Source organism: Typopeltis vanoorti, chromosome 14 (assembly GCF_054136105.1).
Source record: "Typopeltis vanoorti isolate ZY-2024b chromosome 14, IOZ_Tvanoo_1.0, whole genome shotgun sequence".
Lineage (NCBI taxonomy): Eukaryota > Metazoa > Arthropoda > Arachnida > Uropygi > Thelyphonidae > Typopeltis > Typopeltis vanoorti.
In genome coordinates, this window is record NC_143562.1 from 122,399,899 (window position 1) to 123,552,805 (window position 1,152,907).

General features: G+C 37.3%; 4 protein-coding genes across 10 annotated transcripts; 3 read left to right on the plus strand and 1 right to left on the minus strand.

The window, feature by feature from the left end:
- Window positions 1-116,219: 116,219 nt before the first annotated feature.
- Window positions 116,220-232,573, plus strand: LOC150099875 (clarin-2-like). The gene is made up of 4 exons (XM_090403507.1): window positions 116,220-116,492; window positions 144,032-144,151; window positions 191,156-191,338; window positions 232,305-232,573. The coding sequence occupies exons 1-4, from the start codon at window positions 116,243-116,245 to the stop codon at window positions 232,571-232,573; spliced, it is 822 nt and encodes a 273-aa protein (XP_090259633.1). The 5' UTR covers window positions 116,220-116,242.
- A 127,290-nt stretch (window positions 232,574-359,863) lies between these two features.
- On the minus strand, window positions 359,864-759,771 carry LOC150099876 (M-phase inducer phosphatase-like). Of its 2 annotated transcripts, none has more exons than XM_090404127.1 (13): window positions 759,685-759,771; window positions 731,326-731,476; window positions 731,139-731,212; window positions 700,202-700,250; window positions 674,525-674,597; window positions 616,017-616,121; window positions 599,804-599,882; window positions 543,450-543,487; window positions 521,124-521,186; window positions 473,588-473,686; window positions 440,347-440,480; window positions 426,683-426,800; window positions 359,864-360,454 (listed from the first exon to the last, which is right to left on the minus strand). In XM_090404127.1, the coding sequence occupies exons 2-13, from the start codon at window positions 731,427-731,429 to the stop codon at window positions 360,314-360,316; spliced, it is 1,077 nt and encodes a 358-aa protein (XP_090260253.1). In that variant the 5' UTR covers window positions 731,430-731,476; window positions 759,685-759,771; the 3' UTR covers window positions 359,864-360,313. The 2 variants fall into 2 exon arrangements, with proteins under 2 accessions (XP_090260253.1, XP_090260255.1); XM_090404129.1 differs by lacking the exon at window positions 759,685-759,771 and adding an exon at window positions 739,568-739,585.
- Window positions 759,772-760,052: 281 nt separating this feature from the next.
- LOC150099877 (uncharacterized) lies at window positions 760,053-881,335 on the plus strand. 6 transcript variants are annotated; one of them, XM_090404011.1, is made up of 6 exons: window positions 760,053-760,074; window positions 799,233-799,337; window positions 834,950-835,030; window positions 857,548-857,655; window positions 872,714-872,854; window positions 880,917-881,335. In XM_090404011.1, the coding sequence occupies exons 2-6, from the start codon at window positions 799,318-799,320 to the stop codon at window positions 881,251-881,253; spliced, it is 687 nt and encodes a 228-aa protein (XP_090260137.1). In that variant the 5' UTR covers window positions 760,053-760,074; window positions 799,233-799,317; the 3' UTR covers window positions 881,254-881,335. The 6 variants fall into 6 exon arrangements, with proteins under 6 accessions (XP_090260137.1, XP_090260136.1, XP_090260134.1 ...); XM_090404010.1 differs by lacking the exon at window positions 760,053-760,074 and adding an exon at window positions 760,112-760,313; XM_090404008.1 differs by lacking the exon at window positions 760,053-760,074 and adding an exon at window positions 760,112-760,309.
- Window positions 881,336-919,484: 38,149 nt separating this feature from the next.
- On the plus strand, window positions 919,485-1,096,579 carry LOC150099878 (receptor expression-enhancing protein 5-like). Its single transcript, XM_090403508.1, has 5 exons — window positions 919,485-919,728; window positions 997,615-997,708; window positions 1,028,089-1,028,227; window positions 1,072,299-1,072,492; window positions 1,096,447-1,096,579. Exons 1-4 carry the CDS (start codon window positions 919,485-919,487, stop codon window positions 1,072,482-1,072,484), a joined length of 663 nt encoding a protein of 220 aa, XP_090259634.1. The 3' UTR covers window positions 1,072,485-1,072,492; window positions 1,096,447-1,096,579.
- Window positions 1,096,580-1,152,907: the final 56,328 nt, after the last annotated feature.

Here is a 1,152,907-nt window from a genome sequence, read left to right on the forward strand (position 1 = left end):
CTAGAGCGGGAGTATTTGAAACTACTCTAAGATATATAACACTATCGCACAACATAGTGTTAAATAGGGAAAAGTGCATTTTAAAACAGGTGATTTTAATAATTTTAAGGAGTTTTTTTGATTTTAGTTTATGATTTTATGAACAAGTAAGTATGTACACGTACTGTCATGGCAATTTTTTTATGTGACATTACTTGCAAAACATCTTAAAAAATATATTTTGTAAACTGGTTTTAGGTTATCCGACATCAGAATTTTTCTTCAATAGCAGTTTTCACTCTATATTAGATTTATTTATTTTCTAATATTATCTATTTTAGATATATTTTATTTATCAGGTAAGTAATTTTGTTTTAATTTATTAACTTGTTTTATAATTAAATGTATCGTATTTAATTCTAGAGTATGACTAGTCGTGAGAGAGATTATTATGGAAGAAAATACCCAAGTGGGCATGAAAAACTAAAGCGAAAACAAGAAAAAAAGAAGCAGCTGAGGTACATTAAACAAATTCACTGTTTAAATTTATGAAGTGGAACTCATATTTGTTCAGATATATCAGTTGATAACGGGAGTTCTGAAATAACTACAAACAGTTCTTCGGCTTCAACATTAATTAATAATGAGAGTTCTGAAATACTCAAAGGAAGCGGAGAACATGACGCGTTTAGTCAAACAACGAGTATTGAAGATCCTAAAACTGAGACACCAGAGGAAGGTGAACTATTTACTATTGATGATCCAGCAACATGGCCCAAAATTTTGAATAACACAAATTGTACAACGTGGTCCACCGTCTCCTCCGACTGAAAATGATTTTCCAAAAAGATGACAACAAGAGGTGTTTGTCCACAGCTCACTATGTTAGGACAATTGCAAACGGAGAGAAGCAAAACAGAAGATGGCTTGTATCTTCAAACTCTTCCAGCTCTATTTTTGTTTTTGTTGAAAATTATTTTCTTCTGATGATAATTTTTTTATCTAATAATTGCTTTTCTGACTTGCGACATGTAAGTGAAAGATTAAAGTCGCACGAACGAAATCCAGTGCACATGAAATGCATGTATTCATGGACACAAATGGAATGGAATTTAAAAATCACAATAGAATTGATCAGGCAAATCAAAATGTAATACAATTTGAAGCAGAACGGTTAAGAAATGTTTTAAGACGAATAGTAGCAGCAATTCTTTATTTATCCGAACATAATTTCGCTTTTAGGGGTTATTTTGATACTTTGTACACAGCCCATAATGGTATTTTTTTGGAATCATAGAATTAATTGCAGAATTTGATCCACTTTTAAAAGATCATTCAATGCGATATTCGGAAAAAAAAATTATAGGTAAGAAACAAAATTCATATCTATCACCCATTGTGCAAAATGAATTAATTGTTGATATGGGAACCAAAATTCAACAAAATAATGTAAATATGATACGACAGGCAAAGTACTATTCAATAATTCTCGATTGCACACGTATTGTTAGTCATCAGGAGCAAATTTCAGTAATTTTTAGATTTTTACATATATTTGAAGCAGATATTGAAATTCGTGAACACTTTTTGACGTTTTTAACAACTAATGACACTACTGGTAAAGGTATATATGAAAATATAAAATCACTTTTGAATAAATTCAATCTTAAATTGTCAGATTGTAGAGGGCAAGGGTATGATAACGGAGCGAATATGAAAGGAGTATATAAGGGAGTTCGTGCTTACATTTTAAATGAAAACGAAAAGTCATTTTATACTCCTTGCGCCTGTCATATCTAAATTCGATTTTAGGGGATGTCGCAAAAGCATCAGTTATAGCAGTAAATTTTTTTAATGTTACACAAAAAATATATACAATATTTGCTGCCTCAACTTCACGTTGGGACATATTAAAGAAATTTGTTAAAGAATTAACTCCAAAACCGTTATGTGATACAAGATGGGAATGTAGAATAGAATCAGTTAGAGCTGTACGTTTTCAAATTAAAGAATTTTTAAATGCACTAAAAGAATTATTTAAAACTGCATCAGATAATACTATTAAAGTAGAGGTGGTTTCAATATATGAACAAATAGATTCATTTGAGTTTATACTAAGCTTGTAATTTGGTATGAGCTTTTGTCAAAAGTTAATTTATAAGTAAAGTATTACAAAATGCAAAAATTCCTATGGACGTAGCAACTAAGCATATTAAAGAGTTAGTGTAGTACTTTGAAGAGCAGAGAATATCAGGATTTGATAGCTGTTTTGAGATTATTAAAGAACTGCGAAATCTATTAAAAATAGAAATTAAATTTAAAGAAAGTCGAATACGTCGAAGGAAAGTATGTTTTGATTATGAAACGCCTGAGGTGATAACAAAGATAATTTTAGGATAAATTTGTTTTTTTGTAATTTTAGATACTGCTCTACAATCTGTCAAAAAAAGATTTGAATTGTATGAAATTCACGAAAAATCATTTGGATTTCTTTATGATATGAAATTAATAAGAACAATGACAGAAAATGAATTAAAATTTTGCTACAAACAGCTGTATCAAAAATTAAATGCAGATATTAATGAATATGAATTTTACAATGAATTAATTATTTTTAGAAATATTGTTCCAGAATTATTATATTCCAGAATTAAAATAATTAATATTTTAAAATTCATAATTGCAAATAATTTGTCGGATATTTATCCAAATATTACTACGACATTTAAAATATTATTCACCAGTCCAGTTACGGTCCCATCAGCAGAAAGGTCATTTTCCAAATTAAAATTAATAAAAACCTATTTGCGATCGTCTATGTCTCAAGAACGTTTGTCGTCCCTGGCAATAATATCTATAGAGCATGAAATTGCAAAAAAAATTGAATTTTGATAGTGTTTGTAAATGATTTTATTGATAAGCGCATTAGGTTAAATAAAATTTAATATATTAAGACTTCTTTTAAATCTTACAAGTTGTTATACATATATTTCATTCTTTATAGTAAAAATTGATATTTATTTCATATTTTTATATTATTAAATAAATCATTGTTTTGGCGTATTTATATGATAATGTGTACTTACATAATAAAATAATATATCATGTACATACAAACACATTTATTTTTTAACTAATTTTTTCCCTTTACTTAAATTGATGCTAAATAGCATACTTGTATATTTATGTGCATAAATATTTTTCATATTTGATTTCATTAATTAATTAACAAGATATTCTTCCATTTAAAATTTTCATAAATGTTACTAACATTCAGGGACCCCACTTTTCCATTTCGCACAGGGCCCAGCAAAATGTAGAAACGGTCCTGCTAGCAGCCACCATGGAGACCAGCATGCAGGCATGGGTCTTGCACATAGGAAATGTGCAAGACCCATGCGATCCAACATATGACTCACAAAACTCTACACATCCACTTCACCAACATCCGTGGCCTAAACTCCAACCTGAATAATGTCCACTACCACCTACAGTCTACCAAACCCCACCTACTCTTCCTGGCAGAAACTCAAATCTCACCTTCCCCAGCACCACTTATCTCAACCTTCCAAACTACTCACTCTTCAACAACTTTCGTCCTAAGGGTGGTGTCTGTGCATACATCCGCTCTGACATGCCTTGCCAGAGAGCACCCAACTTAGAATCACCCAACTTCGACCTCCTTTGGTTGAAAATATCCCTTCCTCACTCAGTCCAATTCATCTGCTGTCTCTATCGCTCCCCCCAACATTACCAACCACCCTGACCTCTTTAATTTCCTCTCCCTAAAAATCGCCTTCCTCCAATTCCACTTTCCCAACAGCGAAATCATCTTCCTAGGAGATTTTAACGTCCACAACACTAGCTGGCTTTTCTCCTCCAGCTGTACAGATCTTGCAGGCAGAGATGCTGAAACTTTTGCCATCACTAACGACCTTACACAACTAGTCCAGATGCCAACCAGAATACCAGATAACCCAAACCACACCAGAAACACCCTATATAATTAAAAGAAACACACGTATTAACCACAGTGAAAATTATTTAATAATATTTCATCCTAAGTATCTTAGGACATCATCAGTACAGTAGTTTAAACAATAATAAAGATACCATACAGTTAAGGCGCATGATTACAATAGAATCTCATTAAACGTGTGTAACGTGTTACAGAAGTAAAAAAAAAAAAAAAAAAAAAAAAAAAACCCTAATAATAATTATTTTACACAATTTTGTATGACAATTTCCCATACTTTAGGAATAGTAAGAACGTCGTTGCGGTTTCAGAACTTTCTTTATATAAACGTTCATGTTTATATAAAGATCTATGTAAAAGTTTAGACTTTTCCCAATGGATCCTATGGCTTGGATCTTCAATTCCGTGTTGAGAGAGGCCAGATTTTTGCGGTTTAAAATTTTTTGCGATTTCTGGCCTCTCTCAACACGGAATTGAAAATCCAAGCCATAAGATCCATTGTCATACAAAATTGTGTAAAATAATCATTATTAGGTTTTTTTTTTTTTTTTTTCACTTCTGTAACACGTTGCACACGTTTAATGAGATTCTATTGTAATCATGCGCCTTAACTGTATGGTATATTTATTATTGTTTAAACTACTGTACTGATGATGTCCTAAGATACTTAGGATGAAATATTATTAAATAATTTTCACTGTGGTTAATACGTGTGTTTCTTTTAATTATCATCTCACCACAGGTTTCGTTATTAAAAAAAAAACACCCTAGATCTCTTCCTCACTAATGACCCCCTCCAAATAAACAGTAAAAGTAATGAGCACCCTGGGCAATTCTGACCACAACCTGGTGGTATCTCCTCCCCTATGCAACAACGTTTACACAAATACCCCATACAAGAGTAATTAGGCACTATAACAGTGCCAAGTGGGACAGCCTACGCAACTTCCATGCCGCATTCCAATGGTTGGACTATTGCTTCCGGCCTTCCAACCCAAATATATGCACCGACTTTATTACCAAAGTAATCCTCACCGGCATGAATACATACAGTCCACACAGCACTCTGAACTGCCATTCCCTAACGAAACCCCACTTCTCCAAAAGATGTGCCAAGGCTGTAGAGATGAAACACCAGACATACCACAACTGTCTAAAATCACGAACCTCATCCACCTTCAAAGCTTACACCGAAGCCCGTAGTAGATGCAAAAAAATAATCAACGCTTCTAAAACAGAGTTTGAAAGAGCAAAAATGCAGCAAACTAGCAGCCTGTCCAAACGGCAGCCGAGCCTTTTGGTCTCTCGACAAAGCAATTGGCCGTAACTTCTGTCCAACAATATTCCCACCCGTATCATACCCAGATGCCTTCACTACATCACCCACAGAAAAAGCCAATCTTCTGGCTTCATACTTTGCTTCAAATGCATGCATAACTGATGATGGTAAATGTTCCCCAACCATTCCAGATACCCAACATACAATTCTCCCTATATCATTTTGCGAGGATGAGATCAGAAAAATACTGTCCAAATTAGACATCAAAACGTCTCCTTCCCCGATGGCATTCCCCCAATTGTTCTGAATGTTTGTGTTCTAGAACTGACCCCATCCTTTTCACCTATAATATACTCTCTTATTCCACTGTAATCTATTCCACAAACTGGAAATTGTCATATATACAGCCCCTTCCCAAGAAGGGTGACAAAGTCACTGCCACCCAATTACTGTCCTATCTCGCTTACCTCAGTTCTATGAAAAGTAATGGAAAAAATCATCAATTCCCAACTCCTACACTATCTTGAAGACACTCACCAAACAAATGACATCCAGTATGAATTCCGCCACTGCCGATCAACAGGAGATCTACTCAGATACGTCACCCATCTCTGGACAAATGCTATGGAGAGGTTTTGCGAATCTCAAGTGGTTGCACTAGATATCTCCAAAGCCTTTGACCAGGTCTGGCACGAAGGCCTACTAGGCAAACTACCATCATTCGGTCTGACCCAGGACTTCTGTAGTTGGATTGCCAGGTTTTTGCCTGGATGCACACAGTGAATGGCTCCCTATCCTCTCATCATTTACTTAATGCTGGGGGTCCCACAAGGTTCTGTTCTCTCACCAACCCTCTTCCTGCTATATATCAATGACCTACTGCAATTGACCACCAACCCAATACACAGTTTTGCAGATGACAGCACACTTCACTCCTCGCTTCCATTTGATAAGCCTTACCCTTCACAACTCACCCCAACCTACAGAACTTCAACCACCACTACCCTCAACTCCGATCTCCAAGCCATCATACAATGGGGTTCGGATAACCTCATAAATTTCAATGCCAATAAAACTCAGTTCTGTACTATTTCCCATTAAAAAGAATCACTTTTCCCCAGTATCCTTTTTTACGATACCCAAATTTCCAGACAGTCTGAGATCTCGCTTCTTTGAATCACCCTCACATCAAACCTCAGAAGAAAAAAAAAATCAGCTAACGCCTTTTTATTCCCGTATACGGGAGTAGGCGAGGCCATTTAGCCCTATCTAACTATCGGAGACTGAGTGGGCAGTTCAATCTCCACTGGTACCCAATCAGAGACAGATGACCCAAAGCTATCACTAATTAAGTGGTACGCAGTGAAGAGAGACGGCTCAAATGTGCCGCCATCTCGTGGTCCCTAACCCTAACACAATATATTTAATGTCTGAAATAATGTGGGTTCTACGGTCGATTTTCTTGAGTTTACAGGACGAAAAACCCGAGTTTCCGGGAGGAAAAACCTGCTTTCCCGTGCCAGAGATCGGCTAACTCGGGAACCAGTCGAAAAAAGGCTTAGAAAAATTTCCTCTAGTCGCCGACTAGACTCGAAATGAAGTCTTCCTTCGCGCGGCCAAGCGCGGTGGTGTGCAAACGCCACATCCACTGAGCTACACAGGCTGTACCACACCAAACCTCTCCTGGCAAAATGCAATGGTTGTGATAAACACATTGCAAACATTGCATCCTCAGCTTCTAAAAACTAGGATTTCTCTTTCGCTCAAGACGTTACTTCACCCGCGAACATTATACAAATCACAAATCCGCCCAGCTATTGAATATTGCTCCCACATATGGGGTGGTGTCCCCTAAAAGCGCTCTCAAAATGCTCGATTCAATACAGAGGAGAGCAATTAGACTTATCAATGATCGTTCCCTTACCAACTCCCTTCCCCGTCTTTCACACAGACGTATGGTATCTGTAGTTTGTATATTCTACAAACATTTCCATGGGAAATGCTCATCTGAAATAACATCAATAATTCCTCCGCTCAGTACAAAGCTTAATGGAACACGTGCAGCTTCTGCACGACATTCCTTCACAGTACACCTAGAAAAAACAGAACAAGTTTCTTTTCCTCTTCCTTCATCCCTGCAACTGCTGCACTGTGAAACACTCTCCCACCTGATGTGTTTCCCAAATAATATAATTTAAAGTCATTCATATCAAATGTAAACAAATTCCTCTTTTCCAAAAAAACCACTACCCATACAAGGAACTAATGTACTATAGGTTGACCAACAAACCTTCTGTGTATGTCTCAATATAAAAAAATATCTCCAATTTTGATATCATTTTTAATACCACTTTCCTTCATAATGTGATCCATATAAATAATGGATAACAGAGGAGATAATGTACATCCTTGTCTCACACCAGTTTTAACATCAAATCATCTTCCTGTACTTCCTTCAATTCTAACTGCTGACTTACAACTCAAATGAAGACTAAGTATTGCTTAATATAATGCCCCATTGACACCATATAACTGTAGCGTATTGAACAGCTTCTCTCTTGGCACCTTGTCATATGCCTTTTCCAAATCGACAAAACTTAAAACCGATCTTTGTGATATTCCCGTGATTTCTCAACTATTTGTTGTAAAGTGAAGATCTGATCCTGACAGCCTCTATTTGGCCTGAATCCATCTTGTTCTTCACCCAGCTTTTTTTCCACAATTCTTTTCAACGATTTTTCAAGTGTACTTGCACATAAATCTTACCAGGAACACTAAACAGGGAAATACCTCTGTAATTCTCATATTCAGTTTTATTTCCCTTTTTATATATGGGTACTATTGAAGCTCTACTCCAATCATTGGGAATTCGTCCCTCTGTCCAGGCTTTCTGAACTATGCAGTGCAGCCACTGTAAGACTCTTATACCACCATACTTCAGCATTTCTGGCGAATATCATCCATTCCTGTTGCCTTTCCACATTTCAGGCTTTTGATGGCTTTTTCTACTTCAAGTATGGATATGTATTCCTGACTGCATGCCTGGTCAGTGTTTTTTTTACCACTGCGCTGTCATCACTGCTTGTTTCATTTAGCTATTTTTCGAAGTAATTACTCCATACTTCAAGGATATATTTTTCTCCCGTTTTCATGTCACTTTTATCATAACATAGAAAATAAATATTTAGACATTTATTTTCTATGTTCTTGCCAAAGTCCTCCCATGACTTTTGTTTAGCTAGTTTTACACAGTGTTTAGCTTTCTTACATTTGTTTCTGTATTCTCTAAAAGCACAAGCTGACAACCTCACCACATGCCTCTCTTGCAATCAATCAAGGTTTGCCACTGAATCTCAAAGGTTTGGTTCCTGTTCTCAAGCTCTTTCCTTTTTTCCACAATAATCTTTATGTACAGTTCACATCCGAGAGCTGTTCAACTTCTATTCACTTTAAAACTTTCATACATGTTATTCTTTTCAATATGGAATTCAATTTTATCCTGCTGAAGACTAAATAGTGATCACTTCCACTCTGATGTCCTGCACCAGGGAGAAAACATCACTATTAACAATAGCATAGTCAATGAGACTTTTCTTATTCCTTGCCTCTTCTCTCCATGTGAAGTTGTGTACATTTTTATGTTGGAGCATGGTGTTAGTAATAACCAGTCCATGTCCTGAGAAGAAATCAAACAAGTATTTGCCATTTTTATTAGCTTTGCTCTTTTCTCCAAATTTTCCCAAAATATTTTTGTATATCTGACAATCATTTCCTACTCTGCTATTTAGATCCCCAACAAGGACCGACTTTTCCTTTTTCTTTGTATCAGCTGCTTTCTCCAGAGCCTGAAAAAATTCCCCCCACTTCTACCTTAGCAGAACCGTGTGTGGGACCATAGGCACAAATAAGTCTCATTGTCCAGTTACCCATTCTCATATTTGCCCACATCACTCTACTTGAAACTGCCTGCCATTCAAGAAGATTAGCCTCGTATTTAGTGTTGAATACTATGGCTACTCCTTCTTGTCTTTGATTGTCATTGCTTGACTATAATATTTTGTATTTATTGCTCAGAAAGATCTCACCAGTTTTTGTGTTTTTTTTGTTTCAGTCACTCCCTATTATGTCGATCTGCTACTTATCTAATTCCTCAGTTAGCTCCATTTCTTTGCCATTCAGGCTTCTTATGTTGATAGTGCCGATCTTAAACTCTGGTGATGTTGAGTTGGGGTGTGCTTTCAGATTTATTCCAGTAGCTGACTTTTCGCTGTTCGCCCTGGTTCCCTGGCGAAAACAACGGGGCCTTGTTTAACCGGCGATGCTCCAGCCTTCATGAAATTTTGTCATGTTGTACCATTATTTTGTATTTTGGTTTAAGCCAATAAGAATACAATTTGGTCGGCTAAATCCCAAATCGCCAGCTCATCCTCGTTCGTTCAGTGTCCAGGTAGATATCCAAAAGGGTGCACCTCGAGAAGGTGAGGATTGGACATTAGGTCAGAAGCACTGGTCGGTTCTCCGCATTCCTTTAAAGGCTATGTGGAGGTTTCCTCTCAGTTATACAGCTTTGACCCTTAAGCATCCAGAGAAATAAAATTCTTGGTTAAGAAACCAAAGGAAAATCAAGAACAAGATTGATAGATGCCATTAGTCAAAACAGTAACAACAAGCAAGATGTTACTATCTTGACTAATGGCAACATAGTATTGCAATGTTCACATTACAGAAGTAAGGTCCTGGACAGACAGAACTGGAGGCAAGAAATCCAGGAGACCAACTCCCGATTTGGGCTGTAGAGGAATAAAATTTTCTAGTACTCAGAAAAGAATCTCGAGAATAATGCAAACTCAAAGGAAAGAACTAAAACAAAAGTATAGCACTTGCAAACACAGGAGTGGATAAATGGAAAGATTATTTTCATTGTCTCTACAGACAGAGATAAAGAGAAGGAGACGAATAAAGATAACATAACCAACGCTAATGTTTAGAAAATTGAAATAAGATATTCAATTTCCAAAACCTTATCATGACAGCGTTTTACTTCCTTGGTTCTGTGACTCCAAAAGAAGGAGAGAAGCGGCTTGTAGAGCTCTTCCTCAATGGTGGCTTCTGTGGTACCAGGAGTTGTGAAACGTGCATAATTGCTAGCACTTTCATAACAATCGCCTTTGTTCAGAAGGACAGGTGGCCTACATCCCAGTTCACTAAGTGCAGCTTTAGTGCCTTGTACCAGTTTATCTGTTGGTATGCAAGGCATTTCCTGGAATGGACTCCCAAGATGACAATGGTGTTGTTGTTGGGTGTTAAACCCTTAGAGAGGTGACTATTATCCCAGTTTCTGATGATGATTAGGCTGGTTTTTCCTGCATTGATATTAAGTCCGCTAACCTCCCCGAACAGATGCAGCAGCTGGAACAGGACAACGATGGAGATTTTGCAACTCATTATACGTATGCAGACGAGATTATTTGCATACGCTATGGTTTTGCAGTCCAGTGATGGTAGGGGAATCCCTCTGATCTCTTTATTTCTTATCTTTATTAACAATGGTTTTTGTGATAGTGCGAAGAGGAGCGGACTCAGAAGACAACCACTCGGACTCCTTTTCCAATTTTATTGGATCTGATATGTGGCCATCTGCTGACCGAACCAGGTGGCAGCAGAAGCGTTGGGGTACGTGGTTCTCCAGATATCTATTAACCGATGATGTGCTGGGCTCCTAGTAAATAGTTTCTAACGATTGGAAAGAAGGCGAAACGAGCCCCACCACTGTTTGATGCATAAATCCCTAATAGTCTGATGATTTGGTGGCCGAAATTACTGTCCGCTGCTATTGCTTTTCTTATGTCTATGTGGACATTGAAGATGCTCCCCAGAATTGGGGCCTGACCCATATTCCGACCCGCCCTACTTATTGGCCCACCAAAACTCCAATATGTGAACAGAGTGGTGTACCATACATCTTTTGATGTTGTTGTTGTGACTAGAAAAATGTGTCTCCTGTATAATTAGGATCTGAATGTTATACAGGAGCATCATTTTCTATATTGGTGTTGCTTTTTTCTCTGCTGAAAAGCCCTGAAGTATTTTTTTTTAATTTATTTATTTATTTTATTTTTTTATGTTGAGCCCATGCACAGGAGGTTGGTTGGTCAATCTATAGTACATTAGTACCGCGTATGGGTGGTGGGTGAATGATTTTAAATTGAATTCCAATTTAATTAAATTAAATTCATCCCAGCAGTTGCAGGGATGAAGGAAGAGGGAAAGAAACTTTTTCTGTTTGTTCCTAATGAACTATGAAGGGATGTTGTGCAGCAGCTGTATGTGTGCCAATGGGTTTAGTACTGAGCGGAGGAATTATTGATGATATTTCCGATGAGCATTTCCCATGGAAATATTTGCAGAATATACATACTGCAGAGACCATACATCTGTGTGAAAGAGGGGGGGGGACAGGCAGTTGGTAAGGGATGGATCATTGATAAGTCTATTTGCTCTCCTCTGTATTGAGTCGAGCATTTTGAGAGAGCTTTCCCACCCCACATGTGAGAGCAGTATTCAATAGTTGGGCGCATTTGTGACTTGTATAATGTTAATAGCTGTTCGGGGTTGAAGTTACATCTTGAGAGAAAGAGAAATCCTAGTTTTTTTGAGGCTGAGGATGCAATGTTTGAGATATATTTATGCCAGGAGAGGTTTGATGTGAGGGTGATTCCGAAGAGTGAGGTCTCAAACTCTCTGGAGATTTGGGTATCGTTAAAAAAGATATTGGGAAAAAATTGTTCTTTTTTATGGGAAATAGTACAAACTGGGTTTTATTGGCATTGAAATTTATGAGGTTATCTGAACCCATTGGAGGATGGCTTAGAGATCGAAATTGAGGGTGGTGGTGGTGGTTGATGTTCTGTAGATTGAGGTGAGTTGTGTAGGGTAAGGCTTATCAAATGCAAGCGAAGAGTGTAGTGTGCTGTCGTCTCCAAAACTGTGTATCGGGTTGGTGGTCAATTGCAGTAGGTCATTGATATATAGCAGGAAGAGGGTTGGTGAGTGGATATAACCTTATGCCCTAGCATTAATTGAGTGGTGAGAGGATAGGGGAGCCGTACACCATCACACAGAGTGTGCGTCCAGACAGAAAACTGTCGATCCACCTACAGAAACCCTGGGTCAGACCGAATGATTGGAGTTTGCCTAGCAGTCCTTTGTGCCAGACCCGGTCAAAGGCTTTGGAGATATCTAGTGCAACCACTTGAGATTCGCAAAACCGCTCCATAGTCTTCGTCCAGAGATGAGTTTAGAGCAGTGATGTTGATGTATGCACTCATTTTGAATTTAGTGCTAACTCGTAGTACCTGGACGAGAGCTGCTTGTTCCGACTCTTGTAGGGTAGAACGTATGCTATCCAGTTTAATTCCGAAGGTGTCAGGTGTTGACTGGGGAAAATGGAGACGCTCTAGTTGCCTCCATTCAAATTTCGTTAATGTTTTTTAATCGCCATCGCAATGTCAATTTTGGAGGGCCGAGGCGAGCCACTCTCGATTTTCATCCCTTAGCTGTTAGTAAGGGATGAAAATCTGACTGTTGGACTGTTTCCGGAGAGAGGCTAAATAAGCAGAAGTTTACTTCTTGCTTATTATCACTCTGTTGAACTCTTTCTTTCTTTTTTTTTTTGTGTGTGTGTTTTTTGTGGTGCCGATCTTTTGGCCGAACTACTGACAAAGTCCATTTCCTCTGCCCAGGAGTTTGAGTGTCATGTGGGGACTGACAATTTTTTCTACCTGCAGGTTGTTTGTTTCTCCTGCTTCTTCCCCGGAGCAATTTGACAGGGAAGGGGGGAAAGACCTGTACTACTGAGGATTTCATTAATATCTTCCGTGAGGGACGAAACTGCCACCCCCTTTTCAGGCAGTGGCTGTTCATTTGTCTTCTGTCGTTGCTCTATGTCACTGATGGAAAGTCTGACTGTGTTATCTTCTTAACTGGTACTTGCTAGCGGCGGAAAGTCTTTGTTGTTTATATCCAGGGCTGAACTGCGCCGCTTAATCTTTCGGTCGCTGTTCTCAGGGGGGCATCGTTTACTCTATGTTGCGTGCTGCTGCATTTTTTTGCATGGTAAAGAGCACTTCGCCATGATGTGACCTGGGTTATCACAATTGCCACATTTCGTTTTGTCGCAGGTTGAACTCGATCCACATCGTGAACACTGCCTTCTCACCCCTGGATAGTGGAGCATAACGCGAGCTCCTCCCATATGGACGAAATTGGGAACTGGTATTTTGATATCAATAATAATTGTGGACTTCTCCTGATTTCCAGGTGAGATTCTTGATAGTTGCTTCTCCGTATTTCCCGGATTCGGCTAAGGTTGTTTTAATAATATCGTCTGAAAATTGCAGTGGGAAGCGATCTTCCTGATGGTTTTGATAACTCCCCATCAGAAAAGGCTTGACTGTCTCGCCTTTAAAACTAAATCCCTCTTAGTAGTAGGAGTACATCTCTGGTGGGTGTCTTTTGTTACTATTTGGTATCTGCCATTGTTTTATGGGGTGACGGATAACGATCACTAGTAAAAGAAAAGGTAATCCCGTATTAATAGCGACAATAGTGTTCCCAGTACTAGCAATGTGTAGATTTTTAAATGAGAACAAATTTGTTAAGGATAGATATGATTAAATAAATAAGAAAGACTAAGAAGCTTATCTGAGCACGCTTTTCTGCGGCTCTCCTTTTCCTCATCTACGACAACCGAGTACGTCCAGGATAGCATCACTTAGACGGTATTAGTAACCGGAATGAAGGGAAAAATCTCGTGTCCATTTTTTTAAACCCTTCTGGCACTTGCCGAATTGCGTGATATGTAAATTCAATGCATTTGATGTTTACAACAAATGTAAACCACAAGCCCCTTGTGGTGAATTTTGAACTTTTTTTTTCTTCTCAGATATCGCTTTAGCATGACGCACAATGTATTTTCGCAACATTTGAATTAATGGATAACGCTCCACACAAGGCCTTAAATTTTCATCATCCTGTACATTACACAATCAGTTAAAAAAAAAAAATAAAAACCCACAGTGGCATGACATTCTTAGTGTTAATACTTAAAGTTATTGTTTACATAACTAGCGAATTATGTATGAATTTTATTTATTTGAATCTCATTATGCACACAACTTCTTCAATCCATCCTCCCTCCTAGGAAAGGTAGAGTCCCGCGTTTAGGGTCACGGATAATTTATGCAGCCCGTACGCCACTCCTCTGCTGCATCCCCTAAGGACAAGTATTCATTTCTGTTGATGTGTGTGTTCGCCTGTTTTGAGATGCGAAACATCTCAAAACAGGCGAACCCCCCCCCCCCCCCACCGATTCATATGAGACCGGCTAATTCACCATTCGATTGAAAAGACCTGATAAAAGTTCCTCACGTTGTAGACCGGATTCGAACCAGGCTCTTTCTATCTAAAGGGCTCTTTCTATACCAAAGGGGAGCGTACGTACACAATTGTCAGTTCTAATTCCCTATCTCCTCCTCTGGTACCTCTTAAACAAAGAGGAAATGTTCTTATATTCACTATACACTGATATAAATAAATTATTTTTTTTTTATTATTCTCCAGTCTTAATTTTCGTTCATGATATCGTTCCATCGAATTATTATATCTAAAAAACCAATTCTAAAGATATAAGTTAATATTTCAATGGAACTGACTCCAAAGGAACAAGCGGCCAAAAAAAAAAAAAAAAAGAAAGAAAAGAGAAAGAAAAGTACCAAAATTGATCGATTACCCCAGTCTTCAAGTTAACTAAACTTTTTTTTCATATAGAGAAAACCATTTTCTCCGTAAAAGGGCCTCAGTAACACTTGGAATATATACTTATAAGAATCAAGTTGTTGTTTTTTAATTATATAAACAACAATGACATATCCAACAAAAATATTTTTTATTTAATTCAGGTAATGCAAGTTATGAAAATATATAAATTATGAAACAAATACATAGTATAAAATTATAAATTGTACGTAAACTTCGTTGCGCATAATGCATAAATGTTTTAGACAAAATAAAATAAAGTACATATTTTAATCTTTCATAGCAGGAGGATTTGAGGATCAGTTAATAAACACTGGTTTTGTCATGTAATCACCCGATGCATTACTACAAAACAGTAGAGTAATTCTATCTTTGGAAACTTTGAATCCAGGAACTGACTTTCATTTTTCGAAATATAGGTGCGTTTTGGCATTGTTTTTCCAGTATAACCCGGATTCATCAGCATTGAACACCTGGTCTGCATCAGAAATGTTTATAAACTGCGAGTGCTTTTTGTTTAATAAGATTTCCATCCAAAGAAATTTTCTTTCGAGTCCAAATCATTAGAGATTTCTCTATTTTTCCCATTAGAATATTGCGTACACGAGCAACGTGCTTTGCACCTACCATTGACCCAGCAATAAACACTTTCTCTGATTTTATGTTCATTTTGTTTGTTCGAATTGTTGATTCGTTTAAATTCGAAGTCCTTGCAACAGCTCCTGGTTTTTCTCCATTTTTCAACCGATCCAAGATTTAAATTTTTTCTTGGAGAGAAATAAATTTTCTTTTCAATGTTGGTTTTCCCCTTTCTTTCCAGTTTGTGGCCATTACTATAAAAATATTTTTTTTTTTGCATAAAAAAAGCATTACATATTGTATGTAACTCTCCAGAAAATAAAGTGCTCAGCTTGAGATTAACACACACACTTATGATTTTTAATGCGCCTTGCTGACAGAAAACGAAGACAATTTTCAACAATAAACACTTTATACGGTTAACAATCGATGTACATGCATGCTAAAAGGTATTTTCCCCTAATATAAATTCGCTGCTTATATGCGCAATACGGGCAGACACAAATTTAACGAAGATAAAATTTGATTTTTAAGTCGCGCGGTGAAAAATATATGAAAAGATAATGGGTTATTACAATGTGTAGACATTGTATTTTTATCGAAACCGCGTTGAACAAGGGTTATTACAATTTATAGACCGCATTATACGAGGGTCACCTGTACATTGCATCTAGCAACAGAATTTCTGAGTTATCCTAATACGCTCTGACAAAGATTCTACTATTTACCGATAGATGCCGCTTAGTACATGAAGCTTGTTGCTATGACTACAGACGTCTAGTAGAAAGTGTGCTGTAGAGTTCAATGAACGCATTTAAATTATATTGATGGCAGTGCAGATAAGGTCAAACGAAACATTGAAAGCTGATTCTCACCATTCTTATTGAAGACGTAATCGTTAAGTTAACGTCAGTATTATTAAATGCGTATTCATGAAATTTTAAGAAATGCGCGTCAGTACTAACATTACTTCATAACCTTCAAAGCAAAGTTGAAAACTTTTTTCAGCTTTATTTTTCTTCCCCCTTCAATGTAAATAATTTAAACGCATCCTCATTTTTTAAAAGAATGTTCTATAGGTTAGGGGTGTACTAATCGACCCCACGCACGTTTGAAGATTAAGGACGAAACAACTTCCAGAACGTCATTCTTCATTTTATTTTATTCATTTCTTTTGTTCAAGAAATGCACCCACTAGTTCATGCTATTCTTGCACTCCTGCCTTTCACAGCCATCCTACGAGAGCTTTGATCTGCATGCGCTCCGAGTATACATCATCTCTTCGCGTCTGAAAAAAAAAAAAAGGGGGGGGGTAACCTCTCCCCAATAATCTGAAATTACAACTACTTAGTATCAAAAGCAATTTAAGTATCAAAAGCAATTTAAGTAACTAACCGTCGTGATGATGATGATGTGGAAATTTGTTGCATATTCATAAAGTTTTTGTTTTGCTCGTTTGCTTGATTTGAGTCAACCAACAGCGGAGTCGAAATGATTACGAAGAAGGCAAAAGACGCTCACGTGGCACAGACGAAGGAATACCGAAACAGGCCACCGAATTTCAGGCCGGTCAGTATTTCTAGAGTGGTGGTTAAGTCGACTTGGCACGTTGGCCGATGTTCGTTTCAGGATTCAGCGGGCAAGCACACAAAACACTCGAGAAGGGGCGGCAGGAATTGTCGGGCGTTTGGTTTAAATAACCTCCTCGCATTTTACGATGACGAGGACTCGCACGAAGAATCAAATGGTACGGAAGTCTTGCAAGTCCGATGTGGAAAGAGTCATCCAGGAGTTCAAAATGCCTGTCAGCCGTACCTCTCGCAACGTAAAGAGCTACCGTAGTTTTTACGGTAGCTCTTTTACGGGATTTTTTTTTTTCAGCATGAGGCTTACATTATAAAAAAGAAAACATGGAGGCGATAATAAGTGGAGGATGTAATTTTGCCGTACGTAAAAGATTAATTTTCTAATCAGGAACATGCGCAATGAAAGCGTGCACTTTCGTTTTGGGACGTTTGTCCTTTGACGTCCTCGCCTGAGTCGGAATTCATTAAAGATTAATTCGAATTCATCAGAAAATCCGAAGTGCCAAAATACGGCGAGCACCGCTTTCGTCCTCAATGCCGAATATCGGCGAACACGAGAAGCACGTGTGCTGTTACCAACGGCATGCTGATCTCGAGGTGAATGCGAAGTGGACTTCGATCGCGTGAAAGTCGTGAATGTTGTAGCGAATTGATGACGTCGTGAAAGTTGTAGCGAATTCAACAGCGACGAGTAGAAGAAAGGGATGCTCGCGTGCCAGTTTGCTCGATGGTGAGAGGTTTAGGATTCAAAAACGAGGGGAAGGTCGAAGTACAAAAATCGTGGAGAGAGAGAGAGAATGCGCGCGCTAGTGACGTTTCATTAATGAAACGCACGTCTGCAATCCAACAGGCTCATCCAGACGTGACAACCTTCAAATGAAGAACCTCTCTCTCTCTCTCTCTCTCTCTCTCTCTCTCTCTTCCCCCCCCCCCCACATAATGCTTCCATCTCGCGATGAGGACATAAAACAAAAAGTGAGGAACTGCTGATGTGAGATGCGTCGGACATTTGAAATCAGACATTCGCTTACAAGCCACGTCTTTCTATTACCGTTCAGACTTCTCATAAATTCTAACCACGTGCGATCTCATCTCTCCTCTAATTTCAATCGCATTATTTAATCGTAATTTGTGGGTGCACAAGATGAAATTACGTTTCCCCTCACTCTCCGACAATCAGAAAGCGAACAATTCCTGACTCGAATAGAAAAGCTTCGCTTCTTTGCTTTTCTTTCTCCATCGAAGATTTCGCAATTTTGACAAACAAAAAAAAAATCTATTATGTAGGTCAGGGAGTCGGTAACGTTTTTGTAATGACTGGTCTAATTTCGAACAGGATGTCGTAACGAGGGCCCAGCTGTTCAGTATTGTGCAGAAAGAGAGAGGGGTGGGGAAGGACTGCCTTCGTCAATATATTGCGCATAAGTATTCTATTATACTTGTGAGCGCATCAGTTTCCAAGGGAGCCAAAATTCTGGCTCCGATGCTGACAGTAAACGAATTTATTATGTGGGCGGATATCCCACACACACCGTGTTGCCGAAAGTATCGAGCAGTAGCAGAAACGATCGCGGTGGAAGTGCGTGTCCCAAATATTCAAACGGCGTCGATGGTACTTCTCGAGTGTCAGATTTTTAAAAGGAAACTGGGGTGAGCAGGGAACGAAGCCCGGCTTCAAATCGGACTGTTGTTTGGCGACGATTAAAGTCGGAAATACTTCGAAACACGTGTTCGTGTCATGACAGTTTTCATCCGATACAAAAACGGATTTGCGTTTGTGAAAAGGAAGCGCGAGGCTAAGCTGCAGCAAAGTGCACTCGGTTTGAAAGCTCGAGCGAAACTCGGTAAACACTTGGGCGGAATGAGTCGATCCTGAACGCCATCACTAGCTGCAGAACGGTCCCGCGTGAGGCAAAACTTGCATTTTTCGGTTGCCAACCCCGTGTGGTCTGGGCTGCCTTCTTTACTGTGCGCAGTTTGGAGAAATTTTTCGACGAGAGGATGTCGAAATCGAAACATTCCAAAGAGGAAACTCACGTGGAAAGTGGGTTTGCAAATTGTTATCGTATTTTGGAAAACATTTCGCTGGTCACCTGAAAGACGCTCTCGACCGACGCCGATTTTCGACCGTGTGGGTCATCGAAATGAAATGACCCAAAAAAGTCACGAATCAAAACACATTTCGATGTTGATTCCGTTTTCGAACTCGGATTGGGAAGATCTCTTTTCGTAATGCAGTCGCCGTGTGAAATTATTTGCTTCTTGCCGTCGTTTCGAATATTTCGCAGGAATGCAAGCGACGACCTCACAGTTCCAATTAAAGCGAATTGTCGTCCAGTGTTGTGACCTACATTGCGGAACTTCCTGTACTCTTCCCGTTCGTAACACCCACTTCGCTCAATTGCCTCTGCCAGAGGAAGAAAACGCAATTACATATTTTGTTTTGAGCGAGTTTTTCGTTTCTGAAGCTGCCCTTAACGACAAGTCACAGTTAGCCTAATTCCGCGTGTGTGGTGCGCTGCCTCGGGCTGACCAAACGCAATTTTACACGCTCAGCATATTAATGCATCGCTCGTGGAGAGTATTTTGAAGCGGGTTTTGTTTGAAAGTAAAGGCCCGTTTGACGCCAAATAAACAATTTCTTTCTTTGTTCAAATTCTGAAAGTTTTATTCGTTTATTTAATTTCAGTTATTTCAGCACCCAGCAAGTCTGCCAAAAATTCACCGTCAGTCGATTCGAAGGTTTTCCTGGGATTTCGCAGTTGGCGAGCGCCACTAGATGCGTTTTTGAAGTCGCATTCAACTCGATCCCTCCTTCAGCTACTGGCAAGTTGCGTTCGACCACTGGACGGAGACGGTCTATGCGAAGCAGATGGTCCCCGCATTTGTTAATTTGTAACGATGTGGTTACTTCGACGGCTGAGTTCAACGCTATATTGTGGGCCGTCTATTCCCTTTTAATGCGTCGCAGCCTCTCTGGATGACTCGATTTTCTTTAAACCATCAGCATAGTTTTGGAGTCTCCGTGATAGGTGAACGATGATGACAAGGTCCTGAATGATATATGCACGTAAACACAAGAAAGATATTTAATTAACCAAATATTTCGGTCTGGAAATAGCAGACCATCCTCAGTGGTATTGCAAGAACAGTTTTAAAAAAAATACAAGCTAGAATACTAACAATAGATCGTTAAAAATAGAACACGCCGCGTGATGTTATATCACTAAGTATTAAGTATAAAACGAAATATTTTGAAGTAGAGACATGACTGGAAAAAAAAATAATAAATAAATAAACTTAATGAGTAATATTGATTAGACTTTCCCAGATTTTTGATATAGATATACATTGTCTTCTCATTTTCCTTCTCCTAAAGACAAACGCTCAACTCTATCTCTTCCTGGAGTTTATCAAATTCCTTGCAACTGTGATCTTTCCTATTTTGGACAGACTGGACGTTCTCTTGAAAAAAGAATCGAAGAACATCAATCCTCCATTCTTCACAACAAACCTGAAAAGTCTGGATTGGCTCAACACGGGATTGAAACTGACCACAGCATCTTTTGGTCCAGGACTCGCCTCTTACATAGATCCCGTTATAGGTTCGAACATTTGCTCAAGGAAAGCGTGGAGGCCTCGCTCCATCGCCCCAACCTGAATCGTAATGACTGTATATCTATATCAAAAATCTGGAAAAGTCTAATCAAGATTACTCGTTAATTTTTTTTTTTTCAATCATGTCTCTACTTCAAAATGTTCCGTTTTATACTTAATACTTAGTGATATAACATCACGCGGCGTGTTCTATTTTTAACGATCTATTGTTAGTATTCTAGCTTGTATTTTTTAAAACTTCTTGTAATACCACTGAGGATGGTCTGCTATTTCCAGACCGAAATATTTGGTTAATTAAATATCTTTCTTGTGTTCACGTGCATATATCATTCTGTCTTATGATATATCCTTAAAACAGCAAATGACAAAGTCCTGGTTCGAATCCCGTTTCCGATAGCAGCAATCTTTATAAGGGCATTTTATCTGAATGCGAAGACTCGGGTGTTTCATCCTGCAGAACAGTGAAAGGGGCTTTCAGAAGAGCGTGCACCTTGCTTGACGGCCTTTCACTTGTGTCGGCCGTAATTCCAGACAGCCCAGCACAACCGAGAAATTAAAGCCACCAAGAGGGTTAAAAGAGTAGCTTCGAAAGGAGAATTCTGCACTGCGTTAAAGAGAGGAGCCCCGCAACTCTGGTCATAGAAACAGACGTTTAGCAAAGAAAAGAATCAAAAAAAAAAAAAAGGAACAATAAAAAAGTGCGTTTCGTCATAGCATTCTTTGACAACGAAACCAAGCGTTCTCTCACTGAACCCATTTTGTTTCGCTCAATTTTGCCGTCCCAGGTTCAAATGAAAGCACGAATGCTACTGGCGACATTAATTAACAGACGTCATTAACTTCCCTGAAACGGGAAGTGGTCATTCCAAATGCGAATTATCGCGTTGAATTTTTCCGTCTTTAAAAACAGCAGTGACGTTTGGGGGGGGGGGGGGGGCATCCGACAGTCTAAAACACGGGATTGCTAAATTGAGGACAAAAAGACAGCAGATGGCCAATTAAGTATTCAGCTTGGCAGCGTCGCAAAACTTTCCACGCGATGCAGCTTGAAAGTGTGCACGAAGGAGTTTTCCGCTGTCGATATTTCTGTTGCGGTCGACAGAAGTCTCGCAGTATCTCTGGTGGTGAACGTTGTTCCGAAAACTATCACGTGGCGGCACTTTGGCCACAAGCGCGTTGAATTCAGGAAACCCCGACCCTTTTTTTCGTGCATTTCGTAAATGCGTAAGAATCGTTTTGTCCTTCCGTACGCAAGTTATTCTGGCTGAGTATGAAAAGGCGGCATTACGAATCCGTACGATCATTTATCAGGTCATTAACACGATGTGTTGCATCAACTGATCTCCTCCCTGAATGAAACTGCGATTCACGATGTCCGCTGAGAAAGCCGTCACTCGGTTTTGGTTCCGATTATTATTTCCTTCCTCTTTTGGCAGAAAGAATCGAACGGACATTAACAGTTCCGCATTTAATATCGAGTTTCTCTATCAAAACCTGTGCAGGGGTTTCGGCATTAGCGCTCATCGGAGATTCGTACGGCAAATGCTTAAGCCGGTCAACGTGCCACGAATACCCCAGAGATGTTCAGCGCATTCGTCTTGATTTTCGAAGGATCACCACTCGACTCGGTCACGCTTGCGATATTCGCATACGTGTTTCAAAATCTCGTAACGTCACACACACACACACACACAACGTCGTCCCGAAAAGTACAAACAGGTTAACAAAATGCGTCCATTACGACATTTTTATAGAAGAATGCATTTTTTTGCGAGCATCTCCTGACTTAATGGCTGGATGGATGATCCGAATGAAACAAAATTGAAGTGACTCGAAAATTTTAAGTCATCTTTATGATCGACGACCTTTGTGCCCTCTACGGGATGTACAGTGGGCACTTCTACTAGGGCACTTCTACATCAGGGGCTTCAACCTTTCTGACAGTACGGGCCGCATTAACACTTTCAATGAAACCCGCGGGCCACTAAGCTGTACTGAGGTATTCAGAATTGTAAGATGCTTTCCAGATTCACAAGGAACGCTGTGCTTTTGATATTTTACATAAAATCCTATAAAAATAAGCAAACTCAGCTTTAAGAGCGCAGGTAGGAGTCGGGCTCATGATAAGTAAATACAATCAATACTTCAAAAAAGATAATTTAATAAAGAAAACATTCATTCTTTACAATGTCAATGGGACTGAAGTCGAAACGCTGGAGCGTTTTCTTTGCGGCTTGAGTGCCTTTCGTCGTTCCCTTCATAGGTACGACGCTAGCAGTTCTGTCACAGTGAATTGTTGATCGGACAAAGATAGCCAGTTGTGCTGTATCCTTCACATCTGAGCTCTCATCTAAAGCAAGTGAATATGACGTAAATTCGGACGACCATTTTTTTAAAGTTCCTTCAATGTCATTGGGCAAGTTATTCTATACGTCGTGCTAGTTATCCCAGACAAACTCGGTTTTTTAAACACTTCCTTATGAGATGAGACACTCTTTCACAAACTCGCAGTCCAAGAAGGCTTTTGATTTTTAGCAATTTTTTAGCTATTACATAATATACTTTAACGGACGCTTCGCTCTCTTCCCTCTGCCTTTTAAACGTACCCTGCTGGCATTTTAAATCAATTTGGAGATGGCTAGGCTCACTTTGTCCACACGAAGTCGCCCTTGAAGGTGCTCGAAATTGGATGCATGTTATGTCTCATAGTGTCGTTTTATACTGTATTCTTTTGATACTGACACTGACTCGCGAAAAATTAAACACACTGGCTCATCGTCGATCAGCATAAAAAAAGTACAACTTGGTCACTTTTCATTAAAAACCCGACAAGAATCACTTAACTTACGTTTTTTACTAGTAGACGCCATAGTGATGGAAGGTGAACCCAAAAAACGATCCAAAATGGCCGTGTAACGGTTATTATCCACTGGATATGTCTGACACTAATGAAAAACGTCTGGCAATATAAAACCACAACAGGCTGACACGACGAACCTGCGTGCGCTTATACACGAATATCACACTTGTTCACGACTGACTGCGGATGAGATCCTCTTGTATTTACATGAAATGTATATTTACATGTATTTACATGAAATTACATGTATTTATATGAAAATAAATTAGTATCGAAAACCTTCGAGATGTATCTGGAAGGCACTAGACAGCGCACTCGAACGAACTACTGCTTCACTCATCTACCTGCGACGTTAGTACTAATACTTAAGTACCACTTTGCACTGGTAGATAGCTGATGAATCCTATAAAAATAATATTTTTTTTTATAGGATTTTATGTAAAGTATCAAAAGCACAGCGTTCCTTGTGAATCTGGAAAGCATCTTACAATTCTAAATACCGCAGTATAGCTCAGTGGCCCACGGGCTTCATTGAAATTATTTTTTATTTAATCACGTTTTAATGTTAAGTAGTTATTTTTTTCAAAATAGTCCGCAGGCCACGGCAAAGAGCTCCCTGTTCTACATGCTTTGTATTATAACTCGTGTTTTCTCGGATCTTACATTTCTCTCTTCTATTTATAACAGCTGTTCTAAATATTAAAATTTCCCTTCTAGTGCAGAACTACTATTACCCGCAATAACTCGCAAATCCCAAGTAGTATACCAGCACTTCTGACAAGATCAAGATAAGATAAGGAATCGTGACGTCATTGGTTGATAAGATCATTGACGCCATTGTGTGTGATGCTGTGTGTGACGTCATGAGATTGCAATGTTTGGAATTTTTCTGGGTAACATATGTGACAGTGACGTCATGTTGTTTGTTTTGTTCGCGTATCGAATTGTGGGTAGTGGTTAGGGATAAGGATTCGTGTCGTGATTGGTGGGGCAGTTTAAACCAAATAAGGGTAGGGGGAATGGGGGAAACGACATCACTGTCATGGATGTGTGTTGTTGTGAGATGTAGATTAGTGAATGGTTTGCATAAGATAGACTATGGAATGTTTGAAATTTTGCTGGGGGCCCCCATCTGTCAGTGACATCCTGTTGTGTGTTTGGTTCGCGTAAGGCATTGTGTGTGATGGTTATAGATAAGGAATCGTGACGTTATGAGTTTGGAAATTTCTGGGGAACATATGTCAGTGGCATCATTAGTGTGTTTTTGTTCGCGTATGGGATTGTGGGTGATGATTAGAGATAAGATAGAGTATGGTGTGTTTGGAAAAAAAAACGCGTTTTTTTTTTTGCTCCGAAGTTATCAGTATCAGTTTGAGGTGACATCACTAAAAGATATCTACAAATGGCGAGCTCGCTCATCTCCCTTGGATTGCAGACATCTTCTGGAGGAGAGGAGGGGTGGGGAGCATTGCAGGGAAGGCCAATGTCACCCTCTCAAATACCCTTTCACCACCTAATGCTATTTTTTTTCCATCCCAACAATTTCGGACATATGAGTGTGAGAACTAGTCACATGCTCTAACATCAAAAACGCTGTTTGAGGATAAAAATACTTAACATAATAAGGATAAATAATATAGAATACCATTCGAGCCACAGAGATAAGGTTTGCCCCATCATGTCACAAAGTAAGATAAAAACACATCAACATCATATCCAACAGCATGTGAAAAGATGTCCTGAGTCATCTGCGCAAAAGTTTCATTTTTGAAGGAATGTCGGAGTAGGGTGTGATATACAGTACTATAAGGAAAAAGCATTCGAGTTGAGTGTCTTTTCAGTTACTGTAAGCGTTCATCCCATGCACTAATTGTATTGTTTTGTGTCCAGTAAAATAAAATAATGAGTGAACCACAAAAGTCATTGAAATTTTCTTTCTTCAGGAAAATAGCACAAGACAAAACTCTTCACATAGCTCTAAAAGGATGGAAACCATTTATTATTTTAGAAGATACGTATATTGTGATGTATTTATCCAAAACAACTCGGAAAAAGTTATGCAGGAAGGCGTCTGATATCCTCTGCTACTTGCAAAGAAGCATTGACTACAAAATGGACCATGGTGAGTGTTATATTTTGAAATGCCAAGATGGGGAACTAATGCTCGATGATACAGGAGCTGATGGAAGTAAAGTTTTCTCTATTAGTTGTGAAGAAGACAAGAGATTTTCACCAAAAATGTGACATTGATAATCATTTACTATTTTTGGAAACTGAATTGCCAACAATTTGTATCATGGGAAAAATTATCACTAATCATCTAAATTTATCAATGGTAAAATTAGACTTTCAAGATTTTATCCAATTCGATAAAGATTCCTTATTGTGGGATATTTATGAGCATTATACAAAAACTGCTTGCGTATATCTGGTGACAAAAGAATACACAGAAAGTTTAGCAAGGCATAGTGTCAATTCCAGACTAAAACAATATTGTTGTGTCGTATATCTCTGATATTGATATATCGAGGCAATATATTTAACTTCATCCTTTCCTACTTCAGCCGCTATATCAAATTCTATCACATGTACCTCTTTTTTAAGTCAGTTGCGCCATTATGTGATCTTCATTAATATTAATCAACATTATGTCTAGCTTCTCTTATACCTTTTCTTACGTAATTTAACATTTTAAGTACCACCAGAAACTACCCGTTCCCTGAATTCCATGAGTTATCCTGGTCACTCAAGCAAAATTTATTTTTTTATCTGTGCGAGCCTGGGCCTTAAGGTAAACTCAAGATAAACTCAGCCTTTAGGGTAATCATAGGATACCAGGTGCCGCTAAAAATGTTAATTGAATTCTTAGAAGCCTTGGGTTCTCTGGCTTATTTTATGTGCAATCGTGCCCTACTACTTTCAATTGGGGTATTCCCACACACACACACACACACACGATCACAGGTTCGAAGTTTTATGAAGGGTCAGGGTCAGTCATCATGATCAGAGACACATGTAAGTAAGGAACCAAAATATTTATTAAACTCATTATATAATACCATACAAGTTAAAGTAGTTATCAATTCTAATTTAATCTTCTACCTTTCTCGCACCCTTAAAACAATTATGCATTGACTTCAAAATGTTAGCAAATTCAATAACTTAACATATAATACATTCTTAATTACAGCTCAATTGGACATCAAAGCATTTTAGCACATTTATAATCTCTCTCGGATTAATTACGACAGAATCTCTATCTAACTGAAAGTTCTTAAAGTTCATTTCAAAAGCATAGTCATTTACATAAATCTTAGTCCTTCACTCTTTCTTCCATTACAAATTTTAAGATGCATTCTCTTACCACTGTTAGTCAATTCTCAAAAGGGGCTAGAACAAGTGAGAGTACTTATCTATTGTTTATCGGTTTTCTTCTGTCCCTCCTTTGTTTCGACTCTGGTTGTCTCGATCTTATCGCCACATGGGTTACACATGCTTGCCTGAGCTGGGTGCTATTTCTCTGCTAAGGTTTTATGCCAATGACCTTCTCATTGACGGCCTATGGTTGATCTTGCCAAAATCTGCTGCAGTGTCATGCTGGAACTTTTTGTAAGTCAGCCCTCAAAATGAGAGCTGAACTGTGATGAACTCTTGGAACAGATGAAGAGAAATGCAGGAACAAGAAAAACCGGGGGATTTACTTCCATGTCGTGGGTTTTATACGCTCCCTGGAGCACCACCGTTCCTAGTTTGAATTTCTCTTATCGTCTCACCCATTGGTCTCTGGCTGGGTGACTTCACCGATCAACATACGGGAGTTCTTGTTTCCGGGAACGTATGCGCCATGATGCCTTCTTAGATGTGATGCCCGTGGGTGCTTACGCTGCTTTTACAGTATTAGGGTGATCTTTGCCCTATGTTGCTGAATAATGCGCATTCTTTCATTTATAATATTTCATTAATGATTTCTCTCATATCTGCCTCTTTTGCTGACTGACATTCATATTAGAATTAGATACATTAATTTAAATTTATATAATTCACAGTTTATCATACAAGATATTGTTACAAAAAACATAGTTACACTGTGCTAAGTATGCATATATATTTTTTGTTAATTGTTAGATTCTGGAATGGTGACATCATGTAAAATTTGAAGTCACCTATTTCAGATCTAACAATATCAAATGTATGGATCTGTGCTTACTATGGGATCTGATCTTAAGACTTTTGTGTGACCAACCAATTTGAGGTAATGTAACCAAGAAACAGTGAGTAACGAACATTTTCTTTATTGAACTCTTTGGAAAATGTTAACAGTGTAAAATAAATATTGCAAAATATTTTTAGGTAATTACATGTTTGAAATTTTTCTCTGTGAATATACTTGTAAATAGTATTTCAGCAAAATAAAATATGCATTTGTAAACTTAAATGAACAAAGATGTGTGCTTTTGTTGTTGTGTTTTTCCACAGTGAAACTTTTACTCAGTTATTCTGCTTAGAATTTGATATTTAAATCCATAACTTTATACCTTATTGCAATTCTGTTTAATTATTGTAAAAAAAATCACTAATGTAAAATTAATGCCATGAATGTGGGGGAAAATTGGGAAAAACTGATATCCTGTAATTAATTATTTTAGAAAATTGTCTAATGCTACCAATTGACATTGAGTTATCTGTAAACATTTCGTTCACATACTCGAAAACACCTGAACTGTCAGAATTTGGTGATTTTACAGAGAGACAGCAGATAATTTAACCCAAAAACATGACAAACGTTTTAAAAAAGGTATAGAAAAAAGGTTTGTACTCCGCAGATAACACAAATACCAATTTTACCTTTCCCCACACAAAGTAAGATAAAAATACACCAACAGTATATCCCAGCAGCATGTGAAAACATGTTGTTGAGTCATTTTCATGAAAGTTTCATTTTTGAAGGAATGGTCAGGGTAGGGTAAGGAAAAAAAACAAATGAGTCGGGTGACTTTGGACTTAAGGTAATCGTTCATCCACTGCAGCTGTTGTTTTGTGTTGTGGTGTTTTGTGTCCAGTAAAGTAAAAATAATGGGTGAGCCACAAAATTCTCTGAAAGTTTCTTTGTGTAAAGTTCTAAGTGTTTGAATTTTGTAACAGAAAGTTAACATAAAATATAAGATCAGAGCTAATAATCACTGAAATAATAATAAATAGCTATTTATTTGTGGTGCCAAATGAAGTAATGTAAAAAGAATGAAGGAAAATGAATATGAAAAATCTACAGTAGGTGAAAAATACGAACTTTCAGTTATAATTATTATTGATGTTTGATTTCTTTTAAATAAGACTTCCGATTTATTTGCTAAAGAAATTTGTATTTCTGATGGAATTATTGTAAGATAATATTGAAGTTGGAGTTAAGCCAGAAGGCAAAGCTGGCTGTCTTCAATACAGTCTATGTCCCCATCCTCACCCATGGTGAGGAGAGTTGGGTAATGACCGAAAGAATGCGGACGCGAATCCAAGTGGCTGAAATGAGGTTCCTTCAAGGAACCTCATTTCAGCATGGGACAGGTTTGGGAGTCCCACCAGAACACCTGAGCTTGGTGGTGGAGGATCGTGACCATTGGAAGTTCCTCTTGCAACTGCTGCCCCCCACAACGCAATTAGGAAAGGTGGGCCTTAAAGATGTATTATTGTAAGATATGCATTGACCAAATCACGATGTAGTTGGAAAGAATTACCTTAAAGAGTTAAAAAACAGAATTCTTGGTTAATAAAATATAATCATCAGCTGAAGTGGGAAATTGGTTTACTATCTCTGGACAAACTAAGAGATTGGATAATAGAATCAACATGCAAATATCAAATATGACTCGCCAAAGGAAAAGAAAAATCAATAATATTAACGATTTTTAGTGGCAGACCTGTTGTTGATTTAAATGATATGGATTGCCCTAACCGTGAAAAAATTCCGTGTACTTTTAGATGTTTTTGGAAACATAATGAAAGATTTTATGCTTGTGAAAATGCTGAAAAATATATGTATTGGTTTTTAAAAAAATAAAATGTAACCCTTAACCACGCTACCGGCACCAGGATGTATATATACATCCACATTACCATGGATGCGAAGTGCATATTAAAATTGTAACACCATTGATATTACATTGGAATTTATGATGGATACGAAGCTTTTGAGGATGTGTATTTGATCTTTCATGGCCGATAAGGTGGTTAATTTTACTACAGTAACAAATTCCCACAATCACGAATGAATAAACTTTCAGATGTGTCACACTGTCGAAAACCATGTCATGTCAATTCGGCATGCATGACAAAAATAGTGTATTTTTCACTTTATTTTTTTTCTATATGTTAGATTCAGTAAATACAATGTGTAAATAATATTTCACTGAAATAAAATATGTAAATTTAAATGAACAACTTGGTGTCGTTGATGTGTTATGCAAATTTAAGTAAGACCATATATATATATATATATATTTTTTATTTATTTTTCTCAGTTATTCTCGTTAGAATATGTGGTTAAACTGAATTTTAAAAGTAAAATAGATAAAACAACCAATCAATTAAAAAAAAAAGAACCATATCAAAAACTCTGCATCGAGAGATGCGAATTTTCGGGTCGCTGGTGGATATTAGTCATGAAAAGACACATGGAGTTTAACGCTCATCACCGTAGGAAAAAAGACAACCTGAAACCACAGAAATGGCAGAAAACAAACGAAACGGACAGAAACCTAAAGGAACAAGAGTAAGAGTCAATAAAGTTTTTAATGTTCGAAATAGTTATTTCTTAACATTCAAATGAGCTAATATTCATTTGAATGATAAGAAATAACTATTTATTTGTTGTGCTGGCAAAAGAAATTTCTAAAAATAAAATGCTAACGAAGAGTCCCAAACCCAAATACAGGATGTCACACATAGGCACAACAATATTGCGTTTCCAATTCAACTGTATGATGTCACTTTGGACAGAAACCATGGGAAAAACATAGCATGACCCCCCAGTGCGAATGAAATTAACGAAGAGTACCAAACGGACAGAAATCTAAAGGAAAAAGAGTCACTAGATTTTCAGGTTATTTACAATAATTTCGTTCTTTCAACCCTTGTGTGTTGTGTTATGGATAGATGGTTATGATTCAACTATTTTGGAATATCTATTGGCATTCAGAAGAGCCATTCTGGAGAGAAAGTAAATTAATCTACATTATCACTAAAATTTTTCTAGACTACATACAAAAGTTCTTGTAATCCATTTAAATCTCCGTTTATTTAAAAAAAAATGCCATTTCGTTTTTCATTCAAAAAATAACTCATTTTTTATCTCTAAACCCTAACGTCATCTCTTCACTGTAAACTAAAATTTCCAATAGCCAAAAACTTTTGTAATAAAGATAACATTAATTAGAAAAGTAATGAAGTTTAAGATCTGAAAATTTTAGACAAATCAAAATATTTGGATGATTTATGTATATGAGAAAAAAAGTGTGTGTTGAAGGGACAGCAATGATAGCCTATAATTAATTATTCAGAAAATGTCTAAATGCTGCCGCCATCTTTTGAGTCTAAACTAAAAAGTCCCATATTCAATAACAGGAATGAAATACCACAAAACCTATACTGGAAAATATTTTCTGCCAACTATAGATAACCAAAGACAAAACGTGACGTCAATGACAGATGGTTCCCCAGCGAAATTCCAAACACACCATACTATATCTTATCTCTAATCACCACCCACAATACTATACGCGAACAAAAACACACTAATGATGTCACTGACAGATGGGGGCCCCCAGCAAAATTTTAAACATTCCATACTCTATCTTATCTCTAACCATCACCCACAATCCCATACGCAAACCATTTACTAATCTACATCTCACAACAACAACACACATCCATGACAGTGATGTCTCTTCCCCCATTCACACTACCCTTATTTGGTTTAAACAACCCCCCCGACCAATCACGGCACGAATTCTTATCCGCTAATATATCTTCCTTTTCCATTCAAATCAATAACGTCACTTGTTTACAACTAACAAATTACGTCATTTATCTACATCTCACAACAACACACACACACACCCAGGACACTGACGTTGCGTCCCCCTTTCACCCTACCCCTATTTGGTTTAAACTGCCCCACCAATCGCGAAACAAATCCTTATCTCTAACCACACCCACAATTCCATATGCGAACAAAACAAACAACATGACGTCACTGACACACGTTCCCCAGAAAAATTCCAAACATTCCAATCTCACGACGTCACACACAGCATCACATACAATGACGTCACGATTCCTTTTCTTATATTGATCTTGTCAGAAGTGCCCAGTATACTAATATCCCAGATTTTATTCCGTTTTTTTTTTCATTTTCAGTTATTGCAATATCTCATTTTAAGAGCTCCGCCCCTTGTCGCTCCTTAAGGCCACCAGGAGACATTGAACTATTCTAAAGCATCCAATTAAACAAAACTTCGTGGCTCTGCAATTTTCTTTCAAGCTTGTCCATCCAGGGGATGTCCCAAACAAAACGAATATCGTTTTGCAAAACAAAGTGGGAAATTGTTACTCGAAGGCGAAGAACACCGGAGTCGACTTCGTCGCTGAAGTATCGGAAAAGTCAGTGTTAAGAAACCTTTACTCTGTTGGCTCTGCTTGAGAGTGGTGTTGGGCCTTGGGACAGTGGGAACAGAGGAAAGATTTCTTAACAGAAAGGAAATTTCTGAGAAACTTTAACTGACGACAATGACAGGACTCGGGCGTTACCAGCAAGGAAGTTTTGGGAAAGGCATCATCCGCTAATCACCCTTTCAAATGGGGTTGTCCAGTGATTTTTCTGCTCTGGCACTCGACAGCTACGAAAAGACTTTCCCAAAACCGCTCGCGTTCCTCATGCGAGGTTCTTTTTCAAAGCATTCAAAACACGCTTCTCTAACGGAGAACTGAAGAGATTCGTCTTTCATCGCAGCCGATGCTCGCAAAGTGCGAGGTAGGAACGCCATCGAGTAGAGCAGGATTTCTCAAACTGTGTTCTGCAGAACACTAGTGTTTGTTCCGCGGAAGGTGAATATGTGTTCCGCGAGAAGTTCTGAAATTTGTCCTTTTAGTTTTCTGAGCATTTTTCATGAATAAATATTTTTCGTGTAATAATAATATTCGTGAATATTATTACACGAAATAATAGACCCAGAACTCCTAATGGCATCTGTGTATCGTTGATTTTCACACATCGAAACCTTTCAACATTTGGGAAAGGCTGTCTAAGACGGGTCATAAAAATTGCCTGCAAGCCCATTACAACAATTGGTGTCATATCTTTTGTTCTCAAAACTGAAGGAAATGACGTCTGTGTAGCAAATGTCAGTGACCATGCAGCATATTTTTAAACATGGAAGTATTCATGAATTATTGTTAATTTTTACACATTGAAATCTTTCAACAATCGGGAAAGAGAATACCGCCGTTTATGACCGATCATAAAAATTTCCTGCAAGCCCATTACAACAATGGGCGGCGTATCCTCTGTTCTCAAAACTGAACGAAATCTGCGAATCTGCGTTGCAAGGAAGTATAAAGAAAATTTTTCCATTGAAATTGAAGATCAAGGTAGTCTGTATCCGGTTCTCAAATTTATTACTACTCAATACTTTCTTCGCAAGTTCGTATTGCAGTATGTAAGCTCTTGTTCTGAAACCGGAGTGCCGCGATTTTTTAAAAGTAATAGGAATACAGAGTTAAAATCTGATATGAATAAGAGACAAGGCACTTTGTTTAATTTTGGTATTAAGAAATCTCTTATCGAAGGTGTTTGTGACGGAACAGATAGTGAGTCATCCACCTGAAGCCTACAAAGCGATATTCAGAATGTACAAAAGGAGGGGAAAACTACCAGCACACAGGAGAAAGTCTGCATACACTCGTAAGTACTTATAATAATATTATAAATGTATTTGGTGATCAGAATGGGATACGTCAATGAAAATCAGCACAAATTAATTTAATGATGTTTGCCTGAAGAAAATACGACAGGCTACAACATTTCATTAGTCAAGTGATTGATAACTAATTTAAATGTAATTTATATTTGTCAACATGCCACACCGTATACATAAGTGTACCAATACTCTTTATGATTATTCCATAATTAATTATTAATACTTATGTTAATGTATGAACGTTAAAAAAATTTGGAAAGGTATTTACGAGTAAATTTCTTTGGACCGGGCCCTCGGGGGAAAAAAAAAAAAAAATCAGCTAACCCCTTTTAATTCCTGTATATAGGGAGTAAGCTAGGCGATTTTAAAAAAAAGGAATTCTTCTTACTCTTTTAACTAATTTTATAATTAATATCTGATTTATTTCAAACTGTTTAATTTTTGTTACTGAACATTTTATCAAATCATTCTTATTACACTTGCTTTTACATTATTTGATGCGGTTTAGTACTTTTCTTACAAGTATTGTTACAATTCATATTTACTTTTGTGTGTTGCAGTCTTTTTTTACTGTTTTGCATTATTCATTTACTTTTATATTATTCGACATTTCTTATTTATAATCTTATTGTTTTTCATACTAAAGTTACTTTTACAACACAGTTCTATTTCTTTTTATTATAGCTCTGACAAATATTGGAATTTGAATATTATTGAAAAAATACCCATGGATTCTTCTTTAAAGACAGGAACTTTAACACAAGGAGGAGCAAGTACTTCTGCTGACACATCTATTCGTATGATTGGAGAAGATATGGAATTGCAAACTGTGGTTTCTTCAAACGCTAATATTAAAGAACAAGAGTCATCTAAGAACAGACCAAAACGGAAGTACCATGAAAGTTATTTAAATTATGGATTTACGTGTATTGGCAATACACATGCTCCTGATGTTTTGTGTAATAAAATACTAGTAAACAGTACTTTGGCTCCAGCTAAATTTCGTAGGCACTTCTAAACGAAACACACTTATTACAAAGGGAAAAATATACATATTTTTAAGAGACGACGTGACTCGCTAGAAAAATCTAAACTTCAAATGGCTACAACTGAAAATGCAACAGAGGCGTCTTTTCGCGTGAGTTGCACTTCATGGTGAAGCTCATACAATTGGTGAGACGCTCATTAAGCCTTGTGTGAAAGACATTGTATCATGCATGCATGTTAAACGAGCAGGTTGCTAAAAAAATAGATGCAGTACAATTATCAAATGATACTGTTTCACGCCGCATCAAAGATCTTTCTGCTGACATAGAAAAAGAGCTAATTCTTCGACTTAGATTGCAGTGAATATTCATTGCAAATGGATGAATCCACAGATGTCGCAGGACTCGCTGTATTACTAGTGTTTGTTCGTTACATATTTGATAAAAGTATAGAAGAAGATTTACTCATGTGCGAATATCTACAAGAAAAAATTACCGGAGAAGATATATTCAACTGTATTAATAATTATATTACAAAAACAGGAAATCGGTTGGGAGAAGTGTATTGATATTTGTACAGATGGTGCTCAAGCAATGGTAGGAAAGATGAAGGGAATTGTAACACGTATCCTGCAAGTATCTACAAGAGCCACCAAAAGTCATTGTGTTTTGCATAGACAGAATACTGCATGCGGTGATATTCACATATCACTAATTCTGAGATTTCCATCATAAAGCATCGGTGTGCGAGAGAGAGAGAGAGAGAGAGAGAGGGCGCGCGCTGTAGAGTGCTACAACATGAATTCAAGGGAGGGTCGATAAATCCATCCAAGATTCACGCGTTACCACGTAGATGTGCTCCGAACTTTAGGTCCCCAGTTCAGTTAACTTACATTGTTGGTGAAATGGACGCGAGGCGATGCGCGACTCCAGTGTTCTTCTTTTGTCTCACATGCGATACAAAATAAGCAACAAACACTGGGGGAAAGCAATTATACATTTGGAGAAATTTTGGTTCGCCGAGTATTAGGAAAAAAAAAAGCTTTTCAGTGTGTATTCGGGAAAGGCGAGAAATTTCTGGGGTTTCGCAAGTTTGGAAAGAAGCTCGTGGCAACGAAAGATGGAAGTGGGCCACTCGGCATCAGGCCCCCACTTTGCTCAGCAGGGTCTTCTCCACTCTTCCCACTAGGGGAAAACCGCCAAGGTTTCGATGGTTCCCAACAGCAATGTTTTGTGACTCGACTCAATTCGCATCAGCAACGTGACTGAGGGGAAACCGAAAGAGGCTCGTATTTGCTATTTCGAAATGTAATCTGCTTCAACGTTTCGACGTTGAAGCTCATTCCCGTTCAGATCTTCCGAAGTGGAACGAAAACATTCCGTTAATAACGCGCCGAATGTTTTCATAACAGAATGTGAAATTCGCCAAAATTTTTGAAATTCGATGAAATTTTTTGACAATAAAATGTCAAAAAATCGTATCACCTGACAATCCACTTCACTTATGATTTTTTTTAATCATCTCGTAAGACGACGATGTCGAAAGAAATGCACTCCATTTGCACGCGCCTTTACCTAAAAGTAAAACCGCCGCATTCGTTAATTCCCATTCAAAACGTCGAATTCTTTCATCGAGGAAAATGGGGATAATTTCAGTCCGCTGTGAAAGAATATTCAAATAAGTCGGTAAAATTCCGCGGAACTCTCGAAAAACGCCTTCGTGGATTCGGTGACCACCCTTCTTTTAGGCGACAAAGCAATTTCTCTTAAAAAAAGCAGTTCAACTTTCGGGAGACGGCAAACCGCCGTCTCCCGAAAGTTGGATCGCCGACGTCAGTATCTAAATATGAGCGAAATATTCAGGACGTGAGCAGACACGTGGGTGGAGCGAGCTTACCGTTTCTTTTTCCCCTTTCCCGCTGTCGTAAATATAGCGGCAATCAGAGAGACGCGGGAACGAAAAACCGCACATTCCTTAGCACGCGATGTTACGAAGCTTGCTTAGCAAACGAATGAAGCTCTTTCTAGGCTGCATCTTTGCAGAAGGCAAACCTTCCCTACGCAGCGAAGGGAAGGGGGCGGAAGGAGTGCGCACAGCACCCAAATGGTACTGTTCAGAAGAGAAATTCGTCACGAAGGAATCGTGTCGAAAGCAAACATTCGAAAGAAAATCTCCGCTAAAGGCTGAAACATTGAACTCAAGAAGAAGGCTTCGGGGGGGGGGGACTACCCTAGCGAATTAATGCTGTTATTATTAGTCATCTCCAGGGGGGATCCAAGGACTCATCGCGGGAGGACACCTGCGCTACAATTCTGTCTCCACCATTTAATCACCAACTGACCGCAACTACACCAACGCCATCTATCGTCGATCACCACCAGTATTTCCACAGAGAATCGCAACCATCCATGCCCACGGTGGGATTCGAACCCGCAGCCTTTTGGCCGGGGAGCGGATGCGCTAACCACTCGCCAGCCAGGCTGGCCATATTATAAGGGCAAAAGCAAAAATTTAGGGTCAGCAAGCAACCAAGAAGTTTCCTGGTGACACTTTAAGAGTGCGTTTGGTAAAACTTTAGTTGCATTAATTCTGTAAGGATGTTGACCAATCCGATTACCTAATCCTTTACCTCAGAGCCAACTCCCTAAGGAACCTCAAGGAAATAACGACGATAATCAGGCGTGTTAACATTCATTTCGAGCGCCCTGGCTCAATCCGAATCGAAGACGCCGTTTGTTTCATCCGTTTTGAACATCCACTAGGGCTTTCCAGCTGAGGAAGAGTTTTTCGTTCTCGTACGGAAGAGGGAGATTTCACCCTTTCGGAAAGGGGAGATTTTCTTGTAGTCAAGCTAACAAATAGGCGAAATGAGAAGGAAACGGCCAGCTGACAACAAGTAGTCTTGGAGAATTTCTCCATAATTATTTTTTTATGTGCAAATCTCCAGGAATTTAGCAGAATGGAAGTTTACCAAGAACCGACTTAGATGAGAGTGAAGGGATTACAGATGCCAGTTTCTATGATTACGCCCAACAAAATACCTGTAGAAAAGAGGTAGGGAAGGAGCAGATAATCGGAAGGTACAATTTCGATGAACCAGAGAGAGAGAAAACTGGTTGTCACAGGTTTAAGCCAAACTGTTTTTAATACTTCCTCATTAAGCAGTAGCATAACGTATGTCGCGATATGTTATGCTACTGCAAAACAACCGCCTTTTATTGCCAAGAGGGAGTAGGTGGAGCCCTTTTAGCTGTCACGTTAGGAAATCCTGATGGGAGAGCAGCCGTCTCCACCCTTAGCTGTCGCCGAAAGCTGTGCACATGGATCGATAACTTAAGCGGCATGTGTGTGTGTGTGTGTGTGTGTGTGTGTGTGTGTGTGTGTGTGTGAGAGAGAGAGAGAGAGAGAGAGAGAGGACAGCAGACAAGTGCCGCCATCTCGTGATTCTAAACACTAGCAGACTGTTGTCGGTAATAAGAATGTGAGTTGTGTAGTTGATTTTCCCGAGAAACGGGATTCAAATCCCAGGTTTCCAGGAGATAAACCCGCTTGCTTGTGCCAAAGTCCCACTAACTTGGGAACAGGTACATGAAGTGTTCTCTGGTCAGCGAGTACAATCGAACCGAAAACGGTCTTTCTTCTGGCACTCTGGAAAAAGAAACGTTGCCACACAGTGATGCACGCACCATCTAACAAAACTACATTTAATTATTTCAATTAATTAAAATCATTAAATTAAAGAGCCTCTTCCTGAACTGCAGTTCTTGCTTCCATTTTCGCTAGTTTCGGTTGTGCTTCGCTCTGTTTATAAACTTTTATCTTCACAACAAACGAAACGAACCTCTAAAATTTGTCAACTACTCGGAAACGCAAATTCATTTTTGGACAACATCACTGCTAGTTGACATTTAATTCGTGTCGTTGGTTTATTGGACAGCACTCAAAGGCTGTGGGATGATCGTGGCTGGCACGTGAATACCCGTACAGTTTCGGTGTTGCTCTGGTCGACAATCCCCAGCAGCAAAGACGAGGGAACATTTTTGCCCTTCGGAGGGAAAGGACTTATTTTTAATTTAAGCCCGAGTTTCCAGGGGGTACTCTGGGCTTCCGTATGAGACCGGCTAACCCGTCCTCTGAGGAAACCCCTTCGGAAACGTTCTTCGCGTGTCTTAGACGGGATTCGGACCAAGGTCATTAAACCCCAACAGCATCGGCCATACCGACCGGATGCAGAACGCAGAAGTATTTATCAAAAAATGTCGAAATGAGCGGAAATTAGACGAAGGCGTCGAAGTTCGCAAAACGGACAGCGGCTAGAAGCGAGCACGTGTAATGAAAGCATAATCCGTTAGCTCGACAGCCTTCGGAACAGCAGCTTCGATCGTATTCCCGTAAAATTAACTCTTAAATGTATTGAACTGTACAAATGAGCGCGAGCGAAGAAATATGTTCAAGAGCTTTACAGGCGTAATAAGCAGAGAAAGCGAACTCGCACTCGTTGAACACATCAGAAACGCAGCATTGGGAAATGATATTCCAATTCTTCAGGCGCATTTAAAAATGGGTTCCCCCCCCCCTTATTTATTAAGAGCAGCATCAATCACGAGCATACGCCTTCGAATAGCGCTAGTACAATATTTTTCCGACGATAGTGCCGACCCACTTTGTCTCATACACTGCTAGTTTTCAAACCTAGTTGTAGACGTTCCGTACCAGTGACGACTGTGCGCATCGGTTAGAAGGGAATTTTAACCGTAACTCAGACGAACTGAACCGGTCGAAGAATGACACAATTTGAAGACGTGGCAAATGGAATTAACTGACCTATCAGAGCATTCGTTTGGATTCTAAGAAGCTCAGCTGCAGTAATTGGGAATAAACAAAAAAACTTTCGCTCTCTCGCAGTGCTAATGTACGAGCAGGGGCGCGCCGGCCATACGTGCAATGTGTGCGACGCCCACAGGCGCCATGATAGTAAAGGCGCCAAAGAGGAGGAAATACTTTTAAAAAATCGGTTTTTTAAAGTGATTTTTTTATTGGAGGGGGAGGATAGGGGCGCCCCCTAAAGTTTTGCACACAGGCGCCGGGCACTACTGGTGCACCCCTGTGTACGAGTACTCTTCGTTTCCAGTGTTTCGTAGTGGGTGCTTGTCTTCCCCTTAACGTGTTAGGAGGAAGACTACTTACTGGTTGGGAGGGAGAGGCTATCTACTCCGGCAGATTGTCTTTAACTTGAACACATTTTTGAAATATGGGTTTAAATCAAGATAAAACATTCAGTTACTTACTGTGTGTGCGCACGGAGAAGTTTTTTTTTTTTGTTTACAAAGCTATTAAACTGATGCTTCCTCTCTCTTAGCAGCCAGATTCATTTGAATTATCCGTAATCAGGGGTTTTTTTTTCTTAAATGTTACTCCACTTGCGAAAGGCTGTACGTCTATAGCATTAGTTCCGTGAGTGGATTAAGTTTTTTTTTTTTATTTATCTTTTAATTATTTGTTACGTAATCTGGAAGCTCTGTTCTAAAGCCCAAACAGAACTTTTCAAGCCTCCTCATTTGCTCCACTCACGGAAGCTAGTTGCAAACCAACAGCGCATTTTATACGGCGATGGGCTTAGGATTTTTTTTTTTTTTTTTTTTTTTTTTTTTTTTCGATTTTTATCAGTTTCCTCCTTTTCTGTATTTTATTTCTTTTTTTGCATAGTCCGGACACTCCTCTCTAGGGACCGAACATAGAACTTTTCTCAAGCCACTTCAGATCTCCAGTAAGCAGAACGGTGTCCTCGCGTTGGGAGATGAACTTTATCTCTCACCTGAAAACGGCATTAGAATTTCTGAAAACGAGGGTTTCTTATCTTCTGGTTCCGCATGAGAATGCATGAAAAAAAAAAAGACAAACTTCCTTTAAGAGCGCCCACTTTGATGCTGAACGTCATCCGAAGGCAATAACCTGGAGGTTGCAGCCAGTGACGTAACGAGGGTATGAAGCGCCTGTGGCAAGTGTGTCTAACTTGCGCCCCCAACCCAGAAATGTTATACGTTTTGCGCCCCAAACCTTGTTGCGCCCGTGGCGGGCGCCTCTTTCGCCACGCCCTCGTTACGGCACTGGTTGCAGCGATTAAGAAAGAGCAGCAAAGAGAAGCGGATACACAGAATCGCACTCGTCTCACGGGGGGGGGGGGGGGAAGGTAGTTTGTCCCGCAGTATCGAGCAAAGAAGCAGACACCGTCACCGTGGAGCGTTCAGACCTCTTCAACGACTGCCGTCTCAATAAATAAAAAATAATAAAACTCAAAGCACACGATCTGCTCTTCGGAATAATCCCTCTTCGAGCATCGCGTGTGCACTTTTAATCCTCTCTTTCGTGGTGTGTGTGTGGGGTGGAATTATGATAACGTGCGTAAATCAAGTTATGTGCGTTAGAAAGATAAGAAATTTTTTTTAGTAGAAGCCTTTTTTTTTTGTTTTTTTTGGAACCCACCTTCGCACTTGGTGATGCGGGGAATCTGTTTCTTAGCAGCACCTTTTCATCATCATATTTGCATTAAGTGTGGATCGGATTAGGAGAAGTGTCTGAAGCAGCGCAAACAGATCGAGCCAATTCTGCTGGTACGATGTTCGTTTCAAACGTGCACCCTCTGAATTCTTATGCTTAGCGCACCTTCCCTTGTCTACTGGAAACACCACAGTAAAAACGTTCTACGAACAACGACAACCCTTCGGCAAAGTTGGAATGTCTCCGGTGCTGTCCACAATCTCCAAATGTCAAACGCCTCGGCGGCGGCCCAAAACAAGTTCTCTGGAGTAAGAAAATCGGTCGGATTTAGCGATACCATGAAACCCCCCCCCACGCTACACGACAAAGTAAAACTTATCAAACTCCGCCGTAGCTAACTTTCTCCCACACGGTCATTTCGAAACAAGCAAGGGATTGTCATTAATATTCAAAAGTAGCGACTCACACGCCCAGTAAAGTGCTGATTTGGTTTGTAATAACAGCAAAGGAGGCAATTTTTTTTTCTCTCGAATTCTAAATTTACCTACCGGCATTCCTGCAGCATTCTTCTTCCACACAACGATCACTTGTAGAAACAGAACACGCACTTGCAACAAGGAGGGGTGGGTGGGAAATCGTTTACACCGATGTTTAAGTCACGAGAAGAGGCTCGAACACACTTGCTGGTTAAGATTCCCCACTCCAAGACCGACATTGCAATGCAAGAAACACTTCGGTGTTGAACCAATCACGCACTCCTTTGCGCACAAGGAAAAACCCTACGACCTGCTCCCTCCTTCCTTTGTGGGGATATTTCAAGGTAACTTTTTAATAACCTTCGATAACTTTTTTTTAACGAAAGGAATTTCGAATACTTGAAACAATTTCTGTTTATTATAAATCTTCAAGCAATCCAAAAAAAAAAAAAAAACTGGCACATTAGCGCACAGTGCCGCGCCATGGGTAGGAGGCGCCCTTGTGCAAAATTTTTCAGCGCCCCCATAAAATAAGTTTCCATGAAAAATTTTGCAAAAAATTTACTTTGTTAAAAGTACAAAAAGTTTATACGCATACATAAAAAGAAATGTTAATTAACAGTAGTAGAACATTGTAATCACTGAAATTCATTAATAAGGAATTTTTAAATGTTTATTCCTTGATGTATTTACAATAAAAACCAAAATTGCTTTTATTTTAATATAAAAAGAAATATTACACAGCAAAGATAATTTGGAGATATGCTTTTATCTAAATAACAATTAGTATAAATATAGATTTATTTTACATATTTATCCGTCTTGCTTTGGCAGCCACAAAATTTTTAATATCTTTAATGTGTAATGAATCCATAATATTATTTTCAATTGATAAATCCGTTAGACGCTCTCCAGACATTGTTGATCGCAAATGATTTTTTATTAATTTCAGTTTTGAAAAACTTCTTTCCCCTGGTGCTACGGATATTGGTAATGTTAAATAAATCCGCATCACAATCGCAGTATTCCGAAACGTGCCGGTTTCGGTATTAAATTTAAATTAAATTTAATGAATTGACAAAAAAACATTACAGGCAGAGTTAATTACAATACTATCAACAAGATTTACTCAAAATAACCACCATTAGCATCGATCACAGCTTCAATTCTGCTTCGGAACCTCGAACAAGCTGATGCTACAGTCTCCCTGGGAAGGGCCGCAAAAACTGTTTTAATTTTATCCATTAACTGGGCTTTCGTATTACTGGAAGTGCGATTGGTGTCTTTTTCAACTGCGCCCCATACAAAATAATCCATGGGGTTAAGGTCTGGGGAGTTTGGAGGCCAAACATTTGGACTGGTGAAGTCGTAGAAATTTTCAGACAACCATTTTTGACTTTTCCCAGAGGTGTGGCAAGGGGCCGAATCCTGCTGCCATACATACGGCCTACCATTGGCTACCCTTGTTATCCAGGGCTTGACTACAGTTAGCAACTCCACGAACAAAGCTCGAATTCCAATGCCAGGGTTCTTCAACACCTGTTCCTGCAGATTTGCGAGGAATTCTGCTGTACGAACGCAATCAGATCGTCTGCTAGGGATCTTTCTTCTTGCTACATCCTCGTAGTCACCATTGCAAGTCTCTAGTTCATGCCTGATTGTTTTTACTGTATTCAGGGAGCATTGGGCAGCAGTCGTAATATCCTTATTTTGAAGGCAGGCACGAATCATCATGATACAAGTTATTCTCTTCCATGATTCAGGTGGGTTCCAGCTATCCATCCTTTCTGACATCTTGTATATGAATGAAGAAGGGTCCAAACTTTTAAATGAAGAGAAGTGTGTGTTAATACATGTAACTTACGGAAAAATATAATTAATTATAAATATGTCAAATTTATCCCGAACACCCTGTATAATTTAAAACATCTTGAGGAGCCGACTCTTTTTTAATAAAACATTGCAAAGTTTTTAATTCCTCAAATAAAGTCATACCATCAATATCGCGATTGTCGGAATCTTGACTGTCGCTCAGTTTTAAGTGCAAATCTTTACAATGTTTCATTAAATCTTCATCGCTCCAATCTTTTAATTTGCTAATGTCTTATAACTTTAAGGTCCTCGCTATGTTGCTTTAAGAGTATGAATCTTTCCGTGACTGAAGTTATTGTCGTGTCTAAAATCGCGAAGAAAAAATTTATTTAAAAATTTTGTTTAGGATCATGCTTTGTCTCATCTGATGCTTCGTAACCAAACATTTTTGTTTTTGTTCTTTGGCGAATGTCTGGAAAAATGGGATCAATATTAAGATCGTTTGCTACTTCTTTTGCAGTTCTAATAATATTTTCAAAATATTGGTCTGTTCGGAGAGTATTTAATTCTTGTATAATATAATCAATTTTTTTCTATAATTTTTCCTATATCAAATGTCGGATTCTGCATTATTTCGCTTGCAACATTTACACTTAAGATTTCGTACCAAACATGAACAGAGCAAATAAATTTAAACGAATAAATCTTTGAAATTAAGTTGTCTGCCTCAACTCTAGAACCGATATCTTTAGTTTCATCTTCCGTAATATCAAAAAGAGCCTGGTAAATTTCCTTGATATTATTTTTAAGTGGCTTTATTGCTTCTACTCTACTTTCCCACCTAGTAGCAGAAAGTGGTTTCAAATTTAAAACACGATTTTTTTTTTAATATAGCCCAACGCTTCATAGATATTGAAGAATAATTATATAATTCCTGTATTAGCACAAAAAAAATTTAGAGTTTCACAGGATATCTTAGCTGCATCATTAACTACCAAATTTAATGAATGAGCAGCACACAGAATAAAAAAAGCCCTTGAATTTATTTCAAGGATTTTTTCCTGCAGTCCATTATGTTTACCTCGTATATTTGAACCGTTATCATAAGCTTGGCCGCGTAAATCCGAAATGTTAATATTGAATAATTTTAAATAATTTTTTATAAATTGAAATAGTCCTTGTCCAGTGGTATCTTCTGCAGATTGAAAACCCCAAAAAGGTTTTATGAATTTCTGCTATATTTGTATCTTTATTTTGATTAACAAATCTAATAACAATAGATAATTGTTCTGTGTGACTTATATCCGGAGTAGTGTCAAGAATTAATGAATACTATTTCGCCTCTTTAACCATTTCTGAACTCTTTTGTTTTATAGCTTCAGAAATTATATGGATGATTTCATTTTGTATTTTATCACCTAAATAATGAGCAATGTTCCTTTTTTGTGATGTTTGGATGCGCTGCAAGTGTTCTGCCATTATCGAATCAAATTTAGCGACAGTTTCTACTAACTTTAAAAAATTGCCGTTATCATTTTCAAAAAGTTTTTGTGAAGAACCTCTAAAAGCTATACACTGTCTTGATAAATATTGTATTGTGTAGATTAACCGTTCTATAACAGATTGCCAATATTTTTTCTCAGTTTCGTATAATCTTTGCTGTGTGCAATCAATAATGCATTTCTTAATCAACGACATTTTAAGTTCGCTGTATTTTGAACAGTTTTTAATGTGCGCGGAACTTGTCTCGTGTATTTTTAGTATATGACTCAAATGTTGCCAATCGTTACGCCCATTAGTAAGTTGGGGATTTTGACTACCAAATATTTTGCAATAATAACAGGAAACCTAATTTCGCGATTCTGAATAAACTAAATAACTTCGTAAAAGTTTTTCTCCATTTGCTAAAGTTAGATAATAGTATGAATAGGAAAACTTGCGACCAGATTCATCTCTGGGAAATTCTTTATTAACTATTTGACGCGGGCAATGCTCAACTAAACAATCTCTAACTTTGGTAGTTATATGATTCGGCCAAGTACCTGGATCGTTAACATTAAAATTTAAAGTAAAATTTGAAGTTTCGTGTTTCGCTGAATCGGAATCCAATATTTCTTCTGCTGCAATTTCTGTAGACAGTCCTGTCAGGCCAGTTTCATTTTCGCATGTAACATTTGTTTTTTCATAGTTATCTTGTGTCCTCTCTTTTTCTGGAGTAGAGCTACACTCAGTACTTGCTTCGTCAGAACTTTCTGTTCTTCGTTTTTTTTATGTGGTCCTGAAGTTAAAACTTTATTCAGCGATTCAGCCAGTTTATGTTCCAGTTGTACTCGTTGCAATTGTCTTTTCCTGTTTTGTGCACCAGAAAACTTCTTAGGCTTTTTTTCCCCGACATCTGGGGGTTAACATACTTGGTTAGACTTTAAAATAAGAAGAGCGTTAAAAGTTGTCCACCAAAATAAATAATAATTGCTGAAATTTTCCCTTAAACTTATTCTTTAACCTCTATTATTTTTAAGGTGAATGGCCCAAAACTATTTTTTTTTTTACTACAGAATTTGATTTTTCACATGTTTTGAATAATAAATATACTTACATTTTAGGTTTTTGTTTGAAAATTAGCAAATAGAGATATTAGGCACTGATTGATTTCTCAGTGATATTTATTTAATATTTTTTATATTCTGGTAATTGTTTAATAATTAAGAAATTTCTAGAATATTAAAATTATTTATTAAAGAAATTAGTAAAAGGACCCCAACCCCAATGTCTTCTAACCAGAACAAGAACAAATATATAAATTAATCTCTTTTTGAAAATTATTTATTTTCTAGACGTCTACCCAACATAAGGTAAAAATCTTTTGTTTTCAAAATAAGATAATTAACTAAAATGAAACTGATTTCAAACTTAGCAAAAATATAATAGATGTACTTACTTTACGTGAATAATAATCCAAATTCACAAAAACAAGTCAAAAATTGTCCAAAGTCACTTAAACAAAGAATACACAATACACTTATATGTTTCACATTCAAAATTGAAATGACGCTGAAAAAAATGTAAGAAGTGCATATTTGGATAGACCTATTTCGTCTATTCAAATTCGAAGCTGAATTTAAGAAAACGAATATCGTACTATACACCTATGTTTCAGACTAAATATTTGGATAGATCAGTGTTTCTGAAACTTCAGATATCCGTGTACCCCTTCTTTATTTTTCATTATTACCAAGTACCTTTTCAAAATATCCTTATCAAAATAATAATAAATAAAAATATATTTCATTTTAAATGTCTGTTTTATTTGAATTTAGATATACATTTCAACAAAAAAAAATATGATTTATTTTTAATAGGACAAAATTTATAAAGATACTATACATTTTTACTTAATATAAATAAAATTTATCATCAATGAGAGGAGTGAAATTGCTTATTTCTATATCTGCTATGTTGCTCTCTTTTGTGCGTTTTATAAATCCAGTCTTTAACCAATGATCCCTACTTAGGAATTTGAAAGCTAAAAAAATTACCGTCTTTACTCGACTATAACTCGCACTTTTTTCCAAAATTAAAGCTAAAATATCGTGCTGCGAGATATATGCGGGGATTTTCGGAAACTAAAGTTTTCAAGAAAAAAAACTGAAAATGGGTATGACTTACCAAGAAGCTTCTATTCTCCATCACTTCTTCTGTCCTCGACAGCAGTTTCCTTATGTGGAATCAAAGTTATCTACCGAAATAGAATCATCTTCTTTCCCATTATATCAAGCAAAAATTACCAGTAATTTAAGACTTGAGATACGTAATGAACAAGCCTTGACAAATTACTAATGAGAAGTGAAAGATGTGCGCGATTGTAGGCCAGTATAATAGAGAAAAAGCCACTATTAAGAAGTGCGTATGATTGGTGCGGTATTAACAAAAGATCGCGCGACCCAAACAAAACAAGCTGACAATTGCTAATTCTCTTAAACCGATTTCCATAATATCTGAAATGCATTCACTATATATTTCTTAGTTTTAACACGCTCATGACGGGGTAGTGTCAAGCAAAACCATATACTGCACACCTGCAACATGTGGTTTGCTCCAGTCTATACAGCCGAGGAGATGTGATTATTAGTTAGTGTTTATATATTCCCAGTTGTCTCTAATTGCACTGTTTGTTGAGAAATATTGTATATTACACAGTTTGCAAATGTCTGTGTACCTTATTCAGTGACATTGTGTAATTTCCACTAAAAAACTAATTGCTTTTCGTGTTTTTGCAGCATAGTTGCTGGTGTGGAGGGCGTATTGTTTACTGCAGGGAATAAAATGTGAAAGTCGGATCGATAGTGATTCGCAATTTGAGTAGAAGAATTCATGCATAATATAATTAAATATATATATTATATATATAGACTATAAAAGTTTATGAAATTCACATCGTATGATACTTTATGGGTTGTTTCCTTAATATCTAATAAGTGGGTTCTAAAATATTTAGTTTTAGTATGTATGACTAATTTTTTTATTAATAAAATGTAATAAGCACATATTTAACTGTCAATGGGAAATGGCGCCTTTATTTGCTAAACTAAGCGCTGTATTTTTTTTGTAAAATATCATGTTGCCGTAATACGGCTGAACGAGCGCTCTTATTAAGCAGCACCGTTAGGCAGGCTGCCTCTATGCTGTACTCTGTCGACGGTATGAATTCACTGTCTGTCTGTCTTAAACTAACAATTTCCACTACAAATATAATAAACAATCGAGAATATTTATACGATTTTTGCTGAGTCGAAGCTTTCTCTGTGAAATAAAATCTGTGGTAATCTTGATAACGTTTCACTTCAAACAAATTATAAAAAACCGGCGACATATCAAGTTAAAAATAGTTAGATTATTAAGAATTCATAATAATTTGACTGATTTAAAATTTCATTTTTATTGCATTAACTATAATTTGTAATTGTGATATTTATATAGTACGATATAATTCAAGAATAAGAAAATTTATATATATATAATTACCCACCTTTACAATGAGTTGTCCTGGTGTTGTACCATCTTTAGACTTGAACTATGTTTCAGGCGCATAGTTCCATAAAAACTCCACAGTGTAGGCAGCACCTGATTTTCCAGAATATCAAAAAGGTACTCGGCTGCCTTCATGGGACCACGGACAACGACCAGTGGTCCCACTCCAAACCAGCTGAATGCACCCCACGCAATTACTCCTCCACCACCAAACTTTACTGTGTCTACAACACCCGGTGGTTAGAAGCGTTCACGAGGCTGCCTCCACACCCTGCCCTCAGACTAGAAACAGGTGAACTTGATTCATCGCTCCAGAGTGCCGTTTTCCACTGGTCAATTGTCCGGTTCACATGCACTAGGCCAGACGAGCTGCCTTGTTCATTGTTGTGATGTTCGGTTTGTGTGCTGCTGCTCTTCCTTGGAAACCCAGTTAATGGAATCCTTTTCGTACAGTACTCACCAACCATGGTGTTACTAGCACTCTGGAACTCATCACGGATGGTCTGAGCCGGTTTTTGCGTGCCACCCGTTTTGACACTTTCTTGTCCCTGCCAATCATTTTCGGTGACCGCTCTGGGTGTTTTCCCTCACTGCCGATGCCAGAACGTCTCCATTTGTTGATCACATCACTAATTTTGCATGCTCCAGTTGAGCGGCAATGGCACTTATGGACATACCACCACTGTGGCAGTCCACAATGACACCTCCCCTCGGAGTCACCGAGTTCGGGTCGTCTTGCCATTCCACTTCCACGATGAAATACTGCTTCCTTCTATCTGTGCGCTGGTTTTTATGTTATTAACAAACCTGGAATGTTCCATAGCTTCAAATAACAGGGGTGTCTAGACAATTATTAGTAGATAGATGGTGTATATAATGATATTCTAAATATAAGTTGAAATTTTCCGTTTTCATGTCAGTAACGTTATTAACAGATAATTTCCCATAAAGATAATTACACCTCCTGGTTTATTATAATTTCTGCATTGATAATATTTTTTAAATCTGTATGAATTGTACAAATCAACTTTGTCTTTAATCCAGATGATTTCTACTGAATCGCGACATGCTATACATTTATGAAAATTGGAGTCAGTTATTCTAGTCATCCATTATTGTTCGTAAGTCTGTTTTTATTCTCATGTTTTATCGGGGTTTACCGGTTTTGTACAACTGATCTGCCATATTGATGCACAGCCTCAATATCATTTTCAATTATAGTTAATCTTGATTTTATGCGCAATTTTCTTTGCTATTTCATGCACGTTTTCGCGTGGCTCATAGGGAGGTTTTAGCTTATTGTCTGTTGATTCAAGCTTATCCACTGTTTCATGCATTTTAAAAGATCTCTTCGCATTTATATATTTGTGTTTTCCAGTTCAGCGTTTTTATAGTGTTTAGTTACAATTTCCTGTATAAGGTCAGCAATGATAGACAGAAAGTCATTACTGTATCTCGTTTGAAGTAGCCGAACTTTGGTATCTTTTTTTGTCGTTTCTTTATTGTGCCCGTTAACTCTGTAATACAGATATCGTTCGGGTTACTTATCTCTTGAATGTATTACCCCCGGGAGAAACTTCAAGAGGGCGTTGGTCAGCATTGGAATGGTTGTGGGACCCAGAATTTGAACACCGAGCAAACATTTTTTTCTCCAAATTTGCACGAAGCGCATTTCCAGTTTTGTTTTCTATATTTCTAGCTTTTAAACTGCCTTTCGCTGAGACCGGCACAGTAAGAATGAGAACTGCTTCTGCATTTATCTGCACACTTTATAACAGATGTTCTGCCCTACAGATCTCTTTGCAGCGAAATAGGATGACTGCTTCTAAGAATATTCTTGAAGACTAGCGGAGATGTCCTGGTCACCTCGACATGTGCCACATATTGAGAAGCACTTTCAAAAAATAAAATAAAAATTGCCGAACGCCACCGAGGATTAATTATTCATATTATGACTTACCACCGCCAAGGACTCATCGCGTGAGGGATACTCCGCCCTCCCCCCCCCCCCTCATTTACTGCTTAATCCTCCATCTGCAAGCGCCATTATGTACACATAACGCCACCTGCTGCCCACCGATAGTACTTCTTTCTCCGTAAATTTGTATGTTCTCTTGGCCGATTTACCTGCGCTACCCTGTAGATTTCTGTTCGAGGAATGCACGCTCAGTTCAGCGACAGAAAGGGCGTCTGATTTTAACGGGTTACCGTCCTTTGACCCGCTTCGTCATTTAGACACCAAAGCAAGAAATCCTTCTATTTCGAAACGGTCGCTGACTGGCCTTTTCCCTTTCAGCGGCGATTCTCGGCGAACGAAGTCAATGACCAGTCTGGAGGCTTGCTCACACGTTCGTTTGGTTCGTATAGAAGAAATCGATGACGCCACTTCCTTCGATCGCCATTTCATGCTAAATGACTTCGCATTTTTTGGCGGTTAATAGGCGGAGCGCATTTAATGAATAAAATCAGAAGGGTTAATGGGAGCACCGCGTTTAAAAATGCCCTCGAATCGATTGAACGGCAAAGCCTGGAACTCATAAGTGAGATGGGGGGGGGTTATGTCATCGTGAAAGAAGGAAGTCGAAGAAATTAAAAATAAACACAACACGGAACGTGGTTTCCTCCTGCCTTTCCATTCCCCCCCCTCCCTTCACTGTCGCCCTTTTTTACCCTTACTTATCGAGGGTGACTTAAGGGTGACCTTTGCCGTTATTTATTAATGAAAAGAGCCTCGTGCATGTCTTTAAAATGCCAGACTGAAGGCGCCGAGTACTAATGAAGAGCCTGCCTAGGACGAGGCGGTCTCCTCCCCTCGACGGCTCTCCGACTGACAAAACTTTCATCTGCAGCTTGGATCTCGCAAGTTCCGAGAGTTCGACTGTACTGCGCAAACGCGTGAGGTTGCGTTAAAAAGAAGCTATTTCTCCGCATTAAGTAATTAGCCGACACAATGCAATGGCCTCGCAGACTTAGTTCGCTTCGGCCGTAATCTTTCGTCACAGAATTTCAGGAGGCGTAAAATGACTTGAAAATGTTCCATTTGATTTGGTTGTCCACGTGAGAGCAGGTTTTTGGGTTGCATAACACCGATTCGTCAGGATGACGATAATCAAGTATCGTTTAGTCAGTCTCGGATCACCTAATTAATGCTGCCTTCGATGGCAAAAATTTAACGGGACTCCTGTCCCGTAAAATAAAAAGGGGACATTCGGACGTTTTGCAAAAAGTTTGGAAAAATCATCCGCATGACGTTGATTGCAAGAATCATCAGAACAGAAAGCGGAAATAGCAATTCCATGTCGATTAGAAGCATTGGGACTGCTAAATAAATGTGATGCTACGTAGCCCACTGGAATTGATGTGCGGTGCTTCTATCGGGGTACGCAGGGAGACGAAGGCCAACAGCCCTGTAAGTAAAGTGCCGAAACTACAGTCAGGAGAAGTGCTTCTTGCGAGGAGAACACCGACAAGTCAGTCATCGCGACAGTGCATAAGGTTTCATTGGGTCGCATGAGGACTGCTGTGCAGGTACGAGTAGAGAAGACAATCTCGGTTGGCTGTAAGCAGAGCTGCGGCGAATGAAGTTTGGAAGGCGTGCTAAATACGAGAAGGGCGAATTTTTTTTTTTTTTTTTTTTTTTTTTTTTTTTTTTTTTTTTTTTTTTTACGAGGAAGGTCATTGCCGGAAATTGTCAGAATTTGTGGCGAGTATGGAAACTTGTTTGTTATCTCGGATTACGCAATAAGCAGCTTAGACTACGAGGTGTGTATTCCTGGCCGGTCTGCTTATTTTCTGGGGTGAGGAGGCCGAGTTCCCTGAACTTCCCATCTGGTAGACCAACTTAGTTTCAGCTGAGCTCTGCAGTTTTTCCCAATCGAACTACATGCCCGATATTCTTGGGCGATTCAGACGCTTTGATGTCTGACGTGTGGCTTCGTCTTTCTTGAAGGAAAATTTGAAGAGTCAAAATATGTTTCCCTTCACTTCCCCTGGTCTGATCCCAGTCCTAATGAACATTTTCAACAACGTTTTATTGGGGAGGGGGGGGGGGTTGACGCAAACTTCTCTCAGTTTAGTTTCGAAGTAAAGTATGTATTCGTCATGAAATCGGCTGCCGCATTTTCTCCGAAACGTGCTACTTTTGGCAACCGTGTTGACGTCGCAGAAAAGTGTTAATGACAGACGAAACGCATCATCGAGCAACACGCTTTACTTTTTCGGTAGTTTCTGACGGCATAGCGAGAAACAGGCCGAGCCACGAGAGTTTAAAATGCACTCGTCACTTTGTTCGTTGAAGCGTTTCTGGAGCGCGCGCATCAGAGCGTCACGCGGGTGCTTCGTGGACAAGGTACGCTAACGATACGTTGCTCCATTCCAGTAAACAAAAAGTCGCTTCTAATCGCCAGGTTCTCACGCGTGCAATAAAAACATTCTCGGCTGCTTCGTCTGTTCATCGATCGGCCTGACGCGCCGATTGCTTTGAAAGTTCGGTTCGCTCTTTCCTCATTCGAAAAAAGAAATAAAACGCGAACATCCAACTTGGTCCATTGCTATTGTTAAGGTCAGTTTGTCATCCTGATGTCGATCCTGTGGGCGATATGCTGAACTCGCACTTCGGAGATTGCGCTAATCGCTTATTCTTATTTCTCTCTCTCTCATGGCGAACACTAGCTTCGTGAGATGCAAACGGATTGCGAAAAGAATCAGTTGACGAACATTGTTGTCGTTGTTATCTCTTCGGGAGATAAAATGCGCTCGTGTTTTTTTAATAAGAGTATTTATTACGTTTTTTTCCTTCTTTATATAACACACACACGTCCCATAACCACTCTTCAGCTTTTCTAGCAGTGTAGTGGGTTCTTATCTATTTTCCGATGCTTTCGTGTGCTGCATGTAAATATAAAAAGGCTTATTACAGATAAAAGTCGAACACAGAGATTTCCTCTTTCCCAATTTAAACTCGCGGACGGACATCTTAATAAATGTGGATTAAACGTGAAACTCGGTAACATCCAATTGCAGTCGAAGCGATATCGTCTTTGCTCTTCCCAAGCAACGAGCGATGGATTTGAATCCACCTGGGCGTCGATGTTTTGGGATTGTTTTTAGGAGGGAAGGTGAATTTCGTTGCTCGGCCTGAGACCGCTTATTGAAAGGGCCTGAAAAAGTTCCATTTTTGGTCTCAAGAGGAGAGACCATGTAAAAAATAAATAGGCAATACAAAAATGTACAAAATTAATTGGAAAAAATCCTTTTCCCACCCACGATACTAATCTGCTGCAGGTTTACAGCCCTTAGTGAGCGAGAATCACAAAAAGATAATTCAGAAAGATGGAAGGCAAACTTATTAAAAAAACCTGCCTAGACATAGAATCTTCCGATTTCGAGAAAAATTCTTAATAAAATTGATAAAATACACTTCAATGAATAATTTCTCTTCCCAGTTTAAAACAGAAGTTGAACACGCCATGCCGAATGGGAAAGTATGCTTTGCGGTGCCAAACAAACTCCCGCTCAGCTTTTCTAAATGCAGAAAAAGCCTTCGCCGCATTCTCCCCGTGAATGCTGAAATTGGAGCAACGAGAATTCGAGGCATTGCCCTGAACGGATTTAAAAGCTCTTTAAGGCAGATCACAAACTGCACGAGTTTTCTACCGTTCAGTTACGGAGTTCTGCAGGATTCTGTCCTTGGACTAATTTTCTTTTCATTATGAAGTATGCTTATATAAAACTTTTCCCTCTCGTTACTTACATGCATCTGTGGGAATACCCTCAAGGGTATGACTGCAGGAATCCAGAGCCTCCCTCATTTGAGTGTAGAGTAGCAAAAGGCCAAGAGAGAGAGAGAGCACGGGAAAAAAGTAATGAATTAAGAGGGTTCCTGACCAGCTGGCGAATAATCTTGCAACCACTTACTCTGCTAGATCGTGCATAGAAGGAACCTGAATACGGCGCAATAGCGGGAGAAAACACTTTCGAGACAACGCAACGGAAGAAGACTCTTTCTCCCCACCCCCCTCTCTCTCTCTCTATGGAAGGCATATCGGTGGATCTTTGACCCTCCGCACTGCGGGCCACTCTTTAATACTTCAGTCCGTCACTAAACCACGAAAGGCTTCTCAAATAATTCTGGTGTTTTTCAGTGTAAATAAATCAACGTTTACGCACACACACTTGTGTAGAACCAAGAATTTATAAGACAGAACACTAAAATAAGACGATGACATTTATTTTACGTAACAACAAGACGTTTCGTGCTAATTGCGCAGGATTTCTTCAGGTGTGAAACATGCAGACAAAACAGTAAAGACTAACAAAACTGACAACCATAATGCATTTGGAGAAGATCTTTCTTTCACTACGCGTTATTCCCGCTTCCTATGCAGGGTCCGCCTGTTACTTAGATACGACTACTTGTTAGTACCACTCCCCACCGACCAGGTGCCTGGTCGCTGGGGAAATATATTTTTGGCTGTATCCTTTGTGTTCACGGGATCGGTTTGCCTGCTTGCGGGATGAAAAACGGCAGATAAACTGGCGGAAAAAACCCGCGCCAAGACCGGCTAACTTGGCTATGGCTGAGGAAGATTCTTAAGCTCATCACATCATCAACGAGAATCGAGCCTAGGACACTCCTTCCCCGGGCATATGGTTGCGAAGCGCAAAGCCACTAGGCTAACCGCGCGGACTATTTACAGAAGATATATATATATATAAAGTAACATATCTAACAAGCATAACAAAAATACAAAAAAAAAGCATTAAAATTAACCTCTCAGGGGACCCTGTAACCCCTAGAGAGCGCGGCCCCTGGGTGGCGGATAGGTGAGCCCACCATATATATATATATATATATATATATATATGGTGGGGTGGTCCGAATATGCTGAATAAGGACTCGTGGACCAACAGGGCCATAAGGGGCAATCATCTTGATTGTAAGGGAAGCGGCACTCCCACGAACCCCTAGCTGGATCTATCCTCTCCTTCTACTTTGAGGAAGACCCACTTACTTTAATCTTTCCTATAAGGCCTTATCAGCCAACTCTTCTTACTTTATGACCCTTGTGCTATTAGAGTACTCGAGGGCCATGGGGTCTTTTCATTTCTGGCCTTACAACTATGTCCTCTCTATAAACCTTACTATATTTCTTCTATAATCTACCCTTTCCCCTTCAATATACCCTATTCCTCCTATGGGTTTAAATTCGGAAGAAGGCGAGTTCAGAAGCCTTAAGGTAGCAGCCCTACCACCGAACTATTCCATCGTCAGGCTAGTCCCCTGACATGGAGAACATAACCATACTTGTAAGCTGACAGAAAAAGATAATCGGATTGAATGTATGGGAAACAACCCTGGAATGGAAAAGGGAAAACGAAAATGGAAACGACAAAATATAATACACATAGCAAACTGGAATGTAAGAGGAATAGCATATAAAGAAATAGAATTAGACCAGTTATTAAATGAAAGAAATTTTAAAATAGCAGTAATCACTGAAACAAAAAAGAAATTAAAAGGAACTATGAGAACTGAAAATTTTAATGTGATATACAGTGGAGTCGACAGAGACCAAAGAGCACAAGCAGGAGTCATGATTTGGATTCATAACCCCCTTTCAAAACAGTTAAAACATTATAAATTATGGAATGAAAGAATAATAGAAGCTAGAATAAAAATAGATAGAGGCTATTTAACAATAATTGGTTTATATGCCCCAGAAGGAGGAAAAGAACAGGATAATATTGATTTTTATAATCAGCTACAAAACATATATAATAAAATAAATAAAAATGATTACATAATTTTAGCAGGAGACTTAAATGCAAGAATTGGAAACACGAAAATTAATAATAATATAGGAATACATGGAGAACACACTCTAAACAGAAATGGTAAAAAATTGATTGACTTTGTAGTTTATAATAACCTAATAAATAATGAATTCCTTCTATAAACATAAAGACATACATAAATATACTAGGGCAGCAAGAGAATGGAAATCAATATTAGATTACTTCATATTAAATGAAAAGACATCAAAATTTTCGCTAGATGTTAGAGTTCACAGAGGATATGAAATAAGCAGTGACTACTTCCTTGTTAAAATAAAATTAAGATTACCTCCTAACTGGCTACAAGTAACAAGAACAGAAAGAAAAATTGAAACATTTATTTATAAAACTAGACTATTGAATGACACAAATGTACAATGGCTATATGAACAAAGAATTAACCCAGTATCTAGATAAAATAAAACAAAATGAAGAAATAGAAATAGAATGGCTTAATATAAAAACGATAATAAATGCAGCAGCAAATGAAAGCTTAGGAAAGACCAAAAAATTCAATAAAAGAAAAAAACTGAAGATCTGGGATGATACAATCAAAGAAATAATCAAAAAGAAAAAAGAAGCCTATCACAAATGGTTAAGCAGTAAAAGATTAGAAGATGAAATAGAATATAAAAGAATAAGAGCCATAGCTAAAAGAGAAGTCAGAAAAAGACAGAGAATCATGGAATAAATTTGTTTCTAATTTAGAACATGATTTATATAAAATAAGACCCAATGTATATAAGATTTTGAAACACCTAAATGCAGATACCAAAGAAAACATAAAATTAAACACTGAATTGAAATTAAAAGAATTTCTAAATTACTACACAGAACTGTGGACAGACAAATATTTTAAAAAAGACAACTGGCAAACAATTAACGAAAATGAAAAGTAAATAACTGAAGAAGAATTAGAAATCAGCCTGAAAGAAACAAGAAATGGAAAATCAGCTGGAGAAGATAAGCTAGGTTCAGAACTATATAAATACGCAGGAACAAGATTCAAAGGAAGACTCTTATTATTTTTAAATAAAATTTACTCAACTGGTATCCCCCCAATAGAATGGAAAAAAGCAATTGTGATTCATATCTTTAAGAAAGGTAATAGAGATGACCCTAAAAACTATAGAGGTATCAGTATACTAAATTCATGTTACAAAATATACAGCAGAATCTTAAATAACAAACTAATGAAATATTCCGAAAACTTTATTCTAGAGGTACAAAATGGATTTAGAAAAGAACGATCATGTATAGACCCAGCCTTCTGCCTAAAATTAATAATAGAGAAAAGAAGAGAATATAATTTAGAAACACATATTGCATTTATTGACTTTGAAAAAGCATTTGACAAAGTTAAAAGAAACATATTATTTAACATATTAAAAGAAAGACAAATACCAAATAATATCCTAAAAGCTGTCACAAGTATATATGAAAATAATCAAATACAAATAAGATTAAATCATGAGCTATCATATACAAGAGAGATAAACCAAGGGGTCCCACAGGGATGTCCCCTCTCAGCAACTCTTTTTAATATCTACTTAAATGAAATAATAATAAAATGGAGTAAAAATTTACATCAAGGAATTAAACTTTCACCTACAGTTAACTTAAACACTGTCCTTTTTGCAGACGACCAAATAATAATTACAAATTCTGATGATAACTTACAGAAAGCTATTTTAAATCTAAATGAGATATCCGAAGATTATGGTATGATAATATCAACGGAAAAATCAAAAACTATGGCCTTTAAAGGACAAGATCCAGCAAGAACTAAAATAGTATTAGATAACAAGATCTTAGAACAGGTGAATTCATTTAACTACCTAGGATGTATGATCACTTATGAAAATGAAAAAGATATAAACATAAAAATTGCAAAATATTTAAAAATAACAGGTGTAATTAACTCTATATTTAAACCAAACCTAGTTCAAAAACAAACCAGGCTAAAAGTATACAATACATTAGCCCTACCGGTCTTAATGTATGGAAGCGAAATCTGGACAATAAAACAAAAAGACAAACAAAGATTAACAACAGCAGAAATGAAGTTTATGAGAAAAACTGCAAAGTATACCCTATTTGATCACAAAAGAACCGAAGATATTATGAAAGAACTAAACCAACAACCAGTAATTGAAAAAATTAAAAAATATAAACATAGATGGATGGAACACGTTCAAAGAATGAAAACAGAAAGATTACCAAAACAAGCCTTAAAGTACAAGCCATTAGGAAAAAGAAAACCAGGACGTCCTCTTAAACGATTCAACGATGATTTCTGAGGCCGGAACAGGCCATACTAGGCCTAAATCCCTGATACGTATGATGATGATTAAAATTAGCAAAAATTCGCACTAAAACACTTCGCCAGCATTAGTGGTTCGATCATAAACTATGTGTGCCCCCACTCACAAGCATCTAGATTCACTATTCCTATCAGATTGCAGCTGTCAGCCGGAACAACCACTGCCCATCCCACACATATCCTCTGCACGGTGCATGATTACTTCCTCCATAATATCTCGTCGAATTCGAATACAACACGAAACTTCGAATCTCTTCTTTTTCTTCTTCTCTGGCTCAAATATTTTTGCCTCATTCGCCTTGAAATTCTAATAAGTAAGCTCACTTTTCGCCTTCCAATCGGTTTATAACGTTCGAATCCAGCCCAGGACGCGAAAAATCTTTATCAGAACTTTAACTGAGGTTGAGCTAACGGGTTGAAGGAAGAAAAAAAACCTTCCACAGTGGTGGAAGGTTTTTTTCTTCCCTCAACCAGCAAACCGGCTTTTTACATACACGCTATATTTATAGGGCTAACCACCTTATTCTAGAATTAGGGTACGAAATCCAAGAGCATTTATGGGCCCGTTAGAGACGATAATGATGAAATTGATTTTTCAGAAGATTCACCGAACAGTAATTCTTCAAGATAAATGACTGGTCAGCTTTTAAACACACACAGCAGAGGCCACAAAGCCTCAATAATGCGATGTCAGGGAAGAAAGTTACTTGACGAACTGGAGGTCAGAGTACTTGGGAGTGAACACTATGAAGGAGGATGTTTCATTCTGTTCGACCTGCTCGAAGAACGAAAGAGCTGAATAGGAGTTGGGCATTTGGATTCGAAAAGTTTGAAGCTTAACCGAGTAGGATATTGAAGATTTTACAGCCGCTTAAGATTTTACGTGTTTAGAGAATAGCGGAATGGTGGCGGTGATGATATCAGTTTGCTGTAGAAGTGCTCATGAAAACACCTCCGAAATAGGAGGAAAAAAAAACTGACTGGAAGGAACGCGTGTTTAAGGGCGATTTTTAAAAGGAGATTCATAAAAACTTTTGAAAGAAGTTTTTGGTTCGCCAGAATGAAAACAATATTATGAGGATACGTGGAGTTGGGATTTGGGTTGGATGTTTGGAAATGCGGGCGAAGCAGCTAAAGTGATGAGGCCAGAGTGTATGATGCTGGTAAATTGCGCGTGTTCTTCAAGCGGGTTTGCGGGATGAAAATCCGCCACCTTCGTAAGAGACGGGCAGAAAAGAGAGTTTGGAGTCGTTTTGAATGAAGGAGAACACCAAGATTTGGGGGGGGGGGGATGAGGAAGCCACGGGGTGCGTTTGTGAAAGGGAAGGCTACAGTTCGCTGATCGAGCTCCGCACCCAGGTAACAGCGCATCTCACCAGAACTGGGGAACAACCAGCAAATTTAAATATAATCGAAAGTGTAGAAAGAGCACGCTTCCAGCTCAAAGGTTAATCGTGGGTTCTGATTCTTGCCTAGCCATTGGGCTGAAGTTTGGCGTATCCACGTTTCTGTATTTCTCATATTCAGAGGGACCTCCTTGAATTGCGCTTCTCCTTCACAGATGGCAAATAACTGCACGCTATGCCAGGAGCACTTCACTTTGTCTCTTCTCATCTTATTCCCGAAAGACATCGGAAGTGTCGTCCTAAATAACTTTGGTTCCGCGTGTGTGCTCCAGAATTCGCTCCTTTTATGCTCCTTTCTAGTCTGATACTCATCTGGCTCAGCATCGAAGCCAGTCTACATTCAGCCAATTCGCACACAGAGAAAAAGAGTCAGCCATGAAAACTGTCGCCCACAGCTCATTTCTCTCGAAAATTAGGGAGAGGGTTGTTTACATTCTTCAGCAGTTTGAGGACTACCAATATAAATCTATCTTTCTCTCTCTCTCTTAATCTACAGCATCTCTCTTAACCAACCCGATCCATCTTTAGATAGAAGCTATGGAAAGAGTTCAAGAAACTCGTACACTTGCCTTTTACACTTCCAGTAAAAACCATCTTTGTGATTTCTTCTCCATTCTTTGTGGCTGGGTGTCCTCTCCAACTCCTCATTACATACAGATCATTATGGACTTCTTCCCTCTCTTCGGATTTGTCTATTACTGCAGAAGTAATTCACGAGTCGGTGCTTCCACTGATGTCTTCACCCCGTACGTAAGGGACCTTCTGGCTTACTTCAAATCTATCCATATTTTTATCGATAACAGTCCAATCCATCCCCCTTCTTCATTCCCACAGTGCCCAATTCTTCAACTTTTAATATTTTCCATATCAATGCCTTAAACACTAATCTCTTATCATTCCTGGTGGGATGAGAGCAACCTCATCCACTTGCTTCAAAGTTAGCATATTCGGCTATCAATTCTCGTGTGTTCTTTCGGGTTTTCTAGAATGAAAAATCCGACATTCCAGAAGAATCCCTACCATTGGAGCTCCGCTAATTGACTTTCAGATGAAAAAATATTCATAAAGATTCTTCCAGATCTTGTTGTTTCCACCCAAACGGAACCTTTACGGCATCAAACGCCTTCATTCTGCGGACGCCCTTTTCTGCTCCCCATTCAGCAAACTTCATTCACGAAGACTTTTAAACACATTAAAATACTGCGTTGGTAAATATCTTCTATTTTGCCAGCATTGGTAAATATCTTCTATTTTACGCATGGACTGCCCCACAGTACTGAATCCGTAGGTTAGGGTGGTAGCTAAACCCATTAGTATGTTTACAAAGCAAATTAATATGCAGTAGATTTTAATAAATAAGGAGGGGTTACGATAAACACGCTGCATTGCCTACCATTTTATCCCAATTTGTGATTTTTTTTCTTTTTCGGGCGAGTTTTCAGCAATTTCTTTAACTGGCGAAACTGGAAAAAGTTAAGACAAGACGAGAAAATTAGACTTTTCCGACGGCTTACATCCGAGTCAAATTGCTCCACACATAGCCATTGGTGAAAGTGAAATTATATTTAATTATCACTTAAAAATCAAGATTTGCTTACTGGTGAAGGGGAAATGATTTTCATGCAAAGAAATAAGTAAACAAATCGACAACTTCTTTTGATTACTCATAAAAGTAGGTAAGTGGCACTCTACATAACTTTTTTGAGATCTTCCTCACTTACTCAGAAATATCGGTTCGAACAATAGGAAGCGCTCATTACCGTCAGTGCATTTTTTGTGCGACTCCAATTCTTTTACTTAATTCGCCATTGGAGTACGACAAAGTGCGGGTTCTTATTCTTCATTATCGCTCCCATACTCACAAGCAGATGTTTTTCTCCCTCACCTTTGCAGTCATGTTTTCATATGGGCTGGAAGGATCCCTTTTAGCTTTTCCGAGAGGCCGCTTCGTTTTTAATCGCAGCACTTTTAAATCTTTCTTAACTGAGCTGGGGTGTGCGCCTTCATTATCTTCACGTGTTGTTTAAGACTGTTAACGTCTTTGTATGTCAATGTACATCCCAAAGTGGGTGCTTTCAGGTTATATTTGTTGCACTACGATGAATACGTTCATTTCAAGCTTCCATCCCCCCCACACACACACAATGTACCGTTGCTATACAATTCTATATAATGCTGCATGCGACTTTATACAGTATTATCCTATAATTACAAGATTCTCACTTAAACCCAAAGTTCATAAATTATTATACATAAGGAGCCTAAATATTCTTCTTGAGACAGCCGAGATAGGATGTATGATTCGGTAGGTTATATCTTGGAAGTACGTAAACGCTTGTAGAACTGGTGTGTTCAGGCGACAGCAATGTGGATGTGCACTAAACAGGTAAAGTGCGGTGTTTGTCATCAACAACGAAATCTCCGCTAACATTTCTTATTGTTGGGCTTGTTACTAGCTCAGATGCGGTCCCTCTCCAAAACAGCAGTTTTTCAATCAGCAGAGCGCAAGAAACATTCAAGAAGCGAAGTGACGTAGATGGGGAGCTCGAGTATCATCGAGACCCACACCTTTCTAAGGAAGGGCTCGGCCTCTGCACCACTTGGTGCACGAGTTTCATCACTCGATGTACTGGAAGGCTACAGTTTGCAATCCGAGGAGTATTCTTAGACTTCGAAAAGGTTTTACGATAGGATTTTAGATTCGTGACGTTGCTAAACGACCGCAGAATCCAAAAACGAAATGAAGCAATCAATCAGCTAATGGAGTGGCGGGGATGCAACCTATTCCAAGAAACGCAAGAAGGGGTGATCAAAACGCGATTGGAAGGGTAGTACTGACAAAACAACACGGAAGCAATCAATTAAGAGTTTGGTGTAGAGGGACACTATACTCCCGATTGCTTCCGCATTGCTCTGTCATCCAATCGCGTTTTGATCCCTTCCTGGTAGAGTACAATAAGTGGAGAACTGCTGCAAATGAGTCTGGGCTTCTGCAGAAACATCCAAACAGTACACCAATCGTTTTAGAAGAGAACATCGTTTCTGGTCCATAATACGCGATATGAAGCAACAAATATACGCAGTATACGCCACCTCCTTCACCGATCAAATGGTCTCGAGTGTGCGACAATCGCCCGCATGTGTCGCACGAAGTTTAGTAGAGGAGGCCTGACCCGGATCGTTGGACGAATGCGCGAAACATCTCTGAAAGTCTTGTAGATGACGGAATAGGCCGCATCAATGCACTGTGCCATTCAGAAGGCGCTGTTGCGATATGGTTTGGGGAATATGATGCTGAAAACCTCGATCGGCCTACTCAGAGTACCGATTCCAATCCACCTTCGTGAAAAACTGCTTGATATTTTGTCCAAGTATGGTAGGTGGACTGGTGGGCATTCTGATGTGAGAATGCAGAATACGAGATTAGCGTTATCACAAACTGATGCAGAACGTGTGTTCCTAGAAGGTCGGAAGGTGTGATCAGACAACCCTGCCCACTACTGAGCCTTGCGTACATTTCAAGTTTCTTCGAATGAAATGTGGAACTAACTCGCGAATTTTTCCCCTCAGCAGTTTCACTCACTTTTAGTTCTTTCCGTTCAGGATCGAAAGAAATCCAGTCAATGTTCTGATCTGGCGACCCTCTTCTATCTCGGAATTTTCCTTCTTCCTCACGAGCAATAGCTTCTAGAAAGAATTCTTTCCATTTCTTCTGACAATGAACCAACCAAGAAAAGCGACACCTTCAGGACAACACCACCAGATCAGCTTTGATTTTTTGTTTTCTTGCCTATTAAGTAAGCCCTTCGAGTGATTCGAGCAGGCTGGGAAGAAACGTAGTTTAGGTACTAATTATACTGTGTGTGTGTGTGTGTGTGTGTGTGTGTGTGTGTGTGTGTGTGCGCGCGCGCGCGCGCGCTAGAAGCAATTGTTCAGAAGAACTATGTGGGCCTATGTTTTGAACAAAGCGCGTTTCAGTAAGGGTCTCCTCTGCTCCTCCCCAGCGTGTAACTGGCACCGCTGCTTTACGATTAGACGTCCTCGTTTGTCAATGCACTGCCGCTTGCAATGCGTGGAGTGAGTGGGAAACGCATCGTGTCAATATTTACGGCAATTCATTGGCAGCGTGCCCAATACGAAGCAATTGGTTTGATGGCTTCTTCCCATATTCGGTTCCGAGATGGCGAGCACACAATAAGTTCATCGTATTTAATCGTATGGAAGTAGCACACTCGTCTGCCTCGAAGGAACGGCGCTAACCTTGTTCTACTTTGATGCCCGGCTCTTTATGGCACGAGGAGTTCGCCCACCCTCGCCACACACGGAAATCCAGCACATCTCGAACGTCGAACAGGTTTCCCTCAAGAAAACAAAGCCCAGCAGGTTATAAACAGCACGATCCACCTGCGCCACCGCGGAAAGGGCACGTCGTCTGCGTGTGGACGAAAAACAAAGAAACCTGTCGGACCAGTTGGAGCGTATTTCTAAGTGCAATTACTTCGGGCCGAGTGAAGGGAGCGGCATTCCCTCGGCTTATGTTGCGAAGCTAACAGAATGCTCAACTATGGGGGGGGGGGGTGAAGTCGAGCCAAGAATTTTACGAAGGTCCTCAGAAAAGGGTCAGATGTCGGTTGCGAAGAGCAAAACTGAAACGCGCTTTCGGAAAATCGTTTTCATTCAAACGAAGCACTCTTTTCGTTCGTTCACGAGGTTGCTTTTGAAAATGAGTTCGTCCGCTTTCTCGCATGCATCGAAATGCAGTTGCTGAGGGAGCTCGTCAAACCCCAGCGGCTTGCAAATCCAGAAGACTCCAACAAAAAACTTTACGGAGGAAGTGGATCGAGTTCTGGTGAAAGAATTTTTTTATTAAAAGGGAAAAAAAAACAGGCCCGATTATAAATGCACGTTGTTGCATTTTAAAAATATCTTCGATCCGAACATCACGAGAAACGCTTTTCTCTGGCGGTCGTCTTCGAAGAAGCAAATCTCTTCACGCACGTTGAAGGAAGGAATTTTTGAAAACGTTTCATTTATTGCATTTCATGACTTCCCATTCCAAAAACTTTCAGATCCCACAGATGAATCGAAATATTAACGAGGGGGCGGAATACGAACAAAAGCTACTTTTACTTCAATTCGCTGCACGTAACGTAAGGTGAAAGCGATTCTGTATGAGAATCGTTGAACAGCTGCGGGTTGGATGAGGGAAAAATTTTTTTTCTCCTTCAAAATTTGCCTAGAAGATTTGTTCACGCACGCACGCGCGCACACACACACACACACACGAAAAATGCACGTTTAAGCCTTAAACCGTTTCATCGGGCGATTGTTTAAAGTTCCCACTCGAGTGCGTTAAACACGGCGTGTGGTCTCGTTACACGCCGAATGTTTTACTTCGATTTTCATTCCGATTTCGTACGCGGGGAAAATTTCCTCATCGGAAGTTTCAAATTGAATAAAAATAGAAACTGAACTGGTCGAAAGAATAAAACGAAACAAAAACTATTCACAGATCCTGTTCCGGTTATCATACATATTAACCGGAACAGGATGGGTAATAAACAGATTTTTTACAAGGGTTCAAGTGACTTGTGTGTGTGCGTGTGCATTTCAGGACTAGTTTTCTTCTCCCTCGCAAATGTGAAACACGTCCCACAGCTTTTTCACTTAAAAAGTGTTCGCCCCCAGGAAAGGCGAATGATTTTTGTTCTTTTTCACCCATTAAAACAAGGCCAAAAGTAGGAAATCTTTTCTTCTAAAAAAAAAAAAGACGGAAAAAGCTATTTTGCACAATTACGGAAAGTAAGAAAGAGAGAAGACGTCAGTAGTCGAGCACGAGTCCTATTATCAGTTCGCGGAACAGGACAGTGATCTTCAAAAGCAAAACAAAATGGTGCTCGGCAACCAGTTTGGACATCTGACACAGAATGCTGGAAGTGGGTTCATTTCTTCTTGTTCCGAAGAAATGTGGAACAAGTACTAACGCGGTTTGGGTCATTAAGCATCCCGCATATGTTGACACATTTTCAAGATGCCAGATCTCCTTCGTTTCATTTAAAGTGCTTTAACATCAGCAACAAAGTGCATTCAGAAATTTCTCGAAGGATGTGAAAGTAGGCAGTCAAGTGGGTCGCTTTCCGAATTTCTTGTCAGCTGCGGGTTGCAAAAACGGACTGGGCAACGCACCGCTATAGAAAAGCAGAATGTGGGCCAATCAAAGCACGATAAGTTCTGCTTATTATTTATCAACAACTCATATATAACATAATCACAACATACATAATTAAGGAACAAAGAAAAAATTACGCTTGCTGAAACTATAAAGCAGTATGATAAAGAAACATCCACAAAAACTGTAAATAAATAGTTTAATTCAGTTACATGAAGACCTTGGTCAGAATGACATTGTCAATGTTCTTCAGTAACGAATGTGGTTACTCCTCAGAGCAATACGTTGCTCATAGCCGCGATTCGTACCGTTTAGAATCATGTCCAGGCGGGTAATAACAACCATTGCCCCTGCTAAGTTCCAATTCCTTCAGCGTTTTGGGAAGAGGGTATCGAGAGCAGCAACGTATACGTAGAGCAGCCCATACATACTCAGTACGATTAAGGTGAGAAGACCTGGCTGGCCAGTCCATGTGCACGAGAGCTCTTCTTAAGGATATTGGTCCAAGCGCTTTATCGGATTGTAGGATAAATGCCTCCCATATCGCACTCGTATACAGACGAACACACGGGTCCAGTTGCAAGTTTCGAAGGCAATAAAATTTCCTCGAGGATATCCGAACAAGAAGTTTATCAGTAGAGGAATAAGAACTGTAAAAAATAAGATGATATAGGAAACAGACGCTGAGAATAAGATTGTTATATGTGAGAATCAGTGGCAGAAGTATTCAAGATGCAATTAGGTGTACATATCAATACTCGAGGTAGAAAAAGGCGTTAAAAACAAGAGTTGTGGAAAGCCAGCTGGAGTTGATGATATTCGACCAGACATTCTTAAATATGGAGGTTTCACAATGGCGAAGAGAAAGTCAGAAAAGAATAACCTGGGTTCAGTCCAAAAGGCTGCGTTGTTAAGATCAGATTTTCGCTTTACGACAAGTAGCTCAGACACCGTGAAATCTTTCAGAAATATTTCCCCTAATCAGAAAAATTAGGGGAAATATATAACGAGGATGTGTAATTAAGTTTTGCTAAACCTGGAAAACACATGAAAAAGATGACAGGAGAAAGGCTGCGCAAAATGCGAGTTCTATTGGCGTAAACGGAACATTACACGGAGCAATAGTATATCAAAGTGTTGAAACCGTTTTTAATTTTTGGATATGAAATGTGGTTAGAAACGGAACAGTTAATCTTAGATGGTGACCACATATATGAGAGTTCTGAGAAAAATTAGGGGCCTGAACTGATGGTAGTATCAGAAAACATGAAGATATTAGGAGGAACTTGACGTCGTTAGCATTCAGGAATGCGTAAGCTGAACTGAGCTCTTCAGTGCTCACGCAAAACCACTCGAAATAAAGCAAAGAACATCTTGAAGATGGTTAAGTCGCTTCAATAGAATGGGCGAGCAGAGATTAGCAAAACAGGTGTTTGCTGACAGCACGGCCGGAAAAATATCCGTAGGAAGAACATCCCAATGTGATGCAGTTAGCAGCGTCTTAGATCAATGCTTCCCAAACTGTGGGCCGTTAATTTTGTTGAGGGCGACCGTGTTGAAAACAAGGAAAAATGTTTTAAGACTAAGTGTGCTTGTCAAATGGATATGCAAGATGCTAAAAATGTAATATTTGCATTTGATTTTTGCAATATTCGCTGTGTATGTTTTGTATTGAATATAAATACAATAAATATTATAATAATATATCTATTACGATTTTTTTTCGAGGGGAGCCGTGAAATATTTTAATTTTTCCAAAGGGGCCCTGACATCCAGAAGATTGGGAAGCACTGTCTTAGATGATCGAAATATTAAATGCAACTATACTGGAGATCTGAAAAATTAATTTGGAGTGATAATAATTAGAACAGTGTTCACATAAGAGGGGAAATATATATATTAAAAAAAAACCTCTCTCAATGGGATTTTTTCTTTGATAATTCACTTCACCAAATCGATGGTAATTTCAATGAGCACCATTATCATGTTGAGTCGTGCGCAAAAGTAATGCAAGACTGAACTACAGTTCCAGTTTCTCCAAAATAAGCAACTCAATGCACGCTCCAAAATCGTTTATCATTGGTTGATCTCCTTTGATCTTCTCTGACTGAAGATCTTTTTAATTAAGTCCACGACTAGCTGACAGTTCTTTGTTCATCTTTCCTAATTCAGATTAAAATTCTGTGTGTAGATGGTTTCTCCATTACATTTGAAAAACTGAAGCGAGAGAAAGTGAAAGATCACTTGAACATGGGATAATTTAAGCTGTTGAACAGATACCAGAGCCGCCATAGTCAGTTGGTATAGACGTGACTTCTATCCACCAAACTCTGCAGTCCACATTCCAAAGGAGATCAACCAGCTTCCCTCAGCTGATCCTCATAACTAACATTGTACAGTCCTGAAATCATCTTTGTTATCCGCCTTTGTACCCTTTCCACAGTTAATTTGTTCCCAGGATTTGAACCAAATCTGAGAACAACAGTCTAAATGTAGCCTTCTCATTATTGCAGCAATCCTCTGCGTTACCTTCATTACCTTTGCGATATGCTCCCTGAATTTCAGTTTTCTATCCATCATCACCCCCAGAGCTCTTTCCCCCCCCCACCTCCTCCAGTACAGCTCTTCCAATCGAGTATGCAGCGTCCCATTGATGTGTCCCAAACTTCAAGACCTTACATTTTGCTGTATTAAACAGAACTCCCATTCATTTGCCCATCTGTCTAGTTTATTCAAATCCTCTTGCAGGGCTGCCACGTCTGCACTATTACTGATAACCCTCCCCAGCTTCGCATCATCCACAAACAACTGAATGTCCCCGTGTACTCCATTGACAATATCATTGATATAAAGGCTGAGCCCTCTGGAATCCCACTTGTAACCTTCTGCCTCCTTGAAACTGCCCCACCATATACAACTCTCTGATACCTATCAGACAGCCAATCCTGAATCCAGTTGACTAACCCGACATCTAAATCCATGTACTGCAATTTAAGTATCAGCTCATCATCTGGCTCCCTGCCAAATGCCTTTGCAAAATCCAAAAAAAAAAATGGCATATATGCCTATCCCCTCATCAACTGCTCTTGTCACTTTATTATAAAAAGGTTAATCATATTATTAATTTTTTTTAATTTAGGAAATATTTTTAAGAAATATTCTATATATTATTTAATATTTCGATTATATTTAGCTTCACTAAAAATTTTATTCCGCATAAATTTATTAATATTCTTTCTTACTGCAGGTTCAGTAGATGGAATATTAATTGTTACAGAACTGGGACAGGATGGTGAGGGAGAATAATGTTTTATGGGAACTAATTCAGAAGGTGACGTGTTTCAGTTATGGAATACACGTATATTTTGAAAATGGCTCCACTTTTCCTACATAGGAAAGATATCTTGTACGCTATTATCATTTACGGAGCTGATTTAAGTTCATAGGTGCACTTTTGAGTAATGATATTAAAGAAAACGATAATAAAATTTCGTAAATCCTATTGTCATTATGTAAAACAGCAGCATAAGCTACAATTGCCATCTGCATTACTAGTATTTACCTTTTCCTCCAACACTAAGAAATTTAAAATTTAGTTTTCTTTACTGAAATTAATATAAATATATATATTTATAAATAAATAAATAAATAAATATATTTATAAATAAATAAATAAATAAATATATATATTTATAAATAAATAAATAAATATATATATATATTTATAAATAAATAAATAAATATATATTTATAAATAAATAAATAAATATATATTTATAAATAAATAAATAAATATATATTTATAAATAAATAAATAAATAAATATATATATATATATATATATATATATAAGATACCAAGTAATTTTATAAAATTGGTTTTAATCCTTTTTCCCAAGTAAGCAAACACATAGGAATAACAGTTGTTATAAGAGGAATTACATTTTCCCTGCCGTTAATAGTATTTTGGCATGATACTGTATAAGAGCATAACAGCTGCTATAGGATAATATTACATATTTACATGAAAGTAACAGATGATCATTATTCACGTTGTTATGAACAACAACAACAAAAAAAAAAAACTTTCTTCCCCCTGTTTTTGGGAGGGAGGAAGAGAATGATGTCACTTCTATGTTGGAAAGTGGACTATGATGCAGTCGCCCTGCTCAGCCAGCAGTTGATTTCGTGGATTCCAGTCTTAATGGAAATGAAATAAGGTGTTGTTCAGCTTGTGGTGGTGATGCTCATGTAGGATCCGACTTCTCACCTTTTGTTTGAAGGCTGCAAGGAGATAGTCAGCCGCCTGTCTTTCTGTGAATCCGATGAGCTGTCTGGTCTCGTATGTCGAAGATAGAAGCTGTATATTGCCGCTCTCGCAGTGATGAAGAGGTAATTGAAGATGAAATGATTATTTGCCTCTGCATGGACGAGATTGAAATACTCCTCTATATGAAGACTACTGCAGGTTCAAGCTGCCTTTTCCCGAGACAAACAGATTAACTGGGCGTTGACTGGGCATTATAAGTAGCGCTTTGGTTCGGCTGTTGTAACAGAGTGGTGTAGATTTTGTTTATGTTGCAGGAAATTTTGGAAAGCGCCAGGTGAGGCTCAGAGAAAGAATGTCATCCAATACCCTTACACCTCGCCAGCTCCATGGAGGAAAGAAAATCTCTTTCTGAGTAATGCGGTTCCTACCATCGTGTTGTGGAAGATGGGTTTCATGAGGATATCAGGAAGGGATGCTGTCTTCACTTTGTGCTGGAGATTTAGCCTCTTCCATCTTCGAAAGACGTCTTTGTATAAGTTTGTTAGATTCAATGGCACGTGCGCTGTTGTCATTCATAAGGTTGTAGAGAAAGATAGCCTCTAGTAGCAGAAGTGAAAATATACTCGGTGGTGCTGTGTGCTATTTCATTTTGTAGGCAAATAAGGAGAAATCGAGTGCGGAACGTTGTTATCTTGTTGTCAACGGTGGTCAAGTTTTGTCCTCCATGTTTGAGAGAAGTACATAGCTTGGAGAAGAAAAGCCAGTTTGTTTTGTTCCATATGAATCGATAGATGGTCAGCAGTATTTGTTTGATAAATTGCATTGGTGGCATGAGAATCTTTAGTGTATGCCAAAGGACTGGTGGCTATTTGCTTAATAGTTATAGTTCTCCCTCTTGTGTGTGTGTGTGGGGGGGGAAAGCTCGTATTGCTGATTCACCAGACATTGGGGAATCCGTTTGGTTTTTCCATTTGCCATACCACAGCCCTGTGGTTTTATGTGCATTTGGTTTGGCTTCTGAGGCTGCGTGGTATTATTGATATGCTGTCTATATATTATAGAAATCCTCTTCTTTGCGGGCTAACTGTAACATCATCATCATATGCTGTCAGGGTTATGGCTTGATAAGATAGTTTAGGAAGGAATACCCTAAGCAGCATGCTTACCTATGCAAAAAGGGCTCAATGGCAATTGTGCCAAGAGGACCGGAAAATGGGCAGCCTTGTTTAATACCTCTGCTGTATAGTACAACTATGGTGAATCTTGTTAATTTTCACGCAAGAAGTGTGCTTCAGCATATCTTCTTCTTCTTATTGTGCTATCTTCTATCGAAGGTCAGCGACCATCTTGGCGAACAAACTGCGCTCTTGTGCTAATCTGAGCAGTTGTGCGCTGCTCTTTCCTGTCCACGTCTTGATGTTGTCAAACCACGATATTCTTTTTCTTCCTCTAGTTCCTTTGCCACCAATTCTTCCTATCAAAATAGTTTGTAAAAGTTGGTATTTGCTGTTTCTCATGATGTGGCCAAGATATGATGTTTTTCGTTTCTTGATTATTTGTACAAGATGTTTAGCTTTGCCAATGGATTTTAAGACATCTTCATTGGTAATTTTTTCTGTCCATGATATCTTTAGCATTCTTCTGTGTAGCCACATCTCAAAGGCTTCGATTTTCTTGATGGTTGTCGCCTTCAATGTCCATGTTTCAACTCCATAGAGTAGAATAGACCACACGTAGCATTCGGCATCTGACTTCCATGTTTAGGTCTTTATTGCAGAATAGTGTTCTCATTTTCATGAAGGACTGCCGTGCGACTTCAATCCTTGTCTTTATATCTATTTCTGGATCCCACCGTTCATTAAGCCAGCAACCAAGATATTTATATCTTGACACTTGATCAATATTTTTCCCATTGAGTGTCAGTTTCATTGATGAGGCTGGATGTTTGCTGATGATCATGTATTTTGTCTTGTTGATGTTTATATTTATTCCCATTCTTTGGCTTTCTATGTATACTCTGTCAATGAGTTTTTGGAGATCCATAATATTATCTGCAATTAGCACGGTGTCATCTGCATATCGAAGGTTGTTAACAATCTTTCCATTTATTGTGATTCCCTCTGAACATTCTTCCAATGCTTGTTTAAAGATTACCTCTGCATATATGTAAACAGGAGTGGTGAGAGCACACATCCTTGTCTCACTCCTCTTTTGATGTTAATATCACTGGTGGTAATGTTGTCTAATTGAACGGTAGCTGACTGATTCCAATACAGATCTGTTATTAGTCTTGTCTTGTTCGTCTAGCCTTATTTGTTGAAGGACTTCTATTAAGTTAGTGTGTCTGACTTTGTCGAATGCTTTTTCAAAATCTATGAAACAAATAAAGACAGATTTGTTTTTCTATGCATTTTTGTATCAATATTTGGGTACAGAAAAGGGCCTCTCTAGTACCAAAACCATTCCGAAAGCCGAATTGTGTTTCACTTAGTTTCTTCACTTTTTCTATAAATACGATTGATTCTGAATTACTTTCAAAAATATTTTTAATGTTTGGCTCATTAGACTAATAAGTCGGAAGTCACCACAGGAATTCGCTTTGGGTTTCTTTGGGACAGTGATAAATGTAGATTTGAGCCAATCTGATGGAAATTCATCACTTTCATATATTTTATAAAATAGTTTTTCAAGAAGTTTGATGTTATCTGATTCTATTAATTTTAAAAATTCTGTTTGCACACCATCTGGTCCACTGGCTTTTCCTGTTTTACTTGTTCGTATAGCATTCTCTATTTCGCATTTCATGATTGCTGGTCCTTGAATGTTATCTTTTATATTTATAGGCTTCTGTCTAGTATCATTGAAAAGTTCTGTTACATATTTTATCCAAATCTGTGCTTTATTCTCTTCTTCTAGAACTATTTTTCCATTTTCGTCTCTTAGAGACACTATTTGCTTTTTCCTCAGTTTTCCAGAAGTTTCGTTGATTTTCTTATACAGACTGAAATTATCATGTTTCTTCTGAAGCAGTTCAATTTCAGTACATACATTTTTCATCCAATTTTCCTTGGATTCTTTTATTTTTTTCTTGATGATGTTATGTGTTTCTGTATACCTGGCAAGGTCTTTGTTTTTGTACATTCTTCTTGTATCAATATGAGAAAGAATCTCATCTGTCATCCATTCCTGTTGTTTTATATTATTCACATAACCTACTTCTTCAATACTTGTTGTTACGATGGCATTCTTTAAGCTATTCCAAAGAGATTCCACACTTTTATTTTCTTCTATGTTAATCTGTTGTAATCGCAGGTTAAGCTGTGTCTTGGCACTTTTATTTATGTTCGGGTCTTTCAGTTTTTCTACATCAATTTTCTTTTTCTTCCTTTGTGAATTTTTAGCTGATTTTAATCTAAGATGTACTTCTGCAACTATGGGATTGTGGTCTGATGAGATATCTGCTCCAGGATAAGTCTTTGCACTCTTTATACTACTGTGGAATCTTTTATTTATCAGTATATAATCAATTTGATTTCTGACAATGTTATGTTGGTTATCTTGATCTTGAGGCGATTTCCAAGTGTACAGTCTTCTGAGTGGAAGTTTAAACCAGGTATTTGCTATTGTTAGATTTTCTTCCTGACAGAACTGGACTACGGCGATCTCCTCTCGTTTCTGGTGCCTAAGCCATGTTCGCCAACAATTTCTCCATCACCCCCTCTTCCCACTTTTGAAGTCACCCATCACTATGTTTATATCATGTTTCTTTGTTAGGTTTTTAATCTCTTTTAGGTGTTCATAAAACTCTTCAACATCTTCTTCACTTTTGTCAGATGTGGGTGCATAAGCTTGGATGATATTTATGTTAACGGGGTTTCCCTTACGTTGTAACAGCATTATCCTTTCAGAAAATGGAATCCAATTTATTACTGATTTCTTCATCTACTATTATATTACTGATTTCTTCATCTACTATTACAGCTACACCATGTCGATGTTTGTTCTCATCATTCCCAGAGTAATACATTGTCGTATTATCTTGTTGACACTTTCCAGATCCTGGCCATCTTGTCTCGCACATTTCCATAATCCGGATGCCCAGCCTCTTCATTTCTCTTGTGGCATTTCTTAATTTGCCAGCTTCATACAGAGTTCTGACATTCCAAGTTGCTATTTTAAAAGTGGACACCATTTTGAGCCCGGAGATTCTTCGCACCCCTGTCCCATTTAAGGGACGCCGGGAACTTGGGGCCAATTGTAAGGGTTTGCTCGCCATGGTGGTTGTTCTGGAGATAAGGTAGAGCAGTAGTTTCTCTTTTGCTTTCTGCTCTGCAGTATTACAGACGTACACAATATAATCATATTGCCATCTGCAAATCTCTGATCACAAGCTTTTCCGTCATCATTTGGCTTCAACCTTGTGTCAGTACTGACAATGCTGCTTCCCAATGTCAGGGGCAGTGACCCCAGCCGGTGCTTATTTAATGGCGGCACTACTCGCCATGTCACCGAGTTGTCATTGGGCTTTGTGAGGTTTTAAGTGAAACAGAGTTGCCACTTCTGCTCCCCCACGCCCTGATAGCTCAGTCGCTGTTGGTCCACGGTTGCTTATTCGCCAGATTGCTCTGCTTATATCGCATCTAGCCTCCATATCTGAAGGCTGTTCCCCGATCTGCCACCTGGGGACGCAGCATATACCATCTTAATAAATTGAATGATGCCTGAGCGAATGCCGAAGGCTTTCAAGTAGTTGGAACAGATATGGGTGTTCAATGCGGTCGAAAGCTTTTCTTGAACTGTTACAAGACCCATTGTTTCACTGCTGCTGTTGGCTATGCTTATGAGATCCCTTATGAGAGGTAAGTGTTCGTGGATAAGCTTCCAGGGATGGAATAGCTCTGATGCCTATCAATTATTTCGTTCAGAACGGGTTAAGTTTGTTTGGAGTGGCTTTTAATATTATTTTACAGTCGGTGTTTATGATGGAGATGGGTCACCAGTTTCCTAATTTTGTCGCGTCTCCTTTCTTTGGAATGAGCTTAATAACAGATATCATATTGAGTGACAAGCAATTGGTATTGGCTTCGACATATACTCTGTAGAGGATAGATCCAAGCTGTTCCCAGAAGGACTGGTAATATTTAGTGGCGAGCTCGTCGATGTCACGAGATTTCTCTTTAGCTAAGGAGCTGCCTGCAGCTCCATAGCTAAAAAAAGATGTCAAATCGTGTAGCGTGATGGGGAGTTCTGTCTTATGCCGTATTGCTGGTGAGAGTCTTTCCGCATTGGAGAGAATTATATCAGTGGCATCCACGGATGTTCAGTTAGCTTGGCGTAAATGTTTGTGGTACTGCAAGGTATAAAACAGGATTTCGTCATGATTTCCTATGATGTTTCCACTATCTGTTGTTATAGCAGATATAGTGTTATATGTTGTTATTTTTATTTTGTTATCTTATTAAAATATGTTATCAAATCTTCAAATATATCTTGTCTTCTGCACCTTTGTAAAACTTAGTTATCTCGTTTAAACCTTTCTTCTTAAACTTAACTATACTTCTGACCGAAAATAACACAAAGCTCACGTGTGCAAAACTCACAGAACAAAGAAATCATCTCAGGATGGAGCCAATCTCTTTGTCTGACCCACTGGTGTTTATTCTCAACTGAATTTGGAAAATTTATTTAGTTTCTTCTAGCTGCACCACCACAATTCATGGGTGGGGGGTAAATCTCCCTTCAAAGAATAACACACAGTAAGCCACACGGAACTTTTCTCTCTTAATTCTAAGTAAATCTATCAACTTAAATATCCTGTTATGCAGTCGTGACGATATCTATTTTTAAGGCTCACACAGATTCGAGTTCAATGAGTAGTGCATTGAATTAGAAATTAGGCGAATTATTTAAACAAGAAAACAATTTATTTAACATCAGTGATATGTTCAATTGGTCGATCTTAAGTACTAAGTAGATTAGCTTCTATGCTTTAAATCACAACTAATGACTACGTTTACAATTTAGTTCCTCATCATATTCAATTTTAGTAAGACCACGTGTCTATGATTTTCTCTCATTAAACCGGGTTATACTCAAATTAATCTTACATAACAGGCTTAATTACATTCTGCAGGTTTAGGCAATAGCTATAACATAAAATCCACGATATTTCAACTAAAATTTCAGCCAGACTTTCTCTCACATATAACAAAATACTTCAAATATCAGCATAAGACCTAAAGTATCACTATAAGACAAGTCCTTAATGAAATCATCGTCACAATCTTTTTCTCCAGCTAAACAATGAAAAGATCTTACTTGACAGAAGCCTGTACCTCTCTGAATGATCCTTGAAATCTCCTTCTGTTCCCGTTTGACTTTAGCATTGAACTGGGGTACCATTTTCTGAGGCTTGGGAGATTCTTCTTAATTATCAGCGGACATCAGGAACTTGGCGGCATGGAAACTTGGCATCTAAATTCTAAAACAGTTTATCTTAGTCGCGTCGGTCCCTCGGCATTTTTCCATCTGGAACATAGGTCTCCGATGGCGATTACAAATTATCTCCGACGAGTTAGCAAAACTCTGTTGCCGTAGCGTACATCGCAACTTCAGGTCGGAACCACACGTGACCTCGAAACTTCTCGCTGACCGAGGACCGGATCGACTCGAACTCAAAGAAAAAGGCAAGACAAGACCTCGACATAGCGAACTGCTATTTATACGGTCCCGATGACCTTCGTTTTTTTGCTTACATCACCCTCGTCGATCGGTGCAATTAGTCGGGAGAACCCCGCGCACTATTGATCCTCGAGGTTGCAGTTCCCCCCCCCCCCAGGTCATTTGTTAATACCTTAATCCGTCTGGAATTACCGGTGACTAAGAGGTTTCTTTAGACGCTATTAATCTTCCACTTATTTTTCTGTTCTTTTGCAAAACCCTTTAAGGTGACAATATTCAGTAATATACAAAAAATATTATTTCCAAATTAAAAAATATGAAAATTTCTCCATTAACTCACAAGTATTTTTAGTGAATTTTGTTTACCAGTAAAATCGGTGTATATACAAGAAGTTTTTGAATAAAGTTCCTTGTATGCACGATTTCACAATAGTGATGCACTCTTGTTGGCGTTTTTCCAGTGAGAAGAAGCACTTTGTGGTTTCATCTGTGAAGTTAATGTGTTTGCGTCGTGCTCTTATTACTCCTCCTGCAGAGTGCTCTGGGTGTGAGCGTATGGTGACTTCTAGGTATTGGTCAGTGGCGCACGCAGAAGGGGGCCGGGGTCCTTCCCCCCAAAAAAACACTGAAAAATTTTCCAAAAATCTTTTTCTAATTAATAAAATTCATTTTTTTAAAATTTATGTTGTGTTCTGTCTTCTATTTCTATACTACTCTTGAATTAGCGATCATTGCAGATGCTCAGTCATAGGTCGTATGCGACGCGTAGTGTGTATTCTCAAATCGTCTACTCAACTCCCCCCAAGATTAAATCCTGCGTGCGCTACTGGTATTCCTCATATTCTGGATGATGTAATTGCTGTTGTTGCAGATTTTTTAGGACTGAATGTTTATTCAAATTCCTCTGGTGACTATATTTTTGGGTAAATACCCTGACAGAGTGACCACCACTCGGAAATTGATTAGGAAGTAGGCATGTCCCTGATGAGAGTTGCAATATAGTTTTTCGAAGTTCTGAGATAATCTGTGTCCTGTAGTAGGCTGTTATTAAATATCCAATATGCTCCTCCTTTTGTGTCCAGGAATGCAAATACTTGGAAGGAATCATGGTCTGATGCATGAGATGAATAGTAGCGACTCGCCTTACAAAGGGTATTATGTCCATGGATGTGTAGTATCCACCGAGCCGTGAATGGTATATATACGTAATTAATTACTTGAAATACGTAATTAATTACTTGAAACGTTCAAAAATAAAACTGTAAACAGAAATATCATATCGTTAACAACCGACTAGATAGCGTACCCTCTCCCGCCAATGAGCTGTGGATTCGAAATTCGCAAGATGTTTGTAATTGTTTTTAGGTAAGAGATGAATTTCGTCATCTGATATGAGACCACTGCTTATTGGGGGCCTGAAGTGGCTTGAGTTTTTTCCATGTTTGGTCATGGAATTTGAGCAGGATTTCCGAACCAAGTTAAAATGAATAAAAATTACAACGAAACAGAAATTCGGAAACTCACCGATCAATAAATACATTGCTTTCATTGTATAAGAATAAAAATATTATGAAAATCTAAACATATAATACGTAAAAAAACAGCATATTTTGTGAAATTTATTTTGCACTGCATTTACTTTTCATATATTGGTATCAACGCAATTTCATTTCAATTTTTTATCGAATAACGTTTTGAGCGAATTTTTTCTGCAATGATTTTCCGCGAACAGAATGCAGGTGGGATGGCAATACGACGTAAACTCGCCGACTTCAAGAGAGGGTCTTCGTGGGCTGTCACATTGGTGGCATGTCCATACCCGCCATTACCGCTCCAACTGAGCATGCAAAATCAACGGTTGATGATGTGATCAACAAATAGAGACGTTCTGGCATCAGCAGTGTGGGAAAACACCCAGAGCGGTCACCGAAAATGACTGACAGGGACAGGAGGGTGTCAAAACGGGTGGCATGCAAAAACCGGCTACAATCGGCTCAGACCATCCCTGATGAGTTCCATAGCGCCAGTAACACCATGGTGAGGGCTAGAACTACATTTACTGGGTTGCCAAGAAAGAGCAGCGGTACATAAGCCGAACATCACAACAACGAACAAGACAGCTCGTCTGGCCTGGTGCAAAGTGGATATGAACTGGACAACTGACCAATGGAAAACGGTACTCTGGAGGAATGAATCAAAGTTCACCTGTTTGCGGTCTGATGGTCTGTTGAACGCTTGTAACCACAGTGTTAGATTTGAAATAGGCGACTTCCAATTTTACATGTCACCATTCCAGAATCTAACAATTAACAAAAAACATACAAGCATACTTATCTTTTTGTGCAATGTAACTATGTTTTTTTTTGTAACAACATCTTGTATGATAAACTGTGAATTATATAAATTTAAATTAATGTATCTATATGTCTAGCATGAATGTAAGTCAGCAAAAGGGGCAGATATGAGAGAAATCATTAGTGAAATATTATAAATGAAAGAATGCGTATTATTCAGCAACATAGGGCAAAGATCGCCCTAATACTGTAAAAGCAGTGTAAGCACCGGTGGGCATCACATCTAAGAAGGCATCATGGCGCATACGTTCCCGGAAACAAGAAGTCCTGTATGTTGATCGGTGAAGTCACCCAGCTGGAGACCAATGGGTGAGACGATAAGAGAAATTCAAACTCGGAAAGGTGGCGCTCTAGGAGAGCGAATAAAACCCGCGACATGGAAGTAAATCACCACCATTTTTTACTTGTTCCTGGATTTCTCTCCGTGTGCTCCAAGAGTTCTTCGCAGTTCAGTTCTCATTTTTGAGGGCTGACTTACGATAGGATCCGGCATGACAACGTAGTAGATTTCGGCAAGATTAACCGCAGGCCACGATGAGAAGATCATCGACGTAAAACCTTAGCGGAGAGATAGCGTCCAGTCCAGGCGAGCACGTGTAACCCACGTGGCGATAACATCGAGACAACCAGAATCGAAACAAAGAAGGAAGGACGGAAGAAAACCGATAAACAATAGATAAGTACTCTCACTTGTTCTAGCCCCTTTTGAGAATTGACTAACAGTGGTAAGAGAATGCAACCTAAAATTTGTAATGAAAGAAAGAGTGAAGAATTAAGATCTATGTAAATGACTATGTTTTTGAAGTGAACTTTAAGGACTTTCAGTTAGATAGAGATTCTGTCGTATTTAATTCGAGAGAGATTATAAATGTGCTAAAATGCTTTGATGTCCAAATGAGCTGTAATTATGAATGTATTATATGTTGAGTTAATGAATTTGCTAATACTTTGAAGTCAATGCATAATTGTTTCTAAGAGTGAGAGAGTGAATAAATGGTAGAAGTTTAACATTAGATTTGATAACCATTTTAACTTGTATGGCATTATTTATTGAGTTTAATAAATGTTTTGATTCCTTACTTACATGTGCTTCTGATCATGATGACTGACCCTTCATAAAACATCGAACCTGAGATCGTGCGTGTGTGCGGGAATACCCCAATTGAAAGTAGTAGGGCACGACTGCAAATAAAATAAAATAAGCCAGAGAACCCAAGTTTCTAAGAATTTAATTTACTTTGTTAGTGGCACCTGATATTCTATGATTACCCTAAGGGCTGAGTTTATCTCTAACCTTAAGGCCCAGGCTGGCGCAGAAAAAAAAATAAATTTGCCTGAGTGACCAGGATAACTCATAGAATTCAGGGAACGGATAGTTTCTGGTGGCACTTAAAAGTTAAGTTACGTAAGAAAAGGCATAAGAGAAGCGAGACATAAGGTTAAGATTAATATTAATGAAGATCACATAACAATGGCGCAACCTACTTAACAAAGAGGTACATGCGATAGAACTTGATATAGCGACTGAATTACGAAAGGATAAAGTTAAATAAATTGCCTCAATATATCAATATCAGAGATATACGGTCGCAACAACAGTGTGTTGTACCCACAGTAAAGTGATGATGGTGGAGTAATTGTGTGGGATGCATTCAGCTGGTTTGGAGTGGGACCACTGGTCATTGTCCATCGTTCCACGAAGGCAGCTCATTACCTTGATATTCTGGATAATCAGGTGTTGCCTACGCTTTGGAGTTTTTATGGGACTTACCCGTCTTACTATCAAGATAGCAATGTCCATTCCACAAAGCATGTGGTATTATGGAATGGTATGAAGAGATGAGGTTAGTATTCTGCCTGCGCAGAATACTAACCTCAACCCCCACTGAACACCTGTTGGACGAATGGGGCTGCGATTGAGGTCCAGAGCAGCACGTTCTTGATCTTTCGTTTAACTCAGTGCTGCTTTGATGGAGGAATGGAGACAAATTACATTTGATGTTTGCCATACATTGATGGAAAATCTCCCTCAACGAGTACAGGAGGTGATCAAAGCCAAAGGTTGACATACCCGATATTAGGGTTTGCTACTAGTATCAATTGTAAATTGCTCACGAGTCCGGATAATTATTGGTAGATAGTGAATATTACAACACAGTACGCATTCGTACCATATATTAAAAGGCAATGCATAGAAATTCAGACACCAGCTGTCATACCCTTTTAAAAAACTGATACTGAGATTCACCACCACTTCAACAAGCAAACTGTTCCACTCACTCACTGCTCTGTGAGAAAAAAAAAAAAGTCTAGTTTTCACGCATTTTTAACCTTACACAAACTCGACTTCAACTCCGGGTGCTCCCTCGTTCTTTATCGACCTTTCTTATAACGAAAAATTGTATGAAATGGTATTCTATAACAACCTAACCTTTCAGAGGTTTATAGGCCTCTGTCATATCATCCAACTTTCTCCTCACCACTTTAATTCACGCGCTGTCAATTTGTCCTCGCGGATTACATATTCCCAATTATTTAGTAATTGCATCCGCTGCATGGCTTCTTCCCCTCGAAACCCAGGAGATCAAATCTGGATTCAGTTACCCTGTGACTTTTATTTGCAATCTTTGCGTGTCTTTTTGAACTGTAACTTCGAATCCACCATAATTCCAAGGTCGGAAGTCTCATTAGTTTCTTCCAACATAATCCCACCAGCGGTGGGATTATGTTGGAAGAAATTTAATAATTTCTTCCAACTCTTCAAAAATTTAATAATAAAATCTTTTCGAGAGAAATATTCATGCTAGAGGTAGAAGAACCAATGCTATCTGCAAATGGAATGCATCTGACATATTCCCTTTTTTTTTTTTCTCCTTCATTTCTAAAGTGTTTTTGTCGTTAAAAATTTCATTCACTTTATTTATCCGTAATAATCAGATAAATTCATAACTTGTCTGCTTTGGGAATAATTAAAGAAGAGCTTTATTGTTCATCAGATCGTCTACGGCTTTATATCAGCAGACGTGCGATGTTTTTCCATGAGATTCTGGCTTTGAATAAGTCGTGGTCGCTATTTAACGCCTTGATCGATGCAGATCATGCACTTGGCCAGTGGCATACGTTTGGGCATGATAACATAATTAAGGCCTTTTAGGTAGAATGTTGAAGTTCAACGCCCGTCACTGAGAGACGTGAGATATTGATTACCGAGGCTTTGTGCGTGAGTGAGAGAGATGCGTTACTGAAAGCAGTTAAGTTCTGGCGTTCGACATTTCTCCCTTGCGAGCTTGGTTATTTTTCACGGAGAAGCTCTCTGAAATCGAAGCAGCTTTTTTTAACACGTTCATTGCCTATCGCGCGATGCGAGTTCTCACCAAACGGCCGATCACGCGTTATCGCGTGGACGTCGCTAACTAAATAAAAAAAATTAAAAAAATTTGGCCACCACACGAAATTCCAATTTTCACCTTGGCAATGAAAGTGTTAAAAGTAACTGCTTAATTATTTCCGTTGTGTGACCCCAGACGAACGTTAAAAGAGTTTTTATACTCATTTGATCAAGTTTTTCATATTTCAATTCCAATCGAAGGCAGGGTAAGGGAAATGCGACTCATTTTTTCTGCTGTGAAAAATCCTTGCGTTTTCAATGCGAGGTTTTTTTTTTTTTGTCACACACAGTCAGCAAACGATCGCTCGTAGTTCAAAATCTTACATTCCTTGTTTTTCACCGGATTTTATCTTAGCGCACACACGCGTAGGAATGCCACGACATTGGGGTAGTTGTAAGGGCGTCGGTGATGTAATATTTTAACGGCGACATAAAGACGAGTAGATACGATTTCGCCAAGGGCTCCAATGCTCTAACTACGCCAGTGGCGTTCGACAGCGAATTCTAATTGCTGAGAATATTTACTTTAGGAGTCGTCTCCAAGTAGTTTGCATGCAGCAATTACGGTTGCTCTGCTTCACCGTGAGTTGGTGTCTTGAGTGTCGCCAGTTCCACTTTCCGCATTTGCACGTCAAGTTCATTCGCATCTGATCTGAATCTTCTTAAGCACAGACTCCGACGGACATCAAGAGGAAGGGCTAGTGAAGGGAACATGTCGGTTATTCTGTTACTTTTATTTCTTTATTGTACCTTTCTTCGCTGACTTCCTGCTAAAGTTCCTCCGATAAGGCGAAACTTGGTTTGTAAATAATGAATTTCAGTCACTAAATTATATGCATTCCAATTTCACGTGGTTTTTTTTTTTTTCCCCGAGAAAGTTCTTTCCAAATCGTTCTTTCAGCCGTTGTGCTGCTTTGTGTATCCTGTAAAGCAGTGTTTATCAACCTGTGGTCCTCAGACCATAAGGTGGTCCACAGGCAGACTTAAATAAAATAAATATATTTTTTAATTATCCAAAGAAAGCAAATTAAAATTGAATAAGTAAGTGAAAATTATTGAAATAAAATGGATACTTTAAAAAAGCAACAAACAGCGGCAGAATGTTCATTCCATGAATTGCAGTGGCAGAATGACGAGTAATAAAAGTTGGGCGAAGTGAACAACAACATAGTTTTATTGCTTTCGCCTTCCCTTGCTCTTTTGTCAGATTTGAAGTGAAAATGTGTTATCTACATTTCAACCAATTGCTTGTTGTTTATTGATTTTTATTATTGAAGGTATCTTCAGAGGTGCTAAGTGATACTTGGACAAAGTGTGTCGTGAGTAATTAACCCCAGTATTTATATATTTTTCGGAAACGTTTTTTTAATAATGGGAAAGTGGCTTTGAAAGAAAAGCAAATGAAACAGGTGATGCTAACCCTAATTGTAATACACGTGTTGTAACGGCCAGTAAATCTGGTACTATTAAAGTAGAATAAAACAAGCAGTTCAAAGAAAAAATACAGTATAAAATATAACAGTTCATATTTGGAATTCGGGTTTACTTGGTGTGGGGATGAAAGTAAACAGAAACCTCCGTGTTGTGTTGTCGAACGAGTGCATGAAACCTGCGGAACTCCGACATTTAGAAAGTAAACGTTGTTGTTGTCTTGTCCTTTGAAAAGTCTTAGATGTTTCAATGTGCTCCTTGAAATGCTTTGGTTATGTCGATGATTTTGTTCGTATAGAGTTGTTTTCAGGATTAGAATCTATTTCTTGCAAGGCTGCTGTAATTGCTGGACAGGTAAAAATGTGAGTGGGTGTCAGTTCAGTATTGGGGAAGTTGTTCAGTTTCTATATGTTCTCGTATCATCTGTATTGATCTTCACTCCACTATAATGTCCTGTTCGTAGTCTTGCTGTTGTGGTGGAGGGTCTTTCTGTCAGCACTGATTTCGGGAATTTGATGTTGTATCACTGATTTCAGTGGAATTAGTTTAGCTTTTGCTAGTACATTGGCATCAGCAAGAGTTTTCATGTGAGTTTATTGGCCGAGTTCTCTGGCCTCTTTTGCTAATTTATCAGCTGCTTCATTGTAATCGATGCCTACATGAGCAGGAATCCATCGTAAATGCAACTTTTCCCTTTAGTTGATTTAAGAGTTTATGGGTGTCTTGTGTGAGCTTGGTATTGCCATTTTTGATTGCCTCCATAGCTGATCTTGAGTCACTGTAAATTATAATTCCCTCAGATTGTTGATGATAATAATTTTAAGTAGGCTTCGAGGGCTTTAGTTATTGCATAAAGTTCGCTGGTAAAATTGTAAGCTATTCTCCCAGATCCAAGTAAACATTGTGATGTGAAAAATAAGCAAACTGGGAAAAAAAAAAAAAAAAATTCAGCTACGCTTAGCGTAGCTGAATAAACTCTTGAATAAACCCATAAACTCTTAAATCAACTAAAGGGAAAAGTTGCATTTACGATGGATTCCTGCTCATGTAGGCATCGATTACAATGAAGCAGCTGATAAATTAGCAAAAGAGGTCAGAGAACTCAGCCAATAAACTCGGTCAATAAATCATGGGAAAGATGTAGTTTCGGCCATGGATTCGATTAACAGCAAGGCACTGGAAGCATCCTATGTTTCCTAATGCATCCTATCACTTAAGTTTGCACAGAGCGAAAACAGGGAACCTCATTCTATCGGGGAAAATTTACGACTTACAGCTATAAAAGATGTGGTAAAAGCTATGTTTCGCAACAAGTTACTAAAAGATATTCATTTGATTCCTCTTTCAAATGGCACTGTCGGTCGCAGAATTAATGATATGGTAGTTAATGAGGTTTCCCTGTTTTCGCTCTGCACAAACTTAAATGATAGGATGCTTCCATATCACTTCAGTGTACACAACTGTACACTTAATTGCAGTTGCTATGACAGATAATCTCAGTTAATCGAAAGAGTTAAGAGCCCTGTTATGCGTTAAAAATAGACAAATTTTCAAGATGTTACAAACGATGCGCAGTTAATATGTTACGTAAGATATGCTCATGATAACAACATTCATGGTGATATTCTGTTTTGTAGAACTTTGCCATCCCGAACAACTGGAGAAGAAAAAATTCACACTCTCACTAATTACATAATAAACAAAGGGATCCAATGGGAAAAATGCATGGACTTTTGTTCGGATGGAGCTCGCGTCATTACAGGCAGGCATAGTGGGGTTGTTTCTAAGATCAAGAAAGTAGCTTCGGACACAGGGAAAGGTTGGCCTCCAAAGGAATGCCACCAGAATTTGCAACTGTGCTATACAACGCTGTAAAGCTAGTTAATTTTATCAAGGATCGACCGTTAAATAACAGGTTATTTTCAGTACTCTGCGATGAAATGGGCAGTGAATATACACAACTTCTGCTTCATTCTGAAATTCGCTGGCTTTCCAGGGGCAAAGTACTAACAAGGATATTTCATTTAAGGCACGAAGTTTTATTGTTCGTAAATGAACGTAATTCTAATTTTGCATCACTCCTTGTTAACGAAGCATGGTTATCAACATTATCCTATATTTCAGCCATTTTTTTTTTTCAAAATTAAATGAATTAAATCTCTTCCTTCAGGGAACTTCTTCAACTGTTCATGATGCCTACGATAAAATAAAGGCATTGGAGAAAAAAACTGGTGTTATGGATTAATTATGTAAAAGACAGACAATTTGCACCTTTTCCAACATTGGAAGAATCCTTTTTAGTGGATAATGATGTTTTTGTTGATTCTGAGTTTCTGGAATGGGTTTGTGACCACCTTAAAACTCTGAAACAGAATTTTGAAACATATTTTCCGAATAACTTTTATAAGAAATTTCTGTGAGTTCGAGTTCTATTTCAGGCTTATTGCCACGAAAACGACCTTTCGTTATCGAAAAAAGAACAGTTAATTGAATTTTAAGTGACAGTGGATTTAAAATGCAATTCCGTGATCTTGGTTTGGCTCGATTTTGGATCTCGCCTTCAGTGAGAAGTGACTTTCCAGAATTATCTGAAGAAGCATTGCAAATCGTCATGTAGTTTTCTACAACCTATCTTTGTGAGAAAGGATTTTCATCGCTCCAACTTCAGCCGAAGTTGAAGGAGCGATGAAGGAGAGTGTGTGCCTATCTTCGGCTGAAGTTGACCAATATTGAGCCAGATATCCAGCAACTCTGCAAGGGCCTAGAACTCAACCATCTCAATAAAAGCAAGCAGTAACATAATTATATCGTATTATTTAGTGCCGGCTTGTCCAACCCGCGGCCAACAAAAAATCGTAAACTTACAAACTTTATGAGATTGTGACTAAAAATACCATTAATAATACTACAAATACAATTTTAACATGCTATTAATTTATAAGCGATGAACTTTTGAATTTATCACGTTCTTTAGCAATGAGAGATTCATAAAATCATTCTCAAATAATTGTATTTATTCAAAATTGCCGCCCATAGGAGTAGTTACTTCTCGACATCATAAATGGGCCTAGCGCCCTTGCTTCCTACTTTTACCACGCAATAGATGTCTCTCTATATGCGCCATGGGTACGCTGGTACGGCTTTCAATGTGCAATTGTAAACAGTCGAGTTGACACGGAAGAAAGGTGCAGACGTTACGTGTGTTTGTGGCGATTTGGCGAGTAATTTTTTTAATAGTAAAAATTTGGTGATTATTAAACTTAGCTTTCTAATTTTCAATCCATTTTTTTTTTAATTCCAGCATGGCTTCCATACCGTCTCAAAAGAAAACCGAACCAAAAAGAAAAGAAAAATTATAGAAGGAGGAAGATTGTTCAACGAAAAGTGGACAGACGACTACTTTTTTGTCGAGGCAAATACTAAGGCAATCTGCTTAATTTGTAGGGAATTTGTGCCAGTTTTCAAAGACTACAATTCGAAAAGGCATTACACGCAAAAACATACTGCGAAATTGAGTGTGTATCAAAGAATGTGTCGTCAAGACAAAATAGCGGAACTGAAAAAAAGTCTATTATCTCAACAAAGTTTTTTTAAAAAAATAAAAACTTTAGCGGATTCTATTGTAAAAGCTAGTTATGTGGTTGCAAACTTGATAGCAAAAAAATCAAAACTGTATGCCGATGGCGAGTTTATTAAGCAATGTATGGAAAGCGTGGCAGATATGATTTGCCCTGATAAAAAAGAGGATTTTTCTAAAATCAGTTTGTCTCACCAGACTATAGCCAGGCGAATTGATGAAATAAGAAAATCTGTCGGAAAAGGTTTGGAGAGTAGAGCTGCTAATTTTAAATTTTATGCTTTGGCGATAGACGAAAGTACTGATGCTACTAATACAGCTGAATTGGTAATTTTTATTAGAGGTATTGATGACGAATATAACATCACTGAAGAAATGGCTTCTTTAGTGCCATTAAAAGACAACTAAATCAAGAGATTTATACGAAGCAGTACGTTAAAGCGATTTTCTTTGTCCATTGTGAACATATCTGGTATAGCTACTCATGGTGCCCCGGCGATGATAGGTAAAAGAGATGGACTTGTAAAATTAATAGAAGACAATGCAATTGCCTCCCAAAATTTAAGTATGATGAAATATCACTGCATAGTACGCCAAGAAAATTTATGAGCAAAAGTTTTAAAAATGGATAACGACATGCAGATTGTCATCAAGGCTGTAAATTTCATAAGGGCCAAGGGATTGAATCATCGCCAATTCCAGGAATTCCTTAAATTTATGGATGCTGACTATGGGGACATCATTTACTTTTCGGAAGTAAGATGGTTAAGTCGAGGTAAAATGTTGAAAAGATTTCATGATTTGCGAAATGAAATCAAGTCGTTTATGGAATCAAAAACAAAATTTGTGCCAGAACTTGACGATGAAAACTGGCTCACAGATTTGGCATTTTTAGTAGACTTGACCGCTCATTTAAATGTGTTAAACATGCGTCTTCAGGGTGAAAACCAACTGATCAATACAATGTTTCAAACTATAAGAGTGTTCGAAATGAAACAAACTATGGCAATCTCAAATTAAGGCAAACAATTTTATGCGTTTCGACACGTTGGCTAAACACGGTCCTGTTAACAACGAAAAATATGCAGCCTTGCTTTTCGATTTGATACAGGAATTTGAAAAGAGGTTTCAAGATTTCCGGAAAAATCATCAATCTTTTGATGTATTTGCGACTCCATTTTCAGTCGACATAAACATATTACCTGCCAATTTTCAAATGGAATGCATAGAGCTACAATCTGACATTCAACTTAAAGAAACATTTAATCATGTCTCTTTACTGCACTTCTATAAGCTATATCTTCCCAGAGAAAAATATCCCTCGCTTCACAAGCATGCCTTATTCATGTCATCGCTATCTGGAAGCACCTACATTTGTGGGCAGCTATTTTCAAGGATAAAGCACACGAAGAATAAAACTAGAAACAAAATATCTGATGAGCACCTTGCGAACTCACTGAGAATTGCAACTACTTCGATCGAACCAAATATCGAAGCATTAGTGTCTCAAAAACAATGTCAAACATCTCACTAATTTCATGTTGCTGTCTTGTCTTTAACTTTTATAATAAAAAAATTCATGAATTAATCAAGTTTAAATTACTTAAATATGTTAACTATACATTCTACGTTTTTTTGCTCATCTGCTATCGTTAGTGCTAGTGTATTTTATGTGTATATTCAATGATTATACACTTTTAATCGTTTATTTCCAATTTAATTAATTATGTTTCCATATGTATTCAAAACATGCTTTTAGATTTATTATGTTATAAATGGCACAGTTTTTTCCTAATGTTGGTAATCCCCACATAGGTTTTTTTAAAAAATACACAACTTAAGTGGTCCGTAGAATTATTTTAGGCATTTTACCGGTCCTTGGGCTTAGGAAGTTTGAGAAACACTGCCTTAAAGTAAAAAAAAAAAAAAAAAAAAAATGAGCGAACCCAAACACCCTTTGGACTTTTTCATTCTTCAGGAAAATATTTCTAGGTGATTATAGGTTATTATTTTCATTGTGAATATATTTGAAAATAACCTTTCAGTCAAATAAATGTATATTTGTAAACTTAAATGAATAATTAAGGTATCGTTGATGTGTTCTCCATATTTAAGAATATTTATTCTGCTTAGAATTCCTAACTGAAATTCTAGTAGTTAATTATTTTAGAAAATGTCTAACTACAACCTATTGACAAGAAAAACGTGAAAGAATAAAAATAGCAGTAAAACTGAGATTCCAGTAGTTAATTATTTTAGAAAATGTCAACATGAAATAAATAAATAAATAAAAAAGTGTGTGTGTGTGTGTGTGTTGTACTGTTTTGTGTATCCCGTAAAGCACATATGGGCCACCCGCAGGCGGGATTCGGTCCTTTACTTCTTTTGATCCGACCCTAATCTATTTCAGCGAAATTTGTCTGATTCATGGTGGGAGAAAACGTGGTATGTTCTACTGACTCACATTAAGCTGACGTCATATGACTTGCGCGAAACACACTATGTTTTCTCCAACCAAGGTCTCTTTCTCACTTTGACTAGCGGCGTGTGTGAACGTGTTACAACGTGTCAGTTCGGTACTTGCGTTGGTGTTGTGCTTTGTTCAGTGGCTGCATTGATGTTATGTTCTGTTCGGTGTCTGCGTTAATTTTGTGTTCTGTTCACTGCCTGCAGTGTAGAAGACAGTTTTATTTGACAGTTCTGAATATCGCTGATAAATTTGGGAACAATGTCAGGGGTTATTGCTAAAAAAAGAAAAGAAGATGCAGAGAATCGTCAATTTCAAGACAACTGGACGTAAGATTATTATTTTATCCTGAATAAAGGTTTGCCTGTATGTTTGCTGTGCAACGAATCCGTATCCGTCAACATAGAATACAACTTGAAGAGACACTTTACTTCGAGACATGCGGATCACCCAAAAATTGATGGACAACTACGAAAAGATGAAATACAGAAGTTGAAAAACTTGGATACCCAGCAGCAAATGTTCAACAAGCAAAGAACAAAGCATTGTTAAATACCAGCTTTGTGGTAAGCGAAAAAATCGCTAAGCATTCTAAGTCATTTGGTGAAGGAGAATTTATCAAAGAATGTCTGCTGGATGTTGCAAGTATAATATGTCCTGAAAAGAAAAAAGACTTCGAGAATATTCGTTGGTCGTGACGTACTGTTGTCCGACGGATAGAAATTATGGCTGATGATATCAAAAACAGTTTAAAAGAGAAGATTGCTAGATTGGAAGCATTTTCAATAGCTTTGGATGACAGCACCGATGCCTCCGATACAGCACAACTAGCAATATTTATTCGAGGAGTTGATGCGGATTTCAACATCACAGAACAATTATTGGCGCTTCGGCCGTTAAAAGGAACAACTACGGGTGAAGATATATTTGAAACAGTCAACACAGTCTTCGAGAGATTTGGGCTTAAATGGAGTTCACTATCTGGCATATGCACTGATGGAGCCCCTGCAATGGTTGGTGCACAGAAGGGATTTACTGGAATAGTTCATGAAAGAGCAATAGAACTACAGATCCATTCTGAAAATTTAACAAATTTTCGCTGCATTATCCACCAACAAAATCTGTGTGCGAAATCGATTAAATTTACAAATGTTATGGAAGTTGTAGTAGCCAGTATTAACTTTATTAAGTCACGTGGACTTAGTCAACGCCAATTTAAGGAGTATTTGGCAGACCTATTTTCGGTTTATGAAGATGTGTCTTATTATTGTGAAGTGAGGCGGTTGAGTAAAGTTAAAATGTTAAAACGATTTTATGATCTGAGACAAGACATTGCAGATTTTATGGACATAAAAGGAAACACAATTAACCAAGTAAATGATGAGTGGGTGTGTGTTTTAGCATTTCCTGTAGATGTCACCGGATGCCTGAACGAACTGAATCTTAAATTGCAAAAACAAGGACAATTGGTTCATGAACTGCGTGGACATGTCAAAGCTTTTTGTAATAAACTAAGACTGTTGGAAAGTCAGATAAGAGCTAAAAATTGTTATCATTTTCCTACTCTAGCAACTCAGAAAAATATCCCTTTATGATTGTTATGGAGATGAACTGAAGGCACTAATAGAGCAATTTGATACAAGGTTTGTCGACTTCAAAAACAAAGACTCCACATTCGCTATATTTGCTCGTCCGATGGATGCTGATGTAAATAAGGTGGCAGAAAACTTACAGATGGAACTTATTGAGCTTCAGGCGGATTTAGTGCTAAAATCACAATTTAACAACTTTGCTTTGACGGATTTTTATAAATTTTATTTGGCGGAAGAAAAATATACAAATTTACGCGCCTTTTCAAGAAAAATGATTTGTCTTTTCGGCAGCACATGTGTGTGTGAACAGTTTTTTTCGAGGATGAAATACAATAAATCAAAAATTCGGACAAGAATAACGGACGAAAACCTCGAACATTCTATGCGATTATCCTTAAGTAATATTAACGTCAATATTGATGGTCTCGTAGTTGAAGTACAAGGCCAATCTTCACGTTAAATTGTTATGTTCATTACATTATATTATATAATCGTTCATTATATTATAAAATATATGTAGAGCTTTATACCAAAGCATTATATTATAAATAAATGAAATATGAAGTAGCAACTTGTTTTAATTCATTTAATATGAATTTATTTTATTTAATAATTTGGTCCAGCCCTTGACTCGGAGACAGAATGATAATTTGGCCCCCGAACTAGGAAAGGTTGAACATGCCTGCCGTAAAGTAAAAAAAAACTAATTTGACTTGTCAGAATTCCATACTGTAACCATCACCCAGAATTCCCCCCCCCAAAAAAAAACAGGAAATAACACACACCCACAACAAAAATGCGTTTTCACTTTAACTCTATGACGTCACTTTGGACAGAAACCTATAAGGAACTTAGCAAATAACGTGTGAACATGAAAGAAAAAAAAAATGACTAGTGCAAATTACCGAGTCTTAGTACAATATGTCACAATACATTGTGAAAATTAACAGAAGAGGATAGCGGTGACTTTACTTCCCATGACGTCACTAACTAGAGAACATCCACAACCGTGGGAAAAAACATACCCATGAGCTACAGTGCAAATAATATTAACGAAATGGACAGAAACCTATAAGGAACAAGAGTCAATTCCAATTATCATTAGAATTTTTTCTTGACCACATACAGAAGTTCTTTTAATCGTTTTTATCTCCGTTTATTTTTTAAAAAAATGCCATTTGGTTTTTCATTCAAATGATAACTCATTTTTATCTCTAAATGCTTACGTCATCTCTTGACTCTAAACTAAAAATTCCAATAGCCAAAAACTTTGTAAGAAAGATAACATTTAATTAGAAAAAGTAATGAAGTTTAAGATCTCAAAATTTTAGACAAATCAAAGATTCGAATGAGTTATGTATATGGGGGGGAAAAGTGTGTGGGGTTGAGGGGACACCATTGATAGCCAGTAATTAATTATTTTAGAAATGTGAACATGAAAAAAACAAGTGGGTGTATTTGAGGGGACGGCAATGAAAGCCTGTAACTAATTATTCAGAGAAAGTCTAAAAGCTGCCGCCATCTCTTGATTCCAAACTAAAAATTCCCATACTCAATAACAGGAAGGAAATACCACAAACCTATATTGAAAATTCGTACTGCCACCTATAGACAAATATTTCCCAACACTTCCACAATAGAACCAAAGACTCCAACACGTGGCCTGATATCCCCAGAATTCCATACTCTAACCAAACACAAAACGTGACATCTATAACGGATGGGTGTCACCCTAGGGAATTCCTATGATTCCATACTCTATCTTATCTCTAACCATCCCACACAATTCCATACGCAAACCAAAACACACGAAGTGACGTCAATGACGCATGTTCCCCCATAGAAATCCCAAACATTCCACACTCGTGACGTCACACACAGAATCGCGCACAATGACGTCAATGATCTAATCACCCAATGACGTCATGAATCCTCATCTCGATCTGGTTATTAGTGACACCCATACTACTCCAGTGGAATAGGAACAATGCAGTTCTGTAATTACTTGAATATTTTGTATTGTTCATTTCTCTTGGTATAAAATGGTTAATTACGTTTGATACAATTATTCTGAACAAGCTTTCAATATTCTTATAAAACTTTATCTAATCAGATTTCCGTATGTGTTCATGTTGTTTTCCTTTCGCATTTAGAGCGGTAAGCCGTTGAAGATTTTTGGAGCCAAATAGATGTAGTGTTTGTGTATTATTTCTTTTCGTACTTTAGTGGCAAAATATTTTAAGCCCGCTTTTTTGCAGAAGTATCTTTTCTAAAACTTACGTACTGTAAGTTTTCAGTCTTTAGGAAAAGTAGCATCCTGTAAGTATACAATTGTAAAAACAATGTAACCATAGTTGTCTAAGTGGAAGGATATTCAATACGGAATATTTAGCGTTCACTGTAGTGTCTTCTCTATTTAATGTTGGTTAAAATGCGTATTAATTTATTTTGTAAAACGATTAATGGTGTGACGTGTTCCTCCCCAGCTTAGTATACCGTACTGTATGATGTTTGTGTCCAGGCGAAATAGAATGTTCCTAACATTGTCAGAGTTAAGAATCTCTTTAAGAAGACTCGAGATAGCATAAATCTTACTTTGTGGCATACTTCTGGAATACGTGGTTTTCAGCTTAAGTTGCTGTCTGTTTTTAATCCTAAATAGGTTATGGTATTCACATTTTCTGTCTCCATACAGTTACAATTTTGGTTACTTTTGCAGCTCCAATTATGCAGGAATATATGGATGGGAAAATTGGTTTTACCGTTAGATCTATTTTTGAGTTTAAAAATGATAAATTTTGTTTTTCCAGCATTGAGAGCGTGTTTGTTTACATGAAACCATTTTGTCACTATTTGCAAATCTGTGTTGACCATATTTCGCATTTCATGTACAGAATTTGCAGTGAATATCAATACGGGATCATCTGCAAAGGTGTTTACTTTACTTGATAACCGTAGGTCACAGAAGTCGTTGATGTGAATTTCAAATAATTCCTATATTCTTCAGTTGTTTTTTAAATAAAATATCGTGGGGTACTGTGTCAAAAGCTTTCTGCAGGTCTGGAAAGACTGCAAAAGTTAGTTTGTGTAGGTCTTGTGCTGAATAAACCAAGTTTGCGAAGTTCTGTTCAAACCCATACTGGTTCTTAGAGAAGTGTGCGCGCGATTAGCCTAGTGGCTTTGCGCTTCATAACCATGTGACTGGGGAAGAAGTGTCCTAGGTTCGATTCGATTCCCGTCGAAGACGTGAGGAATTTGAGGATCTGCCATAGCCAAATTAGCCGGTCTTGGGCGCGGGAAATAGGGTTTTTTTTCCGCCAGTTTATCTGGCGTTTTTCATCCCGCAAGCTGGCAAACCAGCCCCGTGAACACACACGGATCTACAGCCATAAATACTTAACCCTCCATGAGGGGGCTCAACTCGCCCCAATAGGGATGGGGGAAGAAATTCCATACGAATAAATAAAAGAGAAGAAGCGTTTTTTTTTTTTTTTTCTAAAAAGGTAGTAAATTTATTTTTTACTAATTTCTCCAATATATTTTGAAGAAAATTGGGAGATTGGCCTGTAGTTTTTAAGATCATTTTCGCATCCCTGAAGTTGAATGTTGAAGATAGTCAAAGGAGCTACGAGATACTCCTGGCACTCCCGCACAATGCTGTCATTCATACTATCGTGGCCCGGAGCAGAAGAGTTTTTTTTAAGTTTCATAATAATTTTGATTTCGTTCTCACAAGTAGGAAAAAAAGTACTTTGAACTCTCATTTCCTTTAATTCCTCAATTTACGGAATTAAAGTTTTTTCATTGGCGGTCACGAAGTAATTATTAAATCTGTCTGCTAACGTGTTTTCACTGTTCAAATCAATATGATAAATCCAGGAAGTGTTGGGTTCTCGGATATTTTTGCCCATTTGTTTACGAATTTCCATCGTTTTTTGGCGCTCCCTTCACGTTTCAAAAATTCATTACGGTAATACTCGTTTTGTCCTTTCAATTTTGGGCTTACTTGGTTCCTATAATATCTGAAGCTATTCGCGTAGTATTTATTGTGAGGGTATTTTTTTGTGTTTTCTATACATCTTATCTCCGAGTTTTATACACTGTTTTATGTATCGCTTTATCCATTGCTTCGCTAGTTTGCGCCTGTTCCTTGGAATAGTTGTAGTGGCGTGTTGTATTTCAGTATCTAATATGTTAATAATTTGCAGTAAGCATCGTCAACATATGTTTCAGATTGTATTTGTTCCTAGGATATGGTACTTATGTTTCAGCACACTGTAGTTTATTCTAGATTACTGGATGCTGACATCTTTTGTGTCTGTAGATGGATTCTTACGGCTATCGGAAAGTGATTTGTGATTGGCTGTTTCAACACTGCTGTCTTGACTTTAGTCGGACTTTGTGTTCTCACAAAGACATGATCCAAACACGAAGCACAGCCATTGAAATTCCTCGTCGGGACGTTTACATGTTGCTGAAAGCCATATATGGCTAATAAATCCATGAATTCGAGAGAATGGCGGCTGTCGCTAAGCAGATGAATATTTATGTCACCAATTATGATAACAGGATCATAATCGATGGCATGTAGTACGGTGTCCAGTTCTGGTGTAAAATCGTAAGACTGAGATCTCTAAATAGCCATTATGTAGCAATTGTAGTTCTCTGAGTAAATGTTACCATCCTCGGCTGTTTCCATTTTTGTACTGCTAATTTGTTTAACAGTTAAATGCCTTCGAGCAAAGAGCATTAATCCATCAGCCCTGTTATAATCCCAAAAGTAATAGTAATTTTAAAACCCTTCTAAATATTATAGGCTAGCTTCATGCTCCTTTATCCATATTTCTGTTAGTATTAAAACATCTGGATTATAATCGAGGTCATTTAATATTAGTTCCAGATGCTCCATTTTATCTTTCTAAGTGCAATACTTTTAGCGTAGGCTCATTACTAAAATGTAAAATCTTCCTAATTCTGTTAGATCATTGCAAATTATACAATTATCAAAAGTAGTTTTGATAATTGTTATAATATCCATGAACCAATATCCATGTTCTTATTATCCATCGTAAAGTAATCAGGGATATTTTTGTTATTTTTAAGTTTTTGGAAGACATCTTCGCACTTTATCCTCCATGTCATGTTTTCTCGCAAATAGTTTACCGTCCTTGAGAGAATGACTGTATATCCTGTTTTATATATATATATATATATATATATATATATATATATATATATATATATATATATATATATATATATATATTTTTTTTTTTTTTTTTTTTTTTTTGCTGCATACAGTAGATGCTTCATGTTGCAGTCAAAATGTTCATTTAAGTATATTTTGCTGTCTTCTTTAAAATGACTTGTCTCTAGTAATTATTTTGTACTTTATGGTCTTGTTTTCATTTATCTCTCGTCTCATTGGATCTGAATTTTATGTGTGTGGGCTTTTTTTTTGTGTGTGTGTGTGCGCGCGCGCGCGCATTATGGAGTATCTGTGGGCTGCTTCGATGTCCTTCTCATTAAGATCCACTTGAATTCTTTGTGAAATCTTTTTTCATTATTTCATACACGCTTTCATGGGGGGCTCTTGAGGGACATCTATTTCCAAATTTCTATTTATGGCTTGTTGAGTGAGGTCATCAGCAGTTTGATTAATGGATTGAAGTTCGCGCCATAACTAAATTGGAATTTTCCACTTTTATATTTTTAGTTTTAAGTTCTTTGATTTTTTCTGTTAGCCTTAGAAGACATAAACGCTGCCCAAGCGTCTATGTATTCGCCTTTTATTGGTCCATTTTGATAATGGTTTCACTGAGAGCTGTTTCGAACCGCTTGGTTCTCCTCAGAGACCAGGCAACCTCTAGTTCAGTAATGAAATGCGGGAGAGGTGTATTTTTCGTAAGCGAACTCTAGATCGGGTCAACTTTTTTTTTTTTTCAACGAAACTTTCATAGTTTCTCCATTCAGCTTTGAAATAATGCTGAATTTAATATCCACTTTACTTACGTAGTTTCTTTTTACCTATTTCAGATGCGCCGCTTTCTAAGAACCTCTCGATAAGCGAGTGGCATTCTTCCAGCTTCGAGCAATTTAATTTCTGTTAAAATCAGAAAATAAGGTGATGAAGACCAAAATTCAATTTTCACCACGTTGCAAGAACTTTCCTGGTGGGGGGGGGGGCGAGTATTCTGAGCGACGTTGAGTTCAACTCTTGATAAAGAGCCAAGAGGCTATTTTTTTCCGGTAAAATTCCCTCATTATTTTAAAGCCGGATACGAAACTCGGAGATCGAAATCTAAGAGTTTCATGCCGAAGAACTATCGGCAAGTCCTTGCCGATTGCTGGACTTGCCGATAGTTCTTCGGCATTAAACTCTTAGATTTCGATCTCCGAGTTTCGTATCCGGCTTTAAAATAATGAGGAAATTTTATAATTCAACTCTTGATGTTAATTAGCGTCCGAATGCGATTTTGTTCCGATCTTTTTGCGTTTTCAATAAAAATCGTTAAGTAATTACTTACGCCCGCAACATCGTACGCAACTTGGTTTTATTATTTCGTCCACGGCATTGAGGACGGCTCTACCCCTCGAGCTGCACTTTGTACCACCTGCCCCCCCCCCCCCCCTCCAGTGCTTCGGCAGCGCGATTCGTTTATCGTAGCAAAAGTTAGTATTTGAATAACACACAAAGATGAAACGTTTGTGAAGTGCGAAATACAGTAATTAGGAAAATTGAATCAAATATACATTTTTTTTTTCAAGTGCGACAAACTACCGAATTCCAGATTCAGCAGTTTTGTTTCGCGGTGTGGAATCGAAATGTCTCTTATTGCTGAGTTTTGTAACGTCACGTTGACTCTGAAAATGCATTTGCCAGTGGAAATGAGTTTGTTTGGTGCATTGATCACGTGGCTTTGGAATAATGCATGCTATCTGAATTCTGGATTTTTTTTTTTTTTTTTTTTTTAAAAAGGGGTTTTGATGGTAAATATATAATTAGATACAATGTAAAATGAGTACTTTTCGGTCCACAGGTTGCGATCACCTTTTGTACAACCCTCCGCGTAAATCAGCGAGGACGGCGTTACTTGTGGCAACCGCTAACGATCTCTCTCCGGCTGTGCCCTTACGATTGCAGTCATGCCATAATTATTCGTCGATGTTCTTTCCCATTCAACATTTGTTTCCACCTCGGTGGAATCATCGTCGCTTTGTTTGAATACATTCCCGCTTAAAGGCACATTGGGAAGTCGAAAACGTAAAGCGGATGTCGAAATCAAGAAGGTGGAACGGTCATGCCCCAAGAGAACTCACTTCGCTACAAATATGGAAGTGCAGTCCGGTTTATACGCGAGTTGTCCTACTCGCGCTTATTAATACGAGGGTTCGGCGTGTTCGCAACGTGCTGCATGCAGGGAATCGCAGAATTATTGGATTGCACTGCACCAACAAACTTCTGACGATCCCTTCATTTAAGGAGAAAATTGGAAACGATCAGATCTGTTTTTCATTTTCTGACGAGACCTTCTCTGCCTCGTTAAGAAGAAAACTGCACCGCCACAAGACCTTTATCATGACAGCACCGCTTGTAGGCAAGTGATAAAAACAACAGCCTGGTAACTTGGAGCGCGTAGTTAGTCATTCACACGTGACGACATTTTGACGCCGTATTCACTCCCCTACCTCATTGGGTTTTGGGAGCGAAACCTTCTGCTAGAAGAAATGGTATGGTCGCATAATGACATCGGCTGGGTGTACGGCTATCTGAATAAGAACATTTCACAGTGTGTTTGGAGGGCAAGCTGGTTAAGCAACTTCACAGGTTATTGGGCCGTTTTTTAACCAATCATTATTGACAGCAAACAGCTTTTGAAGTTAGAGAAGGAAATCATCTCAAGGAGACTGTTAGGGTAATTCGACTTTCAGAGATCTAGGTGAACAGGTTAGTAAAGTCGGAGGTAGGTAAAAGGCAGCAAATGAAGAAATTAGAAAACTAATCAAAAGTAGCTTACCTACACTGACTATTCATCCGAATTAAACGAGGGACTTTACAGAGAGGTGCACGTAGAAAGACCACTTGCACAAATCGATAACGACCTCAGAAAGTCGTTCGAATATTGCGTGTATCCGCAATATCCATCCGGGCAGAAGGATTCTTCAAGGCAAAGACTTTACTCAGAATTAAAGCTCTTGATTGGTGCTTCTGCGGAAAGTTACTTCGCAAGACGCGCCTAATACAGTTAAGACAACCGACAAACGAACTCCGATAGCACATCCACCTCCCTTTTATCAACACAGGCATTGTATTACCACTTGGAGCTGTTTTTTCAAATTGCCCGGAACAGAATACTCTGCTTGGGATGTGCTCAGTTCAAACTGCATTCGTTGTCACTTGTCTATAGAACCAGTTGATTTCGATCAGTCTGCAAGGATTATGCTTGAAAATGTCCCTTTAGGCAACGCAGCCCCTTTCTCAAGTGTCCCAATCAATGACACAATTCTTCTTTTACAGGAAAAATTTTCGCCCGATGTCACTGCGCTCCTTGCCCATGTATTACGAACACAGCCACGAGCTTGCTGTCATCCCCCCCCTTCCAAATTGCTAACTTTTATATGAGAGTTTTTGAGCAACATTTGAAACTGAAAACCAGAACACACTTCCTTTTCTAGATACACTTGTCGCGCATCTTTCCTTCGCTGTTTACCGGAAGCTTACACATACTGGCCAATATATACACACACAAACTCTTACCGCCACCTAGTACAAAACTAGGTGTCATCAACCCACTGAAAAACAGGGCTTAAAGATTTGCCAGTTAGCAAGCATTTACGCATGAATTAAAAGTTATCAGCAATACATTTCTAAAAAATAGATACAGCAAAAATACTATCAACAAAATTCTTTATAGGGCTGTACCTAATAATAAAAATAAACTAAACTTGATTACAATAAAACTGTAGCTATTTTATACATTAAAGGGATATCAGATAAAATAAACAACATACGACAGAAATGTAACTTTAATGCCGCCTGTAAACTCCTGCAGAATTAAAGAACTTATTCTACTCCTTCAAGGATCCACTTCTTCCACGCGCCCACCTCCAACATTAAATTCAAAAATTATGGTAAGTCTGGCCTTTCTGATCATGCCCTGATTAGGTACTCTACAGAATTGACCAGAAAGACACCTGTCCATTACATTACACCCAAACGTGGTATGAACGCAAACTTAAAAAGGCCTGTGAAAATTCCTATTAACCACTCTAATCTTAACAATAACGGTGGTCTAAAACTCCCAGGAATATGAATGGCACATATTTTACGCACATAATCTTTTGTTCTGAAAGTTCATTATAAATTATGATTAGGACTGTAGTAATTTAGGATTGTAGTAATCTAGGATCTTGGCCTTAATACAACAAACACTTATGTTTAATTATTGATTAGGTAACCACTATTGCGTTATTAAAAGTATTTATATGAATTTGTTTTCTGAGCATGTTATAAATAGGATACCGCTTTGATGTAGGTTTTTTTTTTTTTTTTTTTCACTAGAGGCCAGGCCAGGCCAGTAGAATAACGGTTGATTAAATCACTGTTGACAAGCTACGTTACATTTGTATGGTTCCCATTCAAATGGAATTAAAGCAATTATTCCTTTAATTTCCCGATTGTAGTCTACATAATTTATCGAAATGAATGTTAACTAAATCTGTTGACTAAACTGATAAATTCAGATTTAGACAATCAAGATCCAAAGCAGATCCCCGTGCCTACATCACCAACCTCTGGATATTTGCTATGGAAATCATTCAGAGAAATCCGGGCCCCTTGACATTTCCTAGGATATGACATGAGGACTTCTCAGCAAACTGCCATCTTATATTCTGTCTTCCAACTTTTCAGATCTTCTGACCAACGCAGCTACTCCTCAGGACTCACCAACCCCTCTTCTTCATATATAAAACGACCTTTCTCTCTCCCTGACCTCAAACCCCCGCTCTCAGTTTACTGATGACGGCACCTTCCACTCATCCTATACTCACCCAACAAACCTTGCAGTGCTCAGACCAAAACATAACTAAAATAAGTGTCTTGAACGCTGATTTCCTTCAATGGGAAGATAACAATGTAGTTACCTTCAGTGCATCCAGACCAGTTTCTTTATTTTTTTCACGCAAAAAATCTCCCATTAGTTCATCTCCCCTCAACTTAACACCCAATACTAAATTTCCCTTCTAGGATTAACCCTTACTCGCAACCTTTCCTGAGCAGAAGTAAAAGTCACATCACTTCAAGAGCATCCTCGGCTTCTGAAGCTCGGTTCCCTTCCACTCGTTAGGAAGTGCGTGTACTGTTTTGAGACTCACGCTGAACAACCGAAAGTTAGATACCTCGCTAACTGTCTTACGCATTCCAACTAGGCTGCTGAAGGAATATGCAAGAAACCCCTTCTTGTTTCTGTTTTCACGGGAAGTGTGTGTGGGGGGGGGATGAAATAATAATAAAAAATGAGCATAATAATTTCTATACTGCAAATACTTTCTGAAGACATTTTGTACTACAACCATATAATACTCATTCTTTGGTGGGCTAAGGATTTGATAATCTTCTTTAGGGACCGACGTGGAACAGCAGAGTTGACGAAAACCGTGTACCACTGAAAGAGTGGTGACGTTAAGTATTCAGCTAACGAAACTAAAATTTATTCGTGAATATCGCGTGTCATTTCTTGTAATACAATTAATATTTTGCAACGTTTACATTAATATTCCCTTAATTATTATTTTTTTTTCCTTTATGCTTTACGCCCAATTAAAAACCCGCATGTTGGCATAGAAAATCTCGGTATTGTTATGTAATTAAAAAAAAAAAAATCCTGTCCAAGGCGGGTTGAGTCCTCTGTTTAAGCGGTTTCAGACAACTTAATGCATCCGCCTGCCTTTCCTCTGCTGCATCCTTCTACGGGTAAGTATTTTATGCCTCAAGAACTGTGTTCTTCGAACCGGTTTGCGTGTTCCGTGAAACGAGAAACCCGGGAGAAAAAACCCTCTGGAGATCTGCTAACTCGCCTTTTAAGTGAAAAAGCCTGATAAAGGTTCTTCACGTCGTAGACCGGCTTCACACCTAAGCCTTTTCAACCAAAGGGATCGTCTATGTCAACTGAGCTGGAGGCCTTAATTCTTCACGCTTTTTTATACATGAAAGGAAGTAGACAGCACTTCTCAGCCCTTCCTCTTAGGACATCGGTTGGCATCTGGTCGTCTCCTGCGATAGCGCTGGAAGATCAATGCGATGTCATCGTGGGGGCGTGCACAGACGAAAGCTCACGAAGATATGGAGAAATAATTGCCTCCATCACTTGTTCCCATTTCGAACTAGTGTTACTAGAGCCTCCGTAGCACAGTCGGTATAGACGAAGCCCTTTGGTCGGAAAGACCTGGATTCGATTCCCGCCAGTGACGCGGGGAACCTTTACCTGGTCTCTTCCGACGAAAGGTGAGCTAGCCGGTCTCGTACGGAGGTAGGTTTTTCACCCGAAATCGGTTTTTTTGTCCCTCAGAGCAGGAAAACCGGCCCCGTGAATACACACAGGAAAGGGAGTAACCCCATACGAAATAAATATTTCTGTGTGAAAAGGATCCTACATTTTTCTGAGCTGGAATAACTTGTTTCCAAAGACAACTTCTGGATTCTAGTCTGGCGGCTGAATCGAACCAATTAAGGCATTTCTTCTTCCGATCTAGTCTAAGGGATGCGATTAATTAATTAAATGTCTTAAATATTTTTGAGAACCAGTAAAATAAAAAATATCTCGTTGTCTTAACTAAAACCAAAGTAGAATGTGCAGAAGGATTTGTAAGCAGTAACAGTTTGAAGCAGTAACAGTTTGACTATTTTTTAATTTCCGTGGAAATGCGCTTGCAAATGTTTACTGGAATCGTTTTTGGCGTGTCATAAAATCTCTACGACACGTTCGAAAGGATTTTAATGAACTGCTTTAATAAATAACGGATAAATTATTGTTATTAATTTAGGGTTCGCGCGGTTAGCTTAGTGGCTTTGCGCTTCGCAACCATATGCCTGGGGAAGGAGTGTCCTAGGTTCGATTCCCGTCCACGACGTGAGGAGCTTAAGGATCTTCCTCAGCCATAGCCAAGTTAGCCGGTCTTGGGCGTGGGCCGCAGGGTTTTTCCGCCAGTTTATCTGAGGTTTTTCATCCCGCAATCAGGCAAACCGGCCCCGTGAACACACAGGTTACAGTCATAAATACTTACGGCAAGGAAGGCAACGGGAAACCACCTTGCTCATAATCATCTCTCCCTAGAATGGTAGCATATAGCTACCCTCCCGCGGCCGTATGGCAGATGGGAACCAGAAGAAGAATTTAGGGTTCGCTCGCCCACTCGAGTAGATTTTGCTAGCTGGGGAGTAGATGCAGACTGAACAAAATAGAATTTTTTTGTTATTTAATTGAAATTAGAATTTGAAATTTTATTAATACTGAATGAGTAGTACAAAAGAAAATATAAAATACATCAGATGCAACAAGTTTTAATAATAGAAGTGTTAATAGTAGATAGTCAAGCGTAATACTTCATGCATTATAAAAATTATTATTAAAAGAGATCTCCAAGGAATCAAGCACTGTCGAGGGAGGCCATACTATTGCCTGTCACACCTGTTCTGGAATTCATTCACGCTACTTGCACACAGAACATCCAACGACAATCCCTTCCAATCACGTATCCCACAGTTATTTTTCAAGTAGTAATATAGAGACTGATAGTAAAAGAAAAGAGAACAGAACAGGACAATAGATGAGAAAGAACTGTATAATATGCGCAACCAAGGGCCGTAGCCATACTGGTTACTATAAAAGTACAGTGTAGACGATATAGTCACTAAAAATGAAATGATCGAAGCTGTGAGGGCACACAGATACATTTGTGAGCGAAAATAATTGAGACATAATAACATTTACAGTCATTTTCTGTAATATGCGTTTAAAATAAAAGTCAACATTATATAATAACTTTTTAATCACAATCTTCATAACTTTAAAAAAACACATTGCAGCGCCACTGATCACTTTTCAAAGCTCCAAATCTTCCCGAGACATACCATGAAGTTTGCGAGGAGGATTTTGCATATTTTGTCGAGCACTGCTTATTATGATTATTGCAACAGCACTCACATTCTTCGCGCACCTTTCGTTTCTAGCCTTTTTTTTTTTTTTTATCAAGTGGTTTTATTTTAGCTGTTTCACTAAAAATGATACAGAGTGGTTCCACTCAATAAGCTGAAAATGTCGAACAAATATTATCGAAATCTGTGAAGTAATTTTCAAATTACATGCACTTAATGATCTCTTCAATGTAAATCAACGCAATAACGAGGAATTGATCAAAATGATGAAATGTGCAGAAAGCAAATCGCAATAAATTAAAAGAATGAAAAAAGATTCGACACACACACACACACACACACACACACACTGATCACTTATGAACTAAAACACATGATTATGATGAAAGAAAAGTTATACGCTAATTGGAAAGCAGTCAACGGACGCCATAATGTGAGGCACAAACAGCCGTGGTACCCACCTTAATAAGATTTAGGGTCTCCTTTCGCTGCGATGACCGCAGCAATCCTACGAGCATACTTTCCACGAGCGTACGATAGAGTTATTAATGAGAATTTTGGATCATTCTTCCTGAAGGCATCTAATGCGGTCCTGGATTGTTGTAGGGCGAACGTCTCTTGACCTCATCCGACGCTCCAGTTCATCCCACAGATGTTCAATAGGGTTGAGATCAGAGCTCGGTGGAGTCTTGTCAATTGTGGTGACGTTCATGTTCAAAAACCACACAGTGACAGCAGCAGCAGCCCTATGACACGGTGGGTTTTGTCTTGCTGAAAGAAACAACTGATTACTTCCGTAGAGATGGTACGAAGCATTGGATTGTCCAGTATGTTCAGATACCGCTTGGAGTTCAATGTTCGTGGTACCACAAACATAGGTCGGAGATTAGACCAGGAAAAACTTCCAAATTTCATAGTTTGGAGTTACGCACCGTGATAAGAGGCATTCACTGAGCATCTGTCACACCCGTCCATTTACTCCGTAGAGGGTGTAGCGTGATTCGTCGTTCCATAACACAGCTTTCCAAGCTTCCACGTCCCTCTGCACATGCACTTTCTACCATTGTGGAAGACGCTGCCGGTCGGTTCGGGAAATGTGTGTGCTTTGCATATTGCTATCCTACCTTGGAAACCCATGTTGTGAGCCTGGGTTCTGAATGTTTTTGTGCAGATTCGTGTTCCAGTCCATTCTTGGAATTCTGCATTCAACGTGTCGGCCGACGAATGGCGGTTTTTACATATTATCCTTCGTGGCACCTTACGCTCACGTTCGGCGAGTGTGGTGAGTCGTTCACTGCGGGTAGCACTTGCAGTTGACACCTGTACTTCTGTCCCAGTATGGTTGTTGACCTGAGATGGCTCAATTTGGTAACAATTTGCAGAACAGATAGACCTGCAGCATGGCATCCTATCAGGACCCTCTTTCAAACTCTGTCAGTTTCTTTCTCGAGTTCAAATACATCACAGATCTCTTAAACGTCATTTTATGCTGTAGTGTCTTTTGCCTGGTCTGGTTCGCATGACCTACACTCGCGTAGACTGTTTCTTTTTCCTCTTAGTTCGTGGAACGAGGGAGAGGGAGTGTTAGGCGTCTAGGAGAGTCTCCCCCTTTCGAGGGAATCCACTTCGAGTTGGCTTGCGCAGCCCAGGTTTACTTCGCACTTCCTCTTTAAACTGTGACATTGCTGGTATTTCAAATGAAGGAAAGAACAAGTTGAATACTGATCTTACCTTGATATAAATTACATAGGATGGGCGGATCGTGCCACTGTTTTGCGAATTCTGATTTCCCAACAACGATTTCCCCAACTCGAGGAAAGTGAACAATGCGTGAAGGCTCCGATGATGATATTGTGTCTTTTGGTTGAAGAGTCAAGACAATATTTTTCTCCGGTTTTTCAAATGTGGTATTTTAATTCTGAAATTAGAAACATATACAATTTAAGTTTCTTAGAAAGTGGGAGTGGGAAGGATAGAAATATTACCTCCTGGACTGAATGTTGGAAGCTGTATTGCTGGGGTCATGCTTCTCCAAATCCGTTGTACAGTCAGTAGTAAGAGATGATTTACTGTATGCGTCCGCATGTTCGGCAAGCCAGCGTGTTTGTTCTTCTATTCTTAAATAAATTCCATTTTACTGGAATCTTGCAGTGCCCGATTCTCCAGGACAGGTTGCCTGAATGGACATACCCGGATCTTATTTAAATTCGTGAAGGGACTTGCATTGGCGCCTAGTTCTGGTAGTTGGTAATCCTGAGGGTCGAAAATCAGCCAGTATCTTCTTTTGCCCTTAGGGTTGGTGACGTTGATACTTTTAATTAAAATTTCTTTAATTTCCTAGTAATAACGTGATGTTGTTTCAACTTTAGGCCCTTTGTAGTTATCTACTCCAAATACTGGTAGCGAAAAACCCATCGCAGGGTGCTGTTACTTAAGTAATTGGAACTCAAGATTTCTTTATGACCCTGATGCTGTAGGCTGTGTATCGATGTCTAAGCATCGCCAATTCTGAGCCTCTTTTGTTCGCTGGAAGTTAACAGATTGCGACGTTCTACCTCTTGGCATCTATGATCCCAGAACAAGGAGAGCAATGGTCCGTATAGTCTTCTTCGATCGCTTCCGTAATATCGGACGCTATCTCATATGGAAGCAAAGTTGACCTATGGACCAGTCGCCGAGTAGCTTTGGTTTTCTTCACCAATCTGCCTGTTGGTATGCAACACATTTCTTGAAATGGCACTCCCAGGATGTCGATGGGATTTTCATGGGATATTAATCCTTTAGGAGGAAGGCCACTGTTGTTTAAGTTTCGGATGGTTATTAAACTGGTCTTGTCCTCATTAACATCGAGCCCGCTGACCTCTCCGACTGGGGCAGCAGTCGAAACAATGCTCGATGGAGTTGTCTCTTAATGTGTAGATTAAGTCATCTGTATTTGCAATGGTCTTGCAATCCGTTGATGGTATAGGTAGAGAATTCCCTTGATTTCGTTATTTTCACTTATTTTTAGCAACAGAGGTTCTAATGCAATGCGAAGAGGAGTGGACTCAGTGGGCAGCCTTGTAGGACTCCTTTTTCTAACTTTATAGAGTCCGATATGTCCCCGTTGATTATTAGTGTGGTTTTAACCCTTGAATAAATGCTTTCTATGCTTTTTCTTAGCGTCTCACCCGCCTCATCAGTTCCAGGATGTGGTATAGGTACTGAAAACACCCTGTCTAACGCCATAAGCTCCACAGAATATTGCTTGATCTTAGCCAACTGCAAGACATCCTTCAGCAGGAAAAGGTTGAAGCTCATTTCTCTGCTGGGGATACCGAAACTTTGAGTACTGGTGATTTCGCATGGAATTGTAATCTTGAGCCTGTTGTTAATAGTTTGTACTCGATGTTGGTGAGTGAAACTTGCCTCCAATTCCCGATTACTGTTGGGTCCCTCCCCTTTTTAGTAAGAAACCCGTATGGTCTAAGCACATTTCAGGAGGAACACTTTTACTTTTCAAGATGTTATTAAACAGGAGTAGAAATATTGGAGATAAAACGTTCCACGTGGCCTTAAAAATTCTTCAGTTACACCATCCAGGCAAGGCACCCACCGCTTTTTACATTTTTTATAGCAGTGTGAGCGCGGCCTCGGAAATTTCTGCGTTATGTAGAGCGCTGAGATAGCATGGTGTTTTTGGAATGCTCCAATCCTTTGGTTGAGTTTGTTCTGGATGTTTAGTGAAAGCCTCTTTGTAATGTCGGGTGAAGATTGTCTGGAGCGTTTTCCAGCTTCTTTCCACCGAACGACGACAAGCCTTCCTGTGGATGGAACGTCTGTGCTTCTGAAGTGTAACCAGATCTCGAAGTTTTGTTCCTCTGACATCTTCTTCCTTTCCCGATTGATCTCTGTGAGCACTTAGTGTATCAAACCGGGAAAAGGAACTGTTCTTTCATTGCTGAGGTACCATCTCAGTTCCTTGGATAGTCATCAAAGCTTTCTTCTTTGTTGAAATTTCAGTTCTGACTCCGAACTTTTAAAGTGCTCTCTAACAGAGTTTTTGAGGCAAAGTCAGTCGTTCCAATTATTGATTTTACCTGATTGCTCTTCAAAAATTTTTCCAGCTTGGCTTGAAATAGTGTTAGTAAGCCTGGCTTTGTAAGCTTTGTAGGTCTTTGTAAGCCTGGCTTTCTGTTGACTTGGTTTTCTGGGTTGAATATGAAGAGTACTAGGCGGCGGCCTGAAACTGACCACTGATCTGGTTAGATGAGACGTAAACTCGATCCAGCCTTGAACATTTCTGCTGATGGTTTGAGAGGAATGTTCTCAGCTGTTGAATTCCCATTGTTCCGGATGCTGCACTGCAGTTAATTCTCTCCACCACACAATTCCAGTCGCTGACAGCGATGATATGCTGGGCTCTAATTAGGTAGATTTAAGAGTAAGGAAAAAGGCGGATCGAGTCGCACTGCTGTTTGACTCATAAATTGCTAGTAGTATGACAGTTTGGTGGCCGTATTTCCAGTCCACCGCCACAGCTCGTCCGAGCTCACGCTATCCAGCCCGACTCCAAGTTCATCAACTGCCAACAGACAGCAACACCCCAATCTCCATCACCCTCCTGTGCCCTGCAGCCAGCAAATGTCTGCCCTGGCAGGTCGACATGAGCCACCTCTGACCGTCACCCCTCGGCCACCGTCTTGGGCTACCCCATCTCCCCACAAAACTCTGTAGGAGTCACTCACCCAACTGCTGGATTGTCTCCAGAGAAGGGCCAAACGAGAAGAAACTAACCTCCACTCATCAGCGCTTCTCCTCACTCCCTGTCCTCCCTACACAAAGCTCCGATCCCTTGTTCAAGCTGCCTACAAACTCCATCTCCTCTGCCTAGGAATCCAAGTGTTGAGTCACATTGCTGATGCCAACCACGGAAAGTCCCTACCATTCACATCCAGCAGCTGGACAGCATTAGTAGTATGGGGGTCACTTTGAACAAGATGAAGATCAAGATAAGATAAAGAATCGTGAAAAACTGTAAGTAAATTTAAATTATCATTAGAATTTCTTGACTACATACAAAAAGTTATGGTAACCTTTTAAGTCTCCGTTTATTTTTAAAATACCGTTTGGTTTTTTCTCTTCATGTAAACTAAAAAAAAACACCATTACCCAAACATTTGTAAACAAGATAATGTTAATTCGAAAAAGAGGTTGTTATTTACCAATAATCTTTTAGTAATGTCACCTCCAACTGATAATGAAAACTTCGGAGCAAAAAAAAAATGTATGTTTGAGAGACATCAGCATATAATTAAATTATTCAGAAAAGCTCGAAACACGGCCTCCATCATGACTTACTCTAAGAATTCCCACCCTTTAACAGGAAAGAAATACCCCAAAATGTATTGGAAAATTAGTACACCCATCTAGAGAAGGAAAAAAAACTGTATGTTTGTGTGATATTAGCATATAATTAAATTATTCAGAAAACTCTAAACACGACGGCCATCAGGACTCTAAGAATTCCCACCCTTTAACAGAGTCAAGATTCTTATCTCTAAATATCACCCACAATGCATTAAATTAACCAAACACACCACGTGATGTCCCCGACAGACGAGGGCCCCAGGGAAATTCCAAACATTCCAAACTCTATAACAACAAACATTCACGTCACGATTCCTTATCTTATCTTGATCTGGTCAGAAGTGTCCCACCAATCATGACACAATTCCTTATCCACTAATATATCATATTTTCCATTCAAAACAATAACGTCACTTATTTACAAGTAACAAATGATGTCACTTATCTACATCTCATAACAACACACGCCCATGTCACGATTCCTTATCTTATCTTATCTTGATGTTGTTGAAGTGCACCACCAATCACAACACGTATCCTTATCTCTACCATCACCCATAATTCCATATGCGAACCAAACAAGAACTCACATCACTGACACATATGCCCACAGGGAAATTCCAAACTTTCCAAACTCATGACATCACTCCCACAATGACGTCATCTTCTTATCAACCAATCACGTCACGATTCCTTATCTTATCTTGATCTTGTTCAAAGTGTCCCACGAAGTATCACAAAGCAAATCCTTATCTCTGCCATCACCCATTCCATACACGAACCAAAACACAAGAACTCACATTACTGACACATATGCCCCAGGGAAATTCCTAACATTCCAATATTAAGACGTCACGCCCACAATGACGTCATCATCTCAACAAGCAATCATGTCACGATTCCTTATCTTATCTTGTTCAAAGTGGCTCGCATACTACTAGCATTGTCCAATCACCTGGCAGCTGCTCCAACAGGGCAAGTACCCATCCGGTGCTTTGCACTACCCCTACTCCTGCACTGCTGCAACACGGGTCGTCACAATTTCCACACCCGGTCTCGTCACAGATCGAGCCGATGCGGCTTCGAACCCATACCTCAGACCGCCTCCCCACACACACCTCTGGAAAGCCGAGCACTACATGTGCTCCTTCCACATGGACCATACCTGGGACAAAGGCTCCCACACCCGTGACCACTGCCACAGTAGCATTATCGTCTATGAAACTGCAATTACTTGCTGGATAAAAAGTCAACATTGCAGGTTGGACTTGATCGCCAACAATGTTCAGATATTCCTTGGAGGCCATCCGACCTTCCAACAATATCAGGGAATCTGTTCCCTTCCAGCAGAACATGCCTCACACAATCTCTAGAACCCCGAGTTCTGTTTTTAAGACAAGCTGGGTTCATTGTTCGTCTCGTCCAACTCTCTGACTGCCATCAGGACAGACCGAGGTGTACCGTGATTCGTCGGACCACATGATTTTTTCCAGTGATCCTCTGTCCAATCACAGTGTTCCTGATACCACTGTAGACGAACGCTCCGGTTCATCCCAGAAATCAGTGGTTTCCGTATGAGCACGCGACTGCCAATACCGATCCTCTTCAATTCCCTGCGCATATCGGTAAGCTGTGGGTCGGGAACAGCCTTCATTGAATGCTTCGGTCAATTGCTGCACAGAACAAGTTCTGTTTGTGCGTACAAGCCTTCTCAGACGATGGCGATCTCGTTCCTGACAGATGTCTTAGGATCACAGTTACGCACTTAGACAAGCAAAGTCGGTTTTTTCACTCATTAGATACCCGGGGTACAGGCCCGTTTCTACATTTTACGGGGCCCTGTGCAAAATGGAAAAGCGGGACCCCTGAAAGTTAGTAACATTTATGGAAATTTTAAATGGAAGAATATCTTGTTAATTAATTAATGAAATCAAATATGAAAAATATTTATGCACATAAATAAACAAGTATGAGCATCATTTTAAGTAAAGGGAAAAACTAGTTAAAAAATAAATGTGTTTGTATGTACATGATATATTATTTTATTATGTAAGTACACATTATCATATAAATACGCCAAAACAATGATTTATTTAATAATATAAAAATATGAAATAAATATCAATTTTTACTATAAAGAATGAAATATATGTATAACAACTTGTAAGATTTAAAAGAAGTCTTAATATATTAAATTTTATTTAACCTAATGCGCTTATCAATAAAATCATTTACAAACACTATCAAAATTCAAATTTTTTGCAATTTCATGCTCTATAGATATTATTGCCAGGGACGACAAACGTTCTTGAGACATAGACGATCGCAAATAGGTTTTTATTAATTTTAATTTGGAAAATGACCTTTCTGCTGATGGGACCGTAACTGGACTGGTGAATAATATTTTAAATGTCGTAGTAATATTTGGATAAATATGCGACAAATTATTTGCAATTATGAATTTTAAAATATTAATGGGTTGATCTTCTGGATCAATATTTCTAAAAATAATTAATTCATTGTAAAATTCATATTCATTAATATCTGCATTTAATTTTTGATACAGCTGTTTGTAGCAAAATTTTAATTCATTTTCTGTCATTGTTCTTATTAATTTCATATCATAAAGAAATCCAAATGATTTTTCGAATTTCATACAATTCAAATCTTTTTTTTTTTTTTGACAGATTGTAGAGCAGTATCTAAAAGTAGAAAAAAGAAATTTATCCTAAAACTATCTTTGTTATCCTATGTGTGATTCATCAGGCGTTTCATAATCAAAAAATACTTTCCTTCGACGTACTCGACTTTCTTTAAATTTAATTTCTATTTCTAATAGATTTGGTATTTCTTTCTTTAGCAATCTGAAAAAAGCTATGAAATTCAGATATTCTCTGCTCTTCAAAGTACTACACTAACTCTTTAATATGCTTAGTTGCTACGTCCATGGGAATTTTTGCATTTTGTAATACTTTACTTACTAAATTAACTTTTGACAAAAGCTCATACCAAATTTCAAGGCTTAGTATAAACTCAAATGAATCTATTTGTTCATATATTGAAACCACTTCAACTTTGATAGTATTATCTGATGCAGTTTTAAATAATTCTTTTAGTGCATTTAAAAATTCTGGAATTTGAAAGCGTACAGCTCTAACTGATTCTATTCTACATTCCCATTTTGTATCACATAACGGTTTTGGAGTTAATTGTTTAACAAATTTCTTTAATAAGTCCCAATGTGAAGTCGAGGCAGCAAATAATGTATATATTTTTTGTATAACTTAAAAAAATGCATTGCTATAATTGATGATTTTGCGACATCCCGTAAAATCAAATTTAAATTATGAATTTAAATTTAAAGTCGTGCGACTTTAATCTTTCACTTACATGTCGCCAGTCAGAAAAGCCATTATTAGAATAATTTTTTATCTAATAATGGCTTTTCTTGTTTTTGTTGCAAATTATTTTCAGAAGAAAATAATTTGCAAAAAAAACAAAAATAGAGCTGGAAGAGTTTGAAGATACAAGCCATCTTCTGTTTTGCTTCTCTCCGTTTGCAATTGTCCTAACATAGTGAGCTGTGGACAAACACCTCTTGTTGTCATCGTTTTGGAAAATCATTTTCAGTCGGAGGAAACGGTGGACCACGTTGTACAATTTGTGTTAGTGTTGCGTTGTTCAAACTTTTGGGCCATGTTGCTGGATCATCAATAGTAAATAGTTCACCTTCCTCTGGTGTCTCAGTTTTAGGATCTTCAATACTCATTGTTTGACTAAACGCGTCATGTTCTACGCTTCCTTTGAGTATTTCAGAACTCTCATTATTAATTAATGTTGAAGCCGAAGAACTGTTTGTAGTTATTTCAGAACTTCCGTTATCAACTGATATATCTGAACAAATATGAGTTCAACTTCATAAATTTAAACAGTGAATTTCTTTGACGTTCCTCAGCCGCTTCTTCTTCTTCTTCTTTTTTTTTTTTTTTTTTTTTTTTTGTTTTCAATTTAGTTTTTCATGCCCACTTGGGTATTTTCTTCCATAATAATCTCTCTCATGACTAGTCATACTCTAGAATTAAATACGATACATTTAATTATAAAACAAGTTAATAAATTAAAACAAAATTACTTACCTGATAAATAAAATATATCTAAAATAGATAATATTAGAAAATAAATAAATTTAATATAGATTGAAAACTGCTATTGAAGAAAAATTCTGATGTCGGATAACCTAAAACCAGTTCACAGAATATAAAAGTTTGTAGTTCATAAAATCATAAACTAAAATAAAAATAAAAACTCCATAAAATTATTAAAAACACCTGTTTCAAAATGCACTTTTCCCTATTTGACACTAAGTTGTACGATATTGTTATATATCTTAGAGTAGTTTCAAATACTCCCGCTCTAGCGCAACGATCTTATTTCGCTTACTATAACAACAATAGTTGGTTGTAAAATTATATACATATATTTTTCTATATAATAATATTTTAATATAATAATTACAGTATTAATTTATATAATAATTAAAAAAAATGATTTTTTCCCCAATTTTTTGCGCTTTGCGGGGCCCTGTACTACCGCACAATTCGCACATACATGAATACGGTCTTGCCGCGGTATCTCACCTTTTGAGAAACCGGTGAGCTCTGCTGTTTCCGAAATCTAACTCCGGGATATTGCGAAGAAGACTATTGACGATTACTGACCAGCAGCATTCTTATGTTTCACAGAACGCGTGGAAACAGAGCACGTGACCAAGTATTCTACATAAGTGACGTTTACGTATGTCTGTAAAGGTTTCTAATTCAGCGGACGAATGGGTGTGTGCGATAATAATAAACTTTATCATATGCGAAAACTTTATTATTATCCAAGCACGTCTACGGCTCATCGAAGTAGGGGCTCCACGTTTAAATGACTCCGGAAATAATACAATTATCAGCGTGCTATTTTCTGATATATTCATTTAGAAACACTGAAAAAATGGATCGAAAGGAATCGGGTCATTTCTCTGCACCATCACTTTTGTTATTCCAGCACTGAAGTGCGAGATTTCTTTATTTATTTTTACTCCACTTCAAGGGTTTTACGTGTGAGTTGTGCAAGAATAATTCTCCTTCCTTCCCTCCGTCTTCTGCTCACATTTCCGCAACGAGCATCGAGGTATTCCTAGTAAGTTCACTCGCCGCTCTGTATTTTGCAGTGAGCCGAACAGCAAAGCGCCCTCTTCACAGGTTGTTGCATTAAAAGCAGGACGGGATAGTTTTGTTTCCTGGTCGATCACCGACACGTTGGGTTATAACTGGAATCCCAGCTAGAGAGCACTATGTGTCGACAGGTTGTGTGCATCTTACGTAGTGCGGGATGTTGCCGATGCTTATTGCAGCCGCCGCTCGGAGGTAGTCTTCCATTGAAGGAAAATATTGTGCTGAAAATGTGCCTTTCGTCTCCGTCGCTTTAATTCCTTTTTATACGATTCATTTCAACATCGAGCGTGCAAAAATACATCAAAAAAGTGCACGGATTCGGTCTTCTGTTGGGGTCTTCTCTCGCCTTCGCGATGCAGCCAAATATCAAACCGAGAAATGTTTCCCATGTAAATATTCTGGAAATTCTCGAATGTGAGACTCCGTGAAGTTGGCGCGTGTATTTTTTTTTTTTTTTTTTTTTTTTTTTTTGTGCGTTTGCTTCTACTCACGGGTAAGTAGAAGTTCACATCGCATGTCACATTACGCACTTCAGTAATTTGCTGACATAATTAATTGTCACCATGGTTACAGTAAAGCGTGGTGTTATTTTTGTAACATTTATAGTATGCTGCGCATGTTTAATCATGTTGTCTGTTGCGCTTGCCAGTGAACAGTGGATTACCAGCAAACCTGTAAGGAAAGGATTAAACATTACGGTTAACTCTACGGATCATTTTGCGAAAAAATTTCGTGGATATGTTTATTTTGGCCTGTTTTCTGGAAAGAAGACTTTAAATTACGGCTTTGGAGATAGAACGTTTGCATTAAAAAGTAAGTCAATTATTCTTGTATTACAAATTTACATTAAATTTGTATTTATAAATAGATTAAATTTATACCATATAAATAACTGACCATGCAGTAAGTAATTTTTTCACCTTATCTATCCCCTGATTCTCAGAAGTCAGAATAATACTTCTGGTTATTGTTTCACACAATTTATCAACACAAACAATGGTTGTTTTCATCATAAAATATGATTACTGGAATCACTTACGTTTATTTTAATGTCTTAATTTGTAAAATTTTCTGCTAAGTTTCATAGCCATTGTCAATACAATTATAGGAGAGGGAAAAAAAAAAAGAAGTTCAATTGAAAGCGCATGATATTATGCGCACTATCGGCTGCAGGAGAACAGCTCCATCTGCATTAATAGACGTCCAAAATAAATTACAATAAATAATTTAGTTAATAAATTATTTTAAATATAAGCAAAAAAATAATTACAAATTAAGGAATACGTGAATGGTGAGTCTTAGTCAGTATAACCTCCCAAGATTGAAAAAGTTTTATAATCGTTTTTGTTCAGGTTTGGGTTGTGAATGTGGGCTTCACAACTTTCCTCGTACCGTCTTTCCCGAAGGAAATAACATTTGTGTAACATTTTGGTTTTGTTCCAGTGAATCCTGTTTTTGTAGATACTGCGTAGCTTGCTAAATCGGGTTTGTTGAATTTTTTAAGCGAAATGTATTCCTGATGTTCTTCAAGACGAATTCGTGCAGAACGACCAGTTTGTCATCATAACAACACAAGCCACAAGAGCAGAGGATTCTGTAAATCCCAGTGAGATATGGAAGGTATTAAGTTTGCGAAGTGGACAGCAAGATACTTGTAAGTCAATCTCAAAGTAGTCTTTGCTATTTTTATTGATTTATTTTTGTTGAAAGTCCTTTAACATATGGAGTACAAATTCTGGTTCTTTTTTTTTACAATTTTTGCATTATAACCATTAAAGATAAAGGTATTTCTGATAATAAACACTTCTTTGTTTATAAGAGAATCTGCAGAACATATTTTATGAGCTCTGTCGAATACAGATTTGATTATATTTCTGATCATGTGGGTTAGAATCAATGTATTTATCATATGCGTTGGTGTTTTCTTTACAGCAAGAACTGGACTACCATTTGGTTGACGTAGAATGAGAATATCCAGAAAATGAAGACATTTGTTATCTTCTACTTCGAGGGATCCTTCGTTTTATTCAATTATTTTTTCAAGAAATTCATGAAGATCGTACAAGGAGGAGTTTCACACAGCAAACACATCACCAACGATCGTTTAGGTGAAAAAAAACATCCAGAATATGCTGTTCGAAATGTTCCATAAAGTAATTAGCTAGAGTTGGGGAAAGGGGAGACCCCATAGCTGTTCCCTCTATCTGTTGTTGCAGTTAATGGCAAGGCTTATCACACAAATGGGATTTTCTTCTGGAAAGACTGTACAAGGAAAGCTGTGAAGCTCTCGCATTCATAACCCAAACCTGAACCGAAACGACTGCATTCGACTTTCTCAGTTTTTGGAAGTTTATACTGACTAATACTCACCATTCACGTGTTCCTTAAATTGTAATTAATTATTTTTATATTTACGAATAATTTATTAAGTAAATTACTTATTGTATTGGATATCTATTAATGCAACTGGAGTTATTCTCCTGCAGCCAATAGCGTACATAAGATCACGCGCTTTCAGTTGAATTGCTGCTCTCTTTTTTGTGTTTTCCTATATAATTGTATTGACAATGGCTAGGAAACTTAGCTGAAAATTTTACAAATAAAGACATTTAAAATAAGCGTAAGTGATTCTGGTAATAATATTTTATGGTGAATTCTTCCTCTTACTTCTCGATTAAAAACAAATCTTGTTTTGTACCGTCACACGACAAGATGTCAGAATAACGAAGCTTAGATTTTATATTCTCACTTTGCCTGCAGTTTCCAAGGAGGCGGGGGAGATTTAAAAATGTCTATTTCCAGTTCGCGTGGGGAAAAGTAAATAAATAAAAATACGGAAATAGACTGTGTTGAGGTAAATAAATTATTGGTTTCATTTTATGCGCTTAATTTTTATGCTTGTATGATTATCATCATAATGAAATTCCTAATATGCATCCTAAATGGAGTCACAGGTACTATGCAAGTGATACTGCTGCATGATGAAGTTTGCATTATTACTAGCGTCTTATTAACAATTTATGCTCCGAATAAAAATTATTATTATTATTTTGGTAACCTCCATCGGAGTCTACAGACTCATCATGGGAGGACCACTCAACCAGCAGCATGTCTATCGTAATGCGCAATAAAGTCACGTACACTCTCTTCGTTCACAACGCACTCCCAAAATGCATTCCACTCACTACCAACTCTCCACATAAAAAAACTACTCCTCACAGCCTTCTTCACCACATCTTCCACGGATAGCCTCTCGTTCTTCACATCTTAGCATCCGTTCTTTTTAGAATTGCTTCTGCATTAATCTGATAGAGACCTTCAAGTTAGTTAAAGGATGCTATTATTTCTCTTCTTTTCCTCCTATCCACCAGCCACTAAATTCCACATTCTCTCAAACGCAATTCATAATCCTGATATCACTTTGTTTATTCGTCTTTGGAACCTCTCTAGTGTTTCCACATCACAATTGGCGACCAAATCGGATCACAGCAGTTCGTGTGTGGTTTGACCAATGCCTTATATAGATGCACCACCACCACCTCCTTAGCCCGACATGCTAATGTACTTTTTATCATAGCAGCAATACGATGAACAGTCTTTGCCCCACATGGGATGCGCCCTCGGAACTTCAATCCACTGTCTGCCATCACTCTAGTTATTTAAAAATGTTAAATAATTTCTAAGCTGGCTATAATAGATCAGAAATGTCAATAAGAGATAAAAACAAATTGCTTCGAAGTAAATCAGAAAAAAAGTCAGGTTTATATAGGATTTATACCCTATTTACATTTAGAAAATACAGTTTAAAAAAAAAAACTGAATTCGATTGAAACTTCCTCACTAGTCGACACGAAATCACAAATTTTAGCCCAACCATGGCATTAATGTACTAAACACTTGAACTTTCATGAGCAGAATGCACTCGAAAATAAATCTTGCGAATACATGATTTATACATCATATTCATATATTTGAAAATGCATACATTCATTTATATAGTAATCCACTATCCAGAGGCGTATTCTAGATTTCAGTATCCAGGGTAATTGAATTCCAGGCCCACCTTCGCATCTTGCCTTCTGTCCTGTTTAATGTTGTGTTCTATTTCGTGTAGAAAATATGACATTCGAATGGGAATTTGACTTGACAAAATCACAGTACATCGTATTGGTTTCTTTTTTTTTTTGCATATGTTTATTCCACATGTGGAATTGCTGCTCGTGTATGTATGCATGTACTCACTCACTCACTCTTCGATTAGAAAACACTCGAGTTCGATTCTCGTCTTGACGAGAGGTACCTTTTTTTTAAATGTTTTTTAATTTATGCTCCGAATAAAATCGGTCAGAAAAGCATGCACTTTACAGCAATGGAAGATTGATAACAGAGAAGCTGTGGTGTTTGGAGTGGAATGCGCTTCTTTGTGAGCGCTTGGAAGTATCGCATCGTAATAAAAATGTATTTGGTAGCCTGACAAAAACATTGTCGGGTATCATTAGTGAGCTGTCAGCGGCCAAGGGAAACTTTATCTTAATTGTAAATAAACAAATAAAATGACAAGATTATACACAAAAGGCAACTTATAAAGAGCTACTTTGCCAAGTAAGCCTGCAAGAGCTGATGAAAGAAATGGTTTTCTCTCCTTCCTCTTCGTCGCTGCTGTTAGGAGAGATTGAGAAGACGAATGCCGTTCGCCCTCTCTCATTATCAGTTCGAGAATTCTCATTCTTCATAACTCATTGCAATGAAATACGAGAGTTTCCTCCTAAAAGGACTTCACCGGTACACATCTTTGGACGCAACAACTAAAATCTTTTTGAAGAGTCAAAATATCTTCAGTCTGTTCTAATAAGCGAGAGTCGTATCTACCGAATGTTGGCAGCGGTTCAAAACGACTGACAGCAATAATGTCACTTGGTAACGATGCTGTAAAGAACTCAATAAGAGCGCAAAAAAGGCCTAACTTTGAAGACACCTCCTTCCTGTCTCAACGATGGCATCTTTCTTAGCGATCAGAAGGCGCCAAAATGACAGGCACCTTTATTTGTCGTGCTTACTAATCTTGTTGACTTCACGGTAACAGATTTTAATTCCTTTGCGTTGACTTTCCTAAAAGCATCTTTTTATAAAGCTGCATGTTGCATAACTTTTATACGCTCAGATTTCAGCAAGCCGTTGCGATCCAGTCTCAGGAGCACTTCATGTCTCCTTGCTACTTGGGAGATGCCACACGCCAGCGCTACATGATTATATTTTCCGCAGAGTCTGCTCTAGCATTATTTTTAATGCTAAGTAACAATCAGAAGCATCGAGGATAAACATGTAACTTAATGATAATTAATACAGCTAAACATTATGCACAGTCTCACTGTGCTTAATGAGCAAAGTATTAGGTAGCTCAGGCAACCACCCACACTGGGTTGTCACTGGTATTCACTTATTTATCAGCACCATTACATTTTAATTTCAGTGCATTCATCAATATGCATTTTAGCATATTGAGAGGTCCTTAGTTTCGTGTGGTGAAAGTATAGTCGAATAAAAGAATGATACATAAAACATTTTGTATAATTTGCTATTAAAAAAAGAGCCAAAATATCCACGTCTGAAAGCACAGAGGTTTGCAGTCTTTCTGTGGCCTGCTTACGCTGATATTTCTCTCGAAATGTCACTAAAGAGCGAATAAAAAATTTGGAATTCCGCCCAGTCATTTGGGTGGAATCCCAAATTTCAGTATCATTTAAGATGAGACAAATATTCGCTAATGTATTTACATTTTTTTAAAAAATATATTTCATTTATGTAATAATCTAATGCGATTGAGCACAGCGCACGATCAACTGTCGTTTAGTTTTGCCTTTTTATCAATGAATTCGTTGTAATCCGTCCATTATTCACTCTTTGGTTACGTCATAATCAATTATAACCCCAACCTTTAGCATAAAATAGCAAGTGAAGGGAAAAATGACTCAAAATAACTGACTGGTCAAGCAATGCACTTCTATAGCCATCCGCCCTTCTAATGGGCTATTCAGCTTTATTATATAAGCTCGCAGTTTTTCATTGCGGTTGCAATGAAAAACTGCGAGCTTATTTCCACAGCATGAAATCAAACTATACTGATCTGCCCCGAGTATCCCTTTTCAATATTCTTGGCTCATGCCTTCATGCTTCTGTTTGCAGTGGCGCACCCAGGGTCAAATGGCCCTGTCGCCCTCCAAAAAAAAAAAAAAAAAAAGAGGAAAAAACACTAGAAATGTTTCAAAAAATGTTTTACTAATACAAATTTATTTGTTTATTTATGCTGTGTCTTGTCTTCTATTTCTATACTACTTATGAATTAGTGGTCACATAAGGGGTGGGAATACCCTATAGCTCTCGGGAATCACGGCCACTGTGAACGAAAGGCGAATGAGGTAGTGGTCGGGCGGACCGAGCGCTACTTCGTTGGCGCGAGCCGGGCCAGAGGAGATCACGAGTATCATATATTAGCGATCACTGCAGATGCTGTCATAGGTCGTCTGCAATGCGTAGTGTCTATTCTCAAATCGTCTACTCAACTCGCCACTCCCCAAGATTAAATCCTGAGTGTGCCACTGCCTGTTTGTATTGCATATCACACATTCTTAAAAATTCATATGTGTGTGTGTGTGTATTTATATATATCTATCGATCTTGTATCGTCGCGAAAGGGAGCTGACGTGTCCAAGGTCGCTCCTGCCTAAAGTTGGATATTGTGCTGTTTAATACTTCAATCAACTTCAAGTTTTATACTTGACGCTGATTGAAGTATTCAACGTAATCGTAAGCACCTGATCTATCGCATTATAAAATTAGTTTTTAGATTTGCGAAGCTAGACAATGTTATTTAATTTTTTTTAAATTTTCATTGTTCCTTTTGGTTATTGCTACAACGGTTATGCCTTCGAGTTCTGAGAAATTGCGATAGCTTCCGTTTCTCTGAACTCGCCCGAAGCAATGACCAGCAAAAGCTCAAGAAGCACCGATATATGACTAGCAGCAGCAGTCCCAAGCCCGGGCTAGCGGAATCGGACAAAGGTCACAGGGATCACGATAATCAAGATAAAGACTCCAGCCAAAATTTTAGCCACAGCTCCAGAGAAAGGAAAGACATCAGTCTCAACCCCCTAAAACAACGGGCAGAGATCAGTACTCTCTCTCTCTCTCTCATGCCATCATTTATCAGATGGTGCCATGAGAGATATCAGAGGTATTAAACAAAGTTGTCCGATTTCCGGTCATCTTTACCCAATTGCCATTGAGCCCTTTTTGCGTAGGTAAGCATGTAGCTTAAGGCATACCGTCCTAAACTTTCTTACAAGCTATAACCCTGACATCATATGCTGATGATGTTACAGTTAGAGCACGCAAAGAAGAGGATTTCGATAACATATAAACAGCATACCAACAATACCAAGCAGCGTCAGCAGCCAAACTAAATGCACATAAAACCACAGAACTGTAGTTTGGCAAATGGAAAACCAAACGCATTCCCCAATGCCTGGTCAGTGGTCAGCAGAAGGAAACAAATACCTGGGGATTTACCTAGGAAACACGCCCGCTTACGTGGATAAAAACTGGGAAACACTTATTAAACGCAAGTACTAGGAAAGTGGACAGCAATACGAGCTTCTCCTCCCACAAGAGGGAGAACAATAACTATTAAGCAAATAGCCACTAGTCCTTTGGCATACACTAAAGATTCTCATGCCACCAATGCAATTTATCAAACAAATACTGCTAACCATCTATCGATTCATATGGAACAAAAAAACAAACTGGCTTTTCTACTCCAAGCTAAGTACTTCTCTCAAACATGGAGGACAAAACATGACCACCGTTGACAAAAAGATAACAACGTTCTGGACTCGATTTCTCCTTATTTGCCTACAAAATGAAATAGCACACAGCACCACCGAGTATATTTTCACGTCTGCTACTAGAGGTCTATCTTTCTCTACAACCTTATGAATGACAACAACGCACGTGCCATTGAATCTAACAAACGTCTACAAAGACGCCTTCCGAAGATGGAAGAGGCTAAACCTCCAGCACAAAGTGAAGAGAGCATCTCTTCGTAATACCCTCATGGAACCCATCTTCCACAACACGATGGTAGGAACCCCATCACTCAGAAAGAGATTTTCTTTCCTCCATGGAGCTGGCGAGGTGTAAGGGTATTGGGTGACATTCTTTCTCTGAGCCTCACCTGGCGCTTTCCAAAATTTCCTGCAACATAAACAAAATCTACACCACTCTGTTACAACAGCCGAACCAAAGCGCTAATTAGAATGCCTAGTCAACACCCAGTTAATCTGTTTGTCTCGGGAAAAGGCAGCAGTAGTCTTCATATAGAGGGGTATTTCAATCTCGTCCATCCAGAGGCCAATAATCATTTGATCTTCAACTACCTCTTCATCACTGCGAGAGCGGCAATATACAGCTTCTATCTTCGACATACAAGACCAGACAGCACATCGGATTCGCAGAAACACAGGCGGCTGACCATCTCCTCAAACAAAAGGTGAGAAGTCGGATCCTACATGAGCATTACCACCACAAGCAGAAAAACACCTTATTTCATTTCCATTAAGACAGGAATCCACGGAATCAACTGCTGGCTGAGCAGGGCGACTGCATCATAGTCCACTTTCCAACATAGAAGTGACATCATTCTTTGGGAGGGTGGAAGAGAATGGTTTTTTTTTTTTTTTTTGTTCATAACAACGTGAATAATGACCATCTGTTACACAAATAAATGCACAAAAAATTACAGTCAAAGGGAAACCACGTGATAATTAGTACTTTGTTGCATGGGTCTCCAGACTAGAAACAAGTTGATTTTTGTCTTTTGGGACAACTTGAAGTTCTTCATAATTCCTCACAAATTCTCAATGGAGTTTACATCTTGCGAGGTTGCCGGTGCAAGCAATTACATTGATTTGCCTTTCTTTGAGCAATCTAGGAGTGATCTTGGAAGTGTGACAAGCTGAATCTTGCTGAACAAGAAAATTACCATCACATAAATCTTCTGATGCCAGTAACATAAAGTGCTCAAGAATTTCTCTGTACGCTTTGGAATTGACTCTTTCGTACAAAATACGCAGCTTACCTGGGCCCTCTGAGGTCATACAAGCCCATACCATAACAGAAGTTGCAAATTTCACTGAACGTTTCATGCATTCTCTATCAAATGCTTCTTGCTTAAGACACCAAACGTATCCCTTGATGACCATGGAACACAAAAAACATACTTTCATCGCTAAAAAGTACCTTTTTCCAGTCCTCTTGACTCCACAACAGTCTTTGCTTACACCATCGCACTCTAGCTGCCTTTTGCTTGGAAGTCATAAGCGGCTTCGTCTTAGGCACACGTGATTTAAAACCCAATTTGTGAAGTCGTCTCAACGTCGTAGATTTAGACACATTCACACCCAGTTTTGTCCGTCTCCTGTGAAAATACCTGACACTTCGGAAGCGGTTTTTCTTCCCGATATTCTTCAATCTCCTCTCATCTCTTCATGTAGTTGTTACCTTTCCACCGCTTTGCAGTAATTATTTATGAAAATCCAGGTTATTAGAACACTGTCTCAATACGCTACTCACGCTTGCTTGAGAACATTTCAATTCCTTAGTTATATAAGATGTTGAGGTTGGCCATTTTTGTGTAGAGACACCATTCGAAACTTCTTAGCTTCCGATATGTCACTCGTTCGATCCATGTTTAGCAAATGAGTAACTGAAATCCATGCAAAAACGATTCCTCACACACGAGTTAGTCCCGCAGCTGCTGAAATAAACGCTTTTCTATGCTCTCCTGAAAACCAGTCGGAAAAATTTGGAATATTCTAATATTTTGAACCACGTTAAAAATTATTCTACTTTTGTGAATATTTTTCGCAAAATACCTATAGTGATTAAAAAGTTTGAAAAACAAAAAATAGGAATTAGTATCAATGGTATAAAAGATCCCGGGATTCGAACGCGCAGCCTTTTGGCTGCGGGTTCGAATCCCGCCCTGGGCACGGATGTTTGTGATTGTCTGCGAAAATCTAGTGGCGGTTCTGGGCGGTAGTTGCGGTTGATGGAGACAGAGAGTTGTAGAGTAGGTGCCCTCCATCGATGAGTCTTTGGTCTCTCTGGAGGTGTCGTGTAATGAGTATATGCTGTAGAAAACAGAAACAAATTAATTCAAATTACTGCAGCTACTAATTGAAGAAGGTAAAGAATTTGGATTAGATATAAATGCAAAAAAACCGAATTTATGAAAATCTCAAAAGAAAGCAGATCCGAGCCAGAAATATTCATAAACAATATGAAAATTGAACATACAACAGAATACAAATATTTCAGCACCTACTTTACTGCAGATGGAAAGCAAGATAAAGAAATAAAAATAAGAACAGCTATAGCTGAAGATGCATTCTGGAATCATGTGTCGATGTTTCGTAGTTGAAATATATTTTATATACTTGTCAATTTTTGTTCACTGAGTATGTCTTTTGAAGTCGCAATAACGCTGCCGTCTCATGATCTGCTTTGATGAATGACCCTTTCGTGGTATGTTCTCGAAAAAACGCGACGAGACGACTTACAATTAATTAGTATGAGAAAAAATTCACGTTAATATTAAAAAGATATATAATTATTAATTATCAAAAGGAGATATTACCATATCGCTTTATTTTGGAGATGTAAAAAAAATAGAAATGGGGAGTGTTAAAGATTCAACCTTATATCAAAGCCAAATATATATAGAAACTTTTTTGATAGTTTCAGAAATTTCACCAGAGGGCTTATGAAAATCCAATCGTCTGCATCAGAGTTGCCTTAGCCTGGGCCATTTCAAAGACACGAGCGTTGCAAGGCGTCCATATACTCACCTTTTATTAGTGCTTTTGATAAAGTTTCACTGGTCTGACAGCTGTTTTGAACTTTGCTTCTCATAGGAGACCAGGTAGAAACTTTAAGAGAGCAAAAACTCCCATTGAGTGACAAAGCAATCGTATGTCAGAGTTGTATTTTTTATAACTGAACTGTTGGTCGTAGCGAGAATTCCACACGTCATTCGCCATTTTGTCATTTGCCTCTGTATCCTCCCCACTATTTCCTTATCCCCAACAAACCTAGGTGATCAGACCTGAGAATGGTAGTCCAGATATAGATGTATCAGATCTTATAGAGGGGGAATAGCAACTTCCTTAACTCTGTTTGTTAATGTGTTCTTCAATAGCCTAGTAATCCTATGAGCTAACTTTGCAACCTTCGGAATATGCCAAATCTCTCTATCAATTATCAATCCTAAATCCCTAGCTTCAAATTAAAGATGCAAAGAAATTATATTCTTGATTTAATCCTTTATCTAATTGTAAACAAACAAGGTTTGTGCATGATGTATCTTCATGACTTGGGTACTGGTATATACAGACTAATGATTTGTGCTTTGCATTATGGAATACTAAGGTGCTTGATGTGAAATTATTAGCCTCTATATACAAGTAGCTCAGTTGTTAAGATACTTTAATTTATAATCTAACCAAGTGAAAAAATGTTTAACATCTATCTCTGATCAAGAGTACTTTAATAGGTGATACACCTTTCTACTTCTCATATAATGAAAAATTGACTTCTACATTACTTTATGTTTGGCATCCCTTCCAGTGGCGGATTCTCTACGCTTGCTGCGCAAGCTCATTAATTGAGAAAGAATAATATTTATTTGTTAATAAATGCATGCATTTATAAGCATTCCATTTAGGCTTTTATTTTTGTAGACATGTTTTAAGCTTGCGCGGCAATAATTGAGCTTTGCGTTGTGTATCGAAGGCCGACGCTAGTCAAGCTACCTTGGCTTGCTCGGTTGTGGGAGCATCCAGGTCCTCGCTTCAGCACTGTGATTTCACGCGCGCGCATTGCCATTTCCGCTCCCTCCTCGTCATCTCACCCTGTTGCCAAGTGTGCTTCAGCCAGCCTTTACAAGTGTGCGTGTTGCTTGGGAAAATTAAGTTACAACTAACTTTTTATGACAATGTTATTGACCAGTTCATAAAGAACTGTAGGGTAGAATTTGTATTCAAGTAATTAAATTGAAAAAAAAAAAAAAAGATAGAATATCATTTGTAAAATAAATGTTGTATTTGTACGATTAAATGTACATAAATTTCTAAATACAGGTAACCCTCGTATAACGCGGTCTAAAATTGTAGTAACCCTTGTTGAACGCGGTACTTATACAACACGGTTCCGATAAAAACACGGTCTACAAATTACAGTAACCCTTTATCTTTTCATGTTTTTCACCGCGCAACTTAAAAATCAAATTTTATCTTCGTTAAATTAGTGTCTCTCTCTGTATCCCGCATGTAAATTTATATTAGGGGAAAAATAAATTTGATTGTTGACCCTTTAGCACGCATGTGCCTCAATTATTTACCGTATAAAACGTTTATTGTTGAAAATTGTCCTCGTTTCTGCAGGAAAGTGCATTTAAAATCATAAGTGTGTTCATCTCAAGCTGAGCACTTTATTTTCTGGTGAGTTACATACAATATGTAATGCTTGCTTTTATGTGTAAAAAATATTTTTATAGTAATGGCCACAAAGTGCAACGAAAGGGAAAAACCAACATGGAAAATAAAATTAATTTCTCTCGAAGAAAAATATTCAAAATATTGGATCGGTTGAAAAATGGAGAAAAACCAGGAGTTTTTGCAGGGAATTTAAATGAATCAACAATTCGAACAACCAAACAAAAGGAACATAAAATTCGCTAACCACTCGACCGGCCGAGTGGTTAGCGAATCCGCTCTCCAGTCAAGAGTCGGCGGGTTCGAATCCCGCCGTGGGCATGGATGTTTGTGATTGTCTGTGGAAATACCAGTGGTGGCGGAGGTCGGCGGCAGAGGGTGTAGTTGTGGTCAGTTGGTGGATTGTGAGTGGTGGAAGCAGAGGTGTAGAGTAGATGCCCTCCTTTGAGTCTCTGGACTCCCTGGAGGTGACAAATAATAATAATAAAAAAATCTGAGAAAGTGTTTATTGCTGTGTCAACGATAAGTGCAAAGCGTACGCGATATTTTAATGGAAAAATCTCTAATGATTTTGATAGAAGATTGCACCTCAAAAGAAAATTCCTCTGGATGGAAATCTTATTAAACAAAAAAACTCTCAAAGTTTATAAACATTTATAGTGCAGACCACGTGTTCAATGCGGATGAATCCGGGTTATATTGAAAAAAAGTGCAAAGACGCACCTATATTTCGAAAAATGAAAGATCAGCTCCTGGATTCAAAGTTTCCAAATATAGAATTACTGTACTATTTTGTAATAATGCATCAGGTGATTACATGATAAAACCGGCGTTTATTAACCAATCCTCAAATCCTTATGCTATGAAAGATTAAAAAATGCACTATTTTATTTTGCCTAAAACATTTATGCATTATGTGCAATAAAGTTTAAGTACAATTTGTAATTTTTATACTATGTATTTGTTTCATAGTTTATGTTTTCTTAACTTACATGAATTAACTGAATTAAATTAAAAAAAAATATTTTTGTTGGATATGTCATTGTTGTTTATATAATTTAAATAAAAAAAAAAAAAACGATTTCCGAACATAACCCTACTGTTTCTATGTGATCTAAGACTTGCATAACGCGATTTATATAATGCGGTATTTCTGTGGAACCTAACATCTGCGTTATATGAGGGTTACCTGTACCTTTTAAATGGTCAGTAATTCATTATTCCGCTAACCAGACTTCAATCACACCTCTCATTCCCTGATTGATAACAAGAGCAAGCGTGAATTTCAAGACCAGCATTCGCCCCTGATCCCTTCTGAGTCTAGCTCCTACCGATGTAGTTTATTGTGGATGTGGGAAGGCTACTGAAGTGGTATCGCAGCAGCAAAGCAACAACTCATGGAGATAAAGTTTATTAAATGAAAGCAAGCCAGGATGCTTCATTATTTGCCCAATGGTGAATATTAGATGGTTCACAAGTCTTATCATCACAAAGAAGTTTATTTATGTATTGCCAAAAGTGTTTTCTTGGTCTTCTTCTTTCTCTGTGTTCATATAGGATCAACACATCTGCGTTGATCCTATATGGACAGTGCTCTTGCTCTGTACAGATCAATACATCTCTGTGTTGATCTGCACAAAGCAAGAGCACTGAATATTGGTGAAGGTGGATGTCCGAGTTGACGTCCCAACCACCTCAACTGCCTTTTCTGAATTGTTTCTATTAGGCATCGTTGATGGGTTTCTTCAAGAATGACAGTATATTAGGAATGTGATCTTGCTATGTATATCCTAGTATAGATTGAAGTGATGTTATGCACTTGTTGAGCAGTGATGTTCCATGTCTGGGTACCATATGTAAATATGGTTTTACTGGTGGTTTTGTACAGATGAATTTTGGTATTTGTGGTAATGCAATTGTATTTCTAGATATTATTTAGGCTTTTATGGAATTGAAGAGTTTTGTGGTTTCTTTTTACTATGTCAGTTAGCATATCAGTGTAGGCATCAAGGTATACTGGAAATCTTTTTACTTCTTCAAGATTATGGTAATTTATTCTGATCATTTGATCTGATGATAGAAGTATCAGAAACAAGGGAAATGAAATAGTTGTATTGATTGAGTTTGTTCACCCAAAAATTGATGTAATAAGTGATACATGGTTGGATGAGGTAATATTCTGACAGGGAACATATATGGAAAGTATAATGTAATTCGTGAGGATAGAAAGGATAAAAAGGTGATAAAAAAAAGTGTTATGTCCATGCAAATTAAAGATGCAAGGGAAGAAAATAGTGGTAATGGTTTCGAGGCAATATGGTGTGAGATAGAGGTGAATAGAAAGTTTGCCAACAGGAAAATATACCTGAGGAATGGAGGAAAAGTACTCTTTTCCCCATCTACAAGGGTAAAGGGGATGCACATGACTGTGAGAATTACAGAGGAATAAAGTTGATGTCCCACACAATAAAAATCTAAGAAAGGGTTCTTTATGAAAGACTGAGGAAGGAGGTGGAGATTGCAAAGGAGCAATTTGGCTTTATGCCTGGTCGATCGGCCACAGATGCTATCTTGGGGGTACAACAGATGATGGAAAAGTTTCGAGAGAAGCAACGGGAGCTACATCTGGTATTTATTGATCTGGAGAAAGCATATGATAAAGTGCCAAGGCAAGAAGTCTGGAAGTGTCTGAGGGAGAGGAAGGTACCGGAGAAATATGGCAGGTTGGTGCAGGAGATGTACAGAAATGTGAAGACAAGTGTTCGAATCTGCCTGGGAGTGACAGAAAGTTTTCCAGTGACAGTTGGCTTGCGTCAAGGGTCTGCATTAAGTCCGTTCCTGTTTAATATTGTGATGGAGGTGGTGACGGAGGAAGTGAGAGAGGATGTGCCTTGGACTATGTTGTATGCAGAATCAAGAGAAGAAGTGGCAGCTAAACTGGAAAGGTGGAGGAAAGTACTGGAAGAGAGAGGTATGAGACTGAGCAGAAGTAAGACCGAGTATATGTGTTGCAAAGTGGATGACAGCCAGGAGACAGATCTGGAGCTGGAAGGAAATGTCATCAGGAAGGTCAGTGACTTTAGATACCTAGGTTCAACAATGAAAGAGGATTGCGAGGCTGAGAAGGAAATGGGATGCAGGAACTGGAGAGAGATGGCTGGAATGCTATGTGATAAGAGGGTGCCGATCAATCTAAAAGGCAAAATTTACAGGACAATATTGAGGCCAGCTATGATGTATGTTTTGGAAACTGTCCTGAGTAAAAATAACATCAGCAGGATGGAGGTAACAGAGATGAGAATGCTTAGGTGGATGTGCGGTGTGACCAGAAAGGATCATCTGAGAAATGATTATGTGAGGGGAACGGTGAAAGTTATGAACTTCGGAGCAAAGATATAGGAGGCAAGGTTGAGATGGTTTGGTCATGTGATGAGGAGGGAGGAAGAGTATGTGGGAAGAAAGGCCATGCAGATGGATGTGCAGGGGAAGAGGAAGTGTGGACGTCCAAAGAAGAGATGGAGAAGGAAGACTTGAGGATGAAGAACTTGGATGTGGCTACAGCCCAAGATAGGAAGTTGTGGAGGAGACTCACCACAAACAGCAACCCTACTTAAGTGGGAAAAGCTGTAAAAGAAGAAGATAGAGGTGAATAGAATAAAATACTCCATTGCATGTTGCTATAGACCTAGTAATGGAGGGTAGTGACCATGAAATGTAAAAGCAAATGGGAAAAGGGTGATCATTATATGTATTTTTAATTATTACAGCAATATAGATTAGGATGATGATATAGCAAACTGGAAGTAAAGAAAATCAGTTTCTTGAGTTTTTGAGAGACATCTACCTCAGGCAGTATGTAACAGAAGGCACACGAGGATTGAGGGTCTTGGATTTGATCATCTCATCAGAGGATGTTATTATAAATGAGGTGTCAAATTTCCTTCCAGCTGGTTAGAGTAACCACAAAGTGATTACCTGGGCAGTTGCCAACCATGTGAGGACTTCTGTGAGGAAAGGATATATGTAGAACTACAAGGCTCGTGATTATGAAGATCTCAGAAGACAACTTGCAGGTGTAGCATAGAATGAGGAGTTAGCTAGAAAGGAGATCAATGCAGCTTGGGGATATTCAAGAACTGTTTAGTAGAAGCAATGTCTAAATATATTCCAAGGGTCAGAATGGTTAAATAAGGTAGGTGTGAAATGGATGAATGAAGATATTAAGCATGCAATACAGAGAAAAAAACAACAACAGGCATTATGGACACAACATAAGAGGCATGGTAATAATCAACTCCATGAGGAATGCAAAGAACAGGCAAAGAGGTTGACTTGGTTGGTAAGGGTAGCAGAAGTTCAGTAGAACAGCAATTAGCTAATGAAGCCCAAAAAAAATCGTAGAGAGTTCTTTCGATATGTAGCCAGCTAACAAAAAAGAATGATTACAGTAGGATGGCATTGACTGGAGAAAATGGTGTAAGGAGAGCTGAGATATTTAATGAGCAGTTCATAAAGCTATTTCATCCTTGTAAATGTGACATCATGGAGAGTTTGAGAGCAGTGCACAAGGAGGAGAGACTGTGAGTGAGGAAGAATTATATGGGGAATTAAGCAAACTTTGTATTAAGACCACTGTGGGACTTGATATATCACTGCATGTTTTGAAGGAATGTGCCAGGGAGTTGACATCTGCCTCGACATATTTGTTTAATATGAGTCTTACATTGGGTAAAGTTCCCAAGGAGTGGAAGGAAGGCAAGATTGTATTGCTTCATAAAGGAGGTGACAGAAGCCTCAAATTATAGGCCAATCTCTATGTCAGCGTTTTGATTAAAATGTTGGAGAAGCTGGTGAGAACCAGGATCGGTTTGATAACACTGGTATTATCTTTGATGGATAACATGGATTTGCTAAAGGGGGGGGGGGCATGTTTTAGTAATCTACTTACTTTGCTAAGACTTCTGATAGATTACTGCATGATAAGTTGATAGTCAAACTAGAGCAAATGGGATTGGAGATTGGCTGTCTGATAGATATCAACAAGTTGTACACATAGGGGCAATATCCCAGAAGAAGAAAGTCACTAGTAGGGTGCCACAGACATCTGTTTTAGGGCCATTGCTGTCTAACCAGTGTATTAATGATATTGGGAATTCTCTCTTATCTAACAGGTTGTTAAATATGTGATGTTGAAATATGTTATCAAATCTGTGATGTGGCGACTGCGCCATTGTTACGTTGTCACTTCCTTATATTTGCTCTTACTTGTCTTATAATATTAACCTCGTGTCTATATCATTAATAATTCCTTAATTCAAGACTTTTTTGTTATAACCTTAATTATACCTCATTAACTCTTTAACTTATGCAGTCTCTACATTTACTTTCGGCCGTCATCAACTTTAAGGATATTGCACGTGGGTAGAAGACAAAGAGATTCCCAATAGGCAACGGCAATTCCTTTGTTTCAGTGCTGGTTCTTTCTTCGGATTCAGGGAAAATTTATATTATACTGCACCACCCTGAATCCTAGATTTCTGAACAACGAAAAATCAAAGAACCAGAACTTAACATAGCATGCTATCCCTAATTTCTTAAACTATATAAAGTAGTTCAAATCTCATCTATCTCTAACTCAGTTTGCAGTTGTAGCCTCCCTTATAAATTACCTCCTGCCATGGTTCGATTATTTATGAGCGGTGCAATAGAAAATGATATCAGGCAAGTCAGCTATTGAATCTAAAGAAAACATTTATTTACACTCTAGACAGATTATATATCATGAATAAATTTTGGCACATGCTAGCTTCAATATCAATTTTAATGAAAAACATAATTATCTAACCCTTCTTACTCTGTCTTAGGATATATAAACATCAGTACAGTTAAAACATCCTATCAAAGGTAAATCATAAGCTAAACTTCACAATACTAAAGGTTATTCATTTATAGACATTAATTTAACCCTTATTTCTTCATTCATGTCTCAGAGTTACACTGCCCTCTTAAACTGTATCTCTAATGTCCTTGCATAAAATTCACAACCTTCCTAACTTAATGTCCAACTAAAATTTACAATCTCTCTTCCTTTATACATTCACTAAGCAGATTAAAGTTTCTACTTTACCAATTGCTGGGGAACCATTAGAACATCATACATATCATGATATAACATCACCTCCATGTCCACTTTCCGTTCTGCTTGGTCTGCATTACCCCACTGAATGATCCAGACTGGATATATCTCTGGCGACGAAGACACATGCTCGTCGTTCACTGGTCATATAGCTCGGCAAGGCTTAGCTGAACAGAAACTCAGCTTTGCTGGGCAAATCCTTTACCAACGATTTCTCGAGGATTCCTCGGCATTCTCCGACGATCTCTGTCTTGACGATCCCTCCAAGGAAGGAACGGACATCAACAAGTGAGGATGACGACTAAAGAAAAACCAGCAAAAAAAAAAAAGCCCTGAGCTGGAGCTGCTTTGCTTTTTAAATTCCGTGCCAACACTTCCTTACTATGTCATTAAATTTCTCCCTCTTTGCTCACGTCACCTTACATCTCCCAGCACCTAGTGCCACAATCTCCCCTAGCATGCTCTTCGGTGGTGGTGGTGGTGGTGGTGGGGGGAAATCGCGTGCTCTCCTTCCACAGTGCATGTGTACTTCGCATGCGTGTTTTGCTTTAGGCTATCGGTACTTAATCCGATTAGCCTTTTCTCAGTAACATACAAGTATTTATACAAATTTAGCATAGTTTAAACAATGGACTATTCACAGTAAGTATATTACAACACTTTGGACAAATAAAAGGATTCTTAAATTATTAACGTTTCTGGTAATTTACAAGCAATTTTATCCGCCTGATATATCAGTATATGCCAAAATGTAAGATGCATGTTAAGTTCTGAAGAAAATATAAATTAATACAGTTTCAGTTTCATTCAGAATTTTAACAAAGGCTCACCCTCTCAACAAAAAATTTTTTGTTAAAGAAAATCTTTTTTCTATTGGTCCTTCCCGTATATTCCCTGGGGTTCTCTCAATATCCTTAAAGTCATCAACTTTAGGAATATTGCACGTGGGTAGAAGACAAAGAGATTCCCAATAGGCAATGGCAATTCCTTTGTTTCAGTGCTGGTGCTGGTTCTTTCTTCGGATTCAGGGAAAATTTATATTATACTGTGCCACCCTGAATCCTAGATTTCTGAACAATGAAAAATCAAAGACCCAGAACTTAACATAGCATGCTATCCCTAATTTCTTAAACTATATAAAATAATTCAAATCTCATCTGTCTCTAACTTAGTTTGCAGTCATAGCCTCCCTTATAAATTACCTCCTGCCATGGTTCGATTATTTATGAGTGGTGCAATAAAAAATGATTTCAGGCAAGTCAGCTATTGAATCTAAAGAAAACATTCATTTACACTCTAGACAGATTACATATCATGAATAAACTTTGGCACATGCTAGCTTAAATATCAATTTTAATTAAAAACATAATTATCTAACCCTTCTTACTCTGTCTTAGCATATATAAACAGCAGTATTATTATTATTATTATTATTAAACAAGACCTCATGGAGTCAAAGACTCATCTAGGAGGTCCTTTTATCTCACACACATCTCATCATACCGGGTCTTAAACACATTCAAACTCCTTGCAGACACCACACTCTCAGGCAAGGCATTCCAATCATTCACAACTCTGCACGAAAAAAACCTGCCTCTCACTCCCCTACTCACACCCTCTTTATACAGTTTCCAGGGATGACCTCTGGTTCTCCCCTGATCTCCCACTATTCGCTGTAGATCTTCTCCACCATTGATACTATAACAACCCCTTACCAACTTGTAGGTCTCTATCATATCTCCCCTCTTCCTTCTCTCCACTAGACTCTGCAAATTACATCTTTTCAATCTTTCCTCATACTCGACATTCCAGAGGTCAGAAACTACCTTAGTCAGTCGCCTTTGGACCCTTTCCAACATCTCTTCATCCTTCTGAAAACCAGGTGACCAAATCTGGGCACAGTACAGTTAAAACATTCTATCAAAGGTAAATCATAAGCTAAACTTCACAATACTAAAGGTTATTCATTCATAGACATTAATTTAACCCTTATTTCTTCATTCATGTCTCAGAGTTACCCTGCCCTCTTAAACTGTATCTCTAAAGTTCTGCATAAAATTCACAACCTTCCTAACTTAATGTCCAACTAAAATTTACAATCTTTCTTCCTTTATACATTCACTAAATAGATTAAAGTTTCCACTTTACCAATTGCTGCGGAACCATTAGAACATCATACATATCACGATATAACATCACCTCCAGGTCCACTTTCCGTTCTGCTTGGTCTGCATTACCCCACTGAATAATTCAGACTGGATATATCTCTGGCGACGAAGACACATGCTCGTCGTTCACTGGTCATATAGCTCAGCAAGGCTTAGCTGAACAGGAACTCAGGTTTGCCGGGCAAATCCTTTACCAACGATTTCTCGAGGATTCCTCGGCATTCTCCGACGATCTCTGCCTTGATGATCCCTCCAAGGAAGGAACGGACATCAACAAGCGAGGAGGACGACTAAAGAAAAACTAGCGAAAAAAAAAAAAGCCCTCAGCTGGAGCTACTTTGCTTTTAAATTCCATGCCAACACTTCCTTACTATGTCATTAAATTTCTCCCTCTTTGCTCACGTCACCTTACATCTCCCAGCACCTAGCGCGACAATCTCCCCTAGCATGCTCTTCGGTGGTGGTGGTGGTGGTGGGGGGAATCGCGTGCTCTCCTTCCACAGTGCATGTATACTTGGCATACGTGTTTTGCTCCTGGCTATCGGTACTTAATCCGATTAGCTTTTCTCAGTAACATACAAGTATTTATACAAATTTAGCAAAGTTTAAACAATGGACTATTCACAGAAAATACATTACAACACTTTGGACAAATAAAAGGATTCTTGAATTATTAACATTTCTGGTAATTTACAAGCAATTTTATCCACCTGATATATCAGTATATGCCAAAATGTAAGATGCATGTTAAGTTCTGAAGAAAATATAAATTAATAGTTTCAGTTTCATTCAGAACTTAACAAAGCTTGTTACCTTATCATAAAATTCAATTAAATTTATAAAACTTGACATTCCCATTACAAATCCATGCTGACCATCATAAAGAATATTACGTCCATCAACTCAATCTTGTTATTCTAATCATAATTAATCTCTCTCTAACAACTTGAATGCAACTACAGTTATATAGACTGGTCTATAATTAGAAATTTCTGTCCTAGAACCATGCTTGTGGAGTGGTATAATTTTGCCTTCTTTCCACTCGTTAAGAACCTTGCCCACTGCAAGACTTTTATTAAATGACAAGTTCAAAGGAATAGCTAAATGTTGTGTACATTTCTTCTAAAAATATGTGATGGTATGTTATCTATTCCCACAGACTTATTAACATCTAACCCAATCAGCACCTGACACACTGTAAAATTTTGCATGACAAATTAAATTAGTTAACTTATAGGGCTTGGTTTTACAGGGGTTTCAAACACATGTATATATAATAAAATGTGAACTTAGAATAATAATTAAATAATACTTTATATTCTTGTAAAGTGCATAAAATAATTCCTGTTGAAAGTTGTATAAAATACTAAAGAGAGAGGATTAAACAAGATTAGATGAATCAGCAAAAGTAAAAATTAAGTGCTCACATTAAAGACGTTCGAAGGGAGAGAGGCTATTGGCCTTTTGTATGACGTCATCATACAAAGGGATAATCACAGAAACTTCAGTATTGAAACAAAGGATTAGAAAGATATTTAAGGGGACTGAGAGGGGACAGAGGGCTCTCGGTTTTTTTTTTGTTTGTCATTTACTCTGCTCAGAGGATCCAGTTCTGACGGTGAGGAGATGATATTTGTTAATGTTTTATTTTCTTAGATGTATAAGATTAGTATTAGCATGAGTGATATTTGTGCTTACAGAAAGGAGTTGGTGTAAATTTGAGTTTGGAGCTGTAGATACGCAAGAGTAAAGTGTTATGTACAAAGAATGGAAGGAACTAAATTATATTAGAAATAAGGAGGCAATTGCTTTGCTCCTATTTTGTAAATTTGTTGAACAACTTTCTAAGGTTATGTAAAAGCTATGTGTTTAACCATGAAATTTATGTTAAGCTGATTCAGTACAGTTTGGTTAAGAGAAGTGGGTACCTCCTCATGATTTACATCTACTCAATTATGAGTAGATGTAAATTAGCTGTAATTTTTGCCTATCTTCCTAAAATTCTCAGACTATATTAATTCAATTAGCCTCATGCTGTCAATAATCAAACAAATTTGTCTAGTTGAGAAGTACAAGAATTTTGGCCAACTGCAAATCGAACACAACAGTAACCTTAAGGCCTGCTTTGGATGCAGCTGGAACAAGGGACAGAGTTAAGAAACGACAAAAAAGGGTCAAGTGGAAGGTAGTTAAAGCAAAGGAATAAGGAGTCATATTAGTCATATCATCCCCATAAATTTTCAAAGGTTCATTCAAGGATCTATTTGAGAGTAGTTATATAAGAGTGATTGACCCAACACTTACAATCCAAGTAAACAAAAATCAGACAATAACAATAATAATAACAATGGTTATTATTATTGTTATTATTATATTATTATTATTATATATTATTATTATTGTTATAATAACAATGGAACATGGTTTTGTAAAGGGTATATCATGCCTCAGTAACTTGCTCACGTTTTATAACACAGTGACGGCTGAACTGGATAAGGGTAATGGGTTTACAGTGATTCTACTGGACCTTGCAGGGCCTTTGACAGGATACCACAAGGAACTCTAATCAGTAAACTGGAGCAAATGGGGATGGATATAGGGTTGGTGAGATGGATAGGAGGGTGGTTGATGGAGAGATACCAGGGAGTGGTTTATTCAGGAGTGGAGTCCAAAAGACAGCATGTGACTAGTGGTGTGCCGCAGGGTTCCGTTCTTGGACCACTACTTTTCAATTTGTTCATTAACGATATAGGAATGGATCCAAGAGCAAGTGTTCACTTGTTTGCCGATGACGCAAAGTTGGGTAGAGCAATTATGAGTGCTCAGGATGTCAAAATTTTGCAGGATGATTTGGATAGTTTGGAGGACTGGGCTAGGGAAAATGGATGTCAATTTAATGTGGCAAAGTGTAAGGTTATGCATTTTGGAGTGAAAAGATTAGCAGCAGTATATCACATTGGTGGAACTGTATTCCAGGAGATTGATGAGACCAGGGATTTGGGAGCATTAGTGGATAGGGAGTTGAAGTTTAGGGGGCACATTGCAAAAGTGACTAAATCAGCTCATCAAATCACTTGGCTTCTGAAAAATACTTTAAAAAGCAGAGACAAACAAGTTATTATTCCTCTATATCGAGCCCTGATAAGACCCCATCTGGACTACTGTGCCCAGATATGGGCACCAGGGTTTCTTCTTGATGGGGAGGAGGTGGAGAGGATCCAGAGATGAGTGACCAAGATGGTGGCAGGTCTGTGGAATGAACCTTATGAGAACAGATTGAAGATTTGTGGGTTGCAAAAATTGGTTGATAGGCGGAAAAGGGGTGATATGATTGAGACATTCAAATTACTGAAGGGTTTCTATAAGATTAATCCAGAAGATACTTTTGAGAATAGGACTGGTGGTGGGAGGACTAGGGGCCATACATGGAAGCTGGGCAAGAATGTGGTTAACAAGGGTGTTAGAGCTAGGTTTTTTACTTGGAGAGTGGTAAATAGCATCCACAACTGCCAGAGTCTGTTGTGGGTGCTATGACCGTGAATGATTGTTGTGTAGAGGCTTAAGTGCTGTGAGGACATTATGTTGGAATAAAGACCGTGAATGAGTTCAAGGTGAGATATGATAGACACTGTGTGAATGTCGAATAGTTTTTCTTGACATGATGTTAGGGCCTCCCTCGATGAGTCTGTCGATTCCTTGGAGTTGCCCAAAATAATAATAATAATAATGCTCGAGAGATTATAACAATACCACCTCTGATTCGTTCATTTCGAATTCTGCATATCCTTGCCTCCGTTCTATATATTGTATGGTATCATTTACACCAGTATGGTATTATGCTGATAAAGTGCTTATTCGATAATTCCACTATATTGTTTACAAAAGGTCACTCTGCTACCATGACTGTTTACCAATGTCAACTTGCCATAATTCTCATCTACTTTCCATTAATTAAAATATGATCTCTTTGTGATCTTGTTCCAGTTGGATGTTCCCAAGGCAGATTTCTTCCTTGTGGAAATTTGCTCTGTAAATTGACAGGGTTATGAATGTTGCATAGTTTAGCTAGAAGATATACATTTTCTTTTGTTGTATTGTAGTATATGAAAGGTCCTATATTTATTTTTTTTGTAAATTCTGAAGCATCTGATGCTATATGTGCATCAAAATCTTCAACTATGATATGGAGATTGTGTTGGGACAGTGCAGAGATAGTCTGAAAGTTGATAGTAGAAAGCATTTTGAAGACTTCAGTGGAGTGCATAGGTACCCATGGTTCCTTTTGGGTCTGAGTTTAGGGCTATGGCCATTATTTTGTTGGAGACTTTGGTGATAGATGGGATGTAACTATAGGTGCTTTTGTTGACTAGGATTCCAATTTCTCCATTACTAGATCCTACTGATGTAAAGAAGGTCCATTTTTTGCAGTTTAATAGAACTCTATTTCTGATCTCCATCTGTGTTCTTGGATGCAGACTGTGTCAAGATTTAGCAGCTAAATAATTCTCATTTTCTTTGTGTTTTGAATTAAACTGCAAACAATCGATGATTAAAAACTGCAAACATGGTATATTGCTGTATGTCAACTGTATTTGGATTACTGTGCAGTAGGTTGATAACTTGTTTTTTAATACAATGAAAGGATTTTGGCAAACATTCAGAGAATAGTGACCAGAGTAGTGTCTTGTCTCTAGAATACTGGATATGAGGATAGATTGAAAGAATGCCATCTGCAGAGCTTGGTGAATATTGGAGAGCAGATACGCTAAGCACTTGTCCAGCCTGGCTGGCCGACTGAGTGGTTAGCGTATCCGCTCTCCAGCCAAAAGGCTGCAGCTTCGAATCCTGCTGTGGGCATTATTATTATTATTACATTATTATTATTATTAGACACCTCCAGGGAGTCCGAAGACTCATTAAGGGAGGGCACCTACTCCACAACTCTCCATCTCCACTACTCAAATCCATCAACTACACCTATACCAACACCATCTATCGCCCATCATCACCACTAGTATTTTCACAGACAATCACAAACATCCATGCCCATGGCGGGATTTGAACCCGCAGCCATTTCGGCTGGAGAGCGGATATGCTAACCACTCAGCCAACCAGGTCAGCATGGATGTTTGTGATTGTCTTTGGAAATACTAGTGGTGGTGGTCAGTGGTAGATGGCGGTGGTGTAGTTATGATCAGTTGGTGGATTGAGTGGCAGAGACAGAGTTGTAGAGATGAGTCCAAAGACTCATCGAGGGATGAGTCTTTGGTTTATGGATTATTGAGACATCTGTTAGTATGAGGGGAATTGCACCAATTTAATGAAGAGAATGTTCTGACTGAAGTTAGACAGGGACAGAATAAGATACTATCCCTTGAAGAGATCTGGGTGCGATGGTGGATAGAGATCTAAAATTGTGGGAACAACACAATGAATTCTGGCAAGGATGCGGAGACACTGACTTGTTGAAGTAAGATGCTGGTTCTATTGTATAAGGCCTTGATTAGGTCACATATGAACTACCATTCACAGATTTTGTCACCTGGTTTTCAAAAGGGTGAATAGGTATCGGAAAGGGACAGAAGCTATTGACTAAGGTAGTTTGTCTTCTCTGGAATGTTTAATATGAAGAAAAGTTGAGAAGATTCAGTTTACAGAATAGTGGATAGCATGAGAGGTGATATGATAGAGACAAATAGATTGATGAGGAATTCTTATCAAATTAATATCAAAGGGGTTTTTCACAGAATATTGAGCAGGGGAAAGACAAGAGTCCTTGGAAGCTGTATAAGGAAGGTGGGTGTGAGAAGAGAAGCAGGTTTTTTGGATGGAAAGTAGTGAGTGATTGAAATGCATTGCCTGAGTGTTGTGTCTGCAGAGAATGCGAATGTATTTAAGGCATTATGACGAGCTATGTGTATATGATGGGGACCCACCATGCAGTTGTGGATTAAGCTGGCTGGTAGTAGTAGTCCCCTGGTGGTAAAATTTACAGGGACCCTAAAAAAGTGTTTATATATGTGTATTTGCTACAAAGAGAACTAGGGCTTCACTATAACAAAGTTAAACACATATAATATGTGATTTAATATTTTTGTTTCAGACAATGGCAATAAACTTTTCTTTATAAAATCAGGCATAAAATACAACAAAATCATAAAATATTTTATGAAAAAAAAAAAAAAAAAAGAAAGAAATATATTTAAGTTGGAGTAAAAAGTTAAGTAAATTTTTTCCTAGATTTTCCTCTAGCAAATTCATCAATTATTTTCCAAGTAATGTTATTTATTACTTTTTTTTCATACAGTAGCACCATATGTTTAACCTTTTTTATGACATTGTACTTAGATGAGTTTATACCCTTTTTTAAGACAGAAAAAGATCTTTCTCTCAATGAATTGGAAAAGGAATAGTCAAAATTTTTGTTTTAAAAAAAATAATTTTTACATATGGAAAAGTTGATACTCAGGGCCCCTTGTGGCTACCAGGTCTGACATCTGCTTGATCTGCCTCTGTTCCCATGAGATAAGTGACTCCATGGAGGTCTGGGGATAATAATAATAAAATTATAAGGTAGGGAGTGATAAAATTTTTTTTTTTTGTTGTTGTTTGTAGAAGGGCAGATTAATGGAATGAGTGGAAATGTAATTTGAGTTTGCAAGTTCAACAAAGATTTCACAATGATGTTTCACTCTAACAGAGGTCTAATAGTTAAAATTATGATGTGATCCATATTCTTTTATCAAACTTGAATATTTTCTGCTAAATTGCTGTAGAGTTCTATTATTATCATCAACATTCGACCTCCATGGAGTCAGCGACTCATCGTGGGAGGTACTCACTATTGCATACAATGCTCATCCAACTATGTCCTAAAATGATTCAATATGGCCACATCCTCACCACACTCAGGCAATGCATTCCACTCACCAACCACCCTCCATGCAAAGAACCTGCGTCTCACTCCTTATACAGAGTCCAGCAATGGCCTCTTGTTCTACTCCCCTCTCCCATTCTAAGAAAAATCTCTTCTATGTCTACCTCATAACAACCCTTGCCCAGCTTATGTCTCAATCATATTCCCTCCCCCCCTCTTCCTCCTATTCACGAGGCTCTGCAACTTACATTCCCTCAATCTGTCCTCATACTCCACATTCCATAGACCACTGACTACCTTTGTGAATCTTCTCTTTACCCTTTCCAACATATACTTGTCACCATGAAAACCTGGTGAACAAATCTATGCACAATAATCCATATAAGGCCTGATCAAGGCCTCATACAATGGAATCATAACCTCTCTATTTCTGCATGTCAGGGTTCTCTGCATCATTGCCATTATTCAATGTGATGTCTTCACAACTTGTGCAATGTGGTTCTGTTGAAATGAATCTCGAATCTGTGTAAGAGTTTGTTTAAATTAAATTAATTAATTTTATAATTATTTAAATAAATTAATAAAGTGATTAATAATTCATTAATAGCACATTTTGTATATAGTTGTATGTCTACCATCACTAGAAGTCTGCATGTACAGTACTAAAGATTCTTCTTCAGATCGCATAAAAGATGTGGAAGAAAACTATTATATATCTCAGTCTTTAGAAAATAATACATCAGGTTTGTATTTTATTTCTGTTATTTCACACCGATTTTTAAAAAGAAATTGAATTACATATAGTGTTTTACATAACTGGATGCTAGAAATTCCAATACTTGCATTCCATTACAATTGCAAGAAATTCCAATACAATATTTTGCAATTATTCTTATCAAACTGAAAAGAGAAAAATAAATCTTTGGAAAATCAAAAATTTCTCTGCACAATTATGATTTTAACAAGTTTAGTAGAGTGGTAAAAAGCAATGCTTTACTTCTTAATCATTTATTGAATAAGTATTATTGAAAAGAACTGATATTAATTTATATTTGACAGGAAATTTTATTCTTGTTCAACCCTTTACTGAAGTGTAAAACAAAGTTTGCTCGTGAGGTTTATTAGACGCATATTGCCAAGACTCAATGCAATGGAAGGAGGATAAGATAGTGCCATTGCATAAGGGTGGTAGTGTCAAATTATAGACCAGTTTGTGTTTCATCAGTATTTGTTAAGATCTTGAAGAAATTAATGAGGGACCATATACAGCTATGGGCAGATGAAGGTTATGTTATCTATGAGAGTCAACATGGATTTGTTAAAGTGTGCTCTTCCTTTAGTAATATGATTGCTTTTTATAATAACATGACAAGAGCAGTTGATGAGGGAAAGGCATATTCTGCCATTGTTGTTTGGATTTTGCAAAGTTGCCACATGATAAGCTGATATTTAAGTTGCAGCACATGGGTTTAGATATTATGTTGGTTAATTAGATTCAGAATTGGCTATCTGATAGGTATCAGAGAGTTGTGTATGGTGGAACAATATCAAGGAGGCAGAAGGTTACAAGAGGGGTTGCACAGGGCTCAGTACTGGGACCTGTATTGTTTAACCGTTATATTAGAAACCTTTATATATATAATCGTTATAAAAGAAAATGTTATAGAGAATTTACAAGGAGAAAGATGATCAGTACACCCATGAGCAGTACAAGGCTCAAGCTAGGAAGGTTACCAGCATAGTAAAAAAAGCTAAATCAGATTATGAGAAGACCTTAGCCAAGGAGATCAAGGGTAATCCCAAAGAGTTCTTCCACTATGTGGCAAGTAAAAGGAAGAATGACTTCGGAAGGTTAACTTAGTGAGTGCTGATGGTATCGAGGTGACCAATTCAGATGTAATAGTAGAGTTACTGAATGATCACTTTTCAAAACTCTATCACCCAAGTGAGAATATCTCTGTACCTGCAGCAATAACTAATGTGAGAATTGAAGTTAAGAAATCAGAGGTACTTAGTATGTTGCAAAATTTAAATATGAACACTGCTGTAGATTTTGATGGAATATCAGATCGGATGTTGCGTGAATGTGCAAAGGAATTGTCAACGCTTCTTACTTGGTTATTTAACTTAAGTTTGAACTCTAGTATGGTCCCTAGGGAGTGGAAGTAAGGCAAAATAGTTCCTTTGCATAAAGGTGGCTCTAAAACTGCAGTAGTTAATCAGCAGTGGAAATTTTATTTTTCACTTGGTTAGAGTATAATAAATTTAGTTTAATCCTTTATCCAAGTGTGAGCAAACAAAGTTTGCACTTGAAAGTATCTTCAGGACTGGAGTAAGGTGGTACAACACCAGGGCAACTCGTTGCAAAGGTGGAGCAAGCTACCAACAGCTCCTCTCCTGTCTCAGTATCTCCTATATAATGCAAAACACGTCTCCTTGTGGATATGTCTAATGTTATGCATTAAGGGAAGGGCCACTACCCAGACTAGTTTCAAGCTTTATTGAGGTCTCTTCAGTGGGAGCCAGGCCCAAGTTGAGATACCAGGCAGAAGCATTAGCAGTTCATCTCCACCTATAGGAATTGCCACATGGTGTGCCACCCTTTTTTAATAAATTACTCTGGATTTAGAGAAAGATGTTGAAATTTTATTTTTCACTTGGTTAGAGTATAATAAATTTAGTTTACTCCTTTATCCAAGTGTGAGCAAACAAAGTTTGCGCCTGAAAGTATCTTCAGGACTGGGGTAAGGTGGTACAACACCAGGGCAACTCGTTGCAAAGGTGGAGCAAGCTACCAACAACTCCTCTCCTGTCTCAGTATCTCCTATAATGCAAAACACATCTCCTTGCGAATATGTCTAATGTTATGCATTAAGGGAAGGGCCACTAACTTGGAGAGAAGTTGTTGGTAGCTTGCTCCACCTTTGCAACGAGTTGCCCTGGTGTTGTACCACCTTACCCCAGTCCTGAAGATACTTTCAGGTGCAAACTTTGTTTGCTCACACTTGGATAAAGGAGTAAACTAAATTTATTATACTCTAACCAAGTGAAAAATAAAATTTCAACATCTTTCTCTAAATCCAGAGTAATTTATTAAAAAAGGGTGGCACACCATGTGGCAATTCCTATAGGTGGAGATGACCTGCTAATGCTTCTGTCTGGTATCTCAACTTGGGCCTGGCTCCCACTGAAGAGACCTCAATAAAGGTCGAAACTAGTCTGGGTAGTGGCCCTTCCCTTAATGCATAACATTAGACATATCCGCAAGGAGATGTGTTTTGCATTATAGGAGACATTATAGGAGATACTGAGACAGGAGAGGAGTTGTTGGTATCTTGCTCTACTTTGCAACGAGTTGCCCTGGTGTTGTACCACCTTACCCCAGTCCTGAAGATACTTTCAGGCGCAAACTTTGTTTGCTCACACTTGGATAAAGGATTAAACTAAATTTATTATAATCAGCAGTGGCAAATTCTCCATGTTTGCTGCGCAAGCTAATTAACTGAGAAAGAAATAATATTTGTTAATAAATGCATGCATTTATAAGCATTCCATTTAGGCTTTTATTTTTGTAGACAGAAGATGTCTTAAGCTTGTGCAGCAATAATTGAGCTTTGCGTTGTTTACCGAAGGCTGATGCTTGCTCGTCTATTCAAAGCTACCTTGGCTTGCTCGGTTGTAGGAGCTTCCAGGTCCTCGCAGCAGCACTGTGATTTCATGCGTGTGCATAGCCATTTCACGTCGTCTCACTCTGTTGCTAAACACAGGCCATACACAGTGAAAGTAGCTCTAGCCAGTGAGCTTCAGCCAGCCTTTACAAGTGTGCGTGTTGCTTGGGAAAATTAAGTTACAACCAACTTTTTATGACAATATTGTTGACCAGTTCATAAACAAGAACCGTAGGGTAGAATTTGTATTAAAGTAGCTAAATTGAAAAAGAATATCATTTGTAAAATAAATGTTGTATTTGTATGATTAAATGTACGTAAATTTCTAAATATATAGTTTAAATGGCCAGTAATTCATTATTCTGCTAATCAGACTTCAATCACACCTCTCACTCCCTGAATGATAACAAGAGCAAGCATGAATTTCAAGACCAGCATTCGCCCCTGTTAATCACAGATGAATCACCATCTCGGGAGTGGTGGTAAAAGTATTGGAAAAGTTGGTTAAAGACAAAATTCAAGAATGGGTGGATCAGAATATGATACTCTATAGAGGCCAACATGGTTTTGTTAAAGATCGATCCTGCCTTAGCAATTTATTAGCTTTTTATAATAGAATGACATCTGAGTTGGACAAAGGAAATGGCTACACAGTGGTACTTCTGGATTTTGCTAAGGTTTTTGACAGGATACCCCATGGAATACTGTTGTGCAAATTGGAGCAGATGGAGATGGATACTAAACTGGTGATATGGATAGGAGAATGGCTCAGGGAGAGATACTAGAAGGTGGTGTATGGAAGAGCAGAGTCCAAGATGAGGCAGGTGACCAGTGGTGTGCCTCAGGGATCTGTGCTTGGGCCATTGTTGTTTCATTTGTATATAATTATGATATAGGAAATGGCTAAAAGGGAGATATTTTGTTGTTTGCTGGTGATACAAAGTTGGAGAGCACAATAAAAAATCAAGCTGATGTTGAGAGTTTGTAGGATGATTTAAATAAGCTGGTAAAATGGGCAAAAGGAAATGGATGTCAGTTCAATGTAGAAAAGTGTAAAGCTATGCATTTTAGGATTGAAAGATTACCAGCTGTGTACTACATTAATGGAACGGTGCTCCAAGAGATTGATGAGGCTAGGGACTTAGAGGTGTTGGTAGATAGGGAGATGAAGTTCAGGGAACACATTGCTAAGGTGTCCAAGATTGCACATAGGATTACTTGGTTATTAAGGAACACACTAACATCCAGATATAAAGAGGTTATTATTCCCCTTTATAAAGTGCTGATTACTGAGCACAGTAATCCACATTTGGATTACTGTGCTCAGGTCTGGTCACCTGGATTCCTTGGAGATGAGGAAGATATGGAAAGGGTTCAGAGGAGAGTGACTAAGTTGGTGAGTGATGTAAAAAATGCTCCATACATTGATAGATTGAGAGCTTGTGGATTGCAGAGGTTGGTTGATAGGCAGAGAAGAGGGGATAAGATAGAAATATTTAAATTACTAAAAGGTTTTTATAAGATTGATGCGGGGAAAATGTTTCAGCTGTGTGATAGTGATGGAAGAACAAGAGGTCACCCCTGAAAATTAAGGAAAAGTGTGGTTAACAAGGGTATGAGAATGAGATTTTTCACTTGGAGGGTGGTGAATGAGTGGAATGACTCAGTTGGGAGTTCTTCGTCTGTAAATGAATTCAAGAACAGATATGATAGATATTGTCTTGATAGTTTGGATCTCCCGCGATGAGTCTACTGACTCCATGGAGACACCCGTAATAATATTAATGACATTGTCAGTGGATTCCAGGGGGATATTCAGTTGTTTGCAGATGATGTGAAGCTAGGAAGGGTTATTAGTAATAGTGCAGATGTAGCAGCCCAGCAAGAGTATTTGAATAAACTTGACAGATGGACAAATGAATGGGGATGTCAGTTTGATGCAGCAAAATGTAAAGTCTTGAAGTTTGGGATACATCAATGGGAGGCTGCATACTCTGTTGGAGGAGCTGTACTGGAGGAAATAGGGGAGACAAGAGATCTGGGGTGATGACTAATAGAAACCTGAAATTCAGGGAAAATATTGCAAAGGTGGTGAAGGTAACCCAGAGGATTGCTGCAATACTGAGAATGAGGCCGACCTGTAGAGATAAAAGAGATGTCATTCAATTGTATAAAGCCCTGATGAGACCACACTTGGACTATTGTTCTCAAATTTGGTCTCCAGGATTTGAAGGGGATAAATTAACTGTCGAAAGGGCAGAGGCAGATAACAAAGATGGTGTTTCAGAACTGTACAATGTTAGTTATGAGGATTGGCTAAGGGAATGTAGACTGCAGAGTTTGGTAAATAGAAGAAGGAGAGGTGATATGATTGAGACTTTTAAACTGTTCAGAGGTAGTTACATGGTTGACACTGGGAAGTTCTTTTGCTTGGCAGAACAGAGGCAAGGAGCGAAGACAAGGGACCATCCCTAGAAGTTACGAAAGGAAGCTGTGAGCAAGAGAGTGAGGAGTAATTTCTTTGCATGGATGGTGGTCGAACCATGGAATAAATTGCCTGCTAGAGTGGTGAGAGCACGGTCAATGAGTTTAAGGAGTGCTATGATAGACTTTGAGTCTCAGAATGAGTCTTTTGACTCCATGGAGGCCTGAATAATAATAATATGTAGCCAGTAGAAGAAAGAATGATTCCAGAAGTGCAATGGTAGAAGGATAACCCCTGTGGAGAACAGAAATGAGATATTATGAGTTTTCATAAGGTTATTTCATCTTTGTTAATGTGACATCATGCTGAACTTGAGTACAGTGGGAAAAGAAGAAGAGAAGGTACTGATGGAGAGAGAAGACGGTATAAATGAATTGAGTAAAGTTGATGTCATTAAGGCTGTAGGGGTTTGATGACATAGCACCACAAGTTTTTAGGGAATGTCCTAGGGAGTCAACAATAGCTTTTACTTTTTTAACACAAGTCTTAAAGTGGGCCACGTTCCAAAGGATGGGAAAGAGGGTAAAATTATTCCCACTTCATAAAGCAGGTAATAAGACTACAACTTCAAATTATATTCCAATCTGTGTTTCTGGAGTTGGTTCAAGTGTTAGAGGGGGTTAGTGTAGACCAAGATTCAAAATGGGTTGACAGCAGCTAAAGGAATATCATGTTTTAGCAATATACGTAATACAATAAGATGACACGAGAGAGGCATACACAATGTTATATTTAGATTTTGCAAAGATCTTTGACAGTTGCCACACGACAAGTTAGTAATTTAGAAGGACAGGAATAGAAAATGCTGTGGTAGAGTATTACTTATGATAAGTGATTTTATGTCCTCTCAGCGTAGAGGATTCGGAAGGAAATGGCACTAATGGTTTTGAGAGTGTGAGGTGTAGGAGGGCAGAAAAGAATATTTAGTGGAATGGTGTTATAAGCCAGAAAAACAGAGGGTGAGGAGCAGGAAATATTTAGGGAGTTGAGTTTAGCAAGTGCAAAACAAGTAATCATTATGGAAGATTTTAACTACAGCAGTATAAATTATTATTATTATTATTATTATGTAACACCTCCAGGGAATCCAAAGACTCATTGAGGGAGGGCAACTACTAAACAGCTCTCCTCCACCAATTACAGTGAACCGCTATTACCATCATCATCTACACTGATGCATTTATCTCCCATCATCACCACTAATATTTTCACAATCACAAACATCCATGCTCACGGCAGGATTCAAACCTGCAGCCTTTTGGCTGGAGAGTGGATACGCTGACCACTTGGCCAACCAGGCCAGCAAAATTATTATTATAATTATTATTATTATTATTATTCAGGCCTCCATGGAAGACTCATCGTGGGAGGTCCTTCCTAAGAACATAAAGTCTGTCAAGACTCATCGAGGGGAGGTCCCCCCCCTAAGAAACACAAAGATCATCATACCACTATTTAAACTCATTGACCGTTCTCGCTCCCACCACACCATCAGGCAATGCATTCCATGGTTCAACCACCCTCCATACAAAGAAACCACTCCTTATCATCTTGCTCACAGTTTCCTTTCGTAACTTCCAGCGATGGCCTCTTGTCATCACTCCTTCCCGCTGTTCAACCAAGCGAAAGAACTCCCCAGTGTCAACCCTGTAACCACCTCTCAACAGTTTAAAAGTCTCAATCATATCACCTCTCCTTCTTCTATCCACTAAACTCTGCAGTCTACATTCCCTCAGCCGATCCTTATAACTATCATTGTACAGTCCTGAAACCATCTTTGTTATCTGCCTTTGTATCCTTTCCACAGTTAATTTATCCCCTTCAAATCCTGGGGACCAAATCTGAGAACAATAGTCCAAGTGTGGTCTGATCAGAGACTTATACAACGGAATGATAACCCTCTTATCTCTGCAGGTCAGTGTCCTTCTCATAATAGCAGCAATCCTCTGTGTTACCTTCACCACCTTTGCAATATGTCCCCTAAACTTCAGGTTTCTGTCAATCATCAACCGCAGATCTCTTGTCTCCCCTACTTCCTCCAGTATAACTCCTCCCACAGAGTATGCAGCATCCCATCGATGTTTCCCAAATCTCAAGACCTTACATTTTGCTGCATTAAACTGACACCCCCCATTCATTTGCCCATCTATCTAGCTTATTTAAATCCTCTTGCAGGGCTACCACATCTGCACTATTACTAATAATCCTTCCCAGCTTCGCATCATCCGCAAACAACTGAATATCCCCCCTGCAATCCACTGGCTATGTCATTGATATAAAGGTTAAACCATATAGGTCCTAGTACTGAGCCCTGTGGGACCCCACTTGTAACCCTCTGCCTCCTCGAAACTGCTCCACCATACACAACTCTCTGATACCTATCAGACAGCCAATCCTGAATCCAGTTGACCAATCTGACATCCAGACCCATGTGATGCAACTTAAATAGTAGCTTATCATGTGGCACCCTGTCAAATGCCTTCGCCAAGTCTAAGAAAATTGCAGTATATGCCTTTCCCTCATCTAATGTTCTTGTAACTTTATTATAAAACACTAGCATATTGCTAAAACAAGAGCGTTCCTTCACAAACCCATGTTGATTCTCACAGATAACATTACCCTCATCTGCCCAATGCTGTATACGGTCCCTCACTGCTTTCTCCAAGCTCTTAACAACTACTGATGACACACAGACTGGCCTATAATTAGACACTTCCAGTCTGTTACCACCCTTATGCAATGGCACTATCTTACCTTCCTTCCATTCCCTTGGCACCTTTGCCGAAGCCAGACTTTCATTGAAAAGCCATGTTAAAGGCACTGTCAATTCCCTAGCACATTCTCTCAAAACTCGTGGTGAAATACCATCCAGTCCCACAGCTTTACTGACATCCAGAGTACTCAGTATCTGAAACACACTCTCCTCCTGTACCTCCAGACCTCGAACCAGCCCTATCCCTCTAGCATTAAAACTGACTCCTCTAGGATGAAATACTCCAATAATTTACAACATATAATTATAACATTTTGAACAGATTTTCTCTTGGCACTTTATCATAATGCCTTTTCCAGATTCACACAATTTAAATATATTTTCATAGCTTCTCAACTATTTGACTTAAAAGTGAGAATCTGATTCTGTACATCACAAATTCAGTTTTCAACAAGTTTTCCTTCCTCGATTTGTCTTGCCCTCCTCTCAAGTATGCCTGCATAAATTTTACCTAAAATACAAGTAGGGAAATTGCTCGGTATTTTTCACATTCTTTTTCATTTCCGTTTTTTTATAAATAGGTATTAAGAGAGCTTTACTCTCTAATCATCTGGAATTTGATCCTCTGATCAGGCTTTCTGCATATACAATAGCAAACAAATTAATCAGAACTGAATTTTTATCAAGTTTTTGGTTTGGGTTATGTTTTGGCTTCAGTTCACGATAATTTTGGTTTTAGTTCACTGTTTAGATGAAGTGCTATGTGTTTTAACTATCTCTGTTATGCTTATTAATAGTATTGTACATATTTAATAGTGTAAACAAGTTGACACAGTGTTTTATTCATTTTGTATAGCTATAAAATGGATACATCCCCAAGAAGGCACTCAAAAATATGTACTTTTTTCTCAGCACACATCCATGATTCAAAAACAAATTGCCAATGAGCGTTGTGTTGGTTTGGTTACTGTTAATGTGATTTTAAAGAGATTTAAAGAAAAGATACCTCTTTTCTCCTGACAGAAAAGGAAAATGTAGGCAAAGAAAAGAGAAAAATTACACTTACTGAAGATCGTTTACTAGTCAGAAAAAGCAATATGAATCCAAGATTATCTGCTGTATACTTAAATAGAGACTTGCAGCTAGTGGGATTGAATGTCTCTGACATGACAGTCTGCTGAATATTGTTGGAAGCAGGGAGGACTGCCCACAGACCAAAAAAGAAACAACTGTTGATGAAGGCTGTGCAGCAAAAGAGGTTCCAGTGGCAGAAGTGTACAAAGATTGGACTGTTGAGAAGTGGAAGAAGGTCGTATTCTCAGATGAGAGTTTTTCTTTGTCTAAGCAGAGCAAATATCCTATGTTTGCAAATCAGCAGCTGAGAAGAATTCTCCCACCCCACCTTCACCAAGATCCTAAACACCCAGCTAAAAAGATGTTCTAGGGTTGTTTTACATATGACGGTCAAGGATCACTTGTGCCTGTTGATAGTATGATGAAAAGTGACCAATACATAAAAATATTGGAGAAAAGAGTGGTCCTACAGATCCTGAAAGACAAAGAACTTATCTTCCAACAGGATCTCGTGCCACACCATACTTCTAAAAAAAAAGTGACAGAGTTCCTCAAAAATCACAACATCCAATTGCTTCAATGCCCAGGTAACTCTCCTGACATTACCCAATAGAAAATTTGTGGGTCATAGTGAAAAAGAGACTTAGAAAATTAAATTATGACACAAAGGATAACTTAACACCATCTATCATAAAAGTATGGTTTTGTGATGCAGCAATAAGAAAAAATGTGTTCTATGTTATTATTATTATTATTATTATTATTATTATTAAACAAGACCTCATGGAGTCAAAGACTCATCTAGGAGGTCCTTTTATCTCACACACATCTCATCATACCGGGTCTTAAACACATTCAAACTCCTTGCAGACACCACACTCTCAGGCAAGGCATTCCAATCATTCACAACTCTGCACGAAAAAAACCTGCCTCTCACTCCCCTACTCACACCCTCTTTATACAGTTTCCAGGGATGACCTCTGGTTCTCCCCTGATCTCCCACTATTCGCTGTAGAACTTCTCCACCATTGATCCTATAGCAACCCCTTACCAACTTGTAGGTCTCTATCATATCTCCCCTCTTCCTTCTCTCCACTAGTCTCTGCAAATTACATCTTTTCAATCTTTCCTCATACTCGACATTCCAGAGGTCAGAAACTACCTTAGTCAGTCGCCTTTGGACCCTTTCCAACATCTCCTCATCCTTCTGAAAACCAGGTGACCAAATCTGGGCACAATAGTCCATGTGTGGCCTAATCAAAGCCTTATACAATGGAACAAGAATCTCCCTACTTCTACACGTCAGTGTCCTCCTCATCATTCCCAGAAGTCTTTGTGTTGTCTTCACAATTTTGGCGATGTGACCCCTAAATTTTAGATCCTTATCCACTATCACTCCCAGATCTCTTATTTCCTCTACTTCCAACAATATATTCTTACCAAGCATAAATTCTGCATCCCATCTTTGTTTTCCAAATTTTAAAACCTTACATTTTGCAACATTGAACTCACACCCCCATTTGCTTGCCCAATCACTCAATTTATTCAAGTCTTCTTGCAAGGCCACAACATCTTCACTACTCTTTATGGTTCTTCCCAACTTTGCATCATCTGCAAACAACTGAATATCTCCATCCAAATCTTCGCCAATATCATTAATATACAAGTTAAATAGTAATGGCCCTAAAACAGATCCCTGAGGCACTCCACTAGTGACTTTCCTTTTCCTGGATATTGCACCCCCATACACAACTTGTTGATACCTATCAGATAGCCAGTCTCCAATCCAATGCACTAATCTAATATCCAACCCCATCTGCTCTAGTTTGACTGTCAACTTATCATGAGGCACTCTATCAAAAGCTTTTGCGAAATCCAAGTATATTACTGTGTATCCTTCTCCTCTGTCCAAGGAAGCAGTCACTTTATTGTAATAAGTAAGTAGATTACTAAAACACGACCTCCCTTTAGCAAATCCATGCTGTCCATCAAAGATTATACCATTGTTGTCAACCCAACTCTGGATTCTAGCTCTCACAAGCTTCTCCAACAACTTAACCACAACACCCGACACACAGATAGGCCTATAGTTTGATGCTTGAGTTCGATCACCTCCTTTATGAAGTGGCACAATCTTGCCCTCCTTCCACTCTTTAGGGACTTGACCAAGTGCAAGACTCGTATTAAAAAAATATGTCAAGGCAGGTGTCAACTCTCTGGCACATTCCTTCAGAATACGTGGTGATATATTATCAAGTCCCACAGCCTTATTTACATCTAGTTTACTCAACTCCCCAAACACCTCTTGCTCACTTACAGTCAGTCTCTCCTCCCCATCATCAACTGCTCTTAATCTCTCCATGAAGTCACATTCACAAGATTGAAAGATCTTTATGAACTGCTCATTAAGTATCTCCACCACACATTCTGCAACAGCTGTCTTTATACCATTTCCTCCAATCAATGTCATCCTTCCATAATCATTCTTTCTTTTGCTGGCTACATATCGAAAGAACTCCCTAGGATTCTTTTTAGCTTCATTAGCTAACTGCTGTTCATACCTCTCTTTAGCTACTCTCACCAACCAAGTCACTCTCCTTGCCTGGTCTTTGTAGAACTCATGAAATTGGTTACTTCCACTTCTCTTATGCTGCCTCCACAATGCCCTTTTTCTCTGTATTGCATGCTTAATCTCTTTATTCATCCATCTCACACCTAACTTATTTAACCTTCTCACCCTTGGTATACATTTAGACATTGCATCCACTAAATATTTTTTGAAAATCCCCCAAGCTGCATTGATCTCTTTTCCAGCTAACTCCTCATTCCATGCTACACCTGCAAGCTGTCTCCTGAGCTCTTCATAATCACCCCCCTTGTAGTTCCACATATACCCTTTTTTCACAGGGGTCCTTGCACTGCTGGCAACCACCCAAGTAATCACCTCATGGTCACTTTCACCAATTGGTGGATGATTTGATACCTCATTGATAATTACATCCTCCGATGAGATGACCAAATCCAAGACCCTTAATCCTCTTGTGCCCTCTGTTACATACTGTCTGAGGTAGTTATCCCTCAAAAACTCATTTTCTTTACTTCCAGTTGCTATCTCTTCATTCCAGTCTATATTGCCATAATTAAAATCACCCATAATGATCACCCTTTTCTTATTTTCCTTGGCTTATTTGACTATACATTTCACTATCACCACCATCCACATTACCAGGTCTATAACAACATCCCACCAAGTATTTGATTCTATTCACCTCTATCTCACACCATACTGCCTCAAAACCACTGGCCCCATTTCCCCCTTGCATCTCTACCTTGTATGGACATAACTCTTTCTCTATCATCAATAGCACTCCCCCTCCCTTTTTACCCCTTCTATCCTCACGAAACACATCATACCTTTCCATCTCTATTCCTGTCAGGATGTCATCCTCATCTAACCATGTCTCACTTATTCCGACAATCTCTGGGTGCACAGACGCAATTAGTGCAACCATTTCATCCGCCTTGTTTCTTATACTTCTAGCATTGGTATACAAACACAACAACTCATTTCTGGATCTACAGCTAGTTCCACTGATACCACTCACTCGATGTGATCTCTCCATGCTGGACTGGGGCCATTTCCCTTTCTGCTTCTTCATTTTAGAACCCTTTGCAATTCCATCTGTTTCCTTTTGATCCCTGATCATCCCATTACTTTCCTGCCTACACATTCTCTCACCTCCTCTTGGAGCATCCACCTTTCTCACGCTGTGTATCCCTGTCCACCCTGAGCCTCCCCGTTTCCCTGCTCCTCTTGCACACCCATTCTCTCATTATCTATACTCATACCACTCACTTCCACATTCATTTCCACTCCTTCAATCTCTCCTGTCTTACTCTCCTGCTCTTCCACATCACTCCCCTCTCGATCTGATTCATTCTCTCTATTCACTTCTCTACCTTCCAGCAGCAGTCTCTCCAAGCGACTCACACCATAACCACTCAAATGCAGTCCATCGCTCCCATACAGCTCACTTCGTCCCTCAAACTCATTCCACACATTAACAAACTGTACTCCCATCTCCTCACACATTTCAGCCAGAATATCATTCATAATCCTTGCTCTCCGCCTCATTTCACCACAATCATACCTAGGCAACACACTGACCACCCTTCCTGTCACACTATTCTCCTTTATCTTTCCAAGCAGTCTCCTGACATTCATTTTGACATGCTCTTTGTTCTCTCTCAAATCATTTGTTCCAATTAATACAATTAACTCTTTTGCTCGTTCCCGCCTCATGTTCAATGCCTCAATCACTCTACTCATTTTACCGCCTGGAAAACATACCTTGTGCATTTTATCCTCTAGCACACCTTTAATAATGGAGTCGCCATACAACGCCACTCGCTCATCTTTTGTTAACTCTTTCATGCCATCATGATTTATTTTAATAGTTTTGACCTGCATTCTCTTAATTTCATTCCGCATCCATTTCATTTCTTGCTTCATCCAATCCAATTCACCTTCTGAACCTCGCGACACATTCACTCTATCATTAAATCTTTCTAACTTTCTAACTCTCGACCCTCTCTTCTCACTTTTCCTCTCATTCATCCTTCTTTGTTTCCGTACTTTCGGTCCAACATACGTCCAACTTTCACTGTCATTCTTCTCACTTTCACTCTCACATATCTTTCTTTGTTTCCGTACTTTCGGACTAACATGCGTCCAACTTTCGCTATCATTCTTTTCACTTTTACTGTCATTCATCTTTCTTTGGTTTAGTACTTTCGTTCCAACATGCGTCCAACTTTCGCCATCAGTCATTCTTTTTTCGCTATCATTCATTCTTTCGATTTTTTTTACTTGCGGTTTCTGCACCACGCCATTTCTACTTTCATTCGTTCTCTCAATTTCGTTTCTTTCCACCTCACTTTCGTCCCTTTTAACATCCGTTACGGTTGTCAAATCGCTCTTTTTCTTTTTTCCTGATTTTTTAACATTTTTTCGCCTGTCTTTCTCGCCATTCTCTTTCAAACGTGCACTCACGACACAATCGGTACTAGCACTTTCTGTCATCAACTTCATATTCGCATTCATCAATTCCTCGTTCAGGTCACATTTCGCACACACCCTTCTTCCATCCGCACTAAACATCCACAAATCATTTATGTAATCGAAGGAATACATATAACAGACCTCACACTTAACGAACCTACTGAAATCCAAATTAAAATCATGGAATGACAATGCAGCCGCCATTTTTTTTTCTCTGCAGGTTACTAGGTCTAATATTAACGTTTTCGTATTTAGTTTAAGCAAGAAAAAAAAACCCACACTAATACTATCGGTAGCGTACAACGTTTACAGCCGCTCTTACTTAAACAATTACGCATATATACTTAATTATTCCTAGTAAAACTTATCTGAATCAGGAGCTCTTCAAAGCACGTTCGTAGCACCTGACCCACTAGCGCCCTCCAGTATGACTCCATTATTCAGGCCTCCATGGAGTCAAAAGACTCTTTGTGTTGGTAGAGTCCATGCCTAAGTGAATTAATGAATGGTAAATTTGAAGTTTAATTTTTGCACTTATTTTCTTGAGAAATTAAAATTTTTCTTTAATATGTGAGTGCTCCAATTAATTTGTTGCTACTGTACCTCCATATTTGAGCATTTCTGCTTGAATATTATGCTCTGACTGCCTTTCCACATTTTATGTTTTTGATTGTTTCTACCTCAGGTATTGATAGGCACCGCTGATTGTATTCTATTTCAATGTCTTCCACCATTCACAATGTTACTGCTTGTTTCATTTAGCAGTCTTTCAAAGTAATTATTCCATATATTGGTAGAGCCTCTGCTACTAATGGCTCGCAAAAACTTAAGCAAGTTTGAGCACGGTTAGTAGTTGGAAGGGGTGAATCGTTCGATGTTGTTGGCACACTCTCCCTCGATGAGTCTTTGGACTCCCTGGAGGTGTCACATAATAATAATAATAATAATAATATCTACAATTTCTTTATCTTCAGCTTACATGTTGAATTTATTTAAAGGAGGGTGACTTGGTTGGTGAGGGTATGAACAGCAGTTGGCTAATGAAGTCAAAAAGAATCCTAAGGAATTCTTTCGATATGTAGCCAGCAAAAGAAAGAATAATTATGGAAGGATGACACTAATTGGAAAAAATGGTATAAAGACAGCTGATGCAGAATGTGTGGTGGAGATACTTAATCAGAGCTGGCGCTAGGGTCTTTGCCGCCCACATGCAATGTCTATCTAAGTGCCCCTGTAACGATCCAGCCATGTGTGGTTCTTTTACGATAATAAAAATTTAAATTATTTGAAATTTCTTAAATAAATTTTGACAGAACAGCCACATGTTGGATTGCTAAATGTAATGAACCGGGGGTGTTGACTAGGCAGGATAATCATTAAAAACTCGAATATTCAAAAAATTCTCACATATAATGATATAATGATATAAAAAAGTCTCACATATAAGTTGAATATAATGATACAGGGATTATAGCCTTCTCGCCGACCTAAAACTAAAACTAAAAAATTAAAATGAATTTTAATTAAAGTTAAAATTTATTTGAACTAAAGTTTAAAAAATTCTTGCATTTTACTAAATTCTTAGTAAGTTGTAAAACTTTTTTAATAATTTTTATAAGTGGAACTATCTTTTAGGAAAATAAAAGAAACTCAAGATAGATGAGAAAATAAGAAAATAATTCAGAAATAATAATTAGAACATTTTATTAATATTAATATAAGTATTCAAAAAATAAAATCTTTACAGAATAACAGAAAAGAAATTAAATTACATAAATATACTTGAAATTTTTTAATTAAAATTTCTGGGTTCTTGATTTCACATTCACCAAATTAGAAATAATGGTCTTAACATCTAATTCCGCACATAAATAATTTTCAATAGCTATTAACGCCAAACTAACAAGCCTTTTTTGTGACATACTTGTTCTTAAGTAGGTTTTAATCAATTTCAACTTGGAAAAGGAACGTTCACCGCTCGCTACACTAACAGATAAGGTTAATAGTATTCTTAAAACAATTGAAAAGTTAGGGAAAGATAAATTATTGGACACAATAAAATTAAGAATATCGAAAGGGTTTTGAATATTTAAATTATCCTTTCAAAAAATATCCCAGAAAGCACATAACTCGTCAAATAATCTATTGCATTTATGTCTTTATTGTCACCGTCCATCAAGATAATCTCTAAATCATCACAATTTTTTCATAAATCTTCGTTATTAATTTGTAGTAATCTATACAATAAATTGAAATTATCATATGTTTTTGGTTGATCAAAACGTTCTATTAACGAACACATTGCAACATCTAGAAGTGTATAAAACACATTCACTCTAAATTTATCTTCTGGCGATTGTGGCATTTCGTCATGATGCTCGTAGTCAAATTGTCGTGTCTTCTTTCGTCGTCGAACTTCCGTACCAGTTTTAAATTCTTGTTCTCCATTCACCTCTTCACTCAGTTCTTTTGCAGTTTTTAGAACTTCTTTAAAATTTGTATGTGATCGATAATTATTATTATTATTATTCCGGGCAACTCCAAGGAGTTGACAGACTCATCGAGGGAGGCCCTAACATCATGGCAAGAACAACTATTCGACATTCACGCAGTATCTATCATACCTTGCCTTGAACTCATTCACGGTCGTAGCACCCACAACAGACTCTGGAAGCTTATTCCACTCATTCACTACTCACCAAGTAAAAAACCTAGCTCTAACACCCTTGTCAACCACGCTCTTGCCCAGCTTCTATGCATGGCCCCTAGTTCTCCCACCAACACTCATATTTTCAAAAATATCTTCTGGATCAATCTTATAGAAACCCTTCAGTAATTTGAATGTCTCAATCATATCACCCCTCCTTCGCCTATCGTCCAATTTCTGCAAAACACAAATCTTCGACCTATTCTAATAAGGTTCATTCCACAGACCTGCTATCATCTTGGTCACTCGTCTCTGGATCCTCTCCACTTCCTCCCCATCACGAAGAAACCCTGGTGCCCATAACTGGGCACAGTAGTCCAGATGGGGGTCTTATCAAGGCTCGATACAGAGGAACAACGACTTGTTTGTCTCTGCATGTTAAAGTATTTTTCAGAAGCCAAGTGATTTGGTGAGATGTTTTAGTCACTTTTGCAACGTGCCCCCTAAACTTCAATTCGCTATCCACCAACACTCCCAAATCCCTGGCCTCATCAATCTCCTGGAGTACGATTCCACCAATGTGATATACTACTGCTATTCTTTTCACCCAAAAGTGCATAACCTTACATTTTGCCACATTAAATTCACATCCATTTTTCCTAGCCCAGTCCTCCAAACTATCCAAATCATCCTGTAAAATTTTGACATCCTGTGCACTCACAATTGCTCTACCCAACTTTGCATCATCAGCAAACAAGTGAACACTTCCTCTCAAATCCTTTCCTATATCCCCCCCACCCCCCCCCCCCCCCACCCCCCCCCCCCCCCACCCCCCCCCCCCCCCACCCCCCCCCCCCCCCACCCCCCCCCCCCCCCACCCCCCCCCCCCCCCACCCCCCCCCCCCCCCACCCCCCCCCCCCCCCACCCCCCCCCCCCCCCACCCCCCCCCCCCCCCACCCCCCCCCCCCCCCACCCCCCCCCCCCCCCACCCCCCCCCCCCCCCACCCCCCCCCCCCCCCACCCCCCCCCCCCCCCACCCCCCCCCCCCCCCACCCCCCCCCCCCCCCACCCCCCCCCCCCCCCACCCCCCCCCCCCCCCACCCCCCCCCCCCCCCACCCCCCCCCCCCCCCACCCCCCCCCCCCCCCACCCCCCCCCCCCCCCACCCCCCCCCCCCCCCACCCCCCCCCCCCCCCACCCCCCCCCCCCCCCACCCCCCCCCCCCCCCACCCCCCCCCCCCCCCACCCCCCCCCCCCCCCACCCCCCCCCCCCCCCACCCCCCCCCCCCAGCCTTGCCTTTTCTCCTTTACTTGGGCTCACCATAAATGCCTGGATAACTGCCGTCTCAAGTAGCTCAAATTGCCGCCTCTAAGAAACTGAAAATGCCGCCTCCAAGAAAAATGAAACTGTTGTCAACTGTCAATCAGGATCCCTCTGGACTGGAACTTTTCTCTTCTACGGCGTTTGGGACTTCTCCTTTCGGCAATTTGAAAGCCCTGTCTGTGTCCTAGAAGTAGTTTCTCTCTAGCGACATCTTGAACCGAGAAGTTCCTTTCTGGAAGCGGAAAACTCCTCTCTCAACCAACGTCTGGATCTGGGATGCTCTGTCTCTCTTCGGCAACGTCTAGAACCAGGCAGCTTTAGCAATGTCTGGAACCGAGCTGCTCCCTCTTCAACAGCGTCTGGAACCGGGCAGCCTCTCCTATCTCTCTGTGGACATCTCTGGAACGGGGCCCCCCTCTACATCTGCAGCAATCTCTGGATCCATGCAGCCCCTTCTGTTTGCTTCAGTCCCTTTTTATTATACCTCCTCTGAGACCTTGCATGAAGTTTGGCAAACCCCCGTCCCCAAATAATAAGTATGAGTCTTTCATCTCAAGTTTCAAGTTCGGCGTGCCTTTTGTTCTCCTCCGCTTTCTTTTAATTGCAAGTAGTCAGCCATCGGAAAGTTCTTTGAACCTTTCTGACTGACTTAGCAGATGCTTACACTTAGAGCCTGCAAGTCTTTCTCATACAAACAAATTTTAATAACAATCTTTCTAATGCCGCCATGTAGATCTATTATATTCAGCTTTGGCGATATAAACATTGCCTTTGTTTTTAACACTCTAACATATTCTTATTAAAGCAGTATATACAGTCAACTTCCAGAGTGTTATTTACAATAACATCTAAAACAAACTATACAGGGAAAAACAAAGTTTATTTTTACAATATTCACATGGGACTTAACCTAAGTAAACAATCGAATGTAATATGATTTGGAATATTTAAGCTACAATCGAGTTTTTACAGTACCATCTGGTTACGTAGCAACAAATGTTTTGTACAAAAATTCGTTTCTGCACATAAAAACTGTTCACTGTTTCACTTTAGATTCTGGAGGCAAGCATTTAGCCTGCTCTCGCTGCAAAATTGTAAACAGACGGCAATATACAATTTTTTAAAAATTTTTATTCAGTGTATCCGGCCTTATTTATTTTAATATTGATCATTCTAAGAATTTTTTATTTTTATGATAAAAATTTTGTTTCTTAAAAATGAACTTATGACCCGTGTCCTGGCACTCCCTTCGTAGCGGCACTGCATGCCTGCTTCCGCTGGTGCTGTACTTAATAAACAATTCATAAATATCTTTCAATCTTGTGAATGTGACTTCGTGGAGGGATTGAAAGCAGTTGATGATAGGCAGGAGAGACTGACTGTAGGTGAGCAAGAGGTGTATGGGGAGTTGAGTAAACTAGATGTAAGGCTGTGGCACTTGATAATATATCACCACATATTCTGAAAGAATGTGCCAGGGAGTTGACACCTGATTTGACATATTTTTTTAATATAAGTCTTGCACTCGGTCAAGTTCCTAAGGAGTGGAAGGAGGACAAGATTGTGGCACTTCATAAAGGAGGTGATCGAACTCAAGCATCAAACTATAGGCCTATCTGTGTATCAGGTGTTGTGGTTAAGTTGTTGGAGAAGCTTGTGAGAACTAGGATCCAGAGTTGAGTTGATAACAATGGTATTATCTTTGATGGACAGCATGGATTTGCTAAAGGGAGGTCATGTTTTAGTAATGTACTTACTTATCACAATAAAGTGACTGCTTCCTTGAACAGAGGAAAAGGATACACAGTAATATACTTGGATTTCGCAAAGGCTTTTGATAGAGTACCTCATGATAGGTTGACAGTCAAACTAGAGCAGATGGGGTTGGATATTAGATTGGTGCATTGGATTGGTGACTGGCTATCTGATAGGTATCAAAAAGTTGTGTATGGGGGAGCGATATCCAGGAAAAGGAAAGTCAATAGTGAAGTGCCTCAGGGGTCTGTTTTAGGTCCATTACTGTTTAACTTGTATATTAATGATATAGGTGAAGATTTGGATGGAGATATTCAGTTGTTTGCAGATGATGCAAAGTTGGGATGAACCATGAAGTGTAGTGAAGATGTTGTGGCGTTACAGGAAGACTTCGATAGATTGAGTGATTGGGCACGGAAATGGGGATGTGAATTCAATGTTGCAAAATGTAAGGTTTTAAAATTTGGAAAACAAAGATGGGATGCAGAATTTATGCTTGGTAAGAATATATTGTTGGAAGTAGAGGAAATAAGAGATCTGGGAGTGATAGTGGATAAGGATCTAAAATTTAGGGGACACATCGCCAAAATTGTGAAGACAACACAAAGGCTTCTGGGAATGATGCGGAGGACAATGACGTGTAGAAGTAGGGAGATTCTTGTTCCGCTGCATAAGGCTTCGATTAGGCCACACATGGACTATTGTGCCCAGATTTGGTCACCAGGTTTTCAGAAGAACGAAGAGATGTTGGAAAGGGTCCAAGGAGACTGACTAATGTAGTTTCTGACCTCTGGAATGTCGAGTATGAGGAAAGATTGAGAAGATGTAATTTGCAGAGTTTGGTGGACAGGAGGAAGAGGGGAGATATGATAGAGACCTACAAGTTGGTAAGGGGTTGTTATAGGATCAATGCTGGAGAAGTTTTACAGAGAATAGTGGGAGATCAGGGGAGAACCAGAGGTCATCCCTGGAAACTGTATAAAGAGGGTGTGAGTAGGGGAGTGAGAGGCAGGTTTTTTTCGTGCAGAGTTGTGAATGATTGGAATGCCTTGCCTGAGAATGTGGTGTCTGCAAAGAGCTTGAATGTGTTTAAAACATGGTATGATGAGCTGTGTGTGTGAAAAAAGGACCTCCCAGATGAGTCTTTGACTCCATGAGGTCTTGGGGTGGTAATAATAAAATAATAATAATAAGTATCTCTGATTCCTTTTACTGTATTCTTTCCCCCTATTTCTAATTTTTTTAATAGTCTCCAGAATATTTTGCCATCTTCCAGATATTTACTTTCTATTTTATTACTAGATGGCAACACTATTGGCAAGATTTTTTTTTTTTTTTTCCAAGTTGGTACTTCTATCATAAGCATCCATGTGAAATTGCAAGTCACTCTATCAAGTAGTTTGTTTTATACAGCTGTCTGAAGCAAAAGTGTTGTCTGTATCCCTTAAAATGGATAAAATTGAGTATTGTGTATTTAAAATTCTTTGTAAAAGAAGGTTTAATGCCAAAAGAAAATCATTCGAAGTTCATAAAAGTTTATGGGCAGTCTTCTCCTTCATTTTCGTGAATTAATAAATGGACTGCCGAGTTTAAACGTGGCCATACCAGCCTTGAAGATGATCCAAGTGAAGGACATCCAATAAGTGTAACAACACCAGAAATCATTGATCAAGTACACAATATGGTGTTGGATAACTGGCAAGTTAAAGTGTGTGAAATTGCTGAGACTATAGGCATTTCAAAAGAACATGTAGGATATATTTTGCATGAAGAATTGCAAATGAAAAAGCTTTGCGTAACATGGGTGCCGTGTTTGCTCACAGCAGATCAAAAACGCACACGTATGAAAATCTCTGAACAGTGCTTAGAGCATTTAACAAGAATAAAGCAGATTTTATGCTTTGATTTATTAATATGGATGAGACTTGGATTCGCCATTACACACTAGAATCCAAACAGCAGTCAAAACAGTGAACAGAAGCTGATTGTTCAGCACCAAAGAAGACAAAGTCGGTCCATCATCAGGAAAGATCATGGCATCAGTGTTTTAGGATGCTAAAGGCATTTTGTTTATTATCTTGAAAAGAGTAAAACAATAACCGGGGAATATTATTCCGATCTTTTAACCAGACTAGATGAAAAAATTCGTGAGAAAAGACCCAGTTTGCAGAAGAAAAAAATCATCTTTCATCAGGACAATGCACCTGACCACAAAGGTGTTTTGGCAATTGGAAAATTAAGGGATCTGCACTAGGAATTGTGGGAACATCCACCCTATTCCCTAGATTTGACTCCCACTGATTTCTATCTCTTCCCAAAACTAAAACCCTTCTTTGCTGGTCAGCATTTTTCTTCGAATCAAAAGGTGATTGCAGCTGTAGAGAGGTATTTTGCAGATCTTACTGAGAACTGCTACAGGGATGGGATAATAATGCTGGAGCATCGCTGGAATAAATGTATTAATCTTAAGGGAGATTATGTTGAAAAATGAAAATAATTTTGAAATTATAAATTCATTTTTTCATTGTTAGGCCGAGAACTTTTCAGAACACTCTCGTACTTGTCAGGATTTGCCTTCTTTTCCTTGAATGCCTCTTTAACTTAATGAGTCCACCATGGACTTATTTTTTATTTTTCTATCCTTGCAAACAACCTCACATGTCACTCTTTCTGAATCAGTCAATGTTTCCTTCAGGGTCTTACACTAAATCACCAAAGCTTGAATCTTGTTTTAAAATTGGCTCATTTTATTTTCCTTTGAAAAATATCTGTGTACTTTAAAGTATACAGTTCACCTCAGAAAGTTGTTCAACTTTAATTCTTTTTAAAACTTTTTTACATACTTTTCTTTTCAATATGCTATACGGAATAAGGGAAATGAAATGGTGGTGCAGATAGCATCAGCCTGGCCAAAAGGTATTGGGATCACTAAGACGTGGTTGACAGAAGGGTATATAATAACAGGAATAGAAGTCGCTGGTTACAGCATTTTTTGTCAGGATAGGAGGGAAAAGCATGGTGGTGGGGCTGCTTATGATAAGTGATGACCTATGTCCTCTAAGAGTAAAGGCTTTGGAAGGAAGTGAGACAAACGATTTTGAGAGCATATGGTGTGAGGTAGAGATAGGCAAGACAGGATATTTAATGGGGTGTTGCTAGAGACCCAGGAGCACAGAGGCTGGAGACCAGGAGATGTTTAGAAAGTTAAGTTTTGCAAGTGCAAGAAGAATGATTGTTATTGGAGATTTTAACTACAGTAGTATAAATTGGAGAGAGGAAGATGCATGTAGCAATAGGGGAATGGAATTTCTAGAATTCTTGAGGGACAAATGTCTTAGGCAACATGTAACAGAGGGAACAAGAGGTTCAAGAGTTTTGGATTTAGGTATAGCATCAGAAGAGTTGATAATAACTGAGATGACATCTCTCCCACCAGTTGGAGAGAGTGACCATATGGTTTTGACTTGGAAAATGAACAGACATGCAGGAGTATCAAAGAGAAAGGAAATTATGTGGAATTATAAAGCAGGTGATTATAATAGTCTTAGACGTCAACTTCGGGAAGTTTCATGGAGGGAGGAATTGGAAGGATGGGATATCATTAGTGCTTGGGAAATTGTGAAAGAATATTTGTTAGCAGCAATGGCAAGTTGTATACCACGAGTCAAGAAGAGAACACAATTTGGAGTAAAGTGGATGACAAACAATATTAAACAGGAATTGCATGCGAAAAAGAGGCTATGGAAGAGATATAAGGAGACAGGTGAAGAGAAGATGCATGAAGAATATAGGACACAGGCCAGAAGAGTGACTAGTGTGGTAAGGAAAGCAAAACTGGAATATGAGAGGAGATTGGCCCTAAGATCCAAAGAAAATCCTAGGGAATTTTTTTAGCTATGTGGCCAGTAGGAGGAGAAATGACTGTGGAAGAATGATATTGTGGAATAAAAATGGGAATAGAGTGACTGATGCAGAGGACATAGCGGAATTGTTCAATGAACACTTTATTGGAGTATTTCATCCTAGAGGAGTCAGTTTTAATGCTAGAGGGATGGGGCTGGTTCGAGGGGTTTAGATGTACAGGAGGAGAGTGTGTTTCAGATACAGAGTACGCTTGATGTCAGTAAAGCTTTGGGACTGGATGGTATTTCACCACGAGTTTTGAGAGAATGTGCTAGGGAACTGACAGTGCATTTAACCTGGCTTTTCAATGAAAGTCTGGCTGTGGGAAAGGTGCCCAGGGAATGGAAGGAAGGTGAGATAGTGCCATTGCATAAGGGTGGTAACAGACTGGAAGTGTCTAATTATAGGCCAGTCTGTGTGTCATCAGTAGTTGTTAAGATCTTGGAGAAAGTAGTGAGGGACTGTATACAGCATTGGGCAGATGAGGGTAATGTTATCTGTGAGAGTCAACATGGATTTGTGAAAGGGCGCTCTTGTTTTATTAATATGCTAGCCTTTTATAATAAAGTTATAAGAACATTAGATGAGGGAAAGGCATATGCTGCAATTTTCTTAGACTTAGCGAAGGCATTTGACAGAGTGCCACACGATAAGCTACTATTTAAGTTGCATCACATGGGTCTGGATGTCAGATTGGTCAACTGGATTCAGGATTGGCTGTCTGATAGGTATCAGAGAGTTGTATATGGTGGAGCAGTTTCAAGTAGGCAGAGGGTTACAAGTGGGGTCCCAGAGGGCTTAGTACTAGGACCTATATTGTTCATCCTTTATATGAATGACATTGCCAGTGGATTGCAAGGGGATATTCAGTTGTTTCCAGATTATGCGAAGCTGGGAAGGATTATTAGTAATAGTGCAGATGTGGTAGCCCTGCAAGAGGATTTGAATAAGCTAGATAGATGGGCAAATGAATGGGGGGTGTCAGTTTAATGCAGCAAAATGTAAGGTGTTGAGGTTTGGGAAACATCGATGGGATGCTGCATTCTCTATGGGAGGAGTTATACTGGAGGAAGTAGGGGAGACAAGAGATCTGGGGTTGATGATTGATAGAAACCTGAAATTTAGGGGACATATTGCAAAGGTGGTGAAGGTAACACAGAGGATTGCTGCAATTATGAGAAGGACACTGACCTGCAGAGATAAAAGGGTTATCATTCCATTGTATAAGTCTCTGATCAGACCACACTTAGACTATTGTTCTCAGATTTGGTCCCATAGGATTTGAAGGGGATAAATTAACTGTGGAAAGGATACAAAGACGGATGACAAAGGTGGTTTCAGGACTGTAGAAGCATAGTTATGAGGATCGGCTGAGGGAATGTGGATTGCAGAGTTTGGTGGATAGAAGGAGAGGTGATATGATTGAGACTTTTAAACTGTTGAGAGGTGGTTACAGGGTTGACACCGAGGAGTTCTTTTGCTTGGTTGAACAGCGGGAAGGAGTGATTACAAGAGGCCATCCCTGGAAGTTACAAAAGGAAACTGTGAGCAAGAGGGTAAGGAGTGGTTTCTTTGCGTGGAGGGTGGTTGAACTGTGGAATGCATTGCCTGATGGAGTGGTGAGAGCGAGAACGGTCAATGAGTTTAAGGAGTGGTATGATAGACTTTGTGTTTCTTAAGGGGGACCTCCCCACGATGAATCTCGACAGACTTTATGTTCTTAGGAAGGACCTCCCACGATGAGTCTTTTGACTCCATGCAGGCCTGAATAATAATAATAATAATAATGATATTCAATATTATCCTGATCAAAACTAAAAAATGGTGATTACTTCAGATTTCAATTCATAACAATGGTATTTAAATTGGGATGAATGGGATTGTATAGGAATTTAGCTGCCTGAAAGGTATTAACTGTTCTGTATGGGAAAGCAGAAATTCCATTTCTGAAAGAATTTCAGATGTTAGTGGTGTATCACAGAAGTCTGTTTTAAAGCTATTATTAACTCATATCTCTCTTTTAAGGTCACATGGTGGTCAGCATTCATAGTGAAGAATTTATGGAGATACAAACACACATGTGTTGGAATAATTACTTTACTTATAATTAAGAAAATAACCCTCAACGTTTCAACCTCTATATCGAGGTTTACTATCGAGATTGAAAACAATAACGCTTTTCCTTTGCTAGACACACTTTTCATGTCTTCACTTGGGCTGCTTTTCATTCAAGGCCCACTGCAAACCTACACATACAGGCCAATACATATGTAAAAATTCATACCACCATTCAATGCAAAAACTAGTAGTCATCAGCATCCTCAAACACAGATCCTAATAATTTGTTCCAGTGAGCATTTGTTGCACAAACAACATGAAATTATTAGCAAAACATTTATAACAAAAGATTATTATTATTATGCCACCTTTGAGGTGTCAGGGAGGTCACTTACTCTACAACTCTCCATCTCCACCACCACCACTCCATCCATCAACTGCAGTGAACTGCTACTACCATCACCAATGCCATCTACTGCCCACCACCACCACTAGTATTTTTTGTCTGTATGTGGGATGAAAAACCAGAGATTCTAGGAGGAAAAAACCCTGCTACCTCTGTATGAGATCAGCTAATTCATCTTCAATTGAAAAATCCCAAATAAAAATTCCTCTCATCATGGCAAGAATCGTACTTAGGTCTTTTCGAACTGAAGGGTGCAATGTACCGTCATTCTTCCAATTGCACTATGGAGGTGAACTGGATAATACAACAACAAAACAGTTCACAAGATCCTCGTATAAAAATACCATTAAAAGCAAAAAAGATTACAAGAATGCCATAGCCATACCAAACATTAGGGGGAATATCAGAAAAAAAAAGAACACTACATAAATACAACATTAAGGTAACCTTCAAACCTTCTGCAAATTAAGAAGTATACCCAGCTCATCCAAAGATCCCTTTCCCTACCTTGCCCACCCAGGGGTTTACAAAATTCAGTGCACCTGCAACCTACCTTACATAGGGGAAACAGGGCACACCATCTCAATAAGAAAAGATGAACGTAAATACCACATTTAATTCCTCCACTATGATAAAATAAGAGCTTCTGTAGCTCAGTTGGTATAGATGAAGCCTTTGGTTGGAAAGACCTGGGTTCAATTCCCATCAGTGATGTGAGAAACTTTATCTGGTCTCTTTCGACAAAAGGTGAGTTAGCGAGTTTCATACAGAGGTAGGGTTCTTTTTCACCTGGAAACTCGGGTTTTTCATCCTCCAGAACAGGCAAACTGGCCCCGTAAACACATGCATCCACAGACACAGGACACACCAGGATGCATAGGGCTAACCACCTTATTCTCGAGTTACAGTTGCAAAGTCCAAGAATACAGTCATTTCTAGACATATGTCCGGGTTCCGTTTCATCAGGCAGGACGTAAGTCGATACATTACATCAACAGAGTTATAGGGGGGGTTAGGGACTTAACAGTAATAAGTATACTGTCATTTCAATTTTTAAACCTAATTATCAAACTGTACTGTGTGTTACTGCCATTATAAAACAGGAGAACAATCACCAAATCTTCCTCCACAATCACATCTTCATTTCCTTCCCTGTGTGAACGATCAGGCTGTGGTTCTTCTGGTGTAATATCTGTTGTTTTTTTTTATGAAAATTTCCAATGTGTTTTGCTTATTCCTCTTCTTCTTTTCATCATAAATTTGTCCATAGCAAGAAAATGCATCGTATACTTTCGTTTCAATTCATGTACAATGTTGAACGCTATTAATTAGCGTTCAACATTGGGGTCCATGTCTTCCATGTCATTTTGAGGACATCGCTAACTGCAGAGAACACTTCTGCAAGACCCTTCACTGCAAATTGTTTAACTACCTCTTCATGTTTCTCTTTTCCCTCTTCCTTTTCTTGTTTTTCCTCTTCTGCAACAGTTGTTCCTGAAGTTCGACCAATTATCTTCTTTGGTCAATTCGAGGACGTAACTCGAACAGACGTAAGTCAAGGGATGACTGTACTTGGAAAGGTTGTGGGCACTTAAGTGTCTGTTAGGACCACTGATAGGATAGGGTGGTAACCAGGCCTGTCAGACCATGCACTTCAAGCATATCAAAGAATCAACTGGAAAGGCACAATATGTTTCAGTAAGGAAATACTGTGAGTAGACATATTAATTAAAATTATAATAATGGAATTAACTCACATAAAATATTATTTGATAGTAGAATTTTCACCTGATTATCACAGGCATCGTCAGTACATGTAAAAAGCTAATTAAACAATAACTGACATTTCCAAAAGGTGCCACCTAAGTAGCTAATGTAAGATAACTAAAAAAGGTCATTAAATTTCCTAACTTATTAAAAAAAAAATTAGATAGAAAAATAAATAAATAAATTATATATATATAATTAAAAAAGTTAGTACTTTTTAAATCAGCTAATTTTCCTATCTCCTACAAAGTGTATAGACATAGACCATCGGATCTGTTTAAGTTAGGAGAGTGAAGTAAAGTTTCACATGTTTTTTTATAAAGCCATCCATGAGGAACCGACTTTTGTGAAGGACTCTATGTCTAGTGTATGGCATGCACTGCAAGTCCAGACTGTTCAGGTTCAAGGTATTGAATATAAGACTTGTGTTCTTCTAGCCAAATAAAAGAAGATCTTCCTGTTTGTCCTTTCTACTTTTATTCGGCTAGAAGAACACAGGTCTTATATTCAATACCTTGAACCTGAACAGTCTGGACTTGCAGTGCGTGACATCAACACTAGACATGGAGTTCACTGGAACAACACAAGAGTCCTTCACAAAAGTTTTGTGAAGGACTCTTGTGTTGTTACACAAAAAGTTCTTTTATACACACAAAGGAAACTAAAAGATTCGTACGTTACTGGGACCTTCGAATGTTGTCGGGTCTATCTCTCTCGATCCTTACAATTCATTCCACAGATCATTTCTTCTTCTTCTTCTTCACAGTTGTGTTTTTGATGGGCCAGCCTGGAATTCACAATCATGAATTATTCTCTCTGATGTAGACGAGAACAGCTCTGCTTAAGTTGGTCCACATCGTCTAGCATGACGATCAGCTTGTGTTGTTTCTCCCGCTTTACTGACGAAATGCCGCACTTTGCTCGCTACACGGTTGCGTAACTGGTCTAGACATTGTTCTGTTGACCGCTCTCACATATTCATCTCGGGAAATTATTCGAGCTTGGCCCCTTGTGTGACCTGCGCCAAAGTTGAGAAGCGGCCTGATTTGAAGAGTGCTGAGAGAAAAAAAGACCACTAGAGCCCGCAAGCTTTTTATATCGAACCTTGAGCGGCGCTCCCACAGTGCCATACCTTTCCACTTGGCACTAGTCCTTTGCATGCAGTTCCGGTACTTCTCCTTGTCTCCCAGGAAACTCCTGCATGCAACTTACTCTGTGCGTATGTGACTATGTAATGATTATGTTTTGCTCAACACATTACATAATCTGTTCCAAATATGCAGGGCAAGAGGCAGCTGTAGAATACATGCTCTACTGCTTCCAAATAGTAACAGATGTCACAGATTTGATTTCTGATGTTAAAGTATCACCATTTGATGGTATTGACTGGAAGGTGGCCATATGCAATTCTCCAAGAAAGATCCCTTCTGTTAGGGTACCCTTTGAACTTCATCAAGTTATGAAACAAAATATTGTTGTTCATACCCAACTGCATAACTTCACGGCAAAGGAGATTAAAGATTTCTTTATACCAAATTTTACTTTTTTTAATGGAAAGAATGTCGATTCCAGAGTGTTTTAGCAGTCTTTGAGTTAAGCACAGAGTGTTGTAGAATTCAGGAACAATCTCAGCCTTTGGACCTGTATAATCATTAACTCCAAACAGGGGAAGATGAAAACCCAAGTAGTATCAGAGGTCTGCACATATGTGATTAGTCTGTAATATTTTATGGATTTTTGAAGCTGTATTGCTTAAATAGCAGAATTTTAAGACCGGAAGTCCAAATCCTCCATTCTTTGATAGTCGAAGAAATTACTTTTTAACTTTGGTATCGGCTAGACCAAAAAAATTGCAGAGGTTTACTATACAACTGCTTTTCTTCAGCTTCTGTGAGGCCTGTAATATTTATTATGTACAACTGAGCAGGAAAGATTATGGTTTTGAGTACTATGACTTTAGAAGAAAAGGAGAGTGGTCCTATTTTCCAGCCTTCTAACATTTCAAAGTTCTTGGAATGGTAATATTGGGTAAGTGGAGAAGGGAATTCCAAGTATAACGAGGGGTTCTCTCTTAGGGGTTAGTCCAAAAGGAATACCTCCAAGATTCCACTTTCCATAAACTTTTAATTTCGTCTTGTTTGTATTAATAATTAATCCACTGTTTTTGCTGAATTTTTCCAAAATACCAGGAACCCATTAATTAGGAGGCAGGTGCTTGAATTGGCATAGGATACTTTATTATTATTAATATTATTATTATTCAGGCCTCCATGGAGTCAAAAGACTCATCGTGGGAGGTCCTTCCTAAGAACATAAAGTCTGTCAAGACTCAACGAGGAGAGGTTCCCCCTAAGAAACACAAAGTCTATCATACCACTCCTTAAACTCACTGACCGATCTCGCTCCCACCACTCCATCAGGCAATGCATTCCACGGCTCAACCACCCTCCACACAAAGAAACCACTCGTTACCCTCTTGCTCACAGTTTCCTTTCGTAACTTCCAGGGATGACCTCTTGTCATCACTCCTTCCCGCTGTTCAACCAAGCGAAAGAACTCCCCAGTGTCAACCCTGTAACCACCTCTCAACAGTTTAAAAGTGTCAATCATAATCACCTCTCCTTCTTCTATCAGCCAAACTCTGCAGTCCACATTCTCTCAGCCGATTCTCATAACTATCCTTGTACAGTCCTGAGACCATCTTTGTCATCCGTCTTTGTATCTTTTCCACAGTTAATTTATCACCTTCAAATCCTGGGGACCAAATCTGAGAACAACAATCCAAGTGTGGTCAGATCAGAGACTTATACAACGGAATGATAACCCTCTTATCTCTGCAGGTCAGTGTCCTTCTCATAATTGCAGCAATCCTCTGTTACCTTCACCACCTTTGCAATATGTCCCCTAAACTTCAGGTTTCTATCAATCATCAACCCCAGATCTCTTGTCTGCCCAACTTCCTCCAGTATAACTTCTCCCATAGAGTATGCAGCACCCCATCGATGTTTCCCAAACCTCAAAACCTTACATTTTGCTGCATTAAACTGACACCCCCAATTCATTTGCCCATCTTTTTAACTTATTCAAATCCTCTTACAGGGCTGCCGCATCTGCACTATTACTAATAATCCTTCCCAGCTTTGCATCATCTGCAAACAACTAAATATCCCCTTGCAATCCACTGGCAATGTCATTGATATAAAGGTTAAATAATATAGGTCCTAGTACTGAGCCCTGTGGGACCCCACTTGTAACCTTCTGTCTCCTTGAAACTGCTCCACCATACACAACTCTCTGATGCCTATCAGATAACCAATCCTAAATCCAGTTGACCAATCTGACATCCAGACCCATGTGTTGCAACTTAAATATCAGCTTATCATGTGGCACCCTGTCAAATGCCTTTGCTAAACCTTAGAAAATTGCAGTATATGCCTTTCCCTCATCTAATGTTCTTGTAACTTTATTATAAAAGGCTAGCATATTGCTAAAACAAGAGTGCCTTTTCACAAATCCATGTTGACTCTCACAGATAACATTACCCTCATCTGCCCAGTGCTGTATACGGTCCCTCACTACTTTCTCCAAGATCTTAACTACTGATGACACACAGACTGGTCTATAATTAGACACTACCAGTCTGTTACCACCCTTATGCAATGGCACTATCTTACCTTCCTTCCATTCCCTGGGCACCTTTGCCAAAGCCAGATTAAAGGCACTGTCAGTTACCTAGCACATTCTCTCAAAACTCGTGGTGAAATACCATCCAGTCCCAAAGCTTTATTGACATCCATAGTTCTCAGTATCTGAAACACACTCTCCTCCTGTACCTCTAAACCTTGAACCTGACCTATCCCTCTAGCATTAAAACTGACTCCTCCAGGATGAAATACTCCAATAAAGTGGTCATTGAACAATTCCACTATGTCCTCTGCATCAGTCACTCTATTCCTATTTTTATCCCACAATATCATTCTTCCACAGTCATTTCTCCTCCTACTGGCCACATAGCTAAAAAAATTCCCTAGGATTTTCTTTGGATCTTAGGGCCAATCTCCTCTCAAATTCCAGTTTCGCTTTCCTTACCACACTAGTCACTCTTCTGGCCTGTGTCTTATATTCTTCACACATCCTCTCTTCACCTGTCTCCTTATATCTCTTCCATAGCCTCTTTTACACATGCAACTCCTGTTTAATATTGTTTATCATCCACTTTACTCCAAATTGTGTCCTCTTCTTCACTCGTGGTATACAACTTACCACTGCTGCTAACAAATATTCTTTCACAATTTCCCATGCACTAATGATATCCCGGCCTTCCAATTCCTCCCTCCATGAAACTTCCTTCAGGAAGTTTCATGGAGGGAAGGAGAGATGTCATCTCAGTTATTATCAACTCTTCTGATGCTATAACTAAATCCTAAACTCTTGAACCTCTTGTTCCCTCTGTTACATGTTGCCTAAGACATTTTTCCCTCAAGAATTCTAGAAATTCCATTCCCCTATTGCTACATGCATCTTCCTCTCTCCAATTTATACTACTGTAGTTAAAATCTCCCATAACAATCATTCTTCTTGCACTTGCCAAACTTAGCTGTCTAAATATCTCTTGGTCCCCATCCTCTGTGCTCATGGGTCTGTAGCAACACCCCACTAAATATCTTGTCTTGCCCACCTCTACCTCACACCATATGCTCTCAAAATCATTTGTCTCACTTTCTTCCAAAGCTTCCACTCTTAGAGGACATAGGTCATCACTTATCATAAGCAGTACCCCACCACCATGCTTTCCCCTCCTATCCTGACGAAAAATTCTATACCCAGTGACTTTTATTCCTGTTATTATATCCCCTTCTGCCAACTACGTCTCAATGATCCCAATAATTTTTGGCCAGGCTGATGCTATCTGCGCCACCAATTCCTCTCCCTTATTACGGATACTCCTGGCATTAGTATAAAGCATATAAATACCATTGTTTCTATACCCAGCATTATCCCTTCTAGACTCCACTGGGCTCAGTGTTACCTGATGTTGTCTCCCTTCTCCCAAGTATCCATTCCCACATGAGGCCACCCCTGCTATCATCCTCCCTGGGACACACTGACTCGTTCAGAACAGCAATCTCTCCAGATGCCTATGTCCTTCATTCAAATGTAAACGGTCTCTCGCATACAATTCCTCTCTTTCCTCAAATGCACTCCAAGCATCCACATATACCAGTCCTCTCTTGTCACACATTCTTGCTATTATGCCATTCAATATCACTGCTCTTCTGCTCAGCTCATCATAATCATACCTAGGCAACACATGCACACTATTTTTCCTCTCTCTGTCTTCTTCCTTACTGCCGAGTATCGTAATCGTTAATTATTCAATTAATAAATTCCGTTAAATAAATAGAAAAAAAGTACAAACAATTACAAGCAAAACAAAACATTTAAGTACATTAAATAAAATGAAATATAACTAAATACAGTAATGAAAACTTAGCTTTGTTTTGTCTTCCACCGTTATGCATTCAATTCCGAAGGTAACCAAAATATATTATATCGCGACAGCAACTGACTAACTTCCAAAAACAACCGCTGAAGTACACTCGTATTCAGAGAAACAATTTAGCACTCAGAAACGTAGGAAAACGTAGGAAAAAAAAAAAGACTATTCACCAATTAAAAATCACTTTCTTCTATACAGCTCAAATTCACTGCCACATGCTATGGCGACGCTCAATTTGATAATGGATAGCAGTTTTTTACCTACACCAATTTGCTGGAGGATGTGGAATAGAAAGGGATGCAGGATGTTACCAAATACTTGAGTAAAGTCTACTGATAGCATTGCCATCGACAGCTTTTTTGTGTTAGCTAAGTGGATTAGATCACATAGCAGAAATAGATTAAATTCTACTGCTCGACATGGTATGATATACACCTGTGTGCTTTTAATTATTATTATTATTATTATTATTAATATTCAGGCCTCCATGGAGTCAAAAGACTCATCATGGGAGGTCCTCCCTAAGAAATACAAAGTCTATCATACCACTCATTGACTGTTCTCGCTCTCACCACTCCATCAGGCAATGCATTCCATGGTTCAACCACCCTCCATGCAAAGAAATCACTCCTCATCCTCTTGCTCACAGTTTCCTTTCGTAACTTCCAGGGATAGCCTCTTGTCATCACTCCTTTCCGCTGTTCAACCAAACAAAAGAACTCCCCAGTGTCAACCCTGTAACCACCTCTCAACAGTTTAAAAGTCTCAATCATATCACCTCTCCTTCTTCTATCCACCAAACTCTGCAGTCCACATTCCCTCAGCCGATCCTTATAACTATCATTGTACAGTCCTGAAACCATCTTTGTTATCTGCCTTTGGTCCCTTTCCACAGTTAATTTATCACCTTCAAATCCTGGGGACCAAATCTGAGAACAATAGTCTAAGTGTGGTCTGATCAGAGGCTTTGCATCATCTGCAAACAACTGAATATCCCCTTGCAATCCACTGACAATATCATTGATATAAAGGTTAAACAATATAAGTCCCAGTACTGAGCCCTGTGGGACCCCACTTTTAACCCTCTGCTTCCTTAAAACTTCCCCATCATACGCAACTCTCTAATACCTATCAGACATCCAATCCTGAATCCATTTCACCAATCTGACATCCAGACCCATGTGCTGGAACTCAAATATCAGTTTATCATGTGGCACCCTGTCAAATGCCTTTGCTAAGTCTAAGAAAATGACAGTATATGCCTTTCCCTCATCTAATGCTCTTGTAACTTTATCATAAAAGGCTAGCATATTGCTAAAACAAGAGTGCCCCTTCACAAATCCATGTTGACTCTCACAGATAACATTACTCTCATCTGCCCAATGCTCTATACGGTCCCTCACTACTTTCTCCAAGATCTTACTAACTACTGATGACACACAAACTGGTTTATAATTAGACACTTCCAGTCTGGTATCGCCCTTATGCAATGGCACTATCTTACCTTCCTTCCATTCCCTGGGCACCTTTCCAGCAGCAAGACTTTCATTGAAAAGCCAGGTCAAAGGCACTGTCAGTTCCCTAGCACATTCTCTCAAAACTCATGGTGAAATACCATCCAGTCCCAAAGCTTTACTGACATCCAGAGTACTCAGTATTTGAAACACACTCTTCTCCTGTACCTCTAACCCTTGAACGTGTCCTATCCCTCTAGCATTAAAACTGACTCCTCCAGGATGAAATACTCGAATAAAGTGTTCATTGAACAATTCCACTATGTCCTCTGCATCAGTCACTCTATTCCCATTTTTATCCCACAATATTATTCTTCCACAGTCATTTCTCCTCCTACTGGCGACATTGCTAAAAAAGTCCGTAGGATTTTCTTTGGATCTTACAACTAATCTCCTCTCATATTCCAGTTTCGTCTCCTTACCATACTAGTTACTCTTCTGGCCTGTGTCTTATACTCTTCATGGAGCTTCCCTTCTCCTGTCTCCTTATATCTCTTCCACAGCCTCTTTTTCGCATGCAGTTCCTGTTTAATATTGTCAGTCATCCACTTTACTCCAAATTGTCCTCTTGTTATATATCTCATTCCCACTTTGACCCTGTCATTGATAATGCGGAAAAATATCTAGTCAGTATTAGATAGAGAAATAGGTTTAGGAATGAGGACAGTATGGCTTGTTACAAATTCACTTGGTATGTGTCCTGATGAGAGAAAGGAATTAAATAGAAATAATGTTGGATTCTATATCCACTTAATTTGAATTAAATAGCATATCTAGAATGGAAAGAATAAAATCCCAAGCCTCGCGATAAAGTTCTATCCCTAGACCATCAGGTCCTGGGGATGGAGGTCTCATTAGTTGGAGCCTCACCCAGAGGTGATACTATGACAATTGACATTTAGCAAAATGCTTTTCATATTCCCCGCTATCTGTTGTGGTTACAGTGAGGGTAAAATTTACGAGCAATTTGCTCACCCTGAATGGGCATGGAGATTATGCATTGTTATAGGAGGCTAATATAGCTTTTCGTCTTCTATATTTGAATATGTCCATTGGTTCGTATGCTGCAGCTTGTTGATCCAAATCGTTGTGATGTGTGGACGTCTTTAGGAAAAACTTGGATGCTAAGGATTGTAGAAAAGAGAGAATATAGGGAATATTTGTGTTTCTGTGGAGTTGATTGTTTCTGACATACCATGGGGCAGGCATTCAGAATCATTCTCAAGCACTTGTTCTGCACTCGCTGTATTTTGATAATGTTAGTATTAGAGGTGTGGCTCCAGGCCAGAGAGGCATAGGTGATTATAGGACGATTCATCATCTGGTATAGTTGCAATTTGATTCTGTTGCTGAGCTTGCTATTTCTATTAATTAGCGGATAGATCTGAGCTATGGGTTTAGATGCTTTTGCGCACACAGATTTGACGTTGGTTGAAAGATAGCTTTTGTCGAGAATCACACCCAGGTAATTTGTTTCTGTCTGCCAGGGAATTTTAGTATTGAATAGTAACACATCTCCTGCAGGAGACATTGGCCTTTTTGAGAAAAGAACGGCTGAGCTTTTCAGGGGGGTTGACTTCCAATCTCCACTTGGAGAACCAACCCTCCAGCTTTAGAAGGTTTTCTTGAAGCTTTCTGGCAATGATATGGGGTCTGAGAGATCTGGTTAGTATTGCCATATCGTCCGCATATAGGGCCAAAATAGAAGTCATCGGATTGTGTGGGATGTCTGACATGTATACAGAAAACAGCAATGGAGCCAGTAGAGATCCCTGTAGCACTCCAGCAAAGATATGGCGCTGGGCCAATGTAGAACCGTTGATTTTAACTGGCATTGATCTATTCTGAAGATATGAATGGATTAGATGAACCATTTTTAGTGAGGTACCAGCTGAGATAAGTTTGTGCAGGAGTCCAAAATGCCAGATTTTGTCAAATGCTTTGGATAGGTCTAGGAAAACAGCTCCTGTGCACTGGCACCAGTTGTAACTGGTGGTGATGTATTCGACAATTCTGTGGATTTGCTGGGTAGCAACACTATGGTTTTGCCAAAAACCAAACTGTTCTTTAGGGAGGACGATTAGGTCATTTACTGAGGTTTGGAGGCGTGAGAGGATGACCTTCTCTGCAACCTTACCCAGATTGGAGATGAGACTGATTGGGTGATAATTCTGCGGTAAGTATGGGTCTTTGCCTAGCTTATGTATAGGAATCACATCAGCCAGTTTTCAGGCGGAAGGAAAATAGTGAAGTCTTAAGATTGCATTTATTATACTGGTCAGGTGCACTATAGCTTTTCGAGGCAGCAGCTTGATCACCCTGTTTGAGATGCTGTCTGGTCCAGCAGCTTTATTGTTCTTAAGTTTTTTAATAATATCATATAATTCAACAGGTGATGCAGTGCAATATGGTCAGCACTGGTATCTGGGAGGTTTAATGCATGCCTGACCTGTCTGTGGATTTTGTACAGATGATTGAAATCTAAGTTGTTATAAGAAGGTTTGCACGATTTTTTAGTACGGCTTTTGCCTTGTCTGCATCTATGTGGACTAGGCCCTGGTTTGAGATTATGGGGATCTGCTTTTATTTTTGATGCTTCTCAGTAGTCCCCAGATAGAGTGATCAATAGGTGAGATAGAGGCTAACTTTTTATCCCAAACTTGGTTTCTATGAGTTTTAAGTGCATCTCTTACTGCTCCATTCAATCTATTAAGCACTGTCTTGTCCTGAGGAGTGCGAGTGTTATGCAATCTCTTCCTAGCTCTGCCCTTCTCTCTGATCAGGTCCATAATGTCTTCAGACAAACGATCAGGCTTGAGAACAGGTTTCTGGAAGGTTGCAACCGTTATAGCAGACTTAATCTGTTGGGTGAAGCTAGTCACTGCAGATTTCACATCTTCTGGTGTGCATATGTGAATGACGGGTCCAATTTGATCCCTAAGTGCTTTAGACAATCTCTCCCACGTGCCTGAATGAGAGGGAGGAGACAGGCATTCTTGTTCTCCCAATTGCAGTAGAATTGGTTTGTGATTTGACGACAGCTTGTTTAGTGATATAAGGCTGTACTGTAGTTTAATGTCTTGCAGGATAGCTATATCCAGGATGTCAGCAGTGCCAGATGTACTGAGATGAGTTGGTTCAGTAGGTCCAGCCACAACAGCATAGTTTGTCCTGTGTAGCAAGAAAGGATGCGGCCATTTTTATTGGTAGATTTACTGTTCCAAGCAGGATGTTTTGCATTGAAATCTCCAGTGATGACGACTGGTCCTTTTACTCCGAGGATGGCATCCAGATCTGGGGTCAATAATGTCTTTAATGGAGGGTTGTACGCAGAAAAAATTTTAAGGTTTCCAATTGAGTTTGTGAGGACATTAATTCCTGTGATTTCGAGGTTGGTGGTAGTAGGGTTGGTTATTGAATGATGATTGATATAGTTTTTGATAAGGGTGGCTGTAACTCCACCTCTATACCCAAGTCTGTCGTTTCTGTAAATCTGATACCCTCTGATTTTCAGGGTGTCAGCAGGCCTCAGGTGAGTTTCATTAATTAGCAATATATCTGGGTTGTATCTATTATTAAATTCCTGGATTTCTAACAGTTTATTTTTTATACCATTGGCATTCCAACCAATAATCCTAAGAGTTTGGGGTGATTTTTTTCCTATGCATCAGAGAGTGCTGATAATATGGACTGGGTTGCTGTAAGAATCTTTTTGTGACACTTAAGGATGGATTTGAGTTGCTGAAATCCTGCAGCATGTTTGCAAGAGAAGAGGTGATAACAGCTGATAGATTTGAATGTGGATTATTCAGGTTCTGAGTTTGTACTATCTGTTTGGAGTGGGCCACATCAGCATATGTTCTCGCTTGATGTTGAAGATTCGTTTTCTTAAGGAGCTCAGTTAATGATGGGCGAGCACCTGTTGTAATGATCTCACTCTTGGAGAACTGAGGAGCCTGAGCTTCAGGAACTCTCGCACTAGATGACGAGGTATATTGATGATTTGGATCATTCCATCTGTTTTTGGGGTGATGTATACACCCTCTATAATTAGCAGGATGAGGACCCCCCACAATCAGTGCACTTAGCCGGGGTGGATTTTGGCTTGGCGCAGGTGTTTGTGGGGTGATTCTCGCCACATTTTAGGCATCTGAACTGAGCTTTGCATAGTTTCTGGCATGGCCAAATTTTTGGCATCAGTGGCACTGCCCAGAAGATGATTTCTTTCTCAATGGTTCTGGGGTGATTTTGAGTCCACAGATTGATTTTAAATTATAGATGTCTTTGTAAATGTTGTGAATCTCAACCAAGACCAAAGGCAAAGGTGTCTTATTTGATCTAAACATTCTAGTGACCTTTATGGGAGGTAGTTCCTGTAAGTTAAGGTCAGTAACTATTTCATCCGTGTCAATATCCTCGGAGACTCCTCGTAGGACTACTTTCAGATTTTTTTCGGAGGCAAGTGAAAATGTGTGATATTGAGTTCCTCTTGCGTCCAATTCCTTTGTAAGATTTCTATAATCAGCCACCCTGGTGGGCTGAATTTTTATACCTTCGTCTACATTTTTAGCAGATCTATAACTTATTTGTAAGTTAGCCATGATGGTTCTTAGTGTTGTCCATTTCATTTCTGCTTTTCCCTTGGGATAATAGGTGGCACCTTCTCATTGGGGGAAGCAGAGGGATCTGAAATGGGAACATCCTCGTCCATACCAACATCATTTGTTGGCTCAGCAGAAAGAGTTTTTCCCTTCTTATGAGTGTGGATTTCTCCTTGATCAGAAGGATTAGAGGTAGAGACAACTAGATTGACTACTAGTTTTTGTAGAGACTAGTTTTTCCTCCATTTGAGGAGAGTCTTCATTTTCCTCAACGTCGACTTCAGGTGAGGAATATAAGTTTAAGTAGCCGGGCCAATCCCATTCAAACTTTTTGAGAAGCTTTTTAATAAAAGTGAGTGCTAGCCTTTTATCGAGTGATTCGATAATGATGTCTGGGTCAATCATGTTAGTAGGCCATGTTGTCAGCTTGAACTTCTTTGGGAGTTTATCAATTAAGTACAAGAGCCAGCTCTTTATTGAGCAAATCAGTGAATACACATCTAGATCAGTCGAGTACCGATCACTTTAAAGTGTACACGGTGTTACCCGTCATCATTTCTGTCGCAAGCTGAAAAGCTCGACTTTAGAGGGTAAACTTAGATGTTTTAGCAAGAACTGCTACTTGACATGTCTATGTTTTGGGGGGAAAAAAGCACGCAAATCGGAGCGAGGAGAAACCTCACATCCCTGTTGCGGCATGCCCCAGAGCTTAAAGGTTGGGGATGCAGTATTAGGTGTTGTGTATGTTCATTTAGACTGAAACGCTGGCTTACATGAGGGGTAGCGAGGTACCTCCGATCCCCCCCGCGACACGTGCCACGGGGTTGGTTTCCGAGGTGCAGGGAGGGGGGGGCATTTAGGGAGGCAGAGTTAGTGTTGGTTGTGGAATTGAAGCATGCGTAAGATGTCGTGGGTTTGCGTTCAAGTAGGGTCGGGGCACTAAGGTGGCAGGGGGGAGGTTATAATTTAAGTCTTACCTTGCCGTTCCACAGGTAGGCAATGTTACCTGGGGAGCACCAATGTTCGTGGAACTTTGCAGGGCCTTCTTCTGCGAGCTTCATTTTGAGGTACGTTTTTACGGAGGAATGACAGCTTCTGAGGATGTCAGAGAGGCCTTTCCTCTGTTTCTGGAATAAGGCCACATTCCTGATCTTCCATATGTGGAACCTGAATTCAATGATGGAGAATAGAAGGAGGTGCTTTTGATTCTTGCACATGGTGTCGGGGACTTCTGAAAGGTTGAGAGCCTGGTTTTGGGTGATGGTGGTGTCGAACCTGTTCCTGACGTGTCTCCACACGGCTTGAGTAGTAAAACAGTGGAAGAAGATGTGGTCAATAGTCTCTGTCTCCGTGCAGAAGATGCACTTTTCAGAAGCGTACCTATTCAACTTGGAAACGTGGTAGTTGACTGGGAGAATCTTGTGGGAGATCTTGAAGTTTAAGTCTTTCCTCGTGGAATACAGGAAATCTAGGTTATTGTTTTGCCAAGTGGACTTCTGGTCGTCCGTGAGAGGTGCCGGGTCTTTGATGATTCTGAGCCAGTTGTAGATTGCTGGTCTTGGGTAGGCGGAAATGTTGTTCCCTTCGAGGTAGGGTGATAGCGCTGCAATGGTCATGAGTATAGGTTTATAGTGATCCAGGGGGAAAAGGGCTTGCGGTCCGGCATAGTCGACGTTGAGGAGCTTACAGTACCTCGTTCCCAGCCAGTATTTGGTGAGACCGTGGCAGATGTGAATGGGGTTACTGATCATTTTTATCAGAGTTTCGATGTTGACCGATGTAATGGCGTCTCAAAGAAGGGGGATGTTGAGACCTCCTTGCTCGGTGGGTCTGGCCATTTTAAAGCGTTTAATCTTATCCTTTTTGTTTTCCCAGAGGAAGTTAAACATGATTTTCTCAAATTTCTTTAGGGATTTTTTGGTGTTGATTAGGGGGGAGGTGTAGTACAAAATCACTGGGAGCATTAGCTGTTTGATTATGTGTGCACATCCTCTGAAACCGATGGAGCGGGAGTTCCACTTTTCTTTGATTTTTAAAAGCTTCTCTTTCACTAAGGCATCTGTGCAGTGGGAATTTTGGTTGTTGAAACCGATCCCCAGGATTTGGATTGGTGAGGTGGGGGGGGGATTTTTCCCCCAGTCTCCTATGGGAAGCCTACCGGTTTTTTCTTTATTAATTTTGGAACTGGAGGCTCTTTCAAAAATACTGATGGAGTGGGAGAGGCCTTCTTGGGAGCTGTTGTTCTTCGTGATGACTGTGACATCGTCGGTGTACAGGAGACACTTAAGTGGGCCGCTGGTGGGTCTGGGGAGTTCCACACCTTTAATTTCTGGGTTCCATCTTATATGGTTGGCGAGGAGCTCTATGTATATTACATACATTGCGGGGGACAGGGGGCACCCCGGTCGGCCTCCTCTTGTGATGTGAAAGGGGTCTTTTAGGATGTCGTTGATTGTGATCTTGCTGTTGATATCCCGGTAGAGGGTTTGGATGAGGTGAATGAAATTAGGGCCGAAGCCGTGGTGCCTCAGTGTTTCAAACAGGAGTAGGTGGGATACCTGGTCGAAAGCTTTGCTCTGATCCAAGGTTATTAGTGTGCTGCTGCCTCAGTGTGTTTGAGGTAATCGATGGTGTCCCGAATAAGGGCGATTTTATGCATCGGGCCTCGACCGAGTACCGCACATGCTTGTTCTTTCTGGATGATGGTAGAGAGGGTACTGGAGAGGCGATTGGTAATGCATTTTGACAGGATTTTGTAATCTGTGTTGAGCAGGGTTATTGGCTGCCAGTTGCTAACATCTGTGGTGTCCCCTTTTTTGGGGATAAGGGTGATGATGCCCGTTCTCTGAGAGTCGGTCAGTTTCCCTCGGGTGCTGCAGAAGTTGAACACTTCGAGGAGGACCGGCCCTAGGAGGGGCCAGAATTCTTTGTAGAAGTTGTTGGGGAGGCTGTCTCTGCCTGGGGCAGTGTTTAGTAGAGCTCTTGATAGCAACCTGGAGTTCTTCTAGGGAGAGAGGTTTTTCTAAGTGGAGGCTATCTTGCACGGAGATTTTGGCCATGTGAGCCAGCAGTCTAGGCCAGAGGATGGTTTCCGTTGGTTCGGAGTGATAGAGCCGGGAGTAGTAGTCCTTGAACGCTCCCACGATGTGATCTTTCTCCTGTGAGAGCACGTTGTTGTACCTGATTTCGGTTATGTTTTTTCCGACTCTGTTGTTCATAATCTGTTGGAAGAAGGCTCTGTTGAAGGTTTTCTCCGCCAAAACCTTCCCCGCATGGGCTTTAATCTGAAGTAGTTTGATGTCTTCTTGTTTGAGGGAGATGATCTCGTTTTGATAGTGTTGGATGGTGTGCTGTATTTGCGGGATGTTCTTGTTGTTGCTTCCCTTTTGGAAAATGGCAATTAGTTTGTATAATTTACTTGTCTTTTCCCTCTGCTTCTTCCGGATGCTGACTTCGAGTTTTTTCAGGGTGTGGCTGCACTGAAGTTTGATGTTTTCCCACTGGTTTGCTTTGTTCTCCTGGCTGCAGTCGGTGAGAAGATTTGTAAGGAGAAGGTTGACCTCTGTTTTGACTTCTGGAAGGGATAGGAGAGCAGGGTCACATCTCCAGTAGCCTTTCCCATAAAAACTTGATGTAGGGAGTTCCAGGGATAAGTTAACTGCTGCGTGGTTGGAGATGCAAGTTGTTTGGGTAGAGTTGATGGTGAAGATGCTATGTACGGCTTTGATTTGAGTTTGGGAAATATTAAACCTGTCGAGTCTGGAACTCACATTTCTGCTGTTCCGCCAGGTGGTGCTCTTTTTCTCTGGGTGCAGAATGTTCCAGGGGTCTGCCAGGTTTAACTCGTAGCAAAGTTCGAAGATCTGGTATTTTCCCACGTCTTCTTGGTTGGGGTCTCTGCCTTCTTTATCTAATTGGGTGTCGGTGACACAGTTGAAGTCCCCCCCCAAAAAATAATTTCGTCCATACCCTCGAGGGAAGGGAAGAGAGATCAGAGGAACTTCCTGTCGTGTTTCGCTGAAGGAGTGTAAACGTTGATCATGGTGATCTTCCTGTTTTGGAGAAGGGTGCGAACGGCGATGACTCACCTGTCTTGGTCTCTTTTAGAGAAAAGGGCTTTCCCCTGGAAGCGGGGGCTGAAAAGGATTGCCACACCTTTGCTTCGGTTTGTACCGAAGCTCCAGTAGGTTTTGAACTGCCATTTCCTTTCGAGAATTTTGACTTGGCTTATTTGATGAATGTGCATTTCTTGTAGGAAAGTAACATCCGAGTTAGACTGTGACATTTGGTGGTGCAACCAGTCTTGTTTCCTTTGGTTGTTAAAGCCCTGTATATTCAGGGTAATTATACGTGTGACCGAGGTTTCCCCCATTACTCCACACTAGGTGGGGGGGAGGAACGAGATCGCTCTTACTTTTGGTTTTTTTTTCCCTTGGATATTCAGCTTTTGAGTTTCACGACTATGGGATCGACTGCGGCCTCGCTTAGAGTGCGCGTCTCCCCCCTGAGTGGGCTCCGTGACTGACGGAGTGTCTCCGTCGCGGAGGGTGAGGTTCCTCAGTGACGTGAAGTCGTCAGGGCTCGGGAGGGGCTCACGCTTGGATGTGCAAGGTTGTCTTCCGATTTGACGTCGGTTTCCATGTCGCTGGGGGGGTTGCCGCGGTGTCCCCTGACCGAGTCATGTTCCGAGGTGCCTGGCGAGGTTACTTGGTCGTCTTTTGGGGGCTCCGCCTGGTCAGCTACCGGGGACTCTTCACTTAAGTGAGCGGTATTTGTTGAGCCTGTTGGTATGGCTTCAGGTTAGTCGTGAGTGGCCTATTATGCCGCAATTCCCGCATTTGTTTTGGGGGCAGTATCTTGCCGTGTGGCCTTCGAGTCTGCACAACTTGGTCATGCCCGTGTAATTCACCATCACTACGAAACCTTTAATATTTATAAAGTTAGGGACTGCCTTCTTCATTTGAAGCTTTACAGCTACTTTGTCTCCAATTTCGATGTTAGGGTATTTCACGAACTTTTCCCTAATGACATCTAATACTGTGCCGTATTCGGTAAACGTCGATCTCAGGGTGGCGTCGTCTACCTCAGCGGGAAGTTTCCTTAAGGAAATGATCTTAATCCCGTGACCGAGAGCTGACGGAATATGTCTTTCGTTTTTAAGCAGTATCCCCACTGCTAACAAATTGTCTCTGGCGACGTGATTCGTAACTGTCACTTCGTAAAAGCCCTTATAGAAGTCCCAACAGTTTATATTTTTAACATTTTCTACTCCCGCCACATCTACTGTCGCGTCTGCTATATCCTCGGGTTTGTAGGCTTTCTTCAGGGAGAACCTTAAGGTTAGATCTCAGTTCATGCTTGGGCTAGATGTTATCGTAGGGTGGTTGTGAAAGAAACTGTAAACAGGACGAGCTCACACTTCCTCTTGTAACAGAAGAAGCGGGGGAGCACGGCAAGTAAAACGAAAAGGACTTACTAAGCTGGCTTGGTGCTTCCGATGACGGCCGAAAAATACAAATCCAGGAACGAGCTGCGGAACACTATGCACAGAAATACAACGCATCCGCATTCACTCCAGGTAAAAAGAATCTAGATCAGGTACACTAATATTGTTTTAACTGCATATGAGGTGATACTATGGTTGAAGTAATGCAGAGGTCATATTTTCAGATACAAGTAGCCAAAAGGTGTCACACTTATTATTAAATTACTCTGGATTAGAGAAAGTTGTTGGAAGTTTTTCTACTTGTTTATACTATAAATTAAAGATACCAAGAAATTATATACTTGGTTTAATCCTTTATCCAAGTGTAAGCAGACAAGTTTGTACCTGAACTATTTTCAGCTGGGGCAACTTGTATAAAGAAGATGATGACTTCACATCACTTGCCTTAGTATCCCATAATGCAAAGGGCATCTCCTTGTCAACATGTATAATGCGATGCATTATAGGAAGGGTCACTACCCAGACCAGTTTCGATCCTTATTGAGGTCTCATCAGTAGGAGCCAGAGTAATTTAGTAATAAGGTGTTACACATTTTGGTAACTTGCACATGGAAATATGAATTCTGCATTACTTCAACCTTCGCTTCTGGATCTGGTTCTCACCGATGAGACTCAATAAAGGTCGAAACTGGTCTGGGTAGTGACCCTTCCCATAATGCTATGCATTATGGGAAGGGTCACTACCCATGTGCTTTGCATTATGGGATACTAAGGCAAGTGATGTGTAGTCTCTACATACAAGCTGCCTAGTTGTGAAGTTACTTCATGCAGAAACTTTGTTTTCTTAAACTTGGAAGAAGTCATGTTTTCATATATGAGTAGCCAAAAGGTGTCACACCTTATTATTAAATTACTCTAGATTAGAGAAAGTTGTTGGAAATATGACTTATGCATTACTTCAACCTTAGTATCACCTGTGGGTCTGGCTCCCACTAATGAGACCTCAATAAGGGTTGAAACCAGTCTGTGTAGTGATCCTTCCCATAATGTATAGCACTATACATGTAGAGATGTGCTTTGCATTATTGAATACTAAGGCAAGTAATGTGAAGCCATCAGCTTCTTTATATGAGTTGCCCCCATCCTGAAAATAGTTCAGGTGGAAACCTATTTGCTAACACTTAGATAAAGGATTAAACCAAGTATATAATTTATTGGTATCTTTAATTTAAAGCTTTAGTCAATTACCCATATTTAAAGCTATGTAGAGGTCTCCTCCTAGTAATCTATTTAAATCAAACAACCTTTTTGACATAATAAACCAAGTAAGAAATAAATCCTATTTATTCATTTAAAAATATTAATATCTATTAAAATATTAAGTAATATAATCAATCTAACAAATACATTTTCTGATTTTATGATGAGAAGATCTCAGATGGACTGCATTTCAGTATGTTAGGAAAATTTCATGGGTCTCATAAATGAATCTCTGAGATGCAGGTTGCTCTCTGCCACTTTAAATAATTACAAAAGTTTGACTTTCTGAAACAATATGTGACAAATCAGAAATTAATAAGTATAACTTAAAAGATGAACATAAATGTTAGAGTTTTTTAGTTAAGTTATCTTTTATAATAATATATTTTTCAACTACAGTTGTCAATTAGTAATGTATTTGTTAAAATTTAATTAAGTAAAATTATTATGAGTGATATTTGGTATGCTGGACTACTCTTTGTTACTTGGATTTTAATTGCAAATTTCTCTTTGAAAGCATAACAAAAATGATAATTAAAGCTTACTACAAATCCCCAATTTCAGCAAATATGATGACAAAACCCCATCTAATGGTTTTTGGCTTGTGGATGCTTACTGTAATTTCTATAGTGGGAGCCATTATTTTTGGTTTGCTTGGAGCAATATTTTCTGTCATAAACAGCACAACCACTCCTGTTGAGATGATTACAGGTATTACAGGACTATATATATGGAATGGATTAGGAGGTAAGACTATATTGAAGGAAACATTTTTAAGCACATTTCTTATGATTTTAGTATTATTACTATTATTATCAATATTACTTTATTATTCCTGAACTCCATGGAGTCAAGATTTATTGCTTGAAACCCACCTTAGACAACAAAAATATATCATACCATTCCTTAAAGTCTTCATCCACTATTTGCACTCTCAGCCAATACGTTCCATGCTTTTACCAGTCTCTATAGAAAAAACTTTTTAACTTTTTATTTGCTAATTCCTTTTGAAACATCTGAGAATGCCCCTTTGTTAGTGTTCCTTGCTCTCTTTGTACTATTATTATTATTATGGGCAACTCCAGGGAGTCCTTAGACTCATCGAGGGAGGCCTTAAACATCATGTCCACACGACTATACGACATTCTCACAGCATCTATCATACCTTGCCTTGAACTCACTCACTCACCATCATAGCACCACAACAGACTCTGGCAGATTATGCTGTTTTAAGGATACTTGTGACATAAGACTGAATGATCAATGCACGTAAACACAAGAAAGATATTTAATTAAACAAATATTTCGGTCTGGAAATAGCAGATCATCTTCAGTCGAGTGCCTATTCCTTATATCTCTGGTATTTCAGAACCTATTGCAAGAATTTTAAAGAAATATGATTTAACAACTACGTATTCGCCTATCAACAAATTGTCTTCTCATTTTCCTTCTCCTAAAGACAAACGCTCAACTTTATCTCTTTCTGGAGTTTATCAAATTCCTTGCAACTGTGATCTTTCCTATTTTGGACAGACTGGACGTTCTCTTGAAAAAAGAATCCAAGAACATCAATCCTCCATTCTTCACAACAAACCTGAAAAGTCTGGATTGGCTCAACACAGGATTGAAACTAACCACAGCATCTTTTGGTCCAGGACTCGCCACTTACATAGATCCCGTTATAGGTTCGAACGTTTGTTCAAGGAAAGCGTGGAGGCCTTACTCCATCGTCCCAACCAGAATCGTAATGACTGTATATCTATATCAAAAATCTGGGAAAGTCTAATCAAGATTACTCATTAATTTTTTTTTTTTTCCAATCATGTCTCTACTTCAAAATGTTCTATTTTATACTTAATACTTAGTGATATAACATCATGCGGTGTGTTCTATTTTTAACGATCTATTGTTAGTATTCTAGCTTTAAAACTGTTCTTGTAATACCACTGAAGATGATCTGCTATTTCCAGACCGAAATATTTGGTTAATTAAATATCTTTCTTGTGTTTACGTGCATTTATAATTCTGGCAGATTATTCCACTCATTTACTACTCTAAAAGCAAAGAACCCAGCTCTAACACCCTTGCTAACCACACTCTTGCCCAGCTTCCATAGGTGTACCCTAGTTCTCCCACCACCAGTCCTGATCTCAAAAATATCCTCTGAATTAATCCTATAGAAACCCGTTAGCAATTTGAATGTCTCAATCATATCTCCCCTTTTACACCTATCAACTAATTTCTGCAACCCACAAATCTTCAACCTGTTATCATAAGGTTCATTCCATAGACCTGCTATCATCTTGGTCACTCGTTTCTGGATCCTCTCCACCTCCTCCCCATCAAGAAGAAACCTAGGTGACTAAATCTAGGCACAGTAGTCGAGATGAGATCTTATCAGGGCTCGGTACAGAGGTACAATAACTTGCTTGTCTCTGCTCGTCAAAGTATTTTTCAACAGCCAAGTGAATTGATGAGCTGATTTAGCCACTTTTGCAATGTGCAACCAACACTCCCAAGTCCCTGGCCTCATCAATCTCCTGGAGTACAGTTCCACCAATGTGGTATACTGCTGCTAATCTTTTCACCCCAAAATGCATAACCTTAGATTTTGTCACATTAAATTGACATCCATTCTCCTTAGCTCAGAACTCCAATCCATCCAAATCATCCTGCAATATTTTGACATCGTCTGCATTCACTGTTGCCCTACCCAACTTTGCATCATCAGCCAACAAATGAACCGTTCCTCTTAGATCCTTCCCTATATCGTTTATGAACAAATTAAACAGCAGTGGTCCAAGAACAGAACCCTGCGGCACACCACTAGTCACAGGCCGTCTTTTGGACTCTACTCCTGAATAAACTACTCTCTGATATCTCTCTCTATCAACCACCCACCTATCCAGCTCACTAACCCTATATCCATTCCCATATGTTGTAGTTTATGGATTACAATTCCATGTGGTATCCTGTCTCTTGGCCTTAGCCAGGTCCAGCAGTATCAGTGTAAACTCATTACCCTTATTCAGTTCAGCCGTCACTGTGTTATAAAACTTGATCAAGTTACTGAGGCATGATCTACCCTTCACAAAGCCATGCTGTCCCCCGTACAGTATCTCATTTTCATCAATCCATTCCTGTATTTTTCCCTTGACTACTTTCTCCAAGACTTTGACAACGACTCCTGATATGCTGATAGGTCGGTAATTTGCAATAGACAGTAGTCTTGGATCCTCCTTTATGCAGTGGAACTATTTTCCCCCCTTTCCACACCTTCGGGACTAAACCAGACCCAAGACTCAGATTAAACAACATGGTCAAGGGCATTGATAATTCTTTAGCCGCTTCATAAGACCCGTGCCGGTATACCATCCAATCCCACAGATGTATTCACATTAAGGTTCTGCAATAGACTATTCACCTCTACTTCATTCATCACAATTCCCATATAAACTAATGGTTCCTTCATTTTTGCAAAGTCACCACCTGGATGATATACTCTTGCAAAGTGCTCGCTCAGTAATTCCACTATATTGACTGATTCGGTGACCTCCTTACCATTGTCATTCCTTAAAATCATTCTATATGAAACTCTCCAGTGCTAATCTGATAAACCCCTTTACAAAGGTTAAATGTCTCAATAATACTACTTCCCCACTTCTCCCTTTATCTTCTATCCACTAAACTTTAGTTTCCATGCTTTCAGTCTATCCTCATAACAGATACTGTACAGTACTGATAACATTTTTGTTATCCAACTTTGCACTCTTTCCAAAATTACTTCATCCCTTTCACCTGGCGACTAAATTTGAGCACAGTAATCCAAATGTGGTATGATCAGAGCTTTTTGTAATGGAACCACCACTCTTTTATTTCTCGTGGTCACTGTCCTCCTCAGTTTTCTGTTAACAATCATTCCAAGATCTCTTGCTTCCTCCACTTCTAGTATGACTTCACCAAGTGAGTAACTTTACATCAGCTGCATTAAACTGACATCCCTATTATTTTGGAAAAAATTTCCAGATTACTCAAATTCTCTTAATGAGTCAAAACATCAGCATGATTACTAATACCTCTCCCAAGCTTTACAATATTTGCAAAAAACTGAATATCTCTCAGTAGTCTGACATTATCATTGACATAAATATTGGACAGTAATGGTTCTAGTACTAAACTCTGTGGAATTCCACTTGCACCCATTCTACTCACCAGTACTGCTCTTCTCCTATCGGGTAAATGTAACATTATACAGAGCAATATTTAGTCTATATTTAAGTTGTCAGTCAGCAGTTAGAATTGAAGGAAATACAGGAAGATGGTTTCATGTAAAATCAGGGGGAGACAAGGATGCACATTATCTCCACTTTTATTAATCATCTATATGGATTACATTATGAAAGAAAGTGGCATTAGGCCTGATATTAGAATTGGAGTTGTCAAACTTAGCTCTTTGCTTTATGTAGATGATGTTGTGCTCCTAAACACAACTAGTGCAAGTTTCAAGGATTCTCTAACTAAACCGAATAACAGCTGTAAGAAATTTGGCATGAAAATCAGCAATAAAAATATTAAAACGATGAAAACAGGCTGAAATATTCAACACATCAACTGCATTCTGAATGGACAGCCCTCAGAATAAGTAAAATATTTCACCTATTTAGGCATAGTTTTTTAGAGAAGATTGCAAGTTAAATCTGGAAATAGACAACAGAATAAGCAAAGCTAGTATGGTGGGCAGCCAGTTGAATAAAAATTTATATGAAATATGAGACAAAAATGGTCAAAACACTAAACCAGTATAATAAATTTAGTTTAATCCTTTATCCAAGTGTGAGCAAACAAAGTTTGCGCCTGAAAGTATCTTCAGGACTGGGGTAAGGTACAACACCAGGGCAACTCGTTGCAAAGGTGGAGCAAGTTACCATCACTCCTGTCTCAGAGATACTGAGATACTGTCTCAGAGATACCCCAGTCCTGAAGATACTTTCAGGTGCAAACTTTGTTTGCTCACACTTGGATAAAGGATTAAACAAAATTTATTATACTCTAACCAAGTGAAAAATAAACTTTCAACTAAACCAGGAGTAATCAAGACACTGTTCAAATCAGTTTTAAGTAATGGATTTGAGAGTGGGGTTATAAATAAAGAACTTAATCAAAGACTCGAAACCACAGATATGAGAGTTCTGAGAAAAATGATGGGTATGAACAGATGTCCTCAATGACAGAATCATATTATAAATGATGATATTAGAAAGTAACTTGACATTGTTAGCATTCAAGAATGTGTAAGAAGAGTTAAAGAGTTAACTTATATAGCCACTTAAATAGAATGGATGAGGAAAGGTTAGCAAAAACAGATGTCCGATGCCAAGATGGCATGAAAGAGATCCAGATGAAGACCAAGGTATACAGGTGGATTGAATCAGTCAGTACTGCCTTAGAAACATGAAATGTCAGATATGACAATATTGGTGTGCTGACAAGTAATTTGGAGGAAAATTTTAGATAGGGGATTAATAATGTAAATTTATTATGAAAGTACTACATGATTAATCTGAACACCCATTGAGGATACATATCAGGAAATTAATGACGATGTCTACAGTTTGATACCCTCATTTTACCACTACTTGTGAAATAACACTTACCACCTTACCTTACTTCCTCTCCTTAGGGACTGACTTACCCCATTGCAAGTCTTTCAAGTAAACAACCAGGTAATTCGTTCAGTTCCATATCACATTCTATGAAAACAAGTGGCAAAATCTCATCTAATTCTCTTGCCTTGACGTCTAGCATAGTCAATATGAGGTGCTATCAAAAAGAAATTTGACTAGGTTAATAAAATCTTTGCAACTTACCCAATTTAAACTTGTACTCAACCCCCTAAAGTTCCCTTCCGAGTTCATGCTTTCGCCATGCTCCAAACACTTCCTGGAAGTCTTGTTGTTGAAGTGCACAAGCACTGCTTGCGATTTGTCTTCAATCTCCTTAATGATATCGAACAGCTGCCCCTTCAGCTTCAATTTCATTTTTGGAAACAAAAAGAAGTCACAAGAGGCTAAATCTGGTGAGTAAGGAAGCTGTGGGACAACCACCATGCTGTTGGCTACCAAAACTCTAATTTTTTTAAGGAGCTATGGGAGGTGATCATCTCTTGTGATGATCACTTGAGCTGCTCCATATGAAATTTCAACTCTGTCAACAATTTCCTGGATGGTGATGCGTCAATCTGCATGGATGATCTTGTTCTCCCACTGTCTCCAGATATGCTAAGAAAAATTTGATCCATGTTAATCTGGTAATTACCCTTACCAACTTATGTTTCAATCACATCTTCCCTCTTCCTTCTATCCAATAGTCTCTGTGATTTAGATTCTCTCAATGTGTCCTCATATTCCACATTCCAGAGACCATAAACCAACTTAGTCAATCATCTCTGAACCTTTTCCAGCATCTCATCAAACTTTTGAAAACCTGGTGACTAAATCTGTGCACAGTAATCCATATGTGGCCTGATCAAAGCCTTGTACATCCTTACTTCAACATGTAAGTGTTCTCTGCATGATTCCCAAATCTTACTCCTCTGGGTTGTCCTCACAATTTTAGCAAAATGTCCACAAAATTTCAAGCCTCTATCCACTATCACCCCCTGATCTTTCATCTACTCCACTTCCTCTAAAATATTCCCAGCAATCCTATACTCTGCATCCATTTTTGCTTCACAAATTTTAAAACATTGCATTTTGTAATTAAACTAATATCCACATACTCGCCCATTCAGACTATTTAGGTCCTCTTGCAAAGCTACATTGCTCTACTTCTGATAACGCTCCCTAACTTTGAATCATCTGGAAACAACTATATATCACCATTTAAGTCCTTTCCAATGTCATTTACAGACAAAAAACAACAATGAACCCCAAAAAAACCCAGGATCCAATGGACCCTGGAGCATGCCACTAGGGACTTCCCTCTTCTGGGATATCACTCCCCCATATACAACATACTGATACATATGAGACAGCCAATCTCCAATCCAACACACTAATCTACTACCCAACCCTATCTGTTCGAATTTAACTACTAGTTTGTCATGTGATGATCTATTGAATTTGCAAAATCCAATATACTACTGTATATGCATCCCCCCCCCCTTGTCCAACGTATTTGTTACCTCGTTATAATGAGTAAGCAGATGGCTAAAACACTATTTTTCTTTAGCAAACCCATGCTGTCCATTAAAGAGAATTCTACTGTTTTCTAATTCCACCTAGTTCTGAATCCTTGCCCACACTAACTTTTCCAACACATTGACCACAACTCCAGACAAGTAGATTGGCCTATAATTCAAAGTCTTATTCCCTTTATGAAGCAGAACAATTTTGCCATCTTTCTACTCCTTTGGAATCTGGGCTAATCTAAGACTCATGTTAAAAAAGTAAGTTAAAGCGCTGTTGTTAACTCCCTGGAACGTTCCCTCAAGATATGCAGTGAGATAACATCAAGTACCATGGTCTTGTTGACATCAAGTTTAATTAATTCCTCATATACATTCTGCTTACTCACCATCAATGGCTCCTCCTCCATTCCCACTGGTCTCAAGTTCTGCATTATATTTCACAAGGATGAAATACTTTAATGAACTGCTCACTAAACACCTCAACTATATCCTCCTCAGTGTTTATCATCCTCCCATAATCATTCTTCCTTCTACTATCATTTGCTAACTGCTGCTCATACTACACTTTTGCTAAGCTTACTAAATGAGTCACCTTCCTTGCTTTCACTAATGTGAAAGCAAGGAACTACTCATGTAACTGATTATCTCCACTCATCTTGTGCCACCTCCACAAATGCCTTTGTCTTCTGGATTGCACACTTCACCTCTTCAGTCATCCATTTTACACCTACCTTATTTAATCTCAAAACCTATGGAATACACTCAGTCATTGCCATTGCGAGATACTTCCTGAGTAGAGACCAAGCAGCACTGATTACCTTCGCATGCAATTCCTTATTCCATGATATCACTGTAAGCTGCTTCCTGAGCTTGCCATAATGACCTGCTATAGAGTTCCACATAAAATCCTTTCTCGTAAGTCCTGATATGGCTGGCCACCAGCCCAGTGATCACTTCATGGTTACTTTCACCAATGTGTTGTATATGACACTTCATTTACAACATATCTTCTGATGAGATAATCAAATCCAAGATCCTCAATCCACAAGTTGCATCTGTTACATACTACTTAAGGTAGTCATCCCTTAAATCTCAAGAAATTCATTCTCTTTGGTTCCTGATGCAATTTGTTCATCATCATCATCATCAAATTCCTGACATGTACCCTCAAGGGGTGTACAGGATATAAGTACCACATAAAAAATTTACATCATTACTAACTTCCTTTCTACAATTTTCCTCCAAATCAATCTGTTACCTGTCAAGACTCCAACATTATCAGATCTTATATTTCTATCTTCTAAGGAACTATTTAAGGTATAAATACACCTATATCTTTATCTTCCTTTGGGCCTTTTTCCTACCAACCTGGCAGAGAACACTTGTTTTGCTAATCTTTTCCTCCCATTCTGTTTAAGTGACCTTAGAGAGAGATTAGAATGAGATTATCTCTGCTAACACATTCCTGAATGCTAAATAATGTCAAGTTCTTTCCTAATATCCTGTTTTTAATATGATATTACAATTGATGCCATCTGTTGACATCACTATCTTCATCAGGATCCTCATATCTATGGTCTCTAGTTTTTGGTCAAGTATTTTACTTCTAACCCAGCTCTCAGATCAATAAGTTAAAATTGGTTTGAACACTGTCTTGTATATACAGTGTTTCGACTAATTTAGTGTTTCGACTAATTCCTCTCTTATTCCATATAAATTTATTCAGTTGACTTCCTACCATACCAGCTTTGTTGATTCTGTTGTCTATTTCCATATTTAATTTACAATCTTCACTAAAATTCATGCCTAAGTAGCTGAAATGTTTTACATGTTCTATAGGTTCTCCATTCACAATGCAGTTGATATTTTCAATGCTTCTGCTTATTTTCATTTTCTTTTTTTGTTATTGCTGACCTTCATATCATATCTATTACAAAAGTTATTCAATTTATTCAGGGAATTGTGCAGACTTGTAGTGGATTTATTTAGAAGTATAACATCATCCGCATAAAGCAAAGAGCTGACATTAACATCTCCAATTCTGATTCAAATTTAATACCACTTTCCTTCATAATGCAATCCATATAGATGATGAATATCAGAAGAGATAATGTACATCCTTGTCTGATACCAGATTTAACATTAAACCATCTTCCTGTACTTCCTTCAATTCTAACTGCTGACTTACAACTCAAATAAAGACTAATTATTGCTTGATATAATGCCCCACTGACACCATACAATGATAGCATTTTGAATAGCTTCTCTCACTCGGCACCTTGTCATATTCTTTTTCCAGATCTACAAAACTTAAATACTGATCTTTGTTATTCTCGTAGACAGGCTTATATGTTGGTTATGCATTTCTAAATCACTTAGGGAATTGAAACAACATAGATCCGAATATAAATTAAATTATACTTTAATAGATATTTCCAATATTTCGGCAATGTCACATTGCCATTTTCTAAAGGAACTTACAAAAAGGCAGGTGCACACAGGCACTAACAATACAGTAACTGAGAATGAAGATATGAAGCTATCGTTCTCCTAGAAATCCTGATGGTACCTTCTGGCGGGCTAAGTAGGCGTTCTTGGCCGTTGGGCTGAAGGTCTGCTGATGTATGCCTCCCAAATTTGGGGCAGTCGCATACAACCAAATTTGTTGAGGTTTGGAGAATTTCTTAGGGCAGAGGCTGATTCCATAAATAATCTTTCGAATTTATATTTGCTCCGGTGTATTATTGTTGCTTTCTTCCACCGTATTCTGTGGCGAGTATCCAGAGCATGGTCTGCAAGACCAGAATGGCTATACTTGTAAAACCGGATGTAGTCCTTGTGTTCAGAAATTATGATATTCGCTGTCCTGCCTGTTTGGCCAAAGTACGACAGTTTACAACTGCAAGGGACCTGGTATACACCAGGTAGGTCTAGGGGAAGTGGTTGGTCTTTGGTAGAGTGGATAAGGGATGCCAATTTTCTGTAAGGCCTGTAACAGGAGGTGAGGTCATGTTTTTTGAGAATTTTGGTAATTTTTTCTGAGGTGCCTCGGATGTAGGGAATGATGATGGATTTAGAGTAATCTTTTTTGTGGAGGGGGGGAAGGGGGGCTGTGGTTTGTAGGTTTTAATATTTTTTGGATTTTTTTTGGGGGGGGGTAACCATTGGCTGAGAAAGTGTTGAGGATGTGATTTAGTTCAGTGTTAAGGGCTATGTCGTTAGAACAGATTAGTTTAGCCCTGTTGTATAGTGTTTTTACCACTCCATATTGTTGTGAGGGGAGTGGTGGGATTGTTGGTGGATGTATCTGCCTGTATGGGTGGGTTTTCTGTAAACTGAGAAAACCAAAGTTCCATCAGGCTGGCGGGTGACTAGTGTGTCTAGGAAAGGGAGGCAATTGTTTTCCTCTTTTTCCAGGGTGAACTTGATTCTGGCATGTTGGTTGTTTAAGTGTGTAAGGAAGGAGAGGAGTGTTTCAGAGCTATGTGGCCAAATAGCGAACACATCATCAACGTAGCGAAGCCATATGGTTGGTTTTTGTGGGGCAGAGGCTAAGGCTTTTTCCTCAAAGGTCTCCATAAAGAAATTGGCCGAGGGTGGGGAGAGTGGTGAGCCCATGGCTGTCCCCTCTATTTGTTTGTAGAATTTTCCCTGCCAAACGAAATAGCCTGAGTTCATTGTGAACTGAAATAGGGCTGAGATATTGGGGGAAAATTTAGCTTGGATTAGCTCTAAAGTTTCCTTGAGTGGGACATTTGTGAATAAGGAGATGTCGAAGCTGACCATTATGTCAGTATGTTGGAGTGTAAGGTTTTCTATGCTGGCTTTGAAGTGGGCTGAGTTTTTTATGTGTGATGGTGTGTTGCCAGTATAGTGTGTGAGATCTTTGGCCAAATGTTTAGCTAATTTGTATGTGGGGGAATCAATGCCATCCACTATGGGACATAATGGCACATTTTCTTTATGCATTTTTGGGAGTCCGTAAATACGGGGGGTATAGAGTTAAATGGTTTTAATCTGTTGGTAACTTCTACAGGCCAAGAAGTGACTTTCTTAAGGAGCCTGTGAAGTTTTCTAATTTGTAAGTTGGTGGGATTGTAATTGATAGGGAGGTAAGCAGCCCGATCTAATAGAAGAGCATTCAGCTTACCTTTGTAGTCCTTTTGGTTAAATACTACAGTTGCATTTCCTTTATCCGCTTTGGTGATAACTAATTCTTTATTATTTCTCAATTCCTGTAGGGCTTTAAATTCCTTGTTGGATATAGTGTTTTGGGTGGTTTTGCTATGGAAAGGACACAAGCTACATCCAGTCTTATACTGTTGGCGATTTGATGTGGAAGGTGGCGGATTCCTCTTTCAATCTGGATCATAATATCCTCACTTGGTATTTTTCAGGGAGCAATGGCGAAGTTGTGGCCACGTGAAGGCACGTTGAGAGCTTCAGGCTTCAGGGTGACTTCTAGGAGAACGATAGCTTCATATCTTCATTCTCAGTTACTGTATTGTTAGTGCCTGTGTGCACCTGCCTTTTTGTAAGTTCCTTTAGAAAATGGCAATGTGACATTGCCGAAATATCGGAAATATCTATTAAAGTATAATTTAATTTATATTCGGATCTACGTTGTTTCAATTCCCTAAGTGATTTAGAAATGATCTTTGTTATATTCCCATGATTTATCAACAATTTGTCATAAAGTGAAAATCTGATCCCACATTTGGCCTGAATCCAGCTTGTTCTTCACCAAGCTTCTCTTCCACAATCCTTCTCAATTGTTTCTCAGTTATACTTACATAAATCTTACCAGGAACACTCAGTAGTGAAATACCTCTGTAATTCTCAGATTCAGTTTTATTTCCATTTTTATAAACGAATACGATATGAGATTTTTGCTTGAGACTGTACGGAAGAAGACAGAGAGAGGAAAAATAGTGTGCGTGTTGCCTAGGTATGATAATGATGAGCTGAGCAGAAGAGCGGTGATATTGAATGGCATAATAGCGAGAATGTGTGACAAGAGAGGACTGGTATATGTGGATGCTTGGAGTGCGTTTGAGGAAAGAGAGGAGTTGTATGCGAGAGACCGTTTACATTTGAATGAGGAAGGGCGTAGGCATCTGGAGAGATTGCTGTTCTGAACGAGTCAGTGTGTCCCAGGGAGGATGATAGCAGGGGTGGCCTCTTGTGGGAATGGATACTTGGGAGAAGGGAGACAATGTCAGGTAACACTGAGCCCAGTGGAGTCTAGAAGGGATAAGGCTGGGTATAGAAACAATGGCATTTATATGCTGTATACTAATGCCAGGAGTATCCGGAATAAGGGAGAGGAATTGGTGGCGCAGATAGCATCAGCCTGGCCAAAAATTATTGCGATCACTGAGACGTGGTTGACAGAAGGAGATATAAAAACAGCAATAGAAGTCGCTGGGTATAGCATTTTTCGTCAGGATAGGAGGGGAAAGCGTGGGTGCTGCTTATGATAAGTGATGACCTATGTCCTCTAAGAGTGGAGAATTTGGAAGGAAGTGAGACAAATGATTTTGAGAGCGTATGGTGTGAGCTAGAGGTAGGCAAGACAGGATATTTAGTGGGGTGTTGCTACAGACCCAGGAGCACAGAGGATGGGGACCAGGAGATGTTTAGACAGCTAAGTTTGGCAAGTGCAAGAAGAATGATTGTTATGGGAGATTTTAACTTCAGTAGTATAAATTGGAGAGAGGAACATGCATGTAACAATAGGGGAATGGAATTTCTAGAATTCTTGAGGGACAAATGTCTTAGGCAACATGTAACAGAGGGAACAAGAGGTTCAAAAATTTTGGATTTGGTTATAGCATCAGAAGAGTTGATAATAACTCAGTTGACGTCTCTCCCACCAGTTGGAGAGAGTGACCATATGGTGTTGACATGGAAAATGAATAGACATGCAGGAGTATCAAAGAGACGGGAACTTATGTGGAATTATAAGGCAGGTGATTATAATAGTCTTAGACGTCAACTTCGGGAAGTTTCATGGAGGGAGGAATTGGACGGCCGGGATATCACCAGTGCGTGGGAAATTGTGAAAGAATATTTGTTATCAGCAATGGTAAGTTGTATACCACGAGTGAAGAAGAGGGCGCAATTTGGAGTAAAGTGGATGACAAACAACATTAAACAGGAACTGCATGCGAAAAAGAGGCTATGGAAGAGATATAAGGAGACAGGTGAAGAGAGGATGGGTGAAGAATATAAGACACAGGCCAGAAGAGTGACTCGTGTGGTAAGGAAAGCGAAACTGGAATATGAGAGGAGATTGGCCCTAAGATCCAAAGAAAATCCTAGGGAATTTTTTAGCTATGTGGCCAGTAGGAGGAGAAATGACTGTGGAAGAATGATATTGTGGGATAAAAATGGGAATAGAGTGACTGATGCAGAGGACATAGTGGAATTGTTCAATGAACACTTTATTGGAGTATTTCATCCTAGAGGAGTCAGTTTTAATGCTAGAGGGATAGGACTGGTACGAGGTCTGGAGGTACAGGAGGAGAGTGTGTTTCAGATACTGAGTACTCTGGATGTCAGTAAAGCTGTGGGACTGGATGGTATTTCGCCACGAGTTTTGAGAGAATGTGCTAGCGAATTGACAATACCTTTAATGTGGCTTTACAATGAAAGTCTGGCTTTGGCAAAGGTGCCCAGGGAATGGAAGGAAGGTAAGATAGTGCCATTGCATAAGGGTGGTAACAGACTGGAAGTGTCTAGTTATAGGCCAGTCTGTGTGTCATCAGTAGTTGTTAAGATCTTGGAGAAAGTAGTGAGGGACCGTGTACAGCATTGGGCAGATGAGGGTAATGTTATCTGTGAGAATCAACATGGATTTGTGAAAGGACGCTCTTGTTTTAGCAATATGCTAGGCTTTTATAATAAAGTTACAAGAGCATTAGATGAGGGAAAGGCATATACTGCAATTTTCTTAGACTTGGCGAAGGCATTTGACAGGGTGCCACATGATAAGCTGATATTTAAGTTGCAGCACATGGGTCTGGATGTCAGATTGGTCAACTGGATTCAGGATTGGCTGTCTGATAGGTATCAGAGAGTTGTGTATGGTGGAGCAGTTTCCAGGAGGCAGAGGGTTACAAGTGGGGTCCCACAGGGCTCAGTACTAGGACCTATATTGTTTAACCTTTATATCAATGACATAGCCAGTGGATTGCAGGGGGATATTCAGTTGTTTGCGGATGATGCGAAGCTGGGAAGGATTATTAGTAATAGCGCAGATGTGGTAGCCCTGCAAGAGGATTTAAATAAGCTAGATAGATGGGCAAATGAATGGGGGTCTCAGTTTAATGCAGCAAAATGTAAGGTCTTGAGGTTTGGGAAACATCGATGGGATGCTGCATACTCTATGGGAGGAGTTATACTTGAGGAAGTAGGGGAGACAAGAGATCTGGGGTTGATGATTGATAGAAACCTGAAGTTTAGGGGACATATTGCAAAGGTGGTGAAGGTAACACAGAGGATTGCTGCTATTATGAGAAGGACACTGACCTGCAGAGATAAGAAGCTTATCATTCCGTTGTATAAGTCTCTGATCAGACCACACTTGGACTATTGTTCTCAGATTTGGTCCCCAGGATTTGAAGGGGATAAATTAACTGTGGAAAGGATACAAAGACGGATGACAAAGATGGTTTCAGGACTGTACAATGATAGTTATGAGGATCGGCTGAGAGAATGTGGACTGCAGAGTTTGGCGGATAGAAGAAGGAGAGGTGATATGATTGAGACTTTTAAACTGTTGAGAGGTGGTTACAGGGTTGACACTGGGGAGTTCTTTCGCTTGGTTGATCAGCGGGTAGGAGTGATGACAAGAGGCCATCCCTGGAAGTTACGAAAGGAAACTGTGAGCAAGAGGGTAAGGAGTGGTTTTTTTGTGTGGAGGGTGGTTGAGCCGTGGAATGCATTGCCTGATGGAGTGGTGGGAGCGAGAACGGTCAGTGACTTTAAAGAGTGGTATGATAAACTTTGTGTTTCTCAGGGGGGGACCTCCCCTCGATGAGTCTTGACAGACTTTATGTCTTAGGAAGGACCTCCCTCGATGAGTTTTGACTCCTTGGAGGCCTGAATAATAATAATAATACTATGAGATCTCTACTCCAATCATCTGGAATTCATCCCTTCTGAACTATGCAGTGCAGCCAATGGAAGACTTTTATACCTCCATACTTGAGCATTTCTGGTCAAATATCGTCTTCTCCAACTGCCTTTCCACATTTCAGGCTTTTAATGGCCTTTTCTAGTTCAAGTATAGATATGTATTAATGATATCCATGCCTGGTCAGTGTTTTTTACCACTGTGCTTTCACTGATTGTTTCATTTAGCAATTATTCAAAGTAATTATTTCATACTTCTAAATCAGTAAAATAGTGATTTAGAAGTACTTTACGAGCTTGTCTCTGCTTGTAAAATACTTTGATCTCAACTACTGTGCCCAGATTTGGTCACCTAGGTTTCTTCTTGATAGAGAGGAGGTGGAAAGGATCCAGAGGCGAGTGACCAACATGATAGCAGGTCTATGGAATGAACCTTATGAGAACAGGTTGAAGATTTGTGGGTTGCAGAAATTAGTTGATAGGCGGAAAAGGGGTGATATGATTGAGACATCCAAATTGCTAAAGGGTTTCTATAGAATTAATTCAGAGGATATTTTTGAGATCAGAACTGGTGGTGGGAGAACTAGGGTACATCTATGGAAGCTGGGCAAGAGTGTGGTTAGAAAGGGTGTTAGAGCTGAGTTCTTTACTTTTAGAGTGATAAATGAGTGGAATAAGCTGCCAGAGTCTGTTGTGGGTGCTATGACGGTGGGTGAGTTCAAGGCAAGGTTTGATAGATACTGTGTGCATGTCGAATAGTTGTTCTTGACATGATGTTAGAGCCTCCCTCGATGAGTCCGTCGACCTCTTGGGGTTGCCCGTAATAATAATAATACTTCAAGGATATCTTTTTCTCCAGTTTTCATGTCACCTTTATCATATCTAATTCCTTTTACAGCAGTCTTTCCTCCATTTCTGAGCTTCTTCAACAACCTCCAGAATATCTTGCCATTTCTTGATATTTATTTTCTATGTTCTTATCAAAGTCTTCCCATGACCACAGTGTTTAGATTTCTTACATTTGTCTCTGTATTCTCTAAGAGCACAAGCTGACTTATTTGCAAGGAACTTTTCATATGCTTTCTTCTTTTCCTTCACTGCCTCTTTAACTTCCCGTGTAGACCATGGAGTTCTGATCTTTCTATCCTTGCAGACAACCTCACCATATGCTTCTCTGGTTGAATCTTGGTTCCTGTTCTTAAACTGTTTAATTTTTTCTTCAATAATGTTTGTCTAGTTCACATACAATAGCTGCTCAACTTTTTTAAAACTTTCTAACATGTTCTTCTTTTCAATATGAAATTCAATTTTATCCTGCTTAAGACTAAATGGTAATCACTTCCAATTTCAAATCCTCCGTACACTCTAGTGTCCTGCACCAGGGAGAAAACATAACTATCAACGATTTCTTGGACTCCGTGAAGACACCCGATTAATAATAATAATCACAGTGTATTTAGATATTTAAAATTGAAAGATTATTATTTAGTCATAAAGTACACGCCATTAGGAAAAAGAAAACCAGGACATCCTCTTAAACAATTCAATGATGACTTGTAAGGCCAGAACAGGCCATGCTAGGCCTAAATCCTTGATATGCATGATGATGATGACAACGACATTAATATTGCTTTTCATGTTAAGATTCAGTACAAACTGTTTAGTGCATTATGTTCTTTTTTATACTCTTTACAAATAACAATATTATTATTATTATTATTTACATAATAATTATCAGCACATGTTAGCAACATAAGTAATTAATATTCCTTATACCCATATATCTTTCTAAGCTTGCCATCAAATCTCCAAGGTTTGATTCCTGTTCTCAAACTGTTTCATTTTTTCTTCAAAAATGTTTGTGTATGTTAGTCTACAGTTCACATACAACAGCTGCTCAACTTTTATTTGCTTTAAAACTTTCTTACATGTTCTTCTTTTAAATATGAAATTCAATTTTATCCTGCTTAAGACTAAATGGTGATCACTTCCAATTTCAAATCCTCTGTACACTCTAGTGTCCTGTGCCAGGGAGAAAACATCACTATCAACAATAACATAGTCAATGAGACTTTTCTTATTCCTTGCCTCTTCTCTCCATGTGAATTTGTGTACATTTTATGCTGGAACATTGTGTTAATAATAACCAGCCCATGTCCTGAGTAGAAATCCAAGAGGTATTTGCCATTATTATCAGCTTTGCTCTTTTCTCCAAATTTTCCCAAAATATTTTTGTATGTCTGACAATCATTTCCTACTCTGCTATTTAGATCTCCAACAAGGATCAACTTTTTATTTTTCATTGTGTCAGTTGCTTTCTCTAAACTCTCAAAAAATTCCTCCACTTCTACCTTAGTAGAACCTTCTGTTGGACTATAGGCACAAATAAGTCTCATTGTCTAGTTCCCCATTCTGATATTTGCCAACATCAGTCTACGTGAAATTGCCTGCCATTCAAGATTAGTCTTGTATTTAGTGTTGAATACTATGGCTATTCTTTCTTTTCTTTGATTGTCATTGCCTGAATATAACATTTTGTATTTATTGCTCAGAAAGGTCTCACCAGTTTTTGTCTCTTTTCTTTCAGTCACCCCTATTATGTTGATCTAGTATTTATCCAATTCCTCAGTTAGCTCCATTTCTTTGCAATTCAGGCTTCTTATGTTGATAGTACCGATCTTGAACTCTCGTGATGTTGAGTTGGGGTGTGTTTTAGGATTTGTTCCAGTAGCTGACTTTTCGCTGTTTGCCCTGGTTCCCTGGCAAAAACAATGGGGCCTTGTTTAACTGGGCGATGCCCCAGCTGGCATGAAATTCTGTCATGTTGTACCATCATTTTATATTGTGATTTAAGCCAATAAGAATACAATTTGGTCGACTAAATCCCAAATTTCCAGCCCATCATCGTTCGTTCAGTATCCAGGTAGATACCTAACAGGGTGCATCACGAGAAGGTGAGGGATTGGATATTAGGTCAGAAGCATGGTCGGTTCTCTGCATTCCTTCAAAGGCTATGTGGAGGTCTCCTCTCAGTTATACAGCTTTGACCCTTAAGCACCCTCTGTTTGTTCATTCCAATCTATATTATCATAATTGAAATCATCCATAATGATCACCCTTTTCTTATTAGCCAGATCAAATTCGTCTAAACATTAAACACTAAACATAAAAACTACAGAGGATTAGACTTTAAACTATCAAGTAGAAAAACATGGAGCCTATTAAAGAAGTTTGTGGAAGTAACTCAATCACTCATAAAGATCCTTTGGTGACACAAGATCAAATTGCTTGTCAAATAACCTTGTCTAGAGCCCCTCTCGAGATCATCAACACACACGGGAAGTTAAAAGAACACTCAGAAACGTATGACAAAGTGCATCTGATAGTTCCCAATTTTCAAGAGAATTTACCACAGATGAAATAACCGAGGCCTTAAAGGAGATGAAAACTGGCAAAGCATCAGGCTTAGATGGTATTCATCCTGAATTCTTGGTTAACTGTGGAAAAAATGCTCGTCAATGGCAAACAAGATTCTTATTTCCCATCCTTACTTTTTAAGGATGTTAAACCTTCAAACAGTTTTTAAGAGAACCAAAATAATAGCCATATTAAAACCCAACAAGCCTCAAGATCAAGCAGAGAGGTATTGCCCAATTGCACTCCTCAGATGCTGTTATAAGCTCTCTTAAGCTAACAGTCTCATACTTTCTTTTGTGTTACTTAGTTCAGACTCGGTTAATTCACATAGAGTTACTCAGTTCCCACATGTAAAAACAACACATGCACATAGTTATATACAATTCTTGTGTAGAGCACATCAGACGTATTTCGTCTTGTGATTTAACATGGGGTAATATTCTCATTTATGTTCAGGCTTTATCCTCTCCCAACTTAGTTAATATTCAAGCTAAATTCTAACATAATATTACAAGTGTTTCTTCCAAATAAACAGTCTGAAGGCTTGGTTCCCTGCTCAGCTTAAGCTTAGGGTAGCACTAGCTTATTAGATGTAGACAGAATAGTCCAAAACAAGTTCTTTAGACACTTAATGAAAGTTAATTGTATGGAGCTCCTCAACTCTCTGTTTCCTTTACCTTCATTGGTTATTATTCAAAATGAGTAGGAAAATTTGCACCTTACCGTTCTTGTCTTTTCTCGTAGTTGTTGAGACTTCCTTGATCACACTTCCGCGTTTTCTCACCATGTATCCTTATGGCGTCTGAGACATACTTCTACTTTCTTCGAAAGGATCACCTTTCACTGACTTATATATTGGCAATACTAACCAACGGCTCTTTGTTGGAATTCTGGCCGCATTCCTTCAGTTTGGCTATACTCGACATGGCACATACAGCAACTGGGAGAATTGGTGCTGAGTACGGCGGCAAGCTTCGCAGCTATCCAGGACTTGGATCAGGAACCAGGAACAGAAAACAAGAGAGCGATTGAATCACACGCCGAAAACTATATAGTAAATGTGAGTGCCCTCTCATGGTGACTATGTCATGCTCATAACGGCGGCCGATTGGTCACCGCAACTCCGAACTGTTTTGACATGGCTCTAATACATATATCATCTTATATACATCTAATAATAACACTTCAGTATTGATACATGATTCTCCCTTGTAAATTTATACACAGACATTATCAACTCTAGTTATAGACTTCTCAAAATCACTTAATATCTACAACCTCAGATGGTTAGACATACTTCTGAGTGAGCATACGTACACTATCTTTTTAGCTCTTCTTCTGGAGGCATAAGTATGTCCTTATCCTAGGATGTAATTGTTACTGTATGTTGGGTCGGAAACAGGATGACTCATCAATAGTGAATCAGCACTTTTTCCGACACAACAATATGATACTGCTGATGAATCACACATTACTGTAGGTTATCGTGCTTACCACGAACTTTTGATGACATTAAGTATTGTTGATGTGAATCCCACCTGCAAAAGTTTTTAAACCTATAGTACGCTAGTATTAGTATTGGAAGAATTAAGGTTTAGAAGAATCTGGAAAGTAGATCAAACATGGAACTTTTTTTCAAGCCACTTCAGGCTTCCAATAACTGGTGGGGTCTTAACTGACTATAAACAGAAATGACATAACAAAATAAAGAATTCGATATAACTCACTAATATTTCCTGATGATGAGTATCTCATCACATCAGAATAAAACATACAGCTAGCTACAGAAGTTACATGAGGTAAGAAAGAACTGAACCAAGGTTACAAAGTGTTTCTGTTTTACCACTCTATGGCTTGGGAAATTAGGATTTAAGTCATCAACAATTGTATGCAAACAGCGAAAGGCAATGCTACTTTCACGATAAAGTGTATGAACAGTTTTAACAATAAAATTGCAAAGTTTAATTTTACTATGAACGCTAAATCAGGATATATTTGTATATTAAATATCATAAAGAGTCATGTATAAGAAAAATGATTAATCATATAAATAAACTGGGAATGTGTGTGCTTGTATAATAATAAAACACTTTTTGTGTGGTCATGAACAGATACATATTGCAATTTGATGGTAGGATTATTGGTGAGAGTTCAGAATTACTATTTCCTAGAATTTGGAAATTTTTGCACCTCATTCCAATTAAGATTGAGTTGCTTCCAAAGAGCTTCATAACCTTCTTTAAAGAGGCTCGCGAATTTGAAAGAACTTGTGTGAAGAATATTTGTGTTGTCACACTGGGTTCTGTAACCAGTAGGAACTCCATGTTCTTCAAGACCAGATTTCTCAGCCTCAAGGAAATTAATCTATTCTATATGTTCTGATCATCAGATTTCTATAGCATGACTAGTCTGCCAAAATATTAGAAGTTGCAGAAATATTCAAGGCAATCTTATTTATTGATTTGAATGTTGTGTGAAATTCAAATATTTTTATTACTGATAACACTGTCAACCACCGGTCAAAAGGGGATGCCCATTTTATCTATTTTTAGTATACTATATGCTAGGATAGTTCCATATGTTTCTGGCCTGACTGACTTTTGGAAGTGACAGAGAAAACAACTGTGTCACTTTTCAACATAATCTCCCTTTACCTCAACACACTTTTCACATCTTTGAATTAACACTTCTATGCCTTTGAAAAAATATTCCTTACTTTTGTTTACAAAATGGCCTACAATTACGTCTTTCATCTCATTGTCATCTGTAAATTTTCTTCCTCGAAAATCTTTCTTCAGTTTCGAGAGGAGATTGTAGTCAGGGCTGCAGCATGGGTGTTCAGTCGCCTGGAAGCCACAGTCTTTCAATGCAACAATAGCAGTATGGACTAGAGCACTGTCGTGCTCTAGTCCATTCTGTATACACAACACATAAGCAGGCGTACACAATGACTCAGCATTCCTCGTCATTTCTCCTTTATGGCATCACACAATTTGTGCAGGAGTGAAGCATAATAGTCTGCATTCACGATGGTGTTCCTTTCCTTGAAGTCAATCAAGAGAATCCACTGACGATCCAAAAAAGATTGTCATCATGGTCTTCTTGGTGGACTGAGTGACCTTGGCTTTTCGTGGTGGTGCTTTGCCTGGTTTGCACCATTCCATGGATTCCCTTTTGGAAAGAGGATCATAATAAAGGACCATGGTTTCATCCCTGGTGACAATGGATTCCAGCACCTCTCTCTGATTCTCCTGGCAAAGCTCTAGAAACTTGTTCCCACAAGTTTGACATGTGACAGTGCACATGTCATCTTTTCCTCCAACGACATATGACAAGAATTACAAGTTACATAAAAATAAGTAGTAGTTGATTGTCCATTCAAATAGTCTGAATGGATATTTTTTTATCTAAATTGCAGTGCAGTGTGAACAATTAATCTCCTACTAATAGGCTATCATCAGCGCTGGCCCGAGCAAATTTTTGAGTGTGGGCAAGATTTTTTTTTTTTTCGCCCTGCGGTTGAAATTGTGTATATATATATTTTTTATTATTATTTTTATTATTTTTATTTTTTATTTTTTTATTTTGGTTTAACCAATAAGAATACAATTAGGTTGGCTAAATCACAAATTGCCAGTCCATCCTCGTTCGTTCAGTATCCAAGTAGATGCCCAACAGGGTGCACCACGAGAAGGTGAGGACTGGACATTAGGTCAGAAGCTTTGGTCGGTTCTCCACATCTCCACATTCTTCCTTTAAAGGCTATGTGGAGGTCTCCTTTCAGTTATACAGCTTTGACCCCAAAATAAAAAAATGATGGCACAACATGACAAAATTTCATGCCGGCTGGGGCGTTGCCCGGTTAAACAAGGTCCCCGTTGTTTTCGCCAGGGAACCAGAGCGAACAGCGAAAAGTCAGCTACTGGAACAAATCTGAAAACAAACCCCAACTCAACATCACCAGAGTTAAAGATTGGTACTATCAATGTAAGACTGAATGGCAAAGAAATGGAGCTAGCTGAGGAATTATATAAGTACCAGATAAGGAGTAGCCATAGTATTCAACACAAAATACGAGGCTAATCTTCTTGAATAGCAGTCAGTCTCAAGTAGAGTAATGTGGGCAAATACGAGAATGGGGAACTGGATAATGAGACTTATTTGTGCCTATGGTCCCACAGAAGGTTCTACTAAAGTAGAAGTGGAGGAATTTTTTGATGCTTCAGAAAAAGCAACTGACACAATGAAAACGCGGTTCTTGCTGGGGATCTAAATAGTAGAGTAGGAAATGATTATCAGACATACAAAAATATTTTGGGAAAATTTGGAGAAAAGAGCAAAGCTAATAATAATGGCAAATACCTGTTGAATTTCTGCTCAGGACATGGACTGATTGTTCCTAACACCATGTTCCAACATAAAAATGTGCACAAATTCACATGGAGAGAAGAGGCTAGGAATAAGAAAAGTCTCATTGATTATGTTATTGTTGATAGTGATGTTTTCTCCCTGGTGCAGGACACCCAAGTGTACAGAGGATTTGAAATTGGAAGTGATCACTATTTAGTCTTGAGCAGGATAAAATTGAATTTCATATTGAAAAGAATAACATGTAAGAAAGTTTTAAAGCGAATAAAAGTTGAGCAGCTCTCAGAGGTGAACTATAGGCTAAAATAATGGCTACCCCCCAAAAAAAATCCAAAAAATATTAAAACCTACAAACCACAGCCCCCCTCCACAAAAAAGATTACTCTAAATCCATCACCATCCCCTACATCTGAGGCACCTCAGAAAAAATTACCAAAATTCTAAAAAAACATGACCTCACCTCCTGTTACAGGCCTTACAGAAAATTGGCATCCCTTATCCGCTCTACCAAAGACCAACCACTTCCCCTAGACCTACCTGGTGTATACCAGGTCCTTTGCAGTTGTAAACTGTCGTACTTTGGCCAAACAGGCAGGACAGCGAATATCAGAATTTCTGAACACAAGGACTACATCCGGTTTTACAAATATAGCCATTCTGGTCTTGCAGACCATGCTCTGGATACTCGCCACAGAATACGGTGGAAGAAAGCAAAAATAATACACCGGAGCAAATATAAATTCGAAAGATTATTTATGGAATCAGCCTCTGCCCTAAGAAACTCTCCAAACCTCAACAAATTTGGTTGTATGCGACTGCCCCAAATTTGGGAGGCATACATCAGCAGACCTTCAGCCCAACGGCCAAGAACGCCTACTTAGCCAAGCAGAGGGCACCATCAGGACTTCTAGGAGAACGATAGCTTCATATCTTCATTTCCAGTTACTGTATTGTGAGGGCCTGTTGTGCACCTGCCTTTTTGTAAGTTCCTTTAGAAAATGGCAATGAGACATTGCCGAAATATCGGAAATATCTATTAAAGTATTATTTAATTTATATTCGGATCTACGTTGTTTCAATTCCCTAAGTGATTTAAAAATCCATATCTGTTAATAACATTATTAACATAAAAATGAAAACAGCTGAAAATGTCAATTTATATTTAGAACATCATAATATATATATAACGGCTGTATAAGTTAAGGTCACATTGTTACACAGAGTCTAACTTTATACAAGAACTCGAGTGTAGTCTAGATGAGATCAGAAGTGACAATGTTCTCATAATTGTGGATATGAATATTGACTTGCTGAGGAATAGCGGATCCTCTCAAGATTATCCAGATCTACTTGTCATGCATGGACTCTAACAATATAGTAATATCGCACAAGAGAATTCACTGGTGGTAGAACGTGTGTAGATCATGCATTCGGGAGAACTTTTAGTGGAAACAAAATACAAACAGCAGTTCTGTGGCAACCTCTCGCGGATCACTTTCCAATCAGTATTAAAGTGCATTTGCATGTACAGCACAGAGATAGTACAACCGAAAACATTCCTTACACAACAATTGACGCCAGAGTATTGAAAAGTAGCATGAGCACTGTCTCCTGGGAAGATATAACGACGGAAACAAATCTTGATACCTTGTATCATAAATTTATTGCAATATTGAACAGTAAAATACCAGACTTGATTAAAGTTAAAATAACAGACAAAATGAAAGAAACAAAACTCTGGATTACACAGGAAATCAGACACTACATAAAAATTACAGATAAAGTGTATAAAAAGTTTAAAAAATACCTGTACAATCAATATTATGAACACAGTTTCAAGTACTATAGAAATCTAATACATCATAAATTAAAAGAAAGTAAAAACGAATACTACAGAAATGAATTCCTAAAATGCCAAGGAAACTCTAGAAAACAATGGAAGTTTGTGAATAAATTAATTGGCAAAGATACACATAAACAAAACCTCCCCATACATAAAGATATTGATAGGAATACAGAAAATGGAGACAGAGGATTAGCTGAAGAATTCAATAACCATTTTGCCACGGTCAGAGAAAGCATTCTGAAAAATGCAAAACCCATCCCTCAGAATTGCACTCTCAAGAGACTTGATAATTCCATACATCTTTTCCTCACTTGTGAAAACGAAATCAAAAGTGTTATAGCTAGCTGAAAAACAACCAAAACTTCAGGATACGACAGTATTAACACAAGCATTGTGAAAGAATGCCAAACGAACATTATGGAACTCCTAATGTACATTTTTAACTTATAACTGATGACAGGCACGTTTCCATCAGATTTTAAGAAAGCCGTAGTTGTACCTATTTACAAAAAGGGAAACAAAACTAACTTGAAAAATTACAGACCGATCTCCCTTTTACCGGTCTTTTCGAAAAAACCGATCTCCCTTTTACCGGTCTTTTCGAAAATATTAGAGAAGTTGGTAAAAATTAGACTCTTGAAATTTTTGGACAAAAACAACTTCTTTTCAAAGAACCAATTTGGGTTCAGGCAAAAGTTTAGCACAGAACATGCTTTACTGAACTTCACAAACACAGTCTATACCTCCCTTCATGAACATAAACTAACGTTAGCAGTATTTCTAGATATACACAAAGTTTTTGACTCTGTATCACAGGAATACGAGATACTGCCCTAAACTGGTTCAAAAATTACTTAAATGCCAGATCACAAATTGTGAAAATAAACAACAGCTATAGCAGCTCCAAAACAGTACTGTGGTGTACCACAAGGATCTGTCTTGGGACCAATTTTATTTAATATTTATATCAATGACTTCCACAATCTTAAACTAAACAGTAAAATAAATACTTTTGCAGATGATACAGTACTCATTTTCTCTACAGACACAGCCAAACAAATAAAAGCCATTGTGAATGCTGATCTTTTGAAAGGGGACATATTGCAAAGGTGGTGAAGGTAACACAGAGGATTGCTGCAATTATGAGAAGGACACTGACCTGCAGAGATAAAAGGGTTATCATTCCGTTGTATAAGTCTGTGATCAGACCACACTTAGACTATAATTTTATTTAATATTTATATCAATGACTTCCACAATCTTAAACTAAACAGTAAAATAAATACTTTTGCATTAATAAATCTGCAGAGAAAATAAATACTCATTTTCTCTACAGACATAGCCAAACAAATAAAAGCCATTGTGAATGCTGATCTTTTGAAAGGGGACATATTGCAAAGGTGGTGAAGGTAACACAGAGGATTGCTGCAATTATGAGAAGGACACTGACCTGCAGAGATAAAAGGGTTATCATTCCGTTGTATAAGTCTGTGATCAGACCACACTTAGACTATTATTCTCAGATTTGGTCCCCAGGATTTGAAGGGGATAAATTAACTGTGGAAAGGATACAAAGATGGATGACAAAGATGGTTTCAGGACTGTACAAGGATAGTTATGAGGATCGGCTGAGGGAATGTGGACTGCAGAGTTTGGTGGATAGAAGAAGGAGAGGTGATATGATTGAGACTTTTAAACTGTTGAGAGGTGGTTACATAGTTGACACTGGGGAGTTCTTTTGCTTGGTTGAACAGCGGGAAGGAGTGATGACAAGAGGCTATCCCTGGAAGTTACGAAAGGAAACTGTGAGCAAGAGGGTGAGGAGTGGTTTCTTTGCATGGAGGGTGGTTGAACCATGGAATGCATTGCCTGATGGAGTGGTGAGAGCGAGAACGGTCAACGAGTTTAAGGAGTGGTATGATAGACTTTGTGTTTCTTAGGGGGGGGGCCTCCCCTCGATGAGTCTTGAAAGACTTTATGTTCTTAGGAAGGACCTCCCACGATGAGTCTTTTGACTCCATGGAGGCCTGAATAACAATAATATTATATTCTGTCTGGATTCAAAGTACACTACAATATGGTATATTAAGTTGGGGAGGAATCTATCACACTACGCTGAAACCATTAGTCTCGACTCAGAATAAAATAATTAAAATCTTAACTAGAAGCAAATATAAGTATACTGCAATGTGTAATAAACATATCATACTAAACATACTATCCCTTAGATATTTATACGTCTATAGGGTACTATTATTCATAAAAAACGCAATGAATACGTAAATATCAAACAAGATGCGTTCCTTAGTAGACATAAGGGGCTAAAATATATAGTTCCGAAAGCAAATAAAGAAGCAATACACAAACATTATATTTATTTAGCACCAAAAGTATTCAACACACTACCTTTAACAATAAGAAATGAAATGAAATGAAACTAACCCAAACAATCAAAGGGTATTTATTTTCCCACAGAAATGAGGAAGCTGTGTTCAAAATAATTGTATAAATTATTGGTTTTTAGCATATTTGTATTCAAAGATCCAGTCTTATGTGTAAAACGTAAAAATTTAAATGTTATTTAACTGCTTTGTTTTATTTTGTTCCCAATTAATTGTTATGCAACTTTCTCTATACATATTGGCATGTTGCCTGTGATTTTATTATGTAATTATATTATAATAATATGTAATATGTATATTATATGAATGTACATATGTGTATATAATGAAAATGCCTTACATACATCTTTGTAACTTTATGCATATCGTAACATGGATGAGCTACTGCTCTTAAGTTACACGTATGATTGTTTCAACATTTTGTGCTATTACAGGAAGCTTACAAATAAAATTAAACAAGGAAGCTCTTCAAAATTAATCCAATTTTAATTGGAATAATTGTCTAAAAATTTCTAAAATCAGGAAAATCTGGAAACTCTTACCATCAAATTATGTGTCTGTTATAAACACACAATAAGTGTTTTATTATATATATATATATATATATATATATATATATACACACATATATATATATTTTTTTTTTCCCTCCCCTCAGGTTCATGTATGCAAATAATGGTTTTTCTTATCTATGCCTCTAGAAGGAGATATATGGTGAAGTTCATTTTGAATAATTTATAGAGATAAAAACATGCGTTGGAGTGATTACTTTACTTATGAAAATAACAATCAACATTTCACCCTCTGCATTGATGTCATCATCAGGAAAACATGCATATGCACAGAACACAAGCTTCATGACACTACACTAAAGTAAAGTAAAAGTAAGATAAATCTAAATGCTTTGTTAATCGTTTACTCTAGCATGATGACTGGTGAAATAAAATAAAATAATAATAAGAAATAAAAAATTATACAGAAATAAATAAATGAATTAACAAAATAAATTTTATACCTATCTACCCTATATATATAAAATGATAAGCTTTTTTATGTTACGTTTTGAAACTCGAGTCTTCAAAATTCAAGGAGAACCAGCCTACCAGTCTGGAACTCGGGGGGGTTTGCTGTAGATGCCAGAACCCCCCTTTCAAGTCTTCAAAATTCGAGTCATCAGAATGCAAGGAGAACTGGCCTACCAGTCCGGAACTCATGGGAGGGGCACCGTAGATGCAAAGGGGTGGGATACCCTCCCCCCTTTTCTTTGAGTCTTCAAAATTCGAGTCATCAGAATTCAAGGAGAACCAGCCTACCAGTCTGGAACTCGTGGGGGTTGGTTGCCGTAGGTGCCAGGAGCCCCCCCCCCTTTTGAAGACTCAACACTCAGGGGCTAGCCTGAGTGTTGAGTCTTCAAAATTTGAGTCATCAGAATTCAAGGAGAACCAGCCTGCCAGTCCGGAACATGGGGGGGGGGGGCATATCCTCCTTAGTAATAGTATACAGATGATAAAAAAAATAAATAAAAAGAGAAAAAATTATAGTGCAATTACATTAAACACATCTCTACAGTCCTCTATATTAAGGTGTTAGGGTTCTGCCATCGTGTTCTTTATGCTATATAGATTGCAGATGGGTCCTCCCGATTTGTGGAATTACTAATCCATAATTCTTGTTGATAAACTTTCTTTCAAACTAGGTTTTGGTGAAGAGTAAGGACTAGCTGCTTTTCTAGTTGATTCTGTGACATGTTTGAAGTGCATGGTCTAACAGACTTGTTTTACCATGGTGGAGGAATATAATGTGGATGACGAGATGCTAGTGTGGAAAAAAATTGCATGCTTATGCGGACTCCTTCACAAGACAAAAGGTGAGCTCAAGTGATTACAGAAACGATTGCTATGTGATAGAAAATTGAGAATGAAAGAAAGAGTGATTTTGGAAGTTTATTTTCCACTTGGTTAGACTATAATAAATTTAGTTTAATCCTTTACATAAGTGTGTGCAAATAAAGTTTGTGCCTGAAGTATCTTCAGGACTGAGGCAACTCATAGTAAAGGTGGACCAAGCTCTCATCACTCCTTGTCTCAGTATCTCCCATAATGAAAAGCACATCTCCATTACTTCTGCCTTAGTATTGCGACTTCTGGGTCTATCTCCCACTCACGAGACCTCAATAAAGGTTGAAACCGGTCTGGGCTGGGCTCTGAGAGGCTCTGCTTGGGGGTAGGTTTTTGCCTGTCTCTGAGTGGGGCCACTGCTGAAATTATGGCTGTGTTTGGTGGTGGGATGAGCCTGCCACTGAGTAGAACCAATGCTGAGAAGTTCATCTCGGTGACAGGGTGAGCCTGTCACTGAGTGGACCAACATTGAGTTGGGTGATCTTTTGGGATCGTCTTATTTTTAGAGCCCGCTTAACCTATACAAAGGTCTGGGTAGTGGCCCTTCCCATAATGCATATGTGCTGATTCATTTTTGATGAGTCATCCTGTTTCCGACCCAACATAAGGTAACGTTTAAAACCGTGGCTATGGACATACTTATGCCTCCGGAAGAAAAGCTAAAAGATAGTGTACATTTTGCTAACTCAGAACTATGTCTAACCACTTTAGTTGTAGATATTAAGTGAATTTTGAAGCCCATAATTAAAGTTAATAATGTCTGTGAAATAAATAACAAGGGAAAATTATGTATCAATGCTGAAATGTTACTATTAGATGTTTGTAAGATAAAATAAGTATTAGAGCCATGTCAAAAACAGTTCAGAGTTGCGGTGACCAATCGGCTGCCGTTATGAGCATGACGTAGTCACCATGAGAAGGCGCTCACATTTACTATATAGTTTTCGGCGTGTGATTCAATCGCTCTCTTGTTTTCTGTTCCTGGTTCCTGATCCAAGTCCTGGATAGCTGCAAAGCTTGCTGCCGTACCCAGCGCCAAATCTCCCGGTTGCTGCACGTGCCATGTCAAGTATAGCCAAATCGAAGGAATGCAGCCAGAATTCCAACAAAGAGCCATTGGTTAGTATTGCCATATAAGTATAAGTCATATGTCAGCAAAAGGTGATCCTTTCGAAGAAAGTAGAAGTATGTCGCAGACACCATAAGGATACATGGTGAGAAAATGCAGAAGTGTAATCAAGGAAGTCTCAACAACTATGAGAAAAGACAAGAACGGTAAGGTGCAAATTTTCGTACTCATTTTGAATAATAACCAATGAAGGTATAGGAAGCAGAGAGTTAAGGAGCTCCATACAATTAACTTTCATTAAGTGTCTAAAGAACTTGTTTTGGACTATTCTGTCTACATCTAATAAGCTAGTGCTACCCTAAGCTTAAGCTGAGCAGGGAACCAAGCCTTCAGACTGTTTATTTGGAAGAAACACTTGTAATATTATGTTAGAATTTAGCTTGAATATTAACTAAGTTGGGGGAGGATAAAGCCTGAGCATAAATGAGAATATTACCCCATGTTAAATCACAAGACGAAATACGTCTGATGTGCTCTACACAAGAATTGTATATAACTATGTGCATGTGTTGTTTTTACATGTGGGAACTGAGTAACTCTATGTGAATTAACTGAGTCTGAACTAAGTAACACAAAAGAAAGTATGAGACTGTTAGAATAGATTTTGGAGTAGACATTTTGGATATATTAACTTAAAGAGGGAGGGAAAGTTCAGAATCTTTAGTATTGGAGTTTCTAATTAAAGTGCATATATGTAAGTGTTTAAATAAATATATTTCTTTAACCCAAACCTCATGAGTCTGTCATTTTCTGAGATTTGAATTACCACTTATTAAATTTCGGACCTGCATAAGTAAAAGGGGAATCCATCAACAAAAGAAAACGGGGGACCACGACTGCAAATCATGTGAACCCTTTATTATTTTGAGTTGTTTAATTGCATATCAGAATTCAGTTGCCAGCTGGTGCAGTCGTTTTAAACAATTATAAATTTATTGGCAACGAAATACTGAAACTATAAAGTGTTAGTTAGATAGATAGAGATAATAATAAAAATAACTAATAGAGAAAAATAACAAGACGTAACAGCATTATACATGTCCGCAAGGAGATGTGCTTTGCATTATGGGAGATACTGAGACAAGGAGTGATGAGAGCTTGGTCCACCTTTACTACGAGTTGCCTCAGTCCTGAAGATACTTCAGGCACAAACTCTGTTTGCATACACTTGGGTAAAGGATTAAACTAAATTTATTAAAGAAAGAGTGAATGGAAAAAACATAAAAGTGTGAGATTCTGGGAGAAAAGAGATAGTATTGTATACGGTTTTGATGATAAGAGGTATAATTAAGGAAAAAGTAACAAAAGCATGTTTTCCAAGTGTGAAGATAAAGGATGTTAGTGAAGCTGTATGTATGCAGAAGAAAGAAGAAAACAAGTTAATTGTTTTAGTAAGCACAAATGATTTGAAAGGTGAGAAATATACAATGAGAGAAGATATGAGATTTGTGAGAAGAAGCAAAAATGAAGAATAAGAAAGTAAAGATTGTGAGTCTGTTGCCTTGGTATGATAGGATAGAATTGAGAAGAATGGCCATGATTGACAATGAGAAGATTGTGCAGGAGGAATGGTGTGCAGTTTATTGATGTATGGAGTAAATTTGAAGGACTCATATATACATTTAAATGGTTTTGGTGTTAGATATTTGGAGAAAGTGTTGTTCAGTGAGAGTTTGGAAGTGCAAAACTAAGGAAACTAAAGATATTAGAGGAGAAGCAATCAAACATATGTCTAGCCACCCCTGGGATAGATAAGTATGAGTGAAATAATGATTATGGAATGACAGGACTTCTTTGTATTTTCAAAAAAAGATAGAGTAGGACAGGAGGAGGGGTATCATACATATTATTGAATTCATTCACATTGCTTGCACACACAACATCCAATGGCAATCCATTCCAGTCATGCACGACACTATGAGAGAAAAATCTAGCCCCCCCCCTTCTTAGCAGCATGAACTCTCACAGGTTCCAAAGAAGCTGAGAAATATCTCTTGTCCTTTCCCCACCCATCATAAAATGAAAAATTCCTTCAACTGAAATCCTGTATGACCCTTTCAGAAGTTTAAGTCTCCATCATATCACCCTTCTTTCTCCTGTTTGTTAGTGTCTGCAGTCTACAAATTCTCAATCTGTCTTCATAATCAGTATTCCACAATCCTGATATCATTTTTAATACTCTCCTTTGCACTCTCTCCAGTATATCAGAATCACAAAGGAAACCAGTAGACCAGACCTACACACATTAGTCCAAATGAGGTCTTATCAAGGCCTTGAAAAGAGGCAAAATGACACCCTTATCTTTACATGTGAATGAATGTTCGTTTCTTTATTTCCTTTGCGCAAAGAAAGCTGCAAGCCCTTACTTCATATTGAAACCACGGACTTAGTTCATGGGAAACTGACCTCCTTCATACATACATCCTGCCACATTCATTAATTTTTTTTTTAATATATAAAATGCATAACGGTGGAAGACAAAACGAAGCTAAGTTTTCATTACTGTATTTAGTTATATTTCATTTTATTTAGTGTACTTAAATGTTTTGTTTTGCTTGTAATTGTTTGTACTTTTTTCTTATTTATTTAACGCAATTTATTAATTGAATAATTAACGATTACGCTACTCGGCAGTAAGGAATAATGGCGGATTCAGCTGCAGTCACAAGTGGCGTATCGCCAAGTCCTCCGCCATTTACGAACTCTATTATAAGCAATATCATAAGGGACTTTGTGGCATGCAGTACCTGCGGTATGTATGCATCTCGGAAATTGGATATGTGGCTTGTGAAAGAGAGCAGAGAACGTATGTGTGCAAAATGCAGGCAGTGGGAGGAAATAAGTGCATTCGAAATATCAATATCCGACCTTGTTGCTCCAGGAACAGGGAATGAATGTAGGGAGACAAGTAGTGTGATAGGAGAGAATGAAAAAAATATATATATGAATGAGAAAATAATAGTTGATAGTGTGGAAGGCGTGAGTGACTGTGAAAGTTTAGGAGATGGTTTTGTTTGGGAGAGTGAATTTAGATTAAGAGTGACTGACCTGCAGAGAGAGATAGATGAGCTGAAAGAGGAGGTGGAATGTCTTGTGAATGAGAGCAGAAGTATGAAAGATAAGATTAGGAGAATGGAAGAGATAAATGCAAGCCAAATCAGAGTAGGTGAGAGAGAGAATTTTGGGAGCGTTACAAGAGGAGAGAAAGGAAACAGTAGAAGAGAGGGATGAGAGATAGGTATGGGTATGCTAGCAGACGAGAGGATGGAAACAGTAGGAGAGATGGAATGAGAGAGAGATATGGAAGTGCCAGAAGTGGAGAAAATGGAAACAGCAGGAGAGGGAATGAGAGAGATGTATGGGAGTGCTAGAAGAGGAGAGAATGGAAACAATAGGAGAGAGGGAATGAGAGAGATGTATGGGAGTGCTAGAAGAGGAGAGAATGGAAACAGTAGGAGAGAGATGAATGGGAATGCTAGATGAGAGAATAGCAGTAGAGGAGAGGGAATGAGAGAGACCTATGGGAATGAAAGAAGAGGAGAGAATGGAAACAATAGGAGAGAGAGGGAATGGTAAGGGGTATAATGTATGGTGTTCAAGATAGGATGCATGAGGAGTGTTTGCCAGGAGGAACAATAGAGAGGGTGGCTATAGCAATTAAGAGAGATGAAAGGGTGGATGAGATGATTGTGATGGTAGGAACAAATGACTTGAGTGGTAATGTAAGTCAAGCAGCGAGAGATATGAGGTTTTTGCTTGAGACTGTACGGAAGAAGACAGAGAGAGGAAAAATAGTGTGTGTGTGTGTGTGTGTTACCTAGGTATGATAATGATGAGCTGAGCAGAAGAGCGGTGATACTGAATGGCATAATAGCGAGAATGTATGACAAGAGAGGACTGGTATATGTAGATGCTTGGAGTGCGTTTGAGAAAAGAGAGGAATTGTATGCAAGAGACTGCTTACATTTGAATAAGGAAGGATGTAGGAATCTGGAGAGATTGCTGTTCTGAACGAGTCAGTGTGTCCCAGGTAGGATGATAGCAGGGGTGGCCTCTTGTGGGAATGGATACTTGTGAGAAGGGTGACAACATCAGGTAACACTGAGCCCAGTGGAGTCTAGAAGGGATAATGCTGGGTATAGAAACAATGGCATTTATATGCTTTATACTAATGCCAGGAGTATCCGGAATAAGGGAGAGGAATTAGTGGCGCAGATAGCATCAGTCTGGCCAAAAGTTATTGTGATCACTGAGACGTGATTGACAGAAGGGGATATAATAACAGGAATAGAAGTCACTAGGTACAGCATTTTTCGTCAGGATAGGAGAGGAAAGCGTGGTGGTGGGGTACTGCTTATGATAAGTGATGTCCTCTAAGAGAGGAGGCTTTGGAAGGAAGTGAAACGAATAATTTTGAGAGCATATGGTGTGAGGTAGAGATAGGCAAGATAGGATATTTAGTGGGGTGTTGCTACAGACCCAGGAGCACAGAGGATGGGGACCAGGAGATGTTTAGACAATTAAGTTTGGCAAGTGCAAGAAGAATAATTGTTATGTGAGATTTTAACTACAATAGTATAAATTGGAGAGAGGAATATGCATGTAGCAATAGGGGAATGGAATTTCTAGAATTCTTGAGGGACAAATGTCTTAAGCAACATGTAACAGAGGGAACAAGAGTTTCAAGAGTTTTGGATTTGGTTATAGCATCAGAAGAGTTGAAAATAACTGAGATGACATCTCTCCCACCTGTTAGAGGGAGTGACCTGGTTTTGACTTGGAAAATGAATAGACATGCAGGAGTATCAAAGAGACGGGAACTTATGTGGAATTATAAAGCAGGTGATTATAATAGTCTTAGACGTCAACTTCAGGAAGTTTCATGGAGGGAAGAATTGGAAGGCTGGGATATCATTAGTGCGTGGGGAAATTGTGAAAGAATATTTGTTAGCAGCAATGGTAAGTTGTATACCACGAGTCAAGAAGAGAACACAATTTGGAGAAAAGTGGATGACAAACAATATTAAGATGCATGAAGAATATAAGACACAGGTGAAGAGAAGATGCATGAAGAATATAAGACACAGGCCAGAAGAGTGACTAGTGTGGTAAGGAAAGTGAAACTGGAATATGAGAGGAGAGTGGCCCTAAGATCCAAAGAAAATCCTAGGGAATTTTTTTAACTATGTGGCCAATAGGAGGAATAATGACTGTGGAGGGAAGAATGATATTGTGGGATAAAAATAGGAACAGAGTGACTGATACAGAGGGCATAGTGGAATTGTTCAATGAACACTTTATTGGAGTATTTCATCCTGGAAGAGTCGGTTTTAATGCTAGAGGGATAGGGCTGGTTAGAGGTTTAGAGGTACAGGAGGAGAGTGTGTTTCAGATACCGAGAACTATGGATGTCAGTAAAGCTGTGGGACTGGATCGTATTTCACCACAAGTTTTGAGAGAATGTGCTAGTGAACTGACAGCGCCTTTAACCTGGCTTTTCAATGAAAGTCTGGCTGCGGGAAAGGTGCCCAGGGAATGGAAGGAAGGTAAGATAGTGCCACTGCATAAGGGCGGTAGCAGACTGGAAGTGTCTAATTATAGACCAGTTTGTGTGCCATCAGTAGTTGTTAAGATCTTGGAGAAAGTAGTGAGGGCCCATATACAGCATTGCGCAAATGAGGGTAATGCTATCTGTGAGAGTCAACATGGATTTGTGAAAGGGTGCTCTTGTTTTAGCAATATGCTAGCCTTTTATAATAAAGTTACAAGAACATTAGATGAAGGAAAGGCATATACTGCAATTTTCTTAGACTTAGCAAAGGCATTTGACAGGGTGCCACATGATAATCTGATATTTAAGTTGCAGCACATTGGTCTGGATGTCAGATTGGTCAATTTGATTCAGGATTGGCTGTCTGATAGATATCAGAGTTGTGTATGGTGGATCAGTTTTCAGAGGGTTACAAGTGGGGTCCCACAGGGCTCAGTACTAGGACCTATATTGATTAACCTTTATATCAATGACATTGCCAGTGGATTGCAAGGGGATATTCAGGATGATGCGAAGCTGGGAAGGATTATTAGTAATAGTGCAGATGTGGTAGCCCTGCAAGAGGATTTGAATAAACTAGATAGATGGGCAAATCAATGGGGGTGTCAGTTTAACGCAGCAAAATGTAAGGTCTTGAGGTTTGGGAAACATCGATGGGATGCTGCATTCTCTATGGGAGGAGTTATACTGGAGGAAGTAGGGGAGACAAGAGATCTGGGGTTGATGATTGATAGAAATCTGAAATTTAGGGGACATATTGCAAAGGTGGTGAAGGTAACACAGAGGATTGCTGCAATTATGAGAAGGACACTGACCTGCAGAGATAAAAATCTTATCATTCCGTTGTATAAGTCTCTGATCAGACCACACTTAGACTATTGTTCTCAGATTTGGTCCCATAGGATTTGAAGGGGATAAATTAACTGTGGAAAGGATACAAAGACGGATGACAAAGGTGGTTTCAGGACTGTAGAAGCATAGTTATGAGGATCGGCTGAGGGAATGTGGATTGCAGAGTTTGGTGGATAGAAGGAGAGGTGATATGATTGAGACTTTTAAACTGTTGAGAGGTGGTTACATAGTTGACACTGGGGAGTTCTTTTGCTTGGTTGAACAGCAGGAAGGAGTGATGACAAGAGGGCCATCCCTGGAAATTACGAAAGGAAACTGAGCAAGAGGGTGAGGAGTGGTTTCTTTGAGTTTAGGGTAGTTGAACCGTGGAATGCATTGCCTGATGGAGTGGTGAGAGCGAGAACGGTCAATGAGTTTATGGAGTGGTATGATAGACTTTGTGTTTCTTAAGGGGGGGACCTCCCCTCGATGAATCTTGACAGACTTTATGTTCTTAGGAAGGACCTCCCACGATGAGTCTTTTGACTCCATGGAATCCTGAATAATAATAATTATTATTATTATTATTATTATTTGACACCTCCAGGGAGTCCAAAGACTCATCGAGGGAGAGTGTGCCAACAGCAACGAACGATTGGTCCCCTTCCAACAACTAACCACACTCCAGCTTACTTAACTGAGCCATTAGTAGCAGAGGCTCTACCAATCGACCAACCTTTGCCGGCATAATAATAATAATAATAATAATAATAATAAACTTCTTTAAAATAACTCATTAGAACCTATATGTACTTCAGATCACACTTCTCTGCGATTTATGGGTCTCATATATTTTCATTATTAAATCTTTTACTTGTGTTTGAATTTCTCACTGAAAATATCCATTCCGATTTCTCACTGAAAATTTTATTGAAATAAAATTCTTTCATAAGTTACTTTTGCTAATTATTGTATTTAAATCATGTCTGCTTTTGCTCCTATTCTTCACAATAATTCCCTTCACTCTCTCTCTTAAACACTGCTAATCTCTTCTTAACTAATTATTTTTATAAATATTACAATTCTGCTCTTGGTAATTCAGAAAGTCATCTTGTAAAATATTCAGACATGCAAAGTTTTCTTCAGGTAATAAGAAGTCTAGAGCTACAAGCAATATCTGGTGCTCTCTTGAATTCAACACCTCTTTCAGTTGTGGAAGCTGCACTTTGATTTATGCTTCTGTTGGATTCCAAACCACATTGGGATTAAAGGAAATGAGGCTGCAGATACTGCAGTGAGGTCATCTTGTTTCTCATGTACACCATACACCATATGCAGATTATCAGAGAAAAACTGCTACTCCAGTGGCAGTTATCTTGGAACAGAGAGAAATTAATAATAAGCTCCACCAAATTAAATCTGAAACTAAATTATGGCAGTCTGGCCTGTGCAAAGTTTGAACAGAGGAAGTTGTTCTTGCTTGGCTCTGCACAGACCACAGTCATCTCACCCACTCCTTCCTTCTGAGGGGTGGTGATATGCCTATGTGTGAGCTTTGCGACTCTGGACCATCCATCACTAATATTTTAATCGACTGCTGTTGTTTCGCCAATGAGAGCAGTCATTATTTTAGTCACTTTTATAATCTGCCTGAGTCCTACACACTTAGGCAGATTTTATCAGACTTATCAACTATCAACCTAGTTGATATAGCCAGTATTCCAGAGTCCTGATATTCTCTTAGCAACTCTTCTCTGGAGATTCCCTCCAATGTTTCTACATCACATTAAAAACCAAGTGACCAATTCTGAGAATTGGTCACTTGAACAATTCTTCTCTTTCTCCAAAAACAAGAACAGAAACCTGGGGCATGTCGCTAATTATCCTCCCTTTTTGAGATGCTACTGAATCTCTGATCAACATATTACCACTTGTGGTCTATCAAATGCCTTTGCAGAGTTCAAGAATATCACTGTATATGATTCTCCCTTATTTAACACAGTCGTCACCTTGTCATAAAATGAAAGTAAATTGTTAAAACAAGACCTACCTTTACAAATTTATACTGACCATCATAAAGAATACTGTCTCTCTCAAACCAATCTCGTATATTATTCCTAACCAATCTCTCCAACACCTGCACTACAACTGCAGTTATACAGACTGGTCTATAATTGAAAACTTCTGTCCTGGATCCATGCTTATCAAGTGGTACTATTTTGCTTTCTTTCCACTCATTAGGAACCTTACCCATTGCAAGACTTTCATTAAATAACAAGTTCAAAGGAATAGCTAACTGTTGTGCACATTTCTTAAAAATATGGTGTGGTATGTCATCCATTCCCTCAGACTTAACATCCAACCCAATCAGTACCTGACACACCTCTGATTCTTTCATTTCAAATTATCCATATCCTTGCCTCCCTTCTATATATTGCATATAAATCTCATATACAAGTAGACAAAAAGTGCTTGACTTTATTAATAAAAATCCCTGGATGAGATTTTTATATATACAGGTGGCCCCCGGTTACGGACGACCCGACCTACACCGTTATGTACTTACGAAAGGGCTCCCAAGGCTCTTCACAAGAATAATTAATAATTAAATCAGTGGTTCCCAAACTGTGCACCCTGAAATATTCCAATATTTTCACTGAAATAACTGCACTGCAACTGTTAGGTAGGCCTATGTTCTGACTTTCGGTACCATGGAAAAATCCTGATATACTTAGGATGCCATGAACCAAAAAAGTTGTTTGGGAACCACTGAATTAAATAATTAAATTCATAATTCTGGGACTAGTTTCTTCCATGCATGTAAAAACAAACCCACATGTATGAGTTTGTTTTTATGCTCTGTTTGTTTGAATTAAAAGAAAGAGCACAACAGTTTCTGTAACTTATTATTAGAGTACAGGGATATTATAATTATTATTATTATTATTACACTGTATTATTATTGCTAAATATGAATCATTATAGTATTGTTATTATTATTACCATAATATATGCACTGTTCATCAGAGTTACATACAAATCTGACTTAAAGGCATTCTCAGGAATGTATCTAATTCATAACCTGGGGACTGTCTGCATGTGTGTGTGTGTGTGTGACTTCTGCATCACTTCAACGTTGGTATCTCTCTCAGGCCTAGTTTCCACTGATGAGACCTCAATAAAGGTCAAAACTGGTCTGGGTAGTGACCCTTCCAATTATGCATTGCATTATACATGCCCGAAAAGGAGGTGTGCTTTGCATTATGGGATACATACTAAGGCAAGTGATATGAAGTCATTAGCCTCTATATACAAGTAGCTCAGACATGAATATATTTCATGCACAAAACTTTGTTTTGCTTACTTGGGAAAATGATTACAACCAAGTAAAAATTTCTTGGCATCTTTAATGTATAACAAACCCAAGATAAAAAAACTTTCTCTCTCTCTCTCTCTCTCTATATATATATATTTTTTGTATGGCACAAACAAAAGCAGTACTGAACTTTGACACACCCTTCAGTACACACACTGAGATATGGTATTCGACTGCATGCACATTAATAGAAGAGCACATGTTGAGTCTACGCCATTATATTTAGCTAATGGTATTGACGTTGCAAGCAAAGATGTTTATTGTTGAGCATTATTTTCATTCAGAGCAATTGTCTACATGTTTGTGAGCTTTTTGTTTGTCATTTCCGTAAACATGTCCCAAGCAATAGTGTCATCATTGCTTTAATCGAGAGGTTCCGATATACCACGAGGGTTCTGCTGCAATGTAAAAGACATTTGGGGGAGACCATGAACTGTTAACACAAACGAGAATCATGGGTGTTAGAGTCTTCAAAACACATCAAATGCTGAACAGTGGTAAAACTTGGGATATCACGGCAGTCACTACAGAGAATCCTTAAGGAGCTTGGTGCCTTTTTTTGTTTGTTTTAGTCAAAGTTTTGTTTGTGGGTCAGTGTTTAGCAGAAATTACACTGCACAGCAGGAATATTGTGCACAGATGCTGGCCTATCTATGAAGATCGATTCTTTTTCCATAATGTCTGATTCTCGGACAAAGTACATTTCCATCTAAGCAGTCATGTAAACAGATGAACATACAGAGTTCTTGGTTTCTTGAGACCTGAATTTGTCCAAGAGGAGCCTCTTCATGGTGAAAAGGTCACCACATGATGTGTGGTTTCTGGCCATGGCATAATTGAGCATACTTCAATGAAGATGGTGGCATAATCAAGACCACGAATAGCAAACACTACATCAAGAATGTGTTGGTTTCGTTCACCCAAGATTTGCATAGGATGTGTCATGCAAAAAAACATTCCATTTCATGCACAGGAATTCAAACAGGATGAAGCATCCTGTCACAAATCACATGGTTCTATAGCTTATTTATGAGAACACTTCCCTGAGAGGTTCATTTTGAGGTTGACAGAATTCCTGTACCCTTCACATTCTCTTGATCTCACATCACTTGATGCCTTCACTTGGAGTATGTTGAAGGAATGGGTATTCCACCATGACCCACCTTCAAACCTTGATGAACTAAGGTTTGAAGGTGGGTCATGGTGGCATAAAATTACAATATATCCAGCAGATTTCCTAATCCTTGTTCTCCAAGATGACAGAGAATCTTTACATTTGCTACAAAACCTGTTTCAAAAGATGAGGTGAGCATGTAATCTACTATCATTAATGCTTTATTTGACCAAGATTTCACCGATAGTTGTAGATGTACATATCATCATGTGTAAACGTATATTATTGTACCCCCCCCCCTCCCTCACTATACTGCGTATATATAAAATATGTGTTTTGGTTTCATTTGAATGTATTTATGTGTGTGTGTGTGCGCATGTGTGTGTGTGTGTGTGTGTGTGTATATATAATTTTATTTTTTGCATTTAATGATGGGCATTCCTTTAATTGCAGCCTTCTTCACACTTCTGGCTTTTCTCAGTTGGATTATACATCATTTTCTAAGATTCAAGAAAAATATACTGACTATTAGAGAATTAACAGAACACTGGGTGTCAGAGAACAAAGTATGGCTTGGTTACTGCTATTTTCTAGTAGTTGCTACATTTGGAATGTTCTTATTTAATCTAATTATAATACATCTAATTCATAAAGAAGTTTGGACTAATAGGCAGTCAAAATCAGTTACTAAAAACCAGCAAGGTTCTATTTTGATGTTCTAAACCAAACATAAAGTGACAGGATTTAAATTGCAAATTTTTAAAATGAAAAACAGAACGTCTAAATTTGCCAGTTTATGTAATCAGAACTATGTAATAATTCATATATTAATTTATCTGGTGTTGACTATGTAAAATAAAGCATTTCATGTAAATGTTGAAATATGTATGCAAAAAAAAGGGGGAGGGGATTTGGTATGTGCAATTAATGGAATTTTTTTAATTATTGGATATGGTATATAAAAGCAAGTGCTAAGTTTATGCGAGTAGTTTGAATCTGCTCTCTGAGCATCGCTTTTTCCATACAGTTATATTACAAATTAGATTTTATATACCATATTGAAAGAAGTTTAAGATTTCTCCCAGCCACCATTGCTGATAAAATACGTTTGGAAACCTCAAACATTTTAAATTTAAATAATATGAAAACAATAACTAACAACCTAACCAAATCTGCACTGGCAGCATTGAAATCAATAAAATCAAATCAGGACATCGTAATCACTAGAGCTAATAAAGGCAGTGGCACTGTTATTTTAAACCAAACAAACATATTTAGAAAAAATAAATCAATTAGTCTCAGATAACAATGCCTATCAACTTGTTAACCATAACCCAACCAATCAGAAAAAAAAGAAAATGGAAAAATTACTTAAATCAGTCACTTGGCCCGAGGATACAGTTAAAAAACTACTTCAGCACTACGCTTGTTCCTAATTTATGGTTTACCCAACATTCACAAGCTGAACATACTGCTCTGGTCGATAATTTAATCGAAGGTTTAGACAGCCCCAATTATCATTTAGCCAAGAAACTAGCGTCAACACTCAAAGAGTTCAGAGGTCATTCCTCCTCCTATATTAAAAAACACACAACACTTTGTAAACAATTAAAGACATCACACTGGAAAAAAGTGATTTATTAGTCAGTTTTGACATCTTTGCCCTCTTCCAAAATGTCCCAATCAATGATACAATTATTTAACAGGGCAAATTCCCTCCGGATAACACGGTGCTCTTTGCACGTGTACTACATTCTGGATATTTTGTGTGGCAAAACACTTTCTATCTACAAAAATGAAGGCACAGCCATGGGCTTGCCATTATTCAATTGCTAAACTGTTATATGGAAGCTTGTGAGCAGCATGCTCTAGATTTCTGTACTTTAAAATCCAAAGTCTGGCTTATAAGTTAATGATGTTTTTGCTATCTGGTCCCCTGGCCACCAGACATTAAACACTTTCCTCAGCCATGTAAACAAATAAAACAAATGCATACAATTTGCAATTGAGATTGAAAGTCAGAAGACACTTTCTTTTGTAGATACTCTTGTCACATGTTTTCCTTCTGACAGTCTTTCCTTCATTGATTACTGGAAGCTACACATACAATATATACATACACATAAACTCCTACCACCACCATCCAACACAAAAACTAGGTATCATTAACGCACTAAAAAACAGTGCTTTGAAGATCTGCTCCAGTGAACAAGCACTTCAAGATGAATTAAAAGTTATCAGCAATACCTTCCTGAAAAATGGCTAGAGTCAAATTACTATCAGCAAAATTCTTCACAAGACCTCACTTAAAAACAAAAATAAACTTGATTACAATAAAACTGTAACCACTCCATACATTAAAGGGATATCAGACAAACAGAATACAACAGAAATACAACCTTAATGTCACCTTTAAACCTCCTGCAAAATTAAAGAAGTTACTCAACTCATCCAAGGATCCACTGGCCCACCCTGGAGGTACACCGTATATATTATACCTGTAATTTGCCCTATATAGGTGAAACAGGATGCACAATTCCTATAAAAAAAAGGAACATAAATGGCTCATTAAATTCAAAAACTATGGTAAATCTGGCCTCTCTGATCATGCCCTGAATACGCTACATAGAATTGATTGGAAAGGCACCTGTTGTTTGCATCACACCAAAACGTGGTATGAATATAAAATATAAATTTAACGAGGCCTGTGAAATTCTTATCAATCATCCTAATCTCAAGAATAATGATGGTCTAAAAATCCCAAGAATATGGAAGGCGCATATTCTATCCACATAACCTTTCTGTCTAAAAGTTAACTATTAATAGGACTGTATGTAATCCAGGATCTTAGCTCTAATATAACAAGACTCATTTCAAATTAAGACACCACTTTTGCTGTAATAAAATTAACTATATGAAATTGTCCTCTGATGATTTTATAAATAGAATTTAGCTTTGATGTAGTTATTTTATTTTATTTTAAGCATAAAAAACTTATTGTTTAATACTGACCATATACAAATATTTTAACATTCTTTGCCTACCAGTTTCACTAGTAAACTGTCTAGCTTTTTCAAGGCGTTCACGGAAAAGTATAAAAAATACTAATAAATGCAAATTGAAAGGAACATAAAAATGTTGTAAACAATCTAGTAGCTAAGGTTGCACGTTTGCGTGACAGAGACTGAGTGGACTTATTGTTCTTAATCATTATCATGCATTCGTGTTTGTTGTAAATGCATAATGTGATTACTAGTTAGCTGTAGTTCAGATAGATTTAGAGAGAGGAAGTACTAAGGACAAGAAATCGGAATGGGATAGTTAGAATAACACATCAAGATGGGATGGGACAAAGGGGCCTCTGCATTTCATGTATACTAAAGCCAGGAGTATTAGGAACAAGAAGGAAGAATTTTTGGCCTTGATTGGCTCTTTCTGGCCACAGGTTAATGGTATTAATGAAACACTGCTGATGGAAGATGATATAGTTAGTGGGATAGAATGTGTAGGTTATAGTGTGTTTAGGAGGGACAGAGAGAATAAAATGGGGAAAGGAGTGTTATTGATGATAGTTGATGAACTGCAATCAAGGAGAATTGAAGTTGTATTGCTGGATAGTGAAAGGAGCTAATTTGAGGCTATTTGGTGTGAGATTGAGACTGGCAGAACAAAATATATAGTTGGGTGCTGCTATAGACCAGGTGATGGAATAGATGGTGGAGATAGTATGCATAAACAAATTGATGGACAGAGAGAATAAAATGGGGGGGCAGGAGTGTTATTGATGATAGTTGATGAACTGCAATCAAGGAGAATTGAAGTTGTATTGCAGGATAGTGAAAGGAGCTAATTTGAGGCTATTTGGTGTGAGATTGAGACTGGCAGAACAAAATATATAGTTGGGTGCTGCTATAGACCAGGTGATAGAATAGATGGTGGAGATAGTATGCATAAACAAATTGATGAAATGAGTGGAAGGAGGGTAATAATTATGGGGAATTTCAACTATGGTAACATTGATTGGAAGGAGGAGAGGACACGTGTGAGGAAGGAAATGGATTTTATTCAATTATTAAGGTATAACTATCTGAGACAACATGTAAATGAAAATACTAGAGGTTTGAGAGTGCTTCACCTCGTAATAGCATCTGAGAATTTGACTGTAATGAATATGATCATGTTGCCAGCTATTGGTAAGAGTGATCATAATGTTTTGACCTGGGAGGTGGAATCTTCGATTAAGACAGGGTATATGTGGAAATACTGTGCTGGCAAGTATGACAAGCTTAGGAGATTGCTTAGTTCAGTGCCATGGCTTTAAAACTGCAAGGGCTGGATGTCGATAGAGTATGGGAAGTGGTCAAGGAGCATTTATAGGAGGTTATGGCTGATTGTATACCTAGGGTCCGAATAGTAAAACAAGTAGGGGTTAAATGGATGAATAACACCATTAAGCTTGAGCTGCAAAAAAAAGAAACAACTGTGGAGGGAATTTAAAGAGAAAGGTGACCTGCAGGCACACGAACGGTATAAAGTGCAGGCCAGAAGGGTAACGAGTGTGGTAAAAAAAAAGCAAAAGTGGATTATGAAAGGAAACTAGCTATGCAAGCTAAAAAGAATCCCAAACAGTTCTTTCAATATGCTGCAAGCAAAAAAAAAAAAAAAAAAAAAAACTGTTGTTTTGGCTTATTAAGAGAATTTAAGTAATCTGGAATTTTTTTCCAAAAGAATAGGGATGTCAGTCTAATGCAGCTGATGTAAAGTTGCTCACTTGGTGGAGTCATACTAGAAGTGGAGGAAGCAAGAGATTTTGGATGATTGAGAACAGAAAACTGAAGTTCAGAAAACATATTGCAAGAGGTTTTCAAGACAACTCATAAAATTGTTACAATACTGAGGAGGACAGTGACCACGAGAAATAAAAGAGTGGTGGTTCCATTACAAAAAAGCTCTGATCAGAATACATCTGGATTACTGTGCTCAAATTTAGTCACCAGGTGAAAGGGATGAAGTAATTTTGGAAAGAGTGCAAAGTTGGATAACAAAAATGATATCAGTACTGTACAGTGTCTGTTATGAAGATAGACTGAAGGCATGGAAACTAAAGTTTGGTGGATAGAAGATAAAGGGAGAAGTGGGGAAGTAGTATTATTGAGACATTTAACCTTTTGAAAGGGGTTTATCAGATTAACACTGGAGGGTTTCATATAGAATGATTTTAAGGAATGACGATGCTAAGGAGGTCACCGAATCAGTCGATATAGTGGAATTACTGAGCGAGAACTTTGCAAGAGTATATCATCCAGGTGGTGACATTGAAAAAATGAAGGAACCATTAGTTTATATGGGAATTGTGATGAATGAAGTGGAGGTGAATAGTCTATTGCAGAACCTTAATGTGAATACATCTGTGGGATTGGATGGTATACCGGCATGGGTCTTACGTGAAGTGGCTAAAGAATTATCAATGCCCTTGACCATGTTGTTTAATCTGAGTCTCGGGTCTGGTTTAGTCTCGAAGGTGTGGAAGGAGAGGAAAATAGTTCCACTGCATAAAGGAGGATCCAAGACTACTGTCTGTTGCAAATTACCGACTGATCAGCATATCAGGAGTCGTTGTCAAGGTCTTGGAGAAAGTAGTCAAGGGAAAAATACAGGAATGTTTTGATGAAAATGAGATACTGTACGGCAGACAGCATGGCTTTGTGAAGGGTAGATCATGCCTCAGTAACTTGCTCAAGTTTTATAACACAGTGACGGCTGAATTGGATAAGGGTAATGGGTTTACAGTGATACCGCTGGACCTGGCTAAGGCATTTGACAGGATACCACATGGAATTGTAATCCGTAAACTACAACATATGGGAATGGATATAGGATTAGTGAGATGGATAGGGTGGGTGGTTGATGGAGAGATATCAGAGAGTAGTTTATTCAGGAGTAGAGTCCAAAAGACGGCCAGTGACTAGTGGTGTGCCGCAGGGTTCTGTTCTTGGACCACTGCTGTTTAATTTGTTCATTAACGATATAGGGAAGGATCCAAGATCCTTTCCTTTCCCTTATAAGTGCCAATGAAGTGCGTAGATAGATTTTTTTAGCTGATATAGAGTTTATATGACCTTTGACTATGAGGAACTTTGGGATGATGGAGAATTCTCTGCAACTTCTAAACCACTTAAGGAACGTTAAGTAGTTTAGAAGTTTGGCCTTGCTGCATTTTTCTCTTTCCATGCACCGAACTTTGTGTTTCATTAAATTGTTCAAATGAAACATATTATGTCATTTTAAAGTTAAGCATAAAAAACGTATTGTTTGATATTGACCATATACACATATTTTAACATCTTTGCCTACCCTCGTGTTCTGTGATTCAGAACACGAGGTACGAACTTAATCAAAGTGATATTAATAGCTGTAGGTTCTTTGATGAAATTTCCAACAATTTAGAATATACCATATGGAACCAAATTGATCAAATGATACAACGCAATTATGAAAAAACTTTCAAACTTTATAAAGAAAAACAAATTAAAAAATTCAATGAACTTTACAAGAAAAAATATGGTACACAGAACAACTTCCCGGATGACAATGTGATTTTCAATTTGTCGAATCATAGTCTGACAAAAAATGAATCCGACATTCTCAAAAAAGGCTTTAACTTTGCAATTACACCAAAGTGTATTCCTAAAATGGATTTTATGTGTGGAATTGAAAAAGGCCTATATCCACTACCGCAAATTGCAGCCAACACTATTAGATTCAAAAGTACCATAATCCTAGCCAAAGCTAAACAACCTATTCTCAACATGTCTCCTTATGATAGAAAGGCAATCCTTAACTTAAAGAAAAACAAACATATCATCATTACCAAGGCTGATAAGGGAAATTCAACAGTCATCCTTAACTCTAAAGACTATTATGATAAGTTAAATGTATTACTATCATACAACTCTACCTATAAGATCCTAGACAAAGATCCCACCATAAAAAATCACAATGAAACAAACCAACTAATCCCTAATTGCAACATTTGGCCAGAAGAGGTGAGGAGAAGAATAAAATCCTCACATCCCGTTACTCCCAGACAATATGGGACACCTAAAATACATAAAAAGGATATACCTCTCCATCCAATTGTTGATGGGAGATCATCCCCAACTTACCTTTTGGCTAAGCATCTTGTAAACTTATTAAATAACAAAAGAAGATCAACAGAATCCTATATCAAGAATAGTCAGCATTTTGTAAATAAACTCCAAGCCATTAAGATTGAACCAACAGACATACTAGCCAGTCTGGATATTGTGTCCCTCTTCACCAATGTACCAGTAGAAGAGGTAATAAACATCATTCAAGACCTCTTTCCTCTAGACATCACACAGATGTTTAAACACTGCCTTCAGTCTAATTTCTTCAAGGTTAATAACACCATATACCAACAATTAGAAGGCCTAGCAATGGGAAGTCCGCTATCACCATCTTGTGCAGACCTTTTCACAGAAAAACTTGAAAAAGAAATTCTCTCAACATATCAATAATTGTTAACATATCTTCACCATCTATATGGTGAAGATATGTTAACAATATTTTCATTATATGGCAAGATAGCTTAGAAAACCTAAAATCGTTTGTGAATAAAATCAATTCCATACATAAGATAAAATTCACTCTGGAAGTTGAAAACAACAACCATCTGCATTTTCTAGACAACTTGATAAAAAGACAATCAAATAGTGTCAATTTATCTATTTAAGAAAGCCGACAGACACTGGAAGATACCTTCATTATACTTCTAACCATCACAAGACACACAAACTAAGCATTATCCATATGTTGAAAAATAGAGCACGTAACTTTATATCAGAAGAGGCGGATACACAGACTGAAATCTCACTAATAGCCAAAACATTATCACAAAATGGATACCCTCCGAACATCATCAAAAAATATCTGTACGGTGACAACCCCAGACAAGAAGAACCAAAATCCCAGCACATTTCTACTGTAGTGATTCCCTTCATGAAGTCAATTTCTTATCAAATAGCCAGAATACTAAAAGCCCACAACATCAGAGTGATCTTCAAACCAACCACCAGCATCAAAAATTTTTTAGGATCACCAAAAGACAAGGTGCCATTCTATAAATATCCAGGACTATATTACATTCCTTGCACCTGTGGTCTTGCCTACATCGGACAAACTTCATGGAGCTTGGAGATCAGACAGAGAGAGCACGTTGGTGATGTAAACCACAACAGAAGTATTTCTTCCGGCTTAGCACATCATTTCTGTACATCTAACCACATGATACAGTGGCAAAATAGCCCCATGCCATATTTAGACGACAATTATAGACATCGTTTATTCAAGAAGCCGTAGTAGTGTTAGAAACTGGCGGAAATCTCAACAGAAACCAGGGTACTATTCTTAACAGTTCATGGAAAAACCTCATCCTCTCTCTAAATACATCTGAACTACAGCTAGCTAGTAATCACATTATGCATTTACAACAAACACGCATGTGTGATAATGATTAAGATCAATAAGTCCACTCAGTCTCTGTCGCGCGAACATGCAACCTTAGCTACTAGAGTGTTTACAACATTTTTATGTTCCTTTCAATTTGCATTTACTAGTATTTTTTATACTTTTTTGTGAATGCCTTGAAAAAGCTAGACAGTTTGCTAGCGAAACTGGTAGGCAAAGAATGTTAAAATATTTGTATATGGTCAGTATTAAACAATAAGTTTTTTATGCTTAACTTTCAAACGACCAAATATGTTTAATTTGAACAGTTTATTTTATTTTATTTTTCTGACTAGATGCGAGGCCAGTAGAATAGCCGTTAATCAAATCATTGTCTCTTTGGCATACCATTTGAAATGTAATATAGCTTGTCACTATATATATATATATATATATATATATATATATATATATATATGTGTGTGTGTGTGAATACTCCATATGATGACTTTAATATGAAGGTCGCAATGGCAGGAAATTAAAGTAATTATTTCTAACATGATTGTAGTCTCCATAATTTGTCAGAAATTATTAAACTGAATGAAGAGACAGCATCTAAGAACAAAGAAAAGGAATTTCTCCAGTTTTTAATGGCCAAATGTCTTAGTCAATCATAGGATGTGGTTGTGAAGTAATTACCTGCATGATGGCAGGTAATTACTTCACAACCACATACTTTGATTGACTCCATATATATATTTTCACAAGAAAATATATATATATGGAGCTTCATGGCTAGTGATAATGGAAAACTCAGTGAGACAACTTGGAGCATTAGCATAGAATGAGGAAATAGGTGGAAATGAGATCACTGCTGCTTGGGTACTGATCAAGAATTAATTAACAGCATCAAAGTCTGAATGTATTTGAAAGGTACAGAGGTTAAACATAGTAGGTTTAAAATGGAATGATGCTAATATGACAATAGGAATCAACGACACACCCAACATATTTTAAAGTAATGTTCCAAGAGATAATAGTGAAAGCCAAATGATGTTGAAAGTTTATTTTCACTTGGTTAGAATATAATAAATTTAGTTTAATCCTTTATCCAAGTGTGAGCAAATAAAGTTTGCACCTGAAAGTATCTTCAGGACTGGGGTAAGGTGGTACAACACCTTACCCCAGTATAGGTAGAGATGACCTTGCTGATGCATCTGGCTGGTATCTCCACTTGGGCCTGGCTCCCACTGCAGAGACCTCAGTAAAGGTCGTAACTAGTCTGGGTAGTGGCCCTTCCCTTAATGCATAACATTAGACATATCTGCAAGGAGATGTGTTTTGCATTATGGGAGATACTGAGATAGGAATATTGGTAGCTTGCTCCACCTTTGCAACGAGTTGCCCTGGTGTTGTACCACCTTACCCCAGTCCTGAAGATACTTTCAGGCACAAACTTTGTTTGCTCACACTTGGATAAAGGATTAAACTAAATTTATTATAAGGCCAAATGATGGTAAAGTTATTATATTTCATAAGACAGAAGCTTCAAATATCAAGCCAATCTGCACATCTGGAGTTGTGATAAAGGTGGCAGAAAGGTTGATAGTTGGTGCCAGGATCAGGTTGATAGCAGGATTCTGTGTGATACTAGCATGAATCTGTTATGTGAAGGTAATGTTCTGCAAGATATTTGTGTTGCAACAAGATAAATGTATTAGACAAAGGAAGATGCATTATATAGTAGCATATTTAGATTATGTGACAAGCTGACATTTAAATTGAAACTTGTTTCTTAAATTCATTAAACTGGGATGGATCTGATGAGAGAATAGATCAGTGAGGAGAAGAGGAGGTTGGTTTGTTGATACCTATCAGGCAGTCAGTCAATTTTGTATACCTAATCTCTAATCTCTTAAATTGGGATATGCTGGTGTTTAGTAGATGATGTAACGTTGGGGAGAACTATAAGGAATGGAGTAGATGTGACTTTACAGGAGGATTTAAACAGAAACACTGCCTGTGAGAACACATGAATGGGACTAACAATTCAATGTTAGCTATATGATTTTGAAATTTGGAAGCTATGTGGATGACATGCAGTATACAACTGGCAGAGTATCTTGAAAGGAGTGAGGATCCACTCCTTTCAAGGTATTTCCAACCATATGGGGAAAAGATGTTGGTGACTTGAAATTTAGAGTACACCATTGCTAGCATTGCAAGAAGAACAAAACAGATTATGGCAATGGTAAGGAGAATTGCTTTAATAAAAGTAGAAAAGTCTACTAAATTTTAAGAGCAGGCAATTCCCCCCACCTCCTTTTTTTAAGCTATGCAGAATGTAATGGATGGATGCAGAGAGCTGAACCGATTCTAAAGAAAGAAAGAGGCCACTGGCAAAACATTGTTGTGGATGTGGATGATTCTAGTGGAGAGATTAGTATGGTCTAAACAAAAGGTTCTAACTCACTTAAGTTATACTGTTGGGAAGGTTTATGAAGTGATAGAGATAGATTAGGATAAGGATCCACTAGATTGCCAGATACTAGATTGGATAAGGATCCACTAGATTGCCCTTCCTTGATATCTGGCAATCTAGAATGTCAAGGAAGGGCAGACAACAGTGGTTATCTTTTTTGATGCTGAAATGGATCTTAGATCACTGGCTGTTAAGATATGCTAAAAACATTCCCAATATGCTTGCATGGAGGGTCATTTGTGAGGGAGAAGAAAGTGGCATTCACCACTGAAGTCCACAGTAGGATTGGTCAGGCAACAAAAGTCTCACTCAAATGGTGCCTCTGGAAGAGAGCCAACATCTCTACCAAGATCAAAATTTTCCTCATCCAGACACTGATCATGCCAGTCCTCATGTATGGAGCAGAAACACGGCATCTGCTTGCATCAGACATGAACTCGAAGTCTTCCAAATGCAATGTCTGCGACAGATCCTGGGCGTCTCACTTCATGATTGGCACTGTAATGAGACTATTCAGACAAGGTGTAACAACCGACCTGCTGTTGAAGAATAAATACAAAAACGTAGACTGCAGTGATTTGGTCACATCTGCAGAAAGAACACCAGTTGGCTCTCTCACAAGCTGCTCTTCCATGAACAACATGCCCACTGGAGAGTTCAGCAGCAGCACCAAAGAAAACGTGGCCTGGATATGTCAATGATGACCTGTGGAACCAGCAGCTGACCACTAATGTAGCCAGATTTGTCTCCACCGATCACCAAGGATGGAAGTGTATTGTAAATGATATATAGAATCTACGAGCATCTACAACAGTGTATTGGTTGAGAGGTCAACCTGTTCATCATTTGCCAGTTAAGGACTAAAGAAGAAGCAGCATGGAGGGTGGATGAACCATATATTTGCCTAATAGAGTAGTGAGAGCACGAGCAGTGAAATTTAAGGAATGGTATAATAGACTTATGTTGTTTCAGATGGGCCTCCCATGATGACATCTTATGACTCCATGGAGGTCCGGAATAGTAATAATAATATCTAGGTTAATTAATTAATTATCATATGATGATACAGTGGTTATGAGTCCTTTTTATGGGGATGTACGGCACCATCTCAGTTTCCTCAAATTTTATCTGGGTTCGGAACCAGCATAGATGACGAATCAGACCTATGGCTGGGTCAGTATTCCTGATTGTAATCAGTGTGTGTGTTCACGGGACCGGTTTGTCTGCCTGCGGGATGAAAATCCCCAGATAAACTGGCGGAAAACCCTGCTGTCCACGCCCAAGACTGGCTAACTTGGCTATGGCTGAGGACGATCCTTAAGCTCCTCACATCATCGACGGGAATCGAGCCTAGGACACTCCTTCCTCAGACATATGGTTGCGAAGTGCAAAGCCACTAGGCTAACCACGCAGACTAATATCTAGGTAGTGTGGCTAAATAGAGAACACACTGTCACATAGCCATATTGTGGGTTTGAGTGGAGAGGAATTTAGGACTAATTTTATTGACATGTTCCATGAAGGGAGTGGTAACATAGCTATGTCTTCAATCTGCTTGTAATTTTTTCTTTCTTAAGCTTAAGACTTTAGCTTAAATTAAAATAAAAAAAAAAGGAGGATATATATTTCCTAACCCAATGCACACATGATACAATTAAATGGGGAAAGCTGTCAACTCAGATATGAGTATACAAGTTCAGAATAAAGGATAAACATATAAAATACAATTCACTAACTAGATACTTTGAAAACATGCATGGCAACTTTTTAAAGGCACAACCATATATAGACTTGGAAAAGATTTTGCAGTCAGTTTGTTAGAGAACTATGATTTTCCAGAAAATCATTGTTTTAGAAACTTTCAAATAATAATAAAATTATAAAAGATTCAAGCCAAAAAAAAAATATAATTTTCCTGTTTCAACTGTCATATCAAACTATGTCAAAGAGGGATACAAGAAATTACAAGATTAATTAATGTTTACAAATATGAGACCTGGACTTGCTGTCTATCACATTTTGTGTATAAATACAGTTTATACGAATAGCAGATCTTTATTATTATTATTATTATTATTATTATTATTATTATTCAGGTCTCCATGGAGTCAAAAGACTCATTGTGGGAAGTCCTTCCTAAGAACATAAAGTCTGTCAAGACTCATCGAGGGGAGATCCCCCTCCCCCTAAGAAACACAAAGTCTATCATACCACTCCTTAAACTCAATGACCGTTCTCGCCCTCACCACTCTATCAGGCAATGCATTCCACGGCTCAACTACCCTCCACGCAAAGAAACCACTCCTCACCCTCTTGCTCACAGTTTCCTTTCGTAACTTCCAGGGATGGCCTTGTGGAGACAATGTGATGAGAAACCAAACTTCTCCAGGGAGCAGAAAGGTTACAAGTGGAAATCCACAGGATTCAGTACTGGGAACATTATTGTTCAGTCTTTATGTCAATGATACTGTCACAGAACTACAGGGAGGAGTTCAGTTGTTTGCAGTTGATCTGAAGCTTGGGAGAGTTATTAGTAATAGTGCTGATATTTTTGCTTTTCAATCATTTGTATTATGGTTTAAGCCAATAAGAATACAAATTGGTTGGCTAAAGTCCCAAATTGCCAGCTCATACTTATTAAAGAGAGGCATGTGGTGAGGTTGTTTGCAAGGATAGAAAAATCAGAATTCCATGGTGGACACAGGAAGTTAAAGAGGCAGTGAAGGAAAAGAAGAAAGCATATCAAATGTTCCTGCCAAATATGTCAGCTTGTGCTCTTAGAGAATACAGAGACAAATGTGAGAAAGCTAAACACTAGTGTAAAACTAGCTAAACAAAAGTCATGGGAGGACTTTGGCAAGAACATAGAAAATAAATATCAAGAAGGTGGCAAAATATTCTGGAGGTTGTTGAAGAAGCTTAGAAATGGAGGAAAGAGTGCCGTAAAAGGATTTAGAGATGATAAAGGTGACCTGAAAACAGGAGAAAATGATATCCTTGAGGTATGGAGTAATCACTTTAAAAAATTGCTAAATGAAACAAGCAGTGAAAAAAAACACTGACCAGGCATGCAATCAGGAATATGTAGCCATACTTATTATTATTATTTGACACCTCCAGAGAGTCCAAGACTCATCGAGGGAGGGCACCTACTCTACAACTCTCCGTCTCCACCACTCAATCTCATCCACCAATCGCATCCTCTACACGAATGCCATCTACTGTCCACCACTAGTACTTTCATAGACAATCACAAACATCCATGCCCACGGAGGGATGCGAATCCACAGCCTTTTGGACTATTTGAAGTAGAAAAACCCATCAAAAGGTTGAAATATGGAAAGGCAGCTGGAATAGATGATATTCAACGAGAAATGCTCAGTTATACCTCTTAAATAAATCCAAGAATGCACCTTTGTTAAATTATTTTAACAAAGGTTAATATGACTCTTTATCACTTTACATACATGGTTGGAGCAAAGAATGTGAATTACTTTATAATGAATATCAGATAAACAATGATCCAAAAACAACAGACGAACTCCTAGAAAACTTGGATATATCCCAAAGGAAAAAATGGGTAAATACAGTTGAAGGTATAGACTTTACTCATTCCAGCCGTAAAGCTTGGAGCCTTCTTAGGAAACTAGGTGGTAGTGCTCCTTTGATTAAAAAACAACCAAGAATCATCCCAGATCAACTAGCTATACATATTGTTAATATATCATGTATCCCAATCAATAAAAAGCATACAAGATATATAAGAAAATTAAAAGAATTTAGCAAGTCTTTACCTATAACTTCAAATTTTGCACACCCTTTTACGCAGCAAGAAGTTGAAGCAGCCTTAAAGGAATTAAAGCCTGGTAAGGCTCCTGGTTTTGATAACATTCATCCAGAATTTTTGATTAATCTGAGAAGAAATGCATGATTATGGTAACAAAGTTCTATACTGACATTCTTACAACTGGTAAACTTCCCACTATTTTTAAAAAAGCAAAAGTACTTTCAATTTTAAAGCCTGGTAAGCCTAATCATAAACCGGAAAGTTGCCGACCTATTACTCTCCTCAGTTGTTGTTGTTATAAACTCTTTGAAAGACTTATTTATAATAGAATAAGCTCCACAATTTTTAAAAATGTCCCAAGAGAACAAGCTGGCTTCAGACCAAATCGTGGGTGTTGTGACCAGGTTCTCTCTTTGGTAATTCACATAGAAGCTGGTTTTCAGAAAGGTTTAAAAACATCAGCAGCATTTATTGATTTGTCAACAGCCTTCGACACCATTTGGAGACATGCCTTCTATATAAATTATATAAAATTATCCCATGTAAAACAATAGTCCATATTATTAACAATATGCTAAGCGATAGAAGATTTATAATGACTATAGGTAATAAAACTAACAGCGAAAGGAAGTTAAATAATGGACTGCCACAGGGATCTGTTTTATCTCCGTTATTATTCAATCTGTATATATCTGATCTTCCTGTCACTACATCAAGGAAATTTTGTTATGCCAACGATATAGCAATAACTACACAGCATAAATGCATAAGTCATACAGAAGAAATTCTAAAATCTGACTTAACTATTCTGGATGAATATTTTAAAAGATGGAGACTGTTTAAATAGGAGCAAAACGGTAATATCTTGTTTTCATCTAAATAATAACTTGGCAAATGTGAAACTAAAAATTGGATTGAACAACACTATACTTCCAAATAATACATTTCCTAAGTACTTGGGAGTCATACTTGACCGTTCTCTCACTTTCAGGCAACATCTTTCAAACTTGGCATATAAACTAAGGACACGTAATAATATCCTACAGAGACTCTGTGGCACTACCTGGGGTTCTAGAGCCTCTACTCTTCGGACAACAACACAAGGATTATCAATTCTCAATTGAACAATACCTTAAGATTAATTACAGGGTCTATTAGATCGACCCCAACAAATTGGTTACCTCTTTTAGCAGGCATTATTCCTACAGAACATTCACGGACTAAAGATAGAATTCTTTAGTCCATGAATTCCAAAACATTTCTGGTAATCCGAACCTACCTATTCATCAGGATCTCCCAACTCTTAACGTCAATAGATTGAAATCTCGCCATCCATCACTATGAGCAGCAGAAGAACTAGTGCTAAATAATTTTAATCCTTTATCAAAGTGGGAAGAAACATGGAAGGAAAATATGAAAGAACATTTGCATAACATCTTTAAAGGTGATCAAATCATCACAGGATCAGATCTACCTCGCAAAACATGGACGGTACTAAATAGAATTCAGACAAATCATGGCCTATGTGGAGATACTCTCTATAAATGGAACAGACAAACTTTTCCAGAATGTGACTGTGGTGCTCCACAACAGACTATGCAACATATTGTAACAGAATGTACCTTCTGATCAGAATGACTGGAATGACTTTTTACAAGCGGCTCCTGAAGCTGTGACCTGGATTACGAACTTAGATCTGAATTTATAATGATATAACATATTAAGACTTTTACTTTTAACTCTTATTTTAAATTTCCAAGAATCTTGGATTAGATCTGTGTTTTCCTTCAAAGTTTTAACTTAAAACATTTTAAATTCTTCAATTCTGTTAATATATAATGACATCATGATTCTCTTTTTTAACATCATGTTTTTGCCATGAGCTTTGTATGTATATGTATGTACTTTACTTCAACTAACTTTACCTTACAGTTGACCCCTCCTTTATCCCTTATTAACTCTGCCTCCAGTTCCTGCTGCATGCAAAGCAGACCTTAAAGTTTCTATTGTGTCCAATTTGCGATTAGCAGTTCGCCAAAATTCTCATCCGTCTCAACTAGACAAATCTGTTTGATTATCAACTGTGCCAGTCTAATTGAATTAATATAGTCTGTCTGAGAATTTCAGGAAAGGAACATAGGCAGATCTTACAGCTAAATTACATCTACTCATGAAGTTATTCGTGGCGATTCTCTATCAATTTGCACATAGGTTCGCAATTATTTTGAGACAGTGCATTGGTAAAAGATCAGGCAAGGTCATTAAACAAACATAACAAGTTTATTGCTAACTGATAAGATGTTACAATTAATACATTAATGGGAAGTTACTTCTCTTAATCATAACTTTACTGCAACAGCTTAACATTCATTTAATTGTTAAACACATAGCTTTCATGTAACTTTAGCACATTGCTCAACAAATTTACAATGTAAGAGCAGTTGTTCCTTTATTTCTAATCTTATTCAGTTCCTTCCATTCTTTGTACATAATCATAATCATATTACTTTTGCATATCTACAATTTTAAACTCAAATTCACACCAACTATAAACACAATTATCACTTATGCTAATCCTATGCATCTGCAATTAAGAAAAAAGCATTGACAAAGCGTGTCTACTCATAGTAACTTTTATATTCACAGTCCAATTACAAAATCAAAAAAAAAAAAAATCAACTAACGCCTTTTTTTTATTCCCTAATAGGGAGTAGGCGAGTCCTTTATACCCTATCTAGCTTTTGGAGACTGAGTGGGCAGTTCAATCTCCACCGGTAGCCAATCAGAGATAGCTGGCCCATGTCTATCACTAATTATAGCAGCCGCTGATGAAGAGGCTGGCAAACAAGTGCTGCCATCTCTTGGTACCTAACCCTAACAAGATATGTCACTGTCTGAAATAATGTGGGTACTACAGTCGATTTTCTTGAGTTTACGGGACGAAAAACCCGCTTGCCTGTGCCAGAGATCGACTAACTCAGGCGGTCGAAGATAGGCTTAGAAAAAGTTCCTCCAGTCAGCAACTAGACTAGAACCTAGGTCTAACTTCAAGCGGCCAAGCGCAGAGGACGTATGCGCCACTTCCACTGAGCTACACAGGCCTATTGCATGAATAAAATTTCAGTCTGGATTTTCTTGCTTCTGTTCCATTACTTCAGGGTACAATAGTCGCTCCATAGATAATTGCGGTGCTTTTAACTAGGGTTGCGGACGATATCCTTTCTTTGGACTTCCTACAACGACGGCTGTTCCCTTGCTAGTCAGTCACTGGTCTGTATCAGGGAGAACTCACATCCACGTGGCAGATCTCGTCCTGGAAACAGTCTTTGACATCAGGGAGATATCCCGTTGACACTGCCACTACAATCTTCCATCGGGTTGCTAGGAAAGAACTCCCAATGTCTCTATCACGTTCTCGGGTAGTAGCCTTCTCTTCATCTTTCCATGCATTGAAGCAGGAACCCCCACAGCTATGGCCTCATCTCTTCACAGTCAGAACCGGATCCTCCAAGAAGGGAAGTGAAAAAAAAGAGCCCTTCTGTTCCCTCTCAGTCCCCTTAAATATCTCTCTAATCCTTTGTTTTAATACTGAAGTTTCTGTGATTGCCCCGGGGTATGATGACGTCACTTCAACTCTCTCCCTTCGAATGCCTCAAATGTGTGTGCCTATTGTTGTTCACAAGACCTTGCAAACTTTTCTTTTTACTGATTCACTTTCCTAATCTTGGTTAATCCCCTCTCTTTAGTTTCTCATACAACTTTCAACTTTAGATAAATTAACTAACTTAATTTATAGTGCAAGATTTTACAAAAGGCCTAGCCAATTCAGCTGAACATTCCTTTAGCAAATGGGCTGATATTATTATTATTATTATTATATAGGCCTCCAAGGAATCAAAATTCTGCATTATACTTTAACTGCACAAGTTTTAAATTCCCACTGCACATTAGAATAAAGGCTGATTCAGATATCTCTTTTTTTGGGGAGGAAGGGGGCAAGAGGGGGGGTGGGACTTTAACAAATCAAGGGTCTCTTTCAGTGTACATTAGTAAATAGTAAAGTAATATTATTAGAGCTGCCCTCTTTAGCTCAGATGGTATAGACGAGTCCACTGTTTGGAAAGACCTGGGTTCTCATCCCAACTATGATGTGCCGAACCTTTACCAGGTCTTTTCAGTCAAATGTTGAGTTGCAGGTCTCATATGGTAGTAGAGAGTTTTTTTCTTCCATAAACTCAGTTTTGTTTTTGTTTTTTTTTGTTACTCAGAACAGGCAAATTGGTCCTGTGAACATACAGATCTACAGCCATAAATACTTGCTCTTAGGGGATGCAGCAGAATAGTCACATGCCAGCTGCATTGATTTGTCATGACCTCTAATCAAGGGACTCTACCTGTCCTAAGGGATAGATGGGTTAAAGAAGAAGAAAGTAATATCATTAGCTTTGATATTGCTGGACACAAACTGTGCAGTGAAAAATTAAAATCTGTGCAGCTAAATATATTACACAGAGTACAAAAATATTTCATAGATTTGCAGTTTTATCTGAATTACTGAAATTTATTGTCATCATCAACCAATACCCATTGGTATATGATGCTATTTTCACCATTCCATTCTGTATTCTTCTATTTCTAACATTACGGTTTTGATCTTTCTGTCATCCATCTTGCAGATTTGCCCACAAAGTTTGTTCCCTTCTAATTATTTTCTGCATTAAATTTTTGATTTACTTTTTGATTTAATCTGATTTACTTTTTTGATTTGATTTTTGATTAAATCTGATTTACTTTTCTACATAGTACTTACTTCTTTTGTTATCTTTTGCATAGAATTAGAAATTTTCATTTTCATTCAATTAGAAAGAAACAAAAAAAAAGATTATTTTTTTCCTGAGTTCTATATTATTTTCTGTATTAAGTTAGATTCTCTTTCCAATTCTGTAGAATAATTGGAAGAATGACAGTACATTGTCCTCCAATCAGAAAAGATGCAAGTTCGATTCTCGTCATGATGAGAAGAATCTTTATATGGGCTTTTTCATTTGAAGGTGAGTTTACTGATCTCATACAGAAGTAACACGGTTTTCCCACCAGAAACTCGGGTTTTCTCCTCATACAGGCTAATCAGCCATGAGAATATATGCAGTTTAAAGACAAAATATGCTCTTGGTGTTGTGTAGTTGGATGATTAAGTAAGAGAAATGGTAGAGTGTCCTCCCACAATGAGTACTAGGAGGTGTCATGTAATAATAATAATAGAGCTCTTTGTTCATTATCTTTTACATCCATCAAATTCTTTCTGCTGCATGTTCTTTCAAATGCCAATAATCATCTCAGATTCTTTGACCATTAGCTATATCACATCCAGAGAGTGCGCACTGAATATACATGTTTCCAGTATTTTCAAGTTTGTGTCAAGGATTGACTTTTCTATATCTTATTCACTACCTGTAGATTGATTCTTAGGTATGTGAAGCTCCTACCATTTTCTAGCTCATGTCTATTGTTATGTCCCTTAGTTCTCCTTTCTGGTTTTCCTTTTTGCTTTTGGTTATTTTGTTTTCTTATAATACCCTAATTTAGTTTCATATCTTAAGAAGTTACATGTACCTGAAATTAGTTCCTGACAAATTATTTTAGGACCAACTGCGCCAGCCAGAAACCAGTTTCTGATACTAAGACTTAAGCTACTAATCATATCAACAATTTAATTGAGGTTAGAGATCACGTGGTATGCAGTTGTGGCTCCCTTTTTCCTGCTCTTTATGCAATATCCCCTACTTATACAGGTCTGAACTTTTCTAAGTGGCAGTTCAGTCTCAGACACAAGAACTCACAAGTTTTAGTTTAAAATAATACATTTATTTGAACAAAAGGTATTTACACTAAAATCATATCACAATAATATAAGGATAAACTCATGCATAGATTTTCATACTACTGTAATAAATCACTCAAATATCCTAAATGTTAAAATCTCTCTTATCACACAGGCTCATCTAATTTTATGTCAAGAGCATTAGTTAATCATCCTTATTCTTGTATCTCGCATTAGGATTAAATGATGCTCTCGTGATTATGCAGTTCTTGAATATTACAACCTTAGCTAAATGTACATGATATATTCACTCAATTAACAGTCACTGTTTTAGTCAGAGGACTAAACTCTTTCCTGTAAAACTTATATAAGTTATAGGCTCAATATAAGGAGCAAGGCCTTCACACACTATCACATATACTGAATCATTTAATAACGGTTCTGCTATAATGTCTCTCTTACACAAGTGATTAAACTAACACAGGAAGGTCTTATCACAGAATTAGTCCAAACAGATCACTTAGATGGCTCGAGCAGGGCTATGCTCAAAGTTCTCTCTCCTTTTGTTTCCTCTCTTTCTATATGACTTGTTATATATAAAATAAAAGTTCTGCACCTTACCGGCTATTTCCTTAGTGAAGTTGGTTCCTTAACTTTAGTCCTGGGTTTTCTTTGAACGTAGCAAGGGTCTCTTGCTGCTCTGCTGTCTGTTGCTTTCTTTTTTCCTCGAAGGATCTCCTTCGCCGGCCTCACATTGGTAGCAGATATACCAATGGCTCTGTCTGCCGATGTTCTGTCGGATATCTTGTGCATATCGGATCTCACAGCAACGTGGAATGTTGCTGGATACCGGAGACAAGCTTCCTCAGCCTTCACGACCTTCGAACAAGAACGCAGGAAAAAAACAGGAACACGAGAGAGAGTTTAAAGTGTGCGCGGCTCCTTATATTTCATCTGCGAACGCCCTCTCTCATTACTTTCGTCACCTACTTAACTATCCCTGATTCGTCAGGTATTAATGATGTCACATTCTTCTCTCCATGCCTCTCTTGACGAAACTGTTACAGTTGAGGTTACCGGATGGCTATATGGTTTTATTGCTGTGTCACTGTGGACTCTTACATGGTGATTTGACCTTCTGTTGATTGGTTGACATATGATTCTGATTTCTTTAACATAATTTTCCTATACTGGGCATGATTTTAGAATACAATTTGGCTATTTTATAACAATCTTACTAATTAAACTGATATACCCTCTTTGATTACAATTTATTTATTATTTCTTTACCCCTGCTCTTGAAAGTATAAGCATGTTTTTATCATAAGTCAATTTCTTCTCATGTTGGGTCCGAAATAAATGGCTGACTGATAGTGGGCCAGTTATTTCCGACACAACACTTGAGCTCTCTTCATTTCTTCATCCTCTTCTCTTCAAATATCATTGTTTAAATTTTTCAATGTTTATTATCAATCAATATCTCTTCCTTCTTCATTCAACTTCAGTACAGTTCTTTCTAGTTCATCTTCTTTCTCGGTCATGGCTTTGTCATCTGCAAATCTTAAATAGTGATTCTTGTGCCCTGAACTGAAATTCCTCTTTTATTCTCCTTTATAATAACCATTGTTCTTTCCTAAAGCATGATAAAGATGATCAGAGATATTGGGTCTCCTTGTCTAATGACCACTGTTGTCTTGAACCCCCCCCCCCAGCTTCTCTCAAAATGGTCTCTGCATTATTGTTTATATTATGCAATAGATATTATTATTATTATTATTATTATTATTAAAACAAGACCTCATGGAGTCAAAGACTCATCTAGGAGGTCCTTTTATCTTACACACACATCTCATCATACCGTGTCTTAAACACATTCAAACTACTTGCAGACACCACGCTCTCAGGCAGGGCATTCCAATCACTCACAACTCTGCACGAAAAAAACCTGCTTCTCACTCCCTTACTCACACCCTCCTTATACAGTTTCCAGGGATGACCTCTGGTTCTCCCCTGATCTCCCACTATTCTCTGTAGAACTTCTCCACCATTGATCCTATAACAACCCCTTACCAACTTGTAGGTCTCTATCATATCTCCCCTCTTCCTTCTCTCCACGAGACTCTGCAAATTACATCTTTTCAATCTTTCCTCATACTCAACATTCCAGAGGTCAGAAACTACCTTAGTCATTCGCCTTTGGACCCTTTCCAACTTCTCTTCATCCTTCTGAAAACCCGGTGACCAAATCTGGGCACAATAGTCCAAGTGTGGCCTAATCAAAGCCTATTGGAACAAGTATCTCCCTATTTCTACATATCAGTGTCCTCCGCATCATTCCCAGAAGTCTTTGTGTTGTCTTCACAATTTTGGCAATGTGTCCCCTAAATTTTAGATCCTTATCCACTATCACCCCCAGATCTCTTATTTCCTCTACTTCCAACAATATATTCTCACCAAGCATAAATTCTGCATCCCATCTTTGTTTTCCAAATTTTAAAACCTTACATTTTGCAACATTGAACTCACATCCCCATTTGCTTGCCCAATCACTCAATTTATTCAAGTCTTCTTGCAAGGCCACAACATCTTCACTACTCTTTATGGTTCGTCCCAACTTTGCATCATCTGCAAACAACTGAATATCTCCATCCAAATCTTCACCAATATCATTAATATATAAGTTAAATAGTAATGGCCCTAAAACAGACCCCTGAGGCACTCCACTAGTGACTTTCCTTTTCCTGGATATTGCACCCCCATACACAACTAGTTGATACCTATCAGATAGCCAGTCTCCAATCCAATGCACTAATCTAATATCCAACCCCATCTGCTCTAGTTTGACTGTCAACTTATCATGAGGTACTCTATCAAAAGCTTTTGCGAAATCCAAGTATATTACTGTGTATCCTTCTCCTCTGTCCACGGAAGCAGTCACTTTATTGTAATAAGTAAGTAGATTACTAAAACATGACCTCCCTTTAGCAAATCCATGCTGTCCATCAAAAATTATACCATTGTTGTCAACCCAACTCTGGATCCTAGTTCTCACAAGCTTCTCCAACAACTTAACCACAACACCTGACACACAGATAGGCCTATAGTTTGATGCTTGAATTCGATCACCTCCTTTATGAAGTGGCACAATCTTGCCCTCCTTCCACTCTTTAGGAACTTGACCAAGTGCAAGACTCGTATTAAAAAAATATGTCAAGGCAGGTGTCAACTCTCTAGCACACTCCTTCAGAATACGTGGTGATATATTATCAATTCCCACAGCCTTATTTACATCTAGTTTACTCAACTCCCCAAACACTTCTTGCTCACTTACAGTCAGTCTCTCCTCCCCATCATCAACTGCTCTTAATCTCTCCATGAAGTCACATTCACAAGATTGAAAGATCTTTATGAATTGCTCATTAAGTATCTCCACAACACATTCTGCAACAGCTGTCTTTATACCATTTCCTCCAATCAATGTCATCCTTCCATAATCATTCTTTCTTTTGCTGGCTACATATCGAAAGAACTCCCTAGGATTCTTTTTGGCTTCATTAGCTAACTGCTGTTCATACCTCTCTTTAGCTACTCTCACCAACCAAGTCACCCTCCTTTCCTGGTCTTTGTAGACCTCATGAAATTGGTTACTTCCACTTCTCTTATGCTGTCTCCACAATGCCTTTTTTTTCTGTATTGCATGCTTAATCTCTTTATTCATCCATCTCACACCTACCTTATTTAACCTTCTCACCCATGGTATACATTTAGACATTGCATCTACTAAATAGTTTCTGAAAATCCCCCAAGCTGCATTGATCTCTTTTCCAGCTAACTCCTCATTCCATGCTACATCTGCAAGCTGTCTCCTGAGCTCTTCATAATCACCCCCCTTGTAGTTCCACATATACCCTTTTTTCACAGGGGTCCTTGCACTGCTGGCAACCACCCAGGTAATCACCTCATGGTCACTTTCACCAATTGGTGGATGATTTGACACCTCATTTATAATTACATCCTCCGATGAGATGACCAAATCCAAGACCCTTAATCCTCGTGTGCCCTCTGTTACATACTGTCTGAGGTAGTTATCCCTCAAAAACTCAAGAAACTCATTTTCTTTACTTCCAGTCGCTATCTCTTCATTCCAGTCTATATTGCCATAATTAAAATCACCCATAATGATCACCCTTTTCTTATTTTGCTTGGCTTATTTGACTATACATTTCACTATCACCACCATCCACATTACCAGGTCTATAACAACATCCCACCAAGTATTTGATTCTATTCACCTCTATCTCACACCATACTGCCTCAAAACCACTGGTCCTATTTCCCTCTTGCATCTCTACCTTGTATGGACATAACTCTTTCTCTATCATCATATTAGGTTCCTTCACCTCCAGGAGATTCAAGTCCAGCACAGGCAACTTTCTGATCTATGCTGACAAATGTTTTCTCAAAGTCAACAAAGCAGACATGAATGTTTATATTTTTGGCATAGAGCTCTCTCCATTGAGCCCTCTGTAGCTTTGGTTTCAACAGAGCCCTTAAAATGGCTATGATATGAAGAACCATTATCAGGACATTTCAATCACAAAGGCAAGTTTGTTGTCTCATATGGAAGTGGAGTGTTCTCTTCCCTCCTGGAAATTTGGGTTTTTCATCCCTCAAAAGGCAAATCAGTTTTATGAATACACATATCTACAGACATAAATATTTATGTATTCTAGGACATGGAAGGCAATGGGAAACCATCTTGTTCTATAATCACTATTCCTAGTAAAGTAGCTTTGCTACCCCAACCAGTCTTCAGACTGATATCCCCAAGAATAAGACGAGCTTTCTCCACATTTAATCTTATATTAATATTTAGTGCACTGTACTCCTGTCTTCTGAATTCTGCTTGCTCCTCTAGATTTTCTTCAATTAATTTCCTTATTCTTTCTATTAATCATTCTAAGTACTTTTCCCAAATAATTGATAGGGTCACTGTTTTTACAGTTCATTTTCCTTCCTTTTCTGTAAATGGGTCTCTTCTTCTTCTTCTTTGGTGCATCAATCCAAAAATTTGTAAATATAGCAACACATCACAACATCCTGTCTTGTGATTTCCTTTTTATCTCTTCATAACTCTTAGTGTCACTTAGCATTATTATGTTATTTATATATGAAATTCTTGGTCTTCCTCGTGGCCTCTTTCCTTCTACAGTCCCCTCCATTATTTCTGTAATCAGTCCCCCATGCCTCAAATGGTGTCCAATTAGGCTTTTTCTTCTTTTATTGATGTGTTTCATTAATGACTACTCTTCATGAACTATATTCAGAACTTCTTCATTACTTTTCCTTTCTGTCCAACTAATTTTCATCATCTTTCTCCAGCACCAAATTTCAAATGCCTCCAACTTTTTCATGTCTTGTTTAGTTAGAGTCCAGGCCTCACAACCATATAATGCAATGCTCCATACATATGTTTTCACTAGCCTTTTTTTGAGCTGGATGCTAAGTCCTTTACTGGTAAAAATGTTTCTTCTGTTATCGAATGCTTTTTTGGCTAGGATTATTCGTGCTTTAATATCTGATTGGTTTCTTCCATCTTCTGTGATAAGACTTCCAAGATATTTAAAAGAGGATACCTGTTGTAGTAGGTTATTATTTATTTCCAGGTTTATTTTCATTGGATTTGCTTTACTTGTAATTAATAATTTTGTTTTCTTATAATTAATTTTTATGCTGTGCTGTGTGGCTTTCAGTTTGTTTTCGCTATCAGCTAAAACTGCTATATCATCCGCAAACCGTAGCCAGTTAATATTAGTTCCAGTTTCTATTAGTTCTTTCAGTTTATTTATTGTATCTTCAATGTACAGATTGAACAATATGGGTGAAAGAGAGCACCCCTGTCTTACACCTCTACATGTTTTTGCTATTGCGGTTTTTGTTGTATTGCTGGCCGCTTCTATTAGGGCTTCTTGATGCTTGTAAAGATTAAATATAAGCCTTCTATCTCTCCGATCTACCTTTATTGTTTTTAGGAGGTGAAACATTTGATTCCAGTCAATACTATCGAAGGCTTTCTCCAAGTCAAGAAAGGCTATCAGAGTATTTTGATTCTTTTCCAATCTTCTTTCAATAACTGTTCTTGGAGCTAGGATTGCTTCTCTTGTCCCCTGTTGTTTCCTGAATCCAAACTGGTCATTGCCAACATATTCTTCAACCTTCTTTGTTAGTCTTTTTTTGTATAATTTTGAGTAGTATTTTTGAACCATGTGATATTAAGGTTATTGTTCGATGATTTTCACACTTGTTTGCATTATTTACTTTAGGAATGGGTATGATAAAGCATTGTGTAAAATCTTTGGAGATGATCCCTGTTTCTTAAATATCCTTTATGGTCTTGAAAAGGTATGACTTAGTTATGTTTCCTGAGTATTTTATTAATTCTGAGGGGATGTTATCAGTGCCTGGTGCCTTGTTGGCTGACAATTCATTCAGTGCCCATTCAAATTCATCTTTTAATATAGTTGGACCAATTTCTTCCATATCAAGTCTTGTTTCATCTTCTATAGCCTTGGCATCTAGATCTTTTCCACTATATAGATCTTCTAAGTACTCCCTCCATCTTTCCTAAATTTCTTCCTTATCTATAAGTATGTTCCCCTGTTTATTTTTGATAATTGTACTACATGTCTTGTTTTGCTGGCTTATTCCTTTTATAATGTTAAAAGCTTTATCGATTCTTCCAGTCTTTGTTAGATCTTCTATTTCTTTACATTTCTCTGTAAACCATTGTTCTTTTGCTTCTTTACACTTTCTATTTATCATATTTTTTATATGCTTATATTTGTCTTTGCTTTCTTCCTTTAGGGAGGTTTTGTATTTTCTTCTTTCATCTATTAGATCTAGAATGTCCTGGGTGATCCATGTTTTTTATTTGCTTCTTCCTTAATCTTATGTAGTCATTGGCAGCCTTGATGATTGTATCCTTCAAAAATGTATCCATTTTTCCTCTATGTTTTTCTTTTCCCTCTCTCCAGTTTTAATGCTTTCATCAGTTTGCTGTTTATAGTTTCTATGGTTTTCCTCTGTTTTCAGGTTACTTATGTTCCATTTGGACCTTTTCCTTGGTTGTGACAACTTTTTAAATTTCAGATTACATTTCGATAAAACCAAATTGTGGTCACTATCAACATCAGCTCCCGGGTAACTTTTGCATGATTTTACTTGATTTTTAAATCTATTTCTTGTCATAATATAATCTATTTAGTACCTTCCTATATCCCCTCGCATTTTCCAAGTATACCTTCTTCTTTTTGGTACCTCTTCTTCTGGTTCCCATCTGCCATACGGCTGTGGGAGGGTAGCTAAATGCTACCATTCTAGGGAGAGATGATTATGAGCAAGGTGGTTTCCCATTGCCTTCCTTGCCGTAAGTATTTATGACTGTAACCTGTGTGTTCACGGGGCCGGTTTGCCTGCTTGCAGGATGAAAAACCCCAGATAAACTGGCGGAAAAAACCCTGCTGCCCACGCCCAAGACCGGCTAACTTGGCTATGGCTGAGGAAGATCCTTAAGCTCCTCACGTCGTGGACGGAAATCGAACCTAGGACACTCCTTCCCCAGGCATATGGTTGCGAAGCGCAAAGCCACTAGGCTAACCGCGCGGACCTTTCATCTGGTACCTCATGGACCTTTCATTTGGTACCTCATACCAGGTATTATTAATGATCAGATTGAATTGGTGGCAGAACTCCAAAAGTCTATCTCCTCTTTCATTTCGGCATCCAAGTCCATACTTTCCCACCTCTCTACCATCTTTGTCTTCACCAATGACTGCATTCCAATCCCCCATGACAATAAGATTATCTTCCTTCTTGGTCAGTTTGATTAGATTCTCAATATCTACATATACTCTCTCAACTTCATCATCACTGTGGTCGCTAGTAGGCATGTAAGCTTGTATTATTATAATATTTGTTGGTTTTGCTTCTAGTTTTACCATTACCAATCTGCTACTACATTTTACTGAGTTGATTACGCTTCTTCCCCATTCCTTACTGAGAACCACTGCGACTCCATTTTTTGCTGCCTCATCACCTGAATAAATGATTCTGTAATCACCACTCCAAAAGTCTCCAGTTGCAGTCCATCTCATTTCACTAATTCCCAATATGGCTATTTTTAATCTATCTATTTCTCTCTTCAAATTTTCCAATTTGTAGGAGGGTTCTCACATTCCACGTCCCAATGAATGTACAAGGATTTTGCTGGTTTACGACCTGGGAAGCCTTGCTTCTTCCCTTGCCGTGCACAAGTATTGAGCCATTGTGCGCTTTACTATCTTTTAGAATGTCCATCCATACTGCTATCTTACTAGGGAAAAATAGAACAATGGTATTGTTCTATTTTTCTTTCTTCCTTTCTTGCCTTCCTTGTCCAGCAATAGTCTTCTAGAGAGGTTCAGTGTGCTAGCTGTTTCTCATTCCTCATGATTATCTGCCTACCACAGTATCCTTTACACCGTTGTCACTTATGGTGATCTTCCGCTCATCAGGATGAAAGTTGTTGCTGCCCCCAACTTCCAGCAGGCTGCAACTTATTTAATGGTGGTTACATCTCGCCATGTCGCATCCCCGTCAGTGGAAATATGTGGCTTTTTATAGAGATAACCATGCCACTGTCTATCTCACCACTTCCTGTTGGTAGATGCCGTCCCATTGTCCACGACTGCTTATTCACAGGTTTCCCTGTTTATTCACAGCTAACCTCTGTATCCAGAGTCCATTCCCCTATCCGCAACCCGGGGCCGCGCTTGGTAGCATGGGACCCATGCCCCAAGTGTAAATGGGTAATATAATTAATCTAATTAATCTTGCCCATTCTTTTGGCACTTTCTCTTCATCCCATACAGTATTATTCAAGTGTAGCTTAACTGTTATCATCTTGCTGCCATGTTTCAGCATTTTCCTAGTGATCTCATCATTCTGGGGCTTTTATGGTTCTTCAGGTACTTTACTGCCTTTACAACCTCATCCCTCAGTATATAATGTCTCTCCCTGTGTGCTTGATGGTGATATTTCCCTCAATTCATGAAGTAACCTCTTTTGGATCTCAACATCTCCTTGTGTCTTATATAACTCAAGAAGTATCTTCTCCCCCCCCCCATTTCTCCTGTATTCATCAAGATTTTAACCTTTTCAATTGAGTCCAAAGTCCTATTTTGGGTTCAATTTCTTGATGGTTCTCATTATCTTGTATTCTTCTCCTATTCTGTATTCATCAGAGTATTTATTGATATCCTCACAATTGCTCCAACTAGTTTGATTTATCTCTTCTACCTGCCTTCTTTCCTTCATTCCAGTTTGCTATATATTATTCTTACATTTTCACAAAAATCTCTCCTCTAATCTTTATTGCTTTCTATTCTTGAAGTTGCAATGTCTCCTGCGATCTTCTTTGGCTCCTCAATCTTTGGGACATTTCTTCCTCAGCTCTCTTGACTGCAGACACAATTTTGTTGTTTCCATTTTCAATTCTTTTTCCATAAAGGATTTCGATTATTCCGCAAGCACTTTATTGCACACTTCCCCTCTGATTTCCTTGTTCAATATGCTTAACATCTTCTTGACTTTAAAACTGTGTCTTCTCTTGCTGTTTGAGTTTCAACTTGATATTAGCAATCACTGAGCTATAATCTGATTCCATGTTTACTCCTTGAAAAATTCAACACTTCTAAACTAATGCAGCTCATCTCTTGCTTATAAATATGATGTCTGGTATGTTCTTCATTCTTCCATCAGGTGATTGATTGATTGACATGTCTACTTTCAACATTATTTTTTCTGGAATTTTGTACTGCAATTATCATGCTGTACTTCAAGGCAAACGCGAGCATTTTTTTCTATTCTTACGTTGCTTTCTCCATTCATATTTACCCATTATTCTTTCTTAACCTTCATTGTCTGTTCCAATTTTGGCATTCCAATCTCCCCAATGATCAGTATATCCAATTTGGTACTGTTTCCAAGATTGCTTCTAGGATGTCATAGAATAACTTGTAGATCCAAATGTGATCACCGAAGCTACATGGAATGAATGTCATTAGTGAGGGATTGTTTGAGTGAGGCAGTATCAGAATAAATACATAACTAGGGTCAGGAGGATAAACTGAGTAGGGATTAAGCAGATAAGTAGTTATAAAAAGCAGGAGTTGCAAAAAAAAGAAAGCATTACGGAATGAATATAAACATAAATGTGACCAGCATGCTTGTGAGCAATATAAAGCACAAGCAAGAGGGGTAACTAGCATATTAAGGAAGGGAAAATCAGGTTTTGAGAGAAAATTAGCAAATTAGTGTCAAATTAGTGAAATGGCTACACTATGATACTGCAGGACTTTTGCAAAGGCATTTTACAGAATATCGCATGGAAGACTATTACATAAGTTGGAGCAAATGGGAATGGATATGTGGCTGGTGGCATGGATAGGAGGTGGCTGATAAGACAGATATCAGAAAATGGTGTATGTATGCTGGAGTGGAATCAAGGTGAATGAGGGTGACTAATGGAGTGCCCCAGGACAATATATTAGGACCAATGATTTTTAATTTGTACATTAATGATATCGCAGAAGATTTAAGGGGTGGGATATTCGGTTGTTCACTGATGAAGCAAAACTAGGGAGGGCAATAGTTGATACCCTACGGGATGATTTAAATAAATTGGCGGGGTGGGCAAATTACAATGGTTATCAATTTAATGTTATAAAATGTAAGATAATGCATTTCAGGATGAAAAGATTACACACTTCTTATCATATTGATGGTACTAGTTAACAGGAAACTTCTGAAACTAGGGATCTGGGGTTGATAGTGGATACGGATTTGAAATTCAGAGGACATGTCACAAGAGTTATTGCAACAACACTTGGATGCTGAAGAACACATTGACAAGTACAGACAGGGAGGTTAAAATCTCTCTTTGTAAGGCCATGATTCGGCCACGTTAACTACTGTGTACAGATTTGGTCACCTGCATTGAAACAGGAAGTGTTAGATATGACAATACTAGAGTGCTAAAAAAAATAATAGACTGATTTAGAGGAAAATTCTGGATAGATTAATAATAATGTAAACTTAATAATGCAGTGCTATCAGAGTAGCCTGAACGCTGTTTGAGGGAACATATCAGCAAATTGATGATGATGATAAATAGTGACAAAATAGGATATGAGATTGATAAATTATGACTGAGAGAGAGAGAGAGCAAGAAGAGGGAACTGATGCAACATTAAATAATTAGTTCATACCATTAGTTCACTCCGATTAAAGCATAAAACAGCCTTTTCTCAATTCGCTACAGTCTTTATATAAAGAACCTACTAAGAGAATGTTGTTATTGTTACGCTCAAAGGAACAGGCTACGAGGCCAGTATACTATATTTTAATTGCATATGTTATAGTCTGTTTACTTATTTTGCACGATGTAAAAAACAAGTTTCTGGAAGGAAAACTCTGCCACCCTTCCATATCAAGACTGGTCAACTTGCCTTCAGTTGAAAATCCCTTTATAAGGGATTTTCAACTGAAGGCAAGATGCGGCTTGTCCAACCTGCGGCCCAACAAAAAATCGTAAACTTACAAACTTTATAAGATTGCGACTAAAAATACCATTAATAATACTACAAATACAATTTTAACATGCTATTAATTTATAAGCGATGAATTTTTGAATTTAACACGTTCTTTAGCAATGAGAGCTTCATAAAATCATTCTCAAATAATTGTATTTATTTAAAATTGCCGCCCATGCGAGTAGTTACTTCTCGACATAATAAATGGTGTGATAGTGCTCTTGCTTCCTACTTTTACCATGCAATAATTGTCTCTCTATGTGCACCATGGGAATGCTGATATGGCTTTCAAATTGAATTCTATTGAAATGATAGACTGAAAAAAAAGTCTATCATCTCAACAAATTTTTTTTTAAAAAAAATAACAACTGAAACGGATTCTATTGTAAAAGCTAGTTATGTCGGTGCAAACCTGATAGCAAAAAAATCAAAACCATATGGCGATGGTGAGTTTATTAAGCAATGTATTGAAAGAGAGGCAGATATAATTTGCCCTGATAAAAAAAGGGGATTTTTCTAAAATCAGTTTGTCTCACCAGACTATAGCCAGGCGAACTGATGAAATAGGAAAATCTATCGAAAAAGGTTTGGAGAGTAGAGCTGCTAATTTTAAATTTTATGCTTTGGCGATAGACAAAAGTACTGATGCTACTAATACAGTTCAATTGGCAATGAGTTGAGCAAACTAGATGTAAATAAGGCTATGCGACGTGATGATATATCACCACATCTTCTGAAGGAATGTGCCAGGGAGATGATGCCGGCCTTGGCATGTTTTCTTAGTCTTGCACTTGGTCAAGTTCCTAAGGAGTGGAAGAAGGGCAAGATTGTGCCACTTCATAAAGGAGGTGATAGAACTCAAGCATCAAACTATAGGCCTATCTGTGTATCAGGTGTTGTGGCTAAGTTGTTGGAGAAGCTTGTGAGAACTAGGATCCAAAATTATTATTACTATTATTACGGGCAACTCCAGGGAGTCATTGGACTCATCGAGGGAGGCCCCAAATCATATTCATCACAACTATTTGACATTCATACAGTATCTATCATACCTCGCCTTAAACTCATTCACTGTCACAGCATCCACCACAGACTCAGGGAGCGCATTCCACTCATTCACTACTCTAAAAGTAAAGAACCCAGCTCTAACACCTTTACTAACCACACTTTTGCCCAGTTTCCATGGATGTCCCCTAGTCCTCCCACAACCAGCCCTGTTCTCAAAAATATCTTCTGAATTAATTTTATAGAAACCCTTCAGTAATTTGAATGTCTCAATCATATCTCCCCTCCTCCGCCTATCAACCAATTTTTGCAACCCACAAATCCTCAACCTGTTCTCATATGGTTCATTCCACAGACCTGCTATCATCTTGGTCACTCGCCTCTGGATCCTCTCCACCTCCTCCCCATCAAGAAGAAATCTAGGTGACCAAATCTGAGCACAGTAGTCTAGATGGGGTCTTATCAAGGCTCGATACAGAGGAACAATAACCTGCTTGTCTCTGCTTGTCATCGTATTCTTCAGCAACCAAGTGATTTGATGAGCTGTTTTGGTCACTTTTGCAATGTGTCCCCTAAATTTCGATTCTTTATCTACCAACACTCCTAAATCTCGTGCCTCATCAATTTCCTGGAGCACGGTTCCACCAATGCAGTAAACTGCTGCCAATCTTTTCACCCCAAAATGCATAACCTTACATTTTGCCACATTAAACTGACATTCATTCTCCTTAGCCCAGACCTCCAATCTATCCAAATCATCCTGCAAAATTTTGACGTCATCTGCATTCACTATTGCCCTACCCAACTTCGCATCATCCGCAAACAAATGAACTGTTCCTCTCAGATCATTTCCTATATCATTTATGAACAAATTAAACAGCAGTGGTCCAAGAACAGATCCTTGTGGCACACCACTAGTCACAGGCCGTCTTGTGGACTCTACTCCCGAGTAAACCACTCTCTGATATCTCTCCGTCAACCACCCTCCTATCCATCTCACCAACCCTATGTTCATTCCCATATGCTGCAATTTACTGATTAGAATTCCATGTGGAATCCTGTCAAAGGCCTTGGCAAGGTCCAGTAGAATCACCGTAAACCCATTACCCTTATCCAGTTCAGCCGTCACTGTGTTATAATACGTGAGCAAGTTACTGAGGCATGACCTACCCTTCACAAAACCATGCTGCCCCCGATACAGTATCCCATTTTCTTCTATCCAATCTTGTATTTTCCTCTTGACTATTTTCTCTAAGACCTTGACAATGATTCCTGATATGCTAATCGGTCGGAAATTTACTACAGCAGTCTTGGAACCACCTTTATGCAGTGGAACTATTTTCCTCTCTTTCCACCCGCACGGGACTAACCCAAACCCGAGACTCAAATTAAACAAAATGGTCAAGGGTACTGACAATTCTTTAGCTGCTTCTCGTACAACACGAGCTGGTATACCATCCAATCCCACAGATGTATTGACATTGAGGTTATGCAATAGACTACTCACCTCCGCTTCATTAACCACAATTCCCGTATAATCTACTGGTTTATTCGTGTCTGCAATGTCACCACCTGGATGATATACTTTTGCAAAGTGCTCACTCAGTAACTCAACTATCTCAACTGATTCAGTTACCTCCCTACCATCGGCATTCTTTAAAATCAATCTGCCATGTACATTTTTCCTTTTACTTGCTACATATCTAAAAAACTGTTTAGGATTCTCTTTCGCCTGCATGGCCAATGTTCTTTCATAATCCTTTTTTGCTTTTCTTACCACACTCGTCACCCTTCTGGCCTGTGCTTTATACCGTTCATGTGCCTGCCGATCACCCTTCTCCTTAAATTCCCTCCATGGTTGTTTCTTTTTTTGCAACTCAAGCTTAATGGTGTTATTCATCCATTTAACCCCTACTTGATTTATTATTCGGACTCTAGGTATACAGTCAGCCATTGCTTCATGCAAGCACTTCTTAACTACCTCCCGTGCACTATCAACTGCTAGTCCTTGCAGTTGTACATGCCATGGCACTGAACCAATCAAACTCCTAAGCTTGTCATACTTTCCAGCCCAATAATTCCACATATACCCTGTCTTAATTGAAAATTCTACACCTTTAGCCACCTCCCAAGTTAAGACCCTATGATCACTCTCACCGATTGGTGGCAATGTGGTCATATTTGTTACAGCCAAATCCTCAGATGTAATTACTAGGTCAAGCACTCTCTGACCCCTAGTATTTTCCATTACATGCTGTCACAGATAGTTATCCCTTAATAACCGCATAAAATCCAGTTCCTTCCTCCCGTGTGTCCTCTCCTCACTCCAATCAATGCGACCATAGTTGAAATCTCCCATAATAATCACCCTCCTTCCACCCATTTCTTCTATTTGCTTGTGCATACTGTCACCACCATTTTTTCCATCACCTGGTCTATAGCAGCACCCAATTGTATATTTAGTTCTGCTAGCCACAATCTCACACCAAATGGCCTCAAATGTGCTCTTTTCTCTATCCTGCAATTCAACTTCTATTCTCCTTGGCTGGAGCTCATCAGCTATCATCAACAATACTCCTCCCCCCATTTTATTCTCTCTGTCATTCCTGAACACACTATACCCATCACATTCAATCCTACTAGTTATATCATCTACAGTCAGCCATGTTTCACTAATACCTATAACCTGTGGTCTGGAAGTGCCAACCATGGCCAAAAACTCTTCCTTCTTGTTCCTAATACTCCTAGTATTAGTGTACATGAATTTAAGACCCCCATTAGCCCCAACCCTACCTTGATGCCTTATATTAACTATCCCACTCAGATTTGTTGTCCTTATTTGCTCTGGCATATTATATTCATTCTTACATTCAACTGCCTCCATACGGACTGTATCTCTACTCCCCCCCCTAACAAATCTAGTTTCCCTGAATTTGCACATCCACTACATTCAGCAACACTTTCTCAAGTCTTCTTACACCGTAACCATTCAAATGCAAACCATCCATCTTATATAGATCCTTTCGCCCATCAAACTCACTCCACACATCCACACTCCACACACTCCACATATACCCATGCATAAAGTCATTTGCAATTATAGCCCTCCTTTTAAACATTTCACTGTCATACCGTGGCAAAAGACTAATCATTCTAACTCTTTCACTCTTTTCTTTTGCTACCTCAAACAATTCATTCAGGTCTTCTATCATTTCCATTTTCTCCTTTCAAATCATTCGTACCTGCCACAACAATCATTTCTTTCACCCTTTCCTTTTGCTCTCTAATAGACGCAGTTATGTCCTTTATGGTCGCACCAGGTTGGTACGATTTTGTCAAATCATCTACTAACACACCTCGTACTAACGAGTCTCCATACAGCACTCTATCCTTCATTTTGTTCATGTTCACATTCATACGTCTATTTTTCCTGTCATACCTTTTATTATTGGTTGGTTCATTCAGTCTACTTTTGTTCATGCACTCTAGCTGCTGTTTTGCCCTTTCTATCGCACTATTCAACAACGCGATCTCACTCAATGCATCTATCTCATCATTTTTGTTCTCTGAGAAACCATTTATACTATCATTCACACTTTCTACATTCACACTCTCACAATTTTCATGTACAACCTTGCCGTTTCTTGTCATATCCCTGTTTCCTTCATTCTGAAGGTTGACAAAAATATCACACTCAGGATCCGAAATACACTTCAATTCCGCATTCTCCCTACATTTTCTACACACATTCAATCCTTTATTATCATCTAACCACACTCCGACCGCACTTCGCAAAGCGTATATTTCACAGCTAGTACACTGACTCATTTCTTTTATGCTACCGTTCTTTGATAACGATGGCGAACCTTCATTACTGGCCGCCATTTTCCTTCGCACAGGTGCCATACTTATCCGTGACGTGTTTTGTCAAATTATACCCTAATCTTTAATAATTATTCAATTAATAAATAAGAGGAAAAAAAGTACAAACATCAGAACATTTAAGTACTAAATATAATTAAATAAAATGAAATATAACTAAATACAGTAACTTAGCTTCGTTTTGTCTTCCACCGTTACGCGTTCGATTCCGACGCTACCAAAATATATTATATCGCGACAGCAACCAACTTCCAAAAAACAACCACTGAAGTACACTCGTATTCAGAGAAACAATTTAGCACTCAAAAACGTAGAAAAACGGGGAAAAAAGCGGACTATTCACCGATTAAAAATCACTTTCTTCTGCACAGCTCAAATTCACCCTCAAATTGGGCTGACAACAATGGTATTATCTTTGATGGACAGCATGGAATAGCTAAAGGGAGGTCATGTTTTAGTAATGTACTTACTTATTGCAATAAGGTGACTGCTTCCATGGACAGAGGAGAAGGATACACAGTAACATACTTAGATTTTGCAAAGGCTTTTGATAGATTACCACATGATAAGTTGATAGTCAAACTGGAGTGGATGGGGTTGGATATTAGATTGGTGCATTGGATTGGAGACTGGCTATCTAATAGGTATCAACAAGTTGTGTATGGGGGAGCAATATCCAGGAAAAGGAACATTACTAGCGGTGTGCCTCAGGGGTCTGTTTTAGGGCCATTACTGTTTAACTTGTATATTAATGATATTGGTGAAGATTTGGATGGAGATATTCAGTTGTTTGCAGATGATGCAAAGTTGGGATGAACCATGAAGCGTAGAGAAGATGTTGTGGCCTTACAAGAAGACTTGAAAAAATTGAGTGATTGGGCACAGGAATAGGGATGTGAGTTCAATGTTGCAAAATGTAAGGTTTTAAAATTTGGAAAACAAAAAAGGGATGCAGAATTTATGCTTGGTGAGGATATATTATCAGAGGTGGAGGAAATAAGAGATCTGGGGATGATAGTGGATAAGGATATGAAATTTAGGAGACACATAGCCAAAATTGTGAATACAACACAAAGGCTTCCGGGAATGATGCGGAGGACACTGACTTGTAGAAGTAGGGAGATTCTTATTCCATTGTATAAGGCTTTGATTAGGCCACACATGGACTATTGTGCCCAGATTTGGTCGCCTGGTTTTCAGAAGGATGAAGAGATATTGGAGAGAGTTCAGAGGCAACTGACTAAGGTAGTTTCTAACCTATGGAATGTATGAGGAAAGATTGAAAAGATGCAACTTGCAGAGTCTGGTGGACAGGAGGGGAGATATGATAGAGACCTACAAATTATTAAGGGGTTGTTATAGGATGAATGCTGGAGAGATTCTACAGAAAATAATGGGACATCAAGGGGAGAAACCAGAGGTCATCCCTGGAAGCTGTATAAGAAGGGTATGAGTAGGGGAGTGAGAAGCAGGTTTTTTTTCATGCAGAGTTGTGAATGATTGGAATGTCTTGCATGAGAGTGTGGTGTCTGCAGAGAATTTGAGTGTGTTTAAGGCATGGTATGATGAGCTGTGTGTTTGATAAAGGGACCTCCTAGATGAGTCTTCGACTCCATGGGGTCTTGGGTAATAATAATGGTTGAATTTACAAACTTCTGAGAGGTTCATACAGGATTTTAGTTGATGGGATTTTTCATTTTATGGAGGGTGGGGAAAGGATGAGAGGGCATTGTTGGAAGCTGAGAACGAATGCCACCAAGAAAGGTGTGTGTGGGGGTGAGCTAGAATTTTCTCTCACAGAGTGATGTGCTATTGGAATTGACTGCCTTTGAATGCTGTGTGTGCAAGTGGTGTGAATGAAGTCAAGAACAGCTCGTGCATGTAGTATGTGGCCTCCCTCTATGAGTTCCTGACTCCGTGGAGGTCTCTCTTAACAATAATAATACAGTAGACAATGCTTATTGTGATCACTTTGGGGCAGTAGCTTTTCGATAACAATAACTGGCTGATAACATTAAGCAAAGGATATAAAAAATTGCATTACTTATTTCAATTTATTGTTATAAACAACTTTTTAATAAGCAACAACATAAAATTTATTTTAAAAACTTATCTAGTGTTGTCTATCGTGTCTTTGAATATAGTAGTTCATGAATAAATTGCTCATACTCATAATGCCTTTTGAAGTTTATCGCTCTATGTTGCACATTCTGACGAAGTATTCCTAGAGCTTCTTACATCTGGGTATTGATTGGAGGAGCTTCTAAAATTTGTATTTCTATACTTGTATTAGGTTCACTTTCTTCTATAAGGTTAAAGTTCTCATCAGAAGCAGCTTGACATATTTCTGACATTGTCATTGTAGCCACCACTTCAATGTTGTTACCAATATCCATCCAATTTTCAAATTCTTCTTTTGACATAATGTCTGGGGTTTTATCAAAAATTTCATTTGTAAGAAATTCAAATTCTTTGGAAGAAGGAGTTTCAGAGTTTGTCTTAAAAAAATCCACCTTTTCGGAAACAGTTTTCAATAGTCTTCTCTGAGACTTGCTTCCATGACATCTCTACCAAATGCAATGCATCAAGAAGGGAAATCTTGTTTGCAATTGCACTTGCATCAGATTGGTCTTTTATATAATCAAGTTCAACTATAATTCCTGCTTGAACTTCCCTACGATAATAAGCTTAAAAGCTCATATGATACCTTGGTCACATGGTTGAATTAACAATGTAGTGTTAGAAGGCAAGAAATTACTTTTTTGTTCTTTAACGATAAATTGTTTTTGTGTGTGTGCAGTGTAGCTGTCTACTAACAAGACAATTTTTCACTTTAGCTTAAGTTCCCACTTAATTAATTGTCATTAGTGTTATAAAGTGTGACCTTTCTATTATTATTCTTTATTTGTTCTTTTCTTTATCTTATCTTTTATCTACAGTTTACTTTTTGTTTCTCAATTCTATCCCCTTGCTTAATCAAAACCATATATAATCAGATCCTATTAGCTGCTGCATTGTTGGGGATGCTTCTTCCTTATTTTTATTATTACAGTCGCAAATATCAATTCTATCGTGTATGTCTCTATGTTGAATAGATTTGCGTTATTGATATTATTATTATTATTATTATTATTCAGGCCTCCAAGGAGTCAAAAGACTCATCGAGGGAGGTCCCTCCTAAGACATAAAGTCTGTCAAGACTCATCGAGGGGAGGTCCCCCCCCGAGAAACACAAAGTTTACCATACCACTCTTTAAACTCACTGACCGTTCTCGCTCCCACCACTCCATCAGGCAATGCATTCCACGGCTCAACCACCCTCCACACAAAGAAACCACTCCTTACCCTCTTGCTCACAGTTTCCTTTCGTAACTTCCAGGGATGGCCTCTTGTCATCACTCCTTCCTGCTGATCAACCAAGCGAAAGAACTCCCCACCTCTCAACAGTTTAAAAGTCTCAATCATATCATCTCTCCTTCTTCTATACACCAAACTCTGCAGTCCGCATTCTCTCAGCCGATCCTCATAACTATCCTTGTACAGTCCTGAAACCATCTTTGTCATCCGTCTTTGTATCCTTCCCACAGTTAATTTATCCCCTTCAAATCCTGGGGACCAAATCTGAGAACAATAGCCCAAGTGTGGCCTGATCAGAGACTTATACAACGGAATGATAACCCTCTTATCTCTGCAGGTCAGCGTCCTTCTCATAATAGCAGCAATCCTCTGTGTTACCTTCACCACCTTTGCAATATGACCCCTAAACTTCAGGTTTCTATCAATCATCAACCCCAGATCTCTTGTCTCCCCTACTTCCTCCAGTATAACTCCTCCCATAGAGGATGCAGCATCCCATCGATGTTTCCCAAACCTCAAGACCTTACATTTTGCTGCATTAAACTGACACCCGCATTCATTTGCCCATCTATCTAGCTTATTTAAATCCTCTTGCAGGGCTACCACATCTGCACTATTACTAATAATCCTTCCCAGCTTCGCATCATCCGCAAACAACTGAATATCCCTCTGCAATCCACTGGCTATGTCATTGATATAAAGGTTAAACAATATAGGTCCTAGTACTGAACCCTGTGGGACACCACTTGTAACCCTCTGCCTCCTGGAAACTGCTCCACCATACACAACTCTCTGATACCTATCAGACAGCCAATCCTGAATCCAGTTGACCAATCTGACATCCACACCCATGTGCTGCAACTTAAATATCAGCTTATCATGTGGCACCCTGTCAAATGTCTTCGCCAAGTCTAAGAAAATTGCAGTATATGCCTTTCCCTCATCTAATGCTCTTGTAACTTTATTATAAAAGGCTAGCATATTGCTAAAACAAGAGCACCCTTTCACAAATCCATGTTGACTCTCACAGATAGCATTACCCTCATTTGCGCAATGCTGTATATGGGCCCTCACTACTTTCTCCAAGATCTTAACAACTACTGATGACACACAGACTGGCCTATAATTAGACACTTCCAGTCTGTTACCACCCTTATGCAATGGCACTATCTTACCTTCCTTCCATTCCCTGGGCACCTTTGCCAAAGCCAGACTTTCATTGAAAAGCCACGTTAAAGGTACTGTCAATTCCCTAGCACATTCTCTCAAAACTCGTGGCGAAATACCATCCAGTCCCACAGCTTTACTGACATCCAGAGTACTCAGTATCTGAAACACACTCTCCTCCTGTACCTCCAGACCTCATACCAGTCCTATCCCTCTAGCATTAAAACTGACTCCTCTAGGATGAAATACTCCAATAAAGTGTTCATTGAACAATTCCACTATGTCCTCTGCATCAGTCACTCTATTCCCATTTTTATCCCACAATATCATTCTTCCACAGTCATTTCTCCTCCTACTGGCCACATAGCTAAAAAAATTCCCTAGGATTTTCTTTGGATCTTAGGGCCAATCTCCTCTCATATTCCAGTTTTGCTTTCCTTACCACACTAGTCACTCTTCTGGCCTGTGTCCTATATTCTTCATGCATCTTCTCTTCACCTGTCTCCTTATATCTCTTCCATAGCCTCTTTTTCGCATGCAATTCCTGTTTAATATTGTTTGTCATCCACTTTACTCCAAATTGTGTTCTCTTCTTGACTCTTGGTATACAACTTGCCATTGCTGCTAACAAATATTCTTTCACAATTTCCCAAGCACTAATGATATCCCATCCTTCCAATTCCTCCCTTCATGAAACTTCCCGAAGTTGACGTCTAAGACTATTATAATCACCTGCTTTATAATTCCACATAATTTCCTGTCTCTTTGATACTCCTGCATGTCTGTTCATTTTCCAAGTCAAAACCATATGGTCACTCTCTCCAACTGGTGGGAGAGATGTCATCTCAGTTATTATCAACTCTTCTGATGCTATAACTAAATCCAAAACTCCTGAACCTCTTGTTCCCTCTGTTACATGTTGCCTAAGACATTTGTCCCTCAAGAATTCTAGAAATTCCATTCCCCTATTGCTACATGCATCTTCCTCTCTCCAATTTATACTACTATAGTTAAAATCTCCAATAACAATCATTCTTCTTGCACTTGCAAAACTTAACTTTCTAAACATCTCCTGGTCTCCAGCCTCTGTGCTCCTGGGTCTGTAGCAACACCCCACTAAATATCCTGTCTTGCCTACCTCTACCTCACACCATATGCTCTCAAAATCATTTGTCTCACTTCCTTCCAAAGCCTTTACTCTTAGAGGACATAGGTCATCACTTATCATAAGCAGCCCCACCACCATGCTTTTCCCTGCTATCCTGACAAAAAATGCTGTAACCAGCGACTTCTATTCCTGTTGTTATATACCCTTCTGTCAACCACGTCTCAGTGATCGGAATAATTTTTGGCCAGGCTGATGCTATCTGCACCACCAATTCCTCTCCCTTATTCCGGATACTCCTGGCATTAGTATACAGTTCCACATTAATAATAATAATAAACTAAGCCTTACATCATGTTCCTTCTATGATTTTTCTTACTTAGCTTAACCTTTAAGGGCCACCAGAAAATTATCCATTCCCTGAATTCTATATATTATCCTGATTACTCAAACAAATTAATTTTTACTGCTCCAGCTTGAGCCTTAAAGTTAGAGATTGACACTGCCTTTAGGTTAACTACAGAATATCAGGTGTTACTAGCAATATAATTAAATTTCTAGAAATTTAATTATAAATTTCAGGAGAAATCAGGAGAAAATTTGACAAACAATTGTTGTTTGTCAAATTTTCTACTGATTAACCCTTATTTCTTTGAATTCTGAAACACAAAAGGCTAAATATTCGAGGATTTTTGATAACAATAACTGGAACTTGGATTACAATAGAGGATTATTTTTAATTCATTTTAAATGGTGTGTTTTGGGACCGACTGATTTTGATAACAATAGCCAATTGATAATATTTTCCATGATCACAATAAGCGGATTCTACTGTAATAATAATAATAAAAAACCCAGAGCAATAGATGGACAAGGAACTAAAATTTGGGACCGTAGCGCTGGAAGTGCGAGGATGATAGAAAAGATTGATAATGATACTTAAGAGGTAGAAATAAAGAAATTATGTATTTCTACATTAAGTTTCTGGAATAAAAATAAATAATTTAATAACTAACTTAAATCTTCTTCTTCTTCTCCCTTCTATGTGTTAGGCATACTGGCCTGTTACAGAGCTATCTTAAGTCGATCTAAGTCATACCTGTCCTGAGGATAAGGTGACTAGCTCTATGCTTCACAGTGCATGTGTTCACGGGGCTGTTTGCTTGCTTTTGGGAGGAAAAACCTGGATAAACTGGAGAGAAAACCCTTCTGTCCACACCCGGCTAACTTGGCTATATCTGAGAAAGATCCTTAAGCTTCTCATGACAATGATGGGAATCAAACCCAGAGCACTCCTTTATCAGGCATATGGTTAAGATGAGCATAGCCAGTAGACTAACCGTGCAGACAACTTACTTAAATATTTGGACCAATGTATGTCAATGTTGTGCAATGTACAATGTCTCTACTAGTCAAGTCAACCCCACCTTCTCGTAGTGCAGCCTGTTTTCACTTTAGGGGGCTTGGGTGACATCAAGTATTTCTGCTGCAAAAGGATACCTTTTCGGTCGGAGGAAATCCCAACAAGACCTACTAGATAGTAGATGATATTCATCACCTGTTAAATTACCATCAACATGCTTATTGGGGATATGAGGTGGCTGTTAACATGTTTGGTTCCTACATTAACTGTTCCTGTTTCTACTCCCCCCCCCCTCAGTCTTTTAATATACCGTTTTTATGATACTCATCAAGGGCATGCCAAGCCTACAGAGATCTGGAAACTCCCCCATCTTCAAGGGTATAGCAGTAAAATAATTCTGCACACTGGCTGTCAGTTAATGTATAAGACAAAACTAGATAGTAACATGTATTGGAAGGCTTCCTGATTAGCTGGTGCATAATCTTGCTACCATTTACACTACCAGGGCATACCTGGAGGGAGGCTCTGTGATAGCATGTGAGCGACACTGTTGTGGCCACATTATGGTTTGAAGACTGGATGCTTTTAGTATGGAAACATATGTCCAAGGGTGTATTTTTGCCCAGTGCATGTTCTGATTCTCTTTATATCTCTACACCTTTGAAACACTAGAATGAGAGTAAACCTGTCACTGCATTTAAATTAAAAAATAACGTATCCCCTCAAAAATTCCCAAATAAAAACTTAAAAAACTCAAAAAATCTTACCAAAAAATTAGATAATCACTTCACAAACGTTAGTGGCATCAACACCAGTGGCAGCCCGTATATAAGCACTGCGACACTGCAGAACCCCAGGGAAAATATAAATTTTGTTTGTTTTTATAAATAATAACAATGCTTACAACATTATATAAATGCAGTACAACATGTTAAAGGTTACAGCTTATGTTTTGATGTTGATTGAATAGTTAATAATTAAAATTGTTCGATTAACACTTTAGATTACGAAACAAATGCACTGCGATCTAACGCCGATTCGTTTGTTCATGTCATTGCACGTTACATCATTCCCAACTGTAACTTCTCAAACAGCAGTGTATTTTTAGTATCCTTACGCACCTTATTTCTGTGAGATATGAAACATTTATTATTGGTGCATGTGCATGGTGAACAATTTTTTGTAAATCTTATTTTATTTTGTTAAAATAACATATAATTATTTATTTATTATAGATACAAGGCTGAATTATGATGAGTGTCACTGTTGAAAATATGAAAAGAATTATATTTTTTCAATTATTGTTACACGAAACAAATGCAGTGATCTAACGCTGATATTCATTTGCACTTGTCATTGCTACTGATACGAAACTTTTGTTATTGGTGTTTGTTCGTAGTGAGGATGAAATATTTTTAATAAAGCAATTTTTAATATGTAAATTTATTTATTAATAAATTCATTACTGATCAGGAAAAAAAAAGTTTTTTTTTTTGTATATGCAGCACCCCCCCCCTTAAAATTTTCACCAGCCGCCGCTGGTCAACACTAACTTAAATGACATGCATCATCACCACCTTCAGATGTCCAAACTCGATGTTCTATTTCTGACTTACCCAAATGCCTTTGTGCAACATTCTTTGCCAAAGGAGGCCTGATTTAGAATCTTCCCTCTTTGACCTTATGTGTCTTAAGAGTTCATTTCCATATTTTGTATTATCATTAATTTACTATCTTTACCATTCTACCAATTCTCAAAAATCATTCTGACTTCCTTGATTTCTTATCTTTGAAGCTCAATTTCATCAAACCAAATTTCCAAACAATAAAGTAGTTTTTCATGGTGACTTTAATGTCCAAAATGGAGCTTGCCCTCTTCCAATTTCACTGACCAAGCTGGAAGAGAGGCAGAGATTTTTGCTGAAAGCAATGACCTAAAACATGCAGGGGTATCCAGAGCATGGTCTGCTAGGCCCGCTTCCCATAATGATAATTCCGGTTAATTCCTATGCTCTGGATACCCCTGCACACAGGATCAACTGGAAAAACACAAAAGTACTACACAGAAACCCGTATAAATCAGAGAGATTGTTCTTAGAGGCGAGAAGCCCTAAAACACACTCCAAATCTCAACAAATATGGCTGTATTAACTTGCCGAAGATCTGGGAGACAGTCATATTAAGAAAAAACTAGCACTTTTCTAGGACTCTAGTAATATATGATAGTTTTTTTTTTTTTTTTTTTCCAGATAGAGGGCGCCAAAATCAGGACTTTAGTCTTTGTGTTGCTGCTACAATTTTGTTTAAGTACACCATGTTGTTTTTGTCTCGCGTATTGTGAGAAACAGTGTTTTTGTGCTCTGAAGATGCTGGTTATAATACCAGCGAAATATCAGCATCAAGTTAATAAATTAATTATTTACTTAGTTTCTGTGTTCTATTATACTGTTAAAATAATAAACAACATGTTCGACGAACACATAAGTCTGTCCACACACTCCAATAAAGTGTTCATTGAACAATTCCACTATGTCCTCTGCTTCAGTTCCTCTATTCCCATTTTTATCCCACAATATCATTCTTCCACAGCCATTTCTCCCTCCTACTGGCCACATAGATAAAAAATTCCCTAGGATTTTCTTTGGATCTTAGGGCCAATCTCCTCTCATATTCCAGTTTCGCTTTCCTTACCACACTAGTCACTCTTCTGGCCTGTGTCTTATATTCCTCATGCATCTTCTCTTCACCTGTCTCCTTATATCTCTTCCATAGCCTCTTTTTCGCATGCAATTCCTGTTTAATATTGTTTGTCATCCACTTTACTCCAAATTGCATCCTCTTCTTCACTCGTGGTATACAACTTACCATTGCTGATAACAAATATTCTTTCACAATTTCCCATGCACTAATGATATCCCGGCCTTCCAATTTCTCCCTCCATGAAACTTCCCGAAGTTGACGTCTAAGACTATTATAATCACCTGTCTTATAATTCCACATAAGTTCCCGTCTCTTTGATACTCCTGCATGTCTATTCAGACTTAATTTCAGACTTAATCTCATGCAATTTATTTCTCAGTGCTTTCTACTGTAATGACTGATACTGGTCAGTGAGTTTTGATCTAATCAGCTGTCTGAAATCTGTATGGGGAACTGAAATGTGGTACATGGAAAATATATAAGTAGATCTGGATGTGAATTGAAAACAGAAGATGGGATGGCCTGTAAAGAACTCAGTGAATCTGTATAAATCACATACTTTTCATAGTGGTTTTCTTTTATGCACACAAACTGAAATGCCTGAAACTTAGTGGTATACTTGCTGTAATAGAGTGGGATCTGACTAGATATGAAAAAGTCAGGAAATACAGAATTACAACCAACAGAGGTCTCAGATCTTGAACCATCAGTATAAATGGGAAGGAAATCAGTGTTCTGCTCTGTGTGCATTAAATAACTGCATGTAGATGGATGATGGAATTTGAGACTTCCTTAGCACAGTGAGAGGTTGCGTGATGGAGTGCAAATCTGCCATAGAGGAATGTCCTTATGTTTGATGCAGGTAATGCCAAATTTCATGCCAATAGCTTTCATAATCTCTCTCTCACCCCCCCCCCCCCCAAGAGGAACATATGGCAGTTTGATGCCATATGTTCCTTTGGTGTGTGAAAAGTTTGATGTGTGATACTGAGCCTCCCAACATAGAGAAAAGACCATTATGTTCCAAGATAAACAAATGATGTGTTCTATACCTACTCTTTATTCTCACGAATTTATCCCATACTAATTTTTGCTCTGGTTATTTGATTCATAGATGATGTAAATTGGATCCAAGATTGTTTTTGATTCTGATAGCTCGCATAACGTGCTTTGGTTCTAACACATTTATCAGTTACTAGATTTGATGTAGTGGGTATCTAAGAAACACCTGATGTTCTGTCTTGATCTTTTTTTGGCTGCTCAGGCTTCCACCAAGATTTTGAGTAGAGTGGAATCAAGATGATGTCTTCAAAACTGCAGTTGTTGCTCCCTGAAAAATACAACTTACATATGTCACTGCTTCACTGAAACAGTGACATATGTAACAGGTTGTATTTTTCCATCTTGCACAATTTATTGTTGAAGCAGTCAGTCAAAGACTGACTGCTTCAGCATTAAATTGTGCAAGATGGAAAAAAAAGTATTCCAGTTAGTCTGGTTCATTTTCCACAGGAACTATGCATCCATGAAGGAGAGCATGGTTACTGTACAGACATAGTGAAGATCACAGGAAAATCATTGCTTCCATATATATATATTCTGTTTGATGTCTCGTATGAACAATGGAAGAATGGCAATGCAGCAGATTGTGATTTAGAGCAGAATATCTAAGAGCAGGGAAACGGAAAAAGGGCTATTAGCAAAGGAGAGGTTATGATTGTCAAGCATTCACTTAATGATATGGCCTCATCCATTTATGTTGGTGTTACTTCACAGTGCTGTGTTGATTAGTCAAACCATAAGTAGTATGGGCTGAGGTAATTGCAATATATAGTTTTCAAGATTGATCTCATTTAATCCTTTAGAGCCTAGTGACAAATAAATGGAGCATATTATAATAAGAAATATTATGGATAGGTAAACTGCTACTGCTTCCAGAACAGTACTAAACTCACATGTTGGAAAGGAGTATGATTAGCTACTCCATTATGAGCAGGACCATTTCCAGTTTTGTCTGTATGAATAACAATGAAATTCTTTAAGGTCGGGTCTTAACTGGATTTTAAATGTTTCCTGCAGGCAGAAACAGAAGGGTTTGTGTTTCTGCAGTAGAACCTTAATAACATTGATATTTTTGGAAGCCACAGGCAGTTCCACTGTAAAACGTTTTCTACTGTTCCTTGGCTTTGTAGATTTGTCTGATTTTCAAGAAGTTGAAGGCCTGCCCATATCCGGTTTATTTTTATCAACTGATTTTGGGAAGTATGGATGGCCAGTGTCCATCTCTTTCTTTGGAAAAATGTTGAATACACCATTTCATGTGTCAGGATCATTTATTTCAGTGGCTAAAAGTGTCCATTTTTTCTGTGTGTGTGTGTGGGGGGGGGGGTGTCTGGTCATTTACCTTTCACTTATACCTTTGCTATAATTTTCTTGACAAGTGGGTTCTCATTAAATAGGATCATTTTAGAAGTTGTTTCAGGAATTGAACTGTACTAGGTTGTGCAACTAATGTGCTCCATAGAGAAGCACTCATGATCATAAAGTTCAGGTATGTTGAAATAATTGGATTATGGAATAGACATACATGTCTGAGTTGCTTATGATATTTTCTTAACTGCCACCATCACCTTCCCAGCATAAGAGGATTTCAGGACACGTGTGGCAGTGGCTAACTTCCTCCTTTGATCCTGATGTGGATGATTACTTAACAGTTGACATATTTAGCATTCCTGGAAGACAAAGTTTTATTATCATGCTGTTTACTACAATATTGAGCACAGGTAGTACAGCCACAACAGACAGTTTGGGCATGCTAATATTTCTGACATTTAAAGCATCTCAGTGGATTAGTGATGTATAGCCTACAGGACAGTTAAGATATCCTTTTACAAATGTCGGAGGTATGAGAATATCAAAAGTAAGGATGATGTTCCTAGTTGGAACCAGGTGACCATCCTTGTGAATTAGGATGTGCTCTACCTGTCGCTCCCTGCTTTTTAAGTTCTCAACATATGATAGCCTTCTGTATAATAGTTCATAAGGTTCTTGTGTTAATTAACACAAGAGGTTAGTTAATCAACCTATATGCTTACTAAATGACTTAAGGAAATTATAACGTACAATAGAATATACATTAAAATAAACTTTAATATATTTCTCATATTTCGCCAACGTCACGTTGCCATCTTAAAAAGGAACTTACAATAAAGATATGTGCACGCAGGCACTAAACACAATAAATGAGAACAAAGCGAGGTAGCTATGGTTTTCCTAAAAGTCCTGATGGCACCCCCCCCCCCAGCAGGATATGTAGGTATTTTTGGCCGTTGGGCTGAAGATCTACTGATGTAAGCCTCCCAAATCTGGGGCAGTCATGCAACCAAACTTGTTGGGGTTTGGGATGTTTCTTAGGACTGAGGCTGATTCCATGAATAGTCTTTCATACTTGAATTTGCTGCGGTGTATTATTGTGGCTTTCTTCCACCGTATTCTGTGGCGTGTATCCAGAGCATGGTCTGCAAGATAAGAGTGGCTATACTGGTGAAACCGGATGTAGTCCTTGTGTTCTGAAATTCTGATATTCGCTGTCCTGCCTGTTTGGCCAAAGTAGGACAACTTAGAGCTGCAAGGGACCTGGTATACACCAGGTAGGTCTAAGGGGAGTGGTTGATCTTTAGTGGAGCTGATAAGGAATGCCAATTTTCTATATGGTCTGTAACAAGAGGTCAAGTCATGTTTTTTTAAGATTTTGGTAATTTTTTCTGAGGTGCCTCGGATGTAGGGAATGGTGATGGATTTAGAATAATCTTTGTTGTGAAAGTGAGGGGGTTGTGGTTTACTGGTTTCAATATTTTTTGGATTTTTTTTTTGGAGGTAGCCATTGGCTGGGAATGTGATTTAGTTCATTGGTTAGAGCACTGTCATTTGAACAGATTAGTTTAGCTCTGTTGTATAGTGTCTTAACAACTCCATATTGTTGTGAGGTGGGATGGTGGGATTGTTGGTGAATGTATCTGCCTGTATGGGTGGGTTTTCTATAAACTGAGAAAACCAAGGTTCCATCAGGCTGGCAGGTGACTAGAGTGTCTGGGAAAGGGAGGCTGTTGTTTTCCTCTTTTTCCAGGTGAACTTGATTCTGGGGTGTTGGTTGTTTAAGTGTGTTAAGAAGGAGAGGAGTGTATCAGAGCCATGTGGCCAAATAGCGAACACATTATCTATGTAGTGAAGCCATATGGTTGGTTTTTGTGGGACAGAGTTTAAGGCTTTCTCTTCAAAGGTCTCCATAAAGAAGTTGGCCAAGGGTGGGGGGGAGTGGTGAACCCATGACTGTCCCCTCTATTTGTGTGTAGAATTTTCCTGCCAAACGAAATAGCCTGAGTTCATTGTGAACTGAAATAGGGCTGAGATATGGAGGAAATGTCCGCGCAGTTAGCCTAGTGGCTATGCGCTTCGCAACCGTATGCCTGGGGAAGGAGTGTCCTAGGTTCGATTCCCATCGGTGACATGAGGAGCTGAAGGATCTTCCTCAGCCATAGCCAAGTTAGCCAGTCTTGGGCATGGACAGCAGGGTTTTTTCCACAGTTTATTCTGGGGTTTTTCATCCCGCAAAGCGGGCAAACTGGCCTTGAGAACTCAACACTACAGGCCATAGGATACACCGGGGCATAAGGCTGACCACCTGTAAAACGGAGTGAGGTCCGATGATCAATGGACCCTCGACACCGCAAGGTAAAAGAGGGTATAAGGAAGATGAGATGAGATGAGATATGGAGGAAATTTAGCTTGGATTAGTCTAAGGTTTCTTTGAGTGGGACATTTGTGAATAAGGAGGAGACGTCAAAACTGACCATTATGTCAGTATGTTGGAGTGTAAGGTTTTCTATACTGGCTTTGAAGTGGGCTGAGTTTTTATGTGTGATGGTGTGTTGCCAGTATAGTGTGTGAGCACTTTGACCAAATGTTTAGCTAATTTGTATGTGGGGGAATCAGTGCTATCCACTGTGGGACGTAATGGCAAACTTTCTTTATGTATTTTTGGGAGTCCATATATATATATGGGGGGGGTTATATATTGTTATATGGTTTTAATCTGTTAGTAAAAAATATTAAAATCTACAAACCACAACACCTCCCCCTCCCACCTCACAGCAAGGATTACTCTAAATCCATCACCATTCCCTACATCCGAGGCACCTCAGAAAAAATTAGCAAAATCTTAAAAAAACATGACTTGACCTCTTGTTACAGACCGTATAGAAAATTGGCATCACTTATCAGCTCCACTAAAGAGCAACCACTCCCCTTAGACCTATCCTGGTATATCCAGTTTCACCAGTATAGCCACTCTGATCTTGCAGACCATGCTCTGGATACACGCCACAGAATACGGTGGAAGAAAGCCACAATAATACACCGCAGCAAATTCAAGTATCAAAGACTATTCATGGAATCAGCCTCAGTCCTAAGAAACATTCCAAACCTCAACAAGTTTGGTTGGCTGCCCCAAATTTGGGAGGCTTACATCAGTAGATCTTCAGCCCAACGGCCAAAAATACCTACATAGCCTGCTGGGGGGGGGGGGGGTGCCATCAGGACTTTTAGGAAAACCATAGCTACCTCGCTTCGTTCTCATTTATTGTATTTAGTGCCTGCATGCACGTATCTTTATTGTGAGTTCCTTTTGATGATGGCAACGTGACATTGCCGAAATATCGGAAATATATTAAAGTTTATTTTAATGTATATTCTATTGTACGTTGTAATTTCCTTAAGTCATTTAGTAAGCATGTATAACCAATGTCCAAGCCTTTTTACAAGAGGTAATCAACCTATAGTATGTTAATACCATATATTGGTAGTGGAATGGGAAAGGAGAAATGTGTTTACATTTGATTTTAAAAGCCTTTATATTGTATTCCTCGGGAAAACACATAAGGAGAAAGATTGTTCCACAATACAGCAGACGCAGAGATGAATGAGAAGGAAAAGAAGTTCTGCAGGTTTCAAGTTGTACTGTGAAGGGATGTTGGCTGATGCTATTTCATATGAACATTTACCATGGAAATCTTTATAGAAACCCCTCCATGTGGGTCACCTGTTCGTGGTGGAGGGGACCTCCCAGTGATGGTACTGGTGCTTTTTATTCTTCCATTTTTTTCTTTACTTTTCTTCCCATATTCTTTTCTAAACTTCTCCTGAGTCTTTTATTATTATTTTGTATTATCCTTTTTATCAGAACATCATTAGTGGGATCCAACACTCTGCTGCCGTGTTTGCCATGTGGTGTAATCTGTGGAAATCTTGAAAGGGGGATACTGGTAGCCTTGCACTATTTTGGCAAGACAGGGAGTGCTGGATGACCTGGCCAGGACCAATCAGCTAGTTGGCTTACCTACAAAGGTCAATGGTGTTCCAGGAAGTCTCTCACCCCCATTGTTTGGGGTTAGAATCTAACGCTTTCTGTAGTGCTGGTATAGCCCTGGTGTTCCACTCTCAAGCACAGTCATTGCTTGCTGGTCAGTAGACATTTATGTGTGGGGAGTACTGGTGCCCAACCAAAAAAACTCCCTGAGCAAGTCTTCTTCATCCTCAAGCATTTTAGGGGGTCCTAACAAAATCCCAACCAAGTACACTAGATATAGCATCTGGTAACAGAAGTAAGAAACAAAAAGATATATGACACTAATATAAATGTACCAGTGTTTTGGATCATCCATTCAACAGGTGAAAGGCCAATAGAGAAAATGCCACACTTCTATATTCAAAAAGGTTTAGAAGGGCTGGCAGGTCCTCCGGAAACAGTTCAGAAATTAAATTCTGGTGATATCCCTATTGTGTCAGCAACATTCCATGAAACTAATAAGAAGCAACATCAATGGGTGGCATACCAATCACAGTAACACCTCGCACTCAATTCCTGTAGAGGAGTGATATCAGAATATGATCTCCTTGATGTTTCTAATGAGGACATATGTTCAGAGCTTAAAGGTCAGGGAGTGACAAGTGTGAGGGGCATCCTGATAAGTAGGGATAGTCACCTGGTTCCAATTAGAAACATTGTCCTTACTTTTGATACACCTAAGCTTCCAAAATCTGTAAAAGCAGGGATCTCAAGATCCCTGTTAGAATGTACATTCCTAATCTGCTAAATTGGTTGAAATGTCGGAAATAAGGGCATGCCCAAACTGCCTTTCATGGCTCTAACACTTGTACCCAATGTGGTAATAAAGAGCATGATAACAAATCTTTGGCTACAAAAAAGGCTAAACATGTCAACTGTCAGGGAGATCATCCAGCTTACTCTAGTGCATGTCGGAAGTGAAAAGAAGAAAAAGAAACACAAAAAATTCAAACAGAACACAACATATATCAGGATGCACAAAGAAAGCTAGCCACCAACAAAACCTGCTCTGAGATCCTTGTATGATGAGAAGATAACAATTAAGAAAATGTCAAAAGCAACTCAAACTTGTATGTCTATTCTACCATCTGATAATTTTCCCCAAACCTGAACTTTATTATTATTATTATTATTATTCAGGTCTCCATGGAGTCAAAAGACTCATCGTGGGAGGTACTTCCTAAGAACATAAAGTCTGTCAAGATTCATCAAGGGGAGGTGCCCCATAAGAAACACAAAGTCTATCATACCACTCCTTAAACTCATTGACCGTTCTCGCTCTCACCACTCCATCAGGCAATGCATTCCACGGTTCAACCACCCTCCATGCAAAGAAACCACTCCTCACCCTCTTGCTCACAGTTTCCTTTCGTAACTTCCAGGGATGGCCTCTTGTAATCACTCCTTCCCGCTGTTCAACCAGCAAAAGAACTCCCCAGTGTCAACCCTGTAACCACCTCTCAACAGTTTAAAAGTCTCAATCATATCACCTCTCCTTCTTCTATCTGCCAAACTCTGCAGTCCACATTCCCTAGGCCGATCCTCATAACTATGCTTGCACAGTCCTGAAACCATCTTTGTCATCCGTCTTTGTATCCTTTCCACAGTTAATTTATCCCCTTCAAATCCTGGGGACCAAATCTGAGAACAATAGTCTAAGTGTGGTCTGATCAGAGACTTATACAACGGAATGATAACCCTTTGATCTCTGCAGGTCAGTGTCCTTCTCATAATTACAGCAATCCTCTGTGTTACCTTCACCACCTTTGCAATATGTCCCCTAAATTTCAGATTTCTATCAATCATCAACCCCAGATCTCGTCTCCCCTACTTCCTCCAGTATAACTCCTCCCACAGAGAATGCAGCATCCCATCGATGTTTCCCAAACCTCAAGACCTTACATTTTGCTGCATTAAACTGACACCCCCATTAATCAAATCCTCTTGCAGAGATACCACATCTGCACTATTACTAATAATCCTTCCCAGCTTCGCATCATCCTCAAACAATTGAATATCCCCTTGCAGTCCACTGGCAATGTCATTGATATAAAGGTTAAACAATATAGGTCCTAGTACTAAGCCCTGTGGGACCCCACTTGTAATCCTCTGCCTCCTTGAAACTGCTCCACCATACACAACTCTCTGATACCTATCAAACAGCCAATCCTGAATACAGTTGACCAATCTGACATCCAGACCCATGTGATGCAACTTAAATATCACCTTATCATGTGGCACCCTGTCAAATGCCTTTGCTAAGTCTAAGAAAATTGCAGTATATGCCTTTCCCTCATCTAATGTTCTTGTAACTTTATTATAAAAGGCTAGCATATTGCTAAAACAAGAGCGCCCTTTCACAAATCCATGTCGACTCTCACAGATAACATCTGCCCAATGCTGTATATGGTCCCTCACTACTTTCTCCAAGATCTCAACAACTACTGATGACACACATACTGGCCTATAATTAGACACTTCCAACCTGTTACCACCCTTATGCAATGGTGCAATCTTACCTTCCTTCCATTCCCTGGGCACCTTTCCCGCAGCCAGACTTTCATTGAAAAGCCAGGTTAAAGGCACTGTCAGTTCCCTAGCACATTCTCTTAAAATCGTGGTTAAATACCATCCTGTCCCAAAGCTTTACTGACATCCAGAGTACTCAGTATCTGAAACACACTCTCCTTCTGTGCATCTAAACTTTGAACCAGCCCTATCCCTCTAGCATGAAAACTGACTCCTCTAGTATGAAATACTCCAATAAAGTGTTCATTGAACAATTCTACTATGTCCTCTGTATCAGTCACTGTATTCCCATTTTTATCCCACAATATCATTCTTCCACAGTCATTTTTCCTCCTACTGGCCACATAGCTAAAAAAATTCCCTAGGATTTTCTTTGGATCTTAGGGACAATCTCCTCTCATATTCCAGTTTCACTTTCCTTACCACGCTAGTCACTCTTCTGGCCTGTGTCTTATATTCTTCAAGCATCTTCTCTTCACCTGTTTCCTTAAATCTCTTCCATAGCCTCTTTTTAGCATGCAATTCCTGTTTAATATTGTTTGTCATCCACTTTACTCCAAATTGTGTTCTCTTCTTGACTCGTAGCATAAAACTTACCATTGCTGATAACAAATATTCTTTCACAATTTCCGACGCACTAATGATATCCCGGCCTTCCAATTCCTCCCTCCATGAAACTTCCCGAAGTTGATGTCTAAGACTATTATAATCACCTGCTTTATAATTCCACATAAGTTCCTGTCTCTTTGATACTCTTGCATGTCTATTCATTTTCCAAGTCAAAACCATATGGTCACTCTCTCCAACTGGTGGGAGAGATGTCATCTCAGTTATTATCAACTCTTCTGATGCTATAACCAAATCCAAAACTCTTGAATCTCTTGTTCCCTCTGTTACATGTTACCTAAGACATTGATTGTGATGATTGCGAGTGCTTCCCTGTTGAGTGTATCAATCACATGACCTATGGTTTTCCTCCAGAGACAACTCCAAAAATGGTCTCAATGAGAAACCACTTGTGAAAGAAATTATGGCAAAGATATTACTTAAAGATAAACCACCAGACATCCCCACAGAAAAAAATGATTTCGGTATCCATTGAAAGTAAATTAAATTTGCCCTAACACATCAGACGTATATTGAATATTTTACCAGAGGAAGTGATGGACATCGTATGTCCATTCTTCCCCAAAACAATTGATACATATAAACTTGACAAATGTAAGCCTTCAACTTCCTGAAAACCAGACAAGTCCATAAAGCCGAAACAATGGGAAAATTTTTACAATGGAACTGTCGTGGGTTTTGCCAGAATAGTGATGATATCAAGATTTTGTTGCAGAAACACAAACCTTCCTGTTTCTGTCTACAGGAAACATACTTAAGACCCAATGAGGCCTACCTTAAGGAATATCACTGTTGTATGCAAGGACAAAACTGGAAATGGTTCTGCTCAAAGAGGAGTAGCTATCCTAGTGGGCAGTCATACTCCTTTCCACCGTGTCCAACTTAGAACTGTTCTGGAAGCAGCAGAGATTCGCTTATCCTTGTCATTTTTTATTACAGTATGTTTAATTTATTTGCCACTGAGTGCTGAGTTAAATGAAATCAATCTTGATAATCTTATCTTGCAACTGCCTAAATCCATACTTCTGATGGGCGACTTTAATGGTCACAATACTTCATGGGATAGTGCCAACACAAATAGACGAGGTCGAATCATTGAAAGAATCCTTCACAATAATGACCTCTCCCTTTTGAATAATAGACTCAATATTTTCTTCCATATGCCAACCCACTCATATTCTGCAACTGATCTTACAATCTGCTCTCCCTTCCATTCTTACTGCTCATGTGGGATGTTGAATAGAACATGAAGTGATCACTTTCCTGTTCTTTACACAATGTCTTCACAGCAACCTTGTTCACCCACGTGGATGCCCATAAGGAAAATGGACTAGGCTGACTGGAACACTTTTTCTCATCTTGCAAAATTTAATGCTGATACTGTCAGTCAAGCACCTATCAATGAAGCAGTAATGTATATATAGCAGAGTGCACCAGGCAGCAACAACCTCCATCCTGAGAACATCATCTCAATTTCCACTCTATCCAAAGCCTTGGTAGAACCCAGAATGCCAGACAGACAAAAAAGATCAATACAGAGCATAGGATATATTGCATAGATACCCCACCACATCAAACTAAATAGCTTTTAAGCGTGCTCGGGCCAAAGCATTTTATGTGAGATGTTAGAGCCAAAAACAATCTTGGATCCAATTTCCATCATCGATCAATCAAACAATTAGTGCAAAAAATGTATGGTATAAAATCTGGAAGATGAAAGGTAGATACAGAACATATCAGCTGTCTAAATCTCATAATGGATGTATCATCGCTGATCCCAAAACTACTGCAGACACTTTGGGTGAAAACTTTGATAAAATCTCAGCATCAGTCATATACCCCCATGAATTTTTAATACTAGAAGAGCAACAAGGCTCCTCTGGTACCAAGAAAGCAACAAACTTCTTTCCAACACCATGCGGCTTTTGTAAACACCGATCGACCTTGGACCATTTGGTCTACTTAGAAATGTACAAAAGATGCTTTGACGAAACAAGAATATATGGCTTCAGTGTTCTTCAACATTGAAAAAGCTTATGACACAGCCTGGAGATATGGTATATTACAAGACCTGTTCAATCTAGGTCTGAGAGGACACCTATCCGTTTTGATTAAAAACTTTCTTCCCAGCCAAGTCTTCCAATTCACAGTGGGAAATACATTATCTTAGCTGCATTACCAAGAAGAGGGTGTTCCTCAAGGCTCTGTCTTAAGTGTGTGACCCTCTTTGCTGTTCAAGTGAATTCAATCACCAAACAGCTTCCTCCTACAATAAGCAATTGCCTTTATGTGGATGACTTCAGAATTTATTGTCATTCTTGCAATATGAGAGTCACTGAAAGGCCACTCAAATAAGCAATAAATTGTGTCTCTTCCTGGGCTAACTGTAATGAATTCAAGCTTTCGGAAGAGAAGACCATCTGTGTGCACTTCTGCCAGAAATGCACCTTTCACATTGATTCTGATTTAAGAATGGGACAAACCAGTAGCACAAGAGGCCAAATTTCTGGGACTTATCTTTGACAGAAAACTAACATTCTATACCCACATTTATCATCTTTGGGAAAAAAAAAAAAAAACTGAATATCCTCCACACCCTATCCTCTACTGAATGGGGGTGCGGATCGGAGTTCTTTATTACATATTTATTGTGCACTTGTGCCTCAAAACTGGATTATGTATCCTGGGTTTATAGTTCTGCAAGGAAGAGTACACTCCAGTGGTTAGACTCTATCCATCATCAGGGTATCCAAATAGCTACTGATGCCTTTTGCACATCACCCATTCAGTCTTTATGCAGAATGAAATGAATCCCTTTTGTTACTCAGATGAAAATATTTCTCTGAACTATGGCCTAAAACTGAAGTCCCTTCCTGATCACTTTACATGGACCAGTCTCTTTTCCTTATCACGAGGCTCAACATCACACGTCAGACTGCCATTCATTCTTTTAGTATGCACATCAAAGAAGTTATGGAAGCTACGGGCATTAACATTAGCAACACTACCTGTATAAAACAAAACAGTATCCCCTCCCCTACGGGGCAGGCTTACGCCCCATCTTGAAACTTCTCACTCAGTCAACTACAGAAGTCTCATACACCTCCATCTGTCTACCTTCAACTGTTTAATGCCCACAGAGCATGTCACTCTGATTTTTTTGCCCATCTATACTAAAAGTTGGACGCATGTTGGAACGAAAGTACTGAACCAAAGAAAGATGAATGACAGTAAAAGTGAGAAGAATTATAGCGAAAGTTGGACGCATGTTAGTCCGAAAGTACGGAAACAAAGAAAGATATGTGAGAGTGAAAGTGAGAAGAATGATAGTGAAAGTAGGACGTATGTTGGACCGAAAGTACGGAAACAAAGAAGGATGAATGAGAGGGAAAGTGAGAAGAGGGGGTCGAGAGTTAGAAAGATTTAATGATAGAGTGAATGTGTCGTGAGGTTCAGAAGGTGAATTGGATTGGATGAAGCAAGAAATGAAATGGATGCGGAATGAAATTAAGAGAATTCAGGTCAAAAGTATTAAAATAAATCATGATGGCATGAAAGAGATAACAAAAGATGAGCGAGTGGCATTGTATGGCGACTCCATTATTAAAGGCGTGCTAGAGGATAAAATGCACAAGGTATGTTTTCCAGGCGGTAAAATGAGTAGAGTGATTGAGGCATTGAATATGAGGCGGGAACGAGCAAAAGAGTTAATTGTATTAATTGGTACGAATGATTTGAGAGAGAACAAAGAGCATGTCAAAATGAATGTCAGGAGACTGCTTGGAAAGATAAAGGAGAATAGTGTGACAGGAAGGGTGGTCAGTGTGTTGCCTAGGTATGATTGTGGTGAAATGAGGCGGAGAGCAAGGATTATGAATGATATTCTGGCTGAAATGTGTGAGGAGATGGGAGTACAGTTTGTTAATGTGTGGAATGAGTTTGAGGGACGAAGTGAGCTGTATGGGAGCGATGGACTGCATTTGAGTGGTTATGGTGTGAGTCGCTTGGAGAGACTGCTGCTGGAAGGTAGAGAAGTGAATAGAGAGAATGAATCAGATCGAGAGGGGAGTGATGTGGAAGAGCAGGAGAGTAAGACAGGAGAGATTGAAGGAGTGGAAATGAATGTGGAAGTGAGTGGTATGAGTATAGAAAATGAGAGAATGGGTGTGCAAGAGGAGCAGGGAAACGGCGAGGTTCAGGGTGGACAGGGATACACAGCGTGAGAAAGGTGGATGCTCCAAGAGGAGGTGAGAGAATGTGTAGGCAGGAAAGTAATGGGATGATCAGGGATCAAAAGGAAACAGATGGAATTGCAAAGGGTTCTAAAATGAAGAAGCAGAAAGGGAAATGGCCCCAGTCCAGCATGGAGAGATCACATCGAGTGAGTGGTATCAGTGGAACTAGCTGTAGATCCAGAAATGAGTTGTTGTGTTTGTATACCAATACTAGAAGTATAAGAAACAAGGCAGATGAAATGGTTGCACTAATTGCGTCTGTGCACCCAGAGATTGTCGGAATAAGTGAGACATGGTTAGATGAGGATGACATCCTGACAGGAATAGAGATGGAAAGGTATGATGTGTTTCCTGAGGATAGAAGGGGTAAAAAGGGAGGGAGTGCTATTGATGATAGAGAAAGAGTTATGTCCATACAAGGTAGAGATGCAAGAGGGAAATGGGGCCAGTGGTTTTGAGGCAGTATGGTGTGAGATAGAGGTGAATAGAATCAAATACTTGGTGGGATGTTGTTATAGACCTGGTAATGTAGATGGTGGTGATAGTGAAATGTATAGTCAAATAAGCCAAGCAAATAAGAAAAGGGTGATCATTATGGGTGATTTTAATTATGGCAATATAGACTGGAATGAAGAGATAGCAACTGGAAGTAAAGAAAATGAGTTTCTTGAGTTTTTGAGGGATAACTACCTCAGACAGTATGTAACAGAGGGCACAAGAGGATTAAGGGTCTTGGATTTGGTCATCTCATCGGAGGATGTAATTATCAATGAGGTATCAAATCATCCACCAATTGGTGAAAGTGACCATTAGGTGATTACTTGGGTGGTTGCCAGCAGTGCAAGGACCCCTGTGAAAAAAGGGTATATGTGGAACTACAAGGGGGTGATTATGAAGAGCTCAGGAGACAGCTTGCAGGTGTAGCATGGAATGAGGAGTTAGCTGGAAAAGAGATCAATGCAGCTTGGGGGATTTTCAAAAAATATTTAGTGGATGCAATGTCTAAATGTATACCACGAGTGAGAAGGTTAAATAAGTTAGGTGTGAGATGGATGAATAAAGAGATTAAGCATGCAATACAGAGAAAAAAGGCATTGTGGAGGCAGCATAAGAGAAGTGGAAGTAACCAATTTCATGAGTTCTACAAAGACCAGGCAAGGAGAGTGACTTGGTTGGTGAGAGTAGCTAAAGAGAGGTATGAACAGCAGTTAGCTAATGAAGCTAAAAAGAATCCTAGGGAGTTCTTTCGATATGTAGCCAGCAAAAGAAAGAATGATTATGAAAGGATGACATTGATTGGAGGAAATGGTATAAAGACAGCTGTTGCAGAAAGTGTGGTGGAGATACTTAATGAGCAGTTCATAAAGATCTTTCAATCTTGTGAATGTGACTTCATGGAGAGATTAAGAGCAGTTGATGATGGGGAGGAGAGACTGACTGTAAGTGAGCAAGAGGTGTTTGGGGAGTTGAGTAAACTAGATGTAAATAAGGCTGTGGGACTTGATAATATATCACCGCGTATTCTGAAGGAATGTGCCAGAGTGTTGACACCTGCCTTGACATATTTTTTTAATACGAGTTTTGCACTTGGTCAAGTCCCTAAAGAGTGGAAGGAGGGCAAGATTGTGCCACTTCATAAAGGAGGTGATCGTACTCAAGCATCAAACTATAGGCCTAGCTGTGTGTCAGGTGTTGTGGTTAAGTTGTTGGAGAAGCTTGTGAGAACTAGGATCCAGAGTTGGGTTGACAACAATGGTATAATCTTTGATGGACAGCATGGATTTGCTAAAGGGAGGTCGTGTTTTAGTAATCTACTTACTTATTACAATAAAGTGACTGCTTCCTTGGACAGAGGAGAAGGATACACAGTAATATACTTGGATTTTGCAAAAGCTTTTGATAGAGTACCTCATGATAAGTTGACAGTCGAACTAGAGCAGATGGGGTTGGATATTAGATTAGTGCATTGGATTAAAGACTGGCTATCTGATAGGTATCAACAAGTTGTGTATGGGGGTGCAATATCCAGGAAAAGGAAAGTCACTAGTGGAGTGCCTCAGGGATCTGTTTTAGGGCCATTACTATTTAACTTGTATATTAATGATATTGGCGAAGATTTGTATGGAGATATTCAGTTGTTTGCAGATGATGCAAAGTTGGGACGAACCATAAAGAGTAGTGAAGATGTTGTGGCCTTGCAAGAAGACTTGAATAAATTGAGTGATTGGGCAAGCAAATGGGGATGCGAGTTCAATGTTGCAAAATGTAAGGTTTTAAAATTTGGAAAACAAAGATGAGATGCAGAATTTATGCTTGGTGAGAATATATTGTTGGAAGTAGAGGAAATAAGAGATCTGGGAGTGATAGTGGATAAGGATCTAAAATTTAGGGGACATATTGCCAAAATTGTGAAGACAACACAAAGACTTCTGGGAATGATGAGGAAGACACTGACGTGTAGAAGTAGGGAGATTCTTGTTCCATTGTATAAGGCTTTGATTAGGCCACACATGGACTATTGTGCCCAGATTTGGTCACCTGGTTTTCAGAAGGATGAAGAGATGCTGGAAAGGGTGCAAAGGCGACTGACTAAGGTAGTTTCTGACCTCTGGAATGTCGAGTATGAGGAAAGATTGAAAAGATGTAATTTGCAGAGTCTAGTGGAGAGAAGGAAGAGGGGAGATATGATAGAGACCTACAAGTTGGTAAAGGGTTGTTATAGGATCAATGGTGGAGAAGTTCTACAGAGAATAGTGGGAGATCAGGGGAGAACCAGAGGTCATACCTGGAAACTGTATAAAGAGGATGTGAGTAGGGGAGTGAGAGGTAGGTTTTTTTTGTGCAGAGTTGTGAATGATTGGAATGCCTTGCCTGAGAGTGTGGTGTCTGCAAGGAGTTTGAATGTGTTTAAGACCCGGTATGATGAGATGTGTGTGAGATAAAAGGACCTCCTAGATGAGTCTTTGACTCCATGAGGTCTTGTTTTAATAATAATAATAATAATAATAGTCAAGATCAGAAATTTCTGCTGGCAGTGCTGCTGTGTTTCATAATATCATGATCACCAACCAAATCCCACCCGATTGTAGTAATTATATAGCAGTTACATGCCATATGCACTTATACAAATAAAAGAAAACTCCTACCAAAAGTGTATTATTTATACAGACTCTTTAAGCTCTTTATCTCTTCTCTGGTGTATAATCCACACCCAGTGCTTGGTAAGGTGTTACAACTGTTATATTATACACAATAAAGATCCTTAATTTCAATGTTCAGTTTTGCTGGTTTCCCAGCCACATCAGAATTAAGGGAAATGACATCACAGATATGGCTAATAGATCAGCTCATTCAGGGGTGTGCCAGTAGTGTCCAGCACCTGTGCACAAAACTTTAGTTATCGCCCCTCCCCCAATAAAAAAAACACTTTACAAAAACATTATTTTTAATATTTGATGCCAATAAAGTGAGTATTTCAATTTGAATTTTATCTCCTAAATAGGAGGGCATATTTTTAAAGTCAGGATCATTAGCTACATGTCGAGTGTGTTCGGATATAAAAGGATCAAACTTTTCTAATATCTCAATACATTTTAAAAAATTGCCATTGTTGCGATCGTAAAGTTTATTACTTTTACCTTGAAGAGCTAGATTTTGTTGCCTAAAAACAGTACCACAAAAATTATTATTTTTATAACTACTTACCAATGTTTCCTTTCATTATCTAAAACTATCATTTGATCTAAAACAAATGATCAATACAAGTTTTATTTTTTAAGGATGTAATTAATTCTGTTCATTTTTTGTAATTGTTCAAATGATTTTTAAATTTTTCTCATGACGATTCAGGTACATTGCAAGATGTTGCCTATATTCTGCTGAAAACAGTAGAATATAGAATAAAGTTAAAAACTGCAGCAGATTTTCTTATATATGTTTAGAGCAAATGCGAGTTTCAACAAGATTAAACAAATTCAAATGCACGTCATCCTGTAAACAGTAAACTCATGCTAGTTCAAGTTTTTACGCTGAATTATATGTTAGAACTAAGATCTTGTTTATGCTAAATTACACGTTAGAACTAAGATCTTGTTTAGGCTAAATTACATGTTAGAACTAATTATTATTATTATTATTATTCAGGCCTCCAAGGAGTCAAAAGACTCTTCGAGGGAGGTCCTTCCTAAGACATAAAGTCTGTCAAGACTCATCGAGGGGAGGTCACCCCCTGAGAAACACAAAGTCTGTCATACCACTCTTTAAACTCACTGACCGTTCTCGCTCCCACCACTCCATCAGGCAATGCATTCCACGGCTCAACCACCCTGCACACAAAGAAACCACTCGTTACCCTCTTGCTCACAGTTTCCTTTCGTAACTTCCAGGGATAGCCTGTAGTCATCACTTCTTCCCGATGCTCAACCAAGCGAAAGAACTCCCCAGTGTCAACCCTGTAATAACCTCTCAACAGTTTAAAAGTCTCAATCATATCACCTCTCCTTCTTCTATCCACCAAACTCTGCAGTCCACATTCTCTCAGCCGATCCTCATAACTATCCTTGTACAGTCCTAAAACCATCTTTGTATCCTTTCCACAGTTAATTTATCCCCTTCAAATCCTGGGGACCAAATCTGAGAACAATAGTCCAAGTGTGGTCTGATCAGAGACTTATACAACGGAATGATAACCCTCTTATCTCTGCAGGTCAGTGTCCTTCTCATAATAGCAGCAATCCTCTGTGTTACCTTCACCACCTTTGCAATATGTCCCCTAAACTTCAGGTTTCTATCAATCATCAACCCCAGATCTCTTGTCTCCCCTACTTCCTCCAGTATAACTCCTCCCATAGAGGATGCAGCATCCCATCGATGTTTCCCAAACCTCAAGACCTTACATTTTGCTGCATTAAACTGACACCCGCATTCATTTGCCCATCTATCTAGCTTATTTAAATCCTATTGCAGGGCTATCACATCTGCACTATTACTAATAATCCTTCCCAGCTTCGCATCATCTGCAAACAACTGAATATCCCCCTGCAATCCACTGGCTATGTCATTGATATAAAGGTTAAACAATATAGGTCCTAGTACTGAGCCCTGTGGGACTCCACCTGTAACCCTCTGCCTCCTGGAAACTGCTCCACCATACACAACTCTCTGATACCTATCACACAGCCAATCCTGAAACCAGTTGACCAATCTGACATCCAGACCCATGTGCTGCAACTTAAATATCAGCTTATCATGTGGCACCCTGTCAAATGCCTTCGCCAAGTCTAAGAAAATTGCAGTATATGCCTTTCCCTCATCTAATGTTCTTGTAACTTTATTATAAAAGGCTAGCATATTGCTAAAACAAGAGCGTCCTTTCACAAATCCATGTTGATTCTCAGAGATAACATTACTCTCATCTGCCCAATGTTGTATACGGTCCCTCACTACTTTCTCCAAGATCTTAACAACTACTGATGACGCACAGACTGGCCTATAATCAGACACTTCCAGTCTGTTACCATCCTTATGCAATGGCACTATCTTACCTTCCTTCCATTCCCTGGGCACCTTTCCCGCAGCCAGACTTTCATTGAAAAGCCACATTAAAGGCACTGTCAATTCCCTAGCACATTCTCTCAAAACTCGTGGTGAAATACCATCCAGTCCCGCAGCTTTACTGACATCCAGAGTACTCAGTATCTGAAACACACTTTCCTCCTGTATCTCCAGACATCGAACCAGTCCTATCCTTCTAGCATTAAAACTGACTCCTCTAGGATGAAATACTCCAATAAAGTGTTCATTGAACTAATTCCACTATGTCCTCTGCATCAGTCACTCTATTCTCATTTTTATCTCACAATATCATTCTTCCACAGTCATTTCTCCTCCTACTGGCCACATAGCTAAAAAATTCCCTAGGATTTTCTTTGGATCTTAGGGCCAATCTCCTCTCATATTCCAGTTTCGCTTTCCTTACCACACTAGTCACTCTATTGTTTGTCATCCACTTTACTCCAAATTGCGTCCTCTTCTTCACTCGTGGTATACAACTTACCATTGCTGATAACAAATATTCTTTCACAATTTCCCATGCACTAGTGATATCCCGGCCTTCCAATTCCTCCCTCCATGAAACTTCCCGAAGTTGATGTCCAAGACTATTATAATCATCTGCCTTATAATTCCACATAAGTTCCCATCTCTTTGATACTCCTGCATGTCTATTCATTTTCCAAGTCAACACCATATGGTCACTCTCTCCAACTGGTGGAAGAGACGTCAACTCAGTTATTATCAACACTTCTGATGCTATAACAAAATCCAAAACTTTTGAACCTCTTATTCCCTCTGTTACATGTTGCCTAAGACATTTGTCCCTCAAGAATTCTAGAAATTCCATTCCCCTATTGCTATATGCATTTTCCTCTCTCCAATTTATACTACTGAAGTTAATACTACTGAAGTTAAAATCTCCCATAACAATCATTCTTCTTGCACTTGCCAAACTTAGCTGTCTAAACATCTCCTGGTCCCCATCCTCTGTGCTCCTGGGTCTGTAGCAACAACCCACTAAATATCCTGTCTTGCCTACCTCTACCTCACACCATACGCTCTCAAAATCATTTGTCTCACTTCCTTCCAAATTCTCCACTCTTAGAGGACATAGGTCGTCACTTATCATAAGCAGTAATCCACCAACACGCTTTCCCCTCCTATCCTGACGAAAAATGCTATACCCAGCAACTTCTATTCCTGTTGTTATATCCCCTTCTGTAAACCTCGTCTCAGTGATCGCAATAATTTTTGGCCAGGCTGATGCTATCTGCGCCACCAATTCCTCTCCCTTATTCCAGATACTCCTGGCATTAGTATAAAGCATATAAATGCCATTGTTTCTATACCCAGCATTATCCCTTCTAGACTCTACTGGGCTCAGTGTTACCTGACATTGTCTCCCTTCTCCCAAGTATCCATTCCCACAAGAGGCCACCCCTGCTATCATCCTCCCTGGGACACACTGACTCGTTCAGAACAGCAATCTCTCCAGATGCCTACGTCCTTCCTCATTCAAATGTAAATGGTCTATCGCATACAATTCCTCTCTTTCCTCAAACGCACTCCAAGCATCCACATATACCAGTCCTCTCTTGTCACACATTCTCGCTATTATGCCATTCAATATCACTGCTCTTCTGCTCAGCTCATCATTATCATACCTAGGCAACACGCACACTATTTTTCCTCTCTCTGTCTTCTTTTGTACAGTCTCAAGCAAAAATCTCATATCTCTTGCTGCCCGACTTACATTACCACTCATGTCATTCGTTCCTACCATCACAATCATCTCATCCACCTTTCACCTCTTTTAATTGCCATAGCCACCCTTTCTATTGTTCCTCCTGGCAAACACTCTTCACGCATCCTATCTTGAACACCACGGATCATTGAGTCGCCATACATTATACCTCTTACCATTCCCTCGCTCCTATTGTTTCCATTCTCTCCTCTCCTCTTCTTTCATTCCCATACCACTCTCTCCTACTACTGTTTCCATCCTCTCGTCTTCTAGCATTCCCATACCTCTCTCCTACCGTTTCCATTCTCTCCTCTTCTAGCACCCCCATACCTCTCACTCATACTCCCTAAATTCTCTCTCTCTCCTACTCTGATTTGCTTTGCATTTATCTCTTCCATTCTCCTAATCTTATCTTTCATACTTCTGCTCTCATTCACATGACATTCCCCCTCCTCTTTCAACTCATCTATCTCCCTCTGCAGGTCAGTCACTCTTAATCTAAATTCACTCTCCCAAACAAAACTATCTCCTAAACTTTCACAGTCACTCACACCTTCCACACTATCAACTATTATTTTCTCATTCTCTTCTATCACACTACTTGTGTTCCTACATTCATTCCCCATTCCTGGAGCAACAAAGTCGGATATCGATATATCTAATGTACTTATTTCCTCCAACTACCTGCATTTTGCGCACATATGCTCTCCACTCTCTTTAACAAGCCACATATGTAATTCCCGAGACGCATACATGCCACAAAGTCCCTTATGATATTGCTAATAATTGAGTTCTTAAATGGCGGAGGACTTGGCGTTATGCCACTTGCGACTGCTGCTGAATCCACCATCATCCCTTACTGCCGAGTAGCATAATCTTTAATAATTATTCAATTAATAAATAAGAGGAAAAAAGTACAAACATCAGAACATTTAAGTACTAAATATAATTAAATAAAATGAAATATAACTAAATACAGTAACTTAGCTTTGTTTTGTCTTCCGCTGTTACGCGTTCGATTGCGACAGTACCAAAATATATTATATCGCGACAGCAACTAACTTCCAAAAAACAACAACTGAAGTACACTCGTATTCAGAGAAACAATTTAGCACTCAAAAAAGTAGAAAAATGGGGAAAAAAGCGGACTATTCACCGATTAAAAATCACTTTCTTCTGCATAGCTCAAATTCACCGCCACGTGCTACGGCGATGCTAGCCAAGATCAGAATAAAATAAGATCTTAAGGAATAATAACAAATAAGTGATTATAAATAATCTGTTAAAGACAAATATAGAAAATATAATAAAAATTTAAACAAAAATGTAATTTATTTTGATATAATTAATGAATAATATTTTTTTAAAGTATTTCCTTCTCGCTTGAAATCTGTTTCTATCCTGGTGCCGGTGTGTATCGCACATACTACCGGCGTGCCACTGAGCACATTCCTTCTCAACATCTTGTTTGACCATTTCATACATCAACTACACATAAATAATAAAATCAAAGTTAAAAACCCAATGGCAGTACTCCTAGCATGAAGCACTAACAAACAAATTGCATGCAATTAAGCCTGAAATTAGACACTGGCTGTCTAGTCAACATAGGAACAGAAGAGAAGTAGTAGTTCCAGCTGGGCTCTGCATAGTCATCTGACCTACTCAAATTTACTGTGGGCTGATAACCCACCTATGTGCAAGGAATGCAAAACTTGTCTCACCATTAATTCTCCTGGAATGCTGCTGCTTCACACAATAGCATCTTTACTTGTTTGGCTGAGCCCAATACACTCAGACAAATGTTAAAAGTGTTTCAACTTGGTTATACTATAAATTAAAGATACCAAGAAATTATATACTTGAATAAAGGATTAAACCAAGTATATAATTTCTTGGTATCTTTAATTTATGTTAGAAGTTTTTTTTTCCTCACTTGGTTAGACTATAAGAAATTTAGTTTAATCCTTTATCCAAGTGTAAGCAAAGAGAGTTTGCACCTGAAGTACCTTCAGGACTGAGGAAATTCATGGTAAAGGTAGGCCAAGCTCTCATCACTTGTCTTAGTAGCTCCCATAATGCAAAGCACATCTCCTTGCGGACATGTATAATGCTATGTATTAAGGGAAGGGCCACTACCAAGACCAGTTTTGACCTTTATTGAGGTCTCATCAATGGGAGCCAGACCCAGAGGTGGCGATATTAAGGTGGAAGTAATGGAGTAGTCATATTTACCTATATGAGTTGCCAAAAGGTGTCTCACCTTATTATTAAATTACTCTGGATTTAGAGAAAAATGTTGGAAATTTTTTTCAAACCTGGTTAGACTATAATAAATTTAGTTTAATCCTTTATCCAAGTGTAAGCCAACATCTTTCTCTAAATCCAGAGTAATTTAATAATACGATGAGACACCTTTTGGCAACTTGTATAGGTAAATATGACGTCTCCATTACTTCCACCTTAGAATCACCATGTCTGGGTGTGGCTCCAACTGACGAGACCTCAATAAAGGTTGAAACCGGTATGGGTAGTGGCCCTTCCCTTAATGTATAGCATTATACATGTCCATAAGAAGATGTGCTTTGCATTAGGGAGATACTAAGACAAGTGATGAGAACTTAGCCCACCTTTACCACGAGTTGCATCAGTCCTGAAGATACTTCAGGTGCAAACTTTGTTTGCATATACTTGGGTAAAGGATGAAACTAATTTTATTATAGTCAAACCAAGTGAAAAGAAAACTTCCAGCATCTTTATCTAAATCCAGGGTAATTTAATAATTAGATTAGACACCTTATGGCAACTCATATAGGTAAATATGACTTCTCCATTACTTCCACCGTAATATCGCCACCTCTGGGTCTGGCTCCCATTCGACCTAAATAAAGGTCGAAACCAGTCTGGGTAATGGCACTTCCCTTAATGCATAGCATTATACAAGTCCGCAAGGAGATGTGCTTTGCATCATGGGAATACTAAGGCAAGTGATGAGAGCTTAGTCCACCTTTACCATGAGTTGCCTCAGTCCTGAAGATACTTCAGGTGTAAACTTTGTTTGGTTACACTTGGATAAAGGATTAAACTAAATTTATCTTTAATTTATACTCAGACAAATTGCATGATGTTTTTAAATTTCTACAAAATATCAACCTGTACAAGCACATTTGACTGTAAATTTATCTATAGATCACACATTGCTCATTTTTGTACATACATACACATAATCTTATTACTTATCCTTGACTATTTTATGACTGCTACAACTTTGTTTTACTCTTATTTTACTCATATGTATATACCACATTGTTCAATTAAATTTTAGCACATACATATTATTTAATAAATCAGCTTAACTATTTAATGTATACATACGAGAGTGGTCTACAGAACTACAGCCAAAAGGCTGTAGGTTCGAATCCCGCCGTGGGCATGGATTTTTATGATTGTCTGTGAAAATACTAGTGGTGGTTGGCATTGATGAAGTTAGTTGCAGTTAGTAGAGTGGTGGAGACGGAGAGCAGGTGCCCTCCCTTGATGAGTCATTGGACTCCCTGGAGGTGTTAGATAATAATAATCTGTCATAACTATCCATGTAAAATTGCAAGTAATTCTACCAAATAGTTTGTTTTATACAGCTTCTGAAGCCAAAGTTTGTCTGTATCCCTTGAAATGGATAAAATTGAGTATCGTGAAGTTATAAAATTCTTCGTAAAAGAAGGTTTAATGCGAAAAAAAAAATTCATTCGAAGTTTCATAAAGGTTTATGGGCACTCTTCTCCTTCGTTTTTGACAACTAAGAAATGGGCTGCCGAGTTTAAATGTGGCCATACCATCCTTGAAGTTGATCGACGGGAAGGACGTCCAAAAAGTGTAACACCACCAGAAATCATTGATCAAGTGCATGATATGGTATTGGATGGCTGGTGAGTCAAAGTGCATAAAATTGCTGAGAATATAGGCATTTCAAAGAATGTGGGATATATTTTGAATGAAGAAATGCAAATGAAAAAGCTTTGCGCAAGATGGGTGCTGTGCTTGCTCACAGCAGATCAAAAACGCACTCGCATGAAAATCTCTGAACAGTGCTTGGAGTGTTTTCACGAAAAAAAACCTGATTTTGTGCATAGATTTATCACTATGGATGAGACTTGGATTCACCATTACACATCAGAATCCAAACAGTGGACAGAAACCGGTTATTCAGCACCAAAGAAGACAAAGCCAATTCCATCAGCAGGAAAGGTCATGGCATCGGTGTTTTGGTATGCTAAAGCATTTTGTTTATTAATTATCTTGAAAAGGGTAAAACAATAACCAGGGAATATTATTCCGATCTTTTAACCAGACTAGACAAAAAAATTCGTGAGAAAAGACATGGTTTGCAAAAGAAAAAATCATCTTTCACCAGGACAATGCACCTGCCCACAAAAGTGTTTTGGCAATGGGAAAATTAAGGGATCTGAACTATGAAGTGTTGGAACATCTATCCTATTCCCCAGATTTGGCTCCCTCTGACTTCTTCTGTTCCTAAAACTCTTCCTCGCTGGTCAGCATTTTTCTTTAAATCAAGAGGTAATTGCAGCTGTAGAGGGATATTTTGCCGATCTTACTGAGAACCACTACAGAACAGGATAATGGCACTGGAGCATCAGTGAAATAAATGTGTTAGGCTTAAGGAATTAATACATTAAGTTGAAATATAAAAATAATTTTGAAATTATAAATTCGTTTTTTTCATTGTTAGGCCGAGAACTTTTCAGACCACCCTCATACTGTTGTAACCTCCAACCTTGTGTACTACTGTAGCCTTAGATGTGGCTTTGTTCATATGTGAATGCTACACTGCTTAACTTGATCTTTGTACATACAATTGTACATATATACTATATGTGAAGTTGTCAACTACTTGTGTGCTGCTGTAGTGTTTAATTTAATCTTGTGCATATGATTTACTAATTGACCTTGACCTTCACTGTAGCTTTGTTTATATGTGGAAGCCACATTATTTAACTTGACTATTGTACATACACGTTGATTTTACTTTGGTTACCATGAATGGCTGTAACTTTTTAACCTCATATATTGTTGTAACTTTATACAGTTTTATACATATTTTCATTTACATTTTTATGTACTAATGTATTTTTGATTATTTTGTGTGCTTGTGTTGCCTCTGACCTAATGTGCAGCTGTTACTTTTGCTGCACATAGGTAGCATTTTATTTACATGAAGACACTGTATAACTTAACCTTGTACATTTTATTATACATCTTTATTTATTTTTTATTTACCAATGTATCTCTCACTATCTGCACACACCTGTAGCTTTTGCTGTCATTTTGTCTTTCTGTAAACCTTGTGTACTGCTGCAAATTTTTGTTTTGGTGCAGCATGTTCATCGTAGTCTTTGTGCCAATAAAACATAAAATAACCAAACCAAAAGCAATCTTTATAGAGCATACATTGTAGAAACCAAATGCCTGCGTGAAAGTGGGTTGAATGAGTTATTAACAGATAGGTTATTAATTAATCTGACTACCCACTTCTGTACTGAATCAAGTATTTTTAGGCAACTCAGGGGAGCCATCCCAAATGTGAGAGTAGTATTCAATAGCTGGGTGGATATGTGATTTGTACAAGGTTACTAGCCGATCAGAGATGAAGTAACATTTTGAGTGAAATAAAAATCCTAGTTTTTGGAAGCTGAGGATGCAATGGTTATGATGTGTTTATGCCAGGAAAGGATTGATATCAAGGATGATTCCAAGAAGAGAAATTTCATGTTGTCTAGGGATTTGAGTGTTGTCAAAGATAATACTGTTAGAAAATGGTTATTTTTTTCTGGAAAACAAGGGCCTTTTTGTTGGGTTATAATTTACCATTTTATGTGTGTTGTTATCGGCTACTAGTTGATTCATTTGAAGTACGTATGTTCACCTGTCAAGGGCAACAGTGGCATTGCCTTTATCAGCTTTCGTTATTATTATGTTTTGTTTGGCATTTAATGACTTAATTGCTGCTAATTCTGTTTTTGTGAGATTGTTCTGTATGGTTTTCTTAGTGTTCAGGACATTACTAGTTTCTAGTCATATTTTATCTGCTATATTGTTAGGTAGGGACCTGATGCCTCTTTCAATGTGGTAGATATTGTATTTGATATTGTACAAGGTGGTAGTCAGTAAAAAGGTAAACAAATTGGATTTTATCTACCACATTAAAAGAGGCATCAGGTCCCTACCTAACAATATAGCAGATAAAATACGACTAGAAACTAGTAATGTCCTGAGCACTAAGAAAACCATACAGAACAATCTCACAAAAACAGAATTAGCAGTGATTAAGTCATTAAAAGCCAAACAAAACATAATAATAACGAACGCTGATAAAGGCAATGCCACTGTTGTCCTTGACATGTCAACATATGTACTTCAAACGAATGAACTAGTAGCTGATAACAACACATATAAAATGGTAAATTATAACAAAACATAATAATAACGAACGCTGATAAAGGCAATGCCACTGTTGTCCTTGACATGTCAACATACGTACTTCAAACGAATGAACTAGTAGCTGATAACAACACATATAAAATGGTAAATTATAACCCAACAAAAAGGATAAAACAGAGAAACTACTCAAGTTCGTTACTTCTTGGCCACCAGACGCAGTTAAAAAACTCAAACCCCACTACGCCCCCCCCCACTCCAGAATATATGGGGATCCCGAAAATACACAAACAAAATGTGTCCCTTCAACCAATAGTGGCAGGAATAGACAGTCCCAATTACTACTTAGCCAAGAAATTAGCGGCAACACTCAAGGAGTTGGTAGGTCATTCCTCCTCCTACATAAAAAACACACAGCACTTTATAAACAAAATTAAAAACATAACACTCGACAAAGACGACTTATTAGTCAGTTTCTACGTTTCTGCGCTTTTCACTGATGTCCCCATCAATGACACAATTCTCTACTACAGAACAAATTTCTGCCCGACATTAGGGCCCTCTTTGCCCACGTACTACAGTACGGTTACTTCGTGTGGCAAAACAAATTTTACCTACAAAAAGAAGGTACAGCCATGGGCTCACCACTATTCCCCCCCCCAATCGCTAACTTCTACATGGAAACTTTTGAGCAAAGGGCTCTTGATTCTGCCACGCTAAGACTGACAGTCTGGCTTAGATATGTTGATGATGTGTTCGCAATCTGGCCACACGGGCGACAAACGCTAAACACATTTCTTAGCCACCTGAACAAACAACATGTACGCATACAATTTACCATCGAAATCGAAAACCAAAATTTGCTCCCGTACCTAGACACACTAGTTACACGTCTTCCTTCAGGCAGTCTAACCTTCACGGATGGCCTACCGAAAACCGACACACACTGGCCAATACATACATGCGAATTCATACCACCACCCATCACAAAAATATGGAGTCATTAACACCCTTAAAAACAGAGCTACAACAATTTGCTCCAAGCCCTGAAACAAGAACTAAAAATCATCAGCAACACATTCATAAATAATGGCTATAACAAAAATACTGTTAATAAAATACTTCATAAAACAACAACAAAAATGAATCTAGATTACAGTAAAACCATAGCCATCCCATACATTAAAAGGTTATCGGAAAAAATCAACAGAATCCTACAACATTATAACCTCAATGCCATCTTTAAACCACCCACTAAACTTAAAACCATATTCAACTCCTCTAAGGATCCTCTCCTCCCATTAGTGCATCCTGGAGTCTATTGCATCCGCTGCACCTGTAACTTACCGTACATTGGTGAAACAGGATGAACAATCCCTATACGCAAGAAAGAACACATTAGACACATTAAATATAACCATTATGGTGAAGCAGGACTCTCAGACCATGCACTCAACACCTTACACCAAATCAACTGGAAAAGCACCTGCTCTTTACACCACACAAAAACCTGGTATGAAAGGAAATTTAAGGGAGCCTGTGAAATCCTGATAAACCACCCAAATATCAACAACAAAGATGGCATGAAAATTCCAAGGATCTGGATGGCACACATTCAGCCTACCTAATATATAAGATTCAGCATAAGTCAGGACTCTAGCCAATCTTCAGCTAGTATTAGAAACCATTCCATACCAACTGCCTGGAATGTACATGATGTTAATATATGTATATAGATAGATACTTGTTGTGTCCGATGTATTTCTACAACCAACAGATAACACTAATAATGGGACTCTAGCGTTGATGTATAATTTTTTTTTCTTCACCAGAGGTCAGGCCAACAATTGTTGTAGCGGTTGGTCAGTGTCTTTAACAAACCAGTTTGATTGTAGCGTAGCTTGTTTTCTGTATATAGTTGTATGCTCCAGAAGATGACATTGACATAAAGGCCAAAACGTCGAATGTAGATTTTAGTTATATTAAACTAAAGTTTTTATTCCAACATGGTAGTTGTCTCCATAATTTTCAAAAATGCATTCGGATCACTGTGTAAGCTTAAAAGAAAGGGCTTTTCTAGCATTGAAACTGATAAGTTTATCTGAATAACACTGGAGGTTGGCTTAGAGATCAGAATTGCGGAAATGGTAGTTAATGTTCTGCAAGTTGATGCGATTTGTGTAGAGTAAGATTCATCAAATGAAAGGGAGGAGTGCAATGTGCTGTCAGCTGCAAAACTGTGTGTTGGGCTAAGTCAACTGAAACAGGTCATTGATATACAGAAGGAAGAGGGTTGTGAGAGAACAGAGCGTTGTGGAACCCCAGGATTAATTGAATAGTGAGAGAATAAGGAACCATCCACCATCACATATAATATGTGCATCCAGTCAGAAAACTGGCAATCCAAATGCAGAAATCATGGGAGTTTTCTTAGTAAGCCTTTGTACCAGATCTGGTAAAAAAGCTTTGAAGATATCAAATACAACCACTTTGGAAGCATTGATACTTTTCTTGCAGATATTTTGGACTTGAGTAAAGCTCAGGTCCAAAATATTGTCAACCTTTTGAGTGTTGCTGACATGATGTTTTAACAAGTATATCAACAGAGCATAGTTCTCAACTATTTTTGGAGATCCTGTCAGTACTAAACTTTTGAATAAAGAAGTGTAGCATTTTTCCTATTGGCTATTCATAATTACAGGCAAGTCCATTAGCTGATCAATTCTAGATAGGCCATTCAAGACTGCCTGTCTTGTTGAAGCATAGGCCCAAGTAGTGCAAGATAACCAGATCCTCCCTCACCCTTTCCAGATATCTATGGGTTACTGCACAGCAAACAGAGCTGCTGGGCATTGTATTCCAATGGTGGCAGTCTAAAAACAGAATAGAAAAAAAACTGAGAGGTATAGTGAAGAACATAGGAAGAATGAAAAAGAACCTGAACCATTACTGGGGATGGATCCCTCAACCATGAACAGGTTTTTCACATTAAGGGGCCTATAAGTGAACTGCCATAACACACCTTGGAGGACCATTCCATCAGGTGGAAGAAAGCTAGGTTTCTAAACAGAGCCTGTTTAAAATCACAGAAACTTCCTGGAAGCAGCTCATATTCTACATAACTCTGTGAGCTGCAACAAAATTGATGGTATACCCCAACAAAGATTTGAGCACTGCCCTGTCCTCGCATCAGCAGTAAATCTCAAGTCTAATGTTCACGGTGAACATTACTGTTACCCTCCATACATGTGACTGTCTTTGTTCTCGGTCATTAATTCCCAGTCTTTGCCTGTTGTTTCTGCAAAGCATATTTTGATTTACATCAGTATGTAAATATTTAATTTAGTTATTAAATTATTTCATTTCAGCTCTACATAGTTTTTATTCCAGAAACTTCAGCATCAATAAAAAAAAAAAAAAAAAAAAAAAAAAAATTATGGTTCCACTGTAGAAATGCCATGTCAATGCAATGTGTGGATTATATCTGCCTGATTTTAAATGAAGTTATTTCTGAAAATTTGTGTGGTGTCAGATCTCTGAATGTTGGGTATAAGAAAAGAATACTATTTGTAGAGTATTATGGATAGAAGAAAGCAAGTAGTGTGATTGAGATAGGCTAATTGGTGAAGAGTTTTTACCAAATTAATGTGGAAGAGAATTTTTAAGAGTAAAGAAAGCCAGCTGTAAAACAAGGGTTTATCCTTCATGGCATATAACTTCTGTTCTACTTCCAAGCATATTAGCACATTTTTTTCTATGTAGCATGCCACTAAGTGAAATGCATTGCCTGCAAATGTGGAAACAGTAAATGAGTTCAAGGCATAGTTTGATGAATGATTCTTTGAAGATCCGATGTTGATAATAATAAAATTATTTGGAAACACAGACTGTTCCAGTTCATGATACTTGATATACTTCTTATTCTCATCACTGCTGATCCCCAGAATAGCTAACAAAAGATTATTATTATTACTATTATTCAGGCCTCCATGGAGTCAAAAGACTCATTGAACCATTCTTGATCTCACCACTCTATCAGGAAAGGCATTTCACAGTTTTCAACCACCCTCCATGCAAAGAAACCGCTCCTCACCCTCTTGCTCACAGCTTCCTTTTGCAACCTCCAGGGATGGCGCTTTGTCATTACTTCTTTCTGCTGTTCCACCAAGCGAAAGAACTCCCCAGTTTCAACCCTATAACCACCTCTCAACATTTCAAAAGTCTTAATTACATCACCTCGCCTTCGTCTATCCACCAAGCTTTGCAGTCTCCATTTCCTCAGCCGATCCTCATAACTAACATTGTACAGTCCCAAAACCATCTTTGTTATCTGTCTCTGTACCCTTTCTGCAGTTAATTTATCCCCTTCAAATTCTGGGGACCAAATTTGAGAACAATAGTCTAAGTGTGGTCTGATCGGGGCTTTATACAATGGAACGAAAACACTTATTGTGGCAGGTCAGCATCCTTCTCAGTATTGCAGTAATCCTCTGGATTACCTTCACCAACGTTGCAACATGTTCCTTGAATTTTAGTTTTCTATCAATCATTACTCCCAGATCTCGTCTCCCCTACTTCCTCCAGTATAGCTCCTCCAATGAAGAATGCATCCTCCCATCGATGTATCTGAAACTTCAAGACTTTACATTTTACTGCATTACACCCCCCACCCCCATTCATTTGCCCATCTGTCTACTTTATTCAGGTCCTCTTGCAGGGCTGCTGTATCTGCACTATTACTAATAACCCTTCCCAGCTTCACATCATCTGCAAATAACTGAATATCCCCCTGCAATCCATTGACAATGTCATTGATATAAAGGTTAAACAATACAGGTCCAAGTACTGAGCCCTGTGGAAACCCACTTGTAACCTTCTGCCTCCTTGATACTGCTCCACAAAAATACAACTCTCTGATACCTATCAGACAGTCAATCCTGAATCCAGTTGACTAACCTGACATCTAAGCCCATGTGCAGCAACCTAAATATCAACTTATCATGTGGCACCCTGTTAAATGCCTTTGCAAAATCCAAAAAAATGGCAGCATATGCCTTTCCGTCATCAACAGCTCTTGTCACTTGATTATAAAAGGCAATCATATCACTAAAGCAAGAGCACCCCTTAACAAGTCCATGTTGACTCTCACAGATAACATTACCGTTATCTGTCCAATGCTGTATATGGTCCTTCACTAATTTCTCCAAGATCTTAACAACTACGGATGAAACACAAACTGGCCTACAGTGAGACATATCCAGTCTGCTACTGTCCTCATGCAATGGCACTATCTTACCTTACTTCCATTCCTTGGGTACCTTTCCCGTAGCCAGGCTTTCATTGAAAAGCCAGGTCAACAGAGCTGTCAGTTCCCTAGCACATTCTCTCAAAACCCGTGGTGAAATACCATCCAGTCCCACAGCTTTACTGACATCCAGGTACTCAGTATTTGGTACACAATCTCCTCTCCTCTTGCACCTCTAAACCTTGAACCTGCCCTATCCCTCTAATATTAAAACTTACTTCTCCAGGATGAAATACTCCAATAAAGTGTTAATTGAACAGCTCCACTAAGTTTTCTGCATCAGTCACTCTAAGATAAGCCACAAGTTCTTTGCATATGGGAATGCCAATTCAGATGCAATGTAATGTGGCTTGAAAGTCAAGGTTCTAGTTATCTCAGCAATGTACTCTGAGACGTTCTGCACATCAGGAATGACCATACAGTTAATCCTTCTTGAGAAAATGAAGATAAACAGGCTTAAAATGATTAGTTCTTAAGGACTTTATTAATTGTTAGTTATTACTGAAACAAAATCAACCATTTCACCAACACCCAAACTGGCAGCTTCTTCTAGGATTTTACATATAGAAATAAAAATAGCAAATTATGTTAACACTGAATAAATCATTAAAATAGAAACAAATCAATTCTTATTAACAGTCAGCAGAGTATGCAGCTAATTGTTATAAAAATTGATATCTAATATGCTAAAGGATCTAATAAGAGATTTCCAGATGTCATTTAAAATAAGTGCTTGGTTTCTAGTAAGAGAAACATGTGAATGAATAACTGTCATAGAGTCCTTGAATTTGTCTAGAAAAGACATTTTCTTCTAAGTAAAGGGCACAATGGATGCATTCCATTCAATGGTATTGTTAATAGCTAAAGTATGGTGAACCAGACCAGATTTTTCCTTCCTTTTGTGCTCTACATCACCAACGTGTTCTTTCTTTCTAACCTTGGTGAAACATTATTATTATTCAGGATCTCCATAAAGTCTAAGCCTCATTGTGGGAGGCCCATCCTAGACAACACAAAGTCTATTATACCAGTCCTTCAATTCATTCATTCATTCATGGTCTCACTACCCTATCAGGGAATGCATTGCAATGTACCCACACTTCATGTAAAGAAACTGCTTCTCAACCTCTAGCTCTCAACTTCCTACTTCCTTTCACAACTTCAAGGGATGCCCTTCCCCTTGTTCTACCATATGAAAGACTTCCTCTGCATCAACTTATCTCTCAACAGATTATATGTCTCAATCATATCACCTCTCCTATCTATGAATTTCACTTTTCCCTGTCTATCATCATAACTAACATCTTATAATTCTGATATAATTTTTGTTATCTCTCTCCAAACTCTTTCCAAGGTTAATTTATCTCCTTCAGATCATCCTGATGACCAAAGTGTATACACAGTATTCCAGATGTGGCCTAATTAAGGCTTTTTTTACAATGGAATAGCAACTCTTCTATCTCTGAGAAGGTCAATGTCCTTCTCAGCATTGCAGCAAGCCTTTGGGTTCCCTTCATCTTTTGTAAAATGTCCTGAACTTCAAGTTTCTATCAATCATCACACCAAGGTTCCTCCCTGCCCCCTTCTAGTACAGTTCCCCCAAAAGAGTGTGTGCAGCTGCCAATCAACGTATCACAAACATCAAGACTTTATATTTATTGAATTAAACTAACACTCTCTTTTATTTGCCCATCTATCCAGCTTATTAAAATCCTCCTGAAGGCACCACATCTGCACCATTACTAATAACCCTTTCCAACTTCACATCATATGCAAACAACTGTATACCACACTTGCAATCCACTGATAATATAACTGATATAATGGGTAAACAATACAGGTCCTGGTACTGAGACCTGTAGAATCCCCACTTGTAAGCTTCTGCTTCACTGATATACCACTCTTTCATATACAACTCTCTGATATCTATCGGACAGTCGATCCCAAATCCAATTCATTAACGTGACATTTAAACCAATATGCTTAACTTAAATATCAGCTTATCATGTGGCACCCTGTCATATGCCTTTGCAAAATCCAAAAAATGTAGATGCAATTTATTATAAAAGACAATCAGATTACTAAAATATGAGTACCCCCTTAACAAATCCACACTGCTTCTCACAAGATACCCTCATCTGCCCAATGCTGTATATGATCTCTCAATAATTTCTCCAAAATCTTAACTGCTGAAGTATACTCTAGTACTCTTGACTACTGAACAGAACTATTGTACTTTAAGCCATGGGGAAAAGTTCTTAGAAACTTAAATGGTAGCTCTTGATATTTCCAAGGTGTTTATTTGAGTTTGATGACATGGTCTTCTTACCAAGCTACCATTCTATGGCATTCTTCTCTTTGCAAACGGATTGACAACTTCCTCTCTGGCCATTTACTATGGGTTATGGTAGATGGTTTCCTTTCATCAGATTTCTCAATTAACGATGGTATACTGATCTGTACTATTAATTATGCTCTTCCTTCTACACGTTAGTGATCTTCTCTCCCTGACATCTAGTTCTATTAGGCTCAAATCCAATGTTGTCAGCAAAGACATACCTTTGCTGACAACAGTACTCTCCACTCCTCTTTTTCATTTTCAAAACTTTGCAGTGCTCAGGTAACTTGTGCTTGAAGACCTTTTAATTAATCTCTTTTCCATTCTCAAGTTTTCCATTTTCCCCCTCTCACTTTTGACAATATTCCTCTTGCCAACCAGGACCAGCTTTCTCTCCTTGGGTTGGTTCTTGCATCCAATCTGTTCTAGCATAAACATATTAAGTCAATAGCTTCTTCAGACTTCAAAAACTTTGGTATTCTTTTCTGTTCAGAACATTACTTCTCTCTTGTTGAACTCCAGACCCTTTATAAAGCTCAAATCCACCCAACCATAGAATATTGTTCCCACATTTGGGGTAGTGCAACTAAAACTTCCCTCTTGATTGTATACAAAAGCAAGCAGTTTGCTTAATTGATTACCCTTCCCTCACTGACTTGCTCCAGTCACTTTCGCACAGACATTTTCTGGTGATGCAGAGGTATTTTCATGGGCACTGCTCCTCTGAACTAGCTGCTACAATCCCTCCACTTTTCTGTATCCATAGGTGAACATGAGCAACTGCTAGTCAACACCCATTTACAGTTCAACTCCAAATTCATCAAATCTCATCCTCTGCCTTAAATTACTATGCCTCTGCTCTTTGGACACCAGTCTTCCCCAGTGACTAAAACCTTGAGGTTTTCAAAAAGAACATCAACAAATTCCTCTTGTATATAAGCTTATATGTTGGTTAGACATAGCTTCTAATATTTTTGGAAATGACAACATTTACAGAAAACCTACATGTACAGGTAGATACATTCACCAGCAGCTGCCACCTCCCCTCCCAACAATATGGGATTATAAAACCCTATATAACAGGGAAAAATTAATCAGTTCAGATAACAATGCTCTAACTACTGAACTTAACCATATCCTTAACACCTTCTTAACCAATGGGTACAATCCCCCCCTCCCCCTGACAAAAAAGTACCCCCCCACCTTAAAAGCAGATATAACTCTAAATCTCTCCTTTGGCTCCTACTATGGTCAAACAGGCAGGACAGTCAACATCAGGACATCTGATTCCACCAATATAGATGCTAAGGACTTGCTGACTATGTTTTGGACACCCACCACAGGATACACTGGAAGAAGGCCACTCTATTACGCAACAGCAAATACAAGTATGAAAAACTACAGTATGAAAAACTATTCCTTGAATCTGCCTCAGCTCTGAAAAACTTTTCAAACCTCAACAAATTTGTGTGCATGAGACTGACCCAAATTTGGGAAGCATACATTCTAAGATCGTAAGCCCAACATCCAAGACAACCCAATTTAGCCCACTGAGGGGGTACTGTTTAGGACTCTAGGACCGACTTCTGTTACATTTCTCCAGCCTCATTTTCTTAGTGTGAATGTCTGCATGCATATATCACTGTTTTGTGATCCCTGAAGATGCCAATGTAACATTTACAAAATATAGGTAATTATTAATTAAAGTTTTTATAATTAATAATCTAGTTTCCATTGTCATTGCCTAAAAAATTAGAAGCAACAAATTCCTCTCTTCCATCTCTCACTTACCCACACACAGAACTGTTGCGTCATAGGTCATGGGACTCTCGTGTGTGGGGATGATATAAATAAATAAATAATACTAACTAGTCTATAATTACTTCCTTTCAGTAATCACCCTTATGCAATGGCACTATCTTACCCTCCTTCCACTCCTTGGGCACCTTTCTAACAGTCAGACTCTCAGTGAAAAGCCAAGTCAGTGGAGCTGTCAGTTCTTTAGCAAACCCACTCAAAACCTGTGGCAAAATCCCACCCAGTTCCCATTGCCTTATTGATAACCAGAGTGCTTAGTATTTTAAAAAAACCTACTTCTATAGGATGAAATATCTTAATAAAGTTCTTTCTTTCAGGATTATGCAGCGATCAGTAATCATTATGAATAGTTATAGAGAGATACTACAGTATTCAAGAACTTACTTTAATTAAAATTTAAATAAAAGTCAGTGAGAAGAATAACTCAACCCACTGTAAATAAATTTGGTCAACTGTTGACCATAGTCTGACCTCTGGTAGAAAATAAAATAAAATAAAATCAACAGCCCTAATTATTACTGAGCCAAGAAACTAGCAACAGCACTCAAGGAGTTAGTATGTCATTCTCCCTTCTACATGAAAAAACACAACACTTCATAAACAAATTTAAGAATATCATGGTCAACAAATAGGTTTTATTAGTCCCAATGTCCCAACATCCAACACCGTTGTCCCAATCACCAACACAGTTCCCCTTCAAGACAAATTTCCTTCCAACATCACGGTCCTCTTTGCCCACATCTGTCAGTCTGGTTATTTCGTGTGGCTAAACAGTTTCTACCTACAAAAAAAAAAGGAAGGTATGGCCATGGACTTCCCACTTTCTCTTCCCCCCCCCCATAGCTTATGGAACATTTTGAGCAACAAGCTCTAGCTTCAGCAACCCTGATATCCAAAGTTTGATTAAGATATTTTGATGACATATTTGTCATTTGGCTCCATGGTTGCCAAGCTTTAAACAATTTCCTAAGTCACCTAAACAAGCAACACGAATGTATTCAATTCACCATTGAAATTGAAAACAATAATACATTTCCATTTCTGGACATACTTGTTACACATCTTCTCTTGGGCTGGATTCATACCACCATCCTGCAAAGACTATAGATGTTATAAGCACTCTAAAAAACTGAATCTTAATTATTTTCTTTGAGCAGGCTCTAAATATTGAATTTAAAATAAGAAAAAGTTTATAAAATATGGCCAAAATAAAAAAATCCGTAGAATCCCTCAAAAAAAAATAAAACATTAAGGTCATTGCCTTTCCTGTATATGCTTATATATATAATCGGGGTGGCTCGTCTATAGAGGCTGGGCGCCACCTATATTTATATAACTAGCCCAATAATTGTAGTTTTAAAAAATATGTTTCTTTTAATTATTATTTTTTGATCTATTTGCAACACGTTTTATTGCTTAATAAAAAAAAATTACTGTAGTATTTTGTGGCAATATTGTATAATGCGACTTAGTACGGTCTCTGGGGCCTATTTTATAAGTGTAGAATACAGGTCATGTGTACTAGCAATCGTGTTTGTTTACTGGGCGCAACGCTTATCTTGGGGCCAGTTTAGTCTGGCCCAGTCACTGTGTTGGCACGTATGTACATAGCATGTGATTCTTTGATTGTGAAGCACGTGCACTAGCAAGCGTGTTTGTTTACCGATACAACGCTCATTTTCGAGCCCGTTCAGCCTGGCCTAATCATTGCATTTGTACGTAAATAGCGTGCAATTCTTTCATTGTCTTATTATTTATTCTCGTTGTCGATATGTTTTATTGTTTTTAGTGTGTTTAATTATTGTTGTCGTTTTTTGTTATAATTTATTTTAAAGTTTAAATTTTTATTACGTCCATAAACAATACATTTTAACTATGAACAAAATCGATAGTTTATTCGAAAAACGTTTCTCGTTATTAAGTCTATAAGAAAGATTGGAAATCAAAGGACTTGGCGCATACCAACCCAGAGATGTGCGTATTACTCAACAAGATGGTTAAAAATCAAGAACATTTTATGTAATCTAGTTTGACAAGAAATCATGGCTTAGTGTGATTCGTGAAAAAAAAAACCTTTGTTCTGATTTTATTGTGTTTTGTTTGGTGGCGAGAGCTTGTGGACACTCAGTGGCTGTAAAGACCTAAAACATCTTTCGGAACAAATACAAAAACACGAATCCAGTAAAATTCATATAAACAATGTGGTTTATATGAATATGCGGTGCAATTTCAAATGTTTGGTGAAATGAACATCTTATCTTCCATTGATACTGGATATAGTCTTAATATAAAGAAACATAATGAATTAGCTGACAAAAATAGACATACTTTATCGAGGATCATAGACTGCATAAAATTTTGTGGTGTACATGAACTGCTGTTAAGAGGACATGACGAAACCATCGATTCGAACAATCGAGGAGTGTGAAAAGCCAAACGGCTATATTTTCTGCTGAAGTTAATTAAATTAAGGAGATAAAAATCCCTTATTTTATTTTACAGCCAGTATGTGAAACTCCTCTAAAATCGAACACTATGATCTACAAGTTTCATGCCGAAGAACTATCGGTGAATCCAAGCGTAAGTGACCACTTGGTAGTACAACACCAAGGCAATTCGAAGCAAAGGTGGAGCAAGATCCCTCACTATCCTTGATATTTTCTCATAATGTGAAAACACAGCTCCTAGGAGATGTAATACTGCTTTACATTATGAGGTGAGTTCACTACCAAGACCGGTTTCAACCTTTTTTTGAGGTCTCATCAGTGAGTAGGTAGACCTGGATGATATCAAAGTTTAAGTGATTTAATTAACTTTTTATTAATTTATTAAGTAATTAATTTCATTAAAAACAAAGTTTAAGTTTAATTTAATCAACTTCACCAGAAAATATAGCCGTTTGGCTTTTCATCTTAATTATAAATATAATATATATGGGCACACCACTCTGGCATTCATATAGTGAAGGTATGTAAGTTCTTTTCACTTAAACATTTTAGAGTGCACGTATAAAGTGTATATAGAAGAAATCAAAAGTGAAATCGATAAGGCGAGTTTTGTTTCCTTGCAAGCAGACGAGACAACCGATGTATCTTGTCATTCGCAGTTCATAATTATTTTGCGTTACCTAAAAGATTCTCAACAAGTTGAAAGGTTTCTAGCGTTTATTGATGTTCTTGATAGGACTGCTACAAAACTAACAAATGTGTTAAAAGAAAAACTGAAATCTCTTAGTCTCAATTAAGAATTGATCGCACAGGCCTATGATGGTGCAGCAGTAATGAGCGGATCACGAAATGGAGTACAAAGTTTAATGAAAGTTTACTCTAATGCCCATTATGTTCACTGTTATGCACATCAGCTGAATTTAATTTTAAAAAAAGTCTGTTCGTCAAATAAGAACATTTTTTTCTACTTTAACAAGTTCGCTGCCACGCTCCTAAGGCATAGCTTATTCCTGCACGTCAAGTGCTTTCGCGTCTTCAAGTTCACTACAAGTAATCTCATAGCCGGCTTATCAGACAGAATTTTGTTTCATACGCCAACTACAAGTAATCTCGTATCACCCTCATCTTCAAGGTCACTACGAGTAATCCCATAGCCAGCTTATGAGACAGAATTTTGTTTCATAGACCAACTACGAGTAATCTTGTATCACTTCCACCTATATATTACATGTGCTGATGAGGGTGTTTATTGCGTCGTTTAGTTTTAGTTTCTAGTCTCTAAGAACCTTCAATTTCACCATGGCCAGTAAAAGAAAACTTACTGTTATAGAAGTAGAAGCTTATGCTAATATGAGCGATGATGAATTTCATGAAATATTTGGTTCGGATTCCGAAGATGATCCTACAGACGACTCTTGCAGTGACTCAGATGATGAAGAAACTTTTGAAGATGAAGTTAGCATCCAGCCAAATATGTCAACATCTACTAATTGGGAAAATTCAGAACAAGTCCCCACAATTTGATTTTGTTGAAACTGCAGGTTTTAAAACTGACACTGGAAATTTCAGTATCAAAAGGTTAGTTGAACTTTTCTTTTCTGAAGATTTTCTCACAATTTTAGTAGAACAAACCAATTTATATGCTTTACAAAATATTGAGCAAAGCCAAGTGTAGATCAAAAAAAGTCAAAGAATTTCAAACTGGAAAGCAACAGACATAGCTGAAATGAAATTATTTCTTGGACTTTCATATGGTCCTTGCAATTTACCGTCTATTTTGGCATTCTAAAATGAGCCGAAATCGATTTCAAATTTTATTGCGTCATTAGCATTTCGCAGATAAATCCCAAGCAGCCAATGATAAATTGCACAAATTAAGACCAGTCCTAGATCATTTTAATAGTGTAATGCAAAATAGCTACACACCAGACAGAAACTTATGTATTGATGGCTCAATGGTGTTGTGGTGCGGTAGACTGGCGTTTCGGCAATACATAAAAAACAAAAAACATAAATATGGCATGAAATTCTATGAACTATGTGAATAGAATGGGTTGTGATAAAAATAAAAATTTATACAGGAAAATCTGAATCCTCTTTAGCAAAAATGGGCCACGCTTATGATATTGTATTCCACTTGATGGAAGAATATTTAGACAGGGGTTATGTCAATTTTTATAATTCTGTAGCTCTGATGGAATCAATTACCGACAGAAAAACGTATGTGTATGGAACGCTGAGAAATAATAGGAAAAACAATCCACCAGTTGTTATTCAGAAGAAACTAAAGGGGAATTTGTCTGGCAAAGATGAGGTCCTGTTGTAGTCAGCAAATGGAAGGATAAGAGGGAAGTTCTTTCCATTTCAAATATGCAAAAATTGGAAATGGTTGAAGTGCAAAATCGGAATGGTCAATTTCAATTAAAACCAAATATCGTTAGGGATTATAATTTGGGTATATCAGGCACCGATCTTTCTGATCAAATACTTTCTTACTATTCCATCTTACGAAAGACAATTAGATGGCCAAAGAAATTGGCAATATGCATTTTTGAGGTATACATTCAAAATGTGCATAAATTTTATAACATGATTACTGGAAATGCAATGACTGCATTAAAATTTAGAGATCAATTTATCTCAGTTTTTGTTGGAATGGATGCGCTTACAGCATCAGAGAATATCAGAAGGAATCGGGATTTTCATTATTTTGAAATTTTACCACCAACAGAGAAAAAAGGATCGCCCGACAAAGCCATGCCGTGTGTGCACACGAAACACGTTATTATTGTCCTGTTTGCCAGAAAAAACCACCATTGTGCATGGAAAATTGTTTTAAAATGTACCATTCTTAATTTGAATAAATTGTTTTTTTATTTTATTGATTTTATTAGTTTTAAATTGATTTACAAATTACGTGCTATACTACGGATTAACTCTCGCTTGGCATAGGAGGTTGGTAATCGACATACGAGTATATTCGTAGTTGGCTTCTGAGGCACATATATAATATACTATATTTTAGTTGAAATTATTTCCCTTCTACCAAGCCCCCAGACATGCTCTTCACTTTATTCAGAATTAAAGGGTCCAAATTAAGGTAATTATATTAAGGGTTAACTCGTGTTTGGCATAGGAGGTCGGTACATCGACGTACGAGTATACTCGTAGTTGGCTTGTGAAGTTCATATACGAACTACAAGTATACTCGTAGTTGGCAGTGAACGTGTTAAGTAGATTTGGCGTGTTCTTCACATCCTCTCCAAAACGAAATGACTTGCTTCACGAAATTAGTCAAACATAAGTACCAAGAGTTTGTGAAACACGATGGAATTTTCGTTGCAAGATAGTGAATTGCATAAAAGAGAATAAAATAGAGCTTCTGGAATGTTTTAACAAAATCATAAACAAAGAAGGATGGGACGACAAAAGCATGTGGGAATCGGTTGGATTCAAAAAAATCACTGGAAGATTTTGAGTTCAACTTCTTTTTATCTTTTTTCATTCAATTTTAAAACATGTTGATGTACTTTACAACATATTGCAATCTAATAAACCTAACAATATCACTATCAAAGAAGCATTCGATAAATTTGAATCATCCATTAATCTCGTATAGAATTGCATCGCCGATTTTATTCCTGCATCAGTTCCAGACAATCGCGAGGAAATATCTAAAAAAAAATTAAAAGACAATACGACAGATGAATTGCTGATAGATGATAAAGAAGCCTGCGACAAAATAATTAGTGAAATTAGTGACAGATTCGGCAGCTTTGAAATATTTAAATCATTTTTTATTGTCGACCCTAAAAATTGCAATTTCAATAGACAACATTTTCCTAGGGAACACATAATAAACATTAAAAGAAATTATCCAATGCTAAGTGAAGACAAGCTGATATCAGAATTAACTGTTATGTATGAAAATACTACTTTTAGTGATATACCCAACATCAATGCCGTATCACGATTTATATAAGACAAACTGGTTGATACCTCTTCCGAAGTGTCAAAATTATTGTAATTGTTTTAGTGACACCTGTCTCCACTGCTGATGCCGAATGTTGTTTTAGCACTCTAATACGTATTAAAACACTTTTAAGAAATTCGACAGGCCAAGAGCGGTTGAATGCTCTAGCCGTACTATCTATTCATAAGGATTATTTACAAAATTCAACAGTTTAATCATAAAGTAATCAAAAAATTTACTCATATGAAACAAAGAAGAGCAGAATATTTTATATAATTGTGTAAATATCGGTAAATGAAAATTATAAAATCTATATGCAACGCGAAAAGTTGTGCATCTCACTAGAAATACCGATGGTTCCCCCTTCTTTGATACAGAAATACCTTTTTTAAGGTATTTCTTTCTTAATTTTTTAAAAATATTTTTGCCTTAACCTGTATTTTATATTTTTTTTCTGGATTTATCAGTAGTTCTTATTTAATTTATTATTTTTGTGTCTTGTCTGTATCTTTATTTTTTTCAGTGTCTGTCTTTATTGAAAACCTGTTATGTTTTAATTATGTCACTATATGTATAGTACATAATATGTACTACATATTATGTTTACTTTGTAAAAAATAAAATTTATGATTTTTCTTTGACTTTTATGTTTATATTTATGGGTTCTATTAGTCAATCTTAAACAATTTTAACTTTTTAAAAAGTTATTTTCTCTGAAGTTTCAACATTGATTTATAAAATAAATAATAGAAATAACTTTTTTTTAACACTTGAAAAATGAAAACTCAAAAATATTTTGCAGGGCAGCCAGCTGGATCGAACAAGCGTCTTTGAATTTCTGGTCCACTGCTCTAGCCCATTGAGCTGTGCTCGCAACTGCAAATCCTTCGAGTTTTCATGTTATTAATATGTTGAGCCCATATATGTTATGTCCTAACAATTTTAAAAAATTAATAGCTCAATGCATCAGTGGATTCTGACTAAACATTATTGTAATAGAAATAATAACTATATATCAATAATAGAACCCACTATACAAATATAAAAAAATTAAGATGTTTGTGGCCCCTGGCCCAACCTGTTTCTATTGTCACCAGCTGCCACTATATATAATCATGTGCGTGCATGCAATGATTATCTGAAAGAAACTACAAAAATGCAAATTAAGGCTACATTTAAACCACCAGTGAAAATAAAAAATATACTAAGTGCTTTCAAAAAAGATCCCCTTCCTTCCCTTTCCCAGCCAGGTGTATACCAGATCCACTGCATTTGTAACCTATTTCATATTTCACCTACCATACATAGGTGAAATATGCCTACAATTCCAAAATGGAAAGAACATCAATGACACATCAAATACCTTCATGACTGAAAAGCGGGTCTTTCTGATTTCTTGAAACATGCCACTGGATTGAATAGAAAAGCATCCAGTCCTTACAGTGGACAAAAACATGGTATGAGCATAAATTTAAGGAGGCCTGTGAAATGCTTACTAACTGAACAAATCTCAACAGGAATGATGGCCTGAAAGTCTCAAGGATTTGGATGTCTCATATATAACCCACATAACATCTGGAAAGAGAATCAGAAGAGAAGAAATTTAATTGGATATCACTGTTGATGTTGTTTTGCTAAGATAATATGTTCTCTGTTATTTGTATTTTATTATTTTTATTTATTTATTTTTTAACCAGGCTATCGGCAATGGTTGACTAAACCAATAAAGTTATTCTCAGCCCACTGTAATATATATATATATGTATATATATATATATATATTCCTGAAGATCATCTTGATATAAAGGTCAAAACATCTAATTTTATTTCTAATTTAAGTAAGTTCTTAAATGTGGTAGTGTTAATCAACAGAGGTCACACAGTAGCACAACCCCAGTAAAGGGATCATTAAACAACACCACATGTCCTCTGCATCAGTTACCCTACTCCTATCTTTCCATAACAATGTCATTCTTCTACAATCATTCCTCCTTCTACTGGCCATATAATATCCCCTTGGATCTCGGGGACAATCTCTTCTCATATTCAAGTTTTTCCTTCCTTACCATACTAATTACTCTCTTGGCCTGAGTCTTACATTCTTGATGCATCTGCTCTCCACACCCTTTATCTCCCTTTCATAACCTTTTTTCTGCCTGCAATCCTGTGAGATATTGTTTGTCATCCACTTTACACCAAATGGCACGAGTCTCATATTCTTCATACATCTGCTCTCCTTATATCCCTTTCATAACCTTTTTTTGCCTACAGTCCTGTTAGATATTGTTTATCATCCACTTTACACCAAATTGTGTTTTCTTTTTCACTCAAGGTATATAACTTACCATGTGAGTTATATGGCCTCACATATAACTCTCACCCCTGATTTTACTTTACAAAAAAAAAAAAAGAAATTAAAAAGTTTTGTATATACCTCACACGACAAAAAGTTTAAACACGTTCATGTTGGGGCGATAGTAACTCGCTTTCCATGGCAAACAACACGCCCTCTCCAACAGCAACTATACTACAGACACACAAAAAAAGTAGTTTTATTGTCACTGAATAAGGTAGAGACATTTGCAGTCTGTGTAATATATTTCTCAACAAATAGCGCAATTATATACAATTGGGATAAAAACGGCACTAATTAATCATATGTCCCCTCCCACAGAAACTATGCCATATAGATATAGACTCAAGCAAAACAATATGTTGCACTGGCAAACACAGTATCTAAGTAAAAACTATTGTTACATGAAATAAATGTTTGTTTGATTGCATTTGAAATTTTCGATGTCATTAAGACAGATCACAAAGGCTAACTTAAAATAAAATTCTACCATGAATTGAATCATGCCATATGTGTGTCTGAGTCTGCCCGCCAGCTTGACGCAGAACCGGCATGCAAACAAGCTGCAATAACATTCAACCGAAGTGTTGAAATTTTGTGTGAGTTGAGCCTGACTAAGCGAAGCGGTACACAAACAGTAATGAGAAGTTCTGTCGAAAATAAACAGGCAAAATGCGTTAAAACTAAGAAATATATAGTGAATATTATTATGGCCATTTCAGATATTAATTTCAAGCTGACAATTTCAATGCCGATTTGCCTTTGTTGTTGCGTTGCACAACCTTTTGTTAATACCACACCAATTATGCATGTCTTCATAGCTATTCTATCTATACCAGCCTACCATTGCTGTAAGTTTTGTGCTCTGCTTTCACTTCTCATTAGTCATTCATGAAGGATTGTTCATTACGTATCTCACGTCTTGTAAATTACTGGTAATTTTTGCTTGAAATAATGGGAAAGAAGATGATGCTATTTGGGCAGATGACTTTGACGGTGTACACAAAGAAACCGCTCTTGAGGCTGGAAGTAGTAGGAATAGCAAATAGGAGATTCTTGTAAGTCATACCCATTTTCAGTTGATGCATCAGTAAAACCATTTGTAACTTTGAAGAGGTGGATTATCTTACTTTGGCAACTCTGAGAAATCTGCAGCACATGGAAAATAACATATCACATACTATGAATTGGAACAATTCATGGTACAGATATACAGCTGACTAGAAAATGATTAAAAGTCCCATATAAGAGCAGGTTCCTCATAAAAAGACTGTATAAAGAAATTTTTGAAGCATCATAATATCCTTATTTGAACAGATTTAATGATGGACTATATTTATTGCCATGTCAGCAACTGTGTTGCTTATTAGTGCTGATGTTATTTCATACACCATTTACTAATCCTTGTTAGGACTTCAATTGTAATTAAACCACACTACTCTACAGCTCTCATGACACATTTCTACAGGTGGTAATCTTTCTCTCACCTTACTATGGCAACTAATGTTTCAATTAAAACTAACCAATGAATTGACTAGCAAATTCTAAACGAAAAGTATATTTTGTGCTGCTTGTTTCACATAGTTTTAAACAGGCATTTACTATAAAAAAAGTTAGCTTTCAGATGTGTGGTAAAGAACTTTCTGCCAAAGTTGCTTCATTTCTCTATGCTCTTTCCTCTCACCAAAATACACATTTCCATAGATATCATTTTCAACTTGGTACCTATAGTTTTCCAACTGCTAAAAATATGCAGTTGTGAAACTGTATTTTTAGCAGTCTTAATTAGTAAATATCAGTAGTATACTGATATTTGACAATTAAGAGATAATGAAATAAGAGATAACAGGAGCAACCAACTGCTTTCGATATAACAGCCATGTGATTAACATTTCTAGCTGTGCCCTGAACAGTGATGAACTCACACTACATAGTAAAGGCCTAAACTTTGCTGTGGCACTCAGGACTGTTAACAAATTGGATTTTATAATATCACATTGAAAGAAGCATAGCATTTTTTCAAAGCACCATAGCTGATAAAATATTATTAGAAACCTGTAACATTTTAAGCAATACTAAAGCAATAACTAACAACCTGACCAAAACTGAATTGGCAGTTATGAAATCTTATAGTCACGACATCGTGATTACTAGAGCCAATAAAGGCACCGATGGCACAGTTATTTTAAATTGAACAACTTACCTGGAAAAAACGAATCAATTAGTCTCAGACAACAGCACCTATTAACTTGCTTGTGAAATACAATCCCAACTAACTGGATTAAAAAGGAAACAGAAGAATTGCTTAAATCAATCGCATCCTGGCTCACAGACATAGTTAAAAACCACTGTGAATTTATGGTTTTCCAAAGATTCATAAGCAGAACATACTGCTTGGGCTGATAATTGAAGGTATCAGCAGCCCTAATTATCACATAGCCAAGAAACTAGTATCAACACTCGAGGAGTTGTAGGTCATTCTCCTTCCTATATTAAAAATTCCTATATTAAAAAAACACAACACTTCGTGAACAAAATTCAGAATATCACACATGATAAAAGTGATTTATTAGTCACTTCTGATGTCTCTGTCCTTTTGACAAATGTTCCAATTCTTCTTTTAAAGGACAAATTGTCACTGATATCATGGCGCTCTTGGCCCATGTACTACATTTTCGCTATTTTGTGTAGCAAAATACATCGTCATCATCATCAAATTCCTGCCATGTACCCTCAAGAGGGGTGTACAGGATATGATAGCACTACATGAAAAAAATTACACCACTACTAACTTCCTATCTACAATTTTCCTCCAAATTAGTCTGTTACTCGTCAAGACTCCAATTATCAGATCTTATATTTCTATCGTCTAAGGCACTTTGTAACATATCAATCCACCTATATCTTGGTCTTCCTCTGGGTCATTTTGCTGCCAACCTGGCAGAGAACACTTGCTTTGCTAATCTTTCTTCACCCATTCTGTTTAAGTGACATAGCACCTGAGATTAGCTCTGCTAACGCATTCCTGGATGCTGACAATGTCAAGCTCTTTCCTAATATCCACGTTTTTAATATGATATTGCCATCTTCACACCTCTAATCTTTCTCAGGACTCTCATATCTGCGGTCTCTAGTTTTTGGTCAAGTGTTTTACTTCTGACCCAGCTCTCAGATCCATAAGTTAAAACTGGTTTGAACACTGTCTTGTATAGCTAATTTAGTGTTCCGACTAATTTCTCTCTTATTCCATATGAATTTATTCAGTTGACTTCCCACCATACCAGCTTTGCTGATTCTGTTGTCTATTTCTATATTGAATTTACCATCTTCACTAAAAATCTTGCCTAAGTAGCTGAAATGTTTCACTTGTTCCACAGGTTCTCCATTCACAACACAGTTGACATTTTCAATGATTCTGCCTATTTTCATTGTCTTTGTCTTTTTATTGCTGACCTTCATACCTTATCTATTACAATAGTTATTCAATTTAGTCAGAGAATCTTGCAGACTTGTAACAGATTTATTTAGAAGTATAACATCATCTGCATAAAGCAAAAAGCTGACATTAAGATCTCCAATTTTGATATCATGTTTAATACCACTTTCCTTCATAATGTAATCTATGTAGATAATGAATAACAGAGGGGATAATGTACATCCTTGTCTCATACCAGATTTAACATTAAACCATCTTCCTGTACTTCCTTCAATTCTAACTGCTGACTTACAACTCAAATAAAGACTAAGTATTGCTTAATATAATGCCCCATTGACACCATATAACTGTAGCATATTGAATATCTTCTCTCTTGACACCTTGTCATATGCCTTTTCCAAATCAACAAAACTTAAATACAGATCTTTGTTATATTCCCATGCTTTCTCGACTATTTGTCGTAAAGTGAAGATCTGATCCTGACAGCCTCTATTTGGTCTGAATCCAGCTTGTTCTTCACCCAGCTTTTCTTCAACAATTCTTCTCAATCGTTTCTCAAGCATACTTGCATAGATCTTGCCAGGAACACTTAGTAGGGAAATACCTCTGTAATTCTCACATTTAGTTTTATTTCTCTTTTTATATATGGGTACTTTGAGAGCTCTACTCCAATCATCGGGAATTCGTCCCTCTGTCCAGGCTTTCTGAACTATGCAGTGCAGCCACTGTAAGACTTTTATACCACCACACTTCAGCATTTCTGGTCGAATATCATCTACTCCTGCTGCCTTTCCACGTTTTAAGTCTTTGATGGCTTTTTCTACTTCAAGTATGGATATGTATTCCTGATTGCATGCCTGGTCAGTGTTTTTTACCACTGATCGTTTCATTTAGCAGTTTTTCAAAGTAAAATACTTACCTGCAAAAACAAGGCACAGTCATGGGCTCGCTGTTATCTCTCCCAATTGTTAACCTTTATATGTAAGCTTTTGAGCAATGTGCTCTAGATTCCTTTACTTGAAAACCCCAAGTCTTGCTTAGATATGCTGACAATGTTTTTGTTATCTGGTCCCTTTGCCTCCAGTCATTAGACACTTTTCCTCAGCCACATAAATAACAAACACATACAATTCACAATGGAGATTGAAAGTCAGAACACCCTTCCATTTCTAGATTTCTTCCTTTTCACTTGTCATCTTCCTTCTGGCATTCTTTCCATCATATAAGTTTACACATACTTGCCAATGTAATATGTACTATAAAATGATAAGCTGAAATTGGAAACAGATGTAGGCTGTAACATTTTTGTCAAGTTATTTGAAACGTCTGAAACTCAGGGGCTACCCTGAGTGTCGAGTCTTCAAAATTCGAGTCATCGGAAGTCAAGGAGAACCGGCCTACCAATCCGGAATACGGAGATTGGGCGCAGTAGGCGTCAGAGCCCCCTAGTATATATATATATACACACACTCTCTTACTACCACCCAATGCAAAAACTCATGTCCTGCCAGGTGTCTTCTCCCCTCCAGGAGATTGACTACCATGTGTCTCAACCATGTCCTATTCTGGCCTCTCTGCTGCAGTCCTCATATGAGAGATAGATCCAGTCTTCTATATTTTTCATCCACCCCAGTCTTTGTCTTCCTCTCCTTCTCTTTCCCTCAACAGTTCCTCTGAGAAGTGTCCTTTGTAGGCAGTTATGTGTCAGAATATGTCCGAAATAGCTGACGTTTCTCTTTTTAATTTCTTTTATCAGGCTCCTGTTTATGCCTACCATCTCTAGTACCTCTTCATTTGCCTTTCCATGATATCCTCATAATTCTTCGCAGCATCCACATTTCAAAGGCCTCCCATTTTTGTTTTCACACTCAGATTGGAGAGTGTCCATGTCTCTACTCCGTATAATAATGTGGACCATATGTAACATTTGGAGAGTCTTAGTCTTGTTTTCAGATTTAATTCGCTAGATGTCAGTAGATTTTTGTTTGAAGTTGACCTTGCAATTTCAATCCTTTTTCTAATTTCATCTTTTGTCCTGCCTTTCTCTGTGATCAAGTGTCCGAGGTACATGTATGTTTGCACCTGTTCTAATTTATTTCCTTTTATATTGATGCATATTTTTGGTATTTCCTTTTCTCTTGAAATTATGATTTTTGTCTTATTAAAGTTGAAACTGAGGCCATACTGTTTGCTGTACTTGAGGGTTTCCTCTATAAGTCTCCATAAGTTAATCACATAAAAAAAGACATTAGGCTAATAACTAATCTTTACTGTGAACAGACTTCTATTTATTCTCAAAGATGCAGTCTGTTCACAGTATAGATTAGTTATTAGCCTAATGTCTTTTCCCGTCCATGCCTATTTTTGAAAGGATTTCAATTAACTGCTCATGTTGAACATTGTTGAATGCCTTTTTGTAATCTATGAAGCAGAGGTATACATCTTTTTGTTTTTCTAGATATCTTTCTGTGATGGTTCTGACGTTGAAAATACCTTCTCTTGTACCCACATTTTCCTTGAAGCCAATATGTGTATCTTTTATTTCTTTCAAGAATAATGTATAGGAGGACTTTTGATACTTGACTGATGAAGCTAATTGTCCTGAACTCTTCACATTTTGTAGCTTTTGTTTTTTTAGGAATTGGAATGAAAATTGAGTGATTAATATCTTTGGGTAGAAATCCAATCTCATATATCTTATTGCATAAATTTGTTAGAAATTTCAGTCCTACTTCATTGAGTCCCTCAACCATTCCGCCAAGATATTATCTATTCCTGCAGCTTTATGTGATTTTAGTTTTCTGACAGCATTTTCAACTTCACAAAGTAAAATAGGTGGTTCTTCTAAAATCAGTCTGTTTGGGAATATGATTTCTTTGTTGCTCGTATAATTTCCTTGTGTATTCAATCCATCTTTCCATGAGTTCTTTTTTATCCATTAGAATATGGTCTCTAATGACCTTGCATGATTTACTGTATTTGGCATTCTTGTCATTTCTGATCTTTTCATACATTTCTCTGCTTCTGTGTTTTCTATATCTGTAAATTTATTCTTAATCCATTCCTCTTTGGCTTTCCTGCATTTTTTTTTATTTTATTCATACTTTTATATTCAGCTTTGTTCTTTAACTTTTTTCTTTGTTTGATCAACTTTAATATTTTTTTCATTTATCCAAGGTTTATTCCTTTTCCTTTTTAATTCTGGGAGAGTATTTTGGCTGCTTCATTGATGCTATTCTTGAATGTTTGCCAGTTCATGTTAATTTCATCAACTGGTGTTCTATTTTCTGTGTGAGTTGTGGTGTGAGACTTGTTATGTGATTTTGTGAATTCTTTTATAAAGCAGTCTTTAACTTCTTGGTTGTTAAGTGAGTCCGAATTATAAGTTTCTCTTATGAATGGTTGGATTGGTATTTTAAGTTTCATTTTGATTTCTGCAATCACTTGGTTGTGGTTCGATCCTATGTCTGCTCAAGGATATGTTTTTGTTTGTGTTATTGCATTTCAGAATCTTTTGCTTATTATTATATAGTCAATTTGGTTTCTATAGATGCCCCCAGGGCTTTTCCAAGTATATAGTCTTCTGGGAGGATGTTTAAATAGTGTGTTGCCAATTATTAGGTCATTGGTTTCACAGAATTGAATTAATCTTTCACCTCTTTCATTTCTGGTTCTGAGCCCTTGGTTTCCCATGCAAACTGAGATTTTTTCTGAGCCTACTTTTGCATTTGGGTCACCTATCATTATAATAATATCATCTGACTTAGCACTAGAGATTGCAGTTTGGATGTCTTCATAAAATTGTTCCAACTCTTCATCAGTGTGATCTTGGGTTGGTGCATATGCTTGGATAATATACAAGTTGCATGTGCAGTTATTTTGGCTGTTATGATTCTGTCATTTATGAGCCAATATCCATGTAGAGATTTTGCAATTCTATTACTTAGGACAAGCGCTACTCCATTAAGGTGTAAGTCACTGCCAGAGTAGATTATGATGTGAAATTTTTCCTTCTTATTATTCCTGTATCTGTCCACCTCACTTCACTGATACCTGCAATACCAGCCTTCATCACTTCTAATAACTGGATTAAGTTATCTAATTTGCCCACCTCGTAGAGTGTTCTAACATTCCATGTTACTATTTTCAAGAGATTGCTCCTGGTTTTCAGACAAGGGACATCTGAGAATATCCTTCCCAGAGGGTTTGGGATATCATCTTCATAGACTACCTTAGTAGTTCTTGTCTTACAATTCCCAGTTTCAAGCTCTTCTTCCCTATAGTTTTAAGAGCTGATGGCTGCAGAGGTCTCAACCACATCTCTAACTTCATATTGTGACATGATGTGTTTCATGGTTTGACAATGGATAAATATGTAGTGAGGCTCCAATCTCTTCCACGATGGCTGGCCACAAGTCCCTTAGATGTCAGGAGTGTATCCTTGATGTGCCGCACATCTTGCTGTCATGTCCTTCATCAGTCAATGTTGATTCTTTTGCCTTCTTAGCCATTCCAGACTTCATGCACATAAAGGTTAACATTCCCTATTTACAGCATTCTATTTTGCTGATACCCTCACTTAGTTTAGCCCACCAGCCGAGGCAGTTTACTGGTGTGCACTACCAACTTCTTGGAGTCATAAGTGAGAGTTGAGTGTATGCGAGGACTGGAGACCAATATCCTGACCCTGAGATCAGCGGTTGACATCGATACTAAGGTGCTGCCTCTCCACACTCCATACACCCCAAAAACTAGGTGTCATTAATAAACCACAAAAACAGGGCTTTAATGATTTGTTCCAATAAGCATGCACTTAAACATGAATTAAAAGTTATCAGCAATACCTTCCTGAAAAATGGCTATAGCAAATATACTATCACAGTTCTTCACAAGACTCCACTTGAAAACAAAAATAAGCTAGATTACCAGTGGCAGCTCATGGCTTGAAATCATGGGGGTTACAGTGTGTATATATTTTTTGAAATATACATACACACTGTAAGTACAGTGTATACGTGTTTGGATAAAATATCAAAATTATGGTAAAAATTTAAAAAAAAAATTAAACGTGAAAAAATATTGTTTATTATTGATAAAATTATACAGTTTAGTATAATTCAAAATTACTTAAAAATAAAATCCATTTTTCTTGTTTTGTTTCGAGAGAAAAGGTCAATAACTTTTTCCTTGATGTTTGTGTGACTGTTGAATTTTTTCTCTGTTGAAATCATCGCAAGTGCATTTAACCTATCATGATTCATAGTGCTCCTCAGAAATGTTTTTATTCTCTTTAATGTTGAAAAACAGCGTTCAGGCTCTGATGTAGTCATAGGAATTTTCAAGAGAATTTTTATCGATACAGTAATTTCACTAAGAACACAATCTAAATTATTTTCTGTTATAAATTTTAACAAGTCAATTAATTTACAATAATCATGCATGTCGGGTCTACTGTTAGAATACTCGAAGTTCAGTTTCAAGTTTTTCTTTGTTGATCATGGGATATGCTTCAGTGGTCAATTTTATTTCTTCTGTAGGCAATTTATTCTTAAAATTAGCTAATTTATCCTTGTTAAATAATTTAGCAGCTATTAAATGTTTAGTGAAAGAATCCTTTCCGACATATCAATACATATGCAGTCACATACTTCCTCTGACTCAGCAGTGAACATCTTTGAAGGATTCTCACAGTACTTTGAATTTCTTATTGCCAAAATAGAAGTTTTAAAATTTGCTATATATTCATGTACTTTGAATATATCAATTTCAAGAGATTGCATTTGATTGTAAATTACTTCAACATGAGGCATTATCTGATGAAAAAGCTCCAACCAGAACATGAATTTTTCATTATTTAGATAGTGTAAAATTCCTGTGGATTCTGAAATAGTTTGATCTGCATTTGATGTCGAATGAATTTCAGCAAGGCAGCTTTTTAATGGTTGCAAATTTTCGTAAACTTTGTTGACAGTGCATATGTTAAAGTTCAATCTTGTAGTAGATGGGCATAGAATGGCGATTTAATATGGTTATGAAAAATTGTTAACGTTGTGGTGATCTCGAGAAAAATGTTGATATAGCCATAATACTGGAGGAAAAAATTCTTGAGTTCCACATAACACTTGCTGCATTTTTTTATTATAAGATTCAGTTGGTTAGCATAACAATGAGTGAAATGTGCATTATTATAAAATTCTTTAACTTTTGCTTGAATGCCTCCCCTCCCCTTTACTTTTCATGACATCTGCACCATCAAATGTCTGAGCTATTAGTTTTTGTCTATTACCTTGAAGGATAATATCTGACTGCTCTAGAATACATTTGGATAAGTCATCTGCAGTTTGATTCTCTGGAATAAAAAATCCCCAAAAGCATTCAAATTCAAATATTTCTTCATTCAATAAGTACTGAAAAACAACAACCATCTGAGAGTGTTCTGAAACATCCATTGTGTCATCAGCCATGACAGCTACAAATGAAGCTTCAATATCCTTATTTACTTCATTTTGGTTTATTTGAAAAAGACAACTGAGTATCTCATTCTGAATAGTCTTAGAAACACCTTGAAATATGTACTGGTTTCTAAATGGTTTCTTAAATCTGGATCTAATTTAGATGCAAAATTCACTAATCCCCTAAATAGACCTGGATTTGCTGAATCATGTTTATCATCATGTCCACGTAAAGGAATTTCAAAATTTCCACAAAATAATATAGTCGATTAAAATCTTGGATAAAATTTCACGTCGGAATCGAACGCGTAACGGTGGAAGACAAAACGAAGCTAAGTTACTGAATTTAGTTATATTTCATTTTATTTAATTATATTTAGTACTTAAATGTTCTGATGTTTGTACTTTTTTTCCTCTTATTTATTAATTGAATAATTATTAAAGATTACGCTACTCGGCAGTAAGGAATGATGGTGGATTCAGCAGCAGTCGCAAGTGGCGTAACGCCAAGTCCTCCGCCATTTAAGAACTCAATTATTAGCAATATCATAAGGGACTTTGTGGCATGCAGTACTTGCGGCAAGTATGCGTCTCGTGAATTACATATATGGCTTGTTAAAGAGAGTGGAGAGCGTATGTGCGCAAAATGCAGGCAGTTGGAGGAAATGAGTACATTAGATATATCGATATCCGACTTTGTTGCTCCAGGAACGGGGAATGAATGTAGGAAGACAAGTAGTATGATAGCAGAGAATGAGAAAATAATAGTTGATAGTGTGGAAGGTGTGAGTGACTGTGGAAGTTTAGGAGATGGTTTTGTTTGGGAGAGTGAATTTAGATTAAGAGTGACTGACCTGCAGAGGGAGATAGATGAGTTGAAAGAGGAGGTGGAATGTCTTGTGAATGAGAGCAGAAGTATGAAAGATAAGATTAGGAGAATGGAAGAGATAAATGCAAGGCGAATCAGAGTAGGAGAGAGAGAGAATTTAGGGAGTATGAGTGAGAGGTATGGGGGTGCTAGAAGAGGAGAGAATGGAAACAGTAGAAGAGAGGGAATGAGAGAGAGGTATGGGAATGCTAGCAGACGAGAGGATGGAAACAGTAGGAGAGACGGAATGAGAGAGAGATATGAAAGTGCTAGAGGAGAGAATGGAAACGGTAGGAGAGATGGAATGAGAGAGAGGTATGGGAATGCTAGAAGACGAGCGGATGGAAACAGTAGTAGGAGAGACAGAATGAGAGAGGGATATGGAAGTGCTAGAAGTGGAGAAAATGGAAACAGTAGGAGAGAGGGAATGAGAGAGATGTATGGGAGTACTAGAAGAGGAGAGAATGGAAACAGTAGAAGAGAGAGGTATGGGAATGAAAGAAGAGGAGAGAATGGAAACAATAGGAGCGAGGGAATGGTAAGAGGTATAATGTATGGCGACTCAATGATCCGTGGTGTTCAAGATAGGATGCGTGAAGAGTGTTTGCCAGGAGGAACAATAGAAAGGGTGGCTATGGCAATTAAAAGAGGTGAAAGGTGGATGAGATGATTGTGATGGTAGGAACGAATGACGTGAGTGGTAATGTAAGTCGGGCAGCAAGAGATATGAGATTTTTGCTTGAGACTGTACAAAAGAAGACAGAGAGAGGAAAAATAGTGTGCATGTTGCCTAGGTATGATAATGATGAGCTGAGCAGAAGAGCAGTGATATTGAATGGCATAATAGCGAGAATGTGTGACAAGAGAGGACTGGTATATGTGGATGCTTGGAGTGCGTTTGAGGAAAGAGAGGAATTGTATGCGAGAGACCGTTTACATTTGAATGAGGAAGGACGTAGGCATCTGGAGAGATTGCTGTTCTGAACGAGTCAGTGTGTCCCAGGGAGGATGATAGCAGGGGTGGCCTCTTGTGGGAATGGATACTTGGGAGAAGGGAGACAATGTCAGGTAACACTGAGCCCAGTAGAGTCTAGAAGGGATAATGCTGGGTATAGAAACAATGGCATTTATATGCTTTATACTAATGCCAGGAGTATCTGGAATCAGGGAGAGGAATTGATGGCGCAGATAGCATCAGCCTGGCCAAAAATTATTGCGATCACTGAGACGAGGTTTACAGAAGGGGATATAACAACAGGAATAGAAGTTGCTGGGTATAGCATTTTTCGTCAGGATAGGAGGGGAAAGCGTGTTGGTGGATTACTGCTTATGATAAGTGACGACCTATGTCCTCTAAGAGTGGAGAATTTGGAAGGAAGTGAGACAAATGATTTTGAGAGCGTATGGTGTGAGGTAGAGGTAGGCAAGACAGGATATTTAGTGGGTTGTTGCTACAGACCCAGGAGCACAGAGGATGGGGACCAGGAGATGTTTAGACAGCTAAGTTTGGCAAGTGCAAGAAGAATGATTGTTATGGGAGATTTTAACTTCGGTAGTATAAATTGGAGAGAGGAAGATGCATGTAGCAATAGGGGAATGGAATTTCTAGAATTCTTGAGGGACAAATGTCTTAGGCAACATGTAACAGAGGGAACAAGAGGTTCAAAAATTTTGGATTTGGTTATAGCATCAGAAGACTTGATAATAACTGAGTTGACGTCTCTCCCACCAGTTGGAGAGAGTGACCATATGGTGTTGTCTTGGAAAATGAATAGACATGCAGGAGTATCAAAGAGACGGGAACTTATGTGGAATTATAAGGCAGGTGATTATAATAGTCTTAGACGTCAACTTCGGGAAGTTTCATGGAGGGAGGAATTGGAAGGCCGGGATATCACCAGTGCGTGGGAAATTGTGAAAGAATATTTGTTATCAGCAATGGTAAGTTGTATACCACAAGTGAAGAAGAGGACGCAATTTGGAGTAAAGTGGATGACAAACAATATTAAACAGGAATTGCATGCGAAAAAGAGGCTATGGAAGAGATATAAGGAGATAGGTGAAGAGATGCATGAGGAATATAAGACACAGGCCAGAAGAATGACTAGTGTGGCAAGGAAAGCAAAACTGGAATATGAGAGGAGATTGTCCCTAAGAACCAAAGAAAATCCTAGGGAATTTTTTAGCTATGTGGCCAGTAGGAGGAGAAATGACTGTGGAAGAATGATATTGTGGGATAAAAATGGGAATAGAGTGACTGATGCAGAGGACATAGTGGAATTGTTCAATGAACACTTTATTGGAGTATTTCATCCTAGAGGAGTCAGTTTTAATGCTAGAGGGATAGGACTGGTACGAGGTCTGGAGGTACAGGAGGAGAGTGTGTTTCAGATACTGAGTACACTGGATGTCAGTAAAGCTGTGGGACTGGATGGTATTTCGCCACGAGTTTTGAGAGAATGTGCTAGGGAATTGACAGTACCTTTAACGTGGCTTTTCAATGAAAGTCTGGCTTTGGCAAAGGTGCCCAGGGAATGGAAGGAAGGTAAGATAGTGCCATTGCATAAGGGTGGTAACAGACTGGAAGTGTCTAATTATAGGCCAGTCTGTGTGTCATCAGTAGTTGTTAAGATCTTGGAGAAAGTAGTGAGGGACCGTGTACAGCATTGGGCAGATGAGGGTAATGTTATCTGTGAGAATCAACATGGATTTGTGAAAGGACGCTCTTGTTTTAGCAATATGCTAGCCTTTTATAATAAAGTTACAAGAACATTAGATGAGGGAAAGGCATATACTGCAATTTTCTTAGACTTGGCGAAGGCATTTGACAGGGTGCCACATTGATAAGCTGATATTTAAGTTGCAGCACATGGGTCTGGATGTCAGATTGGTCAACTGGATTCAGGATTGGCTGTCTGATAGGTATCAGAGTTGTGTATGGTGGAGCAGTTTCCAGCAGGCAGAGGGTTACAAGTGGGGTCCCACAGGGCTCAGTACTAGGACCTATATTGTTTAACCTTTATATCAATGACATAGCCAGTGGATTGCAGGGGGATATTCAGTTGTTTGCAGATGATGCGAAGCTGGGAAGGATTATTAGTAATAGTGCAGATGTGGTAGCCCTGCAAGAGGATTTAAATAAGCTAGATAGATGGGCAAATGAATGGGGGTGTTAGTTTAATGCAGCAAAATGTAAGGTCTTGAGGTTTGGGAAACATCGATGGGATGCTGCATACTCTATGGGAGGAGTTATACTGGAGGAAGGGGGAGACAAGAGATCTGGGGTTGATGATTAATAGAAACCTGAAGTTTAGGGGACATATTGCAAAGGTGGTGAAGGTAACACAGAGGATTGCTGCTATTATGAGAAGGACACTGACCTGCAGAGATAAGAGGGTTATCATTCCGTTGTATAAGTCTCTGATCAGACCACACTTGGACTATTGTTCTCAGATTTGGTCCCCAGGATTTGAAGGGGATAAATTAACTGTGGAAAGGATACAAAGATGGTTTCAGGACTGTACAAGGATAGTTATGAGGATCGGCTGAGAGAATGTGGACTGCAGAGTTTGGTGGATAGAAGAAGGAGAGGTGATATGATTGAGACTTTTAAACTGTTGAGAGGTGGTTACAGGGTTAACACTGGGGAGTTCTTTCGCTTGGTTGATCAGCGGGAAGGAGTGATGACAAGAGGCCATCCCTGGAAGTTACGAAAGGAAACTGTGAGCAAGAGGATAAGAGTGGTTTCTTTGTGTGCAGGGTGGTTGAGCCGTGGAATGCATTGCCTGATGGAGTGGTGGGAGCGAGAACGGTCAGTGAGTTTAAAGAGTGGTATGATGGACTTTGTGTTTCTCAGGGGGGGGACCTTCCCTCAGTGAGTCTTGACAGACTTTATGTCTTAGGAAGGACCTCCCTCGATGAGTCTTTTGACTCCTTGGAGGCCTGAATAATAATAATAATAATAATAATTTTTAGCAACCTTTTTGTTATGCTCATTAATTGAAATTATGTAGGCCTCGCTAAGTTTTTAATATCTACAGTTCCTAAAAGTGACAAAAAAAATGCATTTTCAATTGTTTTTGACGTTTCATGTTTTTCAGTTTTTTCTTTCATTTTATTTATATTTACAAAACCATTCTTTGTCCATTTTGTATCACCTCCAAACAACAAACACGGAAAACAAAATAGTGCATTTTTCACTTCACAACTATGTAGCCAACTTTTCTTTTTATGTCAATCTGTATTAAAACTTCTAATGTACTTCTTATCATTGCTTATTCTTGGCTGAGGTATTTGAATATCAGGTAAAAGAAGGTCCCTTATTTTAATAGAAAATTTCTCAGTGAGAGTCAACTGTGAAAATTTAAGTTTTTGTGGTTCACTTACAGTCACTACTGTCACAGAACTTATTTCTTGAGGTTGCAATTCTGAGGTCATAATTGTCAATAACCCAAATAATGTTCTAAATGTTGTCTTTAATTGTAATGTCCAAATATTTAAAGAGACAGAGCAAGCACGATAAGCACTCTGAACACTCTACTACTGGTGCAAACTGCATATAAAACAACAGTGGAACTGCGCAACGGACAGTGTCGCATTATGCTAATAGCTTGCATCTCACTATGACGTGCATATGCTTGTGTGCGTAGCAACATGATACTGTGGTAAACACAGTGCTGCTGTCATTCTTCGCCCTCCTAAGTGCTACAAGATGTTTTTTTATTATTTTTTATACAAAATAAGAGAATTGTATAGGATTGTTGATAAAATTAAATATCACAAGCAAATATAAATAAATTAATACATATATTTATATATCGAGAAAAATTGGAGATGCAGCAGTTCCAATGCACGAGCTGCCCCTGTAGATTACAATAAAACTATATTCATTCCATACATTAAAGGAATATCATATAAAATAAACAGAATACTACAGAAATACAACCTTAATGCCACCTTTAAAGCTCCTGCAAAATTAAAGAACTTATTAAACTCCTCACAGGATCCACTTCCTTCACTGGCCCACCCCAAAGTATACAGAATTCATTGCATCTGTAATTTGCCTTATATATGTGAAACAGGATGCACAATTCCTATCCGTAAAAAGAAACATAAATGGCACATTAAATTTAATAACTACGGTAAATCTGACCTTTCTGACTTTAGATAGAACTGACTGACTGCAAAGCATCTGTTCTTTGCATTATATCAAAACGTGGTATAAGCGCAAATGTAAAGAGACCTGTGAAGTTCTTATTAACCACCCTAATCTTAACAATAAAGATGGCCTAAAAATCCCACATAACCTTTTGTTCTAAGAGTTAATTATAATTAGGACTATAGTAAACTAGGAAATTAGCTTTAATATAACAAACACTTATGTTAACTTATTGATTAGGCCACCAATACTGCTCTATTCAAAGTATTAATATTAATATGAATTTATTGTCTGACGATGTTACAAATAGGATATAGCTATGATGTAGTTTTTTTCAGTTTTTACTTTGGTATACTGTTTGATATATAACATAGTTTTTTCTTTGTACATATAAGTTTATACTCCAGATGATTATCTTAATATGAAAGTCGAAACTTTGGGAAATTAGAGTAATTATTCCTAATGCTACAGTCTCCATAATTTACTGAAATGAATGATGATCACCATGTAACATGAAAGGAAAGGATTCTCATAATTAAATAATTCATGGAGATTTAACACACAAGCAGAACCACCACTAAAAAACTCAACAGTCTGTATAACAAAAACACACACTTTTAGTAGCGATTTTCTTTTATATGCACAAATGCAAGCTGAATGGCATGCAGAAGTACTGTATAATTATTGCAATTGAGTAGGATCTAGTGGAAGATAGTAATGTTAGGAAGTACAGCAGTGCAGCCAACAAAGATCGCTGATCTTGAACCATCAGTATACATGGACAAAAAATTAGAGTACGCTGCTCTGTGTTCATCAGGTAGACAGATGATGGATGGGATCTGAGACTTGTAGTTAATAAGATGAGAGGCTGCAGAATGGAGTGCACACCTGCCATAGAGGAATGCTATTATGTTCGATGCAGGTAATGATGTTGATATTCAAGTCAATGGCGTGCATAGCCTCTTTAGCATGCATACCAAAAGGTCATGTGGTAGTATGATGTGTGTGATACTGAGCCTCCCAACACACAGAAAAAATACTAGTCCACATAGGATGCTCTTGAAGAGACTTTATTTTTATGGCATAGTTAAGAGATGACTGTTTCTATCTAAGTGATAGACCTGGTTCATTTATTTCATGCATAAAGACTTTGAGTACATGATGCATGAAAGACACCAGAAAGATCCCATCCATGATATACCTTATCATGGATGGGATCCAACTATTACAGGTTATTTTATCCTTGCAGCACCATAGACTTGAGACCCATAATTCAACTTTGAACATATAAATCCTGTACAATTTTTTTTTTACTCGTTGTTTGAGTAATCAATGAGATCAAATGAATCCAGTTGCTTTTGACTCTGACATCGCACACAATGCGCTTTGGTGCAAGAATGTTTAAACACTATTAAGCTTGATGCTTCATGGCCACTTGTACAGCCAAGCCCACTGGTAGAAATATTTAGTCACTGTTTTTCTTGTTGGTCTTTCAATATTAAGAATTCAGGACAACATGAAGATGTTGCTGAGATTCTAGCAAAATTTTCTCCAAAATTTCTCTGTAATAGCTTTGGGATCAGCAACAACAGATCCGCTGCAGTTAAGGTAAACTGTGTATTCTGTATCTACCTTTCATTTTTAAGATTTTATTTCATACAATCTTTGCACTGGTTGCATGATCAATCAATGAAGTAAATTGGTTAAAATGTTGTTTCTGACCCTGACGTCTCATATAACGTGCTTTGGCTTGAGATCCCTTTAAAGCTATCAAGTTTGAAGTGATGGGGTATCTACAAAACATATCCCATGCTTTTTCTTCATCTTTTTCAGCTGCCTGGCACGCTGATTTTCAACAAGGCTTTGGATAGAGTGGAAATCGAGATGTTTTCGGAAATGAGGCTGTTGCTGCATGAACAATAAAATCTGTTATGTACCTTACTGCTTCATTGATAGCATTTGACTAACTGGATCAGCATTAAATTTTGCAACATGGGAAAAAAGTAAATCAATCAGCCTAATTCATTTTCCACATGGCCATGCATGTAGGAAAACATGGTTCATGTGAAGACATTGTGCAAATAACAGAAATATAACTGAATCCACATATGAATATATTCTCTTCAACATTCCACTGAATAGTGGAAAAATGGCAGGGTAGTAGATTGTAAGATTGACTGCAGAATATGAGCAAGTAGGCATATGGAAGAAAATACTATTATTCGAATGGTTGTTATTGGCAAGGATTCATTCAATGATACGACTTTGTCCATTTGTGCTGGCACCACCCTATAGTGTGTTGTGTCCATTAAAGTCACCTGGAGATTAAAGTAATTATTCCTAATATGGTTGTAGTCTCTATAATTTATCAAAATGAATGAACACCGTGTAACACTAAAGGAAAGGATTGGATTATGAAGATCAATTTCATTTAAATCAGTAGCTAGTGGTGAATAAACAGAACATACTGTAAAAAGAAATCCCACAGATAGGCAAATCACTACTGCTTCTAGAGTATTAAGCTGGACATGATGGAAAGGAGTATGATTACACTCCAGGACATCTACTCTACCACGAGCAGGACCATCTCCAGTTCTATCCTTGAGTACAATAGTGAAATTCCTCGAGGTAGGGTCCTTAGTCCTTATTGAGTTTTAAATGTTTCTTGAAGAAAGAAACAGAAAGGCATGTTTCTGCAGCAAAATCTTCATATCATTGATATTCTGGCAAAATCCACGACAGTTCCAATATAAAAATTTTTCCACTGTTTTGGCTTTCTAGACTTGTCCGATTTTCGGAAGATTGAGAGCTTACCTTTGTCAGGTTTATAATTATCAGTTGATTTTTGGAATTATGGGTGGCCAGTATGCATCTCGTCCTCTGGAAAAATATTCAATACATCATCTGATGTGTCAAGATCAGTTGGTAAGCTTAACTTACTTTCAGTTGATACCGAAGTATCCATTTTTTTCTGTGGAAGTATATGCTGGTTTATTCCTAAGTAATATCCTTGCCATGTAGTGAATATGTGGAATAAGTGGGATCTCATTGAATAGAACCATTTTTGGAGTTGTTTCTGGAGTGAGACCATAGGTCATGCAATTGATGCACTCAACAGAGAAGCAATCATGATTATAAAGTTCAGGTATGGTGAAACTATCAGATGGTGGAATAAATATATGAGTTTGAGATGCTGTCAAGATTTTCTTAGTTGCCACCTTCTCAACATAAGAGCATAAGAGTATCTCTCAGGACAGGTGTAATGGTGGTTAACTTTATTTCTGCACCCTGATATGATATCTTTTGTTCTGTTTTAATCTTTTGTATTCTGAGTGCAATTGGAAGAATGACAGTATGTTGCACCCTTCAACTGGAAACGGCCTAAGTTTGATTCTCATCGTGACTGGAGGAATCTTAATATGGTTTTTTTTCTCCCGGAAACTGAGGTTTTTCATCCCGCTTTCATACAAATCAGCTTTCAGAACACATGCAATTTACAGACAAAAAAATACTAGTGGTGGTGTTGGGCAGTAGATGGCATTGGTGTAGATGATGATGAAAGTGGTGGTTCAGTGTAGTTGGTGGACATGGAGAGTTGTAGATGCCCTCCCTCTATGAGTCTTTGAACTCCTTGGAGATGTCATGAAATAATAACAACAATAATAATTTATTTTTCATCTTTCCACTTCTGACATGCATGGAAGTAAGTTGATGACCTCCCTAACAAGGTGACATATTTAGCTTTCTTTGTAGAGCAAGATTTGTTATGTAGCTCTTTACTACCAACATCGATGCACAAATGTTACAGCTATGGTAGGTAGATTGGACATGCCCATATTTTTGATATTTAAAGCATCTTATGTGGATTTGGGATGTAGTCTAACAGGACAGCTGAGATACTCTGCTTTTTCAGATGTTGGAGGGGTTAGGTGTACCAAAGTAAGGATGACATTCTTAGGTTGTAACAGGTGACCATTCCTGTGTATCAGGATTGCATGCCATACCTGTCACTCTTTGATCTTTAAGCTCTGAACATATCTCCTCATCAGAAACATCAAGGAGATTGCATTCTGATGTCATTCCTCTACAAGAATTGAGTGTTTTATGAGGTGTTACTGTGACTGGAATTCCATCCACTGATATTGCTCTCAGAAGTTTTTCTGAATGTTGCTGACATGAGGTTTCCACAAGCACATCGCCAGAACACAGTTTCTTAACAGTGTTTAGGAGACCTGATAGTCTTTCTAAACCTTTTTGAATAAAGAAGGGTGACATTTTCTCTATTGGCTTTACACCTACTTCATGGATGATCAGAAACACTGGTACATTTATACTGGTATCACATATCTTTTTTTCTTACTTCTGTTATCAAAAAAGTACTGATGTATCCATGGGATCAGTACTTGGTTGGAACCTTGTAGGACCCCCTGGAACCTTTGAGGATGAAGCTTTCATGCTGAAGAGATTTTTTCTTTTTTTTCTTTTTCTTTTTTTTTGTTTGTGTCAGAGATTCCTGCGACAGGTGATGACTTGTAATCAGAAGTGCAATGATGGACACTGTACCAGCACCATAGCAAGCCTTGAGTTCCGCACACTGGACCAAGGGATGAGAGACTTATTGCAATGCTGTCGATCTTGCAGGCAAGCCCACTAGCTGAATGATCCTCATCAGGCCAACCAGAACCACTAGTCTTCTCAAAGCAGAGGCTAAAGTAGTGCATGATTACCAGGATTCCTGTTTTCAGATATCCATGGATTCCACAGCATGGGGGAAACATGGTGGCAGGGCATTGGATCCCAGTGATGGTGGTCTGAAAGAAACAATAGTAAAACAGACTCAGGAGAAATAGAGCAAAGAATAAGAAAGAATGAAAAGGGCCAGTACCATCACCAGGAGGCCCCCTCCACCACAAACAGGTACCTCATGGTGATGGGGAATGGAAAGGCAACAGAAAAGAAGTCGAAGTGATGAAAGATTTGAAAGTAGGTGTGGAACTGGTTATGACTATACCAAAATGTATACTTCCTGCAAGATGAGAGATAGTTCCAAAATGCTCAATAATGCTATCCTTATTACTTTAATTTTTTTTTTTTTTTACAGAAATAATTACTGATGGATTACCAAAAACTACAGCATTATTAGTCATATCCATGTCATAAGACAATACTGAAAACATAAATCAATGTTATTATTATTATATGGGTATCTCCATACAGTCAAACACCTATCATACCTCTCCTTAAACTCATTCACTGTTGGGATGCTCACAAGCACTCTTAGCAACCCATTTCACTCATTCACTATGCTCCAAGCAAATAATCTGGTCTGCACACACTTACTAACCACACACTCTTTCAAAACTAAAGGGCGACCACCCTTGTTATCTCCATACTAGTCATATACTGAAAAAATTCTTTAGTGTCAAATTTTTAGAATCCATTTAGTAATGCACAAGTTTCTATTATGTCTCCTTTCTTCATTCAGCCTATTAATTAAACTACTCTGCAACTCAGACACCTTCAATCTATCTTCACAGAAAGCCAATTCCACAGACTGCCACCACCTTGATCACTTGTCTCTGAATCTTCTCCACTACCTCCTGATCTCCAAGAAACCCGCATGACAATATCTGTGCAGCAGTCATGATGCAGTTGAATCATGACCTTTGAGTTATTTTGCCAACTTCTGCAATGTGCCTTTTGATCTTCAATTCTCTGTCCACCACCATGAATCCGAAATTATCAGACTCGTTAATTTTTTGCAATCCAGTACCACTGGTATGATACAAAGTATTAATCTTTTCATCTCCAAGTGAATTAACTAAAATTTTGCAACATTAAATTAACAACCATTGTCCACATTGCCAATTTTATTTAAATTATGCTGCAGGATATTTAAATAATCTCTATCAAAACTATTGCTCTTCCTAGTTTTGCACTGTCATCAAAGAATTGAATAACATCTCCCTATGTTATTATTAATATACAAATTAAAGGGTAGTATAGAGACATGAGGCACTCCACTATTCATGCTTCCCCTGGTACTAAGTGATCTAATTCCCCCATCCCCCATAAAATCTATATCCCCATAGCTAAAGTCTTCCCACACACACACATATATGCAGTAATTCCTTGGTCTGCATTCATGTTAATCTGCTGATGCATGGAATCTACATCTTCCTCAATCACCTGGTCAGCAGCAACCAACAATACATTTTGTCTTATGCCAGATAGCCTCAAACAAACCATCTCCATCAGATCAAAAATCCTCCTTAATGTCTATTTTTGTGGGTTGCAGTTCTTCAGCTTAAATTAGTAATACGTTTCCTCCTGTCCCATTCTATCCTTCCTGAAAATACAATATCCCTCACATTCTCTCCCTGTAATCATTTTCTGTCAACCATTCTTGCTGATGGTTGATAATTTTTGGTTGAGTCAAACTGACAAATGCCAAAAATTCCCCTCCTTTATTTCTGATACTTCCGGCATTTGTATACATGCATTTCCACATACCTCGCACTCACCATTATCCTTGTGTAATGTCATTATCAACCCAATAAGAAAAGCTTCAGTAATTTTGAAAAGGGCTTTTGATTCAACCTCCACTCCATGTTTTGCTATTTTAGAAGCTAAAGACTGAGGGAATTGAGGAAAAAGATATACACAGTCAGTTCTCAGCATGCAATGTATGTGACTTATGAGAACTTTTACTTATGATGGCCATCTCAATTGACACATCCACCAAATACCACCTCACCTTTTCTCCCATGGACCAGAATGTTATTGCTGTCTTCAAGGTATAGTATTTAAGTAATACTTCTGCTCAGGTTGCTGATGACACTGAGGTTGAGAAAACCCAGTGGAAAGGAACATAATATCTCGCTTTATACAAAAATGTAGATGCAGCATAGCCTGAAGTAACAGCAGAGTGTAAGAAGTTAATGGTGGTTGGAAGAAGTGCTGAAAATATAGGATAATTTAATAGGCTTCAACAAGGACAAAACTTTACAAGAGACTGGTAACAGGATAGTGCTACCAGCCAATGGTTGGTAGCACAATGAAGATAGAGCAGTTGGTGGAAAGTTATGGAAGAAGGACTGTCAAACAAAGACCTTATAGAGCTGGAAGCCAGAAAATTCCAGAAGAAGAATAGGAAAAAAAAAAAAAAAGTATAAGAACTTCTCCCACCCCATCGCAAACAGTTTAAAACAAAAAAAAGGTGGAAGAGGTATTTGCCTCTGTTAATTTGCTTCTCTCCAACATGGAGAGATTTAGCAAGATATATAGAATGGTGAAAGATGCAATTACATGCTACAGAGAAATTTATGCAGAGAAGAAAAGATAAACTGTGCAGACTAAGTTGGATGTAATGTAGAAATTAAGGATGCACCAAATATTAGGCCTACAGCATACTGAATTAAATTTTATAAACATTTCTTTTTAAAAATAATAATCTAATTAAAAATTGATATAAAAATTTAATGTGTATATTTTTTGTTCAAAATATTTGATTATAAAATTTAATTCACAATGTTTAAAATTTAATTATGAATTATCCTTATTATGAATTACAAAAATGTGCAAAAGAATTTAGTACCTTCTCTGACCAAAATGTTAATTTAAGCCTCTGATAAAATTCCAATAGAGTGGAAAGAGGAGAAAATAATTCCACTACATAAGGGAGGCTCCAAAACAGAAGTAGCAAATTAAAGGCCAATCAGTATATCGGGAGTGGCAATTAAGGTTTTGTACAAATTGATAAAAATTATAATTCAGGACTGGATGGATAGAAATATGATACTTTGTAAGTGGCAACATGGTTTTGTGAAGGTAGGTCTTGTCTTAGTAACTTACTTTCAATAATAAAGTAAAGTGGTAAAAGTAAATGGTCATCTTTTTGTTGGTTCCTTGGTGATGAAGAAATGGTGGAGAGGATGAGGTGAGTGACAAAGATTGTTGCAGGTCTGTGGAATGTTTCCTATGAGGAAAGACTGAAAGTTTGTGAGCTTCAAAAACAAGCTTATAGGCATAAGAGAGAAGATATGATAGAAGCATATAAATTATTAAAGGAGTTTTATAGGATTGATACTGATGACTTTTTTTGAATAGTGCAGGAGGGAGAGAACGAGGGGGTCATCCCTGGAAATTGTGTAAGAGTGTGGTTAACAAGGGACTATATTTTTTGCTTGGAGGGTGGTAAATGTAAATGCTTCATCTGTAAATGAATTTAAGGAGAAGTATGACAAGTATTGTGTGAACAATGGTCAGAGTGTCAATGTAGGGTCTCCTGTGATGAGTTTTCTGACTCCATGGAGACACAGTTATAATTAATAATCAAATGCTTCAGCTCAATATTCAGCACTTTGGTCAAATTGCAGCATGAAGGAACATTAAAAAAAAAAAGTGTAACAATATACTTATAGCTGTTGTAATTAGAGATGCAGCCAAAGCCATATACCAAATATTCTCAGGTATTTTTTAAACAAATTCACACTGGGCTATGTTTTGCACATCTGGTGTTGTCTCGCTTGATTTTGTAAATTTCCCTTCCACTTTCGGTGAGCAGGTACATTTTTATACAAAAATTATTGCTTATTTTTTTTTTCAAAACAAACAGCTCCTCACTTCTCCCCCTACGAAACGAAGCCCTTCAGAAATTCCTCACATCATAACTAGAGTTTATAGGATGACATGTAATTATAGTAACTTTAATTGCACAGCATCCATAATAGCACAAATGCAAGTTATTGGATATTTGCCTAATAAATCGGTTTACACACATGCTTATATTTTTCCTCAGATGGCCTGTCATTTGTAAAGAGTTCATGATTATTGATTTTTAATTTATAAATTTAAATACAGCTAAATCACTTTTTACACGATTTTGAAATAACACGGTTTAGAAAACAAAAGCAATTCTATTTTTACATGGAATATTTTGATTCAACATGGTTCAAATGGCACTTATTTTTAAAATTTCTGTTTGAATTAAGTTCTGTTAATAAGTGTACTATGCTGATTCCTCAAAGTTAAGTTGATCCATTAGGGGAGGCCCACCTACATGAGGCTGCTTGGAAGAACTGATTAGCTGTATAATTCAAAATGTTTACACGTTTTGTGTTTTGTTCATGCAATAGAGTTATACATGTATGTATGTATTCAATTTTGAAATTTTGTACATGTAATATCAAATTAGTAAAATTAATTATTATGTAGGCTGTTCAATAAGTAATAAGACCATATTTATACAAAAACAGATTACCATTAATCGTCATCATTTACATGGTCTTTTTCAAAGTAACTACCGTGAGATGCGATGCATTTGTCCTAATGTCGCGTCCACTTCTTAAACACATGTGAAAGTACGTTTTTTGAGAGTTCTTTCAAAACCGTCTCTGCAGCTTTTACACATGCTTTGTTGCTTTCGAAATGGCAGCCTCTTAGTGGTTTCTTTAGCTGAGGAAACAGCCAGAAATTGCACGGTGCGAGATCAGGACTGCATGGAGGGTGTGGTAGGATATCTGTGTTGTTCTTCTGCAAAACGTCCGCTACACAACCAGCAATATGTGGCCTTGCATTATCGTGGTGCAATAAGAAGCCATTCTTCAGCAATAAACGCTTCCTTTTGACGTGCTTGATGATAATCGCTGCTGTGTTGATCATTGTCTCTGTGATGGATGTTGAAGGTCTTCCCTCATGTTCAAGATCTTCCACATTTTGCCTTCCTTAAAAGTTTTATGCCAGCGAAAAACACTTGCCCTCAACATTGCTTCATCGTGGAAAGCTTCGCGTATCATGTTAAAAGTGTCCAATGCCGATTTTTGCAAACGCACACAAAATTTAATCAGATAATGCTGGTCCAAGGATGCTTCCATTTCGAAGACTGGTCACGCCTTGTAGGCACGCCGAAACAAGCTTGCATTTAGTCACGTGACACATCAGCCCGTATATGCCATCTATCAACCTGTTTTGTTACAGACAGCAAAATTTCTTCATTCCACAGAAATTAATATTGTGATGAGTGGTTTTACCACAGTAAAATTAGTCTTATTACTTATTGAACAGCCCATGTATTTTCAGATATTTTCGTAACATTACCCCATTAATCACAATGTCAGATAATTCAGTTAGATAGAAGAAGAAAAGCTATTTCTTTAGGAACTAAGATCCAAATTTTAGATTGCTTAGCAGCTGGAAAAGGTTCAACATCCTTAGAGAAATATTTTGGATTGAACGAAGTTACTGTGAGAACGATCAAGAAAAATTGAAGGGGCCATTAGAAAACCTGTTCTTTATGGAACAAAATTAGGTGTCAAGTCATCATTGTATATGAGAGACATTATAAAAGTGAATTGGAAAAGGCCCTAGTGATGTGGATAGAAGATTGCTCACAAAAAGGAATACCTTTAGACAGAAATGTCATCAAATAGAAAGCATTACAGTTGTACAAACAGATTCGGGAAAAGGACACAACAACAATTGTGATTTTTCTGCAAGCACAGGTTGTCTTACAAAATTTCTCAAAAGATAAGCAGTTCATAATGTAAAAATAAACGGAGAAGTTGTATTTGCAGATGAGCCAGCAGCCAGGAATTTCTGTCAAAACTATCCAAAATTATTGAAAATGGTGGCTACACTCCTGATCAAGTTTGGAACACAGACAAGATCGGCCTGTTTTGGAAAATAATGCCAAGTAGAACTTATATGGAGAAATCACACAAAAAAAGTGTTGGTGGCTTTAAAGTAGCTAATGATCATGTGACTATTATTTTGCAGCAATGCTTCAGGCGATCGTATATTAAAACCATTACTCATTAATCGATCCCTAAGACCACAGGCAATGAAAGGTGTGGATTTTAACATGTTACCAGTGCACTGGATGGCAAACAAAAAAGATTGGGTTACAAAAGAAATTTTTATTGAATGGTTCCATCAATGTTTTGTTCCAAAAGTTAAATGCTATTTGATGGAAAAAAATCCAAACTTTACTGTATTATTGACTATAGACAATGTACCTGAACATCCTGTTTTAGGACACCCGAACGTGGAATTTTGTTTTCTGCCACCTAATACAACATCCTTAATACATCCACTAGACCAGGGTGTGATTGCAACCTTCAAAACTTAGTACATAAGAACATTCCAATACATTTTGGATAAACTAAATAAGGATAATTTACTGACAGTTATTGATGTGTGGAAGAAATTTTATATTTTGGATTACATCAAACTTGTTAAGTTAGCATTATCAGAATTGAAACCAATTGAATGCATGATGGAAAACTACTGGGCCAGAATGTGTGAAAAAGAAAAACCCTGTACCTTTGCATACAATTGAATATCCCAATATCATTAGATTAGCAAATGCAGTTGGAAGAGAAGGATTTGATAATTTTTTGTCTGCAGATATTGAAGAATTGATGGTTGACAAGGTTGTTAGTGATGACAAAATAATAGGTGTCCTTGAGAATCTCAATGAAAAAGAAAAAAGTGATGACGATGAAGAGATTTCACTTACTGCAGAATTAATTAAAGAAGGGCTTCAAATGGCTAGTCAATTAATTGCAAAGTCATTTTCTTACACATGATCCAAATACTAAAGTCATGTATGGTGCGATATGAAGAATTATAGAAAGATCTAGTCAAAACAGGGTCTCAACGATTAATTACAGAGTTCATAGTAAAACAAAATCAATCTTCAGAATTATTGGAAATTAGTGCTAATTTAGTTCCTTTTACTGAAGGAACTTTCACCACTGCAGTATGAACAGGACAGTCAAAAGTTTGATCAGATGATGCAGTGATTTAATTCCAGTCTCACACAAAAGAATGTCAGAAAGTGACAGTGAATAAAATTTAGCTAATAATCATATGCGTGGGTGTATTTTGTCTTTTTGAATTTGTTTTATTAGTGACACACTATTTTCTTTAAGATACATATGTATATACTTTAAATAAGTATTTAAAAAAAATTATTCCATTAATTTTAAATACAATTTTATTCAATGATTTTCATATGTTTTGTTTGAAAATAACTTATTTATCGTACTGAGTTTTCACATCTGGAAACATTCTTTTATTTTTTCATATGCACTCTATTCTTTTTTAAGTGGTTTTCATTTAGATGCTTTTTTTTTTTCCCTAGAACTAATCTACTGTGTAAATAAAGAATTGGGCGTATACAATTACAGAATTTGTTTTTTTTTTATTGGTGATATATATAACTAGAAAGCAAATGGTCTTTTCCTTTCTAACATAAGTTCAGTTTCTCTAGAAAGCCCATGTGATGATATTTCTTTTCCTCAAAAGGAAAGTAAGCTGAGGTGCGAGGAATGAAATTGTCAAATCGACCAATGGGCATACCAAACGATACAATTTAAATGTGTTAAAAATTGATTATACAACATACTGAGAAAATATTAAACATTAAGTGTGATAATAAATCACCGAATAATGTAACCACACAAACATGCAAAAATAAAATTTTACATTCCTTAAATTAAATGATGCAGTCATTTAATTTTACAAGGAATGTTTATTAAAAGAAATACAGCACAAAAATGAGAAAAAACATTGCTCTTATTTCCTTAAGTAACAAAATAAAAATATTAATGGAACTGATTTTAAATTTTTAAACACAGCATAATTATGAATTTAATAATCAAAATGAAGTCAAAATAATTTGTGATGTAAGAAAAGCAATTTTTTGGCAACTTTTGGAAGAAGACTATTTCTGGTTCTTCATTATTGAGCAGGATAAAATTGAATTTCATATTGAAAAGAAGAACATGTAAGAAAGTTTTAAAGCATCGAATGACATGTTGAATAACTGTCGTATGTGAACTGTAGACTAAAATACACAAACATTATTGAAAAAAAAATGAAAGAGTTTGAGAACAGGAACTAAACCTTGGAGATTCAGTGGCAAGACCTAAAGAAAACATTGATTCAACCAGAGAGACATGTGGTGAGGTTGTCTGCAAGGAAAGAAAAATCAGAACTGCATCGTGAACATAGGAAGTTAAAGATGTAGTGAAGGAAAAAAAAAGCATATAAAAAGTTCCTGGCAAATAAGTCAGCTTGTGCTCTTGGAGAATACAGAGACAAATGTAAGAAAGCTGACCACTATTAAAATTAGCTAAACAAAAGTCATGGGAAGACTTTGGTAAGAACATAGAAAATAAATATCAAAAAGGTGGCAATATATTCTGGAGGCTGTTGAAGAAGCTCAGAAATGGAGGAAAGAGTGCTGTAAAATGAATTAGAAATGATAAAGGTGACATGAAAACTGGAGAAAAAAAAGATATCCTTGAAGTATGGAATTATTACTTTGAAAAATTGCTAAACAAAACAATCAGTGAAAGCACAGTGGTAAAAAACACTAACCAGGCATGCAATCAGGAATACATATCTATACTAGAAAAAGCCATCAAAAGCCTGAAATGTGGAAAGGCAGCTGGAGAAGATGATATTTGACCAGAAATACTCAAGTATTTCTGGTCAAATATCAGTGCAGCCACTGGAGGTATAAAAGTCTTCCAGTGGCTGCACTGCATAGTTCAGAAGGCCTGGACATAGGGATGAATTCCAGATGATGATGATTGGAGTAGCTCTCATAGTACCCATATATAAAAAGGGAAATAAAACTGAATTTGAGAATTACAGAGGTATTTCTCTACTGAATGTTCCTGGTAAGATTTATGTAAGTGTACTTGAGAAAAGGTTGAGAAGAATTGTGGAAGAGAAGCTTGGTGAAGAACAATCTGGCAAGCCAGTTGAGAAATCATGGGAATATAATAATGGTCTGTATTCAAGTTTTGTATATCTGGAAAAGGTATATGACAATGTGCCAAGAGAAAAGCTATTCAAAATGCTACAGTGTCAATGGCACATAATATCAAGCAATATTTAGTTTTTATTTGAGCTGTAAGTCAGCAGTTGGAATTGAAGGAAGTACAGGAAGATGATTTAGTGTTAAATCTTGTGTTAGACAGGGATGCACATTATCTCTTCATTATTCATTATCTACATGGATCATATTATGAAGGAAAGTAATATTAAACCTGATATCAAAATTGGAGATGCTTATCTCAGCTCTTTATTTTATGCGGGTGATGTTATACTTCTAAATAAATCTGGTACAAGTCTGCAAGATTTCCTGACTAAATTGAATAACCTGTTGTTTCAAGGATACTTGCGACATAAGGTTGAATGATATAATCATAATCACAAGAAAGATATTTATTTAACCAAATATTTCGGTCTGGAAATAGCAGACCATCGTCAGTGGTAATACAAGAACAGTTTAAAAATACAAGCTAGAATACTAACAATAGATCGTTAAAATTATAACACGCCGCGTGATGTTAAATCACTAAGTATGAAACGGAATATTTTGAAGTACAAACATGATTGAATTTGCTATTATAAAAAAAAAAAAAAATTAATTAATGGGTAATCTTGATTAGACTTTCCCAGATTTTTGATATAGATATACAGTCATTACGATTCAGGTTGGGGCGATGGAGCAAGGCATCCACGCTTTCCTTGAACAAACGTTCGAAACTATAACGGGATCTATGTAAGAGGCGAGTCTTGGACCAAAGGATGCTGTGGTTAGTTTCAATCCCGTGTTGAGCCAATCCAGACTTTTCAGGTTTGGATGATTGATGTTCTTGGATTCTTTTTTCAAGAGAACGTCCAGTTTGTCCAAAATAAAAGAGATCACAGTTGCATGGAATTTGATAAACTCCAGGAAGAGATAAAGTTGAGCGTTTGTCTTTAGGAGAAGGAAAATGAGAAGACAATTTGTTAATAGGTGAATATGTAGTTGTGAAATCATATTTCTTTAAAATTCTTGCGATAGGTTCTGAAATACCGGATATATAAGGACTAGGCACTCGACGTGTTGAAACTTTGTTGTTTTGTAGAGGATTATAAGAATTGAGAAGACGTTGAGTACTTTTTTCAGAAAAGCCATTGAGTTTCATGTGTTGTTGGATAGTAGAAAGTTCTTTCTGTAGATTTTGCAAGACCTCCTAGATTTTATGGCCTTCCAAAAATCCATAAGATTGACTATCCTCTTCGTCCAATAGTAGATTGTATTGATTCTCCTACTTACCGTATAGCCAAATATCTAGCTAATTTATTGAAATCTCACATTAGCAACTCTAATTCTTTTATAAAAAACTCCTCAGATTTCTTAGAAAAATTAAAAAATGTCTCATTACAACCTACAGATCTGATGGTTAGTTTTGATATAGAATCTTTATATACCAATGTACCTCTCAAGGAAACTTTAAAATTACTTGCTGACATCTTTCTTCAAGATATTATAAAACTATTCGATTTCATAATACATTTTGGATATTTCATATATCAAAACAAATTTTATAGCCAAGTAGAAGGAACGGCCATGGGAAGTCCTCTTTCTCTGGCTTTAGCCAACTTTTATTTAGAACATTTAGAAAAAGTCTTCTTCGCATCTATTTTCCCTCAACCATCTTTTTGGGTAAGATATATAGATGACATATTTACTATTTGGCCTCACAGCAAAAACGCTTCACCTTCCTTTTTAAACAGTATTAATTCCTTGAATCATCGCATAAAGTTTACTATGGAATTAGAAGAAAACAACCAGTTATCTTTTTTAGACGTTCTCCTCATCCGATCACCTTCAAATATTCTTACAACTACAGTATACAGGAAACCAACATTCACAGGTCGTTATATTCTTAAAGAATCAGCCCATCATCCATGTCAAAAAACAGGAATTTTAAAATGCCTCATCAGAAGAGCCAAAACTAATTGTTCTACTTTTGATTATCTACAGAAAGAACTTTCTACTATCCAACAACACATGAAACTCAATGGCTTTTCTGAAAAAAGTACTCAACATCTTCTCAATTCTTATAATCCTCTACAAAACAACAAAGTTTCAACACGTCGAGTGCCTATTCCTTATATATCCAGTATTTCAGAACCTATCGCAAGAATTTTAAAGAAATATGATTTAACAACTACGTACTCACCTATTGACAAATTGTCTTCTCGTTTTCCTTCTCCTAAAGACAAACGCTAACTTTATCTCTTCCTGGAGTGCATCAAATTCCATGCAACTGTGATCTCTTTTATTTTGGACAAACTGGACGTTCTCTTGAAAAAAGAATCCAAGAACATCAATCATCCAAACCTGAAAAGTCTGGATTGGCTCAACATGGGATTGAAACTAACCACAGCATCCTTTGGTCCAAGACTCGCCTCTTACATAGATCCCATTATAGGTTCGAACGTTTGTTCAAGGAAAGCGTGGAGGCTTTGCTCCATCGCCCCAACCTGAATCGTAATGACTGTATATCTATATCAAAAATCTGGGAAAGTCTAATCAAGATTACCCATTAATTAATTTTTTTTTTTTTCAATAATAGCAAATTCAATCATGTTTGTACTTCAAAATATTCCGTTTCATACTTAGTGATTTAACATCACGCGGCGTGTTATAATTTTAACGATCTATTGTTAGTATTCTAGCTTGTATTTTTAAACTGTTCTTGTATTACCACTAATGATGATCTGCTATTTCCAGACCAAAATATTTGGTTAAATAAATATCTTTCTTGTGATTACGTGATTATATCATTCTAAATTGAATAACTGTTGTAATAGATATGGTATGAAGGTAAGCAATAACAAGACAAATAGAATGAAACTAGGCAGAAGCATCGAAAATATCAACTGCATTATAAATAGAGAACCTATAGAACAAGTAAAACATTTCAGCTACTTCGGTACGATTTTTAATGAAGATGGTAAATTGAATATGAAAATAGACAACAGAATCAACAAAGCTGGCATGGCAGGAAGACAACTGAATAAATTTATATGGAATAAGAGCGAAATTAGACAAAAAAAAAATTAGTTGTATACAAGACAGTGTGCAAGCCACTGTCTTGTATACAACAAACATGTTGTATACAAGAACTGTTATTGAACTGAGAGCTGGGTTAGAAATAAAACACTTGACCAAAGATAGAGATCCCAGATATGAAAGTCCTACAAAAGATGAGGGGAGTGAACAGATGGCATCAATGGCAATATCATATTAAAAACAAGGATATTAGGAAAGAACTTGACATTGTTAGCATCCAGGAATGTGTTAGCAAAGCTAATCTCAGGTGGTATAGTCATGCAAACAGAGTGTGAGAGGAAAGGTTCGCAAAACAAGTGTTCTCTTCCAGGCTAGCAGTAAAGACTCAGAGTAAGACCAAGATAGGTGGATTGATACAGTAAAAAGACAGAAATATAAGATCTGATAATTATTATTGTTATTACTACCAGACCCCATGGAGTCAAAGACTCATCTGGGAGATCCTTTTATCATACACACACAGTTCATCATATCAGGGCTTAGACACACTCAAATTCTCTGCAGAAAGTACACTCTCAGGCAAGGCATCCCAATCATTCACAACTCTGCATGAAAAAAACCTGCTTCTCACTCCCCTACTCACACCATCTTTATATAGTTCTCCCCTGATCTCCCACTGTTTTCTGCAGAACCTCTCCAACATTGATCCTATAACAACCCCTTACTAACTTGTAGGTCTCTATCATATCTACCCTCTTCCTCCTGTCTACCAGACTCTGCAAATTGCATCTTCTCAATCTTTCCTCACACTGAACATTCCAGAGGTTAGAAACTATCTTAGTCAGTCGCCTCTGGACTCTTTCCAACATCTCTTTGTCCTTCTGAAAACCAGGTGACCAAATCTTGGCACAATATTCTATGTGTGGCCTAATCAAAGCCTTATACAATGGAACAAGAATCCCTACTTCTACAGTGTCCTCTGCATCATTTCCAGAAGCCTTTGTGTTGTATTCACAATTTTGGCTATGTCCCCTAAATTTCAGATCCTTATCCACTATCACTACCAGATCTCTTATTTCCTCCACCTCCGACAATATATCCTCAGCAAGCATAAATACTACATCCCATCTTTGTTTCCCAAAGTTTAAAACCTTACATTTTGCAACAATGAACTCACATCCCCATGCCAGTGCCCAATCACTCAATTTATTCAAATCTTCTTGTAAGGCCACAACATCTTCTCTACTCTTCATGGTTCGTCCCAACTTTGCATCATCTGCAAACAACTGAATATCTCCATCCAAATCTTCACCAATATCATTAATATACAAGTTAAACAGTAATGGCCCTAAAATAGACCCCCCCCCTGAGGCACACCACTAGTGACTTTCCTTTTCCTAGATATTGCTCCCCTATACACAACTTGTTGATACCTATCAGATAGCCAGTCTCCAATCCAATGAGCTAATCTAATATCCAACCCTATCTGCTCTAGTTTGACTATCAACTTATAATGCGGTAATCTATGAAAAAGTCTTTGTGAAATTTAAGTTTGTTGGAGTCTTCACAGGTAATAGATTGATTTGGATGAAAATTGTAGATAGGAAGTTAGTGGTGATGTACGTTTTTCATATTGTACTATCATATCCTGTACACCCCTTGAGGGTACATGTCAGGAATTTGATGATGATTATTATTATTATATGGCATCTAAGAGAGTACTAAATGATTTAGGTATAGTGACTGCCATTGGAATGAGGTTTATGAACCTCATGTTCATAAAACCTCAAGTCAACATGGGTGGCAATAGGCAAGTTAATCACCACAATGTGGTTATACCAAAACTTTCTGAGGAGGAGCAATAATTTATCCAATAAACTATCATTCCCCCCCCCCCCCCCCCAAACACTTGCCAAAATTTTTCTTAATCTTCTAGTAATTCTTTTTACCACATTCAAAATGTGTCACTTGTCCACTACTGCTTCAGATTCTTAGCATCATTTGTATATTTCAGGTTTTATCAAATTATATATAGTAGACATTCACTACAGCAAACACCATTAACTACTGAAAATTCCCACCTAAGTCCTCAAAGTGCAATCTAAAGTGAGATTCACTACAGCAAACTATACAAACTATTCTGTATAGTTTGCTGTAGTCAATCTCCACTATCCATATCAAACTATTTTTGCTATCTCTATGAGTTTCCAACAGTGATTATGTGCAATCCATTAATGGCAATATTGATATTGCATCCTTTAGCATTTGTCCATAGCATCTTATTCAGTGGTGCCTTTTCTCTCATACTGTCATATATGAACAACTGGATATCCCCACTGCTACTAAGCCATCTACAATAGCATTAACATGGAAGTTAAACATCATGTATTTTCTGAAACTTTATCTACAAGTGATTATTTCAGTATAAAGGATGATTTGAAATTCAGAGTTCTACAGCTAACAACTTTTGTTATGCATTTAGGTATAAAAATTAAAATAAAAATTAATCATAAAATTTAAATGAATTAGGAAAACAAGCAATACAATTATTTTTATGAGAAGTTATATTTAATCAAGTTACATCATGAACAAATTATAGTGAACTTTTACTTTTAATAAATAAAACATTTAATGGAAAAATAATCACCATATATTTGTTTAGTTTATTGACAACTGTATCATTAGTATACGCATCTTCCATAACCCAGAAATTTATGAACAATTATTTTCCTAGTCATGAATTTTTAAAAATGATTAATGAAATAATTATTTTACAACAAACCAAGAAAAAAAAATTACACTGGTAACCAGTACTGATTGACATAACAGATATTTTCAAAGCCCAGAAAAATTTTAACAATATCAAATAAAAATTACAGTGCTTGTAAAATGATGGCACAGTCACAAATTTAAAACATCATTTACATAGAAAGTTTTTCTAATAGTTTTTTAAAACATAATCCTATCCATATTCTCCATCAGACTCAAGTTGCACATTCAATAATCAATAAACATTACAATGTTCCACGTTCTAAAGATTAAAAAAGATTTTAAAAAATGTGATTGCTTGTATAAAAACCATACAGAATGTACAAATTAATAATTATTTCTATTCCTAATCACAAGAAAAAAATATCAAAATTTCAAGCCCGGCCTTGCACCTAGTCTATATTTCTGTTCAACACTCCATGATTTTGATTTTAAGCGAAAATGTTTAAGATCGTCTTCATGATCCTTATGTACCATTGGTATATATGCAGAAGGTTCACAATGCTCCTACAAATAATAACATCATATTAATGACTCTATCCTCCCTTAAGAAGAATGTATAATATCCTCTACCAAAAGATCAAAATGATTTTTCACTCATTTTGGAAAATTTCATCACAGTTTTGAATTTTTGTTATGACATAAACCACTTGATAGATTTTGATGAAACATGGTATTAGGACACTTACTAAAATTCATTATAAAAATATGGCTTGAGCTATATAAGGATATTATACTTGACAAGAATTATTCAACTGACACAAAGCATCCAATTCAATGTAAAAACTTACTACATCATTTTGTTCACTTCAGTGTCAGAAATATCTAATTTTTGTGATTGTGTTAGCACTATTATATACTTAGTATAGCTTCTCAACTGATATTTCTCATAATAAAGGTTGGAATTAGAGAGCACATTTTTCCATAATGTAAAGCAATATGAGTAAATGTGTGCAAAAAGTGTAAAGAATGTGATGATTTAAAGAATGTTTCAGGTCGTGTGAGTGATATCATTGTCGAAAGTGAGGAACTAGATAACAGCGATATTCGAGGTATGAACGAGGATGTTTGTGAGGTAGTGCCTGATAGCTGTGAGAGTGGCGTTGATAGAATGAATGAAGTTAAGCATACAGGATGATTGAATGAATCATCGGAAAATAAAAATGACGACACAGATGCAATGAGTGAAATAGCTTTATTATGCAGAGCGATACATAGTGTAAACCAGCAACTGGAACGTTGGCAACAATCGTTAACAAGCGTACCGACTAATAATCAAAAGTATAATAGAAAAAAATAAGGGTATGATAGTGAGTGTAAATAAAATGAAAGAGCATGTATTGCATGGAGATTCCTTAGTAAGAGGTGTGTTAGTTGAGAGTTTAACAAAATAGTACCAACCCGGTGCGACCGTAAAGAATGTAAGCGAGTCGATTAGGATGCAAAAACAGCTGGTGAAGGAATTGATAGTGGTAGTGGTAGGATTTGAAAGGAAATAAAAAGGCTATGAGTGAGAATGTGCAGGAATTACTTGAGGTGGCAAAAGAAAAAAGTGAGAGAGTTAGGATGGTGAGTCTGTTGCCACGGCATGACAGTGAAGAGTATAGAAGGAGGGCCATAATTGTTAATGACTTTATGGGTGAATTATGTTTGATGAGTGGTGTGGAATTTGTGGATGTGTGGAATGAGTTCAATGGACGAAAGGATCTGTACAAAATGGATGGATTACATTTGAATGGATTTGGTGTGCGGAGACTTGAAAAGGTGTTGTTGAATGTGGTGGAAGTGAAGTTACAGAACCAGGGAAACTAGAATTATTAAGGGGGGGAGTAGATTTGCAGATTTTAGGGAGACAGTTGAGTGTGTGAATGTGTGTAATATGCCCAAGCGAGTGGAAAAGACCACGAATCAGAATGGGATAGTTAGTATAAGGCATCAAAATAGGGATGGGACAAATCGCTTCTTCAATTCAAGCATATAAATGCCAGAAGTATTAGAAACAAGAGGGAAGAATTTTTGGCCTTGGTTGGCACTTCCAGACCACAAGTTATTGGCATTAGTGAAATATAGCTGACAGAAGATGATACAGCTAGTAGGATTGAATGTGAGGGGGTATGGTGTGTTCAGGAGTGACAGAGAGAATAAAATGGGGGGGAGGTGTTATTGATGATAGTTAATGAGCTACAGCCAAGAAGAATAGAAGTGGAACTTCAGGATAGAGAAAAGAGCACATTTGAGGCTATTTGGTGTGAGATTGAAATTAGTAGAACTAAATATACAGTTGGATGCTGCTATAGACCAGGTGATGGAATAGATGGTAGAGATAGTATGCATAAGCAAATACAAGAAATGAGTGGAAGGAAGGTAATTATTATGGGAGATTTCAACAATGGTAACATTGATTGGAAAGAGAAGATGACACATCGGAGGAGGAATTGGATTTTATGCGGTTATTAAGGGATAACTATCTGCGACAGCATGTAATGAAAAATACTAGGCGTCAGAGAGTGCTTGACCTGGTAATTGCATCTGAGAATTTGACTGTAACGAATATGACCACATTGCCACCAACTGGTGAGAGTGATCACAGGGTCTTGACTTGGGAGGTGGCTAAAGGTGTAGATTTTATAACTAAGATGGTGTACTGTGGAATTATCGGGCTGGTAAGTATGACAAGCTTAGGAGATTGATTGGTTCAATTCCATAGCATGTACAACTATTGATAGTGCATGGGAGGTGGTAAAGAAGTGTTTGCATGAAGATGGCTGACTGTATACCTAGAGTCCGAATAATAAATCAAGTAAGGGTTAAATGGATGAATAACACCATTAAGCTTGAGCTGCAAAAAAAGAAACAACTATGGAGGGAATTAAAGGAGAAAGGTGACCTGCTGGCACATGAACAGTATAAAGTGCAGGCCAGAAGGGTAACGAGTGTGGTAAGAAAAGCAAAAAAAGGTTTATGAAAGAACATTGGCCATGCAGGCTAAGGAGAATCCTAAACAGTTTTTTCAATATGTTGTAAGTAAAAGAAAAAATGTATATGGTAGAATGATTTTAAAGAATGCCGATGGTAGGGAGGTAACCAACTCAGCTCATATAGTTGAATTACTGAGTGAGCATTTTGCAAGAATATATATTCCAGGTGGTGACATTGCAGAAATGAATGAACCAATAGATTATACGGGAATTGTGGTGAATGAAGTGGAGGTGAGTAGTCTATTGCAAAACCTCAATGTCAATACATCTGTGGGATTGGAGGGTATACCAGTTCATGTTGTATATGAAGCTGCTAAAGAATTGTCAGTACCCTTGACCATTTTGTTTAATTTGAGTCTCTGGTCTGGGTTAGTCCCAATGGGGGTGGAAAGAGGGGAAAATAGTTCCACTGCATAAAGGAGGTTCCAAGACTGATGTTGTAAATTACCGACCGATTAGTATATCAGGCATCGATGTCAAGTCTTGGAGAAATTAGTCAAGAGAAGAATACAGGACTGGATAGATGAAAATGGGATACTGTATGGGGGACAACATGGTTTTGTGAAGGGTAGATCATACCTCAGTAACTTGCTTACGTTTTATAACACAGTGATGGCTAAACTGGATAAGGGTAATGGGTTTATTTACAGTGATTCTACTGGTGGAGTAGGATTCAGGAGTGGAGTCCAAAAGATGGCTTGTGACTAGTGGTGTGCCGCAGGGTTCTGTTCTTGGACCACTACTTTTCAATTTGTTCATTAACGATATAGGAAAGGATCTGAGAGAAAGTGTTCACTTGTTTGCTGATGATGCAAAGCTGGGTAGAGCAATTGTGAGTGCACAGGATGTCAAAATTTTGCAGGATGATTTGGATAGTTTTGAGGACTGGACTAGGGAAAATAGATGTCAATTTAATGTAGCAAAATGTAAGGTTATGCATTTTGGAGTGAAAAGATTAGCAGCAGTATATCACATTGGTGGAACCGTACTCCAGGAGATTGATGAGGCCAGGGATTTGGGAGTGTTGGTGGATAGGGAGTTGAAGTTTAGGGGGCACATTGCAAAAGTGGCCAAAACAGTTCATCAAATCACTGGTTGCTGGAAAATACTTTCAAGCAGAGACAAACAGGTTATTGTTCCTCTATATCGAGCCTTGATAAGACCCCATCTAGACTACTGTGTCCAGATATGGGCGCCAGGGTTTCTTCTTGATGGGGAGAAGGTGGAGAGGATCCAGAGACGAGTGACCAAGATGATAGCAGGTCTGTGGAATGAACCTTATGAGAATAGGTTGAAGATTTGTGGGTTACAAAAATTGGTTGATAGGCGGAAAAGGGGTGATATGATTGAGACATTCAAATTACTGAAGGGTTTCTATAGGATTAATCCAGAAGATATTTTTGAGAATAGGATTGGTGGTGGGAGGACTAGGGGCCATACATGGAAGCTGGGCAAGAGTGTAGTTAGCAAGGGTGTTAGAACTAGGTTTTTTACTTGGAGAGTGGTGAATGAGTGGAATAAGTAGCCAGAGTCTGTTGTGGGTGCTATGACTGTGAATGAGTTCAAGGCGAGGTATGATAGATACTGTGTGAATGTCGAATAGTTGCTCTTGACATGATGTTAGGGCCTCCCTCGATGAGTCTGTCGACTCCTTGGAGTTGCCCAAGATAATAATAATACATATGTAAGATCTGTTCTGCATTGTGAGATAAAAAAATGTACACCTCCAGCCAGTTGGCTTAGTGGATACTATTTCCACTTTACAACTAATAGCCTGTAGATCTGTTTCAATGTGACCTGGACATTTGCAAATGGCTTTTTTAGCTGGTAGATGATTTTCATTTCAGTGTGAGACTATAATTCAGATTATCTGAGGACTAAAGTGCCTTGAAAAACTGAAAATTGCACTGCCTGATTTCAAGAACTGAACATACGAGGGTAGTTTGAAAAGTTCTCAGCCTCAACCATAGATGACAACACTATTGGCAAGATTTTTTTTCTAAGTTGGTACGTCTGTCATAAGCATCCATGTGAAGTCATTCTATCAAGCAGTTTTTTTTATACAGCTGTCTGAAGCAAAAGTGTAGCTTGTATCCCTTGAAATGGATAACATTGAATATTGTGCGATTATAAAATTCTTTGTAAAAGAAGGTTTAATGTCAAAAGAAATTCATTCGAAGTTCATAAAAGTTTATGGGCACTCTTCTCCTTCGTTTTCAACAATTAGGAAATGGGCTGCCAAGTTTAAACATGGCCGTACCAGCCTTAAAGATGATCCATATGAAGGATGTCCAAAAAGTGTAACACCACCAGAAATTGTTGATCAAGTGCATGATATGGTTGGATGATTAGCGAGTCAAAGTGTGTGAAATTACTCAGACTATAGGCATTTCAAAAGTACACATAGAATATATTTAGCATGAAGAATTGCAAATGAAAAAGCTTGGGGCAAGATGGGTGCTGCGCTTGCTCACAGAAGATCCCAAACGCACTCACATGAAAATCTCTGAACAGTGCTTCAAGCATTTTAACAAGAGTAAAACTGTTTTTGTTTTATTACTATGGATGAGACTTAGATTCACCATGACGTACCAGAATCCAAACAGCAGTCAAAACAGTGGACAGAAGCCGGTTGTTCAGCACCAAAGAAAACAAAGTAATTGTTAATTCTTCACCACAAAGATTAATGAAAATTAACTATTATTTAGATATTGGTCAAGTGTACGTGAATAACTAATTTAATTACCAACTAGTTTCGCTCGCTTGTGCAGTTGGCTTCTTCAGGGTACAATCAGGAAAGCAAAGAAATGCAAATTACAAGCTATACGTTAACTGACAATTATATTTCAATAACAAAATAGTAGTGTGCGTGTCGCGGATTCATGATTTACTTGTTGAGATGCATTTTGTAGTTTGCACTAAAGTTCATTTCTTGTGTGTTTATTGATCTAATTAAAGCCTTCCATATATCTGGTAGGAATAAACCCTGGTTCCTGTTGAGGTTATTTTTGGAACAAGAGGCAGTTTCTTTGAAGATTCTGGAATGGTAGTTTTCCTCTATATGTGGCATAAGACTTTTATTCCATCCAGTGATATGGTTGTTTGTAGAGAAGTGGGAAGAAAGACAAGAAATATCTTGTCTGTTGTTTCTAACATAGCTGATGTGTTCCTTTTGTCTTACTACGAAGCTTCTTGACGTCTAACCAATATAACTTAGACCACAGGAACAAGGGATGTTATAAACTCCTGCATGTTTGTAGAAAGGATTGAAATCTTTTGGTGATCTTAGAAATTTCTAGATAGTTTCAACTGGCTTGAAGATCACTCTAATATTGTGTGGTTTTAGGAGGCGAGCTAGTTTTTTGGAGATAGTACAAATGTATGGAATAGTTCATCATCATCATCATCATCAAATTCCTGCCATGTACCCTCAAGGGGTGTACAGGATATGATAGTACTACATGAAAAAAAAATTACATCATTATTAATTTCCTATCTACAATTTTCCTCCAAATCAGTCTGTTACTTGTCAAGACTCCAACATTATCAGAACTTATATTTCTGTCGTCTAAAGCACTTTGTACTGTATCAATCCACCTATATCTTGGTCTTCCTCTGGGTCGTTTTGCTGCCAACCTGGCAGAGAACACTTGTTTTGCTAATCTTTCCTCGCCCATTCTGTTTAAGTGACCATACCACCTGAGATTAGCTCTGCTAACACATTCCTGGATGCTGACAATGTCAAGTTCTTTCCTAATATCCTCGTTTTTAATATGATATTGCCATTGATGCCATCTGTTCACGCCTATAATCTTTCTCAGGACTCTCATATCTGTGGTCTCTAGTCTTTGGTCAAGTGTTTTACTTCTGACCCAGCTCTCAGATCCATAAGTTAAAACTGGTTTAAACACTGTCTTGTATACAGCTAATTTAGTGTTCCGACTAATTTCTCTCTTATTCCATATGAATTTATTCAATTGACTTCCCACCATACCAGCTTTGCTAATTCTGTTGTCTATTTCTATATTTAATTTACCATCTTCAGTAAAAATCGTGCCTAAATAGCTGAAATGTTTTACATGTTCCACAGGTTCTCCATTCACAACACAGTTGACATTTTCAATGATTCTGCCTATTTTCATTGTCTTTGTCTTTTTATTGCTGACCTATATCTATTACAACTAATTCCGACTAATTTCTCTCTTATTCCATATGAATTTATTCAATTGACTTCCCACCATACCAGCTTTGCTGATTCTGTTGTCTATTTCTATATTTAATTTACCATCTTCAGTAAAAATCGTGCCTAAATAGCTGAAATGTTTTACATGTTCCACAGGTTCTCCATTCACAACACAGTTGACATTTTCAATGATTCTGCCTATTTTCATTGTCTTTGTCTTTTTATTGCTGACCTATATCTATTACAACTAATTCCGACTAATTTCTCTCTTATTCCATATGAATTTATTCAATTGACTTCCCACCATACCAGCTTTGCTGATTCTGTTGTCTATTTCTATATTTAATTTACCATCTTCAGTAAAAATCGTGCCTAAATAGCTGAAATGTTTTACATGTTCCACAGGTTCTCCATTCACAACACAGTTGACATTTTCAATGATTCTGCCTATTTTCATTGTCTTTGTCTTTTTATTGCTGACCTATATTTATTACTATATCTATTACAACAGCTATTCAATTTAGTCAGAGAATCTTGCAGACTTGTAGCAGATTTATTTAGAAGTATAACATCATCTGCATAAAGCAAAGAGCTGACATCAACATCTCCAATTTTGATATCATGTTTAATACCATTTTCCTTCATAATGTGATCCATATAGATAATGAATAACAGAGGAGATAATGTACATCCTTGTCTCACACCAGATTTAACATTAAACCATCTTCCTGTACTTCCTTCAATTCTAACTGCTGACTTACAACTCAAATAAAGACTAAGTATTGCTTGATATAATACCCCATTGACACCATATAACTCCAGCATATCGAATAGCTTCTCTCTTGGCACCTTGTCATATGCCTTTTCCAAATCGACAAAACTTAAATACAGATCTTTCTTATATTCCCATGCTTTCTCGACTATTTGTCGTAAAGTGAAGATCCGATCCTGACAGCCTCTATTTGGCCTGAATCCAGCTTGTTCTTCACCAAGCTTTTCTTCCACAATTCTTCTCAACCGTTTCTCAAGTATACTGGCATAGATCTTGCCAGGAACACTCAGTAGGGAAATACCTTTGTAATTCTCACATGCAGTTTTATTTCCCTTTTTATATATGGGTACTATTAGAGCTCTACTCCAATCATCAGGAATTCGTCCCTCTGTCCAGGCTTTCTAAACTATGCAGTGCAGGCACTGTAAGACTATTATACCACCATACTTCAGCATTTCTGGTCGAATATCATCTACTCCTGCTGCCTTTCCACATTTCAAGCCTTTGACGGCTTTTTCTACTTCAAGTATGGATATATATTCCTGACTGCATGCCTGGTCAGTGTTTTTTACCACTATGCTGTCATCACTGCTTGTTTCATTTAGCAGTTTTTCAAAGTAATTACACCATACTTCAAGGATATCTTTTTCTCCCGTTTTCATGTCACCTTTATCATCTCTAATTCCTTTTACAGCACTCTTTCCTCCATTCTTAAGCTTCTTCAACAACCTCCAGAATATTTTGCCACCTTCTTGATATTTATTTTCTATATTCTTGCCAAAGTCCTCCCATGACTTTTGTTTAGCTAGTTTTACACAGTTTTTAGCATTCTTGCATTTGTCTCTATATTCTCTAAGAGCACAAGCTGACTTATTTGACAGGAACTATTGATATGCTTTCTTCTTTTTCTTCACTGCCTCTTTAACTACCTGTGTCCACCAGGGAGTTCTGATTTTTTTATCCTTACAGACAACCTCACCACATGCCTCTTTGGCAGAATCAATCAATGTTTTCTTCAGAGTTTGCCACTGAATCTCCAAGGTTTGATTCCTGTTCTCAAACTCTGTCATTTCCTTTTCAATAATCTTTCTGTATTTTAGTCTACAGTTCACATCTGAGAGCTGCTCAACTTTTATTCGCTTTAAAACTTTCTTACATGTTATTCTTTTCAATATTAAATTCAATTTTATCCTGCTCAAGACTAAATAGTGATCACTTCCAATTTCAAATTCTCTGTACACTCTGGTGTCCTGGGAGAAAACATCACTATCAACAATAACATAGTCAATGAGACTTTTCTTATTCCTAGTCTCTTCTCTCTATGTGAATTTGTGCACATTTTTATGTTGGAACATGGTGTTAGTAATAACCAGTCCATGTCCTGAGCAGAAATCCAACAGATATTTGCCATTATTATTAGCTTTGCTCTTTTCTCCAAATTTTCCCAAAATATTTTTGTATGTCTCATAATCATTTTCTACTCTGCTATTTCGATCCCCAACAAGGACCAACTTTTCATTTTTCATTGTGTCTGTTACTTGTCAAGACTCCAACATTATCAGAACTTATATTTCTGTCGTTGATTGTTGATGACATCTTTATCATTTGGAACCACAAAAAGGAAGAGCTATTAGATTACCTAAACAAAATCAATATGTTCCACCATACTATCAAATTCACACTAGATCTTGAAAAGGACAAATAACTACCATTCCTAGACATCATAATAAAGAAAAAAGAAAATAACAGTGTCAACTTATCAGTTTATAGAAAACCTACAAATACTGGACATTATCTAAACTTTAGCTTTTCACACCACATCTCCCAAAAACTCAGCATTATTCATATGTTAAACAAAAGAGCTATACAATTCACCACGGACCATAATGATCTACAAGAAGAATTAAATAAAATATGAAACGATCTCCTCCTAAATGGCTACCCTAGAGGACTTGTTAACAAGATTCTCTTCTCTGACATACCACAAAGACAACGTGATGACACCCAATATACAACTATTATAACTATTCTATACGTTGGTACCATATCTAAAAAACTAGCTCGCCTCCTAAAACCACACAATATTAGTGACCTTCAAGCCAGTTGAAACTATCCAGAAATTTCTAAGATCACCAAAAGATTTCAATCCTTTCTATAAACATGCAGAAGTTTATAACATCCCTTGTTCCTGTGGTCTAAGTTACATTGGTCAGACGTCTAGAAGCTTCAAAGTGAGACAAAAGGAACACATCAGCTATGTTAGAAACAACAGACAAGATATTTCTGGCCTTTCTTCCCACTTCTCTACAACCAACCACATCACTGAATGGAATAAAAGTCTTATGCCATATATAGAGGAAAACTACCGTTCCAGAATCTTCAAAGAAACTGCTACAGTCGTTCGTGCCACAATAACCTCAACAGGAACCAGGGTTTAATCCTACCAGATATATGGAAGGCTTTAATTAGATCAATAAACACACAAGAAATGAACTTTAGTGCAAACTACAAAATGCATCTCAACAAGTAAATCATGTATCCGCAACACGCACACTACTATTTTGTTATTGAAATAGAATGGTCAGTTAACGTATAGCTTGTAATTTTTATTTCTTTGCTTTCCTGATTGTAACCTGAAGAAGCCGACAGCACAAGCTTGCGAAACTAGTTGGTAATTAAATTAGTTATTCACCTACACTTGACCAATATCTAAATAATGGTTAATTTTCATTAAAAGAAAGTTCCATCAGCAGGAAAGATCATGGCATCAGTGTTTTGGGGATGCTAAAGGCATTTTGTTTATTAATTATCTTGAAAAAGGTAAAACAATAACCAGGGAATATTATTCCGATCTTTTAACCAGATGAGACGAAAAAATTCGTGAGAAAAGACCCGGTTTGCAGAAGAAAAAAATCATCTTTCATCAGGACAATGCATCTGCCCACAAAGGTGTTTTAGCAATGGGAAAATTAAGGGATCTGCACTATGAATTGTTGGAACATCTACCCTATTCCCCAGATTCAGCTCCCTCTGACTTCTATCTCTTCCCAAAACTAAAACTCTTCTTTGCTGGTCAGCATTTTTCTTCGAATCAAGAGGTGATTGCAGCTGTAGAGGGGTAATTTGCAGATCTTACTGAGAACCACTACAGGGATGGGATAATGGCACTGGAGCATCGCTGGAACAAATGTATTAGTCTTAAGGGAGATTATGTTGAAAAATAAAAATAATTTTGAAATTATAAATTTGTTTTTTTCATTGTTAGGCCACCATTTCAGACAACCCTCATACAACGATTAGTACTTACTAAGTAAGTACTGAAGCAAGTGGCTAGTCATGAAGATATTTCACATGCAGAATTTTCTTATCAATCCCATGTATGAGAGGTTGAAAAAACTGTCAGAAGGAATAAAAAAAAAAAAAAAAAAAGAAAAAAAAGAAAAAAAGGAGGGGAACAAGAAGTTGGTTTGAAATGTTTGGAGCTGGATAGTAATAGGTGTTGACTTGCAAGTTCTCATGGGCTCGAAGGAAATTGGAGGAATGGTGTTAATAAGTTCATTGTAATAGTGCCCATGAAAAGCATGTAGAAGATGCACATATTGAGAAACAGTACATGTATAAGATAGTGACTGAAGTGAAACTATGACATAAGGGTAACTGATTAACCATACTTTTCTATCTTGATGGCATTGAGAATTTTTAGAGAGAGGCTTTTGATGCATCCATCCATAGATGAAAACAATTTTCTAAGGTGGGACAAATCATAGATTTATACAGTGATGATGTTGTACACTGAGAAATAATATCTTAAGATGAAAAAAAATACCTAGATTACTTTAATATAAAGAGCCAATAGGCTTCATTTCGGCGATATAAATATTACTTAAATTTAGGGGATATTAAATCCCACATTGTTTTAAAACCGAATAAGAAACTCAAAGATTGGAATCAGAGAGTTTCATGCCGAATATAGTATAATAAACTATAAAGTATCGGTGACTACTAGCGTGAGTTAATGCAAGTAGTCCAAGTACGTAGTACAAGCTCGGGCAACTCGCAGCAAAGGTGGATAAAGTTCTGATCGCTATTCTTGGTATTTTCCATAATGTAAAAACACATTTCCTAGGAAATGTATGCTGTTATTACATTATGGTGGGAGGTCACTACTCAGACCGGTTTCAGCCTTTATTGAGGCTTCATCAGTGAGTATCTAGACCAAATTAATAATACCAAAGGGTATAGCGAAAAGAACTTATATACTCTGCTATACGAGTTGTCAAAAAGCTGCACTCATTAAGTTACTTTAATATAAAGAGCCAATAGGCTTCGTTTTGGCGATATAAACATTATTTAAATTTAGGGGATATTAAATCCCACATTGTTTTAAAACCAAATAAGAAACTCAAAGATTGGAATCAGAGTTTCATGCCGAATATAGTATAATAAACTATAAAGTATCGGCGACTACTAGCGTGAGCTAATGTAAGTAGTCCAAGTACGTTGTACAAGCTCGGGCAACTCGCAGCAAAGGTGGGTAAAGTTCTGATCGCTATTCTTGGTATTTTCCATAATGTAAAAACACATTTCCTAGGAAATGTACTGTTATTACATTATGGTGGGAGATTCCAATCTGATTCCAATCTTTGAGTTTCTTATCAGTTTTAAAACAATGTGGGATTTAATATCCATTAAATTAAAATAAGACACCTAGAATTTTGGATACAGAGGAGGCTATCGATGAGATGTGCAGATGGCTATGTAAGTCCACAGGAAAGATATTTGAACTTTGTGGAGATATAGGTATTATCAGAAGTGATGGGAAGTGAAATATGGTTTTACTTGCCTGCAGTAAATAGTAGATGATTATGTTTCGACAGCACTCAAGTTGATAAGGCCTACTTATTTAAGGATCAAAGCTAGACAACCAGGAGGATACATCTGTGTAACTTTTTAAGTAATGCAGAGAACAAACAGATCTTCTGACCTTATGTCCATTTCTTATCTTCTTGGGAATTAGGTAAACAGACTGTATTTTGTATTGACTTAAATCAAAATACAATGATGGTAATAAAAAGAAAAGTCATGTCGGCCAGAGTGTTGTCTGGTTAAACAAGAGCTACTGCTGTACTCACCAGGGAAGTAGGGTGAACAATATTCAGAAACAGTAGAATTCAAGATAGGCACCATCAGCATAAGCAGTATCAACAGATAAGTACCATGTTGGCATAAATGTTTTAATACATTTACTGCCAGTAGTCTAAAGTGCAAACTTGCTACCAGTGCAATAAGGTTATTAATATTTTTTCTTCAAAAATATATTTGTTGATACATTTTTCATTTTGCCACTGCAACTATGAACTATTTTTTTTAATAAAAAACGTTTTCAGAGACTTTGTGTGATTATATTATTATATATATTATATAATATTACTGCTAACTATGAAATATGAGATATTTCATAGTTAGCAGTAAATGTTCATGTTCAGAGCCTCCAAGAGGGCGCGACGTTTCACATAACTGTGTTAAAATGCATGGTTTTAATTCTCGTAATAATAAAACAATGATAAAGGATAATGGCATATCGAGAATGATACTGTTTTGTTTTAGACAGACGGCTACACTCTTTAGGTCGCCGTGAGTTGCCAGAAGACACCGATTCTCTCGGAGTGGATTGCTGTAGTTATATCGGGTGATGACTTCAATAGGCGTTCGTGCAAGGTTGTTGAAGTTGGCTGGGCTAGCGCTAGCTAGTAATTGCATTCACAGTAACGTTCCCTGCCAGAATGCTTCATTCTTGTTAGTATTTTGATACACGAAGGTTTTGCGATTGTTTGTAAAGTGTGCAACTGTATAGGGCAGGTCGTACACTAAAAAATAAAAGTAAGTATTCTTATTAATTTGATTTTTTAATTATTAAAATTATATTTTTAATAATAAAAAAATTGAACCAACAGAAATGTATCACCATAAATCTGGAAATCAAAAACGAAAGGAGAAAAGGGATCATGAGAAGGCAAAAGAAGAATTAAAAAACAAGCATTTACTACTGAAATATTTGAAGACGGAAGAACACTAAGATATTGAAATTTCAAGTAAACAATGTGCTAATAGTTTAACTGCTGACAAAAGTAATAAAGAATCTTCTTCACCTGGACCTGCAGCAGCTAACTCTGAAGTGAACACTGAAATAGATGCTAGGGACAATTTAAACCTTGAAAATAAAGAATAATTTAAATAATAAACAATAAAAATTCACTTTTTATTTAATGTTTGTATTTTGTATGGTATGTAATGTATTGAATTTTGAATTTATTGTACACTTTTTTTAAATAAATGTTTAATGTTTTATATGATTTTTTTTTTTATTAAACAAAGTTGATGCACTTTTTTAAGTGGGACCCGGACCACAGACTTGTCACCGGTCCGGAAATTTCTCTCAGCAGCCCTGAACATGTTAATGAAACAAAAACGCACATAAAAAACGGAGAATTTTTTCTAGCTAAACAATGACATATTCAGGAAATAAGGAATCAGAAAAAGGAAGGAATAGCTAAGGTATCAACCTAAACAAAAACATAACATTCTGGAATGGCAGGCAATTTCAAGTAGAATGATGTGGAGGGAAAAAAAAAAATTGAAATTGGAGATTGGACAATGTGACTTCTTTGTGCCTATGGTCTTACACAGAGTTCTATTAAGGAAATGGAGAAATTTTTTGAGTCATTAGAGAATACTGCTTTCGTAAGGGTAAATGAAAACACAGATCTTACTGAAGCTCTGAAAATCAGAGTAGGAAATGAATACCAGACATAGATAAACATTTCTCAGAAAATCTGGAGAAAAGAGCAAGATAATAATAATGGTAAGTGACTGCTGGATTTCTGTTTAGGAACATGAATAGATTACCATTACCTTTGTGGAGATCTAGCTAAAGATGTGCAAACATTCACATGGAAAGAAGAGAGAAGAAACAAGAAAAGTATTTTCAACTATGTTGTTGATGATAGTGATATCTTTGCTCTGGATCGGAATAGAAGAGTATTTTTATTTTTTAATATCTGATGTACACACACGCATACATATGAAGAGTAACAAAACCCACAGCAGATCAATACAGTGTGTGGGAAAGAGGAAAAGAAGAAAGGAGAAATCTGTTAATTTTTTTTTTATATGAAAAGTTGAAGGTTGTATTCTTTACGGAAGGCAGAGTGGAGATATTTCAAAGAATAGAATGAAAGAGGAAGCCATGAAGTTGGTTCAGTGATTTCCAAGATGGACTGCAAAAGGGTGTTGGTCAGCAGTGGCTTTCATTTTCATGATTTTGAAAGGAAAGTGAAGGAACAATAGTGGCCAATTCAGCAGAGCATAGTCCATTAAAGTATCAATAGAGGAGGCACAAAGCAGAAACTGAACATCTGTGAGAGAGACTGAAGTGGATATATGAGAAAGGGATCACTAATTAACCAGATTGCTCTCTTCTCGGTAGAACTGAGCAATCTTAGAGAGAATTATGGTGCACCACCCCAAATATGGGAGCAATATTCCATGGTTGGTGGATTTGGGATTTGTATAGAGTTAGTAGATGTGAAGTAGTTTCTTGTGCAAAAAAGTATACCAAATTTTTTTGGTGACTGAAGAAACTTAGTTGAAATGTGCTTATGTCAGGAGAGGATGGAGGTATAGGTCAGTCTAAAAAGGAAAATCTGATCATGTTTAAATATCTGCGTATTATTTGAAAGTAAGAAGGAAGGATGTAAGCTCTTTCTTGTGAGAGATCAGACAAGACTGAGTTCTGGTGGCATTTAAGTCTACAAGGGTTGTCCTTGGCTCGTTGAGATATAGCTAGGAGGTCGGAGTTCAGGCCACTTCCCACCCCCCCCCCCCCCCACCCCCCCCCCCCCCCACCCCCCCCCCCCCCCACCCCCCCCCCCCCCCACCCCCCCCCCCCCCCACCCCCCCCCCCCCCCACCCCCCCCCCCCCCCACCCCCCCCCCCCCCCACCCCCCCCCCCCCCCACCCCCCCCCCCCCCCACCCCCCCCCCCCCCCACCCCCCCCCCCCCCCACCCCCCCCCCCCCCCACCCCCCCCCCCCCCCACCCCCCCCCCCCCCCACCCCCCCCCCCCCCCACCCCCCCCCCCCCCCACCCCCCCCCCCCCCCACCCCCCCCCCCCCCCACCCCCCCCCCCCCCCACCCCCCCCCCCCCCCACCCCCCCCCCCCCCCACCCCCCCCCCCCCCCACCCCCCCCCCCCCCCACCCCCCCCCCCCCCCACCCCCCCCCCCCCCCACCCCCCCCCCCCCCCACCCCCCCCCCCCCCCACCCCCCCCCCCCCCCACCCCCCCCCCCCCCCACCCCCCCCCCCCCCCAGAAATATAAGATCTGATAATGTCAGAGTCTTGACAGGTATAGTTCGCCCACCGATTAGAGATCCCTCGACACTTCTGCACATGTCAGAAAAAGGAGAATCCATTCCGATAATAGGGTAATCAATGAGTCTTCTGGGATGAATTTGTTTATTATTACAGGTTGGAAAATTTAGCTTTTCTTTTACGAACATTGCTTAAAATTTTTAAAATGCAACTATTTTGTTTGTATAACAGTTGGAAAAATGTACGTAGAGTATTAACAAAATTAAAAAAAAAATAGCATTAAACAAAAATATAACTAAGTTTATTTTTAAGAAAGTTTTCTATAAAATAAAAATAATTATACAGAAAACCAGAAATTTTTCCAAATGAATTAGATATTCTAAACTTACAGTTGAGAGAACTGACACACTTTAATGTCTTAAACCGATTAATTATTTATGACTTGTTGCGACTATTTTAACAAACCCATGCAAAAAAAATGTTGGAAAAAAAACCATTATCAAATCCTTTTAATCTTCAGAGTCATGTGAATCGGTGTCCGAATCGCCATCACTTTCACTTAAACTGATCACCAAAGGTTCATATAATTCTTTGATAATTCCGTCTCTGTCCCACTACATATTTTCCAATGAGGTGACATGAGAGCAATATTTCCCCCAGTTTTGAACTGTAATACTTTCAATCGCCTGTTCTGGAGGCTTAAAAAGTTTTGACATGTCAATATTTCATTATGTTGCGATGGCGAATGAAACTTTTCACTTCTGCCCAAACATACTCAACAGCATTAATATCGCAATGATATGGTGGTAGCCTCAAAGTTAGAAATCCATGCTCTTTGAGCATCATGTCAAATTTATATAGTTTAGTTATGGCCGAGTTTCTTTTGACCAAATTAAGCAATTCAATTTTTCGCATATCTGGGGAATGAGAAATGTTATTTGCACAGAGCCAATCCATAAGAACTTGCTTAGACCAATTTGGAACTTTGTTTAATCGAATAGAGTGATATGAAGATTTATTAATTATAACAGCAGCATTTTTAGGAAGGTTTGGAATCAGCTTTTCTTCAGACCACTTTTTGAAGATCGTAGAATTCATTTGCCCATGGTAATCTCCAATAGTTGAATTGGCTTTGTATAGTAAGTTTAAATTTGGTAAAAAACCCATTTCTCCACCCGCACACAAAATTATTATGTGCCGCGAGACATTTCCGGTTTGTAGCACTCCACATTCTTCTTTAGACTGCCAACATTTTCCATAAGTTAAATTACTACCAATCCAAGTTTCATCTAGATACACAATTGGTCTTTTCTTCTCCCTGAAACGCCTTATTGCTCTCAAATACTGCGTTCTAGATAAAACAATGTCACTTCGCTCCATGATAAGTTTCCTTTTATTCTGGGACTTTTTAAAACAAAATCTGATTTCATAAAGTATTTTCCTTAAAGTTTCTCTTTTCAAAGGAAAATTAATTTTTTCTTTAAGCACAGGAATCAATTTCGGAACAGTTGGCACTCTTTTCTCGACCACGTAAAATTCGTGAGTAGTTCTTCTTATAACGTCTACATCAAAATCATTCAAAGCTACGGTTTCGATGGTTTTCTTTCTCTGGAGCTTTTTTTTTAGGAGATTTAAATTTTGGCTTTCCTTCACCTTTTGATTCCCTACAAATTCTTTTAACAGTCGACCCTGATATGCCCGCAATTGCACTTGCATGTTTTATGACTTGAGAAAGGGGAACAAGGAGACGATTATTTTTTGCAGAATGTCAGCACATTATTCAATATTCTTTTGCAAGAGCTACTGAAATGTTTAACAACAGAACTTCTTGACTGTACTGGATCCATCATACAAATTAATAATAAAAAAATAATGCAAAAAAGCGACAACAAGAATCAAGCTAGTACTAGTACAGCGACAGACAAGAAAGCACGTGATTTTGCATGTTGGCGAACAATTCATACATCCTTCATTTCTTTCTCCTCTTCAGCATGAATCGACTATTCTTGGCAAAATGCCAAGGAGAGACTTACAAATGGCAGGTGAACTATAACAGATTGATTTGGAGGAAAATTGTGGATAGCAAGTTCGTAATGATGGAAGTTTTTCATGTAGTACTATCATATCCTGTACACCCCCCCTTAAGCATAAATGTCAGGAATTTGATGATGATCATAATGATACACACAGTTTTTTTTTTACAGCTACCACTTAATGAAATAAGTGGTAGCTGTAAATACTCACTGATCTGAGGTAGTGAACAAGTTAATCTGAACAAGCCAAACAGCAAAAACGTTCATCAAATTTTTGGTGTTGGTTTGGTTTTTGTTTCAGCTTACAATGGTTTTGGTTTATTATTTTCAATTTTGGTTGAGTGCTGCATGTTTTAACAGTCTCTACAAGTTGACATTTGTAGTGATTTATTCATTTTGTGTAGCTATAAAATGGATACATCTTCAAGAAAGCATTCAAAAATATGTAGTCTTTCTCAGCACACATCCATGACTCAAAGACAAATTGCCAATGAGTGTGGTGTTGGTTTGAGTACTGTTAATGCGATTTTAAAGAGTTTAGAAAAACAGCTACCTTTTCTCCTCACAGAAAATGAAGATTTGGACAAAAATGGAAAGCTACACTTACTCAAGATTGTTTACTAGTTAGGAAAAGCAAAATGAATCCAAGATTGTCTGCTGAAGAATTAAATAGAGACTGGCTATTGGGATTAATGTTTCTGGCATGACAGTCCGTCGAAGATTATTGGAAATGGGGAGAACTGCCCACAGAACCCCATCAAAAAAAAAAAAAAGAAAAAAAAAACTATTGACAAAGGATATACAAAAAAAAGAAGCTCAAGTAGGCAAAAAATGTACCAAGTTTGGATTGTTCAAAAGTGGAAGAAAGTCATATTCTCAGATGAGAGCCATTTCTATGTCCAAGGAGAGTGAGTACCCTATGTTCGCATACCAGCTGTTGAAGTCCACTTTCAACAACTTCTAAACACCCAGCTAAAAAGATGTTCTGGGATTGTTTTACACATGACAGTCAAGAATCACGTGCATGTTGCCGTTATAATGAAAAGTGACCAATATATAAAACTTTGGAGAAAAGAGTGATCCCAGAGATCCAGAAAGACAAAGAACTCATCTTCCAACAGGTTCATACTCCATGCCACCAGGGCTGCCTGTCACGGACCCAACCGTAGAGGCCCGACGTGTCACATAACTGTGTTTATAATGCATGGTTTTAATTCTCATAATAATACAACAATGATAAAGGATAATGGCATTGAGAATGATACTGGTTTGTTTTAGACAGATGGCTACACTCTTTAGATCGCCATGAGTGTCCGGAAGACACTGATTCTCTCGGAGCGGATTGCTGTAGTTATAGCAGGTGATGACGTCAATAGGCATTTGTGCAAGGTCGTTGAAGTCAGCTGGGCTAGCGCTAGCTAGTAATTGCATTCACAGTAATGTTCCCTGCCAGAACGCTTAGGTCTTGTTAGTATTTTTATAGACGAAGGTTTTGTGATTGTTTGTAAAGTGTACAACTGTATAGGGTAGGCCGTACACTAAAAAATAAAAGTAAGTATTCTTATTAATTTGATTTTTTAATTATTAAAATTATATTTTTAATAATAAAAATTTGACCAACAGAAATGTATCACCATAAATCTGGAAATCAAAAATGAAAGGAGAAAAGGGATCTTGAGAAGGCAAAAGAAGATTTAAAAAAACAAGCATTTACCACTGAAATATTTGAAGATGGAAGAACACTAAGATATTGAAATTTCATGTAAACAATGTGCTAATAGTTTAATTGCTGACAAAAGTAATAAAGAATCTTCTTCACCTGGACCTGCAGCAGCTAACTCTGAAGTGAACACTGAAATAGATGCTAGGGACATTTAAACCTTGAAGATAAAGAATAATTTAAATAATAAACAATAAAAATTTAAAAATTATCTTTTTATTTAATGTTTGTATTTTGTATGGTATGTAATGTATTGAATTTTGAATTTATTGTACACTAAAACATTAAATAAATGTTTAATGTTTTATATGACTTTTTTCTATTATACAAAAGTGATGCACTTTCTTAAATGGGACCCGGACCACAGATTTGTCACGGGCCCGAAAATTTCTCTCGGCGGCCTTGCATGCTGCACTTCAAAAAAATTTGAAAATGTTCCTCAAAAATCAACTACACGTACGCTTAAGGGGTACTCATCCAAATGCATCAGTGGCCAGGTAAGTCTCCTAACATTAATGAAATACAAAATTTGTGAGCCATAGTGAAAAAGAGACTTGGAAAATTAAATTGGAAAATACAAAGGTTAACATTCCATTACAAAAATATGGTTTCAAGATGCAGAAATAATAAAATGTGTTCTATGTTGGTAGAGTCCATGCCTAAGCGAATTAATTAACTTATCAGGAACAGAGGAGACATATAAATTATTAGGAAAAGTTGGATTCAATTATTATACTTATTTTCTTGCAAATTTCAATTTTTTCTTTAAAATGTGAGTGTTCAGATTAATTTGTTTGCTACTGTAATTCTTACCTGATTGTGGCCATACAGTTTACTATTGTTTCTTTCAGATATTCCTTGACCATCCCATGCACTGCCAACATCCCTGCCTTGCAGATTCATATACCATGGCACAGATTCAAGTTGAATCATAATCTTCTCATAATCACATGTCTCGTAGTTCAACCATAATACCCCTTCTTAACTGAAAATTCCACATGGTTGGCAACTTCCCAAGTTAGGATAGCATGGATGTTCTTTTACTTGCCACAGATACTTGGTTATGGATAGACCACTAAGGCCAGATGAAGCACTCTCAAACCGAGTACCCTCAAAGCATATGCTTTTTAATTAATATCTTAGTGAGTATTGTGACCTTTCCTTCCTTTCCTCCTGTGTTCCTGCAGTTAAATTTCTCAAAATAATTACTCTACCTACACTAACGGCATCAATTTGCCATGTGATGTCATCAACATCGTCCCTTGTTCCCCCCCCCCCCCTCCAGAAGCTACAGCAGCAACTAAGTGCATGTTTTTTTTTTTTTTTTAATTATTGAGGCCTCCATGGAGTCAAGAGACTCATCATGGGAGGGCCATCCTAGGAAACACAAAGTCTATATAATACCACTGCTTGAACTCATTGCCCGCTCTTGCTCTCACCACTCCATCAGGCAATGCATTCCATGGTTCAACCACCCTCCATGCAAAGAAATCACTTCTCACCCTCTTGCTCACAGCTTCCTTTTGCAATTTCCAGGGATGGCGCCATTGTCATCGCTCCTTCCTGTTGTTCCACTAAGCGAAAGAACTCCCCAGTGTCAACCTGTAAATACCTCTCAGTTTAAAAGTATCAATCATATCACCTCTCTTTCTATCTACCAAACTCTACAGCCCACATTCCCTCAGCCGATCCTCATAACTAACATTGTACAGTCCTGTAATAACCATCTTTGTTATCCACCTCTGTACCCTTTCCACAGTTAATTTATCCCCTTCAATCCTGGGGACCAAATTTGAGAACAATAGTCTAAGTGTGGTCAGATCACTGTCTTATAGAATGGAACAATAACTCTTTTATCTCTGCAGGTCAGGATCCTTCTCAGTATTACAGCAATCCTCTAGACTACCTTCACCACCTCTGCAATATGTTCCTTGAATTTCAGTTATCTATCAATCATCACCACCCAGATCTCTTGTCTTCCCTACTTCCTTCAGTAGAGCCTCTAATCGATGTATCCGAAACTTCAACTTTACATTTTGCTGCATATTAAACCGACCCCATTCGTTCGCCCATCAGTCTACTTTATTCAAATCCTCTTGCAGGGCTACTGCATCTGCACTATTACTAATAACCCTTCCCAGCTTCACATCATCTGCAAACAACTGAATATCCCCCCCTGCAATCCACTGACATGTCAATGGTTAAACAATACGGCCCCAGTACTGAACCCTGTAGGACCGCACTTGTAACCTTCTGCCTCCTTGATACTGCTCCACCATACACAACTCTCTGATATCTATCAGATAGCCAATCCTGAATCCAGTTGACTAACCTGACATGTGCAGCAACTTAAATATCAGCTTATCACGTGGCACCCAGTCAAATGCTTTTGCAAAATCAAAAAAAAAAAAAAAAAAAAAGGCAGTATATGCATTTACCCTCATCAACAGCTCTTGTTAGTTGATTATAAAAGGCAATCATATAACTAAAGCAAGAGAGCCCCTTAACAAGTCCATGTTGACTCTCACAGATAACATTACCTTCATCTGCCCAACACTGTATATGGTCCCTCACTAATTTCTCCAAGTTCTTAACAACTACTGATGAAACACAAACTGGCCTATAATTAGACACTTCCAGTCTGCTACTACCCTTAAGCAATGCCACTATCTTACCTTCCTTCCATTCCTTGGGTACCTTTCCTGTAGCCAGATTTTCATTGAAAAGCCAGGTCAATGGAGCTGTCAGTTCTTTAGCACATTCTCTCAAAATGAGGACTTGATGAGTGCTAATATGTTGATAATTGAAAGTGTTAGCAGCAAGAATGCTGCAAGGTGAATGAGTGCTCATCTGATAGAAAAGGACAGTTAAAAAATGTTAAAAAAGTTTTGAAAAAGATAATGAGTGATCTGAGAAACTTAACAATCGATGGGAAGAAAGACAAAATTGATGCGAATGTGGTGGAAGTAAAAAAAAAAGTGCCGTTAAAGATGAAGTGACGTGTGGCATTGACTGTGAACAAGTGTGTATTGCTGGCAACAAAATTTAGAGAATAAATGAGAGTGAAAGTGTAACACAGGGTTTGAAAGCTCGAAAGAATGAATGACAGAGAAAATGTGACGCAAAGTTCAAAAGTATGAATGTCAAGGAAAATGTGACACAAGGTTTGAAAGTTCGAAAAATGAATGACAGCAAAAATGTGATACAAGATTCTAAAGTTGAGTTGGATAAGATGAGGCAAGAGATGAAATGGATGCAGAATGAAGTTAAGAGAATTTGAAATATGTATGGAAGAGTGAAAATGATGAAAACAAATAATGTTGGTATAAAGGTGGTAACGAAAGATCCACGAGTGGCATTGTATGGTGATTCAATTATTAAAGGTGTGCACAAGAGGATGCACAAAGTATGTTTTACTGGAGGTAGAATGAGTAGAATTGAGGCATTAGATATGAGAAGTAAGCTAGCAAAAGAGTTGGTAGTTGCAACAGGTACAAATGACTTGACTGAAAAAAGATTAATAACCTCCTATTATCCAATCTGACAGAACCTGTCAGATTGGATAACAGGAGGTTGTTGAGACAGATAAAAGAGAATATTGTGATAGGAATGAATCTAGTAAGCATGTTTCCCAGGTATGACAGTGGTAAGATGAGGTGGAGAACAGAGATTATGAATTTATGTTAGCAGAAATGTATGAGGGGAAAGGAGTGTAATTTGTTAGTGTGTGGAATAAATTTGAAGGACGAAGTGAACTGTATAGGAGCGACAGACTACATTTGAGTGCTTTTGGTGTGAGTCACTTGGAGAGACTGCTGTGGGAAGGTAGAGAAGTGAGTTCAGAGAATGAATCTGATCAAGTGGGAAGCGATGTGGAAGAAAAGGAGCTTAAGACAGGAGAGATTGAAAATGTGGTTATGAATGAAGAAGTGAACAGCATGAGTATAGAGAATGAGAGAACAGGTGTACAAGACAGACGAGGAAATGGAGAAGCTCAAGGTGGACAGAGGAACACAGCATGAGAAAGGTAGATGCTCCAAGAGGATGTGAAGGAAATGATCTGGGATCAAGGGAAAACAGTTGGATTTGAAGAAGGTTCTAAGATGAATAAGAAGAAAAAGAAATGGCTTGAGTTAAGCACAGAGAAGTCACATCAAATTAGTGGTATCAGTGGAACTAGCTATAGATCCAGGAATAAGCTGCTGTGTTTGTATACAAATGCTAGAAGTGTAAGAAACACAGCAAATGAAATGGTTGCATTAATTGAGTCTTTAAAGATACCAAGAAATTATATACTTGATTTAATCCTTTATCAAAGTGTAAGGAATACGTTCGCACCCAAAATATAATCAGGAATAGGGTAACTCGTATATAGAAGGTAATCACTACCCATTATGGGTAGTGACCCTTCCCATAATGTATAGCATTATACATACCCGTAAGGATATGTGCTTTGCATTATGGGATACTAAGGCAAGGGATGTGAAGTCATTAGCTTCGATATACGAGTTGCCCTAGTCCTGATTATATTTCAGGTGCAAACTTTGTTTGCTTACACTTGGATAAAGGATTAAATCAAGTATATAATTTCTTAGTTTAACCCTTTATCCAAGTGTAAGCAAAAACACTTTTTGTTGGAAAAACTTCCAACGATTAATTGAGTCTGTTCACCCAAAATTGTTTAAATAAGTGAGACATCATTGGATGAGGACGATATCTTGACAGGAATAGAGATGGAAGGGTATGATGTGTTTAATGAAGATAGAAAGGGTAAAATGAGAGGGAGAGTGCTGTTGACGATAGAGAAAGAGTTATGTCTGTAAAATTAGGGATACAAAAGAGATATAGTGCAGTGGTATTGAGACAGTATGGTGTGAGAGAGAAGTGAATAGGATGAAACATTTAGTTAGATGTTGTTATAGACCTGGTAATATGGATGGTAGTGACTAAAATGTATACTCAAATTAGCCATGCAAAAAAAAAAGGGTGATCATTATGGGAGATTTTAATTATGAGAATATACATTGGGATAACGAAATAGCAACTGGAAGTAGATAAAATAAGTTTGAGTTTTTGAGGGTCTTGGGTTTGATCATCTCATCAGAGGATAATTATAAATGAGGTGTCAAATCACCTTCCAGTTGGTGAGAGAGTGACCATGAAGAGATTACCTTGGTGGTTGCAAGTAGTGTGAGGGCCTCTGTGAGAAAAGGGTATATGTGGAACTACAAGACTGATGATTATGAGGAGCTCAGAAGACAGATTGCAAGTGTAGCATGGAATGAGGAGTTAGCTAGAAAGTGGATATATGCACCTTGGGAGATATTCAAGAACTATTTAGTAGACACAATGTCTAAATATATTTCAAGAGTCAAAAGGTTAAATAAGATAGGTGTGAAATGGATGAATGAAGAGATTCAGCATGTGATAGAGAGAAAAAAGGCATTATGGAGCCAGCATAAGAGAAGTGGGTGGTAATAACCAATTCCATGAGGATTACAAAGACCAGGCAAGGAGGGTGACTTGGTTGGTAAGGGTAGCAAAAGTGAGGTATGAGTAGCAGTTAGCTAATGAAGCCAAAAATAATGCAAGGGAGTTCTTTCAATATGCAGCAGCAAAAAATAAATAAATAAATAAAATAAAAAAGAATGATTATGGAAGAATTACATCGATAGGAGAAAACCGTATAAGGTCAGCTGCTGCAGAAGATATAGTGGAGATACTTAATGAGCAGTTCATGAAGGTCTTTCAATTTTTTGAGTTCATGAAGAGATTGAGAGCAGCTGATGATGTGGAGGAGAGACTGACTGTTTGAGCAAGAGGTGTATGGGAAGTTGAGCAAACTTGATATTAATTATGTACATTAACTACGCAAACAAGATGGGAAAAAACCGCCAAAACAACCCAAGTCCCAAAACGAACTTCCCTACACAAAAAATTATCAAACTACCATAAACCCAAAACACATACAAAGCCTATAAATATATCTTCAAACATACTGACTACAAACTGGTATTCACCACAAACCAAAAACTGGCAAACCTCCTAAAATCCACCAAACCTCACACACAGAAAGAAATATTTGAACAGTACAATGTAGTCTATAAATTTCCCTGCCAAAAAGACTGTGACATCACCTACACAGGTTCCACCATCAGGTCTTTATGGGCAAGACTACAAGAACACTTCCGTGACTGTAACATCCCTATTCCAGAACATTTAAACACTAAAAAACGTAACATCAAAAAGAAATATCGAATACAAAGCACAGGAAAAACAGAAATAGCTGTTCACGTCCTTGAACAAAAACATATCCCGCAGATCGACAAGGCCATCACAGTAGACAGACAAGACAATGAAACAATGCTCAGAATATCGAAAACAATAGCTATAAAGTGTGACGTGAACTCTATCAACGTACATAGGCCCTACATAATCTCTGAAGTTTGGAAGCTTCACAACATAAAATTGAGGTGACAACACAAACACTTCAAAAACAGAAGCACCTACCCGACCTGATGTAGAATCCACTTTCCCAATGTGTTCAGATGACGACCAAGAATAGTCGAAACGGACCGCACCCCGTCAACCCCCCCCCCTCCCTATTTTAAAAAATCAACCCTTTCACCTCTTCCCCACCCTATATATTATAATGTATATCTTTATATATATTACGGAAAAAAAAATGGGTTTTTCTAACTTAATTCTCCCAAATTGCCTACCCCCCCCCCCCACACACACTCAGTAGTTTTTCGACATCACAGAAAGAGGAAAAGCTGCAACACCAGGAAAAAAGGTATGTGTAAATTTCTTTTCCTTATGCTACATATACTTTATGGTATATTTTCATCTACAATGCCCTAAGAATCCATGAGTAAATAGCCAATGACATTTAAACAGGGCCTGCTTCAGTTTAAATGACATTTAAACTGAAGCAGGCAAAATAGCCGTAATTATAATAATTGATATTAATTAGGTTGTGGGACTTGATAATATATCACCACATATTCTAGAGGAATGTGCCAGGGAGATGACATCTGCCTTGACATATATCTTAATATGAGTCTTGCACTGGGTAGAGTTTCAGGAGTGGAAGGAGGTTAAGATTGTGCCGCTTCATAAGGGAGATGATAGAACTCATGCATTAAATTATTAGCCTATCTGTGTATCAGGTGTTGTTAAGTTGTTGGAGAAGCTGGTGAGAACTGGGATACAGAATTGGATTGACAACAATGGTATTATCTTTGATGGACAGTATGGATTTGCTAAAGGGAGGTTATGTTTTAGTAATCTACTTATTACAATAAGGTGACTGCTTCTTTGGACAGAGGAGAGGGGTACACAGTAGGATACTTAGATTTTGCAAAGGCTTTTGATAGGTTACTACATGATAGGTTGATAGTCAAAGAGCGGATAGGGTTGGAGATTAGATTAATACATTGGATCAGAGACTGGCTATCTGATAGGTATCAGCAAGTTGTGTACAGGAGAGAATATCCAGGAAGAGGAGAGTAACTAGTGGTGTGCCTCATGAGTCTGTTTTAGGGCCATTGTTGTTCAATCTGCATGTTAACAATATTGACAAAGATTTGGATGGGGATATTCAGTTGTTTGCAGATGATGCAAAGCTGGGATGAAGTATGAAGAGTAGAGAAGATGTTGTGGCCTTACAAGAAGACTTAAATAAATTAAGTGAATGGCAATGTTAGTTCAATGTTGCAAAATGTAAGGTTTTAAAGTTTGGGAAACAAAGATGGGATGTCGAATTTATGCTTGGTGTGGAATATATTGTTGGAGGTGGAGGAAATAAGAGATCTTGGGGAGATAGTGGATAAGGATCTGAAATTTAGGGGATACATTGCCAAATCTGTGAAGACAACACAAAGGCTTCTGGTAATGATGCAGAGGACACTGACTTGTAGAAGTATTCTTGTTCCATTGTATAAGGCTTTGATTAGGCCATACATGGAATATTGTGCCCAGATTTGGTAACCTGGTTTTCAGAAGGACAAATAGATGTTGGAAAGGGTCCAGAGGCAAATGACTAAAGTAGTTTGGAATGTTGAATATGAGGAAAGACTGGGAAGATAGATGCAATTTACAGAGTCCAGTGGATAGCAGGAAGAGGGGTGATATGATAGATATCTACAAGTTAGTAAGGGGTTGTTATAGGATCAATGTTGGAGGGGTTTTACAGAAAACTGTGGAAGATCAGGGGAGAACCAGAATCATCCCTGGAAGCTGTATAAGAAGGTGTGAGTAGGGGAGTGAGAATCAGGTTTTTTGCCTGCAAAGGTGTGAATGACTGGAATTCCTTGCCTAAGAGTGTGGTGTCTGCAGAGAATTTGAGTGTGTTTAAGGTGCAGTATGATGAGCTGCGTGTATGACAAAAGGACTTACTAGATGAGTCTAACTCAATGGGGTCTTGAGATAAAAATAATAATCAGCTTTGACAACGTTTCTATGTTTACCAACATTCTGTTATCTGACACTTAGATTATATGATGATTTCACTTCTTATGAAGATTTTTGAATTTGTTATACAATCAGGATATTTCAGCTGGAAAAAAACAAGATCCATGAACAAGTTGAAGGCACTGCCATGAGTAGATTTTGGTTTCCACCTTTGGCAAACTATTTTTTGAGTCATCTGGAAGATATCTTATTTTCATCCATCATCCATTCATCCCCAACCCTCTCTGTAGTTTGGTTAGGTCAATAACGTTTTTGCTGTTTGGAATCATTCTGAAAATGAACTTATCACTTTCCTACACATTCAATTCACCATGGGTGAACAAGATTCTGGTAGTACATCATTCTTGAACATCCTTCTTACTTGTATAGCCTCCTGTACTTTGTCAACCAGTGTTTATCGAAAATCTACCTTTGCTGGTAGGTACATTCATCAAAAGTGTGCTCATTACACCTCTCAAAAAAATTGGTGTTATCAAGTATTTAATTAATTAATAGAGCACATAATGTGTGCTCCTCTTTCTCTCGAGCTTACAAGAACAACTTCTATCAAAGCTTTAATGAAATTGGATGGTTACAACCTCAAACAAATCCAGCAGATTAATGACTCCAATGTTTCAGTCTGTGGAAAAAAAGAAATAAGCTGTGAAGTCCTTCTACTTTGCCCTAACCTGAATCAGAACGATTATCTCTCTCTCTCCCAAAAGTTTGAGAGATTCTTATTTTATCATCATCATCATGCGTATCAAGGATTTAAGCTTAGCATGGCCTGTTCCGGCCTTAGAAGTCATCACGTTTAAGAGGACGTCCTGGTTTTCTTTTTCCTAATGGCTTGTTTTGGTAATCTTTCTGTTTTCATTCTTTGAACGTGTTCCATCCATTTATGTTTATATTTTTTCTATTTTTTTCTCTTTGATTCTTGGTTTAATTCTTTCATAATTTCTTCATTTCTTTTGTGATCAAATAGGGTATACTTTGCAGTTTTTCTCATAAACTTCATTTCTGCAGTTAATCTTTGTCTTTTGGTTTGATTGTCCCGATTTCGCTTCCATACATTAAGACTGGTAGGGCTAATGTATTGTATACTTTTAGTCTGGTCTGTTTTTGAACTAGGTTTGGTTTAAATATAGAGTTAATTACACCTGTTATTAATAAATATTTTGCAATTTTTACGTTTATATCTTTTTCATATGTGATCATACATCCTAGGTAGTTAAATGAATTCACCTGTTCTAAGATCTTGTTATCTATTACTATTTTAGTTCTTGCTGGATCCTTTAAAGGCCATAGTTTTTGATTTTTCTGTTGATATTATCATACCATAATCTTTGGATATCTTATTTAAATCTAAAATAGCTTTCTGTAAGTTATCTTCAGAATTTGTAATTATTATTTGGTTGTCGGCAAAGAGGAAAGTGTTTAAGTTTACTGTAGGAGAAAGTTTAATTCCTTGATGTAAATTTTAGTTCCATTTTATTATTATTTCATTTAAGTAGATATTAAAAAGAGTTGCTGATAGGGGATATCCCTGTCGGACCCCTTGGTTTATCTCTCTCATATGTGATAGCTCGAGATTTAATCTTATATGTATTTGATTATTTTCATATATACTTGTGATAGCTTTTAGGATATTATTTGGTATTTGTCTTTCTTTTAATATGTTAAATAATATGTTTCTTTTAACTTTGTCAAATGCTTTTTCAAAGTCAATAAATGCAATATGTGTTTCTAAATTGTATTCTCTCCTTTTCTCTATTATTAATTTTAGGCAAAAGGCCGGGTCTATACATGATCGTCTTTTTCTAAATCCATTCTGTACTTCTAAAATAAAGTTTTCAAAATAGTTCATTAGTTTGCTATTTAAGATTCTGCTATATATTTTGTAACAGGAATTTAGTATACTGATACCTCTATAGTTTTAAGGGTCATCTCTATTACCTTTTTTAAAGATAGGAATCACTTTCATTTTACTCTCTCATTACATAATCACTCTCATTTTATGTGAATATCAAAAATAGTTTTAATACTATTTATTAATATCGAGCTAGTGTAAAGGAAAGGAAAAGTAATGAAGAAGTTCAAAATATAATTCATGAAGAGAGGTCATTAATGAAACACATCAATAAGAGAAGAAAAAGCGTAATAGGACACCATTTGAGGCATGGAGGACTGATTACAGAAATAATGGAGGGAACTGTAGAAGGAAAGAGGCCATGAGGCAGACCAAGAATTTCATATATAAATAACACAATGATGGTAACTGGTGCTAGCAGTTCTGAGGAGATCACAGAACAGGATGTTGTGATGTGCTGCTATAACTGCCAATCTTCGGATTGAAGCACGAAGAAGAAGAAGTGACAATCATTTTAATTGGTAAACTGATTGTTGTATGTACCTTGTATTCCTGTTCTTTCATTTGCTTTTCTACACACTGATGATGTACTGTTATTATTTTTGAAAGATATATCTGAACTTTCATTAAAGTTAATTACTGTGGTTATCATATAATTTTGTTGATTATTCGACTCAATTTTACATCTTGTGGTCATTCTTACACTTATTCACCTCATATGTGCCTGCAAACACAGACCCCTTCCTCCTCCTCTGACTTTACATTTCTACACACTCAACGAACAATGATTGCCTCTTCTAATGATCAAATTTGGTCCATGCATCTACAAAATTATTACCACCCAGAGACCTTGAGAAACTCAGGGACTCACTGAGGAATAAGTCCCACACTTGCTGTAATATGTTTTCTTGCCTTTGCAGATGGTGAGTGGAGGTGGTGTGAATGAATTCACACAACTGCACACCACCAAACGCAAGCCATTCCAATCAAGCATTACTCTATGAGAGAAAAATATAGCTCTCATTTCTCTATTGACTGCATTCATTCTCAACTTCCACTGATTAACTAACTTCTTGTCATCTCTTTCTATTCTCTATAAAATGAAACATTCCATTTAGTGATCCTATATGACCCTTCCAGAAGTTTTATGGTCTCTATCATATCACCCTTCTTTCTCCAGTTCGTGACTGAAATCTATAAATTCTCAATCTGTTCTCATTATCTACATTTCACAGTCCTCATATCAACTTTAGCATGCTCCTTTGCACCATCTCCACTTTACTTGCATCACATTTGAAGCCAGGAGATCTGATATATGCGCACAAATTGACTTCCTTACATGTTAATGTGTTTCAACATTGCAATTATCTCCTGAGTTGCAATTGCAATGTTTGCTATATGGCCCATGAACTTCATCTTACTATCTACTAAAACTCTGGAATCCCAAGTTCATTCTACAAGTGCGGCACGACTGTCGCACTCTGATTACTTTGCCTATTTTTGAATCATCAGCAAATGTACAGCTGCTGCCCAACATCCTTTCACGGTACACCTCAAAACCCACAGAACAAGTTTCTTTTCCTCCTCATTCATCCCTGCTACTGCAGTACTGTGGAACAGTCTTCCCTAGATGTATTTCCCAAGGAATACAACATACAGGCATTCAAAACAAATGTAAACAGGTTTCTCCTTTTGCAACCCACAACCCATATACGGTACTAATGCACTAAAGGTTGACCAACCAACCTCCTGTATATGGGCCCAACATAAAAAAAAAAAAAAAAGTTGTATTTCTCCTGTTAAATCCTTCCCAATGTCATTTAAAGTCACGACTGAATAATAATGGAATAATGGACCACTGATTGATTGATCTCTGGGGTAAACACTGGTGACCTTAAATCTTTGTCTGTGGGCTGGTGATTGTTCAATATATAGCCTCTTCCAGCCAAGTCATTCCTACCTTTTCATGGTATGGTATACTTCCACAAATGGGGATCTCGTAGGCTAGTATTGCTAACTTAAAAGCATATCTTTCCTAGTTGAAGGGAAAGATATGTTTTTGTTTCTGTCATACCACTTCCTTCACATATGAAGTGCAGGTGATGTCCTTGTTGGGCATGCTCGACATGCTCTTGTCATTATTGAACTAATGAGAAAGCAGCTTTCCACAGTCTGGCCACCAGATTGTGCACAGGACCAAACTCGATGGTAATGCATCTGTAAGAGGCTTCCTGAACTGATAAATAATCTTGCTACTGTTTATTCTGCCAAATCATGTCTGTAGAGAGAATAAGTTGATAGAAGGCACTGAGACTGTACTTGGACCTGCCCTGTGCTTCCCTGTGTGGTAAGTTGCGTGCACAAGTCTCTCACTCCAGCTGTATGCCCCCTACTCTTTATGTTTCCTGAATTAACAATTACATGGAAAATAGCCATGCATATATTAGCATTTTAATTGCAGAATTAAAAATGCAAAAATTAAAATTAAAACAAAAAAACTATTAAAAAAATGTAAATATACCAACCCTTCCACACCAAGTAACACTAATATTTCTTCCAATAAATAAACAAATACTTCCACATCCATTTTACCAACATTTCAGGCATCATAAATTAAAGATACCATGAAATTATATACTTAGTTTAATCCTTTATCCAAGTGTAAGCAAACAAAGTTTGCACCTGAAGTATTTTCAGGACTGGGGTAACTCGTATCCCATAATGCAATACATGTCAGCAAGGATATGTGTTTTGCATTATGGAATATGTCCAACCTGGAATCCCCACTTTTTGATCTGTTCTGGCTCAAGATTTTCTCACCTCATTTTATAGCTTTCATTTGTTGCCTTTACCATTACCCTCAATGACAACGATGCTGTCCTTTTGACTACCTATCACTAAAATCGATTTCATACAAACTAATTACCTAAATCATGAATTTTTTTTTTTTTTTTTTTAATTCAGAAAATTAAATAAGCTACTTAAGGAAACTTCCTCCTTAGATGAAGAAACAATAAAAAAACTTAAGACATACCATGCAAGACCTCCTAGAATTTAGGGCTTAGCTAAGCTACACAAAACTAATGTTCCACTTAGACCCGTCGTAGACTGTATCAGCTGTCCAACGTACAAGTTATCAAGATTCTTATCTAACCTTCTCCGCCCTCACATAGGCCACTCAGTTTCTTCAATCAAAAATTCTACCGAGTTTCACACAAAAATTAAAGACATTCAACTATCAAAAACTGACTTGTTAATCAGCTTCTACATTGTTTCCCTCTTCACAAACATTCCCCATAAAGAAACAATAGAATTACTAACTCAAAAATTTCCATCTGATATAGTTGAATTGTTCAAGTTTGTTATTGCATCAGGTTACTTCACCTGGAAAGGTCAAATTTATAAGCAAGAAGAAGGAACAGCAATGGGATCTTCTTTATCACCAAACCTATCAAACTTGTTTCTAGAACACCTTGAAGAAAAAACATTCACTTTGAACCCAAACCAAAAATTTGGTTAAGATATGTCGACGATGTATTTGCAGTCTGGGATCATCCCGAACATGAATTACAACTGTTTCTAGATAAAATTAACCTTCTTCATCATCACATCAACTTTACGTTAGAAAAAGAATCTCCACAGGGTATCTCCTTTTTGGATTTACACATCCAAAGAAAAGAAGACGGTTCCATCACCACGTCTGTCTTTCGCAAGCCTAGATTCTCAGGTCGCTACATTCACAATTCTTCTGCTCATCATCCATCTCAGAAATCTGGCATTATTAAATCACTAGTTTCCAGAGCACACAAATTCTGCTCCTCTGAAGAATCTTTAAACTAGGAATTAGAAGTAATCAAAAATACAGCCATCCTAAATGGATATAATTCTAAAACAACTCAAAAAAATCATCAGTAGTCACTTCTCCACACATCAAGCCAGACAGGAAGAAGTCCATAGGATTCCCATACCTTACATTAAAAGCATCTCAGAACGTCTTTCTAAAATTATGAAGAAATACAATTTTGCCATTACTTACAACCCTATCAATCAAATTTACAACCTGTTACCTTCTCCTAAGGACAAACTCTCAGCTTTGATGTTGCTTGGCATTTATGAGATTCCATGCTCAAGCAAATTGTCTTACTTAGGACAGACAGGTAGGTCTGTTCAGAAACGCATCTCAGAACATCAAGGCCACATTCGTCTTTTTAAACCGCAGAAATCTGGCCTCTCTCAACACAGAATTGAAAATCCAAACCATAGGATCCATTGGGAAAAGTCTCAACTTTTACATAGATCTTTATATAAACATGAACGTTTATACAAAGAAAGTTCTGAAGCCCTACTACACAGACCAAATTTAAACTGCAACGACGTTCTTACTATTCCTAAAGTATGGGAAATTGTCATACAAAATTGTGTTAAATAATTATTATTATTTATTTATTTTTTTTTTTTTTTGTACTACTGTAGCACATTTAATGAGATTCTATTGTAATCATGCGCCCTAACTGTATGTTATTCCTGTTATTGTTTAAAACTACTGTTTTAAACAATAACAAACAATGTTTCAAACAAACAATGTCCTAAGATACTTAGGATGAAATATTTACAATTAAATAATTTTCACCGTGGTTAATACGCGTGTTTCTTTTAATTAAATCATGAAATTGTCTTTTTAAGAGACTAACATTCATAACACAAATTCTCTCCCTTTCTCTAACTTCAAAGATCAAGACAGGAGAGAAGCTGAATTATTTGCTATCAGTTATGATCTATCACAAGTAGTTAATCTAACAACCAGAATACCAGACAAGCTTCATCATTCTTCCAAACTTTTTCTTAACTAGCTCCCTCCAAATGCACTGCAAAAACTTGCTCACCTCTAGGCAACTAACCACAATTTTATTCAAGTCTCCTATCCACAGATCATTCCCTTCCCAGTAATCATACCCTTGAGGGATGACCATAATTTTTATGCTTTTTCCCCCCTCCACGGTCAGATTATGGTTTTTGTTCTCCTGATCCAAACATCAACATTAAATTAATAACCAAAATAAGAATGGGGGCAACCATTTCTCACTCCACTGCAAACCCTTACTGTTCTGGCTCAATTCTTATCCAAGCCCTAAAAAATTTGCCTCTACAGTCTATGATAAAAATGAAGATATATTCAATGGCTTAAATAAAAAATGACAGCTTCTCATTCTGCTTACATTACAGCTTGAAACAATTGTAAGAAGTATCTGCAAGACTTCAAAAGAATGAAATGCAAAAGCTTCAGCACCTACTTATTTCTACCTCCCTCTCAGATCCTTATTATCAAAAATAAGTGGGAGTGAAGTAGGATCTTTCTCGTAATAAGACAGGTCTAAGTTTTAATAGCATTGAAGGAAGACCTTCAGGCCTCAATCATTGGAGTGCTGTAACGGCTTCTTGAATGAAGAAGAGGAATGGATATTACTTTCATCAGCAGAATGATGAACAGGATTTGAAGTCAAGAGGGAGAAGGTCATTGTTGTAAAAGAGGAAGAGCAGCATGGGTGAGGGTACAGAACCATTGGATGCTCCTGCATTGAGAAATGAATTTGATGAGAGGAATCCATCTACCATGACATGTAATGAACAGAAAGGAAGTTAACAATCTAGTCACAAAGGGCAGAAGAGAAACCATAAGATGGTTGCTTGTTCAGGAGGCTTGATGCCAGACATAATCAAATGCCTTGAAATATCAACTGCAACTGCATTGGTTTCTCCAAATCTTTAGATAGCCTGTGTGGGTAAGTTAGCAAGTAGGTATGCAGTGGAACGAGAATGGCAAAATCCATATTGGTGATTGCTAATTAATTGATTTGTCTCCAGGCAATGAAGAAGCTAGTTGTTGATGACCTTCTCCATCACTTTTAAGACTACTAAGGTGAGAGTAATTGGAAGATAGCTTGATGCCTGACTTTTCTCTCCCTTTTTAGGTAAAGGCCAAATAAATGCTTGCTTCCATGCCATTGGATTGATGCAAGATAAGTATGACAGCTTTTATAGGTGATATAAGATGACTGTTAATTCTGGGACACAAGTTTTTAGCACAACTGGAGGAATACCATCTGAACTAAGAACCTTATTAGCATCAAGATTAATCAGGCTTACTCTGATGTCTTTGTGGTGAAAGACTTCAAAAGGAGGCATGGAATTGGCAGTTTGTGGAAGCGCAGGAAGTGATTTGCTTTGGTCATCTAAACAAAAGTTGGAATATAGCATATACCGAAGATATTTTCATCGTTATATGCTTTCGACATAAGTTTTCTCTTCTTGAGCTGTGACAGTGGAGACATCACTGCCACATCCAGCTTATGCTGGGACAAGAATATTGCTAATCTTTAAAAGGTACCTGTGATATGACTATAAACTATTGTTTATAGTCATATAGAGAAAACAGCACATTTGAGGCTATTTGGCGTGACATTGAAACTAGCAGAACAAAATATACAGTTGGGTGCTGCTAAGCCAGGTGATGGAATAGATGGTGGAGATAGTATGCATTAGCAAATAGATGAAATGAGTGGAAGGAGGGTAATTATTATGGGTGATTTCAACTACGGTAACATTGATTGGAAGGCGGATAGGACACACTGGAGGAAGGAATTGGATTTTATGCGATTATTAAGGGATAACTATCTGCAACAGCATGTAATGTTTTTGGTTAAAATACTAGGGATCAGAGAGTGCTTGACCTAGTAATTGCATCCGAGAATTTGGCTGTAACGAATATGACCATATTGCCACCAATTGGTGAGAGTGATCATAGGGTCTTGACTTGGGAGGTGGCTAAAGGTGTGGAATTTACAATTAAGGCAGGGTACATGCGGAATTATCGGGCTGGTAAGAATGACAAGCTTAGGAGTTTGATTGGTTCAGTGCCATGGCATGTAAAACTGCAAGTGTTAGATGTTGATAGTGCATGGGAGGCGGTTAGGAAGTGTTTGCATGAAGCAATGGCTGACTGTATACCTAGGGTCCAAATAAGAAATCAAGTAAGGGTTAAATGGATGAATAACACCATTAAGCTTGAGCTGCAAAAAAAGAAAACTATGGAGGGAATTTAATGAGAAAGGTTACCGGCAGGCACATGAACGGTATAAAGCGCAGGCCAGAAGGGTAACGAGAGCAGTAAAAAAAGCAAAAGCGGATTATGAAAGAACATTAGCCATGCAGGCTAAAGAGAATCCCAAACAGTTTTTTCGATATGTTGCAAGTAAGAGAAAAAATGCATATGGCAGAATGATTTTAAAGAATGCCGATTGTAGGGAGATAACTGAATCAGTTGATATAGTTGAATTACTGAGCAAGCACTTTGCAAGAATATATCATCCAGGTGGTGACATTGCAGGAATGAATGAATTAATAGATTATATGGGAATGGTGAATGAAGTGGAGGTGAGTAGCCTATTACAAAACCTCAATATCAATACATCTGTGGGATTAGATGGTATACCAGCTTGTGTCGTACGTGAAGTGGCTAAAGAACTGTCAGTGCCCTTGATCATTTTGTTTAATTTGAGTCTCGGGTCTGGGTTAGTCCCGAGGGGGGGGGTAGAAAGAGGGGAAAAGAGTTCCACTGCATAAAGGAAGTTCCAAGACTGATGTTGTAAATTACTGACTGATTAGCATATTAGGAATAGTTGTCAAGGTCTTGAAGAAAGTAGTCAAGAGAAAAATACAGGATTGGATAGATGAAAATGGGATACTGTATGGGGGACAGCATGGCTTTGTGAAGGGTAGATCATGCCTCAGTAACTTGCTCATGTTTTTTAACACAGTGATGGCTGAACTTGATAAAGTTAATGGGTTTACAGTGATTCTACTGGACCTTGCTAAAGTCTTTGATAGGATACCACATGGAATTCTAATCAGTAAACTGCAGCACACAGGGGATGGATATAGGGTTGGTGAGATGGATAGGAGGGTGGTTGATGGAGAGATATCAGAGAGTGGTTTATTCAGGAGTAGAGTCCAAAAGACGGCCTGTGACTAGTGGTGTGCCGTAGGGTTCTGTTCTTGGACCACTACTTTTCAATTTGTTCATTAACGATATAGGAAAGGATCTGAGAGGAACTGACCATTTGTTTGCTGATGATGCAAACTTGGGTAGAGCAATAGTGAGTGCACAGAATGTCAAAATTTTGCAAGATGATTTGGATCGTTTGGAGGACTGGGCTAAGGAAAATGGATGTCGATTTAATGTGGTAAAGTGTAAGGTTAGCATTTTGGGGCGAAAAGATTAGCAGCAGTATATCACACTGGTGGAACCTTACTCAAAGAGATTGATGAGGCCAGGGATTTGGGAGTGTTGGTAGATAGGAAGTTGAAGTTTAGGGGGCACATCGCAAAAGTGGCTAAATCAGCTCATGAAATCACTTGGTTGCTGAAAAATACTTTAACAAGTTATTGTTCTCTGTATCGAGCCTTGATAAGATCCCATCTAGACTACTGTGCCCAGATATGGGCGCCAGGGTTTCTTCTTGATGGGGAGGAGGTGGATAGGATCCAGAGACAAGTGACCAAGATGATAGCAGGTCTATGGAATGAACCTTATGAAACCATGTTGAAGTTTATAGAAACCCTTCAAATTACTGAAGGGTTTCTATAAGATTAATTCAGAAGATATTTTTGAGATCAGGATTGGTGGTGGGAGGACTAGGGGCCATGCATGGAAGCTGGGCAAGAATGTGGTTGACAAGGGTGTTAGAGCTAGGTTTTTTACTTGGAGAGTGGTGAATGAGTGGAATAAGCTGCCAGAGTCTGTCGTGGGTGCTATGACTGTGAATGAGTTCAAGGCGAGGTATGATAGATACTGTGCGAATGTCGAATAGTTGTTCTTGACATGATGTTAGGGCCTCCCTCGATGAGTCTGTCGACCCCTTGGAGTGGCCTGAAATAATAATAATAGAGAGATACCAGAAGGTAGTGTATGGAGGAGCAGAGTCCATGCTCCTCCATGAGGCAGGTGAACAGTGGTGTGCCTCAGGGCTCTGTGCTTGGGCCATGTTGTTTAATTTGTACATGAACGATATAGGAAATGGCTTAAAAGGAGATATTCAGTTGTTTGCTGATGATGCAAAGTTGTGTAGCGCAATAAAAATATCAAGCTGATGTTGAGATTTTGCAGGATGATTTAAATAAGCTGGTAAAATGGGGAAAAGGAAATGGATGTCAGTTCAATGTGGAAAAGTGGAAAATTATGCATTTTAGGATTAAAAGATTACCGACTGTGTATTACATTGATGGAACAGTACTCCAAGAGATTGATAAGGTTAGGGACTTAGGGGTGTTGGTAGATAGAAAGATGAAGTTCAGGGGAGACGTTGCTAAGGTGTCCAAGATTGCACATAGGATTGCTTGGTTATTAAGGAACACACTAACATCCAGAGGTAAAGAGGTTATTATTCCCCTTTATAAAGCGTTGATACTTCCACATTTGGATTACTGGTATGCTGGTAGAATGGTAGAATTTTATATCACCCTGGTGAACATTGCATAATGTGGGTGGTCTATACCATCTAGTGATAAATTTGATATCTCCAATTTTAATTTGAATCTCCAATGTTAAAGTACCTCCATTTTATGGTATTGATTGGAGGGTAGCCATATGCAATTCTCCAAGCAAGATCCCTCCTGTTAGAGTACCCTTGCAACTTCATCAAGTTATGAAACAAAATATTGTTGTCCGTACCTAACTGTGGAATTTTGCGGTGTAAGAGTTTAAAGATTTTGAAATGTTGTAATGGTTTCACGGTATAATAAGAACATAGATGGTTAAGAAAATAACTATTTATTAACTTAAAAGCTAATATTTCGCTGGTATTATATCCAGCATCTTCAGAGCACACAACACAAAGTTTGTTACAAAGGAAAGACAACCATAATCCGGTGTAACAGTGGGGATAGTATAAGTGATTAAAGCATGCAACACAAGACTAAAGTCCTAATATGGCACCATCTAGGTAAAAAAAAAAAAAAAAAAAAAAAAAAAAAAAAATTCAAAGTTTTGAAATAGTAGTCCAAATGATAAAAAATAAAAGTAATAAATATTAATTTGGTCTTAGGATGACTGTCTCCCAAATCTTTGGTAGATTTATACAGCCATACTTGTTAAGGTTTGGAGTATGTTTCAAAGCTTCTGTTGATTCCAGGAACAACCTCTCTGACTTGTAGAAGCTTCTGTGCATCACTTTTGTTTCTTTCCAAAGCATGGTCTGCCAGACCCGACTTACCATAGCGAAAGTGTCGGATATATTTTTTGTGTGGATGTCTACATTTCTTCCTGTCTGTCCGTAGTAGGCTTGATGGCAAGAACAGGGCACTTCATAGACACCTGGATGTGATAAAGGAGTGCATTTGTCCTTAGGTGAACGGATGAGAGTTGCTAATTTTATATAAGGTTTAAATACTGTGCGTAATTGGTGTTTGTTAAGCACCCTAGATATCTTTTCAGATGTGCCTTTAATGTATGGGATGGTGATGGTTTTGTTGTAGTCTTCTGTGGTAGATAGAGGGGATTTATGGGTAGCATTTAGTATGTTATCTATTTTACGGGGATTATAACCATTGATTAAGAAGGTTTGACGTAGGTGAGAAAGTTCAACAGTGAGAGCAATGTCATTGGAACAGATTGCTCTAGCTCTATGGGTAAGTGTTTTTAAGATACCATATTGTTTAGAAGGGTGATGGTGTGATTGTTTGTGTAAGTATCTCCCTGTATGTGTGGGTTTTCTGTAAACAGAAAATGATAAGGAACCTTCTGGAAGACGTGTGATCAGTGTGTCCAAGAAAGGTAGGCAGTCATTAGCATCTAGTTCCATTGTAAAGTGGATTTTAGGGTGCTGGCTATTTAGATGCACTAAAATTGTATTTAATGTGTCTGGGCCATGTGGCCAAATGGCAAACACATCGTCAACATAGCGTAGCCAGAGACTAGGTTTGAGAGTAGCTGTGTTGATAGCTAATTTTTCCAGATGTTCTATGTAGAAGTTGGCTAAAGGGGGGGGGGGGGGGAGAAAGAGGTGAACCCATAGCTGTCCCATCTAACTGTTTGTATATTTTCCCTTTCCTAACTGGTAATTAGTTTATGGAATTAACAACGCATATAAAGTATATTAATTAAAGGTAACTTTAATGAATAACTTCTATATTTCGGCAACGTCACGTTGCCATCTTCAGGAACATAAAGATATGGTATGTGCATGCAGGCACTCACAAAGCAAATGAGGAAGAAAGCAAGAAACTAATATTGCTCCTAAAGTCCTAATGGTGAAGTCCCTCTGGCAGGCTAATTTGGTAGTCTTGGCAGTTGGGCTGAAGTTCTCATAATGTAAGTCTCCCAAATTTGGGGTAGTTTCGTGCACCCAAATTTGTTGAGGTTAGGAACGTTTTTTAGAGCTGCTGAAGATTCTTTGAATAATCTTTCGTATTTAAACTTGCTGTGATGTATTATTTTTGTTTTCTTCCAACGAATTTTATGGTGGGTATCTAAGGCATGGTCTGCCAGCCCAGAGCGGCTGTACTGGTGAAACCGGATGTAGTCTTTGTGTTCTGAAATCCTGATATTTGGGTTTTCTGTTGAAATCCTGAAAGTGGGTTTTCTGTTGTTCTGCCTGTTTGGCCAAAGTAGCACAATTTGCAGCTGCAAGGGACCTGGTATACACCAGGTAGGTCTAGGGAAAGTGGTTGGTCTTTGGTAGAGCGGATAAGGGATGCCAACTTTTTATATGATCTGTAACAAGAAGTAAGGTCATATTTTTTGAGGATATTGGTTATTTTCTCAGAGGTGCCCTGGATGTAGGGGATGGTGATAGACTTGGTGTAATCTTTATTGTGGAGGGGGGAGGGGGGGGGGTTGTGGTTTACTGGTTTTAGTATTTTTTGGATTTTTTTGGGGTTATAGCCATTGGCTAAGAAAGTGTTGAGGATGTGGATTAGTTCAGTAGTTAGGGCCTTGTCATCTGAGCAGATTAATTTTGCCCTGTTATATAGTGTTTTCATAACCCCATATTGTTGTGAGGGGAGATGGTGGGATTGCTGGTGAATGTATCTGCCAGTATGGGTGGGTTTTCTGTAAACAAAGAAAACCAAAGATCAATCAAGCTGGCGAGTGATTAAAGTGTCTGGGAACGGGAGGGTGTTGTTTTCCTCTTTTTCTAAGGTGAACTGGACTCTGGGGTGTGTCTGAGCCATGTGGCCAAATAGCAAACACATCATCCACATAACGAAGCCAAATAGTGGGTTTTTGTGGGGCGGAGTTTAAGGCTTTCTCTTCAAATGTCTCCATAAAGAAATTGGCCAAGGGTGGGGAAAGTGGTGAACCCATGGCTGTCCCCCCCTCTATCTGTTTGTAGAACTTTCCTTGCCAAACGAAATAGCCCGAGTTCATTGTGAACTGAAATAGGGCTGAGATATCGGGAGGAAACTTGGCTTGGATGAGCTCAAGGGTTTCTTTGAGTGGGACATTAGTGAATAGGGAGGAGACGTCAAAAGTGACCATTATGTCAGTGTGTTGGAGTGTGAGGTTTTCTATACTGGCTTTAAAGTGGGCTGAGTTTTCTATGTGTGATGGTGTGTTGCCAGTGTAGTGTGTGAGTGTTTTGGCTAAATGTTTGGCTAATTTATATGTGGGGCGAATCAATGTCATCCACTATGGGACGCAATGGCACATTTTGTTTATGTATTTTTGGGAGTCCATATAATCGGGGGGGGGGGGGGGGGTCTAGAGTTATAAGGTTTCAGTTTGTTGGAGACTTCCACAGGCCAAGAAGTGACTTTCTTAAGGAGTCTGTAGAGAGTTCTAATCTGAGAGCTGGTCGGATTATATTCAATGGGAGGTAAGTCGTACGGTCTAGTACTAAAGCATTTAGCTTACCTTTGTAGTCTTTTTGATTGAGCACCACAGTGCCATTTCCCTTATCCGCTTTAGTGATTACTATTTTTTTGTTGTTTTTCAATTCTTGTAGGGCTGCATATTTGTTTTGGGATAAGTTGGTTTTTGGAGGTTTGGCTTTAGTGAGAACACTGACTACATCCAGTCTAACGTTGTTGGTGATATGGTTAGGCAGGTTGCGAATCCCACATTCTATTTGGATCATGATTTCTTCGGCAGGTATTCTTTTAGGAGCTAGGGCGAAATTGTGACCACGTGCAAGTACGGTGAGTGCTTCAGGCTTCGAGATCCCACGAACTCACAAAAGAATAAGGTGTGCAAGTTACTGAACAAAATCACTTCCTGGCCTAAAGAAATTGTCAAAAAACTCAAACCCATACATGTTAAAGCACCCAGAATATATGGTGCTCCTAAAATACACAAACAAGGTACACCTTTGCATCCTATTGTAGATAGTATAAACAGTCCTACATATAAACTAGCTAAACATTTAGCAAAATTACTAACCACTTACACAAACAATTCTCCCTCTTTTGTTATAAATTCTACCCACCTAAAAAGTATTTTAGAAAACCACACCTTAAATAGCTCAGACCAAATGGTGAGTTTTGATATCACCTCATTATTCACTAATGTACCACTAATTGAAACACTTAACTTACTAAATTCACAATTTCCCCCAGATATATTCCAGCTATTTAAATTCACAGTACAGGCAGGTTATTTTACATGGAAAGGGAAAATATACAAACAGTTAGATGGGACAGCTATGGGGTCACCTCTTTCTCCCCCCTTAGCCAACTTCTACATAGAACATCTGGAAAAATTAGCTATCAACACAGCCACTCTCAAACCTAGTCTCTGGCTACGCTATGTTGACGATGTGTTTGCCATTTGGCCACATGGCCCAGACACATTGAATACATTTTTAGTGCATCTAAATAGCCAGCACCCTAAAATCCACTTTACAATGGAACTAGAAGCTAATGACTGCCTACCTTTCTTGGACACGCTGATCACACGTCTTCTAGAAGGTTCCTTATCATTTTCTGTTTACAGAAAACCCACACATACAGGGAGATACTTACACAAACAATCACACCATCACCCTTCTCAACAATATGGTATCTTAAAAACACTAACCCATAGAGCTAGAGCAATCTGTTCCAATGACACTGCTCTTAATGCTGAACTTTCTCGCCTACGTCAAACCTTCTTAATCAATGGTTATAATCCCTGTAAAATAGATAACATACTAAATGCTACCCATAAATCCCCTCTATCTACCACAGAAGACTACAACAAAACCATCACCATCCCATACATTAAAGGCACATCTGAAAAGATATCTAGGGTGCTTAACAAACACCAATTACGCACAGTATTTAAACCTTATATAAAATTAGCAACTCTCATCCGTTCACCGGACAAATGCATTCCTTTATCACATCCAGGTGTCTATGAAGTGCCCTGTTCTTGCTATCAAGCCTACTACGGACAGACAGGAAGAAATGTAGACATCCACACAAAAAATATATCCGACACTTTCGCTATGGTAAGTCGGGTCTGGCAGACCATGCTTTGGATACCCTGCACACAGGATCAATTGGAAAGAAACAAAAGTAATGCACAGAAGCTTCTACAAGTCAGAGAGGTTGTTCCTGGAATCAACAGAAGCCTTGAAACATACTCCAAACCTTAACAAGTATGGCTGTATAAATCTACCAAAGATTTGGGAGACAGTCATCCTAAGACCAAATTAATATTTATTACTTTTATTTTTTATCATTTGGACTACTATTTCAAAACTTTGAATTTTTTTTTATTTTTTTTTTTTAACCTAGATGGTGCCATATTAGGACTTTAGTCTTGTGTTGTATGCTTTAATCACTTATACTATCCCCACTGTTACACCGGATTGTGGTTGTCTTTCCTTTGTAACAAACTTTGTGCTGTGTGCTCTGAAGATGCTGGATAATACCAGCGAAATATTAGCTTTTAAGTTAATAAATAGTTATTTTCTTAACCATCTGTGTTCTTATTATACCGTGAAACTTACTACAACATGTCTGACAAACACATAAGCCTATCCACACGTATAAAGATTTTGAAAGTTTATTTTTCACTTGGTTAGACTATAATAAATTTAGTTTAATCCTTTATCCAAGTGTGAGTAAACAAAGTTTGCACCTGAAAATATCTTCAGGACTGAGATAAGGTAGTACAACACTGGGCAACTCGCAGCAAAGGTGGATCAAGCTCTCAACTCCTTGTCTCAGTATCTAACATAATGCACAGCACATTTCCTTGTGGGCATGTACACTGCTATATATTAAGGGATTTGTTTGCTCACACTTGGATATAGGATTAAACTCAATTTATAATAGTCTAACCAAGTGAAAAATAAACTTTCAACATCTTTCTCTAAATCCAAAGAAAATTAATAATAAGGTGGCACACTTTTTGGCAACTCCTATAGGTAAGGATGACCTCTCTCCTATGCTTCTGCCTTAGTATCTCCACTCTGGGCCTGGCTCCCACTGACGAGACCTCAATAAAGGTTGAAACCGGCATGGGTAGTGCCCCCCCTCCCTTAATGCATAGCAGTGCTGTGCATTATGGGAGATACTGAGACAAGGAGTTGAGAGCTTGATCCACCTTTGCTGTGAGTTGCCTGGTGTTGTACTACCTTACCTCAGTCCTGAAGATACTTTCAGGTGCAAACTTTGTTTGCTCATACTTGGATAAAGGATTAAACTAAATTTATTATAGTTTAAAGATTTCTTTATACCAAATTTTATTTATTTTTAATGGAAAGAATGTCAATTTCAGAGTGTTGTAGTATTCAAGGACAATCTCAGCTTTTGGACCTGTATAACCATTAACTCAAAACAGGGGAAGATGAGGTCTCGTCAGTGGGAGCCAGACCCAGAGGTGATACTAAAGATTGAAAAGATAACAAACTCACTCTACTAATGAATAGCCAAAAGGTGTCACACCTTATTATTAAAATACTCTGGATTAGAGATAGTTGTTGGAAGTTTTTATATTATTATTATTATTCAGTCCTCCATGGAGTCAAAAGATTCATCGCGGGAGGTAATTCCTAGGAAACACAAAGTCAATCATACCACTCCTAAAACTCATTGTCAGTTCTCGCTCTCACCACTTTATCAGGCAACGCATTCCATGGTTCAACCATTCCTCCATGCAAAGCAACCACTCCTAACCCTTTTGCTCACAATTTCCTTTCGTAACTTCCATGGATGGCCCCTTGTCATCACTCCTTCCACTTTTCAACTAAGCAAAAGAACTCCCCATTGTCAACCCTGTAACCACCTCTCAACAGTTTAAAAGTCTCAATTATATCACCTCTCCTTCTATCCACCAAACTCTGCAGTCCACATTCCCTCAGACGATCCTCATGACTAACATTGTACAGTCCTGAAACCATCTTTGTTATATGCTTTTGTACCCTTACCAGAGTTAATTTATCCTGTTCAAATCCAGGGGACCAAACCTGAGAACAATAGTCTAAGTGTGGTCTGATCAGGGTCTTATACAACAGAATGATAATTCTTTTATCACTGCAGGTCAGCGTCCTTCTCATTATTGCAGCAATCCTCTGTATTACCTTCACCACCTTGCAATATATCCCTAAATTTCAGGTTTCTATCAATCATCAACCACAGATCTCTTGTCGCCCCTACTTCATACTCTATTGGAGGAGTATAGCTCCTCCAATAGAGTATGCGACATCCCATCGATGCGTCCCAAACCTCAAGACCTTACATTTTGATGCATTAAACTGACACCCCATTTATTTGCCCATCTGTCTAGCTTACTCAAATCCTCTTGCAGGGCTACCACATGTGCATTATTACCAATAACTCTTCCCAGCTTCACATCATCTGCAAACAACTGAATATCCTCCCCTGCAATCCACTGACAATGTCAATGATATAAAGGTTAAACAATATAGGTCCCAGTACTGAGTCCTGTGAGACCCCACTTGTAACCCTCTGTCTCCTTAAAACTGCCCCACCATACACAACTCTCTGATACCTATCAGACAGCCAATCCTGAATCCAGGTGACCAACCTAACATCCAAACCTATGTGCTGCAACTTAAATATCAACTTATCATGTGGTACCCTGTCAAATGCCTTTGCTAAATCCAAGAAAATGGCAGTATATGCCTTTCCCTCATCTACTGCTCTTGTAACTTTATTATAAAAGGCTAGCATATTACTAAAACAAGAGTGTCCCTTCACAAATCCATGTTGACTAACACAGATAACATTGCCCTCATCTGCCCAATGCTGTATACAGTCCCCCACTAATTTCTCCAAGATCTTAACAACTACTGATGACACACAAACTGGCCTGTAATTAGACACTTCCAGTCTGCTTCCACCCTTATGCAATGGCACTAGCTTACATTCCCTCCATTCCTTGGGCACCTTTCTCATAGCTAGACTTTCAGTGAAAAGCCAGGTCAAAGGAACTGTCAGTTCTGTAGCACATTCTCTCAAAAGCCGTGGTGAAATACAATCCAGTCCCTCAGCTTTACTGACGTCCACTGTACACAGTATTTGGAACACACTCTCCTCCTGCACCTCCAAACCTGCTCTATACCTCTATGATTAAAATTTACTCCTCCAGGATTAATTACTCCAATAAAGTGGTCATTGAACAATTCCACTATGTCCTCTGCATCAGTCACTCTATTCCCATTTTTATCTCACAATGTCATTCTTCCACAATCATTTCTCCATCTACTGTCCACACAGCTAAAAAATTCCATAGGATTTTCTTTGAATCTTAGGGCCAATCTCCTCTCATATTCCAGTTTTGCCTTCCTTACCATACTAGTCACTCTCATTACCTGTGTCTTATATTCTTCATGCATCTGCTTTTCACCTGTCTCTTTATATCTCTTCCATAGCCTCTTTTTCGCATGCAGTTCCTGTTTAATATTGTTTGTCATCAACTTTTCTCCAAATTGTGTCCTCTTCTTCACTTGTGGAATACAGCTTACTATTGCTGCTAACAAATATTCCTTCTCAATTTCCCAAGCACTAATGATATCCCGGCCTTCCAATTCCTCCCTCCATGAAACTTCCCCAAGTTGACGTCTAAGACTATTATAATCATCTGCCTGATAATTCCACATACGTTCCCATCTCTTTGATACTCCTGCATGTCTATTCATCTTCCAAGTCAAAACCATATGGTCACTCTCTCCAACTGGTGGGAGAGATGTTATCTCAGTTATTATCAACTCTTCTGATGCTATAACCAAATCCAAAACTCTTGAACCTCTTGTTCCCTCAATTACATGTTGCCTAAGACATTTGTCCCTCAAGAATTCTAGAAATTCCATTCCCTTATTGGTAGATGCATCTTCCTCTCCCCAATTTATACTGCTGTAGTTATAATCTCCCATAACAATTATATTTCTTGCAGTTGCTAAGCTCAACTCTCTAAACATCTCCTGGTCCCCACCCTCTGTGCTCCTTGGTATAAATATGCTTTCAAAATCATTAACATCGCTGCCTTCCAAGGCCACCACTCTTAGAGGACATAAGTCGTCACTTATCATAAGCAGTACTTTTCCACTTGGTTATACTATAAATTAAAGATACCAAGAAATTACTTGGTTTAATTATCAGTATCACGCTTGGGTCTTGCTCTCACTAATGAGACCTCAATAAAGGTCGAAACTGGTCTGGGTAGTGACCCTTCCCTTAATGAATAGCATTATACACACCCGTAAGGATATGTACTTTGCATTATGGGATACTAAGGCAAGTGATGTGAAGTCATTAGTTCTACAGTCATCCCTCGACTTATGTTGGTGTTCCGTTCCATCCGGCAGGACGTAATTTGGTTCAGACGCAAGTCGATACGTTAAATCAACAGAGTTATAAAGGTTAGGGACTTAACAGTATTAAGTATACTGTCATTTAATTTTTAAACATTATTATAAAACTGTACTGTGCATTACTGCCACTATGAAACAAGAGAATAATAACCCAAATCTTCTTCCACAATCACATCTTCATTACCTTCCCTATGTGAAGGACCAAGCTGTGGCTCTTCTGGAGTAACCTTTGTTTTTTTTGATGAAAATATCCAGTATACTTTGCTTATTCCTCTTCTTCTTTTCACCATAAATTTGTTTATAGCAAGCAGATGCATCATGTACTTTCCTTTCTACTAATAAGTAGCGTTCAATATTGGAGTCCATTCTTCAGCCATTTTGAGAACATCGCTAACTGCAGAGAACATTTCTGCAAGCCCCTTCACTGTGAATTGTTTAACTACCTCTCCTTGTTTCTGGTTTTCCTCTTCCTTTTCTCATTCTTCCTCTTCTGCAATACGTAGTTCCTCCAGCTCGACCAATTCTTCGTCGGTCAACTTTTCAGGGGTACTTTCTATGAGTTGAACTATGTCGTCATCATTCACTTCGAGATTCAGATTCTTTGCCAGGCCTACTATTTCTTCACTCAGTTTACAAAGGTCTTCATTTTTTTTCAAAACTTACAAACCTTTTTTAATGTCTTTTTCCATATGCCACTCATACATTGAGATCACTTCGTTCCAAACTACAGCAAGATTTTTAATAGCATGACAAATATTGAAGACTTTCCAGAATTGCATGAGAGTCTGGTCATTTCCTTCAGTAGCAGAAATGGCTTGTGAAAAAGTTCTCCATAGATAATAAGCCTTAAACACTAGAAGAACTCCTTGATCCATCAGTTGGATCAATGAAGTAGTGTTTGGAAGGATAAACATGACCTTGAACTTGGTGAAGATCACCAATATAAGACCGATGACCTGGAGCATTATCTAGAATTAATAAAATTTTAAATTCTACATTTTCTTTCAACAATAGCTTTACCATTTCACTCGCATTACAGTTGATTGAGATATTCAAACAATTTCTGAGTCATCCACAGCTTCTTACATCTCCGCTAATGAACTGGAAGAGTATGCTTCCTAATGTTTTTGAAGGCTCGTGGATTCTCACTGTGCCATATCACAAATGATTTCAGTTTATATCCAGCCACATTACCCCCTAACAGAATCGTAACATGGTCTTTAAGAGCTTTGAAGCCAGGCACAGATTTTAGTTTTTTGTGAATGAATTGTCCGCTCGGGCATTTTTTTCCGAAACAAGGTCTCATCCATATTAAATATTTCCCACAGCAAATATTTTTGCTCTGTAACAATTTTATCCAATTTCTACACAAACTTCTTGGCAGCCTTCTCACTGTAACTTGCAGATTCACCATACATTTTCATATTATGCAGTAAAAATCGTTGCTTGAATCTCATGAACCAACCAGAAGCAGCTTTGAATTCGTAGTCATAATCGGGTCCTGCTTTCTCCTTCAACACTGACTTAGCAGTGATGGTCATAGTGCTAAGAGGTGTGCACTTTTGGATCAGGTCTTCTATACATAATGGAAGTAGCTTTTCCAATCACCGATAGGACTTTGTCATTGCTTTGTCACTATCGTTGAACTTGCAACTTCGTTTCAAAATCAACTGCTTGCCTCTTTTTCTGTGATTCTTCACTAGGTTTTTTAATTTGTGCAGCATGGCCCCTACATGTAATGTAGGGGCCATGCTGCACAAAATATCATGAAATATTTAATGATAAATACACACCCTATTTTTTAAACACAAAATCAACAGAGGAATTGTTGAAACCACGTGCCGACTGCCGAGGGAGGTTGCCGTTGAATGCACTGTTGCTAAATAAAAACCTTTTTACTTTACGCTCACTTGCGTCTTGTTTGAAAGTATAGTCGAAAATGTTATTTATTCCATTATGGGATCACAGATGCATCTTCAAACTGACATAAGTCGAGGGATGACTGTATATACAAGTTACCCAGGTCCTGATTTCAGGTGCAAACTTTGTTTGCTTACACTTGGATAAAGAATTAAACCAAGTATATAATTTCTTGGTATCTTTAATTTATAGTATAACCAAGTGGAAAAACTTCCAACAAGAGATAAAATTCTGTTTTGGTGTTGACGAGGTTGTTCTCATTCCACTGAAATAGGACAAACAGTAAGTGTTTAAGGCCCACTAGGTATTCATGTGCTATAAACAATGATTGCATTATGGATCAACCATTCACCTAGCAGAATATGAGATAATTCTTAAAACGAGCCCAACAATCTTGATCTTTTCTTAACCAGTTCTTCTAAGCACATTTTAGAGGTCAGTGGAGTAGTGTCTTCTCCACTGACCTCTTCTTTTGTACTACAGTTGTGTCATATAGAATGGTTTTTTTTTTTTTTAACCACAGTCAGAACACTATTTCTAGCATACTAAAACAAATTCTTGCTCTCTGATAAAGATAGTAAAATAATTCTTGCTGGAAATTCCTACCTACTAGTTAAATTCTGATTTTCCTACATCCCAAGTCTATAAAAAAAAGATATCACAAGCAGCTTGAGATAAAAATTCCAGGATGATTTTCAGTACATCCTATCTACTTCTACCCTTAGGAACAGTCTTTGCCTTTCAAAAAGATTACAACTTTCAGCTGTTCAAGCAAAATAAGAACAGATTCCTCTTTTCTTTTATTCCTCTTGCTCACACACAGCATTAATGTACTATAGGTCTTCTGGCCTTTCGTGTGTAAAATCTCGTATAGAATCAAAATAGAAATATTCATGACTTATTCATGACTTATTTTTCACGGTATTAACAACACCACAAACACTTTTATCAACAAAGATGTTTTATTAACGCTAATATTTCGCTGATTTTCAACTCAGCATCATCAGAGCACAACACACATGTAAACGAGACAGTGAGTGAGTGAAACAATATAATTGCAAAAGACAAAAGATCTCAAGTCCTATTTTTGGCGCCCTCTAATGAAAAAAAAAAAAAAAAAAAAACCAGCAGTTATCCAGGAGTTTTTCTTAGGATAACCGTCTCCCAAAATTTTGGCAAATTAATGCAACCATATTTGTTAAGGTTGGGAGAATTCTCCAAAGCCATTGCTGACTCAAAAAATAATCTTTCAGATCTATAACGACTCCTAAATAGCACATTTGTTTTCCTCCATCTAATCCTGTGTGAAGGAGTGTCCAAAGTGTGGTCTGCCAGTCCCGACTTGCCATAGTAATGGTAGCGAATGTATCTTTCATGTTCTTCCAGGCGGATGTTCACTGATCTTCCTGTTTGCCCATAATAGGCCAAGTCACAGTCACATGGAACTTCATATACTCCTGGGTGTGCTAAAGGGTGAAGTTTATCCTTTGGCGAGCGGATCAGAGAAAAAATAGAAATATTTTTTCTATGTTGATTTTACATGGGCAATTAAATTATATATTATACTTTAAGTAAAAGAATGCATAACTCAATGTGCTGAGATAAATGTTGTAACTAGTTAAAATATTTGAATAAGAACCACTAGATTTGTGAAAAAAAATTAAGCTCAGACAGGATTAGGTTAGGAGACCTAAGGCTAGCAAAGCAACTCCCGAAGGTCACCAGATTATGAGCTTTCCCGCCAAAACCCAGCGATAGCGTGGGTGACAGAGAAAACCCACCAGTAAATCCAGGAGATTTTAGAGAAGAAGGGCCAAGGTCGGGAGAATGATATAAAAGACAGAAACTGAGTGGTTAGAGTGCTCTAGTTTCGAAGTTTGTTCCTGTGCCAGGTCTTTCCGAGGACGGGGAGAGTCGCGTTCCTGTGTGCAGTAGTTCTGACGAAGATGGGAAGTTCGCGAGTAGCAGAGACGGCCTTTACAAGATATACCACCGTGAAATTTTCCCAATGATCTACCTGTGTGCTGAATATCACAGCCATGCCCTAGTGCCCAATCAAAATTTAGCTGGGAAGAACGGAACGTGCCCGTAAGCCTTTAGGATCTAGGACTGTGTAATGAACTAGAAAGATTTAAGTAGAATATTTCATGTAATATCCTAGATTGTGAAGTTCAAATGTTGGTTCTGTAATCTAGTGGCATAGAATATGTTAGAAAGAATTGGAAAGCCGTATTTTAGTTTGAGTGTGAATAGTAGAATACAGAGATCTACAGATTTGCCTATGTTATGTAATGCTAAGAGTGAATGTGGTTTAAGTTTTGCCTTTTATTGTTTACAACGTGAGAGAAAGTTAAGTGTGTTAAGTATCATCCAAGTTTCTGAAAGTTATGTGTAATTATGATTTCTTTGTCTTAAAGCTTAAGCGAAATGCTTAATTGATTTTGTGGAGAGTTAGACACGTGACAAGTATTGTCTCCAATGTACTCTTGTCTTAGTTAGAACCAGACATGTGATATGTGTTGTTTGAATGTTGCATATAATTTGTCTTAGCAAGAATAAACATGTTGTTTTTGTTAATAGCTTGCCTGATCTTGTTTAGCCAATGCACTTCTCATAAAAATACCGAACCTGTGTGACCTAAAAGTAGTAATAGTCATGACTGACTAATTAATTAATAGGAGTTGCTTGAGATAGAGTTAAATTAAGAGTTATTATTGCGCTTAGCTGAATATTTCTCTTGTATGTAAGGGAAGGAACAATAATTCTTTTACGTGATCCTTAATGGCACAGTCTAAAAAAAAATTTTTTTTTAAGGATCAATACAAGTGAAATACGGCAAACTAGATTAAGGACCTGGCTCCAGCCAGAGGCTTTTCCTAAGCTACAACTCAAGCATTTGCAAGAGCATAGTTACGGCTTTGAGAGGGGAGGGGGAAGTAAAACTAAGTTTAAGGACTAAAGGATTAAGATTAATTGCAAGTTTTATGCATGAATTAGAAATTGAAGTCTATAGACAGTTTGAACTAGCTCAAGCAACTATGATATAAAATAAAATAAGAAAATTATTACAATGCTGCAGTAGACTCCATTCATTAAATTCATTAATTCCTTAAATAATTAATAAAAGGGAAATAAATAAATATTAAATATAAAAATTTTACAGTGTGTAGATCAGATTAAAAAAAAAACATACCACAACATGTAATAACAGCAAAGAAGTTAATAACAAATCCAAATTGAATGTGGAAATGAATGAAATAGTCAAATGCAAAAACTTGCCTCCTGCAAAACTGCTAACATCCTTTTACAGTTGAACTGCTGACTCACTAAACCTGTTACTCTCATTTATCTTTCATACTATCTATCTCAGTTCTGTAGACTAGTCTTCCCACTGAAGACTACAATCTTTAGCACTTTAAAGAGAATATCGACAATTACTTTGCATTTGACTCCAATCCTCATACAGCATCTTGTTCCAGCTAAGGCTACTAACTTTTGCCCGACACTTGATATGGCACAACTGTAACATCACCTAAAAATAAATTGGAATAGAAAAATGGTGCTTCCCACGTTCATTTTTCTGCATCAACTCCTGTACCTGCATAGGTGATCTAAGCAGATTGTCTCCTATTATACTGAAATACTCTGAAAGTGATATATACATACATTATTGCTATATTAGTTACAGCATGGAGGAGTACAGATATCAATCTGGTAGAATGAAACTTTGCCTATATTTAAACATTTCAAAAAAAGAGACTGTCTACCTTCAAACAATCAGTCTATAGTAATGACTTCAATTTTTTTTGAAACAGACAACTCTTTCATCATCTGGAAGACACCCAAGTGATCAGTGATCACAAATAGCAAAATCCAGTATGAATTGTAGTAATTGAGATCTATAGTTTGTAATCTTGCGTACGTTACTGACCTCTGGACATGTCCTGAATAGGTTTAGAGAAATTTTGGCAGTTCAGCCAGACATTGTCAGCATATTTAATCAGGTTTAGCATAAAGGCCTATTCAAGAAATTCACTGTTCTGCCTTCAAAAAAGTACAATTCTTCAGTTTTCTCTCTTCAGATTTTCCTATCTAATGCAGATGTGCTATATGTCTCTTTTCTGTCTTGTATCTCTCCCTTCTGTACAAAAATGATCTTCTGTTAGCAATCTGGAATCCTATCTGTAGTTTGTTAATAAGAGTATCCTCCATTCATCATCATTTCAAGATCTCAACAACCAATGTTGTAAGCACCAATTCCTATTTCTTTAGTGGGATAAGAATAACTTAATTTTAATGTTATTACCAAAATATGATCCTGTCTGATCGCTTGCAGAGATTCTCACCTCACATTGGTAATAGTCAGCTCCATAAATAAATCAAATTTTTCTCTTGCTTGGCTCACCACTAGCTAGCATGGGGTACCAATACATCATGCCCATAGCCTGACAGGTTTCCAAAAGACTTGTAGCACATTTTGCTCAAGATGCTGCTCTTCTCAGCTGCAAACTCAACAAATTCCAAACTTAGGCTACTATATTAATATATGGACATATTACAAATTCTAACAAAGTGATTCAATGGGATCCATTCTACTGGATTTGTATGCTGTTCCTCCATTTTCCCCTAAGCCTACAGAACAACAGTGACATTTGGTCTACCTCCAAGCAAAGTCACATATAAACCTACAAACTGATTATTTCATTCAGTCTATTTCTGTTCACTAATACAGTTTTTCCTATTTAGTGTTTTCCAGGAACTACAGTCTCCAGCTATTCAAAACAGAACAATGACTAGTTTCTTGGGGTTGTTGATAGACAGAGTGTTGAAGTTCAGAGGACATATTGCAAAGGAGGCCAAAGTAGTATTACGTGATTACTGAAGCGCACACTAACAAGAAGAGATAAGGAAGTTGTCGCTCTTTATAAAACCTTGATATGTCCACATCTGGATTACTATGATCAGGTTTGGTCACCTGGCTTTTTTGAGGATAAGTGGTGGAAAGGATCCAGAGGCGAATTATTAAGAGGGTGAATAGCCTGTGGAATGCTCCCTATGAGGATCTATGGATTGCAGAATTGGTTGATAGGTGAAAAGGAGGGTATATGAGGGAAACATTTAAATTACTAAAAAGGGTTTTCTAGGATTCATGAAGAAAAATATTTTGGCAACTGGTTGGGGGGGGGGGGAGAACAAGGCATTATTTCTAAAAGTTGAGTATAAATACAAAAAAAAAGCCAGAATTTTAAAGACACATAATATGTACACTAGCATGTTTTCAAACATCATTTGAAGCTGGCTGCCTTTATCTGCTTCCATAACTATAAAGATGCACTCCCTTCTCTCTCTGGTCCAGATGTTTACAAGGTTCCTTGTTCTTGCAACTTGTTATACCATCTGGGAGATCCTTCAACATCCACCTCAGAGAACACAAGAAATACATCTGCCATCACAAGTATAGTCAGTCTTGGATACTTTGAACAGTATCAAATGGAAAAAAAAAAAACTTCCCAGCAGGAAATACTAACTTGAATGCCTCCTTTTCTTGGAATCAATGGAAGATTTAAAAAACCCAACCTAATCTAAATAAATATGGTTGTACTAAACTTCCCAAGATTTGGGAAGCATTAATTCTTAGACCTCCCCTAAACAGCCAAGGCTAGCCAACAGCACACCCCTCGTAGGACTTTAGGCTTCTAGTCTAAACTTCTTCCACAAATTGTGTTGTGTGTTTTTGTGTGCATTATTACAGTTTTTATATTGTATTCCAAAAGATGTCTCTGTGACAGAGATGAACTGGAATGGTTAAACCTGTGTTTATTATTTTTCTATGATGTATTATGAGCTTAAATCAGCACATAAGTCTTAATACTTGAATGTAAACACAAATGTTTGGTACCATATGTTTCACTTTTCATATAACAGAGCAACGTAAAGCTGCAGACAGGCATGCAACTCAGTAGAATGAATTCAGCTTTAGCTTAGAAACAACAATCTGAATAGAGTAATATGAAAGCAGATATATATGTATGTGGGCATGTGTGCAAGTCCTGTTTAAAATTCATTCAGACTGATGTAACTGCCCAAATACTTAGTTTCACTCATGATATGGAAGTTAACTGGCAGTTTAGCATCTGATACACTTACATTTCTCCAATTAGTTTGCATGTTTTCTGAGATGAAAAATCCCTGCCACTGTATGTGACCATCCAAACTCACATTCAGCTAAAAATCACTTATAAATTCAACTAGGTGTATGTAACATGGTGCACAGTGCTACTGCTACATTGGATGAAAAGTTAGTTTCATGAAAATGAGGTTATCAACAAGAGCTGTTGATACTCAAATAAGAATGTGTCTATAGGGACAGATGGACTATCAGCCTGTTTGCTAAAGGAATGTTCAGCTGAATTGGTTAGGCCTTTCACATGTGTATATAACTTGAGTCTCAGCTCAGGAATGTATGATAGTTCCAATGTACAAGGGTGCTGCAAAAACTGATGTGTCTAATTACTGACCTATCAGTATCTCTGGTGTGGTAGTGAAGATTTTAGAGAAGTTGGTAAGAACTCGCATACAGAAATGGAGAGACAAACAAGTTATGCTCTGCAAGGAGCAACATGGGTTTATTAAAGGAAGGCCATGTTTTAATAATTTGCTCATATTTTATAACAATGTTACAGACAATTTGGATAAAGGGAATGGATACACAATGATAATGTTGGATTTTGCTAAAGCATTTGATAGGATTGGAATATAAACTCTTGACTAGGATCAGTGGATGGTTGATAGACAGATATCAAAAAGTGGTATACAGTGGGTGTGAATCTGCCAGATTTATGGTGATCAGTGGTGTACCTCAGAGTTCAGTCATTGAGCCATTGTTGTTCAATCTATACCTTAATGACATTAGGAAGGATCTAACAGGAGATGTGTGATTATTTGCGGATGATGTGAAGATAGGCAGGATAATCAGGGATGCGACTGATATTTAGCACTTACAAAATTATTTGAATAGGCTGGAAATTTGGGCAAACCAAAATGGCTACCAGTTTAATGTTAGTAAGAGTAAAGTTATGCACTTTGTAGCATAATTATATTATGCAACAAGAAACTGAGGAGGCAAGGGATCTTGGCATATTGGTGGATTGGAATTTGAAGTTCAAAGCTCACATAGCAAAAGTTGCAAATACAATTCACAGGATAATTGTGATGTTGAAGCGAACCTTGACATGTAAGGATACTTTTCTTTGTGCCTTTTCCACAGCTTCATTATCCCCTTGGAACCTGGGAGACCAAATCTGTGCACAATAATCCAGGTCTCATCTTATCAAAGTCTTATAAAGAGGCAAAGTGACACCTGGATTATTGTGCACAGATTTGGTCTCCCAGATTCCAAGGGGATAAAGAACTGTGGAAAGGGTGCAAAGAAGAGTTACAAAGATTATATCCAGATTATGGGATTTAGATTATGAGGACAGATTACGTGTATGTGGATTACAGACTCTGATTAACAGGAGAAAGAGAGGTGATATGGGAGAGGTCGATAAACTTTTCAATGGGTGTTAGAGAATATCATCTGATGAAAATTTTTGTTATATGAAAGGTGAGGAGAGAATACAGGAGCATCCATGGAAGTTAAGTTTGTTCACATTCAAGAAAGGAGTAAGAGCTAGGTATTTCTCTCAGAAAGCAGTGAGTGAGTGGAATAGTTTGCCTTTAGGGGTAGTGAATGCATCTAGTGTGAATGAATTTAAGGGAAAGTAGGACATCTGGTTTGGGTGATTTATAGAGTTCGATGAGCACTTAACTCTCTGGGGATCTCAGATAATAATAAAGGTTACTCTAATCCTAAAAACGATTTAAGCCCAGATCTTTCCAATCAAAGATAAAATTTTTTTCACATACTTGTAACTGCACTACAGAAGAATTCATAGGATGGGGGATTCAGATCCCTTGGACCTTATTCCAATATATATGATAAAAATTAAAGATGCTAAGAAATTATATTCTTGGTTTAATCTTTTATCCAAGTGTGAGAAAACAAAGTTTGAATGTGAAGTATCCTCACGACTGGGCTAGTTGTATATAGAGAAAAATGATCTTGCATCAGTTGCCTTGGTATCCCATAATGAAAAGCACAACCTTTTTTTTGGATGTATATAATGCTAAGCAGTATGGAAAGGGCACTACCAAGACCGGTTTCGACCTTTACTGAGGCATGTTAAGTGTGGCGATACGGTTCCTAAAACTCTGAGTGATCTACAAGATCAATCTAAATCTCACTGACTGAACCTAAAGGATTGCTATTAAACTCATCACTCCTAACCTGAATCACTCCAAGACAGGAAACTCAGCAATGGTTCCACTAACTGACAAGCAAAAATCTGCCACCAAGCAGAGCCTTAGAGCCAGGTTTACTCCACAAGAAATAATCAAACCCAGAAGAATTTCTACGTTATTTCAACAAACGTAGAAATTCTTCTGGATTGGTTGTTACTTCAGAAATTATATTTTCCATATACAAGTAGTGAAAAGGGGTGCTTAAGGGGCAAAGTTTTATAACTGAGAGGAGACCTCCACATAGCCTTTAAAGGAATGCGGAGAACCGACCAGGCCTTCTGACTTAATGTCCAATCCTCACCTTTGCGTGGTGCACCCTGTTGGGTATCTACCTGGATACTGAACGAGCGAGGATGGGCTGGCAATTTGGGATTTAGCCAACCAAATTTTATTCTTATTGGCTTAAACCAATATACAAAATGATGGTACAACATGACAAAATTTCATGCCGGCTGGGCCATCGACCGATTAAACAAGGCCCCCATTGTTTTCGCCAGGGAACCAGCATGAACAGTGAAAAGTCAGCAACTAGAACAAATCTGAAAGCACACACTAACTAAATATCACCAGAGTTAAAGATCAGTACTATCAACATAAGAAGCCTGAATGGAGCTAGCCGAGGAATTAGATAAGTACCAGACCGACATAATAGGGGAGACTGAAACAAAAAAGACAAAAACTGGTGAGATCTTTCTGAACAAAATGTTATATTCAGGAAATGACAATCAAGGAAAAGAAGGAGTAGCCATAGTATTCAACACAAAATACGAGGCTAATCTTCTTGAATGGCAGGCAATCTCAAGTACAGTGATGTGGGCTAATATCAGAAAAGGGAATTGGACAATGACACTTATTTGTGCCTATGGTCCCACAGAAGGTTCTACTAAGATAGCAAGAAGAAGAAAGCAAGATAGCAACAGAAGGTTCTACTGAGATAGCAACTGACACAATGAAAAAGGAAAAGTTGGTCCTTGTTAGGGATCTAAATAGCAGAGTAGGAAATGATTGTCAGACATACAAAAATATTTTGGGAAAATTTGGAGAAAAAAGTAAAGCTAATAATAATGGCAAATACCTGTTGGATTTCTGCTCAGGATATGGACTGGTTATTACTAACACCATGTTCCAACATAAAAATGTACACAAATTCATATGGAGAGAAGAAGCAAGATATAAGAAAAGTCTCATGGACTATGTTATTGTTGATAGTGATGTTTTCTCCCTGGTAGTGGACACCAGAGTGTACAGAGGATTTGAAATTGGAAGTGATCACTACTTAGTCTTGAGCAGGATAAAATTGAATTTCATATCGAAAAGAATAACATGTAAGAAAGTTACATGTTATTCTTTTCGATAAGAAATTCAATTTTATCCTGCTCAAGACTCAAGACTGTTTGAGACAGATTAAAGCAAATAAAAGTTGAGCAGCTCTCAGATGTGAACTGTAGACTAAAATACAGAAAGATTATTGAAGAAAAAATTAAAGAGTTTGAGATACAGTGGCATGCCTTGAAGAAAACCCTGATTGATTCAGCAAGAGAGACATGTGGTGAGATAATCTGCAAGGATGGAAAATCAGAACTCCATGGTGGACACAGGAAGTTAAACAGGCAGTGAAGGAAAAGAAGAAAGCATATCAAAAGTTCCTGGCAAATAAGTCAGCTTTTGCTCTTAGAGAATACAGAGACAAATGTAAGAAAGCAAAACACTGTGTAAAACTAGCTAAACAAAAGTCATGGGAGGACTTTGGCAAGAACATAGAAAATAAATAACAAGAAGGTGGTAAGATATTCTGGAGGTTGTTGAAGAAGCTTAGAAATGGAGGAAAGAGTACTGTAAAAGGAGTTAGAGATGATAAAGGTGACATGAAAATGGGAGAAAAAGATATCCTCGAAGTATAGAGTAATTAATTTGAAAAATTGCTAAACAAAACAAGCAGTGATAGCAAAGTAGTAAAAAACACTCAACAGGCATACAGTCAGGAATACATATCCATACTTGAAGTAGAAAAAGCCATCAAAGGCTTGAAATGTGGAAAGGCAGCAAGACTAGATGATATTCAACCAGAAATGTTCAAGTATGGTGGTATAAAACCCTTACAGTGGCTGCACTGCATAGTTCAAAGAGCCTGGACAGAAGGATGAATTCCCAATGATTGGAGTAGAGCCCCAATAGTACTTTTTATATTTCCTATATAAAAAGGGAAATAAAACAATGTGAGAATTACAAAGGAATTTCCCTACTGAGTGTTCCTGGCAAGATCTATGCAAGTATACTTGAGAAACGGTTGAGAAGAATTGTGGAAGAAAAGCTTGGTGAAGAACAAGCTGGATTCAGGCCAAATAGAGGCTGTCAGGATCAGATCTTTACTTTACGACAAATAGTTGAGAAAGCATGGGAATATAACATAGATCTGTATTTAAATTTTGTCTATCTGGAAAAGGCATATGACAAGGTGCCAAGAGAGAAGCTATTCAATATGCTACAGTTATATGGTGTCAATGGGGCATTATATCAAGTAATACTTAGTCTTTATTTGAGTTGTAAGTCAGCAGTTAGAATTGAAGGAAGTACAGGAAGATGGTTTATTGTTAAATCTGGTATGAAACAAGGATGTACATTATCCCCTCTGTTATATCTATATGGATCACATTATGAAGGAAAGTGGTATTAAACATGATATCAGAATTGGAGATGTTAATGTCAGCTCTTTGCTTTATGCGGATGATGTTATACTTCTAAATAAATCTGCTAGAAGTTTGCAAGATTCCCTGACTAAATTGAATGAAAATAGGTAGAATTGTTGAAAATTCAACTGTGTTGTGAAAGGGGAACTTGTGGAACAAGTAAAATATTTCAACTACTTAGGCACGATTTTTAGTGAAGATGGAAAATTAAATATGGAAATAGACAACAGAATCAACAAAGCTAGTATGGTAGGAAGTCAACTGAATAAATTTATATGGAATAAGAGAGGAATTAGTCGAAACACTAAATTAGCTGTATATACAAGACAGTGTTCAAACCAATTTTAACTTATGGATCTGAGAGCTGGGTTAGAAGTAAAATACTTGACCAAAAACTAGAGACCATAGATATGAGGATCCTGATGAAGATAGGGATCTGAATAGATGGCATCAATGGCAATGTCATATTAAAAACGAGGATATTAAGAAAGAACTTGATATTGTCAGTATCCAGGAATGCGTTAGCAGAGCTAATCTCAGGTGGTATGGTCATTTAAACAGAATGGTCGAGGAAAGATTAGCAAAACAAGTGTTTTCTGCCAGGTTGGCAGGAAAACGACCAAGAAGAAGACCAAGATATAGGTGGATTGATATGGTATAAAGTGCCTTAGGCGATAGAAATATAAGATCTGATAATGTTGGAGTCTTGACAAGTAAGAGACTGACTTGGAGCAATATTGTAGATAGGAAGTTAGTGATGATCTAAATTTTTCATGTAGTACTATCATATCATGTACATGTCAGGAGTTTGATGATGATGAAGTAGTGAAAAGGTATATCACCTTCTTATTAAAATACACTGGATCACAGAAAGTTGCTTATACTATAAATTAAAGATGCAAAGAAATTATATTCTTGGTTTAATCCTTTATCCAAGTGTCAGCAAACAAAGTTTGTATTGTTGTGTCCTGAATAAACCAAGAAAAAGAATTACCATTTTTTTTATTCAAAAACAAATCTCTTTGAAAATAGGTAGAGAACACTATCCTAGTCGTCTGCCGCATCATATGGAATAGGGCTAGCTTTTTCCTTGGACTAGGATAGTGTTACACCCTGATACCTTAAGAATGTAGAATTCTCAGTTATGATGGTGTAAAATGAAGAGCAAATAAAATAAAACCCCTGTATAAAAGCTAATAGATGAATTATTTAAAAGAAAGAGAAATATTCTTGCATCCAAGTAAAAAAAAAAAAAAAAAAAAGTGTTTGTTAAACTAAATAATAAAAGAAGGAATGTATTACAGATATGATACAAAAAAAAAATTTAGCTAAGTAAGACAGAAAAGGATTAATCATAAGAAATTGTATGTGAGAGGCTAGAGATTAAAATATTCAGTAAATTTAGAGAAAAATTTTGGAAGGGGGATTAAATTAGAGGCTAGAAAAGAAAAACGCCACCCTAATTGGTCGGTGAAGTTGAATCAAGTAAGGGGCGGAGAAAAGAAATTAAAGAAGGTACCGTATAAAAGGGTTAGAACCCCCCCCCCACACACACACAAGGCTTTTGTTTTTTTTTTCCCGGATAGTTTCTTCAAGAGCTCCTTCGTATAGGTTTTCAAGCGGTTTTCCTGAGTGGCGGGATTGGAGTTATATCTCCGTCGTCACAACAAGGAAACAAAAGTGAGCGGGATTCTGATTCCGTATTTCCTATGGTAAGAAAAGAGGAATGCCATATAGTCAAAGGGAAAGAAGGTATATTCTATGTGTTTCATCGTCAAGTGACGACTATGAAGGAAAAGAAATCTGTAAAGAAGTCGGTGTCCACGTGAAGAGTTTCACAGCTATTATATAGATGATTCAAAGTGTGTCCTTAATTACGAAAAGTTAAGATCGCATAAACACAGTTCAATGCCAAAAGAACTCAGGAGTAACAGATTATAGGAGAGATCATACCCGGATAGTTCAATCGGAAAAAAGGTAGAGACCAATATAGAAAACTCAAGAGAAAAAGGTACTGTAAAAATCTCGTGTTAACTGAAGATCATCTGTAATTGTACTCATTATTCTATTACTAAACTGTTGAAGAGACTACGGAAATTTATACTAGGACTTTAGTACATGACTGATTATACTGAGAGTATGCTTATTTAATATTAATTATATAGGTATTCATGTGTCCTGAGAATTATGCATGTCTATTGTAACGTATAGGAAAGTTTTAAATGTCAAAGTTATGTGTTAGTACAGTGAAAGGATAATTTAATCTACATAGTTTTAGATAGCAAAATAGAGTGAGTTGATCACATGTCCAGGTGCTACAGCATATAGAGTATTAAGACTAATATAGGGTTAACTAATGTGTTAATTAAATAAGGGATTATACTTATGGTTGTATGAGTTGAATTTGTTATGGCGGCATGATCGTAATACCCATATAGGATCATAGCCAAATATTTGTGATAAGCTAATGCTAATTTGTAAAATGTTTTCTTAGTATTGAATTGAATTAGAAATTGAATTGTACCATGCTAATTAGCTTAATAAACCTTTGTTCATTGATAAAACAGTTGTCTGAAATTGCTGCCCAATGCACCACTTGAAAAACGTACGAACCTAATCACGCGGGAAATTAATGTGTTATAAAACGAGATAAAGTGTCACGACTGCAATATTGTTCCACATTCAGACATATTTTAGTAATTGCTCCTTGTTTTAGTATTTTATATCTGAAACTAAATGTTCCAAAAGGCGCAGTATAATATAAATATTAGGGACACCTAAGGGGAGAAATAAGTTAAATATTTGTATTTTTTGGTGATATCTCGTACATAGATAAAACTTGTACATAGATGAGCAGAATTTTACTAATTGGAATAATAATCATAAAATGGGACACAATGATAGCTATGCTATATCGTGCGATGGAAGAATCAAGTAGATGCCGTCCGCTCTGGCTAAGCTCCTGAGCCATATCACCCTTCCCGCTGAGAATCTGGCTGTACAGTTGTCAAAGATGGCCAGACGAGCAGCAAACTCAGAAGAAGCCTTGATGCCCAGACAAGGCAGAAGAAAAGAGTGAGTATCATTTCAGAGATGGTAATGTAGACCCCCCTTGTGCTATATTTTCCAGTTAAAGGAATTGTGTGTTTTCCAAAGAACATTTGTGTAGTGGACTTATTATATGCAACTTTAGGAACTGCCTCCAACTTGGCATAGACCCATCTTTGTTTGAGAACTGTCTGCCTAGAAGGGCTCTATTTAATTTGTATGAATTAATTGTGTTGAGTTAAGTGTTATAACTTAAGTTATAACACTTAACTCAACACAATTAATTCATAGTTAAGTGACCACGTGAGTGTAGAATGTGTGATAACTTGTGATGAGATAATGTTAAGTTACATATAGAGGTGGTCCAAGCAAATTTGTTCATGTATTTCATTAGTAGTAATGAACCAGAGGTCTTACTAAAATTTGATTCAGATTACCTAGTAGTAAGACTTTCATGTATCATTTCTTTAATTAATAAATATGTTTCTTAGTACCTGCCTAATCTGGTCTAGTATATGAATTCAAACAGCCACTCATAAAAAATATTATCGAACTTAGCGGGAAGAACCCACGTGTATAATTTAATGAAGTGGACCACGACTGCATGCACGAATATAGTGAACAGAAGTTAGATATTTATTGTAGTTTAGTTACTGTGTATCACTCTGAGAGACCATCCTGGATAAGAATCTCATCTCATCTATCCTCGGTATTGGCTGGCGCAGTTAAAAAATAAATTTGTCAATGCTTATCAGGTGGACTGTCTCAGAAGATATGTTTAATGGGCGCGTCTCATTCTAGGACAAAGCCCTAATCATTAAGTATCCTACCTGTGATTAAACTTATGCGCAGCCAAAGATTTTGTTTGCTTAAAAAGGGGAAAGATTTTAGAGAACAACGAGTTAAGTATAGACTAACCTTAAAGGCTAAAAGGGAAAATATAGAAAAAGGGTAATATAACAGCATGTGAAGTTCTTCATGACTGGGCTATTTGCATATAGAGACTAATGGCCTCATATCAATTGCCTTAGTATCTCATAATGCAACTCCTACCCCCTTTTGGACATGTATAATGCTAAGAAGGGCCACTAACCTTCGTTTATTTACACTTGGATAAAAGATTAAACCAAGAATATAATTTCTTGGCATGTTTAATTTATAGTATAACCAAGTGAAAAGACTTTTCGATATCTGATATATGAATTAAGAACTCTCAGAATGAAAATGTGTATATCATTTTCATGTCTAAGAGCAGCAGCTAAAGAATAGAAATGAATTAGAAAAGGAAACAATGCGTTGATTTTATTTTGTTTTGTTTTGTTTTCTACATATTAGAAATAAAACTAATCTTGTAGAATGATGGCCATGTGTGGGCAATCATACTACTGGATATACTCATTGTGAATATTCAACCGAAAATTACAGCGAAGACTTATTAGAAATGCATGATTGGACCCTATCCCTTAGAATCCAAAACTCAGCTAATTAAATACAAAGAAAGTAACATTACCATTTCTGAGGTAAGTTAATTAGTTCTGTTACCTTGAAATTTTCATAGAAAGTCTTATAACCTCCACTTAAGATATACATTTCTGGATGATAAAGCAAAGGATAGCAATCTTTATTAAGTTCTCTATCCATGTTTCTTAAAAAACGGTACCTGAAAAATTTCAAGAAAAAACTATGTTAAAAAACAAGCTTACTCAGATCTTGCAATTGCATTGCATGTATGAAATCAGATAGCATTCAATAGCCCATTCAACTGAAAATTAAGTGGACATGACAAGCACTCACCAGAATAAATTCAGTTTTTATTCAAACATTAATATTTCACTGGTCATTTCAATAGACATACAAGTCAAACTACACACTCTACTGAAATTTGAAAATTGAATTTTAAAGTGATCATTACTTAGCTTTAAGTAGGATAAAAATGAATATCACACTTAAAAGAACAATACATAAGAAAGTGTTTAAAAAAAATTAACTATGAACTGCTTTTCCAAGTGAACTGTACACTAAACTATATAAACATTATTAAAAAAAAAAAACCGATTCATCTATGGAAGCATGTAGTCAAATTGTCTGTAATGACATGATAAAATAAGAACACAATGAAGGAAGGATGCAAGAAGTTAAAGAGGCAGTCTTGGAAAAGAAATTATCAGGAAAGTGGCCAAATGTTCTGGAGACTATTTAAAAAAATCAAAATCAGAAATGGAGAATTTCAATAATAAGCGTATCAGGTAATATTAATATAAGAAGTAAACATGAGAAGGGAGCTACGATATATTGTGGAAGAGAAACTTGGAGAAGCTGGGTCAAGGCCAAATCGTGGTCATCAGAATCAGATTTTCACTTTATGACAAAGAGTTGAGAAATTGGGGGAATGTAACATAGATATGTACTTAAGTTTTGTAGATCTTGAAAAAGCATCTGACAAGGTGCAAGTAAAAAGTTGTTCAGAAAGTTACAGTTTATATAGGATAAATGGAACATTATACAGAGCAATATATATTCTATGTTACAGGAAGGTGGTGTAATATAAAATAAATTGTGGGACAAGGGTACACTCTATCTCCACTCTTATTCATTATCTATGTGGATGACATTGTGAAAGCAAATGGCATTAAACATCATATCAGAGGTAGCAAACATAGCTGTTTGCAAATGATTATTCAAATAATGTACTTCTAAACAAATATAATACAAGTCTCCAGAATTCTGTAAAGTGAATAAAAATGAACAAATAGTGAAGTGAATAAAGTGGACAAATTCGGTGTGGTTTTTATGCATTTTCATGATTTTTATTGCTGAAAATCAGCAGTAAAAAGACCAAACAATGAAAACATGCAGGAACACAAACTTCAAATGATTTCTCATTAGAAAACCTATAGAACAGGTAAAATATTTCAGGTCATCATCAGCCTTTCTTCAGTCCACTGCTGGATGATTGCCTCTCCATGCTTCTTCCATTTTGGATAATCTTGTATCTGTCTACCATAAATGTCCATAACATCTTGTTATCTCATCATCCCACCATACTGCTGGTGTGTGTGTGTGTGGGGGGAATTGAGACAGCCTTCTACTTCCTTTGCCAACATGGAATGAACCTTGAACATAGACCTGAACATCCTGAAAGAGTACTTCAAGCAGTAGTACTCGAAGCCAAATCCAACAAAAACTGTGTCCACAGTATTTCACCTGAACAAGGCAGAGGCGAATTGACATCTTAACCTGTCTTTCCGTGGAAAAAAGGTAGAAAAATGAGCCTCACCCAAAATACCTTGGAGTGAGCCTGGACAGAAGCCTAAACTATAAAAGGCACATCACCAACCTGTCCAACAAAATTAAAATACGAGAAACAATGTAATTTCAAGGCTTGCTAGAACAACCTGGAGTTGTGGTGCAGAAGTCCTGAGGTCATCTGCACTAGCCCTCACATTCTCTGCAGCAGAATATTGAGCCCCTGTCTGGGAAAGAAGTGCACATGCTAAAATTATAGACACCCAGCTAAACTCTACCATGCGCACAATTAGTGGGACAGTGAGAAGAACCCCTCAAAACATATGGAGAAGACAAGCCTCGATTAAAGAATTTAATAAAGCAATCAGCAACCCACACCTGCAGGGGCAGGAGCAACCTGCCCAAAGTCTAAAAAGCCTTTCTGGTCCATGGACGAATTCTCTTCAGCTGCCCTGCCATCAACATCTGACATGTGGAGAGGATACTGGTCCAACAATCTCCCAACAAACAGCTTCCTGGTAGAAGATTCCTATGCTCTGCAGCTTGGTTTTGTTCTTCCTAGGAAGATTTGGTCATCAACCAACCGGATCAGAACTAACCAGGTCAGATGTGGCTACCTACTACATAAATGGGGGCTGTTAGAACACCCTTATTGTGATTGTTCTCCCATGGCTCAGACAATTACTCATATTGTGAATGACTGCCCAAGGCGCCAATTTCACAGTGGTGGTCTACAGGACATCCACAAGGTGACAGGCAAGGCCTTGGGTTGGCTTTCCAGACTGGACATTAACCCGTAGCTGTTCTGTATTCCTTTTGCCATAAGAATAAATAAATAAACTGCTGTTGTACGAGGTTTCCAGGTTTCTTTTGTTTGATGGAGTATGTTGTTTATTCAGCCATCTAAAATTTTTACAAAAAGCTTATGAAGGACTGGGAAAAGGATTATAGGTCTACAATTTCTTATGTTAGTTTAATCACCTTTCTTTTAGGGTTTTTTCCTGTTTTTACACTCAGTATACAATTCTGCTAGTTTTATATGCAAGAAATCCTCTCAATTTTTAAACATTTCTTTTAGTATTCCATTCCATCAAGTCCAGGTGCCTTTTCATTTCTGTAAATGCATGTTTTACTTTAACACTTTTGATTGTATACTCAAAGTTTTCAGTATCCTTTTCTCTCTTGTTCTCTATTACTTTCTCCTTATTTGTGTATAATTCATGATAAATTTTGCCTATAATCTGCATATGTTTGTTCTATTGTAATCAGTATTCCATTTTCATCCTTTACACCTGTCCTATAAAGATTACTTCCATTATCAAGAGGTTTTCTTTGTACTATTGTTATTTTCTATTGCTGTTATCATTTTTATTGAAATGTCTGATATCCTATCTTATCCCTTATTGTTTTTCAAAGTTCAGTATATACTATGTTTCCATACACTATGTGTATATATTGTATCATGTTCCTATTTTTTTCTATTAGGTCTTTGGTTTCTTTTTTTAAATTGTCTATTTTTGGTCTTTTTGAATTCCCAAATAAATTTTCTAGCATTCTTTATTATACTTTTGTGTTAGGATACTGTTGAAAATTTCAATATTTTGGAATTGGGTCCATTTCTTAAGGTCTTTTCTAAATTTACTTGAAATTCTTTTTGTTTCTTGTTTTCTTTCTTTCATTCTTTTCTTTTTTTTTAAATAAGTTTTTGTCTTTCCATTCCTAGGTTTATTGCTATTTTGCTTTCGGGTAATCTATGATCTTTTGCTTAACCTGACTTTGTTTATAATATTTATGGCTTGTACCATATATGGTTTATCTGTTAGTATATAATCAATTTCATCCTTGTCAGTTCCATTCAGGTTTATTTATTTTCAGGTAAATAATGAACACTTTTTTGAAAAATAGTGTTCATTCTTTTAGATTTCTTTCTTCTGCAAATTCCACTAACATTTCTCCCCTTTCATTTCTGGTGCCAATGTCATTAATTCCCACAGATGCTTCATTCCATCACCCACAACAAAAATTAGGTATAATCAAAACCTTGATTATACCTAATTCATGAAGTATGTATTTTCACATGAAAAGTCGTGCTTTAAACATACTGAAAAATGATGAAATCAAACAAAAACAAGAACTTCAAATCCTATTTAACCAGTTCCTCTGAAATGTCTACTAAAAAAAAAAAAAAAGTTTTAGTACCTTTTTGCATCCTATGATAACCCAAAAATGAATTACAAAGCCATAGTATTCACTCTATACATTGGCAATGCATCAAGAAAAGCCTTCAAACTGGACAACACCTTACGAAACTTTCAATGTTCACCTAAAGACAAAGTTCCATTTTATAAACATCTGGGAGTATATAGGATTCCATGTTTTTCTGGAGTGATGTATGTAGGTCAACCTGGGATAAGTTTTTTTGAAATCCAGAACAAAGAAAATATAGGCATGTTGAAAACAAAAGGGAAGAAAATAGTGGACTCGTAGCACACATCCTCTAAGAACATCACACAGTAAACTGGCAATCATCCTCCATACCCTACTTAGAAGAGAATTACTTCAACAAGCTGTTCAACTCTGAAGTGATTTGCTCAAAAGGCATATTAAACAGAAACCGAGGAATTCATTTTAGACAAATTATGGACTCAACAACCATGTCAGAAATAATTATTTTAATTTCTTGATGTTTTGACCTTAATATTAAGGTCATCATCTGGAGTATACACACACATATATATACAGAGACAAGCTATTTTACATTTCACACAGTATGCTAAAGATACAATGATCTGATTGATAGTTATTCTTCTGGCCTGACCTCTAAGTGAAAATGAAAACAAAAATAAAATTAAAATAAATAAATGAAATAAAATAACTACATCAAAGCAATATTCTATTTGAGACAACATCAGAGAAACATTCTTTCATAGATAGTTTTATTACAGGCAAAAAGATGTCCTAATTTAACGACCATCATTATATTAAATTTAAGATCCTGGATTACCGATGGTTCTATTTATAATTAACTCTTATGGAGAAAGGTTATGTGGGTAGAATATGTGCCTTCCATATTCTTGCGCTTTTTAGACCATCATTATTGTTAAGATTATGGTGGTTGATAAGAATGATTCTATTTCAACCATAGCGCTCCAGTTACATGTGCATTGCATACTTGCAGATGTAGATGCAACTTTACCTTACTTGCAATTCTCATCAGTATTGGATAAAACAGTCCATATCGTAGACTCATTAAAACCAAATTCGCTTCCGATCTTCCTTTTTTACTTTCACCATGTTCAAATCTTTTAATTATATCAAGTTTTGTATCTAAGGAAATTACTTTCCTCTTCTTTTTTTCACTTAATAACCTGATTGTGGGATTGCTCTTATTCTTCGACATGATTAATGGGCTGTAAAATTTAAGAAGAATGTAATTTGTAAATACGTACAGCAGAACAACTGGAGCTTGTAATACACCCACTTTTAATGATGGCAGTGAAGTAACTGACTGGCACTCAGGTTCTGGGAGCAGGGCTGCATGGGAGGAATGGGGAATGACATCATGCTCACGGCATGAGGTTTGCATGTTTTTGAGTGGTAAATTTAAAGGTGCATTAATCAAAACTCTTGCCACGTACATCATGAGATTGTCGCAATTAATTTTGCCGTGTTAATCAAATCCCACGTTATGCAAGGGATATCTGTATCTCTGTCTTTTAAGGTGCTTTTTACTGTATCAATCCATCTACAACTTCTTTTTCCTGGCAAAGAACACTTGTGTTGCTAATCTTTCCCCTCCTATTCTGTTTTAGTCACCATACCACCTGAGATTAGCTCTAACACATTCCTGAATGCTAATAATGGCAAATTCTTTCCTAAAATCCTCATTCTTGATGTGATACTGCCATTTGTCCACTTAACTAATCTTTCACAGAACTCTCATATCAGAGGTCTCCAGTCTTTGACAAGTGTTTTATTTCTAACCCAGCTCTCAAATTCATAAGTTAAAATCGGTTTGAACACTGTCTTGTATACAACTAATTTAGTGTTTCGACTAATTTCTTTTTTAGGTAAATGAACAGATCCACAAATAATAAGGAATGTGGACTGCAATAAATTTACTGTGAAAATTGAGAGTATGAGAAGAGATTTAAACAGGTCAGAAAAGTTCTGGTTTTAAGCAGGTCTCAAGGTGTATGCACAGCAATAAAAGAATGAATCTAAGAAAGGGGTTTTTAATCATGTCCATTTCAAACTATTTTCTAATTCTCTTTCAAGACAGCCACAAAAATAGGAGTACTAGTTATACTTAACAGATTAAAGTGAGATATAAAGTGACTTAAATCTCAACACAGAGGAAATGCTTGGGATTGTTAGTCATAGAACATCAGCAATATTGTATTAGATATGAAATGTTTCAGCTACTTCTTACCTTTAACCTCATGTTTATTGGAGTTAATAGAATCCCACAGGAGTGGAAGAAAGGAAGGTAAAATTCTACCTTGTCATAATCTCATACAAAAAGAGAAATAGCAAATACATGCTAGATTGTATTTCCTACGTGACAGTTTAAATTTAAGAGAAGATAGGACGGTTCATGTCGAAACAAGTTTTTTTTTTTAATGCCACTCACCTGAGGCTAAAACCTATGGTACAGATTTTTCTTACTAAAACAAGAAAAAACATAAAGCATGGTATTGTATTTGATTCACAGGTAGATTTGCTTGAATAATAGATAACTTGTAGACATATATATTTTTATTTATACTAGACATATTTCCTCAGCATATTTCACTGTCTGTATGGCTAACAGCATCTTCAGGAGGTTGCTTAACATAAGCATAAAATAACCAACAAAAAATAAAAATTTTCCAACACTCACTTCTTCTTCTTCTTCTTCTGCAGCTTCTCCCACTTAAGTGGGGTCACTGTTTATTATGAGTCTCCTCCACACCTTCCTGTCTTGGGCTGTCACCACATCCAAGTTCTTCATCTTCAAGTCCTCTTCTACCAGCTCCCTCCATCTCTTCTTTGGCCGCCCACGCTTCCGCCTTCCTTGCACATCCATCTGCATGACCCTTCTTCCCACATATTCGTCCTCCCTCCTCATCACATGACCAAACCATCTCAACCTTGCCTCCTGTATTTTCGCTCCTAAGTTCGTAACTTTCACTGTTCCCCTGACATAGTCATTTCTCAGATGATCCTTTCTGGTCACACCGCACATCCACCTAAGCATTCTCATCTCTGCTACTTCCATCCTGCTAATGTTATTTTTCCTCAGGGCCACAGTTTCTATAGCATATGTCATAGCTGGCCTCACTACTGTCCTATAAATTTTGCCTTTCAGATTGATCGGCACCCTCTTATCACATAACACTCCAGCCATCTCCCTCCAGTTCCTGCAACCTGCTTGTATCCTGCATCCCACTTCCTTCTCACCTCCTCCATCTTCTTCCACTGTCGAATCTAAGTATCTAAAGTCTCTCACCTTCCTGATGACATTTCCTTCCAGCTCCAGGTCTGTCTCCTGGCCACCGCCCACTGTGCAACACATATACTCTGTCTTACTTCTGCTCAGTCTCATACCTCTCTCTTCCAGTACTTTTCTCCATCTTTCCAGTTTAGTTTCCGCTTCTTCTCTTGAATCTACACACAGCAAGATGTCATCTGCATACAACATTGTCCGAGGTGCATCTTCTCTCACCTCCTCTGTTACCACCTCCATCACAATATTAAACAGAAACGGACTTAATGCTGACCCTTGATGCAAGCCAACTGTTACTTGAAAACTTTCTGTCTGTCCCAAACAGGTCCGAACACTTGTCTTCACATTTCTGTACATTTCCCAAAACAACCTGACATATTTCTCCGGCACCTTCTTCTCCCTCAGACACCTCCAGACTTCTTGCCTTGGCACTCTATCGTATGCTTTCTCCAGATCAATAAATACCAGATGTAGCTCCCTTTGTTTCTCTCGATATTTTTCCATCATCTGTCGTAACCCAAAGATAGCATCTGTTGTTGATCTACCAGGCATGAAGCCAAATTGTTCCTTTGCAATCTCCACCTCCTCCCTCAATCTACCATCAAGAACCCTTTCTAGGATCTTCATTGTGTGGGACATCAACTTTATTCCTCTGTAATTTTTACAGTCTTGTGCATCCCCTTTACCCTTGTAGATGGGAACAAGAGTACTCTCCCTCCATTCCTCGGGTATATTTTCCTGTTGGCAAACTTTCATGAACAGGTCCCACAGCAGGTCAATTCCCTCTTCCCCCAGTGCCTTCCATGCCTCCACTGGAATTCTGTCGGGGCCCACCGCTTTTCCATTCCTCATCCTCTTCATGGCCTCCATCACTTCCATTCTACTGATGTTCTGCACCATCCCCTCAGAAGGCTGCCCATCTCCTCTGTGAGTCCTTGCATTTTCCTCATTCAGAAGTCCCTCAAAGTATATTTTCCATCTGTTTCTTATGTCCACATCCCTCCATAATATTCTTCCTTCAGCATCTTTGATCTGCCTCACATGTAAGATGTCCTTAGCTGCTTTATTTCTACATTTCGCTAGTTGGTAAATTTTTCTCTGTCCTTCCTTTGTTTCTAATTGATCATACAGATCTTGATATGCCATGGCCTTCGCCTGTGCCACAACTCTCTTGGCTTCTTGCTTTCTCTCTTTGTACACCTCTCTGTCCTCTTCCACTCTTGACTCATCCCACTTCTGCTTTGCCTTCCTCTTAGCTGTCACTGCCGCTTGTACATCATTATTCCACCACCAACCCTCCTTCTGCTCTCTAATCTTTCCAGATGTCTCACCAAGCACCTCGATTGCACAGCTCAGGATTACTTTTGAATTATGTTTCCACCAATCTTGTACACTTTCCAGTCCATCCGAAATCCTCTCTAACACTCTCTCCCTAAAATGATTCCTCACACTCTCTTCTTTTAAGCGAAACCACTTAATTGTCTTCATCCCATGGCAACCAGAAGTTCTTATCTTCGATCTTAATTTAAAGTCTGCGCACAGCAGTCGGTGTTGTTGTGCTATTTGATCTGTTGGAATCACCTTACAATTTGTCACAACCTTAAGATGTTTTCTTCTAGTCAAAATGTAGTCAATTTGTGAGCTGTTGTTACCACTTCTAAATGTTATCAAATGTTCTTCCCTCTTGAAGAAAAACGAGTTCACAATTGCCAGATCAAACACTACTGCAAAGTCCACAACCCTCTCTCCTTCCTGGTTCATCATTCCCACTCCGTGGCCACCATGCACCCTTTCACAGTCTCTATTCTGTCTTCCTATGTGCCCGTTCAAGTCTCCTCCGACAATCACCATCTCATTTTCTTCCAATTCCCTCATTTCTTCATCTAACACGTTCCAGAACTCATCTTTTTCCTCTGCTGTACAACCAACTTGCGGGGCATATACACATAATACGACCACCCGCTCTTCTCCAAGACCCAATTTCATTCGCATGATCCTGTCGTTCCTTCTACCCACGTCCAGTACTTCACCCTTCATTCTGCCACACACCACAATTTTCCAACACTCACTAATATCTATAAATTGAAAACACTGGAGTGATAGTTTAATTATGAGTATCAATTGGCATATTGCATGCAGTCTCTACATAGTTGTGTAAACTCTGTATGTGCTGGCATAGGAGAGGTCTTCAGTGTTACACATAATTAATGACTTCCAAATGTTGTGAAGGATCATTCTTTGGTTTCTTTCCCTTCAGTGTTGCTCAGTGATTAGCATTCATTTTAGACAAACAATGGACTCTACAAATGGGTTAGAAATAATTATTTTCATTTCCTGACATTTCGACCTTCATATTAAGATCATCATCTGGAGTATACACATATATATATATATATATACACAGAGGCAAGCTATGTTACATTTCACACAGTATGCTAAAGAGGCAATGATTTGATCATTGTCTCTTAAAGAGAAATCGAATTAGTGCATATAATATCACATAATTCAAAATTTGCAGATTTTCAAGCCAGCCTTTGCTGGCTTGAAAATTTTAAATCTAGGGCTGCAGTAAAGAATGTGAAAATAACAGGTGAAGCTGCAAGTGCTGATGAAGATGCTGCATCTCCATTTCCTGCTGAGCTGCAAAAAATTATCAAAGAAAATGACTACGGATACTGCCAAATTTTCAATGTAGATGAAACTGGCCTCTATTGGAAAAAAATGCCATCTAGAACTTTTTTTTATAAAAAAAAGAAGCAGGGCAGCCTGGCTTATAAAGTATCAAAAGAACGCTTAACTGTTATGCTTGGAGAGAATGCTAATGGAGATTTTAAATTGAAGCCGCTGCTTGTCTACTGAACTCGGAACCCAAGAGATGTTACATCCTTTTAAGGATGTAACAAGAACTCTTATCCTGTAATTTGGCAGGTGAATCAGAAGGCCTGGGTTACCCCAAGTCTATTCGAAGATTAGTTTAAGTCTTATTTTACCCAGCAGTTGAAGCTTATTGCAAGAGAAATAACTTAGCTTTCAAAGCTCTTTTGCTTTTAGATAATGCAACCTGGTCATCCAAATTCTCTTAATGATCTGTGTGAGAATGTGTAAGTTTTATTTTCCCCACCAAATACAACACCATTGCTACAACCTATGGACATGGGTGTTATTGCAACTTTCAAAGCCTATTTTCTTAAAAAGACATTCTCAAAGGTAGTAGAAACAACAACAGGAAAAAATGTGATTACGCTCCAAGAATTTTGAAAAAATTTTAACATTAAACATGCAATTGAAAACATTCATGAAACTTGAGAGCAAGTGTCTACTAGCTGCATGAAAGCTGTTTGGAAAAACCTTTTGCCAGAATGTGCTAATGACTTAGGTTGTTTTCAAAATCCTGTGAACAACATGATTGAAGAAATCATTGCAATTGGTGAAGACCTTGGTTTTGACGGTGTTGATGCAGAAGATGTTAAAGAATTATTGGATTCAAATTCAGAAGATTTCAGTAACAACGATCTTCCTGAAATTGTACAACAACGTGCATATGAAGACAACGAACAAATGGAATGGAAAGATGAGGTTCCAAAGGAGATAACAGCCAAAGAACTGGATGGAATATTTAACAGTTTAGAATTGCTTAAGCAGCAAGTAACGGATATGGAATATAGATGTTAATCGATGAATGCTTGTTTGCCGAGGTCTGGAGAGTCAGTTTGCTTGTTATAGTAGAATTTATGCCGATAAGAAAAAAACTAAAACTGTTCAAATGACTCTTGATAACTTCTTTTGATAAAAAAAATTGCAGTAACTAATGTAGGTACAATTATTTATTAAACATTTAGCCAGCCAGGCTGGCCGAGTGGTTAGCGAATCCGCTCTCCAGCCAAAAGGCTGCGGGTTCGAATTCCGCCGTGGTCATGGATGTTTGTGATTGTCTATGGAAATACAAGTGGTGGTCGGCAGTAGATGCTGTTGGTGTAATTACGGTCAGTTGGTGAATTGAGTGGTGGAGACAGAGTTGTAGAGCAGGTGCCTTCCCTCGATGAGTCTTTGAACTCCCTGGAGGTGTCAAATAATAATAATAATCATTTACTTTACATTCATTTTTTATCTTTCCTAAAAGAGTAGCATATAAAATGAACTCTTAATATAGTAATCGATCATGGATGAATTGTACTTTTATCTGATTAACGTGATTTTGATATACGCGGTAATATCGAAGGATTAATTAACCGGATTAATTGAGGGATACCTGTATAAGATCTGATAATATTGGAGCCTTGACATATTATCATCATCTGACCTCCATGGAGTCAGAGACTCATCATAAGAGGTACACACTATTCCATACAATGCTCATCCAACTACCTTAAACTAATTCAATGTGTCTGCATTCACAACACACTCAGGCATGCATTCCACTCACCAACCACTCTCCATGCAAAGAACCTTCTCCTCACTCCTCTGCTCACACCCTCCTTAAAAGTTTCCAGAGATGGCCTTTTGTTCTATCCCATCACCTCTCCTATTTTATGAAAAATCTCTTCCATATCAACCTGATAACAACCACTGACTAACTTATATGTCTCAATCATATCCTGCCCCCTCTTCCTCCTATTCACGAGGCTTTGCAACTTACATTCTCTCAATCTGTCCTTGAACTCCACATTCCAAAGACCACTGATCACCTTTGTGAATCTTCTCCAGACCCTTTCCAAGATATTCTCATTACTATGAAAACCCAGCAAACAAATCTGTGCACAATAATCCATATGAAGCCTGATCAAGGCCTTATACAATGGCATCATAACTTCTCTATTTCTGCATGTCAGGGTCTCCACACCATTGCTATTATCCGACATGACGCCTTCACAACTTGTGCAATGTGGGCACTGAATTTCAGGTCCTTGTCCACCATCACACTCCTAGATCTTTCATCTCCTCTACTCCCTTTAAAGTTCCTCCACAAAGTGTATACTTTGCATTCCATCGTTGCTTACCAAATCTCAAAACCTTACACTTTGCAACATTGAACTGATAGTTCCACTTACCTGCCCATTCGTGCAATCTATTCAGGTCCTCCTGTAAGGCCATAACATCTGCTGACTCCACATTGTTCTCCACAATTTTGCATCATCTGCAAACAGCTGCATATTACTAGTTAAAACCCATCCCAATATCATTAACATACAAACTGAACAACAATGGTCCTATGCATATAGCAGGTTAATTCGGAGGAAAATTATTGATCATAAGTTTGTAATGGTGTAACTTTTTCATGTAGTATTATCATAAATATCCTGCACCCCCCCCCCAGAGGGTGCATATCAGGAATTTGATTTATTCATTTAGATTCACAGCCAGCGCAACTCAAGGGCTATGAGGCCAGTATATTATGTATGTTAATTGTGTGTTTTCTAATGGCCAGTTTGCCTGTTCTGAGGATGAAAAGTCTGAGTTTCTGGGAGAAAAAAGCCCTCTATCACCATATGTGATGGCTAACTCACCTTCAGTTGAAAAGCTCTGATAAAGGTTCTTTGCATCCTAAACGGGATTCAAGATCTTTCCAACCAAAGGGCATTGTCAAAATCAGGAATTTGATGATGAAGATGATTTATATTTCCTTCACTTTTTTTTTTTTTTAAAGTTTTTGCTTAATTACTGTACATCTATTTGATTCCAGCCTGTTCACTATTCTACTGGAATGCAATCATCCTTTTCAAATGTTCTTCTACAGTCAACTCTCACAACACATATCCTGTTGCAAATTAAGCCACCATAACAAATTAGTCCTGAAGTTAAAGACTGCAGGACTAATTTGTTACGGTGGCTTAGTTATGATGAATAGGTAGCTATAGCAAATTTCCTTTAGAATGACATTGTAGCTAGGAGAATTTAGTGGGGACTTTTTGGTAGGTTGTTATAAATGGTGTTGCATATAGTGAGTAAAGCATACTAATTCTCATGAACTAGTGGTTCCCCCCCCCCCCTAGTTCTAATCATTCAAAGCTGTTTCTTAAGTCAATTATAATTATTTGCTTTTATAGTTTAGAATATGTATGTTTGGCATTTTTCCTGCAGATGACTTTCACAAGATGACAATGTCCAAGTTAAGAAATAGCAAGATCACTCACTATCTCTTCAACCGAAAACAAAATGGCCACCTCATTTATTATCAAATACTCTGATACTACTAACAGATCTAACACTACCCACTTATCCCCCATGTTACACATGCAAAAAAAAAGTGGCAAAATGGCCATCCCCATTTATTATCATGTCCCCTAATACTACCATATATAACTCTTTTTATCCTCTCGTCTGTTCTGTTACATGCCATTTAAGTAGATATCCTCAATAATTCTATAGTGTTTTATTTCCAACTGCTATTTCCTGTGTTCCCATACAAAATACTTTTTAAATAATAAATTAAAGTTCCTATATATTTTATACAAATATAACATAATTAACTTACAAAGCAGGTGCTCTTTCAGATGAAAATTCACAATAGAAGATAATTATATGATTCTGACCATTTCCAGCAGGTCGATCACAATCTCTAAGAAATTCATCAGCAATCCCTTCTCGTGTGTAGATATTTTTGGCACCCTACAAAAAAGGGTAAAGAGTAAAGTTGGTATACAAGAAGTATGTATGAAAAGCTTTATTAATAATTGTAATGATATTAAACAAATTTTCTTCAATTATTTAAATTATTTATACACACTTATCATATCAAAAAATGATGGGAGACATCTCCCCCAACTGGAAGAAAAATGGATGCAACTATGAAATATGCAAATTGAGTTGCCTAGAGGAGATCAGCAGTTTCTTTGGAAGCCATTTTGATTATGTATGCTGAACAATGAGAAAGTACATAGAAAGATTAACATCTGTTAATCAGAGGAGAATAACAGTTGGATGTCATTTGGAGTAAAAAAAAAAGAAAAAAAAAAAGCTATATATGCTGATGAACACCATTAATACAACTGGTGGCAGGGTGTCTATGATCACAGTAATATCAGGCAGACCTACAAAATGCTGACAGATTTGACTGTTGTTCAGAATTACAGCCAGAGCAACTAAGGCTATGAGACCAGTACATTATGTCTGCTAACTGCATTTGTTCCAGCAAGTTTGCCTGTGTTGCAGAATGAGAAACCATAGCTTCAAAGAGGAGAAAAAAACTTTGCCATGTCCACATTAGATCAGCTAACCCACTTTCATTTTAAAAGCCCATAAACTTGTATCCTAGACAGGATTCAACCCCAGGACTTTCCAACCAAAGGGGGGGGGTAGTGCTGCTACTGACTGAGCTACAGAGGTTCACTAATTGAAAGAGAAGGCCAAAACTCACTAAAAAGGCTAGTTACTTCTTTGATATTACTTTCTAGATAATCATGTTTGGGTAACCACAGATAGTCTGGTCTCACAAATTCCCCATAATTTTCAGAGATAAGCTGTTGCTGTCTGCAAACTTGGAGTGTGGAGTGATAGAATTTCTATGGGAGTAACAAGTCATGATACATGCTTTTCCAGTCTGACAGATAAACAGTATATAGGTTTGGTAGATACATGTAGAATGTTTGTTACTTGAGTGTGTTGTCCCAGCGATTAGGTCTACTGAGTTCATAGTATTGTAATTCATATATATACATATATATATCAGTAGTGACATTCTGGATAATTATAAGTAATCTTTAGGCAACCTGTGATAACATACTACTTCGTGAGTGGGACTGGCATAAAAAATACACATATTACAATATAGGAATTTTATGGTATTTATCCCTAACTTTTCAACATAATAACTCTCCATGTCACAAAGTAATAAATGCAAACATGTGGATGAAATAATTACTTCATATGATTACTTCATAATAATTACAAGACTAATTGCAGGAGGCTTAGATCAACTTTTATTCACACAACACCTATCCTACTTCACTGAAACTTCTTCACTGAAAAGCACTCACAACCTCCTTTGGCATTCTACTCAATCATGACTCCCCCCACCTCACAGAAAAAAAAATCTCATCATAACAGCTTTGCTAACTACATACTCTAATGTAATTTGCCAATTCTATAAAAGTCTTTTAATAATTTTATGTATTGCTATCAAGAGTTTCTGTAGTTCATTTAGTATAGACAAAGCTCTTTGGTTGGAAAGATCTTTTGAATCAATCTAGGATATGAAGAACCTTTATCAGAAGGTGAGCAAGTCTAATATGAAGGTGACAGGGTTTCTCATCTTGCAAAACTAGCAAGAAGAATATATGCAATTTACTGCCATAGAAGACAATGCAGATAGGATTAACTGGCCTGTTGTAAGCAATATTACTTATATTGGATCCTGTATATCACATCCACATCCCGAAGGAATTTAGGTGACCACAGCTGCATACAGTAGTCCAGATGCAGTCTCATAAATGGAGAAAAATAATCTTCCTATCTCTGCTTTGCAGTGTATTCTTCAACATAAAAGTAATCTGGTGGTTAGAAGGCTTTTGTATCATAGTTTAATTTACAGCACAATACACCAATAAGAAAATAAATAACACACTTATTTAACTCAGTTTTCTAAACACAAACAGTTTGTCATAGTATACAAAGAGCAAGATTTAGTTAATAGTGGGAACAGTTTAAAATTTTAACAAGCAACACAAAGATCTCAGGTCCTGACGTGCACCATCCATTATTGGATACAGAGTGAGAAAGGTTGACAGATATTAATGTGATCTTAAAATGACTGTCTCCCAAACTTATTGATTCAAAAGATCTTTCTTTTGTCGATAGTAAACCACGTCATATGTACAGGGTACTTTATATACTTCTGGATGTGATAAAGGAGGGAATTTGTTCTTAGATGAACAGATGAGAGTTGCCACTGTGAAATATGGTTCAATATGGTTTGTAGCGCTGGTATTAAGCATTCTGGAGATATTTTCAGATGTGCCCTGAATGTATGGAATAGTAACAAATTTTGTAACAATTTTGTTGCAGTCCTGTGTATTATGGAAAGGAGTAGGTTTGAAGTGGTATTTGGCATTGTCACTATTTTCTTGTGATTATAGCTAATGGCTAAACAAGTGTGGATAGCAAAGATAGGTGAGTGCAGTGTTAAGAGTAGTATCACTGGAATTGACAGTGCTACTTCCATGTCATGTGCTAGTGATTTTAGTATACCATATTGTTGAAGTGATTGTTTGCATTAGAATTTTTCAAGTATGTGTAATCTTTCTATAAAGAATAATAATAATAAAAACAATGAACCATCTGAAAGGCATGTGACTAGCATATCTAGGAAGGGCAGGAAGTTATTTGATTCTTTTCCACTGTGAAAAGGATTTTAGGATGCTTGCTATTTAAATGCACTAAAAATCTGTTATGTGTCTGAACAAAGTGGTCAAATAGCAAAGACATCATCTACATAGGGCAGCCAAACCATTGGTTTGAGTGTAGCAGTGTTGAGTGATTTGTTCTTTAAGTATGCTATGTAGAAATTAGCCAAACAGGGGAAACGGGTGAACCCATGGCTATCTCATCTACTTGTTTGTATATTTTTTTCCCTTTTCATATGAAATAATCAACATGTACTGTAAATTTGAATAATTCGAATATATCTGGGTAGAAATGGGACATTATCAGATCAAGGGTCTCAGAGTCATTGGTAGAGATTAGTAAATGGTGAAGTAATATCAGAGCTAATTATTATGTCTGAACTTTTTAAACACAATTATTTAATATAGTTTAAATGAACAGAAATTTTTTCCAAAGGAGGAAGAAATATCTGTTGTGTGGGATGGGATGGGGGGGGGGCTAGAGATTTTACTGCAAGTTCAGCAAGTATTATTATTTGACCCCAAGACTCCCATGGAGTCAAAGATTCATCTAAGAGGCCCCTTTTGTCATACACACAGCATACAGTTTCCAAGGATGACGCTGTATGCCGTGTGCAGAGATGATCCTCTGGTTCTCCTGCTGATCTCCCACTGTTTGCTGCAAAACCTCTCCAACATTGATCCTATAACAATTCCTTATTAACTTGTCTCTATCATATCTCCCCTCTTCCTCCTACCCACTAGATGTGTAAACCGAATCTTCTCAACCTTTCCTCATATTCAACATTATAGAGGTCAGAAACTACCTTAGTCAGTTGCCTCTGGACTCTTTCCGACATCTCTTCGTCCTTTTGAAAACCAGGTGACCAAATCTGCGCACAGTAGTCCATGTGTGGCCTAATCAAAGCCTTATACAATGGAACAAGAATCTCCTTACTTCTACAAGTCAGTGTCCTCTGCATCATTCCCAAAGGTCTTTGTGTTGTCCTCAATATTTCAGATCCTTATCCACTATTACCCCAAGATTTCTTATTTCCTCCACCTCCAACAATATATCCCTGCCAAGCATAAATTTTACACCCCATCTTTGTTTCCAAAATTTTAAAACTACATTTTGACATTGAACTCGCATCTCCATCTCTGTTCCCATTCAATCAGTTCATTCAATTATTCTTGTAAGGCCACATCTTCTCTACTCTTCAGACTTCATCCCAACTCTCTACATCATCTGCAAACAACTGAATATCTCTATCCAACTCTTCACCAATATTGTTAACATGCAGGGTGAACAACAATGACCCTAAAACAGACCCATGAGGCACACCACTAGTGGTGTGCCTCTTCCTGGATATTCTCCCCTGTACACAACTTGCTGATACCTATCAGATAGTCAGTTTCCAATCCAATGCACTAATCTAATATCCAACCCCATCTTCTCTTTGACTATCGACTTATCATGTAGTAATCTATCAAGCCTTTGCAAAATCCAAGTATACTACTGTGTATCCTTTTCCTCTGTCAAGGAAGTAGTCACCTTATTGTAATAAGTAGATTACTAAAACATAACCTCTCTTGAGCAAATCCATACTGTCCATCAGAATGGATTGTCACTATTTTGAAGAAATTGTCACTATTTCTTCCATTGTTGTCAACCCAATTCTGGATCCTAGTTCTCAGCAGCTTCTTCAGCAACTTAACGACACCTGACACACAGACAGGCTGATAATTTAATGCATGAGTTCTATCATCTCCCTTATGAAGAGGCACAATCTTGACCTCCTTCCACTCCTGAAACTCTACCCAGCACAAGACTCTGATTAAGATATATGTCAAGGCAGATGTCATCTCCCTGGCACATTCCTTCAGAATATGTGGTGATATATTATCAAGTTCCAGAACCTAATTAACATCAAGTTTGTTCAACTCCCATTACACCTCTTGCTCAAACAGTCACTCTCCTCCACATCCTAAACTGCGCTCAATCTCTTCATGAAGTCACATTCACAAGAATGAAAGACCTTTATGAACTGCTCATTATCTCCACTATATCTTCTGCAGCAGTTGTCTTTATACCATTTTCTCCTATCGATGTAATTCTTCCATAATCCTTTTTTTTTTTTTTTTTGCTGCTACATATCAAAAGAACTCCGTAGTATTCTTTTTGGCTTCATTAGCTAACTGCTGCTCATACTTTACTTTTGCTACTCTAACTTACTAAGTCACCTGCCTTGCCTGTCTTTCTAATCCTCACGGAATTGGTTATCACCACTTCTCAAAGTATGTAGGACTGTTTATACTATCAAAAACTGGGCTTAGAGCTGTATATTGTTTGTCAATTTCTGATGATCTATATATTCTGGGTTGCTTTATATGAAAAGGCTCCAGTTTGTTAACAGTTTCTTTAAGCTGAGAAGTGATTTTTTTCAGTAATTCACAAACTTTATTCTTTTATGTATTAAGATTGAGATCTATGATTTTGTAAGTAGAATAATCTTGTAGAAGATTGTGCATTTTGTTATTACACAAATGTGCAAGAGAATTGGCACATTCTATCATTATTCACAGATGAAGCACACACAATCTATTTTCTGGCAATCTATTCCACCAACTCACCCTCCAAGCAAAAAATCTAGTCCTATCACTTTTGCTAACCTTCGCTCTTACACAATATCCATGGATGACCCCTCGTTCTCTCTCTATCCCTGCAGTTAGTACATTCTTCACAACTACATAATCCAACATACTTTATACTCAGAATGTTTACATATATGTTTAGTTTTGTAAATATTTTTTTATGCATGGAAATTTCAAAATTTTATTATAAGAGATATTTTTGTCCTGAAGGTTGACAGCACTTATTTTAGCTGTTGAATTTACATAGTTGTTGGGGATAAATTCAGTTCAAGAAAATCTGCTTCAGCTGGATATATTCCCAGTTTAAATCTCAGGGAATCGTGTATTTATAAGCATTAATGAATTGAGAGAGAGTGCAACTGATTTTTTAACAGTGCAGGAAGTTGGTTTATGATAAATTCTCATAAGAATATTATTCCCTGATCTAATAAGCATCGTTTAAAAAATTTATTGAAATTTTTTTTTCTTCATTGTTCTCTATAGTGAAATGTAATCTATCATTGAAGTTATTAAGAGATGTTAGTAAATTTTTTGTTTTTTTCAATACACAGGAATCATCAACATCAATAAGAAGAAATGCTGAGTGGAAGATATAGGAGTAATAAGTTTGAAATAGACCAGGAATGAGATATCAAGCTGCAATCTAATACTTCGGCATTGGGAGTCTGAAAATTTATATATATAAATTATTTTTGAATTTAAAATGATTAGCTGAGACTACTAATTTTATTAAATCAAGGATATCTAAAGGAGCTAGTGTTTGGCACAAAGACAGGTTTAAATAATTTTCTATTAACTTGTAGACGATGCCCTATGTGCTGGGGACCTGAACATTAGAATACAAAGAAGTAGCACCAAAAGGTGTAAGAAAATTGGTGATGGGAGGGCAAGATTTTTTATTCTCTTAGAAAAGTCATCTGTTGTTTTAATAAGTCAGCAATAAATTTTGATAAAAGGGATGTGGTTATTTATTTATCATATGGCTTATACACATGGTTAAAAGACAATAAGATATAATACACATGAGTATAGATAAGATACACATATATGATTTAAAAAAAAAAAGTCTATATTCAGGCAAATACAAATATGAAATTTATGACAAGCATCAGATAGAAGATTAGTCATATTTTAACATTTAGGTTTTTGATCCAGTTGATCACTTCTGAGGATATGTCAAAGATATCCTTAAAGTCACCCGGATATGCTGTCAGCTCGCATTCCTGTACCATATGATAAATGGTTTGGGTCTCGGCTCCACAGGGACAGTGGGGATTTGGTAAGTTACCCCACTTTGAAAGTAAGTCTCCACATACACCATGGCCTGTATGAATCCTGTTAGCTGTTGTCCATATATTCCTGGGCAGGTCAAATCTAGATGGTTTTTTGGAAGATGTTTATGTGATTGCAAACTTCAGGTGATACTGCTTGGAACCTGCCATAAAAACCGCCCGTAAGAAGATTACGGGCGGTTTTTATGGCGGTCTTCTGGATTTTAGTCTATTGGATAAAGCATCTGGAATAAATTCATGTATTGGGAGATTTTGGTTATTTAAAATTCTTTTATATTCACGAAGCAAGGCATCCTGTCGTCGCAGTTCCGGATGAGCAATATGGCTCAAAGTGGGGAGCCATCATAAGGGTGTGCTCCTAATGCAACCTGTTATTAAATGTAGAGTGGAGTTGAGTATCTAGTTTATTGACATGGCAACTATTAAGCCAGACAGGAGCACCATCCTCTGCTGCACTGTAAACTAGACCTAGAATTGGGGTGCAATTCTAGCTCATCGTGGTGCACCCTGGGTCATGCTAAAGAGCTAGAGCAACTGGCGGCCAGACCATTGTGCAATCTCCTGACCATACTTACACATGGGATATTGTGGTATTTTTATGATATGACTGGGGTATGGAGTAAATTCTTTCTTCTTCTTCTTTCTCATCCATCATATGATGGGCAAAGTCCCCTGTGTGTAAATCTTTGCCGTCTGCTTCTATCTCTGACCATTTGTCATCTCTCTGAAGCTTGATAATTGTGACCTTTCCTTCAAAGACTATAGCTAAGTTCTTTTTGGTCTACTTCTTGATCATCTTCCACTAATGACTCCATTCAAGACTATATCTGGTAATTGTTGAAAGGACATTCTCTGGAGGCCTCCAAACCATCTTTTACAGTTTAATTCATATATGACTTGCTCATTTGTTTTGACCAATGAGTCTTTATTTTTCTTAGGCATTTCATTTTGAATGATCTGATTTTCTGTATTTCTTTCTGATTGGGTGTCCAAGTCTTGGCATGTGTTACTGTAGGTATAATAATAGTTTTATAGAGTTTCAGTTTGACACTTTTTGAAATGCTGTTATTTTTCTATATTTTGTTTAATTTATTCATAGTAGACCATCCTTTAAGTCTGCATTTTACTGTTTCTGTGTTGTCAAGGTTGTAAGTAATGAGATATATTTATATCTCATTACTCATATTATTCATATTTGAATAAGTACAGTGATTTTAAGTGTATTGAAATTTTTTCCTCATTTCTTCCTATTTTTATTAGAAAAGTTTTTGTAGTCTTCATTTAAAATTGTTTTTTCTAATTGTTCTTTAGATTCTGCAAGAATAATATTTAATGTGGTTGATATTTGTGCCATTTATTTGTAGACCTAGTTCTTTAGCTATGGATTTGCATGTTTCTTCAAGATAATAAATTTGGTGAGAGTAGGCAACCCTGCATGAATCCTTTTCCTAATTTGAATATGCCTGTTTTTATTTATATTAAATTTGACAGTTGCTTTGGTATCTTTATCATCATCATCATCAAATTCCTGCTATGTATCCTCAAGGGGTGTACAGGATATGACAGTACTACATGAAAAAAAATTACATTATTACTAACTTCCTATCTACAATTTTCCTCCAAATCTTTATAGTATCTTTATAATAATTCATAATAAAGGTTTGTAGTTCTGAATCTAGTGTCATAGATTTTAAGATGTTTATCCTTTTGTTCCTGTCAATGGAATCATTTGCTTGTTTGAGGTCAATAAAACTACAGTATATAGGTAAGTTGTATGCCCAGTACTTTTCAGCTAGGCTATTAACCGTAAAAATATGGTCTATAGTAGACCTTCCACATCTGAAATCCTGCTTAATCCTGTCTCATTCATTAAAGTCTGCATTCTATTTTGAATAATGCACGTGAAGATTTTATAGCTGTGACTTAGCAATGTTATGGGTCTTTAATTTTCACACCATCTTTTGTCTTCCTTTTTGAGAATTGGTATTATGATGCCTATCTTCCAATCATCTGGAATTTCACCAGTATAGTATTTGGTTAAAAAGTTCAAGCATGAAATTGATGGCTGCATTTAAAATTTATTCTTTTAATTATGAATAGTGCTTTTTCTCTTTCTGTCTTCTCTGTGTTTTTTACAGTCTTCTCCTCTCTGGAAAAGTGTGTGGTAATATTCTTTCCAAATTTTTTTAATCTCTTGAATTGTTTAGTTTTAATATTGTTTTTATCTTTCATTTCTAGTGGTCTGTTTTTGGGTGTTTTTGTTAATTCTTTTATAATTTTATATGCAGTCTTGCTATCATTCTTTTCATTGGGTTAGTCACCATTTTTGCTTTTTCTTCTAATCAAGAATTTTTAGCAGATCTGCACATTCTTTCTATTTTGTTTTTCAGTCTTTTATAATGTTGCTTATTTTCTTCTGTATTTTCTCTGTTCAGAATAATTTTTGCAGCTCTTTTTAGTTCTAAAGTTTCTAAAATTAATGTGATTATCCACTCATTATTTGCTCTAATTGTTGTACCAAGTGTTTTACTTGTAGCATTTATCATACTGCTCTGTCCATTTTCCATGCATTTTCTCCATTGTCAAAGTTTATTTTTTTAACTCTGTTTCTATCACGTTTCTGTAGTCGTTTTGTATAGTTACATCTTTCAGTTTTGTTAAGTTGCTTAGGGTCTTTGTTTTGCCATTTCAACTTAATTTTTTGCAACTAGTAATTGATGATCCAAGTCAAAATCTGCTTTCTTTAGTGTTCTTACATTTCAGACTGAGGATTTCCAGTTATTTTTGATCAGAATGTAATCAACACAATTTTGAATCATACCATCTGGAGATGGTCATTTGAATTTGTATATGGTCTATGTAAGTGTATGGAAAAACATTGTTTGAGATGAATAGATTGGTAAATTCTTTAAGTACCTTAATTTGTCCAAAGATAGTGGTGGTTGGGAGGTGTTTATGGTAAGAGTTTTTTTTATCAGTTCTATTATTTCTATAATATGATTTGCTGATAAGCACAATGATATCTCCTTTCATCAGCTTTTGTTACTAAAATATTGCGGTTTTAGGAATCATGATGCATTTTGTAAGTGTGGGGGGAAGTTCAACTTCATAATTAATTGTTTTTTTTTTGTTTTTTTTTTTAAAATAGATGTCCTTATTGAGATCATTTTCTAATTTTGCTTGAACATTGTGGGGAACCTTCCTGGAGAATAGTAAACTTTAAGTCTCATTCTAATAACGAAGTTTCATTTGGTGTTAGAGGATGATAAGAAAAGTTCACTAATGAGCTATAAATGTTTTCTTTCTAGGCAGTATAGAATGGAGTAGTTTTATTACTGTGATCCATTTGTTGGTATGCTTGGTTTCAATTAGAGTAGCAGTAATGTAAGACAATGAATGTAATAGGTAGCAAGGATGAAAGTGCGTCGACCTAGTAGAGATAGGAAAGATGAGGTGAAACAAGGAGATATACATATTATATACCTATAAGTGAAATAGATATGTATGGAAGGGAGAGGAAGGCTGGAATAAAAGATGGAAGCATGAAAGAGGTGTTCAATGATTCAAGAGTGACTGTATGAGGATTTAATTATTAGAGATGTGGTAAAATGAGGAGGTGCATAAAGTTTATCAATCTATCCCCTGGAAAGCCAGGGAAGAGATTGAGCAGAGTGATTGATGCACTAGATAAGAGGAAGAAGCAAGCAAGGGAGTTGGTAGTGGTCATAGGCACAAACAGGCTGGATGGCAATAAGGACAATGCAAGAATGGATATCAGGAGGTTGCCGAGGAGAGTAAAAGATAATAGTGTGGTAGGAAAAATAGGTCAGTGTGTTGCCTAGGTATGATAGTGATGAGATGAAATGGTGAAAGAGGATTGTAAATGGGATGCTAGCTGAGATGCATGAAGAGAAAGGAATTCCTTTTGTAAATGTGTGGGATGAATCTGAGGGATTGCTGGAGCTGTGTAAAAGAGATGGGCTACATTTATATAGATATGGTGTGTCAGCTGGAGAAAGTCATCATCATCATCAAATTCCTGCCATGTACCCTCAAGGGGTGTACAGGATATGACAGTACTACATGAAAAAATTACATCATTACTAACTTCCTATCTACAATTTTCCTCCAAATCAGTCTGTTACTTGTCAAGACTCCAACATTATCAGATCTTATATTTCTATCGTCTAAGGCACTTTGTACCGTATCAATCCACCTATATCTTGGTCTTCCTCTGGGTCGTTTTCCTGCCAACCTGGCAGAGAACACTTGTTTTGCTAATCTTTCCTCTCCTATTCTATTTAAGTGACCATACCACCTGAGATTAGCTCTGCTAACGCATTCCTGGATGCTGACAATGTCAAGTTCTTTCCTAATATCCTCGTTTTTAATATGATACTGCCTTTGATGCCATCTGTTCACGCCTATAATCTTTCTCAGGACTCTCATATCTGCGGTCTCTAGTCTTTGGTCAAGTGTTTTACTTCTGACCCAGCTCTCAGATCCATAAGTTAAAACTGGTTTAAACACTGTCTTGTATACAGCTAATTTAGTGTTCTGACTAATTTCTCTCTTATTCCATATGAATTTATTCAATTGACTTCCCACCATACCAGCTTTGCTGCAAGATTCTCTGACTTTAGTCAGAGAATCTTGCAGACTTGTAGCGGATTTATTTAGAAGTATAACATCATCCGCATAAAGCAAAGAGCTGACATTAACATCTCCAATTTTGATATCATGTTTAATACCACTTTCCTTCATAATGTGATCCATATAGATAATGAATAACAGAGGAGATAATGTACATCCTTGTCTCACACCAGATTTAACATTAAACCATCTTCCTGTACTTCCTTCAATTCTAACTGCTGACTTACAACTCAAATAAAGACTAAGTATTGCTTGATATAATGTCCCATTGACACCATATAACTGCAGCGTATTGAATAGCTTCTCTCTTGGCACCTTGTCATATGCCTTTTCAAGATCAACAAAACTTAAATACAGATCTTTGTTATATTCCCATGCTTTCTTGACTATTTGTCGTAAAGTGAAGATCTGATCCTGACAGCCTCTATTTGGCCTGAATCCAGCTTGTTCTTCACCAAGCTTTTCTTCCACAATTCTTCTCAACCGTTTCTCAAGTATACTTGCATAGATCTTGCCAGGAACACTCAGTAGGGAAATACCGCTGTAATTCTCACATTCAGTTTTATTTCCCTTTTTATATATGGGTACTATGAGAGCTCTACTCCAATCATCGGGAATTCGTCCCTCTGTCCAGGCTTTCTGAACTATGCAGTGCAGCCACTGTAAGACTCTTATACCACCATACTTCAGCATTTCTGGTCGAATATCATCTACTCCTGCTGCCTTTCCACATTTCAAGCCTTTGATGGCTTTTTCTACTTCAAGTATGGATATGTATTCCTGACTGCATGCCTGGTCAGTGTTTTTTACCACTGCACTGTCATCACTGCTTGTTTCATTTAGCAGTTTTTCAAAGTAATTACTCCATACTTCAAGGATATCTTTTTCTCCCGTTTTCATGTCACCTTTATCATCTCTAATTCCTTTTATAGCACTCTTTCCTCCATTCTTAAGCTTCTTCAACAACCTCCAGAATATTTTGCCACCTTCTTGATATTTATTTTCTATATTCTTGCCAAAGTCCTCCCATGACTTTTGTTTAGCTAGTTTTACACAGTGTTTAGCATTCTTGCATTTGTCTCTATATTCTCTAAGAGCACAAGCTGACTTATTTGACAGGAACTTTTGGTATGCTTTCTTCTTTTCCTTCACTGCCTCTTTAACCTCCTGTGTGCACCAGGGAGTTCTGATTTTTTTATCCTTACAAACAACCTCACCACATGCCTCTCTGGCAGAATCAATCAATGTTTTCTTCAGAGTTTGCCATTGAATCTCCAAAGTTTGATTCCTGTTCTCAAACTCTTTCATTTTTCCTTCAATAATCTTTGTGTATTTTAGTCTACAGCTCACATCTGAGAGCTGCTCAACTTTTATTCGCTTTAAAACTTTCTTACATGTTATTCTTTTCAATATGAAATTCAATTTTATCCTGCTCAAGACTAAATAGTGATCACTTCCAATTTCAAATCCTCTGTACACTCTGATGTCCTGCACCAGGGCGAAAACATCACTATCAACAATAACATAGTCAATGAGACTTTTCTTATTCCTAGCCTCTTCTCTCCATGTGAATTTGTGCACATTTTTATGTTGGAACATTGTGTTAGTAATAACCAGTCCATGTCCTGAGCAGAAATCCAACACATATTTGCCATTATTATTAGCTTTGCTCTTTTCTCCAAATTTTCCCAAAATATTTTTGTATGTCTCACAATCATTTCCTACTCTGCTATTTAGATCCCCAACAAGGACCAACTTTTCATTTTTCATTGTGTCAGTTGCTTTTTCTAAAGCCTCAAAAAATTCCTCCACTTCTACCTTAGTACAACCTTCTGTGGGACCATATGCACAAATATGTCTCATTGTCCAGTTCCCCATTCTCATATTTGCCCACATTACTCTACTTGAGACTGACTGCCATTCAAGAAGATTAGCCTCATATTTTGTGTTGAATACTATGGCTACTCCTTCTTTTCCTTGATTGTCATTGCCTGAATATAACATTTTGTATTTATTGCTCAGAAAGATCTCACCAGTTTTGGTCTTTTTTGTTTCAGTCACCCCTATTATGTGATAGTGATGAGATGAAATGGTGAAAGAGGATTGTGAATGGGATGCTAGCTGAGATGCATGAAGAGAAAGGAATTCCTTTTGTAAATGTGTGGGATGAATCTTAGGGATTGCTGGAGCCGTGTGAAAGAGATGGGCTACATTTATATAGATATGGTGTGTCAGCTGGAGAAAGTATTTATGCAAAACATGTGTAGAGGCTTAAGTGCTGTGAGGACATCATGTTGGAGGCTTAATGGATTTTTTTACAACACTCAAAAAGAATTAAAATAGAATTTAATACTTCCTATATTTCGTCCTAGTCACTAGGACATCTACGGGGATTACAAAAACAATTAATGTAACATATACACAAATAACAAAACAATTGTTTTGTTATTTGTGTATTTTAATTCTTTTTGAGTGTTGTAAAAAATCCATTAAGCCTCCAACATGATATTTATGCAAAAGATAGTGATGACTGAAGTGAATAGAAGAACTGAGGAAGGAAGAGGTGACATGGAACAGCAGGTAAATGTGAGTGACACGAGTGAAGAGAACAAGAGAGAAGAAACACAAGACAAACAGGGAAAAGAAGGAGGTTGGGGTGGACAGGGAGACACCACATGAGAAGAATGGATGATGGAATCAGGAGCAGATGTATGTGTAGAGCAAAAGATTGGGATGACTAGTGATGTGGAAGAAACAAACAGGTCTGAGGAGAGGTGTAAGATGAGCAACTAAGAGGGGTACAGAGGAGTCATGAGGAATGGGGATGGGGAAGCTGGTTATAGAACTAGAAATAAGCTAGTATATATGTTTACAAATGCCAGAAGTATTTGAAATAAAGGAAATGAAATTGTAGCATTAATAGAGTATATTCACCCAGGACAGACTAAAATATCTAGTTGGGTATTTGCTATAGGCCTGGTAATGTGGAAGGCAGTAAGAAGGAAATGTATAAGCAAATCAGTCTAGCTACTAAGAAAAGGGTGATCATTATAAACAATTTTAATTATGGTAATATACTCTGAAATGAAGAGACAGTATCTGAGAGCAAAGAGAATGAATTTCTTGAGTGTCTGAGGGGACACCTACCTTAGGCAATATGTCACAAAGGTACACAATGATCAAGGGGATTGGATTTGATTATCTCATCAGAGAATATTATTGTAAATGAGATATTGAATCTCCCTCCAGCTGATGAGAGTGACCATGAGGTGATTACTTGGGCAATAGACAGTTATATGAGCTTCTGTGAGAAAGGGATATATGTTGAACCATAAGGCAGGTGATTATGATAAGCTCAAGAGACAGCTTGTAGCTATCTTATGGAATGAAGAACTGGAAGGAAAGAAGATCAATGTTGCTATGGAACTGTTCAGGAACTATCTGGCAGAGGCAATGTCTGAATTAATTCCAAAAGTCAAGAGTTTGAATAAGGTGGGTGTGAAATGGATGAATGAAGAGGTGAAGCATGCAATTTGGAGAAAAGGCATTACGGAAGCAGCATAAGATGAGTGATAGTAAGTCAGCTGCACGAGGAGTACAAAGAGCAAACAAGAGGGTAACTTGCATGAGCAGCAGTTAGCTAATGAGGCCAAAAGGAATTCTAGGGAATTTTTCGATACATGACCAGTAGATGAAAGAATGATTATAAAAGGATGATACTGGTTGGAGAGATTGGTAGAATGATAGTGACTAAGGAGGATATCATAGAGATGCTAAGCGAACAGTTGAAAACCTATTTCATCCTTGTGAAAGTAATAGCATGCAGAACTTGGAGCAGCAGGAAGGGAGGAAGAGTCACTGGTGATTTAGGAGGGTATATTACGAATTGAGTAAACCTGATGTCAATAAAGCTGCAGGACTTGATTATATATCACCATGTTTCTTGAGGGGATGTTCCATGGAGTTAAAAACAGCTTTAACTTACCTTTTTTAACTTAGACCATTTTCAGACTGATATAAGTTCCAAAGGAGTGGAAAGAGGGCAAAATTTAAATCATATATATTTTTGGTTGTAAAATGTTAAAAAATATAAGACTTATTGTTAAACTGACCATAGATTTTTAATTTGTACGTATGTTCGCATAATATTGCCTACCGGCTTCGCTAGTAACTGACCAGCTTTTTCAAGGCTTGCACAGTACAAAAAAATTATAAATGCAAAAAAGGTTTAAGAATAAAAAAAATGTTAGTACCTGTTAGGTAGCTAAGGTAACACGTTCGAGTGACATGTCTGTATGAATTGTGACTTTCTACTAAGTATCATGAACAAGTGTTACATGCAAATGTGTAATATGATTATTCGCATACTGTAGTTCTCTTGAACTGAGGGAATTAATTAGATGTTTCCAAGTATCGTTCAGTATGGCCCCTTGGTTTCTATATAGGTGCCTGTACGTAGTGCTACTGCTGCTTCTTTAAATAATCGATGTCTGCAATCATCATCTACGTATGGCATAGAGCTGTTATCCCAGTCTATATTGTGGTTCGGAGTTGAAAAGTGATGTGCTAACCCGGAGGTGATCGTTCTGTTGTGATTTACATCGCCAACATGTTCTTTCTGTCTTATTTCCAGGCTTCTCAAAATTTGTCCAATGTAGAAAAGACCGCATGTGCATGGAATATTATATACACCTGGATATTTATAAAATGGAACACTGTCTTTAGGAGATCTTAGAACTTGTCTGATGCTAGTAGTTGGTTTAAATACAACCCTGATGTTATGGGCCTTTAACAATCTCGCAATTTTGGTGGAAATTGAGCCCATAAAGGGGATGACTGTTGTGGAAATTTGCTGGGAGACTGTTCTTTCTTGTTGGTTATCTTTGTATAGAAATTTGTTGCTATTTCAAGGATAACTATTTTGTGATAGTGTTATAGCGATTTGGGACAGTTCTGTCTGAACTTCGTCATCGGCAGAGATAAAGTTTCTGGCTCGATTTCTCAACATGTGGATGATGCTCTGTTTATGTGACCTATGATGGTTTGAAGAGTAATGTAGATATCGTCCAGTGTCCGTAGGTTTTTTTGTAAATGGACAGTTTGAAATTGTTACCTTGTCTTTTAACTAGTATGTCCAAGAAGTGTAGTTGTTCATTGTTTTCTACTTCTAGAGTAAATTTGATTTTATTGTGAAGTGAGTTGATTCTATTGACAAACGTATGTAGGTTTTCCATGTTCTCTTGTCATATGATGAAGATATCATCCACATATCTCCACCATATTGAAGGTTTAGGAGTAATGTTGGTGAACATTTCATTTTCAAATTTCTCCATGAAAAGGTCTGCACATGGTGGTGACAGAGGGCTGCCCATGGCTAAGCCTTCTAATTGTTTGTATATCTTTTTGTTAACTTTGAAGAAATTTGATTGTAGGCAATGCTTGAACATCTTTGTAATCTCAGCAGGAAGGAGATCTTTGATAATGTTGATGACTTCTTCTACTGGTACATTCGTGAATAAGGATACTACGTCTAGACTGGCCATTATGTCTGTTTGTGTTATCTTCATGTTTTTGAGTTTGCCAACAAAGTGGTGAGAATTTTTTTTATGTCGGATCCTGTTTGTCTAATTTTTCCCTTAAGTTTGCTAGGTGCTTAGCAAATAGGTAAGTGGGGGAAGACCTGCCATCCACAATCGGACGAAGTGGCACTTCTTCCTTATGTTGATGGTAGTGGTGGTTGGAGAATAGGTGGGTAGGATAGATGCTGTGTATAGTGGAGTAGAGTACCCTCCTAGAGTGAGTCCTTGGACTCCTTAAAGGTGTCACATAAAATTATAATAAACTGGCAATTGTTATCCTATGCCTAAACTGTCAGTCTATCTGGGTGTACATTCTGATACTGCTTACTTCAAATACCCCTTGATCCCTTCCCATGCATCTCTCTCTCTCTCTCACCCAAATTCTTATGCCATGACGCTGATGGAAGCTTACTCCTCAGCTTGTCATAATCAGATGCTTTGCTATTCCATATATCCCTTCTTAACAGAAAAGTCTCTATGTCTGGAAATCTCCCAGGTCAAGACAACATGATCACTTTCTCCAAGAAGAATGTAGCATTGCTAGATTGGTTACTGTTAGGTTCTCTGATGCAGTGATCAGATACAGTATTCTCAAACCTTGTGACTCCTCTATTACATGATACCTTAGGTAATTATCTCTCAGCAGCTGGATAAATTCCATTTTCTTCCCTCCCTGTGACCTTTTTGTGAATTTTCTTTCTCCCAATTTATGTCCACCTAGTTCAAATCCATAATAATTACTTGACTTGCACTCATCATGCTGATTTGCCAATGCATATCATCTACATTTTCCCTTATACCTTCTGGATTACAGCAGCTACCAATTACATATTTTGTCCTGTTGGCATTATTTTAATAGAAAGTATTGAAAACTATGATGGCCTGGTTGGCCAAGTGGTTAGCATATCTGCTCTCTGGCCAATAGGCTGCAGGTTCAAATTCTGCCTGGGCATGGATGTTTGTGATTGTCTTTCACCTTCATACATTCGTTCATCCATGTATAGATACACTCTCCCAAGTTGGACTGGGTCACCATGGGAGTAGACCCAACCCTCCCGCTAATGGGAGAGGCCTTCATCCTGCAGTGGGTTGAAAAGACAGGCTGATCACCATCAAAAACTACATTGTAAATTATTTTTTTAATTAAATATTTAAAATAAGCTATCTACTTGCAAAATTTCCAACTTCTAATAAAAGTGCACGGAATTTGTTTTCCATCTTCACATCAGATATTATACATATGGAGAGGTGCAGATATGAAGAGTGAAGATCTGTCGGGGAAATGTACTTATCCTTTAATGCTTATATGGCTAAGATTACACTTAAATAAAACACAAAAGTAAAAATGACTGACCCTTTTACAAAAACACTCTTAGATGTAAAAAAATATAGACAAGTTAAAAAATGACACCCACACATACATAAATTAAAATCCTAAGAACAGTATACCAGATACATTGAAAACGTTGGATGATTGATAATTAAAACACAAATGGATGTTCAGGCCTCCTAAGATATTTGAGATTTCTGTATGGCTTAAAAAGTTCTATGATGCTACCAGCAGTGATTTTGAATATTTTTAAAATAGAGAATGATAAATATCTGTTATGTTTACCAAGAAAAACAGTTTTCAAGTTAGCTTGGACACTTAAAATGTTTTATAAATGACTGTCAGCTTGCACAAGTACAAGTTTACCTGTAGCATAAGAGTTGCTTTGGTATTGCAATCCTGTGAAAAATGAACTCTGTCTAGAAGCAAAATTTGCCTCTTTTTTAGAACTTTTGATTAAAATTTCACTGGCTCAACAACTATTTCAAGCTGCTGGTTCCCATCAAAGACAGCAGAAAAGTCTTTGAAAGACAAAAATCCCTCTTCTTAATACTATGGAATTTTATGTTTGAAAGTTTCATTTGCACAAATGTAATATTTTACAACAGTATATTAATTCTCCTATATTACTATGAATTAATATTGTATATAATAGTGTATTCTATTTTTCTCTTCAAAATATGACACACGAGAAAACTATGCACATTGTATAGAATAGTCCATCTGTGAAATTGCTAAAATTCAGGGGAAAAAATAAAATATTAAACAAACAAACACACACGCCATGAGGGGGGAGGGTCTGGAAAGTTCTAATAAACCTAGAACAAAAATGATATTAAAGTAACTGATATAACCACAAGAAAGAACATACTAGTAGCAGAGTTATGAAGTTAGCTTATGTTCTTGTTTTCAGAGAAAATTGTGTCACAGTTCTGTACAATATATACACATGTAAACACAAGGCAAAAGTATTATATATATCATCATCATCATCATCATCAAATTCCTGCCATGTACCCTCAAGGGATGTACAGGATATGATAGTACTACATGAAAAAAATTACATCATTATTAATTTCCTATCTACAATTTTCCTCCAAATCAGTCTGTTACTTGTCAACACTCCAATATTATCAGATCTTATATTTCAATCGTCTAAAGCACTTTGTACTGTATCAATCCACCTATATCTTGGTCTTCCTCTCCGTCGTTTTCCTGCCAAACCTGGCAGAGAACACTTGTTTTGCTAATCTTTCCTCGCCCATTCTGTTTAAGTGACCATACCACCTGAGATTAGCTCTGCTAACGCATTCCTGGATGCTGACAATGTCAAGTTCTTTCCTAATATCCTCGTTTTTAATATGATACTGCCATTGATGCCATCTGTTCACGCCTATAATCTTTCTCAGGACTCTCATATCTGAAGTCTCTAGTCTTTGGTCAAGTGTTTTACTTCTGACCCAGCTCTCAGATCCATAAGTTAAAACTGGTTTGAACACTGTCTTGTATACAGCTAATTTAGTGTTCCGACTAATTTCTCTCTTATTCCATATGAATTTATTCAATTGACTTCCCACCATACCAGCTTTGCTGATTCTGTTGTCTATTTCTGTATTTAATTTACCATCTTCAGTAAAAATCGTGCCTAAATAGCTGAAATGTTTTACTTGTTCCACAGGTTCTCCATTCATAACACAGTTGACATTTTCAATGATTCTGCCTATTTTCATTGTCTTCGTCTTTTTATTGCTGACCTTCATACCATATCTATTACAAGAGCTATTCACTTTAGTCAGAGAATCTTGCAGACTTGTAGCGGATTTATTTAGAAGTATAACATTATCCGCATAAAGCAAAGAGCTGACATTAACATCTCCAATTTTGATATCATGTTTAATACCACTTTCCTTCATAATGTGATCCATATAGATAATGAATAACAGAGGGGATAATGTACATCCTTGTCTCACACCAGATTTAACATTAAACCATCTTCCTGTACTTCCTTCAATTCTAACTGCTGACTTACAACTCAAATAAAGACTAAGTATTGCTTGATATAATGTCCCATTGACACCATATAACTGCAGCGTATTGAATAGCTTCTCTCTTGGCACCTTGTCATATGCCTTTTCCAGATCGACAAAACTTAAATACAGATCTTTGTTATATTCCCATGCTTTCTCGACTATTTGTCGTAAAGTGAAGATCTGATCCTGACAGCCTCTATTTGGCCTGAATCCAGCTTGTTCTTCACCAAGCTTTTCTTCCACAATTCTTCTCAAACCGTTTCTCAAGTATACTTGCATAGATCTTGCCAGGAACACTCAGTAGGGAAATACCTCTGTAATTCTGACATGCAGTTTTATTTCCCTTTTTATATATGGGTACTATGAGAGCTCTACTCCAATCATCGGGAATTCGTCCCTCTGTCCAGGCTTTCTGAACTATGCAGTGCAGCCACTGTAAGACTCTTATACCACCATACTTCAGCATTTCTGGTCAAATATCATCTATTCCTGCTGCCTTTCCACATTTCAAGCCTTTGATGGCTTTTTCTACTTCGAGTATGGATATGTATTCCTGACTGCATGCCTGGTCAGTCTTTTTTTACCACTGTGCTGTCATCACTGCTTGTTTCATTTAGCAGTTTTTCAAAGTAATTACTCCATACTTCAAGGATATCTTTTTCTCCCGTTTTCATGTCACCTTTATCATCTCTAATTCCTTTTATAGCACTCTTTCCTCCATTCTTAAGCTTCTTCAACAACCTCCAGAATATTTTGCCACCTTCTTGATATTTATTTTCTATATTCTTGCCAAAGTCCTCCCACGACTTTTGTTTAGCTAGTTTTACACAGTGTTCAGCATTCTTGCATTTGTCTCTATATTCTCTAAGAGCACAAGCTGACTTATTTGACAGGAACTTTTGGTATGCTTTCTTCTTTTCCTTCACTACCTCTTTAACCTCCTGTGTCCACCAGGGAGTTCTGATTTTTTTATCCTTACAAACAACCTCACCACATGCCTCTCTGGCAGAATCAATCAATGTTTTCTTCAGAGTTTGCCACTGAATCTCCAAGGTTTGATTCCTGTTCTCAAACTCTTTCATTTTTCCTTCAATAATCTTTGTGTATTTTAGTCTACAGCTCACATCTGAGAGCTGCTCAACTTTTATTCGCTTTAAAACTTTCTTACATGTTATTCTTTTCAATATGAAATTCAATTTTATCCTGCTCAAGACTAAATAGTGATCACTTCCAATTTCAAATCCTCTGTTCACTCTGGTGTCCTGCACCAGGGAGAAAACATCACTATCAACAATAACATAGTCAATGAGACTTTTCTTATTCCTAGCCTCTTCTCTCCATATGAATTTGTGCACATTTTTATGTTGGAACATGGTGTTAGTAATAACTAGTCCATGTCCTGAGCAGAAATCCAACAGATATTTGCCATTATTATTAGCTTTGCTCTTTTCTCCAAATTTTCCCAAAATATTTTTGTATGTCTCACAATCATTTCCTACTCTGCTATTTAGATCCCCAACAAGGACCAACTTTTCATTTTTCATTGTGTCAGTTGCTTTTTCTAAAGCCTCAAAAAATTCCTCCACTTCTACCTTAGTAGAACCTTCTGTGGGACCATAGGCACAAATAAGTCTCATTGTCCAGTTCCCCATTCTCATATTTGCCCACATTACTCTACTTGAGACTGACTGCCATTCAAGAAGATTAGCCTCGTATTTTGTGTTGAATACTATGGCTACTACTTCTTTTCCTTGATTGTCATTGCCTGAATATAACATTTTGTATTTATTGCTCAGAAAGATCTCACCAGTTTTGGTCTTTTTTGTTTCAGTCACCCCTATTATGTCGATCTGGTAATTATCTAATTCCTCAGCTAGCTCCATTTCTTTGCCATTCAGGCTTCTTACGTTGATAGTACCGATCTTTAACTCTGGTGATGTTGAGTTGGGGTTTGTTTTCAGATTTGTTCCAGTAGCTGACTTTTCGCTGTTCGCCCTGGTTCCCTGGCGAAAACAACGGGGGCCTTGTTTAACCGGGCGACGCCCCAGCCGGCATGAAATTTTGTCATGTTGTACCATCATTCTATATTTTGGTTTAACCAATAAGAGTACAATTTGGTCGGCTAAATCCCAAATTGCCAGCCCATCCTCGTCCGTTCAGTATCCAAGTAGATACCCAACAGGGTGCACCACGAGAAGGTGAGGATTGGACATTAGGTCAGAAGCCCTGGTCGGTTCTCCGCATTCCTTTAAAGGCTATGTGGAGGTCTCCTCTCAGTTATACAGCTTTGACCCTTAAGCACACCGTATTATATATATATATATTATATATATACTGCTATATATTTCAGTCTGAAATTAACAGACTATCGTCAGTGGCTTAAAACAGTTGTTACAAGGTATAATGCCAGCAACTGATTTATTTGAAATAATAACATCATATTAAACAGATCATCAGACAGATGTAGTATCTAGTTGGTTTCTTAAGGCCTTATGTCTTCATAAAATATCATTCTTGGTCGTGATTAGTAAAAAACTAATAATGTGTTATTCAAATCAAACTTTCCCATATGAGTCTTTGGACTCCCTGGAGGTGTCTAATAATAATAATAATAATAATAAATATATACACACACACACACACACACACACACATACACACAGGTAACCCTCGTATAACGCGGATGTTACCTCGTATAACACGGATGTTAGGTTCCATAGAAATGCCATGTTATGCGAGACTCAGATCACATACAAAAAGTAGGGAGGATAGCTTCCAAAATTGGTTTTCTTTAAAAAAAAAATTATATAAACAGCAATGACATGTCCAACAAAAATATATTCTTATTTAATTCAGGTAATTCATGTAAGTTAAGAAAACATAAACTATGAAACAAATACATAGTATAAAATTATAAAAATTACAAATTGTAATTAAGCATGTAATACATAAATGTTTTAGGCAAATAAAAATAAGTTCATATTTTAACCTTTCATAGCAGGAGGATTTCAGGATCGGTTAATAAACATTAATTTTGTCATGTTTTTCTCAGGTGATTGACAAAACAGATGTTTTGTCAATCACCTGAGAAAATTTATAAAGTTTGAGTGTTTTTTGTTTAATAAGATTTCCATCCAAAGGAACTTTCTTTTGAGTGCATCTTCTTTCCAAATCATTAGAGATTGCTTCATTTTCTCTTAGAAAATTGCATACATGAACAACAAGCTTTGCCTTACCGTTGAACCAGTAATAAACACTTTCTCGGATTTTATGCTCATTGTGTTTGATTTTTGAATTGTTGATTAATTTAAATTCAAAGTCCTTACAACAACTGGTTTTTCTTCATATTTCAACTGATCCATGATTTTAATTTTTTTTTCTTTGAGAGAAATTTTCTTTGAGACGAATTTTCTTTTCAATATTCATTTTTTCCCTTTCAATGTAATTTGTGGCCATTACTATAAAAATAATTTTGTACATAAAAAAGCATTACATATTAATTATGTATGTAACTCACCAGAAAATAAAGTGCTCAGCTTGAGATAACACACTTATGATTTCTAATGCGCTTTCCTGGCAGAAAACGAAGACAATTTTCAACAATAAACACTTTTATTATTGAAAATAAATTCATACGGTATACAATTGACATACATGCATGCTAAAGGTTGTTTCCCCTAATATAAATTTGCTACTTATAACTACCTGCATGATACGGGCAGACACAAATTTAACAACGATAAAATTTGATTTTTAAGTCATGCGGTGAAAAATATATGAAAAGATAAAGGGTTACTACAATTTCTAGACTATGTTTTCGTCAAAACCGCGTTGTGTAAGTACCACGTTGAACAAGGGTTACTACAATTTGTAGACCGTGTTATATTGAAACTGCGTTGTATAAGTACCGCGTTATACGAGGTTTACCTGTATTTTTAAACTGTAATAACATTTTATTTATCATCGTACAGAGTATTTACATATATACAATAAAGCATACTATTACATTTTCTGTTCAGTACAAAATGTAGAGGGCAGTGATTTTTTTTTTTAAATGTACATAATTTTTTTTCAATATCAATATCACTGCTTATTATAATACAGCCTATTTACATATACAGTTGGTCGTTGACTTACGACCAACTTCCATTCTGGCTGACAGGTCGTAAGTCGATCTGGTCGTATGTCGGCCATATATTTATTAACAGTATTCTTTAACCTATCTAATCTTTTTATCACCTTTATAATTTACTTTTTATAATCTTTTAAATTTATAATTATGTATATTTTTCACATTATGTACATAATGTGAAAAAAATAATACTGTACACACTGTACTGTAAACACAAAAATACAATCTAAAATTAATGTAAAAATTAATACAAATGAAATTTACAAAATCGATTTTTAATCTTTGCTTGTGCTGGGTTGTGGATCGTCAGGGTCATGTTCTTGGGTTGAGGTAGGAGATGTTGTCTTGATGAAGAACATGATGAGCTTTGTTTGAACAGTTTGTTTCTTTTTTTCTTCATATATCTCACGATAACAACACACAGCATCTTAAATGATATGTTCAACCTTCATGAATCGTTCGACATTAGGGTCCATTGCTCCAAAACTGGTGAGAGCTTTATTCAGTTGCAAAAAAGAATCTGATAAACTCTTTGCAGTGAATTTTTTTTCTGGCTCCTCTTCTTCCTCTCTCGCTTTTTCTTCTGACACTCTCTGTACTTCCAATTCAATCAACTCTTCATCCAAAAGTTCTTTTATTTCAATCTAGCAACTCCTCTACGTCTTCTATTTCACATTCTAATTTAAGATTTTTTGCAAGTTTAACTATTTTTTTCTGTAATCGCTTCCAGTTCCTCTCCTTTTTCAAATCCTTCAAATGTATTCGCATAACATTTTAGACACTTTTTCCAAATTCCCGACAAACAATTCTTTGTTACACATTCCCATGCAGTCAAAATATTCTCGATACACTGAAGAATGTTGTACTGCTTCCAAAAGTCTCGCAAAGATAAATCAGCATCAGAATCTATCGCTTCGATGGGTTGTGCAAATGTTGTTCTGAGGTAATGAGCCTTGAATGCTGAAATAGCACCCTGATCCATGGGTTGAATGAGAGCAGTAGTTGTGTTAGGTGGCATAAAAACCAATCTAACATCATGTTGAAGGTCGTCCAGATGAAAAGAGTGGCCAGGGGCATTGTCCATAATCAATAAAATCTTGAAAGGAATACCTCTCTCCGCACAATATTCACGAGCCTGGGGAATAAAGCAGTTCATGAACCAGTCTTCGAACAGTGCTTGAGTCATCCAAGCTTTAGGGTTTGAACAGTACTAAATGGGCAGTGTGTGTGCTTGTTGATGTGCTTAAATGCAGGAGGGTTTTCTGAATGATAAATGAGAAAAGGTTTCAGCTTAAAACCTGCAGCATTCCCACCAAGCAACAAAGTCAACCGATCCTTAAAAGCTTTGAATTCCTGGCATCCTTTTGGCTTCTTGGTGTATATACGTACGATTAGGCATGCGTTTCCATTGCAAGTCGGTTTCATCTACGTTAAATATTTGTTCTGGTAGATAACCTTCTTCTTTGATTAAAGAGTCGAAACTATCAACGAATTTTTGGGCTTCATCTTCATATGCTTCTCCTGTGACATGTACATTATGCAAAGCAAATCTTCTTTTAAAACACTTAAACCATCCAGTACTAGCCTGAAAATCTTCTGCATAATCGTCTCCGGCATGTGATTTTAAACTCTGAAACAGAATTCTAGCCATCGCTTGCACTGTAGAAAGGATCATCAGTGAATTTTTCTGTATTAAATCTTTTATCCACATAAACAACAATTTCTCCATTTCATGGATGAGTCCCTGTCGTTGTTTGGTTAAAATTGTAGACTTCATAGGTGCGGAAACTTTCACAGCTTCCCGAATTCTTTCTTTGTCCTCAAGAATCGTCGATGCCATGGAATGTGATAACTTCAAGTCACGTGCTATCGTATTCACTTTCTTTCTGCCTTCATACTTCTGGATAACTTTCATTTTACACTCTAAATCAATAGTTTTCCTTGACTTAGCTGGCATATCTGTAGATGAAAGCATTTTCCTTTTACTAGACATTTTATGGGTAGTAATTCAGTAGAATTTTAATTAATACACCACACACAACAGATGCTTGAAAGCGACTGAGTGTATGTGAGAGATAGTTATCGTACGATAGCTATCGTATCCCATAGTTATCATATGCATGCAGCTGTCTGATTTATTTATTTATTTTTTTTTTTTTGTGGTTGTAAGTCGACGACCAGGTGTACAAAATTTTTTGAAATTTTTTATATCAGTATCTTCATTATTATTATACACCATACTGACTGTTTTGCTACATAATTTGCAGTCTTTGATTATGAGAATTACATGTAGTTGAATGAGGCGGATTAATCCCACCTACTTCGAAGCTTGGGTTAGCTTTTATGAAGAGAGAGTGGGATTAGCCTTCACTATTTATGTTGTTATTACTGTTTATGGATGGTATGTAGGCATTGGACACTGGTGATGTTGGATGTGTATATTAGTGTTAATGCCATATTAACTTTGTTGGTATATTTTCCAGAGTTTGTATTTTAATGTTCTGTAGTTGTCTATGTGTTTTAAGTCTCTTGGTAGGTTGTTGAGTAGCGTGTGTATCTGATGTGATCTCACAAAAGAACCGTATGTGTTGTTGAAGAGTGTAGGGATGTAGAGAGTTGTGAATCGTGTTATACGATGTGTGTGTCTGTTGTTTCGATAGGCGATGTTGAAGTAATTCCTTAGTAATATTATGTAGTGTTTCAGATTTTTAATGCTCAGGATTCTGTGTATCGCCATGTGTTGATCAGATATTGGCTGTAGTGTATAAGGTGTCCAAAATCACTGTTGACACAATTTTCCTATAATAAATTTAGTTTAATCCTTTATCAAAGTGTAAGCAAACAAAGTTTACACCTGAAGTATCTTCAGGACTGAGGCAACTCATGGTAAAGGTGGACCAAGCTCTCATCATGCCTTGTCTCAGTATTTCCCATAATGCAAAGCACATCTCCTTGCAGACATGTATAATGCTATGTACTAAGGGAAGAGCCATTACCCAGACATTTATTAAGGTCTTGTCAGTGGAAGCCAGACCCAGAAGTGGTGATACTAAGGCAGAAGCAAGGAAGAAGTCATTTACCTATACGAGTTGCCAAAAGGTATAGCACCTTATTACTAAATTACTCTGGATTTAGAGAAAGACGTTGGAAGTTTTTTCACTTGGTTAGACTATAATAAATTTAGTTTAATCCATTATCCAAGTGTAAGCAAAGAAAATTTGCACCTGAAGTATCTTCAGGACTGAGGCAACTCGTGGTAAAGATGGACCAAGCTCTCATCACTCCTTGTCTCAGTATCTCCCATAATGCAAAGCACATCTCCTTGCGGACATATATAATGCTATGCATTAAGGGAAGGGCCACTACCCAGAACTGTTTCGACCTTTATTGAGGTCTTGTCAGTGAGAGCCAGACCAAGAAGAGGTATACATGACTTCTCCATTGTTTCTGCCCTAGGATCACCACTTCTGGGTCTGGTTCCCACTGACGAGATCTCAATAAAGGTCGAAACCGGTCTGGATAGTGGCCCTTCCCTTAATGCATAGCATTATATATGTCTGTAAGATGTGCGCTTTGCATTATTGGAGATACCGAGACAAGGAATGATGAGAACTTGGTCCACCTTTACCACGAGTTGCCTCAGGCCTGAAGATACTTCATGCGCAAACTTTGTTTGCTAACATTTGGATAAATGATTAAACTAAATTTATTATAGTCTAACCAAGTGAAAAACTTCCAACATCTTTCTCTAAATCCAGAGTAATTTTCCTATGTAATATCTCTAATTTTGTTAGTGTGGCTGTTTGATGTGTTTGCAGAGACTGTTATACTGTATCTGAGTAGGGATTCGCAGATATCATGATATAGCAGTTTTTTTATATTAGATGGAATAATGTCTTTTGCTTGGAAGAGTTTTGCTGCGATGATGCAGAGTTTGGTATGTAGGTATTCTATATGTTTTGTCCATTTAAAGTGGCAATCTATGTAAAGACTAAAGGTATTTTGCATGTGTTACAGGTTTGATTTCAGGACATTACAAGTTTTTTTTTGTTGTTAATGCAGTGGTATGTGTGACAGTGTATTGATAGTGGTGCAGGGCGCATGATTCTTGGGTTATGAATTATTAACACCTGTGTTTTGGTGCCGTAGATTACAACTGCGTTTTGGTAGAAGTATGTTTTGATTTCATTTAGGTCTTGTTGTGCTTTGGAGAGAGCCATGCTGATGTCTGTGTATATTGCTGGTAGTGTGGTGTCATCTGCATACTGAAATATTTCACTTCTTAAGGACAGGTTATGAACATCGTTAATATATATGTTGAATAGAGTGGGTGATAATATGGTGCCTTGAGGGACACTGTTTTATTTGTATACCCCGACTGTGACATGTACCTATTTTTGTTACTTGTGTTCTGTTTGAGAGATAGTTCCTGAACCAGGCATGCAGTGTTCCTCTATTGAGTTTAGTTTGGTGAGTAGTATGTTATGATCAAGTGTATCAAATGCTTTACTTAAATCAGGCAGCATAAGGACGGCGTACTTGTTTTTAATCGAGAGCTTTGTTTATTGTGTTGGCGATGTCTTCTAATAAAGTGATAGTGCTTTTGTTTTCTGAAAGCCGTATTGGTTTTGTGAGATGATGCTGTACTTCTGTAAAGAGTTCTGTAGTCTGGTGTGTGTGTGTGTGTGTGTGTTATTTTTTCTAGAATTTTTGAAATGACTGGTAGAGTAGCTATTGGTCTGTAGTTCTCAGTATTGTTTCTTTTACCATGTTTGTAAATTGGCATAATTATCGCAGTTTTTAGTTGTTGTGGAATAATGCCATTGTCGAATATTATGTTCATGAGTCTCAGAAGTATTGGATTTATTTGGTCAAAATGTGTTAAGAGGTCTACGAGTCTTATTTTGTCTATTCCTGGAGTGGTCTTTGGTTTTAGTTGTAAAAAGTGCTTCTTTCAGTTCCTGTTTTGTTACAGGTGGAAAATACAAAGTTCGTTGTTGACTTTCTGCCAGTAGTTTGCGATTGTCTGTGAAAATACTAGTGGTGGTGATCGGCAGTAGTTGTGGTTGGTGTAGATGATGAAGGTAGTTGCGGTTGGTGGAGTGGTGGAGACAGAAACCTGTAGAGTATTTGCCCTCCCTTGATGAATCTTTTGGACTTCCTGAAGGTGTTATGTAATAATAATAATAATTTTTGTATTTCTCCAAAGTATGTTAAGACTACACTTGCATACTTCATGGCTTTTTTTTTATTCCCCCCCCCCATGATCTTCACAACACAGAAATACCTGAAATATAAGGGACTGAATTTCTTTCTACCAATTTCATGGCTACTTTTTTATGTTAGTATATTCCTGAACTGCATTTGTGGAACAAATGCTGTGGGCTCTACATTGACTTTCTGAACCTTCCATATTTCTGTGAGATAATAAGCAGTCTGCAAAGCATTATCAATGATATCAGTCTACATAGGACAGAAAAACATGAAAGCAATAATGATAATAATTTTCCCAGTAGTACTGAATATGAGGCTATTTAGTGTAAAGTGGAAGCTAACAGTATGAAATATATGGAGGGGATGTTGCTATAGAACTAGCAGTTCATTTCTGGAGATGAAGAGTTCATTAACCAAACTACCAAGGTGAGTACTAAACAAGTAACTACTATGGGTAACTTAAATTATTCAAATATTGACTGGGTATCAGAGAAAACTCATGATAAGAATATCAAAGAATTTATTGGGCTGCTGAGTGACAATTTTATCAAGCAGCATGTGAAAGAAGCAACTCAAAAGAAAGAAGAACATAAAAGAATTTATTGGGCTGTTGAGTGACAATTTTATCAAGCAGCATGTGAAAGAAGCAACTCAAGAACAAAGAGTGTTAGATTTGATCATAGCTTCAGAAGGTGTCTCAGTTTAAGGATGAAACTATTTTGCCACCAGTTTGAGACAATGATCATACAATACTGACATGGGAAGTGACCAAACATGTGGATGTTCCAATCAGGATAGGTTATATGCTGAACCACAAATCTGGAAATTATGACAAACTCAGAAGAATACTGTCTTCAGTTTCATGGTATCAGATGCTGAATGGAAAGGATATCAGCAGCAGCACATGGAAAGCTTTGAAAAAATGCTTAAATGATGCAGTACAGAAATGTGTCCCTATACTTTGAAGAATGAATAGAATAGAATGGAAAAGAAATGGATGTGCAATCTCATTAAATAAGAGATCCATAAGAAGAAGATGATGTGAAAAGAATATCAGAGTGAGAGGAGTTATGAAATATATAAAGCTCAGGCCAGAAAAGTTATGAGTAATGTATGGAAAGCAAAGTTGAAGTATGAAAAGAAATGTGCTGCACACGCAACCAAAAAAAATAATTTTATCATTATTTATCATGCAAATAAAAGAAAGAATAAATGGAAGAATAACTTTAATAAATGCAAATGATGTAGTTCAAATGAAAAGATGAAAGAGACCTCAGGTATATATAAGAAAAAACAATTCTGTATCCTTCGAAACAAAAAGGGAGAAATTATATCCAAAAAGGATGACAAAATACAAAAATGGGTGAAATATATAGAACTCTTTACTGATAACAGACAGAACCCAGAAAATACTTATGAGCATATGGAAGGTCCATGCATTCTAAAATCAGAGGTAGAATGTGCATTAAACTCAGCTAAAAATGGTAAAGCCCTAGGACTAGATAGAATACCAGCAGAAATAGTAAAGTTATTAGAAGGTGACAACATTAACATATTAGTAAAGCTATTTAATAAGATCTACGATACAGGCATAATCCCTCAAGACTGGTTACAGTCGACCTTCATCATGCTACCTAAAAAAGTAAATGCGAAAACTTGTAATGACTATAGAATGATCAGCCTAATGAGTCACGTTCTCAAAATGTTTCTGAAAATAATTCAAAAAAGAATATACAGAAAATGTGAAGACACCATCAGTGATACCCAATTCGGCTTTAGAAACGGTTTGGGAACAAGAGAGGCCCTTTTCTGTTCTCAGATCTTATTTCAAAAATGTATTGACCAAAACAAGGTAATATTCATTTGCTTCATCGACTTCGAGAAAGCATTTGACAAAGTCCAACATGCTAAAATGATTGTACTATTTAAAAGAATTGGATTAGATGGTAAAGGCATTAGGATCATTGAAAACTTATATTGGAACCAAAAGGCATCTGCTCAAGTTGATGACATTATTACAGACTCCATTAACATCAAACGAGGAGTAAGGCAAGGATGTGTGCTGTCCCCTCTTCTTTTTAACATCTACTCAGAAGCCATATTTCAAAAAGTCTTGGAAGGAAGAAAGGAAGGGATTAGTGTAAATGGTGAAATCATCAGTAACATCCGATATGCCGATGATACAGCTCTTCTAGCTGACAATATTCAGGATCTTCAAAATCTTTTGGAACTAATAAATGCAGAGAGTGAAAAAATGGGATTAAAAATAAATATCACCAAAACTAAATTCATGGTCATAAGTAAGAAACCAATTCTTAATTTAGCACTTTCTTTAAATAGGAAACAAATGGAAAGGGTGGCAAAGTTTAAATATCTCGGATGCTGGTTAAATGAAGATTGCAATCCAGAAATGGAAATAAAAGTTAGAATTGAAATGGCAAGAAAAAATTTTCTCTTGATGAAATCTACACTGTGTAACCGCAGTTTAAACTTAGAGCACGCATGGTTAAATGCTATGTATGGTCTGTACTGCTGTACGGTGCAGAAACTTGGACCTTGAAGACAGCATCAATAAAAAGACTTGAAGCCTTTGAGATGAGGTTATACAGACGAATGTTAAAAATCCCATGGACAGCAAAAACGTCCAATCAGGAAGTACTGGAATAAATGGGGAAATCACGTGAACTTTTAGATACCATAAAAAGAAGGAAAACTGCATATCTTGGTCACCTACTTCGTAATGAAAAATATAAGATATTTCAATTGATTATAAAAGGGAAGATAAATGGAAGAAGAGTACAAGGAAGACGAAGAAAATCTTGGCTGGCAGATATCAGACAGTGGACTGGTATGAACTCTGAGAGACTGCTCATAATAGCTGAGAATCGCTCAAAATTTGCCAAGGTGGTCGCCGACCTCCGATAGGAGATGGCACTCAAAGAAGAAGAAGTAGTTCAAATAATGAGAGCTCACCTCACTAAGATCTATCAACCTGGTGTATGTATAATAATTCACAGTGATACCACTACATTGGATGATGAGATGGAGGTCCATGAGAATGAAGTTCAAGTGCTGTTGCATAACCTGGAGAAGAATTCGACAATAGGAATATTTTCATGAACTGGCTAGGCCCTTGATATGTTTGCATAATTTGAGTCTTAGCTCAGAAAAAATCACACAGGAATGAAAAGAATGTATGACAATCTCATTGCACAAGGATGGGATCAAAGTTGTTGCCACAAAGGCTACATAGGTGCTTCTTTTAAGTTATTAATAGTTGAAGATTATATAATATCAATATTAAATTTTGAGAAACAATCATTTATTAATAGACTGAAAATCTAATAAACAGCAAAATATGAGTCACCATATCTTAATTTTTACATGTTCTGAACTATTAATTATAAGCTGAGTACACAGCACACTTTTCAACAACAAAAAGCTGAACTTTAAAGTTTGTTTAAATTCACATAGCACCTACTATATTTCTAACATTAAACTATCAACTTACACAAATATGACCTCCAAAATACTCATATGGATATCTGCAATCAACAATAATACAGCTCGTAACTTTTTCATGATATTCACCTTTACAAAGCTTCAAAACCTGCCATATGAAAAATCGATAAAACAGTTGTAATTTCAGATGTTAACTATTAGTTTAATTTTGTATATTAAATTATTAAGCAAATTATATAATATACTTAATAGCTTAATTCAAAATAGTACTCATATAATATACTTAATAGCTTAATTCAAAATAGTACTCATATGTACTAATAAATTTTATGGAGCTAAAACAATTAGAATATATGCTAAAATAAAATTATGAGCCTTAAAAATGAAAATGCCTTTGGAAAATTAAGAAAAAATGAACAATGAACTTGGTAGATTACACACAGTTATAGATATTAATGACAATGCAAAAATCAGGTGTAATCAACACCATTTCGAAAGGAGCCTTAATAATATTTCCTATTGATCAGGCTCTGAAATCTGAACCAAATTTAACAGAGTACCTTTATTAAAAAATAAACTCTTATTTTTCACATCAAGAATTCAACAATGATTTAATAATAATAATAATAAATGGATGTAACAAAAACAATAATGATGATAAAATCTGTTTAGTGTGAAAAAGGTCTATTTAAAAAAAAATAGACTAATTTTTTTAGTCTATTTTTATTAGTATTAGTCTATTAATTAGACTAATACTAATTAACCAGTATGCAAAAATCACCAAGGGAATATTAATCTGTGCTTCCATTCATCATTATTTACCCCATGTGATGAATTAGATATACATGTAATATATTCATTACATGGGAAGCATAACAGAAAACAGTTGTTATTATTGTTATTAAACCTCCAATGTGTCAACAGGTTTATCGTGAGAGGTTCTCACTCAACAAGCAACATATCTGTTATAGAGATATTTAAACTTATTTTTAACATGTGCTGTGGCAATGCAGTCCACTTACTCACTGCTCTCCACATAAAAACTATTCCTGTCTTTTTCATCACATCTTTCTACAATTTCCAGGGATGGTGTTAAGTCAGGGTGAAACAAATCATTAAAGAAATCAAGTTTCACTCGGACTTAACATTGTTATCACTCTCTTGAGAAAAATAACGATTCATCAGAAATAAAGAAGCACTGTATAGAAATCGTAATCTAGTTTTTTATATTTTAATTAGTAATGTGAAATTTCATTGTATTATTATTATATAGTTGCTTAGTCTAAAATGCTGTGTGAACAATTAACCATTTGCTGGGTAAGAAATAATAATCTAAATGTAAAACTGCCGACTTCTGAGACAAGTGGTGAATGTACCAGTATATCTGTTATGTAGCACGGTGCTTTTTTCCCCCCCTTCCACCATAACGCTACAAGAGTTACGAAAGGATTCCGCAAGCGGCGCTAAGTACCGCTTGACATAGCGAAAGTATGACGTACACATCAATGATGAAAGAGAGAAACGGCGCGGTGTTTAAAAGGGGATGTAACGTTACAAGCGAGGCTTTTAGACGTTTTCCTGCTGCTGTATTCTTGTGCCATGGAAGTCCGGCTGGTATGGAGCCTCCACGTGGGTTTCCTTTGTTCGTGGAAGCTACAACCGAATGACCAAGAGAACTTACCAGTCGGAAACAAAAGCCCAGCAGATCCTGATGGTGGAAAACTACAGAATAATTCCAGTTGAAGTATAGATGGTGATCGTATAGAAAATCCCAAGGAAGTGTGAAGAAAAGCGATCATATAAGGTAGTTGTCTGACAAAAGAATATCTAGCAAATTGGTAAGGTGAAAACTTTATGTCTACTATCTAAAGAATTGAATGAGAAAACTTTAATGTGTGTGCAAAGAGACATTTTTTGAACTGTTGTTGATAGATTTAGAAGGAAATATAGTAGTGTCACATAAATGTGTCGTGAAAGAGAGAGAATTACGAATGTTCTTATATAAATCTGAGATATATGTAAAATTTAAATAGGATTGTTAAAGAGAATATTGAATGGAATTTTGACAAGTATTAAGAGTAAAATTTAAGTGATTAGAGTAGAGAATTGAGACTAAGTGATTAAGTGTTAGTATTTATGTTACTAAGATAAAATTCTCATGAAAAGGGATAATTAACTGTATGCACGAGTGTTATTGATGTATATAAATTTTAGTTGAATGATTAACTAAGAGCTTTTCAGTGTAATATATGAATTCTAACTGTAATTAAAACGTTTTATTTTAATGTGAATGTTGTCTTGCCTGTATCTAGATCCTACTGCACTTGCCCATAAAATATAATGAACCACAAAAGGGCGGGAAACTGTATTAATTAAGGTCATGGCTGCAAGTTGCAAATTTATAGTTGAGAAGAGTAAACGCTGACTGTGATCTATCTCCTTGCTCCTACATTTTAGTATATCCTAGGATTCAGGGTGGCGAAGCGTATACAAATAAATTTTCTCTGAATTTAAAATAGGGAGATAGAACCAGTGCTGAGACAAAGAAATAGGCATCCACCATTTGCATTTCTTTGTCTCACAAAACAACAGCTTCACTCTTATCAGGGATTCGGCCAGTAGCTTTATAGAGATAAGAAAATCAACATTTAAGAAAAGGATAGCCACAACAATGGCCTCTTATTCTCTCCAATTTGCTCTTCACTCTGTGTCTAATCCCTTCTATCCTGTAACATTCCCCTCACCAACTCATATGTCTTGATCTATATCATGTCTTCTCACACATGTACTAAGTTCTATATATAGATTTCCTTATTAATCTTTCTTCATAAGAAACTTACATTTGATACTGCCTTAGCCACTTATTGCTGGAGTTTCATCATAATGCAAACTCTTTTAGTGCAGTGGCACTATTTACCTCTCTTCCTACTCTTAAGGATCTTTCCTGTTGAAGGTTCATCGTAACTAAGTTGAGAGCCAAGTCGTTCATGCAGGAGGAAAAGAAATACCACATCTATTTTATTCACAATGGCATGTCAGGCCTCTTTGATAAAGTTCTGTAAACATGACACAGGACTGAAAAAAATGTACCCACTTTGAAAGATTTCACCAGAACATAGCTACAAAAGATATTTCAAACTGGCTACTGAAGTTATCAAAAACCACAATGGTCTTTGAATATCGAAGATTTGGTTGAATAATATTCAGTTCCTTCGACAACCAACATTAAATATCAAAATAAATGGTCATCAATAATTCTGTTTTTAATGATCACAACTTCAAAACTTCCTTCATATTTTATAATTAGGACAACATGCTGACCATTTAATAAATTCAAATTCTATTATTTCTGATCATAAGGCTATTCAAAAGATTACTGTGGCATGTGTTAATTATAAGATTCTAGGTAGCATTAGTAACAGCTTTTTTCACCAAATATTTCACTATGCCACTAGGAATCAAAGGTAGTATGTTGGTCTTGAGGATTCTAATCTCGCTGACAGATGCATACTGTCAAAACTTGAGTAATGCATTTATTACTGCTTAGTTTGCTGCATGCATGTGCAGGTAATGTTTTCATGGTTAAGTTAGGCAATGGCAAAAAAGAAAGTACCTAGCACTTTCAAATCAGCCACTAGTTAAGGGTTGTCTCTCTTAGCCAGTCAGCTAAGGAAGAAAACTCCAAATAAATTTAGGGTTTTTAATTTAGTTATTTTAATTAAATTATAAATAAATACACAAATATATGAAATAATCACTATGCTTTAAGTGCCCACTACATCATCTGCATAGGCTAGCATTGTTTTCCTGTAAAGCTGAGAAGATAATTATTTCTCTTAATTCATAGGAAGTTATCATCTTTTATGAGAATATTTCTCTAAAAAAAGAAAAAACTGCTCAAAAAGACTTATAGGAAGTATCATCTTTTATGAGAATATTTCTCTAAAAAAAGAAAAAACTGCTCAAAAAGACTTATAGGAAGTATCATCTTTTATGAGAATATCTCAAAAAAAAAAAAAAAAAACTGGGCAAAAAAGACAGACAGGTTTAGTCTGATTCCGTTTACTAGATCTTAAGGTCTAGAAACCCATTTATTACAAGGCTGTTGCTGTTTAGATTTACAGCCAAAGCAATTAAGGATATGAGACATGTATTATGACTGTAAATTGCATGTGTTCTTTTAGCTGATTTATGTGATTCACAAGATAAAAAACCCTGCCTCCATTATGAAACTAGTTAACTCACCTTCAGGCACGTGGATGAATTGACATATACATTCTGATTATCAAAAGAAGCCTTTCTCCTGTCCCCATCTGTTTTAAGATGTGGAATAAAAGGAAATGCCAAACATTATCGAAGACTCTGGCAAAGTTGATGCAGAAAACACCCAATGATTGCTTTTTAATGCTCACCATTTTGAGTGGATCTCTAAGGAGGAAGAGGCTGAACTCTGTTGATCAATCAGGAACACACAGGCATGCATGAAATATATGCTTGTCAATGTGTCTTATTTTTAGATGATTGCTATTATAAGAAAAATTATTTTACAATCAAGACTGAATAATGAAATTGATCTCCAGGTCTGAATTCCACTGTTCATTGTTGATGCAAGTTCCTTTGGTATTTTGCTGTGTGAATAAAAAAGCTTAAATGCTGCCACAAGGATAGGTAGAATGAAATTCCAGGTCTGCTGTAGAGTTCTTTTCCAAGAAAACTGGGTAATGGTGACGTCGATGTTTGGAATTCACTGATTTTGCGAGCTGCATGGTGTTGAATGTATGTTGAAAAGGCATCAATTCTCCAGTTGCAATTTTCGCTGAAAGTGTGCTGTTTATCGCTGAAGAGATTTCTATGGTATTTCTGGAAGTTATAAAAGGCAGCTGATGAAATATCTGCTAGTCACTGGCAGGCCTCGACAAATTGTGCAAAATCATACCCACTACACAAAAAATTTTACTTGCCCCAAAACTCCATTTTTTAACGATATGTTCCAATAAGTCATCAGTCAATGTGGATCTGCTTTTTAAAATTAAAAAGATATGTAGAAAGTTAATGTTTTTAATAAACAAAAAATATTCTGTTTTATATAGTCTGCAAATACTTGCCAGCTTGCAAAACCTACTTGTCACGAGTGAGTGGGCAAGCATGTTTGTTGAGCTCTGGTCATTGGCATGTTTTTATTTTATGTTCCTTCTGATTTACTTTTGCCTATCTATATCAATTTCTAGATCAATATTTTTAAATGATGTTGGAACCTTCCTCAAAACATTGGAATTAGCTGTGAGCAAGCTCCTGTCTGTGAACAAGCATCTTAGTTTTGCTCTTTTCAAATAAGCTCATTCTTTTGTCCATGCAATTATATTTCTTCTAAGAGTGTTTTTAACCTGGGACCATGTATCCCAATTCCATGTGACATTTTTCCATTTGGCAGAGTGGGGTAGAAGTTTGCTGCAAAGGATCAATGGAAAGTTTGCTGGAAGCCTCTGAAGAACTAGTTTTGACTTTTCTGATGAGAACAACTTAAGCAGGACAGGTTTGTGACTTGCCACACAGGTATTCAAAAATTTAGTTTATATTCCTTTATTGAGGAGCAATGCAGAGATGAAGATCCTGTTGATCCTTTGTACTGGTACATCCATTCATCTGGTAAGTAAGTGCTAAAAGTAAGGACTATTTAGGTATTGCTGCATAGCTTTAAAAAATTGTTCTATTTCATTAGCTGGATATTTGATATGTTTACAAATCTTACATTGCAAAACTGGAATTTCAAATCTGTAGTTAATAATGTCAATGAGCATGGTTATGAATCTGGTGAAAGGGTAGACACACAAGATCTGGACTTTTCGAGTGTCTATCTGGGGAAAAACGAGAAAGTAGCCTAACCAGATTGCAGATAAGCACATGAATAATGTCAAGAGGCAACTTGTTATGTCCATACACAAATATCAACAGTGACAGGAACAAAGGGGTTGAGTTAGTTTCTCTGGTGGATTAAATTACTGGCATTAGTGAAACCTGGATGACCATTTGAGTTATGTTAGAAACTGATAGAAGCAATAATAGTAATAATGTCCAGTGTAGCAGTCAGTCTGAGGCCATCTGGTGTGAAGTGGAGGCTAACAGGATGAAATATATGGTGGAATGTTGCTGCAGACTTGGTAGTTCAGTTGCTGGGAACAAAGAAATCCATTGCTTTAGCAATGCATTTCTTTGTTACCTTGATGGGTACTAAAACAAATAATCATTATGGGTGACTTAAATTATTACCAAAAATTAGTTGCACTGCAGAGAAAACTCATGATAAAAATAGAAGAGGATATATTCAGCTGTTGTGAGACAACTTTCTCAAGAAGCATGTGAAAAAAAAAAAAAATAAATAAATAAATAAGTAAATAAAAAGCAACAGCATCAGAAGATCAGTTATGAATGTGACTGTGGTGCCACTAGCTGGTGACAGTGATCATGACCTACAGCCCTGGAAAGTAGCAAAGTATATACGTGTTCCACAGTTAGAACAGGTTGCATGCCAAACTATAAAGCAGAAAAGTATGGCCAACTCAGGAGAATACCAGTTTGGTCCAATGGTATTGAAGGGGAACTATATCAATAATGTATGGGAAACCAAGAAAAGGTGCATAAATGAAGAAGTATCTGAACTTGTCCCTAGAGTTTGAAGAAGGTAGAAGTGAAATGGATGATCTCAGTTATGAATGTGACTGTGGTGCCACTAGCTGGTGACAGTGATCATGACCTACAGCCCTGGAAAGTAGCAAAGTATATATGTGTTCCACAGTTAGAACAGGTTGCATGCCAAACTATAAAGCAGAAAAGTATGGCCAACTCAGGAGAATACCAGTTTGGTCCAATGGTATTGAAGGGGAACTATATCAATAATGTATGGGAAACCATGAAAAGGTGCATAAATGAAGAAGTATCTCAACTTGTCCCTAGAGTTTGAAGAAGGTAGAAGTGAAATGGATGATCTCAGTTATGAATGTGACTGTGGTGCCACTAGCTGGTGACAGTGATCATGACCTACAGCCCTGGAAAGTAGCAAAGTATATATGTGTTCCACAGTTAGAACAGGTTGCATGCCAAACTATAAAGCAGAAAAGTATGGCCAACTCAGGAGAATACCAGTTTGGTCCAATGGTATTGAAGGGGAACTATATCAATAATGTATGGGAAACCATGAAAAGGTGCATAAATGAAGAAGTATCTCAACTTGTCCCTAGAGTTTGAAGAAGGTAGAAGTGAAATGGATGTGACCTTATTAAGTAAGAGATCCATAAGAAGAGGATGATGTGGAAGGAATATCATTAGAATAAGGATGAAAGGAGTTGTGAAATATATACAGTACAGGCCAGAAAAATTTATTGTATGGAAAGAAATTGGCTAAAATATCTGGAGTAACTGTAAAGATTTTAGAAAAGTTGGTAAGAACTTGTATACAGAAACGGGTTTACTAAACTGAGGTCATGTCTGAGCAATTTGCTCATATTTCATAATAATATTACAGATGAGTTGGACAAAGGAAATGTATACACTATGATACTGTTGGACTTTGCTAAAGTATTTGAAAGGATGGATACCAAAATGCTGTTGCATAAATTGCACAGTACTAGATTGGAATATAAATTATGGGCTTGGATAAATTGATGGCACAAGGACAGATATCAGAAAGCAGTAAATTGGAGGATGGGTGAACTGATAGATTTAAAGTGGCCAGTGATGTGGCTCAGGGATTAGTCCTTGAACCACTGTTGCTTAATCTCAACGAGGGTGGTATGAAAAGTTCTCAGCCTCAAACAGAGATGGCAACACTATCGGCAAGATGTTTTTTTTTTTTCTAAGTTGATACATCTGTCATAAGCATCCTGTGCAACTGCAAGTCATTCTATCAAGTAGTTTGTTTTTTATACAGCTGTCTGAAGCAAAAGTGTTGTCTGTATCCCCTTGAAATGGATCAAATTGAGTATCATGATTTACAAAATTCTTTGTAAAAGAAGGTTTAACACCAAAAGAAATTCATTCGAAGTTCATAAAAGTTTATGGGCACTCTTCTCCTTAGTTTTTGACAATTAAGAAATGGGATGCAGAGTTTAAACATGGCCATACCAGCCTTGGAAGATGATCTGCATGAAGGGCGTCCAAAAAGTGTAACAACACCAGAAATCAGAGATCGAGTGCATGATATGGTATTGGATGACCGGCAAGTCAAAGTGCATGAAATTGCTGAGACTATAGGCATTTCAAAACAATGTGTAGGATATATTTTGCATGAGGAATTGCAAATGAAAAAGCTTTGTGCAAGATGGGTAGCTGCACTTGTTCACAGCATATCAAAAATGCACTCGCATGAAAATCTCTGAAAAGTGCTTGGAGAATTTTAACAAGAATAAAACTGATTTTGTTCATTGATTTATTACTATGGATGAGACTTGAATTCACCATTACACACACCAGAATCCAAACAGCAGTCAAAACAGTGGACAGAAGCAGGCCAAAGAAGACAAAGCCGGTTTCATCAGCAAGAAGCATCGGTGTTCTGGGATGCTAAAGGTATTTTGTTTATTAATTATCTTGAAAAGGATAAAGCAATAACGGGGGAATATTATCCCGATCTTTTAACCAGGATAGACAAAAAAATTCGTGAGAAAAGATCCAGTTTGCAGAAGAAAAAAATCATCTTTCCTCAGGACAATGCACCTGCCCACAAATGTGTTTTGGCAATAGGAAAATTAAGGGATCTGCACTTTGAATTGTTGGAACATCCACCCTATTCCCCAGATTTAGCTCTCCCTCTGGTTTCTGTCTCTTCCCAAAACTAAAACTCTTCCTTGCTGATCAGTGTTCTTCTTCAAATGAAGAGGTGATTGCAGCTGTAGAGGGACATTTTGCAGATCTTACTGAGAACCGCTACAGAGACAGGATAATGGTGCTGGAACACTGCTGGAATAAATGTATTAGTCATCATCATCATCATAACACCAATTACGGGTATAGACCATATTGGGCTGTTCTGGTCTCATTATCCATCCAATATCCTTTTTTGAGGTCTACCTTTCCTTCTCTTTCCATTTGTTTATATTTTAGTATTTGTTTAGGATATCGGGTGTTAGCCATTCGGTTTACATGCCAATACATTTTTTTTTTTATTTTTTTTTTTATAATTGTTTAGTTTAGTATTAGTTTTAAGGAAGATTATGTTGAAAAATAAAAATGATTTTGAAATTATAAATTTGTTTTTCCATTGTTAGGCCAAAAACCTTTCAAACCACCCTTGTATATTAATGATAACTGGAAGGGCCTGACAGAAGATCAGCATCAGCTATGAGGTACTCTCCAACCTCAATAAGTATGGCTACATTTAATTTACTAATGATCTGGGAGACTGTTATCTTGAGACCCAATAGCCTAACTTCTCTAAATTAAATTTATGGTTATCCAGCTGATAGGGAGCACCATATAAGAACATTAGTTCTGTTTTCAGTTAGAATTTGAATTGTTCTCCCACAACTACTTGGTTCAGTGCTCTGTATGTGTGTGTGTGCGCTCTGACAATTCTGGATAGAAAACCAGTGAAATATTAGAAAGTTCAATGAATGCATTTTTTCCTCTCTTGGTGTTGTTTATACTGTGAAGCATGTATGAAGGAGATTTTCAGTTGTTTTCTGATGATACACATTTAGGCAGAGCATGTGCTTTGTATTATGGGATACTAAGGCAAATGATGTGAAATCATACCACTTTTGTCATGAGTTGCCCCAGTCCTGAAGATACTTCAGGCACAAACTTTGTTTGCTTACACTTGGATAAAGGATTAAACCAAGTATATAATTTCTTGGTATCTTTAATTTACAGGGCAATCACAGATGCTACTGATATACACCCTCTGTCCAAAAAAGAAAACAAATTTTTGATATAAAATAAAACGCATGCCAATTATAATTATTCAAATAATTTATTTCAACTAATGTAGTCTCCCTCAGCTTTGATACAGCGTTTGGCACGGTCAATTAATTTGTTAAATGAGTTTTTTATATCGGTTTTTGGGATACTGTTGAGGGTTGTGGTTACTGCCAGTTGAATGTTTTCAATGGTGTCGTATCGCTTTCCTTTCATCGGCAAATAAAGTCGGGGGAAGAGAAAAAGTCACAGTGTGCTAAATCAGGTGAATACAGTGAGTGATCCAACACACAACCTTGGTTTTGGCTCAAAAATCGTCTCACAATGTTCGAACGATGAGATGGTGCATTATCGTGCAAAAGTGACCAAAAATCATGATATTCATGCTGCGTGCGACGAATTTTCGCTATCAATCACTTCAAAACTTCGAGATAAAACTCACCCCTGACCATTTGGCCAGACGGAATGAATTCTTATTGGATAATGTCCTTGGAATCGTAGAAACAAATCTGCATTGACTTTACTTTTGACTTCTTCAAGTGACTTTTTTTTGGATGCCCCTCTTCTGGTGGTCTCCACTCAGCACTCTGGTGATTTGTTTTGGGCTCATACTCAAAACACCATGTTTTGTCACCAGTAACGATCTATTCAAGGAAGTTTGAGTCCTTATGAGCAGTTTTAATGAGGTCCTTTTACAGTGTTCAATTCGATACATTTTTTGGTCGTCGGTCAACTTGTGGGGGGGACAATTAGCAAATTCAATTTATGAAGGCCCAAACTCTCAGTCAAAATGTTGTGGACAGTTGTTGTTGGAATCCCCAATTCATCTTCAATCAATTTCATGGACAATTTTGGGTTTTCTTTGATGAAATCACACACTTCTTGGATGTTAACTTCGCTCAGTCCAGTTTTTGGGTGGCCCGGCTTTTCATCGTCCTCAAGTGTCTCACAACCACTTTGAAATCGCTTAAACCACTCATAAAGTTGAGTACAGGATAAGCATTCATCACCGTATGCTTTTTGAAGCATTTGATGCCTTTGGTAAAACTTTTACCAAGTTTAACACAAAAGTCAATTGCAGCTCTCTGTTTGAAATTCATTTTCCCGACCGTTCGTCAAAACACACTGTCACTCTTGGCACTATAACTCGGCTTCTAATGAAACAAATGGCATAAACAGTTGACACACAACTAATGAAGGTTGCCACTTTCGACAACAAAAAGAAACAACAAGTGGCACCACTAGTTTCTTCAATTTTCAAAAAGTTCGGTTTCTTTTTGGAAAGAGGGTATACAATATACAGCATTTACGGGGTGATTTGAATAGGATGGAAATGTGAGCAAATGATAATGGCCATCAATTCAATGCTAGTAAGTATAAAGTTATGCACTTCAGAGAGATGAGAAATGAAACAGTATATTAATATTGGTGAAATTATGCTCAGAGTAAACTGATGAGGTTGGTGATCATGGAGTTAATGGTGGAGAGGAAATTGAAGTTTAAAGGTCACATTGCAAAAACTGCAAATACAACTCAGAGGATAATTGCAATATTGAAATAAACAGTAGCTTTCTTATCTTACATATCACTTTGCCTCTTTAGAAGGTCTTCATATGACTGAGTGCATATTTGGTCTCCCAGGTTAAGATATATAACAAAAGGCATGGAATGGGTGTGTGTGTGGGGGGGGGGGGGGGGATTGATAAAGATGATGTTGGGATTATGTAATGTAGATTACCAGGAAAGATTGAGAGTATGTGGACTGCAAACACTGGCAGACGAGAAAGAGGGCATGATATGACAGACGTCTATAAACTTTTGAGAGGGTGTTATAAGATATTGGCTGATAAAATTTTTCATTATATGGAAGGTGGGGAGAAGACAAGGAGCGTCTACAGAAGTTAAGTTTATCTGCAGTTAAGAAAGGGGTGAGAGCTAGATTTTTGTCTTACAGAATTGCGAGTGTTACAGTTTGCCTGTTACAGTAATGAATACATCTAGTGTAATTGAGTTCAAGAAAAAGTATGACAGCTGGTGTGAGTGATATATGGCCTCCCTCACTGAGTTCTTCGAGTCCCTGGAGTCAACCACTATATTACACAATATATTTATGCTTAACAAACTGTGTGTAACATACTCATTTCCAAAACCTTCTTCTAGTATGAAATAAAAGTATCAGTGAATAATTTTTTTAGTTTGTTTTTCAAAAAAAAAAAAAAAAAAAAGAAAAGAAAAGAAAAAAAAGCAATTGTTTCTTAACAGCTGAGAGATGTTTCTTTATAAGATATTACTTTAAGATAAAGCAAGTAAAACAGTAAAAAAATAAATGGATAAATGGTCAAAATCAACTGAATGATATGACCAGTACTTGAGTTTTTATTGTTATATTCTTCTCCCACCTTTTATACCTTGCCCTTAATTTCAGTCCAAATGATGTGTTTCCCTTCTCTTTCTCTTGCCTAACTTTTTGTAGTATTAAATATGAAACTAAGTCTAAACAGGAATAGTGCCTCTGTGGTTCAATAAAAAAATAAATAAACCGCCCTGGATAAATGGTCAAAATCAACTGAATGATATGACCAGTACTTGTGTTTTTAGATTGTTATATTCTTCTCCCACCTTTTATACCTTGCCCTTAATTTCAGTTCAAATGATGTGTTTCCCTTCTCTTTCTCTTGCCTAACTTTTTGTAGTATTAAATATGAAACTAAGTCTAAACAGGAATAGTGCCTCTGTGGTTCAATAAAAAAAATAAATAAACCGCCCTCTAAATTCCAAAAAAATGTAAACTTAAAAAAAAAAAAAAAGAGTGTTATATTCACTTTACGAACACCTGTGGCATCAACAGTAACTTAAAATGATATGCATCATCATATCCAAACCTGATGAACTTCAAATTTTTACAAAAACAACCGTAACGCATCTCAATTGTCACAAATTATATCCTTTATAATTCCTTACACTATAAAGGAGGTGCTTGTGCTTTTGTGCATTCTAGTATTCCAAACGAGGTTGAACCTAGAATTCCACCTTTTTTTTTTTTTTTTTCACCTCTTGTGAGTTACCATTTCTTTGCCACATTTTGTTTCATTCATCTGCTGCCTCTACCATTCTCTCAATTCTGAAAATCATTCTGACTTCCTATCTTTAAAGCTTGATTTCGTACTGTCAAAATTTCCAAACAGTGACATCATCCTTCTTGGTGATTTCAATGTCAAACCATAATTCTAATTGGCTCCCTTTATCAATTTTCAATGACCAAGCTGAAAGAGAGGCAGAAATTTTTGCTATAAGTGATGACTTGAAACTGATCATCTCCCTATCCAAATTCCTGAAAATCCTCTTCATTCATCCAAAACTCAATTATTTTTTTAACTAGTTCTCCTTCCAGATACTCTGTTTAAGTGTCTGATCCTCTTGGCAATTCAAGCCACAACTTACTCATTTCATCTCTGATGGAATATCGAATTTCACAATATCGAATGCTCTGGCAATACATTAATGTCCAGTGAAAGGATTTACATGACTTTTTTCTTCCTCTTTTTCATGATCAGACTATTGTTTACATTCTTCAGATCCAGATACCTGTTGTGATTTTGTTCCAGAAATAATCTGTATTGAAATGCAAACTTTCATTCCTCACTCTGATCAAATTCCCCAACCCATATCTAAATCATGGTTTTCCAAACAGTGTGCTAGGGCTGTCCAAGAAAAGCGAACAGCCTTTCACAGGTGGCTTGAGACCAAAACACCAGTTTCATTCACAGCCTACACAGTTACCCACAACACTTGTAAAACTGTTGGAATGAAATGGTGAAAGTTTTTCCTGCTTGGTTATACTATAAATTAATAAATTTAGTTTAACCCTTTATCCAAGTGTGAGCAAACAAAGTTTGTACCTGAAAATATCTTCAGGACTGAGGTAAGGTGGTACAACACCAGGCAACTAGTAGCAAAGGTGGACCAGGCTATCATCACTCCTATCTCAGCATCTCCCATAATGCAAAGCACATCTCCTTGCGGATATGTATAATGTTATGCATTAAAGGAAGGGCCACTACCCAGACCAGTTATTGAGGTCTCGTCAGTGGGAGCCAGGCTCAGAAGTGGAGATACCAAGGCAGGAGCAATGAAGAGGTCATCTTTACCTATGGGAGTTGCCAAAAGGTGTGCCACCTTATTATTAAATTACTCTGGATTTAGAGAAAGATGTTGAAAGTTTATTTTGCACTTGGTTGGACTATAATAAAATATAGTTTAATCCTTTATCCAAGTGTGAGCAAGCAAAGTTTGCACCTGAAAATATCTTCAGGACTGAGGTAAGGTGGTACAACAGTGGCCCTTCCCTTAATGCATAACATTATACATATCTGCAAGGAGATGTGTTTTGCATTATGGGAGATACTGAGATAGGAGTGATGATAGCTTGGTCCACCTTTGCTACAAGTTGCACCACCTTACCTCAGCCCTGAAGATATTTTCAAGCGCATACTTTGTTTGCTCACACTTGGATAAAGGATTAAACTAAATTTATTATAGTCCCAAGTGCAAAATAAACTTTCAACTATAAATTAAAGATGCAAAGAAATTATATTCTTGGTTTAATACTTTATCCAAGTGTAAGCAAAGTTTGCACGTGAAGAAACTTTATAACTGGGCACCTCATACATAGAGGTTAATGACTTCAAATCACTTGCCTTAGTATCCCATAATGCAAAGCATATATCCTTATGGACATGTATAATGCTATGAATTATGGGAAGAGTTACTACCCAAAGGTCAAAACCAGACTGGTTTCGACCTTTATTGAGATCTCATCAGGGTCTTCTGGGTCTGGTTTCCACTGATGAGACCTCAATAAAGGCCAAAAACAGCCTAGGTAGTGGCCCTTCCCAATAATCTCAGCTGGCATCTACCCTTCAACATAGAAGAGAATGCAGAATCACATTCTTATGTTTCACTCCCCTGGCTATCATTATTATTATTAGATCTGTTGCCTTTCATCTGGTATTTTTCACTTCTGGTTCCTAACTTTCATTTAAAATCAACATGATTCATAACATATTACACTTTATGCAGATCCTCACTCTCTCCTGTCTTGTTTAATCTCTAAACAAACATGTGTGCCACATTTGCCCAAGCATATGTATTACACTCCTAACAATGAATCATCTTAGTAAACTCCACATCATTTAATACACTCATTTCTTGCACCATGTATCTGGTTGGCCTAGTTCTCACTGCCATTTTTACCTCTGTTAACTGTTATACACAAAATTTGCTGAAAACCCTACGACTAAAAATCTACTATCAACCTCCATATTAATATGTATTTAGTCTCATATCACTCATTAAACAAATTTTTGGTGAAATGCATAAATCTTCACCAAAAAATATTCTATAAAATAACTTATCTTGGCTCCAGCAACCAACTTTGTTGTATTCTTCCTCACAGTTCCAAAAAAGTGCTTTAAATTCAATGACTTTCAAACACAACACACTCAAATCATGCTAGTAATTAATATCTAAGCTTATCTTTTTTTTTTTTTTTTCTCAAATCATACATCACAGGAGACTGAACTGCTTGACCTCTAATGGCAACCAAAATTCCATGTGGTATTCTATCACTTCCAAGCGATAGAATACCTGTTAGTAAAAAGTTAAAATGTATGACCAAATGCAATAGTTTGGGTCTCCAAGTTTTCCAATACTTTACCACCACTCCCGATATACTGATTGGTCTACAGTCTGTTACTGCAATCTTAGCGCTTCCCTCATGCAAAGGATTTATTTTCCCCTCTTTCCACTGCCTTGGAACTCTGCCATAGCTGTGATTTAAAGTATTTAGTCATATGCATTGCCAGTTCCCTTGCACATTCTCATAAAACACGAACTGATATTCCATCCAATCCCATGGCTATATTTACATTGACATTCAATATCCCGAGAATCACTAATTCTCAGGATATCCCAACTCTGTTCCAACATTGTCCTGTCACATATGTCATGGCATTAACCTTACTTAGCACTCATTAAGGTTATCCTTCAATAGTCATTCTTCCACTTACTCGCCACATAATGAAATAACTGTTTTGGATTTACTTTATCTGCTTGGGTAGTTTCTTCTCACAATCTGATTTTTCCAGTGATCATGCTGGTGACCTTTCTTGCCTAATCTTTACACTGTTCACGAGCATACTTATCACCTTTCTCCTTATATACACTCCACAACACTTTTTTTTTTTTTTGCAGCTCATGCTTAGTGATACTACTATCCATCTAACTCCTACACAATTTATCCTCCTTAACTCATGTATACAGTATAATATTGCTCTCTCCAGATAACCTCCATGCACTGTGAACATTCTTTCTTCGCAGATCTTTATGCCAGGTACTGCTTCAAGCTGCCTCCTAAGTGTAACAGGAATATAACAACAATCTCTATTTAAGTGTTGTAGATCTGGAACATTATACAGAACAAATCAAAGTCTATGTTTAAGTTGTAAATCAGCAGTTAGAATTGAAGGAAATACAGGAAGATAGTTTGATGTAAAATCAGGCATAAGATAAGAATGCATAAGAATAACTATCTCCACTCTTATTCATAAAGCAGCATTAAACCTGATATTAGAACTGGAGATATCAAACTTAGCTCTTTGCTTGTTGCAGATGATATTGTACTATGAAACAAATCCAATGCACGCAAGTCTTGGAGACTCTCTGACTACGCTGCCTTGATGGAAGCATCAAGGCAGCAGTTGAGACTATGCGGCAGCTGCTTCCGGCAGCAAAACTGAATAACTGCTGCAATAAATTTGGTAAGAATACCATCAATAAAAAAGCCAAACTATGAAAATAGGCAGGAACATTGAAAACTTCAGCTGTATTCTCAATGGAAAATTTATAGAAACAAATAAAATATTTCAGCTATTTGGGCACAGTTTTCAGTAAAGATCACAAATTAAATATGGAAATAGAAAACAGAATAAGAAAAGCTGGTATGGTGGGAAGCCAGTTGAATAACAAAGAAATTAGCCAAACCACCAAACTAGCAGAATACAAAACAGTGTTAGAAATAAAGCTTGCTAAAAATATTAGAGACCATGTGAGAGTTCTGAGAAAAGTTAGGTGAGTGAACAGATGTTATTAATTCTTTCTTTTAAGGTTACATGGTGGTCAGGATTCATTGTGTAGAATTTATGAAGACAAAATGTCAAAGAATTAACCTGAAAGGCGCGAAGTTCCTACACTGTACTCGAAAAGACGATTCAAGTAAGCTTGTGAGATACTGCTTCATCATCCTAATCACAACAAGAATGGAATAGTAATTACAAGAATATGGAACACCTATCTGCAACTCGTATGGTATCCAGAACATGAAGGCAAATCCCAACAAAAGAAAACCTTACACAATAGGACTGTAAAGATGTAACTGATGAAGTTCTGCTGTAATTTTTTAAATCATTTGTATGTTATTGGACTTATTATTTATAAAAAGTATTTATCGATTTTATTTTTATTGATTGATTTTTTCATTTTATTTTATTTATTTATTTATTGTTCTATTTTACCAGAGGTCAGATTACCATAAACAATTAACAAAGCAGTTATATTTAGCTTAATTTTGTGTAGTGTCATGTAGCTTGTGTCATGTTCATATGCATGTCTTACTGATGATGCAAAATCTTGTGTGATAAGTTAATTTAATTAACTTCTCGAGCTCGATTTTACAGGGTTTCAAACCTAAATAATGTAGAAAAACATGATGTACGATTTCTTTTGTCTGAATATAAATTAACTGTCTTGACAAATGTGTTAAATATTTCCTGTCTGAATATTGTACTTAAAATTAGAGAAAATGGATTAAGTGATATTAACATTGTAAGTCAGCAAAAAGAATAGTGTATCAGAAAAGTTCGCAACAATTTGCGAACAAAATTGAGCACCTGAAGCAAAGACTTTCGGCGAGAAGACCAGAGTGACATCACCGTGCTGATGGGTAATCACGGACATTCCAAAGTTGGGAACAAAGAGCAAGGAGTGTCTTTAAGGAGCTGAGAAGGCAGTCAGAGAAGGAGAGAGAGAGAGGAGAAAAGGGGAAAAAGACGAGAGGGTTATAAGGACGACCACTATCGCCACAACTGCTGGCATTTTGGTTCCCTAATCAGCTGAACGGAGGAGTGGAGAAGAGGCAATGACTCGGAGCACACAACTGGAGGCTTGGCACTAATCATCAGAGATTCCTCTTAGAATAGTCTGGAAAGAATTCCAAGGAGCATCTGACAACATGTGTCCCACTGTGTAGCTGACCACAATTCCAGCAAAGGTTTGATGTCAGGTCAATGAAGCCACCAGTGGAGCAAGAGACATAGAGTACAGAAATGTCTGAGACAAGAACATGTACTGTGTAAAGATTCCAGATATCCTGACAGAGGCTTTGTTCATGAAAGAGGACTGTGCATTTACAGAAAGAACTGTGAGTAAACAAGTGATATTCTTGTTATTTTCTTTGGAAAATATATAAGTAAGAATTGTATATAAGTGTTACAAAAGGTTGGTGGTAAAGTTTTGTAAAGTGTTGTATAGTAGCAGGGTAGAGCAAGTGTATATGTTATACTGGAGTAAGGAAAAATCTTAAAGGTAGTTATATAAGAGGGAACAGTTATTCTATACTTATTATAAAGTATGTATTTTATAATGCTAAGTAGAATGTGAATATTGAGTGAACGTAAAATGTATATAATTTAGTGATATAATAATTTTGATGGAGTTAGATATGTTGAGAGAGTCAGTTACTCCCCACTATGTTGTAATATCAACTGTTTAGTTAGAATAAAATGTTTTGTTTGAACAACAATTTGATCTGATCATTTGAAAATGCACTATCTCAAATAATAGCATCCAAATTGCCATCTTTGTTCAAAAATTTTAATATAAAGGAGTTTATTTAATGCACCGTTTGTGAGATGGATGCTTTGAGGAGAGTGGATGGAGTCTGGTTAGACAATGATAGTAGAGTGAATGTGTGCAGAAAGTGTAAGGAAAGTGAGGATTTAAAGTGTGTTTCAGGTCGTGAGGCTGATATCGTTGTTGAAAGTCAGAATGTAGAAAATAGTGATATGAGAGGTATGAACAGTGACATTTGCGAGGTAGTACCAGATAGCTGTGAGAGCAGCGTTGAAAGTGAGAATGAAGGTACAAATACAGAACGAATGAATGGTTTAACGGATAATAAAGATGTTGAGATAGATGGAATGAGTGAGATCACATGGTTGCACGGAGCAATACATAAAGCAAATCGGCAGCTGGAGCGTTTGCAAAAATGTTTACCAAGCGTACCAACTAATAAATAGCAAAAGTATGATAAGAAAAATAAGAGTATGATCGCGAGTGTAAACAAAATGAAAGAGCGAGTATTGTACGGAGATTCTTTAGTAAGAGGTGTGATAGATGAGAGTTAGACAAAATCGTACCAACCTGGTGCGAACATTAAGGATGTAAGAAAGTCTATTAGAATGCAAAAGCAGAGGGTGAAAGAATTGATAGTAGTAGCAGGAACGAATGATTTGAAAGGAAACAAAATGCCTATGAGAGAGGACTTGAAGGAATTACCTGAGGTAGCAAAAGAGAAGAGTGAGAGAGTCAGGATGGTGAGTCTGTTGCCACAGTATGACAGTGAAGGGTATAGAAGGAGGGTCATAATAGCTAATGACTTTATGCATGGATTATGCAGGAAGAGCGGTGTGGAATTTGTAAAATTGTGGAGTGAGTTCGATGGGCGAAAGGTTTTATATAAGATGGATGGTTTACATTTGAATAGATTTCGTGTATGGAGACTTGAAAAGGTGTGCAGAATCAGAGGGAAACTAGAGTTATTAAGTGGGGGGGGGGGGAGTAGATATGCAGACTTTAGGGAGACAGTTGAGTGTATGAATGTGTGTAATATGCCCGACAAAGTACGAAGGACAACAAATCAGAATGGGATAGTTAGTATAAGGCATCAAAACAGGGATGGAACAAATGGGCTTCTGCAATTCAAGTATACTAATGCCAGAAGTATTAGGAACAAGAAGGAAGAATTTTTGGCCTTGGTTGGCACTTCCAGGCCACAGGTTATTGGCATTAGTGAAACATGGCTGACAGAAGATGATATAGCAAGTGGGATTGAATATGAGGGGTATAGTGTATTCAGGAGGGACAGAGAGAATAAAATGGGGGGAGGAGTGTTATTGATGATAGCTGATGAACTGCAGCCAAGGAGAATAGAAATTGTATTGCAGGATAGTGAAAAGAGCTCAATTGAGGCTATTTGGTGTCAGATTGAGACTAGCAGAACAAAATATACAGTTGGGTGGTGATGGAATAGGTGGTGGAGATAGCATGCATAAACAAATTGATGAAATGAGTGGAAGGAGGGTAATTATTATGGGGGATTTAAACTATGTAACATTGATTGGAAGGAGGAGAGGACACATGTGAGGAAGGAACTGGATTTTATTCAGTTATTAAGGGATAACTATCTGAGACAGCATGTAATGGAAAATACTAGGGGTTTGAGAGTGCTTGAGTGCTAGTTATAGCATCTGAGAATTTGACTGTAATGAATATGACCATGTTGCCACCTATTGGTGAGAGTGATCATAAGGTCTTGACGTGGGAGGTGGCTAAAGGTGTGGAATTTACAATTAAGACAGGGTACATATGGAATTACCGTGTTGGCAAGTATGACAAGCTTAGAAGACTGCTTGGTTCAGTGCCATCGTATATAAAACTGCAAAGGCTGGATGTTGATAGTGCACAGGAAGTAGTCAAGGAGCATTTGCAGGAGGTTATGGCTGACTGTATACCCTAGAGTACAAACAGTAAATCAAGTAGGGGTTAAATGGATGAATAACACCATTAAGCTTTAGTTGCAAAAAAAAAACAACTGTGGAGGGAATTTAAGGAGAACGGTGACCGGCAAGCACATGAACGGTACGAAGCGCATGCCAGAAGGGTAATGAGTGTGGTAAGAAAGGCAAAAGCGGTTTATGAAAGAACTTTAGCCATGCAGGCTAAAGAGAATCCCAAACAGTTTTTTCAATATGTTGCAAGTAAAAGAAAAAATGTATACGGCAAAATGATTTTAAAGAATGCCGATGGTAGGGAGGTAACCGAATCACTTGATATAGTGGAATTACTGAGTGAGCACTTTGCAAGAGTATATCATCCAGTTGGTGACATTGCAGGAATGAAAAAATCAACAGGTTATACGGGAATTCTGGTGAATGAACTGGAGGTGAATAGTCTATTACAAAACCTCAATGTCAACACATCTGTGGGATTGGATGGTATACCAGCTCGTGTCGTACGTGAAGCGGCTAAAGAATTGTCAGTGCCCTTGACCATTTTGTTTAATTTGAGTCTCAGGTCGGGGTTAGTCCCAAAAGGGTGGAAAGATGGGAAAATAGTTCCACTACCTAAAGGAGTGGAACTGCTGTTGTAAATTACTGACCGATCTGCATATCAGGAATGGTTGTCAAGGTCTTGGAGAAAATAGTCAAGAGGAAAATACTGGATTGGATAGATGAAAATGGGATACTGTATGGGAGACAATATGGTTTTGTGAAGGGTAGATCATGCCTCAGTAACTTGCTCACGTTTTATGACACAGTGATGGCTGAACTGGATTATAAGGGTAATTGGTTTACAGTGATTCTACTGAACCTTGCTAAGGCCTTTGACAGGATACCACATGGAATTCTAATCAGTAAACTGCAGCATATTAGGATGGATATAGGGTTGATGAGATGGACAGGAGGGTGGTTGTTGGAGAGATACCAGAGAGTGGTTTATTCAGGAGCAGAGTCCAAAAGACGGCCTGTGACTAGTAGTGTGCTGCAGGGTTCTGTTCTTGGACCACTACTGTTCAATTTGTTCATTAACAATATAGGAAAGGATCTGAGAGGAACTGTTCATTTGTTTGCTGATGATGAAAACTTGGCTAGAGCAAGAGTGAGTGCACAGGATGTCAAAATTTTGCAGGATGATTTGGATAGTTTGGAAGACTGGGCTAAGGAGAATGAATGTCAATTTAATGTGGCAAAATGTAAGGTTATGCATTTTGGGCTGAAAATATTAGCAGCAGTATATCACATTGGTGGAACTGTACTCTAGGAGATTGACGAGGCCAGGGATTTGGTGGATAGAGAGTTGAAGTTTAAGGGGCACATCGAAAAAGTGGCTAAATCAGCTTATCAAATCACTTGGTTGCTGAAAAATACTTCAACAAGCAGAGACAAACAGGTTATTGTTCCTCTGTATCGAGTCTTGATAAGACCCCATTTAGACTACTGTGCCCAGATATGGGTGCCAGTATTTCTTCTTGATGGGGAGGAGGTGGAGAGGAGCCAGAGACAAGTGACCAAGATGATAGTAGGTCTATGGAATGAACCTTATGAGAACAGGTTGAAGATCTGTGGGTTGCTGAAATTGGTTGATAGGAGGAAAAGGAGTGATATAATTGAGACATTCAAATTACTGAAGGGTTTCTATAAGATTAATTCAGAAGATATTTTTGAGAATAGGAATGATGGTGGGAGAACTAGGGGCCATACATGGAAGATGGGCAAGAGTGTAGTTAGCAAGGGTGTTAGAGCTAGGTTTTTTTACTTGGAGAGTGGTGAATGAGTGGAATAAGCTGCCAGAATCTGTTGTGGGTGCCATGACTGTAAATGAGTTCAAGGCGAAGTATGATAGATACCGTGTGAATCTCGAATAGTTGTTTTTGACATGGTGTTAGGGCCTCCCTCGATGAGTCTATGGACTCTTTGGAGTTGCCCATCATAATAATAATAAATTTCGGTGCATGTGTTGATTAGGCTATAGCCATGACTTGCTGTATGGTTAGGAAGAGTTTAGCTGAGACCATACCTTTGTTCCTGTTCTTATAATTCTTAAACTCTATTATTTCTTCCAGACTGGCACAGTTGTAAATAAAAATAAATTTGTCTGTCAGAAGAGTCTGAGAAAATAAGTATACCGTAATCGTATAGCCAGCAACAGTTAGATATAGTCAGCTTTATGAGTGGTAGGAGCAAAGGGCAAGAAAAAAGGAGTCACAAAAATTTTAAGTTAGAAGGGCATAGAGAACAAAGAAAGTAGGAAGAGTTGGAGATTAACAAGAATAGGCAAAACTTAGTAAATAGCATAAGTTTTACGTATAGCACAGCCCATTAGTGCACCCAGGGAGAGGGGCCAAGGGGCCTTGGCACCCCCCAAAAGAAAAAGGGAAAAAAACACCAGAAAAATTTCCAAAAATCTTTTCCTAATTAAAATTCTTTTTTTTTTTTTTTATTTATGTTGGGTCATGTCTTCTATTTCTATGTTCGTTATATGCACCTTATGAATTAGCGGTCACATAAGGTGGGAATACCCTATAGCACTCGAGAATCCTGGGCGCTGTGAACACAAGGCGAACGAAGTAGTGCTCGGGAGCTACTTCGTTTGCCCAAGTCAGGCCACAGGAAATTGCGAGTATCATGTATTGGCGATCGCTGCAGATGCTCAACTCATAGCTCGTATACAATGCATAGTGTGTATATTCTCAAATTGTATACTCAACTCGATCCCCCCCCCCCCAAGATTAAATCTTGAGTGCTCGGCCCCCTTCAAGATCAAATCCTCAGTGCACCATTGGCACAGCCCAACTAGAAAGCAATTACTAACAAATAAGAAAAACCAAATATACCAATAAAACGAAGATAACATCAAAATTTTACAATGATCTCACTATAGAGAGTGAAACAATGAGCATTATTTTCCTATTTCAAGTAAAGTAATTCCTCTGACACATGTTTTTGTATCCACAAATTATACACAATAAAAGATGGTAATAATAGCAGAATCCTATTTAGAAATGAAGATATATTAGGAAGGAATTTGATATTGTTAGCATTCAAGAATGCGTGAGTAGAGATAATCTGAGGTGATATAGTCCCTTCAACAGAATGGGAGATGAAAACTTAGCAGAACAGGTGTTTAATGGCAGGAACAAGACCAAGATGGACACCAAGATATAAGTGGATTGATTCGGTCAGAAATGCCTTAGAACTGAAATTTTAGATATGACAATACAGCAATCCCTCGATTAATGCGCCCATAATTAGAACGTTTTAGATTAGTGCATCATTTTTTTTCGCTATCCAAATTCAATTAGTGAGCCTCTAAAATTCAATTAGTTCACCTTAAACGTTACAGATTTTAAAAAATTTACGATCTATATTTTTTATGGCTAACTATTTTAAAAAATCACTCAACAGGATGAAATAATTTAGTTACTGATTTGAAACATTTTACAAGTTATTTTTTAATGGCATACTACACTATTTCCATGTACACTATGTTCCAAATTTACTGCCGAAATTTATGTCATCTGCATTACATAGCATTTTGCTGATCATATCTCGTGCTATAATTAGCATTTTGCTGATCATATTTTCCTTACTTTTTTTTATCAATGATGGAAAAGAAGAAGAATTTCATGTTAGTGCTGGTTGATTTGAGCGTTTCAAAAAGAGAAATAGCCTACATAATGTTCGAATCACAGGCAAAGCTGCAATTTTCCTTACTTTTTTTATTTTAAATTATTTTCCTAACCTTTAATTTTGAGTAAAAGAATTAGTGAGTAAAAAACAGAAGTGTGAAAATGATTCAAAAAGTAATCTGAATGGAAGAAAAACTTGAAATAATAAAGAAAAATGAACAAGGCAAGTCCAGAGCAAAGACAGGACAAGAACACAAAAATGGGTGAATCAACTGCTGAATACAAAGAGAAAGGTAAGGCTGCTTCAAGTTCATCATGCATGCACTCGAAATCAAAGTATAATAATGATTGAATTAGAGAGACTTCTTTTTGCATAAATCGAAGTTGGTAACCAAACATGGATCCTCTAAACAGAGCCTTATTAAATCAAAAGCACTGTCTCTTTGTAACCTGGAAAGTAATGGCTATCAATGATGGAAAAGAAGAATAATTCCACGTTAGTGCTGGTTGATTTGAGCATTTCAAAAAGAGAAATAAACAACATAATGTTCGAATCACAGGCGAAGATGCAAGTGCAGATAAGGAGATATCCAGAGATTTTGAAGAAAATTGTGTAAGAAGGGGACTATTGTGATCAACAAATATTTAATGTCGATGAAACTTGCCTTTTTTTGGAAGCGAATGCTTCCAAGACTTTTCTGGCCAAATAAGAGAAATCTCATCCTGTTATAAAGTCGCAAAGTGGAATGAAATTACTGCTGTCAATACGCAAGCCGTTTGGAAGCACATTCTTCCACATTGTGCAAATAATTTTAGAGGTTTTTCAAATGAATCTAAATTAATTAAATCTCATTCTGAGAAGTAGAGTGATTTCAACCTGCTAAATTTAGATGCACAGCAGGAAGATCCTGCAGAAAATTTAATCACTGACAAGCCCAAAGAGGTTTCACAGAAACAATTTGAAAATAGTTTTCGTACAATCGAAGTTATTAAGATGCAATGCTTAGAGACTGACCCTGGTGAAGAGAGAGAACCAGTAAAATTTGAAGAAGAGGCAATAGGGACATACTGTCAGTTGTATGAAAAAAAAGAAACAGAACCTGCCAAACTATGTTAGCTCAATTCTTTGTTAAGAAGCAGAATGATAAATTTCTATTCTGAATATGTTTCATCGTCTTTCAAGCTTCATGGTTTTCCTTTAACTAGGCCCTGAGATATAATTTAATTCTTTTATAAAAAAAAAAGTAAGGGTCAAAAAAGAAATTCAAGGAATGAATTATACTTTTTCACATAGGTTATAATATTCAATTAGTGCGTTTTTGACTAATGCACCGGTTTTAAAGAATGCATTAGGCATATTCATCGAGGGAATGCTGTACTGAAGTGCTGATAATTAAGAGACTAATTTTGAGGAAAGTTACTGATAAGAGATTAATAATAACATAAACAGAATTTATAGAACTGTCATAGCATTCCTTGAAAGAACATACCAGGAAACTGATGATGATTGGTACTTTTTTTGGCACGGTATGCAATGGTACAGTATCTTTATATTAAAAGCTGTTAATATAACCTTAATAAATTTGTTAAAAACAGATAAATGTCAAAATACTGAAGAACAAAATCAACATGCTAGAAAAAATTATAAATAAAGAAGAGAATGATTTTAGAAAAGGAAGATTTTGCATTGATTCTATACTCAACCTCTCCTATTAACTGAAAAAAAGAAGTTTCAACTTAGATATGGCATGCAGAGATTATAAAAAGACTTTTGACAAGATAGATAGATAAACGAAAACTCTTTGAAATCTTCTTCTTCTGCAGCTTTTCCCACTTAAGTGGGGTCACTGTTTGTAATGCGTCTCCTCCACACCTTCCTATCTTGGGCTGTCACCACATCAAAGTTCTTCATCTTCAAGTCCTCTTCTACCAGCTCCCTCCATCTCTTCTTTGGCCGCCCAAGCTTCCACCTTCCTTGCACATCCACCTGCATGACCCTTCTTCCCACATTTCGTCCTCCTTCCTCATCACATGACCAAACCATCTCAACCTTGCCTCCTGTATTTTCGCTCCTAAGTTCGTAACTTTCACTGTTCCCCTGATATAGTCATTTCTCAGATGATCCTTTCTGGTCACACCGCACATCCACCTCAGCATTCTCATCTCTGCTAATTCCATCCTGCTGATGTTATTTTTCCTCAGGGCCACAGTTTCTATAGCATATGTCATAGCTGGCCTCACTACTGTCCTATAAATTTTGCCTTTCAGATTGATTGGCACCCTCTTATCGCATAACACTCCACCCATCTCCCTCCAACCAGCTTGTATCCTGCATCCCACTTCCTTCTCAGCTCCTCCATCTTCTTTCACTGTTGAACCTAAGTATCTAAAGTCTCTCACTTTCCTGATGACATTTCCTACCAGCTGTAGATCTGTCTCCTGTCTGCCGCCCACTTTGCAACACATATACTCTGTCTTACTTCTGCTCAGTCTCATACTGCTCTCTTCCAGTACTTTTCTCCATCTTTCCAGTTTAGTTCCCGCTTCTCTTGAATCTACACACAGCAAGATGTCATCTGCATACAACATTGTCCAAGGTGCAGCTTCTCTCACCTCCTCTGTTACCACCTCCATCACAATATTAAACAGAAACGGACTTAATGCTGACCCTTGATGCAAGCCAATTGTTACTTGAAACTTTCTGTCTATCCCAGACAGGTCCGAACACTTGTCTTCACATTTCTGTACATTTCCCACAACAACCTGACATATTTCTCTGGCACCTTCTACTCCCTCAGACATCTCCAGACTTCTTGCCTTAGCACTCTATTGTATGCTTTCTCCAGATCAATAAATGACAGATGTAGCTCCCTTTGTTTCTCTCGATACTTTTCCATCATCTGCCGTAACCCAAAGATAGCATCTGTTGTTGATCTACCAGGCATGAAGCCAAATTGTTCCTTTGCAATCTCCACCTCCTTCCTCAATCTACCATCAAGAACCCTTTCTAGGAATTTCATTGTGTGGGACATCAACTTTATTCCTCTGTAATTTTTACAGTCTTGTGCATCCACTTTACCCTTGAAGTTGGGAACGAGTACTCTCCCTCCATACCTCGGGTATATTTTCCTGCTGGCAAACTTTCATGAACAGGTCCCACAGCAGGTCAATTCCCTCTTCCCCCAGTGCCTTCCATGCCTCCACTGGAATTCTGTCGGGGCCCACCAATTTTCCATTCCTCATCCTCTTCATGGCCTCCGTCACTTCCACTCTACTGATGTTCTGCACCATCCCCTCAAAAGGCTGCCCATCTCCTCTGTGAGTCCTTGCATTTTCCTCATTCAAAAGTCCCTCAAAGTATATTTTCCATCTGTTTCTTATGTCCACATCCCTCCATAATATTCTTCCTTCAGTGTCTGAAGGAAGAGAATTATGAGTCAAGAGTGGAAGAGGACAGAGTTGGTAAATTTTTCTCTGTCCTTCCTTTGTTTCTAATTGATCATACAGATCTTGATATGCCATGGCCTTCGCCTGTGCCACAACTCTATTGGCTTCTTGCTTTCTCTCTCTGTACACCTCTCTGTCCTCTTCCACTCTTGACTCATTCCACTTCTGCTTTGCCTTCCTCTTAGCTGTCACTGCCACTTGTACATTATTATTCCACCACCAACCCTCCTTCTGCTCTCTCTTTCCAGATGTCTCACCAAGCACCTCGATTGCACAGCTCAGGATTACTTTTGAATTATGTTTCCACCAATCTTGTACACTTTCCAGTCCATTCGAAATCCTCTCTAACACCCTCTCTCTAAAACGATTCCTCACACTCTCCTCTTTTAAGCGAAACCACTTAATTGTCTTCATCCCATGGCATCCAGAAGGTCTTATCTTCGACCTTTGATAGATATATAAACAAAAACTCTTTGAAATGACAAAAAAAAAAAAAAAAAACTACAAATTTATTATAATCACTTGACAGTCAATATGAGAAAAAAGTAATACGTAAAATAAGAGGAGAAAATAATCAAAATATTAGAAGTAATAACAGGAGAACAAATTAAGAGATTCAACAATGACTTCTAAGGCCAGAACAGGCCACTCTAGGCATAAATTCTTGACAAGCATGACGATGATGAACAGAACTTTGATAAGATCTATCTTTATCCAATATTATTTGGAATATATATAAATGAAGTATTTCAGATTTCAGATTTATACTTTATAAATTTATACTTTCAGATTTAAATCTGAAAACACACCCCAACTTAACATCGCCAGAGTTAAAGATTGGTACTATCAACATAAGAAGCCTGAATGGCAAAGAAATGGAGCTAGCTGAGGAATTAGATAAGTAAGTACCAGATCGATATAACAGGGGTGACTGAAACAAAAAACTGGTGAGATTTTTCTGAGCAATAAGTACAAAATGTTATATTCAGAAAATGACAATCAAGGAAAAGGAGTAGCCATAGTATTCAACACAAAATACGAGGCTAATCTTCTTGAATGGCAGGCAGTCTCAAGTAGAGTAATGTGGGCAAATATGAGGATGGGGGAACTGGATAATGAGACTTATTTGTGCCTATTGTCCCACAGAAGGTTCTACTAAGGTAAAAGTGGAGGAATTTTTTGATGCTTTAGAGATAGCAACTGACACAATGAAAAAGGAAAAGTTGGTCCTTGTTGGGGATCTAAATAGCAGAGTAGGAAATGATTGTCAGACATACAAAAATATTTTGGAAAATTTATAGAAAAGAGCAAAGCTAATAATATGGCAAATACCTGTTGGATTTCTGCTCACGACATGCAATGGTTATTACTAACACCATGTTCTAACATAAAAATGTGCACAAATTCACAAGGAGAGAAGAGGCTAGGAATAAGAAAAGTCTCATTGACTATGTTATTGTTGATAGTGATGTTTCCTCCCTGATGCAGGACACCAGAGTGTACAGAGGATTTGAAATTGGAAGCGATCACTAATTAGTCTTGAGGAGGATAAAATTGAATTTCATATTGAAAAGAATAACATGTAAGAAAGTTTTAAAGCGAATAAAAGTTGAGGAGCTCTCAGATGTGAACTGTAGACTAAAATACACAAAGATTATTGAAGAAAAAATTAAAGAGTTTGAGAAGAGGAACCAAACCTTGGAGATTCAGTAGCAGGCCTTGAAGAAAACCTTGATTAATTCATGTGTTGAGATTGTCTGCAAGGATAGAAAAATCAGAACTCCATGGTGGACACAGGAAGTTAAAGAGGCAGTGAAAGAAGAAAGCATATCAAAAGTTCCTGGCAAATAAGTCTGCATGTGCTCTTAGAGAAAACAGAGAGAAATGTAAGAAAGCTAAACACTGTAAAACTAGCTAAACAAAAGTCATGGGAGGACTTTGGCAAGAACATAGAAAATAAAAAAGAAGGTGGCAAAATATTCTAGAGGTTGTTGAAGAAGCTTAGAAATGGAGGAAAATAGTGCTGTAAAAGGACGTAGAGATGATAAAGATGACATGAAAACGGAAGAAAAGATATCCATAAAGCATGGAGTAATTACTTTGAAAAATTGCTAAATGAAACAAGCAGTGATAGCACAGTGGTAAAAAAACACTCAACAGGCATACAGTCAGGAATACATCTCCATTCTTGAAGTACAAAAAGATATCAAAGGCTTGAAATGTGGAATAGGAATTAGGATAACCAAAGACTACAGACCGCAGATATGAGAGTCTTGAGAAAGATTAGAGGCGTGAACAGATGGCATCAATGGCAATATCATATTAAAAACAAGGATATTAGGAAAGAACTTGACATTGTGAGCATCCAGTAATGCTTTAGCAGAGCTAATCTCAGGTGGTATGATCACTTAAACAGAATGGGCAAGGAAAGATTAGCAAAACAAGCATTCTGTGCTAGGTTGGCAGGAAAACGACTCATAGAAAGACCAATATATAGGTGGATTCATACAGTACAAAGTGCCTTAGACGATAGAAATATAAGATCTGATAATGTTCGAGTCTTGACAAGTAAGAGGCTGATTTGAAGGAAAATTGTAGATAGGAAGTTAGTAATTATGTAAATTTTTCATGTAATACTGTCATATCCTGTACACCCCTTGAGGGCACATGGCAACAATTTGATGATGATAAATGAAGTAATCAACGGATGGAGGTTAACCAACAAGAAAGGAAATAAACAGTCAGAACTATTAAAACACTTAGAATATGTAACTGATAATAGTCTCCAAAATAACATTACATAAGAAGAATGAAATGAAGAATTAAAAGAAGGAATGCAAATAGAAAATAATGTTATCTTATATACCCTACTCTTTGTAGATGGCCAAGCGATATTTGGAACCACTGAGGAAATCTAACAAAAAAGCTGTATATAAATCAAATTTAACAATAAAACAATTTAAAATGTTAATCTCTCAAGAAAAAACTAAAACTTGGCATTAAAGGGAAAGATACCCTTCTGAACTAAACAATAAAATAATAACAAGTCAATAATTTTAATTAACCTTTGAGCTATAAATTAAGTGACAATGAAGATTTGGACATTTCTAACAAAATTAACAAATTCTCCAAAGGAAATGGAATAATAAACAAAACTTTAAGGTCAGCAATAGTCACCAAAAAAAAAAAAAAAAACAACCAAAAATGCATAATATTTTATCAAAACTGAAATTATTATATGAAGCATAGACAATAAGATATAAGAAGAGAATAACTGTTGCAGCAGAAATGAAATATGTGAGAAGAATAGTAGGTTACACAAACTCAACAAAAAAGAGAAATGAAGACATAGTGAAAGAACTACATTAAACGCCAATAATAGAAACATCAGAAAACAAGAGAACCAAATGGAAAGATCATCTAGAACAAATGAAATATGAGAAAATATCCAGACAATGATGACAAACTACAAAACAAAAGGCTGAAGAAAAGGGTTAATCGCTGAAACATTGGGATGAGACCAAAACAAGTCAGGCTTAGACTCGTGAAAGGAAGAAGAAACAAGCTCTCACTTTATTCCAATTTCTTCAAATGGAAATGGCAATATGGCTTGGCAATGGTTAGACTTTTGTATTCCATGATAGACAATATGCCAGATTCACAGGCTTCATTTGTTGAGTGAATAGCATACCCACTCTCTAACTAACAGGCTGTGGTTTGAATCCTGCTGTGGACATGTTTTGTGAATGTCCTTTGTGGGGAAAGAATTTCTTTGCCCAGACCACCGCCCTGCTTATTATCTTGGGTTTCCAGATTATGAAAAATAAATAAGAAAACATTAAAAATAATACGTAAAAAAAACCTTTAGTTTACCCAGAGTACTAAGGTACTACAGGTCTACTACCTTTCATGGATGGAATAACATACATACAGGATGTTTAAGAATACCCATTACAAACTTTTAGGGCATTTAGGGGGATCAGGGTAGATCAGGTTTTGATTTGCAACCCATGTCCCCCAACTGTGCCATTGCACAGGTTGAAAACATTTTGTGTGCACATCACAAAGAACGTACACATAAAACACATGTAAATTACATTTTAATTTCATAAACATATACAAAAGGTGCTCGAAGTTGCAACCACCAACTTCAGAGTATACATTACACCTGCGTAGCAAGTTCTGGCACACTCTTTCAAAAATGCCTGACATTGTTTGGATATTGTCTACTGCAGTCAATATCCTTGATAAATCTTCTTCCAGAGGGATTTTGTACACGAGACTCTTCATGTGGTCACAGACAAAAAAAAGTCCAATGGAGAAAAGTCTGGTGAATGTGCAGGCCATGCCACTGGACCACTTCTGCCAATCCATCACCCACCAAACGTGTGGTGGAGGTAGTGTCAGACATCATGTGAAAAGTCTGGTGGTACACCTTCCAACAACTGTGGCAGTGTCTCTTGCAGGAACATCAAGTACATGGGGATGTTCAGGCGGGGCGGAAGAAGATAGGGTGAAATCAACTCATCACCAATGATGCCTACTCACATGTTAATGGCAAGTTTGTTCTGAAATCCATGGTGGTGAGTAACTTGAGGGTTGTCCCTGGACCAAATGTTGCTGTTATGGCAGTTCCACATGCCTTCCCTAGCAAATATAGCTTCATCAGTGAAGAGCACCAGGAAATTTTTCTGGAAATTGAGACTTTTCTACACAATGTTGATTGAATCACCTACAGAATCCAGCCCATGGTGCAAAATTGGTTGGGCCCAGTGCACAAACCTTCTGATACCAGAAGGGAGTGGAGCTGATCAACATAAAGGGAGCACCAGGAGTGAGGGACACACTGATGGCATGTGCAATACCATGGGTACTCACAGCAGAAGGGTTCTCTTCAATCTGAAAAACCAACTCCTCATCAAAGTCTGAGGTATGGCAAGTCCTTGAAGCTCTACAGTCATACCTTCTGTCATTGGTGGAACCTGTTTCCTGCAACCACTGATTCATGTTGGCAAACAGTATGTGTGATGGAATTGGATGATGTGGGAAATGCTGTGTGTACAACCAATGAATAGCCCTTCCATTGCATTGAGCTTTGTCTTACATCAACATCATGCTGGCATAGTCGGCATTCGTGTAATTTGCCACTGTGCATTAATGTGATGTGCATCAATCCAATGCTGCATTACCAACACTGACGAGCAATCCAAACTCTTGATTCTAAGGGACGTTACCAAAACAAATCAATTTTTTGCTGATCACCCATTTGTTGTTGTTGAGTTCGTGCTAAAATTATGTGAACTTCTTTTCTATAGTCACCACAAACTGTCCTCTGCTGTTAATGGCCTGATCCATAACAGTGGCTATACTCATGTCAACACAGACCTCGAGTTTTTGACTTGTACCACTGCAACGCTGTGTTTGGAGGATACGAGTTGCTAATCAAAACTTGATCTACCTTATGCCCCCCCCCCCCCCACCCACCCACCCCACACACACATATCCTAGAAGTTTGTAAATGGTATTTTAAAACACCCTGTACAAGCATGTGAATTTCTTTCAAAATAGCATTGTATCTGGGGGATTTGGTTGGAACTTTTCAGTAATTTAAAATGATGTATCCTACATTATTCATGGTTAACATACTCATTGTTTAGAAATGCAGTACACCTGAAATTAATAATTTTCTTAATTTTCTCAACCTACATATTTATTTCCAATTCCATTATTAACAACAGCCATTTGTTGATGATTTGTTCATCAAAAAACAAACAGAGGATGATATATATCTAGTAAGTCAGAACTTTCACCCCAATAAAGATTGCTCAGGACATAGACTGATTATTACTAATACAATGTTCCAACATAAAAATGTGCACAAATTCACATGGAGAGAAGAGGCAAGGAATAAGAAAAGTCTCATTGACTATGTTATTGTTGATAGTGATGTTTTCTCCCAGGTGCAGGACAACAGAGAATACAGAGGATTTGAAATTGGAAGTGATCACCATTTAGTCTTGAGCAGGATAAAATTGAATTTCATATTGAAAAGAAGAACACATAAGAAAGTTTTAAAGCGAATAAAAGTAGAGCGGCTCTCAGATGTGAACTGTAGACTAAAATACACAAATATTATAATCATGCAGAGGTTTCTGTGGTTAAGAAGTTCAATTGAATTATTTCGGTTTTGTGACCACATTTTTATTAAAAAAGACTGCTTTTTAAAACTAAACAAAGTACAGCATTACTATTAAATTGCAAATTACCACCAAAAATCCTACAAAAAACAGAATTTGCAGCCCTTAATAAACTCAAATCAGACAAAAACATAGTTATAATCAAAGAAGACAAAGGGAATGCAACAGTGATTTTAAACTCAGAAGATTATAACGAAAAAATGAAAAGCCTTCTTGAAGATTCCAACGCCTACACAGCATTAGACAGAGACCCCACTTGGCGAACTCACAACAAAACCAATGAACTTATCAAGAATATACCAAACTGGTCTGAGGAACTAAAAAGAAATTTACAATCAAAACACCCACTAGTTCCTAGAATATATGGAGTTGCCAAAATTCATAAACAAGATGTACCACTAAGACCAATAGTAGATGGAAGGGACTCTCCTACCTCAAATCTGGCAAAGCATCTTACAAACTTGATTTTACCACATATAGGAAAAACACAATCGTTCATTAAGAACAGCAGAGACTTCATAGAGAAAGTAAAAGATACACACATCAATCTTTCAGACATATTAGTGAGTTTAGATGTGGTCAGCCTTTTCACAAAGATTCCAAGAAATGAAACAGTAAACATCCTAGAAAATCTCTTCCCACCAGACATTGTACAGTTTTACGAACATTGCATAAAAAAAACGTTTTTCCTTTACCAAGACAAACTCTGGGAACAAAAAGAAGGACTAGCAATGCGTTCACCCCTCTCACCAGCTCAAGCAAACCTCTACATGTAAAATTTTTAAAATAATGCTCTACAAAACTGGCACATCAAACCAAAAATTTGGCTCTGCTATGTGGACAACATCTTCATCATTTGGCCAGGAACAGCACTAGAACTGACTGCATTTAAAAACTATATTAATAACTTACATCCTAACATAAAATTTACTCTGGAACTAGAAGAAAATAAAAAACTTCCTTTCCTAGACATCCTTATAGAAATAAATGAAATAAAAACCAGATTGTCGTTTTCCATTTATAGAAAGCCAACAAACACAGGAAGATTCCTTCATGCTGCCTCACACCACCACCCCAAGCAAAAAAATAGGCCTCATAAAAACCTTAAGGGATAAAGCATACAGCATCCCCAGTAGAAGAAAAGCGGAAAGAAGAAATACAATACTTAACACAGATCCTACAACTGAATGGTTTCAAAACTAAATTAATTAAGAAAATTCTCAATACAGCATCTACAAGGAACTTAAATAAACAAGACTTCAAGAACGCAGTCACCCTTCCTTATATCAAGAATGTCACAGATAAATTAGCCAAACTTCTCTACAAGTACAACATCTTGTCCTGTCTGTTTCTAGGTGTACTGTGAAGGGATGTTGAGCAGGAGCTGCATGTGTTCCAACGAGCTTAGTATTGAGTGGAGGAATAATTGATGTTATTTCGGATGAGCATTTCCCATGGAAATATTTGTAGAATATACATACTGCAGAAACCAAACGTCTGTGCGAAAGTGAGGGGAGAGAGAGAGAGTTGGTAAGAGATGGGTCATTAATAAGTCCAATGGCTCTCTTCTGTATTGAGTCAAGCATTTTGAGAGAGCTTTTAGGGGTCCCACCCCATATGTGGGAGCAGTATTTAATAGCTGAGAATATTTGTGATTTGTATAATGTTAACAGCTGTTTGGGTGGAGATATGTCTTGAGAAAAAGAGAAATTCTAGTTTTTTTGAAGCTGAGGATGCAATGGTTGGGATGTGTTTATGACAAGAGAGGTTTGATGTGAAAGTAATTCTAAGAAGAGAGATCTCAAACTATCTGAAAATTTGGGTGTCATCAAAAAGGATACTGGGGGAAAAAATGGTTCTTTTTTATGAGAAATAGGGCAGAACTGAATTTTATTAGCATTGAAATTGATGAAGTTATCCAAACCCCATTTTAGGATGGCTTGGAGATAGGAATTGAGGTTGGTGGTGGTGATTGATGTTCTGTAGGTTTCTTTAGGTCAGGTTGTCAAAATGTTGAAAACCTAATCTTCTGGTTGCCAAGCAGAAACATAAGTCAATGTTCTATAGGAAGAAGTTACTTCTTCAGTCCCAAAGAAATTATCAGCAACAGACAAAACTGCAAAGTAGACAACTATGAATATATGAGGGTTCCATAATTCATAACAATACCCCTCCAATTTTTGCCAATTACTGATAGCACTGAGTAGTCATATATTTACCAAGCAATCAGCTAAATCCTCTGCTCCCTACTACATGCAATATCCCATTCCATTATACACTATCTACCAACAATTGACCGGACACTTCAGCCATTTACAACTGATACCAGCAGATGAACCCCTAATATCAGGTATGTCCACCTTTGGCTTTGGTCACTGCCTGCACCCTTTGAGGGAGGTTTTACACCTACGTGCATCAGACATCAGGTGGAATTGTTGTTTTAAGGATACTTGCGACATAAGACTGAATGATATAATCACGTAATCACAAGAAAGATATTTATTTAACCAAATATTTCGGTCTGGAAATAGCAGACCATCGTCGGTGGTATTACAAGAACAGTTTAAAAAAAAATATACAAGCTAGAATAAATATTATTCTAGCTTGTATATTTTTTTTAAACTGTTCTTGTAATACCGCCGACGATGGTCTGCTATTTCCAGACCGAAATATTTGGTTAAATAAATATCTTTCTTGTGATTACGTGATTATATCAATCAGGTGGAATTTGTCTCCATTCCTCCATCAAAGCAGCACTGAGTTCAGCGATGGATTGAGAATGTGCTGCCCTGAACTTCAATCTCTGCTCCAATTCATCCCACAGGTGTTCGATAGGGATGAGGTCAGGACTATGCACAGTCATTTAATACCTATCTCTTCATACCATTCCATGACACCTCATGCTTTGTGGCATGGGGGCATTGTTGTCTTGATAGTAACACAGGGTAAGTTCCATAAAAAATCCACAGTGTAGGCAGCACCTGATTATCCAGAATATCAAGGAACTGAGCTACCTTCATGGAACCACAGACAACAACTAGTGGTCCAACTCCAAACCAGCTGAATTCACCCTACACCATTACTTCTCCACCACCAAACTTTATTGTGGGTACAATCCTGTGGAGGCAGCCTGGTGAATAACAAGCATTCACCAGGTTGCCTCCACACCCTGATTCAATCTGGTCAATTGTCCAGTTCACACACACTTTGCACCAGGCCAGACAAGCCACCTTGTTCACTGTTTTCATGTTTGGCTTGTGTGCCACAGATAATCCATTTACTAGGTGGAAACCTAGTAAATGGATTATTATTTTTTTTATGGCTATATAGCATGGGTAGCCAACTATGTGTCCTTTTGGAGTCAAAATAATTCCAGTAAAACTTAGAAGAGCCAGAACTTTTGACCGATGCGATGGTAAGGGAGTAAGTGAGTGAGTGATCTTACATGGCGAGGTTGTAAGAAGCTTGTAAGAACTGCTTTGACTAATTACATACATAATTTTAAGGAGCTCACTAAGAAACTAGATATAAAGAAGGCCTCTACTAGTAAATAAGTAACTAAAATTATTGTTTAGACTTGAAAATTATTTTAAATGTTCAGAGTAAACTTCATTTAATGTGTTTCAAATTAAAATTTTTTATTGAGGCAACTTTTATTAACCCTGTTTCATTCGCTCTCTTTTTTTTTTTTTTTGCTCCTCTTTTTTGTCTCCTCTTCTCTTTTTGCTTATTTTTTTCCTGGTTGATCATAAAGGGCAGCATGATGTGTGGATACGAGCCATATTATGGCCATCCCATCTATATAGCCTACTTTCATTTAGGAGTGGATAAATAGCATTACTGATGTGTTAAATAAAAACAATTATAAAAACGATATATGAAGAATAATATAGGAGGAATATTCAGAAATACCTTTTTGGAAGTTGTTGGCTGTCTCCTTATCCTGGTGATATGCATTCATCTGCTATTAAGCTGTTAAAGGAAGGGGATTTGGAAAAAGTGAGGGTAAAGCAATGTGGGAGAATTATTTGAAAAACCCAGGTTTTTTATATGTATAATAATATTATTATTATTAAGAGTGGGTAGAGAGCACTGTGGGAGGGGGGTGAGAGAAGGATCTGATATAGAAAAAATTTTTGGAGAAGAGGAAGGATTGATGGGAAAAGATCACGGGTTAAGAGTAATAGGGTGCGAGCCGTTTTGACAGTGTGTCATCTTCGGAAGAAATGGGGGAAAAGGAAGCTATGTCACGTCGGTTTGGTGTTTCTGTCTTTGGTGTGCTTGTCTTATTTCCTACTGGTCAGAGTTGTGACCTAATTTTTATGTTATGGGAATTTTCATTCAGGCTTCTTATGTTGATAGTACTGATCTTTAACTCTCGTGATGTTGAGTTGGGGTGTGGTTTCATATTTGTTACAGTAGCTGACTTTTCGCTGTTTGCCCTGGTTCCCTGGGGAAAACAACGGGGGCCTTGTTTAACTGGGCAAAGCCCCAGCAGGCATGAAATTTTGCCATGTTGTGCCATCATTTTTTTATTTTGGTTTAACCAATAAGAATAAAATTTGGTCGGCTAAATCCCAAATTGCCAGCCAATCCTTAATCGTTCAGTATCCAAGTAGATACCAAACAGGATGCACCACGAAAAAGTGAGGATTGGACATTAGGTCAGAAGCCCTGGTCGGTTCTCTGCATTCCTTTAAAGGCTATGTGGAGGTCTCCTCTCAGTTATATAGCTTTGACCCTTAAGCACCCACCTTTTCTAACATTGGAAGCCTGAATGGCAAAGAAATGGAGCTAGCTGAGGATTTAGATAAGTACCAGATCGACATAATAGGGGGTGACTGAAACAAAAAAGACAAAAACTGGTGAGATCTTTCTGAGCAATAAATACAAAATGTTATATTCAAGCAATGACAATCAAGGAAAAGAAGGAGTAGCCATAGTATTCAACACAAAATATGACGCTAATCTCCTTAAATGGCAGTCAGTCTCAAGTAGAGTGATGTGGGCAAATATGAGAATGGGAAACTGAATAATGAGACTTATTTGTACCTATGGTTCCACAGAAGGTTCTACTAAGGTTGAAGTAGAGGAATTTTTTTGAGGCTTTAGAAAAAGTAACTGACACAATGAAAAATGAAAAGTTGGTCCTTGTTGAGGATCTAAATAGCAGAGTAGGAAATGGCTGTCAGACATCCAAAAATATTTTGTGAAAATTTGGAGAAAAGAGCAAAGCTAATAATAATGGCAAATATCTGTTGGATTTCTTCTCAGGACATGGACTGGTTATTATTAACACCATGTTCCAACATAAAAATGTACACAAATTCATATGGAGAGAAGAAGCAAGAAATAATAAAAGTCTCATTGACTATGTTATTGTTGATAGTGATGTTTTCTCCTTGGTGCAGGACACCAGAGTATACAGAGGATTTGAAATTGGAAGTGATCACTATTCAGTCTTGAGCAGGATAAAATTGAATTTCATATTGAAAAGAATAACATGTAAGAAAGTTTAAAGTGAATGTGAACCGTACACTAAAATACACAAAGATTATTGAAGAAAAAAATGAAAGAGTTTGAGAACAGGGATGAAACCTTGGTGACTTAGTGGCAAGCTCTGAAGGAAACATTCATTGATTCTGCCAGAGAGGCATGTGGTGAGGTTGTCTGCAAGGATAAAAAAAATCAGAACTCCATGGTGGACACAGGAAATTAAAGAGGCAGTGAAGGAAAAGAAGAAAGCATATCAAAAGTTCCTGGCAAATAAGTCAGGTTGTGCTCTTAGAGAATACAGAGACAAATGCAAGAATGCTAAACACTGTGTAAAACTAGCTAAACAAAATCATGGGAGGACTTTGGCAAGAATAAAGAAAATAAATATCAAGAAGGTGGCAAAATATTCTGGAGGTTGTTTAAGAAGCTTAGGAATGGAGAAAAGAGTGCTGTAAAAGGAGTTAGAGATGATAAAGGTGACATGAAAGTGGGAGAAAAAAGATATCCTTGAAGTATGGAGTAATTACTTTGAAAAACTGCTAAATGAAGCAAGCGGTGATAGCAAAGTGGTAAAAAAAACACTCAACAGGCATACAGTCAGGAATACATCTCCATACTTGAAGTACAAAAAGATATCAAAGGCTTGAAATGTGGAAAGGCAGCAGGAGTAGATGATATTCGACCAGAAATGCTGAAGTATGGTAGTATAAAAGTCTTACAGTGGCTGCACTGCATAGTTCAGAAAGCCTGGACAGAGGGACGAATTCCCGATGATTGGAGTAGAGCTCTCATAGTACACATATATAAAAGGGGAAATAAAACTGAAAGTGAGAATTACAGAGGAATTTTCCTACTGAGTGTTCCTGGCAAGATCTATGCATGCATACTTGAGAAACGGTTGAGAAGAATTGTGAAAGAAAAGCTTGGTGAAGAACAATCTGGATTCAGGCCAAATAGAGGCTGTCAGGATCAGATCTTCACTTAATGACAAATAGTCGAGAGAGCATGGGAATATAACAAAGATCTGTATTTAAGTTTTGTTGATTTGGAAAAGGCATATGACAAGGTGCCAAGAGAGAAGCTATTCAATACGCTACAGTTATATGGTGTTAATGGGACATCATATGAAACAATACTTAGTCTTTATTTCAGTTGTAAGTCAGCAGTTAGAATTGAAGGAAGTACAGGAAGATGGTTTAATGTTAAATCTGGTGTGAGACAAGGATATACATTATCCCCTCTGTTATTCATTATCTATATGGATCACATTATGAAGGAAAGTGGTATTAAACATAATATCAAAATTGGAGATGTCGATGTCAGCTCTTTGCTTTATGCGGATGATGTTATACTTCTAAATAAATCCGCTACAAGTCTGCAAGATTCTCTGACTAAATTGAATAACTGCTGTAATAGATATGGTATGAAGGTCAGCAATAAAAAGACAAAGACAATGAAAATAGGCAGAATCACTGAAAATGTCAACTGTGTTGTGAATGGAGAACCTGTGGAACAAGTAAAACATTTCAGCTACTTAGGCACGATTTTTAGTGAAGATGGTAAATTAAATACAGAAATAGACTACAGAATCAGCAAAGCTGGTATGGTGGCAAATCAACTGAATAAATTCATATGGAATAAGAGAGAAATTAGTCGGAACACTAAATTAGCTGTATACAAGACAGAGTTCAAACCAGTTTTAACTTATGGATCTGAGAACTGGGTCAGAAGTAAAACACTTGACCAAAGACTAGAGACTGCAGATATGAGAGTCCTGAGAAAGATTAAAGGCGTGAACAGATGGCATCAATGGCAATATCATATTAAAAACAAGGATATTAGGAAAGAACTGGACATTGTCACCATCCAGGAATGCATTAGCAGAGATAATCTCAGGTGGTATCGTCACTTAAACAGAATGGGCAAAGAAAGATTAGCAAAACAAGTGTTCTCTGCCAGGTTGGCAGCAAAACGACCCAGAAGAAGACCAAGATATAGGTGGATTCATACGGTACAAAGTGCCTTAGATGATAGAAATATGAGATCTGATAATGTTGGAGTCTTGACAAGTAACAGACTTATTTGGAGAAAAATTGTAGATAGGAAGTTAGTAATGATGTAATTTTTTTCATGTAGTACTATCATATCCTGTACACCCCTTGAGGGTACATGGTAGGAATTTGATGATGACGACGATGGGAATTTTTCCAGAAATAACACCTAGTAAATGGAGTTCTTTTTGTACACTATTAGTGCTCAAAATGGTGTTACTGGAGCTCTGGAACTCATCACGGATGGTCTGTGCTGACTGTCCAGTTTTTATGTGCCACCCATTTTAACACACTCCTGTCTCAGTCATTTTTGGCAGCAGCCCTGGGTGTTTTCCTGCACAAGTGATGCTAGAATGTCACCATTTGTCCATCATATCACCAACTGTTGATTTTTGATAAATGCCATATTCGATGGAAATGGCATGTATGGATACGCCACCAATGTGATATCCCACGATGACACCTATCTTGAAGTCACTGACTTCACATCCTGTTGCCATACCAACCGTATTGAACTGCTATGACAAAATACTGCTACCTACATCTGTTCACCAGTTTTTATGTTATTAACAAACCTGGAATGTTCCATAACTTCAAATAACAGGGGTGTCGGGACAATTATTGGTAGATAATGTGTGTGTGTGTCTATATATATATATATATATATATATATATATATATGTATGTATGTAAAATCTCTTACAATAAATTAATTTTTCAAGTTCGATTTTACAGAGGTTTCCAAACGTATACAAAATAGAACTTATGTTATAAATAAAATAAATGTAATAATTTTAATGTAAAAATGCATAATTTAATTAAAATTAAAAAATGTAATGTAATTCCCATTGAATTGCATGTAAAACAGAAAGGATGGGATTAATCCAGATTAGAATGATGACTAAGCAAAAACAAAAGTTTGCAAGTTCTTGCGATCATAAAAATATTCGCACATGAATGGAGGGAGCCGAAGTGACGTCATCATGCTGGCAGGTAATCCTGGAAACTACATCGTAGTAACAAAGGATTAATTAAGATATAAAAGAGGACCGAGACAAACCAGCAAGGTTCACGATTTTTAGGTTCTAAGTTTTTCCTTTCTTGGAGGAAGGAGTTCCAGTGTGTGGAGGCAAGGCCGTTTTTCAACGGGACTCCTGTTTGAAAGCATGGATGTGCTGGAAGTGCTACTACCTGCGGTCGTAACAGAGACTTCGGCAGTTCCTTTCCAGTTCCCGACAGAAAAGTCAACCTTACTATCCCAGAAGCTTCAATAGAGAGAACTGCCCACATCGTCCAAGCAACAGTCGTTATCCAGGATGAAGACGCAAGGTCAAGATAACCTACCTGAAGTTTTGTTCAAATTGACTGGACTGTGTATGTAAAGGTTACAGTAAGTAAGCACAATTTTGTTAATGTTTTAGAAGCTTACAATTGGAATTTGTATGTGTAATGAAGGTGCCTAAAGGAAATTGTTAGTAATCAGTTGATTAATAAGTTATGGTCATGAAAGAGAAAATGAATGTTAACTTGTATAAGAATTTAGCTAAGTTGTGACATAGGGAATAACTACATGTTTAATTCAGATAAATTAGCATTATGATAGGGTTAAATAAGTGCTGTGTGTAAAAATTAACTGCATGTTATACCTAGAATTCATGTGTAGAGGCTTAAGTGGTGTGAGGATATCATGTTGGAAGCTTAATGGAATGTATACATCACTCAGAAAGGATTAACATAGGTTTAATACTTCCTATATTTCATCCTAGTCACTAGGACATCTTCAGGGATTACAAAAACAACTAATGTAACATGAACACAAATATTAAACAATACTGAGCCCAACCACGTGGGTGACACTAAAGTCCTATCTAGGTGGAGCGCTCTCTAAGGGCGGTTGTAGGTGCCCTGGAATGTAAGGTGGGACCTCTGGTATGAGTGTTTCCCAAATCTTCGGAAGCTTAATGCAACTGTATTTATCGAGATTTGTTTGATTTCTGAGAGCTGCTGCTGCTTCTAAGAATAGTCTTTCTTTCTTGAATTTGTGTGGTGGAGCATGGTGGTTTTCTTCCAAGAGACTCTGTGGGTGGTGTCCAAGAGATGCCGTCAGCGCCCTATGCCTCAGCTGTAATTTCGGCGTCGCTCCGAAGGAAGTGCCGGTGCTTGATGTAATGTTTAACATCGAATGTGAGATCAGTCGCTTACCGTCGGAGATAACCAACAGCATCAGACTTGACGAAGCCAACACCCTCACTCATTCTTCGCCTCCAAAAAGTAATTTATCGTATGTCCAACGCACGGCTCTCTTGAAATTACGCAAAAAAAAAAAAAACATATCGTCATCATCAGAGTGGATAAGGGTAATGCCACAGTCGTTCTTAATACCAGTGAATACAATCGTAAAATGAATATTATCCTCCGAGATCGCACTACCTACATCCCTCTAGAACATGACCCCACAAAAACACAAGTTAAGAAATTAAAAATCTTACTTAAAAAAGTATCTATCTGGCCCCCTGACATCGCAAAAAAACTTTAATCTTTCTGTTCCTCCCCGAATATACGGTTTACCAAAAATCCACAAACCCAATTCCCCACTTAGACCTATAGTAGATGCTACCAACGCACCATGCTACAGACTGTTTAAACAGCTGGCCAACTCTCTGATCCCCCCCCCCCCCTCACTGGAAGGTCCACATCCCATATAAAAAACTCTACCCACTTTAAAGCTCTCATAGAAAATTAAACCTTGATTAACGCAGACATATTGGTAAGCTTTGATATATCCTCTTTGTTTACCAATATTCCCTTAACTGACACCTTATCTCTCTTAGAAAACGTTTTTCCGTCTGCCATCTTAGATCTCTTTTCCTTTGCCATTAACTCTGGGTATTTTTCTTGGAAGAACAAAATCTACAAGCAGATAGAGGGAACTGCCATGGGTTCCCCCTCTTGCCAATTTTTATATGGAAGATTTCGAAAAACGAGCCATAGACTCAGCCCCACTCAAACCTTCTATCTGGCTAAGATATGTAGATGATGTGTTCTCTATTTGGCCTCATGGCCCAGACACGTTAGACTCCTTCCTCAGTCATCTCAACAGCCTGCATCCAAGAATCCAGTTTACTACGGAAAAGGAAAAGAACAATTGTATACCCTTCCTAGACACCTTAGTTACATGCCTGCCTAATGGTACACTTGCCTTCACTGTATACAGAAAACCCACACACACAGGCAGATACATTCACAAACTCTCCCACCACTACCCCTCTCAACAATTTGGCATTATTAAAACTCTTACCAAGAGAGCCCACAATTTTTGTTCCATTGGAACCGCCCTCACTACTGAGCTTAACCACATACACAGCACTTTCCTCTCCAATGGCTACAGTGATCACAGTATCAAAAAAATAATCAGTTCCTCCCCCCATTCCCCGTCCTTCTTGTCAACAAGAATTTAAAAATGCCATCACCATACCCTACATCCGTGGCACATCCAAAAAAATAGCCAAGATTCTAAAAAAGTACAACCTACACACAGCATATAAGCCCCCACCGCAAACTTGCTACCCTTATCCGTTCTACGAAAGATCAGCTCCCTCCTCTCTCTCTGCCTGGAGTTTCCAAAGTACCCTGTTCCTGTAAGCTGGCATACTTTGGACAGACAGGCAGATCAGCATCCATCCGCCTGGAGGAACACAAGTCTTACATCTGTAAACACAACTATGGTTAGTCAGGCTTGGCTAACCATGTCTTGAAAACCACCCACTGGGTCTCTTGGAAGAAAACCACCATACTCCACCACAGCAAATTCAGAAAAGAAAAACTATTCTGAGAAGCAGCAGCAGCTCTCAGAAATCAACCAAATCTCAATAAATACAGTTGCCTTAAACTTCCGAAGATTTGGGAAACACTCATCACCAGAGGTCCTACCTTACATTCAAGGCCACCTACAACCGCCTTTAGAGGGCATTCTACCTAGATAGGACTTTAGTGTCACACATGTGGTTGGGCTTAGTATTGTTTAATATTTGTGTTCATGTTACATTAGTTTGTTTTAGTAATCCCCGAAGATGTCCTGGTGTTCTAGGAAATATAGGAAGTATTAAACCTATGTTAACCCTTTCTGAGTGCTGTATACATTCCATTAAGCCTCCAACATGATATGTTATACCTACTGTGTATATGAAAAGGCTGAGAGAGAGATAATTTCTCCCATTTTCTTTGTGAATTGTAGTTTCATTCTAGTAAGAATAAAATGTTTTGTTTACCTACCTTGCCTGATCTATTGCCAATGCACTATCTCTAAAAAACTAGCAAACCTGTGTGCACATCAGATTGAGAATTGCCATGTGTTCCATACCTTAATTCTCAGACTTTAAATAGCAATCAGAATTGCATAGTCATTAATCAAATAAATTTTTCTGATTGTTTAGTGTGAGAATTGATGACCTGTATATCGTGGATAGGCTAATAACCTAAAGTCTGTTCACTAACAGTGGGATCATGGAATAAGATTAAAAGGTATTAATAGAGAAGTTTACTTTAGGCAGATTATAGTTTTATTAGAGTAAATAGATAGAGGTTAAGTGAGGTGTAAGGTGCTGGGATTGCAGCATGTGTAAGGATAACAAAGATGCAGTTGAAATTAAGATAAATGAATAAATAGAATATTACAATGGTACAAACGATGACAATAAAAATGTAACATATATACTTGATTGCATTAAAAACTAGTTTAGAAAATGTCATTCTCAAAAGGCAAGCATGATTAACATCAACACAACTTTATCAACAAGAGAGACTTGTTCGTTTTTTTAAGTTGCACAATTACCCCCTTGACATTTAGATATTGAATACTTAAAAGCAAAAAACTCTAAATACTGTCACGTGCAGATTCCATAGTTGGCTGCATGTACTGAAAATGCAACTGTTATTTCATCTCATGGCAAAAAAAAACATTATATAGGATTTTTGTTTCTAAGTATTCAATGTTTCAATTTCAATTCAAGTCGTTTCAATTTCAATTCAAGTCAATTCAATTCAATTCAATGAACAAAAAGTTTGTCCTTTCAAGACATTTTATTACTTCATTTCTTCATAAGCTTCCTATATTTTCTAGTTAGAAAACTGTCCTCTCTCTCTCTCTCTCACACAACACACATTGGTTAGCAAAACGAACAATCACACCAGTCTAATAATCTACATTTTTTAAACATTAACACACAGTCCAGTTTATCTGGTCCAGTACTACATTGGAAACTATGACACAATAGTTTCCAATGCTGTTATTATCTGTAGCATATATTTTAGTTGTAGATACTAAAAATTTTTTTTCAGTAGCTACAACTCCTCTTATACAGAATAATATTATTCTGTATTCTGTAATATTATATATTTATAATATTATTCCACTATATGCATAAGTGTACTGCAAAATTATTCTTATGTTCAGGATATCTCTAAGGAAGGGGATGAAAGTCAAGGATTGATATAAATATAATCTTCATATCAATTTTAAACTACACATCCAACTAGCAACCATCATCTGTTCAACTAAGGATTAACACTGTCCTCTTAGAAACCATTAAAAATCTGAAAGACCATTTTTGGAATCTAGAAACAACAAAGTATTTTCCTAATCTCCACACACATTGCTGTATTTAAGAAACTAATTTTAAGACTATTTCCAGCCTAGCTATTGAAGGGCTTTTTTTTTTCACATACAATTTGAATAACTTCCATTATGTTTTGTATATCTTTCTCAGTACTTGTTTTTCTTAGTGTTTTGTGTTCCAAGGATGCTGATATCTCACTAGATTCAAACCAGCAACCTTGAAGCACAAAACACTAATATATTTATAGGTTGTCACATAGTGTCATTGCTATCTTTTATATTATTATCCTCTTGGATCATTTCCATAATTGTTTCTTTCTAAAGTTGTAAGTTAAATTGATACATACCGTTTCTGAAGAAACAGCTTTAAGGTCGTTGTGCTTGTCAACTATTAATGGTAAAGCACATGGCTATTAAAAAAAGAATATATATATAAAACAATTATTTCAATTAAAATGTAAATTAAAATAACAAATAATAAAATATATAAAAATGTAAATAAAAATGGGAAGTTTTGTGTATAAGTTTGCCATTTTCATATAGTAAAATAAATATGAATATCAAGAAAAAATAATATTATTCCATCACCATAAGAGTTCATTAATGATGGAAGGCCAGACTTTGGTGGATGCTGTTATATGTATTCAGAAATTATACAAAGTGCATCATATAAAGTGCTTTTTTAACTATCAGTACAAACCCTAATGTGAGTCAGTTGTTCAGATTATGGCAAACATTAATGTTGTGAAGCAAGTGTATCTTGTTTTAAATTAAGTATGAGAGTGTGCAGGCTAATTTGCATGTTATGAAGGATAAGGCTTACTATTTTTGCATTTCAAATGAATATACACACATAGGAAATGTAGCCTTCAAGATGTGTCTTTACACATGTGGAATAACGTCAGTTAATGAAATTTTGTAGCTTGCAAAGTTTCTGCTGAGTTTGCTGTATTGCTTTCTTGAAACAATCAAGTTTAAATCTAGTGGCTGAGGTGACTGCTCAAAATCACATTAGAAATAACAAGGAAAACAGCTTGAGGCATTCTCTTTTTCCTTCAATAAATCAAATGCATTATGAGTTATACATATCTGGCTGCATGGGAAAGGCTGCCATCCTGTTGGAAGTAAGTTATCAATATTAATAGAGTAATCCATAATAAAGGAACAAAGTTCTTCAACAAAAAACATTAAAGTAAACTTCAGAATTAACTCTGTCTTTAATAAATGATAATGAACATTCTGGTTCCATGAATAAACAATATTATAGAATTCAATGGAAAACAACATCCCATTCTCTCCAAGTGTGAAAACTTTTTGCAAATCAGAGTTGTAGAAAGTCTTTTCACTTGGTTAGTAAGAAAATTATACTTGACAAGAAATTATATGCTTGTTTAATCCTTGACCTCAGTGCAAGCAAAGTTTGTATTCGAAGTATATTCACAACTAGGCTACTTGGATATAGAAGATGTTGACTTCAAAATAATTGCCTCAATATTCCATAATGTAAAGGATGTGTGCTTTACATTATTACATTACATTACAGATGTGTATACTGCTAAGCATTAAGGGGAAAGTCACTACTCAAACCAGTTTCAACCATTATTAAGGTCTCATCAGTGGGAGCCAGACTCAGGAAGATGCCAAGGTAATTTAATAATAACATGCTACACCTTTTCACTACTTATATATGGAAAACATATGACTTCTGAATTACTTCAATCTTGGTATCCCATCTGGGTCTGGCTCCCACTGATGAGACCACAATAAAGGTCAAAACCAGTTTGAGAAGTGGCCCGTTCCATAATGCATAGCAATATACACACCAAAAGGAGGTGTGCTTTGCATTTGGATTACATGACTGGGCTACTTGTATATAGAGACTACTGATGTGAAGTCATTGGCCTCTATATACAAGTAGCCCAGTCATGAAGATACTTCACACACAAACTTTGTTTGCTTATATTTCAATAAAGAATTAAATCAAGAATACAATTTCTCGGCATCATTAATTTATGGTATAATTAAGTGAAAAAACTTTCAACTATTAGATAAGTTGGAACAAACATGAATATACAGAGTGATTCAAAAAGATGGACTCAATTTCGTACAGCTATATTTCCTGAACTATAGATCATATGTGAATGATCTACATAACAACCGAAAGAGGAGGTCCTAAAGTTTAAAATACTACCGCTAAACCACTTGCCTAGCACATAGCAGCATTAGTTGTGAGCAAAATGGCTACTATGCAGCACAAAATTTTTTGTGTTCATGATCTCATTAAAACCGAGTTCAGTGACTGCAGTACAGCGTGCGTTTCATCGTTGTTTCAACAAGGAAGATCATTTGTCGTTGGAATTATCAATTTGAGCAAACAGGTTGTCTGTGTAAGGGAAAAAACTCGGGCAGACAGCGGAGGGGAACATGAGACAAATTCAACAGACTTGAGCATAGCCCAAGCAAGTCAATCTGTAGAGTGACCAGAGAACTTGCAATACCACAAGCAACTGTCTGACGTGTGTTGAAGCACCGTTTACTGTTCAAACCATAAGCCCTACAGCTGGTTCATGCTCTTCGTGCAAACGAACCATTATGAGCAGCCATTTTGCTCAAAATTGATGCTGCTGCATGGCTGTGCACTAGGCAAGTGCTCTGGCAGTAGTATTTCAAACTTTAGAACCTCCTCTTTCAAATGTAATGTAGATCATTCGCATACGACATATAGTTCAGGAAATATAGCTGAATGAAATTGAGTCCATCTATTTGAATCACCCTGTACTACTCTCTGATGGTGAACAGGCATCAGAGAGTAGTATATGTTAGAGTTCCATAGGGCTCTATACTAGGGCACCTTTAATTTGTATACTGTAGTCTCCCCCCTTATCCATAGGTTTACTAGCGAGGTTTTAGTTATCCACAGTGAACCCCGGTCTGTAAATATTAAATGGAAAATTCCTGAAATAAACAACTTATAATTACATCGGCAAAGTGGATGTTAGATCCAACATTATTTCAAAGCCAAATGTTTGTAGAAACTATGAAAGTTTCATAAGTTGACCTGAGAACTTGGGAGAATACAATCCTCGGCATCCCTGAGTTGAATTGCAGAGAGGCCGCTAAACTAACTTAAGTAGTGCAAGCTAAGGCAACTCGGAGATGCCAAGGATTGTATTCTCATAAGCTCTCAGGCCAACTTACAAAACTTACACAGTTTCTACAGTTATTCGACTTTGAAATAATGTTGAAATAGGGTTGACAACAATGGTATTATCTTTGATGGACAGCATAGATTTGCTAAAGGAAGTAAAGGAAGGTCATGTTTTAATAATCTACTTACTTATTCCAATAAGGTGATGACTTCCTTGAACAGAGGAGAGTGATACATAGTCGTTACTTAGTATACTTAGATTTCGCTTTTGATAGATTACCACGATAGGTTGATAGTCAAACTAGAGCAGATGGAGTTGGATATTAGATTAGTGCATTGTGTTGGTACAAACTATGAAGAGTAGAGAAGATGCTGATGTAGTCAGATTGGATGTAGCCCGTGTTCTCACAAAAGCAAAGCCTCCGAAATCCAACTTATCCATTAGTGAATACAAGTCACTACAAGAATTGAAGAGAAACAAAGAAATAGTGATCACCAAAGCGGATAAGGGGAACGCCACTGTGGTACTCAATCTTAATGACTACACAGGTAAGCTCAAGGCCTTACTATTAGATCGATCCACTTACCTCCCTATTGAATATAATCCCACCAACTCTCAAATTAGAAAACTCCATAGGCTCCTTAAGAAGGTCACTTCTTGCCATGTGGAGATTACCAACAGACTGAAACCCTATAACTCTAGACCCCCCCCCCACATATATGGGCTCCCAAAAATTCATAAAGATAATGTGCCATTACGTCCCATAGTGGATGGCATTGATTCCCCCACTTACAAACTAGCCAAGCATTTAGCCAAAGCGCTCTCACACTATACTGGCAACACACCATCACACATAAAAAACTCAGCCCACTTCAAAGCCAGTATAGAAAACCATCACACTCCAACATAATGACATAATGGTCAGTTTTGATGTCTCCTCCTTATTCATGAATGTCCCCCTCAAAGAAACCTTAGAGCTAATCCAAGCTAAATTTCCTCCCAATATCTCAGCCCTATTTCAGTTTACAATGAACTGAGGCTATTTCGTTTGGCAGGAAAAATTCTACAAACAAATAGAGGGGACAGCCATGGGTTCACCACTTTCCCCACCCTTGGCTAACTTCTTTATGGAGACTTTTGAAGAGAAAGCCTTAAACTCAGCCCCACAAAAACCTACCATATGGCTTTGCTACGTTGATGATGTGTTCGCTATTTGGCCACATGGCCCAGATTCGCTCCTCTCCTTCCTAACACACTTAAACAACCAACATCCGAGAATCAAGTTCACCAAAAGAGAGGCAAACAATAACCTCCCCTTCCTAGACACACTAGTCACCCTCCAACCTGACGGAACCTTGGTTTTCTCAGTTTATAGAAAACCCACCCATACAGGTAGATACATTCACCAACAATCCCATCACCCCCCCCCCTCACAACAATATGGAGTTATCAAGACACTATTCAACAGGGCAAAAATAATCTGTTCTAATGATCAAGTCCTAACTACTGAATTAAATCACATCCGTGACACTTTCTCAGCCAATGGCTACCCCCCCCCCAAAAGAATCCAAAAAATACTTAACCCAGTTATCCACAACCCACCACTCTCCCCCTTCACAAAAAAGATTATTCTAGATCCATCACCATTCCCTACATCCGAGGCACCTCGGAAAAAATCAACAAAATCTTAAAAAAACATGACTTGACCACCTGTTACAGACCACATAGAAAATTGGCATCCCTTATCCGCTCCACTAAAGAACAAACACTTCCCCTAGACCTACCTGGTGTATACCAGGTCCCTTGCAGCTGTAAACAGTCCTACTTTGGCCAAACAGGCAGGACAACAAATATCAGAATTTCAGAACACAAGGATTACATCCGATTTCATAAGTACAGCCACTGTGGGCTTGCAGACCACGCCCTGGATACTCTCCACAGAATAAGATGGAAGAAAGCCACAGTAATACACCGCAGCAAGTTCAAATATGAAAGACTATTCATGGAATCGGCCTCAGCCCTTAGGAACATGCCAAACCTCAACAAATTTGGATGCATGAGACTGCCCCAAATTTGGGAAACATTTATCAGAAGAACTTCAGCCCAAAGGCCAAGAACTACCAATATAGCCCGCCAGGGGGCACCATCAGGACTTTAGGAAAACGTTAACTTCTTAGCTTCTGTTCTCATTTGCTGTTATTTAGTACTTGTGTGCACGTGTCTTTGTAATAAGTTCCCAAGAAGATGGCAACGTGACGTTTGCCGAAATATCAGAAAGTATATATTAAAGTTTATTTAATTTATATTTCTAGTGTACGCTGTCAATTCCTTAATTATTAGTTATAATATCTCAGTAGCTGTCCGAAAACATTAAATGGAAAAGTCCAGAAATAAACGATTCATAAGTTTTAAAATGCAGGTCGTTCTGAGTAGCAGTCAGTTATCAGAACGACTGTCACAGCATCGCAGTGCTTGTTTTCAAGTAACCTTCATTTTCCTTAATAATGGCCCCAAAGGGTAAGAGTAGTGATACTGGCAATTCGCATATGCCAAAGAGAAGCTATCAAGTGCTTCCTTTTAAGTAAAAAGGTGAAAGTTGTTGACTTTATAAAATAATGAATAAATAAATAATAAAGAAAATGTATGCTGAGGTTGCTAAGATTCCATTCACATTCAGATAACTTTTATTACAGTATGTTGTCATAATCATTCTATTTTATTATTAGTTATTGTTGTTAATATCTTACTGAGCCTAATTCAAAAATTAAATTTATCATAGGTATGTATGTACAGAAAAAAACAGTATATTTAGGGTTCAGTACTATCCACTGGGAGTCTTGGAACATGTGCCCCACAGATAAAGGGAGACTACTATATTATTAATTTGAAGTGAGGTGAGGGCCCCCCAGTTGTTTGCTGACAATGCAAAACAGGGAAAGGCAATAGCTGATAAAAGTGATATAGATATCCTGTGGTGATTTAAATAAGTTGGCAGTGTGGGCAAAGGACAACAGTGGTCATCAATTTAATATTGCAAAATGTAAGGTAATAAACTTTAAAATGAAAAGATCACATAATTTGTATGACGCTGATGATACTGGACTGCAGGAAACTGATGAGGCCTACAGATGAAAGGATTACTGGGATATTGAAGAACACATTAACAAGTAAGGATTATTATTATTATATGGCTATGATTTAGCTGCATCTTGACTGTTGTGCACAGACTCGGCCAATGGGATTTTTAGGAGATATGGAAGTGGCAGAGAGGATTCAGAAATGAGTAACCAAGCTAGTAACAGTCAGTGTAATGCTTTCTATGAAAATAAATTGAAGATGTGAGAACTGCAGAGTTTAGTTGCCAGGTGGAAGAGAGGGCACATAATAGAAACTTATAAGATAGTAAAGAGATTCTATAAAACTGAAACAACATAAATTTTTGAATACAGTATGGAGCAAAAAAAACCTACTGAATAACTACAACGATATATGCTATGAACTAAACAGGTTTATTAACAAAGATATATATGTTTACACATGATGCTATGAACATGCACAACTATTGGTAGAATCTTGATGGATTAAGCATTAATGATGATAGTTACATGCTCAAATAGGCACCTTGTCTTTCAAGACAGGTTTCATAGCACAAGGGTAAATTCGTAGTCTCCCCAAATGCTGGACATACCGTGTAATTTTATCTCTTCATTCATCAAGATTTGAAGGTGTGTCATGGTGGAATACCCATTCCTTCAATATATCTCAAACAAAGGCATCAAGTAAATTACAGATGCCAAATTATATTCTTGGTTTCATCCTTGATTCAAGTTTGCATGTGAAGTAACTTCACAATATAGACTACTTGTACATAGAGGCTAATGATTTCACATCAACTGTCTTAGTATTCCATAATGCAAAGCACATATCCTTAGAAACAAACTACCTAGACTGGTTTTGACCTTTATTGAGGTTTCATCAGTGGGAGCCAGATCCAAAAGTGATATCAAGGTTGAAATAATGCAGAAGTCATATTACCATATACAAGTAGTCAAAAGGTGTCACACCTTGTTTCTAAAATACTCTGGATTAGAGACAGATGTTGAAAGATTTTTTCTCTTGGCTATACTATAAATTACTGATGTCAAGAAACTGAAAGGCATCAAGTGATGCAAGATCATGAGAACAGGAAGGGTAAAGGAATTTTGTGAACACTGAAACGAGCTTCCCAGGGAAGTATTCTGATCACGTAGCTCTAGAGCAATGTGATGTACGACAGGTTGCTCCATCCTATTGGAATATCTGTGCACAAAAATGGAATATTTTTTTTGCAAGCCACATCTAATGCAAATCCTGGGTGAACAGAACCAACATATTCTCAATGTAGCATTTGCTATTCAAGGTCATGTTTTCACCACCCTCTTCAATAAAGTAGGGCCCAATTATGCCATGGCCAGAAGCCGCACACTATGTGGTGACCTTCTTAATATGAAAAGGTTTCTCTTGGACAAATTCAGGTTTTGAGAAACCAAGACACCTGTAGGTTCGACTGTTTACATGACCACTTAGATTGAAATTCACTTTGTCCAAGGACCAGATATTATGGAGGAAGAACAAATCTTCATAGACATTGGCCAGCACATGTGCACAGTATTCCTGCCATGTAGCATACTCAGTTGCTGTTAAACACTGGTCCACCTGAATGATGTATGAAAAGGTACTACCCAGCTCCTTAAGGATTCTCTGTAGTGACTGCTTTGGTATCCCAAGTTTTACTGTTGTTTTCAGTTGGCTGCATTTCAAAGACTGTAACACTTATGGAAACAACAAACAAACAAATTGCTCACAAACATGTCATAGCCTTGGACCATTTGCTTCATCAACTCCATAAGAAGGAAAATAATGCTCAATGATACATGTCTACCAACGTCAACACCATTGCTACAGTTAAGTGTAATGGCATAGACTCACATGTGTAAACAATGCTTAGTGTAAGCCTCCAGCAATGTGGCTTTTGCCTCCATGGTGATATCAGTAAAATAATCATAATACTCTTCTATTAATGTGCATGCAGTCGAATGCCATATCTCATAGTGCGTGTACTGAAAGGGGTGTTGAAATTTAAGTAAATGAGAGGAACTGATTTTCAGAGGTAGCTATGAGTGCACCGAGAGTGAATTCGTTTAATTAGAGGTATGATAGGTATTGTATAAATAATGCTTAATGTAAGCCTCTTGTAATGTGTCTTTTGCCTCCATGGAGATACCCGTAAAATAATCATAATTATTATTACCTGACGCTTCCAGGGAGTCCAAAGACTCATCAAAGGAGGGCACCTATTCCACAACTCTCCGTCTCCACCACTCAATCCACCAACAACCGCGAATCGCAACTACCTTCATCATTTACACCAACGCCATCTACCGCTGACCACCTCCACTAGTATTTTCACAGACAACCACAAACATTCATGCCTATGGAGGATTCGAACCTGCAGCTTTTGGCTGGAGAGCGAATATGCTAATGACTCGGCCAACAACAATTTTCCAAGAACTGATCCCTGGGGATACACCACTGGCCACCTAAAATCTTGTAGATTACCCCCTCCCCCAATTACATTTTCTGATACCTGTCTGCGTCAGTCCCCTGTGCACTTTTATTCCAATCCCACATCATCCAGTATACACAACAGCCTTTCAAGCTTTCCAAATTCTTTAGCAAAGTCCAATAATATCATAGTATATCCATTTCCTTAACCATTACATTATTATAAAATAAGAACAAATTGCTCAAATATAACCATTGTTTGGTATGTTGTTCATTTCAAAGTATAGCTTATCCATTAACCCATTTCTGTATGCAAGTTCTTGCCAAACTGCTTGGAATTCTTCATAATTACTCCAGAGATACTTATAGGTCAACGGACACATCAGTCTTTGCACCACCATTCTGCAATGAGATTATTATAGATTCTTTCCTGAGCTGAGACTCAAATTATACAAACATGTCAAAAGCCTAACTAGTTTGGTTAGGCCTTTTATTTATAAATTCTACTAAATGAATGCTAATTACCGCATAACCTTGAAAGAAAGAATCGCTGAAATCCATGGAGATTTGACCCACAAGCAGTGAGCCACTATGGTAAGCTAAAAATACATGTTTCTGTGTTGATTAATTGGCTAGCATTTCTAAAATCCTGATATTTCGGATATTCTTGAAAAGATCACAGACAATGCTGCAAAGCATGTTTTGTGTAAAACAATGAAAAACTACTAGCTAAGTTCAAACGACTGAAACAACAAGAAAGCAATGGACAACCCACATGCCATGCCTAGCGGAGCAGCCAATCACAAACAAGCAAAGCGAGGAGCAACTAACAGCTGATAAAATATGGATAGAAACATCCAATATACTAAATTATAATAAAACACCATATTGCAATCTAACCAAAGCAGAAATATTAGCCTTTAAATCTCTAAGAAATAACAAAGAAATTGTTATTACCAAGGCAGACAAAGGTAATGCTACTGTTGTTCTTGATCAGACAGCTTACATTGAAGAAATGAACTGACTGACATCCACAACAGGTATCAATTGGTTAAATACAATCATTACAAACTACATTAAAAAATTTAAAAAAAGAGACTTAAGTCAGTGACTACTTGGCCAGAGGAAACAGTTCAACAACAGTTATCCATATTATGCCTGTGCTCCCAGAATTTACAGCCTATCTGTACACAAAAACAATTGCACCACAATGACCAATAGCTCAAGGAATTGATAAACTTAATTGTCATTTAACAAAGAAATTAGTGGTGACACTCAACAACTTGGTAAGTCATTTCCGCTGCTATATAAAAAAATACACAACTCTTCATAAACAAAAATAAAAAACATCACACTCAACATAAGATTTATTAGTCAGCTTTGACATAACTGCCCTTTTCATGAATATCTTGATCAATGACAACTCTTCTTCAACAGAACAAAGTTTTGCTGATATCAGTCTTTTTTGCCCATGTACTTTGCTCTGGGTATTTCATGTGGCAAAATAATTTCTACTACAAAATGGAGGTACAGCCAGGGGTTCACTACTCCCCTGGCTAACTTTTAAATGGAAGACTTCAAGCAATGTGCTCTAGATTCAGCAAGTCTAAAGCCTAAAGTTTGGCTCGGATATGTCGATGGCATTTTCACCATTTGGTTCCACAGCTGCCAAGAACCAGAACTAAGCCATCAGCCAAACAACACAAATGCATCTAATTCACCACCAGATTGAAAAACAATAAATATCTTCCTTTTCTAGACAGATTTGTCATATGGCTTCCTTCAGTCTATTGTAAACCTACTCACAAGCCAATACATACACAAAGATTCATACTACTATCCAACACAAAAACTAGGGATCATTAGAAACCTCAAGCATAAAGCCCTAACAATTTGCTCCAACAAGTAGGAGTTGAAGAATGAATATGAAATATCAGCCAAACCTTTATAAAGAATGACTACAAAGAACAATTCACACGATCCTCCACAAGATTGCCATGAAAAGTAAAAAAAAAAGCTTTAGCATACCATACATTTAAGGGAAATATCAGAAAAAAATAGAATACTGCATAAATGCAATATTAAGCAACATTCAAACCTCCTCCAAAATTAAAAAGCATACTTATCTCATCCAGAGATCCCCCCCTTCCTTACCTTGCCTACCACCTGGGGGGTAGGCAAGGTAAGGAAGTTGCAATTGCAATGGATTAAAAATCCATTGCAATTGCAACTTACCCTACATGAGGAAAACAGTTTGCACAATTTCAATAAGCAAAGATGAACACAAATGCCAGATTAAATTATTTCACTATGGTGAAAATGGGCCTTTCCAACCATGCACTCCAAACTTGTCACAGAATTAACTGAAAAGGCATAAAATCCCTACACCACCACCACCAAAACATGCTTTGAAAGAAAATTCAAAGAATCTGTGAGATGCTGATTCATCATCCTAATCTCAACAAGAACGATGGATTAGCAATTCCAGGAGTCTGGAAGACCCATCTGCAAATCCATATAAGCATTCAAAAGAACATGATAGCAGAACTGCAACACAAGAAAACCAAAGGATAACAGGACTTTGAAAGTTTATTTTTCACTTGGTTAGACTATAATAAATTTAGTTTAATCCTTTATCCAAGTGTGAGCAAACAAAGTCTGCGCCTGAAAGTATCTTCAGGACTGGGGTAAGGTGGTACAACACCGGGCAGCTCGTTGCAAGGTGGAGCAAGCTAACATCACTCCTATTTCAGTATCTTCCATAATGCAAAACACATCTCCTTGTGGATATGTATAATGTTATGCATTAATAGGAAGGGCCACTATCTAGACTAATTTCGACCTTTATTGAGGGCTGGCTCTTCAGTGGGAGCCAGGCCCAAGTGGAGATACCAGGCAGAAGCATTAGCAAGATCATCTCTACCTATAGGAGTTGCCAAACGGTGTGCCACCTTTTTATTAAATTACTCTGGATTTAGAGAAAGATGTTCAAAGTTCATTTTTCCCTTTGTTAGACTATAATAAATTTAGTTTAATCCTTTATCCAAGTGTGAGCAAACAGTGTCTGGGTAGTGGCCCTTCCCTTAATGCATAACATTACACATATCTACAAGGAGATGTGTTTTGCATTATGGGAGATACTGAGATAGGAGTGATGTTAGCTTGCTCCACCTTTGCAATGAGTGGCCGGAGTTGTACCACCTTACCCCAGTCCTGAAGATACTTTCAGGCGCAAACTTTGTTTGCTCACACTTGGATAAAGGATTAAACTAAATTTATTATAGTCTAAACAAGTGAAAAATAAACTTTCAACATCTTTCTCTAAATCCAGAGTAATTTAATAAAAAGATGGCACACCGTTTGGCAACTCCTATAGGTAGAGATGACCTTGCTAATGCTTCTGCCTGGTATCTCCACTTGGGCCTGGTTCCCACTGAAGAGACCTCAATAAAGATCGAAACTAGTCTGGGTAGTGGCCCTTCCTATTAATGCATAACATTATACATATCTGCAAGGTGATGTGTTTTGCATTATGGGAGATACTGAGATAGGAGTGATGTTAGCTTGTTCCACCTTTGCAACGAGCTTCCAGTGTTGTAACACCTTACCCCAGTCCTGAAGATACTTTAAGGCGTAAACTTGGTTTGCTCACACTTGGATAAAGAATTAAACTAAATCTATGATAACAGGACTGTAGAGGTGAATTTAATGAAGTTCCACTTTGAATTTTTTTTTTTATCTGTATATTATTTCACTATAGTTTTTATTACATATAAACTTGTTTTATTTTATTTGAATTTTTAAAAATTTTTTTATTTTATTTATTTTTTTTCTTTTTACCACAGGTCAGGCTAGTGCATGTAGCTTGTGTTTTGTTCATATGTGGTCCTGATGATGACCTTGATACAGAAGTCGAAATGTTGAATGTTATTTTTCTTGATTGTAAGTAAAGTAATTACTCGAACACATGATTTTGTCTCCATAAATTATACACAATGAAAAGTATTTCTTAAACAATATGCCATGAAGCCAACAATACCCCAGTTCACTGATTGCACGTTGAGGAGGTATTCAATTAACATGTTAATGAGATGCTGTCATAGGTTGCATACATCAAAAATCAAGGTCTAGCTGCATGTGATTCATGCCATGAATAGAGGAATCATTTCACACACAATATGGACAGATGGATTTGTTCTTCCATGTAGTGCGTAGCTGGCTTGGTTTGCTGAGCAATTAGCATATGTGTTCTCCAACCAACAGACTGCAGGTTCAAATCCATCTGTAGGCATGGATGTTTGTGAACCTTCAGGTGGAAGATGAATTTCAAAACATTGTGTGAGACCACTGTTATGCTTATTGGAAGCCTGAAGTGGTTTGAAAAAGTTCCACACTGGGTCTACAGCACAGGTTTTTTTAAATTAATAAAAAATGAATAAAAATATAAAAACTACATAAAATCAATCAAAAAAATACTTAGCCCACCTATGGTATGAATATACTAGAGGTTTACAAATAAACCTTTTGTGGGTAGAAGGCACATTAAAATAAATAAAGTTATACGATAAGCTATTAATGTATACAGGTGCTGTTGGCATGGGTTATTTACTGTACAATTATTTCCTTTATGTCTATTGATTATATGCTCAAAATTTGTTCCACTTAATAGAATTTTATTATACCAACCCCGTGTATAGAAATCCTTTAAGTGATTGGTATACCGTATTTTTCGATAGATAACGTGCGCATTATCTATACAAAAAAGTCTAAATTCGTTTAAAATTAACATGCATGGTATACATTAGAAAGGTATGAGAGGTAAATCGAATGTAATAACAAAACTAAGGTAGAAGTATTACTTGATATTTATTGAACATTACACTATTCAAATCCAAAAAATTTTCATCAGACTCAATAATGAAAGAATCAATGGCGTTAAAAATTTCGTTTGGTATTTCTTCAGCTTCATAATCATTGTCACCGGACACCACTGCATTCCCTTGTGCTTTAATGAAACCATTTCTAACACCGTTTTCACTTACAGCAGCCCAACTTTCTACAATCCACGTAACTATATCTTTATGTGATGTTCTTTTCATCTGCCCTGTTTTGTTATATTCATGGATGCCATTCATCATCTAGTCTTCCCACTTAGCCTGCAAATTGTCTTTGAATGATTTATTTACTGCAAGATCAAGGGATTGGAGTTTTTTTGTTAAACCACTAGAATGATGGCCAATTTGGAATACTTACAATTGTTTTAACTTCTGCTGTCACGTGTGCCCTACACAAATCCAACACTAACGAAGATTTTGGATTGAAAAATGCCATTTTTCTCTTTTGCCACACATTCTCCAACCAAAATTTCATAACCTCGGAATTTATCCAACCTATAACATTAGCAGTAACAATAATATTTTTGGAATCACAACCTTTTGGAACAGTCTTTCTTTTGAAAATCACCATCGGTGGCAGTTTGGAACCATCTGCAGTTACGCAGAGAACCACGGTAAAGTTAGACCGTTCATGCCTTTTGAACGGTCTCTTTTGAAACTGAAACCTCTTTTGCTCCCTTCAGATTCACAGTCCTAGAACTAGGCATGCCAAAACTTATGGGAACTTCATCCATATTCCCAAAGTGACAAGCATCAACTTCACACAAGTTTTCTCTCAGAATCAAATGAAATTTAGCTACTTCCCAGTTGCATGGCAAATTTTGTCCAACACTAGTGGAGGAGTGCACACTTATGGATAAGCCTTGAAATCCTTTATATTATTGTTTTGCGCAATTCCTTTCGATTCCTGCAACACACAGACAGTAGATATTCTCCTACCTTTAGCTCTTTCACTAACAACCCAATCAAACAATTATTTTTCTATGGTTGGCCACAAGCACCTTTCCTCGTATGTAAACATTTCAGGACTTTTTCAGCCTTTCGCCATTCACGAACACTACTTTCTCCAACACTGAACAATCTACAAGCTTCACGATTCCCTTTTTCCTTTACTACTTCTACCACTTCAAGCTTGAACTGTGCTGTGTAGGATTTTCTCCGAGAAGTACTTATATGTTCCATGGGTAATTCAGATCTAATAACAAAATATAAACAAATAATGATTTACTTTATGAAATATTTTAAAACAGAATTGTATGGAATAATCGACCACTGCTACTAGCAACGCACGTGCTTTTAAAGAATTCCTCTGTCCTCTGTCTGTACTTCCTAACTCTACCGCTAATTGGCATATGCATGTTATCCATACATCAAAAGGAGCGATGAAAATGTTGGGGGATGCAAGTTATACATTAGGTGCGCGTCATCTATCAATAAAATACGGTATATTTTTCTGTATAATCTTTCCTTCTCTTTATTTTTCTTTACTGCTTTAAATTCACTAAGCAAGTGCATGTGATTCATGTATCTACATTATTGGTTAATGTTTCATTATCATTTTAAATTTAATAGTTTACTGAACCATAATATGAAATTCTCTTAATAATTATTTACATAACCACATGGAAACTTTTTCCAAGTAATGCATTCTTTCTCTTCTGTATAACCTCAATATATCAATTGAAGACAGATGGCACAATTTATGATGTGTGCCTTCAATTAATATGTGTGGAAGCTGTGACATGGGCCAGCATCTTTTGTGGCCTATTTCATGAGCAGGTAAAACATTAAATGATTCATCCTTGCATGTCATGAATGGGTTAAATAGCTTTTGTCACCTTTGTATTATAACTCCTGAATGTCAACTCCCAGTCAATTGGTATTACCACATCAGATTCCTAGCCTTGTAGTGAAGTCCTGTCGACATATGGATCTCTGAAAGATATTTCAAAAATCTTTACATCAACAAAAAAAAAATTTTTTTTCAAATATCTTTACACTGGTGTGAAGATCAAAGAGAAATAAGTGAATAGGAATATTGTTATTGGTAAAACATGGATCCAAATCAACATGTCTCTGGAGATATATAAGTAGAATAAGGCTCATCACTTCATGAACAGCAGAATATGTTTACTTACATATGAGAAACAGGCACTTTCAAGTCATAGATTCAAGTAATCACTATCTTAGGAAATGCAGTGCAATAAATATGATCTTTCTATCTATTCTGGCACAGTGTATTGATAATTACGCATTGTAGCAAGAACCTAAACTCTGCTTTGTCTGCAATTATTTAATTAAAGTGTACATGAAGCAAAAGGTAACCTTTTGGCAACTCGTATCTTCTGCATCGCTTCAACCTTGGTATCACATCTAGGTCTGGCTCCCACTGAAGAGACCTCAATAAAGGTCGAAACCAGTCTGGGTAGTAACCCTTCTCATAATGCATAGCATTATACATGTCTGCAAGGAATGTGCTTTGCATTATGGGATACTAAGGCAAGTGATGTGAAGCTGTGTCCACCTTTGCTATGAGTTGTCCCAGTCCTGAAGATACTTCAGGGGCAAACTTTGTTTGCTTACACTTGGATAAAGGATTAAACTAAATATATAACAAATAGAAAACATTTTGTACAACTAAACAAAAAAAATTAAGTCAACATTTACTTCATCTCATTCATTGTAGAGTAGATCACAATATACACAAGTTAAACATACTTGTACAATGCAGTTTAAACAAGTCATGAAAAATTTCATGTGTTTATAAAGATCAACTTCTGGGTACATTTTGCAAAAACACATATTGTAAGTCATTTTATCCATCCATTCATCCCTACACAAATCATTATGGGAACTGGCCTGATGGATTTTTAATCAGCTTTTGTATAGGAATATAAAATTTGTCAAGTTGAAATGATTCCAATGCACCATTTACTGGGGTACCATTCATCTGTTCACTGGGCATCCACAGATGCCATATGGTCACTCCAATGCTTGGTGATGTGACACACCAGGCCTTGCCATGTAGTCCTGTTGTATGCTTTTCTGGAAGATTCAACTCTCTGAATATCAATCACTCTGCACACAGCATCCATCTCAATGACAGCTTGTCCTTTCCTCTTTTTACAGAAACTTTACCTTCTATTATTGTTCTGAGAAGTCCTCCTTCCATCCTTTCAATGTGTCCAAAATATTTTAACTATCATCTGTCAATATCCTAAAGGAGCTTTAAAGTTCTACTGATATTTTCTAACATCTATTTATTTGTACACCTTTCAGTATATGATATCCTCAGCAGCCTTCTGTAAAACACCACATCTCAAAAGCAGCTATCCTTTTCTTATCTGACTTATTTAGGTTTTAAGTCTCACATCCATAACTTGCTGTTGGAAAAACAACTGCATCCATAATCCTCAACTTGGTTCCTGTGGAGATAGATTCATCCTTCCAGATTTTAGACAAGTCTCTGACTGTTGTTTCAGCCATTCCTAATGTTCTCTCTGATGTCTTCTGAACAGCAATTCTTCACATTAATAATGGATCCCAGGTACTCAAACTTGCTGACTTCTTTGATTCTTTCTCCATTAAGGTATACTTGTTTCTCAAGAGCTTCCCTGTTTGTATTTCCTTTGAGACCCATAATCTTTGCCTTGTTAGGATTGAGTTGGAGGCCCTGTTATCTTGTTAACTTTTTCAAGAATTTGTTATAGTTCTTACATCTTTACATCAACACACTATGAAGTAATTATACTGAAAATTATACATCAACGCTACAGTCCCATAGGACTCTAGCGTTGATGTATAATTTTTTTTTTTCACCAGAGGTCAGGCCAACAATTGTTGTAGCGGTTGGTCAGTGTCTGTAACAAACCAGTTTGATTGTAGTGTAGCTTGTTTTCTGTGTATAGTTGTATGCTCCAGAAGATGACCTTGACATAAAGGTCGAAACATCGAATGTAGATTTTAGTTATATTAAACTAAATTCTTTATATTTTTCTATGATATGTCTAAGGATCTGATGCCCTTACCTTTCCTAAAACCTGCTTGTTCCTCAGGTACAAGAGACAAAATAATCAAAATTAGATATCACAATAACTCTGTATAATAACTCTAGTTAATATTTAATAAAACATACAAATTACAAACACATAAGAAGATGTCCATGTGGTTAAATTTTGGATTCATATTCACAGGTTTTGTAGACATGTCAATAGAAGGAGAATGCTGGTTAAAAAAGTTTCCTTTTTTTTTGAAGGCAGAATGATAATTGGCTTTTGAATATTGACTGCAGTCATCCAAATATTGGAAAGCATTTTAACTTGGTAACAAATGCTTCAGTAACTTAGTAGTATATGACTACCATATAACAACTTTTTTAAATCTCCAGTCAGCAATAATGAAACAAAGTTGATAAATGAACCAAATAAAAAATTGTCTCAGATACAAGTAAAAGGATTTCTTAATTCTTCTCAATAAGTTTTAATGTTTTTGGTGACTATATTATTCCAAATAAGTATTCACTCTTCTTTACATGTGTAGTCAAAAAGAAAAACTACTTTATCAAATAGGACTTCCACATAGTAAACAGCTAGAGAAGATAGCTCCTGTCTTAAAAGGATGGCAACAAGAACGTATGTCTTCCTTTCCTTTCTTGAATAATAACTTAATAAACCAAAAATTTACCAACAAAATACTGACAAATACATATTAGAATAATGTTCTAGGACTTGTCTTCTTTAGCTATCATTAGACTTCATCATAGGTTATGTATTAAAAAAAAAAAAAAAAACAGCTAACACCTTTTTGTTTCCATGTAGGGAGTAGGCGAGGCTGTTTTAGCCCAATCTAACTTTTTAAGACTGAGTGGGCAGTTCAATCTCCACTGGTAGCCAATCAGAGATAACTGGCCCAAGGCTATCACTAATTAATCAGTACGCAGTGAAGAAGATGGCTAACAAGTGCTGCCATCTCGTGGACCCTAACACAATTTTTTTAATGTATGAAAATAGTGTCGGTTCGATGCCCAATTTTCTTGAGTTTACAGGATGAAAAACCCTGAGTTTCCTGGAGAAAAAACCTGCTTGCCTATGCCAGAGATTGACTAACTTGGGCACGATCGAGAAAAGGCTTAGAAAATGTTCCTCTAGTCAGCAACTACATTCGAACCCATGTCTTCTGTCATGCAGTCAAGCACCATAGAGTGCAAACGCCACTTCTACTGAGCTAAAAAGGGTAGGTTATGTATTTATATCATAATTTGATGGATATCCCTAAACATGGGATGAACATTTAGTATATAAAAAAAATTTAGTTTAGTGATATGTGTTTTATAGTGTTAGTCATTAAACTTTCATCCTTATGAAACAATAACAGACTATTTCGACACTGTCCTTTTTATATACTATTTAAACTTCAATGTTATGGCTATCTCTTAATATGTGCTGTGCAACACATAGCAAGAAATTATGTTTTCATTTTCCATAATCTTTGCAAATCAATAAGTTACTTTTTATGATTTATCCCTAGAAGAAACAATTGTACTTCTTACATTCTCAACTTTGAATGTTTCTTTCTTCTCTCTTTCTCAAGGCTAGTTCTCAATGTTTCCACGCGTGCAAAATAACAGGTCATCAAGCTTGATGTCACATAACTGATGTATAAGACTGCCAGAAATCCACAGCCATTGTTTACACAATGTAAAGAAACTTTCATCCACATGATAAACTTTCTTCTTTTTGAAAGGAGGAATTCAATAGGATATCAAAGTGCATAAAAATACCCCCCCCCCTGCAAATCTTGTATTTAATGCTCTAAATCATTTATATATGTGGAGCCAGGTGCTGATATTAGGGAAGTTTCTTTATATTTGAACACACCAGTTCAAAATTTTCATTATGAATAAATTAAAAAGAAAATAATTAACATAGTAAAATTTTAGAATAATATTTTTTACTTCTTAATAAATATGTTGGATATAGAATAATTTATTTGCTCACAGCCTTCTCAAATCTCTTAAAAACAGCACTCTCTTTTACAAACTTCTGGGAGTCTATAGAATACCATGTTCATGTTACCTAACCTACACCTTGATATGAGAAAGAAAGAACATATTGGAGATGTTGAGCATAAAAGAAAAACAAGATCTGTTCTGGTTCACTAGATGACAACTACTAATCATACAGTAGAGTTTGATATTTTCACCATGATGCATTTAAAAGAAAACATTTTCTCCAGAGTCCTAAAAAAATCCATTACACTTATTCATATGGATCTCTCAATCGAAACCAAGGACTTGTATTAAAAATAACATCTGGAAATATCTCATTAAATGCAAATAGCATGAGGTAACATATGCAGAAGAGGATGTTCGACTAATGAGTGCACATTTTGTTAAAAGCTATCAATGTGATGTATGCAACACTGAGTTCACTGCTACCACTTCACTTGTCTTCATATACCTTTCCTCAGGTATATGAGGATGAGGTATTAAAGCTGTTGCACAAACTGAATAAGAATTCAGCAATAGGGACTGATGGGATATCAGCACATGTGCTAAAAGAGTGTTCAGCTGAACTGGCTATTCCTTTGAATAGGCTGTTTAATATGATTCTCAGAACAGGGAAGATTATGCAGGAATGGAAAGAATGTATGGTAATCCCATTGCACAAGGGTGGTGTAAAGACTGATGTATCCAACTATCGACCAATCAGTATCTCAGGAGTTGTGGTGACTCACATTCAGAAATGGATTGACAGTGAATCTCTATTTGGAATGAAGAGAGGGAAGGTAAAATCATGTTTCAGTAACTTGCTCACATTCTATAATAATGTTACCATTGAACTAGACAAGGGGAATGGATATACCATGACACTTTTGGATTTTTGCTAAGGCTTTTGACAAAATAAAGGCTGTTGCATACATTGGAGAATATGGGTTTGGATTAGAGAACAGTAGCATGGATAAGAGGATGGCTGACTGACAGATATCAAAAAGTGGTTTATTTAAATATAAAGAGCCAATAGGCTTCATTTCGGCGATATAAACATTATTCAAATTAAGGGGATATTAAATCCCACATTGTTTTAAAACCGAATAAGAAACTCAAAGACTGGAATCAGAGAGTTTGAAATTCTCCGATTCCAATCTTTGAGTTTCTTATTCGGTTTTAAAACAATGTGGGATTTAATATCCCCTTAATTTGAATAATGTTTATATCGCTGAAATGAAGCCTATTGGCTCTTTATATTTAAATAACTTAATGGTTGCAACTGGTTGAGAACTCATATAGCAAAGTATATAAGTTCTTTCTGCTATACCCTTTGGTATCTTTTGGTCTAGACTCACTGATGAAGCCTCAAAAAAGGCTGAAACCGGTCTGGGTAGTGACCTCCCACCATAATGTAATAACAGCATACATTTCCTAGGAAATGTGTTTTTACATTATGGAAAATACCTAAGAATAGTGATCTGAACTTCCCTCACCTTTGCAACGAGTTGCCGGAGATTGTACTACGTACTAGGACTACTTGCATTAGCTCACGCTAGTAATTCGCCGATACTTTATAGTTTACTATATTTGGCATGAAACTCTCTGATTCCAATCTTTGACTTTCTTATTCGGTTTTAAAACAATGTGGGATTTAATATCCCCTTAATTTGAATAATCAAAAAGTGGTATACAGGGGATGTGAGTCTGAAAGATTTAAGTATCCAGTGGTGTACCACAAGGATCAGTGTTTAATCCACTGTTATTCAATCTATACATTAATGATATTGGGAAGGATTTGACAAGCGACATACAGCTATTTGCTGACGATGCAAAGATAGGTAGGGTAATCAGCAATACTGCTGATATCACAGTACTTGCAGAATGATTTGAACAGGCTGGAATTGTGGGCATGGGAAAATGGATGCCAGTAAATGTAAAGTCATTCACTTTGGTGTGATTCGACATCCAATGTCATATTATACTGGTGGGATTATGCTAGAAGAAACTGATGCAGCTAGGGATCTTGGAGTGTTAGTAGATAGGAAGTTGAAGTTCAGTGGATATACAGCAAAGATCGCAAATACAACCCTGATAATTGCAATACTGAAACGAACACTCACATGTAAAGATAAAGTTTTCATTTTGCCTCTTTACAAGGCCTTGATAAAACCTCATTTGGATTATTGTGTGCTGTTCTGTTCTGGTATCTGTTGTGATTCTGATACAGTGGAGAGAGTGCAAAGGAAAGTGGTAAAAATGATATCAAGATTGTGGAATACTGATTATGAAGACAGATTGAGAATTTGTAGCCTGCAGACACTAACAAACAGGATAAAGGATGATATGATTGAGACAAGGATGACCTCTTGTCCTTTCCCTACTGTCCATAAATTGAAAAATTCCATCAACTGAAATCCTGTAGAATCCTTTCAGAAGTTATGCAAGATTTCAGTTGATGAAATTTTTCAATTTATGGAGGGTGGGGAAAGGACAAGAGGGAATCCTTGGAAGCTGGGAATGAATGCTGCTGAGAAGGGGGGTGAGGGTTAGATTTTTTCCTGGAGGTCTCTCTTAATAAAAATAATAAATCTTTTAACATCTCATTTTAATTTTGGCAACAGTCATCTCCAGTCTTGTGTTTAGGATGAATTTATTTATTCTTATAATGAATTTTCAACATTTAGGAACTTCATTGTTATCTATTTTTATATCTTTTTTTGTGCTAATTATAAACGCTGAAAAATCCAGTTTTTTAGCATGAAAACAAAGCTAGCTGGCATAAGTTGTAAATTAATGACTAGTAAAAATCCTTGATCACACTGGGTAATTTATTCAGACATCTTTTCTGGAAGAACAAAATTAACAAAAAATTATATGCAGAGTCCGAGGATAATATATATCTTACTTAAAGAACTTAATTAAGAAATATGTTCTCAATGTAATTTTACAGCCCAAAGTGTGTGTAAATGAGAGAGAGAGCGAGAGAGAGAGAGAAAGAATGGTAAATTTATTTATATTTTTAACTGTCAGAGATAAATAAAACAGATATCAATAAAAATCTAAATTTCTCAATTTGTGTCAAAATTTAAGACTTACCTTTGAAAAGTTACCAATAAGATTTGGATTTTGTGAAGCTGAAACAAACAAAAAAAAAGGCTTGAGAAGAGTAATTTCTATGTAGAAATAATATGTTGTGAAATTAAATAAACACAAGAAAGATTCAACCACACTGAAGTGCAACACATTTCAGCAGATTAATTACAGTTTAGTACAACTGAAGCACTATATTCAAAATTAATTAAAACACTGGGTGTTATTGGGCCAAAATTTAAACATACTTGACCAAATATTTATTCCCCTGTCTAGCTATCTAACAAACACTCATCACAATCAAATTTAAAGTACTTTTTTCAATGAACTTTGAAATATATTAAGTGCATTTTTAGAATAACTTTTAAATCTTATGATTAAAGATATATAAGATGTTCCAGAACGTTTTTTACAGATCCATTGCAGGATTCAAATCAATGCCCTGTGCAGTAAGCCTCAGCCTTTGTAGTAATGGAATTTTGTCAAATATGCTAAGACCAGCATTTAACAACCAAAGAGTGATTAATTATTCCCCCCCACACACATGTTATCCTTTATCAATTAAACATACCTCCTCTATGGCTATGATTGTCTTCATGGTATAATTCCAAGTCTTTAAAATTTTGCTGAAACACAGCTATTTGCCTAATCTTAGCCAAACAGCAAGACCTTCCAAAATTTGGGTATAGGATCAAATGCAGAAATATGTGTCATTGCATCCAGAGAAACAAACAAACATTCATCTTCACATACAATACCACATGCAGCTCTCATATAGGATTGCCCAAAAGTCATGGAACATGCCATAGAAAGAGTCCATTTTTGTGCAGCAACTTGCATAAGTTTTTAACATCAATTTTTTTTATTAGTTATTAAAACTACACCACATAAATGTCTTCTATTTTTGGCTCCACAAAGATTGGCCCTTCGTATGGAATGTTCCATGTGCTAGGTGTGTAAGAGGATCTTTAGAGGAACTGAGTAGGTGTCTTAGCTTATTTGGTCACCTACTCAGTTCCTCTAAAGATCCTCTTCCACACCTAGCACACCCAGGGGTATACAAAATACACTGCACATGTAACATAACATACATAAGGGAAACAGGGCAAACTATCCCAATCAGACAAGATGAACACAAATGACACATTAAATACCTCCACTTCGGTAAAGCAGGCCTTTCTGACCATGCACTCCAAACATACTATAGAATTGACTGGAAAAATACCAAGTCCCTACACCGCACCAAAACCTGATTTGAGAGAAAATTTAAAGAGTCTTGTGAAATGCTTAAACACAACCTAAATCTCAACAAAAATGATGGCCTCACCATTTCAAGAATGTGGAGGACCCATCTACAACCTGTATAACATCCTAAACTAGCATTAGAAAAATTCCCACTACAAGAAGACAACCTGGTGAAGTGTTTAGAAAATTCAATAGCAACTGAAAGAAATCATTTTGTAACTATCCAGAATATTAATACATGAGGACTCTAACAGTTTATTGTAGTTGCATTTATCTATTTATAATATATATATATATATATAATTTTTTTTTTTTTTATAATTTTATTTATTTATTTATTTTTGTTTTTCTTTTCTATCACTAGAGGTCAGGCTAGAAAAAAGATTTATTAACTACGTAGATTTAGTTTACTGGTATAGAAAGCATGAAGCTTGGTTCTGTATACAGTTGTATTCTTTCGATGATGACCTCGATATTGAGGTTGAAACGTCAAGTTTTATTTTATTTGTAATTAATAAAATAATCTGTTTAACACGTGTGTTTTTGAGTCCCTAAATCTAAAACTTTCTTTCTTTTAGTGTAACCCTAAAAGAAAGAATGCTAAATTATAATGATTACATAACACTTCTACAGAGTTCCAGGTCTCATAGTAGGTACTCTACACAGTACTACACAATGCATTCATTTACAATATTAAAATTTCCGTTTTTTTTTTTAATACTATGAAATAAGCTATGTACTCATCCATTACATTAAGTTATATTAATTACAGATCATGCATAAAATTAGTAATATATATTTTAGTAATACATTTTCATTTAAATATTTATTAACTCTGTAAAAATGCTACAACTTACCATGAAACATCTTATAACTCTTTCTTCAATTTTAGTGAAATATTTGAATTTGTACATCAAAATTAATTTTGATGTACAAAATGATATATTGCATTTATGATTAAAATTTTCGTTGCTGAGCTTGAATTCTCTGAAGTAGTTTAAAAATAGAATCCTTGTTGAACTCAAGTATTCTCTAGCATGTTTTTGCATTTAAAAAATCTTTCTGAAACAACTTTCAAAAAAATTCAAAACACATTTGAATTTCACAGGTACATGGTCACATCTATTATGAATATAAGAGAGTGAAACTCAAGCATTTCTCATTTTTCAATATAACAGAAGAAACCTTCCAGGCCAATGTGTCACAAGGTCAATGTTTTACCACTGATAGAAAGTGACACCACAATCATGAAATCAGGAAAGAGAATAAGATCAATCAGCCAATAATGAAGTCCAATTGTTATACAGAATATAACATGCATAACATGAGCAGTTAGGTCAGATATGATGAGTACTTCTGCTAATTGTTTGTGGTAAGTAAGTTCCGTTTTCCTCATGCATATAACAGTTCTAAATTGTTAGACATTTTTTTTTTGTCATGTTGTACCATCATTTTTTATTTAAAAAAAAAAAAAAAAAAAGTCTAAGAATTTAGAACTGTTATATGTACACCCCTTTGAGGGTACATGGCAGGAATTTGATGATGATGAATTCTTAGACATTATATGAAGGTAAAATATTTGCAGATTTTCAACTGGCTGTCATAAGAGAAAATTTTCAAAATTGTATACACAAGGACAACCATTGAAATGAGATGTGTATCAGCTGGAGACTAACCACTCCTTTTAAAGGAAGATGCTTCCTGATTCTTCTCCCCCCCCCCCCCACACACACACAATACACACAATCTTTGCCATGTGTGTGTGTGCAAACACCTCACCTGAAGAGAGGAAAGGAAAGAGAGAAAGAAAGAAGCACATAGACAAATGAAAAATGTTGCACTGCACTGTGTCTACTGGCTATTTTGAAAAATATATAATGGATAAATTTCAAAATGATGATGGGGATGATACAGAATGATGTAAAGTACTGTATAAAAATGCTGAGCAATATTTTCAATTAAACAATGTCAGAATTTAGTTTAAACTTGAAAAGAAACAGCCTAAAGTTTTGCATGCTATTTTTTAAAAAAAAACATGTCAGCAAGGGGAATCGATCAGCATCAATTTATCAGCAGTGATAAGGTTAAATTGATTTTTACTGGTGTTTTATTGTGAATACATTTTTTCATGTATTCATTGATATACTGATGATAATTGTGCTAGAGACACTGTAATTGCATACAAAGCATTAAAAGGAATTGTGAACCCTCCCAGAATGGACAGGAGAATATTTATGATTTCTTGAAATCATAAATATTCTTCCATATCCCGAGTACAAATTTTTCCTCCTATTATTGATTGACATGCTACAAAAATTAAGTAAAATATTAATTATGAATCATTCTTTTAATTTTTATATTCCAAATTTGTTTACTAATAAGGATGATATTCAGACTGAGTGAGTTTTGCATTTTATAATCATACACTCTTGAGCACATATACATGTGAAGTGCAAGTAAAAATTTGGCAATCAAGATTGTATCACTCTGAATCAGAGTATGTGGCTACCATTGTTACTGGACAGATCCTCTAATACTATTAGCATCTCCAGTACTCTCAAACCCATAATCCCCTGCATGATCATAAGCTGTCTCAAGCAATTATCTCTTAGCAGCCGTACAGATGCAATTCATTCATTCCTTGTAATTGTTCCTACTATCAATCTTTGGCTCCACAGTTGAAGTTCTCCATTATAACTGCTCATCCTGCACTCATTACATGCTTTATATTACATTACATTACAAAACAACAGTAGCATATTAAAAATTTTAAATTATGCATTATTAATAAAAATGATAACTCTAATGAAAAAGAAAAAATATTACTGTTCATTTAACGATCTGTAGCTAAAACAGTATGATTTAATTTTAAAAAATGAATTTAAAACAAATGTAAAATTTGTTCACAAAGTTTTTTGACAAAACTTAAAGGTGAGAGAGCCATTTTGACATTTAAATTCAAATAAATACATAAAGTTCAGAAAAATAAGTAAACAAAAGAAAAAATGAAAGAAAGAACAAAATGTTTCTTTTTTTTTTTTAATTCAAAATTTCCAGAGATGATTTAATAATAAGCTGAAGTTAATGAAATATAGAACATCAAACATTAATGTTAAATGTTGTATATTTCTTCTGTCTTTGGCTTCTATATTTCTTCTATATCTTCTATATTTCTTCTGTTATAGCTGTTGTGATAGTATTTAATTGCATTAAACACTATCACAACAGCTATAACAGCCAAAGACAGAAGAAATTAGCTGCAAATTTGTATAATGATTCCTTTATCACAAAATTTTTTTGGGGGCATGCAAAAGGGCAACATCACTGAAAATACGTTAGCTAGTGCCAACATATTTTCAATGATGAAACATTAATAAAAACTTCCTGAGTGGAGGTTTTCATTAATGATTGAACACAATCAGCAGATTTTGGAATATAAAGCAGATTTGGAATATAAAGAAATTTTATATTCCAAATTTAAGAAGGAAATAGATGATTCCCTTTTAATATGCTACTGCTGTTTTGATAAGCACATAATACAAATTTTTCAAAGAAGTGAAGAAAGTAAGAACAATTATTAGAAACACATATTCACAAGAATTAATAGTAATTTTATTACTGCATATATTTTGGCCTGAAACAAACAAGCCATCATCAGAACAAAAGCATATTCACAAGATGAAGCACAAACTATGGAATGCTATTCCTTTTTACGGATCTAAGCCACATGTTGGAGTGTCACTACACTACACACACACACACACATTTATATATATATATATATAAAATAAGAAACAGCAAAGCATGGAATCAAGTAAGTTAGTAAGTAACAAAAATCAGATAAGTAATGTTGATTGTAAAAGGAATGATATTAATTGGTATGGTGACTTTCACATAAAACATGCTGCTGGTGAGTGGATGAAAGTCAGTGAAGTGTATCAGCGAGTGAGGGTTCATTGATTAGTCGGACTGCCCTTATCTGTACAGAATCCAGCTTTATTCAGTGGTCAGATGGACTTGTGATTTGTATAAAGTTAGAAGTTGTTTGGAATTAAATTAGCCCCTTGAGCAAAAAAAGAAAGTTTAAATTTTTGGAGGCAATATCTGTAATATGTTTGTGCCAAGAGAGAGATCTGTGGATAGTGTTATCCCAAGAAGATAAATCTCATCATGCATGGAGAGATTTGGGTGTCGTCAAAAGTAAGACTGGAGGAAATTGACATTCTTACTTTTGAAATTGAAATTGAAAAATTCTTACCTGAAATTGACAAGATTATCCAAACACCACTGATGAATGTTTTGCAGATCATCTGTAAGGTGGTAGTGGTTAAGGCTCTGAGATTGTGGTGATTTGTGTATTTCTGATTTGTAAAATGAGCGGAAGGAAGGAATGCAACATGTTGTCATCAGCAAACCTATGTATTGGGCTGGTAGTCTGCTGGAGTAAGTCATTTATATGTAGAAGAAATAGAGTGAGTGAGCCCTGGGTTGTGAACTTAGAAGATAAGGAACCATCCACCATCACCTGAAGTAAGCCTCCACTCAGAAAGCTGGCAGCACAACTGCAGAAGTCAGGGGGTAGATCAAATGATGGCAGTTTACTTAACAGGCCTTTGTGTCAGACATGGTCGAATGCCTTGGAGATGCCACGGATAACCACTTGGGATTGACCAAACCTTTTCCATGGTATTTTTCCAGATATGGGTGACATAAGTGAGTAGATCACCTGATGACTGACAGTGACAGAAACCATACTGATAGTCATTTATTAGCTGAGAATTGATAATTCTTTACATTACTTTGGAAAGAACTGAAGTTAGAGAAATTGGATGGAAATTTAAGGACATATATTTGTCACCCTTATTTTGGGGATAGATTTCCAGACTTCAGGGTAGATAACACTGGAATAAGAGAGTAAGAAGATGACACAGAATGGGAGTTGCCTCTGGAGCACAGACCTTTACCACTATCGGAGGAATTCCATCAGGAGACTTTTTCGTATCCAATTTGAGCAAAATTCTCATGATCTCTTTTTCAGAAAAGAACATACTGAGAAGTGAGTGAGTGTGTGTGGGAGAGATGGTTGGTGGACGTTTACCAAAATCAACAGTGCAAGGCTCGACTTTCTTGTGGTGCCATATAATATGTTGATGCAAGTGATTATGTTGTGTTCTTTCATGGGAGAAGAGATCAGCACAGGAATGTGTCTAAACTACTTAGAGGACAGACTGCATTCACTGTGTATTTGGATGAGTCACTAGTGGTGATTGTCAATTATCATCATTTAGGTAATTAAAAGGTAATCTAACATGCGACACATCTGTTCTTCCTTCGCAAACCATAGTGATATGAAATTACATTGCCCACATAGCTAAGTTACTGGAACAAAAGTAACAAATTATACTTTTTTAAATGTTTTTTTTTATACTTTTACATTAATACTGATGATATGTCAGAACTCTTAACATACAGTTTGTCTACTTCACACCACTAAAAAAATTCTTGATAAATGGATGCAAGAAATATGCTAATATGTTTCATTCCTTCTAGAATGAAGGAATGAAAATAACTGAATGGAACTAATTTTTCTTTATAAACTGCTTTCAACAAGAGTATCTCTCATAAAAATTAAAAAAATTTATTTGATTCCCTTTGTAAATTTTTTGGGCTTTAAAGTCAGGCTATATTCGTTTATTTTTTACAACTTCAAAGCAAATTTTTTCACAGAAGAAACGATGATTAGGGGCACAAATATTCCACTACAGATATACATAACACACAGGCATGCAAACATCCTTGTGAATTCAACCTAGAGCCTATGGGATAGCATAGAAAATAGTACTCTATCCCATAATAAAAATCAGAAATTCCAAAATCTAGAAATAAGCTTCAATTAATTTTAAAATCCTCTCAAATTACAAAAATTTGGTAGATTCACAGAATAGAAAAGGGCACCAGAATTAATAGGGTGCCAAGAACAATAAAATAAAAAATCAATAGTTTTTATTTTATTGATTTAAATGATGGGGTAACAAAAATAACCTGCTTTTACCAAAATCAAATATGCAGTTTCACTTCCCTGATGATTTCCCTTTGGAATGACCCTCCATGGATTTTCTGAAGCAAGGTAAAATTTCAAGGTAAAATGCAGTCAGGAATACATATCCATACTTGAAGTAGAAAAAGCCATCAAAGGTTTGAAATGTGGAAAGGCAGCAGGAGTAGATGATATTCGACCAGAAATGCTGAAGTATGGTGGTATAAGAGTCTTGCAGTGGCTGCACTGCATAGTTCAGAAAGCCTGGACAGAGGGACGAATTCCCGATGATTGGAGTAGAGCTCTCATAGTACCCATATATAAAAAGGGAAATAAAACTGAATGTGAGAATTACAGAGGTATTTCCCTACTGAGTGTTCCTGGCAAGATCTATGCAAGTATACTTGAGAAACGGTTGAGAGGAATTGTGGAAGAAAAGCTTGGTGAAGAACAAGCTGGATTCAGGCCAAATAGAGGCTGTCAGGATCAGATCTTCACTTTACGACAAATAGTCGAGAAAGCATGGGAATATAACAAAGATCTGTATTTAAGTTTTGTCGATTTGGAAAAGGCATATGACAAGGTGCCAAGAGAGAAGCTATTCAATACACTGCAGTTATATGGTGTCAATGGGGCATTATATCAAGCAATACTTAGTCTTTATTTGAGTTGTGAGTCAGCAGTTAGAATTGAAGTACAGGAAGATGGTTTAATGTTAAATCTGGTGTGAGACAAGGATGTACGTTATCCCCTCTGTTATTCATTATATATATGGATCACATTATGAAGGAATGTGGCATTAAACCTGATATCAAAATTGGAGATGTTAATGTCAGCTCTTTGCTTTATGCGGATGATGTTATACTTCTGAATAAATCCGCTACAAGTCTGCAAGATTCTCTGACTAAATTGAATAGCTGTTGTAATAGATATGGTATGAAGGTCAGCAATAAAAAGACAAAGACAATGAAAATAGGCAGAATCATTGAAAATGTCAACTGTGTTGTGAATGGAGAACCGGTGGAACAAGTAAAACATTTCAGCTACTTAGGCACAATTTTTACTGAAGATGGTAAACTAAATATAGAAATAGACAACAGAATCAGCAAAGCTGGTATGGTGGGAAGTCAATTGAATAAATTCATATGGAATAAGAAAGAAATTAGTCGGAACACTAAATTAGCTGTATACAAGACTGTGTTCAAACCAATTTTAACTTATGGATCTGAAAGCTGGGTCAGAAGTAAAACACTTGACCAAAGACTAGAGACCGCAGATATGAGAGTCCTGAGAAAGATTAGAGGCGTGAACAGATGGCATCAATGGCAATATCATATTAAAAATGAGGATATTAGGAAAGAACTTGACATTGTCAGCATCCAGGAATGCGTTAGCAGAGCTAATCTCAGATGGTATGGTCACTTAAATAGAATGGGAGAGGAAAGATTAGCAAAACAAGTGTTCTCTGCCAGGTTGGCAGGAAAACGACCCAGAGGAAGACCAAGATATAGGTGGATTGATACGGTACAAAGTGCCTTAGACGATAGAAATATAAGATCTGATAATGTTGGAGTCTTGACAAGTAACAGACTGATTTGGAGGAAAATTGTGGATAGGAAGTTAGTAATGATGTAATTTTTTCATGTAGTACTGTCATATCCTGTACACCCCTTGAGGGTACATGGCAGGAATTTGATGATGATGATGATGATGGAGGTAAAATTTCTGATAAGATCATTACACTGAACTCTACAGAGTTAGGACAAGTCTATTCCTTTCTTTCATTTTAAGGAAACAGATTTTTTTTTAAAAAAGTTCTATAACAATTTCTAATCTAGAGTTATTAATATACATCATTTTACTACTTGCATGATTTCTGCACCGATTTAACCTTGCTGTGTCTTTCCTTGTCTAGTTCCCACTGATGAGACATTTCCCATAATATTTTATGTTATGGGATACTAAGGTAAATTATGCGAGGTCAAAAGCCTCTATAAAGTAGAGTAGGCAAGAAGAACTTCATATGTCAACATTGTCAATTTTTGCTTGGTAAACGATTCAAAGAAGAATGTAATTTCTTGTCAAGTATAACATAGTATTATTATTATGATAAGGGAATAGTTGTATTACCAGAAAGCAGTTTAAGGTTACTCTTGGATGAACAGGTGACAAAAAACTATTTCATCCAAGTCTAAATGGAATCCCCATTAAACTAGAAACCATTCTTATCCAATCATTTTATAATGAAAAAAAAAAAATACTGATTCTGATACTCAGTTACCTTCTTTCAGAGATCTGTTTGTGTTTCATCTAACCTAAAATCAGTAAAATGAATCAGATCATGTGACTTCTCAGTCACTGCCTTCAGTAGATGTATCAGTATAAATGAGATCATGGATTTAATGTTCAGATCTATCTAAAATTGATTTATCCTTTGATAAATACACATTCCTTATGAAACTGAAGTAGATTGTAATGGTCATGAAGAAAGTACTTAAAATAGTGCTGAGCCTTATTACAAATGGAGGGTTATTTATGAATATTCTTTAAGACCATCTTCCAACCACTAGGGAACTTGTAAATTTTGTCAGTCACTATTATGTTATTTTATTCTATTATTATGTTCTATTATTATATTATTAGGGTTGGACACTGCAGGATATTTGTATTATAAAACAGATATCCCACAAATAATAATAATAATAAAAAAGAGAATTTAAAGTTAAGAAGTTTGTTATAAAATGGTATTACTTTCTAACTGTTTATATTAGAAATTAGCTTAATTATATATGAATGAGCTGTTAATTTTTATTTTTTGTTTTAATGCTTGTAATGTTTGTTTCAAGACAAGCATAAAAAACAAACATTATTATGTTATTACTGTACTTATATGAGAAGCCAAAGTTAACACTGTAATGTTGTGAAAATAAGTGAACTTCCACAGCTTCCAAATCTGTAAAACAAAGAAATGTTATTAATTCTATTTGTTTTACAACAAAATTATAAGCGCACAACTTTCCTGCACAATAAAAAGAACTCTGTAGATATTTCAGCACTTTACTTGAAATATCTACAGTTTTTTAATGTCTCATATTATATTAGCTGTTTGAGAGGGAAGAGAACACAGTAGAGGGAAAACTGTGGTAGTATAACGTGTAAATTTTATTATATTCATTAGTCCATATTGGATTTATTCAGTTTGAACTGAAAGAAACTTTATTAATTACTTGTATTTTTAATATAGAAATGAGCCCAGAAATTCCTTTGTGCGATGATAGTTGCATTTAAGATTTTCAGTCTGAAGGGTGATTTAAAGCTTTTGACATGGTTATAATTATTTCTTCAGCATCCCTAAGTGATTACAGATGCAATGAACTTAACTATTGTGCTATTCTACTAGTAGGATCAGTTTCTGTATTACCTTTTCTCCTGTATGAAACTGACCATGAAATTTTGCTGTAACAACAGACTAATATCTAGGAATTCTGTCTAAAAAGGATAAAAACTGTTGAGATTATATGATTCAAGAAAGTGGTGTGTGGAAAATGCTTTACATGTAGTTACAAGATCTAAAGTGAGTGAGAGTGTGTGCACGCGCAGCACTTGTTCTGTAAAACAATAAGTGCCAATACTCATTATTTGCTAAATAGAAAAATTGCAAATTAAAATGATATGAAAATAATAATAGTAATAAATTATTTATTATATTTTCACTTCGTAGTATTATATTGTTTTTGAACTAAGAACAGCACATTAAGTATATAACAAACAGTTTATTGAGAATAAATTTATTGTAAAGTATATAAAAAATAAGTAAAATGTATATGATAATTATAATAAAAAATTTACATAAAAGATATAAAAAAGTTTTATAGTACAAACATCTTCACATAGACTTAGAAACGTGAGTTCATAAGTTGATTAAATAACAAAGCTTATCGTAATACTAGTCAGTAAGCACGTAAGCAATCACTGAAGATTACAAATTTCTAAATATACCGCATCCATACTTATCACGTCAATGTTAATATAAAAGTGCTGGTACACAGTACCATGTCATACTAGCACCAAAAAAGCACTACACACGCATGCACACAGAAATGTGAACACGAGTTCGGACTTGCTTGAGAGAGAGAAAAAGTTTTCAAGTGAAAGTTGGTTTGCATCAAGGGTCAGCATTAAGTCCATTCCTGTTTAATATTGTGACGGAGGAGGTGAGAGAAGACACACCTTGGACAATGTTGTATGCGGATGAGATCGTGCTGTGTGCAGAATCAAGAGAAGAAGTGGCAGCTAAACTGGAAAGATGGCAGAAAGTACTGGAAGAGAAATATGAGGCTGAGCAGAAGTAAGACAGAATGTGTGTTACAAAGTGGATGGGAGCCAAGAAACAGATCTGGAGCTGGAAGGAAATGCCATCAGGAAGGTTACAGACTTTAGATACTTAGGTTCAACAGTGAAAGAGGACGGAGAGGATGAGAAGGAAGTGGGATGCAGATATAAACTGGATGGAGAAACTGGAGAAAGATGGCTGGAGTGCTATGTGATAAGAGGGTGCCGATGAATCTAAAAGGCAAAATCTACAGGATAGTAGTGAGACCAGCTATGACGTATGCTATAGAAACTGTGGCCCGCAGGAAAAATAACATCAGCAGGATGGAGGTAGCGGAGATGAGAATGCTTAGGTGGATGTGTGGTGTGACCAGAAAGGATTGTCTGAGAAATGACTATGTAAGAGGAGCGGTGAAAATTATGAACTTAGGAGCAAGATTGAGATGGTTTGGTCATGTGACAAGGAGGGAGGATAAGTATGTGGAAAGAAAGGTCATGCAGATTGATGTGCATGGTAGGAGGAAGCATTGGCAGCCAAAGAAGAGATGGAGGGAGTGGTGGAGGAGGACTTGAGGATGAACTTGGATGTGGTTACAGCCCAAGACAGGAAGATGTGGAGGAGACTCAGTAAAAACAGTGACCCTACTTAAGTGGGATAAGCTGCAAAAAAAGAATAAGATATATATACATATATAGCTGTTGTTAGTATTGTGCATGTAAGTAATGGTGTTGCATGTAACATACAGTATTATTTTTATTTTAGTAAATATTCACAATATCACTAATTATTAATGATAACATTTTACTTCTTTACACTATGTAATCAAGTCTGTGTTTGTGAATCTTATTATGCAATATTGTTTAAAATTTCTTTTACATGGTATAAATGCATAGGAGAAAAAAGACAGTCAGGGCTTCCATATTCAATGAATTTATTGAATCATTGAATTTTGCTCATGTATTCATGAACAAAAGCAAATGTTCCATCAATTAGAGCAAGAAATGAAAGTTGTGCTGAAAGTAGGACAGTGGAGTGACTATTATTACAGGCGACTCCAGGGAGTCCTTAGACTCATCAAGGGAGGCCCTAAACATCTCCACACAACTATATGACATTCTCACAGTATCTATCATACCTTGCCTTGAACTCACTCACCGTCCTAGCACCCACAACAGACTCTGGCAGCTTATTCCACTCATTTACCATTCTAAAAGTGAAGAACCCAGCTGTAACACCCCTGCTGACCACACTCTTGCCCAGCTTCCATAGGTGTCCCCTAGTTCTCCCACCACCAGTCCTGATCTCAAAAATATCCTCCGAGTTAATCCTATAGAAACCCTTTAGCAATTTGAATGTGTCAATCATATCTCCCCTTTTCCACCTGTCAACTAATTTCTGCAACCCACAAATCTTCAACCTGTTCTCATATGGTTCATTCCATAGACCTGCTACCATCTTAGTCCCTCGCCTCTGGATCCTTTCCACCTCCTCCCCATCAAGAAGGAACCTAGGTGACCAAATCTGGGCACAGTAGTCGAGATGAGGTCTTATTAAGGCTCGGTACAGAGGTACAATAACTTGCTTGTCTCTGCTCGTCAAGGTATTTTTCAACAACCAAGTGAGTTGATTTATCTACTTTTGTAATGTGCCCCCTAAACTTCATCTCCCTATCCACCAACACTCCCAAGTCCCTGGCCTCATCAATCTCCTGAGTACAGTTCCACCAATGTGGTATACTGCTGCTAATCTTTTCACCCCAAAATGCATAACCTTACATTTTGTCACATTAAATTGACATCCATTCTCCTTCTCCTTAGCCCAGAACTCCAATCTATCCATTGAAAGTAATGTGGATAATAAAGCAGCAGTGAGGAGAGAAAGGGTAAACATGTGCAGAGTCTTTCAAGAGACAAAACATGAACTCAGCAACTGGAGAAATGTTTGTCATGTAGCACAACAAGAGGAGAATAAAAGAAAATGTGAATGGGAAAAGTATGAAAGAGCAAGAAACTAAAAGCAAGAAGATGGTATGGAGATTCTATGATAGGAAATGCATTTAATAAGAATGTAACAAAACCATGTTTCCTCAGGCACAGAGATCAAGAATGTTAGTGAAGCTGTTAAGAGAGGAGAAGTAAAAGAACAGTTGTTTGGTGCAGGTAATGTTGACACCACTCCTGCCAATAGCTTCCATAGTTTGTTATCTAGGAATACCTTAGTATATGTAAGGATACTAAGACAACTGATGCGAAGTCATTAGCCTCTATAGAAGTCAAGTCGTGAAAATACTTCACAAGCAAACACTGTTTGCTAACACTTGGATAAAGGATTAAACCAAGAATATAATTTCTTGGAACTATAATTTATGGTGTGTTCTGTATCTACCTTTCATCTTCTGGATTTTATCCATTAAATTTTTGCACTGGTTATTTGATTAATCGATGATGTAAATTTAATCCAAGTTTTTCTTTGAGTCTGATGTCTCACATCATGTGCATTGGCCCAAGCAGGTTTAAATGCTTTTAAGTTTGTTGGGGTAGAATATCTGCAAAATATATCCCATGCTCTATCTTTATTAGCTGCTTGGTACCCTTGGTTCCACCAGGGTTCTAGATGGAGTGGAAATTGGGATGATGTTTTTGAATGTGCTACATGGATAATACAATTTGTGACATATTAAATGCTTCATTAATAAGTGTTTGGCTGACTGCTACTGTATTAAATTTTGCAAGATGGGAAAATGTATTCCAGTCAGCCTGGTCCATTTCCCACACGGGCATCCATGTAGGAAGACCTAGTTCCTGTGAAGACAGAGTTGATAAGAGGAAAATGATCACTTCCATATATATTTTCATCAACATCTCATGTAAGCAGTGAGAAAAAAGTAAGGGGAGTAGAATGTAAGATCGATTGCCGAATAAGAGCGAGTAGGCACGTGAACAAAGCTATTTGTTCCATTATTAATAAGGGAGAGGTCATGGTTGTAAAGCAGTTGCTCAACGATATGGCCTTGTACATTCGTGTTCGTGCTATCCCACAGTGTTACGTCCATTAAAGTCACCCATTAGGAGTATAGGCTGAGGGCAGTTGCATTATGAGATTATTAAGTTCCGTTTAATTTAATTCAGGACCTAGTGGTAAATATATTGAGCAGTAATTGAGGTGGTAAATATATTGAGCAGTAATTGAGGTGGTAAATATATTACCTGGTGGTAAATATAGGAAAGTCACTACTACTTACAGATTAGTATTAAGCTGAATGCGATGGAATGCAGTATGACTGCCATCAAAAATAGCTACTCTACCATGTGCAAGACCATCTCCAGTTCTGCCTTTGCATACAAGAGTGATGTTCCTGAAGGTAGGATCCTCACTGGTTTAAAATAAGTTTCTGAAGACAGAAACAAAAAAAAAAAATTGTATATCTGCAGCAGGTGCTTGATATCATCAATATTCTGGTAAAACCCACAACATTCCATTGTAAAAATTTTCCTATTGTTTAGGCTTCGTGAGGTTGTCTGTTTTCTAGGAAGTCGAGGACTTATCCTTGTCAGGATTATATTTCTCGTTAGATTTTGGGAAGTATGGATGACCAGTGCCATCTCTTCCTCTGGAAAAATATGCAATAAATCATCAGATGTATCAGGTTCACTGAAAGCAACTTGAACTACCAGTTCAAGTTGCTTTCAGTGGCTCATGAAGTATTAATTTTTTTCTGTTGAAGGGTCTGGTGGTTTGTCTTTAAGTGATAACTTTGCCATAATTTTTTTTCACAAGTGGGTTCTCATCGAATGAAACCATTTTCAGAGTGGGACCGTACATCGTGCAGTTGTTGCGAACAACAGAGAAGCATTCACAATCATAAGGTTCAGATATGGTAAAATTATCAAATGGTGGAACAGACATATAAGTTTGAGTTGCTGTTGACATTTTCTTAATTGTTACTTTCTCAGCATAAGAGGATCTCAGGGTAGGTATGGTGGTGGCTAACTTTCTTTTTGCATCCTGATATATGTTTTGTTATGTTTTGTTATGTTTTTATTTTTTCTATTTTCTTTCTCATCTTTCCACTTCTGACATGCCCAGAAGTATGCTGGATGATCTTCCTGAGTTTACACATTTAGCTTTCTTCGAAGAGCAAGATGGATATCATGCTCTTTACCACTTTGGGAACAGGTGGCAGAGCCACAAGATGCAGTTTGGGCATGTCCATATTTCTGGCATTTGAAGCATCTAAGTGGACAACTGAGATACCCTGCTTTAACAGATGTTGGAGGCTCAGGAGTGTCAGAGGTAAGGATTATGTTTCTGGTTGGAACCATCCCTATGGATCAGGTGCCTCATACCTGTCACCTCTCCCCAATCTTTCAGCACTAAACATATCTCCTGATCAGGAACATTAGAAGATCTCATTTCGAGATCACTCTTCTATAGGAAATGAATGTTTTATGGGGTATAACTGTTACTAATATTCCACCCATTGATGTAGCTCTGAATAGTTTGTTGGAATGTTGTTAGCATGTTTCTATGAAAGTAGTTATTTAACTGTTTTGGGAGAACCCAACAGTCCTTCTAGAACCTTTGGAATGAAGAGTGGTGACATTTTCCCTATTGGCTTTTCACCTGTTTCATGGATGATCAGAAAAACTGATAAAATTATACTGGTATCATGCCTTTTGTTTCTTATTTTTGTTATTGAAAGGTGTATCAATAGTATCATTACTTGGTTGGGACTTTGTTAAGACTCCTGAAACAATTGAGAATGAAGGATTCATGCTCAATATGTTTTTTGTTCAGCACCAGAGCTCCCCATGAGGGGTGAGAGCTTTGGGGCCATGGAACCATACATGGATGCCCACTCTACAGCAAGCTATGATCTTGCTCAGGAGTGAAAGACTTGAGTGGAAGTGTAGTGTCTGGAGTAACACCAGAGTTACTCAAGACACTATAAGAGCACTACAGCAAGCCTTGGTCCTGTCCCCAGACCATGGGGAAGGAGACTTACTGCAGCAAGCTTGACTCTTGCAGGCAAGCCCACTAGACAATTGATCAGATATAAGGATAGTACATTTAGTATTGAATTCAGAAGGCAGTTGACTAATGATGTACTCCAGGGCTCTTTGTTTGCATATTCATTTGCACATAATTCTATTTAATTTATATATTAATGAAACAGGAAATGATTTAAGGAGAAATATTCAGTAAATTGCTCACAGTGTAAAACTGGAATCAATGGTAGTCAACAAATATTGGTATCTACAAGTTCTCTAGCAGTTGCAAACTATCATACTACAGCTAAACAGGCAGGACTGCCATTATCAGAATTTCTGAACACAAGGACTACATCCAGTTCCACCATTACAGCCACTCATGACTTGCTGACCATGCTTTGGACACCAACCACAGGATACAGTAGAAGGAGGTCACTTTATTACACTGCAGCAAATACAAATATTAGAGGCTATTCCTTGAATCTGCCTCAGTCCTGAGAAACTTTCCAAGCCTCAACAAATTTGGGAAGCACTCATTCCCAGATCTTCAGCCTAGCTGCAAAGATCACCAAATCTAGCTGAACAGGAGGTGCCATTTAGGACTCTAATCCAGACTTTATTATTATTATTATTCAGGCCTCCATGGAATCAAAAGACTCATCGTGGGAGGTCCATCCTAAGAAACACAAAGTCTATCAAGACTCATCGAGTCTTCATAGACTTTGTCTATCATACCACTCCTTGACCTCATTGACTTGACCATTGTTGCTCTCACCACTCCATCAGGCAATGCATTCCATGGTTCAACCATCCTCCATGCAAAGAAACCACTCCTCACCCCTCTTGCTCACAGTTTCCTTTTGTAACTTCCAGGGATGGACTCTAGTCATCACTCCTTCCCGCTGTTCAACCAAGCAAAAGAACACCTTGGTGTCAACCCTATAACCACCTCTCAACAGTTTAAAAGTATCAATCATATCATCTCTCCTTCTTCTATCCACCAAACTCTGCAGTCCACATTCCCTCAGCCGATCCTCATAACTATCATTGTACAGTCCTGAAACCATCTTTGTTATCTGCCTTTGTACCCTTTCCACAATTAATTTATCCCCTTCAAATCCTAGGGACCAAATCTGAGAACAATAGTCCAAGTGTGGTCTGATCAGGGTCTTATACAACGGAATGATAACACTTTTATCTCTGCAGGCCAGTGTCCTTCTCATTATTGCAACAATCCTCTGTGTTACCTTCACCATTTGCAATATGTCCCCTAAATTTCAGGTTTCTATCAATCATCAACTCCAGATCTCTTGTCTCCCCTACTTCCTCCAGTATAACTCCTCTCAGAGAGTATGCAGTGTCCCATCGATGTTTCCCAAACCTCAAGACCTTACATTTTCTGCATTAAACTGATACCCCCCATTCATTTGCCCATCTATCTAGCTTATTCAAATCCTCTTGCACGGCTGCCACATCTGCACTATTACTAATAATCCTTCCCAGCTTCACATCATCTGTAAACAACTGAATATCCCCTTACAATCCACTGACAATGTCATTGATATAACGGTTGAACAATATAGGTCCCAGTACTGGGCCCTGTGGGACCCCACTTGTAACCCTCTGCTTCCTTGAAACTGCCCCACCATACACAACTCTCTGATACCTATCGGACAGCCAATACTGAATCCAGTTGACCAATCTGATATCCACGCCCACGTGCTGCAACTTAAGTATCAGCTTATCATTTGGCACCCTGTCAAATGCCTTTGCTAAGTCTAAGAAAATGGTAGTATATGCCTTTCCCTCATCTAATGCTCTAGTAACTTTATCATAAAAGGCTAGCATATTGCTAAAACAAGAGCGCCCCTTCACAAATCCATGTTGACTCTCACAGATAACATTACCCTCATCTGCCCAATGCTGTATACGGTCCTTCACTACTTTCTCCAAGATCTTACTAACTACTGATGACACACAAGTTAATCAGACACTTCCAGTCTGCTACCACCCTTATGCAATGGCACTATCTTACCCTCCCTCCATTCCATGGGCACCTTTCCAGCAGCCAGACTTTCATTGAAAAGCTAGGTTAAAGGCACTGTCAGTTCCCTAGCACATTCTCTCAAAACTCATGGTGAAATACCATCCACTCCCACAGCTTTACTGACATCCAGAGTACTCAGTATTTGAAACATACTATCCTCCTGTACTCTAAACCTTGAACCTGCCCTATCCCTCTAGTTTTAAAACTGACTCCTCCAGGATGAAATACTCCAATAAAGTGTACATTGAACAATTCTACTATGTCTGCTGCATCAGTCACTCTATTCCCATTTTTTATCCCACAATATCATTCTTCCACAGTCATTTCTCCTCCTACTGGCCACATATCTAAAAAATTCCTTAGGATTTTCTTTGGATCGTAGGGCTAATCTCCTCTCATATTCCAGTTTCATCTTCCTTACCATACTAGTCACTCTTCTGGACTGTGTCTTATACTCTTCATGCATCTTCTCTTCTCCTGTCTCCTTATATCTCTTTCGCATGCAATTCCTGTTTAATATTGTTTGTCATCCACTTTACTCCAAATTGTGTCCTCTTGTTCACTCGTAGTATACAACTTACGAGACTTTAGTTGCCTTTCTTCAGCATCACTTGCTCAGTGTTAGTGCCTACATGCACATATCATTGCCAAAATATAGGAAAATATTAATAGAAGTTATTATAATTAATATTTTAGTATATGGTGTTATTTCCTGAAAAATAATAGTTATGAGTAACCAACTTATAAGCCTGTCTACCAGAATTACCATTATCCAAGGAGATTCCAATGAATGCAAGGTCCATCTATACAATATGCTGAAGTTGAAGATATCCAGACAACTGAATAGATTAGCCTTTTTAAAACGCTGCCAGGATAACAACATTATCCTGAATTGTATGAAACTGAAACGCTGGTTTACTTTACCAAAGGGTCTCTGCATTTATAGGCACACTATTGCGTTCTCCTGGCTCACACTAACAAAGCTATCCATGTTAGAATAGAAATTTATTGCAATTGTGAGCAGTGATCTTTGGACGATCCTTTCCGACATTTTGAATGCTTTAGCAGGAAAAAAAATTTCAAAGTATAAGATATCACACATCAAGAAATATAAAATCTATTAAAAACACTCAGCTTTTAAGTCTCAACCATCTTCTTACACGATAATAAACTTATCCTTTCTCCTGAAGCAATTAGTGCACCTATATGTGGCCATAACTGTGCACTAGCACCTAAAAAAAATTCCTGTAGAAGAAAGAATGAAAAGAAGAAGCAGAATGAGGTATCCTCAAGTCTTCCCAATCATATTGCCAACAACAGATTGGATGCAGCCACTCAATCATGCTAGACCACCAAAAAGCAACTTCTCAAGAAAAGAATTTGAAGTTCTGAAAGAAATTAAAAACAACAACAGAATAGTAATTACTAAAGCAGATAAGGGAAATGCCACTATGATTTTAAACCAAATGGATTACACAGGAAAGTTTGCATTCTTACTTCAAGATTGCTTTACCTACCTTCCTATAGGCTATGATTCCACCAATACACAGATCAGAACACTCCATAGGCTCCTTAAAAAGGTCACCTCTTGGCCTGTGGAAGTCATAAACAAACTAAAACTATATAACTCTAGATATATATGGATATACAGACTACCAAAATTCATAAACAAAATATACCATTACATCTTATTGGGGATGGCACTAATTCACCCACTTACAAATCAGCCAAATGTTTAGGCAAAGTGCTCACATAATATACTAGCAACATATCTTCGTGCATAAAAAATTCAGCTCACTTTAAAGCTAGTATAGAAAATCTTACACCAACATAATGGTCAGATTTGATGTCACCTCATTATTCACAGTCTCACTTAAAGACACTTAGACCTCATCTAAGCCATATTTCCTCATGATATCTCAGTCCCATTTCAGTTCACCATGAACTCAGATTATTTCATTTGTCAAGGAAAATTCTACAAACAGATAAAGGGGCCAGCCATGGGTTCTCCACTTTCTCCACCCCTAGCTAACTTCTTCATGGAGATTCTCTGAAGGAAAATCCTTAAATTCTGCCCCACATAAACCCACACTCTCGAATACGTAGATGATGTGTTATTTATATGGCTACATAGCCTGGATATGGCCAAAATTTTCTTAATGCATCTAAATAATCAACATCCCAGAATCCAGTTTACCTTAGAAAAGGAAAATGGCAAATCTCCCAATTCTAGATGCTATGATTACATGAGCATGAAAACCTGGCTTGTTTTGGTAATCTTTCTATTTTCATTCTTTCAACGTGTTCCATCAATTTGTGTTTCTATTTTTTAAGTTTTTTCTGTTACTGATTCCTGGTTTAATTCTTTCATAATTTCTTCATTTATTTTGTGATCAAATAGAGTATAATTTGCAGTTTTTCTCATAAACTTCATTTCAGCTGTTCAGTAGAAGGCCTGTGACTAGTAGTATGCTACAGGGATCTGTTGTTAGGCCACTACTATTTAATTTGTACATTAATAATATAGGAAAGGACCTGAGAGAAATATTGAATTGTTGCTGATGATGTTGCTAACCATTACAAAAAAAGAAAACGGGGACGTCCTCTTAAGAGATTCAACAATGACTTCTAAGGGCGGAACAGGCTACTCTAGGCCTAAATCCTTGATAGGCATGATGATGATGATGAATGAAAACCTGGCATTCTTCGATTAAAGAAAACCCACATATACAAGTAGATACAATCACCAGCAGTCACATCACCTCCTCCCAACAATATGGGATTATAAAAACCCTATATAACAGAGAAAATTAATCAGTTCTGATAGAAGTGCCCAACTACTAGACTTGACCATATTCTTAACACTTCCTTAGCTAATAGCTACAATTCCCCAAAAATATTAAAACCTTGTAACTGCAATCCCCCTTCTCCACGTCAAAGAATAGATTACTCAAATCTCTCACTATTCCACATATCTGGGGCACATCTGAAAAATTAACAAACTCCTAAGGAAATACAACCTTACAACCACTTGCAGACCACATAAAAAACTGGCATCCCTTATCTGCTACACTAAAGTCAAAATTTTTCAAAGCTGCAAGCTGTCCTACTATGGCCAAACAAGCAGGACAGCTAGTATCAGAATTTCTGAACAAAAGAACTACATCCAGTTCAACCATTACAGCTACTCAGAACTTGGTAACCATAAATTTAATTTTCTGACATTTTGATTTTCATACTAAGCATCATCTGGAGTATACACGATATATATATATACTTTTTTTTTATGTATTAAAGATACCAAGTAATTTTATATAAACTTGGTTTTAATCCTATTTCCCAAGTAAGAAAACAGACTAGTAAGTCAAGTTTGCGCCTGCACGTAGGGCAAGTCTGAAGCAACTCGTGGTAAAGGTGGAGTAACCTCCGATCACTTTCCTTAGAATTTTCCCCTAATGCAAAGCGGGAAAATTTGAAACCGGTCTAGGTAGTGACCCTTGCCTTTAATGCACAGCATCATACATCTCTGCAAGGGGATGTGCTTTGCATTAGGGGAAAATTCTAAGGAAAGTGATTGGAGCTTACTCCACCTTTACCATGGGTTGCCTCAGCCTTGCACTACGTGCAGACGCAAACTTGACTGACTTGTCTGTTTGTTTACTTGGGAAATAGGATTAAAACCAAGTTTATATAAAATTACTTGGTATCTTTAATACATAACATAACCAAGTTAAAAAAACTTTCTACATATATATATATATATATATATATATATATATATATATGTATTCAACTATTTCTAAAGCTCAATTTCCTACATTCAAAATATCTCAATAGTGAAGTCATTCTTCTTGGACATTTCAACGTCTGCAATTCGTATTGACTTCCCTTCTCCAGTTTCACCAATCAAGAAGGTAGGGATGCTGAGGTGTTTGACATTAGCAATGACCTATCACAGATCATCAATTTCCCTACCAGAATACCTGACAACACTGCAATTTGCCAACACACTTGACCTCTTCCTAGCAACCTCCTCTTTAAAGTATACTGTGGTTGTCAGTTTCCCCCTTGGTAACTCAGATCACAACCTCATACAAGTCTCTTTTGCCAAAGAACAACGTCCACCCACCAATTCTTAGTCTCTCATCATCTGGCACTACAAGGGCACCAAACAGAATGACATTGGTGACTTCTATTCCTCCTTTCCATGGTCCAACTACTACGTCAGATTTTCTAATCCATACATCTACTCACACCGAATAACAGAAATAATCCTCACAGGAATAAAGGCTTTCATCCCTTATTCCACTCAAAATTATAAGCCTCAATCCAAGCCTTTGTTTTCAAAAAAGTGTGCTAATGCATGAAAAGAAAAAACCTCTGCATACTATGAATGTCTCAACACCAGCTGCTCGCTATGCTTACACTACAGTTTGCAACAGCTGTAAAAGAATCATCATCAAATCCAGATCAGACTTTGAAATGGCAAAATGCTACAAATTCACCTTCTTTCAAGGGCCACTGGGTGCAACATTTGTCCATCCAGGTTTCCACCAGTCACATCTGGATGGTACTGTGGTTACCTCAGCTAAAGACAAGGCTGACTTACTGGCATCACTCTTCTCTTCCAATTCCTGCATTGATGACTTGGGTAAAGTCCCCACCATTCTACCAAAAAAAAAAAACACTCTCTCTCCATTCGCTCATAGTCATGTGCCAGAAAGAAATCCAAAGAATTTTTAATAACCTTAACACAAACAAGGCATCAGGAGCTGACAGTATCCTACATATTGCATTAAAAAATTGTGCTCCAAAACTAACACTTATGTATTCTTTCTTCAATCTATCCTATCCAATTGGCATCTACCCTAAGACATAGAAGCATGCCCAAATCCAGCTCATCCCTAAAAAAGGTGATAATCCAATGAGTCCAACTGGTCTCACTTCTGTTCTCTCTAAAATTATGGAGAAGGTCATCAACAACCAACCCTTGAACCGCATAGAGACCTACCAACTAATCAGTGACTAGCAGTATGTAGATTTTTTAAGCAAAAATGAATGTGACAAATTATAACTAACTGGAAATAAATTAAAGATGCCAAGAATTTATATTCTTGGTTTAATCCTTTATCCATGTGTAAGCAAACAAAGTTTGCTTGAAGTATTCTCAGGACTGGGCAACTCAAATATAGAAGCTAATGACTTCACATCACTCGCTTTAGTCCCATAATACAAAGCACATATAATTACGCACACGTATAATACTATGCATTATGTGATGGGTCACTATCAAGACCAGTTTCTACCTATATTGAGGTCTCATCAATGGGAGCCAGACCCAGAGGTGATAAAGGTTGAAGTAATGATGAAGTTATATTTCCATATAAGAGTAACCAACAGGTATCAATTAAAATATTCCAGATTAGAGATAGTTGTTGAAGTTTTTCCACTTGGTTATACTACAAATTAAAGATGCCAAGAAATTATATTCTTGGTTTAATACTTTATCCAAGTGTAAGCAACCAAAGCACCTGAAGTATTTTCAGGACTGGGAAATTCAAATATTTGACATTGTTCAGTAAGTATGCATGATAGTTGGCAGAAAAGTAAGTCTGACTTGTTGAAAGATCTAAATAAGTGACTTCCAAATATCACATAAAATCATACCTTGTTTTCTTTTGAGTATGTCTTGTGAATGGATAACCACTGTAGCCTCTTTGATGTTGCAGGCACTGAAGTTGTCTTCTATGTAAGGTGACGTAAAACTAATGTAGAGCTATTATCCTATTCACTATAGTGGTGCGTGTACAAGAAGTGAAGTGGAAAGCCGGGCCTGAGCTTTCTTTGTTGTTATTAACATCTCCAACATGCTCTTTTTGTCTAATTTCCAAACTTCTAGATGTCTGCCCTATGCAAGCATGGCCACAAGAACATAGAATATTGTAACCTCAAGGATGTTTGTTGAAAGGTTTGTGGTCCTTAAGTAACAGAGCTTGTATAGTCACAATAGGCTTGAAAGCCACTCTTATGTTATGAGATTTCAGGAGATTGATGATTTTTAGATAAAGTCTGCCAATATAATGGAAGGAAACTAAACTCTGTCAGAGATCTGTTGTGGAGAAGTAGACAATAATATTCTTTATATCATTTTCTTAGAATATCCGCTGCTCACCATTATTGGAGCAGAGAATGTAATTCTTTTTTTAGTGTTTCTTTATCTCCAGTAATAGAGATCGTCCTTTTTTTCAGCATAATATAATACCTTATTTTTGCATTATATGGTGCAATAAAGAGAAATGTAGGTTTCTCTTTATTGCACCTGTATGATTGCACTTATGGTATGCTAAGAGACAAGCTTCCTTCTGCTTTTTTCGAATTAAAACATCTAGGAAAGGTAATTTTCCTTCATTTTCAAGTTCTAAAATAAATTTTATTTTATTGTGGAAGGAGTTAATAGATTAAAGAAAATATATAACTCAGCCACACTGTGTTTCCAAATTATGTCATATATGTATCTCCACCAAAGTGAAAGTTTAGGATTTGTAGATAGCAGGAAATATCAAAGTTTTCCATGAATAAGTCAGCACATGGAGGAGATAGAAGGCTTCCCATTGCAAAGCCAGATAGTTGTTTGTAGGTTTTTCCTATTTCATTAGAAATAATTGAATTGAGACAATACCGAAATAATTGGGAGATGGCAGGAGGGAACAGATTATCTACAAGTGCCATAACTTCATCTACAGGAACATTTGTGAACAAATAAACAATATCTAGACTAGCTAGAATGTCTGTTGGTAAGATAGAAATTTCTCCTAGTTTTTCTAAAGTGTTGCCAGATTTTGATGAAGGTGTCCACATGTCTGAGGTGCTCCTTTAGAAGATTAACCAGATGTTTTGATAATAAATAAGTAGGCGAGCTAATATCATCTACAACAGGCCGAAGAGGAATACCAGTCTTGGTAACCTTGGGAGTTTCTATATAATCACGGAGTTAAGAGATGTACAGATTTCAGTTTTTTTTTTTTAAGATGTGCAGGACACATAGTCAACATTGTGTAAAAGGTTATTGGTTACTTCATAGTTTGTCCAAGTAGGTTCATAACTAACGGAGTGTAAGTAAAGGTATCAAAGCAGTGGCGGCTCGTACATAAGCACTGCGACATTGCAGCATCCTCAAGGAAAAAATGAAAAAATTAAATTTTGTTTATGTTTATAAATAATAACAATGCTTACAACATTATATAAATGCAATACAACATGGTAAAGGTTACAGCTTATGTTTTGACATTGATTGAATAGCTGATAATTAGAATTATTCGATTAACGCTTTAGATTACAAAACAAATGCACTGTGATCTAACGTAGTGTCAAAATTATCACATTAGGCCAATTGCAGCTAGACTTGCTGATATTTGTTTGTGTTTCTCATTGCACGTTACAAGTGATTCCAACACTGTTCGTTTGGGCAGTGTATCGTATGCTTGCGCACGGTATTTTTGTGAGATACGAAACTTTTATTATTGAAGGGTGTTCATGGTGAGGGTGAACTATTTTTTGTAAATCTTATTTTGTTAAAATAACATATAATTATTTATTTATTATAGATACAAGGCTGAATTATGATTGGTGCCACTATTGAAAATATTAAACTAATTATATTTTTTCAATTATTGTCACACGAAACAAATGTACTGCGATCTAACGCAATGTGAGAATTACTGCGCCAATTGCAGCTAGACTCGCCGATATTCGTTTGCACTTGTCATTGCACATTACAAGTGATTCCAACACTTTGGGCAGTGTCGCTTACAGATAAATTGTATGCATACGTGCTTTATTTCTGTGAGATACGAAACTTTTATTATTGGCGTTTGTTCGTGGTAAAGATGAAATATTTTTAATAAAACAATTTTTTAATATGTAAATTTATTTATTAATAAATTGGTTACTGATTAAGAAAAAAATAATTTTTTTAATTTTGTATATGTAGCACCCCACTTAAAATTTTCACTGGCCACCACTGTATCAGAGAGTAAAAATGAAATTTTGAACATATAATTAGTTGTATTCATAATAACAGTTTAACATAATAATAATCAAGGCTTTATCAGCCTTAATTATTATTATAATTGATACACAGTAAAAACAAGATTTAAACAACATTATTTAAAGAACAAATATTATTTAAACAACAATTTGACAGGTGATACAGAACAATTCATATTCTACCCAAGAATCTAAGAATAGTCCATCAGTAGCGTCGTAAAATATGCACTGTTCCAAGTAATGCTGTTTTTTGTAGGTCATATAGGGTCACTTCGTTGATGTTTAATTGTTTTAAATAGTAGATAGCTACTTTGAAATTGAGCCAAGTGCACCCATAACTATTGGAATAACTTTAGTGTGTTTTGAGTCTTGACAAGTAATAGACTGATTTGGAGGAAAATTGTAGATGGGAGGTTAGTAATGATGTAAATTTTCATGTAGTACTATCATATACTGTACATCCCTTGAGGGTACATGTCAGGAATTTGATGATGGTGGTAGTGTGTTTAAGCCACAGCCTGCCAACTTCGATTGCCAGATCTCGATATTTAGTAATTTTTTTCTAGTTCTTTGTTGTTAATGTTGTTATCACTGGATACTGCGATATCGATATGTGTCAGGTCTGTTGTGTTCCAAATGCCGATCAGTTTGTATTCGAAAGTCCCACAGAATTTTAGCTGTTTCGCTTTTCAATACTGTCTCTATTTTATGCTGCCACCAGTTATCAGATGTAGGAAAGCCATATTTTTGCATACATGCCAATGAATTATTTTGGCCACTTGATCATGGCGGTATTTATAGTTAGTTTGAGCTATCTTGCTGCAGGCACTGATTAGATGTTCTACAGTCTCATCTTTCTGATGAGATTGCTGTCATCCCTATCTGTTTTCAGAATTTTTCCTGCCAAATGAAATAGCCTGAGTTCATTGTGAACTGAAATAGGGGTGAGATATCGGGAGGAAATTTAGCTTGAATTAGCTCTAAGGTTTCTTTGAGAGGGGACATTTGTGAATAAGGAGGAGACGTCAAAACTGACCATTATGTCATTATGTTAGAGTGTAAGGTTTTCTATACTGGCTTTGAAGTGGGCTGAGTTTTTTTGTGTGTGATGGTGTATTGCCAGTATAGTGTGAGAGCGCTTTGGCTAAATACTTAGCTAGTCTGTAAGTTGGGGAATCAATGCCATCCACTATGGGACGTAATGGCACATTTTCTTTGTGTATTTTTGGGAGCACATATATATGGGGGGTCTAGAGTTATATGGTTATGGATTACTCTAAATCCATCACCAACCCCTACATCTGAAGCACCTCGGAAAAAATCAACAAAATCCTAAAAAAACATGACATAACCACTTGTTACAGACGTATAGAAAATTGGCATCCCTTATCCGCTCCATTAAAGCCAACCATTTTCCCTTGACCTACCTGGTGTATACCAGATCCCTTGCAGCTGTAAATTGTCCTACTTTGGCCAAACAGGCAGGACAGCAAATATCAGAATCTCAGAACACAAGGATTACATCTGATTTCACCAGTACAGCCACTCTGGGCTTGCAGACCATGCTCTGGATACCCCACCACAGAATAAGGTGGAAGAAAGCCACAGTAATACACCACAGCAAGTTCAAATATGAAAGACTATTCATGGAATCAGCCTCAGCCCTTAGGAACATGCCAAACCTCAACAAATTTGGATGCATGAGACTGCCCCAAATTTGGGAAACATTTATCAGAAGAACTTCAGCCCAAAGGCCAAGAACTACCAATATAGCCAGCCAGGGGCACCATCAGGACTTTAGGAAACCGTTAACTTCTTAGCTTCTGTTCTCATTTGCTGTTATGTAGTACTTGTGTGCACGTGTCTTTGTAATAAGTTCCCAAGAAGATGGCAACGTGACGTTTGCCGAAATATCGGAAAGTATATATTAAAGTTTATTTAATTTATATTTCTACGCTGTCAATTCCTTAATTATTAGTTATAACATAGATTAAGTACTATAATATCTTTGTTCTTCTCGTGGAAAGGCTTAGACGTTGGTTATGCATTTTCACTATATTATTTCAGGAAATTACAACGTACTAGGATATACATTAAAATAAATTTTAATATATTTCTATATTTTGGCAGCGTCACGCTGCCATTTTCAAGAACTTAGGTACAAGATACGTGCACGTAGGCACAGCAAAACAATAAATGAGCAAGAAGTATGAAGCTATTATTACTCCTAAAGTCCTGATGGTGCCCTCTAGTGGGCAATGTTGGTATTCTTGGGCAATTGGGCTGGAGGTCTTCTGATGTAGGTTTCCCAAATTTGAGGAAGTCTCATGCAGCCAAATTTGTTGAGGTTTGGCTCGTTTCTTAGGGCTGAAGCTGATTCTATGAAAAGCCTTTCATATCTGTATTTACTACGGTGTATTATCCTGGCTTTTTTCCACCGTATTCTATGGCAGGTATCCAGAGCATGGTCTGCAAGACCAGAGTGGCTGTATTGGTGAAATCGGATGTGGTCCTTGTGTTCTGAAATTCTGATATTTGCTGTCCTGCCTGTTTGGCCGAAGTAGGACAGCTTACAGCTGCAAGGACCAGGTAGGTCTGGGGGGGGGGGAGGTTGGTCTTTTGTTGAGCAGATAAGGGATGCCAATTTTTTATATGGTTTGTAACAAGAAGTTATGTTTTTTTAAGATTTTTGTGATTTTTTCTGAGGTGCCTCGGATATAGGGTATGGTGATGGATTTAGAGTAATCCTTGTTGTGAGGGGGAGGGGGGGGTAGCCATTGGCTGAGAACGTGTTGAGGATGTGGTTTAGTTCTGTGGTTAGGGCATTGTCATTCGAGCAGATAAGTTTAGCCCTGTTGTATAGTGTCTTAATGACTCCATATTGTTGTGAGGGGGGGGGGGATTGTTGGTGAATGTATCTGCCTGTATGGGTGGGTTTTCTATATACTAAGAAAACCAAGGTTCCATTAGGCTGGCGGGTGACTAGTGTGTCTAAGAAAGGAATGCAGTTGTTTTTTTCCTCTTCCAGGGTGAATTTGATTCTGGGGTGTTGGTTGTTTAAGTGTGTTAAGAAGGAGAGGAGTGCATCGGAGCCATGTGGCCAAATAGCGAATACATCATCTACATAGCGAAGCCAAATGGTTGTTGGTTTTTGTGGGGCAGAGTTCAAGGCTTGCTCTTCAAAAGTCTCCATATAAAAGTTTGCCAAGGGTGGGGAGAGTGGAGAACCCATGGCTGTCTCCTCTATTTGTTTGTAGAATTTTCCTTGTCAAACAAAATAGCCTGAGTTCATTGTGAACCAAAATAGGGCTGTGATATCGGGAGGAAATTTTGCTTGGATTAGCTCTAAGGATTCTTTGAGTGGGACATTTGTAAATAAGGAGGAGACATCAAAACTGACCATTATGTCCGTGTGTTTGAGTGTAAAGTTTTTCTATGCTGGCTTTGAAGTGGGCTGAGTTTTTTATGTATGAAGGTGTGTTGCCAGTATAGTGTGATTGAGCTTTGGCCAAATGTTTTGCTAGTTTGTATGTGGGTGAATCAATGCCATCCACTATGGGACGTAATGGCACATTTCCTTGTGAATTTTTGGGAGTCCATAAATACGGGGGGTATGGAGTTATATGGTTTTAGTTTGTTGGTGATTTCTACAGGTCAGGAAGTGACCTTCTTAAGGAGCCTGTGGAGTTTTCTAATTTGTGAGTTGGTGGGATTGTATTCGATAGGGAAGTAAGTGGCACGATCTAACAATAGAGATTTCAGCTTACCTGTGTAATCTTTTTGGTTCAGCAATACTGTGGCATTCCCTTTGTCAGCTTTGGTGATTATTATTTTCTTGTTTTTCTTTAATTCTAATAGAGATTTCATTTCTTTACAGGGCATGTTGGTTTTAGGTGGTTTGGCTTTGGTAAAAACACAAGCTACATCCAGTCTAATATCATTGGCGACGTGGCTTGGGAGGTGTCGGATCCTGCGTTCAATCGGTATCATGATATCCTCAGCAGGTATTCTTTTGGGCGCAATGGCGAAGTTGTGGCCACGTGCGAGGGCATCAAGTGCTTCAGGTTTCACATTTAGTGACGACAGATTCACTACCGTATTGGTAGGAAGTTGCGATTTCGAGATCACGACCTTTTTTAAATTTTCGAATTTTTTGATGTGTCGATCTCGGACTAATCTAAACTCTTTCTCCGCTGCAGTGCACGAGATGTCGCGTAAAATCAACAAAAATTTCGTGGCTTAAGGTGCTTGAAAGGTCATCTTCGAGTGCTTGTACAATACAGCCACTCTGGTCTTGCTGACCATGCTCTGGATACCTGCCATAGAATACGGTGGAAAAAAGCCAGGATAATACACCGTAGTAAATACAGATATGAAAGGCTTTTCATAGAATCAGCTTCAGCCCTAAGAAACGAGCCAAACCTCAACAAATTTGGCTGCATGAGACTTCCTCAAATTTGGGAAACCTACATCAGAAGACCTCCAGCCCAATCGCCCAAGAATACCAACATTGCCCGCTAGAGGGCACCATCAGGACTTTAGGAGTAATAATAGCTTCATACTTCTTGCTCATTTATTGTTTTGCTGTGCCTACGTGCACGTATCTTGTACCTAAGTTCTTGAAAATGGCAGCGTGACGCTGCCGAAATATAGAAATATATTAAAATTTATTTTAATGTATATCCTAGTACGTTGTAATTTCCTGAAATAATATAGTGAAAATATCTTTGTTCTTCTTTAAATCTGAAAATGTTCTTTTTTTCTAAGGAACTACTGTTCTTTTTAGGAGGACGAAACGAAGGGAGAAGGATCGCAGTCTTCAATCTAATGTCATTTGCAACAGGTTGAGGTAGAAAGCAAAGGACCTTTTCTACTTTGCAAATAATATCTATTTTAGGAAGTGCTCTGCTGAGAAAGCAAACTTGAACCCTTGGTTTAAAATTCTAGCTTCTGCTGATGTCGAGTCATGATTAGAAATGTTAAATAGTACTTTTTCATTGGGTAGGGAAAACTCTTGGCTCAAAAGGTTTCTTGTACATATTGTTAGTTTTTTTTGATTTGACTGTTTTTGGAGGGTAGAAAAATTTTATTATAAGTAGTGTTAATCATATCAACTAAACAAGACAATAGCTTAGCATCTACCAGTTAGATAGAGTATTAAAGTGCAAAAGAAGACATGACGAATTCAGCTTGGTTGAGTGAATAACTTGTGGATGGTATTCTCTAGCATAACATAGCTATTGATGCTTTTCGATAGATATCTGTGGCTCTTTTAGAATGGAAAAGTTCTTTGAAAAGAATAAAACTTCAGAATTATATTATTATTCCTACATTTTTTTTTTAGAAATGGAAGATGATTCAGAAGTCTGGCTTTCTTGCATTTTAGTTGTTCTGGTTTATGCATCTTTCTTTTTACTTCCTGATCAAGTCTGATCGTGATTATGTAGATTTTTTGACCGAAAAAAGAATGTGACAAATGATAATTAAGAGCCTCAGTTTTCATTCCTTATATTGGCAAACTTTCTCTGAAAATCACAACTCTCCTGAAATCATATGACATAAGAGTGGCTTTCAAGCCAATTTTGACTATACAAGTTCTGTTACATTCATAACCCTAGAGACCAAAATCCTTTCAACAAACATCCTGGAAGGTCACAAGAACAATATTCCATGTTCTTGTCTTGCTTACATAAGGCAAATAATTAGAAGTTTGGAAATTAGACAAAAATAGAATGTTAGATATGTTAATAACAACAGAGAAGACATCTCAGGTCTAGCTTTCTATTTCTCATATGCTCACCACTATGCTGACACAAGAGCAACATGCCTTACATACATAGAAGACAACTTTAGCGAATGCAACATCAAAGAGACTAAGAGTAAAGTTGTTTAAAATGCATCAGAATGATTCATATAGAAATGAAGCCAAAAATTCTGCTACAGACCAGAAATGGCAGTATGGATTTGTCTCAAAGTATCTATGAATTGCCAAACCATTCAAGGTAAGCAAGTCTTCTGAAACTCTGATTAGTATCCATTTATTCATTTGCTATCTAGTAGGAAAAGTTAGGGTTTGGTCACACACACACACACACAGGTAACCCTCGTATAACGCGGATGTTAGGTTCCACGGAAATGCCGCATTATATAAATCATTATATAATGCGAGACTCAGATTACATAGAAAAAGTAGGGTTACTTTCCGAAATCGCTTTTTTTTAATTATATAAACAACAATGACATACCCAACAAAAATATATTTTTATTTAATTCTTGTAATTCATGTAAGTTAAGAAAACATAAACTATGAAACAAATATAAAGTATAAACTTATAAAATTACAAATTGTACGTAAACTTCATTGCACATAATAAAGTGCATATTTTAATCATCATCAACTGTCTTCAAAACGAACATTTCATAGATGTTCTTTATTTACGAGTGGCCGGATGTCGTCATCACTTGAAATCTCTTGGACATCATTTGTATAATTCTCATTGCATACTTCGGCAGGTTTAGTTATCAAGAAGTCAGTAATAAGACCTTGCTTACCACTATGCTGCAATTTTTATTAAGTTCATAATATGGAGCAAAAAAAAAATCCAATTGTCTCGTGAATTTTCCGGAGCGCTCCGTTGAGGGATCATTATCCTGAATTTCTTGCCAAGTCCAATTCTGCTAATTTCTTTAAACTGAATTCTTTAACGAATTCATCACAATTAGAATCTTCGGCAGAACTTTCCCCGCCATTTGGTTTGACATCATCTATTAATTGTACCAGTTCCTCCTAATTTAAGTTCATTTCCCCATCAATTAATTCACTAATTTCGTTCTCAACCATATCGCAAAAGCCCTCTATGTGGCCATTACTATAAAAATAATTTTTTTTTACATGAAAAAAGCATTACATATTGTATGTAACTCACCAGAAAATAAAGTTCTCAGCTTGAGATTGACACACTTATGATTTTAATGCACTTTCCTGGCAGAAAATGAAGACAAATTTTAAACACTTTATATGGTAAACAGCTGACGTACATGTGTGTGCTAAAGGGTATTTCCCCTAATACAAATTTGTTACTTATCACTATATGCGTGATACGGGCAAACACAAATTTTACGAAGATAAAATTTGATTTTTAAGTCGCGCGGTGAAAAAAATATGAAAAGATAAAGGGTTACTACAATTTTATGAGTACGTTATAGCGAAATCGCATTGTATAAGTACCGCGTTATATGAGGGTTACTTGTATGTATGTGTGTGTGTGTGTGTGTATATATATATATATATATATATATATATATACAGGGTGTTCGGGATAAATTTGACATATTTATAATTAATTATATTTTTCCGTAAGTTACATGTATTAACACACACTTCTCTTCATTTAAAAGTTTGGACCCTTCTTCATTCATATACAAGATGTCAGAAAGGATGGATAGCTGGAACCCACCTGAATCATGGAAGAGAATAACTTGTATCATGATGATTCGTGCCCGCCATCAAAATAAGGATATTACGACTGCTGCCCAATGCTCCCTGAATACAGTAAAAACAATCAGGCATGAACTAGAGACTTGCAATGGTGACTACGAGGATGTAGCAAGAAGAAAGATCCCTAGCAGACGATCTGATTGCGTTCGTACAGCAGAATTCCTCGCAAATCTGCAGGAACAGGTGTTGAAGAACCCTGGCATTGGAATTCGGGCTTTGTTCGTGGAGTTGCTAACTGTAGTCAAGCCCTGGATAACAAGGGTAGCCAATGGTAGGCCGTATGTATGGCAGCAGGATTCGGCCCCTTGCCACACCTCTGGGAAAAGTCAAAAATGGTTGTCTGAAAATTTCTACGACTTCACCAGTCCAAATGTTTGGCCTCCAAACTCCCCAGACCTTAACCCCATGGATTATTTTGTATGGGGCGCAGTTGAAAAAGACACCAATCGCACTTCCAGTAATACAAAAGCCCAGTTAATGGATAAAATTAAAACATTTTTTGCAGCCCTTCCCAGGGAGACTGTAGCATCAGCTTGTTCGAGGTTCCGAAGCAGAATTGAAGCTGTGATCGATGCTAATGGTGGTTATTTTGAGTAAATCTTGTTGATAGTATTGTAATTAACTCTGCCTGTAATGTTTTTTTGTCAATTCATTAAATTTAATAGATACAAAGAAGATTTTCTTTTTCCTTACGAAACTGTCAAATTTATCCCGAACACCCTGTATGTGTGTGTGTGTTAAAGATACCAAGCAATTTTAAACCTGGTTTTACTCCATTTCCCAAGTAAGCAAACAGACAAACAAGTCAAGTTTGCGCCTGCAAGTGTTGCAAGTTTAGCTGATCCTACAGGTAGTGCAAGACCACGGCAACTCATGGTAAAAGTAGAATAAGCTCTGATCACTAATCTTAATATTTACCCTTAATGCCAAAACACATCTCCTAGAGGAGATGTATGATGTTTTGTATTAAAGGCAAGGGGCCCACTACCCAGACTGGTTTCGACCTTTATTGAGGTCTCATCAGGAGATGTGTTTTGGCATTAAGGGTAAATATTAAGATTAGTGATCAGAGCTTATTCTACTTTTACCATGAGTTGCCTTGGTCTTGCACTACCTGTAGGATCAGCTAGACTTGCAACACTTGCAGGCGCACACTTGACTTGTTTGTCTGTTTGCTTACTTGGGAAATGGAGTAAAACCAGTTTAAAATTGCATGGTATCATTAACATTTATTATACCCAAGGTAAAATACTTTCTATATATATATATATAAATACAGTATATATGAATACAGTATATACGAATCACACTCTGTCCAATTAATGTTTATGTTATTCCCACAAAAAGGTTATTTTGTAAACATATAGTATATTTTGTACCATGGGTGCGCTAGGGATTTTTTTTTTTTACACAGTCTGAAAACTTGTTCTAGAGACCCAAACATGGAACTTTTTCAAGCCACTTCAATCACTCACGAATATCCACTCTGGCAAGCAATGACTACACACTGTAGTGGAATGCCTCCAATAAGTGGAGAGTAGTCTCACACCAGGCGATGACATTCATCTTCCACCTAAACACAATCACAAACATTTATGCCTGCCATCCGCAACACTAACCACTCAGCCAACCAGGCTGGCAAAATGTGTGGTATAAAGGCATATTACAGATGTGATTTATACCACAACATTTCAGTTTCACATCTGTATTAAAACTGATGGTTTGAAAGACTGTTTGGTGTCAAACCAGGTGTAACACATAGATACACACTATCTTCACTGTTATTCTTCATCTATGTGACTGTCCAAGAAGTGAATAAAGAAAGAAAAAATAAATAAATAAATAAAAGCAGCAGCACAGATATACGTAAAGACCTAAAAATAGACTCTATATTGGACAAAATATACAAATACTGAAAGAACGGACAGTTCAAAAGTACCCAAAAATATACTCTGATACTGCCCAGTTGGATTTCTGCTCAGGACATGGACTGGTTAATACCAACACTATGTTCCAACATAAAAATGTGACATTTTAATGTAGAGAGAAGACAAAAGGAATAAGAAAAGATTCATTGACTATGTTATTGTTGACAGTGATGTTTTCTCTCTGGTGCAGGACACTAGAGCGTACAGAGGATTTGAAATTGGAAGTGATAACCATTTAGTCTTGAACAGGATAAAATTGAATTTCATATTGAAAAGAAGAAAATGTAAGAAAGTTTTAAAGCGAATAAAAGTTGAGCAGCTCTCAGATGTGAACTGTAGACTAAAATACACAAACACTATTCAAGAAAAAAATGAAAGAGTTTAAGAACAGGAACCAAACCTTGGAGAGTCAGTGGCAAATCCTGAAGAAAATATTGACTGATTCAGCCAGAGAGACATGTGGTGAGGTCGCCTGCAAGGAAAGAATCAAAACTCCATGGTGGATGCAGGAAGTTAAAGAGGCAGTGAAGGGAAAGGAGAAAGCATATCAAAAGATCCTGGAAAATAGGTCAGCTTGCACTCTTAGAGGATACAGAGACAAATGTAAGAAACCTAATCATTGTGTAAAAATAGTTAAACAAAATTCATGGGAACACTTTGGTAAGAACATTGAAAATAAATATCAAGAAGGTGGGAAAATATTCTGGAGAATGTTGAAAAAGCTCAGAAATGGAGGAAAGAGTGCAGTAAAAGGAATTAGAGATGATAAAGGTGACATAAAAACTGGTGAAAAAGATATCCTTGACGTATGGAGTAATTACTTCGAAAAATTGCTAAATGAAACAAGCAGTGATGACAGCACAGTAGTAATAAAACACTCAACAGACATTCAATCAGGAATAAATTTCATACTTGAAGAAGCATCAAAAGTCTGAAATGTGGAAAGGCAGCAAGAGCAGATGATATTCGACTAGAAATGCTCAAGTATGGAATAAGTCTTACTGGCTGCACTGCATAGTTCTGAAGGCCTGGACAGAGGGATGAATTCCAGGTGATTGGAGCAAAGCTCTCATGGTACCCATATATAAAAAGGGAAATAAAACTGAATATGGGAATTACAGAGGTATTTCTGTACTGAGTGTTCCTGGCAAGATCTGTGCCAGTATACTTGAGAAATGGTTGAGAAGAATTGTGAAAGAAAAGCTTGGTGAAGAACAAGTTGGATTCAGGCTAAACAGAGGCTGTCAGGATCAGATTTTCACTTAATGAAAAATAGTTGAGAAATCATGGGAATATAACAAAGATCTGTATTTAAGCTTTGTAGATCTGGAAAAGGCATATGACAAGGTGCCAAGAGAGAAGCTATTCAAAATGCTACAGTTGTATGGTGGCAGTGGGACATTATATCAAGCAATAATTAGTCTTCATTTGAGTTGTTAGCAGTCAGCAGCTAGAATTGAAGAAAGTACAGGAAGATGGTTTTATGTTAAATCTGGTGTCAGACAAGGATGTACATTATCTCCTCTGTTATTCATTATCTATATGGATCACATTATGAAGGAGAGTAGTATTAAATCTGATCGAAATTGGAGATGTTAATGTCAGCTCTTTGCTTTATGCGGATGATGTTATACTTCTAAATAAATCTGTTACATGTCTAAAAGATTCCATGACTAAATTGAATAACCATTGTAATAAATATGGTATGAAGGTCAGCAATGACAAGACAAAGACAATGAAAATTGTAGAAGCAGTGAAAATATCAACTGTATTGTGAATGAAGAACCTATAGAACAAGTAAAACATTTCAGCTACTTAAGCATGATTTTTAGTGAAGATGGTAAATTAAATATTGAAGTCGGCTGAATAAATTTATATGGAATAAGAGAGAAATTAGTCAAAACACTAAATTAGCCGTATAGAAAACAGTGTTCAAACCAGTTTTGAGTTATGAATCTAAGAGCTCTTTTAGAAGTAAAACACTTGAACAAAGACTAGAGACCACAGATATGAGAATCCTCAGAAAGAATAGGGATGTGAACAGATGGCATTAATGGCAATATAATATTAAAAATAAGGATATTAGGAAAGAACTTGACATTGTTATCATCCAGGAATGTGTTGGCAGAGCTAATCTCAGGTGGTATGGTCACTTAAACAGAATGAGAGAGGAAAGATTAGCAAAACAAGTGTTCTCTGCTAGGTTGGCAGGACAAAGACCCAGAGGAAGACCAAGATATAGGTGGATTGATATAATAAAAAGTGCTTTAAAAGATAGAAATGTAAGATCTCACAATGTTGGAGTCTTGTCAGGTAATAGATTGATTTGGAGGAAAATTGTAGATAGGAAGTTAGTAATAATGTAAACTTTTCATAATACTATCATATCCTTTACACCATTTGAGGGTAAATGTCAGGAATTTGATGATGATGACCACCCAGTTGGAGGGCATGGAAGTCAGGAATGGGACTGGACAGGTCACTGGGCATAAATCCGTGAAAGGATGATGGCATATATTAAAAGTCAGATGCATCAGAAATAAGGATAAGAAGTTGGTTAGCTTGATATTATCATTAAAAATTATAGGTATATAGTGAAACTTGGTTAACAGAGGTTAACTTGGTTAACAAATATTGTCAAAGCAGCAGAGAATAAAGGTACTATATTTTTGAGAGACTACAAAAATACTGGGCTGGGAGGAGAGTTTGCTAATAACAGAAGAACTGCAACTAGCAAAAGGTCACAAAAAAAAAAGATAAGAGTTGAAGGAGGCAGTACATTTGAATCTATTCAGTATAAGATAAAAGCCTCACTTTACATTTAAAAGCTTCTTAACTCATCAGTGGTTGCCTTTTGTTGATTGGTGCCAAGCCTCTCTTGTCCACCCACAGGCTCTCATCCAAATATCTTTTCTCACTATTCCTCATTTCCCAAATTACTTGAGTTTGCTACATTTTTTTCAATCTGGAGGAGACTAGCCAAATATTTTTTTTTTTTTGCTATCATGTATCCAGCATACTTCTCTCATGACATTACCACTGTAAAGTCTTCCTTTCCAATCTTTATAGCATAGAATCTAACTGGTGTATTGTTTCTGTAATGATTTCCTTCTAAATTCACCAGGTCCTGGTAATATAACAGCTCTTTCTTATGCAATCTACTTCTACTGTGCATAGCAGTGGCGACCTGAAAATTTTAAGTGGGGTTGCTGCATATCCAAAATAAGAAAAATAATTCACTTTTATCTAATCAGTAACCAATTTATTAATAAGTAAATTTATATATTAAAAATGGGGTGCTTAAGGGTCAAAGCTGTATAACTGAGAGGAGACCGCCACATAGCCTTTAAAGGAATGCAGAGAACCGACCTGGGCTTCTGACCTAATGTCCAATCCTCACCTTTTGTGGAGCACCCTGTTGGGTATTTCATTGGATACTGAACGAACGAGGACGGTCTGGAAATTTGGGATTTAGCCGACCAAATTGTATTCTTATTGGCTTAAACCAATATACAAAATGATGGTACAACATAAAAAATTTCATGCCGGCTGGGACGTCGACCGGTTAAACAAGGCCTCCGTTGTTTATGCCAGGGAACCAGAGCAAACAGCGAAAAGTCAGCTACTGGAACAAATCTGAAAGCATACCTCAACTCAACATCACCAGAGTTAAAGATCGGTACTATCAACATAAGAAGCTTGAATGGTAAAGAAATGGAGCTAGCTAAGGAATTAGATAAATACCAGATCGACATAATAGGGGCGAATGAAAGAAAAAAGACAAAAACTGGTGAGATTTTTTTTGCGCAATAAACACAAAATGTTATATTCAGGAAATGACAATCAAGGAAAAGAAGGAGTAGTCATAGTATTCAACACAAAATACGAGGCTAATCTTCTAGAATGGTGGGCAGTCTTAAATAGAGTGATGTGGGCTAATATCAGAATGGGGAACTGAACAATAAGACTTATTTGTGCCTATGGTCCCACAGAAGGTTCTACTAAGGTAGAAGTGGAGTTATTTTTTAGAAAAAGCAACTGACACAATGAAAAAGGAAAAGTTGGTCTTTGTTGGGGATCTGAATAGCAGAGTAGGAAATGATTGTCAGACATACAAAAATATTTTGGGAAAATTTGGAGAAAAGAGCAAAGCAAATAATAATGGCAAATACGTGTTGGATTTCTGCTCAGGACATGGACTGGTTATTAATAACACCATGTTCCAACATAAAAATGTGCACAAGTTCACATGGAGAGAAGAGGCAAGGAATAAGAAAAGTCCCACTGGCTATGTTATTATTGATAGTGATGTTTTCTCCCTGGTGCAGGACACCAGAGTGTACAGAGGATTTGAAATTAGAAGCAATCACCATTTAGTCTTGAGCAGGATAAAATTGAATTTCATATTGAAAAGAATAACATGTAAGAAAGTTTTAAAGCGAATAAACATTGAGCAGCTCTCAGATGTGAACTGTAGACTAAAATATACAAAGATTATTGAAGAAAAAACGAGAGCGTTTGAGAAAAAGAACCAAACCTCGGATATTCAGTGGCAAGCATTGAAGAAAACACTGATTGATTCAGCCAGAGAGGCAGGTGGTAAGGTTGTCTGCAAGAATAGAAAAATCAGAACTCCATGGTGGACATAGGAAGTTAAAGAGGCAGGGAAGGAAAAGACGAAAGCATATCAAAAGTTCCTGGAAGATAAGTGAGGTTGTGCTCTTAGAGAATACAGAGACAAATGCAAGAATGCTAAGCACTGTGTAAAACTAGCTAAACAAAACTCATGGGAGGACTTTGGCAAGAACATAGAAAATAAATATCAAGAAGGTGGTAATATATTCCGGAGGTCGTTGAAGAGGCTTAGATATGGAGGAAAGAGTGCTGTAAAAGGAGTTAGAGATGATAAAGGTGACATCAAAACAGGAGAAAAATATATTCTTTAAGTATGGAGTAATTACTTCAAAAAATTGCTAAATGAAACCAGCAGTGATAGCAAAGTAGTAAATATCACTCAACAAGCAGGAATACATATCCATACTCGAAGTAGAAAAAGCCATAAAAGCCTTGAAATGTGGAAAGGCAGCAGGAGTAGATGACATTCGCTCGACCAGAAATGCTGAAGTATGGGTATAAAAGTCTTACAGTGGCTGCACTGCATAGTTAAGAAAGCCTGGACAGAGGGACGAATTCATGATGATTGGAGTAGAGCTCTAATAGTACCCATATATAAAAATTGAAATAAAACTGAATGTGAGAATTACAGCGGTATTTCCCTGCTGAGTGTTCCTGGCAAGATCTGTGCAAGCATATTTGAGAAACATTTGAGAAGAATTGTGGAAGAAAAGCTTGGTAAAGAACAAGCTGGATTCAGGCCAAATAGAGGCTGTCAGGATCTGATCTTCATTTTACCACAAATAGTCGAGAAAGCATGGGACTATAACAAAAGATCTGTATTTAAGTTTTGTCGATTTGGAAAAGGCATATGACAAGGTGCCAAGAGAGAAGATATTCAATACGCTACAGTTATATGGTATTAATGGGGCATTATATCAAGCAATACTTAGTCTTTTTTTCAGTTGTAAGTCAGCAGTTAGAATTGAAGGACGTACAGGATGATGGTTTAATGTTAAAACTGTGTGAGACAAGGATGTACATTATTCCCTCTGTTATTCATTATCTATATGGATCACATTATGAAGGAAAGTGGTATTAAACATGATATCAGAATTGGAGATGTTAATGTCAGCTCTTTTCTTTATGCGGACGATGTTATACTTCTAAATAAATCTGCTACAAGTTTGCAAGATTCTCTGACTAAATTGAATAACTGTTGTAATAGATATGATATGAAGGTCAGCAATAAAAAGACAAAGACAATTGAAATAGGTAGAATGGTTGAAAATGTCAACTGTGTTGTGAACAGGGAACCCCTGTGGAACAAGTAAAACATTTCAGCTACTTAGGCACGATTTTTAGTGAAGATGGATTTTTATTGAAGATGAAGATGGAATGAAGTGTAATAGGTATGGTATGAAGGTCAGCAATAAAAAGACAAAGACAATGAAAATAGGTAGAATGGTTTAAAATGTCAACTGTGTTGTGAACGGGGAACCTGTGGAACAAGTAAAACATTTCAGCTACTTAGGCACGATTTTTAGTGAAGATGGTAAATTAAATATGGAAATAGACAACAGAATCAACAAAGCTGGTATGGTAGGAAGTAAATTAAATAAATTCATATGGAATAAGAGAGAAATTAGTCGGAACACTAAATTAGTATACAAGACAGTGTTCAAACCAGTTTTAACTTATGGATCTGAGAGCTGGGTCAGAAGTAAAACACTTGACCAAAGACTAGAAACCGCAGATGTAAGTCCTGAGGAAGATTAGAGGCGTGAACAGATGGCATCAATGGCAATATCATATTAAAAACGAGGATATTAGCAAAGAAGTTGACATTGTCGCAACCAAGAATGTGTTAGCAGAGCTAATCTCACGTGGTATGGTCACTTAAACAGAATGGGCGAGGAAAGATTAGCAAAACAAGTGTTCTCTGCCAGGTAGGCAGGAAAACGACCCAGAGGAAGACCAAGTTATAGGTGGATTGATACAGTACAAAGTGACTTAGACGATTGAAATATAAGATCTGATAATGTTGGAGTCTTGACAAGCTACAGACTGATTTGGAGGAAAATTGTAGATAGTAAGTTAGTAATGATGTAAATTTTTCATGTGGTACTATCATATCCTGTACACTCCTTGAGGGTACATGTCAGGAATTTGATGATGACATATTAAAAACTTGCTTTATTAAAAATATTTCACCCTCACTAGAAAAACACACCAATAATAAAACTTTCATACATAGAAATAATGCGCAGAAGCATACAATTTATCTGTAGTGACACTGCTCAAAAGGGCAGTGTAGGTTTCGGAATTCCGACACTGCGTTAGATCACAGTGCATTTGTTTCATGTAAAGATAATTGAGAAAATATAATTCTTTTTATATTTTGAACAGTGACACTCATCATAATTCTGTCTTGTATCTATAATAAATAAATAATTATATGTTATTTTAACAGAATAAAATAAGATTTGCCAAAAATATTTCGCCTTCACCATGAACACACACCAATAATAAAGTTTGGTATCTCACAGAAATAATGCGCACAAGCATACAGTTTATCTGTAGTGACACTACTCAAAGAGCAGTGTCGGAAGTATTGATTCACTTGTTACGAGCAGTGAAAGTGCAAATGAATATCAGCAAGTCTAGATGCAATTGGCCGAACGTGATGATTCCGACACAAACACAGTGCATTTGTTTTGTAATCTAAAGCATTAATCGAACAATTCCAATTATTAACTATTCAATTCATGTCGAAACATAAGCTGTAACCTTTATCATATTGGATTGCATTTATATAATGTTTTAAGCATTGTTATTATTTATAAACAGAAACAAAATTAATTTTTTTTTTCATTTTCCCCCCACGAATTCATAAAATATAAGTAGATACTAGTCTCTTTTGTCATTTACTAGCATAAAATATACACTGATCTCTTATAAAAAGTTGATTTATCACAACTTATGTATACACTTACAGACTGTACACGCTGCCATTCGCATATGAGAGAAGTGTAAATAAAGATGCAGTATTAAATAATTACTGTACAAAATTAACTGTAAATAATGAAATAGTTTAATTTATTTAATTAATTAGAATAAAATAAAAATTTTATAACGATTCATTCATTGGTATATAGGCTAGGCTACTGTGAAGCAGTCACATCGATTGCCTTAGGCTACCATAAAGCAAATCATATTGCTGCTTGTTCATTATTAATGCATGCATCATTTTACCTGTAAATAAATCTGAATTTATTTTTCGCATTAGCTTTTAATTTTTGTTGTCTAGTGTTAATAATATGTAAAACATCTACAGTATTTTGTACCATATAAGACAATATTGACGTAGGTACCGAAAGACGGATGATTAATTTTGTAAACAGATGACGTAAACTTATGTTATCGATATACTATAGTACTATAAATGGTTGGTGTCCCTAACATCTGCATTGTTCTAGGAATAACTGTACTTGTCAACTCCAGAGGACCCCACTTATCAAATGCGATAATCCATGTCTTTTTCATAAGAGCCAGATTTATGCAAGAATACTCATAGATATTTCAAGTACTCAAACTCAAGTACTAGCTGCCTGCTTCCAACTGCATAGATAAAGCAGGTAAAGAGACTGAGACATTTGCAAACACAATGATCTCACACAAATTATGCACATGCCCACCAGAATACTCAACACCCTGGATTTCTTCCTCAACAATCCATCTAAGTACATTGTGAATGTTATTTTTCCTCTAGGCAGCTCAGACCACAGTCTAGCTCAGATCTCTTCCCCCACGAGGCAAAATATACAGTATCACTCATATCTATGCAGTGTATGGCATTATAAGAAAGTGGGAAGATCTTCGCAACTTATGTGCCTCTTTTCTCTGGTCAGATTGCTGTTTCCAGCCACCTGAGCCAAACCTATGTGCTAAATGAATCACCGAAATAATTCTCACTAGTATGACACTGCTGATAGTTGAGTCCTCAATTTGTCATGACACAAAACTGGGAATAGCAACAGCCAATAAAAGTGATGTAGAGATATCCCGCGATGACTTCAATAGGTTGGTGCTATGGGCAAAGGTAAATGGTTGCTAGTTTAACATCACCGAGTGTAAGCTGATACACTTTGGGAGAAAGAGATCACATGCTGTGTACTATATTGATAGAATTGAACTGCAGGAAAATGATGAGGTCAGGGACTTGGAAATGATTGTCAAGGGAGTTAAAGTTTGGATTTAAGAGGGCATACTGCAAAGGTGACCAAAAATCAGAAGACTGACTAACAGGGATAAGGAGTTATTAATCCTTTTTATAAGGCATAAATAAGGCGACATTTCAACTACTGTGCACAGATCTGGTCACCTGGAGTCTTTGATGTTGAAGAACTGCTGGAAAGGATTCAGAGACGAGGGACAAAGATTGTAGCAAGTCTACAGAATGCTCCCTATGTGGGCTTCAAAAACTAGCTGATATGTGTAAAAGAGTAGATATGATAGAAGTATATAATTTATTAAAGGGATTCTATAGAATTGACACTAATGACTTTCTTCGGTACATTGTAGGAGGGAGAGAATGAAGGATCACCCATGGAAATTGTGTACGCTATGGTTAACAAGAATGTTAGGACTAGAATTTTTTGGAGGGTAATGAACGGGATGCCAGAGGCAGTTGTGAGTCCTTTTTCAGTGAATGAGGTTAAGGAGAAGTACTAAAGGTACTGTGTGAATAATGGCTAGTGTATGAATAAAGGATCTCCCAAGATGAGTCTTATCACTCTATGGAGATAACTGTATAATAATAATAAAATTTGAAAGAATTCTTTTGCAATGTGATGTGTAAAAATAAGAATAACTGTGGAATTTGATCTTTACTGAATACTAATGGGTAAGGAGGTGAATAAAGCAGATATAGTTGAATTACTGAGTAATCCCTTTGTGTGTATCATTCTGGTGGGCATAAAGCAGTGATCCAAGTGACAGAGGATGAGATGAGAATAGAGGTAGATCAACTTGCTATGTTTAGGATATTATGAAATCTCCAAGTGAATACAGTTATGGGATTGATTGACATATATCAGTCATATTTTACAAGAAAGTTCAAGAGAAATGGCACTGTCTTTAACCAAACCAATTTATTTAAGTGTCAGCAGTGATAGAATACCAAGAGAGTTGAAAAAATAACATAGAATTCACTGAGGTTTAAAATTATGAGCAGTGCTTAAGACAGTGGAAAAGAAGGACATGATACTTAATGGGCAGGGGAAGCATTGCTATGTTCAGTTGAGTTCATAAATTATCATTTTCAAATTCTTGATATCACCGGAGGGTGTACAGAAGATTGTGATAGTAATACATGAAAATGTTACAAATAAGAACTTCCTATCAACAATTTTTACACCTAATTATTCTGTTATCTATCAGAACTCCAACACTACTAGATCTTATATTTTAGTCTTCTAAGGCACTTCTTACTGCATCAACTACCTTGGTATTCATCTTTTTTTTTTTTTAAATACCATCTGAAAACACCTGTTTTGCTAACCATTTCTGTCCATTCTGTTCAAATCATCATACTGTCCAAGATGAGCTCTGCTGACACATTCCTGAAGGTCATCAATGTCTAATTCATTCTTAATATCTGCATATTTTAATATTACTCTGCTATTGATGTCATCTGTTCACTCCCCCTAATCTTTTTTAGAACCTTCACATCTATGGTTCCGAGTCTTTGATCAAGTCTTTTATTTCTAACCCAGCTCTCAGATCCATACGCTAAATCAGGTTTGAAAACTTGTCTCGTTTAGTGTTTTGAATATTTTCTCTCATATTCCATACAGATTTATTTGGATGCCTTCCTACCATATCAGTGCTGCTAATTCCTTTGTCTATTTCCATATTTAACACGTTGACTGCCGTATGCAACATGCCTCACACATACACTTTCTGCTAGCACCATGTGATATATATCTGTTTTACAGGTTAACTTGTCATTATTCACAGTGGCCTATGAAGGTGGAAAAAAAATTAGTATCGCGGCAGTTAACGTGTTATGCCATCTTCACTAAAAATTATGATTTAGCAGCTAAAACGTTTTACTTGTTCTGTGGGTTCTCCATCAATTATGCAACTAACGTTCTCATTGTTCCTGTCTATTTTCACAGTCTCTGCCATTTTGTTCCTGATTTTCATTCAAATTTATTACAGCAGTTATTCAATTAAGTTAAGAAACCTTGCAGACTTGTATTGGATTTATTAATGAGTACACAGCTATCTGACTCAAGTAAAGGGATAGCTTATAGGCTTTAGAATTATGCAGTATTGCCACTGAATCACTTTTACAGCTCTGTATTTTTGTTTCTGGTGAAATAACAGCATGTCTTTCCACATTTCAGGTTTTGGATAGCTTTTTCTACTTCTAGTATTGATATGCATTCCTGATCAATTGATCTTTTTTGCCATTGTACTGCTACTGCTTGTTTCATTTAGCAATCTTTCATGTTATTACACTTTTGTCATCCATGATTTCTTTTACAGTATTCTATCCTCCATTTCAAATAATTTTCAACAGTTTCCAGAACATAATGCCACCTTTCTGATATTTATTTTCTATGATAAGTCTTGCCATGATTTCTGTTCAGCTACTCTTACAAAGTGCTTTGCTTTGTTATATTTTTCTCTGTATTTTCTCAGCTCTCAAGCTTATTTGTAATGAATTTTTGATAGGTTTTCTTCAAGGAGTGCTAATGAATCTAAAATATTTGATTCTTGTTTTCAAACTCGTTCATTCTTTGCTGAATAATATTTGTGTATTGAATATACAATTCACCTCTGAAAGCTGTTCAACTTTGATTCATTTTAAAACTTTCTCATATACTTTACTTTTCACTATGATATTCAATTTTATCTTGCTCTAAACTAAAGAGTGATCACTTCCTATTTCGAAATTTGCTATATACTCTTATATCCTGAACTAGCATGATGTTATCAATATCAACAATACATAGAAAATGTGACTTTTCTTATGTCTTCTCTCCATGTTTGTGGACATGTTTATGTTGAAACAAGGTATTAGTAACTAGTTCATGTCATGAACAGAAATCAGGCAGGTACTTAAAATCATTATTACCTTTGCTGATTTCTCTAAATGTTTCCAAAACATTTTTATTAATTATATACTACTTTGCTTTATGTTTCCGACAAGAACTGACTTTCTCTGTGTGTAAGTTGCCTACTCTAATAGCTCCAAAAATTCTTTCTCAGCAGAACCTTCTGTGAGCTCAAAGGCACAAATAAGTCTCATTTGTTCTCACATTCAGTTTTATTTCCCTTTTTATATATGGGTACTATTAGAGCTCTACTCCAATCATCGGGAATTCGTCCCTCTGTCCAGGCTTTCTGAACTATGCAGTGCAGCCACTGCATAGTTCTGTAAGACTTTTATACTACTATATTTTAGCATTTCTGGTCGAATATCATCTACTCCTGCTGCCTTTCCACATTTCAAGCTTTTGATGGCTTTTTCTACTTCAAGTATGGATATGTATTCCTGACTGTATGCCTGTTGAGTGTCTTTTACCAGTGTGCTATCACTGCTTGTTTCATTTAGCAATTTTTCGAAGTAATTACTCCATACTTCAAGGATATCTTTTTCTCCTGTTTTCATGTCACCTTTATCATCTCTAATTTCTTTTACAGCACTCTTTCCTCCATTTCTAAGCTTCTTCAACAACCTCCAGAATATCCTACCACCTTCTTGATATTTATTTTCTATGTTCTTGTCAAAGTCCTCCCATAACTTTTGTTTAGCTAATTTTACACAGTGTTTCGCTTTCTTACATTTGTCTCTGTATTCTCTAAGGGCAAGAGCTGACTTATTTGCTAGGAACTTTTGATATGCTTTCTTCTTTTCCTTCACTGCCTCTTTAACTTCCCATGTCCACCATGTAGTTCTGATTTTTCTATCCTTGCAGACAACCTCACCACATGCCTCCCTGGCTGAATCAATCAGTGTTTTCTTCAATGCTTGCCACTGAATCTCCAAGGTTTGGTTTCTGTTCTCAAACTCTTTCATTTTTTATTCAATTATCTTTGTGCATTTTAGTCTACAGTTCACATATGAGAGCTGCTCAACTTTTATTCGCTTTAAAACTTTCTTACATGTTATTCTTTTCAATATGAAATTCAATTTTATCCTGCTCAAGACTAAATAGTGATTGCTTCCAATTTCAAATCCTCTGTACACTCTGGTGTCCTGCACCAGGGAGGAAACATCACTATCAACAATAACATAGTCAATGGAACTTTTCTTATTCCTTGCCTCTTCTCTCCATGTGAATCTGTGCACATTTTAATGTCGGAACATGGTGTTATTAATAACCAGTCCATATCCTGAGCAGAAATCCAACAGGTATTTTGCCATTATTATTAGCTTTGCTTTTTTCTCCAAATTTTCCCAAAATATTGTATGTCTGACAATCATTTCCTACTCTGCTATTTAGATCCCCAACAAGGCCCAACTTTTCCTTTTTCATTCTGTCAGGAATTTTTTGATGCTTTTTCTAAAGCATCAAAAAATTCCTCCACTTCTACCTTAGTAGAACCTTCTGTGGGACCATAGGCACAAATAAGTCTTATCGTCCAGTTCTCCATTCTCATATTTGCCCACATCACTCTACTTGAGACTGCATGCCATTCAAGAAGATTAGCCTCATATTTTGTGTTGAACACTACGGCTACTCCCTTTCTTTTCCTTGATTGTCATTGCTTGAATATAACATTTTGTATTTATTGCTCAGACAGATCTCACCAGTTTTTGTCTTTTTTGTTTCAGTCACCCCTATTATGTCGATCTAGTACTTATCTAAATCCTCAGCTAGCTCAATTTCTTTGCCATTCAGGCTTCTTATGTTGATAGTACCGATCTTTAACTCTGGTGATGTTGAGTTGAGGTATGCTTTCAGACTTGTTCCAGTAGCTGACTTTTCGCTGTTTGCCCTGATTCCCTGGCGAAAACAACAGGGGCCTTGTTTAACTGGGCGATGCCCCAGCCAGAATGAAATTTTGTCATGTTGTACCATCATTTTCTATATTGGTTTAAGCCAACAGGAATACAATTAGGTCGTCTAAATCCCAAACTGTCAGCACATCCTCGTCCGTTCAGTATCCAGATAGATACCCAACAGGGTGAACCACCTTCTTTGAACGTTTGTTCAAAGAAGGTGCTGAGGCCTTACTTCACTGTTCAAATTTAAATCCTAATGAGTCTCTGCTTACCTAAGATATAAGAGTCTTATCTTCATCACACATCATTAAAGTTTTTTTTTAATACAATAATGAATAACTAATAATACTTTTTGTCGGCTATATACTTTTGTTTTATTTTATGCATAACATCATATGACTCTCACTGTTTCAAATCAATCCGGGGTTAGTGGTTTTTCTTGTAATTAACTAACATTACTACTGCTGATGGCCTGTAATATTCAGGCTGAAATACAGGGCTTTAAATAAATATAATTTACTGTTTCCATGTGAATTAAAGAAAGTAACATTCTTTTAGGTAATGCAGAAAACTGATCATAAAGACTAAACAAGTCTTTATTACTATTACGGGCGACTCCAAGGAGTCCTTAGACTCATTGAGGGAGGCCCTAAACATCATGTCTGTCACAACTATTCGACATTCACATAATATCTATAATACTTTGCTTTGAGCTCATTCACTGTCAAAGCACCCACAACAGACACGGGCAGCTTATTCCACTCATTCACCACTCTAAAAGTAAAAAATCTAGCTCTAACACCCTTACTAACATTCTTGCCAGCTTCCATGGATGTCCCCTAGTCCTATTCTCAAAATTACCTACTGAATTAATCGTATAGAAACCCTTCAGCAATTTGAATGTCTCAATCATATCTCCCGTTTTCCGCCTATCAACCAATTTTTGCAACCCTCAAATCTTCAACCTGTTCTCATACGGTTCCATAGACCTGCTATCATCTTGGTCACTCGCCTCTGGATCCTCTCAACCTCCTCCCCATCAAGAAGAAACCTAGGTGAGACCAAATCTGGGCACAGTAGTCGAGATGGGGTCTTATCAAGGCTCGATACAGGGGAACGATAACTAGCTTATCTCTGCTCGACAAAGTATTCTTCAGCATCCAAGTGATTTGACGAGCTGATTTAGCCACTTTTGCAACGTGCCCCCTAAACTTTAACTCCCTATCCACCAACACTGCCAAGTCCCTGGCCTCATCAATCTCCTGGAGTACAGTTCCACCAATGTGATATACTGCTGTTAATCTTTTCACCCCAAAATGCATAACCTTACATTTTGCCACATTAAATCGACATCCATTTTCCTTAGCCCAGTCCTCCAAACGATCCAAATCATCTTGCAAAATTTTGACATCCTGTGCACTCACTATTGCTCTACCCAAGTTTGCATCATCAGCAAACAAATGGACAGTTCCTCTCAGATCCTTTCCTATATCGTTAATGAACAAATTGAAAAGTAGTGCTCCAAGAACAGAACCCTGTGGCACACCACTAGTCACAGGCCATCTTTTGGACTCTAATCCGTAAACATCGCAGTCTACGGATTAGAATTCCACGTGGTATCCTGTCAAAGGCCTTGGCAAGGTTGAGCAGTATCACTGTAAGCCCATTACCCTTATCCAGTTCATCTGTCACTGTGTTATAAAACCTAAGCAAGTTACCGAGGCATGATCTACCCTTCACAAAACCATGCTGTCCCCCATACAGTATCTCATTTTCATCAATCCATTCCTGTATTTTTTCCTTGACTAATTTCTCCAAGACCTTATATACAAGATGTATACAAGACAGTGTTCAAACCAGTTTCAACCTATTGATCTGAGAGCTGGGTCAGAAGTAAAACACTTGACCGAAGACTAGAGACCGCAGATATGAGAGTCCTGAGAAAGATTAGAGGCATGAACAGATGGCATCAATGGCAATATCATATTAAAAAACGAGGATACTAGGGAAGAACTTGACATTATCAGCATCCAGGAATGCGTTAGCAGAGCTCATCTCAGGTGGTATGGTCACTTAAACAGAATGGGCGAGGAAAGATTAGCAAAACAAGTGTTCTCTGCCAGGTTGGCAGGAAAATGACCCAGAGGAAGACCAAGATATAGGTGGAATGATATGGTACAAAGTGCCTTAGACGATAGAAATATAAGATCTGATAATGTTGGAGTCTTGACAAGTAACACACTGATTTGGAGAAAAATTATAGATAGGAAGTTAGTAATGATGTAAATTTTTCATGTAGTACTATCATATCCTGTACACCCCTTGAGGGTACATGTCAGGAATTTGATGATGATGATGATGTATTCACTTTTCCAGTGAGCATCCAGTTTGTCCAGAAAAGAGAATATAAGAACACTGATTTCACATCAGCAACAAGAAATTTGACTTGGCACAATATTGAATAGATATGGACCACAATATCCTATGGTCTGAAAGATATGGGAGAATCTTACTCTCATCATACATCATTAAAGTTTGTTAACTTTTTTTTTTTTTTTAAATACGATTCGTGAATAACTAATAATACCATGTTTCCTTAGTTATAATTTTGTATAGTTTTATATATAACATCACACAGCTCTCAATGTTTCAAGTTCATTGTTTGTGTTCTACTTTGTAAATAACTAGCATTGAAAGTGATGATGCTGTGTAATAGTCAGGCTGAAATATATAGCTTTAAATAAATATTATTTACTTATATATATTATCTCCTTGTGTTTTCATGTGAATTAAAGAAACTTTGTGGCACGAGTATCTCTTAAAAGACTATTGAGAGTTCTCTTCCCAGTCTTCTCCTCCTCCTAGCTCTGATCCTTAAGTAAATCCCAGTAATAATAATTACTAGTACATGTAATAAAATATATTATCATCATCATCATCAAATTCCTGACATGTACCCTCAAGGGGTGTACAGGATATGATAGTACTACATGAAAAATTTACATCATTACTAACTTCCTATCTACAATTTTTCTCCAAATCAGTCTGTTACTTGTCAAGACTCCAACAATATCAGATCTTATATTTCTATCGTGTAAGGCACTTTGTACCATATCATTCCACCTATATCTTGGCCTTCCTCTGGGTCGTTTTCTACATGGCAGAGAACACTTGTTTTGCTAATCTTTTCTTGCCCATTCTGTTTAAGTGACCATATCACCTGAGATTAGCTCTGTTAATGCATTCTTGGTTGCCGACAATATCAAGTTCTTTCCTAATATCCACGTTTTTTAATATGATATTGCCATTGATGCCATCTGTTCATGCCTATAATCTTTCTCAGGACTCTCATATCTGCGGTCTCTAGTCTTTGGTCAAGTGTTTTACTTCTGACTCAGCTCTCAGATTCATAAGTTAAAACTAGTTTGAACACTGTCTTGTATACAGCTAATTTAGTGTTCCGACTAATTTCTCTCTTATTCCATATGAATTTATTCAATTGACTTCCTACCATACCAGATTTGTTGATTCTGGTATGGTAGGAATCCATATTTAATTTACAATCTTCAGTAAAAATCGTGCCTAAGTAGTCGAAATGTTTTACTTGTTTGAGAGGCTCCCCGTTCACAACAATTGACATTTTCAACAATTATACCTATTTTCATTGTCTTTGTCTTTTTAATGCTGACCTTCATACCACATCAATTACAACAGTTATTCAATTTAGTCAGGGACTCTTGCAAACTTGTAGCAGATTTATTTAGAAGTATAACATCGTCCACATAAAGCAGAGAGCTGACATCAACATCTCCAATTCTGATATCATGTTTAATACCACTTTCCTTCATAATGTGATCCATATAGATAATGAATAACAGAGGGGATAATGTACATCCTTGTCTCACACAGTTTTAACATTAAACCATCTTCCTGTACTATCTTCAATTCTAACTGCTGACTTACAACTGAAATAAAGACTACGTATTGCTCGATATAATGCCCCATTGACACCATATAACTGTAGCGTATTGAATAGCTTCTCTCTTGGCACCTTGTCATATGTCTTTTCCAAATCGACAAAACTTAAATACAGATCTTTTGTTATATTCCCATGCTTTCTCAACTATTTGTCGTAAAATGAAGATCAGATTCTGATAGCCTCTATTTGGCCTGAATCCAGCTTGTTCTTTACCAAGCTTTTCTTCAACAATTCTTCTCAACCGTTTCTCAAGTATGCTTGCACAGATCTTGCCAGGAACACTCAGTAGGGAAATACCGCTGTAATTCTCACATTCGGTTTTATTTCAATTTTTATATATGGGTACTATTAGAGCTGTACTGCAATCATAGTGAATTAATTCATCCCTCTGTCCAGGCTTTCTGAACTATGCAGTGCAACCACTGTAAGACTTTTATACTACTATATTTTAGCATTCCTGGTCAAATATCATCTTCTCCTACTGCCTTTCCACATTTCAAAGCCTTTGATGGCTTTTTCTACTTCAAGTATGAATATGTATTCCTGACTGCATGCCTGGTCAGTGTTTTTAACAACTGTGCTGTCATCACTGCTTGTTTCATTTAGCAGTTTTTCAAAGTAATTACTCCATACTTCAAGGATATCTTTTTCTCCTGTTTTCATGTCACCTTTGTCATCTCTAATTCCTTTTACAGCACTCTTTCCTCAATTTCTAAGCTTCTTCAACAACCTCCAGAATATGTTACCACCTTCTTGATATTTATTTTCTATGTTCTTGCCAAAGTCCTCCCATGACTTTTGTTTAGCTAGTTTTACACAGTGTTTCACTTTCTTACATTTGTCTCTGTATTCTCTAAGAGCAAGAGCTGACTTATTTGCCAGTAACTTTTGATATGCTTTCTTCTTTTCCTTCACTGCCTCTTTAACTTCCCATGTCCACCATGTAGTTCTGATTTTTCTATCCTTATAAACAACCTCACCACCTGCCTCCCTGGCTGAATCAATCAGTGTTTTCTTCAATGCTTGCCACCGAATCTCCAAGGTTTGGTTTCTGTTCTCAAATTGTTTCATTTTTTTTGTTCAATAATCTTTGTGCATTTTAGTCTACAGTTCACATCTGAGAGCTGCTCAACTTTTAATCACTTTAAAATTTTCTTACATGTTATTCTTTTCAATATGAAATTCAATTTTATCCTGCTCAAGACTAAATAGTGATCGCTTCCAATTTCAAATCCTTTGTACACTCTGATGTCCTACACCAGAGAGAAAACATCACCATCAACAATAACATAGTCAGTGAGACTTTTCTTATTCCTTGCTTCTTCTCTCCATGTGAATTTGTGCACATTTTTATGCTGGAACATGGTGTTAGTAATAACCAGTCCATATCGTGAGCAGAAATCCAATAGGTATTTGCTATTATCATTGGCTTTGCTCTTTTCTCCAAATTTTCCCAAAATATTGTCTGTCTGACAATCGTTTCCTACTCTGCTATTTAGATCCCCAACAAGGACCAACTTTTCCTTTTTCATTGTGTCAGTTGCTTTTTCTAAAGCATCAAAACGTTCCTCCACTTCTACCTTAGTAGAATCTTCTGTGGGACCATAGGCACAAATAAGTCTCATTGTCTAATTCTCATTCTGATATTTGCCCACGTCACTCTACTTGAGACTGCCTGCCATTCAAGAAGATTAGCCTCGTATTTTGTGTTGAATACTATGGCTACCCCTTCTTTTCCTTGATTGTCATTTCCTGAATATAACATTTTGTATTTATTGTTCAGAAAGATCTCACCAGTTCTTTAAATCTCGAATAATTCAGTAAGTCATATATTAGAAAACAGTATTCTGAATGCGCAAAAATCAATTTACACACAAGCATGAGTAAGCTATTTAGACAATAAAACACTTGTCATGTTTTTACTCCTAATGTCTACTCTACTTTTATGTTGTTTTATGTCATAGTAGTAGAGTAGACATGAGGAGTAAAAACAGTTACTTAAAAATCATTGCTTTCCCCCTCTGATACCTGCCACTTCACTAAAAACACCCTCAGGAGCAGGGTACCACATACAAAAAACATCATCAATACATTCATTAAAAAAATTCTCAACTGTATCAATAGCTACTTCCAGTGAAATTGTGTAGCATGTGATAATGATGGCGGTAATGCTGATAAAGTTGACTATGACAAGGAATGCTGAAGTAACTTCAACCTACAAAGAAGCTCCACAATACATAACACATTTAATGAAATGTCTATCCATCTTGATTGAATGATGAAACTTCAGTAGATCAGACCACTAATTGTGGTCATTGGGAATATACAAAGCATAAAAATATATTGTGACCATTTTATTAAGAAATAAGCAAATTGATTTCAGAAGTTCATTTGCTTTAGTTTCCACAAGTCAGTTTTTTTTTTCCCAGCTAGAACTAAAAAAAAAAAAAAAAAAAAAAAAAAAAGTCAGCCTTTTAAGATTGCACAGTGCAATCATTGAAGCTGAGTAGAACATATTAGTATGTGGCCTCGCTCGACGAGTCCCTGACTCCCTGGAGGTTTCTCTTAATAATAATGATGATGATAATAATAACAACAAGAATGCAATAGGCTAACTTACATTTCTGTACTGCATTCATTATATCTGCTTCATTTTCTGAGTAGCGCCTCTTTAACGAGTAACTATGAGTACCAGCAACCTTGGAACAGTGAATAAACAAAATTACATTATAAAGTTATGGACACCTGTGCAGTCATAATACATACAGAAATGAAGAAATCATTAATATTAGAGAATAAAGATACTACACCAATGAACTAATAAATTAGTTATATAAACAATAACAATTTACAGCTGATTCTCCAGTCTTAGCTCTATATAGATAAAATTTTCTCACTGCAATGAAGAGTATATTATATCTGACAAGATATTATAATCTCGTTTATTTTGTAATTGAACTTTGCCTAATCAAATGCACAAGCTTTTGTTTGTTTAAAATAGGGTACAATATAAATGAATGAAAACTATTAATGAAAATGTCATTTTCCTTCTTTACTTGTTTTCGTAATTGAACCAGATGAATTCTAACATTCTGTTAATATTAATGCTATGAGAATATGATGGGATATTTCCCACATATACAGTACTAATGTACCCTAGATTGATCAACCAACCTCTTGTGTATGGGCTTGACAGTCACAATATGCATTGATAGTGGATTCCGAAAAGGGAATCGTAACAAGGTGAATCCTTTGTATGAATTGGTGAGACTGTTAGCAAGTGAATAGCAAATAAAAGGAGATTAAGTAGATGTTTTATTTCAACATTCGAAGAAATGCTAAATCAAAAGTTACACCTTCTGTCTCAAGGATGCTGGTGATATTTCTTTATTGAAACAAGTGATGTAATTAGAGTAATATAAAACTGTAAATAAATAAAATAAAGTAGTAAAGGAAATAGTTTTTCTCTGGTAATGAATTTAAGATTTGTGCATCTTGTATAAAACTGCCTGAAGTAAGAATATTTACACTCCAGCGAAACAGTGTGGATGAATACGACAATACTAAATAAGGAAGCACTGCATAGTCCCAGGGAAGTTACTAAGAAGTTTTATATTTTCAAATTAAAGGCCTAATAAAGACTTGACTCTAATGAACATTTACTGTTTGTAGGAATTCATTGTGTTCAGACTGATAGACTGATTTACGTGAAGCTGTATAACTGAGAGAAGACCCCCACATAGCCTTTAAAGGAATGTGAAGAACCGACCAAAATTTCTGACCTAACGTCCAATCCTCACCTTCTCATGGTGCACTCTGTTGGATATCTACATGGATACTGAACGAACGAGGATGCGCTGGCAATTTGGGATTCAGCAGACTAAATTGTATTCCTATTGGCTTAAACCAATATAGAAAATGATGGTACAACATGACAAAATTTCATGATGGCTGGGGTGTTGCCTGGTGAAACAAGGCCCCTGTTGTTTTCGCCAGGGAACCAGGGCGAACAGCGAAAAGTCAGCTACTGAAAGAAATCTGAAAACACACTCCAACTCAACATCACCAGAGTTAAAGATTGGTACTATCAACACAAGAAGCCTAAATGGCAAAGAAATGGAGCTAGCTGAAGAATTAGATAAGTACCAGATCAACATAATAGGGGTGACTGAAACAAAATAGACAAAAACTGGTGAGATCTTTCTGAACAATAAATAAAAAATGTTATATTCAGGAAATGACAATCAAGGAAAAGAAGGAGTAGCCATAGTGTTCAACACAAAATATGAGGCTAATCTTCTTGAATGGCAGGCAGTCTCAAGTAGAGTGATGTGGGCAAATATCAGGCAGAAGTGGAGGAATTTTTTTGAGGCTCTAGAGAAAACTACTGACACAATGAAAAAGGAAAAGTTGGTCCTTGTTGGAGATCTAAATAGCAGAGTAGGAAATGATTATCAAACTGCTTATTACTAATATCATGTTCCAACATAAAATGTGCACAAATTCACATGGAGAGAAGAGGCAAGGAAAAAGAAAAGTCTCATTGACTATGTTATTGTTGATAGTGATGTTTTCTTCCTGGTGCAGGACACCAGAGTGTACAGAGGATTTGAAATTGTAAGCGATCACTATTTAGTCTTGATCAGCTCTCAGATGTGAACTGTAGACTAAAATACACAAAGATTATTGAAGAAAAAATGAAAGAGTTTGAGAACAGGAACCAAACCTTGGAGATTCAGTGGCAAGCCTTCAAGAAAACCCCTGATTGATTCAGCCAGAGAGGCATGTGGTGAGGTTGTCTGCAAGGATAGAAAAATCAGAACTCCATGGTGGACACAGGAAGTTAAAGAGGCAGTGAAGGAAAACAAGAAAACATATCAAAAGTTCCTGGCAAATAAGTCAGCTTCTGCTCTTAGAGAATACAGAGACAAATGTAAGAAAGTGAAACACTGTGTAAAACTAGTTAAACAAAAGTCATGGGAGGACTTTGGCAAGAACATAGAAATTAAATATCAAGAAGGTGCTAAGATATTCTGGAGGTTGTTGAAGAAGCTTAGAAATGGAGGAAAGAGTGCTGTAAAAGGAGTTAGAGATGATAAAAGTGACATCAAAACAGGAGAAAAAGATATCCTTGAAGTATGGAGTAATTACTTTGAAAAAGTGCTAAATGAAACAAGCAGTGATGACAGCACAGTTGTAAAAAACACTGACCAGGCATGCAGTCAGGAATACATATCCATACTTGAAGTAGAAAAAGCCATCAAAGGCTTGAAATGTGGAAAGGCAGCAGGAGTAGATGACATTCGCTCGACCAGAAATGCTGAAGTATGGTGGTATAAAAGTCTTACAGTGGCTGCACTGCATAGTTCAGAAAGCCTGGACAGAGGGACGAATTCACGATGATTGGAGTAGAGCTCTAATAGTACCCATATATAAAAAGGGAAATAAAACTGAATGTGAGAATTACAAAGGTATCTCCCTACTGAGTGTTCCTGGCAAGATCTATGCAAGTATACTTGAGAAACGGTTGAGAAGAATTGTGGAAGAAAAGCTTGGTGAAGAACAAGCTGGATTCAGGCCAAATAGAGGCTGTCAGGATCGGATCTTCGCTTTACGACAAATAGTTGAGAAAGCATGGGAATATAACAAAGATCTGTACTTAAGTTTTGTCGATCTGGAAAAGGCATATGACAAGGTGCCAAGAGAGAAGCTATTCAACACACTACAGTTATATGGTGTCAATGAGGCATTATATCAAGCAATACTTAGTGTTTATTTCAGTTGTAAATCAGCAGTTAGAATTGAAGGAAGTACAGGAAGATGGTTTAATGTTAAAACTGTGTGAGACAAGGATGTACATTATCCCCTCTATTATGCATTATCTATATGGATCACATTATGAAGGAAAGTAGTATTAAACATGATATCAGAATTGGAGTTAATGTTAAGACCACCCTCTGTCAACAACCAGAATGATTCTCAACAGATTCCCTAACAGCCAGCATTGTCCTACACTAATAGACAGGAACATCAATTGCTAGATGGATCAAATGGATAATCATTTACTGAAAACCTGCAAGATAAGTCCCAGCTCTACCAGGAAAATAACTGTGCAATCTTCCATCAGGAAAAATCTGAACATGGTCTCTGAATTTCCTGAACTTGTACAGCCAGTTTCTCTTAAAGAGGTGCAGAAAGACTTAAAACTCACCAAGAATGGCAAGGCTGCAAGAGTGGATGGTATCCTCCCTGAGTGTCTAAAACATCTCGGCCAATGAAGTCAAACATGGCTGGCCACCATTTTCTCAAATATTATAACAACTGGAAAACTACCAAAACTGTGGCATGAAGCCAAATTAATTGCTCCTTCTCCACAATAATAAATGATCAACACATATTAAAAAACTTTGGCATGAATCAAAGATAATAGCCCTAACAAAACCAAATGAGTCAACTGATAACTCTAATAACTACTATCTTATAGTATTACTCTGCACTCCTTTAGTTTTTTGAAAGGATCATCCTCTCTAAAAATGTCTCCAAAAAATAGACGCCATCTTACCTAGTGAACAGGCTGGGTTTTGACCTGGCAGAAGCTGCTGCAGCTGGATCCTAGCTCTCACAACCTGCACAGAAGATAGATACTAAAAGAGTTTAAAAACAGGTACTGCCTTCATAGACCTAACATCTGCTTATGATACCATATGGAAGAAAGGTTTACTGTATAAAGCAGCTAAAATAATAAACTGTCCAAAAACTCTAAAATTATTAGAACAAATGCTCTCCAACAGGAAAGTAAAGGTTCATCTGAATTCACAAAAAAAGCAGAAAATTTATTCTACTGTCCAAAGCCTTGAGGAAACATCTGTAACATTTGTAGTGAGCTGAGCAAAGATCTCAGCTCACTACAAAATTACTTTGAAAGCTGGGGACTATCTCCCAATTCCAGCGAAACTGTTGTTTCTGCTTTCCACCTAAATAACCATTAGGCTCATAGAAAACTAAAAAATAAACTAATGAAATAGGATTCTATTCCATGAAAGTAACCGTTGTTACCTTGGTGTCACATTTGACCATAGTCTAACTTACTGAAAACATTTGGAAAAAAACTAAGATAAAGATATCTACCAGGAACATCATCATAAATAAGCTGACAGCCACAACTTGGAGTTGTAATACCTCGATTCTCAGAACAGCAGCACTAGCTCTAGTCTAACTATCAAACCGCCAGGATTCAATCTAACTCAAGACCTCTGGAGTCAGCTAAGCAGATTTAGGAGTGGATGAGGCTGCTGTGCAGACTACGCATCATATCACTAATGACTGTCCCATACACTCCTTCCCTGGAGGCCTCAGGAACTTCCATTTACATCCAAAGCAATGCCATGTTCAGACATGTGAACATGGCATTTCATACAACTACCACAGACCATCAAGTAGTTTGGCAACAAAGAAAAATGCCTTATATTGATTTACAAGAAAGTTCAAGAAAGCCTCTGAAATGCTGCAGATCTCCACATAATGTAACAAAAGTCAAGGCTTAATCTTACGCCTAGTTTTGGTCTCTTTCATTAAAAATCTAACTACCACGGACAATTGATATGCCATGTGAGATGCTACAGAACGTGACAGCAACTGGCATTGTTCCAACAACACATATACAGTAATTAATTTAAGGTTTTTATTCCGATTATTTATTTATATATACAAATTGTGAAGTTCTGATAACATCTAATATGTATAATGGTAAATATTTCTAGTCTCTTTTCTGTGCAACTTTTGCTAATACTGATGACAATCTAAATCTAACAACTTATGAAACTTGTAGGGTTATATTTTATTAAACTTGTTATTTATCTTAAAACATGTGGTCTCAATATCAGAAACTATCTACAAAAGCAGCTTTTCTTTCTTCTGTGGTAAATGGTCTGTTGTATTTTTTGTACCATTCCAAGAAAAATTGATTTATTGTTTTTTGCTTTGCTTTTTTTGGACAAGGAACTCAGAGCGATAAGAATATGTTGCCAATGTTTTCACAAAAATCTCCCCAAGTATGTCAACAATCACTGCTGGATCAGTAACTGTGCAACCATTGTGCTCAAAGACAGACAGCTGGTGGGTGGTATATCTGCCTTTCATTTTCTGGATTTTTTCTCATTCTTCTTTGTTGTTTGTGAATCTTGATATAGAATAGGTAAAGTGGATGATCCAGGATTCCTTTTGGCTCCGACACCTGATGTGTTTTGGTCAAGCTTGTTTTAAAACAATTAAGTTTGTTGTTGTGGGGTACCTAAGGAAAATATCCAAAGCTTTCTTTGGCTGCTGTGCAATCATCATTCCACAAAGATTTAGGGAAATGTAGGAAATGACTAGATGTTTTAGGAATTGCAGTTATGCAATTCCTAAAATATCTAGTCTCCTATCCACTAAACACTAGAATCCTATCCTCGTGGGGCACCCCTCTATGGATGGTATGCAAGAAACTGCCCAAAAATTTGGGAAGTTTCTTGTATCATCAGTGTTTATTTAAATTCATTTGATTTCTATTTCTAAGGGCAACTGCAGATTCCAAAAACAGCATTTCTTTCTGAATTTAGTGTGATGGAGCTTGGTGTTTTTTTCTAGATGATCATATGTAATTGCAGTTGTAATTGCAGATGAATATTTTGTATTCATCTATGTGGATTATTTGATTTACCTGTCTGTTCAAAGCATATCAACTTGCAGTAATAGGGAACTTCGTATTATTATTATTTCGTGACACCTCCAAGGAGTCCAATGACTCATCGAAGGAGGGCACCTGCTCTACATCTCTCCGTCTCCATTATCTACACCAGTGCCATCTACTGCCCTCCACCACCACTAGTATATTTTTGTCTGTAAATTGCATGTGTCCTGAAGGCCGATTTGTCTGCATGCAGGATAAAAACCTGAGTTTCCAGGAGGGAAAAATCCTACTACCTCCATGTGAGATTGGCTAACTCACTTTTAATTGAAAAAAAAAAACCCCATATAAAGATTTTTCCCATCACGATGAGAATCAAACTCAGTCCTTTTTCTATTCGAAGGGCACAACATTCCATTGTTCTTCCAATTGTACTATGGAGGCACTCAGAGAGGAAGAAGCTGATCTTTATTGGATGTTATTCGTCATCTATGTAAATCACAATTATGAAAGAAAGTTGTATTAAATCTAATATCAATTTAATATTAAACTGATAATTTAATATTTAAATATAATATTAATTAAATAATTAAATCTAATATTAACCTAACATTATGTCAAGAATGTTATATTCATAAACATTTGCAGTGCAATTCTCTAACTAAATTTAATAACAGCAGCATCAAAATTTTGCATGAAAATCAACAATAAAAGGACCAAAACTATGAACATTTGTAGGAAGAATGAAACACTTCAATTGTATTCTCAATGGAGAATGTAAATACAAGTCAAATATTTCAACAGGATTTTAGTGGCCAACATGGAAATAAACAACAAAATAAAGCAAAGTTGGGAGCGAAATGAATAAATTTATATGGAATAAGAATAAAATTAGCAAAAACACTAAACTAGTAGTACAGAACACAGAGTTTAAACCAAATTAAACCAAATTTATTTCTAAACCATCTGAGAGATGGTTTAGAAATAAAATTTAAAAGACACAGATAAGAAAGTTAAAAGAAAAATCAGTGGAATGAACAGATGGCATCAATGGCAGAACATGAAAAATTAGTATATTAGGAAGGAACTTGGCGATTTAAGCATTCAGGTATATGTGGGAAGAGTTAATCTAAGGTGATATGGTCACTTAAACGGAATAGGAAATTATCATCATCAAATTCCTGATATATACTCTCGGGGGGGGGGGGAGTGTACAGGATAACTATGACAGTACTATTTCTTTTAGGCTTACACAGTGATCAGAATACATTTTGGAAAATTACGGAGACAACTACCGTGTTAGAATAAAACTTTTAGTTTAATATAAACCAAAATCAACATTCAACCTTCATATTAAGGTCATCTTCTGGAGCATATACACTATATACAGAGAAACAAGCTGCACTACAGTCTACATGGTTTGTTAAAGTTACTGACCAACCGTTACCACAATTATTGGCCTGACCTCTGGTGAAAAAAAAAAACCTTTACTACATCCATGCTAGTCCTATTATTATCTATTGTTTACAAAATTACATTGGGCTGGAGAGCAACATGTTTATATTTATATATATACACACAGGCTGTCCCTGAATTCATGGCCCAAACGTGAGGAGATGGTAGTACACACCGAAACCACCAATATTTGTCATAGAATATGCGACCACAAACGTAGTGAGGAGTTGGAAATGAAGGACAGACACAGAGTGACATTTATTGGAGATCATTACAACAAATGCTCAAACGTCCACCCACCAACGTTGATACACAAGGCACAATGGTGGAGTGGTGATTGGCGTACCTGCTCATAAACACTGGGCTTGTCGGGCCCGGTATTTACGAGCTGCAACGGACAGTCGGGTTACCAGATCCTCCGCGGACTACACGGCCGCCTTGTACATGACACTCTTTGAATGTCCCCACAGAAAAAAAAAAAATCGAGACAAGAAAGATCGGGCGATCTGGGGGGGACAAGGGATGGGACCACCGTGCCCAATCCATCGATTCCCAAATGTGGCATTAAAATGCTGACGAACGTCCATGCTGAAATGGGAAGGTGTCCCATCGTGCTGGAACCAGATACAAGAGCAGATGGCGACTTGAACATCCTGAAGCAATTCCGGCAATACCTGTTACAGAAAAATACAGTACGTTCACCAATTGAGGCAGTGTGGCAGTAGGTAGGATCCAATTACGTAGTCATGCACGATCCCTGCCCAAACATTGACAGCGAACCGTTGCTGGTTCGACTGTGGACATGTACTATGGGGATTCTGGGCCACCCACAAATGCGCGTTATGGACATTGACTATGCCTTCACGTGAGAAAGTTGATTCATCCATTGATTCACGAGCGGGGAAATTGGGCTGTACGACACTTTGTTGCAGGGGATAATCAACAGCTGTCAATGCCTGCACTCGCTGCAAGTGATAGGGGTGTAGCTCTTCTTCATGCAGTACTCGCCAGACATTGCTCCGATGCACACCCAGGCTCCGGAAGCGGATCGCGTGCTTGTACCTGGGTTATCTGTCACCATACACAAGATGTCTTCACTCATAGCTGGCATTTTGACCATCCGTGCTTGTCTGGCATCATGTCGACTGACGTGGAAGGTGCCTGCCTCACACAGCTGATGGTGCAGTCGGGCAAACATTTTATGATCGGGCACACAGCGGATAGGATATTGCTCATGGTACAACCTCTTTACCATTGCTCTCAGCTGCCAACGCGTACATCAGTTGCATGTTGGCTTTCTCTGCATTCGTAAACTGCTCCATCTCGTGTCCAGTCGATGCTGAGAATGCTGTGGTTTGGCCGATCAAGCGCTTTTAAGCCATGCCGCCTCGGCTGCATCCCCTACTGGCACCGAGCTGCATTTGCGGCAGCATATTCTATGATGAATATTGGTGGTTTCGGTGTGTGCTACCATTCCCTCACGTTTGGGCCATGAATTCAGGGACACCCTGTATGTGTGTGTGTGTGTGTGTGTGTGTATGTATGTATATATATATATATATATATATATATATATATATTAAAAATATAACTATACATATAAATTTCAATCAGTTGGTATCAGTCCTAAAGTATGCTAGATATTAAGTAGGCTGAATATGTGCCATCCAGATTCTTGAGATTTTCATGCCATCATTATTGTTGATGTCAGAGTGGTTAATCAGAATTTTACAGGCTTCTTTAAATTTTCTTTCATACCAGGTTTTTGTATGGTATAAAGAGTGGGTACTTTTCCAATCAATTTGGTGTAGGGTGTTGAGAGCGTGATCTGAGAGGCCCAGTTCACCAAAATTGTTATATTTAATGTGTCTTTTGTGTTCTTTTGTTCATGTATAGGGATTGCACATCCAGTTTCACCAATATAAGCTAAGTTACAGGTGCAGTACATGCAGTAACTCCAGGATGCGCCGATGCAGGGAGAGGATCCTTAGAGAAGTTGAATATGTTTTTTAATTTTGCAGGTGGTTTAAAGGTCGCATTGAGATTATAATGGTGTAAGTTGATTTTTTCTGATAACCCTTTAATGTATGGGATGGCTATGGTTTTACTGTAGTCTAAATTCTTTTTTGATGAAGTTCAATGAAGAACTTTATTAATAGTATTTTTGTTATAGCTATTATTTATAAATGCAATGCTAATCATTTTTAATTCTTGTTTAAGAGCTTGCTGGTTAGAGCAAATTGTTATAGCTCTGTTTTTAAGGGTGTTAATGACTCCATATTTTTGTGATGGGTGGTGGTATGATTTAGCATGTATGTATTGGCCAGTATGTGTTCGGTTTGCGGTAGACCATGAATGATAGACTGCCTGAAGGAAAACATGTGACCAGTGTATCCAGGAACGGGAGCGAGTTCTGATTTTCAATTTCGATAGTAAATTGTATGCGTTCATGTTGTTTGTTCAGGTGGCTAAGGAACGTGTTTAATGTTTGTTGCTCATGTGGCCAGATAACGAAAACATTGTCAATGTATCTAAGCCATACTGTAGGTTTTTGAGTGAAGGAATCAAGAGCACTTTGCTCAAAAGCTTCCATATAAAAGTTAGCAATTGGGGGAGATAGTGGTGAGCCCATGGCCATATATTCTTTTTGTAGGTAAAATTTATTTTGCCAGACAAAGTAACCGAAATGTAGTATGTGGACAAAGAGGGCTGTAATGTCTGGCGGAAATTTGTTCTCAAGTATTCTTGCATAAATATTACCAGGAGCAATCAGTAAGGGGGGTGCTTAAGGGTCAAAGCTGTATAACTGAGAGGAGACCTCCACATAGCCTTTAAAGGAATGCGGAGAACCGACCAGGGCTTCTGACCTAATGTCCAATCCTCACCTTCTCGTGGTGCACCCTGTTGGGTATCTACTTTGATACTGAACGAACGAGGATGAGCTGGCAATTTGGGATTTAGCCGACCAAATTGTATTCTTATTGGTTAAACCAAAATAAAAAATGATGGTACAACATGACAAAATTTCATGCCGGCTGGGGCGTCGCCCGGTTAAACAAGGCCCCCGTTGTTTTCGCCAGGGAACCAGGGCGAACAGCGAAAAGTCAGCTACTGGAACAAATCTGAAAACAAACCCCAACTCAACATCACCAGAGTTAAAGATCGGTACTATCAACATAAGAAGCCTGAATGGCAAAGAAATGGAGCTAGCTGAGGAATTAGATAAGTACCAGATCGACATAATAGGGGTGACTGAAACAAAAAAGACCAAAACTGGTGAGATCTTTCTGAGCAATAAATACAAAATGTTATATTCAGGCAATAACAATCAAGGAAAAGAAGGAGTAGCCATAGTATTCAACACAAAATACGAGGCTAATCTTCTTGAATGGCAGTCAGTCTCAAGTAGAGTAATGTGGGCAAATATGAGAATGGGGAACTGGACAATGAGACTTATTTGTGCCTATGGTCCCACAGAAGGTTCTACTAAGGTAGAAGTGGAGGAATTTTTTCAGGCTTTAGAAAAAGCAACTGACACAATGAAAAATGAAAAGTTGGTCCTTGTTGGGGATCTAAATAGTAGAGTAGGAAATGATTGTGAGACATACAAAAATATTTTGGGAAAATTTGGAGAAAAGAGCAAAGCTAATAATAATGGCAAATATCTGTTGGATTTCTGCTCAGGACATGGACTGGTTATTACTAACACCATGTTCCAACATAAAAATGTGCACAAATTCACATGGAGAGAAGAGGCTAGGAATAAAAAAAGTCTCATTGACTATGTTATTGTTGATAGTGATGTTTTCTCCCTGGTGCAGGACACCAGAGTGTACAGAGGATTTGAAATTGGAAGTGATCACTATTTAGTTTTGAGCAGGATAAAATTGAATTTCATATTGAAAAGAATAACATGTAAGAAAGTTTTAAAGCGAATAAAAGTTGAGCAGCTCTCAGATGTAAACTGTAGACTAAAATACAGAAATATTATTGAAAAGAAAATGAAAGAGTTTGAGAACAGGAATCAAACCTTGGAGATTCAGTGGCAAACTCTGAAGGAAACATTGATTGATTCTGCCAGAGAGGCATGTGGTGAGGTTGTGTGCAAAGATAAAAAAATCAGAACTCCCTGGTGGACACAGGAAGTTAAAGAGGCAGTGAAGGAAAAGAAGAAAGCATATCAAAAGTTCCTGGCAAATAAGTCAGCTTTTACTCTTACAGAATACAGAGACAAATGTAAGAAAGCTAAACAGTGTGTAAAACTAGCTAAACAAAAGTCATGGGAGGACTTTGGCAAGAATATAGAAAATAAATATCAAGAAGGTGGCAAAATATTCTGGAGGTTGTTGAAGAAGCTTAGGAATGGAGGAAAGAGTGCTGTAAAAGGAATTAGAGATGATAAAGGTGAAATGAAAACAGGAGAAAAAGATATCCTTGAAGTATGGAGTAATTACTTTGAAAAACTGCTAAATGAAACAAGCAGTGATAACAGCACAGTGATAAAAAACACTGACCAGGCATGCAATCAGGAATACATATCCATACTTGAAGTAGAAAAAGCCATCAAAGGCTTGAAATGTGGAAAGGCAGCAGGAGTAGATGATATTCGACCAGAAATGCTGAAGTATGGTGGTATAAGAGTCTTACAGTGGCTGCACTGCATAGTTCAGAAAGCCTGGACAGAGGGACGAATTCCCGATGATTGGAGTAGAGCTCTCATAGTACCCATATATAAAAAGGGAAATAAAACTGAATGTGAGAATTACAGAGGTATTTCCCTACTGAGTGTTCCTGGCAAGATCTATGCAAGTATACTTGAGAAACGGTTGAGAAGAATTGTGGAAGAAAAGCTTGGTGAAGAACAAGCTGGATTCAGGCCAAATAGAGGCTGTCAGGATCAGATCTTCACTTTACGACAAATAGTCGAGAAAGCATGGGAATATAACAAAGATCTGTATTTAAGTTTTGTCGATTTGGAAAAGGCATATGACAAGGTGCCAAGAGAGAAGCTATTCAATACACTGCAGTTATATGGTGTCAATGGGGCATTATATCAAGCAATACTTAGTCTTTATTTGAGTTGTGAGTCAGCAGTTAGAATTGAAGGAAGTACAGGAAGATGGTTTAATGTTAAATCTGGTGTGAGACAAGGATGTACATTATCCCCTCTGTTATTCATTATCTATATGGATCACATTATGAAGGAATGTGGTATTAAACCTGATATCAAAATGGGAGATGTTAATGTCAGCTCTTTGCTTTATGCGGATGATGTTATACTTCTAAATAAATCCGCTACAAGTCTGCAAGATTCTCTGACTAAATTGAATAGCTGTTGTAATAGATATGGTATGAAGGTCAGCAATAAAAAGACAAAGACAATGAAAATAGGCAGAATCATTGAAAATGTCAACTGTGTTGTGAATGGTGAACCTGTGGAACAAGTAAAACATTTCAGCTACTTAGGCACAATTTTTACTGAAGATGGTAAACTAAATATAGAAATAGACAACAGAATCAGCAAAGCTGGTATCGTGGGAAGTCAATTGAATAAATTCATATGGAATAAGAAAGAAATTAGTCGGAACACTAAATTAGCTGTATACAAGACTGTGTTCAAACCAGTTTTAACTTATGGATCTGAGAGCTGGGTCAGAAGTAAAACACTTGACCAAAGACTAGAGACCGCAAATATGAGAGTCCTGAGAAAGATTAGAGGCGTGAACAGATGGCATCAATGGCAATATCATATTAAAAATGAGGATATTAGGAAAGAACTTGACATTGTCAGCATCCAGGAATGCGTTAGCAGAGCTAATCTCAGATGGTATGGTCACTTAAATAGAATGGGAGAGGAAAGATTAGCAAAACAAGTGTTCTCTGCCAGGTTGGCAGGAAAACGACCCAGAGGAAGACCAAGATATAGGTGGATTGATACAGTACAAAGTGCCTTAGACGATAGAAACATAAGATCTGATAATGTTGCAGTCTTGACAAGTAACAGACTGATTTGGAGGAAAATTGTAGATAGGAAGTTAGTAATGATGTAATTTTTTCATGTAGTACTGTCATATCCTGTACACCCCTTGAGGGTACATGGCAGGAATTTGATGATGATGATGATGATGATGATGATGCAATCAGTAAGGAAATATCTATATAATTCTAAAATTCAGTTTTATTTCCCTTTTTATAGATGGGTACTATGAGAGCTATGCTCCAATCCTCTGGAATTTGATCCTCTAACCAGGCCTTCTGAATTATGCAATGCAGCTGCTATAACACTTTTATACCTTCATATCTGAACATTTCTGGCAAATTTCATCAAATCCAGCTGCCTTTCCACATTTCAGGTTTTTGATGACTTTTTCTACTTCGAGTATTGATAAGTGTTCCTGACTAATTTCCTTTAAAGAGTTTTCTACCATCATGCTGACATCGCTTGTTTCATTTAGCAGTCTTTCTCATTCAAATTAAGCAGTCCTAATTACTCCAGACATCTACAATATCATTATCTTCAGTTTTCACATCACCTTTATCATCTCTGATTTCTTTTACAGTACCTTTTCCTCAATTTCTAAGCTTTTCAATAGCCTACAGAACATTTTGCCACCTTGGTGATATTTATTTTCTATATTCTTACCAAAGTCTTCCCATAACTTTCATTTTACAAATAACCAGTTTTACACAGTACTATTCTTTCTTATATTTTGCTCTGTATTCTCTAAGTGCACAAGCTGACTTACTTATCAGGAACTTACAATATGCTTTCTTCTTTTTGCCTCTTTAACTTCCTGAGTCCACCATGAAGTTCTGATTTTTCTATCCTTACAGACAACCTCACCATGTGCTTCTCTGGCTGAATCAATTTATGTTTTCCTCAGGATTTATTACTGAATCTCTAAGTTTTGGTTTTTGTTTTTAAATTCTTTCTTTTTTTGTCAATGATGTTTCTATATATTTCAGTCTACTGTTAACATCTGAGAGTTGTTCAACTTTTATTTGCTTTAAAACTTTCTTACATGTTCTTCTTTTCAATATGAAATTCAATTTTATCCTGCTGAAAACTAAACAGTGATCACTTCCTGTTTCAAATCCTCTGCATACTCTTGTGTCTTGAACCAGTGTGAAAACATCATGTTTAATTATAAAATAGTCAATGAGACTTTTCATGCTTCTCGCATCTTTTCTCCATGCGAATTTGTGCACATTTTTATGCTGAAACATGGTGTTAGTAATCGCTAATCTGTGTCCTAAACAGAAATCCAGCACGCATTTACCATTATTATTATCTTTGCACTTTTCTCCAAATATTCCCAAACCATTTCTATATGTCTGGTAATCATTCCTTATTCTGCTGTTTAGATCTCCAAAAGGATCAAATTTTTCTTTTTGATTGATCCAATTGCCTTCTATAATGTCAAAAAATTGCTCCATTTCTTCTTTGGTAGAACCTTCTATGGGATCATAAGCACAAATAAGTCATTGTCCAGTTTCCCCCCATTCTGATATTTGTTCACATTATTCTACTTGATATTGCCTGCCATTCAAAGAAGATTATTCTCATATTTAGTGTTGAATACTATAGTTACTCCTCCTTTTCCTTGATTGTGATTGCCTGAATATAGCATTTTGTATTTGTTATTTAGAAAGATCTCATATGTTTTTGTCTTTTTTGTTTCAGTCATGCCTATTATGTCGATCTGGTACTTATCAAATTATTCTGCTCGTTCCATTTCCTTTCCATTGATGCTTCTTATGCTGATAGTGTGAATCTTGAACTCTGTTGATGTTGAATTGAGGTGTGTTCTGCAATTTGTTCCAGCAGCTGACTTTTTTGCTATTCACCCTGGTTCCCTGATGAAAAACAATGTGGGCCTGGTTTAACCAGGCAATACCCCAGCCAGTATGAAATTCTGTCATGTTGTACCATCATTTTACATTGTGGTTTAAGGCAATAAGAATACAATTTGACTGGTTGGTTAAATCCTAAATTGCCAGCCCATCCTTGTTCCAGGTAGATACCTAATAGGGTATACCACGAGACGGTGAGGATTGAACATTAGATCAGAAACTACAATCAGTTCTCCGCATTCCTTAAAAGACTATGTGGAGGTCTCCTCGCAGTTATACAGCTTTGAACCTTAAGCACCCCAATAGGAGACTAAAGGTTACTAAAATGGATCCTTGATACAAAGATGGCAGGAAAAAGACCCAACAGAAAACTAAGCTCTAGCTGGATTGATGCATCAAAGTGCCCTACAGAATAGAAATATAAGACTTGACAATTTTGTGCTTACTAATTTGGAGGAAAATTGTTGATATGAGGTAATTAATCATGTACATTTAATTGATCAGTACTGTCACACTATACTGTATAACCTTCGATGTACATACATATCAGGATATTGTATTTCAATATAACTATGAAATGTCATAGTTATATTGTATACAATCATAAACAAAACCTTTGAAAATATGTAATATAATAAAAATATTGCAATATATTTCCTGTACAATCCAGACAAAAAAAAAAGTGTACCGATAAAAGTATGAAACTATGTTAATACTTTATTTTCAATTTTTCTAAAACTTTCACATTTTACATAAATGCTGACATTTACATGTGAAGTATTATTAATGACATCTCATCAAAATGAAGTCATAATGGCTTGATTCAAAAAATTTACTTAATTAATATAAGTATATTAACCTTATGTAAGCAACAGTTAGACACTGAAATCTCGGTGCTAGTTCTCGCATCCTGAGAAACTGCATTACTTAAATTTTCTTTGTTCTCAAGAAGCTCTGAGGAATCCTGGAAATAAAATGAAATTATTATTATTATTATTATTATTATTAAACAAGACCTCATGGAGTCAAAGACTCATCTAGGAGGTCCTTTTATCTCACACACATCTCATCATACCGGGTCTTAAACACATTCAAACTCCTTGCAGACACCACACTCTCAGGCAAGGCATTCCAATTATTCACAACTCTGCACGAAAAAAACCTGCCTCTCACTCCCCTACTCACACCCTCTTTATACAGTTTCCAGGCATGACCTCTGGTTCTCCCCTGATCTCCCACTATTCTCTGTAGAACTTCTCCACCATTGATCCTATAACAACCCCTTACCAACTTGTAGGTCTCTATCATATCTCCCCTCTTCCTTCTCTCCACTAGACTCTGCAAATTACATCTTTTCAATCTTTCCTCATACTCGACATTCCAGAGGATTAGAGATTAGAGAGGATTAGATTAGAGACGTGCAGCTCAAGAGACGTGTGGATAAATAAGGCTATGTCCCATGGTATTGTTTGCTACCAGAGGATTAGAGATTAGAGAGGATTAGATTAGAGACGTGCAGCTCAAGAGACGTGTGGATAAATAAGGCTATGTCCCATGGTATTGTTTGCTAGATGGGTGGGAAACATTTAAAAATTACATAAATGGTGTGATATTGGTATGTGTAACTAGAGTTTGAAGAATAAACACAGTACACGTGAAATGAGTGTGTAATTACTTCAGGATGTAATAACAAAGTCCTACAAATCAAAGATATACTTAGAAAAAAAGTATAAATATATTGTATGCTGTGCTACTTCACATGTATGATGATGTAATATCTGTCCTAATAAGAAAGCAATTGGATTTTTTTATTTTTTCAGTTTTCCCAATCTAGATTACGCTACTGAATCTATAAAATAAGGATGATCCTAATGGAAAATTTTAATCAAGGAACATGGACTGAGCACACATCATTTGGCAGCATGATAGCCACCAACATGTCATGATGAATCAAACATCAACATTACCAAGCAGGTAAAAAGCATTCAGTAAAAAGGAATATATGTAGAACCATTAGATGTTGATTACAAAAAGCTCCATAGTCAGCTTAAATCAATATCATGAGAAAAGCTACAGGATAATGATCAGAGCATGGGGATTGAACAAATTTCAAACATGCAGTGCACTGCTGCAGCTCAAGAGACGTGTGGATAAATAAGGCTATGTCCCATGGTATTGTTTGCTAGATGGGTGGGAAACATTTAAAAATTACATAAATGGTGTGATATTGGTATGTGTAACTAGAGTTTGAAGAATAAACACAGTACACGTGAAATGAGTGTGTAATCTTTTTAAGTAAGAGATTCTTAAAAAAAAAAAAGATTATGTGGAAGGAATAATAAGGATAATGTCAGTAATGAAAATTATAAGGAGCAGGTCATAAGAGTTCAAAATATTGTATGGAAAGCTATGTCTGAGTATGAAAACAAACTGGCTCTGTAAGCTACAGACAGAAAGAAAGAGTATGAAAGAATAACTGAACTGGATGTAGATAGTATGCATGTGACAGATGCAGAAGAGATTGTTCAAGTAATGCATCATATATTGTTTAAGGAAATTAACATGGACTTGATAATAACAAAAATATTTAATCATTACTTCCTGTATGTCACTGAAGTTAAATTGGCATCTTCAAGGATTAATACACTGGTATTAAACACATGCATGCAGGCACACTTCAATAACAAAGATAGAACAGGAGAGATACAGGAAGACCTAAAGTACTATAATTACGTCACCTATTGGCTATGGTTGGGACTTCTTGACCATTGGGCTGACTATCTGCCAATGATGGTTTCCCCATTTATAAAGGTCACTTGATACAACCATATTTGTTTAGGTTGGGACAGTTGGTAAAAGCTGTACCAGATTCAAGGAAAAGCCTCTCAAACTTAAATTTGCTTCGGTGGAGCAAGGTGACTTTTTTCCACTGGATCCTGTGCCAGGTATCCAGGACATGGTCTGCTAATCCTGAGCAGCAGGTATTGGTGGAATTGGATGTAATCTTGGTGCTCTGATATAAGAGTATTGGCTGTACTAACTGTTTGTCTGTAATATGAAAGGTTGCTGTTGCAGGTTACCGGGTACACTCTAAGTAAATCCAGACATTGCAGCTGGTCTTTGGGGGAGCAAATAAGGCTGCTAGCTTTTTTTGTGTGGTTTTATAAGTGGTCACAAGATTGTGCTTTTTTAAGATCTTGCCCAGTTTTTCTGAGACACCACGATTTTAGGGGATGGTGATGGATTTGCTGTAAATTATGCTTGGAAGGGATGGATGATATAGGTCTGTGGTGTTAAAATTCTTTTTATTTGGTGGGAGGCGTAGAGCCATTTAGCCAACATAATGTTTTTAATGTGGGTGAGTTGCGTGTTCAGTGCAATGTTATCTGAGCAAATTATTTTTGCCCAATGGACTAAGGTTTTTATAGCTTCAAATTGTTGAGAGGGGAAGGTGATATGACTGTTGATGGATGTATCTACCTGTGTGTGTGGGGATTTTCTGTAGACTAATGAGGGTCAGAGATCCATTTGGTTGTCTTGTAACTAGGGGGTCCAGGAACGGCAGACTGTTGTTATTTTCTATTTCTGTTTTGAATTAGATCCTTGTATGTTGGCTGTTCAAATGGGATAGGAAAGTTATAAGGTGTCCCCCCCCAACTATGTGGACAAATTGCAAACACATCATTCACATAGTATAGCCAAATAGTGGGTTTATGAGATGGGGGAAATTTAGGCATTCTTTTCAAATGTCACCTTGAAAAAGTTAATGAAGAGTGGAGAAAGAGGGGAGCCCATGGCTGTACCCTCAATTTGTTTCTAGAATTTTCCTCACCAAATAAAATAGCCCAAGTTCATATTGAACTGAAGCAGGGTTGAGATATCAGAAGGAAATTCTACTTGTAGAATTTTAACTTTTAGTGGCTCTTTTGTAAATAAGGAGGCGATATTGAAACTGACCATTAAGTTGGTATAGGGTCTTGTATCCTGGACTTAAAATGGGCTGCATTTCTGATATGTGACAAGTGGTACAGGAAAGTACGTTGGCTAAATATTTAGCTAGTTTGTAGGTAGACGAGTCTATACCATCTAGAATTGGGTGTAGAGATGCATCCCCTTTATGGAATTTTGAAGTCCATAAATTGGGAGGCAGGGGTTCTGGAATTGTAGGGGATTCTGGAAAAGAGGATGTATCTTTAGTTTGTTGGTCACATCTGCTGCTTAGGAAGTGACATTTTTTTTTTTTAGCTTGGCAAGCATTTTTATTTGGCAAGGAAAATTCTAGAAACAAATCAAGGGTACAGCAGCCATGGGCTCAACTCTTCCCCCCCCCCCATGACTAAATTTTTCATGGAGACATTTCAAAAGAATGCCCTAAATTTCTCCCTTAAACCCACTATTTTGCTATGCTATGTGGAGAATGTGTTTGAAATTTGGCCACATGGCCGAGACACCTAACTTTCTTATCCCATTCGAACAGCCAACATCCAAGGATCTCATTCAAAACAGAAATAGAAAGTAACAACAGTCTGCCCTTCCTAGACATCCTAATTACAAGACAACCAAATGGATCTCTGACCTTCACAGTCTACAGAAAAAAACCCACTCATTACACAGATAGATACTATATACACAGATATTAGTCTGCCCAACAAAATTAATTTGTGCAAATAACTCATCCAAAGTGACGTCAACAATTCACTTTCTGGATCTTATTCTCATAAAAGAAATATATCTCCCTGCCGGCTTAATTCTCTTAACCTCCCTAACAGCCGAGGTGGATGAAATAGTGAGACCAAACTGCACTTCTTATCTATGTTATTTAATAGGTGTTACAGAATTGTATCCAGATTTAGCTGTACATCTATAGATGTCATGGCCAGTTGGGGATTAATAAACTATGTAAAGACAACAGCATAGTCATTACTAGGTCGACAAGGGAAATGCTACCATTATCCTCGATGTCAGTGAACACCCCACCTAGAGACATTTAGATTATGATCCTAGAAAATCACAAATCAAGAAACTAAAAAGTCTACTCAAAAAAGTTTCTATCTGGCCCCCTGATGTCACAAAAAAACTCGAACCCTTTAGTTGCCGTGCCCCCCCCACCTCCGGATATATGGCTTACCTAAGATTCATAAACCCAGTTTCCCCACTGCCACCACCCATATAGTAGTACCACTGATTTTCCTTGCTATAAATTATCCAAACAGCAAAATCTCTTCTCCCCACCCCTTACTGGTCATACCACATCATACATAAAAAAAATTCTTCCATTTTCAAAAGCTCCATTGAAATTATGACTGTTACTGATATCCTAGTGAGTTTTGACATCGCCTCATTGTTCACTAACATTCCCATAAATGACAACTTATTACTGTTAAAAAAAGTTCCTCACCCTTGATATCATTGACTTCCTTTCCTTTGCTATCCATTCCAGTTATTTCTCTTGGAAGAACAAAATTTATAAACAAATAAAGGGTACACCTCCATGGAATCTCCCTCTCACCCCCACACCTTGCAAAACTTTTTATGGGAAATTTTGAAAAACAAGATCTTGTCTCAGCCTCCTCTCAAACCTATCTCAACCATATCTGGTTGAGATATGTAAGTGATGTCCTTTCTCTTTGGTCTCATGGCCCAGACACATTAGATACTTTTCTATGTCACTTCAATAGCCTTCACTCTAGAATCCATAAATTAATGATGTCAAGAAATTATATTCTTGGATTCATCCTTTATCCAGGTGTAAGCAAACAAAGTTTGCACTTCAAGTCATTTCACAACTGGGCTACTTGTATATAGAGGCCAATGACTTCACATCAATAATGTATCCTTACATGTCTGTAAGGATACATTATACATGTATCCTTACAGACATGTATAATGCTATGCATTATGGGAAGGGCCATTACTCATTTCACAACAGAAATGTTTCATATCAGTGTGAATCCTCATGTGAATTTTGAGGTCACCCTTACATAAAAATTCTTTCTTACAAATTTCACAAATGGGCTTCTCTTGAACATGAACCTTTAAGTGGCTCAAGAGGTATATGCTTATATGAAAATTTCACCCTTCCCATAATGCATAGCATTATACACGTCTGTAAGGATATATGGGAAACATATATTTGTAAGGATATATGCTTCTCATATATCCCATATATTGCATTATATGGGAAATTTTGAAAAACAAGCTCTTGACTCAGCCCCTCTCAAACCTATCTGATTGAGATATGTAGGTGATGTATTTTCTATTTGGCAAGTGATGTGAATTCATTAGCCTCTATATATATATATGAATTGTCCAGTTGTGAAGTTACTTTACGTGCAAACTTTGTTTGCATATGCTTGGATAAAGGATGAAACTAAGAATATAACTTCTTGGCATCTTTAATTTATAGTATAACCAACTGAAAAAAACTTTCAACCCTAGAATCCAATTTACTATGGAAAAACAAATTTTCAAAGGCTAGACTATTATTAGTCTAGCCTTTTAAAATTAATCTTTCTAGACACCTTTGTCACCCACCTACCTAATGGTAACCTGTCCTTTTCAGTATATAGAAAACCCACTCAAACAGGCAGATGGTACATTCACAAATCCCCCCCCCCGCCCCACTCAACAATATGGTGTCATAAAAACGCTTACTCATCTCATAACATTTGTTCCAATGAGACCTCTGTTGAAACAGAACTTACTTAACCACCTTACCGGCCGTTGTGGATCAAATACGCATCCCCATACGCTTCGTATCCATCATATATTTCATTGTTGTAACAATGGTATTACAATTTTAATAAGCACTTCGCATCCATGATAAAGTGAACGTCTATAGACGTCTTGGCCGGTAGCGTGGTTAATCATAAACACCACACTTTTCTATCTAATGATTAGAGTTCGTATTCCCACAATATCAAAAAAATAATCATTCCACCAATCCATGACCTTCTCGTCAGAAAGATTTTAGTAATGCTATTACCATCCTCTATGTCTGAGGAACATCAGAAGAAATATCCAGAATCTTAAATACAATCTTTGCACCACTTTCAAGCCCAACTTAAAACTAGCTATCCTTATCCATTCCATTAAAGACAAATTCACTCACTTCTCAGTTCCAGATGTATATAGAATTCCTTGCTCCTGCAAGTCGGAATACTATGAACGGATCAGACAGGAAGATCAGCTACCATCCAAGTGGAAGAACATATAAATATATCTACAGAATCAACTGGAAAAAGACAATCATGCTCCATGACAGTAAATGTAGAAGAGAAAGACAGTTTTTAGAATCTGCTGATGCTGCTCTTAAAAATTAGTCTTATTTAAATAAATATAGTTGCATAAAACTTTCCAAAATATGAGAAACACTAATATTTCAATACCTCAGTTTACATCCTAGGGTCACAAATTGGTGTCCACCATAGAAGGTGCCACACCTAATTAGGATTCTAGTTATTCTTCAACATGTTTCAGTTAGTTTTGTACTCCCTGACGATGTCTCTCTAACTGAGATGATATTGCAACATTAAGTAGTTCTTTTGTTTCCTAGTGCTTCCTAGTGCACTACATTAACTTTTATCATGAGTTTTTCCCAGCACTTAAGCCTTAACCCATGGATATTTCCAAGGTATATGATCAACTATGTCATCACATCCTTCTTTCTGTCTCTGTCCTACCTTTTTTTGAGAATGGTTTGTCAGCTTCCTCTCTGGTTCATGCCAGAATTTAGGCTGGCATTGTCCTTTCATCAACACTCTTTCTCCTAATGCATTAATTATCTTCTTTTTACTAATGTCCAATCTTATTTATATCTTTCCAGATAATAAAGACTTACAATTAGAGGGTGGAAGGTGGTGCAAGTGGTGAATATCGGTGCCAAAAGATGGATTCTTTTTGGAAATTTTTAGTGACAATTAAGTCTTTTTTTTGCATAATTATAAGTGTTTATGTGATTAACTGTATGGGTAAGGTGCTGAATTTTTCTATTTTTAAAGATTTAATATTTGTTTTATTGTATACTGTATTGTGGATCATGGTGCCAATGCACAAAACAATAGCAGGCGATTTTAATATTATGATTACATTCACTGCAACATGTATGAAATGAATGGCATTCACGGAATGAAAGATTTTTGGAAGAAGAATGTAACAGGGGAATGTGTTTGTCAAGAGTGTTTCATGAGCATGTCTTTTCCATTACTTGCTTTCCATTATTTTCCATTACAGATACATGGATTTCTTCACAAAACAAAACATAAGATTGTGTGGTTGGAGAAACACCTGGAGTAAAGCATGACACTGAAGAGAAAGAAAGGGGAGAGAAAGCAGAACATGAGGGAGTGAAAATAAGGATCAGATACTGTATGATGATTCATTGATATGAGGAGTCCTTCAGGAGAGTGTGATGAAATGGTGTTTTCTTGAAGCTAAGATAAAGGATGTCAATGATGCTGTAAGAATGCAAAGAGTTAAGGTGAAAGAGATGCTTAATTTGGCTGGTACAAATGATTTAGCATGTGACAAGCATGGTATGCAAGAAGACATGAAAGAGTTGCTCATGCATGAGAAAAAGAAGAGTGAGAAAGCAAAAGCCATGAGCCTGTTGCCACAGTATGATAGCGGCAAGCTGAGACAGTGAGCTATGATTGTGAATGAGTCAGTTGCAGACTGTGCAGGAGGAATGGTGTGAAGTTTGTGGATTTGTAGAGTGGGTTTGATGGAAGAAATGACACGCACACACACATGGTGGATGGCTTGCATCTAAATGGAGCTGGTGTCAGGAGTTTTCAGAAAGTGCTGTTCAGTGAGATTTCGGAAGTACAAAGTCAGGGAAACTAGAATGTTTAGGTGAAGTGTAGGTGAGAGCGGATCCAGGTAACCTAGGAGTTAGTAAGTGGGAGAGTGATCACATGATGCAAAATGTAGCACCTACAATTAACTTTAGTCGGCTAAATAACACAAGGTATAAGGGAAATTGTGGGATGAAGGGGGAATTGCAGTTACTGATGCTAGAAATATTCAAAATAGGGATGAGGAGATTTTGGCATTGGTTAGCACACAACTTGGCCAAATGTTATGGGAATAAGTGAGTTGCAGTTGACCAAGGATGATGTGGTCATAAGAAGAGAATGCAAGGGATATAGTAGCTTCAGAGAGGAGAGAAGAAACAGGATGTGGGGAGGGATTGTGCTAATGATAGCAGAGGAATTAAAGCCAAAAAGGGTAGAAGTACATTAGGGGGAACAGGGATTCAGAGTGTAGTTCATTTGAGACTCTCTAGTGTGAAATAGAGGCCAACAGAGCTAAATATGTAATTGGCTGCTGTTATAATCTGGGGATATATGGGAGAACGTAGATAGCATGCACTCGCAAATTAGTATGATGAGTACGGGTTAAGTAATTATTATAGGAGATTTCAACTATGGAGACAGACTAGGAGGAGGAATGGTCACAGGCAAAGAAGGAAATGGAATTTATACAGCTGCTGAGAAAGATGATTACCACGGGCAACATGTAATGGAGGGGACATGACGTTCAACAGTGCTGGATCTGATTACTGCATCAGAGAACTTAACCAATCTAGCTATACTGTCTCCATTTGGAGAAAGTAATCAAGTAATCATTTGGAGTCAAGTAATCTTGATCTGGTAGATTGGCAGATATGCAGGATTTTCTATTAAGAAGGGATATATGCAGAATTGCAAAGCAGGAGATTATGACAAGCTGAGGAGACAGTGTTCAGCAGAGCAGTGGCATAAGATTTGGAGAGCAGAGATATTGGTGCATGGGAGGTGGCCAAGAGATGTTTGTAGAAAGCAGTATCTGAACATATACCTAGAGTCAGAAGGATAAATCATGGATGACTAGTTTCATTAAGCAAAAGTTACACACAAAGAAAAGGCGAGAGATTATAAAGAAAATGTTCACGGGCATGCTAAACAGTGATTAGCATGCCCATGAAGTACAAGTGATTGTATGGTATAGAAAGCCAAAGCTAATTATTATTATTATTCAGGCCTCCATGGAGTCAAAAGACTCTTCGTGGGAGGTCCTTCCTAAGACATAAAGTCTGTCAAGACTCATCGATGGGAGGTCCCCCCCCTGAGAAACACAAAGTCTATCATACCACTCTTTAAACTCAATGACTGTTCTCGCTCTCACCACTCCATCAGGCAATGCATTCCATGGTTCAATCACCCTCCATGCAAAGACACCACTCCTTACCCTCTTGCTCACAGTTTCCTTTCGTAACTTCCAGGGATGGCCTCTTGTCATCACTCCTTCCCGCTGTTCAACAATTAGTAGAGAAAGCTAGCTGACAAGGTCAAAATAAGCCCTAAGGAGTTATTTCACTATGTAGCAATTAAAAGGAGGAATGACTACAGAAGGATGATTTTAAACAGTGCTGATGGTAGGAAGGTAACAGAACCAAACCATATAGTTGAATTACTGAGTGAGCATTTTGCAGGGACTGTACCATCTAGGTGGTGATGTTGCAATGCCAGATGTGACACTGAAGAAATTGAAGTACTTAAAATATTGCAGAACCTCAATACAAACACAGCCGTGAGATTAGATGGCATATTGGCCTGTATATTACGAGAATGTGTGAGGAATTATCAGCTCCTCTGACCAAGCGATTTAATTTAAGCCTCGATAGTGGGAAGGTGCAACTGGAGTGGAAAGAGGGGAAAATAGTCCCATTGTATAAAGGAGGCTCCAAGAGAGAGAGAGAGAGAGAGAGGAAGGAAGCAAATTATAGGCCAATCAGCATCTCAGGAGGTTAAGGTACTGGTGAAATTGGTGAAAGACAGAATTCAAGACTGGGTGGATAGGAATATAAGGGACAACATGGTTTTGTGAAAGGTAGGTCTTGCCTTAGTAATTTGTTTTAATCAATTGACAATGGAATTAGATACAGGAAATGGTTACTCAGTGATACTGCTAGACTTCACAAAAGCATCTGACAAGACTTCATGTAGAACTCTATTGCATAAATTGAGGCAATTGGGGGATAGATATAAATCTATCCCACATTTGCTAGCTGACAGACAGATATCAAACAGTGGTTTATGGAGGAGTTTAGTCCAGGAGAAAGCACGTGACCAGTGATATAACACAGGACTCAGTACTTGGTCCTCTGTTGTTTAATTTGAATATCAATGATATAAAAAATGATTTGACAGGTTGTTTGCACACGATGCTAAACTGGGAAAAGCAATGGTAAATGAAGGTGATGCAGAGATCCCACAGGAAGACTTAAACATACTAACAGTATGGAAAAAGGTAAATGGCTGCCAGTTTAATGTTGCCAAGTGTAAGGTAATGCACTTTGGGAAGAGATAAGAAGCTGCGTACTATATTGATAGAACTAAACTGCAGGAAACTGATGAAGACAGAGACTTGGGTGCGGTTTTGGACATGGCGTTGAAGTTCAGAGGGCATATCAGATTACATGGTTTTTGTAGCAATTTCTTAACATACAATAATCACAAAAATAAACACACAAAATAAATAAGGAAGAAAGTTCAAAAATTAATAAAAAAAAGAAAAAAAACTGCTTCTTCACTGTACAAAACCTGCAACACACACATTAATACGACCAAAGATACTGTAACTATTCATGTTTGTGATGTATATATAACTATTATATAACAGAAATGTAAAGTTGATTACTTAGTGCTATATGCTTTAATTGCCTCATACCCTTGGGTATTAGGCAAATAAAGCAAAGAGGAAAGTGTAATCGTGCTAGTCATATCGGTGCACTTTCCTCTTTGCTTTATTTGCCAACATTATCTCTAATCCAAAAAACTCTCAACATTATCTCTAATCCAGAGTATTTTAGTAATAATGTGTGGCATGGCTGCTTGTATATGGAAATATGACTCTGGAAATATAAACATTACTTCAACCTTGGTATCACTACTGGGTCTGGATCCCACTGATGGCACCTCAACAAAGGTCGAAATCAGTCTGGCTAGTGATCCTTCCCATAGTGCATAGTATTATACATGTCTGTAAGGATATGTGCTTCAGATCATGGGATACTAAGATAAGTGATGTGAAATCATTAGCCTTTCTCTCTCTCTCTACACACAAAAAAAGGGTGTCCCATAATTCTTAGTGCAGTTTTGATCTTTAACTGCTTCAAAAGTATCAAAGTTACAGAGTTGCAATAAATATCATTTGAAAGTATAACTATTAGAATTTTTGATGCATGAATATTATTATTTCATTACATTTTTCTTATTTTTTTTTCTAGACTGGTTGATTGCAGATGGCAAATGTTAGAATTGATGGAAGAAAAAGTCAATTGCATCCTGTGGCTTGCTGAACTCAAGTCCATAACAGCAGTAAGAAGAAAATTTTCTGCCCATTATAACAAGGAGGCTCTCCACAGAAATTTAATTAATAACTGGATGAAAAAATTCAAAGAAACTGGATCAATGCATGATAAACCCAGATCAGGGAGACATTCATCAAGGGAAGCAAATGTGGTCGAAATTGAAAGGGCATTTGATAAGAGTACCAAGGAATCAGTGCAGCATGCTGCTGATGAATTAAATATACCAAAAACCACAGTGCACAGAATTCTAACCAGCAACTCCATAAACATGCTTACAAAATTACGACACAAATGGAAAATGACACAGATGTTATTGACATGCTGACTTTTTTCAGATGAAGCAATATTCCACATAAGTGGGAAAGTTAACCATCACAATTGCTACATTTGGGGTACAGAGAAGCCTCAGGAAATGTGGCAACATGAAAGAGGCTCACTTAAAGTTAATGTGTGATGAGTGGTTAGGAGGTGTTGCATTATTGGGCCGCTTTGATGAGCCCACTGTCAGGGGGTGAATCTTATTTAGCAATGCTTCAAAATATTTTTATTCCTGAATTAAAGAAAATTAAATCTTATGAATAAAACCATTTTCCAACAGGATGGGGCAGCCTGTCACTATGTGGCACAAGTACAAAAGTTTCTGGATGACACTTTCACAGACAGGTGGGATCGATAGAGGAGGTTCTCTTGCATGGCCACCTCGGTCACCTGACCTGATTCTGTTAGACTTTTTCTTATGGTATCACATCAAAACAGTCATGAATGCTTCAAAACCCGATTCTCTCAATGACCTTAAAATTACAAATGCAATCAACGTAATCACTTCTCAGCAACAACTACTAAATGTTTTCCGGAACTTCGAAAATCACCTAGTTACATGTATCACACAAGATGGCGGTCATGTTGAGCACTAATAAGAAACAAATCATTGTAGATAAAACTTAATTACATACTCTTTAAGCTATTATATACTATAAATCTGTAACTTTTATAATGTTGGATCTATTAAAGTTTAAACTGCACTAAGAATTAGGGGACACCCTATATATATATATATGAGTTGCCTAGTCGTGAAGTACTTCACACGCAAACTTGTTTGCTAACACTTGGATAAAGGATTAAACCAAGAATATAATTTCTTGGTATCTTTAATTTATTTATACTACCTAGGTAATGTACAACACAGCTGTCCAAAACTTGACATTAAAGTGAACATTGATAAAGCAACTGTTGCCCTTGAAAGATTACAGCCTCTTTGGGAGAACAATAAAATTATTGTTATTATTATTATTGCACAGGTATGTCCATGGAGTCCTCAGTCTCATGGGAGACCCAAATTATCAACACAATACCTATCATACCTCTCCTTGAAATCATTAACAAACAAACCACTTATAATTGCCTCAGGCAACCCGTTCTATTCATTCACCATTCTCCAAGTGAAAAATCTAGGTCCTCATCCTTTTGATAACAACACTCTTACCAGGGATGATCTCTTGTTTTGACACCTCTAGCCAAATGTTGAAATATTCCTTTGTATTAATCCTATAAAATCTTTTAAGTAACTTAAATGTTTCTATCATATTGTTCCCCCCACCTTGCCTATCAACCAACTTTTGCAATCTACAAACCCTCAATCTATCCTAATAGGGCAGCATTCCACAGACCACTCTCCAACTTGGTCACTCGCCTCTGGATCCTCTCCACCACTTCCTCATTCCCAAGAAACTTAGGTGACCAGATCTGAGCACAGTAATCCAGATGTGGTCATATCAAGGAGTTATAAAGACGAATGATAACTGTTTGTTATTGTGTCCTTCAATAACGAAATAAGGCTGTGAGCTACCCTAGCTACTTTATCAATATGTCCACATTAAATTGACGTCCATAATATTCTGCCCATCCTCTGGGCCTATTTAAATTATTCTGTAAGCTTTCTACATCACCTTGATTAATATTACCTAACCAAACTTTGCATCATCATCAAATGACTGAATATCTCTCTCTCTTCAAATTATTCGAAGTAAAGCATTTGGGCATTGATGTTGACAGCAACCTGAAATGGAACTTCTGAATCACATCTTTAAAAATCAAATTGAGGTTCGTAATTAACAGAATATTTTATGTAAAAAAAATTGTCAATTCAGCATTTTTGAGATGCTCATTTATATTATTCATGAGCAAATTCTTCCCTGTAATATGGTATCACCTGTTAGGGTGGACATTACTACAACAATCCACTTCCTTTGATTCAAATACAAAATAGAATAATCAGAGCTATAGCCATTACCTTTCTTCACATATTCAACTAGTGATCTATTTGTCATTCTTAGCATTCTGCCATTACAGAAACTTTATATAACTGTATACACTACATGTAAGAAATAACATTATAAATTTTTCTGTGTATATACTGTAGACTATGGTTTATGTTGTGGCTGGAACTTGGTAGTAGTTCCCAAGATGAACCAAGATATTTGTTTCAAATATTCTGAGCATTTAGCAACAAGCAGCTACAATTAACTGCTGAATGAAATAAAGTCTATAATATCAGAATGCACTTTTAGAAAAAGATTGAGAGACTACCTCATGGGACTAAATAATGTTACCATGTACTTGAGCACGAGCACAACAATGCAGCTGGTCTGCCAATCCATTCTAATTTGAGCAATCCATTCTAATTTGAGCAATCCGTTACAAATTTAAATCTTTAGTGATGTAACTAAGTAACGTTTTTTGTGCATTGCTTTTTTCTTCTATGTATTACCTACCCAACGAAGTCTTCTAGAAAGAAGAAACTAGTAGTGTCTTTAAAAATAAATTAGATATATTCTGATTTAACATTCAACTATATAGTAATATAAGTGATTCTCATTAAATATATATATATTATTATTACCCAGGACCTCATGGAGTTAAAGATTCCATCTGGGAGGTCCTTTTATCATACACACATCTCATCATACTGTGCGTTAAATGCACTCAAATTCTCTGCAGACACCACACTCTCAGGCAAGGCATTCCAATCATTCACAACTCTGCACGAAAAAACCTGCTTTTCAGTTTCCAGGGATGACCTCTGGTTCTCCCCTGATCTCCTACTATTTTCTGTAGAACCACTCCAACATTGATATTATAACAACCCCTTACTAACTTGTAGGTCTCTATCATATCTCACATCTTCCTCCTGTACACCAGACTCTGCAATTTGCATCTTCTCAATCTTTCCTCATATTTGCCTTTCCAGAGGTTCAGAAACTACCTTAGTCAGTTGCCTCTGGACCCATTCCAACATCTCTCCATCCTTCTGAAAACAAGGTAACCAAATCTGGGCACAACAGTCCATGCGTGAACTAATTAAAGCCTCATACAATGGAACAAGAATCTCCCCACTTTTACAAGATAGTGTCCTCTGCATCACTCCCAGAAACATTTGTGTTATAATCACAATTTTGGCTATGTGTCCTCTAAATATCAGATCCTTATCTGCTACCAACCCCAGATCCCTTATAATATATCCCCACCAAGCATAAATTCTACATCCCATGTTTGTTTCCCAAATTTTAAAACCTTACATTTTGCAACATGGAATTCACATCCCCATTCCTGTGCCCAATCACTCAATTTATTCACGTCTTCTTGTAAGGCCACATCTTCTCTACTCTTCATGGTTCACCCCAACTTTACATCATCTGCAAACAACTGAATATTCCCATTCAAATCTTCACCAATATCATTAATATACAAGTTAAACAGTAATGGCCCTAAAACAGACATCTGAAGCACACACCATTAGTAACTTTCCATTTCCTGGATATCACTCCCCCAACACAACTTGTTGATGCCTATCAACAAGTTGTGTTTGGGGGTGTGATATCCAGTAATCCAATGTCAATGAAGAGACCTCAATAAAGGTCAAAACTGGTCAGGGTAGTGACCCCTGCAACAATGCATAGCATTATACATGTCTCAAGGAGATGTGCTTCACATTATGGGATACTAAGGAAAGTGATGAGAACTTAGTCTACCTTTGCCATGAGTTGTCCCAGTCCTGAAGATACTTCACGCATAAAGTTTGTTTGCTTACACTTGGATAAAGGATTAAACTAAATATATAATTTATAGTCTAACCAAGTGAAAAAACTTCCAACATCACACCTACCTTACTTAACCTTCTGACCCTTGGAATACATTTAGACATTGCATCTACTAGATAGTTCTTGAAAATTCTCTAAGCTGCATTTATCTCTTTTCCAGCTAACCCCCCTCATTCCATGCTACACCTGCAAGTTGTCTCCTGAGCTCTTCATAATCACCCCCCCCCCCTTTGTAGTTCCACATATACTCTTTTCTCACAGAGGTCCTCACACTGCTGGCAACCACCCAGGTAATCATTATGGTCATAATAAATATATATATATATATATATATATATATAACTTGGATAAAGTTATATCCAATGTGTAGTATTACTTTTTACTAATCTATTATTATCAATTGTATTGTTATAAATATAATTGCTCTATTGTATTATATTTTCATTTATACAACTTATTCAGTGTATATATTATTTTTATTCTTCTTAGTGTATATCTAATACATTAAAATGACTTGTGTGTTTTAAAATACAGTAGAATCCATTTATTGGGATCGCAGATAATATTATCAATTGGCTATTGTTTCAAAATCAGTCAGTCCCAAAATGCACCATTTAAAATTAATTAAAAATAATCCGTCTATTATAATCAAAGTTCCAGTTACTGTTATCAAAATCCTCAAATATTTAGCCTTTTGCATCTCGGACTTAAGAACTTTAAGGGTTAATTAGGAGAAAATTTCACAATGAACATTCGTCAAAATCTGACTTTTGTCTTTTGTGTTAATCTTCTTTCAATCTTATTCTTCTATAAATCATATATCTTCCAGGTAAATGAAGGTTAGTATCTTCATATAATCTTAATCTTCCATACAGTCGAAATGTGATTTTTTGAGTTTATTTTTGTGCTGTTTAAAACAGCCCTTAGCATTATGGCAGAAGCAAGTAAAAAACAAAGATTTATCTTTTCAAGAAAAGCAAAGAATTTTGTAGTGTTATAAGTTGCCCAAAATGAGTCAGCACAGTGCCGCTGTACATTTAAAAATTTCACAAACAGTCTTGTGTAAGATCTTAAAAAAACAGATCACACATTGAAACTTCAGCTCTTACTAATTAGAACATGGATCAGAAGAGAGCCCAATCTGGTAATGACACTCAAGTTGAATCAACATTAAAAATTATCACTTGCGTTTGGTTGGTAGCAGCTTCAGCTTCCCCTAAAGGGTACTCACATCGTGCAGGAACGAAATCAAATAATTGTGAGTGTGTGGCAAACCAGTCCATGGAGCACTTTTCTTGCCCCCTTCTTCAATTGCCTTGCACAAAAGAGGACCTTATATCCTGCACAGAAAGAGCAGTTGAATGCACAAGATAATAGAAGAACATTTGACCATATTTATTGTATAAAACTTATATGTACTTTTTTTCCCCTTCATTTTTTACTTTTCATTCCCTGTATAATTTATCTATTAATTTAAGTGGTTCTCATTTATAATGTATCAACCTAATTTGTTGTAAATAATGTCGTACCAGTTACTACTGTAGTACATTTGAAAACAAAATAAATAGCATTAAAAATTTGGTTCAGTAATGTTCATGAAAAGAATGCTTCAATTAATGGGCCACTAATGTATCAAACACATGATATCCCCTCACTACATAAGTTTTTTAAATTAATTAAATTTAATAATATTCTTCTTCTTCTGCAGCTTCTCCCACTTAAGTGGGGTCACAGTTGATGAGTCTCCTCCACATCCTCCTGTCTTGCGCTGTCACCACATCCAAGTACTTCATCCTCAAGTCCTCTTCTACCAGCTCCCTCCATCTCTTCTTTGACCGCCCACGTTTCCGCCCTCCTTGCACATCCATCTGCATGACCCTTCTTCCCACATTCGTCCTCCCTCCTCATCACATGACCAAACCATCTCAACCTTGCCTCCTGTATTTTCGCTCCTAAGTTCGTAACTTTCACTGTTCCCCTGACGTAGTCATTTCTCAGATGATCCTTTCTGGTCACACCGCACATACACCTAAGCATTCTCATCTCTGCTAATTCCATCCCGCTGATGTTATTTTTCCTCAGGGCCACAGTTTCTATAAAATACATCATAGCTGGCCTCACTACTGTCCTATAGATTTTGCCTTTCAGATTGATCGGCACCCTCTTATCGCATAACACTCCAGCCATCTCCCTCCAGTTCCTCCAACCCGCTTGTATCCTGCATCCCACTTCCTTTTCAGCTCATCCATCTTCTTCCACTGTTGAACCTAAGTATCTAAAGTCCCTCACCTTCCTGATGGCATTTCCTTCCAGCTCCAGATCTGTCTCCTGGCCACCACCCACTGTACAAAACATATACTCTGTCTTACTTCTGCTCAGTCTCACACCTCTCTCTTCCAGTACTTTTCTCCATCTTTCGAGTTTAGTTCCTGCTTCTTCTCTTGAATCTGCACACAGCAAGATGTTATCTCCATACAACATTGTCCAAGGCGCATCTTCTCTCACCCCCTCCGTCACCACCTCCATCACAATGTTAAACAGATATAATTATAACATATATAAATATAATTAAATTTAATAATATTCATAACAATAAAATGAAATAAATAATGCAATTTTTTACATTCTTTGCTTAATGTTATCACTGGTTTTTGTTATCGAAAAGTAACTGTCCCAAAGTAATCGCAATAAACGGCATCTACTGTATAACAATAATAATTATTATTAAGAGGGATTCAGGGGGATGAGTTCCTGATTCCGGGGACTCATCGAGGGAGGTCACATGCTGCATGTACCAGCTTTCATAATTGTTCTTGAATTCATTCACCCTACTAACACACAACATCCAATGACAATCTATTATAAGTTGAAAATAATGAATGGCAATGCTGTAGCCCATGAAGTTAACTGAGGCACAGCTATTGCTGTTACCCCTCAGATGAGATATGAGCAAATGAGCGGCTCTGCTCGGTGGTGGAGTGAACCAGCAACGGTGTAGAGCCAACCGGTTCTGAGAGTTCTTCTCAGTTACAGGGTGATCCTATTACTGAGGGGAACAATGCTGAATTTTTTGGAGTTTGACCTGTACTTGAACATTCAATAAAAGTCTAAACTGGTCTGGGTAGTGGCCCTTCCCTTAATGCATAGCATTATACATATCCGTAAGGAGATGTGCTTTGCATTATGGGAGATACTAAGGCAAACAGTGATGAGACCTTGGTGCACCTTTACCATGAGTTGACTCAGTCCTGAAAACACTTCAGGCGCAGTTTGTTTGATTACACTTGGATAAAGGATTAAACTAAATTTATTATAGTCTTAACAAGTGCAAAAAAAATTCTATTACTGGTTATTTATTAATTCCTTCCATGATTTCTTTTATGATTTAACAAGGTGTATCCTGTGGTTCTTCACATACATCTCATTTCTGCTGCAGTTATTCTTCTCTCATCTCCTTTTTTAATTGTCCATGGATCACTTTCAAATCTGAAAGCACACCCAACTCAACAACATGAGAGTTAAAGATCGGTTCTATCAACATAAGAAGCCTGAATGGCAAAGAAATGGAGCTAGGTGAGAAATTAGATAAGTACCAGATCAACATAATAGGGGTGACTGAAACAAAAAAGACAAAAACTGGCGAGATCTTTCTGAGCAATAAATACAAAATGTTATATTCAGGCAACGATAATCAAGGAAAAGAAGGAGTAGCCATAGTATTCAACAATAAATACAAGGCTAATCTTCTTAAATGGTAGGCAGTCTCCGGTAGAGTGATGTGGGCAAATATCAGAATCGGGAACTGGACAATGAAACTTATTTGTGCCTATGGTCCCACAGAAGGTTCTACTAAGGTAGAAGTGGAGGAATTTTTTTGAGGCTCTCGAGAAAGCTACTGACACAATGAAAAAGGAAAAGTTGGTCCTTGTTGGGGATCTAAATAGCAGAGTAGGAAATGATTGTCAGACATACAATATTTTGGGAAAATTTGGAGAAAAGAGCAAAGCTAATAATAATGGCAAAATACCTGTTGGATTTCTGCTCAGGATACGGACTGGTTATTAATAACACCATGTTCCAACATTAAAATGTGCACAGATTCACATGGAGAGAAGAGGCATAAGAAAAGGAATAAGAAAAGTCTCACTGACTATGTTATTGTTGATAGTGATGTTTTCTACCTGGTGCAGGACAACAGAGTGTACAGAGGATTTGAAATAGGAAGTGATCACTATTTAGTCTTCAGCAGGATAACATTGAATTTCATATTGAAAAGAATGACATGCAAGAAAGTCATAAAGCGAATAAAAGTTGAGCAGCTTTCAGATGTTAACTGTAGGCTAAAAGACACAAAGATTATTGAAGAAAAAATGAAAGAGTTTGAGAACAAGAACCAAACTTTGGAGATTCAGTGGCAAACCTTGAAGAAAACCCTGACTGATCCAGCCAGAGATGCATGTGGTGAGGTTGTCTGCAAGGATAGAAAAATCAGAACTCCATGGTGGACACAGGAAGTTAAAGAGACAGTGAAGGAAAAGAAGAAAGCATATCAAAAGTTCCTGGAAAATAAGTCAGCTTGTGCTCTTAGAGAATACAGAGACAAATGTACGAAAGCTAAACACTGTGTAAAACTAGTTAAACAAAAGTCATAGGAGGACTTTGGCAAGAACATAGAAAATAAATATCAAGAAGGTGGTAAGATATTCTAAAGGTTGTTGAAGAAACTTAGAAATGGAGGAAAGAGTGCAGTAAAAGGAGTTAAAGATGATAAAGGTGACATGAAAACGGGAGAAAAATATATCCTTGGAGAATGGAGTAATTACTTCGAAAAATTACTAAATGAAACAAGCAGTGATAGCACAGTGGTAAAAAATACTCAACAGGCATACAGTCAGGAATACATATCCATACTTGAAGTAGAAAAAGCCATGAAAGGTTTGAAATGTGGAAAGGCAGCAAGAGTAGATGATATTCGACCAGAAATGTTGAAGTATGGTGGTATAAAAGTCTTACAGTGGCTACACTGCATAGTTCAGAAGGCCTCGACAGAGGGACGAATTCCCGATGATTGGAGTAGCGCACTAATAGTACCCATATATAAAAAGGGAAATAAAACTGAATGTGAGAATTACAGAGGTATTTCCCTTCTGATTGTTCCGGGTTAGATTTATGCCAGTATACTTGAGAAACGGTTGAGAAGAATTGTGGAAGAAAAGCTTGGTGAAGAACAAGCTGGATTCAGGACAAATAGAGAGGCTGTCAGGATCAGATCTTCACTTTATGACAAATAGTTGAGAAAGCATGGGAATATAACAAAGTTCTGTATTTAAGTTTTGTTGATCTGAAAAAGGAATATGACAAGGTGCCAAGAGAGAAGCTATTCAATACACTTCTGTCAGTGGGACATTATATCAAGCAATACTTTGTCTTTATTTGAGTAAGTCAGCAGTTAGAATTGAAGGAAGTACAGAAAGATGGTTTAATGTTAAATGTGGTGTGAGACTAGGATGTACATTATCCCCTCACTTATTCATTATCTATATGGGTCACATTATGAAGGAAACAGGTATTAAACCTGATATCAAAATTGGAGATGTTAATCTGAGCTATTTGCTTTATGCCGATGATGTTATACTTCTAAATAAATCTGCTACAAGTCTGCAAGATTCCCTGACTAAATTGAACAACTGTTGTATTAGATATGGAGTGAAGGTCAGCAATAAAAAGACAAAGAAAATGAAAATAGGTAGAATCGTAGAAAATGGCAAGTGCAATGTGAACGGAGAACCTGTAGAACAAGTAAAACATTTCAGCTACATAGGCACGATTTTTAGTGAAGATGATAAATTAAATATAGAAATAGACAACAGAATCAACAAAGCTGGTATGGTAGGAAGTCAAGTGAATAAATTCATATGGAATAAGAGAGAAATTATGCAGAACACTAAATTAGCTGTATACAAGAAAGTGTTCAACCCAGTTTTAACTTATGGATCTGAAAGCTGGGTCAGAAGTAAAACACTTGACGAAAGACTAGAAACCGCAGATATAAGTCCTGAGGAAGATTAGAGGCATGAACAGATGGCATCAATGGCAATATCATATTAAAAACAAGGATATTAGGAAAGAAGTTGACATTGTCGTCAACCAAGAATGCATTAGCAGAGCTAATCTCACGTGGTGTGGTCACTTAAACAGAATGGGCGAAGAAAGATTAGCAAAACAAGTCTTTCTCTGCCAGGTTGGCAGGAAAACGACCCAGAGGAAGGCCAAGATATAGGTGGATTGATACAGTACAAAGTGCCTTAGACGATAGATACATAAGATCTAATAATGTTAGAGTCTTGACAAGTAACAGACTGATTTGGAGGAAAATTGTAGATAGAAAGTTAGTAATGATGTGAATTTTTCAAATTAGTACTATCATATCCTGTACACCCCTTGAGGGTAGATGTCAGGAATGTGATGATGCCTCACTCACGTCAGAACTGGTCTTGCTAATGTTTTATAAGCTCTAATCTGAGTATGTTTTTGTACCTTTGAAGTTTTAAAAACCTGATTTATAATATTTATAGCTCTACTGAAATTTGTAATTTTCATTTTTATGTCTTTTTCTTACCTGTGGATTGTGATATTGAAGGTATTTGAAAGAGTTGACTTTTTCAATAATTGTATTGTATAAACAGATTTTACTTCTTACTGGTTCTCTTTTCATAAAGGCAAGTACCTTTGTTTTCTCTTTTGAAATATCCATATTAAATTTTTTTTTACTATTAGATTAAGATGATGGATAGAGTATTGCAGATCAGTTTCAGAGGTTGTAAGTATAGCGTAATCATCTGCAAACAGTATTGTGTCTATATTGGTGCATTTGTTAATTGAGATATAACCATGTACTGTGAGCCTCCAATGTCTTACTATAGAATTCATATAGATTGTGAAGAGAATGGGTGATAGCGTACAGCCTTGCCTTACTCCCCCTGTTTTATGTTCCCATTCAGAGATTCTTCCAGTAACTTTTACTGCAATCATGTCGTCTGTGAATGCATCATGGGTCGCTTTAATTAAGAACTCTATCATTTATTAATACAGGTAACCCTCATATAACGCAATTTACAAATTGTATTAACCCTTTTTCAACATGGTACTTATACAACGTGTTTTTGATAAAACACAGTCTTCAAATTGTAGTAACCCTTTATCTTTTCATATTTTTTTCACTGCGAGATTTAAAAATCAAATTTTATCTTCATTAAATTTGCATCTGACCATATTGCGCATGTAGTTAGAAGTAAGAAATTTATATTAGGGGAAATACCCTTCAGCACACATGTGTCAACTGTTTACAGTATAATGTGTTTATTGTTGAAAATTGTCTTCATTTTCTGCCAAATAAAGTGCATTAAAAATCATAAGTATGGTGATCTCAAGCTGAGCACTTTATTTTCTGGTGAGTTACATACAATATGTAATGCTTTTTTTATGTAAAAAATTTATTTTTATATTAATGGCCATTTAGAGGGCTTTTGTGATGGTTGAAAACGAAACTAGCGAATTAATTGATGTGAAAATAGATTACAATGAGGAAGAACTGGTACAATTAATAGATGAGTCGAACCAAATGGCAGGGAAAATGCTGCTGAAGATTCTGATTGTGATGAATCCGTTAAAGAAATTAGCAGAGGGATTGGACTTGGCAAGAAAGTTAGGAAGTTATTTTACGGATAATGATCTCTCAATGGAGCGCTCCAGAAAATACACGAGACAATTGGATATTTGTTTAGCTCCATATTATGAACTTAATAAAAAAATTGCAGCATAGTGGTAAGCAAGGTCTTATTTCTGACTTCTTGATAACTAAACCAGCCAAAGTAGGGAATGAGAATCAGTAACGCACTTAGGATTTAATCTCGAGGAGAAGGGGGGCAAGTTGAGTAGACAATTTGAGAATACACACTACTCATCGCATACGACATATGACTGGGTATCTGCAATGATCTCTAATTGATAAGTAGTATAGAAATAGAAGACATGACACAACATAAATTCAAAAAAATTAATTTTAATTAGGAAAAGATTTTGGAAAATTTTTTCTTTTTTTCTTTGAGGCAGCCCCCCCCCCAGGTGCACCACTGATGAGAATTATGCAAATGATGTTCAAGAGATTGCAAGTGATAAGACGTCCGGCCACTTGTAAATAAAGAACAGTAACAAAATGCTATTTTTGAAGACAGTGATGATGATTAAAATATGCACTTTATTTTATTTTGCCTAACACATTTATGCATTATGTGCAATGAAGTCATACAATTTATAATTTTTATAGGTATCATAAAAATTATAAATTATTAAAAAAATATTAAATGAAAAGACATCAAAATTATCACTAGATGTTAGAGTTCACAGAGGATATGAAATAAGCAGTGACCACTTCCTTGTTAAAATAAAATTAAGATTACCACCTAAATGGCTACAAGTAACAAGAACAGAAAGAAAAATTGAAACATTTGTTTATAAAACTAGACTATTGAATGACACAAATGTACAATGGTTATATGAACAAAGAATTAACCAATATCTAGATAAAATAAAACAAAATGAAGAAATAGAAATTAATATAAAAACGATACTAAATGCAGCAGCAAATGAAAGCTTAGGAAAGACCAAAAAATTCAATGAAAGAAAAAACTGAAGATCTGGGATGATACAATCAAAGAAATAATCAAAAAGAAAAAAGAAGCCTATCACAAATGGTTAAGCAGTAAAAGATTAGAAGATGAAATAGAATATAAAAGAATAAGAGCCATAGCTAAAAGAGAAGTCAGAAAAAGACAGAGAATCATGGAATAAATTTGTTTCTAATTTAGAACATGATTTATATAAAATAAGACCCAATGTATATAAGATTTTGAAACACCTAAATGCAGATACCAAAGAAAACATAAAATTAAACACTGAATTGAAATTAGAAGAATTTCTAAATTACTACACAGAACTGTGGACAGACAAATATTTTAAAAAAGACAACTGGCAAACAATTAACGAAAATGAAAAGGAAATAACTGAAGAAGAATTAGAAATCAGCCTGAAAGAAACAAGAAACAGAAAATCACCTGGAGAAGATAAGCTAGGTTCAGAACTATATAAATACGCAGGAACAAGATTCAAAGAAAGACTTTTATTATTTTTAAATAAAATTTATTCAACTGGTATTCCCCCAGTAGAATGGAAAAAAACAATTGTGATTCCTATCTTTAAGAAAGGTAATAGAGATGACCCTAAAAACTATAAAGGTATCAGTATACTAAATTCCTGTTACAAAATATATAGCAGAATCTTAAATAACAAACTAATGAAATATTCTGAAAACTTTATTCTAGAGGTACAGAATGGATTTAGAAAAGGACGATCATGTATAGACCCAGCCTTTTGCCTAAAATTAATAATAGAGAAAAGAAGAGAATATAATTTAGAAACACATATTGCATTTATTGACTTTGAAAAAGCATTTGACAAAGTTAAAAGAAACATATTTAACATATTAAAAGAAAGACAAATACCAAATAATATCCTAAAAGCTATCACAAGTATATATGAAAATAATCAAATACAAATAAGATTAAATCACGAGCTATCATATACAAGAGAGATAACCCAAGGGGGTCCGACAGGGATGTCCCCTCTCAGCAACTCTTTTTAATATCTACTTAAATGAAATAATAATAAAATGGAGTAAAAATTTACATCAAGGAATTAAACTTTCACCTACAGTTAACTTAAACACTCTCCTCTTTGCAGGCGACCAAATAATAATTACAAATTCTGAAGATAACTTACAGAAAGTTATTTTAAATCTAAATGAGATATCCAAAGATTATGGTATGATAATATCAATGGAAAAATCAAAAACTATGGCCTTTAAAGGATCCAGCAAGAACTAAAATAGTAATAGATAACAAGATCTTAGAACAGGTGAATTCATTTAACTACCTAGGATGTATGATCACATATGAAAAAGATATAAACGTAAAAATTGCAAAATATTTATTAATAACAGGTGTAATTAACTCTATATTTAACCAAACCTAGTTCAAAAACAAACCAGGCTAAAAGTATACAATACATTAGCCTTACTGGTCTTAATGTATGGAAGCGAAATCTGGACAATAAAACAAATAGACAAACAAAGATTAACAACAGCAGAAATAAATTTTATGAGAAAAACTGCAAAGTATACCCTATTTGATCACAAAAGAAACAAAGATATTATGAAAGAATTAAACCAAGAACCAGTAATAGAAAAAATTAAAAAATATAAACATAAATGGATGGAACACGTTCAAAGAATGAAAACAGAAAGATTACCAAACCAAGCCTTAAAGTACAAGCCATTAGGAAAAAGAAAACCAGGACGTCATCTTAAACAATTCAACGATGACTTCTAAGGCCAGAACAGGCCATGCTAGGCCTAAATCCTTGATACGTATGATGATGATGATGATTATAAAAATTATAAATGAATTTTTATACTAAGTATTTGTTTCATAGTTTATGTTTTCTTAACTTACTGAATTACCTGAATTAAATAAAAAGATACTTTTGTTGGATGTGTCATTGTTTATATAATTTAAAAAAAAAAACGATTTCGAAACATGACCATACTTTTTCTGTGATCTGAGTCTCGCATAACGCGATTTATATAATGTGGCATTTCTATGGAACCTAACATCCACGTTATACGAGGCTTCCCTGTATTTCAAAAAGTTTATTGCAGATAACTCTGTCAAATGCCTTAGAATAATCCATCCATCTTCAAGGCCTACCTTCCTAATTGGGTTGTGGGGGCAGCAGCTGCAAGAGGATCTTCCAATGGTCACGATCCTCCGCAACCAAGCTCGGGTGTTCTGGTGGGACTCCCAGATGTGTCCGCCAAAGGTTTTGGATATAATGTATTAAGCGGGTCCTTGGCCTTCCACCCTCTGGTTTGGCAAAGAGGGCCTGCTTGGGGGCCTCTCTCGTGATATTCTGACCAGGTGCCCATACAACTGTGATCTCTCAACACGAAGAAGCAGCAGTTGAGTATTGAGGGTTTCCCAATTGCAGAGCTTCTGACTTTGTCAAGTCTCTTCAGCCCCTCACAGGAACCTTATTTCAGCCGCTTTGGAATAATCAGTAAAGGCAATAAGGGTTTCTACATTGCATTCTTTATGTTTTTCCAAAAAAAATTTTAAGGTAAAGTATCCTTCTACACAAGAGCAGCCTCTCCTGAATCCATTCTGCTCTTCTCATAAAATTGGGAGTCTATATTTTTAGAATTTTACTATAGATTTTATATCTAGAGTTTAGTAGACTAATTCCTCTATAATTTTCACAGTTATTAATATCACCCCCTCTTGTGTATAGCATTAACTATTGCCTTTTGCCAGTCTTTTGGTGGTAGTTCATCATTCCATATTTTATTTATTAGTTTAAGAAAATGAATTTTGAGATTTGGGCCTGCATATTTAATTAATTCAATATTTAACCCATCTTCACCTGGTGTTTTATGGTTTTTACAACTTTTTAGAGTAGTTTCTAACTTGTCCATTGATATAGGATCCAAGAGTGTCTCATTATTGAAGTTTATTGTTTCAAAATCTTTATTATGAGTCCAAAGCTTTTTATAACTTAGCCAGGTATTCTGATTGATGGGTGAAAGACGTGCATATTTTCTTAGATCTCTATTTAAATTATTTAATATTTTTAAAGTTCTGGACTGTGTCCGTGTAATATCTGTTTCAAATTCAGAGACAAAGTGTCCCAGGATTTTTCTGTGTTTTTTTCTTACAGCATGTTTAGCGATTGCTCTTTTTCCCTTGTATTCATATAGTCATTTTTATTTCCAGTGATTCATTAGCCATGTCTGTTATAATTGTCTTGATGTTATTCCATTCTTCCTCAACAATCTTGCCTAAGTTTATATTTTTTTCATTAATTCTTTTTTTACAGAGCCATTTAAAATGACAATCTTAAAAAAAAAGTTTCCTGTTCAGATGAATGGGCTTTTCTCATTAACCATTGCCATTAAGCCAAGTCTCACTAATGCCTACAATCCAAGGTCCCAACATATTGACCAAAGCAAAAAACTCTACCCCTTTGTTTCTGATACTCCTAGCATTCGTGTATATACATAACATGTAAAATATATTGCATATATATACACTAGTGGCCAAAATTTTTGGAAACCTTTTGCAAAAAGTATTTCTGAGGTTTGATGTCTCATAACACCACTTTTTTTTTGGAATAATACCATAAAATTATATATCAATAGAAAGATAATTTAATCAAGAATGTAATGCAATAACTTTTATGAAGGATTTTTTTTTTATTAGAACAGCAGTTATAAAGAAGAAAAGTGAAACACATTGAAAAAATCAGATATACAAAAATTTTCACAATGTGAGTTAATACTTAGTTGGGTAACCTTTAGCATTACTTACGGCCTTACAAAGCCTTCCCACGGAGTGAACCAAGTTTTTTAGTTCCGCAGCTGTTAAAATGTGAAACCAAGATTGAATTATTGCTTCTATTAATTGGGCTTTATTGGTGGGGTGCTTCTGACTAACAAGTTTCTTTAGTCAGCTCCACAGATTTTCAATTGGATTAAGGTCTGGGCTATTATATCCAGGCCATTCCAACAGTGGAATATGATTATCTTGCAACCACTTTTTGCACACAGCAGCAACATGATATGGAGCTGAATCCTGTTGAAATATAAATGCTTCATTATCTTGAAAAAGATCATTTGCGAAAGGCTTCAGTTTGGGCTCAAGAATTTCATTTATGTATTTTTGGGCATTTATATTCCCATTAATCATGCAAATTCCGCCCACACCTTTTGATGTCATACAACCCCAGATCATAACACTAAGTGTGATGTTTCATGGTAGGTGTAATGCAATTAGGATGCAAATTTTCTCCGATTCTTCTCCTTACGTATGTTATGCCATCACTACCAAACAGAGAGATTTTGGTCTCCTCACTCCAAATAACACTGTCCCATTGTTCCGCTGTCCAGTTTACATGGGTTTTAGCCCAGTTTAATCTTTTCAACCTTTGTTTGAGGGATAAAAATGGCTTTTTATGTGGAATTCTAGCATTTAGACCAAATTCCTGTAGTCTGTGCCAAACAGTCCTTGCACTCACCTTCACATTGTATAGCGGCATTTCATCTTGTATACACCCAGATGATTTTCTTCTGTCACGTAGGCACAGTCTCTCAATTCTTCTATCATCATTTGCTGTTGTGCACTTTTTTCCTGCCTTGACCAGTCTGATTTTGTAGTGACTGAGTCTCCTTATACCTCTTCAAAAATTTAGAAATGCTACCTTCAGTCAAGTTTTCCAATTTTTCTTCTAATTTCTTCGTAACTGTAGCCTTGTTTACTTAATAAACTATTTTACATCGCTTTCTGGGTGACCAGTCAACTCTTTCCACCATTTCTTTACTTTTATTAGGTTTTACAAGCTCACTAAATGAAAGAAAAAACCCAACCAACTTGATAGAAATCGCATAACACGCTGACAAATGTCCTCCTCTCAGCTCCAACATGATATCAATAGCTGAATCCTACTGTGACCTTATTGGCCCATTGCCAAAACAAGATGACACCTGACTGGCTCTCTAAACACTCATGCTCAATGCCTACATTCAAATGAAGGAAAGCTACTTCATAAGTAGTACAAGACTGAGGCAACTCGTGGTAAAGGTGGAGTAAGCTCCAATCACTTTGCTTAGTATTTTTCCCCTAATGCAAAGCATAGCATCATACTTCTCCACAAGGGGATGTAAACTTGAAAAGTAGGTCAAGTATGCACCTGTATGTACTGCAAGACTGAGGCAACTCTTGCAAGTAGTACAAGACTGAGGCAACTCGTGGTAAAGGTGGAGTAAGCTCTGATCACTTTCCTTAGTATTTTTCCCCTAATGCAAAGCATAGCATCATACATCTCCACAAGGGGATGTGCTTTGCATTAGGGGAAAAATACTAAGGAAAGTGATTGGAGCTCACTCCACCTTTACCACGAGTTGTCTCAGTTTTGCACTACGTACAGGCGCAAACTTGACATACTTGTCTGTTTGTTTACTTGGGAAAAAGGATTAAAACCTAGCTTATAAAATTGCTTGGTATCTTTAACACACATTATATATATATATATATATATATATATATATATATTATATTTAAAAATCTGCTAACACTTTTTAATCCCTTCTAGGGAGTAGGCGAGGCCTTTATACCCTATCTAACTTTTGGAGACTGAGTGAGCAGTTCAATCTCCACCGGTAACCAATCAGAGATAGCTGGCCTATGTCTATCACTAATTATAGCAGCCACCGATGAAGAGGCTGTCAAACAAGTGCTGCCATCTCTTAGTACCTAACTCTAACAAGATATGTCACTGTCTGAAATAATGTGGGTACTGCAGTCGATTTTCTTGAGTTTATGGGATAAAAAACCGAGTTTCCGGGCGGAAAAACCTGGTTGCCTGTGCCAGAGATCGACTAACTTGGGAATCGGTCAAAGAAAGGCTTAGAAAAAGTTCCTCCGGTCAGAGACTAGACTTGAACTTAAGTCTGACTTCGAGCGACCAAGTGCAGAGGACACAAACGTCACTTCCACTGAGCTACTCTCTCTCTCTCTCTCTCTCTATATATATATATACTCTATATATATAAAAAGATTATGTCACATTTTTTGTCTTACCAGCCCGGAACTCAGGGGGTTGGGTGCCGTAGGCACAGCCTCCCCCCATAATGTGCATGTGTGTGTGTGTGTATATACACGAGGGACGTCCAGAAAGTAAGTACTGCTGGGCTGTCAAAGAAACAAAAATATACTTACAAAAAACAAAAAAAAACTTTATTGGAAATTAAAGTAGACAACTTTCACTACTTTTCTACATAATTTCCGCAACTGTTCAGACACTTATCATAACAGGGCACCATAAAGAGTTGTATACCTTTGTCATAGAAGGTTGCCACCTGTGATGCAAATTACGCACTGACTGCTTCTTTGACCTCATTGTCATCTTGAAATTACCAGCCACCAAGGAAAGATTTCAGATGCTTGAACAGGTGAAAGTCGCTTGGCGTGAGATAAGGACTATATGGGGGATGATGGAATTGTTCCCAACCAAAGGAGGTGAGAAGTTGTTGTGTTATGCTGGCCGTGTGTGTGTGTGTGGGCGGATGTTATCATGAATCAAAACAACGCCTCCTGGTAAGCATGCCACGTTGTTTATTCTGGATCGCACAATGCAGTTTCTTAAGGGTTTGGCAGTACATACATCGATTGTGGAGCCTTGACCCAAGAAGTCTACCAGCAAAATTCCTTGTCTGTCCAAAAACACAGCGCACATGATTTTCCGAGTGGAAACTGTTGTCTTCAATTTTGTTTTGACTGGTGATGAGGTATGCCTCCACTCCACTCCAGAATTCCCCTGCACATTCTGTAAACACACAAGTCAATATCCCATCTAATTCCACAGCTGTATTTGCATTCAGATTCAGCAATATCCTAAGTACCTCCAATTCATCAACCTCTGTTCTCATGCCTGTCACCTCTGCCATAACAATATCTTCACTTAGATGATATAACCTTGCAAAGTGGCCACTCTAACTGAAAAATTCTGTCTGCCTCTCTACCATCTGCACTCATTAAAGTTATCCTTCCATAGTCCTTCTTCCTCCTACTTGCCAAACAATGAAAAAAAATTCTAGGGGATTTCCTTTTGCCTGCTCGGCTAATTTCTTTTCATAATCTAATTTTGCCTTCCTTACCATGCTGGTCACCTTTCTTGCCTCATTCCCTGTCCTGTTCATGAGTTGACTGGTCTCCTAATCTCCACAATATTTTCATTTCTTGCAGCTCATGCTTAAATATACTACTCATCCATCTAACTGCTATCTGATTCCTCCTGACCCTAGGTACACAGTGATATTCTTGCCCCAGATACCCCTTGAATATCCCCATGCATTGTGAACATCCTTCCCTTGCATATCTATATGCTATGGCACTGCTTCCAGCTGATTCCTAAGCATATTATAATCACCTGCATTGTACTTCCACTTACACCCCTTCTTAACAGGAATCATCCCAAGTCAAGATAATCGGTTAATCACTTTCCCCAACTGGAGGCAATGTAGTCACATTAGTTATTGACAGGTCATCTGATCCTATAACCAGATCCAACACTCTCATATCCCAAGTTCTCTCCATCACATTCTGATTCATGTAATTATCTCTCACTAAGTCTATAAATTTCATTTCCTTCCTGTCACTGATCTTTCCTCCTTCCAATCAGTCTCCAAACTGAAGTCCCATCCCCCCCCCTTAATTACTTAACTTCCACTAATTGTACTGATCTGCTGAATGCATGTCTTCCACTGAAAATTGAACAACTGAAAACTGACACAAAAGGCTCTACAATTTTTAAGGTTGTTAGACTTTATTAATGCTAAAAACATTCCTATCACAAATATTATTATGTATGCAACTGATGGAGCACCAGCTATGATTGGTCGTCACAGTGGATTTATAGCACATTTAAAAGAAGCAGTTCCAATCTTTACAATTCACTGCATTCTTCATAGTTAGCACTCAGTTGCAAAACATCTTAGCAGGAGACAACATAAGACTTTGAATGATGTTATTAAAGCAGTGAATAAAATAAAAGCCCAGTCATTGAATACCCGTATTTTTCGGGAACTTTGTCACGAAAAAAAAATTGAGTGTCTTTTGCTTCACACTGAAGTTAGATGGCTCTCAAATGGAAACTATCTGCAAAGCTTTAATGATCTTGATGATACTGTTTTTGAATTTCTTAATTCATGTGATGAGAACTTGTGTAATGTTCTAAGAAAAGGTTCATATTGCATATCTTTCCGATATTTTCGCCATTTTCACCAAATTAAAGGAGGTTAACATCAAACTGCAGGGAAGCAACATGAATCTTATTAAAGCAAAGGAAATTATAAATGCTTTTATCAACAAATTAACATTCTACAAGCATAGCATTGCAAGTCGAGATTTTCTGCAGTTCCCAATAATAGATGATGATTAGATACAGATTTGGATTGTTATTGTTCCCATCTTCTGATACTAAAAGAAGATTTCATGATCAGATTCAAAGATTTCATGAGCTTAAAATACCTGATTGGATCATACATCCATTTCTTTCTGATGCCACTTCTATTCATCCAAATTTGTGTGAAGAATTTATTGACTTAAAAAATGATTTTGAAGCTCAAGTACAATTTCAGCAGCTTGGGTATGAAGGATTCTGGCCAAACATGCAATGCAAGTATCTTCAAGCTTTGGCAAGAAACAAAATTACTGCTCATTGTTTTTCCTTCATACTTGGTCGAGAAAGGATTCAATTGTTAGCTAAGCAGCGAAATAGATCGCAAATAAATGAAAGAGGAGACTTGAGACTTGAACCTGATATTGAAAAATTAATAGTATCTCATCAGGCTCAGGGTAGCCATTAATGATTGGCTTATTAAATACAGTAAGTTTACATCTTTTTTGAGTAAAAATGAATTAGTATCAAAGTCATTAATTTTTAATTAAATATCAGTTCAAATATGTTGATGGTAATTTATGTTTGCCTAATAATATAATTATCTTATTGAGTCATTAAACTAATGTAAAATTGAGCAGGGGATGCCAGGTTATACAAATAGTTAATTAATTTTTAATTAAATATCAGTTCAAATATGTTGATGGTAATTTATGTTTGCCTAATAATATAATTATCTTATTGAGTCATTAAACTAATGTAAAATTGAGCAGGGGATGCCAGGTTATACAAATAGTTGAAAGGGGCACCAGGCAAAAAAAGTTGAGAACCACTGGTTTACCTAAAATACCACTAGTGGATTTAACTTCTGGTAAAAAACTGGTCTAGGTGACCTAATATCACCTAAACAAATCTTAGAAAATCCACTCATTTTTCATCTTCACTCTGTTAAGGAGATCCCAGGAAATAGAGACTATATCAAGACTGTGTCCAAATTTCCGGTGCCCAAATGGTATATACAGACTATGGACAGAGCTGTTCCGTGGGTTTGCATTGCCTGGGCGCAAAATTTTTGGGTGCCCCTTCCATTAAAAATTAAAAGATCCTGAAGTACATACTGCCCCTAAATTGTGCTGCCACCCAGGTTCATTGCACCCCGGAACAGAATGGGCCTAACTATGGGCAAAGAAGAACAGATGTGATTATTTCATAAAAGATGAGAAACTCAGCAAACCTAATTTAAATGGAACAATCACTAAATCAATACATTTAATGTTTTTGACCACTTATATTCTAGTGCAGCTGTTGTAAATATATATAACTCAAGTGTTTGAAGACAAGAACCTAAAGGCTTACACAGAATAGGGCCACAAATATTCCATTCTTTTACAGCTTATTTGTTGGAAATTCCTGTAAACATCCTATTGCAATCTTTAAGGATACAAAATATACAAATCTGAAAGTTACTGTAGATTTCACATGCATGGGTGAAGTGAACACTTCACTGGACCAGCTGTGTGCACTTGTGCTGATGAAATTCACTGGGAGACTCTGGATATTAAAATACAGGCAGATATGGTCAAAACTTGAGTACACAAGCTTTATCTCTTAGTGCAGTACAACAAAAATAACATGTGGTAGAACAGACACAAATTAAATAGGAAAAAAAAGAGAGAGCTCTTGGAGAAGATTTTGCAATTATAGTAAATGCATAAAAGAAAAGGTGACATTAAAAATCAGTGAACTAGACACACGAGAGGTGTGTGAGGATATTAGAGAAGGGGGGTACTATTAATCACAAGTGAACAATAGCTAGAGTTATTAGCACCTAACACAAATTTAACTTTCAGTTCCTCATTCAAGTATGCACCTAGTCCAACTTGGAAATTATTTCCATCCACAAAGAGCTTAGTGATGGTAGAACAATTGTCACTTGGTAAATACACCATCATCACCATCAAATTCCTGAATGTATCCCAGGGAGTGTACAGGATATCATGATAGTGCTAGGGCCTTCTTATCCATTGGACTAAATGGGCTATAGCCCAGGGGTACCATCGATCCATATATGTATTAAATAATACATAATTAATTATATGTATTATTTAATTATTGCTCAATCCAATGTGATTAAACAGCCAAATGTTTTTAGCCAAGGGGTGCTCAAACTTGTTAAGACACCACTGGATAGTACTACATGAAAAAAAGTTATATCATTCTCCAAATTAATCTCTTAATCTGTCAATAGCACATCCAACATAATATTTTATATTTCTGTCTTCTAAGAAAATTTTTTTACTGTATCAATCCACATTGATCTTGGTCTTCCTCTAAGTCTTTTTCCCCGTTATCACAGCAAAGAACACTTGTTTCCTAACCTGTCCTTGCATTCTGTTTAAGTGACCATACCACCTAAAATTAGCTAACACATTCCTGAATGCAAATAATGTCAACTTCTTGTCTAATAGCATCATTTTTAATATGAAACTGCCATTGATGATCTATACACTTCCCAACTCTTTCTCAGAACTTTCATATCAGTGATCTCTATCTCTGATCAAGTGTTTTACTTCTAACCCAGGTGTCAGTTAAAATGGTTTGAACACCGTCTTGTTCAAATACAGCTAATTTAGTGTTTTGACTAATTTCTCTAATTCCATATAAATTTATTCAGCTGACTTCCTACCATATCAGCTTTACTAATTATGTTGTCTATTTCCATATTTAATTTGCCATCTTCACTAAAAATTAATCTAAAATTAATCTTCACTGAAAAATTTGCTAAATAGCTGAAATGTTTTACTTATTCTATTATTATTTTGACAGCTACAAGGAATCCAAGGACCCATCATGAGAAGACACTCTACAACTCCCCGTCTCCACCATTAAATCCACCAACTACACACAGAATCGTTACTACCATCATCATCTACACACGGTGTCATACTGCCTACCACCACTAATATCTTTTGTCTGTAAATTGCACGTGTTCTCAAAGCTGATTTGCTTATATGCTGGATAAAAAATCCTGAGTTTCCAAGAGAAAAAAAAAAGCCCTGCATCTCCATATGAGATTGACTAACTCACCTTCAATTGAAAAAATCCATATAAAGATTCCTCTCATCATGTCGAGAATCGAACTTAGGCCTTTTCCAACCAAAGGGTGCAATGTACCATTATTCTTCCAATTGCACTACAAAGGCGCCATAGGTTCTATACTGTTCTATAGATTCTCCAATCAGGATACAGTTGATGTTTTCAATATTTCTGCATATTTCCATTGTCTGTCTTTTTACTGCTGATCTTCATACAAAATTTATTACTGCAGTTATTCAAATTTAGTCATGACATTCTGCAGACTTCCTGGATTTATTTCAAAGTATAACATTATCTACATAACCTAAGAGCTGACATTGACATCTCCAATTCTGACATCAGGTCTAATATGATTGTCTTTCAGAATGTGAATAACATACGCTGAATTAGCTTTGCGTTAGGAACACCCATCTAATAACACACTGGTCTACCTCTGTGCAATAACGGCTTGCAGATACCTAGGAATAGATTCCACAAGATGTTGAATTGGTCGAATGGAGCGAGTTACATATGGTTTCTCCATACATAACTTGATCCATGTGTGCTGGAGCAACTGCGTCAATTCATGTTCATTCCGTGGAGGAGGATCAATAGTTCTCACACCCTGTTCTAACATATCCCACACATGTTCAATTGGGTTACAGTCAGGGGAATTTGGAAGGCAAGCAATGTGGCGAATTCAATGTCACGTTCTTCCAACTACTCAGCAGTTGTACGATCCTGATTACAGGATGCATTGTCCTGTTGAAAGATGACACTATAGTCAGGGTAGACCTCCTGCAGATATGGATAGAGATGGTCAGTTAACAGATCCCTGTAGCATTCACCATTCAGTATTTGTTGGGATGATAACCAACAGACCTAGGGCATGCCAGGAAAAAGTTCCCAAGACCATAACACAACCTCCACTGGCCTGTTGAACCCCAACTGTGCAACTAGGGTATAGTGCTTCATGCTGTTCATGCTAAAAATGCAAACCTGGCAATCGGCATTGCACAGCAGGAAATGGAACTCATCACTTCAGATGACCTTCTTCCATCTGTCAGCGTTCTTGGCCTATGTGAGGCATTGTTTGCAATGCCTAGCCATTATTATGAGTATCCTAGTTCGTATCTCGGTGTGGAACTCCAAGTGAAGTAAGGTACAACATATGGTGCATGTGAAAATGGGTCAAACTGTCCTGCTGTTGTACTGGTGGGTGAGTTCTGTGACTGCTGCATGGCGATGATGAGATATCAATTGAGACACCCAACACTCACCTCTAGGATCAAACATACATAGATGACCAATGTGAGCCCTTTTAATTGATGTCTGTTCATGGTTAATCCAGTCCTTGTACACCCTTCATACAGCAGTATGGGAGCAACCAACAAGTGCGACTGTTTCCGAAAATGCTGGCAGCTGCCCCTCCTGGCCCCAAATATTATCTGATTGTGGTGAAATTGGCTTATGTCACCACATTTCCCCATTACTAGCAAATATTTTCTGATTACATACAGAGAATAGGTATGCCCATTTATAGTAGCTGTATTCGATGTTGATATCAAGTGGTACTTCGTTATCATACCAAATACGTAAATCTGGGGGGGGGGGGGGACTAATGCAAAGCAACTCAGTGTAGATGATGAATAACAGTGGAGATAATGGTATCCTTGTCTCACACCATCAAACCATCTTCCTGTACATCCATCAATTCCAACAACCGACTTACAACTCAAATATACGAGTAGTAGCTATTAAATAATGAGACTGGTTGCAAAAATGTGATTTATTATTACAATTGTATGTGGGTGGTCTGAAAAGTTCTCGACCTCAACCATAAATGGCAACACTATTGGCAAGATATTTTTTTTTAGTTGGTACATCTGTCATAAGCACATTGATGTGAAATTACAAATCATTCTATCAAGTAGTTTTTTTTTATACAGCTGTCAGAAACCAAAGTGCTGTCTGTATTCCTTGAAATGGACAAAATTGAGTATCGTGCAGTTATAAAATTCTTTATAAAAGAAGGTTTAACACCAAAAGAAATTCATTCGAAGTTAATAAAAGTTTCTGGGCACTCTTCTCCTCCGTTTTCGACATTTAAGAAATGGGCTGCCAAGTTTAAACACAGCCGTACCACCCTTAAAGATGATTCACATGAAGGATGTCCAAAAAGTGTAACAACACCAGAAATTATTGATCAAGTGTATGATATGGTATTGGATGACCGGCAAGTCAAAGTGCGTGAAATTGCCAAGACTATAGGCATTTCAAAAGAACGTGCAGGATACATTTTGCATGAAGAATTCCAAATGAAAAAGCTTTGAACAAGATGGGTGCCATGCTTGCACAACAGATCAAAAACGCACATAAACATGAAAATCTCTGAACAGTGCCTGGAGTGTTTTAACAAGAACCAAACTGATTTTGTGTGTCAATTTATTACTATGGATGAGACTTGGATTCACCAGTACAGAAAAAAATCAAACAGCAGTCAAAACAGTGGATAGAAGCTAGTTGTTCAGCACCAAGGAACACAAGGTCATGGCATCATTGTTTGGGATTCAAAAGGCATTTTGTTTATTAATTATCTTGAAAAGGGTAAAACAATAGCTGAGGAATATTATTCCTATCTTTTAACCAGACTAGACGAAAAATGTCGTGAGAAAAGACATGGCTTGCAGAAAAAAAAAATCATCTTTCATCTGGACAATGCATCTGCCCACAAAGGTGTTTTGACAACAGGACAATTAAGGGATCTGCACTATGAATTGTTGGAACATCCACCCAATTCCCCAAATTTGGCTCCCTCTGACTTCTATCTCTTCCGAAAACTAAAACTCTTCCTCGCTGGTCAGCATTTTTATTCGAATCAAGAGGTGAATCCAGCTGTAGAGGGGTATTTTGCAGATCTTACTGAGAACCACTACAGGGACAGGATAATGGCACTGAAGCATCGCTGGAATAAATGTATTAGTATTTCAACATATTCTCCCTTAAGGGAGAATATGTTGAAAAATAAAAATAATTTTGAAATTATACATTCGTTTTTTCATTGTTTATCCTTTTTATACTTGATTCCTTTTTCCTTAGGCTTAAGAAAATCTTTGCAATGTCAGCAACAGCTAATTTCAAATTTGATCAACAGCAGAACCATATCAGCTTGTAGTGGGAGTATGTGTGGCATATGATCCCTCTCCACACACACAATTTTCCTTCAGCGCAACTGAGCTGAATTTTTTAAAGGACTTTAAGGAATTCCAGAAATAGCTATATTGCAAATTTAATTGAAATTAAATTGTGTGGCTATGTGTGTAAGAAGTGGGCCCTCCTGCCATTTCTATTTGGTGAACTGGTCTAAATATTTTAGATACCCTTTAGCAATGTTAGAAACAGTTATATTCTAAAATCAGTTTTACAATGTAATTTGTACAGGTATATGCAGAGGAAGTGAAGAAAAGCAATTCATTTGGATGTTTATTATTATTTTTCAAACTGTTCTATTTCTTTTATTTTAATTAACTGCACTTAATGCTCGAAATTTGGCAGGATTCCTCTCCTGTTTGAATAGTACTACTGAATACAAGTGTTGGACCAACAATATTCATCTAAGTTAATTCATCTGGAGTTAGAGCAGAATGAATTCTGATCCAAATGATCTCGCAATGACAGTAACTAGTGACTAACAGAAGTCATGGAAGATGATTAGACCTGAATGGATAGATAGAAAGTCAAATAAAAAGAAGAAATTTAACATTAGATTTGCACACCAATAGATTGCACTTCTTCATTGAAGAGACAACTGGTCTCCAAAAGACAGCTGCTATGGAAGCAGTGAATGAAGAGGAATAAAAAATTTGTTAAGTTATTGAACTAGGATATGTGTTGAATAGCTGAGCATGTTTTTTTTTTTTTTTTTTTTTTTTTTTTTTTTTTTTTTTTTTTTGTGAAGACCAAATCTCTGTTCTCAGGCTGACATATACTCTATTTTGGAAGCATCAATGACATCTAATCCATGTTGTGGTGATGCATGAGTGCATCACCACAAACAAATAATAGGCAACTATTTAAGAATGCTGCAGTTCAGTAATCGTCAATAGTATTGATCGCAATGCGATAAACAAAGAATCTTTAGAGGTTCAATAATTGGCTTATTGTGGTTGCCCTTCTGGCTGGAACCACAATTTTAAAACGGAAGAGCTCACTGGTATCTCAAAAGGTGGGATATCCTGGGTGTTTTAACAGTGGAAAAATAACTTACATTGCTTGTAAAAGAGGTGTAACTGTGGTCCTAACACAATCTATCAGGAATGAGATTGCAGATGTCAGAGAAAGTTTGTATCATCATCATCAAATTCCTGATATGTACCCTCAAAGGGTGTACTATATGATAGTACAGCATGAAAAACTTACACAATTACTAACTTCCTATCTGTCTTGTATACAGCTAATATAGTGTTTTGACTAATTTCTCACTTATTCCGTATAAATTTATTCAGTTGCCTTCCTACTATACCAGCTTTGTTCATTCTGTTGTCTATTTCCATATTTAATTTATTATCTTCACTAAAAATTATGCCTGAGTAGTTGAAATGTTTTACTTGTTCTATAGGTTATTCATTAACAATGCAGTTGATATTTTCAATGCTTCTGCTTATTTCCATTGTCTTTGTTTTGTTATTGCTGACCATCATACAAAATTTATTACAAGAGTTATTCAATTTAGTCAGGGAATCTTTTAGACATGTAACAGATTTATTTAAAACTATAACATCATTCGCATAAAGCAAAGAGCTGACATTAACATCTCCAATTTTGATATCAGATTTAATACTACTCTCCTTCATAACGTGATCCATATAGATAATGAATAACAGAGGAGATAATGTACATCCTTGTCTGACACCAGATTTAACATAAAACCATCTTCCTGTACTTCCTTTATTACAAGAGTTATTCAATTTAGTCAGAGAATCTTGCAGAGTTGGAGTGTGCTTAGCTGAAATGTTTTACTTGTTTAACAGGTTGATATCTTCAATGCTTCTGCCTATTTCCATTGTCTTTGTTTTGTTATTGCTGACCATCATACAAAATTTATCATGCAGGATACAATGTTTTCAAAGTTTTGGTCCATTTTTATTGTGATCTGCTGATCCTATGACCAGGTAGGACTTGCACTTCAAGTCCCCTCCATCACATGCTGCATCAAGTAATTATTAATTATCTCTTTCAGCTGGAAAAACAAGATCTATAGACAAGTTGAAGGTACTGCCATAGGTAGCCTCTCTGTCTCCACCTTTGGCAAATTATTTTTTGATTCATGTGGAAGATACCTTGTTCTCATCCATTCATCTCCAGCTCTCTTATTGGTTTCGTTATGTTGATGATGCTCATGTTGGAGCTTTAATGCAATATTATCAGCACTAAGAAAGGATTAAAACTAATTTAATGCTTCCAATATTTCGTCTTGGTCACAGAGACATCTTCAGGGATTACAAATAACTTTTTGTAACAACACACACACAAATACAATACAATGATAAGTAAAACAAGTGAGTGAAACTAGTGGTGCACCCTCTATGGACGTTTGCAGGTGGCCTATGATGTAAAGAGGGATCTCTGATAATTAATGTTATCCAAATTTTGGGAAGTTTTATGCAAACCGTATTTGTTTAAATTACATTAATTCCTTGCCATGGTGGTACAAATGAAAGTTCAGAGTAGTGTGGGGGGGGATTCCATGCTGCTGAGAATAACTTTGATGATGAGTTCGGTGCATATGTTTGGGTTGGAAGGCTGGAAGCAATAGTCCAACCACGGGAATGAGGCATAGAAGTCACAGAGGCTGTCCTACTTGGCACTGTTATAAGCCAAACTACTCTTGTTAATGAATGGCTGAGTAAGCATTGTTGCTTGGGGAAAGAGATGAGCACTAGATTGTGGTCGGAATTACCTAGGGACATACTACATTCACTGTGTATTTGGAAGGGTCACTGGTGAGGAAGAGATCTAGGATGTTTGGGGGGGTGGTTGAGGTTATCTGGAATTCTGGTTGGCATCTAAATAAGTTGTGTAAGGCTGTTAGTGACAGCAAATGTTTCAGCATCTCTGTCTGTGAGATCTGCACAACTGGAGGAGGAAAGCCAGTTGGTGTTGTGGACATTAAAATCTCCTAGTAGGATGATATCGCTACTGGGAAAGTGGGACTGGAGAAAATCAATTTTTAAGGAAAGGAAATTAAAGAGCTGAGAGTGGTTGGTTGCATTAGGAGTGATAGAGACAGCAAATGAATTTGAGTGTGCAAGGGTTATTTTCATGCAAAGAAGGTCAAAGTTGGGCAATTCTAGGTTGAATGCTTTCTGGCAAGATATGTCAGAGCAGAAGAATGCACAGATGCCACCTTTGGGTGAAAAGGAGTTAAAAAGTTTGCAGTTTGGAAGTTTGAGATGAATAGTGGTGATGATTAAGGAGGTGAGATTTGAGTTTCTGCCAGAGAGAGAGAGTAGGTTGGGTTTAGTAGACTGAAGATGGTAGTGGACATTGTGAAGGTTGGAATTTAGGCCACGGATGTTGGCGATGCGGATATGCAAGGTTCTGTGAGGCATATATTTGACTGCAAGGGTCTTGTATGTTTCCTATACAGTGCCTGCATACTGGTCTCCATGGTGGCTACTAGTGGCGTCACTTGATTTTTGCACTAGTTTGCTTCTTTGTAGTCTATGATCCCATTGTTTTCTCCATTTTGGCATTTTTCTTCTAGTTGTTTTCTACTATTCTACTAGTCTCATATCCATCCTCATCCTCTCCAGTTTTTTAATAGTTTTCCATGTGGTATTCTGTCAAATGCCTTGGCAAAGTCAAGCAGTATCATGATGTAGCCATTATCTTTATCCAATTCTGCTGCCCACAGAGTATTGGATCCTATCCACCCACTGTTGTAATTTACCTTTCACGAACTTTTCCAATACTTTAACAACCACTCAAGCTATTTTAATTGGTCTGTAGTTTGCTACCTCTGTCTTGGAGCCACCTTTATGCAATGGTACTATCTTATCCCTCTTTACACTCCTTTGGAACCCTGACAGAGAAGAGACTTAGATTGAACAAATTTGTGAGGAAATGTCAATTCTCTTTTACCTGAATTCTGATATGTGTCTTTGTAACATCAGCAACTGTAAAATCTCCACCCAGATGATACAAAAAAAAAAAAAAAAAAAAAAAAAAAAAAAAAAAAATCAGCTAACGCCTTTTTATTCCCGTATACGGGAGTAGGCGAGGCCATTTAGCCCTATCTAACTTTTTGGAGACTGAGTGGGCAGTTCAATCTCCACTGGTACCAATCGGAGATAGATGGCCCAAGGTTATCACTAATTAAGCGGTACACAGTGAAGAGAGACGGCTCAAATGTGCCGCCATCTCGTGGTCCCTAACCTTAACACAATATATTTTTAATGTCTGAAAATAATGTGGGTTCTACGGTCGATTTTCTTGAGTTTACGGGACGGAAAAACCCGAGTTTCAGGGAGGAAAAACCCGCTTGCCCGTGCCAGAGATCGATTAACTCGGGAACCGGTCGAAAAAAGGCTTGGAAAAATTTCCTCTAGTCGGCGACTAGATTTGAACCACCAAACCCTTTCTTTGTGCGGTCAAGCGCTGTAGAGTGCAAACACCACTTCTACTGAGCTACACAGGCCATTATACACGACACACCTTTGCAAAATGATCACTCAGCAATTCAACAATTTCTTTTGGCTCAGTCACCTTCCTGCCTTAAACATTGCTTAAACTCATTCTACCATAGTTTTTCCTCTTACTTGCAACATAACAAAAAAAAATTTTGGGGTTTACTTTGGTCTGTTCGGCTAATTCTCTCTCATAGTCTGATTTGGCCTTCCTTACCATACTAGTCACCCTTCTTGGTTGCACTTTGTAGTGCTCATGAGTATAGTGATCACTATTTCTTTATTATTTCCTCCACAATATTTTCTTCTTTTTTTTTTCCAGTTTTTGCTTTATATCCTCACTCATCCACTTAATTTCAACTTGGTTTATCCTCCTGACCTTTGATATGCAATCTGATACTGCTACCTCAAGCAAACTCTGACCACTTGCCATGCACTAGTGACATTCTTCCCGTGTAGCTTCTCAAACCATGGAACTGTTCCAAGATGACTCCTGAGTCTCTCATAATCACCAGTTGCACATAAACTCTTTCTTGACAGAGAACTCCATGTTTTTGGCAGAACGAGACAGAATGGTCACTCTCCCCAACTGGTGTCTACTTTGGTTATGGATACATTTTCTGATGCTATTGTCAGATCCAACACTCTCAAATCTCTTGTCCCCTCTATAATATGTTATTTCATGTAATTATCCTTTAGCAAATAGATATAAATCCGAATTCCGTCTTGCTATGTCCCCCTTTCCTCTGTCCAGTCGATGTTCCCATAGTTCAAGTTTCCCACAATAATTGTTCGGTCTACACTCATTGTGCTGATTTGCTGATACATGACATCTACATCTTCCTGTGGACCTTCTGGTCTATAGCAGCACCCTACAACATATTTTGTCCTATTTTCCTCTATCATACACCAGACAGCCTCAAATGAACCATCTCTATCAGATCTAATATCCTCTCTAACTTCTAATACCGCATCTCCTGTCATATTTCTTCTATCCTCAGTGAAAATTCAATACCCTTTATATTCTATCCCTGTAAGTATATCATTTTCAGTCACCCAGGTCTCAGTGATGCCTACAATTTTTGGCCAAGTTGAGCTTACCAATACCAGAAAACTCCTCACCCTTATTCCTGATACTTCTTGCATTGTGTAAATGCATTTCAAAGTCCCTTTGTGCCAATAGTTACCCTTGTGTGATGTCATTACCAACCCATTTAAATTGGAGACCTGTGAAATCCCATTTGGCACTGCATAATCATTACTGTATCCATGCTCAATTAACACAGGGATGGCCAGACACGTTTGATTTCATCCTCCCTAATATCTCTAGTTTCTCTGGTTTTGCACTACCACATTCTCACTAAACAACACTTTCTCCAAACATCATAATTCCAAAACCATTCAAATGCAGCCCATTAGGCATATACAAGTAATTTTATCCATCAAATCACTCCATACATCAATAAACTGCACACCATTCCTCCTGCACAATCTTTTCATTGGCAATCATGGCCTTTCTTCTCAGGTCTGTCCTATCATACCAAGATAGCACACTTGCAATTTTTACTTTCTTGTTCTTCATTTTCACTTCCAATAACAACACTTTCATATCTTCTCTCATTGCATATTTTTCACCTTTCAAATCATTTGTGCCAGCCAATACAATCAACTCGTTTACTCCGTTCTTCTATAAACTAAAAGAATCACTAACATCCTTTATCTTCACACCTGAAAAGCATGCTTTTGTCACTCTCTCATCAATTACACCTCTTATCATCGAATCCCCATACAATACTATATCTTTTTTTACCAGATTTTCACACTTTTATGCTTTTTCCATTCATTCTTTCTTTCATGTACTCTCCTTCCATACCACTCGTAATCATTTCTCCAGTCCCTTGAGCTCACGTTATGTTCATGTGAAGGAGTCCATGTGAGTGGGGACTCCTCCTTTTTCTTTTCGTGATAGAATCTCATCATCCACATTACTTTTAACAGTTCATTCACATTCTCAGTCAGGCTTTGTTTCTTATATTCATTTACGACAAACATTCTCTATGTTCTCACCCTCATACCACAAACAATTCACTATCAGCAACAAATACATCAAACACACAATACATTGAACTAAATCATGCATGTTGACATCGGCCAACATGCTTTACCATACTCGTGCATATTAGTGCCATAACGAAAAACTAATTTGAAAAGAACATTACTTAATAATAGATAACTAAAACAACACCACTTGACTACATGGTCAAAATACCACCAAATATATATAATGATTTAATGGATGGTTGGCATGAATGGATGGCTGGATGTTATTTCACCACAGGTTTGAGAGAATATGCTAAAGAACTGACAGCTCCATTTACATGGCTCCTCAATATAAGTCTGGCTGTGGGAAAGGTACCCAAGAAATGGAAGCAATGTAAGATAATGCCACTACACAAAGGTGGTAGCAGACTGAAGTGTCTAATTATAAGCCAGTTTGTGTATCATCAGTAGTTGCTAAGCTGTTGGAGAAATTAGTGAGGGACTATATACAGCATTGGGCAGATGAGAGTAATGTTATTTGTGAGAATCAACATGAATTTGATAAGGGGTGTTCTTTCTTTAGTAATATGATTGCCTTTTATTTGGTGACAAGGGCACCATTTTATAAGTGACAAGAGCAGTTCAGGGAAAGGCATATTTTCCCTTTTTCTTAGATTTTGCAAAGGTATTTGACAGGGTGCCAAATGATAAGCTGATATTTAAGTTGCAACACATGGGTTTAGATGTCGGGTTAGTCAACTGGATTCAGGACTGGCTGTCTGAAGGGTATCAGAGTTGTGTACAGTGGGACAGTATCAAGGAGGCAGAAGGTTATAAGCAGTGGTGAGCTATAACGGGCTCGCACGAACCTTTTGTTAAATTTTTCTCAAATTTGCGAGCCCCCTGTTTATCATCAAATTCCTGATATGTATCCTCAAAGGGTGTACGGGATATGATAGAACTACATGAAAAAAATTACATCATTACTAACTTCCTATTTACAATTTTCCTCCAAATCAGTCTGTTACTTGTCAAGACTCCAACATTATCAGAGCTTATATTTCTATCAGGGGTGCTTAAGGGACAAAGCTGTATAACTGAGAGGAGACCTCCACATAGCCTTTAAAGGAATGCGGAGAACCGACCAGGGTTTCTGACCTAATGTCCAATCCTCACCTTCTCGTGGTGCACCCTGTTGGGTATCTACTTTGATACTGAACGAACGAGGATGGGCTGGCAATTTGGGATTTAGCCGACCAAATTGTATTCTTATTGGTTAAACCAAAATAAAAAATGTGATGGTACACCATGACAAAATTTCATGCCGGCTGGGGTGTCGCCCGGTTAAACAAGGCCCCCGTTGTTTTCGCCAGGGAACCAGGGCGAACAGCGAAAAGTCAGCTACTGGAACAAATCTGAAAACAAACCCCAACTCAACATCACCAGAGTTAAAGATCGGTACTATCAACGTAAGAAGCCTGAATGGCAAAGAAATGGAGCTAGCTGAGGAATTAGATAAGTACCAGATCGACATAATAGGGGTGACTGAAACAAAAAAGACCAAAACTGGTGAGATCTTTCTGAGCAATAAATACAAAATGTTATATTCAGGCAATAACAATCAAGGAAAAGAAGGAGTAGCCATAGTATTCAACACAAAATACGAGACTAATCTTCTTGAATGGCAGTCAGTCTCAAGTAGAGTAATGTGGGCAAATATGAGAATGGGGAACTGGACAATGAGACTTATTTGTGCCTATGGTCCCACAGAAGGTTCTACTAAGGTAGAAGTGGAGGAATTTTTTGAGGCTTTAGAAAAAGCAACTGACACAATGAAAAAGGAAAAGTTGGTCCTTGTTGGGGATCTAAATAGTAGAGTAGGAAATGATTGTGAGACATACAAAAATATTTTGGGAAAATTTGGAGAAAAGAGCAAAGCTAATAATAATGGCAAATATCTGTTCGATTTCTGCTCAGGACATGGACTGGTTATTACTAACACCATGTTCCAACATAAAAATGTGCACAAATTCACATGGAGAGAAGAGGCTAGGAATAAGAAAAGTCTCATTGACTATGTTATTGTTGATAGTGATGTTTTCTCCCTGGTGCAGGACACCAGAGTGTACACAGGATTTGAAATTGGAAGTGATCACTATTTAGTCTTGAGCAGGATAAAATTGAATTTCATATTGAAAAGAATAACATGTAAGAAAGTTTTAAAGCGAATAAAAGTTGAGCAGCTCTCAGATGTAAACTGTAGACTGAAATACAGAAATATTATTGAAAAGAAAATGAAAGAGTTTGAGAACAGGAATCAAACCTTGGAGATTCAGTGGCAAACTCTGAAGGAAACATTGATTGATTCTGCCAGAGAGGCATGTGGTGAGGTTGTGTGCAAAGATAAAAAAATCAGAACTCCCTGGTGGACACAGGAAGTTAAAGAGGCAGTGAAGGAAAAGAAGAAAGCATATCAAAAGTTCCTGGCAAATAAGTCAGCTTTTACTCTTACAGAATACAGAGACAAATGTAAGAAAGCTAAACAGTGTGTAAAACTAGCTAAACAAAAGTCATGGGAGGACTTTGGCAAGAATATAGAAAATAAATATCAAGAAGGTGGCAAAATATTCTGGAGGTTGTTGAAGAAGCTTAGGAATGGAGGAAAGAGTGCTGTAAAAGGAATTAGAGATGATAAAGGTGAAATGAACACAGGAGAAAAAGATATTCTTGAAGTATGGAGTAATTACTTTGAAAAACTGCTAAATGAAACAAGCAGTGATGACAGCACAGTGATAAAAAACACTGACCAGGCATGCAGTCAGGAATACATATCCATACTTGAAGTAGAAAAAGCCATCAAAGGCTTGAAATGTGGAAAGGCAGCAGGAGTAGATGATATTCGACCAGAAATGCTGAAGTATGGTGGTATAAGAGTCTTACAGTGGCTGCACTGCATAGTTCAGAAAGCCTGGACAGAGGGACGAATTCCCGATGATTGGAGTAGAGCTCTCATAGTACCCATATATAAAAAGGGAAATAAAACTGAATGTGAGAATTACAGAGGTATTTCCCTACTGAGTGTTCCTGGCAAGATCTATGCAAGTATACTTGAGAAACGGTTGAGAAGAATTGTGGAAGAAAAGCTTGGTGAAGAACAAGCTGGATTCAGGCCAAATAAAAGCTGTCAGGAACAGATCTTCACTTTACGACAAATAGTCGAGAAAGCACGGGAATACAACAAAGATCTGTATTTAAGTTTTGTCGATTTGGAAAAGGCATATGACAAGGTGCCGAGAGAGAAGCTATTCAATACGCTGCAGTTATATGGTGTCAATGGGGCATTATATCAAGCAATACTTAGTCTTTATTTGAGTTGTGAGTCAGCAGTTAGAATTGAAGGAAGTACAGGAAGATGGTTTAATGTTAAATCTGGTGTGAGACAAGGATGTACATTATCCCCTCTGTTATTCATTATCTATATGGATCACATTATGAAGGAATGTGGTATTAAACCTGATATCAAAAATGGAGATGTTAATGTCAGCTCTTTGCTTTATGCGGATGATGTTATACTTCTAAATAAATCCACTACAAGTCTGCAAGATTCTCTGACTAAATTCAATAGCTGTTGTAATAGATATGGTATGAAGGTCAGCAATAAAAAGACAAAGACAATGAAAATAGGCAGAATCACTGAAAATGTCAACTGTGTTGTGAATGGAGAACCTGTGGAACAAGTAAAACATTTCAGCTACTTAGGCACAATTTTTACTGAAGATGGTAAACTAAATATAGAAATAGACAACAGAATCAGCAAAGCTGGTATCGTGGGAAGTCAATTGAATAAATTCATATGGAATAAGAAAGAAATTAGTCGGAACACTAAATTAGCTGTATGCAAGACTGTGTTCAAACCAATTTTAACTTATAGATCTGAGAGCTGGGTCAGAAGTAAAACACTTGACCAAAGACTAGAGACAGCAGATATGAGAGTCCTGAGAAAGATTAGAGGCGTGAACAGATGGCATCAATGGCAATATCATATTAAAAATGAGGATATTAGGAAAGAACTTGACATTGTCAGCATCCAGGAATGCGTTAGCAGAGCTAATCTCAGATGGAATGGTCACTTAAATAGAATGGGAGAGGAAAGATTAGCGAAACAAGTGTTCTCTGCCAGGTTGGCAGGAAAACGACCCAGAGGAAGACCAAGATATAGGTGGATTGATACGGTACAAAGTGCCTTAGACGATAGAAATATAAGATCTGATAATGTTGGAGTCTTGACAAGCAACAGACTGATTTGGAGGAAAATTGTAGATAGGAAGTTAGTAATGATGTAATTTTTTCATGTAGTACTGTCATATCCTGTACACCCCTTGAGGGTACATGGCAGGAATTTGATGATGATGATGATGATATTTCTATCATCTAAGGCACTTTGTACTGTATCAATCCACCTATATCTTGGTCTTCCTCTGGGTCGTTTTCCTGCCAACCTGGCAGAGAACACTTGTTTTGCTAATCTTTCTTCGCCCATTCTGTTTAAGTGACCATACCAACTAAGATTAGCTATGCTAACGCATTCCTGAATGCTGACAATGTCAAGTTCTTTACTAATATCCTCGTTTTTAATATGATATTGCCATTGATGCCATCTGTTCATGCCTCTAATCATTCTCAGGACTCTCATATCTGCAGTCTCTAGTCTTTGGTGAAGTGTTTTACTTCTGACCCAGCTCTCAGATCAATAAGTTAAAACTGGTTTGAACACTGTCTTGTATACATCTAATTTAGTGTTCTGACTAATTTCTCTCTTATTCCATATGAATTGTATGGTGACTCGTTATTAAGAGGAGTAATAGATGGGAGTGTAACTAAATCGTACTTACCGGGTGCGAAATTTAAGGATGTAAGTGAGAGCATTAGAGTGCAAAAACAGAGGGTGAAAGAAATAACAATTGTGGCTGGTACAAATGAATTGAAAGGTGATAAATTTTTTATGGGAGAGGACTTGAAAGTATTGTTAAAGGTAGCGAAAGAAAAGCGTGACAGAGTTAGAATGGTGAGTCTGTTACCGCGGTATGACAGAGAGGAGTTTAGAAGGAGGGCCATAATCGCAAATGATATTATGCGCAGGTTATGCGGACGGTGTGGTGTGGAATTTGTGGACGTGTGGAATGAGTTTGATGGGCGAAAGGACTTATACAAGATGGATGGCCTGCATTTGAATGGACTTGGTGTGCGGAGACTGGAAAAAGTGTTGCTGAATGAAGTGAAAATGGATGTGCAGAACCAGGGAGACTAGAACTACCAAGGAGGGGGGGAAGTGGATATCCAGACATCAGTGAGACAGTTGAGTGTAAAAATGTATATAATGTACCTGAGCCAGCAATAAGGACAAAAAATGGGAATGGGATATTTAGAATAACGTATCAAGATAGGGGTGGGACAAAGGGAACACTGCAATTCATGTATACTAATGCCAGGAGTATTAGGAACAAGAAGGAAGAATTTTTGGCCTTGATTGGCTCTTCCTGGCCACAGGTTATTGGCATTAGTGAAACATGGCTGACGGAAGATGATATAGTTAGTGGGATAGAATGTGTAGGTTATAGTATGTTTAGGAGGGACAGAGAGAATAAAATTGGGGGAGGGGTGTTATTGATGATAGCTGATGAACTGCAGCCAAGGAGAATTGAAGTATTGCAGGATAGTGAAAGGAGCTCATTTGAGGCTATTTGGTGTGAGATTGATACTGGCAGAATAAAATATACAGTTGGGTGCTGCTATAGACCAGGTGATGGAATAGATGGTGGAGATGGTATGCATAAACAAATTGATGAAATGAGTGGAAGGAGGGTAATTATTATGGGGGATTTCAACTATGGTAACATTCATTGGAAGGAGGAGAGGACACATGTGAGGAAGGAAATGAATTTTATTCAATTATTAAGGGATAACTATCTGAAACAGCATGTAATTGAAAATACTAGGGGTGTGAGAGTGCTTGACCTGGTAATAGTATCTGAGAATTTGACTGTAATGAATATGACCATGTTGCCACCTATTGGTGAGAGTGATCATAAGGTCTTGACCTGGGAGGTGGCTAAAGGTGTGAAATTTGTGATTAAGACAGGGTATATGTGGAATTACCGTGCTGGCAAGTATGACAAGCTGAGGAGATTGCTTGGATCAGTGCCATGGCATGTACAACTGCAAGGGCTGGACGTCGATAGAGCATGGGAAGTGATCAAAGAGCATTTACAGGAGGTTATGGCTGATTGTATACCTAAGATCCGAATAGTGAAACAATCATCATCATCATCATCAAATTCCTGCCATGTACCCTCAAGGGGTGTACAGGATATGACAGTACTACATGAAAAAAAATGAAATAGTGAAACATGAAATAGCGAAACAAGGAGGGGTTAAATGGATGAATAACACCATTAAGCTTGAGCTGCAAAAAAAGAAACAACTATGGAGGGAATTTAAAGAAAGGGGTGACCTGCAGGCACACGAAAGGAATAAAGTACAGGCCAGAAGAGTAACGAGTGTGGTAAAAACAGCAAAAGCCGATTATGAAAGGAAACTAGCTATGCAAGCAAAAGAGAATCCCAAACAGTTCTTTCAATATGCTGCAAGCAAGAAAAAAACTGTACATGGCAAAATGATTTTAAGGAATGACGATGGTAAAGAGTTCACTGAACCAGTCGATATAGTGGAGTTACTGAGCGCGCACTTTGCAAAAGTATATCATCCAGGTGGTGACGTTGAAAAAATGAAGGAACCATTAGTTTATATGGGAATTGTGATGAATGAAGTGGAGGTGAATAGTCTATTACAGAACCTTAATGTGAATACATCTGTGGGATTGGATGGTATACCGGCACGGGTCTTGCATGAAGCGGCTAATGAATTATCAGTGCCCTTGACCATGTTGTTTAATCTGAGTCTCAGGTCTGGCTTAGTCCCGAAGGTGTGGAAAGAGGGGAAAATAGTTTCACTGCATAAAGGAGGATCCAAGACTATGGTTGCAAATTACCGACCGATCAGCATATCAGGAGTCGTTGTCAAGGTCTTGGAGAAAGTAGTCAAGGGAAAAATACAGGAATGAATTGATGAAAATGAGATACTGTACAGAGGACAGCATGGCTTTGTGAAGGGTAGATCATGCCTCAGTAACTTGCTCAAGTTTTATAACAAGGTGACGGCTGAACTGGATAAGGGAAATGGGTTTACAGTGATACTGCTGGACCTGGCAAAGGCGTTTGACAGGATACCACATGGAATTCTAATCCGTAAACTACAACATATGGGAATGGATATAGGGTTGGTGAGATGGATAGCTGGGTGGTTGATGGAGAGATATCAAAGAGTAGTTTATTCAGGAGTAGAGTCCAAAAAAAACGGCCTGTGACTAGTGGTGTGCCACAGGGTTCTGTTCTTGGACCACTGCTGTTTAATCTGTTCATTAACGATATAGGGAAGGGTCTAAGTGGGACAGTTCATTTGTTCGCTGATGATGCAAAGTTGGGTAGGGCGATAGTGAATGCAGAAGATGTCAAAGTCTTGCAAGATGACTTAGATAGATTGGAGTTCTGGATTAAGGAGAATGGATGTCAATTTAATGTGACAAAATGTAAGGTTATGCATTTCGGAGTGAAAAGATTAGCAGCAGTATACCACATTGGTGGAACTGTACTCCAAGAGATTGATGAGGCCAGGGACTTGGGAGTGTTGGTGGATAGGGAGATGAAGTTTAGGGGGCACATTGCGAAAGTAGCTAAATCAGCTCATCAACTCACTTGGTTGTTGAAAAATACCTTGACGAGCAGAGAAAAACAAGTTATTGTACCTCTGTACCGAGCCCTGATAAGACCTCATCTCGACTACTGTGCCCAGATTTGGTCACCTCGGTTCCTTCTTGATGGGGAGGAGGTTGAGAGGATCCAGAGGCGAGTGACTAAGATGATAGCAGGTCTATGGAATGAACCATATGAGAACAGGTTGAAGATTTGTGGGTTGCAGAAACTAGTTGATAGGCGGAAAAGGGGAGATATGATTGAGACATTCAAATTGCTAAAAGGATTCTATAGGATTAATTCAGAGGATATTTTTGAGATCAGGACTGGTGGTGGGAGAACTAGGGGACACCCATGGAAGCTGGGCAAGAGCGTGGTTAGCAGGGGTGTTAGAGTTGGGTTCTTTACTTTTAGAGTGGTAAATGAGTGGAATAAGCTGCCAGAGTCTGTTGTGGGTGCTATGACAGTGAGCGAGTTCAAGGCAAGGTATGATAGATACTGTGAGAATGTTGAACAGCTGTGTGAACATGATGTTCAGGGCCTACCTCGATGAGTCTAAGGACTCCTTGGAGTAGCCCGTGGTAATAATAATAATAATATATTCCATTGACTTCCTACCATACCAGCTTTGTCGATTCTGTGGTCTATTTCCATATTTAATTTACAATCTTCGCTAAAAATCGTGCATAAGTAGCTGAAATGTTTTACTTGTTCCACTGGTTCCCCATTCAAAACTCAGTTGACATTTTCAATGATTTTTCCTATTTTCATTGTCTTTGTCTTTTTATTGCTCACCTTCATACCATATCTATTACAACAATTATTCAATTTAGTCAGAGAATCTTGCAGACTTGTAGCAGATTTATTTAGAAGTATAACATCATCCGCATAAAGCAAAGAGATGACATTAACATCTCCCATTTTGATATCATGTTTAATACCACTTTCTTTCATAATGTGATCCATAGAGATAATGAATAATATAGGGGATAATGTACATCCTTGTCTCACATCAGATTTAACATTAAACCATCTTCATGTACTTCCTTCAATTCTAACTGCTGATTTACAACTGAAAAAAAGACTAAGTACTGCTTGATATAATGCCCCATTGACACCATATAACTGTAGCGTATTGAATATCTTCTCTCTTGGCACCTTGTCATATGCCTTTTCCAAATCGACAAAACTTAAATACAGATCTTTGTTATATTCCCATGCTTTCTCGACTATCTGTCGTAAAGTGAAGATCTGATTCTGACAGCCTCTATTTGGCCTGAATCCAGCTTGTTATTCACCAAGCATTTCTTCCACAATTCTGCTCGACCTTTTCTCAATTATACTTGTATAGATTTTGCCAGGAACACTCAATAGGGAAATACCTCTGTAATTCTTACATTCAGTTTTATTTTCCTTTTTATATACGAGTACTATGAGAGCTCTACTCCAATCATCGGGAATTCGTCCCTCTGTCCAGGCTTTCTGAACTATGCAGTGCAGCCACTGTAAGACTTTTATACTACTATATTTTAGCATTTCTGGTCGAATATCATCTACTCCTGCTGCCTTTCCACATTTCAAGCCTTTGATGGCTTTTTCTACTTCAAGTATGAATATGCATTCCTGACTGCATGCCTGGTCAGTGTTTTTTACCACTATGCTGTCATCCCTGCTTGTTTCATTTAGCAGTTTTTCAAAGTAATTACTCCATACTTCAAGGATATCTTTTTCTCCCATTTTCATGCCACCTTTATCTTCTCTAACTCCTTTTACAGTACTCTTTCCTCCATTTCTAAGCTTCTTAAATAACCTCCAGAATATTTTGCCACCTTCTTGATATTTATATTTTATACTCTTGCCAAAGTCCTCCCATGAGTTTTGTTTAGCTAGTTTTACACAGTGGTTAGCATTCTTGCAATTGTCTCTGTATTCTCTAGGAGCACAAGCTGACTTATTTGCCAGGAACTTTTGATAAGCTTTCTTCTTTTCCTTCACTGTCTCTTTAATTTCCTGTGTCTGCCATGGAGTCTTAATTTTTCTATCCTTGCAGACAACTTCACCACATTCCTCTCTGGCTGAATCAATCAGGGCTTTTTTCAAGGCTTGCCATTGAATCTCCAAGATTTGATTCCTGTTCTCAAACTCTTTCATTTATTCTTCAATAATCTTTGTGTATTTTAGTCTACAGTTCACATCTGAGAGCTGCTCAACTTTTATTTGCTTTAAAACTTTCTTACATGTTATTCTTTTCAATATGAAATTCAATTTTATCCTGCTCAAGACTAAATAGTGATCACTTCCAATTTCAAATCCTCTGTACACTGGTGTCCTGCACCAGGGAGAAAACATCACTATCAACAATAACATAGTCAATGAGATTTTTCTTATTCCTTGCCTCTTCTCTCCATGTGAATTTGTGCACATTTTTATGTTGGAACATGGTGTTAGTAATAACCAGTCCATGTCCTGAGCAGAAATTCAACAGATATTTGCCATTATTATTAGCTTTGCTCTTTTCTCCAAATTTTCCCAAAATATTGTATATCTCACAATCATTTCCTATTCTGCCATTTAGATCCCCAACAAGAACCAACTTTTCCTTTTTCATTAGGTCAGTTGCTTTTTCTAAAGCCTCAAAAAAATTCCTCCACTTCTACCTTAGTAGAACCTTCTGTGAGACCATAGGCACAAATAAGTCTCATTGTCCAGTTCCCCATTCTTATATTTGCCCACATTACTCTACTTGAGACTGCCTGCCATTCAAGAAGATTAGCCTCGTATTTTGTGTTGAATACTATAGCTACACCTTCTTTTCCTTGATTATCGTTGCCTGAATATAACGTTTTGTATTTATTGCTCAGAAAGATCTCACCAGTTTTTATCTTTTTTGTTTCAGTCACACCTATTATGTCGATCTGGTAATTATCTGATTCCTCAGCTAGCTCCATTTCTTTGCCATTCAGGCTTCTTATGTTGATAGTACCGATCTTTAACTCTGGTGATGTTGAGTTGGGGTGTGTTTTCAGATTTGTTCAAGTCGCTGACTTTTCACTGTTTGCCCTGGTTCCTGGCGAAAACAATGGGGGCCTTGTTTAACCGGGCGATGCCCCAGCCGGCATGAAATTTTGTCATGTTGTACCATCATTTTTTATTTTGGTTTAACCAATAAGAATATGATTTGGTCGGCTAAATCCCAAACTGCCAGCCCATCCTCGTTTGTTCAGTATGCAAGTAGATACCCAACAGGGTGCACCACGAGACGGTGAGGATTGGACATTAGGTCAAAAGCCCTGTTCGGTTCTCCACATTCCTTTAAAGGCTATGTGGAGGTCTCCGCTCAGTTATACAGCTTTGACCCTTAAGCAACCCCCCCCACCCCTGTTCTTCTTGTTTAATGATCTTGTAGAACTAGAACACTTAGTTTACACAGAACGTTTACACTTAGCATTAGACAATTCGATAAAAAACGCTAAAGAAATAAATCTTTTTGAAATATTTATGGATAAATTATATGCTTTTTATCATCAATCACCAAAAAATCAACGAGAATTAAATACTATTGTAAAAGACCTTGGTATCAAAATTTTAAAGATTGGCGGTGTTTGGACCATGATGGGCAGCTTGCAGTTTACAAACAGCTCTTGCTGTGTGGAGAAATTACCCAGCTTTATGCAAGTATTTTGCATCGACAATAAATAATTTTTTTTTTTTTTTGCTCGATAATGTGAGCCCTTTGTTAAAATTTCGCTAGCTCACCACTGGTTACAAGTAGTGTTCCATAGGGCTCATACTGGGACCTGTATTGTTCAACCTTTATATCAATGACATTGTCAATGGATTGCAAGGGGATATTCAATTGTTCGCAGATGATGTGAAGCTGGGAAGGGTTATCAGTAATAGTGCAGATGTGGCAGCTCTGTAAGAGGATTTGAATAAACTAGACAGATGGGCAAACGAATGGGAGTTCTGTTTAATTCAGCAAAATGTAAAGTCTTGATGGGAATCATCGACGGGAGGATGGATACTCGAATGGAGGAGCTATATACTGGAGGAAGTAGGGGAGACAAGAGATCTGGGGGTGATGATTGATAGAAAAATGAAATTCAGGGAGCATATTGCAAAGGTGGTGAAGGTAACTCAAGGGATTGCTGCAATACTGAGAAGGACACGGACCTGCAGAGATAAAAGAATTCTCATTCCGTTGTATAAGACCCTGATCAGACCACACTTAGAGACTACTGTTCTCAGATTTGGTCCCCAGGATTTGAAGGGGATAAATTAACTGTGGAAAGGAAATGGAGGCAGATAACAAAGATGGTTTCAGGACTGTACAATGTCAGTTACAAGGATCGACTGAGGGGAATGTGGACTGCAGAGTTTGGTGGATAAGAAGGAGAGGTGGTATGATCAAGACTTTTAAACTGTTGAGAGGCAGTTACATGGTAGACACTGGGGAGTTCTTTCACTTGGTCGAACAGCGGGAAGGAGTGATGACAAGGGGCCATCCTTGGAAGTTATGAAAGGAGGCTGTGAGCAAGAGGGTGAGGATTGGTTTCTTTGCATGGAGGGTGTTTGAACCGTGGAATGCATTGCCTGAAAGAGTGATTTAGAAGGAACGGTCAATGAGTTCACGGAGTGGTATGATAGACTTTGTGTTTCCTAAGAGGGACCTCCTATGTTTAGTCTTGATAGGCTTTGTGTTTCCTACGAAGGACCTCCCACGATGAGTATTTTGACTCCATGGAAGCATGGATAATAAACTACTCAAGACGATGCTAATGCCACACTCAGCATTGATGATGATGATGATTAAAAATTTATCTATCTTGATTTATAGAATACAATTAATTTACTTCATAAGTTAATTTGTGAAAGATAAAACCTTCAAGAACAATTCAATGCATTTAAGACTCATGTTATTTTTAACGTTAAGCCTTGATGAACATTTTGAAAAGAATGAAAGTTTTTTAACTTATAAAATTTAATTAGCATTGCATCTAAGGGTAATAAAGAAAATTATTAAAAAAATAAATAAACACTGAAAATAAGGAAGAAATAAAAATATTTCGATTAATATCAACCAGTACAATACGATTAGACCCAGATCATATGTAGTTGTGGTAGCAGGATAAAAAAATAGCAAGAAAAATTAATATAACATGTTAAGAATAAATTCATTTTCAAAATATATGTTTCATGGATAATTTTCAAAAAAAAAAAAATTTCTTCTTGTTACTCACAACTAGAATGTGTTTTTTCCCATCGGTAACGTACTGGCTCCGAGTCTTCTTGATTCGAAAATGACTGTGCATTCTACAAGAAGTTAAATGCTTTCAATATTAAAGAATTACAACAGCATCAACAGCATTTTGATTTATAATATTAAAGATTATGGAATAGCAAAAATTTTACCATAAAATTTTCATTGTTATCCTCTTCACGATCTATAAATTTAATGATATGATCTGAACACCATGTTTTGCATCCAGAGGAGAGATTCCGGTAATATTCCCACCTCTTCTACATGCAGTGTGAGATATATTGTCAGAGACATGCCAAATATACTTAAGAGATCAAAAACCTACCACAATTTCAAAGATACCAATAAAAATGGTGGTGTCAGAGGCTGGCAGCCAGATAGTAAAAGGCACCGTGTTAGTAATGAGTCAGGAAGCTTCTTGGTCAGATGACACATAACCCTGCTATCATATGCTCTGCCAGGTTGTGCCTAGAGTAGTTGTATGTGAGAAGCACTGATTGCTATCTGTATGGTATCAAGTCAAAGAGTTCTCACACCCCCTTCTCTACATATCTCTACTCTATCCTTTCATGAACTTAATCAATAATGAAACTACAACAAATAATGATAACTGCCACCAAGATTAAAATAAACCCTCCACAAAAGTCAATTTCAACAAAAATGGCAAAACAAACAAAATATATAACAGAAGCCAAAATCTCTATGGAAAAAAAAAAGTCATTCTCACATTAAGAACACCAACATCCAAGGATGTTGGTGTTCTTATGATGTGAGAATAAGATGAATGTCAACATAAATGATGTACACCATCATGTACAGACATCTAGATAAAACTTTCTCTTGACAGAGATCAAAGTACAGCTACATCAACCAGAGTCCACCTCCACTTTCCAAATTACACAATGCACAGTTCCATTCATAACAAGAGTGGCAAATGGAATTATGCATTGTGTAATTTGAACCTGTGTCTTTGTAAGATCTGACACTGTGTATCAGAGAATGTCAAATTTGGGATCCTTCATTAACAGTATTACTTTCTGCAATCCTGCCATCCAAATTGTGAACTCAGGTGACCTCAATATCAACAACTCTAACTAGCATCCCTTTTCCAAACCATGACCAAAATGAATGAGATGTAAAAGTACTTGTTATAAGCAATGACATAAAGTGAACTGTACATCTACCAACCTGATTTCCTGATAACACCTTTTCCACCATTCCAATGCTCATGACTTTTTTAAACCAGTTTCCTCTCCAGATATATTAGTAACGTCATCTCTACAATTGGTAATTCAGACAACAATTTTGTGCAACTTTCCTCTCACAGAACATCAATCTAATCCCAATTTTGTGTCCCTAAGTACTACAGAGGTATAAGTGGACCGACCAACCTCTGGAACTTCTACTCTTCCTTTTCATGATCAAACTAATGCTTCTGTTCTACAGACCCAACCACCTGCTCCAATGGGTCACAGAAATTATCCTCACAAGTATGAAGGCCTTCATTCTCCACTCTAACCAAAAGTCCTCCAGTTTCCAAGCTCTAGTTGAACAAAAATTGTACCAAAGCAGTTGAAGAAAAATATTTAAATTACCACAGGTGGTGTGTATCAAGGACGCCAGCTACATGCTCAGCCCATGCTGAAACATGGCAATAAATAAATCCAAATTAAACTTTGTAACCAACAACTTTCTGGCACTGCTCTCAATCAGCAATTCCTCCATAGATGACTAGGTCAAATCATCTCCTACCAAGTCAAATCAGAAAATGAGCACTATATGCCTCCTGTGGTTTATCAACAAAAAGACATCAGAAAAATACTAAACAAGAGTTAACACTTGTCTCTACAATCTTTTATATTCAGCTGGAGCCTTATCCCATGGACAGAAGCTAGCACATATCCATAACCTATTCCAAAAAAGGGAGATGCCTGGTTTGTAAAACTACTGTCCTATTTCCATCACCTTAATCCACCTTGAAATAATGGAAAAAGCTATCAACAGTCAACTTCTCCACTATGTAGAGGCCAAGCAGTTTACATGTGCCATGAAAAGGTTTGTAAAAATACGAAGGATGTCTAAAAAGTAAGTTCCATTTTTAAATATTTTCACGGCGGTGCTGCAATCGCAATGGTGCGCATGCGTGCTGAGTTTGTTTATTCGTTAGCAAGGCGGTGCCATTTTCAGACATTCTCGCAGTGCATATGCTTCTTGGTATGTGTGTTTATAACATCTAAGAAAATCGAATCACCTGCCACATTTAAATCGAATCGCAAGTCACATATGAAATTAGGTCAGTTATCCGTTTCTTGAATGCAAGGAACATTAAAGCAGCTGAAATCGGCAAATTATTGAGGTTTATGAAGAACACGCAATAAGTGATTCAATGGTACGAAGATGGATAAGACTTTTTAATGAAGGAAGGACAGGTATGTGCGATGATGAACAGAGCAGGCAACCATCTTTAGTGACTCACGATTTGGTGCATTCAGTTGAAGAGAAGATTCGACAGAATAGAGGATTCACTATGACGTCACTCTTGCTGCAATTTCCAGAAGTTTGACATTCATGTCTTCATGAAATTGTGTTGAAGAAACTGAATTATCAGAACAATTCCATCATCCCCCGCCCACACACATATAGTCCTGACCTCGCACCAAGCGACTTTCATCTGTACAAACATCTGAAATCTTTCCTTGGTGGCTGGCGGTTTCAAGATGACGAAGAGATCAAAGAAGCAGTCAATACGTGATTTGCGTCACGGGTGGCAACCTTCTACGACGAAGGTATACAACTCTTGGTGCCCCATTATAAGTGCCTGAACAATGGCAGAAATTATGTACAAAAGTAGTGAAAGATGGCTACTTTAATTTCCAATAAAGTTCTTTTTGTAAGCATATTTGTGTTTCACTGACAGCCCATTGGAACTTACTTTCTGGATGTCCCTCGTACATACCTCTTGACATTTCCAGAGCATTTGATCATATCTGGCATCAAGGCCTGCTCAGTAAACTGACATCCTATGGTCTACTAGTCAACACAAACTGGGTTGACTAGTAGACCCAGGCTTTCGCTTTGGTTGTTCATGCAAATGGTTTCCACTCCTAGCTTCATGACCAATGCAGGAGTGTCTCTGGACTCTGTTCTATCACATACCCTCTTTCTCCTATACATAAATGACCTACTTTCAATCAACATTAATCTTATCTGCAGTTTTGTTGACAATGGTACACTCCATTCACCCCACTCATTTGATGAACCAGGCAGTGCTCTGACATCTCATGCTTCAAGATCACCTGCAACCAGTAACTTAAACAGTAACCTCCATACCATTCTTCAACAGGGCAAAGATAACCTCACTTTCAATGTCACTAAAATGCAGTCTTGACTTTTCTCTCATAAAAAGGATCTCAGCTCATCTACCTTACCCTTAATAATACTTGACTACCAGAATGGATCAGATTCTTTCTCTCTCCTTAGATTCTCATTTACCTCCAAGTCTTTCCTGGCAGAAACACAAACATATCACATCAACTTCAGTAGCTTCCTCAGACTAAAAAAATTAGGCATTATTTTCCTCTAATTTTTGCTCATTAAACTACTACCTATACAAATCATAAATACACTCATTATTAGAATACTATCCACATATCATGTGATGCACCCAAAACGTCCCTAAAAATTCATGAGGCTATCCAGAGAAGAGTGATTTAGCTGATAGATGATCCTACCCATTACTAACTTATGTTAAATTCTGCACTATTTCAGCTCTGTGTCTGGGTGTGGTCTTCGAACAATGATAGATACTGCTCTGCTGAAGTAGCAACCATCATATCCTCCACTTTCTGCTGGTCATGTAAAAACTATAGCAACAGCTAACCAAAGTACCTTTTCAGTGCAATTGCAAACACACTGAACACACTTTTCCTCTTCCTTTTTCACTCCATCGATCAGTATTCCAAAGTTTACATGTAAATAAGTTATATGCAGAAATCAGATTAGTTTTAACTGAAAAGAAATGATTAAGCCAAACTGTTAACTTATGCATAGATTAAGTGAACATACAAGCATAATTTATTTCATTTTACTTTATTTTTTTATATCGACCCCATACATGAGCGGTAAAAGAACCTATAGCACATCAGTGCTACGTGTGAATGCAGATGAGGGGTGAGAAAGAAGAAATCAACTTTTTTTTTTTTTTTTCTGAAGAAGCTAGCGATTGCTTTAATTGTGGGCACATTTCATGAGGAACTGCTCCTTGATGATTTTGTCTCTGTTGTATATGTGCTGCCAGTTCTGATATCCCCCCCCCCCACCTTCGTCATCCCATCTTGATGTATTCTAACATGATATCTCACCTGACTGGCCTGTTTATCACACACAGCAAATTCCATATCAGCAAGTGATCTAGCATACTCCTGGTTATTTTGAATGGTGAATGGGGAGGTTCTGAAGATCAAAGGAGACTTGAGATCTTGTTCAATGGGAAGAAAACTATTCCTGTTAATGATCTTTCATATAATATCCATGATAGACCAATGTCAGGAAGCAACACTGAACTTCTATATGAGGGGTTCTCAAACTTTTTGCTATCACATCGTTTAGTGTAATCTTGATGTACCAGCCTTCCCTAAAAATCCAAATACTAAAATGAATGCAAATGAACAATAAAAACAATATAATGAACTTAAAGAATATAAAGATATAACAAATAAAAATGTTTAAATGAAACAAAAATAATTATCCTAAAACAATTATAAAATAATTATATAATTCTGTAAACAATCACATTAAACTATGTTACTCACTTGTAACTAGTATTTTGGGAAAGGTGGATTTATTGTAACAATGTACAACTAAAAGGTTCTTCACACCTCCCCTGGACTCTGTCTATACTTCCCCAAGGAAGGTTCCTCATAGTTTGGGAAGCCCTGCTCTATATTTTTCTTTTTTCTATCCATCTGTTTGTCTGGGGGAGGGGGGGTTTGCTTCAGAATGTTCGCAAGAAGTTTTTCCTTATAACCATTTTTTGGAAGGATAAGAATGAGATATCCCAGGCTACAGGATCATCTACAACTAGTGCCTTAAACATTGATCTACATATTATACTCTAATGGGGTGAGGACAACCTTGTTATATTCATTGCCACCAAAACATAGTCTTGCCTTTTCTTGAGCAAAAGAGATCCCAGCTCACCTACCCTTATCCTCAGTGATACACAAATAGAATACGACACAGACACACCAAAGAAAAAACACAAAGCCAGCATTACATAGTTTCTACTTCTCCCCAAGAGCTCCGAAGACGACGCACTGTCAAAATGGCTCACACCCCGTCACTCCAACCACAGATCTTATCCCATCATATCCTTCTCCTTCCCCAAAAATCACCTCTCTCCCAGAGAAGTCTTTGCCCACTCTTAAAAAATCAGAGTTTAAAATTCACACACCTCCTGCCTCACCGAATATTCTACCGCCTCTCTCTATCCCCACTTTTCCAACCCCCCCCCCTTCCTTTCAGTCATACTTTAACAGCAGATGAATGTATATTGCCATATGCCGGATGCCACTGAATAAGAAGATAACCAGTAACATCCTATAAAGGTATGTCCGAATTATTATTCCTATATATTCTTCCCATATCTGTCTTTAAAACATCGGTAATGCCGAAAAATTTGTAAAAAAGCCAATGACATAAAAAAAGGGGTACTCCTAAACAAAAATAGGCTAAATAGCCATAAAAATAATATTTACTTAGAGGAATAACATGGGATTTTTCCAGAAATAATACCTATATTACGAACTATACTTTTTTAAAGATGACAGTAAGATGTATGTAGCAAAGCACAGTAAAATGCCCTCCTACAATGAGTCCTTGGATGTTCACGTTGTAATAATAAATTTTTATCAGTCTGAATAATCACCATCATCAAAGTCCTGATATGCACCCTCAGGTATACAAGATACTATGACAGCACTAGATGATAAAGTTTTCATTATTACTAGCTTCGTAACAATTTTCTTCTGAATCTTACATTTCAGTCTTCTAAGACAGTACTAACTATATCAATCCAACTAGATTTTGGTTACTTTTGAATCATTTTCATGCATCGAACATCATCCATTTTGCTCTTATTTATTTTATTTTATTTTTTCCTCCCATTGTTTCTAAGTTACCATGCTACTTTAGTTTAGCTGCTTTTACATATTCTGGAATAGTAATAATAAGCTCATGAAATAGCCAATGGATAATTTTTTTTTTAAATTAGATTTTTATGGCACAAAGACATCAAATGGTCATACTGCACTCAGAGATGGTTACAGCAGCATATATGGTAAAGAGAACATAAAAACATCCACCCTTGGTGGGGTTCGAACCCACAGCGGCTAGGCTGGAGAGTGGATATGATAACCACGCAGCCAACCAGGATAACTTCACTGAACAAAATTATTTATTATAAAAATTTCTCCCAATTATTAAGGCCATCCTTGGTATGAATTATTAATGTGAAGAATTACTGTTCAAATGATGTCAGAAGAAGATTAGGGATGGCTAAAACAACAGTCAGAGACTTGTCTAAAATCTGGAAGGATGGATCTATCCCCATAGGAACAAAGTTGAGGATTTTAGCTGTAGTTGTTTTTTCAACAGAAACAAAAGAAAAGAAAAGAAACAAAAAGAATGGGTGTCAGAAATTATCAGTAGAACTTTAAGGCTCCTTAAGGAAACTGACAGAAGAAAGTTAAAATATTTTGGACACATTGAAAGGATGGAAGGAGGAGGACTTCTCAGAACAGTAATAGCAGGTAAAGTTCCTGGAAAAAGAGGAAGGAGTAAACTGTCAATGAGATGAATAGATGGTATGCATGGAGTGACTGATCTTCAGAGTTGAAGTCTCTAGAAAAGCATACAACAGGACTATAACACTGAGCATCACAATGACCATACGGCATCTGTGGTTGTCCAGTGAACATATGTTGGCATGAATAATTTCATAAAAGACATTTCATGAAAAGAATAAACAAAAGATGATTTATAGTGTTTATTGTAAAACAATAAATTCCAATTTAACTATACTAGCATGCCCTGATGTACTTAGGCAAAAATTTCATAATAAATCATCTCATCACATAAGATATCCATTTATTATTATAATTATTCACGACACCTCCAAAAAAGTCCGAAGACTCATCGCGGGAGGACAACTCTCCATGCACGCAACTACACAGAACCTATGCTACCAATCACCTACATCAAAGCCATCTACCGCCGACAACGACCACCACAGCTAGTATTTTTTTTTTTACTGTAAATTGTGTATATTCTGAAGGGCCGATTTGTCTGTATGCAGGATGAAAAATCCGAGTTTCCAATAGGAAAAACCCTGCTACCTCCATATGAGATTGGCTAATTCACCTTCAATTGAAAAAGTCCATATAAGGATTCCTCCCATATAAAGATTTATTCTTTTTTAAAACATCATTTCATCATAAAATTTCAAGTTCCATTATAATATTTTTAATATTATTATGGCAGTGGTGACACTTCTACTTCTAGTCTTTCTAATATTCAAGTATTTTGGATCAAGTATTTTTAAAACAGACCTTAAATCAACAAGATCCCAAATTGTTAAGATAAAATTAGTTTCACCAATACTAAAGATGCACTATATTAATGATACTGATACTAACGAATAATCGCATATGACAAGGTGCCAATAAAATGTCAATGGAGCATTATATCAAGCAATACTTAGTCTTTATTTGAGATGTAAGTTAGCAGCTAGAATTAAAGGAAGTACAGGAAGATGGTTTAATGTTAAATCTGGTGTGAGACAAGGATGTACATTATCCCCTCTGTTATTCATTATCTATATGGATCACATTATGAAGGAAAGTGGTATTAAACATGATATCAGAATTGGAGATGTTAATGTCAGCTCTTTGCTTTATGCAGATGATGTTATACTTCTAAATATATCCACTACAAGCTTGCAAGATTCCCTGGCTAAACTGAATAACTGTTGTAATAGATATGGAATGAAGGTCAGCATTAAAAAGACAATGAAAATAGGTAGAATTGTTGAAAATGTCAACTTTGTTGTGAACGGGGAACCTGCGGAACAAGTAAAACATTTCAGCTACTTAGGCACGATTTTTAGCGAAGATGGTAAATTAAATATGGAAATAGACAACAGAATCAGCAAAGCTGGTATGGTTGGAAGTCAATTGAATAAATTCATATGGAATAAGAGAGAAATTAGTCGGAACACTAAATTGAACACTAAACAGTGTTCAAACCAGTTTTAACTTATGGATCTGAGAGCTGGGTCAGAAGTAAAACACTTGACCGAAGACTAGAGACTGCAGATATGAGAATCCTGAGAAAGATTAGAGGCGTGAACAGATAGCATCAATGGCAATATCATATTAAAAACGAGGATATTAGGAAAGAACTTGACATTGTCTCCATCCAGAAATGCGTTAGCAGAGCTAATCTTAGGTGGTATGGTCACTTAAACAGAATGGGTGAGGAAAGATTAGCAAAACAAGTGTTCTCTGCCAGGTTGGCAGGAAAACGACCCAGAGCAAGACCAAGATATAGGTGGATTGATACAGTACAAAGTGTCTTAGATGATAGACGTATAAGATCTGATAATGTTGGAGTCTTGACAAGTAACAGACTGATTTTGAGGAAAATTGTAGATAGGAAGTTAGTAATGATGTAAATTTTTCATGTAGTACTATCATATCCTGTACATCCCTTGAGGGTACAAGTCAGGAATTTGATGATGATGTACTTATGAGTGAATGTAGACTTTTTCTCCTGTGTGATGGTAGTTTCTCCCTCCTTTTGTACATCCTGGAGATCGCTTTGTAGGCTGGAGGTGGATGACATCACTATCTGTTGCATCACAAGCACCTTCAATAAGAGATTTCTTACTACTAAAATTAAACAAAGTCCCTTGTTCATATTAAAACTTAAATCTGTAGGCCTACTACTTTTTAAAAATCACGGCACTACGGTTTCGCAACTTTCACCCTATAATACAAACTTGCGAAGAAAGTGTTCAGTATTACTAGATTTGAGAACCGGATACAGACTACCTTGATCTTCAATTTTAGTGGAAAAATTTTCTTTATACTTCCTTGCTGATTGGTCACTAATATTTGCAACACAGATGTTATTTCTTTCAGTTTTGAGAACAGAGGATACACCGCCCATTGTTGTAATCGGCTTGCAGGCAATTTTTATGATTGGTCATAAACAGCAGTATTCTCTTTCTCGATTGTTGAAAGATTTCGATGTGTGAAAATTAACGATAATTCATGAATACTTCCACGTTTAAAAATACACAGCTTGGTCACTAACATTTGCTATACAGATGTTATTAGGCTTTCTGGGTCTGAGCTTTTCGACATATTCACGAAAATCATTCTCCTCAGAATATTTACACTATAAAATATTTATTCATGAAAAATGCTTAGAAAACTAAAATGACAAATTCCAGGAGAATGACTCGCGGAACACATTTTGGGAAACCCTGCAATAGATAAAGATAGTCCAACATAATTTATATTTATAATCAACAACTTTTTTTCTAAACTATGTTATTATTGGTCATATCTTCCACATTTCAATCTTTTAAAGCATTCCTAAATGCATCAAATATATAAATCTTGGTGTTCCTCTAGATCTTTATCCTGCCATTTCTGCTACCACCAAATGTGTTGCTAATCTGTCATCTCCCATTCTCTTTAAGTGAATATATCATCTTGAATACATTCATAAAAATTAACAATGTCAAGTTCTCTTCTGCTATCTTTGGTTTGAATATGTGTCCTGCTATTGATGCCATCTGCTCAGACTCTAAAATCTATGACTAGTCTTCTCCAGTGTTTGAATAGCTCTTATTTCAAACCAAAGTTTAATGTACATACTAACACTGCTTGAATATTGCTGTATATGCTACTAACTTGAGTTCTGACAATTTCTCTCTTTCTTTCTTGTTCTATAAAGAATTATTCATGTGACTTGCCATGATCAAATATTTACATACTGAAAATAAATGGACTTTTTTTTATTGGTTGTGGTAATACAACAGAATAAATTAACCAACTGGTTTCACCAACAAAAATACAAAATGTAAATGTAAGGTGAGCAACTGTAAACTAAAAAACAAAATAAACAGGTGAAGTTAGTAAGAACTGTTACAATATAAATAACAGAAACACATGGAGAATATTAGAGGTGGCACAAGTCAACTGCTAATGACACTGTTTGTAGATGGTTTGCTGAAATGTTGAAATCTGTTAACTGAAAGGATCTAATTAAAAATTTCTGAATGACACACAAGATCAATTCTTGGTTCTTACTGAAGGTGCTATGAGAAAAAATGACCATAGTTGATTTTTTAATCCAATGAGAGATGAAATGCCTTTAAGTAGGGCATGAACTCTTATTCCAATCAATGTCATGACGTGTGGGGAGAGTGAAAAGCTATACCAGAACCGTCTTCTCAGAACGTCTCCAAGATGTTCTTTTTAATTTCAAGATTTTTTGAAGTCTGACCTATATGTGAAAGGCCACATTAGCAAGGAATTCTGTGAACCCATGAATGTTTGGAGGAGTTACCATCTTTAGGAGAGCAGAGAAGACTGTATATTGAGAGAAAATTTGTAAGTTTCTCTGATATCATGAAGTTTAAGAAGATTAGTGATTTTGTTTGAAAGTCTACTGATGTGGTAAGAGATAGAAAGAAAATGTCTGTAGTACATATCAGGATTTTTGCAGTGAAGTTGAATTAGAGGAAAGTAATTTTTCAATGCATTTCTTAGCATATCTGTTAAGAGTTAGTTGGTGAAGTAGAAGTTGTAGTTATTTTTCTTTTCATCACTTCTAAAATGAAAATAGACATTTTTTTAAAGCATCTGAATGATTCTGATCTTTTGTGAAGGGTGATGCAGAGAACACGAATGGAAGTAACTATTGGCATGGATTGCTTGTGGTAAACATCAAATGTAAAACTATTATCAGAATGTTTTTATAATAAGAGCATTAGTTTACTGAAATAAGAGAGCCAAAAGGTTTCACTTCGGTGATATACAGTTATTCAAATTAAGTGGATATTGAATCCAACATTATTTCAAAGCCGAATATAGAAACTATAAAAGTTTCAGCGGATCCAAGTGTAAGCAAACCTTTCATGACAGGGGCAACTCATAGTAAAGGTGGAGCAAGCTCCAATCACTATCCTTAGTATTTCCCATAATGTAAAACATCTCCTAGCAGACATGTATGATGTTATACATTATGGGGAGGGGGGGGGGGTCACAACCTTGACAGGTTTCGACCTTTTTTGAGGTCTCGTCAGTGGGAGCCAGACCCAGATGTATGTAAATCCTCAGGCTGTAGTGATGCAGAGCTTATACTTTATATACGAGTTGCCAAAAAAGGTGTCACATTACGCATTAATTCATATATTGTACTGCTATGACCAATAAGAACTCTAGATTATTTTCAGTACTGAACTTCACTGGTTGAAAGCATTCATTTAAACATGAAAAGCTATTTCCATATTATTTTGCCATTTTGAATAAAAATTGTCCAAATAGCTCCAATGTATAGTCTGTTCCCAAATTGTGCAGCTGGTATGATAACTGTCAGCATTAAGTAATTACACTTTGCTGGAGTGATAACTGTGTAAAATCCATTAAAAGAATATAATAGAAAATGTGTTTACAGAAAAGAAATCTAATTAAAGTATAAATTCAACACATATATTTTGGTTTATGTCTCATAAACCATCATCAGTGTTTACAAATGAATAATTGAAAATTCAAACCCAACAATATAAGTGTACATAGAAGAGTAACTTTGATGTCAAGCGCAGCACTATGTTAAAAATTACTGCACTACTGGAATCCTATACCTCCTTATATGAACGTTTCCAATTACGAAAAAATAGTTTTATGAACTTCTCCATTGAAAAAAAAAAAAAATTGTACTGATTGGCAAATGTCAGTGCATTCGTTTTATAAACGCACTGATGCTCACATGAGCTGGCATTATCTCTGCAGTAATTGATCGGTTCGCATCAGTGCATTTGATTCTATTCAAGCACTGTAAATCCACTTTGGTGTGTGTATCATAATTTCCATCTGACATCTACAAGTCAGCTCAAAATAGAGAGACTTGGAAGACAATAATTTGCAATCTTTCATTTTAATGTAAATCTATTTTCCCTTTTCACATTGGATCATATTGTGAATAAACTATGATAATGATGACTCTATAATTCAAAAGTGCAGTGATGAAAATAAACAGAAAAAGAGAACACCCAGACCAACTATTGAACTCAAGAAAGAACTTATAGCTAAATGGGAAAATGAAACTCTTATTTCTGAACTTTCTAAAGATTATAACATGGCAAAATCGACAATCTGTACTATTATTAAAAATAGAGATGCGATTTAAAAGGCTGATGTGGCTAAAGGAGCATATCCTTTGTATCCTAAAAGATCTCAGACTGTTGAGGAAATGGAGAAACTTTTGTTACTATGGATGAATGATAAACAGACAAGTGACAGTATTTTGGAGGCAATAATTTGCGAAAAAAGCTAAGCAACTACATGATGATCTTAAGTGTTCAACCCCAGAATCTAGTGCTGACAGTGACGATTTTAAAGCTAGTAGGGGAGGGATGGTTTGAGCATTTTAAAAAGAGAACTAGGATCCATAGTGTAGTAAGTCATGGAGAGGCTGCTAATCAGTTTGTGAATGAATTTAAAACTTATGTAAGAATGGAGGGATTTATTCCTCAGCAAGTGTTTAATTATGATGAGACAGGACTTTTCTGGAAAAAGATGCCAAGTGAACTTATATCACACAAGAAGAGAAAGCACTGCCAGGACACAAACCGATGATGGAACAGTTAACCCTCTTGTTGTGTGGTAATGCTAGTGGTCACTAAAATTAAACCTTTTTTACTGTTTCACTCAGAAAATCCCAGAGTGTTTAAATCAGAATTATGTAATAAAAAGTAAACTACATGTGATGTGGAAATCTAACAGTGAATCTTGGGTAACAAAGCAGTTTTTATACAGTGGATCCATGAAGTGTTTACCCCAGTGTAAAAAACTACCTTGAAAAGAACAATCTATCTTTGAAAGCACTTCTTGTGCTGAACAATGCTCCTGCTCACCTCCCAGGTTCGGAGGATGATTTGGACGAGCACAACTTTATAAGTCAAATTTCTACCTCCTAATACCACTCCTCTTATCCAATCCATGGATCAGCAGGTCATTTCCAATTTCAAAAAACTTTATACAAAGGCTTTGTTTCAAAGGTGCTTCGAAGTGACATCTGACACATAACTGACCCTCAGGGACTTTTTGAAAAAGCACTTGAACATCTTGCATTGTTTATGGGTTATAAATAAAGCATGGGATTTCTTTGAAAACTATGAACTCACCCTAGAAAAAAATTGCATCCTGATTGTGTGACAGGCACTGATTTTGAAGGGTTTCCTGCAGAGCTAGCAGAATCTGTGGTTGATGAAGTTGTGTGTCAGATCCATTGGATTAGAAGTGGACAACGCTGATGTAGACGAGTTGGTGGAAGATCATCAAAGAGAGTTTACCACTGAGGATCTGAAAGAAACTGCAAAAGAAGCAGCATGAGGAAGTTGTTAAGGAACATTTTTCGGAAGAGGAGGGGGGCCCAGTAAGGGAACCATTTCCAATGATGAAATTAAAGAAATGTGCTTCCATTGGGAAAAAATCCAAACCACTGCAGAAAAGTGGCACCCTGATGTATCTACAGTTAATAACAGTGTCAACATGTTTAATGAGAATATCATTGCACATTTTAGAAAACCTGTAAGAACAAAACAAACCCAGAGAACCCTAAATAAGTTTGTAATCAAAGATAAAGAATCACCATCTAGTCCACCCACAAAAAAACAGAAAAGAGCAGTGACACATGAGGGGCAATTACCCAACTTTTTTTATGAAGAGTGATTCATCTTCAAAACAATAATTTCCTCCCTCCTCCCCTATATCTTCAGTAAAGGTAAGGTTCATGTTATATTCTGTTTTTTGTTGTTGTTGTTTCAATTATGATAATATGTGAAAATTTTTCATGTAGAATCAATTAATTTATTTTACATTAATTACTATGGTAAAAATAGTTTCACATTACAAACTTTTTGTTATATGTTTTATGTTTTATGTTCACATAACATAAAATGTCATCATCATCATCATCAAATTCCTGCCATATACCCTCAAGGGGTGTACAGGATATGATAGTACTACATGAAAAAAATTACATCATTATTAATTTCCTATCTACAATTTTCCTCCAAATCAGTCTGTTACTTGTCAAGACTCCAACATTATCAGATCTTATATTTCTATCGTCTAAAGCACTTTGTACCGTATCAATCCACCTATATCTTGGTCTTCCTCTGGGTCGTTTTGCTGCCAACCTGGCAGAGAACACTTGTTTTGCTAATCTTTCCTTGCCCATTATGTTTAGGTGACCATACCACCTGAGATTAGCTCTGCTAACACATTCCTGGATGCTGACAATGTCAAGTTCTTTCCTAATATCCTCGTTTTTAATATGATATTGCCATTGATGCCATCTGTTCATGCCTATAATCTTTCTCAGGACTCTCATATCTGTGGTCTAGTCTTTGGTCAAGTGTTTTACTTCTGACCCAGCTCTCAGATCCATAAGTTAAAACTGGTTTGAACACTGTTTAGTGTTCAATTTAGTGTTCCGACTAATTTCTCTCTTATTCCATATGAATTTATTCAATTGACTTCCAACCATACCAGCTTTGCTGATTCTGTTGTCTATTTCTATATTTAATTTACCATCTTCAGTAAAAATCGTGCCTAAATAGCTGAAATATTTTACTTGTTCCACAGGTTCTCCATTCACAACACAGTTGACATTTTCAACAATTCTACCTATTTTCATTGTCTTTTTAATGCTGACCTTCATTCCATATCTATTACAACAGTTATTCAGTTTAGTCAGGGAATCTTGGAAGCTTGTAGCGGATTTATTTAGAAGTATAACATCATCTGCATAAAGCAAAGAGCTGACATTAACATCTCCAATTCTGATATCATGTTTAATACCACTTTCCTTCATAATGTGATCCATATAGATAATGAATAACAGAGGGGATAATGTACATCCTTGTCTCACACCAGATTTAACATTAAACCATCTTCCTGTACTTCCTTCAATTCTAACTGCTGACTTACAACTCAAATAAAGACTAAGTATTGCTTGATATAATGCCCCATTGACACCATATAACTCCAGCGTATTGAATAGCTTCTCTCTTGGCACCTTGTCATATGCTTTTTCCAAATCGACAAAACTTAAATACAGATCTTTGTTATATTCCCATGCTTTCTCGACTATTTGTCGTAAAGTGAAGAGCTGATCCTGACAGCCTCTATTTGGCCTGAATCCAGCTTGTTCTTCACCAAGCTTTTCTTCCACAATTCTTCTCAACCGTTTCTCAAGTATACTTGCATAGATCTTACCAGGAACACTCAGTAGGGAAATACCTCTGTAATTCTCACATGCAGTTTCATTTCCCTTTTTATATATGGGTACTATGAGAGCTCTACTCCAATCATCAGGAATTCGTCCCTCTGTCCAGGCTTTCTGAATTATGCAGTGCAGCCACTGTAAGACTCTTATACCACCATACTTCAGCATTTCTGGTCGAATATCATCTATTCCTGCTGCCTTTCCACATTTCAAGCCTTTGATGGCTTTTTCTACTTCAAGTATGGATATGTATTCCTGACTGCATGCCTGGTCAGTGTTTTTTACCACTGTGCTGTCATCACTGCTTGTTTCATTTAGCAGTTTTTCAAAGTAATTACTCCATGCTTCAAGGATATCTTTTTCTCCCGTTTTCATGTCACCTTTATCATCTCTAATTTCTTTTACAGCACTCTTTCCTCCATTCTTAAGCTTCTTCAACAACCTCCAGAATATTTTGCCACCTTCTTGATATTTATTTTCTATATTCTTGCCAAAGTCCTCCCATGACTTTTGTTTAGCTAGTTTTACACAGTGTTTAGCATTCTTGCATTTGTCTCTATATTCTCTAAGAGCACAAGCTGACTTATTTGACAGGAACTTTTGATATGCTTTCTTCTTTTCCTTCACTGCCTGTTTAACTTCCTGTGTCCACCAGGGAGTTCTGATTTTTTTATCCTTACAGACAACCTCACCACATGCCTCTCTGGCAGAATCAATCAATGTTTTCTTCAGAGTTTGCCACTGAATTTCCAAGGTTTGATTCCTGTTCTCAAACTCTTTCATTTTTTCTTCAATAATCTTTGTGTATTTTAGTCTACAGTTCACATCTGAGAGCTGCTCAACTTTTATTCGCTTTGAAACTTTCTTACATGTTATTCTTTTCAATATTAAATTCAATTTTATCCTGCTCAAGACTAAATAGTGATCACTTCCAATTTCAAATCCTCTGTACACTCTGGTGTCCTGCACCAGGTAGAAAACATCACTATCAACAATAACATAGTCAATGAGACTTTTCTTATTCCTAGCCTCTTCTCTCCATGTGAATTTGTGCACATTTTTATGTTGGAACATGGTGTTAGTAATAACCAGTCCATGTCCTGAGCAGAAATCCAACAGATATTTTCCATTATTATTAGCTTTGCTCTTTTCTCCAAATTTTCCCAAAATATTTTTGTATGTCTCACAATCATTTCCTACTCTGCTATTTAGATCCCCAACAAGGACCAACTTTTCGTTTTTCATTGTGTCTGTTGCTTTTTCTAAAACCTCAAAAAACTCCTCCACTTCTACGTTAGTAGAACCTTCTGTGGGACCATAGGCACAAATAAGTCTCATTGTCCAGTTCCCCATTCTCATATTTGCCCACATTACTCTACTTGAGACTGACTGCCATTCAAGAAGATTAGTCTCGTATTTTGTGTCGAATACTATGGCTACTCCTTCTTTTCCTTGATTAAACATAAAATGTTTGTTTGTAAAATGAGGTTTTACTGTACATACATATATATATATAAGCATATGCATTAATTTTAAAAACATTTTTAAAAAAATTAAGAATTAAGAAATATAGTTTCGAGTGACAGTTTCCCATACTTCTGGCATAAGAAGTCCATTACTGAGATCTGTATTATAAAAAAGAACTTCAGAACTTTCTTTGAAATGATGTTCAAATTGTCAGATGTTGCTATGTAGAAGCTTAGCAATATCACAAAGGATCCTGTGACTAGTGTTATTAATTCCACATTCTGCAAGGTCAGACTAATGTTTATCTAGTTCAATATAGATTTGATGTTCAGAAGTATGTTTTGTGACAGAGTAGCCAGTTTGTTCAAGATAGAATAAGTTGCAGTTAGAGGGAATTTGACAGACTCCAGGCAGCAACAGTAACTGCATTTTATCTTTTGCAGAAGGTAAAAGGAACCTGATTTGATTAATGGTTTGTATTTGACTGCAAGATGAAATATCTTTAGGATAAGAGCAACATGTTCAGAGATACCCTGGACACAAGTACATATCTTCTGAGAGTCTCTTCTTTCAGAATTGAGAGAATAACAGTTGTTGATTATTGTCTGTAATTCTTGGGGGTGTAACCATTCAGAGAGGTTGATGGTGGATATTTCTGGCAGAAAAGATATTCCCGAGGAACAGATTAAGTGGGATCTTATTATTATCACATGATACCTCCAAGGAGTCCAAAGGCTCATCAAGGGAGGGTGCCTACTCTACAACTCTCTGTCTCCACAACTCAAACCACTAACTAGTGAAACTAATTATAGTGAAACAAATGAGGATGGAGAGTTAGCTGAACAGTGGGTTGAAAGTAATCAAATGAATCTTATACACGATCCTAAACAGCCATCATCATTTAACAGTGGAAGATGGAAAAGAGGTTATAACCCAGAACTTGGATTTGTTAGTAATAGAATAGCTAATCTGTGCACTACACAAGCTTGCACATCCTAAGTTCACTACATAGATCAATAATGCTGCAAGTTTTCTCACCAGTCTGACTTAAGGAGATCCCACTTAGAAGATGCTTTAATTTTAAAAGAGCTAACTGGGAACAGTTTTCAAGAGAATTAGACAAAAACCTGACCAACATTTCACCCACACCAGAAAATCATGGAAAGTTCATCAAAGCTATTAGACGGTCTGCTGCCAGGCTCATCCCAAGAGGTTGCAGAACATGTTAATTCCAGGTTTTACAGAGCACAATGTGGAAATATATGAAAGATATTGTGACCTATATGATAAAGATCCATTTTCATCAGAAACAATTGATGCAGGAGAGGAACTAATAGCAGCACTGTCTTAAAAAAGAAGTCAACAATGGGCAGAAAAAATTAAAAGATTAGATATGAAACACAGTAGCAGGAAAGCCTGGCTCTTATTCAAAAAATTAACTGATGACCCCCCACAGGAGCAGCAATCGAAGTTAATATAAATGCAAACCAAATTGAATTCAGCTATCTCTGAATGGTAAACCAAGTACTGAAGGAAAAATAATACCTAAAGATTATATTAAAAAAAGTTAGAGATTTAGAAAAGAATCTCTTCGAAGCACCATTTACTAAAGAGGAACTAGAAAATGCCCTAAAAGCCTTAAAACCAGGAAAAGCTGCCGTATCAGAAACGATATACTAAGGAATTTGGGAGAAAAGGCAACAGAGCAGTTGTTAGAATTTTTCAACATTTGTTGAAAATTTGCAAAAATATCCAGCATATGGAGGCAAATGAAAGTAACACCTATCCTGAAACTGGGTAAACCTGCTGAGGATCCAAAGAGCTACAGGCCTATGGCTATTCTATGCACAACATTTGATGATGATGATACAGCTTTGAAGCTGTATCATCATCATCAAATTCCTGCCATTTAGCCTCAAGTTGTACAGGATACGATAGCACTACATGAAAAATTTACATCATTACTAGCTTCCTATCTACAATTTTCCTCTAAATCAGTCTGTTACTTGTCAAGACTCCAACATTATCATATTTTATATTTCAATCGTCTAAGGCACTTTGTACCGTATCAATCCACCTATATCTTAGACTTCTTCTGGATCGTTTTCCTGGCAGAGAACACTTGTTTTGCTAATCTTTCCTCACCCATTTTGTTTAAGTGACTGTACCACCTGAGATTAGCTCTGCTAACACATTCCTGGATGCTGACAATGTCAAGTTCTTTCCTAACAGCCTCGTTTTTAATATGATATTGCCATTGATGCAATCTGTTCATGCCTCTAATCTTTCTCAGGACTCTCATATCTGTGGACAAGTGTTTTACTTCTGCACCAGCTCTCAGATGCATAAGTTGAACACTTTCTTGTATACAGCTAATTTAGTGTTCTGCATAATTTCTCTCTTATTCCATATGAATTTATTCAATTGACTTCTTACCATACCATCTTTGTTGATTCTGTTGTCTATTTCAATATTTAATTTATCATCTTCACTAAAAATCTTGCATAAGTAGCTGAAATGTTTTACTTGCTCCACAGGTTCTCCGTTCACAATACACTTGACATTTTCAATGATTCTGCCTATTTTCATTGTCTTTTTCTTTTCATTGTTGACCTCCACTCCATATCTAATACAACAGTTATTCAATTTAGTCAGGGAATCTTGCAGACTTGTAGCGGATTTATTTAGAAGTATAACATCATCCGCATAAAGCAAAGAGCTCAGATTAACATCTCCAATTTTGATATCAGGTTTAATACCACTTTCCTTCATAATGTGATCCATATAATTAATGAATAACAGAGGGGATAATGTACATCCTAGTCTCACACCATATTTAACATTAAACTATCTTCTTGTACTTCCTTCAATTCTAACTGCTGACTTACAACTAAAATAAAGACTAAGTATTGCTTGATATAATGTCCCATTGACTGGGACATTATATTAATAACTGTAGCGTATTGAATAGCTTCTCTCTTGGGACCTTGTCATATGCCTTTCCCAGATTGACAAAACTTAAATACAGATCTTTGTTATATTCCCATGATTTCTCAACTATTTGTCGTAAAGTGAAGATCTGATCCTGACAGCCTCTATTTGGCCTGAATCCAGCTTGTTCTTCACCAAGCTTTTGTTCCACAATTCTTTTTGATCGTTTCTCAAACGATCAAAAAGCATAAATCTTACCAGGAACTATCAGCAGGGAAATACCTCTGTAATTCTCACATTCAATTTTATTTCCCTTTTTATATATGGATACTATGAGAGCTCTACTCCAATCATCAGGAATTCGTCCCTCTGTCCAGGCCTTCTGAACTATGCAGTGCAGCCACTGTAAAACTTTTATACCACCATACTTCAGCATTTCTGGTCGAATAACCTCTACTCCTGCTGCCTTTTCACATTTCAAGGCCTTTGATGGCTTTTTCTACTTCAAGTATGGATATGTATTCCTGACTGTATGCCTGTTTAGTGTTTTTTTTACCACTGTGCTATCACTGCTTGTTTTATTTTGCAATTTTTCGAAGTAATTACTTCATACTCCAAGGATATATTTTTCTCCCGTTTCCATGTCACCTTTATCATCTCTAACTCCTTTTACTGCACTCTTTCCTCTATTTCTAAGTTTCTTCAACAACCTTTAGAACATCTTACCACCTTCTTGATATTTATTTTCTATGTTCTTGCCAAAGTCCTCCCATGACTTTTGTTTAGCTAGTTTTACATAGTGATTAGCTTTCTTATGTTTGTCTCTGTATTCTCTAAGAGCACAAGCTGACTTATTTGCCAGGAACTTTCGATATGCTTTCTTCTATTCCTTCACTGCCTCTTTAACTTCCTGTGTCCACAATGGAGTTCTGATTTTTCTATCCATGCAGACAACCTCACCACATGCCTCTCTGGCTGAATCAATGAGGGTTTTATTCAAGGCTTGACACTGAATCTCCAAAGTTTCGTTCCTGTTCCCAAAGTCTTTCATTTTTTCTTCAAAAATCTTTGTATATTTTAGTCCACAGTTCATATCTGAGTGCTGCTCAACTTTTATTCGCTTTAAAACTTTCTTACATGCTATTCTTTTTGATATGAAATTCAATTTTATCCTGCTCAAGACTAAATAGTGATCAATTCAAATTTCAGATCCTCTGTACAGTCTGGCGTCCATAACCAGTCCATGTCCTGAACAGAAATGTAACAGGTATTTGCCATTATCTTTATATTTGCTCTTTTCTCCAAATTTTCTCAAAATATTTTTGTATGTCTGAAAATCAATTCCTACTCTGCTATTTAGGTCCCCAACAAAGACCAACTTTTCCTTCTTCATTCTGTCAATTGCTTTCTCTAAAGCCTCAAAAAATTCCTCCACTTCTACCTTAGGAGAACTTCCTGTGTGACCATAGGCACAAATAAATCTCATTGTCTAGTTCCCCATTGTGATATTTTCCCACATCACTCTACTTCACACTGCCTACCATTCAAGAAGATTAGCCTATTATTTAGTGTTGAATACTATGGCTACTGCTCCTTTTCCTTGATTGTCATTGCCTGAATATAACATTTTGTACGTATTGCTTAGAAAGATCTCGCCAGTTTTTGTCTTTTTTGTTTCAGTCATCCCTATTATGTCGATCTGGTACTTATCTAATTCTTCAGCTAGCTCCATTTCTTTGCCATTCAGGCTTCTTACGTTGATGGTACCAATCTTTAACTCTGGTGATGTTGAGTTGGGGATGTGTTATTAGATTTGTTCCAGTATCTGACTTTTCGCTGTTCGCCCTAGTGAAAAGAAAGGGGGGGGGGCTTTGTTTAAATTGTTTAAACGACCCAGCCAGCATGAAATTTTGTCACGTTGTACCATCATTTTGTATTTTGGTTTGAGTCAATAAGAATACAATTTGGTCGGCTAAATCCCAAATTGCCAGCTCATCCTCGTTCATTCTGTATCCAGGTAGATACAGAATGTATCTACTCCCCCCCCCAACTGAAGCCCAACAGGGTGCACTACGAGAAGGTAGGGTCTAGACATTAGGTCAGAAGCGCTGGTCGGTTCTCTGCGTTCCTTTAAAGGGTATGTGGTGGTCCCCCTCTCAGTTATACAGCTTTGACCCTTAAGCACCCCCCCCCCCCACTGAAGCTGAATGAGAGGTTAAGTCCAGAAATATAGAAAGTGCTGATAAAAGAACAGGCAGGATTTAGACCAGGATGATCATGCACTGAACAAGTATTAAACTTAACACAGTTTATTGAGGATGGCTTTGAAAGGGGGGAGGGGGGTTAGCAACAGGAGCTGTATTTTTAGATTTCACAGCAGCATATGACACTAAATCTTAGAAAGCTTATAGTCAAAATTTACAGCACGACAAACAGCTATTGGTCACTGGAGATATTTAGGTCGCTGCTGTTCAGCAGGAGATTCTTTGTTGATTTTGAAGGAAAAAAGAGCAGATGGTGTATCCAGAAAAATGGTCTACCTCAGGGAAGTGTGCTATCTCCCCTCCTCTTCAATATATATACTAATGTCCCACCTATAAACCCACAGTCAAGAACCTTCTTATATACAGATGAACGGGCAATAGCTTATTAAGCAAAATTCTTTGATGACATTGGGATGCAGTTCACACAAGAGCTAGGAATCCTTACAGTTTACTATAAGGAAAACCAAATGAAACCAAATCCCAGTAAAACCCAAATGTGTCTTTTCCATCTCAATAATAGGGAGGCGTGGAGAGAATTGAATATAGAATAGGATGGTGTGAAACTGGTCAATTATCCAAATAAAACTTACCTAGGTGTTACGCTAGATAGGACTCTAAATTATAAGCAACACATAGAGAAGACAGCAGCTAAAATTCAAACATGTAATAATATTCTGCGCCAATTAACATCATCTTGGTGGGGTGCAAATCTACAAGTACTGCACACCTCCCTCTGCACTGGCACTCTGCTTTTCAACAGCCGAGTATGAGAGGTTAATTTAAACATGTATGCTAGCCCTGTTTGGGAAAGATCATCACATGTCAAAATTATTGATAAGGTTCTTAATGAAACATGTCGGCACATTACTGGCTGCCTTTAGCCTACAAAAATTGACCATCTAAACTCACTGTCTGGTATTGCACCTCCCCACATCAGAAGGACTACACAGAGTAGATATGAGCAGAAACAACAACTAAATGATGAACGGCATCATTTAGTTGTTGTTTCCATAAAAGCTACAAGGTCAACAATGTGCCAAGAACAATCTCCAGAGGCTCTGAACTTAAATGAATCTCTTCCTTTTGGCTTACATCTTGACTGGCAAAGATGGAAGACATTGAATAGACTTCATTCTGAAATGCGCAGGTCAAAGCAGAATATGGCCAGATGGGGCTACACAGACAATGACAGCTGCTCATGTGGTGAAACACAAACCATGGATCATCTTCTGCAATGCTGCCTAATAGACATTAATAATATATGTACTCGAGAAGATTTAATGCAGTGTAATGAAACAGCTTTAAAGTATATTAGTCACTGGATGAGTGAAATTTGACATTTTATGTTTTTACTTAATATTTCGTGCAAGTGGCAGTTTTCTCTCTTAATATATGCTTTTAATCCATATTCTTTTAATGCCTATTTCTTTAAATGTATGCTTTTAATCATTTATGAGTATGATCTTACATTTTCTGTAGTTTGCACACGAAATAAATAAATAAAACCCACCAACTACAGTGAACTGCATTATCTACACCAATGCCATCTACTGTCCACCACCACCTAATATCTTCACAAACAATCACAAACATTCATTTCCACAGCAGAATTCGAACCCACTGCCTTTTGGCTAGAGAGTGGATACGCTAACCACTCAGTCAGCCAGGCCAGCAATCTTGATTTGATAATATTGAATTTTTGGTAATGATGGTGCTAATGATAATGATGGATATAATGGCTGGAGAAAGTAGGTTTGCAGTATATCAAGAAAGCATAGTTTTGATTGTTTCTATTTCTAAGATGAATTTGAATAATTCTGGATATTTCAGATGGAATGACAAGCAAAGAATTGTTTGGATTTTATGTGATGTGATTTTATAATCTCTACTGTCTTGAACTGTAGCTACATTTCATTACATTACAAAAAACTTTGTAGGATGATATAGATAGATAAAAGATACCATTCTGATGTTTTTTTTTATTTCTGTTTTTGAATTTCCCATTAATTATGTATTAATACTGATTACAAATTACAGAATGTGCAAACCTAAATATTTGCATCTAATTTATACTTTTAATTAAACTCTTACTGCAGTCAAGTGTTCTTCAATCAATTATCTTATTTTAGGTGATTCATTAATAATCAGTTGTCTAATCATTGATAATCAAATTCGAATGATCTAAATAAATTTGCATGGAAAACACGTAATTAATAAAACTGGCCATGGGATCCTTTGGGATTATGCTAAGTGTGCACATAGAAGCACCAACAAATATGAATATTAAAAAAGTGCTGAAGTTATTCATTGTCCAAATATCACCAATGGACATTCAGTGCCAAAATTCTTAGAAATTATAATTAAAAACTGTATTTCTTAATTTTTTTTACTATATGCATATGTGTCTGTACATTGCTTTTTTTTTGGGACAGTATGCAACAATACAGCGTACTGGCACCTTTATTAACAGTGGCAATATGGATGCAGTATCATTTTAATTTTGAACGTGACCTGCTAGCAAAGAATATGTACTTTGACAAAAAAAGAGAAAGTGTCGTGTGTGCATGCACACACACACACACACACACACACGCACACACGATCCAAACAGTGTAATAATTTTTCATCTAGTACTCCCACAAACTACACATCAAAAGATACCATTCTAAAGTGCTTTTTTATTTCTGTTTGTGAATTTCCAATTAATTGTTTGTTAACACTGATTACAGTCTATGTGCAAAACTAAATATTTGTATCTAATTTATACTTTTAATTAAACTCTTTTATTGTGGTCAAGTGTCTTCAATCAATTATCTCAGTTTAGGTGAATCATTAATAATCAGTTGTCTAATCAAGAGTCTCCATAGCTCAGTTAGTATAGGTGATGCTGAATGTGTTTTATCAGCTAACTCACCTTTGATTTGAAAATCCACTGTAAAATAACCAAATTTATTTTCTAGTTCAGTGGAATTCAAACCCACTGGGTCTCATCACATGGAATATTTCTTGTGGTAACCTGGGTTTGGCATCCTGCAAAAATGATAAACTTAGAATCCCATCTGTTTCAGTTTAGCTACCAGCTTGTCGTGTGACAGTCTCGTGACATGTCGTGTCACAGATGGCCATAGAATTCACAATTAAGAAAGCTAGCAGAATAGAATAAGACCTATCCATCCTATTTCTGTCATATTTGGTTTTGAAAGTCCAAATTGTGAACCTGTAGCAAGGTAAATGAGTGATGCCAACTTATATGTGTATCAATTGAAAATATATCACTTTATATACACTCTCAAATGACAAAGACACTCTCAAGAGACAAAAGGTAATAATATATGAGATAAATGCATAATTATCTTTAAATTAGATTTCTCATAAAAAAAGTCAAGAAAATAATAATTAATATGACAGACCTTTCCTGAACTAAAGGAAAACCAGGAAATGATGGTGAATCACTGCATGCTGAAAAAAAAAACAGTAAAGGAACAAAAGTTTTATTTTATTTATTATTTTTTTTATATCAATTTTTATTGACATGATACACATCACATCAATAGAGAGAGGCTATTGATGTGATGTGTTTATGCCAGCAAAGACTGGAGGTAAACATTAGTCCAAGCAAAGCGATCTGATCTTGTCTGGTGATTTGTGTATTACTGAGGATAAGAGTAGGTGAGCTGGAATCTCTTTTGCACAAGAAAAGGCAAGATTGTGTTTTGGTGCCAGTGAACATAACAAGGTTGTCCTTGCCACATTGGAGGATAGTATGTAGAATAATGTTTAAGGCACAGGTTGTAGATGATCTTGTAGGCTGGGATGTCAGAGTACTGTATGGTTTTTTGAATGAGTGAGGTGTACTATCATCTGCAAAGCTGTAGACAGGATTAATGGTTATTGTGAGTAGGTCATTTAGGTACAGAAGAAAGAGAGAAGGTGATAGAACACAGCCTTGAGGGTCTCTGACATTTGTTGTGAAGCTCAAGAAGACAGCCATCTACCATAATATGCACAGAATGATCAGAGAGAAAGCTGGCTGGCTACCTAATTACAGAAGGTGACAGGGAGACTGAAGGATGGCAGATTGTTCAGCAGGCCTCAATGCCACACACATACAGTCAAAAGCTTTGGAAATATCAAAGGCAATAGCATAAATTACTCAGAACCTTTCCATACCATGGAAAGGTTCTGAGAAAGGTTCCAGTGGTGGGTGATGTAAGCTAAAGTCAGTTGTGGATCATGAATGGAATGACAGAGTATGTACTGGTGTTCACTGATTCATTTGGGGGAACCTCTAAATAGTGTAGGAGTTGGCTATTGATGACACTTTTTCTGTTATTTTGAAAGGGCGAGATGTGATGGCAATTGATCATAGTTTGATGGTAGACTTCTATCAAACTATTTTTTTTTTATTTTTTAAAAGGTTGGATATGAGATTGCTTCCATGCAACTGGATAAGCACCAAATATGAGAGTGGTCTGAAAAGTTCTCGGCCTAACAATGAAAAAACAGATTTATAATTTCAAAATTATTTTTTAGTTTTCAACATAATCTCCCTTAAGACTAATACATTTATTCCAGCGATGCTTCAGTGGTTCTCAGTAATATCTGCAAAATACCCCTCTACAGCTGCAATCACCTTTCGATTCAAAGAAAAATGCTGTCAGTGAGGAAGAGTTTTAGTTTTGGGAAGAAACAGAAGTCAGAGGGAGTCAAATCTGGGGAATAGGGTAGATGTTCCATCAATTCATAGTGCAGATCCCTTCATTTTCTCATTGCCAAAACACCTTTGTGGGTCAATGCACCTGACCCCCCTACCAGTGGGGCAGGTGCACTGTCCTGATGAAAGATGATTTTTTTTTTTCTTCTGCAAACTGGGTCTTTTCTCACAAATTTTTCCTTCATTTTCCCATTGCCAAAACACCTTTGTGGGCCAATGCACCTGACCCCCCTACCAGTGGGGCAGGTGCACTGGCCTGATGAAAGATGTTTTTTTTTTCTTCTGCAAACCGGGTCTTTTCTCACGAATTTTTCCGTCTAGTCTGGTTAAAAGATCGGAATAATATTCCCCGGTTATTGTTTTACCCTTTTCAAGATAATTAATAAACATGTTTTAATAAGGAAATACCATGAGTGGACATAAGAATTAAAAATTATAATAACGGAATTAACTCACGTAAAATATTATTAATTAGTATAATTTTCGGCTGAGTACCACAGGCATCTTCAGAACATTTATAAAGTTAATTAAACACTAACTGATAATTCCAAAAGGAACCACCTAAGTAGCTAATGTAAGATAATTAAAAAGGTCAATAAATTTCCTAACTAAAAAAAAAAAAAAATATATATATATATATCTACCCTACATATATAAAATGATAAGCATTTTTTATGTCACATTTTTTGAAATGTTTTGAAACTCAGGGGCTACCCTGAGTGTCGAGTCTTCAAAATTCAAGGAGAACCAGTCCGGAACTATCGGGGGGGACCCTTTTGAGTCTTCCAAATTCGTGTCATCAGAATTCAAGAGAAACCAGAATACCTACCAGTCTGAAACTCTTTTTTTTTTTTTAAGTTAGACCCATATACGAGAGGTTGGCTGTTCACGTTTGGTACTTTAGTACTGTAAATGGGTAGTAGGATGAGAGAGGAGGAACTTGTTAACATTTGATTTAAAAGACTGTATATTGTATTCCTTGGGAAATACATCAGAGGGAAGATTGTTCCACAGTACAGCAGTAGCAGGGATGAAGGAGGAGGAAAAGAAACTTGTTCTGTGGGTTTTGAGGTGTACCGTGAAGGGGGGTATTGGGAGGTGGCTGTACGTATTCCAATGGGTTTAGTAGAGAGTAGGGGAATTATTAATGTTGTTTCAGATGAGCATTTTCCATTAAAATATTTGTAGAATATACAAATTGCAGAGACTAAGTGTCTATGTGAGAGTGGGGGGAGTGAGTCAGTAAGAGATGGATCATTAATCAGTCTAATTGCTCTCCTCTGTTTTGCGTCAAGCATTTTGAGGGAGCTTTTAGGAGCCCCACTCCAAATGTGAGAACAGTATTCGATAGCTGGGCAGATTTGCGATTTGTATAGGGTTAACAGTTGTTTTGAAGAGAAGTAGTGTCTTGAGCGAAATACAAAGCCTAGTTTTTTGGAAGCTGAGGATGCAATGGTTGTGATGTGTTTATGCCAGGAGAAGCCTGATGTCATGGTAATTCGAGGAAGAGTGATTTCATCTTGTCTGGGAATTTGAGTGTTATCGAAAATAATACTGGGGGAAAAAGGTTCTTTTTTGTGTGAAATAAGACAGAACTGGGTTTTACTAGTGTTGAAGTTGACGAGGTTATCTGAGCCCCATCGGAGGATGTGTTGGAGGTCTGCGTTAAGGGGAGTTGTGGTTGATGTTCTGTGGGTTGAAGTGAGTTGAACAGGGCGAGGTTCATCAAATGTAAGGGAGGAGTGCAATGTGCTTCATCTGCAAAACTGTGTATTGGGTTGGAGGTCAACTGAAGTAGGCCATTGATGTATAGAAGGAAAAGGGTCGGTGAGAGAACTTAACCTTGTGGGACGCCGGCATTTGTTGGATAGTGGGAGGATAGGGAGCAATCTACCATCACGCATAGTGTGCATCCAGACAGGAGATTGGCAATCCATCTGCAGAAGTCCTGAGACAGTCCAAATGATGGGAGTTTGCTTAATAAGCCTTTATGCCAGACCCGGTCAAAGGCTTTAGAGATATCAAGTGCAACTACTTGGGATTTGCCAAATTTTTCCATGGCAAATGTCCAGAGATGGGTGATATATGACAGCAGGTCACCTGTTGATCGGCATCGACAAAATCCATGCTGGTGGTCGTTTAATAGCTGGGTGCCTTCAAAGTAGAGTAGGAGTTGAGAATTAATGGTTTTCTCCATCACTTTAGATAGGATCATCTCACTCACCTTGATCCACCCTAGGATCAAGGTGAGTGAGATAGGGCGGTAGTTAGATGGCAGGGATTTGTCACCCTTTTTGGGAATGGGTTGAGTATAGGCCAATTTCCAGGCTTTGGGATATATATACCAGTGGAGTAGGAAAGTGTGTAGAGACAGCATAGGATAGGAGTCAGTTCTGCTGCACAGACTTTCAGAACAATTGGAGGAATGCCATCAGGGCTAGGGGCTTTTTTTGTGTCTAATTTTGACAACAGGTTTATGATCTCTTTCTGGCAAAAGGATACAGGGGGCACTGTGTGTTGGGCAGTTGGAATGATTGGGGCACTTTTGCCATTGTCGGTTATGCGTGCATTGGAGGCAAAGTGTGAAGCCAGGAGATTAGCTTTTTCTGTGGGTGATGTTGCAATTGAGCCATTTGGGTATGACAGCGGGGGGGGGGGTTGTAGTGTAGGGCAAAAGTTGTGACCAATTGCTTTGGAGAGAGACCAAAAGGCATGGCTGCTGCTAGGATAGGCTGCAAGCTTCCTGTGGTATGCATGATTTTTTGTTTGCACAGCCTTGGCACATTTTTTGGAGAACCAGGTTTGGATAGGGGTCAGCAGTTCAGAGTGGTGTGGGGAATGTATGTTATCATGCCAGTGAGGATTATTTTGGTGATGTATTCGGTGCATATGTTAGGATTGGAAGACTGCAAACAGTAGTCCAACCATGGGAATGAAGTATAGTAGTCTCGGAGGTGTCCCATTTAGCACTGTTGTAATGCCAGACTACTCTTGTGCAGGTGTGAACTATGTGAGTGTTGTTGCATTGGGCAGGAGATGAGAACTAGGTCGTGGTCAGAATTACCCAGGGGGCTCACTACATTCACTGTATATTTGGAAGGATCATTTGTAAGGAAGAGGTCGAGGGTATTTGGGGAGTGATTTGGGTTATCTGGTATTCTGGTCGGCTTGTGAACAATTTGTGTAAGGTCGTTGGTGATGGCAAAGATTTCTGGCAGGGTATGTCAGAGCGTGTGTGAGGATATATGCACACACACCACCCTTGGGTCGAAAGGAATTAAATAGTGAATAGTTTGGATGATTGAGATGGATGGTGCTAGGGGAAGGTGAAATTTGTGTTTCTGTTAAGAAGAGTAGGTGGAGTTTGGTTGACTGCAGATGATAGTGAACGCTATTAAGGTTGGAGTTGAGACCACGGATGTTGGTGTAGTGGATATGCAAGGGTCTGTGACCGCTAGGGTCTTGCATGTTTCCTATGCAGTGCCCGCATACTGGTCTCTTTGGTGGCTGCTAGTGGCGTCACGTGGTTTTTGCACTAGTTTGGTTTGTTTGTAGTCTATGGTCAAGCTATTGTCTCCATTCTGGCATTTTTCTTCTAGCTGTGTTCGGAGTTGCCATCTTTGTTCCCTTTGTTCAAAAGTTAAGCCAGGTTGAGCATGTACACGCGATTGGGGGCTACTGTCCTTTAGCTTGCTATTTATCGTCGTTATTAAAAGACTGGGCACCATAGGCGCCAGGGGGATGGAACCCCCCCCCTTTAAATCTTCAAAATTTGAGTGATCAGAATTCAAGGAGAACCTGCCTACCAGTCCGGAACCGGGGGGGGGGCACCATAGGTGCCAGGGGGACCTAGCTCCCCCTAGTGTATACACACACACACACACATGCAATAAAAAGTTAGGAAAGATTAGCTAATTTATATAATACTACTCCCATAAAGGGGATAGACGTAAACCATCGAATCTGTTTAAGTTAGGAGAGTAAAATAAAGTTTCACGTTTCTTTTAAATTATCAGCTCCACGAAGCTGAAAATATCTCTAGCACTCTTTAAATAGAGAAATTGTGAACATCAAGAACACTCTAGAATCTGTTTTAACGGCTGAAACTTTTAATACTATTTTACGCATATCTTCAAATTCTTACCTAAAAGTTTTTAATGATTCTCGTGATTTCTCCTGGTGAGCCTCCCTAGATCCAGTACTAATGTTAGTGATACAGATAAAGTAGTTATCAATGTTTCCTGCCATCCACTGAGAGACAGTGAATGTTTCGTTTTATGAAAAGGATATGATTTTGCTGTTGAGCCGAATAAGATACCCCTGATGGATTTTTTTCATAACATAGACAGATATTCGATCCTTATCCGAATAAACAGCCAACAGGATGCGTCTTGAATGTGCAAAAATTCTTTTTAATGCCAAGCCTCCTCGTCCTAATCTATCTTACTCTGAATTTAAAGCACTGAAGAATAATAATAATTTAATTATTACGAAAGCTGACAAAGGGAAGGCTGTAGTTATTCAAGACAGAAAGGAATATGAGAGAAAAATGTCTCTATTGCTCCTCGACTATTCAACTTATAGGCCCCTTACATCGGATCCTACCGGGAGTCTATTGAAGAGACTTAAATCTCTTGTAGATAATATATCTACATGGGATGAAGATCAAAAGAAAAAACTTAAAACCTTCTTCGGTTGTCCACCTAGATTGTATGGTCTTCGAAAAGTTTATAAACCAGGTATTCCGTTGAGGCCAGTTGTAGATTGTATAGGTTGTCTCACTTATAAAATTTCTAAATTTTTATCAAATTTACTCACTTCTTCAACTAGAAGAACTGATATTGATATAAAAACTACTTTGGATTTCAAAAATAAAATTTCAGATCTTCATTTGGACATTTCGTATATTATGATCAGTTTAGATGTTGTTTCATTATTTAGCGATGTTCCTTTATCTAGGAGCATTGAATTAGTGCAACAAGAATTTCCTTCAGACATTGTAAAAATATTTGATTTTGTAATACATTCTGGTTACTTTTCCTTTAAAAACAAGTTGTATCAACAAATTGAAGGAACAACAATGGGCAATCCTCTTTCTCCTGCTATCGTCAACTTCTTAATGGAGCACTTTGAACAATGTATTTTTGACAACATTTCTCCTAGACCTAACTGATTGGTTCAGATATGTCAATGACATTTTTGCTATCTGGAATGGCTCTTCTGATGAACTACAGTTCATCAGAAGAGCCATTCTACAAAAACTACAAAAAGAACTATAAAAGTAACCAGTGAAATGCACTTCATCCAAGGATCCAGTTCACCCTAGAAGTAGAATCAAATAATAAGCAGTTAGCCTTTTTAGATCTTTTAATTCTTCGCCAACCAGATGGTAACTTACATTTCTCAGTCTATAGAAAGAAGACTCATAGAGGCCATTCTATCCATGCTGAATTTCATCACCATCCCAGTCAAAAAGAAGGAACTATTAAAACAATGGTTCATCAGGCCCACTCCTTTTGTTCTTCAGATGATCTGTTACAAAAAGAACTGCAATATATTATTTCCTCCTTTTTATCTGATGGATATAAGAATTCCTTCATCAAAAGAGCTTCGAGTAGTTTTAATATGTCTTCCTCTTCAAATACAGAAGAAATAACACACATTCCTATCCCTTATGTGCAAGGAATTAGTGAACACATAGCAAAAGTTTTAAAACCACTAAATATTTTTGTTGCCTTTCGATCTTTCAGAAAAATCTCCACCTTTCTCACTTCTCCAAAGGACAAGCTTCCACATCTTATTTATCCAGGTGTCTACCAGACTCCTTGCTCTTGTGGATTATCTTATTTTGTACAAACAGGAAGATCTGCCTCTATTCGGCTACAAGAACACCAGTCTTATATTCAATACCTTGAACCTGAAGTCTGGACTTGCAGAACATGCCATCATCACTAGACATAGAGTTCAATAGAACAAAAAAAGAGTCCTTCACAAAAGTCAGTTCCTCATGGAACGGCTTAATAAAGAAACATGTGAAACTCTACTTCATTCTCCTAACTTAAACAGATCCGATGGTTTATGTCTATCCCCTTTATGAGAGATAGTACTTTATAAATCAGTTAATCTTTCCTGACTTTTTATTGTATATATGCAGGGTGATTCAGAACTCTTGGGCCAAACTTTAAGGGATGATACAATACATCTAAATAAGCATTTTTCGTCATACAATGCATGGTCTGAATTCAAGAGGTGAAGCACAAGAGGACGCTTTCCAGTGAACACTTATAAGCATTGATTTTTGCAGTCATCATTATTTCTACCATGGAGTGCAAAAAGGACGGATTATTTCACAAATCAGGAGAAGCCTGGAATGCATTTCATTTACAGAGCTGCGGACAAGAATGCAAGGGAAGCTGAAAGACTGTACCGAGGGCGCTTCAGACCAGATGCATGCCTGATCGTAAAACCTTTCAGAGATTACACCAGTATCTGTGCAAAATGGGCTCCTTTGTCAGCGGCATGCAAGGAGTGTGAGGACGGCACGTGTTACAGAGGAAATTCTACGTAGCGTTGCAGATCATCCCGAATGTAACATGTGAGCAATTTCCCATGCCATACGTGTCCCAATCGACATTTGTAAATCGTTCTACGAGATAAACGATTACACCTCTACTATGCACAGAGGGTGCACGCCTTGACACCTGCAGATTACCGACCTCGTGTGGATTTTGCAAAGTGGTTCCTGCAGCAGACTGCAGTGCAGCTGGACTTTGATGCACATATCTTATTCACTGAAGAATGCACCTTTACACGTGAGGGCATTTTTAATACCCACAATTATCATGTGTGAGCAAGCAGAAATCCGCATGCCACACATCCACATTCATGCCAGTGGCATTTCTCCATAAATGTTTGGGCTGGAATCCTACCTGACCATTTGATTGGCCCATACCTTCTGCCAGCACGACTAAATGGGAGAACGTATCTCGTATTTTTACAAGAGATCTTGCCAGAATTACTGAACCCTGTTCCAGCAAACATTCAAACACGTATGTGGTTCCAACACAACGGAGCGCCACCCCATTTCAGCGTGGATGTGAGGAATGCCTTGGTCGCAACATTTCCAGGACGACGGATTGGTCGGGGTGTTCCCATTGCTTGGCCGCCATGATCGCCTAATCTCTCATGTCTGAACTTTTTCCTATAGGGCCATATGAAAAGCCTGATCTACGATAGCCCCATCAATTCCAATGAGGACCTTATTGCCAGGATTTTTATTGGCGCTGTATGAGAAATGCCTGGTTAGATCTCAAAAGAGCGACCACCTGCATTAATGTTGGTGGTCGCTCTTTTGAGCAGTTTCTGTAATTTGTTCAATAAAATTCTTTAATTTATGTTCTGTAATTTCTGCAATTGTTTCAAATCTCCTCTGTCATTCTTGTGTTTATTCATTTCCTGACACAGTAGCTGCTAACCCCTAGCGCTTCACCGCATGAGTTCGGACCATGCATTGTATGACAAAAAGTGCTTGTTTAGGTCTGTTCTATTACCCCTTAAAGTTTGGCCCAAGAGTTCTGAATCACCCTGTGTGTGTGTGTGTGTGTGTGTGTGTGTGTGTGTGTGTGTGTGTGTGTGTGTGTGTGTGTGTGTGTATGTATATATATATATATATATATATATATATATATATATATTTTTAGTTAGGAAATTTATTGACCTTTTTAGTTATCTTACATTAGCTACTTAGGTGGAGTCTTTTGGAATTGTCAGTTATTGTTTAATTAGCTTTTACTCAGGCGAAAATTATACTAATAAATAATATTTTATGCGAGTTAATTCCATTATTATAATTTTTAATTCAAAATTAATAAACAAAATGCCTTTAGCATCCCAAAACAGCAATGCCATGAACTTTCCTGCTGATGGAACCAACTTTGTCTTCTTTGGTGCTGAACAACCTGCTTCTGTCCACTGTTTTGACTGCTGGTGTGTAATGATGAATCCAAGTCTCATCCATAGTAATAAATCGATGCACAAAATCAGTTTTATTCTTGTTGAAACGCTCCAAGCACGCTTCAGAGATTTTCATGCGAGTGCGTTTGTGATCTGCTGTGAGAAAGCGAGGCACCCATCTTGCGCAAAACTTTTTCATTTGCACTTATTCATGCAAAATGTATGCTACACATTCTTTTGAAATGCCTATAGTCTCAACAATTTCACACACATTGACTTGCCGGTCATCCAATATCATATCGTGCACTTGATCAATGATTTCTGGTGTTGTTACACTTTTTTGGACGTCCTTCACATTGATCATCTTCAAGGCTGGTATGGCCACATTTAAACTTGGCAGCCCATTTCTTAATTGTCGAAAACGAAGGAGAAGAGTGCCCATAAACTTTTATGAACTTCGAATGAATTTCTTTTGGCGTTACACCTTCTTTTACAAAGAATTCTATAACCACACGATACTCGATTTTATCCATTTCAAGGGATACAGACAACACTTCTGCTTCAGACAGCTGTATAAAACAAACTACTTGATAGAATGACTTGCAATTTCACATGGATGCTTATGACAGATGTACTAACTTAGAAAAAAAAAAATCTTGTGCATAGTGTTGCTATCTATGGTCGAGGCCAAGAACTTTTCAGACCACCCTTGTATGTATAATAAATTACAGAGATGATGCAGGACCCGTGTTAGCTCTGGAGTACAATGTTTGATAACAATTGAGGAGAACCCATCAGGACCAGAATACTTTTTAGTATCTAAGTTATTTAGTAGTTTTCTAATGACCTTTTATTGAAAAATTATAGGAGGCATACGGTGCTTGGATTCTGGTATGCTAGGAGGTGATTTCCATTTGTCATCTATGCAGGAGTTTCAGAAAACAAAATGATGTGAGGAGGTTAGCTTTAGGTGAAGTAACAGTGGTGCCATTAAGATGAGACAGAGGTGGAAATGCAAGAAAGCAGAAGTTGCATTCAGCATCCTTAGCAAGCAACCAGAAGGCATGGCTTCAATTTGGGCAGGAGCCAAGTTTTTCTGCTGGTGGCCTTTAAGAAATCAAATTTGGATCAACTGATGCAAATGCTGGGTATAGGCAGCGCATGAAGCTGGAGTTCTTGATGCGAGCCACATGGGGGTAAGCTAATTTTTTTTCTTTGACTGCTTTGACACATTTTCAGTTGAACTAGGGCTTGGAAAGTGCATGTGGATTATGCGTTGAGTGGGCGATGAAGGGCTTTATACCAATGAGAATAATTTCTGTGACTCATTCACAGCAGGTTTTAGGGTCAGATAAGTGGATGCAATAGTCAGACCAAGGTAAGGAGTAGAAATTCCAGAGGTCATCCCAATTAGCTCCTTTGCAGTGCCAGAGGATATGAGTTTGGGAGTGATTGGAGGAGGGATGTTCTGTGAGAGAGGTGACTTGCATGAGATTATGGTCTGAGTCGCCAAAAAATCAACTTTCATGATAGATTCTTGTCTTATTCCAGTGAACTCTATGCTTGGTGGAGATGGTACATTCAGCAAGTCTAGACTGTTCAGGCACATGATATTTGATATAGGACTTGTGTTCTTTGCAATGAATAAAACCAGATAATCCAGTTTGTCCATAACATAGCAGGCTACAAGAACTGATAGTAAATCTAGTAAACCTGGAAAACCAAGAGGAGGAAGCTTGTCTTTAGGAGATACAAGAGTACAAGAACAGTTTTAAAATTTTTGCTATACATTAGGAAATTCCTTGTATATAAAAGGAAAGGAATACAAGTGATTTCCACTTGAGCAGAAGAGGATTGTATAAGTGATTAAGAGGTTTTTTTTAATGATCATATCACTAAGCCCACTGGATATGAAAGTTGATTTTATGTGATGAAATCCTTTCTAGAGAAGTTTGTCTGAAGAACACAAAGAATGGGCATGATGTAATAAGGTCTTGATAGTCCCAGTTTCTTGACTAACATGATGCCATGAATCTGGATGGATATAACAGCCTGTAAATCATCTTCCAAAAAAGAGAAAAATTCTAGGCTGCCATCCAATTGACAAAGAATTAGAATCCTAATTCTTTGGTTTGTTAAAGAGCTATTTGATTATTTTCTACTTTTTCTAAGGTGAACTGGATCTTGGAATAATAATGATTATAAGTCAAATATAAAATATCATGGGCCCGTGCTGGACTTGCTGAACCAAGTCCACCAATCATAGAGACACAAAGGAATAAGACAAGAATCAATTCATAAAACCGACTTCTTATAGAAAACTTTATAAAGCAACTTGTGAAACATTGCTCCACTGTACTAACCTAAACAGATACAATGGTCTACATTTATCTTCTTTATGAGAGGCAGTACTTTTTAAATCAGTTGATCTTTCCCAACTTTTAAATATATTATCATCAATTTCCTGATATGTATCCCTAAAGGATGTTCATGTTACTATGACAGCACCACATGATTAATTCATTTTAGAAATTATGCACTTTACAACCGTGTTATAAATAACTCTTTTAATTTCCCAACGCCTCGACCTTCATATTAAGGTCATCATCTGGAGTATATCTACCCTATATATATATAAAATGATCAGCCTTTTTATGTCACATTTTTTGAAATGTTTTGAAACTCAGGGCTACCCTGAGTGTCGAGTCTTCAAAATTCGAGTCATCAGAATTCAAGGAGAACCGGCCTACCAGTCCGGAACTCTGGGCATAGGCACCAGGGGAGCAGAGCCTCCCTATTACAAATATACAAGGAGAAGCTGAGTTACATTTCACACAGTAAGCTAAAGAAACAACAATTTGATCACCAGTTATTCTACTGGCATGACCTCTAGTGAAAAAAAAAGGGAAAAAAATACAGATAAAACTACAAATTAATTATTTAGAAACTACATCAAAGCTAAATTCTATTTAAGATAACACGAGAAAAACATCATTCTTTCTTATAGATAGTTTTCTTACAGTAACAATGATGTCCTATTTTTAACATTACATTTGTTATTTTAGATTTAGGATTCTGGATTATCTACAGTACTGTTTATAGTTAACACTCAGAGAGAAAGGTTCCGTGGGTAGAACATGTGCCTTCCATATGCTTGGGATTTTTAGACCATCATTGTTGTTCAGATTGGGGGTGGTTGATAAGAATCTCATAGGCTTCCTTAAATTTGCATTCATGTTTTGGTGTGATGTAAACAACTGGTGCTTTTCCAGTCAATTCTGTGTAATGTTCAGGGCATGATCAGAAAGGCCAGCTTCACTATAGTTATATTTAATGTGTCGTTTATATTCCTTTTGTCTGATGTTTTTTTTTCCCCACTAGAGGTCATCCAGTAGAATAACCAGTGATCAAATCATTGTTTCTTTAGCTTATTATGTGAAATGTAATTCAGCTTGTCCTTGTATATTTGTATATACTCCAGACGATGACCTTGATATGAAGGTAGAAACGTCAGGAAATTAAAAGTTATTTATAACGTGGTTGTAAATTCCATCATTTCAAAAATGAATGCTGATCACCGTGCAACACTAAAAGAAAGGATTCTAATAATTCATGGAGAATCGACCCACAAGCAATGCAATCCATATGGTAAGCTGAAGATTCAGGTTTCTGGTTTGATCAATCGATTGGCTTTTTTGAAACGTAGGAACAGCAATATCATTCCAAATTGCATCAAACTAAAGAGAAAATTTAGCTTAACAAAGGCGAAATGAATATACCACCATATGGAGAAAGCATTACGCAGAGAACAGATCCAGGCTACGAGAAAAAACTTTGGCATTATTCAAAACCAGGTACAAAATGTAAAATCTGAACTTTCAAGTTACTTGAATGCAAATATTTGGATTATCCTCAAAAAGATTATGGACAACACGACAAACCCTATCCTTCAAACTAAGAAAGAAAATCTCATATCCAAATTTCATAGACTACATGAAAGTTAACGGAATGATAACCTGACAAAACCAACAGACATATTCGAATTTCTCCACAGTGAACGTTAACAACCAGCCTGAAGCAAGAAACAACAGAAGCCACCAATCGCCTGCAGGTAACAGTAATGTAGTTAATCTATCCAACCACACCTTAAAAAAAAGATGAACTCTAGCTACTCAGCAAAGGTCTAAATTTTCCCGTACCACCCAGATTGATGAACAAACTGGATTTTATTTGTAATATTGAACGAGGCTTAAGATTCATCCCAAATAACATAGCAAACAAAATATGTTTAGAAACCACCAACATTTTAAATATAAATCATAAGAAAACAATAACAAGCAATTTAACGAAATACAAATTAACAGCGGTGAAATCATCAAAATCAAATCCGAACATCGTAATAACTATTATTATAATTATTATTCAGACCTCCATGGAGTCGAAAGACTCATCGTGGGAGGTCCTTCCTAAGAACATGAAGTCTGTTAAGACTCATCGAGGGGAGATCCCCCCCTAAGAAACACAAAGTCTATCATACCACTCCTTAAACTCATTGACTGTTCTCGCTCTCACCACTCCATCAGGCAATGCATTCCACGGTTCAACCACCCTCGACGCAAAGAAACCACTCCTCACCCTCTTGCTCACAGTTTCCTTTCGTAACTTTCAAGGATGGTATCTTGTCATCACTCCTTCCTGCTGTTCAACCAAGCGAAAGAACTCCCCAGTGTCAACCCTGTAACCACCTCTCAACAGTTTAAAAGTCTCAATCATATCACCTCTCCTTCTTCTATCCACCAAACTCTGCAGTCCACATTCCCCTCAGCCGATCCTCGTAACTATCCTTGTACAGTCCTGAAACCATCTTTGTCATCCGTCTTTGTATCCTTTCCACAGTAATTTATCCCCTTCAAATCCTGGAGACCAAATCTGAGAACAATAGTCCAAGTGTGGTCTGATCAGAGACTTATACAACGGAATGATAACCCTCTTATCTCTGCAGGTCAGTGTCCTTCTCATAATTGCAGCAATCCTCTGTGTTATCTTCACCACCTTTGCAATATGTCCCCTAAACTTCAGGTTTCTATCAACCATCAACCCCAGATCTCTTGTCTTCTCTACTTCATCCAGCATAACTCCTCCCATTGAGTATGCTGCATCCCATCGATGTTTCCAAAGCCTCAAGACCTTACATTTTGCTGCATTAAACTGACACCCCCATTCATTTGCCCATCTGTCTAGCTTATTCAAATCCTCTTGCAGGGCTACCACATCTGCACTATTACTAATAATACTTCCCAGCTTCACATCATCGTAACTAGAGCCGATAAAGGAAGTGCCACAATTATTCTAAACCGAACCACTTATTTTAAAAAAATGAATTTGCTAGTCTCGGACAATAGCACATACCAACTTCTTAACTACAATCCAACCAATAGAATAAAAAAGAAAACAGAGAAACTACTTAAATCAATTACTATATGGCCTGAAGATACAGTCAAAAAACTACTTCCAACACTACACTCGTTCCCCGAGAATTTACAGTCTACCAAAGATATACAAACAAAATACACCCCTCCAGCCAGTAATCGAAAGTATAGATAGCCCGAAATATCGCCTAGCCAAGAAATTAGCGGCAACATTCAAGGAGTTAGTAGGTCATTCCCCCCCCCTCCCCATCATATACACACAACACTTCATAAACATAATCAAAGGCATTACATTAGAAAAAGATGATTTATTAGTCAGTTTTGACATCTCTACCCTCTTTAGGAATGTCCCAATCAATGACACAATCCTTCTTTTACAGAACAAATTCCCTCCAGATATCATGGCACTCTTTGCGCATGTATTATGTTCTGGTTATTTTGTATGGCAAAATGCTTTCTACCTACAAAAAAGAATGCACAGCCATGGGCTCACTGTTATCCAACCCCATTGCTAACTTTTATATGGAACATTTTGAGCAACATGTTCTAGATTCCTCTCCTTTAAAACCCAAAGTCTGGCTTAGATACGTTGACAATGTTTTCACGATCTGGTCCCATGACCACTAGACGCTTTCCTTAGAAACAAACAACACAAACGCATACAGTTCACAATTGAGATTGAAAAACAGAACACACTTCCGTTTCTAGATACACTTGTCACACGTCTTCCTTCTGGCAGTCTTTCCTTCACTGTTTACCGGAAACCAACACATACTGGCCAATATATACACATAAACTCCTATCACCACCTAACACAAAAACTAGGTGTCATTAAACTCTAAAAAACAGGGCTTTGAAGATCTGCTGCAAGGAACATGCACTGAATGACAAATTTAAAGTTATCAGCAATACTTTTCTAAAAAATGGTTACAGCCAAAACATTATTAACAAAATTCTCTACAAGACCTCAATAAAAAACAAAGAGAAACCAGACTACAATAAAACTATAATCATTCCTTAAATTAATGGGACATCAGATAAAATAAACAGAATACTACAAAAATACAACCTCAAAGCCGCCTTTAAACCTCCTGAAAAATTAAAAAGATTACTCAACTCATCCAAAGAGCCACTCCCTCCGCTGGCCAGCCCTGGAGTATACCGTATCTATTGCACCTGTAATATACCATATATATAGAGGAAATGCACAATTCCTATCAGACAAAAAGAACATAAACGACACATTAAATATAATAACTATGGTGAAGCTAGCCTTTCTGATCATGCCCTGAACACTTTACATAGAATTGACTGGAAAAGCACCAGTTGTTTACATCACACCAAAACATGGTATGAACACAAATTTAAGGAAGCCTGTGAGATTCTTATCAACCACCCAATCTGAACAATAATGATGGTCTAAAAATCCCAAGCATATGGAAGGCACATATTCTACCCACAGAACCATTCTCTCTAAGAGTTAATTATAAACAGGACTGTAGATAATCCAGAATCCTAAATCTAAAATAACAATTGTAATGTTAAAAAAGGACATCATTGTTACTGTAAGAAAACTATCTATAAGAAAGACTGTTTGTCTCAGGTTATCTTAAACAGAAGCTTTGATGTAGTTTCTAAATAATTCATTAATTTGTAATTTTATCTGTATTTTTTTTTTTCACTAGAAGTCATGCCAGTAGAATAACCAGTGATCAAATTATTGTTTCTTTAGCTTACTGTGAGAAATGTAACTCAGCTTGTTCCTTGTATATTTGTATATACTCCAGATGATGACCTTATATGAAGGTCAAAACGTCAGGGAAATTAAAAGAGTTATTTATAACACAGTTGTAAAGTCCATAATTTCTAAAATGAATGCTGATCACCATGCGACACTAAAAGAAAGGACCACATGATTAAGATTACATTATTATTACTCTCCTATCAACTCTTTTCGTCCAAATCAATCTATTACTTGTGAGCACTCTAATACTGACATATTCAACATTTCATTCTTCTAAGCACTTCTCACCAAACCAAATCCACCTAGACCTTGGTCTTCCTCTGGTCTCAATTTCTGCCATTTTGATATCAAACCTGTTTTGCTAACCTTTCTTAACCCATTCTACTTAAGTGGCCATACCACCTTAGATTAGCTATGCTGACACATTCTTGAATGCTAATAATGTCAAGTTCTTTAAAATCTAATATCTTCAATTTTAATATGATTCTGCCATTGATGCAAGTGGTTCATTTCGCTAATTTTTCTCAAAACTCTCATATTGGTGGTCTCTGGTCTTTGATGAAGCACTTTATTTCTAACCCAAGTCTCAAATCTATAACTTGAAACTGGTTTAAACACTGCCTTGTATACTACTAGATTAGTGTTTTGACTAATATCTCTATTATTCCATATAAATTTATTCAGTTGGCTACCCACCATACCAAGTTTGCTTATTCTGTTGTCTATTTCCAGATTTAACTTGCCTTTTTCACTAAAACCTGTGCTTACATAGCTGACGTATTTTAATGTCCTATAGGATCGCCATTCAGAATGCAGTTGATTTATTCAATGTTGCCTATTTTCATAGCTTTGATTTTCATGCCAAGTTTGTTACAGCTGTTATTCAATTTAGTGATGGAATCCTGGAGACTTGCACTAGATGTGTTTAGGAGTACTTCATCTGCATAAAACAAAGAGCTAAGTTTGACATCTCCAATTCTAATAACAGGCTTGATGCCACTTTCTTTCATAATGTGATTCATATAGATGATGAATAAGAGTGGAGATAATGTTCATCCTTGTCTTACCCCTGATTTTACATTAACCTCCCTACTGGCAAGTGGATGAAATAGTGAGACCAAATTGCAGTTCTTATCCATGTTATTCAACAGGTGTTACAGAATCGTATCCATATTTAGCTGGACGTCAATAGACGTCATGGCCAGTTGGGGGATTCAACCACCTTCCTGATTTCCATCAATTCTAACTGCTGACTAACAACTTAAATATAGACTATATTTAAGTCTCTTCCATTCTCAACCCCTTTTCAAGTGTGCTTGCATAAATCTTACCTGGAACACTTAGAGAAATTCCTCTGTATTTCTCACATTCGGTTTTATTCCCTTTTTTATAGATGGGTATGATGAGAGCTCTACTCCAATCCTAGGGAATTCGACCTTCTGAAGAGTCACTCTGAATTACGCAGCATAGCCAATGCAAAACTTTTATACCTCCATACTTTAGCATTTCTGGTCTACATCATCATCTACTCCAACTGCCTTTTCACATTTCAAGCTTTTGATGGCTTTTTCTACCTCAAATATTGATATGTACTCCTCTTTGCATTCCTCTTGAAAATTTTCCAGTATCGTTCTGTAACTGCTGGGTTCATTTAATAGTCTCTCAAAGTAATTACTCCTGACATCTAGGATAGTAAATCGTCGGCCTGGTTGGTCGAGTGGTTAGTGTATCCACTCTCCAGCCAAAAGGCTGAAGTTTGAATCCCGCTGTGGGCATGGATGTTTGTGATTGTCTGTGAAAATACTAGTGGTGGTGGTGGGCGGTAGATGAGGTTGGTGTAGTTGCGGTTCGTTGTAGTAGGTGGGTTGAGTTGTGGAGACAGAGTTGTAGAGCAAGTACCCTCCCTCGATGAGTCTATAGACTCTCTGGAGGTGTCATGTAATAATAATAATAATATCCTTGTCTTCAGTTTTCATGTCATCTTTATCATCCTTGATTCTTTTTACAGTACTGTTTCCTCCATTTCTAAGCTTCTTCAATAGCCTCCAGCACATTTTGCTACCTTCCTAATATTTATTTTCTATATTCTTACCAAAGTCTTACCACGACTTTCGTTTAGCTACTTTTACACACAGCTTAGCTCTCTTATTTTTCTCTGTATTCTTTTAGGGCATGTGGCAACTTATTTGCTAGGACCTTTGGTATACTTTCTTCTTTTCTGGGACTGCTTCTTTAACTTCTTGTGTTCACCATGGTGTTATTTTTCTATCAATGTTTTCTTCACGGTTTGCCACTGAGACTCTAGTCAAGTTTACAATTTACTTGTAAAAGCCTCAATTTAGTTTTTCTTAAAACTTTCTTACATATTGTTCTTTTCACAATGTGATATCCATTTTTATCCTGCTTAGTACTAAGTAATGGTCACTTCCAATTTTAAATCCTCTGTATCCTTATCAGATCTTGTATCCTGAATGAGTATGAAGATATCACTATTAACAATGACGTAGTCAACGAGGCTTTTCTTATTTCTTGTGTCTTCTCTCTCTCTCTCTATGTGAACTTGTGCAGATCTTTATATTGAAACATGGTGTTAGTAATGACTAGTCCGTGTCCTGAGCAGAAGTCCAGTAAATACTTACCATTGTTATTATCTTTGCCCTTTACTCTGAATTTTCCCAAAATGTGCCTATATGCTTGGTGAGATTCATTTCCTACTCTTCTGTTCAGATTGCCAACAAGGACCACTTTTTCAATTTTCTTTATGTCAGCTGCCTGTTCTAATGACTCAAAAAAGTCCTCCACTTTTTCCTTGGAAGAACATTCTGTGGGACCATAGTCACAAATAAGTTTCATTGTCCGTATCCCCATTTTAAAGTTTGTCCACATAACTCTACTTGAAACTACCTTCCAATCAAGAAGTTTATCTTCATATTTGGTATTGAATGCTATCACTACTCCTTCCTTTCCTTGATCACTGTTGCTTGAAAATAACATCCTATACTTGCTATTTAGTAAGATCTCACCTAGATCTCACCAAGCAATATTGAAAATAACTACAGCTCAACAAATTCAACCAAATATTGAAGATTTTGTTAATGAAAAATATTATTATTATTATTAAGAGAGCCCTCCAAGGAGTCAGAGACTCATCAAGGGAGGCCACATACTACACATACCAGATATCATACTTATTCTTGAATTCATTCACACTGCTTGCACTCACAACATCCAATGGCAATCCATTCCAATCACGCACCACCCTCTGAGAGAAAATTCTAGCCGTTACCCCCTTCTTGGCAGCCTTCATTCTCAGCTTCCAAGGATGCCCTCTTGTCCTTTCCAGACACTTCATAAATTGAAATCCTGTATGACCCTTTCAGCAGTTTGTAAGTCTCAATCATATCACCCCTCTTTCTTTTGTTTGCTAGTGTCTGCAGTCTAAAAATTTTCAATCTGTCTTCATACTCACAATCCTGATATCATTTTTAACACTCGCCTTTGTACTCTCTCCAATATATCAGCACCACAACGGAAACCAGGAAACCAGACCTGCACACAATAGTCCAAGTGAGGTCTTATCAAGGCCTTGTAAAGAGGCAAAATAACATCCTTATCTTAATATGTGAACGTTCGTTTCAGCGTTTCAGCATTGCAATTATCTTTTGAGTTGTATTTTGGGCCATGTGGCAATCTTTGCCACATGGCCCCTAAACTTCAACTTCCTATCTACTAACAATCCAAGATCTCTACCCTCATCAATTTCTTCTAGCCTAATCCCACCAATATAATACAACATTGGATATCAAATCTCGCCAAAGTGAATGACTTTACATTTACTGATATTGAACTCACACCTATGCCCACAGTTCCAGCCTATTCAAATCATTCTGCAAAGATTGCATATCAGCAGCATTCCTGATTACCCTACCTATCTTTGCATCATCTGCAAATAACTGTGTGTTGCTTGTCAAATCCTTCCCAATAGCATTAATATACAGATTGAATAACAGTGGACTAAGCACTGGTCCTTGTGGTACACCACTTGTTACCTTAAACCTTGCAGACTCAGATCCCCCATAAACCACTTTTTTGATATGTCAGTCAGCCATCCTCTTAACACTCGCCTTTGTACTCTCTCCAATATATCAGAACCACAACGGAAACCAGGAAACCAGACCTGCGCACAATAGTCCAAGTGAGGTCTTATCAAGGCCTTGTAAAGAGGCAAAATAACATCCTTATCTTAATATGTGAACGTTCGTTTTAGCATTGCAATTATCTTTTGAGTTGTATTCGCAATCTTTGCCACATGGCCCCTAAACTTCAACTTCTTATCTACTAACAATCCAAGATCTCTAGCCTCATCAGTTTCTTCTAGCCTAATCCCACCAATATAATACGACATTGGATATCTAATCTCGCCGAAGTGAATGACTTTACATTTACTGATATTGAACTCACACCTGTGCCCACAATTCCAGCCTATTCAAATCATTCTGCAAAGATTGCATATCAGCAGCATTTCTGATTACCCTACCTATCTTCGCATCATCTGCAAATAACTGTGTGTCACTTGTCAAATCCTTCCCAATAGCATTAATATACAGATTGAATAACAGTGGACTAAGCACTGGTCCTTGTGGTACACCACTTGTTACCTTAAATCTTGCAGACTCAGATTCCCCGTATACCACTTTTTTGATATGTCAGTCAGCCATCCTCTTATCCATGCTAATATTGTATAACCAAAACCCATTTTTTCCAAATTATGCAGCAGTCTGTCATGTTGTATTCTGTCAAAATCCTTAGCAAAATCCAAAAGTATCATGGTGTATCCATTCCCCTTTGTTGGATCCTGAATGGAGAGCTTTACAAGTAAATTCTTTATTCAGGATTTAACATGATAACTACTACTAATTAAGGAGATATCTGCACATCAGCTAATAATTATGAAGTATTATTTTATGTTATGTAATAATGTGTAGTCCATGTGTGCCATATAGTGAGAGTTATTGTTAGGTTATTTGTAATTCCCAAGTAAGCTGTCCAGTACATTGCGAAATTCTGAGAAAAATCATAAGTAGTAATCCGGAATAATTGTGTATAATCTGCACGAGTCGAGAGTAGCAATGGAGGCTATACCTATGTGGAAAAATGACGTCAGAGCGGCTACCTAGAATAACGTAACCTGACAGGTTAGGGAGAGTGTAGGATCACCACAAGGGGCATGAACGATGGGGTTCGTGGGTGAAAATCACATCGAATAGAGGGCACCCGAATAGGGTGAATAAAAGATGAAGCACGCCGTTTTAGGGGGCTTTCTTGACCTTTTGATCTTCGGGGGTTGCTGGATTCGAGTTTTAGGGGGAGTTGGTTAGAGGATTTGTGAGAGAGCGGCGGGTCGACTACGGTAATAACAGACGGCAGGTTCTTTTCTTGAGAATGCTTGAAGATTTCCAAACGGAGCTGATCGTGATACGACGGCCTATGCAGAATTGAGCCTTAGCAGAATGTCCCATTGGAGAAAGTTTCCTGCGGAGCAGTAGACAGCACGCAACAGTCGGAAACGAATAGAAGAAAAAGCGCAGTACGTCGCCAGGCGCAAAGACGGCCGAAGAATATGCAGTAAGGTAATCCAGACCTACATGAGATGGCAGCATGAAATCTAAAAAGATCCGGTAATGTAAGAGTTTTCGTTCTATGTTAAAATTCGTTTAGAAGAACAAGAGATTTGTGTGCACTGTAACTAAAGGACACTAGTAGAGAACTTTTAGTGAGAATTAGACTGAATTAATTAAGCCCTTGTGGAACAAAGAAGAGTTGTTAATAGGCAGTAATTTGTGAATGGCTAGACTTGCTTAAATGAAATTTAGAATTAATATAATTATTGATAGAGTATTAATGAAAGTGTTCAATGCGAGTTCTGTGAATATCTTGTGAAAGGAATTATATAGTAGTAGTATTATGCTTAAACCTAATCTTATCCTTTCATAATTGAAGGATTTAACTTACTCAGATTCATTGTGATTTAGTATAACCCTTAACTTAGAGTGAATTTTGATCCACTGAGTATTTAAACTTACATAACTGTAAATGTTTTATGTTTTTCCAATAAACATGTTTTGTACCTTACACCTGAGTTTATGCCCGATTATGAATTCAAACCACCACTTATGAAATAGAATTTTTTGGCGGGAAGGAATTAGATATAATTGCTTAAGTGAGATTCGGTCTACGACTGCTAACGGAATCTACACAGCGCTAGCGTGAGATAAAATAACTGTGTGTATCCCTTTAGAATTTAGAAATGTTTTGAACAAGAGTATCATCTGTTATAAGATATTGGCTGGTGCAGCAAAATATAAATTTTGCCAATATCCGAAGAGGAGATAGATCTGAGTTAAAATCTTAAGGGCACGACAGTAGATTAGAAGGAAAGTTATTGTAGAGGTAGAATAAGATATAATCAAGGGTAAGCAGCAACATAACAATAGAGCAGCCGGTAGGAATTTGATTGTGTAAGGTTTTAAGTAAGCAAAAGCATAGATTCAAGAAACAGTAAATTAATGTATAATAAGATAAAACGGACAATATAACGATACATATTAAAGATATAACAAAGGTGCAGCCAACTTTAACTATAATGAATTGCAATATATACAATTTAACACCTTGTCTAGTTCAATGGTAACATTGTTATAGAATGTGAGCAAGTTGCTAAAACATGACCTTCCCTTAGTAAACCCATGTTGTTCATTGCAAAGTAGAGATTCACTGTCAACCAATTTCTGAATGCATGCCCTAACCAATTTTTCCAAAAATCTTCACTACCACTCCTGAGATACTAATTGGTCAATAGTTTGATACATCACTCTTTGCACCACCCTTGTGCAATAGAACTACCATACATTCCTTCCATTCCTGCAGAATCTTCCCTGCACTGATATGCATATTAAACAACCTGGTCAAAGGAATGATCAATTCAGCTGAACACTCTTTTAGCACACGTGCTGATATTCCATCAGTCCCTATTGCTGAATTCTTATTCGGTTTGTGCAACAGCGCTAATACCTTGGCCTCGCATGCCTACGTTTCTTCATCTAGTGAAGAGGTAACAGTGAGCTCAATATTGCATTCACCAGCTTTTAACGAAATGGGCACTCATTAACGGAACAACCTCTTCTGCATCTGTAACCATCATGCCATCTGGATTTAGAAGAGTTATTCTTTCTTTTACTTGCAGCATATCGATAGAATTCTTGTGGGTTGTCTTTAGTATGCAGAACCAGTTTCCTTTCATAATCAGATTTTGTTTTCCGTATAACAGTTACTATTCTAGCCTGCTGCTTATAACATTCATAACTGAAGCCATCCTTATGCAAACAGTATTCCTTCCACATCGTCCTTTTCTTACAAATCTCTTGCTTAATAAGATTACACATCCATTGGACTCCTTCTCTATTTATTCTTTGAACTCTCGGGACACATTCTGATATTGCATCATTTAAGTATTGTTTAAATGCTTCCCGTACACTGTAGATATCCTTTCCATCCAGCAACCGATCCCATTCAACTGAATGCAGTATACTCCTCAGTTGGTCATAATTCCCTGCTTTGTACTTCAATGTGCAACCTTTTCTGAATGGAACATTCATAAACATTTCCCAAGTGAGTACCGCATGATCACTGTCACCAAATGGAGGCAAAATAGTTATGTCTTTAACTGAAACACCCTCTGACACTATAATCAAATCGCACTCTTTGACCTCTAGTTCCTTCTTCGTGTGTAGAAGCTTAAGTGCTGTGAGGACATCATGTTGGAGGCTTAATGGATTTTTTACAACACTCAAAAAGAATTAAAATAGAATTTAATACTTCCTATATTTCGTCCTAGTCACTAGGACATCTACGGGGATTATAAAAACAGTTAATGTAACATAAACACAAATAATAAACAATACTGAGCCCAACCACGTGGGTGACACTAAAGTCCTATCTAGTTGGAGCGCCCTCTAAGGGTAGTAGGTGGCCTGGAATGTAAGGTGGAACCTCTGGTGATGAGTGTTTCCCAAATCTTCGGAAGCTTAATACAACCGTATTTATTCAGATTTGGATGATTTTTGAGAGCTGCTGTCGCTTCCAAGAAAAGTCTCTCTTTCTTGAATTTGCTGTGGTGGAGCATGGTGGTTTTCTTCCAAGATACCCTGTGGGTGGTATCCAAAACATGGTCAGCCAAGCCTGAATGGTCATAGTTGTGTTTGCAGACGTAAGACTTGTGTTCCTCTAAGCGGATGGATGCTGATCTGCCTGTCTGTCCAAAGTACGCCAGCTTACAGGAACAGGGTACTTTGTAAACTCCATGCAGAGAGAGAGAGAGGAGGGAGCTGATCTTTCGTAGAATGGATAAGGGTAGCAAGTTTGCGGTGGGGCTTATATGCTGTGTGTAGGTTGTACTTTTTTAGTATCTTGGCTATTTTTTCAGATGTGCCACGGATGTAGGGTATGGTGATGGCATTTTTAACCACAGGGTATCTTGGTAGAAAACCACCATGCTCCACCTTCTATCTGGCTAAGATATGTAGATGATGTGTTCTCTATTTGGCCTCATGGCCCAGACACGTTAGACTCCTTCCTCAGTCATCTCAATAGCCTACATCCAAGAATCCAGTTTACTATGGAAAAGGAAAAGAACAATTGCTTACCCTTCCTAGAAACCTTAGTCACACACCTGCCTAATGATACACTTGCCTTCGCTGTATACAGAAAACCCACACACACACAGGCAGATACATTCACAAACTCTCCCACCACTACCCCTCTCAACAATTTGGCATTATTAAAACTCTTACCAAGAGAGCCCACAATCTTTGTTCCAGTGGAACTGCCCTCACTACTGAGCTTAACCACATACACAACACTTTCCTCTCAAATGGCTACAGTGATCACAGTATCAAAAAAAAATCAACTCCCCCCCCCCCATTCCCTGTCCTTCTCGTCAACAAGAATTTAAAAATGCCATCACCATACCCTACATCCGTGGCACATCCGAAAAAATAGCCAAGATACTAAAAAAGCACAACCTACACACAGCATATAAGCCCCACCGCAAACTTGCTACCCTTATCCGTTCTACGAAAGATCAGCTCCCTCCTCTCTCTCTGCATGGAGTTTACAAAGTACCCTGTTCCTGTAAGCTGACATACTTTGGACAGACAGGCAGATCAGCATCCATCCGCTTAGAGGAACACAAGTCTTACATCTGCAAACACACCTATGACCATTCAGGCTTGGCTGACCATGTTTTGGATACCACCCACAGGGTATCTTGGAAGAAAACCACCATGCTCCACCACAGCAAATTCAAGAAAGAGAGACTTTTCTTGGCAGCAGCAGCAGCAGCTCTCAAAAACCAACCAAATCTGAATAAATACGGTTGTATTACGCTTCCGAAGATTTGGGAAACACTCATCACCAGAGGTCCCACCTTACATTCCAGGCCTCCTACTACTGCCCTTAGAGGGCGCTCCAACTAGATAGGACTTTAGTGTCACCCACGTGGTTGGGCTCAGTATTGTTTATTATTTGTGTGTATGTTACATTAATTCTTTTTGTAATTCCCGTAGATGTCCTAGTGACTAGGACGAAATATAGGAAGTATTAAATTCTATTTTAATCCTTTTTGAGTGTTGTAAAAAAAAATCCATTAAGCCTCCAACATCTAGTTCCTTCTGTCACATGCTGTTTGAGAAAGATGTCTCGCAACAGCTCAATAAATGCATTTTCATTCTTCTCATGAGATTCTATTGCTACCCAATCAATATTTGGATAATTAAAGTCTCCCATTATGATTACTCTTTTCCTGCTCACCTTTTCTATTTGGTGATGCATTTCTTCATCACCAGCAACCAATCCACCATGTCTGCAATAACACCCCACTATGTAATTTGTCTTGTTAGACTCCACCTCACACCAGATGGCTTCAAATTCACTGCCACATGAAATATTGTTAGTAGTATTACTACATTCATAGATCTCAACTCTAACTGGATTTAAGTCATCCAATATCATTAGCAGCACACCCCCTCCTCTCCTATCTACTCTATTCTTCCTAAAAATACTGTACCCATGACACTCGATTCCAGTTAATAGGTCTGATTCTGTTAGCCAGGTCTCACTAATTCCTACAATCTGAGGTCGCAACATATTGACTAAGGCAACAAACTCTACCCCTTTGTTTCTGATACTCCTAGCATTCGTGTACAGACATAATAATCTACCTGATCTGCATATTCTTTAGTATACTCTTGTTTGCAGTCCACCTGACACAATTGGACAACTTGCAGATCTCTATTCTTCTCTAACGCCTTACACATGTAGACATCTTACACATGTAGACATATGATTGGTCTGAACCGGATGAACACAAACCTGAAATTGTTCTCGCCTCATTAACATTCCCATGACAAAGCCCATTCCTGTCATTAACAGTTATATACCATTTTCATTCTTACACTCACATTCACACCATTCCTCCCTTTATGATTTAGTTTTCCTGACTCTCTGTGTTAGGTCTCATACGAGTTGTTAGTTTTTCCAGGCTCCTGATACCAAACAAATTCAGGTGTAGGCCATCCCGCTCATACAAATTCAATCTACCCTCAAATTTATTCCATACATCCAAAACTCACATCCATTCCTTCTACATAGCCTACGCATCTAATTGTTTGCCATCATAGCCCTTCTTTTTAATTCATTTTTGTCATAGCGAGATAAAATACTAACGATTTTCACTTTCTCACTCTCGCCTCTTCCAGCAACCCTTTCATCATGTCCTCTCTCATACTGTACTTATCGCCAGTCAAATCATTCGTACCCACAACAACTACGATTTCTTTTACTTTCCTTTTCTGCTTTTGAATTGCCTGTGTTATATTTTTAATTTTCGCTACAGGAAAACTCGATGTTATAACTCGCTCATCTATAGCATGTTTTATTATAGAGTCACCATACCAAATAATTTCTTTCTTTTTACTAACAATGTCACTTACCTAATTTTCGTTATTTTCTGACTTACCTGTTTCCTTAATTTGTGGTTTCTTATTTTCCAGTTCATTTTTCTTTTTCTTCCTGTGCTCATTTAAACATCTCTCAAACTTTTTTGCAATTCCTGCATTGTCTCTCTGATAATCTGCTTCAACTTCACTATTTTGGAGGTTAATCATTTTCGTTAACCTCCTCCATGTGCACAATAATCTCATTGGCAGGGCAAACCTTGTTGTTCTTGCTTGCAGTGGTTTTTTTTTAGCATTACCCTTCTTGCCCTTTTTTGGCACCATTTTAAACATATACTAAATATTAAAATGTCTTAATAAAAATATATGATAAATATCAAATACACTATAAAATACTAAAATCTACACTAGTATACTACGAAACACTAATTTTTTAAGGAAAAACACAATAAAAACAGAAAAAAATCACCAGCTTTAGAGGAGTACTAAATTCGTCGACCAACTACTATGTATCCTCAAACCATATCTTCGATGTTGTCAAGTTTCTTCAAAAAAATGATATGTATAATTTTATTTAAATATGTAAACTTCATATTTTATATGTATTTTTGTAACATGGTTGTATTTTGTACTTACATACTCTAATGCTAACGTTAAAAAATTTGTTTCCTCTTTAGTTCGAGATTTTTTTTTTGTTGGGGCCCACGGCTTGATATATAATTCTTAATTCGGTCCTTGGAAGTAAACGAGTTTGATATGTCTGCTTCAGTCAAGATCACTCTAAAGCAAGATTTAGAGTGATCTTGTAATCACTCAGAGATTTTGGAGAGGTATTCCCACACTTAAAATACTTCAATAAATTCCTGCTTTTAAGGTTACATGGTGGTGTCAGCATTCATGGTTAGGAATTTAGGGAGACAAAACACAAGTGTTAAAATAATTACTTCAGTGAATATTGGAAAGTAACATTTGCTATTTCAATCTCTGTATTAAGTCATCATCATCAGAAAAATACATATGTATGTTAAAGCTACATGCTACTGCACCTTACAATGATAAAATGAATCTAACCTGCTCATTAATCTTTTACCTAGCCTAACTGCTAATGGGGAAAAAAAATTAATAATATTAAAAAAAAATAATAATAAAAAAATAAAGTTTAAAAAAAATTAGATATAAAAATAAATTAAAAACAGAACTACATTAAACATTTCTAAAGTCCTCCCATATTGAGATTTATTCTGGGATTGTTCTGGTTGCTATAAGGGTTGCAGATGGGTCCTCCACATTCTTGGAATGATTAGTCCATCATTTTTGTTCAGGTTTGAATTGCGTTTTAGCATTTCATAGGCGTCTTTAAATTTTCTCTTGAACCAGGTTTTGGTGCGGTGTAGGGACTTGGTGCCTTTCCAGTCAATTCTATGGTATGTTTGGAGTGCTGGTCTGATAGGCCTGTTTTCCATAATGGAAGTATTTAATGTGTCGTTTGTGTTCGTCTTTTCTGATTAGGATAGTGCATTCTCTTTTCCTATGTAAGTAGGTTACATATACATTGCATTTTGTAAATATCTGGGTGGTCCCAGGTGTATCTAAATAAAGGTCAAAACTTGTCTTGGTAGTGACCCTTTCCATAACTTACTATTATACACACCAGAAAGGATGTATGCTTTGTATGGGATATTAAGGCAATTAAAGTGAAGTAATTAGCCTCTATATACAAGTAGCCCACGTGTGAAGACATTTCATGAGCAAACTATTTGCTTACATTTGGATAAAGAATTAAACCAAGAAATTTCAAGATGCCAAGAAATATAATTTCTTGGCATCTTAAATTTATAATACAACCAAGCCAAAAAAAAAAAACTTTCAACAACTAATAAGGTCGTGCTTCTTAGAATTTTCTGTTATTGTTTAACTGCTGTTCCATTTTTGTACCAAAGATGGTTGTGAAATAGAGGCAAAATTTTACAAATAAACAGAACTTTCTATATGAATTTTCTGTTTTTTGTATTTGTTCTTAATATGTCTACTCACATTATTCCAATCTTGGAACAAATCATAAGAACTATGCAAGTCGCGTACAGTTCTTCACTATCACAATTGCTAACATCTCTGTAAAACATGTTCTAAGAAGCATTACTTCTTAAAATTTCACAGAAACATAATTTTTAATGTTTCTTTTATGTTTTCTTATGCTTGTCCACATAACAAAAAAATTAACTTTTGGTTTGAAATTGCTATGCTAACAGTAAGCACTAACATCAGTAATAGTCATATACATCACTGTAAATAATTAGGTTCAATTCTTGACCACTTGAACATTAACAAATAATACAATATATAGCACAATGAAATATATTTTTATGAATAATAATTATTATTATTCAGGCCTCCATGGAGTCAAAAGACTCATCGTGGGAGGTCCATATTATTAATTATTAACTAATTATTCAATTTTAATAATTCAATTATAATTCATTAATAATTCAATAACGAACATTGATTAATGTAATTAATTAATAATAAACAAATAAATAATAATTAATAATAAGGCAGTGTATATTGTACTTGAATAAATTAAAGAAATACACTTTACCAAATCAATACCAACTTCTGATTTTTTTTACCAGAATGGTACTAAATAGTAATAGAAAATATTAATAACATAAAAAGTAAAAAATTAAAGGATGAGAGTAAATAAGCACAGGCTGACCTACATGAAATTGAGAAAATCTCGAGTTACATATATCATTCTTGTTCAACTAAGGGAGTCAGGTTTGGTATGAGATTCATCTGCTACAGATTTTTATTTCTATTTTTAATCTCAGCACTGAGTGACTAAGCCAAAAACTTGATCTTTATTTTCTTCTTCTGAATGCATTGAGAAAACCAGAACATCTGGAATTTATTTCACATGTTGTATAAACTGGTGAATATGGTGTTCATACTCAGTGCAATAAATAAAGTAGTCTCCCAGAAGAAGAGTGAAGTAATAACATTCTTCTTGTGCAGAGTGGAGTTTTCATTTGACAGTGAATTGACAGACTTTGATCCTCAACATTATAAATGTTAATCAGCAAATGACAAATGACTAAACTTGGTGATCTACATATTTACACTTTTGCCCACATAATGTTGTATGGAAAATTACTGAAATAAGAGCCAACAGGCTTCCCTTCGGCAAAGTAAACTTTGAGTAAACTTCCTATCTTTGAGTTTCTTATTTGGCTAAGAAATAATGTGGTATTCAATATCCACTTAATTTTGCATGTTGTATGGAAAAGATTTTAAGTAATATCTTTTTGACATTTGCAGTTAGATCTGGTATAACTTTTAGAATCATGCATTGCATAAATAAATATATCTACAGATTATAAAAAAAAAAAAAGTGAAAATGCTAATGCACAAAGATGAAGCACGGAAATAAAAAGTATCATTTAATCTCATTATGACTGGTTAACATAATGAACATAAATATTAATTTTAAACACATACCTAAGATGGGGGATGAATAACTGCTTAGCTTTTTTTGAGATTTCAAACAAGTGAATCTTTTTGGAGTATCTTCACTAAAAAAAAAAGTGACATGTACATAAAATATATAAATAATGTATCCCATACATTTCATATACTAATGATTTCGTATAAATCATAAACTGCATTCAAAAAAAAAAAAACATACCATATGGCTGAACGGTCTGTTAAGTTGCTGGCTAAATTAGTAACAGGAGATGTTGAAGGAGAAAAACTCAACCTCATTACAACTGGTTCCTTAAATGTTGCCATCTAGCATAAGATGTAACATAAGATCTTCTATGATCCTGGGATGTTTTCTGCAAGTAAAAATTTTTATATTCATTATGATATAAAATATACACCAAATACTCTTTTAGAAACAAGAGAGGTGTGTGTTGGTGGTATTTACATATTAAAAGTCCAGGTTTTTTGACATGCAAGGACAATGTACATATAGTTCATATGTTCATCATCTAAGACAACTACTAATATTTACTATAATGCTAATCAGACTGCAGATTAGCACATATCACTACAACCAATTTTTAGCTGGAAAGTAAATGTTTTTCATTATTATTATTATTATTTGATCATTATTAAAGAAAGAGTGAATGAGAAATGTGCAAATACATAAAAGTGCAAGACACGGGAGAAAAGAGATATGAGGCATTTATTATCATCAAATAGCAGTTCATGCAACAAACAGAGTTTTTTTTTATAGTTTCTTTGTGCACGAAATGTTTATTAAAATATGATTACCTGATATATCCTAAATTGGTGTAGTGTACAGAACACTAGGACAGTAATACATGATTAAGTTCACATTATTAATAATATCCTGTAAACAGTATTCCTCCAAATCAGTATATCACTAGGTAGAACTCCAATATTTTCATATATTTGTCTTCTAAAACACTTCTGACTGCATCACATCGCCTACATGTAGATCTTCCTCCGGATCATTTCCTGCCATCAAACATCTGTTTAATTAAGCTTTCCCTCTCACTCTAAGTGAACATACTACCTTAGATTAGCTCAACTCATGCTTTTCTGAATGCTAACAATTTTAACTTTTATTATTATTATTATTATTATTATTATTTTGACACCTCCAGGGAGTCCAAAGACTCATCGAGGGAGAGTGTGCCGACAGCATCGAACGATTGGTCCCCTTCCAACTACTAACCGCGGTCAAACTTACTTAACTGAGCCATTAGTAGCAGAGGCTCTACCAATCGACCAACCTTTGCCGGCAAAGGTTGGTCGATTGGTAGAGCCTATTGGTAGAAACTTCTTTCCTAATATCTTCAAACTTATGGAGATCATGCCGTCTGAACACTAATTTTTGTCAGAACTCTCCAATCTGTAGTGGCCTTTCATCAACTATTTCTAACCAAACATTCAATAAAATAGAGTTAAAGCCAATTTTAGCTTAAAGAATTCATTGCAGAGAGTGAATGGTTTATGGCATGAGAGCAAGAATGGAGAAAATATTTCTTGGAAATGTTTTGTAAGTGAGTATAAGAAATGCAAATCATGTTGAGAGCAAAAGAATGAAGTGACTGATATTATGGATATAAGGTATGATTGTCAAAGTGTTGTGGAGAATGTAGTAGAAGCAGTGAATGATAGTGCACGAATAACGAAGAATGAAAGTTTGAAGTAGTTGAAAGTAATAATGTGGATGATAAGATGCTAACATGGAAAGAAATTGCACGCTTACATGGACTCCTTCACAGGACAAAATGTGAGCTTGAGCAACTGGAGCAACGATTGCAGTACAGAAGGATGGAGAATGAAAGAAAGTGTGAATGAGAAACACATAAAAGAACAAGACACTGGGAGAAAAGAGATAGTACTGTATGGGATTCAATGATAACAGTACTTAATGATGAATACATGGTTTTCGGGTGCGAAGATAAAGACTATTAGTGAAGCTTTAAGTCTGCAGAAGAAAAAATGAAGCTAAATTAATTGTTTTGATAGGCACAAATTATTTGAAAGGTGAGAAATATGCAATGAGAGAAGATATGAAAGTCATTAGAAGAAGCAAAAATGAAGGGTAAGAAAGTAAAGTTTGTATGCTGCCTCTGTGGACAGAATTGAAAAGAAGGGCCATGACTGTCAATGAGAAGATTGTGCAGAGATATGGTGTGGAGTTTTAGATGTGTGGAATGAATCTGATGGATGTAAGGACTTGTGTATGCCTAGTGGACTGTACTTAAATGGCTGTGGAGTTAGGTGCTTGGAGAACGTGTTGTTCAATGAGAGTTTGGAAGTGCAAAACCAGGAAAACTAGAGATATTAGGGAAAAGCAATCACGTGTCTAGCAAACCTTGGGATAGATAAGTATGAGTGCAGGAATGATGATGAACAGCCGAGTGCAGTTTCCCAGGTTTTGAAAATCTGAATGGACAGGTAATGACATTATATAATGATAACTATGGGCCCAAGGAGATATTGAAATGCCTGTACATGAATGCCCAAAGTATCCAAAATAAAGGAGAGGAGTTTTTAGCATTCATCAGCTCAACTTGGCCAAAAATTATTGGCATCAGTGAGACCTGGTTGTCAGAGAATGATGCAGGTATAGGAATAGAATGTAACGGATAATGTATTTTCAGAGAAGAAAGAAGAAGATAGAGGGATATTATTAATGATAGCTGAAGAACTTCAACCAACAAAAATAGAAGTTAAGGAAGATTGCAGATCTGATGGAAATGGTTCATTTGAGGCTGTCTCGTGTGTGAGAAGACAATAGGACAAAATATATTGTTGGTTGCTGTTATAATCCTAGGGATTCAGAAGAAGAAAATGTGGATGATATGCACCAACAGATTAGCACAATTAATGCAGGACAAGCAATTACCATGAGAGACCTCAACTATGGTGATATAGATTGAAAGGAGGAAAAGGCACATGGCAAATTGGAAATGGAATTTATACAGTTACTAAGGGATAATTACCTGCAGCATGTGATGGAAGGGACCAGGGGTTTGAGGATGCTGGATCTGATAATAGCATCGGATCTATCTATAACTGCAGTAGTAACTCTACCTCCGATCGGGGAAAGTGACCATGCAGTCTTGTCCTGGGGAAGTTGCTCAACATATGGAAATTTCAGTCAAGAAAGGATTTATGTGGAACTACAGTTTTACTTTCATTAAAAATTTCTTTCCATTACAATCCATTACAAACAAAGGATACAACTTTGAACAGTGCTGGGACATAAGAAACTACATGGAATGAATGCCATTAGTGCATGGGAAGTGGTCAAAGTTTGAGAGAGGTGGTATCAGGGTGCATCAGGATCAAGTGGATAAACCGAGTAAGGATTAAGTGGATAACTAGCAATATAAAGCAGGAGATGCAAACAAAAAAAAACACTGTGGAAGGAATATAAACAACAAGGTGATCAGTGCGCCTATAAGTCGTATAAAGCACAAACAAGAAGGATAACTAGTATGGTAAGAAAGGCTAAATCAGATTTTGGGAGAAAATTAGCTAAGAAGGCCAAAGGTAAATCCAAAGGAGTTTTTTTTTTTCCACTATGTAGCAAGTAAGAGAAAGAATAATTATGGAAAGATGACTTTACTCAGCGCTGATGATAGGAAACTGACAGAAGCAAAAGAAATATTTCAGTTTCTAAGTGATCACTTTGCAAGGCTATGTCATCCAGATGGTGTTACAGGTGACAGAGACTGATGTAAGCACTGAGGTAGATTAAACTGAAGGTATTCGGTATATTGAAAAATATCAAAGTAAATACAGCAGTGGGCTTGGACAGTATGTCTGGTTGTGTGCTACAAGAATACGTGCAAGTGAACTGGCAGTGCCTCTGACAAAATTGTTTAACCTGTCACAGCTCTGGCAACACGGGAGTAGAAAGAGGGTAGATAGTTCTATTGCATACAGATGACTCCAACACAGAATTAGCAAATTACAGACCAATTAGTATCGCTGGAGTGGTGGTTAAAATATTGGAAAAGTTGATTAAAGTAAAATTCAGAAATGGAGGGGGATAGCAATATGATACTTCATAGGAGGAGCATGGCTTCATAAAAGTTGGATCCTGCCTCAGTAATGTATTCACATTTTATAGTAAGGTGACAGCAACATTGGATAAAGGAAATGGTTACGCCATACTGCTGGACTTTGCAAATTTGACAGAATACTGCATGGAAACTATTACATAAGTGGGAGCAAATGGAAATAGATATGAGTCTGGTTTCGAGGGGGTATGGCTGATAGAGCAGGGTGTATGGTGGAGTGGAATCAAGGCAAATGAGGGTGACTAGTGGAGTGGCCAGGGCTTTGCACTAGACCACTACTCTTTAATTTGTATATTAATGATAGAGCAGAAGATTTGAAGGGGGGGGGGGCTTTCAGGTATTTGCCAATGATACAAAACTAGGAAGGGCAATAGTTGATAAAGATGATGTAGATATCTTATAACAGGTTGGTCGATTGGTAGAGCCTCTGCTACTAATGGCTCAAGCAATTAGTAGCAGAGGCTCTTGGAAGGGGATCAATCATTCGATGCTGTTGGCACACTCTCCCTCGATGAGTCTTTGGACTCCCTGGAGTTGTCACATAATCATAATAATAATAATAATAATAATAATAATAAATTGGCAGTGCAGACAAAGGACAATGGTTGTCAACTCAATGTTTACAGGAAATTGACGAGGATAGCTCTGCTTACACATTCTTCAATGCAAACAAGTTCCTTTCTAATATTTTTTATTATTATCATTATTATACAGGTGACAGGAACATATTGAAACATCTATCCACACAATCTATCATATCTCTCCTTGAACCCATTAACAGACAAAGCACTCACAACTGACTCTAGCAACCTATTCCACTCATTCACCTCTCCAAGCAAAAAATCTAGTTCTCACATCACTACTAACCATACCTTTATTCATCGTCCAGGGTACCCCTTGTTCTATTCCCTCTAACCAAGTGCTGAAACATTTCCCCTGCATCAATCCTATAAGATCCTTTAAGCAACTTCATCATCATCAAATTCCTGACATTTACCCTTAAGGGGTGTACAGGACATGATAGTACTACATGAAAAATTTACATCATTACTAACTTCCCACCTACAATTTTCTGCCAAATCAATCTGTTACTGGTCAAAGCTACAACATTGTCAGATCTTATATTTCTATCTTCTAAGGCACTTTGTACCGTATCAATCCACCTATATCTTGGTCTTTCTCTGAGTCTTTTTCCTGCCAACCTGACAGAGAACACTTGTTTTGTTAATCTTTCCTCTCCCATTCTGTTTAAGTGACCATACCACCTGATATTAGCTGTGCTAACACATTCATGGATGCTAAGAATGTCAAGTTCTTTCCTAACATCCACATTTTTAATATGATATTACCATCGATGCCATCTGTTCATGCCCCTAATCTTTCTCAGGACTCTCATATCTGCGGTCTCTAGTCTTTGGTCAAGTGTTTCACTACTGACCCAGCTCTCAGATCCATAAGCTAAAATTAGTTTGAACTCGTATACAGCTAATATTGGTCGATTGGTAGAACCTCTGCAACTAATGGCTCACAAAAAGTTAAGCTAGTTTGAGCCGTTAGTAGTTGAAAGGAGGAAATTGTTGCATGGTGTTGGCACACTCTCCCTCGATGAGTCTTTGAACTCCCTGAAGGTGTCACATAATAATAATAATAATAATTTAGTGTTTAACCTAATTTCTCTATTATTCCATATAAATTTATTCAGTTGACTTCCTACCATACCAGCTTTGCTGATTCTGTTGTCTATTTCCATATTTAATTTACCATCTTCACTAAAAATCGTGCCTAAGTAGCTGAAATGTTTTACTTGTTCTATAGGTTCTCCATTCACAATGCAGCTAATATTTTCAATGCTTCTGCCTATTTTCATTATCTTTGTTGTGTTATTGCTGACCTTCATACCATATCTATCACAACAGTTATTCAATTTAGTCAGAGAATCTTGCAGACTTGTAGTGGATTTATTTAGAAGTATAACATCACTTGTATAAAGCAAGGAGCTGATATTAACATCTCCAATTTTGATAACAGGTTTAATACCACTTTCCTTCATAATGCAATCCATATACATAATAAATAACAGAGGTGATAATGTATATTCTTGTCTGACACCAGATTTAGTATTAAATCATCTTCCTGTACTTCCTTCAATTCTAACCGCTGACTTACAACTCAAATAAAGACTAAATATTGCTGATACAATGATTCACTCACACCATACAACTGTAGCGTTTTGAATAGCTTCTCTCTTTTCACCTTGTCATATGTTTTTTCCAGATCTGCAAAACTTAAATACAGATCTATGTTATATATTCCCATGACTTCTCAACTATTTGTCGTAAAATGAATATCTGATCCTGGCAGCCTCTATTTAGCCTGAATCCAGCTTGTTCTTCAGTAAGCTTCTATTCCACAATCTTTCTCAACCGTTTCTCAAGTATACTAGCATAAATCTTATCAACGAACACTCAGTAGAGAAATACATCTGTAATTCTCACAATCAGTTTTATTTCCTTTTTTATATATATGGTTACTATGAGAGCTCTACTCCAATCATCTGGAATTCGTCATTCTGTCCAGGCCCTCTGAACTATGTAGTGTAGTCACTGTAAAACTTTTATACCTCCATACTTGAGCATTTCTGGTTGAATATAAGACAGGAGAGATTGAAGAAGTGGCTATGAATGGGGAAGTGAGTGGTATGAGTATAGAAAATGAGAGAATGGGTGTGCAAGAGGAGTAGGGAAACGGGGAGGCTCAGGGTGGACAGGGGTACACAGCCTGAGAAAGGTGGATGCTCCAAGAGGAGGTGAGAGCATGTGTAGGCGGGAAAGGAATGGGATGACCAGGGATCAAGAGGAAACAGCTGGAATAGAAAATGGTTCTAAAATGAAGAAGCAGAAAGGGAAATGGTCCCAGTTGAGCATGGAGAGATAACATCGAGTGAGTGGTATCAGTGGAACTAGCTGTAGATCCAGAAATGAGCTGTTGTGTTTATATACAAATGCTAGACATATAAGAAACAAGGCAGATGAAATGGTTGCACTAATTGCATCTGTTCACTCAAAGATTGTCGGAATAAGTGAGACATGGTTGGAAGAGGATGACATCCTGACAGGAATAGAGATGGAAGGGTATGATGTGTTTCGTGAGGATAGAAGGGGTAAAAAGGGAGGGTGAGTGCTATTGATGATAGAGAAAAAGTTATGTCCATACAAAGTAGAGATGCAAGACAGAAATAGTGCCAGTGGTTTTGAGGCAGTATGGTGTGAGATAGAGGTGAATGGAATCAAATACTTGGTGGGATGTTGTTATAGACCAGGTAATGTAGATGGTGGTGATAGTGAAATGTATAGTCATATTAGCCAAGCAAATAAGAAAAGGGTGATCATTATGGGTGATTTTAATTATGGCAATATAGACTGGAATGATGAGTAGCAACTGGAAGTAAAGAAAATTAGTTTCTTGAGTTTTTGAGGGATAACCACCTCAGACAGTATGTAACAGAGGGCACACGAGGATTAAGGGTCTTGGATTTGGTCATCTCATCGGAGGATGAAATTATCAATGAGGTATCAAATCATCCACCAATTGGTGAAAGTGACCATGAGGTGATTACTTGAGTGGTTGCCAGCAGTACAAGGACCCCTGTGAAAAAAGGGTATATGTGGAACTACAAGGGGGGGGGGGTGATTATGAAGGGCTCAGGAGACAGCTTGCAGGTGTAGCATGGAATGAGGAGGTAGCTGGAAAAGAGATCAATGCAGCTTGGGGGATTTTCAAAAACTATCTAGTAGATGCAAAGTCTAAATGTATTCCAATGGTGAGAAGGTTAAATAAGATAGGTGTGAGATGGATGAATAAAGAGATTAAGCATGCAATACAGAGAAAAAGGGCTTTGTGGAGGCAGCATACGAGAAGTGGAAATAACCAATTTCATGAGATCTACAAAGACCTGGCAAGGAGGGTGACTTGGTTGGTGAGAATAACTAAAGAGATGTATGAACAGCAGTTAGCTAATGAAGCCAAAAAGAATCCTAGGGAGTTCTTTTGATATGTAGCCAGCAAAAGAAAGAATGATTATGGAAGGATGACACTGATTGGAGAAAATGGTATAAAGACAGCTGATGCAGAATGTGTGGTGGAGATACTTAATAAGCAGTTCATAAAGATCTTTCAATCTTGTGAACGTGACTTCATGGAGTGATTGAGAGCAGTTGATGACGGGAAGAAGAGACTGACTGCAAGTGAGCAAGAGGTGTTTGGAGAGTTGAGTAAACTAGATGTAAATAAGGCTGTGGGACTTGATAATATATCACCGAATATTCTGAAGGAAAATACAAGGGAGTTGCCACCTACCTTGACATTTTTTTAAATACGAGTCTTGCACTTGGTCAAGTTCCTAAGGAGTGGAAGGAGGACAAGATTGTGCCACTTCATAAAGGAGGTGATCGAACTCGAGCATCAAACTATAGGCCTATCTCTGTGTCAGGTATTGTGGTTAAGTTGTTGGAGGAAGCTTGTGAGAACTAGAATCCACAGTTGGGTTGACAACAATGGTATTATCTTTGATGGACAACATGGATTTGCTAAAGGGAGGTCATGTTTTAGTAATCTACTTACTTATTACAATAAACTGACTGCTTCCTTGGACAGAGGAGAAGGATACACAGTAATATACTTGGATTCGCAGAGGCTTTTGATAGAGTACCTCATGATAAGTTGACAGTCAAATTAGAGCAGATGGGGATTGGATATTAGATTAGTGCACTGGATTGGAGACTGGCTATCTGATAGGTATCAACAAGTTGTGTTTGGGGGTGCGATATCCAGGAAAAGGAAAGTCACTAGTGGAGTGCCTCAGGGGTCTATTTTAGGGCCATTACTGTTTAACTTGTATATTAAAGACATCGGCGAAGATTTGGATGGAGATATTCAGTTGTTTGCAGATGATGCAAAGTTAGGATGAACCACAAAGAGTAGTGAAGATGTTGTGGCCTTACAAGAAGACTTGATTAAATTGCGTGATTAGGCACAGAAATGGGGATTCGAGTTCAATGCTGCAAATTGTAAGGTTTTAAAATTTGGAAAACAAAGATGGGATGCAGAATTTATGCTTGGTGAAAATATATTGTTGGAGGTAGAGGAAATAAGAGATCTGGGGGTGATAGAGGATAAGGATCTAAAATTTAGGGGACACATCGCGAAAATCGTGAAGACAACACAAAGGCTTCTGGGAATGATGCAGAGGACACTGACGTGTAGAAGTAGGGAGATTCTTGTTCCGTTGTATAAGGCTTTGATCAGGCCACATATGGACTATTGTGCCCAGATTTGGTCACCAGGTTTTCAGAAGGATGAAGAGATGTTGTAGAGGGTCCAAAGGCGAATGACTAAGGTAGTTTCTGACCTCTGGAATGCTGATTATGAGGAAAGATTGAGAAGATGTAATTTGCAGAGTCTGGTGGACAGGAGGAAGAGGGGGAGATATGAGAGAGACCTACAAGTTGGTAAGGGGTTGTTATAGGATCAATGGTGGAGATGGTCTACAGAGAATAGTGGGAGATCAGGAGAGAACCAGATGTCATCCCTGGAAACTGTATAAAGAGGGTGTGAGTAGGGGAGTAAGAGGCAGGTGTTTTCGTGCAGAGTTGTGAATGATTGGAATGCCTTGCCTAAAAGTGTGGTGTCTACAAGGATTTTGAGTGTGTTTAAGACACCATAAGATGAGATATGTGTGTGTGTGATAAAAGGACCACCCAGATGAGTCTTAGACTCCATGAGGTCTTGGGGTAATAATAATAATAATAATATCATCTACTCCAGCTGCCTTTCCACATTTTAGACTTTTGATGGCTTTTTCTACTATAAGTATGGATATGTATTCTTGACAGCATGCCTGGTCAGTATTTTTAACACTGTGTTGTCATCAATGATTGTTCCATTTAGCAATTTTGTCTAAGTAATTACTCCATACTTCAAGGATATCTTTTCTCCAGTTTTCATATCTCCTTTATCATCTCTAATTCCTTTTTCAGCACTCTTTCCTCCATTTCTAAGCTTCTTCAACAACCTCCAGAATATCTTGCCACCTTCTTCATATCTATTTTCTATGTTCTCACCAAAGTCTTTCCATGAATTTTGTTTAGCTAGTTTTACAAAGTGTTTAGCTTTCTTACATTTGTCTCTGTATTCTTGAAGAGCACAAGCATACTTATTTCCCAGGAACTTTTGATATGCTTTCTTCTTTTCCTTCACTGCCTCTTTAACTTCCTGTGTCCACCAGGGAGTTCTGATTTTTGTATCCTTGCAGACAACCTCACCATATGCTTCTCTGGCAGAATCAATTAATGTTTTCTTCAGAGCTTGCCTCTGAATTACCAAGGTTTGATTCCTGTTCTCAAACTTTCATTTTTTCTTCAATAATATTTGTATATTTTAGTCTACAGTTCACATCTGATAGCTGCTCAACTTTTATTCATTTTAAAACTTTCTTACATGTTCTTCTTTTCAATATGAAATTCAATTCCTGCTTAAGACTGGTGAACACTTCCAATTTCAAATCCTCTGTACACTCTAGTGTCCTGCACCAGAGAGAAAACATCACTATTAACAATAATATAGTCAATGAGACTTTACTTATTTCTTGCCTCCTCTCGTCATGTGAATCTGCGCACATTTTTATGTTGGAACATGGTGTTAGAATTAATCAGTCCATGTCCTGAGCAGAAATCCAACAAGTATTTGACATTATTATTAGCTTTGCTCTTTTCTCCAAATTTTCTCAAAATATTTTTGTATATTTGACAATCATTTCCTACTCTGCTATTTAGATCCCCAACAAGAACCAACTTTTCCTTTTTCATTGTGTCAGTTGCTTTCTCTAAAATCTCAAAAAATTCCTCCACTTCTACCTTAGTGGGACTATAGGCACAAATATTTGCCCACATCACTCTACTTGAAATTGCCTGCCATTCAAGAAGATTAGCCTCGTATCTAGTGTTGAATACTATGGCTACTCCTTCTTTTCCTTGATTGTCATTGCCTGAATATAACATTTTGTATTTATTGCTCAGAAAGATCTCACCAGTTTTTGTCTTTTTTGTTTTTTCAGTCACCCCTATTGTGACGATCTGGTAATTATCTAATTCCTCAGCTAGCTCCATTTCTTTGCCATTCAGGCTTCTTATGTTGATAGCACCGATCTCCAATTCTGGTGATATTGAGTCGGGGTGTATTTTAGGATTTGTTCAAGCAGATGATATTCACTGTTCACCGTGGTTCCCTGGCGAAAACAATGGGCGTCTTGTTTAACCGGGCCACGCCCCAGCCGGCATGAAATTCTGTCATGTTGTACCATCATTTATATTGTGGTTTAAACCAATAAGAATACAATTTGGTCAGCTAAGTCTCAAATTGCCAGCCCATCCTCGTTCATTCAGTATCCAGGTAGATACCCAACAGGGTGCACCACGAGAAAGTGAGGATTAGTCATTAGGTCAGAAGCCCTGCTCGGTTCTTCACATTCCTTTAAAGGCTATGTGTAGGTCTCCTCTCAGTCATACAGCTTTGACTCTTAAGCAGCCACTTAATTTAAGCAATTTAAATGTTTCTATTGTATCCCCTCTTCTTCTCCTATCAACCAACTTTTGTAATCCACACACAGCTTCAATCTATCCTCATAGGGAACATTCCATAGATCACTCACCATCTTTTGTACATAAATGACATAGGAAATAGCTTGAAGGGAGATATTGAGTTCTTGGCTGATGCTGCAAAGTTTTTTTGCGCAATAATAAATCAAGCCGATGTTGAGATTTTGCAGGATGATTTAAATAAGCTGGCAAAATTGACAAAAGGTAATGGATGTCAGTTCAATGTGGAAAATTATGTATTTTGGGATTAAAAGATTACCAGCTGTGTACTACACTGATGGAACAGTACGCCAAGAGATTGATGAGGCTAGGGACTTGAGGGTGTTGGTGGATAGGGAGTTGAAGTTCAGAGGACACATTGCTAAGGTGTCCAAGATTGCACATAGGATTACTTGGTTATTGAAGAATACACTATCAATCAGAGATAAAGAGGATATTATTCCCATTTATAAAGCAGTGATACTATCACATTTGGATTCCTGGGTGTGAGTTCGTCTGTAAATGAATTCAAGAAGAGATATGATAGATATTGTTTTGAGAGTTTGGATCTCCCACGATGAGTGTACTGACTCCATGGAGATACTTATAATGATAATAATAATCTTGGTCACTCGCCTCTGAATAATCTCCACTGCTTTCTCATCCCCCCCCCCAAGTAACCCAGTGAACCAGACTTGAGCCCAGTAGTCCAGATGTGGGCATATCAAAGTCTTACAAAGATGAATAACAACTTCCGTATTTCTACTTGTTAATCTATTCTTCAATAGCCAAGTAACCATATGGGTTACCTTAGCAATATGTTCTCTAAACTTTTAACACACTCTCTCTCTACCATTAAATCTCTAGCTTCATCTATTTCCTGGATTACAGTGCCATCAATGCGATACATGGCTTGGAATCTATTTGTCCCAAAATGCATAACTTTATATTTTTCCACATTAAACTGGCACTCATTAGCTTTTGCCCATACTGACAGCCTATTTAAATTGTTCTGCAAGCTCACCATATTGCCTTGATTAACTATTACTCTATCTAATTTTGCATCATTAGCAAACAACTGAATACTTCCTTTCAGATAATTTCCTATATCATTTACATAAAAATTAAACAGCAATAGTCCTAGCACTGAACCCTGCAGCACACCACAAGTCACCTGTTTTTGACTCCATTGTGCTTCTCCATACACCACTTTTTTATATTTCCAGAAGCCGCCTTCTTATCCACTTACTAGTGTCATATCGGTCCCCATTTATTCTAATTTGCATAACAGAATTCCATGCGGTATTCTGTCAAATGCCTTTGCAAAATCATTGTGTAGCCATTTCCATTATCCGACTCAGCTGTTACTCTATTATAAAAAGTTATAATTACTAATATAACTTTATAACGTATATTATAAAGTTATAATTATTAATATAACTTAGTAAATTACTAAGGCATGACCAACCCTTCACAAAGCATGTTGAAACTCATACAGTATCATATTTTTATCTACCCATTCTTGAATTCTCTTTTTTTACCAATTTTCTAGTACTTTTACCACCAAGCCTGAGATAGTGATTGGTCAATAATTTGCTACAGTCTTATGCAGGGGAATTATTCTGCCCTCTTTCCACGCTCTTGGAACTCTACCAGAGCTTAAGGAGCCTAGTCAGAGGCACTGCCAGTTCCTTTGCACATTCTTGCAAAACCCTAGCTGATATCACATCTAATCCCACAGCAATATTTATATTGAGACTCTGCAATATCCTAAGAACCATCAATTCATCCACCTGTTTCCACATTAGTGTCCACCATATATGTTAAAGCAGTAACCTCACTAGGATGATATACCCTTGAAAAGTAGTTACTAAGTAACTCAACTATTTAATTTGTTTCTGTTTCCTCATGACCACAATCACTTATTAAGGTAAATCTTCGAGAGTCATTCTTCCTCTTACTTGTCACATAACAAAATAACTCTTGACCTGCTTGGCTAGATTCTTCTCATAATCTGATTTTGTCTTCCTTGTCATGCTGGTCACCTTTCTTGCCTGAGCTTTGTACTGTTCATGACTTTGCTGGTCTCTTTATATACCCTCCACAGCATTTTCTTCTGCTGCAGCAACTCATGCTTAATATTACTCACCCCTCTAACTCCTACCTGATTAACCCTCCTTATCTCAGGTATAGAATTCAATATTGCTTGCTCTAGATGCCCCTTAACTATATCCCATTCACTACTAACATCCTTACTACGCAGTGTTTCATGCCATGACACAGATTTAAGTTTCTTCCTAAGTTCGTCATAATCACCTGCCTTGTAGTTTCACATATACCCCTTCTTGACAGAATATTCCTCATGTTTTAAAATCTCCCAAGTTAAGGCCACCGTGGTCACCTTGGTTACGGATAGCTCTTCTGATCCTATGGCCAGTCCAATAAATACTCTCCCATCCATAGTCCCCTCCATCACATGCTGCCTAAGTAATTATCTCTTAGTAGGTGTATAAATTTTATTTCCTTCCTGCCTTTCTTTCTTCCTTCCAGTCTATATCTCCATAGTTGAAGTCCCTCATAATCGTCACTTGACCTGTACTCATTGTATTAATTTAGCAATGCATGTCATCCATATCATGTCTGGAACTCCCTGGCCTATAGCAACAACCAACTGCATACTTTGTCTTGTTGGCATTAATCTCACACCAGACTACTTTAAATGAAAAGCCACCCTCCTGCCTATTTCCCATTCTTTTTGGTTGCAATTCATCTGCTATCATCAGCAGTACTCCTCCCCCATCCTATCTTTCCTGAAAATAAATGCTTCACATTCTATTCTTGTAACTACATCATCAGCTGTTAGCCAAGTCTCACTAATGCCTATAACTTTTGGCAAGGTTGCACTAACCAATACCAAAAACTCCTGCCTCTTGTTCCTGTTACTTCTGGCATTAGTATATAGAAACTGCATATTCTCTTTAGGCCCCCACCACTTTACTTTCTGAATTGACTATCCTATTCAATATTTTTGCCTGAGAGAGTAGATTCTGCACTTAGTCATTCTCACACCCACCCACCTGATGGGTGCCTTCACACAAACTCACTTGCTTCCACCGTGATTGCTTAAGATTTCCTGAATTTATGCTTGCATGTTCAGGGAACAAAGCTTTCTCTAGACACCTAACACCAAAACCATTTAAATGCAGTCCATCAGCATTGTACAATATACATTATAGTGTATATTGTATTGTGTATATGCATGTATATACACAAACAAATTATACATGGATAACTGTCTTGAGAATGGCAAGTTACTGAAAAAGTTAAAGCCAAAATTTTTAAATGGATGAAAGTTGGTGGGAGGGGGATGGATTTTGTGAAAGTGGGTCATTCCTTATTATTGGGTATATGAAATGGCTACACTGTATTACTAATAGACTATGCAAAGGCATCTGACAAGTGATCTTTCTTTTTCATTGTCTTTCATTGTCTCAATTTTTAATTGGAACAAAGGGAATACATTTTGGAAAATTATGGAGACAACTACCGTGCTTAAGTAAAACTTTAGTTTAATATAAACTAAAATCCACTTTCGACGTTTCGACCTTTATATCAAGGTTCTGGAGCATATGCACTATATACAGAAAACAAGCTACACTATAATCTACATGGTTTGTTAAAGTTACTGACCAACCGTTACAACAATTATTTCCTTGACCTCTGACGAAAAAAAAAATAAAATAAAATAAAATATGAAATGAAATGAAAAATAAAAATATACATCAATGTTAGCGTCCTATTATTAATATTATTTACTGGTTGTCCCAATCAATGAAACAATCCTTCTACTACGGAACAAATTTCTGCCTGACATTACGGCCCTCTTTGTCCACGTACTACAGTCCCGTTACCTCATGTGGCAAAATAAATTTTACCTACAAAAAGAAGGTACAGCAATGGGCTCACCACTATCTCCCCCCAAAAAAGTTTCCATAACTTCTATATGGAAACTTTTGAACAAAGTGCTCTTGATTCTGCCACTCTAAAACCTACAGCGTGGCTTAGATACGTTGATGATGTGTTCATTATCTGGCCGCATGAGAGACAAATGCTAAACACATTCTTTAGCCACCTGAACAAGCAACATGAACGCGTACAATTTACCATCGAAATTGAAAATCAGAACTTGCTCCCATTCCTAGATAGGTCACACGTCTTCCTTCAGGCAGTCTATCCTTCACAGTCTATTGCAAAACGACACACATTGGCCAATACATACATGCTAATTCATACCACCACCCATCACAAAAATATGGAATCATTAACACCCTTAAAAACAGAGCTATAACAATTTGCTCCAACCAGCAAGCTCTGAAACAGGAACTAAAAATCATCAGCGACACATTCATAAATAATGGCTATAACAAAAATACTATCAATAAAATACTACATAAAACATCAACAAAAAAGAATCTAGACTACAGTAAAACCATAGCCATCTCATACATTAAAGGGTTATCAGAAAAAATCAACAGAATCCTACGCCATTATAACCTCAATGAAACCTTTAAACCACCGACTAAACTTAAAAACATATTCAACTCCTCTAAGGGTGCTCTCCTCCCATTAGCACATCCTGGAGTTTATTGCATCCACACCTGTGGATGTAAGAAAGAACACATAAGACACATCAAATATAACCATTTTGGTGAAGCAGACCTCTCAGATCACGCTCTCAACACCTTACACCAAATCAACTGAAAAAGTACCTGCTCTTTACACCACACAAAAATTTGGTATGAAAGAAAATTTAAGGTAGCCTGCGAAATTCTGATAAACCACCCAAATATTAACAATAATGGCAGCATGAAAATTTCAGGAATCTGGATGGCACACATTCAGCCCAACCAGATACGCAGTATCCAGCATATGTCAGGACTCTAGGCAACCTTCAGCCAGTATTGGAAACCATTCCATACCAACTGGTTGGAATGTATATGTATGATCATGGTGTTAATAAATATATATATATATACACACACACACACACACATATAGACTTGTTGTTGCTGCATAGTAATTTTACAACCAGTAAAGTTGCATTGTAGATAAAATTAATAATAGGACTCTAGCATTGATGTATATTTTTATTTTTCATTTCTTATTTTATTTTTTTCGCCAGGTTAGGCCAATAATTGTTGTAACGGTTGGTCAGTAATTTTAACAAACCATGTAGATTGTAGCGTGGCTTGTTTTCTGTATATAGTGCATATGCTCCAGAAGATGACCTTGATATAAAGGTCGAAACTTTGAAAGTGGATTTTAGTTTATGTTAAACTAAAGTTTTAGTCAAACACGGTAGTTGTCTCCATAATTTTCCAAAATGTATTCGGATCAATGTGTAAGCCTAAAAGAAAGGATGGAACAATGGGAATAGATAAGAACAAGGCATAACATCTTGTAAATGGTGGATCTGAATCAAACTGAAGGTAAATAATTAATTGTTACATTATCACTATTGTGATAATGTAATAAATAATAAATAGTGACAATTAGTTATCACTAATTGTCACTATTAAGTTTTATGATAATCGTGGTTGGAAAAAAATCCAAACCCACTTCTCAGGTGGTGCCTACCACAGGGAAATGCTAGATGTACTCTCAGTAGACTAACATGAATTAAAAAGCATGTCAGAGCTAATCATCCAATATTTTTTTACTTGATTATTAAAGGAATAATCATCTCTCTCTCTCTATACTTGGACTGACAATTACCTCCAGCCTCTCTCAACATAGTGTAACACATCACATCAGTATAACTATGCATTATTTTCTGCTCAAGATGCTAGTTTTCACCCATTTATTATTATTATTATTACATAACACATCCAGCGAGTCCAAAGACTCGTCGAGGGAGGGCACCTGCTCTACAACTCTCCGTCTCCACCACTCTACCAGCGCCATCTACCACTGACTACCACCACTATTTTCACAGACAATCACAAACATCCATGCCCACAGATGTTTGTGATTGTCTGTGATTTGAACCAGCAACCTTTCGGTTGGAGAGTGTATACGCTAACCACTCGGCTAACCAGGCTGGCTATCTACTAACTCTACAGAAATCCCAAATCTGTCAGTTTTTGAATACCGTTCAAACCTTAGTGTCCAAAGTGGTGCACACATGAGAAGATGATGAGAGATGTGCAGGTTTTTTCCCCATCTCTCATTCTTTCCTTCAGTAGAGCACTGTTTGCACTTCTGAAGATGACACATTGAAATGGCTCATACACCATAATTATGCAACATTGTTTTATTGATTCCTCCTTTTAGAGGTTTAAAATTAATTGCCTGCATTATTCATCCTTTTTCTGTTTTTTCATCAGTGCCAAGGTATTTCTAACATTCATATTTTATAGGAAGAAAGAGAGAAAGGAGAGAGAGTGGAAGCCGTAAAAGTCAGGGATGCCAGTGAAAGGATGAATGAATCTGTTTGGAGTGTCATGTATGAAGACTTGCTGATTCAGGGGGGGGGGGATGCAAAGTACAGTGCCAGAGGAGCACTTGCCTGATGGAATACAGAAGATTGTAGGGCAATGGTACCAATGATGGGGTGAAACTGTGGATATGGTTGGGATGAGTGACTTGAGAGGTAGTGTGAAACATTTGAGGTCGATGTTAGACACAGTGCAGCAGAAATGTGTCTAAGGAAAGATATGTGTTGCCCCAGTATGATAATATAGAGTGGAAAAAATCAGTGATGATGAATGAGATGACAGTGAGAATGTGCAGATAAAGGGATCTGGAATATGTGAATGTGTGGAGTACATTTGATAGAAGGGAGCAGTGTGCAAGAGTTGGATTGCATTTGAATTAAGGGAGTAATAATGGCTATGAGAAGGCTGGCAATATACTGGTTTTTATGTATACAAATCCTAGCAGCACTAAGAATAAAGGGAATGAGTTTGTGGCACTGAATGACTCATTCCATCACAAGGTTGTTGATATCAGTGAAACTTAGTTAACTGAGGAAGATGCTCTAACAGGAATAGAAATTGAAGGGCATAGCATATTTTGGCAGGATAGTGAAGCTCAACGTGGTGATGAAATGTTACTCGTGATAGGAGATGAATTGTGCGCTCACATGGCAGAGAATCACAGTGGAAATAACACTAATGGCTTGGAGAGTATATAGTGTAAGACGGATGTTTATGTGACAAGATATTTAGCGGGATGCAAGAAACATCATCAAATCCCTGATATATGCCCTCAAGGGGTGTACAGGATATGATAGTATTACATGAAAAATTTACATCATTACTAACTTCCAATCTACAATTTTCCTGCAAATCAATCTGTTAGCTATCAAGACTCCAACATTACCAGATCTTATATTTCTATCTTCTACTGTATCAATCCACCTATTTCTTGGTGTTCCTCTGGGTCTTTTTTTCTTGCAACATGGCAGAGAACACTTGTTTGGCTAATCTTTTCTCTCCCATTCTGTATAAGTGACCATACCACCCGAGATTAGCTCTGCTAACACATTCCTGAATGCTGACAGTGGCAAGTTCTTTCCTAATATCCTCGTTTTTAATATGATATTGCCATTGATGCCATCTATTCATGCCCCTAATCTTTCAGAGGACTCTCATATCTGCAGTCTATAGTCTTTTGTCAAGTGTTTTACTTCTCACCCAGATCTCAGATCCATAAGTTAAAATTGGCTTGAACACTGTCCTGTATATAGATAATTTAGTGCTTGGGCTAATTTCTCTCTTATTCCATATAAATTTATTCAGCTGACTGCCTATCATACCAGCTTTGTTGATTCTGTTCTATTTCCATATTTAATTTATCATCTTCACTAAAACTCATGCTTAAATAGCTGAAATATTTTACTTGTTCTATCGGTTCTCCATTCACGATGCAGTTATTTTCAATGTTTCTGTATATATTCTTTGTCTTTTTAATGCTGACCTTCATATCTACTACAATAGTTATTCAATTTAGTCAGGGAATCTTGCAGACTTGTAGAGATTTATTTAGAAGTATAACATCATTCGCATAAAGCAAAGAGCTCAGATTAATATCTCTAATTTTGATACCAGGTTTAATACCACTTTCCTTCATAATGTGATCCATAAAGATAATGAATAACAGAGGGAATAACGTACATCCTTGTCTCACACCAGATTTAATATTAAACCACCTTCCTGTACTTCCTTCTGACTTACAACTCAAATAACGACTAAGTATACCTTGATATAATGTCCCATTGATACCATATAACTGTATCGTTTCGAATAGCTTCTCTCATGGCACCTTGTCACATGCCATTTCCAGATCCACAAAACTTAAATACAGATCTTTGTTACATTATCGTGATTTCTCATCTATCTGTCGTAAAGTGAAAATCTGATCCTCCAGCATCTATTTGGCTTGAATCCAGCTTGTTCTTCAAAAAGCTTTTCATCCTGCTTAACTGTTTCTCAAGTACTTGGATATATCTTACCAGAAACAATCAGTACAGAAATACCTCTGTAATTCTCACATTCAGTTTTATTTCCCTTCTTATATATGGGTAATATGAGAGCTCTACACCAATCATCTGGAATTCATCCCTCTGTCCGGTCCTAAACAATGCAGTGAAGCCACTGTAAGACTTTTATACCTCCATACTTGTGCATTTCTGGTTGAATATCATCTACTCCAGCTGTCTTTCCACGTTTCAGGCTTTTGATGGCTTTTTCTACTTCAAGTATGGATATGTATTCCTGACTGCATGCCTGGTCAGTGTTTTTAACACTGTGTTGTCATCAATGATTGTTTCATTTAGTAATTTTTTGAAGTAATTACTCCATACATCAAGGATATCTTTTTCTCCTGTTTTCATGTCACTTTATCATCTAATTCCTTTTACAACACTCTTTCTTACATTTGTGCACTTCTTCAACAACCTCCAGAATATCTTACCACCTTCTTGATATTTATTTTCAATGTTCTTACCAAAGTCTTCCTATGACTTGTTTAGCTAGTTTTACATTTATCTCTATATTCTCTGAGAGCACAAGTTGACTTATTTAAAAGGAACTTTTGATATGCTGTCTTCTTTTATTTCAATGCCTCTTTAACTTCCTGTGACCACCATGGATTTCAGAAATTTCTATCTTTACAGACAACCTCATCACATGCCTCTCTGCTTGAATTAATCAGTGTTTTCCTCAGGGCTTGCCAATGAATCTCCAAGGTTTGGTTCCTGTTCTCAAACCTCTTTCATTTTTTTCTTCAATTATGTTTGTGTATTTTAGTCTGCAGTTCACATCTGAAAGCTGCTCAACTTTTATTCACTTTAAAACTTTCTTATATGTTATTCTTTTCAATATGAAATTCAATTTTATCCTGCTCAAGACTAAATGGTGATCACCTCCAATTTTGAATCCTCTGTACACTCTGGTGTACTGCACTAGAGGGAAAATATCGCTATCAACAATAACATAGTGAGACTTTTTTTTATTCCTAGCCTCTTCTCTACATGTGAATTTCTGCACATTTTTATGTTGGAACATTGTGTTAGTAATAACCAGTCCATGTCCTGAGCAGAAATCCAACAGATATTTGCCATTATTATTAGCTTTGCTCTTTTCTCCAAATTTTCCCAAAATATTTTTGTATATCTCACAATCATTTCCTACTCTGCCATTTAGATCCCCCAAAGAGGACCACCTTTTTCAATATGTCAATTGCTTTCTCTAAAGCCTCAAAAAATTCCTCCACTTCTACCTTAGTAGAACCTTCTGTGGGACCATAGGCTTAAATAAGTCTCATTGTTCAGTTCCCCATTCTGATATTACCCACATCACTCTACTTGAGATTGCCTGCCATTGAAGAAGATTAGCCTTGTATTTAGTGTTGAATACTATGGCTACTCCTTGTTTTCCATGATTGTTATATTCAGGCAATGATTGTCATTGCCTGATTATAACATTTTGTATTTATTGCTCAGAAAGATCTCACCAGTTTTTGCTTTTTTTTGTTTCAGTCACCCCTATTATGTCGATCTGGTACTTATCCAATTCCTCAGCTAGCTCCATTTCTTTACCATTCAGGCTTCTTATGTTGATTGTACTGATCTTGAACTCGTGATATTGAGTTGGGGTGGGTTTTAGGATTTGTTCCAGTAGCTGACTTTTCACAGTTTGCCTGGTTCCCTGGCAAAAACAATTGGGGGTCTTGTTTAACCGGGTGACACCCCAGCCACCATGAAATTCTGTCATGTTGTACCATCATTTGATATTTTGGTTTAAGCCAATAAGAATACAATTTGGTCTTCTAAATCCCAAATTGCAATCGCATCCTCATTCGTTTAGTATCCAGGTAGATACTTAACAGGATGAACCACGAGAAGGTGAGGATTGGACATTAGGTCAGAAGCCCTGATCAGCTCTCCGTATTCCTTTAAAGGCAATGTGGAGGTTTCCTCTCAATTATATAGCTTTGACCCTTAAGCACCCCATGAACAAGAAACGTTTGGAGAAATTAGTTTGGCAAGTGATCATTATGGGGGACTTCAACTATAGTGATATAAACAGCATGTGGTGGAGGGAACATGAGGATCGAGAGTTCTGGATTTGGTCGCAGCATCAGATGACATGTTTGTGACTGAGATGACATACTTGCCCTCCCGTTGGTGGGAATGACCATGTATTCCTGACATAGAGGATGAATATCTTTGGAGTTATTAGAACAGAAGGAATTTAAGTGGAATTATCATGCAAGTGACTATCATAGACTTAGAAAATTTCATTCACTGCACAACTTGCAGCAGCAGTGAATGAAAGAATTTAAGAGAGGTTGTGAGTGAATGGGAGATACTTGAGAAAAAATTGGTGACAGCAATGAGAGAGATTACATACCTTGAGTGAGGAAGAAGATAAAGCAGTTTGGAGTCAAATAGATGACAAAAGGAATAAAAGGAGAAATAAAGATCATTGAAGGAATATAAAGTTGAAGAACAGTTGAATAAAGAATATAAAGTTGAAGAACAGTTAAATAAGGAATATAAGGCTCAAGGAAAGTAGAAAAGTTAGAAGAGAAAAATTAGAATATGAGAGGAGCCTGGCTGCAATCCAAGGAGTGTTTTGACTGTGGGGAGTAGGAAGAAAAATGATAGTGGATGTGTCATCTTGAAGGATGGAGATGGGAATCACGTGACCACAGCAGATGATGGGAATCACTTTATTAAAGTGTTCATCTTGGTACTACTGGCTTTATTCCTACAAGGATGATGAGATGTGAAGTGAATGAAGAGAATGTATTCTAAATACTGAGTACACTAATTGTCAATAAGGCAGTGCAACTAGATGGAATTTCACGTCTTTTAAGGGAATGTGCTATGGAACTAACTGTGTTGTTTAATGAAAGTCTCGTAATGGGGCAGGTTCTTAGAGAGTGGAAACAGTTTAAGATAGTAACATTGCATAATCATGGTGGTAAAATGGAGGCATCAAACCATAGGCCTGTTAGTATTTCTTCTGCAGTTAATATTTTGGAGAAATTGGTAAGAACTCATATACAGAATTCACCAGATGGGGGGTAATATTATTTATGCAGGACAGCATGGATTTGTTAAATGGCACTCATTTTAGTGCCTTTTACAATAGCAATAGTAACAAGAGAGTGGATGAAGTCATTATTTTTGGATTTTTCCGAAGCATTTGACAGGGTGCACACAACGAATCGATTTTTAAGTTGCATTATACCAGTTTAGAAGACTGAATTGGTGATTGGCTCTCTGATAGATATCAGAGAGTTGCATACGGGAAGGTATAAAGGAGTATAAAGGTTACAAGTGGATTTCCACAAGGTTTAGTTCTGGGACCATTGCTGTTCAATTTTTATGTCAATGATATCATCGCAGGACTACAGGGAGATGTTCAGTTGTTTGCAGATGATGTGAAGCTTGGGAGGGTTATTAGTAATAGTGCTGATGTTTTTGCTCTTCAAGAGGATCTGAATAAGATGAAAGGGTGGGGAAATGCTTTGGGATGCCAGTTTAATGGAACTAAATGTAAGATAGTATTTCTGGGAAAATTCCTATGTTAAATTCCTCTAAGCAAATATTATTCTTATGGCTATTTAGCTTATTTTTGTTTAGGAGTGTTCCTTTTATAATGTCATTGGCTTTTTACTCAAATTTTAGAGCATTACTGATGTTTTATATAGACAGATATATGAAGAATATATAGGGATATATATTCTTCATATATCTGTCTACAATATACCAAGGAATAATTCTGACAAACCTTTGTGGGGGTGCTGCTGGCTGTCTTCTTATTCAGTGGCATGTGGCTATATATGTTCATCTGCTGTTGAAGGAAGGATGATTGAAAAGAAGGGGATTTGGAAAATATCGGAAATGATAGCCATAAAATGTGAGAAAAACTCAATAAAATTCCACCAGCCCTACATAATCTCCAAAAGTTGGAAGCTCCACAACATAAAAATTAGGTCACGACTCCGACCAATAAGAAACAACACAGATACACCAAACACAGAAACACCAAGCTGACATGGCATTGCCTCCACTTTCTCCCACAAGCTCTGAAGACGATGAACTGTCAAAACGGATCACATCCCGTTACTCCTACCTCTGATCTTATCCCACCATATCCTTTCCCAAAAAATTTCTATTTTCACCCCATCCCAAAGTATTCTCTTTTAAAAATGATATAAATAAACTAGAGTTTTTCAAAAAGTTCAGATACCCCCTTGCCTCACCAATAATTCTCCCACATCTCTCTCTACCCCAGATTTTTCAAATCTCCTTCCTTTCAATCTACTGTTGAAGGAAGTAGATGAATGTATATCGCTGGAATGCCGCTGAATGCAGCCAGCCAGCAATACCCCACAAAGGTATGTACGAATTATTCCACCTATATATTCTTCATATATCTGTCTATATAAAACATCAGTAATGTCCTAAAATTTGAGTAAAAAGCCAATAACTCTATAAAAGGGCAATCCTAAACAAAAATAGGCTAAAGAGCCATAAAAATAAACTAAATGTAAGGTTTTAAAATTTACGATCCACAGAATGGATGTATCATACTCACTTGTTGGAGTTATACTGGAGGAAGTGTGAAAGAAGCAAGGGATCTTGGATTGATTGTGGATGGAGATTTAAGTTCCAAGGACATATTGCAAAGGTTGTGAAGACGGCTCAGAGAATTGCAACAATGTTGAGGAGAACATTGGCCACAAGAGATAAAAAAAAATGTGCTGTTCCAGGATTTGAAAAGGATGAAGTAATCTTGGAGAGGGTGCAGAGACGAATAACAAAAATGATGTAGGGAAACTGTACAATGATGATTATGAAGATAGACTGAGGGCATGCAAACTGCAGAGTTTGGATAGAAGTTAAAAGGGGAGGGGGGGGGATATGATAGAGACATTTAACCTGTTGAATGTTGAAGGGTTATTATTGTATTAACGCTGAGGTGATTTTTCATATGGTAGAATGAGGAAAAGGAACAAGAGGCTATCCCTGGAAATGCAAAAGGAAGTAGTGAGTAAAAGGTTAAAAAGTAAATTTTTTGCATGGAGAGTGGAATGCATTCCCTGAGAAGGTGGTGAATGTGCAGACTGTTGATTTTAAAGAGTGGTATGATAGACTTTGTGCTCACTAGTGTTGATATCTCGCGACGAGTCATGGCAGTCAGAAAAATAATAATTCTTTTATGTTTGTTCGGTTTCTTATGCCTTTAAACAATTTATTGATAATATAATATTATCTCAGCTAAGTTTATAAATTTCAAGTTTATGAAGATAGAACACGAAGTACTCCAAGCCCATCCCAAGGTATGTGTTTCAAAATGCATTATGTCATAATAGTTTAAATTCCTAAATCATAGGTCAATGCCAGCATGTTCAATCATAGGGATTGCTCCTTTGCTAAATAAGCATTCTAGGTTTGATTTAAAATGAAAAATACTATTATTACATGACACCTCCAAGGAGTCCAAAGACTCATTGAGGGAGGGCACCTGCTCTACAACTCCCTCTCCCCACTCAATCCACCAACTACAGAGAACCGCATCATCTACACCAATGCCTGAATCTTTTTCAAGCAAAGTCCCATACCAAAAGGTCAAATTTATCGCCCATCTAAAGACAGCCACAGAAATCTATGAGCTTAGCAGGATTTGAACCCAAAGTCTGCTGATACAATAACCACTCTGCACCAGGTCAGCATATAGATGCAGAAAATTTCAGTTCATGACATAAGGAAAGAGTACACAGAGTTACTCCTGGGGAGTGAAGTGTGTGATTAGAAAGACTAACTTTACTGCTTAGAGAGTGATGAATATGTTGAAAAGGTTTCATGTGTAATATGGAACCTTTTCATACTGCACATTGGTTATTAGTTAGTGTATGGAATGGACCTCCCATGATGAATCTTTGACCTCCAAGGAGATTGCTGAAGTTCCAATCAAATGCATATTTGTTGAGTGATCTGTTATTCATATTTAATATTGGTATCCCTCCACTGAATTATAACTAAAAAAATGCAAGGCAAAAGCAGCTGAGGCTATGAGTGTAGTGTTGCATCTTTTTTGCTTTTTTATTATTAACCATATATACAAGAGGCTGCAAAGCTTATAGCATCACACATTGTCACACTAAACAAGGTCTTACTAAGGAACCTGATATGATTTTTGATAACTGGAGGTTGTGGTCCTTAGAGAAAACCGAGTGAGGAAGATTGTTTCTAAGCATATAAATAGCAGAATGAGTGAGAAGAATAAGAAACTGATTCAGGGGGTTTGAAGCTGGACAGTGCATGAATGTTTATCAGCAGTTTTTCATGTGTTGACTGTTTAGGAAAAGGGAAAGTTCTATGTTCCACTGTTCCCCAGTAAAATCAGTTAAGCAGAATAGCACCATGAAAATACCTAGAGAAGAGACATAAGATAGAAGGATAATATGATAAAGTAGCTGAGTCTGCAAGAGATGGAACATAAATTAACCAGATTGCTCTCTTCTGCATAGTATCAGGCTTATATTGCAGTGTCAGGGGAATGTTAGTATACAACAGCCCAAACATAAGAACAACATCCTAAAGTAGAGTAGATTCACAATTTATATGGTGTTGGAAGTTGTTCAGATGAGATACTCTTCTGGAGTGGAAGAAGATACTTTTTTGGTTTTGGGAGATTGTGAAGGTTATGACTGATGTGCATATATACCAGGAGATACAAGTCAACCCAAGAAGAAGGATCCGATCTTGCACTAGAGATCTGGATATCACGAAACGTAAGAGATAAATAATGATCTTTTATGCAAGAAATAGAAGTTTAATAACATTAGAGTTGACAAGATGGTCTTCACTCCACTGAAATATGGCAAGGAAATCAGTATTTTAGGCATTGACTATAGAAGATAGTTTAGGATATATGAACACTGAAGGATTGGTCAAATGAAGAGAAATGGAGTGCACTGTCACTAGCAACATTATGAATAGGATTTGTGATTAGTGAGAGTATTTATGAATAGGAGAAACAGTAATTATGAAAAAGTCCTTAAGTACTCGAGCATTTGAGGGAAGCTTAAAGAAAGAAAATTATCCAACATGATAATGTAATCAATAACCAGAGAGGAAATTATGCAATCCAACCACAAATAGTAGACAGTAGACCATAAAATGGTAAAGATCTCTGTAGCTTGTCTGTTTTGAAAATATTATTATTATTACGTGACACCTCCAAAGACTCATCGAGGGAGGGCATCTACTATACAGCTCTTGGTAGCTGCCACTCAATCCACCAGCTACAACGAACTGCAACTACACCAATGCCATCTACCACCCACCACCACTATTTTCACAGACAATCACAAACATTCATGCCCATAGCAGGATTCAAACCCACAGCCTTTTGGCTAGAGTGGATATGCTAACCACTTAGCCAACCTGGCCATATGAGACAGTCTAAGGATTTCTCAAATGGAAAGCAAGTCAAACGATTCTCTGCTTTCTAGATAGTAAGCAATCTTTTTAAGAATTAGTCACTGACTGAGCTATGGAATCTCCACAGGAACTTGCTAATTGAGGTATTCCCAAGAGGCATGGTGCATAAATTTGTGAAAGTAGTTGTTGATGGCAATGAGAATATAGGATAACTAGTCAAAACATAAAGGAAAGAGGAAGTGGATTAACAGATAGCAAAAAATTAACACGTGTGGAGGGGAAGCGCTAAGTTTTCTTAGGAGAGAAAAGAATGTTTTCATTCACATTATTCACCTGAAAATTACCAGAATAAGGGCTATGCTTTTATTATGAATGCACGACAACTGAGAGACGATTCGGTAACATCTACTCAGTTCAGACATTTCATAACAATCAACTGTAACAGTTATGAATTAAATATGACAATGGGGGCACTGCAGGTAGACAATGAATATTAACATCCAAAGTTTGGCCTACTTTCTTTATTTATATTCCTTCTCCAGAGTTGTCAGACAAAGTTCCTTTTTCAGGCCAGTTCTGTCCTTCGATAAGCAAGGTTGTGATCCCACATTAAGGTTGACAAAAATGTCAGAATAACGTTTTTAACAGGTATTTAAGCGAGTGTTTGCAAACCAGAGTTGGTTAACTTTTGCTTCCCTATTACATAGGTTTCGAATGTGACGTATTTTCATCTAGGCCTAGACTGTTTATTACTTCTAACATAATTTTCCATACATGCAATAAAAATATAAAGCATTTTTCTTAAATTAGCGACTACTCCTATCCAATGTGATTGAATGCAAGTAAACTTCTTTCTCACCAATATTTATACATACCCCAAAACTATATTCAATTACGTTTAAATGCTTTAAAAAGCTTATTTTTATTTTATTTTTCCTTGGAATAACTTCTTTACACTCCACCATTAACAGAATTAAGGCACTTAACACGGGATGGGATTCACTTGTACGTTTCGAAGTTGTCCGCTTAATGACGTCATATTGATGTCACATGAAACATATGATGATGTAATTTATTTGAATAAACAACTTAAAATTACAAGGGATAATTTATATTCATATAAATAATTACGGGTTTTCAAAGTATTCACACATACAACACACCATTACCTAAAACGAAACTTCGAAAATAGTATAAATGACTATAGAGGGCGCTATAAAAGAAAAACGCGGGACTAAACGATAAAGTTCGAAGCGAGATATTTGGTAAATGTTTTAGTTACAGTGGTTTGTGATTGTTTGTTATATTGAGTATGTGATACATATATTGATGTTCGTTTCTTTCAGTTATGTATCCAAATAAGATGTTTAAAGTTTGATATTTTTCTGAGCGCTTTCCGTATTCGAGCTTTAATTTAAAAAACACCTGAAAGTGATGAATAACAAATCCACTACTCTTTGAGACAAAAGATATTGAAGGAAGACGTTGCATTATGCTGTTGTAGGTATATCAAAAGTTACGTTTGCTAAACTTGTACTTAGTTGGTTTTCATTTCGCACATTAGCCTGCTTCTTTCCTTTAACTTATTAGTATTTCCTCTGACGCACTTAAACAAATAGTAATACTGTATAGAAAACGATGATGTCGATTAAATAAAAGCAATAAAAATCGAACAGTAACAGTACAGAGGAGAATGAATAAAGGAATGGTTTTCATGTTTGTAATAAGATTCTGTGTATCACTTGCCAAGTGTTATATATCGTTGTAATGTAATATACTGCCTTCTCCAGTCGATATTGTTGGATTCGTTATATATCAATGGTATGCTAAACTCGACACTTTCAAGTTTTTCCATTTGGTTATACCGTAAATTAAAGATACCAAGAAATTGTATACTTGGTTTAATCCTTTATCCAAGTGTAAGCAAACAAATTTTGCACCTGAAGTATTTTCAGGACTGGGGCAACTTGTATATAGAAGGTATATATAGAAATGACTTCACATCACTTACCTTAGTATCAGATAATGCAAAGTACATACCAGTAAGGATATGTACTTTGTACTGGTATGTATAATGCATAGTTAGTATTATACATACCAGTAAGGTAATTCATATGGGAAGGTCACTACCCTGACTGGTTTCGACATTCATTGAGGTCTCATCAGTCGGAGCCAGACCCATAAGTGAACCTCTGGGTGTGGATGTGTGCTTTGCATTATGGGATACTAAGGCAAGTGATGTGAAGTCCTTTCCTTCTATTATGGGCAAATTTGGAGTAAAGAGGAAAGTTAATGATGACAAATACCTGTTGGATTTCTGCTCAAGACATGGACTGGTTATTACTAACACCATGTTCCAACATAAAGATGTGCACAAATTCACGTGCAGAGAAGCCTCATTGACTATGTTATTATTGATAGTGAGATTTTCTCACTGGTGCTGGATGCTAGTGTACAAAGGATTTGAAATTGGAAACGATCACCATTAGCAGGATAAAGTTGAATTTCATATTGAAAAGATGAACATGTAAAAATGTTCTAAAGCAAATAAAAGTTGAACAGCACTCAGATGTGAACTGTAGACAAAAATACACAAACATGATTTGAGAAATATGAAAGAGTTTGAGAACAGCAAACCTTGGTGATTCAGTAGCAAATCCTGAAGAAAACACTGATTGATTCAGCCAGAGACAGGTGTCTTGGTTTTCTGCAAGGATAGAAAAATCGAACTCCATGATGGACACAGGAAGTTAGAGGCAGTGGAGGAAAAGAACAAAGCATATGAAAAGTTCCAGGCAAATAATTCAGCTTATGCTCTTAGAGAATACAGAGACAAATGTAAGAAAGCTAAACACTGTAAAACTAGCTAAAGAGAAGTTATGGGAGGACTTTGGCAAGAACATAAAAAATAAATATCAAGAAGGTGGCAAGATATTCAGGAGGCTATCGAAAAAAGCTCAGAAATTGAGTAGAGTGCTGTAAAAGGAATTAGAGATGATAAAGGCGACATGAAAACTGGAGAAAAAGATATCCTTTAAGTATAGAGTAGTCTGTGCGGTTAACCTAGAGGCTTTGCACTTCGCAACCATATACCTGGGGAAGGAGTGTTCTAGGTTTGATTCCTGTCAACGACGTGAGGAGCTTAAGGATCTTCCTCAGTCAAGTTAGCCTGTCTTAGGCTTGGACAGCAGAGTTTTTTCTGCTAGTTTATCTGGGGTTTTCATCCCGCAAACAGGCAAACCTGACCCGTGAACACACAGGCTACAGTCATAAATATACTGCAAGGAAGGCAACGGGAAACCTCCTTGCATCACTATTTCCCTAGTAATCAGCTGCAACCTCTCAAGAGAGTAAGCCACAGGATTAGATCAGAAGTATAGAGTAATTACTTCGAAAAATTGCTAAATGAAACAAGCAGTTATAGCACTATGGTAAAAAAACACTCAACAGGCATACAGTCAGGAATACATATCCATTCTTGAAGTAGAAAAAGCCATCAAAGGCTTGAAATGTGGAAAGGCAGCAGGAGTAGATGATATTAGATCAGAAATGCTAAAGTGTGGCAGTATAAAAGTTTTGTAGTGGTACTGCATAGTTCAGAAGGCTTGGGCTGAATTCCAGATGATTGTAGTAGAGCTCCCATAGTACCCATGTATAAAAAGGGAATAAAACTGAATGTGAGACTTACAGTTATTTCCCTACCGAGTACCTGGTAAGATTTATGTAAGTATACTTGAGAAATGGTTGAGAAGGATGGATGGGAAGCTTGGTGAAGTACAAGCTGGATTCATGCCAAATAGAGGCGCTGTGAGGATCAGATTTTCACTTTAAGACAAATAATTGAGGAATCATGGGAATATAGCAAAGATCTCTTAAGTGTTGTAGATCTGGAAAAGGCGTTTGACATGGTATGAAGAGAAAAGCTATTTAAAATGCTATAGTTATGATGTCAATGGGGCATTATATCAGGCATTACTTAGTCTTTATTGGAGTTGTAAGTCAGCAGTTAGAATTGAAGGAAGTACAGAAATAACAAGACAATGAAAATAGGCCGAAACATTGAAAATATCAACAGCATTGTGAATGGAGAACCTATAGAACAAGTAAAAAAATTTCAGCTACCTAGGCACAATTTTTTGTGAAGATGGTAAATTAAAAATTGCTGGCCTGGTTGGTTGAGGGGTTAGTGTATTCTTTCTCCAGCCAAAAGGCTGCAGATTTGATTCCTGCCATGGCCATGCACGTTTATGATTGTCTGTGAAAATCCAGCGGTGGTGGTGTGTAGTAGATGGCATTGGTATAGATCAGTGTTTTACGCTTACTCCCAGGGGTATGCAAAATAGCTTCATCTTTCCCAAAAGGCCTTCAAGAGCTACATGGCAATTTTCGGCTATGAATCATTAGCGCATGGAATCATTATTAAGAAAAAAAATTTTTAAACATATATATTTCTCAATAAGTTGTATATTATGTATGAATTCTACTCAGATTGCGAGTTACTATCGCCTCGACGTTCATGTCTTTACAAAAGTAACTCACTCCGTGCAGTAAACAACACGCCTTCCCCAACAGCGATACTATACTGAAGATGCAAGAAAAACAAATATTTTTATTGTATCACTGAGTAATGTACAAGACATTTGCAGTCTGTGTAATATATTTCTCAACAAATAGTGCAATTAGACACAACTGGGATAAAAATGGCACTAACTAATGAATTGCATCCCCCTCCAACAGAAACTGCCTTATGGAATCGAGCAAAACCATATGTTGCAGATGCAACATATGGTTTTGCTTGACACCACCCCGTCATGAACGTGTTAACTAAGAAATACATAGTGAACGTGTTTCAGATATTATGGAACTCAGTTGAAGATAATTAGCATTTTAACTCATCTGTTGGCTTGCTTTTTGTCTTTGGTTCATGCGATCTTTTGTTGATACTGCACCAATCATATGCACTTCATAGCTGCTATATCTCTACTGGCCTACCATTGCTGTCTGTTTTGCACTCTGCTTTTACTTCTCATTAGTCATTTGCAAAATGGATTGTTCATTATGTATCTTGTAAATTACTGGTAATTTTTGCTTGAAATAATGAGAAAGATGAAGCTATTTGGGTAGATGACTTTGACGATGCACGCAAGGAAACTGTTCTCGATGCCAAAAGTAGCGATAACAAATAGGAGCTTCTTGGTAAGCATACCATTTCAGTTTTTTTCTGAAAACTTTAGTTTCCGAAAATCTCTGCAATATTCTTGCACCACGATTTTTTAGCTTTAATTTTGGGAAAAAAGTGAGAGATATATTTGAGTATATACATAGATATATTTGAGTATATACATAGAGTATATATATATATATATAAATACATAGTGAACGTGTTTCAGATATTATGGAACTCAGTTGAAGATAATTAGCATTTTAACTCATCTGTTGGCTTGCTTTTTGTCTTTGGTTCATGCGATCTTTTGTTAATACTGCACCAATCATATGCACTTCATAGCTGCTATATCTCTACTGGCCTACCATTGCTGTCTGTTTTGCACTCTGCTTTTACTTCTCATTAGTCATTTGCAAAATGGATTGTTCATTATGTATCTTGTAAATTACTGGTAATTTTTGCTTGAAATAATGAGAAAGATGAAGCTATTTGGGTAGATGACTTTGACGATGCACGCAAGGAAACTGTTCTCGATGCCAAAAGTAGCGATAACAAATAGGAGCTTCTTGGTAAGCATACCATTTCAGTTTTTTTCTGAAAACTTTAGTTTCCGAAAATCTCTGCAATATTCTTGCACCACGATTTTTTAGCTTTAATTTTGGGAAAAAAGTGAGAGATATATTTGAGTATATACAGTAATTTCTTTAGCTTTCAAATTCTTAAGTCCATTGGTTAAAGACTTGATTTATAAAATGTACAAAAGAGAGCAATATTGCCAGCAAACGTTGGTAGAGCCTCTGCTACTAATGGCTCATGAAAAAAGTTAAGCAAGTTTGGGCATGGTTAGCAGTTGGAAGGGATTCAATCATTCGATGCTGTTGGCACACTCTTCCTCGATGAATCTTTGGGCTCCCCGGAGGTCTCACATAATAATAGCAAATACAAGTAGCTGTAAGCAACAAGGAAATGTTTATATTGTATCTGGATCAAATGAAATTGATAAGGGTGTGTTGTCTGACATCTCTAGAGAACCAACTAGGAAGAAGATGAAAAATCTTCGTAAGTATGATACGAATTACTTGAAATGTGGATTTTCATGGATGGGAAATGAAGAGGAACCTATTCCAAATTTTCTTCTATTAAAAATCATATTTTTTTTAGATTAAGGGGATATTTAATCCCACATTATTTCAAAGCCGGATAAGAAAACTAAGATAGAAATCAAAGAGTTTCATGTCAAATATAGCAAACTATAAAAGTTAGCGAGTCCAAGCGTGAACAAACACCTGGCTGGTACAATACTGGGTAACTCGTTGCAAAGGTGGATAAAGCTACGATCGCTATTAGTATTTTCCCTAATGTAAATCTCATCCCCTAGGACAGGGGGGGGGGTGTTCAACCTATCGATCGCAGAGCGATTTTTGGTCGATCTCTTGTGTATTCCTCCTTGCTTACAAATTTAATTAAAACTGAAAACATATTTTATTTATCATTATTTTGTATTATTTTTAATTTGCTTTAAGTGTATTGCTATTTATTTATTTTTCGTTAAAATTGTCAAATCAGTAATTTTGTTATGAGTCCAGGTAAATGAGTTAATTTGGATCAGTGGAAGTCAAGCAGCGAGCCGAGTGAATAAGATTATAAGCAAAGTGTAAAAACTGGATTGTGGCTTAAATATTAAATATTCCAAAGCACATTACATTGATTTTTTACTTAGGTTAATTCCCATGTGAATATTGTAAAAAAAATAATAAACTTTGTTTGTCTCGCTATAGTTTGTATTAGATGATTTTGTAAATAGCTCTTTTGAAGCTAATTGTATATACTGCTTTAATAAGAATATGTTAGAGTGTTAAAAACAAAGGCAATGTATTTGTCGGCAAAGCTGTACATGGCGGCATTAGAAAGATTGTTATTGAAACTTGTATGAGAGAGGCTTGCAGGCTCTAAGCCTAAACATCTCCGAAATCAGTCAGAAAGAGTTAGTTCAAACAACTTTTTGATGGCCGGCAACTTATAATCGAAAGAAAGCGGAGGAGAGCAAAAGGCGTGCCGAACTTGAAACTTAAGATGAAAGACTCATTTTGATTCTTTGGGGATTGCCAAACTTCATGCGAGGTCTCAGAGGAGGCCTAATAAAAAGGGACTGAAGCAAGCAGAAGGGGGGGGGGTCCTGGTTCCAGAATTGCTGTCAGAGAGGAGGCCGCCTGGTCCAGAGTCTCCGTCAGAGAGACTGCCTGGATCCACGTTGCTTGAGAGAGGAGTTTCATGCTTCCAGAAAGGAGCTTCTCAGTTCAATACGTCGCTAAAGAGAGACTACTTCTAGGCCGCAGATAAGGTTTCAAATTGCCAAAAGGAAGAGTTCCAATTGCTGGAGGAAAGTTTCCAGGTCAGGTTAACGTCAGACATTCACCAGTGTGTTGCGTTTTCATTACAATTTGATGAATCAAATGACTTTTGAAAATTATACCATTATTGGGAAGGACTAGGTGGGGGGGGTGTTTTCGGCATTTGATGAAGTTGTGAAACAACACAAACTTCTGCTTTTTAAACTTGTTTCTATTACTACTGATGGTGCTCCTGCAATGATAGGTAATAAATCGGGCTTCATTTCATTATGTAAAAACGATGACAAATATCCAAATTTTTTAACGTACCACTGTATTATTTAGCAACAAGTACTGTGTAGTAAAAGATTAAACACAAAAGATGTTTGGGATATTATATTTAAAATTGTAAATTCTGTTCGAGGAAAAGCCCTGCAACAGCGGTTATTTAAATTACAGGCAGATGATGGTAGGGAACTTCTGTTGTACAATAATGTTCGCTGGCTCAACAGAAGTCAATTTTTAGAAAGATTTCTTGTATTAATTAACGATATAAAATATTTTCTTGATGATAAAGGAGATATTTATCCCCAATTGAGTGACAAAAGATGGTTGTTACACTTATCATTTTTAGTAGATTTCTGTACAAAATTAAGCAATTTAAATTTAGAGTTCCAAGGTAGAGATAAAAATGTAATTGACATGTTAACTTCAATAAAAACTTTCCAACAATACTTAATTTTATTAAAGAAAAATATAAATGACCGCAAATTTAGACATCTCCCATATTTATTAAAATTTTTTTGAACAAAAACAAGAAATGCTTCGCTATGATTTAAAAGAATTTATTCGTGAAATAGAATTGGTTGAGGAAGAAATAAATTCAAGATTTAAAGATTTTAATAAAACTGAAATGATTGTATCTTTTATCAATAATCCATTTCAAGAAAACTTGAACAGCACAGAAATTTCAAATAAAATTAGTGGGCTGTTTGATATAAACCAAGCTGAAGTGGAATTTAAGATAATAAACATTCAGAATAGTTTACATTTAAAATCAATAGAAGTCGTTTGGAAGTATGCACATGTAAAATTCCCAATATTAACTGATATTGCGCAAAAAATTCTATCCTGTTTTGGATCGACATACTTGTCAGAATCCACATTTTCAAATATGACCGTCATAAAAAAAAAAAAAAAAATCAATTAAGAAACCAAATTACAAATGATCATTTGGATGATTGTCTGCGATTGGCCACTTCTTCATATCAACTTGACTATGAAAATATTGTGAGGTCCAAACTATGCCAAATTTCACATCAACTTTTTTTTTTTTTTTAATCAACTGCATTTCTTGTAACTTGTGAGTTTGTAATCAATCTGTTGTTTTTTCTAACTTTGGTTTTCCAAAATAGAGAAATATTTTATTCCAATATATATATATATATATATATATATATATATTTTTGTTGTATTAAAATAATTAAAAGCGATAAATAAAATTTTAAATACAAAGTTTTTAGTTGCTTATTTGTGTGGAATCAGATATCAGGTTGGGGGAATGTGATCTATATAAGAGAGTAGATCGTCGAATAACTTTTTATAGAAAAGTAGCTCGCATAGTGAAAAAGGTTGAACACCACTGCCCTTGGAGATGTATGTTGTTTTACATTAATGGAATTAGGTCACTACCCAGACCAGTTTCAACCTTTATTGAGGTCTCATCAGTGAGTAGATAGACCAAAATTCATATTCATATTTTTTGTTTACATGAACATATAAATTCAAATAAAATAGACATTTACAATGAAATATACTTTATTTATTTATTATTTTGATATGGGGGGGGGTAGTTGGTAATGATCAGGAATTTTAGCAGAAAGAATAGCTTCCTGCTTAGTTATCATTTACTGTGTGTTGTGCTTGTGTGCACGTATCTTGTTTTTAAGATCCTGTGAAAATGGCAACGTGATGTTGCCGAAATATTGGAAATGTATTCAAATTTATTTTAATGTATATTCTATTGTATGTTGTAATTTCCTTAAGCTATTTAGTAAGATTGCTTGATCATAATAAGATAAGTTGTAGGCTCAAGGAACTTTGTAAACACCTGGAAGTGATAGAGGATGGTTGAGGATTCTTAGTTAATAATAAATTATTTTAATAATAATGTATTATTAATAATAGATTCTTGGTAAATAATAGGAACAATTATTTGTTGAAATTTTTTTGCTATTGTAGCTATTGGACAGGAAGTCTGGTAAATAAAGTCGAGAGCTCAGCAGTATGATCAGCCCCAGCAGAACAGAGTTTGGAGGCTCTATTAACAAGGGTTTTGATAACCATATTGTTGAGAGGAGGGATGATGGGGAAAGTTTGTGTATGTATCTACCCATGTGGATAGGTTTTCTGTAAACTAAGAAAGAAAGGGTGCCATTGGTGAGACTTGTAAGTAGAGTATCTAGAAAAGGAAGACTATTGTTATTTTCTTTTTCTGTAGTGAACTGGATTCTGGGGTGCTGAATTTATTCCATTAAACCCCATAAAATAATGAGTTCAAACCAGCAGTAAGTCTAAATAGTTATTGTTAATACTACCAACTTCTCATTGTACTTTTTTTTGTTATGACAGTTTTCTGGGTAACTTACAACTTTTGCAAATTGTCTCTTGATAGTCAGTTGTTTGCTGATGATGCAAATTTGTATAGTATAGTAGTTAATCAGATCTAGAATGCTTGCAGGATGATTTAAATGAGCTAACAGTATGGCCAAAAGATAATGGGAGCCAGTAATGTGAAAAAATGTTAAGTTATACATTTTGATAACAAAATATTACAAGCTACATAACAAACAGATGGACCTATACTTTAGGAAATTGATGAAAATAAAGGGTGTTCTTAGATTATGGCTTAATTACACAGAGCATATTGCTGAGGTGCCCACAGCTACTTTAATAACCATGGATTACTTGGTTATTGAAGAATACACTCATTTGCAAAGATAAAAGAAGTTATTATTCCTAAGGCCTTGATACATCTGCACACATCTGGATTTCTTGGCATGATTCAAATACCACTGTGATCGTAGATTGAGGATTTGTGGGTTGCAAAAGTTAGTTGAAAAAAGAGGAAAGGGTTTATAGATTAATGCATAGGAAATATTTCAACACTTGGCTAGAGTTGGACAAACAAGAGACCATCCCTGGAAATTGAGTAAATGTGGTTAACATGGGTGTGAGGACTAAATTTTTTGGTTGTGGTGAATGAGTGGACTAGTTTGCCATAGTCAGTTTGTGAATGCTTTGTCAATGAGTTCAAGAGAGGTACTAGATATAGTGTGGATCGTTTGGGTCTCATGCAGTGTGTCTTCATACTCCATGGGAGTGTCTGTATAATAATAATTTTAGCTTCCTGTCAACCAATATCCCATGATTTCTTTCCTCATCCACTTCCCAGAGCAAAGGTCCTTCATTACAGTGCAGCATACACTGTTTTCTTTTCTTTCCCAAAGTGCTTCATTTGGACTTAGCAACATTCAACTGGCATCAGCATTTAAATCCTCTTCTAACAACATTACTCCTCCTAATTTAACATCATTAGCATACAGTTGAATTTTATTTATTTAGCATATGGCTTACACATGAAAAGTTACATTACATTAATCCTTAATATATATAAATATAATAATACAGTCATAAAAGAGACACTCAAGAATAGACTACAACTGTATGTCTAGTTTGATTATCCAGTCAACTGCACTTGGTGTAGCATGGATGAAGTCTGATGGGTTTCCATTGTATGCACATAGAATGTAAGCACATTCTACTGTAATGTGATTAATTGTCTGGCAGGGTGATCTACAGTTGCACCTGGGTAAGGCAATCATGCCCCATTTGTAAAGGTGGTCTGCACATCTGCCATGATTCGTGTGGATTCTGTTAAAGGTAGACCAAGTTTTCCGAGGTAGGTCAAAACCCAAAGGCATCTGTGTTGGGTCCACTAATTCATGGAAGTTCCCTGTTGAAGTGTTACACTAGGATTCATGTTAAAACTCCACAAGATTTTTCGCTGTTACGATTGGAGGGTGCCTTGACTTTAGCAAATTCTAGGGGTGGGGTGTTCTCATGGATTGGGAGATCTTGGATTTCCATGATTTTGCTGTATTCATGTAGAAGAAAGTTGGATCTGCAGATGTGTGGAGGTGGGATATTGCTTAGCTTGTGAAATCAACCCCAACCTACTGGCTGGGAGCCAGTAGGTTGGGGTTGATTTCACAGTTCCAGAAATAAAGTGCGTAGTGGTGTTAAGCTGAGCATGACCCAAGTACACATGGGCACTGTTCGGCCTTATGGGTAAGCAGTATTCAGCTGCAGAGTAAACGAGTTCAAGAGCAGTGCAGCAAAGCATTGTTGATGAGGTACCCCAAGTTGTTCCACATAGTTTCTGCAATATATTGTTTCATATTTTTAACCTGGATGCTGTGTTAATGAGATGTGGTTTAAAAGATGGAGTGCTATTCAAAGTGATTAATGAGATGTGGTTAAAAGATGGAGTGCTATCCGAAGTGATGCCCAGATGTTTTGGGAATCTGTTGTAGCATAGCAGTTTGTGGTTTAAGTAGACCATCACTTCTTTGTTAGCTTGGTTATTGTTCAGGTGGAAGCATGAAACTTCTGTTTTGCTAGGATTTGGGTGTAATCTCCATTTGCAGAAGTATTCATCTAGGACTTGCAAAGTCATTTGTTAGTATATCTTCCATTGTAGTAAAGTTGGTATGTCTGGTGGCTAGAGCAATGTCATCAGCATAGCAAAACTTCTTGGAAGCTGTATTAGGCATATCTGCGATGTATAAGTTCAAAAGGAGGGGAGCCAGAACTGACCCTTGTGGTAATCCATTATTCAGCATTCTTTGTTTATGTTTGTTCTCGTTCATACACACTTGGAACAGGCAGTTGCTTAGCATGTTATCAATTAGTTTTGCTGTTGTTCTGCATGGAGTAACTTGCAGATTGCGCCTTGCTTCTAGACTGGATCATAAGCTGCGGTAAGGTCTACAAAAGCCTATGGCTGTTTTCAGACATTGTTTGTAGCCTTCCTCTGTCTGTGTGTGGTGAGTGATAGAACCTGATCACAGCAGCTTCATTTTTGTCTGAATCAGACTGTTCCACTAGGACTTGTTCTATTATCTTAGGGGGCAGTTCTATTGAGGGTGAACCTTTCTAGGAGCTTATAACAGGCACTAAGTAGGGCTATTAGTCGATAATTTTCTGGTTTGCTGTTGGTTTTTCTGGTTTTAAGATGGGGATAATTTTTGTTCTCTTAAACTCTTTTGGAAGTCTGTAGGATGTCAGAGAAGAAGCCAACGCTGTTGGGCTTTTTGCCCTGACTTCAGGAAATCGGAATGAATTCCATTGAAACCTGGAGCCTTGCCTGGTTTCATATCCATTAGAGCAGTGTTAATATCTTTAAGAGTGAAAAATATGTAAGTTCTTCTCTTTTTATTTGAAGAGTGTGTTATTTGTCCTTGGTATTATATCTTGATGTGTTTGACAATATGTGATGCATATTAGTTAAGAGAAATAGCTAATTGTTTCTGGACACTCAGGTGCCACTACCTAGTTTTCTTAGAAGGCTCTGTGTTTTTCTACTGGAGTGCCGAAAATCGAATCTTTCTACTGTCTCAGTCCATTCCTTCTGTCAGTTGGTGTCAAGGCCTTTAATGAGTTCATCTGCAATGTCAGGATCGCCACACTCTAGGTATTCTTGATTTATATCATATGAAGCCTCTTGGTATGGTCTCCTTACCTACAGCTAAAACAGCTCCCATGAAACTTTTGTAATTATTGCTTGTTGGAAAGAATCCAACTGCCATATTTGTCAAGATAAGTAACAAATGTATCCCAGTCGGCTTTCTGGAAATTCCAGCAGCGATGTTGGATGGATCTGACAAGGGATACTTGCAGACCTACTTCTAATATAATTGGTCTGTGTTGGCTTTGTGGAAAGTTGGAGAGAACTCTTCTCGATGTAGGTAATGGTCATCCATTGTTGTCTTGAGTGACAAAACAGAGGTTGGGGTTGTGATCCCTGTTTCAAGCTGCTGACCTGAAGGACGATCTGTCTTTTGCATCAAAAATGGTGCATGTTGTGAATTTCTGCCCATTCAGTCAATCTGTCTGCATTCATTGTTGGAAGCATATTTCCATAGGACAGTGATTTTTAACTGGTGTTCCCCGGAACACTTTGTTCCGCGAACTAGTTACAAGTGTTCTGCCGGGGGAAGATGTCGCATGACATCTTTCATCAGCAGAACATTTGTTGGATGGAACACTTTATCTATCTGCATTGACTTCTAAACCAATAGGATATCATTTATTTGTCAATAGTAGGCTCTATTAAAGTATTTGTTATCCTTGCAAAGAAAATAAACCCAAATATTATATCTATGCACCGTTTTTTGCACAGAGTCCCTAGTTTCAAAAACATTATCGGCATTAAAACCTGTACTAGACAGAGTTGTAAATATGGTAAATTACATCAAGTCAAGGTGCCGTTAAAAGCAGGCCTTTTTTAAAAAAACTTTGCATATCTATGGAAGTCAAGTGCGAATCTTTGCTTTTGCACACTGAAATAAGATGGTTATCCAAGGTAAATGTGCTATTCCGAATTTTAGAACTTAAGAATGAATTATTGGCCTTTTTTCAAAATGAAGGTACAGATGCCTTTGTATCTCTTTGAAAAAACCGCATATCAGAAAAAAATAGTTTTCCTTTGCTTCATAATAAAAATGTCGAGGGAATTATCTCCCTTATAACAAAACATTTAAAAATATGGGAAGAAAAGATTTCAAGTTACTTTCCCTCCATAAATACACATAATTAAGACTGAATAAGAAATCCATTTGGCACAGTTAATACATCAAGTTGGAATTTTCATTACAAGAAGAAAAATAACAATTAGTTATTTTGTCAGCGAATCGTACTCTAAAAATGAAATTCTCCGAAATAACTCTTGAGGAATTTTGGATTTTTGTCCAAGCCGAATACTTAGCTCTCTCCATCAGGGCACTGAAAATTTTGTTAGTTTTCAATATCATATTTGTGCGAGCTCGGCTTGTCAATATTAACCAATATGAAAATGAAAAAGCGTGAAAGACTTACTAATATAGACAAAGAGATGAGGTTAGCTATATCGCATATTAGGCCTGATATTGTTGAAATCTGCAAAAGCTGACAAGCTCAAGTATCACGTTAAAATAAATCATCAATATATAAATTAAATGATTGTCCCAGAAAAGAATGTCATGTATTTTTGGTGATTTATATTAATAGTTTGTAGAGTAGTTCAACATAAAATTATTTCATTGATTGGCAATGTCTTAAGTTCCTTGGTGAGTAAACTCTTTAATCGCTATTCTTTCATGGGTTTTGGGAATGTCGAACTTTTGTCTTGCTAAGTCTAATTCATACATGCATGATAAACTGTAATTGCCACTAGAAAATGACATATCTCTGATTGAGAAACCATTTGTGGTTAAAACATGTATCCGTGCATTTTTGTATTTTTAGTAATTAGCTTTGCTGGCTTTAAAAACTAGTAAACATTCATAATTATATATTGGGGGGGGGGGGACATTCGCCAAATCTGTTTGAAACTACAATCCCCAAATCAGTATGTTAACTGCTTTTGATCCGTTGCATTCTAGTGAAACTCACGTAGATGCAACTTTAGTATATGAAGATTGCTATTTGCATGGAGTCCATTATTTTATAACTTATTTGAAAATTCCTGTAAACATCCCATTGTCATCCTCAGATACGCCGATCTGAAAGTGATTACAGAAAGAGTTCATGTATATGGGTGAAGTGAGTATTTCGTGAACTGATTTTCAGTACTCCTTAGTTTTACTTAGTCTTAACGTAAAGTGTTTTGCACAAGTTTCAGGTCAACACTGGTATTCTTCAGGTATTAAAGTATGATCATGACTTGGATACATATTGTCCTTTCTTTTATTGAGGAGCAACAGAAATTGTCATTTAAAGAGGAAGACTTCAGAGAAGATTTCTTGGCAGTTCTACCAGTAAAGACCAAGGGAAAAGGTGACACCAGAAATCACTGAGCTGGACATTAAATAAGTTTTTTAAGGATATTATTATTATTCTGGACTTTGGAGTCATGACTCATTTCTCATATCATTGAGAAAGTTTTATGTTGATCATGGGTGAAAGGGGACCAGAGTTAACACTCAGCTATCTACTAACTCAAGTTTCTCTTGCTCATTCTAGTATATCTCTCCTGGTCCAACTCAGAATTTGCTTCCATCTGTAAAGAATTCAGTGATGGTAGAAAATTGTATAAGTCAAATAGGTCACAATCTTTCTACTGTGTTGGGGGTGGGGGGTGCAGCAAAAACAACATGGGACAGGTGTTGAAAGTTTATTTTTCACTTGGTTAGAATATAATAAATTTAGTTTAATCCTTTATCCAAGTGTGAGCAAACAAAGTTTGCACCTGAAAGTATCTTCAGGACTGGAGTAAGGTGGTACAACACCAGGGTGACTCCTTGCAAAGGTGGAGCAAGCTACCAACACTCCTATCTCAGTATCTCCCATAATGCAAAACACTATAACAACTTTATTAAAAAGGTGGCACACCATTTGGCAACTCCTATAGGTAGAGATGACCTTGCTAATGCTTCTGGCTGGTATCTCCACTTGGGCCTGGCTCCCACTGAAGAGACCTCAATAAAGGTTGAAACTAGTCTGGGTAGTGACCCTTCCCTTAATGCATAACATTAGACATATCTGCAAGGAGATGTGTTTTGCATTATGGGAGATACTGAGATAGGAGTATTGGTAGCTTGCTCCACCTTTGCAAGGAGTCGCCTGGTGTTGTACCACCTTACCCCAGTCCTGAAGATACTTTCAGCGCAAACTTTGTTTGCTCACACTTGGATAAAGGATTAAACTAAATTTATTATTAACATGGGACAGAATTGTTGCCATTTAGTGGGTGGAAAAGAGAGAGAGGCTTCAGAGAAAAGTTTTTCGTTTTTAACTCAAATGGAAAAGGTACAAAGGACCAAGCATTGTCAAGTACCATAGGGCTTGTCACGTTAGTGCTACTTGAGGATATTAGTGAGGAGGCAATGTTGATCACAAGCAAAGGAATACCAGAATTCTCATCGCCTAACTATCTGCTGAGGTTTTCCTTTCTCATTCATGTGTAAATACTAGCGTGACTCAAAAGTCATTTTCTAATTTACATGATGTTACTGAACCTAAGTGTGAATATACCTAGGGGTTTGGATGGAATTGTGTATTGTGAAAATCTTCTTGGGAATTGATGGTGCATTTGACTCTGAGCTATGATAGAATCCCAAGAGAGAGAGAGTGGGGGGGGGGAATAGCTCCATTGCATTAAGGAGGGCTCGAAGACAATACCAAATTATTTGACGAGTCACCATTTCGCAATTGGTGGTCAAGGTATTGAAGAAGATGGTTCAAGTTCAGTGGGCCAGCATGGTATTTTGAGATAGATCATGCCATAGTAATTTACTCACTTTTTATAATAAAGTGACAACCGAGTTGGATAAGAGGAATGGCTGTGCAGTGATACTGCTGGACTTTGCAAGAGCATTTAACAGGATACTGCATGGGAACCTATTACATAAATTGGAGCACACTGGTTTGGATATGAAATTTAGTGATGTGGATAAGAGGGTGGTTAATGGATAGACTAGAGTACTTTGTAGAGAAGTAGAATCAAGAAAGTAACTAATAGTGTGCTGTGCAGGGCTTTGTACTTAGGTCACTGCTATTTAACTTGTATACTAATTATATGGAAAATGATCTGAGGGAAAATATTCAGTTATTTGTTGATGTAAAACTGAATAGAGCAATAATTGATAAAATGATGTAGCGATCTTGTAGGATAACTTATACAAACTGACAGTATGGGCAAAGAATAATGGCAATCAGTTTAATGTAGCAAAGTGTAAGTTAAGCATTTTGGGATTAGAACATTGCCAGCAGTGTATACTGTATTGATAAAACTAAGTGCTGAGAAATGAATGAGTTTAGGGATTTAGAGGTGCTAGTGACTGAGTTACAGTTAAATAAATCCTTTAATAAAGCCCTATCTAGCTTTTGGAGACTGAGTGGGTGGGCAGTTCAATCTCCACAGGCAGCCAATCAGAGATAGCTGGCCGAAGACTATCACTAATTATAATTGGCAGCCAGTTACTGAATTATTGCATATTCCTTTGATTTTTTTTTTTTTTTTTTTTTAATCCCTCGGACCTCTTTAGCCTAGCCTTTTGGCTGCTTTTTTGATTCCCTAACACCATTATCATTAGGAAAAAAGTTCGTTGCAGGTTCGATTCTTGTGAGAAAGTAAAATAACATTTTGTAATTTTCTTCAACTGGATATCCAGTTCTTGATCTTTGGCGCAAGCTCCCCACAGAAACTCTAGTTTGTAACTCTACATCTCGGAAAAATTGATTAAAAAAAAAACTCATAATAATAATCTTTTATTATTATTATCATCATCATGGTGCTGTGTAGGCTTAATGGTGCACGCACGCACACTGTTATCACGTGAGTTAGAGTTCAGAGGTCATATTGTTAAAAAAAAAAAAAAAAAAAAACTCATAGAATTGCTTGGTTATTGAACTAGTAACTCTCTATAGGCCTTTATATGGCATCTGAACTGTTGTGCATGCACAGATCTAGTTACCTGAGTTCTTGATGCGGAAGAGGTGAAAGAAACAGAACCAGAGATGAGTGACTATGATAGTGGTAAGTGTATGGGTTGCTTCATATGAGAATAGATTGAAGATTTGTGGGTTATGGAGGTTGGTTAATAGAGGTGATGGAACTATGAAACATAAGTTGCTAAGGAAATTTTTCAGCACGTGACCAGCATGATGAAAATAAGAGATCATCCCTGGAAATTAAGTAAGAGTGCAGTTAGCAAGAGGATTATATTTTTTGCTTGTGAATGAGCGAGATGGGGGTACCAGAATCAGTTGATTGCTTTGTCAGTGAACGAGTTCAAAACAAAGTGACAGGTAGTGATATGTAATGATAGTGTTTAGCATAGACTCATCATGAAGGGAACACTACTCCACTACACATAACTCAACATCTTCCTTACTTAATCCTCCAACTATTATCTATTGTCTGCTACCAGCACCAGTAGTATTTTATGTGTATAAATTGCATGGGTTCTCTTTGCTAATTTGCCCTGTATGTGGGATGAAAAACCTGATGTAATTCATCTTCAGTTGAAAAAATAAAGATTCCTCTTGAATTGAACTCGGGTCTTTTCCAGTCGAAGGATGCAATGTCCCATTGACTTCTAATTGTGCTAAGGTGATTCATAAGACTTTTTTTTTTTTTAACAAAAACAAATGATTGAAAAATAAGATAATTAAATGTTAAACATGGAGAAATTCATAAATAATTCCAAATAGCTAAATCGAACATTTAAAAAAAAAAAAAAAGAGGAAAAGGGAAATAAAAGTAGCAACAGTTAATAAGAAGTGGGGAAAGCAACATTAGATTAAAGTTTTAAAATGCTTGTGAAAGATACTGAGAAATATTATTACTGAAAGCATGCTCTCATAAAACAAAAAAAAATTCATAAATTTTCACCTATGTATTACTGGTATTTTGTAACAATATCAACTGTTGGATGGATATACCCTACTTTTTTTATGCATCTTATTTATTAAGAGAAAGCTTTTTTTTTTTTTACTTTATTAATGATTAGAAAAAAGAAACATTAGCAGTAAATACAGAGGAAACCACTTTTTTTCCTAGCATTTTTGCAAAGAGAAAAGTTACTTCATAAATGTTACTCAGATGTAGTCAAAAACATGCATTATGCACATATTACATTAGGTGGAAGTTTTTACTTTAGCATCAGAAAAAATCATAGAAGAAAATCGAGCAGGATTCAGGCCACATAGATCCACTATAGACCACTATAGATGATGTCTTAAGATACTTAGGATGAAATATTTATAATTAAATAATTTTCACTGTGGTTAATACTTGTTTCTTTTAACTATGATCACACCACAGGTTTCGTTATTTAAAAAAAAAAAAATGGAAAATATTCTTTCTTTTTGAGAATTAATTTTAAACGACAACAATTTTCTAAAATACTCTTTCTTTACGAATGATTTATTTTACTCTTCCCCCCCCAAAAAAATAGTACCATCTTTTTATGTCAATCCTACTTATAAAATGTTGATGCATAATGCATTTAGCATTATGCATCAACATAACATGCATACAGCAATCCCTTGGTTGGTGCATTTTTTATTATTATTTTTTTTTTTTTTTAATACCCAAATTCGATTAGTGCACCTATATACATCTTAAAAATAAATGTTACAGATTTTAGAAATTTTCAATCTATACATTTCTTATGGCTTACTTTTAAAAAATCACTCACCAGGATGAAATAAATTAGTTACTGATTTGAAACGTTTTACAGTTACTTTTTAATGATATACTACACTATTTCCATGTACGCTATGTTCCAAATTTACCACTAAAATTTATGTCGTCTGCTTTACATAGCATTTTGCTGATCATATCTCGTGCAATTGTTTTCCTTTTTTTATTTTAAATTATTTTCCTGACCAATCATGAGTAAAATAATTAGTGAGGAAAAAAATAGAAGTGTGAAAATGATTCGAAAAGTGATCTGATTAGAAGAAAAACTTGAAATAATAAAGAAAAATGAACATGGTGAGTCCATAGCAAAGGTAGGACAAGAACACAAAAATGGGTGACTCAACTACTGAATATAATGAGAAAGGTAAGGCTGCTTCAAGTTCATCATGCATGCACTTGAAATCAAAGTATTATAATTATTGAATCAGAAGTTTTTTTACATGGATCGAAGATTGTAACCAAAAACGGATCCTTCTAAACACTAGCGTTATTAAATCAAAAGCATTGCCTCTTTGTAACCTGGAAAGAAAGGGCTATCAATGATTGAAAATGATATCATTTATCTTTTGCAGTGAATATCATTTACCATCTAATTATCTACTGCAGTATCCAAAAAGTAGCTTTTTTCCTCCCTTCCAATCTAGGTGCCAGTTTTCATTTGAACAGCTGCTCAGTATCAACAAGTCACATATTTACCACCAATAGAATATTTCTTCCATTGTTTGGGATGATACTGTTTTAAAAAATCAATACAAAAATTGTATTCCACAAAATGTGTTCCCTGATGCACCTTACTTGCAATAACATGAATCACTTCAGCCACATAAACTTTATGTGTCTTATAGAAGAAAATAGAAGCAGCGGTAGTGCTTTTGCAAAGTTAGAAGTAAGGGAAAAACTAAAGATGGAACAATTCACAACAGAACTCAAAAAGGATATATCTAAGCCACAACCATAAACTAACTTATAAATACATCAACAAAGAAATAAAAGGTAAAAACAGACAATGGATTTAGAAAAATGGATAACCTATTTTCAAATTCCCTGGAATGAAAATGAAGTAAAATTTTATAAAACAAAGAATGGCCTAAGAAAATATTACAATGTCAAAAGTAAAAAAACGCAATGTGAAAAATAAGAAAACTCCAGAAGACGATACAAAAATTTAATGAAAGACTCCTGTAATTACTTAATACAGTCTGTATTTCTGTTTAAAAAAAAAAAAAAAAAATTTCTTGTAGTGTGTGTTGTTGGGAGAGATTAACTGGTTATTCCATCTTATAAAAAAAGGAAATAAAGATGATCTCAATAGCTGTAGGGGGGGGGGGATTAGTCTGCTAAATGTGGTTTATCAAAAGAGAAGCTAAAGAGTATTATAGTGGACAAACTACTTGAACAATAAAGGACAGAACACATCTGGTCTTTATTATGAAAAAACCTTGGATAAAATTAATATACAAAAACTGTTGGGTCTATTTTAAATATACCAGCTCTTAGTCTATTCAGTATATACAGAAAATAAAATAACAATCAAAGTAGAACATATATCAGAATGGAAAATCATATCTAGTGTAGGTGTGTCAAGTATGTAGCCTATCACTGTACTTTTTGATATATATATATATATATGTGTGTGTGTGTGTGTGTTTATTTATTTATTTGTTAGATGTTTCATCCCAATTGCACAGGATTTCTTCAGGTGTAAATAAACTAGTAGACAAAACAGTAACTGTTATGCAGTTGCAAATTTCCAAAGATTCTTATATTTTGTCTTTCTATTGTGTCTGATGTCTTGAAAACTTGTACCTCATTTGCAAATTGTCTTGTGGGTCAGCTGAAGAGAGCACATATGACAGCTGAGGCTCATGTCTATGGTATTCAGTATCTCAAACATGTTCTTCGATGCTTTGTTCCATTGATTTTTCTGTATGGCAATCGCACCACAGCCAATAAACACCTGGATATTGAAGTGGGCTATGTCGAGGTTTTGTGGATCTTAGTAGTGATCTCATTTTGATAAAGGGGGTAAATACTACTTCCATTTTATATTCCTTAGGTATTTTTGCCAGCTTTATGGACACAGTTAATATATGGGAGAGTGATGAATCATCTGTTTTCATTAGAAATTTTTCTCTGGTCTCATGGTTGTTGAGTTAGTCTGGAGATGGTGTGTTCACTATAGCTGTTTTGAAGGAAAGTGTTTCTTAAATGTTGCAGTTCTTTGGATAGTTTGTCCTTGTCAGTGATGAGTCGGCTCTTGCTTCTAGTGTGGAAATGATACTCAATTTTTGAGGTCTATAATGATGGGATAATTCATGCAGATATTATTATTACCCCAAGACCTCATGGAGTCAAAGGGAGGTCCTTTTATCTCTCTCTCTCTCTCTCTCTCTCTCACACACATGCACACAGCTCATCATATTGTGCCTCGAACACATTCAAACTCCATGCAGACAACACGCTCTCAGGCAAGGCATTCCAATCATTTACAACTCTGCACGAAAAAAACCTGCCTTTCTCTCTCCTACTCACACCCTCTTTATACAGTTTCCAGGGATGACCTCTGGTTCTCCCCTGATCTCCCACTATTTTCTGTAGAACTTCTCCAGCATTGATCCTATAACAACCCCTTACCAACTTCTAGTTCTCTATCGAGATTGGCTTTCGAAATATAGACTTTTAATTTACCCGATCCCTTAGTAGAAGGTCCAGAAATAGGAGTGAACCGTTAGATTCTAATTCATAGGTGAATTTTATGTTATGGTATTGATGATTTAGGTACTCGTGAAAAAGCAGAAGTGAAGGTAGTCTATGGTTCCAGACTAAGAACATATCATCGATATACTTTTTCCATAATTTTGGTTTATGGTGGTATTCTTCTGGGGCCCTTATGTGTATGTGTGTAATTTACAACAATCTGGAAACAACATAACCTGTTTGGTATACAAATAAAGATCTTCTGCAGCTTCTCCCACTTAAGTGGGGTCACTGTTGATAATGAGTCTCCTCCACCCCTTCCTGTCTTGGGCTGTCACCACATCCAAGTTCTTCATCCTCAAGTCCTCTTCTTTGGCTGCCCATGCTTCTGCCTTCCTTGCACATCTATCTGCATGACCCTTCTTCCCACATATTCGTCCTCCCTCCTCATCACATGACCAAACCATCTCAACCTTGCCTCCTGTATTTTCGCTCCCAAGTTCTTAACTTTCACTATTCTCCTGACATAGTCATTTCTCAGACGATCCTTTCTGGTCACGCTGCACATCTACCTAAGCATTCTCATCTCTGCTACTTCCATCCTGCTGATGTTATTTTTCCTCGGGGCCACAATTTCTATAGCATATGTCATAGTTGGCCTCACTACTGTCCTATAGATTTTGCCTTTCAGATTGATCGGCACCCCTCTTATCGCATAACACTCCAGCCATCTCCCTCCAGTTCCTCCAACCCGCTTGTATCCTGCATCCCACTTCCTTCTCAGCTCCTCCATCTTTCATTGTTGAACCTAAGTATCTAAAGTTTCACTTTCCTGATGACATTTCCTTCCAGCTCCAGATCTGTCTCCTGTCTGCTGCCCACTTTGCAACACATACTCTGTCTTACTTCTGCTCAGTCTCATATCACTCTCTTCCAGTACTTTTCTCCATCTTTCCAGTTTAGTTCCCGCTTCTCTTGAATCTGCGCACAGCAAGATGTCATCCGCATACATTGTCCAAGGCACAGCTTCTCTCACCTCCTCTGTTACCACCTCCATCACAATATTAAACAGAAACGGACTTAATGCTGACCCTTGATGCAAGCCAATTGTTACTTGAAAACTTTGTCTATCTCAGACAGGTCCGAACACTTGTCTTCACATTTCTGTACATTTCCCGCAACAAATTGACATATTTCTCTGGCACCTTCTCTTCAGACACCTCCAGACTTCTTGCCTTGGCACTCTATTGTATGCTTTCTCCAGATCAATAAATGACAGATGTAGCTCCCTTTGTTTCTCTTGATACTTTTCCATCATCTGCCGTAACCCAAAGATAGCATCTGTTGTTGATCTACCAGGCATGAAGCCAAATTGTTCCTTTGCAATCTCTACCTCCTTCCTCAATCTACCATCAAGAACCCTTTCTAGGATTTTCATTGTGTGGGACATCAACTTTATACCTCTGTAATTTTTACAGTCTTGTGCATCCCCTTTACCCTTGAAGTTGGGGACGAGTACTCTCTCCCTCCATACCTCGGGTATATTTTCCTGCTGGCAAACTTTCATGAACAGGTCCCACGGCAGGTCAATTCCCTCTTCCCCCCAGTGCCTTCCATGCCTCCACTGGAATTCTGTCGGGGCCCACCGATTTTCCATTCCTCATCCTCTTCATGGCCTCAGTCACTTCCACTCTACTGATGTTCTGCACCATCCCCTCAGAAGGCTGCCCATCTCTTCTGTGAGTCCTTGCATTTTCCTCATTCAAAAGTCCCTCAAAGTATATTTTCCATCTGTTTCTTATGTCCACATCCCTCCATAATACTCTTCCTTCAGTGTCTTTGATCTGCCTCACATGTAAGATGTCCTTTGCTACTTTATTTTTACATTTTGCTAGTTGGTAAATTTTTCTCTGTCCTTCCTTTGTTTCTAATTGATCATACAGATCTTGATATGCCATGGCCTTCGCCTGTGCCACAACTCTATTGGCTTCTTGCTTTCTCTCTCTGTACACCTCTCTGTCCTCTTCCACTCTTGACTCATCCCACTTCTGCTTTGCCTTCTTCTTAGCTGTCACTGCCACTTGTACATTATTATTCCACCACCAACCCTCCTTCTGCTCTCTAATCTTTCTAGATGTCTCACCAAGCACCTCGATTGCACAGCTCAGGATTATTTTTGAATTATGTATACAAATAAAGATGTTTATTACAAATGAACAAATTGTATTAGCTACATCAGAGGATGATTTACAAAGGTCAATTAAATCATTAAATGAAATTTTGGAACAAAGTATGAGAATACCTGAAGTGAAGACAAAAATAATGGCTTTCAAAGGAGAAAACCAAATAAGAAGTAAAATAGTGATAGATAATAAAATATTAGAACAAGTAAATGCTTTCAAATACCTAGGATGCAATTTATTATATGAAGATTGGGGGGGGTATAGATATTTAACATCAAATTTTGTTAAAGTAAATGGCATAATAAATAATATATACTAAGCCATTCATGATACAGAATCAGACTATATGTCCTGTCTAAACCATATTTATTATATGGAAGCTAAACATGGACCACAAAAGAGCTAGATGAAAACAAGTTCAAACACCAGAAATGATTTTTCTCAGAAAAACGGCTTACTATGGAAATGGGAGAGAAAGGTGAAAATTTGCGATCTGTAAGAGTCGATGGTGCTAGTAAGAAAAGGACGAATGAATCTCTTCGAAGGGTCATGTATGGGGATTCAGGGTATGTATGCAGAGTACGGTGCCAGAGGAGTGTATGCCTGCTGGAACGATCGCGTGCAGCAATGGCAGTGAAGAGGGGGAAATTGTGGAGATGGTACTAATGGTTGGGATGAATGATTTGAGAGGTAGCGTGAATCGTGTAGCACGAGATTTAAGTTGATGTATGTGTCTTAGGAAAGATAGTTAGCATGTTGCCCTCGTATGATTATGCAGAGTGGAGGATAAGAGCAGTAATGATGAATGAAATGATATCCAGCATATGCATGAAATATGATCTGGAATATGTGGATGCATGGAGTACATTTGCTAGAAGGGAGTTCTGTGCAAGAGGTGAGTAATAATTGCTATGAGAATGCTGGCAATACATTGGTTTTTCTGTACACCAATGTTAAGAGCATTAAGAATAAAGGGAATGAGTCTTTCCAAAAGTTGTTGATATCAGTGAAACTTGGTTGACTGAGGAGGATGCACTAACAGAGAGAGAGAGAGATTGAAGGGTATAGCATATTTCAGCATGATAGGGAAAGTAAATGTGGTGGAGTGCTTCTCGTGATAGATCAATTGTAGGGTGGAGAATCTCAGTGAAAATAACATTTTTGAGAGTATATAGTGTGAGATAGATGTTTATAGGGCAAGATATGGGAACTAAATTTTTGGATTTCTTCAGGGACAACTGTTTAGGCAACATGTATTGAGGGACACAAGGATCATGATTTGGGTATAGTATCTGAAGATCTGATTGTGACTGAGATGACATACCCCCCCCCCCTCCCCATCAGTCAGAATGACCATATAGTCCTGACATGAAGAATGAATAGACATGGAAAGTTATAAGAACAAAAGGAAGTTATGTAGAATTATCAGGCAAGTGACTATCAGAAAAATTTCATTCACTGCACAGCTTGCAGCAATGCAGTGAATGAAAGAATTTAAAGAGAGCTTGTTAATGCATAGGAGATATTTAAGAAAAAATTGATGAGAGCAATGAGAGATTGTATACTTTGAGTGAAGAAGATTAAGCAATTTGGAGTCAAATTGATGACAGAAGGAATAAAAGGTGAATTGAAGAAAAAGATTATTTCAGGCATATAAAGAGAAACTTGAAGAACAGATGCATGGGGAATATAAGACTCAAACTAGGAAATTGACTAGTATTGTAAGGAGAGAAAAATTAGAATATGAGAGGAGACAGTCACAGCAATCTAAGGAGTTTTTCTATGTGGCAAGTAGGAGAAAAAAATGATAGTGGATGGATTATCTCGCTGGGTGGAGATGAGAATTGGGTGACCAAAGCAGATGACAATGTGCTTTGGTCATCCAATAAGTGATTAAATAACAGTTGAGTTATTTAATCACTTTAATAAAGTGTTCCATCCTGGTACTACAGATTTCATTCCTAGAAGGATATTGAGGTGTGAAGTTGAATGAAGAAAATGTATTCCAAATACTGAGTATGCTAAATGTTACTAAGGCAGTGGGACTAGATGAAATTTCATCATGTGTTTTAAGCAATGTGCTATTAACTTTACTGTTTAATGAAAGTATTGTAATGGGGCAGGTTCCTAGAAAGTGGAAGGAGGGTAAGATGGTATCATTCATGTGGATGATGGTAAAATGGAAGTATCAAACCAGAGGCCTGTTAGTATTTCTCATGTAGTTAAGATTTTGAAGAAATTTGTAAGAGATGAGGGTAATATTATTTATGCAGGCCAGCATGGATTTGTTAATTTGCACTCTTCTTTTAGTAATCTGTGGTTACCTTATACAGTAGTAGAGTAACAAAAGCAGTGGATGAAGGTAAAGGAGTACACTGTCATGTTTTGATTTTTCTGCAGCATTTGACAGTGTGGCACATGACAAGTTGATTTGGATCATATCAATTTGGATATCAGTTAGTGGAATGAATTGATGATTGGCTCTTTGATATCAGGGTTGTATATGGGAGAGCAGTATTAGGGAAGGTTACAAGTGGAGTTCCACAGGGTTCAGTTCTGTGACCATTGATGTTCAATCTTTATATCAATGATATTGTCACAGGACTACTCTGAGATGTTCAATTGTTTACAGATGTGAAGCTTGAGAGGGTTATTAGTAATAGTGCTGATGTTTTTGCTCTTCAAGAGGATCTGAATAAGCTGAAAGGGTGGGGAAATGCTTTGGGATGCCAGTTTAATGGAACTAAATGTAAGATAGGAATTTTCCCAGAAATACTGTGTTAACTCCTTTAAGCAAATATTATTTTTATAGCTATTTAGCCTATTTTTGTTTAGGAGTGCCCCTTTTATAATTTCATTGGCTTTTTACGCAAATTTTAGGGCATTTCTGATCTGTTATATAGACAGATATATATGAAGAATATATAGGAGTAATAATTTGGACATAACTTTGTGGGGTGTTGCTAGCTGTCTTATTCAGCGGCATTCCAACATGTAGCGATATACGTTCATCTGCTGTTAAAGGAAGGAAGGTGGGTTGGAAAATATCATAAATGATAGCCATAAAATGTGACAAAAACTCAATAAAATTCCACCAGCCCTATATAATCTCAGAGTTAGAAGCTCCATAACATAAAATTTAGGGCGCGACTCCGACCAGTAAGAAACACCAAGCTGGCATGACATAGCCTCCACTTCCCCCGCAAGCTCTGAAGACGACGTACTGTCGAAACGGCTCCCACCCCTGATCTTCTCATCATATCCTTCCCCAAGAAATTTCTATTTTCACCCCCACCCCCAAAGTATTCTCTATCTACCTTTTTAAATAATATAAAAAAAAAGCCCAGAGTTTTTCAAAAAGTTCACATATCCCTTGCCTCGTCAATAATTCTCCTACATCTCTCTACCCGCACATTTTCCAAATCCCCTTCAACAGCAGATGAACGTATATCGCCACACGCCAGAATGCCACTGAATAAGAAGACAGCCAGCCACACCCCCCACAAAGGTATGTCTGAATTATTCCTCCTGTATATTCTTTATATATCTGTCTATATCTTCTTCTCTTCCATCTAAGACGGGTTGAGTCTTCTCTATTCCTTGCTGTTCGAAAAAGTTCCTTATATGTTCTGCATCCCGAGATGTTCTTTATTAATTTAGCCAGGTAATTCTTGGTCTTCCGGGTCTTCTTTTTTCAGTTGGAAAAATATTGATTAGGACGTTAGGAAGTCTGTCTGCTTCTATGTGTACAGTGTGTCCAAACCATCTCAGTTGTTGTTTTCTAATTTTTTCTATTGTCTTTTTATACAATAGTTCTTGTCTGACTGTGATGTTTGTTTTCTTTTCTATCCAACTTGCTCTATTTATTTTTCTTAAGCATTTCATTTCAAATGCCAGCAGTTTTTTCTCCTCTCTTTTTTTAACTGTCCACGCTTCTGCTCCATAGATGACTGTTGGTATAATTATTGCTTCGTATAATTTGATTTTGGCTTGCTTAGGTCTTGTTTGTTTTCCAGATTTTCTGTAATTTTCCCATGGTGGTCCATCCTATTGCTATTCTGTGTTTGATTGTTTTGAGTTCATCTATTGTTTCTGTTAGTTTTGATCCAAGGTATATGAAGTTGTCTACTTGTTCTATTTGTTTTTTCTGTTTAGGGTGGCTGAGATGGTAGTTCCATTCCTCCCTATTTTCATCACTTTTGTATATTTATTGTCATGTCATATGTTTTACAGGTTTCGTTTAGCTTGTTGATGAACTTTTGTAGTTCATTTGGGGTTCTTGCAAGAAGGACGAGATCATCTGCATATTTGATATTATTTATGTTTAAACCGTTGACATTGATTCCAGGCTCATTATCTATTGCCTTCTTTACAACTTCTAGATATATGTTGAATAGGCATGGGGATAATGGGCATCCTTGCATTACTCCTTTTTGGATCTCTATGGGTTCTGTTGTGAGTGTGTCCTTTTTAATTATTGCATTTGTCTTAGAGTAATATTTTATCAGAAACTGTATTATATATTTGTCTGTTGCTTTTTCTAGTAGAATTTCAAGAAGGATTTCTCTGTTGATGTAATCGAAAACTTGTTTAAAGTCCACAAAACAACAGTATAGTTCTTTATGGTTTTCCCAGCTGAGCTCTGCTAGTTGGTGCAATGTGAAAATTTGGTCTATTGTTAAATAGTTTCCTCGGAAACCAGCTTGTTCTATGCCTATCATTTCTTCATAGGTGTTTTTTAATCTATTTTGTATAATTCTTATGAATATTTTATAGGTCTGAGGGAGTAAATTGATTGGTCTGTAATTTCTGCAGTCTCTTTTGTCTCCTCTCTTGTATATTGGGATGATCTTTCCAGTTCTCCAGTCATCTGGGATCCCTCCTGTTTGTAGTATTTTATTGAATAGGGTTATTAAATATTCTGTTGATATGCTGCCTCCATATGACCACAGTTCAGTAGGGATAGTATCAATGCCTGGTGCTTTATTGTTTTTCATCTGTTTTATTGCATATCTAACTTTTTGTAAAATTTTTGGGTGATCATTATTTTCTTCTGTTGTTGGCATTGTAGTGTTATGTCCCCATCTTATGATTTCTTGTTGTTTGTCTTACAAACCGCCTTCGTCTATATTCTTCTAACTTCTACTTTCAAAACATCACCAAAATTTCTACTGATATCTGAATTATTGTTCCCCGTAGTATCCCTAGTATTTGTATTTTAACTGCGCCCTTTGGGATATTTAGTTTATTTTATACATAAACAGAGAAAGGAACTCAAATATCTGAAAGTGTAACTATTGCAGTCGTGACACTATTTCATGTTACTCAACATTAATTCCTTAAACTTCCCTTTTCTTAACATTAATTCCCCGCGTGGTTAGGCTCAAATGTTTCTAAGCGGTGCATTGGATTAGCAATATCAGACAACTTCTAATATCATTAAACAAAAGGTTTATTATTTCTCTAAACATGGTACATATCAAAATACTCAACTAAATTACTTACACACTAAAATTAGCTTGATACAAGTAGTTGGGCTATGATTCGACAAAAGTTACTATGATCATGCCGCCACAAAATTTCATACAAAACATGAATTCACTTAACATAAAAATTTTAGATCACCACACATTATTAGATTATTCAACTTCAAGCACTAACAAAATCATTAACTACTCTAGCACATACTTATGACAATTCCGATTCTCTACACACCACACTAGGCATTCACATTCCTCAGGCTACTTGGTTACTCAATTTACACTGATCAAACTCAATGTTAATAAAGCATATCAAAATACTCAACTAAATTACTTACACACTAAAATTAGCTTGATACAAGTAGTTGGGCTATGATTCGACAAAAGTTACTATGATCATGCCGCCACAAAATTTCATACAAAACATGAATTCACTTAACATAAAAATTTTAGATCACCACACATTATTAGATTATTCAACTTCAAGTACACTAACAAAATCATTAACTACTCTAGCACATACTTATGACAATTCCGATTCTCTACACACCACACTAGGCATTCACATTCCTCAGGCTACTTGGTTACTCAATTTACACTGATCAAACTCAATGTTAATAAAGCCATTTACTTCATTAACACACAACTATGTCATTAACTTTCCCTTTACAATATAGTAGGCACTCAAGATTCTTAGGATAATTAATTATTCACAAATTATCAACTCTAGCTAGCTTACTTTTAACACTCTCTATCAGATTCTAAAGTCCTATTATAATTTCTCCCTAATCACTTTAACAGTTCCGTAATATGACAATGGTACCTATCACAAACAACTTCTAGTTAACATAAGACAAAATTCACAATATCTTTCTTTAGCTTCACTTACGGGCCTTCACCTTCTATTGAACGAACTTGCTTGCATAACTTCTTGCAATTCAGGGCTATATAAACATCTGCGCCGTCGGCTGTACTATCCGAAACGAGGACATCGATATTTTCACAGCTTTCTAAGACTTTATGGTATATTTCGCTTTTTACATAGGAATACGGGAATAGCTTTCCCACTCACCTTCGATTCCTTGTTGTGGCATGAGGATATAAGCCATATCTCTCCACTCAGGAACACCATGAATTCCACTAGAAAACCAAACTAAAACCACTGCGACTATCCAAACGTCTCTTCTCGCAAAAGGCAAAAAGGCCTCAAGCCTCCTTGGCTATCCAAACGTCTTCCCCCAAACCCAAAAGAGCCTACCCCTCGAAAAGCCAAAGTCAAAAAAGCCTCGAAGGGGGGGGGGGGTTACCAACCCTTTATAGCTGCCTCCCTAACGGCACCCTTTCTTACTTCTTTTTCCCACCTCCTACTTGTTTTCCGTCTGTCTACCAATTGGGTAGCATTTGGCCGCCATACGTCATTTTGATTGGCAACTCGTAACGAAGTTTCTATCCGGGTATAGGCCCTAAGCGATATTCCGTTATTTCTCTTGTTAGCGTCTATCTTAACCCCCTTTCAAACCTTTTCTCAGAATTCTACTTAATGCTTAATCTGTAGCCTCTTACATAGCGTATTTCATGACTCATTCTTTTATACTTATGCACTTAACTCTTTCATTCTTAATCGCATTACTATATTAATTCTTAGTTAGCTACTTATTTAATACAAATTCCTTGTTTAGTCATAATACATCTTAATACATTCTTTTCTTTTGTTATCTTAACTAAACAATAGACCTTTACATTTTACTCAATTTATACTGGATGCAAGAATATTACATTAACTAAATTATCCTTTTTATGCAGGGGTTTTTATTTATGTTATTTATTTTTCATGTTACACCATGATAACTGAGAATACAATATTCTCAAGATATCAGGTGTAACAGTAGTTTTGTTTCCTTGGCGGAAGACAGTCTTAAAATGGTTTGACCAGATTTTTCTTATATATTCAATATTCCCAGTTTCAGTACATCTCGTTTATCATTGTTACTGCTTTTGCTGAGAATTCCTTTGTAATTTCTCTTACAGTATCATGGAAGACTTTTAGGTTGTTTTGTTGGTATGCTTCTTGGCTTTTTTGCATAGGTTATCAACTTTATTTTTTATGCTCTGTATTTTTCTCTATTCTCTTCATTGTTTTGTTGGTTTACAAGTATCTTGGCCTCCCTTTTCTCTTCTATGGTAGCTATGTGTGGACAGACTTATGTGTTCGTCAAACATGTTGTTTATTTTTTAACGGTATATATTAGAACACAGAAACTAAGTAAATAATTAATTTATTAACTTAGTGCAGATATTTCGCTGGTGTTATAACAAGCATCTTCAGAGCACAAAACAGTTTGTCACAATATGCGAGATTATAACAACATGGTGTAATCAACGGACTAGTTAAACAAAATTGTAGTAGCAACACAAAGACTAGAGTCCTGATTTTTGGCACCCTCTATCTGAAAAAAATTGCTGCTACAATTTTGCTTAACTAGTCCGTTGATTATAGTCTTGCGTATTGTGACAAACTGTGTTTTTGTGCTCTGAAGATGCTGGTTATAACACCAGCGAAATATCAGCAATAAGTTAATAAATTAATTATTTACTTAGTTTCTGTGTTCTAATATATACCGTTAAAAAAAAAAAAATAAACAATATGGTAGCTATGATTTCTTGGGGTATCCACTGTTTGTTTATTTTGTGTTTGGAACCTAGAGTGTCTTTTGCAATTGATAACACTGTTTCTTTTCCTTCTTCCCAGTATTTTCCGCTGTTCTGGAAGATGGTGGGTTTTAATTTCAAGCGCATATGTTCTAAAAATAGACTTCTGTTTGAGCTATCTTTTAGTTTTGATAGGTTGATGTTTTCTTCTTTTCTGATATTGTTTTTCCTGTTGAATTTTATCTTCACTTTGGCAGTTAATATTTCGTGGTCAGTGTCAAAATCAAAACTTCTTAATGTTCGTACATTATTTACTGATCTTTTCCATTGTTTGTTTATGATTATATAATCTATGCAGTTCTTTATATTACCATCTGGGGATGTCCATGTATGTTTATTATTAGGGCGTTGATAGAACAATGTGTTTGTAATCATTAGATTGTTTGCTTTACAGAAGTGGAGTAATTGTTCTCCTCTGTCGTTAATCTCTACATATCCAAATTTCCCCCATCACATATTTTTTGTCTGCTGTGAACTGTCCTATTTTAGCATTAAAATCTCCCATCACTATCATGAGTTCTCTATTTTTGGGATTATCTATTTCCTGTTGTAGTTCTTCATAGAAATTTTCTATTTCTTCCTCTGAATGGTTACTGTCTGGTGCATATATTTGGATTATTTTAATTGTTTGACCTTTTTCTTTTGCTTGAAGTTTGGCTGTGATTATTCCAGGAGACACTGGGTTTATTTCAACTACTGAGTATGTAAGTTTCTTTTCAATTAATAATGCAACTCCTTCGCTGTGTATGTTATCTTTTCTTCCTGAGAAGTACAATCTTCCTTCTGGTAAATCGATGAATCCATCTCTGCACCAATGTGTCTCTGATAAACCTAAAATACTCCATTTCAGTCTTTTTAAATTTTCCAGGTCAGTATAGAGATCTTATGTTGAGGATGGCTAGATTGCTGATTTCTCACCTACTGTTTCTGGTCTTCGAGCAGGCGCGTCAGTTGTCCCATACGCAGTAGCACTATCTTGGTTTGTAGACTTTCTCCTGCTCATGAAAGTTACTGGCATAATAATGTAGCCAGCTTGCCATGCCTTCTACATCCTTTGGTCCACGGCTCTTTATTCTTTATTCAGAGCAACCCATTTGGGTTTTCCTCATCTGCCACCCAGGGGATGTGCCTGGTAGGAGTGTGGTCTCCCCCTGTCTATATAAAATATTAATAATACCCAAAAATTTGAGTAAAAAAGCCAATGAAATTATAAAAGAGCCACTCCTAAACAAAAATTGGCTAAATAGCTATATAAATAAACTAAATGTAATGTTTTAAAATTTACGATCCACAGAATGGATGTATCATGCTTGCTTGTTGGAATTATACTGGAGAAAATGTGGAAGAAGCAAGGGATCTTGGGGTGATTGTGAATGGAGATTTTGAATTTCCAAGAAGATATTGCAAAGGTTGTGAAGACAGCTCAGAGAGCAACAATGTTAAGGAGAACATTGGCCACGACATAAAAAAAAGTGTGCTGGTCCTATTTTATAAAGCTTTGATCAGACTACATCTGATTTCTGTAGTCTAGTCTGATCACCAGAATTTGGAAAGAATGAAGTAATCTTGGAGAGGGTGCAGAGATGGATAACAAAAATGATGTAGGGAAACTGCAATGATGATTGAGGATAGACTGCGGGCATGCAAACTGCAAAGTTTAGATAGAAGTTAAATGGGGAGGGGGTATATGATCGCTTCATCATTTAAGCTGTCGAAGGATTATTATTGTATTGACACTGAGGAGATTTTTCACATGGTAGAATGAGGGAAAGGAGCAAGAACAAGAAGCAATCCCTGGAAGTTGAGTAAAAGGGTAAGAAGTAAGTTTTTTGTATGTGGAATGGTAGGAACATGGAATGCATTACCTGAGAGTTTATTGCAGACTGTGAATGATTTTCAGGAGTGGTGTGATAGACTTTGTATTGACCTCCTGTGACTAGTCTTGTGACTCCATGGGGTCAGGAAAATAATAAAATAATCTACCAAATGAGACCATAAAACAAATGAAGAAATTTCAAACTCCTTGACTATAAAACCAGTAAACTACTAAATTAGTAAATATAAACAAAAATGGAAAAAACATCTAAATTGAATGGACAATAGCAGACTGCCAAAAATATTATAGTGTTATAAAATAAATGGAAAGAAGAGTTGGAACACCACAAAAGCAATAGCATGAGACAGGAACAGGACACTTAGCCTAAAATCCAAGATATAGAAGAAAAAAAATGGAGAATGATGGTAATTAGTACTATGGCTGCTGCTGTTTAATTTGTTTATTAATGTTATAGAGCAGCATTTCTCAACCTTTCTAAGCTCAAGGACCAGTAAAATGCCTAAAACAATTTTGCGGACCACTAAGTTACAGAGGCATAGCTTGGGGGAGGGGGTATCTGTCCCTGGTGACACTTTTTTTTTTTTGGCATTTATTAAATCTTGCCTTACTGTCTATAAAATAGCAACTGAGTGATGAAATAGACTTCAACGATTTTGTGAACCGAAAAGCAAGAAAAATAACATTTTAGAATGTTGGAGATAAAGTTTTACTTCAAAAATAAACAGTGTTTTTAATTTATTTTCCTATACGTCATTTTGACTTTTTGTAATTTTTTTTAAAAAAACCTATGTAGGAATTGGCAACATTTCGGAAAAACTGTGCCATTTATAACATAATAAATCTGAAAGGATGTTTTGAAAGATAGGGCAACATAATTAAGTTGGAAGTAAACGATTAAAAGTGTATCATCATTAAACAAAGTTTTAATTTTTATTAAAGAAATTAATGAGATGGTTGAGCTTCTCTGCCCTTGCAGAGTTGCTGGATATCTGGCTCAATATTGGTTAACTTCAGTCGAAGATTGGTGCACACACTAAGACGATTTCTGTATTTTGTTTTATTTGAAGGAGTGATGAAAATCCTTTCTCACAAAGATAGGTTGTAGAAAACTGCAGGATGATTTTCAATGCCTCTTCTGATAATTCCGGAAATTCACTTCTCACTGAAGATGAGATCCAAAATCGAGCAAAACCATGATCACGGAATTGCATTTTAAGTTCACTGTCACTTGAAAGCTCACTTAACTGTTCCTTTTGCAATAACGAAAGGTCGTTCTCGTGACTGCAAGCCTGAAATGGATCGCTAACCCACAGAAATTTCTTATAAAAGTTATTCGGAAAATGTTTCAAAATTCTGTTTCAGATTTTTGAGGTGGTCACAAACTCAGAATGAACAAAAATATTATTTTCCACTAAAAAGGATTCCAATGTTGGAAAAGGTGCAAATTGTCTGTCTTTTACATACTTAATCCATAAAACCAGTTTTTTCTCGAATGCCTTTATTTTGTCATAAGCATCAAGAACAGTTTAAAAAAAATTTCTTGAAGAGAGAGATTTAGTTCATTTAATTTTGAAAATATGTCTGAAAGATAGGATAGTGTTGCTAACCATGCTTCGTCAACAAGGAGTGATGCAAAATCAGAATTACGTTCATTTACAAACAATATAACTTTGTGCCTTAATTGAAATAACCTTGTTAGTACTTTGCCCCTGGAAAGCCAGCGAATTCAGAATGAAGCAAAAAGTTGTATATATTCACTGTCCATTTCATTGCAGAATACTGAAAATAACCTGTTATTTAGCAGTTGAGCTTTAATAAAATTAACTAGCTCGACAGCGTTGTATAGCACAGTTTTAAATGCTTTTTTTAAAGCATATTTAAAATTTTTTTAAGGCTCCATTTGATTTCAATAATTTTTATTTACTTATTCAATTTTAATTTGTTTTGTTTGGATAATTAAAAAATATATATTTATTTAATTAATTTAAGTCTGCCTGTGGACCACAAGTTGAAACACTGTTATAGAGAATGATTTGAGGAGTATTTCAGTTACTTGCTGCTACTGCAAGATTAGAAGGAGGGGTAGTTAATAAAGGTGATCAGGATAATTGAAATAAATTGCAGTGTGGACAAAAGATGTTGCAAGGTGTGAGGTTATGCTCTTTGGGATAAAAAAAAACGATTACATACTATGTATTATATTGATACTGGACTGCAGGAAGTTGATGGGACTAAGGATTTGAGTTTAAGTTCAGAGGGTATATTGCAGAAATAGACAAAATACAGCAATTTACTGTTTATCCAATCTTCAAAATAGTGATCCTTTAATTAATCAACTCATGTATGTCAACTAGTAGATGTATGCCTTGTAATTAAACTTTACTTATCAGAACAGCAAATTGTCTTCCCACTATGTTCAGATTAAAGATAGCTTTCTGTTTCTCAAAGGATTACTTGGATGCTGAACACATCCAAGTACAGATGGGGAAATTATTATTTTTCTTTATAAGGCTTTGTGATATGATCACATCTTTACTGTTGTGCACAGATATGGTTACCTTTCTTGGGTATGATTCAAAGATGACTGACCAAGATTGTGACATGTCTTTCCCTTGGGCTTAAAGGTTTAATTAACAGTTGGAAATGAAGGGATACGATAGAGACCTTATGTTACTAAGATTGTTTTTATAAGATTGATACAAAAGAAATCTTTCAATACATCACAAGAGGGAAGTGACATGGATTGTTCTTTGAAGTTGTATAAGTGTGGTTAGTGAAGGTGTGAAGACTAATTTATTTTTTGTTTGGAGATGGTGAATGTCTAGAATAGATTGCTGGTGGTGGTGTTTGTGTGAGTGCTCTGGTAATGAATGAGTGTGTGATGTACAAATAGGTGTTGTAGATCTCAAATCAAAATGCCCATGTAATGATGATGACAATCCTATTTATTCTATCTTATCCTTCTCATCCATCTAGGACAGGTTGAGTCCTCTCTCCTAAGAATGAAAAAACCCAGATAAGCTGGTGGGGGGGGGGGTTACTGTCCATGCCCAAGACCGGCTAACTTTGTTATGGCTGCGGAAGATCCTTAAGCTCCTCATGTCGTTGACGGAAATTGAACCTGGGACACTCCTTCCCCAGGCATATGGTTGTGAAGCACATAGCAACTAGGCTAACCGCATGGACTATTTATTCTAGAGAACTTAATCATATTGACTAGCATCCCTATACTAGTCAATTTGATTTTTTACATTTTATACATCTCAAAGTAATCAACTCAACACATGAGAAGTGTTAAACTTCTCAATGTGTTGAGTAAGCTATATTGCGGATATAGAATTGTAAGATGCTTTCCAGATTCACAAGGAACGCTGTGCATTTGATACTTTACATGAAATCCTATAAAAATAAATATTAAACAGGCATGCCAGCACCAAGCAGTAGTTAAGTACTAACGTTACAGGTAGATGGCTAAAGCAGTAGTTCATTCAAGTGCGCTGCCTAGTGCCTTCCAGATACATCTCAAAGGTTCTCAATACTTTATTTTCATATAAATACAAGAGGATCTCATCCACGGTCAGTTTTGAACAGTGTGATATTCATGTATAAGCGCACGCAGGTTCGTTGTGTCAGCCATAGCCTATTGTGGTTTTATATTGCCAGACTTTTTTCATTAGCATGAGACATTCAGTGGATAATAACCGTTACACGGACATTTTGGATCATTTTTGGGTTCACTTTCTATCACTATGGTGTCTACGACTAAAAAGCGTAAATCAAGTGATTCTTGTCCAGTTTTTAATGAAAACTGGACCAATTTATATGTTTTTGTGCCGATCGATAAGTCAGTGTGTTTAATTGTCCTGGGTCAGTGTTGGTATCAAACTAATACAATATAAAATGACACTATGAGAGAAAGCATATATCCAATTACGATCACCTTCAAGGGTGGCTTTGTGTGGACAAATTGAACAGTCTCCAAATTGATTTAAAATGCAGCAGGATATGTTTAAAAGGCAGTGGGAAGAGAAGGAAGTGTGCGTCAAAGTAAGTTATGTAATAGCTGAAAAATTTGCTAAAAAATCAAAAGCCCTTCTTGGATGGTGAGTCTGGGGATATTCTGTGCTCAAATAATAAGGAAGAGTTTAAAAAAACAAGTTTGTCTGGGGTAACTGTAGCACGACGTGTCAAAGAACTTACCAGTGACATTGAAGGAACTTTTAAAAAAAAAAATGGTCATCCGAATTTACGTCATATTCACTTGCTTTAGATGAGAGCACAGATGTGTAGGATACAGCACACCTGGCTATCTTTGTCCATGGCATTTATCAACAGTTCACTGTGGCAGAAGAACTGCTAGCGCTCGTACCTATGAAGGGAATGACGAAAGGCACTGATATTCTTGAAAATGCTGCGGCGTTTTGACCTCAGTTTAACCAACCTCGAGGGCGTGGTAACTGATGGTGCCCCTGCTATGGTGGGAAAAAAACAGAGGGTTTGTTGCACTGCTATGGAAAGAACTGGAACTAGAAGAAAAAGATTTCATCCATTACCACTGTTTGATCCACCAGGAGAATTTGTGCATGAAAACTATTGGATTTGAGAATGTCATGAAAGTTATTATGACTGACATCAACATGATTAGGGCAAGAGGATTGAATCGTCGTCAATTCCAAGAGATTTGGACACGAGTGCGAAGCGGATCATGGTGATGTGGTTTATTATAGTGATGTGCTTTGGTTGAGCAGAAGGTTCTTAAAAGAGTCTTTGACTTAAGGAGCGAAATATAGCAATTCATGCAAACCATAACATAATAGATCAGAGAGAAAATGCCACTTTCAATTAACTTAGGATATCCACAATAAATTGAGAATGGTGAAATTCACATGGAGGTTATTGATTAATTGATAGTCCTACATACAATAAAACTGGCTGAGCTGATTGGAAGCATGCTTCTGTATTGTAGAATAGGTGCCAGACAAGATAACATACAGTAATCTGCCATTTATCCAACCACAGCTGAAAGGCAGTTTGCTGTTCTGATATGTGAACATACACTTATGTGGCACTGTACTAGAAGTTGGTGAAATGGAAGAGGGTGGTTAATTGAAGTACTTCTTGAAGTTTGGATAAATGGTAGATTACTATAACAAGATATTTAATTCTTAGATAAAAGAATTATCTTGCTACATAGTCTTCCTTTTGCCACTCTTCTGGTAGAAGGAAGATTATGTGATTTAGACAGTCAAAACATTACAGTGGTTGTGATTTAGTCCTCTAGAATGGACTTCTTGCATTAGTATTTCCAGGCAGCTATAACTTAGTCATTTAAGAGGCATATCATTATTTTTTATTCTGTACCCAGCCTTTTGAACTCAGTGTTGGTACTACTGTAAGTTCTCAATCTCTCATGGATATGATTGTTATTTAAAAAAAAAAAAAAAAAAAAGTTGAGTATTATGTGTAATTTGATTCAGTTTTTTTATTACTAAATATTGCAAATTTTTAGTTTGAGGCAGTATGTAGTATGTACTAATTATTTACTTTCATATAGGCTTTACTGGATTTCAGCAAAATTGTACTCCTGATTTCTTTGATTCTGATGTTATGTATAAATTTTTCCTCCCAACACTTGAGTTATGAGTAAAAATCTTACTAGGTAAGAAAATATAATTCTAATTACTTTAGCATTTTCTTTACTTTAACCACCCTGCTTGCCATGACATGATTAGAAATTTACTCTGCATCCCATCTTTGCTTCCCAAAGTTTAAAACCTTACACTTTTAACATTAAACTGACATCCCCACACACTGATCCATTCAGACAGTCTAATTAGGTCCTCTTGCAAAAATCTACATCTGCTCTACTTCTCATAACTCTCCCCAACTTTGCATCATCTGCAAACAATTGTATATCACCATTTAAGCCCTTTCCAATGTCATTTACATACAAATTAAACAATGGCCCCAAAGCAAATCCCTGAGGCATGCCACTAGTAACTTTCCTCTTCTGGGATATCACTTCCCCATACACAACCTATCAGATGCTGGCCTAGTTGGCTGAGTGGTTAGCATACTCCCTCTCTAGCCAAGAGGCTGGAGACCGGATATGGCTGTGGTTCGAATCCTGCCAAGGGCATGGATGTTTGTGAGGGTCCTACTAACCAGTTACCATAGGTCATAGGACTGCTATGACCCGTGTCATGACCTTTGATGTCTTCGCACTATTAAAAAAATAAAGTTATCCATTCATTATCTCGTATTACTATTCAAAAATATGTGAAAGGAGCTAAAGTAGCATGATAACTTAGAAACAATGAGAGGAGGAGGGAAAAAATTAGGAAAATGGATGATGCTTGATGCCTGAAAAAGATTCATAGTAACCAATATCCAGTTGGATTGATAGTAAGTACTATCTTAGAAGACTAAAATATAAAATTTGGCAAAAAATTGTTGCAAAGCTAGTAATAAAGCACACTTTATCTAGTATTGTCATAGTATATTATATAATATCTGAGGGTACTTTTATGGTGATTATTCAGACTGATGAAAACTTATTGCAATGTGACACCACCATGGTCCCATTGTTGGAAGGCATTTTACTTGGCTCTGCCACATGCATCTCTCTTTCATTTCTAAAAGTATATTTCATAATATATTTGAAAGTAACTGAAAATAGTTCTCATTAGTTTTTTAAAAAAAAACTAATGAAAGAGTACAGAAAGGGACAACTGGTGAACTGTATTAAGTAAACATTGCAAATCATCATGCTTGTATTTAAACAGAATGAGCGAGGAAAGATTAGCAAAACAAGTGTTCTCTTCCAGGTTGGCAGGAAAATGATCCAGAGGAACACCAAGATATAGGTTTGATACGGTACAAAGTGCCTTAGACGATAGAAATGTAAGATATGATAATGTTGGAGTCTTGATAGCTAACAGACTGATTTGGAGGAAAATTGTAGATAGGAAGTTAGTAATGATGTAAATTTTTCATGTAGTACTATCATATCCTGTACGCCCCTTGAGGTACATGGCAGAAATTTGATGATGATATTTTACATGAAATATAATATATATAAAGATAATGAAATAAAAATAAATGAAAAGTTGTCTGAAAAACAGTCCTATAAACCAAGGAGTAAGACAGGGATGCCCTCTGTCTCCAACACTTTTCAATATTCACATTAATGAAATATTAATACAGTGGAACACCTTAAACAATCAAGATATAGAAATTTCCTGGAATAACAAAATTAATACGCTATTATTTTGAGATGATCAGGTAATAATATCAGATAAGGAAGACAATTTACAAAGAGCAATATAAAGTTTCGAATAGAAATTTTCATAGATAAAACTAAAACAATGGCATTTTGCGGACAAACTCCAGTTAGAAGCAAAATAGTCATCATCAAATTCCTGCCATGCACCCTCAAGGGGTGTACAGGATATGATAGTACTACATGAAAATTTACATCATTACTAACTTCCTATCTACAATTTTCCTCCAGATCAGTCTGTTACTTGTCAAGATATCAATATTATCAGATCTTACTTTTCTGTCGTCTAAGGCACACTTTACTGTATCAATCCACCTATATATTGGTCTTCCTCTGGGTCGTTTTACTGCCAAGCTGGCAAAGAACACTTGTTTTGCTAATCTTTCCTCGCCCATTCTGTGTTTAAATGACCATACCACCTGAGATTAGCTCTGCTAACGCATTCCTGGATGCTGACAATGTCAACTTCTTTCCTAATATCCTCATTTTTAATATGATATTTCCATTGATGCCATCTGTTCATGCCCCTAATCTTTCTCAGGACTCTCATATCTGCAGTCTCTAGTCTTTGGTCAAGTGTTTAACTTCTGACCCAGCTCTCAGATCCATAAGCTAAAATTGGTTTGAACACTGTCTTGTATACAGCTAATTTAGTGTTTTGACTAATTTCTCTCTTATTCCATATGAATTTATTCAATTGATTTCCTACCATACCAGTTTTATTGATTATATAAGAATACAAGACAGTATTCAAGCGAATTTTAACTTATGGATCTGAGAGCTGCGTCAGAAGTAAAACACTTGACCAAAATTCCAGAGATTGCAGATATGAGAGTCCTCAAAAAGATTAGGGTCATGAACAGATGTCATCAATGGTAATATCATATTAAAAACAATGATATTAAGAAAGAACTTGACATTCTCGGCATCCAGGAATGCTTTAGCAGTGCTAACATCAGGTGGTATGGTCACTTATACAGAATAGGAATTTTGTATAAAAAGACCCAGAGGAAGACCAAGGTATAGGTGGATTGATACAGTAAAAAGTGTCTTAGAAGATAGAAATATTAATAGAAATGTTGGGGTCTTGACAGGTAACACACTGATTTGGAGGAAAATTATAGACAGAAAGTTGGTAATGTGATTTTTCATGTAGTACTATCATATCCTGTACACCCTTTGAGGGTATATATATCAGGAATTTGATGATAATGAAGTAATAATGTAGCCCTTATAGTATCTTGAAAATTTCCCACCTTTTGAGGTTATGCATCAAGATTTCGATGGTGTGTTATTGTATTAGTGTCCTTCTAGATTTTGTAGAACCTTTTAGCTTCTTAGTGCCATGTTTAGGGGAGGATGGGAATAGAAGGAACTTATTTTCTTGAAAATCTAGAAGTGGTTGTTGGGAAGATATGAAAAGTCTTTCTGATAATAATTACCGTATATTTTTGCGTATAATGCGATCTGTTAATCTTGTTCCATAACATTATAAATAATACAATACGAATTAACGAAAGAAATATTATATTTACGGCTATTTTGCCTGCTTCTGAAATAAATATTTATTTTAAAACAAAATGTCAAAATCCTTTAAATTCTTCATCTTTTCTTTTGAGTCATCAAACATTTCATTTATAAATTCATCTGTAAGGATTGCATCATCAGTGTAAAAGTTGTCGTCATTGTCTTCATGCTTTCATTTTGTTGTGCATTATCCTCGCTTTCGTATATGACGTGATCTTCGGATCCATCCATTGAATTATTTATTCCACATTTAAGAAATGAGCGTTGAATCATTTCGTGGTATCGGATCCCATGCTTCTTTAACCCAGCTGGTGACTAGGGTGATCTCAGGCTTCTGAAAATTCCCACCATTTGTCATCTTCACTAAACCAATTGACATCCATTCTCTCCATTTTTCATGTAAGTGATCTTTAAACGGCTTATTCAAGCTGACATCAAGCGGCTGCAAAACAGAAGTTAGACCACCCGGTATGACTGCTAGGTCTGTACTTAGCTGACGTGCTTTCTCTTTGCTTGACTCCGTTAAATGCGCCATTTCAGAACTGTAACCGTCTGTTATCTGCTTCTGTACCTTTTCCACAGTTAATTTATCCCCTTCAAATCCTTGGGACCAAATATGAGAACAATAGTCTAAATGTAGTTTGATCAGGATCTTATACAACAGAATGATAACTCTTTTATCTCTACATGTCAATGTCCTTCTCAATATTGCAGCAATCTTCTGGGTTACCTTCACCACCTTTGCAATATGCTCCTTGAATTGTCTTTCTATCAATCATCACCTTCAGGTCTTTTGTCTACCCTATTTCCTAAAATAAGGTAGACAAAAGATACCAGCTACTCCAATCTAGTATGCAGCTTCCCATCGATGTATCCCAAACTTCAACACACTATATTTTGCTGCGTTAAAATGAGATCCCATTCATTTGCCTATCTGTCTAGTTTATTCAAATCCTCTTGCAGGGCTGTCACATCTGCACTATTACTAATAACCCTGCCCAGCTTCAATTCATCTGCAAACAACTGAATATCCCCTTGCAATCTATTGAAAATGTCATTGATATTAAGGTAAAACAATACAGGTCCTAGTACTGAGCCCTGTGGAACCCCACTTGTGACCTTCTGCCTTCTTGATATAGTCCACCATACACAACTCTCTGATACCTATCAGACAGCCAGTCCTGAATCCAGTTGACTAACCCGACATCTAAACCCATGTGCTGTAACTTAAATATCAGCTTATCATGTGGCACCCTCTCAAAGGCCTTTGCAAAATCCAAAAAAAAAACAGTGTATGCCTTTCTCTCATCAACTGCTCTTGTCACTTGATTATAATATAAAAGGCAATCATATTACTAAAGCAAGAGCACCCCTTAACAAATCAATGCTGATTCTCATAGATAACATTACCCTCATCTGCTCAGTGCTGGATATAGTCTCTCACTAATTTCTCCATTAACTACTGATGACACACAATCTGGCCTATAATTAGACACTTCCACTCTGCTACTGTCCTTATGCAATGGCACTATCTTGCCTTCCTTCCATTCCTTGGGTGCTTTCTCATAGCGAGGCTTTCATTGAAAACCAGGTCAACAGTGCTGCCACTTTATCGCATTCTTTCAAAACCGTGGTGAAATACCATTCAGTTCCACTGCTTTACTGACATCCAGAGTACTCAGTATTTGGAACACACACACTCTCCTCTAAACCTCGAACCTGCCCTATCCCTCTAGTATTAAAACCTACTTCTCCAGGATGAAATACTCTAATAAAGTGTTCATTGAACACCTCCAATATGTCCTCTGCATTAGTACCTCTATTCCCATTTTTATCCCATAATGTCATTCTTCCACAATCATTTCTCCTCCTACTGGCCACATAGCTAAAAAAAATTCTTTAGGATTTTCTTTGGATCTTAGTGCCAATCTCTTCTCATATTCCTGTTGTCTTTCTCACCATATTAGTCACTCTCCTGGCCTGAATGTTATATTCTTCATGCATCTGCTCTCTACTTATATCTCTTCCATAACCTCATTTTCACCTGCAGTTCCTGTTTGATATTGTTTGTCATCCACTTTATGCAAAATTATCTCCTTTTCTTCACTCATGGAATACAGCTTACTATTGCTGCTAACAAATACTCCTTCACATTTTCCCAAGCACTAATGATATCCTGGCCTTCCAGTTCCTCCCTCTATGGAACGGCCCCAAGTTGATATCTAAGACTGTTATAATAACCCACCTTATGATTCCACATACGTTCATTTTTCTTTGATATTCCTGAATGTCTCTTCTTCTTCCAAGTCAAAACCACATGGTCCCTCTCTCCAAATACAGGGAGAGATGACATCTCAGTTATTATCAACCCTTCTGATGCTATGACCAAATCCAAAACTCTTGAAACTTCCCTCTTTTACATGTTGTTTAAGACATTTGTCCCTCAAGAATTCTAGAAATTCCATTCCCTTATTGCTACATGCATCTTCCTCTCCCTAATTTATACTGCTATAGTTAAAATCTCTCTTAACAATCATTCTTCTTCCACTTTCTAAGCTCAACTGCTAATCTACTGGTCCCCACCCTCTGTGCTACTTGGTTTGTAGCACCACCCCACTAAATATCCTGTCTTGCGCACCTCTACCTCACACTATATGCTTTCATAATCATTAGTGTCACTGCCTTCCAAAGGCTACACTCTTAGAGAACATAAGACCTCCCAGATGAGTCTTTGACCCCATGAGGTCTTGGGAAATAATAATAAGTCATCACTTCTCATAAGCAGTACACAACCAACTCGTTTTTCCTTCCTATCCTGCTGAAAAATGGTGTACCCTGTTACTATACATCCACAGATGCGAGAGTCTTCGACACTTCTGCACATGTTAGAAGGTGAGGAATCCATTCCGATATTAGGGTAATCGATGCGTTTTGTGGGATGAGTGCTTATTATTATATGTCAGAAAATTAGTTTTTCTTTTATGAAAATTCTAGTTCTTAAAGTGGTAACTATTTTGCTTGTACAACACTTGGAAAACTTATGTATAAAGCACGTGATTTCACGAGTTGGTGCTCAATTCGTACATCCTTTATTTCTATCTATCTGCAATTTTCCTCCCAATCAGTCTGTTACTTGTCAAGACTCCAATATTATCACATCTTATATTTCTGTCGTCTAAGGCACTTTGGACTGTATCAATCTATCTATATCTTGGTTTTCCTCTGGGTTGTTTTCCTGCCAACCTGGCAGAGAACACTTGTTTTGCTAATCTTTCCTCTCCAATTCTGTTTACATGACCATACTACCTGAGATTAGCTCTGCTAACACATGCCTAGATGCTGACAATGTCAACTTCTTTCTTAATATCCGCGTTTTTAATGATATTGCCATAGATGCCATCTGTTCACACCTCTAATCTTTCTCAGGATTCTCATCTTTGGTCACGTGTTTTACTTCTGACCCAGCTCTCAGATCCATAAGTTAAAACTGGTTTGAACACTGTCTTCTATACAGCTAATTTAGTGTTCCGACTAATTTCTCTTATTCCACATGAGTTTATTCAACTGACTTCCTACCATACCAGCTTTGGTGATTCTGTTGTCTATTTCCATATTTAATTTACCATCTTCACTAAAAATCGTGCCAAAGTAGCTGAAATGTTTTACTTGTTCTATAGGTTCTCCCTTCACAACACAGTTGACATTTTCAACGATTTTGTCTGTTTTTATTGCTGACCTTCATACCATATGTATTACAACAGTCATTCAATTTAATCAAGAAATCTTGCACACTTATAGTGGATTTATTGATAAGTATAACATCGTCCGCATAAAGCAAAGAGCTTATATTAACATCTCCAATTTTGATATCATGTTTAATACCACTTTCCCTCATAATGTGATCCATATAGATAATGAATAGCAGAGGGGATAATGTACATCCTTGTCTGACAAGAGATTTGACGTCAAACCATCATCCTGTACTTACTTCAATTCTAACTGCTGACTTACAACTCAAATAAAGACTAAGTATTGCTTGATATAATGCCCCATTGATGCTATATGACTGTAGCGTATTGAATAGCTTCTCTCTCTCTCTCTCTCTCTCTCGGCACCTTGTCAAATGCCTTTTCCAGATCTACAAAACTCAAATAGAGATCTTTGTTATATTCCCATACTTTCTCAACTATTTGTCTTAAAGTGTTAATCTGATCCTGACAGCCTGTATTTGGCCTGAATCCAGCTTGTTCTTCCACAATTCTTCTCAACCTTTTCTCAAGTATACTTGCATAAATCTTACCAAGAACACTCAGTAGGGAAATACCTTTGTAATTTTCACATTAAGTTTTATTTCCCTTTTTATATATGGGTACTATGAAAGCTCTACTCCAATCATCGGGAATTTGACCCTCTCTCTCCAGACCTTTTGAACTATGCAATGCAGCCACTGCATACCTCTATACTTCAGCATTTTTGGCCGAATATCACCTGCTCCTTTCCACATTTCAAGCCTTTGATAGCTTTTTCTAATTCAAGTATGGATATGTATTCCTCACTGTATGCCTGTTGAATGTTTTTTTATCAATGTGCTATCACTGCTTGTTTCATTTAGCAATTTCTCGAAGTAATTACTCTATACTTTAAGGTATGGAGTAATTTTTTCTTTTTCTTCTGTTTTCATGTCACCTTTATCATCTCTAACTCCTTTTACAGTACTCTTTCCTCCATTACTAAACTTCTTCAAGAATCTCCAGAATATTTTGCCACCTTCTTTTATATTTATTTTGTATGTTCTTGCCAAAGTCCTCCCATGACTTTTGTTAAGCTAGTTTTACACAGTGTTTAGCTTTCATACATTTGTCTGTATTCTCTAAGAGCACAAGCTGACTTATTTTCCAGGAACTTTTGATATGCTTTCTTCTTTTCTTTCATTGCTTCTTTAACTTCCTGTGTCCATCATGGAGTTCTGATTTTTCTATCTTTGCAGACAACTTTACCACATGCCTCTCTGGCTGAATCAATCAAGGTTTTATTCAAGGCTTGCCCCTGAATTCCCAAAATTTGGTTCCTCTTCTCAAAATCTTTTTTTTTTTTTTTTTTTTCCTCAATAAGTCTACAGTTCACATCTGAGAACTGCTCAAATTTTATTTGCTTTAAAACTTTCTTACATGTTATTCTTTTCAATATGAAATCCAATTTTATACTGTTCAAGACTTTTAAATTTGAAGTGATCACTTCCAATTTCAATCCTCTGCACAATGAAGAAAGAAATCATTATCAACAATAAGTCTCATGGTCAATGAGACTTTTCTTATTTCTTGCCTCTTATCCATGTGAATTTGTGCACATTTTTATGTTGGAACATGGTGTGAGTAATAACCAGTCCATGTCCTGAGCAGAAATCCAACAGGTATTTGCCATTATTATTAGCTTTGCTTTTTTCTCCAAAGTTTCCCAATATATATGCATACAGGCAAATCGGCTATTCAGAACACGCGCAATTTACAAACAAGAAATACTAGCTGTGGTGGTTGTGGGCAATAGATGGCATTGCTGTAGGTGACTGATAGTAGAGATTCTGTGTAGTAGTGGAGAAGGAGAGATGTACAGCAGGTGTCTTCCCGCGATGCGTCTTCAGGCTCCTTGGAGGTGTCACGAATAATAATAATATTTTTGTATATCTGACAATCATTTCCTACTCTGCTATTTAGATCCCCAACAAGGACCAACTTTTCCTTTTTCATTGTGTCAGATGCCTTCTCTAAATCCTCAAAAAATTCCTCCACTTCTACCTTAGTACAACCTTCTGTTGGACCATAGGCACAAATAAGTCTCATTGTCCAGTTCCTCATTCTGATAAATATCCACCTCAATCTACTTGAGCCTCCTGCCATTCAAGAAGATTATCCTCATATTTAGGTGTTGAATACAATGGCTACTCATTCTTTTCCTTGATTTTTCATTGCCTGAATATAACATTTTGTATTTATTGCTCAGAAAGATCTCACCAATTTTTGTCTTTTTTGTTTCAGTCACCCCCTATTAATTATGTCGATCTGGTACTTATCTAATTCCTTAGCTAGCTCCATTTCTTTGTCATTCAGGATTCTTATGTTGATAGTATTGATGTTTAACGCTGATGTTGGGGTGTTTTTTCAGATTTGTTCCAGTAGCTGCTTTTCGCTGTTCACCCTGGTTCCCTGGTGAAAACAATGGGGGGGCCTTGGTTAACTGGGCGACACCCCAGCCGGTATGAAATATTGTCATATTGTACCATCATTTTGTATTTTGGTTTAAGCCAATAAGAATTACAATTTGGTCGGCTAAATACCAAATTGCCAGCCTATCCTTGTTCGTTCAGTATCCAGGTAGATACCAAACGGTGCACCACGGGAAGTTGAGGATTGGATGTTAGGTCAGAAGACCTGGTCAGTTCTGTGCATTCCTTTAACGGGTATGTGGTGGTCCCCATCTCAGTTATACAGCTTTGATCCTTAAGCACCCCATGGCAGAATTAGTATATTTTAATTAAAAATCTATTTTCTGAATGTTGATTTTTACATGTGGATTTATTTGTGCAGGTTAAAATATTAAAATATACCTAAATAATAGAAAATATTTTAATACTTTCTTATCAAAGAAATAGAAAATATTCTTTATGCAGATGTTTTATTGTTTGAAAGCTTTTCATGGCATATTAAACACATTGGAAATCCTGCTGTATTTGCTACCGCAGGATTTTGGTCCATTTACTTTTAAACTCTTGATTTTCTTGTTCTATCTTTCTCTTCTTTGCTGACATTTTAAATATAATAAAAATATTTTTATTTAGTTAATATTTAATTTAATGTTACAGTATTCATGTTACCTAACACAATCGCCAGTAAATGAAAGCACTGCATTGTCCACTACAAAACTTTTACTTATTTTAACAAAGTGAGCAGATTTACAAACCACACCTGCACTATATGTGAAGACAACGGATGCGTTCAGACAGGCAAGCGCTACATGTGCTAGCCTAGCATGACTTATTTGGTTTAATAAATTAAAACAGTATAAAACATAACGTAAGTAATTTTAATTGCCATTATTAATTAAAAACAAATATTTGACAAATCAGTGGTTTTATAAATTCGTGCATTATCCTTGATAATCGAAGACGAATGTAAAGGAGGATTATCGCATATGATTTCAAAGAGTTCAAACTTAAAAGTATTAAATTTTTCAATATTTAATACTTTTATGTAAATTTACCAATTGAAAATAGTACATCACATGTACTATTTTCAATTGGTAAATATCCTTGACTTAATGTAAAATGTGCCTGATTTATTGTAAATGAAATATTTAGGGTTTTTAGTTTCTAATTTAATAAATAACATTCATTTTTGATAGTTAATATTTGGTCCTTTTCACTAAATATGATACATTATATTAGATTTATTAACCGTGGTTTAGATAAAAACATGTACATAATCATTGACAAGTTTCACCAGCTGGAGTCTGTCTGGCTATATCAAGACGGGTAAGGTTATACTAACATTAAATGATAACAAAAGAATGCAGTAACGACTTAAAAAACAGTTGAACAAATTGAAGAGCACACGTGACATCAAAAGCATAAAGCGTGTAGACTTAGTCATTGTTATTAAACCGCGTTTTATAATTTTTTGCTTCTTTAAAGGTTCTACATCTGTAATCCTCTTCAATGTATAGCATCGAGCTGTTGTCCCAATCTATGGAATGGTTTGAAATTGAAAAACGATATGCTTATCCCGAGGTGTCTGTTATTATTGACATCACCGACATGTTCCTTCTTTCGGATTTCTAGGCATCGTGAAGTTTGACCTATGCTAGTCAGTCCACACGTACAGGGTATGCTGTAAACTCTTGTGTATTTGTAGAAAGCAATACTGCCCTTAGATCTTAATAAGTAGTGTGTAGTTAAAATAGGTTTAAAAGCAACTCTGATGTTATAAGGCTTCATGATTCTTGCTATTTTGATGGAGACTGAGCCTGCATTAGGTATGACAATGGATGATACGTACTGTGTTGCTGGGGGTTGTTTCTATAGAGCAGGGATTGGAACCTTTTTGAACCAATGAGCCATTCCACTAAAATAATTAATTAAAACAAACGTTTGGGGGCTGCAACTTCAATTGGATTTTACCTGGTGGCACAAAGTTGCAGTTTGTTCAAACTTAAGTAAATTTGTTTTTAATTCAGTACTCCCAGATATCAAATACCACTTTTATGTTTGCATATAAATTTTTGCTGAAGCAATGTTTTCTTTTGTAATTCTTCAATCGCTTTTTTTTTTCTATTATCACTGTAAGGATATTTTGTATCATTATCAAATTCCTGACATGTACCCCCAAGGGGGTGTACATGATATCATAGAACTACATGAAAAATTTACATCATTACTAACTTCCTATCTACAATTTTCCTCCAAATCAATCTGATACTTGTCAAGACTCCAGCATTATCAGATCTTATATTTCTATCGTCTAAGACACTTCGTACCATATCAATCCACCTATATCTTTGTCTTCCTCTGGGTTGTTTTCCTGCCAACCTGGCAGAGAACACTTGTTTTGCTAATCTTTCCTCATCCATTCTGTTTAAGTGACCTTACCACTTGAGATTAGCTCTGCTAATGCATTCGTAGATGCTGACAATGTCAAGTTCTTTCCTAATATCCTCGTTTTTAATATGATATTGCCATTAATGCCATCTGTTCATGCTTCTAATCTTTCTCAGAACTCTCATATCTGCAGTCTCTAGTCTTTGGTAAAGCGTTTTACTTCTGACCCAGCTCTCAGATCCATAAGTTAAAACTGGTTTGAACACTGTCTTGTATAATGCTAATTTAGTGTTCTGACTAATTTCTCTTTTATTCCATATGAATTTATTCAATTGACTTCCTATCATACCAGCTTTGGTGATTCTGTTGTCTATTTGCATATTTAATTTGCCATCTTCACTAAAAATCGTGCCTAAGTAGCTAAAATGTTTTACTTGTTCCACAGGTTCTCCATTCACAACACAGTTGACATTTTCAACGATTCTACCTATTTTCATTGTCTTTGTCTTTTTATTGCTGACTTTCATACCATATCTATTACAACAGTTATTCATTTTAGTCAGGGAATCTTGCAGGCTTGTAGCAGATTTATTTAGAAGTATAACATCGTCTGCATAAAGCAAAGAGCTTACATTAACATTACAATTCTGATATCATGTTTAATACCACTTCATAATGTGATCCATAAAGATATTGAATAACAGAGGGGGATAATGTACATCCTTGTCTCGCACCAGTTTTAATATTAAACCATCTTCCTGTACTTCCTTCAATTCTAACTGCTGACTTACAAATCCAATAAAGACAAAGTATTGATTGATATAATGTCCCATTGACACCATATAACTAGCATATTGAATAGCTTCTCTCTTGCATATGCTTTTTCCAGATCGACAAAACTTAAATACAGATCTTTGTTATATTCCCATGCTTTCTCAACTATTTGTCGTAAAGTGAAGATCTGATACTGACAGCCTCTATTTGGTCTGAATCCAGCTTGTTCTTCACCAAGCTTTTCTTCCACAATTCTTCTCAACTGTTTCTCAAATATACTTGCATAGATCTTGCCAGGAACACTCAGTAGGGAGATACCTCTAATTCTCGCATTCAGTTTTATTCAGTTTTCCTGTTTTATATATATTGTTACTATTAGAGCTCTACTCCAATCATCGGGAATTCGTCCCTCTGTCGATGTTTTCTGAACTATGCAGTGCAGCCACTGCAAGACTTTTATACCAGCATACTTCAGCATTTCTGGTCGAATATCATCTTCTCTTGCTGCCTTTCCACATTTCAAGCCTTAGATGGCTTTTTCTACTTCTAGTATGGATATGTATTCCTGACTGTATGCCTGTGGAATGTTTTTTACCACTGTGCTATCACTCCTTGTTTCATTTAGCAATTTTTTGAAGTAATTATTCCATACTTCAAGGATATCTTTTTCTCCCATTTTCATGTCACCTTTATCATCTCTAACTCCTTTTACAGCACTCTTTCCTCCATTTCTAAGCTTCTTCAACAACCTCCAGAATATTTTGCCACCTTCTTGATATTTATTTTCTATATTCTTGCCAAAGTCCTCCCATAACTTTTGTTTAGCTAGTTTTACACAGTGTTTAGCATTCTTGCCTTTGTCTCTGTATTCTCTAAGAGCAAGAGCTGATTTATTTGTAGGAACGTTTGATACGTTTTCTTGTTTTCCTTCACTGCCTCTTTAATTTCTTGTGTCCACCATGGAGTTCTGATTTTTCTATCCTTGCAGACAACCTCACCACATGCCTCTCTGGCTGAAGTTAATCAGGGTTTTCTTCAAGGCTTGCCACTGAATCTCCAAGGTTTGGTTTCTGTTGTCAAGCTCTTTCCTTTTTTCTTCAATAATCTTTGTGTACAGTTCACATCTGAGAGCTGCTCAACTTCTATTCGCTTTAAAACTTTCTTACATGTTATTCTTTTTAGTATGGAATTCAATTTTATCTTGCTGAAGACTAAATAGTGATCACTTCCACTCTGGTGTCCTGCACCAATGAGAAAACATCACTATCAACAATGACATAGTCAATGAAACTTTTCTTATTTCTTGCCTCTTCTCTCCATGTGAATTTGTGCACATTTTTACGTTGGAAATTGGTGTTAGGAACAATCAGTCCATGTCCTGAGCAGAAATTCAACAGGTATTTGCCATTATTATTAGCTTTGCTCTTTTCTCCAAATTTTCCCAAAATATTTTTGTATGTCTGATAATCATTTCCTACTCTGCTATTTAGATCCCCAACAAGGGCCACTTTTTCATTGTGTCAGTTGCTTTTTCTCAAGCATCAAAAAATTCCTAGACTTCTACCTTAGTAGAACATTTTGTGGGAACCATAGGCACAAATAAGTCTTATTGTCCAGTTCCCCATTCTCATGTTTGCCCACATTACTCTACTTGAGACTGCCTGCCATTCAAGAAGATTAGCCTCGTATTTTGTGTTGAATACTATGGCTATTCCTTCTTTTCCTTGATTGTCATTACCTGAATATAACGTTTTGTATTTATTGCTCAGAAAGATCTCACCAGTTTTATCTTTTTTGTTTCAGTCATCCCTATTATGTTGCTCTGGTACTTACCTAATTCTTCAGTTAACTCCATTTCTTTGCCATTCAGGCTTCTTATGTTGACAGTACCAATCTTTAACTCAGGTGATGTTAAGTTGAGGTGTGTTTTCAGATTTGTTCCAGTAGCTGACTTTTTGCTGTTCGCCCTGGTTCCCTGGCGAAAACAACAGGGGGCCTTGTTTAACTGGGCGACGCTCCAGCCGGCATGAAATTTTGTCATGTTGTACCATCATTTTTTATTTTGGTTTAACCAATAAGAATACAATTTGGTCGGCTAAATCCCAAATTGCCATCCCATACTCGTTCGTTCAGTATCCAAGTAAATACCGAACAGGGTGCACCAAGAGAAGGCGAGGATTGGACATTAGGTCAGAAGCGATGGTCGGTTCTCTGCATTCCTTTAAAGGCTATGTGGAGGTCTCTCAGTAATACAGCTTTGACCCTTAAGTACCCTGACAATTCGACATTATTTTATTTGTTATTTTGAAGTCATAGATGGCAAATTAAACATTGCGGATTTCCATTTACTTCTATAAATGCAAATTTCTCTATCCACATTGTATTGAATCCTCTGTTTTATTCTATTATTTTTCTTTTACTTGAACTCATAATTGCAGTGTTATCACAAATTTACCTGCAACTAAAAACACAAATTCAACGTAGTAACATAATAATAATTAATTTGTACATAACATTACCAGACGCTAAATTAAACACCAGTTTAGTACCAAATTAAATAAGTTAACTTACAGAATATTTATTTTCAAAGTTAAAATCATGTGTATCTAAAAAACGTGGTGTTTGAGAGGACAGCTGATCAATTAGTTAAAATTTTCGCTGTGGCACTAGTTACCTTAAGCAGGGTTGACATTTAGCCAAATTTCAAATGTAGCGTAGTTGTCAGTTGTTCATGTCATAAAATTTCATTCGTAACATGCGTCACATACAGCCTGTTCGTGACGCTATGCAGCGTCACTAGCGCCACAAACAAGCCATATCAAAAAACAATATTTAGTTGTTTGTGTTAATTATGTATCTATTAATTCAATATAAAAGAGCTTCACTTTGTTCTTCAAGAGCCGACTGTTCCTGACCCCTGCTATAGAGTATCTTTTTAATTATATTTTGTGTATAGCCATTTTTTGATACAAGTGAGTGCTCAGCAAGTACATCTTTTTTCTCTCTTTTTTTAACATGTATGATGCTAAGTTTCTGTGCATGATGATTAGATGTAAAATGAAGATAATCTGGTGTCTCTAGGTTTACAATGGATTGTAAGCTTGATTTGTCCATTATCTTGTTTTTTTAATACTACATCCCAAAAAAGGTAATTGATGGTTGTTTTCTAATTATAATGTGAATTTAATTTTTTGGAACAACTCATGTAAGGTATCTTCAGTGCCTTTCCAAACGATGAACATATCTCCACCAGACTGATGGGTTCGGAATTAGTTTTGCTAGGATGTCATTTTTTAATTTTTCCATGAACAGATCTGCACATGGTGGTGACAGAGGTGACAATTTGTTTAATTGTTTTTTTAGTCATTACTACATTCTTTTGTTAGCATTTAATGTTAGTATAACCTTACCCGTCTTGATAAAGCTAGACAGGCCCTAGCTGCAAAACTTGTCGGCGATTATGTACATATGTTTTATCTAAACTGTGGTCCAATATAATGTATCATATTCAAATAACATTCATTTTTCATTATTCATTCAAAGAGCCATGTGCGACTCTGGAGCTGCAGGTTGCTGATCCCTCAGGTAGACAGTGGTTGTTGAGGTTGTCATTTGGGTTCTGGTTTAGAGGACTGTAGGTGGTGGCACACATTGTTTATATTGCTGTTTAGGCCATGGATGTTGAAGTGAATGTGGAAACTTTTTTGTAAGAATTAATGCTGGTGGGTTGTTCGGTTGGATTTTTGATGTTTTTATGGTTTTTTGGGTTGCATTTTTTAACTGATTTTTGTGAAATGCAGTAAAATTTCATTTCTTTGGGTCTTGGTCCATTATATTTAGTGCAAACATACCACCCACATAGAAGGAACTCAGTCTCCTGTATATACATGGCCTTGACAGTTCCCCCTGCAGCCACAGTATTTGGTCTCCCTCCAGTCACGAACTGGCAAAATACAATTGTGGGATTTGATGCTAGCTGATTGGGAGGCCTCTATATTTGTTACGAACTGCTTTGGTCTTGTGTACTAACCTGCAGTTGGCTTGCAGGACTGTTTTACTGCTGTACTCTCGAATGGGGGGGGTCCATGCCCCCTGAGTGAGATTGGTATGTTATTGATGATATCGCTCTCACTGCATGTGGGAAGAGTAGGGGGTGCAGGAACTGGAAGTCTCTAGTGACCAAACATGGCTACAGCCACTTCAAGTCTCTAATAAGTCAAGTGCTGGTATTTCATCAGGCAGTGAAATACATCTACCACCTTAATAAATTTAGTTTAATCCTTTATCCAAGTGTGAGCAAACAAAGTTTGCACCTGTAAATATCTTCAGGCCTGAGGAAAGGTAGTGCAACACTAGGCAACTCTGAGCAAAAGTGGACCAAGCTATCATCACTCCTATCTCAGTATCTCCTATAATGCAAAACACATCTCCTTGCAGATATGTATAATGTTATGTATTAACGGAAGGGCCACTATCCAGACCGCTTTCAACCTTTTTTGAAGCTCGTCAGTGGGAGCCAGGCCCAGAGGTGGAAAGTGTGAGCAAACAAAGTTTGCAAATGAAAATATCTTCAGGACTGAGGAAAGGTAGTGCAACACCACAGTTTCCTGAATTTGAATCACAAATGATGAGCTCTATCAGATGATAAAACTAAAGGAGAATTTAATGCAGAAAATTATAAAACTGAACTTGCAATTATTTGGAATATCTGCAGAATGAGCAAGGATCAGAAGATAAAGACATTACTCTTTGGTGTTATGGATTGTGTAAACAGAAGTAGTAAACCATACAGAGAATGGATAGATGACATGAAGAACTGGTGTGGATTGGGGTTACAGAAACTGTGACACTGTGCACTGGACAAAGAAAGGTGGAAGAAAATAGTAAAGGAGGTATCGGACACAAACGGGCAGTATGCACATGGTTCGTGATGATGATGAAAAGCTGTCCTTGTCTGTTTTCTCTCACAAAAAAAAAAAAAAAAAAAAAAAAAAAAAAAAAAAAAAAAAAAAAAACACCTTGCAATCTTATTTTTGACTGTCCATATCTTTATATAAGATGAATTTCTTTTTTGCCTTGGAGTAAGTCTGAGCATCCAAAAAAAAAAAAAAAAAAAAAAAAGCTATTCAAACACTTATTCTAGTTCAACTTAACAGAACTAATTTTTTCTTCTTCATTCACTCCTTCCACAGCAGCTGTCCTTTGGAGACCAATTATCACTTCAGTGAAGAAGTGCAATCTATTGGTCTGCAAGTCTAATGTTAACAAATTTCTTCCTTTTATTTGACTTTCTATTCTGTCTATCTAGGTTACTAACATACTGTGGGTTGAACTGTGACATATGGGATTACTTATCTAATCTAATCTTCTTCTTCTAGTCTGTCTAATCTTCTTCCATGACTTCTGTTAGTTACTGTCATTGCGAGATCATTTGGATCAGAATTCAGTCTGCTCTAACTCCAGCTCTTAGATGAATATTGTTGGTCCAACACTTATATTCAGTAGTACTATTCAAACAGGGGAGGAATTGTGCCAAATTTCGAGCATTAAATGCAGTTAATTAAAATAAGAGATTTTTAAAAATAATAATAAACATCCAAATGAATTGCTTTTCTTCACTTTTACCTTTACAAACTATAAAACTCATTTTAGAATATAACTTTCTAACATTTCTAGAGGGTATCTAAAAAATTTAGATCAGTTGGACAAATAGGAATGGTGGAGGAAATGGTGGTCACTTCTTACACACATACCCATATAATTTCAATTAAATTTGCAGTATAGCTATTTCTGGATTCCTTAAAGTCCTTTAAAAAATTCAGTTCAGTTGGACTTGAAGGGGTGTGCTGAGAGAGGGATCATATACCACACATGCTCCCACTACAAGCTAATATGGTCTACTAATGATCAAATTTGAAATATAGCTGTCTGACATTGCCTAAGATTTTCTTAAACCTAAGGAAAAGAATAAAGGAATTTATTCTTTTAGGAAAAGAATAAAAAGGATAAATTTTGAATTGTCACAACTTTTTTCATATTTTGTCCACCAAGATTTTAATATACAAGGGGATATGAAAATTTCTCAGCCTAACAATGAAAAAATGAATTTCAAAATTATGTTTATTTTTCAGCATAATCTTCCTTAACACTAATACATTTATTCCAGTGCCAGATATGCAAAATACCCCTCTACAGCTGCAATCACCTCTTGATTTGAAGAAAAACACTGACCAGCGAGGAAGAGTTTTAGTTTTGGGAAGAGATAGAAGTCAGAGGGAGCCAAATCTGGGAATAGGGTGGATGTTCCAGCAATTCATAGTACAGATACCTTAATTTTCCCATTGCCAAAAACACCTTTTTAGGCAGGTGCATTGTCCTGATGAAAAATGATTTTTTTTCTTCTGCAAACGGGTCTTTTCTTGTGAATTTTTTGTCTAGTCTGGTTAAAAGATCGGAATTATATTCCCCGGTTATTTTACCCTTTTCAAGATGATTAATAAAAAAAAATGCCTTTTGCATTGCAAAACACTGATACTATGACCTTCCCTGCTGATGGAACCAACTTTGCTTCTTTGGTGCTAAACAACTGGCTTCTGTCCACTGTTTTGACTGCTATTTGGAATCTGGTGTGTAATGGTGAATCCAAGTCTTATCCATAGTAATAAATTGATGCACAAAATCAGTTTTATTCCTGTTAAAAAACATTTAATTTTCTTGACCAAAAAGCTCTGGAAATACTTTTAATGAGATTATATTGATCAAGTGCATATAATAAACAACTATGTTATACCAACTAGTTTCAGCAACTGAGGCTGTTGGCATCTTCAGGGTCCATAACTGATGTAAGGCACTAAAAAGTAAAATACTGTTACAAACTATAATCAACAGATTCCAATTATATTAAACAAAGAACAGAGCACGTACAATACATGCATAGAGCGTGGATGATATCACTTGTTGTTATTTAGGAACGTTCTATAGTTGACACTATAATTAAATAAAAATAAAAAAAAAAAAAAAGGACCTGTTTGACTTTCTTAACAAAATCAACTCTCTACACCACACAATCAAATTCACTCTAGAACTTGAGTTAAGAAGCTTCCTAATGGTGGTATCAACCTCTCATTTTACCGCAAACCTACCAATACAGGACGTTATTTACATTTCACTTCCTGCCACCACATTTCTCAGAAACTTAGTATTGTACACATGCTGAAGAACTGCGCCTCTCTCCTTACAACAGATCAACAAGACCCCCAGGAAGAACTATCCATGATATCCGCCAACCTTACCATGAATGGATTTCCTCGAGGACTTGTCCACAAGATACTTTTCTCTGAACCCCGACAAACACAATAAGATGATAAACGTTATATTTCTACCATCGTCATTCCATACTTAGGGACAGTTTCCAATAAGATTGCTAGACTCCTTAGACCACATAAAATAAGAGTGGCCTTTAAACCCACAGAAACGATTAGACAAATTCTTACGATCTCCGAAAGATAGCCATCCTTTCTCCAAATATGCTGGAGTTTATGACATATCCTGCTCGTGCGGCTTGAATTACATCAGCCAAACTTCAAGGAGCCTTGAAATTAGGCAAAAAGAACACATTGGTGACATCAATAATAACAGAGAAGAGAAATCGGGGTTAGCTTTTCATTTCTCAAGAACAAACCATATCATAGAGTGGGATAGAAGCACAATTCCTTACATGGAGGAGCACTTCTGCTCCCGAGTTTTTAAGGAGGCGACAACAGTTGCCAGCTGTATACAAAACCTAAACAGGAATGAAGGAGTAATCTTGCCCATGATCTGGAAGACCTTTATCAGATCCTTCAACTCACCAGAACTGAATTATAGTGCCAACTATAGAACATTCCTAAATAACAAGTGATATCATCCACGTTCTATGCATGCATTGTATGTGCTCTGTTCTTTGTTTAATATAATTGGAATCAGTTGATTATAGTTTGTAACAGTATTTTACTTTTTAGTGCCTTAAATCAGTTATGTACCCTGAAGATGCCAACAGCCTTAGTTGATGAAACTAGTTGGTATAACATACAGGGTGTTCGGGATAAATTTGACAGTTTCGTAAGGAAAAAGAAAATCTTCTTTGTATCTATTAAATTTAATGAATTGACAAAAAAACATTACAGGCAGAGTTAATTACAATACTATCAACAAGATTTACTCAAAATAACCACCATTAGCATCGATCACAGCTTCAATTCTGCTTCGGAACCTCGAACAAGCTGATGCTACAGTCTCCCTGGGAAGGGCCGCAAAAACTGTTTTAATTTTATCCATTAACTGGGCTTTTGTATTACTGGAAGTGCGATTGGTGTCTTTTTCAACTGCGCCCCATACAAAATAATCCATGGGGTTAAGGTCTGGGGAGTTTGGAGGCCAAACATTTGGACTGGTGAAGTCGTAGAAATTTTCAGACAACCATTTTTGACTTTTCCCAGAGGTGTGGCAAGGGGCCGAATCCTGCTGCCATACATACGGCCTACCATTGGCTACCCTTGTTATCCAGGGCTTGACTACAGTTAGCAACTCCACGAACAAAGCCCGAATTCCAATGCCAGGGTTCTTCAACACCTGTTCCTGCAGATTTGCGAGGAATTCTGCTGTACGAACGCAATCAGATCGTCTGCTAGGGATCTTTCTTCTTGCTACATCCTCGTAGTCACCATTGCAAGTCTCTAGTTCATGCCTGATTGTTTTTACTGTATTCAGGGAGCATTGGGCAGCAGTCGTAATATCCTTATTTTGATGGCGGGCATGAATCATCATGATACAAGTTATTCTCTTCCATGATTCAGGTGGGTTCCAGCTATCCATCCTTTCTGACATCTTGTATATGAATGAAGAAGGGTCCAAACTTTTAAATGAAGAGAAGTGTGTGTTAATACATGTAACTTACGGAAAAATATAATTAATTATAAATATGTCAAATTTATCCCGAACACCCTGTAGTTGTTTATTATATGCACTTGATCAATATAATCCCATTAAAAGTATCTCCAGTTTTATTCCTTTTAAAATGCTCCAAGCAGTGTTCAGAGATTTTCATGCGAGTGCGTTTTTGATCTACTGTGAGCAAGCACGACGCCCATCGTGCACAAAGCTTTTTCATTTGCAATTCTTCGTGCAAAATATATCCTACACGTTCTTTTGAAATGCCTGTAGTCTCAGCAATATCACATAATTTGACTTGCGGTTCATCCAATACCATATCGTGCACTTGATCAATGATTTCTTGTGTTGTTTATTTTTGGATGTCCTTCACGTGGAACATCTTCAAGGCTGGTATGGCCACATTTAAACTCGGCAGCCCATTTCTTAATGGTCGAAAACGAAGGAGAAGATTGTCTATGAACTTTGAATGAATTTCTTTTGGCATTACACCTTCTTTCACAAAGAATTTTATCCATTTCAAGGGATGCAGACAACTTTTGCTTCAGAGCTGTATAAAACAAACTACTTAATAGAATAACTTGCAGTTTCACATGGATGCTTATGAGAGATGTATCAACTTAGGGGAAAAAAAATAAAAAAAAAATCTTGCCAATAGTGTTGCCATCTATGGTTGAGGCTGAGAACTTTCAGACCACCCTAGTATTGTTTTTTATTTTATTTTTTTAAGATCCTCTGAATGTACTCCATTTGACCAAAAATGTAGAAAAGGATAAAAAAGGGAGAAGAAAGTAAAATATTGCAAACACCCTATAGTCATATATTGCAACTAATGTGAACAATTTATCTCATGATCATTTTACTTGCTTCATCTAAAAGTGATATCACAAAAAAAAAATTGAGGTAAGTTCTATGGAAGTAGCTGGCTGATATTTAAAAATGGCAATTTTGAATTGATATGTTTAATTGTTGAGAATATCAACAGTTAAAGCAATACAACACTTCTTGTAATCTTGTAGGAAAGAATTTTGTTCTCTTTTCTTTACCTTTGGTAATTCTTAGATCTTCATGTAAGATTAAATTTCTCTTCTGGGGTTGACATATATTCTGGCCTTTCCTGGCACAAACATGTCCCATCTGTTTCATAGCTTCCAAAAAGCTTGCTGTCATTTTGGAGACAATGGGATTGTCAAATCCCATTGTCTCCAAATCTTAAAATACTGTTCTCACAATTTGAAGCAGTGCACCAGAAATCTCTCTAAAATGCTTCATACTAACTTGAAAATGGCAGCTTAATTAATAGATAATCAGTCTCTTACAGACTCACTACAGTCAATTTCACAGAGATGTTCTTATTTTTGCATTATGCCTTTTCTATTATTGTTTTCATGGGTATTACTGGACATCATCATTCCTCCACTTTCCTCTGAGTATGTAAAAAAAAAAAAAAAAAAAAAAAAAAAAAAAAAAAAAAAAAAAAAAAAGCTGGTCTGCATCTGTACACAGTTTGGCTTTAATCTTTCATTCCATCTACCTATGTCCTTTGGGACTGAGTTTAAGAAATACAGCATCGTTTTTTTCTAGCCACGTGTCATTTCAGTGCAATTACTGCTACAATCCTAAAGGGCATACTTTCCACAAGTGTACAGTGGGAATTTTGAACCATTCTTGCTGTAGGCATCTAATGTAGTCACCCACTATTTGTGGTGCAGACATCCCTTTACCTCACACAAGACTGTGGAGGCCAGTCAAGTTTAGTGATGTTGATGTCCACAAACCATGCAGTTACAGCAGAAGCCTTATAACATGGTGCATTGTCTTGTTGAAAGAAACAATGGTCAGTTGCATGGAAACATCATAAAGTAGGAAGCATTGCATATTCCAGAACGTTCAGATACCTCTACGTTCGTTGTTCATAGCGCAACAAACAGAAGTCAGAGGTGAAACAAGGAAAACAGGACTATACCATCACACCGCTACCTCCAAATCTCATAGTTGGAGGTACCGGTGTGATGGTATACATTCATCAGACATCTGCCACACTCTTCCATCTGCTTGGCATAGGATATAGTGTGATTCATTGCTTCATAACACAGCTTTCCAAGTTTCAATGTCTCACTGTACATGCTCTTCACACTGCTGAAGACGATGGTGCATGTTAGTTCTGGTAATGTGGGACTTGCATATATTGCCATCCTACTGTAGAAACCCATGTTTTGAGCCTCGGTTCTGAATGTTTTTGTGCAGATTTGTGTTCCAGTCGATGCCTGAAACTGAGTTCAACATGTCTACTGAAAAATGGTGGTATTTATATATTATCCTTCATACCAGTTGACTCCCTTCATTTCCATCTCAGTATGGTTTCACTGATTGTTGACCTGGGGTGACTCAATTTGCCAAACTGGCCTGCAACATGTCATCCTATGACAATGCCTCTTTTGAACTCCATTAGTTACCTATTCGTAGCCATTTCACTGGACACTGTCGCACTGACTTGGTAGCATTCTCTCTCTCTCTCTGCTACAATTTTGTTTGTTTATGCTAATTATCTTTATGATAACGCCTTGTTTTCTGATGATGCTAGTTTGAATGTAATAAAATATCATAAACTTGATAAATTTCATATTTTTTATTGCTATATGGTATTGTGAAGAGCCTCACTCTCAGCAATACACATTAGTTGGAAAGACTGGGTACGAATCTCATCTAGTATACGAAATACCTTTATCAGCACTTTAGAAAGTGAGCTAACCGGTTTTGTGTGGAGGTGGAAGGATTTTTATCCAACAAAACAGGAAAACCAGCTAGAAGAACACACAATTGACAGCCATAATACATTATTCAGAGATTAATTCCTTATCACAGGGTTCATTAGGTTACCAAGGAGCTAGCTTACTTGGCTGTGACAAGCAATTGAATGTGACGCACATGGAAAAATGAAATACAGTGTTGAATTAATTCCATTTGAAAGGGTATATCATGAATAATAAAGCTAACATCTAATAAGCTTTACTGTGAGCTGCAAAGTTCTGATAAACCTAGAACAGAAATTATATTAAAGCAACTGATATAACCACAAGAAAGAACATATTTTAAAATCCTTGTTTCATCAAATAGTAATTTTTTTTTAGGATATATAAAAAGACATGTCAGAGGTTTTGAAGACATAGAGGTGAATAGCATCAATTTTTTTATGTTGCAAGAAAAATCTGCAACTGAGATTCACCAAACTTTGTGTGAGACTTTAAAGGACTGTTGCATGATGGGTAGCCAAGTTTAAAGCTGGCATCCTGATAAAACAAATTCCCCATGCTGGTAAGACCTTCCACAGTGACTACACCTGAAAACATTGATGCAGTGCATGCCATGAGCCTGGATAGTAGACAAATGCCAGCCAAAAACATTGCAAAGACTCTGGGGATATCTAGGAAACAAGTTGGGGTCGGTTTCCACCAACATCTGGACATGCAAAAGCTCTGTTAAGTGAGTCCTGAAATATTTGAATGCTGACCAAAAGAGAGAGAGAGAATGGTTACTGTCATTTCAAGGTATTTGGGGTCATTTTGAGAAATCAGAATGCATATTTTTTGGATCATATTGTGATTGTTGATGAAACATGACATCACTATGACCCATAGCCCAAACAATAGGCACTGGAGTAGAGATATTTCTCCTCGGCCAAAGAAGTTTCGAAGCCAGAAGTCAGCAGGGAGGGTTCTTGCCATTACCTTTTGGGATATGGATGGTGTAATCCTTACCAGTATCTCTGAAAGAATTGAAGGAGGTACTGAACGAAAAATGGTACGTGAAACTTGAGCAAGGGCGTGTTGCTTTTTGCAAGACAACACACGTGCTCGCACTGCTCATGAAACCCAACAAACCATACACAACTTGGGCTTTCAATATTTGCCAAACCTGGCCCCATCTATTTCTTATTCCCAGATTTAAAGAAACACTTAAAAGGACAAAATTTACCACAGTTAAAGTCATATCTGCTTCTGAGGACTGGTTTTCTCAGAGGATTGCAAATGATGCATCAGCATTGTAACAAGTGTATAACACTTTGTGGGAATATGTAGAATGTATAAGTTACATGGTTCTACCTCAATTCCTTCATGGTGAACTTTTCAGCACACCCTCGTACAACATTTGAAAAACAAACTCATTTGTGCTAATAATTCGTAAATTAGTTAATCATTATCAAATTCATGGCATGTATCCTTTGGGTGTATGGCATGTTATGATAGCACCGAATGAAAAGATGCATCATTACTAACTTCCTGTTGACACTTTTCCTCCAAATCTGTTATCTGTCAAGAGTAATATTATCAGATCTTATATATCTTAAAAAGTGTCTTATAAGGCACTTTTTGCTATATTAGTCTACCTAGATCTTGGTTTTCTGTCAGGTCTTTCTGCTGCCATTCTGACAAAGAATACTTGTTTTGCTCACCTTTCCTCTCCCTTTCTGTTTAAGTGACCCTACCTCCTGAGATTAGCTCTCATAAAGAATTTGAGATCAGGTACCAAACCTTCAAGAATCAATGGCAAGCCCTAAAGAAAACATTGATTCAGCCATAGTCATGTGGTGAGGTTGTCTGCAAAGATAGAAAAACCAGAACTTCATGGTGGACACAGGAAATTAAAGAGGCAGTTAAGGAAAAGAAGAAAACACATCGAAAGTTCCTGTTAAATAAGTCAGCTTGTATTCTTACAGAATACAGAGACAAATGTAAAAAAGCTAAAACGCTGTGTAAAACTAACTAAACAAAAGTCATTTGAATACTATAACATCAAAAATAAATATCAGGAAGGTGGCAAAATATTCTGGAGGCTCAGAAATGTAGGAAAGAGTGCTGTAAAAGGAATTAGAGATGATAAAGGTGACATGAAAACAGGAGAAAAAGATATCCTTGATGTATGAGTTTTTACTTTGAAAAATTGCTAAATGAAATAACACATTGTAAAAAAAATACTGACCAGGCATGCAATCAGGAATACATATCTATACTTGAAGTATAAAAAGCAATCAAAAGTGAAAAGGCATCTGGAGCAGATGTTATTTGACCAGAAATACTGAAGTATGGAGGTATAAAAATCTTTTAGTGGCTGCACTGCATAATTCAGAAGGCCTGGACAAAGGGATGAATTTGAGATGATTGGAGTGGAGTTCTTATAGTATCCATATACAAAAACAGAAATAAAACTCAATGTGAGAATTACAGAGCAATTTCTCTACTAAATGTTCCTGGTAATATTTATGCAAGTATACTTGAGAAAGATTGTGGAAGGGAAGCTTGGTGAAGAACAAGCTGGATTCAGGCAAAATAGAAGATGCTAGGATCAGATTTTCATTTTACGACAAATAGTCGAGAAAGCATGGGAATACAACAAAGATCTGTATTTAAGTTTTATTGATTTGGAAAAGGCATATGATAAGGTGCCTAGAGAAAAGCTATTGAAAACGCTACAGCTGTATGGTGTCAATGGGGCATTATATGAAGCAATACTTAGTCTTTATTTGAATTGTAAGTCAGCAGTTAGAATTGAAGTACAGAAGATGGTTTGACGTTAAATCTTGTCAGACAAGATGTACATTATCCCCTCTGTTATTCATTATCTATATGGATCACATTATGAAAGAAAGCTGCAAGATTCCTTAATTAAATTGAATAACTGTTGTAATAGATTTGGTATGAAGGTTAGCTTGAAAATATCAACTGCATTGTGAATGGAGAACTTATAGAACAAGTAAAACATTTCAGCTACTTACTGTTTTTAGCGAAGATGTTAAATTAAATGGCATAGACAACAAAATTAACAAAGCTGGTATGGTAGGAAGTGAACTGAATAAATTTATATTGAATAAGAGATAAATTAGTCAAAACACTAAATTATGCAAGACAGTGTTTAAACCAATTTTATCTTATGGATGTGAGAATGGGTTAGAAATAAAACACTAGACCACAGATACGAGTCCTCAGAAAGATTAGAGGTGTGAACAGATGTCATCAATGGCAATATCGTATTAAAAATGAGGATATTAAGATAAATTTGACATTGTTAGCATCCAGGAACGTGTTGGAAAAGCTAATCTCAGGTGTTATGGTCACTTACGAGGGGGTGTTTGAAAAGTTTGGTAAATTTCCAATAGACGGCGACACAATTTGTTTATTCATACCAGTGTTGGTATGTATTTTTTTCATGACCCCCCCCCCCCCCCCCAGCAAAATTTTAGCCACGTGCAACGCGTAGTTCTCATTTGGCAAACATTTAAAATGACCATGTTTGCATTTTTCATAAAAATGTAGAAAAATGAGTTTCGTGCAGTGATAATGCACTTTTATTGGTAGAAGTGGTCAGCTGTGCAGATCAAAGCAGAGTTAGATGCAGTTCATGGGGACTCTGCACCAGCATTAAAGACTTTATTTTTGGATAAATGAGTTTAAGCATGGTCATAAGTCTTTCGAATATGAAGCAGGCACTGGATGCCTGACAGTGGTCACTATGAAGGAAATGATTGACAAAGTCTATGGTATCCTTATGGAAGACTGCTGACTGAAAGTGTTTGAGATTGTATGCATCTCAACTGAACAAATGTATAATATCCTGCATGAAAAATTGCACAAGATAAAGCTGTGTGCATGATGGGTACCTCGATTGTTGACTGTCGATATCCTGCAAATTATATATTATATATTTGCAGGATTTTTGTGTTGCGTGACTGTAGAAGAAACTAGGATCCACCATTACACACCTGAGTCCAAGCAGCAGTCAAAACAGTGGACAATGCTTAGTGAAAGAGCACTGAAAAAAGTGAAGACCACTTTGTTAGCTTTCAGGTGATGGCGACTGTTTTTTGGGATTCAAAAGGAATTATCATGATAAACTATTTGAAAAAGGGTAAGACAATAACAGGAGTCCATTATGTGTCATCATTGGACCATTTAAAAGACTGAAGAAAAAACATCCGAGATTGGCACACACACACACACACACAAAAAAAAAAAAAAGTGCTCGTTCATCAAGACGATGCACCGTCCCACACATTGGCTGTTGCAATGGCAAAATTGCACGAAATTGGTTCCACATGCACCGTAATCTCCGGACTTAGTCCCGTGCGATTTCTTCTCGTTCCCAAACTTAAAAATTTGACTGGTGGGGGAAAAAAAAATTCTTCAAGCGAGGATGTCATCAAGACTGGCAATGACTATTTTGCACAATTTGACCCATCCTACTTTTTAGATGGGATGAAATAATTGGAAACTTGCTGGATCAAATGTGTAGACCTTGATGGAGACTATATTGAAAAATAAAGGTGATTTTTTCCAAAAAAAATGTGTTTAACTTATTTTTTTAACGAACTTTTCGAACAACCCTCGTAAACAGAATGGGAAAGAAAAGATTATCAAAACAAGTGTTCTCTGCCAGGTTGGCAGGAAAAAAGATCCAGAGGGAAAACCAAGATATGGGTGGATTGATACAGTAAAAAAGTGCCTTAGAAGATAGAAATATAATATGTGATAATGTTGGAGTCTTGACAGGTAACAGATTGATTTGGATGAAAATTGTAGATAGGAAGTTTGTAATGATGTAAATTTTTCATGTAGTACTATCATATCCTGTACACCCCTTGAGGGTACATATCAGGAATTTGATGATGATGATGATGATGATGAACACATTCCTAAATGCTAACAGTGTCAAGGTCTTTCCTGATGTCCTCATTTTTAATATACTGTCATTGATGCCATCTGTTCACTCCTCTAATCTTTCTAAAATTAGTTTACATATCCTTCATACCAGTTGATTCATATCTGTGGGCTCCTGTCTTTGATCATGTGGTTTATCTCTAAACCTAGCTCTTTGATCCATAAGTTAAAGTTGGGTTCAATATTGTCTTCTATACAACTAGTTTAGTGTTTTGACTAATTTGTATCTTATTCTCTAATATCGGTTTATTCAGTTGATTTTTTACCATACCAGTTTTGCTAATTCTGTTGTCTATTTTTATATTTAATTCACCATCTTCACTAAAAATTATGCCTAAATAGCTGAAATGTTTTTATTTGTTCTCTTGGTCTCCATTCAGGATGCAGTCAATGTTTAATTTTCAGTGCATTTTTGAAATTTATGGAGACAACTACCGTGTTTGAATAAAAACTTTAGTTTAATATAACTAAAATCTACATTCGACGTTTCGACCTTTATGTCAAGGTCATCTTCTGGAGCATACAACTATACACAGAAAACAAGCTACACTACAATCAAACTGGTTTGTTAAAGACACTAACCAACTGCTATAACAATTGTTGGCCTGACTTCTGGTGAAAAATAAAAAAAAAAAATATATATATATATATATAAAAATAATAAATTTAAAAAAAATTATACATCAATGCTAGAGTCCTATTATTAGTGTTATCTGTTAGTTGTAGAAATACGTTGGGCACAACAAGTATCTATCTATATACATTGAAATTTTGAAATTTCTATAACTAACAGATAACACTAATAATAGGACTCTAGCATTGGTGTATAATTTTTTATTTATTTATTTTTATATATGTATGTATGTATATAGAGCCTGTGTAGCTCAGTGGATGTGGCGTTTGCACACCACCGCGCTTGGCCGCACGAAGGAAGTCTTGGTTTCGAGTCTAGTCGGCGACTAGAGGAAATTTTTCTAAGCCTTTTTTCGACCGGTTCCCGAGTTAGTCGATCTCTGGCACGGGCAAGCAGGTTTTTCGTCCTGTAAACTCAAGAAAATCGACCGTAGAACCCACATTATTTCAGACATTAAATATATTTGTGTTAGGGACCACGAGATGGCGGCACATTTGAGCCGTCTCTCTTCACTGCGTACCACTTAATTAGTGAGAGCCTTGGGCCATCTGTCTCTGATTGGGTACCAGTGGAGATTGAACTGCCCACTCAGTCTCCAAAAGTTAGATAGGGCTAAATGGCCTCGCCTACTCCCGTATACGGGAATAAAAAGGCGTTAGCTGATTTTTTTATGTATGTATATATATAATTTCTTTTTTTTTTTTTTTTTTTTCACCAGAGGTCAGGCCAACAATTGTTGTAGGGGTTGGTCAATGTCTTTAACAAACCAGTTTGATTGTAGTGTAGCTTGTTTTCTGTGTATAGTTGTATGCTCCAGAAAATGACCTTGACATAAAGGTCGAAACGTCGAATGTAGATTTTAGTTATATTAAACTAAAGTTTTTATTCAAACACGGTAGTTGTCTCCATAATTTTCAAAAATGCATTTGGGTCACTGTGTAGGGTTTAATTTTCAGTATTTTTTTATTGCTGATTTTCATACAAAATTTAGCAAGGCTGTTTAGTCAGGGAATCATGCTCACTTGTATTGGATTTATTTAGAAGTATAACATACTTTGCATAAAGTTAAGCACCGGTATATAAAATGCATGTAAGTACAACTCTATATTTCTAGAGATAATAGGAATGAAAATACTGATTGCATTTGATGTTTCTGTAGATAACACATAGTGGCATCACCATAAAATAGAAATATCACTAGATATTTATATATACTTTATTTGGCACAGAAACCAACCTATTTATGTCATGCATATTTGTAAAAGCAAATGCTATATCTAAGCTTGAAATAAGACAACTTTACTTTTGAAATATTTTGTATACCATGAAGACAGTTAAGAAATATTAATTTTACATAATTCTTTTCAAAAAACATTTGAAATTGCTATGTCGTATGTGTTTTTAACTTTCTAAAAATATGCCTGCCAGCTTATTCAAAGCAGAAGGGACATGTTACAGTCAAGTGAATTACCACTAGTGCAAAATGTGTTAATTTCATCAAGGGAGGCCATATTTCACCCATAATATAGGCACTCATAACTTCAACAAGCAAACTTTTTCTCTCATTTGCTGCTCTGTGAGAAAAAAATCTCTCATCCCTTAACTGCACACAAACTCAAATTTCACAGATGTCCCTTTCCTTGTCTTCTCCTCGCTGTCCATATAATTAAAATTTTCTTCAACCCTTATCCCTTAATAGCCTTTAAAGAAGTTTATGTATAGTAGGGGGTGGCCATAACGTGGCTCACGAGTCATGCATCCCACAGTACTTCACACTCTACCAGGAAAAAATAAAAAGAGAAGAGGAGACAAAAAAGAAGCGGGAGAGAAAAACAGGGTTAATAAAAATTACTACAATAAAAAAGTTTAATTCGAAACACGTTAAATGAAGTTTACTTTGAACAACTAGAATAATTTTTTAGTAGAGGCCTTCCTTGTTATACATTTTCTTAGTAAGCACCTTAAAATTAGGTGTGTAATTAGTCAAAACAGTTCTTACAAGCTTGTTCAAATGTTCATCATTTAAAACAGATCTATATTTAGATTTTAAGAGTTGAATATAGCACTTCCCAGGAGTACATGGTCCGAAAAATGGAGATCAGTTTTCTGGCACATTGCTTAAGTGTTGGATATCATTGGCCCAGAACTTGCTTCCAGATCTCAATTAAGGAACATCCACTTTGCATCACTAGTTTCAGTCCTTCATCCTCTTGAAGTTCCAAAAGCTCCAGTTCTGTGGCTGCGACATCCATCACAATTGATTTTGAAAAAGGACAACCATGCTCAAGCACGTTCGTGAGGAAAGGATTTTCTAAAGGCCTTGGAAGGAAGGCAGTGACACTAAGGATTATGAAAGCATATGTGTGAGGTAGAGGTGGACAAGACAGAATATTTAGTAGGGTGCTGCTACAAGCCAAGAAGCACAGAGGGTGAAGAGCAGTGGATGTTTAGGTAGTTGAGCTTGGCAAATGCAAGAAGGATTGTTATAGAAGATTTTAACTGCAGCAGTATAAATTGGGGAGCGGAAGATGCATGTAGCAATAAGGGAATGGAATTTCTAGAATTCTTGAGGGACAAATGTCTTAGGCAACATGTAATAGAGTGTGAACAAGAGTTTTTTGGATTTCGTTGTAGCATCAGAAGAGCTGATAATAACTGAGATGTCATCTCTCCCCTTAGTTGGAGAGAGTGACCATGTGGTTTTGACTTGGAAGATGAATAGACATACAGGAGTATCAAAAAAAAGGGAACATATGTGGAGTTATAAGGCACGTGATCATAATAGTTTTAGATATCAACTTGGGGCCATTCCATGGAGGGAAGAATTGGAAGGCCAGGATATCATTAGTGCTTGGGAAATTGTGAAGGAATATTTGTTAGCAGCAATACTAAGCTGTATTCCATGAGTGAAGAAGAGAACACAGTTTGGTGTAAAGCAGATGACAAACAATATCAAACAGATACTGCAGGTGAAAAAGAGGTTAATGAAGAGATATAAGGAGAGGGGTGGAGAGCAGATGCATGAAGAATATAAGACTCAGGCCAGGAGAGTGACTAGTATGGTGAGGAAGGCAAAACAGGAATATGGGAAGATATTGGCATTAAGGTCCAAAGAAAATCCTAGGGAAATTTTTAGCTATGTGGCCAGTAGGAGGAGAAATGACTGTGGAAGAATGACATTGTGGGATAAAAATGGGAATAGAATGACTGATGCAGAGGACATGATGGAGTTGTTCAATGAACACTTTAATGGACTATTTCATCCTGGAGAAATAGTTTTAATACTAGAGGAAGGTTCGAGGTTTAGAGGTGCAAGACGAGAGTGTGTTCCAAATACTGAGTACTCTGGATGTCAGTAAATTTTTGGGACTGAATGGTATTTCACCATGGTTTTGAGAGAATGTGCTAAAGAACTGGCATTACTGTTGACCTGATTTTGAATGAAAGTCTCGCTATTGGAAGGCACCCATGGAATGGAAGGAAGGTAAGATAGTGCCATTGCATAAGGGCAGTAGCAGAGTGGAAATGTCTAATTATAGGCCAGTTTGCGTGCCATCAGTAGTTGTTAAGGTCTTGGATAAATTAGTGAGGATCTATATACAGTGTTGGGCAGATGGGGGTAATTTTATCTGTGAGAATCAACATGGATTTGTTAAGGGGTGCTCTTGCTTTAGTAAAATGATTCCCTTTTAGAATAAAGCGACAGGAGAAGTTGATGAGGAAAAGGCATATACTGCCTTTTTTTTTATTATTTTTTTTATTTTGCAAAGGCATTTGATAGGGTACCACATGATAAGCTGATACTCAAGTTGCAGCACATGAGTTTCGATGTCGGGTTTGTTAACTGGATTCAGGACCGGCTCTCTGATAGGTATTAGAGAGTTGAGTTGTGTATCATGGGCTATATCAAGGAGGCAGAAAGTTACAAGTGGGGTTCCACAGGGCTCAATATTGGGACCTGTATTGTTTAACCTTTATATCAATCACATTGTCAATGGATTGCAAGAGGATATTCAGTTGTGTGCAGATGAATTGAAGCTGGGCAGGGTTATTAGTAATAATGCAGATGTGGCAGCTCTGCAAGAGGATTTGAATCCACTGGACAGATAGGCAAATGAATCAGGGTGTCAGTTTAATGCAGCAAAATGTAAAGTCTTGAAGTTTGGGATACATCGATAGTAGGCTACATACTCAATTGGATGAGCTGTACTGGAGGAAGTAGGGGACACGAGATCTGGGAGTGTTGATTGATAGAAAACTGAAATTCAGAGAGCATATTGCAAAAGTGGTGAAAGTAACGCAGAAGATTGCTGCAATACTGAGAAGGATGCTGACCTGCAGAGATAAGAGTTCTGTTGTATAAGACTGATCACACCACACTTGGACTATTGTTCTCAGATTTGGTCCCCAGGATTTGAAGGGGATAAATTAACTGTGTAAAGGATACAGAGGCAGATAACAAATATGGTTTCAGGATTGTACAATGATAGTTATTAGGATCAGCTGAGGGAATGTAGACCGCAGAGTTTGGTGGATAGAAGGAGAGGCGATATGATCGCCTCTCCTTCTATCCACCAAACTTCTGTTGAGAAGCAGTTACAGGGTTGACACTGGGTAGTTCTTTCACTTGGTGGAACAGCGGAAAGATGCGATGATGAGGGTCCATCCCTGTAAGTCACGAATAGAAGCCGTGAGCAAGAGGGTGAGGAGTGGTTTCTTTGTGTGGAGGGTAGTTGAACCATGGAATGCATTGCCTGATAGAGTGGTGAGAACAAGAATGGTTAAGGAGTGGTATAATAGACTGTGATTCCCAGGAAGGTCCTCCTACAATGTGTCTCTTAACTCCATGGAGGCCTGAATAATAATAATATTTTGGTTCCAAAAGGATGTGTAGTTGACCACCCTGATATCTAGTCTTCTATCCTATCCTCTTTTTTCCTGTCAACCAGTGTCTGTAAACCATGTGCTCAATCTGTTCATAGTGTACCATAATGACTGCTCCTTTAGGGTAATTTGACAATGCATTTGTTCATCCTCAGCAACTGAACTGCCAGATTTGTAATAATACTCCATGTATTTCATGCTGTTAGCACCCACTTACCACTAGTAGATATTCTCAAACTCGATGCTACATGGCACATAACTGTTTTTGTTTTCTTAAATTTCTGTCTTAGATTGACCTGCTCCCTCCCTCCTCTTCTGTTATTTCTGTCCTTCCTAAGAAATACTGTGCCCTTTACACTTGATTTCAGTTACTACAGCTGACTAAGAACCAGGTTTCACTAACGTTAACAATCTTGGATAGCACATATTTACAAAATCATTAACTCAACCCCTTTGTTCCTGATACTCTTTGCTTCTTTTTTTTTTGTAGACTAGTGTCTACAGTCTGCTATTTTTGGTTCAGTAACTTTCTACAGAGATGCACTCATAAGGTTGAAACCAAAAGAACTTACAGGTCCACCCTGTATCCAGATTCATTAACATGCTCATTGGCATTTGTATCATTATCATGTTTGCATATCTCAGCTGAACTTGCACACAAACTGTCAGCATTCTTCCCAAGATAATTTAGTCTCCCTTACAGACTTACTGTGTCTTACCCCAATAATTTCTGCAGGTTCCCGATACCAAATCCATTGCAAGTTCAATCTCTTCTCTTGTGTTGTAAAACAGTTGCATGGAATATATTTTTTAAAAAAATGTCCTTAGTAAAGTAAGAATTAAAACTTAATAACAAAACATATCCATCCTTTTTTTTTTTTATTTTAATAAAATAATCTGAACAGTTATTTTTTTGTATGTATATGCCCTTCTTTATCAACAGTACACCATCTAAAAAACAAAAAGATACTCCATTTGAAGAAAGTGTACCTGATGTCTCTCAACAAGAAAGAAGGAAAAGGAGGTAAGTTTATTCTACATTATCACTCTTTTAAGTGCTTGACTTAGATTGCTACAGACATGAACTGTGGTGTGCATGCATGCATATCATTCTAGGGGAGTATGTGCTGATACATGAGTACATATACAGAGGACTTGAAATAGGAAAATTGAAATGAGTTTGAAAATAAGAACTGAACTGGGTAGAATTGAAATGGAAAAAATTGATTGGTTGTATATCGGAAATGTATAACTTCTGCATCAATTAACCCTTGGTATCTCTTCTGGGTAGTGGCTCTTCCTGTAATGCATAGGAAAAAGGGTATGTGCTTTGCATTATGGGATACCAAGGGTATTGATGTGGAGTCATTAGCCTCTTTGTACAAGTTGTCTAGTCTTGAAAATACTTCACAGGCAACCTTTGCATGTACTTTGAAGGATTAAAAAAGATTATATTTTCTTGGCAAGTTTAAGTTATATCCTAATGCGGAAAAAATATGCATACTAAAATACATTGCTTTAATGCACAAGAATGATGGCTTTGTGTTGAATGTGTACTAGCACCCGTACCCTCACTATGAAATTCAGATTCGGGTGGTTTGGTATTTACAAGAAACATGTTTATGCATGTTAGCTACACTCTTGTTTATTTCTTAATCTTTTCAAGAATGCACAAACAGGAAATTCCAAAACATGAAATTGCTTATTTTGGAATAAGTTTATTTTTCTTTTATCATAGTGGGCTGACATATGTGCAGTTCATGATATTATAAGTTCAAAGCATGTCAATATGATTTTCATTTAGATAGGGTTGTATTGGTTAAGATTTATTTCCTTAGGATTGTAGGCAATTCTATAAATTGCTCTGCAGTCAATTTTGGTCATTCTTCCTGAGCAGCAGGTGATACAGAGGAAGAATGTCAATTTTGGCCGTTCTTCCTCTGTATCACCTGCTGCTGCCACCATCTCCAGGTTGTAGGGTCGTTCTTCACTACAGTATATTATTATTATTATTTCGGGCAACTCCAAGGAGTCGACAGACTTGTCGGAGGCCCTAGCATCGTGTCAAGAACCACTATTTCACATTCACACAGTATCTATCATACCTTGCCTTGAACTCATTCACATTCATAGCACCCACAACAGACTGGCAGCTTATTCCACTCATTCACCACTCTCCAAGTAAAAAAATCTATCTCTAACACCCCTGCTAACCACATTCTTGCCCAGCTTCCATGTATGGCTCCTGGTCCTCCCACCACCAATCCTATTCTCAAAAATATCTTCTGGATTAATCTTATAGAAACCCTTGTAATTTGAATGTCTCAATCATATCATCATATCACCCCTTTACCTCCTGTCAACCAATTTTCAAATCTTCAACCTGTTCTTATGAGGTTCATTCCATAGACCTGCTATCATCTTGGTCCCTCGTCTCTGGATCCTCTGCACCTCCTCCCCATCAAGAAGAAACCCTGGTGCTCATATCTGGGCACAGTAGTCTAGATGGGGTCTTATAAAGGCTCAATACAGAGGAACAATAACTTGTTAAAGTATTTTTCAGCAACCAAGTGATTTGATGAGCTGATTTAGCCACTTTTTGCAATGTGCCCCCTAAACTTCAACTCCCTATCCACCAACACTCCCAAATCCCTGGCCTCATCAATCTCCTGGAGAACGATTCTGCCAATGTGATATACTGCCGCTAATCTTTTCACCCAAAATGCATAACCTTACACTTTGCCACATTAAATTGACATCCATTTTCCTTAGTCCTGTCCTCCAAATCATCTTGCAAAATTGTGACATCCTGTGCACTCACTATTGCTCTACCCAACTTTGCATCATCAGCAAACAAGTGAACACTTCCTCTCAGATCCTTTCCTATATCGTTAATGAACATTTTGAAAAGTAGTGGTCCAAGAACAGAACTCTGCGGCACACCACTAGTCACAAGCCGTCTTTTGGACTCCACTCCTGAATAAACCACTCTGATATCTCTCCATCAACTACCCTCCTGTCCATCCCCATATGCTGCAGTTTACTGACTAGAGTTCCGTGTGGTATCCTGCCAAAGGCCTTAGCAAGGTCCAGTAGAATCACTGTATCCAATCGTGTATTCTTCTCTTGACTAATTTCTCCAAGACTTTGACAACTATTCCTGATATGCTAATCGGTTGGTAATTTACAACAGCAGTCTTGGAACCTCCTTTATGCATTGGAACTATTTTTCTCTCTTCCCCCCCCCCCTTGGGACTAACCCAGATCCAAGACTCAAATTAAACGAAATGGTCAAGGGTACTGACAATTCTTTAGCCGTTTCACGTACGACACGAGATGGTGTACCATCCAATCCCACAGATGTATTGACATTCAGGTTTTGTAATAGACTACTCACCTCCACTTCATTCACCACAATTTCCGTATAATCTATTGGTTCATAAATTACTGCAATGTCACCACCTGGATGATATATTCTTGCAAAATGCTCGCTCAGTAATTCAACTATATCAGCTGATTCAGTTACCTCCGTACCATCAGCATTCTTTAAAATCATTCTGCCATATACATTTTTTCTTTTACTTGCCACATATCGAAAAAACTATTTGGGATTCTATTTAGCCTGTATGGCTGATGTTCTTTCATAATCCATTTTTGCTTTTCTAACCACACTCGTTACCCTTCTGGTCTGTGCTTTATACCATTCATGTCACCTTTCTCCTTAAATTCCTTCCATAGTAGTTTCTTTTTGTGCAGCTCAAACTTAATGGTGTTATTCATCCATTTAACCCCTACTTGATTTATTACTCGAATTCTAGGTATACAGTCAGCCATTGCTTCATGCAAACACTTCCTAACCGCCTCCCGTGCACTATCAACATCTAGTCCTTGCAGTTTTACGTCATGGCACTGAACCAATCAAACTCCTAAGCTTGTCATACTTACCAGCCCGATAATTCCGCATGTACCCTGTCTTAATTGTAAATTCCACACCTTTAGCCACCTCCCAAGTCAAGACCCTATGATCACTCCCACCAATTGGTGGCAATGTGGTCATATTTGTCACAGCCAAATTCTCATATGCAATTACTAGGTCAAGCACTCTCTGACCCTAGTATTTTCCATTACATGCAGATGGTTATCCCTTAATAACCACATAAAATGCAATTCCTTCCTCTTGTGTGTCCTCTCCTCCTTCCAGTCAATGTTACCATAGTTGAAATCACTCATAATAATTATCCTCCTTCCACTCATTTCTTCTATTTCCTTATCTCCACCATCTATTCCATCAATTGGTCTATAGCAGCACCCAACTGTATGTTTTATTCTGCTAGTTTCAATCTCACAGCAAATAGTCTCAAATGTGCTCTTTTCTCTATCCTGCAGTTCCACTTCTATTCTCCTTGGCTATAGCTCATCAGCTATCATCAATAACACTCCTCCTCCCATTTTATTCTTGCTGTCACTCCTGAACACACCATACCCCTCACATTCAATTCCACTAGCTATATCATCTTCTGTCAGCCATGTTTTACTAATGCCAATAACCTGTAGCCTGGAAGTGCCAACCAAGGCCAAAAATTCTTCCTTCTTGTTCCTAATACTTCTGGCATTAGTATACATGAATTGCAGAAGCTGATTTGTCTCATCCCTATTTTGATGCCTTATACTAACTCTCCCATTCTGATTCGTGGTCTTTCGTACTCACTTGGGCATATTACACACATTCATACACTCAACTGTCTCCCTAAAGTCTGCATATCTACTTCCCCCTCTCCCTTAATAACTCTAGTTTTCCCGATTCTGCACATTCACTTCCACTACGTTTGACAACACCTTTTCAAGTCTCCGTACACCAAATCCATTCAAATGTAAACCATCCATCTTATATAAATCCTTTCGTCCATCAAACTCACTCCACACATCCACAAATTCCACGCCACTCGTCATGCATAATTCACGCATAAAGTCATTAGCAATTATGACCCTCCTGTACTCTTCACTGTCATACCACGTCAACAGACTCACCATCCTAATTCTCTCACTCTTCTCTTTTGCTACCTCAAGCAATTCCTTCACATTCTCACTCATAGCTATTTGGTCTCCTTTCAAATCATTTGTACCTGCTGCCACTATCAATTCTTTCACCTGCTGCTTTTGCATTCTAATTGACTCGCTTACATCCTTAATGTTCGCACCAGGTTTGTACAATTTTGTTAAACTCTCAACTAACACACCTCTTACTATGGAATTTCCATACAACACTCACTCTTCCATTTTGTTTACACTATCATACGTTTGCCGTTTATTAGTTGGTACGCTTGCTAAACACTTTTGCCAATGCTCCAGCTGCCGATTTACTCTGTATATCCCTCCGCGTAACCAAGGGATCTCATTCATTGTATCAGTCTCATCATTTTTATTCTCCGATAATTCGTTCATTCGTTCTGTATGTTTACCTTCATTCACACTTTCAACGCCACTCACAGCTATCAGGTACTACCTTGCATATCACTGCCTGGATTCTCACTTTTAACGATATCACTCGCACGACCTGAAACACTCTTTAAATCCTCACATTCTTTACACTTTCTACACACATTCACTACACTATCGTTGTTTAACCAGACTCCAACCGCACTCCTCAGTACATACATTTTGCAAACGGTACACTGAATCAAATCCTTTAAATTAAAATTTTTAGACAAAGCTGGTGACCTGGATGCCATTTTTGTATTTCTCTTAATGGGGGCCATGTACACAGATAATCGTATCTATCACTTTACTATTTAAAATACTCTGAAAATAACACGAGGTGCTTAAGGGTCAAAGCTGTATAACTGAGAGGAGACCTCCACATAGCCTTTAAAGGAATGTGGAGAACCAACCAGGGCTTCTGACCTAATGTCCAATCCTCACCTTCTTGTGGTGCATCTTGTTGGGTATCTACTTGGATACTGAACGAACGAGGATGGGCTGGCAATTTGGGATTTAGCCGACCAAATTGTATTCTTATTGGTTAAACCAAAATAAAAAATAATGGTACAACATGACAAAATTTCATGCCAGCTGGGGCATCGCCCAGTTAAACAAGGCCCCCGTTGTTTTCGCCAGGAAACCAGGGCGAACAGCGAAAAGTAAGCTACTGGAACAAATCTGAAAACAAACCCCAACTCAACATCACCAGAGTTAAAGATCGGTACTATCAACGTAAGAAGCCTGAATGGCAAAGAAATGGAGCTAGCTGAGGAATTAGATAAGTACCAGATCGACATAATAGGGGTGACTGAAACAAGAAAGACCAAAACTGGTGAGATCTTTCTGAGCAATAAATACAAAATGTTATATTCAGGCAATGACAATCAAGGAAAAGGAGTGGCCATAGTATTCAACACAAAATACAAGGCTAATCTTCTCGAATGGCAGTCAGTCTCAAGTAGAGTAATGTGGGCAAATATGAGAATGGGGAACTGGACAATGAGACTTATTTGTGCCTATGGTCCCACAGAAGGTTCTACTAAGGTAGAAGTGGAGGAATTTTTTGAGGCTTTAGAAAAAGCAACTGACACAATGAAAAATGAAAAGTTGGTCCTTGTTGGGGATCTAAATAGCAGAGTAGGAAATGATTGTGAGACATACAAAAATATTTTCGGAAAATTTGGAGAAAAGAGCAAAGCTAATAATAATGGCAAATATCTGTTGGATTTCTGCTCAGGACATGGACTGGTTATTACTAACACAATGTTCCAACATAAAAATGTGCACAAATTCACATGGAGAGAAGAGGCTACGAATAAGAAAAGTCTCATTGACTATGTTATTGTTGATAGTGATATTTTCTCCCTGGTGCAGGACGCCAAAGTGTACAGAGGATTTGAAAGTGGAAGTGATCATTATTTAGTCTTGAGCAGGATAAAATTGAATTTCATATTGAAAAGAATAAGACGTAAGAAAGTTTTAAAGCAAATCAAAGTTGAGCAGCTCTCAGATGTGAACTGTAGACTGAAATACACAGATTATTGAAGAAAAAATGAAAGAGTTTGAGAACAGGAACCAAACCTTGCAGATTCAGTGGCAAGCCTTCAAGAAAACACTGACTGATTCAGCCAGAGAGGCATGTGGTGAGATTGTCTGCAAGGATAGAAAAATCAGAACTCCCTTGTGAACACAGGAAGTTAAAGAGGCAGTGAAGGAAAAGAAGAAAGCATATAAAAGTTCCTGTCAAATAAGTCAGCTTGTGCTCTTAGAGAATATAGAGACAAATGCAAGAATGCTAAACACTGTGTAAAACTAGCTAAACAAAAATCATGGGAGGACTTTGCTAAGAACATAGAAAATAAATATCAAGAAGGTGGCAAGATATTCTGGAAGTTGTTGAAGAAGCTCAGAAATAGAGGAAAGAGCGTTGTAAAAGGAATTAAAGATCATAAAAGTGACATGAAAACTGGAAAAAAGATATCCTTAAAGTGTAGAGTAATTACTTCGAAAAATTGCTAAATGAAACAAGCAGTGATTAAAAAAAAAAAAAAAAAAACACTCAACAGGCATGCAGTCTGGAATATATATCCATACTTGAAGTAGAAAAAGCCATCAAAAGCTTGAAATGTGGAAAGGCAACAGGTGTAGATGATATTCGACCAGAAATGCTGAACTATGGAGGTATGAAAGTCTTACAGTGGCTGCACTGCATAGTTCGGAAGGCCTCGACAGAGAGACGAATTCCTGATTGGAGTAGCGTTCTCATAGTACCCATACATAAAAAGCAAATAAAACTGAACGTGAAAATTACACAGGTATTTCCCTACTGAGTGTTCCTGGTAAGATTTATGCCAGTATACTTGAGAAACGGTTGAGAAGAATTGGGGAAGAACAAGCTGGTTTCAAGCCAAATAAAGACTGCCAGGATCAGATCTTCACTTTACGACAAATAGTTGAGAAATCATGGGAATATAACAAACATCTGTATTTTTACGTTTTGTAGATTTGGAAATGGTATATGACAAGGTGCCAGTAGAGAAGCTATTCAAAATGCTACAGTTGTATGTTGTCAATGGGGCATTATATCAAGCAATATTTAGTCTTTATTTTAGTTGTGAGTCAGCAGTTAGAATTGAAGGAAGTACAGGAAGGTGGTTTGATTTTAAATCTGGTGTCAGATGAGGATGTACATTATCCCCTCTGTAATTTATTATATATATATGGATCACATTATGAATTAAAGTGGTATTAACCATTCTACTGGCCAAGATGTCTATAGAAGTCAAGCTTATCATGGAAGTAAAGTGCATATTAAAATTCTAATACCAATAATATTACATTGAAATACATGATGGATACGAAGCGTATGAGTATATGTATTTGATCCATAATGGCCGGTAATTGGTTATACATGATATCAAAATTGGAGATGTTATCAGCTCTTTGCTTTATGTGCACAATGTTATACTTCTAAATAAATCTGCTACAAGTTTGCAAAATTCCCTGACTAAATTGAATAACTTTTGTAATAGTTATGGTATAAAGGTCATCAATAACAAGACAAAGACAATGAAAATAGGCAGAAGCACATTTGAAATGTCAACTGCATTGTGAATGGAGAACCTATAGAACAAATAAAATATTTCAGCTACTTAGACACGATTTTTAGAAGATGGTAAATTAAATATGGAAATAGATAACAGAATCAACAAAGCTGGCATGGCAGAAAGTCAATTGAATAAATCATATGGAATAAGAGAGAAGTTAATCAAAATACTAAATTAGCTGTATACAAGACAGTGTTCAAACCAGTTTCAACTTATGGATCTGAGAGCTGGGTCAGAAGTAAAACACTTGATTGAAGACTAGAGACAGCAGTTATGAATGTCCTGTGAAAGATTAGGGGCATGAACAGATGGCATCAATGGCAATATCATATTAATAACGAGTATGTTAGGAAAGAACTTGACCTTGTCAGCATCGAGGAATGCGTTGGCAGAGCTAATCTCAGGTGGTATGGTCACTGAAATAGAATGTGCGAGGAAAGATTAGCAAAACAAGTGTTCTCTGCCAAGTTGGTAAGAAAACGAAAGGAAGACCAAGATATAGGTGGATTGATACAGTAAAAAAAAGTGCCTTAGAAGATAAAAATATAAGATCTAATAATGTTGGAAACTTGACAAGTAACAGATTGATTTGGAGGAAAATTGTAGTTAGGAGGTTAGTAATGATGTAAATTTTTCATGTAGTACTATCATTTCCTGTACATCCCCCTTGAGGGGGTACATGGCAGGAATTTGATAAGTAGATTGCTCTTTCTTACTAACAGTTTGTCAATGTATAGCACTTTTGTGTTTAGGTTTAGTGATCTCTAGTGTTTGGGATTGATAATAAAAAATAATACTTACATAGACCTAGTAAAACATTTCTTTTTAGATGTAACTGGAAAATATAGTTAATGAATCAAGACTCTTTATTTGATGTCCTGACTGCAAAGTTTCACATGTAAAAGTCAGAGATTTTTCCTTACTTGAGAACAAATGGACAGGAAAATGTGACATTCAAAAATAGGTAGTACTTGATTATATACTCTACGTGGCTGATAAATATCAGTAAGGTGTAGAAATGTGACATAACCCCATTACCAATCTTGGTGTGTTTTACAAATCAGTTATGTGGTTATTGAATTATTCATTGAAATATCATTTCAATACTATTAAAATAAATTGAATACAAAGTGTGAGTTATTGATATATTTCATCTCTATGGCCAATCAAATCACCAAATTCCTGACATGTATCCTCAGCAGGTGTGCAGGATCTTATGATAATACTACTTGAACCCATGGCTGTCCCCTCTATTTGTTTGTAGAATTTTCCTTGCCAAACAAAATAGCCTGAGTTCATTGTGAACTGAAATAGGGCTGTGATATCGGGAGGAAATTTAGCTTGGATTAGTTCTAAGGATTCTTTCAGTGGGACATTTGTGAATAACGAGGAGGCATCAAAACTGACCATTAGACACAGCAGTCACCTGCCAACCTAATGGAACCTTGGTTTTCTATAGAAAACCCACCCATACAGGCAGATACATTCACCAACGATCCTACCACCCCTCCTCGCAACAATAGGGAGTCATTAAGACACTACACAAAAGGGCTAAACTTATCTGTTCAAATGACAATGCCCTAACCACAGAACTAAACCACATTAACACTTTCTCAGCCAATGGCTAGCCCCAAAATAATCCAAAAAATATTGAAACCAATACCCACACCCACACACACACACACAACAAGGATTACTCTAAATCGTGGGTCGCCAAACTTCTTTAATCGTCGACCCCTTCAAGAGTTTCTTGACTTTTTATCGACCACCTCTATTTTACTATTACGTAATTATAATAGGACAAGCAAAAAAGACACTTATGTGAGTTTTTAGATTCTTTATTTTATAGTTAGCGTTTATCGTATGTATAATATAGTATATATTATTATATTACTATTACTATCACGAGTAATATCACTGGTATTACTACCAGTCCTGCTCAACTCTTCAACATAGAGAAGTTTAGTTCATGAATGAATAACGATTGAATTATAATATGTATGTTGATGAATTTTAGGACATTAACGCTCACTTGTATGTCGGTGCGCAAAAATGAGAACTGGGATCGAATACGTGTAAGTATAAGTAAATAAGAACCGCGCCGGCCGGGCTGGAACCACAACATCCGTTTATTGGTAAATATCATTTTGGCCTTCGTAACTATTTTCATGACCTTGCTCCATCCATCAGGTCCTATTCATGTCACTGTTCCCATGATTCACTCTTAATTGTGTTGTTGTCATTCTGGATGGAGGTAATCCAAGTTAACCGAATTAAACATTACCCGTACAATGATGTCTTATATTTTTCTATCGATCCCTGCTCTAAATCCATCACCATACCCTATATCTGAGGCACCTCGGAAAAAATTACAAAAATCCTAAAAAAACATGACATAACTTCTTGTTATAGACCATATAAAAAATTGGCATCCCTTATCCGCTCTACTAAAGACCTACCTGGTGTATGCCAGGTCCTTTGCAGCTGTAAGCTGTCCTACTTTGGCCAAACAGGCAGGAGAGCTAATATCAGAATTTCAGAACACAAGGACTACATTCGGTTTCACCAATGCAGCCACTCTGGTCTTGCAGACCATGCGCTGGATACCTGCCATAGAATATGGTGGAAGAAAGCCACAATAATACACCGTAGTAAATACATATATGAAAGGCTTTTCATGGAATCAGCCTCAGCCCTATGAAACAATCCAAAATCAACAAATTTGGTTGCATGAGACTGCCTCAAATTTGGGAAACCTACATCAGAAGATCTTCAGCCCAGTCACCCTAGATTACCAAAATTGCCAGCTAGGAGGCGCTATCAGGACTTAAGGAGAAAGAATAGCTTCCTGCTTCTTCCTCGTTTACTGTTTGTTGTACCTACATGCACGTCTTGTTCTTAAGTTCCTGTGAAAATGGCAACATACATTGCCGAAATATTGGAAGTGTATTTAAATTTATTTTAATATATATCCTAGTTTACGTTGTAATTTCCTTAAACTATTTAGTAAAAATGTATAACCAATGTCTATGACTTCCACGAGAAGTATGACTGATGGCTAATAAAAGCTGGAATAATTTTGAATCCTAAGGTAAGGTTTGCTGGAAAACTTGAAGAACTAAGTGGGCTGATTGTGTGCCATCCAAATTCTTGGAATTTTTATGCCACCATTATTGTTAAGATTAGGATGGTTAATCAAAATTTCACAGGCTTCTTTAAATTTGTGTTCATACCAGGTTTTTGTATCATGTAAAGAACAGTCTACTTTTCCAATCAATTTGGTGTGAGGTGTAAGAGCAGGATATTATAGGCCAGTCATCAGAACTGTTAAATTTAATGTGCTGTTTGTGTTGTTTTTTATGGATAGGAATTGTTCATCCAGTTTCCCCAATATAAGGTAAGTTACAGGTGCAACCAATACAATAAACTCTATGGTGATCCAATGGGGGGAGGGGGGTCCTTAGAGGAGTTACATGGTTTTAAATTTATAGGTGATTTAAACGTGGCATTAAGATTATAATCGTGTAGGATTCTATTCATTTTTTTGGATAACCCTTTAATGCAGAGTTTCCCAAATTGTGTTTAGCAGAAAGTGAATAAGTGGTCTGTGATGTCAGTAACCAAGCCGTGTATTTTTAAACATGAAAATAATTTGGAAAAGGGAATACCACTGTTTATGACAGGTCATAAAAATTGCCTGGAAGCTGATTACAACAATGGGCAGCGTATCCTCTGTTTTCAAAACTGAAAGATATAATGTCTGTGTTGCAAATGTTAGTTACCAATCAGCAAGGAAGTATAAAGAAATTTTTTCCACTGAAATTGAAGATCGAAGTAGTCTGTATCTGGTTCTCAAATCTAGTAATACTGAATACTTTCTTTGCAAGTTCGTATTGTAGGGTGAAAGTGCTTGTTTCGAAACCATAGTACTGTGGTTTCGAAACAAGCACTAAGTAATAGGCCTGATTTAAATTTTAATATGAATAAGAGTCAAGGGTCTTTGTTTAATTGTGTTAAGAAATCTCTTATTGAAGGTGTTTGTGATGCAACAGATAGTGATTCATCCACCTCCAGCCTTCGAAGCGATCTCCAGGATGTACAAAAGGAGGGGAAAACTACCAGCATACAGGAGAAAAAGTCTGCATTCACTCGTAAGTACGTCTAATAATATTATAAATTTTTGGTGATCAGAATGGAATATGTCAATGAAAATCAGCAGAAATTAATTTAATGATGTTTGCCTGAGAAACTAATATGCTACAAGATTTCATTAGTCCAGTGATTAATAACTGATTTAAATGTAATTTTATATTTGTCAGCATGTCACACCGTATACATGTGTACTAATACTCTTTATGATTATGCCATAATTAATTATTAATACATTACAAAATAACCAAAGTGTTCTGTGAATATTTCAGGATTTGTGAAGTTTTCCGTTATAGGAAAAATCTGGGAAACGCTGCTTTTATGGGATAGCTACGGTTTTACTGTAATCTATATTACATGTATTTTTTGATGAAGTTTTATGAAAAACTTTATTGATAGTATTTTTGCTGTAGCCATTATTTATAAATGTGCTGCTAATAAGTTGTAATGCTTGTTGAAGAGTTTGTTCATTAGAACAAATTGTTATAGCTCTGTTTTTGAGAGTGTTAATTACTCCTGGAGTGTTAATGACTCCAGGTTTTTGCAAAGGGTGGAGATAGGAGTTAGCATGTATATATTGACTGGTATGTGTAGGCTTGTGGTAGACGGTGAAGGATAGACTGCCTGAGGGAAGATTACTCTTGTATCCAGGAAAGGAAGTGAGTTCTGATTTTCAGCTTCAATAATAAATTGTATGCATTAATGTTATTTGTTCAGGTGGCTGAAGAAGATATTTAACATTTGGCAGCTGTGTGGCCAGATAACGAAAGCATTGTCAACATATCTAATCCAAACTGTAGGTTTTGAAGTAAAATAATATAAAGCATTTTGTTTAAAAAACTTCCATATAAAGTTTGCAGTGGGGGGGGGGGGTAAAAATTATTTTTTGCCACACAAAGTAACTGGAGCGTAGTATATAGCCACCAAAGAGAGCTGTAATGTCAGGAGGAAATTTGTTTTGTATGAGGATGGTCTGAAAAGTTCTCAACCTAACAATGAAAAAACGAATTTATAATTTCAATTTCAAGCCAGGAGAGTGACTAACTGAGTCACTCTCCTGGCTTGTTCTTTATACTCTTTGTGTGATTGATTATTACCATTATTCATCATGTACTTCCTCCAAAGTACTTTCATTTTCCAGATTTCATGCTTAACCCGACACTGGTGAGATGGAAAAATGTAATAATAGTGATAAGGTGGGGTCTCACAGACGCACCCAAATGATGTAGTGTATTATAGAAATCCATATCTTTTTTATCAATATTAGATTACATATTGTTTAAGTGTCCTGTAATTTTACAGAATAAAATCACATTCACAAAATTAACTCATGGTTACTGACTAATTCTAAATCAATTTCACTATCATCATCTCTGCTAAATGGCTCCTCGTCTGTCAAAGCATCATCTATAAGTTGACGTAACCTCTGTTCTTCCTGCTCGTAACTCATCTAAAAAAAGATATTATTCTCAAAATACCCTCTAAATATTTACAAAAATGTATTTGCTTATAGTTGGAATGTAAAAATATAGAAGACACAGCAGTAACGATAATATTTTAGTAGACTATACATGAAAACAACTTGCGTTTCGGAAGTAAATCTAGTCCCACTTTTGGTAAGGTGGTGTTTAGTGGACCCCAGCACACTTTACACCTCTGCACAATAAACTGGCTTGCACACAACAGCCTATCATCAATGGTGTCAAGTAGCAGGTTACGGGAGGGGAAGCAATACTGAGGCACGACTCGCTGCTACGCGTTGTTAAAAGGTTATAGTCAATTTAAAATCTTTGGGGTCTGTGACACCCCACGTTACTAACGCTGGGTTAATCTCATCTTCGTAATCACTGGTGTTTAAAATCACTGTGAAATTTCCCTTATCTGCCTTTAATGTGATAATGTCTTTCTTTTTCTTCAAACTATACAACGTTCTTTTTTCCAGAGGAGTGATGTTTTTGTTAGGAGTTCTGGGAGATGAGAGGATAATACTTTTTAATCTAATATCATTAGCTATAGGTTCTGGGATATTAAAGGCAGATAAGGGAAATTCCACAGTGATTTTAAACACCAGTGATTACGAAGATAAGATTAACAGCTTACTATTGGACACATCAACCTACCGTGTCCTGGTCACAGATCCAACACTAAAGAATCACAATGACACCAACAATTTAATACGTCACATGGTGAACTGGCCTATAGACTTAAAATGAAGATTGAAATCTATGCATCCACTAACACCAAGACTATATGGTGCTCCTAAAGTACACAAAAATGGAATACCATTATGCCGTAGATGGAATCAATTCGCCCACTTATCTGTTATCTAAACACCTGGCAGGCCTCCTCAAACCACACGTCCATAATCCGGATACTTATATACGAAATTCGCAACATTTCGTAGAGAAACTGAACAACATCTCAATCTCCAATATGGATCTACTCGCCAGCCTGGATGTTACATCTCTATTCACTAACATCCCTGTGGAGGAAGTCATCAACATTTTAGAAAGTTTGCTTCCACAAGATATTACTTCTCTGTTCCGTCATTGTTTAACATCAAACTTTTTCGTATGGAATAAAACCATATGTCAGCAATTGACTGGCTTTGCAATGGGTAGCCCCCACTCCCCTCTCTCCATCTTGTGCTGATCTCTTTATGGAGGATTTTGAAAGTAAAATCTTATCTCAAGTAGACCCTTAAACCCAAAGTATGGTGGAGATATACGTGGACGATGTCTTTATTGTTTGGAACCACACAAAAAAGGACCTGTTAGACTTTCTAAACAAGATCAACTCTTTACACCACACAATCAAATTCACTCTAGAACTTGAAAAGATAACCAATTACCATTTCTAGACACTTTAATTAAGAAGCTGACGAATGGTGGTATCATCCTCTCAGTTTACTGCAAACCTACCAATGCAGGACGTTATTTACATTTCACTTCCTCCCACCACATTTCTCAGAAACTTAGCATTGTACACATGCTGAAGAACTGTGCCTCTCTCATTACAACAGATCAACAAGACCTCCAGGAAGAACTATCCCTGATATCTAACAACCTTACCATGAATGGATTTCCTCGAAGACTCGTCCACAAGATACTTTTCTCTGACCATCCCCCACAAAAGACTAAGATTGCAAGGGACTGTTTCAAATAAGATTGCAAGACTCCATAGACCACATAAAATAAGAGTGGCCTTATTAAACCTACAGAAACAATTAGGGAATTCTTAAGATCTCCATAAGTTGGTCATCCTTTCTTCAAATATGCTGGAGTTTACAACATGCCCTGCTCGTGCGGCGTGAATTACATCGGCCAGACTTCACGGAGCCTTGAAATTAGGCAAAAAGAACACATTGGTGACATCAATAATAACAGAGAAGAGAAATCGGGGTTAGCTTTTCATTTCTCAAGAACAAACCATATCATAGAGTGGGATAGAAGCACAATTCCTTACATAGAGGAAGAGGACTTCCGCTCCCGAATTTTTAAAGAAGCCACAGCAGTTGCCCGCTGTATACAAAACCTTGACAGGAACCAAGGACTAATCTTTCCCGTGATCTGGAAGACCCTTATTAGATGTCTTAACTCATCAGAACTGAATTACAGTGCCAACTATAGAATGTTCCTAAATAACAAGCGAGATCATGCACACTCTATGCATGTATTGTACGTGCTCTGTTCTTTGTCTGATATAATTGTAATCAGTTGATTATAGTTTGTAACAGTTTTTTACTTTTTAGTGCCTTACATCAGTTATGTACCTTGAAGATGCAAACAGCCTTAGTTTCTGAAACTAGTTGGTATAACATAGTTGTTTATTATATGTACTTGATCAATATAGTCCCATTAGAAGTCATTCCAAATAGCCTTGATGTCAATAAGGCAATAGTTAATAGGATTTGATAACATATCACCATGTATCTTAATGGAATGTTCCAGGGAATTGTCAGTAGCATTGGCATGCCTGTTTAATAAAAGTCTTGCAACACCACAAGTTCCAAGGGAGTGGAAGGAGGGTAAAATTGTTCCACTGCATGAAGGTGGTGATAAGCATCAAATTATAGGCCGGTCTGTATATCTGGAGAGATTGGTGTGAAGTAGGATACAAAAATGGGTTGATAACAGCAGTATTCTCTGTGGTTATCAGCATGGGTTTGTTAAGGTGAGATCATGTTTCACTAACTTGTTTACTATAACAAGGTGATAAATGCCTTGGATAGAGGAGGTGCATATACAGTGGTGTACTTAGATTTTGCAAAGGCTTTTGATAGACTGCCGCATGACAAGCTCTTAAATAAATTAAAACAGATGGGATTGGATAACAGACTTCTAAGTTGGATGAGTGACTGGCTGTCAGATATGTATCAGAAAGTTGTATATGGGATTGCAATATCCTGAAAGAGAAACATCTAGTGATGTTCTGCAGGGGTCAGTTTTGGGACCATTGTGCAATTTGTGTGTTAATGATACTGGAATGGGTTTAACTAGTGATATGCAGCTGTTTGCAGATGATAAGAAACTGGGGAGAGTAATGCAAAGTCAAGCAGATGTTGTGGCCTTATAAGAGGACTTGAATAGATCGCATGAATGGGCAGGTAAGTGGAACTATCAGTTCAGTGTTGCAAAGTGTAAGGCTTTGAGATTTAGTAAGCAGCGATGGGATGCAAAGTGTACACTTAGTAGAGAAACTTGAACGGAAGTACAGGAGATGAGAGATATAGGAGTTGATGGTGGACAAGGACCTGGAATTCAGTGGCCACATTGCACAAGTTGTGAAGACATCACATTATATAATGGTGATAATGTGGAAGACCCTGACAAGCAGAAATAGAGGTTATGATATCATTGTATAAGGCCTTGATCAGGCCTCATATGGATTATTGTGCCCAGATTTGGTCATCTGGTTTTCATGGTGATGAAGATATATTGGAAAGGGTCCAGAGAAGATTCACAATGGTCTTTGGAATGTGGAGTATGAGGACAGATTGAGAGAATGTAAGTTGCAGAGCCTATAGGAGTGAATAGGAGGAGGGGGTGGTGATTGGGACATAAGCTAGTCAGGGGCTATCATCAGGTTGGCATGGAAGAGATTTTTTGTAGAATGAGAGAATGTGGGTAGAAGGGGGTAGAATGTTAATAATAATTTTACTGCCTTCCTTATGTTTATTTTCAGTGTTTTTGCCAAAGTCTTCCCATGACTTTTCTGTAGCTAATTTTACATAATGCTTTGTTTTCTTACATTTTTCTCTGTATTTTCTAAGAGCACAAGATGACTTACTTGCCAGGAACTTTTGATATGCTTAACTTCCTGAGTCCACCATGGAATATTGATTACCTCACCACATGCCTCTATGGCTGAATCAAAATTTTCTTCAGGGTTTGCCACCGAATCTCCTAGGCTTGGTTCTTCTTTTCAAACTTTGTTTTTCTTTCTTGAATATTATTTGTGTATTTGAGTCTAGCCAATTGCAAAGAGAAGGCAGAGTAGACCTCAAAAAAGGATATTGGATGGGTAATGAGACCGGAACAGACCAATATGATCTATACCCATAATTAATGTTATGATGATGAGTCTACAGTTCACATCTGATAGCTGCTCAACTTCGATTAATATCAGAACGTTCTTACACACCTTTCTTTTCAATATGAAGTTCAATTTTATTTTTCTCAACACTAAATGGTGATTACTTACTATTTCAAATCTTCTGTACTCTCTTGTGACCTGAACCAGTAGGAAAACATCACTGTCAATAATAACATAGTCAATGAGACTTTACTTATTCCTTGCATCTTCTCTACATTTATATCACCAATACGTATGAAATATATGTACTTCAAAAAAAATAAATAAATAAAAATCCTAAAACGTATTAAAACTATAAACGTGTGAAAAGAAAAAAAAACATGCTTTCCATCTTCTGAGTCTTCAATAGGTGCATAGCATCTACTTCCATCTTATACGATGGAGAGAGAGAGAATTTTGATTATCTATAAAGCATATCAGCAATTTTAAGAAAAGCTATTAATATAACAGTTATTTTGAAAGATTTTAATACCATTATTGGCACTAGTTCCAATTACAAGTATATTTGGATCTCACCTGATAGCATTCATAGGAACATGGTTATGTCCTGACCTGATCTCTACCTTGCACTGTAAGTTACTCTACTACTGTCACTATTAACGTGGAAGTATTGAGTAATGTTGATACTGCCAGTATTTACCGATATGAGGTCTCAGTTGTTATTGGAAGAGTTGGCCTACAAGATCATCGTAAAGAAAGTGTGAGGGTTGGTTTTAAGAATGCTGTGTACTAACAAAACTGGAAATGTTGAGCAGCGAGGTGAGTTACTGCAGTCGCGAACATTTTCTCTGAGTGATGGTCCCCAGACTTCACCAGTGGTGTGTTTGTAAAACAGTGTCCATTTTTAAGAAAGGGAGATTGCATAGTTTGTGAGAATTAAAGAAAAGGAATTACGGTATGTAATACCAGGTAAGGTCCTCTGCATTATTATACCCAGCAAGATAAAGAACCTTGTTGATAATCAACTTAAGTGAGCACAGTGGATTCAGAAGGGAAAGATGCTTCATTGACTAAATATTTTTTCCATGGCTGATCCTTGAGAAATGTTTAAATTTTCAGAAACATGTTACCACATGTTTTGTTGAAAAAACTTCAAAAAAAGTTTTTGATTTGGTTGAGAGGCAAAATTTATGGACAATTATAAAAGCTTATGAAAACATGACTTTTTTATGATAACCATGATGATTCTGTTGAAATTGATAAAGCACAAATTTAATGGTAAAGAGTAAGACAAGTGTCTCCTGTCACCAATTTCTATTGCTCTTGTAACTGATTTTGTTATGAATTGAACTCTTTAAGAGAAGGACTGAGGAATAAAGTGATATAAGAATTTTTGTGTCTGATCTGGATTATGCTGATAATTTGGCCTTATTCACAAAGAATGTGAGAAAAATGAACATTATTTTTGCAACTGATGCTGAGAATCAATTAGGTTTGATTATTAGTATTGAGAGAACAACTATAATCAAAACAGGTAATAAAGATGAGTCTTTTATCTTACTATAGAAGTTTCAGAAGAGAGCATAATATCATTATGGATCTGGGACATAGACATTGTGTAAACAACGTCATGGTTTTAATCAATTTGTTTAAGGAGGTTTGACTTCTTGTAGAAAAGATTACAGTGGTTTACCACATTGTCAGAATGGACATTTACATCATCATCATCAAATTCCTGCCATGTACCCTCAAGGGGTGTACAGGATATGACAGTACTACATGAAAAAATTACATCATTACTAACTTCCTATCTACAATTTTCCTCCAAATCAGTCTGTTACTTGTCAAGACTCCAACATTATCAGATCCTATATTTCTATCGTCTAAGGCACTTTGTACCGTATCAATCCACCTATATCTTGTCTTCCTCTGGTCGTTTTCCTGCCAACCTGGCAGAGAACACTTGTTTTGCTAATCTTTCCTCTCCCATTCTATTTAAGTGACCATACCACCAGAGATTGGCTCTGCTAATGCATTCCTGGATGCTGACAATGTCAAGTTCTTTCCTAATATCCTCATTTTTAATATGATATTGCCATTGATGCCATCTGTTCATGCCCCTAATCTTTCTCAGGACTCTCATATCTGCAGTCTCTAGTCTTTGGTCAAGTGTTTTTACTTCTGACCCAGCTCTCAGATCCATAAGTTAAAACTGGTTTGAACACTATCTTGTATACAGCTAATTTAGTGTTCCGACATACCAGCTTTGCTGATTCTGTTGTCTATTTCTATATTTAATTTGCCATCTTCAGTAAAAATCGTGCCTAAGTAGCTGAAATGTTTTACTTGTTCCACAGGTTCTCCATTCACAACACAGTTGACATTTTCAATGATTCTGCCTATTTTCATTGTCTTTGTCTTTTTATTGCTGACCTTCATACCATATCTGTTACAACAGCTATTCAATTTAGTCAGAGAATCTTGCAGACTTGTAGTGGATTTATTTAGAAGTATAACATCATCCGCATAAAGCAAAGAGCTGACATTAACATCTCCAATTTTGATATCAGGTTTAATACCACATTCCTTCATAATGTGATCCATATAGATAATGAATAACAGAGGGGATAATGTACATCCTTGTCTCACACCAGATTTAACATTAAACCATCTTCCTGTACTTCAATTCTAACTGCTGACTTACAACTCAAAGACTAAGTATTGCTTGATATAATGCCCCATTGACACCATATAACTTCAGCGTATTGAATAGCTTCTCTCTTGGCATCTTGTCATATGCCTTTTCCAGATCGACCAAACTTAAATACAGATCTTTGTTGTATTCCCGTGCTTTCTCGACTATTTGTCGTAAAGTTACAATCTGTTCCTGACAGCTTTAATTTGGCCTGAATCCAGCTTGTTCTTCACCAAGCTTTTCTTCCACAATTCTTCTCAACCGTTTCTCAAGTATACTTGCATAGATCTTGCCAGGAACACTCAGTAGTGAAATACCTCTGTAATTCTCACATTCAGTTTTATTTCCCTTTTTATATATGGGTACTATGAGAGCTCTACTCCAATCATCAGGAATTCATCCCTCTGTCCAGGCTTTCTGAACTATGCAGTGCAGCCACTGTAAGACTTGTATACCATCATACTTCAGCATTTCTGGTTGAATATCATCTACTCCTGCTGCCTTTCCACATTTCAAGCCTTTGATGGCTTTTTCTACTTCAAGTATGGATATGTATTCCTGACTGCATGCCTGGTCAGTGTTTTTTAACAGTGTGCTGTCATCACTGCTTGTTTTATTTAGCAGTTTTTCAAAGTAATTACTCCATACTTCAAGGATATCTTTTTCTCCTGTTTTCATGTCACCTTTATCATCTCTAACTCCTTTTACACTCTTTCCTCCATTCCTAAGCTTCTTCAACAACCTCCAGAATATTTTGCCACCTTCTTGATGTTTATTTTCTATATTCTTGCCAAAGTCCTCCCATAACTTTTGTTTAGCTAGTTTTACACACTGTTTAGCTTTCTTACATTTGTCTCTGTATTCTGTAAGAGTAAAAGCTGACTTATTTGCCAGGAACTTTTGATATGCTTTCTTCTTTTCCTTCACTGCCTCTTTAACTTCCTGTGTCCACCAGGGAGTTCTGATTTTTTTATCCTTGCACACAACCTCACCACATGCCTCTCTGGCAGAATCAATCAATGTTTTCTTCAGAGTTTGCCACTGAATCTCCAAGGTTTGATTCCTGTTCTCAAACTCTTTCATTTTCTTTTCAATAATCTTTCTGTATTTTAGTCTACAGTTCACATCTGAGAGCTGCTCAACTTTTATTCACTTTAAAACTTTCTTACATGTTATTCTTTTCAATATGAAATTCAATTTTATCTTCTCAAGACTAAATAGTGATCACTTCCAATTTCAAATCCTCTGTACACTCTGGTGTCCTGCACCAGGGAGAAAACATCACTATCAACAATAACATAGTCAATGAGACTTTTCTTATTCCTAGCCTCTTCTCTCCATGTGAATTTGTGCACATTTTTATGTTGGAACATGGTGTTAGTAATAACCAGTCCATGTCCTGAGCAGAAATTTAACAGGTATTTGCCATTATTATTAGCTTTGCTCTTTTCTCCAAATTTTCCCAAAATATTTTTGTATGTCTCACAATCATTTCCTACTCTGCTATTTAGATCCCCAACAAGGACCAACTTTTCCTTTTTCATTGTGTCAGTTGCTTTTTCTAAAGCCTCAAAAAAATTCCTCCACTTCTACCTTAGTAGAACCTTCTGTCGGACCATAGGCACAAATAAGTCTCATTGTCCAGTTCCCCATTCTCATATTTGCCCACATTACTCTACTTGAGACTGACTGCCATTCAAGATGATTAGCCTTGTATTTTGTGTTGAATACTATGGCTACTCCTTCTTTTCCTTGATTGTCATTGCCTGAATATAACATTTTGTATTTATTGCTCAGAAAGATCTCACCAGTTTTGGTCTTTCTTGTTTCAGTCACCCCTATTATGTCGATCTGGTACTTATCTAATTCCTCAGCTAGCTCCATTTCTTTGCCATTCAGGCTTCTTACGTTGATAGTACCGATCTTTAACTCTGGTGATGTTGAGTTGGGGTTTGTTTTCAGATTTGTTCCAGTAGCTGACTTTTCGCTGTTCGCCCTGGTTCCCTGGCGAAAACAACAGGGGGCCTTGTTTAACTGGGCGACGCCCCAGCCGGCATGAAATTTTGTCATGTTGTACCATCATTTTTTATTTTGGTTTAACCAATAAGAATACAATTTGGTCGGCTAAATCCCAATTTGCCAGCCCATCCTCGTTCGTTCAGTATCAAAGTAGATACCCAACAGGGTGCACCACGAGAAGGTGAGGATTGGACATTAGGTCAGAAGCCCTGGTCAATTCTCTGCATTCCTTTAAAGGCTATGTGGAGGTCTCCTCTCAGTTATACAGCTTTGACCCTTAAGCACCCCCCTGGACATTTACTTAGTCAACAATATTAAGTTAAGTGTTAGGGGGAAAAAAGACCTTGTTAGACTTTGCTAACAGTAGCATGAAGCAGAAGCTCGGGATAAATCCATATTATGTAAGAAGCTGTTTAATTCAGTCTGATCTGGATTTAAACAACCCTTAAACACGGGTTGTTTGAAGAACTTGTGTTTTGTGGACATGCATCTTTTTACCCTTGCTTTATATATTCATTTCCTGAAAAGCACATACTGATATATTCATTATTATTCTAGAAATAAAGACTATGAGACAGACCCAGAAGTATTGAAACGGAGACAAAAGCAAATTGATTATGGGAAAAATACTGTGGGATATCAAAGATATATTGCAGAAATACCAAAGTAAGTGTCAGCGTTTTTTTATAATTTTGCATTTCTACTTGAATAATTAATGATATTAGATTTGTGGATTTATAATATTTATAGAGCTTTATTTTCCTCTTATTTCATCCATTACATCAGTGATGCATCAGCAACATATAACAAAATACAGTAAAAAAAAGAAAAGAAACATGTTTTATTTATAGCAGAAATGGCCAGCCTGGTTGGCTGAGTGGGCAGTGTATCCTCTTCTCAACTAATCGGTTGCAGCTTTGAATCCTGTGATGGGCATGGATGCTTTGATTGTCTTTAGGTGGGAGGTGAATTTCTTCTTGTGTGAGAGTACAGCCCTGCTTATTGGAGGCCTGATGTAGCTTGAAATTACTTGTGCAGATTCCTTAGCATCTTATATTCATATTTATTCTTCTGTAATATGTTACTGACAGATTGGCCAAATTAGATAACACTGCTACTACATAGGACTTTATAAATATAATGATAGGGGATCATATTACTCCTTAATCAGGTATGATAGATTTACAATTTCAGTGGGAAGTTTGAAAATTATTCTGAAATTTGTTTACTTTGTTCTAATTTTCTGATATATTCTTAATGTTGAGTATAATGTTGTTAGTTACACCTGTATGAATATGGGGATGTATGTTTACTTCTTTTTTTTTTACTTCTTTCACATTCCAAGTGGTTTAAACTCTTAGTTTTTTTGGAAATTAACTCAATTCTAAATCTGTCTTGCATGCAGGTTTGTATCCCAGAATATCTCGTGTAACTTATTAAATTCATTAACAGATTGATTGGGTCTTCAAACATTTCATAACCAAAATAAAAATTTTAATTTACAAAAGAACACAAATATATACAACATAAAATCAACAACTTAACTACGTAAGCACCGATATGTTCTTAATAACACAACTTCCTTTCAGTTTCTTGCTTTCTACAGAAATTCTTATTCCTTCTTAAATTCACACAAGAGAAAGTTTAACACAAAAACTGCTCTATATATGACAGCGGCATAAGTCAGTTCAAATTCTGCATCTTGAAATCATAAAACACTGAAAAAACATATCTTGTCTTCATCTAAGATACTTCTGTGACTTCATGTTTTTCATCTTCTGTTTGAAAGTAACAGCAAACCACTGAAGATACGCTAAAAATCTTATCAACCATATCACTTTAGTATGAATTTACTTTCTGTATGAAAGTCTCAGCATTCTTCTTAAAATCTTATTAACAGTTTTGTCACTTCAGAACACGTTTGTTTTATATGAAAGCTTCTGAAGAAATAATGAAAGCCATATCCACTGTTAGAAATCACTTATCAGACTGAGAATCCTAAAAAAATATACTTTACTGTGCCCATTTGTATATGAACTGGCAAGCAATAAAGTTCTTTTTCAGCCTTAACTGAAATAAACCCTATATGGTTTAATGACCACTAAAAACTTCATACTCATATCTTTATACAAGGATATCTTTCAGTCTTCCATTTCTAACTTCTGATTTCTGTTCATTCTTCATATGTTCAAGATACAGAAGCGCCATGGTATTCTCCTGCCTCTTCCTACTTCAGAATGGCCTAACGCCTAGTAATTTTCAATACCATTCTTTTTATTTCTGCTCTGCTCCGCCATTAGTGTCTTGAAACTATGATAAAATTCTTTTCACTGCTGGAAAGTTTAATTATAATTTTGCACTGAAACAGTTCTATGTTTCACAAGATTTGTACACCGAGGTAAGTTCATTTAATCACTTCCGAAAATACGGCTGTAATCACTGCTTCCCTCAGCACTACAACATATTTTGTGAACATTTTTCTATGTACAATCAGCACAAACATTTCAACACTTCACAGCTCATACAAAATTACAATTAAGTTCTATTATCTAATCTAAATAATATTTTATATCCGAGCAAGTCTTCAGTAGCCAAAGATAAAAGTAACATTTCAAAACGTCTAGCTTTTGTGGCATATGAAAATAAGCATGTTTAATTAACAACTTTTATAAGATGCCATATTACTAACTTTAAATTAATTCATTTTTCATTTGTGATATATCATCATCATCATCATCATCATCCAATTCCTGACATGTACCCTCAAGGAAAGTGCAGCATGTGATAGTGCTACATGAAAAACTTTCATCATTAACTTCTTATCTACAATTTTCCTCCTCCAAATCAATCTGGACTCAACCAAATAAAGACCAACCTATCCTTTATCATATCACTCCTGTTTACCACTGTCATCAGTCCACCTACTCGATCTTTTTTTAATAATTACATTCCATAATCCGGATATCATCTTCGTTACTCTTTTTTTTTTTTTTGTGCACTCTTTCCACACCTTTTCTCCTCTAAACCTGAGAGACAAAATATGTACACATTAGTCCAGTTATCCTCTAAGTATTATTTGAAGTTTTAAGCAATATGAACCTTTGAACTTCAATTTCCTATCCACCATAACTCTGGAATCCTTAGCCTCATCAGTTTCTTGCAGCATAATCCCACCAACATAATGCAGTCTTGCCATAAATACTGTCAAAACTTCTGCACATCCCCACACTGCCCATAGAATTGTGTAAGCTCAGTTCTTTTAGTGATGCTGTGCACAGCCAACATTCGTGTGCTTGAGTAGAGAGAGAGAGAGAGAGAGAGAGGTCTAGCTGTACAGGTTAACATGTAGTGGGGAGATTATGAGAACCATATAATCTAATAATAATAGGATGGTGGTGTATCAGACTATTAACCATTTTAACAATACAGAAGATGTATCTCGCTGCCAAAGAACTTGTCGACCATGCTGCATTATGACACTGTAATAGCTGTGAAAGCATGCCTCTGCCATAATCCTGTGAGAATGCAGAAAGTGATATTGTGAGAGATTAATGTTTTGCAGAGAAAGCTGTTACGTGTACTAACTGATGACCTGGAGGTGAGAGCCTATCATTGTTCTACTCGACGCTTCCTAACACCGCAACATATGCTGCAAAGGGCGATAAATTCAAAGGCACTTCTGTCGGTATGCAAATAACACACACAGATTATCCTCTTTACAGATGAGATTTTAACTGCCAAAACGATTTTTGATCCCATACACGAGAGGTTGGTTGATCAACCTCTATACATTACTACCATGTGTGTGTGTGTGTGTGTGTGCGCTTGGGATTGTCCATAGCACCCAGGATTCAGAGAGGTCATCACACCACATCAGTGATGGTTTGGTAGGGATGAAGTATTCAAGTTGCATTTCTGTGAAAAGGGGGATCAAAACCTCCACCAAAGGTATCAAGGCACTGTGCTGGAACATAAGAGCCATGGTACAAGCCCTCTGAACAACTTGTTTTATGTTAGGCAGTGGACCTTCCAACAGGATCAGCCCTGCACACAAGACAAGGACCACACATCACCATATGATAAGCCATCTGGAAGTCCAAATCTGAATCTGTTGGACTTCAAATTGTGGTCAGAGCTTGAGAGATTTGCCAACAAAAAACATTACTCTAGCATCACCAGCCTGAAGGTGGATTTGGAGTGAGTAGTGTCAGTTTCCATTGGATGTGTTTGTTGCCATCGATATGTTGCCTCACAGACTTTGGGCATGCAGAAAGAGGGAACATTTTGAACATTGAGTGCTGTTACATGCGTGCTATACGTGTGGTTTGTATGTGCTGAAATGTGCACATAATTTACTGATAGATTAAAGGGTTATGTGCTGCTCAAATTGTAACAGTATTTATGGCTAGACTAGGTATACACTATTTTGAACACACAACTAGTTTCATTATACTAGAAGATTGTATCGGGTGCATAACATGGAAGCAATAAAAGTGAAATACGAATGCATTACCACAGAACAATTGCTATAATTATAATAAGCTAATGCCTTTCATTCCCTTATAGGAAGTAGGTGAGGCCTTTTAACCCTGTCTTTTGGAGGCTGAGTAGGCAGTTTAATCTCCACTAGTAGCCAATCAGTGGCCCATGACTATTACTAATTATAGGCAGCAATCGATGAAGAGACAGGCTAACAAGAGCTGCTATCTTTTGGTACTTAACCCTAACAGGATATGTTACTGTCTGAAATAATGTGGGTTCTGTGGTTGATTTTCTGGAGTTTCCAGAAGGAATAAACCACTTGCCTATGCCAAAGATGGACTAACTCAGGAACCGGTTGAAGAAAGGCTTAGAAAAAGTTCCTTCAGTTGGAAGTGCCACTTCCACTGAGCTGTGTAGGCCTGGTATTAAGTTACAAAAGGCTGGTTGAAATTTTGAAGATGTTCTATTAGATTCGTCAGCATTGTTGAACACATTCACGTGTGAATGATCTTGTATACACCAACGTTGGATGGCTTGAGGAGTAACAATCAGAGAGGTTATAACTTAGATTTGTATTAATGTGGACTGGTTGAGAACACTTTCTGTCAATTCAACAATTATTCTTTCATGCTCATAGTATCTAAAAATGTGTTTTGAATTATCCCAGATCATGAGGTGAATGGTGGATTCTTCATCGTCAGGGTTATCAGAATTAAGATTGTGATTATATTGTTTATTAGATTAATTTGTCTGACCAAAACCCAGCGCACTGCAGTTACACCAAAGATGGCAAACCCCTGGATACTTTCAGCTGCTATGTTTTGGTTTTTCTGTACAAAGCAAGGAATGGATTTTGTTAGAGGAGTGAAAGAAGTGCAGATTTCATATTTTGAGAACTTTTGCTACCTTTGGTGAAACGGAGATGATATAAGGAAAAGAAAAAACTTTTACGTTATTATCTTCAGTATGGTGAAGAGGTGGATTAAATGGGAGCTGAGTAATAGTTTGCTTACGATAATCGTTCTTCTGAAAGGTTCTAAGAATAAACCTCAGGGAGCAAGGATGCCAAGCTCTTGCAGTGGGTAATGATGATATTGCTCATGTGAAGGTACACAGAGATCTTAAATTTTTCTAACACACATCTAAGTTTAATATCCAGGAACATGAAAGGACCATGAACTTCCAACTCCAGTAAATTGTATTCTTGAGTTGTATGCTGGTTGTTGAGATAATTCAAGAAGTCTTGGACAGAATCCAGACTATGGCTCCAAATTAAGAAAATATCGATAAATGGCCTTGCCTACTCCCTGTGCTGGAATAAAAGGTGTAGCTGTTTTTCTTGGTTTCAGTGGATAGGAATTAGTGGCTTTTGACCAGAATTTATGGAATGGAGCAGTAGTGTCATAACCTTTTTTTAGATATCTTTTTAAAAGAAGTATCTCCTCGGTGGGTACATTAATAAAGAGGGAAATCATGTCAAAACTGGCCATAATTTTCTGACAATGTATGTCTTTAATAATTATTATTGTACAACCACCTCCATGAAATCCGAAGACTCGTCACTGGACACTCAAACTATCTACACAATCTATCATACCTCTCCTTGAACCCATTAATAAAGCATTCACAACTGACTTTAGAAACCCATTCCACTAATTCACAACTCTCCAAGCAAAAAAAAAAAAAAAAAAAAAAAAAAAAAATCTAGTCTTTGCACTCCTGTTAACAACACCTTTATTCAACCTCCAGGGATATGATCCCTTGTTCTAACCACTCTAGCCAAGTACTGGAAACATTTCCAGTGCACCAATTCTATAAAACCCCTTTAAGCAACTTAAATGTTTCTATTATATCCTTTCTTTTCTCCTATCAACCAACTTCTACAATCAACTTGCCCTCCATCTGTCCTCATGGGGTAAATTCCACTGACCACTCACCATCTTGGTTGCTTGCTTCTGAATCTTCTCCACTGCTACCTCATCCCCCAGGAGACCAGAACTGAGCACAATCCAGATGGGGATGTAATGAAAACAAAATGTTCAGAATTCTTCATGGAGGAGGTAATCGAACCTTCCACAATAGGTCCTAATTAGTGGAGTGTTTTTCTTATGTATTTTATATTTTAGTGACACTATATAGTCAAGGAATCAGAGGATGTAATGAATGAAGAAATCTTAAATTTCTAGGAAATTTCATAGTAGTCTTCAGGAGATTATTAATATGCTTGTGAAGTTTCAAGTTAGATTTCTTTCAAGAACCAAATAAGTATCCCTATGCAGTAATTGTAGCATTTTTAATTGAAACAACTGAACAAATCTGACCGTAGAACAACACGTGCATGCAGTGCAAATACATGCAGGTATCAGTATTGATTAGAAACTTCAGATCTCCAAGATTGAATGCATTCGATCTTGGAGATCCAAGAGGTGAAGATTGCTACTTACCGATTTGTTTTAGAGACAGCGAGTCTGAAAGAATACTAGTAATTTTGGGATTTAATGTTGGGGTCCTCTTAAGTAAAGAAAACTTCATCTGAAATAGGTCTGGCTACGAATCTATGACCGATTGCATTTAAAACGAAATAACTGTGGAGTTTCCAATGGTAAACAATTACAGTGGACAAACCTAGTGCCTTTTATTCAAAGGTTTACAGTTCCAGGTTACAATGGTACTCAAAATTGTTATCCTCGGTCTTAATATACAAAGCAGCTCATCCGTACATAGTGATTAGTGCCTCAACAATTCACCAGGACTTACTCTTATATCCAGCATAGCATTCAGAATGGAACAAAGAAATGCAGTGCATTCAGTTTTTATTTCACAACACACCTCATCTCCTTAAACCAAAATTTATAATTCTGGTAACATAGTAACCAATTTTGTGTTGCATCAAGACTGATCTGCCTACCAAGATAACAGATTGGTCAGTTTGCTGTTTTAACTGCACAGCAAAAATAAGAAGCTGCAGGCACATTGTTTGACCTTGACAACAAATTATCTAGCAGAAATCATAGATAAATGTCGCTCTCATGGGATAAAAAGGACCACTGAACTGATTGAAGAAGATACCACATCATACCACTTGAAGAAAAGTTCGAAATCTGTTTCCATGGTGCCATAAGCATTCATTTTTGACCATAATCATGACTTTAGAGCCTCTGTAGGTCAGTCAGTTTTGACGATGACCTTCAGTTTGAAGGACCTGGGTTCCAGTTCTGTCTAGGATGCGAACTTCTCTCAAGGCTTTTCAAGTGAAGGTGAGTTAGCCTGTCTTGTTCGAAGTTGGTGGGATTATTCTCCAGAAACTTGGGTTTTTTTCCATAGACTCAGAGCTAAAAATCTTCATTTGGAATCGTGGTTAGATACCCAAGGATATTTTACAGTTATGAACACTTAAGGACCCCACCCCCTTTTTTTTTTTACAAATCATAGAAGAAATGAATTCCAAGTGTGAACAAAGTTGTGGGTGAAACTGCTTCGCTGGAAAGAAAGATGCATCGAAGCATTTGGTGATTGGCTCAATGCCAATCGCTGAGTTAGTCAATTTTGGCCCGGGTAAGTGGAATTTTTTCCTCTGAAATTCTGTTTTCAACCATAAAACACTATTTCACACATAAATACCATTTAAGATTAGGAACAAGGTGGTGAAAGTTGTCTGCCATACTCTCATGTCATACACCCATTAGTCTTCAGTGGAGATGAACTAAACTATCAGTGTCAGATTAAGACAGAGAACTGCTGCTTACTGATTTCCAAAAATTTGGGCTTAAAAGTGTTGTGCAGAAAAGATATTATAGGATTTATTTTATAATAATAATAATTGCAAGTTCTGATTATGCAACTCTAACTTTGTCTCAATGTCGAGAGCTACAAGTATGATATATGGACCTATTGTTGTGTACTGAAGATTTGAAAACCTGTTGTAAACAAAATTGTAATTGTTATACAGACATTTTACCAGACATTGTTATATCATTTTTACTATATAACCATCCAGTGCTTGTTTTTAAGTTTACTGCTATTATTTCAGACAAATTATGGAGACTACAACCATGTTAGAAATAATTATTTTAATTTCCCAATGTTTCAACCTTCATATGAAGGTCATCATCTGGAGTACACACACATATACAGAGAGAGAGAGAGAGACAGACTATATTACATTTCACACAGTATGCCAAAGGGACAATGATTTGATCAACAGTTATTCTACTGGACTGACCTCTAGTGGAAGAAAAATTAAATAAAATAACTACATCAAATTTCCCCTATATAGGGCAAATTTCAGGTGCAATGAATACAATAAACTCCAGGGTGGGCCAGCTGAGGAAGTGGATCCTTGGATGAGTTGAGTAAGTTCTTTAATTTTGCAGCAGGTTTAAAGGTGGCTTTAATGTTGTATTTCTGCAGTATTGTTTATTTTATCTGATATTCCTTTAATGTATGGAATGGTTACAGGTTTATTGTAGTCTAGTTTATTTTTGTGTTTTGGTGAGGTCTTGTGAAGAATTTTGTTGACAACGTTTTGGCGGTAGCCATTTTTTAGAAAGGTATTGCTAATTTTTAATTCGTCTTTAAGTGCTTGTTCGTTGAAGTAAATCTTGAAAGCTCTGTTTTTTTTTAGTGTATTTATGACACTTAGTTTTTGTGTTGGGTGGTGGTAGTAGTTTGTGTGTATATTAGCCATTATGTGTAGGCTTCCAGTAAACAGCGGAAGAAAGATTGCCAGGAGGATGACGTGTGACAAGTGTATCTGGAAAAGGAAGTGTGTTCTGCCTTTCGATCTCAATTGTGAATTGTATGCGTTTGTTGTTTGTTTGTTTAGGTGGCTGAGGAATGTGTCTAATGTCTGGTGGCAATGTGACCAGATAGCGAAAACATCGTCAATGTATCTAAGCCAGACTTAGGGTTTTAAAGGAGAGGAATCTAGAGCCCATTACTCAAAAACTTCCATATAAAAGTTAGTAATTGGAGGTGGGGGCGGGTGATAATGATGAGCCTTATGGCTGTACCTTCTTTTTGTAGGTAGAAATTGTTTTACCACGCAGAATAGCCAGAGCCTACTACATGTAATACTCTCCAAGAATATGGGAAGGCACATATTCTACCTGCATAACCTTTCTTCTAAGAGTCAATTATAAATACGATTATAGGTAAATCCAGGATCATAACTCTAATATAACAACTCTCATGTTAAATTAGGACATCACTTCTGCTGTAATAAAACTCATCATCAAATTCCTGCCATGTACCCTCAAGGGGGGGGGTTACAGGATGTGATAGTACTACATGAAAAAAATAACATCATTACTAACTTCCTATCTACAATTTTCCTCCAAATCAGTCTGTTACTTGTCAAGACTCCAACATTATCAGATCTTATATTTCTATCGTCTAAGGCACTTTGTACCGTATCAATCCACCTATATCTTGGTCTTCCTCTGAGTCGTTTTCCTGACAACCTGGAAGAGAACACTTGTTTTGCTAATCTTTCCTCGCCCATTCTGTTTAAGTGACCATACCACCTGAGATTAGATCTGCTAACGCATTCCTGGATGCTGACAATGTCAAGTTCTTTCATAGTATCCTCATTTTTAAAGGAAAATGTTCTGCTATTAGTTCCCAAATTATGCTCATTCCTTCTGATTTACACTTATTTTGTGTTTCCTTCTTTATGTCAGTTTAGTGCCATCTAGATGAGAGATTCTCAAGCTGGTGATTTCAGCTTAACACAATCTGCAAAATAAAATGTTCAATGTTTTCATTCCTCAAATCAGAAAACAGTTTTAAACTTTTTACAAGTCAATAGGATTGTAGTATAGAGCAGGGGAGAATGCTGGTCTTGAAATTTACGCTTGCTATTGTTGTCATTCAGGGAGTGAGAGGTGTGATTGAAGATTTATTTTATAAATGATATTCTATCTTTTTCAATTTAGCTACTTGAATACAAATTCTACCCTACGGTTCTTCTTTATGAACTGGTCAATAACATCGTCATAAAAAGTTGGTTATAACTTAATTTTCCCAAGCAACATGCACACTTGTAACTGCTGGCTGAAGCTCACTGGCTAGAATTAAGATGACTGCGTATGGCCTGTGTTTAAGAAACAGAGTGAGATGACGTGAAATGGCTATGCATGCACATGAAATCGCAGTGCTGCTGGGAGGACCTGGAAGCTCCTACAACCGAGCAAGCCAAGGTGGCTTTGAGCAAGCATTGGCCTTCGATACATAACGCAAAGCTCAATTATTGCTGTGCAAGCTTAAGACATCTTTTGTCTACAAAAATAAAAGCCTAAATGGAATTCTTATAAATGCTTGCATAGCAAGCATGAAGAATACGCCCCTGGTATAGAGTTGTACTATGAAAACCCGTTTTTTTTTTTTTTTTTTTTTTTTTTTTTTTTTTTTTTTTTTTTTTTTTTTGTAAGGAAGAACCCTGTTTACCTGTGTTAAAGTTCAACATCAGAAATCGGCCTACAAAAAAAAAAACGCGTGGAATCTGTTCGTCCAGTGCAATGAGTTCTGAAATTGTCGAGTACATCATACTTTGGTAAAGAACACCTCTGTGTCACAGTGGTAGAAAATAATCTTTGAGCGATTTCAATTTACACAGTGGTACTATGTCCTGAAAAACAGCCCCATCCATCCAACTAGATACTCTATTTTTGATGCATATAAATTACAGATTTTTGTTCAGCCTGCAAAACTGACTATAATCGAACACTCACTTTTTAAAGAAAAATTTGAATATCGCAAGAAAATAAGAGTACAAAAATTAAACCATCTTCAGCTAATAATTTATGTGCTCCTCTGTTCCTAATAAGTTCGTTAATTCGTTTAGCATAGACTCGACCAATGTCAAACACATTTTTTTTATTTCTGCATCTCGAAACCATACTTTTACAGTAAATTGTAATAAGTTACCTTCGTATCACAATTTAATTTTTCAAGTCTCTTGTTCATAATGGCCCACAAATTTTCTACTGGATTAATGTCAGGAGAGTTACCTGGTCACTTAAGCAATTGGATGTTGTGATTTTGGGGGAACTCTCACTTTTTTGAGGTGTGGCATGGAGCCGGTTCATGCCACAAAATTTTATGTATTGGTCAATTTTCATCATACCGTTAACAAGCACAAGTAATCCTGTGTAGAAAACCCAGAACAACTTTTTATCTGGGTGTTTAGGAGCTTGTTGAAGGTGGGAAGGAGAAGTTTTCTCAGTCCCTGATTTGTAAACATAGGGTACTCCCTCTCCTTGGACAAAGAAATGGCTCCCATCTGAGAATATAATTTTCTTCCACTTCTCAACAGTCCAATCTTTGTACCCTTTTGCCCAATGGAGCCGCTTTCTGCATAGCTCTCATCAAAAGTTTTATTTTTTTGGTCTGTGGGCAGTCCTCTGTGCTTCCTACAATCTTCGATGGACTGTCATGTCATGATCATCATTACTAACTTCCTACAATTTTTTCTCCAAATCAGTCTGTTACCTGTCAAGATTCCAATATTATCAGGTCTTATATTTCTGTCTTCTAAGACACTTTATAATGCATCGATCCACCTATACCTTGGTCTTCCTCTGGGTCGTTTACCTCCCGACCTGGAAGAGAACACTTGCTTTGTTAATCTTTCCTCGCCTATTCTGTTTAAGTGACCATGCTGCCATCTGTTCGTGCCCCTAATCTTTTTCAGGATTCATATCTGCAGTGTCTAGTCTTTACTTCTGATTTAGCTCTCGTATCTATAAGTTAAAATTGGTTTGAACACTGTCTTGTATACAGCTAATTTAGTGTTCAGACTAATTTCTCTCTCATTCCATATAAATCTATTCAATTGAATTCCTAACATACCAGCTTTGTTGATTCTGTTGTCTACTTCCATATTTAATTTAGCATCTTCAGTAAAAATCGTGCCTAAGTACCTGAAATGTTTTACTTATTCTGTAGGTTCTCCATTCACAATACAGTTGATATTTTCAATGTTTCTGCCTATTTTCATTGTCTTTCTCTTGTTATTGCTGACCTACATATCATATCTATTACAACAGTTATTCAATTTAGTCAGGGAATCTTGCAGATTTTTTAGAAGTATAACATCGTCCACATAAAGAAAGAGTTGACATTAACATCTCCAATTTTGATATCAGATTTAATATCACTTTCCTTCATAGTGTGATCCATATAGATAATGAATAACAGAGGGGATAGATTTAACATTAAACCATCTTCCTATACTTCAATTCTAACTACTGACTTACAACTCGAATATAGACTAATTATTGCTGGATATAATGCCCCATTGACACCATATAACTGTATCGTGTTGAATAGATTCTCTCTTGGCACCTTGTCATATGCCATTTCCAGATCTTCAAAACTTAAATGCAGAGCTTTGTTATATTCCCATGATTTCTCAACTATTTCTTGTAAAGTGAAGATCTGATCCTGGCAGCCTATATTTGGCCTGATACCAGCTTTTTCTTCCACAATTCTTCTCAACCGTTTCTAAAGTATACTTGTATAAATTTTACCAGAAACACTCAATAGGGAAATACCTGTGTAATTCTCTCATTCAGATTTATTTCACTTTTTATATATGGGTACTATTGAGTTCTACTCCAATCATCGGGAATTTGTCCTTCTGTTCATACTTTTTGAACTATGCAACCGCTGTAAGATTTTTATACCTCCATACTTGCTGACCTTCATACCATATCTGTTACAACAGCTATTCAATTTAGTCAAAGAATCTTGCAGACTTGTAGCGGATTTATTTAGAAGTATAACATCATCCGCATAAAGCAAAGAGCTGACATTAACATCTCCAATTTTGATATCAGGTTTAATACCACATTCCTTCATAATGTGATCCATATAGATAATGAATAACAGAGGGGATAATGTACATCCTTGTCTCACACCAGATTTAATATTAAACCATCTTCCTGTACTTCAATTCTAACTGCTGACTTACAACTCAAAGACTAAGTATTGCTTGATATAATGCCCCATTGACACCATATAACTTCAGCGTATTGAATAGCTTCTCTCTTGGCATCTTGTCATATGCCTTTTCCAGATCGACAAAACTTAAATACAGATCTTTGTTGTATTCCCGTGCTTTCTCGACTATTTGTCGTAAAGTGAAGATCTGTTCCTGACAGCTTTTATTTGGCCTGAATCCAGCTTGTTCTTCACCAAGCTTTTCTTCCACAATTCTTCTCAACCGTTTCTCAAGTATACTTGCATAGATCTTGCCAGGAACACTCAGTAGGGAAATACCTCTGTAATTCTCACATTCAGTTTTATTTCCCTTTTTATATATGGGTACTATGAGAGCTCTACTCCAATCATCAGGAATTCGTCCCTCTGTCCAGGCTTTCTGAACTATGCAGTGCAGCCACTGTAAGACTTGTATACCATCATACTTCAGCATTTCTGGTCGAATATCATCTGCTTCTGCTGCCTTTCCACATTTCAAGCCTTTGATGGCTTTTTCTACTTCAAGTATGGATATGTATTCCTGACTGCATGTCTGGTCAGTGTTTTTTAACAGTGTGCTGTCATCACTGCTTGTTTCATTTAGCAGTTTTTCAAAGTAATTACTCCATACTTCAAGGATATCTTTTTCTCCTGTTTTCATGTCACCTTTATCATCTCTAACTCCTTTTACAGCACTCTTTCCTCCATTCCTAAACTTCTTCAACAACCCCCAGAATGTTTTCCAACCTTCTTGATATTTATTTTCTATATTCTTGCCAAAGTTCTCCCATGACGTTTGTTTAGCTAGTTTTACACAGGGTTTAGCTTTCTTACGTTTGTCTCTGTATTCTCTAAGAGCACAAGCTGACTTATTTCCCAGGAACTTTTGATGTGCTTTCTTGTTTTCCTTCACTGCCTCTTTAACTTCCTGTGTCCACCAGGGAGTTCTGATTTTTTTATCCTTGCAGACAACCTCACCACATGCCTCTCTGGCAGAATCAATCAATGTTTTCTTCAGTGTCTGCCACTGAATCTCCAAGGTTTGATTCCTGTTCTCAAACTCTTTCATTTTTTCTTCAATAATCTTTCTGTATTTTAGTCTACAGTTCACATCTGAGAGCTGCTCAACTTTTATTCGCTTTAAAACTTTCTTACGTGTTATTCTTTTCAATATGAAATTCATTAGCCATTTCTTAGTCTGCTTTGACTTTTCTTGCCATACTGGTCACCCTTCTTCCAATGCCTCATATTGCTTATTGCCTTTCTCTTTATATGCATCCTTCATAGCTTTTCTTCTTCTTTGACTGCTGCTTAATGATGCTATTTTTCTATCTAACTTATACCTAGTATATCATGGACATGGTCTAATATTTTGTCCAATTTACCATGCACTGCTAACATCTTTTCCCTCCATATTTTTATGTCATGGCTTTTCAAAGACACTAGCAGTAACCAAAGTATCATTATTACCAGATGTGTGAACTTTCAAAACATGTGAAATAACATAGAGTTAGCCTTATTTACATCAACACTGTTCAGTTCCTCATATACCTCCTGTTCACTTACTAACAGTTCCTTTTCCACTGCTTTCAAGTTCTGCATGATGTCACATTCATAAGAATTAATGAATTTTCATTCCTCCGTTTTTCACCATTCAATCCCATCCTACCATAATCATTCTTTCTTCTACTGACCACATCAAATTCCTTGTTTGTTTGTTTTTACTGCATTAGCTAACTACTGCTCATACTGCACTTTTGCTACCCTTACCAAGTGAGTCATCTTCCTCACCCTCTCTTTGTACTTCTCATGCAACTGATCTTGTGCTTCTTCCATAATTCCTTCTTCCAGATTGCATACCCTCTCTCTTGATTCATCCATTTCACACCTGCTCTATTGACCCTTTTAACCTTTGGAATATATTATTTTTATTATTATTACTACATGACACCTCCAGGAAATCCAAAGACTCATTAAGGGAGGGCATCTACTCTACAACTGTCGCCACCACTCACTCAATCCACGAACTACAATGAACCGCAACTACACCAACAGCATCTACTACCCACCATTTTTACAGGCAATTACAAACATCCATGCCCACGACGGGATTCGAACATACATCTTTTGGCTGAGAGCGAATACACTAACCACTTGGCCAACTAGGCCAGCATATAAAATATAACTTTTTAAACTGAACTACATGTTAAAATTTGTTTAACTGACTGATACTTATGCTGTTATGAATTTTGTACTGTAGAAAAAATAGAGATGATAAGCATCCAAGCACCCCAAATAAATATATTAAATACAGTAGAAGATCGTGGGACACGTTAATTCGTCGTTGGCGTATAGAATTGCATAACTGGGATCCGCCTGAAACCAAGGAAAACTCTGAAAGGTAGGTTTGTGCTGTTATTTTCTGTTTGTCAGCAAAGGATAGCTACTTATCCTTCACAATTAAACATTTTATTACCTTTTTTTTTCTCTAACTTGCACTAATTTTTGTGGTCAGTTTAATCACTGTTACATTGTTTGTGTGTTTAGAATTTTATTTCATTGCTTAACCATCACCTAAAATTAAATAATTAGGTTATAAAGAACAATCATGGAAATTTATCTTGACATTGTTATGTGATTTGTTGATTTTATCTAACAGGAGATGGAAAGGAGGTTTACAAGTTGGTTGGTTAATCAATAAGATAGTTGTCAAACTTTCATTGCACTTGACTGAACCAGTACCTGCAAGAGGTATAATAACAGCTATAAAAAAATATATATACAAACTTCTTTTGTTATGAGGATCGAAAGCATGTGCAATGGCATTCAGCAAACATAATTTCCAGAAGGAATCTGATTGCTTTCTAAGGGAGGTTAATTGAAATTGAAAATGGATGAATAATGAATATCTAATTTAGGACTTTCATCATGTTGCTATTGTTGTTAGGTATTCTATATAAATAGTAATCATCAGATTCATGTGTACCATCAAGGGATGTACAGGACTGCACTGACCTCCTGTTAACAATATCCCTCCATATTAGTCTGTCATCCAGAGCACTTCTGACTGCAGGTTGTGCAGTCAGAAGTGCACACCCTTCAGTTATTGTGTTGTATGAGAGGAGATATGAAATAGTTGTTGGAAGAGTTGGAGTGACAGGGTGAAGTCTGCTACTGCACTCTGACAGAGGTGAATCAATGTGCGAGTTGTGCAGAAGGAAAAGTGTGGAGTTGAAGACCTGTGGACTGAATTTGATGGATAGAAGGATTTATATAATGCTAATGGACTGCATTCAAATAGATTTGGAGTTTGATTTCTATAGGAAGCTTTGTTCACTGTGGTGTGTAAGCACTAATTTGGGAAGACTAAAGCTATTAGAATGGATGCAAGTGAGTGAGGGTGTGTATATGCCAGCAATTATGAGGCAGGTGAGCCTGAGGATGGCCAAAAAATGTGGTAAGAGCAGTTTTTAGCATTGGTTAGTGTAGCTTTGCCAAAAGTTATAGGCATTAATGTGACCTCAGCTGACAACAGATGTAGTTACAGGGATGGAATGTGAGGGTGTAGTATTTTTAGGAAGGGTATGGGAAAGAGATACCTCTGATTATATCAGATGAACTGCAGCCAAAAACAGATCAGAAAGACGAGCATGGATGATAGTTCATTTGAGACAATCTGGTGTGAGATAGAAGCCAGTAGGACAAAATATACAGTTGGTTGATGCTGTATGCAAGGGATGATATGGAAGACATGCATCAGCAAATTAGCATAAGTGGAGTTGAGTAATTATTATAGGAACTTCAGCTCTGAAGACATAGATTGGAAGGAGAAAAGATCACATGGCATGAATGAAATGGAATTTATACACCTGAGAGATAATTACTTGAAGCAGCATGTGATGGAGAGGACTTGGAGTATGAGAGTGTTGGGATCTGGTCACAGGATCAGATCTGTCTATAAACAAAGTGGTTACATCACTTCTGATTAGTGAGAATGACAATGCAATTTTGACAAGCTTAGAATGCAGCTTGAAGCAATGCATTGGAGATAGTCAAGGGGAATTTGAAGGAAGCCGTGATCAGACTGTATACCCAAGGTCACAAAGATAAATTGGGTTAGAGTTAGATGGATGAATAGTATTACTTAGTGGAAGCTCCAAAAGAAGAAAATGTTATGGAGGGTATGTAAGGAGAAAGATAATCAGCAAGCTCATGAGCAAGTACAAGGTCAGGCAAGAAGCGACCAGCACAGTAAAGAAGGCAAAAATCAGATAATGAGAAGAAATCAGTTAAGCAGGCCAAAGGAAATTAGTTCTCTTGCAATGTGGCAAGTAAAAGGAAGAATGACCATGGAAGGATAACTTTAAAAGTACCGATGGTAGCAAGATGACAGAGGCAGACATAATACTTGGAATTACTGAATGGCCACATTGCAAGGGTCTATTATCCAGGTTGAGCATATAGCTGTCACAGATGGAACAAGAAATTATGTTGAGAATAGAGATTGATGAACTGGAAGTATACTGCATGGAAAGAAATCAACAGCCATCCCTATTGGCAAGGTGCATTGTGCCATTTAATGAGTCATGTGTTTGTAGTCAGTATAATTTGCAAGAATATGATGCTCCTGAGTCAGTACAACTGTGTCCATGTGAAATTTCATCACTTGCCTGATAAATTTTGAAAGAGGCATTGTGATAGGATTCCATGTTGCAGACCTGTCTGTTCAGCAAATTGTTGACAAATTGGGCCATCCCAGGTCACCATATGACCATATAATCCTCTCTCAACCATGTTTCATTAATGCCTATAACTTTTAGCAAAGTTGAGATAACTAATGCTAAAAATTCATTGCTCATATTTTGAATATTTCTGTCATTAGTATACATAAACTGCAAATACTCCTTTTATCTATAATAAATTTAGTTTAATCCTTTATCCAAGTGTGAGCAAACAAAGTTTGCACCTGAAAGTATCTTCAGGACTGGGGTAAGGTGGTACAACACCAGGGCGACTCCTTGCAAAGGTGGAGCAAGTTACCAACACTCCTATCTCAGTATCTCCCATAATGCAAAACACATCTCCTTGCGGATATGTCTAATGTTTTGCATTAAGGGAAGGGCCACTACCCAGACTAGTTTCGACCTTTATTGAGGTCTCTTCAGTGGGAGCCAGGCCCAAGCTGAGATACCAGGCAGAAGCATTTGCAGGTCATCTCTACCTATAGGAGTTGCCAAATGGTGTGCCACCCTTTTTTAATAAATTACTCTGGATTTAGAGAAAGATGTTGAAAGTTTATTTTTCACTTGGTTAGAGTATAATAAATTTAGTTTAATCCTTTATCCAAGTGTGAGCAAACTTTGTTTCACCCTTTTTCACCCTTTATCCAAGTGTGAGCAAACTTTGTTTGCTCACACTTGGATAAAGGATTAAACTAAATTTATTAAACTTTGTTTCACCCTTTTTCACCCTTTATCCAAGTGTGAGCAAACTTTGTTTGCTCACACTTGGATAAAGGATTAAACTAAATTTATTATACTCTAACCAAGTGAAAAATAAACTTTCAACATCTTTCTCTAAATCCAGAGTAATTTATTAAAAAAGGGTGGCACACCATTTGGCAACTCCTATAGGTAGAGATGACCTGCGAATGCTTCTGCCTGGTATCTCAGCTTGGGCCAGGCTCCCACTGAAGAGATCTCAATAAAGGTCGAAACTAGTCTGGGTAGTGGCCCTTCCCTTAATGCATAACATTAGACATATCTGCAAGGAGATGTGTTTTGCATTATAGGAGATACTGAGACAGGAGTGTTGGTAGCTTGCTCCACCTTTGCAACGAGTTGCCCTGGTGTTCTACCACCTTGCCTCAGTCCTGAAGATACTTTCAGGCGCAAACTTTGTTTGCTCACACTTGGATAAAGGATTAAACTAAATTTATTATACTCTAACCAAGTGAAAAATAAACTTTCAACTCCTTTTATCCTTGAACCTCCCTTACACCTTGTATTGCTTAGCCCACTAAAACTAGAAATCTGGGATGCTGTATTTAGCATCATGTGTCACTCTCCTGCTTGCAAATTACTAGTTTGCACCTGTGTTTATTTTCTCCTCCTCCAATCTGCACATTGACTCATTTGCAACCAAGGTTCCCCATATCAGCTCACCTCTATCATACCATGGCAACAGACTCGCAACTTTACTTTCTCACTCTTCTTTTTTTGCATGCACTAGCAAATCTTTTATATTTTCTCATATACCACACTTGTGACCTGCTAAATCATTGTTACCAGCTAAAATTCTCTTTCGCCTTCGCTCTATGCATCCTTAATCTTTGCACCAGGAAAACATGATTTCACCACATTCTTCTCTTTATCAATGAATCACCGTTCAAAATTTGGTCCTTATTCTCATGCTTCGCTCTTTCATACTATACTTTCTCTCCCTTTTCATCTTACTGTTCATTCTCTTCTGTGTCATAACCATCGCTGAGTTTCTCAAACCACTCGCTCACGTTTTGTTCTTTGAAGAACTTCACAAGCATGCTGTATTTTCCCTTACTATCTGATCATTCTCTCCATTTTCCACTGCTTCATTTGTAACACAAATCACGAAGTCATCCATGTCAAAATCTTTGGCCATTGTTTTGCTTATCAACACAATACAGCATACAATAAAACAAAAATTAAACCTTAAAAAAAATTAAGTCCATCATTCTTACAACTAATCAAAGAAACACTCATAAATAAAATAATGCAAAAAGAATGAGTTAATTATCACTAAATACTTCCAAAAAGAATGTAATGTTCATCATCAAAAATCACCACATGTAACAATTAATAATAAATATAAAAAGGTGATCTAGAGAGCTTACAGGATGATTTAAATAGGCTACTAGTATGGGAAAATGATAATGATGCCAGTGTAATGTGGAAAACTCTAAAGTTATGCATTTTTGGATGAAAAGATTACAAACTTTGTACCACATTGGTGGAACTGTACTCCAGGAAATTGATGAAGCTACAGATTTTTTTGGTATATATAAAGTTGAAGTTCAGAGGGCATATTGTTAACGTGTGCAAGGTAGCGCATAAGATTACTTGGTTTATAGAAGAATGCACTAAAAAGTGATAAGGAAGTTTTCATTCCTCTTCACAAGGCCATGATATATCCATATCTAGATTACTGTGCTTATGTCTGGTTGCCTGGGTTTTTGGGTAAAAAGAACTGGTAGAGAGGATCCAGGTATACAAGATAAGGAATGGTCTATGAAATGCTCCCAGTGAGGATTAAGTATTTGTAGTCATCCTTAGAAGCTGAGTAAGTATGTGTTTTAGCAGGGGTTTGTATATTTTGTGCCTGTCTATCACAAAGTTCAAGGAGAGGTATGACAGATATTGTGTAGATGGTTTGGACCTTCTGAGATGAGTCATCAGACTCCATGAAATTGGCCATGTAATAATAATAATTTGCCATCTGCACTAAAAATTGTGGCTAAATAGTTGAAATGTTTTGCTTGTTCTATAAGTCTTCGATTCAGGCCCTTTCTCATGACTCGTCTGTTCATGGAAGGAACCTCCCAGTGATGGTACTGGCTCTTTTCATTTCTCCTCTTTAATTTTTGCTTTTCATCCCATATTCTTTGCTCTACTTCTCCTGAGTCTTTTATGCTATCCTGTTTTTCAGACCACTATAACTGGGATCCATCATCCTGCCATGCAGTTCAGCTTGTGGACATCCAGAAAGGGAATTCCAGTAGTCTTGCACTTCTTTGGCCTCTGCTTCAGCAAGAAAGATGATCCTGCAATGAACATTGATATTGCAATAAGTCTCCCATCATGTTGGTCCAGGTTTGAGGCCTATGGCTTGCTGCATGCCAGTATAATGCCTGGGATAGTCCTGGCATTCAACTCCCGAGTGCAGTCATTGCTTGACACTGAGTGGGCATCCATGTGTGGCTCTTTGGTGGATGGGTAGCTCTGTTGCCAAACAAAAAAAAAAATCATTTGAGCATGAATTTTTTTTATTTCCAGATTTTTCAGTGGCCCTCACAAGATCCCAACTAAGTATTGATACCATAGATTCATCACTTGATTACAGAAGTAAAACCCAACAGTATAAATGTACCAGTTTTTCTCATCATCCATGCAACAGGTGAAAAGCCATAGTGAGAATATCACTCTTCTTTCTTCTAAAGGGTTTAGGGCAGCAGGATCGCCCATAACAGTTTTATTTAAAAAAACTACGCTCCAGTGATTTCCTTGTGGAAACATGTCAGCAACATCGAAAATTACTCGGTGCAAAATCAATGGTTAGAACTAATTACAATAACCTTCATAAATTGCTAATCTAAAAGAGGGGTCTCCAAACTACAGCCCGCAGTATGATTTTATCCAGCCCACAAATTGGACTAATTTTTCAATAAGAATCCGCAAAAAAAAAAAACACGGGGTGCTGATAGATTTCAAATGCATTAATTAAAATTGTGTTCAAAATATATTCCCGAATAGCAAAAAGTAACCGTAATCCAAGTTACGGTCTTTCTGACTGTAAAAGGTCGGTTAAAAGGACTAACGAAGAAAAAAAAATGTAAAAGAATTCAAAACGAAATAAAAAAAGTTACATCCGAATAAACTTTTTTATCAACAAAAAAAATGTCAGTTTTGTCACGAAAAGTCAGTTCATTTTAACCGTTTTTACTAACGAGCAAAAAACAAAATAAAAACAAAATATCCTGATCTGTATTCATTGACAAAAAACTCAAAGTTATGCGAAATTAAAAAAAAAAAAAGTTACATGTAAATTGTCAGTGTATATTCGGTTGAAAAACTAACAACCAGCAAAAATTTAAATAAATTGTTTTCCGAACGGAAAAAAATGAATTCGGCTATTTCAAACAAAAAAAAGTATCATTTCGTTCGTAGAAATTGTCCCGAATGAAATATATCAAGTCAAAATATAGTGCAAATTTATCTGATGAACATTTGAAATCGATACTTGTAATTAGCACTTCAAAATTTGAACCAGAGTTTAATAAGATTTTAAAAACACAAACAGTTGCATCATTCGCATTAATGGTTTTATTATAATTTGTGATAAAAAGTTAGAATTTGCTGATAGTGTTCGTTATCATTAATATGTGATAATTTAATCTCACATACTCTGCAATCAGTTTTTATCTGCTTTCAATAGAACTTATTACGGCCCAATGTGGCCCTTGCAGCAAAAAGTTTGGAGACCACTGATCTAGAAGAATGAGATCTTTATTCCAGTTGAGGAAATGTTGCTCATTTGCGAGGAGAATGGCATAACACAAAAAAACGAAAATTTTCAGGAAACAATTTGCAAGTTGTGAATCAATCTAATTGTTCAATACTCTTTTAAAAATTACTATTTACTATGATAAGAGGCCAAGATAGTGTCATGTCTGTGGAATGCTCTCCTCTTGGGATCATTAAACCTATAGACCAAATTTTGGTGTATATGTCAAAAGAGAATACATGATAGAAACTTATAATAAACTTCCTTTAGTATTGTATATGTAGAGGTGGGGGAAGAGAAGAATTGATGATATTGAAGAAATTTTTTAATACATAAGGAGAGAAAACAAGGAGTCAATCCTGGAAGTTGTATAAGTGTTGTGGTTAACAAGGGTGTTAGAACTAGGTTTTTTAGAGTGGTGAATTTGAAAGCTGGTCATGAGTTATTTGTCAGTGAATGAGAGGTATAATAGTTATTGTGTGAATAATCATTAGTGTAGGTTTCCTGTCTGAATCTTAACTCTCCATGGAGATTGGCCATATAATGATACTAATGATAATTTGTCCACTCTGTTGGTGTAATTCTCTCTGGAAAAATGACAGAATCATTAGGCTGATTCTCTTATGTACTTTAAATATTATATTCATATATATTTGTAATAGTTATTACTGTAAATTTAACTAAGCTTTTACAGTAGTTACAGTGGAATGTGCTACAGGTGTTTACTGAAGCCTCAAAATACTTTTATTATAAAAATAATATATACCAAATAACTCTCTGCTGCCCAGCTCTGAGACAGTATATACTTTCAGTGGAGGGAGGGAATATATGTAATGCATGTGGGTATGCATTTCAACTATAGCAGTACTCATAAAAACTTATAAGTCTGCTTTTACTATAGAAAGTCAATGTCATAAATATAATTTTCTGAACAACCTAAATTTTATAATTATATTGCTTATGCTCGAATGAGACAGGTGGAGTAAATTTTCTTTCATGTAATTATTACTGTACCCAAGCAAACATCTGTAACAAATTCGGTATTTCTATAAGGCTGTGTTTTTTTATTGAAAATATAGAATATTTCTGCATTTTACATGTCAATTAGAAAATCCTGTATTTGTTGGTAAATCTCATGTAACCTCTTGTTTTCCAATTTTTATTATTGCAAAGTAGACTATAACTAATCGTGTTTTTTATTTTAGCTTTGAATTGGATGTCAGTATCACACCAGACACCTCCATTAACCAAGATGATACATTAAGTTCTTTATCTTATACTGAAGATGAGTGTGAAAATATAAGTTTCACAGATGACTGTTCATCAGAAACTGTAGAGTCAGGCAGCTTGATTGCAGAAACCGATCAGGATAAGTGTCATAAAAAGGATAATCATAAAGGCCAGCTAAAATCAAATTGCATTGCCCAAGAAAATTTAGATCTGTGTACCTCTCGTAGTGGCGATTCACTAAGCGAAGCAGAAGAAAGTGAAAAAGAGATTGAATTTATGAATTCTTATGTACAGAAAGTTTTGCAGTTATAAAATTATCCTTTTTTTTTTTAATTTTTTTTTAATTAATGGGTCTTTATTTTGTTGATATAATAAATTTTCATTTTCACTTGCATTTCTTGGTTTATTATTATTGCATGGAGTCTCAAGGCTGATCACAGGAGAGAGACACACACACTATCCATACATTATTGTACTTCTCCTTGAATGCTGACCCTGATTCTTCCAACTCCATAGAGATGCTCATATAACAATAATATTTTATATCCACTATATTGGTGTAATTTTCTCCAGTAAAGTGACAGGATGGTTAGGCTGATTCCCTTAGTTTCCATGTACTTCAAAAATTCTAGATTTTTTTTTTGGTGGTAGCTTCCACTGTGAAGTACTTTAGCTAGTTACAGTGGGGTGAGCTATGCATGTTTACAGATGCCTCAAACTACATTTATTAAAGTAATTTGATACCTGCCTACTCTGAAGTATACTGTTTGTGGGGATTTTTTTTTCTGTTCTTTCTTTCTTCTGCATGTAATCTCTCACATGCATGATTGGTAAATTATTTCCTCAATGCTGAGTGGTTTTAATTTCAAAAAAAAAAAAGCACTTGAAACTAAACCACAAATCAAAGTCGTACATCCTTTGTATCCCAGGATATCACATATACATCTTATCCTCTTAACTTTAACAACCATTCTACTTATTAAGACAGTCTGCAGACTCCTTTATAACCAAATTAAAAATCTTTAATTTACAATATATACAACATAGAATCAGTATGACTCAATTATCCAAGTGTCAGTAAATGTATTGTTCAGATCACAACAAAAAAGATCATCTGCTTGGCTTCCTTTCAGTGATATAGGCTAACAGTTATCCTTTATGGACAAAACCTCTGGAACTTCAGTTTCTTGCTTCCCATAGAACTCTTTGAATCATAGAGAATAACACAAATGCTTCCTGTATAACAGTAACTCAAGTCAGTCGTGGAAAAAAAAATTTCTCCAAAACACTCCAGTAATTTAATTCACTTTCTCTATGGAAGTCAAAGACTCCACTGGATAAACTAAAACCTTATTAGCAGTTTCAAATTGCTTTTTGCACTGAGAATCCTAATTAACTTTACTACTGAGTCCATTTCTCTTTCAGTGTTAACAAAATAAACATGGATTAATTAGTACAATAAACTTCACACATCTAAAGGATCTGTGAAGGATTTTTTCTTTCTATCTTCCATTGTTAACTTCTCTTGTCATTTCCATTCAGTCTTAATATATTTTCACTTTAGTCAACCACTTTGTGCTGCTATTATGGTTACATTGTTGTGTTTGGAACATCAGTAATTCCATTTCATAATTATTATTATTATGTGACACCTCCACAGAGTCCAGACTCATCAAGGGATGGCACCTACTCTTCAGCTCTGTCTCCACCAACTACACCACCGTGACTAGTATTTTCAGACTATCTCAAACATTCATACCCTCAGTGGGATTCGAACCTGCATCCTTTTGGCTGGAGAATGGATACGCTAACCATTCAGCCAACCAGGCTGGCATGAGTTATAATTTCAAAAAGAAGCAGTAGATTTGATAAGATTCTTCATCTCACAATATTATAACATTAGGGTAAGTTCACATAATTATTCCTGCAATGTGAATTACACTGGTAATTAACTTTTCTCTTAAGTGTCAAACCTAAATTTTTTAAACAGTGCTTATCTATATACCAACAGCCTGTACAAAATTAGTTAGTCTCTAGTTCTTATGTCTAGTCTAAATAAGTTATTTTACACTGCTCAAAACAAATTAGGGGATGTTTTAATTGTTGAATAATTATAAATATTGGGTACTTTATACATGAATAAATATTTTTTATTTATCAATAGGGTGTAATTGATGAGATTTGTTTAAATAATCGATATTTATTACAAATTTAACAAATTATACACTTTAGCGTGAAATAATTTTAATAATAGCCAAAAACGCTTATAATTATAAATTTTTCATTACTTTTTAATAGGGCTAATGATCTCCATTAATAGCTAAAACAGCAGTACATCTTGATTGCATGGACCGAATAAGATGATCAAACAGTTCTTGTGGGATATTTCCCCACTCTTCTTTGAGAGCAATTTCGAGCACTTGAAGCGATCGTGGTGGCACCAGTCGAGCAGAAACATGCCTACCTAAAGCATCTCAGGCATGTTCTTCTGGCAAGTAATGACAAATACTGGTTGTCTCTTAGAGTTGTTGATGATGGTTGACCTTGTCTTTGGCAAACATTTCCCATCTCTAGAATTGATTCCAAAGTCATGAAATTATGCTTTCAGATACACGACATGCTTGAGCGACAACTTGCTGTGTTTGTTGAACTTCTAGTCGACCAATGGCTCTCCAAGCTATGAATTCCGGGATATCATGTTGCTTTGTATTTTAACAAAATAATGGGTAATAGATGACAACTTTACAATTGAAGTGATAATTATACATTGTGGAAGTGAATGCAACAAGCCATGCTTTTATACCCCCCACACACACATGCTAATCTGAATTTTGATGTAGATGTCCTATACCTTCAGTTCCACAATGCTAGTAGAATGTGAGGGCACTGTACTTTGCAAATATAGCAGTACTTATAGCAACTCATAAGTCACTGTCTTTAGTCTCCATTACTGTTCATGTTGCCTGCCATAATATTGCCTCCTCAGGCACTCTTTCTAAAGTAACAATACTTCATTTCAGGTACCTTAAATCCTCTCAATGAATGATCAGAAGTAAGTCATCCATCTTTGGACAAATATCACAGAAAAGTGTGGAGAATCTCAAGTGGTTTGCTCTTGCTATTGCTGAGGCATCGGTATATCTCATCATATGGTCTGGCTTCTATGGTGAGTGGTAAATGGTGAATGGATATTTATCCTCCCAAGTTTGCAATTCATAATGTTGTTCCACAAGGTAAGGCTCTGTTATTTCAGCAACTCTCTTCCTTTGTTGATAACAGTATACTCCATTTGACAGACTACACTAAACATCAAAACTTCTGATATATGACCATCTGTGATCCCACTGATCTCCAAACCATTTATTAGTGGAGATGCTAGTAAACCTTTTCCTTCCCATCTTTTTTCTAAAAACATCAAATCTCTAGAAAATATCAGATTTTTCTTCAGATTATTCAAACCTCCAAAATCTCTTTTGTCATAAACATATTGCAAGTATTTCTTCTTCAGCATCCAAACTTTAGGTTTTCTCTTTTGCTCAATGCCTTACCTGCCTCTGAATGCTGTTAACTGTACAAAAATTATAAATCTGCTTAGCCATTCAGTACTTTACTCATATTTGAGTTGGTGGCTCTAAAAATACTTAGTCAAGATAATTAAGTGTTCTCTCTCTCCACTTCATTCCACTCTCTTTTACATAGATATTCGGTTGTTGATGTTTGCATTTCTTACAAATACTTCCGTGGGCATTGTTCATCACATTTGGTATTGATGATTTCTCCTTCCCTCTAAATCTGTTAAAATTTCATATAGCAACTATTCATCACTCTTATAATTCAATTCCAGAATTCCTTATAACTTTCCTATTATGTGCTTCCTGTCAACATACATCATAATCAAATTCTGATATATACCCTCTAAGGTTGTACAGGATATGATAGTACGACATGAAAAATTGCATCATTACTAACTTCCTATCTAAAATTTTCCTCAAAATCAGTCTATCTGTCAAGACTCCAACATTATAGGATCTTATATTTCTATCTTCTAAGGCACTTTTACTGTATCAATACAGCTATATATTGGTCTTCCTCTGGGTCTTTTTCCTGCCAACCTGGCAGAGAACAATTGTTTTGCTAATCTATCATCTCCCATTCTGTTTAAGTGACCATAACACCTGAGATTAGCTCTGCTAACACATTCCTGGATGATAACAATGCCAAGTTCTTCCCTAATATCCTTGTTTTTAATATGATATTGCCATTCATGTCACCTGTTCATGCCTCTAATCTTTCTCAAGATTCATATCTACAGTCTCTAGTCAAGTGTTTTACTTCTGACCCAGGGGTGCTTAAGGGTTAAAGCTATATAACTGAGAGACTTCCACATAGCCTTTAAATGAATGCAGAGAACCGATCAGGGCTTCTGACCTAATGTCCAATCCTCACCTTCTTGGGTGCACTCTGTTAGGTATCTACCTGGATATTGAACGGACAAGGATGGGCTGGCAATTTGGGATTTAGCCAACCAAATCCTATTCTTATTTGCTTAAACCAAAATTTCAAATGATGGTACAACATAACAGAATTTCATACCAGCTGGGGCGTTGCATGGTTAAACAAGGCCTGGGAACCAGAGCAAAAAGTCAGCTACTGGTACTGATTTTGCAGTACCAGTAGGTGACTTTTGATAGTATGGGTACTATCAACATAAGAAGCCTGAATGGCAAAGAAATGGAGCTAGCTGAGGAATTAGATAACTACCAAATCAACATAATAGGGGGTGACTGAAACAAAAAAGACAAATCTGGTTAGATCTTTGAGCAATAAATACAAAATGTTATATTCAGGCAATGACAATTGAGGAAAAGGAGTAGCCATAGTATTCAACACTAAATACAAGGCTAATCTTCTTGAAAGGCAGGCAGTCTCAAGTAGAGAGATGTGGACAGATATCAGAATGGGGAACTGGACAATCAGACTTATTTGTGCCTATGGTCCCACCGAAGGTTCTACTAAGATAGAACTTGAGGAATTTTTTGAGGATTTAGAGAAAGCAACTGACATAATGAAAAAGGAAAAGTTGGGGATCGAAATAGCAGAGTAGGAAATGATTGGCAGACATATAAAAATATTTTGGGAAAATTTGGAGAAAAGAGCAAAGCTAATAATAATGGCAAATACCTGTTGACTTTCTGCTCAGGACATGGACTGGTTTTTACTAACACCATGTTCCAACATAAAAATGTGCACAAATTCACATGGAGAGAAGAGGCAAGGAATAAGAAAAGTCTCATTGACAGTTATTGTTGATAGTGATGTGTTCTCTCTGGTGCAGGATTCCAGAGTGTATAGAGGATTTGAAATTGGAAGTGATTATCATTTAGTCTTGAGCAGGATGAAATTGAATTTCATATTGAAAAGAATAACATTTAAGAAAGTTGAGCAGCTCTCAGATGTGAACTGTAGATTAAAATACACAAACATGATTGAAGAAAAAAATGAAAGTTTGAGAACAGGAATCAAACCTTGGAGATTCAGTGGCAAACTCTGAAGGAAACATTGATTGATTCTGCCAGAGAGGCATGTGGTGAGGTTGTGTGCAAAGATAAAAAAATCAGAACTCCATTGTGGACACAGGAAGTTAAAGAGGCAGTGAAAGAAAAGAAGAAAGCATATCAAAAGTTCCTGGCAAATAAGTCAGCTTGTGCTCTTAAATAATAAAGAGAGAAATGTAAGAAAGCTAAACAAAAGTCATGTGAGGTCATTAGTAAGAACATAGAAAATAAATATCAAGAAGGTGGCAAGAAGCTCAGAAATGGAGGAAAGAATTCTGTAAAGGGAGAAAAGGTTATTAGAGATGATAAAGGTGACATGAAAACTGGAGAAAAAGATATCCTTGAAGCATGGAGTAATTACTTTGAAAGATTGCTAAATGAAACAAGCATTGATATCAGCAGTTGTAAAATACACTGACCAGGCATGCATTCAGGAATATATATCCATACTTGAAGTAGGAAATGCCATCAAAAACCTGAAATGTGGAAAAGGTAGCAGGAGTAAGATGATATTCAACCAGAAATGCTCAAGTATGGAGGTATAAAAGTCGTACAGTGGCTGCACTGCATAGTTCAAAAGGCCTGGACAGGGGGACAAATTCCCAGTGATTGGAGTAGAGCTCTCATTGTACCCATATATAAAAAAGGGAAGTAAAACTGAATGTGAGAATTACTGAGGTATTTTTAACTGTGAGTGTTCCAGGTAAGATTTATGCAAGTATACTTGAGAAATGGTTGAGAAGGATTGTGGAAGGGAAGCTTGCTGAAGAACAAGCTGTATTCAGGCCAAATAGAGGCTGTCAGGATCAAATTTTCACATTATGACAAATAGTTGATAAATTGTGGGAATATAAGAAATATCTGTATTTAAATTTTGTAGATCTGGAAAAGGCATATGACAAGGTGCCAAGAGAAGCTATTCAATATGCACAGTTATATGGTGGCAATGGGCATTATATCAAGCGATACTTAGTCTTTATTTGAGTTGTAAGTCAGCAGTTAGAATTGAAGAAAGTACAGGAATATGGTTTAATGTTAAATCTGGTGTCAGAGAAGGATACACATTATCCCCTCTGTTATTCATTATCTATATGAATCATTATGAAGGAAAGTGGTATTAAACCTGATATCAAAATTGGAGATAATCTCAGTTCTTTTACTTTATGCAGATGATGTTATACTTCTAAATAAATCCAGTATATTAGACTACAAGATTCCCTAACTAAAGTGAATAACTGTTGTAATAGATTTGGTACGATGGTCAGCAATAACAATGCGAATGCATTGAAAATATCAACTGGATTGTGAATGGAGAACGTATAGAACAAGTAAAACATTTCAGCTACTTTTGGAATGATTTTTAATAAGATGGTAAATTAAATATGAAATTGACAACAGAATAAACTAAGCTGGTATAGTAGGAAGTCAACTGAATAAATTTATATGGAATATGAGAGAAATTAGTCAGAACACTAAATTAGCTGTATACAAGACAGTGTTCAAACCAGTTTTAACTTATGGATCTGTCAACATATGGATTTTCGAATCCATTGTTTACAAAGTTTCTTCTTTGCAACTTTCTGCCAGTTGATGCTTTTTATGTACCACTGGTTATTGAAGAGTTAAGCAACATATGATGTATGGGATATAAGAATGAAATATAATAAAAAAAAAAATTAAAAAGCTTAAATGGTATTTAAAACATTCAACTAAAAGAAAAAAATTTTCCATCTTTTCCTGGAACAGGATTCCCTTGCAGCACATTTATGAATAAGTCATTGATCCTCTTGAATTGACATTGAATCCAGTCCACATTCATCTGATGATAGTACGTTCTATTTCTTTTTCATATGTCAAACCTTTTTGCAGAACCTCTAAAATATCCACTTCTGGGCTTCTGCATACATGGCATCTCTTTGCTGGATGTTGCTTTTTATCAGTAGGGGGTATATGTTCAGGGAAATGTGCCTTGGCTTGCAAAACTCAGTCCTGTCTAATCTTTCACAAAAAAATAATTCTTTCAGTCTTACTTGTGACAATCACAAATGTGCAAGATTCTATGAGAATTTTCTTGGGATAACAGAGTAACCTGCAATCTTTTTCTGGTGTAAACATAATACAAATATTGCCTCTTCAGCATCCAGGTAATTAAATTTTTCTCTTTCACGCAGGACATTATATCCTATATACCTTTCATGAAGATTTGAACTCATTCACTGATGAAGTACTTCCTCTGGCAGCCCATTCACTACCCTCTCAGCAAAAAAATCTAGTCCTAACATCCTTGCTAACCACACACACAATTTCCATGGGTGATCCCTCATTCTCTCCCTTCCTACCATGTACTAAAAAAAAAGTCTTCAGTTTTCATCCCATAAAACCCTTTAATAATTAGTATGATTCTATCATGCCTTCTTTTTTTTGTCTATCAGTAGTTTTTGAAGCCACAGATCAATTTGTTCTCATATGTAGCATTCTATAGACCTGCCACAATCTTTACTTGCATCGGATCGTGTCCATACCCTCTTCGTTCCTACAGAATCCAGATGTGACTTGTTAAAGTCTTTTATTTTATTTTATATATGGGAACAACTATGTAATCTAATCTCCTGTCTTGGTTACCTTTGCAGTATGCCCTGTAAACTCCCTGCCCATAATCACCCTCCAAGTCCCTGGCCTCATCAGTTTCCAGTTCCATCAATGTAGTACATAGTTTGTAATCTTTTCTTCCCAAACAATTTACCTTTGTCCATACTGCTAGTATGGGCAGAGTCTGTCTTCCAGCAGGATCTCTACATCACCTTCATTTACCATTGCTCTTTTCAGTTTAGCATCAGCAAACAACTGAATATTTCCTGTAATTCATTTCCTATATCATTGATATATACAAATTAAACAAGAGAGGACCAAGTACTGAGCCCTGTGGTACACCACTGTTCACCGACCTACTGGTTTCATCTCCATAAACCACCTTTTAATATCCGTTCATCAGTCACCATCTAATCCAGATTCATATCCATGAATCTGGATTAGATGGTGACAATCCCCATTTTCTACAATTTATGCAAGAATATCATGTTGAATCTTGTCAAATGCCTTTGCAATATCAGTGTGTAGCTATTTTTTTTAAATCCAACTTCATTGTTACTTTAATATAAAAAGTAAGCAGAATACTACAGCAAGACCAATCCTTCAAAATCATGTTGTCCCTATAGAGTATCATAATCCCTCCACCCAGTACTCAATTCTTTCATCAAATTCTCCAATACCTTTAACCACGACTCTGAGATGCTGATTATCCTATAATTTGTTAATTTGAGCATCCCTTATACAGTGGGAATATTTTGTCCTCTTTCTGCTTCAGTGGCACTTTCCCATTACCAAGGCTTAAACAGTTTGGTCAGAGATATAATTCCCTTGGACATTCTTGTAATACATGAGCTGATATGCCATTTAATCTTGTACTGTGTTCATATTGAGGTTTTGGAACGTTCTGAGTATCTGCACCTACTCTACAGCTCTGTCTCCACCAACGCAATCTGCCACCCACCACCACCACCACCGATATTTTCACAGACAATCACAAACATCCATTCCCGCAGTGAGATTCGAACCTGCAGCCTTTTGGCTGGAGAGTGGATTGCTAAACACTTGGCCAACCAGTACAAGTGCAAAAGAATTTTTTTTAATTACTGAAGGTAGCAGCACCAAAGCAAAGAACCATTGTAGATTATTAGCTGTAAATTATTATTAAGAGACTCCTCCAGGGAGTCAGACTCGTGGAGAGAGGCCACATACGACACACACCAGCTATCATACTTATTCTTGAATTCAATCACACTGCTTGCACTCACAACATCCAATGGTAATTCATTCCAATCACACACCACCCTCTGAGAGAGAAATCTAGCCCTCACGTCCTTGGCGGCCTTCATTTTCAGCTTCCAAGGATGCTCTCTCTTCTCCTTTCCCCACCTTCCATAAATTGAAAAATACCATCAATTGAAATCTTGTATGATCCTTTCAGAAATTTGTAAGTTTCAATCATGTCATCCCTCTTTCTACTGTTTGCTATTGTCTACAGTCTACAAATTCTCAATGTGTCTTCTTGATCAGTATTCCACAATCCTGATATCATTTTTAACACTCTCCATTGTACTCTCTCCAATATATCAGAACCCAACGGAAACCAGGACACCAGACCTGCACACAATAGTCCAAGCGAGGTCTAATCAAGGCCTTGTAAAGAAGCAAATTAACATCCTTATCTTTACATGTGAACATTCGTTTCAGCATTGCAATTATCTTTTGAGGTGTGTTTGCAACTTTTCCACATGGCCCCCTAAACTTCAACTTCCTATCTATTAACACTCCAAGATCCCTAGCCTCATCAGTTTCTTCTAGCTTAATCTCACCAATATAATACGATAATGGATATCTAATCATGTCGAAGTGAATGAATGACTTCGACATGATTAGATACTGACACTCATTTTCCCATGCCTACAATTCCAGAGATTCATTATCAACCCATTTCTGAATTTGGGCCCTAACCAATTTTTACATCTTTACCACCACTCCTGAGATACTAATAGGTCAATAGTTGAATACATCGGTCTTTGTATCCCTTGTGCAATGGAATTATCATACATTCCTTCCATTCCTGTGGAATCTTCCTTGTTCTGAGACTCATGTTACATATCCTGGTCTAAGGAATGGCCAGTTCAGCTGAACACGCTTTTAGCACACGTGCTGATATTCCATCAGTCCTCCATTGCTGAATTCTTATTCAGTTTGTGCAACAGCTCTAATACCTCGGCCTCAACGCACCTGTGTTTCTTTATCTAGTAAAGAGGTAACAGTGAGCTCAAGGTTGCGTTCACCAAGTTGATAGCTTTTAACGAAATAGGCACTCATTAACTGAACAACCCCTTATGCCATCTGGATTTAGAAGAGATATTCTTTCATATTCATTCTTTCTTTTACTTGCAGCATATCGATAGAATTCTTGTGGGTTGTCTTTAGCAAGCAGAGCCAGTTTCTTTTCATAATCAGACTTTGCTTTCCGTACAACAGTTGTGAATATTCTAGCTTGCTGCTTGTTTATAACGTTCATAACCGACGTCATCCTTATCCAAACGGTATTCCTTTCACATAATCCTTTTCTTACGGATCTCTTGCTTAATAATATTACACATCCATTTGTCTCCTCTATTTATTCTTCGAACTCTCGGGACACATTCTGATATCGCATCATTTAAGTATTGTTTAAATGCTTCCCACGTACCGTCGATATTCTTTCTATCCAACAACCGATCCCATTCCATTGAACTCAGTATACTCCTCAGTTGGTCATAATTTCCTGCTTTCTAGTTCAGCATGTAACCTTTTCTGAATGGAACATTCATAAACTTAGTCACTTCCCAAGTGAGTACTGCGTGATCGCTGTCGCAAACTGGAAGCAGAATAGTTCCATCTTTAACTAAAACACTCTTACACTAATAATCAAATCTAACACTCGCTGACCTCGAGTTCCTCATGTTACATGCAGCTTGAGGAAGTTGTCCCGCAACCGCTCAATAAATGCATTTTCATTCTTTTTATGAGATTCTACTGCTACCCAATCAATATTTGGACAATTAAAGTCTCCCATTATGAGTATTCTTTTTGCACTCACCTTTTCTATTTGGTGATATATTTCTTCATCACCAACGACCGATCCACCAGGTCTGTAACCACACCCCACTATGTAATTTGTCTTGTTAGATTCCACCTCACACCAGATGGCTTCAAACTCACTGCCACATGAAATATTGTTAGTAGTATTACTACATTCATAGGTCTCAACTCTAACTGGATTTAAGTCATCCAATATCATTAGCAGCACGTCCCCCCATCTCCTATCCACTCTATCCTTCCTAAAAATACTGTACCTATGATACTCGATACCAGTTAGTAGGTCTGATTCTGATAGCCAGGTCTCACTAATTCCTACAGTCAAAATTAGAAACACCTCCTGTACTGTAAATGTTTTGATCACACTATCTTCATACCTCACAGGCTGACAGAGATGATTCTAGAGATTTTAAGCCCCAAATGACCTCTTACCATCCATCCCTGTGGTGCGGACTTTACTGGCTGAAAGTTTGGTCTCAAAATACATCGTTAGGCGCTTGATAGTATTATGATGAATTGTATCTAGTTATGTTTCTACGTTGTTTTCCGCAAGAGCACGTTTATCTATATCGCGAAAATTTTACACATCGCACTGAATCCATCTACTTTCTTATTTTTGATTTGGCCATTTATTGCAGTTGAGCTTTAGATGCTTTTCACCACAAACTCTTCAAACTCATCAATAATAATTAAATCGGCCATTAGTGATAACTAAGTGTAATCTATCCAAGTTTCAAAAGTAAGCTTTTGAAACCTGCTACCTCTTGTGAATAAAATGCACTGGAGGAATTAATGTGCAATATAATCTCTTTTTTTTCTCTCTCTATGTATATATATATGAGAGAGAACTGTTTCCCAAGTTAGTCAATCTTTGGTGTGGCAAGTATATAAATATATTTTTTCCCTCATAAAAACCTTATTTTCTCAAAAGAAAACTCAATTAATGGAGTTAAGGTTTAGATGCTTTTCACCACAAAGTCTGCAAGATCATCAGTAATAATTAAAGCCATTAGTGATAGCTCTGGGTGGAATTTAACCAGTTTTCAAAAGTAAGCTTTTGAGACCTACCTTTTCTGAATTAAATTCGTGAAGAATTTTAATTTATAATATAATATATCATCATCATCAGCCATTGTCGATCCACTGCTGGATGAAGGCCTTTCCAAGATTACTCCAAAACTTTCTGTCCATGGCTCTCCTTTACCATGTCACTCCTGCAAATCTGATAATATCATCAATCCACCGTGATTTAGGTCAGCATCGTGGTCGTTTTTCCTCTCATGGTATCCAATCCAGTACTTCTTTTGCCCCTCGCTGATCTTGTCTTCGAGCAATATGCCCACCCCATTGTCACTTCAGATGTTTCACTCTTCCTCTGATGTGAGAGACTTTGTTTTGATTTCTTTTGTGATGCCAAGCATACTTTCCATACTAAATTGTGTTATTCTTAATTTTTGAATTTCCTTTGCATTCAATGTCCATGTTTTACAGCTATATGTCAGTATAGGAAGAATACATTGGTTAAAACCTTTTCTCTTCGGGCATAATGGTTGGCTTTTGAATATTGAATGTCATTTTCCAAATGCTTTCCACCCAAGCATCGTGAGCATTTTAATATCATTCATAATATTTTGTTCCATTAATATCTGTTGTCCTAAGTATATGTAATGATCTACTTGTTTAATTTCCTCGTTATTGATTTTTATTATTTCTGGTTGGACATAGATATTGAACATAACTTGGGTCTTCTTTAAGTTTATCTTTAGGCCTGCTGTTCTGCTGGAAATTTGGAGCTCATGGATACGAGCCTGTAATTCATGTGCAGTTGAAGTAAAGATAACTATGTCATCTGCAAGGCGTAAATGACTTAAATATCTTCCATTTATCTTCAGACCTTTCACTTCCCAATCAAGAAGTTTGAATATTTCTTCTAGGCACGCTGTGAATAATTTTAGACATATTGTGTCACCCTGTGACACAATACGTCCAATCATTTCATTTCAATCCATTCATTTGAATGGATTCAAATAATTAATTTCAATCCATTGAAATGAATTGCTGTTGTGGCATTGGTGCATGCTGATTAGATGGTTCTGATGTAAGGCTCCTCCACTTGTTAGTTTCATAATGCTTTAAGTATTGCACAAGTTTTAAATGAATCAAAGGCTTTCTCATTGTCAATAAAACCAAAACATAGTGGTAATTGATATTCATTACACAGTTCAATAATCTGCTGTATAACTTGAATATGGTCCATTGTACTAAAGCCCCTTCGAAAGCCTGCCTGTTCTTTTTGGTTGTGCTAGGTCCAGAGTCTCACAAAGCCTATGAGCTAAAACGTTTGTAAACACTTTGTAAACCACTGAGAGTAGACTGATTAATCGGTAATTCGTCTAGTCTTCTATCTCACCTTTTTTTATGTATCAGAATAAGGGTATCCTTCTTCCATGTTGTTGGTACATCATTTTTCTTCAGGCATAAAGTAAATAGTTTTGCTAAGAGTTTGTAGATTATTTCTCCACCTCTTTTTAGAAGTTCAGCTATAACTCCATGCTCACCTGCAGCTTTTCCATTTTGAAAGCTTTGGATGCTCTACATAACTTTTTCTGGTAGAATCTGTGGTACTTCAGCTGTGTCTTCTTCTTCATCTAATTCATCATCCTGATACAACATTGTGTAGAATTCTTCAATTCTTTTTGCTATAACATATCGATCTCTGATGATGGTCCTGTCTTGTTTGACTACAACCATTTGTTTGATATTCATGAATTGCTGTTTGGGTTTTTTTTAGACTATGGTTGTTTTCAATTGTTTGTTGAATTACAATTGAATTTTCTTATTTCTTCTGTGATATAACATATAATATATTATATCACATATATTATATATATATAATATAATATATGAGAGTCCTGTATAGCTCAGTAGAAGTGGCACTTGCGTCTGCGCATGGTCGCTCGACGTTTGACTTATGTTCAAGTCGTCACCGACTGGAGGAACTTTTTCTAAGCCTTTCTTCGACTGATTCTCTAGTTAGTCGATCTCTGGCACAGACAAGTGGGTTTTTCCTCCCGGAATCTCGGGTTTTTCATTCCGTAAGCTCAAGAAAATCGACCGTAGTACTTACATTGTTTCAGACAGTAACATATCTTGTTAGGGTTAGGTAACAAGAGCTGGCTGCATTTGTTTGCCAGCCTCTTCATCGGTGACTGCTATAATTAGTGATAGACATAGGCCAGCGATCACTGATTGGCTACCGGAGGAGGTTAAACTGCCCACTCAGTCTCCAAAAGCTAGATAGGGTAGAAAGCCCCCCCCCCCACTCCCTATAAGGGAATAAAATGCATTAGCTAATATATTTATATTTTTATATTATAGTATAATATATATAATAGGGACCACGAGTTGGCAGCACTTGTTGAGCCGTCACTCTTCTCTGCGTATCACTTAATTAGTGATAGCCTTGGGCCAGCAACCTCTGATTGGGTACCAGTGGAGACTGAACTGCCCACTCACTCTCCAAAAGTTAGATAGGGCTAAAAACGGCCTCGCCTACTTCCTATATATACGGGAATAAAAAGGCGTTAGCTGATTTTTTTTTATATTCTGTATCTACCATTTATATATAAAATGATAACCCTTTTTATGTAACATTTTTTGTGAAGTTATTTGAAACGTTTTGTAACTCAGGGGCTACCCTGAGTGTCAAGTCTTCAAAATTCCAGTCATCAGAATTCAAGAACCGGCTTACCAGTCTGGAACACTGCGGGAGGTTGGGTGCCGTAGGCGCCAGGTGGCGGTGTCCCCTAGTATAATATAATATATATAGAACAGTATATATCTCATGTATTGCTGCAGTGGCCTGTAGAAATAACGTTTATTTCCATAGCACAAAACAGCCTAAAGCTGTCACATGGTGTGTGTAAACATGTGTTCAAGAAGAAAGAAAGAATCTCATGATATGTTTTTTAAGCATTTAAGTCTTTAGGGGAAACTGTGAGGAAGAGTTATATAGTGCGCAGGTAAAAGGTATGGAAAAGAAGATGTGAAGTTGGTTCAGAATATTGCAGCCAGACAGTGAATGGAGGGTGGCCATCAGGTACATTTTTCAGTCTAAGAAGAGAAAATGATCTTTCTTGAAGATATCAAGAAATGATAGCAAGGAGATATGCTGTGGACTGAATGGTGCGAAATCTATTGATACTCGTGTGTAGAGGCTTAAGTGCTTTGAGGACATCATGTTGGAGGCTTAATGGATTTTTTACAACACTCAAAAATAATTAAAATAGAATTTAATACTTCCTATATTTCGTCCTAGTCACTAGGACATCTACGGGGATTACAAAAACAGTTAATGTAACATATACACAAATAATAAACAATACTGAGCCCAACCACGTGTATAGGGAGTAGGCGAGGCCGTTTAGCCCCATCTAACTTTCGGAGACTGAGTGGGCAGTTCAATCTCCACTGGTACCCAATCAGAGATAGCTGGCTCAAGGCTATCACTAATTAAGTGGCACTCAGTGAAGAGAGACGGATCAACAAGTGCCGCCATTTCGTGGTACCTAACCCTAACACTCGTATTTAATGTCTGAAATAATGTGGGTTCTACGGTCGATTTTCTTGAGTTTATGGGACAAAAAACCCGCTTGCCCGTGCTAGAGATCGACTAACTGATGAACTGGTCGAAAAAAGGCTTAGAATAGATTCGAAACCAAGAAGTCTTCTTTCGTGCTGTTAAGCGCCATGGTATGCAAACGCCACATCCACTGAGCTACACAGGCTAGTGTTCTTCAGTTGCTTGATATTCACTTAAGTGTTAGCCAGTGGCCTCGTACATAAGCAATGCGACACTGCAGCAACCCTAAGGAAAAAATTAAAAAATTAAATTTTGTTTGTGTTTTTTTGGTTAACATTCTTCCCGTAGTTGCTATATGTTGTTCTGTTGACTAAGTGGGAAAATGGTGTTCTTGTATGTCAGTTTGTGATATGCAAAATATTTTTCATGAATTGTTTGCCACACCTCTTGGTAAGTAAGATTTGTATAGTTGTATGGGTCCTTCAGTGGAAAATGAAATAGTCTTCCATTGTAGTAAGAATTATTTCAGTTATTCGATTGAAACAGGTGTCAGGATCTGAAGAACAAAAGCAATGCCCTACCAAAGGGAATAAAAACTAAAAGTCATGCTGTTCATCTCATCTGAATTACAAGATAAGAGCTCTTATATATAAGTGTATTTATCATACGTTTTTAAAAGATATTAAAAGTGTCGTAAGTAATACAGAAAACTAGGCATTAGTGTTCTTAAGTTGCTTGATATTCACTTCAGTGTTAGCCAGTGGCTGCCCGTACATAAGCACTGCGACACTGCAGCACCCCCAAGGAAAAAATGAAAAAATTAAAATTTGTTTGTGTTTATAAATAATAACAACGCTTACAACATTATATAAATGCAGTACAACATGTTAAAGGTTACAGCTTATGTTTTGACATTGACTGAATAGTTAATAATTGGAATTGTTCGATTAACGCTTTAGATTACGAAACAAATGCACTGCGATCTAGCGCTGATATTCGTTTGCTGTTGTCATTGCACGTTACGTCATTCCCAACTGTACTGCTTGAACGGTAGCAGTGGCGCACTCAGGATTTAATCTTGGAGGGGGCCGAGCGCTCAGGATTTAACCTTTGGGGGAGGGCGAGTTGAGTAGACGTTTTGCGAATACACACTACATATCGCATACGACCTATAACTGAGCATCTGCAGTGATCGCTAATTCATAAGTAACACATAACATCAATAAAAAAAATGAATTTTAATTAGGAAAAGATTTTGGAAAATTTTTCTAGTGTTTTTTCCTTTTCTTTGTGGTGCTCTCCCCCTTCCCCCCCTCTGGGTGCGCTACTGAACGGCAGTGTATTTTTAGTAAGCTTACACGCCTTAGTTCTGTGAGATATGAAATATTTATTATTGGTGCGTGGGCCTGGTGAACTATTTTTTGTAAATCTTATTTTATTAAATTTTATTATTTGTTAAAATAACATATAATTATGTAATTATAATGAAGAGCCAAAGGCTTCAATTCGGCGACATGAACTTATTTAAGTTAAGGGATATTATATCCCATATTATTTCTTAGCCGAATATAGAAACTATATAAAGTTTGGCGATTCCAAGCGTAAGCAAATACCTCGATAGTGCAGCAACTGACCCTTGAAGGTAGTGCAAGCTGAGGTAACTCATGTAAAATGTGGAGCAAGCTCCGATCACTATTCTTGATATTTACCCATAATGTGAACTTAACTCCTAGGAGCTGTATTATTGTTCAACATTATGAGAGAAGGTCACTACCCAGACCGGTTTCGACCTTTTTTTTTTGAGGTCTCATCAGTGAGTAGGTAGACCATGTTAATACCAAGTTTGTAGCGAACAGAACTTACATCGGCTAAGAAACAATATGGGTTATAATATCCCTTAACTTAAATAAGTTCATGTCGCCGAATTGAAGGCTCTTCATTATAATTAATACTTTAATATGAACTTGGTATTAACATGGTCTACCTACTCACTGATGAGACCTCAAAAAAGGTCGAAACCGGTTGAGAACCCACACGCTGTGCGATCACATGCTGCACAACAACGCTTTGCCATTAATGTATGGGCAGCTATCGTCGCTGACTGTTTAGTCGGCCCATACCTGTTACCACGCCGACTGGACTCCCAGAAGTATCGGACCTTTCTGGAAGAAATTCTGCCGGATTTACTGAACAATGTTCCAATGACTGTACGTCGGCAGATGTGGTTCCAACACGAGGGGGCTCCAGCCCATTTTTGCATTTCTGTGGGTCAGTATTTGGACAGGTCTTTTGGGGCTCGATGGATTGGGCATGGTGGATCCGACACATGGCCCCACGCTCAGCTGATTTATCGAGCATTGATTTCTTTCTGTGGGGAACCCTTAAAGCAATGGTGTTCGAAACGCCTGTGTCCTCTGACATGGACCTCGTGGCAAGAATCGCCATTGCCGCTGCTAATATCCAGGAAACTCGAGATATTTTCAAAAATGTATGGCAATCAATTCGTCGTCGGTGTCAGCAGGCATGCATCACTGCTAACGGTCGTAACTTTGAGCACTTGATGTGAAACCATATTATGTATCTAACTACTATTGAATTGTTCACTTACGCCTAATAAAGTTTTTTACACTACTTACTACCTTGTGTTATTTCTGTATCTTTGTCTCCCTGTCAGTGCCTTCTGGTGGCGTTTCCGGTTATGCTTTCCTATGTGAATATCTATATATCTATATATATATATATATATATATATTAGGGTTACCAAGTAATTTTATAAGCTTGGTTATTTAACTCCTAATCCCAAGTAAGCAAACAGTTAAGTTTGCGCCTGAAACATAGTTCAAGTCTAAAGATGGCACAACACTAGGACAACTCATTGTAAAGGTGGGTAAAGCTGTGATCACTATTCTTAGTATTTCCCATAATGTAAAGCACATCTCACTAGAAGATGTATACTGCAAACTTAACTGTTTGCTTACTTGGGATTAGGAGTTAAATAACCAAGCTTATAAAATTACTTGGTAACCCTAATATAGAGTATCCCCAAGTTAAAAAAAAAAATATATATATATATATCTATATCTCCTCCAGAAATTCTTATTAAAAATAAAAACACCTTGTAGCAACTTGTATAGGTAAAGTTGATAAGGCTCTGTATTACTAAAACCTTTTATGTATAATTTATTTGTAAATTAGCCATAATGGTTCTGAGTGTTGTCCATCTCTGCTTTTCCCTTAGGATAATCGGTGGCACCTTTTCATTGGGGGAAGCAGAGGGATCTGAAATGGGAACATCCTCGTCCATACCAACAACATTCGTGGGCTCAGCAGCGAGAGTTTTTCTCTTCTTACGAGCGTGGATTTCTCCTTGATCAGAAGAATTAGAGGTAGAGACAACTAGATTGAGTTTTTCCTCCATTTGAGGAGAGTCTTCATTTTCCTCAACGTCGATTTCAGGTGAGGAATATAAATTTAAGTAGCTGGGCCAGTCCCGTTCAAACTTTTTGAGCTTTTTAATAAAAGTGAGTGCTAGCCTTTTATCGAGTAACTCGATAATGATGTCGGGGTCAATCATGCTAGTAGGCTATGTTGTCAGATTGAACTTCTTTTGGAGTTTATCAATAAGTACCAGAGCCGGCTCTTTATCGAGCAAGTCAGTGAATATGTCTAGGTCAGGTGCGTTCATATCGTTTTAACTGCGTATGAGCGTTAATAAAAATTTCGCAGGTCTGAAAACCTGCCAGCAATTTTTTTTTTTTTAGAATATCCCGCAGCCGCAAAGGACTGCCAGCAATATCAAGCGTAGGCTAAAGAAAGCGATAGCAATTAAATTGCATATAAACAAAGTCTTACCTTGATATTTCACGAAATGCAGAACGCCATCATGTCAGAATTAAAACGACTAACAAGCATACACACAGAGCTTTTGACTAATGAAATCCTCTCAAATAAATTACACATCTGCCAAAAATGCAGACGAAGGTATAAGAATTCAGCCCTCCACGGTGGCTGATTATAGAAATCTTACAAAGGAATTGGACGTAAGAGGAACTCAATATCACACATTTTTCACTTGCCTCCGAAAAATATTTGAAAGTAGTCCTACGAGGAGTCTCCAAGGATATTGACACGGATGAAATAGTTACTGACCTTAACTTACAGGAACTACCTCCCATAAAGGTTACTAGAATGTTTAGATCAAATAAGACACCTTTGCCTTTGGTCTTGGTTGAGATTTACAGAGACATCTATAATTTAAAATCAATCTGCGGACTCAAAATCACCCCAGACCCATTGAGAAAGAAAGCATCTTCTGGGCAGTGCCACCGATGCTAAAAATTTGGCCATGCCCAGAAGCTATGCAAAGCTCAGTTCAGATGCCTAAAATGAAGCGAGAATCACCCCACAAACACCTGCGCCAAGCCAAAATCCACTCCGGCTAAGTGCGCTAATTGTGAGTCCTCACCCTGCTAATTATAAAGGGTGTATACATCACCCCAAAAACAGATGGAATGATCCAAATCATCAATATACCTCGTCACCTAGTGCGAGAGTTCCTGAAGCTCAGGCTCCTCAGTTCTCCAAGAGTGAGATCATGACAACAGGTGCTCGCCCATCATTAACTGAGCTCCTTAAGAAAACGAATCTTCTACATCAAGCGAGAACATATGCTGATGTGGCCTGCTCCAAACAGATAGTACAAACTCAGAACCTGAATAATCCACATTCAAATCTATCAGCTGTTATCACCTCTTCTCTTGCAAACATGCTGCAAGATTTCAGCAACTCAAATCCATCCTTAAGTGTCACAAAAAGATTCTTACAGCAAACCCAGTCCATATTATTAGCACTCTCTGATGCATAGGAAAAAAATCGCCACAAACTCGCTTAGGATTATCGGTTGGAATCCCAACGGTATAAAAAATAAACTGCCAGAAATCCAGGAATTTAATAATAGATACAACCCAGATATATTGCTAATCAATGAAACGCACCTGAGGCCTGCTGACACCCTGAAAATCAGAGGGTATCAGATTTACAGAAACGACAGACTTCGTTATAGAGGTGGAGGTACAGCCACCCTTATCAAAAACTATATCAATCATCATTCAATAACGAACCCTACTACCACCAACCTCGAAATCACAGGAATTAATGTCCTCACAAACTCAATTGCAAACCTTAAAATTTTTTCTGCGTACAACCCTCCATTAAAGACATTATTGATCTCAGATCTGGATGCCATCCTTGGAGTAAAAGGACCGGTCGTCATTGCTGGAGACCTCAATGCAAGACATCCTGCTTGGAACAGTAAATCTACCAATAAAAATGGTCGCATCCTATCTAGCTACACAGGATCAAACTATGCTGTTGTGGCTGGACCTACCTAACCAACTCATCTCAGTACGTCTGGCACTGCTGACATCCTGGATATAGCTATCTTGCAAGACATTAAACTACGGTACAGCCTTATATCATTAAACGAGCTGTCGTCGGATCACAACCCAATTCTACTGCAATTGTGAGAACAAGAATGCCTGTCTCCTCCCTCTCATTCAGGTATATCGTGGGAGAGATTGTCTAAAGCACTTAGGGATCAAATAGGACCTGTCCCTCACATAGGCACACCAGAAGATGTGGAATCTGCAGTGACTAGCCTCACCCAACAGATTAAGTCCGCTGTAATGGTTGCAACCTTTCAGAAACCTGTCCCCAAGTCTGATCGTTTGCCTGAGGGCATTATGGACCTGATCAGAGAGAAGAGCAGAGCTAGGAAGAGATTTCATAACACTCTTGCGCCTCAGGACAAGACAGTGCTTAACAGATTGAATGGAGCAGTAAGAGATGCACTTAAAACACATAGAAACCAAGTTTGGGATAAAAAGTTAGCCTCTATCTCACCTATTGATCACTCTATCTGGGGACTACTGAGAAGCATCAAAAATAAAAACAGATCCCTCCCCCCCTGTGTGGTGGAACAGGGCCCCGCGCCACCACACAGTCTTTATGCATTTTCTTGGTAAAATAAACACCGAATTTTTCATGAAAATACATTCAAATTAAACTGATAACGGCGCGTCGTTCTTTCGTTGGCACTGTACCCCGTTACTGCTCGCATGGTATCTCATGGCCAGAGCTAGACCGGCGGTCTGGCTCTATTGTTCGATGAAATAACATTAGGATAAACATACACATGGAATAAATGTTAAGATTCTAGCGCTAGAGTATTTGAAACTACTCTAAGATATATAACAATATCGTACAACATAGTGGAAAATAGGGGGAAATAAATAGGGGGAGATGCATTTTAAAACTGGCGCTTTTAATAATTTTAAGGAGTTTTTTTGATTTTAGTTTATGATTTTATGAACAAGTAAGTATATACACGTACTGTCATGGCAATTTTTTTATGTGACATTACTTGCAAAACATAAAAAAATATATTTTGTAAACTGGTTTTAGGTTATCCGACATCAGAATTTTTCTTCAATAGCAGTTTTCAATCTATATTAGATTTATTTATTTTCTAATATTATCTATTTCAGATATATTTTATTTATCAGGTAATTAATTTTGTTTTAATTTATTAACTTATTTTATAATTAAATCTATCCTATTTAATTCTAGAGTATGACTAGTCTTGAGAGAGATTATTATGGAAGAAAATACCCAAGTGGACATGAAAAACGAAAGCGAAAACAAGAAAAAGAAGGAATTCACTGTTTAAATTTATGAAGTTGAACTCATATATTTGTTCGGATATAATAGTTGATAACGGGAGTTCTGTAACTACAAACAGTTCTTCGGCTTCAACATTAATTAACAATGAGAGTTCTGAAATACTCAAAGGAAGCGGAGAACATGACGCGTTTGGTCAAATAATGAGTATTGAAGATCCTAAAACTGAGACACCAGAGGAAGGTGAACTATTTATTATTGATGATCAAGCAACATGGCCCAAAATTTTGAACAACGCAACACTAACACAAATTGTACAACGTGGTCCACCGTCTCCTCCGATCGAAAATGATTTTCCAAAAGATGACAACAAGAAGTGTTTTTGCACAGCTCATTATGTTAGGACAATTGCAAACGGAGAGAAGCAAAACAGAAGATGGCTTGTATATTCAAACACATCCAACTCTATTTTTTGTTTTTGTCGCAAATTATTTTCTTCTGATGATAATTTTTTTATCTAATAATGGCTTTTCTGACTGGCGACATGTAAGTGAAAGATTAAAGTCTCACGAACGAAATCCAGTGCACATGAAATGCATGTGTTCATGGGCACAAATGGAATGTAATTTAAAAATCACAATAGAATTGATCAGGCAAATCAAAATGTCATAAAATTTGAAGCAGAACGATTAAGAAATGTTTTAAGACGAATAGTAGCAGCAATTCTTTATTTATCCGAACATAATTTAGCTTTTAGAGGTAATTTTGATACTTTGTACACAGCCCATAATGGTAATTTTTTAGGAATCATAGAATTAATTGCAGAATTTGATCCACTTTTAAAATATCATTTAATGCGATGTTCGAAAAAAAAATTATAAGTAAGAAACAAATTTCGTATCTATCACCCATTGTGCAAAATGAATTAATTGTTGATATGGGAACCAAAATTCAACAAAATATTGTAAATATGATACGACAGGCAAAGTACTATTCAATAATTCTCGATTGTACTCCTGATGTTAGACATCAGGAGCAAATTTCAGTAATTTTTAGATTTTTACATATATTTGAAGCAGATATTGAAATTCGTGAACACTTTTTGACACTAATGACATACTGGTAAAGGTATATATGAAAATAGAAAATCACTTTTGAATAAATTAAATCTTAAATTGTCAGATTGTAGAGGGCAAGGGTATGATAACGGAGCGAATATGAAAGGAGTATATAACGGAGTCCGTGCTTATATTTCAAATGACAACGAAAAGGCATTTTATACTCCTTGCGCCTGTCATAATTTAAATTTGATTTTAGGGGATGTCGAAAAATCATCAATTATAGCAATACATTTTTTTAATGTTATACAAAAAATATATATATTATTTGCTGCCTCAACTTCATGTTGGGACATATTAAAGAAATTTGTTAAACAGTTAACTCCAAAACCGTTATGTGATACAAGATAGGAATGTAGAATAGAATCAGTTGGAGCTGTACGCTTTCAAATCCCAGAATTTTTAAACGCACTAAAATAATTATTTAAAACTGCATCAGATAATACTATCAAAGTAGAAGTGGTTTCAATATATGAACAAATAGATTCATTTGAGTTTGTACTAAGCCTTGTAATTTGGTATGAGCTTTTGAAGTTAATTTAGTAAGTAAAGTATTACAAAATGCAAAAATTCCCATAGACGTAACAACTAAGCATATTAAAGAGTTAGTGTAGTACTTTGAAGAGCAGAGAATATCTGGATTTCATAGCTTTTTTTAGATTGCTAAAGAAAACACTACCAAATCTATTAGAAATAGAAATTAAATTTAAAGATAGTTGAGTACGTCGAAGAAAAGTAATTTTTGATTATGAAACGCCTGATGAATCACACATAGGTGATAACAAAGATAACGTTAGGATAAATTTCTTTTTTCTAATTTTAGATACTGCTCTACAATCTGTTAAAAAAATTGAATTGTATGAAATTCACGAAAAATCATTTGGATTTCTTTATGATATGAAATTAATAAGAAATCACAGAAAATGAATTAAAATTTTGCTACAAACAGCTGTATCAAAAATTAAATGCAGATATTAATGAATCTGAATTTTACAATGAATTAATTATTTTTAGAAATATTGTTCCAGAAGATAAACCCATTAATATTTTAAAATTCATAATTGCAAATAATTTGTCGGATATTTATCCAAATATTACTACGACATTTAAAATATTATTCACCAGTCCACTTACGGTCCCATCAGCAGAAAGGTCATTTTCCAAATTAAAATTAATAAAAACCTATTTGCGATCTTCTATGTCTCAAAAACGTTTGTCATCCCTGGCAATAATATCTATAGAGCATGATATTGCAAAAAATTTGAATTTTGATAACGTTATAAATGATTTTATTGATAAGCGCATTAGGTTAAATAAAATTTAATATATTAAGATTTCTTTTAAATCTTATAAGTTGTTATACATATATTTTATTCTTTATAGTAAAATTTTTTAAAGTTTTTTATATTTTTATATTATTATTTATAAAAAAAATTATTATTTATATTATTAAATAAATCATTGTTCTGGCGTATTTATATGATAATATGTACTTACATAATAAAATAATATATCATGTACATACAAACACATTTCAAACATTTCAAATACATACAAACACATTTTTTAACAAATTTTTCCCTTTACTTAAATTGATGCTAAAGAGCATATTTATTTATGTGCATAAATATTTTTCATATTTGGTTTAATTAATTAAATTATCAAGATATTCTTCCATTTAAAATTTCCATAAACGTTACTAACTTTCAGGGGCCCCGCTTTTCCATTTCGCACAGGGCCCTGAATTCTTCGGTCGATTTTCTCGAGTTTACGGGACGAAAAAGCCGAGTTCCAGGGAGAGAAAAACCCGCTTGCCCGTGCCAGAGATCGACTAACTCGGGAACCGGTCAAAAAAAAGCTTAGAAAAATTTCTTCTATCGCCGATTAGATTCGAAACCAAGACGTCTTCCTTCGTGCGGTTAAGCGCCGTGGTGTGTAAACGCCACATCCACTGAGTATATTTTTATTAACACTAAAGCATCTATGTACAATCAAAATAAATATATATACAACTATTTACAATATATACATTTGTACATAGAATGCTTATTCTAATTGACATTTTGATTTACATTTCTTGAGGCTACTTCTACTGAGGTTATTTGTATCAACAACAGCAGCTGTATACATTTAAAAATAAATATATATACAGCTATTTACAATTTGTACATAGGCTGCTAATTCTATTAGGCATTTTCATTTACTCGTTACAATATACTTATGACACCTGTTTTACAATCACTGTTTAAATAAGATACAACATCACATGCTCAATTTCTATTTTCCTTATTGTCCTATTGAATTGCTTGAGCTGTTATTTTTGTTGGTATATGTTACACATAGTGATTTCAGTCTATTTATAAGTTCCATTATCAGATCAGTCTATTCTCGTTTATATATATATACATACATATACATATATACATCCATATACACCCACACATATACATATACATACATATATATGTTAGCATTGACATTTTCCATATGTACAATTCGTTTTACATATATCTTCATTTTATATCTTTGTTCACATATTTTGGAAGACTATTTTATTAACTTAATTTAAATGCACATCTTATTCTTAAAATACATACATTGCTTGTGTTTTTATTTACATTTATATATGCATATATTTTGGTAGTATCTCTATATCTCATGCAGATTTTATTTTTTTGTAGGCACTCTTATTTTTACAAAAAGGAATTCCATCTTGCTTTAACATTATATTGTTTGCTTAACTTAAGAGGTAAATCTGTAGTTTCTTATATACAAAGTTTTCTGAATTGCAGAATTAGTTACAGGTCTATAAATGGATAATATATCATATTAACATTTTGGGTTATAATCATGTTATGAACTTATGTTATCTGCATTTCTTACAATTGATATTTCTACCGTCCTTGTGTCTGTATATACAAGAACATATACATATGTCTGGTAGTATATCTTAATCTACATATTTATTACTAGAGTAGTACTGACTTATCTTAAGGAGTAATTTGCTATTTACTTTTCTTTTTTTTTTTCTTACACAATTATAGTAATATATATATATATATATATATATATATATATATATTACACTTAGCTATTTTTTTTTTCTTTGGGTTTTGACTTCCGGCTTTTGGTGATGTTAGGCGTAAAATTCATTTTTGCTCTCTTTACTGGGGTCTGTTTAGTATTCCATTCTGATTTCTCTAATTCGTTTTCTAAATCCGTTTTACTTTTTTCTGTAATTTGTGTTACCGAGATGGTTTGAATTATTTCACTGTTTGGAAGTTCTTCATCTTCAACCGGGCAATTATTATTTAATTCTTCATTTGTGTTATTCGGAGTGATTTATTTTTTCTCTGTAGTTTCACATTTTGTTACTTTTTCTGAATTTGAAACTGACCTTTGGCTGTTAGTCTCCTCGCCCGCCCGGATAATCCCTTCCTTTGACTTTAGCGGAGAGTTATTCTCATTACATTCCGCGTGGCCATGGGTGTTAAGCCCTGGGGTACTGCTCTCATTGACCTGATTATCTGCCTCAAATGCAATACTTGAGATTATTTCCTGGAAGTCTTCTGCTTTTTCAAGCTCATCGCATGTGTTCAGTTGACTTCCCGAAGGGCGCGCGGCCAACATGGAGGCATGTCTGCCCTGGACATTGTTTAATATATGTCCGATTCTCTTGCATCGCTCACATTTAGATGCTGTACATTCTCTTCTTAGATGACCTACCTGCCTGCATCTGAAGCATACAGGAGGTCTTCCTGGAATGATTACTAAGCCTGGCATTTTAGAAACTTTTATAATGTACGGGATATTTTTTATTCTGGCATCGTCATTCAATGTAATAGTCAATCTTTTTTTGTTGGATAATACATGCGCCCATTCTTTATCTTTTATATTGGATACATTTTCAATACATTCTATTTTACCAAATGATTCAAACTGCATGCCAACTAATCTATTAGATATTTGGGGGGGGGGCAACCAACGAATTAAAATATCTATTTTTCTAGATCTCACAATGGGGATAATTTCACATGTATGGTTATTAACATTAAGCGATTTTAATTTAGCAAATTTTTCTTTCAAAGAAACATGTTTAAATGAAATTATGAAAACATAACTGAACTTTAAGGAGCCAAGGTGCCATACATCGGAACCTCTTACCTTGCCTTTCAAACTTTCGATGATATCCAGTTCTGTATATGGGGTGCCAGAAGGATCACACTTTAGGATGCAGGCCTTGCTCCAATCTAGTTCATCTGGGAGAGTCAACGATGAGAGAACATCTGAATTGAAATCCTTCGTTGTACTGGCAGCAGGTGACTGAAAGACAGTCGCTGATGCCTGTTCCATTGTGATATGTAGATTTGTTACTGTAGAGACTGGGGATGTATCCTTCAGAGATCCAGTAGCCTTGGTACTTGAAGAGGTATTGCCAGATGAAACATTTCCTTCCGGTAGTTGTTGAAAGCTAGTAGCCTTAATAGGTGAGCTTGTATTAGCAAGTGAAGATTTTTCCGCGATCGACGACATGCTGTATGAAAGCAGACGGTACGTTAAGGGCAGCGTGCCCGCACTGGTAAGGCTTAGCAGCACTAATCCTCTTACGCTCGAACACTAAGGAGCACACAAAAACGCGTCTGCTCTGGTCAGAGTTCACGACGCTCTACCACGCCACGCCACATCCACTGAGCTACACATACCAAGCTATTTTATTTATAAACCTGGGTTTAATCTAAAACCAGGTTTATAATTAAAAATAGTTTGGTATCTTTAACGTATATTATATCCAAGGTAAAAAAAATTTCTTTCTCTCTCTATATATATATATGTAGAAAGTATTTTTTACCTTGGGTATAATAAATGTTAAAGATACCAAGCTATTATTATTATTATATTATTATTATTATTCCAGACAACTCCAAGGAGTCGACAGACTCATTGAGGGAGGCCCTAACATCATGTCAAGAACAACTATTCAACATTCACACAGTATCTATCATACATTGCCTTGAACTCATTCACGGTCGTAGCACCTACAACAGACTCTAGCAGCTTATTCCACTCATTCACCACTCTCCAAGTAAAAAATCTAGCTCTAACACCCTTGTCAACCACGTTCTTGCCCAGCTTCCATGCATGGCCCCTAGTCCTCCCACCATCAATCCTGATTTCAAAAATATCTTCTGGATCAATCTTATAGAAACCCTTCAGTAATTTGAATGTCTCAATCATATCACCCCTCTTCCGCCTATCGACCAATTCCTATAACCCACAAATCTTCAACCTATTCTCATAAGGTTCATTCCACAGACCTGCTATCATCTTGGTCACTCGTCTCTGGATCCTCTCCACTTCCTCCCCATCACGAAGAAACCCTGGTGCCCATAACTGGGCACAATAGTCCAGATGAGGTCTTATCAAGGCTTGATACAGAGGAACAACTTGTTTGTCTCTGCATGTTAAATTATTTTTCAGAAGCCAAGTGATTTGATGAACTGAATTAGCCACTTTTGCAATGTGCCCCCTAAACTTCAATTCCCTATCCACCAACACTCCCAAATCCCTGGCCTCATCAATATCCTGGAGTATGGTTCCACCAATGTGATATACTGCTGCTATTCTTTTCACCCCAAAGTGCATAACCTTACACTTTGCCACATTAAATTGACATCCATTTTCCCTAGCCCAGTCCTCCAATCTATCCAAATCATCCTGCAAAATTTTGACGTCATCAGCATTCACTATTGCCCTACCCAACTTCGCATGATCCGCAAACAAATGAACTGTTCCTCTCAGATCTTTACCTATATCACTGATGAAAAAATTGAAAAGCAGTGGTCCAAGAACTGAGCCCTGCGGCACACCACTAGTTACAAGACGTCTTTTAGACCCCACTCCTGAGTAAACTACTCTCTGGTATCTCTCCATCAACCACCCTCCTATCCAGCTCACCAACCCTATATCTATCCCCGTCTGCTCCAGTTTACTGATTAGGGTTCCATGTGGTATCCTGTCAAAGGCCTTGGCAAGGTCCAGTAGAATCACTGTAAACTCATTACCCTTATCCAGTTCAGCCGTCACTGTGTTATAAAACGTGAGCAAGTTACTGAGGCATGATCTACCCTTCACAAAACGATGTTGTCCCCCATACAATATCCCATTTTCATCTATCCAATCCTGTATTCTTTCCTTGACTAATTTCTCTAAGACCTTGACAACGATTCCTGATATGCTAATCGGTCGGTAATTTAAAACAGCAGTCTTGGAACCACCTTTATGCAGTGGAACTATTTTCCTCTCTTTCCACCCCCCTCGGGACTAACCCAGAGACCCCAGACTCAAATTAAACAAAATGGTCAAGGGTACTGACAATTCTTTAGCCGCTTCTCGTACGACACGAGCTGGTATACCATCCAATCCCACAGATGCATTGACATTGAGGTTATGCAATAGACTACTCACTTCCACTTCATTCACCACAATTCCCGTATAATCTACTGGTTCATTCATTTCTGCAATGTCACCACCTGGATGATATATTCTTGCAAAGTGCTCACTCAGTAACTCAACTATTTCAACTGATTCAGTTACCTCCCTACCATTGGCATTCTTTAAAATCATTCTGCCATATTCATTTTACCTTTTACTTGCAACATATCGAAAAAACTATTTGGGATTCTATTTAGCCTGTATGGCTGATATTCTTTCATAATCCATTTTTGCTTTTCTAACCACACTCGTTACCCTTCTGGCCTGCGCTTTATACCCTTCATGTGCCTGCCGGTCACCTTTCCCCTTAAATTCCCTCCATAGTTGTTTCTTTTTTTGCAGTTCAAGCTTAATGGTGTTATTCATTCATTTAACGCCTACTTGATTTATTATTCGGACTCTAGGTATACAGTCAGCCATTGCTTCATGCAAACACTTCTTAACTGCCTCCCATGCACTATCAACTTCTAGCTCTTGCAGTTGTACATGCGTTGGCACTGAACCAATCAAACTCCTAACCTTATCATACTTTCCAGCCCGATAATTCCACATGTACCCTGTCTTAATTGTAAATTCCACACCTTTAGCCACCTCCCAAGTCAAGACCCTATGATCACTCATTGGTGGAAATGTAGTCATATTTGTTACAGCCAAATCCTCAGATGTAATTACTTGGTCAAGCACGCTCTGAACTCTAGTATTTTCCATTGCATGCTGTCGCAGATAGTTATCCCTTAATAACCGCATAAAATCCAATTCCTTTCCTTCCGTGTGTTCTCTCCTCACTCCAATCAATGCGACCATAGTTGAAATCTCCCATAATAATTACCTCCTTCTACTCATTTCTTCTATTTGCTTGTGCATACAGTCCACCATCTTTTCCATCACCTGGTCTATAGCAGTACCCAATTGTATATTTTGTTCTGCTAGCCACAATCTCACACCAAATGGCCTCAAATGTGCTCTTTTCTCTATCCTCCAATTCAACTTCTATTCTCCTTGGCTGCAGCTCATCAGCTATCATCAACGATGCTCCTCCCCCCCATTTCATTCTCCCTTTCATTCCTGAACACACTATACCCATCACATTCAATCCCACTAGTTATATCATCTACAGTCAGCTATGATTCATTAATACCAATAACCTGTGGTCTGGAAATGCCAACCATGGCCAAAAACTCTTCCTTTTTGTTCCTAATACTCCTAGCATTAGTGTACATGCATTTAAGACCCTCATTAGCCCCAACCCTACCTTGATGCCTTATATTAACTATCCCATTCTGATTTGTTGTCCTTAGTCACTTGGGTATATTATACTCATTCATACATCCAACTGCCTCCCTAACGACTGTATATCTCCCCCCCCCCACTTAATAAATCTAGTTTCCCTGATTTTGCACATCCACTACATTCAGCAACACTTTTCCAAGTCTCCTTACACCGAATCCATTCAAATGCAATCCATCCATCTTATATAGATACTTTCGCCCATCGAACTCACCCCACACGTCCACAAATTCCACACCACTCGTCATACATAACCCACGCATAAAGTTATTTGCAATTATGGCCCTCCTTTTAAACATTTCACTGTCATACCGTGGCAAAAGACTAATCATTCTAACTCTCCCACTCTTTTCTTATGCTACTTCAAACAATTCATTCAGGTCCTCTATCATTTCCATTTTATCTCCTTTGAAATCATTCGTACCTGGCACAACAATCATTCCTTTCACCCTTTCCTTTTGCTCTCTAATAGACTCAGTTACATCCTTTATGGTCGCACCAGGTTAGTACGATTTTGTCAAATCCTCGACTAACACACCTCGTACTAACGAGTCTCCATACAGCACTCTATCCTTCATTTTCATTTTCACACTCATATGCTTATTTTTCCTATCATACTTTTTATTATTGGCTAGTTCATTCAGTCGACTTTTGCTCATACGCTCTAGTTGCTGTTTTGCCCTTTGTATCGCACCACTCAACAACGCGATCTCACTCATTGCATCTATCTCCTCTTTTTTATTATCTGTAAAACCATTAATATGCTCTGAATTAATACTATCATTCACACCCTCACAGTTCTCTGGTACAACCTTGTCATTTCTTGTCATATCACTATTTTCTTCATTCTGAAGTTTGACAAAAATATCACACTCACCACCCGAAATACACTTTAATTTCTCATTCTACCTACATTTTCTACACCCATTCACTCCTTTATTATCATCTAACCACACTCCGCAAAGCGTACATCTCGCAGAAAGGCAGGATAAGCTGTGATCAGTATTCTTAATATTTACCGTTAATGCACAGCCTATCTCCTTGAGGAGATGTATGATGCTATGGGCTGTGAATTATGGGTAAATATTAAGAATAGTGATCATAGCTTATTCTTCCTTTACCATGCTAACCCTCAAAGTAGTGCAAGTCAAGGCAACTCATGGTAAATGGCAGACTAAGCTATGATCACTATTCTTAATATTTACCCTTAATGCACAGCCCATCTCCTTGGGGAGATGCATGATGCTATGGGCTGTGCATTAAAGGTAAATATTAAGAATAGTGATCATAGCTTATTTTACCTTTACCATGAGTTGCCTTGACTCACACTACTTTGAGGGTTAGCTAGACTCGCAATACATGCAGGCGCAAACTTGACTTGTTTGTCTGTTTGCTTCCTTGGAAAATTGAGTAAAACCAGGTTTAAAATAGCTTGGTATCTTTAACATTTATTAAACCCAAGGTAAAATACTTTCTACATTTATATCTCATCCAGAGATTTTTATTTAATAAGGTTAAAACACCTTATGGTAACTTGTTCTGGTAAAATACTTATAAGCTATGTATTACTAAAATCTTGGTATTTCTAGCCTGGCTTCCACTGATGAGACCTCAATAAAGGTCGAAACCGTTGAGATTGCTAATATGAGTTCACTCTCTTAAGGTTTTTGCCTTAAGGGAGCAATTCGAGTCTACGGGGAAAGTGTTTTCCGGCACGGCCCGGTGAGGGGCTTTGTCGGTGAATGCTTTTCTTCGGAATATGAGCGATTCTGCTCGGTGGTGGTGGTGGGCCATCACTGAGTGGAGCCAACGCTGAGATGGACGGTCTTTCGCCTACTATTGATTGGTCTAGGGATCGTCCGAATTTTTAGAGATGGCTTTACTTATTTAAAAAGGTCGAAACCAGTCTGGGTAGTGGCCCCTTGCCTTTAATACATAGCATCATGCATCTCCTCAAGGAGATGGGCTGTGCATTAAGGGTAAATATTAAGAATAGTGATCAGAGCTTATTCTACCTTTACCATGAGTTGCCGTGACTTGCACTACTTTGAGGGTAGCTAGACTTGCAATACGTGCAGGTGAAAACTTGATTTCTTTGTGTTTGCTTACTTGGGAAATGGAGTAAAACCAGGTTTAAAATAGCAATTTCTAAGTTATTGATATCCCCCCACACAAACACACTGAATGTATTTAGTAATTTTTGCAAGTTATCCTCATTTTCTGCTAGTAACATTGACATTAGCATATCAAATTATACTTTATTTTTATTTTTATTCTGTACTCGACTAAAACTGAAACAGAAGTGCAAAGGAAAGTTCCAGGAAGCTAGAGACATCTCAAAATTAAATGAAAACAGGCTAAGAACAGCATACCAGAACATATTGGAAACTAAGCTGACTACAGTGCTAAAAAAAGCAGTAGAGGAAGTAATTCCTGAAAGAGAAAAGATCAACAAGAAATGGATAACTCAGGAAACCCTAAAATTGATACAAGAGAAACGAGAACTGAAACTTAAAAGAGATAATTCAGATGCAGCAGATGAGTTATACCGTCAAATATGTAATGAAGTACGGAAAGCAGCAAGATCTGATAAAGCCAAATGGTTGGAGTACCAGTGCAAAGACATTGAACAGTACTGTGGAGAAGACAAAACTAGAGAGGTCTACAAACTTATAAGAAATGTCAATAGGAAGTGGCAAACAAGATCAGTAGCAGTCAAGGATGAAAATGGTCAAGTATTGATGGACAAGACAGAAATCATACAGAGATGGATAAGATATTGCAACGAACTATATAAAAATCAACTAAATGATACTGCAACAGAAGCAATCTCTCCACCAGCAGAGATCTTTGAAAATGACATCTTGGAAGAGGAGGTGAATAAGGCTATAAAACATCTCAAGAACAACAAGAGTCCTGGAGATGACAACATAATAGGCGAGATGATAAAATATGGGGAAGAAGCAGTTGTAAAAGAAATGCATAAGCTGTGTAATGAAATATGGAGATCAGGGTATGCCCCCGAAGAGTGGTCTTGGTTGTTCTTCATAAGAAAGGCAGTGCTTTAGAATGCACCAATTACAGAACTATTGCATTAATGAGTCATCTTGGCAAAGTGCTGATGAAAATACTAACAGAACGCCTGAAGGGACTTATGGAGGTACATCTGCCGGATGAGCAAGCCGGATTTCGACAAGATCGAAGTACAGTGCAACGAATACTAGCACTAAGACTAATAGCAGAGAAAGCTCGAAGAAAGAACAAAAAGATATATTGCTGTTTCGTGGACTTCCAAAAACCATTTGATAATATTGACCAAAATATTACATGGGCTGTCTTGGAATCCTATGGTGTGGACAATAAATTGATCCGCTTGCTGAAAGATATAAACAGCCAAGCACAAGCAAAAATCAGAATAGCAGGTGAGACTGAAGATTGGTTTGTCACAAGTCAAGGGGACCCAACATCACCAATCATCTTCATCGCACAAGAACACTAGCTAAGATTAAAGAAGAAGGTGGAGGCATTTCAATAAACGGCATGATAATAAACTACCTCTGCTTTGCAGATGACATCGTCCTGATTGAAGAAGACGCAGCAAGGCTGGAACAGACATTGCAAACACTATACACAGAAGGAAAAAGATATGGACTAAATGTCAACTTTGAAAAAACTAAATCAAGGATATTCGGACAACAGGAGTTACTGAACAGAGTTACGATAGACAGATTTCAACTGGAAAATGTGGAACACTTCACGTATCTTGGATGCCACATGATGCATGACTTGGACCCCAAAAAAGAGATAAAAATTAGAAGAGCCAGAGCAACAACTATTTTAAAAGCCATGGACAAAATATGGAAGAGCCGAGCTATAAAGATGCAAACTAAATTGCGCATTGTAGAAACCTGTATCTTCAGCAGCATGCTCTATGGATGTGAGGCCTGGGTACTCCTGAGAGAATCTGAAAGGAGGATATTGGCATTTGAGAGGAAGTGCTATAGAAATATCTTGAGAATAAGCTGGATACAGAAAGTGAACAATGAGGAAATCTACAGATGAATACAACCAAAAGAAAACTTGATCCAGAAAATAATCAAAAGGAAATTTCGTCTATTTGGCCATATATGTAGAATGAATGAATGAATGAATGATGAGAGAAAATTAAAAACGTTGCTGTTTGGAATAATTGAAGGAAAGAACAAAAGAAGACCAAACAGAGATTGGGGAGATGACATCGTCAAATGGTGCGGAAACTCTATACACAAACTGAGTCATCTTGCACAAAATAGAATGCAATGGAAGAATCATATCAAGATGGCAGCAGACACCTACGGGCACTGGACCCATGGTTGTTGATGATGATGACTCGACACTTTCCTATTTTGCTTATTTTTTTATTAAATTCATGCGCCCCATCCTATCCTATCCTATTCTATCCTATCCTTCCCACCCGTTTCTTAGGACGGATTGAGTCCTCCCCCTAAATGAAGGGCTACATAGTGATGAATGAAGAAATTCATCCACCACTATGTTAAATAAAGTGGAACTCAATGAGTCGCCTGGTTATTTAAATTTTTCAGTCTTTTCTTGTTCTACATTTATTATAGAACTGTCATCACTGTGCATGTATTGTAATTCGTTCTGAAGATTGTCATGGTATTTATCTGACTTTTGATGGGTTCTTGCACCTTTTAACTGTATTTTCTTAAATGCTTTAGTTAAATGAATAAAATGCACATAAAGCGGCCTGATGCATTGCATCAATTGTGACCTAATTTGTTGCGCATCAGATAATTCAATCAAAGTAGGTATTATATTTTTAGTTATAGTTATGCATAATTTTAATATGCAGAGTAAATTTATTTCTTTGTCCTATGGATTCGTCATCTCTCTTCTTTTTCGTCTTTTTTTTTTTAACTTGTTATTTAGCATTTCTCTTTCTTTTGAAGTATATGGATACATAACTCTGTAGCTAACTGTAATAATAATGAAAAAAATAAATCTAAGGCATTTTTATTCTCAATAACGTTTTAAAGATCGATGGCCAGCTCTTAGACTATCAAAGATGACTATCTCAAGCATCAATTGCTTCATTGGAAACCAATGATTTCCTGTCTTCATTGAAACAAGTTACTAGTCGCTTCCCACCGGTTGGCTATTTAAGGATCACTTACTCAAACCAGTGTTTATATTTTAGTCTTTCAATGATTCCCATGAGCATACACCACAAAAATAAAAGAAGCTGTCACCTGCATTCCGAGTCCAACTTTCTCAGAATGAATCACAGCTAATAAAGAAAAAATGTGAGCTTGATGCTATATTCGACAGCAGTAAAGGGTACTGCCGACAGCAGTACCCTTTACTGCTGTTGGCAGTAAAGAGTACTTATGAATATATGAATATGAATTTGTAGTCTGGTCCTTGTTTTAAAATTGTTAACACTACCAGTTAAATCTCTAAATGTTATCTACATAATAATCACCTTCTCCCATCAGAGTTTTCATTCATGAGAATTAATCGCATTTTAATGCAGCTAACTTGAAAAAATTCGTTTGCATTATGTCTGTATTAGTGATTCTCGGGATGGTTTGTCATGCATAATAAAAAAAAACTCGAGATTCTGGAATTACTGCTACCACTTTCGTAGAAATGCGATGAACGTATAGTCGTTTGAAATGCTGTTATACGTTTCTCTCACAGGGGACTTTTACATTATTCCAGTGTGACATGCGATGAATCTGCAAATACACTTGTTCCCGAGGAGCTTATAATGTAAGGTCTCAGAATGAAGTACGGCTTATCGTTGTGTCTCTGCTCTCTCCTGACTATCACGACTTCTGAGTTCTTATATATTTCTATTGCCGCTTTCATCTTACTATACTAGCATTTGTTAGGATTCATTTAAGTAGATTAATATGAAGTTTATACGTATTTAGTGTTTGAATGACTAATAAGAGCCTCCGTAGCTCAATCAGTATAGACGAAGTCCTTTGTTCGGAAAGACCTAGATTCGATTCCCGTGGTGAGGTGAGGAACCTTTATCTGGTCTCTTTCGACTAAAGGTGAGCAGTTAACCGGTCTCATACAGAAGTAGGGTTTTTCTCCCTGAAACTCGGGCTTTTCGTCCCCAGAACAGATAAACGGGTTTCGTAAACACATGTGGATTACAGTCATGAATAAGTCCCAGCCATATGCCGGTTCCAGAGCCCGGATAAAATTCGGGGGGGGGGGGACAATAGTGAACTATCCTGTAAAAATCTCACTAGGAATACTTTGTGGGCAATGCCTACAAAGTCCTACGGTCGGAAACGATTGAAAGGGAAAATCAGTCATGACTAATAAGAAAAACACAATATGGTGCGAAGAGAACCTTCTCGAGTTTTGCTAATAAGAGCAGAGAGGTTCTAGTAAATTTTTAACAACCGCGCAAACAAAAACGTGTTGGACTTTCCCTTTGTGAGAATTACAATCCCCCCCTTTCCCGAAAGTATAAACGAATTTCGTTATCAGCAAATATCCGCTTAATTTTACCTAGGTCACTTCATCTTCTTTTTAGAGTTGTGGACCTTATTAAGTTCACAACAATTCTAGAAACGCAAAATCTTTAACAAACGTCGAACATAGGAATGTTATTACTTTAAGAAGAGGAAAAAGCAAAATTAAACGGTTTGTGTTGAAAAATATTTTTGTAAAAATTGCTACAGGAGATAATCCCTGCATAGGTTGCCGCAAAAATAAGGGAAGACGGTCAGTTGTTTGCAGATGACGCAAAGTTGGGGAGAGTTATAAATATGTGTTAGTCCTTCATGACGGTTTTAGGTAGGCAGGTACGGGTACTGTGGGAAGATGAGTGGGTATAATTGTTCAATGTCTCCAAGTGTAAGATTTCATCTAGTTGTTGACTAGAATCGAACTTATCAGGTCTTTTTTGTTATTGTCATCGTTCTTTTATTTTATTTTATATTTATTTGAGCTGACATTTATAAATATTAAACTTTTCCTGCCTCTTTCTCAATTTGATTTTTTCAATTATTTGTAGGTGGCAATACTTGTCACCTTTGTCTTTTGGTTTTATTCGCTTCCTGTAACCGTTGATATTAGTAACGCCTATATATATATATTTTTTTTTTTTTACTGTTCTATCTCTTTATGATGGCTGATTCACCAGCACCACGACCGTCTTTTATGCAGAAAATTCATGCAGTAAATTTTGCTGCATTTATGCAGAAAGTCCAGCGATTTGGAATAGCGTGGATAAAGAACCAATATGAAAATTTTGAGCAATGGAAAGCTGTTCAAGATATAAATCAAAAGTTACACGAAAATATTTGGTACTGTACTATTCTTGAAAAGATTGAATCTTTAACGGGAATTAGAAGACTGCGCATATTTTTTGGTAAGTTAATATTAATATGCAGATATATATTTTAAACATTGATCGAAATATTTATTATTTGATTACCGAAATATTGCGTGCGCTTAATATACATATAAAGGAAAACATTTAGTTTTGGATTGTTCACTTGAATTAAAATTATGATTTTTTTTAAAGTTTCGACTGAAAGATAGACACATTGGTTTATATGAATATGATTTGTATAGAATCGCATTTGATGCATGTACAAAAAAAAATGGCTTCGAACTTTCTACGGGTATAGTTTCCTTTAAGTCATTCCTCTCTAAATCGGAAACGTAGCATATCAGACAATTTCCTTTCGATAATTACAACGTAACTCACAAAAATTGGCGCTCATTATTTATTTTTTCAAAGAAATCCGCTTCCAAAATCGGACCAACGGACGATACGTTAGCATGGCAGCAACTGGATATGACGCCAAATTTACGTCGCCATGGTTGGTTGGTTTGGTTAGGGTAGGTTATGTTGAATTGGTTAGGTTAGGGTAGGTTGGTTAAGTTGGTTAGGTTAGGTTAGGGTAGGTTTTGTTTGGTTTGGTTAGGTTAGGTTGGGTTGGGTTGGGTTAGGTTAGAGTAGGTTTTATTTGGTTTGGTACCAGCGAGCTGCTCTCCTCCTCCTCCTAACCTAACCTCCTAACTAGTTATGTTAGGAGGAGGAAAGGAGGAGTTTTATAAACGTTTATAGCAATTAAGACTTACCTATATATCGGCTGCATTTCTTCTTATTCCAGATGCTTCTCGTCCTCTAAAGATGCGCGTCACAGTGACGTCTATTGCATATCACTTCCGTTTCTTCTCCTTTCCAGTCACATGACTTACAGTTGCGAAGCGATACGAGGTGCATCTTCACCTCGTATCGCTGTTGCGGAATGGCTTAAAGGGAATTATAACCTTTACCACTTTCGTAAAGCGAAGATCAGCACTTTTTTTTTGGAACGAGGATATATACCAAAATTTTCTGAAAGCACACACACTTGAAATAATGATCCGCTCCTTGCAACCTAAACTGGCAACCAAAAAAACTACAAAATGCACTGCCAGTATTAAAACAGTGGTTCAAAAATGATGAATTAATGTTAATACATACAAGAGCACTGCAGTGCTATTCACAAGAATACGAGTTCCCCGGAGCAGCGGCTTAGCTGGAGGTGTGTGTGTGTGTGGGGGGGGGGGGTCCGCCCCGAATAGCACTTTGAACCTTACCCTATAAGTCGTTTTGACTTTTTGTAGTATTTTTGGTGTATATTGAGTGAGGCGGCAAACTCAGAGATCGCTCCGAGTGGTAAAAGTTATAGCAACGCCGATGGGCGAAGTTATCATGTTTAGCTACTAATTGCCATTTCATGGCAATTAGTAGCTAAACATGATAACTTCGCCGTTTGGCTATTTGGTATTTAGTGTTTGTAGTTGGTATTTGGCTATGTAATTGCTCAGTATTTGGCCGCTTAGTATTTGGCTACTTAATTGCCATTTCATGGCAATTAGTAGCCAAATACTAAGGATTTCAACTCGATAAAGGACTTCGCTTTACAACTCATATCTATCATGTCTGTTCAAAATAAATAGGACTGCACTGCTATACCCGTTAATGGGTTGTCGTAGTTGATTGCGAGCAGAACTTAAACTGTTGCTATACAAGATGCTGATCAGGTCAGTCGAGATGTGTGGCTCACCCTCGTGAACTCACTCACTAAAACTTCTGACAATTAAAAAAAAAAAAGTTTACGAATAGCGTTTAACGCATCATGGATCGTAAGAAACATACAGCTTCACCGAAAAGCCGATATTCCTGAGAACAAAATTTAACTGCGCAAAAAGGTTGCAAAATTCTTTGCAAATGCTGCTGTTCATCCTGACCCATTAATCTGCCAAGTGGTAGACTATGTGGTGAACAGGGCCCTGCAAAACATAAACGTCCGTAACACACACACACACACACACAGAGAGAGAGAGAGAGAGAGAGAGAGAGAGAGAGAGAGAGAGAGAGAGAGAGAGAGAGAGAGCAGTGACCCACTGCCGCTTTGTGTTTAAACCAAATATGACAGCAGTGAAAGAGTGTTACTTTGGAAGTGAGTGGAGGATTGCATATTATTATTTTGTTAAATGCAGTTTATTTCAAATTTTCGCCTACACATTTCGAAATGAGGAGGATTAACGCTCTTCCTACCCAGGGGCGCGCCGGCAATATCTGCAACGTGGGCGACTCACACAGGCGCCAAAGATTTCAGGCGAAGAGGAAATACTTAAAAAAAAATTATTCATTAATTATATCAAAATAAATTACATTTTTGTTTAAATTTTAATTATATTTTATAGATTTGTCTTAAACAAGTTATTAATAATCACTTATTTGTTGTTGTTCCTTAAAATCTTATTTTATTCTGATCCTAGTTCTAACAAGTAGTTTAGCATAAACAAGTAAAAACTTGAACTTACGTGAGTTTACTGTTTACAGGATGACGCGCGTTTGAATCTGTTTAATCTTGTTCACACTCGCATTTGCTCTAAACATATATAAGAAATTCTGCTGCAGTTTTTAACTTTATTCTATATTTTGCTGTTATCAGTGGCAGATTACCCATTAAGGCAATGAGGCACGTGCTTAGGGGCCCTAGGCTTTGTGGAGGCCCCAAAGTCAAGACATTTTCCTAAAACAGATTAATGTTTTCAGTAAACATAATAAAAATCTTCATTATTTTAAGCGAAAATTTTTCCAAAACAATTATTACGTTTTAATACGTATTTTGAACAGCGCGCACTATCTACGATTTAAATAATGGCGCAATCCCTAATTTCCATTGAACACGAGTTTGCCAAAAAAATAAACTTTGAAGACATAATAAGTTCGCGAATTCTAAAATTCGCAAAGGAAATTTGTAAAAATGACATAAAAAATTATTCATTAAACTAAAAAGTTTTATTATTCATCATCCTATAACCCATTAACAGGCAGAAATATCCAGAAGTTCAAAAAATTCAAAAGTACAAAATTTCATTTATTTGCCATCTAATTTTTTTTAATTCTTTATTATTATTATTTTTTTTTTTGGGGGAGGGTCTCAACTATCCTTAATCCGTGACTGGCTGTTATCAGCAGAATATAGGCAACATCTTGCAATGTACCTGAATCGTCATGAGAAAAATTTAAATAATTTGAACAATTACAAAACATGGACAGAATTAATTACATCCTTAAAAAATAAAACTTGTATTGATCATTTGCAGCAAACAGTTTTAGATAATGAAAAGAAACGTTGGTATGAAGTTATAAAAAGAATAATTTTTGTACAGTTTTTAGGCAAACAAAATCTAGCTCTTCATGGTAAAAGTAATACTCTTTACGATCGCAACAATGGCAATTTTTTAAAATGCATTGAGATGTTATAAAAGTCTGATCCTTTTATATCGGAACACACGTGACGTGTAGATAATGATCCTGACTTTAAAAATATGCCCTCCTATTTAGGAGATAAAATTCAAACTGAAATACTCACTCTATTGGCATCAAATATTAAAAATAACGTTTTTATAAAGGTTTTTTTTTTTTTTTTTTTTTTTTTTTTTTTTTTTTTAATTGGGGGAGAGGGTATAGGCAGTGGCGTATTTAGGTATAGGCTCGGGCCTACAGCGGCAAATTTTGAGGGGCGGCTGAAATTTCCTGGCTCTCATTTTTTAGTTATAACATGTTCCTTATATGCCGCATCTACTCACAAGTAGAGAAAAATTTTCTTTTCCTCATTGTAAGTTTAGTCTGCAGGCATATTGGCATGTAATCAAATTCTGCATAACAAAGACTGAGACACGTGCACGGAAAGCTACTGTATTGTTGTCGGTAAGGCACTAGGGATTAGTGAATTTGATCCCTTTCTTGCTGAGCACATTGCCAAAATCGGGAAAAAGTTTCGTTTCCTATCTTTCCTTTGCCACGCATGAGAAATTTATTAAAATAACGGACGAGAAAGTAATCAAATTTATTGTGTAAGAACTTAAAATAGTGTAGTACTATTCCATAAGTGTTGACTCAGCATAAGACTTGTGGTGGTGGTGGGCGGTAGGTGGCATTGATGGAGATGATTGGTAGTATAGGTTCTCTGTAGTGGTGGAGACAGTTTTATAGTAGGTCCCACGGTGAGTCTTCGGACTCCTTGGAGGTGTCACGAATAATAATAATAATAATTATTATTATTAATTATAATTATTATTATTGTTATGTGACACCTCCAGGGAGAAAGAAGACTCATCGAGGGAGAGTGTGCCAACAGCATCAAACGATTTGAACCCCTTCCACTACTAACCGCGCTCAAACTTGCTTAACTTTTTGCGAGCCATTAGTAGCATAGGCACTACCAATCGAGCAACCTTTGCTGGAATAATAATAATAATAATAATAATAATAATTTTTTTTTTCTTTCAAATATTTACATATGTACAATGATCATCTGTTCAGTATATTATTTTACAAGGTTCAGCACGTGCTACATATAATGAGACTTTAAATAATAATGATGATTACAGTTTTTTTTTTTAAATAACAACAGTAATAATTTACAATTATATTGTTCAGAGTTTCATAAGTTGTATAATATTACATGTTGTAGTTTACTTTTTTTTTTCAAGTTTGAAAAGGTGTGATTATACAACAGTATTTACACATATGCAATCTAAATATTATATTTTCTTATTCTCACAAACATACAGTGTAAACTCATGATTTACATTTAAAAGAAAATTATTTATTTATTTATTTTTTTTACATTGCATACATTTGTTACAGTTATTATATACATTACATACATTTGTTTACATATGATACATTACTTACATTTGTTTACATATGATACATTACTTACATTTGTTTACATGTGACATTTACATTACATACATTGGTTTACATGTGACATTTACATTACATACATTGGTTTACATGTAATACATGTACATTACATGCATTTGGTTACATATGATACATCTTGGATGAGAACTAATTTCTTTGCTTTCATCCTCGAAGCTTATATGTAAGCTTATCTGAGGATGACACCAGTTGGTTATTATGTTTTTTTTTTTGCTGTGTTGGGAAGCTACGAAATCTATGATTGAGAATTCGCACGCACGCACTCACATGCACACATGCACACACACATAATAATAATAATAATAATAATATATAATTCCATTTGGTAATATAATATATAATTCTGCTCTAAAATTCGATTTGCATATAAAAAAGAACTATTAGCAGTTGTCCAAATTAGTATTTGGAAAAAAATACTTTGCAAAGGTTTAAAATTGACTGATCAGCCTTAATTTTTTTAGCAACTTAAAGGCTCTGTATTTTCTTCAGTTTCTTATGCACAGGCTCAAAATATCTCATCATTCCACCAGTGTTCAATCTCTTATCACTCAAAGACATTTGAAAACCCATAGCCAGCATGACAAATTCAGCTAGGATTGAAACTGAAATTGAAAAACTCCAAATTTTAATAGTTTCCAAATACCAAATTTCATTGAATTCCATCCAGTATTTTTGATAATGATAAAACTGTAATTATTAATAATTCCTATATTATTATTATTATTATTATTATTATTTCAGTCAGTTTTGCCCAGTCGCCTTAATTTGTTTGTTGACATTCCATTTTAGTGATTGACAGAAGAATGTAATAAGTTTGATTTTGGTCATTGAGTAGAGGAACTAACTTTTTTTCAAACCTTTTAAAGCCAAGTTAGTTGAGATATGATGCAAGTGAATAAGATTTTTTTCTCAGATGCCCCCGTTTTTAACTCAGCAACTCAACAAAAATCAACTGCAGAGTTCACACTAATTATACTAGTTATAGTTAGGAAGATGAGGCAGTTGTTTACCATACTTGTTGCTTTTACTCTACAAATCTTAGCTATGGTTAATGATTATCAATGAAGACAAGCTGACTACTGATTTCCAGAAATTAGAACTGAAAGTTTCTTCTTCCCTTTGGAGAATGAAAAACTTTAGATGATATATTTTAAATGATATTTTTGCCAATAAGTTAGGAAATTATTACATGGGGCAATAAAAAAAAGGGCACTTTGTAATGCATGTATCACATTCCACTTGTAGTCATCCATTCCAGATACATTATTCCTAAGGGAACTTCATCTGAAGACCTCCACAACTATTGCCCATCTTAGCTGCCTAAACGACACACAATTTCTTCCACTACAAGGACGGTGCTTTTGCATCCATCAGAATTGTCATCCCATGACAGAGAATGTACAAGTGCAAATCTCTACTTGTTGGAAGTTTTTTCACTTGGTTATACTATAAATTAAAGATACCAAGAAATTATATACTTGGTTTAATCCTTTATCCAAGTGTAAGCAAACAGGTTTGCACCTGAACTATTTTCAGGACTTGGGCAACTCGTATATAGAGGCTAATGACTTCACATCACTTGCCTTAGTATCCCATAATGCAAAGCACATATCCTTGCAGATAGTATAATGCTATTCATCATGGGAAGAGTCACTACCCAGACCGGTTTAGATCTTTATTGAGGTCTCATCAGTGGGAGCCAGACCCATATGTGAGCTACCCCAGTCCTAAAAATACTTCGGGAGCAAACTTTGTTTGCTTACACTTGGATAAAGGATTAAACCAAGTATATAATTTCTTGGTATCTTTAATTTACAAATCTTTCCATGTTCTGCTCTGTCTCAAAATCTCCTTACCACATTTTATTGCATTTATTTGCTGTCTCCATCCTCTCTGACTCTAATAATAGCTGTAATCTCTTCAACTTTCAGCTGAAATACTCAAATGGTTAGATTATCTTTTTCTGCAGCATCATTCTCTGCAACTCAAACCAGCTTCCCTTCTCTAATTCCAGTAATTCATTCATTTCGTATAGTGATTCAACGGCCATGAGCCCCTTTTACGAGGAGGTACGGCACCACTTTTTATTCGGACTCAGGACCAGCATAGCTGACAATTCAGACCTATGGCTTGAGGGATTGTCTTAAGTATTCCTGACTGTATCCATGTGTGTTCACGGGGCCGGTTTGCTTGTGGGATGAAAAACCCCATCCTGGGGGAAAAGCCCTGCAGTCCATGCCCAAGACTGGCTAACTTGGCTATGGTTGAGGAAGATCCTTAAGCTTCTCACGTCCTTGACGGGAATCGAATCTAGGCCACTTCTTCCCCAGGTATATGGTTGCGAAGCACATTGCTACTAGGCTAGCTGTGCAGACATTCCAGTATATTATCCCTGCCAACACCCTAGATTTCTTCTAGATCTGACCAAGTAAAGGTTGTTATATAGTAAAGTAAACTTGAATTGAATAACCAAGAGGACAGGCATGTACAATGTATATAACAACCTTCACTTGGTCAGTCTTATTCTGTCTTCTAGAATGACCTCCGTGACTTTACTACTCCTTGCCATGGTCAGACTACTGTTTTCCACTTTCCAGATATGGACACCTGCTGAGATCATATAATAGAAATAATTCTTACTAGAATAAAACTGCTATTTGACATTATACTCAGTCACACTCGCAGCCATAGTTCGTCTAAGTCTGCCAAAAGTTCCATAAAAAAAAAATCATATTGCAAGCGCTCAAGGCCATAACTGAGGCATTGCAATTTGCATTCAGCTTATACTACAGCATCCGACATTAAGGAAAAAAAAAAGAAGATTAGGATGAAACATCTCGCGCGCGTGTGTGTGCACGTGCGTGCGTGCACGCATTTAAATATGTATTGAAAACAGTGGGGAAGTGAGCACACTATTGCTTGTCATTTATGAGGATGAGACTCTCCCAAATCTTGGCAATGATATAGATAATCATTATGTTTTAAGTTCAGGTGGTGCAGAAGTTTTTCAGCATTCTCTTTAAATAACCTCTCAATTTTAAACTGGTGCCAATGTAAAAGGCAAGTATTGGACTAGAGCAGGGGTCGGCAAACTGCAGCTCTGAAGTAAAATTGAAAATGAAAATAAAACTATCATAGTTTCATTTATAAAATTTTTAAAGGATTTTATTCACGTAATGGTGAGTTCATTTGTTTTCCAGGTCTTGCAACACTTCGTGGCATGTAAATTAAAAATGACTAGTTACAAACCGGATATACAGAAACTCTCTAAGGAAATGATTAAAATTCTTTGTTTAACTTCAACTTGTGGTTAAGCTGATACACTGATGATGGCTTGTTAATTTTAGGCCTAAATATATTATATATATTCATTCTATTCTATTCATTCAGCCATACAGCTGGTGGGAGTAGCTATATGCTACCATACTAGGGAAATGATTAGGAGCAAGGTGGTTTCCTGTTGCCTTCCTTGCTGTACTATATCCTATGACTGTAGCCTGTGTGTTCATGGGGCTGGTTTGCCTGTTTATGGGATGAAAAACCCCAGATAAACTGGTGGGGGAAAACCTTGCTGTCCTCACCCAAGTCTGGCTAACTTGGCTATAACTGAGGAAGATCCTTAAGCTCCTCACGTCGTCAACAGAAATCGAACCTAGGACACTCCTTCCTTATTCATATGGTTGCAAAGTGCATAGCCACTAGGCTAACCGCACGAACATATATTTATGATATAATAATAATAATAATATATTTTATATTATTATTATTATTATTAAGCGATATCCCAAGGAGTCCAAAGACTCATTGAGGCAGGGCACCTACTCTACAACTCTCTGTCTCCACCACTCAGTCCACCAACCATAGTGAACCGCATTATCTATACCGACACCATCTACTACCCACCACCATCTCTACTATTTTCTCAGATAGTCACAAACATCCATGCCCATGGCAGGATTTGAACCTGCAGCTTGGCTGGAGAGTGGATATGCTAACCATTCAGCCAACCAAGCCAGCTATATGCAATAGTAAAATTTTTATTTTTGTGTATATGTGTCTAATAATATTTAATAAAGATGATGTAGTCATCTTGCAGGATGAATTAAATAGACTGGCAGTGTGAGAAAAGGAGAATTGCCTGTCACTTTAATGTGGAAAAGTGTAAGGTTTATGCATTTTGTGAAATAAACGATTATCTGCTATGTACTATATTGATGGAGCTGTACTGCTTGGTGAAGCCAGGGATTTGAGAGTATTGGTGGATAGGGAGTTGAAGTCCAGAGGACATATTGCAAAAGTAACTAAATTAGTTCATAAGGTTATAGGGTTATTGAAGAACAACCCCCCCCCCCCGACAAGCAGAGATAAATAAGTTATTATACCTCTTGATAAGGCTGCCCTAATCTAGTCAGCTGGTTTCTGGATGATGAGGAAGAGGTGGAAAGGATCCAGAGTCAAGTGACCAAGAAGGTGATAGTTCTGTGGAATGTTTCTGATAGAAGTTGAAGATTTTTTTGGGTTACAGAATTTGGTTAATAGGAGGAAAAGGTGTAATATGGTAGTGACATATCAGTTACTTAAAGGTTTTTATATGACTTTTACAGAGAAGAGTTTTTAGTACAGGAATAGTGGGGGGGGACTAGGGGGTCATTCCTGGAAATTGAGCAGGAATGTGGTTAAGAAGAGTATGAATAGTAGATTTTTTGCTTGGAGAGTAGTGAATGAATTTAATATGTTGCCAGAGTCTGCTTTTGTTACCATAATGGGGAAAGCGAAGTATGACAGATATTGTGCAAATGTTGGTTAGCACTTGGCACTATGTTTAGAGCCTCCCCTTTTCAGTCTAAAGACTCCATGAGTTGCCTGTGTAACAACAATAATAATCTTCACTAAAAACGTGTTAATATAGAACATTTTACTTGTTCTATGGGTTTCCCATTTAGGATACAGTTAATGTTTTCCGTCTTCCTTCCTATTTTGATTAAATAGGCAGGACGACTGAAAAAAAAAAAAGTTTTTTTTCATAAAATTTTGATTTTCATGAAAAAATAGTTACTTCAGTTATTCAGTTTGGTTAAGAAATCTTGAAAAAGAGAATTGTGCATTGGTTATTTACGTCCAGCATATAATGTTATACTATGAGATTAGGACATCAGGCCTGTCACCACTTTAATATAATATAATAATATTTTATATCATTATTATTTTCCTGACCTCCATGGAATCACGACACTCATTGCAGAAGATCAACACTAGTGAACACAAAGTCTATCATCCCAGTCCTTAAAATCATGCATTCTGTATGTTCACCACTCTCTCTCAGGCAATGCATTCAATTCTCCTACCACTCTATGCAAAAAACTTACTTCTTACCCTTTTACTCACCACTTCCTTTTGCAACTTCTAGGGATGGCCTCTTGTCTTTGCTCCTGGGGGGGGGGGAGGATATGATTGAGACATTTAAGCTGTTGAAGGAGTATTATTGTATTAACACTGATTTTCATATATTAGAATGAGGAAAATCAGTGTTAATACAATAATACCTCTTCAACAGCTTAAATGTCTCAATCATCTCCCCCCCCCCATAGTCTGCATATCCCCAGTCTATCTTGATGAAGTAACCTTCTCCAAGTTACTTCATTACCCTTCAAATCTCAGTGACCAGATCTGAGCACAAAAATCTAGATGTGGTCTGATCAAATCTTTACACAATGGGACCAGCACTTATCTTTCATGGTCAATGTTATCCTCAACATTGTCTCAATTCTCTGAGATGTCTTCACATAACCTTTGCAATATGTCCTCAGAACTTTAAATATCTATCCACAATCACCCCAAGATCCCTTGCTTCCTCTACTTCTTCCAGTATAACTCCACCAAATGTATGTGAAACATCCCACCTGTGGATCCTAAATTTTAAAACCTCACATTTAGTTGCATTAAACTGACATCCCCATGCCTATTTCCACACTTCTTGCTTATTCAAATCCTCTTGAAGAGCCAAAACATCAGCACTATTACTGAGAACCCTCCCAAGCTTCACATCATTTGCAAACAACTGAACATCTCCCTGTACTCCTGTGACAATATCATTGACATGAACAGCAATGGTCCCAGGACTGAACTCTTTGGAACTCCACTTGTAACCTTCCTACTCCCTGATATTGCTCCCCCATATACAACTCTCTGATACCTATGAGAGAGGCAATCACCATTCCAATCCACTAAACTTGTAATTTCACATGACTTCCTTCTGTTTTGATAGCTCCCCATGCCTATTCATCCTCCAAGTCAGTACTATACAGTCACTCTCACCGCTGGTGGGGTTTATCATCATAGTCATAATCAGATCCTCCGATACTATGACCAAATCCAAAACTCTTGATCCTCATGTTCCCTCCACCTCATGCTGCCTAAGACAGTTGTCCCTCAAGAAATCCAAAAATTCAGTTCCCTTATTACTGCAAGCTCAGTTTATGTCACTATAGTTGAAGTTCCCCCATAATGATCACTCACTTTGCACTTGCCAGACTAATTTGCCTAAATATTTCCTGCTCACCATCACCAACTATAATCCCTGGTGTGTAGCAATATCCCACTAAATATCTTGTCCAATAACCAACCATCTTACACCACACACACTTGGAAAGTCATTAGTGTTATTTCTGCTAAGATTCTTCAGCCTGAGCACACGCTTTCTCTTATCATGAGTAAGAGGGATTGTGTGGCCGAATGGTTAGCATGTCTGCTCTCCAGCCAAAAGGCTGCAGGTTCGAATCCAGCTGTTGGCATGGATGTTTGTGATTGTCTGTTAAAATACTAGTGGTGATAGTGGTGTAGATGAAGGTAGTTGCAGTTTGTTGGGTGGATTGAGTGGTGGAGACAGAGAGTTGTAGAGTGGATGCCCTCCCTCCATGAGTCTTTGGACTCCCTGGAAGTGTCACATAATATAATAATAATAGTAAATGTTACCACTGTGACATTCACCTTCCCATATACTGCCAGAATATTCTATATCCTCCAGTTTCTATCTCTGTTTCTATCTCAGTTAAACAAGTTTCACTGATACCAACAACATCTGGAGAGACTTAGTTCAGTCAATGCACAAAATCATTCCCTTTATTCTTAATGCTTCTAGCATTTGTATATAGAAAAACCAGTGTATTGCAAGCATTGTTATAGTCATTTTTACTCCCCTCATAATCGACCCTCTGAAATGTAGTGTACACTGTCTTATTTCTCAAACTACTATCCCCACATGAGGCCATCCCTGCAACATCCCAACCATGCAATTCTAATTTCGCTGTTCTGACACACTCATTTGCCCAGAAAACAACAGTCTCTCCAAATGCCTGCATCCTTCTGTATTCAAATGCAATCCATTGCTTGCAGACAGCTCCCTTCTATCTTCAAATGTACTCAACACATCCACATGTTCCAGACCCCCCCCCCCTTTTCCTGCACATTCTCACTATCATCTCATTCATCATCACAGCTTTTTTCCTCCACTGCATATTATCATATCGGGAAACATATTCAATACCTTTTCTCAGGCACTTTTCTGCTGCACTATGTTTAATATCAACCTGAAATTTTGTGCTACACAATCACTCCACTTCTATCACAATCTACCTCTCAGGTCATTCATCCCAACCATTACTATCATCTCTTCCACCCTTTCACTCCCCTTCAGTGCCATTGCCACACTCTCTTTCATTCTACCAGCAAACATTCCTCTGGCACTCTACTCTGCACACCTGGAATCATCAAATCTCCATACATGACACTCCAAACAGATTCGTTCATCCTTCTCTCACTAGCGTCCTTGACTCTTATGGCTTGCAATCTCTCTCTCTCCTTTCTCTCCCACTCTCCCTCCTCCCACTCATCTGTCTATCCTTTGCTTCCACAGTCTCTTGTCTTTCTACATTCATATTTATGAATTTAGGGACACAAAACCCACGTTGAAAAGATTATTTAACTGATTATTAATAAAATAATAACTTGACGTTTCGACGCCTGTATTGAGTTCATCATCAGAAGGATACATGTGCATAGGAACCAAGCTACATGCTGTTGCACTCTATACAGGTAAATTAAATGTACGTTGTTAACTAATCTTTTTCTTAGCCTGACCTCTAGTGATTAAAAAAAAAAATTAAAATTAAATAAAAAAAAAAATATATATATATAAATAAAAACTACTCCCCTCCCAATAGCGAACTTTTATGTGGAAGACTTTGAGCAACGAGCTCTAGAGCCGGCGTGCCTAAAGCCCAAAATTTGGCTCAGATACATCGACAATATTTTTGCCATTTGGCCACACTGCCGCGAAGCACTAAATACATTCCTTAGCCACCTGAACAAACAACACAAATGCATCCAATTCACCACTGAAATAGATAAAAAACAACTATCTTCCGTTCCTAGACACACTCGTCACACGTCTTCTTTCAGGCTGTCTCTGCTTCTCAGTCTACCGCAAACTTACACACACACAGGCCAGTACATACACAAAACTTCTTACCACCCAACACAAAAACTAGGGGACATAAGCACCCTTAAACACAGAGCTCAAACTATTTGTTCAAATGAACAAGCTCTTAACCATGAATATGAGGCCATCAAACATACCTTTATAAAAAATGGATACAATATACAAACCATTCACAAGATCCTCCACAGAGATATCACTCATAACAAAAAATATTTCAAGAATGTTATTGCCATACCATATGTTTGAGGCAATTCTGAAAAAACAGACAGAATACTACACAAATATAACATCAAAACCACCTTTAAACCCCCGACGAAATTAAGACACCTACTCAGTTCTTCCAAGGTTTCTCTGCCACACCTAGCCCACTCAGGGGTTTACAAAATACAATGCACATGTAACATACCATACACAGGGGAAACAGGGCGAACTATCCCAATCAGGAATGATGAACACATTTTATATGTCATTAATATTTTATTAATGACACATAAAATACCTCCATTTTGGAAAAACCGGCCTTTCTGACCATGCACTCCAAACATACTACAGAATTGGTTGGAAAGGTGCCAAGTCCCTACACCACACCAAAACCTGGTTCGAGCGATAATTCAAGGAAGCATGTGAAATGCTCAAACATGATCGGAATCTGAATAAAAATGATGGTCTAACCATTCCAAGAATGTGGAGGACCCATTCAATAGCAACTGTATTGTACAAATCCAGAAGATAATGGTAATATAACAATACGAGCTGTACAATTCCAGAAGAATCTTAGTACGTGAGGACTTTAGCAGAGTTTATTGTAGTTTTTATTTATAATTTTTTTTTTATCACTCGAGGTCAGACTAATAAAAAGATTAGTTAACAATGTAGATTTAATTTACCTGCATAGAGTGCAACAGCATGTAGCTTGGTTCCTATACGCATGTATCCTTCTGATAATGACCTCAACACAGGGGTCGAAATGTCAAATAAAACAATAAAATGTATTATTTTATTAATTTGCAAAGACTTCTGGGAATGATGAGGAGGACACTGATGTGTAGAAGTAGGGAGATTCTTGTTCCATTGTATAAGGCTTTGATTAGGCCACACATGGACTATTGTGCCCAGATTTGGTCACCTGGTTTTCAGAAGGATGAAGAGATGTTGGAAAGGGTCCAAAGGCGACTGACTAAGGTAGTTTCTGACCTCTGGAATGTCGAGTATGAGGAAAGATTGAAAAGATGTAATTTGCAGAGTCTAGTGGAGAGAAGGAAGAGGGGAGATATGATAGAGACCTACAAGTTGGTAAGGGGTTGTTATAGGATCAATGGTGGAGAAGTTCTACAGCGAATAGTGGGAGATCAGGGGAGAACCAGAGGTCATCCCTGGAAACTGTATAAAGAGGGTGTGAATAGGGGAGTGAGAGGCAGGTTTTTTTCGTGCAGAGTTGTGAATGATTGGAATGCCTTGCCTGAGAGTGTGGTGTCTGCAAGGAGTTTGAATGTGTTTAAGACCCGGTATGATGAGATGTGTGTGAGATAAAAGGACCTCCTAGATGAGTCTTTGACTCCATGAGGTCTTGTTTAATAATAATAATAATAATTTATCACAAACATACAATGTAAACTCATTATTTACATATTTTTTAATAATAAGAATAATTTATTACCTTATTTTGTTCATGTTACATAGTAATATTATATTAACGATATTATCACATAATAATCAGTGTCTTCAGTATCTTCTTTATTGTTATGTAATTTACTGACTGTTTTGTTACATTTCTGCATTTGATTATAAGGATTACGTGTAGATGGGTGAGGCAAGTTAATCCCACCTACTTCGAAGCTTGGGTTAGCTTTCATGAAGAGAGTGGGATTTAGGCTTCACTATTTATGTTGTTGTTACTGTTTATGCATGGGCTGTAGGCATTGGATGCTGGTGATTTGTGATGTGCATATTAGTGTTAATGGTATATTAGCTTTGTTGGTATATTTTCCAGAGTTCGTGTTTTAATGTTCTGTAGTAGTCTATATGTTTTAAATTTCTTGGTAGGTTGTTGAGTTGCATTGGCTTCTGATGTGATCTCACAGAAGAACCAATATCGAAACAACAGAGAGTTATACGATATTTGTTGTAGGTTGGGTTATACGATATGTGTCTCTCTCTGTTGTTTCGATAAGTGATGTTGAAGTAATTCCTTGTTAATGTTATGTAGTGTTTCAGGTTTTTAATGCATGCTCAGGATTCTGGTGTCGCCATGTGCTGGTTAGATATTGGTTTGTTGCGTGTAAGGTGTCCAAATCACTGTCGACACAATTTTCCTGTGTAATGTTTCTAATTTTGTTAGGTGGCTGTTTGATGTGTTTGCATAGACTATTATAGTGTATCTGAGTAGTCACAGATGCTGTGATATAAGAGTTTTTTTTATGTTTGATGGAATAAGGTCTTTTACTTGGAAGAGTTTTGCTGCAATGATCCGGAGTTTGGTATGTAGGTATTCTATATGTTTTATCCATTTAAGGTGGCAATCGATATAGAGACCAAGGTATTTTGCATGTGTTACAGATTTGATTTCGGGACATTTGCAGGTATTTTTGTTGTTAATGCAGCGGTATGTGTGACAGTGTATCGATAGTGGTGCGGGGCCCATGATTCTTGGGTTGTGTATTATCAACATCTGTGTTTTGGAGCCGTTGATTAAATTTAAATTATTATTATTATTATTATTATTATTTGACACCTCCAGGGAGTCCAAAGACTCATCGAGGGAGAGTGTGTCAACAGCATCAATTGGACTCCTTCCAACTACTAACCGTGCTCAAACTTGCTTAACTGAGCCATTAGTAGCAGAGGTTCTACCAATCGACCAACCTTTTTTGGTGTAAATATGTTGCGATTTCATTTAGGTCTTGTCGTGCTTTGCAAAGAACCATGTTGATGTCTGTGTGGATTGCTAGTAGTGCAGTGTCATCTGCGTACTGAAATATTTGACTTATTATGGCCATGCTATGAATATTATTAATGTATACGTTGAATAGTGTGGGTAATAATATGGCGCCTTGTATAATAATAATAATAATAATAATAATAATAATAATAATTTTTTTTTTTTTATCTTGAGTATAATAGTAATAATTTTTTTTATTTTTTTTATTTATTTTTTTATTTTTATTTATTTTTTTTATGTCTCAGATGAATTGCATACATAGTTACTGTAGTAATTATATATATATAATATTTATAACGCATTACAAGTGTGTATAACAGATTCTTGCAAGTTAGTAATTTTCTTCCTCGAAGCTTAGCAGAGCTTATCTGAGGAAGATAATAGATGACAGAGGGTGGTGGTTTCATGGTTGTGTTCCTATACTGGTCACAAGCCAGATGTTGATTTTACTGTTTGTTGGTACGTGCTTGAAAGACTTCGACTGCTATTACAGTTTAACTTTTTTTTATTTTATTTTATTATTTTTTTTTATTTTTGTGCAAATAGGGTTGGATTTAGACGTGGTGTGTTTGTTTCTTTGTGTTCTTGTAGTGATAGTTTTTGAGAGGGGGGGGTTGTCATAGGTTTGTGTGTGCATGTGTGGTGGGGGAGAGAAAGACAGGAATTGCTCTAATTTTCATTCTCGCTATAATATTTATATAGTGCCTGTTTCAGCTCTCTGTATGTTCCTAGGTTTCTGTTGTCGAACGGCAGTTTGTTTATCATGTCAGGTACGTAGAAGTTTCGGGTGGCTTTGCCGTTGTGATTGTTGTACTTATATGTTATGTAGTTTGTTGACTGTGGTCTTGTTATTTGATATGTTGTTCTGGTTACTCTATATGTTGGGCTGTAGTAGCGTAAGTGTTTCACCTTAAATATTTTGGGTTTTGTCCATGCTTCCTGCATAAGAGTGGGTTGTTCCCAGAATATCAGTTTTATCATTTATCTTGCAACCATTGTAGGCTGTTAAGTCTGTAGTCTGTGCAGAATGCGTATGATGTGATTGCATATCTTAAAATGTTTTCACATAATGCTTTATAGATTAGTATTTTTATGTGGGTTGGGGCAATGTCTTTTAATCTGTATAGTTTGCTTGCTATTATCCTAAGCTTGGTATGTAGGTAGTTCGTATGGCTATTCCAACTTTGATCAGCTTCAAAGTGAAGTCCAAGATAGCGTGTTGTTTTCACCTGTGTGATGGTTGTGATTTTAGGTTCTGCACTTTGTGTATAGGAGGATGAATGTTTGATAGTGAGATATTTAGTTTCTATGGGCAAGGTTTGGGGGTTTTTGAATATCGTTAGCTTTGTTTTTCCAGGGTTTATGTATATGCCGTTTTCGGTTAACCAGTTAGTGATTTGATTGATGTCGTGTTGCATATTTTTGTAAGCGATATTTGCATTGTTGTGAATGGATACTATGGCCGTGTCGTCTGCATACTGGAAGATTTTACTTTTTAGGGGGAGTTGGCTTATGTCGTGTGTGTATATGTTAAATAGAATGGGAGATAGGACAGCTCCTTGCAGTACTCCACAGGTTACACGTACCTCTTTGCTGTGTGCTGATCCTATACGTGTGATGTGCTTTCTGTTTTTCGTGTATGCTTTAAACCACTGGAGTAGACAACCTCCAATTCCGATATGGGTAAGTTTCGTTAACAAGGTTTTATGTGTTAGTGTGTCAAATGCTTTTGTTAAGTCAATGAAGGCCACTAATGTTATTCTGTTTTTATCCAATGCAGCGTTTATTAGATCTGTGAAATCTTCCAGGAGTGTTGCTGTTCCTTTATTTTTTTGAAAGCCATATTGTGTTTTGGGTATGATTTAAAATTTTTCAACGCATGTGGAGAGTTTCTGATGTACAATGCGCTCCATGATTTGGTTGATTACAGGCAGCGTGGCGATAGGTCTGTAATTACTTATTATGTTTCTTTTTCCCTGTTTGTGTATGGGTGTGATTAGTGCAGTCTTCAGTGTTTCAGGTATGTGTCCCGTTTCGAAGATTTTATTTAACAGTTTTTGTATAACTGGAAGTAGGTCGGTTGAGTGTTTCTTGATGTCTTTTGGTCTGATTCCGTCTATCCCCGGTCCTTTGTTAGGATTAATTTGTTGAATTGCCAGTGATAGTTCTTCTTTTGTTACCGTGGAGAACCACATCGACTGGGTTGCTCGTGGACCTAGTGGAGAATGTTCGTTTGTGTGAGGAAAGGTTGTTTCTTGTAGCTTTTGGACAGAGTTCACGAAGTGCTGATTACAGTTGTTTGCCAACTGTTTGAGGGATTTGGGGTTGCAAGCAAAGCTGTGTTTTATTGTTTCTGAGGCAGTGGGTCTGTGTATATTGTCCAGCATTTCATTAATCAGGTGCCAGGTTTCCTTTATGTCATTCTGCGCTGTTGTTAATTTGTTGCTGTAATAGTTTCTTTTTGCCGTTCTAATCTGGGTTGTTAGGAGATTCCGTTTTCTTTTGTATTCAGCTTTTAAAGCAATATTGTTTGGCAACTTCTTAAATTGTTTCCATAGGGCATCTTTTCTTTGTATGTCTGTTAGTATGTTGTCTGTTATCCATGGATTTTGTTTCGTTTGGGGGCGTATTTTTATTTTTGTTAATGCTTTGTTATATATTTTGTTAAATGCAAGTTTAAAATTATTATATACAGCTTCAGCAGAGTCTAGAGATGCTATCTGCATCCAGTCTGTTTTTCTGATTTCATCGTTCACTATTGCTTCGTTTACAATGCTATGATACTGTTTTGTAGTCTCAGTGATTTTTATGGGTTCTGGTTCAGTGTGTAACTGCAATGCTGTGAAATAATGGTCTGCTAGTTTGCATGTTATGACGGCTGCTGTGTGGCTGTTTGGAGGGGCCCTTATATTTATATGATCAATGCAGGTTGAGGTTGTTGTGTTTCCGACTATCTCTTCTCGTGTATACGACTGTATGGATGGGGTTATGTTGTATGCCGATAATAGGTCTAGGTATTGTTCTGTGTTGTTATTTATGTCCCTAATGTTTATATTAATGTCTCCTATTATTATCAAGTATTTTGTGGTGCCTACTTTCGTGGCTGAAAGCCATCTGTTTAGTTCTTCTAGGAATTTTGTGGTGCTTAATAATAATAATAATAATAATAATAATCTTATTGATCTCTGAGAATAGTTATTCTTTTTTTAATATCCTGATACAAAGATTTCATTACGTGCTTTGTTTTTGTTACAGTAAATAATGTTAATACGTGCAATTATTATTAACAGTATTAATAATAATTGCACATCAAATTCCTGATATATACCCTCAAGGGCTGTACAGGATATCATAGTACTACATGAAAAATTCACATCATTACTAACTTCCTATCTACAATTTCTGTCTTCTAAGGCACTGTATCAATCCACCTATATCTTGGTCTTCCTCTGGGTATTCTTCCTGCCAACCTGGTAGAGAACTTGTTATACTAATCTTTCCTCTCCCATTTTTGCTTAAGTGACCATACCACCTCATATTAGCTCTGCTAATGCATTCCTGGATGCAGATAATATCAAGTTCTTTCCTAATATCCTTGTTTTTAATATGATATTGCCATTGATGCCCATAATCTTTCTCAAGACTCTCATATCTGCAGTCTCAGTCTCTAATCTTTGGTCAAGTGTTTTACTTCTAACCCCGCTCTCAGATCCATAAGTTAAAATTGGTTTAAACACTGTCTTGTATACAGCTAATTTAGTGTTTTGGCTAATTTCTCTCTTATTCCATATAAATTTATTCAGTTGACTTCCTACCATACCAGCTTTGTTGATTCTGTTGTCTATTTCCATATTTAATTTAACATCTTCACTAAAAATCGTGTCAAGTAGCTGAAATGTTTTACTTGTTCTTTAAGTTCTCGATTCAAATGTAGTTGATTGATATTTTCAATGTCTGTCTTTTTAATGCTTCCCTTCATACCATATCTATTACAACAGTTATTCAATTATGTCAGGGAATCCTGCAGACTTGTAGCGGATTTATTTAGAAGTATAACATCATTTGCATAAAGCAAAGAATAAAGCATAAAGCTGACATTAACATCTCCAATTTTGATATCAGGTTTAATTCCACTTTCCTTTATAATGTGATCCATATAGATAATGAATAAGAGCGTAAATAATGTACATCCATGTCTGAGACTAGATTTAACATTAAACCATCTTCCTGTACTTCCTTCAATTATAACTGCTGACTTACAACTCAAATAGAGACTAAGTATTGCTTTATATAATGTCCCATTAACACAATATGACTGTAGCGTTTGGAATAGCTTCTCTCTTGGCACCTTGTCATGTGCCTTTTCCTAATCTACAAAACTTAAATACAGATCTTTGTTGTTATTATTATGTTATTACTATCCAAGACCTCATGGAGTCAAAAGACTCATCTGGGAGGTCCTTTTATCACACACACACACATCTCATCATATGCTTTGAACACATTCAAACTCCCTGCAGACACCACACTCTCAGGCAAGGCATTTCAATCATTTACAACTCTGCACGAAAAAAACCTGCCTTTCACTCCCCTACTCACACCTTTTTTATACAGTTTCCAGGGATGACCTCTGGTTTTCCCCCGATCTCCCACTATTTTCTGTAGAACTTCTCCAGCATTGATCCTATAACAACACCTTACCAACTTGTAGGTCTCTATCATATCTCCCCCTCTTAGTCCTGTCCACCAGACTCTGCAAACTGCATCTCCTCAATCCTTCCTCATACTCGACATTACAGAGGTCAGAAACTACCTTAGTCAGTCACCTTTGGACCCGTTCCAACATCTCTTCATCCTTCTCAAAAAACCAGGTGACCAAATCTGGACACAATAGTCCATGTGTGGCCTAATCAAAGCCTGATACAACGGAACAAGCATCTCCCTACTTCTACACGTCAGTGTCCTCCGCATCATTCCCAGAAGCCTTTGTGTTGTCTTCACAATTTTGGCTGTGTGTCCCCTAAATTTCAGATCCTCATCTACCCCAGATCTCTTATTTCTTCCACCTCCACAATGTATCCTCACCAAGCATAAATTCTGCATCCCATCTTTGTTTTCCAAATTTTAAAACCTTACATTTTGCAACATTGAACTCACATCCTCATTTGCTTGCCCAATCTCAATTTATTCAAGTCTTCCTGCAAGGTCTCAACATTGCAACTTCTCTTCATGGTTCATCCCAACTTTGCATCATCTGCAAACAACTGAATATCTCCATCCAAATCTTCACCTATATCATTAACATACAAGTTAAACAGTAATGGCCCTAAAACAGATCTCTGAGGCACTTTGCTAGTGACTTTCCTTTTCCTCAACATCGTTCTTCCACACACAACTTGTTGATACCTATCAGACAGCCAATCCAATGCACCAGTCTAATATCCAACCCCCCATGTGCTCCAGTTTGACTATCAATTTATCATGAGGTACTTTAACAAAAGCCTTTGCAAAATCTAAGTATATCACTGTGTATCCTTCTCCTCTGTCTGAGGAAGCAATCACTTTATTGTAATAAGTAAGCAGATTACTAAAACATGACCTCCCTTTAGCAAATCCATGCTGTCCATCAAAGATGATACCATTGTTGTCAACCGAACTCTGGATCCTAGTTCTCAAAAGCTTCTTCAACAACTTAACCACAACACCTGACACACACAGATAGGCCTCTAGTTTAATGCTTGAATTCGATCACCTTCTTTATGAAGTGGCACAATCTTGCCCTCCTTAGGGACTTGACCGAGTGCAAGACTCATATTAATAAAATATGTCAAGACAGGTGTCAACTCTCTGGCACATTCCTTCAGAATACATGACGATATATTATCAAGTCCCACAGCCTTATTAACATCTAGTTTACTCAACTCCCCATACACCTCTTGCTCACTTACAGTCAGTCTCTCCTCCCCATCATCTACTGCTCTCAATCTCTCCATGAAGTCACATTCAGAAGATTGAAAGACCTGTATGAACTGCTCATTAAGTACTTCCACCCACATTCCACGACAGCTGTCTTTATACCATTTTCTCCAATCAATGTCATCCTTCCATAATCATTCTTTCTTTTGCTGGCTACATATCGAAAGAACTCCTTAGGATTCTGTTTGGCTTCATTAGCTAACTGCTGTTCATACCTCTCTTTAGCTACCCTCACCAACGAAGTCACCCTCCTTGCCTTGTCTTTGTAGACTTCATGGAATTGGTTATTTCCACTTCGCTTATGCTGCCTCCACAATGCCCTCTTTCTCTGTATCGCATGTTTAATCTCTTTATTCATCCATCTCATCTCACCCTTGGAATACATATAGATATTTAGACATTGCATCTACTAGATAGTTTTTGAAAATCCCCCAAGCTGCATTGATCTCTTTTCCAGCTTACTCCTCATTCCATGTTACACCCACAAGCTGTCTCCTGAGCTCTTCATAATCACCTCCCTTGTAGTTCCGCATATACCCTTTTTTCACAGAGGTCCTCACACTGCTGGCAACCACCTAGGTAATCATCTCATGGTCACTGTCACCAATTGGTGGATGATTTGACACCTCATTTATAATTACATCCTCTGATGAGATGACCAAATTTCTTATTTGCTTGGCTAATTTGATTATACACCACCACCCACAATTCCTGGTCTATAACAACATCCAACTAAGTATTTGATTCCATTCACCTCTATCTCACACCATACTGCCTCAAAACCACTGGCACTATTTCCCTCTTGCATCTCTACTTTGTATGGCCATAACTCTTTCTCTATCATCAATATCACTCCCCCTCCATTTTTACCCTTTCTATCCTCACGAAACACATCATACCCTTCCATCTCTATTCCTGTCAGGATGTCGTCCTCTTTCAACCATGTCTCACTTATTCCGACAATCTCTGGGTGCACAGACACAATTAATGCAACCATTTCATCTGCCTAGTTTCTTATACTTCTAGCATTTGAACACAAACACAACAGCTCATTTCTGGATCTACAGATAGTTCCACTGATACCACCCACTCGATGTGATCTTTCAATACTTGACTGGGGCCATTTCCCTTTCTGCTTATTCATTTTAAACCCTTTTCAATTCCAACTGTTTTCTCTTGATCATCCCTCGTCATCCCATTCCTTTCTACACATGCTCTCACCTCCTCTTGGAGCATCCACCTTTCTCATGCTCCGAGAGGAGGTGAGAGCATGAGAAAGGTGGATGCTCCGAGGTGAGAGCTTTGTCATTCCATGATTTTAATTTAGACTTCAGTCGTTTCGTTAAGTGTGAGGTGTGCTATATGTATTCTTTCGATTACATAAATGATGTGTGGATGTTTAGGGCAGATGGAAGGAGGGTGTATGCGACGTTCGACCTGAACGAGGAATTGATGAATGGAAATATGAAATTGATGACAGAAAATGTTAGTATCAAGAATGTCGCGGGGAAAATGAGTGCACGTTCGAAAGAGAAGGATGGTGTGAAAGAGAGGTGAAAGAATGTTAAAAAATTGGTAAAAAAGAAAACGAGTAATGTAAAATCCGTAACAGATGTTAAAAAGGATGAAAGTGAGGCAAGAGTTGAGGAAGGAAACAAAATTGAGAAAATGAATGAAAGTGAAAACGGCATGATGAAGGAATCGAAAGTGGAAAAAATCGAAAGAATGAATCATAGCGAAAGTTGGACGCATGTTGGAGCGAAAGTACAAAAGGATGAATGAGAATGAAAGTGAGAAGAGGGGGTCGAGAGTTAGAAAATTAGGAAGATTGAATGATAGAGAGAATGTGACACAAGATTCGGAAGTTGAATTGAATTGGATGAGAAAAGAGATGAAATGGATGCGGAATGAAATTAGAAAATTTGGAGATTGGCTGTCTGATAGTTATCAACAAGTTGTGTATGGGGGAGCGATGTCAAGGAAAAGGAAAGTCACTAGCGGAGTGCCTCAGAGATCTGTTTTAGGGCCAATACTGTTTAACTTGTATGTTAATGATATAGGTAAAGATATGGATGGAGATAATCAGTTGTTTGCAGATGATGCAAAGTTGGGACGAATCATGAAGAGTAGTGACGATTTTGTGACCTTGCAGGAAGACTTGAATAAATTGAGTGATTGGGCATGGAAATAGGGATGTGAGTTCAGTGTTGCAAAATGTAAGGTTTTAAAATTTGGAAAACAAAGATGGGATGCAGAATTTATGTTTGGTGAGGATACAGTGTTGGAAGTGGAAGAAATAAGAGATCTGGGGGGTGATAGTAGATGAGGATCTGAAATTTAGGGGATACATAGCCAAAATTGTGAAGACAACACAAAGGCTTGTGGGAATGATGTGGAGGACACTGATGTGTAAAAGTTTGGTTCCTGCTCTCAAACTCTTTAATTTTTTCTTGAATAATACTGTGTATTTTAGTCTACAGTTCATATCTGAGAGCTGCTCAACTTTTATTCTCTTTAAAACTTTCTTACATGTCTTCTTTTCAATATGAAATTCAATTTTATCCTGCTCAAGACTAAATGGTGATCACTTCCAATTTCAAATCCTCTGTACACTCTGGTGTCCTGCACCAGGCAGAAAACATCACTATCAACAATAACAATCAATGAGAGTTTTCTTATTCTTTGCCTCTTCTCTCCACATGAATTTGTTTACATTTTTATGTTGGAACATGGTGTTAGTAATAATCAGTCCATGTCCTGAGCAGAAATCCAACAGGTATTTGCCATTATTATTAGTTTTGTTCTTTTCTCCAAATTTTCCCAAAATATTTTTGTATGTCTGACAATCATTTCCTACTCTGCTATTTAGATCCCCAACAAGGACCAACTTTTCCTTTTTCATTGTGTTAGTTGCTTTCTCTAAAGCCTCAAAAAATTTCTCCACTTCTACCTTAGCAGAACGTGATGTGGGCAAATACGAGAATGGGGAACTGGACAATGAGACTTATTTGTGCCTATGGTCCTCGTATTTAGTGTTGCATACAATGGCTACTCATTCTTTTCCTTGATTGTCTTTGCCTGAATATAACATTTTGTATTTATTGCTCAGAAAGATCTCACCAGTTTTTCTCTTTTTTGTTTCAGTCACCCCTATTATGTCGATCTGGTAGTTATCCATTTCTCAGCTAGCTCCATTTCTTTGCTATTCAGGCTTCTTATGTTGATAGTACCCATACTATCAAAAGTCAGCTACTGGTACTGAAAAATCAGTACCAGTAGCTGACTTTTTGCTGTTTGTCCTGGTTCCCTGGCAAAAACAACAGGGGCTTTGTTTACCCGGACGATGCCCCAGCCGGCATGAAATTCTGTCATGTTGTACCATCATTTGAAATTTTGGTTTAAGCCAATAAGAATAGAATTTGGTCAGCTAAATCCCAAATTGCCAGCACATCCTTGTACATTCAGTATCCAGGTAGATACCTAACAGTGTGCACCACGAGAAGGTGAGGATTGGACATTAGGTCAGAAGCTCTGGTCGGTTTTCCGCATTCCTTTGAAAGCTATGTGGAGTTCTACTTTCAGTTATATAGCTTTGACCCTTAAGCACCCCCTCATATGCATTATTACAATTTAAATATTGCACATATGTGCAAACAAATACTCACCTTCTCGTGGGAGAGACGAAGGAATGTAACAACTATATCTTAGTTGTACATAAAACATATTGCTATTTAAAAGTCATTATCTTGCATGCATTGTATGTTTTATGTACAACTAAGATATAGTTGTTACATTCCTTCGTCTCTACAGGGATTAAGTATACAATTCTGAATGTTTTTTTAAATTTTTTTTATTTTTTATAAATATACATTTCACAGAGAGAGAGATTATTATTATCATTCAGGCTATATACAGTGTTATACAATGAAAAAAACTGTAGTCTGCTCGAAGTGCCCAGTGTTATGTGAAATAATAGTAATATTAATAACAACTATGATAATGGTGACTATGAGGATTAGTTGATTAATAAGGCTTATCTTTTCCAGAACACTTCTCTTTAGGGTACATGTCAAATGGCCAGGCAGTGGATCAAGTCTGTGTGTGTGTGTGTGTGTGTGTGTGTGTGTGTGTGTGTGTGTGTGTGTGTGTGTGTGTGTGTGTGTGCGTGCGCGTGCGTGCACGCGCATATATATATATATATATATATTTATATATATATATACACATATATATATATATATTTATATATATATATACACATATATATATATATATATATATATATGTGTGTGTGTGTGTGTGTGTGTATGTAAATAATTTTTTTTTTACCTTGGGAATAACTTATATTAGGGTTACCAAGTAATTTGATAAACTTGGTTATTTTACTCCTAATCCCAAGTAAGCAAACAGTTAAGTTTGCACCTGAACGTAGTTCAAGTCTAAAGGTGGTGCAACACCAGGGGAACTCATTGTAAAGGTAGGTAATACTAAGAATAGTGATCAGAGCTTTACCCACCTTTACAATGAGTTCCCCTGGTGTTGCACCACCTTTAGACTTGAACTATGTTCAGGCGCAAACTTAACTGTTTGCTTACTTGAGATTAGGAGTAAAATAACCAAGTTTATAAAATTACTTGGTAAACCTAATATACACACACACACACACACACACACACACACACACACACATATATATATATATATATATATATATATATATATATATATATATATATATATATATATATATATATATATATATATATATATATATATATACCAGTCTGGGTAGTGGCCCCTTGCCTTTAATACATACCATCATACATCTCCTCCAGGATACGTGCTTTGCATTAAGGGTAAATATTAAGAATAGTGATCAGAGCTTATGCTACCTTTACCACGAGTTGCCTTGACTTGCACTACGTGCAGGGTCAGCTAGACTTGCAACACTTGCAGGCACAAACTTGACTGACTTGTCTGCTTACTTGGGAAATGGAGTAAAAAAACCTGGTTTATATTTAAAATAGTTTGGTATCTTTAATATACAGGGTGTTCGGGATAAATTTGACAGTTTCGTAAGGAAAAAGAAAATCTTCTTTGTATCTATTAAATTTAATGAATTGACAAAAAAACATTACAGGCAGAGTTAATTACAATACTATCAACAAGATTTACTCAAAATAACCACCATTAGCATCGATCACAGCTTCAATTCTGCTTCGGAACCTCGAACAAGCTGATGCTACAGTCTCCCTGGGAAGGGCCGCAAAAACTGTTTTAATTTTATCCATTAACTGGGCTTTTGTATTACTGGAAGTGCGATTGGTGTCTTTTTCAACTGCGCCCCATACAAAATAATCCATGGGGTTAAGGTCTGGGGAGTTTGGAGGCCAAACATTTGGACTGGTGAAGTCGTAGAAATTTTCTGACAACCATTTTTGACTTTTCCCAGAGGTGTGGCAAGGGGCCGAATCCTGCTGCCATACATACGGCCTACCATTGCCTACCCTTGTTATCCAGGGCTTGACTACAGTTAGCAACTCCACGAACAAAGCCCGAATTCCAATGCCAGGGTTCTTCAACACCTGTTCCTGCAGATTTGCGAGGAATTCTGCTGTACGAACGCAATCAGATCATCTGCTAGGGATCTTTCTTCTTGCTACATCCTAGTAGTCACCATTGCAAGTCTCTAGTTCATGCCTGATTGTTTTTACTGTATTCAGGGAGCATTGGGCAGCAGTCGTAATATCCTTATTTTGATGGCGGGCACGAATCATCATGATACAAGTTATTCTCTTCCATGATTCAGGTGGGTTCCAGCTATCCATCCTTTCTGACATCTTGTATATGAATGAAGAAGGGTCCAAACTTTTAAATAAAGAGAAGGGTTTGTTAATACATGTAACTTACGGAAAAATATAATTAATTATAAATATGTCAAATTTATCCCGAACACCCTGTATATATATGTATATTAAACTGAAACTCTTAAACAGAAAGGGAGAGGAAAAATTAGCAAAACAAGTGTTCTCTGCCATGTTGGCAGGAAAAAAACCCAGATGAAGACCAAGATATAGGTGTGGATTGATATAGTAAAAGTGCCTTAGAAGATAGAAATATAAGATCTGATAATGTCGGATCTTGACAAGTAACAGATTGATTTTGAGGAAAATTGTTGATAGGAAGTTAGTGGTTATGTAAGTTTTTCATGTAGTACAATAATTTTCTGTAAATCCCTTGAGGGTATGTCAGGAATTTGATGATAATGATGATAATCAGAAACTCACTTCTACAGACCAAACCTGAAACTTCTTCAAGCCACTTCAGCCCTTCATACACAGGAAAGTGGTCTCATCTCATCAGGCAATGAAATTCATCACCCACCTAAAGACCTTCATCATTCATTCCCAAAGTGTACTTCAAACCCACAACTTATAGGTTTGAGAGCAGGTATGCTGTCCACTTGACCAACTAGTTGATAGGAGCAAGGACAAGGGCCATTGCTGGAAGTTGCAAAATAGTGTGGTGAATAAAAGCGCAAGAAGTAAGTTTTTTGCATGGAGAGCATTAGGAGCATGGAATGCATTGCCTGAGAGAATGGTGAGTGTGCAGACAGTGGATGAGTTTAAGGAGTGGTATGAGTTAACCTCCCATGATGAATCTTGTGACTTCATGGAGGTCAGGAAAATAATAATAATAATAGAAATACAATTTTATTAATACAGACCAGTTTACAATAAAAACATTTATTCAAACCTACCAGATTCTCTAGCAAACTGTCTGGCTTTTTCAAGGCATTATGGAGATATGACAGTTAGTAAATGCAAATTAAAAGGAACATAAAAAACATTGTAAACCAAACTAGTAGCTATGGTTACACGTTTCGCATGACAGAGATGACTTATTGTTCTTATTCATTATTACACATGCGTGTTTGTTGTAGACTTGTAATGTGATTACTGGCGAGCTGTAGTTCAGATTGATTGAGAGAGAGGATCAAGTTTTTCCACGAACTGTTTAGAATTACAGCCTGATTTCTGTTGAGGTTTCCGCCGATTATTAGTACTAGTGTTGCTTCCTTAAATACACGATGCCTGTAGTCGTCATCGAGATATGGCATGGAGCTGTTTTGCCAATCTATCGTGTGGTTAGACGTGCAGAAATGATGTGCTAAGCAGGAAGAGATGCTTCTGTTGTGGTTTACATCACCAACATGTTCGTTTTGTCTAATTTCTAAACTTCGTGAAGTTTGTCCGATGTAGGCAAGACCACAGGAGAAGGGAATGTAATATACTCCTGGATGTTTGTAGAACGGAACTTTATCTTTTGGAGATCCTAAAATTAGTCTGATGTTGGTGGTTGGTTTGAAGACCACTCTGATGTTGTGGGCTCTTAGTATTCTTGCTATTTGATAAGAAATTGACTTGATGAAAGGTATCACTACAGTAGAAATGTGCTGACAGTGGGATTCTTCTTGTCTGGGGTTGTCATTGTATAGATATTTTTTGATGATGTTTTGAGGATATCCATTTTGTGATAATGTGTTGGCTATTAGTGAGAGTTCCTTCTGTGTATCCTCCTCTTCTGATATAAACTTTTTGGCTCTATGTTTCAACATGTGAATAATACTCAGTTTGTGTGTCTTGTGGTTTGAAGTATAGTGAAGATATCTTCCAGTATCTGTGGGCTTTCTGTAAATGGATAATTTGACACTGTTATGTTGTTTTTTTATCAAGATATCTAAAAAATGCAGTTGGTTGTTGTTTTTTACTTCCAGAGTGAATTTTATCTTGCTATGTATTGAGTTGATTTTATCCACAAACAAATTAAGAAATTCAATGAACTTTACAAGAAAAAATATCGGACACAAAACAACTTCCCGGATGACAAAGTGATTTTCAATTTGTCAAATCATAGCCTCTCAAAAAATGAATCTGATATTCTCCAAAAAGGTTTTAATTTCGCGATTACGCCCAAACACATTCCTAAAATGGATTTTATGTGTTGAATTGAAAAAGGCCTATATCCACTACCAAAAAAACGTTGCCAACACTATTAGATTCAAAAGTACAATAATCCCAGCCAAAGCCAAACAACCTGTTCTCAACGTCTCCTTATGATAGAAAGGCAATTCTCAACTTGAAGAAAAATAAAGATATCATTATTACAAAAGCTGATAAAGGAAATTCTACAGTTATCCTCAACTCTAAAAATTATTATTTTTAGAGTTGAGGAAAGCCCCACAATAAAAAATCATAATGAAACAAACCAACTAATCAGAAATTGTAACAATTGGCCAGTGAAGTGAAGAGAACACTAAAATCCTCACATCCTATCACTCCAAGACTATATGGGACACCTAAAAAACATAAACAGGATATACCTCTCCGTCCAATAGTTGATGGAAGATCATCACCAACCTACCTTTTGTTTGGCAAAGCATCTTGCAAACTTATTAAATAATAAAATAAGATCAACAGAATCCTATATCAAGAATAGTCAACATTTTGTAAATAAACTCCAAGCCATTAAGATTGCACCAACAGACATGCTAGCCAGTCTAGATGTATCCCTTTTCACCAATGTTCCAGAAGAAGAGGTAATAAACATCATCCAAGACCTCTTTCCTCTAGACATCACACAGATGTTTAGACACTGCCTTCAATCTAATTTCTTCAAGGCTAACAACACCATATATATGGGACACCTAAAATACATAAACAGGATATACCTCTCCGTCCAATAGTTGATGGAAGATCATCACCAACGTACCTTTTGTGTCTAATTATAGACCAGTTTGTGTGTCATCAGTAGTTAGTAAGATCTTGGAGAAAGTAGTGAAGGACCATATACAGCATTGTGCAGATGAGGGTAATGTTATCTGCGAGATTCAACATAGATTTGTGAAGGGGCACTCTTGTTTTAGCAATATGCTAGCCTTTTATGATCAAGTTACAAGAGCATTAGATGAGGGAAAGGCATATACTGCCATTTTCTTAGACTTAGCGAAGGCATTTGACAGGGCGCTACATGATAAGCTGATATTTAAGTTGCAGCACCACATGGGAGTGGATGTCAGGTTGGTCAACTGGATTTAGGATTGGCTATACGATAGGTATCAGAGAGTTGTGTATGGTGGGGCAGTTTCAAGGAAGCAGACGGTTACAAGTGGGGTCCCACAGGGCTCAGTACTGGAACCTATATTGTTCAACCGTTATATCAATGACATTGTCAGTGGATTGTAAGGAGATATTCAGTTGTTTACAGATGATGCGAAGCTGGGAAGGATTATTAGTAATAGTGCAGATGTGGTAGCCCTGGAAGAGGATTTAAATAAGCTAGATAGATGGGCAAATGAATGGGGGATGTCAGTTTAATGCAGCAAAATGTAAGGTCTTGAGGTTTGGGAAAACATCGATGGGATGCTGCATACTCTATGGGAGGAGTTATACTGGAGGAAGTAGGAGAGACAAGAGATCTGGGTTTGATGATTGATAGAAACCTGAAATTTTGGGGACATATTGCTAAGATAATGAAGGTAATGCAGAGGATTGCTGCTATTATTATTACTATTACTATTACTATTATTACGGGCAACTCCAGGGAGTCATTAGACTCATCGAGGGAGGCCCCAAATCATATTCATCACAACTATTTGACATTCATACAGTATCTATCATACCTCGCCTTAAACTCATTCACTGTCACAGCATCCACCACAGACTCAGGGAGCGCATTCCACTCATTCACTACTCTAAAAGTAAAGAACCCAGCTCTAACACCTTTACTAACCACACTTTTGCCCAGTTTCCATGGATGTCCCCTAGTCCTCCCACAACCAGCCTTGTTCTCAAAAATATCTTCTGAATTAATTTTATAGAAACCCTTCAGTAATTTGAATGTCTCAATCATATCTCCCCTCCTCCGCCTATCAACCAATTTTTGCAACCCACAAATCCTCAACTTGTTCTCATACGGTTCATTCCACAGACCTGCTATCATCTTGGTCACTTGCCTCTGGATCCTCTCCACCTCCTCCCCATCAAGAAGAAACCTAGGTGACCAAATCTGAGCACAGTAGTCTAGATGGGGTCTTATCAAGGCTCGATACAGAGGAACAATAACCTGCTTGTCTCTGCTTGTCAACGTATTCTTCAGCAACCAAGTGATTTGATGAGCTGATTTGGCCACTTTTGCAATGTGTCCCCTAAATTTCAATTCCTTATCTACCAACACTCCTAAATCTCGTGCCTCATCAATTTCCTGGAGCACGGTTCCACCAATGCAGTAAACTGCCGCCAATCTTTTCACCCCAAAATGCATAACCTTACATTTTGCCACATTAAACTGACATCCATTCTCCTTAGCCCAGACCTCCAATCTATCCAAATCATCCTGCAAAATTTTGACGTCATCAGCATTCACTATTGCCCTACCCAACTTCGCATCATCCGCAAACAAATGAACTGTTCCTCTCAGATCCTTTCCTATATCATTTATGAACAAATTAAACAGCAGTGGTCCAAGAACAGATCCTTGTGGCACACCACTAGTCACAGGCCGTCTTGTGGACTCTACTCCTGAGTAAACCACTCTCTGATATCTCTCCGTCAACCACCCTCCTATCCATCTCACCAACCCTATGTCCATCCCCATATGCCCCAATTTACTGATTAGAATTCCATGTGGTATCCTGTCAAAGGCCTTGGCAAGGTCCAGTAGAATCACCGTAAACCCATTACCCTTATCCAGTTCAGCCGTCACTGTGTTATAATACGTGAGCAAGTTACTGAGGCATGACCTACCCTTCACAAAACCATGCTGTCCCCGATACAGTATCCCATTTTCTTCTATCCAATCTTGTATTTTCCTCTTGACTATTTTTTCTAAGACCTTGATAATGATTCCTGTTATGCTGATTGGCCGGTAATTTCCAACAGCAGCCTTGGAACCACCTTTGTGCAGTGGAACTATTTTCCCCTCTTTCCACCCCCTTGGGACTGACCCAGTCCTGAGGCTCAAATTAAACAAAATGGTCAAGGGCACTGACAATTCTTTGGCCGCTTCACGTACGACACGAGCTGGTATACCATCCAATCCCACAGATGTATTGACATTGAGGTTCTGTAATAGACTAGTTACCTCTACTTCATTCATCACAATTCCAGTATAAGCTGTTGGTTCTTCCATTCCTGCAAAGTCACCACCTGGATGATATACTCTTGCAAAGTGCTCGCTCAGTATTTCCACAATATCGACTGATTCGGTTACCTCCCTACCCTCAGCATTTTTTAAGATCATTCTACCATGAGCATTTTTCCTTTTACTTGCAACATATTGAAAAAACTGTTTGGGATTCTCTTTAGCCTGCGTGGCCAATTTCCTTTCGTAATCTGCTTTTGCTTTTCTTACCACCCTCGTTACCATCCTGGCCTGAGCTTTATACTGTTCCTGCGCCTGATGGTCACCCTTCTCCTTAAATTTCCTCCACAATTGTTTCTTTTTTTTGCAGCTCAAGCTTAATAGTGTTATTCATCCATTTAACCCCTAATTGATTTATTATTCGGACTCTTGGTATACAGTCAACCATTGCCTCCTGCAAACAGTTCTTAACCACCTCCCAAGCACTATCAACATCCAGCCCTTGCAGTTTTACATGCCATGGCATTGAGCCAAGCACACACCTAAGGTTGTCATACTTACCAGCCCGGTAATTCCACATATACCCTGTCTTAATTGTAAATTCGACTCCTTTAGCCACCTCCCAAGTCATGACTTTATGGTCACTCTCACCAATTATGAGAAGGACACTGACCTGCAGAGATAAGAGGGTTATCATTCCGTTGTATAAGTCTCTGATCAGACCAGACTTGGACTATTGTTCTCAGATTTGGTCTCCAGGATTTGAAGGGGATAAATTAACTATGGAAAGGATACAAAGACGGATGACAAAGATTATTGCAGGACTGTACAATGTTAGTTATGAGGATCGGCTGAGGGAGTGTGGACTGCACAGTTTGGTGGATAGAAGAAGGAGGGGAGATATAATTGAGACTTTTAAACTGTTGAGAGGTGGTTACAGGGTTGACACTGGGGAGTTCTTTTGCTTGGTTGAACAACAGGAAGGAGTGATGACAAGAGGCCATCCCTGGAAGTTACGAAAGGAAACTGTAAGCAGGAGGGTGAGGAGTGGTTTCTTTGCATGGAGGGTGGTTGAGCCATGGAATACATTGCCTGATGGAGTGGTGAGAGTGAGAACGGTCAATGAGTTCAAGGAGTGGTATGATAGACTTTGTTTCTTGTGTTTCTTGGGAGGGGGACCTCCACTCGATGAGTCTTGTTAGACTTTGTGTTTCTTAGGAAGGACCTCCCATGAATAGTCTTTTTACTCCATGGAGGCCTGAATAATAATAATAATAATAATAATAATAATCCTTTATCCAAGTGTAAGCAAAGAAAAGGCAGTGGCCCTTTCCATAATGCATATTATTATACACGTCTGAAAGTTGGTGTGTTTTGCATTATGAGATACTAAGGCAATTGATGTGAAGTCATTACCCTTTATATACAAGTAGTCTCGTGAAGCTATTTCTGCAGAAACTTTGTTTGCTTACACTTGGATAAAGGATTAAACCAAGAATATAATTTCTTGGCATCTTTAATTTATAGTATAACAAGTGAAAAAACATTTCAACATGTACAATGTTGGTTATGAGAATAGGATGAGAGCATGCAAACTACAGAGTTTGGTGGATAGAAAATGAAGGTGGGGATGTGATTGAGACATTCAGGCTGTTGAAAGGTTATTAATGGATTGACACCTAAAGATTTTTCATATTTTAGAATGAGGAAAAGAAACAAGGTAAAGGGGCCCATCACTGGAATCTGTAAAATTGAGAGTGGTAGGAACACTGCATGCATTACCTGATAGGGTTGTAAGAGTGCAAACAGTGGATGAGTTTAAGGAGTTGTATGATAGACTGTTGTTTTGTCTAGCGCTGATCTTTCATGATGAAACTTATGACTCCCTAGAGTTAGGAAAATAATAATCTGTAATATAACGAGTAGTTATTATTATTATTATCATCATCATACCTTCCATGGAGTCAGCAGACTCATCATGAGAGGTTGATTCAGCTGACAATATATTTATCATACTGAAACTTAAAATCATTAACTCCCTGCAAACGATGTGTTCCATTCACTCACAGTTCCCCATGTAAAAATATTTTCTCTCACCCATCTTCACCACACTCTTATACATCCTTCAGAGATAGCTTCTGGTTCATCCCTTCTCACTTTTTAACATGTTTGTCACCTTTCTAGTATACTTTATACTTATGCATCAGATCACCACCACCACTACTCCAATAAAACCACTCCACTCTGATTCCAGAGTCTTGATATTGTCTTAGCCACTTGTTTTTGAACCTTTATTAATATTTCCACATCAAAATGAAAACAGGTGACCAAATCTGAGCACAGTAGTCAAAGTGTTCTCTAATCAGTGCTTTATAGAGTGGTACAACCACCTCCCCTATCCCTATATATCAGCATGCTCCTTATCAACATGGCAAGGTGATGTAGTCTTTGCAACATTTGTGATGTGCCCTCTGAAATTCAGTTTGTCAAAATACTGCAGCTAACACCTCTAGATCTTGAATCTCATCCACTTCCTGCAGCACAGTTCAGTACAGTACACAGCCTAATATATATATCTACAGTCCAAAAAGCAATGCCTTGCAGTTAATACTACAACGCCATTCATTTGTCCAAGCTAAAAATCTACTTTTCTACATTAATTTTCCAGGTCGGTACGAACATTAAGAAGTTTGGATTTTGACACTGACCACAAAATATTAACTGCCAAAGTGAAGATAAAATTCAACAGGAAAAATAATATCAGAAAAGAAGAAAACATCAACCTATCAAAACTAAAAGATAGCTCAAGCAGAAGTCGATTTTTAGAACAGATGTGCTTGAAATTAAAACCCTCCATCTTACAGAACAGCGGAAAATTCTGGGAAGAAGGAAAAGAAATAGTGTTATCAATTGCAAAAGACACTCTAGGTTCCAAACCCAAAATAAACAAACAGTGGATAACCCAAGAAATCATAGCTACCATAGAAGAGAAAAGAGAGGCCAAGATACTTGTAAATCAACAAAACAATGAAATGAAGAGAATAGAGAAAAATACAGAGCACTAAAAAATAAAGTTGATAACCTATGCAAAAAAGCCAAAGAAAAATGGTTAGAAGAAAAAGCTAAGAAATGCCAAGAAGCATACCAACAAAACAACCTAAAAGTCTTCCATGATACTGTAAGAGAAATTACAAAGGAATTCTCAGCAAAAGCAGTAACAATGATGAACAACAAGATGACTGAAACCAGGAATATTGAATATATAAGAAAAATCTGGTCAAACCATTTTAAGACTATCTTCCACCAAGGAAACAAAACTTCAATGCCAACAATAGAAGAAAATAATGATCACCCAAAAATTTTACAAGAAGTTAGATATGCAATAAAACAGATGAAAAACAATAAAGCACCAGGCATTGATACTATCCCTACTGAACTGTGGTCATATGGAGGCAGCATATCAATAGAATATTTAACAACCCTATTCAATAAAATACTACAAACAGGAGAGATCCCAGATGACTGGAGAACTGGAAAGATCATCCCAATATACAAGAAAGGAGACAAAAGAGACTTCAGAAATTACAGACCAATCAATTTACTCCCTCACACCTATAAAATATTCATAAGAATTATACAAAATAGATTAAAAAACACCTAAGAAGAAATGATAGGCATAGAACAAGCTGGTTTCTGAGGAAATTACTCAACAATAGACCAAATTTTCACATTGCACCAACTAGCAGACCTCAGCTGGGAAGACCATAAAGAACTATATTGTTGTTTTGTGGACTTTAAACAAGCTTTCGATAACATCAACAGAGAAATCCTTCTCAAAATTCTACTAGAAAAAGCAATAGACAAATATATAATACAGTTTCTGATAAAATATTACTCTAAGACAAATGCAATCATTAAAAAGGACACACTCACAACAGAACCCATAGAGATCCAAAAAGGAGTAATGCAAGGATGCCCATTATCCCCATGCCTATTCAACATATATCTAGAAGAAGTTGTAAAGAAAGCAATAGACAATGAGCCTGGAATCAATGTCAACGGTTTAAACATAAATAATATCAAATATGCAGATGATCTCGTCCTTCTTGCAAGAACCCCAAATGAACTACAAAAGTTGATCAACAAGCTAAATGAAACCTGTAAAACATATGACATGACAATAAATATACAAAAGACAAAAGTGATGAAAATAGGGAGGAACAGAACTACCATCTCAGCCACCCTAAACGGAGAACAATTAGAACAAGTAGACAACTTCATATACCTTGGATCAAAACTAACAGAAACAATAGATGAACTCAAAACAATCAAACACAGAATAGCGATAGGATGGACCACCATGGGAAAATTACAGAAAATCTGGAAAACAAACAAGATATCTAAACCAGCCCAAATCAAACTATATGAAGCAATAATTATACCAACAGTCATCTATGGAGCAGAAGTGTGGACAGTTAAAAAAAGAGAGGAGAAAAAACTGCTGGCATTTGAAATGAAATGCTTAAGAAAAATAAATAGACAAGTTGGATAGAAAAGAAAACAAACATCACAGTCAGACAAGAACTATTGTATAAAAAGACAATAATAGAAAAAATTAGAAAACAACAACTGAGATGGTTTGGACACACTGTATGCATGGATGCAGACAGACTTCCTAACATCCTAACATCCTAATCAATACTTTTCCAACCGAAAAAAGAAGACCTGGAAGACCAAGAATTACCTGGCTGAAATTAATAAAGAACATCTTGGGATGCAGAACATATAAGGAACTTTTTCGAACAGCAAGGAATAGAGAAGACTGGAAGATCCTGCTCAAGAGAAGACTCAACCCATCTTAGACGGAAGAGAAGAAGAAGAAGAAGAAACATCTACTTAATTCTTTCTCAAGGGAATTAACATCAGCAGTGCTCCTTATAATTCTCCCTAACTTTGCATCATCAGCAAACAAGTGAAAATCTCCAGTAAGTCCACATGAACAGAACCTTGGGGCACACCACTGGTTGCCTGTTATCTTCCATTTTTGTGATTCTTCTCCATCATACACAAATTGCTGGTGTCATTCAGAGAGCCAATTTCTAATCCATGTAACCAATTTTCTATCTATTCTGACTTTCATTAATCACATCTACATCAGTATAAATGAAATATATTGTTCATCATGCATTTCATATCCATCATATATTTCATTGTAATATCAATGGTATTACGATTTTTAATGTGTATACACATCAAGGCTGATTGCATGATTAAATAACAGGTCATGGGCATAGCTAATTGTTTTGCACATTCCTTAAATATACATGGTGATAAGTCATCCATTTCCACAGCCTTATTAACCTCTCTGATTCTTTTACATCTAATTCCATCTGTCTTGTAACTCCTCAACCATATCCTCTTTGAACACTGCTTGCTTGATTTCACTATTCATCCATATCATTCCTACTCTGTTTATTCATTTAACTCTTGGTATGCAGTTATAGATTGCATTTTTTAGAACAGGAAGGATATGATTGAGACATATAATCTAGTCAGGGATTGTTATTGGATTGACATGTAAGAGATTTTTCATAGAATGGGGGGGTAGAATAAAAGGCCATCACTGGAAACTGTATAAGGAAGATGTGACAGAGGAGTGAGGAGCAGGTTCTTTGCACGGAGAGCGGTTGGTGTGTGGAATGCATTGCCTGAGTGTGAATGTAGACACATTGAATCAGTTTAAGGTTAAGGCATGGTTTCTTCCATGATGAGTCTCTGCCTCTATGGAGGTCAGATGTTAATGATAATAATAATATTTACCTCCTTTTTACATATTGCACAGCATCAATTATGTCAGTAATATACACTGAAGTGCTCATTAAATAATTCCACTACATCTTTTGTTGGTCACTCTGCTACCATACCTCCACCAGTGTCAACCTGCCATAATTATTCTTCCTTTTGTTTGCCATATAGTGGAAGGATTCACTAGAGTTATCTTTGGCATGACTGGCCAATATTCTCTTATACCGCACTTTTTACCATGTTTGTCATCTTCTTAGTCTACACTTTATACTCCTCATGCATCTGTTCACCACCATCTATCTTATAACTCCTCAACCATATCTCCTTTTCCAACACTTCTTGCTTGATTTCGCTATTCATCCATTTCACTCCTACTGAAATGGATGAATAGTGAACATCTAACTCTTGTTAATAGTTATAGATTGCATTTGTCAGACACCCTTATGAATTCCCATGCACTGTCAACATCTTTTCTGCACAGCTCATCAACACAGCATATTGAAGCCAATTAATAATGAAGCTTCCCAAAATCTCTCATCTTATAATTCCATATAAATCCGCTTAATCATCTTGTTTTTTTTTTGCTATATTTCAAAGAAAGTACTTCATGATCATTCTCACTAGCTGATAGCAGTGTTAATGTCTCATTAACACATTCATACATATTGTGATGATATCACCAAACCCAACACTATAAACCTCAAATAGCTTCCATTGCATGCTGCTTAAGAAAGTTATCCCTCAGAAATTCAACAAATTCACATTCTTTGTTCCCATACATTATCTCTTCCTTCAGTTACATTCCTATAATTAAAATTCACCCATGATGATTACCTTTTTATATGCCAAACCAACTTGCCCAAGCATTTCACAGTCAGTCCTCTCTACATTCCCTGGCCTAGAGCAACATCCAACAGATATACTATTCTGTCAATTTCAACTTCACATGCCACACAGATTCAGAATCTTCACATACACTACCAATTTCATTTTCCACTTTTGTGGACACAATTCCGTTGCTATCCTTAACAGTACACCCCCCCCTCCTCTTTTAACCTGTCTGACAGGTATCAGAGGGTTGTGTATGGTGGATCAGTTTCAAGGAGGCAGAGGGTTACAAGTGGGGTCCCACAGAGCTCAGTACTGGGACCTATATTGTTTAACCTCTATATCATGACATTGTCAGTGGATTGAAGGAGGATATCCAATTGTTTGCAGATGATGTGAAGTTGGAAGGGTTATTAGTAATAGTGCAGATGTGGTAGTCATGCAAGAGGATTTGAATAAGCTAGACAGATAGGCAAATGAATGGGGGGAATCAGTTTAATGCAGCAAAATGTAAGGTCTTGAGGTTCGGGACACATCGATGGGACACTGCATACTCTATTGGAGGAGATATACTGGAAGAAGTAGGAGACAAGAGATCTGGGATTGATTGATAGAAATCTGAAATTCAGGGGACATATTGCAAAGGTGGTGAAGGTAACAGAGGATTCAATAATGAGAAGGATGCTGACCTGCAGAGATAAAAGTTATCATTCCGTTGTATAAACCCTGATCAGACTACACTTGGACTATTATTCTCATATTTGGTCCCCAGGATTTGAAGGGGATAAATTAACTGTGGAAAGGGTGCAGAGGCAGATAACAAAGACAGTTTCAGGACCGTACAATGTTAGTTATGAGGATCGGCTGAGGGAATGTGGACTGCAGAGTTTGGTGGATAGAAGAAGGAGAGGTGATATGATTGAGACTTTTAAACTGTTGAGAGGTGGTTACAAGGTTGACACTGGGGAGTTCTTTTGCTTGATTGAACAGCGAGAAGGAGTGATGACAAGGGCCATCCCTGGAAGTTACGGAAGGAAACTGTGAGCAAGAGGGTGAGGAGTGGTTTCTTTGTATGGAGGGTGGTTGAACCATGGAGTGCATTGCCTGATAGAGTGGTGAGAGTGAGAATGGTCAATGAGTTTAAGGAGTGGTATGATAGACTTTGTGTTTCCTAGGAGAGACCTCCCACAATGAGTCTTGATAGACGTGTTTCCTAGGATGGACCTCCCATGATGAGTCTTTTGACTCCTTGGAGGCCTAAATAATAATAATAATAATAATAATATTCTTCCATTTCTATTCTGAATGGCATATCCCTCAGACAACTAAGTTTCACTTAGATCAATTAACTTTGGATGTAGTGACTCATTTAATGAAACAAACTTAGCTCTTGTATTTCTTTTACTTCTTACATTAGTATACAAACATAACAATCCCTCTGTCTTTGAGGCAATGATCTCTCCTGATCCTGAATCTGATTGCCATTTAAATCCATCTCATTCCTACATTTTTCCATTCCATTACATCTACAACCCTGTATCTATTTTCCTCCTATCCTTCAAGAACCTGCTTCACAGTCTCCCATTGATCATTAGCTACACCTAACTTCATTTTGAATTTGTGGCTCCTCAGCAAACAATAATTTTCCTAAATTTCACTGCACCATCACACTCATTTAAATGCAAATTATCAACCTTAAACTATTCAAACTTTCCTTTACATTTACTCCATAGAGTCGCAAACTGAACACCCTTTGCCTCACACATGCCATCTTGCCATTTATTATCTCTGTTCTTCTCAACTCATTTTCACATTAGGTCAACATGCTAACAACTTTCCCAATAACATTATTATCCTTTCCCCTCTTGCAACAACTTCAAGTCCTATCCATATTCTTTTTTTCACCATATAAGTCATTTCTTACCAAAATACCACAAATTCTGATGCCTATTCTTTCCTTTTCTACAAAATATCAGTTATTTGTTTCAGTATTCTACCTGGAAAACATGTTTTGTGTACCTTGTTATTCACTACATTTGTAATTTTTGAATCCCATATGCTTTACTGAAAATGTGTGAGGTAATGGTAGATAGGATTGAAAGATAGATTACATGTGGCATGATATTTTTTTTTTTATTGTAAACATAACAATCTTATATACAGGATTAACCGGTTTTTTGGTTCTCTGCAGTCAGACAGAGAGGTTACATGCTCATACTCTTGTTGAGGTATGTTACATCGAAGTCACTTATAAGGCTAATTACATTTTTTTTTTTTTTTTAAATAAATTAAAGCCATTAAGAGTTATTTTAACATTATACCATAAGATCTTATTTTAACATAAGAACATAAATGTGGAAGAACATAAAAGTTACTATTGCACAATATTATCTATTAACATGAGAGTGCCAGCTGATTAACTTTCGCACTGTTAAGCACAACAATCCTTCTTTCTTCCCCCTTTCTTTTTTTTTTTTTGGGGGGGGGGGGTAAAGGTGTCACTTCTATGCTGGAAAGTGGATTATAATGTAGTCGCCCTGCTCAGCCAGGAGTTGATTCCGTGGATTCCATTCTTGGTGGAAAAGATCTAAGGTGTTGTTTTGCCTATGGTGGTGATGCTCGTGTAGGATCCGACATCTCACCTTTTGTTGGAAGGCTGCAGTGAGTTGGTCAGTTGCCTCTCTCTGTGAAGTTGCTGTGCTGTCTGGTCTTGTATGTCTGAGGTAGAAGTTGTATATTATCGCTTTTGCGGTGATGAAAAGGTAATTGCAGAATGAATGGTTATTTGACTCCACATGGACGAGATTGAAATATTCCTCTTCTGTATGAAGATTACCACAGGTAAGAGCTGCCGTTTCCCGAGTCAAACTGATTAATTTAGTGTTGACTGGGCATTCCAAGTAGATATGCTGGACCGTTCCTAATTGGTAGCAGAAGAGGCAGTTATCTGAGACGTTTGAGTTAAATTTTTGTAATATAGTAGGAGTGGGTAATATATTATGCCACATTCTCCACTGAATATCTGCGTCAGGTTTGATGGCTCTTGTGCGATATGGTAGATCCCATTGAAATAGTGTTTGATCAGATGATGCAGGATTTTCCAACAAAGTGCTTTGGTTCGACTGTTGTGTTAGTGTGCTGTAGATCTTGTTGGTGTTGCTGGGTGTAAGTTTCTCCCATGAGTTATTGGTTTTTATCAGAAAGATAGGCACCAAAACATCTGAGTTTGGAGGGCTAAGCCCCACTTCTGTTATGCTATCAGGCATAGCGGCTTGAAACGCGGCCTTTACGGTGTCTATCTGCTCAGACTCATTCCCATATTCTAGGTTTTCGAGCGAATTTGGAAAGCGCCAGGTGAGGCTTGGAGAAAGAATGTCACCCAAGATTCTCACGTTTCGCCAGCTCCATGGAGGAAAGAAAAATTCTTTCTGAGTGATCGGGCTTTTTACCATCGTGTTGTGAAAGATGGGTTCCATGAGGATTTCAGGTAGGGATGCTGTCTTCACTGTGTGCTGGAGGTTTAGCTTCTTTCATCGTCGAAGGGCATCTTTGTAGAAGTTTGTTAAATTTACAGGCACTTGAGCTGTTGTCATTCTTAAGGTGGTGGAGAGAGAGAGACCTCTAGTGGCAGAAGTGAAAATATACTCAGTGGTGCATTTGTGTGATATTTCCTGTTGTAGGGCATTTATGAGAAATCGAGCGCGGAACGTTGTTATCCTGTTGTCAATGGAGACCAACTTTTGTCCTCCATCTTTGAGAGAAGTACATAGCTGGGAGTAGGAAAGCCAGTTTGTTTTATTCCATATGAATTGATATATGGTTGACTTTATTTGTTTGATGAATTGCACTGGTGGCGTAAGAATCTTTAGTGTATGCCAAAGGACACTGGTGGCTATTTGGTTAACGATTATTGTTCTCCCTCTTGTGGAGGCAGAGGCTCGTATTGCTGCCCACTTTCCTAGAACTTGTTTGAAACGCTTGTTTACTGTTTCCCAGTTCTTATCCACATAAGAGGGTGTGTTTCCTAGGTAAATCCACAGGTATTTGTTTCCCTCTGTGGACCAGGTACCAGACATTGGGGAATCGGTTCGGTTTTTCCATTTGGCACACCACAGTCCTACGGTTTTATGTGTGTTTAGTTTGGCTCCTGAGGCTGCCTGATATTGTTGGTATGCCATTTGTATGTTATGAAAGTCCTCCTCTTTGCGGGCTATGATTGTAACATCATCAGCATATGCTGTCAGGGTTATGGTTTGGTAGGGAAGTTTAGGGCGGCATGCTTTGAGCAGCATGCTGAGTCTACACAAAAAGGGTTCGATGGCAATTGTGTAAAGAGGACCGGAGAGTGGACAGCCTTGTTTAATACCTCTGCTGTATGGTGCAGTTATGGTAAGCCTGTTGTTTATTTTCATGCAAAACTGTGCCTTGGCATACAACATTTTAATAGAGTGAATGATGCCTGAGCCAAAGCCAAATGCTTTCAAGCAGTTGAAGAGGTAAAGGTGTTCAACGCGGTCGAAAGCTTTTTCTTGGTCTAGTGTTACAAGACCCATTGTTTCACTGTTGTTGTTCGCTATGCTTATGAGATCCCTTATGAGGTGCAAGTTTTCGTGGATAGATCTTCCAGGGATGGAATAGCTCTGATGCCTATTTATTATTTCACTCAGAGCGGGTTTAAGTTTGTTGGCAATGGCTTTGGATATAATTTTGCAGTCGGTGTTTGTGATAGAGATGGGTCTCCAGTTTCCTAGTTTCGTCGCGTCTCCTTTCTTTGGAATGAGTTTGATAACTGATGTTGTCATATTGAGTGGAAAGCCATTGGTATTCGCTTCGACAAATACTCTGTGGAGGATAGGTCCAAGCTGTTCCCAGAAGGACTGATAAAATTCAGTGGTGAGCCCGTCTATGCCAGGAGATTTATCTTTAGGTAAGGAGGTGCAGGAAGTTTTCAGATCGTGTAACGTGATAGGGAGTTCTGTGTTACTCCTTGTTGCTGGTGAGAGTCTTTTCACATCGGAGAGAATTATATTCGTGGCCTCCATAGATGTTGGGTTATCTTGGTACAAATTTTTGTAGTACTGCAAGATATATAAGAGGATTTCGTCATGATTTTCTATGATGTTTCCATTATCTGTTTTAATAGCAGATATAATGGTGCACTCTTGTTGGCATTTTTCTAGTGAAAAGAAATACTTTGTAGGGGCATCTGCGAAGTTAATATGTTTGCGTCGTGCTCTTATTAGTGCTCCTCTTGCAGAGTGCTCTAGGTGTGAGCGTATGGTGGCTTCTAGGGACTGGTATTCCTCAGATTCTGGATGATGCAATTGCTGTTGTTGTTGCAAATTTTTAAGGGCTGAATGCTTATTCAAATTTCTTCGGTGACTATATTTTTGGGTGAATACCTTAACTTTGGATTTAAAAAGTGACCACCACCCGGAAATTGATTGTGAAGTAGATATATCTCTGATGAGAGTTTCGATATAGATTTTAGAGGTTCTAAGATATTCTGTATCCTTTAGTAGGCTGTTGTTAAATATCCAGTATGCTCCTCCTTTGTATCTGGTGTGTCCAGGAAAGCAAATGTTAAGAAGGATGGAATCATGGTCTGATGCATGAGATGGATGGTATGTGACTCTCCTGATGTAGGGTATCGTGTGCATCGATGTGTAGTATCTGTCGAGCCGTGCCTGGTATAAGACACTGGTAGGACCACCGTTGGCTCTCCAGGAGAACATTTTCTCATGTGGGTGCAAGTGTCTGAAGGTGTCAATCAGCTTGAAGTCATTTATTACATCCTGGAGAAGCTGAGCTAGTGAGTGTCGATGTTCTTGGCATTGCTGTCTGTCCATTGCAGGATCCAGAGTGCAGTTGAAATCCCCTGCCAGTATGATGTGGTCATTGACCTTGCTGAGGTGGTTTCGCACAAACTCCAGTACCTGCACTGCAAGCTGGTCATTTTGTGGGATGTATATGTTAATGATATATATTTTCTTTCCTGTCTGAGTTGTAATGAGTGCATATATTGCACACCCAGGAAAGGTATCGATTATTTCTACTTTTAGAGCGCTGTTTTGGTGAATTCCAATGCTGACTCCCGATCCATGAAGTTGTATGGCAGGACAGTGGTGCATGGTATAAGGCCAGTTCTTCCAGTGTTGATATGAAGCTTTGCTGTTGCAATGGAAGTTTGTTTCCTGCAGCATAACTATTTCTGGCCGGTGGGCAAGGATATGCTGCAGGACCAGCCTGTTTCGCAGTGGTGTGGCACATCCTCTAGCGTTTAGTGAGAGATGTGGCATGATAGATAGATAGAGAGAGAGAGAGAGAGAGAGAATCTTATTTTATTCTGATCCTAGTTCTAACAAGTAGTTTAGTGTAAACAAGTAAAAACTTGAACTTGTGCGAGTTTACTGTTTACAGGATGATGCGTGTTTAAATTTGTTTAATCTTGTTCACACTCACATTTGCTCTAAACATATATAAGAAAATCTGCTGCTGTTTTTAACTTTATTCTATAGTCGGCTGTTATCAGCAGAATATAGGCAACATCTTCAAATGTACCTGAATCGTCATGAGAAAAATTTAAATCATTTGAACAATTACAAAAAATGGACAGAATTAATTATGTCCTTAAAAAATAAAACTTGTATTTATTTTTTAAGGATGTAATTTGCAGCAAACAGTTTTAGATAATGAAAGGAAACGTTGGTATGAAGTTATAAAAAAAATAATTTTTGTAGTACAGTTTTTAGCAAACAAAATCTAGCTCTTCGTGGTAAAAGTAATAAACTTTATGATCGCAACAATGGCAGTTTTTTAAAATGCATTGAGATGATAAAGAGCCAAGAGGCTATTTTTCTGGCAGCGTAAATTAAGTTATTAACTTAATTTACTCCACCGGAAAAATAGCCTCTTGGCTCTTTATTGTAGTAATAATAATATATGGGTACACCAGTCTGGCAATTCATTAGTAGGGGTATATGTAAGTTTGGTTCACTTAAACCTTGGTATTCCAGGTCTACCTACTCACTGATGAGACCCCAATAAAGGTCGAAACCGGTCTGGGTAGTGGCCTCTCCTCATAATGTAAAACAGCAATACATCTCCTAGGAGCTGCATTTTACATTATGAGAAAATATTAAGGATAGTGACTGATCTTGCTCCACCTTTGCTCCGAATTGCCCTAGTGTTGTACTACCAAGGTGTTGACTTACACTTGGACTCGCCGATAGTTCTTCAGCATGAAACTCTTAGATTTTGATCTCCGAGATTCATATTCGGCTTTAAAATAATGAGGGATTTATTATCCCCTTAACTTAATTAAATGCATTGAAATGTTAGAAAAGTTTGATCCTTTTATATCGGAACACACGTGATGTGTAGCTAATGATCCTAACGATAATAACTTTAAAAATATGCCCTCCTATTTAGGAGATAAAATTCAGAATGAAATACTCACTTTATTGGAATCAAATATTAAAAATAAAGTTTTTATGAAGTGTTTTTTATTGGGGGAGGGGTATAGGGGCACCAACGAAAGTTTTGCACACAAGCACCAGACACTACTGGCACGCCCCTGGTTGGCTATAATGAAGCAAATAGCTCAGTTACGTGGAGTGATACACAGGGCGAAGCCAGAACTATCACGAATGCAGAAATGTCTTGCAAGTGGGTCAGCTGATAACAGAAATGGAGAGGAGGAGTGGTGAAGAGCTTGTGGATGTGCGGACTGAGATTGATACATGAAAAGATTTACAAACAAGAAGGATGGTTTGCATCTGAATAGATTTGGTGTTCAGAGACTGGAAAAAGTGTTGCTGAATGAGGTGAAATTTGATGTGCAAAATAAGGGAAACTACAGCTTTTAGTGTGGGGATGGGAAAGCTGTTGAGTGGATATGCAGACATTACCGAGGCACTTGAGTGTAAGAATGTCTAACCAATGCCAAAAAATTCCTCCTGCTTGTTCTGAATGCTCTTGGCATTAGTGTACATAAAGTGCAAAAGCCCCTTAGGCCCACATTCTAATGCTTTATGCTAGCTATCCCATTCTGGTTTATTACCATTGGTACTAACTTAGGCATATTATAGCTAGTATAAAGCATCAGAATAGCTGTAGGCCTAAGGAACTTTTGCACTTTATAGTGGAATTGTTCAATGAACACTTTATTGGAGTATTTCATCCTGGAGGCGTCAATTTGAATACTAGAGGGATAGATCAGGTTCAAGGTTTAGAGGTACTGAAGGAGTGTGTGTTACACATACTGAGTACTCTGGATGTTAGTAAAGCTGTGGGACTGGATGGTATTTCACCACGAGTTTTGAGAGAATGTGCTAAGGAACTGACAGTGCCCTGGCTTTTCAATGAAAGTCTGGCTGCGGGAAAGGTGCCCATAAAATGGAAGGAAGGTAAGATAGTGACATTGCATAAGGGTGGTAGCAGACTGGAAGTGTCTAATTATAGCCTAGTTTGCGTGTCATCAGTAGTTAGTAAGATCATGTTGAAATTAGTGAGGGACCATATACAGTTGGGCAGATGAGGGTAATGTTATCTGTGATAGTCAACATGGATTTGTTAAGGGGCGCTCTTGTTTTAGTAATATGCTAGCATTTTATAATAAAGTTACAAGAGCTGTAGATGAGGGAAAGGCATATACTTCCATTTTCTTGGATTTAGTGAAGGCATTTGACAGGTGCCACATGATAAGCTGATATTCAAGTTGCAGCACATGGGTCTGGATGTTAGATTGGTCAACTGGATTCAGGATTGGCTGTCCGATAGGCATCAGAGAGTTGTGTGTGGTGGAGCAATATCAAAGAGGCCGAAGGTTACAAGTGGGGTTCCACAGGGCTCAGTACTGGGACCTATATTGTTTAACCTTTATATCAATGACATTGTCCTTGGATTGCAAGGGGATATTTGGTTGTTTGCGGATGATGCGAAGCTGGGAAGGGTTATTAGTAATAGTGCAGATGAGGTAGCCCTGGAAGAGGATGTGAATAAGCTAGATAGATGGGCAAATGAATGGGGGATGTCAGTTTAATGGGATGCTGCATACTCTATGGGAGGAGTTAAACTGGAGGAAGTAGGAGAGACAAGAGATCTGGGTTTGATGATTGATAGAAACCTGAAATTTTGGGGACATATTGCTAAGATAATGAAGGTAATGCAGAGGATTGCTGCAATAATGAGAAGGACACTGACCTGCAGAGATAAAACAGTTAGCATTCCATTGTATAAGACCCTGATCAGACCACACTTGGACTATTGTTCTCAGATTTGGTCCCCGGGATTTGAAGGGGATAAATTAACTGTGGAAAGGGTACAGAGGCAGATAACAAAGATGGTTTCAGGACTGTACAATGTTAGTTATGAGGATCGGCTGAGGGAGTGTGGACTGCACAGTTTGGTGGATAGAAGAAGGAGGGAAGATATAATTGAGACTTTTAAACTGTTGAGAGGTGATTCCAGGGTTGACACTGGGGAGTTATTTTGCTTGGTTGAACAGTGGGCAGGAGTGATGACAAGAGGCCATCCCTGGAAGTTACGAAAGGAAACTGTAAGCAGGAGGGTGAGGAGTGGTTTCTTTGCATGGAGGGTGGTTGAGCCATGGAATGTATTGCCTAATGGAGTGGTGAGAGTGAGAACGGTCTATGAGTTCAAGGAGTGGTATGATAGACTTTGTGTTTCTTAGAGGGGGGGGGACCTCCCCTCGATGAGTCTTGATAGACTTTGTGTTTCTTAGGAAGGGCCTCCCACGATGAGTCTTTTCACTCCATGGAGGCCTGAATAATAATAATAATAATAATAATGCAAGGAGCATTCAGAACAAGCAGGAAGAATTTTTGGCATTGGTTAGTTCGTTGTTGTTAGATGTTAGATCATTGATGTTAGATTCGTAGATAGTTGGATGCTGCTATAGACCATGTCTTACTTGGCATTAGTAAGACATGGCTTACAGAAGATGATATAGTTAGTGGGATAGAATGAGAAAGGTATAGTCTGTTCAGGGGGGAGGAGAGAAAAGAATGGGGGGATTAGGAGAGTTATTGAATGACAGCTGATGAACTGTAACCAAAGAGAGTAGAAGTTCAACTTCAGGTCAGGGAAAAATAGAGATTTGAGGCTATTTGGTGAGATAGAGGTCAGCAGAACAAAATATACAGTTGGATGCTGCTATAGACCAGGGGAGAGAAAAGATGATGGAGTATAGTATGCATTGGCAGATAGACTCAATGAGTGGAGGGAAGGTAATTATTACCGAGGATTTCAACTATGAGACCATAGATTGGAAGAAGGAGAGGACACGTGGGAAGAAGGAAATGGAATTTATGCAGTTACTAAGTTCTACCTGAGACATGTGATGGAATATACTAGAGGTTTGAGAATGCTCGATCTAGTAATTGCATCTGAGAGTTTGTCTATAATGAATATGACTACATTGCCACCAATTGGCGAGAGTGAACATATGGTCTTAACAAGGGAGGTGGCTAATTGTGTGGAATTTTCAGTTAAGAAGGAGTATATGTTGAATTACAAGGCTGTTAAGTATGACAAGTTTAAGGGGATTGTTGGGATCAGTGCCATGGCATGTAAAACTGTAATGACTGGATGTTGATAGTGCATGGAAAGTGATAAAAGAGTGCTTGAGGGAAGTAATGGCAAATTGCATACCTAGAGTGAGAGTAAATCAAGTGGAAGTTAAATGGATGAATATCATCATTAAGCTGGAGCTGCAAAAAAAGAAATAATTGTAGAGAGAATTTAAAGAGAAAGATGACTTGCAGGCACATGAATGGTACAAGGCACAAGCCAAAAGAGTAAGTAGTGTGGCACACAAAAGGCAAAAGGAGAGTATGAAAAGAAATTAACAATGCAGGCTAAAGATAATCCCAAAGAAAGGATGTTTATGCAAAAAGATTTTAATGAATGCTGATGGTAGGGAGGTAACTGAATTATTACTGAAAACAGTAGAATTACTAAGTGAACACTTAACAAGAGAATATCTTGTAGGTGTTGATATAGCAGGAACAAGAGAGAGAGAGAGAGAGAGAGAGAGAGGCAAAGGATTATATGGGAAACAGGGTAGATGAAATGGAGATGCATAGCATATTACCGAATTAATGTGAATACAGCTGTGAGATTGGATGGTATACCAGCTCAAGTTTTATCTTAAGCTGCTATGGAATTGTCAGTGCCCTTGACCATGTTGTTTAATCTAAGTCTCAGCTCTGGGTTTGTCCTGAAGGAATGGAAAAAGGGGGAAAATAGTTCCATTGCATAAAGTAGGCTCCAAGACTGATGTAGCAAATTACTGATCAATCAGCATATCAGGAGTTTTTGTCAAAATATTGAAGAAGTTGGTCAAGAGCAAAATAGAGGAATGGATAGCTGGGAATGGGATACTGTATGGGGAGGGGAGGGCATGGTTTTATGAAGGGTGGATCATGCCTCAGTAATTTGCTCGTGTTTTATAATACAGTGAGGACTGAATGAGTAAGACAGGAGAGATTGAAGGAGTGGAAATGAATGGGGAAGTGAGTGGTATGAGTATAGAAAATGAGAGAATGGGTGTGCAAGAGGAGCAGGGAAACGGGGAGGCTCAGGGATACACAGCGTGAGAAAGGTGGATGCTCCAAGAGGAGGTGAGAGAATGTGTAGGCAGGAAAGTAATGGGATGATCAGGGATCAAAAGGAAACGGATGGAATTGCAAAGGGTTCTAAAAGGAAGAAGCAGAAAGGGAAATGGCCCCAGTCCAGCATGGAGAGATCACATCGAGTGAGTGGTATCAGTGGAACTAGCTGTAGATCCAGAAATGAGTTGTTGTGTTTGTATACCAATGCTAGAAGTATAAGAAACAAGGCGGATGAAATGGTTGCACTAATTGCGTCTGTGCACCCAGAGATTGTTGGAATAAGTGAGACATGGTTAGATGAGGATGACATCCTGACAGGAATAGAGATGGAAAGGTATGATGTGTTTCATGAGGATAGAAGGGGTAAAAAGGGAGGGGGAGTGCTATTGATGATAGAGAAAGAGTTATGTCCATACAAGGTAGAGATGCAAGAGGGAAATGGGGCCAGTGGTTTTGAGGCAGTATGGTGTGAGATAGAGGTGAATAGAATCAAATACTTGGTGGGATGTTGTTATAGACCTGGTAATGTGGATGGTGGTGATAGTGAAATGTATAGTCAAATAAGCCAAGCAAATAAGAAAAGGGTGATCATTATGGGTGATTTTAATTATGGCAATATAGACTGGAATGAAGAGATAGCAACTGGAAGTAAAGAAAATGAGTTTCTTGAGTTTTTGAGGGATAACTACCTCAGACAGTATGTAACAGAGGGCACAAGAGGATTAAGGGTCTTGTATTTGGTCATCTCATCGGAGGATGAAATTATCAATGAGGTATCAAATCATCCACCAATTGGTGAAAGTGACCATGAGGTGATTACTTGAGTGGTTGCCAGCAGTACAAGGACCCCTGTGAAAAAAGGGTATATGTGGAACTACAAGGGGGGTGATTATGAAGGGCTCAGGAGACAGCTTGCAGGTGTAGCATGGAATGAGGAGTTAGCTGGAAAAGAGATCAATGCAGCTTGGGGGATTTTCAAAAACTATCTAGTGGATGCAAAGTCTAAATGTATTCCAATGGTGAGAAGGTTAAATAAGTTAGGTGTGAGATGGATGAATAAAGAAATTAAGCATGCAATACAGAGAAAAAGGGCATTGTGGAGGCAGCATAAGAGAAGTGGAGGTAACCAATTTCATGAGTTCTACAAAGACCAGGCAAGGAGAGTGACTTGGTTGGTGAGAGTAGCTAAAGAGATGTATGAACAGCAGTTAGCTAATGAAGCTAAAAAGAATCCTAGGGAGTTCTTTCGATATGTAGCCAGCAAAAGAAAGAATGATTATGGAAGGATGACATTGATTGGAGGAAATGGTATAAAGACAGCTGTTGCAGAATGTGTGGTGGAGATACTTAATGAGCAGTTCATAAAGATCTTTCAATCTTGCGAATGTGACTTCATGGAGAGATTAAGAGCAGTTGATGATGGGGAGGAGAGACTGACTGTAAGTGAGCAAGAGGTGTTTGGGGAGTTGAGTAAACTAGATGTAAATAAGGCTGTGGGACTTGATAATATATCACCGCGTATTCTGAAGGAATGTGCCAGAGAGTTGACACCTGCCTTGACATATTTTTTTAATATGAGTCTTGCACTTGGTCAAGTCCCTAAAGAATGGAAGGAGGGCAAGATTGTGCCACTTCATAAAGGAGGTGATCGAACTCGAGCATCAAACTATAGGCCTATCTGTGTGTCAGGTGTTGTGGTTAAGTTGTTGGAGAAGCTTGTGAGAACTAGGATCCAGAGTTGGGTTGACAACAATGGTATAATCTTTGATGGACAGCATGGATTTGCTAAAGGGAGGTCGTGTTTTAGTAATCTACTTACTTATTACAATAAAGTGACTGCTTCCTTGGACAGAGGAGAAGGATACACAGTAATATACTTGGATTTTGCAAAAGCTTTTGATAGAGTACCTCATGATAAGTGGACAGTCAAACTAGAGCAGATGGGGTTGGATATTAGATTAGTGCATTGGATTGGAGACTGGCTATCTGATAGGTATCAACAAGTTGTGTGTGGGGGTGCAATATCCAGGAAAAGGAAAGTCACTAGTGGAGTGCCTCAGGGATCTGTTTTAGGGCCATTACTATTTAACTTGTATATTAATGATATTGGCGAAGATTTGGATGGAGATATTCAGTTGTTTGCAGATGATGCAAAGTTGGGACGAACCATAAAGAGTAGTGAAGATGTTGTGGCCTTGCAAGAAGACTTGAATAAATTGAGTGATTGGGCAAGCAAATGGGGATGTGAGTTCAATGTTGCAAAATGTAAGGTTTTAAAATTTGGAAAACAAAGATGGGATGCAGAATTTATGCTTGATGAGAATATATTGTTGGAAGTAGAGGAAATAAGAGATCTGGGAGTGATAGTGGATAAGGATCTAAAATTTAGGGGACACATCGCCAAAATTGTGAAGACAACACAAAGACTTCTGGGAATGATGAGGAGGACACTGACGTGTAGAAGTAGGGAGATTCTTGTTCCATTGTATAAGGCCTTGATTAGGCCACACATGGACTATTGTGCCCAGATTTGGTCACCTGGTTTTCAGAAGGATGAAGAGATGTTGGAAAGGGTCCAAAGGCAACTGACTAAGGTAGTTTCTGACCTCTGGAATGTCGAGTGTGAGGAAAGATTGAAAAGATGTAATTTGCAGAGTCTAGTGGAGAGAAGGAAGAGGGGAGATATGATAGAGACCTACAAGTTGGTAAGGGGTTGTTATAGGATCAGTGGTGGAGAAGTTCTACAGAGAATAGTGGGAGATCAGGGGAGAACCAGAGGTCATCCCTGGAAACTGTATAAAGAGGGCATGAGTAGCGGAGTGAGAGGCAGGTTTTTTTCGTGCAGAGTTGTGAATGATTGGAATGCCTTGCCTGAGAGTGTGGTGTCTGCAAGGAGTTTGAATGTGTTTAAGACCTGGTATGATGAGATGTGTGTGAGATAAAAGGACCTCCTAGATGAGTCTTTGACTCCATGAGGTCTTATTTAATAATAATAATAATAGATAAGGGTAATGGGTTTAGAGTGATACCTGGACTTTGCAAAAGCATTTGACATGATACTGCATGTAATTCTAATCAGTAAACTGCCATACATAGGAATGGATATAGGGCTGTGAGGTGGATAGGAGGGTGATTGATGGAGTGATATCAGAGAGTAATTTATTCAGGAGTAGACTCCAAAAGAAGGCCTTGGACTAGTGGCTTTCCTCAGAGTTCTGTTCTTGGGCAGCTACTGTTTAATTTGTACATTAACGATATAGGAAAGGATCTGAGAGTAACTGTTCAAAGTTGGGTAGAGCAATAGTTAATATAGATGATGCCAAAAGTTTGCAAGATGATTTTGATAGATTTGGACAGACTTGGCAAAGGAGAATGGATGTCTGTTTAATGTGGGAAAGTGTAAGATTATGCATTTATGGTGAAAGATTACCAGCTGTACACCACATTGGTAGAACTGTACTCTCAAAAACTGATGAAGCCAGAGACTTGGGACAAACTAGATTTGGACAGACTTGGCAAAGGAGAATGGATGTCTGTTTAATGTGTCAAAGTGTAAGATTATGCATGTTGGGGTGAAAGATTACCAGCTGTACACCACATTGGTAGAACTGTACTCTCAAAAACTGATGAAGCCAGAGACTTGGGAGTGTTAATGTACAGGGAGTTAAAGTTTAGGGGACACATAGCAAAAGTGGCTAAAGCAGGTAATCAGATTATTTATTTAGGAAGAATACTTTGACGAGCAGAGACAGGCAGGTTATTGTTCTTCTTTATTGAGCCTTGATAAGACTCCATCTTGACTACTACATGCAGATCTGGGTGCCAGATTTTTTTCGGTGATGAGGAGGAGGAGGAGGAGGTGGAGAGGATCCAGAGGTGAGTGACCAAGATGGTAGAAGGTCTGTGGAATGAACTTAACGAGAACAGGTTGAAGATTTGTGGGTTACAGAAACTGGTTGGTAGGCAGAAAAGGGGTGATATTGAGACATACAAATTAATGAGGGGTGTGTTTACATGATTAAGTCAGAGGAAATTTTTCAGAACAGGTCTAGTGGTCTGAGAACTAGTGGCCATCTATGGAAAATGAGTAAGAGTGTAGTTAGCAAGGGTGTTAGAACTGCATTTTTTGCTTGGAGAGTAGTGAATGAATGGAATAGGTTGTCAGAGTCTGTTGTGGGTGCCATGACTGTGAATGAGTTCAAAGCAAAGTATGATGGATACTGTGAAAATGTTGAAGTTGAGTTCTTGACATTATGTTTAGGGCATCCCTCAATGAGTCTAAGGACTCCTTGGAGTAGCCCATAATAATAATAATATTACTAACTTCCTCCTCATTCACATCAGCCAGCCTCTTCTTTAGATGTTAAGTCCTATCTTCCAGATGCATTTCACTTTTATCTTGTCTAAGCTCTTCCACTCTGTTCCCTTTATTATTATCAACACTTTCATCCAATTTCTGATTACTACCAGCAATGCTAGCTCTCATTTTGAAACTTTCTGACCTATCTTTACACTTCTCATATACATTACTGCTTTCTTTCTTTCTTTTTGTTCATTCTAAAAGTCCACAAATCTCTCACATTTTTTGATGTGTACATAAAACAATTCTTGGAGATCATCCATATTCACAAACTTGCCCATCATCACCATCCTGAATAGAATCAACACTCTTTGTTGCAGTGAAGCCTCTCTTGCAGCAGAACCTAGCAATTCATGGCACATTTTTCAATTTAATTGCTAGAGACTACAGATTCAACACACTTAATCCTCTACCTTCTTTTCAGAAGGATTTAGTAATGCCATTATCATTTTCTATGTCAGGGACACATCTGAAAAAAAAAAAAGCTAGAATTTAAAAAAAAAACTACAACCTCTGCAATGGCTTTAAGCCCTCCTTGAAACTAGCTATCCTTATCCATTCCCCCCAAGATCAACTCTTTGTACTTTCAGTTCCTGGCATGTGTGGAGTTTGTTATTTTTATAAGTTGGTCTACATTATTAATATAATAATAATAATATTTTTTTTTAACCACAGTTTATTATCTTTCAAAGAAATTACATGAGTGTAAGGTATATTTTGTTACATGTTATTAAAATTATTATGATTAGGACAATATAATACTATAATTAATGTTAAAATTAACAATAATCCTAAAAAAATAATTTACAGTTACAGTTTAACATTAAAGCAGTTGAATAGCTATTTTTGCATTTTGTCATTTACATTTTGATTTTACAATTTATTTTTATTCACAATTAACAATTACTTTTTTTGTTAACATGCAATAGATAATGCTAAATGCATTCAAATTTATTTATACATTTAAATTTAAATAAATTAATAAATAATTAAATTAATATATTTAATATTTTATTAAATGGCCTGATTAGCTGAGTGGTTAGTGTATCTGCTTTCCAGCCAAAAGGCTGCAGGTTCAAATCCTGCCATGGGCATGGATGTTTGTGGTTGGCTCTAAAATACTAGTGGTGGTGGTGGGGGGGTCAGTGGTAGATGCCATTGGTGTAGATCAGGGCTGTCCAAGCTTAGGTAATCCGAGGGCCACATTAAAAAAAAGATTTATCCAAGGGCCGCATCCAGTGCATATCTAGTAATTTAGTGAGCAGCATCAACACAACCTCTATAGCTGAACAAACGAACAACACTAATTCGCACTAATTGTGCACTCTCGTTCCCTGTGAGTGCCTGGAGCATGCACGTTAGAACAAAACACTATAAGAACTCTACTTTGACACATCTAATATTTGAAAAACACATGGGTATATAGTGGTATTAAAACACCAAATAAAATTACTAATGTCGAGATTATCAATTAGTGATAGAATTAAAATATCTAATACGCATTCGATTTAATTTATTATTTTATTTTTTTGCTTGTGAAAATCAAAACCCACAGCCGGGCCGCACAGAATCGCATTGCGGGCTGTGTTTTGGAGAGTCCTGGTGTAGATGATGAAGGTAGTTGCGGTTTGTGGATTGGTGGAGACAGAGTATTGTAGAGTAGGTGCTCTTCCTCGATGAGTCTTTGGACTCCTTGGAGGTGTTACATAATAATAATAATAATAGTAATTAATTAATAATTGTCCATTTTCCCATTTTGAAGTTTGTCCACGTAACTCTACTTAAAACTTTCTTCCAATCAAGAATTATTTGATGTTAAATGTTATAGCTATTCCATCCTTTCCTTGATCATTATTGCCTGAAAATAACATCCTATACTTATTATTTAGTAAGATCTCACTTTTATCAGCTAGTTGATGATGATAATGAATGAACATGATAGTTCATAGTCCAAGAAGAACTATTCAGTTGTTTTGCAAAGAGTAACAATAAGGATCTGTGATGTTCTGCTATGCATTTGAAAATGTTGTGTAGGAAGATGAATGGATATTCTAGTGTAGGATTAGTAAGTGAGGTATATTGCATTAATTCAAACTTTTCCAGATCCCCTGCCTTCTCCAGAAGGTGGGTGAAGCATGGAATTTGGGAGTGATGGTGGATAGAAAGTCGAAGTTCAGGGGGATTTCAGAAGTTTTGAAAATCAGAAATTGTAGCATAATGCAAATAACAATGATATTTTCTTTTCATTGTTTTATGTGAATCCCACCAATAAAAAGTTGTTAGCCTCTAGTTTATCAACATTAGTAATGTAGGTGGGGCTAAAGGTTAGGTAATCCAGAAACCCTACTCTAGACATGAAACTTTCAAGTCAGTCAGGTAATCTCCAGTAAGCAAGATTGTAGGAGAAATTTTAATCTCACCTATCCTCCATTGTGCAGGTGGAAGAATGATATATTGTCCTTCAATTGGAAAAGGCCTGAGCTCGATTCTTATTGTGATGAGAAGAATCTTTATATGGCCTTTTTCGATTTATAGTGAGTTAGCGTTAATCTCATATGGCAGTAGCAGGATTTTTTCTCCTGGAAACTCGTTTTTTTATCCTGTGTCTAGGAAAATTAGCCATCAGAACACATGCAATTTACATATAATAAATACTGTTGTTGGTGATGGGCAGTAGATGGCATTGATGGTGGTTGAGTGTAGTAGAATTAAGTAGTAGGGGAGACATTGAGATGCGTGTAACACAGTGGAGTGCCCTCCCGTGATGAGTCCTTGGAGGTGTCATGTACTCTCTCTCTCTCAAATATTTACATATATACAATTACCATCTTGAGTAACATTCGGTATGTTATTTTACGAGGTTCAACACTAAGTGCTACATATAATGAAATTTCATTAATAATAATGATAACATAGTTTTTTTGCTATCATTTAAAATGACAATCACAGTAATAATTTACAATTATATAGTTCAGAGTTACACAAGTTATATAATATTACATGTAGTTTACTATTTTTTTTTTTTTTTTCAAAGTTTGAGAAAGAGTGATTATACAACAGTATTTACACATATGCAATTAAAATATTATATTTCCTATTTATCACAAACATACAATGTAAACTCATTATTTACATAATTTTTTAATAAGAAGAATAATTTATTACATTATTTTTTCATGTTACATAGTAATATTATATTAATGATATTATCACATAATAATCAGTATCTTCTTTATTATTATTTACTTTACTGACTGTTTTGTTACATTTCTGCATTTGTTTATAAGGATTACGTGTAGGGGAGTGAGGCAAGTTAATCCCACCTACTTCGAAGCTTGGGTTAGCTTTTATGAAGAGAGTAGGATACTATTTATGTTGTCGTTACTGTTTATGCATGGGATGTAGGCATTGGATGCTGGTGATTTGTGATGTGTATATTAGTGTTAATGGTATATTTTCCAGAGTTCGTTTTTTAATATTTGTGTTCTGTAGTTATCTATGTGTTTTAAATTTCTTGGTAGGTTGTTGAGTTGCATTGGTATCTGATGTGATCTCACAAAAGAACCGTATGAGTTGTTGAAGGGTGTAGGGATGTAGAGAGTTGTTGTAGGTCCTGTTATATGATATGTATCTCTGTTGTTTCAATAGGTGATGTTAAGTAAATCCTTGTTAATGTCATGTAGTGTTTCAGGTTTTAATGCTCAGGATTCTATGTGTCGCCATGTGCTGGTCAGATATTGGTTGTTGCATGTAAGGTGTCCAAATCACTGTTGACACGATTTTCCTGTGTAATGTTTCTAATTTTGTTAGGTTGCTGTTTGATGTGTTTGGATAGACTGTTATTCCGTATCTGAGGATTCGCAGATACCGTGATGCAGGAGTTTTTTTATGTTGGATGGAATAATGTCTTTTACTTGGAAGAGTTTTGCTGCGACGATCCGGAGTTTGGTATGTAGGTATTCTATATGTTTTATCCATTTAAGGTGGCAATCTATAAAGAGACCGAGGTATTTTGCACGTGTTACAGGTTTGATTTCGGGACATTTGCAGGTATTTTTTTTGTTAATGCAGCAGTATAATAATAATAATAATAATGATAATAAAATTTAGGGGAAATATTGCAAAGGTGGTGAAGGTAACCCAGAGGATTGCTGCAATAATGAGGACACTGACCTGCAGAGATAAAACAGTTATCATTCTGTTGTATAAGACCCTGATCAGACCACACTTGGACTATTGTTCTCAGATTTGGTCCCCAGGATTTGAAGGGGATAAATTAACTGTGGAAAGAGTACAAAGGTGAATAACAAAGATGGTTTCAGGATTGTACAATGATTGTTATGAGGATCGGCTGAGGGAATGAGGACTGCAGAGTTTGGTGGATAGAAGAAGATGTGATATGATTGAGACTTTTAAACTGTTGAGAGGTGGTTAGAGGGTTGACACTGGGAAGTTCTTTCACTTGGTTGAGCAGCAGGAAGGAGTCATGACAAGGGGCCATCCGTGGAAGTTACGAAAGGAAACTGTGAGAAAGAGAGTGAGGAGTGGTTTCTTTGCATGGTTGAACCATGGAATGCATTGCCTGATGGAGTGGTGAGAGTGTCACCGAATTCAAGGAGTGGTATGATAGACTTTGTGTTTCTTAGGGGGAGGGGGACCTCCCCCTCGATGAGACTTTTCTTAGGAAGGACCTCCCACGATGAGTCTTTTGACTCCATGGAGGCCTGAATAATAATAATAATAATAATAATACTAACATGCCTGCCAACTATGCTTAAGCTGTTCACTGCAATCATAGCAAATTCCATATAACAGTACTTATCAGATAATCAGAATTATCCAATTGAATCAAAAAGGCAATTTTCAAAAATCTAGAAGAACAAACGACAAGATCCTTATTAATAAAATGATTCTCAGAAACTCAAAAATACAAAAAACTAACTTAAACATGGCATGGATAGACTACAAGAATGCATTCGATTCCCTCCTACACTGTTGGATCCTAAAACCACTAAAAATATTTGGAATTAGCAAAAACATGTGTTCGTTTCTTGCTGCTGCTATGAAAACATGGAAGACAACATTAATAGTGAATAATGAACGAGTTGGAGATATCAGCATTAACGTGGAATTTTCCAAGTTGATTCCATGTCACCATTGCTCTTCGACATTTCTTTGATACCTTTGTTTATGATTCTGAAGAAAACAAAACTTGGATATGAAATTCCTAAAGGTAATATTAAAATTTCCCGTCTGTTGTATATGGATGACTTGAAGTTATATGGAAAATTGGCACAGCAAATAGATTCTTTATTAAACACAGTTTGCATTTTCAGTCAGGACATCAAAATGGAATTTGGTTTAGATAAATGCACACTTTTATCTATTAAACGAGGAAAAATTAATGACACCAGCAGTTTTAATTTTGATGAACAGAAATATATAAAAACAATTTCAGCTGATGAACACTAGAAATACCTAGGAATATTAGAAGCCAATGATATTCTCCTCTCGAAAGTTATACAACAGGCAGCATCAGAATACATCAAAAGAGTTAGAAATATTCTGAAAACAAAACTAAATGGATTAAACACAATTAGAGCAATGAATTCTTGGGCTATACCAGTGATCCTATACACAGCTGGCATAATAGATTGGACAAAAGAAGACCTGGACAAACTGGATTATAAAACTAGAAAACTAATGACTATGCATCATGCATTACATCAACGAAGTGATGTTGACCGGTTGTACCTACCGAGGAGAATAGGTGGACGGGGTCTGCTGCAAGTGAGACAGACTGTGGAAGAAGAAGAAAGTGGTTTAAGAAATTACATTAACAATAGCTCTGAGCTAATACTTCAAGCAATTACACAAGAGGGCCTTCTAAAAGCAACAGGAAACAAATCTGATTACAAAAAGGAACAACAAAATAACTGATATGTGCACTGGAAAATAAACCCTTGCATGGCCAATTTCTTTGAGATACTGAGGACAAAATTGACGTGAACAAGACATGCCAATGGCTACAACACAGATACATTAAAAAAGAAACAGAAGGATTTATTCTAGCAGCTCAACAACAGGCATTACAAACTAATGCAATCAAAGCAAAAATTTTGAACATCAATAATAACAGCAAATGCAGATTATGTGATCAGAAAGATGAGACTGTAGAACATCTAATCAGTGCCTGCAGCAAAATAGCTCAAACTGACTATAAATACTGCCATGATCAAGTGGCCAAAATAATTCATTGGCATGTATGCAAAAAATACGGCTTTCTTACTTCTGATAACTGGTGGCAGCATGAAATAGAGACAGTAGTGGAAAACGAAACAGCTAAAATTCTCTGGGACTTTAGAATACAAACTGATTGGCATCTGGAACACAATAGACCTGACATCACAATTATTGAACATCGACAGGTTTGGATTATTGATATCACAGTACCAGTGATAACAACATTAACAACAAAGAACTGGAAAAATTTACTAAATATCGAGATCTGGCAATCGAAGTTGGCTGACTATGGCTTAAACACACCAAAGTTATCGGTGCACTTGGTGCAACTTCAAAGACGCCATCCAACTATTTACAACAATTAAACATCAAGGAAGTGACCCCATATGACCAAAAAAAAAAAAAAACAGCATTACTTGGAACAGTCCATATTTTATGACGCTACCTGACGGACTATTTTTAGAGTCTTGGGTAGAATCTGAATTGTTCTGTATCACCAGTCAAATTTTTGTTTATATAATATCTTGTTTTGACTGTGTATCAATTATGTGAATAAAATAATAATAATAATAATAATAATAATAATAATATACATGCTCATATTGAGATTTGAAACCATAGCTTGGTAGTTAGGGAATGGATATGTCAACCACTCTGCTAACTAGGCAAGTCTAAGAGCTTTAAGGTGTGACAGTGCCATCATATAAGGTCACCTGATATCTGCATTGGGAGGGTGGGGGAGGAATTGAATAAGCAAAATTTAGATTGCATCCAAAAGCAAATGACTAAGACATAATATTCTGAGGATTTATTGGGACGTATTGAAGGAATGTGCTTTTGCTGAGCTTGGGAGATAAGTGGAAAAGAGGTGTTATAGTTGACCCATGTGAGTTGGGAATGAGGGACCTATCGGATGGATGAAGAGGAAATATTGCTCTGGGTGGATAGTGATAGGCTATAGCTTTCATCTCTGAAAGCTAGTTATGAATCATGCAACTAAGGGAGTGAAAAGTAGATATTTTGTGTGGAAATCGAAATTAAAGTAAGGTGTATGATAGTAGAAGAGGAGAGAATGGAAACAGTGGAAGAGAGGGAATGAGAGAGAGAGTTATGGTAATGATAGAACTAGAATGCCCAGGGTGGATGGTAGCATGGGTGGCCTCTTGTTGGAATGGGTACTTGGGAAAAGGTGGATGACATCAGGTAACACTGAGCCCAGTGGAGTCTGGAGGAGATAATGCTGGGAATAGAAACAGTGGCATTTTTATGCTTTATACTAATGCCAGGAGTATCCAGAATAAAGGAGTAGAATTGGTGGCGCTGATAGTATCAGCCTGGCCAAAGATTATTGGGATCACTGAGATGTGGTTGACAGAAGAGGATATAATAACAGGAATAGAAGTAGCAGGGTATAGCATTTTTAAGCAGGATAGGAAGGGAAAGCATGGTGGTGGAGTACTGCTTATGATAAGTGACGACTTATGTCCTCTAAGAGTGGAGACTTTGGAAGGCACTGACACTAATGGTTTCGAATTGGTGTGAGATAGAGGTGGGCAAGACAGGATATTTAGTGGGGTGTTGCTACAAACTAAGGAGCATAGAGGATGGGGACCAGGAGATGTTTAGACAGTTGAGTTTGGCTTTGGCAAGTGCAAGAAGAATGATTGTTATGGGAGATTTTAACTACTGCAGTATAAATTTGGAAGAGGAAGATGCATGTAGCAATTAGGGAATGGAATTTCTAGAATTCATGAGGGACAAATGTCTTAGGGAACATGTAATAGAGGGAACAAGAGGTTCAAGAGTTTTGGATTTGGTCATAGCATTAGAAGAGTTGATAATAACTGAGATCACATTTCTCCCACCAATTGGAGAGAATGACCATGTGGTTTTGACTTGGAAGAAGAATAGACATGCAGGAGTATCAAAGAGATGGGAAGGTATGTGGAATTATAATAGTCTTAGACATCAACTTGAGGAAGTTTCATGGAGGGAGGAATTGGAAGGCTGGGATATCATTAGAGCTTGGGAAATTGTGTAGGAATATTTGTTAGCAGCAATAGTAAATGGTATTCCACAAGTGAAGAAGAGGACACAATTTGGAGTGAAGTGGATTACAAACAATATTAAACAGGCACTGCATGTGAAAAAGAAGCTATGGAAGAGATATAAGGAGCCAGATGAAGAGCAGATGCATCAAGAATATAAAGCACGGGCCAGGAGAGTGACTAGTATAGTAAGGAAGACAAAACTGGAGTATGAGAAGAGATTGGCTCTAAGATCCAAAGAAAATCCTAGGGAATTTTTTAGCTATGTGACCAGTAGGAGGAGAAATGACTGTGGAAGAATAATATTATGGAATAAAAATGGGAATAGAGTGACTGATCCAGAGGAAATAGTGGAATTGTTCAATGAACACTTCATTGCAGTATTTCATCCTGGAGGAGTAAATTTTAATACTAAAGGGATAGGGCAGGTTCGAGGTTTAGAGGTGCAGGAGGAGAGTGTGTTCCAAATACAGAGTAATCTGGATGTCAGTAAAGCTGTGGGACTGGATCAGTGGCAGGTTGAAAATTTTAAGTGGGGATGCTGGATATACAAAAAAAAAAAAAAACATTTTTTTTCCTAATCAGTAACAAATTTATTAATAAATAAATTTACATATTAAAAATTGCTTTGTTAAAAATATTTCATCCTCACCACGAACAAACACCAATAATAAAAGTTTCATATCAATAGCAATGCTCTTGTCATTGCATTCCCAACTGTAACTACTCAAACAGCAGTGTATTTTTAGTATGATAAAGCACCTTATTTCTGTGAGATATGAAACGTTTATTATTGGCGCGTGTGCGTGGTGAACTTTTTTTGGTAAACCTTATTTTATTTTGTTAAAATAACATATAATTATTTATTTATTATATATACAAGGCTGAATTATGATGAATGTCACCGTTGAAAATGTGAAAAGAATTATATTTTTTCGATTATCGTTACACGAAACGAATGCACTATGATCTAACGCCGATATTCATTTGCACTTGTCGTTGCACGTTACGTCATTAGATACATTGCCGCTTGGGCAATTGCCTGTCATTGCTATTGATACGAAACTTTTATTATTGGTGTTTGTTCGTGGTGAGTGTGAAATATTTTTAATAAAGCAATTTTGAATATGTAAATTTATTTATTTATTTATTTATAATAAATTCGTTACTGATAAGGGAAAAATAAATTTTTTTTTTTGTATATGCATTACCCCCCCCCTCCACTTAAAATGTTCGCCGGCTGCCACTGTATTTCATCACAAATTTTGAGAGAATGTGCTAAAGAAATGACATCTCCTTTGACCTGGCTTTTCAATGAAAGTCTCACTACAGCAAAGGTGCCCAGGGAATGAAAGGAAGGTAAGATAGTGCCATTGCATAAGGGTGGTAACAGATTGGAATTGTTTAATTATAGGCCAGTCTGCGTGTCATCAGTAGTTGTTAAGATCTTGGAGAAAGTAGTGAGGGACCGTATACAGCATTGGACAGATGAGGGTAATGTTATCTGTGAGAATCAACATGGATTTGTGAAAGGGCGTTCTTGTTTTAGCAATATGCTAGCCTTTTATAATAAAGTTTATAATAGAGTGGTATGATAGACTTTGTGTTTCTTAGGAATGACCTCCCACGATGAGTCTTTTGACTCCATGGAGGCCTGAACAATAATAATAATAATAATAATAATATACAGTTGGGCAGATGAGGGTAATGTTATCTGTGATAGTCGACATGGATTTGTTAAGGGAAACTCTTGTTTTAGTAATATGCTAGCCTTCTATAATAAAGTTACAAGAGCAGTAGATGAGGGAAAGGCATATTCTTCTATTTTCTTGGATTTAGTGAAGGCATTTGACAGAGTGCTACACGATAATCTGATATTTAAGTTACAGGACATGGGTTTGGATGCCGGTTTGGTCAACTGGATTCAGGATTGGCTGTCCGATTGGTATCAGAGAGTTGTGTATGGTGGGGGCAGTTTCAAGGAGGCAGAGCGTGTTACAAGAGGGTAAGGAATGGTTTCTTTGCATGGTTGAACCATGGAATGCATTGCCTGATGGAGTGGTGAGAGCGAGAACGGTCATTGAGTTCAAGGAGTGGTATGACAGACTTTGTGTTTCTTAGTGGGGGGGGGGCTTCCCCTTGATGAGTCTTGATAGACTTTGTGTTTCTTAGGAAGGACCTCCCACGATGAGTCTTTTGACTCCAGGAGGCCTGAATAATAATAATAATAATAATTGAGCAAGCAGGCTTTAGGACTCAACATAGGCATATGGACCAAGTACTAATCCTTACTACCCATATCAAAGCAGGCTTTCAGAGATGTCTGTAAACCTCTGTTGTGTTTATTGACCTTACTGCTGCATACGATCTGGTATGGAAAGAGGGATTGCTATAGAAGCTGATGAAAGTCTTACCATGTCAATCCATCATACAACTTATTGGTAACATGCTTTCTGACAGGTTCTTTCATGTGGTACTGGGAAACAAAATGAGCAAACTGAGAAAGCTGAACAATGGGCTTCCACAGGGCTCTGTATTAACACCAATCTTATTCAACTTATATACATCTGATCTGCCGACAACTACGTCAAAAAAATTTGCTTATGCTGATGATATAGCCCTTGCCACCCAACACAAGAGCATCAAAGTAACTGAAGATATTCTCACAAATGACCTTAGAACCATTGGGGAATACATTCATAAATGGAGACTGAACACCAAATTGGCAAATAGGAAACTTCAGGTTGGCTTTAACAACACAATGCTGAAGCACCAAGATTTCTCTAAATATCTGGGTGTTACCTTGGATAGAACACTGTTTCAAAGACATCTGGAGAATCTCTCTTTAAAGATCAGAACCCTTAATACAGGGAGTATAGTCCTAAAAGAAATAGTGCCAGGGCTCTATCTTGGAAACAAAAATCCACAGCACGAAGGACGGCATTATTATTATTATTGCGACGACCATATGGCAGAAAGATTGCCTTGTTTTCTGAAACAAAAATGAAGAGCAGAAAGTTGCTATTTTTTGACTGAAAGCAGAAAATGCAATATAAGTCTCATTATTATAATTCTTAATTCATCATCATCATCATCATCATCAAATTCCTGCCATGTACCCTCAAGGGGTGTACAGGATATGATAGTACTACATGAAAAATTTACATTGTTACTAACTCCTTATCTACAATTTTCCTCCAAATCAGTCTGTTACTTGTCAAGACTCCAACATTATCAGATCCTATATTTCTATCGTCTAAGGCACTTTGTACCGTATCAATCCACCTATATCTTGGTCTTCCTCTGGGTCATTTTGCTGCCAACCTGGCAGAGAACACTTGTTTTGCTAATCTTTTTTCGCCCATTCTGTTTAAGTGACCATACCACCTAAGATTAGCTCTGCTAACGCATTCCTGGATGTTGACAATGTCAAGTTCTTAAATAATATTCTTTCCTAACATCTGTTCTGACAAACGGATGGCATCGATGATATTGCCATCAATGCCATCTGTTCATGCCTATAATCTTTCTCAGGACTCTCATATCTGCGGTGTCTATTCTTTGGTCAAGTGTTTTTACTTCTAACCCAGCTCTCAGATCCATAAGTTAAAACTGGTTTGAACACTGTCTTGTATACAGCTAATTTACTGTTCCAACTAATTTCTCTCTTATTCCATATGAAATTATTCAATTGACTTCCCACCATACCAGCTTTACTGATTCGGTTGTCTATTTCTATATTTAATTTACCATCTTCAGTAAAAATCGTGCCTAAGTAGCTGAAATGTTTTACTTGTTCCACAGGTTCTTCATTCACAACACAGTTGACATTTTCAATGATTCTGCCTATTTTCATTGTCTTTGTCTTTTTGTTGCTGACCTTCATACCATATCTATTACAACAGCTATTCAATTTAGTCAGAGAATCTTGCAGACTTGTAGCAGATTTATTTAGAAGTATAACATCATCTGCATAAAGCAAAGAGCTGACATTAACATCTCCAATTTTGATATCATGTTTAATACCACTTTCCTTCATAATGTGTTCCATATAGATAATGAATAACAGAGGGGATAATGTACATCCTTGTCTCACACCAGATTTAACATTAAACCATCTTCCTGTACTTCCTTCAATTCTAACTGCTAACTTACAACTGAAATAAAGACTAAGTATTGCTTGATATAATGCCCCATTGACACCATATAACTGTAGTTATATGGTGTCAATGGGGCATTATATTGAACAGCTTCTATAATGTTGAACAGCTTCTCTCTTGGCACCTCGTCATATGCTTTTTCCAAATCGACAAAACTTAAATACAGATCTCTGTTATATTCCCATGCTTTCTTAACTATTTGTTGTAAAGTGAAGATCTGATCCTGACAGCCTGTATTTGGCCTGAATCCAGCTTGTTCTTCACCAAGCTTTTCTTCCACAATTCTTCTCAACCGTTTCTCAAGTTTACTTGCATAGATCTTGCCAGGAACACTCAGTAGAGAAATACCTCTGTAATCCTCACATTCAGTTTTATTTCCCTTTTTATATATGGGTACTATGAGAGCTCTACTCCAATCATCGGGAATTCGTCTTTCTGTCCAGGCTTTCTGAACTATGCAGTGCAGCTACTTTAAGATTCTTCTACCACCATACTTCAGCATTTCTGGTCGAATATCATCTACTCCTGTTGCCTTTCCACATTTCAAGCCTTTAATGGCTTTTTCTGCTTCAAGTATGGATATGTATTCCTGACTGCATGCCTGGTCAGTGTTTTTTAACAGTGTGCTGTCATCACTGCTTGTTTCATTTAGCAGTTTTTCAAAGTAATTATTCCATACTTCAAGGATATCTTTTTCTCCTGTTTTCATGTCACCTTTATCATCTCTAACTCCTTTTACAGCACTCTTTCCTCCATTTCTAAGCTTCTTCAACAACCTCCAGAATATTTTACCACCTTCTTGATATGTATTTTCTATATTCTTGCCAAAGTCCTCCCATGACTTTTGTTTAGCTAGTTTTACACAGTGTTTAGCATTCTTGCATTTGTCTCTGTATTCTCTAAGAGCACATGCTGACTTATTTGACAGGAACTTTTGATATGCTTTCTTCTTTTCCTTCACTGCCTCTTTAACTTCCTGTGTCCATCAGGGAGTTCTGATTTTTTTATCCTTGAAGATAACCTCACCACATGCCTCTCTGGCAAAATCAATCAATGTTTTCTTCAGAGTTTGCCACTGAATCTCCAAGGTTTGATTCCTGTTCTCAAACTCTTTCATTTTTTCTTCAATAATCTTTGTGTATTTTAGTCTACAGTTCACATCTGAGAGCTGCTCAACTTTTATTTGCTTTAAAACTTTCTTACATGTTCTTCTTTTCAATATGAAATTCAATTTTATCCTGCTCAAGACTAAATAATGATCACTTCCAATTTCAAATCCTCTGTACACTCTGGTGTCCTGCACCAGGGAGAAAACATCACTATTAACAATAACATAGTCAATGAGACTTTCTTATTTCTCGCCTCATCTCTCCATGCGAATTTGTGCATATTTTTATGTTGGAACATGGTGTTAGTAATAACCAGTCCATGTCCTGAGCAGAAATCCAACAGATATTTTCCATTATTATTAGCTTTGCTCTTTTCTCCAAATTTTCCCAAAATATTTTTGTATGTCTCACAATCATTTCCTACTCTGCTATTTAGATCCCCAACAAGGACCAACTTTTCCTTTTTCATTGTGTCAGTTGCTTTTTCTAAAGAATCAAAAAATTCCTCCTCTTCTTCCTTAGTAGAACCTTCTGTGGGACCATAGGCATAAATAAGTCTCATTGTCCAGTTCCCCATTCTCATATTTGCCCACATTACTCTACTTGAAACTGACTGCCATTCAAGAAGATTAGCCTCATATTTTGTGTTGAATACTATGGCTACTCCTTCTTTTCCTTGATTGTCATTGCTTGAATATAACATTTTGTATTTATTCTTCAGAAAGATCTTGCCAGTTTTTGTCTTTTTTGTTTCAGTCACCCCTATTATGTCGATCTGGTACTTATCTAATTCCTCAGCTAGCTCCATTTCTTTGCCATTCAGGCTTCTTATCTTGATAGTACTTATCTTTAACTCCGGTGATGTTGAGTTGGGGTTTGTTTTCAGATTTGTTCCAGTAGCTGACTTTTCACCGTTCGCCCTGGTTCCCTGGCGAAAAATGCGGGCCTTGTTTAACCTGGCGACACCCCAGCCGGCATGAAATTTTGTCATGTCGTACCTTCATTTTTTATTTTGGTTTAACCAATAAGAATACAATTTGGTCATTAAATCCCAAATTGCCAGCCCATCCTCGTTCGTTCAGTATCCAAGTAGATACCCAACAGGGTGCACCAAGAGAAGGTGTGGATTGGCATTAGCTCAGAAGCCCTAGTCGGTTCTCCACATTCCTTTAAAGGCTATGTGTAGGTCTCCTCTCAGTTTTACAGCTTTGACCTTTAAGCACCCCCTTAATTTATTATAATGAATTTTAAAATTTTGATAGTTTTAAAAAAGTACCAGTGTGTCGCCCTGGCCCAACTGCACCCCTTCCTTAATAACATCATACAAAAACTGTGTGGTTCTACATGGGATTCTTCTGCTATTACACTGCAATACTCCACGTTGGCTTTAGTCTACTCTGCGGCAGAATATTGTTCACCAGTATTTTTAAACAGCACTCATATCAAGAAAATCGGCACGCAAATAAATGCAGCAATGAGGACAATAACAGGTTGTGTCAATCCACTCCCCTGTACTGGCTTCCAACTTTGAGCAATATTGCACCACTGAACCTGTGCAAACAAGATGCTCTAGCAAAATAGTACACAAAAATAAACAGCAATCCACCTGTTACCAATACACAAAGACCCCCCCCATATATAAATCACCTTAAATTCCGACTGCCCACTTTTTTATTTATTTATTCATATGGAGTTTCCTCCCTTTTCTCACCCGTCCCTATTGGGGCGAGTTGAGCCCCCTCAAGGGGGGTTAAGTATTTATGGCTGTGGATCCATGTGTGTTCATGGGGCCGGTTTGCCTGCTTGCGGGATGAAAAACCCCAGATAAACTGGGGGGAAAAACCCTTATGTTCACGCCCAAGACCAGCTAACTTGGCTATGGCTGAGGAAGATCCTTAAGCTCCTCATGTCGGTGACAGGAATCAAACCCAGGACATCCCTTCCCTAGGCATATGGTTGCGAAGCACAAAGCCACTAGGCTAACCGCATGGACACTGCCCCCACTAATACTGGCTGAATAACTAGTAAGTAGCAATTTCAATGTTAATTCGAAATGGCTAGAAACTTGGAAAGAAAAATCGCTTGAACTCTCACGTCATCTATGGAAAAGCCTAAATATGGTATGCACAGGACATGGTGTCTGCGCAGACAGCTTACACAAGTGGGGAAGATCACCTACACCCCAAAGTGACTGTGGGACCATAAACCAAACCATCCGGTACATTGTGGAGGACTGCAGCATATGAGCCTACCCTGGTGACCTGAGAGACTTTTTTGAGGCAGATCCTTCAGCTCTTGATTGGCTGTCTAAATTAGACTTAAAATTTTAGTGATTTTTTTTACCTGATATTTGTATATGTGCATTACTTGTCTCATTTTTATTCTGCACAAATATGTATTTATATATTCTGATGTCGTGTATCTTTATTGTGCTAAATAAATAATAAGGTGGATATTCAGTTGTTTATTATTAAACACTTAAGGAATTGAACAACGTAGTTAAGAATATAAATTAAATGATACTTTAATAAATATTTTCCGTGACATTCGGCAATGTCACATTGCCATCTTCTAAAGGAACTTACAAAAAAGGTACGTGTACGTAGGCACTACAACACAGAAACAGGAAATGAAGAGATGAAGCTGTTGTTCTCCTAACAGTCCTGATGGTGCCCTCTAGCGGGCTAAGTAGGTGTTCTTGGCCGTTGGGCTGAAGGTCTGTTGATGTAGGTCTCCCAAATCAACAGACCTTCAGCCCAACGGCCAAGAACACCTACTTAGCCTGCTAGAGGGCACCATCAGGACTGTTAGGAGAACAATAGCTTCATCTCTTCATTTCCAGTTTCTGTGTTGTAGTGCCTACGTGCATGTACCTTTTTTGTAAGTTCCTTTAGAAGATGGCAACGTGACATTGCCGAAATATCGGAAAATATTTATTAAAGTATAATTTAATTTATATCCTTAACTACATTGTTCAATCCCTTAAGTGTTTAATAATGCATAACCAACGTATAAGCCTGTCTACGAGATTCAGTTATTTGTGGATGATGTGAAGTTGGGAAGGGTTATTAGTAATAGTGCAGATGTGGTAGCCCTGCAAGAGGATTTAAATAAGCTAGATAGATGGGCAAATGACTGGGGGTATCGGTTTAATGCAGCAAAATGTAACGTCTTAAGGTTTAGGACACATCAGTGGGACGCTGCATACTCTGTTGGAGCAGCTGTACTGGAAGAAGTAGGAGAGATAAGAGATCTGGGGTTTGATGATTGATAGAAACCTGAAATTCAGGGGACATATTGCAAAGGTGATGAAGGTAACACAGAGGATTGCTGCAATAATGAGAAGGACGCTGACCTGCAGAGATAAAATGGTTATCATTCCGTTGTATAAGCCCCTGATCAGACCACACTTTGACTATTCTTTCTTTTAAGGTTACACGGTGATCAGCATTCATATTTGTAGATTTAGGGACACAAAAACACACGTGTTGAACAGATTATTTTATTAATTACTAATAAAATAAAACTTGACGTTTCGACTTCTATATCAAGGTCATCATCGGAAGAATACAACTGTATAAGGAACCAAGCTACATGCTCATGCCTTGTATACCGGTAAAACTAAATCTACGTAGTTAATAAATCCTTTTTCCTAGCCTGACCTCTAGTGATAAAAAAAAATAAATAAATAAATAAATATACTATACTATGCTTATACTATATATATATTATAAATAAATAAATACAACTACAATAAACTGCTAAGTCCTCATGTATTAATAGTTCTGGATAGTTCTGATTGTTATAAAATGATTTCTTTCAGTTGCTGTTGAATGTTCCAAACACTTCACCAGGTTGTCTTCTTGTAGTGGGATTTTTCTAAGGCTAGTTTAGGATGTTATACAGGTTGTAGATGGGTCCTCCACATTCTTGAAATGGGTAGGCCATCATTTTTGTTGAGATTTGGGTTGTGTTTGAGCATTTCACATGACTCTTTAAATTTTCTCTCAAACCAGGTTTTGGTGCAGTGTAGGGACTTGGTATTTTTCCAGTCAATTCTGTGGTATGTTTGGAGTGCGTGGTCAGAAAGGCCGGTTTTACCAAAATGGAGGTATTTAATGTGTCGTTTGTGTTCGTCTTGTCTGATTGGGATAGTTCATCCTGTTTCCGCTATGTATGGTATGTTACATGTGCATTGTATTTTGTATACCCCTGGGTATGCTAGGTGTGGAAGAGGATCTTTAGAAGAACTGAGTAGGTGTCTTAACTTATTTGGGGGTTTAAAGGTGGTTTTAATGTTGTATTTGCAAAGTGTTCTATTTTTTCAGAAATGCCTCTAACATAAGGAATGGCAATAGCATTCTTGAAATCTTTTTTGTTCTTACTAGTATCTTTATGGAGGATCTTGTGAATAGTTTTTTTACTGTATCCATTTTTGAAAAATATTTGGTTTATGATCTTGTATTCCTGGTTTAGAGCCTGTTCATTAGAACAAATAGTTAGGGCTCTGTGTTTAAGGGTGCTTATGACACCTAGTTTTTGTGCTGGGTGGTGGTAAGAATTTTTGTGTATGTATTGGCCTGTGTGTGTGTGTAAGTTTACAGTAAACTGAGAAGGAGAGACAGCCAGAGGGAAGACGTGTAACAAGTGGGTCTAGGAAAGGAAGAGAGTTGTTTTTTTCCATTTCAATGGTGAATTGGATACGTTTGTGTTGTTTGTTTAGGTGGCTAAGGAATGTATTTAGAGCTTCGCGGCTGAAAATGGCGAAAATATCGTCGACGTATCTGAGCCAAATTTTGGGCTTTAGACATGCTGTCTCTAGAGCACGTTGCTCAAAGTCTTCCATAGAAAAGTTAGTTATTGGGGGAGAAAGTGGTGAGCCCATGGCTGTACCTTCTTTTTGAAGGTAAAAATTGTTTTGCCACAAGAAATATCCGGAGCGGAGTACGTGGGCAAAGAGGGCTGTGATGTCATGTGGAAATATGTTCTGTAGGAGCAAGATCGTCTCATTGATCGGGACATTGGTGGAAAGGGAAGTTATGTCAAAGCTGACTAATAAATCTTGGTCGGTGAGTGTAATGTTTTTAATTTTATTAATGAAATGTTGTGTATTTTTTATGTAGGAAGGGGATTGACCTACCAATTCCTTGAGTGTGGCAGCTAATTTTTTGGCTAAGTGATAATTGGGCTGTCAATTCCTTCAACAATCGGACGAAGTGGTGTGCCTGGTTTGTGTATTTTTGGGAGGCCATATATTCTGGGCGCACGGCATGCTGAGGTATTAATTTTTTTTGTCGTTTCTTCGGGCCATGTGTGGACGGATTTGATTAATTCAGTTGTTTTCTTTTTGTTACGTTTTGTGAGATTGTAGTTTACCATATGGTAGGTGTTGTGGTCCGATATTAAATGGTTCATTTTTTCAATGTATGTCGTACGGTCTAAAAGGACAGTGGCATTGCTTTTATCAGCTTTCGTTATTATAATGTCTTGGTTATTTTTTAAGGATTTAAGGGCTAGATTTTCGGTTTTGTTTAAGTTGGTGCTTAGTTTTTTGTTTGAATTTAGTATACACGATGTTTACATTCGTATTTTATCAGCCAGAATGGTGGGGAGGGATCTTAAACCTCTCTCGATGTGATACACAATATCAAGCTTGTTTACTGACCTCGGATCAATGGCGTAGTTCAAACTTTTCTTTAGCAGTGAGAGTTCACCTCGAGTGAGAATGTGGTTTGATTGGTTGATAACTAAGCAGTGATCCGATGGTGGTTGGTGGCTCCTAACATTGTTTGTGGGTGATTGGCTGTTCCTTTCATAATGGCATTTTGATGGTCTTGTGCTTTTCTGATGTTGTTGTAGGGCTTGAAATTTCATTATTAATTTTTCTTTGATTTTCAGTAATGAGTGCTTGGCCGAGTCGTCAGTGATCCTGTCTAGAATCTCCCAAATTTCTGGAGTAATGTAGTCAGATAATTCAAATTTAAGTTGTAGAACTTTGGCTTGGGTTAATGCTAGATTTTTACGTGCCTCGTGGATTTGTTCTCATAACAAGGCTTTTTCCAACCGGGCAATTGCCATTCCTTATGTTAGAGGCATTTCTGAAAAAATAGACAGAACACTTTGCAAATACAACATTAAAACCACCTTTAAACCCCCAAATAAGTTAAGACACCTACTCAGTTCTTCTAAAGATCCTCTTCCACACCTAGCACACCCAGGGGGGGGGGGTATACAAAATACAATGCACATGTAACATACACTACATAGGGGAAACAGGGTGAACTATCCCAATCAGACAAGATGAACACAAACGACACATTAAATACCTCCATTTTGGTAAAACCGACCATTCTGACCACGCACTCCAAACATACCACAGAATTGACTGGAAAAATATTAAGTCCCTACACCGCACCAAAACCTGGTTTGAGAGAAAATTTAAAGAGTCATGTGAAATGCTCAAACACAACCTAAATCTCAACAAAAATGATGGCCTACCTATTTCAAGAATGTGGAGGACCCATCTACAACCTGTATAACATCCTAAACTAGTCTTAGAAAAATCCCACTACAAGAAGACAACCTGGTGAAGTGTTTGGAAAATTCAACAGCAACTGAAAGAAATCATTTTATAACAATCAGAACTATTAGTACATGAGGGCTTTAGCAGTTTATTGTAGTTGTATTTATTTATTTATAATATATATACATACATATATATATATATATATGTGTATATATATATATATGTATATATATATTTTTTTTTAATCACTAGAGGTTAGGCTAGGAAAAAGGATTTATTAACTACGTACATTTAGTTTTACCGGTATACAATGCATGAGCACGTAGCTTGGTTCCTTATACAGTTGTATTCTTCCGATGATGACCTCGATATAGAGGTCGAAACGTCAAGTTTTATTTTATTAGTAATTAATAAAATAATCTGTTCAACATGTGTGTTTTTGTGTCCCTAAATCTACATGTCCCTAAATATATGTGCACACTTTGACTATTGTTCTCAGATTTGGTCCCCAGGATTTGAAGAGGATAAATTAACTGTAGAAAGGGTACAAAGATGGATAACAAAGATGGTTTCAGGACTGTACAATGTTAATTATGAGGATTGGCTGAGGGAATGTGGACTGCAGAGTTTGGTGGATAGAAGAAGAAGAGGTAATATGATTGAGACTTTTAAACTGTTGAGAGGTGGTTACAAGGTTGACACTATGGAGTTCTTTCACTTGGTTGAACAACGAGAAGGAGTGATGACAAAGAACTATCCCTGGAATTTATGAAAGGAAGCTGTGAGCAAGAGGGTGAGGAGTGGTTTCTTTGCATGGAGGGTGGTGGAACCATGGAATGCATTGCCTAATAGAGTGGTGAGAGCGAGAACGGTCAATGAGTTGAAGGAGTGGTATGATAGACTTTGTGTTTCCTAGAAGGGACCTCGCACGATGAGTCTTTTGACTCCATGAAGGCCTGAATAATAATAAGGTATTGTGATCTGTAAAAAAATTGGCCTCCCATGCTGAGTTTTGTTGTTCCATAGAACACCAGTTATAATATCATTACTGATTTCATGTGTAAACTGCCTGGTTAGCTTTTTTTGCCTCTACTTTAAAACATGTTATTAATAGGTATAATGGCAGCTAACATGCCTTCCATAATGAATTGTGTGACTTGGATGAGATCATAATTAATAATGATATTTCTTCAGTACTTTAGAAATGTCCATTTGATCATTAATGCACAAATTATTTCCCTTATTACTGTAAATCTTGCACTATCATAGGGACCTACAGAATTAAATAGAAATGCTTAAGCTACACATCATAGAGAATTCTGCATTCCCTTGCTGCTACTTACGAAGACTCTTCAACATATGGGTTAATAAGCATGGGTGGAGGTTAATCACCCTTCCAAGTAGGGACAATCCTAAATTATATTTCTTTATTATTAATATTTTTGTAAATAAAGAATTTTGATTATATGAGCTTTTAAAGTATTAAAATGGACTGTGTCCACTCAGCAAACACTATTATACTTAATTTCTGGAGCCTAACAAACTACTTGAAAGTCACTACTGAATTCCCATAACATTAATCTGTTGTAAAGGAAATTCCCTTTACAATTCCCTTTATGTTGATATTTATTCCTTTTAAATTGCATTTTTGATATTATTCTCATAAATTAGGTCTTTAATAATATTTTAATTAAATAATATAAATATTAATTTTCAGTGATATTTTAAATTTTTTTTTCTTTTCAGTTTTCTTGACATTTTTATTAATTAATCTAATATTCGGCTATGGTGGACAGCTCATATGTAATGTCATTGGATTTCTGTATCCAGCTTATGCATCGTAAGTTGTACATATCACTTTTAAAGTTTAGTAATTTTACAAGAAATATTTAATAATATAAACTCGACAAACTTTGGTATAAAAATTAATAACAAAAACTTAACACATACAAATCGGCCCTTCAGAACACACGCAATTTACAGACAAAAATTACTAGTTGTGGTGGTGTTGGAGGTGGGCGGTAGATGGCGTTGATTCGTAGTAGAGGTAAGGTGTAGAGACAGTTGAAGATGTCCTCCTGCGATGAGTCTTCGGACTCCTTGGAGGTATCAGGAATAATAATAATAATAATATGCAGATGATATCATAATTTTTGCAAACATTCCAGAAGACCTTAATATAGTGAAAGCAGAAAATTAGTCTAAAAATAAACAAAGAAAAAACTAAAATCATGTTTAATTATTTTGTAGCACCAAAAAACATAATAATAGAAAACAATTTCTTAGAAAGAGTTTCTTCATACATATACTTAAGTCATCTCAGTGATCTAAATAGTGGACTCCTAAAGGAAATAAATAGAAAAGCTCAACTGGCCTGGAGTGCATTTGGAAAATTGAAAAGTATTTTGTAGAACAAGGATGTCCTGCTCTGTTTAAAAAGGGAGACATATAACCAGTGTATTCTTCCAGTCATCACATATGGTTGTGAAACTTGGTCTCTGACAAAAGCACTGACAAATAAACTAACAATAACTCAATAATAAAATGGAAAGGCTGATGCTAGGCATTACATTAAAAGATAAGAAATGAAACAAATGGTTAAGAAGCCTGACTCATATCGCAGACATCGTTCTTTATCACAAGCAGCTAAAAAGTGGAAATGGGCCGGATATCTATCCAGAAAAGAAGATGAGCGATGGACCACCATACTAACAAAGTGGATTCCAAAAGAAGAGAAACGAGGCTGAGGATGTCCTAAAAGAAGATGGGATGATGAACTGTCAAAATTTGTTGGAAAAGACTGGTCAACCATAGCCAAGAACAGAAAAAGATGGAAAGAGCCGGTGGAGGCCTTCGTCCAGCAGTGAACTGAAAATGGCTGAAAAGAAGAAGAAGAATCTTACGAATATATTTGGTGTTAAACACTTGCTTCTTTTATTCTCGACAACTTCCTTTTATTACGTGTACTTATGCTGTGCAAAATTTAAAATACTTCCATCATTAAAACTGCTCCATATTTCTTTCCTTTTTCCTTCATATTTGGAGAAATATTCTTTCTGTGTTATTATTTTCTGTGTATGGTGGAGTGGAATCTAGAAGGATGAGGGTAACTGTTGGAGTACTGTACTTGGGCCACTACTGTTTAATTTATATTATTATTATTATTATTGGAGGTTTATGGTTTATTTTCCACTTGGTTAGACTATAATAAATTTAGTTTAATCCTTTGGCCAGCCAGGCTGGCTGAGTGTTTAGCATATCCGCTCTCCAGCCAAAAGGCTAAGGGTTTGAATCCGGCCATGGGCATGGATGTTTGTGATGATCTACTGAAATGCTAGTGGTGGTTGTCGGCAGTAGATGGCGTTGGTGTAGTTGCAGTTCGCTGCAGTTGGTGGATTGAGTGGTGGAGACAGAGTTGTAGAATAGATGCCCTCCCTCGATGAGTCTTTGGACTCCCTGGAAGTGTCATGTAATAACAATAATAACAATTATCGAAGTGTAAGCAAACAAAGTTTGTTCCTGAAGTATCTTCAGGACTGAGGCAACTCATAGTAAAGGTGGACCAAGCTCTCATCACTCCTTGTCTCAGTATCTCTCATAATTCAAAGCACATCTTCTTGCAGACATGTATAATGCTATGCATTAAGGGAAGGGCCACTACCCAGACCAGTTTCGACCTTTAGGAGCAAACTTTGTTTGCTTACACTTGGATAAAGGATTAAACCAAATTTATTATATTATTATCATATTAATGATATTGGGAATGATTTGAGGAGTGTATTCAATTGCTTGCTGATGCAAAATTGGGGAGGACAGTAGTTGAAAAAGGTGATGTTGACATCTTTCAGAATGATTTAAATGAATTGGCAGTGTGAGCAAAGGATAATGATTATTACATTGATAGTACTGGACTTCAGGAAATTAATGAGGCTAAGGATTAAGGTGGTGATGGTGGGCAGAAGTTGAAGTTCAGAGAACATATTGCAAAAGTTGATAAAGCAGCTCAAAGGATTACTAAGATGTTGAAAAACTCATCAACAATTTGAGATGACAGGTTGTTATTCCTTTTTATAAGTCTATGAGGATATGGTCACATGTTGACCTACTGTACAAAGATTTGGTCACCTGGATGTCTTGAGATGAAGTGGTGGATAGGATCCAGAGATGAGTGACCAAGCTGGTGACAAGTCTGTAAAATGCTTCCTGGGAGGATAAATGGAAGGTATGTGAGTTGCAAAGTTTAGTTCACAGGCAGAAAAGAGAAGATGTAATAGAAACTAAGTTACTAGATGGGTTATATAAGATTGATACAAAATATATTTTCAGTATGATGATGAGAAAGAACTGGGAGTCATAACCCCTGGAAATGAACGCATGGTGAATGATTGCCAGAGGTAGTTGTGAGTGTCCTGACAGTGGATGAGTTAAGAAGTATGATAAATATTGTGTGAATAACAGTTAGTGTGGGTTTTCCGCAATGTCTTCTGACTCTATAGAGAAGTCCATATAATAATAATGATAATTATTATTGTCTTGTTGCAAGATCACTTTTTTGGCACTCTGCTCATATTCATAAAATAATACAGTTAAGGGATTAGCATATTAATGAAATTATGACTACGGCCTTTAGATTAATTCTCATGAACATCCTATCTGATGTCTATTTGGAAAGAGGTGAATCCTTTCCTTTAGCATTCAGCTTCTAATAGGAAACAGTTGAAGCATTTTCAGTTCAGCATAGAATCTTTTGTTCTGTATAGTTTATATTAGATTTTTGAAACAAAATTCACCATTAGGAAATTTTTGGACTATCTAGAATGAGTACACATTATTTTTTGGACTATCTAGAATGAGTACACATTATTTTGTGATTTATAAAAATAAATCACTAAATTCTTAATATCAAAATAATGTAGTTGAAGTTGAAAACAGTGCAGACAACAGTAAAATAGTTTATTATTCTCTCATAACTCTCTGAAAAGTTGTTGAAATAAGACTCTTAAATACAAATTGTAGAAATGTATATATTATATTATATGAATACCTTTATAATAAAATGAACTGGTTATTAACATAAAATTTACACCCATGTTTCATATGCATATTCAACATGAACTAAATGAAGAGACTCACATGCACACATAACAAAAAATCAATGTCACACTAATGCTTTGTAAAACAACTGAATATTTCCCCTTAAATGCTTTAATTGGAAATATTCAGTTGTTTGCTGATGATGAAAAGCTACGGAGAACATGGCGGAGAATTTCAGCTGTGCTGAAAAAAGTATTTTTTTAATCGGTGAATAGTCTGACTTCTGTCGAGATGTGCACTACATTGTTTTTCTGGAATACAAGTGTCCTTCAGTGGTTGTTTTTGAAGTTAGTTGTAGTCACTATATTGTGTATTTTGGTTAGCGAGAAGACAGGGTCGGAATCAGATGCATAACGGTGGAAGAGAAAACGAAGATAACATAAGTTTTCATTATTTAGTTTTATTTTATTTATATTTAGTATACTTAAATGCTTTATATTTATTTGTACTTTAACTTATATAGTTATACTCCCTTATACTTATTTAGCATTTAGTTCTAATAGTTCCTTGATACTATTTTGAAAAATGGGGGGCAGTGGCAGTTAAAATTGCAAATGGCATATCTCCAAGTCCTCCCCCATTTAAGGACACCATTTTGCGCGATATCATATGGAATTTTTTAGCATGCGGGACTTGTGGAACGTATGCGTCCCGGCGGTTGCATATGTGGCAGGTGAGAGAAGGGGAAATAAGTATATGCACAAAATGCAGGCAATGGGAGGAACTTGGTGAGTTAGAGATGACTATAACTGACCTCATTGAGTCAGAGGTGGGAGATTCTCCCACCTCTGACTCACCATGTCCATGTCGAGAGATGAGTCATATGATAGAGGGTGAGAATGGCGAGAGAAATATGAATACAATAATGAGAGTGGGGAGTATGGAAAGGTTGAAGGATTGTAAAGTTTTCAGAGATGATCTAAATTGGAAGGATGAATGGGAAATAAGAGTGGCTGACTTGCAGAGAAAGAGAGAGAGAGAGAGAGATATGAGCTGAAAGAGCAGGTGGAATGTCTAGGCAATGAGATGAGAAGTGTGAAAGATGAGATTAGGTGAATGAGAGAGATGAATGCAAGGCGAATCAGAGTAGGAGTGAGAGAGAGTTATGGGAATGATAGAGGAGGAGAGAATAGGAACATTAGAAAACAGGGAATGAGAGAGAGAGAGAGATATGGGAATCATAGAAGAGGAGAGAATAGGAACAGTGGAAGAGAGGGAATGAGAGAGAGTTACGGGAATGACAGAAGACGAGAGAATAGGAACAGTAGAAGAGAGGGAATGAGATAGTTATGAGAATGGTAGAAGAAGAGAGAATAGGAAAATTAGAAGTGAGAGAGAATGAGAGAGAGATATGGGAATCATAGAAGAGGAGAGAATAGGAACAGTGGAAGAGAGGGAGTCAGAGAGAGTTACGGGAATGATAGAAGAGGAGAGAATGGAAACAGTAGAAGAGAGGGAATGAGATAGTTATGAGAATGGTAGAAGAAGAGAGAATAGGAAAATTAGAAGTGAGAGAGAATGAGAGAGAGATATGGGAATCATAGAAGAGGAGAGAATAGGAACAGTGGAAGAGAGGGAGTCAGAGAGAGTTACGGGAATGATAGAAGAGGAGAGAATGGAAACAGTAGGAGAGAGGGAATAAGAAGAATATGAGGGAGCACTGGAACCAGGGATAGAGTGATGTCAGGAAGGCAGTAAGTAGGGGAACACAGAGAGAAAGTGTTAAAGTAGAGAGTGAGGGATGCATGTGAGCAATCAAGGAACAGGGTGGTAAGAGGTGTAATGTATGGGGACTCAATGATCCGTGTTGTTCAAGATAGGATGCTTGAGGAGTGTTTCCCTGGAGGAATGATAGAAAGTGTGGCTGTGGCAATTAAAGGGGGTGAAATGGTCGATGAGATGATTGTGATGGTAGGAACAAATGATGAGAAGTAATGTAAATTGGACAGTGAGAGATATGAGATTCTTGCTTGAGATTGTACGAAAGATAGTGTGTGTTGTCTAGGTATGATAGTGATGAGATGAGAAGAAAAGCTCTAATATTGAAAACATAATAGCTACAATGTGTCAGAAGAGAGGATTGGAATATGTGGATGCCTGGAGGGTGTTTGAGGATAGAAAGGAATTGTATGTGAGAGACCAATTGCATTTGAATGAGGAAGGACGTAGGCGTCTGGAGAGATGGCTGTTCTGAACAAGTCAATGCAGGGAAACTAGAATGGCCAGGGTGGATGGTAGCCTCTTGTGGGAATGGGTACTTGGGAAAAGGAGGACGACATCAGGTAAAGCTGAGCCCAGTAGAGTCTAGAGGGGATAATGCTGGGAATAGAAACAGTGACATTTTTATGTTTTGTACTAATGCCAGGAGTATCCAGAATAAAGGAGTGGAATTGGTGGCGCTGATAGCATCAGCCTAGTCAAAGATTATTGGGATCGCTGAGATGTAGTTGAAAGAAGAGGATATAATAACAGGAATAGAAGTAGCAGAAGTGTATATTTTACATCCCATCATTGCTTACCAAATCTCAAAACCTTACACTTTGCAACATTGAACTGATACTTCCACTTACCTGCCCATTCATGCAATGTATTCAAGCCCACTTGTAAGGCCATAACATCCTCTTGACTCTGCATTGCTCTCCCCAGTTTTGCATCATCTTCAAACAGCTGCATATCACTAGTTAAAACCCATCCCAATATCATTAACATACAAAATGAACAAAAATGGCCCCAAAACCTACCCCTGTGGCATAATTTCCGAAAGAGAAAGGTCGCAACTTGTGTCAGATAGCATCATTTCCGAAAAGAAATGATGCTATCTGACAGCCAGTCACTGATTCAACTCAGAAGTCTATTATATAATCACATCTGTTTCAATTTATTTAAGAGCTTGTCTTGTGGCAGTCTGTCAAAAGCCTTTTCAAAATCTAAGTACACCACTGTATATGCATCTTCCCTATCCAAGGTATTTATAATTATTATTATTATTATTATTATTCAGGAAGCCAAGGAGTCAAAAGACTCGTCGAGGGAGGTCCTTCCTAAGACATAGTCTGTCAAGACTCATCGAGGGGAGGTCCCCCCCTGAGAAACACAAAGTTTATCATACCACTCTTTAAACTCACTGACCGTTCTCACTCCCACCACTCCATCAGGCAATGCATTCCACGGCTCAACCACCCTCCACACAAAGAAACCACTCCTTACCCTCTTGCTCACAGTTTCCTTTCGTAACTTCCAGGGATGGCCTCTTGTCATCACTCCTTCCCGCTGATCAACCAAGCAAAAGAACTCCCCAGTGTCAACCCTGTAACCACCTCTCAACAGTTTAAAAGTCTCAATCATATCACCTCTCCTTCTTCTATCCACCAAACTCTGCAGTCCACATTCTCTCAGCCGATCCTCATAACTATCCTTGTACAGTCCTGAAACCATCTTTGTCATCCGTCTTTGTATCCTTTCCACAGTTAATTTATCCCCTTCAAATCCTGGGGACCAAATCTGAGAACAATAGTCCAAGTGTGGTCTGATCAGAGACTTATACAACGGAATGATAACCCTCTTATCTCTGCAGGTCAATGTCCTTCTCATAATAGCAGTAATCCTCTGTGTTACCTTCACCACCTTTGCAATATATCCCCTAAACTTCAGGTTTCTATCAATCATCAACCCCAGATCTCTTGTCTCCCCTACTTTCTCCAGTATAACTCCTCCCATAGAGTATGCAGCATCCCATCGATGTTTCCCAAACCTCAAGACCTTACATTTTGCTGCATTAAACTGAGACCCCCATTCATTTGCCCATCTATCTAGCTTATTTAAATCCTCTTGCAGGGCTACCACATCTGCACTATTACTAATAATCCTTCCCAGCTTCGCATCATCCGCAAACAACTGAATATCCCCCTGCAATCCACTGGCTATGTCATTGATATAAAGGTTAAACAATATAGGTCCTAGTACTGAGCCCTGTGGGACCCCACTTGTAACCCTCTGCCTCCTGGAAACTGCTCCACCATACACAACTCTCTGATACCTATCAGACAGCCAATCCTGAATCCAGTTGACCAATCTGACATCCAGACCCATGTGCTGCAACTTAAATATCAGCTTATCATGTGGCACTCTGTCAAATGCCTTCACCAAGTCTTAGAAAATTGCAGTATATGCCTTTTCCTCATCTAATGTTCTTGTAACTTTATTATAAAAGGCTAGCATATTGCTAAAACAAGAGCGTCCTTTCACAAATCCATGTTGATTCTCACAGATAACATTACCCTCATCTGCCCAATGCTGTACACGGTCCCTGACTACTTTCTCCAAGATCTTAACAACTACTGATGACACACAGACTGGCCTATAATTAGACACTTCTAGTCTGTTACCACCCTTATGCAATGGCACTATCTTACATTCCTTCCATTCCCTGGGCACCTTTCCCAAAGCCAGACTTTCATTGAAAAGCCACGTTAAAGGTACTGTCAATTCCCTAGCACATTCTCTCAAAACTCGTGGCGAAATACCATCCAGTCCCACAACTTTACTGACATCCAGAGTACTCAGTATCTGAAACACACACTCTCCTCCTGTACCTCCAGACCTCGTACCAGTCCTATCCCTCTAGCATTAAAACTGACTCCTCTAGGATGAAATACTCCAATAAAGTGTTCATTGAACAATTCCACTATGTCCTCTGCATCAGTCACTCTATTCCCATTTTTATCCCACAATATCATTCTTCCACAGTCATTTCTCCTCCTACTGGCCACATAGCTAAAAAATTCCCTAGGATTTTCTTTGGATCTTAGGGCCAATCTTCTCTCATATTCCAATTTCGCTTTCCTTACCACACTAGTCACTCTTCTGGCCTGTGTCTTATATTCCTCATGCATCTCTTCACCTGTCTCCTTATATCTCTTCCATAGCCTCTTTTTTGCATGCAATTCCTGTTTAATATTGTTTGTCATCCACTTCACTCCAAATTGCGTCCTCTTCTTCACTCGTAGTATACAACTTACCATTGCTGATAACAAATATTCTTTCACAATTTCCCACGCACTGGTGATATCCCGGCCTTCCAATTCCTCCCTCCATGAAACTTCCCGAAGTTGACGTCTAAGACTATTATAATCACCTGCCTTATAATTCCACATAAGTTCCCGTCTCTTTGATACTCCTGCATGTCTATTCATTTTCCAAGTCAAAACCATATGGTCCCTCTCTCCAACTGATGGGAGAGATGTCAACTCAGTTATTATCAACTCTTCTGATGCTATAACCAAATCCAAAATTTTTGAACCTCTTGTTCCCTCTGTTACATGTTGCCTAATACATTTGTCCCTCAAGAATTCTAGAAATTCCATTCCCCTATTGTTACATGCATCTTCCTCTCACCAATTTATACTACTGAAGTTAAAATCTCCCATAACAATCATTCTTCTTGCACTTGCCAAACTTAGCTGTCTAAACATCTCCTGGTCCCCATCCTCTGTGCTCCTGGGTCTGTAGCAACACCCTACTAAATATCCTGTCTTGCCTACCTCTACCTCACACCATACGCTCTCAAAATCATTTGTCTCACTTTCTTCCAAATTCTCCACTCTTAGAGGACATAGGTCATCACTTATCATCACCCCACCACCACGTTTTCCCCTCCTGTCCTATCCTGACGAAAAATGCTGTACCCAGCGATTTGTCACCTTGTTATAGTAAACAGGTTAGTGAAACATGATCTCCCCTTAACAAATCCATGCTAATAACCACAGAGAATACTGCTATTATCAACCCATTTGTGTATCCTACTTCTCACCAATCTCTCTAGTACCTTCACCACAGCTCCAGATATACAGACCAGCCTATAATTTGAAGCTACAGCCTTATCACCACCTTTGTGCAGTGGAACAATTTTATCCTCCTTCCACTCCCTTGGAACCTGTGTTGTAGTAAGACTTTTATTAAACAGGCATGCCAATTCCTGTAACATTCCTTTAAGATACATGGTGATATGTTATCAAATCCTATTTTCTTATTGACATCAAGATTATTTATTTCCTCAAATATTTCCTGCTCACTCACAATCTTCGCTATCCCCTTCTATGTCCTCTACACTTAAGTTCCTCATGATTCCACCCTGATTAGGTGAAACATCCTTATAAACATCCCTATTTCATCCAATAAGCGCCTCCGTAGGGCATTTGGAAGAACGACGGTACATTGTGCCCTTCGATTAGAAAAGGCCTAAGTTTGATTCTCATGAAGGAATCTTTATATGGACTTTTTCAATTGAAGGTGAGTTAGCCGATCTCATACAGAGGTAGCAGAGTTTTTTTCTCTCAGAAACTCAGGTTTTTCATCCCACATACCAACAAATCGACCCTTCGGAACACACACAATTTACAGACAATAAATAATAGTTGTGGTGGGGCAGTAGATGGCGTTGATGTAGATGATTAGTAGTAGAAGTTCTGTGTAGTAGTAGTGGAGACAGAGAGTTGTACAGTAGGTGTCCTCTTGTGATGGATATTCGGACTCCTTGGAGGTGTCACGAATAATAATAATAATAATAATAATAAAACTTCATCTTACCATGATCATTCTTCCTTCTACTTGCAACTCTCTAGGATTTTTCTTTGCTTGATTTGTCAATTTCTGCTCATACTCTACTTTTGTTTTCCTTACTATCTGAGTCACTCTCCTGGCTTGTTCTTTATACTCTTCATGTGACTGATTATTACCATTATTCATCTTGTACTCCTTCCAAAGTACTTTCTTTTTCCAGATTTCCAGATTTCATGCTTAAGCTGCACATCTATCCATTTTACAACTACCTTATTCAGCCGTTTGGCTTTCAGAATACATTCACACATTCACTGGTATATATTTCTTTGTCAGTTCACATGCAGCATATATTTCCTTGCTGCTAAACTCCTCATTCCATGCTATACCTCCAAGCTGTCTCCTAAGCTTGTCTCAATCACCAGTCTTATACTTCTGCATATATCATTTCCTCATAGAAGTCTTCCACAACCAACGTGATCACTTCATGATCACTTTCACCAACTGGAGGAAAGTGTGAAACCCCACTCACAAATATATCCTCTGATGAAATGATCAGATCTAGAATTCTCGATCCTCGCATACCCTCCTTTACGTGCTGCCTGAGATAGTTATCTCTCAAGAACTCGAGAAATTCATTTTCCTTATTCCCAAATGCTATCTTTTGATTCTAATCTATACCGCCATAATTAAAATCATCCATAATCATTACCCTTCCTTTGTGCACTAATCCATGTTATTTATACATCTCTTCATCACCACCCTTCACATTCTCAGGCCTATATCAACATCCAACTAAATATGTCTTCCTCTCAAACTCCATGTTACACCACACTGCCTCATAGTCATTGCTACTAATTCTCCCTTTCATGTCTATCTAATATGGACTTAATTCCCCTGCTATCATCAGCAGCATGTCCTCTTCCCTTTTTGCCCTTTCTATCCTCATGAAAAATACTGTATTCTTCCATTTCTATTGTTATGATATCACCTTCATTCAACCATGTTTCACTTATTCGGTTGATTTGGAGGCAAATAAACTCAATCACTGAAACCATTTCATCCCCCTTATTTCTGATACTTCTGGCATTTGTAAACAAACAGAGCAGTTCATTTTTAGGTCTATAGCCAGTCCTATCCAAGCCATGTGTTGGTTGTGATTTTCCCATCACACCCGTCCCTTTATCACCACTTACCACATATATCTGCTGAGTCTCAACTTCTCCACCCACATCACATTCTACTCCATCTTCATACACACATTCACTGCCACTTTCAACATCCACTCTCCCTATGGCATATCTCCCTGTCCACCCAAGTTTTCCCTGTTTCTCTTGCATTCTCATTCTCTCTTCATCTCTCACACTACTAGTGTTTCTACAGCCAAGCATTTCTGTCTCTTCAGTACCACTCTCCTGATTTTTCCCTTCATCTCTTTCTTCTGATCTTTTGTATGCATCACACACACACACACACACACACACACACACACACTGTACTTCCACACACTGGATGAAATGTTTCAACCAGCAACATTTTTCTCCGGTATGCTCACTCCAAAGCCATTTAAATGCAACCCATCACTCCTATATAATTTCATTCTTCCCTTAAATACATGCCGTACATCCACAAACTTCACTCCCTTCTCCTCACACAGCTCTGCTAGCATACCATTCATTTTGGCTCTCCATCACAACTCATCATTATACCTTGACAACACATTGATAACCTTTCCTACTACTACACTGTTATCTTTTATTCTTCTCAATAGTCTTTTGATATTCATCCTGACATCCTTCTTATGTCCACTTAGATTATTCGTCCCTACAATCATGACTAACTCTCTTGCTCGTTTCTTCCTTATGTCCAATACCTTAATTATCCTACTCATTCTTCCACCTGGATAGCAGACCTGAATCTCTTAGTAACTAGACCTCTAATTATGAAGTCTCCATATAGTGCTATCTGGGAATCACTCATCACCTCTTTTATTCTTTTTTCTATCATTTTGTTCTCTTGCACACTTTCATTAGTTTCCACTAGACGTCTAACATCACTCTACATGTTGCTCATTTCATTTTTCATTTTCAATAACTGCTTCATTAAATCTTGCATTCCAACAATTTTGCTCTTTTTCATTCCTGCAATATCACTGCTTCTCATTCTGCCTCACCTTGCTTTCATTTCCTCATTCATACTTTCTTTCTCTCCCTTATCAACTTTTGCTTCCAAATCTTTGCATCCTTTCATTCCCTCAGTTTTTCTAGCTTTCATTTCATTTCCATTTTTCATAACTTTTTCCATAACTTTTGCTTCTATATCTTTGCATTCTTTCACTCCCTATATATCATTAGGAAGTGAAGCAGATTTGGATGATAGTGTTGATTGGGTTGGCGTATGTTGAGCAAGAATAAGATGCTTGGGGGGGGGAGAGAGAGGGAGGTACTAAAAGAAATGGAAAGAATGAAAAACGAGTTAAGAAGTGTGAATGAAAAGATTAGGATATGAAGCAGGCTGACCGATGTGAGGCAGTACTCGCATCGTGCGATATCACGCGATATCGCACGATGCGAGTTCTCACCAAACGATCATGCGTTATCGCGTTGACGTTGCTAACTAAATAAAAAAATAAAAAAAATTTGGCCACCACACGAAATTCCAATTTTCAGCTTGGCAATGAAAGTGTTAAAGATGTATATATCGATTTAGACATGGGCAGTTTAGTAAGGTGAGAGAGAGAGAGTTATTGAAATGATAGAAGGAGAGAGAGAGCGAGAGAGAATGAGAGAACCAGGAAAAGAGGAAATGAGAGGAGGAGAGGAGGGAGGAAAAGATGCAGCAAGCAAAAATTAGCAACCTCTTGGTGGTGCTGCTACCAAGCGAAGATGGATGTAACTCATGATGTGAGCTGTTATAAAAAGATTAATATTAGTCATAAGGAAAGATTGTGTTTATTTCATGATAATACTGTTTTTCAGTTTGCACTCATCAAACTGATGATTTTTTTTGTATGATTGTATGATATTTTGTTAGAATTTTAATGTCTCGGTATTGTCTCAATGTATGTTGATTGTAATTTAGCAGGGTGGCTACCAGTTTTAGCACTACACCTAGCCCCCCCCCCCCCCCCCAACACACACACCATTTAAAGACTGTTATTCTTATCATAGTGGATGATTTTGTGTAACTTGCTGAACATGTGGTATGTATGCATCCCATTGTTTAAAAATGTGGCAGGTGCAAGATGGAAATGTATATGTGTGCATGAAATGTAAGCAGTAGGAGTTGATGGCAAACATCAGTGTCTTGATCTTGGGATTTAGTGGTGGCAGAGATAATGCTTCGGAAATGGGTGAGTTTCAATTTGTGGATGCCAGTAGTGTCTTGGAGGGTGGAGAGAATATTAACACGTTCATTGCCAATCACGCGATATCGCACGATGCGAGTTCTCACCAAACAGCCGATCATGCGTTATCGCGTTGACGTTGCTAACTAAATAAAAAAATTAAAAAAATTTGGCCACCACACGAAATTCCAATTTTCAGCTTGGCAATGAAAGTGTTAAAGATGTATATATCGATTTAGACATGGGCAGTTTAGTAGATAGGGGTGGTTTGTCTGATTGTGTGTGTGAATGCAAATTAAAAGCAGAATGTGTGGAGAGAGAAATAGAACTGCTGAGAAAGGAGATGGAAGGAATGAAGACTGAGTTGAGGAGGATGAATGAAGATCTTCAAAGGATAGAGAGATTGGCTAGTGTGAGAGGAATGAGAGTAGGTGTAAGAGAATGGTATCAGAAAGCGAGAGAAAGAGAGAACTGGGACTAAAGGAAATTGTAGAAAGTAAGGGATTCTAGAAGCAAGGCATCAGAGAGCAAAAGAGAGAGTAAGGTGAGAGAATGGGAGAGACGGTAGAAGAGAGGAGATTGCAGAAAGTTGAGAGTGTGGAAGCAAGGGAATAGAGAGATAAGAGAGGAGAGGAGAGAATCAGAGAGAAACAAGAGATTGGAACCAGTAAGAGTCAGGGATGCCAGTGAAAGTAAAGGATGAATGAATCTGTTCGTGGTGCCATATATGGAGATTCGATGATTTGGGATGTTCAGAGTTTGCTAGAGGAGTGCTTGCCTGGTGGAATGACAGAGAATGTGGCAATGAAGAAGGAGAAGATAGTAATGGTTGGGACAAATTACCTGAGAGGTAGCATTAGATTTGAAGTTGATGTTAGAGATAGTGCAGCAGGAATGTGTCTGAGGAAATAATACTGAGTGTATGATAATGCAGAGTGGAGGAGAAGAGCAGTGATAATGAATGAGATGATAGTAACAATGTGCAAGAAAAGAGGTCTGAAATATGTGGATGCATGAGTACGTTTGAGGACAGAAGAGAGCTGTATGCAAGAGATGGATTACATTTGAATGCAAAGGGCACAGGCATTTGGAGAGACTGTTGTTTTCTGGACAAGGAAACTAGAATTGCACAGGTTGAATGTTGCAGGGATGGTCTCAAGTGGGAATAGTGGCTTGAAAAATGAAGAGACATACACTATATTACATTGCCAGGCAGAGCATGAGGGAAGTAATAATGACTTCGTATACAAAGTCATTATTATAAAGTAAATAATGTATATACTGAAAAACCAGTGTTTTTCTGTATACAAATGCTAGAAGCACTAGGAATAAAGGGAAGGATTTTGTGGCATTGATTGACTCAGTCTCTCCAAGATTGTTAGTATCAGTGAAACTTGGTAAATTAGGGATGTTCTAACTGGGACAGAAATAGGAGGGTATAGCATATTTTGGCAGGATAGGGAAGGTAAACATGGTGGTGGAGTGTTGTTCAAGATAACAGATTAATTGTGCACTCACAGGGAATCATCATCTCAGTGGAAATGACATTAATGGCTTTTAGAATATATGTTGTTATAGATTAGGGAATGTAGATGGTGATAAGCAGGAAATGTTTAGACAAATTAGTTTGGCAACTGAAAAGTGAGTGATCATTATGGGGGGACTTAAGTGATATAAACTGAACAGAGGAGACAGCTTGCAGTAATAAGGGAACTGAATTTTTGGATTTCTTGAAGGACAACTCTCTTAGGTAGTATGTGGTGGAGGGAACATGAGGATCAAGAGTTTTGGATTTAGTCATAGCATAGGAGAATCTGACTGTGACAATATACTTTTTCTACCATTGGTCAGAGTGACTATATAGTACTGACTTGGAGGATGAATAGGCATGGAGAAGTAACAGAACAAAATTAAGTTATGTGAAATTATAAGGCAGATGACTATCATAGATTTAGAAACCAGCTTGCAGCAGTACAATTGATGAAAAAATTTAAAAGAAGAGGGGTCATTAGTGCATGGGAGATACTTAAGAAAAAATTGTTGATAGCAATTTTAGATTGTATAACTCGAGTGAAGAAGAAGATAAAGCAATTTAGAGTCAAATGGAATAAAAGAGGAATTGCTGAAGAAAAGAGATTATGGAAATCATATAAAGGGAGGATAGAGAACATTGCATGAGGAATGTAGGGCTCAAGCTAGGAAACTGACTAGTAATGTAAAAAGAGAAAAATTAGAATATGAGAGGAGACTGGCACTGCAATCCAAGGAGATTTTTCATATTGTAGAATGGGGGAAAAGGAGGAAGGAAAATGAGCCATCCAGGAACTTGCAAAAGAAGGTGGTGAGTAATAGGCTAAGAAGTAAGTTTTTTGCATGGAGATTGGTAGGAGCATGGAATGCATTGCCTGAGAGGGTGGTGAACGTGCAAACTGTGGATGAGTTTAAGGTGTTGCCCTCCCACGATGAAAATTATTACTCCATGGATGTCAGGAAAATAATAATAATAATAATTACTTAAATTAAGGGGATATTAAATCCCACATAGTTTTAAAACCGAATAAGAAACTCAAAGATTGGAATCAGAGAGTTTCTTGCCAAATATAGTAAACTATAAAGTATCGGCGACCACTGGCGTGAGCAAATGCAAGTGACCCTAGTGCGTGGTGCAATACCAGAAGACTCGCAGCAAAATCGGTAAATTCTGATCGCTATTCTTAGGTATTTTCCATAATGTAAAAACACATTTCCTAGGAAATGTATGCTGTTATTACATTATGGTGGGAGGTCACTACCCAGACCGGTTTCAGCCTTTTTTGAGTCTTCATCAGTGAGTAGCTAGACCTAATACCAAAGTGTATAGCGAAAAGAACTTATATACTCTGTGATACGAGTTTCCAAACAGGTGCAACCATTAAGTTACTTTAGTATAAAGAGCTAATAAGCTCTTTATACTATAGGGTCACTTGCCTTTGCTCATGCCAGTGGTCGCCGATACTTTATAGTTTACTATATTCGGCAAGAAACTCTCTGATTCCAATCTTTGAGTTTCTTATTCGGTTTTAAAACTATGTGGGATTTAATATCCCCTTAATTTAAGTAATGTTTTCATTGCCGAAATGAAGCTTATTAGCTCTTTATACTAAAGTAACTTAATGGTTGCACCTGTTTGGAAACTCGTATCGCAGTATAAGTTCTTTTTGCTATACACTTTGGTATTAGGGCTAGCTACTCAATGATGAAGCCTCAAAAAAGGCTGAAACCGGTCTGGGTAACAGCATACATTTCCTAGGAAATGTATTTTTACATTATGGAAAATACCTAAGAATAGCGATCAGAATTTACCGACTTTGCTGCGAGTCTTCTGGTATTGCACTAGGGTCACTTGCATTTGCTCACGCCAGTGGTCGCCGATACTTTATAGTTTACTATATTCGGCAAGAAACTCTCTGATTCCAATCTTTGAGTTTCTTATTTGGTTTTAAAACTATGTGGGATTTCTTCTTCTTCTTCTTCTTCTGCAGCTTCTCCCACTTAAGTGGGGTCACTGTTTATTATGAGTCTCCTCCACACCTTCCTGTCTTGGGCTGTCACCACATCCAAGTTCTTCATCTTCAAGTCCTCTTCTACCAGCTCCCTCCATCTCTTCTTTGGCCGCCCACGCTTCCGCCTTCCTTGCACATCCATCTGCATGACCCTTCTTCCCACATATTCGTCCTCCCTCCTCATCACATGACCAAACCGTCTCAACCTTGCCTCCTGTATTTTCGCTCTTAAGTTCGTAACTTTCACTGTTCCCCTGACATAGTCATTTCTCAGATGATCCTTTCTGGTCACACCGCACATCCACCTAAGCATTCTCATCTCTGCTACTTCCATCCTGCTAATGTTATTTTTCCTCAGGGCCACAGTTTCTATAGCATATGTCATAGCTGGCCTCACTACTGTCCTATAAATTTTGCCTTTCAGATTGATCAGCACCCTCTTATCACATAACACTCCAGCCATCTCCCTCCAGTTCCTCCAACCTGCTTGTATCCTGCATCCCACTTCCTTCTCACCTCCTCCATCTTCTTCCACTGTCGAACCTAAGTATCTAAAGTCTCTCACCTTCCTGATGACATTTCCTTCCAGCTCCAGGTCTGTCTCCTGGCCACCGCCCACTGTGCAACACATATACTCTGTCTTACTTCTGCTCAGTCTCATACCTCTCTCTTCCAGTACTTTTCTCCATCTTTCCAGTTTAGTTTCCGCTTCTTCTCTTGAATCTGCACACAGCAAGATGTCATCTGCATACAACATTGTCCAAGGTGCATCTTCTCTCACCTCCTCTGTTACCACCTCCATCACAATATTAAACAGAAACGGACTTAATGCTGACCCTTGATGCAAGCCAACTGTTACTTGAAAACTTTCTGTCTGTCCCAAACAGGTCCAAACACTTGTCTTCACATTTCTGTACATTTCCTGCACCAACCTGACATATTTCTCCGGCACCTTCTTCTTCCTCAGACACCTCCAGACTTCTTGCCTTGGCACTCTATCGTATGCTTTCTCCAGATCAATAAATACCAGATGTAGCTCCCTTTGTTTCTCTCGATATTTTTCCATCATCTGTCGTAACCCAAAGATAGCATCTGTTGTTGATCTTCCAGGCATGAAGCCAAATTGTTCCTTTGCAATCTCCACCTCCTCCCTCAATCTACCATCAAGAATCCTTTCTAGGATCTTCATTGTGTGGGACATCAACTTTATTCCTCTGTAATTTTTACAGTCTTGTGCATCCCCTTTACCCTTGTAGATGGGAACAAGCATACTCTCCCTCCATTCCTCGGGTATATTTTCCTGTTGGCAAACTTTCATGAACAGGTCCCACAGCAGGTCAATTCCCTCTTCCCCCAGTGCCTTCCATGCCTCCACTGGAATTCTGTCGGGGCCCACCGCTTTTCCATTTCTCATCCTCTTCATGGCCTCCGTCACTTCCATTCTACTGATGTTCTGCACCGTCCCCTCAGAAGGCTGCCCATCTCCTCTGTGAGTCCTTGCATTTTCCTCATTCAGAAGTCCCTCAAAGTATATTTTCCATCTGTTTCTTATGTCCACATCCCTCCATAATACTCTTCCTTCAGCATCTTTGATCTGCCTCACATGTAAGATGTCCTTAGCTGCTTTATTTCTACATTTCGCTAGTTGGTAAATTTTTCTCTGTCCTTCCTTTGTTTCTAATTGATCATACAGATCTTGATATGCCATGGCCTTCGCCTGTGCCACAACTCTCTTGGCTTCTTGCTTTCTCTCTTTGTACACCTCTCTGTCCTCTTCCACTCTTGACTCATCCCACTTCTGCTTTGCCTTCCTCTTAGCTGTCACTGCCACTTGTACATCATTATTCCACCACCAACCCTCCTTCTGCTCTCTAATCTTTCCCGATGTCTCACCAAGCACCTCAGTTGCACAGCTCAGGATTACTTTTGAATTATGTTTCCACCAATCTTGTACACTTTCCAGTCCATCCGAAATCCTCTCTAACACTCTCTCCCTAAAATGATTCCTCACACTCTCTTCTTTTAAGCGAAACCACTTAATTGTCTTCATCCCATGGCAACCTATGTGGGATTTAATATCCCTTAATTTAAGTAATGTTTTCATTGCCGAAATGAAGCTTATTAGCTCTTTATACTAAAGTAATAATAATAATGTTATCTCTACCTTGAAGTGATAAGGAGGCTTGTGTGCACCTGTGCTATGCTAGCAGTAACAAAGCTACCAATAAGACCTTCCAGTAAGGACACATTAAGAGGTAGGTGCTAAATTACGAGAGAGAGAGATACCCTGCTTCTCCAGATTGGGGGTTTTACATAAGGCTTGTTACCTTATTAAGTAAATATCAGGGTGGTCTGAAAAGTGCTCGACCTAACAATGAAAAAATGAATTTATAATTTCAAAATTATTTTATTTTTCGACATAATCTCCCTTAAGACTAATACATTTATTCCAGCGATGCTCCACTGCCATTATTCCATCCTGGTAGTGGTTCTCGGTAAGATCTGCAAAATACCCCTCTACAGCTGCAATCACCTCTTGATTCGAAGAAAAAACACTTACCAGCAAGGAAGAGTTTTATTTGGGAAAGAGATAGAAGTCAGACTGAGCCAAATCTGGAGAACAGGGTGGATGTTCCAACAATTCATAGTGCAGATTTCTTAATTTTCCCATTGCCAAAACACCTTTGTGAGCAAGTACATTTTCCTGATGAAAGATGATTTTTTTCTTTGAATCAAGAGGTGGCTTGAAAAATGAGTTGCATAGACCTCCAAATGCCAGTGTAATGGGGGCCCCATCCTGTTGAAAAGAATATGTGAATACAAGTCTTTGAGTTGTGGAAAGACGAAATTTTCCAGCATGTGGAGGTAAATCATTCCATCTATATTGCTTTCCATGAAAAAAAATGAGCCAATGATAGCATTGAAGATTACACCACACCAGACATTTACTTTGAGATTCAAGCACACATATTCCATGAAACAGTAAGGATTCCCCCCCCCCCCACCCCCCCACACACATATCCTGACATTGTGCCTATTTACTTTTCTGCTGACAAGAAAAGTGGCTTCGTCCAAAAAGAAAATCTAGGAGAAAAAGAAAATTTTAGAACATGTCGATGACACATTCTAGAATTTCAGCTGCGAACATTACCCATTGTGGCTTATCATTTTGCTTGATTTCCTGCAACACCTGAACTTTGTACACATACATTTGTACGCGTGTGGACCCAATTTATGATGGATGACCTTGGGAACAGTGGAGCGGGGTATTTGCAGTTTATATGATGATCTCCTAATGGATTTGTCAGACTTCACACAAAGGTCTTGTGAATCCTCTCTCTCCCTTCTCTTCTGATATTTGCTGTTACCTCCTCCATGGTGTTTCAAATCGCTTCACGTCATTAGGAAATTTTCTTCCCAAAAACGAATACTCTTGGGGTCATGTGCTGCCTTTTTGTACACCTGATGGAATTTATTCTGCACTGCTTTCATTGATTTCAGCTCAGTTAACCATCACACAACTTGCACTTTCTCTACCCCTAATGCCATATTTAAAACCGTGACAAAACTATGACAGCCCTGTCTAGCAGCGCTACTGCATTGCGATGCAGGATAAAATTCTGGATGAAACTTGTAGAGTCTCCGAAACATTTGAAGAACCCAAACCTTATACAGGGTGTTCGGGATAAATTTGACAGTTTCGTAAGGAAAAAGAAAATCTTCTTTGTATCTATTAAATTTAATGAATTGACAAAAAAACATTACAGGCAGAGTTAATTACAATACTACCAACAAGATTTACTCAAAATAACCACCATTAGCATCGATCACAGCTTCAATTCTGCTTCGGAACCTCGAACAAGCTGATGCTACAGTCTCCCTGGGAAGGGCCGCAAAAACTGTTTTAATTTTATCCATTAACTGGGCTTTTGTATTACTGGAAGTGCGATTGGTGTCTTTTTCAACTGCGCCCCATACAAAATAATCCATGGGGTTAAGGTCTGGGGAGTTTGGAGGCCAAACATTTGGACTGGTGAAGTCGTAGAAATTTTCAGACAACCATTTTTGACTTTTCCCAGAGGTGTGGCAAGGGGCCGAATCCTGCTGCCATACATACGGCCTACCATTCGCTACCCTTGTTATCCAGGGCTTGACTACAGTTAGCAACTCCACGAACAAAGCCCGAATTCCAATGCCAGGGTTCTTCAACACCTGTTCCTGCAGATTTGCGAGGAATTCTGCTGTACGAACGCAATCAGATTGTCTGCTAGGGATCTTTCTTCTTGCTACATCCTCGTAGTCACCATTGCAAGTCTCTAGTTCATGCCTGATTGTTTTTACTGTATTCAGGGAGCATTGGGCAGCAGTCGTAATATCCTTATTTTGATGGCGGGCACGAATCATCATGATACAAGTTATTCTCTTCCATGATTCAGGTGGGTTCCAGCTATCCATCCTTTCTGACATCTTGTATATGAATGAAGAAGGGTCCAAACTTTTAAATGAAGAGAAGTGTGTGTTAATACATGTAACTTACGGAAAAATATAATTAATTATAAATATGTCAAATTTATCCCGAACACCCTGTATATTTCTGCATTTCGATTTTTTACTGTTCTTTGAAACTAGGGAGGTCCAGTGCAAAAACCCTGTATTATTATATAATCAAGGAAAAATTTCACTACATGACAAATAGTCCTATACTGAACGGGGAGGGAGGGGGAGATCCATGGAAGTTTGTGTAAGAGTGTGGTGGTTAGTAGGTGGGGTGTACAGACTAGATGTTTTGCATGCAGAGTGGTGAATGAGTGGAATGGATTACTGGAATTTAGTTGCGAGTTCCCTCACAGTGAATGAGTTTAAGGAGAGATATGATGGGTTTTGTGTGTATTTAGTTAGTTTGGTTTTCCCACAGTGAGTCTCCAGACTCCATGGAGTTACCAAATAATAATAATAATAATATGAGGAACGTCCAGAAAGTAAGTTCCGTTTTTAAATATTTTCACTGCAGCGCTGCGATCACAATGGGTGCATACGTGCTGAGTTTGTTGATTCATTAGCAAGGCATTGGTGCCATTTTCAGGCATTCTCCCAGTGCATACGCTTCTTGGTGTGTGTTTATAATGTCTAAGAAAATCGAATCGCCTGCCACATGTGAAATTAGGTCAGTTATCCATTTCTTGAATGCGAGGAACGTTAAAGCAGCTGAAATTCATCGGCAAATTATTGAGGTTTATGGAGAACATGCAATGAGTGATTCACTGGTACAAAGATGGGTAAGACTTTTTAATAAAGGAAGGAAAGGTGTGCAGATGGTCGCCCACTTCGTTCATCACCTGAATGGTGATGAATGGAGTGGGCAACCATCTTTAGTGACTGATGATTTAGTGCGTTCAGCTGAAGAGAAGATTCGACAGAATAGGGGATTTACTGTGACGTCACTCTCGCTGCAATTTCCAGAAGCTTCACGTTCATGTCTTCATGAAATTGTGTCGGAGAAACTGAATTATCAGAAATTGTGTGCATGCTGGTTGCCGAAGTTGCTTACAGAACAACACAAAGTGAATCGGCTGGGCAGTGTGTATATGTGTTGGAATTCTTGACATGCTACCATTAGGATGGTGATGCTTTCCTGAGCAGACATCACCGGGGACAAGACTTGGAATCCAAACAACAGTCCATGGAGTGGAGGCATACCTCATCACCAGTGAAGATGAAATTGAAGACAACAGCTTCCACTCAGAAAATCACGTGCACTGTGTTTTGGGACAGACAAGGAATTTTGTTGCTAGACTTCTTGGGTTAAGACTCCACAGTCAATATGAGTATGAACTGCCAAACCCTTAAGAAACTGTGCCATAGGATCCAGAATAAATGACGTGGCATGCTTACCAGGAGCGTTGTTTTGATTCATGATAATGCCCACCCACACACGGCCGGCGTAATGCAACAACTTCTCGCCACCTTCGTCTGGGAACAATTCCATTATCCCCCATATAGTCCTGACCTCACTCCAAGCGACTTTCACCTGTTTAAACATCTGAAATCTTTCCCTGGTGGCCAGCAGTTTCAAGATGACAACGAGATCAAAAAAGCAGTCAATACATGGTTTGCATCACAGGCGGCAACGTTCTACGACGAAGGTATACAAGACTCATGGTACCCCGTTACGATAAGTGCCTGAACAATGGCAGAAATTATGTAGAAAAGTAGTGAAAGATGTCTACTTTAATTTTCAATAAAGTTTTTTGTAAGTATAGTTTTGTTTCTCTGACAGCCCATCGGAACTTACTTTCAGGACGTCCCTCTTAATATAATGAAGTAGGCCAATATACTTATATGACTCTTGAGTCTGAGTTTAATATACGTCTTGCACTGGGTCAAGTTCAAAAGGATTAGAAGTAAGGCAAGACTGTGCTGCTTCATAAGAGAGGTGACAGAACTCAAGTATCAAATTATAGGCCTATCTGTGTGTCAGTTGTTGGTTAACATGTTGGAGAGGCTTGTGCAAACCAGGATCCAGAATTGGGTTGACAAAAATGATATTATCTTTGATGGACAGCATGGATTTGCTAAAGGGAATGTCATGTTTTAGTGAGTTACTTAGATATTACAATAAGGTGATGACTTCAATGGACAAAGGAGATAAATACTAAGTATACACAGTAGTATACTTAGATTTGCAATGGCTTTTGACAGATTGCCACATGATAAGTTGATAGTGAAACTAGAGTGGATGGGATTGGATATTAGACTAGTGCATTGGATTGGAGATTGGCTATCTAATAGGTGTCAGCAAGTTGTGCATGAGGGGGGAATATCCTGGAAAAGGAAAATCACTAGTGGTGTGCCTCGGGGTATGTTTTAGGGCCATTGCTGTTTAGCCTGTATGTTAATGATATTGTTGGGAAAATTTAGATGGGGATATTCAGTTGTTTGCAGATGATGCAAAGTTGGAATGAACTATGAGGAGTAGATCAGATGTTGTGGCCTTACAAGAAGACTTGAATAGATTAAATGAATGGGCACAGTTGTGGAGATGCCAGTTAAATGTTGAGAAATGTAAGGTTTTAAAATTTGTGAAACAAAGATGGGATGTAGAATTTATGCTTGGTAGGGATATATTGTTGCAGGTGGAGGAAATAAGAGATTTTGGATAAGGATCTGAAATTTAGAGGACATATTACCAAACTTGTGAGGACAACACAACAAATTCTGGGAATGATGCGGAGGACACTGACTTCTAGAAGTAAGGAGATTCTGGTTCCATTGTATAAGGCTATGATTAGACTAACATGGACTACTGTGCACAGATTTGGTTGTCTGGTTTTCAAAAGGATAAAGAGATGTTGGAAAAGTTTTGCAGACAACTGACTAAGATGGTTTCTGATCTCTGGAATATTGATTATGAGGAAAGGCTGAGAAGATTCAATATACAGAGTCTAGTGGATAGTTGGAAGAGGGGGGGGGTGATATGACAGAGGATCAATGTTGAAGAGGTTTTTCATAAAATGGTGTGAGAGCAGGGGAGAACAAGGGAATGAGAAGCAGGTTTTTTTGCATGTAGAGTTGTCAATGATTAGAATGCCTTGCCGAAGAATGTGGTATCTGCAGAGAATTTGAATGTGTTTAAGGCAGTGGTCGCCAAAGTGGTCGATATCGACCCCCAAGGGTCAATATAACATTGTTATGGGTCGATAGAAAAATATAAGACATCATTAAACAGGTAATATTTAATTCGGTTAACTTGGATTATCTCCATCCTAAATGACAACGCAATTAAGAGTGAATCGTGGGAACAGTGACATGAATAAGAACTGTAAGATAGAACAAGGTCATGAAAATAGTTACGGAGGCCAATCAAGTAGGCCAAAATGACACATTAATCAATAAACGGATGTCTGTGGTTCCTGCCCGGCCGGCGCGGCGGGAGCGAGATGGCAACACGTTCGTGATTGCTTATTTACTTATACTTACATGTATTCGATCCCGGTCTCATTTTTGCGCATCGACATACAAGTGAGCGTTAATGTTCTAAAATTCATCAACATACATATTATAATTCAATTGTTATTCATTCACGAACTAAATTTCTCTATGTTGAAGAGTTGAGCAGGGCTGGTAGTAATACCAGTAGTTTATTAATATTAAATATCACTAGTAATACCAGTGATATTACTAGTGATAGTAATAGTAGTAGTAATAGTAATATAATCATATATACTATATTATACATACAATAAACACTGTAACTATAAAATAAAGAATCTAAAAACTCACATAAACATCTTTTTCGCTTGTCCTATTATAATTACGTAATAGTAAAATAGAGGGGGGGGGGGTTGATAAAACTTCAAGAAACTCTTGAAGGGGTCGACGGTCAAAGAAGTTTGGCTACCCCTGGTTTAAGGCATGATATGATGAGCTGTGTGTATGACAAAGGGATCTCCTAGATGAGTCTTTGACTCCATGGGAGTGTTAGGGTAATAATAATAATAATACTAATAATAATGTCTGACTTGGGGCCATGTCATTTGAACTGATAATAAATGAAACAATACAGAGTGTTCCAAAAAATGTATATACACTTTGAATAATTATAAATACAATATTTATTAATATACATCTAAATTTTATAATCCAAATTAAAGAAGATAAACGTAGAATCTTTTTAAGTTATCACGAGCGTTCGATCTTATGACCATTCTGGTCTGGGCACTGCTGATCATGCAGACCATTGGAATTGCAAACATGATTGATTTCATTTGGTATTTGGGCACTTTTTCTTTCAATTCATTAATTGTTGCCAGTTTTGTGCCATAAATATTGTCTTTGATGAGTCCCCATTAAAAAAAGTCTGGTGGTGTGAGATATGGTGAATGCAGGGGGAAGGGTATTCAATGCTACCTCTTTGCCCAGTTCATCTGTTCAAGCAAATTTTCATCAAGATAAGCACTCACATCACAATGATATTGGGGAGGTTCTCCATCTTGCTAAAAATAAAACTCTTCCTCATTCCCAAATGTCTCTTTGGTGTGGCAGATTCCTGCAGCAAGTTCAAATAAATGGCACCAGTGAACAGTGTTGTCAAAAAAAATGATCCAGTTAAGTCCAATGCTCACAGTCCATACCACACTGTAACTCCTGGTAAGTTCACATGGTGTTACATCATAACATGTGGATACTCAGTTGCTCAGTAGCCGCTTCAAACAATCTTGTTTGAAAACTGTGCACCTCTGCACATTTTGCCAGGTGCCATTCACAAAGTTCAATTCTACAGTTAAGATCAGCTTCATTGAGAGTGTGGACTAATGTTGGAATAAAACTTTTCCAATGAGCATGCTTCAAAATGCAATGAACACACAATTTTGAAATTCCTGTCTCACAAGCTGTTTGCTGACAGATTTTCTTGGCGGTAAATTTCCAGCAGCTCATTTTTTCTTGTGGGTCTTCCAGAATGCTGCCTCTGGATGTCTTGAACAGTTCTATCTGCTTCAAACTTATCTCTAATTTGAGTAATGGTAAGTTGCATTGGTAGATCTCTCTGAAACTCCCTTCTAAACTATCTTTGCACTTCACTTATGTTCTCACACTTCCAGTAGCACTTCAAGATAAATTTTCTTTCCTCAAAACCTAGTCTCATTTCAGCCATTATTTCAAATCAGTTACACCTGAAAAGAAAAAAAAAATGTAAAAGTGTGTATACATTTATTGGGATACCCTGTAAAATACAAAAATATACTTTTGTGCTTGGTAAACAGTTTAATTAAACACACATATAGACACTACTTAAATATTATAGAAATCTACCACCAAAGAAGATAGAAAAGAGCATTCTAAATACTTGTATGAGGAACTACAAAAATATTGAAATAAATGTTATAAAAAAGACTATATATTTAAGGGCAAACACGTATGTTTACAGCAATGGTGACAGTAACGGTAATCAAAATTTGAAAAAGTATTGCAGACATTTTAGAAGGTGCAGATTTAACTTCTTTGTCATCAAAGAAAGTTAGAAAACAGTTAGAGGGAAAAGTCCAAACCGATTTTATGGAAAGAAAACAAGAGATAAATAATATAGTTATGGAAATGATAACTTCCAAGAATGAAAGTGGAGAGATCATGATTCTGAAGAGGGTGAATCACATAAAGGTGATTCTTCAGAAAGTGAGGTAAGTAGATGGCATTTTTAAAAATAAATGTACAGAAATATTATCGCAATCTTCTAGTGTATATCCTCAGTGGGTTTAGGGGATATTATGAGTAACTCAGTTAGGATTTCATGATTAGCTTCTAATTGGAAATGATCTTAAAAATTGGCATACTATTTGTCTTTGGTATTATGGTATGTAGAAAACTCATCGAAAAACAATTCACAAAGGCACTTTGATAAAGAATTTATTTAAAAACAACAATTAACTGAAAAATCAATTCATCAAAGGCAGTTCTTAAAAAAAATGTTTGTTGAATGGCAATTCTGGCATTCTGTAAATCTTGATAAAAAAATCTTCATAAAAATCTGTAAAATTGTTATAAAAACACACCATGAAAATGCCATATCATTGCAGCTGTATAGGGAAATGCCACATAGCGTGATCTGCTTACCAAATAACTTCAGTTTATATTGAAATAATTATAATGCTGTTATTTTCCATGTGTATACCTGAAGTTGATTTTATATGTGATTTATGGCTACATTAATTAATAACAAAACATCTAATTTTGAAGGAAGAGATATTTGAGGTGTGTAACCCACCTTCTGATTTGTGATAAAGTAATACTCCACCTTATGATGCTTTACCTTATAAATCCAGTAAAAGTCCACTTCATGATGCTTTACTACAATTTGATACTTTTTTGATACTTACTACAATACGATACTTTTCAGTTTTGATGGATGAATGCCTATTTTTTTCAATGTCACATTCACTCATATAACAATTTTAGCAACATGATGCTGCTGAAAACAGTTGCAAAATGATGTACAGTATTTGTGAACTCATTTTATTTATAATGTAGTTGTGCACTACATCTGTCTGTGGTCTTGTGTTTCACTGTCAATTATGAACTATTTATAACTACAATTTTATTTTATCGATGTTAATGGCAAGCCTAGTTGGCTGAGTGGTTAGTGTACCCTTTCTCCACCCAAAAGTATGCAGGTACAAATCCCACCGTGGGCATGGATGTTTATGGATTGTCTGTAACAAACTAGTGCCAATGGTGAGCAATACGTGGTGTTAGTGTAGATGATGTGGTTCGCTGTAGTTGGTGGATTAGTGGTGGAGACGGAGAGTTCTACAGTAGATGCTCTCCCTCGATGAGTCTTTGGACTCACTGGAGGTGTCAGGCAATAATAATAATAATAATAATAATGGATTGCAAGTGGATATTCAGTTGTTTGCAGATGATGCGAAGCTGGGAAGGATTATTAGTAATAGTGCAAATGCGGCAGCCCTGCAAGAGGATTTGAATAAGCTAGATAGATGGGCAAATGAATGGGTGTATCGGTTTAATGCAGCAAAATGTAAGGTCTTGAGGTTTGGGAAACATCAATGGGACACTGCATACTCTCTGGTAGGAGTTCTACTGGAGGAAGTAGGAGAGACAAGAGATCTGGGTTTGATGAATGATAGAAACCTGAAATTTAGGGGACATATTACAAAGGTGGTGAAGGTAACACAGAAAATTGCTGCAATAATGAGAAGGACACTGACCTGCAGAGATAAAACAGTTATCATTCCATTGTATAAGACCCTGATCAGTCCAAACTTAGACTATTGTTCTCAGATTTGGTCCTCAGGATTTGAAGGGGATAAATTAACTGTGGAAATGGTACAAAAGTGGATAAAAAAGATTGTTTCAGGACTGTACAATGATAGTTATAAGGATCGACTGAGGGAATGTGAACTGCAGAGTTTGGTGGATAGAAGAAGGAGAGGTGATATGATTGAGACTTTTAAACTGTTGAGAGGTGGTTACAGCGTTGACACTGGGGGGGTTCTTTCACTTGGAAACAGGAGTGATGACAAAAGGCCATCCCTGGAAGTTACAAAAGGAAACTGTGAGCAAGAGGGTGAGGAGTGGTTTCTTTGCGTGGTTGAACCATGGAATGCATTGCCTGATGGAGTGGTGAGAGCGAGAACGGTCAATGAGTTCAAGGAGTGGTATGATAGACTTTGTGTTTCCTAGGAAGGACCTCCCACGATGAGTCTTTTGACTCCATGGAAGCCTGAATAATAATAATAATAATAATAATAACAATAATAATATATTGACAACAGGAGACCTCAATGCTAGAGTTTGAAGTAATTCAATCCCAGATATTATAAGGGTAAATATGGAGAAAGCACTGTGGAGGAAACACAAAATAATAATTAGTTACATGAAGACTATAAAGATCAGGCCAGGAAGGTGACTCAATTGGTAAAGACAGCAAAAGTGAGCAGAAATTAGTCAATCAAGCTGAGAAAAATTCTAGCAAGTTCTTTCGATATGCGGTAAGTAGAAGAAAGAATGATTATGGGATGATGATGTTAGTTGATGACACTGGTAGATTGATAACATGATGCAGAGGATATATGAGTAGTCTTCAAGTATTTCATCCTTGTGAAGGTGACATCATGAAAAACTGGAGTATTTGTCCCATTTCTTGAAGCAACGTTCTGTAGAATTAAACAACTTTTTCACATTTGTTTAACATGAATCTTGTAACAGGGTGGAAAGTGGGAAAAATTGTTCCAATTATTCACAAAGCAGAGGGGATAATATTGAGGCTGCAAATTATAGGCCAATCTGATGGTCAGCATGGGTTTCTCATGGGAAGGTCATGCTTTAGCAGTCTGCTATCTATTACAAGGTGACATTTAATAAAAAATAAGTAACACTGGGTTTATAGGTCATAATAATTATTTAAAAAAATCTGCTAGTTTTCCCATTTAAGCTAGTGGCTTCATCTGGGTTTGGGATGAACACACAAATACAGGAAAACCTCGCTTAACATGAATTCGATATGTGCAATCAGCTAGCATGATTGAGAGAAATGTTACCGTTTCCTGCTTTAAGTTAATGATTAATCACTTAATACAATTTTTTTTATGAAATTTTACATTATGCAAAATTTTTTGTCACCTATCGGCAGTGAGCGGCGGTGCTTGTCAATGTAGTGGGCAGTGGCAGTTCTGCGGACGGTGGTCGGCGACACTTGGCAGTTGACTCAAAGCTATCATGGCAAGTGCATGTGCAAACTCTTTTCTCTTGCTCAATCACTTTTACTTCATTAAGGGAATATAAATTGCAGAGCCTTGTGAATAGAAGAAGAGGGGACATGATTGAGACATTTAAGTTGGTGAGATTAACAGATTAATGTGGAGGAGATCTTTTCATAGAGGAGAGACAAGGGTAGAACAAGAGGCTACTTGTTCTACCCAATCTGTATACAGAGGGTGTGAGTAGGGGATGAGAAGAAGGTTCATTACATAGAGACTGATTGGTGAGAGGGATTTATTGCCTGTAAGTGTGGTGAGTGGCAGAAACTGTGAATGGGTTTAAGGTATGGTTCAATGAGCTATTTTGCATCAGAGAGTGTGCATCTCCTGCGATGAGTACTTTGACTCCATGGAGGTCAGATGTTAAAAATAATAATATGCATATAATGTTTATTTGTCTTCTCCTTTTCAGAATTCATGCTCTTGAATCTGATGACAGAACTCAAGACAGTAGATGGTTAACTTACTGGGTTGTGTTTTCTGCTCTCAATATTATTGAATTCTTCTCCAACATAATACTAAAACTGTTTCATTTTTATTGGCTTTTAAAGGTAAGCATCTATTGGAAATTGTAATATAAATTGTTTTAAATAAAGAGTAAAATTCATATTCATTGTAAGAAAAATTGTATTGAAAATTATATATATAGTCATACCCTGAAGTTACGTGGTAGACGGGACCAACAAAAAGAACGTATAAGTCGAATTCGCGTAACTCGGGTATAATTTTGCATACAAACATACAAAATATTAGATAATTGGGACCAAAGGTTTACAAAAACACCTATATATTTTAAGAAATATAATCATAATTGTAGTTTTTCGTACATAAAAAAAAAGAAAGTTATTTTGATGTCAATGGTTTCATAAAATCTAATAGATTCGTCTGACAGCAAAATGTTTTTTTCTTGTCATGCAAAATTTCTTCATAGCAAGCTAATGATTTTTTTATTCCTTACCTTATGGCTACAATTTGTTACTCGTTAGAATCTATGTCCTCCAAAATCTGCAAACCTTTCTTTTATGATTGTTCTTACTGTGGATTCCTGTAGATCAAACTTCTTTGCTAGCTCACAAATTTTCATTCCGCCTTCAAAATCCTTAATAATGTTGAGTTTTTTCGAAAGTCAATGTTTTTCTTTTCTTGCTAGCTGTAGAAGAATCGGACTTGCTTCCTTTGGATGACATTATTATTTTTTATCAACAACATAACATTAAACAATCGCAAGGTTTGTAGACTATAAAAATCGTGTATGAATGGAGACCACACGAAACACATCAGTGCTTGTTCACAGCATGTGCGACACTGGCGAATGCGGCTGGCGCCAGAAAGATACGACTAGTGGTGAGGCGTGAAGCGGGATGGGAATACGTACATATATGAAACCACGTAACTCCGGATTCACGTAAGTCGGGGTATGATTGTATTTGCAAAAGTTGTGCAGATAATATTCCATATGTTAGGACTGTACTACCAGTTTTTTATATTCGATGCATTTTTGGTGATTTTAGAAAGAAATGAAGGATTATTTTAGTTTCTTAAAAGACATTAGAAGAAAATTGCTATCCTTAATATCTGAGAGTTTAAGAAGTATGTCAGAAATATAGACTCAGTTTTCCAAAATATATTAATATATGTGAGTGAATAAAAATGGCTTGATGAATAAAATGATTGGTATGAATAGGATGTGTATCATTTGAATGGTATAGAATGAAGCATTTGGAAGAATTATCTATTACTATGATTGTCTATGACTGGATGAGAAGAGGAAAAAAAAATAGGGTTGTTAGGGTACGATCATCTGTGTTTATAATCTCGAGGATTTACTGCTGTGCTTATACAGTTATCTCTTCATTCATGATACTTTTTAGAATAGTTCCAGGAAGGAAGGAGTTCATGACTTGGTTCATAGTGAACCAGCCAAAAATTATTGACATCAGTAAGTAGGAGGTCCTCACACAAGCCAATGAGATTAGCAACCACTGAAAGGCTTTCACATTCATCCATTCCATAGTGGACTCATATGGAGAGATTGGTGAGTAATGTGCAAGAATGTAACCTGAAGTAAGCAATTTGGGGTCAAATCGATGACAAGAGAAATTGCAGGAGAAAAAAAGATTATGGAATTCATATAAAGAGAGACCCCCCCCCCCCACCCCCCCCCCCCCCCACCCCCCCCCCCCCCCACCCCCCCCCCCCCCCACCCCCCCCCCCCCCCACCCCCCCCCCCCCCCACCCCCCCCCCCCCCCACCCCCCCCCCCCCCCACCCCCCCCCCCCCCCACCCCCCCCCCCCCCCACCCCCCCCCCCCCCCACCCCCCCCCCCCCCCACCCCCCCCCCCCCCCACCCCCCCCCCCCCCCACCCCCCCCCCCCCCCACCCCCCCCCCCCCCCACCCCCCCCCCCCCCCACCCCCCCCCCCCCCCACCCCCCCCCCCCCCCACCCCCCCCCCCCCCCACCCCCCCCCCCCCCCACCCCCCCCCCCCCCCACCCCCCCCCCCCCCCACCCCCCCCCCCCCCCACCCCCCCCCCCCCCCACCCCCCCCCCCCCCCACCCCCCCCCCCCCCCACCCCCCCCCCCCCCCACCCCCCCCCCCCCCCACCCCCCCCCCCCCCCACCCCCCCCCCCCCCCACCCCCCCACCATTCCCTCTCTCCTATTGTTTCCATTCCCATACCTCTCTCTTCTACTGTTTCCATTCTCTCCTCTTCTAGCACTCCCATACATCTCTCTCATTCCCTCTCTCCTACTGTTTCCATTTTCTCCACTTCTAGCACTTCCATATCCCTCTCTCATTCTGTTTCTCCTACTGTTTCCATCCTCTCGTCTTCTAGCATTCCCATACCTCTCTCTCATTCCATCTCTCCTACCGTTTCCATTTTCTCGTCTTCTAGCACTTCCATATCTCTCTCATTCCGTCTCTCCTACTCTTTCCATCCTCTCATCTGCTGACATTCCCATACCTCTCTGTCATTCCCTTTCTTCTACTGTTTCCATTCTCTCCTCTTCTAGCACCCCCATACCTCTCACTCATACTCCCTAAATTCTCTCTCTCTCCTACTCTGATTCGCCTTGCATTTATCTCTTCCATTCTCCTAATGTTATCTTTCATACTTCTGCTCTCATTCACAAGACATTCCACCTCCTCTTTCAACTCATCTGTCTACCTCTGCAGGTCAGTCACTCTTAATCTAAATTCACTCTCCCAAACTAAACCATCTCCTAAACTTTCACAGTCACTCACACCTTCCACACTATCAACTATTATTTTCTCATTCTCTCCTATCACACTACTTGTCTTCCTACATTCATTCCCCATTCCTGGAGCCACAAAGTCGGATATCGATATATCTAATGCACTTATTTCCTCCACCTGCCTGCATTTTGCGCACATATGCTCTCCACTCTCTTTAACAAGCTACATATGTAATTCCCGAGACTCATACATGCCGCAAGTACTGTATGCCACAGCGTCCCTTAAGATATTGCTAATAATTGAGTTCTTAAATGGCGGAGGACTTGGCGTTATGCCACTTGCGACTGCTGCTGAATCCACCATCATTCCTTACTGCCAAGTAGCGTAATCTTTAATAACTATTCAATTAATAAATAAGAGGAAAAAAAAGTACAAACATCAGAACATTTAAGTACTAAATATAATTAAATAAAATGAAATATAACTTAATACAGTAACTTAGCTTCGTTTTGTCTTCCACCGTTACGCGTTCGATTCCGACGGTACCAAAATATATTATGTCGCGACAGCAACTAACTTCCAAAAAACAACCACTGAAGTACACTCGTATTCAGAGAAACAATTTAGCACTCAAAAACGTAGAAAAACGGGGAAAAAGCGGACTATTCACCGATTAAAAATCACTTTCTTCTGCACAGCTGAAATTCACCGCCACGTGCTACCGCGACGCTTTTATTGAATATGAGAGCATGAGAATACGAGAATTAGAATATGAGAGCAGACTGGTGCTGAAATCCCAGGAGAATCCTAAGAAGTTTTTTTTGCTATGTAGTGAGTAGGAGGAAAAATGAAAGCAGACAGATTACCTTGTTGGATTGAGATGGGAATCAGGCAACCAAAGCAGAAGACATAATAAGCTATTTAATGATCCCTTTATTAGAGTGTTCCATAGTGGTACAGTATTCTTTATTCCTAAAAAGATAATGATTGTTTGAAATGTAAAAGTGAATCAAGAGGATGTGTTCCAATTAGTGAGTACACTAAATGTCAATAAGCCAGGAGACTAGATAGAATTCACCATGTGTTTTAAGGGAATATGCTATGGAACCGACTGTGCCATTCTTTATTGAAAGTATTGCAATAGGGCAGGTTCATTGAGAGCTGAAAGAAGGTAAGATAGTACCTTTGCATAAGGGTGGTGGTAGAATGGAGGTATCAAATTATAGGCCTGTTTGTGTTTCTTCTATAGTTATTAAGATTTTGGAGAAATTGATAAGAACTCGTATACAGAATTGGGCAGTTGATGACAATATTATTTATGCAACCTAGCATGATTTTGCTAAAGGGTGCTCTTGTTTTAGTAATCTTACCTTTTACAATAGAGCATTGGTTCCCAACCAGTGGTATGTGTATCCCCAGGGGTATGTGCTGGTCGTTCAAAGGTACACAAAAAATAATCAGTAATGGCAGAAAAACAAGTAATGTAAACAAATTACATTAAGATAGACACTGAAAAAAAGTGTCAGTATTTAAAAACAGCTATTTTAAAAACAAGGGGTACAATTTATAGAAATGGGTTTAAAAGGGATACACAAGTGGAAAAAGGTTGGGAACCACTGCAATAGAGTAACAAGAGCAGTGGATGAAGTTAAGGCATATACCGTCATTTTTTTTCAAGGTATTTTTGTAATTGCAACATATGGGTTTGGATATCAGGTTAGTGGAGTGGATTAGATTAGTAATTGGCTTTCTGATATATATCAGTCAGTTGTATATAGGGAAGCAGTATCAGGGAGTAGGAAGCTTACAAGTGGAGTTTCATAGGACCCAATCCTGTGACCATTACTGTTGCCCTATGCCAATGATATTGTCACAAATGATGTGTAGCTTTGGAGAGTTATTAGTATTAATGCTAATGTTTTGGCTCTTCAAGAAGATTTGAATAAGCTGGGATCCACAGATGGGATTCTTCATACTCACTTGGTGGAGTTATACTGGAAGAAGTGGAGGAAGCAAGGAATATTGGGATGACTGTGGATAGAGATTTGAAGTTCCAAGTATATTGCAAAGGTTGTGAAGACATCTCAGAGAATTGGTGCAATGTTGAAGAGGACATTGATCACTAAAGATAAAAGTATCTATCCCATTGTATAAAGCTTTGATCAGACCGCTTCTGGATTTCTGTGCTCAGATCTGATTAACAAGATTTGAAGGGGAATGAAGTAACCTTGGATAGGGTACAGAGATGGATAACAAAAATATCAGGACTGTACAATGTTGATTATGAAGATAGACTGAAGGCATGCAGTTTGGTGAATAGAATGAGGAGGATGATATGATTGAGACATTTAAGCTATTAAGGGCTATTATTGTATTTACACTGAAGAGATTTTTCATATGGCAGAACGAGAGGAAGGGACAGGTGCCATTCCTTGAAGTTACAAAAGGAAGTAGTAGGTAAAAAGGATAAGAAGTCAGTTTTTTTGCATGGAGAGTAGTAGGAGTATGGAATGCAGTGCCTGAGAGGGTGGTGAACATGCAGACAGTGGATGAGTTTAAGGAGTGGTATGATAGAGTTTGTGTTGACCTCCTGTGATGAGTCTTGCAACTTGCCATTGATATCAAGAAAATAATAATAATAATGTCTACTGAATGATAGTGAAATAGAGCACTTCACAGAAGTTGCTGAGAAAGAAATTGATTTCTAAGCAGAAGTTGTGAGAGGTGTAATAACTGTAGTTGGAAAGTTGGTAAAGAAAAAGCAGAATATAGGATAGGTACGAACATGAGAAGTAGGAGGCATATATTTAGGTTGTGCACTGCATACCCAAGAAATTCATGAAGAAATAATTTTTGTGTAGTTATTTAATTGAAATATACTAATAAATTATTATTACTACACTCTCCATGGAGTTGGCAGACTCATCATGGGAGGTTCATTCTACTGACAACATATTTGTCGATGACAACATACATGCCAGCCTGGTTGGCCGAGTGGTTAGCTTATCCACTCTCCAGCCAAAAGGCTGCAGGTTTGAATCCTGCCACAGGCATGGATGTTTGTGATTGTCTGTGAAAATACTAGTAGTGGCAGTGTAGTTGATGAATTAAGTGGTGGAGATAGAGCTGTAGAGCAGGTGTCTTCCCTCGATGAGTCTTTGGGCTCCCTGGAGGTGTCATGTAATAATAATAATATAAGAAGATAAGTAAGATGAAAATTTATTTAGTGTGGACACTGGATTCCTTCCCACTGTGAAGTGGGAAGGAATCCACTGGTGGACTCCTTCCTACTGTGAAGCAGTGTGAAGGAGCGATGACAAGGGGCCATCCCTGAAAGTTATGAAAGGAAGCTGTGAGCAAGAGAGTGAGGAGTGGTTTCTTTTCATGGAGGGTGGTGGAACCATGGAATGCATTGCCTGATAGAGTGGTGAGAGCAAGATCGGTCAGGGAGTTGAGGGAGTGATATGACAGACTTTGTGTTTTCTAAGAAGGACCTCCCATGATGAGTCTTTTGATCCATGGAGGCCTGAATAATAATAATAATAATTATCATACTGAATCTTAAAATCCTTAACACTCCCTATATTAATAACATATTCTGGTAATATATTCCATTCATTCACCAATTCTCCATGTAAAAAATCTACTCCTCACTCTCTTCTTCACCACACTCTTACGTAACTTCCACAGATGGCCTCTGGTTTTTCCCCTTTTACTTTCTACTCTTTTTATAATTCCCTCAGTTTTAATCTGATAAAATCCCCTCACTAACTTAAATGTCTATCATATCATCTCTTTTCCTCATATCCACTAAGCTCTGCAATTTATATTTCTTCGACCTCTCGCCAACATTCCAGAGTCCTGATATTGTCTTAGTCACTTGTCTCTGGACTCTCTTCAATGTTTCTACATCACAGTGAAATCCTGGTGACCAAATCTGTGCACAGTAGTGTAAGTGTGGTCTGACCAGCACTTTATACAGTGGCATTTATATCAGTTGTTTATTTAAATTAATAGTCATGAACTGTTACAAACATGAAGAGATTCAGAGTGAGACTGTAAAACAGATAAGGTGAATATTGCTGTCAAAACATGCATTAACTAGTCATATATGAAGACAGAGTCTGTGGCAAGGCATTGACATGCTTTTTTAATGGCTAAAGGTGAGTAGATCTACCATTACCAGAAATAACCTCTTGTTTTTCACTACCTTTTATTCTGTGCAATATTTTCTCATGGTTTTCACTCATCGTCTTACATAGATCTGTTCACAGAAATCCAAGCATGGCTTCATCCAGTTAGCAGGTTGTCGATTTGGATCTTGCTGGGGGCATGGATGTTTGTGAATGTCTTTAGGTTGGAAATGAATTTCATTGCTGGGTGTGACACCAGTGCTTTGCTTATTGGAGGCTGAAGTGGTTTGAAGAATTTGCATGTTTGGGCTATAGAATAGGTTTTTGGATATGTAACAGAAAAATAAATAAAATAACTTTAAAACATACCTTAGCCTACCTGTCCACCCTTAGTACTATAGGTTTGCATCCTTTTGTAGGTGAGAATCACATAAAAAAATGTGTGTGTGAGTGTGATTTATTTAGTGTATTATTCATAGTTTTAATGAAAGGAATTGTCATTTCTTCCACAATGATGAATCGACTTGAGAGGGGATTGGCAATCCCATTTAACTAGAGCTGTGGAATGCCATCACCATTGATATTATCACTCTCGTTGTCTTAAATGATAGGTAACCTGCTGCCTCTGTTCCTACCTAGCCTGCACTGATCTGCATCAGAATATGTCCAAGTGACCAAATAAGTAAACTCTATAGCCAGCTGTCTCCTTCCAATTAAAAAAAAAAACACTCTATAGTCAGGTGTCTCCATTCCAATGAGGAGCTACTCCATTGAAGACCATAATGCCCATTTGGAATCCATCTTAGTCATATTCCTCAGTATTGACCTGTCCAGCTTCGGAGGCCTGCTGGTAGGATAAACTATTGCAAAAGGTCAATGCTAGTGAACAGTCTATTATACTACTCCTTTAGGCCTAAATTTTTTTAAAGATTGATGGCCAGTCACTCTCCATCCTCAGCCATCACTGATAGCTGGTTGAGACTATCAATAATCCACAGACATCTGGGAAGGAGAGTAACAGACAACTGCTGCCAACTATGCCAGCATAGTTCAATACATTCTCAAGACTCAAGTTCCTTCACCATGTCACAGTGAGGATTCCAGTGAAAACTTGAGTGCAGATTGGAGAGAGAGAGAGAGAGAGCTATGCTAAACATCAAATTGAAAGACAAAATAAGGAATGAAGATATAGGGAAAACAAATAAAAGTGTTAATTATATGAAGAGCCAAAGGCTTCAATTCAGCGACATGAACTTATTTAAGTTAAGGGATATTACATCCCATATTGTTTCATAGCCAAATAAGAAACTCAAAGAGTTTCATGCCGAATATAGTAAATATATAAAGTTCAGTGAGTCCAAGCATAAGCAAATACCTGGATAGTGTTACAGCTGACCCTATAGGGAGTGCAACGCTGAGGCAACTCATGGTAAGGGTGGGGCAAGCTCCGATCACTATTCTTGATATTTACCCATAATGTGAAACCCAGCTCCTAGGAGCTGTATTACTGTTCTACATTATGAGTGAGAGAAGGTCACTACCTAGACCAGTTTCAACTTTTATTGAGGTCTCATCAGTGAGTAGGTAGACCTAGACATACCAAGCGATGAGATCTAAATAAAGGTTGAAACCGGTCTGGGTAGTGACCTTCTCTCACTCATAATGTAGAACAGTAATACAGCTCCTAGGAGCTGGGTTTCACATTATGGGGAAATATCAAGAATACTGATCAGAGCTTGCTCCACCCTTACCATGAGTTGCCTCAGTGTTGCACTCCCTATAGGGTCAGTTGTAACACTATCCAGGTATTTGCTTACGCTTGGACTCGCCGAACTTTATATATTTACTATATTCGGCATGAAACTCTTTGAGTTTCTTATTCGGCTATGAAACAATATGGGATGCAATATCCCTTAACTTAAATAAGTTTATGTCACAGAATTGAAGCCTTTGGCTCTTCATATAATTAATAATTTATTAGGACACCTTCTTGGGAATTCTCATAGTAGGGTATATGTAAGTTCTGTTTGCTACCCAGACCAGTCAGTGACTCACTCATAATGTAGAACAGTAATACAGCTCCTAGGAGCTGGGTTTCACATTATGGGGAAATATCAAGAATAGTGATCGGAGCTTGCCCCACCCTTACCATGAGTTGCCTCAGTGTTGCACTCCCTATAGGGTTATAGGGTCAGTTGTAACACTATCCAGGTATTTGCTTAAGCTTCGACTCGCCAAACTTTATATATTTACTATATTCGGCATGAAACTCTTTGAGTTTCTTATTTGGCTATGAAACAATAAATGGGATGTAATATCCCTTAACTTAAATAAAAGTGTTTTGTATAAGGAAAGAGATTTTAAAATTAAAATGGAGATGGGCAGGACATATTGCCCAAATGAACAGCTATAGATGGACAAAGACAATCACTAAGTGGCAGCCATATAAAGGAAGACCAATGCCTAGATGATCAGAGAGAAGATGGAAGGATGACCTTGTGTAGATGGCTTGAGAATGTTGGCAGCAGGAAACATTCAACAGAGAAAGTTGGAGGAAAATGTATTATTCCAATTATGACAGAGAGACCAGAGACATGGTCGATAACCAAACGTAGAGAGCAAGGATTATGAATGATATGCTGGCTGAAATGTGTGAGGAGATGGGAGTACAGTTTGTTAATGTGTGGAATGAGTTTGAGGGACGAAGTGAGCTGTATGGGAGCGATGTATGACTGCATTTGAGTGGTTATGGTGTGAGTCGCTTTGAGAGACTGCTGCTGGAAGGTAGAGAAGTGAATAGAGAGAATGAATCAGATCGAGAGGGGGGGTGATGTGGAAGAGCAGCAGAGTAAGACAGTAGAGACTGAAGAGGTGGATATGAATGGGGAAGTGAGTGGTATGAGTATAGAAAATGAGAGAATGGGTGTACAAGAGGAGCAGGGAAACGGGGAGGCTCAGGGTGAGCAGGGGTACACAGCCTGAAAAAGGTGGATGCTCCAAGAGGAGGTGAAAGCATGTGAATTTATCATTTTAGTCACTTACAGAAGACACTGTTAGTGTCTTCGGTTGAGATCATAATTTTTTTCTCATTCCCTGACGAGTACCTGATTAAGAAATCATGACCAGTCTAATGTCATATCTACAGTTTATCTTCCAGTGACTAATGATATGACATTCCACTTAAAAAAATATTGGCTTAAATAAACTTATACAAGAACGAACAACAACCAATTAAAAAAAATCATAACTAAAGCTGATAAGAGAAATACTACTGTTCTCATTTCTTGAGCATCTCCATGGAGTCAAAGACTCATCATGGGATACTCAATGTAACCATTGTTGGTAACAAGTTTAAGGTATGGTTGGTTGAACTGCATGAAAAGCAGTCAATCCCTCTGACAGTCCACTTCACTGTTCACAACCTTCTGAGTAAGAAATCTAGTCCTAACGCTCTTGCTAACCATGCTCATAATTATACCATTTCAGTGTAAATCCTTCTCTGTCTTCTGTGTCAATCCTATCAAATTTGTTTAATAACTAACATGTTTTGATCATGTCTGTCGCCTCTTTCTTCATCAGCTATTTTTTTTGAAGCTCCACAGACCTTCAGTCTATTCACATAGGGAGCATTCCATAGTGGCTCAATCTTCATCACTCACCTCTGGATTTTCTCCATCATATCTTCATCCTTATGAAATCCAGGTAAATAGATCTGCTTAAAGTAATCCAAATGTAGCCTTATTAAAGTTATAAATGGGAATAATAACCTTCCTCTCCTTGCATGTCATTGTGGTCTTCAAAACCAGTTAATCTGATGTGATCTTTTGGTCACCTTTGTAATATGCCCTCAAAACTTCAACTCTGTCCATGTCTATAATCACCTCTTACAGACTCTTGAAGACTTCCACATAACTCATTATTATTATTATTATTATTATTATTATTATTATTATTATTATTATTACCCAAGACCCCATGGAGTCAAAGACTCATCTAGGAGATATTTTATCAAACACACAGCTCATCATACTGTGCTTTAAACACACTCAGATTCTCTGCAGATACCATACTCTCAGACAAGGCATTCCAATCATTCACAACTCTACATGAAAAAAACTAAAAACTCCCCTACTCATACCCTCTTTATACAGCTTCCATGAATGACCTCTGATTCTCCCCTGATCTCCCACTATTTTCTGTAGAACCTCTCCAGTATTGATCCTATAACAACCCCTTAATAACTTGCAGGTCTCTATCATATGATAGAGACCTGTCCACCAGACGCTGCAAGTTGCATCTTCTCGATCTTTCCTCATACTCGACATTCCACAGGTTAGAAACTGAATTAGTCAGTTCACAATTTTGGCTGTGTCCCCTAAATTTCAGATCCTTATTCACTATCACCCCCAAATCTCTTATTTCCTGCACTTCCAACAATATATCCTCACTAAGCATAAATTCTGCATCCCATTTTTGTTTTCCAAATTTTAAAACCTTACATTTTGCAACATTGAACTCGCATCCCCAATTATAGATTAGAATCCCACCAAATTGCAAAAAAGTGTATAAATTATTTTAAAAAATTACATCTTGACCTAAAGAAATTAAAAATTTAAACCTTACCATGTTAAATCATCTCAGATATATGATGTACTAAATATTTACAAACCCAGTATCCTCGCCCTTCATCCAGTAGTTCATAGCATAGAAAGTCCCATCTACAAACTCACCAAACAATTAGCAAAATCACTTTTCCACCTCACTAGCAACTCTTCTTCCTTTATTAAAAATTCTATTCATTATAAAACCTTACTAAAAAAATCTTCTGAAAAACTCAGACATCATTGTTAGCATTGACATTATTATTTTCTCAGACATCTTCGTGGAGTCAAAAAAGGTTCATCGTATTAGCGATGAACCTTTTTTGACTAATCAAAACATGTACAATTTGGAGTAAAGTGGATGACAAACAATGTTAAACAGGAATTGCATGCGAAAAAGAGGCTATGAAAGAGATATAAGGAAACAGGTGAAGAGAAGATGCATGAAGAATATAAGACACAGGCCAGAAGAGTGACTAGTGTGGTAAGGAAAGCAAAACTGGAATATGAGAAGAGATTGGCCCTAAGATCCAACGAAAATCCTAGGGAATTTTTTAGCTAATGTGGCCAGTAGGAGGAGAAATGACTGTGGAAGAATGATATTATGGGATAAAAATGGGAATAGAGTGACTGATGCAGAGGACATAGTGGAATTGTTCAATGAACACTTTATTGGAGTATTTCATCCTAGAGGAGTAAGTTTTAATGCTAGAGGGATAGGGCTGGTTCGAGATTTAGAGGTACAGGAGGAGAGTGTGTTTCGGATACTGAGTACTCTGGATGTCAGTAAAGCTGTGGGACTGGATGATATTTCACCACGAGTTTTGAGAGAATGTGCTAGGGAACTGACAGTGCCTTTAACCTGGCTTTTCAATGAAAGTCTGGCTTTGGCAAACGTGCCCAGGGAATGGAAGGAACGTAAGATAGTGCCATTGCATAAGCGTGGTAACAGACTGGAAGTCTCTAATTATGGGCCAGTCTGTATGTCATCAGTAGTTGTTAAGATCTTGGAGAAAGTAGTGATGGACCGTATACAGCATTGGGCAGATGAGAGTAGTGTTATCTATAAGAGTCAACATGGATTTGTGAAAGGGCATTCTTGTTTTAGCAATATGCTACCTTTTATAATAAAGTTACAAGAACATTAGATGAGGGAAAGGCATATACTGCAATTTTCTTAGACTTAGCGAAGGCATTTGACAGGGTGCCACATGATAAGCTGATATTTAAGTTGCAGCACATGGGTCTGGATGTCAGATTGGTCAACTGGATTCAGGATTGGCTGTCTGATAGGTATCAGAGAGTTGTGTATGGTTTAGCAGTTTCAAGGAGGCAGAGGGTTAGGAGTGGGTCCTACAGGGCTCAGTACTAGGATCTATATTATTTAACCTTTATATTAATGACATTGCCAGTGGATTGCAAGGGGATATTCAGTTGTTTGCGGATGATGCAAAGCTGGGAAGGGTTATTAGTAATAGTGCAGATGTGGTAGCCCTGCAAGAGGATTTAAATAAGCTAGATAGATGGGCAAATGAATGGGGGTCTCAGTTTAATGCAGCAAAATGTAAGGTCTTGAGGTTTGGGAAACATCGATGGGATGCTGCATACTCTATGGGAGGAGTTATACTAGAGGAAGCAGGGGAGACAAGAGATCTGGGGTTGATGATTGATAGAAACCTGAAGTTTAGGGGATATATTGCAAAGGTGGTGAAGGTAATGCAGAGGATTGCTGCAATTATGAGAAGGACACTGACCTGCAGAGATAAGAGGGTTATCATTCCGTTGTATAAATCTCTGATCGGACCGCACTTGGACTATTCTTCTCAGAGTTGGTCCCCAGGATTTGAAGGGGATAAATTAACTGTGGAAAGAATACAAAGACGGATGACAAAGATGGTTTCAGGACTGTACAGGGATAGTTATGAGGATCGGCTGAGAGAATGTGGACTGCAGAGTTTGGTGGATAGAAGAAGGAGAGGTGATATGATTGAGACTTTTAAACTGTTGAGAGGCGGTTACAGGGTTGACACTGGGGAGTTCTTTTGCTTGGCTGAACAGCGGGAAGGAGTGATGACAAGAGGCCATCCCTAGAAGTTACGAAAGGAAACTGTGAGCAAGAGGGTAAGGAGTGGTTTCTTTGCTTGGAGGGTGGTTGAACCGTAGAATGCATTGCCTGATGGAGTGGTGGGAGCGAGAACGGTCAATGAGTTTAAAGAGTGGTATGATAGACTTCGTGTTTCTTAGGGGGGGGCCTCCCCTCAATGAGTCTTGACAGACTTTATGTTCTTAGGAAGGACCTCCCACGATGAGTCTTTTGACTCCATGGAGGCCTGAATAATAATAATAATAATAATAATATTTATTGTGTGAAATAGTGTGGGTTCTATGGTCGATTATCTTGAGTTTACCGGACAGAAAACTCAAGTTTCTGGGATAGAATATCTTCTTGCCTGTGCCTTTACCTTACATGTGTTAGCTATTTCATAATATATTATGAGATCCATTACTACCACGCGGTTAGCCTAGTGGCTTTGTGCTTCGCAACCATATGCCTGGGGAAGGAGTGTCCCAGGTTCGATTCCCGTTGTAGATGTGAGGAATTTGAGGATCTTCCTCAGGCATAGCCAAGTTTGCCGGTCTTGGGTGTGGTCAGTAGGGTTTTTCCGCCAGTTTATCTGGCATTTTTCATCCCGCAACCAGACAAACCAGCCCCGTGAACATACGCCTCTACAGTCAAAAATATATCCCCCCCCCCCAGCCGCAGACCAGGCGACGGGTCGGTTGGGAGTAGTACTAACAAGAAGTCGCATCTAAATAACACGCGGACCCTGCATAGGAAGCGGGAATAACGTGTAGAAGAAGAAGATTATGAGATCCATTACTCTTGAACCTCAAGTCCTCTCCATTACATGCTGGCTCAGGAAATTCTCTCTTATCAACTGCTTAAATTCCATTTCCTTTCTTCTCTGTGACCATTTCTCCTTTCAGTCTGTTCCCTCGTAGTTGAAACCTGCATAATAATTACTTGTCCTACATCCATTGTTCTAATTTGCCGATGTATGCTATTCACATTCATCCTTGTATCTCCTGGTGTAGAGCAGCCATCAATCATATATTTCATTCTGTTGTCCTGTCTCTCATTCGGATGAACCAGTTTCTGCATCCCTGTTCACCAGATGAACTCCTACTCTTTTTGGCTTCAGTTTCTCTGCTATCATTAGCAATCCCTTTACTTTCCATTCTGTTCCTTCTGCCCTCTCTGATAATACTGTGTCCCATTGCATTCTGTTACTATGATTATATCATCATAGTAACAGAATTTCATTCACTTCTAGGATGCCTATACCCATACTCAGCATTCAGGAAAAATGTCTGCATCCTTCCCGAATGCTCTAATTTCCTTAACTCTCACTAAAAACTACTTTCTCAAGACACCTAACTTATTAAGCTGTGGCTCTCTGGCATTTTAAAATTTATTCAGATTTCCCATTTACCCAGGTTATTTTTCATGGAATGAAAAAATATTATTATTATTTTACAGTGCCTTCATGGAGTCTGGAGACTCATTGTGGGAGACACAAATTAACCATTATACACAAATCCTATCATACTTCTCCTTGAATCTATTCACTGTCAGGGAACTCACAACTAATTCTGGCAATCCATTCCACTCACTCATCACTCTCCATGCAAAAAATCTGGTCTGCACACCCCTACTAACCACACTCTTACACAATTTCCATAGATGTCCCCCAGTTCTCTATTTGTCATATATTGAAAATTTTCACTTGCATCAATTTAATAAAATCCCTTTAATATCTTAAAAGTTTCTATCGTGTCCCTGCTATTCCACCTATCAACTAAACTTTGTAACTCACAAACCTTCAATCTATCCTTGTAGGGAGCACTCATTCCACAGACCTGTCACTAGCTTGATCACTCGTCTCTGAATTCTTTCTACCACCTCCTGATCCCCAAGAAATCCAGGTGCCAAAATCTGTGTGTAGTAGTCAAAATATAGCTGAATCATGGCCTTATAAAGAGGAATAATAACTTCCTTATCTTTACTTGTTAGCATGTTTTTAAACATCCAAGTAATCCTTTGAGCTATTTTACCAACTTTTGCAATATGTCCTCTGAACTTCAACTCTTTGTTCACCATTATCCTCAAGTTCCTGTTCTCATCAATTTCCTGTAATCCGATACCATCAATATGATACATCATGTGCAACCTTTTTAACCCGAAATGCATTCCATTAAATTTTGCAATGTTAAATTGCTCTCCCTAGTTTTGAATCATCAGCAAACAACCGAATCATCAGCAAACATTCCCCTCTTAAATCTTTGAATCATCAGCAAACATTCCCCTCTTAAATCTTTCCTATATCTTTGATATACAAATTAAAGAGTAGTAGTAGCCCTAGTACCAAACCCTGAGGTACTCCACTAGTTACCATCATTTTCCTAGATGACACTCCACCATATACTACTTTCTGATGTCTGTCTATCAGCTCCCCCCCCACCATCCATGCTACTAGCTTCATATCCATTCCCATTTGCTCCAGTTTTTGTAATGGTTTTCCATGTAGTATTCTGTCAAATGTCTTGGCACATTTGAGCAGTATCATGGTGTAGCATTACCTTTCTCCAATTCTGCTGTCACTTTATTATAAAATAAGTTACTAAGACAGGACCTATCCTTTCAAAGCCATGCTTCCCACTACAGAGCATCATATCCCTATCCAGCCCCTGTTGTATTTTACATTTCACTAACTTTTCCAATACTTTAACATCCACTCCTGATATATTAATTGGTCAGTAGTTTGCTACTTCATCTATCCAGTGTTGATATGCATCTCTGTAACATCGGTAACTGTAAAATCAACACATGGATGATATACCTTTGCAAAATGATCACTCAACTATTTCTTTTGGTTCAGTCACCTTCCTACCCTGAGCACCATTTAATGTCATCCCACCATAGTCACTTTTCCTCTTACTTGCTACATAACCCAAAAGAGGGTTATGTAGCAAGATTATGGCGGATTGAAACTGGTGTATGGTCATGGCAACAAAATAAGTTGCAAAGGATATTGTGCAATTATTGAACAAGCACTTTATCAGCATATATCATATTGGTGTAAATGATGCAGTGTAATATATAAAGGGAGGCAAATATTAGGAGAATTGGAAGTGAAAGAAGCAGAGGTGGATCAGGTGCTGGTTGGATTAGATGTTAATAAGGCTGTGGGAATGGATGACATGTTACCACGTATTCTAAAGAAATGTGCACAACAGTTAGTTATACTCTTGACCTGATTATTTAATGAAATTTTTGCAGTGGGTAGGATTCCTAAGGAGTGGAAAGAAGACAAAATAGTACCACTCCACAAGCATAATTCTTGGAAGAGGTTTCCATTTATAGACCAGTCTGTATGACTGTGGTTGTGGTCAAGTTGTTGGAGAGATTGGTTAGAAATGGATTGGGTTGATGGACTTAGCATTATGATGGTCAGCATGGATTTGTAAGGGATAGGTTCTGTTTTAGCAGTTTACTTGCATTTAATGATAGAGTAACAAGTGAGTTAGATAAGGGAGAATCATATACAGTGATGTTGAAAGTTTATTTTTCACTTGGTTAGAATATAATAAATTTAGTTTAATCCTTTATCCAAGTGTGAGCAAACAAAGTTTTCACCTGAAAGTATCTTCAGGGCTGGGGTAAGGTGGTACAACACCAGGGAAACTCCTTGCAAAGGTGGAGCAAGATACTAACAAGAGACCTCAATAAAGGTCGAAACTAGTCTGGGTAGTGGCCCTTCCCTTAATGCAAAACATTAGACATATCCGCAAGGAGATGTGTTTTGCATTATGGGAGATACTGAGATAGGAGTGTTGGTAACTTGCTCCACCTTTGCAAGGAGTCGTCCTGGTGTTGTACCACCTTACCCCAGTCCTGAAGATACTTTCAGGTGCAAACTTTGTTTGCTCACACTTGGATAAAGGATTAAACTAAATTTATTACATATACAGTGATATTTTTGAACTTTGCAAAAGCATTCGATAGACTACCACATGATTTTTCTGTTAAGAAGGGGGTATATACGGAACTACAGATTAGGCAATTATAACAAGCTTCAGAGTGAGTTTGCAGCCATCCCATGGCAGAACATATTGCAGGGGAAAGATGTTAGCAGTGCATGGGATAAAATTAGTGGGTATCTGAGGAAAGCAATATCTGATTGTGTCCCATGGTCAGGAAGACAAACAAGGCAGGCATTAGATGGATGAGCAGTAGTATCAAGCTTGATCTGCAAAAAAAAGAAAATGTTATGGAGAATGTACCAGGAGAAATGTGATCAGTACATCCATGAGCAGTACAAGGCTCAAACTAGGAAGGTTACCAGCATAGTAAGAAAAGCTAAATCAGATTATGGGAAGACCTTAGCCAATGAGATCAAGGGTAATCCCAAAGCGTTCTTCTGCTTTGTGGCAAGTAAAAGGAAGAATGACTTCAGAAGGATAACTTTAGTGGGTGCTGATGGTATTGAGGTGACAAAATCAGATGTAATAGGCGAGTTACTGAGTGATCATTTTTCAAAAGTCTATCACCCAAGTGAGGATATCTTTGTACCTGTAGCAATAACTAATGTGAGAATTGAAGTTAAGAAATCAGAGGTATTTAATATATTGCAAAATTTAAATGCAAACACTGCTGTAGGTTTAGATGGAATATCAGCTTGGGTGTTGCGTGAATGTGCAAAGGAATTGTCAACCCCTCTTACTTGGATATTTAACTTAAGTTTGACCTCTGGTATTGTCCCTAAGGAGTGGAAGTTAGGCAAAGTGGTTCCTTTGCATAAAGGTGGCTCTAAAACTGCAGTTGTTAATTACAGACCAATCACCATCTCAGGAGTAGTGGTAAAAGTATTGGAAAAGTTGGTTAAAGACAAAATTCAAGAATGGGTGAATCAGGATACGATACTCTATAGAGGCCAACATGGTTTTGTTAAAGGTAGATCCTGCCTTAGCAATCTATTAACTTTTTATAATGGAATGACATCTGAGTTGGACAAAGGAACTGGCTACACAGTGGTACTTCTGGATTTTGCTAAGCCTTTTGACAAGATACCCCATGGAACACTGTTACGCAAATTGGAGCAGATGGGAATGGATACTAAATTGGTGATATGGACAGGAGAATGGCTCAGGGAGAGATACCAGAAGGTGGTGTATGGAGGAGCTGAGTCCAGGATGAGGCAGGTGACCAGTGGTGTGCCTCAGGGTTCTGTGCTTGAGCCATTGTTGTTTAATTTGTATATAAATGATATAGGAAATGGCTTAAAGGGAGATTCAGTTGTTTGCTGATGATGCAAAGTTGGGTAGTGCAATAAAAATTCAAGCTGATGTTGAAAGTTTGCAGGATGATTTAAATAAGCTGATAGAATGGGCAAAAGGTAATGGATGTCAGTTCAATGTGGAAAAGTGTAAAGTTATGCATTTTGGGATTAAAAGATTACCAGCTGTGTACTACATTGATGGAACAGTACTCCAAGAGATTGATGAGGCTAGGGACTAAGGGGTGTTGGTAGATAGGGAGATGAAGTTCAGGGGACACATTGCTAAGGTATCCAAGATTGCACATAGGATTGCTTGGTTGTTGAGAAACACACTGATATTCAGAGATAAAGAGGTTATTATTCTCCTTTATAAAGCGTTGATACTTCCACATTTGGATTACTGTGCTCAGGTCTGGTCGCCTGGATTCCTTGGAGATGAGGAGGCTGTGGAGAGGGTTCAGAGAAGAGTGACTAAGTTTGTGAGTGATGTAAAAAATGCTCCCTACATTGATAGATTGAGAGCTTATGAACTGAAGAGGTTGGTTGATAGGTGGAGAAGAGGGGATATGATAGAAACATTTAAATTACTGAAAGGTTTTTATAGGATTGATGCAGGGGAAATGTTTCAGCTGTGTGATAGTGATGGAAGAACAAGAGGTCATCCCTGGAAATTAAAGAAGAGTGTGGTTAACAAATATGTGAGAACAAAGTTTTTTGCCTGGAGGGTGGTGAATGAGTGGAATTCATTGCCTGACTTAGTTGTGAGTTCTTCGTCTGTAAATGAATTCAAGATGACAGATATTGTTTTGCTAGTTTGGGTCTCCCACGATGAGTCTACTGACTCCATGGAGATACCCGTAATAATAATAATGATAAATTGGTGTACAAGCTGCAGTGGATGGAAATAGTAGTATATTGGTTAGATGGATCGGAGATTAGCTCTCTGAACGATACCAGCAATTTGTGTATGATGGACTAGTGTCTCAAAATAAGGAGAGTAACCAGTGACTTGTATTAGGGTTCCCTGCTGTTTAACTTATTTGTAAATGATATATCATGTCTCCTGACTAGGGGTTTTCAGTTGTTTGCTGATGATGCAAAGTTGAGGAGAATTATAAGTAGCCCTGCTGATGTTAATTCCCTGTAGGAAAATTTAAAAAGACTTTTGATTTGGAATAAGGAGTGGGGGTTGTAGTTTTAATATTAATAAGTGCAAGGTGTTGCATTTTGCGGTGCAGAAATATAAGGCTCTGTACTATATTGACTGTGCCATACTGCAGGAAGTGGATGAGATTCGGGATTTAGAGGATTATTTAGAAGATCATTGATTTAGAGGATTTTTTTTTTTTTCATTATCTGAAAAAAAGAGGAATGGAAAATAAGCGTTATCCTAGAAATTGAGTAAGAGTGTTAAGCAAGGGATCAGGATATCGGATTTTTCTCCTAGAAACAAGTGCCATCAATGAATAAGTTCAGGAAGAGGAATAGTTGTTATTGTGTGAGTCAAAGTATGTGCCTGACACTTTGGACTCTAGAAAAGCCCATGTAATAATAATAATCACAAGTAATTATTAAAATCTATTTCTTATTTTTTATAGTACTGTAGGTTTTTATCTCATCTTTTCCTTAACAAGTTTGCTAAATGGCCTGTCGTTGCTTAGTAACTTGGCTTCATAGAAACCTGAGTAATGTTATAATAATAGGACAAATATAATGCTATCTGCATATGCTGCAATGCTAATGAATTATGTTTATTCTCTGGACACATTGTTCCCCCCCCCTTCTCTCTTTCAGGATGTAAAACACCTGAGTTTTTGGAGGAAGAACCCTGCCATTTCCTTATAGACTTATAATTTATCTCTGGTCAGCGAGCCCTTTTAAAGGTTCTTTGCATCCTAATTAAATCAAATCAAACCGAAGAGCATTGTCATTTCCAGTTGTAGAGGCTCGTTCCACTAAAAGTCAAATAGTACAAAATACATTCACGGTTATTTTTTTATTTATATTTAATCTTTATCACCACTCACCATATTAGTTGATTCTGTTTTCACTGCTGAGAACACAGAAGCCAGCCACTTTTTGCCAACTTATTTTCATATTTTCTTTTATAATTTAAATTAAAAAATAACATGCAAAAACTCTAGGCTGTTTGATTTCAAATCATGGTTGACCAAAATTGTGACAATTATAACTTATATTTTATTAAAATTCTTGCTTAGTATTTTTATACATTTCAGAACATTCTGTATCACTTCCATGATCCTTTCAAAATTTAGCCATTGTATGCTTTTTTTTGAAACTGGGAAGTATACACATAAGGCAGCACAGCATTATTCTTTTTACGTGACTCCCATCCATGAAAGGTTTATTTATAAACCTATAGTTCATTCGTACTGTGGGTGGGCTAAGGGTTTTTTCCTACTTTTATTATATATATATATATATATATATATATATATATATATTTGGCTTTTATAAGTTTTGGCTTTTTACAGCCTTCTTCAGGTGTTTTTATAAAAGAAAAAACCTTAAACATTGAAGATAAAAAACTGCGAATAGCACAGGAAAATCACTATACATATTTAAGATGAAAATGTTGTAGTTAACGTATTTAAATTAGTTCCTTCATTGGCCACATTGTTGGGTGAGTGCGTGCGTACGGCAGCTCATGAGTGCCATATGTTTAACAACCGAGTAGATGAACCTCCATGCATATATATGTTTTTGTATTTTTTTACTTATTTTTTGCATAGTCCAAAAACTCTACTCTAGAGACCAAATATGGAACTTTTTCAAGCCACTTCAAGCCTCTAATCAGCAAAGAAGAGCTCTTGAACGGGACGATGAAATTCATCTCCTAACTAAAGATAATCACTGTCATTTATACCCACAGGGGGGATTCAAACCCACAGCCTGTTTGCTCGAGAGTGGATATGCTTACAACTCTGACTGCAAGGCGATTGTTTGTCACACATATCTTCTCTCTCTCTCTTTCTTTTCAGGTGAGTTGTTTGAACCAGGGTCAGGAAATGTCTTCATTTCATCCTTAGGATTGGTCACCTGGTGATGCACCTACTTTAGTGGTTGCCCTTGGTGTATGGAAGTTTTGAAAAAATTTTCCTATAATGATCAGATGAAAATCTGCAAGTATTGTGTTCTTTCCTGTTTTTACTTTATAGGATGTCTGAGAATTCAGAACTGTTATGTGCAAAGTGACAATGATTTCAAATCATTGTCACTTTTGGTTTAATGTTAGAAATGTAATGTAGCTTGTCTTTGTATATATATATGTATAGTCCAGATGATAATCTTAATATGAAGGTTGAAACATCAGGAAATTAAAATAATTATTAATATTATTATTATTATTATTATTATTCAGGCCTCCATGGAGTCAAAACACTCATCGTGGGAGGTCCTTCCTAAGAACATAAAGTCTACCATACCACTCCTTAAACTCATTGACCGTTCTCACTCCCACCACTCCATCAGGCAATGCATTCCACGGTTCAACCACCCTCCACGCAAAGAAACGACTCCTTACCCTCTTGCTCACAGTTTCCTTTCATAACTTCCAGGGATGGCCTCTTGTCATCACTACTTCCTGCTGTTCAGCCAAGCAAAAGAACTCCCCAGTGTCAACCCTGTAACCGCCTCTCAACAGTTTAAAAGTCTCAATCATATCACCTCTCCTTCTTCTATCCACCAAACTCTGCAGTCCACATTCTCTCAGCCGATCCTCATAACTATCCCTGTACAGTCCTGAAACCATCTTTGTCATCCGTCTTTGTATTCTTTCCACAGTTAATTTATCCCCTTCAAATCCTGGGGACCAACTCTGAGAAGAATAGTCCAAGTGCGGGCTGATCAGAGATTTATACAACGGAATGATAACCCTCTTATCTCTGCAGGTCAGTGTCCTTCTCATAATTGCAGCAATCCTCTGCATTACCTTCACCACCTTTGCAATATATCCCCTAAACTTCAGGTTTCTATCAATCATCAATCCCAGATCTCTTGTCTCCCCTACTTCCTCTAGTATAACTCCTCCCATAGAGTATGCAGCATCCCATCGATGTTTCCCAAACCTCAAGACCTTACATTTTGCTGCATTAAACTGAGACCCCATTCATTTGCCCATCTATCTAGCTTATTTAAATCCTCTTGCAGGGCTACCACATCTGCACTATTACTAATAACCCTTCCCAGCTTTGCATCATCCGCAAACAACTGAATATCCCCTTGCAATCCACTGGCAATGTCATTGATATGAAGGTTAAACAATATAGATCCTAGTACTAAGCCCTGTGGGACCCCACTTATAACTGCTCCACCATACACAACTCTCTGATACCTATCAGACAGCCAATCCTGAATCCAGTTGACCAATCTGACATCCAGACCCATGTGCTGCAACTTAAATATCAGCTTATCATGTGGCACCCTGTCAAATGCCTTCGCTAAGTCTAAGAAAATTGCAGTATATGCCTTTCCCTCATCTAATGTTCTTGTAACTTTATTATAAAAGGCTAGCATATTGCTAAAACAAGAGCACCCTTTCACAAATCCATCTTGACTCTTACAGATAAAATTACCCTCATCTGCCCAATGCTGTATACGGTCCCTCACTACTTTCTCCAAGATCTTAACAACTACTGATGACACACAGACTGGCCTATAATTAGAGACTTCCAGTCTGTTACCACGCTTATGCAATGGCACTATCTTACGTTCCTTCCATTCCCTGGGCACGTTTGCCGAAGCCAGACTTTCATGGAAAAGCCAGGTTAAAGGCACTGTCAGTTCCCTAGCACATTCTCTCAAAACTCGTGGTGAAATACCATCCAGTCCCACAGCTTTACTGATATCCAGAGTACTCAGTATATGAAACACACTCTCCTCCTGTACTTCTAAGCCTCGAACCAGCCCTATCCCTCTAGCATTAAAACTGACTCCTCTAGGATGAAATACTCCGCTAAAGTGTTCATTGAACAATTCCACTATGTCCTCTGCATCAGTCACTCTATTCCCATTTTTATTCCATAATATTATTCTTCCACAGTCATTTCTCCTCCTCCTGGCCACATAGCTAAAAAATTCCCTAGGATTTTCTTTGGATCTTAGGGCCAATCTCCTCTCATATTCCAGTTTCGCTTTCCTTACCACACTAGTCACTCTTCTGGCCTGTGTCTTATATTCTTCATGCATCTTCTCTTCACCTGTCTCCTTATATCTCTTCCATAGGCTCTTTTTCGCATGCAATTCCTGTTTAATATTGTTTGTCATCCACTTTACTCCAAATTGTGTCCTCTTCTTCACTTGTGGTATACAACTTACCATTGCTGCTAACAAATATTCTTTCACAATTTCCCACGCACTAATGATATCCCGGCCTTCCAATTCCTCCCTCCATGAAACTTCCCAAAGTTGACGTCTAAGACTATTATAATTACCTGCCTTATAATTCCATATACGTTCCCGTCTCTTTGATACTCCTGCATGTCTATTCATTTTCCAAGTCAAAACCATATGGTCCCTCTCTCCAACTGATGGGAGAGATGTCAACTCAGTTATTATCAACTCTTCTGATGCTATAACCAAATCCAAAACTCTTGAACCTCTTGTTCCCTCTGTTACATGTTGCCTAAGACATTTGTCCCTCAAGAATTCTAGAAATTCCATTCCTCTATTGCTACATGCTTCTTCCTCTCTCCAATTTATACTACTGTAGTTAAAATCTCCCATAACAATCACTCTTCTTGCACTTGCCAAACTTAGCTGTCTAAACATCTCCTGGTCCCAATCCTCTGTGCTCCTGGGTCTGTAGCAACACCCCACTAAATATCCTGTCTTGCCTACCTCTACTTCACACCATATGCTTTCAAAATCATTTTTCTCACTTCCTTCCAAAGCCTCCACTCTTAAAGGACATAGGTCATCACTTATCATAAGCAGTACCCCACCACCACGCTTTCCCCTCCTATCCTGATGAAAAATGCTATACCCAGAGACTTCTATTACTGTTGTTATATCCCCTTCTGTCAACCACGTCTCAGTGATCACAATAATTTTTGTTCAGGCTGATGCTATCTGCGCCACCAATTCCACTCTATTATTCCGGATACTCCTGGCATTAGTATAAAGCATATAAATGCCATTGTTTCTATACCCAGCATTATCCCTTCTAGACTCCTCTGGGCTCAGTGTTACCTGACATCATCTCCCTTCTCCCAAGTATCCATTCCCACAAGAGGCCACCCCTGCTATCATCCTCCCTGGGACACACTGACTCGTTCAGAAGCAATCTCTCCAGATGCCTACGTCCTTCCTCATTCAAATGTAAACGGTCCCTCGCATACAATTCCTCTCTTTCCTCAAATGCACTTCAAGCATTCACACATACCAGTCCTCTCTTGTCACACATTCTCGCTATTATGCCATTCAATATCACCGCTCTTCTGCTCAGCTCATCATTATCATACCTAGGCAACACACACACACACTATTTTTCCTCTCTCTGTCTTCTTCCGTACAGTCTCAAGAAAAAATCTCATATCTCTCACTGCCCGACTTACATTACTACTCAAGTCATTCGTTCCTACCATCACAATCATCTCATCCACTCTTTCACCTCTCTTAATTGCCATAGCCACCCTTTCTATTGTTCCTCCTAGCAAACACTCCTCATGCATCCTATCTTGAACACCACGGATCATTGAGTCACCATACATTATACCTCTTACCATTCCCTCTCTCCTGTTGTTTCCATTCTCTCCTCTTCTTTCATTCCCATAGTTCTCTCTCATTCCCTCTCCTCTACTTCTATTCTCTCTTCTAGCATTCCCATACCTCTCTCCTCTTCTAGCACTCCCATACATCTCTCTCATTCCCTCTCTCCTACTGTTTCCATTTTCTCCACTTCTAGCACTTCCATATCCCTCTCTCATTCTGTTTCTCCTACTGTTTCCATCCTCTCGTCTTCTAGCATTCCCATACCTCTCTCTCATTCCATCTCTCCTACCGTTTCCATTTTCTCCTCTTCTAGCACTTCCATATCTCTCTCTCTCATTCAGTCTCTCCTACTCTTTCCAACTTCTCATCTGCTGACATTCCCATACCTCTCTCTCATTCCCTTTCTTCTACTGTTTCCATTCTCTCCTCTTCTAGCACCCCCATACCTCTCATTCATACTCTCTAAATTCTCTCTCTCTCTCTCTCTCTCCTACGCTGATTCGCCTTGCATTTATCTCTTTCATTCTCCTAATCTTATCTTTCATACTTTTGCTCTCATTCACAAGACATTCCACTTCCTCTTTCAACTCATCTATCTCCCTCTGCAGGTCAGTCACTCTTAATCTAAATTCACTCTCCCAAACAAAACCATATCTTAAACTTTCACAATCACTCACACCTTCCACACTATCAACTCTTATTTTCTCATTCATATATATCTTTTTTTCATTCTCTCCTATCACACTACTTGTCATCCTACATTCATTCCCCATTCCTGGAGCAACAAAGTCGGATATCAATATTTCTAATGCACTTATTTCCTCCAACTGCCTGCATTTTGCGCACATACGCTTTCCGCTCTCTTTCACAACCCACATATCTAATTCTCGAGATGCATACATGCCACAAGTACTGCATGCCACAAAGTCCCTTATGATATTGCTTATAATTGAGTTCTTAAATGGCAGAGGACTTGGCGATACGTCACTTGTGACTGCTGCTGAATCTGCCATCATTCCTTACTGCCGAGTAGCGTAATCTTTAATAATTATTCAATTAATAAATTCCATTAAATAAATAAGAAAAAAAAGTACAAACAATTACAAGCAAAAAAACATTTAAGTACTAAATATAATTAAATAAAATGAAATATAACTAAATACAGTAATGAAAACTTAGCTTTGTTTTGTCTTCCACCATTATGCATTCGATTCCGATGGTAACCAAAATATATTATATCACGACAGCAACTAACTTCCAAAAAACAACCACTGAAGTACACTTGTATTCAGAGAAACAATTTAACACTTAAAAACGTAGAAAAACGGGGGAATAAACAGACTATTCACCGATTAAAAATCACTTTGTAATAATCACTTTGTAAAATCACTAAAAATAACACGGTTGTAGTCTCCATAATTTTACTAATCAATAACACTTCTCCTCCCTTTTTGCTTTGTCTGTCTTTGGGAAAGACAACATATCCATCCATCCATATTCTTGTCAGACTTTCATTCTCATTCAACCATTTATCACTTATACCAACAATTTTTTGGTGAATGAACTCCATTAATGCTACAATTTCATTTCCCTTATTTCAAATACTTCTAGTAAATGTATACACTAGCTCATTTCTGTTTCTAATATCCAACCCCACCTGCTGTAGTTTGACTATCAACTTATCATGTAGTAATCTATCAAAAGCCTTTGTATCCATGTCCCACATCCAATGCTGCTGTTACCTTATTATAATAATTAAGTAGATTACTAAAACACGACCTCCCTTTAGCAAATATAATACCATTATTTCAACCCAGTTCTGGATCCTCATTCTCCCCAGCCTCTCCAGCACTTTAACCACAACTCCTGATACACAGATTGGCCTATAATTTGAAGCTTGAGTTCTGTCTCCTCCTTTATGAAGTGGTACAATCTTTCCTTCCTTCCATTCTTTTGGAATTTGACCCAATGCGAGACTCATATTAATCAGATATGCCAAGGCAGATATTCATGTAACATTCCTTCAAAATATGCAGTGATATATCACCAAGTCTCACAGCCTTATTAATATCAAGTTTGCTTAATTCCCCATATACTTCTTCCTCTCTCATAACCAGTTTCTCTTCCTCCTCCTACTCATGAACTGCTCTCAAACTCTCCATGATGTCACATTCATAAGCATGAAAGCCCTTTATGAACTACTCATTATATACCTCATCTATATTCCTCTGCAGCAGTTGTCCTTATACAATTTTTTCCAGTCAATGCCATTCTACCATAATTGTTCTTATTTCTGCTGGCTACATATTGAAAGAACACCCTGCGATTTTTTTTTTTTTTTGACTTCATTAGCTAACTGCTGCTCACACTGCACTTTTGCTACCCTTACCAACTTAGTCACCCTCCTTGTTTGTTCTGTGTATTCCTCATGGAGATTATTACTGTTCCTCTTATGTTGCCTCCATATGCCTTTTTTCTTTGTATTCCATGCTTAATCTCTTCATTCATTCATCTCACATCTACCTTATTTAAACTTTTGACCTTTGGAATACATTAAAACATTGTTTCTACTGTTTAACTATATAGTAGAAGGTTAAACTGATAAAAAAAAAAGGATAGCATTATCCACAACCACTAAGGAGTGGAAAGAAGGCAAAACCTGGTCCAAACTATTTTGGACCAGGTTTTTAGGCCCGTCTGTATGACTGTGGTTGTGTTTAAGTTGGAGAGATTAGTTAGGAATAGAATACAGGATTGGATTGATGGACTTAGCATTATAATGGTCAGCATGGATTTGTAAGGGACAGGTTCTGTTTTAGCAATTTACTTGCATTTTATGATAGGGTAACTACTGTGTTAGATAAGGGAGAATCATATACAGTGATATTTTTAGATTTTGCAAAAACATTTGATAGATTACCACATGATAAATTGGTGTATAAGCTGCAGAGAATGGAAATAAGTATACTGGTTAGATGGATCGTAGATCAGCTCTTTGAACGATACCAACAGGTTGTATATGATGGAGCAGCATCTCAAAAAAGGAGGATAACCAGTGGTGTGCCCCAGTATTCTGTTCTTGGGCCCCTTGCTGTTTATCTTGTTTGAAAACGATATATTATGTGGGCTGAGTGGGGATATTAAGCTATTTGCTGATGATGCAAAGTTGGAGAGAAATTTGCATCATCAGCAAATTTGGAGAGAAAGTTGGGGAGAATTATAAGTAGCACTGCTAATAATGTTAATTCCCTTCAGGAAGATTTGAATAGAGTTTTGACTTGGACAAAGGAGTGGGGTTGTAGTTTCAATATTAAAAAAATGCAAGGTGTTGCATTTTTGAGTTCTGAAATAAAAGGCTGTGTACTATATTGGCAGTGCCATAAAGAAATAAGTAGATGAGATTTGAGATTTGGGAGTGATGGTTGACTGAAATTTAGATGGCATACTGCTAGTGTTGCAAAGGCTGAACATCATAGTGCTGCTATCATAAGAAGTAGTCTAACATGTATGGATAAGGAAGTGATTGTACCACTGTATAAAACACTGGTCAGACTACACTTGGACTATTGTGCTCAAATCTGGTCACCTGGTTTTCAGAGTAATGTGGAAACATTGGAGATGGTCCAGAGATGAGCAAATAAGACAATATCAGGACATTGGAATGCTTGTTAATGCAAGGAGTGTTAAAGATATCTATATTCGATATGATGAATATGTAGTCAGTTGAATGAACCTCCCACAATGAGTCTGCCGTCTCCATGGAGGGTGCAAATATGTTGGCAGAAATGTGTGAAGAAAAATTAGTACAGTTTGTTAATGTGTGGAATGAGTTTGAAGGAAGAACTGAACTGTATGAGAGTGACGGACTACATTTGAATGGTTCTGGTGCGAGTCATTTGGAGAGATTGCTGCTGGAAGGGAAAGTAACGAGCACAGAGAATGAATTTGAGCAAGTAAGAAATGATGTTAATGAGAAGGAGAATAAGGAAGTAGAGATTAATGTGTTGTGTATGAATGAAGAAGTGGGTAGTGTGAGTGTAGAGATAGAGAGAACAAGTGTGCAAGACAAACAAGGAAACTCAGGGTGGACAGGGGAACACAGTTGATAAAGGTTGATGCTCCAAGAGGATGTAAATGTGTGAATAGACAAAAAAGGGAAGGCGATGACCTGGAATGTAGGGAAAACAGTTGGATTTGAAGAGGGTTCTGGGATGAGTAAGGAGAAAAAGAAATGACTTGAGGAAAGTATGGAGAAATCACATCTAATAAGTGGTATCAGTGAAACCTGTCATAGATCTAGGAATGAGAGCTGTTATGTTTGTATACAAATGCTAGAAGTATCAGAAACAAAGGAAATGAAATGATTGCATTGATTGAGTTCATTCACCCAAAAATTGTTGGAATAAGTGAGACAGTTTTGGATGAGGAGAACATTCTGACAGAGATAGAGGTGGAAGGGTATAATATGGTCAGATATTCCTCCAGTATCTTGTGCATTCAATTGCTCTTTCTGTGCAGGATATAAGGTCCTCTTTTGTGCAAGGTGATTGAAGAAAGGAACAAGAAAGAAAGTATTCCATGGACTGGGTTGTCCATTATTTCATGAAGACAGAAAGGGTAAAAAGGGAGACTGAGTGCTATTGATGATAGAAAAATAGTTATGTCCATACAAAATAGAGATGCAAGGTGGGAATAGTGGCAGTGGTTTTGAGGCAGTATGGTGTGATAGAGAGGTTATTTATTTATTTTGTATCCAAACACAAATGGTACAGTAGTAAGTAAGTAAATGGTACAACATTATTTACAACAAATTAGGATAGATTACAAATGAGAACAGCTTAAATTTAATAGGTGAATTACAGGAAATAATAAGTAAAATATGAAGAAAGAAACTATACATAAGTTATATACAATAAATATGGTCAGATGTTCCTCCAGTATCTTGTGCATTCAATTGCTCTTTCTGTGCAGGATATAAGGTCCTCTTTTGTGCAAGGTGATTGAAGAAAAGAACAAGAAAGAAAGTATTCCATGGACTGGGTTGTCCATGGAATACTTTCTTCCTGGACAACCCAGTCTATGGAAGGTGATGAGGTTTGTTTGCAGCATCCTGTTGTTCGAAGTCTGTTGAGGCTTTCCAAGTATTCCAGTCCAGGTGGGCACTACATGGAAGTTGTTTGGCTGTTGGAATACCAGTATTATTCTCAGGGTATAGTGTAAGCCATTGTTTAAGTCTTGTCTCTGGAGAGTTTTTAGGTGATTCAACAGTTGCCAGGAAGCTATGTCAGGATCTTAGTCTTAGGGGCACTGTGGTCTGGCTGAATAGTGGGTGACGTTCATCATTCATTTGTCTGCTTCTTTCATCAGTTGAGAATGCATATCTTCGAACTGAAGGGGGGGTGCATTATCAGTCAAAGTATACAGGCCTTTTAGTTGTGTTGGTTTCAGGCATCCTGTAATTAAGCAGCAACTTTCATTCAATGCTGGGTCCAGTTTTTCAGCATGGCAGGATCTGGACCATGCCAGGCAGGCATATTCAGCATAAGAATAGCAAAGGGCCAAGGCAAAAGATCTCAGTATGCTAGGGTCTGCACCCCCATTTGGAGGAGGTATGCTTTCTTAGCATGTTGTTTTTCTTGCATTCACATTTGCCTTCATTTTTTATATGTGTGTGCTTTATATGAAAGGGTGTGATCGAGAGTCACACCGAGGTAGATTGGGTTCCAGGAATGTTCTAAATCAGAGCCTTCCCAAGAAATCTGCAGCTTCCTGTTCGCTTCCTTATTGTTATGGTGGAAAAGGCCAGTCTGGGTTTTCAAGGGGTTTAGTTTTAATTGATTGCTGCTATAATATATGGTTAGACTATTTAAGGCAAGTGATAGAGTAGTTTCAATTGACTTGAAATTTTTTGATTGAGTAGCTATGGCAAGGTCATCAGCATAGATAAAATATTTAGTTCCTGGAAAGATGGAGAGATCATTGACATAAATGTTGAAAAGTAATGGTGATAACACACTTCCCTGGGGGAGGCCATTTTTTGGGGATGCCAGCAGCTCTTCCTACCCTCCAGGTGTCCACAAAAAAAAGTCTGTTTTCCAAGAGTGATTGAATCAGAACAAGGTGATAGTCTCTAGTTATTCTGTATATTTTATTTCTGAGTGTGAGATGATTTATGGTATCGTATGCTGCATTTAGGCCTACAAAGACTGCTCCTGTGGCTCATAACCATTTTCTATATATTGAGTGAGGTTGAGAATTTGTGATATACAGGATTTTTATTATTATTATTATTATTATTCAGGCTTCCATGGAGTCAAAAGACTCATTGCAGGAAGTCCTTCCTAGGAAATACAAAGTCTATCAAGACTCATCGCGGGAGGTCCCTCATAGGAAACACGAAGTCTATCATACCACTCCTTAAACTCATTGACCGTTCTCGCTCTAACTACTCTATCAGGCAATGCATTCCACAGCTTAACCACCCCCTCCATGCAAAGAAACCACTCCTCACCCTCTTGCTCACAGCTTCCTTTCCTAACTTCCAGGGATAGATCCTTGTCATCATTCCTTCCCGCTGTTCAACCAAGAGAAAGACCTCCCCAGTGTCAACCCTGTAACCACCTCTCAACAGTTTAAAAGTCTCAATCATATCACCTCTCCTTCTTCTATCCACCAAACTCTGCAGTCCACATTCTCACAGCCGATCCTCATAACTAACATTGTACAATCCTGAAACCATCTTTGTTATCTGCCTCTGTACCGTTTCCACAGAGAACAATATGAGATATGAGAACAATAGTCTAAATGTGGTCTAATCAGGATCTTATACAATGGAATGATAACTTTTTAATCTCTGCAGGTTAGCATCCTTCTCAGTATTATAGCAATCCTCCAATCCTCTGTATTAATCAGCATGCTCAGCAATAAGATGGGGATCAATTAGGGGTTGTAGCCTATTCAAAATTAATTGTTCATAGAGTTTGAAGAGGTGATAGAGAAGTGAATAGACTGAAATACTTAGTTGGATATTGGAGAATGTGGACTGCATATAGACCTGGTAATGTGGATAGTAGTGTAAGCAAATTAGCTAAGCAAATGGGAAAAGGGTGATCATTATAGGTAATTTTAATTATGGCAATATAGATTGGGATGACAAGATAGCAACTAGAAGTAAAAAAACCGAGTTTCTTGAGTTTTTGAGGGATAAATATCTCAGACAGTATGTGACAGAAGGCACATGAGGATGACAGAAAAATAGCTCGTTTGGCTTCTATTCTATGCTTTAATATACAGGCACACCTTTATGGCATTCATATAGTGAAGGTATGTAAGTTCTTTTCACTTAAACCTTGTAATCTTCCAGGTCTACCTACTCACTGATGAGACCTCAAAAAAAGGTTGAAACCGGTCTGGGTAGTGACCTCCCCTCATAATATAATTACAGTATTACATCCCCTGGGGGTTGTGTTTTTACATTATGAGAAAAATATTATTATTATTCAGGCCTCCATAGAGTCAAGACTCTCGTGGGAGGTTCTTCCTAAGAACATAAAGTCTGTCAAGACTCATCGAGGGGTGGTCCCCCCTAAGAAACACAAAGTCTATCGTACCACTCTTTAAACTCTAGATATTAAACTTTAGATATAAAAGTTAAACAATATAGGTCCTAGTACTGAGCCGTGTCGGACCCCACTTGTAACCCTCTGCCTAACCAATCTGACATCCAGACCCATTTGCTGCAACTTAAATATCAGCTTATCATGTGGCACCCTGTCAAATGCCTTCGCCAAGTCTAAGAAAATTGCAGTATATGACTTTCCCTCATCTAATGTTCTTGTAACTTTATTATAAAAGGCTAGCATATTGCTAAAACAAGAACGCCCTTTCACAAATCCATGTTGACTCTCACAGATAACATTACGCTCATCTGCCCAATATGGTCCCTCACTACTTTCTCCAAGATCTTAACAACCTGATGACACACAGACTGGCCTATAATTAGACACTTCCAATCTGTTACCACACTTATGCAATGGCACTATCTTACCTTCCTTCCATTCCCTGGGTACCTTTGCCAAAGCCAGACTTTCATTGAAAAGCCACGTTAAAGGCACTGTCAATTCCCTAGCACATTCTCTCAAAACTTGTGGTGAAATACCATCCAGTCCCAAAGCTTTACTGACATCCAGAGTACTCAGTGTCTGAAACACACTCTCCTCCTGTACCTCTAAACCTTGAACCAGCCCTATCCCTCTAGCATTAAAACTGACTCCTCTAGGATGAAATACCCAATAAAGTGTTCATTGAACAATTCCACTATGTTCTCTGCATCGGTCACTCTATTCAGATTTTTATCCCACAATATCATTCTTCCACAGTCATTTCTCCTCCTACTGGCCACATTAGCTAAAAAATTCCCTAGGATTTTCGTTGGATCTTAGGGCCAATCTCTTCTCATATTCCAGTTTTGCTTTCCTTACCACACTAGTCACTCTTCTGGCCTGTGTCTTATATTCTTCATGCATCTTCTCTTCACCTGTCTCCTTATATCTCTTCAATAGATATAAGGAGACAGGTGTCTTTTTCGCATGCAATTCCTGTTTAATATTGTTTGTTATCCACTTTACTCCAAATTGTGTCCTCTTCTTCACTCGTGGTATACAACTTACCATTGCTGCTAACAAATATTCCTTCACATTTTCCTACGCACTAATGATATCCCAGCCTTCCATAGTGAGGGAGCTTGCACCACCAAGTTGCCTTGGTGTTGTACTACCAAGTGGTTACTTACACTTGGATTTGCCGATAGTCTTTCGGTATGAAACTCATAGATCTTAGTCCTAGTTCTTAGAGTTTCGCTGGCAGATAAACATCAAAGGATTTGTATCCCCTTCATTATTATTAAAGTTGCCAGAAAAATAGCCTTTTGGCTTTTATTTTATGTTTTAATATACAGGCACACCTTTATGGCATTCGTATAGTGAAGGTATGTAAGTTCTTTTCACTTAAACCTTGTTATCTTCCAGGTCTACCTACTCACTGATGAGACCTCAAAAAAGGTTGAAACCGGTCTGGGTAGTGACCTCTCCTCATAATTACAGTATTACATCCCCTAGGGGCTGTGTTGTTACATTATGAGAAAATATCAAGGATAGCGAGGGAGCTTGCTCCACCTTTGATACGGGTTGCCTTGGTGTTGTACTACTGTCGTGACGGACCTTTTCCGTCGTGTTCTAAATCTATCTAGTTTCAAGTCACTTTTATGAATAATACAACTAATTACGAAATGATCACCGATCCAAAAGTAGGGAAATTTATATTTATACTGCGCCACCCTATTCTTAGATTAGTCTATATAAATAGTAGGATCAGTTCTAAATTAAGTTAGCAGTCATCTCATTAGGCCGAATCATCTATTATCATTTTTACTTGGGGTTCCCGCAAGATCCGAATATTTATGAACGGTGCAATAATAAGGAATTCAGGCAAACACAATATTTAGATCAACAAAATAAAACATTTAATATATGACATGGTTAACAAATACAAGAACTCTATTTTAAAATGGAACTATACAATTAACTTAACACATCTTCTTAGGCCACTGATGCTAATTCAATGTTCTAACTTTCATATACTATTCACAATCTCAAAAACACAAATCTTCTTATCTCAAGTTAATATAACAATTTCACATTTTATTCAGTCTTCACAAATCTATCAGCTCAATGTTTATATTCACAGCAGGCAATAAACTACGTAAGCTATATTCCAAGCAAATATATTCCCGGACCTTGAGCATCGGAGATATATTACAGTTAATGCTAGAATAGAGAAACTTATACAACTACTCTTACCAGACAAATTCTTCAATACATCAAATTATTGAGAGAGCACTTATGAATTAACTTAATTAACATTAGCGGAACACACATAACAAATATTCTCCATAGTTCAAACTGTATTACTGTAAGTCGCACTTCACTATTCGAAACAACAGTAATTAGGTACTAATATCTTTTCTTGTTCACTTTTCTCCAAGTAATCAATATAACGTTTTCCTAGGGCAACATAGAATTTAATCGTAATCCAGATTAACTGGAACTAATCAGAATTTTCGCATTGACTGTCCAGTTTCCTTTTATCTGATTACGGCATCAACCTTTCTTCATAACAACAGCAGATTTCGCTTATAACATTAAACTTTATGTTTCACTACTTATAGGTTCACTTCCGAACACTATACTCATAAATTTCTGCCCTCAGGATTTTATAATCTTGGTTCCGCAAAACTCTCTCCTCACTCGCTTAATAATAATTCTTCTCTTCCTTCCCTGTCTTATCTCTGACCTTCCTTCTCTTTCTGCTTTTCTATATCTCTCCGTGACCTTCACTCCCACCTTACGTTCGAACGCCACGCTCTACTCCACTCGTGGTTGTTTATGCGTGCGTCTCCATGACAACAGACTAAACGTAAACATTTCGCTAATGTAATGTATGGTCTATTATTATTCATGAGTGATTACATAACATTAAATATTTGACAAATAAGAACAACAGAATATTTAAGCTACTTCTTCAACTTTTTGATTACGTATACAGTTAAATATAAAATAACACTTTACGTTACACCATATATATTTAGTTATACAAGATTCTATACATTTTATTATTTTATAAGTTAATAATAGGTCAGGTTTTAAATAAATATTTAATTAGTAATTCTTAATCAAGGAATAATAAATAAATTTATATGAGCCATGATTAATATTTAATAAGCAATGTTAAATGTGAATGAAAAATAATAAATTACATAACATAGCTTCATTCACAATTTAACACTACCAAGTGGTTACTTACACTTGGATTTGCCAATAGTTTTTCGGTATGAAACTCATAGATCTTAGCCCTAGTTCTTAGAGTTTCGCTTACAGATAAACATCAAAGGATTTGTATCCCCTTCATTAGTAACTTTGCATTGTTAGTTTATTCAGCCAAATATACTAACTGTTATATAGATCCATTTATAAACATGAACATTTATGCAAAGAAAGTGCTAACATCCTATTTCTTCAACCTAACCTCAATCATAATTATTACCTTACCATTCCTAGTGTGACAGGGAAGTTATTAATTGTCATCCTTAACTGTATTAAATAAATTTGTATTCTTAAGTTTTTTTTAAACTCAGATTATTTAATTTTAATTTAATTTCAGCACAATAGTTTTTAACAAATGAACACATGGCTGTAATATGATGATATGTAAGACGAAATATCTGCATAAGTAAATTAATTTTTACTGTTTTTTTTTGTAATTGATTTCACAGTGTATTGATATGAACACAGATGATTAAGAAAATAACTATTTATTAACTTAAAAGCTAATATTTCACTGGTATTATATCCAGCATCTTCAGAGCACACAACACAAAGTTTGTTACAAATGCAAAACAACCACAATCCGGTGTAACAGTGGGGCTAGTAAAGTAATTGCAGCATGCAACACAAGACTAAAGTCCTAATATGTCACCATCTAGGTTAAAAAAAAAAAAATTAAAGTTTTGAAATAGTAGTCCAAATGATAGTCTTAGAAAGTTTGAAAAAATGAAATAAAAGAAAAGTAATAAATATTAATTTTGTCTTAAGATGACTGTGGATATTCGCCTCAGTGAACACAAAAAATATATCCGACACTTTCGCTATGGCAAGTCGGGTCTGGCAGATCTCCCAAATCTTTATACAGCCATACTTGTTAAAGTTTTGGAGTATGTTTTAAGGCTTCTGTTGATTCCAGGAACAACCTCTCTGACTTGTAGAAGTTTCGGTGCATTACTTTTGTTTCTTTCCAATTGATCTTCTTGTGTGTAGGGTTTCCAAAGTATGGTCTGCCAGACCCGACTTGCCATAGCGAAAGTGTCGGATATATTTTTTGTGTTCACTGAGGCGAATATCCACAGTTCTTCCTGTCTGTCCGTAGTAGGCTTGATGACAAGAATAGGGCACTTCATAGACTCCTGGATGTGATAAAGGAGTGCATTTGTCGTTAAGTGAACGGATGAGAGTTGCTAATTTTACATAAGGTTTAAATACTGTGCATAGTTGGTGTTTGTTAAGCACCCTAGATATCTTTTCAGATGTGCCTTTAATGTATGGGATGGTGATAGTTTTGTTGTAGTCTTCTGTGGTAGATAGAGGGGATTTCTGGGTAGCATTTAATTTTTTTCATTTTTTCAAACTTTCTAAGACTATCATTTGGACTACTATTTCAAAACTTTGAATTTTAAAAAATTTTTTTTTTACCTAGATGGCGCCATATTAGGACTTTAGTGTGGTGTTGCATGATGCAATTACTTTACTAGCCCCACTGTTACACTGGATTGTGGTTGTTTTGCATTTGTAACAAACTTTGTGTTGTGTTGTGTGCTCTGAAGATGCTGGATATAATACCAGCGAAATATTAGCTTTTAAGTTAATAAATAGTTATTTTCTTAATCATCTGTTTTCATATCAAACCGTGAAATCAATTACAAAATGTCTGACGAACACATAAGCTTATCCACGCATATAAATTTTTACTGTGGTACACATGCGATTCTATAATTATGGATACACCATAGGTCTGATTATACAAGAAAGCGGTAATGTCTAAGTTTATTCCAACATGAGAATGCTAAATATAGTAGGATGAATCAAGGGATTTGTAATGAAATATTGAAGGAAAAAGTTCTGTGGATCAACAGAGGATAAATGTTAGTATTAGGACACATGCATAAAGAGCAGTCTAGGAAAATGACTGAAGTTGACAAAGACAAAGTCCACTATGAGCTGAAATCAGCCAGTCAATTCAAGAAAAATCCAAATGAGTTATTTCAGTATGTGGCAAGTAGAAGAAAGAATGACTGTGGGAGGATGATATTGGTTGATGATACTGGCAGACTAATAACTGATGCAGAGGATATAGTTGAAATATTCAATGAGTAGTGTATTATTATCAACAGACCTCCATGGAGACAAGAGACTCATCGTAGCATCAGCACTCTTTCTTTCTCGATGTATTTCATCCTCATAAAAGTGACATCATTAGAAACTGAAGTGCAGTGAATATGGTGGAGGAGGGACTGATGGTGAATGAACAGAACGTATATGAGGCATTAAGTAAATTTGATGGTAGTAAGGCATGACATGACAATATATCTTCACATGTTTAGAAGGAATGCTCAAAGGAATTAATGACACCTTTGACACAGTATGTTTAACATGAGTCTTCCAACAAAGGAGTAGAAATTGGGAAAAAATGTTCTGCTTCCCAAAGTGGGGGGGGGGAGAAGACTGTAGCTTTGAATTATAGGCCAGTCTGTGTGTCTGAGATTGTGGTTAAGGCGTTAGAGAGTTTGGTGAGGAGCAGAATTTGGAATTGGGTTGATAATAGCAATATTCTCTATGATGGTCAGCATGGATTTGTTAAAGGGAGGTTGTGTTTTAGTAATCTTTTTATGTACTATTATAAGATGACAAATTCACTGGATAAGGAAGATGTACATACAGTGATATACTTGGATATTCTTCTATAAGCCAAATTGTTCTCCTCTGGACAGCATCAAGAATTTTTAAGGAGGTTTTATGCGCACTACCCTAAAACTGTTGTTTAGTTAAAACAACTAAATAGTTGCATTTATTTCATGCTTCCACATGAGTATGAAGCTGAGGTTGTTGATTCTAGCTACCTGTGATAAGCTGAGTTTTTTTCTTTCGGCTGCTTTCATACATCCTTTGTTGAACTAGGGCCGGGAAAGTGGATGGGAATTTTGGATGTAATGAAAGGCACTTCATGCAGAACTTCTGCAGTGTCTCCTGACTTCTGCTGTGTGTCTAGAAGGAGAGCTAGTTAAAAAAAAGATCAAGGGTATTGGGAAAGTGGAGGGGATTATTCGGAATTCGGGTAGGTAGGCATATGATTTGCATTGGATCATTGCATATACTTCCACAACATGTCCAGGTTGATTGGTAGCATTGGAGAAGGTGAGCTACTTGGAGTTATGGACATTTAGATCAGCTAGGAGGGTGATCTAAATCACTGTTTGTGTAGCTATATTGAAGATGGTTGAACTTCGTGGAGAGGAAGGAGAAGAAGTCCAAGTACCACTACTTATACTCCCTCTCCAGGTCATGCCTAGAGAGGAATCCAGTCTCATTACTGACAGGTTCGGGCTCATATACTGTCTGGTGAGGGATCTGTGGTATCACTGTTTTAACTGATGTACATTCAAAATCGAAGAGGGTCTCTAAGAATGTTAGGCATGCCCTTGAAGAATATCACTCAACACTGTGTGGGACGGATAGAGATTGGAAACTCTGTTCTGGATGCCAAACATAACATCCATTACTTCAGGCCTCCAATAAACAGGGAGGTAGTATTTCATCCAGAGATGAAAATCATTGATTACCTAGTGGTCTAGTTGGTATTTTTGCCAACACTAGGAAGATATCCTTTTTCAGCAGGAATGCTCACTTTGTGCCAGACCCCTTTTTGTGGAAACAGGCCACACCACAGGAAGTGGGATTGAATTGGTAGGGAGAGGCTGTATATTGTGCATCTCTGCCCATTAGTGGTCTGAATAGAGTTGCTAATAACAGTATTGTCTCTGATGGTTAGCATGGATTAGTTAAAGGGTGATTATGTTTTAGGAGTCTGCTTATGTACCATAAGCTTGTAACTAAATTGGGATGAATAGGGTTGTATAATAGATTAGAGAATTGATAGATGATTGGTTGTCAGATAGCATCAGCAGGTTGTGTATGTGGGAGTGGTATCCCAAAAGAGGAAGGTTACTAATGGTGTGGGAGAGAGATCTGTTTGGGGACCACTATTGTTTAATATGTATGTTAATAATATTTAGATAGGAATAACTGGAGATATGAAACTTTCTGCAGATGTTGAAAAGTTGGAAAGAACTATGTTTTTCTTGCAGAAGTATCGGAATAGGCTGTGAGTGGACAAGTGTGTCACATGCCACTTCATTGTTGCTGAGCATTAAGTCTTAACATTTGGCAAGCCATGATGGGTTGCAGATTATTCAGTAAATTAATTAATTAAAGTATACACTTTTGAAGGAGGAGGTAGAGGAGATGAGAGATCTGGGAATGGTAGTGGACAACAACTTGAAGTTTAGGGTCTCTTTGCTAAAATTATGAGGACCACAGTTGATTATTGATTGCTGCTATAGGCTTGGGGGGGGGGTAGCAGGGATGATGTGAAGACATGCATCAGCAGATTAGTACAATTTATTTATTTATTTGTATGTAGTATATTCGTAACCTATTGGGTTAGGTTATTTGTATGAATAACCTAACCCAATAGTTAGGAATTCCTAACATTATTGTTAGGAATAACCTAACAATAATGTTAGGTTATTCCTAACATTAGGTTAGGAATAACCTAACCAATGGGTTAGGTTATTCCTAACCTAACCCATCCCTATTGGGGTGAGTTGAGCCCCTCATAGGGGGGGTTAAGTATTTATGGCTGTAGATCCATGTGTGTGTTCACGGGGCCGATTTGCCTGCTTGCAGGATGAAAAACTCCAGATAAACTGGCAAAAAAACCCTACTGCCCATGCCCAAGACTGGCTAACTTGGCTACGACTGAGGAAGATCCTCAAATTCCTCGTGTCTTCAACGGGAATCGAATCTGGGACACTCCTTCCCCAGTCATATGGTTGCGAAGCGACAGCCACTAGGCTAACCGCGTGGACATTAGTACAATGAGTGCAAGTCAAGTAATTATTATGCTTGTTAGATTGGAAGGAGAAAAGATCACATGGCAGGAAAGAAATGGAATTTATACACTTATTGAGAGATAATTACTTGAAGCAGAATGTGATTGAGGACTCAGAATATGAGAGTGTTAGATCCTGTTATAGGAGCAGAAGAAGAAGAAATGTCCATAACTAAGGTGGCTACATTGCCTCCGATTGGGAAAAGTGATCACTCGATGATCTTGACTTGGGATGATTCTAGTTAAGAAGGGATATATGTGGAACTACAAGACAGGTAATTATGATACACTTGGAGGAAGCTTGAAGCAGTACCATGGCATAAAGATTTGCAAGGGAAGGATGTTCACAATACATGAGGGATAGTCAAGGGGTATCTGGAGAAAGCAATATTACACTGTATACCCAAGGTCAGGAGGATAAATCAGGTAGGAGTTAAATAGATGAGTAGTATCATTAAGCATGAGCCGTAAAAAATTAAACTATTGTTGAGGTTATATAAGGACAGAGGAGACCAGCCAACTCATGAACAGTAAAGAAATATCAGGCAAGATAGCATAGTAAGGAAGGTAAAATCAAATTATGAGAGAAGTTAGCCAAGCAGGCCAAAGGAAATTCAAAAGATTTTTTTCATTATTTGGCAAGTAGGAGGAAGAATGACTATGGAAGGATAAGTTTAATGAGTGTAGATGATAGAGAAGTAACAAAGGCAGATGAAATTGTTAATCTACTGAGTGGCTATTTTGAAAGCATATATCAGCAAAGTAGAGATATTGAGAGATTGTTATGGCAGAGGTGACAGGTGTGAGAACAGAGGTTGATGAATTGTAGGTACTTAGCATACTGCTAAATCTGAATGCAAATACAGCTGTGGAATTGGATAGGATGCCAGCTCACATTTTAAGAGAATGTGCAAGGGAACTTATAATGCCTTTTGACTGGGATGTTCAGTTCAGTCTCAGTGCTGGTATAGGGAGGTAAAATAATTCCTTTGCATAAAGGAGGATCTAAGTCTGTGGAAGACAATTATAGACCAATCAGTTTATCAAGAGTGGTGGTGGTAAAAGTACAAGAAAAGTTAGTATCTCCCATAATGCAAAGCACATCTCCCTGTGGACATGCATAATGCTATGCATTAAGGGAAGGCCCACTACCCAAACCGGTTTCAACCTTTATTGAGGTCTCGTTGGTGTGAGCCAGACTCAGAGGTGGTGATACTAAAGTGGAAGCAGTGGAGAAGTCATATTTACCTCCTCTGAGTCTGGCTCCCACCGATGAGACCTCAATAAAGGTCAAAACCGATCTGGGTAATGGTCCTTACCTTAATGCATAGCATTATACATGTCTGCAAGGAGATGTGCTTTGGGAGATACTAAGACAGGGACTGATGAGAGCTTGGTCCACCTTTGCCACAAGTTGCCTCAGTCCTTAAGATACTTCAGGCGCAAACTTTGTTTGTTTACACGTGGATAAAGAATTAAACTAAATTTATTATATTGCTAAAGTAGTTGAGGTAACTCACAGGATTACTTGGTAATTGAAAAAAAAAAAAACGCTAACAAGCAGAGATAAGGAAGTTATCATTCCTCTTTATAAAGCCTTGATATGACCACATCTGGATTACTGTGCTCAGGTCTTGTCACCTGGGTTTCTTGGGGATGAGGAAGTGGTGGAGAGGATCTAGAGGTGAGTGACCAAGATGATGAGTGGTTTGCGGAATGCTCCCTATGAGTATAGATTGAGGGGTTGTGGATTGCAAAAGTTAATTGATAGGTGATAAAGAGGATATATGATAGAAACATTTATGTTAATTATAGGGCGGATGCAGAGGAAATGTTTCAGCACTTAGCAAAAGGGAGTAGAACAAGAAGTCATCCTTGGAAGTTGGACAAGAGTGTGGTAAACAAAGGGCATGAAGATTAGATTTTTTTGTTTGGAGGATGGTGATGGATTGAATGGATTCAGTTGTGAGTGCTTTGTCTGTTAATGGGTTCAAGGAGAGTTGTGATAGATAGTGTGTTGATAGTTTGGGTCTACCACGATGAGCCTTAGGACTCCATGGAAGTGCCTGTGCAATAAGAATAATAATTATGGCAATGATGAGACCTTAACATATAGAAGCAAATGTGGCAGAATTCTCTTGTATGTGGCCTGATGAAGGCCGTATATCTTTTACCATGCACAAATTGGGTCACATTTCTTTTTCAAGGGATGAAGATATTTTAGAATGGGTCCAGTGAAAATTCACTAAAGCATTGTCAGATCTCTGATGAAAACAGATTAAAGAGGGGATATGATTGAGAAACAAGTTGGTTTAGGTGCTATTACTAGAGTAATATGGAGAAAATGTTTTGTAGAGTAGAGGGACACAAGGGTAGAAAAAGAGCACAACTATACTACAGAGGGGAAGCCATATAAGCAAGTTGCGCAATGTATAATACAATGATTATAGTGAGTGTGAAAACTGTGATTAGATTTAACCTTCCCACTGAGGTGGATGAAATAGACCAAATTGCACTTCTTATCCATGTTATTCAACAGGTGTTACAGAATCGTATCCAGATTTAGCTGGACGTCTCAAGATGTAATGGCCGGTTGAGGGGGTTTAATGATCTTTTTATGCCAGAGTATGGACTTCTTTGTAAATTAGATGTTATGAGTGTTTTTTTTTTTTTTTCCAAAGAAAAATCATATGATACTATATACCTATTTCTTTGGCCCTTTTATAGATTCGTGTTTTTTTTTTTTTTTTTTTTTTTTTTTTTTTTTTTTTTTTTTTTTTTCAGTATTATGATTAAAATTATATTTGCATGTCAATTCACCATATTTTATCTCCATATTTAGTGCATCTTCCTTATTTGGTGTTTCGCTCCCATCGAAAGTAATGGATCACAGTTGTTATACCATCATATTATCCGTCCATTTTTCCTTGAAAATAGAGAAAGAATTGATCATGCTTTTAGCAGAGTAGTTGATACAGCAGCTAGCTATGCTCGTTCAATACAACCAGTTTTACCTGATGATATTTAACTAAAAAAGTAAGTTCTAGTAAGTAGATGATATATAATTGCATACCTGTTTTATATATATATATATATATATATGACAGAATGATCATTGACTCGGTTAACATACATAGTTTTATGAAAAAAATTGAATGACTAGAACCGAGATTTAATTAAAAAGGTTTTAATATAAACACTACTAGTTTCGGCCTGTAACAGCCTTCTTCAGGTGACATTATAAAAGAAAAAACAGTAAACATTGAGGGTTAAAAGACTATGAACAACATAGACAGTCTTTATACATAATTAGCATGAAAACGTTGTAGTTGTATTTGAAGCTGTTCCTTCATTTGTTGCATTGTTGGGAGAGTGCGTGCTTGCTGCATCACGTGAACGCCAGTACATGATTACAGCTGAATGACTATCTGGGAGGTTGTAGCTTAAGTTGTTATTTAGATGAACAGGATTGAAGATGATTTCTCTCAATTCCACAATTTTTCTCTGTTCATCTAAATAACAACTTAAGCTACAACCTCCCAGATAGTCATTCAGCTGTAATCATGTACTGGCGTTCACGTGATGCAGCAAGCACGCACTCTCCCAACAATGCAACAAATGAAAGAACAGCGTCAAATACAACTACAACGTTTTCATGCTAATTATGTATAAAGACTGTCTATGTTGTTCATAGTCTTTTAACCCTCAATGTTTACTGTTTTTTCTTTTATAATGTCACCTGAAGAAGGCTGTTACAGGCCGAAACTAGTAGTGTGTTTATATTAAAACCTTTTTAATTAAATCTCGGTTCTAGTCATTCAATTTTTTTCATAAAACTATATATATATATATATATATATATATATATGTATGTATATGTATTCAAGATACCAAGTAATTTTATATAAACTTGGTTTTTAATCCTATTTCCCAAGTAAGCAAACAATTATGTCAAGTTTGAGCCTGCAAAAACTGATTTAATAAGGTCAAAGCACCTTGTGGCAACTTGTTTAGGTAAAATTCACATAAGCTCTGCATCACTTCAACCTTCGTATTTCAGGTCTGGCTCCCACTGACGAGACCTCAATGAAGGTCGAAACCGGTCTGGGTAGTGACCCCTGCCTTTAATGCATAGCATCATACATCTCTGCAAGGGTATGTGCTTTGCATTAGGGGAAAAATACTAAGGAAAGTGATCGGACCTTAATCCACCTTTACCATGATTTGCCTCAGTCTTGCACTACTTGCAGGTGCAAACGTGACATACTTGTCTGTTTGCTTGCTTGGGAAATAGGATTAAAAACCAAGTTTATATAAAATTACTTGGTATCTTGAATACATAGTATACCCAAGTTAAAAACTTCCTACATATATATATATATATATATATATATATATATATATATATTAACACGAAAAGAGAAATACAAAAATATACATTACAATAGAACAACATCTATAAATTAACTTGCAAACATCTTGCTGATATTTAAAGGTGTTCTGAATGGCATAGCATTGTTGAGCACTTTGACAGAAGCATGATCTCATGTATGCCAAAGTTGAATAGCTGAAGAGTGACAATCAGATAGCTTATAACTATCCAACTTTGGTGTATATGCAGTCCTGCTCAGGTGAATGTGCCTAACAAAACTATAGCATCCAGAACACCCTCAAATGTCAGCAAGATGTTTGCAAGTTAATTTATAGATGTTGTATTTTGATAGGACAATGCTGGTAGATATAAACTCATAATCCAAACTCCTAATAGAATTATATATTACAAGAGGAAATTAACTCGCTAGAATAATAATTTACAACAGGAATATAAAACTTTCATGTAGATTAAAAAACATGGAAATTTTTTTAAAAACAAAGGATTACATACTGTGTGACATAATGAACTTCAGTGAAGAATGAATGAACCAATAAAAATGATGGTGTATGGGACATTTCAAGCAGGAGTCATCTTCAGAGGAGTGAGGGAAAATAATGAAGGGTGAAGTTTGTGCTAAGTTTTCTTTAATGGTTGCATCGAATTTTTTAGTCGTATGAAGTATGTGCGTGTGTGTCAGTGGGTGGGTGCATGCATGCGTGCGTGTGTGTTTTGTGAATCCTACCTAATACTTATAGGCTGTAAGTATTATATAGAATATAGAACACTGGCATTATATTAGTGCTATGGGCAGGCCAAGGACTAGATAATTGAGAGACCTTGCTCTAAAGATCAAAGATCATACTTTTTCAAACTTCAGGCCTACCCATAGTACTTATATATATATATATATATATATATATATATATATATATATATATATATATATATATATATATATATATATATATATATATATATATATATATATAAAATAACCATCTCACATCTGGTGGAAAATAATATACCACCATAAGGCTGAGTCTGTGGCAGTGATTAAATTCTTTTCCTTATGAGACTCTTGAAACCTGGTTTTATTGAAGATAATATACATGTAGGAATAGAAATGGTAATAGAATCTTCCCAGAACAGGTGGGAAGATTTTATTTAAAATAACAGGGAAATTGTGCTTGTACAGGATAGTTGACAGGCTGGCTTTAAGACTATTTAGAATGAGACTGAAATAAGTCGAATAGTACACCTGATAGAATGTTTTTATAGGACATGGAGGGTAATGATTATGAATTGTTTAGACAAATTATAATTATTATTATTATTATGATTCAGGCCTGCATAGAGCCACAAGACTCATCGCAGGAGGCCCACCCTAGAAACCACAAAGCCTATCATTCGATTACTTGAACCCATTGACTGTTCATGCTCATGCTATTCTATCAGGCAATGTATTCCATGGTTCAAATTCCTTGCATGCAAAGAAACCACTCCTTACCTTCTTGCTCACAACTTCCTTTCATAACTTCCAGGAATGGCCCCTTGTCCTTGCTCCTTCCCCCTGTTCTATCAAATGAAAGAACTTCCCAGTGTCAATGCTGTAACTACAGGTAAACAGTTAAAATGTCTCAGTCTATCACCTAGAATGAGACTGAAATAAGTCGAATAGTACACCTGATATCTACTAAATTCTGCAGTCCATATTCCTATTCCCATAGTCATTATCATTATCCTTCGCATATCCTCATAAATAACATCGTACAGTCCTGATATCATCTTTGTTATTCATTTCTGCACTCTTTCCACTGTAAATTTATCCCCCTTCAAATCCTAGGGACCAAATTTGAGTACACTAATCCAGGTGTGGTCTGATCAGAGTTTTATACAATGGAATCGCAATCTTTTATCTCTGCAGATCATCATCCTTCTCAGTATTGTAGCAATCGTCTGGGTAATCTTTACAGTATGTTCCCTGAATGTCAGGTTTCTATCAGTCATCACCCCCAGATCCCTTGCTTCCTCTCAGTACAGTTCCTCCAACAGAGTATGCAGACTCCCATCGATGTGTCCCAAAATTCGAGATTTTATATTTAGCTGAATTAAACTTATATCCCCAATTCGTTTGCCTATCTGCACTATTACTAATTACCCTTCCCAGCTTCACATCATCTGCAAACAACTGAATATCCCCATGTAATCCATTGACAATGTGATTGATATAAAGCTTAAACAATACAGGTCCCAGTACTGAGCCATGCAGGACCCTACTTGTAACCTTTTGCTTCCTTGATACTACTGCCCAATACACAACTCTCTGATATCTATCAGATGACCAATCCTGAATCCCATTCATCAACCTGTTATCTAAACCCATGTACAAACTTAAATACAGGATTTTGTGGCATATGGTGCTTGTGGTATGTATGCATCCCAGCAGTTGTATATGTGGGGGTAAGAGAAGGGGGGAGTGCATATATGTGCAAAATGTAGGCAATAGGAGGAACTTAGTGACTTAGATATTATGATAACTGACCTCATTGCACATTAGGGGTGGGAGAATCTCGAGAGATGAGTAGTGTGATAGAAGTATGAATGAAAAAAAGAGCAGGGAGTGCAGAAGTCTTGAATGATTGTGAAGTTTTTTAAGAGTGGCTAACTTGCAGAGAGAGATAGATGAGCTGAAAGAGGAGGTGGAATGTCTCGGGAATGAGATGAAAAGTATGAAAGATGAGATTAGGAGAATAAAAGAAATGAATGCAAGGCTAATCAGAATAGGAGTTAGAAAGAGTTATGGGAATGACAGAAGAGGAGGGAATAGAAAAATTAAATGAGAGAGAGAGAGAGTTATGGGAATGATAGAAGAGGAGAGAATGGAAACAGTCAAAGAGAGGGAATGAGAAGAATTTGAGGTAATGCTGGAACCAGGGATAGCAGGTAAGTAGGGGAACACAGAGTGAAAGAGTTAGAAGAGAGAGAGTGAGAGTGAGGGATGCAGGTGAGCAATCAAGGAACAGAGTGGTAAGAACCGTGATGTATCGAGACTTGATGATCCATGGTGTACAAGATAGGATGCCAGAGGAGTGTTTGTCTGGAGGAACGATAGAAAGTGTGGCTGTGGTAATTAAGCTGGGTGAAAGGGTGGATGAGATTGATTATAATGGTGGCCACAAATGACTTGAGAGGCAATGAAAATTGGGTGGCAAGAGATTTGATATTTTTGCTTGAGGTTGTTCAAAAGAAAATGCAGAGAGAAAAGATTGTGTGTGTGTGTGTGTGTTGCCCAGGTATGATAGTGACGATCTGAGCAGAAACGCAGTAATAATGAATAGCATAATAACCCGAACACGTCAGAAGAGAGGATTGGAATCTATGGATGCTTGGAGAGCATTTGAGGACAGAAAGGAACTGTATGCGAGAGACCGCTTGCATCTGAATGAAAAAGGACGTAGGCATCTGGAAAGACTGCTGTTTTCTGAATGAGTCAGTGTTTCAATGCAGGAAAACTAGAATTCTCAGGGTGGATCAGTGGCACACCCAGAGGGGGGGGGGCAAGGGGGCCCGGGCACCCCCAAAGAAAAGGAAAAAACACTAGAAAAATTTCCAAAAATCTTTTCCTAATTAAAATTCATTTTTTTTTTATTTATGTTGTGTGCTACTTATGGATTAGCGATCACTGCAGATGCTCAGTTATTGGTTGTATGCGATGTGTAGTGTGTATTCGCAAAACATCTACTCAACTCGCTCCCCCCCCCCCCCCCCCCCAAGGTTAAATCCTGAGCGCTCAGCCCCATCCAAGATTAAATCCTGAGTGCGCTACTGGGGTGGATGATAGCAGGGGTGGCCTCTTCTGGGAATGGGTGCTTGGAGGGAAGGAGGACAACATCAGGTAACACTGAGTTCAGTGGAGTCTGGAGAGGATAATGATAGGTATAGAAGCACTGACATTTTTATACTTTTTATGAATGCCAGGAGTATCCAGAATAAAGGAGATGAATAGGTGGTGCAGATAGCATCAACTGGGCCGAAGATTATTGGGATATCTGAGACGTGGTTGATGGAAGATAATATAATAACAGGAATAGAAGAAGCAGGGTACAGCACTTTTCAGCAGGATAGGAAGGGAAAATGTGGTGGTGGAGTATTGCTTATGATAAGCAATGACATACGTCCTCTAGGAGTGGATTCTTTGGAAGGTAGTGACCAGTGGCGGCCCATACATAAGCACTGCAACACTGCAGTACCCCAAGGAAAAAATGAAAAATTTAAATTTTGTTTGTGTTTATAAATAATAACAATGCTTACAACATTATATAAATGCAATACAGCATGTTAAAGTCTACAGCTTATGTTTTGACATTGATTGAATAGTTAATAATTGGAATTATTCGATTAACACTTAAGATTACGAAACAAATGCACTGCGATCTAATGCCGATATTCGTTTGCGCTTGCCATTGCACGTTATGTCGTTCAAACACTGCCCAAACGGCTGTATATTTTTAGTATCCTTATGCATGTTATCTTCGCAACCATATGCCTGGGGAAGGAGTGTCCTAGGTTCGATTCCCGTCGGAGACGTGAGGAGCTGAAGGATCTTCCTCAGCCATAGCCAAGTTAGCCGGTGTTGGGCGCAGGCAGTAGGGTTTTCCCCGCCAGTTTATCTGATGTTTTTCATCCCACAAGCAGACAAACCGGCCCCATGAACACACAGGGATACAGCCAAGAATACCTTGAGGCATAGGAGTGACCATTCTATCCTCGTATTTCGGTTACGAAATCCAAGCATGCTTGGAAGGTTGTGGGCCTTAAAGGCCTGTTAAAGCCACTGGGATAGGATAGATGCATGTTATTTCTGTGAGATATGAAACGTTTATTATTGGTGCGTGTGCATGGTGAACTATTTTTTATCAATATTATTTTATTTTCTTAAAATAACATATAATTATTTATTTATTATAGATACAAGGCTGAATTATGATGAGTGCCACTGTTGAAAATATGAAAAGAATTATATTTTTTCAATTATCGTTACACGAAACAAATGCACTACGATCTAACGCCGATATTCATTTGGCTTGTCATTGCTATTGATACAAAACTTATTATTGGTGTTTGTTTGTGGTGAGGATGAAATATTTTTAATAAAGCAATTTTTAATATGTAAATTTATTTATTAATAAATTCGTTACTGATTATATATATATATTTTTTTTTTTGTATATGCAGCACCCCCACTTAAAATTTTCGCCGGCCACCACTGGTAGACCCTAATGGTTTTGAATGCATTTGTATTGAGATAGAGGTGGGCAAGGCAGGATATTTAGTGGGGTGTTGCTATAAACCAAGGAGCACAGAGAGTGGGGAGCATGAGATGTTTAGGCAGTTGAGCTTAGCAAGTGCAAGAAGAATGATTGCTATGGGAGATTTTAACTACAGCAGTATAAATTGGGGAGAGGAAGATGCATTTAGCAATAAGGGAATGGAATTTCTAGAATTCTTGAGGGACAAATGTCTTAGGCAACACGTAATAGAGGGAACAAGAGGTTCAAGAGTTTTGGATTTGATCATACCATCAGAATAGTTGATAATAACTGAGATGAATACCCCCCCCCCAGTTAGAGAGAATGACCATGTGGTTTTGACTTGGAAGATGAACAGACATGCAGGAGTATCAAACAAAAGGGAATGTATATGGAATTGTAAGGCAGGTGATTATAATAGTCTTAAATATCAACTTGTGGCAATTCCATGGAGGGTGGAATTGGAAGGCTGGGATATCATCAGTGCTTGGGGAAATTATGAAGGAATATTTGTTAGTAACAATAGTAAACTGCATTCCATGAGTGAAGAAGAGAACACAATCCAGTGTAAAGTGGATGACAAGCGATATCAAACAGGAACTGCAGGTGAAAAAGACATTATGGAAGAGATATAAGGAGAGGGTGGAGAGCAGATGCATGAAGAATATAAGACTCAGGTCAGGAGAGTGACTAGTATGGTGAGGAAGGCAAAGCTGGAATATGAGAGGAGATTGGCATTAAGATCCAAAGAAAATCCTAGGGAATTTTTTAGCTATGTGGCCAGTAGGAGGAGAAATGATTGTGAAAGAATAACATTATGGGATAAAAATGGGAATAGAGTCACTGATGTAGAAGACATGGTGGAGTTGTTTAATGAACTCTTTATTGGAGTATTTCATCCTGGAGAAGAAGATTTTAATACTAGAGAAATAGGCCAGGTTCGAGGTTTAGAGATGCAAGAGGAGAATGTGTTCCAAATACTGAGTACGCTGGATGTCAGTAAAGCTGTGGGACTGGATGGTATTTCACCATGGGTTTTGATAGAATGTACTAAAGAATTGACAGCTCCATTGACCTTGCTTTTCAAAGTCTGGCTACTGGAAAGGTACCCATGGAATGGAAGGAAGATAAGATAGTGCCATTGCATAAGGGCAGTAGCATACTGGAGGTGTCTAATTATAGACCAGTTTGTGTGGCATCAGTAGTTCTTAAGGTCTTGGAGAAATTAGTGAGGGACGATATCCAGCATTGGGCAGATGAGGGTAATGTTATCTGCGTGAATCAACATGGATTTGTTAAGGGATGCTCTTGTTTAAGTAATATGATTGCCTTTTATAATAAAGTGACAAGAGCAGTTGATGAGGGAAAGGCATATACTGCCATTTTTTTAGATTTTGCAAAGGCATTTGACACGATGCCACATGATAAGCTGATATTTAAGCTGCAGCACTTAGATTCCGATGTCAGGGTGGTCAGCTGGATTCAGGATCAGCTGTCCAATTGGTATTAGAGAGTTATGTATGGTGGGGCAATATTAAGGAGACAAAAGGTTATAAATGGGGTTTCACAGGGCTCAGTACTGGGACCTGTATTGTTTAACCTTTATATCAATGGTATTGTCAATGGATTCAGTTGTTTGCAGATGATGTGAAGCTGGGAAGGGGTTATTAGTAATAGTGCAGATGTGGCAGTCCTACAAGAGGATTTGAATAAGCTAGACAGATGGTCAAATGAATGGGGATGTCGGTTTAATGCAGCAAAATTTCAAGTGTTGAAGTTTGGGTTACATCGATGGGAGGCTGCATACTCATTTGGAGGAGCTGTACTGATACTGCTGGAATTATGAGAGACAAGAGATCTGGGGGTGATGATTGAACAGAAAACCTAAATTCAGGGAGCATATTGCAAAGGTAGTGAAGGTAACCCAGAAGATTGCTGCAATATTGAGAAGTACACTGACCTGCAGAGATAGAAGAGTTATGATTCTGTTGTATAAGCTTCTGATCAGACCACATCTATACTATTGTTCTCAAATTTGGTTCCCAGGATTTGAAGGGGATAAATTAACTGTGGAAATGGTAGAGAGCAGATAAGAAAGATGGTTTCAGGACTGTACAGTGTTAGTAATGAGGTTCAGCTGAGGGAATGTGGACTGCAGAGATTGCGGATAGAAGAAGGAGATGTGATATGATTGAGACTTTTAAACCATTGAGAGGCAGTTGTAGGGTTGATACTAGGGAGTTCTTTCACTTGGTGGAACAGCAGGAATTAGTGATGACAAGGGGCCAACCCTAGAAGTTATGAAAGGGACCTGTGAGCAAGAAGGTGAGGAGTGGTTTCTTTGTGTGGAGGTTGGTTGAACCGTTGAATGCATTGCCTGATAGAGTGGTGAGAGCAAGAATGGTCAATGAGTTCAAGGAGCGGTATGATAGACTTTGTGTTTCCTAGGAGGGACCTCCCATGATGAGTCTCTTGACTCCATGGAGGCCTGAATAATAATACAATATCAGCTTATCATGTGGTATCCTTTCAAATGACTTTGTAAACCCCCCTCCCCCAAAAAAAGGTAGAATATTTCTTTCCCTCATCAACCACTCTTGTTATTTTATTATAAAAGGTCATCATATTACTAAAACAAGAGTACTCCTTAGCATATCCATGCTGACACTCACAGATTACATTGCCTGCATCTGCCCAACACTGTCATCAGTGCTTGAGAACTTGTTAGGGAATGTTTATTAACAGCAATAACAAGTTATATACCATAAAGGAAGAAGAGAACACAACTGTCAATGATCCTTCACTAATTTCTCGAAAATATTAACAATTACTGATGACATAAAAGTTAGCCTGTAGTTTGACACTTCCAGTCTGCTACCATATTTATGCAATGGCACTATCTTATCCTCCTTCCGCACCTTTCACATGGTGAGACTTTCATTGAAAAGTCAAGTCAATGGAGCTGTTAGTTCTTTAGTGCATTCTCTCAAAACGTGTGGCAAAATTCCATCCAGTCACATTGCTTTGTTGATATCCAGAGTACTCAGTATTTGAAATACGCTATTTTCTTGCACTTCTAAATGTAGAACAACTCCATTATGTCCTTTGCATCAGTCACTGTATTCCTATTTTTATCCAACAATTTCATACTTCCACAATCATTTCTCCTTTCATACTTCCACAATCATTTCTCCTTTCATACTTCCACAATCATTTCTCCTCCTACTAGCCACATAGTGAAAGAATTCCTTAGGATTTTCTTTGGATCTCAGGGCCAGTCTCTTATCATATTCCAGCTTTGATTTCCTTACCATACTAGTTGCTCTTCTGGCCTGAGTCTTATATTCTTCATGCATCTGCTCTCCATCTCTCTCTCTCTCTCTCTCTCTCTCTCTCTCTCTCTCTCTGTATATCTCTTCATAACCTCTTTTTTACCTGCAGTTCCTGTTTCATATTGTTTATTATCCACTTTATACCAAGTTATGTTCTCTTCTTCCTTTATGGTATATAACTTGTTATTGCTGTTAATAAACATTCCCTAACATGTTCTCAAGCACTGATGATGATATCTCACCTTTCCAATTCTTTGATACATGGAACTGTCCCAAGCTGATATTTAAGACTATTATAATCACCTACCTTATAATTCCATTTGTTCCTTTATCATTGATACTCCTACTTATCTATTCTTCTTCCAAGTCAAAATCAGTTTTCTCTCTCTCTCTCTCTCTCTCTCCCTCCCTCCATCTAGGGCATGACTAAATCTAAAACTCTTGAATTTTTGGAATTTCTGGAATTCTTGAGACACTACATGTTGTCTAAGACATTTGTCCCTCAAGAATTCCAGAAATCCCATTCCCTTACTACTACATACTCCAAACTCAACTACCTAATCATCTCCAGTAGTGCCATTTTCCTCAAGATCCTCGACTTTGAGAGGATATAAGTCATCACTTATCATAAGTAGTAATCCACCACCTTGTTACAGTGACTGATGCAGAGGACATAGTGGAATTGTTCAACGAACACTTTATTGGAGTATTTCATCCTGGAGGAGTCAGTTTTAATGCTAGAGGGATTGGGCAGGTTTGAGCTTTAGAGGTACAGGAGGAGAGTGTGTTTCAAATACTGAGTAATCTGGATGTCAATAAAGCTGTGGACTGGATGGTATTTCCCCACGTGTTTTGAGAGAATGTGCTAGGAAACTGACAGTGCCTTTGACCTCGCTTTTCAATGAAAGTCTGGCTTCGGCAAAGGTGCCCAGGGAATGGAAGGAAAGTAAGATAGTACCATTGCATAAGGGTGGTAACAGATTGGAAGTGTCTAATTATAGGCCAGTCTGTGTGTCATCAGTAAATAGTAAGCTCTTGGAGAAAGTACTGAAGGACTGTATACAGCATTGGGCAGATGAGGGTAATTTATCTGTGAGAGTCAACATGGATTTGTGAAGGGGCGCTCTTGTTTTAGCAATATGCTAGCCTTTTATGATAAAGTTACAAGAGCATTAGATGAGGGAAAGGCATATACTGCCATTTTCTTAGACTTAGCGAAGGCATTTGACACGGTTCCATATGATAAGCTGATATTTAAGTTGCAGCACATGGGTCTGGATATCAGATTGGTCAACTGGATTCAGGATTGGCTGTCCGATAGGTATCAGAGAGTTGTGTTTGGTAGGGCAGTTTCAAGGAAGCAGAGAGTTACAAGGTAATATAATATTGTTTAACAAAGGTTAAACAATATAGGGCTCAGTACTGGGACCTGTATTGTTTAACCTTTATATCAATGACATTGTCAGTGGATTGCAAGGAGATATTCAATTGTTTGCAGATGATGTGAAGCTGGGAAGGATTATTAGTAATAGTGCAGATGCACTATTACTAACAAACTGACATCCATTCTCCTTAGCCCAGACCTCCAATCTATCCAAATCATCCTGCAAAATTTTGACGTCATCTGCATTCACTATTGCCCTACCCAACTTCGCATCATCCGCAAACAAATGAACTGTTCCTCTCAGATCATTTCCTATATCATTTATGAACAAATTAAACAGCAGTGGTCCAAGAACAGATCCTTGTGGCACCACTAGTCACAGGCCGTCTTGTGGACTCTACTCCCGAGTAAACCACTCTCTGATATCTCTCCGTCAACCACCCTCCTATCCATCTCACCAACCCTATGTCCATTCCCATATGCTGCAATTTACTGATTAGAATTCCATGTGGAATCCTGTCAAAGGCCTTGGCAAGGTCCAGTAGAATCACCGTAAACCCATTACCCTTATCCAGTCAGCCGTCACTGTGTTATAATACGTGAGCAAGTTACTGAGGCATGACCTACCCTTCACAAAACCATGCTGTCCCCGATACAGTATCCCATTTTCTTCTATCCAATCTTGTATTTTCCTCTTGACTATTTTCTCTAAGACCTTGACAATGATTCCTGATATGCTAATTGGTCGGTAATTTACAACAGCAGTCTCGGAACCACCTTTATGCAGTGGAACTATTTTCCCCTCTTTCCACCCGCTCGAGACTAATCCACACCTGAGACTCAAATTAAACAAAATGGTCAAGGGTACTGACAATTCTTTAGCTGCTTCTCGTACAACACGAGCTGGTATACCATCCAATCCCACAGATGTATTGACATTGAGGTTATGCAATAGACTACTCACCTCCACTTCATTAACCACAATTCCCGTATAATCTACTGGTTTATTCGTTTCTGCAATGTCACCACCTGGATGATATACTTTTGCAAAGTGCTCACTCAGTAACTCAACTATCTCAACTGATTCATTTACCTCCCTACCATCGGCATTCTTTAAAATCAATCTGCCATGTTCATTTCTCCTTTTACTTGCTACATATCTAAAAAACTGTTTAGGATTCTCTTTAGCCTGCATGGCCAATGTTCTTTCGTAATCCTTTTTTGCTTTTCTTACCACACTCGTCACCCTTCTGGCCTGCGCTTTATACCGTTCATGTGCCTGCCGGTCACCCTTCTCCTTAAATTCCCTCCATAGTTGTTTCTTTTTTTGCAACTCAAGCTTAATGGTGTTATTCATCCATTTAACCCCTACTTGATTTATTATTCGCACTCTAGGTATACAGTCAGCCATTGCTTCATGCAAGCACTTCTTAACTACCTCCCATGCACTATCAACTTCTAGTCCTTGCAGTTGTACATGCAATGGCACTGAACCAATCAAACTCCTAAGCTTGTCATACTTTCCAGCCCGATAATTCCACATGTACCCTGTCTTAATTGAAAATTCTACACCTTTAGCCACCTCCCAAGTTAAGACCCTATGATCACTCTCACCGATTGGTGGCAATGTGGTCATATTTGTTACAGCCAAATCCTCAGATGTAATTACTAGGTCAAGCACTCTCTGACCCCTAGTATTTTCCATTACATGCTGTCGCAGATAGTTATCCCTTAATAACCGCATAAAATCCAGTTCCTTCCTCCTGTGTGTCCTCTCCTCACTCCAATCAATGTGACTATAGTTGAAATCTCCCATGATAATCACCCTCCTTCTACTCATTTCTTCTATTTGCTTGTGCATACTGTCACCACCATCTTTTCCATCACCTGGTCTATAGCAGCACCCAATTGTATATTTAGCTCTGCCAGCCACAATCTCACACCAAATGGCCTCAAATGTGCTCTTTTCTCTATCCTGCAATTCAACTTCTATTCTCCTTGGCTGGAGCTCATCAGCTATCATCAACAATACTCCTCCCCCCATTTTATTCTCTCTGTCATTCCTGAACACACTATACCCATCACATTCAATCCCACTAGTTATATCATCTACAGTCAGCCATGTTTCACTAATACCTATCACCTGTGGTCTGGAAGTGCCAACCATTGCCAAAAACTCTTCCTTCTTGTTCCTAATACTCCTAGTATTAGTGTACGTGAATTTAAGACCCCCATTAGCCCCAACCCTACCTTGATGCCTTATATTAACTATCCCACTCAGATTTGTTGTCCTTATTTGCTCTGGCATATTATATTCATTCTTACATTCAACTGCCTCCATAAGGACTGTATCTCTACTCCCCCCCCCCCCCTAACAAATCTAGTTTCCTTGAATTTGCACATCTACTACATTCAGCAACACTTTCTCAAGTCTTCTTACACCGTAACTATTCAAATGCAAGCCAGCCATCTTATATAGATCCTTTCGCCCATCAAACTCACTCCACACATCCACAAATTCCACACCACTCGTCATACATAACCCACGTATAAAGTCATTTGCAATTATAGCCCTCCTTTTAAACATTTCACTGTCATACCGTGGCAAAAGACTAATCATTCTAACACTGTCACTCTTTTCTTTTGCTACCTCAAACAATTCATTCAGGTCTTCTATCATTTCCATTTTATCTCCTTTCAAATCATTCGTACCTGCCACAACAATCATTTCTTTCACCCTTTCCTTTTGCTCTCTAATAGACGCAGTTACATCCTTTATGGTCGCACCAGGTTGGTACGATTTTGTCAAATCCTCTACTAACACACCTCGTGCTAACGAGTCTCCATACAGCACTCTATCCTTCATTTTGTTCATGTTCACATTCATACGTCTATTTTTCCTGTCATACCTTTTATTATTGGTTGGTTCATTCAGTCTACTTTTGTTCATGCGCTCTAGCTGCTGTTTTGCTCTTTCTATCGCACTATTCAACAACGCAATCTCACTCAATGCATCTATCTCATCTTTTTTGTTCTCTGAGAAACCATTTATACTATCATTCACACTTTCTACATTCACACTCTCACAATTTTCATGTACAACCTTGCTGTTTCTTGTCATATCCCTATTTCCTTCATTCTGAAGGTTGACAAAAATATCACACTCACGATCCGAAATACACTTCAATTCCGCATTCTCCCTACATTTTCTACACACATTCAATCCTTTATTATCATCTAACCACATTCCGACCGCACTCCGCAAAGCGTACATTTCACAGCTAGTACACTGACTCATTTCTTTTATGCTACCGTTCTTTGATAACGATGGCGAACTTTCATTACTGGCCGCCATTTTCCTTCGCACAGGTGCCATACTTATCTGTAACATGTTTTGTCAAATTATACATTATAACACACCAAAAATAGACGCACTAAAATACGCAAGGCAAACAAAACAAAACTACACAATATTAAGTAATTTGTATCGATAACTGAAAATGATACTTATCTTATCTGGAGCTTGCACGAACACTACACATTACGAATTCATCTAGCGGCGACTTCCCGACATAGATTATGTTATAAAACACTTTAGTACACTAACCACGCTAATAAAGCTCCAATAATATACCAAAATTAAACACTTAAGTCCATTAAATTGAATCCAAAACACCAATAAATCAACAAAAAACACAAATCTCTCAGGAGCTCTCCGATAGCACGTCCGTTCACCAGCTAGCCTCGACACCCAGTGTCGAGGCTAGCTGGTGAACGGACATTGAAATTATAATTATAATTTTTAACCTTTATATCAATGTCATTGATATAAAGGTTAAAAAATACTACAATACTTTGTAAATACTACAAGTATTTACAAATATTCACAGCAATTCACATTTTTTGCCAGACCTGAATCCACCAAAACCTCCACATCACCCCATAAAAACACCAGGTGTCTATGAGATTCATTGTTCTTGTGGCATTTTTTATGTCGGCCAGACAGGAAGGTCTGGAGAGATCCGCATGTCTGAACACGTAAAAGACATTGAAAAAAAGAAGAGAGCATAAATCAGGTCTGGCATTCCACATAACCACTACTGGCCACCAAGCTCTGGCAATAAACAAAAATGTCACATATTGATAATAACTCTTTCACAAGAAAATTTATTATTATTTTATTATTATTATTATTATTATTACGGGTATCTCCATGGAGTCAGTAGACTCATCGCGGGAGACCCAAACTAGCAAAACAATATCTGTCATATCTCTTCTTGAATTCATTTACAGATGAAGAGCTCACAACAAAGTCAGGCAATGAATTCCACTCATTCACCACCCTCCAGGCAAAAAACCTTGTTCTGACACCTTTGTTAACCACACTCTTCTTTAATTTCCAGAGATGACCTCTTGTTCTTCCATCACTATCACACAGCTGAAACATTTCCCCTGCATCAATCCTATAAAAACCTTTTAGTAATTTGAATGTTTCTATCATATCCCCTCTTCTTCGCCTATCAGCCAATCTCTGCAATCCACAAGCTCTCAATCTATCAATGTAGGGAGCATTTTTTATATCACTCACCAACTTGGTCACTCTTCTCTGAACCCTCTCCACAGCCTCCTCATCTCCAAGGAATCCAGGTGACCAGACCTGAGCACAGTAATCCAAATGTGGAAGTATCAATGCTTTATAAAGGGGAATAATAACCTCTTTATCTCTGGATGTCAGTGTGTTCCTCAACAACCAAGTAATCCTATGTGCAATCTTGGACACCTTAGCAATGTGTCCTCTGAACTTCATCTCCTTATCTACCAATACCCCTAAGTCCCTAGCCTCATCAATCTCTTGGAGTACCTTTCCATCTATGTAGTACACAGCTGGTAATCTTTTAATCCCAAAATGCAAGACTTTACACTTTTCCACATTGAACTGACATCCATTTTCTTTTGCCCATTTTACCAGCTTATTTAAATCCTCCTGCAAACTTTCAACATCAGCTTGATTTTTTATTGCACTACACAACTTTGCATCATCAGCAAACAACTGAATATCTCCCTTTAAGCCGTTTCCTATATCATTTATATACAAATTAAACAACATTGGCCCAAGCACAGAGCCCTGAGGCACACCACTGGTCTGCCTCATTCTGGACTCGGCTCCTCTATACACCACCTTATGGTATCTCTCCCTGAGCCATTCTCCTATCCATATCACCAATTTAATATCCATTCCCATCTGCTCCAATTTGCGTAACAGTGTTCTATGGGGTATCAAAAGCCTTAGCAAAATCCAGAAGTACCACTGTGTAGTATAATAATAATAATAATAATAATAGCTTTATCTGAGTTAACTGCTTTGAGTTGGCCTTCTCTGTCTGGGATTGTGCTCCAGTCATCCTTACAATTAACTGTAAGAAAACTGCATTGAATTTAGAGGATGGAACCATTTAAAAAACCTCTCATAGCAAAAATAGACCGAATTTTATTCCCCCCCCCCCCCCAGTGAATATTGCATAATGTGGATTAGTGCATTAATGAAGCCTCACAAATGCTTAGAATCCCCCACAATGTAATAAAAATCAAGACTTAATTTTACATCAGTAATATCTGCATTCATCAAAAATTTATTTGCTATGGACCTAGGATATAGCATGCATGATAGCTACAACTAGCAATGTTCCAACACGCATACAGTAATAAATTTATTATTTGTATTCTAGGTTACCAATTATTTAACAGTTGTGAAGCTATCAGAAACATCTTATATGTGTAATCAATCATTAATAGGCTTTTGTTGTGTAAAACTTTTATGTACCATTACCCCTAATGATGTAATTCTTACAATGCATGAAACTTGTCGGGTTTTAATTGTTTATTTTTAATAAACTCCTTATATTACATTGTGATCTCAATACCGAAAACTGCCTACAAAGCATAATGATTGCAAGTTTAATGTGACAAAGTGTAACATTTGGCTGAAGAGATTAAAAGCTGTATGTTATATTGATTGGATTACACTGCAGGAAATTGATGAGGCTGGATATTTGGAAGTGAATGGTGGACAGAGAAGTTCAGAATACATTGCAAAAGCAGTGGGGAGGATTCAGAGGTGAGTGCCTTAAATGGTTGCTGATTTGTGGAGTGACTCCTATGAGGATTGCTGGCTTGGTTGGCTGAGCAGATAGTGTAACTGCTCTCCAGCCAAAAGGCTGCGGGTTCAAATCCCGCCATGGGTATGGATATTTGTGATTGTCTGTGGAAATACCAGTGGTTGTTGGGGTAGATAGCATTGGCGTAGTTGCAGTCAGTTGGTGATTGAATGGTGGAGATGGAGTTGTAGAGCAGATGCCTTCCCTCAATGAGTCCTTGAACTCCCTGGAGGTGTCAGATAATAATAATTTTTTTTTATAATTTTATTATTTCTCAGATAAATTACATACATGACATGAACATGATTGTGCATAATAGATACTTGCTCATACATAATGTTTTTTAAATAATAATAATACTTGTGTACAACGTATATTATTATAATATTCACAATGAGGATTATTACAATGTTTGTTACATTTTTTACACTCTATATATACAATATATATGATATAATTGTATTATATCCATTGATATAATACAATTGTATCAATGGATATAATTACTGTATATAATAATATTATATATATATATATATTTGTTTTAATAATAATAATAATAATAGGATATGCTGAAAGTTAAGAAGTTTATTTGACAGGCAAAAAAATCAGAACATCATAGAAACATATACATTACTAAATGAGCTTTATGGAGTAAATAATGAGAAATTTTTCGATACATGACTAGACAAAAGCGAACAAAGGGTAAAGTTAGTAAGAATGTGAGGATTAGAATTTTTGCATAGAGAACAGTGAACGAATGAAGTGGGTTGTTAGAGGTGGTAGTCGGTGTTCTCTCTGTGAACAAGTTTAAGAAGTACAGTAAGCATTGTAGTTGGTGTGGACCTCCCACAATAAGTCTTCAGAATCCATGAAGATGATTGTTATTATAATAATAATTTCTTTTGGCCTGTTGAGCCAATCTCTCAAACCATGCTTTTCTTTCCGTACCACTTGTCACTTTCCTAGTCCGCATATTGATATTTCTTATGCATCTGATCATTACCTGCTATCTTACATATTCTCCATATCAATTCCAAAGAGCACCACTGCCTGATTTTGCTGTTCATCAGTTTCACTGCTACTTTATTTGCCTGACTTTTGGTATACCGCTGTACATTGACTGTGTCTCTTATACCCAATTTACATGCTCTATCAATCAGGTTTCCCCATAACTCATTATTTAATGTTATGCATGTCTTAGTTGATGAGGGAGCTGTTCATGCTCATTGAACATCCATGTCTGTCTCAGTTCCACATATGGTGTAGTTATCAAGAATGTGAGGATTAGAATTTGGCTACAACTATCAGTACTTCATAATTGCTATTGCCACTTGGCAGCAGTGCTGATCTCTCATTCACAATAACAACCTCTAAGGCTCTCTCCAAATCCATAATCTGAAACCTTTTGTTGCTTCTATTGCATTCTTTATTTTGTAATAACCATAACAATTATTGTTTTGATTATTCAGGACCTCTGTGGAGTCGCATGACTCATTGTGAAAGGCCCATCCTAAATAGCACTTCTCTGTTAAAGCGCTCCTTAAACTCATTCACCATTCATGTTCTCACCACCTATCAGGCAATGCATTCCATGGGTCAACCTTCCTTCACACAAAGAAACCAATATCCTCTTGCTCACAACTTCCAGGGATAGGCCCTTGTCTCTGCTCCTTCCTTTTTTTCCTACCACAAAAAATAACTCCCCAGTCACAACCTATAACCACCTCTCGACAGTTTAAATGTCTCAATCATATCATCTATCCTATCTACTAAACTTTGTAGTCCACATTCTCTCAGTCTATCTTCATAACTAATATTGTATAGTTCTAATATCATCTTGTTATCTGCCTCTACACTCATTCCAATATTAATTTATCCCCTTCAAATCCTGGTGACCAAATCTGAGCAGTAGTCCAGGTGTGCTCTGATTAGGGCTTTATACCACCGTTTCCCAGATTTTTCCCATGACAGAACACTTCACAAATCCTGAAATTTTCAAAATAACCAATACACCTTGGTTATTTTGTAATGTATTAATAATTAATTATGGCATAATCATAAAGAGTATTAGTATACTTATGTATATGGTGTGACATGTTGACAAATATAAAATTACATTTAAATCAGTTATCAATCTTGTAGCATATTGTAGTTTCCTCAGGCCAACATAATTAAATTAATTTGTGCTGATTTTCATTGACATATCCCATTCTGATCACCAAAAATTTATAATATTATTATAAGTACTTATGAATGAATGCAGACTTTTTCTCCAGTGTGCTGGTAGTTTTCCCCTCCTTTTGTACATCGCGAAGATCACTTTGCAGGCTGGAGGAGAATGAATCACTATCTGTTGCATTACAAACACCTTCAATAAGAGATTTCTTAACACCAAAATTAAACAAATTCCCTTGTCTCTTATTCATATTAAAATTTAAATCTATGCGGCTTGGTCACTGACATTTGCAACACAGATGTTATTTTGTTCAGTTTTGAGAACAGAGGATATTCTGCCCATTGTTTGTAATTGGCTTGCATTCAATTTTTATGACCTATCATAAACAGTGGTATTCCCTTTCCCGAATTACTTCCATATTTAAAAATACACGGCTTGATCACTGACATCACGGAACACTTATTCACTTTCCCTGGAACACTGGTGTGGGAAATCCTGCTTTATACAATGGAATCACAACTCTTCTATCTCTGCTGGCCATTATCCTCAGTATTGCAATAATCCTCTGGCATCACCACAAGGTCCCTTGCCTCTGCCACTTCCTCTAATACTGTTCCTCCAATCTCAACCAAGTATGCAGCCTCCCATCAATGTCTCCCAAACTTCAAGACTTTACATTTAAATGAATTAAACCAGGAAACCATTAATTGCCTGGTTTAATTAACTAATAACTCTTCCCAACTTCACATCATCTGCAGACAGTTGATTATCACTCTTCAATCCATTGACAATATCACTGATGTAAAGCATAAACAATATAGGTCCTAGTACTGAACCCCCCCCCCCATAGAACTCCACTTGAGACCTTCTGCTTCCTTGATATTGCTTTCTCATAGACCAATCTCTGAAATCTACCAGACAGCTAATCCCCAATGCAGTTCACTAACTTGACATCTAAACCCATGTGCTATAACTTAAATATTAGCTTATTGTGTAGCATCCTGTGAAATGCCTTTGTAAGATCCAAAAAAAAATTGCTGTATATGCCTTTTCCCCTCATCAGCTGCTCTTGTTACTTTATTATAAAGGGCAATCAGATTATTAAAAGATGAGTAACCCTTAACAAATCTATACTGACTCTCACAGATAGCATTAACCTCATCTGCCCAATGCTGTATATGGTCTGACTAATTTTTCCAAAATCATAACTACTGAAGGAATACAAAGTAGTCCATACTTACACACAGTGGCGTAGCTGGGGGGGGGGGGTGCAGAGGGGGATTTCCACCCCTGGTAGCACTTTTCACGTGAGACACAATTTTATTTTTTGGCGATTCTTCTATTTATGTTAACTTAGTAATTTTATTACTTAATTAATAATTAGTTTTCACCAACTATACTTACAACTAAAATAAACTTAAACATAGTGTTTTAATTTCTTTCCCTATGTCGTTTTGACTTTTTGTAATATTTTTGGTATGTATTAAGAGGGGTGACAAACTCAGGGACCGCCCCAGGTGGCAAAAGCTGTAGCTATGCCACTGCTTACACACTTCTGTTTTACTATCACCTTCATGCCATGGTACTGTCTTACCCTCCTTCTACTCCTTAAGCACCTTTTCCATAGCCAGACTCTCACTGAAAAGCCAAGTCAATGAAGCTATCAGTTCTTTAGCACATTCCCTCAAAACACATGGCATAATCCCATTCGGTCCCATTGCTGTATTGACACCAAGAGTACTCAGTATTTGAAACATACTCTCCTTTGCGCTTCTAAACCTTGAACCCTACCAATTCCTCCCTTTAGCATGAAAACCTACTTTTCCAGGATGAAATATCCCAATCAAGTGATCATTAAAGAACTCCAGTATGTCATTTACATCAGTTACTACTCCACTCCCATCTTTGTCTAACAATGTCATTCTTCCACAATAATTCCTCTTCCTACTTACTACATAATAAAAGAATTCCTTAGTATTTTCCTTTGGTCTCAGGGAAAATGAGTTCTCATATGTTTTGTCTCTATGCTAGTCACACTCCTGGCCTGAGCCTTATATTCTCATGTACTTGCTCTCCACCTGTCTCCTTATATCTCATTGATACTTTTTCACCTGAAGTTCTCATTTGATATTGTTTGTCAACTACCTTAAACCAAATTGTTCTCTTTTTTTCACTTGAGGTATACAACTTGCTATTACTGCTAAGAAATATTTCTTCACTAGTTCCCATGTACTGGTAATATCATACCATTTTAATTCTTCCATCTATGGAACTGCCTAAAGCTGATTTCTAAGAATATTATAATCACCTGCTTTATAATTCCACATAAATTCCTTTCTCCTTGATACCACTGCATGTCTGTCTATCCTGTCTAAGTCAAAACTGTAAAATCTTGCATGGTAAATTAAGTTAGTTAATTTATCAAGCTTGGTTTTACAGGGGTTTCAAACACATGCATATATAATAGAAAATGTGAAATTATATATTATATGTGCATGCATATATAATGTATAATACTGGATATTCTCACATTTCTCCATGGAACTGCCTCTATATATTTCACACAAGTAGCTATTCACCCCAATCAACTTTCAAGAGTCATCCAACTACGATGGAAACGACAGGTGGAAATACAAGCACCTGAAAGCAGCTCTGCTCGTGGGTACAAGCGCTCCCACACTGCCCTAAATTGGGCGAGCCAGATGCTCGATAATCTTTTATTCATTTAACCAACTCCTGAGTGATGAAGGGATAAAAATCCACGGGATTGAGATCCAGTCACAAAAGTTAACAATAGTTAACAATAATACCACTGAAGGACACTTGTATCCATACAATGCACAACTACAGCACAATTTGAGACAAAAAGCCTCACTATACTTCTTTAATTTAAATTATTAAATTACTCTGGATTTAGAGAAAGTTTTTTTCCACTTAGTTAGATTATAATAAATTTAGTTTAATCCTTTATCCAAGTGTAAGCAAACAAAGTTTGCGCCTGAAGTATCTTCAGTACTGAGGCAACTCGTGTTAAAGGTGGACCAAGTTCTCATCACTCCTTGTCTTAGTATCTCCAAACAAAATTTTGTTTGCTTACACTTGGATAAAGGATTAAACTAAACTTATTATAGTCTAACCAAGTAGAAAAAAAAAACTTCCAAGATTTTTCTCTAAATCCAGAGTAATTTAATAAAAAGGTGAGACATCTTTTGGCAACTCATAAATATGACTTCTCCATTGCTTCCAACTTGGTATCATCACCTCTGAGTCTGGCTCCAACTGACGAGACCTCAATAAAGGTCAAAACTGGTTGGAAGCTTGGGTGATGAATGGCAATGCTATAGCCCATGAAGTCTTAACTGAGGCTCTGCTGTTGCTGTCAGCCAGGTCCTGGGAGGGGGGTAATGAATGGCAATGCTGTAGCCTGTAAAGTTAATTGAGGCACAGCTGTTACCGTTACCCCTGGGATGAGATATGAGCAACTGAGTGGCTCTGCTCGGTGGTGGGGTAAGCCTGCCACAGTGTAGAGCCAACCGGTTCTGAGAGAGTTCTTCTCAGTGGTAAGGTAAGCCTGTTACCGAGGAGAACAACGCTGAGTTTTTGGAGTTTGATCTGTACTTGAACATTCAATAAAGGTTGAAACCGGTCTGGGTAGTGGCCCTTCCCTTAATGCATAGTATTATACATGTCTGCAAGGAGATGTGCTTTGCATTATGGGAGATACTAAGACAAGGAGTGATGAGCGCTTGGTCCACCTTTACCACGAGTTGCCTCAGCCCTTAAGATACTTCAGGTGCAAACTTTATTTGTTTACACTTGGATAAAGGATTAAACTAAATTTATTATAGTTCAAACCAAGTGAAAAAAAAACTTCCAACATCACTCTCTTTTCTCTCTCTCTTTCTCTGTACTCTGTTTTCTGATCTCTTACTTTTACTGCATTTTATCATTCTCTCCATAATAATCAACCTCTCTCTCTCTCTTTTCACCTCCTGTATCCACCTTCCATCTATCCTTGCACAACCTGCATCTTGGTCTCTTTGATCCTTATCTTTATTTACTTTCTCTAACATGATAACAGTAAACATGTTATGAAGATCGATATACAAGCAATGTTTAACGTGTTATATTTATTATTACTCTGTCATAAGTTTTTTTCCCCCCACAATATTTTTATATAAACTTTTATTGTTATAGCAATTCATTTTATGCATACCTGTATATTACAATTTATTGATTTTTTTTTTCTCATTTAGTTTCTCTCTGTTGATATCAGTGGAATAAGAATGATGGTATCCCAAAAGGAAAATCTGAAATTTAATTATAGTGATTCTTTGCTAAACGTGTTAAAGCATTTATGTTGTATCAAAAATCTATATTCCGTTTTCCTTAAATATTTGATTATACAAATTTTGTTTTCTAAAATATTTAATAGTACTAAGAAATATAAATAAATATGAATTCTTATTTCTTAGTAGCCAGCCTTGTTTTAAACACAGAAAAATCAGCCAAAGAAGTAAGACTTTGTTCCACTAAAGCTTTAATACAATGGGTCAACTCAGATTAGTACTGTGGATCAGCTGAGGGTTAGATAATCCACGAACTGTGTTCTGAAAACCAAGCTACTCAGGCATCCACAGAATGGTTGCCTATCATCAAAGTGTTTTATTAAATTTCATTGTTAGTATTACGAAATTACTTCTACTTCCTAGCATTCAGTAACAATCTCTTGCTCTCTCTCTATAATAAATTTAGTTTAATCCTTTATCCAAGTATAAGTAAACAAAGTTTGTGCCTGAAAATATCTTCAGGACTGAGGTAAGGTGGTATATCTCTTGGCAACTCATAGCAAAGGTGGATCACGTTCTCATCACTCCTTGTCTCAGTATCTTCCATAATGCAAAGTACATCTCCTTGTGGACATGTATATTGCTATGCATTAAGGGAAGGGCCACTACCCAGACAGGTTTTGACCTTTATTGAGGTCTCATCAGTGGGAGCCAGATCCAGAGGTAGTGATACTAAGGTGAAGATACTAATAGAGAAGAGTTGCCCCAGTCCCGAAAATACTTCAGGTGCAAACTTTGTTTGCTTACACTTGGATAAAGGATTAAATCAAATATATAATTGGTAACATAGCAAGTGAAAAAACTTCCATCAACTTATCTCTAATCCAGAGTATTTTAATAATAAGATGTGACACCTTTTGGCAACTGGTATAAATAAATATGGCTTCTCTATTACTTCCACCTTAGTGTCACCAACTCTGGGTCTGGCTCCCACTGATGAGACCTCAATAAAGGTCGAAACCGATCTGGGTAGTGGCCCTCCCCTTAATGCATAGTATTATACATGTCCAAAAGATGTGCTTTGCATTATGGGAGATAATAAGATGAGTGATGAGAACTTATACCACCTTTACCACGAGTTGCCCCAGTCCTGAAAATACCTCAGGTTCAGGCGCAAATTTTGTTTGTTTACACTTGGATAAAGGATTAAACCAAATATGTAACTGGTAATGTCATCTTTCCATAATCATTTCTTTTTTTTTTTTTTTTTTTGCTTGCTACATATCAGAAGAACTACCTAGGATTCTTTTTGGCTTCATTAGTTAACTGCTGCTCATACCTCATTTTTGCTACTTTTACCAACCAAGTCGCTTGCCTTGCCTGGTCTTTGTAATCCTAATGGAATTGGTTATTACCACTTCTTTTATGCTGCTTCATAATGTCCTTTTTTCTCTGTATCGCATGCTTAATCTCTTCATTCATCCATTTCACACCTACCTTATTTAACCTTCCGATCCTTGGAATACATTTAGAAATTGCTTCTAGTAGAGAGTTCTTGAATATCCCCCAAGTTGCATTAATTTCTTTTCCAGCTAACTCCTCAATCCATGCTACACCTGCAAGCTGTCTCCTAAGCTCTTCATAATCACCACTCTTAAGTTCCACATATACCCTTTTTTCACAGAGGTCCTGACACTGCTGGCAACCACTCAAGTTATCACCTCATGGTCACTCTCACCAACTGGAAGGTGATTGGACATCTCATTTATAATAACCTTTGAGGAGATGATCAAATCCAAGACCCTCAATCCTTGCATGCCCTCTGTTACATACTGTCTGAGGTATATGTCCCGCAAAAATCTCAAGAAACTCATTTTCTTTACTTCCAGGTGCTATCTTATCATCCCAATCTATATTGCCATAATTAAAATCACCCATAACGATCACCCTTTTCTTATTTGCTTGACTAATTTGATTATTAATATCATAGTCACTACCATCCACATTACCAGATCTATAACAACATCCAATCAAGTATTTCATTCTATTCACATCTAATACCATACTGCCTCAAAGCCACTGGCACTATATCCCCTCTTTCATCTCTACCTTGCATGGACAAAACTCTTTCTCTGTCATCAATAGTACTCTCCCTCCCCCTCCTTTTTACCCTCTCTCTCCTCACGAAACACATCAAACTCTTCCATCTCTATTCTTGTCAGGATGTCGTCCTCATCCAGCTATCTCTCAATTATTCCAACAACTTTTGGGTTAAAAGACTCAATTAAAGCTACCATTTCATCTGCCTTGTTTCTTACACTTCTAGCTTTTGTATACAAACACAGCAGCTCATTAACTAGTTCCACTGATATCACTCATTTGACATGATTTCTCCATGCTCAACTCAAGCTATTTCCTTTTCTCCTTATTCATTTTAGAACCCTCTTCAAATCCAACTGTTTCCTCTTGATCCCAGGTCCCCCTTCCTACCTGTCTACACATGCATTCACATTCTCTTGGAGCATCCACCTTTCTCATGCTGTGCTCTGCTGTTTACCCTGAGCCTCCCCGTTTCCCTGTTTGTCTTGCACACTTGTTCTCTAATTCTCTGTACTCATGCCACTCATCTCTTCATTCATAACCACATCTTCATTCTCTCCTGTCTGACTCTCCTGCTCTTCCACATCACTTCCCACCTGATCAGATTCATTCTCTATACTAACTTCTCTACCTTCCACCAACAGTCTCTCCAAGCAACTCACACCAAGCGACTCAAATCCAGTCCCTCACTCACAGTTCACTTCATCCTTCAGACTCATTCCACACATTAACAAACTGCACTCCATTCTCCTCACACATTTCCACTAACATTCATAACACTAAATTAGCTTGTATAAAAAACAGTATTCAAGCCAATTTTAACTTATGGATTTTAACTGAGAGCTGGGTCAGAAGTAAAACACTTGACCAAAAACTAGAGACCACAGATATGAGAGTCGTGAAAGTCTAGAAAGATTAGGGGCATGAACTGATGATATCAATGGCAATATCATATTAAAAATGAGGATATTAGGAAAGAACTTGACATTGTCAGCATCCAGGAATGTGTTAGCAGAGCTAATCTCAGGTTGTATGGTCACTTAAACAGAATGGGAGAGGAAAGATTAGCAAAACAAGTGTTCTCTACTAGGTTGTCAGGAAAAAGACCCAGAGGAAGACAAAAATATAGGTGGATTGATACTGTAAAAAGTGCCTTAGAAGATATTATATTATATTATTATTATTATGTAACACCTCCAGGGAGTCCAAAGACTCATTGAGGGAGGGCACCTACTTCTACAACTTTCTGTCTTCACCAATCCACCAACTCCAACTATCTCCATCATCTTCACCAATGGCATCTACCGCCGAACACCACCATTAGTATTTTCACAGATAATCACAAACATTCTTGCCTATGGTGGGATTCGAATAATAAGGTGTGCTTATGAATTTTGCAGAACTCACCTACAGCCTTTTGGCTGGAAAGCAGATACGCTTACCACTTGGCCAACCAGGCAGGCATACAGTGGTATACTTATACAGTGGCATGCTTAGATTTTGCAAAGCCGTTTGATAGACTCACTATCAACTTATCATGTGGTTAACTAGAGCAGATATGATTGGATAATAGACAAGTGCACTGGATTGGAGATTGGCTGTCTAATCGGTATCAACAAGTTGTGTGTAGGGTAGCATTATCCCAGAAGAGGTAAGTCAAAAGAGTGGAGGCTTTAGAAGGAAGTGAGACAAATGATTTTGAGAGCGTATGGTGTGAGGTAGAGGTAGGCAAGACAGGATATTTAGTGGGGTGTTGCTACAGACCCAGGAGCACAGAGGATGGGGACCAGGAGATGTTTAGACAGCTAAGTTTGGCAAGTGCAAGAAGAATGATTGTTATGGGAGATTTTAACTACAATAGTATAAATTGGAGAGAGGGAGATGCATGCAGCAATAGTGGAATGGAATTTCTAGAATTCTTGAGGGACAAATGTCTTAGGCAACATGTAACAGAGGGAACAAGAGGTTCAAGAGTTTTGGATTTGGTTATAGCATCAGAAGAGTTGATAATAACTGAGTTGACATCTCTCCCACCAGTTGGAGAGAGAGACCATATGGTTTTGACTTGGAAAATGAATAGACATGCAGGAGTATCAAAGAGACGGGAACATATGTGGAATTATAAGGTAGGTGATTATAATAGTCTTAGACGTCAACTTCAGGAAGTTTCATGGAGGGAGGAATTGGAAGGCCGGGATATCATTAGTGCGTGGGAAATTGTGAAAGAATATTTGTTAGCAGCAATGGTAAGTTGTATACTACGAGTGAAGAAGAAGACACAATTTGGAGTAAAGTGGATGACAAACAATATTAAACAGGAATTTTATTAGGAATTGTATACTAATGCCAGGAGTATTAGGAACAAGAAGGAAGAATTTTTGGCCTTGATTGGCTCTTCCTGGCCACAGGTTATTGGCATTAGTGAAACATGGCTGACGGAAGATGATATAGTTAGTGTAATAGAATGTGTAGGTTATAGTGTGTTTAGGAGGGACAGAGAGAATAAAATGGGGGGAGGGGTACTATTGATGATAGCTAATGAACTGCAGCCAAGGAGAATTGAAGTTGTATCGCAGGATAGTGAAAGGAGCTCATTTGAGGCTATTTGGTGAGAGATTGAGACTGGCAGAATAAAATATACAGTTGGGTGCTGCTATAGACCAGGTGATGGAAGAGATGGTGGAGATAGTATGCATAGGGAAATTGATGAAATGAGTGGAAGGAGGGTAATTATTATGGGGGATTTCAACTATGGTAACATTGATTGGAAGGAGGAGAGGACACATGTGAGGAAGGAAAAGGATTTTATTCAATTATTAAAGGATAACTATCTGAGACAGCATGTAATTGAAAATACTAGGGGTGTGAAGGTGCTTGACCTGGTAATAGCATCTGAGAATTTGACTGTAATGAATATGACCATGTTGCCACCTATTGGTGAGAGTGATCATAAGGTCTTGGTATATGTGGAATTACCGTGCTGGCAAGTATGACAAGCTTAGGAGATTGCTTGGATCAGTGCCATGGCATGTACAACTGCAAGGGCTGGACATCGATAGAGCATGGGAAGTGGTCAAGGAGCATTTACAGGAGGTTATGGCTGATTGTATACCTAGGATCCAAATAGTAAAACAAGTAGGGGTTAAATGGATGAATAACACCATGCAAAAAAAGAAAGAACTGTGAAGGGAATTTAAAGAAAGGGGTGACCTGCAGGCACACGAACGGTATAAAGTGCAGGCCAGAAAGGTAACGAGTGTGGTAAAAAAAGCAAAAGCGGATTATGAAAGGAAACTAGCTTTGCAAGCAAAAGAGAATCCCAAACAGTTCTTTCAATATGCTGCAAGCAAGAAAAAAACTGTACACGGCAAAATGATTTTAAGGAATGACGATGGTAAGGAGGTCACTGAATCAGTCGATATAGTGGAGTTACTGAGCATGCACTTTGCAAAAGCATATCATCCAGGTGGTGACATTGAAAAAATGAAGGAACCATTAGTTTATATGGGAATAGTGATGAATGAAGTGGAGGTGACTAGTCTATTACAGAACCTTAATGTGAACACATCTGTGGGATTGGATGGTATACCGGCACAGGTCTTGAGTGAAGCGGCTAAGGAATTATCAGTGCCCTTGACCATGTTGTTTAATCTGAGTCTCAGGTCTGGTTTAGTCCCAAAGGTGTGGAAAGAGAGGAAAATAGTTTCACTGCATAAAGGAGGATCCAAGACTACGGTTGCAAATTACCGACCGATCAGCATATCAGGAGTCGTTGTCAAGGTCTTGGAGAAAGTAGTCAAGGGAAAAATACAGGAATGGATTGATGAAAATGAGATACTGTACAGGAGACAGCATGGCTTTGTGAAGGGTAAATCATGCTTCAGTAACTTGCTCAAGTTTTATAACAAGGTGACGGCTGAACTGGATAAGGGAAATGGGTTTACAGTGATACTGCTGGACCTGGCAAAGGCGTTTGACAGGATACCACATGGAATACTAATCCGTAAACTACAACATATGGGAATGGATATAGGGTTGGTGAGATGGATAGGTGGTTGGTTGATGGAGAGATATCAAAGAGTAGTTTATTCAGAAGTAGAGTCCAAAAGACGGCCTGTGACTAGTAGTGTGCCGGTTCTGTTCTTGGACCACTGCTCTTTAATTTGTTCATTAACGATATAGGGAAGGATCTAAGTGGAACAATTCATTTGTTCGCTGATGATGCAAAGTTGGGTAGGGCAATAGTGAATGCAGAAGATGTCAAAGTCTTGCAGGATGATTTAGATAGATTGGAGTTCTGGGCTAAGGAGAATGGATGTCAATTTAATGTGACAAAATGTAAGGTTATGCATTTTGGGGTGAAAAGATTAGCAGCAGTATACCACATTGGTGGAACTGTACTCCAAGAGATTGATGAGGCCAGGGACTTGGGAGTGTTGGTGGATAGGGAGATGAAGTTTAGGGGGCACATTGCAAAAGTAGCTAAATCAGCTCATCAACTTACTTGGTTGTTGAAAAATACCTTGATGAGCAGAGACAAGCAAGTTATTGTACCTCTGTACCGAGCCTTGATAAGACCTCATCTCGACTACTGTGCCCAGATTTGGTCACCTAGGTTCCTTCTTGATGGAGAGGAGGTGGAGAGGATCCAGAGGCGAGTGACTAAGATAACAGGTCTATGAAATGAACCATATGAGAACAGGTTGAAGATTTGTGGGTTGCAGAAACTAGTTGATAGGCGGAGGAGGGGAGATATGATTGAGACATTCAAATTGCTAAAGGGATTCTATAGGATTAATTCAGAGGATATTTTTGAGATCAGGACTGGTGGTGGGAGAACTAGGGGACACCTATGGAAGCTGGGCAAGAGTGTGGTTAGCAGGGGTGTTAGAGCTGGGTTCTTTACTTTTAGAGTGGTAAATGAGTGGAATAAGCTGCCAGAGTCTGTTGTGGGTGCTATGACAGTTAACGAATTCAAGGCAAGGTATGATAGATACTGTGAGAATGTAATCGCATAGTTGTGTGGACATGATGTTTAGGGCCTCCCTCGATGAGTCTAAGGACTCCTGGAGTCGCCAGAAATAATAATAAGAATAATAATAATAATAATAATTGCATGTGAAAAAGAGGCTATGGAAGAGATATAAGGAGACAGGTGAAGAGAAGACGCATGAAGAATATAAGACACAGGCCAGAAGAGTGACTAGTGTGGTAAGGAAAGCGAAACTGGAATATGAGAGGAGATTGGTCCTAAGATCCAAAGAAAATCCTAGGAAATTTTTTAGCTATGTGGCCAGTAGGAGGAGAAATGACTGCGGAAGAATGAAATTGTGGGATAAAAATGGGAATAGAGTGACTGATGCAGAGGATGGTGGAATTGTTCAATGAACACTTTATTGGAGTATTTCATCCTAGAGGAGTAAGTTTTAATGCTAGAGGGATAGGGCTGGTTCGAGATTTAGAGGTACAGGGGGAGAGTGTGTTTCAGATACTGAGTACTCTGGATGTCAGTGAAGCTGTGGGACTGGATGGTATTTCACCACGAGTTTTGATAGAATGTGCTAGGGAACTGACAGTGCCTTTAACGTGGCTTTTCAATGAAAGTTTGGCTTTGGGAAAGGTGCCCAGGGAATGGAAGGAAAGTAAGATAGTACCATTGCATAAGGGTGGTAACCGATTGGAAGTGTCTAATTATAGGCCAGTCTGTGTGTCATCAGTAGTTGTTAAGATCTTGGAGAAAGTAGTGAGAAACCTTATACAGCTTTGGGCAGATGAGGGTAATGTTATCAGTGAGAGTCAACATGGATTTGTGAAAGGGTGCTCTTGTTTTAGCAATATGCTAGCCTTTTATAATAAAGTTACAAAAACATTAGATGAGGGAAAGGCATATTCTGCAATTTTCTTAGACTTAGCGAAGGCATTTGATAGGGTGCCACATGATAAGCTGATATTTATGTTGCAGCACATGGGTCTGGATGTCAGATTGGTCAATTGGATTCAGGATTGGCTGTCTGATAGGTATCAGAGATTTGTGTATGGTGGAGCAGTTTCAAGGAGGCAAAGGGTTACAAGTGGGGTCCCACAGGGCTCAGTACTAGGACCTATATTATTTAACCTTTATATCAATGACATTGCAAGGGGATATTCAGTTGTTTGTGGATGATGCGAAGCTGGGAAGGATTATTAGTAATAGTGCAGATGTGGTAGCCCTGCAAGAGGATTTAAATAAGCTAGATAGATGGGCAAATGAATGGTGGATGTCAGTTTAATGCAGCAAAATGTATGGTCTTGAGGTTTGGGAAACATCAATGGGATGCTGCATACTCTATGGGAGGAGTTATACTGGAAGAAGTAGGGGAGACAAGAGATCTGGGGTTGATGATTGATAGAAACCTGAAGTTTAGGGGACATATTGCAAAGGTGGTGAAGGTAACACAGAGGATTGCTGCAATTAGGACACTGACCTGCAGAGATAAGAGGGTTATCATTCCGTTGTATAAGTCTCTGATCAGACCACACTTGGACTATTGTTCTCAGGTTTGGTCCCCAGGATTTGAAGGGGATAAATTAACTGTGGAAAGGATACAAAGACGGATTCAGGACTGTACAAGGAGTTATGAGGATCGGCTGAGGGAATATGGACTGCAGAGTTTGATGGATAGAAGAAGGCGAGGTGATATGATTGAGAATTTTAAACTGTTGAGAGGTGGTTACAGGGTTGACACTGGGGAGTTCTTTCGCTTGGTTGAACAGCGGGAAGGAGTGATGACAGGAGGCTATCCCTGGAAGTTACGAAAGGAAACTGTGAGCAAGAGGGGTAAGGAGTGGTTTCTTTGCGTGGAGGGTGGTTGAACCGTTGAATGCATTGCCTGATTGAGTGGTGGGAGCGAGAACAGTCAATGAGTTTAAGGAGTGGTATGATAGACTTTGTGTTGCTTAAGAAGGACCTCCCACGATGAGTCTTTTGACTCCTGGAGGCCTGAATAATAATAATAATAATAATAAAATGATCAACTATGGAAAATCACTTACCTGATTTTCCATAGCTCCTATCTAGAGTAGAGGTGTACTCTGTGGACAGACGAAATGAATTTATAATAAGGTGTGTTTATGAATTTTGCAGAACTCACCTTAAAAATGACCTCAATCAATATGGAAAGTCAACATGTTGTTAATGTGGTTATTTTAATACAAGTAATCCTTTAATTACCTGACCACAGTAGGAAATCAATTTGCTGTTCAGTTAATTGAATGGTTAACCAACAGTACATTTACATGATGCTATATTGAAGATGGCTAACACACTAACTCATTGAAGGTTCAGTTATTACAAGGTCAGATAATTGAGAGAACACTGTAATTAACACATTGGTAAGGCAGCTTTTGGAGGGAGTACATCCATAATTTTATATGTTTGGGCTAGTCACTTTGAAAGGCTTTAAAAAAGGGAAAGAGAGGCAAGTTGACTGTTTTCTTTTTGGCAAGCATTTAGAATTGTTATACACTACTTTACATAATCAGCTGTCAGAAGGGAACACGTCATTTCCATTTTAGAAAAAGATATTCAACTTTACAACAGAGCTGTATAGAACAGGGATGTCCAACCCGTGGCCAAAAATATGCTACCTTTCTTTCCATTTTGATACAGGAATTGGAGAATACGTTTCAAGATTTCAGAAAAAATTATCAATTTTTTTTGTATATTTGCTACTCCATTTTCAGTTGACATAAATATATTACCTTCGAAATTTCAAATGGAATGTATAGAGTTGCAATCAGATATTCAACTCAAAGAAAAATTTGATCATGTCTCTGTGCTAGATTTTTATAAGACCTATCTTCCAAGAGAAAAATATTCTTTGCTTCACAATCATGCTTTATTCATGTCATCACTTTTTGGTATTACGTACATTTGTAAACAACTATTTTCAAGAACGAAGCATATGAAGAGTAAAGTTAGATCATAAATTTCTGATGACAACCTTGAGAGCTCACTACTAATTACAACCACTTCCATCGAACCAGACATTGATGCATTGGTTTCGTGTAAACAAGGTCAAATATCTCACTAATTTTGTGTTTATCTGTTCTTTTTTTTATAAAGATAGAAATATAAGATCTGATAATGTTGGAGTTTTGATAGATAACAGACTGATTTGGAGGAAAATTGTAGATCATCATGATAGCAAAGATTATGATGACATCATTCATAATCTTTGCTCTCTGCCTCATCTCACCACTGTCATACCTAGCAACATGCTTACTATCTTTCCTATCACACTATTCTCTTTTATCTGTCTAAGAAACCTCCTGATATCCAATCTGATATGCTCTTTGTTCGCAATCAAGTCTGTACCTATTAAAACTACCAACTCTTTTGCCTACTTACTTCTCTTATCCAATGCCTCAATCACTCTACTCATTCTACCTCCAGTAAAACATATCTGAATCCTCTCATCCAGCACACCTTTAATGTTGAATCACCATATAACGCCACTTGTGGGACTTTCATTACCTCTTTTATACCAATGTTATTTGTTTTCATAATTTTCGCTCTCCGCACATCTCCCAAATTTTCTTAACTTCATTTCGCATCCATTTCATCTCTTGTCTCATTCTAACCAACTCAACTTTCAAATCTTGCATCACATTTTTGCTGCCATTCATTCTTTCGAAGTTTACTTATCCCTAAGTTCATTCACAGATAGTACAATTACTACACTCACTGGTAGCATATTCTGTTCACTCACCACTGATCAAAAGAAAAATATAAAGACCTGACATTCTTACTCCCTTCCCCCTTCACTTCCCCTTTTTTTTTTTTTTTTTTTTTTTTTTTTTTTTTGTTTTTAATAACTGAAATGGCCATCTTTGAATGTAAACAGAACTATTGACTTTCATGTACTGTAAATAGAGAGCACACCATCATACCATTGTTACCATTATAGGTACATACTATTGCACACAATGCTCACTCAACCATGCCTTAAACTGATTCAATGTGACTACATTCACAACACACTCAGGCAATTCCACTCTCCATGCAAAGAACCTTCTCCTCACTCTGCTCACACCCTCCTTATACTGTTTCCAGCAATGGCCTCTTGTTCTACCTTCCTCTTTCCCATCCTATGAAAAATTTCTTCCATGTCAACCCGATAACAACTCCTGACTAGTTTATATGTCTCAATCATATCCCCCTCCTTTACTGCTATTCACAAGGCTCTGCAACTTACATTTTTTCAACCTGTCCTCGTACTCCACATTCCAAAGACCACTGAACACATTTGTGAATCTTCTCTGGACCCCTTTCCAACATATCATCACCATGAAACCTGACAACCAAATCTGTGCACAATAATCCATATGAGGCCTAATCAAGGCCTTATGCAGTGGCATCATAACCTCTGTATTTCTGCATGTCAGGGTCCTTCACATCATTGCCATTATCAGATGTGACATCTTCACAACTTGTGCAATGTGACTCCTGAATTTCAGGCCCTTGTCAACCACCACTCCCAGATCTCTCATCTCCTCTACTTCCTTTAAAGTTTCTCCACTAAGTTTACACTTTGCATCCCATCATTGCTTACCAAATCTCAAAACTTTACATTTTGCAACATTGAACTGCCGGTCATGCAATCTATTCAAGCCCTCTTGCAAGACCATAACATCTACTTGACTCTGCATTGCTCTCCCCAGTTTTGCATCATCTACAAACAGCTGCATATCACTAGTTAAACCCATCCCAATATCATTAACATACAAATTGAACAACAATGGCCCCAAAACTGACCCATGTGACTCACCACTAGTGACCTCTCTCTTTCAGGAAAGCACACTCCCATATACAACTTTTTGATGCCTATCTGACTGTCAGTCACTGATCCAACTCAGAAGTCTGTTATCTAATCCCATCTGTTTCAATTTATTTAAGAGCTTGTTGTGGGGAGTCTATCAAAAGCCTTTGCAAAATCCAAGTACACCAGTGTATATGCATCTCCCCTATCCAAGGTATTTGTCACCTTGTTATAGTGCATAAGTAAGTTAGTGAAACATGATCTCACTTTAACAAACCCATGCTGATAACCACAGAGAATACTGCTGTTATCAACCCATTTCTGTAACCTACTTCTCACTAATCTCTCCAGATATACAGACCAATCTATAATTTGAAGCTACAGCCTTATCACCACCTTTATGCAGTGGCATAATTTTACCCTCCTTCCACTCCCTTGGAACCCGTGCTGTTGCAAGACTTTTATTAAACAGGCATGGTAATGCTACTGCTAATCCCCTAGAACATTTCCATAAGATGCACGGTGATATATCATCAAATCCTATTGCCTTATTGACATCAAGTTTATTTCTTCAAATACCTTTTGCTCACTCACAATTAAGCCATCCTCTTATGTCCTCTACACTTAAGTTCTGTTGTGTCGTACTTTCTGTTCATATAGCTATCCTTTAGTCTCTGGGTCAGATCCCCGTTAAACTCTCATACGGGTATCATGTGGTACTTCTGGGGGACAATGGAATTGCCTCAGGATCGATGCAGCACCAGAGTATCAGAGTGTCTGAGATCAACCTCTCATAAAACGCCAAGAAAATTTATATTTCGCTGCGCCACTTAGCACTATTAGATTAAACAATATTATCAATAAAGAGGTGATCTCAAGACAGTACTTAGCTGATACCTTGCAACTTTGCACACATGGCCAAACTCTACTTTTCTCTAGTCTCCCACATAGGTTCGTATTACTTTTATAAGCGGTGCATCAGATTCCAAAAATCACAGATAGTCTTAGTTATATACAAAAGTAAGGTTTATTAGATATCATAGATATGTACATACAATACAATAAGCTTAATTCCCATCTTAAGGGAGTTCCTGACAGTCAGGATAGAGTTAAAACATTACAATACTATGAGTATACTTAAAACTGATTATGCTGTAATTCTCTAAAGTAAGATTCTTATTTATACTCTAAATTACCTTAATCATGCATGATTATCACAATAACTCAATTTCTCAGTAGTTCAATCAAACCACACAAGATAGCATTTATATCTTTTACAATCCCTTCAAAAATTTAGCAATTCCTCACTCTAGACATATTCGTAACTTCCTATAACATATTATGCAACTCTATCACAATAGGAGACAGTAAGATTTAAGGTAACCCTCTCTAAATCATAGCAGCACAGTCCTAATTAATATCCTAATTAATAACTAATTAATGTTCTTTCTTCTGTTTTTTTCAACGTGGCACAAATCTCTCATTCACGATCAGCAAAATACAAATAAAGTCTACTTATCTAAATAAAGTCTGTATCGCGTCAATGGTCTACCGGAATCTGCCTTTCCATAAACGAAATGTTCACGTGCTCCAATCTGGCTTTCTATGGACTGCCGGACTTATTCCTTCCACGGAGATACGACTGCAGAGTTCCACTGTTGCCTTTATCAAACCCTCCAGAATGGAGGCACTGCCACCCTTCACCTGCTCACGACACCGCGACTCCACTTTTCTTTCTCGGCGTTTCTCGCATTCTGCGATGTTCAGCCAACACACTCACGTGGTCTTACGTCATGGCGTCCAGCCTTCTCAGCTATATTGCATGCGCGCTGATGTCACACTATTGCTTGGGGCGAGCTGCTCCCTCGCGTTACTGCTCCATGACCTTTGCACTTCACTTCCCCCTCATCTTGAATTTGTGGTAACTTTCTATATCTTTTAATACATATTACTTTATAAAACTCTGCTAAAGGTTTACACTTCCATTATTGATTTTAGCTCATTTGTGAGTGGTACTAAATGTACATTTATTTGTTTTCTCATAGTAAAAAAAATTGCTTGATATATTTATATAGCATTAATTTAATACTCAGAGGCAATCACATGTATTTATATGCCTTTTTTTGTTTGGAAACGCATGTTAGACTGTGATAAGATTGGAGTTCCAAAAATCCCAATCCAACAATTCCTAATGATTCCACATTGATCATGATGAAACATCCTTATAAATTGATCACTGAATTCCTCAACAATGTCTTCTGCAGCAGTTACCATTCTACCACTTTCATCGATTAACATCATCTTTTCATGATCATTTTACCTTCTACTTGCTGCATATCTGATAAACTCTCTAGGGTTTTTCTTTGCTTGATTTGCCAATTTCTGTTCATACTCTACTTTTGTTTTTCTTAGTAGCTGAGTCACTTTCCTGGCATGATGTTCTTTATACTTTTCATGTAATTGATTATTCATCTTGTACTTCTTCCAAAGTACCTTCTTTTTTCCAGATTTCATGCTTAAGCTCCACTTTCATCCATTTTATAACTACCTTATTCAGCCTTTTGGCATTCAGAATACATTCACACATTGATGCTGTTATGTATTTCTTTGTCATTTTCCATGCAGCATTTATTACCTTACCTTTCCTTACTACATCAGAGGATTTCTCTATAACCAATATGACCATATTACCACCAATGGTAGGGAGGTAACTGAATTAGTCAAAACAGTAGAATTACTAAGTGAACACTTTGCAAGAACACTTTGCATTTTACAGATGGAGATATTGCAGTAACGAGAGAGGCAAAGACATATGAGTGAAAGTGATTACTGTCTTGACCTGGAACGTGGCTAAATGTGTAGGATTTTCAATTAAAGGGGGATATGTGGAATTACAGATCTGGTTAATATGAAAAACTTAGGAGATTGTTTGAATCAGTGCTATGACATGTAAAACTGCAGGGGCTGGATGTTGATAGTGCATGGAAAGGAGTAAAGAGTGTTTGACAAAAGTAATACCTAGACTCAAGAGAATAAATCAAGTGGGAGTTAAGTGGGTGAATATCATCATTAAGCTGGAGCTACAAAAAAAAAAAAAAAAAAAAAATGTGGATGGAATTCAAGGAGAAAGGTGAGGCACATGAGCAGTACAAAACACAGGACAGAAGGGTAACCAGTGTGGTTAGAAAGGCATAAGGAGAGTAGGAAACGAAATCAGCAGTATGTGGGGCAAAGATAATTCCAAACAGTTCTTTCAATATGTTGCAAGTAAAAGGAAGAATGTTTTTAAGTTTTGAAAGAGGTATACCGTGAAAAAACTCACATACAAAGATTATTTAATAGTATAATTTTCGCCTGTGTGTCACAGACATCTTCAGTACATTAAGCTCAAATTAAACAATAACTGACGATTCTAAAAAGCGCCTAAGCGCCTTATCTTACACCAGCTACTACCTAAGTAGCTGGTGTAAGATAACTATTTAATTACTACCTATTAATTAACTTAATTAACTACTACCTAAGTAGCTGGTGTAAGATAACTAAAAAGGTCAATAACTTTCCTAAAAAATTAAAATTAAAAAAAAAAATAAATAAATAAAAAAATAAAAAAAATCGATACAATAAAAAGTTAGGAAAGATTAATTGATTTGAAAATTACTATCTTCTATAAAGGGGATAGACATAAGCCGTCGGATCTGTTTAAGTTAGGAGAATGAAGTAGAGTTTCACATGTTTCTTTATAAAGGCATTCCATAAGAAACTGACTTTTGTGAAGAACTCGTCTTTCTCCAATGAACTCTGTGTCTAGTGAAGATGGCATGTTCTGCAAGTCCAGACTTCTCAGGTTTAAAGTATTCAATATAAGATTGGTGTTCTTCTAGCCGAATAGAGGCAGATCTTCCCGTTTGTCCGAAATAAGATAATCTACAAGAGCATGGAATCTGGTAGACACCTGGATGATTAAGATGTGGAAGATTGTCCTTAGGAGAAGTGAGAAAGGTGGAGATTTTTCAAAACGGTCAAAAGGCAACAAAAATATTCAGTGGTTTTAAAACTTTTGCTATACGTTCACTGATGCCTTGTACATAAGGGATAGTGATGCGTGTTATTTCTTCTGTGTTTGAAGAGGAAGACATATTAAAACTACTCAAAGTTCTTTTAATAAAGCAATTCTTATAACCATTAGATAGAAAGAAAGAAGTTATATATTGTAATTCTTTCTGTAAAAGATCATCTGAAGAACAAAAGGAGTGGGCCCAATGAACCAGTGTTTTAATAGTTCCTGCCATTTGACTGGGTTGGTGATGTGATTCCGCATGGATATAATGTCCTATATGAGTCTTCTTTCTATAAACTGAGAAATGTAGGTTACCATCTGGTTGGCGAAGAATTAGAAGATCTGAAAAGGCTAACTGCTTATTTGATTCTACTTCTAGGGTAAACTTGATCCTAGGATTCTCGTAGACAGGCTTATACGTTGGTTATGCATTTCTAAATCACTTAGGGAATTGAAACAACGTAGATCCGAATATAAATTAAATTACACTTTAGTAAATATTTCCGATATTTCGGCAATGTCACATTTCCATTTTCAAAAGGAACTTACAAAAAAGCAGGTGCACACAGGCACTACAATACAGTAACTGAGAATGAAGATATGAAGCTATCGTTCTCCTAGAAGTCCTGATGGGGCCCTCTGGCGGGCTAAGTAGGTGTTCTTGGCCGTTGGGCTGAAGGTCTGCTGATGTATGCCTCCCAAATTTGAGGCAGTCGCATACAACCAAATTTGTTGAGGTTTGGAGAGTTTCTTAGGGCTGAGGCTGATTCCATAAATAATCTTTCGAATTTGTATTTGCTCTGGTGTATTACAGTAGCTTTCTTCCATCATATTCTGTGGCATGTATCCAGAGCATGGTCTGCAAGACCAGAATGGCTGTACTTGTGAAACCGGATGTAGTCCTTGTGTTCAGAAATTCTGATATTCGCTGTCCTGCCTGTTTGGCCAAAGTTGGACAGTTTACAACTGCAAGGAACCTGGTATACACCAGGTAGGTCTAGGGGAAGTAGTTGGTCTTTGGTGGAGCGGATAAGGGATCCTAATTTTCTGTAAGGCCTGTAACAGGAGGTGAGGTCATGTTTTTTTAGAATTTTGGTAATTTTTTCCGAGGTGCCTTGGATGTAGGGAATGGTGATGGATTTAGAGTAATCTTTGTTGTGGGGGGGAGGGGGGGGGGTTGTAGGTTTTAATATTTTTTGGATTTTTTTCTCTCAGCCAATGGCTATACCCCCCCAAAAAATCCAAAAAATATTAAAACCTACAAACCACAGCCCCCCCCCCCTCCTCCACAACAAAGATTACTCTAAATCCATCACCATTCCCTACATCCGAGGCACCTCGGAAAAAATTACCAAAATTCTAAAAAACATGACCTCACCTCCTGTTACAGGCCTTACAGAAAATTAGGATCCCTTATCCGCTCCACCAAAGACCAACCACTTCCCCTAGACCTACCTGGTGTATACGTGTATACCAGGTCCCTTGCAGTTGTAAACTGTCGTACTTTGGCCAAACAGGCAGGACAGCGAATATCAGAATTTCTGAACACAAGGACTACATCCAGTTTCACAAGTACAGCCATTCTGGTCTTGCAGACCATGCTCTGGATAGATGCCACAGAATACGGTGGAAGAAAGCTACAGTAATACACCGGAGCAAATACAAATTCGAAAGATTATTTATGGAATCAGCCTCAGCCCTAAGAAACTCTCCAAACCTCAACAAATTTGGTTGTATGGGACTGCCCCAAATTTGGGAGGCATACATCAGCAGACCTTCAGCCCAATGGCCAAGAACACCTACTTTGCCCACCAGAGGGCCCCATCAGGACTTCTAGGGGAACGATAGCTTCATATCTTCATTCTCAGTGTATTGTAGTGCCTGTGTGCAACTGCCTTTTTGTAAGTTCCTTTTGAAAATGGCAATGTGACATTGCCAAAATATCGGAAATATTTACTAAAGTGTAATTTAATTTATATTCGGATCTACGTTTGATCCTAGGATGAAATGCATTTAACTTAGTGAGAAAGTGTTGAAGTTCGGATGAACTTCAACAATTCGGATGAATTGTTGAAGTTCATCCGAAGAGCCATTCCATACAGCAAAAATGTCATCGACATATCTGAACTAATGAGTAGGTCTGGGAGAAATGTTGTCATTAATTTATTAATTGTCATTATTAATTTTGTATCGAAGAATGTTTTGGAAAATGATTTTAATGAATGCTGATGGTAGGGAGGTAACTGAATCAGTCGAAATAGTAGAATTACTAAGTGAACACTTTGCAAGAGTATATCACGCAGGTGGAGATATTGCAGTAACGAGAGAGGCAAAGGCATATGAGAACTTTGGTAAATGAACTCGAGGTACACATAGCATATTACAGAACCTTCAACTAGCTAGGGAATTAGATTGTATACCAGCTCGAGTTTTACCTGAAGGCGTTAGGAAATTGTCAATGCCTTTGACCACATTGTTTAATCTAAGTCTTGGCTCTGGGTTAATCTGGAAGGGAGGGGAGTGGAGAGAGGGGAAAATAGTTCCATTGCATAAAGGAGGCTCCAAGACTGATGTAGCAAATTACCAACTGATCAGCATATCAGGAGTCATTGTCAGTGTACTGGAGATGTTGGTCAAGAGCAAAATACAGGAATGTATAGATGGAAATGGGATACTGTATGGAGAGGGCAACATGGTTTTGTGAAGGGTAGGTTGTGCCTCAGTAACTTGTTTACGTTTTATAATACAGTGACAGCTGATTTAGATAAAGTAATGGGTTTCACTGATAGTGTCGTACTTTGCTAAAGCCTTTCACAGGATACTGCATGGAATTGTAATCAATAAACTGCAGCACATGGGGATGGATATACAGTTGGTGAAATGGATAAGAGTGTGGTTGATGAAGAGATATCAGAGAGTAGTTTACTCAGGAGTAGAGTCCAGAAGAAGAAGGCCTGTGACTTGTGGCAATCCACAGGACTCTGTTCTTGGGCCACTACTATTTAATTTGTATATTAGTGATATAGGAAAGGATCTGAGAGGAACTTTTCATTTGTTTGCCAATGATGCAAAATTGGATACAGCAATAGTTAATACAGATGACATTAAAATTTTACAGCTGGATTTGGTTAGACTGGCAATCTGGGCAAAGGAGAATGGATGTCAGTGTCATGTGGCAAAGTGGAAGGTTAAAGGGGTGAAAAAATTACCAGCTGTATACTACATTGATGGAACTGTACTGCAGGAAATTGACAAAGGCCAGAGATTTGGGAGTATTAGTGGACAAAGAGTTAAAGTTTACTTTAACTCTCTGTTAAACTAAACATTAACTCAAATAGCAACAGTGACTAAAGCCGCTTGTTGGATTACTTGGCTACTGAAGAAGACTTTGACGAGCAAGTTGTTATTCCTCTTTATCAAGCCTTGATACAAGCACACAGCCATCAAGACTGTATCTTGATGGCTGTGTGCTAATCTGGTCACATGGGTTTCTTGGCAATGAGGAAGAGGTGCAGGGGATTAAGAGGCAAGCGACCAAGAAATTTGTACTGGTTTATGACGTGATAGAGAGATATCAGAGTTGTGGGTTACAAAAATTGGTTGACAGGTGGAAAAGGGCTAATATGATTGACATATGCAAATTACTGAAGGATTTGTACCAGATTAATTCAGAGGAAATTTTTCAGAACAAGTCTGGTGGTGGAAGAACTAGGAGCCATCTTTGGGAACTGAGCAAGAGTGTAGTTAGCAAGGCTGTTAGAACTAGATTTTTTGCTTGGAGAGCAGTGAATAAGTGGAATAGGTTGCCAGATTCTATTGTGGGTGCCATGATTGTGAATGAGTTCAAAGAAAAATATGATAGATATTGCACAAATGTTGGACAGTGTTTGGCATGATGTTTATAGACTCCTTCAACGAATCTAAGGAGTCATGGGAGTAGCCCATAATAATAATAATAGTAGTAGCAATAATAATATGATGTCTCAGCCAGGGTAATGACTCTGGGTAGTTGAAAAAGGGAAAAATCATTTCTTTATAAACCACTCAACGTATCAGGAGTGGTGGTAAGGTTATTGGAGAAGTTGATCGATAGCAAAATTCAGGAATGGGTGGATTAAAGTAGTCTACCATATGGGAGCAGTTTGTTTTGTGAAGGGTAGGTCACCTGAGTAATTTACTTATATGTTTATGATAAGCTGACAGCTTAATTGGATAAAGGGTATTTATTCAGGATGTTACTGCTGTACTTGGTAAACTCATTTGGCAGGATACTACATGTAACTGTTTTGTATAAATTGGAGCAATAGGAATAGGTATGAAACTGGTGATGTGGATAATAGAGGGAATAAATGCTCTGGAGATGGATCAGCCTGGCTGGCCAAGTGTTTAGTGTGTCCGCTGCTCTCCAACCAAAAGGCTGTGGGTTTGAATCCTTCCTTAGGCTTGGATGTTCATGATTGTCTTTCATCTTCATACATTCATTCATACAAATATATATACATTCTCCCAATATGGAATGGGTCACCATGGGAGAAGTAGACACAACCTTCCTGCAACTTGAGGCCTTCACCCAGCAGTGAGGAAGATACAGGCTGAATATCATAGAAATACTGACATTGCATTGATGTTTCTTTATGCAAATACCAGGAGTATCCAGAACATAGGAGATGAATTGATGTCATTGATAGCCTCAGCTGGTCCAAAGATTACTGGAATCAGTGAAATATGGTTCATTGAAGATGATATATACTGAAAAGAATAGAAGTAGAAGGGTACAGCATATTTTGGCAGGACAGGAAGAGTAAACTTGGTGGTGGAGTATTGTGTATCATAAGTGATGAGTTGTGTCCTCTCAGAGCAGAGAATTTGGAGGAAAATGACACTAATGGTTTGTGAGAGTATATGGTGTGAGATGATGGTAGGCAGGACAGAAATGTTGCTATAGGCAAGGGAGATTAGAGTTTGAAGAGTGAGAAATGTTTGGTAGTTGAGTTTGACAAGTGAGGGCAAGGAAGGTGACTTGGTTGGCAAGGGCAGTCAAAAGTGAAGTATAAGCAGCAGTTAGCCAATGAAGCCAAAAAGAATCCTAGGGAGCTCTTTTGATATGTAGCCAACAAAAAAAAAAAAAAAAAAAAAAAAAAAACGTTTATGGAAAGACGACATTGATTGGAGAAAATTGTATTGAGCCGTTCATAAAGGTGTTTGATTCTTGTGAATGTGACATCTTGGAGAGATTGAAAGCAGTTCATGATGGGGAGAAGAGATTGACTGTAAGTAAGCAAGAGGTGTAGGGGGAATTGAGCAAACTTCATGTTAATAAGGCTCTTGGACTTGATAATATATCACCACACATTCTGAAGGAATGTGCCAGGGAGTTGACTTCTGCCTCTACATATTTTTTTATTATGAGTCTTGCACTGGGTCAAGTTCCTAAGGAGTGGAAGGAGGGCAAGATTGTGCCACTTCATAAGAGGGGGGGGATAGAACTCAAGCATCAAATTATAGGCCTATCTGTGTTCTGTGTGTCAGGTGTTGTGATTAAGTTGTTGGAGAAGCTTGTGAGAACTAGGATCCAGAATTGGGTTGACAACTATGGTATTATCTTTGATGGACAGTATGGATTTGCTGAAGGGGGGTCATGTTTTAGTAATCTACTTACTTATTTACAATAAGATGATACCTTCCTTGGACAGAGGAGAGGGATATACAGCAATAAATATACTTTGATTTTTGCAAAGGTTTTTGATAGATTACAACATGATAAGTTGATAGTCAAACTAGAGTAATGGGTTGGTTTATTAGATTAGTGCATTGGATTGGAGACTGGCTATCTGATAGGTAGCAGCAAGTTTGTATGGGGGAGCAATATCCAGGAAGAGGAAAGTCACTAGTGGTACGAGTCTAGTACACACCTTGTATTAGACTCAGGGGTCTGTTTTAGGGCCATTGCTGTTTAACCTGTAAGTTAATGATATTGGCAAAGATTTGGATGGGGATATTCAGTTTTTTGCAGATGATGATGCGAAATTAGGATGAACTATGAAGAATAGAGATGATGTGGCCTTACAAGAAGACTTGAATAAATTGAGTGAATGGGCACAGAAATGGTGATATGAGTTCAATGTTGCAAAATGTAAGGTTTTTAAATTTGGGAAATGAAGATGGGATGTAGAATTTATGCTTGATGGGGATATATTGTTGCAGATGGAGGAAATAAAAAATCTTGCGGTGATAGTAGATAAGGATCTGAAATTTAGGCCACACATGGACTTCTGTTCTGTGCACAGATTTGGTCACTTGGTTTTCAAAAGGATGAAGAGATGTTGTAAAGTGGACCAGAGATGACTTACTAAGGTAGTTTCTGGTCTCTGGAAAGTCGAATATGAGGAAAGGTTGAGAAGATGCAATATACAGAGTCAAGTTATAGGATCAACGTTGGAGAGGTTTTACAGTAATTGGTGGGAGATCAGGAAGAACCAGAGGACCTCCCTGGAAGCTGTATAAGGAGAGTATGAGCAGTGGATTGAGAAGCAGTTTTTTGCATGCAGAGATGTGAATGATTGGAATGAGAGTGTGGTGTCTGCAGAGAATTTGAGTGTGTTTAAGGCACAGTATGATGAGCTGTGTGTATGATAAAAGGGCCTCCTACATGAGTCTTTGACTCCATGGGGTCTTGGGATAATAATAAATAATATGCGCAAAATGAGTGATCATTATGGAAAAATTTAACTACAGTAGTATAATCTGAGAAGAAGAAATAGCATGCTTTAGTAAAATTAATTTCTGGAATTCTTGTAGGACAAATGCCACTGACAGCATGTAGAAGAAGAAGCAGAATAATCATGAGGTTCAAGAGTTCTGGACTTTGTCATAGCATCAGAGAATCTAACAGATGGCTTCCTTACCCCTCGGTTGGTGAGAGGGACCATGTAGTTATGACTTGGCAGATGAAGTGACATGTAGAAGTACATAGGAGAAAGGAAATTATGTGAAATTTTTACTATTATTATTATTAGTACTAGTAGTATTATACAAGTATCTCCATCGAGTCTTGAGACTCATGGTTGAAGACCCACACTGACTTTCATACAAACAAAACAAAACCTATCATACCTCTCCTTAAACTCTTCATTGTCAGGGCACTCACAACTAATGATGGCAATCCATTCATCACTTTCTACCACACAAAAAATCTAGTCTGCACATGCTTACTAACCACACTCTTGCAGAACTTCCACAGATGATCCCTGGTTTTTCTCTGTTTGTCATGTATTGAACAATTTCCTTTGTTTCAAAGTGATAAAACTCATTTCATATATGTTTCTGTCATATCTGTTCTTTTCCACCCATCAAGCAAACTTTGAAACCCACACACCTTCAATCTATCACCTGTCTTCATAAAAAGCACTCCACAGATCTGTCAAAGCTTGGTTACTCATCACTGTATCCTCCTCCATCTCTTGATCCGCAAGAAACCCAGGTGATCAAATCTGTGCACAGTTGCACAGTAGTCATAATGCAGCCAAATCATACCCTTATAAAGTGGGATAATACCTTATTTTTACATTTTGGTTTGCTTTTCAACATTCAAGGAATCTTTTGAGCTATTTCACCAACTTTTGCAATATGTCCTATAAACTTCAACTCTTTTTCTACTATTATCTTTAAGTCTCTAGCCCCACCAATTTACTATAATCCAGTACAAATCGATGTGATAGACGATATGTAACCCATTGAACCCTGAGTACATAACCTGACATTTTACACTTCAGCCACAACACCAATTTATTTAATTCATCCTGCAGGATATCCACATTATCTTTATCAACTATTGCCTTCCTCAGTTTTGCATCATTGGCAAACAACTGAATATTTCCCCCTTAAATCTTTCCCTATATCACTGATGTACAAATTAAAGAATAATGGCCCTAGTACAGATCCTATACTAGGGCCAGAGAGTAGTATATGGTGTCAACCACCCCATATTATTATTATTATTACTACCCCAAGACCTCATGGAGTCAAAGACTCATCTAGGAGGTCCTTTTATCACACATACGTCTCATCATACCGTGTTTTAAACACACTCAAACTCCTTGCAGACACCACACTCTCGGGCAAGGCATTCCAATCATTCACAACTCTGCATGACAAAAACCTGCCTCTCACTCCCCTACTCACACCCTCTTTATACAGTTTCCAGGGATGACCTCTGGTTCTCCCCTGATCTCCCACAATTCTCTGTAGAACTTCTCCACCATGGATCCTATAACAACCCCTTACCAACTTGTAGGTCTCTATCATATCTTCCATCTTCCTCCTGGTCACCAGACTCTGCAAATTACATCTTCTCAATCTTTCCTCATACTCGACATTCCAGAGGTCAGAAACTACCTTAGTCAGTCGTCTTTGGACCCTTTATAACATCTCTTCATCCTTCTGAAAACCCGATGACCAAATCTGGGCACAATAGTCCATGTGTGGCCTAATCAAAGCCTTATACAACGGAAAAAGAATCTCCCTACTTCTACACGTCAGTGTCCTCTGCATCATTCCCAGTGTTACACCCTGATACCTTCACTATGTGGAATTTTCAGTTATCAAGGTGTAACATGAAGAGAAAATAAAATAAAACCCCTGTATAAGAGCTAATACATAAATTGTTTAAAGAAAGAAAAATATTCTTGTATCCAAGTAAAATATATAACAAAAAAAGTGTTTGTTGAACTAAATAATAAAAGAAGGAATATATATTACAGTTGTGATATGAAAAAAATTAGTTAAGTAAGACAGAAAAGATTAGGCATAAGAAATTGTATGTGACAGGCTAATTTTAACACTTGAAATGAGGGATTAAAATATTAAGTAAATTCTTAGAAAATTTTGGAAGGGGGATTAATTTGAGGCTAGCAGAAGCAAAAGACTATCACTCAGGGTCAATTCCCGGATTGAGACGTCGTCATGTGTGAGTCACATGCTCGCCAACTGCAGGATGTTTGGCAGAAAAACACCACCCTAATTGGTCGGTGAAGTCGAATCCAGTAAGGGGTGGAGAAAAGAAATTAAAGAAGGTGCCGTTAGGGGGTCAAGGTATAAAAGGGTTAGAAATCCCCCCCCCCACACACACACACATGAGTCTTTTTCCCAGATAGTTTCTTCAAGAGCTTTTCGTATAGGTTTTTCATGTGGTTTTCCTGAGTGGCGGGGTTGGAGTTAATCTCCGTACGACACAACAAGGGAACAAAAGTGAGCGGGATTTCGATTCTGTATTCCTATGGTAAGAAACGAGGAATGCCATTTAGCTGAAGGAAAGAAGGTATTGTGTATGTGTTTCATCGTCCAGTGACAACAACGAAAAGAGGAAATCTATAAAGAAGTCAGTGCCCACGTGGTGAGTTTCACAGCCATTGTATAGATGATTCTAAGTGTGTCCTTAATTCAAGTACGAAAAGTTAAGATCTCAAAAGCCCAGTTTAATGCCACAAGAACTTAGGAGTGACAGATTATAGAGGAGTTCATCCCAGGATAGTACAATCAGAAAAACGATAGAGGCCAATATAGAAAACCCAAGTCAAAAGGTACTGTAAAAATCTCATATTAATTGAAATCGTAGATAATTGTAATCATTGTTCTATTACTGAACAGTTGAAGAGACTAAGGAAAATTATACTAGGACTATAGTACATGACTGACTGTAATGAGAGTATGCTTGTTAATATTAATTATATAACTATTCAAGTATCCTGAGATTTATGCATGTGTATTGTAACTTATAGGAAAGTTTTAAATGTCAAAGTTATGTTTTAGCACAGTGAAAGGATAGTTTAATCTACATAGTTTTAGATAGTTTGAATTGATCACATATGTCCATGTGCTACAGCATATAGTGTTTTCAGACTAATATAGGGTTAACTAAAGTGTCAATTAGATCTAGGATTATACATATGATTGTATGTGTTGAATTTGTTATGGTGGCATGATCGCAGTAGCCATATAGGATCTTAGCCCAATACTTGAGATTAGCTCATGTTATTTTGTAAATGTTTTCTTAGTATTGAATTGAGTTATATATATATATATATATGAGAAATTGAATTGTACCAGGCTAATGAGTTTAATAAACCTTTGTTCATTGATAATACAGTTGTCTGAAATTCCTGCCCAATGCACCACTTGAAAACGTACAAACCTAATCACACGGGAGGAGAGAATATTTAGATGAGTTACGAGATAAAGTGTCACGACTGCAATATTGGTTTTCACACTTAGACATATTTTTGTAATTGCTCCTTGTTTTTGTATTTTATATCTCAAACTAAATGTCCCAAAAAGCGCAGGATAATATAAATATTAGGGACACTAAGGGGAGAAATAGCTTAAATATTTGTATTTTGGGGTGATATCTCATACATAGATAAGCAGAATTTCAACTAGATAGAATAATAATCATAAATTGGGACACAACACAGAAACGTTCGTGTTGTCTTCACAATGTTGGTGATGTGTTCCCTAAATTTTAGATCCTTATCCACTATCACCCCCAGATCTCTTATTTCCTCTACCTCCAATAATATATTCTCACCAAGCATAAATTCTGCATCCCATCTTTGTTTTCCAAATTTTAAAACCTTACCTTTTGCAACATTGAACTCACATCCCCATTTCCGTGCCCAGTCACTCAATTTATTCAAGTCTTCTTGTAAGGCCACAACATCTTCACTACTCTTTATGGTTCGTCCCAACTTTGCATCATCTGCAAACAACTGAATATCTCCATCCAAATCTTCGCCAATATCGTTAATATACAAGTTAAACAGTAAATGCCCTAAAACACAGACCCCTGAGGCACTCCATTAGTGATTTTCCTTTTCCTGGATTCCCTTTCCTTATCCATACTACCAGTGCCTCATATCCATTCTCATATGCCTCAACTTGTGCAATAGTTTTCCATGTGGTATTCTATCAAATGCCTTGCAAAATCCATGAGTTTCATGATGTAACCATTTCCCTTATCTAACTTTGCTGTCACTCTATTATAAAATGTGAGTAAATTATTTAGGCAGGGCCTACCCTTTACAAAGTTGTGCTGCCTACTATAGAGTATCATATCCCTATCCACCCATTGTTAGATTTTACCTTTAACCAACTTTTCCAATACTTTAAACACTACTCTTGAGATATTAATTGGCCTGTAAATTGTACTTCTGTCTTGGAACTACCTTTATGTAATGGAATTATCTTACCCTCTTTCCACCCTTGGAACCTTTCCAGAGCTGAGACTTAGATGGCATAACTTCATCAGGGACAATGCCAATTCTCTTGCAAATTCACATAGTACTTGGGCTTACATGCCATCCAGTCCCACTGCTGTATTCACATTGATATTTTTCATTATAATCAACTCCTCCTGTTCATCTAGCTCAATTCTGACATGAGGCTCTACCATATCACCAACTGCAAAATCTCCACCTGGATGATACATCTTGGCAAAGTGGTCACTCAGCAAATCAACTATTTCTTTTGCTTCTGTTACCTTCCTACCATCAAACCTCTTGCAGTCATTTTCCTCTTACTTGCTAAATAATGAAAAAACTCCTATGAATTTACTTTTGGTCTGTTTAGCTAATTTTCTTTCAAGTTCTGATTTGATTGTTCTTACCATACTACTCATTCTTCTTGTTTACACTTTGCACTTGCAACTGCTCATGAGTATGCTGATCATGTTTTCCTTTTTATTCCCTCCACAGTGGTTTTTTTTTTTTCAGTTCTTGCTATATATTTCTGCTCATCCATTTAATCCCCACTTGTTTATTTCCTGATGTTGGGTATACAGTTTGATGCTGCTTCTCTGAAACAATCTCTGAACACTTCCTATGAACTACTGACATTATTTCCTTCTAGCTTCTCACGCCATGACACTGCTCCAATTTGCCTCTTAAGTCTATCATAAGTACCAGCTTTATAGTTCAACATTAACACACTCTCCTGACGGAGAATTCCACGTTTAGCAACTTCTAAAAACAAGACTGCATGGTCACTCCCCAATTAGAGGCCAAGTGTCTACCTTGATTATGGATTTTCCTGCAAAGGTTGGTTGATTGGTAGAGCGTCTGCTACTAATGGCTCATGCAAAAAGTTAAGCAAGTTTGAGTGTGGTTAGTAATTGGAAGGGTTCAATTGTTCGATGCTGTTGGCACATTCTCCCTCGATGAGTCTTTGGACTCCCTAGAGGTGTCACATAATAATAATAATAATATATCTTCTGTTGCTGTTACCAGATTCAACACTTTAAGCCTTGGTCCTCTCTGTGACATGCTGGTTCAGGTGATTATCCCTTAGTAACTGTTCAAATTCCACTTCCATCTTGCCATGTCCTTTTCCTCTCTCTCTCTCTCTCTCTCTCTCCAGTTTATGTCTTCAGAGTTGAGGTCTTCCTTATTAATTGCTCAGCTTGCACTCATCGCACTAATCTGCTGATGAATGGCATCTACATCTTCCTGTGGACACCCTGGTCCAGAGCAGCAACCAACAATATATTTTGTCCTATTACCCTCTCTCATACCAGATAGCCTCAAATGAACCTTCTCCCCAAGACCTAAATTCCTCTTTAACTTCTAATTTGGTTAGTTGTAGGTCTTCAGATATCATCAGCAATACTCCCCTCTCTTATCCTATTCCCTCTATCCACCCGGAAAACACAATACTCTTTTTATCCCTGTAACTATATCATATTTTGTCAAGCAAGTCTCACTGAAACCTAGAATTTTTGTCCAAGCTGAGCAGACCAATACCAGAAAACTCCCCTCCTTTCTGATACTTCTGGCATTCATGTACATGCATTTCAACATCCCTTTCTACCTACAGTTACCTTTATGTAATGTCATTACCAGTCCATTCAAATTGAAACATGTGAAATCCCATTTGGCATTGCATAAACATTACACTACACATGCTCATTTATCACAGGAGACACATACTCGATTTCAACCTCCCTAATATCTCTAGTTTCCCTGGTTTTGTACAACCACACCTTCCCTAAACAACAATTTCTCCAAACATTTATCCAAAAACAGTTAAATGTAGTCCATAGGGCATATATAAGTCCTTTCATCCATCAAATTAACTCTATACATCAATAAACTGCATGCCATTCCTCCTGCACAATCTTCTCATTAACAATCATTGCCTTTCTCAGTTCTGTATCATACCAAAGCAGCAGGCTCACAATCTTTACTTTCTTACTCTTCATTTTTGCTTCCATTAACAACTCTTTCATATCTTCTCCCATTGCATATTTCTCACCTTTCATATTTGTGAATGTCAAAACTACTCATTCACTTCATTCTTCTGCATAATTACAGTGTCACTAACAACCTTTATCTTTACACCTGGAAAACATGCTTTTGTCACTTTCTCCTTAAGTATATCTGTTATCATCGAATCCCCATACAACCTATCTGTTTTCTCCCATTTTTATGCTGTTCCCATTCACCCCCTTTCTTTCATTCTCCATCCTTCTGTACCACACGCCACTCGTTCCTTCAGGTGATCGAGCTCACATTTTGTTGTTTTATTATTATTACATCACACCTCCAGGGAGTCCAAAGACTCATCGAGGGAGGGCATCTACTCTACAACTCTTTGTCTCATTACTCCACCAACCTTCATTATCTAACACCAATGCCATCTACCACCGACTACCATCACTGGTACTTTCACAGACAATTGTTGTGAAGGAGTCTGTGTAAACGTGCAATTTTTTTCTACCCTAGCTTCTCATAATCTGCATTATTACTTTCAACTGCTCAGGGGCCAATACTGGTCTTGAAATTCATGCTTGCTCTTGTTATCATTCAGGGAATGAGAGGTGTGACTGAAGTCTGATTAGTCGGAATAAGGAATACTGACCATTTAAAACTATGTACAGGTAACCTTTTGTATAATGCGGTTGTTAGGTTCCGCAGAAATGCCGCGTTATATAAATCGCATTATGCAAGTCTCAGATCACATAGAAAAAGTAGGGTAATGTTCCGAAATCGTTTTTTTTTTAAAATTATATAAACAACAATGACATACTTAAATATAAAGAGACAGTAGGCTTAATTTCGGCGATGTAACATTATTTAAATTAAGGGGATATTAAATCCCACATTGTTTCAAAACCGAATAAGAAACTCAAAGATCAGAATCAAAGAGTTTCTTGCCGAATATAGTAAACTATAAAAGTATCGGTGGATACTAGCATAAGACAAAGCATGTAATACAAACCAGGGCAACTGGTAGCAAAGGTGGGTAAAGATCTGATCATTATTCTTAGTATTTCCCATAATGTAAAACACAACTCCTAGGAGATATAGGATGTTATACATTATGGTGGAAGTTCACTATCCAGACCAGTTTCGACCTTTATTGAGGTCTCATCAGTGAGTAGGTAGACACTGATGAGACCTCAATAAAGGTCGAAACTGGTCTGGGTAGATCGAAACCAGTCTGGGTAGTGACCTTTCTCCATAATTATTATTATTATGACACCTCCAGGGAGTCCAAAGACTCATCGAGGGAGAGTGTGCCGACGGCATCGAACGATTGGCCCCCTTCCAACTACTAACCGCGCTCAAACTTAACTGAGCCATTAGTAGCAGAGGCTCTACCAATCGACCAACCTTCGACCAACTTCGACCAATAATGTATAACATCGTACATCTCCTAGGAGATGTGGTTTACATTATGAGAAATACAAAGAATAGTGATCAGATCTTTACCCACCTTTGCTACAAGTTGTGCTAGTTTGTACTACGTGGTTTGGCTTACTCTAGTATCCGCCGATACTTTTATAGTTTACTATATTCGGCAAGAAACTCTTTGATTCCGATCTTTGAGTTTCTTATTCAGTTATGAAACAATGTGGGATTTAATATCCCCTTAATGTAAATAACAACGACATATCAGTAGTAGACCAGCCACTAGTGACATGATCAAGATAAGATGAGAAATCATGATGTCATTGGTTGTTGAGATGATGACGTTATTGTGTGTGTGACGTCATGAGTTTGGAATGTTTGGTATTTTTCTGGGGACCATCTGTGTGTGTGATTTCATGTTGTTTGTTTTGTTCGCATATGGAATTATGGGTGATGATTAGAGATAAGGATTCGTGTTGGGACACTTTGAACGAGATCAAGATAAGATAAGGGATTGTGTCGTCAATGTTTGTTATTATCCGATGTAAATAAGTGACGTCATTTGTTAGTTGTAAATAAGTGACGTTATTGTTTTGAATTATTATTATTATTATTATTATTCTGGGCAACTCCAAGGAGTCGACAGACTCATCGAGGGAGGCCCTAACATCATGTCAAAAACAATTATTCGACATTCACACAGTATCTATCATACCTCGCCTTGAACTCATTCACGGTCGTAGTACCCACAACAGACTCTGGCAGCTTATTCCACTCATTCACCACTCTCCAAGTAAAAAACCTAGCTCTAACACCCCTGCTAACCACATTCTTGCCCAGCTTCCATGTACGGCCCCTAGTCCTATCTTCTGGATTAATCTTATACAAACCCTTCAGTAATTTGAATGTCTCAATCATATCACCCCTTTTCCACCTATCGACCAATTTTTGCAAACCATAAATCTTCAATCTGTTCTCATAAGGTTCATTCCACAGACCTGCTATCATCTTGGTCACTCGTCTCTGGATCCTTTCCACCTCTTCCACATCAAGAAGAAACCCTGGTGCCCATATCTGGGCACAGCAGTCTAGATGGGGTCTTATCAAGGCTCGATACAGAGGAACAATAACTTGTTTGTCTCTGCTTGTTAAAGTATTTTCCAGAAGCCAACTGCTTGTTAAAGTATTTTCCAGAAGCCAAGTGATTTGATGAGTTGATTTAGCCACTTTTGCAACGTGCCCCCTAAACTTCAATTCCCTATCTACCAACACTCCCAAATCCCCTGGCCTCATCAATCTCCTGGAGTACGGTTCCACCAATGTGATATACTGCTGGTATTCTTTTCACCCCAAAATGCAAAATCTTACACTTTGCAACATTAAATTGACATCCATTTTTCCCTAGCCCAGTCCTCCAAACTATCCAAATCATCCTGTAAAATTTTGACATACTGTGCACTCAGAATTGTTCTACCCAACTTTGCATCATCAGCAAACAAGTGAACACTTCCTCTCAGATCCTTTCCTATATCATTGATGAACAAATTGAAAAGCAGTGGTCCAAGAACAGAGCCCTGTGGCACACCACTAGTCACAAGCCATCTTTTGGACTCAACCCCTGAATAAACCACTCTCTGGTAGCTTTTCATCAACCACCCTCCTATCCATCTCACCAACCCTATATTCATCCCCATCAGCTCCAGTTTACTGATTAGAGTTCCATGTGGCATCCTGTCAAAGGCCTTGGCAAGGTCCAGTAGAATCACTGTAAACCATTTACCCTTATCCACTTCAGCTGTCACTGTGCTATAAAACATGAGCAAGTTACGGAGGCATGATCTACCCTTCACAAAACCATGTTGTCCTCCATACGATATCCCATTTTCAGCTATCAATCCTGCATTCTTTTCTTTACTAATTTCTACAAGACCTTGACAACGATTCCAGATATGCTTACTGTTCAGTAATTTACAACAGCAGTCTTGGAACCTCTTTTTGCAGTGGAACTATTTTCCCCTCTTTCCACCCCCTTGGGACTAACCAGACCTGAGACTCAAATTAAACAAAATGGTCAAGGGTACTGACAATTCTTTAGCGGCTTCACGTACAACACGAGCTGGTATACCATCCCATCCCACAGATGTATTCACATTGAGGTTATGCAATAGACTACTTACCTCCACTTCATTCACCACAATTCCCGTATAATCTATTGGTTCATTCATTTCAGCAATGTCACCAACCTGGATGATATATTCTTGCAAAGTGCTCACTCAGTAACTCAACTATATCAACTGATTCAGTTACCTCCCTACCATTGGCATTCTTTAAAATCATTCTGCCATATACATTTTTTCTTTTACTTGCAACATATCGAAAAAACTGTTTAGGATTCCCTTCAGCCTGCATGGCCAATGTTCTTTCGTAATCCTATTTTGCTTTTCTTACCACGCTCGTTACCCTTCTGGCCTGTGCTTTATACCGTTCATGTCCTTGCCGGTCACCTTTCTCCTTAAATTCCCTCCATAGTTGTTTCTTTTTATGCAACTCAACTTAATGGTTATTCATCCATTTAACCCCCTACTTGATTTATTATTCGGACTCTAGGTATACAGTCAACACTTGCTTCATGCAAACACTTCTTAACTGTCTCCCATACACTATCAACTTCTAGCCCTTGCAGTTGCACATGCCTTGGCACTGAACCAATCAAACTCCTAAGCTTGTCATACTTACCAGCCCAATAATTCCACACCTTTAGCCACCTCCCAAGTCAAGACCCTATGATCACTCTCACCAATTGGTGACAATGTTGTCATATTTGTTACAGCCAAATCCTCAGATGCAATTACTAGGTCAAGCACTCTTTGACCCTAGTATTTTCCATTACATGCTGTTGCAGATAGTTATCCCTTAATAACCGCATAAAATCCAATTCCTTTCCCCACGTTTGTTCTCTCCTCACTCCAATCAATGCGACCATAGTTGAAATCTTGCATAATAATTACCCTCCTTCCACTTATTTCTACTATTTGCTTGTGCATACTATCTTAACCATCTTTTCCATCACCTGGTCTATAGCAGTACCCAATTGTATACTTTGTTCTGCTAGCCACAATCTCACACCAAATGGCATCAAATGTGCTCATTTCTCTATCCTGCAATTCAACTTTTATTCTCCTTGGCTGCAGCTCATCAGCTATCATCAATAGTACTCCTCCCCCCCATTTTATTCTCCTTGTCATTCCTGAACACACTATACCCATCACATTTAACCCCACTAGCTATATCATCTACAGTCAGCCATTATTCACTGATACCAATAACCTGTGGTCTGGAAGTGCCAACCATTGCCAAAAACTCTTCCTTCTTGTTCCTAATACTCCTAGCATTAGTGTACATGAATTTCAGACTCTCATTAGCACCAACCCTACCTTGATGCCTTATATTAACTATCCCATTCTGATTTGTTGTCCTTATTCACTCGGGTATATTATTCTCATTCATACATTCAACTGCCTCCCTAAGGACTGTATATCTTCCTCCCCCTCCCCTTAATAAATCTAGTTTCCCTGATTCTGCACATCCACTTCATTCAACAACACTTTTTCAAGTCTCCTTACACCGAATCTATTCAAATGCAATCCATCCATCTTATATAGATACTTTCGTCCATCGAACTTACTCCACACGTCCATAAATTCCACACCACTTGTCATACATAACCCACACATAAAGTCATTTGCAATTATGGCCCTCCTTTTAAACACTTCACTGTCACACCACGGAAAAAAGACTAATCATCCTAACTCTCTCACTCTTTTCTTTTGCTACCTCAAACAATTCATTCAGATCCTCTATCATTTCCATTTTATCTCCTTTCAAATCATTTGTACCTGCCACAACAATCATTTCTTTCACCCTTTCCTTTTGCTCTCTAATAGACTCAGTTATGTCCTTGATGGTCGCACACCAGGTTGGTATGATTTTGTCAAATCCTCTACTAACACACCTCGTACTAATGAATCTCCATACAGCACTCTCTTCTTCATTTTGTTTACGTTCACACTCATACTCTTATTTTTCCTATCATACTTTTTATTATTGTCTGGTACACTCAGTAGACTTTTGTTCATAATCTAGCTGCCGCTTTGCTCTTTCTATCGCTCCGTTCAACAACACAATCTCACTCATTGCATCTATCTCAATTTTTTTTTATTTTCTGTTAAATCATTAATTTGCTTTGTATTAATACCATCATTCACACTTTCTACATTCACGCTCTCACAGTTCTCTGGTACAACCTCGCCATTTCTTGTCATATCACTATTTTCTTCATTCTGAAGTTTGACAAAAATAGCATACTCACGACCTGAAATACATTTTTTACACACATTCACTCCTTTATTATCATCTAACCATACTTCAGCTGCACTCCCAAAAGCATACATTTCGCAGATAGTACACTTAATAATCTCGTTTAATGGAAAAGGGAGATATATTAGTGGATAAGGAATCGTGTTGTGATTGGTGGGACACTTCTGACAAGATTAAGATAAGATGAGGAATCGTGATGTGTATGTGTGTTGTTTTCAGATGAAGATAAGTGATGTAATTGTTATTTGTAAATAAGGGACGTTATTGTTTTAAATGGAAAAGGAAGATATTATTTTCATGTCGTGATTGGTGGGATACTATGAACAAAATAGGGATAGGGTGAATGGGGAGAAGCGACATCAGTGTCTTGGATGTGTATTGTTATGAGTTGTAGATAAGTAAATGGTTTGCATATGTCATTATGGATGATGGATAGTGATAAGATAAATTTTGGAATGTTTGGAATTTCGCTGGGGGCCTCCTTCTGTCAGGGACATCACATTGTGTGTTGGATTCGCATAATGCATTGTGGGTGGTATTTAGAGATAACCAATCGTGACGTTATGTGTTTGGAAATTTCTTGGGAACATATGTCTCTCTGTGATATCACATGGTGTTTTGGTTTGCCTATGGAATTATGGGCGATGTTTTTGAGATAAGATATCTTGGAATTTTCCCAGGGTGACACACATCCTACATTGTCGTCATGTTTTGTCTTTGGTTATCTATAAATGACTGTACGGATTTTCCAATACATTTTGGGATATTTCTTTCCTGTTAAAGGGTGGGAATTCTTAGAGTAGATTCATGATTGCAGCAGTGTTCAGGCTTTTCTGAATAATTTAATTATATGCTGGTGTCCCTCCAACATACACTTTTTTTTTTTTGCTCCGATGTTATCACTATCAGTTGGAGGTGACATCACTAAAAGATTATTGGCAAATGACAACCTCTTTTTGAATTAACGTTATCTTGTTTACTAATGTTTGGGTAATGGTGTTTTTTTAGTTTACATGAAGAGAAAAAAACTAAACAGTATTTTAAAAAATAAATTAAAAATAAATGGAGACTTAAAAGCTTACAATAACTTTTTTGTATGTCGTCTAGAAATTCTAATGATAATTTAAATTTAGTTACAGTCTTTCCAGAATGATTCTTCTTCATGCAAATGGATATTCCAAAATAGTTGAATTTTTATCAATACCACAACACACAAAAACACAATCTTGAAAGAACGAAGTTTCTGTAATAACCCGAAAAACTATTTGACTTTTGTTCCTTAGATTTTCTGTCCGTTTGGTACACCGTTAATTCCTTAGCATTGGGTCATACTATGTTTTTATTCCCAAGATGGTGAGTGTAACCTCAAACTGTCTTTTCCTGACTAATATATCTGCCAGCGATCAGTAAACGCTCACACAGAACAATATTTCTGTAAATAACCAGAAAATATAGTTGACTGCATCCTTTAGATTTCCACCCATTTGGTTCCGTTCGTTTTCTTGGAGATGACTCATTAATTTCCTGTCTTAGTTTTCAATCGCTATCAAACTATGGAACTGTTTGTATTAATCACATCCTGTAATATATGAGTTGCGGTATTGTTCAAAGGTATCATTTTCCCATGGTTGGATGTTTCTCAAATTCTTACATATGTCTCAGTGATTAGCATTCACATGATTATGATGACACATACCCTAAAATTATTCATTCCTCATTAAGGATTTTATACACTTATTGTTTTTTTTTTTCAAGTAGATGGCTTGTTTGTTTGTTTACATTTTGTGTAGCTAGGAAACTGGAATTTATTTCAAATGAATATTAGCTCTATAATATATACTTTGTTAATTTCTATGTTACCTTTTATTTGACTGCAATATTACTAAAAAATTGTATTTACTGAATCTAACATACAGAAATTAAATAAAGTAAAAAAGACAGTATTTTTTTTTTCTTTTCTTATTCTTCTGATTTAACATTTGCGCTGATGTTCATAGTGTATGATTTGCCACTGGTGCTTAAGTGTAATTCATGTGTTTTTTCTCCATGTGACATTTCAAAACAAGTTGAACTAGGAACAATTTTTTACATAGTTCAACTATGTAAAACTCATTTCCATTAGTCCCAATTGACTGTTGTCCTCTCAGCCCAACATTTATTTCACAGTAGGGATATATATATATATATATATATTAACACAATTATTATATTAGATATTCTTAATTGTTTACCCTCAAATAAATATTTATGATCACAACAAACAAGAAATTCATCAGCTTTTTCAAAGTTTTGAAATTCATGCACATATTGTTTTCATCATTTGGTATCATTTAAATGAAGAACAGGTCTGGCTATTAAGTTTGTTAATGTTGTTTGATTTTTCTCTTCCAATGGCGAGTATTTTTTGATATATGTGTTTGGATGTTGATTCACTTGTTATCTGCATACTACAATACCTTTTTATTTTTTTTTTTCACTTTTCAGGTGAAATATTCTCCACTAAAATTCTGACTATTAATTTAATACCCATTTCTTTTGCTTCCAAGAGTTTACACAGGGGGAAAAAAAAAAGTTATGTGTTGGCCAGCCTAGTAGGCTGAGTGGCTAGCGTATCCGCTCTCCAGCCAAAAGGCTGTGGGTTCGAATCCTGCCGTGGGCATGGATGTTATGATTGTCTGTGAAAGTACCAGTGGTGGTAGTCGGTGATAGATGGTGTTGGTGTTAGATAATGAAGGATGGTGGAGTAATGAGATGAAGAGTTGCAGAGTAGATGCCCTCCCTCAATGAGTCTTTGGACTCCCTGGAGGTGTGATGTAATAATAATTATGGTCTTACTTAAATTTGTATAACCCATCAATGAACACCCAATTTGTTCATTTAAATTTACACATTTTATTTGAATGAAATATTATTTACAAATTGTATTTACTGAATCTAACATACCGAAAATAAATAAAGTGAAAAATGCAATCTATTTTTTTCCCCTTAATCTTATTGTTAAATTTGTACTGTTGTTCAAAGGTTCTTCGCATGCTTGTGGAAATGCCATCATGTGGTTTTTGACAATGTAACTCTCACCTGAAAGTTAATTTTCATTTGGTGATCGTTGGGAATTTATTACTGTAGTAAAATTAAGGGTTGCATATTTATTTTTATTTTTTTTAAAACTAATTCATATATTTCTGAACATTATTAAAAGCACAGAAGCTTTCGTTATGTTTCCAAAAGCATTTAAAAGTTCACGTTATGTTTTCACATTTTGGGCATCCAATTTCATTTAAATCAAGAACAGGCCTCCCTATTAACCTTGTTAATGTTTTTGATTTTTCTCTTCCTTTGGCGAGTAATATTTGATATTTGCATGTTGATTCTATCATCCAATTTCTTAGTTTGTCCAGAGATAGTGAACCAATTTCTCTTCAGCTGATGGTTATATTTTATTAACCAAGAATTCTGTTTTTTTAACTCTTTCAGGTAATTCTTTCCAACTACAAGGTGATTTTGTCAATGCATATCTTACAATAAATCAGAAATACAAATTTCTTTAGGAAATCTGATTCAAAAGAAATTAACAATCAATTATTCCAATGATAACTGAAAATTCCTATTTTTCACCCACTGTCGATTTTTCATATTCGTTTTCCTTCATTCTTCTTAGATTACTTCATATGGCACCGCAAATAAATAATTATTTACTATTATTGTTATTATTATTTCACTGATTATTAGCTCTGATCTTATATTTTATGTTAACTTTCTGTTACAAAATTCTAAACAATTAGAACTTTTCACAAAGAAACTTTTAAAGAATTTTGTGGCTCGCCCATTATTTTTACATTACCAAACACAAAACCCCACAATACAAAACAGAAGCTCCAGTGGATGAACGATTATCTTAAGTCCAAAGTCACTCGAGTCTATGGTTTTTTCTTATAGTACTGTTTACCCTTACTATGCCCTACCCTAACCATCTGTGCAAAATAGTAATAGTCACCTGTGCAAAAGGTTCATTTTTGAACCTTTTGCACAGATGGCTCATCGACATGTTTTCGCATGCTGTTGGATATACTGTTGGTGTGTTTTATCTTACTTTGTGTGGGGAAAGGTAAAATTTGTATATGTGTTATCTGGAGAGTACAAACATTTTTTCTGTACCAAACTTTAAGAGTTTAAGTCACATTTTTGGGTTAATTATCTGCTGTCTCTCTATAAAACAACCAAATTCTAACAGTTCGGATTTTCGATTATGTGAACGAATTGTTTTCAGATAACTCAAACAATATCAATAGGTAGCATTAGACAATTTCTAAAATAATCAATTACATGGATATCAGTTTTTAACACTCCCCCCCCCCCCCCGTTCCTGGCATTAATTTCACAGTAGTGATTTTTTTTAAATAATTAAACAGAATTGCATTAAGGTATAAACTTGTGGATTTAAATATCAATTTCTAATCAGAATAACTGAGTAAAAAATTCACTCTGGCAAAACACAACAAGAAAAGCACACATCTTTGTTCATTTAAGTTTACAAATGCATATTTTATTTTGCTGAAATACTATTTACAAGTATATTCACAGAGAAAAATTCGAAACATGTAATTACCTAAAAATATTTCACAATATTTAGTTTACACTCTTAACATTTTCCAAAGAGTTCAATGAATAAATTTTTTGTTACTCACTGTTTCTTGGTTACATTACATTAAAATAGCTGGTCACGCAAAAGAGTTTTTAAAGCAGGTACCATGGTAAGCACAGCTCCATACATTTGATATTGTGTCAGTCTGTAAATGACACCATGCCTCCCTAAACATTCTGTGTATTCTTTTGTCACCAAATATACACGAACAGTTTTCTAAAATGTTTTCTAAAATTTTCTAAAAATAAAGAATCTTTATCGAATTGGATAAAATTTTGAAAGTCTCATTTTACCATTGATGAATTTAAATGATTAGCGATAATTTTCCCCATGATACGAATAGCTGGTAATTCAGTTTCCAAAAATAGTAAATGATTATCAATGTCGTACATTTTTGGTGAAAATCTCTCGGCTTCTTCACAACTAATAGAAAAACTTTACTTCCATCAGCTCCTGTATCATCAAGTATTAGGTCCCCATCTTGGCATTTCAGAATATAACACTCACCGAGTCCATTTCGTAGTCAACTCTTCTTTGCAGATGATTCACGAACATGTTTCTACATGCTGTTGGATATGATGTTGATGTAGGATTATCTTACTTTGAGACATCATAGGGCAAATCTTTTCTCTGTGGCTCGAAGGGTATTCTATATTATTTGTCCTTATTATGTTAAGTATTTTATCCTCAAAAAGTGTTTTTGATGTTAGACCATGTGACTAATTCTCTCACTCATATGTCCGAAATTGTTGGGATGGAAAAAAAAAAACATTAGGTGGTGGAAGTGAAAAGGTCGTCAAGAGGGTGACAGAGGTTTTCCTGCAATGCTCCCCCACCCCTAACCCCATCATCCCCGTATTCTCCCCCTCTCTGCCAGAAGATGTCTGCTCAGGCTAGTGGAGATGAGCGAGCTTATCATTTGCAGATATCTTTTAGTGATGTCACCTCGAAATGATACCGATAACTTTGGAGGGGAAAAAAACCTCCAACTGATACTGATAAATGCAGAGCGAAAAAAAGAAAGAAAGCTTCCCTGCAATGCTCCCCCACCCTATACTCTAACCCCTCATCCCTCTCTCCTCCAGAAAATGTCTGCTCAGTCTAGTGGAGATGAGCGAGCTCCTCGTTTGCAGATATCTTTTAGTGATGTCACTTCCAACTGATACTGATAATTAAAAAACCTCCTTTTTTTTCCTCCAAAGTTATCAATAACAGTTGGAAGTGGCACTTTGGAAACTTTGAATCCAGGAACTGATCTTTCATTTTTTTCGAAATATAGGTGCATTTTTGCACTTTTTTCCAATATAACCCGAATTCATCTGCATTGAACACTATAAATGTTTATAAACTTCGAGAGTTTTTTGTTTAATAAAATTTCCATCCATAGGAATTTTCTTCTGAGGTGCAACCTTCTATTGAAATCATTAGGTGAAACCTTCTATCGATTTCTCCATTTTTCCAATAGAATATCACGTCCACGAGCAATGCGCTTTGCACTTGTCGTTGACCCAGCAATAAACACTTTCTCGGATTTTATGTTCATTTTGTTTGATTGTTCAAATTGTCGATTCATTTAAATTCAAAGTCTGCAAAAACTCCTGGTTTTTCTCAATTTTTTAACCAATTCAAGATTTTGAATATTTTTCTTCGAGAGAAATTAATTTTGTTTTCGATGTTGGTTTTTCCCTTTTGTTGTAGTTTGTGGCCATTACTATAAAAATATTTTTTTTACACAAAAAAGCAAGCATTACATATTGTATGTAACTCACCAGAAAATAAAGTGCTCAGCTTGAGATAACCCACTTATGATTTTTTAATGCACTTTCCTGGCAGAAAATGAAGGCAATTTTCAACAATAAACACTTTATACGGTATACAATTGATGTACATGCGTGCTAAAGGGTGTTTCCCCTAATATAAATCACTACTTATAACTACCTGTGTGATACGGGCAGACACAAATTTAACGAAGATAAAATTTGATTTTTAAGTTACGCAGTGAAAAACATATGAAAAGATAAAGAGTTACTACAATTTGTAGACCGTGTTTTTATCGGGACCGTGTTGGATAAGTACCGCGTTATATGAGGGTTAGCTATATTTTTAGAAATTTATGTACATTTAATCATACAAATACAATATTTATTTTACAAATGATATTCTATCTTTTTTTTTCCAATTTAGATACTTGAATACAAATTCTACCCTACAGTTCTTCTTTATGAACTGGTCAATAACATTGTCATAAAAAGTTGGTTGTAACTTAATTTTCCGAAGCAACACGCACACTTGTAAAGGCTGGCTGAAGTTCACTGTCTATAGCTACTTTGACTGCGTGTGGCCCATGTTTAAACAACAGGGTGAGATGACGTGGGGGAGCGGAAATGGTCTCGCTTCAGCATGAAATCACATTGCTGAAGCGAGGACCTGGATGCTCCCACAATCGAGCATGCCAAGGTAGGTTCGGCCTTCGATACACAACGCAAAGCTCAATTATTGCTGTGCAAGCTTAAAATGTCTTCTGTCTACAAAAATAAAAGCCTAAATGGAATGCTTATAAATGCATTTATTAACAAATAAATATTCTTTCTCAATTAATGAGCTTGCGCAACAAGCATAGAGAATTCGCCACTGCAACTGCTTCCTTCAAACTCTCATTTGTATTTTGTGCACTATCATGCACTTTATTCTTTCACGACTTGTATTTGCTTATGAAAGATTTCTGACAAATATTTCCACCATTCACTTTCATACCACAAACCATTCATTCTCGGCAACAAATTCATTAAACAACACATGCTACATTGCACTAAATCCCGTATGTTGATACCCTTTAACATCAATCAATGTGTTGGTCGCCATTTTTCTCGTACATATCGTACATTTGTCTCATACATATCCGTAATCGGTGCCATAATGAAAAACGATCTGCAAAGTTTATCACTCAAGTCATGTATTTCATTCAACTAGGAAGCTAGCTGATGAATCCAAAAGAAACCCTAAGGAGTTATTTCGCTATGTGGCAAGTAAAAGGAAGAATAACCTTGAAAAGATTAATTTAAAATGTGTTGATGGTAGGGAAATTACAGAAGCAAATCAAATAGTTGAGTTGCTTAGTGATCATTTTGCAAACGTGTACCATCTTGGTTGTGATATTGCAGTGTGAAATGTGTCATTGACTGAGATGAGAGTCTAGAGATGGACGAAATAGAAGTGCTTAATATATTACAGAACACTGCCATTGGGTTAGATAGCATATCGGCCCATGTGTTACAAGAATGTGCGAGAGAATTAGCACCTCTTCTAACCAGGTTGTTTAATTTAAGCCTCAGTTCTGGTAAAGTACCAATAGAGTGGAAAGAGGAGAAAATAATTCCACTGCATAATGGAGGCTCCAAGACAGAGGTTGCGCATTATAGACCAATCAATATATTTGGAGTGGTGGTTAAGGTTTTGGAGAAATTGGTAAAAATTTGAATTCAGGACTGGGTGGACAGCAATATGATACTTTATAAGGGGCAACATGGTTTTGTGAACGGTATGCCTTGCCTCAGTAACTTGATTATTTTCTATAATAAAGTAACAGTGGAGCTGTATAAAGGAATCCTTACTCAGTGATGCTGCTGGAGTTTGCAAAGGCATTTGACAGGATTCCACCCGGAACTCTGTTGCATAAATTAGAACAAATGGGTGTGGATCCGAAGCTGGTGATTTGGATTAGAGGGTGGCTGGTGAATGGATATCAAGGAGTGCTTTTATGGAAGAGCAGAGTCCAGAAGAAGGCAGGTAACTAGTGCTGTACCTCAGGGCTGAGGGCTTGGTCCTCTGTTGTTTAATTTGTACATCAATGATATTGGAGATACTTTGAAAGGAAATATCCACTTGTTTGCTGATGATGCAAAATTAGGAAGAGCGATAGTCAATTCAGATGATGTAGATATCTTGCAGGATGACTTAAATAGGCTAATTGTATGAACTATGGCTAATTGTATATTGTAAATGGCTATCAATTTAGCAGAGCTAAGTGTTAGGTGATGCACTTTGGTATGGTGAGATCACATGCTGTTTATTATATTGATGGAACTGAACTGCAAGAAGTTGACGAGATAAGCGACTTGGGAGTTATTGTGGACAAAGAACATAAGTTTAAAGGTCATATTGCAAAGATTTCTAAAACATCACATCAAATTACATGATTGTTGAAGAACACACACTAACAAGCAGGGATAAGGAAGTTATTGTACCACTTTATAATGCATTAATAAGACCACATTCAGACTATGCACATATCTGGTCATTTGTTTGCTGATGATGCAAAATTAGGAAGAGCGATAGTCAATTCAGATGATGTAGATATCTTGCAGGATGACTTAAATAGGCTGACTCTATGGACCAAGGTAAATGGCTGTCAATTTAACATAGGTAAGTTTAAGGTGATGCACTTTGGGAGGGGGAGATCACATGTGGTTACTATATTGATGGAACTGAACTGCAAGAAATTGATGAGGCAAGGGACTTTGGAGCTATTGTGGACAAAGAGCTTAAGTTTAAAGGTCATACTGCAATGATTGCCAAAACATCACATCAAATTACATGGTTGTTGAAGAACACACTAACGAGCAGGGATAAGGAAGTTATTGTACCACTTTATAATGCATTCATAAGACCACATTTTGACTAGGGCACACAGATCTGGTCACCTGTTTTTCTTGATGAAGAAGAAATGACAGAGAGGATTCAGATACGAGTTACAAAGATTGTTGCAGGTCTCTGGGATGTTCCCTACGATGATAGATTGAAGATCTGTGGGCTCCAAAAACTAGCTGATAGACGTAGGATAGTAGGTATGCTAGAGGCATATAAATTATTAAAGGGATTTTATAGGATTGATACTGATGGCATTTTCAAGATCAGTACAGGAAGGAAGAGAACGAGGGGGCCATTCCTGGAGATTATGTAAGAGTGTGGTTAACAAGGGTGTTAGGACTAGATTTTTTGCATGGAGGGTTGTGAATGGGTGGAATGCGTTGTCAGAGGTGGTCGTGAATGCTTTGCGTTTCAGAATTTTAGGAGAAGTATGACAGGTATTTTTTTGTGTAAATAATGATTAGTGTTTCAAAGTAGGGTATCCCTCGATAAATCGTTTGACTCCATGGAGACACCGTTATAATAATAATTATAATATATATATTCCCACCCCCACCAAAAGTTTGACAAAATGTTAAGATAAATATTGTTTGCGACATATGCAGGTAACACTGGTATAACGCGGTACTTATACAATGCGGTTTCGATATAACGCGGTCTAAAAATTGTAGTAACACTTGTTCGATGCAGTACTTATACAACACGGTTTCGATAAAAACACGGTTTACAAATTATAGTAATCCTTTATCTTTTTATATATTTTTCACCGCAGACTTAAAAATCAAATTTTATCTTCGTTAAATGTGCGTCTGATCGTATCGCGCATGTAGTTATAAGTAGCGAATTTATATTAGGGGAAATACCCTTTAGCACGCATGTACGTTAATTGTTTATCGTATAAAGCGTTTATTGTTGAAAGTCGTCTTCGTTTTCTTTTTATGTAAATACTTTGCTTTTTATGTAAATGTAATGCTTTTTATGTAAAAAAATTATTTTTATAGTCATGGTCACTTAGAGGGTTTTTCGGTGTGGTTGAAAATGAAATTAGTGAATTAATTGATGGGGAAATAGATCTAAATGAAGAGGAACTTGTACAATTAATAGATGACATCGAATCAAATGGCGGGGAAAGTTCTGCCGACGATTTCGATTGTGATGAATCCGTTAAAGAATTCAGTTTAAAGAAATTAGCAGAAGGATTGGACTTGGCAAGAAAGTAAGGAAGTTATTTTACGGATAATGATCCCTCAATGGAGCGCTCCGGAAAATTCACGAGACAATCGGATATTTGTTTAGCTCCATATTATGAACTTAATAAAAAATTGCGGTATAGTGGTAAACAAGGTCTTATTACTGACTTCTTGATAATTAAACCAGCCGAAGTATGCAATGAAAATTATAGAAATGATATGCAAGAGATTTCAAGTGATGACGACGTCCGGCCACTCGTAAATAAAAAACATCTACGAAATGTTCGTTTTGAAGACAATGATGACGATTAAATGATTCACTTCATTTTGTTTTGCCTAAAACATTTTATGTTTTAGGCAAAACATAAAAGTGTTATGGGCAATGAAGTTTAAGTGCAATTTGTATTTTTATAAGTTTATACTATGTATTTTGTTTCATAGTTTATATGTTTTCTTAACTTACACGAATTACCGGAATTAATAAAAATATTTTTTGTTGGATGTATATAATAAAAAAAAAAAAAAAAAAACGATTTCGGAACATAACCCTACTTTTTCTGTGATCTCAGTCTCGCATAGTGCGATTTATATAACGCGTCATTTCTGTGGAACCTAACATCCACGTTATACGAGGGTTAGCTACCTGTGCTATTCCCTTTCAATTCAGTATGTTCATTACAGAAAAAGTACATTTTTATGAAGATACATACTTACTCTTTGTTCTTTAATGCTACTATTCATGTATTATATTACATTTTCGGTTTAATACAGGATGTTATAGGAAGAACCATATGATACATTGCAGTATTCGTTTTTAAATAAATAGTCATAAAGAATACTCACAGATATGGACTAAGACAAATATTACGACTTGCGCAAAGAGATTGAAGTATATGTAGCTTGGGATGAAGCAAATTGTCAGGAGTAAATAATTTTACGGTTCAAGAAGAGAGGTAATGTTTTAAAAAGGATATTGGTGATGGCAATATGACCTGGAAGGTAATTGCAGTGAGATAATTAGAGTGTGGCTTTATAAACCCAACCGTCTTCCAGACTAGAATAAGCTTTTGTGAAGTCAGTGGGATTATTGTTTATTTACTGTTGGTGTATTGGTGCATGTGTGCTTATGTTTTCCATTAAGTCTCCTAGATAACTTATCGTGTGTATCCTTTCAGTTCTATGAGTGTGTTGTGCTAATGGCGCTGGTACAAATTCCATAATTCTTGATTCAGTGTTCAATAACTGGTTAGGTGTTAAGTTGTGTGGAAGATTATTGATCATCACAGTAGGTATCAGATGCTTCCTCATAGTTACTTTGGATCTATTATTGAATTGCCTGATAATGTGAAGACTAGTGGTTGGTCTCGTTATGCGGTATGGATCTCTAGGTTTACGATAATCATTATTCATCATCAGATTTTCACTGGGCATCCACAAATGCCATACGATCACTCCGATACTCTGTGATGTGCCACACCAGGCCTTGCCATGTAGTCCTGTTGTGTGCTTTTCAGGAGGCTTTAACTCTCTGAAGATCAGTCACTCGACACACACACACACACACACACACACCTCATTGACAGTCTACCTATTATTTTTCCAGGAACTTTACATTCTATTACTGTTTTGAGAAGTTCTCCTTCCATTCATTCTTCAATGTGTGCAAAATATTTTAACTTTCTTCTATTAGTATTCTTAAGAAGCCTTAAAGTTCTACTGATCTTTGTTAACACCCATTCTTTTGTATGCTTTTCAGTATATGATATCCTCAACAGCCTTGTGTAACACGAAATCTCAAAAGCAGCTATCATTTTCATATCTGACTTCTTTAGGTTCCAGGTCTCACAACCAAAAGTCGCTATTGGAATAGCAACTGCATCCATAATCCTCAACTTTGTTCCCATGGAGATAGATCCATCCTTCCAGATTTTAGACATGTCTTACTGTTGTTTTAGGCATTTCTACTGTTCTTCTGATGTCTTCTGAACAGCAATTCTTCACATTGGATTCCAGGTACTCAAACGTGCTAGCTTCCTCAATTCTTTCTTCATTAAGGTACACTTGTTTCTCAAGAGCTTTCCTGTTTGTATTTGTTTTGAGAACCATTATCGTTTTCTTGCGAGGATTGAGTTGAAGTCCTCTGTTCTCACTGATCTTGTTAACTTAATCAAGAATTTGTCCTACTTCTTCCTTGTCACTAGAGAGGAGTGCGGTATCATCTGCATACCTCAGATTACTAATCAATCTAACACCTATCCTAATACCTGTCTTGAGCCTATTCAGTGCTTCAGCACGATGTGCGCTACATAGATACTAAACAAGTGAGGAGAAAATGAACATCCTTGCCTAACTCCTTTTCCAACCTGAAGCCAATCCGTTAAACCAACATCTCTTCTTACCATAGCTTTTTGCTCCCTGTATAAGTTGGCTATCAACCTGATAATGTGGTGATGAAAACCCATTCTTTTCATTACTTCTTACAGTTTCATATGCTGAATACAGTCAAGTGCTTTAGAGTAGACATTTAGAGTACACATTTCAACACAATATTTTATCAATTTGTTGACAGGATTTCTCATCAAACATACACTGAGCAACATCTTTGTTGCATGGTTTTTATGAGAGTTTCAGAAAATGTATGCGCTTCACTTCCGAGCGGTATGTGGTAGCTTACTTCGTAAGAAGCCATTGTTGCCCTTTCGTTAACCGACAACAGTTTCTAAATAGGATGTTTAGTTTTGTCAAAGACTCAAGTTTTCGTTTAAAAAAAAAAAGTTGACATCGTTACTTTTATATTCTGAATGTTTCGTTTCAAAATGTCTGCGAAATTTAGCTGGTGCTGACCAACCATTTGATAAAATCTTATTGCATCATATGTCAGCCTGGCTGGCTGAGTGGTTAGCATATCTGCTCTCCAGTCAAAGGGTCATCCCATCACCAGTCATCTATGCCCACAGCGGGTTTAAATTCCTCTGTGGGCATGGATGTTTGTGATTGTCTGTGGAAATAGTAGTGGTGGTGGTGGTCGGCGGTAGATGGCGTTGGTGTAATTGTGGTCAGTTGGTGGATTGAGTAGTGGAGACAGAGTTGTAAAGCAGGTGCCCTCTGTCTAATAATAAATAATAATGATATAGATACGCGTCAGGGGCCTCGGGATTTCCCATGGTCGAATCCGAGTAAAATAACTGGAATCGCACTTACGTTTTGTATGACTTAGCGATGTTTTAGTATTGACCAATAACACTTCTCTTTTCCTCAGTTCATTTGCTACACAAGTAATGCTAGTGTCTTGATCTGTATTTTCGTTAGTATCCGCTTTTACAGTCTCCTTGTCACTAGAAACATGTGAACTGCTTGCTACACTTTTTTTAAGAAACTCCTCTTAACCAACGATCCATAATATATTATTTTGGGGTATACACAATCGTAATATTTATAAAGTTATACAATGCCCCCTTTATTATGATCTGAAAAGTACATAAGACATCACCAAATGATTGCAGTGAAAAACACCACTGATCAATGACTGATACGCCTGCTCGTACTCTGCACCGCTTGGCCCCCACTTCACTAAAGATCATTTCGTGATAGGATATGAATCAATTAGTGATTGGAGAGTCGAATACAAGTATTCGATCCAATCATCCACCACTTGACACAATGGATTTTGTTAAAAATTTTGAAGTTTCATTTAAATATTTTTTTTTATATATTTTAAACTATTAGAGCCCAAATATTAATTTAATTGTGGAACCCTAGGGTTCTGCGGAACACAGGTTGGGAACCTCTGATTTAAGGCGACTGTCGATGTGAATAATAATTGTTTTTTATTGCAAAATTTAACAAAGTTTATTTATCCTGGTAATATGTATAGAATATTTACAAATGTAAGAAGTGTTACTATTACATTTTCTGTTCACTACAAATATTCAGTCCATAATGCAAATTAAATAATTGTGTTTTGCATTTTTAAATAGATATTTACAATGATTCATTCAGTATGCTAAGAGTGATCATCTTTTTCATTTTAACAATATTGGTAATGGTATAATGTTATATCAATACAATATTTTTGTATTTGACGTGAGGAGCTTAAGGATCTTCCTTAGCTGCAGCCAAGTTAGCCGGTCTTGGGTATGGACAGCAGGTTTTTTCCACCAGTTTATCTGGGGGGTTTTCATCCCGCAAGCAGGCAAACTGGTCCCGTGAACAATACAGGCTACAGTCATAAGATATAGTACGGCAAAGAAGGCAACGGGAAATCACCTTGCGCATAATAATTTCATATAATATGGCAGCATATAGCTACCCCATCAGCCATATGGCTGAGAGAATAGAATAGGAACTTACTTTTTTCTGCATTGTATCTATAATAATAATAATAATAACGCATTTTATTCTCTTATAGGGAGTGGGCGAGGCTAACAAGAATGAGTAGGTGAAGTTTAATCTCCACCAGTAGCCAATCAGAGATAGCTGGCCCATCTACTAACACTAATTATAAGCGGCAAACGATGAAGAGACGGGAAAACAGTCACGGTTAGGTACCAGAAGATGACATGGCACCTAACCGTGACTGGCAAACAAGGAAATAAAATAAAATCAGCTAACGCCTTTTTATTCCCGTATACGGGAGTAGGCGAGGCCATTTAGCCCTATCTAACTTTTGGAGACTGAGTGGGCAGTTCAATCTCCACTGGTACCCAATCAGAGACAGATGGCCCAAAGCTATCACTAATTAAGCGGTATGCAGTGAAGAGAGACGGCTCAAATGTGCCGCCATCTCGTGGTCCCTAACCGTAACACAATATATTTAATGTCTGAAATAATGTGGGTTCTACGGTCGATTTTCTTGAGTTTACAGGACGAAAAACCCGAGTTTCCGGGAGGAAAAACCTGTTGCCCGTGCCAGAGATCGACTAACTCGGGAACTGGTCGAAAAAAGGCTTAGAAAAATTTCCTCTAGTCGCCGACTAGACTCGAAACGAAGTCTTCGTTCGTGCGGCCAAGCGCGGTGATGTGCAAACGCCACATCCACTGAGCTACACAGGCTCGGAAATAAAATAAACATTAATAAAAATAAATAGAAAAATAAATGGAATATATCGAAGAGATAAAGAATAGAGAACAATCTGAAAAAGGAATTCAAATACCAGAATGAAAAGGTGGAAAAATATTAAAAATACACACCAGAGAAGTGAAATATAAAAAAGTAAGAATGGAAAAGCAGTGGTTATAGATGGCATACCAAATGTATTATTAAAGAATTTTTATATATTTAATTGTAAATATATTGTCCAAATTTTTGATCTACTCCCTATAAGGGAATAAAAGGAGTCAGCTGATTTTTTTTATTTCTTAACCAAAGGCGGATGGAGGGAGATTGACTAGATGATTTAAATATTGGATTACTGGTCATAAAAAATTAACTGATTGCAGTAATTGGAGAGGAATGTCATTATTAACCAGAACAAGTAAAATACTAACAAGAATAATATTAGATGGAATAAAAAAAAGAATTATGCCAATAGCTAAGAGAAACATGGCCAATAGGTCATGTGTATTGATCAAATAGCACTACTCAGAACAATAATATACAACAGCCAATAGAATGGTAAAACTCTTTATATCGACTTTATTGATTTAAAAAAAAAAAACAGAAGCTTTTGACAGCTTTCACAAAGAATCAATATGAAAATTAACCTCATATTATGGCGCACCATGTAAAATTATCAATATGATTTAAAAAAATTATTAAAAATATAAAATACAAGTCATGCACAATGGAAAACTTTCAGAGAAGTTACATGGCATTTGCCATGTAACTTCCCTGAAAAGCCATGAAAAGCACCAAATGGTAGAACAATGGTAGAACGTGGTACATGACCAGGATTTTGCAGATCATATACGTTTACCCGACGACATATGAAGAAAAAAAACAAAACTCAATGACGAAGCCTTGATTGCTGAATTATGAGTAAATAAAATAAAAACAAAAATAATTAAAATAAATAATCAAAAAGAAGATAGTACTGAATGGTAAAGTTTTAGAAAGAGTGTCACTTTAATTACCTAGCTGAATAATAAATAAACAGGGAGAAGCACTGGGAGATATAAAATCTAAGATAGAGAGAGCACACAGAATTTTTAACATGTTTGGGAAAATATGGAGTTCAAAGGAAATAGTTTTAAAAACAAAATCAGGTTGTTTAATAGAAATATTAAATCAGTGTCTGTGCGCTTCGCAATCATATGCCCGGGGAAGGAGTGGCCGGTTCGATTACCGTCGACGACGTGAGGAGCTTTAGAATCTTCCTCAGCCATAGTCAAGTTAGCTGGTCATGGGCGTGGACAGCAGGGTTTTTCCATAGTTTATCCTGTTTTTTTCCCCCCGCAAAGCAGGCATACCAGCCCCGTGAACACACGCTTCGGAATAAGGAGCAAACAACCTATTCCGCGGGCTTATCGGTTACGGAAGCTTACGCGGTAAAATGTGTAGGCCTGCGCGAAAGCGTAACATGATGACGATTAAATCAGTTGAACTCTGCCTTATTCATTGTTCTTTATTATTTCAAGTTTTTCTTCAAATGAGATTACTTTTCGAATAAGCTTCACACTTCCACTTTTTTGCTCACTAATTCTTTTACTCATGAACAGTGATGTAGCTCGAGTTTTTACCGCCTGTGGAGGTCCCTGAGTTTGCCGCCCCTCTCGATACACACCAAAAATACTACAAAAAGTCAAAACGACGTACAAGTAAATAAATTAAAACACTATGTTTATTTTTGAAGTAAAACTTTAATTTTCAACATTCTAAAATGTTATTTTTCTTGCTTTTCTGTTAGTAAAACCATCGATGATATTGTCGAAGTCTATTTCATAGTAATATAGGTAATTCGTAATCAGTTTTATTTAGAAAAACTCCTCTCACAACTAGCAAGACTTACAGCAATTGTGAGGAAAATTTACTGTAGTATTACAATAATTGGAACTGAGTTCTCGAGACTGTATTTTAGAATTAACTTCAAAAGTTCAAAAATGCTCAAAGTGCCACCCGGGGTGGACTGCCACCCTCCCCCCCTCTCTAGCTACGCCCCTGACTCATGATTAAAGGTTGCGAAAATACATTAAAATAAAAAAGTAAGGAAAACAATTGTAAAAGAAGCATTACACGGCAGACGACATAAATTTTGATGGTAAATTTTGGAACCTAGTGTACATGGAAATATTGTAGTATGTCATTAAATAATAAATGTAAACTGTTTTAAATCGGTAACTAAGTCATTTCATCCTGAGTAATTTTTTTAAATAGTTAGACATAAAAATATATAGATAGAAAATTTTATAAAGTCTGTTGCATTTATTTTGAAGATGTATATAGGTGCACTAATCGAATTTTAGAGGCGTATTAATTGAATTTGTGTATAGAAAAGAAATGACGCACTAATCGGAGACGCATTATTCGAGGGATTGCTGTAATGTATTCTAATCTGTGTGTGTGTGTGTGTGTGTGTGTGTGTGTGTGTGTGTGTGTGTGTGTGTGTGTGTGTGTGTTAGGCTGACCATATTCCCTTGAGACAAAAACAGGACATTGGGATATCAAAAACGGGACATTGAGATATCAAAAACGAGACGGGAGTTATGTGATATTCTGTATTCATGAAAAGTAAGACAATAAAAAAAAGTTTTATCACATAAACATATTGAGCTTACCATTTTTCTTCAGTGACAGAACTCATATAAAAATTTAGGTAGACGTAGAGGGGGGGGGGACTGTATTTCACCACGATGGTATCACCGATGAAGTGATCTTATGTAGCAAATTTCGGTCTTTCAACATCTTATCATAAAACTTCTCACACTCCATGACATACTTTTGTCTTACATAACATAGCCCTGATTGTCTCAACACTTAATCTAGATTTCTCCTTTGACCACATACTTTTCATACAGTGGCGTAGCTAATGGGGGGGGAAGGAGGGGGAGGTCCTCCCCGGGCAGCACTTTGAACCTTTTTGAATTTTTACAGTTAATTCTAAAATACAGTCTCGAGAACTCATTTCCAAATATTGTAATACTACTGCGAATTTTCCTCACAATTGCTATAAGTGTTGCTAGTTGTGAGAGGAGTTTTTCTAAATAAAAATTGATTAAGAATTACCTACATTACTATGAAACAGACTTCATCAATGCCATCGATGATTTTGCTAACAGCAAAGCAAGAAATATAGCATTTTAGAATGCTGAAATAAAAGTTTTACTTCAAAAATAAACATAGCGTATTAATTTATTTCCCTATATGTGGTTTTGACTTTTTGTAGTATTTTTGGTGTGTATTGAGATTGGCGGCAAACTCAGGGACCGTCCCAGGCGGCAAAAGCGCTAGCTACACCATTGTGCTCATTAACAGAAAATATTCTCTCAACAGGAGCTGTACTGACTGGAAGACAAAGAATAAACTCTACAATATTACAAAAGTCTTGAAATTCTAGATGTTTTTCGCTCATTTCAGAAAAAATCTGTACTTTTGTTCCATCACTTGTACACAGCTTGTCAATTTAAATAAATTTCAGTTCTTTCTGGATATCATTAAAGCTGCAGTTTCGCCTCTTTGACATTACAAGGATAGACTTAAAGCTTTAAAAATAACACTTAAAACTTGGAAAAAAAAATATATGAAATATACCACTGGCACTGAATAACAAAGCCACCCGTTAGCATACAAGCAAAACAAAAACTAACGCCATAGCAGAACAGACGCCACGTCTGGTACGAGTAAGTGTTGCTAACATGCATTTTTTATTTTCTCTGAATAAATCACTGCAGATATCGATATTTAGTATCGAACAAAGTGACTCCACGGTTTTACTGGTATGCTGCTATCCATGATATTGATATGCGATTATAGGTTATGAATAATAATTTATGATTGACCAATATTAAAGTATATTTATAGTTTTTATTAAAAACGGGACAAAATTGACATTTTTATTAAAACGATGGGACTGCCGGGAAATATGAAAAAAAAAAAAAAAAAAAACGGTGCTGTCCCGTTCAAAAACGGTACTTATGGTCAGTCTGATATTATTATTATTATTATTATTTTAACGGTGTCTCCATGGAGTCAAAAGACTCATCGCGGGAGACCCGACATGGACACGCTAACCATTATTTACACAATACCTGTCATACCTCTCCTTAAATTCATTCACAACCACCTCTGGTAAAGCATTCCACCCATTCACAACCCTCCAAGTAAAAAATCTAGTCCTAACACCCTTGTTAACCACACTCTTACACAATCTCCAGGGATGCTCCCCTCGTTCTCTCACATCCTGCACTGGTCTTAAAAATATCATCAGTATCAATCCTGTAAAATCCCTTTAACAATTTAAATAACTCTATCATATCTCCTCTCCTACGTTCATCAGCTAGTTTTTGGAGCCCAGAGATCATCAATCTATCCTAATAGGGAACATCTCACAGATCTGCAACAATCTTTTTAACCCACCTCTGAATCCTCTCCACTACTTCCGCATCACCAAGAAATCCTGGTGACCAGATTTGTGCACAATAGTCCAAATGCGGCCTTATTAATGCCTTGTATATACATGCAGTATGCATAAAGCAAACATCCTCATCATTAACATCACACTTTTCAAGAATTTAGACCTATATTGGCCTTTTCCGGCCTTAGGTCGTCATTGAATGTCTTCGGAGGACGCTTTAAAGCAAATATAAAGGGTTTTATACCTGGTATACATCCTTGATACGACCACATCTAAACCAATGCGTACTAATATGGTTGCCAGGATTTGTTGAAGTTATGGATCGTGTGGAAAGGACCCTTGGATGAGTGGACGAGATGGTAACGTTTGTGGGTTGCTCTACATGCGGACTGCTAATGAACTGACGATTTGTGCTTCATAGAAATTGGTTAATAGGTGGAAAATGAGATATAATAGGGTTGTATAAGTTACTTAAGAGGTTTATATGATTGATACAGAAGAAAGGTTTTCGTATATGACTAGTGTGAGGAAATACTAGGGATCATTTTTGGAAATTAAGAGCGCTGATAGCAAGGGCGCGAACTTACTTGGAGGGTTGTGATTGAGTGGAAAGAACATCCAGAGTGAACTGTGAGTACTTTCTTTTCGATTTAGTTCTAAGCGAAGAACAGCATGATAGGTATTGTGCAAATGATAATGTTTGACGAAACGTGAGTGCATTTCCCATGATGAATCAACAGACTCCATGGTATCCATGTAATAATATCATTATTATTAACTAACTATTTATAATCGTCCCTTTTCCAATAAGTGCAGATTCTATTTCTAGTTTTCATCACTGTTGTGATCAGAATTAGAAATCAAAGATAATAGAAAAATAATAGAAATTAGGAAAAATTAAAGATATTAGCCATCCTGAAACCTGGAAAGCTTCTGATAAATCTGAAACTCTAGACCTACTAATAGCTTTCAGGTTTATCAGCTCAGTGTCTTAAGCTATTAGAAAGACGCATTTACAGTAGAATTAGTGCTATTATTATTGACCTTCTCCCTCATGAACGTCGGTTTCAGGTCCGTGCGAAACTGTGAATATCAAGTCTAGGTCCTAACGACGCATATAGAATCTAGTTTCGAAGAAGCCTTAAAACTGATGCAATCTTTGTAGACTTGACGGTCTCAAGTGACACCGTATGGAGTAACGGCATGATCTACAAGTTCTTAAAATACCGAAATGTAAAAAAATGACCCATTCCATCAACGCTATTCTCTCTAATAGAACAATACAGATGGTTATGGATGATGATGATAATATGAGCATGCAAGAAACACTTATAAGGATCAGTTCTGGCCCCTCTTCTATTCAATTTATATATTTCTGACCTTCCAAGGACAACGTGCAGGAAATTCGCATATGCTGATAATTTA

Bases quoted from the DNA above. Each gene is read 5' to 3' on its own strand.
- LOC150099875 (XM_090403507.1), top strand. From the start codon at position 116,243: ATGGTTACAGTAAAGCGTGGTGTTATTTTTGTAACATTTATAGTATGC. The intron at 116,493-144,031 runs GTAAGTCAATTA...TTTTGTATATAG, and splicing joins TAGAACGTTTGCATTAAAAA to TTGTATGTCTACCATCACTA. The intron at 144,152-191,155 runs GTTTGTATTTTA...CCCCAATTTCAG, and splicing joins TTTAGAAAATAATACATCAG to CAAATATGATGACAAAACCC.
- LOC150099876 (XM_090404127.1), bottom strand. From the start codon at position 731,429: ATGGCAACATTTAAGGAACCAGTTGTAATGAGGTTGAGTTTTTCTCCT. The intron at 674,598-700,201 runs GTCTGTCATATT...AACTTCTTGTAG, and splicing joins TTTCCTTTAGTTCAGGAAAG to AATGCACAGTCATTTTCGAA. The intron at 360,455-426,682 runs GTAACAGAACTA...TATTATTTGTAG, and splicing joins CTTTCTATGAAAATTTCAAG to GAGCATTGTGAACCTTCTGC.
- LOC150099877 (XM_090404011.1), top strand. From the start codon at position 799,318: ATGAGTAAAAATCTTACTAG. The intron at 799,338-834,949 runs GTAAGAAAATAT...CTTTATCAACAG, and splicing joins ATGAGTAAAAATCTTACTAG to TACACCATCTAAAAAACAAA. The intron at 872,855-880,916 runs GTAGGTTTGTGC...TTTTTATTTTAG, and splicing joins ACCAAGGAAAACTCTGAAAG to CTTTGAATTGGATGTCAGTA.
- LOC150099878 (XM_090403508.1), top strand. From the start codon at position 919,485: ATGGCTGATTCACCAGCACCACGACCGTCTTTTATGCAGAAAATTCAT. The intron at 919,729-997,614 runs GTAAGTTAATAT...TTTTCTTTTCAG, and splicing joins AAGACTGCGCATATTTTTTG to TTTTCTTGACATTTTTATTA. The intron at 997,709-1,028,088 runs GTAAGTTGTACA...TCTCCTTTTCAG, and splicing joins CTGTATCCAGCTTATGCATC to AATTCATGCTCTTGAATCTG.